At 39.7% G+C, this 1,153,433-nt stretch overlaps 7 protein-coding genes across 18 annotated transcripts in view; 5 read left to right on the top strand and 2 right to left on the bottom strand.

Moving 5' to 3' along the window:
• Positions 1-2,205, top strand: part of FOXN2 (forkhead box N2) — a 57,845-nt gene extending 55,640 nt beyond the window's left edge. For all 4 annotated transcript variants that reach the window (XM_082427819.1, XM_082427816.1, XM_082427817.1 and 1 more), the window contains one exon: positions 1-2,205. This exon is cut by the window's left edge and continues 3,686 nt beyond it. The gene's annotated coding sequence lies outside the window, so the exon portion shown is untranslated.
• Positions 2,206-29,851: 27,646 nt separating this feature from the next.
• Positions 29,852-99,961, top strand: PPP1R21 (protein phosphatase 1 regulatory subunit 21). Of its 3 annotated transcripts, none has more exons than XM_082427692.1 (22): positions 29,852-39,008; positions 47,814-47,882; positions 50,697-50,843; positions 52,969-53,070; positions 54,214-54,378; positions 54,963-55,021; positions 55,999-56,093; positions 58,218-58,270; positions 58,759-58,908; positions 61,385-61,486; positions 61,574-61,662; positions 63,969-64,105; positions 74,458-74,550; positions 78,704-78,831; positions 81,289-81,441; positions 83,765-83,857; positions 86,332-86,574; positions 92,296-92,328; positions 93,489-93,605; positions 95,718-95,816; positions 96,835-96,963; positions 99,240-99,961. In XM_082427692.1, exons 1-22 carry the CDS (start codon positions 38,916-38,918, stop codon positions 99,267-99,269), a joined length of 2,379 nt encoding a protein of 792 aa, XP_082283818.1. In that variant the 5' UTR covers positions 29,852-38,915; the 3' UTR covers positions 99,270-99,961. The 3 variants fall into 3 exon arrangements, with proteins under 3 accessions (XP_082283818.1, XP_082283817.1, XP_082283819.1); XM_082427691.1 differs by lacking the exon at positions 29,852-39,008 and adding an exon at positions 39,100-39,193; XM_082427693.1 differs by lacking the exon at positions 29,852-39,008 and adding an exon at positions 39,810-42,272.
• An 11,769-nt stretch (positions 99,962-111,730) lies between these two features.
• Positions 111,731-163,526, top strand: STON1 (stonin 1). Of its 4 annotated transcripts, none has more exons than XM_082427724.1 (5): positions 111,775-111,850; positions 144,166-144,339; positions 148,529-150,490; positions 157,768-157,970; positions 160,485-163,526. In XM_082427724.1, the coding sequence occupies exons 3-5, from the start codon at positions 148,576-148,578 to the stop codon at positions 160,557-160,559; spliced, it is 2,193 nt and encodes a 730-aa protein (XP_082283850.1). In that variant the 5' UTR covers positions 111,775-111,850; positions 144,166-144,339; positions 148,529-148,575; the 3' UTR covers positions 160,560-163,526. The 4 variants fall into 4 exon arrangements, with proteins under 4 accessions (XP_082283853.1, XP_082283850.1, XP_082283851.1 ...); XM_082427725.1 differs by having other exon boundaries at positions 111,777-111,850; positions 144,172-144,339; XM_082427726.1 differs by lacking the exon at positions 144,166-144,339 and adding an exon at positions 140,872-140,986 and having other exon boundaries at positions 111,802-111,850.
• Positions 163,527-171,474: 7,948 nt separating this feature from the next.
• GTF2A1L (general transcription factor IIA subunit 1 like) lies at positions 171,475-232,813 on the top strand. Its single transcript, XM_082427809.1, has 10 exons — positions 171,475-176,216; positions 176,382-176,603; positions 179,129-179,230; positions 179,432-179,555; positions 200,685-200,740; positions 209,314-209,398; positions 210,445-211,034; positions 224,053-224,310; positions 224,994-225,083; positions 232,678-232,813. Exons 2-10 carry the CDS (start codon positions 176,583-176,585, stop codon positions 232,783-232,785), a joined length of 1,434 nt encoding a protein of 477 aa, XP_082283935.1. The 5' UTR covers positions 171,475-176,216; positions 176,382-176,582; the 3' UTR covers positions 232,786-232,813.
• Positions 232,814-239,577: 6,764 nt separating this feature from the next.
• LHCGR (luteinizing hormone/choriogonadotropin receptor) lies at positions 239,578-300,837 on the bottom strand. Of its 3 annotated transcripts, none has more exons than XM_082427739.1 (11): positions 300,641-300,837; positions 282,146-282,217; positions 280,083-280,157; positions 276,992-277,066; positions 274,900-274,974; positions 274,734-274,811; positions 264,425-264,493; positions 259,209-259,283; positions 257,221-257,406; positions 253,844-253,924; positions 239,578-240,736 (listed from the first exon to the last, which is right to left on the bottom strand). In XM_082427739.1, exons 1-11 carry the CDS (start codon positions 300,796-300,798, stop codon positions 239,584-239,586), a joined length of 2,097 nt encoding a protein of 698 aa, XP_082283865.1. In that variant the 5' UTR covers positions 300,799-300,837; the 3' UTR covers positions 239,578-239,583. The 3 variants fall into 3 exon arrangements, with proteins under 3 accessions (XP_082283865.1, XP_082283866.1, XP_082283867.1); XM_082427741.1 differs by having other exon boundaries at positions 239,918-240,308; XM_082427740.1 differs by lacking the exon at positions 274,734-274,811.
• Positions 300,838-309,534: 8,697 nt separating this feature from the next.
• On the top strand, positions 309,535-1,075,622 carry LOC309644244 (uncharacterized protein). Its single transcript, XM_082427907.1, has 9 exons — positions 309,535-319,344; positions 517,213-517,985; positions 520,326-520,530; positions 727,825-727,892; positions 821,655-821,738; positions 1,015,470-1,015,604; positions 1,055,745-1,055,848; positions 1,057,754-1,057,790; positions 1,071,325-1,075,622. Exons 4-9 carry the CDS (start codon positions 727,852-727,854, stop codon positions 1,071,362-1,071,364), a joined length of 441 nt encoding a protein of 146 aa, XP_082284033.1. The 5' UTR covers positions 309,535-319,344; positions 517,213-517,985; positions 520,326-520,530; positions 727,825-727,851; the 3' UTR covers positions 1,071,365-1,075,622.
• On the bottom strand, positions 463,987-511,423 carry LOC309644203 (follicle-stimulating hormone receptor). 2 transcript variants are annotated; one of them, XM_082427835.1, is made up of 3 exons: positions 505,927-511,423; positions 491,371-491,623; positions 463,987-479,777 (listed from the first exon to the last, which is right to left on the bottom strand). In XM_082427835.1, exon 3 carries the CDS (start codon positions 475,212-475,214, stop codon positions 474,108-474,110), a length of 1,107 nt encoding a protein of 368 aa, XP_082283961.1. In that variant the 5' UTR covers positions 475,215-479,777; positions 491,371-491,623; positions 505,927-511,423; the 3' UTR covers positions 463,987-474,107. The 2 variants fall into 2 exon arrangements, with proteins under 2 accessions (XP_082283961.1, XP_082283960.1); XM_082427834.1 differs by lacking the exon at positions 505,927-511,423 and having other exon boundaries at positions 491,371-497,992.
• Positions 1,075,623-1,153,433: the final 77,811 nt, after the last annotated feature.

Raw genomic sequence — 1,153,433 nt, 5'->3', positions numbered from 1 at the left:
TACTTCACAAAGCTGTGAAGAGTATTGTCTTAAATACTACAGTAACTTAACAGCCTTCTGTGAAGACCATAGCATTTAATTAAGAAACTTTGAGGCTTTCTAGTTGACATATATTTTATAGTTTTTTGTTAGTTTGAAATGTTATATAAGCTTTGATTTAAAGTTTGCTTTAGTATGTTAATGATGTAGTCAAAATATTTATTGAAAGACAAAGTAGAGTATTTTAATGTTATACCTGCCATTTTTTTTAAAGCACATTTTTTGCATCTAACTGCCAGTGCCATTGTCAAAACTTGTTTTTAAAATTGTTGTACATTTCTTATTAAACTAAGTGCTTAATTTTAAAGTATTATGTTGCCATTATATAGTGTATAAAAATGTATAACTGCCAATTCATTGTAACTATTATTTATTTTTAAGTGAAAGTGTAAGAATGCTTTCTGATTCAAGAAATTTGAGTTATTAAACTGTCCTTATCCTCTTTTCTAAAGTAGCATAAAAATTACCCTGAGTTTGAGTTATAATTGCCAGTAAGTAGATGACCAGTCCAAGTGAACCACTTCTCAGTTGCCAGTCTTTGCTCATATTAAAAACAACTTAACAAATGTTTAATTTTTGTATCTAATCTCTGATTATTAAATTGTTTATAAAGTTTATTTTTACCAAAGAGATGCAATTCATTATGATAAAGTATTACAGAATAAACCTTGTTTTATAACATACTTGTACTTTCTCTGTCCTTTGGGGGTTGGTAGTGTAGATGTAGGTGGTTCATACTCCTACACACACACACACACTCACACACTCTTTCTATTCCAGTGTTACAAAGTTGGAGTCATGCAGATGAAGAATAAAAGTTTTAATTTAAGAATTTTTTAAAGGCTATTTTTTGAAAGTATTCTTTTTCCTGGTTTTTATATGTCATCTTAATCATTGAAAGCTAAAATAGTGTGAATTACATTATTCTCTTCCTGAAGTTGAACTTTTCCTGTTCGTATATATAATGAGATATTTTGAAATATAACTAAGAAAAATTGATTAGAATATGTAATTATTAAAGCTATTTCTGAGAATTCCCTGGTGGTCCAGTGGTTAGGACTGTGCACTCTCACTGCTGAGGGCCTGGGTTCAATGCCTGCTCAGGGAACTAAGATCCCACAAGCCACACGGCACGGCCAAAAAAAAGACTATTTCTAAATACAGTTGACCCTTGAACAACGTGGAGGTTAATTCACATATAACTTATAGTCAGCCCTCTGTATCCTCAGTTCCTCCGCAAAGGCAGATTCAACCAACCGTGGACTGTGTAGTATTGTAGTACTTACTATTGGAAAATATCCAAGTATGAGTAGACCCTCGAAGTTCAAACCCACTTTACTCAAGGGTCAACTGTACAGTAGTTTTACTTCAAAAATACCCATAATAACCACCTGTTAAAAATTGGGCATCCATTGTAAAATGGAATAATCTACAACCAATACTTTGATTTTAATTCCCCCTGTCACTTCTTTGAAGTTCTGTACTGGTCATTTAAATGGTAGTATCTACCTAGAGTTGTGTATTCAAAATGAGTTGGTGAGACAGCCATATTGATTTTAAACTCCCTTTGAAATCCAGATTCATTTAAAAATAGCCATTTGGGATTCATGTATTTGTCCCTTTAAAGAGAGAATCTTATTCTCACTATTAGATTCACCACTTTCTCGCTCATACAAGTTCTGAGCTAGTATAATTTTTATACACCATTTTTAGAAAAATATTAAAATATAGGTTAAAACATGTTTAGTCTTTTCCTCAAGAATTTCAGGACATGGATCTTTTTTTTTTTTTTTTTTTGGAAATGAAGCTAGCAAAAAGTACAAAAATTTAGATATAAAAGTGTTGAGAATCTTTAAGAATGAAAATAATTACTAATCTTAGAAATAGCCATATTGGGGCTCCCCTGGTGGCGCAGTGGTTGAGAATCTACCTGCCGATGCAGGGGACACGGGTTCGAGCCCTGGTCTGGGAAGATCCCACATGCCGCGGAGCAACTAGGCCCGTGAGCCACAACTACTGAGCCTGCGCGTCTGGAGCCTGTGCTCCGCAACAAGAGAGGCCGCGATAGTGAGAGGCCCGCGCACTGCGATGAAGAGTGGCCCCCACTTGCCGCAACTAGAGAAAGCCCTTGCACAGAAACGAAGACCCAACACAGCCAAAAATTAATTAATTAATTAATTAATTAAAAAGAAAAATATTCCTTTAAAAAAAAAAGAAATAGCCATATTAATATGCTCCATGAAATTTTAAGTAGAGGAATGTTTAGACGCTGTTATCCTCTAAATTAAAATAGCCATGTGCTACACAGAGAATATAACATACTTAAGGATAGTTTGTGTTCAAAAAGATTGTTGGAAAACTAGAAACACTCTTCAGTGAACTTCAGGGCAAGTTATGTACCTCATAATATAGTGGATAAACAACAATCCCTCCTTAACTGAAAGTGATTCTTACACAGAAATTTTGTTTAGGTGGATTTTCTTCCATTATAGATTTTCCTTAACCGTGAGGTTTTGGTTCAAGTAAATACTTAACAAATCCACCTTGTTGGGAAATTTTAATAATAGAGGAAACAAGGAGTTGTGCAGGAAAGAAAGATTGTAAAAATTATTAATTCAGGGGAGATTTAAGAACCTGAAGCAAAATTGCTATCTGCTGGTTGATAATTTGAAATAGAGACTGCAGCCAGATTAAAGTACTCTGCAGTCGGGAATTCCCTGGCGGTCCAGTAGTTAGGACTTGGTGTTTTAAGCGAGGCTAAATAAATAAAGTGCTCTTCCGTGGAACTAAATTCATATGATAATCCTGTATATTGAGACGAATTGACAAAAAGTTGCACACCCTTTGGAAACTGAACATCTTTTCACTGAAGTATTTCAGTGCTTAATCCCAAGCACTGGGTTTTAAGTGTTGGACACAATACACACTAAGAAGAAAAATAGACAATCCCTCTCTTAAAAATGTAAACACAATTGTGAATTGTGGTGATTGCCATGAAAGAAGAAAATAAAGAGCTCTCAAAATATATAACATTTGATCTGGGGTTTCAGGGGAGGTTACCCTGAGGAATGTAATTTAAGCTGAAATCTGAAAGAAGCAGGTAATTTGGGAATGAAAGCATGGCAAATTCTTCTGGGCAAGGATAACAGCATTCACTAAGAGCCCTGTGATTGGAGAAAACATGAGATTTTCAGTGAACTAACAGGCTAGTCTTACAAAGCAAAAGAGCTGGGGCCAAACTTTGCAAAGCCATGTGAGTCAAATTAAAGATTTGGGCTTTTATTTTAAGTACCTAGGGAAGCCGATGAAGGTGTATGCGGTTTAAGAAATCACCCTAACACTTTGTTTTTGGGTTTTTTCCCCCAATTTTATTCCATGACTTGGTTTTCTCCCCCCCTTTTTTTTTGTATTGGAATATAGTTGATTTACAGTGTTTCAGGTGTATAGCAAAGAGATTCAATTATATGTATATAACTGAATATATATATATATACACTTTTCAGATTCTTTTCCATTATCGGTTATTACAATATTTTGAATACAGTTCCCTGTGCTATACAGTAGGTCCTCGTTGTTTCACCCTGACTCTTTGACTTGCAGCCATAATGAAGTAACAGGGTCAGATTTAAGCTCCTCTGTAAACAACCAGAAAACTGGGCAAAATATATGAAATATTTTTGACGTGATCAATAAGAGTGATATAATTCTAGCCAGATTAATTAATGGGGAAAAAAAAGGAAGACACAAATTAGCAAAATCAGAAATGAAATGAGACATAAGGACAGATCCTACAGGTATTAAAAGGATAATAAAAGAGTACTATTAAGACCGTTAAGCCAATACATTCAACTTAGATGAAATGAACAAATTTTTCTGAAGTCTAATTGACTTACAATATTATATTAGTTTCAAGTGTACAGCATAGCATGGTGATTCAATATTTTTATACATTACAAAATGATTACCATGATGTCTAGTTACCATCTGTCACCATACGAAGTTATAATGATATTGCTGTATTCCCTATGCTGTATATTATATCCCTGTGACTTATTTTACAACTTAAGTTTGTACCTCTTAATCTCCCTCACCTATTTCACTCTTTTCTCCCATCCCACCTCCCCTCAGGCAACAACCAGTTTGTTCTATATACGTATCTATGAAACTGTTTCTGTTTTGTTACATTTGTTTTGATTTTTAGATTCCACATGTAAGTGAACTCATACTGTATTTGTCTTATTTCATTTAACATAATACACTTTAGGTCCACCCATATTGTTACAGGCTGCAAGATTTCATTTTTTATGGCATATATATAGATAGATAGATAGGTAGATATATATGTGTGTGTGTATGTATGTATATATTCCACATCTTTATTCATCTATCAGTGGACACTTAGGTTGCTTCCATATCTTGGCTATTTTAAATGCTGCAATGAAAATAGAGATTAATATATGTTTTTGAATTCGTGTTTTTGTTTTCTTCAGATAAATACCCAGAAGTGAAAATGCTGGATCATGGTAGTTCTAGTTTTAATATTTTGAGGAATCTCCATACTGTTTTTCCATATTGGCTGTACCTATTTACATGCCCACAAATAGCACAAGGGTTCCCTTTCATCTACATCCTTCCCAACACCTGTCATTTATTGTCTTTTTTTTTTTTTGGAGTTTATTTATTTTTGGCTGTGTTGGGTCTTCGTTTCTGTGCGAGGGCTTTCTCTAGTTGCGGCAAGTGGGGGCCACTCTTCATCGCGGTGCGCGGGCCTCTCACTATCGTGGCCTCTCTTGTTGCGGAGCACAGGCTCCAGACGCGCAGGCTCAGTAGTTGTGGCTCACGGGCCTAGTTGCTCCGCGGCATGTGGGATCCTCTCAGACCAGGGCTCGAACCTGTGTCCCCTGCATTGGCAGGTGGATTCTCAACCACTGTGCCACCAGGGAAGCCCTATTGTCTTTTTGATAGTAGCTTTTCTGACAGGTGTAAGGTGGTATCTCTCTGTGGTTTTGATTTGCATTTCCATTATGATATTGATGTTGAGCACCTTTTCATGTGTCTGTTGCCATCTGTATGTCTTCTTTGGGAAAATGTCTATTCAGGTCCTCTACCCATTTTTCAATCAGGTTGTTTGTTTTTTTGATGTTGACTTGTATGAGTCCTCTACATTTTGGATAGTAACCCCTTATCAGTTATATCATTTGCAAATATTTTCTTCTATTCAGAAGGCTGTTTTCTCATTTGTTAATAGTTTCTTCACTGTGCAAAAGCTTTTTAGTTTGATGTAGTCCCTTTTGTTTATTTTTGTGCTTATTTCCCTTGCCTGAGGGGAAAAATATTGCTAAGACAAATGTCAAAGAGCATACTACTAAGCTTTCTTCTAAGAATTTTATGGCTTCAGGTCTTACATTTAAGTCTTTAATCCATTTTGAGTTTATCTTTGTATATCGTGTGAGAAAGTAGTCCAGTTTGATTCTTTTGCATGTAGCTGCCCAGTTTTCCCAACGCCATTTATTGAAGAGGCTGTCTTTTCCCCATTGTGTGTTCTTGATTCTTTGTCATAGATTAATTGATATTATAAGCATGGGTTTATTTCTGGGCTCTCTGTTCTCTTCCACTGATGTATATGTCTGTTTTTGTGCCCGTACTATACTGTTTTGTTTACTGTAACTTTGTAGTATACCTTGAAATCAAATAGCATAATACTTCCAGCTTTGTTCTTCTTTCTCAAGATTATTTTGGTAATACAGGGTCTTTTGTGTTTCAGTTCAAAGTACTTGTTTTAGTTCTGAGAAAAATGCATTGGTATTTTGATAGGATTGCATAGAATCTGAAAGATTGCCTGGGGAATTCAGTCATTTTAGCAATATTAATTCTTCCAGTCCATGAGCATGGAATATTTGTTTGTGTTATGTTCAATTTCTTTCATCAATGTCTCATAGTTCTCCCAGTACAGGTCTTTTACTTCCTTAGTTAGATTTATTCCTAGGTACTTTATTCTTTTTGATGTAGTTGTAAGTGTTTGCTGTAGGTTTGTCATATATGACTTAATAAAAGTCATATGTTCAGTTATGTTCCTTCTATACCCACTTCACTGAGAGTTTTTATCATAAATGATATTGAATTTTGTCAAAAGTTTTTCTGCATCTATTGAGATGATCATATAATTTTTATTCTTCAGTTTGTTAATATGGTGTATCACATTGATTGATTTGAGATATTGAACCATCCTTTCATTCCTGGGATAAATCCCACTTGATTGTGTTGTAGGATCCTTTTAATGTATTGTTGAGTTCAGTTTGTTAATACTTTGTTGAGGATTTTTGAATTTATGTTCTTGTGTTGGCCTGTAATTTTCTTTTTTTGTAGTACCTTTGTCTGGTTTTGGCATCAGAGTGTGTTGGCCTCAAAGAATGAGTTTGGAAGCATTCCTTTCTCTCCAATTTTTTGGAATAGTTTGACAAGGATAGGTGTTAACTCCTTTAAATATTTGGTAGAATTCACCTGTGAAGCCATCTGAAACATCCTGGACGTTTGCTTGTTGGGAGTGTTTAAATTACTGACTCACTTTCATTAGTGATAATCAGTCTGTTCATATTTTCTATTTCTTCCAGATTCAGTCTTGGGAGGTTATACATTTCTAGGAATCTGTTCATTTCTTCTAGGTTGTCCATTTTATTGGTGTGTAATTGTTCATAGTAATCTCTTATGATCCTTTATATTTCTGTGGTGTCAGTTGTAAGTTCCCTTTCATTTCTGATTTTATTTATTTGACATTGTTCTCTTTTTTTCTTGATAAGTCTGGCTAAAATTTTATCTATTTTGTTTATCTTTTCAAAGAACCAGATCTTAGTTTTCTTCATCTTTTCTGTTGTTTTTTAGTCTCTATTTCACTTATTTGTGCTATGATCTTTATTACTTCTTTTCTTCTAACTTTGGGTTTTGTTTGTTCTTTTTTTAGTTCCTTTAGGTGTAAGTTTAGGTTATATGAGATTTTTTGTTTGTTTATTGAGGTAGGCTTGTATCACTATAAACTTACCATAAATAATATATAATATAATATACATACAATGTATATACATACCATAATGCATACCATATTTTGTTTACCTGTTCATCTGTTGATGAACATTTGAGTTGTTTCTACCTGTTGGGTCTTATGCATAATGCTGCTGTGAACATTGGTGCACAAGTATCTGTTTAAATACCTACTTTCAATTTTGGGGGGTATATACCTGAAAGTAGAATTACCAGATGATATGATAATTCTGTGTTCAATTTTTTTGTGGAACCAGGATACTGTTTTCTACAGCAGCTGTACCCTTTTACATTCCCACAGCAATGCTCAAATGGTCCAGTTTTTCCATATCCCCTCCAACACTTGTTCTTTTCTTCCTTTCTCCCTCTCTCTCTCTCTCTCATAATAGTAATCCTAAATCATCCTAATGGAGGTGAAGTAGGGTGTCTCACACTTTCCCATGTCTTGCAAACAGAGGCACTGACAATCTTTCCTTCCAGACTATATTTTCAAGGATATTTTTATAGTGAATGACTGTGGAAGATGGATATAGTGTCTCCCTTCAGAGTAGAGGACAGGTTTGTTAACGGTCCAGCATAATAAAGAGAATGGCTCCCTTTGGGGCAAAGGTCAGACACATTTGCTTGCAGCCTTTATAAAATATTAGGGTTTCCTAAGCAGCATCCACCTGGGCTGCTCTGCACAGCCCCATGGGAAAACTGAGACCCAAGGTGACTGTGAATCTCATGTTGCTTGCTGTACTGTAAGTAATAAATTTCTTTGTCTCTGACCCAAGAGTCTCATGTTTTCTGCCAGCATGCATGAAACTGTAGCAGGTAAGCTTGTTAGCTTGAAAGTACTGTAAAAGCTCACATCCTTCACAGTTCTTGACATTCTTCTGCCTGATAAAAGGCATCTCTGAAAAATCTACAGCAAACATCGTATCGAATGGTGAGAGGCTGACCACTTCCCCTTTAATTACGAATAAGCCAAGGGTGTCCCCTCTCATTACTTCTATATTTTACTGGGCCTCCTCGCCACTTTGGTAAGGCCAAAAATAAAATAGAGGAAGGAGGGGTGGGGTGGGATAACTAGAGTGCATAGAGCTTGGAAAGGTAGAAATAAAGTCACCTTTATTTACAGACAACATGATTGTGTATATAAAAAAATCCTAAGAAATCTACAAAAGGCTACTAGAACTAATAAATTTAATAAGGCCACAGGATACTAGGTCGAATGATTTATAAAAATCTATTGTACTCCAATATAGTAGCAGCAAACTTCTGGAAGATGAAATTTTTTAAAATACTATTTACATTAGTATGCAAGAAATGAAATACAAAGGAGAAAATTTAACAAAACATGTGCAAGACCTGTGCAATGAAAACTATAAACCCTAGCTGAGAGAACTTAAGAACATCTAAATAAATGGACAGATACACTGTGTTCATGGATCCAAAGACTTAAATATTGTTAAGATGTCAATTCTCTCCAAATTTATCTACACATTCAATTCAGTCCCAATCAAAATCTAGCAGGCTCTTTTGAGGAAATTGGCATGCTGATTCTAAAATTTATATGGAAATGCAAATGACTTAGAATAACCAAAAGCATTTTTTAAAAAGAGTTGAATGGCTTATACTACCTGATTTCAAATTTCACTATAAAGTTATAATAAACACAATATGGTTTAATATATAGATTTCAATGAAACAGAATAGTCCAGAAAGAAAATCCACACATATATGAGCAGTTGATTTTTGACAAAGGTGCCAAGTTAATTCAAAGGACTAAGGATAAATTTTTTTTTAAATGGTGCTGGACAATTGTATATACATGTGGAAAATGATGAATCTTGACTTATCTCTCACCATACATGAAAATTTATTTAAAATCAATATCATTGACCTAAATGTTAAAGCTAACAGTGTAAAACTTTTAGAAGAAAACACAGAGGAAAACCTTTTTGACTTCAGAGCAAGCAAAGATTTCTTAGATAAAACACATGAAACACAAACCATAAGAGAAAAAAATTTATAAACTGATCCTCATCAAAATTAAAAACTCTTGCTCTCCAAAAGACACCATTAAGAAAATGAAAGAGCAAACAACATACTGGGAGAAAATATTCACAACATGTATATCTGACAAAGGATTGTATTCAGAATATTAAAAAAACTCCAAGTCAATATTAAAGAGACATAAATCGAGTAAAAAACAGGTAAAGATTTGAACAGAATGTTAACCAAAAATATATATGAATAGCAGATAAGACCACAGAAAGATGCTCAACATCATTAGTCATCAGAGAAATGCATACTAAAACCCCAATGAGATACTACTACACATTCCAATAGACTGTCTAAAATGAGAAGGATTGACAATACAAGTGAATTTAAAAATGTGAAACAATTATAAATCTCATGGTTGCTGGTGGGAATATAAAGTAGCACAGACACTTTGAAAAACAGTTTGGCAGTTTCTTATAAAGTTAAACATACACTTATTATATAGCCCGGTGTGCTAGTCTATTAGGGCTGTTTGCTACAATAAACTGCCACTGACTGGACGGCTTAAGAAACAAACATTTATTTTCTCACAGTTCTGGAGGCAAGAAGTCCAAGATAGAGGTGTGGGCAGGGTGGGTGGAGTGAGAGCTAAAACACATACACAGACATTGGGGAGAAAAGCTCCTTGACCTTCAAACTCATTTTAGCAAACCAAAAATAAGTTGTCCTATTTGAACTGCGGAGTAAAGGAGTTAATAAAAATTTGTTAATAAGGAACAGATGAGAAGCTGAAATACATTCAACGGCTTCTATTACTTTCAGAGCTGAGAGTTGAATAAAGACACTTCAAGTCAGATGGATGGCTCCCATACAAAGTATGAGATGGATCGGACAGAAAGAGATATTCTCTGAGAAGGGTTGGGTGGGTGTGGAAAATCAGTTGCTGGGAGTTCAATGGTTTTTTAATTTTAATTAAATTAAGAACTACCTGAATCTGATTTAGTCATCTATGAAGCGTATTATCTGGAATGCTGTAACTACTACTTAATGAGTGTTTTCTACTTGACAGGCATGGCAAGTACTAAGCCAAGCATTTAGATATTGTTTGTTATTTCGTTTAATCCTCACATCAACTCTTTGAGGTTAATGAGGTATATGTTATTTATAGACAAAGAAATCCACACTCAAGGAGCTTAAATTGCCAATAGTTACACCATCTAGTAAATGGTTAAAAAAAAACCAAGCCTGGTTCCTAAATTTGTGCTTTAACTACCCGGCTTTTCTGCCTCTAGTTTACAGGACCAACCGAGCACAAGAAGAATGATTGGCGTTTAATTCATTTATTCAACAAATCTTTGCCGAGGCCCTCGTGGTTCTGCAGTGAGCAAAACAGATGAAAGTCTCTGCCCTCATGGAGCTTACATTCTAGTGGGAGGAGACTGGCAAAATAAAAATTTGAAATAAAATCCTGGAAGTGATAGTGCTATGAAGAAAAACAGGGGAGGAAGAGGAGAGGTGACAGCTGCTGTGTGGTCAGGCCACCCAAGATGGCTGTTCTCTTGCTCTCTGCACATCCCCTGCTCAAGGATATAGGTGTTCTTCACCTATATCCTAGTCACATGACTGGCCTTCCTACATACTTTCCCCTGCCCCAGCTAGAGATTGTTCTAACTTTAGATCAGACCGTCTCCGCTGGGATAACTAATCAAAGGGGTGATGAGGGGCATCCCCCTCTGCTAGTTTCCCTAGTAACCAATGAGCCAACATGATGTCATTTCCCCTATAACTGGTAACCTCCCCCTCCCACCAAGAGCGGAGACTGCTGCCATGTCCTGCCAGCTGTCTGCTGCACACGGTGGGGTGTTGCTCCAGGACCTTGTTTCAGACGGTAAGCTCCCCCATCCATTAAACCATAGATGTCTCTGTTGCTGACTCCAGGCTCTTTCTCCCATCTTGAAACTAGGCAAGTACAGGGCTTGCAGGCCTGAGGGGTGCCGCCCAACAGTTGCTGTTTTAGATGGGGAAGACCTCTTACCTAGGTGGCTCTGAGCAGGGATTAGAATGATGTGCAGGAGCAACATACACAAATACCCAGAGGAAGGGAACAGTGAAGGCTAAAGTAGAGGCTGCAGCTATTTGATGTTTTTACAGCATTAGCAAGAGGAATGCTATTTGCCTGGATCATCCAGTGCAAAGGAAAGACTGGTAGGAGCTGAGGCCTGTGAAGTATTCAGGTACCAGGGGCCATGCCTTGCAGAGTTCTGTGGCCACCACAGTAAGAACTTAGAATCCAAGATCTGCGAGTAATGTAATCAAATTATTGATATTTTTCTAAGGATCGCTACCACACCTTGAGATTTAGAGATTGTCCATAGCAAAGCTTAAATCCAAAATCTTAATTAAATACTTTCTGACAAAACAGGACATCCTCTACATTATCACCTGTTACAGTTACCCTTCAAGCCAAAATAACTCCAAAACCGAGAAATGTATGTAAATCCAGGAAGTTAAGATAGTAGTGGTGTTTCTCTAAACTGGCACATATATTACTGTATCTTATTAACAAGTTGTTTCATAGGGTAAAAATCTTACCTCTTCTCATTATTATAAGGCTACATTACTGCAAAGTCTATTAAAATACATCTTTATTACTTTTAAATATAATTGGATCTAAGCCACCCAAGTTTTTTATGGCATTAAGGGAATAGAGAGGAATAATTTTATAATTAGCCTATCTGAGAGGTTTCATTAAGTAATTCAAGCATTCCCTTAAGATCTTGTTTACAGTATTAAATCTCTTAATAGGTAGAGTAAAAGTAAATATAAAACTGAATCTTGATCAAATTATAGCACTGTCAGTTCTACAACAGCCTAATTCACTGTTACCAAGCAAACACTTTAAGAACCGAGATGTTTGGTATCTTTCTAGTCAAATGAGCAAGAACCATGTTGCAGCAGAATTTGCCCCTCACATCTATTAAGATTTCATTTAAAAGAACTCCCACCCACTTTCTGCTTTCACTTACACACCAATCTGAATTCTTAAAGGAAATTGTATTACAAATGAAATTGGTTTTTCCTGAAAATAAGTGTTTGATGATAATTCTGAGACTAAGTATTTCCTTGTAACTTGATTCTGTGTGAATACTATCTCTCCCTTCTTTTATATGAATTCTGCCCAGGAAATGTATGGTCAGCTTGAATTCACTTTAAGAAAAATGTTGATTATTCAAATGAGAAATTGCAATATTCAAACACTTGCAGCCAGCTCTTTGGAGAGGCAGTGGTGTATTTACACATTTCAGCTGACACACTACAGGTTCTTTACCAGTGCAGGTAAAAGCAGGACCATATATAATTTATTAGTACTCTCTCTCTCTAATTGCTTTCCAGTAGAATTGCAGAAAGGAATTCTCACTCTCTTCTGTTTCCCCTTGGGGGTTTCCTTTGTTACAGCTTAACTCTAAGCTTTATATGGAGTTGCAGCTTTCGAAATAGAGCATTAATTGGAAGCAATTATCCAATTATACCAGCTGTGACTATTCTGTACACCGAATATTTACCAAGAAAAGAGCACATTCAACAGATGATTTAATATAGCAGCCTGGCATAATGAACCTGCAACGGACCCTCCAATCACATAGCTAATGTCTTCAATGGCTGAAATATTCAAGAGTACACGTGTAGCTGAAGTCAGGGCAAAAAATAAACAAACAAAACAAAAAATAAAGACTATCAGGCTTGATTTTCAAAGCAGGACAAACATGTGTGATGTAAATTTTAAAAGTAATCAAAGAGCTTATGTTTGTTTATTATCTAAAATGCGTGAGATTTTTCCAGCTGCTTGATTTTAAAAGTAGGTGTGCTTTCAACTTTAATCAAATTTTTAAAAACTTTTTTGATGCCTTATGTATGTGTGCTGAAGGATTATTACAGTGCTGTCCTGGAAACTGATGCTTTGGAACCACTTTAGGTACTTCTCGGATAAGCACCCAGAAGAACCTGCCTTGTATGAAATTCCACTCTGCACCCAGTAGTGTGATAATGAGCTCTGGGGTAGTCATTTTCTGCCTGTAATCTATTCAACTTCTCAAGTGCTGACCAAGTGCTTGGGGAGGGGAAAGGCTTTGGCAAGGATAGTGTTGATTAAATGGGTGGGAAGATAATCCATATGCTGTCAAGGAATATTTTTATGGGCAAAAATTCACTACTAACACCTGCAAAATTGGCTCGGCAAGAAAAGAAGAAAATGTTTCAGCAAATTTGTTAGCTCTATATTAAAGAAACAAAACAAAGGAACCAAAACACTTGGCCACCAACTCTTGAGTCATCTTATTGGTGCTGTCTTGACAAAGAGATGTCATTCCTCTCTGTGCTATGATGTCACCTTTGTCCAATCATAACCTTCCTTATGAGAGTGTGGGATAACTCTCTGGAGAAAAGGTGAGTGACAGCAGCAAGCAACGCAGCAGTCACTAGGCAACAAGATCAGCCTTCAGTGGAAGAGAATTTTCAAACATTTAACCCTCACACTGTCAGGGTTTCTTGTTGCTGATATGGCAATAATCTCTAGACAAAAGGCTTAATATGAATAATGCAGCTTTTTTTTTTTTTTTTTAAGCTATCTTTCTAAAGGCCATGAGAGGAAACTTTCTATTTAGACTAAGGACCTTACTTGGTTTGAAAAGACCGGTAAATTTGGTAATTTTTAAAACCTCTTTTTCACAAGGGTCATGATTTAACTCACATGATTATCTCCTTGGTGTCTTTAGACCCATTATTCTCTTGCTCCCCATAAGCTGGGCTGTCACACAGGTGTATGGCCTGTGCCCAACACAGAGTTAGGGGAGGGGGTGAGTGGAGCTGAAATCAGCCTATGCTCCATGTGTCCGCACACACCCTCGTTCAGTTAGTCTCAAGAAATGTCTTTATCTGATTTGTCGCCCTGATGCCATTTTGTAATTTGTCTGCCTGGAGTAGTGCTTTTTCCCAATTTGCACAAAGGTGTTGTATGAGTTCTCAGGTAGGGGGCCTTGCAAGTATATCTTATTTTTCCAACCAGTCAGAAAGTTCTGCAAGATTGTCCCTCCTCTTTTGCACTTGACTCTGCTAGAGAATTTAGCACAGGGCTGGACAGACCCAGGTGTGGTCTGGCAGTATTGTTTCCAAACTGGATTTCCAGAATCATCTTGTTCAGACTGTTCGGTTTGTTTCCCAAAAAGCACATTCTTTTAGAATTTCTCTCATGAAACTGATTTTTTGTTAATTTGAGAGCCCTAATTGTTTACCATTTTTTTCTGCCTCCAGTTATACAGTATAATGATTTCCTTAAGAAATCTTTTTTTTTAATTGAAGTATAGTTGATTTACAATGTTGTGTGATTTACAATGTTATAGTTTCTGCTATATAGCAAAGTGATTCGTTTATACATATATATCAATATATTCTTTTCCATTATGGTTTATCACAGGATATTGAATATAGTTGCCTGTGCTGTGCAATAGGACCTTGTTGTTTATCCATCCTATATGTAATAGTTTGCATCTGCTAACCCCAAACTCCCACTCCAACTCTTCCCCACAACACACCCTTGGCAACCACAAGTCTGTTCTCTATGTCTGTGAGTCAGTTTTTGTTTCATAGATAAGTTCATTTGTGTTGTATTTTAGATTCCACATATAAGTGATATCATATGGTATTTGTCTTTCTCTTTTTGACTTACTTCACTTAGTATGATAATCTCTAGGTCCATCCATGTAGCTGCAAATGACACTATTCCATTCTTTTCTATGGCTGAGTAATATTCCATTGTATATATATATACCTAATCTTCTTGATCTGTCGATGGACCTTTAGGTTGTTTCCATGTCTTGGTTATTGTAAATAGTGCTGCTATGAACATAGGCGTGCATACATCTTCTCGAATTATAGTTTTGTCCAGATATATGCCCAGGAGTGGGATTGCTGGATCATATGGCAACTCTCTTTTTATTTTTTTGAGAAACCTCCATACTGTTGTCCATAGTGACTGCACCAATTTTCATTCCCACCAACAGTGTAGGAGGGTTCCCTTTTCTCCATACCCTCTCCAGCATTTGTTTTTTGTAGGCTTTTTAATGGTGGCCATTCTGATTGGTATGAGGTGGTACCTCATTGTAGTTTTGATTTGCATTTCTCTAATAATTAGTGATGTTGAGCATCTTTTCATGTGCCTATTGGCCATCTGTATGTCTTCTTTGGAGAAATGTCTATGTAGGTCTTCAGCCCATTTTTGGATTGGGTTGTTTGTGTTTTTTGTTATTGAGTTGTATGAGCTGTTTGTATATTTTGGAAATTAAGCCCTTGTCAGTCACATCATTTGCAAGTATTTTCTCCCAGGCTGCATGTTGTCTTTTCGTTTTGTTTATGATTTCCTTTGCTGTGCAAGAGCTTGTAAGTTTGATTAGGTCCCACTTGTTTATTTTTGCTTTTATGTCTATTGCCTTGGGAGACTGATCTAAGAAAACATTGGTATAATTTATGTCAGAGGATGTTTTGCCTATATTCTCTTCTAGGAATTTTATGGTGTCATGTCTTATATTTAAGTTTTTAAGCCATTTGGAATTTATTTCTGTGTATGCTGTGAGTGTGTGTTTTAACTTCTTTGATTCACGTGCAGCTGTCTAACTTTCCCAACACCACTTGCTGAAGAGACTGTCTTTTCCCATTGTATATTCTTGCCTCCTTTGTTGAAGATTAATTGACCGCAGGTGAGTGGGCTTAAAGAACAGAAATCTTTATTATTATTATCATTTTAGTCAGATAATAAATCAATTAGCAGACACATTAAGTGAGTTTCATGAGGACAGTCGATACCATGTTTTCTCTCTTAGTGCCTGGCACATAGTAAATGCACATATATCTTTGCATAATTAATTAATGGTATTCACTTGGGGGACTCCAATAGGAGAATTATATATAATCCATTAGAATTGTAAGATGCTTACAAGTTAACTAGTACAAGACTCATTTTGCAGTTGAGGAAACTGAGACTCAAATAACTAACCAATTCATAATCTAGTTAAAAGTGTGACCAGATTTCCCTATAATTAAGTCAATGTGAAGTTAATTTAGATCGCAAACACACAGGGGGCAAAGATCATTTCCACTGACTTGTTATATGCCTTATCTAGTATTGTTAAATCTGTCCTCAAAAAAAAAAAATCTGTCTTCAACATGTTGGTGCTCATATATTTGAGCACTATACTGAGGTTTAAACAATAAAGTCAGATCCGGTTCGGAAGTAAACAGGTTCATCAGGACCACAAACCCAAAACCATCTTTTTTTTAAATATATAAATGTATTTATTTATTTATGTATTTATTTTTGGCTGTGTTGGGTCTTCGTTGCTGTGCGCAGGCTTTCTCTAGTTGCGGTGAGTGGGGACTACTCTTCGTTGCGGTGCGTGGGCTTCTCATTGTCCTGGCTTCTCTTGTTGTGGAGCACGGGCTCTACGCACGCAGGCTTCAGTAGTTATGGCACGTGGGCTCATAGTTGTGGCTTGCGGGCTCTAGAGCTCAGGCTCAGTAGTTGTGGCACACGGGCTTAGTTGCTCCGCGACATGTGGGATCTTCCCAGGCCTGGGCTCGAACCCATGTCCCTTGCATTGGCAGGCAGATTCTTAACCACTGCGCCACCAAGGAAGCCCCCAAAACTGTCTTAAGACTTTTGTGTCTCTAGGGATTGGTGCAATATTTGGCTTATGACAGGTGCTCTATAAATTTTTGTTGAAAGAATAAAAGGGTAAAATAAAAGAATAAGTTTTTAAAGCTCTTGTATAGGGGAGATTTGCCTGTATTTTAAGTTCTGAAGAAGTAGCTGGCTATAGCCATGAGAACCAGTGAACAGAAGGGCCTTTGAAGCCCTGAGAGCAATTTAAAGCAGCAAATGGATATGTAAAACAGCACTCACTATTCAAACCAATCCCAAGGGGAGCCTGAACAGCCAAAATATCATGGTGGGGTAGAACACTGTCTAAAGGGCATTACAGGGTGGATTGAATATAGAATATCCTACAGTTTCATTAATTTGAGTCTGATCAACTAAACACTCTTAAAAGTGAAATTTATAAGAAAAGTAGGTAAATAAATGCATAAAACAAAAATTCAATGTACCAAAACTTATGGGATGCAGCTACAGCAGTACTAAGAGAAAAATTTATAGCTAAATGCCTATTTTAGAAATGAAGATAGATCTCAAATCAATAACCTAATCTTCTCCCTTAAGAAACTAGAAAAAGAAGAGAAAACTAAATCCAAATGAAGCAGAAGAAAAGAAATAATAAAGATAAAAATGGAAATAAATAAAATAGAAAACCAATAAAGAAAAGTAATGAAATAAAAAGTTGGTTCTTTGAAAAGATCAAGAAAACAGACAAATTATAGCTTGACTGACCAAGAAAAAAAAAATATAGAGAGAGAGAAGACACAAATTACTGATATCAGGAATAAAATAGGGACATTGCTACCAATCTTACAGAAATTAAAAGAATTATAAAGAAACACTTGAGCAACAGCATGCCCATAAATTAGATAACTTAGATGAAATGGATGCATTCCTAGGAAGACCCAAAACCAAAACTGATTCAAGAAGAAAATAGAAAATAAATGTGTGTACATATTTTTTCAGGAAGAATATTTTCCCTTTTTTAAAAACTATGTTTTTAGAGCAGTTTTAGGTTCACTTCAAAATTGAGAGGAAGTGACAGTGATTTCCCATATACCTCCTGCCCTGGCATATGCATAGCCTCCCCCATTATCAACATCCCCCAGAGTGGTACATTTGTTACAGTTGATGAAATTACATTGACACATAGTAATCACCCAAAGTCCATGGTTTACCTTGGGGTTTACTCCTGGTGTTGTACGTTCTATGGGTTTGGACAAATTTATAATGACATATCTCCATAATTATAGAATCATAGAGAGTTTTTTCACTGCCCTTAAAATCCTCTGCACTCTGCCTATCAATGCCCTTCTCCAACACCAAACCCTGCCAACCACCAATCTTTTTACTGTCTCCATAGTTTTGCCTTTTCCAGAACGTATTATAGTTGGAATCATAGGATATGTAGCCTTTTCAGATTGGCTTCTTTCACTTAGCAGTATGCAGTTAAACTTCCTCCATGTCTTTTCATAGGTTGAGAGCTCATTTCTTTCTAGCGCTGAATAATATTCCACTGTCTAGATGTACCACAGTTTACTTACCCATTTACCTATTGAAGGACATCTTGGTTGCTTCTAAATTTTGGCAATTATGAATAAAGCTGCTATAAACATCTGTGTGCAGTTTTTTGTGGACATAAGTTTTCAGCTCCTTTGGGTAAATATCAAGGAGCTCAACTGCTGGATTGTATGGCAAGAGTACATTTAGTTTTGTAAGAAACTGCCAACTGTCTTCTGAAGTTGCTGTACCACTTTACATTTCCAATAGCAATGACTGAGTGTTTCTGTAGCTCAATATCCTCACTAGCGTTTGGTATTGTCAGTGTTCTGGATTTTGTCCATGCTAATAGGAGTGTAGTGGTACGTCTTTGTTTTAATTTACATTTTCCTGATGATATATGATGTGGAGCATCTTTTCATATGCTTATTTACCATCTGTATATCTTCTTTGGTGCAGTGTCTGTTAAAGTCTTTGGCCCATTTTTAAATTGGGTTGTTTGTTTTCTTATTGTTGAGTTTTAAGAGTTCTTTGTATATTTTGGATAACTGTCTTTTATCAGATGTGTCTTTTGCAAATATTTTCTCCCAGTCTATGGCTTGTCTTCTCATTCTCTCACCATTGTCTTTTGCAGGGCAGAAAGTTTTAATTTTAACGAAGTCCAGTTTATCAATTATTTCATGGATCATGCCTTTGGTATTGTATCTAAAAAGTCATCACCACACCCAAGGTCATCTAGATTTTCTCCTGTTATTTTCTAAGAGTTAACAGTTTTGTGCTTTACATTTAGGTCTGTGACCCTTTTTGGGAAGGGTGTAAGGTCTGTGTCCAGATTCTGTTTTTTTTACATGTGGGAGAATATTTTCCTTTTAAGAATCATTTTTCTTCTAGATGTGGTATATATATATACAATGGAATATTACTCAGCATCAGAAAGAATGCAATAATGCCATTTGCAGCAACATGGGTGGACCTAGAGATTATCATAGTAAGTGAAGTCAGAGAAAGACAAATACCATATGATATCACTTATATGTGGAATCTAAAATACAATACAAATCAATATATCTATGAAATATAAACAGACTCACAGACATAGAGACCAGACTTGTGGTTGCCAAGGGAGAGAGGGGGTAGAGGAGGGAAGGAGTGGGAGTTTGGGGTTAGCAGAGGCAAACTGTTACATATGGGGTGGATAAACAACAAGGTCCTACTGTACAACACAGGGAACTATATTAAATATCCTGTGACAAGCCACAATGGAAAAAAATATGAAGGGCTTCCCTGGTGGCACAGTGGTTAAGAATCTGCCTGCCAATGCAGGGGACATGGGTTCGAGCCCTGGTCCAGGAAGATCCCACATGCTGCAGAGCAACTAAGCCCATGCACCACAACTACTGAGCCTGCACTCTAGAGCCTACGAGCCACAACTACTGAGCCCGTGCACCACAACTACTGAAGCCCATGCTCTGCAACAAAGAGAAGCCACCACAATGAGAAGCTTGCACACCGCAACGAAGAGTAACCCCTGCTCGCCACAACTAGAGAAAGCCTGAGCACGGCAATGAAGACCCAACGCAGCCAAAAATAAATTAAATAAATAAATAAATATTTTTTTTAAAAAATGAAAAAGAATATATATATGTATAACTGAGTCACTTTGCCATACAGAAGAAATTAATACAACATTGTAAATCAACTATACTCCAATAAAATTTTTGAAAAGATCATTTTTTTCTAATGTTCAAAGTAGGTATAGATAAAGTACAGATAAACAAAAAAGAGGAAAATAACTCCATGATCTGAAGAGAATTGATAGCAGTTTGAAGTAAACATTCAAATATGTGCACTTTTATATGTACATAACAGGATGTTAAAAAGGGACTCTTTCTGCTTACTTTTGGCTGAAGCCCTACAGGTTGATAACAATACAATAGGTACCCAAGAATCCCACATCCTAAATATTCAAATTAAGGTGCTGTGATGCCTAGGCAAGGGTAGACTGAGAGATTATGAAACAGGTTCTGCCAGAATTAAGCAATCACTCCACCAGCGTAAAAAGTAGGGGTTGAAGAGTGGTGAGAGAAAATGTCATGGAGAGCCTTGTTGGTGGGCTGGGTCCCACCCCACCTCCCAGGGGGGAGAGAAGTACATCCCCTCATCCGAAGCCAAGCGAGAGGGACTTCCAAGACCCACTCAGAGAGCTAGACACGTCCTTCTGGAGCTTGGGAACTGATGTCTGCCTTTTGTCAAGAAAAGCCCGCAGATGAGAGACTGTGGCCAGACCTAAGCCTACCCAACAGCAAGGAGAGAGAAGGGCTGCACTGCCATGGTGGCAGGCCAAGATGTATGAGCTTCGCCAGGGCCATGTGGATCCGAGGAGGGATCTAGCCTGAGTTATTTAAAAAGGGGACCACAGGGACTTCCCTGGTGGTCCAGTGGTTAAGACTCCAAGCTTCCACTGCAGGGGACGCGGGTTTGATCCCTGGTGGGGGAAATAAGATCCCGCATGCTTGTGGGTCACGGCCAAAATTTAAAAAAAATAAAAAGGGGACCATTTAAGAGGATACCTGAGTGGGAGGGCAAAGGGCCCAAAGGATAGGGTTAGTGTAAGGGAGATGGCTGGAAACCCCATGGGTGGAGGGGAGAACTGGAAGCTTCCACCTGGAAGAGAGACAGAGTCCTTAACAGTGAATTTTGGGAGCAACCTGCAAAGGCATTTGCCAGAGAAAGAGGCTGCAAGGTGCATCTACCACACATGCAGGAGCCAATGACGGATCTGGATAAGCCTGCCAGGGAAGACTGCCCTTCCCCCAGTGCCATCCCAAGGGCCCTGCCTTGGATGGGGTTGGAGCTGAAGGGAAGATGAGGCGCTATGAGAGGGAAGACAGCACTACTAAGCTTTCCAGGAGCCCAAGTTCGCAGCAGGTTGGCCTGGAGGAGAAGATTCCCTTTAAGTGGAAAAGTTCAGATTGGACTGAATTATCAAATTAAGACCGCCCAACTGACTGAAAGGGACCATAAAAGCTTTGAGACCTGCCTGAGACTTCATCCAGGCGCAGGAAAAGGACAAATCCAGAAAGCAGGTTTGAAGTAAATGTGGGAGAAGGAAAACAGTTGCTTTGTTATCACACTTGTGCCCATCTTAATCAACAAAATAGTAACAAATGTAAGAAATATTTTTAAACAAGTATTGGATCATACTGGGTTCTTATGTAAATTAAATGTTTGATGTCTGGCATATAATAGCATAATGCTTGGCACATAATAAATACCATATAAGTGTTAGCTATTATTTTTCTTAATAAGAATACTAACATTCTAACCTGCCTTTTTAATTTAACAATATATCCTAAATATATTTTCATGTTAATAAGTACAATTATGGCACATAACCAGAATGAGATCCACAATGTCTGTTTTATTCACTAATGTATCCTATTTACAACAGTGCCTAGCACATAGCAGGTAATCACTTGCTAAATGAATCATTTCAAGTGGCTATAATGTGTTGTTATATGGAATGTACTATATTTATTCATTGATCTCCTGTTATTGGTTAGAAAACATTGGAAACAACTGCATCTAGGTGGTTTCCAATCTTTCATGATGATAAACCAAACTCTAACAAATATCCATATTTTTGGATCTTCGTGTACCTCCTTCATTATTTTCTTGGTATAAGTTCTTAGAAGAGGAATTGCTGTTAAAGGGTATGACTGTTTTATTAAAACTTTGAAAATTGCCAAATTGCCCTCTGGAGGGATTTTGAGGCTATGGAAGAATTAGGAATTTCCAAGTACAGAGATTATTTTTATTATCTTTGTATAGCTCTGAGATTTCCCAGTTCCAAGAGTTTTGGCATGGCTTCAACCAAGAAGGCTTTCTGCAAGGTTGAAAATGAAAACACATTTCGGTAACTTTTTCTAGGACATAGTTGACTGAATGAAATGGAAGGGAAAACAAAGCAATTCAGCCGCAGTGAGTAACTCCTCAGCACGGGAAGCCTCAGCTTGAAAGAGAACAGGTTCCTCTCCAAGCATCACAGAGAAGAATTATAAGTCAAGATACAGCTAACTGTTTACTGAGCACCCACGAGGAATGGCACTGTGCTGGCTGTTGCGGACACACAACGCCCAGTACGTGCTATTCCACAGCATTGACCACTTCAGCATGCGGTGGCCTCTCTCTGCTACCCCCTCCCTTCCCTTCTTTCCCTGCCTTCCAGCCCCCATGCCCAGAATGTAAGCTTTCCAGGGAACGGCCTTTGTTTATTTCATCTTGCATCCCTGGCACACAGCAGGAAAAATGCAGTAGATGCAATGCATGTTTGTAAAACTGAACAGAACTCCCCCTAGGAAAATTCTAGAGGGGCTGGCACAAAGTCTGGAAAACATACACACGTACACACATTTGAATGGCTAATGCCAAATGTGAGAAGCTCAACCGCTGTCATCTTGAGTTCTCACACTAGAAGCTCAGGCAGATATTGAGTTTTGAGCCCCTTCTCAGATTGGTCTTCTGACACAGATTTGTTCAGTAACAGGATCTAGTTAGACTAGATCACTGTGATGAAGCTTCACTCTGCTCCCTTATGTGGAATAGCAGACAAATATTGAAGCCCACATAAGCTTGAGACCCTGAGCCAAGCAACCCAAAAGATTGCATACCTCCCTTAGCATTTGTGTGTTGAATCTGCATTCGGGGCTTTGGCACGTTCTCTGGACATTGTCAGTGGGTGAAGCTATATGGTGGAGATGACTGGCTGCCTACCCAGTGTCCATTCACTCCTGCTTCTTCACTATGGAACCCATTATTATTAGAGATAGCAAAGTACCTAATTAAAAAATTACATTTCTAGGCCTGCTTTGAGGACAGGGGTAGCCAATGAGATATAAAGGGAGTTGTTGTGTGAGACTTCCAGGAACACTCCTAAAGGAGCCTTATTCATCTACTATGTGGTTTTGTTCTTCCTGACTTCCTCCCTTCTCTCTTCTTGTTACCTAGGTCACAGATACAGTAGCTGGAGTTCCAGCAGCCATCTTGTGACCATGAACTTAAGGATGGAATTCAGTACTAGGCATGTTAGAGCAGAAAGGATAGGAGATTTGGAAAAACCAGCCCAAGCCTGCCTGCTTCCAGATTTATTTTACCTGAGAGAGAAACAAACCCCTATCTTGTTTAACTACTGTCACTTGACTCTGTTAGTAGAGGCTAACTGTAATTGCTATGGGGATGACTTTCTATGGGATGAAGGGCACAGTAAGCATTTGGAAATTTTTTGGGGGGGTGGTTGTACATTTTTCCTGTCACAATAAATGACACTACTTGTATTTAGTAGATAAGAGCCTGGGATGTGCTGTCATAGATGTTCATGCAGAATTAAAATGACAACAACAATGTTTATAATTACCTGTGCCTCAAGCATAACTATATTTTACGTATAAATAAAATGTATAATTTGCATGGTTTCAGGCACACTTAATTTTCCAGGAATGCAACTGCCATGTGAAACAAAGAAATCTTGTACTTTGTTTTTTGGACCTTTACTAGGATTTGTTCACAGCACTAATTATATGCAACATGACACAACTGTATTGATCTACGTTTATAGCTGTCCCGTTCATGGTGAATGTATGAATAATTACATTTTTTTCCTTCATCTTATCTTCTAAGGTAGTTGGGCCCAAGCTTTTCCATATTGAAATACATATTACTTTATTACAAATGACCTCCCTTTTATTTCTCCTCTGAATCTTTCCAGTCAAGGCAGTATGCTGATCTTATTTTTGAGAAGGTATGTATGGGTAGGTTATATTATCTATACATTGCATCTCAGGGTCATAACACTTGTTTCATAAAAGAAGGAGAAATGCATTGGTCTTGACATAGTGCCCATTGTCCTCATTGATCAGACTATTACACATTCAGCCTTTGTCTGCCTTCTTCGCTTTCATGCTAAGAGGCAGAAAGGACTGGCAGTAGAGAGCTGAGTGGGGTTTGTATGTCAAAGCCAAACAGGCATGATTTTTACATTCATCAGTGGCAAGCCTGGCTTTGGGCATAAATACAGAAGATGCCTCATGTGCAATGTCACTTGAGAGTTAATTATTTCTGAGAGAGTTAAGTATCAGTATTAATCTGTGATCTACCATGACAACTCTATACACATTAGTTTATCAGAGGGCACAGAATTAGGACAGAACTATCTATTGATAGAGGGGGAGCCAGGGCAAGGCACAGTTCTGGAACTCCAGGGACTTGGAAAGGAAGGGATGGGGAGTTGAAGAAACCACAGAGGTCATCTGGGGGTGGGGAGAGTGCCAGGGGAAGCAGCACGGCCAGGGGCATCGAGGGGACTTGCAGCCTGCACGGCCAGCCCACGGTTCGCCCTGGTCACCCCGCTGGAGTGACTGAATTAACCACATCTCACATGCCTTAATTGGAGCAGATAATTGGCGAGCTGGCTTTGTGCACAGGAAATGTGTTCGGATAAACTTGGCAGAGTGGAACAGGAAGAATGGGGACCACCTGATTTCATCTTGTGCCAAGGAGGGAGATACAAAGCGGCAGTGTCTCCTGTGGAGCCTGGCCCAGGCAAAGCAAGGGGACAGAGAACCTGTGCAAACTGCAGGCCAGTGGGATCTCCCTGGACCAGATGATGGTCAGGAACTCTGGGACTGGGCTCAGTAATTAAGCTGCTTTGTGACTTTCGGCAAGTAATTTAACCTTTCTGTGTCTGTTTCCTCGTCTGTAAAACAATTGAGGGGGAAAAAAATGTTATGACCTCCTTAAAATCATGTCAGTTCATTCCATCCAATCACAGATGTGGCTTGATTGCCTCCTCTGTGGGTAGAACTATGCCAGGGGCTGTGCCTGCTTCCTTGAACGCCCATAGGAGTGAGAGGGGTGTAAAACAAACACATATAAACAATATTTGCAGGGCAGTGAGAATCTTTACCCTTACCACAGACAAATCTCAACCAACTTGCACTTCAGGTTGGGCTTTATCTTGATCAAAACTCCTGCTACAGCCCTTTGGCCGTCTTCTTTCAGAGGTGCCTGGGAGAAGGACTGTTCAGAGATGTCGTGTTGCCAGGACAACAGAAAACAAACACTGGCGAAGGTGTCATCATTTTTGAGGACGTGGTGAGTGATGTGTTTGCCTGATGACCACCCCACGACTGTCCGGGGCTCTTTTCCCGCTATGTTTTAGAATCTTCATTCTTAGAAAACCCTTTGTTTTGAAATGTGTTCAGGTCCAGAAAGGAAGTGAGGATCAGTCAGTAATGTCCCCAGTGTGAGCTCTGGAATAGCACCTTTTGAAAGATTCACCCTCTTTTGCTCTTGGCTTAGGGTTGGTTTACGATTACTGTTTCCTGGGGATTTCCAACCTGACCTGCAAGGATCCCAGGCCCCAGCTCGTGCCCACATGGAGAGCAGGGACGCCTGTATTTCTTGCATGACTTTCTCTGTCCAGCAAGAGGTAGATGAAGGGCGTTCAGAGACTGAGCTTCTGTGACCCTGAGCAAGTCTCTTTACTCCTCTGAGTATCAGTATAGCAACTGAGGCACTTAGTAACTTGTGTTCTTAAGGAAACAATTAGAACAAGTTACCAAAGCACACCAAATACCTGTTTGTAACAGACATTATTATTATTTTGCTTTTTGCTCAAGATTTATTTTTCATGATCTAACAGTTACTTAAGTGAGTATTTTCTATTAGTAAAATCATTTGACTTAGAACTGTTCACGAGTAACACTACCATTTGTTAAAAATGTTTAAATGCAGAAATGCATTTTTATTTTTCTAATTAAACTTGGTTATCATGCATAACAGTCTGAATTATAGACAGTGTAATCCCATAGAAGTGATAAAGTAGAAAAAAATTGACCTAGCTGTAAAAATCATCAAACATCTCCAAAGAGAAAATAAATCAGAGAGTCTCATGTCATTCCCACGACTAGCTTGTAATGGATTTATTAATCACAGATTCCATAATAACATTTTCCTCACTGGGCTGTTGTGAGGATTCAATGAGAATATTAAGTTCTTGGTGCCCAGTGGGCATCTAATAAATGATAGTTATTAATATGTTTATACTCTCAAAAATGGACACACACCTACAATCAGGCACACACGCGCGCACACACACACACACACACACACACACACACACACACACACACAAAGTCTTCTGGTCCTTTTAGAGAGAATCCAAATCTGGTGGAGATGAATGGATACACTCCTCACAGTCTGAGCACGAAAGGTGGCCATCTATCGTTTCCTTTTAGGGGTGTGGGTCATTATCTGAGAACAGTAAATATCCTTGAGAGCCTGTGGGAGTCCAGCCCCGGCTAGGTCAGCCCTTGAACTCACACTTGCAGGCTAACTGAGAAAACAAACCCTATAAGAATGAAAAACAATCCACGACTGCACTTGAGGAAGTAATAACTGGTTCTGTGGAGTAGGTGGGGTTTGGGCTTCATGATCCGTCTGGAACGGTCTGCGGGTCTTTGGCTGCACATGCTGTGCAGAAAGGCCTTGTGGAAGAGAAACATGTGCATCCTGGGCATGGAGGAGAAGAGAAGCTATTTGTGGGGTGGGAAGAGATTTGAAGGATGGAAAAACTCAGCTTCCTCCCAGATAGATGGACCAGGGGCCTGATGATGGAGCTTTTACAGTGCTATAAAAAATGATGTCTTGGGATGGTCCCACACAACCTTGCTAAGGGGCAAATTTGGGCCCTGTGTGTCTTGTGTTGTTGTGTCAGCCACCAAGTACTGACCTGTCCTTTGTCCTCCTATCACACCACCTTAACTAAAGTGTGACAGGTGAAAGATGTGGATTTACAGATAAACGTGGCCACGTGAATTTTCAACAGCAAACAAACGGGCAAAGGTTATAGTCTCTTATGCTCTGTCTACACCTTCTTTCCCTCCTCTCTACCTTCTGTCCTCGCCCAATACTCCTGGCTTCTTTTCCTTCCTGGAAACGAGGGCTCGGTCTAAGGAAGGGCTCTGTGTTCTGTCATTTACGTGGTAGAGTGAATCATGGCCAGCCAATATGCACGTACACACGTCCAGTGAGTGTGCAAGCCTGCTTCATACAGCCTGAGGGACACCTACGTGGCCACCCCCTGGACTGACAGTGAGAACCTTCCGGCTCCCTTACAGGGGCATGTGCATTTAAACTATATTTCTAATATAATAAATTTATTTGTCCACTGGAAAAGACATTTTCATTTGGGAGATAAGTACAGGGAGGGGAGGAAGTTTATAAAGACAAGACTCACATCAATCAGCTAATTAGTTAATTTATTGAACAAACAGGTACGGAGTGCCCACTGTGCTCCGTGGTCCATATGCAAGGTTGGCCTTGGAACCGGTGCCAGGCCATCAGACTCTTCCTTCTCTTCCTCTTCTCTCCAGCCTCACCACCACTGTCTGGGTGAGACTCCCGCTCCCTCTCCTGGAACGATCGATGCTGCAGTTTCCCAACTGGTCTCACTGCCTCCAGCTTCTCCAGTTATTTCTTCTTCTTATGAACTTAAGCACATATTTCTCTGCTGAAACCCCATTAGTGGCTGTCCCCTGGCTACAGCCGGAGTCCTGGCTCTCTCTGGGGTGCACTCTCTTCTCTAGCCCCGTCTGCAGCCTCTGCCCGTGTAACGGGCTCACTGGCCACACCCCCTCCTTGTTTCTTTTTCCCAAATACAATGTGTGCTTACAACATGGCTCTCACATGCTGTTCCCTGTGCCTGGAATGCCTTTCTGCTCATTCCCCTCCAAGCCTTCCATTAAACCGCAGGGCCATCCTGTATCGCTGTCTTTCTCTCACACCCCACATCCAGTCTGCCAAGAAACCAGGTGGATTTCAATATACCTCCTTCAGAATACACCCAGAAGAATCTGTCTAGGACTCACTGTCTCCGCTGCTGCTGACCTCCGAGACAATCCTCTCTCACCTTGGTCTCAGCACTAGCTTCCAAAGTGGCCCCCTGCTTTGGCCCTTGCCCTCCCCCCCACCCATAGTTGCTCTCAACACAGCAGCCAGAGTGGCCTTAAGACACCAGTCAGATCACGTCGCACCTCTGCTCAAAACCCTCCAAAGCAATGGTGGGCTGGAGGAGCTGGTCCCAGCTGGTGAGACACCACGCTCAAACGTCTTCCCTACTGTGTCAGTGGTGTCACGTTGGTAGCTTAGAATAAGCTGTGTGGGAGTATTTACACCACAGAAATAGGCAGATGCTAAAAAACCAGGGCTTCTTTTTTTTGAGACTCAATTTACCAGTACACCACTGCTCCGAAGATGACCCACTTCTCTCAGGGTAAAAGCCAGAGTGGTTACAACTGCCTGCAAGACCACCTGTAAATGACTCCTTCTCCAATTCCCTCCCCTTTGCTCCAGCCACATGGGCCTCCTGCCTTTCCTCGAATGCGCCAGCACATTCTCACTTCGGGCACCAGCCCTGCCTGCTCCCTGTGCCTGGAACACTCCCTCCAGATACCTGCACCCAGGGGGTCTGCTTATTCCTGCTCTTCCTGGAAGTCCTTGCTCAAGTCTCACCTTCTCAATGAGGCTCACCTGACCACCTCACCATAAACTCTACCCCCTCGCCAGCTGTCCTGAGAGCATTCTAGCCTGTAGGTATTGGCTGTATTTATTATTCATGCTCTGTGTCCCTCACCACAGCACCACCTCCACAGAGGGTAGGGGTTTGGGACTGTTTCTTTCCTAATGCGTCCCGGTGCCTGGAACTGTGCCCAACACACAGGGCACTCAGTTAGCGTTTATTGGCTGACGGGCTGACTGAATCTCCAAGTGCCCACCTCCTCTGTAAACCCTCCCTAACCTCGGTACTTTCCTCCTTTCCATTCACAAAAGGTCCAGATTCTTTTCCTCTGTGTTAGCGCAGAGCCGCTTTGTACCTGTAGCTGCTGAAGCGCTTTTGCTGTATCAGTATGATTTTATGACCTGCCTCCCCCGCCAGATGGCTGTTTGTGGGCTCTTGAAGGTGCTTCCACCACCTATCCCAGGGCCTGGCACACCCCCCGACACACACACACACACACACTGGTACCTGTTCAATGAACGCATGAAGGTGTAAAGGAATGGTGGCCAGAATGTAATTCTCCGGTGGAGTCCTATTCTCACCCGGGGCCCCCCTCTGGTGATGGCTCTGCTGGGAAGGCCTGCAGCTGAGTGAGAGCGAGCCCTCCTTTTCTCATCCTCTGCCTCAAGCCCCGTGTCTTCTAAGGCCTTGCTCACAGAGCAGGAATTTGGCCCGGAAGAGGGCCCAGGATGTGCTGGGGAATCCCCTCCCAGGGTTGGCAGAGCACATGGTACGACCTCTTCGGGGTCTTCTCCAGCCCAGAGGCTTCCAAAGGCCGCCTCTCATGGCTCAGGAGGCTGCGAGCCAGAGGGTCCCCTCATCTGTCGCAGGGAAGCCCTGTCCACCAAGGCCCGCTTCCTTCCTGCTCTGCCCCCCCAGCCTACCCAGGACAAAGGAAGGGCTGCGCCCTGCGGAGAGGCGTGACTTGTCTCCTTTCCCAGCCACCAGGTGAAGAAGGGTCCACACCCTAACTCTAAGCCGCAAGGGAATACAGGATGTCCCATCGCATCCTGTAGAATGACTAATTTTCCAGTTACTAATTTGCCTTGCCTGTTCTGTTCAAACAGGCTAATTGTTTCCCCAAAAAGACTCAGGTGTAGTGGGATGAGGTCACTAGAGACGTGCCTAAACAATTACAAACACTGGTCTTAGGCGCACCGAAAGATTCATAATCAGCCAGTCGGACTGTCGTCTGATTTTTATCTTTCCTAGACAAATTCGGTGAGTGCGCGCCCCCTGCTGGCAACAAGAGATAATACCAGGCAGAAAGAACCACTCTGCGGAGCCAGTGACGCCTTCTCCGGGGAGAGTAATTGGGCGTTAGGGGATGCTTTTGGAACGTTCTCAGCGGGGCATATTAATGGTTATTTCTCAATAACTGTTGATGGAAATATGAAATAAAGGTGATTATTATAATCCATTCGTAACTATGATCTTGGAATGTGTGAATTTTAATCAACAGTGAAAAATCCCGCCAAGGCAGAAAAAAGGGGAAAATTGATCCTTGGTCTGATAATGAAAGAAAACATAACTTTGAGAGTTTCCATATATTTTCTGCTTTTACACTGTGGGTATTATATTCTGTCTTTGTTCACCTAGGACAGTTCAATTTTTTTATTACAAAAGTTTTCAAATATACACAAAAATAGGGAGAAGAGAACAATATTTCCATCTACTCACCACCCAGGTTCTGGAATTATCAAGATTTTGTCACTCTTGCTTTATGTATCCCATTCATTTTTTAGTTGCCTTTTTTTCCCCTTAAATATTATAATCCAGACATCATGTCACTTTATCTTGAATACTGAAGTAGGCGTTTCTAAAAACTGGGCATTTTCTTACCTAACCATACACAATTATTACACCTAAAAACCCCTTGGAGCCATCTAAATGCCCATACAAGCAGTCTACATTCAAGTGTCTTTGAATATAAAACTTGTTTTGCAGTTGTTTGCTTTCTCTCTCTCTCTCCTCCTGCCTCCTTCCCTCTTAATTGACTTATCCTTATATATAGTGAAATGCACAGGTATTAAGCATACAATTCGGTGAGTTTTGATAAATGTATACACCTGGTAACCCATATCCTTATCAAGATAGTTTTTTAAATTGAAGTATAGTTGATTTACAATGTTGTTTCAAGTGTACAGCAAAGTGATTCATTTATACATATGTACACATATCTATTCTTTTTTGGATTCTTTTCCATTAGAGGTTATTACAAGACATTGAACATAGTTCCCTGTGCTATACAGTAGGACCTTGTAAGAAAGAGAACAGTTCTATCACCTCAGAAAGTTTCCTCCTGTGCCTTCACAGTAAACTCTCCCCTCACCCCCAACCACTGCTCTGATTTCTTTCATTGTGAATAAGCTCTGCCTGTTCCAGAATTTCATATAAGATGGAAATATACAGTATGTACTTTTTTTGTGTACAGCTTCTTGCGCTCAGCATAATGTTTTTGAAGTTCATCCACGTTGTTGCATGTTCCCTTTATCGTAAGTTGCAGTCCATAACATGCGCGTACCACAATTTGCTTAGGCACGCTCCTGTTGCTAGACATCTAAATTGTTTCCAATTTGGGCTACTAAGAAAAAAGCTGCTGTGAATACTTTTGTATAACTCTTTTTGTGGATGTATGTTTTCATTTCTCTTGGGTAAACACCCTGGAGTGAAATAACTAGTCACAGCGAATGTGTATGTTTAACTTTGTAAGAAAACCCCAAGTCTCTTCTCAGAAGCACCCCTGCTCTTCCTTTTCTTATGGTCCAATAGTTCTACACTCTGCACATGTCCATTAGCTCCTCTGTAGTGTTGCTTAACTTTTCCCTCTAACTCCCGGGTTTCTTATAAACTAGAAGTTTGGTCTAAAATCCGGATGAGATTCAGTTTAAATACTTTGGCAAGTATGCTTCAGAAGTGGTGCTGTATAGTTCATCCTATACTGCATCGGAAAGTCCATAAGTGGCATGGTTGCCCCACTCTTAATTAAGACACTATGTAGCTCCAGGTGGTTGTGACCTGATCCCCTCAGTGTAAACTTCCCCATCAACTCTTCATCCAATGGTTTCAAATGATCTTTGCCTTGAGTCTTGTTAGGAATTGCAAAATGATGATTTTTAAAAATTCTAGGGACTTCCCTGGTGGCACATTGGTTAGGAATCCACCTGCCAATGCAGAGGACACGGGTTCGATCCCTGGTCCGGGAAGATCCCACGTGCCTTGGAGCAACCAAGCCAGTGCACCACAACTACTGAGCCCGTGCTCTAGAGCCCGCGAGCCACAACGGCTGGAGCCCACGTGCCACAGCTACTGAAGCTCGCGTGCCTAGAGCCCATGCTCCGCAACAAGAGAAGCCACCACAATGAGAAGCCCGCGCACCGCAATGAAGAGTAGCCCTGTTCCGCGCAACTAGAGAAAGCCCACGAGCAGCAACAAAGACCCAACGCAGCCAAAAATAAATAAAAATAAAGAAATAAATTTATTTTTAAAAATTCTATTATCCCTCCATATTTATTATATGAAATTGTTCTGTAAAGAAGAAACTTCTTTTACCAACTTTCTCTCATTGTCATATAGGAAAGGCAAGAAAAATAATTATTTGTCTTTAATTTGCTAGTGAAAATTTTTAATTGGGCTTATTGATTGTTAGGAACTTTTTTCATCGACATATAGTTGATTTACAATATTATGTTAGTTTCAGGTGTACAGCACAGTAATTCAGTTTTTTGCCGATTATATTTTATTATAGGCTATTATAAGATATTGGGTATAATTCCCTGTGCTATACAGTAAATCCGTGTTGCTTATCTATTTTATGTATAGTAGTTTGTTAATTCTATACCCCTAATTTGTCCCTCCCTCTTTCCCTCTCCCTTTTGGTAACCATAAATTTGTTTTCTATGTCTGTGACTCTGTTTCTACTTGGTATATGCATTCATTTGTATTATTTTTTAGATTTCACATATGAGTGATATCATATAGTATTTGTCTTTCTCTGTCTGCCTTAGCCCTAGGCATAATATTCTCTAGGTCCATCCACATTGCTGCAAATGGCAGTATTTCATTCTGTTTTTATGGCTGAGTAACGGTCTATCATGTATATATACACATACATATACTGACCTAAGAAAATATTGCTATGATTTATGTCAGAGTGTTTCACTTATGTTTACTTCTGGGAGTTTTATGGTCTTTAAACCATTTTGAGTTTACTTTTGTATTTAGTAAATGAGGGAATGTTCTAATTTTATTTTACACGTAGCTGTCCAGTTTTCCCAGCTCTGATTGTTAGAAACTTTTTAAAAGGCTAAGACAAGAAAAGCTCTCATAATCAAGTATTATTCAAAAGGTAAATATAAGACTTTGCTCGCCTGGCTTTAAGAAAAAAGATACCTAATATAGAAGAACATTGATATGTTAATGGACCTGGATAGATTGTGGGTTAAAAGTAATAATTGTAATGATAGCAGCTACTAACATTTATGAAACATTTCCTATTGATTTAAATTAACTACCTAATGATGATAACTCATTAATTATAGAGAAAATCAGAGTGTTAGTCATTCTGTGATCGAAAGGGCCTTGTTCAAGTTAGGTGTCACTTTTCACCTTGAAGAAACTACGGATTCTTCTCTCTATTCAGTTGTCATTTCTTGAGCACTCATTGCATTAGGAAAATAAAGATGAATTAGACCCAGACTCTGTGAGACCTCAGGGGCCTAGCAGATGAATTTTGCCTCAGTAGTTCCCGGGTTTTGCCTCGCGCAGATGTTCGTGGCCTTCGTTGTGGAAAATACAAAGAGCACCTTGAAGTTGTAGGTAACACTCCAAAGTCAGGTATCAAATGTCCTATACACAGGTGGCAAATGTGTAACTGGCTCTGGGGTGGAGGGAGCCCAGATTTGTAGCATTTGCCTATTTCCATGGTGTAAATCCTCCCATGATGGCCAGTTTCAAGCTACCAACATGATGTCACTGAATGCAGAGTTGCAAAGATATGCATAGCACACCGCTGTATAGTATTGTATAGATACAATAAAAGTAATTTCAAGAGCTTAGATCAGAGTTAAATATAGTAAATATAGTAAAATAAGGAAGTGATGAGTTTTGAATATTTATCTTTGTAATATAACTTATTTAACGTTCATATAATTTAATCTTTAATGATGGCTGCGTTTAATAACTAACTTGCACAACTCCTGAAAATGTAACAATTGGCTCTCTCAAGCCAGTATGAGCCTGCTCCCATGCACCACTGTTCTACCTGTCACAGTGTTGCAGTGTAGCCATGGTAATATACAGTGTGTGGCTGGGCACTGGGAAGAATGTGGCTGGGATGACTCTGAGCCATGGATGATCAGTGACCTCAGGTCACAGTAGAAGAAAGGAGCTGGGTGTAGCACTATGAGTTACCTCCACTATAGGGGTTATTTACTTTCCTGTTACCGGTGTAGCAAATCACTCCAAACTTAGTGGTTTAAAATAACGTGAATTTGTCATCTCACAGTGTTGGAGGTTAGAAGTCAGAAAGGGGTTGCACTGAGCTAAAATCAGTCTCTTGGCAGGGCTGTGTTCCTTTTGGAGGTTCTAGGGGAGAATTCCTTTTCTTTCTTTCACCAGCTTCTAGAGGCCACCTGCGTTCCTTGCCTTGTGGCCTCCTTTCTCTATCCTCAAAGCCAGCAACGTTGGGCTGATTCCTTTTCATGCTGCCATCTCTTTGGTTCTCTCTTTGGAAAGCTGATTAGCAACCTTAATTCCATGTGCAACCTTAATTGTATGTACCTGAACATAGGCGCCAGAGACTAGAACGTGGATATCTTTGAGAGGCCACTTTTCTGTCTAACCTAGAATGTCAGGTCTGCAGATAGCTCTGCACAGACAGGGCCCCCAGAGCCCTTCTGGAGAAGTTGCTTAGAGTCCTAGAAGATGAGATACATACATGGAGGGTTTCACAAAAGCTGCTGATTTGCCTCAGGTGATTTCAAGTGGCAATAAGTTTTATGGTGAAAATAAAACAATAGAGCACAGAGAGATGGGAAAGGGAAGTATTTAAGCAGATGCTCGGGAATGTCTCTCCCAAGTGGCAATGGGTGGGCTAAGACCTGAATGATGGGGATGCAATCATACCCAGATCCAGGAAAGGCCAGGCCAAGTATAATGAGCAGCAGCACCAAGGAAAGGCTGGCGGTGTCTGGGGTTTAGCTCCCTCGAACCATCTTAAATAAGTTCAGTGAGTTCACTATCCAAACTCAGCTCTAAATGTCTCCTACCCAGTTCCCTCTTCCAACTAGATCTATCCTCCTAAATTCCTCCTACAGAGAAATTCTGGAGCTCCACTGGAGAAAAACAGGTACAAAGTTTCTGAAGACTGAGGAACAGAAAGAAGGGTAGTGTAGGAGGTGAAGGGTGGTAGATTGTTCTAATAATGTACCCCAGTGAATCAGGGTTCTCTGTGTTCATACCCTTTACAATTGATCTTTGTGCCCCTTCTATCAAGAGGCAGTGTGTATTTCTCCACTCCCATCAATCTGGTCTGGCTGTGTGATTTGCTTTGATCAGTAGAATATGGCAGCAGTGATGTACAAATTCTAGAGCCTAGACCTTAAGAAGACTTGAGGCTTTGCTATTGCCCTTTTGGAACATGAAGCAGGGAGGTCACAGGGACCAGACTATGTAAAGGCTTATTAACATGGTAAGGAATATGGACTTTGTTCTAAGTGCTCTGTGGGTTCTAGAAGGTTTTAATTAATAAGTGTTATGCTTCAGAAGATCACACTGGGTGCTCTGTGGAGGAAAGATTGCAGTTGGGCAAGGATGGAAGCTGCGAGGCCAGTGGGAGGCTTTTTGAGGCATCCAGACAAGGGATAGTAGCAATAGAGGTGGAAAATAGTGGACAGATTTGGGTCTTGCTAATGGATTGGCTTGGGAAGAAAATAGTGAATAACAGTCTTCTTTCTAAAAATGCAAGGCTATATAAATACATGTAGAATACAGTTATAAACTTAAAAAAATCTTATAGATTAATGTATATAAATCTGGATGTTGGATGTGACCATTTCCTCCTGTAAGACTGGGCAGCAGAGAAAACCAGAAGGGAAAAAACAACTATGAAGTGAAAACACAGAGGAGAGCAGGGGTCAGAAATGAGGTGTGAGCAGTAAAATGTTTCTGCTTCTCACCTGCACCCGCCCCACCTCCTGGACCTTTCCCTTGGGTTATGAGAGAGACCCCTGGATACTTAGACCAGCCCCACCCCCTTCCCTTTAAACAGCTCTAAAGGTATCTATTTCATGAAGGTACAAGTCCAAATAAATACCAAGGAACATAACATACCCTTTGGCATCCTTACCTCTAATCTAGGACTCATTCACCTTATTGTTTAAACTAAATAGTAAAGGGTTTACCACATGTGGGCACTAAACCAAACAGAGAAAATACAGCCTGCAGTGGAGGCGAAGGACCTGGGTTCTAGTTTTGCTTCTGCCAGTGTCTTTCATGTGATTTTAGACAAGGTATGTCAGGGCTCTGGGCTTATTCTGTCATTCTTCTGTCTTGCTGTGACTGAGATAGGCAAAGCATGAGGGCATGGCCAAAGGAAAAAGTTACAAAATTTCAAGCCCAGAATTCCCATTTTTTGTAGAGCTCCTTAAAGTTGCAAGTCTTCAGATTTTGTCTCACTGAGTACTCGTTACAAAAATGTAAACTTTGGAGCTAACTGCTCAGGAAAAACTCATGCGGAGCGAAGTTCTTTTCTTTCTTTTATTCCTTCCCTACCTTCTTTTAATTTCATTGTAGAGTGACATATATTTTCCCACTGGATTAAAAAAATAAATAACAAAGACAATATGTCATAATAAAAGGCCTATAATTTGCCTTCTTTAATCCTTTCCTTATATCCACCCATATAAGCACTCTTCATTGTCCATTACCTCAATAATCAAGTGTGGTGACCGGCCATGGGGATGTGAAACCAGGCCAGAGAAAATCTTTACTTAGTTATCTTAATGACTGTATGGGGAGGTATTGGTGGGGCTAGCTGGTCTCCCAATGTCACTGTAATAGCTGCTGCACATAGCAGGTTATTATGAAGTAGAATGTATGATTTCAAAGGACAGAGCTTCGAAGCTTGAAAGAAGTTCTTGACTTTCAGTTGTCTGCAAAGATAGAGAACATATGACTCTACCGCACCAGGAAATGATGTTCACTCAGAGACTGACAATGTCATCTAAGTAACCCAATGTCATAACTGGTCATTATCTGTACAACCATAGGAAGTTCCACACTGTTCTCAGTCTATAGCTTCCTAACTTTAATGTATTCAGATTTATTAGTTGAGATCTGGAAACAATGCATCTGACAGAACAACCAGGTTAAGCAGTGGAAACATAAATTTCTCAGTTCAGTAAAATAAACTTACACAGGCTCTATAGCCAAAGTTGCACATTCTTTCTTTGGAATGTTAGTTCTGAAATGGCATTTTATTTTTAAATAACTGAAAATTCTGTTACCTTACAAACCACAGAAATACACTTACAATATTTAATTCTGCCGCTTGGTGGTGCCATGGATAACTAATAATAATAATTTTAAAAAATTTCTGCAAGTTTGCTGGACAGCAGGACTTGGCTATTAGCAAATTGAAAAATATAATTAACATTTTAAAAAGTCTGTAATCCTTTTACACATTATAATGGCTGAAAAGTGCATATGGGCTCAGGCCTTCACTGTAAAATCCCAGGCTTACTCATAGTCAAACAGGAAACCAGGATAGCAGTTTTTTTAATCATGGAAAATTTCAAGCATTCTAAAATGCCAAAATAACTAACATCCCTGTACCTATTACCTGGATAATAAATGTTAACATCTCGTCACATTTACTTGAAAAAAATTAAATGAAAATGAAGTTTATGCTCCTTTGTTCTTTTTCATTCCCCTTTCTTTTTTCTCACTAGAGGCAATCACAACCCAGAATTTGATGTGTATCCTTCCAGTTCTTGTTTCTCTATTTTTAGTACCTGTTCATGTGTCCATGAGCAGTACAAATGTTGCTTCATATTTTTTAAATATATCTTTTCATGCTGTAGTATACTGCAATTTGCTTTTTACATTTAACAGTTTTGTCATGTTGATATATACAGATATATGCAGATATATACAGATCTAGGTTATGAGTTTTAAACTGCTGTGTTGTAATTTATGGCAAACATATATTCTGAATTTATGTATTCATTCCTCTATGAACATTTCAATGTTGCAATAAATGCAATGCTTAGAATATCTAACACATAATACGTCCTCAAAACATATTTAATGAATGAAGCGGCGTAAAATGTTTCAGGCAGACTATTTTTTGCTTCAGTTGTCCAGTTATTTGTCCTTAACTTCCACTCTCTCTGCATGCGCGGCAGGGGTCATTCCCTGAAATTTCCTAAAGGTTTGTTTCCCAGTCCACTGAGAAAAGGCTCTGATGTAGTCCCCGTATGGTGGCAGGGGTGGGCGAATGGAGTGGGTAGAGAATGGACACAAAGACATCTCAGTGTCAAAATATAAGACAATGGAGGTTTGTCTGGTCTGGAGCAGGAGAGGGTGGCAGCAGCGAGCGTTATAAATTTGGGGGAGGTCTGAGAGTTTACAATGCAGGGCATGTCCGGGGCTACCATATCCGGAAAACGAGGTAGCGGAATATAGAGGTCTTTCTCTCAGTGCACCTTCTGAAAGACGTAACCATCAAACGCCAGACGGTTGCCATGGGAACCAGCGGGGGAGGGCGGTGTGTCCGGCCAGAATTCCTGAAGCGCTTAGAATGTTTCTTCTTCCGGTCCTCGGTTCTTCACAACCACCGCCCCTCTCCACCGTCCCCCGCCCATTCTGTGGGCTCTCATCATTCTCTTCCCCTTTTCATTCTCTCCTTCCCTGTTCTAGGCCGCCATCTTGGACCATGCGTCAAGATGGCGCCCCACGGTCCCAGAGGCAGAGCCCAGGAGCGCCGGGAGCCTGCGCGCGCACGTGCTCGGGCGCGGAAGGGTGGGAGCCGTGATGTCAAGACGTTGCCCCGCCCTCGGTGGTCGCTCCGCCCCCGGCCCCACTCCGCCTTCCTCTCACCGGGCGAACCCGGAAGTGGAGGAGGAGGTGCGGCGGTGGTGGTAGAGCGGGCAGGCTCTGGCGGAACCGTACCCGGCAGCGTGTCTGGGGTTGGGGGCGAGGGGGCGGGGCTGAGCGGCCTTGGGCATCCTGGCCTGGACGGGGCGGGGGAGGCCATGGCCTCGGCAGAGTTGCAGGGGAAGTACCAGAAGCTGGCTCAGGAGTATTCGAAGGTACCCGTCGTGTGCGGGGAGTAGGGGGTCCCCGGCCCTGTGGCCTCGGGTTGCCTTGGCAGCGACTTGTCGGGACACAGGGGGACGGCGGAGGGGGGAACGCGAGCGCGCCCCTTCTCTCTCCTCCACCTCTTCTGTCCACCATTACCGTGCCTCCACCTGCAGTTCTCAGGAGATGGGGCCGGGCGGTGTCTGGGTCCGTGTGCGTTTCTGCGGGAAGGAGCAGGAGTTTGATTCTTCCTTCTCACTGAACTGGCGGGCTTGGACTGGGATGTCAGAAATCCTGGCTTCCGCCTCTGGTGCTGGTCGGGAGGGGACGAGGAAAGGTGAGGACCATCCCTCCACGGCTGCTTCCTCAATTTTCCCAGCCCAGCGATGGGAAGGATCAAGCTTTCTCCTTTCCCACAGGGATGATATGAGGATAAAGAGATTTATCTGCCCCCAGTCAAATCAGGAGTGTAAATAGAGTCATTCGTGTAAACTGCTTCAGCAGAGATGGGTGGTTGTGAGTGGATTCAGTACTTTGGCAAGGTGTTGTCTGAAAATGATTTTGAAAGCTTGAGTGCTAAGGCTGTGTCCTTTTATCTCTGTTTTTCTTGGATCACCTGGACTGTCCCTTTGTTGTATTTATGGCATCAGTCTTTTAAATGATGGAACCCTTTTCTCGGAGAAGGGTGGTGCCGCTTTAATGGGTAGGGTGCTTCTGCCTCAGGAATATTCTAATCAAGTCCTGAAAGCAGAATCTTACATTTTTGGAAATTGATTCATTAGTCATTAAACTTAGTTTTCAATGATCTTGGCATTCATGGGAGCAACTGGAAGACTTAGCCCCCTTTTTACCATTTGGAGAAACTGAGACACATTTTTTAATTTCATGTAACAAATATGCAGCAGGGCAAAATGAAATATTCTTTGAAAAATAAAACCTGTGCCTAAACATACACACTTAAGTCTTTTGACCATCAAATGGGAGCCTTTTGGGATGCTACACTTATTCCATGGGTGCTACCATTGGCAAAACTTCTTGCGTTTCCATTTGAATTTGCCTTAAGGGCCTGTGGCATGATGTTAGTGACGGCAAGTTTTTATCCTTTGAAGGAACATTTTTTTGTTTGAAAGGGCCGGAACTTATTTGGAACAAATCCATGTGATGCAGTGTGGTGGGTGGAGGATGACAGTACTCAAACTTGGCTCTACTATTTTTGGGTGAAAATGTTTCATGAGTATAAAGTAAGGGGACTGATTTTCTTTTCTGGAGAGTAAACAAGCTCACAAGGCAATTCCAAATGGCAGAAGAGAGTTTCAGAAATATTTTGCACAGCGACTGCATTGCTGAAATAATCGTATAGCCTCCCAAAAGTAATAAAAACTTTGAAAGATTTTATTTTGGATTTGTAAGCGCTTTTGTTCAGCAGACAGTTAGTGCCACCTGCGAACAATCTGCCAGGCCCTGTTGAGTGAGGCAGAGTTCCACCTTAAGGGGAACCCTTTGATAGAATGTTCAACTGTTGTACATAATTATGATACAGGATGACAAGTGTTAGCTCAGTGGGAGCACAGAAGAAATGGCGGGTAAGGGTAGAAGTTACTTCGATTGGGGAGTAGGGAATAGGGAGGAAGGGGTGGATGGTAGTACTCCAGGCAAAGGAGACAGTCTCTGTTTGCTGACATGAAGGCACGTTCAGATACATGACAGAGAGTGGTGAAATATGGTTGGAGGGATAATTTGGACCCGATCACGAAGGGTTGTGGATGTCAAATAAAAAGTTTGAACTTTGAGTAATGGAGAGACGTTAAAGGTTTTCGAACAGGAGAGTGACATTGCTTTTAGAAAGAAAACTGGTAGCTGTGTGGAGGATGGACTTAAATGGGGAAAGATTGGTGAAAAGAAGACCAGACTATAGGCTCTTTGAATAATTTGGGGGAGTGTAATGTAGGATTAAATAAAGTTTGTGACTGTTGAGATGGAGAAGGGGGCTTAGATTTAGGAATTATGGTTAAAAAATATGGTTTAGTTTACCTCTTTTTTGTGTGCCTGCTTTGCACATAGCAGCAAACTTATGAAGGATATAAAGGTGTCAAGGCAGTCATCCTTGTGTCTCATTCATTCTGTGGGACGTGATGAGTGAGGGAAGACTGAGAGTTGACCCTGAAGGTGACCCATGGACTGCTCTGAGGGAACACCACTGCCACTGGCAGAGGAAGGTGGGCAGGAAGGTGAGCCAGTTTGGAGCGAAGTTTAGGTGCAATCATAGTATTTATGGTTGGAAGGTACATTGAAGCTATCTTATTCACATAGTAGCTTGAGATGATGTTGGGGTAATTGCTGAAAATTTCTAGTGGAGAGGGACTGGTTGAAAGTCAGGACAAAGGCCAAAGCTTTTGGAATAATTCCCATAAAGACAATAGTTGAACTTTGAGAGTTAATCACTTTAGGTAGATTCTTTGGGGAACACCTGTGGGAAGGATGTGACTGTAGCAGGAAATGCTAAGGAGACTATAGGAGGTCTGCCAGACTTCAGGTTATCTCCCGTATTGGGCCAGACCCTTTTTCATCCTTTTAATTGCAATGTGATGGAAATTTCAGAATGTGAGAACAGGGATTGATCAAAAGATTTCATGTGCTTTTCATTCCCTGTCAGTTCTAGTGCCAAGCAATTTCTAGATAAGATCTATGCTATCGATACCTTCAGCCCTGTGCCTATGGAAGGGGGTATTCTACCTTTTTGATAGCTTCCCTGGTGCAGAAATTGTGGGCTGATGTTGAAATCCAGTTACATCTTTCTTTTTCCTTATTTAGGATACAAAGAAAAAAGATTTCCTTTTAATATGTAGAAGGAGGCCTACAAATCAAGAGAGCAGCAAGCATGATCCCTAAACCAAGGGCATTTGCAGAATTTCTCATTCTTATTTAATGCAGATCTTGGCCTGTGTTCCGGGAAGGGGCCCATTTCTTCCTTTGTAACTTCTGTCATAGTCTTTTTTCCCCTTGAGAAGGAAAAAAAGCAGTCTGAGGAGCTCCCATTAAAGAGGCTGAGAGTTTCATTAGATAAAAGATGAACCATGGAGACCGAAGCAGGTGAGAATTTCTGAGGTGGACAGGTTGTTAAGGAAAGGTCAGTAAAAGTGGAGATGAAGACCCTCTGGTTTGGGCAATTAGGCGATCACTGGAGGCGTTAAACATTTTTGGTTTAACAGAGTTTGGGGGAGGGGAATGGGATGTAGAAGCTGGTTTTCAGAGATTTATGAAGTTAATAGGTAATAGACGGAGGCTGCCCCTTTGAGACGTGAGGGAAAGTTAATCAAGGCCTCATTTTTCAAAGACCATTTCTTACTTGGTGTTTCTTCCACGGCCTGGTCTGCTTCTGATGCTCTGGTATATCTCATTCTGGAGACGAGGCTGAGCGCATGCAGTCCTGGCTCATTTGATTTCAGCCTGCTTTCTCTGAACGGGCTTTTGCACTCTTGCCTGGCACCATGTTCATGCGTAGGCAAGTTTGAAGTTCTGATCTTTCCAGTGTTTGTGTTACTCTGGGTTCTCAAAGTGTAGACCCTGGATCAGCATCATCGGTGGCTGGAAATGTGTTAGAAAGACAAATTCTTGGGTCTACCCAGGACTTACTGAATCTGCAACTGGTGGTCAGACCCAGCAGTCTGTGTTGTAACAAACCTCTCCAGTCATTTGGATGCCTACCAGAACTATTGCTCAGGAAATGGTATCAGTATAGTAGCTTTTGCTCAGATAATCTTTTTAAAGCTCTTTTCAAGGCAATAAAAGCCAATGGGGGGACTGCCCTGGTGGTCCAGTGAGTAAGACTCCACGCTCCCAATGCAGGCGGCCCGGGTTCGATCCCTGGTCAGGGAACTAGATCCCACATGCTGCAACTAAAGATCCCAAGTGCCGCAAGGAAGATCCTGCACGCGGCAACGAAGATCCCATGTGCCACAACTAAGACCTGGCACAGCCAAGTAAATAAATAAATATTAAAAAAAAAAAAACCTACAGTAATCAAAACAGTGTGATACTGGCAAAAAAAAAAAAAGCCAATGGGAAAGGTAAACATCCATTATTTCTCTAACAGTTGACTTTGCAATTGATGCTTCTTTTAGTTACAATAGGAGATTGCCTTTTGAAACTTTTTAGACTTATACTGTTAGAGCTGCTCATTTTGGGAAAGGATCAGCCTTGATTTGGTGTATTTGCTTTCCAGATAGCAGGGCTTGGCTGAACCTGATTGATCGCCCTCTCTTGTAAGAGAAATAGACTCTGAGGCTGGATTGGATTAAAATGGAGTATCAGCTTTTTTCTACCCTAATGCGTAGGGTTCACTACTAAAGGTGGATTGGAAAACAGTCTGCGTTCAGTGCTATCCAGTGGAACTTTCAGGAGAATGAGAACGTTCTGCATATTTGCTGTCCAGTAGTGTGACCACTAGCATGTGGGGCTGTTGAGTACTTGAGATGTGGCTAGCTCAGCTGAGGAAATGAATTTTGGATTTTATTTAAGTAATTTAAGTTTAAATAGGCACATGTGAATATGGCTACGCTGTTGAGCTGTGCTAGCTTAGCCCCTAGATCATCACAAATGTAAGTGTCTATGCGACTCACCTGAAGACCTTGTTAAACTGCAGATCCTTTCTCAGTAGGTCTGGGGTGGGGCCTGAGATTCTGCTCCTAGGTGATGTTACTGCAGCTGTCCGCGGACCGTACTTAGAATAGCAAGGCTTTAGAAAGACAAGGGGTGTCCTACTCTCCGTCTTTAATTCGGCTGAATTTCCAACCAGTCCCTGATGAGGCAGCTAGATTACAGGATTGGGAGTGGGAGTTTTGTCCTCATGAATTTCCTCGCATGGGAGCAGGAGCTAGAGAAAGGGTCTCGTTTGAGGGCAGCTCTGAAAAAAAAGTTTTCTTCCCAACTCAGTGACAAAATGACCCCAGCCATTAGTACATAGTATGTAGCCTTCAGTTACTTTATCCTTTTCCACGGCGAGGAACAAGCTAGTAGGCAGAGAGAAAGACTAAGTGGTATTCCCAGCACTGTAGAATACCTAAAATGTTAGAACTGGGAGTTTTCTTGAGGATCATCCAGGCCAGAGATACTGAAGCTGTGGTTTGCAGATGACTCAAGTGTGCTGAAATCAGGGTTTTGGTGAGGCTTAGGGATGGGCTTCAGGTTGTCTGTTGCATACATTACTTTGTAATGGAGAAAAGCTATACATCTAAAGATTTGTTTTATAGGGTCATAAAACATGTATAAATGTCAGAATGTCCACTGTATGGAAACAGTTATGTAAGAGTGATTCTAATACAGAAGATCCTAGCTATCTCTTATAGTTGTTTAATGTGTTACATTTAAACACCTTTTATTTACAGCACTTAATTTTTTTTTAAAATTTATTTATTTATTTATTTATGGCTGTGTTGGGTCTTCGTTTCTGTGCGAGGGCTTTCTCTAGTTGTGGCAAGCGGGGGCCACTCTTTATCGCGGTGCGCAGGCCTCTCACTATCGCGGCCTCTCTTGTTGTGGGGCACAGGCTCCAGACGCGCAGGTTCGGTAGTTGTGGCTCACGGGCCTAGTTGCTCCGCGGCATGTGGGATCTTCCCAGACCAGGGCTCGAACCCGTGTCCCCTGCATTGGCAGGCAGATTCTCAACCACTGCGCCACCAGGGAAGCCCTACAGCACTTAATTTGATTAATTAACTAAAAATTTATTGAGTGCCTTCTCTATCCATAGCATTGATCTTTCATTGTAGGCAGGAGATACAAGGAAGTATACTGTAGTCTCTACTGTGAAGGACAGTTTAATTGGCAGATGGGACTTCAGTATAGAAATCATACATAAATTAGTAAACGTAAAATGTACTGCTTTAAAAAGTAAAATTAAAACTGAACAGTTTAAATAAGAGATGTCTTGTTACTAGCAAGTGCCCAGGGAACTGAGGGCAAGGTCACTGTGGACCATAGGGGCACTATAGAGAGTGGTTAGGGAAAATTTATGGAAGAAGTAGGACCAGAGTAGGAGGTAGGCTCAAGAAGAACAGTTGGGGTTTGGTTGGTCAAAATGAGAAAAGGCTGTGTTTTCAGAGTAAAGGTAAAGCTAATCAAAAGGTTACAACACAATGAAAAATGAGGTTTGAAAGGACTAAGAGGGTTTCTGAGTTGGGATTCAGAGGACCATTTCTCTACTGAATGGAACAGAAGTGCATGGCACAGCTGCTGGAAATAGGCTATGTCACCTTCTGGAGAATTCTTCTGTCCTAGTGGAGACTTCAGGGCAGTTGTTTCTCAGTTACATCCACATCCACTGGAGTCTCCACACTAGTCTCCTAGAGGCATTAGTGACCATCAGTAACTGTTTCTGAAACAAACACTGCATTTGCCTCCTACTGCGGTGAATGCTGGTGAGGAGAAAGATAAGATTGTAAAAGACCAGACTGGTCACAGGGGTATCCGCATTTTACAAGATGTTGGTCAGTAATGCAGAGATGTGGCAATAGTGATGCTGAAATGCAGGAAGATGCCAAATGCCAAGTGCAGGTAACAAGACAGTGGAGTAGGCCAGGCTTATCCTTTTCTACCTACCAAATAATAGAAAGGGATTTTCGATAAATATTTCTAAAAGCTGCATTTTCTGTTGAATGTTTCCATTGAAACTGTGTTTGAATTGTTATCAATTTAGCAAACAATATTTTCCAAAGGAAAATAGAAATCGTGTTTCATTATAATCAGATTAAGTTCCAAACAGTAGTAATCTGAAAAATTTAATTTTGCTTTTATGACACAGTAGGCTGTTCAGTTTGCTTTATGTAGCTTATAAGTGTGCCTTAAAAATTAAAGGTGAGGTTTTTTTTTTTGTTTGTTTGAAAACTGATGTAGTTCTGGTACTACAGAAAATTGTCAGTTCAGCAGATTTCAAGCTTCATCCCTAGTCCTTGAGGCAGTCATTAGGAGCTTCTAAATACCACACAAAGAAGATCAGAGAGCAAAGTTAGAACAGGGGTCTGAAATGAAACCTAAAGACCGAAGTAGTATCACTGTCCTTTGGCTATATGGATTTGAAAGTATTTTTTGAATTCTCTTACCTAGGTAGCACATTATCCAAGAATATGTTGATATTGCTTAAAAGGTAAAATACTACACAATGGAAGTCAACATTAAAGTATTTATTTCTCTCTTCTGAACTTCTAGAGCAGAGTGTAAAGAGCCTAATAGCAAATATTTTGGGCTCGGGGCCATGTGGTTTCTGTTGCATCTACTCATCTCTGTCATTGCCACACAAAAACAATTATAGATAATTCATAAATATTCAAATATTCCTACCCTTTTGGCATAGAAAAAGGTCATTTCTGTTCTCAGGAGACAGATGTGAGCTATGCAGAACTAGAAGTAGATTTTTTTTTTTTAAGCTCATAGATAAAATTGTCCCATTCATTTAGTTTCTCAGAGAAGAACCTGGTCTTTCATGGTCTCTGTACTGAGTCCTCAGAAAATTAGTCTGTAACCCTTTTTGCTTCAGCTGCACTGGGCTGGTATATTTATATTTATACATGCTCTGTGTTGTGCTTGCTGATAACTACAGAAGGTTTATCTTTCAAAACCCTGCTGGTGGTGGTGATATAGATGTATACCTAAGTAGAAATTCATCAAGCTGTATACTTTCTGTTTTGTATATTTTATTTAAAATAAAGTTAGACCTCAATTAAAAAAAAAAACTGTGAAAGAAGCCCAAGTCCTACCTCTTCAAAGGCTTCTGCCACCTCTCCAGCCCACTACTTTTCTCACTTATATGTAGCTTTATAAAATAGTAGCCAGTATTGTCTAATGACATTATGCCTGGAGTCAAAACTGCTGGTGTCTGAATCTCAGCATTGCCACTGAACTTCTCTGTACCTTGGTTTCATCTGTAAAATGGCGATAATTATAGCACCTATTTCATAGGGTTGTGAGGATTAATGAGGTAGCGTATGTAAAGTATTTAGGACAGTGCCTGGTATGTAACGAGCATTCAAATGCTAGCTGCTATTATTATCAGTTTCTATATTGAGCTTGCTTCTTAGTTGCTTTTGTACACTGCTTCCGCTGATGCCTGATTAAAAGTTCTCCATTCCTGAGGCTATTGTGGGTGATGATATTTGCATGACTAACATTAGGCACAGTGTACTGCTGCGTATGTTGATGCCCTATACTTTGATTTTCTGTAGAATTCTTATTCCATAATCAGTCCAGTTGTATGTATTTTACAGATGAATGGTGTGTCAGAGTTTCAAGGAAAATGACATACTCAGTACCCTATTATCTATTGCATTAGTTTTTATTTAGGGAGGTGATTGGTTTCATAGAAAGAACCATGTACAGGAAGTCGAGAGACCTGGATTTTAGTCTCAATTTTGCATTGATTAGTCTTCTGTCATTGGGCAGCTCAGCCTCTGTGTCCTTATTTGTAAAATGGCAGACTGATGATCTCTACTATTCTCTTCTGGGCTACTATTCTTGTTCTCATATATATGGGAGCAGATAGTTACTCAGCGTACTGATTCCTGTAAAGTTATGGTAAGTGATTTCCTTGCTATAAGTGAGTGCTTTATATTAAAAATTAATTATTACTTCCTCTGTTTTCAGCTTCGGGCTCAGAATCAGGTCTTGAAAAAAGGTGTCGTGGATGAACAAGCGAATTCTGCTGCTTTAAAGGTAGGCTACAGGGTATTTTGTGTTGTGAGGGTTAGGTTAGTGTTTGGTGAAGCTCACAGCAGGGAATTCAGCTTGTTTTCTGGGTTAAATTCCCAACTCTGACAGTGACTCACTAGGAATAGGGGAGGGTAATAGAGTTTTTTTGTGTTTAACTTTCCTACTTGCTTAGGTATGAATGTGATGTGCTTTGACTTCCTTAGGTAGAAATTACAAAAATGTATTATTGGACTGTATGTAAGGCATTTCTCTCATACCTTGCTTCTCTCATAGCTAAATTCATCAGGATTAATGGGGCTTCTTATCTGGCTTCATCTGATAGCACTCTGTGGGGCTGTGTCATATTCATGTTTATATCCCCAGCATTCAGCCGATGGTTGTCCCCTACTAAATGGATTTGAAAGTGTGAATCATTTAGTCCATTAATCTTGCTTTGAGGTCGAGCTGTTTAATAGTAATAACCTGTGTTAATGAGGACTGTTTGAGTGATACTTCTTACCATCAGCACCTTTAACTGAGAGGAGATATGTGGTGGGAGTTGCAGGAATACGTTTCTACCTCATTTTAGTAGGCATATAATAAGTACTGCTTAGTGATAGTTTTAATTGGAAAAATTAATTCTAGGATATGGATTCCTTCTTGGCCAAGTTTCAGTTAAATATACTGCCTACCTCATTCTTTTGCTCTCTCCCTTGCTCCCTCTTTAGAGAAAAGGGCTTAAGATTCCCTTTACTCTTCTCTCTTTCTGGAGTAGGCCCCAACCAGTGACATATCCTGAGAATTTCCACTCAGGTCTCCAAGACCCAGAGATATGTCCTTTCACTTGGCTGGTGTTGGACCCTCCACTAGAGAAATCTGTCTCTTGAGGGCGCTCCCTCCTCAGGTGCTGTGCCACAGACTCAGGGCTGAGATAGTTCAGAGCATCTTACCCATACTCCCAAAGCTCTCTGTGCCCAAGCTGAGATGATTAAAAATAAGCTTTAAAGTCAGGATATGTTAGCCAAGTTATTATTTTGCCTAAATCACTGAAGAAATGATTATTATCTCTCCTCATGATGTTTAAAACCTATTACCAGGGAAGGTATTTCCTAGCTCGTCTTAGTAGCCCACTCTGGTGTTTGACACCCTCCTGTTGCTGGTTGTGTTCAATTAACTCTGTGATAGTGGCTGTGGTGGCAACAGCAGGCTCTATTTATTGAGCACCCACTGTGTGTCAGGCATTGCACTAGCACATTACATCCATTATCTCAGTTTTCACAACAGCTCTGTGAGGGCAGACACCACTATTATCGTCCTCATTGCAGAAACTAGGGTTTACAGAGAGGTTGGGGTGGATGTCTTCTGAAATTAATGATTGGTTAATGGAGTTGGAACATTAGTCAACTAGTGATTAACTAATTATAAGGATGTAAAGAAATTACTTTATGTTTTACTATTCGTCACAGTGGTCATTAAAATTACGGTGAGAATGACAGTTTGCCAGTTTGCTCAGTGGGAGTGTTAGGATGTCTCTGTTAGAGTAGGCATTTGATTATATTGGGTTTGTCTCTTCAATGAGTTGTTAGATACAGTAAGCATTCATTGATTTGAATTTCTATAATTTGAAATATATAGTAATTTGGACATGGGCTGGGCCTAAGTTTACCATTGAACTTCAAGTAAAAATTAAGGACTTACTAAACAAACAACAGAAAAGGAAACTGTTTTTCTCTTTAATGAAAACATATTCTATCCCTCTAGCCGTGCCCTCAACATGCAAATAATGTCAATAGATTGCAGACACCAGCCTCTGGTTTTTAGGTTGCTGTTTCAATATCTTTAAATCCCCTATTCATTAAAACTTGACCTCTTAGCTTTATAGTGGTTTTTCAATGAAAGTAATAAAAGTACAGATCTTTCAATATACGGTAGTATATGGCCATCTGTGTTTGAGTACCAGTGAACACAAAGTTGTCAGAACGTCGTAAGGAAAATATAATTAGAATGATTTTTTTTTTTTTTTTTTTGCCGTGCCGCGTGGCATGTGGGATCTTAGTTCCCCGACCAGGGATCGAACCCATGCCCCCTGCATTGGAAGCACGGAGTCTTAACCACTGGACTGCCAGGGAAGCCCCAGAATAATATTTTTTTTAAAAAATAGAGTGAAACTAAATATTTCTCTTGTTTCCCATTTTCTTACCCTGTCATGGTATAAACAGTACAGAATGGTCAGTAGAAGATGTGTTGTTTAGATTTTAGATTTTGTTTCTATTTTCACTTTAAAGCATCTGAAACTATTCTTGTGTTAGGATAATACTGATTTTTATCTTTGACAAATCAGAATAATTTAAAGTGTATTAAAAAGACTTCATTTCGACTGACTTAAATTCAAGGAGGATTTATAGGAAATAGTGAATACAAATTTATTTCTTCTATTCTTGCTTACTGAAGGGCATCATCAGTGAGTCTGAGGTTCTCTTTGAACTTTCAAGTTTATAAAATTGTAGCCTCAGACTTTGTGTCTCCTCACTGCCAGACACAAGTATAACAACATTATATAACAACACGTAGTTGTGGATATTTTACTCTAAGTCTATGACTGTTACTTCAGTATATATACGCTTTTAGTTTTATTTTTAAATATGCTTGGTTTGGCCAGAAAATGATTTTGTCACAAAACAGAGCTAAAAACATAGGAACTGTAATGATAAACATACGTGAATTCCTTAAAGCAAGAGGTTTTGATTATATTTTGGTGAAAGAAAAATATATTTTTTTCATTATTTTTAAATGTTAAGGCTAAATTACAAGGAATGGTCTGTTTTCACTTTGATGTAGGAACAACTGAAAATGAAGGATCAATCACTGAGAAAACTGCAGCAGGAAATGGACAGTTTGACATTCCGAAATCTGCAGCTTGCCAAGAGGGTAGAGCTACTTCAAGATGAACTGGCTCTTAGTGAACCCCGAGGCAAGAAAAACAAGGTAGGTCAAGTAAAAGCAAGTTAGTGTGACCTTGTCATTAGGTACAGACATCTCCAGGCCATCCTGGTTTTAACAGAAGACCTCACCTCCAAATACTCTGAAGTTCCATTATTACACCAGGATATTGGGTCAAGAAAGCAGACATTTATTATTAATATATACCAAGTATTAGAGGCATTTTCATATGGAAGTAAGTTTTCAAGAATTTATTAGGAGCCAACATGCACATAGTTGATTTAGTGACTGAGAAAAGTGAAGGGAGTATCTCATATTGGTCAAAATTATTGATATTTTTTAGTTATACTGAGTTGCCATTAACCCAAGGTAGGGCAGATAGAATGAGAAATATTGTCAAAGTGTAACTGCTGTCTGTGAAAGTAGCAGTTGAAGTACTCATACATTAGGCTTGTAAGTTTGTTGCAGATGTATTTTCTTCGGGTGTTTAGTCTTAGGAGTTCAATTTGGTATTCTTGTCCTGAGATGTAAATATAATTTTTTCCCTTCTGGTTTTATGTAGTGAGGTGAGATTCTGATTACTCTAAGATGGATGGTCCAGTACTTTTGATCATTCTGTGATTTAGAAGTTGCTTCTTTTTTAAGGGCAGGAGCTAGTGATTGAGTCTTTAGAAGTCTTGTATGTTTGTAGAACAGCACCCCACAAATGTGTGGATTGAGGCAATAATAATAGAATGGTTGGAGGGAAGAAGGCCCGCAGTAACTCTGAAGCAGCATGGTGTGGAGGGAAGAGTGCTGGCTTTGCAGTTGAGCCCAGGCTTGAATTCTTTGTCTGCCATTTATAGTTCTATGACTTTAGGCAAATTTTTTAGCCTTGCAACCTCAGTTGTGGGGAAGATACTCTCAGGTTTGTTGTCAGGATTAAATGGGATCATGTAAAAGTACCCAGGACTGTATTTGCCATATGATGGGCAGTTGACATAATTATGTGTTAGTACATTTCCATATGCATTTCCCCTACATGGAAGAATTCTCTAGAGTGGTAATTTTCAAATAAATGGGGAAGAGAGAGGCCAAAACCGATACGTATTAGAATCACTTGGGAAACTGTCAAAATACACATGCTCTGGAAATTCTGAAAGACCCTTGGGGAGGGAGTAACCATCTGTATTTCAAACATGCTCCCCAGGTTAGTGAGATCCTCTCCCAGGGCTGTTTTAGCAGAGATTTGGGTATAATTACTTCTGAATTAATTTTAATAAGAGCTTTCCACATTTGGAAGCACTAAGCACCCAGAATATGTCATTCAACAGTGTTCCTTGTGTGCACATACCTCTTGTGTTCGCATTTAATGTTTATTTGTTTGTCTGTTTGTTACATAGCTGTTCCATTTTCAAATGGCTTTCTAATCACTGGTTCACATTGGATCAATTAATGACTTCATTTTAAGTGAGGAGTGAAGCACAAGAAAGGCAGAGGAGGGTGGTGACTGATGTCTGAACAGTTTCATTGTTAGGCTGTCCCTTGAATAGTCTCACTTCTGTGTGTATTTCATGAAAACAGATGTTCATTATTGGCTCTTAAATAATGCTGTTCTATGTAGAAAAAGTTAATATTGGTAAAAAGGCAAAAGGCAGGTATTTTTCATAATCTTTGAGCTTTTTCCTTCTGTTTATTTATAATAGCTTTATCTTACGTTTTTTTAAATTAGAAATTTATGTGAACTTCTGTATAAATGTGTTTCTGTGAATGCTGTTAATTTCTTAAAGGAGTTCTAGCAACTCAGACTCATGGAATTGGTAAAACTGTCATTTCCCAAACCAAAAGATCGATTGAAATGATATTTATTAGCATATTTGTATTGCTAGCTTTCTGGGTCTGCTCTGTCTTCCAACAGAACTACTCCTGAATTCATCTGCAAAGAATAGTGAGCCTTATCTGTTATTTTCTCTCTCTTTTTTAAGCTTTCCTGCTCATTGCAATATTTACAGTTCCAACTTGTGTCACATAGGAAAAGTTAAATGATGGACTGTATACCTTTTGCAGGATTGTTTGAGAATGGTGAACACGTAGAAGAGACAAGCTACTAAGGTGATAGAGAATCTGTGTACCTTAGGATGTTTCTCTAAAGGATGAAAGTTATGTGGACATAACTTATTCTTTCCATCAGAAAAGTGGAGAATCTTCTTCTCAGTTGAGTCAAGAGCAGAAGAGTGTCTTTGATGAAGACCTGCAAAAGAAGATAGAAGAGAATGAACGGTTGCACATACAAGTGAGAAAATCTTTCTGTTTTTCCATATGAATTTAAAAATGGGTTGTATGATCTGCAATGTGGAAAAACCAGTGCAAGATAGAGTGTTTTGTGTATGGGTGGGTGTTTTAATGTTTCCTGTGGTCCTTAGGTACATACATCACTGTCATTCATTCATTTCTTAGATCTCATTCATGTTTTAATACGGATGTGTGCTTTGAATATGCACTTGTTCAGAGGACAGCAGAATAACTTCATAAGTTAACAATAAAGAAGTATACTGGGCACTCTTCATTTTATATAGGAGATGGTTGGATGGATCATTTAGATGGGGGCTTATCAATAAGTAGTGTTTGCTTTTTAATTTATGACAGCTTAGTTGGTTTTTATCTGTTTCCCTGTTAGTCTGTAAGGTCTCATTAGGGTATAGACCATGTCGGTTTTGTCTGCCCAGCCTCAGGACAGGGCCTCACTCATGGCAGGCCCTCAAATATTTATGGAATGTTGAGTAATCAGTGTCTGCTCCAAACCATTCAGCATATTTTTAAGAGTCATAGGGTAGTGTATTCAACTATGCCTCCTGATTTTTTGTGTGAAATGGTGAGCATAGTCAAACAGTGGAAAATAAATATGTATTCTCAGTCTTTGAAAATGTTTACAAACTGAACTTTTGACTTCATGAATTTTGTGTTAAGTATTCATAATTCTTAATTACTACTGGCTTCTCATTAAGGAAAGGAGCCTTACCTGCTTCAGGAGTAACATCTGTTTGATTTTTGATTATTTAATTGCAGAAGTCAGCCTAACAGAAAAGTTATACCCTGGTCAGTTGAGTTCTCTGTGTGCCAGAAATGGTTTGAAATAGAAATCCATGAGCCTGAGAGGAAGGAGGTACAGGCTTTGGAGTCAGTCTGTGACTGTGAGACATTTGACAAGTTAGGTCATCCCTTGAAGCTTCTGTTTCCCCGTCTGTAAAGGAGGGATTGCAAGTACACCACCTCTGACCTGCCGCGAGGCTCCACCGAGCTCATGCCTGTGTGGTTTTGCACAGTCAGCATATGGAACCTTATGGAAGTTGCTCAGTGATTAGTCGCTGCAGTTGTTTTCTCTTCATTTGTATATATTGGGATGTTGTGAGAAGACACCATGCTCTTTTCTTTTCAGTTTTTTGAAGCCGATGAGCAGCACAAGCACGTGGAAGCAGAGCTCAGGAGTCGGCTGGCCACTCTGGAGATGGAAACGGCCCAGCACCAAGCTGTGGTCGATGGCCTGACCCGGAAGTACATGGAAACCATCGAGAAGCTGCAGAACGACAAGGCTAAACTAGAGGTAAGATCCGCCGTTGGGGAGAGCACGTGAAAAAATAGTCCAGGCTTTTGGAAATCATCCGCCTGCTCTGTAGAACAGAAGTTAGCCGTTCAAGGCAGGACTGCTGCCTGCAGCGTCTCCTCAGCGAGCTCACATCTGTGGCCTGAGCCGTCCGCTCTTCTTTTTTTTTTTTTTTGACAGACCAATATGCATATAATTTTGGTTAGTTATATTTGTCACACCACATTTCTAGCAAATTGAACACAATTTCAAGTAAATAGCTATATAAAATTTATAGGGGAAAACCAGAAAATAAAAAAAAGAGTAGAAAAATTTTTTCTCTACCTGCAGGATTTCAAAATGGAAAGCCAAACAATATAGTTTGGCATAGTTTATTTTTTAAATTTTTTTATTTTTTAAAATTTTACTGGAGTGTAGTTGATTTACAGTGTTGTGTTAGTTTCAGGTATACAGCAAAATGATTCAGTTACACATACACATATATTCATTCTTTTTCATTCTTTTTCAGATTTTTTTTCCCATCTAGGTTTCTTACAGAATATTGAGTAGAGTTCCCTGTGCTTTTTTTTCCTTCTAAAATTCAGGTAAAATCTCAGACTCTAGAAAAGGAGGCCAAGGAATGTCGACTTCGGACAGAAGAATGGTATGTGGAAACGTGAATTCCAAGGGGCCCTGAAGTGAGAATAAGAAGACCTGAGTTTTGGTGTAGTAGCTCGTCTGTCTTAATTTTCTCACATTTTCAATGAGACAGGAGTAGATCATCTCCAGGGTCCTTTTCAGTTCTGTTATCTCTGGGACCTTATGAATTCTTTGTAGAGTGGCCTGTGCGTTAGTCCTCAGCCTGCAGATGTTTTGGACTGTGGCAGATGGCATTCTGGGGCTCCAGTACTGAGGACTGGATCCTTTCTGTTTTAGACTGCTCTAAAGAGAAGGCCTTCTGAGAGTCCCAGGCAGGAAAACTGACTAATGATCATGGTGTCAACCTTTTAATGGTACATTTTAAATAAAATGAGGTTATGTAATCTATTGATAATTTGGAGATATTTACATCTTAAAATATTACTTATCTCTAGGTAGTAAGAGCATGCACCAACATTTATTTGATAAATGACATATTTTAGGTTTTAATAGGATCAATCAAGTGAATTTTTTCAGTTTAGTTGCATTGAACATGCATGGTGTATCTATGCTCTTAATTGAATCAAAACCAAAAATGATCAGATTTTGAGCTCAACGAAAAAATAAACGCTTTAATACTTTAAAAACGTTTACCATAATACTTGGACAAATATTTATGTGTTGTAAAGAGAAAATTTATGAGTTTGAAATGGCTCTAAGATTATTTTGAGCTTGGGGAGAGAGATAAACTTAAAATTGTATAAGATATTGGGACGTGATAAATTCTTCGAAACTTCCAGTCATTCAGCAGGAGTCTCAGGAGCTTTAGAATCAAGGCTTAGTATTTTTCTTATCTTCATTTTTTTTTAACAACTCTCTACTACCAAGGGTATCCCAGATGTCAGGTACCATCCTCTGAAAGCCTGATACCAGCTGTTGAGGTAACAAGCAAATGATGATCTACTGTCTATTGATAATGTGGTTTTGTATTTTTTCTTTCAGCCAGTTACAGTTAAAGAATCTTCATGAAGATTTGTCAAGTAGATTAGAGGAATCCTTATCAATCATCAGTGAAAAAGTACCTTTTAATGATACAAGTAGGTATTATGTACAGTTTTCCATTATTTGCAACTCTGAACCTCTTTATGATAGCCAACTAATTAAAATAATTTGTAATCTATTTGGCAGAAAATCTCATTGGCCTAACAGAGGGTTGCTTTCTTTTTGTCCTTTTGATCAGCTTTGGCCTTCATGTTTCATAGGGAGATTTTAATTTGTCACATAACTATTCTGAAGCTAGGCTTCTTGGAAAAAGCCCAAAGCCACATTTTTTAATTGCATGTATTTAACATATCCCAAGGTGAAAACCAACCTGCACATAAAGTACCTGAATATTTGTACAAGAAAATTTGATCATGGTGGGCAGCAAGGTGGGAGAGGAGTAAGGGGATGGGTGGGAGATGAATCTTCTTAGCCTGGTATCTCCTGCCCTTTGAACAATCCCCAGAGATAGTTAGGGAGTTGACTTGGGTAAGCCCTGCTTCCTGCTCATCCTGGCAATGGTCTGGTAATTTACACAGCCAAGAGCAACAAAAAGAAGTTAAAAAAAGAAAAATCAACTTACATGTATAACAGATGCCAAATTTGTAACCTTTAGACAGGTATTAAATCTAAACCTTGAAGACAAAGAAAACAGTTTTTTGATGCAGAAACTTAAATTTAAATTAGTACACATTCCCTTTTTTACAATTAATATGATTGAAATTAATTTTTGACTTCTTCTCAATTTTTCTTAGGGAAGACCTAAAAAAAGAGGGAAGAAAAGACACCAAAGAAAAATAGCAGTTTGCTCTAACACTGAAATCAGCATATGTCATTATTATATCAAAAACCTAAATTCATCTGAAAACAACACCTGTTACTGCTTTCTACATTAATGTAAATAGCACCAGCGTACTTTGATCCACTAGACTTAAAACCTTGGCATTTCATTTTCCCCTTAATCCTTAGTCATGAGGTTCTAATCATTTCCTTCTGAATCTCTTTGGGTTTATCCTTTCTTTTCCAATACTAGTTGTCACCCTATTTTAGGTTCTTACCATGTCACAAGTAGGTTACTACTTTTAGTTCCGAAATATTTAGAGATTATTTACTGTAAGTCTAAATGGGTGGGGAGCACAGGATATGCAAAAACGTATAAGACAAAAATCTCTACCTACCCTCAAGGAATTTATAGTCCAGTAGGGGAGAAACAAGATAGAGACATATCTAAAATATAAGCTAAGCTATTCCATGAAGAACCTCTTGGGGTTTCAGAGTAAGGATGATTACTACTGGTGGGGTTGTTTGGGGAAGCCTTTTGGAAAAAGTGTGCTTTGAGCTGGGCCAGGATGCAAAAGTAGGTTTTATTGGTCAGAGAGGTGAGGGAGAACGAGCCAGGGAATTGCATGGAGTGTGGTATGTAGGATAAAGGTGCTGTCAGGGCCTGACAGCAGTAATTAGCTAAGTATGACTGGAGGCTAGAGTGGGTGGGATGTGGAGGCCAATGATGGGTAAGTTCTGAAAGGGAGGGTGGGGCTGGACCCTCAAGTTCTGGGCAAAGGACTTGGGACTTAATTTTGCAAGGCAGTAGGTTGTTGCAGAAGCTTTTGGGGATGTCTTGGTGAAATTTGTGCACTCACAGAGTTAATCTGGCAACAGAGTGTAGACTACCCAGGAATGGGAGAAGGGGGCTGATGCCGTTGTGATGGTAGTCCTGATGTGCTGTGATGGGGGCGGGAGCCTGAGTTGTCAGGGAGATGCAAGGAGGCAAGGGAGCAAGAGGAGGCAGTGTGGTGCAATTGACGGAAATCAAAGAGGCAGACGGGGAGCAGGTTTATGGGAAAGATGTTGAGGGTAACTTTGCTGTGGCTTAATATTCTAACAGATTGGTGTGCATCTCTTTACCTACTGGTGTGTACATTTGTGAATAAAAGCCTAGATCTGGGGAGAGAAACTGATGTTGACCCAACTGGGATGGATGAACCCCCCTGTTGGGAGTGGTGGGAATGAGGGGTACAGAGTACAAAGAGGCCTGTGCGGAGTGCACCGCAGTGATCAGGAAGGGAAGGGGCTGAGGGGGAGAGAAGCTGGGAAATGGGGTGAGCATTTATTATTTCTCAGTTAAGCTCTTTTTTCGTCAATGTAAAATGACTTAACGAACAGCCATTTTTGTTTTGTAGAATATAGTCGGTATAACGCTCTGAACGTTCCAGTCCACAATAGGAGACATCAGGTAAAGATGAAGTTTTTATTTTCAGTGGTGTGTGTGTCAGACTTTTCAGAAACACCAATTAGTTGTTTGGGCCCCTGTTTAGTGCACCAAACCATTGCGTTTAACTTTACTTTCTTTTCTCACACATTCTTAAAAATTGTGTAACTCGCTGTTTTTTGAATTTGTAAATAATATAGATTTTTGCCGTCTCTTGTCCGATAACATTAGAACTGAATTGTGGGATGCACTGATTTTTGAGTCATACCTTTCTTTTAGGTTTTGCACTTAAACAGTCTAGGTTAAGTGGAGAGGTATATTTACCAAAACTGGCGGCTTTCTATTGTAATTTACTTAGACGGTAGTATTAAAATCTAAGTGGGAGCAAATGAATTTAAATTAAGGAATAATTATACTAGAGTTCAAATGTTTCTCCAAAAGCAGACCTAACAAAGTTGTTTGGGAGTAATAACTTGATAGCTGACTTTAACTGTATCCTTTTCATTTTAAAGCTGAAGATGCGGGATATCGCTGGGCAGGCCCTGGCTTTTGTTCAAGATCTTGTCAAGGGTCTTCTGAACTTTCACACCTATACAGAACAGAGGATTCAGATTTTTCCTGTTGATTCTGCCATTGACACTATATCTCCATTGAATCAGAAGGTACATTTAACTCAGGATACCTTTTGTTTGCCCTGAACAAATGTGGAGACTTGTTACTAATTATCAGACCACTTCTGTGCCTCCGCCAAGTACTGTGGAGGACATGGGAAAAGCTACAAGTCGTAGTCTTTACCCTCAAGATAAAATACGGCAAACGTGGGGATTCTTAAGAAATGAAATAGTAAGGGAGTTGTTAAAGACCTTAGTGTGAGTGAGTGGTATGGGCAGTAAGTGATATGAGGTCATCAAGGAGGGGAGATTGCTGTCCGTGGTAGTGTCTGGAAAGGTTCTTTGGTGATTTAACTGGACTTCGAAAAATGAGCATGATTTGCGTAGGAGGAGCGAAGCGGAGTGGGTATTTTTTCCCCGCAGAAGAGGGAAAGACATGAGCAAAACCATGGAGTAGGAAACCATAGGGAGTAGGCACGTAGTCACATACCACCACTTTTGCCATATCATGCTGGTAACACAGACTGGCCCTGACACAGTGTGCGAGGGTGTTACTCAGAGCCAAGAATAGCAGGAGGTGGGGATTATTGGGGCCATCTTGAAGGGAGGAAATTAGGGGGCTTGCAATAGATGAACTCTAAGTGCCCCATACTGTGGTGTCTGAAGTGAGTCATGCCACTCTCTGCTTACCTGATTCTTCTCATCAGCTTTTTTTTGGTGTCTGTGTGTGCATCATGCAGTATTTCCAGGGTTTGAATAGTGTTTATGTCCACAGATCCTATTAGTATAGCAAAGGCTTAGATTCTGGAGTCATACTTCTGGGGTGGCAGCCCAGTTCTGCCACGTTCTATGTCCCCTTGGTCAGTTTATTTAACCTCTCTGTGCATCTTGAAAATGGAGGATAAAGTACTTACCCCACAGGTAGGTATGTTTGAGGATTTAATGAGATAATACATGTACAGTCCTAAGAACAGTGCTTGGCACATAGTAAGTACTCAGTAAAGGCTAGCTCTTACCATCGTCATCATGCTGCCGTACTCATAGGAAGCCCTCAGCAGATGCTTGCTTTTCATCAGTTTTCATCTGACTCCACAAATCTTTTGAAGTTCATAAAAATTAAACTTTGGGCCTTTGAAATGCTCTTTAATATCACCGTGGGAAAAAGCTTTCAGATGACCTCGGTAAGGAAAATGGAACTGCAGCATTTTAATGTAGTTATATTTTCTTTTATACTTCCTATAATATAAAAACATTTTTTTCCACTGATTCTTTGTCCATTATTTTATTTTATTTACTTTTACTTTTAATTAATTATTTATTTGTTTGTTGGTTTGGTTTTTGGGGTTTTTTGGCCACACCGCCTGGCTTGCGGGATCTTAGTTCCTCAACCAGGGATTGAACCCGGACCCCAGCAGTGAAAGCGCTGAGTCTTAACTGCTGGACGACCAGGGAATTCCAGCCATTACTTTATTTTAGCTTGTTGCCATGTTATGCCCACACAGCGAGAATCAAATATGTTAATCTTAACAGAAACATTTCATTACTTTGAAGAATTCATATTTTTCTCAATATTTTACCCTTGGTGCTTTGGCCTCTGAAAGGCCCTATGTGATTTTCTATTAAGTCTGTATTACTGCAGATTCAGAAACCATTTGTTAAAATATGACCAAAGCGTTTAGACTTGTTCATAGAATCATAGAGTAGATATTTATACCTGAGCTTAGAGTTCAACTTATTTACAGCTCTAAAGATCGAAGCCCAGAGAGACTGAATTTCCCAGGGCCATATATCTGTGTAGTTTGCACTAGGGCCAATTGAATCACCTATCTGCAAAATGAGACCTTACATTTCTATACTGAGAAAACGAAATTTGAGCCATTATACAGTATTTAGAAAACTGAGATATTTCACAAGTGAAAAATTAACTTCTTGCTTCTCAATTGTCTAAATGCCTGGGGGATCTTTTTCTGAATCTATTCTTCATACTGAATTAGTCCTTTGTAAATATTACAGTATCCATGACAGTTATAAAAGTTTTTATATTCTCATTTTGATGATAATTACATTACTGGAATTTGTTAACCTTGAACATTGTATACAGTGAAAATAAGAAACTGTACTTAAAAGCCTTTTGCTTCTAAAAAATGAGTTAAATTAAAATCTGTCATACAGTTTTGATTATCAAATCTTTTTTTTTTTTTTTTTTTTAACTGGTACCCCTATGAAGAAGCAGTTGTTTAGAGAAGAAAGCCTGTCGGTGCTGTGTTGTAAATTGTATCCCCTCCCCATTTGCTTCATGCCTGGTCATTAATTATGTCATCCCTCTTCTAGTTCCTCATTTTGCAGTGGAATGGGGACTTGGGGATAATATCTAGGATTTTAGAGGGGAGCTCTGTGTAAAAGCCTGATTTCCCAAAAAAAGTTTGCAGAAGAATTTAGGTTTAAAACTCAGCGAGTCCATTTATGAATGTTTTGCTATTCTTTTTTTTCCAGTGATTTAACTGACAATTCTTTCCCTTCTATTTAGTTCTCACAGTATCTTCATGAAAATGCATCCTATGTCCGCCCTCTTGAGGAAGGAATGCTTCATTTATTTGAAAGTATTACTGAGGATACTGTGACTGTCCTGGTAATTTTCTTCTATGTTTTACTTCTGGAAATGGGAGCTCTTCTTTTTCAAATGACACTATTAACCTTGAAATTTTTTCTTTTCCAGGAGACAACTGTGAAATTGAAAACTTTTTCAGAGCATTTAACCTCTTACATATGTTTTCTTAGGAAGATTCTTCCTTATCAGTTAAAAAGGTACTTACCCTCTGGGCCAGGGAGCTTGGGGAATTGTGAGGTGTCATCTGAGCTGTGCTGGAGTTAATAAAGTAATAACATGTGCTTCTTGTGATCTGCCTGACCTTTCTGCACCACAACCAATTTGGACTTCTGTGAAAAAGGAAAGTCATGGTTTGAGCAGCACAAACATATATGTAAGAAAATTGAATTATAGTTTGTCAGCTAGGGTTTTTTCAGTATTCTGTACTGAGATTACTACTATAACCACATAATGCAATATGAACGAGTATTTTTAATGATTGGGAATGACACACTTATTGAAGGAAGTATTTCATTTTGGGGTATTTTTTATCCTTTTACTATAAACATCTAGATGGGGGTTATAATAGTTAACCTCTACATTGCAATTTATAATCCTTAGGTTTCTTTGAAATAGTATATTGTTTTTATTATTGGTGATTTATTTAAGTTATAAAGTAAAAACTTTGTTTACATACTTCAGCCCTCATAGGATATGTCATTAAGTAACCTTAAATGTTCCATCTTAAACATTTCTGGAAAGGCAAGAGAAAATAATTTATGTAATTGGAAATTTGAGAATACTGCTTGTACATTTTGATACTTTTGGTCTAAAACTACCAAGAGTCCTAATTCATCTAAATCTTTTCATCCTAAGATTTAGTCTTTAAAAAACGTAATCAAAGAATAATACAACTGGAACATAGGAGAAATAAGAGCATATATGTAGTATAGTATATTGCAAAATAAGGTTTAGGAAATACGTAGATGAATAACTTACAGATGTTGAAGATATACAAGTAATTATAGTTTTTAAGTCCTTGTAAAACTAAAGTAGTAGGTTTTAGCTTTTCAATAATATGAAATTTTATTATTAAAAAATTAATGTGTTAAGAGCCATCTTATTTCCTAATTCTAACCTAACAAGGTATTTCAGTAACTGAATTCTATGATTTGTGCACATGACAGAATTTTAGGAATCAGGGAATTATGACAAACTAATAATTGTGAATTACAGTTTCATTCAGATCCTTAAATGTTTTATTTAGTTCAGTATAATTAAAGTTTTTTTGAAAATTGGCTCTGGAAGTTTAACACTAAATTGAATACACTTTATTGACTTGGCTTATGTTGAAAAGACTCTTAAGAACCATTGCAAAACTTCTAATTGCCAAACATCTGCTCTTCTTATCATCCTGTGACTTCCCCTTCTCCAGGCTCCTATCCCATTCCTTACCTCAGGATGGCATATATAAGCCTCAGTTGCCCCACTTGCCCTTGAGTCTCATTGTCTTTGTGGACTCCCCTACATATGTAATTAAATTTGTTTTTCTTGTATTAAAAAAAAAAAAAAGAACCATTGCAAAAGTGGTATTTACTACTTGAAACAGTTAAGCATTGTTATTTTATCTTAATTTATTTTTTCACTATTACATTTTTAGAAACACTGGATAAGTCCTTTCTTGATTTAAGATTCCTATTCTTGGAATGTTCTGTTCCATATGCCTTCAGCCCTATCTTATCAGGTATTCATGTTTTTAGGCAATTTTTTGGTCATTGGTTTAAATACCACTTTAGTTGACAAGATGACATGTTCATTAGTAGTAAATGGGCTTAGTACTGAATGAAGCTGTTTGCTATAAATAAGTAGAAGAGGAGAAGAGGCAAGGTCGAGGGAATGGATATGATTATCATTCTGTGCAAATAACTTTCGTAGCTTTGTGTAAAAAGCATTTTACTTGATTACTGCACATTTTAAATAAACACTCTTAAGAGTCAATGTAGTTTTTTTTAACCTTATAATTAAGTTTTCCAAAGCATCATTTAAAATTGAAAATGGTAAAATGTATTTTATGAATGTTAAGCATTTATTTTTGTATTGAGCCTATAGTTGTTTTTTCCAATCTGTTTGACTTTTGAACCAACATACACTGAAAAAGGTTTCTCAATGATTTTCTCTCCTAGTTTCTGTGTAATTAATTCTCTTTAGGAATTCAGTCTATGAAATATTTTTCTCCTGAAAATATTTCTAAGGGAAACATGTTTTTGCTGCTCTCAGGATGGAAAGATAATGGGCACCTCCCTTTATTTTTTCTTCCATTTAGTCGTCTTTTGCTGCATTAGCATTTGCAGCAAGCAGGTGTATGTATTATGGCATAAAAAATGGAACCTTGTAAATGAGATCAAATTCCTTTTTTCGGTAAATTCTCTCTTCGGATATAGATGTTTGAGAATTTAGATGGTTTCTTATAGCTAGTTGAAAATTGTTCAGGATGCTCGCTTTTATAAAATCTGCCCTTTCTTAGCTTAGAAGAAGAATGTGAAGCTTCCCTTTGCACGTCTGCATTACGAGCCAGGAATCTAGAGCTGTCCCAGGACATGAAAAAGATGACAGCTGTGTTTGAGAAGCTGCAGACTTACATTGGTCTTCTCGCCTTGCCAAGTAAGCGTGTTTGTTACTCATGGTTCAACTTGAAGAACTTAGAGTACAAGAAGCTTGAGGAGGGAGGTGGTTTGGCGTGTCGGAGTGAGAAGAGCCTAGGACCTGGGGTCAGAAAAACTTGAATTCAAATCCTCCAGCTCCTTATACATTTATGGTCTTGGGCAAATCACTTCTCTGCTTCTGTTTTCCCACTTATAAAATGGAGGTAGATGTGATTATTAAGTTAAATTAAGAATGTACAATATCAGGCATCGAAGACATACATTAAATATTAAATCTCTTTCTCTCCTTCCTCTTTTTTAAATGGAGAGGGGCAAAGCGTAAGAATTCGTAGTAACTTTCCAACAAGTAGCATAGGGGAAGGTTAATAGTAAAAATGCTATTTTTAGTGGAACTGTATCATAACAAAGCCCCAAAATGTAAAGGTTGACGGTTTTGGGAAAAAAAATGCTGTGTGTTGCCCTTTGGTTTAATTTGAAAAAAGTCTTTTCAGGTCATTGAATGGACCTCAGTTTAAATGATGTTTGTAAGAAAACCATGATTTTTGTAGTAGTGATTTGATTATTTGTTTTTTTGTAACAGCTTAAATGTGATATAATTTACATACCATACAATTTACCCATTTAAAGTGTACAGTTCGGTAGTTTTTACTATAGTCACAGACATGTGCATCAACACTACAGTCAGTTTTAGAATATTTTCATCACCTTAAGAAGAAACCTTGTATACTTTAGCTATCACCCTCTTATTCCACTGTTCTGTCCCCGCCCAGTACCAAGCAACCACTAATCTACTTTCTGTTTATAGATTTGCCTGTTCTGAACATTTCATATAAATGGAATCATATAATCTGTGGTCTTTTGTTTGGTCTTTTGTGACTGCTTTCTTTCACTTAGCATAATATTTTCAAGATTCATCCAAGTTGTAGCATGTATAGGTATTTCATTCCTTTTTATTGCAGAATAATATTCCATTGGATGGTTATATCACATTTTATTTATCTACCTATCAGTTGATGGACATTTGGGTTGTTTCCACCTTTTGGCTATTGTGAATAATGATGCTATAGATATTTGTGAACAAGTTTTTGAGTAGACATATCTTTTCATTTCTCTTGGGTATATACCTCAGAGTGGAATTGCTCGGTCATATGGTAACTTTATGTTTAATTGTTGGGGGAACTGCTACCTTGTATTCCAAGGCATGTGTACCATTTTATATTCCCACCAGCAGCAGGGTTCCAATTTTTCCACATCCACACCAACACTTATTATGTGAATTTTTAAAAAATTTCTTCTTTTTTTTAATTGAAATATAGTTGTTTTACAACACTGTGTTAGTTTCAAGTGTACAGCGTGTGTGTGTGTGTGTGTGTGTGTGTGTGTGTGTGTGTGTGTGTATCCATCCTTTTTTCCGACTCTTTTCCATTATTGGTTATTATAAGATATTGAATATAGTCCCTGTGCTATACAGTAAATCCTAGTTGTTTATTTTATATATAGTGGTGTGTATCAGTTAATTCCATACTCCTAATTTATCCCTCCCCCGCTTCCCTTTTGATAACCATAAGTTTGTTTTCTACGTCTGTGAGTCTATTTCTTTTATAAATGAGTTCATTTGTATTATTTTTTAGATTCCACATATAAGTGATGTCATATAATATTTATCCTTCTCTGTCTGACTTACTTCATTTAGTATAATAATCTCTATGTTCATCTGTGTTGCTGCAAATGGCATTATTTCATTCTTTTTTATGGCTGAGTAATATTCCATTGTATAAATATACCACATCTTCTTTATCCATTCATCTGTCAATGGACACTTAGGTTGCTTCCATGTGTTTGCTATTGTAAATAGTACCGCTGTTAACATTGGGGTGCATGTATCTTTTTGAGTTAGAGTTTTTGTCTTTTTCATATATATGCCCAGGAGTGGGATCACTGGAGCATTCCATAGTGGCTGTACCAATCTATATTCCCACCAACAGTGTAGGAGGATTCCCTTTTCTCCACATCCTCTTCAGCATTTATTATTTGTAGACTCTTTGATGATGACCATTATGACCAGTGTGAGGTGATAGCTCATTGTAGTTTTGATTTGCATTTCTCTAATAATTAGCAGTGTGGAGCATCTTTGCATGTGCATGTTGGCCATCTGTGTGTCTTCTTTGGAGAAATGTCTGTTTTGGTCTTCTACCCATTTTTTTTTTGGCTGTGCCACGCAGCTTGCGGGATCTTAGTTCCCCCATCAGTGGGTTGAACCCGCACCCTCGGCAGTGAAAGCACAGAGTCCTAACCAGTGGACTGCCAGGGAATTCCCTTTACCCATTTTTTTTATTGGGTTGTTTGTGTTTTTGATATTGAGCTGTAGGAGCAGTTTGTATATTTTGGAAATTAAGCCCTTGTTGGTTGCATCGTTTGCAAATATTTTCTCCCAGTCTGTAGGTTGTCTTCATTTTGTTTATGGTTTCCTTTCCTGTTCAAAAGCTTATAAATTTGATTAGGTCCCATTTGTTTATTTTTGCTTTTATTTCTTTGGCCTTGGGAGACTGATCTAAGAAAATATTGCTACGATGTATGTCAAAGAATGTTTTGCCTGTGTTCTCTTTTAGGAGTTTTATGGTGTCATGTCTTATATTTAAGTCTTTAAGCCATTTTGAGTTTATTTTTGTGTATGGTGTAAGGGAGTGTTCTAACTTCATTGATTTATACGTAGCTGTCCAGCTTTCCCATACCACTTGCCGAAAAGACTGTCTTTTCCCCATTGTATATTATTGCCTCCTTTGTTGAAGATTAATGCGCTGTAGGTGTGTGGGTTTATTTCTGGGCTCTCTATTCTGTTCCATTGATTCATATGTCTGTTTTTGTGCGGTACCATGCTGTTTTGATTGTGGTAGCTTTGTAGTATTATCTGAAGTCTGGAAGGGTTATGCCTCTAGCTTTGTTCTTTTTCTTTGGGATTGCTTTGGCAATTCTGGATATTTTGTGGTTCCATATAAACTTTAGAATTATTCTAGTTTTGTGAAAAGTGTCATGGGTAATTTGATAGGAATTGCATTAAATCTGTAGATTCCTTTGGCTAGTATGGGCATTTTAACAATATTATTTCTTCCAGTCCAAGAGCATGAGGTAACTTTCCGTTTTCTTGAATCATCTTTGATTTCATTTATCAATGTTTAATAGTTCTCAGCATATAAGTCTTTCACCACCTTGGTTAGGCTTATTCCTAGGTTTTTTTTTTTTTTTTTGATATGATTTTAAACAAAATTGTTTTTTACTTTCTGGTATTTCATTGTTAGTGTGAAGAAATGTAACAGATTTCTCTATATTAATCTTATATCCTGCTACCTTACTGAATTCATTTATGAGTTCTAATAGTTTTGTGTGGAGTCTTTAGGGTTTTCTATATAGAGTATTATGTCATCTGCACAAAATGACAATTTTACCTCTTCCCTTCCAATTTGGATATTTTTGTTTCTTTTTTTTGTCTGATTGCTGTGGCTAGGACTTCCAATACTATGTTGAATAGAAGTGATGAAAGTGGGCATCCTTGCCTTGTTCCAGAATTCAGCTTTTCATCACTTAATATTATGTTGGCTGTGGGTTTGTCATAAATGACTTTTATTATGTTGAAATTTGTTCCCTCTATACACACTTTGGTGAGAGTTTTTATCGTGAATGGATTTTGAATTTTGTCAAATGCGTTTTCTGCATCTGTTGATATGATCATGTGTTTCTTATCTTTCCTTTTGTTCATGTGGTGTATCGCATTGATTGATGTGCATATGTTGAACCATCCTTGTGACCCTGGAATGAATTCAGCTTGATTATGGTGTATGATCCTATTTATGTGTTCTTGGATTTGGTTTGCTGAACTTTTTTTGACAATCTTTGCTTCTATATTCATCAAAGATGTTGGCCTGTAATTTTCTTTTTTGGTAGTGTCTCTTTCTGGTTTTGGTATCAGTGTGATAGTGGCTTCATAGAGTTACTTTGAGAGTGTTCTTTCCTCTTCAGTCTTTTGGAAGAGTTTGAGAAGGATAGGTGTAAGTTTTTCTTTGTATGTTTTGTAGAATTCCCCAATGAAGCTATTGGGTCCAGGACTTTTGTTTGCAGGGAGATTTTTTTTTTTTTTTAATTACAGATTCTATTTTACTTCTAGTGATCAGTCTGTTCAGATTATCTGTTTCTTCTTGATTCCGTTTTGGCAGTCTGTATGTTTCTAGAAACTTGTCCATTTCTTCTAGGTTGTTCATTTTTTTTTGGCATATAACTGTTCATAATATTTTCTTAAGATTTTTTTATATTTCTGCAGTATTGGTTGTTATTTCTCCTCTTTCATTTCTTATTTTGTTTATTTGGGCCCTCTCTATTTTCTTCTTGGTGAGCCTGGCCAGTGGTTTGTTGATTTTGTTTATCCTTTCCAAAAACCAGCTTTTGGTTTTATTGATTTTTTTTCTGTTCTTTTAAAAATATCTATTTTATTTATTTACTCTCTGATCTTTATTATTTCCTTCCTTCTGCTGACTTTAGATTTTGTTTGTTCTTTTTCTGATTGTTTCAGGTGGTAGTTTAGGTTTATTTGAGATAGGCCTGTATCACTATGAACTTCCCTCTTAGGATTGCTTTTGCTGCATCCCATAGGTTTTGTATGGTTGTGTTTTCATTGTTGTTTGTCTCAAGGTATTTTTTAATTTCCTCTTTGACTTCATTGTTGACCTATTGGTTTTTCAGTAGCATGTTGTTTAGTCACCATATAATCATTTTTTTCTCGTTTATCTTTCTGTGGTTGATTTCTTGTTTCATGCCCTTGTGGTCAGAAAAGGTGCTTGAAATAACTTTTGTCCTTTTAAGTTTGTTGAGGCTTGTTTTGGGTCTTAGTTTGTGGTCTGTTCTAGAGAATGTCCCATGTGCCCTTGGAAAAAGAATGTGTATTCTATTTTTTTTTTTTTTTGATGTAGTGTCCTGTAGATCTCAATTAAGTCTAACTGTTCTTTTGTGTCATTTAGGAACTCTGTTGCCTTATTGATTTTCTCTCTGGAAGATCTGTCCATTGATGTCACTGTGGTGTTAAAGTCTCCTACTATTATTGTATTCTTGTCAGTTTCTCCCTTTATGTCTGTTAGTATTTGTTTTATATATTTAGGAGCTCCTATATTGGGTGCATGTATGTTAACGATTGTGGTATCCTCTTCTTTGTTGATCCTTTTATCATTAAACAGTGTCCGTTTTTGTCTTTCTTTATGGCCTTTGTTTTAAAGCCTGTTTTGTCTGATAGGAGTATTACTACTCCTGCTTTCTTGTCATTTCTACTTGCATGAAATATCTTTTTTCATCTCCTCACTTTCAATCTTTGTGTGTCTTTTGCCTTTAAGTGGGTCTCTTATAGGCAGCATATTGTAGGTTCTTGTTTTATTATTCAATCTACCACTCTTTGTCTTTTGAGAGGAGCATTTAGTCCACTGACATTTAAAGTAATTATTGATAAGTACATATTTATTGCCATTTTAAACCTTGCTTTCCAGTTGATTTTGTATTTCTTCATTCTTCTTTTATTTTTGCTTTTGTGGTTTGATGGTTTTCTTTTGTATTATGCTTGATTTCCTTTCTTTTTGGTTTTTGTGAATCTGTTTTATGTTTTTGATTTGTGGTTACCCTGGTTTTCAAGTATGTTAACCCATAACTATATCTACTTGCTTTGGACTGGTAGTCATATAAGCTCAAACACATTCTAAAAGATCTACATTTTCTTACTTGCCTCTTCCACATTTCGTGATTTTGATGTCCTATTTTACATCTGCATGTTTATCCTTTTACTTTCATCATGGTTATAATAGCTTTCACAGAATTTTTTTTAATTAAAAAATTTTTTTTTAAATCTATGTACTGGCTTATGTAAGTGATCTTCAATCTTTTTATATATTTGCCTTTCCTGTTGTGATTTTCCCTTTCCTATACATTCTTGCTTCTTTTCTAGTTAGAGAAGACCTTTCAATATTTCTTTTAGGATAGGTTCAGTATTGCTGTATTCTTTTAGTTTTTGCTTGCCTGAGAAATTCTTTATCTCTCCTTCTATTCTAAATGATAATCTTGCTGAGTAGAATATCCTAGGTTGTAGGTTTTTCCCTATCAGGACTTTAAATGTATCTAGCTACTCCCTTCTGGCCTGCAAATTTCCTGTAGAGAAATCAGTTGCTAGCCTTATGGGCGTTCCCTTGTAACTGACTCTGTTTTTCTCTTGCTTCCTTTCTCTATCTTTTGCTTTTGCCATTTTAATTATGATATGTCTTGGTGTTGATCTGTTTGGGTTCATCTTGTTTGGGACCCTCTGTGCCTTTTGTACCTGGATATCTGTTTCCTTCTTTAGGTTTGGGAAGTTTTCAGCCATAATTTCTTCAAATAATTTTTGATCCCCTTTTCTCTTCTTCTTCTGGGATTCCTATTATGCGTAGATCAGCATGCTTTATATTATCCCATAGATTTCATATGTTGCTTTCATTTTTTTCATTTGTCCTTCTGTCTTCTGTTCTGATAGGATGATTTCCATTATTCTATCTTCCAGACCACTTATTCATTTTGTGGCATTATTTAGTTTGCTGTTTATTTTCTTTATCTCGACTTTTATCTTGGCAATTGAGGTGTCTGATTTGATTGACTCCTTTTTGTAGTTTCTAGTTCCTTATTACAGTAATCTGCATTTCTATCAATAGTCTTTCTTAATTCCTTCGGCATTTTTTATTGCCTCCTTTTTGAACCTGGGGTCTCGTAGACTGGAGAGGTCTGTTTCCTTGTTTGTTCTTTCAGGGGATTTCTCTTGTCCTTTTAATTGGGAGTAGTACCTCTGCTTTTTCACTTGATTTATATTTCTCTGGTTCTATGAATTTAGGAGAAACAGTTATCTACTGTTGTCTTGAAGGTCTGTTTTTATGAGGGAGCAATCCTGTATAGACTGTGTGAGTCTGGTATTTTTGGTGCGAAGGCTGTTTTTGGTATGGATGCCTGCCACATCTTTCTTCAGAGTGTACTGGCCCTCGTTCCCTTGCTGAGTGGTGTGTTTTGTGTTGTGGTGAGCAGAGCCTGCACTGGATGTTGGGTGGTGTCCTCTTTGCTCTCTGCTTGTCACAGCCCTGTCAGGGGGCAGGGTCTGCTCCCTAGCTGTTGGAGTAGAAGACCCCAGATCTAGTTCTAAGCTGTGGTATGCAGTAGGTGGAACTGGAGTGCTCCCTCTGGAAAAGGAGCCACTGCGTGTCCTTCCCCAGGAGCTGTCTGCCAGTATGTGCTACTCTGTGACACTGCCTGCCACCTGATGTGCACTCCCACACAGTTCACTGTTGCTGGCATTGCCCTCAGAGGCTGCCTCCACTGCGGGAGCACCTGTAGTTGGCTCAGATTTCAGCCCCACCTCCTTGTGTGCACGCCCACAAAATTCGCAAAACCCACAGCGGCTGGAGCCTTGCCCCACTGTGAGCACACTGATGACGAGGCTGCTACGGTGGGATCCATGCCCCTCCCTTCCTGTGTTGACAGTGGGCTTCCTATGGCAGGCTCATGGTCTGTCTGCATGCACCCCCATTTGTGGCCGCAGGCCACACTCTGGGCCCTTTGGGCTATGTCCATGCAGCCAAACCGAGTCCTCTCCCTGGGTCTGTCTGCTGAGCCCGAGTTTCAGCACCCAGCTGCTGCACACGCCAGCAGCTGTGTCTGCGGCTAGGAAGTGCGGCAACATGGCAAGGACCATCTGTTTTGGTCTCTCTCTACCCTGCAGGGCTGCAGGCCAGCTCCTGCATTCTCCTCTAGAACCTTTGAAGCTCCCTATCTGTCTTGGTGGACCTCCCAGCTGTTGAAGGAGGTTCCCAGGGTGAGGGAACCTTTCCTCTTTCACAGCTCCCTCCCAGGTGTGTGGGTCCCATCCCGATTCCTCTTCTTCTCCCTTTTCCCTTTGTCCTACCCAGTTACACAGGGATCTGTTTTGCAGCTTTGGTTGTATGAGAGCTTCTGCCAGCTTTCGGTAGGTATTCTGTGAGAATTGTTCCACATGTGGATGTATTTTTGATGTATGTGTGGGAGGAGCTGAGCTCCATGTCCCTCTACTCTGCCATCTGGATCTCCCCCCATATTATATGACTTTTTTTTTTTTAATTTATTTATTTTATTTTTTTATTTTTGGCTGCACTGGGTCTTTGTTGCTGCGCGTGGGCTTTCCCTAGTTGCGGCGAGCAGGGGCCACTCTTTGCTGCGGTGCGTGGGCTTCTCATTGCGGTGGCTTCTCTTGTTGTGGAGCTCGGGCTCTAGCCACACGGGCTTCAGTAGTTGTGGCTCGTGGGCTCAGTAGTTGTGGCTCGTGGACTCTAGAGCACAGGCTCAGTAGTTGTGGCGCATGGGCCCAGCTGCTCCGCGGCATGTGGGATCCTCCCGGACCAGGGCTCGAACCCGTGTCCCCTGCATTGGCAGGCGGATTCTTAACCACTGCGCCACCAAGGAAGCCCTATATGACTTTTTGATTTTTGCCATCCTCGTGTTATTATCTGACTTTTTGAAGTAGTATCTCATTGTGGGTTTGATTTGCATAACCCTGGTGTCTAATAATGTTGAATATCCTTTTGTGTCCTTATTGGCCATTTGTATATCTTCTTTGGAGATATGTCTGCTCAGATCCTTTCTCCATTTTCCAACTGGGTTGTCTTTTTATTATTGAGTTATAAGAGTTCTTTATATATTCTAGGTGCAGATCCCTTATTGGATATGTAATTTGCAAGATTTTCTTCCATTCTTGTGGGTTATCTTTTCATTTTCTTAATGGTATCCTTTGAAGTACAAAAGTTTTTAATTTTGATAAGTCAAATTTATTTTTCTTTTGTTGCTCAGGCTTTTGGTGTCATATCTAAGAAACTGTTGTCAAATATGAGGTTGTGAAGACTTACCCTTATGTTTTCTTCTAAGAGTTTTATAGTTTTAGCTCTTTACATTCAGGTCTTTGATCCATTTTGAGTTAATTTTTGTATATGGTGTGAGGTAAGGCTCTAACTTCATCTTTTGCATGTGGATATCTAGTTGTCTCAGCACCATTTATTGAAAAGACTATTCCTTCCCTATTGAATGGTCTTGGCACCCTTGTTAAGAATCGGTTGACCATAGGTGTCAGTTTACCTTATATCTCCAATGAATCCACCAGTTTCCTCCGAATTACCTTCAGCACAAGTGCCATTATTTTTGAGAGCATCCCTAGGCTTGAACTTTTCCACAGTCTGTTGTGAATTAAGTCAATTCCTTTGGGAAGAGATTCAGAGCTTTCTGTTTTAAGAACTGTTTCTCCCTTGGGTTAAATCTCTGAGCCATGGTTCTGTGCAGGGGCTGATGAAAGTGATGCACTTCTCTCAGAGTGACACACCTGCATTAGTAGCTGAGCACTCCGTGGAGAGGGTAGGGCAGCAGCTGCTGGTCTCCTCAGCTTGCCTCTTTCAGCATGGAACTCCTGTTAATGAGCTGGGGCCAGGGTGATCAGGGCCACAGATTCTCAGCAGCACCATGCCCACGTAGAGCCTCCATCCCACAAGTCAGGGCTGGGTAAAAGAAGAGAACCCCCCACCTCTGAGTCATACTTACCTAGAACTTAGCCTCAGCAACAGGTAGCTGAGAGCGAGATAAGGAATGCAGCCCTCCAGCTGAGTTAGGGGAGAGGGAGTCTTGTGTTCTTGGCTGCACCCTCTGGACTGGGATTTCTAGCTCAGTGACTGGTGAGGGGACGGAGTGGGTTCTGGTTCACATACCACAGATTCTTGCTATTCTTACTGAGTTAATATAGATTTTCTTGATTAAATGTTTCTTCACTTGCTGTATGCCCTTAGGATAATTTCCAGAGTTTAAAGTGGTTATTTTTAAATCATTTTCACCAGTTGTGCTGGTGAGTGGATATGTGGAGCTTGCTTATGCTGTCATGCCAGAATTGGAACTGTGATGTTTGACTAATAGTGTTTTTAGTGATGTTCAGCAAACAATAATATGTAGGGGAAGCACAAAATGAGAAATGTGTTCTGTAGTAACAAGGTGAAATTCACAAAGGCTTTCATTTCAAAAAGAATCATGAAAGACATAATCCTGCTTAGCAATTTAATTTTGATTTTTATAACCATTAATATCTGTGGACATGGGGGATGCAAATCAGTTTAGATCCCTGTAATTATCACCATTCTATCTGAATGTGTCTACAATGATTTTAAGAGCCATTATTTTCAACATATCACAATCAGTATTCATTCTCTCTCTTCCCAAAAGTAGAGGGGAGATGGTGGGCTGTCAGTTTTTCAGGTGAATTCTTCTGGGAAAATGCTTAGGTTTGTGATCTTGGTTTCCTAGGTACGGAGCCAGATGGACTCCTTCGGACAAACTACAGTTCTGTCTTAACAAATGTTGGTGCTGCTCTGCATGGATTTCATGATGTCATGAAAGGTGAGGCTTGGAAAAGAACATAAATAAGCTTTGTCCCATTTTCTCAGATCTGCCTGAATGAGATTTAAACAAATACTGCCAAGGCTAATAGACCCCAGATAAAGGTTTAGTAGCATTTGGCTTACGTTGAAGTGCACAGCTTACTGCCTTCTGCTTTTCCCATCTGCTTCTTTCCTGAAGGTAAACAAAGTGCTGAAGAGAAACCCTTGTGCATGGAACTTTAGCCAAAAATACATTACACTGACTTAAGGCAGGTGTATGAATTTTATCAAGCCAGACATGCTGTTCAGAGGCATTTAGCAAAATACTGCACTTGTTAGAGCCCAAACATGAAGGAACTGAGGAAATGAAGGTTTAAAGATCCCAGAAAGAATGCATTGGTTTTCTACCCTCCTGTGTGTTTTTGTGTTTAGAGTACCCATTATAAGTCCTGTTTTGTTCAGGAGAGCCTTAAGGAATGAAGGTCTGTTTTCAAGCTTTGGTCAGTTTTTAGTTGCTATGTGCTCCTAAGAATATGCTTGCCGAAGGGCATTTCATTTGCTTCCTAGCATGTGATTCTGAGTCCTGACTTTTTAATCTGTATTTCTGCATGGCTTCTAGGTTTTTTTCCTCCGTTCTTTTCCTTTTGAAGACTGTTGGAGTAGGGGGAGGAGAGGAGGGCAGGAGCAATTATTAAGGACTATTGGAAATAGCCCAGGTGCCTAGATTTTTCACTGTGGTGTTTAGTGTACAATTAGTGACCAATTACTGGTTTCACAGAAAATACTTTTTAAAAACTTAAAACTTTGTTGGATGGCATGTATAAGATGGGTATATTTGGGGCCTTTCTATAGATTGGCACATAACCACATAACCTATGTTACTGGGAATCATTCTTAGTTTCAGTGGAATTACCCAGTACTACCTTACCATTCAGTCTGGAAAATGGTCCTTCCTGTGGCTTGTCTTCAATTATAAGGAACTTTAAAAGTCACTGTACTTCTGGAGCTAACACTGGTTGCAGGAGTCACAGCTTGCGTAGACAGTCTTGGTGGCAGGTGACAAGAGGCAACCCCAACCCTGCACAACCTAGTCTGGTCCATAGAAAACCCAAGGGACTGGTACCTTTTTCCTGTGCAGCTTTTGGTTTGGGGAGCTCAGACTTAACCATAGTCCTCTATTCCAGAACTTTACGTAACGTAGAACTAGGCCATTGAAACCACAAGTAGCTCTGTGGCTACAGGTTTTTTGGTTTTGTTTCCTAAGTTTTCCTATGCTAATGTTATGATTTGTTCCTGCTAGTGTTTTCTCTAGAATTTTGATAAAAGAGAGGCTGGAGGGTAGCTGTCCCTTGAGGGTCTTAAAGCTTCATTTACATTTAAAAAAATCTTGATTTTATTTATATTTCTATAAATAATAATGTACTTCTGAGTTTTCTAAAAATGCTTTTGTTCATATATGACATAAGATGCCAAGTGGTCCAAATCAAAGAATGTTACTATTATTATTTGCTATGAGCTGGTGGAGATTATCAGAGGAGGATCAGAGGCTCCCTTAGCCCCCTTTATGCCTCTGCTTGTTTCTGTCCTTGAAAGTGAACATAATATAAAGAGAGAATATTGGGAAACATGAAGGATGGTTGGCAAACAGATTATGGCCTCTTGTTGCTAGTTTTACAGTTCAAATCTGTCTTCTTACCCAGTTGGAAGACTATTGTGTCTCTCTCATGAAAACTCAGAGTGAGCATTAACTGGCATTACCAGAATATACTTTGTTTTTAAGAGAACTTTTATTTCAAATCTTTTCCCTTGATGCTTCCTTAATTGCTTGGTCCAAGTTGGAAAGAAGGAAGGAAGGAAGGCAATCAAGAAGGCAGGCTGGGGTTTCCCTGGTGGCGCAGTGGTTAAGAATCCGCCTGCCAATGCAGGAGACACAGGTTCAAGCCCTGGTCTGGGAAGATCCCACATGCCGTGGAGCAGCTAAGCCTGTGCGCCACAACTACTGAGCTTGTGCTCTAGAGCCCGTGCGTCACAACTACTGAGCCCATGTGCCACAACTACTGAAGCCTGCGTGCCCTAGCGCCTGTGCTCTGCAACAAGAGAAGCCACCGCAAGGAGAAGCCTGTGCACTGCAACAAAGAGTAGCCCCCACTCGCCGCAACTAGAAAAAGCCCGCGCGCAGCAACGAAGACCCAACGCAGCCAAAAATAAATTAAATAAACAAATAAAGTTATTAAAAAAAAAAAAAAGAAGGCAGGCTGGTCTTAGTGTAAAAAGAGAGATTTATAAAAATGTGTATCCTACAAGGAATTAAAATGGAAGTGAATTAATCTTTTAACAAGTGGCATTCTAAGTGAGAATTGTTTGATCTTTAGTCTCAAGTCTAAAGCAGGTAGACTCATAGGAAACATAAAAGAAAATAAATCTCTTGTCTAGGTCACATGATTTCCTTGTACTTTTTGGAGTTAAACTTTAATGTTGAGGAACACCCTAAATAATGAAAATATTTGGACTCGATAAAGAGTAAACAGTTGGATTGGGAGAATTATTATAGTCAAACTACAGTAGCTCTGATCCACTAGAAGCCACGGGAGGATTCTTAGTATTGTACATCTTTTATAAGTATTTCAATCACCTACACCAATCAACCAAGATTGCCTACCAACCCAGTTGTATTATAGCATTGTATACAGATAGTAAAATATTGAATAAAACTTTCTGTGGTGTATAGAAAGAAAATGTCTACTCTAGGGGCTAGCAAGTTCAGTATACAAAAAAATGTTCAGTGTTCCAATTGAATTTTCATTCACTTGGATATCTCATGAATATATAGAGGATAATCATTTATTTTTTTAAAATATTAAACATAATAGTAATTACCAATTAGTTGGTTCCTTCACTGTGACAACTGTACCATAGTAGTGTAGGATGTTAACAATAGTGAAAACTGGCTAAGGGTATCCAGAAACTCTGTAATTTTTCTATAAATCTAAGACTATCTTAAATTAAAAGTTTATATATGTAAAAGTTTATATATGTAAAAGTTTATATATATATGTATATAACACAATATATATAAGTAATGCAATTTCCTAGTTTTAAATTTCAGTAAAAGTAATCTTATTCATAAAACAGTAATTTTGTTAAATATCAGTATCATACTAGGTTAAATCTCAAATACCCTTTCTTTTTGAATAGTCTTATTCCCTTTTAATTATCTATAGTCTAAAATCAACTAAATTTCTTGATTCTGAATAAATGAAATTCTTTGTATACACACCTGCTATAAAAGTTAGTTTCCATGTTTTGTGATTTATTTTTTGCTTTGTTGGTAATGATAATTAATGCTGTTGTAACTGAAGTACTGTAAAAAATTCAAAGGAGGCTGTATCATAAACACCTTTTTATTTAAAAATATAATTGCCCTTCCTTGTAAATCAATGTTGTCTTGGTAATTCTCCCATTTTCCCTTATTTCCAGGGTGAAATTACTTTATTTCTCAGAGACCCAGAAAACCCCAAGCTTAGCTGTTTGGCCAATTTCACCTACTGCTGTTTCTCTCAACACATTTATATCTAAGCCTCTCTTCTATGCTTCCATAACCACAGGCCTTTGTTATAACTTTCTTGGACTAGAGGCAATAGAATGTGAAGCCAGATGCTAGAGTATCCAATCCTTATTTGGCCATGCAAACCTTTCTTATTGTTAAAGTATGTACTGGCAAACTGGCTAAGATCCATTGAGGATTGTGGGACATTGTGCCTGTGTTAGCTGTTCTTTTCCAGCCTCATGGTTTGTTTGTATAAGCACAATGTAAACTCTCATTTGTACCTGCTGGACTATCAAAACAAGGTTTTTAACTGGTAAATATTGCTCAGGGTCCTTTACCGGGCACTAGAATAAGGGCTAACACTCAAATGAAGGAGAATGAGACCCACCTGCTGGGGGCTGTAATAGAGACACCAGGATGGTGTTAAGAGACCCTCACTACTCTATTCTTTCCATGTGAACTTGAGACCTAATTGATATTCAGCACAATCCTCATATTTGGGACCATTTTTTGTCAGATTTGTCTTGTAAATTTGTAAGAGTAGATATAAGAAGTTAACGGGCTGGTTATCTGTATACGACTTGTATGTAGATAGTAATGAGTTTTTGTTTGATTGGGTTTATAGATATTTCCAAACATTATAGTCAAAAGGCTACAATAGAGCATGAACTTCCAACAGCAACACAGAAGCTCATAACAACTAATGACTGCATCCTGTCATCAGTAGTGGCATTGACAAATGGAGCAGGAAAGGTAATTTTTCTCTGGTTTATATTGACATTAAATTCAACTCTTAAATGTGCTCCTTTTTTTTTTTTTTTTTTTTTTGAATGACCTAATAGGAAAATTGATCTGTGAAAGGATTTTCGATTACCAGGCTTTTTTATAAAATAAAGTTGTCTGCCTTTTCCTCCTTCCTACCTAATATTTGAAACAATATGGTAGTTACTGTTAAGCATTTGTGATGAGGAAGTAGGTCACTCACTTCTGATGTTTTAATGAGATATTTGATGATTGAAAGATTCCAGGTGGTCTCACTATAGATCCTTGTGTATATTAAAGGTCTGCTATACAGAAATTGGGATATAGAAAAAGAAAAAGAATTATAAGACTTTTGTTAATATTTTGTTTTTTCCCCTCCAGGTTTTTTGTTTGTTTTTTGGCAACACTTGTGGTAATGCTACTTCTGTGGTTTTGTACCCTAATTAGTACTTTTAAGGTGACTTCAACATGTGTCTTCTCATTGAATTCTTAATATTAGATAATGATCATTTGGATTAGTAAGTACTTAATTGTTATTATAAACTGACCAGAGTGCAGTTTCTTTAAAAATTGTTCTGTCTTGGATAACTGGTTTCAGCAGGTCACATTCTAAGAGCACATGTTCATGTGGCTGTCATCAAAGCCTTTAGTGACCAAGATTTCTCTGAGAACTACCCATACATATAAAACCAAAAGTACTGTATTCAGGACTGTCTTAGCCCATTTATTTCAGCAGAGTCAACATAATTTCTCAAGAAAGTGCTAATCTCTATCTGTGTCATATACCTTTATTTTTCTGACAGGTTGACCTTAGTAGGAGCACACTTTTTTCAAGTGTTTTAAGTTAATCAGAAATGATCATACGTTATGTTAGGTATTCAGTGTCATCTTTCCCAAAGTCAGACCAGTCTTCCTGACAGTCTGCTAAGTTTGGGGCTGTAATTAAAAGGTGTTACCTTCTGGATCTGTCAGCTCGCAGGTCAGTGCCTACAGGATTCCTTAGCCAGAAGACCATCCCCACTGCCTCCTCTTTAGTGCTTTCACCCACAGGCATTCTGGAAACTTTCTGAGGATGATTCTAACTTTGATTCAATTGTGAACAATTCTGGAAAAAGAGAATGTTGACATTTTACAAGAGTCTCTGCATTTGTCACTTTTTTAGGAGAACTCTGGAATATTAAATACCTATATACTTCGTAGCTTATTTTACATTTGCTTTGCCTGAAACCTTAAGAGTTGTCTCAAGGAAAGGTACTTGATCTTCACTCTGAAATTTTTATAAATGGTTTTTAGCTAAAGTAAGTATCTGAACTAAGTATTAGTTGGTGGCAGCTTAATACTTAGCTAATGTGATTTGATTAAACTAAATTTTATCATTTGTAATTTTAAAAAAACCCACTAGGAAAGTATAACATATGCATGTTAAAGAACATTTGGGAAATGTAGAAATATTAGAGAGAGGAAAGAAAGTAAACCTCACCGTATACTACCATGACTGAAATGCAAACACTGTACTATCTATGTCATACACGAGGAATATACAGCTCAAGATTTTTAGAGTTTTCATTTTCTTGAATACTACCTAACATAGAATTTCATTTGATACAGTAAAATATTAATGAAAAAGATAATCTTTTAGACCATTAGTGAGTGATTGCTTACTTTTTGAACAGTTTTTGCCAAGGTAAAGTACTCTTGTTTCACAAGTTACTTTTTCTTATTTATTGAAATAGAATACTCTTTAATGTATCGAAGACTTTAATTTTTCTGGCTAATAACTTTCTCAGACATTTTTATTTATATCACCATTTCATATAGCACTGTAGATTCAGAATCATGGCTCAGCAAAATTACAGTCATGGATCTTTGCTGTTGCTTACATAGATTAAGCAAATGTTAAACCTGTAAATGACAAGGGTCTGCTGAATTTTCAGTCTTTTTCTTTCCTGTTATATTTGTAATGCACAGATTGAGATTTACAGGATGAAATTTACGTAGAGATCATATATTCAATATGCGAGATCATATATTCAATATGCTTGTATCATGTCTTGTGTTGGAATATGAAACGTTCAAAGCTAAAATGCAAATGGAATGTATAAACCCAAACGTATATATTTTGAGAGCAGGGGCAGACTTAGTAAGGTAAACAGCTCATAAACATTGTCTACAGAATAAATCAGAATCAGCCTTGGTTTTTAGGAACAGTAGAATTTGTCTAGATTAAGACATGTCACAAGTCTGGTCTCAAAATTTATACTGCATTGTGTTTATTATAAATCATTCCCTATGTATTCTTTTCAAATACATAAATGTGGGCTTTTGAGCATGTGTTGAAGTTTCATTTCCATTCTCAGTATCCTTAACTTTGCTCTGAAAACTATTAGATATGCATTTTAGATATATTATTGGAAAACAAAATCTATCTTCTTGTCACACTTGGTTTAGATTGCGTCTTTCTTCAGCAACAACGTGGACTACTTCATTGCTTCCCTGAGCTACGGGCCTAAGACAGCGAGTGGATTCATCAGTCCTCTCTCAGCTGAATGCATGCTGCAGTACAAGAAAAAAGCTACTGCCTATATGAAGGCTTTGAGAAAGGTTTGTGAGCTGCTGTTAACATTTAAATCAGAGGGAAAATCTGGAATAATTCCAGAGAATGGCAGAAGTTTTCCCACAGTTCATATTGTTTAGGTTTTATACAATTTTGAGGGACAGGTGGTTGGTGGGTGTTGTGGGGTGGGGTGGTCTTTGGAGAGGAGGATGGGACAGAAACCCGAATCTCACTTCCTAGGCCGTATTAGACTTATGTTTCCAGTGGCTGGTAGAGTGTTTAGGGTGAGACGGCCAGGCAGCCAGTAAGTGTCAAACTTCAGAAAATCTTAAACTTGTAGAAATAAAAAAAATTGAAATACATTTATAATTTTTTTCTCAATGTAATAAGAATACATGATCGTTGCAAAAAGAAATCAGAAGCAACAGCAGTACATGAAGAAGAAAATCCCACAACCCAAAGGTAGCTCCTCTTAACCATAAAATTTTAATGTGTATACATGCATGCACGCACACACACATTATAAAAAGCGGTGTATCTGGATACATAGACTGTTTTAGAATCTGTTTTTTTTCCTCTTTAATGCATTGTGGATATCTTTATATAACAAAAATATATATCTATAAGTATAAATTGCTATCATTTTAATGCATCTAGTATTTCATCTATAGTATTTCATTCTATAAATGTGTGATAATTTAATTAAGCCATCCATTGCTAGTGGATTTTTAGGTTGCTTCCTATTTTTCACTGTTATATGCAACACTACAGGGGATATTCTTGCACATGCAACTTTGTATATTTACCTTTCTCTCTTTACTTCTTTTTAACTTTTAGTTACACATAATGCATAAATACATTCTTATATTACATGAGAACATTATAGGTAAATTACAATCCCTAATTCCAGTTCCTCTCCAGAGGTAACTATAGTTATCAGTTTGGTGGGCAACCTTCCAGACTCTTTTGGAGCATTTTTACTCATCTCTGTAAACTTTGAACTGTATGTAAAATATGAAGAATATAAAGACTTTTCTAAATTTTTTTTTAACTTAAATGCATGTTTCATTGTGTAGCTTCCTTTTTTCATTTAAAATATGTTTTAGAGACCTGTCTGTATCAATACATATGATGGCTACTATATTCATTTTAAACACAGCATTGAAATCTATGATATAGGTATTCTGTTGTTCACTTAGGTAGTCTCTTTTTGGTGGGCATTTAGGTTGATTCCAGTTTTTCACTGTTAGAATTATACTGCAATGGATAGCTTTGTAAGTGCCTCCTTGGGCATATGTGTGGATTACTGAGAGGTGGAATGTTCTGGATAATGTGGTTTTAAGTTTTAATATTTACTGCCAGATTACCCGTAAGAGTGGTTGTACACTCCTAGCAACGTATAAGGCTACCTAATTGTTTTAATTATATCTTTATGATTAATTCCTAAAAATGGAATTGCTCATTCAAAGTCTATGAATGTTTCAAAGGTTACCTATTTATAGTTTACCAGCAATAGAAGTATAAATTTAACCCGTAAATTTAATTTGTCAATCTTAGAAACAAGAGGTTCCGTGTTATTGTTCTAATTTTCATTTCTTTGCTTATTATTGAAATAGAACATCCTTTCATAAAATTACTGTTTATATTTATTTCAATTTCCTGTTCAAGTTGTTTACCTGTTTTTAAATAAATGTTCCTAATTAGGGTTGAAGGAGTTCTATGTTAAGGATTTTAGTCCTTTGTTTATGTCGGAAATATTTTTCCTCAGTTTGCTGTAGTAATTTTTCAAAATTTAGAAGTTTAAATTTTTATATCATTAAACCAGGCTTTTTCTTTACGGTGGTGATTCTCAGGTGACTCTTGGAAAGTCAGTTCACCTATATTTTCTTCTAGTATTTTTGTGGTCTAAACTTTTTAGATTGAAATCTTCAGCCCATCTTGAATTTATTTATTCTGATATAGGTATGAAATTGGGGTCTAAATAGTTATTTTTCTAAATTATTAATTGATTGTGCTTACATGACTTATCCTTTCTCCATTGACTTAAAAATGCAACATTTGTCACATAATACATTTTTGTATGTGCTTTTGTCTGTTTCTAGATTTTCTATGCCATTCCTTCATCTGTCTATTTTGGTGCAAGTCTTATGGTTTTAGATAGTGTCTCTTATAACTGGTATGACATGTTCCCCTTCATTCTTTTTCTTTTCTTTTTTTTTTTAAAGTTCCTTTTTTATGTGTATTAAAGGAACTAGTCTATGTTGACATACATCTGAATTTTATTATCAAACCTCATTTAGCATTCTTATTTGTAAGATCAGGGAAATGATGCGACCTTTTTCTTTATTTCTTATGATGCTTTTTCCATAGCCCCTCTTGGAATCTGTGCCTTATGAAGAAGCACTGGCAAACCGCCGGGTCCTTCTCAGCTCTACTGAAAGTCGAGAAGGCCTTGCACAACAGGTATGGCATCGGGAAAATCATGGTACTTGTTAAAGAGCATGAATATAAAATCCCCTATAGAAGGTTTTCATACACATAGAGCAATTTAAAAGGCTATGTAAGTAAACATGTAAAGTTAATTAACACATGCTAAAAAGCACCATAAGCATAATTCATTGAAAACCATTTGTTGATACTCTAAATAAGTCATCCTGATTCAACTGGTGTTATGATTGCCAATAAAGTAATATCAGCACACTCTGGCCATGCTGATTAATTATTTAGGTACTAGATTTAAATGTCTGAAATAATAAGGCAAAAAAGGGGGGGTGTGGCTAGAGACTCAGTGAGTTATTTTTATTTCCTAAATGGACAGGAATGAAAAATTTCCAACGCTCAATTGATCAGTTGAATTTGGGGGGTACGTGGAGGTAGGCGGTACTATTTTTTTCAGAAGTTGGTACAAACTGACCGCAGTTTAGCATTCGCCAGAGATTTATTTACTTTAACACCTGGCTTGCTTTAGTTTTGGAAATATTTATTTTAAAGAGAATACAAATTCATCTGAGACAGTATTTTGCCTATGCCGACCTTATTTTCATTGGACACATATCACTTATCTTTTCAACATTAATTCAAGAGGATGTTGAAACTAAAAATTTAATCCACATAATAATTCCTAAAAAAATTCCTGAGACAGTGAAATGTGGAATATCTTAAAAATTTATTTTAGATTTCCTTCTTATTTTATGTGAGGAAAGTAAGGCTCAAAGAAATTAAACAGCTTTTATCCATAGTAGCTAGTAAGTAGCAGAATGGTCTGACTTCAGAGCTATTGCTTTTCCCACTCTGCCATTGACCAGCTGCAGGCTAGTCTGATAAGCACTCCGGGTCTCACATCCTGCCTCTCTAAAGCGAGGATAATATCTACCTTTCAGGGTCCCGTAAGGATTAATTGAGCCAATGGGAGGCAGTGTGATACGGTGAAAAGAATCAGACTTATGAGCCAGACACACGAGGTCCCACATCCTGGCTCTGTTTGTTAGCTTTGCAGGTGGTCGAGCTGCTGGGACTTCAAGTTCTCCTCTTTGAGACGTGAGAATTGTAGGACTGTTAGGAGGCTTCAGTAGGATACTGGCAGGAAAATATCATGAACAGTGGTACGTGGTAATTGTTCAATGATGATAGTTGGTAAAGCATTTGGAATTCACTCTAAGATTGTTTTTATTTTTATTTAATTCTCCAGCTTTCATTTGCCTTGAAAATTAGCTCTTTTTAAACTTCTTATTGAAGTATAACATACTTAAAGAAACGTATATAAATTGTTAATATATTTCAGTGAATTTTCACAAGTAAACACATTAATGTAACCGGTAGCTAGATAAAATTTTTAAAAAAGAACATTTCTTCATGTAAGGTATATACCTGTAAAAAAAGATTGCCAGGACCTCAGAAACCTTCCTCATGCCCCTTTCCAGTTATTACTCTCCTCTTCCCCAGAGGTGACCATGATCCTGTGTTCTTTGTTCTGTTGCCTGATACTGAACTTTATATTAAATGAGAATTATGTAGCATCTCTTTCAGATCTGGCTTCTTTTGTTCAACATTATATTTATAATATTCATCCATGTTATGTGTAGTTGTAATTGGTCCATTTTCATTCCTGTTGAGTATTCTATCGTGTGAAAATACATTATTTATCCATTCTTACAGCTTATGACTATTTGGGTAGTTTTCAAGTGTTTGACTATCATAGGGCTGCTATGGGCGTTCTTATACTTGTCTTTTGATAAACATGCATGTTTTTCTCTTGGGCATATACTTAGAATTAGAATTGCTAAGTCATAGGATACAAGTTCAATTTTCAAAGATCCTGCCAAACAGCTTTCAAAGTGTTTGTCCCAAATTCCACTCCCCCAGGCACTATATGATAGTTCCGATTGCTCCATAAACATGTCCATCTTTGTATTTTCTGTCTTTCATTTTAGTCATTTGGGTGTTTTTTGTTGTTTTGTTATTTTTTTATTCATTTGGGTGGTTTTAAATTGCTTTTCCTTGGTAAATAGTGACATTGAATACCTTCTTTTTTATGTTTATAGTAACGTTCAGGTGCCTATTCAAGTCTTCTTTTCTCCTGTTTCTCTATTGGGTTGTCTATGTTTTTATCATTGATTTATAGAAGTTCTTTATATGTTATGGGTATTAGTCCACTGTTGGATACATGCATCTTCCACTTTGTGGCTTTCCTGTTTACTCTCTTTATTATACCTTGTGATAAATAGAGATTTTTAAAATTTCATTCTAGTTCAATTTCTCAATTTATGGTTGTGCTTTTTGTATCCTGTTTAATAAAATGTTCCCTATTCCAGGATCAACCTTTTTTGTTTTCACACCTGTGAAGTAGTTTTGGTCTACATTCTATAAAGTATTTTTTCTGGCTGGTAAGTTTTGTCTGCATCATCCTCTAAGGTGCAGAACTCTCTGTTGCTTTCAAGGTTCAGCAGAGTTTGGAGAAGATTTCTAAACTGGAGCAGGAAAAAGAACATTGGATGTTGGAAGCACAGTTAGCTAAAATCAAGCTGGAGAAAGAAAACCAGCGAACTGCAGATAAACTGAAGAGCACAAGTAGTGGGCAGGCGGTTGGGGTAGCCCAGGAAGGGGCCGCCGTGGTGACCGCTGCGGGCCAGGAAGACACGTCCGCCAAGGCTGTGCCAGAGCCCGTTCACAGCACTAGTCTGGTAAGTGTCTTCTTTTTTTAAATGGTAATTGGTGGGGATCCATCTTAGTGTTGAGTGTTAACCATCTAAAGTACATGTCACTTGATAACAGGAATAATCCATGTGCTCTAGAAAAAGCAGATTGGTAAGCAGGATGCCCCCTTCAAAAAGCAACTTTATTAAATTCTCTTTGATTTTACATGCGAGACTTCCCCATGGTAAGGGCTGTGTTCCTGGAGAAGATATAGTAAGTCAAATTTAAGGTGATTCTGTTTTTCCACTGAAACATTGGTGATATGGGGGTTATGTTTCTGACAAAGGACTAACTGCCTAACTTTTTATAGAAATGACGACAAATACCATTTTTAACCAATTACGTGGTATATTCCTAGGTAGTATAAAGCTTTGTGACATATGTATAATATAGAAACCCATCAGGTTAGCTAAACTTCATAAGACAATATACTGACAGGTTATTTTGCAACTTTATATTTCTTGCCTTATATTTAATTGCTGTGATTTAGAAGGTGAAGAAACATCTCTGTGGAATTATAAAATTCAGTTACATTGAGAAAAGTTTTCTGATTATATTTTTCTGCCCACTGTAAAAAAAAAAAAAATTTAGAAAATCTAGAAAGTGAGAAATCAGGAAGGGAAGGGAAAAATACCCCTCAAAATTAGAAGGATCTCATTAAATATATTTTCGTTAGCCTTTTTTGAGAAATTTGAGGAGAGCCATGGCACTTCTTGACAGCCATGTCCTAAGGCTACCCCTGTAGCTCACTGATGCTGTTGAAGAGCAAGTCATGGTCCTCACATCTCCCTTGCATCTGATTCAGAGCATACCTGATAGTAATATATACAAATTAACTTCTATTTTCAAGATGTATACAGACCTCACTGCACCTCAACAGTGTCAGAAACCTGGATTATTATTAGTTTTCTTAGGTTTGATAATGATATTTTGATTATTTAGGAGAATACCTTTATTTTTTGGAGATAAATGCCAGAGTACTCAGGGTAAGGTATCATCATATCTGCAACTTACTCTCAGATTGTTCAGGAAATATATACACACACAGATAAATTAAGCAAATGAGCAAATTGTTAATTACTGAATGTAGATGGTGGCTACATATGATTATTATACTTTTTCCCCCAACTTTTCTATATGTTTGAAAATTTTCATAATAAAATGTAGGGGAGGAAAAAAGAATGAAAATTTTTTAGAAAAGTAAAAAACATAAAGCAGACTTCTCAGAGCAGTGATTTGAATGGCTGCTATGCTCACTGGATGATCCTATGTGACCCCTGATGGCAAGTCTGAGTCTCAGCCACAAGTGTTGCACATTGCCTCTGATAGGGGAAGATGACTGCCTAGAAGAACATTTAACAAACAGAGCAGAATTCTGACATCAGTCCGGGTACCATTTGGGGAAGTGCAACACTGCCAGCACTCATCTTTGGACTTCCCTTCAGAGCCTGTCTTATTGATCAGGTCAGACTGTTCTCCACTGGGTCTGATTTCTTTTTACTCCTGTCTTCTCTCCCTGCTTCCCTGCATCTGCTCCTTCCGTTTTCTCCCATTTGCACTAACAGTAATTGGTGCTGTCAGGGAGTAACTATGGGACCAGACCAGGCAGGGCACTGATGACAGTGATAGTAATTGCAGTAATCATGTGCCAGCGACGGTTCTAAGGACTTTTCAGTGTGTTAACTCAGTCAGTCCTCACACAGATCCTATGAGATTATAGGTACTATCATATCTTCATTTTATAGATGAGGAAACTGGGGGACAGAGAGGTAGAGTAACTCATCTGAAATCACACACTTGGTAAGTGATGGATCTAGGGTTCAAACCCAGAACATCTAGGTCCACACCCTGTCCTTTTAATCAACATGGCCTTGTGCTCTGATGGGTGTCAGAAAATAGATCAGCGGACAGATGTATTTGTTTGTGGCTTGCCTTTCTGAAGTACTGGAAGTTGGCCACACTGGTGTATTTGAGTCATTAATGTCAATTGCTGAAAGTTGAGGGCTGTCTTTTTATTTGAACATTTTCAAAGGAGAGCACACTATTCTTACATATGTAAGTGAGAAGGATTTCCAGGGACATGGGAAACCTTTAGTACCAAACACTATTGGGCTGTGAGTGATGATGACTTTATTTGGGTTTGGTGAGTCTGGAAGTTGCTATAACTTTAAGTTGTCTGTCTGGTTAGCATGTGTGTGCTATTTCTGTCTGCATCTGTTAAGGATCTCTTTCCTCCCACCCACTTCATAAGGTGCTAGCATAGTAATTTTCCTAGAGTATGTTACTGATTATGCACTCTATTGCTTCTAGACTTTTAGTGGCTCTCTATTATCTATAGGATATAGTCCACTCATTAGTTTGGCATTCAAGGTCTGTGAACACCTATTCCAAACTACCTTTCTTCAGCATTTCCCTGTACAAACTCAAACCGAGCTCTCTTTCCTGGTAATGTTTTTTGTGTTTTTGCCTCCCTGTCATTGTTCAAGCTGTTTCTTTTGCCTGGATGCCTGTTTATTCATAACTCCTGTCACCTACATGCTCAAATACTTTGCCTTCCAACTCCTCGACTTTCTTGAATTCAAAACTCTTCCCATCATTTAAGGTACAGTTGAGTTGCCACATTTTCCATGAACCCCAGTTTTGGGCATTGTCTTTGACAGTCAGGATCAGAGAACCAAGACCTGGTTGGCCTCCTTGCATTTTTCACAGTCTAGTCTATATGGTGAATCTATTCCCGTCCCTTGGTTGCTTTCAGTCTCATGGAATGAGAGCCTGGATAGACATCTGTCCAGAGTGCTGTGGGATCACAGAGAAGTCGCCTGGAGGGCTTGGGGAGGACATCCCAAAGGAGGTAACATGGGTGGGTTTCATAAATGAGCAGGAGGCCAAGGCAGGAGAAGAGTATTTCAGGCTGAGAGAAGGGTCTCCCCACATAACTCTCTTTCTCTTCTGCACGTGGCAGATTCCTGCCAAAAATAACCTGGAGACAATAGAGAGAAAAAGCAACGGCATTTTTTTTTTTTTTTTTGCCTTCCCTGATGTTTCCTTTTCAGCCTTTCTTTTTATCACCCCACCCCCCCAACCTCCCATCCTGCCTTAAGTAAAGTTAAGTGAACTAAGTGTGTGTCTCCTTCTGTTGTCTTCCTCTTGGGTGTTGGAACAAAGTCTGTGCCCATTGTAAAGTTAATTGATTAACAAAGGAAGCTCACAAGTACCCAGAAGATTCCTTTGGTTCAAGCACTTTGGGGCCGAAAAAGTTACATCAGATAGAAACTTCTTATTTCTAACCCTATAGCATTGCAAAAGTTAAATACTTATTATGTTTCATTAACATATCTAGGACTGTAATTTGAACATTCAGCCCCCTGTTAATTATTGTAATAAAAGATAGGGGCTTCCCTGGTGGTGCAGTGGTTAAGAATCCGCCTGCCAATGCAGGGACCATGGGTTCGATCCCTGGTCCGGGAAGATCCCACATGCCATGGAGCAACTAAGCCTGTGCGCCACAACTACAGAGCCCGTGAGCCACAACTACAGAGCCCGCGAGCCACAACTACAGAGCCCACGAGCCACAACTACTGAGCTCGCGAGCCACAACTACTGAGCTTGCGAGCCACAACTACTGAGCCCACATGCCACAACTGCTGAAGCCCGCGTGCCTAGAGCCCCTGCTCCGCAACAAGAGAAGCCACCACAATGAAGAGTAGCCCCCGCTTGCCGCAACTAGAGAAAGCCCATGCACAGCAAAGAAGACACAATGCAGCCAAAAAAAAAAAAAAACAAGCAGTAACCTCAAGAAAGAAAAATACAAGTTTCCATTTTTTTTTGCTGAAATTAAAAAGCATTGCTTAAATTCACAGAATTTTAAAATATATATATTTCAAGTATAAAAACAATACATGTACATTGTAGATAATTTTAAAATACAGAAGAATAAAAGAAGAAAAAAAATGTTGAAATTTTCCTCAATACCCAACAACCACTGTTAACATTTTTTTCTACAAAATTTCATACTTGGTTGACATTATACTATATAAAATTTAAAATCTTTTAGCATAACATTAATACACAAACATTTATCCTGTTATTAGAAACTCTATGTAAACTTAGTTATTGATTCCACAGTATTCTATATAGAATATGCCTTAGTTTACCTATGATTGGACATTGGTTACAATTTTTATTATTTTAAATAACATCTCATGTTTATGCATAAGATTCTTTCTGCATCCAGATGATTTCTTTGGGATAACCCAATAACTCTCAAGGTTAGAGTTATTGGGTCAAAAGGCATGAATGTTTTTACGTTCCTTGATCTTTATTGCCAAATTATTTTATCAAAGGACTGTATTAGTTTAAACTCTCATCAGCGGCATATGAGAAAATGTTGAAATTATAAATGTTGTAGCTTTTTCTTGAAGTTATATGATTCCATTCCTTTTCAGGACTGTGTGCTGTACCACATTGTCAAACCATAACCCAGGAGTAAAGGGGATAAGGGGTAAAACCCATGCTTGTGATTTATTTTGCCAAATGTACTCATATTTGAATGTCTAAAATTAAAGTGATGAGTGTTACTGTAAACGGTTTTTCACTGAAAGACTAATTGCTGTTCCTGCTTTAGTGTGTAGAAAATTAGGGCTCCTCTATCAAAAAAGGTCTCATAAAAGATCCTTTCACAGCTGGGTGGGCATGACATTCATGTACTGCTCACAGTTCAGAGTAGTGCTCTTGAGGATATTATTTAGAATCCATGAAAACAGTTTGTTGAGTGTCATCTCTGATTAACAGAATCCATCAAAACTGAGTTTCCAATAGTTTCCTTAACTTATTGAGCCCAAGCACATGCCCTTCCACTGTGAACAATAAAATGAATTCAAGAACCATGACTACTATCTGTTTCTGAACTCTGAATCCACAAAAGCAAGCTTTAAAAAACCTGGCAGCACTTCACTATGTGTATAATACATATTCTTTTTCATTAGTTTAAATCTGAAATGAATACTTATTAATGTCATAATGATATTTCTTCTTTATCCTTTTGAGCTTTCAGCCATAGAGTTTGCTGTTTGTGTTTTGCGTTTGGAATGTTTAGTTATTATGGTCACCATGAAACTGTCTTTAGGTCTCCTTGGCCGCTGCTTTGGAAATAAGCGTAGCAATGACAAGAGGAGTTAAAAACTGTTCTTCCTCTCTCTCTTCCCAGACAGTTTGTTGGGTTTCAGTGAAAACAGCTAACAGCATTCTGATAGAGGAAGTAGTGATGGTCACTATCCATTACTGCCTCATGACAGAAATCATGACTGTGGTTACTTATCTGTAGGTCCAGCTTCTTTGTATTGAAAGATGGTTGATTTGAGGGTAATCGTCTAGAGCTCCACTGCTAGTGTGCTTGGTTTTTTGTTGTTGTTTTGTTTGTTCATTTTGGGTTTTTTTAATGTTGCTTATTTTATTTTTATTTATTTTATTTATTTTTTTTGGCCGCGCCATGCAGCCTGTGGGATCTTAGTTCCCCAACCAGGGATCGAACGAACCCCAGGCCCACAGCAGTGAAAGCTCTGAGTCCTAACCACTGGACTGCCAGGGAATTCCCACAAGTGTGCTTTGAAACAGTGTGAACCGAGAAGAGAAAAGCATTACAAGTGTTAAAGCTATTGCGTTTGAAGTGTAAGCAGTCTGTTCTAAAGCTTTTTTCCCTTATGTTCTAGATTGGGATTTTAACCAGGACGTCTGACGGTGAGGTAATGTGTGCTTAACATCATGTTGTTTGCTAGTAAACATCTTGCCACATGTTTGTTGACAAAATCCGGCAAAAGTCAGCTTCATCTAATTGCGTTTCTGACAATTCTAGCAAATGTGGATCCATGTTGCTTTTCTCTCTGGGTCAGTTTTAACTGTCACCAATAAATTACAGCCTGTCTGTAATTGCCTCCTTGAATGACTTGACTTGGCAGTTTGACAAGCTCGCTGGCATGTGGCAGGAGGCTGCAAGCCATTACCCTCCCAGTGGGCCGGCTGGCAAAGCAGGGCTTTTCAGGGCCTTGACCATCAGTGGGCTTGGTAGTTCTTTTCAGCCCTCAAGTGACTGAACCCAGGTCAGATTTGGCTTGTCAGATAGGTTTGCACATTTTAGTTTTGAAATATTACAAGATGTAAGCTTACAAATAACCATTAAAAAAACACTGAAGTCACTCAGCTTTCCAGTCAGTATGGTAAACTGGTAAATATAGTTCAGGTAAATTCTTTGGTTTCCTTATTAGCCTTATACTTTAGGTAACCTTGAACTTCTGCATGTATTTTTAAACTAAACTGAGTGGTGTGTCATTGCTAGAGTAACTAGTAGAAAACTAGTCTGGGACAAGGACCATAAATTGTTCATTATAGAAATAGTTTAATTTGATAGTATGTTTAAGAGTATTAGAGCTATTTTAAGATAATTTGGGGGAAAAAAGAATGTTCAGATTTTTAGGAGTTCCAATAAATGCTCCCCTTTCACCTGTTTTCTTCCAGTTAGAGGAGGACATAGGAGTCAGACAGATTGAGATTTTGAAAGTTAGGTGTGTGGCAAATAAAAACTGAGTGGAGAGACATGGCCCCATTGGTGGTGGGCCTCCCAAGACTTCACTTCTGCTTTGCTCTCTTGAAGCCTCAGCTTCATTGTGAGATAGGCAGGGTGCTGAATAAAAGAAATTTGCAATATATATTTACCTGCCCTGTCTGAAGTTTCTCCGAGGGGTGGGAAAACTACGATTTCCCATCAAATTTCAAAGGAAAATGTAGGAAATGTCTTTTTTTTTTTTTTTTTGCTAAAGTGATATTAATTTTTTTTTTTTCTCTCTCTCTCTCAGAACTGCTTCATTCCACTGGCATTTATTTATTGAGTTATGTGTGCTCTGTTTAGGCTCCAGATGTGGACTCTCGGGAAGACTTAATTAGAAATCACTACATGGCAAGGATAGTGGAACTGACGTCTCAGCTACAGCTGGCTGATAGCAAGTCAGTGCATTTTTATGCTGAGGTGAGTGGAGAGTTAATTGGATCAGGTGGATTTTTCTAACCCCTGCAGGAATTAGGTCAGTGTCCTGGCCTCCTGCTGTTCACTAGAAGAGAGAGTTCAGGGTCTGTGTGTCCGCAATATGGATTTGGTTAGAGTTCGTATAGATTGGTCCACATACCAACCAAAAATCTTTATTGCAGTGAATATAACAGGTAGCCTTTCTTATGGTTATGTAGCATGTTTTGGAGCATTATAATTATAATCTTGTTTTAGAGAGTTATAGGCAGGTAACATTCACAGGTCAAGGAATTTTCGTTTAGGGAAATTCAAAGCAAAGTATGCCTGGTTCTTTTTTTTTTTTTTTTTTTTAAATACTCTAGTTTCTAAATGACAGCTTGTGGAAATCAGTTTTTGTAAGTGATAAAATGCAAAATGTAACCTCTTTCAACCTTTAAAAAATACAAAATCTTTCTTTTTGTTACATTTTCTTCTTTCCTCACCAAATAATTCATTTTCTTAAGAGGATTAGAAAAACACTATACAAGATAATAAAATTATACAAATTCATTGATGAGAAGGGGAGAAAATGAAGGAAGAAATTACAGATATCAAAGAGTGAGAAACAAATGATAAGATAGAATGGATGTCGCTCAACATATAAGAATACCTGTAAGGTCTCTGATGGGAAACTTTTTATTAAAAGGTTAGTTATAGATGTTAGACGGAGAATTATAATGCTTTAAACTGTTAAGGAAATTGACAAAGGAAAGACAACACCCTTCACTGGGATGCGACTTTGTGATTTTCTCCTGTTTTACAGAGACGGAGACGTTGACAGGAAGCCAGTTGCTAGGAGTGGAGGGGGCTTTGCTTCTTTTCTCCTGCTGAAATAAATGATGTGCCTAGCTTAGTGATACATACCTGTTTGATAAGATGATCAGTAGTGATAGCTGTTGAGCTGTAGAAAACGGGGAGGACGGCAAGCTGGACGATTCACCATAGAACTGCTGCAGTGCTTACCGTCCCAGCCGCTCGGTGCACGCAGCCCATCACGGTGGCCTGGTTTGGAGCCCTAACTGCCTTCTGAGTTACTCTTAGACTTGATGGTCATCCTCATGAGGACCCGTGCTTTGCAAAACTCTCTCCCTCTTTTTCAGGTTCAGTGCTGAGCACACAGATAGATGTGTGGTTAAAGGAGGGTGGTTGATTTGGTTGGCTGAACTTTCCTGAAATTCTCCAGTGAGGAATGAAATGAGTAACCGGGGAATTTCTGAGGCTGTTTTATTTCCAAGAGATTTGCTTATCTTAGTAAATTCTTTCAGCACAATTGTGATACAAGAATTTTTAAATTGTTCTAGTTTTTCCTTGTCTGTAAACAGGAAGCGGTAGCCCTCTGTACTACTTTACTGGAATGGTCAGTCCAAGCATCTGATGTTGACATAACATTCGAACATGTCCTTAACAGATCCTCCTTGTCAATCTCATGGTTTATCAGAAAATTTAGTGATCCTTTTAATGGCACGCCCTCTTTGAACAATAGTATGAAATAGAATTTTTCTTTTTTCTTCTTGACCTACTCTGTCTCTGGGTAGCCTTGGTTAGAATCCCCAAAGAAAGCAAGTGGGATCTTTAAAGTCCTGCACTCACTTTTTTTTTTTCATCTGTAGAGTGGGGCTGTAAAACTTTTTTTGTTCCTGTGATACGGTCTCCAATAAAGGACTTAAAACACAAGAAAAGTATCTTAGGATTCATATTGCATGATGCCGTTGATCACTTTTGAAATAACCACTTCCCTTCTCATCCAGTGTGGGTGTAAATGAATCCTGGGTAAATGTAGAAACTTCTGGTGGTTTTGTAGCCACTGGTCATCAGGCTAGAGCTAGGAAAAAATATCGATGAGCTTGGGTTAGTAGACTTTTTTTCCCTTATTAAAATGATGAGAGTGAGGACCACATCTTTCTTTCGTGTGCTCCAGTGTGTGGTACAAGGCCTGTAGACATTCAGTAGATACTTGTGGAAGGAAGGGAGGAAGTACTTTCGGTCTGGGGGATTGTTTTCTAGTAACCTTCCCTGAAGTAAATTTGGTTTGGGGAAATGGTCCCTGGGATAATGGAATGTTTTCTGACTTAACAGTGCCGAGCACTCTCTAGAAGACTGGCCTTGGCTGAAAAGTCTAAAGAGGCGCTGGCAGAAGAGATGAAAGTAGCCAGTCAGAACGTCAGCAGACTTCAGGTGAGTTCATGTTACCTAAGCAGTGTTAGAATGTTTTTTCATTGAAAGTCCTTGGGCCAAAAAAATCAGCATTTCCTTTCTCAAATGGTGGCATTTGACCTCTAGACGTAACATTTTTCTAACCATTTTATTTCTAACTCATTTTAAAGTAACATCTCATTTATGTCAGGCAAGAAGTAGTTGTATTATTTATTGCTCTGACTTGATTTTAATTGTTAAGTAGTTTTGCAGTCAGCATTTCTTTGAATAGTACTTATTTACCCAGAGTCCTTCCTTTTTCTCCTCCTCCCAGTTAATGCTTGTCATGGTGGGTGGGAGGCTTGTTCTGTTCATGTGACTCTGTTCCTTCTCTTTACTGTTTCATAAAACTGACGTAAACTGAAAGGTAGGGCTGCAAAATATTCCTCCTTACTCACTGCTTTGTTTTAAAGCCTAGCTTCCGGAAAGCCCCTATTAAATATAAATGTGATGCAGGCAAAGAAATAATTCATGCACTTCCTCCTGGTTTCAAGTTCGTTTATCAGATTAGCCAGGAGCACAGGATTAGATTTTAAAAGGTCGAAGAGAGCCCGAGAGATGGAAAGAGAGAGGAAGGTGCTTCTTCCAGGGAGGGTCCTGCCCAGAGGGCGGTGGGCCGTCAAGGTGTGGGGTAGTGGGAATGTGCCAGAGATCGCCTTCCCCACCTCACCGAAGGTTCAGGAAAACCTAAGAGAATTGAGAAAGATCATATAGCCCTCTTGTTTTTTTTGTGACATTTTTATACCTGGCATAGAAGGAAGCTTTTTCATTTTTGCAAAGAAATTCCGTACATATTTTGAAGGCTGAGAAAAACCTCTGCCCTGTTTCTTTTAACTTTGCTCTCCTGTTAGGCCTGTGGCTTAACCTTCATATTAATTGATCAGATAGGTCATCTTGATAGGTTACTTTTCAAACATTTTTTTCCTAAATTAAAAAAGCTGTAGAGTGGTATGACCAGTGGGGTCTTGCTTTCTCTTTTCTTTTTTCCCTGGCCATTTAGGATGAGCTGACAACTACCAAGAGAAGTTATGAGGATCAGTTAAGTATGATGAGCGACCACCTGTGCAGCATGAACGAGACACTATCTAAACAGAGAGAAGAGATTGACACACTAAAGATGTCTAGTAAGGTAGGGGAGGAAGGGGTCTCTCTGCAGTGTAATATTTAATATTTAATGTATTTAATACAAGGTATTTCATTGCTGTGTGTTTCAGGAACAACAGGTTAAGAGATCTGAAGTGTTTATAAATCATTTCACTTGTCTTCTTATCTGAAAGTAGAATGAAGATTCTTTGATTGAGTTATAAGTTGAGAGAAGGTCTGACCTCTGAGACCCTAACACTGTGACCGTTGCTTTTTTGGCATTTTGGGCATTTTTGGCATTTCTGCTACTGTTCTGTTAGTTAGGAGGATTCTTGGGGGGTTTATGATGGGGATTACTCTATCTATGTGAATCTAAAATGGTGCTGTTGAAGAGTACCCTTCTTTAGCAAATTTATTCTCATACATATTCATATAACCTAGGACTGTCTTGTCCTTTTAATTCCAAAAACTTCTTAGATTTCATTTCCCATAAAGCCTCTGCTTGTCCAGGCTGGGGTCAGTAGATATTGGTAATGTTTTTGTGTTGAAAGGCATATCCACGTATCATGTCTCTTTGTTGTATCATAATGTATATACTCTTACCATGAAAGGTAAGCTTCAAGAGGCCAGAGAGTTGGTTTCATGCATCATCTCAGATGCTTGGCATATTTTGGTAACTCAGACAATACTCTGCCACCAGCAGCTTGGATTTACTGTCTCCAGCCTGTGCTCTTTGAAATCCACTGCTGCCCCTTACTGATCTAGCAGGCATGTATTGAGTTCCTGCTGTGTGCTGGCACTGGGGCAGACAGAGAGGTGAACAAACCATAGCTTCATTTTAGCATCTGCCAGCGGTGGTACAGGGCAGCATCCCGCTCAGTTGGTATCTCCTTGGAAAATGTATCATGTTCATGCACTAGAATCTGCGTTATGTAATTTTGCTTCTCAGTGTAGTTTCTTGTTATTGATTGGCCTCTGGCTGCTTCAGAGAATGTCTGTGATGCTTTCCTGGGACATCTTGTGATGATTGTAACCAGCCAGTGTGGTTCTGATTCGGGTTCTCCAGTTGCTTGTGCTTCAGGAACTTGAGCTTGGAGGTAGAGGGTGGAGTGTTGGTCCTCTTGAAGAATACCTCCTTTAACCCTTTTGGCCTCTTGATATTCCATCAGGGCAATAGCCGACTCATTTAGAAAGCACATGTGTTAGTGGGAGTAGTAGGAGAAAGCCTGCTTTAGCACCTAACCTTTGTAAAAAAGTAACAATAATTATAGGGAAAGTTTTCAGACCTCAGAGCTGCAGAAGGCATTCGGTTCTGAATTGAGAAGGGTTAATGTGGGGTATAGCAAAGCTCATTGTCCCAAAGGTAATTGTATTGCAGCCACTTTAGAAGTGAGGGAAGTTTTAAGCCCTCTTAGAACTTTTCAATCTAGTCCTTAGAGTATCTGTCATTAATAAAACACTGAGTTAGAGATCCTTCTTCACTTTGTAGTTTCTGTTGTTAACCTTTCTTTGATCATTCTATGGTTCCTATATTTTGCACACCCCCATTTATTAGTCATTTAAATTGCTATAGCATCATCTTATGGCTGAGTTGACATGGTCTCCATTGGATACCAAGTAAACGTCCTGAAACCATTTGTTTGCTATGATCTTGCTCTTAATGTTTGTGTTCTGCAATCATTTCCTACTTAATAAAAAAAAGTACTTATATGTAATAGTTAAATGTAGGAATTTGAACCTCTCCAGAAGGAAGAAAAGTTACATAAAACTGGAAAGTCCAAATCTCGATATGTGAGGGAATTGGGAATAAGTTAAGACATCTTCTCTCTAACTTGTTCTCAACTGGTATCTGATCTGCCCCTTGACAGTAATCATTACTATTGGGGTGTTAGTTGGCACATATTCAAAATTAGTACCTATTAAGACCTTTTAAAAGGTGTTTATTTCAACAGCAAAGGAACATGTTCAGGCTAAAATTTTTTATCAGCTTTATGAAATCATAAACTACATTGTCTTTGGAACAAAATGAATATTTGAGGTTTGATAAATCCAAGATAGCTTTCTTTTCTTTCTTTATTGCCTGTCCTCAGACCCCAGGGGAATAAGGTTCATGGATGGAGAAAGTGGGGAGAGTTAAAAGTAACAAACCGCTGTGTGATTCCTGTATAAAAGTCAGCGATACAAGGTTATCAGCTGTTCTCCCTCTTGGAAACTAAAGTTTTCCACAGTGAAATATGGCTTCCAGACAGCTTGGTGTCTAAACTGCGTGAATGATTTTTCTAGAGGTTGCCGTTCTTATTGTTGATATTTTTCTTTGCACAGGGGAATTCTAAAAAGAACAAGAGTCGATAGTTTACAGAGAGCTGGTTGGTGACTTCTTTGCAGAGCTGCTACTGCTGCGCGGAGCTGCGGGGCCGAGACTCCACGTCCAGGGCTGGCTGCCTTCAGGAAGCTGGAGCGTTGTTGGACCTAGTAAAGTAGTCAGTGTTGTAAATGGCCTTGAAGTATTTAAAATATATTTGTAACCAGTAAGGTAAATCCAGAATTTGATGTTGACAGTAAAACGGAAAACAGGACACATACCATGGATATTGTAGGTTTCCTTATGCTGTTTTTACTGTGCACTTTTTAAAATTAGGCTTTAATTGCAGTATGTAAGAACAACAAATATTTTGTATATTTTCAGACTCAGTGATATGGTAATCAATTTGGTATCTATGGAATAGGTATGTGTTTCTGGATAAAATGCTTAAATTGTCAAACTGTCATTAATTCTTGCTGTAATTGAAAGCAGTCTCCAATTCTTTTTGAAGACTTGTTCATTCTCTCTCTCTCTGCCTCCCTCTCTCCTGCTCTCTCTCTCTCTCTCTCTCTGTCTCTCTCTCTCTCTCTCTCTGTCTCTCTCTCTGTTCTGGAGGGAGTGGGCCTTGAAAACTTCAGATCTTGTGGGTTTATTATCATTGTCTTCAGCTCTTCGGTACCCTCTCTGTGTTGGAATAATAGCTTAAGGAAATTGATGTCAATAAATTCGTACTTATATCAAACTTTCAGTCTCTCTATGAAAATCTGATGAAGGAAACTAAAACTTATTAAAGTAAGCTTCACAAAATTACCAAATCCCAATTGATTTTGATATAATCTTTCTAATCCCCCAAATTGGAATAATTGTACAGTTAATCCTTTATTAAGCCTTTGAGTACCTCCCAAGGTACTTGTAACCCTGCTTCAAGCAAGGACCCTGAGCCCTTTCAGGCTCCTCTTTGTTTCTTTCATAAACATTGTGTCATTTTAGTGTATATTTCAGGGGTGAAATTTCTCTCAGCACCTCCATCCCCAAGTCTCTAAATATATTGCTCCTTTCTGCTGAGTTTCCTGCACATGCCCATTTCACTCCGGGTCCAAGTCCCCAGACTAGGTCCGCAGACCTGAAACCCCTTCTTCCTCACCTCCTTGCCTGCAGCTCCATCTCCTTTGAGCCTCTTCTCTAGGCAGTTGCTAATCACCCTCCAAAACGCTTTATTCTGTTTCACCTGAGAGCTCATCACCAGCTTCCATCCGTGCTCAACATAAAGGCCAACTCCTTGGCCTCTGTGCCACTGTAGAGGCGGACTCTGGTGGTCGTGCCCAGTCCTCACAGTATGAAAGTGTTTGAATCCTGTCTCGGGGATCTCTGGGTCAGTCAACTCAGTCCCATCCTCCCGGCCCTTTGAGTCCCTAGCCCTTTTGCCCTTTCCGTTTTCTGTGACCTGCTCATTTTAATTCTCCATCAACTGAACCAGCTGTTTTCACTGCAGCTGCACCTAAACCCCCAAGCACCATGCTGATTAGCTCCACCGTAAACCTAGAGTTTCCCGCCCCTGCTAGACCTTCAGTGTTCTGTGACGCTGCATATGGAATTTCTGGTCCATTTCTATTCCTCCTTTGGAGAGTTTGGGACGAAGGAGTGACCTCATCTGGCTTATGTTTTAGTGGAATTTGTGGGCTGCTATGCTGAGAATAGATTGTAGGGGAGCAACGGCGGAAGCAGACAGACGAGTTGGGAAGCTATTGCAGTAGCAGGAGGCTGTTGAGAGATGATGGTAGCCTGGACCATGCTGGTGGCAGTGGAAGTTGTGTGAAGTCTATTTCTGGATTTATTTTTTTATTTTTTTAAATAAATTTATTTATTTTATTTATTTATTTTTGGCTGCATTGGGTCTTCGTTGCTGCGCGCGGGCCTTCTCTAGTTGTGGCGAGCAGGGGCCACTCTCCGTTGCGGTGCGCAGGCCTCTCACTGCGGTGGCCTTTCTTGCTGCGGAGCACGAGCTCTAGGCACATGGGCTTCAGTAGTTGTGGCTCACGGGCTCTAGAGCGCAGGCTCAGCAGCTGTGGCACACGGGCCCAGTTGCTCCGTGGCATGTGGGATCTTCCCGGACCAGGGCTCGAACCCGTGTCCCCTGCATTGGCAGGCGGACTCTCAACCACTGCGCCACCAGGGAAGCCCTCTGGATTTATTTTGAAGAGAGTGGATAGGAATTGCTGAAATTGCAACTCTTTCCCCTGTACACTTCTATTACTCTTCTCTGCTTTGTTTTACTCCTAATATTGGTTTGGCCAAAAAGTTCATTTGGGTCTTTCCATAATATGGAAAGACCCGAACGAACTTTTTGGCCAACCCAATAATTATCAGACTCTAACATACCATATGCTTTGCTTATTTATCTTATTTATTGCCTGTTTCCACCTCTAGAAGATACAGCTCCACGAAGGCAGGTTTTTGGTCTAGTTTGTTCACTGCCGTCTTCCCCTGTACCTGGAACACTGCCTGGCATTCAGTGAGCATTTATTTGTTGAATGAATGTTGACTGGGCGGAATGTGGAGTATGAGAGAAAGAGGAGTCAAAGGTGAAGCCAAGGATTTTGACCTGAACAAACCTGACTGAGAGGGAGGGTCGAGCTAGCTTCCACCTGGTTGTGACTTAGCTGAACACCTGGGAATCACCTTGGATTGCTCCTCGCCTGGCACATCTCATTTGCTTATCTTGTCCTACTGAATCTTCCTGCCTTTGCATATCTCTCCGTTCTAACCTCTCCTTATTCGATACCTTAAATCAAGTCCTGGCTCCCTACCGTCTGGATGACTCGTCTTCCTGTTCTCCAGAGCTCCCGCCCCTTTTACCAGACTCTTTCTGAAACATATCTCTGCAGAGCTGTTTCCCTGTTGGAAAGAAGGCCTTCACCGTGGCCCCTCATTGCCCACTGGGCGCGATCTGGCTGTAGTGTGTACAAATGAGACATGTACGCTGACCGTCGCTCACTTTCTCCTCGTTCTCCTCCAAGCACCCAGTGTACTCCCCCTCTGCCTTTCTGAAACTCCTCAGACCTCTGGGTCAGGAGGAGTTTCACTCCTCCTGAGACATGGGCCTGTTTTTCTAAGTTCACTTCTCCCGAGACGTGGACCTGTCCTGTTTTCACATTTACAGAGAAAATGTGAATCTTGGGTTGTGTCCCTCTTGGCTTTGGTGGCTGAGGCTTGTATCTCCCACCAGCCGTGAGCTGCCAGAGCTCCCAGACCAGCCACCCTTGTCGCCCTGCTTGGTGGCTGGTCCCACAGACCTGCAGGCCGTACTTGTGGACTGCTCGGCCACTCTGTAAGGGTCAGTGCCTCTGGGAAGTTTCCTAGGCCTGAGGGACAGGGCAGTTGGTTTCCTGGCAAAATTGTCCCCTTTTAACTTAACTGCTAAGATCTTCACTCTCTTGGCAGAATCCCTTGCCCAAGCATATAGTGACCACCATTTGTTAGCCATTTACTTAAGTCAGGCATGGGTAAGACTTGACAGGACTTACTTCATTGGAACCTCCAATAATTGTATCTCATTGGTGCTATTACTGTCCCCATTCTATAGACAGAAAACTACGGCTTAGAGAGGCTCAGCAGTTTGCCCACAGTCACGCAGCTAGTACGTGTAGGGTTGGGACTCAGATCCAGGATAGTCTGATTCCAGAGCATGGGTTATTCACTGCTGTGCTGTGAGCCTTTTACATCGGGGGCATTCAGTTCTATTCCTACAGGCACTGTTGTTGGTATATATTTGGAGGATAAAATATTAAAGTTCTCAGTAACTCCTATACTTCATTCAACTTTCCCTTCCCATGTCTTCATTAAGTATCCCTACCCCTTCTTTCAGCATTTATTTAGCTTCGTGGGCTAATGGCCCAGGTACAAGGTTTGCTTTTGACATGATTTTTTTCTTCTCTGACACTTATTTATTTTCTTGAATTTTATTTTAGTTATTTTTTTATACAGCAGGTTCTTACTAGTCATCAATTTCATACACATCAGTGTATACATGTCAATACCAATCTCCCAATTCATCCCATCACCACCTCCCACCCCCCTGCCACTTTCCCCCCTTGGTGTCCATATGTTGGTTCTCTACATCTGTGTCTCAATTTCTGCCCTGCAAACTGGTTCATCTGTACCATTTTCCTAGGTTCCACATATATGCATTAATATACGATATTTGTTTTTCTGTCTTACTTCACTCTATATGACAGTCTCTAGGTCCATCCACATCTCAACAAATGACCCAATTTTGTTCCTTTTTATGGCTGAGTAATATTCCATTGTATATACGTACCACATCTTCTTTATCCATTCGTCTGTCGATGGGCATTTAGGTTGCTTCCATGACCTGGCTATTGTAAATAGTGCTGCAGTGAACATTGGGGTGCATGCGTCTTTTTGAATTATGGTTTTCTCTGTCTGATCCTTATTTTTATTTATGTATTCCCCATTACACAAACCTTCCCAACTACCAAATTCTGAATTTAATAAATTTATGCCATGATGCTGCCCCTTCCTTATAATCCTCTTTCTGTACAACCTTCATTGTTATTTCTCTTTTCTTAAGGGAATTTTCTATAACCTACACAAAACTAGAGACTAGTATGAACCCGTATGTCCCCATCACTTCTTATGAACATTTTGTTAATCTTGTTTCATTTTTTTCCCCACAGTTCTTCCTGGAGTATTTTAAGGCAGGTCCCAGACATTGGATCGCTTCCCCTGTAAACACTTCGGTTATGTATACTTTTGTAAAGATGGTGAGCACTAACTTCTAGATCTGCCTTACCCATTTCATCATTCACTCAACCAGTATGTGTTGAGTGCCTGCTGAGTGCTCAGTGCTGATGAGACTGTGATAAGCAAAACAGACATGCTGGCTGCCCTTGAGAGCGTATAGTTTGCTAGTGAGGCAACAAAGTGATCATGAAAATGCATAATTACAAACTGCCATATGTCATCCATCCTGCCCTGGGCTTGTCTAAGACAAGGCAGCAAGTGAGAGATAATACATAGAGGCTGTAACATCTTTTATTAAATGTCTGTATTTTTACCAAAGTTACACACTCAGTTTGAGTCAAGCTGTTCTAAAATACTTATTACTAAAAATACTTATTACAAAGAAAAAACAAGGCAAAACAAAAAGTCTACTGCTCCTCCCCCTCATTTCATGCTCCCCAGAGAAAAGCACTTTCACTCACTGTTTTGGTATCTGTCTCCGTATTTCCAAATGGCATGCTACTTTCGCTTTTCCAGTTAGGCATTATGAATTGACTTCTCAGTTGGAAGATGAGGATTTGTCTCTGTTTCATCTCCCTCCCTCTCCCTGCTACTCACGTACATGTACATGCGTTCTGTTTTCCTGTCTTCTCTTCAAACTAGTTACATCAACATTTTGATTAGGCCGATATTGCATATATACTTTAGTATGATTATTTAAATGCTGTTGGTAGCTGGGTCATGTAATGTACTGTGATGACTTTTCCTTTCTTGTACAACTCTTTGTTTTCCCTGGAGTTAATAATTGTCTGCCTATCTGTCTGTCTGTCTGTCTCTCTCTCTCTATCTATCATCTTCCATGGTGCTTATCACTAATTTATTCCTAAATTCTCTCCCAGGTGTATAACTCTTGTCTCAGTGTGGTCAGATTCATTTGGGTGTTTGGCTAAATTTATCTTCTTCAAGAAGTCTCTCCTAGGGAGTTCCCTGGTGGTCCAGTGGTTAGGACTCAGTGCTCTCAATGCCGGGGCCCTGGGTTCGATCCCTGGTCGGGGAACTAAGATCCCACAAGCCGTGTGGTGTGGCCAAAGAAAAAAAAAAAAAGAAGTCTCTCCTAGAGTCCTTCAATCTGCTCCAGGCTATCCTGTTTGGTCTCTAGGCCAGCAGCACTGCTGCTGTCTTGGGATCTCCCTGCCTCATCATCCCAGGCATCAAGTGTCTCCTGCTCTTAAAATAACTCTCTCTCACTCCACGAGCCTTTCCAGTGGGTGTCCTTTGCTTCTACGTGCCATTGCAGTGCCCTCTCAAGGAATCGTCTATTCTGTCTAGGCCTCTTAAAGCATGGAAAGTGAAAAATGAGAGATAATTCTCAGTCTAGGCACAGAGTAGGAATTCAGTTGGCTGAAGTCCACGTAGAAGCAAAAGAAATAGAAAAAAAAAAGAAAAGGGCTTTTAATTAATCATTCATTGCTTCCTGGAGAAGACGGAATTCTCAGAACTTACTGAAATGACATTTCCGACTTTTTCTTCATTACATACTGCATGCTTCTTGTTGAAAATTTGGAAAATGAGGAAAAGAGTCAAGAGCACACATCTCTTTTTGTAGAGATTCAGCTATTAATATTTTTGTTTATTCCTTTTCTTTTTCCTGCATATATATGTTTTTAATCAAAATTGGGATTATGTTGTGAGAAATTCCAAATGAAAAAAAAAGGCTCTTTAATGAGATGTGATGGGGTGGGCATGTAGGCTTGCTGGCTGCACAACTCCAGGGGGCACTGTTCACGTTCTGTTCTGCAGCAGACCTGGGTCAAGGGATAAGATGCTCCAGGCACAGCTTGAGAAACTATGATAAATAGCATGTGTCTTGTTATGTCATTTTTAAACACCACCCCCCCCCATTATGCTGTTATAAGCAGTACTGCTCACTTCCAAATTGATAAGACTGGATTCTCCACTGCTTTTGGTAAGAAACTGTATCAGTTATACTAACAGATACTTTTTAACAACGTGACAACTTTCCAAGTTCATTGTCCACTAAAAACAAAACAAAAACTTGGCTGCACTATTTCCAAACAAAAATGTGAGAAAAAAATAAGTAAGGAACCAATTAGCTAGGAAAGCCACCAAAAATTTGGAGCAAAAAGCTCTCTCCAAATGACCATGAATTAAAGCTTTCTTCATAATAAAAATCCTCAGACAGAAAAATGTGCAGTTTTGTTCTATGCAGCGTTGACCTTGGCAGTTGTTCCCAGCTCTTAAAAGGCTTCTAACTCCTCTATAACTTTCACGTATGAAGATAGCACCTTGGTTGATGATGGCTGAGAAACCATCTGGCAGAGCCACACTGACAAGGAATGGTCTGTTCTGGGAAAGAAGAGGAAGCTCTGTTCTCGGCTAAGGGCCAGTCCTCAGACACCATGATGATAAATGGAAAGCTTGTCAGTAAGCTTTGCCTGGGCCTTACATTTTTAAGCTGTTTGGTAATTAGCTCCAAATTAGGAAATTAACTGGCAATCAGAGAATTAGAGCAGGAAAACCCATTACAGTTCTTCTAATTCTTTGGAAGAAAAGGTTATAGAGCAGGATTAGAATAACTGGTTTGGGAAAGGGAGGATCAGAAGAATTGACTCCTGGGTGGAAACATGCTAGAGGCTATTGTCTGGCTTGTGGGTGTAGGAGCCTTAAAAGGCACCTCCCCTACTTAGAACCTTTGTATTGTTTTTAATGATCTCTGCTCCCTAAATAGCCCCACTGCTCCCTAAACACCAGTGGGATAGCTCAGTGGTGACACCCCATAGGTCCAAGAATAGAAACAACACAGTTCAGTTAACTAAGAAAAAAAATGTCACTATCTCGCTTAGATGCTGAAGAATATTCTCCCTTTCTCCAGCTTTCCTGTATTTCCTTAGGGCATCTCTTCTGTTATGTTAAATTGTCAACACACCTCACGTCATTTTCATATATGCCGGCTCCCTGAACAACTTCCAGGTGCTGTGTGGCAGGAACCATGCCCTTATATTTACTCCCCCACAGTGCCTAGCAGAATGTCTTGTACATAGTAGGTGTTCACTTAATGCTAATTGGATACATTCTAGGAAGCAGGCCAAGGGACTGTACAACTGTAGCTCAAGCCACACCTAAGAGTGTCCCATCTCTAGGACAAAGGATAGCCAATCTCCGGCCATTCCATTTTTTTTTTTTTAATTGGAGTATAGTTGATTTACAATGTTGTATTAGTTTCAGGTGTACAGCAAAGTAAATCAGTTATACATATATCCACTCTTTTTTGTTTTTAAGATTCTTTTCCCATATAGGCCATCATAGAGTATTGAGTAGAGTTCCCTGTGCTATACAGCAGGTTCTTATTAGTTACCTATTTTATATCTATATAGTAGTGTGTATATGTCAGTCCCAATCTCCCAATTTATCCCTCCCCCTGCTTATCGCCTGGTAACCATAAGTTTGTTTTCTACATCCATGACTCTACTTCTGTTTTGTAAATAAGTTCATTTGTACCCCCCTTTTTTTTTTAAGATTCCACATATAAGTGATATCATATTTGTCTTTCTGTGTCTTTCTTCACTCAGTATGACAATCTCTAGGTCCAACCATGTTGCTGCAAATGGCATTATTTTGTTCTTTTTATGGCTGAGTAATATTCCATTGTGCATATGTACAACATCTTCTTTATCCATTCCTCTGTTGATGGACACTTAGGTTGCTTCCATGTCCTGGCTGTTGTAAATAGTGCTGTGATGAACACTGGGGTGTGTTTATCTTTTTGAATTATGGTTTTCTTCAGGTATATGCCCAGCAGTGGGATTGCTGGATCATATGGTAATTCTACTTTTAGTTTTTTAAGGAAGCTCCATACTGTTCTCCATAGTGGCTGCACCAATTTACATTCCCACCAACAGTGTAGGAGGGTTCCTTTTCTCCACACCCTTTCCAGCATTTATTGTTTGTAGATTTTTTGATGATGGCCATTCTGACCGGTGTGAGGTGATACCTCATTGTAGTTTTGATTTTCATTTCTCTAATAATTAGTGATGTTGAGCATCTTTTCATGTGCTTTTTGGAATCTCGGGCCATTCTGAAATAAGTGATCCTCCTCCTAAGTATCATTGATTTCAGCTGGCATTCTCCAGCTGGCATTCTCAGTGAAGATGTAGGTGTTTTATTTATCTCTGGAAATTTCCTTTGAAAGAACATTCAAGTTTCCTCATGGATAAAGTTGTTTAAAAACATCAGGCCAGGGACTTCCCTGGCGGTCCAGTGGTTAAGATTCCGCCCTTCCAATGCAGGGAATGTGGGTTCGATCCCTGGAACTAAGATCCCACATGCCGTGCGGTGCGGCAAAATAAATAAATAAATAAATAAATCAGGCCAATATGCATCATGTACTTAAAATGGTGATTTTTTTTTTTTTCCTGTTTCATTTTCACTGTAGTTGAAGCCATCACTGATTAATGTTTTTCTGAATACGGTTTTTCACAAGTCTTTATTTTGAATGAATGTTGCAATATAAATAGAGACTTACTGTTGTAAAGTTTTTAGAGAGGAATGTTCTTATCAAGCATTTAGGGCTAAGCTTGTCCTAGATCTGAAATCCTCACTTTCCAACCAAGTCCCCTTTCAAATCGGGCATTTCTGAAAGCCGGTTTGAATTTATATTAATTGATCCTGACAGCTTCAGCTGATTTGAGTTTTGAGGTTCCAAGTTAATCTACTAGATCATATTTATAGACAACTTGGGGACCCCTTGTTAACCAGTGTGGAAATTCTAAATGGTTTCTGTGAAAGGCTGTCCGACAAGGGAAACTTGTTAATGAAAAGGAGAATGATATAGTCTGAGGGTCTCCTTACTGTAGAGCAAGGAAAGGGACAGGAACTGGAGTAAAATGAGGTCACAGCTGGCCATGAACAGCTGCGGTGGCGTAGCTATTGAGGCCAGGCTGAGCTGTTTACCACCAGATTTTGATACAAAGGGACACTGCCAGAAAGGGTCCTTTGAAAGTACGTGGAAGAGTTACAAGAAATAAATCTGCATTCATGGAAGTGGTAACCTTCAGAGTCACGTTGAGTCACACAGAAGAGGAGGGACTGTCCCTTGCAAAAGATAAATGGTTTTCAACGAACTGTATTTGGTCTTTAGAAAATTATGGGCCTATTTGCTTTGCAGAAGTGTCAAAGTTTCCAAAAAAGCTTTCTTTCACTGGGTGGGCTACCTGCTAATCAAGGCCATACTGCTTGGAATTAAAAAGATGATGGAATTTAAAAGATGCACTTAGGACTCTATTTAAATGCAGTGATAATTACTGGTTTGTCCAATGTGGTGTTGTTTCCTGTATGAGTCTTTTCTCCAGTTGTTACCTGTGGCATTTTCTGAGGTGGGCTGGCCTCTTAGATGGCCCAATGGCTGGACACAGGACACAGGACACAGGAGTTTCAGTTTGGGGCTTCAGCCAGACTGCCTGGGTTCAGGGCATCTCTTTTCTTCCCTTTTTCTGCCTCCCTCTTCCTTTGTCCTTCTTCTGCACCTCGCTCACCTCCTTACCAGAAGGCTGGCTCCGGCCCAGTACCTGACTGATTCCACAGAAGAGTCTCTGAAAAGTTACCAGTCAGTTGACTTTCTATTCTCTAGACTCCCTCTTGCTCTCCCTCAACCCTTGATCATCACAGGGATGGTAGCTGGAGGAAAGGGAGAAGTGAGGAGGACCTGATGCCATTTTCTATTTGCTTAGGGTGTCTTAAGCTTAAACACAATTAGAAATTTTATCTGAAACTAAAAGTATCCTAAATAGATCCCAGCTGTGTGACTTGAGGCACTCTTGTGCCCTTTCTGAATGTTTTCTTCCTTCCTCAAAGCCCTCAGCACAGGTTCCAACCACTGGGTAGCGGTTGGATAGGATACTGATTATCTTTTCCATTTCACCAAGGAACTCCAAGATCAAAAACAAGACTACACCTGAAAGAGCGTTAAAAAGAAAATCACATTGCTGTGCAAACACAAAGAAGTGTTTAATCAGAATTCCCTCATTTCCTTTCTATCATCCAGGCATTGCACTTCAAGTTGAGATGCTCGCTAGGGCCTCCTAACTCCTCTCCTTGGGCCCAAGCCTTCTCTTCCCAGGTAGTCCATCTTTTAGACCATTAAATCAATATTCCTCAATCACCACTTTGAGTCCACAGAGATTTACTGAGTGCCAACTGTATGCCAGGCTCTGGGAATACAAAAGTGAATAGGATACCACTTACATCAAAATATTCTTCTGCTTAAAAACTTTCATGGATTTCCCATTTCCTGCTTTATGTCTAGTTCCACCTTCTCATCCACACATTTCCCACCTCTCCTAAGCCTTCCAGTCTTGCCAGCCTCCAAAGCTCTGTGTGCCAGGGCCTGGAATACCCTCTTTTCTCTCCTCTGAGTCTGTTCAAACTCTACTCAAGCCTCCCATCCTGGGGTTGGGTATCCCTCCAGTGAATCTTCTCCTTTCATTCTGACTCCCAGTGAGGCAGCCCTGCTTGTGGAAGAGGCTCAAATGTCAAGGGACTTGCCCAGAGTTACCTGCTAGCAAGTGATGGATTAGGGACTACATGTCACCCTCTAACCTCTCCTCAGAGGACAGCTCCCCTTCTCTTCTACATCCTTTCATCTTACCCTGTGACCAGGGCTGGTCTCACCTTAGGGGAAAAGAGGAGGCACTCAACAGAGGCTTCAAAAATAATTCTTAGCCAAGATATAGAAGCAACACAAGTGTCCATCAACAGACAAATGGATAAAGGAGATATGAGGGTGTGTGTGTGTGTGTGTGTGTGTGTGTGCGTGTGTTTGTATATACACACAGTGGAATATTACTCATCCATAAAATAGAATGAAATTCTGCCATTTGCAGCAACGTGGATGGACCTACAGAATATTGTTTAGTGAAATAAGGCAGAGAGAAAGACAAATACTGTATGATATCACTTATATGTGGAATCTAAAAAATAATGCAAATGAATGTATGTAGCAAAACAGAAACAGACTCATGAAAACAAACTAGTGGTTACCAGAGGGGAGGGGGAGGGGGGAGGGGAAAATTAAAGGTGTGGGATTAAGAGATACAAACTACTATGTAAAAAATAGATAAGCAACAAGGTTATACTGTGTAGCACAGGGACTTACAGCCATTATCTTGTAATAACTTTTAATGGGATATAATCTGTAAAAATACTGAATCACTATGCTGTACACCTGAAACTAATGTAAGATTGTAAATCAGCTATACTGTACTTCAATTTTTTAAAAAGGCAAAAAAAAAAATTCTTTCGTTCTAATCACGAGAGAAAGCCAAGCCCAAAAGCTCAATGAAGCAACGTGGAAACATGACCGCAAGTCGCCTCAGCCTCCCGCCGCCCCCCCAGCGTCCCGCCCCAATCATCCCGCCACCCAGAAAAGACAAGGTCCTAGAGGGGGAGGGTGGTTTCAGACCTGCCAAAGGCCCCAGCCGTCTGCTTCCAGGGGCATCTAAACGTAACTCCCATACCTGCCCCCCCCCCGCCCCACCTCTGCTGGAGGAGCACCCTCTCCCCCCACTTGGGGGCCGGAGACTCCGAAGGGAGATACGAGGAGAGAAGAGAATGGAGAATCAGACACCAGAAAAACTTTGGGGGATCCAGGGCGGGAAAAAGTGAGGAGACAAGCGGGGACGAAGCAGGGGGTGGGGTGGGGCAGGGGCGGGAGAGCCTCTGCGGAGTGGCCACGCCCACCCCGCCCCTCCGCTCGCGTCGCCCGGGGCCCTCCCTCTCCTCCCCCTCTCCTACCCCTCTGTCTCTTCTCCTCCTGCTTCTCCTCCCCGGGTGGATGGCGGCGGCCAGAGTCGGAGCCCCAGCCGCGCTGCCCGTGAGTGACCGCCCCCAGGGGACAGACGGGGAGGCATGGGGAGCCCCCTCTCCGGGGTGGGTTACCCGCGGTTTGCTGGGAAAGTTTGAGAAGGGGGGGTTGCGCAGCCGACGCCGCGGGACGCGGGCATCTCCCGGGCAGGCTGGGTGCCCTGCGCGGTGCCCCTTCTCCCCCTCGCCGCCCTCGCAGCCCCCAGAGGGCAGGGCCCGCACGGGGTGAGCCCCACCGGCTTCCCCGCTACACCACAGCTCTGGGGCTGCTGCTGTGACCTGGTTCCCGCTCTCAAGAGAAAGAAAACTCAAGCAGGAAAGAAAAGAATCTAGACTCAGCTCCAAGGGGGGGTGGGGGGCGGGGACTCGTTCCAACCCGTGCGGCCCTGGCCTCCCGGACCAGGGTCACCAGCCCCGGTCCTCCATCCCTCCCCCGGGGGGCTCAGCATCCCCCCACCCCCAGGACTCTCACTCTCTCACTTTCCTTGTTTTTTCCTGGCTCCTGTTACTCATGCTGCTACCTTCTCTCCCCCGTCCCCCCCACCTTTCTCCGGGAGGCTCCTGTCCCATTGGCTGATATCTCCAGCCTGGTGCCCCCTCCAGCCCTAGAAGGCGATGACCCAGGCCAGGGAGCCATAGCCACCGGGGTCTGCACACTTGCCCAAAGATTTCCTGCAGGAAGGACTTTAACTAGGAGTTGATGTTCGATCCCCTGGCCGCACAAATCATGCCTTGTGTGTCCAAGGGGAAATTAAAATATATTCCTCCTTGGGATTTTACTATTTCTGTTGGACATCTTTTTTTTTTTTTCAACCTCTCTGACTGTGCTTTCTTCCAATAATAATGATACATCATTTAATTAGCCTAATTCTGAAAGAAACAGGAAAAAATAATAAAGAAAAAGAAAATAGAGAAAAAGAGTGCTTGCTAAAAATACTGTGCAGAACCTGATCTTTGGAAAGTAAAGACTTCATTCCATACTTAACTGTTTTAGTGGGAGATGAGAGTTCACTGTAGCTTATTTTTGGACTGCCCCAAACAGATTATTACAGCCTCCCCCAGGCTAGAAGTTTTCATTTGCCTGACATAAACCGCAGTGTTTGTTGGCATTCCCCAGCCTGGCTACTCACCCAGCATTTCTCTTCCCTCCTACTAGCCCTCCTCTCCATCCCTCTCCCAACGCCCCGACTCCCACTTTCTCATAAACAGGAGTTGTGAAAACAAGGCAATGGAAGAGGCAAAACTGAGCAGGATCGCAAAGAAAAAACCAGCCTCACTTATTTTAATCCTGAGGCTGTTGCTTCAACTTGACTCCATTTGGGTAGAGGAATGTTTAGTTCACTTGTGTGGTTTTTATGTCTGTTCTCATTAGGGTTGAATCAGTGTTTCCATGACAGGCTTAGTTCTCTGGGTGCTTAGAAGGAGCTTGTTAATTCTCAGATGGGTCTGGTCAAGCCTGGAATCTGGAGGTTTTTGGATTTTTTTTTTTAAGGGGTTGATCTGGGTTGATATTACAAACTTCTGCCCACTCACTCAGAACCGGAGCAGCTGGGGGCAGCCTGAACTGGGGTTTGCTTCCACGTGACCAAGGAAGAAAAAGCTTTCCTAAGGAGTGAGCTGTATGAACAGGATTGTGGGGAGTGTTGAACTTTTATTGTTTTTATGGAGAATGCCCTTCTCAAGAACTTAAGCCATTCCTGTTTCTATATAAACAATAAATGTGGTTGTAACATATGTCTTAGATCAGCTTCAGAACAACCCATCAAAACAGGTCAAGGTATTGAACTATTCAGAAATAAAGATTTTTTAAAAAATGAATTTCATTGGAAAGAAACTTCTTTATTTTAAAAAGGATGTAATTCATTTTTCTCTGCTGATTGAGTGTGGTAGTTCCCCATTAGTATGAATTAGTAAGGTTTTACTGTGGTTTCAAAATGTCATTGGTAAGAAAGTGTTGTGACTTCCATTCGAAAAGAAAGCCCTTAAAAGTTTTGAACTTGTTTGGCCCTGGTGCTTAGAAAAACAATGCACTCAGATAAAAATCTTCAGTCTCTTCCTCTTCCTGAGAATTTTTAATAGTGTATTTAATGTCCCAGAAGTCAGCCTTATACTATTTGCAAAGAAATTGCCTTTCTGCCGTGTTCAGCTTTTGTACCACCTCATGGAATCTTGTTAAACTGGGTGGTTTGCCATCACGCACGAGGGTTTGCTGTGCAGCCCCAAATGGCTGCTCTGGATTCTGGGGATGTAATGAAGGCTGACTGATGGAACAGGTGGTCTGGATGGTGAGATGAAGGCTGCATCCCCAGTTAGCCAGTAGAAAGTAGCCAACTATCATCTGACGGGTCAGATGAGTTGGAAACAGACGAACAGTGGAACCTGCAGAGGAGAAAGGAGGAAAGGGGTCATTTTTACTTCTTATTTACTTTAAGAAGTAAAATAACCTAAAGGAATATGATGTGGCCTTTTAAAATCATGTTGTACAAGGATACCAAATTATATAGACATGGTTAGGGTATTTTGTTAAATTTTAAAAGCAGGTTATGAAATAGAAAGCATTGTGTCTCACTCTTTGAAAATACACCCCCAAAATACTGGAATTGTATGCATGAAAATGGATGGTGGGATTACAGGTGCTTTTGATTTTCTTTGTGCTTGCCTGTATTTCTCAATGTTTTTACAATAGTAATAGCTAACATTTATTGAGTATAAAGCACATACATATAGTATTTCATTTTAAAACTCTTTGAGGTAAGTACCAGTATTATTCTCATGATATAAGATTCAGAAAGTAAAATCAGAGGGTTGCATAGCCACTATGTGCTAGAATCAAATCTTGAAATCAGGTCAGTGACCAAAGTCTATTCATATCAATCACTGCTGTCTACCATCTCCCTGCACATGTATTATTATTGTTATTTTAATTATAAGAAAAAATAGAAAAGGAAGGGAAAGTAATTTGTGGTTCAGTAAGAACTGATATTTTGATTAATTGTAAAATGCCTCTATCTCCCATCTCTTCCATCTCCCACTGTCACTTCTCTTTGGAAGTCCTTGGGAATTGCTCCAGACTTAGCCAGAGGTAGCCCACCTTCCCTTGGGAGCCAGCTATACCCATGAGAAATAATCCAGAATTCCTCAGACGCTTCCTGGACAGCCTGGAATTCCAGGAACCCCATGGGATTCTGGAACAGTCCTGGTAAAAGGCAGGATTTTTAAAGATCAGCAAATTATGTCTTCAGAGCCCTACCAGTATGGGTGTTCATTTTTCTTGGCACTGTCAGGGGAGTGAGATGGGTAGGAAGGCCCAGGGAAAGCTGCCAGGCTCCCATTTATCTTATCTACGTGTTATATGGAATGTCAGGATAGGCAGGTCAAGGATTTACCATGGAACAGGAAAGGAAGAGAAAAGTGTATTGCTTCTCGATGTTTATTACTGTGAAAACACAATAATAAACTATTTTTTGGAAGCCTGGCTATGTGGGTGATCCCATGCATTGGCAAGATGAACCAGAGATGGAGATATTCTGGGGATAGCTCTGGGGAAGAGGCCCACATCCTGTACCACCATGTGTCCTCACAGGCAACCAGGCCCCTAGAGGTCACCTTATCCATCCTCTTCCTGGAATATACCTAAAGATGGGCTTTTCTAAAACACTTGGTCATTCAAATAACACACCTTAAGTAGGAGGCTTTATCTCTTTTATTCTTCAAGGAAAAGTTTTCTGAAAGGCTGATGCTTCTAAATCACCTTCTTGTTGAAAAAAAATTGTAAGAGTCAAGGATCTCTTTCCCAAATCATCACACTTGGAACAAAATCCCAGATCTTGTATCCGTTTGACCATATGAGAAATGTCTTTGTGGTCTCAGTGCCAGGAATAGTTCTTGTGAACAACTTGTCTGTTTTGTTTTGTGGGTGCTGTGAATCCTTTAATTGACGTTTCCCATTTCTTATTTGGCCTAAAGGAAGCACAGAGCCAACTTAGTGGCCTACTTCTAGCATATGCATAGGACTTTATGGCCTCTACTTTGAATAACTAATAACATTATTATCTACCTTCTATTTCCTATGTATACTTGGTTCCACCTTTCTCACCTACTTTACCTTGTTTTGTTTTATTTATCCAATGCATTTTGGAGGCTGCTACTTCTGATACCCTACTCTTTCCTTCTGAGTTCATGTCAATGGAAATTTAGAAGTTCTTTCATAGAAGGCCTTTGGTAAACTTTAAAATATTTATATTGCTGAAAATGTCTTTATTTTGCTCTTACAAATGAGAGTTTGACTGAGTGTGAAATTCTGGACTCATAATTATTTTCCTTCACTGTTTGGAACATATTACATAATTGTCTTCTTTCGTCTATTGCTACTCCTAAGAATACCAAGTAACCTTGGGTAAGTTTCCTAATTTCTCTCAGTCTCCTTGTCTATAAAATAGATAATAGTATCCACTTTAAGGATAATGTATGCAGAATGTTAGAATAGTGCCTGCCATATAAGGAAGCACACAATAATTGTTAGCTATTACAATTACTTTTATATTTTTTCAGAATTTCTTTTTTTAAAAAATTAATTAATTTATTTATTTATTCTTGGCTGCGTTGGGTCTTCGTTGCTACATGCAGGCTTTCTCTAGTTGCAGCGAGCGGGGGCTACTCTTTGTTGCGGTGCGTGGGCTTCCCATTTCGGTAGCTTTTTCTTGTTGTGGAGCACGGGCTCTAGGTGTGCAGGCTTCAGTATTTGTGGCACGTGGGCTCAGTAGTTGTGGGTCACGGGCTCTAGAGCGCAGGCTTAGTAGTTGTGGCGCATGGGCTTAGTTGTTCCGTGGTGTGTGGGATCTTCCTAGACCAGGGCTTGAAAACGTGTCCCCTCCATTGGCAGGCGGATTCTTAACCACTGCGCCACCAGGGAAGCCCCTTAATATTGTTTATTTGGGCCATCTCTTTTTAAAAATTAATATAGAAGTCTACTTAATTAGTCTTCTGATATAACCAGCTTCTTTCTTATCTATACTTTTTGCTTTTCATTTCTTTTTTTTCTCTCTTATTTTTATTATTTTTTCTTTCCATTTCTAGCTACTTGAATTGACTCCTAGCTCATTTATTTTTTGTTTTTCAATAAATGCAGTTTAGAGAATTCACTGGTGGGCCAGTGGTTAGGACTTGGCACTTTCACTGCCGTGGCCCGGGTTCAATCCCTGGTGAGGGAACTAAGATCCCGCAAGATGTGTGGCACGGCCAAAAAAATAAAAGCATTTTAAAGCTACAAAGTTAGCTCTACATATTGCTTTAGCCACATCATACAAGTTTTGGTATGTGTACTTTCATTACCACTTGGCTCTAGATTTTTTTTTCTATTATAACTTTTTTTTAAATTGCAGTATAGTTGTTTTGCAATCTTGTGTTAGTTTCTACTGTACAGTGAAGTGGAGCTTCCTGTGCTATACAGCAGGTTCTCATTAGTTATCTATTTTATACCTATTAGTGTATATATGTCAATCCCATTTTCATATTTCTTTTATTTTCTTTTTAACCCATGGATTTAATTTTCCATTTTCAACTTTTAAAAAAACCTTTTTCTTAACTTTGTTTAAATTATTGTTGATTTCTAATTTAGTAGCATTATGAAAAGACAGTATGGTTTGTGTAATAACAATCCTCTGTGTTCGATTACATAAACAATTTTTCCAAATATTTCATGTGTGGTTTAAAAGAAAAATATATTCCCTGCTTGGTGGCTGCAGCATTCTGTATCAATCTAACAGGTCAAACTTATTAACTGTGTTTTTCAAATTTCTCATGTTCTTCCTGATTTTCTTTTGCCTGCTTTCTGAGTTCTCTTCAGTTTCTTGAGAAAGGAATGTTAAACTCTTCCATTCTGTGGATTTGTCAATTTCTCCTTGTAATCCATCAATGTTTACGCAAGTTCATGATTGTTATTTCTCTGGGGTGAATTTATTATGTTATGTACTGTCCTCTTGTTATTTCTGTTGATGCTTTCGGCATAAATTCTATTTTGTCTGATATTAATGTTGCTATACCTACTTCCTCTTGGCTATTATTTTTTGTATGTCTTTGTATATCCTTTTATATTAACTTCTCTCTATAATTTTGCCTTAATTGTTAATCTTAGAAACAGTTTTTATGTGTAGCTTCATTTTCATTTTTATTATAACCTGAAAATCTGTCTTTTTAATAATTGAGTATAAACTTTTACATTCTTTGTAATTTATATGCATTTGACCTCTTTCTGCCATCTTAAGTTTTTGTTTTTCCTATTTAGCATTTTTTGTTTGCTTCTTTTATACTTCTTTGCATAGTTTTCTTTGGATTGATCAAGTTTTATATATTCCTACTTCTGTCCACTGTTTTGAAAGACAAAATTCTATTTGTATTACCTTTTAGTATTCTTAAATTTTTAACATGTGCATCCATTTAATCTAAAGTTAATCAATTTCTCTATTTCCTCTCAACAATGCAGTGGCCTTAGATGGCTTTAAATCTAATCTGCCCCTCTTCCCATCTTCCTGGTTATTGTGGTCTAGTGGTTTAATCCCACAGTGTGTATAGTCCTCTCCCCACCCCTGCAATTAGTCATCATTGTTATTTCCACTTTTTTTTTCTTTTTTACAGTCAAAATTTATTTAACTTTACCAATTTCTTATCTCAACGTTGCCTCTTGCATATCATTCTATACTTCTGTGTTCATTTTCTTTGTACTGATAATTTTTTCACGGAAGGTCTAGAGTTGTAATACTCCAATCTTGTGGGTAGTTTTGGTTTTGTTTTGAAAGTGTCTTTATTCATGTCCCACTTGAGAGATAATCTATCAAGGTATAGAATTCTAAGTCGATATTTTCCCCTCAGCGTTTTGTAAATTATTACTCCACTGTTTTTTCATCTCAATTGTTCCTTATGGGAAATCTCTTTTCAGTCTGCCATTCTTTTGCAGGTAATTTATTTTCTCTCTTGGAGACTTTCAGTCTGATCTTTTTGTCTTTCATGTTGTGCTTTTTCATTATAATGTGTCCAGGGATCGTCTGTTTTATATCTCCTACTTGGAATTCAGTGTGCTTGTTAATCTGAAGACTCATCTCTGTTTTCATATCTAAAGGTTTCTCAGTTGTTTTCTCCACAAATCTATTTTAAAGTAATTATTGAGCACTTACTGTGTATCAGGAATGCTTCCAGGTGCTAGAGATATAGAAAGTGAGCATCAGAGACAAAATCCCCTACCCTGATTATTGAGTCCCTCATACTCTGTGTTCTCTCCTTTTGAAATGCCCATTGGGCAAATGTTGAACCTTCTCATTTTATCTTCTATGTCTTCTTCGTCTGAGATTTCTCTTTCATACTACAGTTGACGCTTGAGCAATGTGCGAGTTAGGAGTGATGACCCTCTGTGCAACTGAAAATCTGTGTATAACTTATAGTTGGCCCTTCATATATGCAGTTCTTTTGTATCTGCAGTTCCTCCAAGTCCGTGGTTCCACATCTCCCAGATTCAACCAACTGAGGACCGTGTAGTACTGTAGTATTTACTGTTGAAAAAAATCTGCATATAAGTGGACCCTCATGGTTCAAACCCATATTGTTCAAGGGTCAACTATATATATCTCTTTATCTCTCAGTTATATTCTGAGTGATTTTTTAATTCTATTTTCCAGTTTATTAATTTTTTTCAACTGCATTTGGTCTACTATTCAACCCATCCATTTTTTTTTTTTTTAAATTTAATGTCTATATATTTTCATTTATTTAATTATTTTTGCTGTGTTGGGTCTTCGTTTCTGTGCGAGGGCTTTCTCTTGTTGCAGCGAGCGGGGGCCACTCTTCATCGCGGTGCACGGGCCTCTCACTGTTGCGGCCTCTCTCGTTGTGGAGCATAGGCTCCAGACGCGCAGGCTCAGTAGTTGTGGCTCACGAGCCTAGTTGCTCCATGGCATGTGGGGTCTTCCCAGACCAGGGCTCGAACCCGTGTCGCCTGCACTGGCAGGCAGACTCTCAACCACTGTGCCACCAGGGAAGCCCTAATGTCTATATATTTTTATTTCTAGAATTTCTATTTGGTACTTGATATCTACGTGTTCTTTTTCTTTTTTTAATATTATCTCTTTGCCTTTTAATTTCTAGTCCTTTTTATGTCTTTCAGTATTTTAAACATATTGTAGTTTTAGATTATTTGTTATTTCTGCTTTTGAATTTTTAAATTACGATTCATTTTCTCTTGTGTCTTGCATCTTCATTAGGAGTTGTTTTCTGTAGAAATCCTATCTACCTCAGGATTGCTAGCATATCACTATAAAGTGATTTCACATTTGCTCCTGCTGATCCTCTCTGGGTTTTACCCATTCCAAATTAGCCTTTTTGTTAATGTCTTGGCATATAGGCCCTGTATAACCTGAAAGTATGCATTTAAACCTTGTTCCTGTATTGTGGTGTAAGCCTGGATTTCAGATTTTTTTAGGTCACTCATTTTCTACTGTTTGCTCAAGCAGATGACAAGCTTTCTTAGGGTTTCCTCAGACTGGCAAGTGATGTTCCTCTAGAACTCTTTCACTTATGAAGTAGGCCTTTATGACCTCCAGCTTTATGTAATTGCTTTACTGACAGCTCCTGGCATCAGGTGGCCATTACTGGACTCCCCTCACTGCATGCATGTCATTAAAGTCTCAGCCGCCAGCCATTTAGGCCTCTAACTGGTCTGGATGGTTCCATGAGGCCCTTAGCTTCAGCTTCCACTGATTGATCTGCTTTGACTTCCCTCTTTATTTCTGGTATCTGGAGATTTCTGTTTTATCTATGTTTTTTGTGGTAATATTTGTTGTTATAGTTTTGTTCAGTGTTTTGAAGTGTTTGGATTGGAAGGGGTAATTTCTTATGTCAACTCAACCTGTCGTATTGACTGAAGTTTTTAACTACTGATTTTAAAGTTTATATGTAAAGTAGAATACAAGTAAGTAAATGCATCTACATTAGCCCCTGGATGTGAAATCCGCTGCTACTGAATGAATGCAGCAGAGAAGAGGCCCTAACAGTACAGTGGGCTAACACCAGCATCACAGGGGGACTCTGCACTGTGGTATGGTGTCTCGCTCAACATCTGGCCACATGTTCTTAGTCCAGAAGAGATCTGAATTTCCTAAACACCATTCCAGTCCCCAAATGCTGTCCTTTAGATTCTTTATAGTAGATTAAAACCTTCTCACAATCAACCAGCATCCTAACTCATACCGATGTTGAGAAGAAAAGCCTTTATGGAGAGGTTCCTGTTCCCTTTGGTCATGGAGATGATGTTCTCTCTCCCCTGGCATGTGTGTTTACTTGTGTCTCTAACAGTGCAGAGAGGTTTACATTGAACAATTGATTCTTTACTTGTGGCTGATAGCATCTCTGGGAATGTTGATCGAGATCAGCAGAGCCTGTTTATAATGTTTAAAGAAATCTATATAGACATATCTTTCCCGTACCCTCCCAACAAATTCTGTTAATTTAAGGAAACCAAACCAGCAGTCATCTTTGGCCGTCGTCTCTGGCCCTCACATCTATGTGATAATGGAAAAGAAATGGACTTAGGAGTCAAGCAGATCTGGGGTTGAATCCAAGCTTTGCCACTAACTTAGATGTGTGGCTCACTGTGTTCAGGCTGCTATAACAAAATACTGCAGACCAGGTGGCTTATTAACAATGGAGATTTATTTCTCACAGTTCTAGAGACTGAAGTCCAAGATCAGGGTGCTGGCATGGTTCTGGTGAGAACCCTCTTCCAGGTTGCAGATGGCCAACTTCTGTCTGTGTGATTGCATGGTAGAAGGGATGAGCTAGCTCTCTGAGGCTTCTTTTATAAGAATCCCTATCATGAGGGCTCCACTTTCATGACCTAATCACCTCCCAAAGGCCCCACCTCCTAATACCATCACCTTGGAGGTTAGGATTTTGACATATGAATTTTAGGGAGACACAAACATTCAGACCATAGCAGTGGCTTTGGGCAAGTTACTTAACATCTCTGGGGCCAAGTTTCCTTTTCCGTAAAACAGTGATAATAAAACCTACCTCAAAAGGTTGTTCTGAAGATTAAGTGAGATAACAGGGAATAACATGGGCCACGTGCTTGGCATATGTTAATGCTCACAAATGTTAGTTTCCTCCCATCATCTCCCTTCCCCTGCATTGGTTCTTCTGAACCAGGACTGTGCTTCAGAAGTTCTAATCAGAGAGACCTCTGGGGAGAGGCCATGGGTACGTCTCCCAATATATTATGTTTTCTTGGTAATCAGTTGAGGTTTCTCTTGGATGAATTTCCACCATTTTTATTTTGCATCTGTACCACTTCTTCATAGCCCTCCCAGCCTACAGATCAACCTTTCTATCGAATAACTATGTTATTACTTAAGAACCATGCCTCTCTTAACCAGAAATATCTCTTTGCTTTATTTGTTGGTGCTTCTGTTCTTTAAGGAGATAAAAACCTTTCATTTCATTTTTGAACATAACCTTTTAAATGCAAAGACCTCAGAGAGTGTACATAAATAACAGAACTACTTCTGGGACTAGGTTTTCCCAAGAGGGATCATGAAGGGCCTGAGTGATTGAGGGGTAGGTGGGGTTAGGGAATTGACAAAGAAGAGGCAGCCATAGTGGATAGAAAAAACTGAAGGTATTTCTTAAGGATTTCACAAGACGTAAAATCTGCCTGTTTTAGAACAATCATTTATCCAGGCCTGTGGAATCTGTACTTGGCCCAGAGCTTTTTTATGTGTCTTATCAGAAATAATAATAATGATAGTTATGACTGTTCTTAAGTAGAGGAAAAGGACATCATGGAAACAGAACATAATTGGAATTATGGATATGCTTCCATATAAATGTCTGTGGCTCAGAGCACAAAAATAACTTTTCCTGCAGAGCTAAGCCAAGAGTTTCATGGAAGCGGCATTGAGAATCTAATTTAAAACAGCCGTGGCCCAGAAATTCAGAGTTGGGGCTGACACATTGGCCTCTGTTCATCCCTTTGAATGTTTTTTGTTTTTTTTTTCCCCTAGCTCATGATAACTCCTATTCAGGCCAATTTGGAGGCCCTAGAAAATGGTAATTGATGCCATCAACCTTGCTTTTGTTGGCCTCAGTTTACTGTTAATACAAACAGAGAGAGATGTTTTAATCTCAGATCTTTACAACTGAGAACCCCGCCCCTCTCCTCCCGCTGTGCAGCTCCAGGCCTGTTGCTAGTTTGTGGCTTGAAGCAGAACCTTGTAAACTTTGTGAAAGTCCCTGGTGTCGCTGCTAGTCGTGGCTGCAGTGGAAGATGCCTAGTTGGGGTCATTCTAGGTAGCACACGGGTGGTCAGGTGTTCCTGATTCTCAGAAAAATTATCGCGGGGGAGGGTGGGGAATAGCAGTCAGGCTTTCCTAGGAACTGAGTGATAATCTGAGAATCTTCCAATTCCAAGAAGTCTCAGACCTGCCTAGATGAACATTTTTCCCTCATAAGGAATGAAATTATTTTAGGGTTTCCACCTCATCCTCCCTTCATTCGTCTTTGACTCTAAACTCCCAGTGAGAATGGCCCTATACCGCACCTGATGGGGTACCCGGCTTGCGACAGCCCCCTGCTTGTCGAGATGTGCCTCATCCCCACCCACACGTTCCCCTCTCCAGCCAGATGCTCCTACTTATCCACTCACACGTGCCCATCCGCATGCACACATAGGCTCTCACCAGCTCTGGGTGGAACCCGGCTGCAAAGTCCCCCGCTTGTGGCCTGCTTGCTGTTGGTCTGGCCGGAGGGGACACCTTTCCCAGATCCTCACAAGGGCACTGTGTGGGCCCCCGAACTGCATCGTGCCTACAGAGACCCGCAGAATCTCACCACCTGAGACAGGTGCTGGCTCTTTCCTTGGTTTCCTAGTCTGTCTGTGCTCTTCATCCTCTGTTCCTGTGGGGAGCTGGTTCCTTTAATCCCATCCCTCCTGGAACTTTTCTCTTTGTCCTATTTCTGACTTGTTGCCTTGCTCCGACCTGACTTATTCATGCTTCTGGGACCTGACCTTACTTTGTGTAGGGCTTGTCCATCCCCATCCCCTTTTGGTAGATGTGTCTCATGCAAGCAGCCATCGCTTATGGAGCAGCTGCTCTGTTTGAGGCTCCTGCACACCACGACTGGTGGTGATGCGACGGCCAACATCACTTTTCTGGTGCCACCACGTCACTGTGGAGAATGACGAAGGTGATGTGGTTCTGCACAGTTTTGCGGAAATTGCCCCAGGCCACGAGAGATGTACGGGAAAACAATCTCTTCTCTCTTCTAATATTTCAGCCTTTAAAACTACGTGTGTATAGGCAGGAACCATCAGGTTCAACCCTGGTTTCTTTCTTGGATTCCTGCCAGAGCTTCCTGTCTGGTTTCCCTGCCTCTGGCCTCACCCCTTCCACTCCATCCTCCCCTGTCAGAACTTTCTAAAATTCGTATCTGATCCTGTTTATTCTTTCTCTAAAATTCTTTCACTGCATCCTGTTGCCTTTAGGATAAAATCAAACTCCTCAGCATGCTACAGCAGGGCTTCTGCACCTTACTCACCTATCTGCCCATTTTGCCGTGTCACCTGCACAAACTCCTGGCCGCAGCCACGCCCACCTACCTGCAGCATCAGCTTCTCTGCCGCCTCCCTGGGTTTACACACACACTCGCCTCTCTCCACTCTGTTCTGCCTGATCAACTTATATCATCCTTCAAGATTCATCTCAGAAGCCCACTCTTCCTGAGGCCTTTTCAAACCACCAGTACCAGCAGCTTTATTCCTATCAAAATTATGGACATTACCACCATCTCTGGCACCGATCTTAATGAAGCATCTGGCTTAATTAAGTACTGCGATACCCTGCATTGGGCTTTATCACATTAACATAACATTTGAGAATTGTCCCTGCTAGACAGAGACTGCCCTGGGGTAAGAGACCGTGACTTTTTCACTTGCACCAGTGCACAGCACAGTGTTAAGGGCGCTCAGTTATCATATTGTTGAGTGAATGTGAGCGTGCATGAAAGACTTAACTAATTCACACACACACACACACACACACACACTGCGTGTGCACACACACAGCAGGATGTAGAGCCATATGGAAACTTACTTCAACTCTTACTGGGATATTTACAAAGCACATAGTAGGTGCTCAGTGAATATCTGTTGAGTCGAAGAAAGAGTGAATGCACATACACACAGACTATGGAAAATTTACTCCAAAATGTACCCTGAGCTGCAGTGTAGCCTCGCTTCCTCTCAACTGCAGTAGAGAGAATGTGGGACTGGAAAACCAGAGATTAGAGTTTATGTTCATCTTCTTGACTACGTTAGCTGTGTGCGTCACTTTACCTAGTTGGACCTCTGTTTCCTCATCTGTCAAATGAGTTGTTAGAAAAGATATTTAATGCTTATTGAACATTCTAGATTCAATATTTATCAGAAGGCTTAAAGTCAAATGACCAGCTGCTTTCCATTAAGTGGCATGAATTTGGGACTTATATTTTTTTGGCCTCATCATGGAGCATGTTCATGATAAGCCCTGGGAACCGGGCAGAGCAGCAAAACCGAGACCACGAGAGGGACCAGAGTTTGCCCTAACTATGGCAGAAGGCCAAGACCTAGTTATAAAGCAAACACAGAGCTAGGGGTTGTGGCCGGGATGGGATGCCCTGAGCAAGGCAGGGGCAGCCGTCAGCATCTGATGGCAGTCTGAGGTCTGAGCTGGCTGGAGATAACCAGGAAAGAAGCACTGACAGGGAATGGATAGCGTGCTTTCAGGGGTGTGCTGAAAACGTGCCCCTCGCTGGAGAGTCAGGAAAACCCAGTGTAAGTCATCAAGACCAGCTGTCTTAAGTTGTCTGAAGAATGAGTAGGTGAAAAAGTGTTTAGACTTAGCCTGTGTCCCTGCCAGAGCATGGATGGAAGCCAGGAGGAGGTTAATTTGGGGTTAATAGGAGGGAGAAGAGTTTCATTCTGTCCAAGTGGTAATGAGATGAACTCACTTATAAAGTAACGAGGTCTCCATTACTGCAAGAGTTTCCACAGCAGCTACATAATTCCTCAGCCGAGATGTGGTATTAAAGATTCCCCGTTTGTGAAGATCGGACTGGAGGATGTTTAAAGTTTTTCTTTTTCTGATTCTAAGAGAGGCTTTGCTTCTCATGTCTTCCCCAAATCTTGTTCAGGGAAACACTTCCGGATTTCATAGCCCTTCCTTCTGTGACGTGATCTCAGCACACCCCACTGTGATCAGCTTGTGACCAGCCTTTTTTGGGAACTCTTTGGTGTTTGAATGTCCTCCTTAAAGTGGGGCACCCTGAATGGGACCTCCTGTGCCAGGACGTGGCTTGGCCAGGGCCTCTCCAGGGACATTCCGCAATTATGACGGGTAGTGGACCTCTCAATTTCTCATCTACCTTCTCGCTCTGTGCTGAGCTGTAAGAGTGAACAGCAGCGAGCCTCGGCTTCTGGTGTGTCCTGCACCACCTCAGGTGATGCACAGACTTCATTTCCTTCCGCCTCAGAGGTGGATTTCAGAGGTCTCTGTGGTAAATCTGCTCATCTTGACACTGACTCTTAGGCTGGGGGGAAACTTTCTGTCCTGGGATCTTCCATGGCATTCCATTCCTACATTCTCAAGAGCCTCACATTTCACCCCAAATGCTTTCTCTCTCTGGTGTTTGTCTCTTTTCCCCTTTCTGTTTTCTTCTTCATTTCTTCTTTCCCGCTGAGGACTGTGACATTTCTACTTGCGCAATGTTTTTGTTTTCAAATTCTTTGCCCTCCTTGTGTCCTGGTGAATAAGAATGTGGGTGGCTTGTCAGCTCCATTGTGCATGTGAAGAAAAATGCCCAGACAAGTTAAGTGATGTGCTTAATTTACTGGCAGAGGCAAAGAGGCTGGAACGGGTTTCCTGACTTCCGTCCCAGCCTCTGTCCTGTCCCAGAGATCACGCTGCATGTGCTAATAGCACTGTAGTCACAAAGAGCATCAAGTATTTCTCTGTGTGTGTGCTCACTGTACCAAAAGAATTCACCCAGGGACCAATCCCAGGCTTTAGAGACTCAGTCTGTGAGCACACTGAAATAAACTAACAAGAATGACAAGAGCTAAAGAACTTATGGAGTGCTTCATATTTTTCAAAGAAACTTTCAGGTCTGTCGCCTTATGTGATGCTCCCCAAAGCCCCTTGAGGTGGAAGACCCCAGGTGAGCCTCATTTTGCAGGCCAAGGTCACAGGTAGAGTCCAGGCGTGAGGTGTGGGGAGGAGCCCCTGAGCAGACACCCTGGCTCCTGGTCCACAAATCTTCCATGTGTTTGTGCTTCTGGAAAATCAGGGCAAGGGGATGAGTTGTTTCCATCTGGTACCAAAGGCAGTGGAGACGCTGGGGGCAACCTAGGGTTCTGGGCTTGGCAGTTGGCCCAAGAAGTGGCCTCATGCTATGTTTGGAGGTGGGATCTGGGCCAGGGGGCTAGGGCAGGGGCAGAGGGTCAGGCCGTGGCCCTGGAGGTCAGGCCAACTCTATCTGAGTGGGTTGGGAGAATATAAGGCCAGGTGGGAGGAAATGTGCAGGTTGGGGTGTCGGTTGTTAAGATGTGGGGAAAGGGGTGGCTTTCTAGGATCTGGTAGATATGCTAGCTGGGGGTTCCAAAGTGTGAAGAGCGACCCGCTTGCACCAAATGTGAGTCTTGTTGCAATCTTGTGTTATTCGGCCATTTATTCAGCAGTATCAGCAAGCACCTACTGAACATAAGTAAATCTCTTACATAGTTAGGGCTTTTCTTATGAAGACCTCATATATGTGTGCGTTTGTATCTGTATCTGTATCTATAGCTATCTACATATCTCTCTAGATCTCATATATATTTATTCTTATTAATGCACATAAACAAACCATGGGGATACATAGTATTTTCCTCCATTCATGGATTAGGAAACTAAGGCCCAAACAGGGTAAATGGTTTGTCCAAATTCCTATAGTGACTTAGAAGCTGAGCCAAGTCCCAAATCCATGTTTTCTGAGTTGTTTTACTGGTACTTATAACTGCTTTCCACATGGTAGGCAGTTCCTAACCTTCAAGGTGTAAGTATGCTTTGAAGAGAAATAGAGAAAAACACCTTCGTGGTTATTACCCAGGGTTTCACTTTATCTTTAGAGGCTGGAAGACCTAAATGCAGAGTTGAAATGCAATCTGAGCCCTTCTTATTAAACCCTCAAATGGGCATTTGTAGAGGTGGCATTCACTTTTTAAGTCAACCAGGTACAAGTCCTCTTCTTCGATTTGGAGTTAATGTCTGTGCTCTGGCGCATCCTGACCTGTGTCGGGCTCCCTAGTTGAATGGCCAAATGGAGCAGTGCAGCAGGAAGAATGGACTGGTTTCCTTGGTGAAGTGGTTACGGGTGAGAGGGCTGGGGTCATCGTGCCACCAATCTGGGTCCTCCTGCAGTGAAGGAAGTTCGCTATCCCAAAGCTCCCAGGGCTGGAATATGCAACTCGGCTCACAGCTCAGGTCTCCTTCCCTACCCCCATGGCCTGTTCCATGACCATGGGCTGAGCCCCTCTAAGCCCTGCGCCTGCCCCTGTAAAGGGCACATGAAGTTCTACTGCCCTGAGCCCTGGGATTTGGGCCCAACAAGCTGAGCAAGGCTGACTCCAGATGGTGAAGCCCCTGCTAAGGCTGCCTAGGTCAGGTGGGTGCTTCGCTGGAGACTGAGCTTCCTGGGAAGCCTGGGCCTGGCCATGAATTTTCTTTCCCCTGTCAGAATGTTCTTCTGCCCCACCTCCCCACCCCTTTTCCTTTCCAGCCAGAAGCAGCTGTTCTCCTGTGCTTTCATTGGCACAGTTCTTGCCCTACGGGTAGCCTATAAGAAACTCTGGGATGAGTCAGAACCTGGCTTCAGCATCAGGTACATTCTTCACTCATTCACCGAACATTTATTGGACCTATCAGTCTGTGCCAGGGCAAGGCACCCAGCCCTGAATGAGATCCTGCCGGTCCCTGCCCTGGGCTTGCTCCAGCCTAGAATGGAGACCCCGGGAGATACCCAGCCCGCTGTGACAAGTGCTGTTGCGAGCTCCTGGCCAGTCACCTACTCTGGGGGGTTAGTGTCCTGGTGCTCTGTGTTTCCGTCACACTCTCCGGACCCCGACATCTACCTTGGGAGCCTTGCTCTGCTGCCCTAGAGCCGCATCGTCCTTGCTCCAATTGTCTACAGCTGCAGAAAAATCACTCCAAAGCGTAGAGGTTTTCATCGATGGATGAATGGATAAACAGAATTTGGTATACACATACAATGGAATATTTTTCAGCCCGAAAAAGGAAGGAAGTTCTGGCACATGCTTCAACATGGATAAACCTTGAAGGCATAATGCTAAGTGAAATAAGCCTTTTGTGACACGAGGACAAATGTATGATTCCACTTATATGAGGTACTTAGAGTCATCAGAGCCATAGAAGCGGAAAGTAGAATGGTGGTTGCCAGGGGCTGGGGTGGGGGGCATGGGAAAGTCGTGTTTAATGGGTACAGAGTTCCAGTTTGGGAAGATGAAAACATTCTGGAGATGGATGGTGGTTGCACAACAATGTCAGTGTACTTAATGTCACAGAACTGTACACTTAGAAATGGTTAAAAGGGTAAATTTTATGTTTATGTATATTTTACCACAAAAAAGTGTAGAGGCTTAAAACCACAATTTAGTATTCTCTCTCCTGGTTTGTGGGTTGCCTGGGCTCAGCTGGGTGGTTTTTGGTTTGGGTCTGTCATGTTGTTGTGGTCAGATGGTGATGGGGGCTGGAATCACTGAAAGCCCAGGGGGCTGGATGTCCAAGATGGCGCCTCAGTGTGGCACCTCCATGGCCTGGGCGTCTTATGTGGTGGCTCAGGGCTCCAACAAGCAGGAAATGGCAGCTTCTGGGTCAGCTCAGGCCCAGCGTTGTCACAATGTCACTTCTGCCACATTGTATTGGTTAGAGGAGCAAAAGGCCCACCCTGATTCAAGGGGAGGGGAAAGAGAGCCCCCTCTCAGTGGGGGAGGGACGAGGTGACCTTTCAGAAGGGCATTAGATGGGCGATCTTGCTGTGGCCATCTTTGGAAAACTTCCAGCCTGGGCATGGTTGCAGGAGTCCTAAGGTATTTAGGTAGGAAGGGGTCTTCAGGGAGGCACATACTTCTCTGCAGACTCCTGTTTAGGAGAATTCATCTTCATAAATTGCTGGAGTCTGAAGGGCCCTTGAAACCGCTTGCTAGCAGGGACTTGTTTTAAATTACAGAGCAGAGAGAAGCAGAGCTGGAACCAAACCTCCCAAACACTGGCCCCCTGGCTCCCAGGCTGGGCAAGCAGCTGTGGGGACCGTGAGCAGTAGTACAGAGATCTGGTGGAGCGATGGGTGTGGCGGGAGAGCGGAGCCCTGGGTGGCGTCCATTGGAGACCCAACGTCTTAGAGGCCGGTGAGCCCCTTGCTGTGCTGGCTGGTTCTCGCAGGAGCACATGGGCCTCGCCGGGCAGGGCTATGCGGAGGCACCTGGGGTGCTTTGTGAGGATGCTGGAAGTTACTCATTTACATGAAGACTCTGAGTCAGGATGAAGGATGTCACTCTGCTATAGGCTCAAGTGCCCAGGTTGAGACTTAGAGACCCCTAAGTTTAAATATAAGCCAACACCCATGGCTGAGAGTGTCATGTGGCAATTCCATTCATTCATATCCACTTACACATTTCTGATCAGACTTTGCTCTCAGTGCAAAATTCTTTGTAAAGCCTTTAATGGCCTTCGAACTGTGATAAAATTAACAAATATTTTGCACACACTCCCTTTGGACTTAGAGACACAAGTATTAGTTTTGTGTGTGATATCTGCATTTGAGACTAAGAGCCCAAGTAAATGTTGATCTATACTTGGTTTGTAAATAGGACCTTACTAAATGATTTTTAAAAATCTTTCCCTATTCTTGGAATTGCTCAAGTTTTGCGTATTTATACACACGTACATTCATGGAATTCCCGACAGTGGTGAGAATCGAAACAAGCATGCTGTGCCCTCTGTAAGTCAGTGCTTCCTGCCTCTGTATTCCCACTGATGTGGACATTGCCAGGTGAGCTTGATGGTCAGCAGTAGCCTTGGACTAGCCATGGATAAACCAAAATGCATTTGATTTGGAGAATGCAAACAGCCCTGATCACCTCTGAGGTCATCTCCGTGGCTTGTGGCCCAGTTTGGGCAGCCAGAGAGGAGACCTGCCACAGCGATGTTCAGGGTGTGTGTGACTGGATTTTGTGTCTGCGTAGTGGAGTGAATGCAATCAGACTGGAGAAATTCCCTTATGCTGGTGTCAACTGGCATGTGATGCAAATGTACAGACACATGGGCAGAGGGTATGATCACTGTTGCCTGATCTGCTGCCCCTTGTCTCTGCCCAAGCAGATGCCCCCTCCTCAGGAATTCTCTTGCCCTTGAGCCGGGACTTTCCTCTCCAAACCTCCCTTTGCACATTAGTGCAGGAGAGTGGGCACATTCTGCCTGTCATTTGTGGCTTTCTCTGGTCTTTCCTTCTAGGTTATAAGTACCTTAGTGTTGTTGAACACAAGTTCCTGTGCCCAACACACAGTGAAGCCAAACAAACCAAAACATTGGAGTTTGGAGGGGAGAAAGGTTTATTGCAAGGGCCATACAAGGAGAACGGGGCAGCTCATGCTCAAAAGACCTGAACTCCCCGATGGTTTCAGGAAAACATTTTTAAAGGCGAGGTGAGGGAAGGGAATCACAGGGTGTGTGATCAGCTCCTAAACAGTTCTCTCTTTGGTTGTTGGTGAAGTAACAGGACAGTGTCATAGGGGTTAACATTATCAATCCTCAAGCTCTAGTAGGTCTGGGGACTATGTGCTCATGGTCATTAAGCAGTTAACTTCTTCCATTTGGTGAGGGTTTTAGCAACTGTAAAACAACTCAGGAAATGTGCATTAGATACAGTTATCTAGGTACTTCAGGGAGGAACTAGAGATTCTGTGACTGCCATATGACTGATTTACTGTTTAAATTGTTACCAGTTCTTCTGGCCCAACTGCAACTTTTGTCACTACCTGTTCACATCCTTTCAATCATTAATTATTGAACCAGGTTTCTGTGACTCTAGGGAGGCCTGGGATACTACAGCTTTTATACAAACAAGAGGCAGGCAGAGGACATGGCAGGAGGGGTCGGTTGCAGGAAGGCCCCGTAGGTTACATTAGGAGCAGGAATCCATAGTAATAACAGCCTCTACTTATGATCTCCCCCACGCACCTACCGTTTTATAGATGCACATACTTAGTTTGTTCTGGCTGCCATAACAGGACAGTACACTACACACTGGGTGGCTTCAACAACAGAAGTGTATTTCTTACAGTTCTGGAGGCTGGAAGTCCAAGATCAAGGTGTCGGCAGGTTGGGTTTCCTCTGAGGCCTTTCACCTTGGCTTGTGGACAGCTGCCTTCTCTCTGTGTCCTCATATGGCTTTTTCTTTGTGTGTTCGAGTCCCTGATGTCTGTGTGTCCTGATCGCTTGCTGTAAGGACACCATTCGCATTGCCTCAGGGCTTACCCCAATGGCCTCACTTTAACTTAATTACCTCTGTAAAAACCGTGTCTCCAAATACAGTCACATCGGGAGGTACTGGGGGTTAGGGATGACTTTGGGGGGGGATATAGTTCAGCCCCGAACAAATCCTCAAAGTTAACTATTATCATCCCTGTTTCAAGCCTGGGGAAACTGAGGCTCAGGGAGTTAAAGTAACTTGCCCCAGGTCACACAGGTAGTCAGTGGCAGGACTGGGATTCACAGTCTAAACCCTTCTTTCCCCACCAGACGACCAGTGACTCAGGTCTTAATCTGTGGTCTGCAGTGTGCTCCACCCAGGACCCAGCACTCAGAAGGCATAGTAACTTATTCACTGAATGAATGAGCAGGGTGTGTGGGACAAGAATTTGTACCAGAATGTTTGGCAGACGTTCCCCAAAGTCCAGCATCCAAGGGTCGAGATCCTGCATCTCTTTTGGCAGATGATGGTCCTTAACTTCTCATACATGCTATTCCGATCTGAACGCAGTGCGATTAGTGTGTGGGAAGGAATCACATTTTAAAGCGTTAAATAGCCTTTCTGGGCCATTTAGCTACTGCCTCCTCTCAAAACACTAAAAGCAATTACATGGTAATTAAGAAAAATTACTTGACCAATTTTCATAGCAAAGTGGTTGACTTTGGTTTTCCCCCCACTAAATATTGAAGTCCAGAGAGAGACTCTCTTTATAGTTCTTTAAACTACCAGGACTTTCTGCTTATCTTCAGGAGGTCCCGTGGGCCTGGGGCGGTGGGGGGAGAGAAAAAGGAGGAGATTTGTATATTTAAGATGTGGGATCTGAGCCAACCCCCCTGCAGCTACAGCTAACTATATCCCACATCTTTTTCATGGTTTCCTTTGAGAACTCAGAATCCAAATCCAGGAGCTGCCATCTAATAACCACAGGGCCTCCCACCCAGCCCTGCCCTGGGGGCCCCTATGGAGATCATGCCCTCGCTCCTGAGCCTTGCTCTTCCCACCGAGGAACCCACGGGATATAAATACCAGAAGGCAGCCCTGAAAGCGGGCTTTATTTGCGCAGGCCCTTGCCTGCGCGCTGTCCCTGGCCCCGGGTGGGCTGGATTTTTCAGAGAGTGGGAGGCCCTGGGGCCCTTTTGTGCTCCAGAGACCAGGAGGTAGGTAAGGTATGAAGAGGCGGGCAGTTATAAGGCTGCCAGAAATCAGTCCATCCAGGAAACAACACAGCCCCAGAGCTGCAGAAACCCAGGAACTGGAGGGGCGGGGTGGGGGAGGTGGCCAAGATATAGCCCAGACTCTGCCCATGGACCCCCAGGATCCGCGCTCCCTTTGCTTCCAGACTGGCCTCACTCCCACCCCTGTCACCGTTGACCTAATCACCAAACCTGAAGGTCGTCTGTCCCGTCTCTATTTTCCTGCCCCTTGCAGCTCTTCAAGGTCCCATGAGGACACGCTTTCTGCCTTTTGGGTCCCTGCACCTCCTGCTTTTACCTTGGCCTCTTGGGCGTGTCTTCCTTTCTCCTTTTCTTTTCCTCCTCCTGTAAAGCGACCCAGTCCTCAGCTTTGGGCACCCTGTGGCCTCTCCCTTTCTCTCCTGCGTTCAACTCTCACTTACCCAAAAAAGACCCCCAATTCTACATGTACTGCCGCCTGTTTTCTCTCCAGGTACCATCCTGTGCTTCAGGCTCCTTGCTGGGTGTTTCCACTTGGATGTACTTCAGACTTGACCGACGTGTGTAAACGCGGCTCCTCTTCCTGCCTCTCCTATGTCTCTACTTTTCTAAGTGCCAGACTTCCCCTTCCCCGTGTTTTCTAGATCACATTTGGTGTCCGAGTCCTGTCAAGTCTTCTTTTAAAATATTCCTTTATTTCCCTCTCTCCTATTCTTTTTTTGTTTTTTTTTTGAGTTAGATCTATATTTATCAAACTGGAGGGATATCCGTAATATATTATTAAGCAGATATTTTAAAAAGCAAGCATCATGTATAGTATGATCCTAAAGCAAAACTTCCATATGTGTACATATATTTGTTTGTATTTATATGAACATGGAAACAGTGTGGAAAAACGTACTGTGCTTTTAACAGAATTACCATAGTGGGATGAAAACAAACGGAAAAGGATTAACTTTATGCATTTTAGGATTGTTTCATTTGTTGAAATGAAACAAATGTATAACTTCTGTTTATATTTTTTCTTTTCCATTATAGTTTATTACAAGGTATTGAATGTAGTTCCCTGTGCTATACAGTACAACCTTGTTGTTTATCTATTTTATAATAGTAGTTTGTATCTGCTAATCCCAAACTCCGAATTTATCCCTTTCCCTCCCCCCTTTCCCCTTTGGTAAACATAAGTTTGTTTTCTATGTACGTCTATTTCTGTTTTGTAAATAAGTTCATTTGTATCATTTTTTTAGATTCCACATACAAGTGATAACATTGGATATTTGTCTGACTTACTTCACTTAGTATGATAATCTCTAGGTCCATCCATGTGGCTGCAAATGGCATTATTTCATTCTTTTTTATGGCTGAGTAGTATTCCATTGTGTATGTATACCACATCTTCTTTATCCATTCATCTGTTGATGGACACTTAGGTTGCTTGCATGTCTTGGCTATTGTGAATCCCTCTCTGCTATTCTGATTCCTGCTCTGGTAGACAGTGTGATGTAGTGGAAAGAGCAGGAGATTTGCGGACCGACACAGGGTTCGATTCTGACCATTTTCTGGTTGTGCAACTTCAGGCAAATCGCCAAATTAAAGCTTCCTATTCACCGTGCACAAAGTAGACACATGCAGGGGGATGGACACCCGCTCACCACACTCAGCTCACTGATCTCAGTATAGGGCAGGATTTCTCAGCCTGGGCACTACTGATACGTTGGGCTGGATAATTCTTTGCTGTGGGGCCATCCTGTGCAATATAGGATCCATTCAGCAGCATCTACTCAACTAGATGACAGTAGCACCTGCCCACCGCTAGTTGTAATGACCAAAAATGTCTCCAGACTCTGCCACACGTGCGCTGGGAAATTAAATCGCTCGAGAACCACTCGTATGGAGTGATGCTGAGTCTTGGGTTGTGGGTCCCAGGTTTTCAGGTTTTAAGTTTATAGCCACCAGCCACATGTAGGAAGGGAACCAGCAAGGATAATATTGGAAGGCACGGATAGGTTTTGCTGTGGTTTAATATTTTACACATGGTATTTCCTGTCACAGAGGTGAACTAAATGCCACATGTGTTTGCGATGAAATATTATGGGCTGCAGAACGTATGTATTAATAATACATGCAGTACATGCAGTGGGCACCTCTCCTACGACTTAGGTTGAGAGTGTGCTCTGCAAGGGCTTTCCCTCCACTTAGGGTTTTGCGTTGTCTGTTTCAAATTTTCAGTTTCCCCTTTAAAGGGAAAAATTCTAGAGGAATATTTTAAATACTTTCATAGCAAACCTTTAAGAAAATTCTTCAAGGATGCATTTTGCACACTGGGCTATCCCTGACTTTGGCTTTGTTTCTGGGATATCTCAATATATCCCGGAATGCAAAGAGGGTATTACAGACTCCCAACCACACAAAATGAGAGGGAGGTTGTTTTTTTCAAACGCAGCTCCAGCCTGGTTCCAGTATTGCAGTTGAGGAGTCAGGCATTGGGGAGAGTCAGAGAATTCCTTCTTTGGGAGGCAGTCAATGAAACCACACAGAAACTGACATGAAGACATTCTTTCTCTAGATTATGCAGCGTTGCTGTAGAGCAATAAAGTCACAGGCATAAAGGACTAAATTCAGCCCTCTGGAGAGGCGAGGGCGTTGCTCAGGGTCCAGATGTGTTCATGGAGCTTGAGTAGGAGTCAGCCCGACAGTGACAGTTCGGGCGGGGCTGAGAGCTAGAAGCTGCTGCTAGGTGTCGGTGGTGCTTCCCTGAGCTCTGCTGGATACCTCTTCAGCATCAGTCCTCCCCCAGCGCCTGGCAGAGACAGAGAAGCAAGAGCCTAGAGGTCATCCTAGAGGGTGGGGGTCTCCACAGATGACTCACTGAAGTGGGGACAGAGTCTGCAGCTGCAGACCACCTGGAATGCTGATTTAACAACCAAATGCCTCTAATCTGATTTTGTTTGACGATCTACAGGGAAAGGTAGAACTTCATATCTACACTTTGTTTGCATGGTTTCTCCAGAAAAGCAAAGGAAAACTGCCAAGAACAGCAGAAGTAGACACTGGAGAATAGAGACAGGAGGGGGATGGCATGGGAGGAAGGACGGATGCAGGGGGTTACGCAGAGTTTGGGGACTTAGACAGTATACCAAGATGGTCACCAGAAGGGAGGGTGGACCTAAATGTATGTGTTGGGCAGCAAGTCTGAATAATTGTTCATCACTAAGGGTGGGATGGCCAGTTGATGCAGTCGAAAAGGGATGGGAAGTAGGGCAGGCTGAGATGTGAAAGCTACTCTCGGAATTGACCCAAATTGCTCCTGAGTTGTTGTTCTTGAGAACAACTGTCTCAGAGTTTGTCTTACCCACAGCCTGATGTCCCAAGGCAGACACTTGGGCTGGGCTTTGTGGAGAAACAGGCTCTTCTCAGTTGAGAAGAGCATCCTTCAGTTTAGAGAGTTCCTGGCTCCAGGAAGTGGTGGCTCTTGCCCTGGAGCTTTCCCCTTAGTGAAAGGTGGCATGGTGACACCGGCAAGTCCTTGGATCTGTCGGTACCTCTGGGGTGGTGGATGCTGTCAGTCATAGACTTTGGGATCAGACAGACCAGGTCATAGTCCAGGTCTGCCTCTTACTGGCTGGGTGACTTTAGGCAAGTAGATAAACCTCTCTGAGCCTTATTTTCCTTTTCTAAACAAATGATAATAATATATAATTTTATATTATATCATATTATTATATCAACCCCTCATAGGGTTGTAAGGATTAAATGAGATTATGCACATACAGTCCTTAGCAGACCGGGAGCACCTAGTACTTGATAAATGTTTGTTGTTGTGTCAGGTTAACACAACAACAAACTCTAAATTCAGTGATTCTTTGCACTGGGGAGGGCAGTACAGAGATTTACTTAATGGAAAACTGAAAAGACCGTTTAAAATTATGCAATCAAAAACTTATTGAGGTGCATATTTATGTCAGACATTTGCAGGCAATGTGGGAAATGCCCTAATGGATGAGGCATGACCCCTCCTTCCGACTCTCAAAGAATATATGAATTTTTCCTACAATAACTTGAAAACTTGTATCCCCAAAATTCTTTTTGGTGAGGTCATTTTTCCATACCCGTGCTCCTTATTCATAAGGCTTATTGTAAATAATTTGCAATATTATTAATAATATTTAAGGTATTTCTATTGGTGAAAGGTTTACTTTTTAAAATAATTTGAATAAATTTATGACAATCTCCATAATACCTTTATAAGAATTCCAGTATGATTTATTTTTTTAATTGAAGTGTAGTTGATTTACAATATTGTGGTAGTTTCAGGTGTATAGCAAAGTAATTCATTTATACATATGTATGTATATATCTATATATATTTTGTCGATTCTTTTCCATTATGGTTTATTACAAAATATTGAATATAGTTCCCTGTGCTGTACAGTAAATCCTTGTTGTGCATCTACTTTATATGTGTTAGTGTCCGTCTGTTAATCCCATGCTCCCAATTTATCCTTTCCCCACCCCTCCCCTTTGGTAACCATAAGTTTGTTTTCTATGTCTGTGAGTCTGTTTCTGTTTTACAAATAAGTTCATTTGTACTACTTTTTTAGATATGTGGTATCATATAATACTTGTCTTTCTCCTGGTGTGATTTCTTCAGTGGAAGAAGGGGGTCAGGTGCAGGAATTGTGTGTAAGTACAGCCTTTCTCACGTTTGTCGTGACCTGGGGCCCTCCTTTGCTGACCCAACACTTAGAATGGTGGTGGTAATTAATTATTTTAGGGCTTCCCTAAATATTTTGAGAGGTTGTTAAATGCTTCTGAATGCCACTGTCCCAGGTGTTGAGGTGAAAGGTTGAAAAACCACTGTCTACCTACAACCTTGTTATTCCCAGTGTAAGCATGTGCATTGACTTTTAATTTGTTCTTAAGTTTACTGGACCCTGGTGCTGCTTTGAAAATAGGCAGCTGAAAAGAATGTCTGATAGTCTTAAGGGGAAGCAAACACGCTCCCCTAGAAACCTTCAAACCTCAGAGATTGACTTCTAGAAATTTCCACCATAATACATTTTACTTTTCTCTCTGTGCCTCATTTGGAGTCTTGGTGTCTTGCCTTGTCTGTGAAGTTTGTCTGGAATTGTCTTCTAGGAGTTTCAGGATAATCCAGATTGACTGAAAACAGACCTCTGAAAGGATTGGGGTATGTAAGGTAGGATGGAATCCACAGCTGAGGAGAAAGCCAGGGAGTTGAACCAGGGGAATCTTTGCTTCAGAGGAAGGCAGCTGGGGACTTGGTCCCAGGAGTCCTGGGTTCCCAGCTCTCCACTAACCGGATCCAGACTTTGGAGATGGCATTCCAAGGCTCTCGTCGCATCTGGATTGTTGTAAAGTTTAAATGAGATGTTGCCTTGAAAGGGCTCTGGAATGGTAGAATTCAGGGCCCTCTGGGAGGCATAGATTTAAATCCTATTCCATTTGCAATGCAGAATAAAAAAATACTGAGGTTAAATAGGTGTTATTGCTTGAATACTTTTGGATTCCAGTGTCCTGAAGTAGATGGCGTGAAGTTGCAGATGATTAAAAGAAGACACATTCTAGATCCCTTGACTCTGAGCTTTCTCATCCCTCCCTGAGACCCAGTGGGCCTTGGACAGACCAATGCTCTGGACAGGATGTGGCCCCCCCTTTCCCTGCTTGGGGTGGGGATGGGTCAGGAGGGAAGGAAAGTGCTGGTTGGAATTGATTCTAGTTGTTGACTTTGGGAGAACGGCTTGGGATTGTGGGTTCTTTGAGACTAAAAGAGAAAGATGAGGTCATATAGAGAGGGAAGGGGCAAAAGAGGTAAGAGAGAAATGGAAATACGTGTATAAAGATTGATAAGGAAGGGCACAAGAGGGGTACAGAAGAGGAGAAAGAGGAGCACAGTGGGAAGCAAACCTGTCCCTGACCACAGAGAGCTGGACTCTTAGCCGCTCACCTCAGAGCAACATCTAAGTGCTGCCTTTTCAACAAGGACAAAGGTTTGGGTTCCTATTGGGCACAATTCTGTTTGGTTGAATTAAACTTACGTTATATTTGCTGAGTGCCTCCCTGTGGAAGAGTCTTACACAGGGCAAAGAGTGCGCTTTGCATAGATTTTGCCTTCAAGGTAGGAGATTTTTTTGCAAGGTGTGCTTTTAAAAAGTTCAAAGGTCACTTAAAAAGTAGTGAGATTGATTTCTTTATTTGGCTTATGGAAGTCACTTTTTTTCTCATAATAAGCAAAAACTCTGAAGAAACCAGTATCACTTCCAAATTTTGAAGCTCCCAATGGAAAATGGATGAAGTGAAATGTTTGGTGTAGATCAGAATAGAATTCAGTCTGAAGCTGAATTATTTCTTCTCTTGGTCTTCTCTTTTTCTTTCTTTTTATAAACCCAACTAAAGCAAATATTTACACAATCTCTCACCCTATACAAAGAATTATTTTGGCTGGATTCCTTCTGAAGATGGTGGGATGGGATGGATCAAGAATATTGTTCCTGATTTCCTGCCTCTGCACCTCCTGGCTGTGTCCCATGGAAACACTGCCCTTCCTGCTTCGAAGGGAAAGTCCTTTATATCAACTCTAGCCCAAGAGCAGTGACAGTGAAATGCCCTCCAGAGAGAGCCAGCTGGCCTGGGCTACTGCTCCACTGTGTGTTTTTGTGCCCTCAGGAATGTGTGGATTTAGCAAATGACAGCACTGAGCATGCCCGGTCCCCAGTGGAGCCCCAGGCCCTCTCTCTCTTTGTGTTGGCTCTTTTCCAAGCTTGAATGACTGCATTGGTTGAGCCTTCATTATCCACAAGGGGAGGTGAGCAAGCGGGTCAGAGGGAGAAAAATATGCCTTTCTCATGGGCTTTATTCCAACAGATTTTGAATTTTCACATCAGTAGATCTCATGGAGTTTTACTTTCTGTCAGTTTGGTTAAAAACACCAGTGGTAACACAATTTCTGCTTTGGAAAAAAAATCCAGTTGGATGTCAACCACAATAGAATTATTTTAGAGTTGGAAATGACCTCAGAGATTATTCTACTCTAATCAGTGAACGTCCGGAGGGGCTTAGCACGCAGCTTGTAAGTGGCAGAGCAGTGACCAGCATTCGGGTACCCAGCCCCTAGGTCAGTGCTGGGGCCTGTACAGCTCATTGCCTCTGATATCATTAGAATACTTTCAATAATATATGTTGTACTAAATCAGGATGAAGTGACCTGTGTTCAAAATCTGGTTTTTTCCTAGCCTAGGTATATACCCAAGAGAAATGATCACACTGAGGCTTCTACACAAATGCTCATAGCAGGAATATTCATAATGGCCAAAAAATAGAAGAAAACCAAATGTCCCTCAACCGATGAGTGGGTAAGCAAAACGTGAGATACTCTCACGATGAAATATTACTCAGCCACAAAGAGGAATGAAGTTCTGATACATGCCACAACATGGATGAACTTTGAAAACATTATGCTGAGTGAAAGAAGCCAGGCACAAAAGGCCATATGTTGTAGATTCTATTTAAATGAAATGCCCAGACTAGGCAAATTCATAGGAAAAGAAAGGAGATTGTCAGGGCCTGGGGGAGGAGGAAAATGGGAAGTGACTGCTAATAGGTACAAAGTTTATTTTTAAATTGATAAGAATGTTTTGGAATTAGATAGTAGTGATGGTTGCACAACTCTGAATATCACTGAATGAAACATCAGTGAATTGTCATTTTATGTATGTGAATTTTTCAATTTATTTATTTATTTATTTATTTATTTATTTATTTATTTTGGCTGCACTGGGTCTTAGTTGCAGCACTCGGGATCTTCATTGTGGCATGCAGGATCTTTAGTTGCGGCATGCGAACTCTTAGTTGCGGCTTGCATGCAGGATCTAGTTCCCCGACCAGGAATTGAACCCGAGCCCGCTGCATTGGGAGCATGGAGTCTTACCCACTGGACCACTAGGGAAGTCCCTATATATGTGAATTATATATCAATAAACCTATTATAAAAAAAAAAAATCCTAGTTCTGCCTCTTACCAGTTGGGTGACTTTAGGTAATGACTCTAAACCCAAGTAATCTCAGCTATGAAATGGGAATAATGATATATACCTCCCAGGGTTGTTTTGATAAGTGAGATCATGAATATGAAAATGCTTCTAAACTGTAAACCTTTGGGGCTGTCAATGGGTTATAAGTTCATTATAAATTGGGTTTTTATCTTCTCTTCCTGTATTTTTCTATAGCACTAACAAGGTCTAACAATATAATAGTCATTCAAATAAAGACTTTTTGAATTGACTCAAAAACACTGCAATTTAAAAAAAAATTTTATAAATTGGGATATAGTTGTTTTACAATGTTGTGTTAGTTTCTACTGTACAGAGAAGTGGAGTTCCCTGTGCTATACAGCAGGCTGTCAGTTATCTATTTTATACATATTAGTGTATATATATCAATCCCAACCTCCCAATTCATCCCACTCCTCCTTCCCTCCTTGGTGTCCCTACATTTGTTCTCTACGTCTGTCTGTCTATTTCTGCCTTGCAAACCAGTTCATCTGTATCACTTTTCTAGATTCCACATATATGTGTTAATATACGATATTTGTTTTTCTCTTTCTGACTTATTTCACTCTGTATGACAGTCTCTAGGTCCATCCACGTCTCTACAAATGACCCAGTTTCGTTCCTTTTTATGGCTGAGTAATATTCCATTGTATATACGTACCACATCTTCTTTATCCATTCGTCTGTCGATGGGCATTTAGGTTGCTTCCATGACCTGGCTATTGTAAATAGTGCTGCAATGAACATTGGGGTGCATGTGTCTTTTTTGAATTATGGTTTTCTCTGGGTATATGCCCAGTAGTGGGATTGATGGGTCATATGGTAATTCTATTTTTAGTTTTTTAAGGAACCTCCATATTGTTCTCCATAGTGGCTGTATCAATTTACATAACCACCAACAGTGCAAGAGGGTTCCCTTTTCTCCACACCCTCTCCAGCATTTGTTTTTTGTAGATTTTCTGATGATGCCCATTCTAACTGGTGTGAGGTGATACCTCATTGTAGTTTTGATTTGCATTTCTCTGATAATTAGTGATGTTGAGCAGCTTTTCATGTGCTTCTTGGTCATCTGTATGTCTTCATTGGAGAAATGTCTATTTAGGTCTTCTGCCCATTTTTTGATTGCATTGTTTCTGTAATATTGAGTTGCATGAGCTGTTTATATATTTTGTAGAGTAATCCTTTGTCCATTGATTCGTTTGCAGATATTTTCTCCCATTCTGAGGGTTGTCTTTTTGTCTTGTTTACAGTTTCCTTTGCTGTGCAAAAGCTTTGAAGTTTCATTAGGTCCCATTTGTTTATTTTTGTTTTTATTTCCATTACTCTAGGAGGTGGGTCAAAAAAGATCTTGCTTTGATTTATGTCAAAGAGTGTTCTTCCTATGTTTTCCTCTAAGAGTTTTATAGTGTCTGGTCTTACATTTAGGTCTCTAATCCATTTTGAGTTTATTTTTGTGTATGGTGTTCAGGAGTGTTCTAATTTCATTTTTTCTCATGTAGCTGTCCAGTTTTCCCAGCACCACTTATTGAAGAGACTGTCTTTTCTTCATTGTATATCCTTGCCTCCTTTGTCATAGATTAGTTGACCATAGGTGTGTGGATTGATCTCTGGGCTTTCTATCCTGTTCCATTGATCTATATTTCTGTTTTTGTGCCAGTACCATATTGTTTTGATTACTGTAGCTTTGTAGTACAGTGTGAAGTAAGGCAGTCTGATTCTTCCAGCTCGTTTTTTTCCCTCAGGATTTCTTTGGCTATTCGGGGTCTTTGGTGTTTCCATACAAATTGTGCAATTTTTTGTTCTAGTTCTGTGAAAAATGCCGTTGGTAATTTGATAGGGATTGCATTGAATCTGTAGATTGCTTTGGGTAGTATAGTCATTTTCACAATATTGATTCTTCCAATCCAAGAACATGGTATATCTCTCCATCTCTTGGTATCATCTTTAATTTCTTTCAACAGTGTCTTATAGTTTTCTGCATACAGGTCTTTTGTCTCCCTAGGTAGGTTTATTTCTAGGTATTTTATTCTTTTTGTTGCAATGGTAAATGGGAGTGTTTCCTTAATTTCTCTTTCAGATTTTTCATCACTAGTGTATAGGAATGCAGGAGATTTCTGTGCATTAATTTTGTATCCTGCAACTTTACCAAATTCATTGATTAGCACTAGTCGTTTTCTGGTTGCATCTTTAGGATTCTCGATGTATAGTATCATGTCATCTGCAAACAGTGACAGCTTTACTTCTTCTTTTCCGATTTGGATTCTTTTTATTTCTTTTTCTTCTCTGATTGCTGTGGCTAAAACTTCCAAAACTATGTTGAATAATAGTGGTGAGAGTGGGCAACCTTGTCTTGTTCTTGATCTTATTGGAAATGGTTTCAGTTTTTCACCATTGAGAATGATATTTCCTGTGGGTTTGTCGTATGAATCCCATCTCCTCGTGCACCCCAAAACAATGGTCTCTTGCCTCTTGCCTCGTAGGCAGGTCCAGACTTTTTCCCGGACTCCCTTCCCGCTAGCTGTGGCGCACCAGCCCCCCTCAGGCTGTGTTGATGCAGCCAACCCCAGTCCTCTCCCTGGGATCTGACCTCTGAAGCTGGAGCCTCAGCTCCCAGCCCCCACCCGCCCCGGCGGGTGAGCAGACAAGCGTCTCAGGCTGGTGAGTGCTGGTCGGCATCAATCCTCTGTGCGGGAATCTCTCTGCTTTGCCTTCTGCACCCCTGTTGCTGCGCTCTCCTCTGTGGCTCCGAAGCTTCCCCCCCGCCACCCCCCGTCTCCACTAGTGAAAGAGCTTCCTAGTGTGTGGAAACTTTTCCTCCTTCACAGCTCCCTCCCGGAGGTGCAGGTCCTGTCCCTATTCTTTTGTCTTTGTTTTTCCTTTTTTCTTTTGCCCTACCCAGGTACGTGGGGAGTTTCTTGCCTTTTGGGAAGTCTGAGGTCTTCTGCCAGTGTTCAGTAGGTGTTCTGTAGGAGTTGTTCCACATGTAGAATACATGTGGGGAGGAAGGTGATCTCCACGTCTTACTCCTCCACCATCTTGAAGGCCTTCCATCAAAAGCTTTTTCTGCATCTGTTGAGATGATCATATGGTTTATATTCTTCAGTTTGTTAATATGGTGTATCACATTGATTGATTTGCGTATATTGAAGAATCCTTGCATCCCTGGGATAAATCCCACTTGATCATGGTGTATGATAGTTTTAATGTGTTGTTGGGTTCTGTTTGCTAGTATTTTGTTGAGGATTTTTGCATCTATATTCATCAGTGACATTGGTCTGTAATTTTCTTTTTTTGTAGAATTGGTCTGTAATTTTCCTTTTTTCTTTTTTTTTTGTAGTATCTTTGTCTGGTTTTGGTATCAGGGTGATGGTGGCCTCATAGAATGAGTTTTGGAGTGTTCCTTCCTTTGCAATTTTTTGGAAGAGTTTGAGAAGGATGGGTGTTAGCTCTTCTCTAAATGTTTGATAAAATTCACCTGTGAAGCCATCTGGTCGTGGACTTTTGTTTGTTGGAAGATTTTTACTCACACTTTCAATTTCATTACTTGTGATTGGTCTGTTCATATTTTCTATTTCTTCCTGGTTCAGTCTTGGAAGGTTATACCTTTCTAAGAATTTGTCCATTTCTTCCACGTTGTGCATTTGATTGGCATAGAGCTGCTTGTAGTAGTCTCTTAGGATGCTTTGTATTTCTGCGGTGTCTGTTGTAACTTCTCCTTTTTCATTTCTAATTTTATTGATTTGAATCCTCTCCCTCTTTTTCTTGATGAGTCTGGCTAAAGGTTTATCAACTTTGTTTATCTACTCAAAGAACTAGCTTTTAGTTTTATTGATCTTTGCTACTGTTTTCTTTGTTTCTATTTCATTTATTTCTGCTCTGATCTTTATGATTTCTTTCCTTCTACTAACTTTGGGTTTTGTTTGTTCTTCTTTTTCTAGTTCCTTTAGGTGTAAGATTAGATTGTTTGAGATTTTTCTTGTGTCTTGAGGTAGGATTTATTGCTATAAACTTCCCTCTTAGAACTGCTTTTGCTGCATCCCATAGGTTTTAGATCATTGTGTTTTCGTTGTCATTTGTCTCTAGGTATTTTTTGATTTCCTCTTTGATTTCTTCAGTGATCTCTTGGTTATTTAGTAACGTATTGTTTAGCCTCTATGTGTTTGTGTTTTTTAACGTTTTTTTCCCTGTAATTGATTTCTAATCTCATAGCGTTGTGGTCGGAAAAGATGCTTGATATGATTTCAATTTTCTTAAATTTACTGAGGCTTGATTTGTGACCCAAGATGTGATCTATCCTGGAGAATGTTCCTTGTGCACTTGAGAAGAAAGTGTAATCTACTGTTTTCGGATGGAATGTCCTATAAATATCAATTAAATCTATCTGGTCTACTGTGTCTTTTAAAGCTTGTGTTTCCTTATTAATTTTCATTTTGGATGATCTGTCCATTGGTGTAAGTGAGGTGTTAAAGTCCCCCACTATTACTATAAAAAATTTCCTCTTTTATAGCTGTTAACATTTGCCTCATGTATTGAGGTGCTCCTGTGTTTGATACATATATATTTATAATTGTTATATCTTCTTGGATTGATCCCTTGATCATTATGTAGTGTTCTTGTCTCTTGTAACATTCTTTATTTTAAAGTCTATTTCATCTGACATGAGTATTACTATTCCATCTTTCTTTTGATTTTCATTTGCATGGAAAATCTTTTTACATCCCCTCACTTTCAGTCTGTATGTGTCCCTAGGTTTGAAGTGAGCCTCTTGTAGACAGCATATATATGGATCTTGTTTTTGTATCCCTTCAGCGAGACTGTGTCTTTTGGTTGGAGAATTTACTCCATTCACATTTACAGTAATTATCGATATGTATGTTCCTATTACCATTGTCTTAATGGTTTTAGATTTGTTTTTGTAGGTCCTTTTCTTCTCTTGTGTTTCCCACTTAGAGAAGTTCCTTTAGCATTTGCTGTAGAGCTGGTTTGGTGGTGCTGAATTCTCTTAGCTTTTGCTTGTCTGTAAAACTTTTGATTTCTCCATCAAGTCTGAATGAGATCCTTGCTGGGTAGAGTAATCTTGGTTGTAAGTTCTTCCTTTTCATCACTTTGAATATATCGTGCCACTCCATTCTGGCTTGTAGAGTTTCTGCTGAGAAATCAGCTGTTAACCTTTTGGGAGTTCCCTTTTATGTTATTTGTCAGTTTTCCCTTGTTGCTTTTAATAATTTTTCTTTGTCTTTAGTTTTTGTCACTTTGATTACTGTCTGTCTCAGCATGTTTCTCCTTGGGTTTATCCTGCCTGGAATTGTCTGCGCTTCCTGGACTTGGGTGACTATTTCCTTTCTCATGTTAGGGAAGTTTTTTACTATAATCTCTTCAAATATTTTCTTGGGTCCTTTCTCTCTCTCTTCACCTTCTGGGACCCCCTATAATGTGAATGTTGGTACGTTTACTGTTGTCCCAGAGGTCTCTTAGGCTGTCTTCATTTCTTTTCATTGTTTTTTCTTTATTCTGTTCCACAGCAGTGAATTCCACCATTCTGTCTTCCAGGTCACTTATCTGTTCTTTTGCCTCAGTTATTCTGCTAGTGATTGCTTCTAGTGTATTTTTCATTTCAGTTATTGTATTGTTCATCTCTGTTTGTTTGTTCTTTAATTCTTCTAGATGTTTGTTCTTTAATTCTTCTAGGTCTTTGTTAAACATTTCCTGCGTCTTCTTGATCTTTGCCTCCATTCTTTTTCTGAGGTCCTGGATCATCTTCACTATCATTATTCTGAATTCTTTTTCTGGAAGGTTGCCTATCTCCACTTCATTTAATTGCTTTTCTGGGGTTTTATCTTGTTCCTTCATTTGGTACATAGCCCTCTGCCTTTTCATTTTGTCTGTCTTTCTGTGAATGTGGTTTTTGTTCCACAGGCTGCAGGATTGTGGTTCTTCTTGCTTCTGCTGTCTGCCCTCTCTGTCTTAAGATATTTTCTAATTTCCTCTTTGGTTTCTTTTTTGACCCATTGGTTGTTGAAGAGTGTATTGCTTAATTTCCACATGCTTGTGAATTTTCCAGTTTTTTTCTGCTCTTGATTTCCAGTTTCATTCTATTGTAGTTGGAAAAGATACTTGATATGATTTCAGTCTTCTTAAATTTTTGATACTTTTTTTGTAAACTAACATGTGATTTATCCTGAAGAATGTTATGCATATGCTTGAGAAGAATGTATTCTGATGCTGTTGTGTGGAATATTTTGTATATGTCTGGTAGGTTCATTTGATCTATAGTGTTGTTCAAGTCCTCTGTTTCCTTATTGATCTTCTATCTGGATGTCCTATCCATTATTGAAATTGGGGTATTGAAATCTCCTACTAGTATTGTGTTGCTATCTTTTTCTCCCTTCAGTTTTTTAATGTTTGCTTCATATATTTGGGTGCTCTGATACTCATAATAGTTATATCTTCCTGGTGAATTGACCCTTTTTTCATTATATAATGCCCTTTTTTGTCCCTTGTGACAGTTTTTGACTTAAAGTCTATTTTGTCCTGTATTAGCATGGCTACCCCTGCTCTCTTTTGGTTTCTATTTGTATAGAATATCTTTTTCCATCTTTTCACATTCAGTCTATGTGTGTCCTTAAATCTAAAATGGGTCTCTTATAAACAGCATACGGTTAGATCTTGTTTTTTTAATCCATTCAGCCATCAAAAGTGTTACAGTTTTTAAGCATTTCTTTAAACTCAGTTAATTTATAAATCTGGATACTTTTAAATCCAAGTGTTTCTCAGAACAAATGACCTCTAGTAACTTGAATTTTTCCCCCTCATTTTATGTTCTTATTTTCTCTTTCTCCTTTAACAGAGACAACATATCTGATTCATTGGCAAGACCACAATCTGATCCCAAAGATGTGCTCCACAAACCCAGGCAATTGGGTCACATTTGATGATGACCCTGCTTTTCAGTCTTCTCAAAAGTCAAAGAATTTCCCTCTGGAGAATCAAGGCATTTGTAGGCCAAATGGACTTAAACTGAACCTTTCTGGTACTAAGGAATTTCCCAGTGGATATTCCTCCACCAGCAGTACCCCTCTCTCCTCTCCAATCATAGACTTTTATTTCAGTCCAGGACCTCCAAGTAACTCTCCTCTTTCTACACCTACCAAAGACTTCCCAGGTTTTCCTGGCATCCCCAAAGCAGGGACTCATGTGCTTTATCCTATTCCAGAATCAGCTTCAAACAGTCCATTTATACCTGGAGCAGGATCTTCCTTATTGCCTACTAAACCAACCTGTGTATCCCATGCTTCCTTACTCAGTGACCACTCATGTATACATCCAGCTCCCAAAGTGGGTCTTCCAGATGAAATGAACCCTCACCAGGCTGAAAGCTTAGGGTTCCAAAGTGATACTCCCCAGTTTCAGTATTTTCAGGAGGACTGTGCCTTTTCAAGTCCATTTTGGAAAGATGAAGGCAGTGCTTCCCAGCTCACCTTTGACCCTCCAGGAAGCAGAAAGATGGTCCCATCAAGAGACAAAGAGATGCCTATTGATCAAAAAGGCTTAAATCAATGTTCACTCAACTACATCTGTGAGAAACTTGAACATCTCCAATCAGCTGAGAACCAAGAATCATTTGGAAATTTGTCTACGCAGTATCTGTATGCTGAAGATGCTGCCTCTTCCTTTGTCCCCCACATGCTCTTCAGGAGTCAGCCAAAAGCCGGATGGTCCTTCATGTTGAGAATTCCTGAGAAGAAGAACATGATGTCTTCCCGTCAGTGGGGGCCAATTTTTCTAAAAGTCTTACCTGGAGGAATTTTGCAAATGTATTATGAGAAGGGGTTAGAAAAACCGTTTAAAGAGTTACAGCTCAATCCATACTGCAGGCTTTCTGAACCCAAAGTTGAGAACTTTAGTGTGACAGGAAAAATCCATACTGTGAAGATTGAACATGTGTCTTACACAGAAAAAAGGAAATACCATTCTAAGACAGAAGTAGTTCACGAACCAGACATAGAACAAATGCTGAAGTTGGGATCCACAGAGTACCATGACTTCCTTGACTTTCTGACCAGTGTGGAGGAGGAGCTGATGAAGCTGCCCGCTGTTTCAAAACCAAAGAAGAACTATGAGGAACAAGAAATTTTCCTTGAAATTGTGGACAACTTTTGGGGTAAAATCACTAAAGAAGAAGGAAAATTGGTTGAAAGTGCTGTGATAACTCAAATCTGTTGCCTCTGCTTTGTGAATGGGAACACAGAATGCTTTTTAACCTTGAATGACCTTGAGCTGCAGAAACGAAATGAATGCTATTTTGAAAAAGACCCAGAAAAGAAGGGGATTGATATTCTTGACTATCATTTTCATAAGTGTGTGAAAGCACAAGAATTTGAGCAATCAAGAATCATTAAGTTTGTACCTCTGGATGCCTGCCGGTTTGAGCTGATGCGTTTCAAGACTTTGTATAGCGGGGAAGATCTTCCCTTTTCCCTGAAGTCTGTAGTGGTTGTCCAGGGGGCGTATGTGGAGCTTCAGGCCTTTGTCAACATGGCCCCGTTGGTCCAGAGACCATCCTTGAGGTCCTGTGACAACATAATGATACACTTTCCTGTTCCATCACAGTGGATCAAGGCTCTCTGGACCATGAACCTCCAGAGGCAGAAGTCCCTGAAAGCCAAAATGAACCGCCGGGCGTGTCTGGGGAGTTTACATGAACCTGAATCTGAACCTGTCATACAGGTCACTGTGGGGTCAGCAAAATACGAGAGTGCCTACCGGGCCGTCGTATGGAAGATAGACCGGCTTCCTGATAAAAATTCAAGTAAATATTCAATACGCCAAGCTGATTTTCATGTGAAGTCACTTAAATGTTTTCACCTTCCTCCTTGGGTTGAAACCAGGCTGAGGCAGATGGGGTAACGTCAGTCAGCTGAGGCCATGCTTACATCGCTGGGTGGGAGATGGAACATTTAGTCAAACAGCTGGTTTATTTTGTCCCCTTATGCCTATTTCTACCAGATAAGTTTAGCCTAAAATTTTTTTAAGATATCATAAGAAATACCATTTGAGGCTAGGATTTTATTATGGATGGCGGTACCGAGGGAAAATTTCTAGTTGGACCTTTTGACATCAACCGTCAGCCTCAAATATTAAAATTATTGTTCATATAGCTTAGATTCCCTAACTGACCTTTTAAGATCTGTCATCCTTGAACATACCTGAACTTTTTTGTATTCTCAGCCAGTACCACTTCCTCCTTAGGTTTTGTTCCCTGCTTCTTGAAATAAGACTACCTTTCATTTTTACCCAGGTTAATTTCTTTTGCTGAATTGACCAATTTGACCATCTTGACAAGTTGTTTTAATTTTAATTAAGCATTAAAATTCAGTTACTTTTCTTTTATTTTGCAAAGCAAACAATGAATCTAGAAGTTTAGAACTTTGAAGAGACAGCCCTAGCACTGCATTTATTTTAAAGTAGTAAGTTAGTAGTGGGTGTAACATAATAAAGCAAAAAAGCAAAATTTGAAATTAGGGCTGCTGCCTGTTTTAGTTCAGTTATTTCTGGTAGAACGCTGGGCTGTGGAGCTAAGTTGGGGGCAGATTTGGGGCATCTGAGTTGATGCATTCATCATTTAGGCAAACCTTTATTGAGCACTTACTGTATTCCAAGTGCCATATCAAGTGCTGGGGCTAAAGAGAAGTAAGATTGATCCCTGTTTCCAAATAGCTCATAGCTGGTCTAATCCTTCAGGAGAATTTAATTACATCCTAGGGCCCTCCATGCTATGGACTGCAGAGGAAGCATTTTTATTCAGGGTGGACCTACAGCAGTGTTTCTCAAAACTGGCCGTCAGAATAGCCTGAGAACTTTTAAATAACCTTGATGTTCAAGCTCTACTCTATGCCAATTAAATCAGAATCTCTGGGGGAGGGCCCCAGGCGCCCGTATGTTTTGAGAGCTCCCCAGGTGAACCTAACGTATGACCCAGGTTGAGGGAAACTGCTCTGCAGGTCTCGTGATGTTTTGGGGCAGGAAGAGCTAGCCCCAGACTACAGTGGACCTAAGGGACAGCATGTCACCTTGTCTGTGCCCTGCAATTTTCTGGCTTAACATCTGTCGACTGATTGTATCTTGAGCTACAGACAGGGCCCAGCAGGTGAGAGACACAGCTGGCAGCTGAGGAGTCCTAGGCCCCTGTGCTGAAGGGAAGCCCCCATTCAGTAGCCTTTCCTGACACTCCCTGCTTTTCTCCATTCATGCCAAATTCCCCTCCACAGTGTTCTCCTGACTCACGGTAGTTGGTGGTTACCTTCTAGTTCCAAGGAATAGCCAGGAGAGCCCAGGCCCAGGGCGGGGAGAGGCAGTGATAGGATAGCGTGGTCACAGGCGTGACCTTTAATGGCACCTCTTGGTCAACTCCAGCATGATGGGAATATCTTCCAGGATATCATCCACAGCGGTAATGCTTCCTGCCTTCTTGATAACGTTGCTGGAGGAGCAAGTTCAAACCATTCTCAGATTATCTCCCCCCAGGGAAACAGATTTTGAGGTTTTGAGTGTGTGGTTCCAAGGGATCTATTCTCAAAGTTATTTGTGCTACTTTTAGGTGAGAGACGTTATAAAAATCAGAATATCGTTGCCTTTTATTTTGCTGAACACAAAGGGAAAGGGGGAGGCAGGCTGGAACGCGAACTGTAACCTCCTTGGTCCCCAGATGTCCTCTGAGGTCTGGGTGATAACCTGACTCCTGTTGTTCTGGGCCCAGAACAAAAGGTCAGGTGCACCTTCTGCATGGATTTGCAGCAATGCTTATGCCTCTGAGAGAGGAGCACAGAGGGCTCAGCCTGCTGGCTTGTCCAGCTGGGGTCAGACGGGCAGGGGGACAGGTTCACAAGGAGCCCACTCCAGCTGCTCTACCTCGGAGCAGGCACTCCAGCTAGACCCTCTGGGGCAACGACACTTTTTTTTTTAATTTTCAAACTGAGAACCCATACCAATCCTTCTTTTCTAATTTTGGAAGGAGAACAACATACAAAGCTTCTTGTGAAAATGATCCTGTTCATAACAGTGCATTTTCTCAGAATTAATGGTAGAGTTAATTGATTCAGTCAACAAGAATTTAGTAAGAGGGCTCACTCATTCACACGTCCATTTCACAAACACCCACTGAATTTCCTCTAGGTACAGGCTCCGCGCTGGGTGCTTGGGGGATACAGATGCAAACATGATCCCTGCTGTCTGGAAACATAAATCTAGTAGGCGAGGCAGACGCGGAAGCAACTATCCAAATGAGCTGTGGAAATCTGCTCTCTCCTATTCTGGAACGTGTACAGACGTTATCTAATAGGGGTCCCAGAGAAAGGAGTCCTCAACTGCAGGGGGCAGTAGGGAAGGCTCTGCTGGAGAGGTGATGCTTCAGCTTGGCCTGTGAGAATCAGTGGGACTCCATCAAGGATAGAAACAGCAGAAACACAGGTGTGTCAATGGGGGATCTTACCTGAGTTATGGGACCGAGGGGATAGTTGGAGAAGAAACCAGCCTGCCAAGAGGGTCGTGAGCCATGCTGTGGGGTGTGGAGTTTGTCAGCAGGGCCTCTGGAATGTTTTCAGGCATGACCGTGACAGAATCCTACCTTGTTTTAGAAAGTCAGGCGTACGTTGCAGAGGAAAGATTCAGGAGTAGATTATAGTACAGGGAGGCTGGTAGGAGGGGAGAGAGGCTGAGCAAGGTGGAGGGCAGTGGGAGCACTGAGACAGAGGTGAGCGGTGGGTGAGCGAATTCAGAAGAGGTGACCCCGAGGCAGTGACAGATGGTCTGTGGGCCTGGGGGAAAGGGAGGGGCTGGGAGCAGGTCCGGGTGGGCGATGGTGCCATTAGCTGAGATAGCCTGTCCTCACTCCTTTTAAAATCTGTTTCCCAGTCCTGGCTGCATGTTAGAGTCATTAAAATCGTTAGAGCTTTAATATTTAAAATACCCATATTTAGGCCTCATCCCTACCAATCAGACTCCGGGGGTGAGGCCCAGCTATTGGTGCTTGTAAGAGGCTCTCCCATGCAGCTGGCCTCGTACCTCTCCTGGGAGGCCTGTCATGGCTGCCTAGGCATCATTCCTCCCTGCTCCGTGTATCCCTGTGTCTTCTAGAGCCCTGTTATTGCCCTCGCATCCATATCTACCAACAGTTGAGCTCACTGAGAGCAATTCGAAGAGTGTGCATTCCCAGAGAGGCTGGCTGGACTTGGTCTTGGCCTCTGGGAATTCTTGTGGAAGACTGTCATAGCACCAGGCTCACACAGAATGACATTTTACAAGCATTCCAGACAATTACATGGTGAGAATTCACTGACCAAATTCTTTGGGATCAAAGCTGCTTTGTTCAAATCAGGTCTGTGCACCAAGAGGAGGCCCGGGAAAAGGCAGTGAGGCTGTGTCTGGAGTCGGGGGTGGGCAGGGGGAAGCTCTGAGCCAGGCTGGGGCCCAGACACTTCTGGGATCACGTGGCCCCGTCACCGAGGCTTCTCCACGATAGGGGTGGGGGGAGGATAATGCAGAGTAAGAGGCTGCCTGGCATTTTGCTTCTTGAGAAAAAGCATAGAAAGAGTAAGGTTGGGGCAGAGCGGAAATCTTTATCCTAAGGCAGTGCTTCTCAAACTTTTGTGTGCATATGAATCACCTTGTTAAAATATGGACTCTGAATCAGCAGGTGGGGCTCCCCCGTACTGTGTCACCCACACGTGCTCCGGTTATGCCAGCGCGGCTGGCCACGGACCTCACGTAGAGGAGCAAGGACTTAGAGTATCTCAATGTTTCTATATGATTTTAAAATCACGGGTATTTAGAGAACAGAAGATTTTAAAAGAGGGTCTTTAACACGTTACCCTTTCAAGCTAGTTTCTGAAAAACTTTTTAGAACTAGTTTAGAAAAAAAATTTTTAAAAAAAAGGAAACTAAAAAAATATATGAAGTATATATACTAATTAAAAAAAATTTTTTATGCCCCTTTCCTGGGGATTTGTGAGATTGGAATTGAATTTTCCTATTGGTGAAATAACTTACATGTGATTTCAGGGGAGGTGGGAAGGGATGCTGGCTCCTTAAATGTCTCTTCTACCAGCAAGTCAATGCTTAAAATTCCTTTAACAGTGGGTGAGCCTTTCGTTTTACAACAAAGGTTGGCCCCAGATAGTTCATTCAGGCTAAGGTGTGAATGACAACAGAGGACAGTTTCTTGTGCACAGATTTTGCTGGGGGTGGGAAAGAGGAGGAGGAGGAGGAGGGGAGGGAGGAGGAGGAAGATGAGGAGGGGGGAGGAGGAGGAAGAGAAGGTGGTGGAAAAGGAAGGGGAGGGAGAGAGGAAAAGGGAGGAAGGAGAGGGAGAAGAGAATGAGGCCGTTTGAAAACACCGATTAGCCATAGAGGGTACATATGGTAGCGTAGAATTAGAAAGAGAAGTGAGCATGGTGGAGGGTCAATTAACAAATGTATCTATCTCCACTTTCCCAATTTTACCAATTTTTAAATATGACTCGCCTTTACTTTTTTCTTTGCTCTCTCTTCAGCACATTGGTTGTTCTCTCCTCCTCCACTACTTGTGTCATCCTTCTACCATTCATTCCCTCCAGCTCTCACCAATTCAGTTTCAGATGTGAAATACTTTGGTGCAAGAGGGACCCGGTGTCTACTAGACCTAAGTAGATTTCGTGATTGCATTCCTGGTCCTTAGAAAGTGATGAGGGACTAATTACCGAAGCCTGAGAGTGCCCCCTGGTGGTCAGTACTGAGATAAAGAACATGATTTTCCTCTATCTTTTATTCATTCACTTGTAAATTCCACAAATATCCTTTGAGCCCCAAATGTGCCAGGCTTGTGCTAAGGACGGACATGATACTTCTCTTCATGGATATCAAAGTCCAAAGGGAGTGTGAGTTATTGAACATTGTAGAGTATTTAGAGTTTTAAAAGCCAGGAAAAATATGCCAGAAAACTTGAAAGGAAAAACGTTCTTCTTTTACCAGTTTTTTAGAAAAGTGGGTAGAAAGGTTTTGTTTCTAAACCTATTTTCGGAGTACTAGATCTTCAGCTTGGGTGATTTTCATTGCAAAAGTTCCAAAAGAGTTTTTCTTTAAAATGTGAATATCAATATTCACATCTAATATCAATTAGATCATCTGCAATATCATTTTCACCTCTAAAAGTGTAGAATTCATGGTGCTTTCATTAGCAAAATTATGGTAATTAAATAACAATACTGAATTTATAATTGAATAGCACTGTGCACTTCTATCTATACCACTACAGTATACCATGTCCCTAGAGCTCTTACGTGTGCCAACTAGCTTGTTTAATCCTCACAGCAATCCCATAAGGTTTGTGTTGTTACCATCATTATCACCCCCGTTTTCAGATGGGGAAACTGAGGCTCAGAGAGATCAAATAACTTGCCAAGGGTCACCCACCTTTTAAGTAGCAGAGCTGGGATCTGACCCCGGGCCATCTGAGTCCAGTGTTTATGTGCTTAACCACTATGCCATAAAGGACTGAAGAGTGCCTGAATTAAGTTTAAATAAACTTAGGTATCCTGCAGACAGAAGGCCAGAAAGGCTAATGGATTGTGGAATCTCCCCTGGCTTTGTGTGTGTGTGAATAAAGTTATCACTTGCCTGCAGTGATCTGGGTAGCTTAGAGCACCTCTGAGGCCGCTGTTGTCCTCCCCTACAAGTGAGAGGAAACGCTAATGAGCATCTGTTGGTTAATTGATGGATGAGTTCTCAAGTCCTTTTACAGCCTTAGAATTCTATTAGTCTCTCTACAAGAAACAGGTTGTAAGGAATGAAAGGCAATTTATCTTTTAAGAATTAAGTGAAATCCTTTAAACTCTTGTTTTTGTGCCTAAAGCTATATTCTGATGGAAATGTTCTTTCTTGAGTCGTGTCAGTGGTGTAGTAATTTAATCTGGCTTTTGAAATTATTGTCATCTCATACATTTAATTTAAGTAAAGATAGCTGCATGGGATATGTAGATGCTGTGGACTAAGGCAACAGAATCATGGAACATTTATAGAGTTACTACAGTGATTACATTGAAAATATTTTTTACTGCATTGTAACACACACACATAAACACACACACACAGTACCTGACCCCTCTTAAAGCTTTTGTGTATATCTGATATCCCTAGGTCTGGCACAGAGCCTGGCTTGGCATAGAGTAGATGCTCAATATATGGCAAAGTGAAGTGAAAATAGATATTTCATTGAAACATTGAAAGTCATTATGCCCATATTTACACGGTACATTTGTTCCAGTCAGAGCTTTAAGGAGGGTGAGTGGCAATCAGTGTACTCAAAAATAATCCATTCTACTAAAAAAAGAATTCTTGGCCTAGAATATTTTCTGAAATGTAAAAAAATTCATTAAGTTTAACTTTTAAAAAAAATCATACTTCTTTATAATGTGACCTAATTTAGGCTGAAATTTACCTTTGCATTATCTATCAATAAATAGAGTGGTAAGAAAATGAATAAATTAAGAATTATTGTAAGATCTTATTCAGTCTACTTAAGAGAAAGTTTTCTTTCTTTACAGATCTTATGCACATTATAGCCAAATAATGATGCTTAATATAAATATTACTCACCTTTTAATTTAAAAAACTTAGCATACTTTTATTATTCTGAATTAGAATCACCCAATAGAAGGCACTCACATATGAACTTGATATAATTCTAAATTTTTCTGATCGCTGTATTGTTGGTCATTGTTTTATTTGAATAATTAAATGAAATATTAAACTTTCTTTTTAAAAAAAGCAACAGCATACTTCTCATTGAAAACATTTTGGGAGTTAACATATATAACTATATAATGATAAAGTTGTACTTTATTTTAAAGCCAGTACTTAAAAAATGCAGGTAGACGTCCCTCCTGTTAGTGCAAAATTGTGAATTTTTATGGTATGTCGTTTAATGGAATTCACACAACCATAGTGCTAATGGAAATGCTTATTAAAGAGAGGGATGCATGTCTCTTATGCTCAAGAGAAATGTTCAGTGGCCATTGAAATACTTTGACTGACCATTTGATTTTTTTCTTCAAGGTCCTGATCATCCCCATTGTTTGTCATACAAACTAGAACTTGGATCAGACCAAGAAATTCCCTCTGATTGGTATCCATTTGCTACTGTTCAGTTTGGGATTCTTGACACCTGTGCCTCAAGGACAGAGGTCAGGTCTCTGGGGGTGGAGAGTGATGTCCAGCCACAGAAACATGTTCATCAGCGAGCCTGCTACAACATCCAGGTACATCCCGAAGCCCTGGAGTTCAACTTGGGGCTTCCGAAGCTTTGACCTGATTTGGCTTTAGATATTTGCTTTGCCCTCTTAAGTGACTGTGTGTGTGTATGTGTGTATTTGACCTAGAAAAGAGTGATGGTCACCAGTGAGCCTAATTCTTCCCCTCAGTTCTAGAGAACATTGGGAGCCTGAGGACACAGTGCTGTGTACTTAGCTCTCAATGAAAAACGGGGCATTAAAAATAAGTTCACATTTCAGAAGCATATTTATAATAAAGATTTTGTTAGAACAGCATTTCCCAAGATGTGTTCTATGGAACATATGTCCCATATAATGATCCAAGAAAAAAATAAGTTGGGGAACGTCGTACACTAAATTAATGTTGAACAAAGGCTCTGAGAAGTTCTGCAATAAAGAAACGTGTTAAACTTAACTCAGTTTCTCACAACTCATCAATTATGGAATCTTGTCTCCTGTAAAACACCTATCAATATCTTCTGGAATAGTATTCTGTGGAGCACTCGTTGGGAAATACTGAGTTACTCTATCACCACAATTTTAAACTTTCACCATCAGCTCATCTACATTCTTGCGCCAGATGAATTAAAGAGTGACATACACTTGCACAAGTTTGTTCCTAAACTTGCTTTTCCTTCTCATCTTCAGACTTAGATATAGAGATAACCTCTGCCACACGTTTCCAATAGTATCTTTTTTTTTTAAATTAATTAATTTTTGGCTGCGTTGGGTCTTCGTTGCTGTGCGCTGGCTTTCTCGAGTTGCGGCGAGCGGGGGCTACTCTTCGTTGCAGTGCGCAGGCTTCTCACTGCGGTGGCTTCTCTTGTTGCGGAGCATGGCCTCTAGGCCCGCAGGCTCAGTAGTTGTGGCTCACGGGCTCTAGAGCGCAGGCTCAGTAGTTGTGGCGCACGGGCTTAGTTGCTCCGTGGCATGTGGGATCTTCCCGGACCAGGGTTCAAACCCATGTCCCCCTGCATGGGCAGGCAGATTCTTAACCACTGCGCCACAAGGGAAGTCCCCCATAGTATCTTGAAATGGTGTGATTATATAAGACATCATTAGCACCAACTGGTGGTTCTATAATATAGTAACCAAGTCTGGATTTTTCTTTATTTTGGACTATCTGTTCAGAAGCCTGTATGTTTGGGTCCAGTGATTTTTATTCTGTTGGTAAAATGAATGATGAGTGGGTGCTGTTCTGTGCAGCCCCTTCAGGACTGAAGGACTTATTCCCTCGGCAGCTGGGAATTGCCCTGGATGAAGAAGGATACCATGCTCCAGGTCACGCCCCCTTCCTGGGGCAGCCTGTGTCCAGTAACTGGTGGATCAGGGGTCTAAAGACCCTTTTACCTCAAGTTGGAATAACCCTGCAGGGCCTTGCTAGCTTCAGCCCTCCCTGGGGATGGGCTGAAGCCTTTACTGTGACTGCTTTGTGGCCCGACCTCTCCCTCTTCCTGTTCTGCCCCCTCCCCTCCTCGTCAGGTGTCCACCCCAGCAGCCCTCCCCAGTAAACTTCCTGCACACCAGTCTCCATCTCAGCATCTGCTTCTTGGGGACCCTGACCTGTAACACTAGGCATCTAAGTATTATGTGTGACCGAAATGTGTGTCAGGTGCACATGGAGATGTCATTTATACCGTTTGCTGTTCAGGGGATGTGCCAGTTTCACATAGTTGTAGAGGACCGCTCAAAATTATATACCAAAGTCTCTTTAGCTTTAATAGCACTGGTGGCAGTCAGTTTCAAAATGTTATCTTCCATTTAATAAGTATTTATTGAGCAATTTCAAAGTGCCAGCTGCTGCTGTAGATGCTGGGAACACAAAGGTGAACAAAAGACAACTCCCTGTCCTCATAAAGCCTACCTTCTAGTGGTGGAACAAAAAATAATTAGTAAACAAGCAAATAACGTAATTTTAAGTAGTGACAGATTCTAAGAAGAGAGTAAAAGAGGGTCACAGGATAGAGAGGGATGGAGGGCTTCCTTATCTAGTGTGGTCCTGGAGGGCCTCTGTGAGGAGGTACCGTTTGAGGTGAGATGAAAAAGATGAGGGACAGGCAGATGGTTTGGCCCAACTGTTTACTGTTGTAAACTAGTTTTAGTTAGAGAGATGATTTTGGGTGTGCTCTAAATGTCAGGTGGGCCAGATGCTGGATATATGATACTCGGGGGCATCTTTGATCACATGTCTAGCCAGATTGGTAAATGTCTTATCAGTATATGTAGTCTGTATACATTTTATAAAACCTGTGTCTGACTTAGAAGAAAGTTTGTCCTCTTCAAGATGTGACCCTAGAGGGGAAGGATTTGGGAGACTCTGTTGTCCCAAAGGAGAGCAGTGTGCTTCACTTGGGAACGGACATGACAGGGCAGATGGGCTGTGTTTGTGTCCAGAGGATGTGGTGGCTGCAGTCCTTGCCTCATTTGCAAACGAGGACTGAAGCGATGTTAACGCTGTGTTGCATTTGTTAACGCTGCCCCTGTTTTGCTTTTGCGTGACAGGTTGAAATAGAAAAGAAGTGGATTAAAATCGATGGAGAAGACCCAGATAAAGCTGGTGACTGCGTAACTCAGTAGGAGTAGCAAGAGGCAGTGATGACGACCCACTTTCCAAATACGGAATTCACAGAAACCACGCCAAGTTCTGCTACTGCAGAGTGGAAATGACAGGTCCAGTGGTTACGTTTAGAGAAGTTTAGACCTGCAACCGAACCGTCTGTACTTTATGCTTTTGATATGTTTGTGCCCTGGGGCTGTGATCTAAACTGTGTCTATAATTTTCATGATGTTTTTGTTTCCTAGTGAAACTCAAAGGCGCTGTTATAGTGACCTGACAGCCACTTGGCCAAAGCATTTTTGATTTTTGATTACTTGGTGGCTGATTGTTTTGCCCTCTGGGTTACCTGGGGCCATATTTATTATCCTCCAGCCCCTACCTCTTCTTATTGAGCTAGCACTAGTACTAGAGGATGAGGCAATCAAAGGAGACATAAACCAAATTACTTAATTTTCCCTCTTGCTCTTCTCTGAAACGTGGCTAGTTGTAGGATGATGTTGAAACCACAGGCTAACATGGAGATGTGGGACTGTCTCTGACTCTGAATTATTTATCTTCCTGTCCTATTACCACACTGGTGAGTAACCATCAGCTGTATTTGGTACCTGTCTTTCACCCACGGTATCATCATTTTCAAAATACATTTGTATTCTGGTGTGTGCTGCAAAGAAGCTAGTTCTGTTGATATACATATTTTAGTACAAGTCACTAAGACATATTGCCCTTTGCTTGGAGAGATTCCTTTCAAAATGGAATCCCAGTATTATTGGACACTAGTTAAAATATTTATGTATGTTAAAAATGAATTTTTAAAGTTCATGAATATTGTTTCCCAGAAGTGCAGACTCTAAGAATGTATTTTGATAAAGTATTTTTTTTTGTAATTAACACAAGCTTCTCTTGAGTAGAAGTCTAAATCATATTACGATTATTTTATGTTAGTTCTGCTATCATGCTATTTATGCTAATTCTGCTTAATTTAGAGTAATTTTCTTTAAAAGATGAGCAAAGTGAAAGACACTAGATTATTTTATCTACGTTTCTAAGAAGTGATATTTCTATTCTTCAAAGTCAGGTAAATGTTTGTTTTTTAATGAAAAGCCAATGGCATTAGCAGTTATAATTCTGTTTATAATTTCCTTTCAGTGTTTACAGTGAAAGGTCAGATTTTTAAATTTAGGAAATCTATATTCTAGGTATTTTTTTAGTCAGAAAAACATGTGGAAAAAACATGTGGTATTAATGTACCTTCAATTTATGTTGATCCTTAAATATGATTAGGAGGTATTTTTCTTTATTTACTAGATTTGTTTTGAGTCAAAACTGATATAATAGTGTTCTTCCAAACAACATTATTTGTTGGCCCACAGAGTTTGTCTCATACATTTTATTTAATGTTACATCACATTCATTTTAATCTGTTAAAAATGCAGATTAAAACAAACATTTATGATCTGCATCAATCAGCAGATTTAATGCTTTTCATTATTTTACTGTAAAGGCAAAGAACGCAAAAGTTGACTGTTAAAATGAATTGGTATTGCTCTCTTTAACTTCAGCTGATGTATTGCTCATAATATCATATGCTTGAGACTCACTGTTGATGTACAGGAGGGCAAATCTATGTGCGCGTCTTTAAAAAAAATTCCAGCATCCTGCCTCATCGTCTGGTGTGGCACATTCTGGAGTGACTTCAATCTGCTCAGAACAAATATGGAGGCGGGCCGAACCTGATGCAGCTCCATGATACCAGGGACGGTAGCTGGGTTAATTACTGCTGGTCCTTTCAGATCTGTTTTATGGCATCCTGCCCATAAAGAACTCAGAGTCTGATTCAGATGAACTTGATGAATATTTACACCTCAAAGTAATTTCAGCCCAGGGTTCAATTAATCACCCCTTAGGCTTCACAGGTTGCCAGTATGTGTGGGTACCTCACTGCTGGGGTCATTTATTCACCAGCCCTCCAGCCTTCAGGAACATCTCAAGATTCAGTGCTGGAAATGTAACAAAAGGCTGACTGAAGCCCAAGTGAGTTTCTGCAGCAATGCAAAGGTTGATGGCAGGAACAGCGGGGTGCTGCAGCATAATTGTTCATTTGCACATCTATTAGGATCCTTAAATATTCATTACTTAACGTTAAATTAACATTCTGTGTCAGGTGGAGAGGCTTTTTAATACAATTCTTCTGACCTCAGAAATGGCAGAAGGTCAAATGTGATCCTGATGCTCTAAGTGAAAAATCAGGTAGGGTCCACTTAGACTTACAAATTAAGAAGTAGAATATCCTTTGCCAGAAAGTAAATGATGATCTTCAAAACAACAACAATAAAAACTCCTGCTTTTAAGGTAGGGAATGGAGGAAGGAAGTGACTGAAGGAGGAACTACTCCTTTCTAGCATTTTAATTTAGGTAATTTAGATCAATGCTTAATGAGTTTGACCCCCTTGGGGGTCGTTTGTTTAATTGACACAATGGCAGACTTCCAAGGAGTTGGCCAGTTTGGGATGAATTGTTCTGCTCTAATTGGTTTGGTCTGGTTGCCTTACCAGTCAAAGGATCCTATTAACTGCATAAATGAATTCATGGCTTGATGGTTACCTGATCAATTTACAGATCTGAATTTAAGGACATTTTCTTTTTTTATGGGGATAGAAATAGTGTATCCATTTAAAAAAGTATGGAAAAAAACCCTTCCTAGCATGAATAAAGGCTGGCATTTTTTGACCTGATTTATATATTAAACAGTTCTAGGGTTTTAGTTCCCTTCATTCTGGGTCTGTGCTTTTGATATAGCCCTTTTTCTCTTATAAATTAGGTCAGAAGGCCTTCCTTAATAATGACTAAGTATTATTATATCTTATTCAAAATATGATTTTATGTCATCAATACAAATATAAAACAGATTGAGCCTTAATAATCATGTAACGAAGTATTTTGTAGATTGCATATTGATTTTTTAAAATTAAAGATGTATTTCAAATGATTCTTGCTGTGCAATGGACATATCTTCTTTTGCAAGGTCTGGGGCAATTTTTTTTAAGGTATGAAATCAATTTCAATAACCTTAACCAATTGACTCTGTCAGGCAAATGTATACCTGCTTCACTATTAAGGACTCAGCGTACATGGCGTCTTGGCACATCCTGGAAAAATAACACGATCAAACTACAATTTGTGATGTTAAAGGATGATTTTTAAAAGAGGATATAATCATTACTCTCATAAAGAAATGATATGAGTATGTGCCCAAGATCTTACTTAACTCATTAACTAACAAGGGAACTGGTGAGATGTTACAAGTGGTTCTAAGGAGAATTCAAAGAGCAGAGACACATACAGGAAATAAGGAATTCTGAAAAGAGTTTACAAATAGATGCAAAATGGATCTATCCATAGGCCAATATCAATAATCAGTTTCCCCTAATAAACTTGCATTTGTATGGACAAAGATCATGTATGTTATTATGAGTATTCTAAAATTTACAGAGTTGTAAAATAACTCAAAGACAATGAAGGTGTTGATAACCTGAATAAATGAACTAGTTAGTCTTTCGCAATTCTTCCCAACGGGATGAACTTTATCACCAGGAGAATTCTAAGGAACTTGCAAACTTTGGCAACTAGAAATGATGTGCATGTAAAGAAATTTTTTTAAGTTTAGAAAATTATTTGTATGCAATTTTACAGAATCTATTTCAGATAAAGTGTGTGTGTTTTGGGGGGGCATTAAAGATATGAAGATAAATCAGCTCTAATAAAAACCAACCGAACAACCTCTCCACCCGCCCTTTGCATGAGGAAGCTGCCATGTGTTGAAATTCAGTTCTTATCTAGCTATATTAAAGTTAAATTTCAAAACTGCATCAGGAAATGAAACTTCATAGAGGCCAGATCATTTGGAACTGTTTTAGCCACTACTGAAATTAACAGGGTTTGATTCTCATTGGGCAGGAACAACAAAAAGATTAAGTAACATAAACCAATCCTATTTATAACAAAATTTCTCAGATTCCATCAATCATTTCTTTCCTGTTTTGTCTCAACTTCACCTAGACTCGCCCACCCTCTTTGTGTAGACGCAAGGTGATTTCACTACATTTTGCTGGGTCTCTTCCAGCCCCTCCCATTCTCAGCAGCTACTCTACTCCCAGGACCTTTTGTGCTCTTACCCAGGGTCCTAACAGACAAGGCTGGGTGTATTTAATTGAACCATGTAAAATTGACAATATTTAACCATTCTTGATGGCAATTTCATGGCGCTCAACCTAATTGCCTGCATATTTCCCCAGTTTATACTGAAACAAAAGATTTTTGCTATAATTGTTAATAAGATCCTGCTTAGACCTGGCATCTAAATAAGAATTTGTCAATTTTTAAAGCAAGACAGAATTGCTAGCCAGAGAGCAAATAGTTGAGTTACAGAAACTACCTTAGATAAAAGCTCCAGGTGATTTTATGCCTTAAAATCATGTCCTGTCTGTAAGGAGAACAGATTAGACGAGTTGCCCCATGTTTTAAAAGATTAAAGTTCATTTCTATGAGACTGCCTAGGGAAGAAATGCAAATCACCACTATACTTCGGGGACTGCAACATTTCCCTCATCTTCGCCTCATCTATCTGCTCCAGAAGAGCCGTACAGACCTCAGGTGGGAGGATAGCATATTTAAATAATATGATTGTGTGTGTTGACATTTTCCTGAAAAGCCCATTTTTGTACTATCCAGAATTGCTGTGAATTCCCTGTAATACAATTTGCGGTATTATCTTGAAACAGAAGAGGGCGCTCGCAGGCAAGCTGCTGCTACCCAGAGTGAGAAACAGCATTTGAATTTGATGATGCTTGTATTATGATTAATAAAAGATCTTGGGGGCATTTTGTAAAGCATTTTCAAAGCATTGTGAATCCAGTGGAGTATAATTAAAATTAATGCAATAGACAAACACTTTAAAGTATTCCTAATGCCTAGTCTAAAAAGGCTGTTGAATACAATTTTACACATCCCGAAGATTTAAATACCATACTTATCTCTAAACATTTGTAAGTACTAAAGAGATAGAAAAATAGTGCCTTCCTTCTCAACACATGTCAAACAAACTTTTTCTAATGAGAATTAATGAACTCTAAATCTGCTTACTTTGAAAGATGTATAACATATTACAATGAATCCATCATGTTCACCTTCTGAGCTTTCAGGTACATATATCAAGATCGATGTGGTCTCTAAAGAGCTCCAGCCCAGGATTGTACTTTCAGGTTCTGAGGTAAGAACAAGCAAATATGTGCTTTCAGGAGAATATTCCATGCCACCTTGTCTCAGGGATAAGACTTTACCCTGTTTAGTTCTCTGAAATCAGTAATGAGCATTGTCTTTTCAAGATGGGCTCTATCTTTCTCTCAGAAATGTTTCTGGGTAGATGATGTCATTCCCCTATAAAGCCTGTTAGAACAATGTGTTTCCAAAGATGTGGCTAAACATTTGAGGCATTCCTGAAGCTGTCTTCCACACTCTGAAGTACAGAAGGCTTGTTTAAGACATTGGGTGCCTTAAGTGGTGACTTTGAATCACCTCAAAATGTTATGTGACCATTGCTCCAATTAATTGTCTTGCTAATTCTAATGTTTACTGCGTGTCTACTAGGTACCTGCATTTTTCTAGGCACTGGGGATAAACAATCACAAAAACAGTAAGTTCCTGTTCTTGTAAAGGATATGTAATAGTGGGGGAAGTCAGACAATAAACAGGTATCAGGCTGTGATCATTGCTATGTAGGAAAAAAAAAAGCAACAGAGTGGCAGAGAATGCCCTTTTAGATAGGTTGGTCAGGAAGGTCCTGTCTGATGAGATGACATTCTTTTCAGGTCTGAAAGAAGTGAGAAGAGTGTGTCCAGCAGAGGGAACTCCTAGTGCAAAGGCACTGCAGTCAAGGTGTGCTTAGCCATCAGAGGAACACCAAGGAGGCAGGTGGCTATAAGGTGGCCAGGGCAGAGTGAGCAAGGAGGATGGTTGGGGGAGGAATCAGAGAGGTTGTGGGTAGGTGAGGGAAGCAGATCAGTAGGCCTCCATGGGCTATGGGAAGGACTTTGTGTGAAACGCAAACCACTAGGAGGGTTTGTGCGGAGGAGTGACATTCAGTAAACTGAATTACATGTTAAGATGGTTCCATGGACATAGAAGCGGGGCAATGAGAGAAGCAGAGAGAGCACTTAGGAGGCTACTGCAATAACCCAGGTGAGAGATGATGGTGACTAGTATGGGAGATGAAAAATGGTTGGACTTAGAACACGTTTGAAATACAGAGCTAATAGTGTGTGCTGATGGATTGGATTGGATTCCCAGAGTGGGCGAAAGAAGGGAACCAAAGATGACTCCCAGAGTTTTGGCTGAGCAGCTACAAAATGGAGCTGTCTTTTACGGAGAAGGGGAAGACTGTTAGGAGAAAGTTTGAGGAGAAAGGTCAGAAATTCAGGTTTGGATGTGTTAACTCTGGGATGCCTATTAGATATCCAGTTGGAGACAGTAAGTAACAACTGGCTATATAAGGAAGGACAGAGGTCTGGGCTAGGGATGTGACTTTTAGAGATATCAGTACTTAAAGCTGTGAGACTGGATGAGATCACCTAGGAGTGAATATAAAGAGTAGAAGTGGTCTGAGAACTGACCCTTTGGATTCTCTAAAGTTCAGAGGTCAGGAAAGTGAGGATGATCCCATAAAGGAGACTTGGGAAGAGTAGCTCACTGGAGTAAGTGTAATCAGCTGCCTCAAATGCTGCTCATAGGATAAGATGAGGACTAAGAGTTGACCATTGAATTTAGCAACATGGAGAACATCGGTGAACTTGACAGACAACTCAAGTGCATGTGGAGACCGTGAGTAGATGGTGTTTGGGGGGGAGCTTTGCTGCAAATATGAACTTTGGGACAGTAGCTGGTGAGGATGAGATCTTTTTTAACATCCCTTCCACGCTTGAGACCTAAGTCTTGGCTTTGGTCTTTACTAGTGTCTCTCCTTCATTATTATTATTTTTTAACCTTACTGATGTTGACTCTTGCTAAAAATTTCCTCCTCTTTCTCACTGTCAGCATTTACAGAAAATGATTCCTTGTCATCTTTCAATCCCATGTCATCTGAACCTTGTGTCATTTATATCTTCAGATGTGCCTATTTCTTCAGTTTTCATTAACTGTATGTGTGGTGTTGAAGGTATTATATACTTCAATATAAATTCAGCCATTGCTTCAATTGTCTCTTGTTTTGCTTTTAAATATTTTCTTGATTGAACTCTACTGGTCAGTGTCATTTCATGTTGATGTGGTGAACACCTGCAAATTCCTCCAAGTTCCCAGAGGACAAAATATACATAACTATTTTTTGTTTGTTTGTTTTTGGCTGCGTCGAGCCTTTGTTGCGGCATGTGGGTTCTTAGGTTGCGACGTGCTGGCATCTCTCTAGTTGTGCTGCGTGGGCTCTGTAGTTTGCGGCATGCAGGCTCTCTAGTTGAGGAGCACGGGCTCAGTAGTTGTGGCGCACGGGCTTAGTTGCCCCGTGGCATGTAGGATCTTAGTTTCCCGACGAGAGATCGAATCTGCGTCCCCTGCATTGGAAGGTGGTTTCTTTACCACTGGACCACCCGGGAAGTCCCATACACAACTATTTATTTAGTAGTTTTTACATTTACCTAAGAGTTTGTACTTTGATTCTTTGTTATAGTCTGGTATAATAATACTCTATGTCAATAGTTTTCTAGTAACTAATAAGTGAACTTTAATAAAATTAAAACATTTGGAAAAAGTACAATTTAAGTAGCTGCTGATGTAATGTTTTATTTTCTTGATTCCTTCTTTAGTGTTAAAACAATTAATGATTAAAATAGAGAATAAATGTCAATTTTAAATATATTATTATTCAAATACAGTATTTCATGTGTAAAGTAACCAAACAAAACTATTACATCTTGCATTCATACTCTGCTACACTCTTTTAAAGACACAAATAGCAACTCCAAGTGGTCACACAGAATGACAAAACTGAAGTAACTCAAGTTCTATTTCTTCATATTTACGATCATTGTTTATTTTGAATTTATGGTTCAAACCCAGGAATACGCAGTACCAAACGGGATGGAGACAAGAATTGTGCCTGAGGCAAGTTTGAACAATTCTGGACCATTATGAATTCCCAAAACAAATATGTGTATCTAAGTCCACATGTGTCCTGGTCCAACTGTGTAACTGGGAGTTTTCCAAATTAACTTCTATGTAGAACACAGTGTTTATTAAATGTTAAGTTTATTAAATGTGTTTATTAAATGTTAAGAAATTAAAATGCGCCAATGGAAGAAAAATGTGCCAATTTGAAGCTTACATATGCATTATTAAAACAACAGTAATTGTAGCAACTGTTTAGAACACTATGCCAATAAAAAAGTTGGGGAGGGGGGCATTTTAGCTCAGACGTTGCTTAGAACTGTCAGCACATGGTAATAATAGAAAGCAGATTTTTATGGGAATTCCCTGGCAGTCCAGTGGTTAGGGCTCTGCACTTCCATTGCAGGGAGCATGGGTTCAATCCCTGGTTGGGGAACTGAGATCCTGCAAGTGGCATGGTCAAAAAAAAAAAAAAAAAAGAGAGAGTGAGAGAGAGACTTTTAGTCAATTTCCTTATGTATTTAAATTATCTACAGACAGTGTGTACCATTATTGCCTGTGCCCAGGACTGACTGCCCTCTCCCCCGTCCTTGGTATACCTCAGGTGGTGGATATCTCTGCAGGCTAGCAGTGATCCAGTTGTGAAAGGAAAACTGATGATGCAGAAGACAGAGAGGGAGAAAACTGCTAGGGCCGCATCTCTGAGTAGATCAGAGGGGATGAGATCAGCCAGCAGAGGGCTGACTTAGATAAGGGCGTAAATAGTTCACACACTGCAGTTGGAGGCAAGGCAGAGTTTACAGGTACAGATGCAGGCAGGCCTATATATCCAAGGTATTATTTCTTAGTTTCTTTTACAGAAATGGAATTGGATTCAGAGACCTTCCACCCTCCCACAGAGGGTGGATGTCTATGAATTCCCTTTAAGGACCCTTTATGACCAACTTTGATTTTATTTTCTTGAGTACTTTGGTCATGTCCTTCAATTTATTTGCTCTTTACTGGTATTAATGCTTGAATATCAACTAGGCTGACCCAACGGGCACATTTTTGTGATTTTTGGAACTGAGACTATGAATTCCCTCTACCAGAGAATAAATGTTCTGATTGGGGAAACCCAATTGTGATCACTGTAGAATTTAGTCTCTTTCTGCTTCTCATCTCTGAGAAAGATGCTGCAGATCTGAGAGTGTCTGCGTGGGGGTGGGAGATGGCACCCAGTTGCAGCGCTTGTCCTTTTCTGTAGGGCTTTGTTTTGATATTTTCACACTGCTCAGAGAGAATTCCACCCAAAGGTCCTCAAGTGCCATGAAAAGGACAAGGAAAGAGCATCTTTGAACGGTGGCATTGTTAAATGCCAAGAGCCTGCCTCTCCAGTGGGTTATTTTGAGACATTGAAATACTTTTCAAAGGCTTTGCTAAGTACTCATTGTGGAAAAGGACAAATTCTATATTAAACTTACACTGGAACCAGAAGTGGCCTTGGATAAAATTGTGAACTAGATGATGTTTGTCACCTTTTTATTACCTTTCCCCCCGTCAGTGGATGCTCCATCCCCTTCCCCTAAGGTCTCTTGGAGTCTTCCCCCTCTCTTCCTCTTTGCCTTATATGATTGACTGCCAGGAAAGGCTATACATTGGTAACTTAGATCTTGTTGTTCTTGTCCGGGGAAATTGCTTCTGCTGCAGGCTTTTCAAACAGAGCTGCTCATTTTTCCTTACCCCACAGACTTCTAACTGCTTGTCTGCTTCCTGTGTGGTCATCCTCCAATCTACCTCCATGCTGTAGTCGGTGGAGAACATGTGATCTGGCCCTTACTTACCAGCCAGCCTTAGCTTTGCCAAGATTTCCCTGTTCTCTATCCACTGGCCAAACCAAACTGCTGTCATTTCCTCAAACCCACTGCGTTCCCTAGAGGTGTAGACACCCCAAGCTTTGGCTTGTACAGTGCCCTCTCCCTGGAACACCCTTCCTTGCCCCCTTCCTTTGTCCCTTACTCATTCCACAGATCGAAGTTTAGGCATCCTACTCCAGGAAGCCTTCCCTGACTACCCCCATTCAGGTTAGTTGCTCCTCATAAATAATTTTTAGTACGAATCCCATTATATTGTAGATGCTTGTGTATATCTCTTCCCTCTCCTCCCCAACTAGGATTTCGATTGGGGTGGCTCTGTCCACAGTGATTTCGCATTTTTGGGGAAGAGGCCCAAATACAGGGGTGGTGGTAGGTGATGGTGGCATCAATGTCAATTAATCATAAGCTTAGCCAGAGCTTATGATCGATACGTTGGATAAAAAATTTTGAATGAATGAATGATAGGATGAATTTAGATCTATGCACCACTTCTCCTAAAGATAGTTGCAATTTAGTCCCTAATTTTTCCCAACAAACAGGCTAGAAATTCCATTTTACAGTAGTTTAACAGTATATTCAAATCAATAACATTTTTTTAACATCTTTATTGGAATAGAATTGCTTTACAATGGTGTTAGTTTCTGCTTTATAACAAAGTGAATCAGCTATACATATACATATATCCCCATATCTCCTCCCTCTTGCGTCTCCCTCCCACCCTCCCTATCCCATCCCTCTAGGTGGTCACAAAGCACCGAGCTGATCTCCCCGTGCTATGCGGCTGCTTCCCACTAGCTATCTATTTTACATTTGGTAGTATATATAAGTCCATGCCACTCTCTCTCTTCATCCCAGCTTACCCTTCCAAATCAGTAACATTTAATGAATGCTTTCCATATTGGAGGTACTATGCTAGGAATTAAATTCCAGATAATTCCAACCTCTTAGTCATCTCTGTGTTGGTGTCAATTGTCTTTTCTCATTCAAGTAGAGATTTTCCTGGTTCTTGGTATAACAAATGATTTTCAATTGCATCCTGGACATTTTGGTTATTATGAGACTCTGGATCTTGTTTAAATCTTCTATTTTAGTAGGTCTCCTCTGACACAGGGCCAGTAGGGGAAAGTGAAAGTACCCACTTGCTATTGCCAAAGTTTCCAGGCCTTATTCCTGGCTCAGCCTCTGTTGACAGCCCAGGGAAGGAGGGTCTCCTCGTGACAGTTGGGTAGGGTAGGGGTTCAGGCCCCCCACCCAGCTTCCACTGACATCGCGCTGGTTGACGCAGGGAAGGGGACCTTGTAACTCCTTCTCACATGGCCCCCACGGACCCTGCAGGGGGAGGTCACAATATCACACAGCAGGAATGAAGGTTTTGGTCTTCTCTGACACAACCCTAGTGGCTGGTGGGGATGCCTCATCATAGCTGGGCTGGGGGGACGAGTCCAGGCATCCCAGGTGGCCTCCAGTGACATCGTGGGGATGGCTGCACCTCGTTACAGCTGGGCAAGAGTGGAAGTTTAAACTCCCTACTCTGCCTTTGCTGATGGCTCTGGGTGGGGCTGCTTTTTTCCTGTGGCGTTTGAAGTAGAGCAGTTATTGTCTAAAAGTTTTCTGTCTTGCTGCCCCTTTTCTGGTCCTTAGCTAGAGAAAAAAGGCTTTTGTTCTTTTTGGTCTGTGACCTTTGATGTTTCCGGGTTGCAAGCTTCACCAGTACCCAGGCTGGTATAGGCAAGGCAAAAAGAAAACAAGGGGATTTACTGCTGTGTCATTCTTTGGGTTGTGAGGTCCCTAACTGTCTATGCTCTTCTCTCCACCTTTCAGAGTCTTCTTATCTTTGTTTTACGTATAATATCCAGAGTTTTTTTTAGCTGTACTTAGCAGAAGGAATAGGAAGGAGCGTGTCTACTCCATGTCGTCCCTGTCTCTCCTGATATTTGAAGCACCTAGGATAGTATAGAATATTCAAGATGCTACCTTTACATCTTACAAAATGAGACCAATTAGGAAAGAAGATAAGTACAGTTACTGTGGCAACAAAGCTGGTTGGTTCTTTCCAGGTCATAGCCTTAAGTTCAATTTATTGGTCTTTACCTCCATCTTCTCTAAGTAGAAATTTAGGCTGGAAAATTCACTGGAGACAACAGACATTATTCTTGCTAATATTTCATGTTCACATTTGATTATACACATTGTGATTAAAGAAATGAAAATGGAATAATTTGTTAGCTTGGAAATTACTGAATTCTTATCAAGACCCTGATGAGAATGTTGAAAAGTAGCCATAGGGAAAACTGTGTTTGAAGTCATCCTTCACACTTTCCTTGAGTTAATTATAGTCACTAATTTTCATACATCTCTTTAATATTAATATTAAAACATTTAAAAATAGGTAGTAATGTGAACATTAACAGTGTTCCACTGTGTGATAGGGTCACCAGTTGGCCATCGCACTGTGTCACATGATCATTTTAACTGAAATCCTGTTGGGGTAGGAGGGAGGGATTCATCGTGGTGGAATTGTATCTGATGTTCAAATAATATAAGTTGATTTTAGAGTTGTATTAGAAAATGGAAAATGTTATAAAAGTGCAGAGTATAAACAAATCAGAACTACTAACATTGCAGGCATTTCAAAGTTACAAGGTGAGGCAGAGATTATGTGATTTTCATTTCCTGAATGATGTGAAGGATGAAACAGAGGCAGAGAAACACAATACTGCTGGGTTTAGTGCATTGGGTGAAAAATGTTCAGAAACTAATTGTGAATATTTGCTGCCTTAAGGCATATGCTCATAGCCTAACTTGTATTTTTCATTACTGATAAATATATTATTTAGCGTCTAGAGTTACTGAAATGCCCTGCATTTGACTGTAAAATTTAATATGTAAAAGATAATGGGCTGTCTCTAAAATACATTTTTAAAAACATTCTTATTCAGAGAAAGGACTTCATAGATATGGTCTTTTCTCACAATAAACAAAGAAGTTTTTTCTTTACTTTTATAATAATATCACTGAAACCTCTAGGCAAAAGTAATATGAACTTACAGAATGCAGAGAAATTAATCTGATTATTAAGATTTGCTTAAATGTTACAAAACTAGTGTTGATTACAAATGATATGTTAAATAGATATTATAGCCTCTAAACAAAGCAGGAGAAAATGAAAATCTGATGCTCTGAACTGTGATGGGCAATTGGGGAAAAGCTTTATTCTTTGCCACAGGTGTAATTTCAAAAATTGTATACTCAGAGACCAAAGCTCAGCATTCCTTTTTTATTCTCTAATTACTAACGTAAAAAAAAAAAAAAAAAAAAGTTACTGTAAAATTGCCTCACTGAGGCTTTGGGATCTTGAAATTTCAATTTTAGCATCAAAAGTCTTTTGTGTATGCAACACACTTCCCCTCTGAGTTTGAAAAATTGACAAAAGAAATGTGATCATTACATGACTACAACAGTCTGCTTGTTTGATGATAACCTGGGGTCAACACTATCAAATATCAGCCTATAAAGATTCCTTTACATACTTTTCAAATGCTGTTGTGACTGATGAGGGTACTCAAGAAACTTTAAATGCTGCGATTACAATGAGGAAAAACCAAGCCTTCACTAGGCACAGTCCAATCAGAGAATGGGTCCTGTATTAGTTATCCCATTTTGTGTAACAAATTATCCCCAAACTTAACTGCTTAAAATGACAAATATTTATTATCTCACACAGTTTCTGAGGTTTGGGAATCTGGGAGATGCCTAGAGGGTGGTTCTGGTTCAAAGTCTCTCAAAGGGATGCAGACAAGTCAGGGCTGCAATCATCTGACAGCCCAAATGGGGAGGGATCAATTTCCAACAGGGATCCCTGTTGGCTATGGGCTGGAGTCTTGGTTCCTTGCCAGATGGGCCTCTCCATAGGCGGAGTGCTTGACTGTCCTCACAACGTGACAGCTGTCTTCTCCCAAGTGAGTGATCTGAAGGAATCCCAAGGAAGGAAGCCACAGTCGTTTATAACCTAATCTTAGAAGTGATACATCATTACTTCTGCTTTATTCTGTTGGTCACCCAGACAAACCATGGTACAATGTAGGAGGGGAGAACACAAGGTCGCAAATACCAGGAGGTAAGGATCTTTGGGGGCCATCTTGGAAGCTGGCTATCTCAGGTCCAGAGCAGGTTTGCAACTTGGATTCACCTGGAATGTAGGTTAAAGTATACCTCCTCTAAAAGCCATTGTCTATTATTGGGAAGAAACTACATCTTAGTCTACTAGTGACCATGCAGACAGACCACCAGGGGCAAATGGAAAGTTACTGACATTTCTCTGCCAGTTACATAACCTCTTGGCAACCTGAGTCTACTAAGTATACTAAGAAACAACAGTTCAACTTAGTCACACTTTTTATGGGTACCAAGGTCCAAGTTTAATTTCAAAAGTATGTATGATCTATAGTGTAGCCCTGAGAAGGGTAAAATATGTAATGAAGTAATATAAAACAGTATGCTATCACAAAAAGTTAGGTGATTACCAATCCTATGCACTTAGGAATAAAGTTTTAAAACTTGGCTATGAAAAAGATGAAAAATGAGATTTTTCGGCAATAAGCTGAATAATTGAATAATTTAATTGAATTTTTATGATATCAGTAGGAATCAATGATTGCTTTTAGCTTTCTGTTTTGGGTAGAAGTTAAGTCACTTTGAATACTTCTGGTAGTAAATTGCCAGGTAGAGATACAATCATTAAAAATCAGTATGTAACATTCTTGGCTTTTTGTAAAAGAAATTTCAGATAGTTTTCAATTTAGGAAAGTCTTCTAAAGGGCTTCGTATAAATTAGCTTCTTGAAACTCACAAACTATAAGGTACCTGACCCAGGCAAAGCAAATACAGAATGGTTGGACATAAATAGCTCTACTGAACTTACATGCACAAATAAATAAATAAACAGCCAATTTTAAACCTGATAGGATTTTTAATCATTCAGTAACTTAGCCATCTGGTTAGGTCAGGACCTATCTGCAGGCTAGAAAGGCTGTTTTAAAAGGCAGAGTAGTGGCAATAAATGACTTGTTCCCTTATCTAACCCTCCAGGTTATCTGTGCTTACATCTACCGTCAGCCCTAGGCAAGGTATGCCCCTATATGCTCTACCCTTCACGAGAAGGAGGGAGTTATTACAGGTCAAGAGTGTGATTTCTGCCTGACGAGGAAAAGGAGCCTGGGTGGTATTGGGGTGCTGACTTTATTTTAGCAGTGGTTGCACTTGGCTGCATAATAGAATCAGATTCTGTGGAGTGAGACTCAGGTGCCGAACCTTTATTAAGCTCCCCAGGTGATTTCAGTGTGCAGCCAAAGCTGAAAATCTTTGCTTTGGGACAAAGAGTCTCATTTAAGTGCCCATCAGAATCACCTGGAGAGCATGTTAAAGTTACAGAAGCCTAGGTCCCAGCCTCAGAGTTTCTGATTCAGTAGGTCTGGGGAGGGACCCAATAATTTGCATTTTTAAAGGGTTTCCAGATGAAGCTGATGTTGCTGTCTTACACTTTGAGAACCAATCTTAGAAGAGTTTGACTCTTATTATATACTGGAGTTCAGCTGTGACTGGGGCGTAAGAGGAGGAATGAAAATTGGCAGAAGGAGAAGACAGATACCACTAGCTCCCCTCTTCTCAAAGGTAAAGTGAACTGGGATCTACCGCTGCATTGCTCATCCCCTATTTTCTTAGCCTTTATTTTATAGATTGAGAAAATAAAGGCTCTTCAAGGGTCATGTGAACGGCCCAAAGTTGGTTACACCGGACTTAACCACCCCGTTTTATCTGGTCTCTTTGCACGTGCAGGTCAACCTCTTCCCTGCCTCTGCAGCGCGACTCCACTTAACACTCGTCATTAACCTTTCTCTCCTCCCCTGCCCCGCCCCCAGCGTCCTGACGTAGTTGCGCGGACAACGTGCACCTACGTTCAAAGCGCGCAAGGAGCGGTCCTCGGAGGCGCACCGCGTGCTGCGCAGGCGCAAGGGGCGAGGCGCCGGGGCAGCGGTCATGGACGGCGTCAACCCGGTGGTAAGGACCGCCAGCCTGGCCTCTCGGCCTGCGCTCCGCGCAGAGGGAGCGCGGTCCTGGGCTCATGGCAGCGGAGTTGCGCACACCCTTTTTTTTCCCTCCTGGCTCTTTACAGACTTTCAGGAGCCCTCTCCCTTAGGGGCTCCTCTGTTCTTCTCCGTGTTGGAGGAAGTGGATGAGGGCCAGTAGCTCAGCCAGAAGTTGGACCTGGCCCCCCCGCCAGAAGAACAAGTGCCCCTCTTCTTCTCCTTCTCACTCATCGAGCTGAGGTCCTCTAGAGTGAGGATTTGAGAAGGTGGTTAGAGATGGAACGCACCTTAAGCCTCCCAGTTTAGTGTGTTTAGAATTACTGAGTTCAGTTGTACTCTAATTGTAGTTCTTAATTTTAGTATGACTACTGTTGATTCTAAGCTATATTATTTACCCGAAATAATAGGTAATGTGATACTTTACGTTACCCCACCACATATTTTTAGAGTTCTCCCCCACCCCTCCATTTCCCCATCCTTAAGCATCTTAATGTTTACGTGTACAGTTGGAATTGATAAACCCAGACGTTGCTTTGTTACCGTTAAGGAGTACGTAAACCTCACATGAGAACTGACAGGCTAAATGGTCTTGTGAGACACTCTATCAATCTTAAAAATTGATTTAAAGAAAAAAAGTCAAGAAATCACGTTTATTTTCAGTTCATTTCAACAGACTTCACATTTGGTGAAAGGCAATGTGCTTGTCCAGATCTCTGTTGTTTTATGGGTTCCATCTATACATACGCAGGATAAAATGGTTCATTTCTGACGACAAGTTATTATTTTAATGTGTATCCTTTTTCTGATAAAGTGTTTTAATATATGTGAAATTATTATGCTTGAATGTAAGCTTACCGTGTATACCATTTTATTTGATGGTGAGACTCCAAGGAGTGTGTATGTGTGTTTTCTTTTAAGTAGGGAAGAGGTTAAGATGGATTTCCTGGGCTATGCATAGTGGACTATACATATACTAATGAAGATAACAGGGAGAGAATATAAAATCTAACTGTAGTCCTAGAAGAGAAAGTATGTTCAATTCCTACTTGGCTTTTGAAAAATTGTGTTCTAATGGGTTACTTTTGATGGCTGCTGTTACATTCTGAGGGTAGATCTTAAAAGATGTTTTTATCCCTAGGAGTTTTTACCTCTAGCTTTAAGTGTGATCACACTAGCTGGGACTAACACTGAAACATCAATTAAGCACGGCTTTATCAGGGTAAACTGTTTTAGAAGAAGGAACTAATCTAGGGCACTTAATCTTAGTGACTATGCTTGTGAATAATATATTATTAAAATATTACAGATTGGCTTTTTCATAGGCTCACTCTGGGTCTTTAGAAGGAATAAGTTTAATACCTAACTACTCTTTGCATGAACAGGAGTACTTAGAATATTTACTGAGTAGTATGAAAAAGCAGTCCTAGAAGGACAGAATTTTCAATTTGGCCTGATTAAGCAATTTGAAATAAGAGCAATTCAACTAAATTCCTATTTTATTATTTCTTATCAGTAGAACTTCCACTAGGTCAGTATTGTCAGTACACTTAGCATTGCCATTCTTTTTTTGCATTTTTTAATTTTTAATTTTATTTATTTTTATTTGATCTTTTTTGGCGGTGCCACGTGGCTTGCGGGATCTTAGGTCCCACACCAGGGATTGAACCCAGGCAGTGAAAGCGCCGAGTCCTAACCACTGGACTGCCAGGGAATTTCCCAGCATTGCCATTTTGGACTAGGGTGGAAGTGGAGCACAGTTTACATAGATTTGAAGGACTGAGTTTATTTCACAGGGCTATTTTTCTTTTGATATTGACCAGTTTTTAATCTGGTAAAGATCTGCTTTTAGGATGTTACTTAGTCTCTGCAGTATGCAGATTGTGGAAGGGTAAGGTTTGTTTATGTCCTACTTAGTTTCTCTTAGGAAATCCTTTTTGGTGCAGTTGTACTTTTACTTGACCATGGTTCAGAATATCTTTTTGGACTCTGTGTATTTTGGAAGCGGGACAGACTTTGGTGACATTATTGTAGATGCTCGCCCCAAATTTATGGCTTGGAATTTATTTACATTTATGGAGTAATATAGTAAACTCTAAAAAAGCTCTCTGGGTCCCTCTGAGAAAAAGGTAAATTGAAAACAAAAGGTTCATTTCCACCTGTCTTAAATTAATTTCCTTTTTAAAAAGGAGTGTGGAGGTTAAATACTGACACAAAAGCCAAGGATCCTAAAAGTAACCATACATCTTGATGAGATTATTATCTCATATTTTTTTGTAGTATTGTGATTCAGCCTTATAGATAGGCTGAGACTATGGGTCTGAAGTTAACCAATTTATGGAAAGCCAAGACTGTATTGGGAATAGGATGCACAGAGGGAAACTCCTTATGGTGGCTTTTCTTCAAATATAAGATTAGAAAGTGTACACTGCATGTTTTTTAAGGCTGGATACACTCAAACTTGAGAATATAAAACTTTTAACAATTGCTTTTATGTAGCCTAAACTCTACAGATCTGTAATTGAAGATGTAATTGAAGGAGTGCGGGATCTATTTGCTGAAGAAGGTATAGAGGAACAAGTCTTAAAAGACTTGAAGCAGGTTTGTAGACAGTAGAAGTTTCTTTTGTTTTTTTCAGCTTAAAAAAATGGATAAATTAAATTCAAACCCCTTAATTATAGTTTAATACTTACCCATTTATTGTGCCTTCAGCTGACAATTTAATTTAAAAGTAAAAAATATAGGAGTAAATATCCTAATTTTTTTTTTTTTTTAGAGCAAACATTTTGTTTTTCTCTGCAGCTCTGGGAAACAAAAGTTTTGCAGTCTAAAGCAACAGAAGACTTCTTCAGAAATAGTGTCCATTCGCCTCTGTTCACCCTTCAGTTGCCGCACAGCTTGCACCAAACATTGCAATCATCAACAGGTTGGATATAGTTAGTAAATTAGTACTATATGCAGAACAGATTCTCATTTGGTGGTGGTTTGGAATTAGGGTAATGTTCTTAAGGGGAGAGGGCTTGGACTTCAAAATCATTGCTATTAAAAGAACACAGGATAAGTCATCACTGCCATGTAATTATTGACAAAAAAATTAGGTTATTTAAACTATTTTTAAAACTATTATAGTCCACAAAGGTGACAAAGCCTTACTTCATAGGAACAAATTATATAGTTTGTGGGCTACTGGAAATACCCTTTGTTTATCTCAGAGGATTTGATTGACTCTGGTAAAGGCATAATCCAGCCACTTGGTGAAGAAGCAGAGGGAAAGATTGGTGCTTGCAAGCTTGCGCATTCTTTCTCTTTCTCTTGCTATCTGTATGTATTGTAAATCTGTCATTGAATTGGAAGCAAAATGGAGTATAAACAGGAATATGGAGGTTATTCAGACTACTTCACAGTTTTGGATATAAAATGATGGCTAGAAATGGGCCATATGCGTATTGTCTTTAATCTTGGACTTAAATCTAGACCTATGCTTTTAAGGGAAATATTTGTTCATACTATGTCTATCAATTTAAACTGGAAAAGACTAACTGCTAAAAGATAAAACAATACTATTATATCTTTCTAGCCTTTATTTCTTTTTTTCTCCTCTGATTCTTATTATCCTTATGCTATCCTGATGTGTGTGTGTATATACATCAACATGTTGATGCACAGAGACGCAGGCACATAGGGATGCACTGACAGACACAGAGGCACACACCAACAGACATATCCAGACTCAGGGAGACACACCCAGATACAGACGTGCGCAGACACAGACAGACACACACAAGTAGGTTTTATTGGATTTAGCCGAAATTCAATAGATGAATGTCTGCAAGAGGTAAGGGTAGATTTTGGATTAGATTGTCAGTAAAAACTAGATTGTTCATGGCATACTTGGGAAAATTCACATGAAAATCTTGTGGGTCAAGGTGAGGGGAAAATATCGATAGTAAGGAGGCTAGTACCTCCTCTATTACAAAATGAGAGAAATTAAGTGTGACAGCAATTATAACGTATAAAAATGAAATTAACAATGAGTGTTGAGTTACCAAACACAACTTTTATCTAAAGCTGTGCTTGAAATGTGTAACATTGCTCTTTTAAGAATTAGCCATGGCTGTTTTAATTATTAAGTTGACACGTTGAATTACATCAATTGTTCGGTTTTTGGCTATGCTTTCATTTTTAACTTGACTGTTTTTTTAGGGCATCCCTTTTATTTCTCTATTTAAATAACATTCTTTTAATTTTTTTCTTCATTAAAGAACTTTAAAGATTTTTTTCTTAGGAGTGGCTTGGAGGGTGGGGAATGTGGAGTAGTAAAATACTTGATTGTCTTTTATGAAAAGCATGGTTCTTAAGAAAAGACTAACTGGAACACTTCTCAGGTTCTTTGTCATTCAAAATTGTAATACTTGATTTTGCCTCAAGATGGTAATATTACCAGTGATTTAAATCACAAAATAGTCTTGCAACTAATATATCTAGCTGACTTTCACTCAGCACTTCTTTCTTTCTAATTCTGTCTTAGAGGTTAGAATAATAGAAATAATTACATTTAAACAAGACAGTTTTTCTTCTTATTCTTTTCTACATCATTCATAATGAAGTGAAGAGGAAGCACATGTATCCTGTAAAGCTGCATTATAGGCCTTTTTCCTATCCCTCTTCATTTCTAGGTACTCTGCAATAAGATTCTTGAAGTAAACAGCCTCATAAAATTGAAGTACTTTTTAATTATATCATCTCATTGTATGCTTCTAAAAGCCTGATTAAGATAGCCTAAACACACTCTACAACCTTTTTATCTCTTGATAACAAGTTCAAATTAAATCTACAATGGAATAAGTCCTTTGCCTTTGTGTTTTCCACTGTTACAATTTGTTTGCCCTGTTGTATTTTCTTTGACTCTATTATCCATTTGTTTAATAATTTGCTGTATCTTCAGTTGTCAACTTTTTTTTTTTTTTTGGTCTCAGGACCCCTTTACACTTAAAAATTGAGAACCTCAAAGTGCTTCCTTTTATGTGGGTTGTAAGTATCTATTTACCATATTAGAAATTAAAGCTGAGAAATTTTTAAAATGTTGATTTATTAATTTAAAAAATGATTGTATGTTAATATATATTTGTTAAAAATAACTCTTTTCCAGAACAAAAAAATATTTAGTGAGAGGACTGGTATTGTTGTACTTTTCTGCAATTCTTGTTAATGTCTGGCTTAATATAAGACAGCTGGATTCTCATATCTATTTCTAAATTTAATCTGTTGTGATATGTAGTTTTGGCAGGAGAAAATCTAATCTTCCACAGATAGATAATTGGAAAAGGAGGAGTGTTTTAATAGCTTTTTCAGGTAATTTGGTACTACGCTAAAACTCAACACGTGGTAGTTTCTGAGAGGTTAGCTGCAAAGTGGAATCTGAAACCGTATCAATGGACTTTTTGTGATGTTAAAGTTCACTGGTATATCTTGCACTTTGAATGACTGTCTAACCCCTATGTAATTTTGTAACATACGTTGGTGACATGGAAAATATTGGTTCACTGAGTTATACATTTGACACATTGTTCATTATACAGGATAAAAAATCATATTAATATCTCCACATATCTCACAGAAAAGTGTTTAAGTATTGGAAAGCGATGAAGCTCACTGTAGTGGATATAGTTTTCAAAATTCTAATTTTTGCTTGAAAGCTTGAATTTTATCATTGCCAAACAAATACTGTCAGTTTGTTTTCCTTGAAGTGATGGGCACACTTAGTTCATTTTCAAAAAACTGCCAGATACCCAAGTCTGATGAACCATAGTTTCTGTCAGTTTTTCTTTCAGGTAAAATAGTGTTTCTTGAAAAAAGAAATTAGCTAGGTCAGCTCCCAACTTAAACAATAGCACCATTGCATTTCCTCATACTTCCTTGTACTTCTGTATGCTACAGAAATGCTTTATATGTTCTTCCTATTTCCTCACACAGAATATTAAAAGCAAGTATACTTGAGGGTTGAAATTTAGTAAAGATAATTCTTTATGGTTACATTAAGGAATTTCTTAAGTGAAACAGTTTTGTTGTTGCTGGTTTTATTTGTTTATTTTTAAACTGTGAGTAAATAGCAATGGAGAATAAATACAGTGAGCACTAGTAAGGTTCGGTGCTTACAGGCTTAATTCATGTGAAGGTGCCTTCAGTTTTATTTATCACAGCTTTGTGCTGTCAGTGCAAATGTCAGCACCACTCCCCGCCTTAAAATATTTAGTGAGAAATGAAAAAGGCATATATTGTTTTGATATTATAAAAATAGTTTTGACCTTGTGAACACCCTGAAAGTATCTTAGGGACCCCCCAGGGGTTTGTACACTAAACTTTGAGAACTGCTGTTCTATTCTTATATTCTATTATATATAATTTATAATCCACTTTTTAAAAATTCTTAATTTTTTAGAACATCTTTAGGTTCACAGCAAATTTGAGAGAGGGTACAGAGATTTCCCATATACTCCTTGCTCCCACTCATGCATAGCCTTTCCAGTTGTCAGCATACCCCACCAGAGTGGTACATTTGTTAACAGTTGATGAACCTGCATTGACACATCGTAAACACCCAAAGTCCATAGTTTACATTGTCACTTTTGGTATTGTACATTCTGTGGTGTTGGGCAAGTTTATAATGACTTGAATCCATTGTAATAGTTTCATACAGAGTATTTCCATTGCCCGAAATACCTTCTGTGCTCCTCTGCATCCGTTCCCCTCACACCAATCCCTGGCAACCACTGATCTTTTTACTGTCTCCATAGTTTTGCCTTTTCTAGAATGTCATGTAGTTGGAACACTATAGTATACAGCCTTTTCAGATTGGCTTCTTTCAGTTAGTAATATGATTTTTTAAAAAATAAATTTATTTATTTATATTTGGCTGCGTTGGGTCTTCGTTGCTGCACCTGGGTTTTCTCTAGTTGCGGTGAGTGGGGGCTACTCTTCGTTGCGGTGCACGGGCTTCTCATTGCAGTGGCTTCTCCCACTGCAGAGCACAGGCTCTAGGCACACGGGCTTCAGCAGTTGTGGCATGCGGGCTCAGCACTTGTGGCTTGTGGGCTCCAGAGCGCACACTCAGTAGTTGTGGCGCACGGGCCCAGTTGCTACGCGGCATGTGAGATCCTCCCAGACCAAGGCTTGAACTCATGTCCCCTGCATTGGCAGGCAGATTCTTAACCACTGCGCCACCAGGGAAGTCCAATAATATGATTTTAAGGTTCTTCCATGTCTTTTCGTGGCTTGATAGCTCCTTTCTTTTCAGTACTGAGTAATAGTCCATTGTCCGGAGGTACCACAGTTTATATATCCATTCACCTACTGAAGGATGACATCTTGGTTGCTGCCAGGTTTTGGCAATCATGAATGAAAGTGCTGTAAACATTTGTGTGCAGGTTTTTGTGAAGAAATAAGTTTTCAACTCCTTTGGGCAAATACCAAGAAGTGTGATTGCTGGATCATATGGTAAGAGTATGATTAGTTTGGTAAGAAACTGTCAAACTGTCTTCCAAAGTGGCCGAACCATTTTACATTCCCCAGCAATGAATGAGAGTTTGTTGCTCCGCATACTTGCCAGCATATTGCTATTATCAATGTTCTGGATTTTGTCCATTGCAATAGGGGTGTAGTGGTATCTCGTTGTTTTAATTTATATTTCCCCGATGACATATGATATGGAGCATCTTTTATATTCTTCACATGCTTATTTGCCATTTATATATCTTTGGTGAAGTGTCTATTTAGGTCTTTGGCCCATTTTTTAATTGCTTTGTTTTCTTATTGTTAAGTTTTGAGAGTTCTTTGTGTATTTTTTTTTTTTTTTAGTAAATTTGCCTTTTATTTTTTTATTTATCCTTTTTTATTTTTACTATTTTTTTTAACATCTTTATTGGAGTATAATTGCTTTACAATGGTGTGTTAGTTTCTGCTGTAGAACAAAGTGAATCAGCTATATGTATACATATATCCCCATATACCCTCCCTCTTGCATCTCCCTCCCACCCTTCCTATCCCACCCCTCTAGGTGGACACAAAGCACTGAGCTGATCCCCCTGTGCTATGCGGCTTCTTCCCAGTAGCTATCTGTTTTACATTTGGTACTGTATATATGTCCATGCCACTCTCTCACTTTGTCCCAGCTTACCCTTCCCCCTCCCCGTGTCCTCAAGTCCATTCTCTACATCTGCATCTTTATTCCTATCCTGCCCCTAGGTTCTTCAGAACCATTTTTTTTTAGATTCCATATGTATGTGTTAGTATATGGTATTTGTTTTTCTCTTTCTGACTTACTTCACTCAGTATGACAGACTCTGGGTCCATCCACCTCGCTACAAATAACTGTTTCATTTCTTTTTATGGCTGAGTAATATTCCATTGTATATATGTGCCACATATTCTTTGTCCATTCATCTATCGATGGACACGTAGGTTGCTTCCATGTGCTGGCTATTGTAAATAGTGCTGCAGTGAACATTGTGGTACATGACTCTTTTTGAATTATGGTTTTCTCAGGGTATATGCCCAGTAGTGGGATTGCTGGGTCGTATGGTAGTTCTATTTTTAGGTTTTAAGGAACCTCCATACTGTTCTCCATAGTGGCTATATCAATTTACATTCCTACCAACAGTGCAAGAGGGTTCCCTTTTCTCCACACCCTCTCCAGCATTTATTGTTTCTAGATTTTTTGATGATGGCCATTCTGACCAGTGTGAGATGATATCTCATTGTAGTTTTGATTTGCATTTCTCTAGTGATTAATGATGTTGAGCATTCTTTCATGTGTTTGTTGGCAATCTGTATATCTTCTTTGGAGAAATGTCTGTTTAGGTCTTCTGCCCATTTTTGGATTGGGTTGTTTGTTTTTTTGATATTGAGCTGCATGAGCTGCTTGTAAATTTTGGAAATTAATGCTTTGTCAGTTGCTTCATTTGCAAATATTTTCTCCCATTCTGAGGGTTGTCTTTTGGTCTTGTTTATGGTTTCCTTTGCTGTGCAGAAGCTTTGAAGTTTCATTAGGTCCCATTTGTTTATTTTTGTTTTTATTTCCATTTCTCTACGAGGTGGGTCAAAAAGGATCTTGCTGTGATTTATGTCATAGAGTGTTCTGCCTATGTTTTCCTCTAAGAGTTTGATAGTGTCTGGCCTTACATTTAGGTCTTTAATCCATTTTGAGTTTATTTTTGTGTATGGTGTTAGAGAGTGTTCTAATTTCATACTTTTACATGTACCTGTCCAGTTTTCCCAGCACCACTTATTGAAGAGGCTGTCTTTTCTCCGCTGTATATTCTTGTCTCCTTTATCAAAGATAAGGTGACCATATGTGCGTGGGTTTATCTCTGGGCTTTCTATACTGTTCCATTGATCTACATTTCTGTTTTTCTGCCAGTATCATACTGTCTTGATTACTGTAGCTTTGTAGTAGAGTCTGAAGTCAGGGAGCCTGATTCCTCCAGCTCCATTTTTCGTTCTCAAGATTGTTTTTGCTATTTGGGGTCTTTTGTGTTTCCATACAAATTGTGAAATTTTTTGTTCTAGTTCTGTGAAAACTGCCAGTGGTACTTTGATAGGGATTGCACTGCATCTGTAGATTGCTTTGGGTAGTGTAGTTATTTTCACAGTGTTGATTCTTCCAATCCAAGAACATGGTATATCTCTCCATCTATCTGTATCACCTTTAATTTCTTTCATCAGTGTCGTATAATTTTCTGCATACAGGTCTTTTGTCTCCTTAGGTAGGTTTATTCCTAGATATTTTATTCTTTTTGTTGCAGTGGTAAATGGGAGTGTTTTCTTAATTTCACTTTCAGATTTTTCATCATTAGTGTATAGGAATGCCAGAGATTTCTGTGCATTATTTTGTATCCTGCTACTTTAACAAATTCATTGATTAGCTCTAATAGTTTTCTGGTAGCATCTTTAGGATTCTCTATGTATAGTATCATGTCATCTGCAAACAGTGACAGTTTAACTTCTTTTCTATTTGGATTCCTTTTATTTCTTTTTCTTCTCTGATTGCTGTGGCTAAAGCTTCCAAAACTATGTTGAATGATAGTGGTGAGAGTGGACAACCTTGTCTTGTTCCTGATCTTAGTGGAAATGGTTTCAGTTTTTCACCATTGAGAACCATGTTGGCTGTGGGTTTGTCATATATGGCCTTTATTATGTTGAGGTAAGTTCCCTCTAAGCCTACTTTCTGGAGAGGTTTTATCATAAATCAGTGTTGAATTTTGTAGAAAGCTTTTTCTGCATCTATTGAGATGATCATGTGGTTTTTCTCCTTCAGTTTGTTAATATGGTGTATCACATTGATTGATTTGCGTATATTGAAGAATCCTTGAATTCCTGGGATAAACCCCACTTAATCATGGTGTATGATCCGTTTAAAGTGCTGTTGGATACTGTTTGCTAGTATTTTGTTGAGGATTTTTGCATCTGTGTTCATCAGTGATATTGGCCTGTAGTTTTCTTTGTTTGTGACAGCTTTGTCTGGTTTTGGTGTCAGGGTGATGGTAGCCTCATAGAATGAGTTTGGGAGTGTTCCTCCCTCTGCTATATTTTGGAAGAGTTTGAGAAGGATAGGTGTTAGCTCTTCTCTAAATGTTTGATGGAATTCGCCTGTGAAGCCATCTGGTCCTGGGCTTTTGTTTGGTGGAAGATTTTTAATCACAGTTTCAATTTCAGTGCTTGTGATTGGTCTGTTTATATTTTCTATTTCTTCCTGGTTCGGTCTCGGAAGGTTGTGCTTTTCTAAGAATTTTTCCATTTCTTCCAGGTTGTCCATTTTATTGGCATATAGTTGCTTGTAGTAATCTCTCATGATCCTTTGTATTTCTGCAGTGTCTGTTGTAACTTCTCCTTGTTCATTTCTAATTTTATTGATTTGAGTCCTCTCCCTCTTTTTCTTGATGAGTCTGGCTAATGGTTTATCAATTTTGTTTATCTTCTCAAAGAACTAGCTTTTAGTTTTATTGATCTTTGCTATTGTTTCCTTCATTTCTTTTTCATTTATTTTCTGATCTGATCTTTATGATTTCTTTCCTTCTGCTAACTTTGGGATTTTTTTGGGTTCCTCTTTCTCTAATTGCTGTAGGTGTAAGGTTAGGCTGTTTATTTGAGATTTTTCTTGTTTCTTGAGGTAAGAATATATTGCTATAAACTTCCCTCTTAGAACTGGTTTTGCTGCATCCCATAGGCTTTGGGTCGTCGTGTTTTCATTGTCATTTGTTTCTATGTATTTTTTGATTTCCTCTTTGCTTTCTTCAGTGATCTCTCGGTTATTTAGTAGTGTATTATTTAGCCTCCATGTGTTTGTATTTTTTACAGATTTTTTTCCTGTAATTGATATCTAGTCTCATAGTGTTGTGGTTGGAAAAGATACTTGATATGATTTCGGGTTTTTAAAATTTACCGAGGCTTGATTTGTGACCCAAGATATGATCTATCCTGGAGCCTGTTCCGTGAGCACTTGAGAAGAAAGTGTATTCTGTTGTTTTTGGATGGAATGTCCTATAATTATCAATTAAGTCCATCTTGTTTAATGTATCATTTAAAGCTTGTGTTTCCTTATTTATTTTCATTTTGGATGATTTGTCCATTGGTGAAAGTGGGGTGTTAAAGTCCCCTACTACAGTTGTGTTACTGTTGACTTCCCGTTTTATGGCTGTTAGCATTTGTCTTATGTATTGAGGTGCTCCTATGTTGGGTGCATAAATATTTACAATTGTTATATCTTCTTCTTGGATTGATCCCTTGATCATGATGTAGTGTCCTTCTTTGTCTCTTGTAATATTCTTTATTTTAAAGTCTACTTTGTCTGATATGAGAATTGCTACTCCAGCTTTCTTTTGATTTCCATTAGCCTGGACTATCTTTTTCCATCCCCTCACTTTCAGTCTGTATGTGTCCCTAGGTCTGAAGTGGGTATCTTGTAGACAGCATAAATACGGGTCTTGTTTTTGTATCCATTCAGCCAGTCTATGTCGTTTGGTTGGAACATTTAATCCATTTACATTTAAGATAGTTATCAATATGTATGTTCCTATGACCATTTTCTTAATTGTTTTAGGTTTGTTATTGTAGGTCTTTTCCTTCTCTTTTGTTTCCTGCCTAGAGAAGTTCCTTTAGCATTTGCTGTAAAGCTGGCTTGGTGGTGCTGAATTCTCTTAACTTTTGCTTTTCTCTAAAGGTTTTAATTTCTCCGTCGAATCTGAATGCGATCCTTGCTGGGTAGAGTAATCTTCGTTGTAGGTTTTTTCCCTTTCATCACTTTAAATATGTCCTGCCACTCCCTTCTGGCTTGCAGAGTTTCTGCTGAAAGATCAGCTGTTAACCTTATGGGGATTCCCTTGTATGTTATTTGTTGCTTTTCCCTTGCTGCTTTTAATATTTTTTCTTTGTATTTAACTTTTGATAGTTTGATTAATATGTGTCTTGGCGTGTTTCTCCTTGGATTTATCCTGCTTGGGACTCTGTGCTTCCTGGACTTGACTAACTATTTCCTTTCCCATATTAGGGAAGTTTTCAACTATATTCTCTTCAGATATTTTCTCAGTCTCTTTCTTTTTCTCCTCTTCCTCTGGGACCCCTATAATTTAAATGTTGGTGTGTTTAATGTTGTCCCAGAGGTCTCTGAGACTGCCCTCAATTCTTTTCATTCTTTTTTCTTTATTCTCCTCTGTGGTAGTTATTTCCACTATTTTATCTTCCAGGTCACTTATCCATTCTTCTGCCTCAGTTATTCTGCTATTGATTCCTTCTAGAGAATTTTTAATTTCATTTATTGTGTTGTTCATTCATTGTTTGTTTGCTCTTTAGTTCTTCTAGGTCCTTGTTACACGTTTCTTATATTTTCTCCATTCTATTTCCAAGATTTTGGATCATCTTTACTATCATTACTCTGAATTCTTTTTCAGGTAGGCTGCCTGTTTCCTCTTCATTTGTTTGGTCTGGTAGGTTTTTACCTTGCTCCTTCATCTGCTGTATATTTCTTTGTCTTCCCATTTTGCTTAACTTACTGTGTTCGGGGTCTCCTTTTTGCAGGCTGCAGGTTCGTAATTCCCATTGCTTTTGGTGTCTGCCCTCAGTGCGTAAGGTTGGTTTAGTGGGTTGTGTCGGCTTCCTGGTGGAGGGGACTGGTGCCTGTGTTCTGGTGGATGAGGTTGGATCTTGTCTTTCTGGTGGGCAGGACCATGTCTGGTGTTTGTTTTCGGGATGTCTGTGAACTCAGTATGATTTTAGGCAGCCTCTCTGCTAATGGGTGGGGTTGTGTTCCTGTCTTGCTAGTTGTTTGGCATGGGATGTCTAGTACTGGAGCTTGCTGGTCGTTAAGTGGAGCTGGGTGTAAGCATTGAGACGGAGGTCTGTGGGAGAGCTCTCACTGACTGATATTATGTGGGGCTGGGATGTCTCTGGTGGTCCAATGTCCTGAACTCGGCTCTCTCACGTCAGAGACTCAAGCCTGACACCTGGCCAGAGCACCAAGACCCTGTGAGCCACATGGCTCTTTTGGGAAGTCTGAGGTCTTCTTCCAGCTTTCAGTAGGTGTTCTGTAGGAGTTGTTCCACATGTAGATGTATTTTTGATGTATTTGTGGGGAGGAAAGTGATCTCCATGTCTTACTCCTCTACCACCTTGAAGGTCCTCTGTCTCTTTGTTTATTTTGGATAATAGTCCCTTATCAGATATGTCTTTTGCAAATATTTTCTCCCAAACTGTGGCTTGTCTTCTCATTCTCCTGACATTGTCTTTTTCAAAGCAGTTTTTAATTTTAATGAACTCCAGCTTATCAGTTATTTCTTTCATGGATTGTTCCTTCAGTGTTGTATCAAAAAAGTCTTTGCTATACTCAAGTCATCTAGATTTTCTCATATGTTATTTTCCAGGAGTTTTATAGTTTTGCATTTTACATTTAGGTCTGTGATCCATTTTGAGTTAACTTATGTGAAGCGTGTAAGGTCTGTATCTAGGTTCATTTTTTTTTTTTTTGCATTGGATGTTCAGTTCTTCCAGCACTATTTGTTGAAGAGACTGTCTTTGCTCCATTGTATTGCTTATGCTCCTTTGTCAAAGATGAGTTGATTATATTTATGGGGGTCTATTTCTGGGCTGTCTATTCTGTTCCCCTGATCTGTGTGTCTATTTTTTTGCCATGTATTTGTCTACACTGTCTTGATTACTGTAGCTTTACAGTAAGTCTTGAAGTTAGGTAGTGTTAGTAGTTCAGCATTTTCTCCTTGAATATCATATTGGCTATTCTGGCTCTTTTGCTTATAATCCACTTTTGAGAGAGAAATGGGATTCTGTTAATAATAACCTCAGGATTTCCCTGGTGGTGCAGTGGTTAAGAATCCGTCTGCCAATGCATGGGACACGGGTTCGATCCCTGGTCTGGGAAGATCCCACATGCTGTGGAGCAACTAAGCCCGTGTGCCACACTACTGAGCCTGCACTCTAGAGCCCACATGCCACAACTACCAAAGCCCATGTGCCTAGAGCACAAGCTCCACAACAAGAGAAGCCACCGCAGTGATTAGCCCGCACACTGCAACGAAGAGTAGCCCCCGCTTGCCGCAACTAGAGGAAGCCCACACGCAACAACGAAGACCCAATGCAGTCATTAAAAATAATAATAATAATAATAATAATAATAATAATAATAATAATAATAATAATAACCTCAGAATAACAGGTGTAAACTAGGACTATCGTGAGCGCACTGGGACATGTAGTCACTTTGTCTATAATTGCCTTATTTCTAGGGCAATTCAAATCATCTTCTGTTATTTGGTCTTCATGTCACATAGTCTTTTTGATGAAACCATCAGTCATTGTGGGAGGAAGACAGGGAAGAACCAGGAACATTGAGAGGTTTGTTAGCTTTCATCTTTGAGTATTAAAACTCCTAAACTTCAGGTACAAACTGTATGTCCTGTTCTTGAACTTGGATCTGTTAAAAATTTCAGCAATGTTGTTGTTTCTTGGGGTGATTTGAGTTAGAATATTCAGTTTGGTCATCAGGAGATGGCCATATACTAAAGAGTAGTCACAGAAAAGAAATTTAACAGTTTTTGCACCTCTTGAATAATGTGACTTGGATATTAAAATTTGGTATGGTTCAAAGTGGGACCAAAAATTGTTAAATGATTAACTGCCTTAATGTATCAAAGACTTTTTCGTGTGTAGGGAAAAATACACTTGTGAATGTTGTTGTGCTATGTTATCTTTTTGCAAAACTCCTTAAATTATATTTGTCGGATTAAATTCTTCCTTTATTCTAAAGCTTATTGTTTGTGAAATTTACTATTTCTAGAATATATACATGAAGACCAAAATTCTGACACTTTAAGTAAAAACATGTATTCAGTTAAAACTTAATTGCTTATTGACACTATCTTGAGTATTGTAAAAAGTATGTTTCAGGCACATATAATGGTGTACATAATTTGTGAATGTATATGAATGATGAATATAACTTGTGAATTTAGTATCAAAATTAAGTAGAAGCTACATGAAACTTTACTCTAAAATTTTGTTAGTTCAATTTTTTGATGGCTCTAAAGAAACTCTTAAAACTCTGTTAGCTCTGTTTGATTGATATGAGTAGAGAGAATTATCCTTTGGGATTTATTGCAGAGTATTTAAAAGGGGAGAATTGTTGCTATTTTTCCTCAAGAAATTCATTTAATTGCTTCAGACAGTATGTTAACAGATTTTTGTTTCCTCTCAGGCTATGGCTTATGCTGTACCAGCCTAAGCTTTTCTCACTTCAGCTAATTAAGACTAATACCATTGTGTTCCTGCCACTCCAGTTCTAATTTAGCCTTTCCAAAAAGAATGCCTGTTAAGAAGCTAAGCTATAGATGACAGAGGATAAAAATAATTTTTGTACTTCATTAACCATCAATCTTTGTAGCTTCACTTCTTTGTCTTAATGTGAGAAGAATGGTTGGTTAAAAAAAATTTGCTCTTCTGAGCTGTTTGTTGTATATGATGGAGCCATTCTAGTGTCAGAAATGGATCTTCAGGACAGTTTTCCTTAATACAGTATGTGAAAAAATACCATAAAAAACATGACATTCAGTATATACGTGCTGCATAAACATGCTAAAATGTTTTTGTTTTTATTAAAGAAAAGGCAAAATGGTCTTCTAACAGTCAGGTTCAAGTAGGTAAAATGAACCTTGAGGTAAGGTTTAAGGTTACATTGGTCAACTGAGATCCTTTAGTAACTATTTGTTCTTTAGACTTATTTTTTAAAAAAAATTTTATTGGAGTATAGTTGATTTAAAATATTGTGTTAGTTTTAGCTGTACAGCAAAGTGAATCAGTTATACATATACATCTATCCACTCTTTTTTTAGATTCTTTTCCCATGTAGGTCATTACAGAGTATTGAGAAGAGTTCCCTGTGCTATGCAGTAGGTGCCTATTAGTTACCTATTTTATGTATAGTAGTGTGTATATATCAATCCCAGTCTCCCAATTTATCCCTCCCCCTTTCCCCACCTGGTAACCATAAGTTTGTTTTGTACATCTGTAACTGTGTTTCTATTTTCTAAATAAGTTCATTTGTACCATTTTTTTTGGATTCCACAAATAAGTGATATCATATGATGTTTGTCTTTCTCTGTCTGACTTACTTCACTCGGTATGACAGTCTCTAGGTTCATCCATGTTGCTGCAAATGACATTTGTTCTTTTTATGGCTGAGTAGTATTAAGACTTATTTTTAAATGATTACATTTACAACCATTTGGCCAACCTTATATATTTTTTTATTTTTGAATTTTATTTTATTTTTTTATACAGCAGGTTCTTATTAGTCATCAATTTTATACACATCAGTGTATACATGTCAATCCCAATCGCCCAATTCAGCACACCACGATCAGCACACCCCTGCGGCTTTCCCCCCTTGGTGTCCATACGTTTGTTCTCTACATCTGTGTCTCAACTTCTGCCCTGCAAACTGGTTCATCTGTACCATTTTTCTAGGTTGCACATACATGCATTAATATATGATATTTGTTTTTCTCTTTCTGACGTACTTCACTCTGTATGACAGTCTCTAGGTCCATCCACGTCTCAACAAATGACCCAATTTCGTTCCTTTTTATGGCTGAGTAATATTCCATTGTATATATGTACCACAACTTCTTCATCCATTTGTCTGTCGATGGGCATTTAGGTTGCTTCCATGACCTGGCTATTGTAAATAGTGCTGCAATGAACATTGAGGTGCATGTGTCTTTTTGAATTATGGTTTTCTCTGGGTATATGCCCAGTAGTGGGATTGCTGGATCATATGGTGATTCTATTTTTAGTTTTTTAAGGCACCTCCATACTGTTCTCCATAGTGGCTGTATCACTTTACATTCCCACCAACAGTGCAAGAGGCTTCCCTTTTCTCCACACCCTCTCCAGCATTTGTTGTTTGTAGGTTTTCTGATGATGCCCATTCTAACTGGTGTGAGAAGATACCTCACTGTAGTTTTGATTTGCATTTCTCTAATAATTAGTTATGTTGAGCAGCTTTTCATGTGCTTCTTGGCCATCTGTATGTCTTCTTTGGAGAAATGTCTATTTAGGTCTTCTGCCCATTTTTGGATTGGGTTGTTTGTTTCTTTAATATTGAGCTGCATAAGCTGTTTATATATTTTGGAGATTAATCCTTTGTCCATTGATTCGTTTGCAAATATTTTCTCTCATTCTGAGGGTTGTCTTTTCATCTTGTTTATGGTTTCCTTTGCTGTGCAAAAGCTTTGAAGTTTCATTAGGTCCCATTTGTTTATTTTTGTTTTTATTTCCATTACTCTAGGAGGTGGATCAAAAAAGATCTTGCTGTGATTTATGTCAAAGAGTGTTCTTCCTATGTTTTCCTCTAAGAGTTTTATAGTGTCTGGTCTTACATTTAGGTCTCGAATCCATTTTGAGTTTATTTTTCTGTATGGTGTTAGGGAGTGTTCTAATTTCATTCTTTTACATGTAGCTGTCCAGATTTCCCAGCACCACTTTTTGAAGAGACTGTCTTTTCTCCATTGTATATCTTTGCCTCCTTTGTCATAGATTAGTTGACCATAGGTGCGTGGGTTTATCTCTGAGCTTTCTATCCTGTTCCATTGATCTATATTTCTGTTTTTGTGCCAGTACCATATTGTCTTCATTACTGTAGCTTTGTAGTATAGTCTGAAGTCAGGGAGTCTGATTCCTCCAGCTCTGTTTTTTTCCCTCAAGACTGCTTTTGCTATTTGGGGGCTTTTGTGTCTCCATACAAATTTTAAGATTATTCTAATTCTGTAAAAAATGCCATTGGTAATTTGATAGGGATTGCATTGAATCTGTAGTTTGCTTTGGGTAGTATCGTCATTTTCACAATATTGACTCTTCCAATCCAAGAACATGGTATGTCTCTCCATCTGTTGGTATCATCTTTACTTTCTTTCATTAGTGTCTTATAGTTTTCTGCATAGAGGTCTTTTATCTCCCTAGGTAGGTTTATTCCTAGGTATTTTATTCTTTTTGTTGCAATGGTAAATGGGAGTGTTTCCTTAACTTCTCTTTCAGATTTTTCATCATTAGTGTATAGGAATGCAGGAGATTTCTGTGCATTAATTTTGTATCCTGCTACTTTACCGAATTCATTGATTAGCTCTAGTTGTTTCCTGGTGGCATTTTTAGGATTCTCTATGTATAGTATCATGTCATCTGCAAACAGTGACAGTTTTACTTCTTCTTTTCCAATTTGTATTCCTTTTATTTCTTCTCTGAATGCCGTGGCTAGGACTTCCAAAACTATGTTGAATAATAGTGGTGAGAGTGGACATCCTTGTCTTGTTCCTGATCTTAGAGGGAATGCTTTCAGTTTTTCACCATTGAGAATATTTGCTGTGGGTTTGTCGTATATGGCCTTTATTATGTCCACTTTTTGGAGAGTTTTTATCATAAATGGGTGTTGAATTGTTTCAAAAGCTTTTTCTGTATCTATTGAGATGATCATATGGTTTTTATTCTTCAATTTGTTAGTATGGTGTATCACATTGATTGATTTGCGTATATTGAAGAATCCTTGCATCCCTGGGATAAATCCCACTTGATCATGGTGTATGATCCTTTTAATGTGTTGTTGGATTCTCTTTGCTAGTATTTTGTTGAGGATTTTTGCATCAATATTCATCAGTGATATTGGTCTGTAATTTTCTTGTTTTATAGTATCTTTGTCTGGTTTTGGTATCAGGGTGATGGTGGCCTCATAGAATGAGTTTGGGAGTGTTCCTTCCTCTGCAATTTTTTGGAAGAGTTTGAGAAGGATGGGTGTTAGCTCTTCTTTAAATGTTTGATAGAATTCACCTGTGAAGCCATCTGGTCCTGGACTTTTGTTTGTTGGAAGATTTTTAATCACAGTTTCAATTTCATGACTTGTGATTAGTCTGTTCATATTTTCTATTTCTTCCTGGTTCAGTCTTGGAAGGTTATACCTTTGTAAGAATTTGTCCATTTCTTCCACGTTGTCCATTTTATTGGCATAGAGTTGCTTGTAGTAGTCTCTTAGGATGCTTTGTATTTCTGCGGTGTCTGTTGTATCTTCTCCTTTTTCATTTCTAATTTTAGTGATTTGAGTCCTCTCCCTCTTTTTCTTGATGAGTCTGGCTAATAGTTTATCAATTTTGTTTATCTTCTCAAAGAACCAGCTTTTAGTTTTATTGATCTTTGCTATTGTTTTCTTTGTTTCTATTTCTTTTGTTTCTGCTCTGATCTTGATGATTTCTTTCCTTCTGCTAACATTGGGTTTTGTTTTTTCTTCTTTCTCTAGTTCCTTTAGGCATAAGGTTAGATTGTTTATTTGAGATTTTTCTTGTTTCTTGAGGTAGGCTTGTATAGCTATAAGCTTCCCTATTAGAACTGCTTTTGCTGCATCCCATAGGTTTTGGATCATCCTGTTTTCATTGTCATTTGTCTCTAGGTATTGTTTGATTTCCTCTTTGATTTCTTCAGTGATATCTTGGTTGTTTAGTAGCATATTGTTTAGCCTCCATGTGTTTGTGTTTTTATGTTTTTTTTCCCTGTAATTCATTTCTAATCTCATAGTGTTGTGGTCAGAAAAGATGTTTGATATGATTTCAATTTTCTTAAATTTGCTGAGGCTTGATTTGTTACCCAGGATGTGATCTATCCTGGAGAATGTTCCATGTGCACTTTAGAAGAAAATGTAATCTGCTGTTTTTGGATGGAATGTCCTATAAATATCAATTAAATCTGTCTGGTCTATTGTGTCATTTAAAGCTTGTGTTTCCTTATTATTTTCATTTTGAATGATCTGTCCATTGGTGTAAGTGAGGTGTTAAAGTCCCCCACTATTATTGTGTTACTGTCAATTTCCTCTTTTAGAGCTGTTAGCAGTTGCCGTATGTGTTGAGGTGCTCCTATGTTGGGTGCATATATATTTAGAATTGTTATATCTTCTCCTTGGATTGATCCCTTGATCATTATGTAGTGTCCTTTCTTGTCTCTTGTAACATTCTCTATTTTAAAGTCTTATTTTATTTGATATGAGTATTGCTACTCCAGCTTTCTTTTGACTTCCATTTGCATGGAATATATTTTTCCATCCCCTCACTTTCAGTCTGTATGTGTCCCTAGGTCTGAAGTGGGTCTCTTGTAGACAGCATATGTATGGGTCTTGTTTTTGTATCCATTCAGCAAGCCTGTGTCTTTTGGTTGGAGCATGTAATCCACTCACATTTAAGGTAATTATCGATATGTATGTTCCTATGACCATTTTCTTAATTGTTTTGGGTTTGTTTTTGTAGGTCCTTTTCTTCTCTTGTGTTTCCCACTTAGAGAAGTTCCTTTAGCATTTGTTGTAGAGCTGGTTTGGTGGTGCTGAATTCTCTTACCTTTTGCTTGTCTGTAAAGCTTTTGATTTCTCCATCGAATCTGAATGAGATCCTTGCGGGGCAGAGTTATCTTGGTTGAAGCTTCTTCCCTTTCATCACTTTAAGTATATTGTGCCATTCTCTTCTGGCTTGTAGAGTTTCTGCTGAGAAATCAGCTGTTAACCTTATGGGAGTTCCCTTTTATGTTATTTGTTGTTTTTCCCTTGCTGCTTTCAATAATTTTTCTTTGTCTTTAAGTTTTGCCAGTTTGATTACTATGTGTCTCAGCATGTTTCTCTTTGTGTTTATCCTGTATGGGACTCGCTGTGCTTCTTGGACTTGGGTGGCTATTTCCTTTCCCATGTTAGGGAAGTTTTCGACTGTAATCTCTTCAAATATTTTCTTGGGTCCTTTCTCTCTCTCTTCTCCTTCTGGGACCCCTATAATGCGAATGTTGTTGCGTTTAATGTTGCCCCAGAGGTCTCTTAGGCTGTCTTCATTTCTTTTCATTCTTTTTTCTTTATTCTGTTCCAAGGCAGTGAATTCCACCATTCTGTCTTCCAGGTCACTTATCCGTTCTTCTGCCTCAGTTATTCTGCTGTTGATTCCTTCTAGTGTAGTTTTCATTTCAGTTATTGTATTGTTCATCTCTGTGTGTTTGTTATTTAATTCTTCTAGGTCTTTGTTAAACATTTCTTGCATCTTCTCGATCTTTGCCTCCATTCTTTCTTCGAAGTCCTGGATCATCTTCACTATCATTATTCTGAATTCTTTTTCTGGAAGGTTGCCTATCTCCACTTCATTTAGTCGTTTTTCTGGGGTTTTATCTTGTTCCTTCATCTGGTACATAGCCCTCTGCCTTTTCATGTTGTCTATCTTTCTGTGAATGTGGTTTTTGTTCCACGGGCTGCAGGATTGTGGTTCTTCTTGCTTCTGCTGTCTGCCCTCTGATGGATGAGGCTATCTAAGAAGCTTGTGTAAGTTTCCTGATGGGAGGGACTGGTGGTGGGTAGAGCTGACTGTTGCTCTGGTGGGCAGAGCTCAGTAAAGTTTAATCTGCTTGACTGTTGATGGGTGGGGCTGGGTTCCCTCCCTGTTGGTTGTTTGGCCTGAGGCAACCCAACACTGGAGCCTACCTGGACTCTTTGGTGGGGCTAATGGCAGACTCTGGGAGGGCTCACGCCAAGGAGTACTTCTCAGAACTTCTGCTGCCAGTGTCCTTGTCCCCACGGTGAGCCACAGCCACCCCCTGCCTCTGCAGGAGACCCTCCAACATTAGCAGGTAGGTCTGGTTCAGTCTCCCCTGGGGTCACTACTCCTTCCTCTGGGTCCCGATGCACACACTACTCTGTGTGTGCCCTCCAAGAGTTGGGTCTCTGTTTCCCCCAGTCCTGTCGAAGTCCTGCAATCAATTCCCACTAGACTTCAAAGTCTGATTCTCTAGGAATTCCGCCTCCCATTGCCAGACCCCCAGGTTGGGAAGCCTGATGTGGGGCTCAGAACCTTCACTCCAGTGGGTGGACTTCTGTGGTATAAGTGTTCTCCAGTCCGTGAGTCATCCACCCAGCAGTTATGGGATTTGTTTTTACTGTGATTGCGCCCCTCCTACCATCTCACTTTGGCTTCTCCTTTGTCTTTGGACGTGGGATATCTTTTTAGGTGAGTTCCAGTCTCTTCTTGTCGATGATTGTCCAGCAGCTAGTTGTGATTCTGGTGTTCTCACAAGAGGGAGTGAGAGCACGTCCTTCTACTCCGCCATCTTGGTTCCTCTCAGGTCAACCTTTTATAAATTTTTTTCTTTTAATTAATTAATTAATTTATTTATTTTTGGCTGTGTTGGGTCTTTGTTTCTGTGCGAGGCCTTTCTCTAGTTGCGATGAGCAGGGGCCAGTCTTCATCGCGGTGCACGGGCCTCTCAGTGTCGCGGCCTCTCTTGTTGCGGAGCACAAGCTCCAGACGTGCAGGCTCGGTAGTTGTGGCTCACGGGCCTAGTTGTTCCGTGGCATGTGGTATCTTCCCAGACCAGGGCTCGAACCCGTGTCCGCTGCATTGGCAGGCAGATTCTCAACCACTGCGCCACCAGGGAAGCCCAGGTCAACCTTTTAGATGTACGATAAATGAAGGGATAGTTAGCATAGAAAATTGGTGATAATAAAGGAAAGATAAATGAAATTGTAGGTTTGATGTAGGTTGAATTGGTGTTCTTCTAAGAATTTATTGTCTTATATTTTTCTCTTCAGTTTACTGAAGTCCTGCAAAGACTTCAGGAGACATGTACTTATTCATTTATTCCTAAAACTGTGTAGCTGTGCTTGCTTACTTGGTCAAAGTAGTATAAATAACTTTTCATGAAATGAATGAATTGAAATTTCTTTTGTACCTATACGATTTAGAATGGTTTATGTTGGGTTACATTTTTTTGCTCAAAGTATAGTTGGTTGGAAACATGCCACTTTAACAAATACTACTTTTTCTCCCCTATAAAAAGTTGTAATGGAGGTTTAGTGCTACATTGACTTCCTAAAGACAGCCTCGGTATTTTTTTTTTAAATTAATTAATTTATTTGTTTATTTATTTTTGGCTGTGTTGGGTCTTCGTTTCTGTGCGAGGGCTTTCTCCAGTTGCGGCAAGTGGGGGCCACTCTTCATCGCGGTGCGCGGGCCTCTCACCATCGTGGCCTCTCCTGTTGCGGAGCACAGGCTCCAGACGTGCAGGCTCAGTAATTGTGGCTCACGGGCCCAGTTGCTCCGCGGCATGTGGGATCCTCCCGGTCCAGGGCTCGAACCCGTGTCCCCTGCATTGGCAGGCAGATTCTCAACCACTGCGCCACCAGGGAAGCCCAGCCTCGGTATTTTGTTATGGATTTCTATAGTACAGTATACTTGATTACAATGAGATTTCCTTTTGGAAATCTATACTATAATCTGTAACCTCTACTTTAAAGACTTAAAACTAACCTATACTTTATCTAAAATTGTTGGGAAAAGATGTAATTAAATACTTTTACGTCACTTGGAATCAGAAAGTTTAGAATTTGTCATGGTTGAATATGTTAGTGATGGAAAACATTTTTAAAAAATAATGTATACTTAGCAGTTTTATTCAGTTGGAAAATTCTAACGAATGTATAATGTTTATTTTGTTTTCTATACAGCACCGTTACTTATTCCTGCTGGTAAAACTCTTCCCACTTTTATCACAGCAGAACTGGTATGTATCTTATTTAAGAGATATATATATCTATATTTAAAAAAAATTTTTATTTTCAGCTTTAAAACAGTTTGTCATTCTGTAATGCAAAGACTGAATAAGGACAAAATATAATCTGAGCGTATATAGTATTAAATAGCATTTTCAGTATGGTATGGCATTAACTGTGTTAGGTCATTTCTGTCCCTACCAACTTTGTGATATTATGTGCATTTTAAAATCTATTCTTTTTCTTTTTTTTTTCAATTTTATTTTATTTATTTTTTTATACAGCAGGTTCTTATTAGTCATCCATTTTATGCACATCAGTGTATACATGTCAATCCCAATCGCCCAATTCATCCCCCCACGCCCCCACCCCCCACCACTTTACCCCATTGGTGTCCATACGTTTGTTCTCTACATCTGTGTCTCAATTTCTGCCCTGCAAACCAGTTCATCTGTACCATTTTTTTAGGTTCCATATATATGCGTTTATATACGATATTAGTGTTTCTCTTTCTGACGTACTTCACTCTGTGTGACAGTCTCTAGATTCATCCACGTCTCGACAAATGACCCAGTTTCGTTCTTTTTTATGGCTGAGTAATATTCCATTGTATATATGTACCACAACTTCTTCATCCATTTGTCTGTCGATGGGCATTTAGGTTGCTTCCATGACCTGGCTATTGTAAATAGTGCTGCAATGAACATTGAGGTGCATGTGTCTTTTTGAATTATGGTTTTCTCTGGGTATATGCCCAGTAGTGGGATTGCTGGATCATATGGTGATTCTATTTTTAGTTTTTTAAGGCACCTCCATACTGTTCTCCATAGTGGCTGTATCACTTTACATTCCCACCAAGAGGGTTCCCTTTTCTCCACACCCTCTCCAGCATTTGTTGTTTGTAGGTTTTCTGATGATGCGCATTCTAACTGGTGTGAGAAGATACCTCACTGTAGTTTTGATTTGCATTTCTCTAATAATTAGTGATGTTAAGCAGCTTTTCATGGGCTTCGTGGCCATCTGTATGTCCTCTTTGGAGAAGTGTCTATTCAGGTCTTCTGCACATTTTTTTTTTTTAAAAGAGCTAAGGGTCTGGCTTTTTACTTATTTTTTTATCTATGGCTGTGCTGGGTCCTCGCCTCTGTGTGAGGCCTCCCTCCAGTTGTGGCAAGCGGGGGCCACTCTTCATTGCGGCGCGCGGGCCTCTCACCATCGTGTCCTCTCTTGTTGCGGAGCACAGGCTCCAGACGCGCAGGCTCAGCAATTGTGGCTCACGGGCCCAGTCGCTCCGCGGCATGTGGGATCTTCCCAGACCAGGGCTCAAACCCGTGTCCCCTGCAGTGGCAGGCAGATTCTCAACCACTGCGCCACCAGGGAAGCCCCTGCCCAGTTTTTGATTGGGTTGTTAGTTTTTTTAATGTTGAGCTGCATGAGCTGTTTATATATTTTGGAGATTAATCCTTTGTCCGTTGATTCATTTGCAAATATTTTTTCCCATTCTGAGGGTTGTCTTTTTGTCTTGTTTGTAGTTTTCTTTGCTTTGCAAAAGCTTTGAAGTTTCATTAGGTCCCATTTGTTTATTTTTGTTTTTATTTCCATTACTCTAGGAGGTGGATCAAAAAAGATCTTGCTGTGATTTTTGTCAAAGGGTGTTCTTCCTGTGTTTTACTCTAAGAGTTTTATAGTGTCTGGTCTTATATTGGGGTCTCAAATCCAGTTTGAGTTTATTTTTGTGTATGGTGTTAGGGAGTGTTCTAATTTCATTCTTTTACATGTAGCTGTCTAGTTTTCCCAGGACCACTTATTGAAGAGACTGTCTTTTCTCCATTGTATATCCTTGCCTCCTTTGTCATAGAGTAGTTGGCCATAGGTGCGTGGGTTTATCTCTGAGCTTTCTATCCTGTTCCGTTGATCTATATTTCTGTTTTTGTGCCAGTACCATATTGTCTTCATTACTGTAGCTTTGTAGTATAGTCTGAAGTCAGGGAGTCTGATTCCTCCAGCTCCGTTTTTTTCCCACAAGACTGCTTTGGCTATATGGGGTCTTTCGTGTCTCCATACAAATTTTAAGATTTTTTCTTCTAATTCTGTAAAAAATGCCATTGGTAGTTTGATAAGGATTGAATTGCATCTGTAGATTGCTTTGGGGTAGTTGAGTCTTCCAGTCCAAGAACATGGTATATCTCTCCATCTGTTGGTATCATCTTTAATTCCTTCCAACAGTGTTTTATAGTTTTCTGCATACAGGTCTTTTGTCTCCCTAGGTAGGTTTATTCCTAGGTATTTTATTCTTTTTGTTGCAATGGTAAATGGGAGTGTTTCCTTAATTTCTCTTTCAGATTTTTCATTAGTGTATAGGAATGCAGGAGATTTCTGTGCATTAATTCTGTATCCTGCTACTTTACCAAATTCATTGATTAGCTCTAGTAGTTTTCTGGTAGCATCTTTAGGATTCTCTATGTATAGTATCATGTCATCTGCAAACAGTGACAGTTTTACTTCTTCTTTTCCAACTTGTATTCCTTTTATTTCTTTTTCTTCTCTGATTGCTGTGGCTAGGACTTCTAAAACTATGTTGAATAGTAGTGGTGAGAGTGGACATCCTTGTCTTGTTCCTGATCTTAGAGGAAATGCTTTCAGTTTTTCACCATTGAGAATGATATTTCCTGTGGGTTTGTCGTATATGGCCTTTATTATGTTGAGGTAGGTTCCCTCTATGCCCACTTTCTGGAGAGTTTTTATCATGAATGGCTGTTGCATTTTGTCAAAAGCTTTTTCTGCATCTGTTGAGATGATCATATGGTTTTTATTCTTCAGTTTGTTCATATGGTGTATCACATTGTTTGATTTGCGTATATTGAAGAATCCTTGCATCCCTGGGATAAATCCCACTTGATCATGGTGTATGATCCTTTTAATGTGTTGTTGGATTCTGTTGGCTAGTATTTTGTTGAGGATTTTTGCATCAATATTCATCAGTGATATTGGTCTGTAAGTTTCTTGTTTTGTAGTATCTTTGTCTGGTTTTGGTATCAGGGTGATGGTGGCCTCATAGAATGAGTTTGGGAGTGTTCCTTCCTCTGCAAGTTTTTGGAAGAGTTTGAGAAGGATGGGTGTTAGCTCTTCTCTAAATGTTTGATAGAATTCACCTGTGAAGCCATCTGGTCCTGGACTTTTGTTTGTTGGAAGATTTTTAATCACAGTTTCAATTTCATGACTTGTGATTAGTCTGTTCATATTTTCTATTTCTTTCTGGTTCAGTCTTGGAAGGTTATACTTTTCTAAGAATTTGTCCATTTTTTCCAGGTTGTCCATTTTATTGACATAGAGTTGCTTGTAGTAGTCTCTTAGGATGCTTTGTATTTCTGCGGTGTCTGTTGTATCTTCTCCTTTTTCATTTCTAAATTTAGTGATTTGAGTCCTCTCCCTCTTTTTCTTGATGAGTCTGGCTAATGGTTTATCAATTTTGTTTATCTTCTCAAAGAACCAGCTTTTAGTTTTGTTTATCTTTGCAATTGTTTTGTTTCTATTTCATTTATTTCTGCTCTGATCTTTATGATTTCTTTCCTTCTGCTAACTTTGAGTTTTGTTTTTTTTTCTTTCTCTAGTTCCTTTAGGTGTAAGGTTAGATTGTTTATTTGAGATTTTTCTTTTTCTTGAGGTAGGCTTGTATAGTATAAACTTCCCTCTTAGAACTGCTTTTGCTGCATCCCATAGATTTTTTTAAAAAATTAATTAATTTATTAATTTATTTTTGGCTGTGTTGGGTCTTCATTTCCGTGCAAGGGCTTTCTCTAGTTGCGGCGAGCGGGGGCCACTCTTTATCGTGGTGCGCGGGCCTGTCACTGTCGTGGCCTCTCTTGTTGCGGAGCACAAGTTCCAGACGCGCAGGCTCAGTAGTTGGGGCTCACGGGCCTAGTTGCTCCGCAGCATGTGGGATCTTCCCAGACCAGGGCTCGAACCCATGTCCCATGTATCGGCAGGCAGATTCTCAACCACTGTGCCACCAGGGAAGCCCCATCCCATAGGTTTTGGATCGTCGTGTTTTCATTATCATTTGTCTCTAATTATTTTTTTATTTCCTCTTTGATTTCTTCAGTGTTCTCTTGGTTATTTAGTAATGTATTGTTTAGCTTCCATGTGTTTGTGTTTTTATGTTTTTTTTTCCCTGTAATTGATTTCTAATCTCATAGCGTTGTGGTCAGAAAAGATGCTTGATGTTATTTCAATTTTCTTATATTTTCTGAGGCTTGATTTGTGACCCAAGATGTGATCTATCCTGGAGAATGTTCCATGCGCACTTTAGAAGAAAGTGTAATCTGCTATTTTTGGATGGAATGTCCTATAAATATGAATTAAATCTGTTTGGTCTGTTGTGTCATTTAAAGCTCTTGTTTCCTTATTAATTTTCTGCTTGGATGATCTGTCCTTTGGTGTAAGTGAGGTGTTTAAGTCCCCCACTATTGTGTTAACTGTCGATTTCCTCTTTTATAGCTGTTAGCAGTTGCCTTATGTATTGAGGTGCTCCTATGTTGGGTGCATATATATTTATAATTGTTGTATCTTCTCCTTGGATTGATCCCTTCATCATTATGTAGTGTCCTTCCTTGTCTCATGTAACATTCTTTATTTTAAAGTCTATTTTATCTGCTGTGAGTATTGCTACTCCAGCTTTCTTTTGATTTCCATTTGCATGGGATATATTTTTCCATCCCCTCACTTTCAGTCGGTATGTGTCCCTAGGTCTGAAGTGGGTCTGTTGTAGACAGCATATATATGGGTCTTGTTTTTGTATCCATTCAGCAAGCCTGTGTCTTTTGGTTGGAGCAATTAATCCATTTATGTTTAATTATCGATATGTATGTTCCTATGATCATTTTCTTAATTGTTCTGGGTTTGTTTTTGTAGGTCCTTTTCTTCTCTTGTGTTTCCCACTTAGAGAAGTTCCTTTAGCATTTGTTGTAGAGCTGGTTTGGTGGTGCTGAATACTCTTAGCTTTTGCCTGTCTGTAAAGCTTTTGGTTTCTCCATCGAATGTGAACGAGATCCTTGCCAGGTAGAGTAATCTTGGTTGTAGGTTCTTCTCTTTCATCCCTTCTGGCTTGTAGAGTTTCTACTGAGAAATCAGCTATTAACCTTATGGGAGTTCCCTTGTATGTTATTTGTCGTTTTTCCCTTGTTGCTTTCAATAATTTTTCTTTTTCTTTAATTTTTGCCAGTTTGATTAGTGTGTCTTGGTGTGTTTCTCCTTGCGTTTATCCTGTATGGGACTCTCTGCACTTACTGGATTTGGGTGGCTGTTTCCTTTCCCATGTTAGGAAAGTTTTCGACTGTAATCTCTTCAAATATTTTCTCAGGTCCTTTCTCTCTCTCTCCTCCTTCTGGGACCCCTATAATGCGAATGTTGTTGCGTTTAATGTTGTCCCAGAGGTCTCTTAGGCTGTCTTCATTTCTTTTCATTCTTTTTTCTTTATTCTGTTCCGAGGCAGTGCATTCCACCATTCTGTCTTCCCGTTCCCTTACCCGTTCTTCTGCCTCAGTTTTTCTGCTATTGATTCCTCTTAGTGTATTTTTCATTTCAGTTATTGTATTGTTCATCTCTGTGTGTTTGTTATTTAATTCTTCTAGGTCTTTGTTAAACATTTCTTGCATCTTCTCGATCTTTGCCTCCATTCTTTTCCTGAGGTCTTGGATCATCTTCACTATCATTATTCTGAATTCTTTTTCTGGAGGGTTGCCTGTCTCCACTTCGTTTAGTTGTTTTTCTGGGGTTTTATCTTGTTCCTTCATCTGGTACCTATCCCTCTGCCTTTTTATCTTGTCTGTGTTTCTGTCAATATAGTTTTTGTTCCATAGGCTGTAGGATTATAGTTCTTCTTGCTTCTGCTGCCTGCCCTCTGGTGGATGAGGCTGTCTAAGAGGCTTGTGCAAGCTTCCTGATGGGAGGGACTGGTGGTGGGTAGAGCTGGGTGTTGCTCTGGTGGGCAGAGCTCAGTAAAACTTTAATTTACTTGTCTGCTGATGGGTGGGGTTGGCTTCCCTCCCTGTTGGTTGTTTGGCCTGAGGCGACGCAACACTGGGGACTACCCGGGCTCTTTGGTGGGGCTAATGACAGACTCTGGGAGGGCTCACGCCAAGAAGTACTTCCCAGAACTTTTGCTGCCAGTGTCCTTGTCCCCACGGTGAAACAGAGCCACCCCCCGCCTCTGCAGGAGACCCTCCAGCACTAGCAGGTAGGTTTGGTTCTGTCTCCTATGGGGTCACTGCTCCTTCCCCTGTGTCCCGACACACACACTTCTTTGTGTGTGCCCTCCAAGTGTGGAGTCTATGTTTCCCCCAGTCCTGTCGATGTCCTGCAATCAAATACCGCTAGCCTTCAAAGTGTCATTCTCTAGGAATTCCTCCTCCCGTTGTCGGACCCCCAGATTGGGAAGCCTGATGTGGGACCCAGAACCTTCACTCCAGTGGGTGGACTTGTGTGATCTAAGTGTTCTCCAGTCTGTGAGTCACCCACCCAGCAGTTATGGGATTTGATTTTATTGTGATTGCGCCCCTCCTGCCATCTCATTGTGGCTTCTCCTTTGTCTTTGTATGTGGGGTGTCTTTTTTGGTGAGTTCCAGTGTCTTCCTGTTGATGATTATTCAGCAGTTAGTTGTGTTTCTGGTGTTCTTGCAAGAGAGACTGAGAGCACGTCCTTCTACTCCGCCATCTTGAAGCAATATCTAAGATATATTTTAACAGAGATGCCCCAGTTTTAGTGAATAGTGGCAGAAGGCTGGGCAGAGATGTAATTTGTAATCCTCCAGTTGAATGAGAAAAGATGTGGTAAGGGATGAGGAGATAGAAATAGCTTCTGTAACACAGGTGTTGCAAAAATTCAGGAGTTCCAGAATTAATATTTTCTTACCAACTTTTCCTATCTTCCAGAGCAGTTCTTAGCATCTGCCAAGACTGTACCTACAAGGTTAGGAAATTTCTTAACTTACATTGTATGGAGTTTTAATACACTGTATAATGTTACATACTTGGTGGATCCTAAATAGATGATTCTGATATGAATGTTTTTCTGATTTATTTTCCCCTAGAGTTGAGGCACATTATAATTTTTCCTTTTATTTAAGTGGAATATTTTGGTTATTTTTTACCATTGTATAATAGAGGTTAGATTCCCCCCCCCCCCCAAGAGTTGGGGGCAGAAGATAAAATTAAAACTTATATATAGAAAATTGAGTAGTTTTTAGGTGGGGAAAAATAGAACTTTTTCTCTTTTACCTTTCTTTGAAGGTAAAACATGATATATAAAGTTTTTCGTTTTCTTTCAGCCCATGAGCTTCCTTCCTAGGGTACAGGATTTTAGTAGGCCATTTATTTCTATTTCTTCGTTAAAAACAAACAAAAAGCATAGCCCTTACCAGGATTTTTGGGAAGAATGGTGCTGGTTTTGATATGAAACCAGTGAAGAAATATCTCTGCCTTTGAAATTCTTGGAAATACCTTTTCTCCTCATTAAAGAAATAATATACTTCTAAAGAGTAAAAGCAAACAAATTTATAAAGTAAAAAGTGATAGAGCCCTATAGGATTATAACCCAAAGATAACTGTTTTAACTGTATGATGTATATCCATTTAGACTTCTTTCATTAAAGAAAGTTACATTAATTTTCAGGGTAAAAGCAGAATCATTCTCTGTACTGTTTCCGTAATTTTTTTTTTAAACTTAGTAACATAGATGGACCGTTTTCAATGCCAGTTAAATATTGATTAGCCTTAGTGGATGTATCAAGTTTAAGTAACCAATCTTTTGTTTATGGACATTTAAATTCTTGCTAGTGTTTTTCTAATATAGCATTCCAGTGATTACACTTGTAGATATGTCTTGGTGTATTTGTGTGATAATCAGGTAATCAGGATAAATTCCTAGAAGTAGAATTTCTAGGTCAAAGATTATGCATGTTTTCAATTTTGGTGTATGTTACAAAATTGGTCTCTGAAAGGATTGTACCATATACACTCATAAGCAGTGGTCTGAGAGAACTGATTTTTATCACATCCTTACCAACATTGGCTATTATTAATCAATCTTTTAAATTTTTTCAGGTCTAGTAGGCAAAAACTTTTTTGTCTTTTCATTTAGTATTAAAAATGTAAAACCCTAAGGTTTAATTATTCCAAAATAAAAATTATACACTGTTGTTTTATCTGCTTTAAAATAACATTAGTGATCAACTTACAGACTAGAGGACTCCTATAAACAACTGTGGTTCTTACATTTGACATCTGGGTATCAGTGGCCCAGGCAAAGCTGTGTTGTGGGCAAGTTTTATGAGTCAGTGTTCATGTTATTTATGAAGTCTTACTGACTTCATTGCTAATAGCCATAGAACAGAATTCCTTTTATTTTTAATGAGACGATCTAAATCAAATATTAAAAAGCTGTTTTATTCAGAGAACTCAGCCCTAATGTTAAGTGCTACTATTGTCCTGTTGACCTTAATCAGATTTTTTTTATCCTCTGTAAGATCAGGAAAAAAAGGTTCAAGTAAAGCCTTTCTCTAACTTTCTAATATGAAATTTTCATATCTAGGGCACCTCAAACTCCAGTGCAAACTTCACTTATCCTGGTTATCCTGTTCATGTACCAGCAGGTGTGACACTACAGACGGCATCTGGTAAGAGTATAGTTTTAAAATATTTTGTTTTTAGCTTTGGTACTGACTTCTGGGTATTAACTTTCATGATTTTAAATAAACTGTATACCACAAGTTATTGAAGTTATAGGAGCTTTTAATAAAACTTATTTAAAAGTAGTAATAAATGGTAGTTTTTATTGTTATGGAAGCAATCTACCACGAAATACACTAAGCCTGTCTACTAAGGCAGGTACTAAGCTTGTCCTATATTTCACTTCCAATTCTCATCCCAACATTATGTAAGATGCTTTATATAGGTTTTCTCTAATTCAAGTCAGTTACCTGAATTCTGACACACATGTGTCCCGGCTAGCTTTAATCAAGAAAAACTAAAGATTAGATTTATCAACCTTTGCCTCCTTTCTTATTGGAGATTGTATAAGAATATTTGAAAAATTTGGAGGTTAACCTCTGCTTTTCAAAGAACTGTTTCTTGGTTTGAAAGAGAATCATACCTATTTTTGGGGTTGTTACAGAGTTTAAGCAAGCACCTGACTCAATGCTCAAAAAATAAATTTCTTCTTTCTTCTTGTTAGTATTATTTTAAAGGAAAGAGGGGGGGAAATTTGATAACTTTTGAAATTATTAAATCCTTTTTGGGTAGCCTTGTCTTATAGTTATTATATGGTATCTTATATCTTAACTATATGAAATACATTCTCCATGATGAGGTTTCTTAAAATCCCAATTTGGGTTGTTAACACTGTAATTTATTAAACAATGGGAGAGGTTCATGGAATAAATATTGGTGGCCTATATGTGTCTCAAAATGTGCCATATAAGCAATAATGGGAAAAGGCTCGAGTTAAAGCAAGATATATTTAATTTTTAAAAATAAGAGTAATACATATTTATTATAGAAAACACAAAAAATCTGAAAAATAAAAGAAAAACTCCTAGAGGTAACCACTATTAACATATTGATGTATTTCCTCCCAGCCTCCTGTGCATGAGATTTTTTTTTAGGAAATTTAAAGGAAATTAGGATTCTGTTTTAATTACAGTTTTGTTTTCTTCTTTTTAAGGTCACCTTTATAAAGTTAATGTACCAATTATGGTGACACAGACTTCTGGAAGAGCAAGTATTCTTCAGCATCCATTTCAGCAAGTATTTCAGCAGCTTGGGCAGCCTTCAATAATACAAACCAGTATTCCACAATTAAACCCATACTGTCTTGAAGCAACTACTGAAAAATCACAGAGAATGGAAACTGTGCTCCAACAACCTGTAGTTCTTCGTTCTGGGACAGTGGATAGGAAACGTTTAGAAAATGCTACTGGTGATACTCTTACACATCCTGGAAATGAGCATAAAATCATGTCTGAAGCTTTATTGAGTCATCCGGAAAACTCTCAGTATATCAGCCTTTCAGGTGTTGTATTTCCTCCACAGGTCTCTCAAATGGATTCTGATGTGGAGCCAGTGCTCAGTGTTTCAGCTAGCCTGACTCAAAATCTGCATGGTGGGCCCCTGTCCACAGGCCCTCAGAGGGCTCAGCACCAGCACATGCCTGATGTTCAGCTTCGTGTTCTTAAAAATAGGATGTGTGGATGTGATTCTGTAAAGCAGCCAAGAAATACAGAGGAGCCCAGCAGCCTACCTGTCTCAGAGAAGGTAGTTCTATGTTCAATTTAATGGAATTAGGAGATAAACAGTAACAAGTGATTAGATGTCCTGAGTGTTTTTTTTTTTTTAAACTGTAAGGTTACTCAAAAGTATGTTTTGTTTTTTCCTTTAGAAGATTGTTTCTTTATTATTTTTAGTATAACTATCAGTTTTTAAAAGTATTCATGCTCAGCATTTCTAAACTTTTAGTTTCGATTAATGAATTAGAATATTTCTTTAAAGAAAATGCATTTGTTTTAAGGTAATTCATTTACCTCTCCCTTACATTGTGGGAATTGTTTTTTGTCTGCAGATAAAATTTAAGATTCAGAAATGCATCCTAGTAATTAAATGAGTGTTTTGAGGTAATTCATTGTCATACTTAATATACAAAAGAGGTTCAAAGTATTTTTTTTCTTGCTCTATCTAATTTTCCTAAATTCCCATATGAAAGTTTTCTCTACATGAGGAATTACCTTGCTAGTAGATACTTTGTTTCTCCGTTTGCTAAAATACTAGTTAACTTAATTTCTTTTGGAATTCAAACCACTGAAAAATAGCTCCTAATTAGCTTTCCATATTAAAACTAGGTTTACATTATTAATTTCCAAGGAATTCATAGTGATGGCATAAAGATTCATGGAGAATTTCACATGGTAAAATTTAAAAATCTTGCGTTATCTTTTTACAAATGTAAAATTATGTCTTACAGCTAACTCCATTTATACAATTTAGTGACATATGACAAATAAAGGTTTGTGTCTCTAGCTAATGCTTTAGCGGTCCTTTAGAACCGCTGCACAAATCTGTATCAATGTAGTAGTTAAGTGTCACCTTAACATTTTTCTAGATAGAAGGGGAAGGTATAGGGTACGGTGAAGGATAATGAACAAAGAATATGTCTATCAGAAACCATTTGACTTGTTTTAGAATATTTCAGATGTTTGATGAAGCCTGTTCAAAATCTTTTAGCAAGTCTGTTTTTGGTTTAGTTTGGTATAACATATTAAGGTTAAAATGTTTTTTGAGTGTTTTTTCATTATATTTTTCACATAATATATAAAATTAAGAAATGGAGGATAAACTCATAATTACGAAACATTTGGTTTTGAGGGAAAATAACTGTAAAATAAGTGTTTGTTTTTATCACTTGTAATATAACTTTTAGAGGCATTTTTCTCCTGGACTGTGTATGAACTTTGAAGATTTCTGGTGTGATGATTCAGGACTTATTCTACTGTTACTTATTAGACGTCACATTGTACTTTGTTCTGATATGGGAAAGTAGATTAGTTAAGGGAGATTAAGGATTGTTTAGGGGGTAGTGGTTAAGAGCTTAAGCTTTTGGGGCTTCCCTGGTGGCGCAGTGGTTGAGAGTCTGCCTGCCGATGCAGGGGACACGGGTTCAAGCCCTGGTCTGGGAAGATCCCACATGCCACGGAGTAACTAAGCCCGTGAGCCACAATTGCTGAGCCTGCGCGTCTGGAGCATGTGCTCCGCAACAAGAGAGGCCACGATAGTGAGAGGCCCACGCACCGCGGTGAAGAGTGGCCCCCACTTGCCGCGACTGGAGAGAGCCCTCGCGCAGAAGCGAAGACCCAACACAGCCATAAATAAATAAATAAATAAATAAAAATTAAAAAAAAAAAAAAAGAGCTTAAGCTTTTAAGCCACAGTAGGTTCAAATTCTAGATTTACCACTTACAAGCAAGCTAGGTAATGTTGCTCTCTGAAATTCAGTCATAAGTCTGTAAACTGGGCATAAAACCAAGCTCATAATTTTAAGAATTATCAGAGGTGTATATAGAGTTTTTAATAGCTTCTGTCACCATAATAAGCTTTAGATTAGTGCTATTATGCTTAATGGGCATGTGATATATTGGATAACTTTTCATATAACTTGTGTCTTGGTTTTAAAATCTATACTTAAAACACAAACATCCAAACATTCAAAAGAATTTAATTTATAACATTTTAAAAAACTTACTGTAGGTTATCTTAAAATAGTGATCTGGTAAAGTTAATGCTGATTTAATTTTCAGAAAATTTTATAAATAGCTCTCTATAAGTAGCTTTTCAGAAATTCTTATTGCTTAAAGCAAGTTACAATTAGCCCTACTTATTTACTTTTCCTGTGTAGACTGCCAGAGATCTTAAGTTTTTATGTAGGTTTAGCATTATTACTGTTTCATAAAATGTATTCCTGACAATTTTTGATGTGTTCCTATTTTAAACTGCATATTACTATGTTAAGTTTTTCCTCAGTGTAGGAATTTTGTTTGCTAATCTTATAATGCTATAGAAAATTAGAAACTCAGGTCTTCATTGGAACTCCAAAAAGTAGGAGTAGAAGGAGAGAAATGGGTATGGTGGTGTATCTTCTCCAGCTCCTTTTTATTTCTTGCCGGCTCTCCCCACCGTCTTCATTGCCCTCTCTCCCAAATATTATCATTTCTGCTACCTTCTCTTTTAATTATATACCTTTCTGGCTGCTTCCTCTTATCTCCTTTGTGAGCTCCTCTTTATCTGCCTTTCCTGTTTCCTAAGGTTCTGTCCTCAGCCCATTTCTCTTCCTACTTCATGTTTTCCCTGGGCAATCTCATGCATTATCATGGTTTTTAACTATGACCTGCTTGTTGATGACTGCATTTTCAGCCCAGTGATTCCCTTGAGCTTCATTCTCGTGTCTGTTTCCTTTCTAGACAGCTCTCCCTGAATGTTATAATAAGTCGTTGTTTCCTCATCAGAGATACTGCATAGTACCACTGCCCACCTGGTCTCCCAAGCTAAGGACTGCAGTGACTTTTTGGCCCCCTTTCCCCCTTATCCTCCTTATATCATGTGCTTTTTTGGAATTATTTTTATTTATTTATTTTAGGCCACGCCATGTGGCATGTGGGATCCCAGTTCCCCAACAAGGGATCGAACCTGTGCCCCCTACACTGGGAGTGCAGAGTCTTAACCACTGGACTGCCAGGGAAGTCCTTTAAAAATTATTTTAAAAATTGTAAAAAAAAAAAAAAAAAAAAAATTTATAAAGTATATACAGTGGACCCTTGAACAGTGCAAGGGTTAGGGACACTGAGCTCCGTGCAGTCAAAAATCTGCGTCTAACTTTATAGTTAACCCTCTGTATCCGTGATTCCGCATCCACGGATTCAACCAATCACATACCTTGTAGTATGTATTTATTGAAAACAATCCACGTATAAGTGGACCTGCGCATTTCAAACCCATGTTGTTCAAGGGTCCTCTGTATAACATAAAATTTACCATTTTAACCATTTTTAGGTGTACAGTTCAGTGGCGTTAAGCATGTTCACATTATTGTGCAACCATCACTACTATCCATCTCTAGAACTTTCTAATCATCCCAAACTGAAATTCTGTACCCATTAAACAATAACTCCCCATTACCCCCTCCATTCAGCTCCTGGTAACTTCTACTTTCTGTTTCTATGAATTTGACTACTACTAGGTACCTCATGAGTGGTATCATACAATATTTGTACTTTTGTGACTGGCTTATTTTGCTTAGCACATTTTCAAGGGTCATTCATGTAGCATATATGGGAATTTCATTCCTTTTAAAGGCTGAATCATGTAATTTTTGACAACTTTTAAAACCAAATATTTCTGGAATCTGTTCCCTCTTCTCCATCCCCACTGCCATTGCCCTAATTGTTTCTCAGTTGGGATAATCTAGTTTCTAACTGATTTATTAGCCTGTAGTCTGCTGGTTCTTACTCCACTCCTTCCAATCCATCCGTCCTAGAGGTTAAAGGCTTCAGGGATCGGAAATGTTTTGAATTCCTTCTCTATCCCTTAATAACTACGTGACTTGGGCAAGCTACTATTTCCTCATTTGTAAAATAAAGATAATAGTAGCTACCATAGAATTGTGATGGTGGGAGGATTATGTGAGATAATCAATGTGAAGTGCTCAGCAGCATACTGCCTAGCATATGGTAAGAGCTCAGTGAACATTAGCTATGATCTCTGCTCCTCACGGCTACCATAGATTTTACTCATCATGCAGCCTGCTTAACATGTCACTGACTGCCCAGTAGATAAAATTTAAGCTCCTTGTAAAAAAAAATTAATAAACAGAAATCTCAATTAAATAGAGTTGGGTGACCTGAGGGGGGCGCTGTCATGCCCTGTGACAATAACAGAGCCCAACTAGAAGACCCCGCTTCTATCCTGACAACAACTTAGCCAGTGAAGAGCTGTGGACTCTTTGTTTACCATAGCCCTCCCAACTTCCTTTTCTTCTCTATATAAACTTTCTTCCTTCGAGGGGACTTGCATGTGGCTTTCCATGGTTGCACACCCCAAATTTCTGCTGATCCTGAATAAACCTATCTTTGCCTGAGAAATACCTGGCAGTCTGTTTTTTTTTAGGTCAACATTCTTAATGTGGCATACGAGGGACCTCCATGTTCTTTTTCGGCCAGAGTTTCTTATTTACTCTTCCTTTATTTCATGCCTACTACTTTGTTGGTAACTACAAACTGTGAGCAATTATCTGTGTTAACCAGAAGAAAGGATGGCGGGAGAAAGGCCAGGCACAAAGCAGAAGGGATTAAAAAAAAAAAAAAAAAAAAAGCAGAAGGGATAACAAAAGCAAACAGAGGCAGGAAACAACAAAGTTAATTCCTACTTACCCATTTATTACTTCCTCCAGAAATCTTACTTAATACCTTTCTATCTACCCTCTCCCCTTTCATTATTAGGTTGGATGTATCTCTTCTGTGTTATCATAGCACCTTACGTATGTATCTGTCATAGTGTAGTTAAAAGATGCATTAAAATGTCCTGTGTGCATTGAGAGGTACATTTTATTAATCTTTGTATACCCAACACCTAAGAATATATACACACACACACACACACACACACACATATATTCATGTGTACTAGAATATAAGCTTTAAAAGAAAAGGATCTATGACTAGTTTATTTGGCTCAATAGTTCTCAACTCTGGCTAAATATTAGAATTATTGGGGCATTAAAAAAATGTTCAGGTCTGCCCCAAGGGATATGGATCTAATTGGTCTGGAGTGGGGTCCACTCATTATTGTTGGAGTTCTCTGAGGTGATTGTAATACATAGTTAAGATTAAGAACCACTGATCTAGCTCAATATCAATTTATGAATGAAAAATGGATGGAGTGAGGGGATTAGAGAATATATAACTTTAAGAGCTTTTATTTTTCTTCCAATCCATTCTGATACTCTAAAAGATAAAATATCATACCAATAGTTATTTGAATTCATGATTCAGTTAATTGAGCACATATTTTTTTTGAGTCATTATATGCTACTTCTAAATGAATATCTCTAAATCAGATTTTTAAACCAGGTATGTGACATTTTTATTTCTTTAGAAGAAAAAAGCCAATTTAACAAGATACTTTTTTTTCGTACTTGTCAAAACATGTTGAGGTATATTTCATCCCAAATAAGAGTAGAGTGGCATGGGATGCTACTGTACATGCTTAGGTAATATATAATCGTTATCGCCATTATGTTGTGGGAGATAGCTGGATTAAATTTCTGTTAAGAATTAAAGATGTACCCTGCCATTATGATTATAGGCAACTGAATTTCACATAGTTTAGTTTGAAAATGTGAAAAGAAAGTATGTCATAGCTTAGGCTTCTCCTGTTTTATCTTTATTCCCACATATGCGTATGAGGTTGTGTCAGTCCTTACCAGCCATTAGAAAAATATGGTCCTTTCAATTAGGGGAAAGCTTAAGTTGAAAAGGTTGGAAGCTGTATTTGGCAAATAAAGCTTTATCTTGAAGCGTCCTATGCATTTGCTCATTGTACTGCCCAGCCACAGAAGCTGTATGCAATTGAAAAGACCTTGGTGAAGCTGAGAATCTTGGAAATCATTGAGCTGGTTTGTTTAGAGCAGAGAAAGAAAACTAAAGCAGTGCTTCTGTCGGATGATGTCATCTGCACTAGAACTGTTGACATTTCTTCACGTTCAGCCAGAACTCATAGAAGAATCAGCAGTGACTTTTCTTTAACATTCAGCAGGTTAAAAATACTAGTACTTCTCAGGGCAGCCAACATCTGATTTTAATCATATTTGCACATTGGCAGAAGAAAAAATTCCTATGTTGTGAGACCTTTTTTTGAAACTGGAAACTGACATCTTTGTAATAATGAAGTTTTTATAGATTAACAGAATTTGGTACTCTCTATACTGATGGAGCCCCTGAGATGCTTGACAACACATGGTTTTGCTGCTTCAGTGGAGAGAGCATTTCAATGTCTGTTTCAGCACATGGCATACCTTAGTGCTGAGACCCAGCCAATAATTCTAAAAGAAGTTTTGTCGGCTGCCGTGACACTCAAATGCATTAGAATTTAATTGAATTATTAAATTTTCCAATTTAATGATTTAAATTGATTTAATGATTTCCAATTTAATTTCCAATCATTATCTTTTCCAAGACATTTGTCAAAAAGTGTGGGGAAAATGTTATATTCTTCTTTAAGCAAATTTTTTATGGCGTTTCAAAGGACAGTACTTGAAGCCCTTGATTGATCCTTGGGGAGACATTAACTATTTTTGAGAGACAGTGGAAACCTCCTAATAACAATTTGACTTGGAGGAGTTCATTGATCTATGTAGTGGATGTTTGCCATACGAAAGGCTTAAAGCTTTCTATTCATGGGCCTGCGGTATCAATTACGGATGTTGCTGCAAAACTGCCTGCTATTTTGGTTAAACTACCACCTTGGAAAAGGAGATTGGAGTCAGATAATCATAAGAACTTTCTTATGCTTGGTGGAAGTGCTTCTGAAGAAAGGAGTTGAGAATGATGAAACTCTTTTGCAGTTATTGATATTAAATTTGGATTTGTAATCTTACTCCTTTCCCAGAATAAAGAGGATCTCACTGATATAAGTAAAATAAGATGATGCTACGTGAATTCAATTACAAGAGTCCTGGAATCTTTAATATTCCTTAATAAGCTTATACTAATCTGGTAAAGTACCATGGGAGCGCTGATTCATTTTGTATCAAAAGATCTTGCAGTTTAAGGTTTTCAGTACTTGTTGCTATTAACATGAAAAGCCAATTCCAACATGTGATTTAGGCCCAGGACTAACCTTACCATAATTTACTTTTCACACAATCAGATTTATTGGGGTAGTATCTACATACAATAAAGTTCACCTTTATTTAGGTATACAGTTTTTAGATGTACATATGAATTTTGACAAAACACTTGGAGTTATATAACCAGTATCACAGTTGAGATACAGAACATTTCCATCACCCCAAAGAGGTCCCTCAGGCCCCTGTGTAGCCAATACCCTCCCTCTGCATCTGGTCCCTGGCACTCACTGATCTGTTTTCTTTTGGTATAGGCTTGGCTTTTTCAGAATGTCAAACAAATGGAATCATGCAATATGTAACTTTAACATGATATATTTGCAATTCATTCATGTTTTTGCACATATTAGTATGTTCCATTGTGCCACACTTTGTTTATCCATTCACCATTTGGACATTTGGATGTTTCCAGTTTGGGCATTTGCGAATGAATCCCCTAAAAACATTCATGTGTGGGTTTGTGGGTTTCCTCCCTTCCTTTCTCTCTCCCTCCCTCCCTTCCTTCCTTTTTGGTGTGGACTTAGGTTTTCTTTACTTTTGAGTAAATACCTAGGAGTGGGATTTCTAGGTCATATGATACCTGTATGCTTATAAGAAACTGCCAAACTCATTTCCAAAGTGGCTGCATTCCCACCAGCAACGTGTGGTGGAATGCAAATTTCTGCTACCAATGGGTAAGAGTTGTAGTTGCTTCATGTCCTTGGTATTTAACGCTCTCTTTAGGAGAGGAGAAGTTTGTGATTTTGATGAAGTCTAATTTATTCTTTTTTCCTTTTGATTTCTGCTAATGTGTCTTATCTAACCAAAGGTGGTGAAGATCATCGAATGCTTCTAAAAATTTTATGGATTTTACATTTAGGACTGTGATCCGTTTTTGAGTTAGTTTTTGTGTATAGTGCAAGGTTAGGGTTTAGGTTCTTTTTTTTTGCATATGGTTGTTCAGTTGTTTTAGCATTATTTGTTGAAAAGACTACCCTGTCTCCATTGAGTTGCCTAAATCACATTGAGTGTTTAAAGCATGTTCACCTTTAATGAAAATCAGTTATCATATGTGTGTTGGTTTATTTCTGGACTTCCACTCTGTTTCATTAATTCATGTGTTTTATCTTTTCACTAGCACCACACTGTCTTGATTATGTCAGCTTTGTAGTAAGTCTGGACATCAGAGGGTATGAGTTTCTTAACTTTATTCTTTTTCAAAGTTATTTTGGTTATTCTAATTCTTTGCTTTTCCATATAAATGTTAGAATGAGCTTGTCATTTTTTACAAAAAAAGCTTCTGGGATTCTGATATGGGTTTTGTTGGATCTATAGATCAACAAGGGGAGAATTGACATCTTCACAATGAGTGTTCCAGTTTATTGCTACATTTTTTATTTAGGTCTTTGACTTTTATTAAAGTTTTATAGTTCTCAACATACATATATTGCACATATTCTATTTTTATCTAAGTGTTTCATGGTTTTGGGTGCTGTCATAAATAATAATACACACCATAAAGCACAACGTTATTTATATTTTAAGCTTCATTTGCATTAATTTAAAAAATATTTTCAAAGATAGGATTATTGAGGAAAAAAACTAAAAATTTCCGTGGTTCTTCAAGTACATTGCCACAGTAGTTTCAAGAGGTTGTGCAATTTTTCCTGCCACCAGCACTCTGTATCAGTTTTACCACATACTTGACAGTTTACTAGCACCATTGATTTTATCTATTGTAAAAATTTACCTTTTAACCATTTTTTACTGTACAGTTCAGTGGCATTAAGTGCAGTCACATTCTTGTGCAACTCTCCTCACCATCCATCTCTGGAACATTTTTTATTTTCCCAAATTGAAATTCTATACCCATTGAACACTAACTCCCCATTCATCTCTTCCCCCAGCCCCTGGCACATACCGTTCTACTTTCTGTCTCTATGAATTTGACTGTAGGTATCTCAAAGCAGGAGGTCAGATAGTATTTGTCCTTTTGTGTCCCTTTTCACTTAGCATAATGTCTTGTGTTCATCCATGTTGTAGCATATATTAGAATTTTCTTCCTTTTTATTCTTAAATAACATTCCATTGTGTATATATACCATATTTTGTTAATTCATTCATCCATCCATGAACACTTGGATTGCTTATACCTTTTGACAGTTGTGTCTAATGCTACTATAAACTTGGGTATACAAATGTCTCCTTGATTCCCTGCTTTCAATTATATAGCCAGATATGGTGCTGGGTCATATGACAATTCTGTTTATAAATTTTTAAGGAACTACCGTAGTGTTCCGTAGCAGCTGCACCATTTTACATTCCCACCAGCAGTGCACAATTTCTCCACTTTCTCACCAGCACTTATTTTCTGTTTTTTTTTTTTCTTTGATAATAACCATCCTAATGGGTATGAGGTGGTATCTTATTGTGGTTTGGATTTGCATTTCCCTAATGATTAGTGATACTGAACATCTTTTCATGTGCTTATTGCCATTTGTATATTTTATTTGGAGAAATGTCTGAGTTCTTTGTGCATTTTTAAATCAAGTTTTTCGTTTTGTTGTTGAGTTGTAGGCGTTTTAAAATATATTCTGGATATTAACTCATCAGATATATGATTTGCAAATATTTTCTCCCATTTTGTGGGTTGCCTTTTCACTTTGTTGATAGTGTCCTTTGATGCACAAAGGTTTTAATTTTGATGAAGTCCATTTTATCTATTTTTTTTTTTTGCCTATGCTTTTGGTATCATATCTAAGAAATCATTCCCAAATTCAGTGTCATGAAGATTCTTCTCTATGATTTTTTTCCTAAGAGTTTTGTAGTTTTAGCTCTTACGTTTAACTTTTTAATCCATTTTGAGTTAATTTTTGTATATGGTGTAAGGTAGGGGACCAACTTCATTCTTTTGCATGTGGATATCTAGTTTTCTTAGCATTTGTTGAAAAGATTATCCTTTCCCTGTTGAATGGTCTTGTCACTTTTGTAGAAGATCATTTGACCATATATGTGAGAATTTATTTCTGGTCTCTCTGTTCCATTGGTCTTTTGTCTGTCTTTATGCAAATACACTGTTTTGACTACTGTAGTTTTGTAGCAAGCTTTGAGATCAGGATGAATGGGACCTCCAACTTGTATTTTCTTTTTCAAGATTGTTTTGGTTATTCAGGGTCCCTTGAGATTCCATATGAATTTCAAGATGCATTACTATTCCATTCGCACCAAAAATGTCATTTGGATTTTGATAGGGATTGCATTGAATCTTAGTTGTCTTTGGGTAGTATCAACATTTTAATAATATTAACTCTTCTAATCCATAAACATGGAACGTCTTCCCATTAATTTGTATCATTTTAAACTCGTTTTGGCAATGTTTTGTAGTTTTTAGTGAACAAGTCTTTTTCCTCCTTGATTATGTTTACTCCTAAATATTCTATTTGGTGGTTTTGTAAATGGAATTGCTTTCTTAACTTTGTTTTCAGGTTGTTAGTTGTTAGTGTATAGAAATGCAACTGATTTTTGTATGTTGTTTTGTATTTTGTACCTTTTGCTGAATTCATTAGTTCTAACTTTTTTGTGTGTGTGTGGAATTTTGGGGGTTTTGTACATAGAACATTATGTCATCTGCAAACAGAGCCAGTTTTACTTCTTCCTTTTTAATTTGGATGCCTTTTATTTCTTTATCTTGCTTAATTGCCCTAGCTAGGACATCTAGTACTATGTTGAATAGAAGTGCAAGAGTGGGCATCCATTCCTTGTTCCTGATTTTAGAGGAAAAGCTTTCAGTTTTCACCATTGAATATGCTGTTAGCTGAGAGTTTCTCATAGGTCAATTTTATTATGTTGAGGTAATTTCTTTCTATTCCTAGTTTGAGTGTTTTTTTTTAATTTTAATTTTTAAATCATGAAAGGGTGTTAAATTTTGTCAAATGCTTTTTTTGCATTAGTTTAGGTGATTGTGTCATTTTTTTCCCCACTTCAATCTGTTAATGTGTTGTATTACATTGATTTTTCATATGTTGAACCACTTTTGTATTTCAGGAATAAATCTCATTTGGTCATGGTGTATGATCCTTTTAATGTGCTGTTGAATTCTGCCTTTTTGTTTTCAAAGTTTCTGGTGAGAAATCTGCTTGTTATTTTACCGAGGATCCCTTGTACGTGATGAGTTGCTTTTCTCTTGCTGCTTTAAATAGTGCTGTTATTAAATTTCAGTTTCCAATTGTTTATTGCTACTATACAGCCATACAATTTTTGTAAATTGCCTTACATCAGTCTGAATGTTTATGTAACCCCCAAATTAATATGTTGAAATCCTAACCCCCAAAAGGTGGTGGTAATTAGGAGGTGGGGCCTTTGGGAGGTGATTAGGTCATGAGGATGGAGTCTTCAATTAATGGGATTAGTTACCTTATAAGAGACCCCACAGGGCTCCCTAGCCCCTCTGCCATATGAGGACACAGTGAGAAGCCATCATCTGTGAACCAGAAAGTGGGCTCTACCAGTTACCAAATCTGCTGGTGCCTTGATCTTGGACTTCTCAGCCTCCAGAATTGTGAAAAATAAATTTCCATTGTTAATAAGCTACCTAGTTTATGGTATTTTGTTATAGCAGCCCAAATGATCTAAAACAGTTTCCTTATCCTTTTAATGTTTTGGGGATCTATGGTGGCATCCTATCCTCAATTAGTAATGTCATTTACTTGTTTCCTTTCTCCTTTTGTCAGTCTGGCTACGTTTTTTCGTTTTTATTCATCTTTTCAAGGAATGAACTTTTGGTCTAATTGCCTTTTTCTGTTCTCAGTTTCATGTATTTTTCTTTTTATCTTTATTATTTCCTTATTTGCTATGAGCTTAATGTGGTCTTCTCTTTTTTAATTTCTTAAGGTGGAATTTTAGGCCACTGATTTGAGACTTGCTTCTTTTCTTATATAGTCATGTAATGCTATAAATTCCCTCTAGGCACTGCTTTAGCTACATCTCAGGTTTTGAAATGTAATGTTTTTGTTTGCATTCAATTAAAATTATGTTTTAATTTCCCTTGTGACTTCTTCTTTGACCCATGGGTATTTAAAAATGTGTTGTTTAATTTGTAAATATTTGAGGATTTTCCAGATTTTTCTGTTACTGATTTCTGGTTTAATTCCTTTGTGCTAAGAGAACATACTTTGTGTGTGTTAAATTTGCCAAGATTTGTTTTATGATCCAGAATATGGTCCATCTTGGTGAACATTCTGTGTGCTCTTGAAAAGAATGTGCATTTGGCTATTTGGGGGTGGAGTATTCTATAAATGCCAATTAGGTTATGTTGGTTGATTGTGTTGTTCAGTTTTTCTACATTCTTACTGAATTTCAGTCTGCTTTTTTTATTGATTAGTAAGAAGAAGAATGTTGAATTCTCCAACTATATTTGTGGATTTGTCTTTTAATCTTTTCAGTTCTGTCAGTTTTGATTTATATTTGTCCTTTTGTATTTGGCTTATTCTAGTTAGTACAGTCCTTTATATTTTTTATTTATCCATTGAGCATGATGTCACTTGTCCTTTCTACTTCATTGAATTATTGTTTAAAATAAAATAGTTAAAACCTAAGAGGTATATAAATTTAAGATAGTATGTATAAAAACTGGTAAATATTATCTGAAAACAGTCAACTGATTTGCTGTCTATGTATGACTGTAAGTGGGTTTACTTTATTTACAATTTAAAAGTTATTCCCATCTTATATAGAAATGCTAAGGGTGTTCTAAAATTCAAAATTAGGGAATATCATCTGACAGGGAAGAAATATGTTTTCAGAGGCCACTTGTGAACTGTTTAGGTAATTTTATATTTTGTGTGATCCAATGTTTTATACACCTTGTTTGACAGGAAACAACTTTATTGCATTTATTTCTCTTTTTAGGATTCTAATTCGCAGATGGATTTAAGCATTCATGTAGCTGATGATGATATTAATGAGATAATTCAAATAGACGGAACTGGAGATACATCTTCCAGTGATGAAATAGGAAGTACAAGAGATGTAGATGAGAACAAATTTCTAGGGATTACTGATGCAGGAGACCTGAAGGTACTTGAAGAAGCCAGCAGTATATCAAATGAAGATTCAACGGCCAACAGTAGTGATAATGAAGACCCTCAAGTAGACCTTGTGGAAGAGGTAAGGATTATTTTTGAGCTGAAACTTTTAAAAATTTATAGCATTTGTACTTTAATATACTTTGGAACCAAGAGGGATAACAATTAAGGTTAATCCTGTCTTTTGTCTTTAAAATGAGACTTATTTGTATCTAGTATTTAAACTTTTAATCTTAAACTGTAATTTAAATCAGTATTAAGTATTTAGGAATCAGCTACTATATTTGTTGGTCTTAACTAGAGGTAGTGAGAGGTTTAAGGGATGGGAGTGGAGGTAAAGAAGGCAGCCAGGGTAGAAGCATATCATATCTGCTCTAATCCTAATAAATGCCGTGAAATCTTTGTGGAATGTGATAATTAAGAAGCATGTAAGTGGTATTAACTATCGTTTATGGTGCCGTACATATGTGCCAGGTGCCATACTAAATCTTACTGCCTTTTGTTAGTTAACATTACCGCTGCCTTATGGGTCTTATTACTGTCCTCATTTTGCAAATGAGAAAACTGAGATACAAGGAGTTTTAGTAACTTGCCAAAGGTCCGTCTTGTGGTTATTGAGTGACTAAGCTGGGATTCAAACTCAGGCTGTTTGACTTTTAAATACAATACTGTTCTGTGTCCTTGGAGGGACAGAATATGTCCTTCTGTCTTTAAAAAATTCAGAGCATCATGAAATTCATTAATGTGAGTATATTTCATCTTTAGGACCCTTTAAATTCTGGAGATGATGTTAGTGAGCAGGATGTGCCGGACCTGTTTGACACAGATAATGTAATTGTCTGTCAGTATGAAAAGGTACTGTATTCACCTTTTAGACTTCGGGTTTATTAATTGCATTTATAGTAGAAAATAAGCAAAATGATGGGAAATATGATGATCAGTTACTGTTCAGTTAAATTAATCTCAAAATAGCTAAATAATTCTATAAATTTGGGAGGGTATTTTGGATCTAAATACCCAAAATGTGCTGTGTGGTCTTGGTGATACCAAAAAAGTGATAGTCGTCTGACGGAGGTGACAGTCTTATTGAAGCAAGATGTTTCTGTATGGAATAATAGAATGGCATACAATAAGATAGTAGGTAAATCAAAAGCTAAAATACGTGACAGGTAAATCAAATACTAAAATACATGGCATATAAATCAAATGCTAAGATGAGTGGCATGTAAATCAAATGCTACCATAAGTGGCACAGACAGTAAGTCCTAAAAGGGGCTAGGAAATGCAAGAAATCATTTGTAGTTGGAGTTCTCCACAAATCCTTCATGGGTGATGTGGGGCTTTGAAATAGGTCTTGAATGATTTGTAGGATATAGATAAGTGTGGAGAGTAGGCATTCAGAGTAGAATAGCCTGATAAAAGGCAGAGAAATGAATGCATGTAGAATTTATAAGGGACAGTGAAGAGACAGCTCTGCCTTGCATGAGGTGTTTTCCTTTTGAATGTGTTAGGAAATGAGGCTGGATGGTGGACAGAGGTGGGAGCAGATTAGAAAATCCAGAATCCTGGTAGGGGAAGTTCAAACTTGATTTGATGGACATTAACCTTATGAGGATGATATTGAGAAAATTGTAATTGGGTTTAAAAACTGGCATTGTTTGCTAATTTGGAAGAGACAAATAGTAAGAAGAACAGGGATAGTACATAAAGTAACAGAGCCCAGACTAAGGATGGCAGTGTAGAACATGGAAGAGTTAGAGATTATGATGGAAGAATCATTGGACTTCCAATACTATGTTGAAGAGAAGTGGTGAGAGCGGGCATTCTTGTCTTGTTCCAGATTTTAGTGGGAAGGATTTTAGCTTTTCGCCTTTGAGTATTATATTGGCTGTGGGTTTGTCATAAATTGCTTTTATTATGTTGAGATATGTTCCCTCTATACCACTTTCCTAAGGGTTTTTATCATGAATGGGTGTTGAATTTTACCAGATGCTTTTTCTGCATCTATTGAGGTGATCATGTGGTTTTTGTCCTTTTTTTGTTGATGGGGTGTATCACATTGATTGATTTGTGAATGTTGAACCATCCTTGTGACCCTGGCATGAATCCAGCTTGGTCATGGTATATGACCTTTTTTATGTGTTGTTGGATTCAGTTTGCTAATATTTTGCTGAGAATTTTTGCATCTATATTCATCAAAGATATTGGCCTGTAATTTTCTCTTTTGGTAGTTGTCCTTGTCTGGTTTTGGTATCAGGGTGATGGTGGCTTCATGAAATGTTTTTGGGAGAGTTTCTTCCTCTTTAATCTTCTGGAAGAGTTTGAGAAGGATTGGTATAAGTTCTTCTTTGTATGTTTGGTAGAATATACACTGAGGAAAAGACAGTCTCTTCAGCAGGTGGTGTTGGGAAAGTTGGACAGCCACATGTAAGTCAGTGAAGTTAGAACACACCCTCACACCATACACAAAAATAAACTCAAAATGGCTCAAAGGCCTAAATATAAGACAAGACACCATAAAACTCCTAGAAGAGAACATAGGCAAAACATTCTCTGACATAAATCATACCAATGTTTTCTTAGGTCAGTCTCCCAAGGCAATAGAAATAAAAGCAAAAGTAAACAGGTGGGACCTAATCAAACGTACAAGCTTTTGCGCAGCAAAGGAAACCGTAAATAAAACGAAAAGATAAGCAAAAAGGTCCTACTGTATAGCACAGGGAACTATATTCAATATCCTGTGATAAACCATAATGGAAAAGAATTTTAAAAAAAGAATGTCTATATGTGTATAACTGAGTCACTTTGCTGTACAGCAGAGATTGGCACAACATTGTAAGTCAACTATACTTCAATTAAAAAAAATAAAATTAAGTAAAAAAAAATAAACGAAAAGACAACCTACAGACTGGGAGAAGTTATTTGCAAATGATGTGACTGATGAGGGCTTAATTTCAAAAATATACAAACAGTTCATACAACTCAATAACAAAAAAAAAACAAGCCAATCCAAAAGTGGGCAGAAGACCTAAATAGACACTTCTCCAAAGAAGATATACAGATGGCCGACAGACATGTGAAAAGATGCTCAACATTGCTAATTATTAGAGAAATGCAAATCAAAACTACATTGAGGTACCACCTCACACCGATCAGAATGGCCATCATTAAAAAGTCTACAAATAACAAATGCTGGAGAAGGTGTGGAGAAAAGAGAACCCTCCTACACTGTTGGTGGGAATGTAAATTGGTGCAACCACTATGGAAAACAGTATTGGAAGTTCCTCAAAAAACTACAAATAAAGTTGCCATATGATCCAGCAATCCCACTCCTGGGCATATACCCAAACAAAACTATAATTCAAAAAGATACATGCACCCCCCTATGTTCATAGCAGCACTATTACCATTGCCAAGACATGGAAACAACCTAAATGTCCATCGACAGATGAATGGATAAAGAAGATGTGGTATATATATATACAGTGGAATATTACTCAGCCATAAAAAAGAATGAAATAATGCCATTTGCAGCAACATGGATGGACCTGGAGATTATCATACTAAGTGAAGTAAGTCAGAAAGAGAAAGAAATACCATATGATATCACTTATATGTGGAATCTAAAATATGACACAAATCAATATATCTATGAAACGAAAATAGACTCACAGTTACAGAGAACAGACTTGTGGTTGACAAGGGGGAGGGGGAGTAGGGGAGGGAAGGATTGGGAGTTTGTGGTTATATATATATAATATAATATATATATTATAATAATATAATATTATACAACAACGTCCTATTGTATAGCACAGGGAACCATATTCAATATCCTGTGACAAACCATAATGGAAAAGAATATGAAAAAGAATATATATATGTGTGTGTGTGTGTGTGTGTGTGTGTGTGTGTGTGTGTGTATAACTGAGTCACTTTGCTGTACAGAAGAAATGAACACAACATTGTAAATCAACTATACTTCAATAAAATTAAAAAAGTATCATTGGTACTTGGTGATTAGTTGGTCATGAGAGAACGATTGACAAGGGAGAGTTAAAGGTGTCTATCAGGTTTCAAGCCTAAAAATTAGGTTAATAGCAATTGAACTTTAGCAACTAAAATATAATACAGCTTAAATTTGTTTTTAAACACTATAACTGTGATTATGTAGTAGAATGGTCAGTTTTGAGTTCTTATTCATATTTACATTTTTTAGCAGCTTTGAGATATAATTCACATACTATACACTTCACCTATTTAAAGTGTACAATTTAATGGTTTTAGTATATTTATGGATATGTGTAACCATTAACACAGTCAATTTTAGAAAATTTTTATCACCTCAGAAAGAAAGCCCATACCCTTTAGTTCTTACTCCCATATTGCCCCCTTTCTCCCATCCCCAGTAGTAAGGAACTACTAATGTACTTTCCATCATTGTAGATTTCCGTATTCTGGAGTTTCATATGAAAGGAATCATATAATATGTGGTCTTTTATGACTGGTTTCATTTATTTCACACAGTGTTTCAAGATTCATCCATATCATAGCTTGTAACAGTTCTTCATTCCTTTTTATTGATGAATACTAGTCCATTGAATGGATATACCACATTTTGTTTATCCATTCATCTGTTGAGTGATATTTGAGTTGTTTCCACCTTTTGGCTATTATGAAGAATTCTGCTATAAATATTCATGTACAAGTTTTTTGTGAATATATATTTTCACTTCTCTTGGTAAATACCTAGGAGTGGAATTCCTGGGTCATTTGGTAATAATTTGAGGCATTACCAGACTGTTTTCCAAGGTGGCTGTACCATTTTTCATTCCCGTCAGCAGTGTATGATGGTTTAGATTCTCACTAACACTTGTTATCTGACTTTTTGATTCTAGCCATCCTAGTGGGTGTGAAGTGGTATCTCGTGGTTTTGATTCGCATTTCCCTAATGACTAATGCATATTTACATCTTTGACTCTTTTTCAGTAACAATTTCAGTATACTCAGGGGAGATGGAGGATGGTACTTTGAATTGCTGTAAAAAATGAATCCTTTTCTCTAAAAATAAGATCATTTTCTCTCCTATAACATTTTGTATAGATAGAAAATGGCAATTTAGATGCTGGTAAACATAAACATAAGAAGGAAAAGGTAATAGAAAAGGGACTGGTCTTGGTTTGAAAGTTCTTTTAGATTCTTATAAACAGTGTATTGTGTTCTATAAACAGTATATTGCACTGTATAGACACTAGATTATATATGCATTTCATAGAATAACAAATAATTTTCTAGACTATTATAGATATAGTATTCTTTGTGGTACTGCATTGTGGGAAATAGCTTGTAATTAATTAACATTGAATTAATAGAATTTAGTATTTTAGTGATGTTAAGGAGTAGGTTGCAGTTTTGGATGTGATGTCCAGGGGAGGCCTTACTGAGAACGTGATTGGGTAAAGATCAAAAGGAGGTAAGAGAGGGGACTTCCTTGGTGACGCAGTGGTTAAGACTCCGTGCTCCCAGTGCAGGGGGCCCGGGTTTGATCCCTGGTCAGGGAACTGGATCCCACATGCATGCCGCAACTAAGAGTTCGCATGCCACAACTAAGGAGCTGGCAAGCTGCAACTAATGAGCCCGCCTGCCACAACTAAGACCTGGTGCAACCAAATAAATAAATTTTAAAAAATTAAAAAAAAAAGGAGGTAAGAGAATGAACCATGAGGATATTTGGATGTAATCATTTCAGACAGAGGGAACAGTAAATAATACATAAGTCCTGAGGTAGAAGAATACCTGTGTGTTCAGGGAACAATGAGGAGAGCAGAGCAGTAAGTGAGGGGAAGAGCGGGATCTTACAGTCCATTTTAAGGACTTTATTTTTTGGATGAGAAGTCATTGGAGAGTTTTGAGCATAGAAATGATATCTGGTTTATGTTTTTAATAGGGCCATAGTAAAAGTAGACTGGCTACCATGTTTAGAGTAGACTAAGAGGAGGACAAGGGTGAAAATAGGGAAACTAGTCATGGGACAGATTAATCCAGGTGAGAGAGGATGGTGGCTTAGACAAGAGTAATAGTAGTGGAGGTGGTAGAAGTGGTTGGAATATGCTTTGTAGGAAGAACTAACATTTACTGATGGATCTGGATATGAGATATGAGTAGGAGGTGTAAGGATTGTGTCCAAGATTTCTGGCCTGAATGAGAAGAATGAGTGGCCATTCCTCACTGAGATGGGGACGACTGTGAGGTTTGGGGGAGAGTATATTAGTGTCTTTGATTTAAACTTGCTTGAGATGTTTATTGGACATTTATGAAGAGGTGCTGAAGCAGCTGAATGAGAATCTGGAGTTTAAGGGAGAGGTGTGAGCTAGAGATATAATTTTGGGGAGTCATCAGCATATAGATGATATTTAAAGCCATGAGATTAGATAAGATCACCAAGAGAGTGAATATAAACAGAAAGAAGAGTCCTGGTACACTCTAAAATTGAGAGGTAAGAGAGAGAAGGAGGAATCAAAGGAGTGGCCAAAGAGTCATGTGGAAAGCCAGGCATGTTCTAGAAGCCGAGTAAGGAAAGTATTTTAAAGAGGATATATTGAATGGTGCCAGTAGATCAAGTATTTTTAAAATTTTTTCCTTATTATGTTATCTCTTTTGTTGCTGTGGTAAACGGACTCTTCCTTTATATCTCCTAACTGTTGCTTATATATCAGTATTTGAAGGCAATGACTTTCTGTTTATTAATTTTGTATCAATACTGAATTCTTATTTAGTCATTTTAAATTGATTATCTTAGGTTTTTCAGACATCCAGTCATTGCATCTGCAAATTTATTTCATCTTTTCCAATTTTTATTTCTCTAGTTCTTTCTTCTTGTCTAATTGTGTTGGCTAGTACCAGTTGTACTTTCCTTTTGTCTAATTGTATTGGCTAGTACCTCTAGAGTGAAAAGTTGGATAAGAGTGGGTATTCTTGTCTATGTCCTGACTTGAGCGGGAGTACTTTTAGGGTTTCCGCACTAAGCACTAAGTCACGGCTTTTGGGTTGAGGTAGGGGTGTGTGTGTGTGTGTATGTTTGTAGGACATAGTCTTTCTTATTTTAGTTAAAAAAAAAAATCTGTAATGCATGAGTTTTATCAAAAGCTTTTTCAACATCATTGAAGATGATTATATTACTTGTCTCCTTAGGTCTAGTAATATAGTTTTTATACTAGTAAATTCCTAATGTTGAACCATTGTTGCATTTCTAGAATAACGTAGTCACTAGATAAAGCTACTGGGATGAGTTGTTGCTGCTGCTTCTACCACTGTTCTTTTCCTAATTCTGGCCAGATTTTGTCATCTGTGTTAAGGATTCTGTTGTCACTGTTGTGTTCCCCGAGACTTAAGATAAAGTGCAAGTGAAAATTTGGAAGTCAAACTCAGAAAAGAAGTTTTCCGTCGCCAGGCCATTTCCCCCACACAGAAATAGAGAGTTTATCCTGTGTATTTTCTTATGCTTCACAAAATGCATCCAAATACTAGTCACAGGCTTTTCTTCCTTGATTTGACTATTTGCAATCAACAACTAGGTTTAAATTTTACCCTTGATTTCAGATCATATTTCTAAATTTTTAAAATAGTCACTTGTGGTTTACCCAGAAGTAACAATGATTGTATGATTTCTTACCTCTTAAGGTAGTAGGATTTTCTAGTTTTAATTTTGTATCAGGCTGATTTACTGAATCCAAAGAATAGCTAATAGAATCTGATAGATTATAGCTGTATTTTCAGACCTTGCTCAGTGCGTTATTGTGACTTTCTTCTTCGAAATGAAACACCACTATTTTTTCATTCCGGATAATATTAACTACATCCTCTCTTGTTTATTCCTTTGCAGACATAGTGAACTTTTTGCTGTTCTTGAGCAATCCAGGCATGCCCCTCCTGAGGACTTCTGTTCCCTTTGTCTGGAATGCTCTCTAGTCAATATCTTCTTTTTAAGTCTTTGCTCAAATGTTACTTCACAAGTCAGGCCCACCCTGACTCTTCTATTTAAAATTGTAACCCCACCTCTTTGTTTGTGATATTCCTTTTCTAGATCTATTTTTCATAACACTTACCACCTTTTAATATTCTACATAGTTTACGTGTTTATTAGGTTTGTTTCTCCCATCCTTACTAAAATGTAACCTCTTCAAAGACAGGAATTTTTTTCCTGTTCTAAAAAATTAATCTATATTTTCCTTTTTAAAAAACTAATAGATCTCCAGTGCCTAAAACAATACCTGACACATAGGAACTCAACAAATATTTGCTGAATGAATGAATAAACTATCTTGAGGAGGGTCTTATTTATAAAGAACTCCCATTTAGGATCAGAATAATCCCATGGGATATGCAAAGAAATGTAAATGGTCCTTTAACTTCTAAATTTAATTAATTTAGGCTGTTTTTCTCCCTCCAGATTCATCGAAGCAAGAACAAATGGAAATTCTATTTGAAAGATGGTGTTATGTGTTTTGGAGGGAGAGACTATGTATTTGCAAAAGCCATTGGTGATGCAGAGTGGTAAAATTGATGAGCTCAGTACATCATTAACCTCAGTGGGACTATATCACATGTTGTTCACTGTATGGAATTTAATAAAATTATAATTCAGATGCAGGTACAAATATACAGTTTTACTAAATTTCTTCCATTTTACATTTCAAACTGTTTTAACAGGTTTTTATTTTTTAACCCCCATTGTCTATACCATTACAAAGCATAGATGTATCAGGTGTGATGTAGCATGAAAAAATGTCATATTACTTTAATTTTGAAGTAAAATTTAAATTAGACTCCAGTTCCCCTTCATGGTGAAGTCAGTATCAATTATTAGATTGGGGCTGGTGTTCTTCCCACCTCTCACCAAACCATGTTACAAAAGACCCTGGAGACTAACACAATATTGTAAAGCAGCTGTACTCCAATAAAAAAAAAAATCATATTTGAAAAAAAAAAAGGATCCTAGAGAGTGTTATAAGTAGCAGGATATTTAAGAAGGCGTCTCTGGACCTTCAGCCTACGTTTATCACCAGCAGTATGCTGATTGTGCAAGCCCAGATGGTTCCTTGGAGGCAGATGCCTCAGTTGAGCCCATACTATACTTAACATGAAAATCTTTGCTGAGGCCAGGATCCCTAGAGCCAAGGATCAGCCTTTCTGGGTTTATCATGTGGCCAGGCCATTCTTCTTTGTACCTGCTATTTCCCTGGGGAACTGTAGGGAGTGGGTTAGGTTCCCATTCTAATTCTTGATACTTCATACTTCTGTCCTCTTCCCTCTTGCCCTATTTTTTTTTCTATTTTTCTTACCGTGGAAGACCCCTTTGCAGAGTCTTTACCCCTCAAAGATACTGTCTCTCTTCTGTTTTCCTAACAGGGAATTCCCTCATTGAGTTTAGGTTTTCTAAAACAAAAGTCAAGAAGAGATGTTCTCTTTAGGAACCTTCTGCTTTGGTGAGACAATCTCATTTGAAAAAGAGAAGACCTGGATAACTCTTAAAACCAGGGAGAGAAAAGAAAATGTAAAATGCAAATAGCACCGTTTTCCTACACCAATGAAAACAAAGCAAATTAATGTATCAGTAAACTATTCTGTAATATTCTCTTCCTTAGTAGACTCAAATTCCCCAAAGGAACGTTTTCCCCATCATTCTGCTTCTTTTAGTGGGTGGCGTACACATGGTATCCAAGTCTAGGATCCCTGTTTTGGCCCTGAATGGTGTTCTCCAGGATAGTAATTCTCTCACAAAAAGCAGTTCTGGGATTGAGTGGGTTATGGTCTGTGAAAGCTCCTTGAGGATTAGATACCTGGATCTGGCTGGTCACAGGGTGAATTCCCCATTTCTTTTTCAGAGGCAACCCCACTTGGAGGGTTTAATTTACTCCAACACTTGTTCTGTTCTACCCAAGGGACTCAGCTACTGTTAGGTCTTTTCAAAATCTGGATAAATCTTATCTGGGTCATGGACAACATGAGTGGGACACTGTCTTTGGCCTAAAGTTGGCAGCTGCATGAGGATTCAGTTAGTACTAGTGAGTGAGCTGGTCCCCCCTCCAGGTTCTCCAGCTATGCCTTCTTCATCCTCAGCGTGATTGCCCACCACCACCACTGCTATTCCAAATCCTTTTCTGGCTCTTGAGAACTTCCAGGAACTATGGGTTCCCTTCGTGGATGTTGCCTACCATGAAATGTTCATCTTTTCTACATGGGAAGCAAAAGAGGGCACTTATTCTTTGTGTCATTCCTGAAATGTACCCCCTCCAGTGTTGAGGAGGGGGTACACTTTCTATTCTTCTTCCTGCTTTTTTTCCCCCAGGCTCACCCGGTCACCCTGTATTAACTGCTGAATTTGCCGACAAGGTGCATTCACTTGGAAATTGGGGTTTAATGTGTTGGTTTAAGTGTTTGGGAGAGGCAATAATAGTTGTTTCTAAAATTCCTTTCCTCTCCTCCACTGTGAATTTTAAATTCTCACTTTGCTTCAGTGATTTAGAAAAAAATTATATCACAAATACTACTGTATTGCCCTCTTTATTTATGTGGTACATTTTATCAGAGAAAAAAAGTCACTGTCCCATTTGTGTGTCCCTCCTATATTTGATTCTATTCTGTTACATTACAGAAAACTTTTTGATGGTATTGGCCCACTAAGTTGATTTCACTACCTACTGATGGGTCATGACTCACAGTTAAAAATATTTTTAGCCCATGTGCCGAAGATAAAGTGAGACAACTCTTAATCCATTTTGAAAGAGTAAATTGTACTTTAAGTCCTGCAAGTTGGTGGAGTTTACCTGAGACTTGGCTTTAATATGATATTACTTTTACTTTCAGGAACCTCTTTATCATGTCCAAGCTTAACATTTCTTGTTGCATATTTTAACAAAATATCGTAAAGTAAGTTACATGTTCTTATAAATACAATAACTTGGCAAATGTCATCCTACACCCTATTATAGGTGGTGAATGTCTCTGTGAAAGAAGTTAGTTTGTTGTGTTAAATGAAATTTATGTAAGTATCGAGTATAGTAATTCCTAACGCAAACTTTTTCTCATGCATGCATCCTACAGTGCTTTTTTAACATACTTTCCACCTCTCCCTGTAGGCTAAGAAGATCTTGAGTTTGCACAGTCTCTTAGGGACTGACCAACTGACCTTGCCTGGATTACCTTCTTTACCTATTTTATTCAGTGTGCTATAATATGTGTAAAAAATCATCTGTTACAGCTCAGACTTCATAGGGCAATGAGACTCCAGTTCTGGCTGAGGCACTAGTTGAAGTCATTTAAGTTGTGTAGCAAAACTAATAACTTCAGAATGAATAGCAAAGGTTAATTGGGTGGTGAGCAGGGAAATTTAGTGGGGGAATTTCTTTTCACTCTTGTTAGTAGGTTAATGCTGTGCTACTTTTCATGTAAATATACTCTGAGCTAGGTGGAAATTTTACTATTTGTAACTAGAAAGCTAAATTATAAATAAGTAGCTCATGGTAATAACTCTTAGGAAGTGACTTGATATTAATAAAAATATTGCACATTTTGAAGAAAAGATTCTTTCCAATTGTGAACACTTTTATTGAAATCTTAGTGACCTAAAGATTCTTAATTTACACGTGGGCTTAATACATTTTTGAGGAAACTAAAACCAGGTCCTTTATAGCAAATGTTATAACATTTGGACAAAATGCCTTTTAAAAATATTTTATAAGTTTAGATGAGCTACTCCAAATTAACTCTTTTTAGTCATTTTGCAACCTACAAGTGATAATGTCAAACGTGGTAAAAAAAAAAAAACATAGAAGTATAAATTTCTTGAGCATTTGATGTTTTTATGATTTATGTATGAGAGATTATACAGATTAGGAACATACACACTTTCTATGAGACCATCTCATAAGGAAAATGCTTCTTAACAAGGATTGTTTTATATTTCAGTTATAAAAGTGAATCAGCTAAAAATATTAATCACCTCATGTGCAAGACTAGGATAGATATAGTGGGAGAGACGAAGAAGTAGGAGATGAGTGTATCACTGTAGGAATTTATAAGGTAGGTGAAATAAGAGATCTACATGTAAAGATAATAATACCAGCAGTGTAGAACAAAAAATACGTGATACAGATGACAGGTACTAAGGAAGTCTAAAGAGAGAAACCATCATGGGTTACATATTTATTATTTATGCCCTGATTTATTTGAAGTAAAGGCAGTGTCTTGACTATAGTGTATTAGGGAGGGAGTGGATTAAGAAGAATTTGATAAGATAAACCTGTAGCTGGGGTCTTAAAGAATGCAGGAGGAGGACAGGTAAGGAAGAAGGTGCGCCAGGTGGTAAGAGTGGCACAGGCACCAGCATGGAGATGCATAGCTAGGGAAAAGTAATTGGAGCAACTTGTTTCATGTAGAAAAACAGGAGATAAAGTGAGCAAACTTGAGGGTGGATTCTGGAGCTCTTTGAATGTTAGGCTAGGAGCTAAAATTTATAGGTAATGATGAGCCGCTCAGAAGTTTTGGCAGGTGTGTCATAAGATGAGATCGGACTTCAGGGTGATTAATCAGTGGTGGTGGGTATGAGAGTGTGGACATGGGAAAGGTTGGATATGAATAAAAATGAGGGAGGTATAGTAATACTCCAGAGGTAAGGGGAAATGGCCTGAGATGTGGGCGTGGTGGTAGGGAAGCAAAATAAAGAACTGATGTGGAAGACAGTTGAAAGGAATAATTAGTGACTGAAAGGATGTGAGAATGAGGAAGACAGTACACTATGACTCTATATGTTAAAACTTAAATTATAATGTAGAAAATAAAGATCAGTATTTGTGGAAAAGGCTGTAAAAGTTGTTTTCAGAGTATGGGTACAAGTACCTTAGGCTCAAACAATAATTAAGAGTTCATAATTAAAAGTTTCTCCACAAGGTTATATTTTATTTTTTCTTTTGTTTTACATTCTGCTGTTTTCCTTGCTTAGTTGTTTTGGTTCTGTGATTGTGAATCAAAAAGTTTATTGTGTGTGTATACAGCAACATGACTAATTAGCATTCTCTCATATCATTGAGACAAATTCCAGAACGCTTCCTTACAAGAGAGAGGACTGCATCTGAGTAAAGACAAGTAACTAGTTGTGGAGTAGAAAAGTCAAATATAAAAAACACATTACAGAGAAGAGAATATTTTATAAAGTTTATACTTTTTTATAGTCTATTTTGAATTATTTTGCAAAATGGCATAATGATTGAAAGCAGACTAAATGTGTAGAGTATAGTTATGACTATACATTTATTTAATAAATGCCAAAGAAGAGCTAAAAACTGGAAATAGGCCAGATATCCATTGGTAAGAAAATGGAAAACAGTGTTATATTCATACAGTGGGATACTATTCATCAATGAAAAAGGAATGAACTACTAATTCAAGCAGCAGCAGTGATAAATAGCAATAACATTGTACTGAGTCAAAGAGCCTTACAAAAAAGAGTATAAACTGTATGATTCTATTTATATGAAGTTCTAGAGCAGACAAGAATTAATCTATGGGGAAAAAAATCATAACCATTATTACCCCTATAGGGTAGGGGTGAGGGGTTAATTAAGAAGGGGCATGAGGAAACTTTCTGGGATGAGTGTTCTGTATCTTCATGGAGGTTTTGGGTGTCTCCATTTCTCAAAATGCATTAAATGATATGCTTAGGATTTGTCCATTTCACCATATGTAAATTTTACCTTAAAAATGTAGACAAATACTAAACTTTGGTTAATGATAAGCATGCTGAAGTGTTTAAGGGCTGACAATTACTGAGGTCTGCAACTTAAAATGCATCAGAAATGATGGATGGATAAATACTGGTAGATAATTATATAGGTATGTTATGAAACCAGTATAGTAAAATGTTGAATCTAAGTGTATGGATGTGCACATACAATTATTTCAACTTTTCATATGTTTGAAAATGTTGGGGGCCTTTGGATGGCTATGATTTACCAGTATGGGAGGCAGTAGAACACAGTGGTTAAGAGGCTGGGGTCCTGAATCAGAACTTTGAGTTTGAATCCCATTAGTTGAATCTTTTATTAGTTTTGAGAACTTGGGAAAATTGTAATAGGTTTTCCTCTATTATAAAATGTGAATAATATCTTTATCATAGAGTTTTATGAAGATTAAATGGGTTAAATTATATAAGATACTTATCAACATGTTTGGCATATAATAAACTTTCAGTAAGTTACTTTAAAGTGTCAAAGGAACTTACAAAAAACACTGCAATTAAAACCATAATTTCATTGTCCTATAAGAGTCAATTCTGATAAATAAAAATACCTCTAGCAAATATTGGATGTATTTTTCTATACCCTCAAAGATAGAAATGATGAAAGTTAAGCATTTTAAAATATTTAAATATTTTCTTTTACTTCCATAAAAGATAGGGCCCTAGAAAGAAAAAAAATTTTTTTTTCCTTATAGATTTCATAACTTCAGTGTAATTCAGCACATTTGTTGGATACTATTGCCGAGATCCTGAGCTAGGAGACAGGGAAACAAAATTGAGACAGGGTTCCTACCCACAAGGAGTTTACAGTATACTGTTTAATGCTTCATTGCTCTTTAGAGACTAAACACCAAACCAACAGGCTGAAATGTGCCTTTAGATGCTTACTTTACTTTAAATAGTAGAACCTAGATGGGATAGATAAACCTCTTTAGGACAGCACTACCCAGTAGAACTTTCTGTGATGATGAAACTGTTCTGTGTATGTGCCGTCTAATAGGGTAACCACTGATCATGTGTGGCTATTGAGCATTTGAAATGTGGCTAGTGCAACTGAGAAACTACATTTTTAATTTCATTTTAATTTAGCTACATGTGTCTGGTGGGTACCAGATTGAACAGTGCATCTCTAGAGTGTATTTCTCAAGCTATCTGATGAAAAGGACAAGTTATTTTAAACTTCAAATGTTATGGGCTAACGTTTTTATAAAATGCAATAAAAATTATTGCAAGGACAAAATGAGAAAAAATTAAAGACATGCAAAATACCACCTCATTTTTAAAATATTAGATTCAACAGACATAAAATTACTCTGCCAAAATTGCTGTAAAAGTTTCTAAACACTGTCAACTTCTGTATTGTTATCATGTGCCAGTGACGCATAGTTTTTAGACTGGCAATGGTCATAGACCACACTTTGAGCTAGGAAGAGGTCTTTTTTTGCCTAATGTGCCTAACACATAATTACCTGAAATCAGCTCTTTGTTAAAATTACTGGTACAGATAATTTTTTTTACATATTTAAGTATAATTCAGTAATGTGGTTACTGATATAACAGTTAACACTCCTTACAGCAAGTCTTGTCCAGGACAGCTGAATATTGACATTGTAATGTGGTCACCTTCAAGGTAGACTGGGAAGGCTTATTTGATCCAGTGAAGCCATTTTTGCAGTTGGAGGTATAAGCTGAAAAATCCTTCCGCCTATAAAGTTCAGCTCGATATTTACAGCAGCCAAATTTGCTCAGCAACAGAAAGAAATCCCTTCGGAATGCCTTTGTGAAAATTGCATACAGAAATGGATTGGCACACGAATTGACAGGATAAAAAAGAACCAGTAAAACCTTAGAGTTGGTTACTGTAATAAGGGGCACTTTGAAGGCAGCTGAGATGGCAAAGAAAGAGATTGGTGCCATGCAGGTGAAATCGGTGAAGATGAGGACTGCCATTTTCTTAGCAATCTTTGTATCTTTGTTAGTAGCCATCAGCTCTGGATTTTGAACGGCAAAATAAATTTTGATGTAGCAAGCACAAATGATGATGAAGGCCACCACATTGAGCATCAGGATGGTTAATATGTAGACCTGTGAGAGAGTGGTTTCCACATCCATGGGGAGGCAAATGCTGACCTTCATGTAATTGCTGACACCCACAAGAGGCAACATGGCGATTAGAGTAGAAAAGAGCCATCCTCCAAGCATAATCGGAATGGCATGTTTTAATCGCAACTTTTGGTCCAGCTGAATAGCATAGGTGATGGTGTGCCATCTTTCTAGTGTGATGACTGTGAGGGTGTAGACAGAAAGTTCACTTGCAAATACAGTGAAGAAGCCAGCAGCGCTACATCCACTCCCTGTCTGCCAATCTATGGCATGGTTATAATACTGGCCTTTGGTTTGGGCATCAACTGAGGCAATGAGTAGCAGGTAGAGCCCCATGCAGAAGTCTGCAAAGGAGAGGTTGCACATGAGAAAGCGGGGCACTGTCAGTTTATAACGACTGGTCAGGAGAACAAAGAGGACAGTCACATTTCCCGTGATGGCTAAAATATTAATCAGCCAAATCAGTACTCTAAGGAAGTCATAGCCCATAATATCTTCACAGGGATTAAAAGCATCTGGTTCAGGAGCACATTGGAGTGTCTTGGGTAAGCAGAAACCATAGTCATAATCCCAGCCACTCAGTTCACTCTCAGCAAAGATGGCAGAATAACTGTAAGAAGAATAGTTTGGCTCAATGTAAACTTAGAATTTTTATGATTCTGGGTATTGACAATATTCAGAAATCATCTGTAGTGTTTTTTTAAGGAAAACAAACAAAAGGAAACAAAGTCACAGCAGCCTTAGTCTTACATTTATTTATCTGAGAACTCTGAACTGATGTAGGATTTCCTTAAGAAGGGAATGAAAAGCCATTTAGACTTTTTTTTTTAATATGTAGATTTTACACAATGATGCAAAGACTTAATGAAGCTGTGTACAGAGGATGATTTTCTTTGGAAAACAAATTTAGAGACATAATCTTGCTTGCTCAATGTAAAAGAACCCTTTCTTGACAGTTTCTTAGCTATTTATCTCCTTTAGTTGTCAACCAAACTGTTATCAAGCTGTCTGTCTGTAGTAGAATGCAAATGGGATTGGAAAGGCTCACATTGTTAAAGATCATCAGCTACTGAAGGACATGCTTGCACTTAAGCCCCTGGCTAATCAGATAGCCCAGTTGAGAAATAGAAACCAAGGATAGGTTACTCGATAGAAATTTAGGAGCAGCGGAAGAATAGAGTCATGAACAATAGGAAGAAAGAGTTTTAAATAGATATTTCTTACAGAATGAGTCAAATTCAGAGAGTGGATTGAAGAGGGGCTCTGTCCCTAGAGAAGGAATAGTCCCACCTCCGGCACTCCCTTACTCCCAACCACACTGCTACTGCTTGAGTTCAGATTTTCATTTTCTCTTAAGGGACAATTACATTAGTTTTCTTCCTGGCATCCTTCCTCTAGTTTTAGCCCTCTTGTAGTCCATCTGTATAGTCCTTCTGTATGGCCTTTCTTACGCACAAATATATTCAAACATTTCCTAGTTTCTCATTGGCTAGGGGATAAACTCCAGACTCCTTGTGATGACCTCTAAGTCTCTCCTTGATCTTCGTTCTGTCTCCTTCTCCAGTCTCATCTCTAAGAAGCAGTCGTGCTGCACAGTGCAGAACGTGGGCTCTAAAGCAAGACTGCCTGGGTTCCAGCTTTTACTGGCTGTGTAAACCTGGGAGAGTTATTTAACATCTCTGTACCTCAGATTCTTCATTTGCCGAATAGGGATAATAATCATACCTCCCTCATTAGGGTTGTGCTAAGGATTAAATGTATTAACACATGTAGATTGTTCAGGATAATGCCTGACACCTATTAAGTGCTCAGTGAATGTTAGAGATTCTCATAACTATCTCTTGCAAATCCCCTGTGCAACCAACCCTTTGGTCACATGAAATGACATGTGGCTCTCAGAATAAGTTCTACTGTTTCATCCCTTTGCATTTGAATGTGCTGTTTCTTCTTCCCTTTCTTTCCTCATTTCTCTGGAGAATTCCTCCTGATCTTTAAAGATAAGCATCTCTATGAAGCCTTTCCTGATTCTACACCTCTAAGGAGTTTATCACCCCTTCTCTCAGCCATGGCTGCACTTAAGTACTGTTGTAATTCTCAAACTATATTGCCATTATGTGATAATGCATGTCTTCTTTCATAGTCTGTGAGGCTATTCTTTAATAGCCTTGAAGTCAGGGGATTAGATCTTATTTATATCTAAAATCTCAGTGCCTCACATAGTTTTAGCTCAGAGTATCCATTCAGTAAATGTTTGTGGAATGAATAAACCAGGGTGATGCTGGCTTGGAAAGGAATTGAGAGGATACAGAGACAATGAATGATACGGTATGATGCATGTAGGCTTAACAAATTTTCTCTTTGCCCACAGTTGGCTAATACAATCTTGGGAGGTGGAGAAAGGGGCATAATTTTTCTGTCTGGGCCATTACAAATATGTATTTCACCTTAGAGTTCCTCACACATTAAAAGAGCATTTTTCTCTAGTCTTAAAACTTAGCTTCTCATTTTCTGTAGAAGGAAGTGTGTACCTAATACAGTGAGTGGATAAAATGATATATTTGAGCAATACAATTACCTAAGGGAAAAAACACAGATTTAAAAAAAAAAATGGAAAAGAAATCTATGACTGGGGACTCCAAAAACGTGCTAGCATATCATAGAAACCACACTGGAACTGGAGAAGTACTGCTGCCACACACAGGAGACTGCATAGGAACCTCAGTTGTTTTATTATTAAATATAAGCATATTTGCTTGTCCTCATGCACATCAGTATAATTACCTAATTTTTTAAAAAATATTTTAATTAATTAATTAATTTATTTATTTATTTTGGGCTGTGTTGGGTCTTCGTTTCTGTGCGAGGGCTTTCTCCAGTTGCGACAAGCGGGGGCCACTCTTCATCGCGGTGCGCGGGCCTCTCACTATCGCGGCCTCTCTTGTTGCGGAGCACAGGCTCCAGACGCGCAGGCTCAGTAGTTGTGGCTCACGGGCCTAGTTGCTCCGCGGCATGTGGGATCTTCCCAGACCAGGGCTCGAACCTGTGTCCCCTGCATTGTCAGGCAGATTCTCAACCACTGCGCCACCAGGGAAGCCCTAATTACCTAATTTTTAAATCTTTAAAGATATATGGTGGTTATAAGAATGATGAGAGAAAATAGGTTTTTTCTTACCATTGGCAAGGTCCTTAAAGACCAGCTCATTGAACCCTTCATTTTATTGGTAAGGAGACCAAGATTAAAGGAGGTAAGTGACTTGCCTCAGGTCCCTCAGCACTAGGCACTAGTGGCAATGCTAGGTCTTCATATGCATGGTCCAGGGGCCTTTCTTCTACTTCACTATCTCTCAGTCAGTATTTTTCAAGGTGTGGTCCTTGGACCACTTGCATCAGAATCACCAGAGTCTTTGTTACAATGAAGATTCCTGGCTTTACTTCAGACCCTGAATCTAACTATCTAGGGACAGAACCCAGGAATCTGCACTTTAAGCAAGTTCCCTGGATGATTCCTACAAAATAATAGCCTTTATTTAATCAGATGAAAACTTTCCAACTATTGCCGCTTTAGTTTCCCTTACTACTTTCCCCTATTAAAACTACTTCAGCTGCTATTAGAAGCACTAATTTAAAACCACTAAAAATTCTGCCATGATTTCTGAATAAACTTATATCACTAAGAGGTCAAACATGTTCCCTTGGATTTCCCTGGTGGTGCAGTGGTTAAGAATCCGCCTGCCAATGCAGGGGACACGAGTTTGAGCCCCGGTCCGGGAAGGTCCCACATGCTGCAGAGCAACTAAGCCTGTGGGCCACAACTACCGAGCCTGTGCTCTAGAGCCTAAGAGCCACAACTACTGAGCCCGCGTGCCACAACTACTGAAGCCTGCGCACCTAGAGCCTGCGCTCCACGACAAGAGAAGCCACCACAATGAGAAGCCCGCGCACCGCAATGAAGAGTAGCCCCCGCTTGCCGCAACTAGAGAAAGCCTGCGTGCAGCAACGAAGACCCAACACAGCCAAAAATAGATAAATAAAATAAATTTTAAAAAAGTTCCCTTTCCCATTCCCCTGGTCCCTTGCTCTTTCTTTTTTTGCCCTACTGGGCACATGTCTAGCAATTCTCCTTGGTGATTTGTCTTCAGACCAAAAACCTACCTGCTGCTACTTACATGTGTCCTGGGATGGCTCCTGAGGGCAACAACATGACTGTTGACAAAACCCAGCATGGAGCTGTCTTTAGTACTGAAGGCTGTGCAGGGAGTGTGAATGGACTTGGATGGGCTTAGCAATATTGAGTCAGAGGAAGGAGAAGCAGTAGCACCATTGCTCCAGTTACAATCAACAGGCAGGAGAAAAGACAGGGATTTTAGGAGGACAGTGGGGCCAACCATAGCAGTAAGGGCACCGTAATATCTTGGGGAGAGCAGATAAGACTTAGTGGCTGGCTCTAGAATTTCTAAACTCCAGGGACTCAGGCATAGCAATCTGGTGGGAAGGGAAGGAAGGGGACTTATCACACAAGATGCTTTCACAGGGAACACACTCTTTTTACTTAGATTATGTGTTAATTTCAGGTAGTTTTGGGGATGCTGAAGATTAGAGGACTTGTTTTAAAACAGTGTTAGCATAGTAAACTCAAGATTGGATGCTCATTTTGAAAGGCGTGGAGTGGTAGGGGCTGATGGTTACTGAGACTGAAGTAAGTCTCCTCTTCCCCCATAACACCCCTTGATGGTACCATTGACTCTACCCAGAAGTGGTTTCCTACTAATGAGAAAAAGAATGCCATATGGTTGCAAAAGAGTTATGTGGAAGGTGATGATGGAGAGAGTACTGAGAGAGAAGAGTGGGAATGGTAAGGAAAAGGAATGCTGGAGGATAGTTGGTGTCAGACCTAAATGAAGAAAAAAGAAAAGAAGAATACAGGCTATAATATAAGGTACCCTCGATGCTGTCACAATCTTTAAAAACTCCCTTCACTCTCATGGTTCTGAAAGCCAAATGATATTTCTGCTGTCCCTTACAATTAAGGAAAAAAGTCTCAAATCATATCCATGGGACTTCCCTGGCGGTCCAATGGTTAAGACTTTGCCTTCCAATGCAGGGGGTGTGGGGTTGATCCCTGGTGGAGGAGCTAAGATCCCACATGCCTCGTGGCCAAAAACCAAAACATAAAACAGAAGCAATATTGTAACAAATTCAATAAAGACTTTAAAAATGGTCCACATCAAAAAAAAAAATCTTAAAAAGAAAAAGAATTCATATCCAACTCTGAGGAGCTCCAAAGCCCAGGATCCTTCTATCGTAGTACCCTGCTGACTCTATGCAGATTGATAGGAAAAAAGAGAAAAGAAAAGAAAAAAAAAGGTGTAGAAGAGGGAATGGAGATGGGCAAAGTATCTTAGAAGGGCATCTGGTTTTGTAGCCTGAAGGACATGGGGGAGGGGATGGGAGTGGAAGGGAAATAATAAAACCTCTAAATCACAGTAAATGTGGCAGAGGGACACTGGGATTATCTTTTGAGGCATGCTCTTTTACATTTGAAGGTATGTGAAGTGCCAAAGCAGCTGAAGAATGTTAAAAAAAATCAGTAGAATAGAAATGGAGCTCCCGTCTAGTGTGTGTCAGTGATAGTGTTAAGTATGAATAATTTAAGCTCCAGAGCATAATGGTCAAGGTGGCCTAAGTCTCTTTGAAGGGAAGTGGCTACTTGTAGATGCTGTGCCTGCAATCAGTTAATCTTTGTGGAATGCTGACCACATGACTAGTGAAAATCCTTACAAGTGAGGCTATCATTAAACAAGCCCTTAGTGACATCAGAATACCTGCAAATAAAATTTTAATTCCTGAAGAGAATTTAATATAACTGTAGAATGAATATGTAGGTATGTTTTTTAAAAGTATTTATTTTTAACCAGTTGAAAGAGATAATTGATCAACTGGATGCCACTTGCAAAAAAAAACCACAAAAGAATCCCCATTTTAAAACTATAAAAAATGCTTTGCAAACATGCCCCCAACCAAGATTTTTATCAAAAGAAAATCCTTGGGAGACCTTCAAGATGGTGGAGGAGTAAGACATGGAGATCATCTTCCTCCCCACAAATACATCAAAAATACATCTACATGTGGAACGACTCCTACTGAACGCTGGCAGAAGACCTCAGGCTTCCCAAAAGGCAAGAAACTCCCCACGTACATGGGTAGGGCAAAAGAAAAAAGAAAAAACAGAGACAAAGAATAGGGATGGGACCTGCACCTCTGGGAGGGTGCTGTGAAGGAGGAAAAGTTTCCACACACTAGGAAGCCCCTTCACTGGCGGAGATGGGGGGTGGGTGGGAGGGAAGCTTCAGAGCCACAGAGGAATGCATAGCAACAGGGGTGCAGAGGGCAAAGCAGAGAGATTCCCGCACAGAGGATCGGTGCTGACCAGCACTCACCAGCCTGAGAGGCTTGTCTGCTCACCCGCCGGGGCGGGCGGGGGCTGGGAGCTGAGGCTCGGGCTTTGGAGGTCGGATCCCAGGGAGAGGACTGGGGTTGGCTGCGTGAACACAGCCTGAAGGGGCTAGCGCGCCACAGCTAGCCGAGAGGGAGTCCAGGAAAAAGTCTGGACCTGCCTAAGAGGCAAGAGACCATTGTTTCGGGGTGCGCAAGGAGAGGGGGTTCACAGCACCGCCTAAAGGAGCTCCAGAGACGGGCGCGAGCTGTGGCTATCAGCGTAGACACCAGAGATGGGCATAAAATGCTAAGGCTGCTTCTGCAGCCACCAAGAAGGCTGTGTGCGAACACAGGTCACTATCCACACCTCTGCTCCTGGGAGCCTGTGCAGCCCGCCCCTGCCAGGGTCCCGTGATCCAGGGACAACTTCCCCGGGAGAACACATGGCATGCCTCAGGCTGTTGCAACGTCACGTTGGCCTCTGCCACCACAGGCTCACCCCGCATTCCATACCCATCCCTCCCCCCGGCCTGAGTGAGCCAGAGCCCCCTAATCAGCTGCTCCTTTAACCCCCTCCTGTCTGGGCGAAGAACAGACACCAGAGGGTGACCTACATGCAGAGGCGGGGCAAAATCCAAAGGTGAACCCAAGGAGCTGTGCGAACCAAGAAGAGAAAGGGAAAGTTCTCTGGGCAGCCTCAGGAGCAGCAGATTAAATCTCCACAATCAACTTGATGTACCCTGCATCTCTGGAATACCTGAATTGACAACGAATCATCCCAAAATTGAGGCGGTGGACTTTGGGAGCAACTGAAGACTTGGGGTTTGCTTTCTGCCTCTAATTTGTTTCTGGTTTTATGTTTATCTTAGTCTGGTATTTAGAGCTTATTATCATTGGTAGATTTGTTTATGGATTTGGTTGCTCTCTTCCTTTATTTTTTTATATATATTTGTGTATATATATATATATTTTCCTCCTTTTTCTCTTTTTGTGAGTGTGTATATGTATGCTTCTTTGTGTGATTTTGTCTGTATAGGTTTCCTTTTACATTTGTCCTAGTGTTCTGTCTGTCTTTTTTTTTTTTTTTAAGTATAGTTTTTAGTGCTTGTTATCATTGGTGAATTTGTTTACTGGTTTGGTTGCTCTCGTCTTTCTTTTCTTTATTACTTTTTTATTTTAATAATATTTTTTAATTTTTTATTTTAATAACTTTATTTTATTTCTTTTTCTTTCTTTTTTTTTTTCCCTCCCTTTTCTTCTGAGCCGTGTGGGTGACAGGGTCTTGGGGCTCCGGCTGGGTGTCAGGCCTGAGCCTCTGAGGTGGGAGAGCCAAGTTCAGGACATTGGTCCACCAGAGACCTCCTAGCCCCACGTAATATCAATCGGCGAGAGCTCTCCCAGAGATCTCCGTCTCAATGCTCACACCCAGCTCCACTCAACGACCAGCAAGCTCCAGTGCTGGACATCCTATGCGAAACAACTAGCAAGACAGGGACACAACCCCACCCATTAGCAGAGAGGCTGCCTAAAATCATACTAAGTTCACAGACACCCCAAAACACACCACCAGACACTGTCTTGCCCACCAGAAAGACAAGATCCAGCCTCATCCACCAGAACACAGGCACCAGTCCCCTCCACCAGAAAGCCTACACAACCTACAGAACCAAACTAACCCACTGGGGGCAGACACCAAAAACAACAGGAACTGCAAACCTGCAGCCTGCGAAAAGGAGACCCCAAACACAGTAAGTTAAGCAAAATGGGAAGACAGAGAAATATAGCAGACAGCAGTTGAAGAAGCAAGGTAAAAACCCACCAGACCAAACAAATGAAGAGGAAATAGGCAGTCTACCTGAAAAAGAATTCAGAGTAATGATAGTAAAGATGATGGAAAATCTTGGAAATAGAATGGAGAAAATATAAGAAACGTTTAACAAGGACCTAGAAGAACTAAAGAGCAAACAAACAATGATGAACAACACAATAAATGAAATTAAAAATTCTCTAGAAGGAATCAATAGCAGAATGACTGAGGCAGAAGAACAGATAAGTGACCGGGAAGATAAAATAGTGGAAATAACTACCACAGAGGAGAATAAAGAAAAAAAGAAAAGAATTGAGGACAGTCTCAGACACCTCTGGGACAACATTAAAGGCACCAACATTCAAATTATAGGGGTCCCAGAAGAAGAAGAGAAAAAGAAAGGGACAGAGAAAATATTTGAAGAGATTATAATTGCAAACTTCCCTAATATGGGAAAGGAAACAGTCAATCAAGTCCGGGAAGTGCAGAGAGTCACAGGCAGGATAAATCCAAGGAGAAACACACCAAGACACATATTAATCAAACTATCAAAAATTAAATACAAAGAAACAATATTAAAAGCAGCAAGGGAAAAACAACAAATAATATACAAGGGAATCCCCGTAAGGTTAACAGCTGATCTTGCAGCAGAAACACTGCACGCCAGAAGGGTGTGGCAGGACATATTTAAGTGATGAAAGGGAAAAACCTACAACCAAGATTACTCTACCCAGCAAGGATCTCATTCAGATTCGACAGAGAAATTAAACCTTTACAGACAAGCAAAAGCTAAGAGAATTCAGCACCACCAAGCCAGCTTTACAGCAAATGCTAAAGGAACTTCTCTAGGCAGGAAACACAAGAGAAGGAAAAGACCTACAATAACAAACCCAAAACAATTAAGAAAATGGTCATAGGAACATACATATTGATAACTACCTTAAATGTAAAAGGATTAAATGTTCCAACCAAACGACATAGACTGGCTGAATGGATACAAAAACAGGACCCGTATTTATGCTGTCTACAAAATACCCACTTCAGACCTAGGGACACATACAGACTGAAAGTGAGGGGATGGAAAAAGATAGTCCATGCAAATGGAAATCAAAAGAAAGCTGGAGAGGGCTTCCCTGGTGGCGCAGGGGTTGAGTATCTGCCTGCTAATGCAGGGGACACAGGTTCGAGCCCTGGTCTGGGAAGATCCCACATGCCGCAGAGCGGCTAGGCCTGTGAGCCACAATTACTGAGCCTGCGCGTCTGGAGCCTGTGCCCCGCAACAAGAGAGGCCGCGATAGTGAGAGGCCCGCGCACAGCGATGAAGAGTGGCCCCCGCTTGCCACAACTAGAGAAAGCCCTCGCACAGAAACGAAGACCAAACACAGCCATAAATAAACAAACAAATAAATAAATAAAATTAAAAAAAAAAAAGAAAGCTGGAGTAGCAATTCTCATATCAGACAAAGTAGACTTTAAAACAAAGACTATTACAAGAGACAAAGAAGGACACTACATCATGATCAAGGGATCAATCCACAAGATATAACAATTGTAAATATTTATGCACCCAACATAGGAGCACCTCAATACAAAAGGCAAATGCTAACAGCCATAAAAGGGGAAATCGACAGTAACACAATCATAGTAGGGGACTTTAACACCCCACTATCACCAATGGACAGATCATCCAAAATGAAAATAAATAAGGAAACACAAGCTTTAAATGACACATTAAACAAGATGGACTTAATTGATATTTATAGGACATTCCATACAAAACAACAGAATAGAGTCCCTTCTCAAGTGCTCATGGAACATTCTCCAGGATAGATTATATCCTGGGTCACAAATCAAGCTTTGGTAAATTTAAGAAAATTGAAATCGTATCAAGTATCTTTTCCAACCACGACGGTATGAGACTAGATATCAGTTACAGGAAAAAAATCTGTAAAAAATACAAACACATAAAGGCTAAACAATACTAAATAACCAAGAGATCACTGAAGAAATCAAAGAGGAAATAAAAAAATACCTAGAAACAAATGACAATGAAAACATGATGACCCAAAGCCTATGGGATGCAGCAAAAGCAGTTCTAAGAGGGAAGTTTATAGCAATACAATCCTACCTCAAGAAACAAGAAACATCTCAAATAAACAACCTAACCTTACACCTAAAGCAATTAGAGAAAGAAGAACAAAAAAACCCCCAAAGTTAGCAGACGGAAAGAAATCATAAAGATCAGATCAGAAATAAATGAAAAAGAAATGAAGGAAATGATAGCAAATATCAATAAAAGTAAAATCTGGTTCCTTGAGAAGATAAACAAAATTGATAAACCATTAGCCAGACTCATGAAGAAAAAAAGGGAGAAGACTCAGATCAATAGAATTAGAAGTGAAAAAGGAGAAGTAGCAACTGACAGTGCAGAAATACAAAGGATCATGAGAGATTAGTACAAGCAACTATATGCCAATAAAACGGACAGCCTGGAAGAAATGGACAAATTCTTAGAAAAGCACAACCTTCTGAGACCAAACCAGGAAGAAATAGAAAATATAAACAAACCAATCACAAGCAGTGGAATTCATACTGTGATTAATAATTTTCAAACAAAAGCCCAGGACCAGATGGCTTCACAGGCAAATTCTATCAAACATTTAGAGAAGAGCTAACACCTATCCTTCTCAAACTCTTCCAAAATATTGCAGAGGGAGGAACACTCCCAAACTCATTCTATGAGGCCACCATCACCCTGATACCAAAACCAGATAAAGATGTCACAAAGAAAACTACAGGCCAATATCACTGATGAACATAGATGCAAAAATACTCAACAAAATACTAGCACACAGAATCCAACAGCACATTAAAAGCATCATACACCATGATCAAGTGGGGTTTATCCCAGGAATGCAGGGATTCTTCAATATATGCAAATCAATCAATGTGATCAACCATATTAACAAATTGAAGGAGAAAAACCATATCATCATCTCAATAGATGCAGAAAAAGCTTTTGAAAAAATTCAACACCCATTTATGATAAAAACTCTCCGGAAAGTAGGCATAGAGGGAACTTACCTCAACATAATAAAGGCCATACGTGACAAACCCACAGCCAACATCATTCTCAATGGTGAAAAACTGAAACCATTTCCACTAAGATCAGGAACAAGATAAGGTCGCCCACTCTCACCACTAGTATTCAACATAGTTATGGAAGTTTCAGCCACAGCAATCAGAGAAGAAAAAGAAATAAAAGGAATACAAATTGGAAAAGTAGAAGTAAAACTGTCACTGTTTGCAGATGACATGATACTATACATACAGAATCCTAAAGATGCTACCAGAAAACTACTAGAGCTAATCAATGAATTTGGTAATGTAGCAGGATACAAAATTAATGCACAGAAATCTCTTGCATTCCTATACACTAATGATGAAAAATGTGAAAGGGAAATTAAGGAAACACTCCCATTTACCATTGCAACAAAAAGAATAAAATACCTAAGAATAAACCTACCTAGGGAGACAAAAGACCTGTATGCAGAAAACTATAAGACACTGTTGAAATAAATTAAAGATGATACAAAGAGATGGAGAGATATACCACGTTCTTGGATTGGAAGAATCAGCATTGTGAAAATGACTATACTACCCAAAGCAATCTGCAGGTTCAATGCAATCCCTATCAAACTACCAATGGCATTTTTCACTGAACTAGAACAAAAAATTTTACAATTTGTATGGAAACACAAAAGACCCCGAATAGCCAAAGCAATCTTGAGAAAGAAAAATGGAGCTGGAGGAATCAGGCTCCCTGACTTCAGACTATAATACAAAGCTACAGTAATCAAGACAGTATAGTACTGGCACAAAAACAGAAATATAGATCAATGGAACAGGATAGAAAGTCCAGAGAAACTCACACACATGTGGTCACCTTATCTTTGATAAAGGCGGCAAGAATATACAATGGAGAAAAGACAGCCTCTTTGATCAGTGGTGCTGGGAAAAAGACTGGACAGCTACATTTAAAAGAATGAAATTAGAACACTTCCTAACACCATACACAAAAATAAACTCAAAATGGATTAAAGACCTAAATGTAAGGCCAGACACTATCAAACTCTTAGAGGAAAACATAGGCAGAACACTCTTTGACATAAATCACAGCAAGATCCTTTTTGACCCACCTCCTAGAGAAATGGAAATAAAAACACAAATAAACAAATGGGACCTAATGAAAATTAAAAGCTTTTGCACAGCAAAGGAAACCATAAACAAGACGAAAAGACAACCCTCAGAATGGGAGAAAATATTTGCAAACGAAGCAACTGACAAAGGATTAATCTCCAAGATATACAAGCAGCTCATGCAGCTCAATATCAAAAAAACAAACTACCCAATCCAAAAATGAGCAGGAGACCTAAATAGACATTTCTCCCAAGAAGATATACAGATTGCCAACAAACACATGAAAGGATGCTCAACATCACTAATCATTAGAGAAATGAAAATCAAAACTACAATGAGGAATCACCTCACACCAGTCAGAATGGCCATCATCAAAAAATCTACAAACAATAAATGCTGAAGAGGATGTGGAGAAAAGGGAACCCTCTTGCACTGTTGGTGGGAATGTAAATTGATACAGCCACTATGGAGAACAGTATGGAGGTTCCTTAAACTAAAAATAGGAGTATCATATGACCCTGCAATCCCACTACTGGGCATATACCCTGAGGAAACCATAATTCAAAACAGTCATGTACCACAATGTTCATTGCAGCCCTATTTACAATAGCCAGGACATGGAAGCAACCTAAGTGTCCATCAACAGATGAATGGATAAAGAAGATGTGGCTCTTATGTACAATGGAATATTACTCAGCCATAAAAGGAAACGAAATTGAGTTATTTGTAGTGAGGTGGATGGACCTAGAGACTGTCATACAGAGTGAAGTAAGTCAGAAAGAGAAAAACAAATACCGTATGCTAACGCATATATATGGAATGTAAAAAAAAAAAGGTTCTGATGTACATATGGGCAGGACAGGAATAGAGACACAGAGTTTGAGAATGGACTTGAGGACATGGGGAGGGGGAAGGGTAAGCTGGGACGAAGTGAGACAGTGGCATGGACTTACGTACACTACCAAATGTAAAATAGATAGCTAGTGGGAAGCAGCCACATAGCATGGGGAGATCAGCTCGATGCTTTGTTTCCACCTAGAGGGGTGGGGTAGGGAGGGTGGGAGGGAGATGCAAGAGGGAGAGGATATGAAGATATATGTATACGTATAGCTGATTCACTTTGTTATACAGCAGAAACTAACACACTATTGTAAAGCAATTATACTCCAATAAAGATGTTAAAAAAAAAAAAAAGAAATCGTTGGCACTGATAATAATAAGATGCACGCACAATGAGACATGGCTTCCCGAGTTTCTTTGCATGCAAATACTTACAGTGTTTCATTATTTGGTCTCCTTGCTGTGCTTTCACATTGTTTGGAAAAGTTTTTAAAAATGGAAAATGAAAAATTCTGCCTGAAAGAGGTAAAAACAAACAAACAAACAACCACAGTTGAGCTTTTGGTCTTTAAACTAAACCTGATCATGTCTATTTATGCTTTGTTCATCCAAATCCTCTGCCTATTACACCAGCCTCATGTTCTTCACCATTGTCCTATCTGAAACGCTTCCTGGGATTGAGTAAAGGCTTCTGAATTATCATTAGCGTGCTTCCAGCTTAGATAAAATGCTTCTGAATGCTAAGTCTTTTGTGTGGGCTCTAGAGATGAAAAAAACTTAAATGTATCACACTGAATCGTGGATTTTTCAATGCTCATTAAAAGCTGTCTTTGTGGTGTATTAAGGTTTGCTCCTCACCACACCGGCCTTGATGAACAAATAACTATTCAGAGTTCAAGGCTTTGAATTATAACTGGGAATCTCTTTTGTAAAGATTTGAAGATTCTGGACCTGACATTATGATGTGAATTTTCTGCTTTTTTGGATTATGTGCAGAAATATAATGTGGTTGCTCCCTATTCCTTCATGTTTCCCTCTAAGAAATTTAGCCTATGGAAAGGGGAAAATGTCAAGAAATTAAAAGAAGGCTCTACTTATATTTTTCCTAAGATGAAACCAAAGGGAGGCACAAAGGAAAACTGGGTGAAGAAATAGCGGAAAGGAAAGCAGGCTGTGCGAACCTCAACCTTTCCTGAGGAGGAAGGAGAAATGAGGCAATCCAGAATGCATATTTCTATGTATTATTCTTCTCCAGTATTAACAAGACAGTTCCTTGTAGGAATGACTTTGTATAAAAGCAGGAAGGTGGAGAATATATAAGAACTCTCTGACCTACTGGACTCACTTTCAAAAATTAATCAGCTTGTTATTTTGCATGAGAGATAGAGGGAGTGAGAGAGAGAGATTGTGTGTGTGTTTGATGCTGGCTCTGTATCTGATACTTAGAGATACTCTATGTGAACCAATCTACAGTTAACAGGAAATGTGGTTGTTCTTGGCCTTCAGATAATAGCACTGGGTTCTGTCTACTGTATCTTTTTTGAAATTTTAATCATAGATACCAAGGAGAGTTTGGGGGCCATCTGCCGAGGCAGCTGTGTGCGTTATCCACACAGCAGCTGCAGGGCAGAGGGGTGACCCAGAGTTTGCACAAACAGTCCACTGACCCAGCTTCAGGCTCTCCATCCTCACTAACATCCAAGGTTTCTAGCTTTAGAGATAGAGAGGGAGTCAGTTGAAGCTTGTAATTCCAATCAAGACAACCTCTGTGTGACTGCATTCCCATCTCACTTTGATACCGGCCCACAATTGCGTAATGCCGTTTTTTTTTTTTTTTTTTTTTTAAACCCGGAGGTTGTAGTCTCTTTCATCTACTGAAATAAAAAACCCCTGAACTAAAGTTTTAACATGTCAGTAATTTCAGAAGTGATGTGACCTCTTTGCCACAAAAGTGGAGGTGTCCAGAATCAGCTTTATCATAAACCAGCATCTGTATCCTCTGTTTTAGTTGTTCTCTCACCAGCTTTGCTCACTTCCAGCCCATCCTCCACCTTGCTGCCAGAGTGATACTTTACAAAAGCAAATCTGAGTAATTCTGTTTTGAATTCTTCAGTGGTTCCCCATCCTCTAAACAACTTGGCCTGGTACTCAGAGCCCATCACAGCCCACTTCTCCCTGGTCTCCTCTCCTCACTCATCCTCCTCCATGTAACCATAAGTCTTCTTGTTTTAGTTTTTCTGAATGACTTTCATCCCACTGTCTCTTGCCTTTGTGCCTTCACACAAGCTATTCCATCTTCTTGGTATGCTTTTCCCCACACGTGTCTAGCTAACTCCTATCTGTTCTTCAAGGCTCAGCAGAAGTCACTTCCTCAGAAAGCCTTCCGTAAGCCCTGCTGCCATTTAGAAATTCTCCCTCTGTTCTCCCACAGTACTCTGTTCTGTTCTCAGCTCTATCATAACATTTGCTGTATTGGACTTAAATATTGGCTCTCATGTGTGTTGTCCCCAAACAGCTGCCTGTGACTCTGATTGGGATGAGCTCTTACTCATCTTTGTATCTTCAGACTTTTGCATAGCGTTTGGAACACAGTGAGTGCTCAGTTAATATTCTTTGAAGCTCAGTTAATAGTGCATAGCTCTCTGAGTACAGTGAGTGGTCTGTCTTCTTGGTTACCTCAAAAGCTTCAGGTAGAACTGCACCTACCTATGCAAGGCACAGAGTAGGTGTACGATGATAACACGTGCTGGTTGATTAATTATAAATAGGTTGATTCTAAGACAGTGGCATTCTAGTGTCACTCTCTTAGTGCCTCATCTAATTAATTGATTGAGAATATCTGCTTAGGCTGTATAATATCCTTTTAGGGTGACGTTTTTCCAACTGTGAGTTGTGACCCACTAGTGGGTCATGAAAACAATAAGTGAATCAAGACTAGCATTAAAAGCAAAAAACATGAAATAAAATAGACAAGAGAATATCAGTGTTATCACATGTAAAACAGTTAAGTAGTGCTTTGTTTTATTTCAGTTACATGTGTCGTGTTTACTGAGTTGCAATGTAAAAAAAGTATTTCTTAGTATGCATTTCAGTGAGAAAGAAAAAAAGTCCGGAGAACAGTGCTTTCAGGAAAGAATGAAATCCTTCACACCCTGCCATTCCGTTCTGGATTGAAGTGAATTAGTTGAATCAGTAAGATGTCCCCCACTGATCGCAAACCAGCCAGGAGCTTGTGCCTTTTCTGTTCCCACACTAAGCTAATCCTTAGGGGGCTAGGAATCTGTTCTGTAATAGAAGATAGTCTTATTTTGGGAGAGAAATAGCTTGGGAAAAAAAAAAAAAAAACCAAACACTGGAAACCTTCTGTAGTGTTTTCTTTTCTTTTCTTTTCTTTTTTTTAACTAAGGATTAAGTCATTAGGTAAAATTCACCCTATTGAGCCTACTTCCCCCACTTCTTTAGAAATGATGCTCTCTGATAAGGATTAGGGCTAGTTGATCTTTGAGATACCAGTTTTGTACTCCATTTTGCAACTGCAGTTATAGTCTGATTTAAGGCTATAGTTTTGAATTAGCTAAGAATAAGCTATGAAGGTCTTCTAGCTGCAGGGTGAATCGACTATTTGGAGTCAGTTTTCAGGAGGAAATAAGACAGTTCATTTTCTTCTGGTCTATCTGAAAGTGACCCCATGACTATGGAGCTGGTCTAGAAGGCAGGGAGTGAAGGGGCAGGGAGCCATCGACCAGTTGACTATTTTCAAATCTGAGTTTCTGCCACAGCCTGGCAGGCTTTACCTTTTGTTTTTTACTCACTCTTTTGTTGGCAAGTTTCTAAAAGCACAGCAGTGGCTGGGGTAAGTCAGTGTGGCATCCAGGAGATTGGTAAATTTTTCTCTTGATGGCAGTTTTTTCAGAGAATAGGATGATGTGGCAATTAGTGTCTGAATGGACTCCAGCCCATAGCTCGGCAGGGCCTGCAGTTTAGTGGAAGAAATATCCCTGAAAAGTAAAAGGGAGAAAGGTTTATTTATTTATTTACTTAACATGTGTGATTCATAGAATGAAACTTCCTCTCAACATAGTATCCTTCTAGGTTCTGAGGAATCTTTTCTCCATCTTGCTTTCTCCCTAATTCTCCATTTCAGTTAGTCTCATTAAGATCTGAATTCAAAAAAGCTACGTGGTCTTTTTTCTGATATGTACCCCGTTATTCTTTTCAAGGCTGAGTATAACTCCTTGTACCTGTCATACATTCATTAGCATTCTCTCTCTCCCCTCTGCTGCTTCCTTTCTCCCTCTCTCTCCCTCCCTCTACCTCTCTCCACTTAGCAGAAGTGAAATAACTACTTGCTTTAAGAGAGAGCAGGCACATGCAGTGACATCAGCTTCTGTGCTCTAGTCCAGGGGGAAATATTTAGGGCTTCAGATGCCTCGGTCTTTGATTGATCAAGCTCTGCAGGGTAGGTTTTCATGAAGCACAGGCTAGTTACGCTATTCAGAGCCACTGTGTGGCATTAGCCACCCTCTGACTTCGCTAAAGGCAAGCTGGATTCATCAGTCCAAAGCAAGCAAACACTCGGCCATGCAAGCAAAACTGTGTGGAAAGCTCAGGTTTTTCACACAAGGTCCTGAATGCCTCAGCTTTTCTAGACTTGAGGCAATGCCCAAGAAAACTCCAAACAAATTAAATGTGAGGAGGAAGAGTCAGTGGGAATTTAAAAATTCTGCCCATCTTCTAAGTGGCTGCTGCGGATACCCCATGAAAGTTTTCCAGGAGCATAGCCCCCTGCAGCAAACTGACCCAGTACTTAGTGCCCATCTTGTGGGAGGGGCTCAGTAGGGGATTGATGGACAGATGAACTTGACAACGTGGCATGATGACTAGTGTAGGCCCTTGGTGGAATAATCAAGGTGGCAGAATTTGCCTTGGGGGCTGCAGACTCATTGCTTTTGTGTCCTTATTGATTTAGGTAACCAGTGTTCTCATTCTGCTTTCCAGAGTTATTATCTTAGATGTATTAGGGATTGACCACATGATTCTTTGCAGGCCTGGTGATTTTTTTTTTTTTTTGGTGGGGGTAAAATATTTTAAATTAAGATTCTAGAAATGACAAGGTCTCATTACAAAGGAGTGAATCTCTGTTGATTGATTTTCAGTTTCAGTGAGAGACTCATGGGGGAAATATTTTGGGGGTGTGGAAGGAAGGACCACTTCTAGATATCACTTAAACCCTAAGGGTATAATGAGAATAGTTATTTGGAGAGTAAGAGACCTAGGTCTGGTCCCACTGTTCCGGAAAAGTCAGTGTAGATGCCTACCGGGCTCACAGTCATTTCTAAGCAGGCAGACCAAGCAGGTTTTCAAGCAAAAACTGTCATGCAGGGTGTCTTATGATCATACTCACTCATTCTTGTGCCTGACCAAAGGCAACTCTCCTTAGCTATTCAATGCCCAAGTAGGTGACCAGTTTGCTGTAAGAACTCTGCCTATAGGGTGTGCTAGACTGGAGAGTATTCAAGCAATGTGTAAGATTCTGAGTCTGGTGTACTTTGAATATGAGACATAACAGACAGGGACCCCTAGGGTAGGATGGCAGAAGCTGAGAGATGGCAGAAGCTGAGAGACAGCAGAAAAAACAGTGGGCAGGAAGCACGAGGAGGTGGTGCTCTGTTACGGTAACCCTTGCACGTGCAGAGACTGGTTCCCCACAAAGCAGGCTGGGGACCATGTGGCTGGACGCCCTGAGCAGGCCTGCTGGGCTGCAGCGGGTGGGGAGGGAGGGCAGCAGCGCTGTACTCACAAGATGCTAGGCCCTGTGGCCCCCCGGAAGGCGCCATTGTGTATCTTCTCCAGGTGCGCGTTTTCCTTTAGCTCCCTGTGGGGAAGGACAGTGTCCTTAAGTCACATTGGCCTCCTCTCAATTCTTGGAGTGGAGTTTGCAGCTCATGTGTGAACAGTCATAGCTGTGCGCATGCGCGGTGAGAGCAGCCTGTGGGCATGGCGCTCAGGGGTCGAGGGGACAAGGCGGGGCTGTAGGTAAAATGAGAAAAAGACGTTCTTGTCCTCGGAGAAACTGTGAAATCGCTGGTGTGCTTGGCTCCGCCTTTCCTCTGCGATCTTCCCCTAACTCAGTGGAACCCTTTGTCCTACAGCTTAAAGTACTCCCTACTTCTGTCCTGGAGCTGTGCACATTTACCACCAGGCAGCTGGGCAGGGAAGAAAATGCTGCTCCAGTGTTCAAGGCTGAAGGGAAGTGCAGCCCACTCTGCATCAGGCCGTCATGACCTTGGAGGGCTCAGTGTTTGTTCATAGTAATAATACTGAAGTTTGCAAATTCTTTACTTAAAAGAAAAGTAGGGTCCATTCAAAGCTACCCCCTTTCATCACGTTAATTGGACTCTTTTTCTTTCAGCTGTGCATTTCTCAGTGGGTTAGAAAGGGGAGGAAGGACAGCCTGTATAGGAAATGCCCCCTACCCTGGGTGCCCCACGGGTCTGTGCCCTGTGCCTGATCGTTGTCAGGTGTGTGTATCGTAGAAACAAAAGGGTTGAAGGCCACTGCTCTTCAGGAAGCCAAAAGCTGCAGTGCGAGTAACTACCTGAGGGCTTCTGTTCCCTAAGCTCAAGACAGCTCAGGGTGAACTGCTCAGGACCAGCTCAGCCTAGCCCCGCTGAGCAGCTCCCGTCTGGGCCCTGACGCTGGTGTCTCCAAGGACAGGCCCCTCTCTGCGCGGACAAGGAAGCCGGGAGAGGAGTCCCTGGGCTCAGACTTGCCAGCTTACTTTTGATTGCTTTCTTCCTACAAGAGAAGGGGTGGCGTCTCAAAGAACATTCTGGAAAACCCTGGACAGTGGGCACAGAGTACATCCATTGCTGGCGTGATGATTCTGAGCATAGGACATGATTCCTCTGCACCACTGTTACAGTGGCACAACAAATACACCAACACCCACGACCCCCTCCCTCGCAGGATCCTCAGTAATTACCTGGTTCATCTCATAGCTTTACGTCTTCCTCATCGTCTTTCTGCAAGTCTCCACATCACCCCTGCCATTTAAAAACTGTAAAAGCCCCTGCGTCTCACTCCCTCGGTGGCTGTCTTCCACATGCTTCTACTAAGCGTTTTCCTCGGAAAGCCTCGGCCCTTTCATCACAATGCACCCGTCAGTCTCACATCGTCCCATCCCCTGGGTGTATCTCCGCTTTCAAAGAGGTGAGGTTGTCAGAGTCAATTGCTGTTTAAAATCTAAATCAAAAGAAAAATTCCTTCCCAGGCCTCCATGGCTCTTCTTCCTGATCTGATTTGTTTTAATTCTGTTCAGTTATGGTCATAAATCATTGAAACCGGGCTTTGTGAGCAAATAATCCTCGTGTCAGCCAGGTCAAATTAATTGTTCAAATTTCAGGACAGCATTTCTCATGTTTTATTAAAACTCGGATCTTTTTGTATAATGATAACTCTGTATTATGTAACTTGGTCAAAAATAAATCCAAAATTCATCTACCACAGTTTCCTGGAGGTCGCTTTTGGGAGCTCTCCCACGTAGCATGGCCTTCTGGGTGTGAGAAGGATAGGAAGGATGACCTTTTGAAGTGCAGTGGGAGAACTCCCAAACTCCAGCCAAGGCTTCCCTAATGGGGGTGCTCTGGGAATGGTAGGGATGGGCTCTCGGACCCCTGGAGGTGTCTGAGGGTCACCTTCTGAAGCTGCTCCTCTCCACCCTGTCTGTCTTAGTACGTAACGTATTTGAGAACTTTGTAGGGCTATGGTGTCATTGTTCTGAACAACTTTGGACAGGCCTTTATATGAGGAAGGTGTCAGAAATGGGGCCGGACACGCCCATCGTTTGAAAATTTTGCTTGACGGTTTTGAAAACTACTCCCTCTGCCCTGCTCAACCCTTCGATGGGGCTGCTCGCTCTTAGAAGAGAATTCAGACTCCTTCTCGTGGCCCCTCAGTCCTGATGACTTGCTCCATCTCCAGGTTAATCTCATCCAATGTTCCCTTTGCCGATGACCCTTAAGTCACACTGGCCTCCTCTCAATTCTTGGAGTTTATCAACTTCTTTTCTTGCCCAACTCAGGACCTTTGCACATGCTGCTCCCTCTTTCTGTAACGCGCTGCCTCTGATGATTGCCAGTGCGGACTCCTCGTCATCCTTTAGGCTTAGCCTAAATATCATACCCTTGGTGAGGCTGTCGCTGAGCACCTAACCTAGAGTCAGTCTGCCCCCGGTGCTCTCTCAGATCTCAGGGATAGGTTATTCCCTTCACAGTATGTATCACTACCTGCAATAACTTCATTTATTTACTTGCCCTTTTCCTGTCTCTTCTGCTAGTACAGAAACTTCATTAGGGCGGGGACTGTTTCCACTGTACCATTGTAGACACAGCACTTAACGTAGTGCCTAATATATTGGTGATGCTTAATAAGTGTGTGTTGAATGAATAAATGAATGGAATTGACTTGTGTTCTTGGCAAAATGATTTGTGTTCTTGGCTTCCTCTTTCTGGCGACAGTGAGGTATGGGGAATACGTACTAATGGGACTTCGGGACTTTTCTAAGTCCATACCCATTCTGGCGTCTCTAAAGCGTTTGAGACACTGCTGACCAAGGACCTCCCACCTCACACTCTGCTTTCCCTGACCTCCCAAAGATGTACTCTGCTGATTAGCCTCTCACCTCTGCTTTTGCTCTGGCTTCTTTTCCTTATCTCTCGTTTCCCCCCAATTTTATATTCAGTCCTCTTATTTTGCCTCCTTGTGCAGGTGACCTCAGCCATAAAGAACTTCACCCATCCTCTCTCCTCAGGTAATTCTGACTTCTGTGTCTCTAGCCCTGGCCTGCCCCTTCCAGCCCTCTGTCCTCCCTGCTAACCCATGAGCCAACCTTCTTTAAGCACCCCTCTCACATTTCCTATCCCAGGATTTTCAACAGCTTATTTTCTACAGAAGAGAGTCCAAATTGTTTACTCTAGCATGTAAGGCCCTTCCTGCTTTGTCTCTAACCCACATCTAGGACTTTCTAAAAGGTACCGTTTTCTGGTCTTTGAGCACATCCCATGCATCCTCCTGTGGGCTGTTCTTGTCCTCTGACCGGAGTGCATTTTCCTTCCATCTTTGCCTGTCCAAGTTAGGCTCAGCTCAAAATCTACGTCTCTCATGAGGCTTTCTCTAATGTCCTTCTCTTCTGCCTTTGAAATCCCAGAGGACTTTACCTCTCTCAGGCCAGGCACCATATTTTGCCTTCTGTTTTAGTAACTACTTAGTGTACAGTTTATATACCATTTGGAGATGTTTCTTCCTAGGCTGTAAGCTCCTGCAGGGCAAACACCAGGGCTTCTTCATCTTCATTTCCCCTCAAAATACAGCATGTTCCTTCAAACACAGCTGATGCTTGGCAAACGCTTGTTGAGTGAATAACAGAATGAGGCATCTGAGAGTACTGTGCCAGGAGAGGATAAGCCTCTGATTTTAATTTGGCAGAAACAGATTCGATTGGCCAGAGTGAACCCTGCGTTGAATTCAGGTCAATGAGAAAATGAGGGAAAATCCACTCCATGGTAGGAAGGACAACTGTTTAAAAAGCTACCATTCCTTGAGCACTTAGTATGTGCCAGACCTGTGCTACCTGCATAAAAATACAATCTTATTTAATTATCATTCATTCATAATTAACTATTTAATGTAACAAATAATTAATAAATGAGCACGTACTCTATGCCAGGCACTGTGCTAAGTACTAAGGATGCAAAACAGACCTTTTCATTTTGGTGGCGGTATCCTCAAAACAAGCCTATTAGCAGCTCCATTTTATGGATGGAAACACTATGGTTTAGATTGGTTGAGTAACTTGCTCAAGGTCAAGGTGATAAATAATGGGATTGGAGTTTGAGTCCCAGTTAGTGACTGTTAGATCCGTTCTCTTCTCCACCAAGCTGTATAACATGGTATCCATATAATAGGGTCTTTGATTAATATTTGTTAAAATAAATAGTATATTGTATAGACTTATGCTGCTTAACTTCAGACCAGCAGCATCAGCATCTCCTGGGAGTTTGTTAAAATTTCAAATTCTCGGGCCCTACCCTAGACCCACTGAATTAAAATGTCTGGGGGTGGGGCTCAGGAACCTGCGTTTCAGCAGTCTCCATGTGAGTCTTATGTGTGTTAAAGTTTGAGAAGCACTGGTGTAGACCATGGTTTATACCTATGGCTTATTTATTATTAAAAGCCTTTTCATTTGTTTGTTTTCCTTAACTTTGGCTTTAGTTGAGCCTTTCATGTGCTATTAGGTTTTACTGTACACAAGTGTATGGTGATTGTCACCTTACCCGGTACCTGTCATGGTTCAAGCAGCCTCCACCCTGGCCCTGCGAGCTTTGTGAATGAGCCCCTTTTTTAGAAAAGGAGCCATGGAAAGAAAGGTTGAGAACAGTGAAGGAAGCAGTAGGGATGCTTCTCTAAAGTTGAAGGTTATTAATACTGGGGACTGGGGTAGGATGTGGTGAAAACGCAGGGCTCCCTCACCTTGTGGAACATGAGCTCCTTACTCCCCCCGCACCACGTCCTCCCCATCCCGCAGCGGCAGGGAGATGGGCTTCCGTGTGGGCCTGTTGTGGCTGATTAGGCTGGTAAATGGCATTATCCGATTTCTCTGCAGTGGGGCCGGGAGGAAGAATTTCTTCACTGAAATCACGCTGCCTCAAACACACCATCGACCCGAGCGAGGGGACTAGAGAGGGAGGCTGTGAGATGGAGGAGCCTAAAGGAGGGTGTTGAATATTTCAGCAAACTGTCAACTTCAGTGTATCCAGGCTGCATCCATCTTCGATATCAGGGTTCTCTGCGGTTTCCAGCCAGCCGGTTGCCTAGTAACATGCGTGCCACACTGAGGACCAGCCACTTGAAAGTTTATTTTTGTCCTGAGTTAGTTGCTGAAGATTGAATGTGATCTGGTAGCCAGAGTAATATTTCATTTTTATTCATGAGCTGGGGAAATAAGCACATACTTACAGGGAAATCAGCGTTGTCCCATTGAATGCATGACTTTGTATTTCTTCAAATCCATTTCCATATAGTTTTCTAAGGAGGGAGGAGAGAGGTTTTAGGAGCAAAAGAAACACAGTTGGGAATCACACATTCTTCCTTCTGTGACATGTATTACTAAGATAATTACTGGCATTTACAATATCTAGCTCTGTTTCTCTAACATTTTAGATCCTCGGGGCCTGCTGAGATAAGACTGTTTTCTTGCTCTAGTTGGCTTCCACCTCTACCGCCAGCACCACCACTAATTTGTTAAGTGTTTATTGAGTGACAGATATTGGTCAACCATTCTACATATTTATGATTTAATCCTCATCGTCACTTCCATTGCTCTGGTCAGAAACCTAAGCCTTCATGTTGCTGTGTAGCTTGCTTAAGGTCAGAGAAAACAGCGGCAGAACTGGAATGTGAGGCTACAGCTGTCTAACACTCAAGTCTTGTCTCTGGTTCTACAGGCCTGTCTGGGCATATGGGCTTTCTGGGTCGCTGAAAGCTGAGGGCAGAAGAAGGCTCCAGTACTGAGTGAGTGTTTCTTTTTCTTGGATGAGTCTGTGGTTTTGCTGATGCCACATTTTGTTCCACAACCAAGATTTCAATGTCTGTAAACAGTTCTTTAAGACCCATTAGTGGATAGTGAAATCAATTTAGTTGGATACAGTCAGCCTGAAAAAAAATGAAATAGAACAGAATGGAACAAAATGGAAAATGTTAGAGTATGTTGCATGTCATCGGGGTAGTACTCTTTCTGAAGTTTTGTTCCACCATTTTTGAACGTTATGTACATGTAAGTATATGTGTACATATATACGTATAAGTCTGCCCAGAACAAGACATAGGAGATTCCTTAGAACACAGATGCTGGGAAACGTTAGAGGCAGAAAAGAGCTTGGAGAGGAGCAAGCGGCAACCCTTCATTTGACAGAGAAGGAAAGAGGCTCAGAGAAGAAAGTGACTTGTCTAAAGTTCACAATAGGTGGAAATGAGACCAGAACACACTGTGACTGGGGCTACATCCAGCACATCAGTTTTGCTGGGTGATTTGACTCTTCTTCCCTGAGATAGCCACACGGCCCCTCTTCCTCCTCCTGTAGAGCTATGTTTGAGGTCATGTTCTCGGTGTGGGCTTTCCTGGCCACCCTATTTAAACTGCGCCCCCAGCATTCCAGCATTCTCTGTCTCCCTTCTCTGATTTGCTTTATTAGCATCTGACCCATGATTATATTACTGTCTGCCTCCCCAGCAGAATGTAACCTTTATGAGAGCAAGGATTCAAACTGTTCTGTTCATTGCAGAATCCCCTGCACGTAGAACAGTGCCTGGCGCCTGGGAGGATTACAGTAAATATATGTTAAATGAATTGGATGAACAAATGGTTATATATAAGATGAATTTCTCACTGTAAATCATGGCCAAGCAAGTTTGAAAGCCACAGTCTCAAATAGAAATATTTGTGTAACTTCTTTATGAACAATGCTATGAGACTCAAGTGAGAAAGGGCTGCGGTATGATATAAAATTAAGCCGCCGCATCTGGCCCGGTGCTAGCTTCCCTTTACCGGGTTGCTGGCAGCTGCACGTCCATGTCAGGGGCAGGTTGGGGGTGACACAACAGACACAGTCTCCACCTGCTCCTCCAGGTGGCTGCTGTCCACGAGGTTTCTCTAGCCTTTGTTAAATAAACAAGCGTGGGATTTAATTTCATTGTATGTGGATGTGTGTAGTGTGGATGTGTGTAATATGTATGTATATAGTGTGTGTTTGTGTGTGTGCGTGTGGGTCTCTTTCCATCAACACACCTGAGACAAACCAGCATATAAATATGTATAGTTGGGACTCAGTGTTGAAGCTTGACACTTGAACACTGAAATTCAGAAAATATAGAGATTATAAAATAACTGAGTTCAAAGAGAGCAGGGGAGCATATTTAATTCGTTTTGTTAAATCCCCAGATCTCTCATAATGCATGCTACCTAACACGAGTCCAGTCAACAGGCTGGGTGGAGCGGTGGCCTTGCCCTTCCACGGGAGGAAGAGCCTTGTCTGGCTTCCCCTGCTCTCGTGGGCTTTCTTCTGGAATTCTTCTGAGTTTACAGCTTCACACATGAGCTCTTAACTGTATTCTGTAATGGATTATTGGATGCCGTTTTTCAATAGTTTTCCGTCCCCATTTATATTGTAGAATCCGAGGGGATTGGTATTTGGTTTATCTCTGTTGTCTTGTGGAATTACACACAACTTTCACACAATCCCACTAGAATTCTCTTTTTATTTTACACTTAGAATATTGTTCTTTGGCAGTCTCTTGTCATTTTGGGGATTGAATTCCTTTACAGTAATCTCTTTTAGATGAAGAAATCATACCTGTCTTTTCTCTGGACTTCTTTGAAACTGGATTTCTTAGAGTCTAGGCCAGTGTTTGTCAAATCATTCTCCTCCATCCACTGAATAGGAATCATCTGGAGCTGCTGGCCACAAATGCAGATGCAGACCTACTGACCACGTGCACTGCAGACCTACGGAATCAGAACCTGGCCGTGGTATCCAGGAAAATGCACTTTTATAACAAGCTCTCCCAGTGAGCTTTGGGCATGCCACTTTGGGACCTTGCCCTAGGGTATATCATAGGATGGTGCAGCTCTCATTATTTCCATAGTGCACATCAGATGGTCTGCTAGACAGAATTGAGTCCAGAGTCTGGTCCCCTTACTGCTTTCTCTACCTTCTTAGTGGTGGAACTACATGTGTAGAAAAAGTAGCCCCTACCGTGCTTTTAGCAAAGCAAAGCTGCCAGCGCTTGTCTGGATGCCCATTCCTCGTCACTGGTATGTGATACCCTGATCGTACTTTTGATACATATTAGGATTTTATACTTGGCTTTTTTGGTGGGGCTTACAATGCCATTGCTCTAAGTGCAGCCTCGCAGTTAAGTCTGCAAGCCCTGAACCCAACTGCCTGGGCTTGGATCCCCGCTCTACTGCGTATGAACTGAGTTACTTTGGGCAATTTACTTAACTTATCTGTGTCTCAACTTGGTAATCTGAAAACAAAGATGATAATAATAGTCTTGACCTCAAAAGGCTGTTGTAAGGCTTAAAACAGTAAACATACACTGAGTACTTAGAAATAGGTTCTGGAACAAAGTAAATGCTTAATGTGTTGCTCCTATGATTATTCTTCTTCTTATACTTAACAGTGGCTTCCAGCTCTCTGGCCAGAACAGAGAGAAAGATCTCCCTTTCCATGCTCTGGACAGCATGTCATGAAATGCAGTGACCTGTTTAATTGAACTGTCATTCTCCTCTATTGAGGTAGGGGCCTTTCTTCTCCTGGGTAGAGCAGGTCAATTCAGTGGCCTGGGCTGTCCCGAATGTACTCATTCTCCGGGGGCCCTCAACCACCTTTGGTCTATGTTGGCACCATTGACATTTTTGTATTTGGACATTTTTTATGTCTTAAAAAAAAATTTTTTTTATAGCCTGGGTTCTGCTTCTTCCAACTTTCCAAAGAAAATGGCTCACCATTTCCTTTTCAGCTACTGCTCTTTGGCTCTGTTCTTAACATTTGCAGACAATAGAATGTGCTGCCTTGTTTTGATTAAAAGAGTAGCTTCCTTACTTTGGAGAAATTACAGATGTGAGTGGGAAACCTCATGCTGTCAGGGCTGCACAATGCTTTAAATGCCCTTTAAAACATCTGGAGAGTCACTTCAGATAGCTTTTTTCTAAAACATCGTGGTGTCAGAATTAAATGAGGAGGGCTTCCTTTGCTTTGAGGATGCTGTCACAGGCATAGAAATGAATTTTTCTCTCTCCTCTATTACAATAACTGTACCTTACTTTAAAGCATTGTCTACATTCTCTATTCAAATGTCAGAAATTTTGACGCAAACAGAGAGAATGGCACCTTTTTATTCAAAATAAGATTTGGGCTTTAGAACTTAATCACAGATGACACTCTAATTCTGAATACTGCCTTATAGCAAACTCCAAATATTCCTGGGGCTTTAAAAGTGTTTCTGGGGTTATATTAGCAGTCTTAGACATTCTGCCATAGTTCCCACTTGATCATGTAGCCACCTAGTTTTTGGATGATTTCAAAGAAGAAAGCCTAATTTAGGTTTACAGATCCTTGGGGTCTCAAAAAGTGACCCCATTGAATGGGGAGGTACCTCACGCCTTAGGATCTGGGGTCTTCCCATGTCTTTACAGAAGACATATAAGATCCATGTCTTTGAGAGGCTCATAATCTCAATGGGTGAAAACATGAAGTAATGAAAGAATAATACAAGCCAGTAGACATTCCTTGTGAGCATGTGTGGTACACAGAAATGAGAAGTCTTGGAGAAGTCCTCTTGGGTTGGAGAAGTCAGAGAGGCTGCATGGTGGAGCTGAGACTTGAGTCAGACCTTGCAGAATTAGGAATATTTGTTACTGAAGGGGAAAGCATATTTCTATTTTAGAAAATATGCCCTGGTAGTATATCTATAAGCAAATTTTTATCAAATGACTATATAAGCACCATCCTAAAGAAGAGGGATCCTATCCTATCCATCACCACTTTCTACATGAAGTACTTTGCTGAAGTCCTTTTATATCTGAATGATTCCTCATGTATGAAGACACTTCTTTAGTGGATGCCCTGGAAGTCATTGTATGGATAACTGTCTCTGGTCACTACTATATGCTGCCATGACCCTACTTTTGGATGTTCATCAGAATTCCCCCATTTCTGTGGGGCTCACAGTCTCTATAGCAAGGGATTCCTTTCTCTGATATGAGCATGCCTCTTGCTTTTCAGCAGTACTGAGTTTTTATGTTTCCCTCCACCACAGCCAAGTTCATGTCAACTTACCACATGCAACAATAAAACGGTGACAGGTATCTAAAATAATGATGACAGCAATGCAGTATAATATATTGAATAAAATTTTTGAAAAATCCATGTTTCATAGTGATGCTTAAAAAGAGAGCAAGACCCTATGGAGAACAGTATGGAGGTTCCTTAAAAAACTAAAATAGAACTACCATATAACCCAGCAATCCCACTACTGGGCATATGCCCTGAGAAAACCATAATTCAAAAAGAGTCACGTACCACAATGTTCATTGCAGCACTATTTACAATAGTCAAGACATGGAAGCAACCTAAGTGTCCATCAACAGATGAATGGATAAAGAAGATGTGGCACATATATACAATGGAATATTACTCAGCCATAAAAAGAAACAAAATTGAGTTATTTGTAGTGAGGTGGATGGACCTCGAGTCTGTCATACAGAGTGAAGTAAGTCAGAAAGAGAAAAACAAACACCACATGCTAACACATTTATATGGAGTCTAAAAAAAAAAAAAAGGTTCTGAAGAACCTAGGGGCAGGACAGGAATAAAGACGCAGACGTAGAGAATGGATTTGAGGACATGGGGAGGGGGAAGGGTAAGCTGGGACGAAGTGAGAGAGTGGCATGGACTGATATATACTACCAAATATAAAATAGATAGCTAGTGGGAAGCAGCCGCATAGCACAGGGAGATCAGCTCAGTGCTTTGTGACCACCTAGAGGGGTGGGATAGGGAGGGTGGGAGGGAGACGCAAGAGGGAAGAGATATGGGGATATATGTATATGTATAGCTGATTCACTTTGTTATAAAGCAGAAACTAACACACCATTGTAAAGCAATTATACTCCAAAAAAAATGTAAAAAAAAAGAGAGAGCAAGAGAGAAAGAGAGGAAAAGGAAAAAGAAGGAAACCTCTTTTATACAGAAGAGGGCTGGCTAATAAATGTAGAGGAGTAATACGTTTAAAACTATCATTTTGTAGCTCTCTATATAATAACTGAATAATGAACAGATGCTGAAACCATTGGGTGGAAGGTTGTTGGCCAACTGGATAGTCACATGAACTCAGAGTATCCCACAATGGTTTACTTATTTATGACAAAGGGAAAAATGTGCCCTTACAATGAAGAGATCTGGCAATCACCACCTTAACCAGATGGCCAAGGAGTGGCACAACATGACACAATGGGCCTCCTGGTTTGATGCAGTGGGAGACGTATAACCTCCCCTTTGCAGTATTCTTGCAGAAATGTTGACCTGAATCTAATCAGGACAATGCAGTCAGATGAGTCCAGACAACTGACCTGGGCCCTCAAAGGAATTAGTGTCATATAGAACAGAGGAAGGCAGGGGGGCAGTTCTCAGGAGGGGGGGATGGGAGGTAAGGTTGGGAGGGCTAAGGGGCATAACAGTAAAAATGCAATGTATAAACTTTGAATTCTGACTTTAAAAAAATCTATAAAAGACATTTTCATTTGAATATAGACTGTAGGTTGGATGATGTCATTAAATCCATGTTGATTTTCTTAGGTGTAACAGTGTTGTAATGTAGAATGTTTCTGTTTAAGGAGATACATGCTGAAGAATTTAGGTAGGAAGTGTCATGATGTCTATAAACTTCTTTTGGATGGTTTGGCAAGAGAGAAATGTGTTATATACACTTAGCTATCTAGAGATGAAGTGGGTGTGGTAAGCTGTTAATAGTAGGTGAAACTAGGTAAGGTGTACAGGGCTGCTCAAAGTGCAGTTCTTTCCACTTGTTAGTGGAAAGACAAATGGATTCCATTTGTCAGTTAAAATTTTCAAAATAAAAAATGTTTAAAAAGAGATGATGACACACGATGTTTTCATGATGGTCTGAAATAACTGGCTTGCTGAATGTGAGCTTTTAAGTGGTGGTACGGTGTAGTTGACACAATGTAACTGAATTTACACAGGGAGGTATTAATAATCCCGCTGGAGAGACAGAGACAGAGGCATGTTGCCGTGGTGTGACTTGACTAAGGCTGGTTAGACTCAGAGCCAGGACTGGAAGCCAGGCTTTCTACTTCACTGGCCAATAGCGGCTTGTCCACTGTTCTCCACTTGTCCTTAATTCTCCACTGTGGCTTGTCACAGGTGTAGCTTGTAGTCTTGTCATCCTTTGCCAGGTCACCCTTCTCCGAAGGGTCTTAGAGAATTAATTGCTGTGATCTTTCCTTCTGTGTGTGGAGTTCAGACGTGAATCAGGGTTGACTCCTTTTTGAGACTGGTGTGATAAGTCATCTAGAATATTTGAAAGGTGGTGCAGCCAAACCCTGCTCATTCAGGGGGGAACATTTCAAGGTAGCCTCTTGAGGGGGTTTAATGGAAAGCCACATTGGCTATAAAGGGACATAAAAGCATAATGCATAGCTTTAGCATTAGCCCCACTGAGCTTCTCCAGCATCAAGTGAAGTGTTTTGTTTTCATTAAATGAGCTCACAGTTGCTAAACATCTGGGTGGGGGGAGGACAGGAAAGGTTCCATGAAAACCAAAATCTCAAATACTACTAATAATGAAAAGAGAAGGCTTGCTTTCATTATTTTCTAATTAGAGAGTTGAACTTTATAGCTGAGGAAATAAGGCTTTCCTCTTTGAATGTAATACCCTTTTCCAATGGGGTACTCCACATGATCCTTCACTTACAGAAGGGCCTGTTCAGCTGAGAACAAGTGCCAAGCAAATGACTAATCACTTCCTTCCAGATGAAGGGCTGAGAGTGAGGAGGGGGTGGAAGCACAGTGCCCCTGCGGGCTCTCTGGGAGAGATGGAGCTGCAATCCTCATTAACTTCAGAGGTGGGGCAGTTATGCTGCTGGTAGGCACTGTTCTTCTTAAATTATAACTAAAATAAGTTAATGGCCCCTAATAAAACCACTGTGCAGCTCTTGTGTACCGATGCTGAAATGTGATGTGTGAGAAGAAATCTTTAGTTGTCCCTTGGCTTCGGTGGGGTGGCCCCATCTTGTGAGCTCATAGACCCCTATGGGTTATCTCAACATTCATCTTCTTATTGGTCTTCTTCCACATCTTCTGCTCTTTCATTCTTATTCCGCTCCACCCCCATTGCTGTGCATGTATCTGGGAGGAGTACCTATTGGTTCCTGCTTATTTTTAGATTTAGGTGAAAATCAAAGGGAGTATTGGATATTTGTTATCTTTGAATTAAAGTCTACTCTACTGAGTGGTTTCTTCTTAATACTTTTTTCAGGGTTATTTCTAAGCCTTTAGCCCCTTACCCCTGCATGTAAAACCCTCTGCAATCCAGTGTCTCCTCCACCCCTGCCATTTATCTAAATGTATTTTCCATTTCTTAAGCAGGATGTTTACTCCCAATAAGAATACCTCATCCCATTTTCCTCCTTCCCACAGCCATGCTTTTGCTCACGTTCACTTGGAATATTCATTCCCCTTTTCTCGGTATATGGTATCACAAAATGGGTAAGACCATGACTCTGGAGCCAAGACTGTCTGAGTCTAAAGCTTGACCTTGGCCAAATTACTTAAATTCTCAATGCCTTGGTTTCCTCATCTAAAAGTGGGCCTGATAGTTCCTACCTCATAGGGTTGCTGCGAGACTAAAATGAGTTTAAAAAAGTACTTTAAAACAGTGTCAGTGCTATATAAATATTAGCTGCTTTTATCACTTTTACTCATACAAATGTTACTGATTCTACAAGGTCTAACTCAAGTCTGCAGCCTCTCTGATTCTCCAGACCAAGAGGACTTCTCCAATACTTCTCATTTCTGTGTACCACACACTCACAGTGAATGTCTAGTGGCTTGTATTATTCTTTCCTTCTTTCATGTTTTCCCCCATTGAGATTATGAGCTTCTCAAAGACATGGATCTTATATGTCTTTTGTGTCCTCAATAAAGACGTGGAAAGACCCCAAATCCTAAGGCGTGAGGTACCTCCCCACTCAGTGTTTGCTCTGTAAATGCCCTGTTTCTGACAGGGGACATGATGAATGAGTAGTTCCAGATCCGTATACAATGGTGAGTCAGAAACACTTTCTAAACAGCTGGAAGAGCTACAGTACATGAGGGAGTAGAAAGACTGTAGAGAAGTTTTTCTAGGGTCTAGTCTCGTTTCTGGTGTTCAAGAGTTTCCAGTTAAGAATTTGAGTTATTTTGAACCTGTTTTTGGTTGCTGCTCTGTATTCTTTTGATTGCAACACTCTGAGTCAATGCTGTATTGGCCACACTTGTGTGTGTTGAATTACACCTACACAAAGTAAAAGTACTATTCAAATGCAGTGTACCGTTGATACCAATTTCTAGAATCCACTGTATAGAAGAGAGTCCTCTGAGATGGTCACTCTTCTTGTTTCACAACTACCTCCTCCTCTCAGGGTCACCCAATGCACGCTCTCTCTTTCTTTAAGGACATTTAAGCTCATTTATGGCCTCATCACAGATCCTGCCACGGACTGTAACCTAAGCAGAATGAGTGAGAGGAAGTGGATGTGGGGAGCGGGTCGAACACTTGTCACTGGGCTTTGGACATAAATGAGACATGGTGCCCAGGATGCTGCCTCTGAATGGTGGGGCAAAGGAAGGTGCCCCATGTAAAGATGGCAGGGATCCCAGGGGAAGGAAGTCAGGCAGGTGTCCAGTGAAGAGAATGAGTTGGGTTATCTTAGTATGATGCCCCTTGAACTTTAACGTGCATGTGAATCACTTGGAATCTTATGAAAATGCAGATTCTGAGTCAGTAGGTCTGGGATGGGCCTGAGAGTCTGCATTTCTAACCAGCTCTCAGAAGATGCTGTAGAAGCTTGTCCATGGACCATACTTTTAGTAGCAAGGCCTTAGGAAAGAGCGTGAAAGGGATAGGCCTGTGGGCCTGATAACCTGATAAGTGACTGCCAGATAAAAAGACATTATTTTCAAGTATTAAAGGATTTAGGGAATGGGCATCGATGGTGTTCCTTCAGAAGCAAAGTGAGCAGGTTCTAAGGGGAAGGTGAAAAATGAGAGAGAGATAGAGCAGGGTCCATTGATCAACTACTCTACCTACTTGGAGAATATCCTTTCAAACTCTTCTCAGTTGAAACTTGAAATTCCTGTGCTCTCCTTTAACCAGGGCAGCGACTCCCCTCTGGGCTGTCTCTTCTTAGCTTCAAAGCAGTCCACTGATGTAGTGAACAATTTCATCAGTTGGAAATTTGGTCACTGTAAATCCTCAGGGCCCATTTGATTAATTTTGAACTTAATGGGTTGGTTGGTTGTCATGTGAACATGTGACCTAGCTGCCATCCCACACAACTCCTCTCACCCTTGGCATTTTAGGTCAGAAAGAATGTCACCAGAGAGTTAGGAACATGGTAAAAGATGAGAAAGAGCCCACCTCAAGCTAGAAGTGGGAATGGCAGGAGCTGTATGGCAGAGCGTGAATCTGCGAGTTTACTCACAGTGTTATGGATTCGTTATTCATCCCTTGAAAAGCATTTCCTGGTACGGTGGTTATGTGTAAGTTATCACAAATTTCCCTTGAGGAATGAAATGAGAAATATTTACTTTCCAAATTTCAGATGCAAATAGGAAACTGTTATGCATAGCAATCAGCCTGGTACTTACAGAATGAAATTAAATTCAGAGGAGAAGATCTTGGTAACATCTGGAAGCTTTCGGATGCCTGTGTTACAGATGCTCCTGTGGTTTGGGGCAGGGTGAGAATGTGGGCAGAGTGAGTAAAAGTGATTGTTATTAAGGAATAAAGATAAAAACAGTAGAAAGGCACTTTGTAATACTATTTTCACATTATATTTAAAAATATGGAGTTTGGCTTTATCAGTAACACTTCTAGCTGCTGAAGATCATCAGAATTTAAAAGGCCCTAACACTGTGGGAGTAGTTACTCTAATGACTCCTATTTAGAGATCTAGGGGATGGGACTAAACTTTTAAGTCTTTTTCATTTACGTCTGTGAATATTTCCAGCCTGTCTTTTTCCTATGGCATCAATTGCATTTTCGTATTTTATTGCATTCCATTTCCTTTTGCTAACTAGTTTATTCCGTGCTCTTGATGGTTCCAGAAAGCATCTCACTACTTTAGAGCAGGTTTTAACTCAAACACTTCAGGAGGATTAGTCTCCATGTGAGAAATCCATTTCCTCATTATTAAAAATCTCCCTTTATTTAGCTACCTTGCGATTCAGGGAGTTCTTCCTTGTATCTCACTGAGATCATTAAACATTCTTTGGGTTATTGGAGCTACTCAGGACTCCTCTTCTTTTCCTCCCACCTTTTATTTAGCCTTCAAAGAGGAGAGAGGCTTCAGTGATAGGTTAAATCGAAGGATATTTTGTTACACAAGAATGGGAAAGGAATCCAGGCATCTGGATCTCCCCCAATCGCGTTTTAAATTCACCAGCCATGGTCACTGGACAACTGAAATGAACTGCCCGGCACTCTGGTGACAATGAAAGGAAGCCATCTTTCTCTTTTGGCTCACTCTGGTTCTCTTCCTTACCCGTTGCCCCAGATCACACAGAATCCTTGCCCTGTCTGTGGCTGGTGAAGGCAGTGTGGGCTTGGACTGCAATGTGTACCGGGGTTGGGAGAATATTGCTTTTTAGGGGTGAAATGCTATTTAATAAAGACAACGATTCTTAGATAACAAGGGGCTGCAGTGGTCAAATTTGGTTCTGGGATTTTCTTATGTTTTTCCAAAGTAGTTGATGCTGCGGATACTTATGTGTCCCATAGACCCCTCGGAGATCTGGAAAAGCAGAACACTTGGGTTAGGAATCATCATCCACTGTTAGAGCTGCTGAAGGAGCTACACGCGTGCCCATCCCCGAGGGCAGGACTGCTTGGATGTTGTGGAACACTAGAGAGATGTCTGCCCCTCCTCCTCTTTTTTTTTTTTTCAGCTGGTAGGGGTTGTGGACTTTGCATATCCTCTAGAGATTTTATGAAATTTAATTCATCAGGAAGAAGAGAGAATGGACATCTATGTTAGAGGGTTAAATGTTCATTTTTTTCTGTGTGAATAAGTGATTACTTGATATATGAGAAGATCCATGGTGATTAATTTATAGATTTGTATCAAGTTTCAGGAATTCCGGTTTTGCTGGCAAGGCAATGAATCTGCTGGGCTACGGTGGTACTTATAGTTCTAACTAGTGGACTTAATAAGTTTTAATGGGAAATAGAAAATAATGATTTCGTTTATATGGCACAGTGCCTACCTCAAAGTAATGCTTTAAAAGTTTTCACTTAACGAATGAATGAACACATGAGAGAAAGGAGATCAATAATTTTCAACCAGGGATGGGGATCAAATCAGAATTGCCTCTTCCACTTTCACCTGTGCTCTCTCTACCTCGCCACCTCACCTTAGAGATTCCGATTTACCCTTTTAAAGTGTCCTGACCTCCCTGTTCCATGCCCACCAGCACTTTGAAAATCATTGCAAAGGGGTGATAGTCTTCTTGGATGTTTGGGATGGAGAAAATGTTGGGAACCACTTACGTGTATTTGAAAGCACCCAGCGTGGTAGCTGATAAGAAATGCTGATTAAATTTTAATCAGAGGGCTGAAGACAGACATGCAGATAATGCTAAGTATGTGGTTTAAAAATTCTCTCCAACCTTTTAATTGTTTAGGTTTTCATCAGATGCCCATGTTCCCCTCCCCAGTTGCTTAAAAAGGAAAATTCCTCACAGGTATTTTAACCGGGGGAGATTTGTAAATGCTCCAGGCTCAATGTACACCAGATTTTTAGTGTTCTGGATCAGTCTGTAAAGAGAAATGGAAAAACAGGCAGCAGTTTAATAGATGTGTTTCGTTTGGAATGCACAAGGTCATGGTCACCAGAGGATGCTGGCTGAAAGTGGCATCAACAAAATCAAGTGACTTTCCTGTGCTTGAGGGGAGCTCCAGGGGCCCTGGGGATAGAAACAGAATGGTGAGAGCTAGTTGGCTATTGCCAGGAAGTTCTGCTTTCAACCTCTTGCTGAGATAGGTGTAAGCATCATAGCTGGCAGTCTGTTCCATTCTCCCTTGCACCCCCTGAGGAAGCACCAACATCCTGGGCTCCTGGCCAGCTAGGTCGTGCCCCATCATGGAGCCAGCACACTGGGGGTGATGGGAGATTCCATTCCCAGGAGAAATGAACCAATTGGCTACTTGTCCTTGTAGGCAAACTGGTCTTCTTTGTAGTGTGCTGGCAGTCACACTGACCAGTTATCCAGATGGGCACTCAGTCTTTGTAAAAGCCCAGGGCGGAGGCCGGGGGCTTGGGTTTGGGGGATTTTTTTGTCCATTCTATGGATAATTGGTTGCGTGATGATGCCAAGCTTCCTAACTTCCCGGAGCTAATGTTCCCTCCTGTGAAATTAGAATAATAATAGCGCTCTTCCTACCTCACAGGTTGGCAGGTAGTGAGTAACATAATAGGTAGAGATAATGTACAAGGCAGGGCTTTGCAAAATACAAAAGTACAGCCATAATACCACAGTGGCGTTATTGCTCTCTCCCTAGTTCCCCAGTGACTTTGAGAAGCAGCCACATTTACTGGGTTCTGTCTACTTTGGATTCAATAAAAGGTAGTACATGCCTTTGGCTTTTTTAACCCATGCAGCAACCACCTAAGGAAATGATAATTACTCTTGTTCTGTAGAGAAAATCTAGTGTATTGGTTAGGTGGACGGACTCTGGAGTCAGCTTGGTTTTACATGCTGGTTTTACTAATTGTATGACCTTGGATACATCACTTAAAGCTTGGTTTCCTCATAGTGTAGTTTTCGAGCAGTAAATGTGTGTGTCTCGATTGCAGTAAGGCCTCCACCAGTGTTAACAGTGCCTATTCTAGTTGATGAAATCAGGAAGTTGAATGATTTGTCTCTAGTCACAGAGCTGAGAAGTTGCAGCACTTGGAGGTGAACTCGGGTTTTCTGACTCTGAGTCTAGTGCGCATTCTACCTTCTAAAGTTACCCACTATTGGTGCCTATTTCCGTCCTTTCTGTCCCTTTGATTCTTAAGAGGTGAGTGACGTTTTGTTGTAATTATTTTTACAACAACTGAGTCAAGCAATCATGGGCCACATAAGACATTATGTGGGTAGGATGGAAAGAACTTTTATTTTTTAAGACTCGTTTGGGGTCTGACCACTCATCCATACAATCATTCAGTCAACAAACATTTATTGAGCACCTACACGTGCCAGGCATTGTTCTAGGTGCTGGAGATACAGCTGTGAACAAGACAAAGAGGGCTTGTGGGGAGCTAACATTCTAGTCTTAGGGCCTTCTTTGGGAAAAGTCCATAAACTTTCCCTTAGAGCACTTTATTTTTCTTTCTGTATTGATAAATTGATACTTTATCTGTTAATAAATGTTGCTGTGCATCACGAACAGCTTTATTTATCTCAAGCTGCTCTGCTTCAACATTGCTTGGGAAGTCTGTTAAAACTGCAGTTTTTCAGATTTCCAGGTCTGGGATAGGACTGTCACCTGTAATGGAAATGACCTTCCCCCCTCCCCACTCCCCTCTTGAAATTCTACTTCACAGCGAAGTCCATACTATTATACCTTTTGCACTTAAACACCCATTATTTCGGATTTCCCCATAACTGTTTGGTGAGTTAGTCTTACGTCTCTGGTTACACCATCATTTCCTGGGGGAGATTTATATTTTACCTCCTCTGTATTCCAGTAGCATTTGACCTTTGGTTGGACATGTGTACCCACATACTTATTAATTAACTATTCTCTTTAGATAATTGCTATTTGGACCATTCATAGGGAGGCCTTGTGGTATAGTGGAGAATACACAAGCTTTGAAGATAGGCTGGGGTTGAATTCCAGTCCTGCCATTGTCTAAGGTGCCACATTGGTCAAGTTACTGACCATTCTGAGCCCCCATTCCTTCCCATGAACAAAAGAGATAATTACCCCACTTTGCAGGGCAGCTGTGAGAATTAAATGACACAACCTAGAGGAAATAAAGGCCAAGTACAAGTGCTCAAAATATGTTTGTTGCTAACATCTTTCTCGCTTCCTTAACTTTTGAAACTCTTCTGCAGATGCGGTTTGTAGAAGGTCAGGTTTGGGCCAAACAAGGAAGTAGTAAGAAGTCTGGTTTAGGAGTCACATGACCTGATTTCTAGTCCCAACTCTGGCACTAACTTGCTGTGTGACATCAGGCAAGTCAGTTAACCTCTTTGGGCCACAGGTTTATCATCTGAAAACTGAATAGAGCCAGTCTTCTCCCATCCCCTCTTTTTTGTAAATTGGAGGAAAATGATAATTTGGAAAGGATTATTTTTAGAACTCAGTTCAAAAACATCACAATAATAACAACAAATCCAACATACACATGCCAAACACTTTTACATGGCAGGTTTCCAAGAACCATTTACTAAACAGATGAATATGCCCAAACAGTCCCCAGTGAACTAATTCATGATCTCTAAGCTCCTTTCCAAATTTTCCCACCACCCCAAGAACTCCATACCCTCCCTTCCATAAGGTAAGAGCTCCTTGGCAGGACTCCACAATGTCAATTTTAATTTCCAACTTCGTGTTGTGATGTTTCAGAGTTTATAGAGCTCCCAGGGAGAAGCAGTTGTCACCATGGCAACCTTCAGGCCACTGCAGTGAGAGAAATTAGTGCCTGCACAGACCTAGTAATTGCTGTGGTCTTTTCCTCTTGGATTCCTAGCATTGGATGCTTGAATACAAATACTGAGTGGGCTCCAGCAAGCGAGGGTAATAGTGTACAGCAATAAACTATCTGTTAGCTGATGCTTACATTTCAGACAAATTGAGGAGATTGTCAAAGGCATTAGCTTCTATCTTTTCCAGGGAATCACTCTGAGAGATTTCACTAGGGGAGAGAGAAAAAAAAAAAAGAAGAAGAAGAAACATGAAAGAAATGACTGTGTCTGCATAATAATAAGCTGTGTGTACAACCCAACACCTGGGGGCTCCAGTGTGTCCTTTTAAAAAAGAACAGGGAAGCCTTAAGTTGTCCTCACATCATAAAGTGCTAACACGCCCATCCTCCCCCCCCCACCCCCGCCTTTAGGAACACTAATTGGCACCTGCAACCCAGATGCAGTTGAAATGCAAGTTTCAGTATTCCCTGTTGATGTGACAGGTTCTTTTTCTTATTTATCTATGACTCAGAGTCACAGATTGTTAGAAGTGGACACGTCCTTTGGGAAAATCCAGTCAGATTCCCTTGTTTCACAGCTTTTGGAATTAAAGCTCTGAGAGGAGAGGCAAATAATGCTCATGGGAAGATTCAGGGCCAGGATCAGAATGTCTGGGTTCTCAACTCCATCACTCTAGTGAGGTTTTAATTTGGGTTAGGATTCATTGTTTCTTGACTCTTTACCCCTTTCCCCAAATCCTGTTCTGATGCAATTGCAAAGTGGTCAACTCCTACACGAAGTGTCCTTCTTGTGTTGTAACTGTTTATTTGACCATTTCCTTCACTTCATTAGCACATTGAGGACAAGGAGTATGTCCTATTCACTTCTAAATCACTGGTGGCTTCATGTAGCCTGGCACATAGGGTATAAATGAATGAATAGATAAGTGAATGAACTGATTTTTTTTTAAAAAAGACACAAAAGTAAAGGAACCAACTTTGCCATATATTTACCACCGCCAAGCATGTAGGTAATGTCAATGTTACCCTAAAATCTCAGCATAAGCTACCATTTGCTGCCAGCTGAGAAAGAAGTCGCAAAATCTAATGTTTACATTCACTGAAGGCTTCAGACTTGATGAGAGCTTTAGCCCACAGGAAGGCTGAGCCTAAGGCAGTTAAGGTCTTTTATGAACAACAGTGATGGATAGTTCCTAGGCTGATTCATCTTATTCCTACCTAATGGTTCACTTATTTAACTGTGGCTGCTTTTCTCACTGGGAGGTCTTAATATATTAAAAGCTATCAAAACTCAACATTTAAACTTGAGAGCAGAAGAGTAAGGGTTAGCCTCAAGCAAACTGACATTTACGTAACCTGCAGTGTATTTCCTATAATATGCACTAATTCTTAATGAATTATTTTTAATATCCTCATTGCTTGCTTATACCCTAAAGAGCAATCAGAGGTTCCCCAAGGAACTAGGACTGATGATGCAGCATCTTCTTTAGAGATGCAAATCTGCTTCCAAAGCCCAGAGAATTGTTAAGATGCTCTCTGGGAACTAAAGGGCCTCTGAGGTCCTTTGACTCAGACTAACATTAAGGAGGATGCTGGAATACTGGACTCCTTTGAAAGTTCTCTTTCCATGTATGGGATCTTGTGTCCTAGAAGCTGACACAGGGATATAGGATTGAAGTTACATGTAACACAAATACGAGATCACATTGCATTATCAGGCTGCTTTACAATTTTGATAAATGCCTTTTATCAATATGGCTATAGATACTGTGTTTTTGTGGTACACTTATATTTTAGATACAAAGATAATCTTCTGAGGCACAGTAAACTTTCAACACATTTTCTTCTATGTAGGTGTTATCTAAAAATGTGACATGAGGGAATAGCTGCTCTAGCAAAGGGAGAGTTTTTATGACTGAAATCTATCTTCTTTTCTACTTGAGTAATTTATCATCACTTATCAAAAGACATTCAGTTCACTGAAGCAAGGTTAATTATCTGGATTTTAATAACCCTTGAAAATCATACCTTTTCTTCAAAGGTCCCTGGGTATTATTTGTACTTTAAAGATAAAAATACTAGGGTTTCCTAAACACAGTTTCTCTCCTAGAAAAATTATCCCCTTTCAACTATGTGTTCTCTGAGGGAAAAATTTATTCCAATTATAAATGTCTTTTGATATGCAGTATCTTACTTACATTTTTATGACCTCATTAAGTCCTCTGAAAGCTTGAGATGGGATTACTTTGATAGGGAGATAGGTGAGTGATCTAGAAAAGAAAAAAGGAGAGCCAAGAGCTTAAGATTTAAGATTGGGTGCCTTTTAAATTCATGAATAAAATGTGTGTGTGTGACTACAGAGTTCCAAATAGCTAGATTCAGGTTGAAAGTTCTAACTTATATCAATAAAGAGAGGTGCCATGACTCATTCTTGGTCTTTATCAAAGAGTGTGCAATTTTGTTTTTAAGATAGTGAACTTTGGGATCAGACCCAACCAGGTTCAAATCCCCACTCTCCTACTACCTGGCTATAGGACCCTGAGCATATTATTTAAGTCCTCTGTTTCAATTTCTTCATCTATAAAATTGAAATAATAATTTCTATTTCACAGGGTTGTTATGATGATTAATCAAGATAACCTGTATAAAGGATAGGGCTTGGCACCAAGTAAATAGTTAACACACAGTTTTAGAGTGGACTTATAGGCTTGTTGGGAGGATGGAAAAGAAGCTATCTTGGGTAGAGTGGAGAAATAGATGGTGAAAATACAATTGAAAACCAGGCAGGCAAGAGAAGGGAAGATTGACTAAGAACATGTTCCTATTTTGATCTTTAACACCTTCCCCAGGCAGCCTATTTTAATATTATCCCAACCAGACCACTTTGCTCCTATGGTTAAATCAAACGGGCATCTCATGCCATTTGCGGGGAGTATCTATAGAGATTCCTTCAGGCACTTACTTATATCCAGAAGAACAATCTGAGTGTTCTTGAACTGAGATAAAAGTTATGCGTTACATAAAAGTTGAGCAAAGAGTGACTACTCAGCAAGAGCAAAACCAGAATAGGATGATAAAGGAAACTGGGGTTAAGATAACTCAGGAGAAAGCATCTGCAAGGCGTAGATGAATGTTCAACCAGTATTTATCAAGCATGTACAATGATTCAAGGATTTGGCTCAAGGACTGGAAGAGAAGAGGGGAGTGGACCAGGACATTTCAGGAGGGACGTGAATATCAAGAATATGGAGACTAGAAGTGGGAGATGCTGCCTTGTTTTTCGTGTGTCTGTGCAGCAGAGACTGGCTTAGCTGCTGGGGGAGAGCACCTCCGCCATGATGAGCATATTCACATCAGTGAGATGTCTTACAGTCCCAGGAGGGACTTGTAACATGCTTGTGACGTGCTGTGTGAACTATGCCCACCCACCTGTAACCTTATTTTATCCACTCAACAATGGTGTGAGGTGGGTATTTCCCTTCGATCGCAGAAGAAACTTGATCACAGGAGATTAAGTAACCTGGACAAGGTAACATGACCAAGCAGACAGTCTCCAAATGTTCTTTACTGTGCAATACTGGCCTGAAGTATATGATTCCTAACCCACTCTCTCTCTTTTTAAATTTTTTCCCCAACTTTATTGAGCGATAATTGACAAATATAACTGTATATATTTAAAGTGTACAACATGATGATTAGATATATACCTACATGGTGGAATGATGATCAATATCAAGATAATTGACACATCTGTCACCTCAAGTAGTTAACTTTTTTTGTGTGTGGTAAGGGTGCTCAAGATCTACTCAGCAACTTTCAAATATACAATGCAAAATTCTTAACTATAGCCACCATGCTGTACATTAGATCCTCAGAACCTATTCTTCTTATAAGTGAAGGTTTGTACCCTTTGACCTGTATCTCCCCATTTTCCCTTACCCCCAGCCACTGGCAACCACCATTCTATTCTCTATTTCTGTGAAATTGGCTTTTTTTCGAGGTTCCACAGAGAAATGATACCGTATAGTATTTGTCTTTCTCTGGCTTATTTCACTTAGCATAATGCCCTCCACTTTCATCCAGGTTGTTGCAAATGGCAAATTTTCTTCTTTTTACGTCTGAAAAATATTCTGTCGTGTGTATATATATATATATACCAAATTTTCTCCATCCATTCATCTGTCAAGTGACTTTAGGTTGTTTCCTTATCTTGGCTATTATAAGTAATGCTGCAATGAACATGGGATGCAGATGTCTCTTAGAGATAGTGCTTTCGTTTCCTTCGGATATATACCAGGTCACTCACTCTCTCTCAGTGAGCAAGGTGAAGGGACATGAATTGGAACCTTGTTTCTCTTGAGAAGAGGCATGTCACCCTCTTGCTATTCCTCCTGCAAAGCAGCTTACCAGCAGTTTCTCTCTGGGGCTAATGCAAAGAAATTTCATTGAAGAAAAATGCTTTCACTCAACTATCTCTTAGAGATGCTATAACCTAGAACAAGTAATCCAAACTTGCTCCTCTGATTTTATTCCTGAAGACAGTCCCACCAAGTACATCCTTCAGTACCCAAACTTATTTAACAGGGTATCCGAGAAGAACAGGGACTGTAGGGGGAGGAATCTTCTTATGATGGCATGTTTCCTTCCTATATTTCTTCTGGAATCATGTCTTCTTGGCTTACTGATTAAAAACACAGTTTTATTGCTGTCTGCACTGCCAAGTTAATAAATTTCCAGAAGAGAAAGCTGTATTCTACTGTACCTCATGCAACATCAATAAAACTGACAGCCAAATTCTGATTCCAGAATCTTTATTGCTGGGGATAATGCAGTGCAGAACATATTTTGGAGAGTGTTTACATAAAAGCTTCAGCTGAACCTTTCAGAGCTGTTTATTTGTGTAAATGGAGCCCAGAAGCTGGAGCCTCTCAGCAGGCACCCTCCTCCTCCAAAAAAGGAACACAGTGTGGCTCCCCGGAGAACAGTGTGGCTCAGATTTGACCAGGGAGGGTGCCTGAGTTTTTGATCGATGTAGGGATGAGGGATGAGGAGCAAAGGTTGGACAGAAGTGAGAGAAGCTGTAGATCATGCACTGGCTGTCCCTGGTGACTACAGAACAGCCTTGGTGCAAGATGAAATTTTGTAGAGTTGATGTTGATGCTTCAGAGCAGGAAAGGCAGCAGTGATTAGAGTGAAAATAGAGTTCCTACCATAAAAGAGGCACTGAGCGAACAGGAGGTAGCTTTATGGATGTGGCTGGGACAAGAAAGAGGCCTGGGGGTCAGAGAATGGGGAGAGAGGTGGGGTGAGACAGGTGCACCAAGCTTTTCACAACAGAAGTATTCTCATGCGGTGATGTGGAGAACGTGCTTCTATGAATCCCAAACTGTTTTCCCCACTGACTTATATTTTTATTTTAGAGATATTGTGTATTCCTTTCTGATTCATCACAGTGGGCAGCAGTTACTAAGCATTCAAGTGCCTGTCTCCTGTATTTAAATGTTCACGTGGCCCATGATTTGTTAATAACCATTTGAATGTACTCCCTTTGAAGGTGATCCCTTCTCTGATGGATGCTTCTGTGATTCTTTCCATGAAGCCAGAAGCTCTTAGCAATGTGAACAATTGTCTCAATAACCCTGCAGTTCTACTCCTGTATATATCCCAGAGAAATTTGCACACTGATACTCAAGGAAACTTGCACAAGGATTTTCTTCACAGCCTTGTGGCATCAAGGGGTATTGAAGGCAACCTGAGTGTCCACTACTGAGTGAGGGAGTGCTAAAATGTACACCTACCTAATAGGTCAGCAGTTAGGAGCAAGAGTGTAAAGGTACATAGAGCAGCATGTGTGGATCTTAGAATCATGGTGTTAAGAGAAACAACTAAGAAATTAATGATATGTATACATGATACTACTTGCAGAATTAAAATACATACACACCAAACATTAGCCATTAGAAAACATATAAACATACATCAGCATGGTTGCCTATGGTGAGTTGAGAGAAAGTGGGAGGAGGGGATAAAATGAATAACTAAAATGAGGGGACTTTGAATGACCCAATGATTATGTTATTTGAAGGAAAAAGTATGGTCAACTTAACCCTCTGTACCTGAGAGACAAATGGAGAAGATAAAATTTTCATTTTGATGTGTTGAGCTCCCCCCTCCTTCTCTTCCCTTCCTCTTTCCTTCTTTCTTTCTTTTTTTTTTTTGAAAGTTAGGTCTACATGTATTCTAAGAATTTTGTGAACTTCAGGAACTCTTATGGAAAGGTCTAGTTAATATCATTTGATAAAGAGCAGAAGCCAAGGAGAACTGAGGAAAAAGGGGCCAAAAGCAAGGACAGTCCAGCAGCTCTGTTGTCCAGTGTCAACAAAGGGAATGAAAGCTATGCATGGAGCAAAGAAACATAAGAGAGTGACACTCCCAAACTATGCATCTCAGATGGGTGGTAGAGAACCAAGGTTACTGGGCAAATGTGAAGTTGAACTTGCAGAGTGGAGAGTTCTCTCTGCCTCTTGAATAGTGAGTGAGATGGCTGTGGAAGTATATGGTGTGGAATCATGCAGTTACTTATATTAATTACATTTCATAGTCCTTTTTATAGTTTTAAACTTTGATTTTTAAATTAATTGCTGATGTAACACAGGTGATACCTGAATTATGGCCAAATTCTACCTTGCTCAAGAGATGTTGAAGCAAATACTTAGATTGGATGACAAAGGCTGCCTTAGTTTCATCAGTTCTGGAAACTCCATCGACTCATGAATCCCACATGCAAGACCCCCAGACCTTCCAGTTATGTGTTAAAGTTGACGTAGAAGCAGTCTCTACTCCTTAGGATTGGAAGTAAGGACTCACCCTAGTTCTGGGATCTTGTGATTGGTCATGACCCTGGTGAAGTCCTGTGTCTTTCTGCATTGTCTACACTAAACCCAACACTATTTGGAGGGCAGGAGTGTGCCTGCAGTACCTTGAATTGCACGGCCCCCGCCCCATATTGGTACTTGTTTTGGCCTTGATTGCTTATCCTGTAGCCTGCTTGGTCTCCCCAGAGTCCATCCAGGAGTGGAGCCTTTGCCTTCTCTTCTTGTCAATCACCAGATCCTGATCCCTGTATTTTTCCCTCTTAGAAGACACTGCTGACCCAGAACAGGTCCTAGTTGCTATCTGGTTAGGATCAATGTAATATCTCTCACTACTTGGTTTTGACTTTCAAACTGGGCCCCCTGGAACAGATGGGGACCCTGTGCTGGGGCTACCCAGTGCAGCTGGGTTAGTTCCTCCAGTGGATGCTGGTGGGCTGCCAAAATCACCATTTAGGACTGAGGTACTCATTCCCCCAGCTATTGGGAAAGTGGGCAACTGAAGCTCTCAGCGGAGTTGCTCTCCTGGAATTACCTTCAGCCTAAGATTGCCACCTCACCCAATATCAGGTCTTCTCTCCTCTGCAGCACGCATCCAGTGACTGGTCAATGCGTAGAATAAAGGCCCAGCTCTTTTGCTTTGCCTCATGGTGGGACTGCTCAGGAAGGCCATCCCACTTTCAGAGCTCTTTTCCATCAACTCTTTCTCCTGGGCCCTGACTCAATCCCCTTCCTAGCCAGCCCCAATTGTCAAGGCACCGGCTCACCTTCTGTCAGAGCCCAGCAACAGATAAACAAATAGCATTCAGATAAACCTAATCTCCTTGAAGAAGATGATGCCACATTATCAGGTCCTCCTTAATTGTTGCTAACATCTCTTGAGTACTCAAGGGTGGGGCTTGGGCCTCTCTTATTTTTTTTTCTTCTAAGTTTAATAACACAGATGACCTTGGACAAAGCCAGTTTGTCCAGTTCACTGGCTTGTTAATTAACCCTCAAAATAATGTTAGCTGGAGAGTTTCAGGGTCAGGAGTTTCTTTGTCCCCCTTCAAGGGAACCCAAGATTTAGAAATCCTTGCTTGTAAAAACCTATCCACTGGGAGATATTTGCATTATCAAAGAGTTCTTTGGCTACAGGAGGATTGATGAAAGGTTCCTTAAATAGCAAACTCCTTAGGTAAATGGAAAATATGGTTCAATTGACACTTTTAAACACAGGTGTTGCCTAAAGCCAATTACAACTGTAGGTTCCCCCACCTCACTTTGGTTTTCAAGAGCTTGGATTTCCAGGGCAGGACCACCTTCTGAAGCCCACAGGCTGAGCAGGGGCCGAGGAAGACAACAGCCAGGGAAGAAATCCGAGCACTAATCTGGAGTCCTCAAAGCCTGGGCGGGGTCTTTGCTTGCCTTGCAGGAACCTTTACCTCTTCCGCCCAGAGTGGCAGAAATGAATTATTTTTTTCACTTCCCTCTAATGGTTTAGAAAAGCCATCTATATTATTGATTTAAGAAAGCTACAAACATCCATCCATCTTTCACAGATGATTAGTTTATTGCTAGAGCTACACACCCTGAATTTTAAAACACTACAAAATCAGGGGGAGACAAAAAGACAGAAACCAGGGATGGTCAAAGATTTTTTGCCTAATGAACTCATAGAAGTGGGGGGGGGGAACATTACCTTATTTAAATTCAAAAGAATGTTAATGTTTTTGTATTTATTACATAAGACCTTGTTCTACATTGAACAGAGGCTTAAGAATTCCTGTGTTCTTTTCAAAGTTGCTCAGTAATTATGATAAACTTGCTTTCATCTTGGAGTGAAATAAAAATGGCTTTCCCCTTTACAAACGATTTTAAATCTTTGTGCTTTCAAATGCATTGATCTATTTGGTAAATTCATTATTGGGTATGTCTTCATTTATTGGTCTCTTGTCTTCAGCATTTACCTAGAGGGAGCTCAGACGTCAATGTTAACTGAAATATGAAGTCAGTATAGATGGACATCCAAGATGTTAAATTTTACATCAGAAAATTTTAGAACACTCCTTTAAGCATTTACTGTATTAGACTCAGGGAATCAGACTAAAAGGGCTGCTTGCAAGTGGTTTGGTCCAACCCCTCACTTTCGATGAAGAATCTTAAGTGAGGAAAAGTAAAATGACTTCCCTGAAACCACATGGTAATTCAGCAGCAGATCTGGACTTGAACTTAGGTCACTTCATTCCTGGTCCAGTGCTGTGTCCTACATTAGCCAAATCACATCAGTACTGTTCCTTTGGGGGTTTGTTGATACACCCCACTATGCAATCCTCTGGTTCTTCTGCGAAAACCTCACCTTCTGATAGAGCCACCAGCTTCTTGAGGGCATGTGCTCACGGTCTTTAACTTCAAAGGTGCAGCTCAAATTCCTGTTCTCCCATGAAGCTTCAGAGCCTACCAGAGTGTTTTTCTTCCTCTCCTGTCCTCCTCAGCACTAATGACTACCCAGTTTTTTTTTTTCTTTTTCCTGCACTATTTTTTGAGAATTTATCAGGTGCCTTGTATGAATGTTTCCTCTGTTCCACCATTGAACTCCCAATCTCTGGTAGATTCTGCCTTCAGACTGTCTCTTGCTTCCAGCCCCTTTATTCCTTTTCCACTGCTGCTCTCCTTGGTCATTCTTTTCTTCACCTCGACTGCTCTATAGTCCCCAGACTGGTTTCCCTGTACTCCATCCCGGGTTTCCTCTGCCCAGTCTAGATTAGTCTTCCTGATAACTCCCACCATGTCACTCTTATACTCAGATTCTTCTGTGCCACCCCTTGGCCAGTCTACTTATCTACAAATATCTCAGCTTTGCATTCAAGGCCCCCGAAATAAAGGCTTGAACTTTATTTGACAGTCCTATCAGCCACTCTTCCCCTCATATAACCAATACACTAAACTTGCACTGTCCAAAAAAGGCAGCCACTAGCCGCATATGGCCACTGAGCACTTGAAATATGTCCAGTCCAAATTGAAATGCACTGTAAGTTTAAAATACATTCCACATGTCAAAGACTTGGCAAGAAAAAATAATGTAAATGATCTCATTAACAATTATTATATTGATTACATGTTGAGATGGGTGTGGCTAAACCACACTGACTATTTTTTTCAGCTCTCTCTTAGGCCCACAGTCCTACTCTCTCCCCTTTCTGCATGACTGAGCTTTAGCCTGCTTGCGAGGAATGCACCCAAACCAGATGAGTTCCCTATCAACTTTTACCCTTGTCTTCATCTGAAATGGAAACTGGAAGAATGCCTTTTGCTGATGCAGATGGTTAATGGTCATGAGACCCCCAGAGGAAGGAAAAACCCCTGGTTTCCATCCAGTGTGGGTGTGCTTCTCTCTAGCAGTCAGGTTTTATTTTTAGCTCTGGCCCCTTTAGAGCCCCCTATACCCTTTTCCATACCCTGTGCTATGGAGTACAACTGCGAATGTGGAATGTCGCGTCAGCCTGATCCCACCTGTGTGTAAGTTGCCCTCAATAAGCTTCATAATTGCACTTCATGGAGTTGCCTGCTTTGTTTTTCGGTCTCAGGTTTGGAGGATGTTATTCAATATTTCTGCCTTCCAACAAAATGATAATATATTGTACATTTGGATTACATAAAATATTTTATTAAATTTAATTTCACCTTTTAAAACCTTTTAAAATGTGGCTATTAAAAATTAAAATTATACTTGTGACTAACATTATATTTCTACTGGACAGTGCCTCCCTAGACAAATCAGACTACTGTATCTCCTGAATTTACCTCACATTTTCCTGCCTTCATTCACACTGTTTCTACCATCTGGCACATCCACCCTTCTCTGCCGGTCAGATTCTATTCTACCCTTGGTTAAAGGTCTGTCTCAGGCGCTATATACTTTATGGAATGTGTCTCCATCACCAATTGCATGTGCTTTCTCTCTGGAAGCAGCATAGTGGGATAGTGAAGAGTATAGACTCTGGAGCCAGATTGCCTGGGTTCATTTCACATGTATAAAGTGATGATGATACTAACCACTGCAGAAATTTTTTAGATTAAATAAGAAAATGTTTATGTAATATTAATACAGCATCTAGTACAAGATTAGAGCTCAATAAGCACTTTAAATTCATAGCTGCTTACTATGAAGGAGTCAAGCTACCCCAGCTATGCCTAATGACAACTCTACTTCCTTGCTGGGGATGGGGTGGGGTGGATTCAGTACTTTGGAATGGACTCTTCTATTTGTCACACCCTTACGTCTACAAAATGCCTGTGGCTTGTCTCAAACTCTTTATTGTCTGCTGATTATACACGGGACAACTGAGAGAGAGGGTAGATATTCCCCCTTGGTACCTTTCTGTTGGGCTCAAGTATCTCTTATAGACCTTGTCTGAAATGATAAGAAATGATAAGGAAGTGATAAAGAAATTTAAAGAAATGATAAGGAAGTGATAAAGAACAACCTTCCATTAAATATTTCAACTCTAGGGAGCCACTCTGCAGAATTCTCATTTGCTCATTGATTTAAAAAAGTTCAGTCAGTTGGAACTCTCCCATTGGAAAGTGCAATTTGCGTGACTCTTCTCCAAGACAGCCTTTCCAGAGCACCCAAGAAGCTTGGGGAGTTAACGAATTATTGATATAATGTAAACCAAGATTTTTCAAGAAGATTCCCTGGATGATGGATTTTCCAAGTCATTTGTGCAACAACTAAATTAAAAATATAAAGCCTCAGAGGAAAATGGTAAACACATCTTAGCACTTACTCAAAACCCATTTAAAGTTTTCTAAAGACACAAAGCAAAGTAACCCAATCTTTACCCCCAAACTAGAATTCTTCTAGCAATAATATAACATGACAAGAATAACTCTGGTAAATAAAACTACATGTTGAATTCTCCCCAGGGAAGGTCTGCATTTTGTGTAATGATTTCTCAAAAATATTTTTTAGAAGCAGAGAATATTATGTTGTCAGGGCAGTGACATTGCAGATATGCTCCAGGAAACTCTTTCATTACAAGCTTCTGTTTGCAGACACATTTTTTTTCGTGAGCCTGTAAAAGCTGGTTGCAACTGATATACTACATACTTTTAATTAATTTGATGGAATGGGTTTGAATTGCCTGAAGTTACTGGCATGTGTACCTTCACTTTTCACTAACTCCTCAGCTCTGGTAGACACTGATTTGTGTGGTTGCCTGGTTCAAAAATGCCCCTTCTCTGGAAGCATCTCACTGCTGGTTGCAATAGGATGGAAGCATCTCATTGACTGTGCTTCTGTCTCAGGAGTAGGGTGTGGAGCCATCAGATTCTCTCTCTCAGGAATTTAAACTTGTAATAGGAGGAATCTTTGGAGCTGATTTATTGTAAAGGTGGAATCTACAGAAAAGTTCTCTGACCTTTTGCTGCTAAAACGCCATATTCTCTCTGGATCTTGCTCACATCCTTCTACCTCTTTATTCTTCTGTTAAGTTAATCTCTTATGATTAAATTTGTCAGAGATGATTTCTGGTGCTTGCAAATGAGAAAAGCCTTAATCAGAGACCCACCCAAGGTTTCCAGGGGGAAGTCATCCACTCTTCCATTGATGATCACAGACAGGGCACGTGCCTGGTGGTCAGTGAGAGAGCAGAAGGCTTTGAATAGTGCTTCCCTGGTGGCCTCTCTAAGCTGGTGTCAAAGGCCAGGATGGAGCTTATGGGATAACTGTGTTAGCCCAGTTGCCCCTGTAGAGAGTGAGACTTAAAGAACTACATCTCAAATAATACCTCCACCAAGGTATCTTTGTTACTCTGGCTAGAAGGGATAGCTCCCTTCTCTAAACTCTCACCAGCCTTTGTTTATAACCATCATCTGGCTTTTATCACCTTCTGCATTTCCCTGCAGTCATCTGAGAACTAGTCCTCTCTCTCCTATGGCTGGAGGACTGTAAACTCTTGGCGGGCACGGGTGGTGTCTATGGGTCCTGCAGATTGTCCTATACATTTCGGTATGTAGTTCCTGAGCGGTCAACAAGTCTGACCTGAAGGTTTTCTGTGTGTCCAGCCGGAGGTTTAGGGATGGGGAATGGCGAAAGGACCCAGAATAGGCTTGGATGCTCTAGCTGGACAGATAGGACTGACCCAATTGAATGACAGAAAACAGGGTATAATCAGATATTAGGTGGCATGTTTGAGAGGCAGCTCAGCCTGGGCTGAAAAAACTAGCATATCAGACTCCAGGCAGTAATGAGCTCTGCTATTTCGGGATTCTAACTTATTCACCTTCCAGGTTGAGAAGACCTAGTGGGTCATTTTCTCTAATTAACACCCCACAGGAACAAAACTATTCCATCAGGCTTCCCCCTTGGATGATAGATATTTACTGTTCAACCTCATATATGGGCTGCGGGTTTTTCAGGTCTTCTCTGCGTCATCAGATTGTTACAATAATACTTTGTAGTTATGGGAAACCTTTATTTCCGAGTATTTTTGGCCCTGCTGTCTCGTTTGTCTTCACCACAGTCAGCCCCACTCAGGGGCAAGAATCATCACGCCCCTTTTACAGACAGCACAGAGGTTTTAGCACTGTCCTGAGCCCACAGTGCAAATTAGGGAAAGAGGGACCTGGTGCTAGAACTCGCGTCTGCTGGTCTTTGTCCTGTTGATCAATTCAGATAATCTGGGGACTGTGTTGGACCCTGCCCTGCCGTACCAGGGCATCTCCACCCCTGTGGGCTCAGAAATGCTGTCCGCTGATGCTCATGAGGTAGAATTATGAACCTAGGAGTCACCTCATTTTATCAGCGTCAAGGACAGATTTAACAGCAGCAAAGGATAAAGCCTTCATTCTGAAAGTTGAGTTTTACTTGTAAATTGGACTTTTCTGAATTTGGCTCGGGTGGCATTAAAGAGCTGTGGTTCAGGGCCACACAGAGAGCAGCTGTGAGTGGTTTGCTCGCTGGGACGGGGTGGCATCTCCCTGGGAGGCAGAAGCTGAGAGTAAATGAGGACCATGTGGAGAAGCTGCTAGAAGCTGCCCACTGAGTTAGGAAGCCCACCTGACTGGTGGGTGGGATTATTTTAATTGCCTTCTTAAAAAAAGAGCTGGTGCAAAATTTGCTAAAATCTGCATTAAATGTGATTTTTCACACACCAAGGGGAGCTGCCAGAACAGAACACATATGCTCCCGTGGAGCCAGCCCTCTTGGGTCTGGAAGTGAGCAGCAGGGCCTCTCTCCACCACCATGACTCAACTGGCTTTAAAATTCCATGTGTAAGATCAAAATTACACAAGGCCAAGACACCGTCTGGTGCAGCCAACCTGGGAGATTGTATTTTGGAAAGAAAGCTTTTGTGCCTCATTTCAAGACATGAAAAGAAGCCAAACTGAGGAGCTTGGGAAGAAGATAGAGGTGGGTAAAGGAGCAAAACTGGAGCCCTGAATTAATCTGACATACTGCCTTTTTTTTTTTTTTTTTTTTTTTTTTGCTGTATTGTCTTCATTGCTGTGCACGGGCTTTCTCTAGTTGTGGCTAGCAGGGGCTACTCTTCATTGTGGTGCACGTGCTTCTCATTGTGGTGGCCTCTCTTGCTGCGGAGCACAGGCTGTAGACGTGCGGGCTTCAGCAGTTGTGGCGCACGGGCCCAGAAGTTGTGGCTCGTGGCCTCTAGAGCACAGGCTCAGTAGTTGTGGTGCACGGGCTTAGCTGCTCCACGGCATGTGGGATCTTCCCGGACTAGGGCTCGAACCTGTGTCCCCTGCACTGGCAGGTGGATTCTTAACCACTGCACCACCAGGGAAGTCCCTGACATACTGCTTTTGAAATAAAAAAAAAAAGAATAATGTAGAAAAAAATCCAAGGAATTATTGCTCTCCAAAGGGAGAGCTGGGTCCAATGACAAAGGGATCCGTGTGTGAAGATTTTTGGCTCTACACTTCCATTGAGATTTTGGGAACTCTGTTGCTTGCTTTTTAGTGTCCTGCTAGGGGGCATCATTCACTTTCTCCAAAAGGATGATTTTTAAACTAATAAAATCTGGCCCTTGCAAAGCTTCCCCCAGGGAGTCTATTTATAGGCACATCCAGGTTTAAGAATTGTCTTGAAGGTAATAGCTGGGAGAGCTGAGTCAGAACTGAGGTTCAAGATCAACCTCTACCTTGGGTCTTTGTTTTTTTTGTTTGTTTGTTTTTTGCTGTCGTTGGCTATTTTTGGTTTGTTTTTGTGGGAGTAGGGTAGGAAGGTGGGACATGAGCTTTCAGAATTCCAAGGGTTTTTTTTGTTTTTGTTTTGTCTGGTTCAGCTGCAGGGAAGCTGTAGGTAGGGCCAAGCTGTCCTACTTGTAAGAGTTTGGTAGGCTTCCCTCTATCCTGTGGACTCTTACCTGGTGTCCTGGACGGGAACCCATAGATCTCAATTCAGGCTGCCTTGGTGGTTGTTTTGTTTTGTTTTAATGGACCCTGGGCTGAGGATTGATTTTTCTCTAATAAGTAAGTTAAAACAAATTAACAACAAACAGTAGAACAATCTATGGAATTGTTGGGCTGTACTAATATAGGTAAGCTTCTGGTCTTGCTTCTCTGGATGGCCCTTTCAAAGGAGAGATTGGGAGGTCTGCAAAATCTGGGACCTGGATGTTGACTCCCTCTGCTACTCATAGCACCTCATCACCTCCCCATTTTCTAGGATGGAGATTTTTAAGTGACGTTTAGGTGTGGTACATGCTAACTAACATACATGCTTCCTTTTTGTATTGGTTCATTGTTCCTATTCAGCTCTCTACTCAGTTTGATCATCATGTAGTTCAATAGACACTTTAATCATACTACCTGTGAAATTTTGGGAATCCCGAGTTGAATAAGACCTCTTCAGGTGCTTCTCACTTTAGCACAATGATTCAAAACCATGGTGGGGTGAGGTGGGGACTCCCCCATCCCTTGCCCCAACACACACGCGCGCCAGGGGCGTTTGGCAAATGTCTAAAGACATTTTTGGTTGTCATCATTTGGGGGAGCAGTGCTACTGGCATACAGTGGGAGGCCAGGGATGCTGCTAAACACCTACAGTGTATGAAACAGCCCCAACAGCAAATGATTATCTGCCCCCAAATGACAACTGTGCTGAGGTTGAGAAACCCTGCTGTTGCAGGGGAGGTACACATGGAATAAATAGTTACGTTATGTGGGGTGTATGCGGAAGTAGATGTAAGTACAAGGTATCAAAGCAAGTATGTGTGTGTGGGAGAGAGGGGACATTGGGGAAAGCTTGTTGGGAAGTGACTCCAAATCATGATTTTTACTTAATGCCTTTGTAATCAACTGTCCAAGAATGACTTTGAAAGTTTAATAGTTAAGAACTACATATTAGGAATTTTTCTTTTCTTTTTGCACAACTCTCTGGGTAATTTAATCAAATATTTCCGATGACTTTATATCTTCCCTTACCAAAAAATTTCCCCAAAGAACCAGGGAGAGGTATAAAAAGGGAAGGATCCATTCAACCTTATTCTTTGCTTCTCAGTAGGGAAATGTCTAGCCTACTCTCATCTGTGTTTTTCTTCCACCTGGACTCTCCTTCCCTTCTCTCCTTCAAGGTTTAGCCTCATAACCCTTGGTCCACGACACCTTCGCTTGGAGATTTCAGTCCATAGTGACTGATCTATTCCCTGAATTCCTTAGAGCCTCGTTACCTCTCTCTTCCTACCTACACGTCTCTTGGGTGTGGGTATGTTTCCACGTAGATTGTGGGCTCCTCAAGGACAGGGACCATGCCCTCCATTGGTACATCCTTCTACAGCATAGAACACCATTCTGGATCCTGATTTATACTCAAGGTAGGAGAAGGAGAAAGACATTCAGGAAAGATGTCAGAAAATTAACATCTTCCTGTGACACTGGACTGACGGATACAGCACATTTTATCCTTCCAAAGTCTCTGGATTGTGTCTTATAATAAAGTCTAAAAGTTTAATCTCTGTTTAGTAGGCACAGCATGCAAAAAATAAATTGCTATTATTATTATTAGCATTTTCTTACTAACAGATTTTTCAGAAGCTGTTTCCATATCAAGCAGATCAACCTTTCTGTTGTCATAGAGACAAAGATCTTTATATAACCATGGGCAAGGTGAGATTTTTTTTTTTTCTCTCTCCCTCCTTCGACTTGCCTGGAACTAATAACAAAAGGAAAAGGACATTTTTAAAATTAATTCTTTTCCTTTACTTTTTTTTTCTCCAATTAAAATGAGTGAATACATGGGAGGCTTTTTTTTTTTGTATCACATTTTAGATTTTAAATACCTAAGTTTTTAATAAAATATTATTGGGCTGGAAAGATCTGAACAATTGAACAAAGCCATTTTCAAAATTTGCAAGCAGTGGGCTTATCAATGATAAGCAATTATTATCCATTTTCCTTTTTTTTTTTTTTTTTAACCAAATAGTGGACTTTAGATGGAAGTCTTACAAGGCAGGACTACCAAGGCCTGAAATGATTAAAACATGAACTAGCATCTACTGAGGGGCCAGTGATGAATTTTAAGGTGCTCTGTGGTACTCACCTCCTCCAACCCCCAGAATTGAGAAAGCTACCCTTCTTTCTGCAGAATCAGACCCTGTGGATAACAGTGCAAGACCACATCCCTCTTATCCCTTATCCCATAATTTCAGCTTTCTTCTTTTTATGAACTCCCAATAACTTGTTATTCATGGCATTTTCTATCTTGTAATTACTGTTTACCACTTCATTCATTCATCATCAAGAAAAGAGGATTTAAGCAGAACCCATTCACTTTTTCTTTCCTTTGCCTCAATGTTAAGTTATACCTTCATCCATCTGTCTTCTTCTGCCAGAGCTCAGAAGTATCCCTCTCTTTTAAGATTAACCCTTCCCCTCTGATCTGACACTGATGCCTTCCTCCCACTCCCATGGGCATCTTATACCATCATCCCTTGTGTCTTCAGTCTGTCCTTCTCCATGGATTCCTTCCTCTACTCCTTTTTTGAAGACAAAACAAAACAAACAAAACAAAAAATTTTTTCTTAATCTTGTTTATTTTTCCATATCTCAGACTTTGAAGTTTTAATCTGATCACAGCTGCCTTTTGCAATAAATAGGTACTGTCTGTGTGTGTGTGTGTGTGTGTGTGTGTGTGTGTGTGTCAGGGGTGTTGGAGGGGATGGAGAAGAGAAGTGTATGGCACAAAGAAGTTTAAAACATGCTTCCTGCTTTCCAGAAGATTATATCCTCCATGGAGGAATACCTTGATTCTCTTGAGCTTGTTAAAATACAGATTGCTGGACTACACCTTCAGAGTTTCTGATGCAGAAACTGGGGCCTGAGAGTATGCATTTCTAACATTTCCCGGGTGATGCTTATGCTGCTGGTATGAGGAACATGGCCTTAAAGAAACTACCCTCGTATTCGTTCTATGCATCTCTCTTGTCATATGGATGTTGAAGTCACCTTATCATGCTGAAAAACTTATCCCCTTTTGGCTTTTATAGGCTCCACCTCCATAGGGTTCTCCCTTGAAGGATGAGGTCATCTCTCAATTATCTGATCCTTGGGAAGCCTGACTTTGTGCGGGTCAGAGTGTGTGCTGACCTAAGGGGTTTAAATGTCTAGGAGGAGATGCTGCTGGTGTGCATGCCAAGATAATGCATGTGAAGGGAGGGAGTCAAGGATTTTCTAGAATCCCACAGGCATGTTCAGAGCCTGGAAAACTGGCTCCTTATGGGGAGCGGGACTAGCCAGCCTCAGCATGCCAGCAGTACTTATACTGTACCTGTTTCCCACCTCCATCCCCAAACCTAGTCAACCCTTTCTGAGGTGTTCGAGGCTTCTTTAAACTGTGCTGTGGGTCTTTAAACTGTGCTGTGGGGCAGTGAGAGAATTTGTTTAGTTTTAGTCTTTTCACTTCAGCCTACTCCAGGGAAAAGGTACTGCTCTCCTGAGGCCAGTGTGGGTGTGGCAGCACGAATTGTTGAGAGACCTCAGTGAAAAGCTCAATCTGAAAGGAGCTGGGACTTGCCTCACCCATGCCTGCCTCACCCATGCCTGTCTCCTGGTAGAAACCAGGAGGTTTTCCAACTCAGTGCCAATTTGGAGAAGCTGAGAATTTTTTTTCTTTTTTTTTTTTTTAAGGAAGGGTAATTTTCTTACAAAAACTAGCAAATATAAAAAGATAGCAGGTGAAGTCCTGTCTTTGTGACTCAATAGCTGTGGGACCTTGGGCAGATTTTTCCAACTCTTTGGATCTCAGGTTCTTATGACCTGTATGATAAGTACCAGGTGAGTGAGAAAGGCACAGTGTTAGTGGCACAGTCATCCATTAGAGCAAGCAAGACGGGAGGCTTGTCAGGGAAGGACAAGGGCTGGGACTTGGAAGCCAGCTTCTATGGATTTATTTATTGATTGAAACAAATTCTATTAGCATGGTCCTCACCTTCAGGGAATTGAGCTGACAAGATAATTAATGCAAACCAATTAATATAAGCCCCTCAACCTTTAAACCTTATCTCTCAACCACAAATATTCCCCAAAGGCCACTAACTCTCCCAGAGGAGAATCTCAGCCCTGCAGGAGGGTGGAGGAACTCCCTCCATGAAGCAGGCTCCTGACAGACTGCTGGGAGCCCAAGGAAATGGGGCGGGGGGATCTCTTTCCTCCCCCAGCATGGAATTCCGTCACTTCTAACGGTTAGAACATAACCAACACCTCTACCAGTCTGGTGCCTTTTGGATACTTTTATAGTCTTCTTTTTTTTCTTTCCTTTTCTGTTTTTAGCAACTTTATCAAGATGTAATTTATATACCGTAAAATTCACCCATTTTAATTGTACATTGCGATGGTTTTTAGTATGTTCATGGAGTTGTGCAACCATCACCACCATCTAGTTTTAGATAATTTTCATCACCACAAAAAGCAACAGCCATGAGCAGTCACTGGGCCTTCACTCCAACCTGATGGCTACTAATCTCCTTTCTGTCGATCTGGACATTTCATATACATGGAACCATATAATACGTGGTACCTTTTTCCGAAAAAGTGTCTGGTGACACTCCGATACACTAATACCGAAGGCCTCCCTCTCCTCTTCACCCCTTCACTACAGCAGCCCGCTTCCTCCACCTGCCTGCCAATGTCTACAGCTCCCTAAGGGGTGGTGGTGTGCCAGAGCTGGAACTCAAGGCCTCACATCGATTCGGCAACCAGACTGAAATGCAAGTACATCTGATCAGACAGCCAGGCTGAAATGCAAGTGCATCTGGGGCTGGGGTGGAGCAATGGCTTGTATGCTCACTAAGGTGTAGGTGAGCACCGGTTGGGGGATGCGCCAGCCAGCAGTCCCCACTGGGTGACCAGGTCACCCCTGGACCCTGGGCCCGAGCACCGCATTCCTAGAGGAACATAGGGTACCAGAGCGCACAGTAACCGTCGCCATCCTGGCTGGCCCAAGGCTCAAAGAACACGCAAGACTTCTCCAGGCAGACAGCTGCCGACTGAGGAGCATGACACCCCGTCCGCTTCCAGCAGCTGCAGGGAGCGAGGCCACCCCGTGTGGCTTCCGGGCAGTTCCACGCCCCTGGCCGTGGCCCCAGCCAGGGTGAAAGCGCGGGCCTGGGGCCATCTGGGGCTGGAGGGTGCGCGGGACCCCGACCCCAGGTGTGACGGGGCGTGGCAAAGACGCCAAGCTTGGGCTTATCACCCTGGGAGGTGGTGCAGTTCGGCAGGGCGAAGCGTCTTTCTCCTAGCATCCAGGTGAAGGGGACCAAAGAACAGGGAGGCAAGGCGGCCGGAGCGAGCGAGGGTGCCGGGGCGGGGGCGCCGCGTACTCACAGTCGGCTGAGGCCGGCCCGCGGGCCGGGGCAGCGCAGGGCGCCGTCGGGCGGGCAGCTGCAGGGCTCGGGGCAGGGCTCCCCGCGCAGCGCCCGGGGCAGCAGCGGCGGCAGCAGCAGCAGCAGCAGCGGCCGGAGCGCGGGGGACCGCCGCCCCATGGCCGGGAGCCTGAGCGCGGGCTCCTGCGGCTGGGCCAGTGCCCCGGGACAGCCCGGGAGCGCGGCCCGCGCCCCTCTCCCCGCCCACTGGCCTGCCCTCCGGCTCCTCCCGCGCCGGCCCGCCCCTGCCCGCCCCCCATCCCCGACGGCGCCCCTGCTGCTGAGTCTCCGCTCTGCCTCGACCCAGGACAGTGGCCTGAGGGACCCCATGACCTCCTTTCTGCTGCGTTCCCCAGCCTGGCCTCTGCATCTCCAAATGGCCCTAGTTACAGGAGGTAGCGTGTGGAAGTGGTGAATGCTTTGGATACGGGAAGAGGTGGGGAGCTCTGAATTCTCGTCCCGGCTCTGCTGTAACTATGAGTGTGAAGTTGAGCGAGTCGTGTTCCTTTCCCGAATCTCTCTTACTTCATCTGTGAGAGGGACGGACTGATGATACTCGATACCAGCCCTGTCCGCTTCAGAAGAGGTGAAAGTGCCCAGCTCAGACGCTCCTCCTCCTCTCTTTCATTCTCACCCCCAAATCCTTTCCCGTTCTCTCCCAGCAACTCCTTCACGCTATGGGTAATCTCTGTGCTCCCAACATCCCCGGTGATTTTTCTCGGTAGTAACCACTTTCCTCCTAACATAGTGATTTGAGCGTGCTCTCTACCTTCACTGTAGACTGTGAGGTCCTAGAAAGCAAAGTCCAGTTCAGATTTATTTTTATATTTCTGGCTTCTACATGGTAAGTCCTCAATAAAGATGTGTTGAATGAATGAATCTGCTATAATAAGGTACAGCGGCCGCTGCAATGGGAGGCCCAGTGTAGGCTGGACCCTGTGACAGGTTCTCTCCCTCACATCATGTCTAAGTTTCACCATAAACTAGAAGGGTGTCTGCAACGAGAAAAATGATGTCCTGAGAGGTTACGTGACTTCTGCGAAATCACAGAGCTCTTAAGTCACTAGTGGAAACCTGTTTGAACTCATGTCTCTCACCCACTTTGTCTTACCTATGAAAAAAATTAACGTATGATTTGCATACCAAGGACTTGAAAAGGAGACAAATTTTATGGTTAACCACGGGGATGCAAAATTTCCCCTATTTAATTTCATCATTAAAACACTTTTCCTTTCCTCCTTCCAAGGACTCTGTTTGGATTCTGGAAAGAGGTGGACTTTGAGAGCTGGGAAGGTGTCTAAGACTCTACAGACAGGAAGTAAAAGAACAGAGTTCCTTCTTTCTGTTTTGAAGCTAACTCTCAAGGTCAGACCAGCTAAGTCACCAGTCTGTAGTCTCTTGTGAGGCTCTTGCCTGAGGAAGGTAGATTTTTTTTTTTTAATTAAAAAAAACACAAACGTTTGGCTTTGGCCACATTGTGCTAGATGGCATAAAAAAAAAAAAAAAACAAAGCTTTTGTCTATAATATTGTCTTTCTCCTCTGGATCCCTCTCTTCTACTGTTTACCTGATCTCCTCACTCTTTCATACTGCTGTATATGCTATTCACTCACCTGGAATGATTTTCTCTTCCTTTCCCATATTCCATTAAGTAAACTCCTGGTTGTCCTTCAAAACTCAGCCCAAAGTCACTTCCACTGTAATGCCTTCTGGGACCCAACCTAGCTGAGTAACTGTCCCCATAGCACTTGATTTTATGGCCTGTAATATAACACTCTGTGATTATTGCTTTAGTTTTGCTTCCCCCTGACTATTCATCTTAGTATTGCTAGGAAATGTTTCTAGCTCCTAGTAGGTGCTCAGTATATCTGTTGAATAACAAGATGAATAAATGAAACCCAAGCACAGATCTATATATAGATGCTTGGTAAATCATCTGAGATGAGCTTAACAGACTTGCTTGATTAATTCTCAACCACTATGGATCTATCTGGATAAGTATCAAGTAATTACTCATGACTACTTTGAGGTCACATTTTCTTTCCCCTTTTAATTTGTCAGATTTTGGTAAGGGAGTTGGGATAGCACTGGCTTTTCAAACGTTTCCACCATGTAGCATGAAGTGCAGGAGGGAAGGAATGAGTAACTCAAGGTGGCCGAGTGGCATTTATTCCAAGTCTTATGTTTTATGTGCCTTTTTCTTTTTACTTCATAGCATTTCTGTTATATAAAATGAACCATTGTTCTCACTCATCCCTGAAGAACCATTTGATTCTGTGCTTGGATATCCTTGGGGGCTATTTACACTCCAGTAGGAGAAGTTTTGGGCAGTCAGGATATCTTGACCATTATCAATAGTGTGACTTGGTCTTCAGTTTCCTCATCTGTAGGAGGAGGGGTTGGAGTCCACAATCCCTAAGGCTCTTCTAGCTCTAAAATGCAAGGACTTTGTGGCCAGCACTTATTGTATTGGAAGTAGAAGGAGTTGGATTGTGTACACTGACTTCTTACTGCTTGTCTTGGATTGGAAATCAAATCCTGTTTCTGAAGAGGTGAAGTTGTTTATTTGGAAGAAAACTCACAACTGTAATGAGTTTTCATAAAATTTTTCTATCTATGATTAATTTCAGTTGGATCTTAATCATCACGTCAGTTCTTGCAATGTACCTATTATAACAAAATCACATGGAATTGTTTGCTGTAATCACAAAAGTTTGTTACAATAGAATTTACCTATCCTACTCATTAATATGTGACCTATTTAGAGTGAATATTTTTAAATCTGAAGGACTTCTGAGTCATATAACTATGCTCTTAGTTACTTTTGTCACAGAACTGCAAAAGAGCATGACCCACAAAGATTGCTAATTATATTTTGCTGACAAACTAAAGTTCATGGAATTCATAAGAAGTTTATTCTACCTTAGAGATATAAAAATATCTGACACCACAACTCAGAAATCCTAATAAAGCTCTCCAGAATTCTAGAACAGAGCTTCTCATATTGTAGGGTACAGAAGTATCATTTAGGAAGCTTTAAAAACAAAGATTCCTGGGACACTCTCTCTAAAGAGATTCTGAATTAATTGGTATGGAGTGGGGTCCAGGAGTCTGCATTTTAACAAGCGCCCCATGGAATTTTGATGCACGGGGTTTCCAGAGCACAACTGGCGAAACACTAAAATGGAAATTCTAGAATTAATTTTGCCTTGGGAAGACAAAGTTCAAGAATCTTTACAAAGGACTCTGAGTGAAGCCTAAGCATTGTGATGCACTGTCAAAGAAACCTGGTGTATACAAGCACATGCATACAAATAGCATTGTGTGTGTGTGTGTGTGTGAGTATGTGTACAAAATTGCTCAATTGGTTGTAATGCTGAAGCTTTTCCTTTTAAGTAGCAGTTTACTTATTTTAAGTTTTTTCTTTTTTGGCGGGAGTGAGCAATTTTACAAGATCATGGATCCTATTTTTCTTCATGTCTTCCTAGATCAAAACTCAACAGCACTTCATGTCACACTAAGACACTGGAGTTGGAAGAAGTCAGCAAAGTAATAAAAAAAAAACCCCTCAAGTACAATAGGCAAGATTCTGTGATTCTGAACACATACCCTATTAGCACCATAACTGATACATCTTCCTCTTAAAAGCAGTGGTTTTACCTTTTCCTCAGAAGAAAGTTGAATGTAAGTGCAGAGGAAGAAAAAATGTGTAAGAAAAGAAAAAAAAAAAAAGAGTTATGCCTGTCAGTTGTCCATTTTTGCCACTTGGAACAAAAAACAAAACAAAGAGAATAAAAAAAGATGATCCCTGAAAGTTACATTCTGATATTTCATGCAGCCTCTCTGTTGCTTGCTTGGAATTTCATCCGTGGTGTGGAAACAGAGATGTGGTCAGCTGTGTGCCACCTCCAACGTGGCCCTGGGGTTCCCGTGGGCCTTGAGAGGAACTCAACGCTACAGGCTGATGGGCACCTGGGCCCTGGTCCTAGGAGTGGGTCTGGAAATGGAGGGTGAAGGCTGGTCTGGGGCATGAGATTCCTTCTGCAACGCTGACAGAGAGAGAGAGCTAGAGAAGGGGGCTTGCCTTTTTGGTTATGTTGCCGGAAGGCTGTGAATGAATTGGGGGCTGCTGTCCTCCTTGTCTCCTGGAAAAAGCCTGTCTGTTCTGGCAGTGACTAAAGCTACTGAGAGAAAAACAGAGATGAGAGACACATGGGGAGACAGACCAGAGGCCAGCACCTCCCTTGGACTTGCCAATGTAATGAGCCAATACATCACCTCTTCTGCTTAAAAGCAAATTGAAATTGAATCTCACTCATTTGCAACCAGAATTCCTAATCTCCACTATCAGCCTTGCCGTGACCTTTATTCTGTCTACTTCCTTCACCCCTTCTCAGCTGGGAAAGAAATAGGACTTTTCTATTCTTATATCTGTCATAGGACTCATCACAAACACAGTGAATTTTTCCCCTTTGCATTGACAGCGTTTATCACAGTGCTTCTGGGAATAAAGGAGTGGAGTGAGTGAATGAACAAATGAATGAATGATAAATGAGTGAACAAAGAGGTAGTGACATAGAACCATATTATTCTTTCTAGAGAAGCTGCATTTTGCTAAAGAATTCACAAAACATTCTTTGCATTTGAGGCAAGGCCTCCTGGCAAACTGTGACCTTGGTTTAGAAATAAAATCTCAAGCTAAAGTATCAGCTAGAGCCAATACAAGGAAACAGAGAAAACTTTCTGAAATGGTGAAATAAATCCACAAGGAAACAGGATTTGATTTTTTTTTTAAACATCTTTATTGGAGTATAATTGCTTTACAATGGTGTGTTAGTTTCTGCTTTATAACAAAATGAATCAGCTATACATATACATATATCCCCATATCTCCTCCCTCTTGCAGGATTTGATTTTTTAAAAACAGGTATAGCATTAATCAAAGTGTGTACCACAGGATACTGGTTGCCTGCCATGCTCATTGGCAATATTTAGGGAAAATGTGTCAAAGTTCAAGAAATTTGGGAAAAATTGGGTTAAAAAAGTTAAATAAGGTTCTTTACTAGACGATTTCTCAGAACTTTTAACATGCATTCTGAATCTCCGAGAGGGCCATAGCATATGGTCCTGTGACTTTGGGACATGTTTTGAGAATACGGATTTGGGAAAACAGGTTGAGAAAACTGAGTTATTCACAAATGTTCAGGCACTTGATTTTTATGGCAAAGAACCCTTTCACTGAACTAGAAGCCAGAGCTGACCTTAGCATGGATATAGCCCACTAATGTGTGGCTTTGGTGGTGAAAGGCAAGGTTGCCTGGATTCCTCTTCTCCCTCCATCCTGTAAGTATTTTTAGATACTCAAGCTCTAGAAATCCCAATGTTATCAATATGTTATTTTAGGTTAAGCATTGCTTTCCCATGTTCCTTTTTAAAAATGAAAATACAGCACAGGGTGAGAGCACATTGATTTGATTGTATCTTCACCTGAATTATTAATTTTTAGAATACTTTTTGAAGTCCATGTGTATGTCAAGTTTAGGAGGTAGATGCACTTTGCCAGCACAGAGGGAAGAGTTCGCAGAAAACTTCCTCCCGTGAGAGCTGTGTTAGGATCCCGGTCTGTGATCTGCTTTCAGATGCATTTAAAACACAGAGATCAGGGCCTGGAGAGTGAAGAAAACCTGTGTTTTCCTCCCGGCTGCTTTGTGTGGAGGCGGCGGCCCTCTCCCCTCACCCTTCTGTTCTCATCCTGTCCTGGGCGGGCATGGTGACAGGCTGTCAGGCCTGCTGAGAGAGCCACTTGCTGGGGTGCGGCTCTATTAGAGATGCACGGAGAGCCGTACCATCTGTCTGCCTGCTGTTGATCATATCTGTCACATTGAGTTATGCTTTCCGGACATGATGTGGCATGCAGACAAACAGAAAGGCCAGTCATTACCCTAGGGTCTGCAAGGCCTTTATCAAAAGGCGAATCTCCTTCAAAGATTAGTTTGGAAATAGCCGTCAGTACTGAACGGTGCACGTGGGGCCCACGGACTGGACGAATGGTGGTCCTGTTTTCATCACAAGGGAGTGTAGCGGGGGCTGATTTGCAGCAGTGCTGAGGGGGCCTGTGAGAGAGGGGCCATGCTGGAAGGTGAGGAGTGCTATTAGGATGTGTGGAGTTTGAGGTGACATCAGGCTGGAGAGACCCAGGAGGTGGCAGAACCTCACTGGTGCAGAGCAAGGGAAACAGGGAAATGGGAGAGACAAATTTGGGGATCCTACATCAGCGGTTGTCAAATTCTTAGAATCACTTCTGGGAAGTTGCTTAAGAGGCAGATTCAGGGAGATTCTGCTTCTGTACATTTGGCCTCAGGATAGGAAATGTGCGTTTTAAAAGTATCTCAAGTGACTTTTTTTGGAGAAGGGACCCCATTCTACCCTCTGAGAAACACTGCTCCAGAGTGATTAATGAAACCCCGGGAGAGACTGCTGGAAGAGAAAAGCCGTGGGCTCAGGATGGCATGGCAGGATACCTACCAGGAAGGAGGAGGAATCAAAGGAGCTATCAGAGCCGGCTGTACAGCAGAGAATAGACCATCCATGCAGGAAACGAGACAAATGATAGACAAACACAAAGGAAATTTTTTCTTCCTTGAATTTAAAGATACAAAAATTAAAGAAAATCCTGTGTATGACTTTACTTCTACTAACTAGCCAAGAGAAAGGTCAGTTAAAGGAAACACCAAACGGTAGAGAAATAACTGTAAAACAAATACACTCATGTGTTTAAAATGGTTTAAGCCTTTTGGAAAGCAATATGGTAATTCCCATCTAGATCTAGGCATATGTGTATGCTCCTCAATCCAGTTATCCTAGAACTGAGGACTTTCCAAAGAAGATAATTGAACAGACTAAAAACGCCATGAGAATGAAGACGTTCATTATGGTCGATTCCACATGACACATTTGAAATAACCTGAATATTCAGCAATATTACAGTGATTTAAAGAAATTGTGATTCATTTAATCAATGTAGTATGCAGTAACTTAAAATAATTTGAGAGACATAGGAAAGTTGAATGTGTTAAAAAAGTTGGAATACAGGGCTTCCCTGGTGGCGCAGTGGTTGAGAATCTTCCTGCTAATGCAGGGGACACGGGTTCGAGCCCTGGTCTGGGAAGATCCCACATGCCACGGAGCAACTGGGCCCGTGAGCCACAACTACTGAGCCTGCGCGTCTGGAGCCTGTGCTCCGCAAAAAGAGAGGCCGCGATAGTGAGAGGCCCACGCACCGCGATGAAGAGTGGCCCCCGCTTGCCGCAACTAGAGAAAGCCCTCGCACAGAAACGAAGACCCAACACAGCCAAAAATAAATAAATAAATTAAAAATAAAATAAAATAACAAATGTTCAAGTACAATTGGTGTCTAAAAAAAAAAAAAAGAATTCCCCCACCCATGGTATCTAATCGAGTTCCTTTCTAAAAAAAAAATAAAAATAAAAAAGTCAGAATACAAAGTAATATTTACACTGTAAATCCAATAAGGTAAACATGTTCCTTTGAGGAGAAAAACAACAGAGTTATTTTCTGTCCTAATCCTACACCTCCAAGTCAGCTCAATACATCATGTACTGTATACCTGGTAATCCATAAACCAAAACACAGATACCAGTTGGTGTTATATGTTTCTCACATGGCCAAGATAGCTCTGCGAACACCCTACCCTTCCCCTCTCTCTAGCTTCATTATTGGTTTGGTTTCCAACTCTTCCTTCCAACTCTTGCCTCTCTATCAAGCTTAGGATGCCACATCTGACCCTCCTCACTTTATATTAGCATCTGGCTTCCTCCACTCCTGGCTTTCATCTTCCCCTCAGACCCTGCTGTGACTGGCTGTCCCAGTGTCAGACCACCTCAGGTACTAACACCCATCTCAACAGTCCTTTAATGTGTTTAAGTTTTTACTTTACAAAAATTACATCAAAGTAATGTTCTTGCTAAAACTATCCAAATGGCTTTAAACAGCTAATATGGAAATATATAATACTTTCTCATATTCCTCCCCCATCCACAGCCCTGGCATTTGCTTCCTTTCTAAATAACTGCTGTGTATTTTATTTTATTTATTTTTGCTGTGCGATTTAATCGTCTATTGCGTAACAAATTACCACAAACTAAGCAGCCTAAAACGACACATATTTGTTATTGCACAGTTGCTGGCGGTCAGGAGTTTGGGCACGGCTTAGTTTGTAGAGAGTGGGCAGGGTCCGGGAGAGGAGTTGCTGGCCTGATTTCTCTGGATACAGACTCTCAATGGATAGAGCTGTTTTTAGCCCCACATTTTACCCCCTTCACCTTCTGCAATAAGCTGCATCTCCAAGTCCTGAGTCCTTCTGGATCTGCTGGTGGAATTGGCTCAATGCTTATCAGCTTTCCGTTCCGCTGAGTTTGGGGTCACACTGCTTACGTTAGCTCCTCCATCTGCTTGTTATCTTCCAAATATTTGTTGAAATCTTTCACCTGCAGTTATGCATTAGTCTGGGTCCTCCAAGAGGCAGATTTCAAGGTAACATTAAATGTGCAAAGATTTTATTAGAGAACTGCCTTTGTGAGAGAATATGGGGAGGGAGCCAGAAAAGGCTGAGAGAGCATAATACTGAGACGAGAATGAAGGAGAGGAGGGAAGAAGGCTGGGTGGAGCATCCCAGACCACAGTGCAGTGTAAGGCTGTTCAGCAAGGCTGGTAGGAGTCCTCGAGCCAAAGTTGGCTGTTGGAAGAGTCTTGCGTCTCCTGGGAATGGGCTTACCTTAGTTCCCTGCCATGCTCAGTCACTGGTAGGGAGCAATCTCAGGGAAGCATGTCTTGGATTATAGGTGAGTTTCAGAGTGCAGCAGCAGGGGGCCCTTAGTCAATTACACTCCAGTAGATGGAGGCCTGAGGAGTCTCATGGCTGCCACAAATTATTTCTTCTCTCATTACCTTTATCCTTTGGATAATTCCTTTTTTCGGGGGAGTAGGGTGGCTGTGTTTAAAAAAAAATCCTTACTATATTTTAGTGGCATCTAAGGAAGGAAAGGAAATAGATGGTACAGTTCTATGTTCATTTTATCAATCAGTTGAACTAATTTTCTCTAAAACTTATTTAATATATTTGTACTTTAAAAAAAAGTTTAAAAGGAGGAAAAGGTGGTCAGAAGTGTCATAGGCAGAAAGCTGGAGGAGGATGGAGACAGAGAAAAGGCTGTGTGACGTGTGCTAACTAGGAAGTCGCTGGTGGGTGAACTTACGGCTGGTTCCACAGCTGGGGGCGGGGATGAAAGTCAGCTTGAAAGAGACTGTGGAGTGAGTAGTTGTAGACAGGTCTGTCAAGAAGTCTGGTGGTGAAGGGAAGGAGAAGAAGAGAGAGTTAACCTAGGGGTGAGCTGGGTAGAGGAAAGGGAGCTCCTAACAGGTTCATTAGTAGATATAAAGAGCCAGAATGCGGGGGAGAGATAGAGGATGCAAATAAGAAAGGACATTATGAACAGGGTCTAAGAGGAGGCAGGGCAGGGGAGGGGATGGGATCAAGAATGCACGTGGAGGGCTAGTTCAGAAAGCAGGAGGGATACTTCTCCCAGAGAGATAGGAGCAAAGGAGGGAGGGAGGTGCAGACGTAAAGAAACGTTTCAGTGGTATATCAGTTAGGATTGCTTTTAGTTGCAAGAAGCAGATACTTGACTACTGTGGTTATGTAAGTAGGGATTTATGTGATAGGCAGTTCAGAGCAAGTATGGCAGCAATAAGATGCTGCCAAGGACTCAAGATCCTTCCATCTTTCTGCTCCATCTTGCTCTGTGAATGAATGAATTAATGAATGAATGAGCAAGATATTGGGAGATAACTATAATATTCCCATTAAGACTTTTCTCATTTAATGTTTAACCCATTAACTGAATCATGGAAAACGTTTTCCAAGGAATAACTATTACTTATACAGAGCCCTAAGAAAAAACCACTTTTCTCTTTCAGTGAAAACAGTGTGAATGATCAACCTGTGATTTGTTTAGATAATCTGATATGTTAACAAACTGAATATCACATTACTTTTAAAAAATATGTAAATGAGGTAGGGACATGAAAAAAATCTAGATTCTGTGATGTTAAGTATTGAAAATAAAACCTTAAAATAATATGGGTACATTGATAGCAATTATGAAAAATTGTATCTGTACAATATTAAAGCAAGGAGAGACCATTATATCTTGACACTAGTTTAGGTTATATGGTAAAGAGGGCTGGGATTTTTCTTTTCTCTTTTTTCCCCCCCAGTTTTGTTGACATACATCATTGTATAAAGTTAAGGTGTACAGCTAAGTGGTTTGACTTACATACATAATGAAATGATGACCACAGTAAGTTTGGTTAGCATCTATTGTCTCATATAGATACAATAAAAAGAAAAAGCAAAAAAAAAAGAGAAAAAAAATTTTTATTATGATGAGAGCTCTTAGGATTTGCTCTCTTACCCACTTTCCTGTATGTCATGCAGCAGTGTTAGCTATAGTCATCAGGTTGTACATTACATCCTTAGTACTTATTTATCTCATAACTGGAAGTTTGTATCTTTTGACCACCTTCCTCCAATCTGCCCTCCACCACCCCCGCTGCCCCTCTGGTAACCATAAATCTGATCTCTTTTTCTGAGTGTTTTTTTTTTTTTTTTTTAAGATTTCACATATAAATGAGATCATACAGTATTTGTCTTTCTCTGTCTGACTTATTTCACTTAGTATAATGCCCTCAAGTTTCATCCATGTTATGGAAATGGCAGGATTTCCTTGTTTTCCTATGGCTGAATAATTTTCTATTTTATACATACATATAATAAATATAAATATATAAATGTGATTATATATGACATTTTCTTTATCCATTCATCCATCAATGGACACTTAGGTTACTTCCATGTCTTGGCTATTGTAAATAATGCCACTGTGAACATGGGGGTGCAGGTATCTTTTTAGGTTAGTGTTTTCATTTCATTTGGCTATACTCCCAGAAGTGGAATTGCTGGGTCATATGGTAGTTCTATGTTTAATTTTTTGAGACTCCTCCGTACTCTTTTCCACAGTGGCTGTACCAGTTTACAATCCCACCAAGAGTGCACAAGATTTCTCTTTTCTCTACATGTTTGCCAGCATTAGTTATCTCTTGTCTTTTTGATGATGCCAATTCCAACAGGCATGAGGTGATACCTCATTATGGTTTTGATTTGCATTTCCTTAATGAGGTGATGTTAAGTATCTTTTTGTATACCAGTGGCCATTTGTATATCTTGTTTGGAAAAATATCTGTTTAAGTTGTTTGCCCATTTTAAATTGTGTTATTTGTTTTTTGCTGTTGAGCTGTATGAGTTCTTCATATATTTTGAATATTAACCCCATATGAGATATATGGTTTACAAATATATTTTTCCCCATTCTGTAAGTTGTCTTTTCCCTTTGTTGATTGTTTCTTTTGCTGTGTGGAGTTTTCTTTTTTGATGATTCTGTTTATATTTCACTATTAAGTTGGTAATTTATAATTAAAAAGTTAAAGAGCCCATATGGAACATTCCTTGAGATCCCCTAGAAGAAAAGCACTCCAAAAATACAAACATGGTCATCAAATTATTATCACATCATAAATGCACATGCAAGGATGGTCATTAAACTCTGGTAACTAACTAGGTTCCAATTGGAATGTTGGTGTGATTGAGTCTCTGTGGATCTTCTTGCAATGGTCAGCCTGCAGTGAGGTTTCTTGGGGCTGGGGGAGGGTGGACCAGGTGGTGTCACCTATGTGATGTCTGAAGGCCTCTTCCCCAAATATTTCTCGACCTCCCATACAGGTCTGCAATTCTTTTCTTTGGTGGCAGCGTGTGTGTGTGTGTGTGTGTGTGTGTGTGTGTGTGTGTGTGTGTGTGGAAGTGTTTTCCATTGTTGCAGTACAGGCATTGATACCTTTACAGTACACGTAAATGATTATGCTTTTCTAAAGGAAGCGTTTCAATATCTGTGAAGGGAAAAGTATGTGAAAGGAGAGACTGGGTTCTCTGAAATCTAGCCCATTCCTAAATGTGCTGAGGATGAATCTAGATCCCAGTTCAAATGACTTTTGGTCTCTCACGCCTAAGTTCTCTCCCCTCCTCTAACTGCTTCAGAGAACCACAGGGCTGGAAGCAGCTGGGCATAGCCCTCTAATTTATCCTCCTGCCCTGTATCAGCAACTTGAAATCATTCCAGTGAAGTAAGTTTCTCTATTTTTAAACACCAGCATAGGATGTTCCTCAACATCCCTCAATCATACATTCTTTGTCTGGCAAGACTCACCCCATAAATTCTTCCTTAAGCTAAACTTCCTAAACTGAACTCCTCACCTGCAATTTTACAGCCTGTTTCTTGTTGGACTGCCATCAGAGATTAAGAACCCTTAATCATAGCCCTTCAGAATTTTTACCTGGAAGCTCTAATTGGGTGAGGGGTTATCTAACCCTCCTTTACTAAGGCTGTGCTCAGAGACCTAGGAACTCAGAGGCTGATGGATACTCTTTCTAGGTCTTAGTTTCTGCCTCTGAAAAACAAGGAGAGCAATATTTGCCCTTTTCCTCCTTGCATGGACCTTGTAAGGACCCAGTAAGATGAATAAAAGTACTCTGGGAAACAATAACAAATTCAGGGTATTATTTAAATACTTCTCACTTTCCCCTTGAGTCTTACTTTGCCACAGTTTAAGCCTTCTCTGTTCCTATAGCACTGGCTTTGGCATTTCATGGCATTTCTGTCGGGAGGCTCACAGCCCTCTAGCCACCGTCCTGCTCCTGCCACTAGCTTGCAGCTCTGTTCAATCCGCAGCACTGATTGTTAGGTCTGAATAGAGTCCCTGGTCCACACAGACTCAGGTTAGTCTCTTCCTTTACTTCCTTTGTAACCTGCTAAATCCCTATAGACATGTGGTTCTCAGTTGCCGGTGATTCTCTTCCCTTCCCCCCTTCCCACGAGGAGACATTTGGCAATGTCTGGAGTCATTTTTGGTTATCATTATTGGTGGGGGGGTTAATGATGCTGGTCACCAATTCCAATGTGTGTGTTGTTTTCTCCCACATCAATCTGTTCTCTGACACCAGCTGAGTGTCCTAGCATTCAACTCAATTCTGACGCTATCTACCCAGAGGTGGTATCAGATTCCAAAGGTTAAGGGCTCAGTTCCACAAGACTCCCCTCCACTTCAGATGACAATTTCAGGCCTAGGTTGTTACTCATGCTTCTGACCCACTGGCTATAAATCAGAGGTTCCCACAACCCCTTCTGTGGGTTTAATTTGCTAGAGTGGCTCACAGAACTCAGGAAACCTGTATAATCACTAGATTACCAGTTTATTACAAAGGATATTGAAGGATATGAATCAACAGTCAGATGAAGACATACGTAGGGTGAGGTCCCGAACAAAGGAGTTTCTGTCCTCATGGAGTTTAGGGCCTGGCAAGGTGGTGGGTGGAAGTGTTTGGGGTCTCCAACCCGGAAGCTCTCCAAACCCATCCTTTGGGTTTTTCTGGAGGCTTCATTACATAAGCGTGATTGGTTAAATCATTGGCCCTTGGTGATTGATTCAACCTCCAGCTTCTCTTCTCTCCCCAGAGGTGAGGGTGGGGACTGAAAGTTCCAACCCTCCAATCACATGGTTGGATCCCCTGGCAACCAGCCCTCATCCTTAGGTTACCTAGGTGCTTTCCAAAGGTCACTTTATTAACCTAACAATAGATACTTTGGCCACTCTCATCGCTTAGGAAATTCTAAGCGTTTTAGGAGCTGTGAGACAGGAAGAGTGGATGAAGACCAAATACATATTTCTTATTATAAATCACAGTATCACACGGTGCTACTGATATGTAGTGGACAGAGGCCAGGGATGCCGCCGAACATCCTACAATGCACAGGACAGCCCTTCCAACAAAGAATTAGCTGCCCCAAATGTCATTAATGCTGAGACTGAGAAATGATGCTATAGATTATGCTCCATGAATGACATATTCTTTTATTTTAAAAAGCCTTGTCAAGGTATAATTGATACACAATAACATGTACATATTTAAAGTGTACAATCTGATGAGTTTTGACATCACCACATGCAAAACCCTCACAACAGAATGAGCATATTCATCAGCCCTGAAAGTTTCCCCCGTCCTTTTGTAATTCAGCCCTCCTCTTGTCACCCATCCCACCACCCCCTTCCTCAGTCAACCACTAATTTACTTTCCATTACTGCAGATTAGTTTACATATTCTAGAATTTTGTATGAATGGAATCATACAGCTTATACCCTTTTTTGTCTGGTTTCTTTCATTCAGCATGATTATTTTCAGATTTATCCATGTTGTTGCTGAACTACTTATTCCTGAAAAAGAGAGATAAGCTCATGGTTGAAAACAAAGGGGTGTGACCTCTAGGCCCTTGGGTCACTATTAGATACTTCTTTGATAATTTTACTTCCTAAATGGGATACACCACTTAGCTGTTCTATACTTTATTGGTTTTGTTCTGCTTTCACAGCCACTTTACTCATCACGGTCCTCAATATGTAACCAGTGAACTACCTCCTGTTTCTGGTCTCTGGTCTAGTCTCTGCTTCCTTTAATTCATGGAACCCTATTCTTTCTTTTTCCCCTCAAGAAAATCTTAAAGAGCTAAGTTATAGGACACCAATTTGAGAAATGCTGCCCTGACATTGCTTTTTTAAAAAAAAAAAATCTACATTTCAGGCTTTATGCCCATGCAGTGCACACACAGAGAAATAGATCTTGAGATGCCATCTCTGTGTGGCACTGCTTACCCAGTTTTGCCCACTTTGTGCTCAGAATCTTCCCCTGAAGTAATATCCAGTCAAGATATCAATATTTAATAATTACAGGATGAGTTCTTTAAGTAGGAACTTTGTGAAGACCATTTTATTACATAGTTAAGCTTAAACATACTTTTATATAGCACTGACACGTGGTTTTGGAGTAAGATTCTTGAATAAATCTCAAGTTGCTTCTTTTAAGACAGTTAATAAAATCGTTATCCCTAAGAAAGCGGTCCTCTTTTTGGTCTGTTTTGTGCTTTTCTTCTCCAGGTGTTTTCAAATATCCTGATCCTATAGGATGTGGCCTATTCTTTTCTCTTCCCACACAGTCTGCTCTGGAGTTGATCATTTTCTTATATTAATGCATATATTCTTTTTATTCAGTCAGCTCTTGGTTTTTACATCTGCAAATATTCCAAGATCCTGTAAGTATTGTGTCATTAATATTGATGAACATGCTTTGCTCTCCTGCACACACAGTGCTTGGTCCCTGGCAGCTTGTTACGTGAAAGGGCTCTCTTCTGTCTGGGACGGGCACTAGTCATTTTGCCTACCTAGTCTCCCTTCATTTGGTCGCAGCACTCTGCTTTTCTTTTAGGGGAATTCTCTGTCCCCTCTTCACTGTGTTTGGTTAACCTGTTGATCTAAGTGCTCCTTGGCCTTCAACTCTCTTACCCAAGAAGTGGCAAGCACATGACCTGGGTTAGGCCCATCAGACTCTCTCCTGGGAGTTTAGTCTGCAGTGGAATGACTCATCAACAGAGGCCGCCAGAGCTGAGTCATTCTTCTTTCATCTGTGAGATTCTGACAGAAGTTCTTGGAACTGCTCTTTTCCTGTCCTTCTTGAGGACTGCTTGGTCAGATCTTCCTTCAGTTCTCAGACATTACCCAATAAATTATTATTATTATTTTGTCTGTATTTTTTCAAAGTCAGTTTCAGTTGCTTACAAGCGAAGAACCCATTCGTGTACAAAGTTCCTCTTCTTTCCACAGGTGGTCTTTTCTCCTCTTTGCTCCATTGCCTCAAAGTGGAAAGGACCACTTCTTCCTCCTTTCAGCAAGCAGGCTGGCTTCCTAATTGTGGTCTGAGTAAGAGTCTGCCCTGACTGGCCTTGGTGACCTCATTGAGGAGGTCCTAATGAATAGCATCAAGAGCAACGAGAGGGACAGGAGAGTGATTTCCCTCAGACTTTAGTAAGCACCAGGACTGGGGTGAGAAAGCCTGGCAAGGGCTTGGGCCCAGCAATGTGAGAACTCTTGGCAAGATTTTGGGAGGGGCGAATGATGAATCTGGGGAGGCTGACCTTAGGCTTCTTTGCTCACAATGGCAAAAAATTCCTTTTCTTCTGGCTGGGCATGGAAGCAGAGAGATACCAGACTTCAAGAGTTCCCTGTAGGGCGCAATGAGGATGTTAGCAGTGACTATGAGGGACAGGATGATTGAGGCCCTTACCTTGATCTTCTGAGCACCGTGGAAGCCTACTGGATTCTGGGGAGACCCTGAGGGTGAAGGAGACTCCGGCAGTGCCTGAGACTGAAATTTTTGCAAATTTAGGAAGATGAGAACTCAAAATGGAAATTAATTCGATTTAATGAAAATGAAGATATTGATTTTTTTTTTGCATGTCTCAGTCTGTAGACTGAGATTCATAATGGCTCTAATCCTTAAAAAATTCTTATCTGGGGCTTCCCTGGTGGCGCAGTGGTTGAGAATCTGCCTGCTAATGCAGGGGACACGGGTTCGAGCCCTGGTCTGGGAAGATCCCACATGCCGCGGAGCAACTAGGCCCGTGAGCCACAACTACTGAGCCTGCGCGTCTGGAGCCTGTGCTCCGCAACAAGAGAAGCCACGATAGTGAGAGGCCTGCGCACCGCGATGAAGAGTGGCCCCCGCTTGCCACAACTAGAGAAAGCCCTCGCACAGAAACGAAGACCCAACACAGCCAAAAATAAATAAATAAATAAATTAATTAATTAAAGTTAATAAAAAAAAATTCTTATCCATAGATTTATGAATGTAGTGAGTGCCGAGCCTATCCTAAACATTAGCAAGACTCTGCAGGTAAAGCAAAGACATATAGGGCTCTGCCTCAGTTGGAGAGAGAAGACTCAAATAGTTAGGAGGAAGTTATATACCCTTACAAGAGATAGTAATCAGCTCCTGACAACAATTTAGGAGCTACCACTTGTGCTTAATTGGCAAATGAGTGGCCTGGTCAAGAAGCAGTATGCGTTCACTGACTGTAACATTAAAGGAAACTGGGAGGAAAGAAAAAACAAAGAATGCTTTTTGTTCCAGTAAGGGTGAATTGCAGAATTGCTAGTTCTAAGAAAAGGAATAGTTTGTTCCTGTAGCTCACCCCTTCCCAGAGAGCCCATGCTTTGCCAGACTGTGGTCTCAAGGGTCCCTCCTCTGGAGATGTGTGTTAGGCAGACTAGAGCAGCCTGCAGAAATCAAGCAGGCTGATAATGCGCTTAAAGATGTTTCCTGTTGTCCTTTTCCCCTGTCTTCCCAAATACATAGCACTTGTCCAGGTCGGTGTCAGAGGAGCTTATGTTCCTTTTAAGCAATAAGACCCGGCAGGCAGGGAATTGCTTGGGGATTAGGGAAACTCAGAGTGGCTTTGTGTGTCGGGGAGATGGGCCTTTTCTTCCATGCCAGTATCCAGCACAAGGTTGTTTGAAAGCCTTGCTTAAAAAACCTCAAGTTGTGGCCAACTTAGAGCTCTGGGCTCTGATGTAGGCTAGATGAAGAGATCAGATGAAGCTCCTTAGAGACCCAGGCCATGAGATTGGGTGGATGGGGAAGGGATTTGAGAGTCATGATTGTGCTGGATTTGTCCCAGGGTATTCTTGGATGAGACATGACTCCCTTTTGGAGCTTGGTTTTACTATCTGTAAAATGATCACAAGATACAGGTAAAGCTATAATAAAAACCAATCACAAACATCTAAATATTCTACATTAACACATTAAGGAGTTGTCATTCACTTTACAAAAAAGATTGTCCCCTTTATAAGAATTCACAGTAAAATCCATTTACAGGGCAGTTGCTTTTCGCTTAAAAGTGGAATTTGATGTGCAAAATGTGATTGCATCTTTAGCTTCTAATGAAAATTTCAGTTGCATAAAGGGAGTTCCAAGTGTCTTCCTACTTTATTCCTTCTTCAGCCCTTCACCTGTATTCTCCTCTTCCCATGAAAATTATGAAGATGTTTATATACTTAACAGATGTTTAAGATTTGAGCTGAAAAATCCAAATTGATGGTGGACTCATCAGCAAAGAGAAACTGGAATTCATTCTCCAGTAATTTCTGGATTGGCAGTGGACAGACCTGGGTTCTGGTCCAGGCTTTGCCTCTAAATAACTGGGTTCCTTTCGACAAGTCGTAGAATTGTAGAGCCTTTGTGTTGGAATGGAATTAGGGGCCATTTATTCCAACCTTCTTTTGACAAAGGCATTTCATCTACAATAATCCTGCCTAATGAGTATCTATTTTTAGGCCTCACTGTGTTCATCGTTATGATTAGGGGAGTTGATCTTCAGTTTGAATCAGGGCCCAGGGTGAGAGTTGAGAAAGAAGAGGCCAGGACTCTGAAGTCTAAATGTACTAACATTACATCTAGCAGAGGCCAAGCTCTAGATATATGGTATGAATAAGAACCCTTGGGGAATTAAACTCCATACATTCCCTCCTTCTTTACAGGTCTGGCCAGTAGTGAGGGAAAGTTCTGAGACCTTGAGACACTTGAAGTTTGATCTGGAGCTGCGAGCAGGTACCTCAGCGTTTTTAAAGGAAGATGAAGTCAGCATATCAAGTGAGTTCTCTTCATACTTGAGCTGAGTATTATTCCATGGTTGAACAGCCTTCTTCCTTGCTTCAGGCTTTCTCTTCTTCCTCTCCCTCCCTTCCCCTCCCCACTACCTTTTTTTTTTTTTTTAATGGCATGCAAATTTCAAGGGTATGCAGTTGGGTCTGGCTGAAATTAGCTGAGTGTTTACAGGGTTTATCCAAGGAAGAGCCCTTGGGTCATTGTCATGGCAATTTTAATAATCCTGGCTGTCCAGGGCAATCTAAGAGTGCCTCCCACTCTCCAGCCTCAGTCACTGCTTGGGACAAATGGGGGGGCTTGCTTACCCCTTTTGGGGTCATATATGTGCAAAAAAAAAAAAAAAAAAAAAGAGTTCTCAAAATTTCAGTTAGAAAAACCCTGGACAAAAAACTTCTATCAAAAACTTCATCTGGAGTGAGAAAAAGACTGCAAACCCTGGGTGAGTCACTAATGCAACTAGACAAATAGGCCATTTCTGCGTAGCTACATTGCTTCTTCATTCTCTGTCAACATGTCTATATACCCTCTCCAATCCAACCTCTCACTGCTGTACTCAGATCTGGAATATGAACTCCTTAAGGCCAGGGATCTTTTCCAGTTCATCCTGAAGTCTCCAGTGCCTAGCACTATGCCGGGGCACTTAATAGGAATTTAATAATGTTTGCTGGATGAATGAAGAAGTGAGCATAAGATGGCAGAGGGATGTGTAAGGCAACTCCTGCTAGACAGATATTGGATGAAGGTAGGAATGAGTGGTATGTAGAGACAGGGGCTTTCAGTCCAGTTGCCAGGACAAAATATAGAAGGGTGTGAAGCTGGTAGGGTATAATGAGGATGCCACACCTGAGTGGCAAGGCCTTAGCCAAGGCTCTTGAGAATGGAATGGAAACCATGAAGATCAATGCCAAGAAAAGTAAACCTGGTGTCAAAATGTGTGGACAACTGGAGTTGGAAAGAACTTGGAGGCAGAGAGACCAGCTAGGAGTGAATGTGAGCCTGTCTCTTTGAAAAAGTACAGAGTGGAGAAAGCAGTGCTGGGGGAGCCTGGGAGACCTGTTATTCCAGGTCCATTCATCTGGCCAGGAGCACAGCCAGGAGAGAAATTCAAATGCCTGAAGAGTTGGGCACCAACTTAAACATGAATGTTCATAGCAGCATTATTCATTATAGCTAAAAAGTGGAAACAACCCAAATATCCATCAACTGATGAGTAGATGAACAGCATATGGTATATCTATATAATGGAATATCATTTGGCAGTAAAAAGGAATGAAGTACCAGAACATGCTACAGTGTGAACCTTGAACACATTGTGCTAAGTGAGAGAACCCAGTCGCAAAAGGTCACATGTTGAATAATTCTGTTTATATAAAACGTTCAGAATAGGCAAATCGATTGAGACAGAAAATAGGTTAGTAGTTGCCAGGGCGTGGGGGAGGGAGGAGTGGGGAGTGATTGCCAATGTATACGAGGTTTCTTTTCGAGGTGATGAAAATGTTCTAAAATTAAATATTGGTGATGGTTGTATTTGTGAATATACTAAAGCCCATCAAATTATATAGTTTAAAAGGCTGAATTGTATGGTATGTGAATTATGTCTCAATAGAGTTTGTTATTAAAAAACAAAAGAGTCAACCACCTGACCTAAAGGTTTAAGGGTCTCCTGGGCTCTGGAGGAGAGGATGCAGAGAATAAGAATTAGCAATAGACCCTTAAAGCAGGTTGTTCATGTTAGTAATTAATTGTGTGTGTGCAAACCAACTCACAAGTCTGCAAACGGCCGTCTCCTTTTTCTTCCCATTTATTCCAAATGTGGGCTGGTACAGATGCAGCTTAGGTGGGGTTCACCTGTGCGGAGTGCTCAAGTCCCCCCAGCTCCTGCTAGCTGCCCCCAAGTGAAGGAGCCCCAGGGCTCCCCTGGGCTCTTGCCCCATGTGGCTCAGAGATCTTTATAAAGCATCTCCTTCAGGTTTCACCTGCTCTTATTATAGCCCCTCTTTCTCTAGGACTCAGTTTCTGCTGGAGGACAATTTTAAGTGATAGACACTGTTTTGTTTTCAAGATCGCCCCTTTGACCCATGGTTCTTAAATCAAGTTGTGAGCCATTATACCATTAGAATGAGAGGCTTCCCCGGAAGCTACTAGGACTGTGCCCATAAACCAGCTCTCCCAGGTGTTCCCTGGTGGCCTGGTGGTTAGGGTTCCGGGCTTTCCCTGCCGGGGCCCAGGTTCAATCCCTGGTCGGGGGGAACTGAGATCCTGCAAGCCATGCGGTGGGATAGATTGAGAGTTTGGGATTGACATATACACACTACTATATTTAAAATAGATAACCCACAAGGACTTACCATATAGCACAGGGAACTTTGCTCAATGTTCTGTAATAACCTAAACTGGAAAAGAATTTGAAAAAAGAATAGATACATGTATATGTAAAACTGAATCACTTTGCTGTACACCTGAAACTAACACAACATTGTTAATCAACTATACTCCAATGTAAAATAAAAATTAAAAAAAAAAAACACAGGTCTCCAGAAAAGAGGTTAAGTAGCAAATGGCAGAGCCAGGACTAGAGCCTCTGTCACTTGGATTCCAAAGCAGGTGCTTTTAATTACTGCACTGCCCCACTCACTCCTAAAACCCTCACATGAACTCACAGGATCCCCAGCTGTAAGGTCTTCAGAAAGGAAATGGCCCAAGCAAAGAGGCATCTTGGACTAAGTAAGACAAGAAAATGGGTATCATTCTAACCTCCACTATGGTTGATTTCAAACTACCAATGTGATGTGATTGAACATAGAGTAGGGAAGGGAGGAACAGGATTGGCTCTTTTTTGGGTTTTTTTTTGGCAGCCGCACAAGGTGGCATGCGGCGTCTTGGTTCCCTGACCAGGGATCAAACCCATGCCCCCTGCATTGGGAGCACGGAGTCTTAACCACTGAACCGCCAGGGAAGTCCCCAGGATTGGCTCTTGAGAGGTGGAATGAGCCTGCTCCAGCACACCATTGCACTCAGGTCTTTTGGGCAAGTACACTCTGGTGGCTCTTTCACCAGCTCTTCAGACACATTTAGATGGGTTTATCCTAGGGTATTCAGAACACATGAAAGGTTTCCACATTTTCCCCCATATCCACTTATTTGATACTTGTGCAGGCACACAGGACAGGGATGAGGTCAAATGAGGTCACTTAGTGAGGAAGTGATATACAGGTTTGATGTGAACAAATTCCATAGCAAACTACTGATAGAGGTGAGATTAAATTCCAGATTTCTGATGGAGCCAAGTTGGTTTGCTGTCCTGTCGGTTTTGGAAAACCTATGATTATGTAGGATGGATCCATATACCTTTATATGGGGCTTAAATGTGAAATGGTAGACTTCTTTTTGCATATTTTATCTAGTTCCTAGTCTTCAATCTGGTGGAGAAACCTAAACTTTAGCATGCTATCCTCAATCACTTTTCTTAGGTTTCCATCCTCAGTTTTGCATTTTTCTTAAATTAAAACCATCATCACAATCTAATTTTAGAACATTTTCAACAAGCCCCCAGAAGAAACTCCATATGCATTAATAGTCGCTCTTTATTCTTGCTCCCTCGCCACACTGTTCTGACCCATTTCCAGGCACTGATCTACTTTCTGTTTCTGTGGATTTGCTTATTCTGGACATTGCAGGTAAATGGAATCATAGAGTATGTGGTTTCAGTGTGTCTGGCTTCTTTCATTTAGCATAATGTTTTCAAGTTTCCTCTGGGTCATAGCATCTATCAGCACTTTATTCTCTTTAATTGCCAAATCACATTATGTTGTATGGGTATACCACATTTTGTTTATCTGTTTATAATTTGATGGACATTTGGCTTGTTTCCACTTTTTGACTATTATGAATAATGCTGCTGTGAACATTTGTATGCAAGTTTTTGTGTGGACGTATTTCTCTTGTGTATATATCTTGTAGTGGATTTGCTGGGTTATATGGTAATTATATGCTTTAACCTTTTGAAGAATTGCCAACCTTTTTTCCATCATGGTTGTACCATTTTACAGTCCCAATTTTACCAATACTGTATAAGGGCTCCAGTTTCTCCATATCTTCACCAACACCTGTTATTATCTCTCTTTTTGATCATAGCCATCCTAGTGCATATGAAGTGGCATCTCATTGTGGTTTTGGTTTACGTTTCACTAATGATTGATGAAGTTGAGCTCCTTTTTATGTGATTATTGATATCTGTTTTGGAGAAGTATCTGTTCACATTCTTTACCCATTTAAAATCTGGATTGTCTTTTTATTGGTGAGTTGTAAGTGTTCTGGATATATCGTATATATATTGTCAGATATATTTCTTGCAAATATTTTCTCCCATTTTCTGGGATATCATTTCACTTTCTTGATTGTATCATTTGATGCACAAATGTTTTTAATTTTGATGAAGTCCAATTTATTTGTATATTTTTCGTTGCTTTTGTTTTTGGTGCCTTATTTAAGATATTTAAGTATAACCCAAGGTCATGAAGGTTTATTCCTATATTTTCTCCTGGGAGTTTTGCATTTTTAGCTCCTACATATAGGTTTATGATCCATTTTGAATCAATTTTTGTTGATGGTGTGAAGTAGGGATCCAAGTTGGATATCCAGTTGTCCTAGCACTATTTCTTGAAAGACTATTTTTTCTCCATTGAATTGTCTTGGCATGCTTGTCTAAAATCATTTGACCATAAATGTGATAGTTTATTTTTCTATTCTCAGTTCTGTTCCACTGATCTATATATCTGTCCTTATGCCAGTACCACCCTGTCTTGATTACTTTGTAATAAGTTTTATAATTATTTTATCATAAAAAGGCATTGGATTTTGTCAAATACTTTTCTGCATCTGTTGAAATGATCATGTGGATTTTAATACTTTATTATATTAATAAGGAGGTTAAACCAACCCTGCAACTCCCTTTTGCTTTTAACTAAGACCATGAAAAAGTTGGAAAAGCCTGGCTGCTGTCTTCTGTTGCTGTGGGAGATTTTGCTTTTATTTATTTATTTATTTATTTATTTATTCATTTATTTATTTATGGCTGTGTTGGGTCTTTGTTTCTGTGCAAGGGCTTTCTCTAGTTGTGGCAAGCGGGGGCCACTCTTCATTGAGGTACGCGGGCCTCTCACTATCGTGGCCTCTCTTGTTGCGGAGCACAGGCTCCAGACGCGCAGGCTCAGTAATTGTGGCTCACGGGCCTAGTTGCTCCGCGGCATGTGGGATCTTCCCAGACCAGGGCTTGAACCCATGTCCTCTGCATTGGCAGGCAGATTCTCAACCACTGCGCCACCAGGGAAGCCCAGATTTTGCTTTTGAACTAGGCTCAGCCTAAAGGTGACTGTGTATAATTATCTTGCTAAGCCTAGCCCTGGGATTCATTCCCAGGAGAAACTGGGATCTGTTAGCTATGTATCCTTTGGGGATGTTATGGAATGAATGTTTGTGTCCCCCCCATCCATATGTTGAAATCCTAACCCCAATGTGATGGTATTGGAGAGGTGACCATGTCTTGAAGGTGGAGCTCTCATTATTGGAATTAGTGCCCTTATAAAAGAAACTCCAGAGAGCTCTCTTGCCTTTTTTTCATCATTTGAGGACATAAACAGAAGATGACCATGTATAAACCAGGAAGTGGGCCCTCACCAAACGCTGAATCTGCAGTGTCTTGATCTTGAACTTCCCAGCTTTCAGAACTGTGAGAGATAAATGTTTGTTGTTTAAGCCATCCAGTCTATAGTATTTTGTGTTATAGCAGCCCAAAGGGACTAAGACAGGGGGCAATGAGATGGATAGTTGTCTTATCCAAAGGGTAAGAAGTGGGGCTAACAGGGCCAGATCCAGGGCATGGTCAAAGGTGTTAGAACTGGGAAATCATAAATGGCCTGAGGCTCATGGTTGGACGTGAGTGGGATTCACAGGCAGGTGCACAGAGATGCGTCTTGGGCAGGGACCAGAGTGGAAAGGAGAACAGGAAGACTGGAGTGGGGGACAGTTGATGAGGTAAGAAAAGATAGAATCTGAGGCAATGTTGTTTTACAGCTTCCATACCATCTCACCTGGGACTGATCATCTCTCTAGGCCGTCAGCATATTGTGGTCCCAGCCTCTCATCTAGAGTGATCCTGGACTTCTCTCAATACCATGCTGCCAGCCACTGGGGCTTTCTCAATCCATGAACACTCACTGCTGCTTTCTTCTGGCCTCTGGACTGGTTTGTGGCTCCGTCAAGGACGGGGCGGGTAGAGGCTACTTTTTCTAAGGCCTCAGGTTGTTGATGGTCAAAGCCCTCTGGGTCCCAGGAGCTGGTCCTGCTACCTGGTGCTCAGCACGACTGTGGATAGATTTAGGGTGGCATCCACTTTATTGTATTAATTTAGTCCAAGGTGGCTCTTGGTCTGGGACATTTCCTTTCTGAAGGTCTTATGCCAGGGATCTTGTGACCTAATGTGAATGTTTTATGAGAGAGTAAGGCAGTCCAGTGATTAAGAGCACTGTCTTTGGAGTCAGAGAGACAAGAGCTCTGCCATTTGCTACTTACTTAATCTAAGTCTCAGTTTCCTTATCTGCCAAATTGCAATACTATGAGTACCTCCTTCTTAAGTTTTCTGAGATGTATACGTAGTTTGTAAACATGAGTGTTCAGCAGCAAATGTTGCTATAATTAATGATAATTATGATGGCACAAATGCTCTGGCTTCTTCACTCTCCCCTAATGATTATCTGACACAGGATATAGTGCATTTTGGAGGGTATAGTTAGTGACTTTTGAACCTGGAGATAAAAGTAGAAAAACAAAAAAAGAATAGAAAAAATTTTTGACAAGTTTGTGTGGACATGCATGGAAAAATGAGCTCCTGCATTTGCATTTGATTTAGTTTCTCCACTGGAAAAAATGCTAATGAGTATCATTAAATGGCTGTGCTTAATCCTGTAACTTAAGAGAGAAAAGAAGTCATTAGCAAGTTGATTATTATTATTAATACTCAAGGTAATCAAGCTCATTTGTAGAGGCTGATTAAAAGTGAATGTCCAGATGAACACACTGGGTTTAAATTAATGAAAGTTGGAGCCCCAAATATTTAAGACAGTAATCTGTGGTACCACAGTAAGATTAAAGCGACTAAGTTATTGGCAATATTTGCCCAGGAACACATGTGTATTTTTCTTTGTCTCTCTAAATAAAAATGAGGAGTAGGTATTTCCAAGTCTGATCCTTTAATTAAATCTTTTCATTTTTCCCATTCAGATATTAATAGTTTCATTCAACAACTTCTGTTCCTTCTCTGACAGTCACATGGACTTTTACAAATTCTGACAAGACCTGATAGGAAGTGCCTCAGTGGAGACTTTTATGAACCAGCTCACCATCAGTCATTCTTTATCGACTTACACATTTACATGAGATTAAACACTCAGCACCAACTTACACATTAGATGACAGATCCTGGCAGGATACTGGGGCTCTTGACACGAGAATATTGCCTAATTTTTGGTCATGCTGCCCTTCAGTCACCTGCTAAGACATCGAACCATTTAGTGCTGGCATATGTTGCTTTAGGAAAGATGTGTTTTCCAGAAAATGAAATGTTTGCAAGTTAAATTCTATTTTAAGTGTTATAAGGTAGCTCTCCCCTTAAATTATTTGGTGCATCTTTTAGAAAGAGCTGTCAGGTGTCCTCTACTTCTTATGCCTTCAGTCGTTCCCTTTCTCCTACTTCTCTTCTGCCTGGGAAGGTGCTCAGATGACTCCAGCATCCCCAAATCCTTCCTCTCAGCCCCTGGCAACCACCAATCAGCCCTCTGTTTCTATGAGTTCAGTTTTTCTTAAATTCCATATACGTATAAGTGCTATCATATAGTATTTATCTTTCTCTGTCTGACTTATTTCACTTAGCAGAAAGCCCTCAGGGTCCAACCATATTGTCACAATGGCAGAATTTCCTTCTTTTTATGGCTGAAAAATATTCCATATATATATGCATATATATATGTTTCCATGTCTTGTTTCCATGTCTTGCCTGTTGTAAATGATGCTGCAGTGAACGTGGGGATGCAGATATCTCTCTGAGATAGTGATTTCATTTCCTTTGGATATATTCAGAAGTGGAATTGCTGGATCAAATGTAGTTCTCTTTTTAATTTTTTGAGGAACTTCCATGCTGTTTTTCATAATGGCTGTATCAATTTACATTCCCACCAACAGTGCACAAGGGTTCCCTTTTTTTCACATCCTTGCCAGCATTTGTTATCTCTTGTCTTTTTGATAATAGCCATTTTAACAGGTATGAAATGATATCTCATGTGGTTTTGATTTGCATTTCCCTGGTGATTAGTGATGTTGAGCACCTTTTCATGTACCTGTTGGCCTTTTGTATGTCTTCTTGGGAAAAATATCTACTCAGTTCCTCTGCCCATATTTTATTTGGATTATTTGGTTTTTTTGCTGTAAGTTATATGAGTTCCTTGTATACTTTGGATATTAACCCCATATCAGATATATGATTTGCAAATGTTTTCTCCCATTCAGTAGGTTGCCTTTGCATTTTGTTGATTGTTCCTTTTGCTGTGCAGAAACTTTGTACTTTGATGATGTCCCACTTGTTTATTTTTGCTTTTGTTGCTTGTGCTTTTGGTGTCATATCCAAATATTGCCAAGACCAATATCAAGGAGCCTTTTCCCTATGTTATCTTCTAGGAGTTTTATGGTTTCAGCTCTTAGATTTAAGTTTTTAATTTATTTGGAGTTAATTTTTGTGAATGCTGTAAGTAGGCCTCCAGGCCATTATCCTTCTCAGTGTTTCCTTGCTTTACTTTACTCCAAGCATCTAATACCCTCTTTCTTTTCTCATTTCTACCAACTTTGTGACTCTAGGTAAATCATGTAAACATTCTCAGCCTCATCTCAACTGTATAATGAACATTATATTAATGTCCTCCTGGATAATTGTGAGGATTAAATATATTAGTCCTACATAAGTATATGTATAACATGTCTAGCGTAGCACCAGACATATAGTACGCACTCAATAATTGTTATTTCCTTCCCATTTTTCTCCCTTCAAAAACTTGCTTTCAAAACAAGGCACTAAAGACTAATAAGACTGTTTAATGAGTTACCATTCTTTGTGGTATTTGCATTTTATTCTAGATAATTAGCTCAATCATTTACTCCTTTATTCCATATCAATGGATATCTTTTTTTGGGGGGGTGCTGTATGTATTCCAGAAACTATGTTAACGTTAGCAGTTAAAAATTAAGCAACAAAATATTAGGGGTCTGTTCTTGAAATTTTACCTAGTTGGTTTGAACCTAAACACACAGACCTGGTAAGATACTTGAGTTATCTTAGTAGTATGTTAAAAGCTCACATTATCAGGGTATCTTTCCTCTCTGAAAATTTCACTATCAGTGGGACGCCTAGAAATGGTCACCAGAGTTGAGCACTTTATCACCTCTGAAGGCAAGGGCAGAAAGAAAGAGACACAGGAAAGGCAGCACACCAAACACCAGTCTTCCCAAATGTTGCTGTTTTGTCTTAACAAGCCTCTGTTTTTGTAGCAGACCTGTCTGACAGAGGTGCATTTGGCACCATTCTCTAAGGATCCTAGACCTCATGATAAAATGATGTAGAATATCCTGTAGTGAGAGGCGCTGTGATGAGTCAGAGATTTCCTTGGGGCTACTTTAGCCATAACAGAGATAGGACCGTATGCAGAACTAGGGGAATTTGGGAGACCAGACGCTGAAGGGCTGGGGCTGTGTGAAGGGTACGGGTGATTAGAGCAGGGCCAGAGTCCTTCTGTATTTCTTAGTACTTTTTAATCCAGCGAGCTAACGCAGCCTCTCAACTTGCCTGTGAAGAGAAGAACTGGCATAACTTCTACCCACTTTACAGGTGAGGAACTGAGAAGCACAGAGAGATTCAAGGCATCTCTTACCTGGCTCCAGCTTACCTATTCCTTTTTATCTTCAATACCTTAGTATCATCTTCTGCAGCCATCACACCACTTTTTAAAAAAAATCATTCCCCGATTATACCAGGTTCCCCTCCCAACTCTGGTGTAGGAGAGAGAGAGCGGTGTACTGATCCCATTTTACAGGTGAGAAAACAGAAGCTCAGAAAGCGTAAATGACTTGCGTGAGCTCACCTGGTTAGTCATGGCACAGTTGGGACAAATTTAGGCCTCCTGACTGACAGTCCATTTCCTTGACCTCCCTGCCCTTCAAAACGTAGGGAAGCAGAGGTTCTAGGCAGCCTCCTCAGGGCATGCTGAATCTCTACTCCCGGGACCACAGAGCAGGTGGAAGAAGAAAGGAAGCACTACATAACCGTCCAGCTCCATTTATTCCTTTTCCGTGGATTCTCCTTCTGGCAACTTAATCGCTTTCCAGAGTCAGCCTTTAGTGACGGCTGTAAAAACACAGTTTAGCACACAACACTCTGAACTGTAAACTCTGGTAAATAGGATCAGGGGAAGATTTAAGTGGAAGGGACAACCGCTATAAAGACTTAACAGGAATTCATTAGGCTCCGCAGATAAAACAGATAAAAGATCCATAACCACACGCAGGAAGTGAAAGGAAAATTCCTAAATCATTAAGAGGCAATGAGGTCTTGCCACGAGTCATTAATCAGATCATCCTCAGGGGCGCTGGCTCAAGTATCCAAAGGACCCCGGAGCAGGAAGGCTCCTATGCCCACCATCTGAGATGGGAGTAGGGTCCTACCGGCGGGCGTGGTTGTGCCAGACATTTAATGTCACCTGCGGGATACTACCATTTCTCTTTGGATCATTTCTTTCTGTCTCTGTATTCCTATTATCTGCTTCTTGCTCTTCCGTTCTTTGTTGCTTTGATTTCTCCTGCTTTCCCCCCAGCATCCCTGTTCGTTTTCTTCTTTCTCCACCCACCTCTGCCTTTACCAGCTCTTCTGCACCTTCTCTCCCTGTTTTTATATTTCCCACCCTCCTCAGACTCTGTCGGTGTACTTGCCTCTCTCCTCTTCCTCATCCTCCTCTCCCACTGCATACTCTCCCTGGAGGGTTCAGCAGCAGTCTTCCCTGTCTGCTGTGTGCAGGCTAGGGGCGGAGGTGGATTCACCAGACACTCTTCTCTGTCTTCCTCATTTACATTTCTTTCAGCACTTTTGTGTGACTGGGAGGTCCAGGGGGCTAGAGTATAACATAACCAGTTAATTTGGTCCTAAATTGTTTGCTTTTATCACCAGATCAGATGTCCTCGGATTTCTCTGTAAAAACCAAACAAAAGTAGGCTGAACAACATCTCACCATTGCTCTGGAAATTTAAAGGGACACAATTGAAAAGAATAGTAACTGTTATGAATGTGCGGTGCCTCTTTCTCACCTCATGCTAATTAGACAGATTTTTCTGAAGAGAATGTTGGTATGGCTTTCCATCCTCCTATTCTCCGACCTTCCCTCAGTAGAGATATAACAGATTCTCAAGAACTGAGCAGTATTTTATTGCAATTTTTTTTACAGTTTTTGAAGTAATTGCTTGTAAGTGGAAACGCAGAACTAAAGAACTTTGGAGCAACACTGTGTCACTTTCAATCAATCAAAAAGGAGGGAGAGTAGGTGGTGTTAAGTGACAGGGGGAACTGCTCAGAGAACAAACTCTGTGTGTGTGTGTGTGTGTGTGTGTGTTTCTACAGCATCTTGAAGATCCATTCCAGTCTCATAAGTTTTCTAAACTTGCTGGTGAGCTTGTGGGATGACCGATATCTGTGCTCCCTTTCATACTAAGGCTCTGGATGCACCCTCACACATTCAGTCACAGTAAAAAGCAATTTTCCATACTACAGGGGGCTGTGATTTGAGTACTGTAATGATTAGTGATTTCATCCAGTTATACTTGACCCCCCTGCTCATTTTTATATATTAAATGTTGAAAAGGAAAGGGAGAAAACTTGAGAGTGCTCCTTGATTGAAATTCCAAGAACTTTCCTGTAGATAAAATATATTGAGAAAAGCCAGGGTAAAAAAAGAGAGAAATAGAGAAAGAAAAAGAAAATAATTATAATAGAAATGTTCCCCAAAGTGTTTCTGGTTGTGAATAATGTTCATATACTTTTAAAGCTGTTTGGTGTGTTGGTTCTGTATTTAATGGGTTTTCACCTCCTCCCCAGCGCTACATGCCCTCTTCTTGCTTCTCCTCCCCCTTACTTTCCCCACCTGCTTCTCTTTCTCCTTCTCCCTTCTTCTCTCCTTGCCCTCTTTTCTTTTCCTCCAGAAAGTAGTTGTAAAATGCCTTCCAAAGAGGCAGACTCTGTAATGTTGGCTGTTTGTCATGGAAACACACAGACTCCAAGACCTTGAGTCCTGGCAGCGTGATCTGGGGTCAGACCCTGCTTGGGTCAGAGGCCAAGGCTGTCCTTGAGATTTCTGGATAAGGAAAACCAGGAGACACAAGGTCATTTGAGGTGTAGGTCAGTGTCCACAGAGAAAGGCATCTAAATAGTTATTTCTTCTGTTTCACACTATCTATAATCACATTTGCTGTTAACAATATAGGTGAATGTAGCTGTGAGTGTAAGAGGCTGAAAAAAATAAAGAATAATTGCAGTATTTTTCTGATGATTCCTTATTTATAAAAGGATATGGGTCATGTCTCTGAGGACAGTTTGAAGAAATTTTTGCCTATTCTCTCATATCAAACCTGGGCACAAAGAGTTGCTATTTCAGTAGAATAAAAAAGTTTGGTTTTCTAGATGCCAAAGTTGCCTTTGTTTCCCCAAATCAGTAACGTCACATTTTACAAAGCATATCAAATTGTTTGAGATTGTCTCATTTTGATCCACTATTTTAACTTAGGTAACTGGGGTATCATCCCTGTCTCAGACCAGTTTTCCAGAATACTCAGTTTTCCTCTCTCTTCAATGTAAACACAAATACGGGGGTTTCCTGTCCACTGTCCTGTACAGTGATGAGGGTCGCACCTTTCTTGGAGGTTATGTACCATTCTAGTTGGGGGCAGAAGTAATGAGCTAATTAAATGGTGAAGAGTGAACAAAATTCACTAAATTGTGATCGCTATTAGTTTGGGGAAAATCATCTTTCTTTTTTTTTTTTTTTTTAGATATGTGAGGTACATCCTTAACTTTATTTTTTTAAATTAATTAATTTATTTTTTATTTATGGCTGTGTTGGGTCTTCGTTTCTCTGTGAGGGCTTTCTCTAGTTGTGGCAAGCGGGGGCCACTCTTCATCGCGGTGCGCGGGCCTCTCACCATCGCGGCCTCTCTTGTTGCGGAGCACAGGCTCCAGACGCGCAGGCTCAGTAATTGTGGCTCACGGGCCCAGTTGCTCCGTGGCATGTGGGATCTTCCCAGACCAGGGCTTGAACCCGTGTCCCCTGCATTGGCAGGCAGATTCTCAACCACTGCGCCACCAGGGAAGCCCCCATCTTTCTTTTGATCTTTCTGAGAGACACTTCTCTTTCCTCTTCTTGTTCTACCTCCAAAACCTGCAAACCAGTTCTCCTGCCATTCATTCACAATAGACTCTGATGACCCTGGAAGCCCAGAGTCCAAATCATTCAAAACTGGCTGTTTTTCTGTGATGTCAAGATAATTTGCTCTTCAAACCATCTTAGAAGATGAAGGAAGTATTTATATTCCAGCCTTTAGGAAAACAGCAACAACAAATGCAGTCAAGTTTGCAATTGAAACAGATTACCAATATTTTGACTATATAGTCTACTTAAAAGTACTCTTTCCTCCAACTCATTCACTAATTGATAAATGCATAAAGGCAAAGCGATTGGTGAATGCTCTTGTCAGTTGACATACATTACTCGGTAGGAATTTTTAAATTTATTTTAAATTTATTTTTTATTTTTTAATGTAAAGCTATAGTTTGTTTTTTTAAAAAAAATATTTATTTATTTATTTTTGGCTGTGTTGGGTCCCCGTTTCTGTGCGAGGGCCCTCTCTAGTTGCGGCAAGCGGGGGCCACTCTTCATCGCGGTGCGCGGGCCTCTGACTATCGCGGCCTCTCTTGTTGCGGAGCACAGGTTCCAGACGCGCAGGCTCAGTAATTGTGGTTCATGGGCCCAGTTGCTCTGCGGCATGTGGGATCTTCCCAGACCAGGGCTTGAACCCGTGTCCCCTGCATTAGCAGGCAGACTCTAAACCACTGTGCCACCAGGGAAGCCCGGTAGGAATTTTTTGAGGCAGGTACGATTTTGTAAGGAAGGGAGTCACCCATTCTAGTCTGTGTCATCTCCACAAGGGCTTACCCAGCTGTCTTAAACACATCCTTGACTGCCTGCCTCAGATACCTCCCTCTTTAGCAGATTCGGCTCTCTGCCAGTTATCTTCCTCTCAGCTTTGTCAAACCCCAAATCTACACAGATTCTTTTCATTCAGCTTATAAGTATGCTCAAATCTTCCCAAGTCTTAAAAAAAGGAAAGAAAAAAAGAAAGAAGTAAGGAAATCAACCAAACATCGTCTTCCTTTATCAACCATTCAATATCTTTCCTTCCCTCCCTAGCCAAACTTTTTTCCAACAGTATTTATTTATTGTGGTAAAATACACTTAACATAAAATTTACCATTTTAGCCATTTTTAAGTGCACAGTTAGTGGCATTCAGTACATTTCCATTGTTGTGCAACTATCACCACGATCCATCTCTAGAACTTTTTCGTCTTCCCAAACTGAAACTCTGTACTCATTAAACAGTAACTCACTGTTCTCCCCCCTACCCCAGCTCCTGGTAACTGTTATTCTACTTTTTGTCTCTAGGTACCTCCTAAGTAGAATCACGTAATATTTTTCCTTTTATATCTAGCTATTTTACTTAGCATAATGTCTTCAAAGTTAACGCATGTTGTAGCATGTGTCAGAATTTCTTTCCTTTTTTAAGGTTGAGTAGTATTCCATTGGATGCACGTGTCATATTTTCTTTATCCACTCATCTGTTGATGGACATTTGAGTTGTTTCCACCTTTGCATATTGTGAATAATGCTGCTCTGAACATTGCCGTATCTGTTTGAGACCCTGTTCTCAATTCTTTTGGTATATATCTAGACGTGGAATTGCTGGTATAGCCAAACTTCTTACTTTTGTTTGCTTTTTAAGTAGTCACATATACACAGTTTTAAAAGTCAAACACTATAGCTTATAACAAGAAGAGCAGTTGCCTGTCCTGCCTTTCTCTATCCCTGATCCCTTCTTCAAAACCAACCCCTTTAAACTCTTCAGCTGTTTGTTCTGTTTACCATATTTCTAAATCACATGCTGATTTGCTGATTTTTCCACAGTAGACATTATATTGTTTTCTCACTACAGAAGATAAAGACTTAGTTCTTATATGCCATTGTAGAAAAGTGTTTGAAAACACTGCTGCAACAAATTCTCTCATCTTGTATGCATACCTCTTTGCAATGTGCCTTTGAAGCTCTTCCTATCAAGAGGTAGGATCTGTTTCCCAACCCTTTGAATCTGGTATGGCCATGTGAATTGCTTTGACCAATAGTTGTACTGGCAGTAATGCTGTGGGACTTTTAGACCTAGGCCTCAAGAGGAGGCACCTTTGCTCTCACCCTCTGAGAACACTGCCCTGAGGCTCTTAAGTACATGAGTCTGATCTGACCTACTGGAGGGTGATAGACCACAAGAAACACAGACAGATGTCCTAGCTGAGGCCCCTAGACCTCCATCAGAAGAGAGCCTGTACCAGTCCCCAAACATGATTGTGAGGCCATCCTAGACATTGTCTTAGTTGAGTCTCCAGATAACAGCAGTCATATGAGTGAGGAACTGACCTTTGAGCCCGGTCCAAATTGCTAATCTACAAACTCATAAGCAAATAAAATTGCAGTTGTTTTAACTCACTAAGTGTTGGGGTGGTTTGCTACACAGAAATAGATGTCTGATATAATCATCCATCACTCATACATATTTCATTTCCCTGAATCTTTCTGATATAATTTTACCATAATTTGATACCATCCATATTCATTATTTTCATAATTAATAATTATGTTACATTGTTCACTTTTTGAGCCAAGAATTATCTTATGAAGACCTTTCCTTTCTTGTTCAACTTTTGGTTTTCCTACAGTCCTTTTTCTCTTAAATTTTTTTAAACTTAGGTTTCACTGAATCTTTTGCTGTCTTCCTATACCCTCCAATAGTTTGTTTTTTTTTTTTTTTTTTTTTTATTTTGACTGCACTGGGTCTTCATTGCTGCTCACAGGCCTTCTCTAGTTTCAGCAAGCGGGGGCCACCCTTCACCGCAGTGTGCAGGCCTCTCACCGCGGTGGCCTCTCCCGTTGCAGAGCACAGGCCCCAGGCACGCGGGCTTCCGTAGTTGTGGCACGTGGGCTCAGTAGTCGTGGCTCGCAGGCTCCAGAGCGCAGGCTCAGCAGCCGCGGCGCACGGGCCCAGCCGCTCCGCGGCATGTGGGATCCTCCCGGACCAGGGCTCGAACCCACATCCCCTGCATTGGCAGGCGGGCTCCCAACCACTGCGCCACCTGGGAAGCCCCTCCAATAGTTTTTTAAAGTGACTCTCAATCCAATTTTCCCCACCATAAACCTGTCAGGAGATCTGTCAGTTTTATTTTCTTCTTGAAACCTCCCTCTCAGCAGCTTTTACCCTTCTGCTTTAATCTGGACTAGTTGCCCTCTAAAATGGCTGCTCAGCTGCTGTCATGGGACTTTCCCATCATACTGGGGATTCTGTTTGCCTCTCTTGCCCTGAGACCCCAGTTACATGGCTCCCACATCTTCCTCTTTCTTGTTTTGTAGTAACTTTTTTGGTTTTCAGGAACTTATCCTCTAGAAGTTTTTTGAGAAAGCAAGCTTAGGGGGTATATGTTTAAGACCTTGCATATAAGGGAACATCTCCTATCTTTATTTTCAATTCCTAGGTTGGCTGGGTATAGAGCTGTAAGTTCAACATTATTTTTAATGATTATTTTGAAGACATACCTCCCTATCTTCTGATTTACAACGTTGCTGTTGAGAAGTCTGATGCCATTCCCAATTCTTCATGTCATTTGTTCTTTTCTTCTTAGAATCTTTTCTTTATCCTTTGGATTCTGAAGTTTCACAGTTATGTCCTTGACGTGAATCTTTTTCAACATTATATTGGGCCTTTGTGCTTTTCAATCTGGAAACTCATTTCCTTATATAATGCATATTATATATTCTTGTATTTTTTTCTTTGACTATTTCCTCCCTTGTATTTTCTCTGTTTAGTCTATTTGGAGCTCCTTGTTTGGGATGTTGGACCTCTTAGATCTCTTAGTTTTCATTTATTTGTCTTTTTGATTTACTTTCTATGAATTATACTGTGGGCTGAATATTTTCTCCTAAATTCATATGTTTAAATCCTACCCTCCAATATGATGGCATTTAGACGTGGGGATTTGGGGAGGTAATTAGGGTTAAATTAGGTCAGAAAGTGGGCCCTCGTGCTGGGATTAATGCCCTTTTAAGAGGAGGAAGAGACATGAGAGCTCTCTCTCTTTACATGGGTGCACCAAGGAAAGGCCATGTCAGGACATAACAAGAAGACAGCCATCTCTAAACCAATAAGTGGGCCCTCATCAGACACTGAATCTGCTGGAACCTTGATCTTGGAAATCCAGAACTGTGAGAAATAAATATTTGTTGTTTAAACCACTTAGTCTATTAGAACAGCCCAAACTGACTAAGACAAGGTATTCTCAACTTTCTTTTCCAGTTCTTTTCTTGATTTGAGTTCTAGACCCACATACCTAGCTGCTTGCTTGATGTCTGCATGTGGTTGTTTTTTATATCTACTCTCAAATTCAGCCAGTTCAGGACTGAATTCACCTTCAGCAAAACTGCTTGCTATCTATTCTCTGTCTTGGGGAATGCTGCTACCAAATTTCAAGGAAATCCAGCTCTCATTGACAGTCTTTTTTCTCATCCACCAGTCCAAGTCCTATTTATTCTACTTCCTTGATGAATATTAAATTTATCCACTACTCTTTTTCCCCATCACTTCTGCCCTAGCTCTGGCTGTTGCCATATCTTTCCTGCACTGTGGCAATGCCCTCTCCACTTGTATCTCTTATTTCTGGGTGATCACAATCTAAGATTTTCTATTCCTCAACCAAACCATGAGATTAAACCCAAATGTTGCTGCCCCTACCCTCCACTCCTCAGGCTTTCATCCTACATTTTTCTTATCTCTATCATACAACTTTTCACTCTGGGTATTATAGCTGCCTATTCCCTTGCTTGGCTTCCACTCTAGATCTTGAATGACTTAAGGGTAGGGTAATGGCTTTTATACAACAGGTTCACAATAAATTTTTAATACAAAAGTCTCTTCTTCCTGAGGTATTTAGAATATTTGGTCTTTAGATAACTCTTTCTGTTAAAATATTGGGGTTGACTATGGAGAACAGTATGGAGGTTCCTTAAAAAACTAAAAATAGAATTACCATATGACCCAGCAATCCCACTACTGGGCATATACCCAGAGAAAACCGTAATTCAAAAAGACACATGCACCCCAATGTTCATTGCAGCACTATTTACAATAGTCAGGTCATGGAAGCAACCTAAGTATCCATCGACAGACGAATGGATAAAGAAGATGTGGTACATATATACAATGGAATATTACTCAGCCATAAAAAGGAACGAAATTGAGTCATTTGTTGAGACGTGCATGGATCTAGAGACTGTCATACAGAGTGAAGTAAGTCAGAAAGAGAAAAACAAATATTGTATATCAACGCATGTATGTGGAACCTAGAAAAATGGTACAGATGAACCGGTTTGCAGGGCAGAAGTTGAGACACAGATGTAGAGAACAAACGTATGGACACCAAGGGGGGAAAACTGCAGTGGGGTGGGGATGGTGGTGTGCTGAATTGGGCGATTGAGATTGACATGTATACAGTGATGTGTATAAAGTTAATGACCGATTAAAAAAAAAAAAAATTGGGGTTGGCCAAAAAGTTCGTTCGGATTTTTCCATAACATCTTTTCCCTTGTACTGAGCTAGAACTTATCATCCTACAATTTGAACTCATTCACTGTAATTCTGTTATGTAATCAAAAGCCCCAGATTTTCTAGAACACAATATCTGATTCCAAATATTTACTGCCTTTATAAAACATCTCAAGGTCCTAGAAATTTTCAACTTTCGGTATTCAAACCACGTGCCCTAGGTAGTTTCTCACACTTGAAAGTGACACAAAGACTCTTCGTCATGGAATGTGTCCTGGTTTTTGGTTTGGAAACTTTGGGAACTGCACAATCGGATGCCGTTGCTTGGTGCAACCCTTCAGATCTCTGAAGTCAACAATTACGTCCCTCTTTTCCCTAGGCTGATACTTTTCAGGCTGAGTTTCATGAATTGTTCTTATACTCACCCCTGGATCTCTATACCCCCATTTAAAGTGTGTGGTGACGCTGGGAAATGCTACCTGTGTAGACTGGATCGGACGCTCCCCTCCCAGCCTCTAGACACTGACTTGCTGTTAACGTAGCCTGAGCTTGCTTTTGCTCTCTTTGGGGGTAGCTGCATTGTATTTGTGACTCCTAGTTTTTACCTTTAGTTATTAAGCCATATCTTCTACATCTTATACTTAAAATTTGGGTTTATTCCTACTGAAATATATATGGTTATGTTGAGGTCATCATATAATTTTATATTTTACTATGGATTCCAGTCCTGCCACCCGTGTATTCTCTGGCCATCTCAGACTTGTGGCATCAAAACAATGTTAGTTTGAGTTGTTGGCCTGTACCCAGTGTGACCGGAACTTTGAAGGACATTTGTTAAATTAGGATTCTCCTTGTAAGTGGTTTTTCCTGTGATGCCATTTGTCTTGTGAATACCTGTTTATGTGTTGGAATTTCACCCAGTATTGTATTTCACAGCAGGATCTTGGGGTCAGAAAAGTATCTTCTGAGCTAACACATAATTAAGGAATATAGTTTCTCTAAGAAGTAATTTTCCTTCATGATAGAATGACAGGAGTTTCTCTAAGAAGTAATTTTCCTTCATGATAGAATGACAGGATATAGTCCTATTCAAATACCTATCAAATATTTGCTCATTCTTCTTCTGCCACATAAGCACTTGCAGGTCCATTTAAGTAATAAGACAACTAGTTAGAAATCCTTTTTCTCTATCTCTAATCTGAATATCAAAAAAAAAAAAGACTTTGATGTCTCCAAGGGCAGGGACAATGCTTTATACTTCTCTAACACCCCAAAAAAACCTTCCCAAATAATCAAACAATTTCCTCTTTCCTATGTCTACACCCTCCCTTGTCCTAGCTGTCTTTCTAGACTGTCTCCCCACAACACACCCTCATGGGCTAAGATTCCTATCGTTTTTCAAAGCCTAACTTGAATTTTACATCCTTTCAGAAGCCTTTCTCTAGATTCAATTGAGCACCAACATTTCTGCATCTTGAATTCCTAAGATATTCATTATGTCATCTACTTTTTTGATACAGGATTTATATATGTTAGTATTATTTCTTTGAACTGGATTAGAAACTCCTTGAGGGTGGGGACCATATTTTCTCTTCCTATAGGTTTCCCTATTCACCTTTGCAGAGTGCTAGGGACATCATATACCTCTAGTTGAACTGAAATTTTGCAAAATCCAAGGAAGGGAATTGTGTCTAGGACAGCAGGGCTGGGGATCATTACTTTTCTTTAAAAACACACAAATAAGAAAGAATATGCTCTTTGAAATTTCTGGAGCAATGCTCCTCAGTGCTGCTGTGGTTGCTCACAAAAACATTCTAAGTCTAATTTGAGCATCTGTCATGACAAGAATTTTCATATCCTTCTGTGAGATCATCAGACAGGGAAAGGACAGTGGAGGAGAGGTTGTGATGGATGGCCCTGGCCCAGGGCAAGGCTGGGAACTTGCAGTTTCCAAGTCCTGGCAGAGCACATTTTGAATCTCTCCTTAATATCAACTCAAGGGCACATGATTTGATTTTTTTATATTTTACTACTTTTTTTTTTTTTTGGCCAGAAAAAAGGAGAAAATCCTTGAATATTTTAGGAGAGATTTATCAGTTTTTAGCTGAGACCAACTATGTGGTTTCAAGGTAACAGCACATGCTTCTACCACTCTCATCCCTCCCAACTAATCTAGGAGGTCAATGCTGAAGGATTAGGTTTGGCTCTCTTTAAAAAAAGATAGGCCAGTGTACAGTCAGCTAAAGCAGATCATTTCCCCTCCCAAAGCACTACTTAAACAATCCAGCCATCCGCTTTTCAATGGATGTTTGACATTTATCAAAATCCTAAACTGCGCTATGTGTTCAACTGTGTTGAACTTCCCATCTGCTATCAGTGACTTGTACGTTTTTAACACATGACAGATACTTTTTTTTTTTTGTAATTATATAGTGAAGAATTAAACTTACCCAAAGAGAAGTCTGGTGTTTGTCCCTGCTCCTGGGAGGTAACCTCTAAACCCGTGGAATCTCCAGAATGATAGGGGAGTCTTTGCTATTCACGGGGGCCCCTCAGGGCACACATGACCATAGTTTACGCTAATGAGGTGACTCATGGTGGGCCACCAGGTAGTTTGTGCTAACAAGGTGACTCAGGGTAGTCTTTTGGCCACACCAAAAGACCAAGCTTGTGATTAGAGGGTTGGGGTTGAGGCAGGTAGTTTCAGCTTGACCTCCAGGGAGGGGAGGGTGGCTGGAAATTGAGTTCAATCAAGAGGGCAATGATTCAATCAATTGTGTCTACATAATGAAACCTTAGTTAAAAACTCTGGACACTGAAGCGTGGGTGAGCTTCCCTGGTTGGCATTACTCTGTGTGAATTGCCACATATCAATGCTGGGAGGGAGGGTAACCCATCCGAGGGTGACAGAAGCTTTGTGTTTGGAACCTTCCCAGACCTCACAATTCTCTTCCTTTAGCTGGTTCTAATTTATATCCATTTGATATAATAAAACCATAATCATAAGTATAGCACCTTCCTGAGTTCTGTGAGTCATTCTAGCAGGTTATCAAACCTGAGAGTGGTTGTGGAAATCCTTGAATTCTTAGTCAGCTGGTGTGAAGTGAGAGTGGCCTTGGGGCTCCAAACTTGTGACTGGTGTCTGAAATGAGAGCAGTCTTATAAGGAATGTATCCTCAGAACGTGCAGTTTGTCTCACTCATTGTAGTAGTCTATCGAGAAACAGAAAAATGAAAGGATAACTGGAAGAAGAAAAAGGAAGGCAAAAATATTTATGTCAAAAAATGAAGTCCAAGTGACTGAAAAAAAAGTTTTTTATAAATCCTATTTCTCCTAAAACAAAGTTGGGGGAAGACAGGAAGGTATTTTTCTTCTGTGTTTCCTCTGTTGCATCTTAAAGCTTAGAATTTTTGAAAGAGGGCTCTTATTTTTCTAGGAGAGGGAAGTAGCCCACACCCTTTAGGTATTTAGGGTCAGAGATGTGGGCGTCCTGAGTGGGTGAAGGTGGGGGTGATTGTGAAATAATTCCTCCTTGGAGCTAATTGGGCTTCTCTTTTATGCAAACGGAGATGCCATGGGCACCACAGGATCAGCCTCTTCAAGGTAACTGTGAACGACCAAGGAGAGAGGGCAAACTGCTCATTAAAAGAGATACGGGGGGCGGTGAGGGATGAGTGGGGCAAACTTCTTTCCTGGGGTTCCTGCTTTGTCTTCTGCCCTGTCAGCTTTCGGAGAAACTCCTCTGCCCCTTTTATTCTTCTCATCCTTACCTTCCCCAAAACAGGCCTCTTAGCTCCTCGCTCTCCCTTCCCTCCCCACCACCCATACACTCTGATTCTCCATTTGTTGATGTCTTGATGGCACAGTTGACAGGGATATTTGCATTTTCACAGGGACAAAAGTCTTAAACCTCCAGATCAAACATGGAGGGTGGGAGTTCATACCTCATTCGAGGTCAAGCTGTAGATTCAGAGACCTGAGAACTAGCTCTGTGGATGTCTCCTCCCCAGGCAGACTTCCACGACACTCATCCAAATGCTGCCTTTCAGCGATGACCTCAGGCTGTGGGAGAAGGAGCAGTTATTCCCCTTTGAGCTAACCTTTAAAAGGAGAACTAATTTTGCTAGTTGTGTAAGAGGATGTTACTTGAGAGCCCCTTAGCAACCTTGAATTAAGGAAGTTAGTAAGTGATTCATGAATCACCCTGGCCCTCAGCAGCAGAATTTTGAGGTGGTCCTGTAGAGTGTGACCTTGAGAAAGTTCTTCAGACAAGGTAGCTGGAGGCCACAGCTAACTAAATTGAGAATGAGTGAAATCAGGCTAAGGACAGGTGGAAACCAGGCTTTAGGCAGCAGTTACTCTTGTAAGTTGACTACACAGAACTTGTGTGTGTTTTGCTGCAAACAGCTGTGGAATCTTGGACAAATCACTGCTCCTTTTTAGACTTGACATTTTTATGTATAAAAAGATGAAGGTGAGTTAGATGTTCTTTAAAGATCCTTTAAGCTCTAATGATGTTATAATTTCTAGCCTAGGTATAAGGTTAGGATTAGGAGAGATGGCCACCGAAGAATGAAAAATTTGTATGGGCTCAGGCTACTTTGGAAGCTCAAGTGCACTGTTGTGTCCTGGGAATCTTATTTGGGGACTGTCTATGTTGGGGACAAAAGGAGAAGAGCTTTCTGGGAGTCTCAGATCTGGTGCCTTTTTTTTTTTTTTTTAATAAATTTATTTATTTATTTTTGGCTGTGTTGGGTCTTCGTTTCTGTGCGAGGGCTTTCTCTAGTTGCGGCAAGCGGGGGCCACTCTTCATCGCGGTGCGTGGGCCTTTCACTATCGCGGCCTCTCTTGTTGCGGAGCACAGGCTCCAGACGCGCAGGCTCAGTAGTTGTGGCTCACGGGCTTAGTTGCTCCGCGGCATGTGGGATCTTCCCAGACCAGGGCTCGAACCCGTGTCCCCTGCATTGGCAGGCAGATTCCCAACCACTGCACCACCAGGGAAGCCCTCTGGTGCCTTTTGATGGTAGGGCCAGCGGAGGAAGCAGAAAGTGGAAGTGCAATGCATTTGGTGAGGGAAAGCAGACACCGTGAGCCAGTCTTTAGCTTTACTCCTGCTTGTATTGCTGCTACAGAGATAAACTTACCTGTTAAGAGGAGAGAAGACTAGCTGGAATTTTAGACTTTTATTATTTTTAAGAATTCTTTAAAAATTTTTTTTTATTGAAGTATAGTTGATTTACAATGTTGTGTTAGTTTCAGGTGTACAGCAAAGTGATTCTGTTACACGTATATTGTATACATATGTACAATACATAGCTAGAATATTAGACTTTTTTTTTAAAGAGCAATAACATTCTTTTTTAAATTATTTTTTTATTTTTTATTTTTGGCTGCATTGGGTCTTTGTTGCTGCATGGGCTTTCTCTAGTTGTGGCGAGTGGGGGCCACTCTTCGTTGCAGTGCGCGGGCTTCTCATTGCGGTGACTTCTCTTGTTGCGGAGCACGGGCTCTAGGCGTGCGGGCTTCAGTAGTTGTGGCTCATGGGCTCTAGAGCGCAGGCTCAGTAGTTGTGGCGCGTGGGCTTAGCCACTCTGCGGCATGTGGGATCTTCCTGGACGAGGGCTCGAACCCGTGTCCCCTACATTGGCAGGCGAACTCCCAACCACTGCACCACCAGGGAAGCCCCGAATATTAGACTTTTATTATTTTTAAGAATTCTTGTTATGACAGCACTTTCTAACCAGTAAGTCCATGTCCAGGCAGGTCCTCTGAAAATCTGGGAACAAGATGATCTTTATTTTCAAAGGTCTCTCTCTCCTCTTGTGACTTCTCTCCTCAGGGATGGCCAGTGCTCCCCACAAGGAAATAATACCTTTCAATTACTAGCAAACAGACAAACTCCAGTTCTTCGGAGATTGGCCGTAAGTAGAGGAGAATCTCCTGGGGGAGGGAGGAAGCGACGAGAGTGTTGGCCTGTACATAGATTCATCTTCCTTTTGAGGTTTCTTAAATGAGACCAACACAACTGGGCCCAGGAGAATGCTGCCCCTTAGCCCTCTGTCCCAAGTGAGTTACAAGTATCCTTTCCCTTGTTTCTCAGTGGTCAAGCCAAGAGGAGACATTCAAGTAGGTCTTCTCATGAGTAGTACTAGAGTAGACCTAACCCCACAAGAAGGATAGTAGCACTGTGCTCCTTTAATCTGATATCCTTTTGTGTTTGGGAAGCAGAAAGACTTCCGATAGTAGAGTTTAGCCTTACACTGATGATCCCTGAATAATTTAACCACTAACTCAAATTTTCATATCCCATCTAGCAAACCAAAAGCTTAACAATTGACTGGTTTCATCATGCATGGAAGAACTGACCCTCAGGGATCTCTCCCCATCCTCCCTCCCAAGTGATTTGTTAATCAGTATGCTTTTTCCTTGAGAAGAGCTTCAGTAAATACAGTCTCCTCTTTGCTGCATTTCCAGTGGTGGTGTAGCCCCTTCTAGAGGGGCACTCCAGGCAGTTGCCCAACTGACTTGATCTCAACCACAAGTTGAGCGTCAACTGAGAGTCTTTCTACCATAGAGAGAACACTGTCAATCTAGACAATATATTTCTCTTGAGTTCAGGCTGTTCCTATCCCATTCTTGGAGACCCAGCCTGATATCTTTTATTCCCAGCTCCTGGTCTCCCCTCACAGGGAGGAAACCATCTTTATACATATTACCTAGTGATGCTGATCCAGGCATCTGGACCCTGATGTCTAGACCTTTCAGCTCTTGGTTTTTCTTCTTCAAGGACTAGTCTGTACTCCTAGAACTGGACACTAACAATGACCCTTCATGAGACCCTATCTGGTTCTAGGAGTGGCCTTCATCCTTTCTGGTCTTCATAGAATAACCATAATAGTACATATTGTCATAACCGCAGTAGTCATGTCACATTTACAGTAAAGGGAGGCGTTTTTCTATTCCTTTCTCTCTCACTGGCTGCCTTGAACTTTACATTCAAGATGCCTTCACTGCTGCTGTTCAAAATCTCTTTCTTCTTATTCTTTCACTCACATATGAACCCAAACACTTTTTTCAATAAGCTGCCTATTAGAAAAGAACTGATAAGCTAAATTGTCAGAAGGTGCTCCTGGCTAAAAACAGGTCAATGGGTAATTCAACTTTGGAGTAACAACGCTTTCAACCCAATTCAGTCACTGTTGCAGAACCCTCAGAAGATATTTTGGGTCAGTAAAGATCTCCTTGGTTCCACTGAAATCATACACAGAAGTAACAAGCTTATTTCAGTTATGCCTGCATGATGCCTGTCTCATGGCTGGTTGCTTGGGCTGTTCTGTACCAGGGTGAGGAGAGAATTAGGAAAAAGTCAGTTCCTACTAGAAAACATCATGTTACCCCATTATTGAGCTTCTTTATAGCGGGCTGTGTGTGGGTAGTGGGGAGGGAGCAGTAGGTGGTGGTTTGCTACAGTTTACTATAAGGTATTCAGAGCCCTAGGGTAAGCATGGCAATCCGTCTTGGGGTATGAATGTTTTCTTAAATATTTGGGGGAAAATCGTAGTGGAATTATTTATTGAAGCATTAATTTATATTTTGTTTTTGAGGCAGTTGAAGCATTAGAAGGAACGAGAACTATTTGTATATTTTTCTGAATTTGGAGAAGGCCATTGTGTTTCCTTTTTGTAGTAGTTTCTCGAAGATAATCTATTTTCCGGGGTTTTTTTTCAAAACCTGAAACTCTTAAATTATGCTAAGAGTATGTGTGTGTGTCTGTTTGGGCGTGGAGGGCTGTGGAGAGGAGAGTGGAAGTGGCAAGAGAAGGGAGAATCCCAGAAGCCAGGGACGTGATGGAGGTGTGTGAGGGCCTGACTGGGAGCTTACCAGACTGCAGAAGGGAAGCTGGGCCCAGGGTGCTGGATGTTGGGCCCCAGCCTCAGCAAAAGTCCCAGTGAGGGCCAAGCTGAGGCTTAGCAGAGAAAGTGTGGAACTTCCTGACCCCTAACTCCAAGGGCCAAGTGTAATTGGGCAATGAGTCTATTAGTGGTGACCATTATACACCAAGAACCAGAGGCCTTTTCCCAAATATTCTGTCCTAAATGCCCTGGGACTTTGATAAGACCATAGAGGAGTAGATGCGGGTAGAGATTTATAGGACTGAATAAGATAATTTCCTGCCAGTCTGGCCCACATTAGATTTAACTTGTTTTATAGAAAAAATTTCTGGTAATTGTTGAAAAATTGTGTATTAGTTATCTATGGCTATGTAACAAATTACTCCAAATTTTAGCACCTTAGTGCAATAAACCCAATGCTTAGCTGGGCGCTTCTGGCTCAGGGTCTCTCACAAGGCTGCAATCCAGGCATCGGCTGGGATGGAAGTCAGCTCAGGGCCTGAGAGGGGAGGATTTGCTTCTAAGTGCATTCACACGGCCGCAGGCAGGCCTCAGGTCTCCTGTGGATGTTGGCCGGGGTTGCCATTTTTTCTTGCCCTGTGGTTCCTTCCATAGGGCTGCTGTTTACACCAGGGCACCTGATTGCCTCAGAGCAAAGGGGGAGAAAGAGAGAGAGAGAGAGAGAGAGGGACTGAGAACAGGAAAAGACAAGATAAGGTGGAGGAGAGGGAAAGAAAGAGAGCCTAGACAGAAGCAGTCTTTTCATAACCTAATCTCAGAAGTGACATTCCATGGCTGTGTCACATTTTATTAATTAGAAGTGAGTCCATAGGTCTAGCCCGCACACAGGCGGAGAGGATTACGCAGTGGCGTCGCTGGGAGCCATCTCAGAGGCCGCCTACCACGCCTGAACTGGGGACTGCAATTTTATTCCCTCTGCTCATAACCAAACATAGTTATGCTCTGGCACAGGACATGCGGTTCTGGGATTGTTCATTCGTGGATTTTTACTGGAAAAGTTTGGGAAGCTTTGTGTTCATACGGCTCCTAAGTTTAAGGAATTGGCCCAAGTTAGGCTTCCACTTGTTGGACCCCGGGTACCATTTGAGGGGCTTTGAAAAGACTATAGGTAGATGAGAAGGAAAAGAAAACATGTTTTGCTGAACACTGTGGGAGAGGTAAAGGAAGAATAAGGCATGTGGCATAGACGCGACATGGTTAAGTTGGAGTGACCCTAGGAGAGAGAAAATAGAATTGAAGCCATTGCGCACAACAAATACTCTTTATACCAAATGCTCTTGGTAGACACAGGGGTGGGCAGGGCACAATGTTGGAAGGGCCTACCTAGTATTGGGGAAAGACATTGAAGAAGAGGGGAGACCTCGCTGCACCTGAAGCTGTCGGAATGGAGGTGGGCAAACAACGCCGGTAGAGGCTCTGAAAGGGGAAGGGGAGTGCTGCATTTGGAGTCTTACTTGGTTGAAGGGCGGGTGTCTGTGGAGTTTGGGCCATGGTTTTTTCATCATTGCCTTGTTCCTCATCTTCTGTGTGTTTTTTGGGGGGTGTCTCCTGCCTGCACAGCTCTGTAACGGGTGGCAGTGGAGAAGCCAAGAGCCAGGAGTGACCTCGAAGAACACAGGGCTCCTGCAAGGGGCTCCTGTAGGGCCCAGGATGCCTGGGGCACCCATTCAGCCTTCCTTACCCACTTCTTTTTAAAAGTTATTTATTTATTTATTTATGGCTGTGTTGGGTCTTCGTTTCTGTGTGTGGGCTTTCTCTAGTCGCGGCGAGCGGGGACCACTCTTCATCGCGGTGCGTGGGCTTCTCATTGTCGTGGCTTCTCTAGTTGGGGAGCACAGGCTCCAGGAGCGCGGACTTCAGTAGTTGTGGCACGCGGGCTCAGTAGTTGTGGCTCGCGGGCTCTACATGCGCAGGCTCAGTAGTTGTGGCTCACGGGCTTAGTTGCTCCGCGGCATGTGGGATCTTCCCAGACCAGGGCTCGGACCCGTGTCCTCTGCATTGGCAGACAGATTCTTAACCACTGTGCCACCAGGGAAGCCCCTTACCCACTTTTGAACAAGGAAGACCTTTTCCTGGAAGGGATCATCTCTGGGGGCAAACAGGCTAATTGTCTAGTTACAAAACAAATAGATTCTTCTTTGGAAAAATGATGTTTAATCAAGGGTCTCAAGGAAATAACCAGCTGTTTTAAACTAATGAAATGTAATTGGCTATCTGTTGTAAAGAGTTAATGCACCTCAAGGAACAATTATTTTTAGGGTCCCAAGGAAGCAGGAGTTTGAAGCTTCAGTTTGAAGGTAGATCTAGGGTTCTCTGAGGTGATGGGCAAAGAGACCAAATTAAAGGCTTTCTGAACTTTGAATTTGTGTGACTGGCAGGGGGAGAGGGACTGTCTTATTTCATTCATTTTATTCCCAGGCTGGCTTGTCAGACCTTAGATATCACAGTTTGGGGATTTAATGAGGTGGCATTTTCAGGCTTTTAAATTAATCTTTGCTCTTACTTGGGATGATGTGGGCTTGTCTTGTCCTTTCTTCCTGATCCAGAGCCAGGAGAGTGAGGTCTGAGTCCTGGTTGTCTAACCTTCCTGGGACCAGCCCTGGGCTTTGAAATGGGTGCCCATAGGCTGGAGCACCAAGGTAGTGATTGGGTGAGGGGTGAGTTTAGCAGAGCTAGGTTGGCCTCATCAAACTTAAGACTTTGTAATCTTGTGTCTTTGTTTGCCCAAACAAACCTTATAGTTACTTAATTCTTTTATCGCCTCACAGTAAAAAGTCGGTTAAATTAGAGAATTATAAAAAAAAGATGAAAATATACATTAATATTTACTTATCTATCTACTTATTTACTTACTTACTCACTCACTTACTTAAAATAGTTGTTCTTATTTTAACCTCAACTTTTAGGAGAGTACCAGTCGGTGGATGTAGGGCCAAGACTCCTCTTAGAGGACATGTTGCTGATTAGAATTCTGTGTTGCCTTTCTTGTATAAACCAGTCCCACCCAGTGCCTCAGCTCTGTTTTCTCATTTTAGGTTTTTTAAAAAAATGGAGTGAAAAGTTATATTCACTTACAAAGTAGAATCTTAAAATTTTACGATACCTACCCACCCCCAATCTTTTGTAGTTGTCTCACTCCCATCTAACTCAGTAACAGTTTTTATTAGCATGTGATGATTGAGATTTTTTTTAAGCATCCCACTTCAGTTTTTATAGAAACAACTCTTCCTTTCCAGATTCATATTTTATCCGTATATACAATATTTCATTAAATTAGACACTTACAATTAACACATAAATGTTACATTTAAAAGTTACACGTTAAAAACTTACATTAACAAATGCTGAAACACATTTGGGAACAATTTACTCTTGGAAAGTATAAAACTCAACTGGTGGGAGGAAATAGTGTATTACTTATTACTTACTAGCTTTGAGCTCAGAGTGTTGTATATTTTAAAGGGAATAGAAGGTTTTCTGTAAAGGGCCACATGGTAAATGTTTTTGGCTTTGCAGATCACATAGTTTCTATCTCTGTGAACTCAACTCTGCCATTGTAGCATAAAAGCAGCCACAGACAATGTGTAAATGAAATGGTGTAGTTTTAATAATAAAACTTTATCTACAAAACAGGCAGGGGGTGGGATTTGGCCTGAGGGCCATAGTTTGCCAACCCCTTGTCTAGAATATTGGTAAACTGGTATAAATTAAGAGAGTTCCTCCTCATCATGATTCAATCCACCAGGTATTTATTGAGTGCCAACTATGTGTCCAGCCTTTCATATATCTGTGATAGTCAAGATAAGAATGTGGCTTATTTTTCCAAGCTGTAATATGATCCATGCCTTGGTACTCACTCATCTGTGGGCTAGATTACTTTCCATGCCCCTTTCTTCACCTGGCAAATTTCTGCCTATCTTTCAAACCACATCTCAAAAATCACCTCTATAGGAGAGTGTCCCTGGGCTGAGACGGCCCTGCTTTGGGTTGCTGAGGTATCACCCAGTGCATTCGTCCATCATAGGGCTTATCATTTCGTATTGTAAAAAATGGTTTCCATCTCTCTCTTTCCTTCTAAGCTGTGACCTTTTTTTTTTTTTTTTTTTAAGCTGTGACCTTTTGAAGGCCAAGACTCAGTCATGTCCACAGTCCTTTTGTACACAGCAGGTATTTTCAATAAATGTTGAATGAATGACAAAAGTCAATCTGGCAAAGAATGAAATAGACTATTTGAGTAGCCTTTGCTACAGTTTATGTGTATGTATTTTGACCTTGTAACTTTTTCCCTCTTTGTGTTTATTGACTAAGAAGGTGGAGGGCGGTGGCAGCTGTTCTTAATAACTTTTCCCATAATCTTCTCATAGAAACTTAAATGTATTTATATATTATTTATATACATTAAAAATAAGAGTAATATGTGTTTGTAGCTTTTTAAGATCAAATTGTACTACAAGATTTAGGAGACTCTGTTAGTTGGTTATACCCCTTTCTCCTTTGCTCACTTCCCATCACAGAACATGAAAACCCAGACCTTCCCTTTACTAGCCTCTCTCAGCTGAGGGTGGCCATGTGACCCATTTCTGGCCAATGAGATGTAAGAGGGACTCTGCCGGGGCTCTTTCAGGAAAGATTTTTCCTTTTTAATTGTGGTAGAAACTGTGAGGCATTTGCTCTTTTCTTCTTCCCTTTTTAGAACCTCCAATTTTTTTTTTCTGTGCATGTGGCTACCAAGAATAAATACTACATTCTCCAGCCTCCCTGGTAGCTACTTGTGACTTTGGGACTAAATTCTGGCCAACAGGCTAAAGCAGAAGTGTTTTGTAGCAGCTTTCAGGAAATTTCCCTAAAAGAAAGCTCTCCTGTGCTGCCCTTTTATTCCTCCTTCCTGCTGGCTGAAATGTCGACATGATGGCTGAGAGTAATATCTGGAACCATGACGTGGCCTTGGGAATGGAGGCCGTGTCTAGTGGAGCAACAAGAGGGAAGGAGACTTGTTCTCTGAGAGAAAATGAGCAGACCCTCCATAGCAGCCCTGGACTACCTACCTGTAAACTCTTACATGTATCAATGTTCTGTCTGTTCTAGTCACTCTTTCTTTGAATCTCTGTTCTCATTACCCAGTTAATCCTAACTGTTACATGAGGACAACTCTCCCTCGGTCATTGGCTGCTCACTCCTCGATGTCCTATCTGTGAAAACATGATGTTTGGAGCTGTGGCAGCCATTTTGTGATTCTGAGTGGACAAAGATGAGGATTGTGCAACAGAAGGTTGGAAAGAAATGAGCCCTCAGTGATGTCACTGAGCTTCCAGATCAACCCTGGGGCCATCTACTTCTGCATATATATTTTAAAGTAAACAACAAATGTCCTTATGTGATAAGCTACTGTTAGTTTAGTTTCCTGCTACTGGTAGCCAAAAGTATCTTCATTAATTTAGCTTAAACAAAAGCAATAGTTCTTTGCCTCCTGCCTGCTCATCCTTATTCTGCCTCTTACTGGGAACCACTTTCACCTCTTAGCTCTTTTCCTTTGCCATTCAACTAAATACCTAAAATAAAAAGATGAGGATTTTGCTTTCCTAAATCACTCCTTTTACACACTTCCCTAATGTCTCTTCTTCCATCTCAGTTTAGCTATCTGACTATTTTTGTTCATCATGACTTTGTCAATATCACTCACAGCTGTCATATAGTGCTCTATAATTTCATTTCTTTTGCAACTTCTTTTCTTGTCATTGTTAATTGACTTGCTTTTTCATTTGCTTAGCTTTCTATGTGTCTATCAATAATTCATTCCTATACATTCCACTGGAGCTGTAAAGCTCTTTTTGTTCCATTTAAACACATGAAGTAATCCAATAATTCCTTTTTCCTCTAGAAGCCATCTCTCCTGGAGCCTTCCATACAACTCCCCCATGTGGACTGGTTGTTATCTCTGATTGCTTCACACTTTTCTGTCTCCGATGCTATCCTGGGATTCTTTTGGCCTCCGTCCTGTGCTGGAGTCTCTGTTCCTGGATCCCTTGTTGTCTGGCTGCAACACATCTTCCTGAAGCTTTCTAAGAAAGAATACATTTTGGGTTGGTTTTTTTTTAAGATCCTCCGTGTCTGGAAATATCTTTATTTGACCTCCCCACTTGATTCATAGTTTGGCTGGCCTAGAATTCTTGGCTAGAGATGATTTTTCCTCAGAATTTTGTAGTCATTGCTTTATCGTCTTCTAATTTCTTCTGTTTTTGAGAAATCGGATACGATTCTTCTTACCTGTTTTTTGTTTTGTTTGCTTCTTTAAAATAAATTTATTTATTTATTTTTATTTTTGGCTGCCTTGGGTCTTTGTTGCTGCGCGTGGGCTTTTCTCTTGTTGCGGCGAGCGGGGGCTACTGTTCCTTGCGGTGCGCGGGCTTCTCATTGGGTGGCTTCTCTTGTTGCGGAGCACGGGCTCTAGGTGCGTGGGCTTCAGTAGTTGTGGCACTCGGGCTCAGTAGTTGTGGCTCACGGGCTCTAGAGCGCAGGCTCAGTAGTTGTGACTCACGGGCTTAGTTGCTCCGCGGCATGTGATCTTCCCGGAGTAGGGCTCAAACCCCTGTCCCCTGCATTGGCAGGCAGATTCTTAACCACTGCACCACCAGGGAAGCCCTTGTTTTGCTTTTTGTTTTCCTTCCTGGGTGCTTTTAGGATCTTCCCTAATTCCCACTGTTCTGAAATTTCATGAGGATGGTTTGTGTATTTTTGTTTGTTTGTTTGTTTATTGCCTGGAATACTTGCTAGATTCTTTTAATATGGAAAAATTTTAAATCTAGGTATTTTTAGTTCCAGGAAATTCTATGTATTATATCTTTGATCATTTCTCTCTACTGAACTTCCTGTGCTCGATTTCTGGAACTTCCATAAGTCTGATGTTGTATCTTCTTGACTGGTTCTCTGTTTTCTCATTTCTCTCCTGTTTTCCATCTCTTTGTCTTTTTGTTTTACTGTAAGATGTTTTCCCAACTTTGTTTCCTAATCAATTGAATTTTTAAAATTCTGTCTTTACATTATATGGCATTTTGTTCTTTATTCATGGATACCTTATTTGGATCCTTATTTTAGCTTTAATTATCTTCCTTATTAGTTAACAGTTAAGTACAGGGTAAAAAAAATCATATATAAAGACAACGTAAAACACATAATCTTAACACTTGCTTGCATTAGCACACACACAAACATGAAGAAAATAAAGGATAAGTCTCTCTTTTGATTCTACTTTTCCACTGCTGTCCCAGGCTTTGTCTTGGCACTACTGGAACGCTTGTCTCAGTATCTTCGAAATAATGCTTTCTGAGTGTTTGAATTTTTCTTTTGTTCCCTGTTTTGTCTCTTTTTTTTTGAGTTCTTTTTCTTTTGTTTTGATCTCTCTCCTTTATGTTCAAAGATTCTCTCAAATGGCTTTCCATTTTATTTCAGAGGGAAGTGCTAAAAAGATGATTGAAAGATGTACATGAGGGAACAGGGATTGTACTAAGTGATGGCTAATCACATAGGGACTCAGCTATTTTATTGGAGGACCCCTAAGTACCACCATCTGTAGTTGTTTGTTCTTGGGCCTGTCAGTTTCTGTAGAGCAATTCTCTGTATTTTCTGCCTGGAGGTATAAGCTTGGCTGCCAGAGTTCCCGGAATTGGGAGTGGGGTGGTGTCTTACCATTTAGGATGCTAGTTTCTACTTAATCTCCCCTTTTTGGTAGGGTTGTGTGTGTGCTGTGTGTTGTCGTTGTTGTTTGCTTTTTTCTTTTGTTAAATTTTTCAGTAAATTTAACAGATTTATTGAAGTATAATGGACATGACCCCTTGCATTTCGTGCAGTGACTCACCCCCTCCTCTGTTGGGCAGTCCCTTTCTTTCTTCTGCCCTGTCTCCAGAGGTTCCTAGTGACTCCAAGTCAGTTTTTCTGGGGTCTGCAGCACAAACCACTTGCCTTTTGGTTTAGGTTTCAGCCTTCCTGGTCTGTTAAGTCACTTACCACTGTCCGTCTACTTTCTAGCATCCACAATTTAATCATTGCCCTCCATTCTCATGGGATTTGAGGAGAAGTGGAGAAAAATGCACATGTTCAATCTGTCAAGTTTAACCGGAAGCCCTGTCAGTTGTATTTTACTAACATTATCAATTCCTACTACTCAGATGTGGGTCCCTTGAACTGTTTGGCGGGGTTAGGGGTCAAGTGTAAAGGATATATGTACATGTGTGCATGTTTGTGTCTCTTTGTGTACGTGTGAGGCTATGTATGAGATTCTGTGTGTGTGTGTGTTATAATGAGAATAAGCGAGTTAGCCGAGGAACTATAAGTAGGCCTGGAGTAGTGAGTGTGAGGAATTAGAAACATGGGGAGAAAAACAGGGAGGAGGAGGGACCTGCAAGTTTTGGAGTAATATTCTGCCTCGATGGAATATTTCCTTCCTTTTCTTAACCTGGCCCTTCAGCTCATCTCTTTAAACCAGAAACCATGAGAGCAGGTGGAACACAGGCAAAAGTGTGACATTCAACTTCATTCCACTCCCCAGTGCCTTTTAAGCTCTCTCTGCCCTTCACTGGGTTACTCTGGACTTTCTTGGAGTTCTCTGCTTGCCCAAACTTCTACTTCATTCTTACCTTCCATGCTGTGCTCTCTACTTCTGCCCCCTCCTTGCACAGAATCTGAAAGTACAAAATGTCTTCTTTTTTACCTGCATTTGATATCTCACCTAATTTCTATATTACCTTATGAGGCAGGTCTAGTTTTTTCCACGTGATAGATGAAGAAATCAGTGCTTGGAGAGATGTGGTCTCTTTCCTAGAGTCATACAGATAACAAGGAGCAGAACTATGGTTTGAATTTAGCTGCTCTGGTTTTAAAGTCCATGCTTTTACCAATACACTGCATTGTGTCAGTGTATTTAATTGTACAACTATCCATTCATAATTCTACATGAAATTTTTTACATATAATGAGGATGCATTAAAATCAATTTGATAAACACACTGGCATTTAATTGTATAAGGTACAGTATAGATCCTTGCTGAGGTAGAAGTGCAGCTCTTAAGAAGAAAGGCGTAGTCCCTGCCTTCAAGGAACTTGCCCTTTGAAATAATGTTATTTCTCAATGTCAATGTCCTGGTTATCGGGGAAGGCAAGACTTTGGGACTCCAGGCATGGTGTAAAGCTGGGTGACCATCAGCCAAATGTTTTCTGGCCTCACAGGTGTGAGGATCAAGATACATAATGGAAAAAAAGGATTTACTACAACCTTACGACAAGTAATGCAGGTATCGTTATTTATATGTTAAGCGTAAGGAAAATGAGGACCTTGGTGTTGAGAGGCTTGCCCAAGGTCACATGACTAGAATCCAGTCTTTTGAAGGTCAGCCCAGAGCTTTCCCTTTTCTCACTAACCTTCTTTTCAGTCCTATGTATTTTTCAAAGATGCCACAGCACTCTTAGGGTAGGTAACATTTCCATTTTATAGATGGAGAAACTGATGTGAAGAGCCATGTTCAAGGATGCTTTTAATAAATGCTATTTTAGGGTGTACATGAATAGAGTCCCTAAATTCTGAGCAATTTGGGCCCATAGGATGGGAGGAGGGTATGCATCTCTAAGAAGGAAAAACCAACATTTATTGAGCTCCTACTGTATGCCAGACAGCCGGAGACTGTACCAGGGATTACATATGATCTTGTCTAATCCTCAAATCAGTACTGTGGGGTTGGTATTTTTGTCTTCCTTGTACAGATGAAGCTCAGATAGGCTGTGAAACCTTCTAATAGTCACGCAGACCATCCAGCTATCATTAAATGCATCCATTTCATATAACACCAGACAAAGTTGATATTCGGCTCCAGGACTATATAATTTTAGAGCCCACAGGCATATGTATTATTAAGCTTTCCCTCAGTGTCTGCAACTAATCATTGAAATGTCCATGGCTTCCTAGAGCTGAAACCAAAGATAAGTGTCTCTGCAACCATTTCACAGAGATTCCTCTGATTTAAAGATCCCATTGTCTTTTAGGCTCTGTTCTGGGAAAAGGGCAAATCACGTATTTGAGGAGATGTTCATTCAGTGGCTGCTTGAATAAAGGCTCTGATTTAAAGATCCCATGTCTTTTAGGCTCTGTTCTGGGAAAAGGGCAAATCACGTGTTTGAGGAGATGTTCATTCAGTGGCTGCTTGAATAAAGGCTTTTCTTTTTTCCTTCATTCTGAGTCCACAGATAATATTTTTAATTACGCTGGTTATTTCCCTGAGTTATAAAAGCCAATGTATGAAAGTTATAAATGTTAAAAATTTTATTCATCTGCTAAAATCTCTGCCTCAGAGTATATTCTCTTGGTTTGGATTTACACAAAAGTATTATAAATAAATGATTTGAATAGAATATGTGTTTGATATGGAAATTCAATAGTTAAGAGGCCCACAAAACTTGCCAGATGTTTGTGTGAGAAGCTAGCAGGTCAGGTGGGTGAGTATTTATTGCTTCCTGTGCTAATATGAGCTGCTGGAGAGCCATGAAGTAAAAAAAAAAGACCCTCATCTGTGTCGGGGAAAGAGTGCAGTGGCACTGACTTCATAATTAGGAAAAAACCTGAATGTGAGGGTACACCAACACACAGGTCTCCTGTTTTAGAATATCTTTTTAGTCTAAGGATAATGACTTTTTTCTTTTGCTTATGATGCTGTTTTTTTCCGGAGAGTTCAAACTTTGTGTTTAGAAGGTGACCTCAGGGGAAGTTCACTGGACACGAGTTTTAGAGTTTGTGAATTCCAGGCCCATTTCTGGAAGCACATATTGGCTGTTATCATAGATGAAGTGAACAAGTTGCTGCTCACATCCAAGGGCAGGCTGAGACACGCGACCTCACCCCCCCACCAGTAACTCTTGGTGAGATTCAAATGGAGATTAGTTCTGCTCCCTTCTTGTGCTTCACAAAGCCACCCAAACACATTCCCCAGCTTACTGTATTAGAAACACTTTCCAATGGGCTCATTTTCTTGTTCCTTCTTCTTCAGAAAAAAAAAAAAAAAAAAAATATATATATATATATATATATATATACATATGTATGTATGTGTATATATGTACGTATATATGTATATATACGTACATATATATATGTTATTCTGAATTTTCTTTCTAATTGTGCTGAAATGACAGGTAGTTCTGGATTGGCCTAAGTGTTTTTGTTTCTTAATTTTTTCTTTAGCACACACCAGGCACATTTTGACATACAGGCATTAATTGATACTTTGCCTAGGAATCGGTTTGGCACTTAGAGAAATAGAGAAGTGAATATCTCCTGTATTAGAGTGACAGAGAATAGCCTCCAATAATCAGAGGGGAAAACAAGGAGTAAGTACAATGGACACTCATACCTGCAGTTAGTAGGTGCTCAAAAGTGTTTGTCTCTTGGGTGGTTGAGAGAAGACAGTGATCCAGGGGCATGAAATAAACAGAAAGGGGTTCAGGGAGGAGGCAGGATTTAAGTTGGATATTGAAAGATCAGCTGCATTTAGGTGGGTAAGAGGGAAGTCCTACCTACCAGGGAGGAACATTGTACACAACAAAGAGGTGAGCAGTGGCTTGATTCCTGAGGGGGCAAGTGAGAAGATCTATCTGAATCAATTAGAGTGTCATATTGGGGAGAAATGAGGAAAGATTCTGTAAAATCCGTACATTCCTGCTTCTCTCCCTCTAAATCACCCTGTCTCACTGTTACCTTCTGTCTTTCTGCACTCCTAGGCTGTGGGGCTTCACCTATTCTATATGTGGCAGGGTCAGAGACATGCTTGTTTAGAAAAGTAATAATGTGTAAGTAGAAGAGGTGACTTTGGGTCCTGTAGGGTATGTGGGTGCTAATGGAGAGAGGAAGTATTGAGTCCCTAAACCCCAGCACCAAACACTGGATAGCCTGTGTCAGCATTTCCTTGGTGTGAATTTCCTCCTTGCAGTCTTGCACTGTATTTCAAACTTATGCAAAGAGGTTTTTAGCAGCATAACAGGAATGCTTAGCTATCCCTTTATTGGGGAGTAAATTAGATGGTTATAAAGTTAAATAAAACCCAGAAAGTTCTTACTGCGTTTTCTTAAAATCCTTTGTCAAAACAAATAGCCTTGAAATGAACATAAAAATTTAAATGGCATTGACTCTAATGAAACAACAAGGAGCCTAATGAAGTTGAAGTACTGTGAGAGTACTGGGAAAGCAGGGCTGCTTTTATCTTATTGGAATGTTTATGTCCTTGCACGTCTCCTAATCACACTGTGGTAACATCATTCCGAGAAAGTGCTTTAGGGAAGATTGCTAATAAGAAACAAAAATGATACAGCTTCGAGTTAACAGTCCCCCCAAATAGTCAGACAATCAGTTGTCTAGGATAGAGGGCACTAGGCTGGAAGAATATGATTGGAGACGTTCCTGTCTTATTTTGGGTTTGTGGATATTTGGCGCCATCGATAAAGGGGCTCTCAACTATTACTGGGACAGCACCTCAAACTCTGCATGTTGGAAGTTAAAGTCTCTGCCATACTCTTGGAAACCAGCTTTCCATCCACTGTTCCTTATTTCTACAGATGGGTCTGCAATCTTCCAGACATCCAGGCTTGGGGCTTTGGGTCATCCTTGGTTCTTTCTCTCTCCTCCCATATCTCAAAGTTACTAAATGTTCTCTCTCAAATGCTCCAGGATCGCTCTCATTCATTCCATGGCTACAGCCACCAGCTCAACTCATTTTCTTGATTCTCATCGCTGGTCTAGGTGTCTCTCTGATTTCAGGCTTACCAGCTTCCACTTTCATCCTGCCCTCAGTGGCCAGATTAATCATCTTAAATTCCACGTCACTGTGTCATTCATCTGAGCACTACCCACAGCATAATCCTGATAGTTAAGGCCCTTTACCAACCAGTTCTAATCTGCTTTCCCAGCTCCATCTCTTGACATTGCCTCCGATGAGCATGGGACCACTGCTACCACAAGATGAGCAGTGATCATTTTCTGCTTAAATGTGGTTTGTTCATATCCTCATCATTTTTTCATTTACTTGTCCCCCTATTTAGGATGCTGCTTTTCTTCCTCACTACTTATGCAGTTTCTTGCAAGGTAATGGCTTGTAACTTTTTCAGTCACCCCTTTGAGAATCTGATGGGCTTCCCTGGTGGCGCAGTGGTTGAGAATCTGCCTGCCAATGCAGGGGACACGGGTTCGAGCCCTGGTCTGGGAAGATTCCATATGCCGTGGAGCAGCTGGGCCCGTGAGCCACAATTACTGAGCCTGCGCGTCTGGAGCCTGTGCTCCGCAACAAGAGAGGCCACGATAGTGAGAGGCCCGCGCACTGTGATGAAGAGTGGCCCCCGCTTGCCGCAACTAGAGAAAGCCCTCGCACAGAAACGAAGACCCAACACAGCCATAGATAAATAAATAAATAATAATAAATATTAAAAAAAAAAAAAAAAGAATCTGATGAAAGCTATCTTTTATCCCAGGAAAATGCATATCCAAAGGGTTTATTGACTCCTGAAGCTCGATTCATGTACCCATTAAGAGAACACTGACCTTAAATTAAGAATTGTTGCTCAAGGTAAAGTTAAAATCCTCAGTCCTCCATAAAGCCTTCCTAAATCACTCTGGCTGGTGATGAGAACTCCCCTACCCCTTCCTTTCTCACCTGAACTCCACTGAAATTGTCTTTTCCATTCATTTGGTACTTCCTGAAGACCACTGTGTATTATTTGTTTTCTTTCTATGCACAAGCTCCATTTCCCCAAATAAACTAAAAGCTCCTTGAAGGCAAGGCCCTGCCACATACCTCTTGGAATTGTATATAAATCAGTGTATGTTGCTTTGATTGGTCAAAGAATATAATCAGGCATATACAGGAGTCCAAATGGACAGTTTTTTCTTCTTCCATTTTGGTTGGTTGCTGTAGAACATGTTCTGGAAGGGCCTGTGTTATACTGTGAGTCATCCAGAACCTGATGACTCTGAAGGTCTCTTGATCTGTAAATATATTGGAGTGCTTACCAGGGTAGCCGCTGGCTCTGAGATCTCTGATGTAGAAGGAGTGAAGGAAAGTGGCCATGTTTGATATTTAAAGGCATTCTGGGATGCAGTAAAGGTATTGGCACTTAGCGTGAGATCTTGGCAAAATTGTGGTGATGATGACTACATCCTTGGTGTACTTTCAAGGCTCCCTCTTCCCTGACATCACATGTCTCAGCTATCCCCTCTCCCAGCCTAAATCTGTACTCAGGAAAATATTTGCTATAAATTATTTAGACCTTAGTCTGAATGGCAGCCTTTCTATTCTTTATTCCAGGATTATTTACAAAGCCTTACTTCTAATTATGGCATGAAAAACTTAGTTTTCTAGTAAAGATAATCCAGAGATCTGATAATATGAAAGGAATTTAGGGGGCCAGTGACACATACTTAAATCACACCATGTAATTTAACATCTGGACCATCCTCTTCACCCCTCCCCCAACACACACACACACACACACACACACACACACACATGCACGGCTGGAACTGGCTTCTGTATAATGGATTATACAGTCTTAATAACACTAATCATTCATTGAGGAAACCTTCATTTTCCAAGTTCCCCAAATAATCTGAGCCATAAGTGCTTTACCGCACCTCATTATGTTTTCCAGTAGAGGAAGAGTATGGAATAATAGGGAAAAGGTGATAAGAAGTTGGATGAGCAACATGTTATAGGTTCAAAATTAAGAGTAGGTATAAGAGTGGGGTAACAGCAGTTACAAAGCTCAACAGCAGCACAGGCCATGTATATATTACAGAGAGCCAAGAGCAGTGCCCCTCAGACTTGTCTAGGTGACAGAGCCCCTGGACAAGTTGGTGCTCTATACTTACATCATGTTCTTTGTGGAGCACCATAAAATGTTGATATGTTTTACCCCAGCAGGCAAACAAGGAAACCTTGCCTATGTTATATGTATGCAATAAAATCTGAGTATCAAAAGCACATTTCCACCAATACAAAACAAAGCACAGTACCTCAGTGGTGGTGGAGGTTGACATCTCAGCCTGCTGATACAGAGACCACAGGTCTTCAGATAACAGGCATGATGGCTGCAACCCTCCCAGAGCAGTGAACCTGAGTAGAAGGGCTGATGGCAAAGTCAGTGGTCATGGCCAACTGAAGACAAAGGGCCCTGTCCTGATTTTTGTAAAAATACATAAGCCTCCTGGCTCTGATTCAACCAAGGGAGGGTTGAGTAACTGCAATTAGATTTCCTGCCCACCAGGTGGGACTGAAAAAGATTTAGGCTGATTTAGAACAATAAAGAAATGTTATGGGACTTCCCTTGTGGTCCAGTGGTAAAGAATCTGCCTTCCAACGCAGGGGACGCGGGTTCGATCCCTGGTCGGGGAACTAAGATTCCACACGCCACAGGGCAGCTAAGCCTGCGCGCCACAACTACTGAGCTGGCGCACCTCAATGAGAGAGCTCGCGTGCTGCAAACTACAGAGCCCCCGTGCCACAACTAGAGAGAGAAGCTGGCACGCCACAATGAAAGATCCCGCTTGCCTCAACAAAGATCCCTTGTGCCGCAACTAGGAGCCGACACAGCCATAAATAAATAAATAAATAAATAAACAAACAAATAAATAAAATAAGTAAATATTTTAAAAAAAAGAAAAAAAGAAATGTGATATTTCTTGCACCCAAGTGCCATGGAGCAATTCATATCACTATAGGTTTTGGTTCTTATTTCACAGTTGGGACTACTCATTCTCAACAATGCCTTTATAAAGTCTTGAGTTTAAGAATTCCTCCCATCATTGTCTTGGAATCTGGCTTAAGTGCACACCCTGCTGTTAAGCTTCTCATGACCACATAAGCTGCCCTCTGTCTGGGTGTATTAACTAGCACATGGAAATAGATCCCAGATGCTAGAAAATGATGAAGAAACAATTATGCCAATTTTTTCCCCCTGTGAACTGAGGAAAAACCATCATAGATCAAGTTCAGGCAAGGGATACTTCGGTTCAGTTATCATTGGGTGATTCAAGGTTGAGATCTGTAAAGATAGAGCAGTGATTCTCAAACATTGCTGTACACGTGAATTACCCAGATAACTTGTTAAAATGCAGATTCTGACTCACTAGGTCTGGGGTGGTGTCTGCGAGTCTGCATTTCTCAGGGGATGAGGTGCTGTGGGTCCACAGACCACACTTTGAGTAGCAGCTGTCTTAATTTCTGTTCCATATCTACCTCAAACTTGCTCTTTGGACCTTTCAAATTTATTTTACCCTTCTGGATCTCAGCTTCCTTAACTGTAAAAGAAGAGAATTGGCTTTAACATTCCTGAGAAGGACATTTTATATATTTTTCTACCCAGCATGCATTGCCCCTTCCTAATAGCACTTTGATTTTCTTCTGGGGAATTTACTTCCCTCCTTTGTATGCAATTGTGGTAGGTAGGTAAGTCTCAAGACTTTCCATTTCATTATGCCAGCTGATGGAGACTCTCCTATCTCAGTTCCCATGACCTTCGTCTTATAGCCCAGGTACAGCAAGAGGCAGGGTAGGACCTAAGCTTGCTTGGTTGGCTTCTCTGTCTCCTAGGACTTTGAATCATTTTTTAAAATAAATTTATTTATTTAATTATTTCATTTTTGGCTGCGTTGGGTCTTTGTTGCTGCGTGCGGGCTTTCTCTAGTTGCGGCGAGCGGGGGCTACTCTTCGTCGTGGTGCGCAGGCTTCTCATTGCGGTGGCTTCCCTTGTTGCAGAGCACAGGCTCTAGGCGCGCGGGCTTCAGTAGTTGTGGCTTGCGGACTCTAGAGCACAGGCTCAGTAGTTGTGGCGCCCGGGCTTAGTTGCTCTGTGGCATGTGGGATCTTACTGGACCAGGGATCGAACCCGTGTCCCCTGCATTAGCAGTCAGATTTTTAACCACTGTGCCACCAGGGAAGCCCAGGACTTTGAATCTTGAGTAGAGTGAGCCAAATAGAGAGAAGCTGTTGAAATTCATCGTCACAGCTGTGGGACCAGGGTTCAAGCAGCAAAACCTTCTGGAGCCTCCTCCTATCTGTCTGTTCCAAGCTTGGTTCTCTAGTCCTCCCTTCAATCTTGTGAGCAGCCCCATAGCTTTTCAGAATGTTCTGTTTTTACTTAAGTTACCTAAAGTCCATTTCTGTTGCTTGCAACCAGAGATGAATATATTCTCTAAGCTCCTTCTGACTCAAGCATTGTAGGGTTCAGGTCCTGAGCAGCTTGTTGATGAGTCTGATCACTGTTTTCTATAAGGAAAGGAAAAGGCACAAGAGTATTTTCCCTAAGGAAGAGCAATTCCTTTGAAGTCTTTGGCGTGGGTTTGTGTATAGGTTACTGGTGCCAGTGAGGGATATAGATTACTTTCCAGCAAACTGGTAGGTGTCGGTAATCAGGTTGTTTTCCTTTATCATCAAGTGGAGACTGAGATACCTCCTGTGCTTCAGAAGCAAGCAGTGAGGCTCTTTATGAGGCTTCTTGGATCTACTTATATTTGGAAATGGCAGGAAAGGTTTATATTTTGCTTGCTTTGACCCTACTCATCAGTGTATGGAATTTTCTGAGGGGCTTCAGAGTTTCTGGTCCAAAATTGAGACTAGCAGCCAAAAGCATGCAGAGAAGATTCTGGAGAGAAAGACCATTGATAAACAGTACCAGGGTTTATAGCTCAGTCACCTTAAACTGTGGTTTGAAGAACAGAGACACCCAACACCTCGCCCTCATTACAAGATTGTAACAAGAATAGGAAATGCCATATGCATATGTCCCTCCTTCCTAACCTCCACCAGAGCAGCCAGAAGCTCATTAGCTCATTTACTCTCTTCCTGGTCTAGGGCTTCAGCTGCTGTGACCATTTCCTGTTGTCTGTTAGAGACTACTAGGAATGAACTTGCAGTTCATAAGTTCATTCTTCACCTTTCTTATCGCCATCCTACATTGGGGTTTTCAGAGGCCAGTAAAGAACTACACTTCTATTCTCATCCAGTTCTGAGGAGTCAGAAAGATGAAGATTACATGCCTGCTTTGTTGATAAAACCGTATTGAAGGTATACAGCTTAGACCACTGGTCAATAATCTTTACAGAGCTGGACTTTGGAGTGTATCAGTGAGGATGCTCTAAGGAGAAGTCATATGAAAGTTGCTTGTTGTACTTCTTGAAGGAGTTTCAGCTATATTGTATCATGCCCCTTTATGAGGACCAATAGGAGACTTTTTTTTTCAGATCTAAATACGAGAAATATCTACCTTTTCCCTAAACAAATTGAGAAATTTTTTTTCATTGTGATTCTTGTAATCAATAACTTTTCCCTTTTAAGTTTGGCTGCTGTGACACTTAGGAGTAAACTTGGGACATTTAACCTTTGTATATGACATTCTAACATCCATGTTTTTGTATATTCAATTTGCTTATAGTTTCTAATACTATTTTACCCTTGTTTCATCTTTGTGCTGCTCTCTTTATCTACTTTCTTTCTTTATCAAATTGTCTTATATTTTGTAAACTGCTTCAAACTCTCTTAGTGAGAATGAGTTAGAATATCAGTAAGTTAGTTAATTAAAAAATAAATATGGAGTTACATTTCCTTCACAGAGGAGAATATTCTTACCACTTGTCCACATAGTAATTTTTTGCCTTGTTATCTGTCACCTCTGGCCTGATTTGAAACTTGTTTGGTTCACTCTCCTACTTAGGCCACCCTCCTCTCCACCCTAGGCCATCTCATGGTGTCCAGTTCTATGGGTGACTCACAAATTCACACCTCTAGATATGACTTCAATTCTGTACCACAAACCCATAGGTAATATCTTTCAAGAGCTCCAATTCTGAATCTGTGTTTTCCCCTCAAACCTGTACCTCCTCATGTATCTCTGATGCAGTGAATGGGGTCACCATCCCTGAAGGTACCCATCAAAGAAATGGAAGACACCCTAGACTTGTCCCTGTCTCTGTTCCTCTGCATCCAATTCATCCACTAATCTGACTGATTCTTCCTCTTGGATGTATTGTTAATTCTTCTACTCTTCTCCATCTCCGCCACTAGTTCAGGTCTTGTCATTTCTAGCCTAGGCTATAGCTCTGCACAGAACCACTCCCAGCCCATCCTCTACACAGCTTCCAAAGTAATATTTCTGAAATACAAATCTGACTATACAAGCTACTAAAAAACCTTCAACAGAACCCTGTTCTAAGGGGATAAAGTTCAAACCTCTGTATATTGCATAAAAATGCTACCAGAGGTTGTGAGGAGAATGATTGTCTACCACGCCAACCTTATTTCCTGCCACACTTCTCTTCACCATCTTTATATCTGATTATTTTGGATTATTCCCTTGGCTTTCTTTTTAAGGGTTAACTTCCTAGTGCTAGCTCTAAATAAAAGCCAGCTTGGTTGCTCACTCATGATGGAATTGAGGGGCAAGTAACCCCCCTTCCTATCAGGGTGCTTATGATTCCCTGGAAGAGTAATAGCTTAATTCTTCATTAGCCATGACTATTTTGTGCTAAGGTGAATCAGTTAGATCAAACAGAAGTGGGACATAAAAACTGAAAGAAACAGGCAACAGATTGGTGGTTGCCAGAGGTGGGATGTGGGGTGGAGGAAATGGGTGAAGGTGGTCAAAAGGTACAACAAAAGAAAAAGAAGTGAGACAAAAAGTAGGTTCGTTTGGATGAGAGAAGAGGGGAAGGAAAAGTTCTGGCCACGTGGTTCTGGACAACTCTGTCATGTCTCTGAAGTGGGGTTGCCTAGGGGGCAGGATGAGGGCACAGAATGAAAGAAGGAGGGTCCCCTACAGGGCGTGAAGATGAACATGTGTTCATCTGGCAACCACCAATCTGTTGTCTCTTTCTTCAGTTTTTATGTCCCACTCCTTTAGCTAAGCGCCTGTTTGATCCAACTGATTCACCTTAGCACAAAATAGTCATGGCTATCACAACTTTTCCAAGGATTAGAATGGATTCTGACACTTTTACTACATCCTAGAAGGCTAGTTATTTGATGGAATAATTCTGTTTGTGAGGTGCGAGGCGTAGGTTGTGTGAGGTTGGGGTGGGGAAGCATGTGATGAAGAGAGCGTAGATCAGTCATCATCAGCCTTACATCAGGGATAACAGGATGATGGGAAGCCACATCTCTGTGCAGAATACTTTCAATTTAATGTGGCTCAACAAGCATTTGTGGGATATCTTATTAGGCCTTGGAGGGGTGTTTATTGTCAAGGTGGTAGAAAGTCATCTCTAAGAAAGGTAGGGTATATCAACATAATGTGCTAAATTAAAAAAAATCATTTTGAATTCATGAGCTCATGGAATCAAAAACGAATATCTTTTCCAGCTCTATCACCTCCAAAAGTGGTCCAGCAGCAAAAGCAGCCCTTTTGGCCGCTACTGACTCTCATATACACTCCTAGCTTCCCACATATTGGCTTCCCAGTAGGAGCCAAAGCTTCCTGGAGGGGAAATGATTCCATGTCTTGGCACAGGAAAATTCAAGAATATTCTGTGCTTGCTGGAAAAAAAGGTACTTTCGAGGATGTCAGCTGGCTCTAAAAGGACAAAGGAACCAGGTTATAGAACCAAATTGTAACAATTTGAGCATCAGAGAATCAAGGGGGTTAATATGTGTGAGTATTTTGTTTCTTCTATTAAGTGTATATCTGTCCTTATGGCATCTTAGAGATATTGTTAAAAATGAATTCCCAAATAGTCCAGGGAAAAATAGTAGAAACTATTAAGAACAGGACAAACTGGTCAGTATCCATTGTCTCACATAAAAACGACACAGAGGGCCCAAGATTTAATTGGCGCAATGAAAACGCACAGTAAGTAAGTTGAGAGAGAGGTTAACATTGTGTGGGCAAGGTTTTCAATTGTCCAGATGTCCTAAGGAGGAGAAGTAATTGCACAGACTCGATCTCTCGTCTCCTAGGAAACAGGGCACTTGGATGGCCTTACTAATCATAATTATATAGTATTTAGGAATATAAGCTTTTCTAATAACGTTAACAAGCCAGGGCAATGATAGGACAAAGGTTCATCCTGACCAAGTGCAAGTTTAAAGAGTGCTGTACATAATTTTAATGGGAGATATTAAAACCTGTGTGAAAAGTGTGATCTTAGAGTCTTATTGACATAAGAAAGGAAGTTTAAAAAAAAAAAAAAGAAAGAAAGGAAGTTTAATTCCTAAAATAGCTTAACCAGATCCCATGTCAGACAAAAACTCCAAACCAAAATGAAACCAAACAAACAAAAAAATCAAAACAGACACTCACACTATCCCCCCCCTCAAAATCTCAAAGGCTCAATAACACAAAACTTGCAAACTCAATTGACTAGTCTGAGATTTTTTTGAGAGGGAGGGGGAGTGGATTTGGTATCATTGCTTACACAGCCCCAGGAAGATACAGAATTTAAACTAATGTTATTAACACTTAAAGTAGTTTTAGTTTAAATTTAATAACAAGTTTATAATATCTATGGTATTTTGTGATCGTTTTGTCTACTTCTACTATGATTAAAGCATTTTTGAGAACATGACATACCAGATTTGTGATTGTAATTAAATGTTTAGGAGAGTTTGTACAAAAATGTTTGTATTCAATGTTTGAATGTTTAGGAAAATCTAATTGTTATGTCATAGGCATTGATTTATTATTTGTATAACTGAACTGTAAATTTTGAGGACTGTTGATTCCTTTATATTTAAAGGAATGTTAATTATTTTATAGATTTATAAATGTTATATATTGGGCATGAAACAATAGTTGAAGTGGAAGTTCCTCTCCATGAGCAAAACCCAGGAAAGAATCTTTTGTCATGGTGCTGTAAGGAGTGGTTACTCTTCTCAAGTTTCTCTCAAATTTATCATGGGCTGTAAAAGTAGCCCTCAAGTAATTATTTAGAGTTTAGCTGTGGTGACAAAATAGTTCAAGGCTTGAGGCAGGTGTGATAGACATGGATATGAGGCAGAATTGTGCTGGATGCTTTTCTTAGGCAACAGGACCTATGGTTGTAGAAACTTATATTTGTACGAAGTAGATGCATCCCACTCTGGAGGTTGGTTGAGAGAACTAAGTGCGGACACTGGCAATAGAGAGATTACAAGATATGTCCAGCTTGTTGGGGCAGAGGCTCTGTTCACTCTGCCAGCACTGCCTACATGGGACTGTATATGACATGTACATAGTAAGCGGCCAGTAAATGAGATTAGCAATGCTAAACATAGAGATAACATAGCAGCAGTAATATAGTCCCTCATGAGAAGTTTATAATTCAGTTGGGCAGATGAAACAAACTTATCAAGAAGAAAAAAGTCACTGTGAAAACAAAGTTCTAACGTGTATGGGGAAGGTAGAAGAAAGAGCATTTCTACTCTTTCAAATTACTCAGAAAAAAAAAGACAAACAACCTAACCAAAAAGTGCACAAAGAATAGCAGCAGGCAATTCATAAAGCAAGATATCCTAATGGGCAATAAACATATGAAAAGATGTTCAGCCCTACTAGTAATCATGGGAATAAAAAGAAAACAAGTTACAATTTCTCATCTGTGAGACTGATAAATATTTAAAAGATTATGATAGTCATTGTGGGCAAGGATGGGAGGAAACAGGTCTCTTATGCAGTGTCGGTTTTGATTCATTGTCCTTGGCTTTCTTTCATCTTCCCTGGCTCTCTGCTCCCATGGTGCGGCACCCTTCCTCCTGATGGTGACTGTTCCAGGACCAACTTGCTCTGCAAGACTGCCTAGACACAATTGGCTTGCCCTTACTCACAGCTCTCCCTGGATTATGATTTGCCTTTGGTTCTTTGGCTTTGTCTTGGCCCATAGCCACAAAACAGGCTTGGCTCACCCTTTAGGATTTTCTAGGCAGGGGAGGGGACCAGATGACTCCGTGGCCAGGCATTGTGCTGGGGACTATGCTGTGGGTGGGAGGAGTTAGGACTCTAAAGATTCATTCATTTATTCATTCATTCAAGACAGGAGATTTAAAAAATATGTAAAATATGTAGTCTGTCAGATTTTGAGAATTGCTTTAAAAAAACATGAAAAGGGGAGAAAGGGCATTGGGGTAGGAATAGGGGTAGCAATTTAATAGGGAATTCAGAGAAGGCCTCACTCACCAGGAAGTCAGGCTTGTGAGTGGCTTGGGGAGAAAGATATTCTAGACCAAGGGAAGAGCAAGAACAATGGCTCTGAGGTGAGAGCTTGCCTGGAAGGTTGGAGAAGAACGAGAAGGGCCGGGTGAGCAGTGAGGGGGGACGAGAGGAGGGTCCTGAAGCTCAGTGCTGTAATACATGGCCAGAGTGGGCAGTGCTCTGTGGCCCGTTGTCACGGCTTCAGCTCTCACTTTCCGTGAGCCGAGGAGACGGTCGCTGCTAGTGGGGGAGTCTCGCGGATAGAGGTGGACACCCACTCAGTGCCCTACATTTGCACCATCTCATTCGAGGTGATGGCAAGGCTGAGTGGGAACAGCCAACTCTGCCGGGGGGAGTTGGGAAGTCTGGAAGTGGGAGGAGTTTTCCAGGCAGAGGGACTAGCGTAGGCAAGGGCTAGGACGTGCGACATCATGACATTTTGGAGAAAGGAGAACGGTTTGCTGTGGCTTGGGACGGCCGTGCAAGAGTGCAGAGGCGGGAAGGGAGCAGAGAGGAGACTGGTGAGGCAGCGGGGGATGCCAGCTCGGAAGGGCCTTATTTGATTCAATAGTGTGGTTAGGTTTAACTCTACAGTCATGGAAAATCACGGGAGGTTTTCAAATAGGGCAGTGTGACATAATTGTCGTGAAAATGAAAATAATTTTCGCTCTTATGTCTCAGGTTGTCGTGTCGTCTAACAGTAGGAAGGCTTAGGATCTAGGGAAAGAGTTCTCACTTCTCATATAATCTGAACTTTCCTGATCAGCAAAGTGGAGGTTTTAATCTGTTTTATCTACCAGGCTTCTGTGAGGAATAAATGAGATAACATACATTAGAGAGCATTGCAGTCTGCCAAGCACCCATTATTTCCACGACCCAAAACTGGGATGGGTGGAGTCGGCAAAATGTGTGGACAGTGTGCTCCAGCGGAAAATGCGTGGCTCTGGAGTTGTTCATCGTTTAGAGTCTTGACTCCACTACGCACTGGCTGTGTGATCTCGGACTATGTGCTGGACCATTCAGAGCCTCAGTTTCCCCATCGGCAAAATGGGTTCATTTGACTTCCCAGGATTGGTGCGTAGACTGGAAACAATGTGTATGAAATACCTAGCTCTGCGCATGGTCCAGAGAAGCAGCTCGGTAACTGACAGCTGTTCTTTTTCTGAGAGTGAGCCTGGTGAGCGCGTGATCAGATGGATACTTACAATAGCCCTATCGTGGGCAAGTTACTATGCCTAGTGGTGTTAGGATAGTACTGCTGCGGCAGGTAGGGTGTGTCATCTGAATCTGAGCTGTTCCTTTCATAGTGAGGATGGGTTTGTGCTGATCCTTTACCTCACCTGGACCTGTTTGTACCCGTGGCATGCTGTCCATCTGTGGTTGAGGGCGTGATATGAATGTGTAAAGGAAGTGTAGCTAATGGGCCCCTAGGAACACCAGGCTCAGGGCTGGCATGGTGTAAACTCTAGGCTATGTCCAACTAAGCTAACTGGCTGCAGCCTGACTTATGGCCATTGATTTAGACAGGACAAAGGGAAATGTGGGCTGGAACATGGGTTCATAGAACGAGTTCATAATTTTCTGCTACTGAGGGGGAAAAGGCTTATTTTGTCTGAATTTAGGAGAACAATTGTCCACGTTGATTGAATGCTTCAAATAATTTCTCATTTCCTTGCCCTATTTTGTTTCAGAGCACACAGCTTCACATTTAAAAGAGAGAAAAAGAGGAAAATTACTGTCCAGCTGCAATTTCTCATTCCACAGGTGCCCAGCCATAGGATTTGACAGAATATGATCTCTCATTTAACTTGCTTCCTAATACAGCCCCTGGGCAAGACTGAGTTGAATCAGACCCCGGTGCAATCATTATCTTGGCTGAAGATTCGCACCTACAGTTCTTCCTATAGATTGTTCAGTGCAACCACAGTGGACTCTGAAAAAAACAATCAGAGAACAATGTCCTTGCCGAACCAAAACTGGGCTCACTGCTGTTTCCAACAGGGCTGCCTCGCTTCTGCCTTTTAATAATTCTCCCCGGTCATTAGTCATTCATTCGTTCAATAAATAATTAAGCACCTGCCATGGTGCAAATGCAAATAGTATAATCTATGATCTCTTCGCTCAGGGAACTTACAGTTTAGTAGAGAAGACAAGATGTGCACAAATAACTAGGCTCTAATATAGGAGCACATAAGTGCATGACAAATAGCAAGAGTCGGACTTGAGAGCGGGGGAAGATCATTTATTGCCAGGAATTATTTCGTGGAGCAGGTGGAATGGTTTGGATGGTGAGTTGAAGGAGTGGGGTATGCAGAGATTGAAATGAGGACAAGTAGGTGAGTATTCCAAGCTTGAGTGGTGGGAGAAATAAGAATGTTGTGTTCTGTAATGGTTTTTTGAATTGAACTGAAATAGGCATCATTTGGAGCAATGCAATAGCAATCCAACAGCTTGAAACTTTTCAAGAGGCTGCATAGAGGGAGACCAGTTAGGAAGCTAGTGCAATAATCAAGGTGAGAGAAAAGGTGATTTAGATGAAATTGGTAGTGATGAAGACGGTGAGAAAGGGTGGGATTCTAATTTTAGACCTTCTGGTCTCAGCTTCCACATGTGCTGCCCCTTCCTAGAAGATCTGTGTCCCTCAGTTTTGAAAAAAAGGTACTATTGAAGGCAATAGCTCTCTTTGTATGACCAGAATACATTTCCTCACCTCAGTCATGGCATGGCTGCCCTTTGAGTTACGGCTCTGCCCCATTTGAAGCTGTGATACTTAGGATCACAGATCCATAGAAAGAGAGAACTGGGTCTTAGGATCCTATAGTCCCCTGGTTTACAGATGGGGAAACCAAGGCTTAGGGAGTGGTGAACTGGCTTGCCTAAGACCTGACAGGTGGTCAGTAGTGGGACTGAAATCGGGTGGCCTGATTCTGAGTCCAGTGGTCTTCCTAGATCACCACTCCCTTGTGGCAGAGTCTGGCTAGCTGCACACCAAACTCCCTTCCTTTTGCTAGTCTACATTTCCCAATTTCTCCTGCAATTGGGTGTGACCATGTGACTGAGTTCTGGCCAGTGGAATGTGGGTGGAAGTAGGAATCCTTATTCTCAGGCCTGGCCCATGTAAACCTCCCTGCTCAAGCCTCAACCTCTTCCCTCATTTCCTAACAAGATATTGATATCCCCAGCAAACTTGAAAACAATTTTGAAGATGGCAGAGTCTCCATTACCCTGGAGCCTCGAATGACTTCATAGAGCAGACACTCCTCCAACCCATGATTATAAATTCTATTGTGTTAACCCACTGAGATTTGTGAATTTATTTGTTAAGGTAACTAATATTAACATAAGTAATTATATCTTGCCACCCTGAATCTAGAGAGAGGGACTTCAGTAAGACCACCTGAAGAGGTTAATATATGTTCCCTGCAGTTGGTTGGCACCATGGACTTGGGTTTGACTCCTGTCCTAGAAATTTAGAGGATACAACTGTTTGGCAGCAGAACAAGGATGGATGGCTCGAGATTAACCTGCACTCGCAGAATTTGTCAGGGCAAAAGGAATATGGACTAGATATTGGTCATGAAGTAGAGAAAACCTGCCTGGAGGTTTTTTTCTTTTCCTGTTTTTTTTTTAGTTTCATACTTTTTAATTGAGGTAAAATTGACTTACAATACTATATTCGTTTCAGGTGTACAACATAGTGATTCAAAATTTTTATAGATTGTATTCCATTTAAATTATTATAAATTATTGGCTATATTTCCTGTGCTGTACAATATATCCTTGTAGCTTATTTATTTTGTACATAGTAGTTTGTACCTCTTAATTCCCTACCCCTATTTTGCCCCTCCCCATTCTTTCTCCCACTAGTTTGTTCTCCATACTTGTGAGTCTGTTTCTTTTTTGTTACATTCATTTGTTTGTTTCATTTTTCAGATTCCACATATAAGTGATAATGTACAATATTTGTCTTTCTCCATCTTTCTCTGTCTGACTTATTTCACCAAGTGTAATGCCCTCCAGGTCCATCCATGTTGTTGCAAATGGAGGAATTTTATTCTTTTTTTTATGGCTGAGTAGTATTCCATTGCATATATACACCACATCTTCTTTATCCATTCATCTGTTGATGGACACTTAAGTTGCTTCCACATCTTGGCAATTATAAATGATGCTTCTATGAACATTGAGGTTTTTGATGATAGCCATTGTGACAGGTGTGAGGTGATATCTCAATGTAGTTTTGATTTGCATTTCTCTGATGATTAGTGATGTTGCACATCTTTTCATATACCTTTTGACCATCTGTGTATCTTCTTTAGAAAAATGTCTATTCAGGTCTTCTGCCCATTTTTTAATGTGGTTGGTTGTTTTTTTGATATTGAGTTGTATGAGCTGTTTATATATTTGGGAAATTAACCTATTATCAATCATATCATTTGCAATATTTTCTCCCATTCAGTAGGTTGTCTATTTGTTTTTTTGATGGTTTCCTTTGCTGTGCAAAAACTTTTAGTTTTAATTAGATCCCATTTGTTTATTTTTCCTTTTGTTTCTTTTGCCTTAGGAGACAGATCCAAAAAATATTGCTGTGATGTATGTCAAAGAGTGTTCTGTCAATGTTCTCTTCTAGTAGTTTTATGGCTTCCAGTCTTACATTTAGGTCTTTAATCCATTTTGAGTTTATTTTTGTGTATGGTGTGAGAAAATGTTCTAATTTCATTCTTTTACATGTAGCTGTTCAGTTTTCCCAGCACCACTTATTGAAGAGACTGTATTTTCTCCACTGTATATTCTTGCTTCCTTTGTCAGAGATTAATTGATCATAAGTGCATGGGTTTATTTTGGGGCTCTCTATTCTGTTCCATGGATCTATGTATCTGTTTTTGTGCCAGAACCATACTGTTTTGATTACTGTACCTTTGTAGTATAGTCTGATGTCACAGCACATGATACCTCCAGCTCTGTTCTTCTTTCTCAAGATTGCTTTGGCTATTCAGGGTCTCTTATGTTTCCATACACATTTCAGGATTATTTGTTCTAGTTCTGTGAAAAATGCCTTTGGTATTTTGAAAGGGGTTGCATTGAATCTGTAGATTGCCTCGGGTAGTGTGGTCATTTTAACAATATTAATTCTTCCAATTCATGAACATGATACATCTTTCCATCTGTTTGTGTTTTCTTCAGTTTCTTTTAGTGTCTTATAGTTTTCTGAGTACAGGTCTTTCATCTCCTTGTTAGATTTATTCCTAGGTATTTTATTCTTTTTGATGCACTGGTAAATGAGATTGTTTCCTTAATTTCTCTTTCTGATAGTTTGTTGCTAGTCTATAGAAATGCAACAGATCTCTGTATATTAATTTTGTATCCTACAACTTTACTGAATTTATTGATGAGCTCTAGTAGTTTTTTGGTGGCATCTTTGGGATTTTCTGTGTATAGTATCATGTCATCTGCAAACAGTGACAGTTTTACTTCTTCTTTTCCAATTTGAATTCCTTTTATTTCTTTTTCTTCTGTGATTGCCTGACTAGGGCTTCCAAAACTATGTTGAATAAAAGTGGCAAGAATGGACATCCTTGTCTTGTTCCTGATCTTAGAGGAAATGCTTTCAGCTTTTCACTGTTGAGTGTGATTTTAGCTGTGGACTTATATATGGCTTTTATTATGTTTCACTGAGGTATTTTCCACTTTGTGGAGAGTTTTTTTTTTTTTATCACAAATTGATTCTGAATTTTGTCAAAAGCTTTTTCTGCATCTATTGAGATGATCATATGGTTCTTATTCTTCAATTTGTTAACGTGGTGTATCACGTTGATTGAGTTGAGGATATTGAACCATCCTTGCACAGCTGGGATAAATCCCATTTGATCATGGTGTCTGATCCTTTTAATGTATTGTTGAATTCGATTTGCTAATACTTTATATAGGATTTTTGCATCTATGTTTATCAGTGATACTGTCCTGTAATTTTTGTGTGTATTTGTGTGTGTGTGTGTATGTGTGTGTGTGATATCTTTGTCTGGTTTTGCTATCAGGGTGATACTGGCCTCATAGAGTGAGTCTGTAATATTCCTTCCTCTGCAATTTTTCAAATAGTTTGAGAAGGATAGGTGTTAAGTCTTCTCTAAATGTTTGGTAAAATTCACCTGTGTAGCCATCTGGTCTGGTACTTTTGTTTGCTGGGATTTTTTATCTTTAATTACTGATTTAATTTCATTACTGGTAATTGGTCTGTTTATATTTTCTATTTTTTCCTGGTTCAGTCTGGGGAGATTGTACATATCTAGGAATTTGTCCATTTCTTCTAGGTTGTCCATTTTATTGGTGTGTTGTTGTTTGTGGTAATCTTTTATGATCCTTTGTATTTCTGTGGTGTTGGCTGTAACTTCTCCTTTTTCATTTCTGATTTTATTGATTTGGGGCCTCTCTCATTTTTTTCTTGATGAGTCTGGCTAAAGGTTTATCAATTTTGTTTATCTTTTCAAAGAACTAGCTTGTAGCTTCAGTGACCTTTTCTATTTTTAAAATTTATTTCATTTATTTCTGCTCTGATCTTTATGATTTCTCTCTTTCTACTAACTTTGGGTTTTGTTTGTTCTTCTTCTAGCTCCTTTAGATGTAAGGTTAGGTTTATTATTTGAGATTTTTCTTGCTTCTTGACGTAGACTTGTATTGCTATAAACTTACCTCTTAGAACTACTTTTGCTGCATCCCATAGATTTTAGATCCTTGTATTTTCATTTTCATTTGTCTCCAGGTATTTTTTTAATTTCTTTTTTGATTTTTTTTGGTGATCCATACCTGGAGCTATTTTGACTCCTGTACAAGTAGACTACAGAGCAAGGAGACATTGATGATGGAGCGAGTGTCTGGGTGGTAGAGACAACCAGAAAGCCTGAGGTATAGGGAGAAGAAGCATCAGCAGAAGAACCAATGGCACTGCCCACATTATCAGAGCTGCAAGTCAGGGGATCCCAGCTGGGGAACCAAAGAGGTTGGAACCTCCAAAAAACCTGAAAGTCACTCACAAAGAAAGAACCATATTTAAACATTAGCTTGGTGAGAGTAAGACATCATCTTAAGATTATGCCAGTCAGGTAAGAACCTTCTGAGTCCTTTCCCTTTCTCTCTCCTTAATGTTCCTACTTCAGAGAGGGAACAGGAGATGAAGTCAACCATATACCCTTTCTCTAAGGCAGGAGGTCTACCTACCATAGGTTTCTAGCTGGTGAAGAAGTGGAAAGGAGTCTTAATTATGAATGAAGAGAGAAATATGGATTAATAGATGGAAGTGTAAATTCTACTTTCTCAATTGAGACTATACTTTACCACCTGAAGTGACCAAATTACATCTTGTTTCTAAAAGGGATGAAAAAAATCAGAGGGCCTACCAGAGTTTTCATCCAGTGGAAGGGAAAAATACTCTCTGATGATAAATACCTTAGGAGCAGAGGGAATCAAAGAATAAAGGTGATTCATTCATCAAGCGGTGTTTGTTCAAGGTAATATCAGTGGTTCTAAACACTATGATAAACTCTTGGATGATAGTAAGGGCTCGGATGCTAAGGAAGCACATGGGAGGGGCACTGAACCCAGACTTGCTGGAAATGACACCAAAGGTGAAAGCTAAGGGAAGGAGGAAGCAGACTGTGAAGTGTAGAAGGAGCAGATAGAACAGTGAGCAAACTGGAAAAAGAAAAAAAGACACTGAAAACTGAAAAGTGACTGGAACACAAGAAGTGGGGCGGTGCAGAAGCCAGGTTATGAAGCACATGGTGGTAAACATGTTGAGAAATTTGGATCAACCTGAGGCACTCTGGGAACTCTTGGAAGGTTTTTTAAACAGAAGAGTGACATGATCAGATTTGTATTTTAGAAAATCACTCTGCCCTATGTGTCCAGGGGCAGGATCTTACCGCAACCTTCTAAAATTTATTGTATGGAACTTTCCCCCTCAGTCTCTGAACTTTAGCTACATAGGTCTACTTTCAGTTCTGTAAACACACCAGGCTCTATCCTACTTAAAGGCTTTTGCATATGCTCTTCCCTCTGCCTGGAATACTTTTCCTTCATCTCATGACCTTTACTCATTTTGGGGGTCTATTTTAAGTGTCATTTCCTTAGTAAAAAGCCTTTACTATCCACTCTATCTGAATTAGTTTTCTGTTGCCAACATAACAAATCAACACAAAATTAGAGTTTAAGCAGTGCAGACTTATTATCTTACTGATCTCGAGGTCAGGAATCCAAAGTCAAGGTTTTGGCAGGGCTGAGTTTCTTCTGGAGAATGTGCTTCCTTTCCTTTCCCAACATCTATAGGTCATCTGAGTTCTTGGCTCATGACCTCTTCCTCCATCTTCAAAGCTGGAAACAGTGAATTACACCCTTCTTACACTGCCATCTTTTTGGTTATCTAATGCTCTCTTCCACCTTTAAAGACAGGTTAATCTCCCCATTTTAAGATAATCTGATTAGCAATATTAATTCCATCTGCGGTCTTAATGCCCCTTTGGCCTGTAGCGTAACACTTTCACAGGTTCTAGGTATTAAGACATAGACATTTGCAGGAGCGGGTGTGTGTGCATATTCGGTCTACTATATATTTAAAGTAGATCGCCTTGATAGTCTCTTGTTTAGCTCTTGTTTGCTTTCATGGCATTAGTCACAAATTTGAATTTACTTATTTTTGCTTGTTTTTTTTTTTCTTTCTCTCATCAGAATGTATTCTCTATTAGGGCAGGAACAATTTGTCTCTCTTGCCTTTGTGTGCCTGACAAATAGATGCTCAGTAAACATTGATTGAATGAATTGACGAATGAGTGAAGAGTTGTTGAAAGGATGGATCATGGAATTTAAATGTGAAGGGGATTAAAGTGAAACATTGAAGAGGAGATGGATACTCAGACATCAGTGGAATAGCTAAGGGAAGAAGAGGAAAAGATGGGAGGCTGTGGACAGGTGAAAATACTAAGAGCAGTTTTAATGTCTAGGAAAGTTTTTCTTAACTATCTTTGGGGGAAGTTATGGTGTACCTTGAAAATAAAAAGCATAGGCTCCCTCTCAAGGAAAATACATAACTAACAAACACAAAATTTTGCATCTATTTCAGGAGACCCACAACTATCCAAATCTTTAGTGACCGAGGGGGTGACTAGGAGGTCAGAAAATTACAGTATAAAGAGGATAGAGAGTTATAGAGGTTAATGGCATTGAGCCTTAAAGGATAGTTCCTTTCAATACTCCTTTACGACACCTTAACTGATGCCAAAATTAGAGGGTTGCAAGCAGAAGACACATGGGTCACTTGGAATTGGTTATTGGGCCAAGATGCGGCAAAAGGGAATGAGACTTCCTCCTTCTCTTTATTTTAGGATGGCAACTATAACTCATGCTATTAAATAATAAAACAGCTACTCAAGTTATCAGCATTGTTCTCTTGGGACCACATTGTCTTTGAGGATGAATCTGGGGGGAATGGATAAGATAGTTGCTGTCGTGGACTCATGCAAGGGGGATGGTAAATGTTGAGTCTGGGGCCAGGGTGGTTTTTCTGACAGCTCTTCTGACAAGTTCATATCTCACAATTCTCACCACAAAGCAGAGAATGAAATCTGCAGCTTTCATGCAATCACGATGAAAGAATCTTTTATTGTTGTTAACTCTGCAGGGTTGGGAATGTTGAAAATGAAACACAGAGATAGGCAGTTGCCGGATTACAGAATCAGTTGGATTAACAACTTTGGCACCACTCTGGCTAGTTAGAACATTGTTTGGGAAGGATTGGAACCTAGACAACTGACAGGGGGACCTCCAAGAGGATCTTGGGCATTTGGAGAATCTGGATCTCCACAGTGCTCTAGGACGCACCCCATTACCCCTTTCCTATGGGAGAAAAATCGCAATTCCCACTCACTCTCAGTGGCAGAGACCACTGGTTATCCCTGAATATCCCTTTTCCCTTTCCTCTAGATAAATAGAACTCCTGATTATTTTGCAGTGCCCATGGCTGTCCAGAATAAAGATTCCATTTTCCAGTTCCCTTGTAGCTCAGTGGGACTGAGTGACTAAATCCTGGCAAATGGGATGTGAGCAACTAGTGCAGCTTTCAGGAGGGAATTTTCTCTTCTCCTTCCCCTTTCTAGTTAGTAGAATTCAGACATATTGGCTTGGACCACATCAATCTATTGGACCATCAGGAGCCTATTGGACATGATGGAGCATCATGAAATCCATGATAGCAGCCATGGAATGCCATACTAACCCTGTGCTACCTACCTGGACTTATACACGAGACAAGTATACTTCTGTCTTGCTTAAGACATTGTTATTTGAAGTTTTGTTAATCTCACCTGCCTAGTTCTCTCTCACCCTTCATTGCTGTTCACCCAGTGAGTCGGGAGGATCTAATAATTTTATATAGCAACCTGCTTTCTGAATTTTGGTCTTTGTTCCTGGGAATCTGGCTTCTGCTGGTTTAGAGGTCTTGGTAACCAAATGTAAGATTCTTTCATTGGGGCAGGAGTGGGTCCACTGAATTGGAAGTTGAGACAGGCCATGTTAGGCTCCTCATACCATTTAGGAAGGGGGAAAGGTGGTGATGGAATTGACTGGAGTGATTCACCTTGATTATCAAGAAGTCAGGTGCCTGCTACATAAAGAAAATGTGTGCAATCTAAGGAAGCCATTATTGTGCCACGCCATGTGGTCAAATTCAATGTGTATTTGTTCTATCCCTCTACGGGAAAGACTGTCAAGGGCCAAGGTCCCTTAGAAGAGTCACTTCTCCTGTCATTACAGAACCTCAGCTGGTTCTATCAGAAGTTCTGGTCAAAGATCAGAGAAACATGAAGCAGATATTAGAGGTGGTGGTGAGTCATAAACACCGGCTATAGTTTTATGGCCAGCTGGGGAGGTGAAGCTATAGCCTCTACTTGAATCTTCTTGCTTACTGTATTATATGTATATATGAAGATTTTCTTTTATTTTCTCTCTTCCTGAGGTTATTTGGGATTGTTTATCATTTAATCTATAAGTGTAGACAAAGAGATATGATCATTATGGAATTTTCCAGGAGAGCTGGACCTAGAGAAATATGTGTGCATGTGTATGTATTTGTGCCCTGGGCAGCTACCAAGCTGTGGACCAAGGTAGCAATTTATTTTTACCTGCCTATTGTGTTTTCTGGACGCCCTTCCCATCCCTTCTTCTGCTAACAGTTGCTGTATCCCTGACACTGTTCCAGTCTGGGCCTCCAAATAGTATCCCACATCCTGGTTCCAGGAATAAGTTGGGCCAATTGCATTCTCTCTACTGGAACTTCTAAACCTGAGCCAAGGTACAGGAGGATGCAAGGCTGTCAGTGCAGAACCACCCCATGGTAATACCCTTGAGTGAAGGTCTGCAAGTTCTATGCTTGGGATTTCCAACACTTCTTTGGTTTGTGTCTTCCCTAGGCCTAAGAGTTCAGCTCTTCCTGCAGTTTTGTAAGTGATCTCAGGCTCCTTCCAATTTTTTATTTACATTAACCAGAGTAATATTCTGTTGCTTGCAACCAAAGAACATTAACACAGGATCCATAAATTCCAAAGTAAACATGGGCTTCACACCTATCCTGTGAAGTTCAGTTGTACCCACTTCACAGAAAAGAGAAGACAGATGACTGTCTAAGGCAATCCAGAAAATTGGAGAAGCCAGCACTAGAATCAGATTATTTGACTCTTTGTTGAGTATTCTTTGGACTTGTCTATATTATCCTCAATCTGCTTCCTATGATAAAAATACAAACAGTTAATCTTTTTCTTCAAAGTACAGTGAGTGTAAACATGATGGTGCAGGTTATGAAACAAGGGAAAATGTGAAGCATTTTCGTCCATATTGGGCTTAGAAAGCAACAAGCAAAAACTTTTTAAAAAAGAAAAAAGAAAACAAAATCTTTAAGTGTTGATTAAAGACAGAACAAATTGTCCCCAAAGTTTACAACACGTAAAACAAGACAAATCCTGAAGATTAAGTTGATAAGCATATACAGCAGTGTAATTTTTTCTTAATTAAACTGATAAAGATCCCCAGTTCCACATAAATCAATGAAAAACAACAAACCTACAGTGCCTAAAGGAAGGAAATTAAGAGTTGCTGAAAGGAGAATGCAAGAAAAAAACGTAATGAAATAATCCATGCTTTGCTGACCTCCTTTCCTTGGGGCAGGTGATTGGTTGGGGGTGGGGAAGGGAAGCCAGGAGGAAGAGAGATAGCAGGTTCTACAAGTTAATTTCTAGGGTTGTCCCTAGTGGAAGGTACATCAGGCAGGAACAGTGAGTACCTTCTTCCACCTTGAGAATAAAAGGAGCACAAAATTAAAATAAAGATTAAAAGAAGCATTGATTCTTGATTCTTGGGAGACCCTCTCGATGGATTCTCTTCGTGGCCCTGTTGATACATTGCACAAGATAGATGTGCTCCTGTAATTTTGCGTAAAGTTAATTTTTACAAATTCAAACCATTTAAAATTTTTTATTTCATTATATATAAGAAATGGCTTAATTTCTAGTAGATGGATGCAAAATACGCATGCCTCCTGTTCTCACAGAGTCACTGGCAATCGATAATGGCACTGTTTCCCAGTGAGCTAGTCATGACATCAGAATCCTTCTCCGCACAGATTCTAGGGAGCCATACCAGCCAGTCAGAGTGGGCGCATGACGTAAAAGCTGTTTGCCGTCTCTGGACTCATTATGAGGGTAGGATTTAGAGGCAGGTGGATGAGGACGTACAGCATCCTTGCCTGCTGTGTAGCCTTGGGCAAATAATTGAACTGCTCGGAGCCCCACTGGTAAGAACTGAGGCATATGTTGTCTTAAAGTTTAAAGAAATATATGTGCAGCTGGATCATATTTTGAGCTATTAATTTATGTCTTTTTTCTGCCTAGATTTCTCCATCCACCTCCCTGTCTACTACCCACTGAAGCACAGTGCAATGTCCAAGAGGAGCTGGGTGGTGGGAAAGGAAGGAGAAGTAGGCTTCAGAGACATGCCAGCTTTTGTTTTTAAAAATGGAAGCGTATCAGAGAATATAGAGGTTCCAGAGGAAGTAGAAGGGAGAAGAGGAATTGTGGAAGAAACAAAGTTGTTAGAAAAAGTAATAGGAAGGGACGCTTTCCTCAGACTAAAAGGAGATTCTCCAGATTTCTAGAGAGGTTCTGCATGTCTTTGGGCAGTGGGGACCCAGGTCCTACTTCCTGGCAGGACCCCAGAAAATAGTGGCCACAGGTGCATGAGACTTGTTGGGGTTCTGTGTCTCAGTAGAAGGGCTCGGGCCTCAGCTGGTGTGCCTCAAAGGAGCCACTGGATCTGAAAGACTGTGCCAGCTGGGACAGTGGATATTCTTGAGGGAGGAGCCTGTGTGCATAGGTGACTCAGGCTAGAGGGCCCTTGTACCATGTGCCATGGTACCTTGGCACCTAGTACCATGGCCTTTTGGATTGGCAAAGCCCAAAAGATGACTGAGGTGAAGTTTCCTGTCATCCTGGTAGGATAAGAGCTCAAAATAAAAATTAGCTTATAGAAAATAAAAAGGTGCAATATTTCTTGCACCCTTGAATCTGAACTGAGATTCGTACCTACTACTTCTGCATAGCACTTAGAACAGTGCCAGGCCCACAGTGAACACCTTAAACCACAGTTATTGTTACTAAGAAAGGTATTAAAGAAATCCTTTTGGAGAAGTGAAGCATTCATTTACACTGTGCGTATCCATCCCAGTAAAACCACATTTTTCTCTTCTTGTGGATTATTCTCTACTTCCCTATGCCCCCAGTCCAGACCCATGCACTCCCTCCCCTGCTCTATTCCATGCCCCAGGAGGCTGACCTTTATGGGCTGCCTGATCCAGGCTCTCTTGCTGGCAGGCTTCTAGTTGGGTCTGAGCGGACAGAGGCACCAGCAGGAGCTGGGAAGGTGGGAGAGTTGGAGTTTTCTTACCAGCTCCCTCCCTGCTAGGTACCAAGGGTCTGGACGTGGCTGCATCCCTGGGTGATCACAGCTACTGCTTGTGGCCCCTCTTTCACCAGGCTACAATCACACTCCTTTTCCCTTGTCCCTTTAGGCCTCAGGGTGGGAATGGCTTCCTCCTGTTGTTAATTTCTGGGAGCTCCACACCCCTTGATGTTTGTTTCTCTAGCCCTTCCCATTCCTCTGAGGGCAGTTCTTTCTTTATCTTCATTTGAGGCATGTGAGTAGAATTGTTTCCTGCTAGGACCTTGACTGATAACATAAGCAAGATTATTCTTTGGGTTGTTTTCCCAGTGGTGGGAATGGTTATAGTGATCTGGTCACTTTGTCCAACTCAGATTCTCTTAGGGCCCACAGTTCCTATCAGTCAGCGTGAGGGCCGATTGGGACTGCAGGTCAGTCAGCGGCTGGCTGACTACTGTGGGGTAGTACGAGCTAAGTTAAAGATTTGGAAGATGTGGTCAGGGCCTTAAAAGGTGTTGGCATCACTCTGACCTGAGTTCAAGTTTCATTTCTACTTGGGATTTACTTGCACTTGGGTAATTTAAATACCCTCTTTAAGTATTCATCTCTTCATGTGTAATGTATGCTCGATATGAGCATTCACCTCCTAGGGTTGAGGGGAGAGTAAATAAGAGGATGGAAGTGCTTAGCACACACGTATCAGCTCTGAGTATGTGGATGTGGTCAGAAGTGTTGCTCTTTGGCGTCAGCAATTAGTTTCTGTAAAGTCAAGCCGTTGTTTTAGCTGTGCAGGGTTCTGCTCAGTTCCAATAACATAGCTTCTCTGGCAAAGTCTTTACTGTGCAGGAATAGGAATCTAGGTAGTGATTGCTAACCCTGGCTGCCCATTGGAATCATCTGGGGAGCTATAAAAAGTACATATTATGCCTGGGGCCCACCTCTAAAGAGTCTAGTTTAATTCACTTGGAGTGAGATCTGGGCATCTAGATTTTTCAAAGCTTCCCAAATGATTCCAACTGCAACCAGAATGAAGAACCACTGGTCAGGACATTATACTGTCTTTCTAAGTTTGGTAGTGAAGGTCTTAGGTGTGGGCATCTAGGGACCCATCAATGGGGAGAGACCAACACTGAGTACCAGCAATGCAGCAGGTATTTTACATACTTTGTCCTTTAATCCCCTCAACAATCTCATGGCCTTTCCATTCCCACAGTGAAGATGAGGAAACAGACTCAGAGGTTAACATTCCCAAGGTCATACTCCTGGGTAAATGGCAGAGCTGGGATTAGAACCCATGTCTTTCTGACCCCATGGCCACATACTTCCAGGACCTTTGGATGTTTCTTATACATTCCTTTAGAGTTAATTCATTCTTTGTAGGCAGGTCAGGTATATCAGGATTTGTCATTATTTTTTAATTTTTTGGTAAACCAGATGGCCAGAAAAAAAATTAATTACATACTCAAGATTCTCCTGTGACAGGCTCATAATTTTAAAATGGTCCAACTTCATTTAAAATAAATCACCGTGTCTTTCTTCTTTTCATCTGGGATTTTATCAAAGGCCTCCCCTTTGATCATATGGCACTTATGCACTGTGTAGTGTGGATGTTTGAAAGTAAGTTTCTCACATTGAAAAACATGTTGTGAGACTTGCTCCTTCATTCTGATGTAGCCAGGGACTTCCAAACGGACTCGGGAAGGTTTTGATTTGAGAACCTGCAGCCTCATCTCATGCTTGTGTGTATGTGTGGCTGTGTACACACGTGCACACGTGCCTTTACATGCACTGGTGTCCATTGTGGCGGGAAGCGGGGAAGGTGTGCTTGGTGCTTGAGATGATGAGTAGCCGGAAGGCAGAAATGAGGCAGCCCCCCCAAACCCATACATCCCATCATAGTACCAAGAACAACTCAGTTCACTGGAATATTCCATAAATGGAAGTCTGGATAACTGAATTTTTGAGGAAACTTAAAGATTATAAACTGGAACACATGGGTTAGAATTCTTGCTCTGATACAACTGCATGACCATAAACAACATCTTTCATTGTCCATATTTCAGCTGTCTTACATGTACAGCAGTGATTTAAAAACAAAGAACAACTGCAAAACCTGGTCTCATAGGACTGTAGGCAAATATAGCTAGCATAGTACCTGGCATGTAATAGGAGCTTGACATATGCTAAGCAATCTTAAAAATCTTGATTGTTAGAAATCTTGAAGGCTTGTTTTAGTTGACTGAGAATATGGCAAGGTGTGGGAGCCAATGGTTCTGAGTAATAACCCTCTTTGCAGTTACTGGGGAGATGCTTTCAGGGGAGGAGGAACTGGAATGGCCTGGGAGGATGAAGAGGATTCGGGTAAAGCCTGCTTTTGAACGTTAGCTCCACCCTTCGCATATGCATCACTGGCACGTTCTTCAGCCTTCCTGTGCCTCAGTTTCTTGAGGTAAAACAGGGTAGAGTGAGCTCTCTAGCCCATGCACAGGGCTTTTGTGAAGGTCCAATGAGATGCTGCTCATACTGGTAAACTGTAAAGTGCCATAGATATGTGAATAGTCATGCATGTTAGATGCATGTAAGTGGAGATGGGAAGTGTTCTGAGTGTTGGGGAGAGCTGAGCTGGGGAGGAACTGAGCCAGTACAAAGGGCTCTCTTCTTAGCGGAATGCCTTTAACCCACTGGCCCGCGCTGTTCACTGGCCATCCAGAGCCCTTTCCTTCATTTCTGGCTTTGTTCAGGTCCCTGTCTTATAATCCCCCCTCCCCCCAACTCACCCACACAGTGGACTCTAAACTCTTAGAGGGCAGTGACTACCTTCTATTATTAAATAATATTTACCCCTGATTAGGGTCCTAAAATATCTGTTTGCATTTCAAGTCTGCTTCTGTCCCCTTCACGGGAGGAGTAGGTGTTGTTTTAGGGGTTTATTAACTCCAGATTAGACCGAACCCTCAGCATGTGCTAAGGGAACAACTGTTGCCTTGCTGGGGGCTTGCCGGAAACCTGTCAGGCTCCCTCTTTGGGCTTCAGGACAGGCAAGCCAGTTGGGGAAGATGGGGAGAAGAAAGCACTTTATGATCTGCGGAGCATTAGTTACTTCGTTATCGTTTCCTGCTTGGTGGGAATCTCCAAGCACAGAGGCAAGCTGAGCTGGTGGTCTCTGCACCGCGGCACTCCTGCCTCTGGGCTACTCCTTGATTTGAATTGGTTTCTGGGTGGTAGCTAGAATAACTCCCCTCCCATTTCCTCCTGCCCAGCTCCTTCCTTGGACTTAGCAGTCCTCACCACAGCCTCTGGTACTCAGCAGTGAGTGAGTGAGTGAATGAATGAATGAATGTATACCTACCTTCTTTGCTGGGGGGCTTTCGGGGGCCGGACTCCCATGAGTAACTGCCCTCGTGTGCAGGGCTCTTCATCACCGGCATATAGATTCTCAGCAGGAGCTCAGTCCCCAGAAAGCGCTTCCTCCTTTGGAACTCCTTGTCACCCGCTCCTCTCTGCTCTGGTCAACAGCCCCTGTCCCCCGCTGCCACAGCTGGTCCCTGTGGCCAGCCTGTCAAGCCTTGCCGTGTTGAGGCCCTCGGTCTCAAACTGGCCATCCAGTGGGCCTTTGCTGGGACACGGAGGGTGTTTTCATTTAAAATGACAATTTGGGACCAAAGTAGGAAGTGAAACCAAGCCTGGCAGTCAAGCTGGGATTCTGAGCGATACGGGTGGGAAATCTCAGCTCTAGGCAAAACTCTGTCTCAGGCCTTAACTAGCTTGTGTCACCTTGAGTGAATTGCTGATCATCTCTGGGCCTCAGTTTCCCATTCAGCAAGTTTAGGGGAATGAAGTAAATGATTTCTAGGGTCTCTCCTGGTATTCATTCTCTACACTGCTCTCCGGCTATACCTCTGAGACAGAAGTGGCCTCACTGTCTGCTTACCACCAGCTGTTCTGTCTGGAGCCCAGGAGCCTACGGTGGGGAAAAATGCCCACAGTGCCCTGGTAGGAAGCCATTTCCAGCCTGAGTACAACCTCTGTCCATGATTGAGGTCGTGGATACCTCGAATCGCTATGCCATTCTCACCTCTCAGCATTAGCCCCCTCTTTAAGGGTTAAAGGTTCTTGAAAAAGGATCATTTCAGGGACAGGGGCTGAGCTGAGCTGGGAGGGTGACTGGTTTTCTGAAACAGAGTTGGACTTGGAGGAGAGCTAGGGCTTCTCTCACCTGTGCAGAACCTCAGTTCCTTCATCCATCCATATCTTTCCTACAACACAGGTGGGCCAGTGGAGACCAAAATCCAGGCTTCATGTATCTTTTTTTCTCCCTAGATACCCTGGCAAAGACCAGGTTACAACCCAAGCATCCTTTTGCATTGAGATAGCATTTGGCAACAAATCTTTTATAAATGACGGCATTGACATTATATCTCTGTTTGAGCAATGTACTCCCCACAGTAATTTTGACTTTGTTCTATACAGAGGGTTATTTTAATCATCCTTTCAGTTGTTATTGATGAGGGCTCTTGGAAAAATGATTACAAGATTAGTTTAAAATTATCCCCAGCGAATTTAAAACAATAACAGGGATGTGAATACAGGCTAAAACAAATCAAGGGCTGTCATAGATATATGAAAAGTCTATTGTTTGATAAATTGCGGACCTCATGTCAGCACTAATGGCGAGGCTTGGATCCACCCTCTCTTAGCCGACTTGCCCTTGTTGACCCTCCCTCGCCCCCTCTCCTGCCCGTTAGTGGGTGCTTATCTCTGCGTCTGTGCCTCTGCTCTTCCCCTTTTGTGCCATGCTTGGCCCCTCCAGATCTCTCCACTTCAAAGAATCCTTTTCATTCCCACCTGTCCCTGGAAGCTTTCATTAGAGTCAACGTTGTCACCTTCAAGGGACAGGTCGGTATTATCTGTAAAAGTGCCGATTATTTTAGGAAGGATTTCTATTAGTTTCCCAAGATACTAATAGTTATTCTGAGAAAGAAAGTCGGGGTGGGGTGTGAACAATTTCTTCGGGGAATGTTGAGTTAAAGGTAAAAAGGTTTGTTTGTTGGTGTTTTGCAAGACTTATCAGAGCCTTTAGTATACTATTGAGCTTTGTGAATCCCCCAATAGAAAGCCATAGTGTGCAGCTTTCTCCAAAATCCCTTGGTTTACCTCTAGTAATGGGGGTGTGTAGTATAAGGGTACATGGGAGAGTAAGGAAAATAGGAACCTCTCTAAAAATCAGGGCAGTCACACTGCTGGGCCTTATGGAGATGGTGATGTGTTCCACTGGGAGGCTCCAATGAGGATCCGAGTTGCTCACATCCAGAGCTCATGGACTCTGGCGTCTTCTCATACAAAGGACCCACATATTTGCTGGAGTATGCCCCTCGCTACTATAATGACCAATTCTCTGTGTACTTCCAATTCAAATTCGTGAGAAAGTTCCTTCTATCTGAACCAGCTAATGACTACTGTCCCCGGTTGGGCAGAGTCTTGTGCCAGGCCCTGCCGTAGGCCACTAAACAGAATGTGAATGTGCTGCCCCGTGGGCTCTAATGCAGTCAGTGGTCGCCTCTGTGCTGAGTCAGCTTTAACACCACTTCCCCGGAGCAGAGGCTGTGGGCAGCTGGAGAGGCAATCTCGTGAGTGACATATCTAAGACGGTTCACCTCTTGAGCACTCTGCATATACCTCCCGCCCCTGCCCTTTCCTCTATATTCATTTCCAGAGCCACCACACCTCACGTGATCTGTCAAGTCTACAACTGCGAAGCCCTCTCACCCACACGTGGAAGGCAGCACAAGTCATGGCAAATAGCGCATGGAGGGTCTCGGTTGTTCTGGGGCCTCATGTGACCACTGGGTGCACCGTCTCTTGATAATTTGCTAAAAGCAAAGGATCTCAGCCTGGGGAGAGTCTGTGCATTTTGGCCTCCGTGTTGAAACGCGTCTCTTGTCTCCCACCTAGTGAGGGTATTGATTGCTGCTAAGCATATGGATTCGTGGGTATCTGGATGGTTCTTGCAAATGTGCAGCAAAGTGGCATGGTCAAACACACCTTTTTCCGCCAAAGCAAGAAGTCGCTCTCCAGGTTTGAAGGAAAGAAAAGTGAGTTATATTGTAGATTCTCTGGTAGATGAGTGCTTCACTTGGGAGCGTACTGTCAGGAGTTCAGCTAAGTCGAATGCATCTCTGCTTCTTTATTTCCACGTGGTCTCAGCTGACTCTCTAGGAAAGCGTGCTGCCAGAGAAAACCCAGCTGCACGTGGTGGTTCTCTTTTTAAAAACATAGTCAACCAACCCAGCATTTAAAGATTTGTAACAGCAAATTTTCTGTTAGTCATGGTTTTAGAAAGGTTGGAGAATGTGGTCATATATGTGGGTTTGAATTTATGGAGGAACTTCAAGCTCTGTTATAGGTGAAACCATCTTATGTGTCATAAACTACCTATTCCTGGTTTCTTAGCGTGATGGTATGTTCAGTGGGGAAGGTGGGTGAATTAGCATCAGGTGCCAACAAACACAGGTGGGACCAGGAAAGCTGACCAAGGCAGCGGTAGTCAGCCCTGCAGGCCAGGGGATCCAAGGCTTTCTAACCATTGCCTATCCAGTCTGGCTGCTGTCGGTGTCCAAATAGTCTGATTTACAGGCTCAGGGGTGGTATCAGTACTGCTGGGCAGCAGTGATTCTGGCTGATTCTCTGGGTTAAGTATGTGCCTTTTAGAGGCCATATGACAGAGCTGAAGGTGAACATTTGAGAAACAAACAGACCTGTGGTTGAATTTTGATTTTGCCACTTACTAGATGTTTGCCCTTAGGCTTATTTTGGCTTAAATTTCTGTGAGGCTCAACATTCTTGTCTATGAGTCAACATAATAATACCTACTTCCCAGAGTTTTTTGTGTATATTACAAGAGATGATGTATGCAAAGGTTTGGAAAAATACCTGATACCTTATTAGCTCTCAGTAAATGCTCTCTCTCTTTTTGAATCAGAGGATAAGGGGATCTTCCTCTTTTACTTAACAAAACCAGCAGACTTACTCTGGCACACACATCTCCCCACATGCTGCCTCATTTCTCGTTCTCTTTTATTAAGCGGGGAAAAAACCCCCAGTTTTCTGAAGGTGATGGAGAGGAATTTGAATCAAAAAGCTCAAATCCTACCTGGTGTGTTTCACCCTTCCTTCTGGGTTCTTATAATTGTTATTGCTGGTACCACCCTGCCAGCCTCAGGAGTATATCCTCCTCTCCATCCTCTGACTTTAAATTACTTATAAGCATGGATATACTCATAACTCAGCTCTGAAGTTTGAGTTAGATATGACCTAAGCAGACAGTCTATGGGAAGGCATCTTTCCCAAGAGAATAAAAATCTTGACTCTTGCTTCTCTTAGTACAGCTGAAGCAGCTGACCTTTTCAAGCACTACTAAATATTAGGGAACAACGAGTAGGAATAGTTTACATGCTTCACGCATGATTCTGCCCCAAGTCGTTTGTACTCAAGGCTCTCAGGCCCTGTCCTGTGATCCTTCCTGACACCCTACACTCTAGGGGTGTGTGTGTGTGTGTTGGGGGGTCGTGGGTACAGGGAGCCGGGGGATAGAAAGGGAGGGGAAGACGGGCACAACTTTGCAGGCATGAGCTCCTCATTCTCAGATCCTTGTTTCTCTTCACTAGGAGGTGACAGCTGATGCCTTCCTCCAGCGTAGATTGCAGCCACCTCACCACTTTGTAGTTCCCCTGAGGGTTCAGGCTTCCAGTTTAAGAGCCAGTCTGTCACACCCCCAACTAGTTAAAGTCAAGAATGACTTAGCCTGTAGGTGACTCCCACCCCTTTCGCACAGGGAGGGCTCTTTCTTTGTTAAGCTCTGACCACATAATGGTCATAGAATCCACGTAATGACAATACCCACACACAGCAACTGATCTCTCCCATGAGCTCTCAAGCAGCTGAGAAAGGATGATAGAGAGGAAACCCAATGTGGAGTCCAGTAAGAGAAGAGGCTGGCAGGGGTTACGGCAGAAGGTCTAGGGCTTCCGTGTGGGAAAGCTGAGGTCGAAAGCCCACCCCCAAGTCATTTGTACTCAAGGCTCTCAGGCCACCCCCAAGCGTGCAGGTGGCGATGTTTGCAGCCCGATGCTCATATAGGTGTGCAGAGACTAAAAATTGTCATTCCCAAGTTAGAGGCCAGCTGTGGAGGAGCCAGACCATGCCTGGGCGCCCCCTGATGTTTGGGGAGGGGCTTATATAGGATCGACAGTTCTGGCTCTTGTGGGCACAAGCCTTGGCAGGACTGACCTTGAACCTGCAGGAGCAGAGCTTGTTAAGGGCAGCTGGGGGAGGTGTGCTGGGGTAATGACTGGCACCCCTCTCTTGGTCTTGCCTTCAGCTCTGTGTGTCTCCTTGTCTCTCACCCCGGTTTTAGCCTTTTCTTTCTTTTCCCAGCTCTTCCTTAGATGCATAAGAATCCCCTGGGTGCCTGTTAAAATTGCCGTTTTCTGGGACTCATCCCCAGTGATTCCGATTCAGTAGTTCTGGGTGGACTGGGGCCCCATAACCTGAAAATTTAACAGCCACACAGGCTTATTCTGAAACAGGGGGCTATGGACCCCCACTTGACAAGTGTTATGTTCGATGACTACAGAAAACCTAGAACTGGAGTTTATTTACCCTTATCTGAAGTGGTATGAAGACACTCTGTTCTGAATGTCCACACACCATTGATAACTGTTGACTCAGCTTGAACTTGCTGTTGACTTTCTGACTACATCCTGGTTATTAGCCAGGAGATAAAACTAATGTAACGAAAAGCTCTCATTTTAATTCACCAGAAACGTACACGTATAGGCATATACTTCACAGCTCTGTGCTTATCTGCGTGCACCCACAGAGTTCATTTATCTTGACTCTAAGTGGAAGGATTGCCATTCAGGAATTTCTATAAATTGATAGTAGCTGCTTCTACTCCTGACTCTGGACTGAATGAACAAACAGAGATGCTAATGTTCCTCTGTGTCATTATTGCTGCAATGTGATGTTTTCCCCCTCAAACCCTAAAAGCCTTTGCAATGTTTGTATCTAATGAGGATGTGAATCACAAATGTTTCCAAAGTAGTAAGATAATGTCTATGCAGGGCCTCAGAGTTTAACCATTTCTTCTCTCACGTGTGGAGCAGAACAAACGTTTGAGGAGGCTCACGCTCCAAGTGTGTGGTGGGCAGCATCTAGTCTCCTTCCTGGGGACACTTGCTGAGGATGGTTCTAGAAGGTCAGCACTGTTCCGGTGGAGTGCCATGTTGCTGCTGCAGCCAGAGACTTCTGGCTAGTCATGCTGATCCTAGGTTAGCCTCAGGCTGTAGTTCCTGTATTACTATTATTTTTGAGGTTTCTGTCGTCAGGTTTGGAGATAATTTGTTATGTGGTTGGAGGAGGCCAGCGCCACGTACTTATTCAGTGGGAGTCCTGATATCTGGGATCTTGTTTCTATCTGTCACTAGCCAGCTGAGTGACTCTGGATAAGACACTGACTCTCTTAGTCGTTGGTTTTCTCGGCTGTGAATGGGGGATGGTACTTGTGTTGTCTTCAAAGTCTTTGCGAGGGTCAAAGGGAACTAGGTAGGGGAATTCTGTGGGAAACATACACCTGTCCAAGTCCAAACAGTACTATCATTTTAGGCCTGATCTTTAGACAAAGCCATGGTGGGAAAATGCATCACAGTCTTTATATCGATGCCCACCTTTCAGAAACCCAGTTCAAAGTCAACACTACTTTTAAAAAGTTTGAAAAAGAAAAACCAGCAGCATATGGGATCTTCTCTCTTTTTCTTGACAATGATTTATTTTTTATTTTTCAAAATTATGTGATGACCAGGAATCTTTCATCTGGGGAACTCAGTGTACGCACGACCCCATTTACCTGTGCGACAGGTAGTCAATCACATCTAAAGCACATTGCAGAATCATAGCTCCTGGGAGACCAGTGGTTCCAGGACCACTCGTGGATGACAGAAGTTAGGAATTTGCTGTGGCACTGCCAAAGTTGTCGTTGGTCATCTGAGATGTCCAGTATCAGGCGATACTTGCAGCAGGAACCATGAAGCCGTGAATCAGCTTGGTGAGAGAGGCGGTTCCGCACACAGCCCTGAGGCAGCTTACAAATGTCTGCGATTCAGCATTTACTAAGAGTCGCCATTTTTCTGTTCTACAAACAAGTTTCACATCGGCGACTCAACCAAATTCAAGATTTGTTAGCACAATGAATGTGAAATCGTCTAGGAAAGTTTAAAACGGGAGACAGATGTAAGGTATTATTTTGATCTTTCTAAAAGTTCTACATCTCTGAATTCATTCTATTTTAAAACAATTTGTTTATTGAGATAACGACATGCATTCCGTAAGCAGCGCACATCTTAAGTTGCATGCAAACTCGTTGCATGCAAACTCGTTAATTCTTAAAATTGTAAACTCTTAAAGAAGTCTTCAGTGCCTTACGTGCTTGACCAAGAAGGTCAGAAGGTTGTTGCAGTGGGTTATGTGTTAAGATTGGATTCATCTAGGCACTAAAGCTGATCTAATAATATTACTGGAACGGGAACTGGCTCCTTGCACACATCTCACCAGTTAGGAGTGTGTATATGGGTTTCAGTGCATTTACATATGCATGTGTAATATGAGCACATGGAGAGAAGAACAGAATATGAGTTATACAGGAGTGTGTGTGTAGGGGGAGGCGTGTGTGTGTCTAATAAGGCTCTTCTGGCTACAAGGAGCAGAGCCCCAGCGGAGAGGAAAAGGGATAAGGCCACAGGAACCGGGACCTCACCTGGAATGGAAAACACCCCAGGGTCGAGGTACCGGGTTCCTCACCATTACGGGCTGCGTTGTTTCTCCTCCCCTATGTGACACCTTCACCTCCCTCTGTGTGACTGCTCTACCTCATCCTTGTCACCAGGTCCTCTAGTTCTTACGCGTAGCTTCTCCTTCCTCATAACTATGTGGCTGGCACGTGGCTTCAGCATGCCCTGGCTCCACTCTACCTTAAGGCATTTAAAAAGTTTTGGCTCCTGCTAATGACGGAGCAGTCTTTTCCATGTTTCTTAGCTTAAATTTCAGAGATAGAAAGTGTTTTGTATAGGCTGCTGACCAGCCTGCTGTTTGGTTGTCTTTGGTTCAAGAGTTCACCTCTGGCCCCATAAGCTATGGCCAGGGGACAGGTGGGGAAGGCACTTGTGGGACAAAACATGGCTCCCTATGCCTTTCCCTTGAGCAGAGACTATATCGGTTGGGCAGTATTACTTAGAATGCCTAGGAATGGACGACTTTAATATAGTGAAACAGGAGACTGTGGAGAAGTGGACGCCTTGGTGGTTGCAGCGGATATTGGGACTTTGACAAGAGAAGGGAAGAACAGAGAAAAGGGAGCACGCTCCCGTGAAGGGGGTTAAATTTCTCCCACCCAGTCTGCAGTGGCCGGATTTGTTCTATGATGAAAAGTCATGAACCCAGATAGGCAGCTAAATAGGTCACCGTGGGGGCATGACTCTTAGATTTGCCAGAAGGTGCTAGCTACGGCAGAGAGGAGCCCACGTAGTGAGGGCTGTGTCGGGCCAGGCAGACATCACGTCTGCAGAGAAGCCCTAGCTCACAGAGCAGCACGCTTCTGCCTGTTTCAGAGGCGGGTGAGGGCAGTGGCTTTTCCAGGCCGATGTATCCCGGGAATTCCCATGTGTCTCTGCAGCAGCATCCTCAGTGTTGGAAATACGTGCAATGTTGTATTTTCCACTGATCGTCTCAGTGTACTTTCGTGGAACGAAGGTTTGTCCGGTATTTTAGATGTACCCAGCGGGAAAAGGAAAGAGAGTAAGCTGGAGAGAGGGTATTCCCCTGGCATCATTCCAAGACACTGAATGCCTGGAATGCCTAGCATGTTCACCTGCCCCAAGGTTAATGTGCAGGGAGTGCTGCCAGGAAGGCGTCCAGATTTGACATTGAGGAAGTTAATGGCAGGCTGTAGCAAGTGACAGATACTCTGGATGTCTGTGCAGCCTCAGGCAGAGAGGTACCTCAGGAGTCTTCGGTCTCTGGCATCCGTTTTGTGTGCCAGGAAGAGGAAACCCCTCCCGTCCTGTCATAGAGTTTCGGGGATGGGGGCTGTACTAAGCAGTCTGATCTTCAGCTCACAAAACTTCCGGCTCCTTGTTTCCAGCCGTAGGGCTCGGGCGCCCTCTTCTTCCATCTCAGCTTGCCTGAAACCAGTGCCCATTCTTGCTCAGAAGAAACGGCCTGATTATCGCCTTGGTCTCCACGTCTGTGCTAGAAGCCGCTCTGGATATCTCACGGCTGTGTCCCTGGTGGCATGTTTCAGGAGGATGACCCACCTCGAAGCCCTTCAGTTGCCCAGAGCCCTGGAAGACTCTCTCTGCAGGAGCATCGAGGGTGTCAGGGGACGGGGTGAAAGAAGTGGTTAATAACATGACCTGTGGTCAGAGACATTTCCCACCTGTGTATGTGAGTGCTTTCAGATCCACGAAGCCATGTGGGGTGCCGCGGTTACATGAGATGCCCGTCCCTTTCCTGAGCTCAAAGTCCACAGCGGGCTAGACGCTCACAAGCAACTAGACCACCGTCCGAGTGATGGCTCCTGCAAGCCAGGAGACGTGGGTGGCAGAGCCGGCTCGTCATTTTGCAGATCTGGCCAAGCCTTTGTTTTTCTCTGCAAACCCCAGGGAGCTCAGTGGGGAAGGCTTCTCGTGGCAGCCCTCCACCTGGACCTCCGCTCAGGGAGAGGACGGTGGGCTACTTTGCAGGCACTTTCCTTAGCAATCACAGGGTGGTTTTTAGACTTTATTAAATATGAGCTGAGGAGGCTGGCTTAGTGAGGAGGCCCTGTGATTTTAAACTGTGGGCCGAGGAGAATTTGGAGACAGGGCAAAGACTCTGAAGGGAGCAAGGACTCTTTCAACCTGAGACCTGCAGTGAGCAATAAGCAATGATGAGCGATAGCCCTCAATTTTGAAAAAATGCTGTGTAATCTGTACCACTATCTTGTCTACATCTCCCCTTTTCCTGCTTTGTGCTGCACTTGTTCCCTTTTTCACAGACCATGTTGCCCACGCAACCCTCACCTGTGTCTTTTTTTTTTTTTAATTAATTAATTAATTATTTATTTTTGGCTGCATTGGGTCTTCGTTGCTGTACGCGACTTTCTCTAGTTGCGGAGAGCAGGGGCTACTCTTTGTTGCAGTGCACGGGCTTCTCATTGCAGTGGCTTCTCTTGTTGTGGAACACGGGCTCTAGGCGCGTGGGCTTCAGTAGTTGTGGCACACGGGCTCAGTAGTTGTGGCACACGGGCTTAGTTGCTCTGTGGCGTGTGGGATCTTCTCGGACCAGGGCTCGAACCCGTGTCCCCTGCATTGGCAGGCAGATCCTTAACCACTGCGCCGCCAGGAAAGCCCTCACCTGTGTCTTATAGCTGCGCTGGCTCGGTACCAAATTCAGCATAAATTATCTTGCAACTGGGTCACTTAGTCAATATGTGTAACTGGCTATTTATTCACAATCACTTTTGAATGAGTTGAGTGCTTGGCTCATCCAGGCCACTCCAGAGTCACCCTTGTTCCAGAACCCACCATGACCTACCCATGACTGTGCCTTGAAGTCCACTCTCCTCCAATCTCTCAGTGTCTCCTCCGATCTACCCACCCCATGCCTCTCCAATCGCCTTTCCCCTTCTCCCCAAATGGCTCTATCCTTTTCGGTCATGCCATCCTCACATCTGTTCTTGGTAGGGGCTCACCCCTCTGCCTGCATCAGGCTGCCTAGTTAAGTCTCATCCAGCCTGCAAAGTCTGCCTCAGTTCTTACCTTTTTGTGAAGCCGCCTAACCACCTTCTTTCTCCTATACCGTTTCTTCTTGCCCTGAGTTTTTTTTTTTTAATTTTAAGATATATATATATTTTTTAGCAGTTTTAGTTTTTATTTCTTTTTATTTTTTTATTTTTTAAAATTTAATTAATTAATTTATTTTTGGCTGTGTTGGGTCTTCGTTTCTGTGCGAGGGCTTTCTCTAGTTGCGGCAAGTGGGGGCCACTCTTCATCGCGGTGCGCGGGCCTCTCACTATCGTGGCCTCTCTTGTTGCGGAGCACAGGCTCCAGACACGCAGGCTCAGTAATTTGTGGCTCACGGGCTTAGTTATTCCGTGGCATGTGGGATCTTCCCAGACCAGGGCTTGAACCCGTGTCTGCTGCATTGGCAGGCAGATTCTCAACCACTGCGCCACCAGGGAAGCCCCATTGCCCTGAGTTTTTAAAGAGCCAGATGCTTGAGGAGAAAGTTATACTGTTTTTAAGTTCCCAAAGCTTTGAGTATGAAGGGAAGTATGTGAATGACTTAAAGAGTCTTTATGAGTCATAGAGTAGGAGAGAATGCATGGGATGACTGAGTAGTTTTTGGACATAAGAATCCTTTCTGGGCTGCTGGTGAGTGTTTTGGGGAGGGGATTGGGAGAGGAGAGCAAAAGAGTTTGGAGCTACTGTTGGGCCCTGTTCCGTCTCTGGGTTTGGAGGGTAGATGTAGATGCTCCTGGATGGGTTTGGGGTCCGAGGCCACAGTGGCCACACACCTCGCTTCCTGAGGGAAACTTTGTGGGGAGGAAGCTTAGCATGTGCTTTGCCCAACATGGCAGCTTCTGAAGCGTAGGAATGGCTGCACAATAATTTTAGGCAGAAAGAGGGCCTCGTTAGATGTCCTCCCTCCCTTTACAGACAGGCCTCATTTGGCTCCCGGGAGGCATGGAGAAGCTCTAAAAAGTCTCCTAGGTAACTGGTAGTTTAAAACCTATGGGTTTGACAGGGATTCACCCTGGTTTAGGTCAGGGAGCCCAAAGCAGAGGCTGTTGGGTGGACATTTCGAGTCTGAGAATGAATGGAGAGAGGAGTGGCCAAGCCTGAGAGGTTAGTGGAGCCAGAGAAGTCCATAGGGCAGGCCAAGCTGAGTGGGGGGATCCGAGTCTTTCCAGGAGCCATCCCGAGCTTTGCTTGTGCTGAGGGGACCAGTGGCAAGTTACTTCTGAGGAAAGGGAACCTGGACACTCAGTGGTTAATCATGATGAAGGAAATGAATCAGGTGTGGCGCTAGCGGATTCCAGGTGTGATGGGCAGCAGAGGAGGCGTTTGAGTTGGATGCAGGAGGAGAAGGAGGTGGTCACGTGGGAGGAAGGGTTCTAGGCGGGGGGACAGCGTGCAAAGGCTCTGGGAGCAGAGAGCAGGTTGGGTTTGGGGGACTGAAAGGAGGTCAGAGCACTGGCTCTGGCGCTGCAGGAAGACGGTGGTATGGGACAAAGTCTGGAAGGTCACACAAGCCTTGTGGCTCTGGAACTGAGTTTGGACTTTTGTCTTCAGTACAATGGAAGCTATCAAAGGGATTGAACAAAGGAGTGACACCATCTGATTGCCTTTTGAAAGATTATTATGGCTGTTCTATGGAGTACAGATTGGGAGGGGTCAGGGGTCCAGAATGGCAGCCCAGGGACGAGATCCTCCCACCCACACAGGAAAGCCCAGCATATTCAATCTCATTCTCCACCTGGTTCCTTTGCCCTAAGCATCCTTTCTGTCCTGGGGTTTGACATGGGACTGAAGTGCCCTAAAAGCCTCTCAATTCAATGCAATATATATTATTGTCTATCGGCACGTGCTCACCCTTGAGCAAGGCACTCTAGGGGATTCAAGAGACAGGACCTGATTTCTGTCCCCCAGGAGCTTTAAAATTACACAAAGAGGAAAGACATTTGTTTATTGATCAAATAGACAACCATCCTCTACCATCCAGGCACAGGACTTAGGGGAAGACTGAGATATGATCTTTGCCCTTTCTTCTGGGGAGACAGAAGTTTAAAGAAAAGTTTGCACAATTTTATGTAATAGTGGTACATGCTGAATGTTAAGGAAAGGAGAGAGGGAGGGAGGGAGGTACTATGTCAGGAAAGCTTCTCACAGGGAGTGATGTCTGTAGTGGATCTTAACCAGGAATCAGGAATAGGGATGGGCTGGCGGTGAAGGTGAGAAAGGACATTTTAGGCTTAAGACTAGTCTTATTCAAAAGTAGGCTTGCTGGACACTACACTCAATATGAGTCAACAGTGTGAGGTGGCTGCTGAGAAAGCGAGTGCCATTTAGGTTGTATTCATGAAAGCATAGTTCCTAGAATGAAGAAGGAGATGATTGTGTGGTGCTGTTCTGATTATAGAGCTGTTGTGTATAGATGAAGGATGTAGATGTAGAATTGGATGGATGTTCTAATCTGGGACCTCTGAGAACTAGATGCCAGAATGAGGTTAAACATGTATTGATTTTATTAAGGGAAATTCCTTGGGAGAATAATAGGGAGAGAGCCAGGGAAGGCTGGGAGAGCCATCAGACCACAATATAAGTCTTACCCCAGTTGCAGGGGAGAGGGGAGAAAGGTTGGATGGAAGCATTCTAGACCATCATGCAGGCTAAGGAAGGGTTGGCAAGGGCCTCAGGGAGTCCTCCAGCTGAAGTCAGCTGTCTGAGCATCCTGTGTTTTTCCAGGATTTAATATTCCTAACGCACTTGATCATTGGCTGGGAGCAGCCTGGTGGGAGTGTGGTCTTAGTGCAAACATGGGAGTGGATTTCTGAGGCAGCAGCTGGGGCCCTTGACTGATCAAACTCCCTGTAGCTGGGGGACTGGGAGATTCACATGGCTGCCTGTAGAGGATGCCTGGGGCAGTGGGAAAATTCAACACCATACACGGGAAAGAAGAAGCCTGAAGGAGTCTCAGAGGTGACCCTCATTAGTCATTTCTTAAAAAGTTATTTATTTGACATTATTTATTCATATGGCTATATGCTGGGGATAGCTATAGTAACGGACCCATCCCTCAAGGAGCTCATAGTCTAGTGGGGCTAGACTAGAAACCGGGGGCCTGCAGCCCGATATGTACTGTGATGACGGTATGAACACAGAACCCTGGGAGCACAGCCTGGTGATGATGCTGGTGGTGACAGCGTCACTAGATTCCTGGAGGAGCTCGAGCTGGGTTGTAAGGACAAACTGCAAGTCTTTAGGTAGAGGTGGGGGAAAGGATTCCACTAATATTCAAAGACACATGGTATATGGGATGAGACTTAATTTTCATGTGAAAAACATAATTGGATTGTTTCGACCCCAATGTGTGAAAACTGCGGGGAGACAAATTTGGAATCAAAACAAACAAGAACTTTCTGATGGATGGAGCTTTGCAAAGGTGGGAACGGGTGCATTTCCAGTGCTCTTCAGATCTAGCTGGGCAAGCTGTCAGTAGGGGTGGAGTCAAGTCAGGGAAGGTTGGTTGTAATTCTCAAGGTGATTGTTAGAGTTCGTCTTATCCTTGAGATTCTGTGATTCAAAGGACCCCTTTCTGCCCTACAATACCTGGAAGGCAGCCACTGGGGTAACCCTCTGCACCCTCTCAGCCTCAGGCTGGGAACTGGTCTGCAATTGCCTCTTGGCCAGGGATGGGAACAGGGGACCCTATTTCTTTTAAGAACATACAACATAGGCCAGGAGTCCCAGGCAGTGACTTTCTCTGGCTGATCAGGGGAGAGATTTCCATCAGCACTCTTCTGATTGGCCTCTCCAAAGAAGGAAGCCAGGCCATGAATATGCATGATGCACTGTAATTACTACAAAGACTTCTCAAAAACTCTATCCTTCCTGGAGAAGCCCTCCCTAGAGGCTTGACAAGTATCTGAGAGAAAACAGGCTGCTAATTAGCAAAGAAGTTAGATTACATATATTCCTGACAATATCAATTTTTAATAGAATTGGATATTAGTTGTTTAAATCTGATAGCAGAACCTACAATCAAAAAGGTGTTCGTTTTCAGAAGAAAAGTCAGAGCAGTGACAGCTGCACAGACTGTTCATAAGACATTACTTACTGGTAATTCTGAAAACTGAGTGTCATGGATAAAGCATTAGTGTTAATCCCCGCCTAGCCACATGCTAGCTGTAGGGTCCTGGGAAAATGTCAGTCTTCCTGGATCTAATTTTCCTTCTAATCTGTAAAAGGGGGATTCAAAACCTATCTGTACCTGTTAGAGTTCTCTGCTGAAAACAACAGACACAGACTTTGGCTGATGGATGCAGAAAAGCAGTGTATTAGAGGATGTAGGGAGCTCCTAGAATCAATGGGGAAAGTGGCAGAAACCAGGAAGGGCTAGGAAGCAGAGATCCCGGCCAAGGTCACAGCCAGGAGCAATCAGGTGAGGATGCCCGTGCTGGAACTGCCTTCTCCTGAGGTTCTTTGCTCGTTGCTGCCCCTGAATGGCTGTTAACTGTCTCTTGTGTCTGTGAGTCACTCCTCACAGATTCAAAGGCCCAGGAAGGAGCGTGTGATCGCTGCATCTGGACCCTATGCTAGGCCCAAGCCGGTGAAAGCAGGAAGAAAGAATGTCTGCTCTTTCGGTTTCTATGGGGTCTCCCAAAAGTCCCAGAGAAGGGAATTCCCCTCAACAGGAAGGTTTTTGGACACTGGGTGGTCAAATACAAGACAAAACAAATGGGCAGTGGCCACTATATTATCTCTCCATAATTTGTGAAGCTGATGACTGTATATTAAACTATCTCACGCACACGAAAGTGCACTGCAGTTGCCGGGAGTTACTGACGTTAGGATTCTCATCCTTCCATATATGGTTTTTCCTCCCAGGTACAGCTTGTTATTTCTTGCGCCTCCATTTCTTTGCTCTAATTCACCTTTCCCAGGAAGTCCTCCCAGATTGGCCATCTCAGCTTCTAGCTCTCCGTGCACTTCTTCAGCGCTCCGGCCTTCCCCTGTTAGATTTGTAGCATTGTTGCATTTGAACTTTTGGAGGAATCAGCGAAATGGTTTTCACACTGGGTTCCACGGAGCACTAGGGTTTAGCTTAGGCAGGAGCTGTTGCGGGTGGGTAGAGGGGGAGACTGAAGGACAGTCTGCTGACCTCTTTGTAGCCGGTTGGGTTTCCCAGGAAGCCAACCCAGAGAGCTAGAGTTTAAAGTGGAGGACGTTTATTAAGGAGCAGCCTTGGGATGGATCCCTATGTCGGGGTGTGGGAAAGCAGGCGTGGGCAGAGGGAGAAGTCGAGCTGTGATGCAGCCCAACAATGGTGCCAGTCAACTGCTCAGGAGTCTGGAGCTAGAATGGTCCTTCACAGTTGTCCTGAGTTGGGCCAAGATGTCTGGGCCATCACTGAATGTGGGCTGCCCAGGGAAGGGAGTGTGATCTTGGCTGAGGGGCCTCTCTGCAGCTGAGGCCATCCCTGAAGCTGCAGCTGAAGGCTGTCTGTTATCCTCAGCCCCAGCAGCTGTGGCATCAGGTTCTTCCTTAAAGGGATTCTGGGTGGCACACGGCAATGTCCACCACAGGCCACCTCCCTGCTTCCTCATCCAGCTTCACCAAGAGAGAAGCAGCTTTGCTTTGACCTGTTTTATAGTTAGGGTTTCTACACAAGAGCCTCTTTGAAAGATAGATTCTATTGCTAAAACACCTTAGGCATCACTGTTCTTGTCCAGCCCTCTTATTTTTTAGGGGAAGAGATGGAGGCCCAGCTTCCCTGATTTCTAACATAGTATCCTTTCTATTATACCAGGGTTGGCATCTCTTTATCTTTGTTTCCTTTCTTTATATATAACAGCTGTAAGGACAGACTGACTGAATGCGGCACTGTTGGTTTCCTAGTGATATTTATACTCTCTTTCTTTCTTCCTATAGAACCTCGGTTTGGTTTTTGCTCAGTGGCATGTGCTCAGTTAAAGAACCTCATTTCCCAGTCTAGTTTGCAGTGAGTGGTATCCATGCAACAAAGTTCTGGCTCATGAGAAGTAAGCTGAAGCCTTCTGGGAAAACTCTACTTCCTTAATATTGCTTATATTAAGTGCTTCCACCACTTCTTGCTGCTACCCCTTTGACTTTCTCCTGCTGCCTGGAATACAGGCATGATGGATGGAGATTCAGCAGCTATTCTGAGAGAATAAGGACAAGGTTCATATCCTAAGAATGGCAGAGCGGAAAGCTAGAAGTGCCTGAGTCTAGATAGGCTTTGTGGAGCTCTCATCTATTTCACCTGGACTTACGTTACTTGAGGAAAATAAAAATCCCTATCTATTTAAGGTGCTGCTATTTGGAATTTGGGTTGTCAAATCTAGTCTCAGATGGATAACACTGAGTTAAACAGAGAAAGCGGGATCTTGGACACGATGTGTTCAGATTAATATCTTCACTTGCCCTGGTTTCAGAGACATCAAAATCTCAGACCGGAAGAATCCGAGGCTTCCTGCCTGAAGACTTAGTGAAGGAAAAGGACATTGAACTGAGAACTTAGAAAACTGGATTCCAAGAAAACTGGGTTCCAAGTCCATTTCTGCCATTCACTAGTTGTGTAATTTGGACAAGTTGGGTAGCTTCACAGGGGCTCAACTTCCCCTAATTATAAAGACAGAGTAGAAGTAGATCTCAAAGTTTCTTTCTCTTGTTCTAAGTCACTGCTTCTCTCAACCCATGACTGAGTCTACACTGGAAGTGGATCTGTGTAGAGTCACATTTTGGGGCAGTAGTTACAGGTTGGGATGTTGTGGGTGGCACAAGTGTGAGAAATAGCTTTGCTTTTAAAGGCCATTTCTTGCTATGTATAATCCAGTTTGCTAAGAATTTTCTTCATACAAAAGTCTTTGTATTTTTTTGTGGGTTGATTATTGGCTTAATTAGTGTAATTAAGCAGAGTTACAAAATTAGTGCAGATCTCTGTAATTAGGTACCAATAATGTGTAATTAAGTAACTACATCTTGTAATTATAGACTTGAAAATGCAGTGCCACTTTAGAGTCTTTGTTATATTTTGTCAAAAAGTTGTCCTAAATCTACACACAGAACATTTAAGACATTCACTTTACCCCATAGTTGAATGGGTGTTTTTTTATTCCTGTAAATTATTAACAATACCATTTTTACCTATTAGATAATAATACCATTGTATTTTATTTTCCAATCAAACATCTTTTTTTGTGGGGGGGGGTCACAGAGTTAAAATAAATTTCCTTCACACTTTAAGAAAAAGTAGTTGTGACTCAAAAATCAAGTAGAGGGTTTGAGAAATGAAAGGAGAGGAATGCTGGTTTCAATTTAGAGCATATAAAATAGAAGCTGGCAGGCTTGAGAAGAGTGATTTGAATTCTAGAAAAGGAAATCCAGAATAGTGCTACATGAATCACACTGAAGTCACATCATTAGTTGTTGGAAGTAGAGTTTGGCTAATTTTCCAGGTATTTTATATACATTTTATTTGCATCCAAATTTTTAGATGCATAATATTTTTATCATTTGACAAGTTTATTTATTACAGGGGTTCCACGATGATGGAAATGCTCCAGATTTGTGACATCCCTAGTTTTTTCAAATAGATTTGCAAGAATGCTCCTCCAGAGAGCACCCAGAAAGCTTCAAAGGGAATCTTCTGCTCCTTTTCCATTCTAAAGAATAGCATGTCCTATTGCTGTGTGAATGGGTTAGGAGCTGGGTGTAGTCGCCGTATTGGTGGAGTAGAAAACCATAAATAGTGACTCACATTTGAGGCGTATCGAAGCAAAATGATATGGCCTCTAATGCTTCCCTTCCTTAGAACTTGAGGGTTGTGACTTCCTTAGAACTTCGAACCCCTAAGAGGTAGATGAAATGCCCTAGGCTGGGAGTTAGTGTATACTTAATTTTGGTGCAAGCTCTGCCTTTGACTAGTCTTGTGATTTTTCTGTTTCCTCACCTGGGTTATGTACCTAAAAAGTGGTTCTTTTAGTTTATCTAGTTTTCAGGGTCAAATGGACAAAGGGTATGGAAAAGAGCAAAGACAGTTGTAAAGTATATCTTTGTGTTAGGTTTGGTTTCCTATTATTATTTGGGGATATGGGAGATTTGGGAGATGCCCTTCCATTTTCTTCGTGTAGGTCACTACTCACTCCTCTTATTTATACAGATGTAGCTTTTTAATGAAACACCCTCATTTTGCAGATGAAACTGAGGTCCAGAGAAGTCAAGTGGTTTGTGTAAAGTTCAAAGTTGTCTAGCAACAGAACCATTTTTAGAATGCAATGTGTTTTGACTTCCCATCAAGTGCCCTTTCCAATCACTCTTATTAATTATGGCTAGTGTTGTCTTTGGGGACTGATGGGAGTTGGGGAACCATCTACCCTCATGGATATATCTCTAGGAGTAAAGCAGACCCTTCTTATGTTGATATTTTCCTGGAGGAGATCTGGATGTTGATGCTTCTCAGTAGCCCTTTTCCTGAAAGATAGGAGGAGGCAAGAATTGCATTTGGTGAACTAAGATGACGCTTTCTCGGGTGAATTATGAAAACTTGGGATGAAGAGGAAAAGCATAGGGTGAACTGGCTCTGCCTTATGCAGTGTGTGGGGCGGTAGTCTGGGGACTTGAGATGAGAATAGAGGGGGTGAAGTTGTTAGGGCAGTGGAGGAGATACTGGGTGTCAAGTAGCTTTTTATTGTATAATGGAAGTAGTTTCGTGGCTTTGGGTACAGCAGGTTGGTGGTAGATCCAGAACGATGGTGTATAAATACTCTAGTTATTATGTTCTTGTAACACAAGTTGAAATATGCTTTTTTATGTCTCCAGTGGTTACCATTTGCTAACTCTTAACTGAGATGTTTGAGTTTGTCGATCTGCTTCAGGACTTTCTCTTACAATTGGCGGGAAGAGTGCTTTTCCCTTAGGATTTGATAAAAGGATTCATTTTGGACGACTGAACCCACTCTGTGGAATGGATATATAATTTACAGAGGACTTAACTTAAATATAGCTTATAGGCAGAGCTATAACCAAGATATAGTATGATTTTTATTACCTTATCTCTCCTTACTAAGAAATGGAAAAAATTTGAGACATTTCTAGTTTCTATTCAGCTTCTCTTCTTTCAACAGTTTAATTTTTAATTTCTTGTCTATGTTTCCCTGCAGTTTGCATTCCATACTAAACTGCCTTAGAAAGTTTTTTTTTAATTGAATGGTGAACTGTAATATCAATTAAGGAGACTATTCAGTGTCTTTACATACAGTTATTCAAGTTCAGACTGGATTTCTAAATGGACCACTTCTCTGAAGCTCTAATTACCTTAATTCCCATTCCTAATGTCACGCTAAAACTTCTAATTCACACTTTAAACAATGCCTGCCACTTCTCTGGTATTGGGAAAGCCTATTGGGTTTTATATCTCTGCACAGGGGCTGAACTACTCAGAATTGTTCTGTGGCAACAAGAAGTTTACCAACCCTAAATTTTGTTGACCAGATGAGAACAATGGCTAGGAAGTTTAATCACTGTCTGTAGAAGTACATCAAATTATATGAAATTCTTTTATCATCTGGTTTTGATGAACAGGACATCATATATTTTGTCTACCCTGGATCAATGGCATTGTGTTTTCCATTTAATTATTTTAAGCCCACTATGTTAGGTCAGAAACAGTGAAGGGTCTGAGATTTTATTCTACATGCAAGCTAACAAGTCATCCTGCCATCGTGTGTCCTCTGTGTGTATGTGTGTGTACTAACAGAAAACAGAAGACCTCTGGGTCAGACACAAAGTCAGTTCATTATGTACAGAAAAACCTGCAACTTCTTAGCTCTAGTTCTCCAAGCCCCAATCTGCACGTGGTGATACGGTGAGGGCCAGATAGTAACTGCGCATATGGTAGGGTGCATTACAGGAGAGGAACTCCACAATAAGGAAGCTCTGATCTTACATAGGGCCTCTGGCAACTTGCCCATCCTTCACTTCCGAAAGAAAGAGACCTCTCTTTAGTCTCTTTAGATCTTTCTTTAGTAAACCAGTCTTTTCCAGGTTGGGAAGAAGTCTTTACCTTTACTACCCTGGAATGTCTCTGGAGAGGGGTCTTTAAGCTTTACTATATTGGTCAGGAAACAGATCCTTCCTCTGACGTGGAGGGATACACTGTCTCTAGTTTCCAAAGTTGTTTGCTAGTCAGACATTCTGGAAGAGATAGTTTGAGATGTGCATAAACATCAGACTCATGAAGGATTATCTCTCAACATATATGTAGACAACATCTTTCCCATAAACAAATTAATAAAAAAGCAAAAACACATAAACGTTTGAGGCTCCTTGTGAACTATGGATAAAATCTGAACTTCTTAGCCTGGCATTCAAGGCCCTTCTCTCTCTGTCTGCCTTCTACAATTCCCCATCTCTAATCCTCTGCTTGGACATAACTGTCTTCTCAGTGCTGTCTTTTCCTTTCTGCATAGTCTTTCTCATGGCCTTCATTCTCGCTTTCCCCTGCTTTTGGAGTGCCTTACCTCATCTCCTTTCTACTTTATTAATTCCTTCCCATATTTCAAGAACTAGTTCATCAAGGGTGCATCACCCATCAGGCACCCATTCTTTCCAGTTGTAGGGTAGGTACATCTTCCTATCTGAGCTAATGCGAAAACCTGACATTCATTGTATGCAAAAGGATACATACAGTGTGACCTGATTTCCTTGCAAGGAGACTATCACCCCCAGGGCTCAGCTATTTTAAGGTCAGAATGCAGTTGGGAGTAGAGTGGATCACACTGGTCTGTGGCCTGGTTAGCCTGGTACCTCAGTCCTTCAAAGGCCCGTTAGATTAAAAGCAGGTTGCTGAGAAAGCCAAGGTTGCGGACTGTATTCTGATACCCTAAATTCAGGATTAAAATGTGCCCCCAGCCTCTTCAGCTATGTCTCACTTCCAGCTCCAATCAGCCTTCTAGAGAAGGGCTTCTCAAAGCTTAACATGCATGAGAAATACCTGAGGAACCTTATTTAGTAGGTCTGGGGAAGGACTTGAGAATTTGTAATTCTAAAAAGCTCCTGAGTTATACTGATGCTGCTGGGCCATGGCTCACACTTTAAGAGGAAAGGTTCTAGATAATTTTTAGTGATCAGGGTATGTGTGTTACATACATGTGAGTCTCTGCAAATGCTGTTTACCTAGAAAAAGAATCCAGAAAAGGAACTGATATTTCTGAGAATATTATATCAGAGGCAGGATTTTTTTTCTTTTCCATTTTACAGCTGAGAAAACTGAGATTAGAAAGGATAAATCTTTCTGATAATCAAAAGAGCTAGAATTCACACTCATGCCTTCTCATTCCAAATCCTCAGTCTGTCCACCCCACTAAGGTCAAGGTATTTCAGTCCTGTTGACTGACAAGTGGAAATAATACCCTAGGCAGCCCGCAGGTCCTGAATAACTATGCAGTGCTTTCAGTTGAGGTGTCTTGCGGAGCAGGCAGGCAGGGTATGTGGTTAGCTTGGATCCAGTTGACGAGAGCCCTTTGGAAGACAAGGTACCTTGTATACAGAAGCGTGTTGGAAAGTTCACAGAGTTCTTTTCTTGCTCTGTAACTTTCTCTGAATTTTCCAGACCATGTAATACTCTGTAATTTCCAAAACCTAATAGCTTTTATTTTATTATTTATTTATTGAAGTATAGTTGATTTATGATGTTGTGTTAATTAACTGCTGTACAGCAAAATGATTCGGTTATACAAATATATACATTCCTTTTTAATATATATTCTTTTCCATTATGGTTTATCATAGGATATTGAATATAGCTCCCTGTGCTATATAGTAGGACCTTGTTGTTTATCCATTCTATATATAATAGCTTACATCTGCTAACCCCAAACTCCCACTCTATCTCTCCCCCAGCCCCCTCCCCCTGGCAACCACCAGTCTGTTCGCTATGTCCGTGATTCTGTTTCTGTTTCATAGATAGGTTCATTTGTATCATATTTTAGATTCCACATATAAGCGATATCATATGGTATTTGTCCTTTTCTGACTGACTTCACTTAGTATGATAATCTCCAGTTGCATCCATGTTGCTGCAAATGGCATTATTTTGTTCTTTTTTATGACTGGGTAGTATTCCATCGTATATACATACCACATCTTCTTTCTGCATTCATCTGTTGATGGACATTTAGGTTGTTTCCACGTCTTAGCTATTTGTGAATAGTGCTGCTATGAACATAGGGGTGCATGTATCTTTTTGAATTATAGTTTTGTCCAAATATATGCCCAGGAGCAGATTTGCTGGAGAACCTAATAGCTTTTAATGTCTTTTTCCATCGTTTATTCATTGCTCTCCTGATTAAGGTATTTAGCTTTTAACCACATGGCATATACAGTGGGAAGTCAATACCAGGAAATAGCCTCATGGGGCTGGGCAGAGGTGCTGCCCCTCCCCTGGCCTCCTTATCCTCCCCTCCCTGCCCCAGCCCTACCTTCTCCTGACCACACCTGTGGTCTCTGTGTGGTCTTGGGGGCAGAGTCTGGCCAGTGAACCATGGGCAGGGTTGTTTCAACCCTCATCTTCTGGTACTCCCTTCACTATCAGGGGCTCCCTGAAAGTGCAGGACTCCTGGACCATCAGTCCCAGGAAGGCCCAGCAAAAGCAAGTGAGCTCAGTGACTCTCAGACTTAGCAACGTGTCACAGTCACTTGGGGAACTTAAAAAAATACTGATTCCCAGCCTCACTCGGCTCTAGTGATTCTGAATCTCTGTAGATGGGGATCCCATACTCTGTCTTCTTAGAAGAGCTACCTGGGTGGTACTGATACAGCTGGTTCTTTGACCAGCCTTCAGGACCCTTGTGTGTAGAAGGGAAAAGACCCTCACACCAGGTTGGCAGTCAAGGTTGATCCCTATCACCACTTATTCCTGGGCCCTCAGGCAGGATCATTTTCTCCTGTCCTAGGTCTCTGTTTTCACATCTATAAAATGAGGGATCAGGTTAGGTAATTTATTTGGCTCGTTATGGTTTTAAGTTCCAAAGACTCCATTGGGGTTGCTGTGGCCCTAGAGAAAGCTCAGAGTGGCCTCAGGATCGCAGTCACCAAAGGTCCTCCGAAGTGTGGCTCCTTGTTTAGCCTTGCTTGTTCCCCTCTTCAGGCATGAGACAGAGTTCTTCACCTCCAGGGCGCTGTAGGACGAGCCACTGCCGGTGTTTGTACCACTTCCAGGGCTCACCTCCTTCCCCACTAGTCATGTGGAGACACTAGATATTATCATTTGGGGGTTAGTAATATTTTAACTGGTTTAATTCGATTTTGCCTAAACTTACTCAGCATTACGACATGTCTAGCACTCTGCAAGAGTTTATGAGCTACAATTCCTATAGATGAGTGGCTTTCCATCTGGCTGCGGCAACATGATGTCAATATGCTGAACTCAATAGGGATTCCAGGTGGGATAGTAGGTGTTCAGGGATGGGAAGATGGGAATGGGCTGGGAAGTTGGGAAGGCTTCATGGAGAAGCTGGTGCAGTTTTAACTGAGATTCTAGGCACGGGCAGCAGTCCCAGATGGGCAGAGATAGAAGGAGGCTAATATAGGAAGACAGATCATCCTGGACACACATCCTGGGCTAGTTCTAGAACAGGCAGGAAACTAACTGGAAGACACATACTGGGGAGTGTAAGATGAGGCCAGGGTGATAAACTGACACACTGACAGGTTCAGACACTGTCCTGTGGCAACAGGGAGTCATGGTAGACTCTTGAATGAGGTAGGGATGTGATAAAAGCATTGTTCTGGGAAGACAGTTTGGGTAAGAGTATACCGAATAGTCTAGAGAAGAGAGAAAGCTATTGTAGTATTATCAAGGAGTTAAGCCGTGGCTGTGGCTGCCGTCCTGAGAGCCCAGTTCTGGGGCTGCCTTGGCTCTTCGGCCTGATGAAAACCCTTCACCTCGGGTTGGATTCCTCTGGTGCAATATGACCTCAGTCACTTCAGTACACATCTACCCAAACACTTCTCTGTCTGCAGCATTCTGTTAGGTTCTGTAGAGGATATGATGATCATCAGGACAGCGACCCTCCTTTCAAGATTGTAATCTAGTAAATAGCTGTGTTCCTGACTTCTAGGTCCTGGCCCCGTGCCAGTAAGGTTCAGGAACTGTCTGTCATGCATCTGTTCCCGTATCCATTCTCTGAGCACCTTATTGGGCACTAGGAACTATCAAAGGCAATAATGAGAATGCAACTCACTAAAAAATTCTCTCCCTGCTTCATGAACCTCGGAGTTTATGTGGAGAAACCTGTGGACTTGGGATGACAAAATTAACAGTCGCCTGCTGAATGATGAGATCTCCACTCTTAATGAAATAGAAGCCAAAGAAGGAAGAGAAGGTGGTGATGAGAGAGGCCGGAGAAGCCTTTGTTACTGAGCAAAAGGGCTCGTGTGCCCATGGGACAGAAAGCCAAACTCTGACGGCAGGTGTTTGCAAGAAAGCAAGGGTTTATTGCTGGGTGCCAAGCAAGGGAGTGGGAGACAAATCTTGGATCCACTCCGAATTGGTCTTTGAGTGACGGGTTTTTATAAAGGGGAAGAACTAAGAAGTTGGGATTAATCATCTTCTTGTAACATTTCTTCTTAATCATAGTTTTGGGAGTCAGAATGCCTACGGTTTACAAGTCTCTGGTCTGGTGGCCCATGATCTAGGGAGTCTGTTAGCTCACCTCGCCCTGGAGAAACAACCTGAGTCTGTATGTTAACATACAGACATAATGTTATTGACAACAGCAATTTTAGTCCTCTGACTCTGTTTGATTATTGTTCAGTTAGCACAGGATTGAGATTAGAGGCAACAAGAAAGGGGATAACATTTTGGATAGAGAGGTTAATCACAAAGTTGGTTTAAGGGGGACTCGGTTTCACCGTCTTGGAGGGGGTGAGACTTCATCTAGCAAGGAGAGAGGGTGTGCTCAGAACAGCACAGTTCAACTGCAATATGATGCAAGCCACAAATGTCATTTTAAGTTTTAGAGTAGCCACATTAAAAAAGTAAAAAGAAATAGGCGAAATTCATTTTGATATGTTTTATTTAACCTAATACAACCAAAGTATCAATATTATTATTTCAACATGTAAGCAATATAGAAATTTTTAATGAGGTATTTTACCATCTTTTTTTTTTTTGTACTGAATCTTTGATGATTTTAGAGGTGTATTTTACACATACAGCTTACCTCGCTTTGAACTAGCCACATTTCAAGTGCTCAATAACAACATGTAATGGACATCACAGGAGGGTGGGTAGACAAGCGATTCCACATAGCTGTATTAACCCTAAATATATGGGTCTCAGCGCAGCTGTCACAGGAGGGAAAAGCCCTGGGCCCAAGGAAGCAGACACACTATGGGAAAATGAGGAATAAAAATAAGTTAAGTTCCAGGGACTTAAAAGACTTGGCACAGGGAGGTACCCACGTTTTCTGACACAACAAATTGTAAATGGCTCTGGGAGAAAAGAGGCCCTGAATAGGAGCTGCATTTCCAGAGAAATGAGAGTCCTTAAAGCTGTCTGAATAGAAAATAAGGTTATCATTATTCCTTATCATTAGAAGAGAGAAGAATATTAAAAGGACTCAGTTCAGCTTGAATAAAAAAGATAAATTTCAAGGAAACTGGCATACAGTTTATCCATGACTGGATTTGCTGTAATAAAGTCAGCCAGGGAATAAGCCCAGTGATTTACAGGGAGCTTGCTTCTGTAAAATTTACAAACTGCTGTGATAAAATGTCACCTTTTATGATGCATTCCACCCGGGCTGCATATATAAAGGGCACTGCAATGGAAAGAGTTGCAAAAACAAAGCAGTGGCCTGGCTCCCCAGCTGCCTTTGTCTGCTTTTCCAGCAGAACTGGGGATTTATGGAAAGATGACCCAACCACTCGCCTTTTACGGTTGTGGTTTGCAAACTGCCAGTGAAATGGCATCATTTCCTTTGGTTTTATTTTGCCTCCTCAGGGACTGCTTTCAATAATTTCGACTAGGAAAGCTTGGGGTGGGGTGTGAAAGGCTGGGATGAGGGAGACAAGACCCCTGATTCTGAGGGTTTCCAAGCCAGTGGGGAAAGCAAGCATGCCCCCGAGTGATTTAACACACATGTGGCAGGTAGGAACGTTTAATACAATCCATGTCATAATCCTTTACTTTTCTAGATCAAAATTTATCTGCTCTGAGTCTCCATCTGCCTGTTTGGTGGGAAATTAAATCCCAGTCATTACTGGGGTTCCTTCCCTACTCTATGAGATCATAGATGAATCCTGGGCTTTCACAGTACCCCAAGCCCAGGAGAACCAGGTCCTCGGGCCACGATTTGTCCATCTTCACATTTGTCCTTTTGCCTTCACAGTGGCCCTGTTGAGAATGATCCTGCCCCTCTGCCTCTCAGTCCTCGTGTTCTGGGAGAGTCACAGGGATAGCCCTCTGGTACCTCCCCCAGTGACCGCAGCCATCCACCCAACAGCCCCAAACAGATCTCCTATCCCCACCCACCCAGGGCACTGCCTCTCAGTGAGGCCACTGGCATCTCTCCTTAACACCAGTCTCAAAGGAAACTTCACTCTCCTCAAGTCGGTGGCTTCTCTCTCCCCTCTCAGCACTCAAATCCATGTCCCCTTTTCAGCAACCCCAGCTCTGTGTTCCTCAGTGGATCTGAAATATAAATTCTGTGTGTGTGTGTGTGTGTGTGTCTGTGCACATATGTGTATGTATGTGTGTAAAGATAAAATTGGATCTTGAAAAAAAAAGCAATGTTGGCGCCTTTGTCCAGAGGTGGATGTAGGGAAATCAGTGTTCACACCAGTTACTTAGTTTCTCTTCTGATAATTTTTTTGGCTATACTAGGTAGACAAGGATCTGTGCTATAATGAGGCTAGAAGCAAAGTGCCTGGGGATGACAAGGGTGAGAGAGATGACTTTGAACCTGGAGGAGCCAGGGGAGGCTCCAGGGAAGAGGTGAGGTCTGAGCAGGCTGTGAAGGACAAGAGAGGTTTGCTCCGTAGGCGAGGTCAGTTCAGGCCTGAGCTGGGCCTGCAGTGGGGGGATGGGCCAGGAAGGAACATTCCCTTTGTGTGGGGGTGAGATGGGAGGCTGTGGAGGAGGAGGAAGTGGGGCTATAGGGTTTGGATACGAGGAAGAGGGGTAGTGGCTGCTGTGTGGGCTGCTAAGCAGTGTGAAATGTAATGTCACGTGGCTACATCAAGTACTTAAGCTCATCCTTGGCGGTCCTCAAGCAGTGGATGTAATTTAGCTGATGAAACTGGATATGTGGTATGTGGGTGGCACTGAAAACAAGAATACATTCCTGAGATGCTGCCACAAAAATGTTTGTCCGTCAGATACCAGGAAAAGATCCAGGCTGTCATAGCCAGACAGGTACTTGGATAACTTTATCCAAAGTGTGCTCCTTGACATTAACTTACCCAATACCTAACTCTCCATTGCACCGAGGGCCTGGGGCAGCGTGCAGCACTGAGATCCCTCCCAATACCCTAATCCCTACCCACTCCCCTTGCCCCCCTTTCTCTGTTGTGCAGGTACTGATGTCCGTCTCCTGCCCGTTAGACCTGGCAATCCTGGGAGGGGGAGGACCACTCTCTCAGGAGGCAGAGTCCAACAGAGGCTCCTGGGGCTGCATTGGCCAGGGAGGCTGGCAGCTGGAGACAGGCTTTCAGGAAGGAGAACCCCAGGATATGGTAGTGGGAAAACCACTATTATAGTCAGTAGCAAGTTGGGAACAGACAACAAAACAAGCAATCCATTTAGAGGCAAGGAGAATTGGGAGTAAATCAGTTCAGGAATGGGATCAGGTCAGTGGTTCAGAACCCAGGCTTAATCAGCAGCGGCATACTGAATTCCTTGGTTACGTGCTGCTTGGTATGTATGATGCTGGGTGGCCAGGGGGATTTGCAGGGACTGTAGACCTAGTTTGCTAAAGAGGGAATGAAGCTGGTTGCTTTGAACTTCAACTTCCCCTGAGATCTGAACCCTCGTAGCTGGAGAAGGGAAACATCAGCTTCCTTGTTCCACTCTTCGTTGGTTAGAAGGTGCCAGGGGGTCTGGTAAGAGAGTAGCCTGGATGGCTAGATAAGGTCCCAAATCCAAACTGTTGGGCAGCCCTTCTGTGTCTTGGTTCTCTGCATCCTCAGTCATCAGGCTTCGGGAACTGTCCATTAAGGATCTGTCACTTGCAAAAGATGTATCTCCCAAATTAAGAGTTTAACTAGATTTTATTCTGGGAATTGAGCAAGAATTGGCAATAATTTAGCTTATAAAACTGTAGTTTAATGAAAGTATAGGACAATAGGCCTGGAAGAGGCTTTCTGCTATCATAAGATGAGAGTTTCTGTGGGTGTTCTGACAGATTTACTGTTGTTTTAACTTAATAAACGATTTCTGTTTTAGCGTTGTTATTGTTCCCGTGGTTATAGGACACTCTATATTGTTTTATTATATTATCCCTCCCCCTCGGTTTTTATGGTGGCATTTTTCTCTTTGCTTAGCTTGTAAATAGACACATTTCCTCTGATCCTCCCAACTCTTCCAGGCACATGTAGAAATAGCAGTCTGTCAGTACATGGGGTGGAATTTGCCCCAACCCATCCTTCCGTTCTTCCTTCTGCCTCATAAGGGCAGATTCCTCTTGAAGTCAGTACCCTCCTCCCAAATTGTTTTCATTTCTTCCCTCAAGCCATCCCAATAAAAAGAACAGTTATAAGGTCTTATGCTTATGAAGCATTTTTAGCTTTAAAATATGTTGTCTGGTGTGACCTTTATGATTGTCTGTGTGGTGGGCCATATGGAGGATGGGGATGTATTACTGTCTCCATTTTACATTGGGAAATGCAGTTCTCAGAGGATAAATAGGATGCTGAGGATTGCTTAGCAAGTCAGTGGTGGAGGCTGGACCAGAACTCAGGTTTCCTGGCCGGTGGTCAAGGCACTTCCCAGGTTGGAAGGGCTGGGTGGAGGCAGAAGGACCAATCATCAAAGTGGTAGCCTGTTGGCCATGGAACACTCCATCAGTGTTCCATTACCCACTCAACAGATAATACAGAGCCTTAGCCTCTCTTTTCTTCTCTTCTTATTCCCCAAGAGAGAAATCGCTGCCAGGAAGGAAAAGCAAATTTAAATCTATGTCCTTCACTGTCACTGGACAGAGCCCATCAACATTAGATGGACAACAAGGTGGTCAACATTATGCAGGGGAGTTAGGACCGGCTGGAAGGAAAACCAGATCAAGTAGGAAAGGAATGGAAGAGAACCAACACCTGTGCCTGGTACCTCGTCTCAGTTAATTCTTTTAACAATGCTGCAAGGTAGGTGAGTCCCAACTTCAAAAGAGAAATCTGGACAAAAAGAGCCAGGGACAAAAATGGGGGTCCAGCACCCAAGCATGTGACAGCACTAGATTCAAATTTTCCTCTAAAACCCAGAGTCTTGGGCCCCTGTCCACTAGTCCACCTTTTAACCTTTTTTCCTCCTCAGTACCCGGGAGCCCATATCTCTCATGAGAGTCCCCATTCTCTCCCAGGACTAGGGGTTTAAAATTTAGTAACATCTGATCAGAGTAAAAATATCGTTAAGAGATAAAGGGCTAACAAACCTAAACCTTTTGTCTATATTTGAACTTTAAAGAAGATTAAGTAAACTATTGTTTTAGATTAATCGTTTTTTGGAGGATGATTAGGGATGGGAAAAGGTGAAATGACTGTTCCTGGAGCCTCTGGCAGCCAATCAGGATGAAGCTGCTGTCCTCATCCATCAACATCCATCAGCTGCCGGCTCCTATAATGGAAAGATCTTTTCTAGTTCTAACACTCTATGTTTCTATGACTGAATTCACCTAAGTTGGCCTCTGTCTGGGCCTGGGCCCTGTGCTCTGTTCAGGAAGGACATGCACCAAGCCTGTGCTTCTCATCTAGCTTTTTATTTGTTGCAGCTGGTCCCTCACCCAGTTCACCTCCTCCTTCCTGTGGATAGCCTCAATTACAGCCCTCGGGGAATTTCCTGCCCAAAGTCCTTAACCCAGCTGAAGATCCAGAGTCTGGGGGAGAAGGGGGCTTCGGCTTATCAGGGTTCACACTCCCTACTATGTCTCTTTTTGTTTTCCCTCCCTCTTATGTCTTAAGATTTCTGGGATCTGAATTTCAGAATGATAGGGAGCGAGCGCTTTTCCTAGAGACTGGGCATTCTCCTTGACCTGAAAAGATCCCGTTTACCTCTCTAGTTTACTGAGGCTTTGTACAGTGTAACTTTCTTTTCTCTCTTCTTTTCCTTTCCTTCCCTCCCGTTCTTCTTCTTTTAAATTCGTTCATAAGGTTTTTGCTGAACCCTGTCAGAGGGAATGCTAAGCAGGATGGGTCACGGGGGTCACCCTAGGAAACAGTGTGATATTCTTAGGGTCTGTGCCCTGCCTGGTTCAGAAGTGCCAGAACTGCTAACTTGGGGGTTGAGCTTCTGGATTTCTTATATTCCAGGAGAGTATTTTTCCTATTATTATTAGTATTCTTTTTTTCTGCTCTATCCGCATGAGCCTTCCTAGCTCCAGGTGACTATCTGATTCACCACCAATATTTTAATTTCAGCCACTTCTGCTATTTCTCTGAGCTCCAAGTCAGCATCCCAAATCCCAGCATCATAATTCTGAGAGAAGGTGTAGGGCACGGGCCCAGGCTCCGATATGGCTGGTTACAACTCACAGTAATTATTCTGTAAGCACAGAATTGAATTTGTACTAAAAACCAACTGCCAGGCCAAGACAGCTTTTGGGCAATGATTATGGATCCCTGACAATAAAGTGCTGCCAAAAATTTTTGAGGAGGTGACAGACATAGTCAATGTATTATTTTATGAAGTATTTACTGAGATATTAAGATACTTCAGGTCAGTGACTGTGTTTTACTCACCTTTAATTCCCAGTGCAGAGCTCAGCACTGAGAATATAGAGGCATGAATACTTTGAGTAGGATTAATGAATAAATGAATGGATAAATATGTGCATGGCACTGATTGCAGAGAGGCGAAATCAGAGGCTGGGAACATTTTCAAAAGGCCTTGGTAATCATAAGATAAAATGACATGGTGATTGATCACATATGGAGGGAAGGAAATAATAAAAATTGATTTTAAGTTTATTATTAAACCTTTGGAGAATGGAGACATTATGTCTTTAGAAATAGAAGAGATAGATAAGACAGCTGGATTGAGGTGGGAGGAGGAGATGTCAACATTAGTATAGGCATGTAGAGATTGAAGTGATACGGGACATCCAGATGAACACACAGAACAGGCAGCTAGAGGAAGGATGGGAGATCAAGACAGAGGTCTGGGCTTGGGGTGGGGATGCTGAAGTTCTTTTCTAGTAGGTGGTATTTTCTGTGGAAGAAAATTAGATATCTAAGGGAGGGAGTGCAGAGAGAATAAAAGAATGTCTGAAGAATGTGACTCGATGGGAAACTATTAAGTCTTTATATGGGGCTGATGGGTCAGTCTGAATATACTTCAGTGACATAGAAAACTAAATTAGTTATGGTACCATTTCCAATGCTATACACCAATTCCTGATGACCACTGTTTAAGAGTACTTCTGTCTGCAAGTCAAGAATGAATCTTTATATGTGGTGTAGAGATCCACCCATTCATCTACCCACCCATCCATGTCTGTTTACCTCCACATCCATCCATCTATCCATCCTTGCATCAACCTACCCTCCCACTCACCCATCCATAATCTCTCCAACATTTATGGAATGGCTTTTCTAGGATAGGCTAAGGAACAGAGACTTTTTAGCACTACTGATAAATCTTACCACGCAGCCACGTTTGCACTGAGTCTGCCCACATGTGTGTCCCGGTAGTACCAACTCCTCACCGTGTCTACCTCCTTTTCCTTCTGCTCCAGGTCATATGAAAATGTGACACCCCACAACCTGCTGTGTCCTTGTGGTAAATTTCCCTTCTGTAACCACTTCTCCCTCTTGAGCCTTCTTGTTACCAGCTCAGTGTAGCTCCTGCCCAAGCCCGCTCTTCCCAGGTGGTACCTCGGTTTTCAGTCCACCTCCCAAACAAAACAAAACTTACGACAAAATCAGTAACCCTAGAATTCCATTCTCTGGTAATCCTTTTGCAGCTGTCCATCTGTTGGGGGGGGGCAGTTCCTATTTATAGAAGGAACTTAGAGTGAGATAGCTTACCTTGAAGGGCTAATAGCAACTGTGGTTGACTCATGGGGAGATATTTGGGTAGGGGGTCTTCCCAGAGCTCCTCCAGCCACTCTGTGATGCCTATTCTGGCAAGGCTGGTCTTTGAACAAGTCACAGTGGTTAACACCATGGACTTTGGAATTGAATAGGCTTGATTTGAATCTGGCTTTGCCACTTCCCGTCTGTGTGACCTTAGATACTTTCTGTTACTTCTCTGAGCCCCCTTCTCTGCATTACCAAAGTGCTGATGGTATCTACCTCACAGGGCTGAATGAGAGTTAAATGGAACAGTAACAATATAGCTGTTTATCTGTGGTGCTTAGTGTGTACCAGGAACCAGTCTAAGTGATCACTATGGGAATTACATAATTTAATCCCTTATAATAGCTATATTATCCCCATTTGGTAGCTGAGGCTCTGAGGGGCTAAGTAACTTGCCAAGGTCACATAGTTAGCGAGTGGCAGAGTTGAGCATGACTCTGACAGTAAGATTTTGTAGCCATGCTCTTAACCAGTTCACCATATTGCCTCCTAGATCGTGAGGGTTCAGCCCTTGACGTGTGGTTAGCACTCAGTAACTGTCAACCATTACCGTACAAATATCCTCCCTAAGGCCTAAATTTATTCAGTGCTTTTACTCATTTACTTATTCACTCACTCAATTTCTAGAATATAAGCTCCATGTGGGCAGGAATGGGATTTTTGTCTGTTTTACTTACTGTTGTTGCATTCTTGGTGTCTAGAACAGAGGTTGGTATAGAATAAGCACTCAATAAATTGGTAAATGAATGCATCTACTCACTCACCCATTTGTCAGAAAAGGTGTATTAAGCACCTTCTAAGTGCCAGACTCTGTGCCAGGTGCTGTGATGGGTTAGAGTCTCTGACCTCAGGGAGCTCATGATCTGACAAGGGAAACAAACTTGTGAGCCAGTAACTCAATTTCAATATGATGTATCCAAGTGTTACTGAGTGCTGGGGTGAATGGGTGAGACCCCTATCTATTCCTTTGGGATGCTGCCTGATGTTCATTTAGTGTTGCTACCTGCTGTCTCTCAAGTCAGCAAATTCCTATCTATTAGAGTGAGTTTACATTCAGCGGGATGAGGTACAAGTTCCTGCAAAGAGGAGAAGGAGGAGGAGGAGGAGGCGGCGGCTGCAGGGGTGAGGCTGGAAGTGTTTTGTTGTGCAGGCTGTGCACTGCACAACTCTAGGGGGTGCCATTAATGTAGACTCTGATGGGAATGGTGCCATCATAGTTGTGCAACATGGCAGCCCTGTGACAGCAGCCTTTAAGGCCACCTCTGAATCACTTCTTTCACTAGGGACCTTGGGGATTGCAGATGACTTAGACAGAACCTCTGAGGGCACTTGCCAATGCATTTTCTTGGTCCCAGTGACCTGTGTGAAGAGCCAGGCACATAAGCAGTATGAACAGCTTGCACTGCTAAAGGGAATGAACTCCACTGGGGTCCAATTGCTGTTTAAGCCTTAGTTGGGTGTGGGCCACGGTGACATCACTGACATCATCAGGGACATGACTGTGACCTCCAGGTTTCTCCTTATGACAACCTTGGGCCCCTTTTATTTGCCACATACTCTCTACTCAGTACCATATTGTTGCCTAATAGGGTGGGGAGCAAGTTCAGTCCTTGGCAACCTTGTGGAATTGAAATGAGCAGTTTTGGGTTTTTTTAAAACAAGTTTTCTCATGCTTTCTCAGCTCTTCCTACTGGGAACTGGGGGGAAGCTTCTGAAACTCATTACCCTGGGATGGCAGGGACTCAATGCCAAGGGGACCCTAGGGTTGCAGCAGAAGACCTTGGAAAACAGTGATACTTGTCCCCAAAGGGAGGAGGATGCTCCAGTGATGGGATTTTTGTCTTGCCGAGTAGGCTGTGTCGCTTACATTCGAGCTTAGGAACTTGCCCTGTGTCTGGGCGTGGGGCTCCTGGTAAGCTGTGTGCCTGATCCTTCTTTCCAGGACCCAATGCCGCCGCATAGGGTTTTGAGGCAACCCCAAAGTTTGGCCCTCTCCGTGGCAAATTAGTTCCTGTCTTCTGACCTGGAACACCAAAGAATGGGTCAGTGTTTCAGAGTATGGTGGAAAAGTTAGAAAACTGAGCTCTAGACTTGGCTCTGTCACTCTCTGGCCATGTAAGTTTGGGGTAAGTCAATTTCCTGTTCTGGGTCACAATTTCTCCATCTGTAAATGGTATCATCACATCACTTAAGTCTTCCTCCTTGAGCTTTTATGAGGCTAGAACAAGATAATGAATGAGAAGGTACTGGAAGCAATATTTGTGCTATAGGAATGAGTCATGTTGCATGTTTGCTGTTTCAGCATAGTTTGGCTTGATCACATGGGCCTCTGGACACAGAGAGGTGCTTTTTAGTTTCCAGATATCAGGGATTGAGCCCAGTGGTAGGTAGGACCAGTGAGAAGCATCTTAAGCTTCCTTTGGAATAAAGAGTAAAATCTGGATTTTTAATGGGCTACGTTAGTTAGAGTAATACTGGTGGCTGTAAGAAATAAAACCCCAAAGTATCCGTAGCTTAAAACACACTAGAAGTTTATTTCTCGCTCATTAACAATCAAATGCATGTCAAATGCATGTGTTTATTGTCAGTGGGGGGGTTTTCTCCTTGCAGTGTTTAGAGACCCAGGTTTCTTCCATCTTGTGGCTTCACCATCCCCTTAGGGCAGTGGTTCTCAAGCTTGGTTTCCCTTGCAGCTTTAAAAAGGATTCTTGATGGGGAGGGTGGGAGGGAGGGAGATGCAAGAGGGAAGAGATGTGGGAACATATGTATATGTATAACTGATTCACTTTGTTATAAAGCAGAAACTAACACACCACTGTAAAGCAATTATACTTCAATAAACATGTTTAAAAAAAAAAAAAAGGACTCTTGGTTCCCACCCCAGAGATTCTGATTTAATTGGTTTCTGGTGTGGCCCTCACGTTGGTTTTTTTTTTTTTTTTAAGCCTCAGGTGATTCTAATCTGTAGCTAAGGTTGGGCACGCCCGCACTTCGTGGCGTCCTCGCACTTCACTTCGTGGCGTTCTCTCCTTTCGACCATGAGAAGGAGAAAGAAACAGAGAAGAGGGTGCATTTACTTCTTAAAAACATCAGCCCATGTTTGGTGGACATCGCTTCTGCTCACATTCCGTTAGCAAGAGTGGCCGTCTCGCCACCCTGGGTACAAGGTAGGCTGTGAGATATGGTCCCAGGTCCGGCGCTGTTTCCCTATTTCCCGGCAATGGCAGTATACTTTGGAAGGGGAGCATTTTGGTCGGTTATTGATCTGTGTCCCTGGGGCCAACAAATTGACTTACCCAGATGCTAAGAGACCTAACCTGTGGCACAGAAGCTTCGAGCTGTAGTCAGTTCAAAGAGGCTTTCCTGAGGGTTGGCAGAGGAAAGGGTATCACCTAATTGTCTCAGGTTTGGCAGCTGTGGCCACCCACATTCTTGTTTATATCCTGGGATGAGAGGATAGTTTCTTGTTGTAAAGAGCACAGACTTTGCAGGCAGGCAGACTTGGTTAAAATCCTCACTGACTGTTATTAAACTTGTGGTTTGGGGCATGTTAATCAACATCTGTAAACTTCACTCTTCCCACATGTAAAGTATATATAATTATGCCTAAGTTGAAAGGTTTTATAACAATCACACACAAATGCCTACCTTGCCTTAAATAAGATAATGTCTGTTGTGGTGCTGAAAATGACAGGCATAGGGCAGGGGTGGGATCCTTGTAGGATCTTCTCTCCTCGCGGAAGGGAGGGATGGCGGGGCTCCCTGCGGTGGCGGGGAGCCAGGGAGTGAGGAGAGGGGCTGAGTTTCACTGCTAGGCTGAGAAGCAGCCTCAGGACCACACTTGCCCGGTGAGGTTGGAATCATGGGACTGGCTTCCCCCAACAGATGGGACCCCCCCCACTGGATCAGGTGCCTCTGCTCAGTCCAGGGGCATCAGCCCCCTCTTTCATCTTACATCTCCCCAGTCCCAGCTTCCCCCCCCCACCCCCACAAGGAGGAGACTTAACTTCTAGAGTCCTAAGCAGCTTGGGAGGAAGACTCCTACCCAGGAACAAGACTGTTGCAGCAGGGCTTGGGCTCCTCAGAAGCCTGGCTGGAGGCTTCCCGCTGGGGTTGCTGCAGCTGCTGCCTGGGGCTGTTGATGAGGAAGATGGGGAGATAGCAGGACGCCTTGCTGTTAGTGCCTGCGAAGAGCCGGCCTGTGCAGATAACAGCCTGTCAGCTCATAGCCTGGAGTGTGACAAGACTGCCTTTGTGTGGCTCTAATTAGTTCTGAATGTGTCTGGTTGGCAGTGGCGGTGGGGAGGACAGTGGCTGCGGGAGGAGGGAGGCCTGGGCAGGACTGTGGAAACTGACAAAGATGCTTTTGGGGGGCTTTCCCATCTCCCATCTTCATGACTCTTTCCTTTTCAGCTACTCAGCCCCTTTGGTTTCTACCACAACCCCTTTCTCCACGGGTTGACTTGGATGAGGTGGGGCTGAGGTTACTCCAGGTTATTTGAGGTGGTTATCTCCTAGGATCCCAAGACGGGAAAGGTGAAGCAGCTTCTGCTGGGGGGTAGGGGGGTGCACTGCCTGACCTCTCATGCTGATGGGTCTGCCACGCTCCGGGAAGCCGGCAGCAGGACTACAACATCATCAGTACCCCTGGGGAACCCCGCCCCTGCTCACCTTATATTTTCTCTTTTGGGGTCCTTTAAGACCTTATCTTTTTGTTTCTCCTGGTATGCAAGTCTGCAGATAAAGCTTCTGTGGTCCTTCGTACAAATTGCTGAAAATGACATCAAGCACCTAGTGTGTGCAATGCACTGTGCTTGACACAGTTTCTAGTGATGGTTCAAGCTTCACAGCAGACATTCAGGGTGTCTGTTTTTATCCCATTTTTACTGATGAGAAGAGGGTCCCGGAGAAGCTAAGGAATGTGCCCGGTGTCATACATCTTGTTAAGAGGTGCTGGGCTGTCTGTTTTCAAAGCTACCTCCTCTGTGCTCTGATCCCCAGCTGGTTTTCTAAAGCACCTTTGTAGATGAACAATGAATTATATAATAAGAGAAGGCATGCTGTTTTATGAGGCAGAATTTTATAATCCCGAATCCAAACATATCATTCTCTATCCTCTTAAAAAAAATTATTAGCAGGAGTTAGAAAATTAAACCCTAAGATCCCAACATGCCTCCTGTATCTCCTTGGCCAGAAAATTAAACCCTAAGATCCCAACATGCCTCCTGCATCTCCTTGGCCTAAGATCGCTTTTCCCAGATGACACCCCATTATTTTGGTACAATCTTCAGCAAGCCCACTTCTATTTCCTCTTATACTCTGACCAACCAGTACTAAGCAGTTTCAGTTTGTTTCTTAAACTGTGTTCTCAGCCAGTGTCTAAGATGGGGCTCAACCAATATGATGGGATATGGTGGGTGTGTGAGCCGTCTGAGACAGAAGGATCAGAAGTTCTGGAGGGCGTGTGTATATTTTAAAAAGCATATTCAATGTTATAATTACTTTGATTTGTTTTAGTCATGATACTTGTGATAAAGTTAAATAATAGTCATAAGTTAATCCTGAGAAATATAAAAATTTACAGTAATGTGTGAATGTTGAACATAAAATGACCTTCCTCCAAATATTTTAATTCTAACATTAATTCTAATGTGGCTATGACAAAGGAATGATGACATTTCTACAATGAGGCAGGCCAATGAGAGAGATGAGGGGAGAAGTTTTAGGGGCAGGAGAGTTTCTGGGACGCACCCCCAAGTCATCCCCCATGAGCCCAAGGACGGGTTTGAGAGTAGGTTGGGGAGATTAGAGTTCTCAGTCCCCCTCTTGACCCTCCAGGTGGTAACTGTCTCCATGAATGCTCTTTAGAAAACTGCCATCAGGTGGTGTGTTTGTGGTGGGGATGCGGGGATAATGAAGGGCAGGAGAACTTGTTTGGAATGGAGAGTGAACCCATTGGAATGGAGAGAAAACCCACTGGACCATTTTGTTCTAATTGTCAGGGAGGACATGGTTGCAGGTATACTCACAGTGTGTTGATTTGTGACCAGTGTGTAGAGGAAGCAGGACTTGTGTGGGAAAGAGAACACCACATCACCTACATTCAGATGTGACTCATTGAGGAGCTCTTTCTCGGCCCCTGGAGGACTATTCTGGAAAGCTCCATGGCTTTCATGCTCATCCTCAGGAAATACAGTCCAATGGACTCTATCAGTTACACTACTCAATCCAGGAATCAGCATATCCGGTCCAAAATACGTATTAAGTCTTGAACTTGAACATAGGAGCTGTTCTCCTGCATCACCCCCATGATTGCACCTGTCTCACTCTGGAAGTCCTCATGTAGGACTTGCCTTGTGCTTCTCCTGCCCACCCCTGAGCCTCTGTTTGTTGCTGTTTTGATCTCCTAGGGACTGGTGTGAGAAGAGGGGAGGCGATAGCTAGTTTTCATTTGCTGGGTGGCTGCATTCTTTCCGGGGCTGGAAAGTAGTTAAAGAAGCCTTTCAGTGTTGATTACTGTTGGTAAGGTCTTTGGGGTTTCCCTGCTGGGTCCCCTTCCCTGCCCTGCTATTCCACGTGTTCCCTTGGGGTTCCTTCCTCAGCTCCTGGACATTGTGTGCACTTTCAGCCTCTTTCAGCTGAGGTCTTCCCATCCTCCCAGGCCACCTCTCAGGGCCCACGATGACCCCATGCCGGTTTTCATCCATGGGTGGCGCATGTGTGGCTCACAGGGAGATCTTCCAACATTCCTTGGGAGTACAGGTGCATCCTAAAGCAGTGACCTCTCTCAGCTCCCACCAAGCAGTTGCTCTTTCTTGACTTCTACATTTCCTGGGCAGGAATAAGACCTCAGTCTACAGTCCCTGTGATCTTCTTGGAAGTGAGTCAGGCACCTGTCTTCAGCATCTCCCAGTTGCAGAAATCACACTTCAGAGCATCCTGAGTGGTTGCCTTGGGGCCCTTCTCTAGGTGAATTGTTAGAGGCAACACATCCCTATCCCTGAACAGAGAAGGGCGGGGTGGGGAATCACAGCTCAACAACCCCCCTCTCCAAGGAAATCTCAACCAACTTCTCTTAAAATCCTTCTCTAACCCAGTTTTGTATCCTTGATCTTGTTGTGGGGTCCACACATCATGGACTAGGTTCTCCTTCATTTTCTGTAAATTCTTACCCTGTGTGTGTCTGCTTGGGAGGTCTGCTTACCACTGCCTTTGATATCCTGATATCTATGGCATCTCTGTCAAAACTGCAGCAGAAAGAATGCCGTTCTAATATCCTTTGCATGGTCCATCTGAATCTGGCTGTCATTCTTCAAGTAGACTGCTTTGCTGAGTGGAGATACAGGAGACTTGACAGCAGTTGATCTGAGGGTGCCCACTATACCAGTCACAAAGCAGTGGGGATTGGGGGTGGCATAGTACAGAAGGGCACAGGTGATCAGGGGAAATAAATGGATGGAGGAAAGGGCACCTGATGTCCCCTGTGGTGATAGAATCCCTTGGCTGAGGCTTTGACCCCATGTGAGAACTGCAGTCTCCCAGGGATGGGACTATAGCCCTTCGATCAGCATCGGCCCATGTCCCTAAGCCACAGGCACTTGGCAAGGGCACAGGGCCCACCTAGGAGCAGGAGGGGGCTTCCTGGGATGCTAACGCTTTGATTCACTGCAGAACCTCCAAAGCACATCCTCCATCATGGTCCTGACTTGGCCTTTTCTCAGCTCCTTGTGCATTTTATCACTGTGTCCTGTTGAAGTCAGGTATAAAAATGGGCCGAATTTATGCAGCTCTTGGGGGCAGGGCCCAGGGATGAGTGCAGGTTGCCTGACTCCTGGGGCTGGCAAATCCAAGGGGATGTTCCCATTGCCAAGAAATGCCTCTTGCATTGCAAGCAGTCCGCCTAGCAGAGAGCTCCGCTCTGAGTGAGGACCTCAGTACAGAGCTCTGGGGAAGCTCAAACTCCTTCAGAATCTCCATGCTTCGGTCTGTTGGCTCCTTGCAGTGGAAAGCAGCACCATGGAGGGTTTAGGAACCCTATTCCTGGGGTGAGGTGACCTTGGTTTGAATCTCTACCATTTAAATGTCAAATTGTATAATGTTGAGCAGGTCGTTTTTTTCTGGGCCTTAGTTTTCCCAGCTGGGAAATGGGGGAGTAATAGCAACATGATTAATTGAGAAAAATCCTTGTAAATCACATGGCACATAACTCTCTCTCTAACCATTACTCTTGTGAAATTACATTGTGGAAGCCCCAGAAAGATACTAGTTGGTACTCAGAAACAACTCCTTCTGAACTCGTTATGTTATTGGCCTCTTGTCTGTCCTCCCTTTTGCCCCCCTACATCTCCTTTCACTTTGGCACATAGAACTATTGCCAAATGAATTATTTGAAATGAAAACATTTTAAATTATTTGAACTCTCAAAAAATTTAAATGCCCTATGTTTTATTCACCAAAACAAACCAACAAAAGCACAAAACAGCAACAGTGCTTCTCGTCACTGCCTCCCTACCCTCACCCAATATATACACACAACACTCCACAGGCAACCCAGGTAGTGGGATAATCTTTCTTGGGGATAGACCCTTAAGTTGTCAATCAACCACAGAATTAATAATATCCACACCCCTGTGGTTTTAGCACAGTGGCATGCTGTCTCATTCCATCGGAGTGCAGGTTTCTTGGAATTGCATTTCCCTAAAAGCAACCTGGATTAGTGAGCAAGGGGCAGTGAGAAGGAACCCCATTAAACTGGGCAATCCTGTTTAGGAACCATGTTTGATTCCCAGTTTTCTCTGCCCGCACACCCCCAGCCCCATCTACCATCTTAATATTTGTAGTTGCAGTTTGCTGCTCCAGTAGAAAAAGCCAGAGTGTTCACAAATTGCCTCATAAAAGAAACTCCATTTAGAAAGTCTTATTCACTAAGGATTTATTAGCTCTTTACACTCTGGAAGCCTGGAGTTTTAATTATTCCAGAAATCCCTAAGTTTTAATTACTTAAATAGATGGTGGGGGTGGGGATAGGGCCGACATCTCTACAAATTCATTGTCCAAGAAGATTAACAGTAAAATGTGCAGGTAATGTAAGCTCTGTATGTGGCCAGAGACAGGGTGGAACAATAAAGAAAGGTCCCACTTGAAGAGTTAAGTGTCAGTAGGAGGCAACCTTGTCAAGGTGGTGTCAAGGGTCCAGATGAGTAACTGTGAGCTGAATGGCATAATGGTAAGAGCCAGGTGTTGAGAGGAGGATTGGTCAGGGTACAATGGGCTGGTCAGGGAAGGCTCCATGGAAAGCAGAATTTTAACTGGGCCTACAAGCACAACAGGGAGAACTGAGTATGATTTCAGAATCATACTCCGTTTCAGCTGTATGTGCCTACACCAAGTATTTGGGAACAAAAGGGAAAAGGGTAATTATCAGAAAGCTGTCTCTTTCTTCTACTTTCTATTTCCCTCCACCCTGCCCCCAAGGCTTAAGAACTGAGTAACTAATGCAGGTCTAAGGGAAAATAAAAGTTGGAAGTTATTTAGTACTGGAAGTACAATCCAGAGCAATTAGGCAAGAAAAAGCAATAAAAGGAATCACAAATTGGAAAGGAAGAAGTAAAATTGTCACTATTTGCAAATCATATATGTAGAAAACCCTAAAGACTCCATGAAAAACCTGTTAGAAGTAACAAACAAATTTAGTAAAGTTTCAGGATATAGAATTGATGCACAAAAATCTGTTGCATTTCTATGCACTAATAATGAACTATCAGAGAAATTAAAACAATCCCATTTACAATTGCATCAGAAAGAATAAAATACCTGGGAATAGATTTAACCAAGGAAGTGAAAGACCTGTATGTTGAAAACTATAAGACATTAATTAAAGAAATTGAAGACACAAATAAATGGAAAAATATTCCATGTCCACAGATTGGAAGAATTAATAGTTAAAATGCCCATACCACCCAAAGCAATCTACAGATTCAATGCAATCCCTATCAAAATTCCAATGGCATTTTTCACAGAAATAGAACAAACCTAAAATTTGTATGGAACCATAAAAGACCACGAATAGCCAAAGCAATCTTGAGAAAGAAGAACAAAGCTGGAGGCATCCCACTCCCTAATTTTAAAGTATATTACAAAGCTATAGTAATTAACACAGTAGGTATTGGCATGAAAACAGACACATAGATCAGTGGAATAGAAGAGAGAGCCCAGAAGTAAACCCACTCATATATGGGCAATTTCTGACAAAGGATATACAGTGGGGAAATATACAATGGGGGAAAGGATATACAGGGGTATACAATGGGGAAAAGGACAGTCTCTTCAGTAAATGGTGTTGGGAAAATTGGACAGCCACATGCGAATGAAACCAGACCATTATATTAGACCATGAACAAAAATTAACTCAAAACGAATTAAAGACTTGAATGTAAGACTGAAGCCATTAAACTCCCAGAAGAAAACATAGTTGGTAAGCTCCTTGACATAGGTACTGGTGATGATTTTTTGAATCTGACACCCAAAACAAAAGCAATAAAAGTAAAAATAAACAAGTGGGACTATGTGAAACTAAAAAGCTTCTGCACAGCAAAGGAGACCATCAACAAAATGAAAAGGCAGCCTACTGGATTGGGGGGAAATATTTGTAAATCACATATCTTTATAAGCCCCAAAGCTAATTTTGTCCATTTACTTTGTCTACTTTATATTGTCTATTTTATCAGAAGATAATATATCACACTCTTTACTCAGAGGCTCTTGAACGAATACTGGAAATGAAAAAGAAGTTTATCAATCCTTCCCACCATTCTAGTGCTGAAGCTAGGAGAAATGTCCCACAGTCAGCCATGGTCACCACGAAGTGACAAATTAAGTCCACATAGACCATCCCTATGTTTTCAGGAAGAGCTGAGGTAAAGGAATTCTGAAATAGTTATGTACAGTACAGTTTTGGAGAATTTGTTTTTAAAAAAGTTGTAAGTTATGTATGTATTTTTTGTATTTAGTAGCAACTATGGCAGGTGTCTCCTGAATTTCTTTTGGTGGGGGGATATTTCAACAACCTGAAAAACATCCACAAATATGGAAGTGGGATCCAAAGACCTCTGAGGACAAAGGAGAGGAGCTGGAACAAAGCCTGTGAATATCACTCTGTAGGAGAGGCTGCAGGGGCACCTCCTGGCCAGAGTCTATTTTGAGTTATATGAAAATTAAGGTTTGCTGAGGCAAAGCAGGGAAGGGGAAGAATGGAGATGGAGGGAGGGAGTGCTGCTTGAAGCTGACGCTCTGAAAAGTTCCTGAAAAGAGGAAGAAGATGGAACAGTTGGAAGCCGCTCAGTGTAGAAGCAAAGTCTTCCATCTACCATAGAATAATCCATATCAAGATTAGGCTGAAATCAATGAAATCAATATCAAGATTAGGGATATTAAGAAAAGCTTAAAAGATGTACTTTTTTTTTTCCATTTAGGTCGAGGAAGAATTTTAGATTTCTCTAAAAGTTGGTCTCAATGGGATGAGAGAAATAGGTGAGGGAGATTAAGAGGTACTAACTTCCAGTTACAAAATGAGTCTTGGGTATGCACAGTGTGGGGAATATAGTCAATAATAATGTAATATCTTTCTGTGGCAAAAAAAAAAAAGTTGGTCAGCAATGTATTGGCATGTAAAGGGGGAGTGTGAATGTCTGCTTCGGAAGGAGGGACCCCTCTCCTGGGGGCTTAACTGTGTTAGGTGCCCTCAGCCATTGTATCCTTTGATCATCACAGCTCTGGTGAGATATTCCATTTTATCTTTGTGGAAACTGAGGCTCAGAGAGATCAGGTAACTTGCTTGTAGTCATACAGCTGCTGAGTAGTTGAGGAAGGATTCAAACCCACTCCTTAGGCCATTATAAATTCTACCACCATTTATGTAGAAACCTTGTTTTTCAGTAATGCTCATGTCAGAGGTTTTGTTGTTCTACTTTCTGTGGGTCCTCTGCTGGGGACCTGAAATAAAACCATCTGAGGACAGGCACTAGCTTGGTTTAATGTGAAGAATCAGTGTCTGTGCCATCCAGTATTTAATAAAGGTTTTCCAAGGACAGGAGGATGAGATGAGATGATTCATATACAGTGCCTTGCGCGTAAGAATTCGGTAACTGTTATCTAGCATGACGATAATGATGATGGTAATGAAGGTGATTAAACAGTCTCTGCCCAAAAGGGTTTCCTCTGACAGACTATTGATTTCTGCAAAAGAATCGGCCTAATAGGATAGAGGTTGTCATCTCCACATCATTAATTATGAAGCATTTATCAAGTGGAGATGAGCAAACAGGCTCTGGAGCCCAGAGCTTAACCTCTTGTTCTACTGCCTCCTGGTGGTGCTCCAGGGCTGGACAGGGTACATTTTGTTTTGGTTTCTTGAGTCAGTGAGAAACATTAGAGGCTTCTCTCCTCTCAGAGCTAACTTGCTGAATGATCTTGCAGAGATTTTCCTTTAGGAATATTCCCAGCCGCTTCTGCTGAGTGACAAGTGTCCTCTTAGCCAGAAATCCTCTAGCTCTCCTTTTGCATATCTGGCCCATCTTCCCTTGACCTTTATCCCCTCCATCCCCTTTGTGATGACAGAATACTCTGCATGGGGAAGACCCTCATCTTGGCCTGAGGGAAGGAGAGGGGGCACCATCTTTTGGCCTTGACTTCCATACAAGAACACCAGATGGGGAATTAATTGCCAAATGAATTGTACTAAAAATAATTGCTAGAGGACTTCAGAGGAGGAGCAGGATTTATATCTGGGTTGGGGTGGTCAGGTAGACTTCTTGGAGAACATGGGTCCTGAACTGGTGGGGCCTGAACTGGTCCTTCAGGGTTGACTGGTCCTTAAAGCTAGACTCCTTAGCATTGAATCTCAGCTCCACGACTTACTACCTATGTGACCTTGGTAGGTTTTTTTTTTTTTTAATCTTTCTGTGCCTCAGTTTCCTCATTTGTAAAATAGGGATAATAATGGCACCTGCCCCGTAAGATTGTTGTGAGGATTAAATGGGTTGGTAGATCTCAAGTGCTGAGAACAGTGCCTAGCGTCTAGGAAGAGTTCAGTAAATATTAGCTATTTTTTACTGAAGACTGGGGGATTTGGATAGTCAGAGTGACGCCAGATCTCAGAGGCAGGAGAGAGAATTCAGGTCAAATTTATGTTCCCTGCCAGCCAAGGCAGGAGGCCTGACTCATCCTGCTTCACTAGTGACACAGCTGAGGACAAAATGTTTATTGTTTGTCTTCCCCAAAGGCATAAGTGGCTCCTTGGGTGGCTGCAATGTGGAAAACAGTTTTCTGAAGAGCTTAATTTGCTCTTTGGGAATATATTTGGGCCTGGGAAAATGTGGGCCCTGAGGGGGGACATTTTTGTTTCTTTTAGAAAATGTGGCCTGTTGGGAATCCAGAAGACTTGCCTGCTCAGCTTCACTAAAAGCCATGCCTGTGCCCAGCTGTTGGTTTACATATGGTTTATAGGGAAGACCTGGGACTAACCTGATCTTGCATCTGTTCTGAGGCAACATCTGGATTCTTTTCACTACTCAATAGGCATTTATTGATTATCTTCAGTGTGCCACTGAAGTTTCTGCCTTTACAGAGCTGACAATTTTACTAGGTGACAGACAAGTAAAGAGGCAATTACATTGAAGTGTGACAAATGCTCTCATGAGGGAAGTGTAGGGTACCTTGGGAGCAAGTGGGAGGGGACAACCAATCTAGTCCAGGACAATGGAAGAAGGGACTTGTAAATTAAGCCCCAAAGGAGGAGGAGGAATTAGCCTAGAGCAGCAGGGTTGGCGGTGAGGGACAGCTGGTGTACTGGCCTGCTGACGTGGGCCAAGGTTAATGCTGTGTGTGTATGTGAGCCCAGGTGTGTGTGTGAAGGGGAAGAAAGATGGGAGAGGGGCAGTCTGGGGGAGTGAAGAGAGACCTGATCTGGATTAAGGAGAGGAATCCAGTTTTTGCAATGTTTTACTGGCCGACTTTGGGCAAGTCACTTCACCGGTATGGAACTTAATTTCTTCATCTGTGAAATGGAGATGAGAATATAAATTTGGCCTATTTCCTAAGGCTATTTCATAATAATAGATATGAAAGGGCTTAAAACATACATTATTATATTCTTTTAAGGAATTATCATTGTCATCATATGATTTCATTTTGTAAAGCTGACAGTACTTCTTTCATAAACCCACGGTACGGTGGGTATGTGAAAGCGAGTGATTAGGAATCACGTGACGTCATGAACAATATCTATAATGCTTCCCATGCCATTATCAGAAGGAGAGGAGTAGAGCTTCTGGTTATGGTGGTTGACAGTGTTAGTCTATTAGCAGACAGAGTAAGTGGTCACCTATGCTGTCCCTTCCTCCTGTCCTACAGCCATCCTCCACCTACTCATGCCCCAGAGGTGGTGACTGACAGGATATGCAGAAAAGATGGAGACTCTTTCTTTCTAAATCCCAGTTACCGCACATCAGTCCTTGCTATTTTCCATTACTTGTTTACAGAGATTACTTGGTCAGATGGCTCAGCTGATGGTGGGAATATTGTGGACAGTGGAACAATATGATATAGTAGGGGAACTTCTCCCTCAGCAGAGAGGTGATGGGAGGGCTTCAGAGACAAGCTCTAGGCATGAGAGGATGGTAATCTTGTGATCTGGTAAAGCAAGGAGTCTTCCATCCCAATCCTAGTTTCAAGGTCACTGTGTGACCTTGGCGGGTTACTTTCCTTCTTTTTTATTTCATTTTATTTTTTAAAACATCTTTATTGGAGTATAATTGCTTTACAATGGTGTGTTAGTTTCTGCTTTATAACAAAGTGAATCAGCTATACACATACATATATCCCCATATCTCCTCCCTCTTGCGTCTCCCTCCCATCCTCCCTATCCCACCCCTCTAGGTGGTCACAAAGCACCGAGCTGATCTCCCTGTGCTATGCAGCTGCTTCCCACTAGCTATCTATTTTACATATGGTAGTGTATATATGTCCATGCCACTCTCTCACTTTGTCTCAGCTTACCCTTCCCCCTCCCCGTGTTCTCAAGTCCATTCTCTACATCTGCGTCTTTATTCCTGTCCTGCCCTTAGGTTCTTCAGAACCATTTTTTTGTTTTTGTTTTTTAGATTCCATATATATGTGTCAGCATATGGTATTTGTTTTTCTCTCTCTGACTTGACTTACTTCACTCTGTATGACAGACTCTAGGTCCATCCACCTCACTACAAATAACTCAATTTCGTTTCTTTTTATGGCTGAGTAATATTCATTGTATATATGTGCCACATCTTCTTTATCCATGCATCTGTCGATGGACACTTAGGTTGCTTCCATGTCCTATCTATTGTAAATAGAGCTGCAATGAACATTGTGGTACATGACTCTTTTTGAATTATGGTTTTCTCAGGGTATATGCCCAGTAGTGGGATTGCTGGGTCAAATGGTAGTTCTATTTTTAGTTTTTTAAGACACCTCCATACTGTTCTCCATAGTGGCTGTATCAATGTACTACTTTCCTTCTTGAAGCCTCGGTTTCTTTATAAGCTGGTGATAATAATATACCAATTTTATAGAGTTGTTGTAAGAATTATTAAAAAGTAAAATCATGACATACAAATATAAAATGAACGCCTGTCAAAGATTGTATATAACTCATTAATTTAAAAGGAAAGCAGTAAGATGATACCAATGGCTTAAAGGAGAATTCAAAGAACCATGCATGATATAGGCAATAAGGAATGCCGAAATGAATTTAAAAATAGGTGCAAACTGAGTTTATGCACAAGGCAGTAATCAATTGCATTCCACTGGGCACATTTCATTTGCATTTCAACTGACAAATTTATTTGCGTTGTTATCAATTTTCTACATCTCACAGACTTGTAGAATAGCTAAAAAAAAAAAAAAAAATTCATAACCCAGCTCATGTCCAGTTTTCTATTGAAAAAATCCAGTAATCTTTTTGGTCCATTTCAAAGTCTTTCTCACACTTAATTAAATAGAGGTAATGCATATAGAGTGCTTGGCAAAGAGTAAGTGCTCAATAAAAGCTAGCTATTATAAAAGTCAGTGAAATTAATAGTAATAATAAAAATCTTTTGCACTGCTGGCAGAGTTATCACCCTGAAGTGAAGCTTTGGTCATGACACCTCCTTCTCAAAAACTTTCAGTGACTCATCATTGTCTCTGAAATAAATTCTACACTTCTTAGCTGGACATTTAAGGTTCTCTGATCTGTCCCCATCCAGACTTGCCAGTTCATTTCCTACACCTAACTCCCTGCAAGATCTGTCATAGTGCCTGGAATTTCACCCTTAGGGATCAAGCTTTGTGCATATTGAAGACTTTTGGGTCTCTAAGCACTCCCTCTGAAAATGTAAATGCCACCAAAGGAGGATTTTGCCTGGACATGATCTGGCAGCACCACAGTTGTCCAACTAGTAAGTGTATCAGTCTGCTCAGGCTGCTACAACAAAATACCAGAGGCTGGTGACTTAAACAACAGACATTTACTTTCTCACAGTTCGGGAGACTAGAAGTCCATGATCAAGGTGCCAGCTGATTTGATTTCTGATGAGCGCTCCCTTCGAGGTTTGCAGACGGCTGTCCTCACATGGCCTTTCCTCTGTGCATGAGGAGGGAGAGAAAGATCTCTGTTGGGTCTTGCTCCTCTTATAAGGACACTAGTCCTATTGGATCAGGGCACCACCCTTATGACATTTTTTTAACCTTAATTACCTCCCTAGAGGCCCTATCTCCAAATATAGTTATATTGGGGGTTAGGGCTTCAACCTTTGGATTTTAGGGGGATACAATTCAGTCCGTAACAGCAAGGTACAAGAAAACAGAAGGTGACCAAAAATGGAGATGGGGAAGTCTGGCCTCATCATTATACCACAAACCTGTTCTGCTGAGCTTTCCTTGCGGTTAAGACCAGCTCTCACCTGGCTGACTCTGCACATGGCTCCCATATCTCAGAACACCAACCCCAGCTGGGGAAGACGGTGGGTGGCTGGACTGGGTTCTTTCTTGCCATCTGTCAGCCTCCAGTGGGTGTCTCACTTAATTTAAAAACCTCAGACAGCTGCCTAGGTCTGGCTGAGATTTTCACTGGGAGAGAAATACCCAGCAATGCTACCAGGGTCTCTTTACAGGTTCTTAAGATTATATGGTTTACATTTCTTGGCAGCTGAAACATGATTTTCTTTGTTCACACATTTGATTTTTTTTTTTTTTTTTGGTCCAGACATGTTTGTTTCAAAGAGGTCTTTCTTTTATACCACTTTTTTAGAGACATTATAGGGAATAATTTGGCTTAATCACAATAATCTAGCCCATCTTCATGCTCATAGGTGAAAAAAATTTACAAAATAAACATATAACTTTTGGGTAGTCAAGCACCCGGGATTAGCGAATGAAGTTTTTGATCTTGGGAAAAGTATTATTTTTCAAAGTGTGTTATATGCCAAACTTAATGACCAAGGTTTGCAGGAAGACATTTGGGTACTTTCAGGAGCAAATTTAGGATAGGCACTATCATATGAAATTGTTTGCCAAGTGAGTGCATATCACTTCCTATTATTGTGGTTTATTAATTGGAAGCCCAGTGGGGTGAGAGTGTTAACTGGTACTTACATTAACTGAGGCAGCGAGACATAGTGAAAAAGGAGAAAAAAAATGACATACTATCTTTGTAGTCTAACAGATCCGAGTTTGTCACTTACTAGCTCTGACATTGGGTAAGTCCCTTAATTTTCTAGGCCACAGTTCCCTTATCTATCAAATGAATGTTGATGACCTCTAAGGTTCTGTATTAGCATAGTTTTAGTTGCTGTAACAAGCTTCACAATTCTAGTGGCATAACACAATGAAGATACTTAAAATAATTTTGATTGAATTTTTATCCTAATTGAATTGTAACAAGCATGTTGAAAAATGCACACATCAAAGATTGTAGCTCAATTAAGTTATTAAAAGTGAACACTCATGCAACCAGTACTCCAGGAACACCTTTTGTTTGCCCCTGACCACTCCCATCTCCAAATTCCTCAAAGCAACCACTGTTCTGATTTCTAATACCTTAAATTAGTTTTGCTTGTTTTTATACAAATGGAATCATATAGTAAGTATAGTTTTGTGTTTGGCTACCCTAAGGAAGATTCAAGTATGAGATTCATATATATTGTTGCATGTAGCTATAATTCACTAATTTTGATATTGTGTGGATACATCAAAATTTATCCATCATTTGAGGGTTATTATGAATAATACTGCTATGAACATTCTTAAAAAATTTTTATTGAAGTATAATTGATTTACAATATTATATTAATTTCAGGTGTACAACAGTGATAGTTTCAGGTGTACAACAGTGATTCCATATTTTTATAGATTAGACTCCATTTAAAGTTATTACAAAATAATGTAATATATTTCCCTGTCTTGTACAATATATCCTCACTGCTGATTTACTTTATGCCTACTAGTATGTATCTCATAATTCCCTATCCCTATCTCGCCCCCACCCCCTTCCCTCTCCCCACTGGTTGCCACTAGCTTATTCTCTATATGCATGAGTCTGCTTCTTTTTTGTTACACACACTCATTTGTTTTATTTTTTATATTCCACATATAAATGATAAAAGAGTATTTGTCTTTTTCTGACTTATTTCACTTAGCATAATACCCTATAGGTCCATCCACATTGTTGCAAATAGCAGAATTTCATTCTTTTTCATGGCTGAGTAATATTCCATTGTATATATTTATACACCATATCTTCTTTATCTATTCATCTTTTGATAGACACAGGTTGCTTCCATATCTTGGCTATTGTAAATAATGCTGCGCTGAACATTGGGGTGTATCTATCTTTTGTATCAGTGTTTTCGTTTTCAATGGATATATACCTGGGAGTAGAATTGCTGAATCATATGGTAGTTCTATTTTTAGTTTTTTGAGGAACCTCCATACTGTTTTTCATTGTGGCTGCACCAATTTACATTCCCACCAACAGTGTACTGGAGTTCCCTTTTCTTCATGTCCTTACCAACATTTGTTATTTGTAGACCTTTTGATAATAGCCTTTTTGAGAGGTGTGAGTTGACATCTCATTGTGGTTTTGATTTGCATTTCTCTAATAATTTGCAATGTTGAGCATTTTTCCATATGCCTGTTGGCCATGTGTATGTCTTCTTTGGAAAAATGTCTATTCAGGTCTCCCACCCATTTTTTAATTGGGTTGTTTGTTTTTTTGATATTGAGGTGTATAAGCCATTTATATTTTTTGGATATTAACCCCTTATTTGTCATATCATTTGCAAATATTTTCTCCAGTTCAGCAAGTTGTCTTTTTGTTTTGTCGATGGTTTCCTTTGATGTGCAAAAACATTTAAGTTTAATTAGGTCCTATTTGTTTATTTTTGCTTTTCTTTCTTTTGCCTTAGGAGACAGATCAAAAAAAATATTGCTGCAATTTATGTCAGAGTGTTCTGCCTATGTTCTCTTCTAGGAGTTTTATGGTTTCAGGTCTTACATGTAGGTCTTTAATCCATTTTGAGTTTACTCTTGTGTGTGGTGTGAGAAAATGTTCTAATTTCATTCTTTTACATGTATAATAGCTGTCCAGTTTTCCCAGCACCACTTATTGAAGAGACTGTCTTTTCTCCATTGTATGTTCTTGCCTCTTGTCGAAGACTACTTTACTGTTAAGTGCGTGGGTTTATTTCTGGGCTCTTTATTCTGTACCATTGATATTTGTGTCTGTTTTTTTGCCAGTACCATGCTATTTTGATTACGTTGTAGTATAGTCTGAAGTCAGGGAGTGTGATACCTTCAGCTTTGTTCTTTTTTTCTCAAGATTGCTTTGGCAATTCGGGGTCTTTTGTGGTTCCATATAGATTTTAGGATTATTTGTTCTACTCCTGTGAAAAATGTCATGGGTGCTTTGATAGAGATTGCATTAAATCAGTAGATTGCTTTGGGTAGTATGGCCATTTTAACAATATTAATTCTTCCAATCCAAGAACATGGATATCTTTCCATTCCTTTGTATCATCCTCAATTTCTTTCTTATCACATAATCAGTCATATTTACTTTATTTATTATGTTGTCTTTTATAACCTTGTTTTTTATTTCCTTATTTGTCATGGACTGAGATTAGAGTATCCTAAGGCTGATGTGTTTTTTCTCTACTTCTCTTTGAATCACCTAGACATTTTGTTTTATGAGTATTACTCTAGAGTTCATAGATGTTCATACTCTTTTATCTTCTTTGAGATTCACACCCTTCAGCAATATAAAATATCCTTCTTTCCCTTGTTAAATACTTTTTGGCCTGAATCCAAAACTTAACTTTTGTATAACATTCAGATTGTGATTTTTTAAAAAAAATTTTTATATGCTATTGGGGAGGAAGAAGTTTTCCTCTACCCTTCTAGGTTCTTCTGGCTGCTCTAAGAATTAAATTTACATGTGACAGATTAGCAGGAGAAAATCAAACAAAAATTTAATAACATATACATGGGAGGGACCCAGAAAAACTGAGTAACTTGCCAAAATGACCAAAGCCCTCACCTTAAATACCATCATCAGCTAAAGACAAAAATGAATGTTGAGGGTGGGGAGAGTCAGTTTTGGAGGTTAGAGGAAAACACAGTAAACAAAGGACGGGATGTGATGCAGGTTTAAGTCATTGCCTTTTCCACTGATAAGAGTTTCCAGAGATTTGGTCATCCTCTTCTTAGTACAGCCAAGGAGACACCCCTACAAATGGAAATTTCCCTTATAAATGTAAATGTTTCTTACAAAAGGGCAACTCCTGCTTGTTTTTCAGAGTTTCTCCCATGTCTGCTGTTTCCTAGAAAATAACCAGCTTTAAATATTACGCCAATGACACATGTTGGGGTGGCAAAGTTTGCTCTCCTGCAATGCGTTTGCCTAGTATATTTTTGTCTATTATTTTCATCTTTTCTGAGACTCTGTATTCAATATAGACTTGAACTATATGTTGTGATCCAATCTGAATGTATTTTTCTCTAAAGAGATAACTTTAAGCCCATTCACATTTATTGGTATGATAAATATAAAATACCTCAATCCTCTATTTCTTTATATAGGATCTATTAATTTTCTGATGGCCAATGGATAGAATTAATGTATTATCTTTTCCTCTTTTCTCCTGCTCCACCTCTTGATACTCCATTTATATTATCTTTCTTACTGTCTGACTTTGTACTGTTCTGTATAATTTGGTCTTTGTCACTTGATTATTTTTTTACACTTAAATAATATCCTTTATTCTCAGCAGAATCATTGTATCTACCTACCTCTCATCTTCTTTCTTCCTTCTGTCAGTTTTTGTTACAATTCCACATTGTCAGGACATATAAAATTTACCTTTTGTTCTGTTACCTTACACTCACATTTGTTTTAGTCTTAGCAATGCATTTAAGCAGAGGAAACTGCTCTCCACAAGTCCTTTAGCCATCATTTTTTCAGTAATGTCTTAGATGGATGAAGTTTAGCTTCTACCAATTTCCCTAAGAGGGGCTTATGCCAATGACCCTATCTGTTTTATTTAATGTAAATCACAATTTTATTTAAGCTTAAAAATCTTTGAGTCTCACTTTCGTTTTTTTGCGGATCTCATAGGTGTTATGCCACTCTTTTTCCCACTACTGAATTTGCTGTGAAGAGGTCCAAGGCCAAGCTTGTTTTTCCCTTTGAATTTTGTGACTCTTTTTTCTAGCCACCCAAAAGGTTCCTTCTTCATCTTTGATATTGATGCGGAAAACTTGGCCTCTGTGCAGCAGTGCCTAATCAAATCTCAGAGACAGAGTTTTGGGTGAAGTAGAAAAGAATAGCTTTATTGCTTTGCCAGGCAAAGGGGGACACAGCAGGCTGTTGCTGTTGAAACTGTGTGTCCCAACGCAGGAGGATATGGTAAAGAGTTTTATAGCAATGGTTCAAGGGTGGGGCTGCTAATAAGATTAGGATATGTGCAGGGCCTGCACTCCTTTAATCTGGTCTCAGGTAATCTCTTGATGAGCTTCTCTGCTTCCTTTAATCAGGTGGTCTTTTCTGGAATGAAGAATGCTAACTCCATTTGTTGGGGGTTTTGGTTCTGTAAAGAGCTCAAAGATACTGTTATATGTATCCCTTGAGGCAGAACCAGCACCCTGCCCCAAGGCTGCACTATTGTTTCTTGGCTGCTCCTCCCTGGTCTCTGCATCACCTCCCTTCTCTGATGAGCAGCTGTTTGAACCTGCCCTTTGGAACTCAGGGAAGGTCATGGAGGCCGGACAGAAAGGCTTCTGTACCCAGGAGCCCCACAGGGTCCTGCTCAGTTTTAATATCTGGAATATGTATTAGGATATGTCTTGGTACTGGCCGTTCAACGTCACTTATCTCTAGTATATGGTGTGCCCTTTCAATAGGTAGGTTCAAGTTTTTAAAAATTATATCTTACAGTATTGTGGAAATAAACTCAGAACACCCAAACAACAACGAACCAAGGCTATTTATTGAGAGCTTACTATACAAGGAAGTCAGTAAATATCATTTGTGTGTGACAGAACTCAAAGTAGGCAGAGGAGTGGGAAAGCTTTATGGTGGCCAAAAGGGTAGACTTCAGGTGTGCCCTGATTGGAGGAAGGTTTGGGCACGGGGAAACTTTAGGTAGTCTAACTATAAGCGGGGTGTCCTATGTGACTGGTTTGAGGAGCATGTTTGGCCTTCTCTGATTATTTCTAAATGGAAGTGTGGGCAAAATTAAGGAGGCTGGTAGTATTGACCAGGTCCTGGCCATTTTGGGCTACTTGCTACTAGGAAAATTGTTCGGTTTCCTGGGCTGCAGAGAGTGAATCATAATTGTATTCTTATATGAGGTCTGAATATTGTCCAATTGTATATTCAGTCTCAATTTTTATTTTTTCCATTATGTACACTTTCTTCCTTGGCATTCTAATTATCCTTACTTTGGCTACCCTTTATCTTCATATCAATCATCTCTCAAGTCCTTTTAAACTTCCACTTTTCCTGTCCCTTTTTTATGTCTCATACAGTGTTCACTGGTGTTTATTTTTCCTTTTGCTCCTTCTGATTTTGCCTTTCTTTTTGTGATTGCTTTATTTCTATTTGTTCTACTCCATTCCCGAATGCTGCCAGTCTATATTTAATCTCCTTTTCTTGTGCTATGCATTCCCTGAGCTCTTGCATCTGTGCTTTATACTCCCATTTAATAGAAGGAATTGTTTTATTAGGTATTTTAAATTTCCATCACAGTTTCATTTTCTCCATGACAACACTGTTCTTTGTTCTTCATAGCCATTTGCTTTTCTTGATTTTTGTCTTCATTTTAAAATTCTTATATTATCTTTGTGTAAATCCTATGCTTTCAAAAAAATTATTCAACTTTAAAAGACGCAAGTTATTCTTGGTCTACTAAATGTTATATAAGGGAGGAGCCAAGACTATTTAGATTAAATTTTTTTGTTTGTTTTTTGTCTTTGTTTTTTTTTGGTGATCCAGGGTTTTGTGTGTGAGTTTATTTAAACTTTACTTCTCTTCATCTAGTGAAGACAGTCAGCTTTGTTGCTCTTTATTCATTATTTATTTACTATTACTATTATATGTATGACTGTCTTCTCCTCTGATGCCACAGACATAGACTGAAGACATGCCATTTATCCCAGCCTCCTCTGTTTCTGGTATCTCACTAATGCACCCCAGTTTGTATATTCCTGTCCTTCCTATTACAAACTAACATTTACATCATGGTGTGTACCCCTCATGGTGTACCCCTCACCTTCAAGAAGTATAGTTTGTCTCATACTCTAGGGTAGCTGTGGCTGAGTCTTCGTTTGCAGAATCTTTTTTTTTTTTTTTTTCCTGCTTCTTCCTACATGGCCCCTTCTCACTTACAATGGTTGTTTAAAGCTCTTGCATTTTTGGGCGTGGGGGTGAAGGTGGGGAACTGAGGTTTTAACTCTCTACCAGTTGTTGAAAATGGACTTTGTCTTTGTTTCTTTTTGTTCTTGCCACTTTTGGATTATTTTATATATTTTTTTAGGAAAATATTGATTCTTTGCCATCATGTTGAAACCATTTCAGAGTTGCCCTGTAAGGGACACAGGGAAAGATGGCATCTGGCAGTGACTGGGATTGTCCCATGGCATGGCTGACTCAAAAGAAGGGATCCCAACTCTTCTGTGTCCAGATCAGCCTCTTACTCTGATCTGTTCCCCCACTTCAGCTGTCATTTAAATTGTTGCACAGTAGTCCTCATTTAAAAAAAAAAATCTTAGTTATAAGGTATAACAATCAGGCCTCTGGTGTCTGCCTTGAGAAAAAAATACATCTTCTTTATCTTTTTATTGTCAAATGGTGGAAGACAGACTGCAGATAAGTGTTTGAATTAGTATTTTGGGGAGAAATTGGGAAATAAAGTTTAGACTTTGGTCTTACTTGGTGACACATGATAGAGAAAACATTAAAAAATTTTTTTCTCCTTGAATCAACCTTTCTTATAGAATCATCCTAGATCTGGTCTTAGAAGAAGATGAAAAGACAGTAATCTCTGGAATGTGATTTTGAGAGGAAAGCCCCCTGGACACCGCCCCCTCCCCCCACCGAGTGTGTCATCCAGGGACTCTTTTTCCTGCTTGAGTTTGCAAGGACAGCCATGAATCCCTTCAAGCCTGCCCCTTCAGTCCTCTTCCAGATTTCCATGGGCAAGGCAAAGCACTAAGGATGCGTTCTAATCAGTACTGAACTATTAGCCATTCTTCTTCTCATTTGATTCTGTTAAAAAACAAAATTGAACAAAGTTAATTTAAATATCTAAATGGTTTTATTCAGTGATTCATGAATCAGGCAGCATTCCGTCTAGCAACTAGAAGGGTGCTCTGAGGGGTTGTACAAAATGGGAGGTTTTTGTAGGAAGAAAGGTGGAACAGAGAAGCTATTAGCAAAAGAAAAGAGAGGATTATTTTTAGGCCAGGACATCTTTTTTTGGGGGGGGAAGAGAATGGTACAGGTTTTATCATGCAGATTGCCTCTTCTTCCTCTGGGGGATGGAGAGGGCTCACGTGGCAGATTACTCCCAAACTGGCTGATTAAGTTTATATTTCTGGAGAAGGTTGAAACCACAGTGAGGTTGAGTATTAAATCTCGGTTTGGTATCATAGGCTTTTAGCATAACTGATACCATTTTTGGCCTGTGGTTTTTCTATTTAACAATTCTCACAGTAGTCCTTTGAACAAAACCTCCCGGACAGTTTTCTGACTCTTCCCCCTAGGGTGACAGCTGTTGGAGCTGAGGGCAGGCTGACCCCAAATATGCCTCAAGGTTATATTGATTATTCTGAATTAAAGTTTCTTAAGAAACGGCCAATGCAAGGGAGACACTTTGACCCTCCTCTCTCTCCCTGAAAATAGGAACTCTCCCATGTGAAAGGTGACTTCGCTGTGCCAGGAGATAGAAGGACACCCTTATCACCAGAGGTAGGGAATTAGGGGATGAGAAACCTGTATTTAAAAACAAAACAAAACAAAAACCAAACAAACAAAAAAACCCTTCTTACTTCTGTAATTTACTATCCCAAGCCCAAACTTCACTTAAATTCCTTACTAATTAAGCACCCAAAGCCTAAGTTTCTTTGTCCTATCAATTCCTCACAATTTTGTTTCTCTGTGTGGGGGAACAAAACTTGCCACCCTAAAATGTGTCTCTCTAGCATGCAGATTCTTTTGAGCTGAAAACAACAAGGCCCAAAAGACTCAGGAAGAAACTATGACCTTAACTGCCTAAAAGAATTTAGATAGAGGGCCTGTTCCTGGAATAGAGCTATCATCAGTGATGTCTGCAAAGAATATGGGCTAAGTGTGGTGGTGTGGTAAACTCAGCAGAGCCTAGAGATCAGAGTCCATTCTGTGTCCCAATCTCTGCAAGGCCCAGCAAATATTTGTTTATCAAACATTTGATTTTCCATCTCCATGTGAATTACCTTCCTCCCCTTTGAGGTTCCAAACCACTATCCCCAACATCCTCTTTTGTCCTTAGCTGAACATGGTATTTGAGGTGAGGGTTTTGGTCATTTTGGTGAGTCTTTCCCATGTATACATGCCATTAAACTCTTGTCCACCAGAGGGTAGACAGCAGAAGCAAGAAGAGCTACAATTCTGCACGCTGTGGAAGGAAAGCCACATTCACAGAAATACAGACAAAATGAAAAGGCAGAGGACTTTGTACCAGATGAAGGAACAAGATAAAACCCCAGAAAAACAATTAAATGAAGTGGAGATAGGCAACCTTCCAGAAAAAGAATTCAGAATAATGATAGTGAAGATGATCCAGGACCTCGGAAACAGAATGGAGGCAAAGATCGAGAAGTTGCAAGAAATGTTTAACAAAGACCTAGAAGAATTAAAGAACAAACAGAGATGAACAATACAATAACTGAAATGAAAAATACACTAGAAGGAATCAATAGCAGAATAACTGAGGCAGAAGAATGGATAAGTGACCTGGAAAACAGAATGGTGGAATTCACTGCTGCAGAACAGAATAAAGAAAAAAGAATGAAAAGAAATGAAGACAGCCTAAGAGACCTCTGGGAAAACATGAAACGCAACAACATTCGCATTATAGGGGTCCCAGAAGGAGAAGAGAGAGAGAAAGGACCAGAGAAAATATTTGAAGAGATTATAGTAGAAAACTTCCCTAACATGGGAAAGGAAATAGCCACCCAAGTCCAGGAAGCACAGAGAGTCCCATACAGGATAAACCCAAGGAGAAACACGCCAAGACACATAGTAATCAAACTGACAAAAATTAAAGGCAAAGAAAAATTATTGAAAGCAGCAAGGGAAAAATGACAAATAACATACAAGGGAACTCCCATAAGGTTAACGGCTGATTTCTCAGCAGAAACTCTACAAGCCAGAAGGGAGTGACACGATATACTTAAAGTGATGAAAGGGAAGAACCTACAACCAAGATTACTCTACCCGGCAAGGATTTCATTCAGATTCGATGGAGAAATCAAAAGCTTTACAGACAAGCAAAAGCTAAGAGAATTCAGCACCACTAAACCATCTCTACAACAAATGCTAAAGGAACTTCTCTAAGTGGGAAACAAAAGAGAAGAAAAGGACCTACAAAAACAAACCCATAACAATTAAGAAAATGGTAGTACGAATATACATATTGATAATTACCTTAAACGTGAATGGATTAAATGCTCCCACCAAAAGACACAGGCTTGCTGAATGGATACAAAAACAAGACCCATATATATGCTGTCTACACGAGACCCACTTTAGACCTAGGGACACATACAGACTGAAAATGAGGGGATGGAAAAAGATATTCCATGCAAATGGAAATCAAAAGAAAGCTGGAGTAGCAATACTCATATCAGATAAAATAGACTTTAAAATAAAGAATGTTACAAGAGACAGGGAAGGACACAACCAAATGATCAAGGGATCAATCCAAGAAGAAGATATAACACTTATAAATATATATGCACCCAACATAGGAGCATCTCAATACATAAGGCAACTGCTAACAGCTATAAAAGAGGAAATCAACAGTAACACAATAATAGTGGGGAACTTTAACACCTCACTTACACCAATGGACAGATCATCCAGACAGAAAATTAATAAGGAAACACAAGCTTTAAATCACATCATAGACCAGATAGATTTAATTGATATTTATAGGACATTCCATCCCAAAATAGCAGATTGCACTTTCTTCTCAAGTGCACACAGAACATTCTCCAGGATAGATCACATCTTGGGTCACAAATCATGCCTTGGTAAATTTAAGAAAATTGAACTTATATCAAGCATGTTTTCTGACCACAATGCTATGAGATTAGAAATCAATTACAGGGAAAAAAACGTAAAAAACACAAACACATGGAGGCTAAATAATACGTTACTAAATAACCAAGAGATCACTGAAGAAATCAAAGAGGAAGTCAAAAAATACCTAGAGACAAATTACAATGAAAACATGACGATCCAAAACCTATGGGGTGCAGCAAAATCAGTTCTAAGAGGGAAGTTGATAGCAATACAAGCCTACCTCAAGAAACAAGAAAAATCTCAAATAAGCAATCTAACCTTACACCTAAAGGAACTAGAGAAAGAAGAACAAACAAAACCCAAAATTAGTAGGAGGAAAGAAATCATAAAGATCAAAGCAGAAATAAATGAAATAGAAACAAAGAAAACAGTAGCAAAGATCAATAAAGCTAAAAGCTGGTTCTTTGAGAAGATAAACAAAATTGATAAACCTTTAGCCAGCCTCATCAAGAAAAAGAGGGCAAGGATTCAAATCAATAAAATTAGAAATGAAAAAGGAGAAGTTACAACAGACACTGCAGAAATACAGAGCATCCTAAGAGACTACTACAGGCAACTCTATGCCAATAAAATGGACAGCCTGGAAGAAATGGACAAATTCTTAGAAACGTATAACCTTCCAAGACTGAACCAGGAAGAAATAGAAAATATGAACAGACCAATCACAGGTAATGAAATTTAACCTGTGATTAAAAATCTTCCAACAAACAAAAGTCCAGGACCAGATGGCTTCACAGGTGAATTCTATCAAACATTTAGAGAAGAGCTAACACCCATCCTTCTCAAACTCTTCCAAAAAATTGCAGAGGAAGGAACACTCCCAAATTCATTCTACGAGGCCACCATCACCCTGATAACAAAACCAGCCAGAGATACTACAAAAAAAGAACATTACCGACCAATATCACTGATGAATATAGATGCAAAAGTCCTCAGCAAAATACTAGCCAACAGAATCCAACAACATATTAAAAGGATCATACACCATGATCAAGTGGGATTTATCCCAGTGATGCAAGGATCCTTCAATATATGCAAATCAATGTGATACACCATATTAACAAATTGAAGAATAAAAACCATATGATCATCTCAATAGATGCAGAAAAAGCTTTTGACAAAATTCAACACCCATTTATGATAAAAACTCTCCAGAAAGTAGGCATAGAGGGAACCTACCTCAACATAATAGAGGCCAAATATGACAAACCCACAGCAAACATCATTCTCAATGGTGAAAAATTGAAAGCATTCCCTCTAAGATCAGGAAAAAGACAAGGATGTCCACTCTCACCACTGTTATTCAACATAGTTTTGGAAGTCCTAGCCATGGCAGTCAGAGAAGAAAAAGAAATAAAAGTAATACAAATTGGAAAAGAAGAAGTAAAACTGTCACTGTTTGCAGATGACATGATACTATACATAGAGAATCCTAAAAATGCTACCAGAAAACTACTAGAGCTAATCAGTGAATTTGGTAAAGTTGCAGGATACAAAATCAATGCACAGAAATCTCTTGCATTCCTATGCATTAATGATGAAAAATCTGAAAGAGAAATTAAGGAAACACTCCCATTTACCATTGTAAAAAAAGAATAAAATACCTAGGAATAAACCTACCTACGGAGACAAAAGACCTGTATACAGAAAACAAAAAGACACTGATGAAAGAAATTAAAGTTGATACAAACAGATGGAGAGATATACCATGTTCTTGGATTGGAAGAATCAACATTGTGAAAATGGCTATACTACCCAATGCAATCTACAGATTCAATGCAATCCCTGTCAAACTACCAATGGCATTTTTCACAGAACTGGAACAAAAAATTTCACAATTTATATGGAAACACAAAAGACCCTGAATAGCCAAAGCAATCTTGAAAAAGGAAAATGGAGCTGGAGGAATCAGGCTCCCGGACTTCAGACTATACTACAAAGCTACAGTAATCAAGACAGTATAGTACTGGCAGAAAAACAGAAATATAGATGAATGGAACAGGATAGAAAGCCCAGGGATCAACCCACACACCTATGGTCAACTAATCTATGACATAGGAGGCAAGGATATACAGTGGAGAAAAGACAGCCTCTTCAGTAAGTGGTGCTGGGAAAACTGGACAGCTACATGTAAAAGAATGAAATTAGAACACTCCCTAACACCATACACAAAAATAAACTCAAAATGGATTAAAGACCTAAATGTAAGGCCAAACAGTATAAAACTCTTAGAGAAAAACATAGGCAGAACACTATGACATAAATCACAGCAAGATCCTTTTTGACCCACCTCGTAGAGAAATGGAAATAAAAACAAAAATAAACAAATGGGACCTAATGAAACTTAAAAGCGTTTGCACAGCAAAGGAAAACATAAACAAGATGAAAAGACAAGCCTCAGAATGGGAGAAAATATTTGCAAATGAAGCAACTGACAAAGCATTAATTTCCAAAATTTACAAGCAGCTCATGCAGCTCAATATCAAGAAAACAAACAACCCAATCCAAAAATGGGCAGAAGACCTAAGTAGACATTTCTCCAAAGAAGATATACAGATTGCCAACAAACACATGAAAAGCTGCTCAACATCATTAATCATTAGAGAAATGCAAATCAAAACTACAATGAGGTATCACCTCACACTGGTCAGAATGACCATCATCAAAAAATCTACAAACAATAAATGCTGGAGAGGATGTGGAGAAAAGGGAACCCTCTTGCACTGTTGGTGGGAATGTAAATTGATACAGCCACTATGGAGACCAGTATGGAGGTTCCTTAAAAAACTAAAAATAGAGTGACCATTTGACCCAGCAATCCCACTACTGGGCATATACCCTGAGAAAACCATAATTCAAAAGAGTCATGTACCACAATGTTCATTGCAGCTCTATTTACAATAGCTAGGACATGGAAGCAAGCTAAGTGTCCATTGACAGACGAATGGATAAAGAAGATGTGGCACATACATACAATGGAATATTACTCAGCCATAAAAGGAAATGAAATTGAGTTATTTGTAGTGAAGTGGATGGACCTAGAGTCTGTCATACAGAGTGAAGTAAGTCAGAAAGAGAAAAACAAATACCATATGCTAACACATATATATGGAATCTTAAAAAAAAAAAAAGTTGTGAAGAACCTAGGGGCAGGGCAGGAATAAAGACAGGGAGATCAGCTTCGTGCTTTGTGACCACCTAGAGGGGTGAGATAGGGAGGGTGGGAGGGAGACGCAAGAGGGAGGAGCTATGGGGATGTATGTGTATGTAAAGCTGATTCACTTTGTTATACAGCAGAAACTAACACAGCATTGTAAAGTAATTATACTCCAGTAAAGATGTTAAAAAATAAATATGCTAAAAAAAAAAACAGTGCCGCAGAGAGGAGGCTTGTGCCAAATTGCCACTGTTTCTGTCCCCTGTCCGAGTTCCATTCACTTGGGACCTCTCTAGATTTTGACTATTAACTGGTTCCCGGCTAAGGCAGTGGCTGGTGACTACTGATGCTATTACCTCTCTCAGAAGAAATTGTGTTACAATAGCAGAGGCTTGGGCAAAAACACACTGCCCTGATGCTAAGGAATCAGTGGGGCCTTTCACAGGCTCTTTCTTTCCTACTGGCTCAAACCAAGCTCTGTGAATGGAAAACCTACACCCTCTCTCCCCCACATACACATACAGATACTGCTCTACTGACAGAAGCTCCTTGCAACTGTATGATAAGCTTCCTAATAAATGCTCTTAATAAATGCATGCCCACCCACTCCATTCCCCAGTCACACTTAAACTTCAGCCCAAGTGGCTCCCTCTTTCTCTGGACTTCCATTTCATCAGAGAATGAATTAGTCACTCCACTAGCAAACCTGATGAGTGAGCTATCCCTAGAATCCAACACTGTTAAAACATTGAGCAGATTATGTCACTTCTCTGCCTAAAACCCTTCAAAGCCTTCCCATTTCCAATGGAATTAAAGCTCCTTAACCTGTGCTCGGGGCCTTGCCTGCTGTGCGCTGCCCACTTCTCCATTCTCCTCTCCTATAGGCTCCTGTTTGCAATGGCACCTTTCAATTCCAGGAACTGAAAGCTGGTCCCGTCTCAGGGATTTTACACACAGTATTCCTCTGCCGGGAGCACTGCTCCCTTTTCAATTGACTAGTCTCTTATATTGCAGCTCAAATGTCACTACCTCAGAATAGCTGTCTATAGCAGATTCTAAATTAAGCTGCTTTTGTTAGGCTACATAACACAGTCTTGTTTGTGTTTTTGCTGATTTAATATTTTTCTCTCCACGTAGACAGTCAGCTCCATGAAGAGAAGGACCACAGTTCATTACTAAATACCTAAGCCTACCATCATGACCATACCTGGCACATGAAGTGCACCCAATAAATATTGGCTAAATATGTTTTCCTAATTGTTTCCTATCTATCTATCTATCATCTATCTATCTATCTATCTATCTATCTATCTATCTCTAATTTTTCCTCTCTCCCCATCATGCAAACTCTTAAGGACCAAGATTTCTTCTTCTCCTGTTTCTACCACAGCACCTAGTACAGGGTCCAGTCAATAACTGTTCACCTGAAGCACTGTTTTCAATACATAGAGAAGGGACCTTGGGGAATCATGGCTTCATGAGAGGCTATTTCTTTAATTTTATAGTTTTCTTATATAGGATATAATGTAGTTTTTAAAAATAGACTTTATCTTTTAGGGCAGATTTTTAGAGCAGCTACATCACAGCAAAACTGAGCAGAAAGTACAGAGAGTTTCCCAGTATACCCCCTGGCTCTGCACATACATAGCCTTTCCTACCATCAACACCTCCCATCAGAGTGGTACACTTGTTACAATGGATGAACCTGCACTGACACATCATTATCACTCAAAGTCTGTAGTTTGTGTTAGGGTTCATTCTTGGTGTTATAATTCCATGGGTTTGGACTAATGTATAATGACACGTATCCACCATTACAGTATCATACAAGATAGTTTCGCCACCCTAAAAATCCTCTGTGCTCTGCCTATTCATTGCTCCCTACCCCGTAGGCCCCTGAAAACCACTGATCTTTACGGTCCCCGTAGTTTTGCCTTCTCCAGAGCATCATATAATTGGAATCAAATAGTATGTAGCCTTATCAGATCGGCTTCTTTCACTTAGTTGCATTTAAGGTTCTTAATATAGGTGTTTTTTTTAAAGCTATAGTAGTATTTAACTCGATGTATGTTTCCTGGTCCCTGCACCTCTAGATGAAAAAGTGGTCCGTGGTCAGTTAGGTTGGAAAGCCTGAGTACCCTCTCCTTCTTAGGGAGGGTCAAGTTCACATTGCATTATTAGCATTGTTAACCCACTGTTTACCTCAGAGGCTTTTCCAGGGAGAGCTATTAATTCTTTGCCACGGGATGTGGTCTGTGAAACCTTTTTGGAACCCAGTCCCTTGTCTTACTCCCTCTTCTTCTGTTTTGGTGCCTCCTCAGAGACAGTGGCTCATTATATTCTCTTTAACTCTTCTGGTGGAAATAATACCAGAAAGTACTTCATAAAGCAATATTTTAGCAGTACCACATGTTCTGTGTCCACCTGTTGCTGTGGTAACAACAAAAACAGCCAAACACTAGATAACACAAACCAGCAGGCAGAACTAAATTTTCTTTTAATAAATTCATGGTTGCCTTGGGAAACCTGGGCACGTTGATGATATGTTAATTTAAGTTCTTGGAAGAATTGTGATATGACTAAAGGCAGAGTCAGTGGCTGAAAGTTTCTATCCTTATAGCATGGTCAAGGTCATTTGAGTACATGTCAAGCAAGCTAATGTCAGAAACTGGCTAACATCTGCCAATTTTGTGCAAGTATGACAATGTATTGACATTTCTGTTCAAGTTTGATAACTGGTTTATTCCCCCTCTGTTATCTAAAGTTGGGACTCTTATGTCAGGTATTGGCAGTTGCCCCAGTGGATATTCTATTGTGTCACACCCCTGAGTACATCTTTTTTCCTTCTCTCTGCAATACCCTTCCCCATCTCAACTGAAAAACTCTCATCTCTCAAGACCCAACCTAAGTTGTCTTTTTTTGGTGAGGCTTTGCTTGACTCCTAACCATCCTCTTCCCACAGAACTTTGAGTTTTGTTATAACTCTCACCTCTCTCACTGTTTCACAAAATTCTTGTCATGCTAGATTGTGAATTTCTTGAGGATAGTCACAATGTCATATTTCTCTACCCCAGAAACCAGTCCCATGTCTGGCACGTAATAAGCATTCTAAAGCATTCTGTAATAAATGTTTGTTAAATGAAAGAAAGAATAAATGAATAAATCAATCACTCAAGTATATAAGGCCTTAAAAATCAGAAGTTAATACTGAGGATATGAACAAACGCAAATCTTGTTGGTTGCTTTTTAGGCTTAATTAGCATCGGTTGATGGGATAATACCTTTTACTGAGGACAATAAACATAATTTAGACTTTCAGGTTTCCAACTAAATGATCAAAACAGGCACACAATACTAACTTTGCCTCCAAGTAACAAAAGTTGTTCGTTTCACAGTTTTTGCTATGGCAAAGCACATGTACAATTTTTTGCCTAATTAACTCTCAAAAGTTTAGAAGTTGTTTCTTAATTTATGAAAATGATTTTAAAGTTAAGCAAGAGTTTAACATTTAGGGAAACAATTGGCTTTTGCTTTTCCGCTTTTTGCCATCAACTATGCAAAAATTGGAATTTCTCTGAGTTTCATTACAGGTCACCTATAAAAGGTAGAGCAGAATAACTAAGAAACTAAAGGTTCAAGATGATGATGGAGATTTTGTTCTGTTGAATCAAGGAGACAAGGATGAGAATGTTGAAGATTTTCTTTGTGCCTTTCCTCATTTCGTATATTTGTTTGTTTTCTCTTTCTCGACAGTAACAAATAAAACCCATCAGAGCAAGTCTGCTATCTCATTTGGTCCCTGCTCTATTCCCAGCGCCTGGTAAATGCCTGGTATGTGATAGGTTCTCAGCAAATATACATAGAACAAATAATAGTTGAAAAATTGTGGTCAGAGTGGAAGGGAATGAGAGCCTGAATCAGAGTAGTGGCCTTGGGGAGAGAAGGGCGAAAGGGATGGTGAGAGATCAATGCAGATACAGACCTGACTGCCCCTGGAGATGGTTAGATGAGAGTGCATTGGGAAAAGAAGGAGTTAAAGGAGCAGCAACGTATGGAGACTGATGGATTGAAATGGTGAATAAAGGGAAGTGGAGTTGGAGGGGAAGTTGCTGCTCTCTGATTTAGGCATGTTGAGTTTGAAATTCCAGTGGGGAGATATCCAGTAGGCAGTTAAAAATGTGACACTAGAGCTTAAAAGAAAAGTCAGGAATGGAGATATCGACACGATAGTTGAAGTCACACATGTGATGGATTGTCAGGATAAAGTGAAAAGAATAAAAGGAGTCCCAAGCTAGATCTTTGGGGGATAGATCCATAGCTTCAGAGGCATGGTGGGGGGGGGGGTACTAAAACTAGAGTCGTGATCCGAGAGGTGTGCATATCATCAAGAGAGTATATAGGTCAAGGAATTAAAGATAGAGAGTTTGAGGAAGAGCCCTTGGTCAAGGGTGCTAAAAGCTGCAGAGAAGCTCATGTTTAGGACCAAAAAAAGATGACAGAATTTAGCACTTAAAAATATTTGTTTAATAGGAAGACAGCGGATTCTATGGAATAGTGAATGGTGTGCAAAAGCAGGCTTGCTAGAGGACTGTTCAATACTTACCTAACATATTCATGTTATTTTTTTAAGCCTATAGCATGTGTTCAAAAAATACTTGATGTTTGAGCGTAGAATCAGAATTCATGTTATTTTTAGAAGTAGCTTGTTTTGCTTGAGTAGTGCTTGCTCAATTTTCAGGAAGTTGCTAAGATGGTTTGAGGTCCTTTAGTGAAGTAGAGCACTTATCCTGAGCTTACCCCGAGTTGTGGTCATCTATAATGATCTGCCATGTGGTTCGTATCTAGTCTTCTCTTGATGCTTCTTTGCATGTCAAGCTCTAGGCTAAGAACAGTCCACTGGCAGGGTAGATCATTACCTATACATGAGTCTAAGTGTATTGACTTAGTAAATGCCTAAATCTTAAAAATAATTGAAAAATTACTCTGTTTTATATAGTTAAAAATTCCTTATTTCCTCTGTAAATTATTTCTGTATGTTTGATGGAAATAATGGCGGGGTGAGAGGTGGGCGTGGGAAGAGGGCAAAAGGGGTGCAAAGATCTGCTAAGATGTGCTGTGTAGCCTGTAGTTAGTAGCTCTTACCACTAGATGGTGACCTTGCATTGGCCTGGAGATTGCCCGTTAACAAAGGGTGGCAGAAAGTCAACTGTAGGGGGTTGAAACCCACCACAGTGAAATAGAGAAGCTTTTTTGAGGTTGTGAAATAAAACGGTTGATGAGATTTGAAGTAATAAAAGTAGAGAAATACCATTGTCCTCCCAACTCTGCACAGGCTATGATGCATTGAGAATACTTGAGCATCTGGTTAAAAACCTACAGTGTTGGGCGATGGGGAGAAGACTGTTTTAAGAAGTACAAAAGCTGCATTCTAGTTCACCCGTTGCCACTTGCTTGTGGTATATTTGGCAAGTTGTTTTACTTCTAGGAGCCTCAGCTGCTTCATCTGTAAAATGGGAGATGATGATACCTAACTTGTCAGAGGCTGGGCCAGTTTTCCCCAAGACCTCCTGCTTTATCAGTGAAGGGAAAAAGAGGTTGAGGTTCAGTTTCTCTTTGAAAGGAGAAGGAAGGGACTAAAGAATCTTGGTTGGTCATTATCTACTTTTCTCAATTTTTAATTTTCTTTTTTTGGTCAGGTGGATGGAGTCTTAGTAGATATTTCTCTCATTGGGAGAACCATATGTATGAGTTCTGGCTACAGGTTGGGAACAGAGAAGGAAATAAAGGCAAAGGCTGAGAGGGGAAAACATTCTGTAATGGTGTTGTGTGTGTGTGTGTGTGTGTGTGTGTGTCTGTGTCTGTGTCTGTGTCTGCCTGCGTGTGGGTCTACTTAGGTCTTGAACCAGAGGAGGAGAAATCAGAAATGCTCATTATTGCTGGGAACTGTATTGTTATTGACCTGTAATGATGGTCTCGTGTCCCTGTTTTACAGTAGAGGGACTTGGGGGAAGTCTTGTAATGTTCAATGTGTTAAAGATTTACTTTCAATCTCACCATTAATATAATTCATAATGACAGCATTTTTATTTCATGCTTATTCAAAGGGCTTTGTATGAGGAACACTTGAACTGTTTATCCAGAAGTGATTTGGCTTTTAAATTGATATTATTTCATTAGGTGAAGATAATGTCTCCAGCAGGGCAAATTCCCAGGAGTCTCAAGTCATGGCCGCCTTTCTCAGTTTTCCATGGGATACTGTGCAGATACTGAGTTGACTTTGGCAGAATAAGGGAGCTTGATTCTGTCCTCTGTAATCCAGAATTTCTGTAATTGAGCCATGGGAGTGTCTTGCTCAATCTCAGAGTAATTAGTGTTTACCCAGAATTCATTGAAGGAACCAGATTGTAGCCTTTGTGATATGAGAACCCATGAAACCCTGAAGGACTCTTTGTCCCAGCCATTGTTCATATCTTTTCATTGGAACAGAATAAATAAAATTAGAATAGATGAGCATTTGATATCAGAGAGGGAAAGGAACAGAGAGCTATGAAAATTTGAAAAGATATGTTAAAAGTAAAGGTGAATTAAATGAGGTCACAGACTATGCCCTATAGGATATATTTCTGTGAGTGTGTATTCATTCCTCTCAGGAGTTATTGCCTTTGGGCAATCGTTGAAAGTAGTCAAATGTTCTCTCTCTAGTGCCCTTGGTGAGCTTTGATTAAATTAAATTGATTCTAAAGTTCTCTCTTTGGTTTGAGGATGGTCAGGAAAGCTGTGCAGCCTGAGCTGGGAGCTGGCATGTAATCTAGCTCTGTACTCAGTCATCAATACCTTTGTCTTAGTGTATTTTTAAAAAATTTCTCTTGACAAAGTTTTTATTGTATAGCCTAAATAAACCTGGGGTCCCTTATCACTCAATATTTGCATGGTGTTGGCTTTCTTCTCTGAACCCAACAATGGAGATGTCACAGGAAAAAAAGATGGGTGGATCTCAGCCATTTTCATTAACTAATGCAAAAACTGTGAGAACCCCAGGGAGATGAATGTTTTGTTGCCAGACTGGAGAGGAAGAAGGCCAGGGACATCTGAGGGATTGGCTGGAAGAGACTTTGAGTGTGTCCTTTCTCTTCCCCACATTACTCTGCTGATGCATTTCCTGCCTTCTTTGTGGACGGGAAAGCAGTGGCACTAGGCAGAAGTGGCAGGGTAGTGCCAGGGCAACCCCAGAGCCAAAGTGAGAAGCCAGTAGCCACAATACCTGTGTGCCCCCTGAGCACTCCCTTATCGTGCCTTCTCCTTCCATCCTGTGGGCTAGGCAGTGATACGAGAGACTATCTGTGCTTATAACAACATGCCTGGTGATGAGATGTCTCCTAGGCCGGGTTGGTGGTGGTGGTCAGAAAATGACTGAATTCAGATTGCAAACTTTGAGATATTTTTCCTTGAAGATCATCTTCCTTTAACTCACTTGGAAAACAAGCCAAGCCTAAGCTTTTACATCTCTCTCAGGTATTAGCAAAACAGTTGATAGTCCTAAAGGAATAAAAGATGAGCTTACAAGGAAAAATGGTGAGATATGTGAGGAGTAAATGTTCTATGAAGAAATTTAACAACGAAGATAAACCAGAGGAAATAGAATGAACAATAATTAAAAAATTAAGCATAGTAATTATCCTTAGACATAAAGGAGAATATTGAATAAAATAAAGAAAGGAGAAGCAAATAGGAAGAGAAACCAGTTGCAAATATTGGGTACCTAAATATAATTGTTGAAATAAGGAACTCGGTGGATGGGCTGCATATGGGAATGGATACAGCCAAAGAATACTTTAGTAGGCGGAAATACTGGAATGAGGAGTTTTCTCAGAATGCATTGGAAAAGGATGAAGAGATGGCAGTTTGATAGAGATGAAGGATTGAAGTAGAAGTGGAAATTTGCATCAACAGAATCACAGAAGATCCTGAACTGACAGGACACAGTGTGTGGAAGAGGAGAGGTGACCTCACACAGAAATATTCCACAGTGACAGTAAAGAATATAAAGAAAAAGAGAAAATTCTGCAAGATTTCAAAAATAGAAAAGCACATTACCCAAAAGGAGCAAGAAAATCAGATTATAATCAGACTTTGTATGATTATACTTATATACCTTGTATGACCATATGTATAATCAGCAGCTACACCAGATATGGGAAAGCAGTGAATTAATATCTTCAAAATGTTGAAGAAAAGACAATAAAACTAGAGTTTTATAGTGAGCAAAATTATTATTTAAATGTGAGGTTGGAATACAGGTATTTGGGGGCATACATTGTCTCATAGTAATTACTACCAAGGGTTTACTTTGAAAGAAGTGAAGGATGTATTCCAGCTAGAAATGAAGTGAATCTGGGAGGAAGCAGTTAAATCCAGGAAGAAAGGTAAATAAGTAATGAACAAACACAGAATGCACATCAGTTTGAGTAAAAAAGATTACTTAAAAAAATTGGCCATGAAACTAAGCCACAAAGGATTTATCATTAAATTCTAAAGAATCAACTTCATTCAGACCAGTTCTCCAATATGAAGAAATAGTTCAGCAGTAATTAAAAGCAACTTATGTGTTTATTGGTGTTTTTAAAAGAATGGTGCAGTGATCATTTTTGTACATGTCTTTTTGTGCATAAAGATAAGACTTTTCCTTGGAACATATTCTAGAAGTCAAAATTCTAAGTTTCATGATATGTGCATCTTTACTTGATACAGCCAAGTTGATTTCTAAAGTTCCATGAATCTCTACCTGTGAACTAAAGCTGGGAATTTCATTGGAATTGCATTGAATTTATACAGTCATTTGGGGGCAGGGGATAATATCTTTACAATATTAAAAGTTCACATTGGTGAACATTATTTTATCTTCACTTAGGTCTATTCTTAATAAGTTTTATAATTTTCTTTGTGAAAGTCTTACACTTCTTATATTTACTCCTATGCTTTATAGGTTTCATTGCTGTCATGAGGGGTTTTTTTTTTCCCCCCTCCTCTGCTATGGTTTCTAATTGCTACTAAAGGAACACTATCAGACTTCTTTTGTGGATTGTCAAAAAACTGAGGTATAATTTACACACAATAAAATGCACAGATCTTAAGTGTTCAGTTTGGTAGGTTTGATAATTGTTTACATCTGTGTAACCACCACACAAACAGTAGACTCTGTCCATCCATAGAATGTTCCCCTTTCTAGTCAAGGCCTCATCCCAAGACAGTCATTTTGGACTTCTGTCACCACAGGTTAGTCTTGCCTGTTCTTGAACTTTATAAAAACGGAATCATACAGTATTTACTCCTTTGTGCCTGGCTTCATTGATTTCACGTAATGTTTTTGAGATTTACCAGTGTGCCGTATGTATCAGTAGTTTATTCATTTTTATTGCTGAATAATATTCCATTGTTTAAATATACCAAAGTTTATATATCCATTCACCTTTCGATGGACATTTGGGTTTGGAAACGTTTTAGGTTTTACGAATAAGGGTGCTATGTACATATCTTTTTTTGAAGTATTTTAAACGAATTTGTGTAAATATCTAAGAATGGAGTTGTTGGGGCAGATGGTAGATGTGTTTGTCATCCTCTTATTTCTTAGATTATCTTTTTATTGTTCATTTGTAGTTTTTAATGTACAATCCTTTGTCAGATATATATTTTGAGAGTAGTTTTTTCTCAGCCTTTGATTGCGTTTTAATTTTCTTAATGTGTCTTAATTTTGATCAAATCCAAATGATCATTTTTTTTTTAATAATTAGCACTTTTAGGGTTCTAAGAAATCTTGGCTGACTTTAAGGTCATGAAGATAATTTTCTATGTTTTATTTAAAAGCTTTATAGTTTTAGCTTTTACAAGCTAAAAGTTATATTGCCATTTTAATTTTGTTGTGTTTCCATTAAGTGATTATCCTTTTATTTTAAGCATACATTTTTTTTCTTTTTGGTGGCAAAATATTTTATTGCTGCCATCCCCACGGTGGACCACTGGGGGTTATGAGGATTGAAGTTGGTAAGCATACATTGTTTACTAAATGTTTTTCTCCATCTGAAGTTATTTTCTTTCTTTCCTTATCCAAGACATAAGGAGTTAATAATCTATACAGTTTGAACTTCTTGATATTGATTTTTAAGCAATGAAAAAACAGTTGTTCTTAAAAGACTCAATAGTGGATGACATTGACTCATATATGTTGTTTCTGTGCTTACCACTACTTCTTATACCCCCTATTTCCCTGTGGATTTACTTCTTCTCACGGGTTTAAGGTGGTCAACTCTCACAGTCACTGTAGTCTGGAAAGTCTGCTTTGCCCTCATACTTGAGCAATGTTGGCAGAAAGAGTACAGAGTTGTGCATTTTGAAGCTATAGCCGAGTTTTACTAAGTATTGATTTCTGTTGATAATCCTGCCTTCCTGGTTGGTCCTCTGTGACTGACTCTCCCACTAGGGCCCATGCTGGGCTCTTGCTGTCTTCTGGGCTGTGCCCTGGCAATGGAGGAGTCTGAGTCATGTGACATGGACTGGATTGTTCTTCAACACTCCTTCATTTCCTTCCAGCTGTTTCTTCTCAAGGATGTCTTGAGTTTGCATAACTCACTGAGGACGTATGAAGGCCTTGAGTTGGGTTAATTCACTCTCTCCAAAGTTCTCATGCTGCCCATCTGGCTGTCTAATAAGCTCTCATTTTACATGCATCTACCCTGTCTTCCCAGCACTCTGACTCTCCTTCCTCTATCAGACAGGCCCTTGTGTGCCCTGTTCTCTAAGAGTAAAGCAATAAGAGGCAGCAGGAGCTCAGTTAATTAAATCACTCTGAGTTAGACACTTTTCCCAAGAAACTTTTACATTTCAACTGGGCCAATATTCATGATGTTTGGGTAGTTTTCAACGTTCTTTCATGCATTCTAAATCATACATTCTTTCCAGAAATAGGATATTTCCCCTTATTTATAGTTGCAGAAACTGAGACTCCTAGACAGAAATTGAGACTCCTAGACAGAAATTGAGAATCCTAGTGATTTCCTTAAGGTCACAAAACCAGTGAAAGGTTTAAACTTCAAACTAGATCTTTGGGCATGTTGTTCCTTGCTCTTTCCACCATAATGCATCTGATTGATAGGGTGGGGATTTCAGGTATTGCAGGACACTGGTAGGTATGGGACTCTGGATTTGGTGGGGGAGAGGGTGGTGGTGATGAGGGAAAGAGGTGAGTAAGCTTTACTTTCCTTCAAATCACATCATGTGGGGGACACTCCCACCACACATGCAGCCTGCAGATCATAGTGTCCTAACTAATTATCCATAATCAGCAAAGCATACACTAATAATTTTCTTATGATCCTTCATCTTTGGTCATGCATGGATACAGGCACAGATCTCCTTTTTATTCTGTTGAGGGTGAGAAGCATTTTATGAATTCTGCAACATCTTAGGAAAAGACTCCGAGAGTCAGTGGCAATGGTAAGGTTTGCAAATATTTGCTAGACCTAGAGTTAGTTGTTGAACATGTGGAATGAAAGTGGGCTGTCACATAAACTGCAGAGGCACACTGGAGGGATGGAAGGGGTCATGGAAAGAGCTGTGCTTTGCAACTGGACAGATCCTTTATCATCCTGTCTCAGCATATATCCCCTTCCCAGATCCTCCTGATTATATCCCTCTGTTCATTTATTTATAGCACTGTACCTATCTGTCTTTGTGTTGCTTCTTTCTTGACTTAGTTGTTCATTATCTGCCTTCCCTGGCAGAAGGCGATCTTCATCTGGGCAGTGGCCACCTTGGCTATTGTGTTTATGTCTGTATCCAGGGAGTCTGGCATAATACCCATCACATACTAGGAGCTCAATAACCATTGAAGGAACGGAAAGAGGGAGGGAGGAAGGGAGGGATGAATCAATCCTGGCTCTGCCACTTGCCAGCCATGTAATGTTGGATAACTTTTTTCCCTTTTCCTCCCAGCTTTATTGAGATAAAATTGACATTATAAATTTAAGGTATACAACGTAATGATTTGGTATATGTATTTATTGAGAAATGATTACCATACTGTTTTAATTACTATAGCTTTGTAATATAGTTTGAAATCAGGACGTGTGATGCCTCCACCTTTGTTCTTTCTCGGGATTGCTTTGACTATTCATGGTTTTTTGTGGTTCCATATGAATTTTAAGATTTTTTTTTTCTATTTCTGTAAAAAAATGCTATTGGAATCTTGATAGAGATTGCATTGAATCTATAGATGGCTTTGGGTAGTATGGAAATTTTAACAATGTTAATTCTAATCCATGAACAATCTTTCTGTTTGTGTCTTCAATTTTTTTCATACCTGTCTTACAGTTTTCTTTGTACAGATCATTCACCTCCTTGGTTAAATTTATTCCTAAGTATTCTATTGTTTTTGATGCTATTGTAAATGGGATTGTTTTCCTTTTCAGATAATATATTGTTAGTATATAGAAGTGCACCTGATTTTTGTATGTTGATTTTTGTATCTTGTAGTTTCACTGAATTCACTGATTAGATCTAACAGGCTTTTGGTGGAGTCTTTAGGATTTTCTATATACAAAGTCATGTCATCTGCACACAGAGATAATTTTACTTCCTGTTTTCCAGTTCTGAATCCTTTTATTTCTTTTTCTTGCCTGATTTCTCTGGCTTAAGACTTCCAGTACATGTTGAATAGAAGTGTTGAGAGTAGGCACTCTTGTCTTGTTCCTTATCTTAGAGGAAAAGCTTTCAACTTTTCACCATTGAGTATGATGTTAGCTGTGGGCTTGTCATATATAACCTTTATTATGTTGATGTATGTTCCTTCTATACTCAATTTGTTGAGCATTTTTATCATGAATGGATGTTCAGTTCTGTTAAATGCATCTATTGAGATGATCATGAGTTTTATTCTTCAATCTATTCATATTATGTACTACATTTATTGATTTATGTATGTTGAACCATCCTTGCATCCCAGGGATGAGTACCACTTGATCATGGTATATGATCCTTTTAATATGCTGTTGAATTCAGTTTGTTAGAATTTTACTAAGAATTTTTGCATCTACATTCATAAAGGATATTGGTCTTTAGTTTTTGTTTCTTGTAGTGTCATTATCTGGCTTTGTATCAGACTAATGCTGGCCTCATAAGATGAGTTTGGGAGTGTTCAGCTTTTTGGAAGAGTTTGAGAAGTATGGTAATGATTCTTCTTTAAACGTTTGGTATAATTCACCAGTAAAACCATCTAGTTCTGGGCTTCTCTTTGTTGAGATGTTTTTGATTACTGATTCAATCTTCTTATTGGTCTGTTCAGATTTTTTATTTCATCATGATTCAGTCTGGTGGTTGTATGTTTTTAGTAATTTAATCTATTTCTTCTGGGTTGTCCTATTTGTTGATGTATAATTGTTCATAATAGTCTCATTATCCTTTGTCTTTCTGTGGTATCAATTGTAATGTCTCCTCTTTCAGTTGTAATTTTATTTATTTGGGTCCTCTTTTTTTTTTTTTTTGTTGCTTAGTCTAGCTAAAGGTTTGTCAATTTTCAAAGAGCCAACTTTTAGTTTTGTTTATCTTTTCTATTATTTTCCTGTTCTGTCTTTCACTTATCTGCTCTGGTCTTTAGTTCCTTCCTTCTGCTAACTTTGGGTTAGTTCTTCCTTTTTCAGTTCCTTGAGGTATAAAGTTAGGTTGTTTGAGAGCTTTCTTTTTTCTTAATATAGGCATTTATCACTATAAACTTTCCTCTTGTAACTGCTTTTGCTGCATCTCATAAGTGTTGGTATGTTGAATTTCCATTTTCATTTGCCTCAAGATATTTCTTTATTTCCCTTTTGATTTCTTCTTTAATCCATTGGATGTTCAGGAGCATTTTTGTTTAACTTCAGTGTATTTGTGAACTTTCTAGCTTTTCTCCTGTTACTGATTTCTAGTTTCATATAATTGTGGTCAGCAAATATATTTGATAAAATTTCTATCTTGAATTTTTGCAACTTTTTTTGTGGATTGATTATATGCTTGATCTGCCCTCACAGATGTGAGACCTCAGGCTCTCACAGGCCACAGAGTGATTGTAGGCAAAGGAAATAGTAGGGATGCTGAAAACCTTCCTTCCCTTTGCCAAGATTCCCATTACACCCAATCCCTCCATTACTATGTGGAAGCTGTTGTGATTGTAGTTTGTATATTAAAGAATTTTTGTGTTAAAATGCTTGTCTAAAAATAAAAAATATTTTATCTAGGGGGAAAAAAAGCCTTGAAAACCTTCAGTAGTTTTCTCAGTAGTAAGGATGGGGGGCATCAGTCCATCTCCATTTCTTCATGCAGACCCATCATTAACATCTGCAGTATTCAGGTAAGGGTGCCAGTGGCGGTATTGGCCTCTAGCTCCTCCCTTCTCCTCCCATCCTGATTCCATCCAGCCTGGGGTCACCCCAGCCTGTGCCTCTGAGCTCCATCAACACCCTATGAACTGTGATCCTCAGGCCTTGTGGTATGCACACTGGGGGTGTGGTTCACCAATTTGGGCAGGAGGTTTGGGGGCCCTAAGTATCAGCACATTCAGTGTAGGCTTGGGTGGTCATGTTCCCTTGGCCTTGTGGACTCCTAGACTCCTTGGCTCTCGGTGGGGCATGACTGCAGGAGGCCAGAGTGGTGTCCAGGGCAGGGACCTAGTTGCCCAGATCTAAGGGCACTTCTGTTCTCATATTGCTTTGTTGTGAAATGACTGATTGTGGCAAAGAAAAGGGCCCAGGCCATGGAGTGGTCTTATTCTCTTTAAACAATGACTCTTTTAGGGATGAACAAAAATACACTTAAAGATTATTCCCTTCTTGAGGAAATAATTTAGTTTTCAAATTCCTTCTTAACTACCTCGGCCCACAGCCAAGTTTGGCCCATGAGTTAGGGCTTTCCTGGGTTAGAGTACACTTCATGGACTTCATTGTTTTTCCTTCTGGCTTTTGCTGAGCTCAGCTGCCTGCCAGTCAGGGGGGTCCTGTGCTTGGGGTCAGGAGGAGAAATGTTGTACAGGGAATTACTAAAAATCCTACTTGAGTGCTGGGCTTTGCTTTGTGATTCTATTTTCCTTGTTCATTGGATTAAATTCACACCATCAAGGCTTCACTGTGACCTGTGAACACCAGCTGTGAGAGAATGTGGTCGCTGGTTAGCTGTTGGTCCGGTCCTGCTGCCGGAAGTGTCTGATTTAGGCTACTGCCCTTCATTTCATGCTGAGACTGGTGTTTCCAATATCTCTACTTTTAAGTAATTCTAGGAAGGGGAGAGCAGGAGACTGGAATTCTAGTCTTACTCTGCCTTCCCTTAGTATGTCCAAACCTCTGAATGGTGATTTCTTCTTTTTATAACAAAAGAATACTTCCTACCTCACAGAAATGTTTTGGGGATCTAATGAGCCAATGAAAGTCAATGTCTTCTAGAATGTGTAAAACTTACTGAAATTTAAGAGAGTATTATCACTGTGATGTGAACCATTTATCATCTCCTTTACAAAATGACAGCTCTGCAGGAGAGCAGCTTTGTAGCAGGGAGGATGGAGAGACAGTAGTGGAGGATGTAAAGTGTGGGCTGGGGAAACCAGAAGGATGGGGGCCCAAGGAGGATGAGGTGGAGCAAACTGTTAAAGGAAATGAAAGTGGCTGAATTCAAGATCTCCTAGTGTTCAAGGAAGGCTAGGCCAGGCCATCCACGCACAACAGCTCAATAAATACTTACTACAACCTTTCCAATACTTTCCTGCCACTTCACCTTCACCTTTTCAGAAGTAAAGCTATCACAATGACCTGGCTCCCTGTATTTTTTGTCCTTGTCCCTCACTACTCTTTCCCACCCCCTTTTCTCTGCTCCAGCCACACTGACCTTATTTTTCTAGAACTCAACGAGCTTATCCTAGCTGGAGGGCTTTTGTGCTTGCTCTTCCCTCTGCCTGGACTAACCATCCCTCAGTATTTACACGTCTCACTTTCCACTTCCTTCCTGTTTTTAGTCAAAAGTCACCTTTTCAGGGAGGCCTTTAATTATTCCCTGACAGTTTATATCATATCCTGCTTCCTTGATTGGTGCTTTGTCCTGGGCACTTACCACTGTCCAGCATTCAGTACATTTTACTTATTTAGCTTGTATGTCCTTTGTTCCCTCTCCTAGAATGTAAACTCCATGAGGGCAGAATTTTTGTTTGATTATTTACCACTGTTCTTCCAGTGACTGGAAAATTCTGGCTTACACTAAGCACTCAGTAAATATTCTTTGAATGAATGAATGAATGAATGGAAAACAGAACTGTGTGGGCTTCTTCAGAGTTTTTGGTTTCTGGAGGTAGCCACCAGTGATGTAATTTATCCCGACAGCAAATATTTACACAATTCCAAATGCTAACCATTATGTCTTTCGATTAGATTCCCTCCCACAAGTAAATTGGCTCTTGAATTTTGATCTAAAGCTGTTCACTGAAATACATAGCAAACTAAGCTGCCTTAAGCACTCCAGACGTCCTAGGAAAGAGGGATTAACACACCAGCCTGACTGATCCACAGCCAATGTTCTGTTAGCTTAAGGTGGATGGGGCTCTTCCAGGGCTGTTTCCTGGAAGCAGTACCTTAGACTGTGGCATTGGGGAGCCTGGGCTGGAAGCAGCTCATGCTATATTTGGAATAAATGGAGAGGAGAATTTTGTCAGGATTTCTGCAGGGATGTGGCCTATGAAGGATTCCCATCACTTTATAGACAGAGTCAGTGTATTCTTATTGGTATTTTTCAAGTTTTCTTCCTTCCTCTCCTTCCTTCTCTTCCTCTTTCTCTCCCCCACCTAAAGGAAAACAGAAACATATAACTCCATTTGGTAGATTGATTTTTGGGAGACAGGAACCCTGTGGTACAGCTTATGCTGTTTATGAAACAATTTAAAACCTTCTTTACCCAAGCCTCATCTTTATGCACCTCATTAATACATGGAAGTTTAAATGACCCTAGCTAATGATACATGGGGGAAAAATTGCCTGAAAGTTCTCTAAATGCAGAGCCAAAAATGCTCTTTGCATCTTATTATGTGGAAAATATCACTAAAAAGAAGATGATTTTTATGATATTCTCTTTTTGTATTTGTTTATGAAGAATGCGTCAAGATTCAAGGAACCCTGTGTTGTAAAGAAAATAGAAGAAAAGGAAGCAAGAGCACACAAATAGTGCTCTTACAGACTTTGGGATTTAGTGCATTTTTGAGACTTTTCTATCCCAGAATAGAACACTCAGAGGCTGTGGGTAATGCTATTGGAGAGAATAGAATATTATGAAGACCTGGGGTCCTGAAGAAGATCAAGCTGTCCTTATACGGATGTCTGAAGTGAGGAGGCCTTGAAGACCTTTAGCAATATTTTTCTATTACTAATCCTTTAAACCAGATGTTGGGGATCCAGATCATGTTACATAGGGCCCTGGGAAGTCTAAACACCATGGTATGACTAGTGGGCCTTTCTACTGGGATCTAAGACTGAGGCCATTCAGTGTTTTGAGTTGAGGAAGTCTAAACACCATGGTATGACTAGTGGGCCTTTCTACTGGGATCTAAGACTGAGGCCATTCAGTGTTTTGAGTTGAGGAAGTCTAAACACCATGGTATGACTAGTGGACCTTTCTACTGGGATCTAAGACTGAGGTCATTCAGTGTTTTGAGTTGAACCCTTTGCAACAAGTTGAAAGCGTTTTAAGCCTGAGATGGGCAAGTTCTAGCCCAAAGAGACACAGTCTGGGCCTGGCTCCCTTCAACAGTGCTCCTTTGTTTAACTTGTCCTGCCCTTTTCTCTCTCCTCCTCCTCATGTCTTCCTTCTTCCTGCCCTAGTGCGTTTCTTTTCTTTTCTTTTTTTTTTTTTTTTAAAGGGATGTCTTTCTTTTTTCTTCTTTATTTATTTCTATTTATGGCTGTGCTGGGTCTTCATTTCTGTGCGAGGGATTTCTCCAGTTGCGGCAAGTGGGGGCCACTCTTCATCACTGTACGCGGGCCTCTCACTGTCGCGGCCTCTCTTGTTGCGGAGCACAGGCTCCAGACGCGCAGGCTCAGTAGTTGTGGCTCACGGGCCTAGTTGCTCTGCGGCATGTGGGATCTTCCCAGACCAGGGCTCGAACCCGTGTCCCCTGCATTGGCAGGCAGACTCTCAACCACTGCGCCACCAGGGAAGCCCTAGTGCGTTTCTTTTGTTACTTTTTTTTTCTTTAATCTATTCTCCTTTTTCTTTTCTACATCTTGCCTCAAACAGGGCATCTCTTGGGCAATGTCTGACTCTAGCGGTTGCTTTCAGATCTGAGAAACTTTTAAAGTTTGTTCCAGGGAGGAGTAGAAGAGACTAATGTGGGGAGGAGGAGCGGGACTAGGGGGAGGGAGAGAGGAGAGAGGGATGAGGACACAGAATGTGAGGGGTCAATGTGCCATACGCATCTGACCTTGAGCCTCACGGTCTTCATCCCACGGGAGGGGATCTGAATTGACTCAGGGTGGAGGATGAGATTGCCATCATTCCTCCCGCTGTAGCTCCTCCTCTGCCGCCCTGGCTGGCAGAGCCATCCTGCTGCCCTAGAGGCTAAATATGGCAGAGCTTCCTTGTCCCACCTCCCTTACAGCCAGGCTAGTAATCTTCAGGAATGGGTAGGAAGGAACGTTTGCTGAGGGTCTTTGGGGAGAAAATTTCTCCCCTTTAAAAGAAAGGTGCATGGAGGAAAGACCTCTCTTCTTTGTTTCTGGATTTGTTCATGCCTACCTGTGGTGTCTGGAACTGCTACAGCAACCTTGGTACCATGAGGGAAGCGTGGCCGAACACTCCAAGGATGGCGGGGCAAAAACATGGATAGGTCCTAGGTCCTTGAGACCATTAAGCTGCCCATCCAAGTCTGGAGCATCTTATATAATTGGCCTCATTACTTAAGGTATTTTTAGTTGGAATTTCTGCTGCTTGCAGCTGAATGAATACATTTTGATGAGAACCAGAAAGCATGACCTCATGGTTGGGCTTTATTTTGTGCTGACTTTTAGTTAGTTTCTTTAATGTTATATATTAAACACACAACTTTCTATGTATTTGTCCTCTTTATCTAATGCTCTCTTCCCTCTCTATCTGGATTGCTATCCAGAATCGGAAACTTCATTCTTTGCTTGTCTCTATAAATTTTCCTAATAAAATGAAATACTTCATAAACCCAAAGCTTGCAGCTATCACACTAGAATAAAAAAATCAGTTTCAGTGATGTTTTTCTGATTTTCTCATGAATGCTAAATGATGCTGGCCTAAATAAGGCAGAGTATCACTTCTGGTATGATCTGTTATATCTTGCTGATGCAAGCACAAGAAGGGCTTTTCCTCTTGTTTTATTCCGCCCTCCATGTATCCCTTCCAGAAACAGGGTCTGAAGGGTACCTTATATTTAACACATGGAGCCCTGTGGTGAAATACAGTCTCCAGTGCCATTACCCCTCCTCCCATTATTGCTTCTGAATGTGGCAAGATAAAAATTGTTTATTAATCTGTATACCCAGTTCATCATTTCACTCTGTTCCCTAAGAGCTTCTGGATTTACTCATTCAGTTTCTTTGCTCTGACCCCTCCAAGGAGGATCCTATACTGTCTGACAGCTTCTTGGGATTCAGTGAAGGAGAATCGGGAGGAAGGGGGTGTTGAGGAGGAAGGTGATATGAGAGGCTGGCCAGGATGGGACTGAAGGAGTTTATGGTGGGTTAAAGTTTGAGGAAAGATACGTGGGAGCAGGTCCAGGCTGAGGTTGGGGGGTGGGAGGTAAACATGCAGGGCTGGCATTCACCCAGTTTGTATCAGGATGGCCCAATGGATTGCTCACAGCCAGGGTTCATTCTGAGATCAGTACCTGGGTTGTACCAGTTGTTAATACTTTGAATATCACCTCTGGAGACATGTGTACTTTAAGAAATCTCTGGGAGATACTGACCCTCTTTATGGTGTTCAGGATTATAAATAAGAGTTTTAGAAAAAGAACAATTTGGGATAACATTTTGACATTTCTTTTGGTTGTGTTTCTTCTCTTTTTTTTTTTTCTTTTTCTGTTCCTTTTCCTTCCCCTTTCCCCCTTCCCCATCCCCCTTTCTCCATTTTCCCTTCCCTCTTTCCCCTTTCCCCCTTCCTTTTTCTTTTATTTTCCTGGGTCACCACTTACACTGAAGCATCACTCTGGGAGGTGCAGACTAGAGGTGTTACCTGTATAGTTACTGTTTAGGGGGAAGAGTAACTGATACACTGGACTCCAGTTGTTTTTCATTCAAATACAGGAAACAGAGAAAGTGTTTTTCCCTTAGGACTTGTCTGAAGGGTTTAGAAACACTGAATTTAGCTACCTATAAATATATTTGCTTACTTGAGAAAAGTCTTCTCTCTTACCAGGAAGTGTAGTGACAGAGTAATGCAACAAAAGTCTTCTGAGCTTCTCCTGGTGTAAGTTTATCTTTGAACATATTCTTGACTCTCAGAACCACTGTCTGTTAAACCACTGGCTCATCAACAGCTATGTTGTGAAATAATTAACACTGTATCCTGTTTTTCATTTAACTGCTACTTGCTTTTGAGTCCAAATTCAGAAATACATTCCCTCTGGCCACAAACAAGGAAGAAAAATGATTGCACATGGAGTTGGGAGAGCCCAACAGTGTGGCAGTGTGGCCTGGGGACCTGGGGAGGAAAAAGCTAAATGAAAATGCTTCATTTTCACATAGCTCTAAACCTGTGCTCTCCAATAGAAATATAACATGAGCCACAAACATGATCCACTTAGGTAATTTTATTTTATTTATTTATTTATTTATTTTTATTGGAGTATAATTGCTTTACAATGGTGTGTTAGTTTCTGCTTTATAACAAAGTGAGTCAGCTATACATATACATATATCCCCATATCTCCTCTCTCTTGCGTCTCCCTCCCACCCTCCCTATCCCACCCCTCTAGGTGGTCACAAAGCACCAAGCTGATCTCCCTGTGCTATGTAGCTGCTTCCCACTAGCTATCTATTTTACATTTGGTAGTATATATAAGTCCATGCCACTCTCTCACTTCGTCCCAGCGTACCTTTCCCCGTCCCCGTGTCCTCAAGTCCATTCTCTAGGTCTGCGTCTTTATTCCTGTCCTGCCCGTAGGTTCTTCATAACCTTTTTTTTTTTTTTTTTTAGATTCCATATATATGTGTTAGCATACGGTATTTGTTTTTCTCTTTCTGGCTTACTTCACTCTGTATGACAGACTCTAGGTCCATCCACCTCACTACAAATAACTCAATTTCGTTTCTTTTTATGGCTGAGTAATATTCCATTGTATATATGTGCCACATCTTCTTTATCCATTCAGTATGGAGATTCCTTAAAAAACTAAAAATAGAACTACCATACGACCCAGCAATCCCACTACTGGGCACTTAGGTAATTTTAAATATTCTAGTAGCCTCATTAAAAGATATTAAAAAAATAGATGAAATTAATTTTTAAATATATTTGTCTCAGTATGTCCAAAATAATGTTGTTCCAAGATGTAATCAATATCAAAATTTTCGAGATACTGTAATTCTTTTTTCTTTGCACTAAGTATTTGAAAGCCAGTGTGTCTTTTACTTATAGCATGTCTCATTTCAGGCTTGCCAGATTTCAAGTGCTCAGTAGCCACATGTGGCTAATGGCTACTGTACTGACCAGCTCAGCTCTGTACTATTTCTACGATACTTATTCCATTTTTCACTAATGCTCATAATAGATCAAAATGGTGCCAGGTCACATCAGCAGAGATGATTGCTTTTTCTTCAGCCCTCTAAGGACTGCCCTGTTAATGCATTTGGGACCAACTTTTGAAATGGGGCAAGAGAAGGAAGGATTGGCTTTGACATGGAAAGAGGATACTCTCCGAGGAGACTCGGAGCTTTGTGGGCTAGTCATGGTACAGTGCTTGATGGGGATTTGTGGTTGGTATCTATGATCCAGATTATCCAGATGGAGTCAAAAGTGAAAATAGATAGGGGAAGTATAGTTATTTATCAGGAGTAATATGATGTGATGGAATGAGTTCTAGATCATGGTCGGGAGAACTAGTCACTAGTCCAGGCATTGATCTGGGAGGAGAGAAGTAAACTGACATTCAACAAGCCTATTACAGCATCAGGCACTTTACACCCATTTTCTTTTCCAATTCTTATAGTAAGCCCAATAGTTAGATATTATAATCAACTCCCATTTACAGAGGAAGACACTGAGCCTAGGGAGGAGGAGTCCTGGCTTATCATGGAGTAAGAATAAAATCTCAGCTCCGATTCCAAAGCTGCTGTGTTTTTAACATTATAATCCATATGCACGCCATATAGGTTGTATCTTCTATCAGGGTTTGACTGAAGAAGCAAAAGCAGTCATGCATGCATGTAGGTATATATGGGGTAAATATTTGTTACAGGGAATTGGCTTACATGATTGTGGGGATTGGTTAAGTGGTCTCTGTAAGGATGTTGTCTCTACATCTGATGCTAGAGCTTGAAGTCCATAGGGCAGGCAGTCATAAAGGGAAGATCATGAGCATGCTTGAAGCCAAACCACAAGCACGAGATGGAACCCCACAAGGTCAAAGTGAGCTCCATTTCTGTTATTGTGGCTTCTGACCTTGGTGATAAAAGTGTTCTGCAGAAGTTGGGGTTCTTCATCATGGAGCTAAACACATATACTTGGCTTAGGAGGCAGAGAACCTGAAGAAGATTTCAGGGGATGGTGGAGCCATTGCAGGCCCAGCTGTTGCATCACAGCAGTGAGCTGAACCAGCAGATGAGCAGCAAAGCGTGAGTGAAAAAATGGCTGCAGCTTCCCTTCCACCCTCCTATTTTCCTGAATCATCCCTGTGGCCCACCCTAATGGGAAACATATAAGAAAGGGAACTCTGGCAAGTGTAGTTCAGCCTACTCAAGTTGACACATTACAAAGCCATCACATTGGTGCTTAATAGATATTCGTTGAGTGAATGAATGAATGAATGAATATTGTGCTGCCTCTCTTGGAAGTTCCCTGGGAGTCAGAACACTTAATTTTGGCTCTGCCTCTTGTAAGCCAAGCAATTTTGAACAAGTCACTTAACCCTTTGAGTCTTGGTTTCCTCATCTATAAAACTCCAAGAATAATTCCTGTTCTACCTGTTTAATAGGACTTTTATAGGGATCGGCTGAGATGACCTGAACAAAAGCACTTTGAACATAAAACAAATGTGATGTAACATTACATTATTTTAATTATTAATGTTGTTATTAATACTTCAGCTTCCTAATGAATCACATGGAGTTAATAGTTTCTGACTAATTTACCTTATGGATGTGCCAGGAAGATTAAATTAGATGAAGTGCGTAGAAGTGCTCTATCAGCTATGCCATGGCATATTCTTCAAAGGCAAGACTTAATTGTCATTCAACACTCAGAAACATTTGCACAGTGTGTTTTAGTTCTGGGCTAAATGGCTTAGGGGGATAAGTGTGTAATTGGAACCATTGGTAACCCTAGGAGCTGGAGGGCAGTGGCCATTCCTTGGATGAAAGTTGTGGGCAGTGGATGAGGTTTCTGTCCTATAGGTCTGGGCTTGCATTTCATAGCAGCCAAACTTGCTCAGCAGAATGAAGAAATCCCTGCGGAAGTTCTTGGTGAAGACGGCATAGAGGAAGGGGTTGGCACAGGAGTTGATGGGGTAGAACAGGACCAGGAGGATCTTTGACTTGGACACAGTGATGAGGGGCACCTTGAGGGAGGCAGAGATGGCAAAGAAGGAGATGGGCGCCATGCAGAGGAAGTCGGTGAAGATGAGCATGGCCATGCGCTTGGCGATCTTGGTGTCACTAGAGGAGGACGTAATGTTGGGGTTTCTCACTGTGAGGTAGATGTGAGTGTAGCAGCCACAGATGACCACAAAGGCCAGGACATTGAACACAAGGAGGGACATAACATACAGTTGTGACAAGTGGCTGTCAATATCCATAGGCAGGCAGATGCTCACCTTCATGTAGCTGCTGATGCCAAAGATGGGAAAGAGGGCGGCTGCAAAAGCAAAGATCCAGCCCACCAGCATGACGCTGGTAGCATGGCGGAGCTGTACTTTGTGTTCTAGCTGCATGGCATGGGTGATGGTGTGCCATCTTTCCAGCGTGATGGCTGTCAGAGTGTAGACTGAGAGCTCACTGGCAAAGACAGTGAAAAAGCCGGCAGCATCACAGCCTGCTCCAGTTTGCCAGTCAATGGCGTAGTTGTGGTACTGGCTCTTGGTGTGGATATCAACTGATGCTATGAGCAGCAGGTAGATTCCAATGCAGAGGTCGGCAAAGGCCAAATTGCACATAAGGAACCGGGGGACTGTGAGTTTGTACTGGCTGGTGATCAGGACCACGAGCACTAGGGTGTTCCCAGTGATGGCCAGGATGTTAATGAGCCATATCAAGACTCTGAGGATATCATACCCCATGATATCTTCACATGGATTGAATGCATCCGGCTCGGGGGAGCAAGTCACGTCCACCACTTCACTGCATAAGTCATAGTCAAATTCACTGTACATCATGTCAAATCCTTTGGCGTAGCTGGACTCGTCGTCTTCTGCCAAAGAGACTCTCTGACCCCTAGCCTGAGTCGTATCATCAGCTTCTTGCCTTAAGATAGATTTGTTGCAAATTGGATGAAGGTCAGAGCTAGAAAAATACAAAAAGGAATAGAGTCAGTATGTTGGATCCAGAATGGCAAATATATCACTGTCTTTACACGGGGTAGAGAGTGGGGTTTCTTCCTGAGAGTTTTTTTTTTTCTTCTAACAGTTTGCCTGCCCTTGAGGCTAAACTCAAGGGTTAATGCTGCTTACTGTAAATGAACGGAACAACTCGTGCATATATTCGTAGAGTTGGATAGCCCACTGGGGAAACCATCTGGCCACAACCTCAATGTGGGGAGGAAGGTGCCTGGGACTAGCTAAGCTTTGCTGTTAAGCGCAAATAATTTACAGACCTGATATCAACTCCACCCTCACCCTTCCCCATCTCCATTCAGCTCTCTCTTCATATGCTGAGTAGGGTATACCCCCTTTCCTCTACTCTAAACTCCAGTCCTGGAAGCTCTGGACTGTTCTCTGACTCAAATAAGAGTTTCTTTTATCTACATCAATTAGGAGGTCAGAGTCTGTAGTTGGTTCCCAGCCAGCCCTGTCCCTGGCTCTTTGGTACTCAGGCTACCAGGAGGTCTGCTAATTTGCCTGAAATGTTACTGAGGGGCCTATTCTTTATTATTTCACTCCCCAGGGGCCACAACAAGCCTCAGGCATGTATTCGTCTGCAGGGTAATCCTGGCTCTCTCACATTAAGTAGTTTGCTAGTGAGTGCCCAGAAGGGCAAATGCAGGTGCAAGGGGGCCTAATTTATTCCAAGATTGTAGCTCATTCCCTGAGGAACTGGCTCTTCTTGGGCTCACATTTCTGTCTTAGCTTTCCCTTTAAACCCCAATGTACAAGAGGCCTCATCAACACGATAGAGGCACTTCCAGAAGGGATTTGAATGAAAGCCAGATGATAAATATTCTATCCAGACAAGCGGATAGTGCCTGTAGAGCCAGAGGATAATAATTCTGTTTTGAAGCAAAAGCTTAAGGAATGGGAATGTTTCACATTGGGTCTTCTTTTGGATGGAAATGCATGTGTACACACACACACACAGCCCATTCCCTTCCTCCCTCCCTGAGGGGCAAGCTCACAGCAATGGTAAGTGACTGCATTTCTCTTGGGCCTTAACATAATCTCTTGAGTGAATGGGAAGGTGAGTGTTAAAACTCTTCAAAGACCCCCCTCCCCAGTAAGATGGAGAGAGTGACTGGGGCATGGAGGAGGTAAAGATTCCATTAGGTACTAAAGGATGAGGGCTGGCCAAGTGTGCCAGCAGACACGGACTGAACTTTTCCGCATCAATCTCTAGGAGAAGGGGCTGTTAGTGAGAACCCTCTCCTTTCTCTCCCCTCCAGAAAGTGAACTGAATTGCCAGAAAGTCATTTTCCCTTGGATCAAGGGACTCTTTTTTTTTTTTCTCCTGGATGATGTGTCATTTGTTGTTTTAGAGACTGATAGAGCTTCTCACATCAGTCACAGTTTACACTAAGGAGGTTAAACAGTTAACATACGTGTAATTGAAAATGTGCAGAAAATCTTTTGGTTTAGTCAGAGATCTTACAAGAAAGGTGAGGCAAGTTCAGAGATGGGCAAAGAGGGGACAAGAGAATCACTTTGTTTCTTATTCTAACTCCCAACTCCTAAACCCTGTCATTGGTTTAGCAGCAGCCCAGTTCTAGGAACAGGAAGTAAGTAACCTAGTGCCAACAGACTGTGATTCGGTTCACTGAAACGGATCCGACTAACCATCTAGACGGACACAGCCTTCACTTCCCGGGGCTTATGTTGGCTTCGGTGAAGATGCTTATTTTTGATACTGCTACGAACATATTTTAAATATCGATGCTTCCCTTTCCTGAAACAGAAGTGACCCAATGACATGAGTGGGGGAAAGGTAAACAATGTATGTTTCTTAGAGAAGAATAGAAAGAAAAATGGAAGCAGGGAAAATAAAGTCATGCCTCTGCAGTACCTCGGCAAAGTATTATAAAGAGTTGGGAATTCAGTTTGGGGTGAGGTTAAAAAGTAGTACTCTTGGATGCCAATAAATCAATGAACAGATACTTGGGAAATGCATGGCAGAGTGGCCGAGAGCCTGAGCTTTGGAGACAGACAGACAGACCAGAGAGTTTGGATCTGAGTTTGTTTGGTGTTTGTCAAGTTATTTACTGTCTCTGAGCCTCAGTTTCTGCCTTTGTGAGAAGGGAATAAAAATGGTGTTTTTACCTTTGTGAAAATTAAATGACATAAAGCTGCAAAGTATTACAGTGCCTGGCAGTGAGTACTTGACAGGTATCAGCAATAGGAAGAGAGAGGATGTGGTTACTTACTGAGTTCATGTCGAGGTCTAGGCCCTATGTGAGTACTTAATGAATATGCCACAGTGCATCAGTTTAAATTCTAGCCGGGAAGAAAAGGCCTAAATACAATACATAACAAAACTAGGGCAAAATATCAATGCAAGCTGAGTATGGACATAACTGGTTAAATGACAGATGAGGGGCATGGTTCATAAGGTCTTTCCATGAAAGTCCACGAGGTCCATTGGCCAAAATGTCACAGTCACGAGGGCCTAACCTTTACACTTAGGCATTATTTCCAAACGGGGATTGGAGGAACAATTTCATCACACAACTTTAAACTCAAATTTCATTACCTAACCACACCTACAGTTATCTTCTGAATAGCAGAACCATATTGTTTTGGGTTTGTGAATTTGTTAAACATAAAGACTAAACAGCATTGCTATTTTTGTCACCCCGTTTTGGCATGTCTTCCTAGAAGAGGCGTGGGCCTCTCCTTTGCCGCACCTGACGAGCCCTGTTGTAAGTTACAATAGGGACCTAGAGAGGGTGAGAGCCCGGTGGTCTGGAGGGATCAGGGAAGCCTTCACGTCACGGTACAATGTAAGGCAGATGCGGAGATTTCTAGTCGGGAGGAGAGCCCTGAGGCCACATCTACACTAAGAAGGGGAGTCTAAGCAACAGTGAAAGAGGATATGTTTCTCCGGTGTGCGGGCGCTGAGGCCGACAGCGCATGATGGACAGCTCCTTCAGTGGTCTTAACATCCTCTGAGAGTTCTCCTGCGGGGTATTTAGTTCCAGGGTTTTGGCAGTGAAATGGGTATCTTTCTTGACCTGGCTGGAGTATCTCTTCCTGGAATATAAAAGAGGCGGGCCTTGCGGCCTTAGCCCAAGCCCTTAAGAATTCTAGTCATTAGGAAGAAATCCCCTGGCCCTTGAGCTAATCTGTGAGGAGTGTCTGATTCTGGAGAGTTCCGCAATGATGCATGCTAATTCTGAAGAGCAGCCCCTTTTCTGCAGATCCTTTAAATGGGTCTGAGTGTGGACTGCTAGTTAATTTAGGGTGTGTACTGTTTGGTTGTTTCACTTTGCTTTAGAGTAGGGGACACGTCTGCATGTTAAGGTTGAATAATAGAGACTGCGTTAAGCAGTGAAAGAGTATCCCAGAAGCTGTATTCGTGCTGGGCTACTGTACAAGAGTGGGAATGAGGCGTCACCTGATTGAGTGCCACTGTGTGGTGTGAATTTTATCAGTGAGTTTAGGAGAGGCAGAAAGCTTTGAGAACTCCTGATACCCAATAAACTATATCTCCAGTGGATCCTTTAAATACCTGAACATGTAATCTCTAAAGTACTCCCTCTCCACTCTCTCCAGAACCTCAACTTTTTAACCAGTTACCCACTAGGACTTGGCTCTGTTTGGATTACCCTCTGTAATCTGGGGTTCCTGGAACCTGAGCAGCCTGGAAAGCCAGAGTGAACAGATGTCACAATCTTAGTCCTGCCTCTGAGGTGCTAAGCTCTGAAGATGGGTTAGCGAGGTTTCCAGTTGCTGGGATGTGTTGCGGGCGTGTGCGTCAGTCTCTGCTATGGCATTTATGCTTCTCCCTTCCAAGGCTGACTTTGATGGTCCCTGGCACACTTATTGGGTGCAGAGTTTGGAACTCGAAGGATAAATCCATGTCGGGACAAAGGGAAAAGGGAACAAATATCTATTAAGCATCAGCTGCGAGTCAGGCTTGCTTGGTGTTTTTCATGTTAGCTCATTTAGTATTTGGTAGGTAGCCTACCATGTGGGTAGCCCTCTCCTGTGAGCCCATTTTCAGAGAGAACACTAAAGCTTTGATCTAGACTATGCCTAAGGGATTTCATCGTGGACGCCTCTGCCAGGGGATCCTCTTCATGCCACACAGGTGTAGAAGTTGTGGACCAAGGTCTGTGTTGGAGAAATGCCCGAGTGGGGCTCAGGGGCGGACACGAGAAGACTCACATCTGCCGCCTCCAGTTGGCAAAGATGCAGCAGTGGCTGGGGTAGGTGAGGCTGGCCTCCACGATTGTGACAAAAGCTTCCAGACTGGGGAGCTTTTTTAGGTTGTAAGTTGACTTGGCCCGCAGCTTCTTAAGATTTCCTAAGCCATAGCTAGGCAGGGAATGGATCCTGGTTCTTGAAATATCTCTGTAAGGAGAAAAGGTAAACATAACCTGATTACTGTGGGCCTAACATTTTCTGCTCTGTTAGCCATCAACATAGCAGCCACAGTAGTGATATTTTTACATGGGTGAGGAGGGAGACTCCAATTCATCCAGCATGTCTTGGTCAGATCAATATTTGGCTAAAGGGACATTTGGCCCTTATATTTGTGGTAGGAGGACATAGATAACGTGCCACTCTGTGTCCTGGATGTACTTGCGTCCTGGCTGATCTGGGGCTTAAATGTATCTCTTTCCCCTTCCACAGTCTATCTATAGAATAGATACCCACGAATTTACATAGGACCGAGGAAGTGAGATCATTTCCTCCTCACCATAAAACTAGATGTAAAAATATATCCAGTGAGCTGGGGTGGCATCTGTGGCCATATTTCAGAAAAGGATGCAAAGAGAACACACCATAAGGGGAAAAGGTATCTGGTGGGCAACAGAGGTACCCTCAGCACAAAGTCAAAGTGGCAATAGAGAGTGGTGGTGGTGAGCGTGGCATCCACAGCCAGACTTGCCTGCTCGTGTACCCTGCCTCTCTGTCTATTAGACTGGTGACCTTGGTCAAGTTATCTCACTTCTCCATGTGTCAGTGTCCTCGGCTATAAAACAGGAATAATAATCATACCTACCTCAGAGGGTTGTTGTGAGAATTAAATGAGCTAAAGTACATAGAGAACTTCCTGACCAACAGACAGCACTTGATGACTGGCAGCTGTTATCAGAAAACATCTCACACACATACACACACACACACACACACACACACACACACACACACACACACACACACACACACGCAGTTGTTCTTGCTTTGTCGGAGAGTCTCTGCCTTGGTGAATCAGGAGGTCTATGTGGAAACCAGTGTAAATGGTCATTTTAATGAGGTCTCTGTCACTGGAGGGTTCCAGAGTCCCATCCTTTCTGGCAGCAACACCAGTAACATGGGCCATTTTCTGGCAGCACCGTTGGCAGCTGAAACCCTCAAAACAACCTGACCAGTGGGGTGGGAGTGAAGAGATTTAAATGGCATCGGCTTAGACCCGTTGGGGCCAGAAGGTTGGCCGTAAATGAGTGCTTCTGATGGGAGTGGTAGCAAGTGATGACCAGGATGGATTCATTTCAAGCATCCTTGGATATACTTGGTGAAGGAGAATCTTCTAATGTCTGTATTTCCTGTCAGTCAAAGCATTGGGCACTAGGAACAATGAAACTTGGGGGTGTGAATATATGTCTGCTACCCCATATGTTCTCCCAGTCTGGCGAAAATTACTTTCTCAAAGCCTTGTTTTCATTGTGTCATTCATTCTCTTGCTCAAAAGTTTATAATGCTTCCTGTTGTTCAATGAAACCTACTCGTAGCTGCTGCCCTTTCCCAATCAAACTTCTTATATTAGTTGTCCATACTTGAGGTCACCATTTCCTCATTTCCCAATCCAACTCAGTTTCTTCTCAGTCCCTAGAGAAACAGTACACCCTAAGGTAACTATGATGACCAGCACATCATATCGAGCGCTTTGTACTTCATTAGAAGTTCTAACCTTAGTTCTTCATTGGAAGTTCCTCTTAGTTCTAACCTTCTTGATTTCTCAATTACATTTCACCCGTAAAACACTCCTCCGTCCTGAGACAGTCTTTTTCTTGGCATCACGTTCTTCTCAATTTCTTCTGACATCTACTTTGACTTATTTCTGATTTTTTTCTTTCTCCTTTATCTATTGGAGTCCCTCTAAACTCAGGCCCCTTTCTGACTGTACATAATCTTCCCAGGTGATCTTACCCACTTCCTTGGTTTCAGATACCAGGTATATGCTGATGGCTTCCCAATGTACATCCCAGCTCAGATACTACTTCTGAACTCCAAGCCCAGATAATCCATTGTCCATCAGATCCCACCCTTTTGATAACTTGCAAATATCAAAACTGAATTTACCATCTTCCTTGTAAATAGGTTCGTCCTTTTGCTTTTCTCATCTTAGCAAATGACTCCTCCATCTCCCCCTGTTGTTCAGGATAGAAGCCTGGGAGTCATCCTTGACCCCTCCCCCTCCCTCCCTCGGACTCAGTTTTCTTCTCACAAGCCTAACTTTTACATTTGTTTCAAATCGGTCCACTTTTTTTTGCCACAGCTTTAGTCTAAGTCACCATAATCTCTGCCTAGAGAGAAAGGCAACAGTCTCATAACTGTTCTTCTCATGACCATTGTATTAAGGGTCTTCAGAGAAACAGAACCAATAGGATATACAGAGGTATATAAGAGGAGATTTATTGTGGAATTTGGCTCATGTGATTTTGGAGGCCGAGAAGTCTCATGATATGCCATCTACAAACTGGAGAACCGGGGAAGTTTGTGGTATAATTCAGTCAGAGACAAAGGCCTGAGAACCAGGACAGCCACTGGTTTAAGTCTCAGAGTCTGAAGGCCCAAGAACCAGGACCCCTGATGCACAAGGCCGGGAGAAGATGGATGTTCCAGCTCAGGAAGAAAAGAAGCACATTTGCCCTTCCTCTGCCTTTTTGTTCTTTTAGGGCCCTCACCTGGTTAGATGATGCCCACCCACACGGGGAGGATGAATCTTCTTTACTCAGTCTATTGATTCCAATGCTGATCTCTTCTGAAAACACTCTCATAGGCACACTCAGAAATACTATTTTACCAGCTATCTGGGCATCCCATGGCCCAGTCAACTTGACACATAAAATTAATCATCGTGGCCATCTAGCTCTCTCTCTAACGCAATCTTTACACTGCAGATTGGGTGATATTTTAAAAATGCCAATTAATTGTGACTTCCTGCTTATAACTAGTCAATTGTTCCCCATTACACTTCCAATGAAGTACAAAGCACTGGACATGATGTGCTGGTCTTGCCTCACTTCTCTCACATCCGTTCTGTGCCCTTTTCTGTGTTCTGCTCTGTATTGCAGGAGAGGTGGCCTCCAAGGGTTCCATTTCCCAGGTACCACCTTGTCAATCAACTTTCAGTTGGGTTCAGCAAATGGCACTGGTGGGACGGGAGTGGGGGTGGAAGGGTGAACTTAGGCATTTCTCATCCCTTCTTTACCTCAGGCAGCAGCTCCTCTGTGATTCCAGCTGTCAGCAAACAGATCTGCTGAGGATCCAGCAGCTACCAGTCGTCCCAGTTCCCACATCCTCACTGGGCGCTCAAGCCCTAGGACTAGTAGCAATAATCTCAGGGCTGCTAAAGCCCTGCTTGATATTTAGACAAATTTACATTATCAGAGTTAAGGATTACCATTTCTGTAAAACCTATGTATATTTTACTTCGTTCCCCTCCTTGTTAGATGCCAAATAGATCAAATTTGTCAATGCTATTGTTCAAATACTTCGGTGTGCTTGCTGATTTTTTCGCTTGCTTGTTCTATCACTCCTGAGAAAAGTACACTAAAATCTCCGACTATGATTTTGGATTGGTATACTACTACTTTAAGTTTTGTCAATTTTTGCTTTACATATTTTTGAGGATAATTTTTTAGGTACATATAAATATAGAATTTTTGCATCTTCCTGGTGACTTTCTTTATATCTAGTTATATTTGTCTCCTGACTCTTCGGACGTTTCTTCTTTGCTGGTTCCTTCCTGAACTCCAACTTTTAGACCCATGGGCTCAGAGCCTAGCCTTCTTTTCTCCATTTTCACTTACCCTGTAGGTGAACTCCTCTAGTCTTACGACTTAAACACCATTTATATGCTGATGTTCTCCCCCGCTCCCAATTTTTATCTTGAGGCTGCTTTTCTCTCCTAAACTCCAGACTCATATTTCAGCTACCTTCTTATAATCTCTACTTGGATGTCGAATAAGAAGATGAAGCTTTAGATATTAAAAATTGAGCTCCTGATATTTCCCCAAAACCTGCTCTACTTACAGCCTTTCCAGTTGTTCACGCAAAAACTTGGAAGTCATCCTTGACTCCTCTTTCTCTCACACCCCACATGCAAACCCTCCGCAAAATAACTTGGCTTTACCTTCCACATAGATCTGGAATTTAACTACTTCTTGCAACATTCATTGCTATCACCATGAGGTAAAAGTTCTTGGCGTTCCAAGGTCTCTTTTCTAGTTCTTGCCCACGTATTCTAATTCTTCAGAGCTGGGGTCCCTGGAGATAAGTGTCTGATCCATGAACCTTTGTCCTTGTGATGAGTCTTTGCTCTCTGCTGCTGAAAGATCCAGCTGTCCTGGCCTGTTCTCCACTTAGCCTTTCCATTGCTCCAGAGCTTCTCAACTTTATTCTCTGCCCTAAAAAAATCTTTCTAGTTTCTCTCTTCAGGCAATTGCTCCTCTGACCAGTTCTGCTATTGATACTCTGGTCCCGGTGACCAAGTTCTTGTTTTGCCTGGTCTATGGGGTCTTCTTTTTTTCCCTCAAATATGGAAGGGAGCAAAGATTGCCTGTTTTGTTTAAAACAGTTCAAGGCTTCCTCCAAGGAATGAGGTGAAGGTATAAACAAAGTGCTTCAGGAATAATTTAAACCAGGGCAATCATTTATTACCTGCCATCAACATTTTTCATATTTCTAAAATCAAGTGATACAAGACAGAAGACTATTTTTTCTTAGTTATGCCTTCCCCCCTTGATTTTAAAATATACAAAAATCACAGTAATTGAATATTTCCAAAAATAAACAGATTTTTGTATTCTGTGCAATGCCATGGTATTCCCTCATTGACTCTGTAGTCGATTAAAGATGACTGTAAATTCTTTATACTCTTCCACAGAGGGTCTGTTTGCCCTTCCCTTGAATCCAGGCTGAACTGTGAGGTCTTTGGCTTATAGTAGAGTATGATGAAAGTGTTGCTGTACAAGTTCTGGACCTTGCCTTTCAGAGCACAGATAGCTTCTAAATTGGTTTTATAGAGCCCTAAGCTGTAGAGAAAGAACTCTGATGCCCTGAGAATGCCATGCTGGAAAAAGTCTAAGCCATGCACAGAGGGTTCTGGAGGACGAGATGCCGTGTGTGTGTGTGTTTGTGTGTGTGTGTGTATGTGTGTGTCTGTGTGTCTGTAGAGAGGTACCAAGGAGCACAGATGCACCAGATATATGAGTGAAGGCGACAGCTTGGAGTAGACCCCCCCAGACCCAGCCACCTGAGCTGACATCACATGGATCAGAGACAAGCCACCCAAACTTCTAAAACATAAAACTGTGGGGAAAATGGAATGACTGTTTTAAGCCACTGAGTTTAAGGATAGCTTTTATGCAGAAATAGAGTACCCAAACAGACTCGCATTGAAGTCTCTGAGATTCTATCATCCCCATCATTTTTAACAGCTGTAGATGTATTTTTCCTTGAATGCCATTAAGAGTGCAATAGCACTATAGTCTGTATACTTTCTGCCTCTCTCACTTACCATCTTTTGCTTTATACACTAGCTCTTTGTATTTGCATTTTCTCTCTCCTGGAGGGCAGAGGGCTCCTTGCATTCTGAGCAGTGCCTTTCACATAGTAAGCACCCAGAAAATTGTTGCTTTGTTCAAAGATAGGCTGGGGAGTGGCACTGATGGAGGATTGGGATAGGAACTAGATAGATCACCCCAGCCAGCTGTGATGTCTTCTGACCTCTAGCACTTACAGAGACTCTAGTACCTTGTATTATCTCTTTTGTTGTTTCATACTATTCAGCTTTTCATGTATATTTGTTTTGTCTCCTCAGCCAGGTTTCAGATGCTCTGAGAGCAGGGATTACTAAGATACTTTTGTGTTCTACATGGTATTAATATTTGGCGCAGAGCTGGGTTCATGAAATCTCAGTGGATACTTGTCTGATTAGCAGAGATGCCTCAGCATCATAAAAAAAATGAGAAGTTGAAGCAAGTCTTACAGAAGAGCAAGTCTAAAGGGAGAAAGATGCAAGGCAGACTGAGAGGAAATCTGGATTTAAAGGGGGCTCAGCAAAACGGTGCTTCTCCAGCAGGCAATTATATGTGACTGAGAGTATCAAAGGAATCAAGGAAGAGAGCATCCTTGTGCAAAGTTTACAAGGAGATAGACACAGATTGAAGAATAAATAGACTAATGCGTGTGTGGGTTGACCTGCATGCAATCCAGTGACTAGGTATTGGATGGGGAAGCCTGCTCGGGAAGCGATGGTGCCTTTTTGTCTGCTGAGTGTTCTGGAGTTAGCTTGTATTTCGGGTTCCTCCTCATCACAGCTGCAAAATATGTGAGCTGCTGTCATTTTCACTAGGTGGCTTTGCTTCTGGGGGACTATGGCATCTTGTCAGTGTCCTGGGATCCCGAGCTTCCGCTGATGGATATTGAAAGGAGGGAGTGGTTGGTAGGAGAGAGATGCAGAGTCACTTAGAGTTTGGTAAAGCAAAAGTCTTTAGCAGAAGTGGTTCCTGGGTGATAGGGAAATGAAAGTGTTTGTAGAAGTGGTTACTTCAAGCTTACTGCATACTTGCTGGGGTGAGCAAACATGGAAACTATCATAAGACTTCCATATTTTGGACTGGCAGAAAAATGTTTCTCTGGTATCTCCACGGATTAAGAAAAGTCCATAGACATTTATATCAGCAGGGGAAGGGGTAATCATGGGCTGGTGTTTTTAATCCTTGTCTTTCAGGCTGGTCTCATGCCGATAGCCTTTCTTTTTAAGGTGCCACTTTGGTTAACATTTCAGCACATGCTACATTCTGGCTGGTTTTGAGAATTTAAATCCTGAAACGTAGTACCAACAGGAGACTCATAAGACAATGGCTGAAGAGATTTAGTAATCCTGAACTGTTTCAACCTTGTTAGGATTCTTGATTTTGAGATAGAAAGTAGAAAGGGAAACAGCAGTCAGTAATAAGACACTGAGTCAGGAGAGTTAAACTGTGCTCTGTGCCCCATTTAATAAAGTGTGTTATAGCCAGTGCCACAAATTTGATTTGAACAATTTCTATTTTTCCCAGCAAAGATATTGTTACAAAGATATTGTAACATCTTTGTTACAAAGATATTGTTACAAAGGTCAATCATTTCCGTAAGTGAGAGCACATTTCTGGTGTATACTACACTGACAGATGGCTAGAAGACCTCTCTTTCATGATCCCAGGCAGAATAAAAAGGCAATCTGCTATCTATAGGACTGTGGGTACACTGGTAATGGAAGAGAATCACTCTTATACAAACACCTCAGTGTTTGAATCTGAACTATCAAATGAATCTGAGCTATAGCCAAATCAATTTGATAAACCATCAGAATATGATTGTACCGGCTCCAGCCTGCAAAGGCAACGCATTAAATTTTCCCCACAGGAAATGTTTTCCCAAGGAAACAGCAATTGCTTGATTGCTTAAGAAAAAAAAAAAAGAAAAGAAAGAAAGAAGGAAAGGAAGGAAGAAAGGAAGGAAGGAAGGAAAAGAAAACTTGAGCGACTTCAGAATATCAGGTGAAAACTCAGATGGTTACTGACGTTCAAGGTCAAGACTCACGAGGGGGAAGTCAGGATGCTAGACTGCTCCTCGGAAACTCAATGGAGCTTGTCTGTGTGCCCCTAGCTTTCTCTGCATCTATTTCTCTTTGCAGTGGAACATCTTACCCTTGCACCCTCAGGTGTTCAGAGGCTCCCTGTTTTGCACTCAACTAAAATTTTTGCCTTCAGGAAAGGAGTTATGTTTGGTTTGGGTGCCCCCCCCTTAACTCTTTTAGAATCCCTTGCATATTTCTACTGGAGACAAAACACTGAGCCTGTTGGGGAGGGAGATTCACCACAGTTAGCTCTTGGAGGAGATATTCTGGAGACCCGGCCAAGCTTCCCCATTCCCAGCACTGGTTCTAGGGCAGTGATTCTTAGTGTGCTTTCTGTACCAGCAACGTCAGCTTCACCTGCAAAGTTGTTAGAGGTGCAGGTTCTCAGGCCCACCCCTGACCTGCTGAATCAAAAATTCTGGGGGTGGGGATCAGCCATCTAGGGTTTTACAAGCATGCCGGGTGATTCTGATGCAAGGTCAAATTTAGAACCATGGCTTGAGGGCAGCTGAGGACCACTCACCGCTGAGGTGGCCCATAGCCGAGTTCTGCTCTGGGATTTGCCCTCGCCTGACTCACCCAAGACTTGGCTCCTCCTCAGGGCCAGTCTGCACCCAATGACTGTTGATGAAAAGGCCCGGCCCCTTGCCTTAATTCAGTCAGTTTTGAAGGGCCGTCTTAACGCCAGAGCTCCCCATAGGATTAGCGGAAGTTTCTGTTGCAAATGCATTGTAGTTCAACTTCCCTGTTAGCCTGATTCTGCGTCCATCAGGCACTCCCCACAGACTCCAAGAGCACTCTCCAGTAAACCTTTTGCATGCAAATATCCGCATCACAGTCTGATTTTCTGGGAGGGGAATCTGACCCAAGCCACGGTCACTGCCCTAACCTGAGCCGCATCTACTGTGGGCTGAGTGGTCTACGCACACTCCTTCTCCAACCCATGAACCCACAGCACCAGCGTGGGCTCGTCCTCTGCACACACTAAACAAGCAGCTCTCAGGCCAGGGTTTAGCGGAGGTTGACGCATCAGGTTACAGAAGTAGGGGATGGGATAGGCCCTAGAGTCCCAGGTTAGCAGCCAGAGAGGCTGGTAAGACATCTGCGGACTAACCTGAAAGCCCCAAAAAAGGAGGTGTGTTGTTAAGCTGATCAACCCTCTTGCCCCTAAGGGGAGGAGAAGGAGACCAGCAGTTACAGGCTGGGCTTTCGGCCAGGATATTGCACGTATATCCTCATGCATTGTAATGAAAAGATGTAGGAATGTATTATCACTCTCTACCTCTTTAAGTCATGGCAAGTGCTTCATAATTCCTTTGGATTTTCTATAAATTTTATTCACTGTTTCTGTGCTAAAAGGGTGGAAAATGGGCCTGTAACTCGCGGACCCTGCAGAACTGCTGGTGATGACGGTATCCCTTCTTGCCGGCATTCGTGGCAGGGCTGGCTGTGGGTTCATGTTTGTGTTTTCCACTGAACACTGATCAGACACAGTGCACAGTGCCTCAGCCTGGGACCTGCTTGTCAACTGCAGGGGACGTTCTTCTGTGCTGTGTGTGTATGTGCGTCACTTACTGGTGTTCTTGGGCTCAGGGGTCCGGCATTTATAGTTATCTTCCCCCCTATTTTAGTTCACAGTTAATTTTAGGGGCCCTTTTAGATGTTTGATTGGACATGTTTATGTACTTTTGGTGACATGGTATGCTGGGACTACATGGCATGTAAGGCAAGACACCTAGTTTCTGGTTTAAGCTCTGCCACTTAACGGCGGCAGTGTGATCGTTAGCAGGTCACTTCGCATTTCTGTCTCTGGCTTCCTCAGCTGGGCAATGAGCTAGCTGGGGATCCTGTCCAACTTGAGTGTTCTCAGTAGCAGACCGTGGTTAAGGTGCTGTGATTTTATAGTGTACCTGGTACAGGTCACATATGAAAGCCTACCCCATCACAGGTATGTTCTTACGTAACAGATAGAGGTGCCTATTTAGGCACATTCAAAACCCTCAGGACTGTTAGCTAAGTGAAATTGACACACTGCTATTCTGCTGGTCAAAGGCATCAAAAGCACTTTCTCTAAGTCTGTTTGTCTCCCAGGTACTCTAAGAATAAGAAACATTGACTAAGCATTACAAGTTCTGAAGACTCTGTATATTGGAACGCAGGGACTCTATGCCTGGCGCTTCCCGTTTGTTACACCCATGTCCTACTTGGTGCCTCATAGGGCACATCATGACCTGATATAGTAAGTTGCATATTTAGTTCTATTGTCTGACTCCCCCTTAGAAGAATGTAAGCTTTCTGTGAGGAAAAACTTTTGTTCCTTGCACTATATACAGTGCATAGCACATGGCTGGTGCCTAAAATCTATCTGTGAGTGAATCAATGAGTGAATATATAAATATAAATATATATATACACACACACATATATAATATTATTAAACTTCAAACAGTATTAGGAAATAGGTATTATTGTTTCTGCCATTTTTTAGGTGAGGAAACCGAGGTTTAGAGAGGTGAAAGAACTGGTTTTAAACCTAGGTAGTCTGCTCTGGCATCTGTGCTTTAATCACGTGGACACCCCCTTCGTTTGTATATATTGCCTATCTGAAACCAGGCATTCTGGAATAATCTTTGAACTTCTTCAAAGAGACAGAGTCCCGTATAAGGTCACAACATATCCTTTTTCATCAGTAATAACCATTTATGGAGTTTCTGCTCTACCATACAGGATCTCATTCCAGAGATGCATGGGTTCCAGCCTGAAGGAGAATACAGTCGCCCCTTGGTGTCTGTTGGGGATTGGTTCCAGGACCCACCGCAGATACCAAAATCCACAGATGCCCAAGTTTCATAGCCCTGTTCTCCTTATCCATGATTCCACATCGAGGATTCAACCAACCACAGATAGTATATATTTATTGAAAAATATCCACATGTAAGTGGACTCACGCAGTTCAAACCTGTGTTGTTCAAGGGTCAACTGGATGAGCTCTTTGGTGAAAATGAAGTGATGTTGATAGATGGTACGTAGATAGGTAGATAATATATATATTGACTGCCAAGTAAGAGGTGGTGGCTAGTGGCTCCCAAATGCCCCAAATGGCCTTAGGCAGGCTGTATGAGGATCATCTAGCAAACCTTTACATCTAGTCACATGTTTATCTATTTCTTTGCTTACTATGTCTTCTTGCATCTGACTCTTTCCTTCCAGATTCCTTTCTTATTCCTACAGTACATTTGTCAATAGATGTAGTGGGTCTTGCTTGGAGCCTAGGAAAACACATTTTTAAAAAGCTCTTGCAGATTTGGGCCCCTGCAACCATGAAGACTATGGGAATCACAGGAGGAGGCATTCACTGTTGGCTGAGATTGTCAGGGAAGCGGTGGGTGACCCTTGTGGAAGGGCAGGGGCTGATGAGAAGAGAATAGGGGAAAGTCACTCTTGGGGGGAGAAATGGAGATGAGGAAGCAATAATAGGAGGAGAGGTGCTGATGCAAGGCTGTGAGGCACTGGATGCATCCCAAGAGATCTGGAATCGAGACAGAGAGGATCCAAAAATAAATGTGTGTGTATATCTCACTGGTTTGAGGGAAACTCCTGGACATTGAGAGTGAGGAAGGAGAACTGTGCTTTCCCTTTCAGGGAAGAGATGTACAGCAGAGTGGTTAAGAGTGTACTATGAGTTAGACCAGTTTGGTATGGAATCTGTGCTCTAAAATTTCTGTGACATTGGATGAATTGACCCCTCCAGGGAAGCCCGTTTTTTCTTCTCTAAAATGGAACTAATAGCTCCTACCACAGAGGTTATTATAAGGATTAAATTAGAAAATTCATCTTAAGTTTTTAAAACACTGGCTGGGACTTGGTAAGTGCTCATTAAACGTTAGTTGTTGTTGTTATTGTTGCGACTTTACTGAAATTTAGAATGTGGATCAGCCCTAAATTGTCCTATAAATCTTTGCAGATGACACAAATCAGATTTGATCTTAATTGCCAGCCCTGCGTTATAAGCTTCCCTGAATTGGAGAAAGTTGACTTCTAACGTAAGATGCTGATCTCTTGCACACGGAAGTGGGGGAAGCTACTCACAGAATGACTGGTCCAGAGGCTCCCTGGAAAACATCCTTAGGCAATTCTTCCAAATTATTGTTATCACTTAGATTCCTGGGGATGGAGTTGAGGAAAGAAGAAGGGAAACACAAAGCCGTGTAAACATTACTGTTGTAAGAGCCATTCCTCTAAATGGCCTGGAAGAATAGTCAGGGCTACTTACAGCTCATCTAGTTGGGTTCCATTGAATGCACCATTGTGTATTTGTTGAATCCCATTCTTACTCAGCCATCTGAAATAAAAGACCCATTAAAAAACCAATACTGTCGGGTGCAAACAATACATGGGTTTCATAATTGGAAGCACTGGGGCAGGGTCAGACAGCGCAGGTCAGTGGCATAAATAAAGTACCACGCTTAAAGCTTGGGGATGGGGTGAAAGGGAGACTGATTTATCACTGTATAACCTTTTGTAACATTGGAAGTTTGCATTATGTGCATGTATTACTTATTCAGAGAAATAAATGAAATTTAATTTTGAGAAGGCACACTTAGGCATAGCAGCCTGGATCCCATAAGGTCTTTGCACACATCAGTTGTGTGCAGAGGCAATGCCATGGGGAGAGCAGACCAAGATCTGTCCCGTCCTGAAGGACAGAAATCATACAGTTATCGAACAAGTGTTTATAAGACGGAGAAAGAACATACTGTATCACCTTTCTCTAGGGCCTTAAGCCTCTCACTCATGCTCATTCACAGCAGCAGGCCTGGCTGTCATCAGAAAGTGATCTAATTAAGCTGTCAGACAACCTGCACATCTCCCGTGACCTACAGGGACTTGGTTATTGGAGGTTTGTGGAGGTGACTCTGGGTTAAGCCAGAAAGGAAGAGAAATCAGTGATAGAGACTGTGGGCCGTGGCGGGGTGAGGTGGTGTGAGTGGGTGCGGGGGGAGGCTCTGGGGGAGGGGTGCTGGATGTGGAACAGTCATCCTGATTGTGCCAAGAAGATCAGTGAGCAGGTTTGCCTGGACAGGGGAGCCCAAGGACACCTTGGGCTGACAGCTCTGCATTGCTGTGCCCCTAGATGGATCTGAAAACAAAAGCAGAAATCCAAGGTCGGGAGAGCTCAGCCTGAAGAGCCTCTGATCCGTTGCTCTTGATTTGCTGTCAGGCCCTTTCCCTTGTCAGGCTCAGTAGGTGTACAAATAACACTGTTCCAAAAGCTGACCCAGAGAAGTTTCTGTGTGTTCAGGACATCGATGGTTTCCAGTGCTGCAGTGGGTAGCTCAACACGCTTAAAATCACAGGAGGACAACTGCATGTGTTTTTCTTCCTCCTGAAAGCCAGTTAGCTGAAAATCCACACAGAGGCAATGCAAGTCTTTCAAAACATTAGCAACCAATTGGTGGCTTCCGATGGCCAAGAGGTGTCTGTGCATCCCAAGTCCTGCCTGCCCCACGCCTACCCAAGTGTCCCCAGCACATCCAGCCTCCTGACTGATTTGTCAGCCTATTCCCGGAGGGGTGACAGTCGCTGGAGCAGCTGCCCCTAAACTGTGGGAGGTGGATCCTGGGGGTTTTGGATCAAACAAAGGGGTCAGCAAACTTTTTCTATAGGAGGCCCAATAATACATTTTAGGTTCTGTGGGGTTAAGAGGCAAAATGAGAATATTATTGTTACATAGGTACTTTATATAGGTACTTATAAAACAATTGCCATGAAATTTTTATTGACCACACTTAAAGTATAATAGTAATAATTGAGCACAATATTTTTTTGTAGTATAGGTCTACTATTGAAAAGAATGAATTTTTTTCTTTTGTTGGGGGTAACATTTTGCTTCATTTAGGTTTAGTGTTTGTGTTCCCTACCATCAAAATCTTCACTTATAAAAGCTAGTCCTAGATCAGGGACCAGATTTGCCCCATTGGGTGTAGTTGGCTGACCCTTAATCCAACAAAAGCAGTGTGCAAATCCATATGAGCTCTACCTATCTTTTTTTCTATAGACTAGATAATTAACGTTTTCTGCATGTATATGTCATGCAAATAGATGTTGCTATGATTAAATAAAAGGCAGACTAATTTAAAAGAATTATTGTATTTAAAGTAGCCCTTTGTCTTTATGGATTTTCTTAATTAATAGATGCCATCACGTGGGGAGCGAGTGGCATTTTTTGACGTCAACAACAGATCAGCACACAAAAAACATATTATGTACAGAATTCTTGCCCTGGGTTTACATTAGGCTGTAAGACTCTCAAACTACTACCAGAGAAGCTGATATTTATCACCTATATGCCTAGTTTCTTAAGAGAGGCAGTGCTGGTTTTAAAACCAACCTCATGATGATGGCAAACCGGGCAGAGCGTCAGCTAAGGAATAACTGAATCATGCTTTCCTCAGTCTTTTTGTTTTGTCCCTTCCCTAGTGTGTTCACTCAGTGTAGGCTCAGAAGGCTCCAGAAGCAGAGTCTGCCCTCATTCTAAAGAATGAAGGTGCTCGGGGACCTGGCCCATGAAATCTCCTTGAGGGGCAGGCAAGTGAGATGGAAGCCAGTTGAGGAAGGGAGGAAACGCACAGGAAGTGAGCAGTTCCTGTGGCCGGGCTGTGCCGGGAGATGGCACACATGTAACCTCATTTTATCTCTTCTGAATTAGTCCATTCTGCTGGTCGGCCATAGCTAGGTACTTCCCTGTTCAGACTTTCTGGTTGCAGGGCAGAGTAGGGGTGACTGCTAGCCAAGTGTCTGATAATCCTTCATTGTTGGGCTGTTTTTAAAATAACATATATTTATATATATAGAACAGGGCTTCATGATTTTGAAAGATGCCAATGTATAGAAAGCTTTTCCAGTCATCAGAGCCGTTTTGCCAGGCTTTTTAAATTTTTCCTGAGTACCCTTGGATGTCCCTAGGAGGAGAAAGTGCCCCTGCATCCAGACATAGCGCCAGGACTAGGAACAACTGGAGACTTAAATTGTGATGAGTGTGGATCTTCTGATTCTGTTATCTATGGATTAAGGGCCATCTGAGGTTAAAAAAAAAAGAAAAGAAAAGAAAAGAAAAAGATGCTTTTCTCACAAATGTGAATTTATCCTTTAGAGACATGTCTGATAAATGCTGACTCTTAAGAAAGCTGTCCTCGCTAGGCGAGTATGCTCCCAATTCTGGGGAACCACACGGTATTCGTGGACAGGAGTCAGTGAAGAGTGGCTATGATCTCTATGCTTCGTTTGTAGTTTTGGGCTTGCGGGACTCTCTCCAAAGTTCTTATTTCCTCAAATTCTTTTCCTCCACTTGGGAAAAGTTAAGACTAGGTAGATCAGGACAGATTGCCTTCTGTCTTATGTTCTGGACAAAAAGGATGTGTGTCCGTATGCAAAACTGTGAGAACGTTATTAGTACAAACGGACTTTTTTAAAAAATTGAGATAATTGACATCTAACATTATATTAATTTCAGGTTACCACTTATATATTTTCTATGAAAATACTCTGGGAGTTCCCTGGTGGTCTAGTGTCAGGACTCTGTGCTTTCACTGCCGAGGCCTGGGTTCAATCCCAGGTCAGGGAACTAAGATCTCACAAGCCGCGTGCCACGGCCAAAAAAAAAACTCTGTTAGTAAACTTGCCACATTAACTAATTTTGAATCACTATATTTAAAAATGACACATATGTTTAGAGCAACATTTAAAGAAGCACAAGCATCCAGGTACAACTGATGACATTTATCACTAATCTCCTCCCTCCATTATGTAGCCAAGGAGTCCTTTTGCTGCAACACACCAGGCCGGTATTACTCAGGTACTCACTATTTTCCAAAAGTTCCTTTTTAGCTTTTTTTTTTTTTTTTTTTTAACCTCCTTGGCCTTGAAGATTCTGTTTCCTCTGCTTGTCCTTTGCCAACGCTGTGGCTAAATCCCACTTGCCTTTTTTTTTTTTTTTTTAATTTATTTATGTATTTTTGGCTGTGTTGGGTCTTTGTTTCTGTGCGAGGGCTTTCTCTAGTTGTGGCGAGCGGGGGCCACTCTTCATCACGGTGCGCGGGCCTGTCACTACCGCAGCCTCTCTTGTTGTGGAGCACAGGCTCCAGACGCGCAGGCTCAGTAATTGTGGCTCACGGGCCCAGTTGCTCCGCGGCATGTGGGATCTTCCCAGACCAGGGCTCGAACCCGTGTCCCCTGCATTGGCAGGCAGATTCTCAACCACTGCGCCACCAGGGAAGCCCCCCCACTCGTCTTTTAAGGGCCATCTTCGACCCAACATCCTTTCTCAGCCACCTTCCTTCCCTCATTGAACTCTTCCTTTAAACCTCGCATCAAATTACATTATACCTTCTTTATGCTTAGAACAATTGCTTTTATTTTGCACATATTTCATGCTGCTTTTTTCTTTTGCTTTCCCTTTCTTTCATACTTCTCACACCCCATCAACTCTTTCCAACACACACACATACACACAGAGATTCCAAATATCATGAGCGTATTAAGTGAAAGGATTAGGTATTACCTACAGTTTTGTCCTACTACTATGTACTCTGAATACAGGCCTTTGATTTTATTTTTTCCTTCATACATCCTATTTCTCTGCTAATCTCTTTCAAACATTTTCTGTTGTTCTCTGTAATAAATTTACATCAAATACTGTGCTTAGCTTTATTCTTCAATATGTTCTCATTTCTGCCTACTATTTCTCTCTGGCCCCCTCCGCCACCTTGCTCCTTTTTTTTGCTTTTTTTGTTTTTTTGGTATAGATGGGTCTCTAAATCGTATTATTGTTTTGAAAAAGACTAAAATTCTTTCCGGACTAGAACTTACCTTTTGTACATATCAGCATATTGAAACACATGTATATTTTTAAAAGAACACAACAATTTGTGAAATGTAAAGAGAAAATACTTTTCTTACAGATGTAATTGCAATTACCAGTTCCCCAAATGTCATTCTATGCATCTAACTTCCATGGATCCCACAAACACTTGGGTAACCCCTAGTGCCCTATTTCCTGGCCATCTTGGGAAGTGGGTAAACTGCCACACAGGCTACTGGCACAAACAATTAGAAGGTAGTCCATTAACAATGCAGAGTGCATTTAAAAACTTTCCCCAAAGTCAGGGAGATTAACTCAAGCTCATTAAAAAACGTGATTGTTCCAAGAAAATGAGAAGTCATCTTATATGCTCAGCGTGGGGCTGAACAGAAGCTGCCTGGCATGGTTATGAGGGAATATCCATGTCTTCTTGATTCAGACTCCTTCTTGGTCTTTTTCTTTGGGCAACAAAAGCCTTGCCAGGCAATAACTAGCTTTATTGATGTGTGAGTTATTCTGGCCCTCAGAACAGATGTTGCATCACAGGAGACCATCATTCAAAGAGCAATTTTAAATACTTGAATTGCACCACAGAATCATAAATTATTAACATGTCTCCATGTTGTGATTTGGAAATGTAAAGATGGGAAATGAGAGAAAAACACAGAACCAGGGAGAAACTGGAATGGTGAAATGCCAAAGTTACCCAAACAAAAAAAAGAGCATACCATTATGAGAAAGAAATCATTACATGAAAAACCAAATGTTCCTCCATTGGAGTTTTTTCCTTTACTTACAGAATCATACTTTCAAAACTTAGCCCCACGAAAGAATTTCTTTCAACTGTGTGGATGTTTATATTATCTTGAATGTCTCTAGAAGAAAGTACAGACAAATCAGGTATTTATGTCAGCTCCACTCCATGTCACCTCCCCACAAGTAGTCTACTTGGCATGGTGTAGTCTTTAGCTGAGGTAATGTTTGAATAGCTATTGTTCTGAAGGATGATGAGTTTAGTGTTTGGGAAGTGAATGGCATCTCATTTACCTTTAGTATATCAGTTCTTCTTAACAATGGAATTGCAGACATGCAGTCTCTTCCCTCTCTGAAAGTTTTCTTAGCTGATTCAACTGTGCTGAGGTTCTAACAAACTCATTTATTATCCTTGCCTCCACAGTTGGTACCTGATCAATAGGACAAAGTCACTTAAGCTGACCTTTCATCTCCATACCAAACTTCTCCGTTCACCTTACTTGGGCCTTCATCTTCCTCCATCTCAATCCCCTTCTCAAAGCTAGTTTCCTTCCTCTGTTCTCCTTGGGTCACAGAAGTGTTTATCATTGGTTTTTCTCCTCCTGACTGAAAGGATGAAGAAAGTCTCAGTTTTCTGTTTGTACCCCTAATCCTCTGAAACTTCCCTGTTGGGTCTGATCTAACATGTAAATGTAAAAGGAGTAAATTGCTTGGAACAATTTGAGAAATGGGGGATATTCTCTAGTTTTCCCTCTCCCTCCCTCTCTCCTTCCTTCCTTAGCTCATTGCATCTCTTCCCTACCTCTTCCTTTTGGGTCTGTCCAGATTCTTACAATTTCACTATTGAAAATAAACTTGCTATTATACATTGCCTTTTCTCTTGCTCTTTCAAAATACAGATACATTTCTCTTGCTCTTTCAAAATACAGATACATTTCTCTTGCTCTTTCAAAATACATCATCATTAACACTTCAGTGTGAGTTTGTCAGGTGGTTTCTTTATGCTTAGGGCAGCATGGGAATTCTGGAGGGAAGAGGAGAGGATGGTGGAAGACAAAGGGGAGTTACAGGAGGGAGGTACGTAAGGTACTAAATAGTGAAGAAAGGGGAGACTTCCTGATTTGCTACAAGCTGGCTCTGTTGACAACTGTCTTACCGAGGAGCCTGCTGACGTTCTCCAAACTGAGATTAGCTGGTCTTAAGGTAAAACCGAGGACACTTGCTGTTTGCCTTCCTACCTCTGCTTACCCAGAGCAACATGTTTGGAGGATGGAGACTACACAATGCATATTACAGGCCCAGAGGCTGTTGGGCAGGACAGCTATCGAGTAAAGAGTTGGTAACCGCTCTTCAAACTTACAGTAAAACCTTTTGGAGAGATTGAATCTTGTGAACAGCTGGCAAGTGCTTAATACCTGTGTTGGATATTAACCTAGAAAGAGACAAACTGAGAGTGAGTGAAAAATGAAGCTGGCTATTTTAACAATTGCTAGAGTCTGAGCTTTCCAAATTCAAAATATCAGTTTTGAGCTTTCAGAAAAACCTACCAGAAAATCCCATAATACACCTGAATCATGCTAATGTTTTCTATTTTAAGGCGCTAACCAGGGTCTAGGAAGCTACTGATACCTTAGAGAAAGGAAACTTACACTTTAGGCACAAAGATGTGCTAGTATGCCACAAGGCACACCTTTTTTTTAGAAAGATAAATTAACATGATCCAAAAGCAACTTGCAACTAGACAACAGAATTTTCCTAGATCATCCCCTGTTTCCAATCTCCACATACTCTTTGAAGAACTGCCTCTTCTCCAAGTGATTCTGTTGAGAGTAGGGCATGAGGTCCATATCCTTTGATCCCAGAGTATGTATGTGACCTACGCTGAGCCCATCAGACTCGCTCCTGGGAAGAAGTTGAAGGTGGGTTACAGCTGAGTCCACTGATACCATCACTCTCAAGAGATAGTCCACATATTTCTACAGCTGAGATTTCCAGAGCTATATTGGATCATTCCCAAGGCCTGTGTGTCTTGGCCTGGGTTCCCCAGGAAGCAGAGCCTGAGATAAAGGCTGGCTTGCAGTTAGTATATTTGATAATATGAGTTCAGAGAGTTTGGGACAGGTGGAATGAAACAGAGATGGAAGAAAATAATCAGTACAAGAATGAGTTATTGTACTGTATTGAGTTGTCCACCACTACTAGTGACTGGTCTTTAATGCCAAGGACTTGACTTAGGAGATTTTCAAAATGGGTATCAGAACTATTGCTCTGAATGGGGGAAAAGGGGAGGCATTTATCCACAGACTACTATTTCCTGTTGGTGGAAGGTATCCCCACGGTGTTAACTCCACTCTGACTTGCACACTTGTGGGTACCCAGCGAGTTCCTACTGGGCATCACTCACAGTGGTGTAGAAGAAGCCCCAGGACTAGAAATGAGAGGTACACAAGGCCAGAGTAGCTGCTATACAGTTGAAATTAAGCTGCATTAAGCTGGTTGAAATTTGGGGGGAACTGGCTTCCACAGCAGTGGTGGAAAAGATTTTCAAGTTGCCCCATGAGAGCTGTCTGACACACTGTTCTTCAGCATTTCCCGGGCTCCTGTGGGTTACTCAGAATCCTTCCAGTTCCTTCCCACTCCCATTTCCCTTTTCTCTGTGTGCCTTACCTAAGACAAAGTTGGTCTTGGTTGCCTGCAAGCTAAGGAACCTTCACTGGTGCACTCATCATTGTGAAAGGTCGTGTGTCTTTTGGGTTTATGATTCTAGAGTAGACTTTAGTGTCTTGTTCTCTGCTTCTGTCTTCAGAAAGCCAGTGCATTCTCCCTACAGGTTCCCTGTAATGGTTCTCAGATGTTTTGCTCCTTCTTGGTTCCCACTGATCCACACAGAACCCATCTTGGTCAATTCTTCCTTTGAGTATTTCAACAGCCCTTGAGATGGTCTCCCTTTGTTTTTCATTTGTGGGAAAGAGCTGTTAACATGCTTTTGTTAAGAATTTGTTGTGTTATTTACTTTAAAAATTTTCACACTGAAAAATAAATTGTTTTGTGTAGAGACCTGAGTGAACACAAGCATATACAGCTATTTAAATACTGGCACACTCAAGATACAGCCAAGTTCCAGAACCCTCCAAGTTATGTTGTGTTGCCCTTTGTAGTTACCTCTCCTTCTACTTCCTATTCCTACCAACCAATGATCAGTTTCTATTTCTATAATTTTGCCTTTTCCAAAATGTCATATCAGTGCAACCATATGTTATGGAACTTCTTTCATACAGTATAATGCATTTGAGATTCTTCCACGTTATTGTATGTATCAGTAGTTCACTGTTGTTGTTTTTATTAATATTCATTTATTTAATTTATTTAGGCTGCTCTGGGTCTTAGTTGTGGCATGCGTGTGGAATATAGTTCCCCGACCAGGGATCGAACCTGGGCCCCCTGCATTGGAAGCGTGGTATCTTACCCGGTGGACCACCAGGGAAGTCCCAGTAGTTCGCTGTTTTTTATTGCAGATTAGTCTTCCATTGTATGGATATACCACAGTTTGTTTATTCATTCGTAGGTTGAAGGACACATAGATTGTTTCCAGTTTTTGTGATTATAAAAAAGCTGCTTTAAACATTTGTGTATAGTGTGTGTGTGTGAGTGTGTGTGTCTGTGTGAGAGAGGGAGAGACAGAGAGACAGAGACAGAGACTGAGACTGACAGAGGGAGGGAGGGAGGGAACATTTCTACTTTTCTTGGGTAAATACCTATGAGTGGGATTACTAGGTCGATGGTAAGTGTATGTTTAACTTTATTAGAAACTGCCAAACTGTTTTCCAAAGTGGCTGTACCATTTTGCACTCTCACTAGCAATGTATGAGAGTTCTAGTGGCTCAACATCCTTTGGTTATTTTAAAAAGTATATTCTTTGAATATAAAAGTAATACATATGTATTGTGAAACTTATGGAAAATATGGAAACATCTACAGCAGACAGTAAAAATCACTTCTAGTTTCACTACCCAGAGATAGCTTCTGTTAACATTTCAAGTTTGAAGTTTCTAACCAAAACAAATAACTTTCAGGATTGCTCTCCATCACCTCTGAGATTCTACTCAGAGAAGTTCCAACAGAAACATTGCCATAACTAAATATCTGCTAGCTTGACACAAGCTTATTCTACATTTGTTATATAATCATATCCAGCCTTCTACTATTTTTAGATCTCTTCTCATGGGTCTATGCAGTATTCTTTTAATGAGACATCAAAGCAAGGACCATACTTAATATTCTTTGACAATCTATACTACTGGTGCAGATAGGGAATACAGTATGTGCTCATAAAATATTAGGTTAATTGGTTGTTGGTTCTAAAACATTTCTTGCTTCTGTCACCAAGAATGTATTAAAACCCTTATTCAGTTAATTTACTTGTCAGGTATCACGGCTACTTGGAGTAATTAATCTTAAACAGAGGCAAGGAGGTCTGGAGGCCAGGAATCAGGAGAATGTACATGCCAGCTCTGGTATGAACTAGACGCAAGCCATTTCATCTTTCCAGACTGGAAAGGATGTGGAGTGTGTGAATATCAAGGTAGATATTATATCAGACACCACTGAGCCCTGCTTCACATCCTGTTGCTCCATCTTTTACTCTAGTGGTTACCATAGCAACGAGCTACATACGGATTTAACTTAGCAGACACTGACCCTCAGTTGTACTAGGTATCTCTCATTCTGTATCCTCGGCTCCTCTACCACCTCTGAGTGGGACGCTTATAGGAATCTGCTCAACTATTTTGAGGCATGGGGCAGATTGGGAGGTACAAGGGAGTTAGCACCCCATAGGGCAACTCTTCTAGTGGTGAACTCTTCCACTCCTTGGGTGAACAACTCTTAATGTATTCTAAATGACAGCTTAGATGGGCTCTAGCATAATTGGGCCTTGATTTCCTGGTGGCAGTCAGCCGATAATACATTCTTGAGTTGCCTTTCCCTCATTCCTTCTTTTCTTCTTAGTCATCTAATCTCTTTTCTCCAGTTTGAATGTAAAATAAAATACTCACTTGTTAAGTCCTTGCTCAGACATATTTTGGATCACCTAGACTAAGACAGATACTAACTTGTACTGAATTTCATATTTTACATAGACTCACTGACAGTTGCCATTTGCCTTTGCTCCAAATCTGTCTCCACTTGCAGCCCAGCCTTGTTTCTCTTCCTTCTTTTACAGTAAAGTCTCTAAAAGAGTTGTCTGTGTACGCTATCTTCATTTTCTCATGTTCTGTTCCTCTTTAATTTGTTGAGGATGCTCCAATTTGTTTTCATTCTATACCTCTCCACTGAAACTACTTTTGTCATGCCCCAAATCTACCAACCCATAAACAATGAATGTAATGAACAATTTAAATTCTCATTTTTTAGACCTTTCAGGAGAATTCAGTTCTCTCTGCCAGTCTCTCTCTTCTAATAGTTTCTGTCCAATCACACTTTTCTATTATTCCACCTCTTTCTTTGTTACTCCTTTTAAGTTTTTAAGCCCCCTCCTCTAGACGTACTCAGAGCCTTCTGCCTTTTTTCTCTATAGTCTTGCTGGGAAGGTCTCATTTCCCATGGCTTCAAGTAGTATCAATATGATGACGACTCTTAGATTTATACTTGACTTCTGACCTCTCTAGTTTATCCTAATTAAAGCTTACTTCACATATCCTCTTCTGAATGTCTCATTGACATAGCAAACTAAACTAGTTCCCCCCATCACTTTCACAAAACTGCTCCTTCTCAATTCTTCCTCATAAATAACACTCCCATCTATCAATTATTTGTTAGAAATGTGACATTAAACTTGGCTTCGTCACCCTCATTCCCCAACATCCAGTCCATCTCAACATCCTCTTAGATTCCATTTCCATACAATTTCTTCCATCTCGACTGACACCATTCTAGAACAAGCCACCATCACCTTTCCTCTAGATTTCTGCGATAGTCTCCTCCTTTCCACACATTTAAACTTATCCTTTTCAAACCCATTCTCCATACAGCACACAGAGCATTCTTTTAAAAAATGTAAATAAGATGGCATTAGTCCTCTGCTTTTCTTTAGTTGTTTCCTATAGTAAAATTTATACTCCTTCCTACTTACACTTGAACCCTCAACTCATGCCATTCACCCAATTCACTTCAGCACCAGTGGCTTTCCTTCAATTCTTCAGATGCGCTAAGTTCTTCCCTGTTTCCAGGCATTTGCACATGCTCTATCTGGAGGGCTCACCACCCACACTTCTCCTGGCCAACCTCAACTCATCCTTCAGGGTTCAGTTACAAATGTCATTTCTTCAGAGAAGAGCTCCCCGATTGCCCATCTAAATTAAGGTTCCGATTTATTCCCAGTATAATCATATTCCTTTTTAGCACTTTTCCCTTATTAGCACTCATCAAGATTCTCAACTGTATATTATCTTGTGTTCTTGTGTCTGTTCAACGTCTGTCTCTTCAACCAGATTGTGAACGACATGATGATGGAAATCATGTTTCTTCTGAAAACTCAACGCTTTCACAGCAGTTGGTGCATGTAAAGTGCTTGATGTGTATCAGGCCAGGCAGTGTGTTATGTGCTGTCAAGAGATGAGCACAAAAAAGGAATCATTCACTAGCTGTGTTCATCACACCTAACTGATTTGACATTATATGGATAACAACTTGGCTCTCTTTCTCTTAGTGAATGAGTAAGAATTTTATATAATTGAAGGAGGGAAGAATTTATGATTGTCAATGAGAAGGGTACAAGTACATTATTTAATATCAATAGTATGAGCTCCCAAAGCCACTATACTTGTGGGACATCTATAAGTGTCTATAGATGCACACTGAAGTTTTTGGTCTTTATAGAAAAGAAAACATGGCAAAAATGGCTAAGATTATTCCAGTAGTTCTGAGTTTAAGGCACTTAAAAAGATCTAGTGACCATCTAGTGAGATGGATTATTGGTGATAACTCTATAGCTGAAACTCTCCACAACCCCAAGGTAACTCAGGAAATGGAGTTCGGATGAACACTTAGTTTTCAATTCATTTTTCCCCTTTGATCAATAAATTCATGTCTGATGGAGGCTGGAAGTGGGTAATCAGCTAGGAGCTCTATGTCTCAATGGGTTTGCTTTGGTCGGATGACTGTTTGCTGTGAAATTATTTTGATTCACTCAACCGCAGTTTATCTTCAAGAACAGGTAAAGGCCTGAGGGCCAAATGTCAGCAAATTTAAGTTCTGCAAATGGACCTTCTAAAGAAAGGTAACTGGCTTACAGTCCTCTCTAGTCAACAGCCGGCTTTACATTCTGAGCTGGTGTTAACACCTTTCATGCCTAACTGTCGCCAATCTTGAGGTTACAGTGATGAAAATGGGTGCTTCGCCTGACAGGATGAACTTAGTGAGGTCCCTTCAATTGATGGGAACCAGTCCCACTATGTCCTGCCCCCTAACTAGATAATATACTTGCTTTCATGAACAGTTGACCCCAAAGCTCTAAGGCTCATTGTCCTAAACATCATTAGTGCTTTCATGAATCTTCAACAGTGCTGGTAGGTTGTTTTTTCTTAAATTTATAGTGTATGTGTGCTCACTTGTTTTGCATTGGGCTGTACATCTTCTCTTCATACAACCTCCATCCCATCCAAGAGAGGACACCAAAGACCATGCCCAAACCACCAAAGACCCATGTCTTCAGGGTTTGCAGGTGAATTGAGGAGTTAAGACTAGTATAGTGGAAATACTCAGACAGGTCTAGTGCTAAAATCTATGTTACTGACTGTGAGTGTCTTAAGAGTTCAGGGAAGGGGAGAGCAATATGGGTTGGATTAGTCAAGGAAGGAGAGCAAACCAGATTTCTGAGAGAATATAAAGCTTACTGGCCTGAACTAGGGAAGTGAGCGTGTGTAGCTTAGACCACAGGAGGTTTGTAGGAGGTGGGACACAGAGGAAGAGAGGATGGAAAGGGAAGGAGGAGGCAGTATCTCAAGAACCTTTAAGACCAGGTAAAGAAGTGTGGACTTGATGCCTAAGTGTTTAGAAGCCACTCTGAGGTGCTGTAATGGGAAGTAAGAAGACTTGGGGACTCCCTGAGCAGAGGTGGCCCATATTTTCACTGTCCCATAACCCTGACTTCACAGTAGTGGTCAGGACAAACCAATGGGTAGTTATTGAGAGCCTACTGCATAACCCACTGAACTGAGAAAAGTCAGGTAGAACAACACATCACTCTCCATCACACATGCTAACCAAGAATGCAATTCTTTATCTCTGTTCCACTCAGAATCCACTGTGGCAAGGAATGCTGAATTCTGAGACGGTGAGAACCAGTTTTCTTTTAGTTTGTGAGCTGAGGCAGAAACAGATTCCATACCATGGCCTTAATGGCCCACTGAGATATTTTAGGCAAATTTGATTTAAGAATGGGACGCTGCCAGTTGTATGTCTAGGTTAGGGGTTTATTATTTTTGCCAAAGCACATTTCCTAGAAACCAAGACTGAGGGTTTGAACTTGAACTCCTTTTTCCATCTTCTAATTGGTTTCTCGTGATATAAGCTTTGTTTGCACCTAATTTAAGTCTTTGTCTTCCTTATTTTTTTACATTTTTAATTACATTTTTCTGTCTCTTAGATAAAATGTACTTCTTCCTCCTGACCACTCTGGGAGAAGTTAGTTATCCAATGATACATAAGAAGGAGAAGAGTGGACTACACTTAATATAGGAGAAGCCACCTTACCTTTTGAGGCTCACTGATATTGAGTTTTCTATTAACTGTAGATCCTTATTGACTGGGAATTTGCATCTCTACATACACCATTAGAAAAGATGCTAACATATACTTTCCAAATCATTAACTAAAGATTTGATTAGGTGTAAAATCATGTAAACTTGGAGTTAGATGGGAGTGTGTGTAATAAGCTGTAGTTCAATGAAAAGGGCCTTAGACTTAAGATGAGGGACCCTGGATTTAAGTGCTTTCTCGCTCACTAGTTGGATGGTGCTGAGCAGTTCACTTACCTTTTCAGAGCCTCGGTTTCTCTTTTCTGTAAAATGGTCTTGGGTAAGGAATTACCTGAGACAGTGGGAGAGCCTTGTTTCCTACCTCCCCAGTCTCATGTCTTCAAAGCTGGAAATATTTAACTCACATTCAGATCAAACTTGCCTCAGTCTCCATGGAAACCAGACTCCTTAGCAATCAGGGCAATGAGCCCGAAGGCAGGATTTTGAAGATCTCAGCCTTATTAGCCTGGCTGCAGATTCTGTTTTGACCTAATATTCTGGTTAAACAATCAGGCTCTGGTTCTATTCTCAGGACGAGTAGCATAGCTTTAAACTAGCAGCTCTGTTGCTAGAGGATCTGGATTCAAGTCCTGACTGTACCACTTTTTAAGCTGTACGGCCTTAAGGAGTTAGTTGAAGTCTCTAGGACTCAGATCCTTTATCTTTTACCCGGGGAAGTAAGATTTACCTAACAGGAAACCTTAGCACTGTGTCCAGGCACTGTTATTGGTCATGGTTCAGTCACATTCCATTGCTATAAGTGAGACCTTGTCTGATTTCCTGGTTTCCCTAGAACCTGGGCCATGCCTTGCTTTCCCCCAGTTCTCTTGGGCACTGAGATGCTGTTTCTGTGTCTGGGTCCTTGTTGTCCTTGTGGGACCTCCATGATGCCTGGGCAGGCTGGTCTGTTATCTGCTGCCGGAGGCTCTGTGTGCCCTGTTGCAACCACTGGAAGCCGCAGCTAAATTTCCCAGATTCCTCCTGCCCCCGTTCTCTAATTTCCTCCTCCTTCTTTGGACAAACCTGCCTGGATAAACCTTCTTGCCTGTCAGATTCTGTTTAGTGCCTGGGTCCTGATCATACTATTACCTAGAGGCTTGTTGGTCATCTCGAGGAAAATTACTACAAGGAGTTGACAAAATGGAAGATGACTTACAAATTAAAAGAAAATACAAGTGTTCCAATTGGCTGAGTTTTTCTGTGATGACAAATGACTATCAGAAATAATGTTACAAAGCAGATATTTTCAAATTAGACATTTGATTTATCTCTTTAAGGGAAAGGTGATGTATTAATAATGAGGAAGAATACAACAGCATTTCAAAGGGAAGCGTTTGGGGAAAAATGGAAATTAATTTATTGCTGAAAATGATGCATGTCATCAGTTATGAGAACTCTCATATTGCATATTTTAAAAACAAGGATAAGCAATTTTCTAACTTGTTTATATTTTTTTCACTGGGTTTTGAACACTTTGATTAGAAACATAAAAATACAACATCTTTCAGGTTTGTAAGAACATCTGATTGGCATTAGGGAAGAAAATTTACTAGCTGAATTTCATAAAAATATTTGCATGAAAGAGTAGGATTGAACATGGAGTCTGGGTGACTCAGAGTACAGCTATAGGTTGCTCTTCCATTAGACCTATTTGTTTTAGTGAGGTTTTGTTCTCAGCTTTGACAGCCATTGAAATCTATTATTGAAATGACCTGTGAATTGCTTTTCTGAGTGTTAAACTAAGGATTAAAAAATAATGAAACACATCCTATGGTATTGCTTTCTCTAAAATACTGTTATTGTAATTAGTGAGAGCAAACTAGGCTTATTGTGCCATATAAAATGGTATATAATAAGGCAAGGTGTACATGTAAAACATATAATTTATTCACCTTTATTTCATACTTTAAAATATCATTTTTGTGTATATTTTGTAATGCACACAAACATTAATACTGCATTATATATGTATCTACTTTATAAATAAACTTATTTTGGGATATAGGTTTTTTGTTGTTTTTTTTGGTGTTTTTTTAGCTGATGGGGTGAAGAATCAAGGCCGTATTGTTCACTATGTAGGATATTTTGATTGGGAAGAGAAGCCTGTGATTCTGAAGAGCTTCCAGGTGGAAATAGTAATAGGTTTGTGCTGTGTTGCTTGGGTAAGTAGGTATAGGATTAATAATAATCATGGTCAACGTTTATTGAACACTTCCTATGTACCAGGTACCACACCAAGCACTTAACATTGATTATTTTATTTATTCCTCTCCTCTACCTTAGGAGATGGGTATCATTACCATCCTCATATCAGAGTGGAGGAGGCTTAGCCGAGAGGTCCAGTCACTTTCACAAAGCCGCACATAAGGGGGCAGAGCTAGAGGTTGAATCCACATCTTTCTGACTCTAAAGTTTGTGCTCCTACCGTGATCAGACAGAAGAATGAATTGTACCGCAAAGCACTTGGTTCCCTACCTCTGGAAATGTGTCTGTGTGGCTAGGTTTCTTCATGAGGGGTGTGATATTGTTATTTATGATACAAAATATATATTTGGTCTCCATTCCCCTTCCTGGCATAGACCTTCTGGGTGGGGAGCATGGTGGGCTTGGAGAAGGCATGGAAGCTCTGAATCCTTTCCCCATACCTTGCCCTATGCATCTCTTCCATTTGGCTGTTCCTAAGTTGTATCTTTTTATAATAAGCTGGTAATCTAGTAAGCAAAATGTTTCCCTGAGTTCTGAGAGCCTCTCTAGCAAATTAACCAAACTTAAAGCGGGGTCATTGGAACCTCCAATCTATAGCTGTCTGGTCAGGATCACAGGTGACAACCTGGACTTACAATTGGTGCCTGAAGGGGGACAGTCTTGTAGGACTGAGCCTTAAATCTGTGGGAGCTAATGCTGTATCCAGGTAGATAGTGTCACAATTGAGTTGAATTGTAGGGCACCCAGCTGGTGTCTGAGAATTGCTTGGATGTGTGAGGGGAAACCCCACACATTGGAACTGGGTGTAGAATTGGAAAGGGGAGTTGAACTCTGTGACCTCTAAGGTGACTTCCAACTTAGAAACTTGGAGCATTTCTCCATAAGTGCTGTTTCCAAAGGTTATACATGCTTTGCTTACAAATGAAAGGCCACAGTCATCAAATAAGTCTAGGAAGTGCTGGATTAATAAGGTTAAACAGTTTCTTTCCTGCAGGATTCTCAGAGCCTTTACCACAATATTATTCATTGTAAATGCCCAAGAGGAGGAAGTAGTGTGCTGGCTTTCCCCAAACATATTGACCCTGGATTCTTCCTTTATTGTAGAGTATCTCCTGAGTTTGGTGTTTCCTGTTTCAACCTTGGAAGCCCTGCTAGAAGCTAGAGTATTTATGCTGATTTATGCTAATTCTCCAAAAATGCTGTTACCATTTAGGACATGGTTGGCAAACTCTCTCTTAAACAGAGTGTTCTATTAGTCAGCCCCCTGTATTCCTCTACCATGATATAAATCAGAAAGTTTACAGAACCACATTGGTGAAAAGGCACACTCTGTCAAATGAACATTGATCCAATTTCTGCCGGCATTTCAGGCATTTTAGGATGGGCCCCTTTAGGGTACAACATAAAGAGGGAAGGTAAGAGACTCTGAATAACTCCCCTGCATCTGTACAGGGTCTATCAGTCACAGGATCAGATTCCTTCTCCTAGCCCAACAGTTAACCTCTCTACTACACACCCTGTCTGGGTAAGAAGAAATCATGTTCTCTGATGGCAAAATGAATCAAAGGAGGACTAAACTCAAGAGAAATCTTTGACAAAATGGGCCTGAATGTAGAAAAAAATAAAGTTTGTGATGGGTTACTGAGCAGCTCTCACTTTGTTGTTATTTGTCCTTTCAATTTGGAGCCTGCTCTACGATGCCTTCTTGGCTAGGGCAGGTCTCAGTGTAACAGGATGTCAGAGTCGGAGTTTTTCCTGAGATGCCGAGGTATGAGACATGCTATAGTCCAGGTTTCTAGAAACCAGTTACACAACTCTTAACCTCTCGTGCGCAGTGGGCATGAAAACGGTGTAGGAACCTTGTGAGAAGGGTTCCTGGAGACGCCTGAGAATCTGCCCTTCCCAGCCCCCCACCCTGGGGAAGGGTGGGAGCTGCTGTTGTGTTACTTAGGTTGAGAGAAGGACTTTAAGAAAACTGCGTGGCAACTTTCATCACTGTCTCCTCCTGCTTGGGGACACAGTGACCAGTGTCTGACTTGGGCCCAGGTGAGAGGCTGCCTAAAGTGTCAATAGACCAGAGGACTGGTATTTGGGAAGTAACTGAAGTCCCAGGAACTGATTACACCAGTCACAGTTCTGACCCAGACTTCTAGGAAGAAAAGACTGGAAAATCTCCTTATCTTATATTTGTGTAGCTCAAGTGACTGACAGAGTTATTTCATATTACCTCATTTGACTTTACTGTGAGTTTCTAAGGTGAATATAATTATGATTCCCGTCTTACAGATAAGGGAGGCAACACTCATAGAGGGTAAATGAATCACCCAAATTTCTAAGCTCAAACCAGAAAGAATCATAGTTAATACTTTCCAATTACCTTAGCACATGTCAGGCACCATCATACAGGCCTTGCCTGTACAGAGTCACTTATTCCTGCCCACAACTCCATGAAGAAGATTCTATTATTAGCTCCATTTTCTAGATAAGGAAACTGAGGCTTAGCGAGTTTCAGTTAACTTGTTTGCTAGCAAGTGGAAGAAATGGGATCGGAACCTGGGCCCTCAGGCTCCCATGCCTCTTGGTGATCTTCTTTCCATGATACCACATTGGCCACATAAGGACTTTTAAAACCTAAAGATCTCTCCAAGTTAGATTCACTGCTAACAGAGTGTTGCTAAGAGGTAATCTTTTGGGACCTTCTGGGATGCAGATGTATGAATAACTTTAATCAGGCTACCAATCTGTGGCAAGCAGTTACTTTTAAATTACATAGGGGAGTTGCAAAAGAGTTAATATTTTAAACAGTTTTCACACCCTTCCCCACGACTCATTTCAAGCATTAATTATTTAGAAAGCTATTTCTTAGGTACACTTCAACATAGCCGCGTAGATGATCACAAGTTCCAAACGGCGAACAGGAATCAGGTATCACTCTTGCGCTCAGAACACTGGGTACGTTGACATTGGCTTCACCCACACTCCGCACCTTCCCAGCCGCGGAGCCCCGGAAAGCGGGGAGAACCGGGATGGAGTCAGACACTTCTGGCCTCAGATCTCAGTTCTGCCAACTACAGGATCTCTGAGTTTCAAATTCCTCATTTATAAATTGGGCAAAATACACACCTCACTGTTTTGGAAGGTTGGAAGATGAGTTGTGAGAACAAAATACCTAGTTTAGAGTCTGCCATCTAGTAGATGTTCAATTAGTATCAGTTTCCCTGTCTCTCCTGCTCCAAGATCCTTTCTTAATCCCATTTTGGGAATTAGGGCAATTCAGTCAGCATCTCTGAACCTCAAGTTTCCCATCTGTGAAATGGAACCATCAGTAAATATCTCAGAGGGCTTTTGTAAGGCTATGTAAATTAATATAAAGTGAAAGTGCTTTCTAAATTGTGATTTCTGTGTCCCACCCCGTATCCGCCAGCAGTGCCCTGTCCAATCAGCAGTGCTTGCACTTGTTTGCCATTTTGAACTTTCAAAGCGTCCCCGCACCCTGACTCATCTTCTCCCTTCCTTTCTCTTCCTTACAACTTTTGAAGGAGATGGGGCTGTCCCTTTCCTCTCCATCTTACATGAGGCCTGGAGAGGTCTCGTTACTTGCTTACACAAGCAGGACCACGGCTGGAGCCTGAGCATGCGACTCTCCCGTAAAGAGAAGAGCTTTTCCTTGGTGTCCAGGCGGCTCCTGTGGTTTGGCCCTTGTCCAGAGAGACTGTGCTGGGTGAGCTTTGTGAGGGAGGCTGCCTGATTTTATCTTTGAATCCCAACTGGTGTGGGAGGAGCTCAGTCCCTCTTGAACTAGACATTATTTGTGGGGTGTTTGCTGTGGGTGACCTCGTGATTAAACGGCAGCAGAACATTTTTGTAATGTCTGCTGGGGATGAAAATATTCTTCCTTGGACCATTTGTCACTGCAGTGTTCACACTCTGTAATGCCCCAAGATATTTCTCTAAAAACAGCAGCTGCTTCCCTTCCACTACCCAAACAGAAAGATTCAAATCCAGGCCCACATTTTCATTAAGGACCTACTGTGTGCAGACCCTTCTGTAGAAGCTCAGAGATGAGCTAGATGCAGCCTTTGCTCTGGATTGGAGGTCAGTTGAGTCAGGTGATGCCCTCTCCTGCCACTTCACTGCTCCCCAGTCTTGAGCCAGCGGATCTGGCTGGCCGAGGAGCCCCCTGGAATGCCTTCCTCCTATAGCCATGCCCACGGGAAGACAGCATCTTCCCAGATGGACAGGCCAAGGGTTTGGGAGCAGCGGGGCCATTTGGCTAGAAGATGCCTGTGTTCTTAGCTTGCAACCTAAGAGCACACACTGTGAAAGATAAAGCAGATGAGATGAACGAGGGCAGCAAGGAACGAATGGGTCCCTCAATAAGCATGACAGAGTGAGGCGAGAACCAGGTGCACAAGAGGTCTGGCGTGAGAGATCACAGCCAGTGTTCTCTAAAAGGAGAAATAAATAGCTGAACGCCTTTTTTTGTGCCACGCACTGGGGGTATGGCCGTGAAGACAGCCTGGTCCCCATCCTGGAGGAGCACACAATCTGGTAACCAGAGTTGACTGCATGATGCCCTCCCTCTCTCACTGTCCTGCCCACCCCCTGTTGCCCACGGCGCTGCCCAACCTCTTCTGGCCCATCTCTGCTTCCAGGGGCTGCCCCATCCCTACAGAGACGGTAGCTGACAGTTCTTGTGTTAGCTCCAGTATCTTAATATGTGGCCTCTCCCAGGGATAACTGCAAATCTAAAAGGGTCAGAAAGGACCCAAATACCCTTGAAACCTTCCTATATTGAGGCTGCAGTGGTGGAAGAAGAGACAGCGGTTTATCTTCCACGGAGGTGGGGCTTCACTTGATGCCCTTCAGATTCTCGCCAGCTAAGCTGTCTCTCCTTCTGCCTGTGCCTGGGGCCAGCCCTGCCAGGGGGGATTAGCCCTCCCAGGCCAGCTCCAATGGCTGCTGGGTGTTGTCTGCCTCTGAAGCCTGATGCCACATCCAGTACCTCTCAGGCTCCACTAAGCTGCCTGTGCTCATTTGTAAGGGGCCGAAGTGGCAGGGTTCATTCCGTGAGTCCCCTTTAGCTTAAGAAGCAGAGCTTCTGCTGTGCTTTATTTAAGAGTAATTTACACCTGGTTTAAGTGTTTGATGCCTCTGAAGGATCTCAGCGTTTAAAGGGTCTCCTTGAATCCTGGGGAAGAGGAGCCTGATCTGGGGAGTAGAGTGGTCTGCAGGAGGCCGGATTTTCCTGTCTTATAGAGGGACTTTCTCCTTCCCTACAGGGCCCTTTGTGCTGGATCTGAATATGCTGAACTCAGGACAGGACAGTGACCCTGGGATCCCCAGATTTGTGAAGAACACAATTTAGACACCAAGCACCTGAGGGCTAGAAGAGATCTAAGAGGATGTAGAGTCCCTTTTCCTCTTTCATTAGCCTCTTGAAGCATATTTTATGATTTCCATTTTGTAGATGAAGAAACCGAGACTTGAAGAGATCAGCCCATCACTGTCTGGGGGGGAAGTGGAGGTGATATTAGCAATGAGGAAGAGGGCAGGGCTGAGCTTCATGCAGATAATCGGAGACTTGTTTCTCTCTGAACCCTCACTAGGCTTGTCTTTACATCTGATTTCTGGTGGTGACAGAGACAGGTCTTATTTCAGAATTAACGAGGGGAGGATATACCTACCTCATAAGAGGTATATCCTGTGAAAATATAATCCAGAGACTGCAAGCGGCTGGAGTAGGTGGTCACCTACATGCTATTTGAGTGGATCCTGTTGGACTTTCTTTCCGTCTCAGAAGCCCCACGCCTGGGAGTCTGTCATTATCAATTCTTGGGTTTCACATTGCCTTTTCCAGGCTCCTTTTTAAAAATATGCCACTTCCCTTGGGAAGAAGAATATCAAGATCTGAACATACTGATGTGAATTGATAGATGCAGTAATTGACTTGCTGATGGAGAAGGCCTGAACGTCTTGGTGGAGAAAGCACTGAACAGGTCAGAGGATTGAGGAGCGGAGGTTAGCAGCATGAAAATGCCACCGTTGTTACAAGCAGGCCCCAAGACAAGAGGAAGCTCTTGCTCTCCTGGGGCTGACATGCTCGGGCTGAAATCTCATGCTGAACTTCAGTGTTCCACAAGGAAAATCTGGCTCTCTTTTCCTGGAGTTGACAATGGCAGGCAAAGTTGGCCCTGCTAGACAGATTACTGATAAAAGAAGCAATTGTATAATTTCCATTGTGCCCAGACATCCTTGTAGTCATGACAACATCCTTAGACATTTACAACACTGACAGCCAGGGAGATGGCTAATAATTTCTTCCCAATACTCTCAGCCACTGTGTAAGATGACTTCTGGCCCAGACTGAATTCTTGATGAGTGCCGTCTTCAGGGTGATTCTGTGTGGGAGTCACTAGGGGGAAGGGAGGCTTTGGGGGTTACTAGAGGTGAGTGGGCAAAAATCACTGCATTCACTTGGGTCGTCCGACCTAGAGGGAAATCATATGCCAGTGGTTCAGTTTTGGAAATGTGTCCCCCATTGAACCATGCCTTTCTATTCCTCCAGGTGCCACCATTACTGTACTCCTGCATTATGGCAGCTGGCCCTTAGCAGGTCTCCCTTGAGTATAGTCTATACCCTGTTACCTGTCAATCTACAGTCCAAATCATTGTCATCCTGTCACTCTGCTGCTTAAGAAGCTCTTTTTCTAAAAAAAAAAATTGAAGTATAGTTGATTTACAATGTTGTGTTAGTTTCAGGTGTACAGCAAAGTGATTCAGTTATACACATATGTATCTATTCTTTTTCAGATTCTTTTCCCTTATAGGTCATTACAAAATATTGAGTATAGTTCCCTGTGCTATACAGTAGGTCCTTGTTGGTAAGACTCTCTTATAGCTTATTCTCTGCTACTAAACTCCTTGCTTAGATTTAGTTTTCCAATCTCACCAAACCCAGTCCATCCTGATATAGTCTAACTCCTTCTCAGTGTACACCTTCTTTTTATTGAGACTCAGTATCTCGTCATCCTCTGCCTATTCCATGGCCCTTTTATGTTCTATGCATTTACTCACCTCTTTCTTTCACAGATAAATTCCTTCTTTTCTGTCTTTCTAAATTTTATTCATCCTCCAAGTTGCAGCTAAATTCTCCCTACCTCGAAAGAAGCTTTTCTTGACTAGTCCAGACCAAGGCATTGGATCAGTCCTCTTATCTATGGCCAATGCCACACAGCTTGAAAGATGTATTATATTCAGGGGTTAATGAATGATAGTCTTTTCTCCCCAAAAGACTGAGCTCCTTGTTTTGGGAGCTCTCCGTAGATGACTCCTCTATCTCTCACAAGGCCATCCCCTCTGTCCTTTCTCGACCACCCTTTTTAAACCGTCACTCTACTTTCCCCGCTTTATTTTTCTTCATATCAGTATCACCACCTGACATTATACAACATCATTTGTCTCTTCAATTAGAATGTAAGTTCCATAAGGGCAGAGGCTTCATGTGTCTTGTCATCTTTTGTACACCCAAGAAACATCACAGTAAAGCCTGGGATATAGTATGGCCTCAATAAATGATTGTTGAATGATTGGCTGAATGAATGAGTCCTTACTGACTGGCTACTTCACATCCAAAATGATGGAGGAGAAATGGGAAGGCACCGATCCTTTCTACTGTGCGCATGGCTGCAGTAACTTTGAAAAATGAACCCTAGCATGGCTCTTTCCCCACCACCACAGAGAACCAAATGTTGCTGAACATCGAAAGTATCGGAACGGTCCACAGGGACATTGCACATTCCTGTCCGAAGAGCTCTGTGACCAGGGAGTACAGGCATGGATGGCCAGCTGGCTTCTGTAATTGCTTGTACTTTTACTGCCCTGCTTACTCCTTGGATTGTTGTGAGGTTCAAATGCAGTGAAGTATGATAAAAAGAGTTAAATTGTAAATCAACGTAAAAATAGGAAGCATTATCCAACCAGTTGGTTGATGGGGATAGCATGAGGTATTGTGGACCACTAGTGTTGAAAATGAGCAAAAGGAGGGGTTAGGATTATGCAGGATTATGTAATTTCACTTGTTTGGAGGGACCTTTCTGGATTTGTCAGGAGTTTGGTAAGAAGGATGCCTTTTTCTTTTGAGAAACGCAAATGATATATTTTCATGTTTGAATGCTGATCAGTGGGTTCTGTCCAAAAGAAACAGGGGCTTCAAAACCTTAGAAATATTGGAAGGGGAAAGAGATACCACCACCACCAACACATCATCATCGTCGTCATCAAATTAATCCTTACAAGACTCTCAGAGATAGGTATTCTTTTTTCTTTCTTTCTTTCTTTTTCATTTTTTTGCAGAGGAGAGAACTGAGATACATAGAGATGCAGTCCCTTACACAGGCTCCCTTAGCTAGTAAATGATAGAGTCAGGAATTCAATAAGAATTGCTAACATTTGTTGAGAATTTTTAAAATGTCAGTCATTCTTTTCAGTACTTCATTTAATACAATGCAAAGATGCAGGCAATGTTATTCCTCATTTATAGAAAGGAAAACTGAGACCTAGAGAAGTTAAGCCAGTTACCCAAGGTCACACAGCTAAGAAGGGCAGGAACCGAGACCTGAGCCCAGCCAGATGGCCCTGGAGCCTCTGTGCTTCCTTGTTATTCTGTGCCGCCTCCTGAATCCCTGCCCTCTGTCCCTTTTGCCATGCGATGTCCAACCAATGGCTTAACTTTTATAACCAAAGAAGCTACTTTCATCACTCCTACCAAAACAAATGAAAGAGAGGAACGCAGAAAAGCGAGAGAGGGACTTAGGGGGAGGGGGTGGGGGAAGAGACAGCCAGAACTGCTGAGGGAGTCCCAATGAAGACTCTCCTGGAATCATCCCTGGCTGGAGAAAGCAGATGGCGTGGCTGCCACGAACAGCCCCCTAAGAAGCTCTAAGAGTCCCCCACGTGAGAGGAAGATAGTTGTCAGTTGAGGGTGCGGGCCCACCCAGCTGTGTGAAGGGTTTGCTAAGATGGAATTAAGGTTTACTGAGTAGCAAAGAGCAACATCCAGCTGCCTAAGAACTATGCTGACAGGATGCAAAGGCAAGAGAATATTGTGTAAACCTTATTTACAGATCAATAGATAATCTTTCATACACAAAAGGTCAGCTCCAGGAAGGCAGAGTGGTAAAGAAAGAAATACTGCTTGCAAATACAATATTGACTTGAAAAACTCCACCCAGATGAATCCTTTGAGGTATATTCTTCTGGTCAAAGTACATTTCTTTATTCATGAGTTCCCCCCCCCCCCCCCACTAACCATTTCAGGTTCCTCAGTGAAGGATGAAGGGAATAATGAAGAACGCTGATTTCTAGTTGTCTTGAATTTGTGCCATCAAATGATCAGCATGAAATGGAATCAAGGCTGAGAAGTTCAGAATAACATTTCTAAGTGTGTGTGTGTACGCAGCGCTTAGGCTTCTCAAGTCAAATGACAACTCACCCCTACCCCCTGTAATTTCCTGCTCTGCTGGCTGTGGTGATAAACATTTAACCTGGTTTAAGGAAATAAACAACTACTCCATCCTACCGGTCCCCTCTGGATTCCTTCATCCATTTTGTGTTTCTCCTTTGCCTTGAAGCAAGTAGTTCATCATTCCCAAGAATATCTGAAATCGTTGCCACCCACCTCTACCTGGCTGCTGGATTGTGAAGCTGTTCATGACCGCTGGTCAGACACAAATAAGAATGGAAAAAGAAGGAAGCTTAACTGGGCTTTTTTTTCCACGGAATCATCTTTTAGATTAGAGGACCGACTCTGAATTTAGGTGATTCCTCTTAGCAGTTTGGAAAACACTTCAAAGGACCACGGTCTGAGAAACCTGAATAGATGTCTTGCTGGTAGAGTGTTTTTGGAGTGCAAAGTTGCTCTAGTTCCCAGGGTCACCCTGTGCTGCATCCCGGGCAGAGTGTGCAGCTGGGAAAAGTCCACCCTGGGCAGTAAGTCCAAAGGCTTAAGATGGACAGCTCTTCGTCTCAACTTCCTGATGGAGACCAGAATGGCAGTGGATGTGAAAGGACTTCATACTCTGTAGGATTATGTAAGTATATATATTTTTCAGAGCCAGGGAGGAGGATCATTTAACAGTGACACAATTCCTCTAAACTGCTTACAAGTTCTTTTCTTTCTCCAGTTAGAAAGCATGTTTCAGATACTCTGAGAATGATAACCTCCTCTTAGGAACAGATGTGGCTGGAAGTGGTCACCCCCAGCTTTGTCTGGACTTGATGGGGGAGCCAGGTGTGCCTGAGGATTACTGAACACCTCAAAATGAGAAAAGGACACAAAGGGGAGGCTGGACTTGATGACAGATGACACATTTCCAGAGTCAAAGTCGGAGCTTTGTCCCCTCTGTTCTGCCAGAGTTCCCCCTTCAGTCTAGGGCTGTGCCTTCCATGCCCACATCCTCCCACGTTCCTCCCCAGCCCTCATCCCCTAGAGGGAGGGCTGAGGGTCCTTATTAATAAGAACAAATGGTGCTGGCCACAAGGTGCGGGCTAATATTAGGGTCAAATGCTGGAGCTCTTGATTTCAAACTTTGCAATGATTCCCCATCCCTTGGTCACCTGCTCCCAGCCCCCCATTCTCAGACCTGCTGTTATCATCATAGCTATGGAATGTGTGAGTGAGGGGGTCCCTTTCTTCTTGAATCTCTCCTCTGCAGGAGCGCTTCTCATGAGCCACATTTGACAGTTTGTGAATAGGGGTGTCCCTTTGCATGTCCTAATGTGCTTTTGTTCTGCTATTGAAGGCTCTGTGGCTGCCCCTATTCCACTCAGACTTTTTCTAAGAGGAAGGGGAGAGGAGGAGGAAGGGAAGGATGGCCATTGGGAGGGAAAGAAGAAAAGAAGAAGGGATGAAGGAAACCACCTGGGTAATAGGTAGTTTTAATAATTTTATGTTTATATAGTTCTTTATGGTTTATACACTAAAAATAACTTGCAAAATGTTTCTACAGGCATAATCTTATTCAGTTTTTACAACCACCCAATTTACAGAGAGGGAGGCTTAGAGAAGGTAATGGTTATCTAGCTAATGAATAAATAACAGCATCCCATCTGGAATCCAGTCCTTCTGACATCATATATAGTTTTTTCTTTTTCTTTTCTATACTGCTCCATTAAATGTAAAGGCATGTCCCAAAGTCCTTTTTTTTTTTTTTTTAACTCATGCCAAACACTCTGGGTGAAAGCTGAAGGTCTTAGTGGCCACCATAACTCTGTATTAAACCCTTATTGGACTTTTTCTGAGGGTGGACTTGTAGACTTTGACTGGTTGGCCAGAGAGAGTATCCTACAAATACTTAGTACATTATTAATGTTTTTGAGCAGTTTGTAGTTTACAGTATATTTTCACATGTACAGTATATATTTCACATATTTTCAAATGTAAACATGTAGTTTACATTTCACTTGAGAGTCCTATAAGCTATGCACCTTTCAGAAATCCAGTGATTGGCCCAAGAGTAAATGGTGGAGTCAGGATGAGGTCCCAGATTTTTTTTTTTTAATCCTAAGGCCCATGCCTTTTCTGTTACCTCAGATTTCCTCCACTGCTATGTACCTAACCCAGGTTAGATTCTGCAGAGAGTATAGCAAAGTCCATTTAGAGAGCCACGGCTCCTGAGTCAGTCATAACCCTGACCTCTGAGCATGAGTGGCTACATAATTTGTGAGGTGCAGTGCAAAATGAAAATGCAGGGCTTCTCATTCAAAGCTGTTTAAGTGTTTCAAGATGGCGACAGCAGATTATTATACCTGGGGCGAGGCCCTCTGAGTGTGGGTGCCTTTTGAGCATGGAGCCCCGTGAGACTGCCCTGGTTGCGTGCCAGTGAAGCTGGTCCTGCCTCTGACATGAACTCAGGAGTGGAAGACCTTGTTTCTTTCTCAGATCCTTTCTGGGGCTCCTATCAGACAGCAGAAGTTCCAGGTCATAGGGACTTTGTTCTGTTGAATCTTTTATTCCCTCAGTCAGCCTCCATTCAGTGAGCTAAACCACAATGGCCCCGTGTTCCTTATTTTACTTGCTAACTCCAGGTCTCCTGGATCAAAAGTTAGGGACAGAGTCATAATATCACTAGTAGCTAATCTTTATTGCGCATTTACTATGATGTCACAGGAACTGTGCAAAACTTTTTACATGCTTTAAATTGATTGCAAAGATGGCCTCAATTCCCTATCCTTCCCTGTATCCACACACCTTGGCTTGTGACTTTGCAGCTTTTTCCATCAAGCAGTGGAGTCTGGTTCTCCACCTCTTGAACCTCGGCTGGTCCCATGAATTGCTTTGGCTAATAAAATTCAACAGAAGAAATGGTGTGCGAATTCCGGGTTTAGGTCTCAAGAGGCTTGCAAGCTTACTCTCTCTCTTGGAACCACAGGACAGCCATGTGAACAAGCCTGTGTGAGTTGGCTAGAAACGAACACCACTTGGTGGAGAGCTGTCATCCCAAACCGAGACCACCCAGAGCGGCCAGCACCCACTTCACCTGCCAACTAACCTCAAGTACATGAGTGAGCTTAGCTGCGGTCAGGCCAACAGAGTCCAGCTCTGCAGAACCATTCCACTGATCAACTCACAGACAGGTAAAAATGATACATCGTTGTTGCTTAAAAACTGTCTTTTGGGGGTAGGTGGTTATGCGTTATTATTATGTTAATAGATAACAGACACACATCCATCATGGTTTCCATTCTCTTGACAAGGAAGCAGGCTTTAAGAGGTTAAATTCTTGCCTGTGATCAGTAGCTAATAAATGGATCCAGAAAGTTTGACTCCATAGGTCAAATTCTTATCTGTTATTTTGTGGGGCCCCATCACAGCACTCAGGGCTCTGACAAGCCCTCAGCTAATCTGAAAGCTGTTTGAGTGGAAGAAGCAGTGTTTTTGCAAATGGAGGCAGGCCCAAGGGATAAAGCTCAAACACCAGGAATCTCTCTGCTGATAAAAATACCATGTCTATTATTAACCAAAACTTTTAATATAAAACACTGTAATCTATCAAAGAAAAAAAATGCTTAAATGCAGAACAAGAGAGACGATGTCTTTGAGGTCAAGGTCACAAGCTAAATGCTAGCGGAAATTTTGGCTGTATCTCATTAACACTAAATTATGACTGAGTTCTGCAAGAGGTCCTTGTGACAATCCCATTAATGCAAATGGCATTCCTTATGATGTCTGTTTTTGTAAATGAAAACAAAATGCAATTATGTCAGTGGAATTCACTCATTAAACTAAACTAAAATCCACCAGCAAGTGTCTCCCCACTTCCACTTCTGCCCCACATCTTTGATTAAAAGCAGTTGTTCCCCAGAGTTGCAAATGGGTATTTTGCTAAAATATGAGTGTACAATTTGATCATAGAGCGGGCACCAGAATACAGGAGTTCTTACAGATATCGGAGGTTGGGAAGGTTCTGGAAGGCATCAGGGTCGATGTATAGCAGGTTGTTGGCCTTTTCAATTCTACTGTAAAAGAGGAAAGAACATGCACGTGACCTCAACAGTAAGGAATGCTATGGTGTTTTTCACGTTATGCAAAGAGTATGTTAATGTCATTCACCCATCCATCCATCCATCTATTCATCCAGCCATCGTTTCAACAAAAATTGAGCACACATGCGGTGTCTTTTACTATACTAAACTGTGCAAACAAAATATTAACCCTGTCCCATGTAACTCTCACCACTGAAGTCTTCCTGGAACCTATTCATCAGAGACAAACAAAGCGCTGACTGGGTGAGTCATTTTCACTGAGCGCAGTTGAGTCTTTAACCAGTAAGGATCTCCCAGGGTCTGAGGAGGCTAAGAGGGTAGGGACAAGACTAATGGGGGAAACGAGCTTTTGTCTGGTCGGGAGACAAGAGAGAATGGCATGGAAAACAACAAAAGAGGGTGGGAAGGAAAAAGGCTGAAGAGCCAAAGGAGATTAGAGAAAAGGAGAGTGAAGGGGCAAAGGAAAACAAAGACTGGGGGAAAACCAGTGGGCGTCTCTGGCTTTCACTGTGCAGCCCCAGCAGACAGCAGCTGGGAATGTGCCAGTGAGTCCCCTCACGCTGCAAACTGAGGCTGCTCTCTCACAGCTCATGGGAGGTGATGGCTTCTGCCCCAGGTTGACCTGCACTGTGTCCTGATCTGGACACAGTGCAGGTCTGGAGGTGGGCATGTTCACATTCGGATTCCGACAGAGAGAGGCTGCCTTTTCCCCGTCTTGCTAGATCAATGTATATTTGCAGAGATGCTCTGTGTTAATTACTTCCTCCCTGTTTCATTAGCTTTAATGTTGCAGTAACCTGTAGCTACCCAGATCCAAGTACCAGGTAATTAATCATTTTAAGTACAGTCAGTGCTACGTGGGGGTGAGCACCTCTCCATGCAGGGAAGAGATGAAAGAGCCATCCCATTAGCTCCACTGCCCGTTGAACAGCATAGAGGGACGCCTGCTTGAGCTTGCCCAGAGGGCCAGCTGCCCTTTGGTTCACTTCTCTGTGGGTTCTGAGACCCTGGTCACATCTCTTTTCCCAACTAGGGTAAGGAAAGGCCAAGCAGAGTGAGAAGGAAGGAAGGAGCAGGAGGGCAATGGGGGGAGGGAGGGAAGGCGTCAATTGCAGAGGCTTAATGACAACGAGGAAGAATGAGAGTGGGAGGCGGAGTGAGTAGAAGAAAAGGGAAGGAGGTCTGCCAAAATGGACAGACTGTCATTCCTAAACAAATTCATATGGATGTATGTATGCATATATGAATTATGCATGTGTGTGTGGGTATGTATATATGCTTGACAAGCGCTAAAAAGTTTTCAAAAAGATACGAAAGAGTCAGGAGATTTATGTTCAAGTCCTTATCCTGCTGTGGATTTGGCTGGGTGACCAGACAAGCCTCACAACTTCTCTCTGTCTTTCGTTCCTCACCTGTAAAATTAGGAAAGTGGGTCACTGGCTTTCCTAACTGTGCTCCATGAGAATTTTGTGAGATATTAATCAGTGCTTCACAGAGAAACCTTTCCAGTGACATTAGCTGAGAAACTCTTAATACAATATCCTTCTTGGAGATTCCAAGTGTATATTCGCATATTACAGGCTCTGAGTTTTTCTATAGTAAGTGCATCTGTCCTACTTAACCTTATTTGGCCATAGACTTTTTTTCCTTTTTTGGAGCACTTAATAATTTTCCAAGTGTTTAATGATACACAGAATATACTTTGGAAAATTTTGCACCAGATTGTGAAGTCTCTTCTGGCTTTGATAACCTATGGTAATTAGAGACTGGTATGAAACAGAGGTGGATCTGTGTGAGTATTGGCATGTATGTAAAACTAGAATGTCAACAAGAGGAAGTAAATTTGATTGGAGTAGTAAAGAGGCCAAGGATTGTTATGATCTTACTGTATGCCGGTTGATGTGTTAGATCTATTTAACATTTATCATCTCATTTATTCATCACAGTGATCCTGTGAGGCATGCAATTTTATTATTCTCACTTACAGATAAGAAAACTAAGTCTTAGCATGATTTTGTATCTTGGCCAAGGTTTCATGGTGTGTATATGGAGTCAAACTAAGACGGCCCATCTTCAGCTACATCATGGGGGATTTATTTTGGGCTTTGACTGTGGAATAAATTTGAATGAGAGGATGAGGTGGACGTACTTGCAGTCACAGAGCTAGATTCTTGAGTCTACTACGCAAGAAATTCTGGGAGGGAAGAAGCAGGATAAGACCAAGCTCTGGAATGGGACCTGGATCACCAGGCAGAGACATATGACAGTGCCTTTCGGACTGACTTTGACATCTTAAAATGAAATTCTAGGGGTCTGAGGGCAGAGCAGAGCCAGGGCCTCCCAGGAATATAAGTGAACTTTAAAGCTATGGCCGAGAACAGCCATGAGCAAACCCCACAGGTTCTTGCTTACATTTCATGTAGTTTGGGCAGGTTGGAGAACACATCTGCCTCTATCACTTCCAAGACGTCATTCTGCGAGATCTCTCTGCAAAGAAAGAAATATAATTCAAGTCTGTTCAGTTACACTGCAGAAGTGGATTTAGAGCTCAGCGTAGAGCCTTGTGCCTACAGTGATTCATGAGACACACAAAACTCTGTTCCTGCTCACAAAGAAGTCAGCTGTAATGATGAGGCAAAGCTAATAAATAAGATGGTAATACTTACAGAACAATGAGAGAATAAACCCAAGGTGATGATTCAGGTCAGAGGTTATTAGTCTACAAATGTAGCAACTGAGGCCCAGAGAGGGAAAGAGACTTGATTAAAGATATTTAGGGAATATGCGGGATGAGAACAAACTTTAAATTCCCTAGACCAGGGGTCAGCAAACTTCTTCTACAGGACCAGGCAGTAATTTTTTTTTTTTTCTTTTTTGGCTTTGTGGATCATTTGGTCTCTTTTGCAACCACTCAGTTGATATTGTCGTGTAAAAGTGGTCATAAGTATCATGTAAATCAATGAGCATGCCTCTGTTCCAGTAAAACTTTATTCATAAAAACAGGCGGCAGGCTGGATTTTGTGTCATGGGCCGTAGTAGTTCAGTGACCCTGCCCTAGACCATGGAGGCAAGTTCTTCATTCTGCTAATCTGGCTTTGGGAGATGAGAACCTCAATTCAGTCTCTTTGAAAGAAACATTCATGCCATTACCCAAGCGGCAGTTGTTATTCCAAGACCTTTGGCGTTAATGTTGTCTTGGCCTAAAATCCCCAGAAAAGATCCTTCAGATCCCGGCTTATTTCCTCCTGGAGTAATCTGAGGGGAGTGGAGGATGTAGTCCCCTCTGCAGAAGCCCAGAGCTTATGAGGAGAGAAGGGTGGCTTAATCAGTTAATGTTTATGAAGGGGCTCAAAGGTGAGACACGATATTATTAGGCCTCCTGAGGAAGACTTTCATGCAGTTTTAACGTGGCACCTGAGAGAGTCTCAGAAAATCTCACACGCAGCATGCGCATGCATTCAAATTGGCTGAGGTGAAGTGCTGTCTGCTGGCCTGGGATTTAGCTGAGAAGCTCTAGAAAGGCTCTTGATCAAGGGAAAGGCCTGGAGGGCAGGGCAGGGCAGGGAGAGGGCCTGTTGAGGGAGGGGAAGTATGATTGTGAGTGCGGTCAGCTCATGGAGGGGAGCTGGCAACATCCGGGGCTTGTCAACTCAGAGGTTGGCAGGGTCGTTTCTCACACTCCCCCATGAGTGCGGAGACATTTTGTGAGAGAAAAGCACCTCTTATTCTATGGTAGCTTCCTTCGTGATTCATTTGGTAAAGTGAATTGGTCTTCACAGTTTTCATAGTTGAACATAGATGAGGGTGGTGTGTACATGTGTGTATTTAATAGGACATGTTGGCCATTGGGCGTTTATTTTGCTCCTCCGTCCTTCACGTGGAAAGAGTACTGGGAGGTGCAGAAATGAGAAGGAGTAGGGAAGGAGTGGTAGACCTTGAAAAATGAGACATTTATTTGAACACTGAAAGGAGTCAAGTGAAAGAGCTGTACAGGTAGAAAATAAGCATGGAGGAAAGCACTAGATGACAGAGAGATTTTAAATGCAAATAGGCCCATATTGTCCAAAAGCTACTTCCAGGTTCACTTACAGGTCCTGGTAGGTTTGGTCGCCCCCTTGCGGTAATATCTCAGCCTAATACTGCCTAAAAGGTGGACATTTCGCCTTAACTGAATTCCTGTACCAAGCGTTCTCTTATATGGATTTTTCTTTTCTTTTTTTTTGCCAAAGAGAACTAAAAATTATTAAAACAAACTAGCCAAGAAACACTTCTAAATTAATTATTTCAGAAGGCAGTTCATATTTTATGGCCTCAACTTCAAGGACAGGAGAGGGTACTGGGGTTGGGTGGAGGCCGAGGGAACCTTTGGCTGGAGGAGGCCTGGGGGGAGGTGAAGAGCGTGCAGTGGTGGAAAAACACCTTACTGGAAAATTCGGGGACCTTGCTCCAGTTCAACCCAGTTCTGCTTCTAGTTATTTCTACTATCATTGACTAGGTATCTATTTACCAGCCACTCTACATACATTGTCTCCGATCCCTTTAGCATGCCTGTGAAGTCAGTATTTTAATCTCCATGTTAATAAGCAGCGCCATCTGTATGCAGAACCAGCTGTGGCTGGCTGCCGGGCTGGAACGCTTTCTTCTACTTGCCCTGCCTCCCAGGGCCACGCTGGGCCTAATATTTCCACTGCTGTATATTTACTTAAAAGAAATAAAAATGCATGCCCTCCCCAAGACTTGTACACAGATGTCCATAGCAACTTTATTTGTAATAGCCCCAAATTGGGACCAACCCAGTGGATGAACTGTGGAATAGCCATACAGTGGGATATTACTCATCCGTAAAGCGGAACAAACTGCCGATCCAACAGAGTTGAATCTTTAAAAAATTATGCTGAGTGAAAGAATGCAGACAGGAAAGAAAGCATACCGTCTGATTCCATTTATCTGAGGGTCTAGAAGAAGAAAAACTAATATGCAATGATAGAAATCAGAGTAATTGTCACCTGGGGCCTGGGATGGAGGTTGCTGGCAGGGAAGAGGCAGAGAGAGCTTTCTGGGATGATGGAAATGTTCTATATCAAGACTGGGGAGGTCGGAACATGAGTTTGTCTAACTCACTGAACTTTTTTTTTTTTTTTTTAAAGTTATTTAGTTTTGGCTGCATTGGGTCTTTGTTGCTGTGTACAGGCTTTCTCTAGTTGTGGCTGGCTTGGCTACTCTTCATCGCGGTGCATGGGCTTCTCGTCGCAGAGCACAGGCTCAAGGCGCATGGGCTCAGTAGTTGTGGCGCATGGGTTTAGTTGCTCTGCGGCATGTGGGATCTTCCCGGAGCAGGGCTCGAACCCGTGTCCCCTGCATTGGCAGGCGGATTCTTAACCATTGTGCCACCAGGGAAGTCCTAACTTATTGAATTTTAAGTTTCAAATGAATGCATATATTTTATTGTATATGAAACATACCTTAATACAGTTATTTAAACAGTGTCTTTCATTCAAAAGAAGGAGAGTAAATTCCATTTTGTTTGTGTTTTGAGAACTCTGAATTAAGAGAACTAATGGAAGAATGTTGGTTATATTGTCTGGCCAGAAGGTGGTGTTCAAATCCTAGCTCTATCCTGGAGATTCTAGATAAGGTTCCTTCCCCTCCTGGCTGTTCTCCCCGCAACCTCCCATTCCCTCTCCACAATCTATAAAGTGCATAGCTGAACTAGGTCAGAGGATCAGAGTTTCTCAACTCTGGATGCACGTTAGAATCTTCTGGTGGACCTTTAAAAAACTTCCGAAGCCTGGGTTCACGTCGGAGAGTTGGATTTATATAGTCTGGGGTGAAACTCTGGTGTTATTTTATTTATTTATTTTTTGCCCTTTAATTCTCCAAGCAGTGGTCATTCTAATGTGCATGAAGGATTGAGAACTACTGGTCTAGATGATATTAAGGTCCCTTTTAGATCTATGCTTTCTGTCTTAAATAAAGTTTGCTTCAGGAGCAAGGCCAAATTTCCCTGGGCTGCTAAGACAATAAACTGGAGCAATAAGGTTCTTGGAGCCCAAGAGGAAATAAAAATGAGACAAAATAGTAGAAAGAGAAACCTGGAGATAGAACATGGAAGCAGGCGTAAAATAGAGGAGGTACTAGTTAGGTCTGGTTTTTCATAAGTATGAAAATTTAATCAGAAAGTCAACATTTTAAATGTTAAGTCTTTAACAAGAGGTATTGCGGAAAATATGTAAAAACACTTTACATTTGGTTAGTATTGATAATTGACGAAGTTTTTTTTTTTTTTTTCCATGCATAGCTTCTCTTCATTTTCAGTGTACTTATGTAAATTAGAGTTAGTGCAGCCAGTACTAACTGCAGTGAGGTCAACAGAGGTAACCTGGCTTGGCTAAGAATATGCAACTGTGAGGATCACCCAACTGGTCTTGGAAGGGAGCACGTGGAATCTTTACATCCGAAGAATTTACACAGTTAAGAAACCTTTCTCTAAAGATTCAATTTAGACTTTTCTTTACGATTGTGACAAATCACAGCAACTGGCATAATTCGGGGTATGATAGTGCTTGCTTAGAGTCAACAGGCAAAGTGTTTATGAAAGAGGAGAGTTCTAGGGATGGGATAGATCAGTGGCTCTCAGAGTGTGGTCTGGTGGTCTCTGTGGTCAAAACTATTTTCATAATCATGCTAAAATATAATTTTTTCACTCATTCTATGAGCATACAGTGGAGCCCAGGGGTTCGTTGATGTGTGGATTCAGAAGTAGATACAAGAATCCATCTGTCTTCTATTAAACAAGATGTTAAAATGTTTTGAAAATATGTAAAAAACTATGGTACTCTTCTCCCTAATATTTTTTTGAACATGGTTATTTTGCATAACAAATGTTATTTATGTTATTATGTAGAGATTTATTATTGTTTTAAGATGGACTAGCAAAATATTTCCCAGTTTGAATTTCTAGAATGGTAAGTGTCAGTAGCTATAAGCCACATAAGAAAATCTGTTCGGTGTCTTTAATAACTTTTAAGATGTAAAGAGATCCTGAGCCCAGAAAGTCTGGGAACTGTCCAATGTAGGCATTGAATGCTGTCCTTTTTGGGTGAGGGATCCTGATTCTGTGGAAAGCTTATTTCCAGAGATGAGGCTCTCATCTCAGACGATGCTTCTCAGTTGTTCATGCATATATGAATCACCTGGGGATCGTGTTGAAATGCAGATTCTCAATGGGAAGATCTTGAGTGGGGTCTGAGGTTCTGCCTTTTTAATGCCTCAGGGTGATAGGGATGGTGCTAGTCTTGAGATCACACTTTGGATTGCAAGGTTCTTTAGAAGAATGGTAGTAATACCCTAACAGGCCTTTCTCCCCAACACACAGCCAGTGGTGTGTAGGAAAAGCAAGAGGAGGAGTGGAGTGAAGTACTTGATTTTAAAAACCCTTTATCCCCTCTGGAAACCCTTCCCTTACTCTCTTATTGAAGTTTTTCTGTCCTCTAGATTCTCACAAGACTTCTTTCATTTCTCAGTTAAAGCAATTACCATGTTGTTTTGCCATTGCTATCTTTTTGGGGGGGGTTGCTCATTGTCTAATTTCCTAATCTGACTTTGAGTTCCTGGGTGGTATCTTATCCATCTGTCTTTCTATCTCTGGCATCTAGTGGTACGTTGGCGTGTGATAGGTACTCAATAAATGCTTAGTGGGTGGATGTGTAGATGGAGAAAAAGTAGTCTTCAGGTCCAGAAACAGCATCTGAAAAGCTTCAAAGGAGATGAAGTTTGTCTTCTGTAGTCTTTCACCCCCCTTTCTGTAGCCAACGTGCCCAAGTATGGTATGTGACGGCCAAGCCTAGATTGTCTGTGAGTTAGAGTTTTGTCCCAAGGATTTTTCTACATTTAATACACAGCATGCAAGGGACACATACATGGATTTGGTCTATGTATGGATGCCTAATAGAGTCTGGATGCTTTTAGCTCTACCCCTACGGGTCATAGCATTTCCCAGCTCCTCTCTGGCTCACAGATGAGGTCCTTGAATTGACAAAACACCCATAGAGGAGAAAACGGGAGAGATGACTGGTGTGCCTGTAGGAGTTCTTGAAGCATTTGATTGGGTGTTAGATCTCTTCTGTGCGTGGAATTCCACGTTTCTTTGAAGGGAGGGGAGATGTGCTTGCATGAAGTGCTGGAGGTTATCAAGACGTTCCCTCTGGAGTGAGTTTCAGCGCCACAATCAAATTCTACTCCAGATTTGCATTGTTCTGGCCAATGAAATGGTATTCATATACAAGTACACTTGGGGGTGGGGGTCGGGTCAGTAGGAGGGACTTGAGGGAGAGAATGAGCATGTAGCATTCAGCTGGGTCCAGCATGAAATGTCAACCTATCCTAGAGTGATATTCATTTGTCCACCATTTCACCTGACACTCATTTGCCAAATGCTGGGACTGTTTCATTCAGAGGAGAGATCCCACAGGTTTGTAGGATTAGGAAAAACTGAAGAACTGTTACCAGCAATTCAGGACCTCCCTAGAATTTCAACGACATCTAAGAATTGGAGAGCAGGATGTAATAAGAAATCAAACACTCACAGAAACATCGTCTTTGCTTTTTTTCTGATATAGGAGATATTCTCCAACCAGGTTTCCCCTGTCTTTTCCCTCCTCCCCTGACCTTCCATAGAGCATTTTCCTTCAGTAAATCTGACATATCCCTCCCTAACTGGGCATTCAACTGCATTAAAATATTTTTAATATTCACTGAATCAGATTTCTTTCTTTTGTCTTTAATAACCTCAGACTAAATTTAGTTGACTGCTTCTCTTCCCTGAGTCCCCTGTGGGACCCCCTCACACACTCTGTCATAGCCCTCACAGACCGCGCTGGGTTTGCGTTCTGGTTTGTCTCCTTCACCAGGTAAAGAACTCCTGGAGGACGGTGACATTGCCTTTCATCTTAGTATTTCTGCTCCCAGCCAAGTGTTTGCTGAATGAGTGAATTATCTTTGAAAGATTATAAAAGATTTTCCACCTTTGCTCTTGCACAATAAAGCTGTGTTCTTGAAAATTTGCAGTAAACAGAGTATTTGCAAATCAAAATGTGTACTAACACAAGAAGGAAGCTTCTGGTTTTGCAGAGCCTAGGAGTGAATTTTTAAATGAGTGAAGAACTAATCCAACAAATGTTCAACAAGTTTTGATTAAGCAGCTTTTGTATTTCAGGTACTAGGCTTCGCGTTGGGGCTCTAAAGATGAATAAAATGGGTTCTGGGTTTTATCAATTGTCTTTAACTCAGCGAGTTTGGTATTCTAGGCTTTCCTTAACTGGGTGCTATCTTTATTTGATGGGCTACATCTGAGTTATTAGAAAAAATAAAATGGATTGTTGATATGTTGCATTTAAATATAACTACAGATATATAAATAATATACTTTCATATATAGTATATATAATACATAATTATATATGTATTATACATTGTGTTATATACATGATTATATATTATACACACACATAAGTGTGTGTGTATATATATATAATATATATTATATATAATATATATATTATGTATATATATATATGTATTTCTACCATATGTCTACTCCCTTAATTCTTCTGGAAATATGCCAAATAACTTAAGTAAATACAGAACAGGGTGGGTGAAAATGTCCATGAAAATACATTCCAGTAAATTTCATAAATCTCTCCAAACATATACTCCCACCCTTATTTAGAATTCCCTTAAGATCAGATCTGGAGACTTTACAATAGAGACCTGAGTTTGAATCCTGCCTCCATTTCTTACTAGCTGTACAACTGTGGCAAGTTACAGCAGAGTCTCTCTGAGCTTCAGTTTCCTTGTCTGTAAAATGGGAATAATTGCTACATCACAAGGATGTCAAAGGTATTAAATAAGATGGTATGTGTGAAAGCACAACGCTTCTCACGTGGTAAACTCAAATATCGCTGTGCCTGCCTCCGTCTCTCTGTGGAGTTTAGGACTGAAGTCCTCTGCATCTGGGAAATACTGGGCTCGCTGATCACTGAACTGGGGAAAATGGTGTGAGCAAGTGTTCTAGGAATGCTTCTCTTAACCCTGCCTACACATCATTTAAATTCTTAAGCCAGGCTATGGCATTATCCCAAACACCATCCTGAGTCTTAACCGCAGTGAGACCTGCCATCTGGTCTGTTGGCCAACAAAGGAGATCAGGCAGAGCACGTAGGTGCCCCAACAAGCATGTCTCCACCACTGAAGTCCTAATCTAAAATGGAAGCTGGTCCCTTTGGGAGAGGGTCAATACAGAGTGTGGGACATGTTGTCAGGGTGGGGTAAGGACATTGCCAATAGGCTCCTCTCACTTCCCCAGGTGGCAGCAGGTAGGTGCCTTCCTTTCCTGACATGTCCCATCTGCTTCCTTCTCCCTGGGCAAAGTGCGTCTCTGCTAAAGATGCTCTAAAGATGTCCCCAAATGAGACAGAAATTAAAGCACCCTCAGTGACTCGAATTCAACTCCTTCACTTTTAAATTCATCAACAACAAACTTGTGTCCATTTTTAGTTTTGTCTTAATTTAAAATGTTAAGTAATAATCTATATTTTGGAATATTTCCCTTGCTTTGCTCAGCAGATGAGGAAAGGAACTAAAACTCACAGACATAATAGCTAACGTTTATTATGCACTTCTTATGTGCCAAGCAATTTTTCTGCACTTTACATTTGTTAAATTGCTTAATCCTCACAACAACCCTTTGAGGGAAGTACCATCCTTGACCCCTTTACAGAAGAGGAAAATGAGGCATACAGAGGTTAAGTAATTTCCCCAGTGCCACAGAGCCAGTGAGTGAAGTCGACCTAGGGTATGAACTCACCATTCATGGGGCCTCAAAAAGATGGCAGAAATCAGATAGGCCATATTTCCAGTGACCCGGAAAACTGTTTCCACTTCAGAAGATCTTGTTGTTATCGTTTTAATTTCCAATAGAGTATAAAATTTTGGCTCAGCAATACGCCTATAAAACAACTAAATACTGCCCCCTTCCTCCATGCTGCATGGTACTTGAGTTCTGACGAGGCAAAATATGTCAACATGCAAATTCACCTTCTACAGATAAAGCAGAGTCCCAAGCAGTGACTCATAGGGTAAGTGCTTTTTTAGGGCATTCGCTATGCAAGGGCAAAACATGTAAGACAATAAAAAGCAGTGCCCCTGCCTTCCAAGAGTCTGCACTTTAGTTGGGTAGAAGCAACATGCATGGGAAGTTGGGCGTGCAAAGTCAGTAGAAGTGGAAGAAAATATGAGAGGCATGTCCAACACAGAGCAGGGTAGACAGTGGGCATTCAACACCTTTTATTTTCCCTCTCACACCCTCGCTAAATGTCAGCATTTCTCAAGCTCTGTCTTAGTATCCCTTTAGATTTCCCTGTTAGAACCTCTCTGTTGATGCCTCACATGTCATCAGAACAAGTTTCCCTCTTAGACTAGAGACCCATGTCTGCAATGGCCAAAGCCATGTTCTGCTACACGTTCCGCATACCCTTGATGGACAACTAGTCTGGAGCAGACTTATTATTTTCCTCTCCCAATTCTCCACCACATCCCCCCACCCAGGCGCAACCCCAGACACCAGCTGCATTGTCATTCCTATTGGTTCATTGGACCAACCCAAGCTTTAAATCTTGGGGTCATCTCTGACTCCTTTTCAACATTTAACAGATTCTAAATCTTCTCAATTACTTTTTTTTTTTTTAGTATTTCTTGCAAATATCCCTTCATTTCCCACCATCATTATCATAATTATGGCTCTTTGCAATTTCCGCTGGACCAGCGGTTCTTAACAGTCATGTGATGACTCAGGATTTGGGTCTGATGTGGGTCGTGAATCACATTTTTTTCAAACAAATTAAATGTCCCAATGGCCAATGATTTACTCAAAAATTTGGAGTAGATTCAAGGATGTGTGTGTATATATATATATATATATATATTTTTTTTAACAAGAAAGTGGAGTGGCTAGTGGGGAAAAGAGTGGAGTAGAAAGTGAGGTCCTGAGGCTTCCCTGGTGGCGCAGTGGTTAAGAATCCGCCTGCCAATGCAGGAGACACAGGTTCAAGCCCTGGTCCGGGAAGATCCCACACCGCGGGGGAACTAAGCCCGTGCGCCACAACTACTGAGCCTGCACTCTAGAGCCTGCAAGCCATAACTACTGAGCCCGCACTGCCACAACTACTGAAGCCTGTTTGCCTAGAGCCCATGCTCTGCAACAAGAGAAGCCACTGCAATGAGAAGCCCGTGCGCCGCAACGAAGAGTAGCCCCCGCTCGCTGCAACTAGAGAAAAGCACGCACGCAACAACAAAGACCCAATGCAGCCAAAGATTTAAAAAAAAAAAAAAAAAAAAATGAAGGCCTGGAGTTTACTCTGCCTGGATACAGGAGTGTAGCGAATATTTATGCTTGGGAGCCATGAGTAGGGAAGGTAAATGGAATTAAAAGAGGATGATAAAAAAGGAAGGAGGGAGAAAGAGCAGAGGTAAAGGGAAAGAGGTTTTCTGGAGGTAGAATGATATTAGAAGTTAGAAAAGGTAGATAATTTCTTTATTACTCTGTATTCCTGTCAGAAATTATTTAAACAGGAATTCATTAAATTCTAAGTGATGGGAGATAAGGGGTTGGGCAGGTACAAAGCGAGGGGACGTTGATTGGGTCACTTGGCTTTAGTGCGGGCTGCCAGCTTTAGCAGAGGACAAAGAAGGGGAGGTGGGAAGGCTGGAGGGGGTCTCTGACCCACAAGGATGGGTAAATTGTCTGTAGGTTCGGGACCCCTGCAAGTTTGAGCTGTGTAACTCAAGGCTGCAGGAATAATGATGACGGTGATAATTAACCTTTATTAGACAGTGACTGTGAGGCGGGCATAGTGCTAAATGTTCTACATGGGTAATCTCACTAATGGCCTTGTCTTATCTGCTGACTTGTGTATCTTAGTTCATATGCACGTGTTAGTGGCAGCATGAACCTGGAAGCCAGATAGGCCTGGATTCAAATTCTAGCTTTATCATTGCCTAGTTGTGTGACCTTAGACAGGTCAGCTAACCTCCATGAGGTTTATTTCAATGGGGGTAATTATAGCTACCTTTTAGGGTTTTATGAGAATTATGGATATAACATGGCACGGAAGAGGTTTCTAGCTGCCCACCACAGTCTATTTCCCCCTCTTATTTCTGGGGGCACAGCTCAAGTATGTTTCCTGGCAATGTTGCTGTTAGGTATAGGCTTGAGGGGAGAAGGCTTCTCCCAAGGAATGGGAGCAGAAGTGATGTGTGCTGTGCCAGGCTTGCGCGTAACCCCTCTCCTGTGCTCCTCTGTGCTCTGTCTCCCATCCAACCTGGCTGAAGGTGCCAGGACAACCTTGGGGGCCAGGATTGAAAAGGGAGAAGCTGCTGGTAGCTCGGGGTCCTAAATCAAGAGCTGAGGAGCCGCACCCGGACTGCTAGGTGAGAAAGAAAGAAACTTGTTCTTGAGGTCCCTGACATTATGGCGTTTGTGGTTGCCATCTAACCACTCTGATACCTAAGGTAGGAGTCTAGCATCCAGCATCCTATCTGTATTTGCTCAACAAATGCTCCTCCCATCAGGGCAGGGATGAGTTTTGCATCTACCATCTGCTGAAAAATGGGTATACACAGTAGGTGTTGAGTACATTTTTGTTGGCTGGCTAGTTAGGAGTCATGTAGAAGTGTCGCTTGGCCAAACTGGGAGGAAACAAACAACAACCAAAAAAATCCCTCCTCAAAACTGTCTATCTGTGACCTCGTTTAGCCAGAGACCTCTGTTCCCTGGTGACACAGTATTTACTCCCTGTGATTGAATTGCTCGGCCTCTTGCGGGGAACACACCAGCTGCCTTCTCCTTATTGAATTATGGGCCCTTGGCTTTTTTTCTCTCTTTTTCAATTATTTCATGAAAAAAACATGCCAGAAAGAACAACTTTTTACCAATGGGGACTACTAAGTCCATTAGCACACAGACCCTGGCAGGGTGCTCAGGTTAAGAAATTTGAACCCTCAGCTCTGTAATCTCCAGCAACGTGGAGCCGCATGAGGTGAGGTCTCCCCAGTGGGCAAAAGCAAGTCATCACTTTGGCAAATCACAGGAGCTCCCTGAGATCCATTTTCCTCTGTAAGATGTTGCTAAGGCCCTCTGTCCCTCAGTACACTTTATACTCGATGCTTTGTAGTTGGCAGGGCTATTGAAGATCACATGAATAATGCATGTCACGCCGGAAGAAAAAAGCACATAGTGTTATGCAAAGGTCATGCTGCTTACCGTTGTTTTTATTACTCCACTGGAGTCAGGAGACCTCAGTTCTAGTCCTGACTCTGCCACTAATTAACCACTTTCCTTGAGTCAAATCAGTTACCTTCTCTGGGCCTTTGTTCCTCATCTATAAAACAATACTGTTGATCCAGATGATCTCGTGGGTCCCTTCTAGCCCTAAAATGCAGTGATTTTAATTATATCTATGATCCTGTTATTAAAAGGCAGCCAACCACATTGTTGGCAGTCCTCCATGACAGCCAGCTTCCATGTCTAAAAAGCCGGGCTGAGGGCAAGGGAGCCATGAAGCATCCTGATTAAGGAACTGCACCTGTTCCCTTACGAGCAGGTCTGTGGGCAGACCCAGGAGGGAGCAACAGGAGGGTAGCCCCCAAGGGCCATCCTTCCTGAGCCCTGCACAAGGTGAGAAAGTGCCCTCGCCTGAGCCATCAGACTCCGGAAGACAGTGTTTGTTTTATGGTCAGCTTAGAGAGGGCTTCATTGATCTTCCTGTAAGCCAGTGTTGATTTCTTCCTTGTCGTACATCCCGAGCCTCTTTACCAAAGAAACTCAAATCTGTGTGTGTGTGAGGGGTGGGAGGGCAGGGAGGCAGTTATCGTGGGCTTTTCTGTCCACTTGTGTCACCCAGCAGCCCCTCAAAAGCTTCCTTAGTTATTTTCTCTGGGCTCTCTCGTGCCTTTCTGCTACCCTTGCCACACTTGTAACGTAATCCGCCCTTCCCCAGCTGGCTTTCGTCCTCCTTCCAGCCTCTGTTTTCACTCTGCAATTCATAATTACTCTCGCTTTTATGCCCCTCCATTTTCCACCTCATTAATTCTTATTCTCGGCACAAGAGCGTCTCCTTTATGGGCTGCAGTGAAGGAACTACAAGGAACTCACATTTGGCTGCTTCTGAATTTGAGTCGCTTTGATTGTCTTGTTTTCCTCTTTGGAATTGCTTGAGTCTAGTGCCCTCATAAGCACGCTGCATGCAAAGCTGTTATCCTTCCTGCCTTGCTACCTTTTCTGAATTTCTTTGAATTTAGAAATTCAGGGGCCTAATTTCATCAACCCCATATTTAATTGATTTTATATCCGTTTCTGAGCAGTAGTTTTCCCTGTCCCATCTCAAATGGTAGTTGAAGGCCCTACTCCAGGGCCTCCTTTGCCTCACGATGGTCCTGAAAGTGTCCCTATTTTTACAGCAAAGAGACCTGTATGGTCAGAAAAAAGAAAGGACGTTTTTATAAAGAGCTTGCTATTTTATGAAACTTTGCTGTGCCTGGAGAAATATGTGGTCATTCTAGAAAGCGAGGAGGAAAGTGGATTCTTTTCTAAGCTGAATCTTCGGTTCAGTTGGTTAAGGCCACCCAAGATGTTGGGAATCATCAGCCTAGCTCAGTATATGTCCAGGCCTCTTCCGTGCCTTGGAAACCTTTGTTTAAACAAAAGCTTAGAGAGTAGCAAAACAAATAATGATGGAATTGTTCCTGTTAAGGTCTAGGGCATTGGCTGTGTGGAGCAGAAGAAGACAACCCAGATCTCCTTCCTCACTCCAGCAGCTTCTGAGGGGGCACTTCGTTCTTCTACGCGTGTGTGTAATTTAATTGTGAAATATGCATTTGTCCTGTACCAAGATAACTTCAAGTAACGAAGATCCTTTTAGGAAGACATCTTTTAGGAAAAGTTTTTTAATCTTATTTTTGTAATGCCACTGAAATGAGAATTTCACTGTATCAGAAAAGGAAGGAAAGGACTTCAGTGGTTATCTTCTGAACTTACTTTCTTGTACATGCCTCCTCTCCCCTTTTCTCAAACAGATAAAATAACAAAGGCACAAGAAGCTGTAATTACATGGGTAGTTAATAATTGTGCTGGTCTAGGCTGAGATGTTCTTTACCTATGATGATAAGAGTGCATTTTCATTCATCCAGTCAAATTCCGTTATATGGGTGTCCTTGCTGGAGCTGTAGAAACAATGTCAAGGCTAACGGACTTCCAGTAGAGGGGATATCTGTATTATGAGCCAGACAGCAGAGCTAGCACTGTAGACCCATACAAGTACTTGTAGACCCATTCAAGCTGTGTGAAGCTGGCAAAGTTACTTAACCTCTCTGAGCCTCAGTTTCCTCATATCTGAAATGAGGACAGTGGTATTTATCTTGCAAAACTTTGTGAGGATTAAATATTAAATAATTACATGTTAAGTATTTAAAGCTTAATAAGTGTTAAAAGAAATGATATTTATTATCATTGTTGTTATTTTTCTCTCAAGTCTAGTCTAGTGACTATAGATCCCTTAGGGTCAAGGACTTTGTTGTATTCATAGCTTGTCACCTGTGCCTCTAGCAGGTACTCCAGAAATGTGTGCTGAATGGACAGATGACATTTTCAGCCTTTGAAGTCCTTTGCTTTGTATTGATTCAACATGTATTTTTACCCTCACATTTGAGTAGTTGAGCAGGAAGGAAACCCATTCCAGTTTTAAGGCGCAATCTTTAAAGTTTTCTCCAAGGACACCTTCCCTAATGCTGCAGAATTAAGACATTTGCCTTCCTCTGAGCTTCCCTCCTGCACTCCTTGTGTCTTTGTCATAGTGGGACTAACAGTCACGTTAGCTGTGCTTATGCCTGTAGGCCCCTGAGGGCTGGAGCTGTGGCCCCTGTCAAACTTTCAATAGCGCTAGGCCCAGGCGTCATACCCAGCAGGCTTTCAAATGTATTGAGTTGGAGGGAACAGGTATTATACAGTGCTTTAGTATATTGGGCACCAAATCTTAAATTCCTTTGCAGACCTCTTCTTCAGACATTTTCAAAAGAATACAATTCCTGCCTTCAAGGAACTTTTAATGTGACAGGAAATTGCACTGTTGTCTTCTCCATGGTGACTGATTTTCAAGGCTTCCTGTTCAACAAGTGATTGTTGATTGACTAAATTAATGAGAGAAGCAAAAGCTGTTATCTTGTTTATCAGTGAAGAATGATTAAGCACAGAAAGGTTAGGTGATTTACCTCAGGCCACACAGCAAGTTAAAGAGAAGTAAAACCTGGGTCTGCCAACTCCCACGCTGATGTTCTTTCAAGCACACAATGCAACATCCCAGATCTCATACCTAATTTTAAGCTATGAATAGCCACCTCCTTCTTGCTTGCCCACGATATATTTTCTTTCTTTCTTTTTTTCTAAAAAAATGTAAATATTTGGAGGAAAAGAAAAACATTCTGACCAAATGTGCCTTTGGTAGAAATTCTGGTGCCAATTTATTACATCAAATCCGGATTTCGATTTCAGAATCCATTTGAATATATTCATTTCACAATTTGTATATCTAATTATGTTTTCCTCTGTCACCAACCACAAGCAATTTCCCTCCATTTAGGATCATTGTGTCTTTAAATCTAAGACCTAAGACACAAGAATTACCATAGCAACTTGCTTTCCTGTTAGACTGCAATTGCTGACAATCAATATGATTAGACAAGGTCAGTGACAGAGTAAGCCCCACAGTGTTTAAAGAGAGCTGAGGAAGGGCAGGGACAATGAGGAAATGAGAAAATGATTGGAAAAATCTCTCCCCAGGGTTGAGTATGAGCTCTTTATTGCTTGCTGCTTGTATAACCTAAAGCGATGTCTCATAGTAGCAACAGTTTCCAACCTTCCAGCAAGAACTGGGGGAGGCTGAGAGATGTTTAGTTGTTTTGGTTTCCCTTTTTACTGGTCCCCAAACACTTTACAAAACTGAAGACTGAAAATCACCGACTTGAAAGTGAGGATAAATAGTAGCTGGAGGCGGGGGGAGTTAAGGAAGAGGCAAACCAGGGCAGCTGTTTTCAGCCCAGAGAGGGAATGAGGGTGTTTGTGAGGAAATGGGATGGTCCACAACCAAGTTTGCCTGGAGTGGGGCTGTGCGAGCTGGGGTGGCTCCAGGCATCATGGGAAGTGTCGCTGGCCTCGAACCCTCAATCATTTAAGCCCCTTTCTGTGGCTTCCTCTCCCCCTCTTCCTGTACTGATCTCTGCTTTAAAGAAGAAAATCTCATTCATACCAAAGTGTCAGCATCTGGTAACTGATTACAATTTGATTGCAGGGGAGAGGATTGCATTTTAATAGGCAGCAAAGCTTAAGCAAAACAGTCATTATGACTGTTAGGCACAAAGGAGCAGATAGCAGAAGTACTTTTGGCCCCTTTCTGGAGCTCCTCAAAATCACATCTGTGACCTACCAAGATTTCATAGCAGGCTGGTTTAAAATGAAGTCCTCACTCACTTAAGGGAAAGATGAAATGAGGTGATTGTTCTAGTGGCTGAATTGTAGACACTTCTCAGACACCAGGCAACACCATAGAAAGCAAATGCAAACCCACACACCCTGGGAGCATTTGTGTGGAGGAGACAAGACCCGGCTTCTGGAGGGCTCGCATGTTTGCTATCCAGCAGGAGAGCCTAGAGTGACTAACTTCCTGCCTGATCCTCCCCGCCTCCCTCTCCCCTTCCCGAGCTATTCTCTGCCTGAGGCCTGAGAGGAAGGAAGCCAGTTCTAACATGGGAAGGATGAAAGCTGGAGCCCTTGGAAGGCGGTATGAGGTCGAGCCTTGGGTCATCAGTTATCGCCTGACCCCTAAGAAACCCTGAGTCGTTAAGGAAAGCCAACCTGTTAATCCTGTAGTTGACACTCCCAAATCTCTCTCCTCTAGCAGAGAGTCTCTGTGGTGCTTGAAGCAAAGCAAGGTAGTGGGTGCAGGATCCACAGCTGGCGTCTAGTTTTAGTTTTCCACTTGCTTATCAGTAGTGTGACCTGGGACGAGACTCTTCACTCTCCAAATCTCATGTGTAAAGTGAATAAACAACTTTTGTATCTACTTCATATAATCCAAATCAAAATTAAGTGATGCCTGTGAAAGCATTTGGCAAACTGTAAAGCATTAAACACATGAGCACGTTTTTGGAACGATTACAATGATTACTCTCAGTGCTGTTATGACTGTTATCTTTCTTTGAGCAGACCCCCACACCCTGCCCCATTCTGTACTCCTTTCCCTCATTTCCATTATGCTTTTCCTCCAGACACCAGTTTTTGAGATAAAACTCAGAACCAACTGGATAAATTCACCCCAAGAACTGTTACTGTAGACCCAACATTTCTCTCCTCCAGAGAAATAGATAGAGGGGTTGGAGAGAGGGTGACATTTCACATATAAAATGCTGTTGGGAGGTAGAATTTAGGCATTAAGGATGAGTCAGGGAAGGTGTTTTATTTAAAAATCATATTTTGTGGAGGTGACCCCTGCCAATGCCTCTCGCGTAATGCTGCAGGTGGTGCTGCTTCCTCTACCGACCCAGGTGGCAACCCGCTGTCCCATTTGACACGTTTGTGTCTTTAAGCACCAGTGCTGGTTGTTATAGGCTTTATACTTTGTACAAAGTGTTGCTCTTTTAGAACATGGGATGACTATGTTACGGATAAACTATTCTGATTTGCTGCTGGGAAGACACATCACGGAGAATTGCAGGAGAGGGGAGAGAGCAGAAATCCTAACGAGGTCCTGAGGAAGTCCTTGTGTGCGACGTTCCCCTGTAGGCATAGTTTTCTCAAGTGCTTTATTTGATTTCACACTGCCTTTCATTTTCAAAGGGTCTTTACTAGGCACAGAAGGGAACAAAGACAGTGAACATTTGATATACATTAACATCATGCCCATCTACGGAGCAAAGCTGTGGGGTGTAACTCTTTGGCAGTATCCTCTTCCCTGCCTTTCACCAGGAAAGCGTTTTGGGTCTCAGAGGAGTTCAGGGTGACGCCTATATTGGTTTGAATCATGCCTTCACCCCTCCTGTGCCAAGTGGCATTTAAGGCTGTGAATCCACCCTGATTCCTAGTCTTCTATCAAAACTTATCTCCCTGTGAGTTTATCGTATTATGGAACTCTAGAACTACAGAATAAATCCTGGTAAGAGGAGAGACCCAAGAGATCATTTGTTTCCAACTCTCTTATGAATCAAAGACCGCAAGAGGGTGACTGTTTCCTAGCTGCTCAAGACTTGCGTGGGTGCTGGTACTTTATATTTCCAGGCATCAGTTTTGCATTTTTATGAAGGACTGCAATCTTCGAACCATGAGTAAGATGAGAGTTCCAAGCACACTAGCAGTCCAGTAGGAGAGAGATTTGAGAAAACAGTGCATTTTAAATACATCTTATAGATCACAAGATGTATAACTTAATGCCATCTGCTTGAGGTGACTATCACCAGCAATTTCAAACATGTAGCTTTCATTTTAAAAGTTGAACAACACTTGACTCCCTTTCATTCTCTCTCTCCGTCATCCATAATCAATTTGTGGACAGGTAGATATAGATACTATATATGCTAGATTCTAACAAAAAGAAAGGTTACCACATGTTTTAGATTATCTGCTATGGACATTAACCAACGTCTTTAGCCATGATTATTTATATTACATGGACAATCAACAGGGTTAATTATTGTCATGAGGGAAACAGTGCTTGACATCTTGCTGCTCCAGAAAATTATTTTCTTTCTCTTTGGGGATCTAAACTTTATTCCCACCAAGACGGAATTTGTTATCTTTGATCTCTGTTTCATCATCTTCAGTCATCCTTTATGTTCATTGTCTGTTTGCATATTTACTATCCACCCTTCACTTAAACATTGTACCATGTTGAAGCTGTGAATGTCCCCCAAAGGTTTATTCAAAAAGGCTTGCACAGAGTCTCCTCCTAAGTATTCTTGCTGCCAGCCATCAGTTCCACATTATTTTACTTTGATACCTCAACTTCTCAAAAGCCTGCTTGAACATTGGAACTTCAGATTCTATTATGATTCTGGGAGTCTAAATATGATTCTCACGGCTGCTTGTCCCAAAACACAAATGCCTCATAACTATAACGACTTGGAGCTAGTGGGAAGGGAAGGCTGGAACAGGCTTGGTACTGGAGAAGGATGGTAGCAACCTGAAAGTCATGATTAGAAGGGGAGCAACCATTTGCCAGATACTCTTCTGTCTAACCTTTGGATCAACTTCTCTTCTCTCTCTTTGCAGATGGTGCCCATCTATAAACTGGTAAAGCCAGTTTAATGCCCTGTGCTAGACAGGGTAAGGGTTAGGAGTCAGAAGAACTGTTCTCTACCTACTTTTCCTATTAACTAGCTGTTGGCCCATGGGCTAATAACTTAAATGGGGTATGCCTGTTCCTGTGATTTATGTGAAGATGATAATACCTATTTCATCCCTTTTCTAGGATGGTGTGAGGATCAGCTTAGCAACATGTGCTAAATGGATAAATGAACAATAGGTAGGAAAGTGCTTTGAATAGTTAAATATATTTTCGAAAGGCAAAGTATATAACTAATGCAGGCATAATGTTACCTAGCTTTGGAGTTGCTATGGTAATATGATTGCCCAGTTTGTGATTGGACTCACTCAGTTATCGTTCTCAGATCTATTATCCCAACCGCACCTTCTCATCCCATAGTTTTAAGATATTTTTCTGTTCTTTGTTTTGGATTCTCAGCTATTCTCACATGTGAATGACAAGATTTAGCTTGTTCAGTTTCTGTTGCTGAATACATCCTTTGATGTTTAGATATTATTTATATGGGAGCTTTGACTTCACAAGTGTGTGTGTGTGTGTGTGTGTGTGTGTGTATGAGAAAAGTTGCCTTTGGTGTCCTCAGCACCTTGTTTCTACAACTTCTTCCCTCTTTCTATCATTCCTTCTTCCTCGAGATGCTCAGTACCATCAGGGAGCCCCAGTTTGTCAAGGTAGAAGGTAATCTAAACTGTATCTTCCACTAAGATGTTGGTTACCTCCTTCTGACATATTCCTATTTTCAAAGGAGAGCCAGGGGAAGGTGATTTACTACCATAAAGCATGCAACAGCGATGTCGGGAGTTTGGGCTAATATGGAGGTCGGGGATGAGGGTCTCTCTACCTCTAGGCACATAGAAATACTGGGTAAAACGGTCGAACAGCCAATTAAGAAACTATGTAAGTAACACTGTCCTCAACTTGGTCAGAATGGTTAAGTGTACATTGAAGCCAAAGGGAAAAGAAAAAATTATAATTAGGTTAATGGCTGGGTCTTGGAGCTTCACAACCTGCTTGGGAAGATGAGCCCAAATTGCAGATATGTCTTTGTCTGAGAGGAGCTAGAACTGACCTACCTGCATAAAGTCAAGAATCAGGAAAGGCTGCACATTAGAGAAATGGAGGACTCTAGAATTCCATTAAGTGACTAGGGAAAACCTCAAAGAAGCAGCTGGGGTGGAAATAGTCACCTGCAAGTATTTATAATAGCAGGTCAGTGTCACATGACTACATTGGATGAGAATTTACAGTGACCTCAAGCCAAAAATATTACTAGAAAAGTCATCCCAAACTGGAGAAAATGAGAATGCTCAATAGCAGCAAATGAGAAACTGTTAAGATGTTTCCATACTAGCGCACGGGACTCCCACTGACCACACCTCGTCACTCCTAAGATGCATGGGCTGAGAGGAAATGTTACAAATCATACAAGGAAATACCACGTGAGAGAGAATAACTATACCTCCTTGACTGGGGATTAAAATAAGATTGAAAGAGATTTAAAATTAAATATTTTAAAATTCTCAGATAAAGGAAGATACAGAAATCACAAGATAAAACAGGATAGTGTGAAAAAGGACAGACTTGAGAAAAGAATTAATGAAAAATATTGATGTAAGAACATACAGTCAGGTAATTAAAAACTTAATTGGATTTATTAATGGACTAGATATAATGAAAAACAAAATGAATGAATTGGAAAGTAGGTAAGGCAAATCATACATAATATAGTATAAGATTTTCCAGTATAGATCTAGTAGGAGATCCAGAAGGAGAGAAGAAAGAATAAAAAAGAGGGTAGAGATAATAATAAAAGCTTTTTCAGAGTTGAGGAAAGACTGCCTTAGTTTGAGGAAACCACTAAGTCACAAGCATAAAAAATAAAAACAAATTACACTCAATAGTGAAAGTATAAGCAAAGGGAAAGAAGATCTTAAAAGCTATCAGAGAGGGGCTTCCCTGGTGGCACAGTGGTTGGGAGTCTGCCTGCCAATGCGGGGGACACGGGTTCGAGCCCTGGTCTGGGAAGATCCCACATGCCGCGGAGCAACTAGGCCCGTGAGCCACAACTACTGAGCCTGCGCGTCTGGAGCCTGTGCTCCTCAACAGGAGAGGCCACGATAGTGAGAGGCCCGCGCACCGCGATGAAGAGTGGCCCCTGCTTGCCGCAACTAGAGAAAGCCCTCGCACAGAAGCGAAGACCCAACACAGCCAAAAAATTAATTAATTAATTTTAAAAAAAGTCAACGTTAAAAGCTATCAGAGAGGAAAGACAGACTACCAAAAACTAGACTGACAGCACACTTCACATAAGCAACAGTACATACTAGAAGATAATAGAGTTACTTGCTGAGTGAAATTCTGGTCGACCCAGGTTTATAAATTCACCTAGATTATTATTAATAGTTCAGTAGGGGATAGGGGTGACATTTTCATATACACAAAGACTGAAGAAAGCTTACTACTCATACATGGACAATTTGATTTTGTTTTTCACAATTAAGATAGGACTTTTTTATGATTAAAACAGTACATTCTTGCTGTAGAAAAAATGAACAATGCAGAAAGTTATAAAGAACAATTATATTATGAAGAACAATTTTCGTCAACAGGAAGGAAATTGAACCCAGAAGAAACAAGTAGAGTTTAAGAGCAAAATTCCTGGCAAAATGATAGTAATATTGATCAATTATTCAATTTAAGTGGTGCTAATTTGGGGCTATTTAAAAACTAGATAGAACTAAAGTGCTGGACAGAAATGACATGGAAAATTGCAAGGGGAAATGCTGTGTTCAGGTAAAACAAAGTGATGTTGATAAATTTGGGGGGTTGATAAATATGTTTTAAAATGATAAAATAACTATAAAATAGAACATAACTTCTAGAATAGAAGAGAGGAAAAAAATAGAGACCAAAGAAATTGTAATGGTGACATTTCAAGCACTAACAGGAAAGGTTTTATTATTGGATGTGTATATGTGTATATATGTGCGTATGTGCTGGATGCCAAAGGTCCTCTGATAGCTCACAGATCTACTTCCATGAAGCCCTACGCATATCCTAATTGTAAATCTGAAACAAATTTTAACACATGCATAGGCTCAGAATGGCAGTTTTTCCATAGTACTCTGCTGTAGCAAGTACAATTGCACATGTTGCTGCAGCCAACTGATTCTTTATCTCTGAGAAACCAGGCTGCAGGTGCCGCTAGGGGCCCTTTTACATCCTTGTTTTCTGGTCAGTTTCCAAGGGAGTCCAAGGTCTCCTTTTTTCTTGTGTAGCCAGGCTTGTTTTCTAGAGAGCTGCCATCTTTTACATTGATTTCCGTCTAATGATATTCACCATCCATTGACAATAAAGATAACGTATCCCTTTTAGAGAGATCTCTATCTACAGTGCTTTCCAGGTTCAGCCTTCATGGAGATGGGCACAGGGCAACACACACACACACACACACACACACACACACACAATGATCTACTCTCTCATCTTCTTTCCAAAATGATTAACAAAGTACTTTTCTTGCGTATGTGACTCTTCAGTGCTTTTCTCCTGCATTCTGCAAGCCTTTTCATTCAAACTAGAGGTGACATGTTCCCTGTAGGCTCCTACTTTTTCCCAAGCTGGTATCTGATCTCTTCCACTTATCATAGTCATAGATGAGTTCTAATTTTCTTGAATTAGGGATTCTTACCCCTGTCTTTTAACACTTTCACATCCATCAGTTTCCTCTAAAACATTTTGTCAACATACAATTACGTGAGAAAAGGAGGTTACAAAAGAGCATGCATAATATCTCATTTTAATTTAAAAAAATGTGTGTCAGCAGAGAAAAAACTGTGAAAGGCTGCTCACCAATGTATTAACCGTGGGTACGTATGTTATTGTAGAATTACGTGGAATCATCATTCTTTCTGCAGTTTGTTTTTTCTATAGCAAGCATGTATTACTTTTATAATCATAAAAAAAATCCTATCTTAATAGTGAAAACCAAAACCATTGCATCAGGGACAGCATTCCTTGTTCCACAACTTGGGAGAGTCTATGGGTTGACAAAGGCAGGCGGGCAGTACGGAAGTATGCAGTGCCTTGTGAAATAATATACATTGTGGTTTGGTGAGCTACCTGAAAAAAAAAAAGTTATTGCCTACTTTGTTTTTCCTATTCAATTGCAGTTAGGTTTATCCTAGGAATAGGCTCACAGACGTGTTGCAGAGGTGGCCACAAACATATTATGGCATGGTAAGACCAATGTGCAATTCGAGTATCTTGTGAATTACTGGACCACAGACCAGGGAGTAAGTCTTAGAAGAGGCACTCCTGATCCCCTTACCCTGCTCTAATTTTTCTCCACCCGCCACTACTCCAAACTTATCATCTCTATATGTTACTCGATCTCTTTAAAAACAGTTTATTGTTCATTTTATGTCTCTTACTCCAAGAATCTAAAATCCAGGGCAAGGGCAAGGATCTCTGCCTTGGTCAGTGTTGTCTCTCTAGTGTCTAGCACACAGTAGGTGCTCAGTAAGTATATGTGGAAGGAAGGAATACATGCTAAATGGTTATGTACATGGAGAGAGGAGTGGTACCCCTGAAGGCAGGGGAACAGCATGAGTAGAGATGAGAAGGCAAGAAAGGAGATAGCATGGATATGGGGCCATGAGGAGCCTGACCTGGCCAGCAGGGAGGGCCCTTCGAGGTAAGTGTTAGCTAAGTTGGATGGTTGGGCTGGGGAGAAATGATTAAAGGGACTTGAAAATAAAACAGGAGAGAATCAAAATAAGGAGCAGGCACACTCTGGGCATGTACTGAGAGTAATGCAGTATTTTCTAACATGGCGTTAAGTCAGGGCTCTGGCATTGACACAGAGGAAATGGTTTCTCACTCTGATTTACTGTAAAGGGAAAGTGGACACTGGTACGAAATTTGGAATAGGAGTGGGCTAGATTGTTTCTTTTATTGTCTGTCTGTGATAATATTACCCGAGTCAAACATTCAGGGTTTAAAGGCTTTGAATTCGGAATCATTTTCAGTTCAAACCACCTGACAGTGCCAGACAGCTATGCTCGTACAGAAACAGAACACTTAAGGAGATACAGACCTTTTTTAGGCTCCTCTGAAACTCTAATTAAATGGAATGGATCTGTGCCTCGTGCTTAGCTCTGGTTTTTTTTCATACAGTGCATTCTAGAGGCACATTGTGAATATGTATTTGAACATTTTGGCGGTGCTCATTTGTGATGAGTATGGATAGAAATGGAATTCACTCAGTATAAAAATGTTTACATGCTACAGTGAACACGCCTCTGCTGTTTCTGAAAAGAGACAGCATGCCTTTTTGCTTAGTCCAGCTTCTGAGGGTGGCATGTCAGGGAGCTCCTCCGACCATGCAGAAATCTCGAGTTATACTAGAAAATGGAATTTGCAGTTAGGATGGGCAGAACCGAGACCGTGTCTCCTTTCCAGAAATGTGCATATCTCTTATAAGATTTCCAAGCTGCATGAAGAATTATTTCAGTCCTCATATTATCTTTGATTTATGGCCCTAGGGGATTTTATATTTAAAATATTGCTGGATTATTCTAAAGAAGACCCAAGATAGGGGCTGCTGGGAAACAATGCAATGGAATATTCTAGAATTGAAAAGGAGTCTGGTCTGAGGAGTTCTAGACCAGGAAATGTATTTTTTTCCTTGAGACTACCCCCTGACATCCTTGCCTGAAGGGAAGGGAATAGACTCTCACAGCCTAGGAGGGAGCTTCCTTCCTCCCTCATCATGGAACACTTACTTTTAAGAAGTGAGGAGGGAGAAATGGTGCAATGATAGTGGCTTAAAGTACCTTCACCACCCTCCCACCACGTACATAGCAATTCATCTTGGAAATGTTTCCAGAGACATGGGCAAGGCAAGGGCACATTCTTCCATATCATATTTTATACTGTAGAATCTAGAACTGGTGCTTTTGAAACTTTACCTTCCCAAATTTTACCCAGTGACATGGGTCTGGGGCATTTAAGTCGTGACTTTAAAGGTGATCATCTACTCTTGCGTTTAAGAATTATTTGGAGTGAGAATCAGGAGAGATTAGATGTTGATGGGGAGTGAAGACATTCTGAATGCCGAAGAAGGGATGATAGAACAAGAACAGAGAAACACTGAACCTGAAAATAGGATTGTCAGAGCAGTGTGTGGTAAGTCTCACAAGGGGACTGTGGCAATCTGACAAAAGTTGGTGGTCAAAATTTATCACTGCTCTTGATAAAGAGCAGAAAAATTCATTGCCATCCACATTTTCTCCTCTATATAGGATGGCTACAGAACCCACACATATGTTTGTTGCTGTATCTTTTGAAGTCTTCAAAGGCGTGGTTTTGCTTTTAATCATACATTAGTGAATGTTGGAACAGCAATTTCTTTTTTTTTAATAGCTCTAAATGTGGCATCTTAAGTTCTAAAGAGCCAAATATATTTCTAGGGTTGGTCATCCCTAGACTCCTGGGGCAGGAGCAGGAAAAGGAACAGGTTTGGACTAAAAAGACAGAGTTAATGAGGAAGGACTGAGGAAGTGGCATATTTAGTTCAGTCAGATCCTACCATTTGCATTGTTCAAATAGAGGATTGCCAAGAGGCAGGGACCAGCTATAGTATTACATCACCCATGAACTCACTGATCAGACAGAGCCTGTTTTTTATCTTGACACTGACAACAGTTTATGGAAAAAAAGCAGAATATAGCAGCTCTTAGAGCATTTTTAAAAGCACACCAAGACCTTCTCATATTTCTGCAATGGAGACAACTAGGCTTGGGAATAGTGAGCATTCACTTGGCTTTCTCCAGAGGAGATCAGGAAAACTCTTGCGTTTGGGCAGGAGCAGAATATTTCCCTTTCTGACTCCCTTGCTGCCTAAGTTTGGGGAGCACTGAGGAATTTTAGGGACAGCCTAAGGGACATCTGTCTATGGAGAGCTGGCCTTCTTAACAACAGTTCCCCCAAATCAATGAGACTAAACAGTTTTAGATGTAATTTGAGTCTTGTCTGTTGTACACCGACCATTACACATCTGGATATTGATGGACAATCTACTAGCATCTTGACTACAGAGTCATGGGCGGGGCATTAAAAGAGTCAGTATCCTGGTGAATTCAGATACAGTTATCCCAGTGCATGAATCTTCTTTTCTTCTACTCCTGTTTGAACTTTCTGAGCTCAGTGGGAGCCCTTTGTGCATAATGTGATCAAAAGACAAGGACTGTGGGAGCCTGCAGACCTCTTTAGGGAGACCTCAGATCCCCATTATGACTTTGAATTTGTTTCATGAGTATCTGCCACTCAGAACACTTTGCCCTCTCTCCTTTTTTTTCTTTTTTTTAATAAGCTTTGCCATTCTTCTTATTTCTTTTCTTTTTTTTTTTAATTTTATTTTTGCCTGCATTGGGTCCCTGTTGCTGCACGCGGGCTTTTCTCTAGTTGCGGCGAGCAGGGGCTACTCTTCGTTGCGGTGCGCGGGCTTCTCATTGTGGTGGCTTCTCTTGTTGTGGAGCACAGGCTCTAGGCGCGCGGGCTTCAGTAGTTGTGGTACACGGGCTCAGTAGTTGTGACACACGGGCCTAGTTGCTCCGCGGCATGTGGGATCTTCCCGGACCAGGGCTCGAATCCGTGTCCCCTGCATTGGCAGGTGGATTCTTAAGCACTGTGCCACGAGGGAAGCCCTGCCCTCTCTCCTTTGATTATGGAAATCTCCACAAAACCTCTTTTGGCTTCTCTGCACCACACTGATCTAACTCCCATCTCTTCAAACTGCTTTCAGCACCCAAGATCTGGACAGCAACATTTAGAGGTTGCTTCTGTTCTGGTTTGTGACCTGTTTCACATGAATTCCTTTTATTTCTATAACTACATCACAAACTTCTTAGGAGCTAGAACCAAATCCTATATTCTCTTTCAGCTTCTAATATGGAAGACTGACTGAAAGATGAATGAATAGATAGATTGATAAGAGGAGCTTAGGAACTTCTAATAAGAATGAATCTGAGAGTTTGTGAAGTGTTCTTTCTGATTGTACAAAGTCATAAGCAGGTGGGGGAGATTCACATTTCCAGTTGGTGAGGATCACCTAGTCTGTTTATTACCATTCCCTTCAGAAACCCTCTCACCCTCCCACCTTCCCTCATTCCTTTTATACAGCACACTGAAAATTGGAGGCATAACCTTGTTCAAGAATCTGCAAAACAGGACCATGGTAATGAACTCTTGTTGCTGCTATAAACTTGATGAATGGCTTGTGGCGGAAGGGCATTAAATGGCAATCTCAGTCCAGTGATTAGCTCTGTGGCATTCTTCCTTTGGAACTCATGCAGAACAGCATAACTTTCATTCCGCTCCAGGTGTCCTGTGAGCTTCGTCGATTGTGCCAGGAATGTTTCTTGGCCTTGGCTGGAAGGGTAAGGAACAAAGAAGGTCTCTTTGTTTCTTTCCAGCATTCCCACTGCCTTCCTCCATCTCTCTTTCCCCAACCCATATCACTCACGACTCTAGCTGTACTTGATCTTGAATGAAACGTGTGCTACCTTGACCTGCACTTTCCCTCTGACCTGTGTCCACTTCGGACTGCAAGGACATAAATGCCTGTATTCAGTCTCCTACTTTTTGCCTGAGATATACATATCCTTCTGCCACAAGAAGGAGTGCTGAGGCTCAGTTTGCCCAGATGAGCCATACAATGGGTTTGCTCCTGAAATTGTTGTAAGTGAATTGCGATTTTCAGTGTCCAGCAGTGTTTCCAGAGTACCGGTAGAGGGACATTCAGAAACGGAGACAATGCTTTCATGAGTGACTAATTATACTAAAAAAATGAGGACAGTTTTTACTATTAAGTGTGATCTGACAATGACAAAGAAAATAAGAAAACTTTTTCCCATTACCTATCATTTGGTTATAGCAATGGAGCACATGTTTATGCATTTGTTCTGTGTTTTTCTTTAATTGATTCATGTGTATTTTATCGACAACTACACTAGAGCAGGGATTGTGGTCCATTTCTCTTGAATCCTCCACCATACACCTCCTTACACAGGACTAGTGTTTTTTTTAGATCTTGTTACTCCTTCTGGACCGTGGACTATCAGTGTTGGCATCACCTGGGAGCTGGTTAGCACTGCAGAATCTCGGGTCCCACCCAGACCTCCTTAGTCAGACTCTCCATATGAGTTAGATCCCCAGGTGATTTGTATACACATTAAGATTTGAGATGCCGTGATGTAGGAGACACTTAGTAGAAAGTCATAAAATGCTCACTGCATTTAACTAAAAGAAAAATCCTTTCTTGCAGAGATGAAATTCTGTATCTTGGCTAGGAAGTTCTGGTTGAATCTACATGTTACTAGAATGTTAATTCCAAGGAGAGACAAAGGGGAGTAGGCAAAAACAGGAAGAAGAAAAGCCAATAAATATAGCTGACTTAGGAAATTTCCATTAAAAAATGATGTTTTGATGAAATAGCATGGGCCAGTTTTTAATAATGGACCCACCCTATTAGAGCATTTCCTCTTTGGCATGAAAAAGGCCAGTTTTGCGCTTGGATTTTCACTTCTTGGACCAGACATCCATCCATTCTTAGGGCATCTTTTTTTTCCCCCCCGCCCCACTGCCAAGTGCTCAAGACTGAGTGGAAAGTATGAGAAATGCTGAGCACCTGTATATAAAGTTTATGTACTTGGCAGAAATATAAGGGTTACTTTTTTCTCCTGACTTGGACCCTCTGTTACTATCCTACACTGATATGACTGTAAGACTCTCAAGACATAATTTCTCTTTAATAAATGAGAGACAGCATTGCAAAAAGCAAAGCATTATATGGAGAAAATGCACAGCGTGTGGCATGTGAGAAATCCCACCTCTATCACTTCGTAGGTGTTGATCTCAGACCAGTCACCAAACTTGACTGAATTTCATTTCCTCACCTGTGAGATGGACTCAAATTCTTGCCCCAGCTGCCACTGAAGGGTTGGTGTGCGAGATTAAATGAACTAATAGGTGTATGAGGCAGTTTTGAAGTTGTAAAATAGGAAACCGATGCAAAGCTATTCAAACTACTACTACAAATAAAATGGACGAGGACTCTGTGACTCCTACTTCACTCCATTAGAGAACAAGATTCTCACCGTCCTGTATCGTTTATTATCTGGACGACTTTTGTTGCATTCATATATATTACAGAATAATAGATTACTTTGTGAACATGGGAGTCAGAAAGCCTGGTTTTCAGGTTTCAGCATCCCAGCCCTACCCTTTATTAGATGTGTGACATTGGGCAAGTCACATAACCCCTTTGACTTCAGTCTTCTTGCTGTAAAATTGGGATGATGAGGTTATGATAATTAAATAAGATAGTGCATGTAAAGTGGCTTTTCTCAGTTTCTGGCAAAATAATCACTCAACAAATGACAGCCGATTGTTGCTGTTCTCCTTGAGAACTCCTGGAGAGCAGGGACTTTGTATCTTCATCTTTATTGCCCAGAACATCTAGCAGTGACTGGCACATAAGCTTCGTCAGATCATTCCTCATCTAATTAATGTATTTTGTGACTCAAGAAGAATTTGTGGAATTCTTGGATGATGGATAGATTATGCTTCTCTGAGTTTGCCTGGTCTCTCTCAAGGTTGCTCACAAATAGAATAGACCAAACACAACAGCACATACACTAGTCAGAGGAGGTGTCCCCGGCTTGAGGAAGCATATTAGCTCTACAGGCCTCATCCTCACAGGTGTTCAGGGAGTGATGAAAGTCACAATCATTCACCATTTACTCTGTGAACCCTGATAAATCACTTGATGGATTAGCTGGTGTCATCCATCAGGCTGCACTTGTCTTGAGTACTTGACTGAAGCCTATAAATCTCTTCTCTTTAAAAAGCTCCAGCCAGTGATTTCTGATTTGGCCTCATTTCCTTGAAGTTAGTGAAGAACTTACCCTTGATGCAGGATTTTTTGTTGTTGTTATTGTTATGGAACTTGGTGCTGCAGTAAACCACCATCCCTTTTCCCCCCAAAGCAACTGTCTGCTTTACTAAATGGAAAGTCACATCTTAAGTGTTTTATCTGATTGGACTGAGAAGTTATATGTGCATATGAAGAGAAGCAGGGAAGGCGATATAAGGGAAAGTATAAGGGGGCACATTTTAAACAAATACATGAAGACTGGAACCCCAGATTTTTAACATTCAGTAAAGGAAAAACAAAACGAAACAGACACCAGCCTGAGTTCTCCACCTGGTGTCAGACCGTGAGGGGGCCCATTCTCAGTAGATGGAATCTTGAAGGCACTAATGTCTGTGATTACAGGAAGCTCATCTTTCCCTCAAATTTCTGCTCATGTACACATGGACTTTGCAGTCCAAACAAGTAAGTCAGTCTAGATATGTTTCTTCAGGTATTAAAGCGAACCTCCTTAAGCACATGTGCCACGTTGACTAAAATCCCGCCATTAGCAATTCAGTCCTTTGGGAGTGGCATCACCCACTTCAAGGCTTTTTAAAAAGGCAAATTGTCTTGGAGTATCTAATTCAGAACTCCTTGGAATTTCAATGCCATTACATTATTCAGATGTTGTTATCGTTACTGGGAAAAGAAGAATGAAGAACAAGATAAAAAAAATATTGAGAGCCTGATTTGGGGAACAGCTTCTGAAAAGTTGGGAAAGGACCCCAGGGGCAGAGATGACAAATTCACAAACTTTGCCTGCCATTATCTTTCCAGTGTGCCCAGTCCCATGCTACGTGCTTTGGAGAGGAATATGAGAAGAGAGAAAGGCAAAATCTGTAATCAGTATGTCGTTGAGCTGAGACACCATGAATGGGAAGCAGAGCACATGTGCTCTCTTTATAATTCATACCTTGCATTTGTATGCACTTTTTAACTTTTCAAAGCATGCTTACATCCAAGCACAAATTACATGTTTGTGAAACACTTGGCATCAACAATTGCTATCTCTGTGCCCAGACTCTCTCAGAATCTCAGACCCACTGGGGTGGTTAACTTCTACTTTATTCATTTAGGCTCCTCTGGCATTTGTCCCTCACTCTTCTGCTTTTTCTCTCTGCCTGTTTAACCTCTGGAATGGTTTGAACTGTAAAACCCCATTTCTGATCATTCAGTTTCTGTGTAGGCTAGCCAGAGTGGATCTGAGCACCACAGAAGAGGTTTCTGAAGTATAAGATTCAGGTAGTTTGTTACAGGTGGTGGGCAGGCAGGTGGGTGTGTAGCCTATTTGAGTCTTTTACTGTTCAAGGCATCTTATTAAGTCATAAACAGCCCAGATGGATGTGGTTGTGATAGGCATGGGCTAAATGAGGAAATAAAAATAAATAGTTTGTGCATCGATCGGAGCTTGTGTTTAGATTGCATCTTTTTATTTTAATACTACTCTATTAGAAAAAAAATCTAGCAAGAGTCTGTAGGGCAGAGCCACGAGGCTATTTTTCACTTGAGTATTATGCTGCCTTGATTGTATCTTCTCTGAGTAGACACAAACAATGAGTTACTGGCAGAGAGAACAGAAAGGCCAGTTCATTTTCCGGTATATCCGTGAGGCCTGACAAACATAACACATTTGAAGGTCTTTCCCACAGCTTGCCTTGTCAAGAAAGGTCAGAAGGGCAAGCGGAAGTCTTAAAAGAAAGAGAAGATGACATTGCTTGGCTGTTGATTAAAAAATGGAAGGAGATTGTACTTGATGGCAAGCCAAAAAAGCCTGGCTTGAGTAAACTCTGTGAAGTCTTGCCACCTGTAAGCTTTAGCTGCTGAATTAAAGGCACCGAGCAGAGGTCACCAGGACCGTGAATGCCTTAGAGCATCAAGTAGCCAAGAGGCTGGAGGATCCTAGAGATGGAAGAGGTTAATGAGGGCATATCTGTGCTTTCCCAAGCAAGGGAGCATCTACAACATACATACTATACATACATACTGTAAGCTTGCTAGTTCACAGTGGGGGCTATGGACTGAGTGTTGGTGTCTCTCCCCCCATCACCCCAAATTAAGCCCTAATTCCCAGTGTGGTGGAATTTGGAGATGGGGACTTTGGAAAATAATTGGATAAGGTCATGGAGGTGGAGCTCTCATGATGGGATTGGTGCCCACATAAGGGGATAAAGAGATCAGAGCTCTCTCTTAACCATGTGGAGATACAGAGAAAAGGCAGGGAGTGGGTTCTCACTAGAACCTGAGCACGCTGGCACTCTAATCTTGGACTTCTAATCTTGGCCTCTTAGAACTGTGAGATTTAAATGTCTGTTGCTTAAGCCACCCAATCCAGTATTTTATTACAGCAGCCTGAGCTGATTAAGTCAATGGGGCTCTCTTCTGTATTCTTTCAGTATTCCCTTTTTTGGAATCTCTTCCAGCAAAGGAAACCCTCACTACCTTCATGGATAAAACAGAAGGGACTGAGATGTGGACAGTTATAATGAATATAAGGTTGAAGGCATCCATAAAATTACTAGATCTCAGGAACTCTGTTTCCTTTATCAGCATCCTCCCCACCGTGCACACGTAGAAAGAAATTGAAGTGAAAACAAACAAGCGAAAAAACAAAACAAAACCAAGCATATACATGCAAAGCTAATAAATTATTCTCTTTTCTGATCTGGGCAGCTATTAGATATTGTAGAGTTTATTTTGAGGACCCACCTAGAAACAGTTGAAAATAAGGAGACTTAATGGAAATACTAAAACCACATCAACCCAAAAAGTGACAAGAAAATGGCTTCTTGTGTTCTTGGTTGGAGCAGTAAATACAACAAAAATACTTATTTTCAGAATATTTATGGAGAACAGGAAATGAGATAAGGACTTTCACCTTCTAGACACTAACTCGTGTTTGACCTGGGTCAATAATGACAACTTAATTGGCCCAACTTTTACATTTCCCAACTGCTGACTAAGTTAATTTGCAACTTAACAGGCAGCCTGGTTTGCAAAGCCTTGAACTAAAGCCAGTCTCAGCAGGATCTTTACCCAGAAATGAGTTGGCACACTGAAACTTGAAGGTGAAAAAAATACTCCAAGAAGAGGTTTCCTCTCCTCTATGACTGTCCCAGAAGAGGTTTCCTCTCCTCTATGACTGTCTCCTCTATGACTCTAGGTTCTGGTTTATGGCAGTTCCAAGTGCTTAGGCACAGAAATCCTCTCTTCTAATTTTAAATGACATCAAAGGAAGCTTTCACAGCCTTAATCCTCCCCTTTGTCACTTTTTACTTTAGTAGAATGATTCTGGAAAATGGTAGGCGCCAGCAAAAAGGAAGCCTTGTGTAGCCGAAAGAACCAGATTACCTTGGGTTCAAATCCTAGCTTCCCTGCAAAAGAACTCTCTGATGCTAGTTGATTGCTTACCTTTTCTGAATGTCAGTATCCCTGTCTATAAAGTGCAGATTAACTGAAATGTATTTAAAACACCTGGCCCCAAATAGGTGCTGAAAAATTGTTGATTTTAGTCAATCAGCTTTATTTACTGAAGTGTAATTTAACAAATAATACTATTCACTCATTTTAACTCTTCGGGGAGTTTTTACAAATTCATATATTTTGTAACAACCATCACAATCAAGTTATAGAACATCTCCCTGAGCCTTAAAATTTCCTTTGCACCCCTTCCCAGACAATCCCCACCATCACCCTTGGCCCAACAAGTACTGATGTGCTTCCTGTCACAATAGATTAGATATTCTTTCTTCAAGTTTCATATAAATAGAATTATTTGGTGTATGGTATATTCTTTTGTGTTTCACTTCTTTGCCTTAGACTTGAGACTCATCCATGTTGTTGTGTTAGTAGTTTATTCCCTTTTATTACTTATTTTATTATTTATTATTTTATTTATTTTATTTATTACTTATTCATACTCTGTTGTATGAATAGAACATAATTTGTTTACCTAGTGACCTGGTGATGAGTACTTGGATTGTTTTTAGTTTGGAGCTATTATGAATAAATCTGTTATGAACATTCTTGAACAAGTCTTTGTGTGGACATATGTTTTCATTTCTCTTGGATAAATACTTTATAAGGAACTGTCAAACTCTTTCCCAAAGGGGTTGTACTATTTTGCAGTCTCACCAGATACATACGAGAGTTCCAGTCACTCCGCAGTTTCACCAATGCCTATATTGTCAGTCTTTAATTCTAGCTCTTCTAGTGGGTATGGGTATGTAATGGTATGTCTTTAAGGTTTTAAAATTCATTTCTGTAATGGCCACTAATGTTGAATATCTTTTCATGTGCTTAGTGTCCATTTGTGTATCTTTGGGAAGTATCCATTCAGATCTTTTGCCTATTTTCAATTGGATTGTTTATCTACTTATTTTTCACTTTTAAGAGTTCTTTATGTATTCTTAATCCAAGTCCCTTTTCAGAAGCATGTTTTGGAAATATTTTTCTCCCCGCCTGTGGCTTGGTTTTTCACTTTCCTGATAGCTGTTCTTTTGAAGCGCAGAGATTTTATTTTCACTTCATCAAAATAAAGTCTGATCTTATGCTTTGTGTGTCCTATTTAAGAAATCTTTGCCTATCCCAAGATTGTGAAGATTTTCTCCTATATTTTCTTCTAGATGTTTTAAAGTTTTAGCTTTTACATTTAAGTCTATGATCTGTTTAGAGGTGGATTTTGTATATGACATGAGGTAAGGGTTGAGGTTTATTTTTTTTTCCCATGTGAATACCGAGTTGATTCAGCACCGTTTGTGGAAAAAAAGTATTCTTTCCTTATTGTAACCAACTCTTTCAAGATACAGAGGATGAGGGGACATTTCCCAACTCATTTTATATCACCAGTATAACAAAACAAAACAGAGCAATTATAAGAAAATAAATATACAAACTAACACCTCTACAAATATAGACACAAAAATTCTTAACAAAATATTAGTAAAGCAAAATCTGTGTGTGCAAGTGAACTTTAACAAATCCAAGTCAGATAGTTAGTTGCTCAAAATAACCCAGGTAATTTCCATCACGCTCACTATGACACTCAAGCTTTTCCCCATGGCCTATAAGTTTCTCCATGACCTTACCCCAGCTTCTTCTATGACCTCATCTCCTACCACCTCCCCTCTGTTTATTCTCCTTCAACCACACCATGTAGTTACACTATACATGTTGTGGTGAATACTCTTTCTACAAATTGGATTCAGACTTAAATATCATCCACTCAGTAGCTTTCACCTGTGACTGTATATTAGAATCATCAAAGGAGTTTTATAAAATGATCAATCCTTGGCCCTACCCTAGACAAATAGAATGAAAAATCCCTGGAAATGACAGTCAAGCTTGTGCATTATTTTTTAAAATAATTTTTTAGAAGTTCCCCAGAGAATTCTAAAGTACAACCTGAACCTCATTATCACTTTTTTTTTTTTGGCCCTGGGATTCAGATCCCCTCTTCCCATTCAGAGGTCCAGCCACTCCAACACTGGCCTTCAGTTTTTTATCAGGAGCCTGTACAATCATCAGCCTTTCTTTCTTGCTTTATTTCAGTAAGTGGGACTCAAGCCTTCTTTGCCCATTAACTCTCAGAATCACAGATGGTCAGAGTAGGAACAGACCTAAGGAAGTGTTAGGGAGGCAAAGCAGATTGGAACCCAAATTTTCTAGCACTGGTGCCATTAGTATTTTAGTTACCTGACTTATTTCCTTTCCCTTTATCTGTGCTGAGTGAGCCCGAAGAACTGAGAATTGGAGGATATTCAGCTTTTTTAGTGTGCTTGCAACCGTTTTCATTCAATAAATCTCTTCCTCTAAAAGTCCCTCTGTTAACTTTTCTTCCCCCAGTGATCTGGGGGTGGAGGGTGGAGTGTCAGACTAGTATTCTCATTTTTATATGTGAATAAATCACTTGATTATACTTTTTGTCCTTATGTTATCATGAATATTTCAGATGAATTTTATATGGTTCATATTTATGGTTTGGGAGCTATTTCACATTTTGGCTCATTGCCGTCTCATCTGCATATACCATATCTTAGCTGATGTTGATTGGTCTCATTTGCATATTCATCATGCTCCTATTTTCAAAGATATTTTATTATACACTGGCTTTTCTTCCCCCTCCAGTGTTACAGTAGCACGTAGATGTGTTTTTAAATTGTACTCATTTCCATACATAATTTTTCTGGTTACCGTAAATCACCACATTGTCACTTCCTCCCCTCCACCCTATTTAGTGTAGTCTTCACACTTTATACCAAGCTGATATATGACTCCAAAATAATTAAAGATAAGGTAAACAGTTTACAGTGCACTTTGCAAAGCCACTTCACACTGCAGAGATTTTAATGATTTCCTTTTCCCCCAGTCAGTCCCAAAGCAGTGAAGAGTCAGGAGGTTTGAGATAGTGATGCTGAGGAAAGCTAAGGTGTGACAGTGATCATTTCATTTCTATTGGAGAAGCTCCTGCTCCACTTCTACCAAAAGACTCCGTTCCCTCTTGACTTCTTATAGAAGCAGAGGTGGGTGGGTTAAGCTGGATTAATGAAAGATGGATTAGCATGGATTGGGGCAGAGTTACTGGATTCTTTCAATTATTCTAACAGGAGGAAGGGGGAAGAATCAAACGTAGCAAATCCCCAGCTACCCAGGTCACAAAGCCCTCTCTCTTCTGGATGAGAAGAGGACTAATTTTCTTTTTAGACATTCATTGTTTGCCCAACTACCACCATCTAGTCTCCACTTTTTTTTTTTTTTTTTTCCAGCAGTGGCCTCAGTTTTTGTTTGTGGATCTCCCTCCCCCATTCCAAATCCATGTGGTTGGGGTAGGTTTTCTCACCTCTAGGTATGGAGCCCGTTACCCAGGCCACAGCCAATTTGAACATCACATTCTCTTAGCTGCAGTGGTTGGTCCAGGGATGGTTGTGTGATCTAAGCAAGTCAGACTTAAATCTTAAAACTTTTGTGGAATTGAGCAAGAAAAAGGGCAGCACATTCCCCCTGAATAGAACCTGAGATGATGTTTGAAGGCAGGACTGCTACTGCTTTCTTGCCACCAAGGGTGGGGCTCAGGGCTGGAATGAACATAGTGAAGGGAGACCAGAGAGAGGGGGAGAGGCCAAGTCCTAAGGACCTTGAACCTGAATAGAGCTGTTTCTAAAGCCATTCCTTCTCGCTGACCATCAAGTTAAATGAGCCATTAAACTCCCTTCTTTTCTTCAGCCTGTTTGAGGTTTATTTTATTTTGCCCTCACACAACAGAAAGAGTCCGAACAAATACAATGTTTGTATCACTTATTTTGCACATATTGTCCTGTACATTTTTGTCCTGGGTTTGATTTTAAACTATAGCCATGTAAGTGCCTAGATCAGAGTAGAGTCTCAGCCAGTGTTTGTATGTCTGTTAACTCCTCCATCAGTTATCATTATCATTCCTACGACTTAGTATTTTCTTGTTATATCTGGGTATCTTCTCTCTCCAACTACTTATATTTGTTCATTTTTATTTGTGCATGTATCAGATATTGATTGTAGGTACCTGACTCTGTGTGAGACACCATGGATCCAATAATGAGTAAAAGCAATCATGTCCTTGTGCTCATGGAACTTACAGTCCAATAGGGGAGTTAGACATTAATTCAAGTAATACATAAGTAAGTATAAGAGTGTTAAAATGATAGTCACCACCTAGAGTCTAGTGGTGATATGAGAGTGTGTTATATTAGCAGGAGGTTTTGTCCTAGTTGGGGAGGTCAAGGGGAGCATTCCTGGGCAAGTGATACTGGTGTCAGGGTCTGAAGAATGAGGAGGAACTGACTAAATTAAGAGGGCAGAGTGGAAAGGAAGTTCTAGTCAGAAGGAACAAGCAAGGCCCATGGTGGGCTGCATAACATAGTACCTTTTATGAACTGAAGAAGGGCCAGTAGAGCAAAGGAGAAAATGTGAGCAGTCTAGTTTCTTTTTTATGTTAAGAGCAGCAGTAAGGTATGGAGAGAGAGAGAGAGAGAGAGAGAGAGCGTGCATGTGTACCAGGTGTTGAAGGTGACATGATTAGGTATGAATTTAGAAAATGTCACTCTGGTTGCTGTGTAGAGAATGGATGAGGGTGAGGGGAGAGCATGCTCGTGGATGGGGAGGCACAAGTAGAAGACTGGTGCAGTTTTCCAGGACAAGATAATGGTAGCTGGAGGAGACGAGTGGATAGATTAGAGGTGAAGCCAGGAGATAAAACAACAGGACTTGGTGTTGTACTTAATACAAAGTTAAGTTACACTCTGATCTTGCGCTGAAAGAACAATCTAAGGATCTGGAAAAACGTGTAAACTCCAAATGCAATCTGATAAACATGCTATTGCTACTACAAGCACGAGATTATGGTTTGGAAGCACTGGGAGGGTTCTGGAAAGGCTGTACGGGGGGTTGGGGGGTAAACATTTACTCTGCCTCTTGGGGGAAAAGCAGGCTTCTACCAAGTGGAATTTTAGGCAGAAGGACAGCATCTATATAAGACTGGTGTGAAAGTATATTTGTTCACTTGTTCATTTATACCTTCACCTGCACCTATTTTTTGGTCTACGTGCCAGGCATTGTCCAAAGAACCAGCCATCACATTCTAAATAAGCAATATGATGTCTGGTAATGGTAGTGCTTGGGAAATGGCAAATCTTCCTACCTGGCAAAAGTGTGGGGGTACACTGTGTATGGTGGGAGATAATGAGCTTTGATTTCTGTGTCAGAGACTTAAGACTGAAACCTGTAACAGTGATGGTCCCTAGAGGGACCCAAAGTCCCTGCAAGGGACTTTGAGCAGAGCAGGTCTGGAAACAGAGTGGTGGGAGATTGGGGCTGGGACAGGCAGAGCAGCCTCATGCAGTAGGCTATGCAAGGGACTTTAAACCTCATAGCTGCAGGAGTAAGATGAGGATAGGGTTCCAGAGATATTTTTGAGAGGGAGTCAATAGAACTGGAAGAGCACCTGCACAGAAGAAAGAGAGAAGGCACATGAGTCAAGGGAGACTGAATTTTCTTGCTTGGGAATCTGGGCAGATGGTGATGTTATTCACTGGGCAATATGGGAAGATGAGAAATTTAAGGGTAAAGATAATGAGTTTGTCTGGATATGCTGAATTTGAGGCACTTGTGGTTCACTTAAGGGTAGATATTGAGGAATCTCTCCATTTCAAAACAAGAATTATGGCCTCAGAAGAGAGGTGGGGTTTGCAGATGAAGGTTTAGGAGCCCTGGTAGTAAGATATAATTGATAAATAATAATGAGGATGTGACTATGAAAAAAGAAAATGGCCAAAACTGGCACCCTGGAATATCTGAACTTTTGAGGGGCAACTGAGGAAAAAGAAAAGGGACAGAACTGGTTATGGAGTAGTCTGGAAGGTTCAGAGGACAGGCAGGAGGATGTGGTGTCACTGAAGTTAAAAGGGGAAAGAGTATTGAGAAGGATGGCATGAACGGTCAGTGTAATCAAAAGCTACCTATCGGTTAAATACTAAGAGGACAAAGTAGAAGTCATTAGTTCTGACAGTTTTGGTATTGTTGGGACCTTTGATAGAGTAATTTAATAGTGTTAGAGAATCTGTGGTTGAATAGCAAGAGGACAGGCTAAGGAGTAATTGAACGGAAAAGGATAGAAAGGCAGTGAATACGGGCTGCTTTTTCAAAAGAGTGGCAGTGATGGGGAAGAGAGAGGATGGTAGCAGAGAAGGAAAGCAGGATTTATGCAGAAAGATTTCTCCCCTTCTTTTTAATAAGGATATGTGAAACCAGGCCACTTGTGCAGAATGAGTGAAAGGGATTTTGTGATTTGTGAAGAGGGAGATATTGAAGAGGAAGCCAATATTTATTAAGTTCAGAAAACTGGTTAAAAACTGGAGGAAGAACATACATGAAGAACATAAATGTGGAAAGGAGATGAGAACTTATCAGTGACCAAGAATAGGAGGTGAGACAATGGGTGAAGGTGAGCATAGGGACTGAAGGGTACAAATAGTCTGTTCAGAGTTCAGTTTGGTACTGGGTTCTCTGCTCCAGAATGTTTTGGAAATCTTAGGACATAAAGAGTATTGAAAACATAAGATTAATTTTTCTGGCATCTGTGGCAGTGCAGGCTGACTAATAAAGGCATGAGGTAGAAATGGGCAACCTGTGTCTGAGGAAGTTGAGTTTCTGAACCAGCTGTTCTGTCTCTGGAATTATTGCTATGTCAGCTCAGATCAACCATCTATCGCCAAAGGAAGGTCTCATGGTAGCCTGAGTACCCAATGAGAGGTCAATCACATTTGCTGGATTGAATTTATTAAGGTGAATTCTTTGTGGTACCTGGGATTCCTGTCTTAGAATTCTTTCTATGTAATTACAGAACTTTTTGGGGCGGGGGGGAGGCGAGACCTATCCAATAGTCACCTAGTCTCTCTTAATTCCCGGCAGGGCAATGGCTGATCCATCCAGGAATACACCTTGAGTCAAAAGCTCTCCAACTCTGTTCCTTCCCTGTTTTCCTTGGTGAGCTCTGCTCAGATGAGTGCCCCATCTCCCAGTTCCTATGAGTGTTGAATGTCTTCAAGAATTGTAAACACTGAAGACTCAGGTCTTAAACTGGGCTCTCATCCAACTGGGAGATGCTTGCGCAGATAAATTAGAGATCACATAAGCTACCTCCGCCTTTAAAATCTCCTCCCTTAATACACAGATGAGGAAGCCAAGGTTCTGAGAGAGAAGGTGATTTAATCAAGGTTACACAGTAAGTTTATATTAAAATAAACACTCAGACCCAGGATTCTGACCAACCTCGTCTAAGCAGTTGGCATAACTGCTCAAACACATTGCCACTCTCTCTGCTTTGTGTTTCTTGCATTAATGGATTTCTTTCTCGCTTCCTCAGACCTGGGCAAGTGTTCTTTTTAAAAGTGCGGTGAAAGAACCAAGACAAAAATTGAATGACTTAAAGAAGGAGAAGCTTATATAACCGGGGGGGTGGGGGTTGCTTTATTCTTATAATGAAAAAGAACCATTCTCTTCTGTGTAGTCCATCTATCTGTTAGTGTACTTACTGTCATTAAGTTCTAGATTCTGGCTGTGGCGAAAAACACTTTTCCCATCCCTAAAAGCCTAGGGGATGGGATCAAGGACCTTCAAAGGCAGGGTGGGTTACCTTAAGCATGAAAGAATTTTCTGTTTTTTCTTACTCTACCCTACTTTGAGAAAAGCCTATTTTGGGAAACCCCTACATTACACTAGCCCAGTAAAAAGCAAGTGTTTACGTTAACAAAGTCTTCTCTTTTCAAAGGAAATCGCCCTCAGTGCTCTAAACTTTCCCAATACTTTTGAATGTTTATGTATCACTTACCACTTGTCAGCATGGCTTAGGAACAAGAAGTCCAGAAAATCTCTAGAGCACACATGTTAAGCCCTGCTGTCAATTAAAAATTAATCAGAGAGTTAATAATAATTAACTCTATTAAAAATTAATAGAGAGTATCTCTTGAAAAGAATGGATGTCAGCAGAGAAAATAGGCTTTGATTTATAAAACTTCCACTCACAGGTACTTTGGGAGCAACACCTTATACCAAAAAAGTGAGAATTGCTTGGATTGACCTTATGCTTATTTCAGTGGCCACATGCTGAAAGATCCCACACTACTGTTTAGGAACTGTGGTAAGGAAATACAATGGGACCAGGTGCAAAACCTTCGCTTAGTGTGTTATTCTGGTTCCTAAGCACAGAGAATCATGCTAGATGTGGTCTGAGGTTGCTGCCCATAGCCCATTTGAAGCATTCACACACTGCTCAGGTACATACATTTTCTCCAGGTCCCCAAATCCCGAAAATGCTCCTTTTGGGATGACTTGAAGCTTGGTGAGAACAAACCTCCTGAAAAGAGAGTGGACATAAAATATCACAACCTATCCATTCATTGATAAGTCATTGAGTGCCTAATGTATAATAGCAGATAACAGCCAAAATATACCGAGTGCTTGCCATTTAGTAGTGCTTATGATTGCTTCTCCATGATCTCTTTCCACCCACACCACAAAGCAGTGATGTTGGCAGTATTGTTATCCCCATTTTGTATAAGAGGAAACTGAGGTTTAGGGAGGTTAGAAAACTTACCCAGCGTCACATGGCTAATATGTGGTAGAGCTAGGATATGAACCTTCTTGTCACCACTACTCCATTTGACTCCTATAGCCCTGTGAGGCCCCTTCTCTTTCTCTATTCCAACTCCCAGTACCTCTTCCCTATTATCCTTCTTAGCTGACCTTGCTTCTTACTTCAGAGAAAATGAAACCAGTAGAAGAGAACTTCCTCATGCTCTCACATGGCTCCCAGCCATCCTCCCACCTGTACCTGGGCTTTATACACCTTGCCTTCCCTCCTGTTACGATGGGTGAGCTGTCCAGGGTCCTGACTAAAAACAGTCCCTCCAACCCATGCCATATCTCTTTCCTTGTCTTGTAGTGAAGGTAACCGCTGCAGCAATTCCGCCCTTTCTTTCATACATTTCCTTCACCTACTTTTGCTTCTTTATTGGATCCTGCCCATCAGTATACAAACATGCCTTAATTTCTCCCATCTAAGAAAAGTCTTAACCTCATCCACCTTCAGCTTTTGCCATTTTCTTCTGCTTGAAATATTTGTCTTACACCTGCCTCAAAATTCCTTCCAATGTCTCCTCATCTCAGTCAGGAAAAAAACCCTGTTGTATTGTGCTGACCAAAAGGTTCATTCGGTTTTTTCTGTAAGGTGGCTCTAGTAACACTTAGTTGTCTTTAACTTCATTCGAAACAATTTTGTTAGATTGTATGTGACAGCTGTCATATCAGCGTGTATTGAAAAAAAGACTTATCAAAATTGGTGAATTTTTGTGTGGCCATTTTGATATTGAAGATGGAAGAAAAAAGCAACATTTTCGGGCTTCCCTGGTGGCGCAGTGGTTGAGAGTCTGCCTGCCAATGCAGGGCACACGGGTTCGAGCCCTGGTCTGGGAAGATCCCACATGCCGCGGAGCAACTGGGCCCGTGAGCCACGATTGCTGAGCCTGCGCGTCTGGAGCCTGTGCTCCGCAACAAGAGAGGCCGCGACAGTGAGAGGCCCGCGCACCGCGATGAAGAGTGGCCCCCGCTTGCCACAACTAGAGAAAGCCCTCGCACAGAAACGAAGACCCAACACAGCCATAAATAAATGAGTAAATAAATAAATAAACCCAAAGTTTAAAAAAAAAAAAAAAAAAAAGCAACATTTTCGGCATATTATGCGTTATTATTTCAAGAAAGGTAAAAATGGGACCGAAGTGCAAAAAAAAGATTTGTGCAGTGTATGGAGAAGGTGCTGTGACTGATCGAACGTGTCAAAGTGGTTTGCAAAGTTTCGTGCTGGAGATTTCTTGCTGGATGATGCTCCACGGTCGGGTAGACCAGTTGAAGTTGATAGCGATCAAATCGAGACATTAACTGAGAACAATCAATGTGATACCATGAGGGAGATAGCCGACATACTCAAAATATCCAAATCAAGCCTTGAAAATCATTAGCACCAGCTTGGTTATGTTAATCACTTTGCTGTCTGGGATCCACATAAGTTAAGCTAAAAAAACCCTTCTTGACCATATTTCTGCATGCGATTCTCTACTTAAACATAACAAAAACATTCCGTTTTTAAAACAAATTGTGACTGGCGATGAAAAGTGGATACTGTACAATAATGTGGAACAGAAGAGATCGTGGGGCAAGCGAAATGAACCACCAAAAACCGCATCAAGGCCAGTCTTCATTCAAAGAAGGTAATGTTGTGTATATGGTGGGATTGGAAGGGAGTCCTCTATTATGAGCTCCTTCCGGAAAACCAAACAATTAATTCCAACAACTACTGCTCCCAGTTAGACCAACTGAAAGCAGCACTCGATGAAAAGCATCAGGAATTAGTCAACAGAAAATGCATAATCTTTCATCAGGATAATGCAAGACTGCACGTTTATTTGATGACCAGGCAAAAACTGTTACGGCTTGGCTGGGAAGTTGATTCATCTGCTGTGTTCACCAGACATTGCATCTTGGGATTTCCATTTATTTCGGCCTTTACAAAATTCTCTTAATGGAAAAATTTCAATTCCCTGGAAGACTGTAAAAGGCACCTGGAACAGTTCTTTGCTCAAAAAGATAAAAAGTTTTGGGAAGATGGAATTATGAAGTTGCCTGAAAAATGGCAGAAGGTAGTGGAACAAAAGGATGAATACATTGTTCAATAAAGTTCTTGGTGAAAATGAAAAGTGTGTCTTTTATTTTTACTTAAAAATCGAAGTCACTTTTTGGCCAACCCAATATATAACGGCCTGCAGGACCCTATAGGATCTTCTCACTCTCCCTTCCCGTATATCCTCTAACCTCAATTTTGACAGCTCCCACCATTACTTATCTCATTCTCTTCACGGTAATCTCTTGCTATTCTTTGTACATGCCAGGTTCCTTCTTGCCTAATATTTCTGCATTTGCAATTCTGTCTTCCTGGAGCATTCCTCTCTCAGATATCCTTCTTGCTTGCTCTTTCATCCAGCTGCTTGTTCAAATGTCACTTTCTCAGTGAGGCTTTCCCTAACCACCCTATTTAAAATGACAATTTTCCCAACTTAGTCCCTTAACGCCTTTCTTCATAGTTCTTCTGACATGTTATACCTTATATTTATTTATCTATTTATGTATTCATATATTTATTTGTCTTTTACCCATAACTAGAATGCAAGCTCTGTGAAAGCAAGAATTTTTGTCTGATTTGTCTACTGTTGTATACCAAATGCCTAGAACAGTGGCTAGTACATGACACATATTCAGAAAAACATTTCTTGAATGGCTATTGAAGTGTGAGAGTTCAAGGCTTGAGGGTAGAATTACAAGTGACTCTTTGGGAATCTCTACAGTGGGAATACTATTTCTTCCTCTGCCTTTCCTCCCTCCCACTTTCTCTTACTTTGCAATTGGTTAATAGGGAGTTGGTTTTCTTTCCACTTTAATCCTTCCTTCTGCAAGGCAGTCTTTCAGTAGGAATTCAGTACTGTGGACTTGGATAATTTCACAAACTTTCATTGCTTTAGTCTCCTGTTATTTATTGGTATTAGTGAAATACCCATTTCATATAAAGTTATTGTTCAGGCAAACAGTTCTTTTCTTCCACTTTGTTTGTTTGCCTTTGGCCACCATGTGCACCAGCTCCATGGTGAGGAATCATGAGAGAGAATCCTGTGTGCTTTTCTCACTCTGGAGGAGTTTATATACATGGGAAGGCAAAAACAGAAGCCTTGGAATCACCAGAAAACAGATGTGGGATACAGTTGATGTAATAACTATAGATGTTATACAGGAATGAAATGTGAAAGATCCCAAAGTACATAAATATATAAGAGGAAGATTGGAAGGAGTGGGAGAATTTGAGCCTGGGTCTCAAAACTATCAGATCATACTAAAAGCATAGTCTCTGTGAAACTATTGGATCTAATTTAGGATTGAGTGTAATGGTTCTAGAACAGTATCAACTTCTAGAACACTCATCAGAAAAGAATTTATGTCAGTTCATAGTCTCTTAATGTACTCAATCTTAGTTAACATAGACAAGTTCCTTTTGTTCCTATTTATCACAAGACAGAAGAATGATGAAAACAAATTCGTAAAAGCAAATAATAAAATTGATTTAAACTACTCAATCAGTCTAAAATTTCAAGGGAGTTGAAATATTAAGGTAAATATTAGTTAATAAGATGTGCAAAGAGTAGAATCTTGGTTAATTGACTCTATTTAATAACAAGTCAACTAGATCTTTTTGGTTCAACTCTAGTAGCAGGCACATTTTCTAAAAATGTCAACGTCTGTGCCTGTATTAAATGGTTCAAACTAATTAATATAATTAAATCTTTTTTGAAGATTGAAAGTCTTGACTTCCATTTCCTGCAATGCTATAAATTAGATAACCTGAAGATATTTCCACTAAAGATCACCCAGACGTCGTCTATAAAACATAACCACTATTGTTTTAATTGCATAGCTGAGCTTATTAGAAAATATAAGAAATTCCTAGGGTCCTACAATAGAACAGCTGAATACCAGATGGAACCTTGAGTTGTGAATGTAAACAGAATTCTAAGAGGGTAAATTGAAGTCAGTGTATTTTGGGGGGGCAGAAGGGAGGAGTGGGGAGAGGATTGTCTGGACTTGGTAGACAAGGAATTTGTGTTTTGATGCCAAACTGGTACATGGGATGAAACATGGATGATGGAATGCAAAGATCTGTTTCTGTGTGTCATTTGTCTGTCTACCTAGCTACCAGCCTACCTAACTATCTATCACATGTGCATTCTAGAAAGAAAGATACAGAAAATGGAGAACAGGCAACTTTCAATGAAATAACATGTGGATAATTTCCAGAAATTATGAAAGACATAAATCCTCAGATTCAGAAATCTCAACAAGTTCCAGGAAGGATAACAAATCCACTGCTGGATACCTATGAATTAAAACTGTAGAGCCAAAAAAGAAAATATTTTAAATGCAAACAGAGAAAAAAAGACATATTATCTTCAAAGAAAAAACAATTAGAAAACTTCGTAAAAATATCTTCAAAATTATTAGAGAAAATAACTGCCAGTTTAGAATCCTATGCCCAGAAATAATCATTCAAATGTGAGGTTAAATAAAAACACTTTTAGACAAATTTAATTAGCCATTAACAAAGTTTTAGCAAAAGAATTCCCTTAGAAAATAAGATAATTTAATCCAGTAGGAAGTCTCCAAAAATAAGAAGGAATAGTGAACAAAGAAATTAATGCTCCTTATTGAATAGGTTGGTTTTTTATAATGGTTGGAAAATTCACCTATTTAATAAGGAACACTAAAAAAATGTTGACCAAGAAGTGGGTCACAAAGGAAAGCAAATTGTTATCAAACAAATCATTTTCTTTGACAATGATGCATTTGAATTACTTAGAAGTCAGTAATAAGAGATAATTATCCCCCCCCACCCCGCCACACGTACACACGCATTTGGAGAGCCAAAACAAAACCAAATCAAACAAAACACTCTTTTAAATCATACATGGGTCAAAGGAGAAATTACATTAATAATTGGAAATTATTTGGACTTGAAGCATGATGAAAATGCAACATATCAAACTTATGAGATGCAGCTAAACTGCTTCTTATAGAGAAATTTGTAGCTTTAAATTATTATACCAGAAAAAGAGACAAAAAAGATGGAAAATTAATGAGCTAACACAGGAAAGTAGTGAAAGAACAACAGAATTGTGGAAACAGAAAACTATAAAGACAATATTTATTCCATTTCTGGCTAGAACTTAAAATGCAAACTCAAAAGCAGTTTAATAAAAAAAAAATGGTAAAATGAGGGGCTGTTGATAGAGATGTTTTGAGAAGATAAACACTCATCTAGACATTACAACTTGATATATAGAGTTTAAGTTTTAATTTTTCATTTTAGAAATAAAGCAAATGAGAGTCTAACAGATTAACTTTAAACACATTGCAAAATTTGTTTGCCTTGAGAGAAGAAACCTAGAGAGAGTAGAGAGAAAAAAATAATAAAGATAAGAGTAGAAATACATTAGAGAGGATCAACAAAATCAAAAGCTAACTCTTTGGAAAGATTAATAGACTAAAAAGAAATCTGTTCGTATCAACCAAGGGGAAAAAAAATCCAATAAAACAATGAGAGACATGAAAAATGGCACTTAACTACAAATAAAACATGTTTTAAATCAGAGAGCCCTAAGAACAATTTTATAACATTAGATTTTAAAAAATCAGACAGTATGGATAATTTTCCTAGAAGTATATACTTAACTAAAACTGACTCATGAAGATATAGAAAACTGAACAGATCTATAATGATCAACAAATTGGATTGGTAGTTTAAAACCTATTCACCAAAAACAAGGTCAGCATCATATGATTTTAGAAGTAAATTCTACCCCTTTAAAGTGATGGAAAATCTCAGTCTTTTACAAGCTATTCCAGAGACTAGCAAAAGATGGAATGTTCTTCAACCCATTTAATGTGGCTGGTGTAACACCAGTAATAAAATAGACAGGGACAATAAAAGAATGGAAAGATTTAGACCAATCTCACTTATTAATGTAAATGGAAAAAATCTGAAGTAGTGTAGTGACAGTGTATATCCAAACGGAGGCTAAACAAATAATATATCATTATCATTTGGGTTTGTCCCAGATTTCAAGGGTTGCTAAATATTAGATAACTCTATTAATGGAAATTTCCACATTAAGAAATTAAAAGTGAAAAATCACATGATTTTATTAATAGGCATAGAAAATATATTTGATAAAAACCCAAAACATTTTGACAAACGAGAACAGGGAGGAATATTGTTAATCTGATAAGGGGTAAAATCTATCAACCACTACAATAAATGTCATACTCAGTGGTGAAATATTAGACACATTCCATTTAAAGTTAAGAATGAGGCAAGGATGTCTACTATTATACCTTCCATTCAGTATTGTGCTAGATGCCCTAGCCTATACAGTGAGATTAAAAAAAAGATATTCAATATTATTGATGAAAAACTGTCATTATCTGTAGATAACATGATTGTCTATACAAACAAACTCTAACCTAAGAGATCAGTAGTAGAACTAATAAGGAAGTCTGGTAAGGTAGGTGGCTATGTAATTAATTTTCATTCTTATATTATTTTAAAGTACATCAATATCAATGGCTAAAAACTTATAAAATATAAGAAATTAATCTTAAAAAAAGATTTAGGGATTTATGGAGAATAATCAAATACTGAATTGAAAAACATTAAAAAATAAAAACCCTGAAACAGCACATTTAAGGGAAGTCTCAATATTGTGAAGATATCAATTTTAATCCACATTAATGTGGAAATTAAATTCAAGACCCATCTAAGACACAGTTGTTCTTTTGCTTTTGTTTCTTTTGATATGTGTGTATGGAAATGCACCAGTTGGTTAATATTCATATGGAAGAGCAGTTTTGAGGGGTAGCCAAAATAATTTTGAAGAAGTAAAACAAGATTGGGAGAACCGGCATGCTAGGCAATATGATTTTTATAAAGCTATAGTGATTAAAATGCTGTGGTTCTGGCAGAGATTAAATAGACCAGTGGGAGAGAAAACGAGTACAGAAATAGACCATTAAACAAAAGAAAACGACAAATGACAGAGTAGCATTAAAAATGTATGGAAGAAGATATGGATTAATCAATAAGGGATGCTGAAACTATTGATTATCCTTGTGGATAAAAATAACACCTTTGCTTATTACCATATTAAAATCTCAACTCCAGGTTTATTAAAAATCTAAATGGGAAAAATCAACACTTCAAAATTTTTAAATAAAATATAACATTCTATTGAGGAAACTTTCTTTAAAGAGGACACAAAAACTGCACGCCAAAATTGAAAAGCTGATAGATTTGACAATAATAAACTTAAAGTTTCTCTAAAACAAAGATATATTGTAGGTTGGGGAAAGATATTTGCAACACATACAACTAACAAGGGTTAGCATCCAGAATACAAAGAACTTTACAAAATAATGAGAAAAATACAAACAACCCAGTAGAAAGATAGGCAAAAGATATGAACAGGCAGTTCATATAAGAGAAAATGCAAATGGCCAATAAACGTATGCAAAGATACTCAACTTCACTAGTAATCAAGAAAATGCAAATTTAAGCAATTATTAGGTACCTTTAAACACCATCATATTGGCAAACATTAAAAGGAAAACCTCACAATAACAGTGCAGGTGAGGCAGTGGAATAATAGGACATTTTCTACACCCTTGATGGAAGGGTAATTTTCTACAAGTATTTTCAGTAGCCATTTGGCAAAATGTATTAAAGTCAAAGAAACAAATGCCTTTGAATCCAGTTATTCTATGTCTCCTGGCCACATGTGCACCTGGAGACGGGTAAAAGATTAACCACTGCAACATCATTTGTAATCGTAGAAAACTGGAGACAAATGCTCATAAACAAGGGGATGAATAAATATTAATAAACTATGATATATTGACACAATGCCAAATTATAAAGCAGTGAAAAGGAACAAATTGACTGGCGCTACATGCAACAATCTGGATAAATTCCTAAAGCATAATGTTGAGAAAAAAAAAAAAAAGAAGTCAATTATATGCACAATATGTGCAGCATGATATGATTTTCATAGAGGTTAACAACATACAAAATAAAACAGTGTATTGTTTTGTATGAATCATGTTTTTTCATTCCATATTTTTGATGTTTTGACATCTTGGGGTGTGCTGACTCTGGAGGGACTACTCCTCCTAGGGCTAACTCCTAGAGATAGCAAACAACTGGCCTGAGTGTGCCTTTCTTATGCAAACCAACTAATCCATACCCTCAAGCACCTCCTTTAAGGGGCCGTTACACTCTGGGCCACCATTCCTCTGTCCTAATCACCCCAGGGAAGCTCCTACACCACAGAATCCACTGAAATTATTTAGACTAGCCAATCCTAAACCTGTTTACCCTGTTTCACCCATTTTTATTTCCCTTGGAAGCCACAATAAAGTGTTTTCCCCCAGCTCCCTCTGCCTCATGATCAACCCTGGTGCTTCCCCATGTGCCCCCTTCTCCTGGGAGCTGTGAGGATAACAAACTATCTTTTCAATGGCAGTTTTCTCCTAATCTTTTGGCCTCACCATACTCAAATAGTAATAGGACCTATATTGCAAAACATGTTTAGAGATGCATACATATCTATCAAAAGGAAAATTCTGAGAATCACAACACCAAAATCAGCATAGTGTTTACCTCTGTGATGAGAAGAAAAGGAGTGAAACACAACTATCTCTAAAATGTTTTGTATTTTTTAGAAAGATCTAAACCATTTTGACCAAACGTTAAGATTTGGCAAAGCTGAGCGGTGCTTTATGAGCGTTTATGATACCATTCTCTACGCTTCATACTTGAAATATTTCATAATTAGTTTTTCAAGATTGAAATTCTCACCAGGCCATATCCCAAGCATCATTTATTTATCTGTTTGTGTTTAAACAGGGAGAGCTATTTAAAAGTATCATCATACCCTTCATGTCAGATGGCAACTTTACTTCACTCTGTAAGGGGGCATGAAGTGCCTGAATGATTTCTATAAAGATACACAATTCATCAAGATGGCTCTGAAAAGAAAATTTTCTTCACTGTATTGCAAGTTACTTAATGTCTCTTCCATGATAAATGGGGTGGGTGGGGTTTATTTTTATTTTTTTCTTTCCTGAAATGGAGAAGCTTTAGGATTCCCTTGAACTCTGTTTCTGTTAGAAGCAATCCGTATCTTGGGTAGTCCATTCACCCTTGGCCAAATTTAATTCCTCTTTGTGGATTAAAGGAGAATAGTTTAAAAGATCCCATAAAAAGCTTTCTGGCAGCCTGGAAAACAGCCAATATTCTTTTTGAGGAAGCTGCCTTTTTATGATGGCCCAAGTTTAAATGACACTGGGCTCTGTGTTCTTTGAATTTCACACAAGTTTAAAAAATTAAAGTGAGAACAGCTTGGCCCAGGATATACAAAAAGAAATTGATCATCATCCTGACCTCAAAATGCCAAGAGTTTTTGCCGCTTCACACTCTTTAGGTCAAACTGCTACCCTAATTAACTTTCTGGGAATGTGTCCAGGAAAACTTATCCAAGGGGGTGGATTGAACTAAATGAGGAAATCATCCAGAAAAAAAGAGAGTTTAAATAACTTGATTTGGCTCTTTACCATGACCCAGGAGATAACTACCCCACTGTCAAAATCATTTAGGCACCTAATTGGTTGTATTTCTCATGTTGTTACACATGAGTCTTGAAGCCAGTGGGGCAGCCAATAGTAGGAAGGAAGAGGTGGGAAGGTAGGAAGAGGTGGCTTCCTTATATAACTGAACTTTAAGTTTTTTTTAAAGAAAAAAAACTTCACATTTTGGCATAAGTCTTAACTGCCTAGATGTGGGGTGCTTTGTAATGTGTAATGTGAGGTGCTCTGTAAAACACAGAGAAATTGGTTCAACTAGCATTAGCCCTTCATCCACCTTCCGGCTGTGTATGAAAATGCCAACGATTCATTGGGGGTTGCAAAGCCTCCCCTGGGGGTTTCTTGGGATAGAGCTGTCAGTGTTCTTTGTATCCTTCTTCCGTGGTGTGGAGGAGACTCTTGTCCTTAACCTTAAACCAAATGTGAGAGGTATTAGGAGAACTAATTAAAGGGGTTGTCACTCATTTCCTGCAAATCTGGAAGTCATAGAGCCTGGCTTATGACTAAAGTCTGACCTCTAAAGGTGAGAGGTGGCCAGCTGCTTTGGGAGAGGGCTGCAGTTCCACAGACAAAGGTGTGGGTTTCCCAGAAGCCAGACCTATACCCAGCTGAAGGGAGCTGGATTCTCATCCTCAAAAAAATGGACTTGCCTGCATAGTGACCAGACCCCAAAAGAAAACCTGTCTGGAGCTTCTACTCCCGGAAGCCAGTGAGAGGAAGGAACTGCTCTCCCAGAACCACAGATGGAGGTCATAAGAATTAGCCTTTGAATATCTGCCACACCCAGAGGGGTCCAAAGCCAGGTGGCCACTGTGCCATCAGTGTTGGATCCACTTCCTTTCCCTCCAATCTCTCTACCTCCTAGGCCCAAGCCAGGTAAGGCCAGAAACAACAGCAAGTTGGGAAGGAGTTAATAAGGAAGAGAGAAGAAACACCCCCTTCCTCACCAGTTACAGGTTTCTGAGTCTGAAGTGGGTCCAAGCAGTGGAATAGGGAGGTTTTAAATAGGATGAAAGAGTGGACCTTTAATAATAGTCAACACTAGACTTTCATGACATTTATGAGACTGGAACAGCTATGGCACCTGCCCCGAATTTCATCTGGGATGGGGGAAAATGAGTCAACAGAGTAGGGTTTGCCTGGCAGTGGTAGTAAAGAAGAGAGCTACTTCTGGTTGTACCCTGTTGAATCCATCTTGATCAATATGTTATGATTTCTGAGTTGGTGAAAACCTTCCCCAAGTCTTCCTCTGTAGAACTTTATCTGTGAGAGAAAAAGTATTATGAACTTAAATGGGAGAAGGAATGGAAAGCATTCTTATTCTTATTTCCTCCCCTGTTATTTAGCTCTTATTCCCTGGGCTGTCAATGAGCAGTTTAGGACAGAGAGGGTAATTTGGCTTTTCCTTTTGGTGTGGTTTGACGTAGAAGAAACATTTGCAAGTCAGAGCCCCAGCTGTGGGGATTATCTACATAATAGCAGAATGGCTGGCTAAAGGAAGGGAAATGATTGCCTAGATGTTCAGTTTCCATTGACCTTCTATTCAGTTAAAGTTCCAGATAATCTGTCTCATGTAGACACTGCCACATGCCATTGTGTCAACTCACGATACCATGATGTTTTCTTTATGAGAGAAAGTTTATGGTTGTAGGATAGAAACTCATGAGGCGGGCGCCTCTCCAAACCCAGCTCCCATGACACCTTGCTGTCCCCTGGGTCTCCAGGATTTCCCCTCATCAACCTTCCTGGAGTGGTGATTCTTCACTTTTATCATCTTCCAGTGAACAGGGATTTCTAATAGCTCTTTTGAATCTGCTTTCCTTTATATTCCACTATGTCCCCTTATCTCAACATCTGTGCTGGGCTGATAAAGGGGATGTTGGCTCTCCTGCTAACTGTATATCATCGCTGACTTTATCTCCTCCTTTGTATAACCTTTACATCAAGGTGGTGGAGACTTTTTTTTTTCCTGTCTCCCCCCTCCCTTGTTTGCACTGAGTGGCCCTGGAATTATTCTCGACACCATGTTTTATCACCTGTTCACTTTCATTTTATCAGCTGTGCACTTTCGTCGTCTTACCTGAATCTGATGCCTGATTTGTAACTCATTTATATGAAAGCTCGGGATGAAGAAGCAACATGGTGAAGAGAAAAGACCCCTAGGGTAAAAAATTAGAAATCTGGGTTCCATTCTGGCTCTGCTACAAAGTATGCAAATAACTGAGAAAAGTCAGGTCCAATCTGTAAAGTGAGGGGAATGGACCCGATGATCTCTAAAGCCCTAGAAGATAGATTTTACACTGTGGTTATGTAGTGGAATCCTCCTCAAATGCTCTCCCATTTCAGTCACATTCTGTTTAAAGCAAAAGAAATCATTTTACATTAAGTGCTCAACACAGAATGAAGCCCATCATAGGGGATTACTGAATAATAGCTAGCCCTCCTTTTTCTCTAGTGAAGGTTAAAATCACTTGAGCCTGCCCTTTCCTTCCCAACCCTCTGCCACCACTCAGGCCAGACCCTCATCCCCTCATGTCTGCAGCCTTGGCTGTGACCTACTAACAGGATTTTCTCCTCTGGTCTCTACTGTCTAGTCTGTCTCATCTAAGACCAGAGTGCTCCTTCTAACACTGCTTGCCTCAACACTCTCCTACTCAAAAGCAAGACAAAACAAAAGAAAAAAAGCCAACAAAGATTAATGACACATAAAGCCCCTTCAATTGCTTGCCAGTACCTCTAGGAATCTTAACTCATTTGTCATCCATTTGAGGCACTCCACAGTCTGCCTCCACTCCTTTTCAGGGAAATGTTCTACTACTTCCTACATAGAATCTCTAGCCAGGGGCTCACCATTAATACATGGCTTGTGCTGTATATGTACTAAAATGCCATGGGTGTATGTCCAGTCTCCCTAAGTATATGGAATGGTCTCATAGAGCAGGAACCATGCCACTTGTCTGTATTCCAAAGGGCCTCATCTCATCAGTGCTTTGTGTATTTCAAATATTAATGCATAGTAGTAGATGGGGGATAATGTATATAATGGCAATAGCTCTAAGTTTTAGGCATATGAGCATCTAATACTCTAAATCACAGAATTTTTTGCCCTTTAAAGTTATTCCAACCACACCAATCAGTTTTGTTCAAAACAATACCTAGAACATACATGAATGATGAAAAATGAATCTAGCTTTCTACGAATTTAATACAGACTTGGTGAAGAATATAGAAAGGGTTTCTTAGGATATGGGAGAGCAGTTGGTAGAAAGTAAAAACTGCAAGCTATTGGCCCATGAACTGAATCCAGCTCCAGACATGTTTTGTTCAGCCCACACAGTATTTTAAAGAAATTTGAATTGGTTGCCAGCACTTCAAATTGTGAAAGTTCATCTAAAATTGCAGATCTGTGGCCTCTCTTGAAGACTTAGAATATCTAGCAACACTGGGCTACATTCCCACATAACTGCAATTGGCTACAGTTGAGTGATGGCTGACACAGCATAAGCTACCGGGTTGGTCAGATTCCTTGCTGGCTTGTTTTTCTGTCTTGTGCCCTACGACTTTGTGTTTGGGATTTCTGATGCTTGAAAAGCTGGTCTGAATGGGTTTGAACCTTTTAGATCCCAGTGGTTCTCAACTTTGGGTGCGTATGAGAATCACTTGGGGCTGTTTTTGTTGCTGTTGTTTTCTACATACTTATAAATGCCTGAGCCCCACCTGTGGGCAGGTGGTGCAGTCAGGAATCCTTATTTTAAAAGCTCGCTAGGTGATTCTCATGCACTGTGGAGATTAGGAACACCTGCTTTGGAGGGACAGCACAAAGAACCAGTGGCAAGCTGCCTTGATCAGTAGTTAGGGGGTTGGCATGATGGGGAAGGTGTTTACAAAGCTGCTCCTATCCCAAGTCTAACTCCCCTCAGTACATGGTTGAGGGGTAATCTAAGCAGTTCCTTATAATCTAGGAGCAGTAGGAAACCCTAAATTAGACATCACCATGATTCACTGGAATAACAGCACAGACATAGGACATGTGCACGTTCCCTTGGAGACCTTCTTCAGTCAATGGAGCTTAAGTTTTTGGCTGGGGCTGGATCAGGGTGGAGAGGACTTGAGCTCAGAGGGTGTATAGTGCTATGAATAAGAGTCATGTATTTCACAGTAAAGAAGGAGGGCATTGAATGGAAGTGAGACAGCAAGCCAGAGAGGGGAGTCCAAGGGACAGGACCAGAGGCAGATTTTGAAAGTCAGAGTCAGAGAAAGTCCATTTGTTCTTTTGACAAATATTTATTGTGTTCCTACTTATATTTCTGACACTGTTCTAGGCCCTGATGACATAGTGGTAACAAAGACAAAGTGTCTTCTCTAATGAGTTTATATTCTAGCCAGAGAAGTAAGGAACGAGAAATAATTTGAGAAAAAAAGCAGGTACAGTCATGGGGCAATTACTTGGAATGAAAGGAAGGTGAGTCATGTATAAATTACAGCTATAAAGAAGAAACAGTTCTTTAAAAATTACATCCTATGGATGGATGGAGAGAGAGAGAGGAGGGAGGCAGGGAAGGAGGGGGTGGGAGAGAGAGATCGAATGAGCTACCGTACACAGTTATTCATTTACAGATTATTTATTGATCAACTACTAATGACACACATTATCTAAAGTTCTGGGAAAAGCAATGGTTAGCAAGATACATTTCTTGCCCTACCAATTTTAATTCTATTATGATATACATATATATATATAATCTAATAATTTTAGTACAGCGTGTATGGTGATGATGACAATGGGCATTTTTAGCGCTTGCTGTGTCAGGCACTATGCTAAATATTTCATTTACATGACTTCCCTGGTGGTGCAGTGGTTAAGAATCCACCTGCCAATGCAGGGGGCATGGGTTCAAACCCTGGTCTGGGAAGATCCCACATGCCACGGAGCAACTAAGCCCGTGTGCCACAACTACTGAGCCTGTGCTCTAGAACCTGCGAACCACAACTACTGAGCCTGTCTGACACAACTACTGAAGCCCGCGTGTCTAGAGCCTGTGCTCTGCAACAGTAGAAGCCACTGCAATGAGAAGCCCGCGCGCCGCGAGGAAGAGTAGCCGCTGCTCGCTGCAACTAGAGAAAGCCTGTGTGCAGCAACAAAGACCCAACACAGCCCAAAATAATAAATAAATAAATAAATAAATAAATAAATAAATAAATAAATAAATAAGTGGATTAGTCCACAGCATGGACTATTTCATTTGCATTATCTAATATAATCCTCAAAACCCCCTTATGAAGTAAGTAACTATATTTGTATCTATTTATAGATGAGAGCTTTGAGTTAAGAGTGGTGTAGTAAGTTGATCAAGGACACAGTGGCAGATCTGATTTTCAAAGTCAAGTCTGGCCCCCAAAGCCCATGCTCACATATGTATATGTGAATTCATATATACATGAGAAGGATAAGAGATTGGGGCCAGGGCTGGTAAGATTTTTTTTTTTTTTAATTTTTTAATTTTTATTTATTTATTTATGGCTGTGTTGGGTCTTCGTTTCTGTGCGAGGGCTTTCTCTAGTTGCAGCAAGTGGGGGCCACTCTTCATCGCGGTGCGCGGGCCTGTCACTATCGCGGCCTCTCTTGTTGCGGAGCACAGGCTCCAGACGCACAGGCTCAGTAATTGTGGCTCACGGGCCTAGTTGCTCCGCGGCATGTGGGATCTTCCCAGACCAGGGCTCGAACCCACGCCCCCTGCATTGGCAGGCAGATTCTCAACCACTGTGCCACCAGGGAAGCCCTGGTAAGATTTTAATGGGAGCAAGTGGGATGAAAGAGAACAAAGCAGATCTGGAGCTTAGATTTTTTTTAAAAAGCAGTACCAGGTAAATTAATTCAAAGGGGGGACTGCAGTCATTTGAGATTGTGCTGGGAATTTGGGAAAACACAAAGATGGGTCAAGAAGGTGAAAGGAGAGATCTTATTAGAAATTCCTCTGAAGGCCAGTCTTACTAAATTAATTCAGAATTGGATTTTTGTTACTCTAGATTCTGGGTCTTGGTCTGGATAGAATTCAGGGCTGCCCTTACTCTGTTGGAGTGAATAAACAGAATTCCACTTTAATGACTCACCAGGGTCTCAGGCAGCATCTGATAAAATGGCAAATATATTATGCCTCTAAAGCAGTTTTTTCGGTCCCCTTGGTTAATGTCAACCTGGTTTAACTGTGACTTTTATTGACAACATTTAGCTCAAGAGGGAATAATGAAAGGCGACTGTCACATAAAGGTCAGTTTGGGGCAACTTCTGCTCAGATACAGGAGGATTAACTAGGGATAAACTTCCTTCTGGAATCTATGGGCTCTGTCTAACTGTGACAATCACTGAGAATGAAACCACAAGAACAGCACCAAAAAAACTCATCACTGCTCCATGAACCAAAGATAAATTTAAGTCTTTCATAATGCACTTAAAACTAATTTCCGTTTTCTATTTGGGAGTTTCACACATTTAATCAGAAAGCATATGCGTTGAATAATTATCTTTTACTGACTCTGTAAAATGCAAATGTCGAATGTTCAAATGAACTCTGTTAGAGACAAGAACAAATGAGTAAAACTATTTAAAATAGATTCAGAGAAAAGCGAACAAGACATTGCTCAGAATGCAACCCTGGATCCAAAAATCACTCCTCAGATAATAAAAATGTAATTTATTACAGGATTTTGAAGTATGCTTTATTTAATCTTTAAGGTAATAATGTGATGATATCTATACCTAATCCTTAAGACCAACATGTATTTTGACAGAAAAAGATTCCCTGAAAAATTTAATTTCCTCTGTGAGGATAAGAAGAAAGCATTATTTAGCATTGTTTCTTTTGAATATGGACAAGAGATTTTACTGGAAATCAAGATAAATACCTCTGCTTTGCATCAGAAGAACATTAAATATTAAGCACACATTATGCTTCTCTAGATACTAACTGCTAGCACAGAGCAGATCCTGAATAAATAGTTCCTACATTGTAATAGAGGCAAAGCATTATTTGTCTATACTACTTAACTGGTAGAAATAAATAGCAATGGCCAGTAGAAACACAAGGACTCTATACTTCATTAAAAATATTGCAATCTATAAATGATAATTTCTAGATTAACTGTGTGTGACAAAGTAACAGCTTTGCAACAATGATGTAATAGTATTGGTACCTTGCATTTAACAAAGAGGGTCATGTCTCCAATTTTTTGAGCATGGGATGTATTTCATTTTACTCTAGGAATGAAATCTCTATCTTGGCTCTTGACATTTCCTATTTTGAAAACACCCATTGATCTAAGAAATAAATGTTCCTGTTAAACGAGGCCTTTGTACTAACTGAAGACTAAAACATGGTGGTGAAGAGCTGGGTCATTGCTGGTGGGATGCACTCTCCACCAGACTTTTGTAATTCTAAGCTGTGCAAAGCACATGGATCCTAGCTTGTGGGGACACTGACCACTGACTGGTAAGGGGCTTAGCCTTGGCTGAGAGGAAGAAAAAGTGGGGGAAGTGAACTAACATTTGGTGAAGACTTGCTATGTGCAGCCATTGTTCAAGGCTGTTTACCACATGCTCTTACTTTTTAGTTCTCACTGCAGCGTAACAAAGTAAATTCGTTTTTTTCAAACTAACATACAGTTTGAGTGTATGTGTACAATTCTAAGAGTTTTAACACATGAGTAGATTCATATAACCCTCACCACCACAATCAGGATACAGAACAGTTCCATCCATCTCCACAAAACTCACTGTGCTGCCCCTTTAAAGTCACACTGATTCCCACCCCTCCCCTCCCCTACCCCACAAGTCTTAAGCCCTGGTAACCACTGATCTGTGTTCTGTTGCTATATTTTTGCCTTTCTCAAATATTATATAAATGGTACGACCCAGTATATTACCTTTTGAGACTGGCTTTTTTCCATCAGTACTCTTCAGTTAAGTTTGTCTTGTATATCAATAGTTTGTTTCTTTTTGTTACTGAGTAGTATTTCATTGTATGTATATACTACAATTTGTTTACTTATTCACTTGTTGAAGGACATTTGGGTTGTTTCCATTTTTGAGCGATTAGGACTAGAGCTACTATAAACACTGATGTGCAGGGTTTTGTATGAATATACATTTTCACTTTTCTAGGATAAATACCTAGGAGTGAAATTACTGGGTTATATGGTAAATGTAAATTTAACTGTATAAGAAACTGCCAAGTTATTTTGCAGAACAGCTTTACCATTTTGCAGTCTCACTAGTTATATGTGACAGTTCCAGGTGCGCTGCATTCTTGTCAGCATTTGGTAGTATCAGTTTTGTTTTGTTTTTATTTTAGCTGTTCTATTAGCTGTGCAGTTTTATCACATTGAGATTTTAATTACTTCCTTAATGGCCACTGAGGTTGAGCATCTCTTTATGTGCATCTCTTTATCTCTTTATATCTTCTTTGGTGAAGTGTCTGTTCATATCTTTACCCTGACTTTTTTTTGTTGTTTCCTTTCTGCTGAGTTCTAAGAGTTTTCCTTTTTTAAAACATAATCTGGATACATGTTCCTTCTTAGATATGTGATTTACAAATATTTTCTCCCACTCTGTAGTTTGTCTTTCATTCTCCTGATAGTATGTTACACAGAACAAAAGTTTTTAATTTTGATAAAGTCCAATTTATCAGTTGTTTCTTTTATGGGTAGTGCTTTTAATGTTATATCTAAAAACTCTTTACATAACTCCAGGTCATAGAGATTTTCTCCAATGTGTTCTAAGAATTTTATAATTTTATATTTTACATTTAGATTTATGATCCATTTTGGGTTTGGGGTTAATTTTGTATAAGGGATGAGGTTTAGGTCAAGCTTCTTTTTTTGCATACGTTCCAACACTATTTGTTTAAAAAGACTATCCTTTTGCCATTGAATCACTTTTGCACTTAAATCAATCAGCCATAATTGTGTGGGTTTATTATTGGACTCTATTCTGTTACATTGATCTGTGTCTATCCCTTTGCCAATGCCATATTTTCTTGATTACTGTAGTTTTATAGTAAGTCTTGAAATTTCATAATGTGAATTCTCTTTATTCTTTTTTAGAATTGTTTTAACTATTTTAATTCCTTTGCCTTTCCATGTAAATTTTTAAATCAACTAATCAGTATTTATAAAAAACCTGCTGGGATTTTGAATGAAATTGTGTTAACCTACAGATCAGTTTGGGGAGAATTGACATCTTAACTATATTACTTTTTCCAATTATGAACACAACAGGGTATATCTCTTTTATTTAGGTCTTCTTTGGTTTCTTTCATCAGCATTTTGTAGCTATCAGGATACAGATCCTTTATTTTATAGGGTTTATAACTAAGAATTTCATTTTTTTTTTAGTGATTGTCAATGGTATTGGATTTTATTTTTGTTTTCTAATTGTTGTTCATTGTTAATTTAAACGTAAAAATGATTTTTACTTGTTGCATCCTGCAGCTTTCCTAAACTCACTTATTACTTCTGGGACCATTTTTTTGAGATTGCATGGACTTTCTATATAGACAATCATATCATCTATTAATAGAAACAATTTTATTTCTTATTTTCCAATCTGAATGCCTTTTATTTATCTTTCTTGCCATATTGCACTGGGAAGGTTTCCAGTACTACGTTAAAGGGAAGTGGTGAGAGTGGACATTCTTGCTTTATTCCTGATCTCAGTGGACATTCTTGCCTTTCACCTCTCATGATTAAGTATGATATTAGTGGTAGCTGTTTTTCTTGATGCTCTTTATCAAGTAGGAAGTTACCTTCTATTCCAGGTTTGCTGAGTGTTTTACCATGAGTGGATATTGAATTATTTTCAAATGCTTTTTCTACATTAATTGATATAATCTTGTTGTTTTTGTTCTTTAGTCTTTTCAGTCTGTAGGTTGCATTGTTTGATTTTCAAATATTAAAAGTCTTGCATTCTTGGGATAAACCCTACTTGGTCATTGTGTGTGATTCTTATTATATGTTGCCAGTTTTGATTTGCTTATATGTTGTTGAAGATTTATCATCTGTGTTCATGGGGGGTATTAGTCCTTAGTTTTCTTCTGTTGCACTGTCTCTGTCTAGTTTTGATATCAGAGTAATGCTGGCCTCATAAAATGAGTTTGGAAATGTCAATTAGATCCACTTGGCTGGTGATGTTGTTCATTCTTCTAGATCCGTACTGATGTTATACCTACTTGTTCTTTTCATTACTGAGAAAGGAATGTTAAAGCCTCCAAATATAGCTGTAGATTTGTCCATTTCTCATTTCAGTTGTATCAATTTTTGCTTCATATGTTTTGAAGCAATGTTGTTAGGTGCATACGTATTTAAAATTATTAAGTCTTCTTGACCCTTTTGTCATTATGTAATGTGTCTTTTTATTCTTAGTAGTTTTCTTTGCTCTGAAGACTACTATTTCTTTGCTCTGATGTTTGATATTAATGTAGTCACTCCTACTTTGTTTTGATCAGTGTTTGCATGATATATCTTTATTCATCCTTTATTTTCAACCTTCCTATAACATTATATTTAAAGTAGATTTCTTTTAGTGTATAGTTTAATGTCTTTATTTTAATTGGGGTGCTTAAGTTATTTACACATAAGGTAAATTATTAATATGTTTAGACTTAGGTCTATCATTTTCTAATTTGTTTGTTTCTTCTATTTTTGTTACTCTGTTACCCCTTTCCTTCCTTCTTTTGGATTATTTCAATTTTTTTCAAATTTTATTTAACCATATTTCTTTATATAAACTATTAAGTGGTTGCTCTAGGGATTAAAATATTCACACTTAAAATTTCAGAATCCACTTAGAATTTATATTTTATGATTTCAAGATGAATGTAGAAACCTTACCATCATATAGTCCTTTTAACCTTCTTTCATGTTGTACTTGTCATACGCATTTCATCTACATATATTGAAAAACCTATCAGATAAAGTTATAATTTTTTCTTTTTAGTTATATTTATCTACATATTTCAGATATTTTATTATTCATATTATATGTGTCTCTCTATATTATATATATTATTTAATATATACTATTAACTGTTAATGTTCTAAGTTTACTTTTGGAATAATTTTCCTTCAAACTGAAGAAGTTTCTTCAGAATTTCTTTTAGGGCAGTTTTGCTAGCAGCAAATTCTCTTGGATTTCTTTCTTTTGATAATGTTTTATTTTATCTCTATTCTTTAAGGCTATTTTCATAGGACATGGAATTCTGGGTTTTTCTTTTAGAACTTTAAAATGTTTTTCCATGAATGAAAAGAAAAACACAACATACTAAAGCTTATGGGATACCAACAAATTAGATAACCTAGGTTAAATGGACAAGTTCCTAGGAAGACACAAACTACCAAAACCTACTAAAGAATAAACAGAAAATCTGAATAGATATAATAAATCAAGACTCTGAATTAGTAAGCAAAAAAACTTTTCACAAAGAAAAGCCCAGGACAAGATGTCTTCACTGGTGAATTCTGTCAACTGTTTAAAGAAGAATTAACCCCTTTTTCACAAAATTCAAATCCTTCACAAAATTTTCTAAAATATAGAAGATGAATGAGTAGTTTCTAATCTCATGTCTTATTCCATTAGACAAGTATTACTGTAATACCAAAATCAAAGACATCACAAGAAAATAAAATTACATACCAATAACCCTTATGAATACAGATGCAAAAATCCTCAACAAAATATAAGCAAACCAAATCCAATAACATATAAAAAAGATTGTACACCATGATCAAGTGGAATTTATGCCAGGAATACATGGTTGGTTTAACATGCAAAAATCAATATGTTACATTGTAATAATAGGATAGAGGATAAAAATGATCGTATCACCCCAAAAGTGCAGAAAAAGCATTTGACAAAATCCAGCACTGAACAAACTAGGAACAAAAGCACGCTTCCTCGAGCTGATAAAAGGCATCTATGAATACCTCACAGCTAACAACATACTTAATGGTGTAAGACTGAAAACTTATCGCCAAGATCATGAACAAGACAAAGATGTCCACTCACAATTTCAGTTTAATAATACTGGAGGTTCTAGCCAGAACAATTGAGTAAGAAAAATAAATAAAAAGCCTCCGGATTGAAAAAGAAGTAAAACTATCTCTTTTCACAGATGACATGATCTGTGAAAAGTGATAGTTATAATACAGAAAATTCTGTATCATAGTTTAGTTGTGATACAGAAAATTCTAAGGAATCCACAAAAAATATTAGAGCTGATAAACAAGTTCATCAAGGTTGCAGAAAAATCAATTGTATTTTTATACAGTTGCAATAAACAATTCAAAAACAGAAGGAAGAAAACAATTCCATTTACAATAGCATGAAAAACAATAAAATACTTAGAAATAAACTTAATAAAAACAGTGTTAAATTTCTACTCTGAAAACTGCAAAATATTGTTGAAAGAAATTAAAGAAGACCTAAATAAATGGAAAGACATCCTGTTTTATGGAATGGAAGACTGAATTACTATTGATATGAAAATACTCTCCAAATTAATCTACAGATTCAAAGCAATACCTATCTAAATCTCAGCTGTCTTTTCTTTTTTTTAAACAGAAATTAACAAGCTGAGTCTAGAATCCATATGATAATGCAAGGGACTCAGAATAGCCAAAATAATCATGAAAAAGAACAAAGTTGGAGGACTTACACTTTCTGATTTAAAAAGTAACTACAACATTACAGTAAGCAAGTTCATGTGGTACTGGCAAAAGGATAAAAATACAGATTAATGAAATAGAACTGAGAGGCCAGAAGTAAGCCCATAGATTTTTGGGCAATTGATTTTTGACAAAGCATTTTAATGGGAGGAAGAACAGTCTTTTCAACGAATGGCATTGACACAACTGAATAGCCATATGCAAAAGAAGGGAATTGAACCACTACCACACACCGTATACAAAAGTAACTCAAAATGGATCAAAGATCTAAATGTAAGAGTGAAAACTTTAAAAGTCTCAGAAGTAAATCCCTGTGTCCTTAGATTAGTTCATTCCTTATTAAATATGATACCAAAAGCAAAAGTGACAAAAGAAAAATAAAGTTGTAATTCATCAAAAATAAAAATGTTTGTGCTTTAAAGGACACTATCAAGAAAGTGAAAAGTTATCCCACAGATAGGGAAAAAATATTTGTAGATCATATATATGATAAGGGTCTTGTATCCAGAATATATATATATATATATATAATTCAACAATAAGACAAATAATCCAATTTAAAAATAGGCAAGGGATTTGAATAGATATTTCTTCAATAAAGATATACAAATGGCCAATAAGTGTGTGAAAAGGTACTCTACATCTTTAGTCATTAGGGAAATGCAAATTGAAGCCACACTGAGATGCCACTTCACATCCACTAGATCACTGTAATAAAAAAGATGGAAAATAACAAGTGTTGATGAGGATGAGGAGACATTAGAATATTCTTACATTGCTAGTGCAAATGTGTAATGATATAGGTGCTTAGAAAGAATTGCTTTGATGGTTCTTCAAAAAGTTTGTAGAGTTCTTGTATAATCCATCAATTCCATTCCTCTGTATCAATATATACCCAAGAGAATGGAAAACATATATCTACAAAAAAACAAGTACATGAATGTTCATAGCAACATTATTCATAATAGTTAAAAGTGGAAACAACCCAAATGTCCATCAATGGATGAATGGATAAATAAAATGTGGTATATCCACACAATGGAATGCTACTTGGCTATAAAAAGGAATGAAGTACTGATAGATGATATAACATAGTTGAACTTTGAAAACATTATGCTAAGTAAAAGAGCAGACATAATAGGCCACATATTGTATGATTCGTTTACATGAACTGCCTGTAGTAAGCAAATATATAGAGGCAAAAAGTATTTTGGTGTTTTCCAAGGGATGGACGGAGAAGGAGATAGGGTGGTTACTAATGTGTATGGAGTTTCTTTTTGTGATGAAAATATTCTGGAATTATATAGTGGGGATGGTTGTAAAACCTAGTGAATATACTAAAAATAACTGAATTGTTCACTTTAAAAGAGTGAATTTTATGGTATATGAATATCTCAATACAGCAGAATAATAATAACAATAATACTAATACTAATAACTGTTGCACTTCTTTCTGGCTTCCATATTTTCTGATGAGAAATCCATAGTCATTTGAATTGTTGTTCCCTTATATGAAACGTTGTTTTTCTGCTTTCAGTAAATTTTTTTTTTAAAGCATTACTTTTTTTTTCGCTTTTATTTTTAAAAATTTATTTATTTAATTTATTTATTTCCTTTATTTTTTTGGCTGCATCGGATATTAGTTGTGGGATTTTCATTGAGGCATGTGGGATCTTTTGTTGCAGCACGGGCTCTTCATTGTGGCCCGCGGGCTTCTCTCTAGCTGTGGCACGCAGGCTTCTCTTCTCTCTAGTTGTGGCTCATGGGCTTCTCTCTAGTTATAGTGTGTGGATTTTCTCTATCTAGCTGTGGCGCATAGGCTCTGTAGTTTGTGGCACTCGGGCTCTCTTGTTGAGGTGCGCAAGCTCAGTAGTTGTGGTGTGAGGGCTTAGTTGCCCCGTGGCATGTGGGATCCTAGTTCCCTGACCAGGGATCGAACCCGCATCCCCTGCATTGGAAGGCGGATTCTTTACCACTGGACCACCAGGGAAGTCCCCAGTAAATTTTCTTTTTCTGTAGTTTTCATCAGTTAAATTATATTATTCTAGACATGGATTTCTTTGAATCTTTCCTGTTTGAGATTTGCTAAATTTCTTGAATCTATAGGTTTATGTGTTTCACCAAAATTGAGAAGTTTTCAGCTAGTTTTTCCATTCTATTTTCTGCTTCAGCTTCTTTTTCCTCTCCTCCTGGAACTCAGATAATACAAATAATAGACCTTATGATACTGACCCACAGGTTCCTGAGACTCTATTCATTTCTCTTCTATCTTTCTTTTCTGTTTTTCAGGTTGGATAATTCCTCCTGATCTATGTTTAAACTCTTGACCAGGATCTTGGATTTAGTAGAAAATGGATGAACTTTTGGATAATTTGGAGTTGTAGTGGCTATTTGGAGGAATCTTTCACTTAGATAAGATAGTCTACCTTAGGGGAACTCTTAAAAAGAGAGGATTCCTAACCTCTCAGAGACAATAGAATGCATTCTTTGATTGGTATGCAGAAAAATGACTCCAAAAATAGCTTCTCTGAGTCCTTGCGGCATGTAAAGAAAAAATATTTGGTAAAAACTTTAGCCATCTTAGCAAGTAACTAACTTATTCTATCTCCTAGGAACACAATTTGGATCCAGCTTTTCTTTTGAGTTTTGTGTTATTGTACCTGATACACGCTTAAAATTTTTAAGTGAAAGCTGTAAGATCTCTGTTTGCGTCTGTCTGTATGTTTATGTACATCTATGTATGTATGTATGTATATTATGTATATGTGATACTGTTTAAAGGCTCTATTTAATTGGTTTAAAAAATAAGCCAATTAAGTATTCCTAAATTAGGTATTATATAAAGTATTCCTAAAACTCTCAGAAATATAGAGGCTAACCGAAAGGTTTTCCAAGCTCACACGATCTAGGATAATATTCAATAAATAAAAGCTAGTTTAAGTTTGTTGGTTTAGTTAAAACAGGCATGTCCTCAGAGTTGGCAACATAAAATATAACTCAAACATACTGCTTTTTCTACCTAGATTTACTAGTCAAATAAGCTCATGCTATCTCTATGTTACAAAATTTGTCAGCAAGAAAAATAACTAAAGATGATGGTTAGCTGTTTAACATCTAATCCAAGCCTACTTGTTTAGAAAAACAAGTAATTTAAATAAATGTAAATAAGATAAAAGTTTATACTAAATTAAGTTAAATTAAATGATGGATATTCATTGAATATAGGTCATTTCTATACTAAAACATTAATAGCTAAACATAAATTTAGCTACCATTGGCTTGTTCATTTTTACAGATGAAAAATATCTGGGTCTATTGATAAATATGTCTTTTGCCACATTAAAAAATTATACTATGAAAATATGTGTTAAAAATTATAAATTTTTATAATTATGTATTCATAAATTTGCTAATCTACTACAAGATGCTGATATATGACACAGTTCCTAATTGCCTGCTTCCTAGTTTTCACTAGAAAATATAGGTTACTAATAGTTAAATTTTATGATCAATATGTAAAAATAAAACTACTAGAAACAGTTAAGGGTGAAGGGAAACAGCTTTGTATACAAAGTATGGCAGGAAAAGGGGATGTGTTTTTAAATGAAGAGCATGCAAGGAATATAGGATGTGTTTTTGTTAAAGAAAAAAGGGAGTAATTTTGTCCTAAAGTAAAATGCCTGGTTGTTCCAGAATGAAAAAGAAAAAAAGAAATAGGACAAAATATAAATGGATATAGAAAGTTGCAGAAGCTTTGTGGAAAGGAAATTATTTGTTGTGAGATCAAGGCTAACAAATTAAATGGATTTATTTATGAGTTTTTAAAATGTGCTCCATAATGTACTGATTAAAAAAAACCCTAGAGTTTAATTTTCTCTCTGTTAAAATGAGAAAATTTCTTAAATTATTGGTCTGCTCTTAATAAGAGATTGTAAAAGATTTTCTTTTTGTGATCTGCCTAGGAAACAAAGATCCTTTGTCTTATCAAAATAATTTCCTGTGCACATAGTCTTTATCAGGTCTTTGATTATTTAGAAAAACTGAGTCTTTTCACTGTTAAAAGAGTTGAGGTTTTTTGTTTTTTTTTTTAACAGTTACGTGATTTTCTTTTTTTTTTTTTTAACATCTTTATTGAAGTATAATTGTCTTACAATGGTGTGTTAGCTTCTGCTTTATAACAAAGTGAATCAGTTATACATATACAATATGTTCCCATTTCTCTTCCCTCTTGCATCTCCCTCCCTCCCACCCTCCCCATCCCATCCCTCTAGGTGGTCACAAAGCACCGAGCTGATCTCCCTGTGCTATGCGGCTGCTTCCCACTAGTTATCTATTTTACATTTGGTAGTGTATATATGTCCATGACACTCTCTTACCCTGTCACATCTCACCCCACCCCCTCCCCATATCCTCAAGTCCATTCTCTAGTAGGTCTGTGTCTTTATTCCCGTCTTGCCACTAGGTTCTTCATGGCCTTTTTTTTTTTCCCCTTAGATTCCGTATATATGTGTTAGCATACTGTATTTGTTTTTCTCTTTCTGACTTACTTCACTCTGTATGACAGACTCTAACTCCATCCACCTCATTACAAATACCTCCATTTCATTTCTTTTTATGGCTGAGTAATATTCCATTGTATATATGTGCCACATCTTCTTTATCCATTCATCTGTCGATGGACATTTAGGTTGCTTCCATGTCCTGGCTATTGTAAATAGAGCTGCAATGAACATTTTGGTACATGACTTTTTTTGACCTATGGTTTTCTCAGGGTATATGCCCAGTAGTGGGATTGCTGGGTCGTATGGTAGTTCTATTTGTAGTTTTTTAAGGAACCTCCATACTGTTCTCCATAGTGGCTGTATCAACTTACATTCCCACCAACAGTGCAAGAGTGTTCCCTTTCCTCCACATCCTCTCCAGCATTTATTGTTTCTAGATTTTTTGATGATGGCCATTCTGACCGGTGTGAGATGATATCTCATTGTAGTTTTGATTTGCATTTCTCTAATGATTAATGATGTTGAGCATTCTTTCATGTGTCTGTAGGCCATCTGTATATCTTCTTTGGAGAAATGTCTATTTAGGTCTTCGGCCCATTTTTGGATTGGGTTGTTCGTTTTTTTGTTATTGAGCTGCATGAGCTGCTTGTAAATCTTGGAGATTAATCCTTTGTCAGTTGCTTCATTTGCAAATATTTTCTCCCATTCTGATGGTTGTCTTTTGGTCTTGTTTATGGTTTCCTTTGCTGTGCCAAAGCTTTTAAGTTTCATTAGGTCCCATTTGTTTATTTGTGTTCTTATTTCCATTTCTCTGGGAGCTGGGTCAAAAAGAATCTTGCTGTGATGTATGTCATAGAGTGTTCTGCCTGTGTTTGTGATTTTCTGTATTTGCTTTTGAAATCTTTTAATTGTCACTGTGGTTGAATGATTAAGTTTTGTTTCACAGTGGCCTATGATCCTGTTTTATCAAGTGTTTTAAATCTTTTGACATTTTTGACAGACTTCCCCAAATCAATTCTGAATGAAGTCTTTTTTTCGGTTTTTTCCAGAGGGTCCTTGGAAGATCTCAAAAGATTTGGTCTCTCTTCTTAGAAAAAGAGAAATATTAAATTAATAGGCTTATTTGATATATTCAATTACATTGGAAACATTGTCAAATAAAAGTGATGATTAACCTTCTTTAGGTTATATACGCATGGGTATATATTACTAATGTTCCCAAAACTATACAAAATTCTGTAAGATTTGTCAATGTCCTTACTGTCTATATAATCAGTCATAATTCCAGTTTTTTCTTAAAATATTGTATAGCACAAAAATAACCAAATTCGTTTGTCAATTGCATTATAATGAACTCTCACCGGATCTTTAACAGTGGCCATTTTAATTATAGTTACTCTTTTACTTTCATGCTTTCCTGAAAGCTTTTGCAAGCAGCTGATATAAAATTGCAAGAGATTAATGGGAAGGACCCTGAAAAGTACTCTAGAATACAGGTTTCTGATAATTTTAAGATCATAACACTGACCTAGGTAGGGATTTCTAAAATTCTAATTGAAAAACCAATGGATTCTTAAAACTGCTAACCAAGCAAAACAAGAATTAGTTACATGGAACTGAATGAACTTATGGAAGTGATTACAATTTTTATGACTTTGTTTGAAACATTACTGGTTCTTCAATGTTTTGTTTTCTAGCTGTAAAGAACCTGTGCCCCATCCCTCCCCCCACCAATCTCAATCTCTGTCTCTCTCCCTTTCTCTCGCCTATCCATAACTTATACCTGTTTGGTAAAGTATACTTTCATAAGCAAAATAAAACACTTATCTTTTTCTCCTTACCTGATCCCTCCAGAATACTCTTATTGAGTATTCTCATTTTCATGGCAATATAGGTGTTTAGATAAGTTCAATAAGAATTTGTATTCCTTATAACAAGATACAATTGGGCAAGTCCTTAACTTAGCTTCTTAGCCTAAAGAGACTTTTAAAGATATAATCTTAAATTCCTTATCACTAGACAGTTTTAAAGAACTAAGGTTGACTTTATGGAGCCAGGAAAGCCCCTTGGATATTAATAAAGCTTTGGCTGGAATATCATATTTGAGAATATTGCATAGACTCACTATTCTTGCTGCACTATGTAAATAATCAGGCCAACTGTAATGAGACTAGACTTGTTTACAGACAAATTAGTCTTACCGTGATTGTCTTTGATAAAAATGAGATGACTATAGAAAAGAAGAGAATAGTAAAAAATAGAGAAGAATAGTAGAAAACTATAAGTGCTCTTGTTATCAGATTCTAGTTGTGTTCATTGTCTTTGAGGTTTTGTTATCTACCTGTAAACTTCAGAGAAATCACAACAGATCATGTATGCACAACCTTCTGTGTGGTTGTACTTCTCTGTGGGCCACTTAGAGAGTTCAACAGAATACCCAGTGACATCATCAAGGACATTCAAAGTGCAAACCAGAAGAATCCATCTGATTGGAACTGCCATTCCCATTCTACTATCTAAAGATGCTTTGAGCTCAAATCTAGATAATTTCTTGACTGGCTGCTCTCTAGACTTGGAAACTGAGTTTATAATTTGCTTCAACTATTAAGCTTTATTTTTCTTTTGTTTCTATAGGAATCCCTCATAAAATACCCGATTCCTTACACCAATAGAGTTCTAAGCCAGGTGGAAGCTCGCCTGCAAAACTACCTCCTGAAATGAAACATCGCCCTACTCTAAATAATTATGATGTGGTTCAGTAATATAAGGCACTAATACAATATTCAAAGGCTTATTTCCACCAAGTCTAAAAAGCTTTCTGTGATCTGCATTCAAAAGAAGACAATATGTCCCATACACTAGAACATGGAATCTTTAATTTATTGAAGTCACTGATGAAAGACTGCATTTAAACCTCCTTAAAAGAGACCTTATCTGCTTATCTACAATTACAACAAGAATCTATAAATTTTTTAGCCAGAATTGTATTTGACAGTTGCATAACCTTAGACCATTTACTAGCTGAATGAGAAAGAATATATGTTATTGCTAATATGTCATGTTGTGTCTATGTAAATAACTCAGGAAGAAAATGGAAACTTAATTACACGTTATCCAAAAAACACAGATTGGCTTTGAACAGTAAAAGTTGAATCTGGGGACTTCCCTGGTGGCGCAGTGGTTAAGAATCCGCCTGCCAATGCAGGGGACATGGGTTCAATCCCTGATCCAGGAAGATCCCACATGCTGCGGAGCAACTAAGCCTGTGTGCCATAACTACTGAGCCCACACGCTGCAACTACTGAAGCCTGTGCTCCTAGAGCCCATGCTCCGCAATAAGAGAAGCCACCACAATGAGAAGCCCGCGTACCACAACGAAGAGTAGCCCCTGCTTGCCACAACTAGAGAAAGCCTGACCACAGAACGAAAACCCAACCCGCGGCCAAAAATAAATAAATAAATTTATTAAAAAAAAAAAAAAAAACTTGAACTGATTATAACTTCTTTGATTGTTTTAGTTGGTTAAATCTTAGTGCCTAGGAATATTTGGTCTGGGGAGTTTTTCAATACTTGGCTTATTATTCTATGCGTAGTGATGATATTAACCTCCCAAGTGCATTGTGTCCTCTTCGAGGGTTTTAACTGCCTTTCGGCAGCCACTCACACTTCAAATGAAATCCATCAGGATTAGACAGCTTGAAGGACTCAGTCATCTGACTGCCCATGTCTATGATGCCTGTGCAACTATTGGAAACAGTGATTATATGACCATCTGTCCCAGCAACTATATTAACAGTGGTACTGAGAGTAATGCTGTACTATTTGGTCACACCCTCAGCTTGCAGAAAGAATGATCAAAAGGGAAGAATTATTAAAATTTAAAAAATGGAGACCAGGGTTGAAAATCCCTCAGGCAGACAAAACCAGTTAAGCCACATAAGTGAAGCCATCTTGCATATTTCATGAATATAAGCAAAATTTAATTTAGGCTATTTCTTGCAAATGCCTCTGATAATCATAAATGAAACTTAACGACGTCTTCCTAAAATGATATGTGATAATAACTTTTAACCTCCCCTGTCGTCTGGAGACCTCCATTATAATAACCAATCACTGTAAAAGTCCTCATTTTTACTTTACAAGCCACCCTGTAACATAACATCCTGCTTCTGAGAGTCAATACCAGTTTCAGGTTTGCAGTATCCCGGTTCGCGAACAGTTTGTTTCTTGCTCAATAAAATATTCATATCAAGTAAAGCTCTCTGAATTTTCTTTTGACAATAGAAAAGGTCATTATCTAAGCAAACCCTCACATGGAAGAATATTAGAGTAGGTTTAATCTTTACAAAGTGCTGACCCTGGGCCCAATGACCTCTTGGAGCAAGGGGTGGTCCTAGAAGCTGGCCAACTGCTTTCCTCCAGAGTCCCAGCAGGCTGATCAGATGAACAGGCCCACCGTGACTTTCTCGTCAGCCACTGCCATTTCCTTCCCACTGACAGAGAATTGCTGTGCATTGAGTAGGAGCAGGTGGTGCTGTGGAGAGGCCACCTGAGCCAGAATTCTTTGCGAAGGAGAAAAATGCTGAAAACATGGAGGGAACTCTGCTTGGTCAGGGTTCAAAACAGTCCTCCGTGGAAAGTTGCTTTGAGAGCCATTCTGCTTCCATTCTCTTTCACATCCATCAAAGCTTTTCTTTTACGTAGAAAAAAAGGAAAAGTTTAAGCAAGAGAAAACGTTTCGTTCAGTCTTGTCTTTGCATTCTTTGCAAGCTGTAACCTTGACAGAAGCAAGTTGATTAGCAGAGTTAATAAGGGAAAAATAGTTTGCAGAAAGTCATCGTGTTCCAGAGGGTATGTGGCATCGTGTGAGAAGGGGACTGGAGAATGCCGTGAACGTGAGGAGGACGGGAGTTGCTTCAGTGGGTCTTTCTTTTGGTTCCTGTCTACCTCTGACTGTTGTCCTCAAAGGAGCAGGGTAGAGAGAAGGGAGCAGTCACCCCATCCCACCCAGACAGTCCAGCGTGTCCAGCAGGTCCAGCTGTGCTTGGCCCCAAGATACAGGTGGTGGGGGAAGATGGAGCACATTGGTGGTAGAGAGGAGACCAGCCTTGCAAAACTACTTGGGGCGTGTGGAGGGTGAGAAGCGTTTGGCACTGGGACTCCAGAATTAAAGTTTAGTGAATCCAGGTAACAGAAATATCTGTTCTGAGTAGAAAACCCCACAGATTCGAAGACTTTGGGGAAAAGGGCTTAAGCCATCAATCCTGGACAGGGCAAGGGTGGGGGATGAGGGTTTGGGGCCAATCTTACTTTGTTCTTCTCAAAGAAACATAACGCAGAGCATGAAGATTGCGTGTATTTTCACCAATGTAGTCTGGTTTATGTGAATATCAGGAATGGCCTTGAAAAGCTAAAGCCAGCCTGTATTGCAAGAGCAGGGGTGGTATCCTCTTTGCCTTTGTGTCCTGGGGGAGGGCTGTTGGTATTTATAACCTCAATCATGTTGCATTGGAAAGCTCCCCTCCTTCACTTTCTCCACCACCTGCTGCCACCCCGTGACTCCTGAGACCGGATGCCTTATTTCCTAAGTTCAGTGAAAGGGCTGTGGTCCCAAGAAAGCCCACTTGAGGTCACCTCATGCATTAGAAGGCCAGACACCTCCCCTTTTGTGCTTGAAAAACAGAAATTGACAATTCAACTTCAAAAGTCAGGAGGCTGAGAAAAAATAAACAGAAAAGATTTAAATGAGGAAAACAAAGTTTCTGCTTTCTCAGAAAGATCAGCCTCTACAAGCCGACTCTCAACAACGTGCCTGTTGGTTCCCACCCCCCAAACGCTCCTTCTCAGTCTCAACACTGATACATTCAGTCTTTTGGGACAAAGCACCTCTGTCCTCGTGAGCTGCACTGCCCTGCCAGCCAGTTGGGAGCTGCTGGACCCAAGGCCATCAGGCGGACAAACAAAGCTCTTCGAGGAGGTTCGTCTGGATGTACTGACCTCGATTCACTGTGGGGGTCTGGTTGGTTTCGTCTGCTTCCAAGTGGAAATGGGAGTTGAAGAACACTGACTCAGAAGAGGTTCATGGCAAGCTGAGGGTTCTCCTCCCCCCAGCCATCAGCAAGCTAGAATTTACCCAGAGAGTGAACTGTGTGGCCTTAAGCAAATCTCTTGGAACCCCTCCAGATCTCAGTTTTCTCCCCTGTAAAATGGGCATATCACCATCTGCTCTGCCTTCTGACCAGGTTATTAGGAAGGCCAAATGAAGGAATATTTGGTAACTATTAAATACCATATAGGTGTTTTTAGAGACACCTTCCTAGTGTGATTTCAGGAATGTGAAGCTAAGGCTCTCTACCTGCCCACCTCTTCTTCCTTAGCCTTAAGGCCTGAAATAGCTTGAAAAGGAAGCAAGTCTTCTTGTTTACTAATAAGATGCCCACCTGACATGCAGTTACTCCAGGGAGGCGATGTGCAATGATACACTTAGGCCTCCAGATGAGTGACCGCATCAGAGGTGCAGAGCCAGGTGTGATAGGAGGAGGGACAGAGAGAACTCTTACAGTTGGAATGTGGGTGCATAGGGAAGGATGAAGACGAGGAAGACAAGATTCCCGGGATAAACCTCACTTATTTTACAGTTTGGCTGGGGACTGATCCAGCCATTCAGGGCTTTTCTTCAGAGATACAGATTGAAATTATTAAGGAAGAAGAAAGATATATTTCATCCCATCTGGCTCTTTAGGAGGTTTGATGCCGTGGAAAGCAGCATTTTATTAAACTCCACCAAACCCCAGACCCATGGGCATGGAGCAACATTCTTTTTTTTTTTTTTTTTTTTTTTAAATTATTTATTTATTTATTTATTTATTTTTGGCTGTGTTGGGTCTTCGTTTCTGTGCGAGGGCTTTCTCTAGTTGTGGCAAGCGGGGGCCACTCTCCATCACGGCGGGCGGGCCTCTCACTATCGCGGCCTCTCTTGTTGCGGAGCACAGGCTCCAGACGCGCAGGCTCAGTAGTTGTGGCTCATGGGCCTCGTTGCTCCGCGGCATGTGGGATCTTCCCAGACCAGGGCTCGAACCCGTGTCCCCTGCATTGGCAGGCAGATTCTCAACCACTGCACCACCAGGGAAGCCCGAGCAATATTCTTGACACCAAATCTATGCCCCTGGCCATTACCCACATGTCGCTCATTAGGATTTGCCCAGACAACCTCAGTGTATTTTATTTCCTGAGACATTTCTTGCCTCATGATCTAACCTCTCCCCTAATCCAAAACTTCCTAATCCATGTGTCACGTCACACTGGTGGGCTACAAGGACACTATACGTGTGCAAACCCTTTCAGCCGCCTGGGCAGCTGTGTGGGACCAGGATAGCCTCTCACCTTAGGCAGTCCTGGAACCATCCCTTTATTGCCTAAGTCTGTGTGTGCCATGACGTGAACAAAGTTGGAAAGCATTGCTCTAGTCTACATTCTACAACATCTAAAGAAAACGTTCTCAATGCAAATCCTACCCCATCATTTCCTTTCAGTGACGCCTTATTACCCATAGCATGAAGTTGAGACTCTTTAGCAGGAAAGTTGTGAATGAGCCCTGAGTGATCTGGCTCCCGCTTTTCCTCCCAGGTCTGCATCCTGGTCACCGCAAGCTGCCTGCTGTTTCCTGAGTGCATCACGCTACTCTTCTCTCTGCTTTCTGCACATGCTGTTTCCTCTGCTTAAAGTGGCCTTCCTTTTTAGTTCTCATGGGGATTTCTTCCCTTCCTTTAAAATTCGTCTCCACTATCACTTCCTCTGGGCAGGTGTCTCTGGTCTCTGACCTCCTTAGGCTCTGCTAAGCCTTTATTTGGAAGCGCTCATGTGGCCTTGCACATACCATCTTACAGCGTTTATCTTACCGCTGTGATCATTTGCGGACCTATTTTACTCCATTATAATTAGCCCCAGGAGGGTAGGCTCTGTGTTTCATTTATCTTGAGACTTGAAGATAATAGGTGTTTAACAATTACTTATTGGAGAATAATTGATCCATCTATAATGTTACAAAAGAAACTATTTGATTTTCAGATGAAAGCTGATTGACAGTATTAAATCACAAAATTCTTATTAGTGATCACTAACTTTTATTGGAAATGTACTATGTAACAAGCACACAGTGTGGAGAGTTTTATGCGCCTACTTTGTAGTCCTACAGTGTAAAAACAACTATCTCCAATTTTCCAGGTGAGGAAAATGAGGCTGAGAGAGATTAGGTGACTTTGCCAAGTTCACCAAATTATTTAGCAGCAAAGATATGTTTCATTCAAGGCATTTCTGCCTTCAGAGATGGAGTTCTTTCTTCTCTCCCACTGCGGCTTTGAAATGCACATTGGGATATATGTTGAGTTCACATTCCTTACCTGGACACTTCAGTACCTGTCAATACCTAAGTGTGTTTGCTTACAAGTCTCACATGCATTTTGCTTCCCTCACGCCTTGCTCTGCTCTATTTGGCTAAACCCAGCCTAGAACTTTGGCACCTTTGGATCTGGTCATAAAGCAGGCAAAGGGCTGAGGAGGCTCATTAAGTGTTGACTACATCCCATCTGTAATTTCTCCTGCCGAGAATCTATTGTGTAGAAGCTTAAGCATAAGGGTTTTCAGAAATCAAAGTGGAACAGAGCGAGGCAAACTGTAGACGGAGGGTAAGGAGACCTGCACGGCTACTTTCGGGTGTGCTAATGGGAACACTGAGCCTGGGCTTGCACGGAGGGAAAAATCATGACCTAAAGGTAAAGGTACCTGTCATAGTGAGAATGATGATGAGGGGATATACACCAGAGATAGTTAAGAGAGTCAAAAGCCAGATGCCTTGTGTGGGGAGGGGGTTTATATGGGAAATTTCTGTACCTTCCTGTCAATTTTGTTAGAAACCTGAAACTGCCAAAAAAAAAAAAAAAAGGTCTTAAAAAAAAGAACACTCAGTGTTAGGTAGATGTTTTTGGCAACACTTTTGTTTCAGATATATATATGTATATAGACACACACATATATATATATATATATACACACACGCATATATATATACACACATATGTGTGTGTGTTTGTTGGATAGTGATGTAAAATGTATTTTTTAGGTCAAAAAAGTTTGCAAGCCACTGTAGTTAAGTTATGCTTGCAACTAAAAGCTCAAATTAACCTCAGAAAAAGTTAGATGCTTAAATAGATGCAGGACATTGAAAAGTCATTGATACATTTACTCTAAACATTTATAACTTAATATGTGCCAGGTGGGTAACAAAAGGACAGTTAGGACCAAAGGGACAATTAGGACAGTCGGGGGAAGGGGGCAAGTCTAGTTTTGGATATGTAGACCAGACATACTGAGAGACGGTCAAATAAAGAGAAAACCACCAGCCACAGAAAGTTTCTTGCACCTGACACAATCCTACACAGCTCAGTATCACTTCTTCTGAGAAGGCCTCTCTAATCCCTTAGAAATTAAGGGCTTTCTTCTTCCCACCATCATGATGGGGATATGGGAAGCCATTCTGCCACATTAGGAAAATGAAACTAAAATTTCAGATTAGGAAAAGGATAAAATATCATCCAGTAAAAAAAAAAAAAAAAAAAAAAAAAAAATTAAGATGTTTCTACTTCTCCTAGGAAATCAGGACAAATCTGTTCAGGTGAGACCAGAGATAAGGAGTAAGGAAAAGAAGCTGTCTAGGATAAGGGCAGTGGGCTACATAGGTGGCAAATCATGCAGGAGTGCCTGAGAGGCAGGCCAGGACAGTTGCAGTAGGAGAATGCCAAGAAGAGTGCATTTGGGAGCAGAATTTGCATGTTGCAAACCGAGTCATTCAAGAATTCTCATGTTTACATGTGGTCTACACCCTTTATATTTAATACAGCATTACTCAGTAACAACAGCCAACATTAACTTGGTGCCTACTCCCTGCAAAGCATGGTTCTAAGTGTTTTACCTTTATAATCCATCTAATCCTTTCAGTAACCCATGAGGTAGGGACAATCTCCACCCTCATTTTATAGGCGAGAAAACTGAGCACAAAGCAGATACCTTTTTGGAAGTAGCAGACTCAAGACTTGAACACAGGCGGTCTGTCCCTAACGCTGATCCTTAACCACTTAATATACTGCCTCGGCTCGTTAAATTCTTCAGTGTAAATTTCTGTGATGAGTATTTGTCTCGTAAATCATTTATTTCCAGGCAAGTATATGACATTCGTCAATATTCCATAAAAGTAAATTAGCTGGCACAATTCAAGGAAAACGGAATGGGAGAAGGTTTAACATTTGTCACCCTCACTAGGTTGTAAGTCTCTTGAGGATCAAGCGTCCTCCCTTGATCTCCCTCATAACAGGTGGTTTAGATCTTCGCACAAAGCAGGTGATCATAAACACCTTTCAATCAGTTCTCCCCTCCCAGCAATTTAAGTTCTGTACCGTTTCCAGCCAAACCAGGGTTTGTCAGAATCACCAGGCCCGCCTCCTTGCGCTACCCTCCCATGGCCTGGAGTGGTTGCCAGGAAATGGCTGCCCAGCCAGGAACAATATTTCCAGGCCCCTGCATCCTGGTGGGGCTGTATGGAATTCTGGAAATGGAATTGAGCGAAAGATCTACCCAGCCAGAATTTGCTGGAAGGAGAAATAAATTTTTGTCATGTTAAGCCACTGTGATGTGGGGAGGTTGCTTGTTAATAGCAGTTGAGCCTACCCTTATGAAGACACGGTGATTTCTTTAACTAAAAAAAAAAGAAGGAAATGGGATTCCGAGTCTGCATCACATATGGCTTTTGGCCATGTAGCTTGACTGGAGGCAGAAGCCCCCGGGGACTTGTTTTTGTCCAGATTAGTTATTTGTCGCTGTCTTGTCCTTATCCAATCATTAGAACACAGGAGAACCCCTGTTCTGAGTGTCAGAGAGAATGGCAGCCCCAGGACGCTTCTCTGACAAAGGGCTATTGTATAATCAACCATTATGTCATCCCTTCGCAGTGCCTGCTCTGCCTCCTGTTCTTTTTTGGCCGGCCCTGTGAAGAAAACAGGTGAGGGGAATTTTTGTTTTAATCCACTGACCACTGTTCTCCCCAGGTGTTTTGCCTTTAAAACGCCTTTGGTCTTCGAACGCAGATTGATCATGGCTTTTGCTGAAAGAATCATCATCTCCTTGCTGCTCAGCTGGTCACTTTGTCTCTCTGTCTGGCAGCAGCAAGTATTATTATTAGACAATTTCTCTTCCCTCTCAGGGGAAAGAGCAGACGGTGACAAACACACTTTTTCTGGTGGCTTTTGTGTCTGAACCCTCCATGCAGTGGAGGAGGAGGCAGCCACTGCCCAGGGTGGCAGGTTTATTGATCGAGATCATCAGCAGGGAGGCCTCTCCCAACAGTCTGGCAGCTGGCACTCCCCACGACTCCTCAGTAAGCATCCATTACGAGCTTGCACAGACGTCCACAGGAGCCGTAACAGGGGAGCTAGCAGGGAAATTCTCCGTATTCTGTACACACGCCCACTGAGCTCGGCTTCTGCAACGTGTCGTTTTTTTTTTCTTCTTAGTAATTATGTCCTACACTTGAACAGTACATTGTCTTTACAAAGTGAGTCCGCCTGGCTTGCCCCATGGGATTCTCACATCCTGGTGAAGTAAGGGGCGCAGGTTCTATTACTCCCAATTTATAGAGGAGGAAACGAAGGATAAAGCAATTTACTTAGGGTAACACAGCTTCTGAGTGCTAGGGATCCAGGGAGGAGACTCTCTTACACATTCTCTTCACTTCATGGCGTCACTTCTCATAGAAAATGAGCTGAAGCCTTGGGTGGTGTGTGAGCCTGCTTCCACTGGAGCCCTCAAGTCCAGCAAAGACAAAAATCCCCTGCTAGTCGTTACGTTGCCGTTCACAAAACTACAAATCCGCACGCCCAAGGTACTTCAGGATAATGTATATGTATTGTAGTAAGGAGGCAAAGTTGGGTAAGAGAAAATGTCACTTTTTTCCAATAAAATACAGACGAAAATATGGGTAATTAATAATAGTCTGGGCTTTTCTTTAAAATAATATATAGTAGAGGAGGATTTGGGGGTAGTGGGGAGACCTAGATGAAACAAGGTTGGCCATTTATTGATAATTGTTGAAGCTGAGTCTTAGGGACGTTGGAGTTATTATGTTACTTTCTGCACAGGTTTGAATATTTAAATATTTTCAAAACAAAATGCTAAACATATAAAGATGCACTGATAGAGTAGAGAAGCCCCGTCTTTGGAATCTGTAAGTAGAAGTAGCAGACCCCTTGGTGAGCATATGCAAAAGAGCAACAGGTGAGAGGACCCCCGCCCAAAACCACTAGAAGCAAAGGCTGTCTGCCACTGTGTTTTTATTTTGGGGAGAGAAACTTCCCAGTAGTAACTAAGTAAAGGAGATGGTAAATCCTTCTTGCTCCTAACAGCTTTTGTTATTGTGAACCATGCTTTATTTAGGTTTTCGAGTTGCACCAAGTGTTTGGATGAACTGGTGGTCGTGCTGTGTGTTTGAAAGCTGCATTAATGCCAAATAGGCCATTAGGGATCCAGCCCTGAGAACTTTTTTTCCTGAGACAGATCCCAAATGTCCTGTTGGGAGAAAGCAATTGGAGAGGAAGAGAAAAGCCCCGAAAAGCCCCCAGGAATGTGAGAGGAGAAGAAGAGGGGAGGGTTGGTAGACCACGTTCGAACAGCAGGAAGGAGGGAGGCGGAACAGCACTCTGGGAGCTGTGATGTAAGAGGTGGGGATGGATGCGTTGCGGGCAGGTTGCCCTTCATCACCAGCCTTAGCTACCGGTGACCTTGAGGGGATGCCACTGCCTCCAGGCCTGTGAGGCTGGCAGCTCCCAGAGCCAGTTCTGCCTGACAGGGCTAAGCCGTTTTAACACATTGCTTATTCTGCTGGCAAGGCACGGGTTAGAAATCTGTAGATGGCCTTTCTATGGCTCTGTGCAAGTCTGGAAGGCCCAAGGTGGGGGGCTGTTGGGGAGAGAAGAGGCTGAGCCCTGAGAAGGTTACATTCTGAGCTCCTCTGAGTCCTTGTCTCCTCAGTGCCGGAATTTTTTTTTTTTTTTTTGTCTGCATACATATAGAATTTTATTATGTGGTTGCATTGCACTGGAAAAACATCACCAAAATAAGACATAGCCTGTGGACATTCATATCATTATCCGTCAGGTTATGCTGGTTTATTACTGACACATAACATAACACATAAAGGACTTCTCTCCAGAAAACTATGTCAGTGCCGGAATTTAAAAGGATGATTATTTGTGAAAACAGTTCATCCAGCTGCATTCCCACCTTATGTTCTGGGAAGCTGCGGATTCACACAGACAGGGAGAGAGCTGATGTTAACTCAGCAGGTTAGGAGACGAGATTGAAATCGAAAACAATTCAAGCTTTTTAAAAATCTGTTTTCCTTTTGCCTAAATGTATTTTTCCCCCCTTTAACTAGAGGATAACTAACTAGGGCCTGTGAGAACATGAGTTTGTTCATTTGGTCCACTCCCAGCCCCAGCAACTTGTTTTAATTGAACTGAGTAGTTTCATTAGAGACATGGCTGCTGGTTTCCTATATTGACAGTGACATTTTGTGGGAGGTGGTTTCTGAACTAAACCTGTGCAGAAGAGGACCCCAGGGCACACTGAGGAAGGCCTCGGAGCTCAGGTACACAGGTCCCGACACAGGTGCCAGACTTACTGGCAGTAAATTCTGCCTTTCCCTTGATTACATGCAAAGCGCCTTTAATGTTTTACACCCATTAATCTCCTGTCATTCTCAAGTGACCTGGGAGTGGTCTCAGTGAGCCTTTTACTCCCATTTAGAAGATAGAATAATTAAGGCTTAGAGCTGTGGCAGAGTTAGTTAAGAGCTCATTTCCCCAGATCCCGGGTCATGGCAGCAAAGCATGCCGCCTGCCATTCCAGTCAGCAGGGCCGTTACACTCTCATGCCTCTCTTGCTGCAGACTTGCTTTCCAGCAAATCCATCTTTTTACCTCCCTTCTTGGTTACCAGAGGGTGACCCAGAGACCACTGTGCAAACGAATAACTTTGGAACCCTAGCGTCACCCCATTGCCAGTACAACCACCTGCACTTATGGAAGCTTTGCGGAGTCTCACGTCACAGGGCTGAGTGTTACCTAAATGCTAAACATGGTGATTGAAGAACAATCAATTCTGCATCCTGGGGAGCCTCTGTGGACTCATACGTTCATTCTAGACCAAGACAATGTTCTCTTAATGCATCGCTTTGACATAATGTGTCAGAACCAGCCTGCTCTATTTTCCTTTGTTTATAAACCACAGTCTTGCCTTTGGGGAAGTGCTTCAGAGAAAAAAAGAATCAACAAGCAGGTTTGCACATTAGCTTGGAGTCCCATGTTTAAACTTTGGTTCCAACACTTAACAGCTGTGTGACCTAGGGTAAATGAGTTACTGTTTCTGAGTCTCGGTTGCCACCACTCTAAACAATAAAAAGAGTACTTAAAGGGGACAATATTTGTGAAGATGTCTTGGAAAGGGTAATAAAGATGAGAGCAACAATCATAATACTTTTATATTATTGAAGAAGTAAGAAGTTGGGATGGTTTTTCACTCTGCCTTGGGGAAGCTGAGATGCCCTGAATTCCAATCAAAGCAGAAATCTTGTAGGGGGGAGGGAGCATTAAAAGCATACTAGGCTCAGAGCTGAATGCTGTTACAGTGATCAAACAAGCCTTTGATTGTGGTAAAAACAATATGACACAAAGGAATACGGATCCTTTGAAAGATATACAGATATACAGAAAAAGTATCATTATCTAATGCTAAAACACAAAGGACCAAAATTTGATTTAAGTCATTTGGTGGACAGATTTGTTCGGCCTTCTTCCTGCTCTTAAAGAATGATCCAATGGAAGCCCAGTTCTAGGGGCAGGAGGTACATGGGAAGCAGACGGTCCCCTCTAGCCACAGAGTGGTGAGCGGAGAGCACCTGGCTTACAGGAAGAAGGGCAGATGGAAAAAAGACTTGGCCACGGCATGGCCCTTCACGGGGCCCAACCAGAACCTCTGGAGGGATGAGAGCAGAGAGAGATTATTGCAGCCAGATGCACCTCCTGAATACCCCCAGGCATGTTTTGAACACCAACTCTGAACCCAGCATTTTATACATGGGAGACATGCCAATCACCAGTGATATTTATCATTATCTCACACCAAGTTCAAAGAGGTAGATCATTCATTCACTCAGCATGTATTTATTGAGCATCTTCTATGTGCCAGGCAGTGTTCCAGGTTAGTGGAAGGAGGGAAGAACCGGGTTGACAATGGTCCCGGTTTGTGTGGACTGTGAAATCCAAAGGATGCAATGATTGTAATTTGAGGTAAGTGCCGGGGTGAAAACAAAGATGGGACTGTCGCTGTGAAGATGAGAGGAAAATGACAAGGAAAAGCTTCTCTTGATGAGGACTCACTTTGGGGAATTGTTGGTAACAGTTGGGACTTGAAACTAGGGGGCCACATGCATTCCAGTAGGACACACCGCTAGAGACACAACCCCCCTAAATCATGCTGTCTTATATCATGAAAAGGGAAACAAAACCATTCTGTCAGGATCTCCTGCCCTCCTTGCATCATTAGTAAGAGCTGGCTTTTAGCACTGAGGTTTCCGCACTCGCTCTCTTGATTTACGGAAGGCCTGCTTTATGTCAGTCATGGTGCCAACTTCAGGGGCTAAGACAGTGAATAAGGTACAGTTGTTACTCTCAAGGACCCAATCTAGAGGTTAGAGAGAAAAGTGATTTGGTGTGATATGTGCAATGACACAGGTGCAGGGGTGGTTCTAGGACCCCCGAAAAAGGGGCAGCTCATGGAGCCTGTGGGATCTTGAAGACTTCTGAGAGGAGGTGAATCTGTACCAAATCCTGTAGGTGTATTTGTATTAAAATAAAATAGGTAATCAGAACAGGGGAGGGAGGGACAAGGCTATTTTGGTAGGGGGAGCTTCTTGTTCCGAGACTTGCAAAGAAGAGGAAACTTGGCGTTTTCCAGGAACTGCAGGAAAATCATCGTGGGTAGAGGAGAAGCGTGAGGAATGTGTAAGAACTGTGTCTGCATGTGAGCAAGCGTAAGTCAGGAAGGCTCTTGCTAAGCTGTACTGGGGAATTTAGGGAATACAGGGAGCCCGGAGAGGGTTTAAGCAGGGGTGTGAAATGATCAGACTTGAGTTTCGGAAGTCCCCTCTGCTGCTCTGTGGCGATGGGTGGGAGGGATGAGACCGAGGCAGGACACCATGATGAGTTCGAAGGCTCCAGCAAACACATGGCTCAGAAGCGACCTGGTGAGGTTAAGGGTGTGGCTTTAGTATTAGACGGATCAGGGTCTTAGTCTTTGCTATGCTATTCATATGCTATGTATCCTTTAAACATGAGTTTTCCTCTCTGTAAAATGAGGATAAAAATAGTGCTTCCTAATAAGCATGTTGTGAAGATTAACTGAGGTGTTGTGAATGCACGTAAAGTTCTTAGCACAGGGCCTAACACGTGGTAGTTGGAAAAGCAAGCTAGAATTTTTTCATAACCTCCAATTATGTCACCAATAGCTTTTCATGTGACCCCATTTTGCTACCATACGTCTTAGAGTAATGTTCTTGGTTCAAGATTCTGGCCTCCTTCCCCAATATCTGCTTCGTTGACTTCAATTAGAAGGCAAAAAGCAAACAAAGGAACAGTCACTCTGCCCTATTGTATTTCTGTCTGAGACTGATAAGGGTGGAAGCATTTTCAGTCCAAATAGCTCTAGGAGTAAGAAAAACACATGAGAAAGGAGAGCTTGGGGAGAGGAGGGGTTCTTTTCTCTTTTCATCTACTGCTAGGTAAACATGGCCCTGGTGCTTTGTGAACACCCAAATGGTGTTAGCTAGGATTGTTATTGTTGGCTTGGTCAGAGTTTGGAGGCTGCCGGCCCACAATCAGGCCAAGAAAAAGGTTCACAGGAGAGATCTACTTCTGTTTCAGATTAAAAATCACTGAGGGCAACTCTGGCATATGCAGCTTCTATGTTTAATACTTACCCTTCCAGGCTACCAGGATGATTTTTCCAAATCAGAGCAACCCCTTCTATCGCCACTACACACACCCCTTTGCATCTCTGGTCTGTCATTGGTGTCATTGAAGGAACTCCTCTATTGAATGGGACACACCTGCTAACACCTTTCATTTGATTTGGCTTTCTCTGGCTCTACTGAGTATCTGCATACTAATAGTTCACTGATGACCAAGTAGAAGCAAAGAAAAATTAGTTTATACGTGGATAATCATTTTACCATTTGCTTCTCTGGAATTCAATCTGAACCATACAAACTAGCAGCTGCTCCTGTTTACCTGTGCTGAGGACTAATCAGAGTTCTAAAGAGTAGAGTTTTATTCCAGATAACTGGGGCATCTGGAAGCACTGGGCAATGCAACTGAAGAGGAAGAAAAAAGGTTTAGTGATATTGAGAACTTGATAAATGTGTACCAATGAGTTAGACTGAGTATACCACCGAGGAGATGACGTACGTCATCTTCGCTCTCATCCTGTTCTGCACATTTCTTTGCATATGTGCCCCTATGGCCACCTTCACTGTTCATTTTGCTTGACCATTCTTAGAAGTGAATTATTTCATCTCAACTTTTCTCCTGATCCCATGTTATCATTTTTATTGACTACTCCCATGGACTCTGTTTTGTATCACAGCAATACTCACCCATTACAGCAAAGAGAGAGAGAAAAAAAAAACCCAGTGCAAAGGAAAGGTATGGGATTATTTTAGGAAACTATGAAGTGGCACCGCAACTTAATCACTTAGCAATATTGCTGAGCCTTTCACTAAGAACTAGGGTGACATACAGATGTATGGGATCCAGATGATTTTAACATTTAGAGATTTGGAAGTGTTTGAATTTAGTCGATGAGTAGATGTGGCCAGTAGCTTTGGGGCATCTCTTTAAAAATGCTGATTTGATGGATGATTGAGTGAGAAGAGGATGTCCCTAGGAACCTGATTGGTGTGTGGAATGCCTGGAAGCAGTCAGCTCAGGGAAAACTCAGCAAGATCTTTAACCTCTCCCAAGAATGTGGACGGTGTTTGAGCACCCTGAAGGGAGGGGCTCGAGGTGGAAGTTGAGGGAACTTTTTCCACGGGAGGGGTGAGGAGTGGAGGGGCAGTGGAGGAGTTGGGGGAGATGGAGACAGGCTTAGGGTGTGTCAAGGACAGTGGCCAACACAGGAGGCTTTGGTTCACGGCCGGCTGAATGGGACGTAGTGAAGTAAGAGTTCTCTCTTCTCAGTCCAACTAATGAGCTAGTGCCCACGAGAGAAAGTGCGTCCTCACCCCCGTGGCTCTCATCGTGGCAGCAGTGGGACTGGAGAGGCGTCATATGGAGTGACTTCATGGGCAGTGGACACTGGCAAGTTGGCCAGAACCAGAGGACCACATCTGGCCACATGTGATCCTCCCCCAGAATTTGCCAGTATATCTCAGGGACACTTTACAGGCGAAGTGAAAGCTGACTTTATAAAGGGAGTGAGGGAGTTGGGCAAGAAATAAGATACTTTATAATTTACTGTTACTACAATATGATTTGTTTCTACTATGCTGGTGGAATTTGAGGAAATTTAGGTTATGTATATTGGAAAATGTTCCATAAGCAAATAATGCATAATTTGGCCAAACATTCAGATAAGAAGCATCCTCTGGTTTTGGTTTTGGTTTTTTATTTTTATTTTTTTTATTGTTTTGTTTTTATTTTGGTTTTTTTGTTTGTTTGTTTTTTGTTTTTTCATTCCCATCACCTTCTTTTTTTCCGGTAAGTTTCATGCTGAAAGCCTAAATCATTTCCTTAATGTTTCTTTCTAACCCATCAATTCTACCTACCTCACACCTGCACCGTTTCCTCCCTTTTTTCCAATGGCACATTTAAAATCACTGGTTTGGTTTGTTTTGTTTGACCAAATCTGTTAGCACTGAATTATCTTCCCAGATTCTTGTGCAAATATTATGTAAACATTAATAATAGATTGCCACTGAAATCCCAGGCAACACACATTGCCCTTGGGCACTCTCCCTTTGCAGCTGTTATGATTGTAAGAGATGATTTTCAACATCAAAAAAGTGGACAGAAGTAAAAAGTGAGCAAAGAGCCCAGACTCAGGGCTTAAAGCTGTGTGAGCCGGAATGTTGTGCAACCTCTCTGAGTCTCAGTTTCCCCATCTTCAAACTGGGTCTAATGATACTTTCTACATCCTGGGGTCACTGTGAGGATTAAATGAGAGAACGTGATCACAGCACACAGCTGTGGCAACACATACAGAGGCTCAGTGAAGAAGGAAACCCTTACAACGCTGTGCTCTAGGTGTAGAATTTCATCTTCTAAGTCAGGATGATAGTGGAATCCCTTGTGAATCAAAACTGGGGGGAAATGTACTGTGGCCCCTGAAGATGATACTAAAGAATTCTGGTTTCTGTCCTTGGACCAGGTGGCCTTTTGTGGTTACCTGACGCTTCAACATAAGTCAGCAGGGAACCTGGCACTTTGAATTATATAGATGCAGTGATGTAACATTATGTCCTTGAAAAAGCTAGAGAATTTGGTGGGGTTCAGTAGCACTCAGTAGAATTCTAGCAATTTCTAGAATCAAGAGGTCTGTGCTGTAGTTGAAATAGGATGGACTAGGAGGCAGACACACTTTCTGGGGTCAAATCTTGGCTCAGTGATGCACCAGTCACACCATGGACAAATCTTATAGCCTTCCTGGGCCTCGCTCTCTTGTGTACCAAGAGGCTTTAATGCCAGCTGTCTCACGAGGTTGTCTTGGGCTAATCACAGTTGCTGACGTATAGTAGGTCCTGGGTAAATCTTGGTTTCCTTTCCATTGTGCTTCCGCCTTCTAAGTTCTACACCAACGTTATGCTCAGTATACATTAATTGAGTATTAGAATATGAGAGCAAAATGCATTGCAATGTTCCAGGAAGACACTGGTGAGTCTGGGTTTTTCTTCTTTGCCTAATAAATTAGCAGGAATTAGAAATCCTTTTGAGACTTCCAGACAGCGAGTAATTATGAACCAAATTATTCTACTTTGTTTGCATGGTCATCCTTTGAAGGAAGAATTGCTAAAGTATTTGACAAGTTGTTCTGGTGAAGTTCTTGTGTGTTGTGGTATATAGGTGGTACTGTTTATAGAACAGCATCTATGTGACAGACACCGGACTGAGTAATTTACATAACCTACCTTTGGTCTTCACAGCAACCTTGGATTCAGATTCTGCTTTCGTTTTAAAGTGTATACTTTTGGGCAAATCATTTAACCTCTCTTACCCTCAGTTTCCTCATCAGTACAGAATAATAACCTCTGTATTACTGCTATAATCTGAATGTTTGTGTCCCCTAAATTGGCATGCTAAAATTCTAACCCCCAAGGTGATGGTATTAGGAGGTAGGGCCTTTGTAAGATGATTAGGTCATGAGGGTGGAGCCCTTATGAATGAGATCAATGCCTTTATAAAAGAGGCCCCAGAGAGACACCTTGGCCCTTCTACGATGCGAGGATGCAGTGAGAAGGTGCTATGAACCAAAAAGTAGGTTCCCATCATACACTGAATCTGCCAGCACCTTGAACTTGGTCTTTCTAGCCTCCAGAACTGTGAGAAATAAATTTCTCTTGTTTGTTAAGTCACCGAGTCTATGGTATTTTGTTATAGCAGCCCAAATGGACTGAAATACTTGCACATTGTGAGAATCAAATGAGATAATGCCTGTCAAAGTGCTTTGCAAACTGTCAAATACTCTGTAAATGTTAGCTATTGTTATGAATTAAAAGAACCATTAGGAACAGAAATCTGGGCTATTTTGATGTCTCTAAAAGCCGTAGCCCTGTGCATCACTATAGTTGAGAACAGTGCAGGAAGGGACTAATCTTTCGGGGGGTATCTACTATATTCTAGATATTCAGTGAGGGCTTTTGCATACACGTTCCTGGAGTTCTGGGTATCGGTGGTAGACTCCTCAATAACTTCCTTTGCCTTCAAGTTGTCATTCCAAGTGCCTCAGTGCATATGAAAAATGCAGCTCAGGGGCAGAGCTACATGCATAGCTATCTAAACGTCAACATCAAAGTCCGTCACAGGAAGACTGAGGACCACCACATCAAAATCCCCAACTCTTTCATTCTTAATAACAGAGGTCTTTTTTCCTTAAGAAAAATATCCATAAGGTAACATCTCTTCTCTGCCTCATCCTTTCGTGATCTGTGTCTTCAGGACAAAAATGAGCCCACTTTTTCTTGAACGGGATGTTTTTCCAGTTATTTATTTATTTATTTGAGAAAATCGTCATCCAAAGCACTTCAATCAAATCTCCTTTTGTATTTCTCCTCCCCGATGCCTGCTCAGCCAGGCGACATGCATGCCACTTCAAATTGCTCCTAACTAAAGAATCAGAACACTTGCTGCAGCTTGTTTTCTTTTATCCATTTCTTGGTGCTTTCAAAATCCTGGCACTGATGGCGTGAAAGGTGAACTTTTTTGTTCCTCAGCTTTGGGATAAAATATGCTTTGCCTAAAGCACACTCTGAGCATTTTCCTTTGTACCTTCGAGATGGAAAGAAAGAGCTGGAAACAGACGGACAGACCTATGTGTGCATGTTCTTGGCTGACAAAGGAATGAGCTGGTGCCTTTCTGATGTTGCGGACAGAACTGCCATCCTCCTAATGGAGGGGTGGGGGAAGGCCCTGCCTTTCTCTAGGAATGGGGCCACAGAGTGACTACAAGCTTGTGAAACAGCGAGCCAGCCTCCATGGTTACGACAGTTGGGTTTGTCTTTGACTGTCTCTTGTTCTCAACCCTCATTACCACAAAATCTGATTGCTTGTTCCTTGGAAAATTCTCTTGGATCCAGCCTTTCTTCTCCATTTCTGCTTTTATTCTGGTCCAGAGTCTTGTTCACCTCATGACCGAATAACTGTAATGGCCTCTGTTCTGGTCTCCATTTCACCAGTTTCTCTCTTTTCCAGTTTGTCTTGAACACTTACTTTCAAGCCAAGGCTCCAAAAACATGACTTCACACTCCTGCTCCCAGGCCTACAATGGCTTTCTGTTGCCTGCTCAATTGAACCTACAATCCTCTGCCTCACTTTCAAGGTCCCTCCTGGTGAAGAGGTCTCACTGCTGCTGAAGATCAAGGTCCAAAATCTTGGGTGCCATTCTTGGTTTTTCCAAATTCTGGCTCTGGGTCTTTGGGAAGGTCACCTCACCCCTCTGGAATCTCAACTTCGACATTTATAAAATGAAGGATGTAGACAGAGCTGGCGGCCCAGGGGACATGGTAGAGTCCGGAAAATCTCTCCTGCGCCTCTGTGTCAAATGGGGACTGTACAAGAACATCTTTTGGAATCTTTGCAAGAAATGGAATAGGTATTCATACCACTCCTAATGGAATTGTCTACAATGGAAGCTGGAAAGATGACAAGGGTGGAAGGTGAAGGGCAATATACTGATATCCAAGAACTAGAATGGTGTGGTCACTTTCATTTCACAGCTGCTCCAGGCCTGAGACTAAAGCTCCACATGTAGATATTCTGCATTAAAGTTTTCATGTGGTAATTGCAGCTTTTAGTTGTAAGGAAAACACCTAAATCTGTCATCTGAAATAACTTCCTACACTACCTATATATTATAATTTTGCCAATAAAACCATCACTCACTTAGAAAATAAATAAATAAAATGAAACGATGTAGTAGCTATGTTGGGGTCTATCTGCCTAGCCCACTATAATCCTTTTCTCTAAGAACTGTAGTATTTCTCTCTCCTCATTTCCCTCAGTGCCTTCCTCCTTCCCTCTCTCCCTTCTTCCCTCCCTTCCTCCTTTTATCCCTGTTTTGATTTGAGATAGAAACATTCAGGGCATGAGGAATTTAAGTGACTTACTTACTTGAGTCATATAAACTCTATGTTCTATATATATGAACATAGAGTTTATTACATAATAAATATATTTATTATATTCATATGTATGAATAAAGTATATATTCTATACTTTATGTCCATAAAGTCTGTTTTAAAAGGAATCATGCCCTCCAAGCAAGGTTCAGATGTCAGGGAGCTCCACCCAGAGTTGCTTTCTGGGGGAGGGGGCGGGGAGGGAGAGGGGAGATTGAGTAGAAGCGCCAGGACTTTGCCAAGGGGCAGGACAAAACGAAGAGTGTTGATGATAAGATGAACAGATGCAGCAGTTTTCTTCAGGGGAGAGAGGGCCCTCCCTGACTCATCACTAAAAAAGAGGGTACATGGTTTACGTCCGTAGCCAGAGGGAACTTGCTTAGCTATTAGGAGGCATTTAAAAAAGCTAATCCTGAGGTATAATGTAATTATTCAGAAGCTCTTTTTTTTTTTTTTTAAGTGTAAGTTTTTAGTGTAACATTCTAAGAGCTAGGGACAGGCATAAGTTTAGCCTGGGCAGCATCAGAAAACAAGAATGTAATTAAATATCCAAATCACAATCTGCAGACTTTGGAATTATTTTTAAGAAGATAAAGGTCTGTTTTCTTTAAGGTTACATCTGTCTCGTATTCGTTACTGTGCCTCCCCTCCACCCCAACCTTCACCTCTTCAAGGAATTTTAAGGCCATCCACTGCCTCAAATTTCCAGGGCTCTTGGTTTTAAATATTGGACTTAGGAAAGGAAAGCCAGGAATTATCACACACATACACACCCACTGAAATGGCCCTCACTCCTGGGTTGTGCCACTCGCTGTAGTGATGAGGATAAAATGTCAGTTGCTAACAGACCTAAAGCCTAGGAAACTGCGGATGGTTGATGAGCTCTGTTAACCTCTGCTCCTCCTCCTCCCGGGGCAGGGTCTACAGGGCAAGCTGTCAATAAAAAGACACCTGGTCCTTTAGCTTTTCCCTGCTGCCACTTAATCATGACAAGCCTGAAGAAAGAGGCAGCAAAAAAATGCAGGACTTTCACTGCACAGGTGAGATTCCTAGAATCACATATGACAAAGCTGTCGGGGTCTCTGGAAGTGGCAGGCTGGGAAGGACAGTGACCGTGTCATGAAGCTGGTGTGATTCTTAAAGGGTTGAATGATTTCAATCAGAGTTCATTCTCAGGGCTCAAATTTTCCTTCTGTTCAGTGGGGAGGGAAGCGACTTCAGGGATTCTTGTGTTCAGTTCTGTGACTTTATAGGAGAGTAAACGGAGGCCCTTAGATGTTAGATGATTTTCCTAGGTTGAATAAGAAGGTGCTCTTGGGATTAGAACTAGATCCCGGGTCTTCTCACGCCTAGTCCTGGGATCCTTCCACGACGCTGTTTGGCCTCCTTGCCCTGTGATACACCTGTCATAAGGTGGAACGACAGGGTTTCAGAGATGGCCTGCAGGCCTGCCCCGCAGGGAGGCATCCATCCTTTCTCTCTGCTTCCTGAACTCACCAGAAAAATTGTCGACTTCCATCAAGGTGCCAGAGACATGGGGAGGGACCAAGGATGGGTCTGCACAAACTTGTGGAAGCCAAAGGACTCTAAAGAGCTGGGATCTTCACAACTAGAATACAGTAATTAGAATCACGTGTGTGGTTCTGATTCTCTAGGGTGATTAGAACACCTCTATGTGCAGGGCTCAGTGGAGGCACTCAGTCACGCCTCACGGATGGGAGCAGAAAATTCAGCAGTGGACAGGCCTTTTGGTGCACACAGGGCAGGGAGATAACGCCATGTCAGTATTCCCGGTCATTCTGGAAGTATGAACATGGTGTCCAGCACTAACTAGGGCATCTGTGTCCCAAGATATTAATTGAACATTTTCAACGTTATGGGACTATGTTTTGGATTTTAAAGGATAGATAAATATAAATATGAGAGTATGTATTATTTTTAAAAACCTTTTATTTTATGACATTCCCAGAAATTAGAACCCTGACATACCTACACTCTGTACAGTATGGTTCAGCAGATCCTACCAGGGTCAAACTTCAGGAAGTCCAAGAGATGTGAAATCTGGATGTCTTAAAAATGTTTACATTAAGGAGATTGGAACAGGCTTATAATTGCACGTCCTCAAGAGGGGAAAAAATTCCTCCTTTCTGCTGTTTCTCCATTTCCTTAAATTGTTGTCATTATCCTTTCTTAAAACTTTTATTTAAGCTGTGGTTATAAACTCTTTTTCTTCCCTGCCCATGATGTCTTGCAATGGTTAACAGCAGTGTCTTGGGGTCTTGCTTCCTGAGTCCAGATCCTGGATGTGCCCCTTGGGCAAATTACTTAATTGCTTGATGCCTAGTTGCTTTATCTGAAAGTGTGGGTAATAGTGGGGCTTGCCCCAAGGGGTTGCTATGAGGAGTAAAAAAGATGATACAGTGAGACACTTAGAGCTGTGCCTGTCATTCTACTTACACAGTACACATAAGCCCAATTATTTGTCTTTACTGTTATTATGTCTGGAGTCTCTGCTCTGCTCCCATTTTGCTATCTGTCCTTGGGAAATCACTTAACCTCTGGTCCTCAGCAGCTAGGAGGGCCTGGACTCCCTGATCATTCCAAGTTCTGGCCCTGATTAGCTAGTGAATGGCACATCCTGACCTTCCTTCTCCTTTCATGATAGCTACTCTGTCAGTGCAGAGAAGTCCAATTCAATTCATTTCAGTCCAATCCAGTTCAATTTAACTCATCAGTTCACCTCAGTGCAAGCCATTCATTTCATTTATTCAGAAATATCTCTTGCGGTAGGTCTAAGACATGCATGATACTTGCCAGACCTAAGACAGGGGCATGGACATCCTTGTTTTTGAGGGTCTTACAAATCTAAATGCTTTCTGTAGACGTCACATCTTTCTAAGTAGAAAGGAAATGAGACAGACTCTATCCCTTTAGGGGTTTAAAGGAGTTTTCCTTTAAACAATCTTGAGAAAAACAACATGGAGCCAGTCTCTAGGCGATGCAATTCTGATATCTAAGTGGTTGTAATTATTCCCTACTCAAGGGGGGCAGTTCCTAAAGGCTGGCAAATCTTCCCCGGAGGCTGCAGGAGACAAGCTATTCAACTTCGGTGAAGACAAGATGGTGGCTCTCGGCTGTCTGTCGACAGGTTCACACAACAGCAGAAAAAACAAAGTCCCAATTATGACTCGAGGAAGGACTTTGTATTTAGTCAAAAGGAATTGATTTCCCCTGGAGTGTCACTTACACCATAATGATTATTGGAAGGGAGACAACTTAAGAGTGATGCAAAAACAAAAGTAGATGGTAGTATATATATGTCAATGCTACTATCTCAGTTTGTCCCAGTTTACCTTTCCCCCTCCCCATGTCCTCAAGTCCATTATCTACATCTGCGTCTTTATTCCTGTCCTACCCCTAGGTTCAAATGTAAAATAGATAGCTAGTGGGAAGCAGCTACATAGCATAGGGAGATCAGCTCGGTGCTTTGTGACCGCCTAGAGGGGTGGGATAGGGAGCGTGGGAGGGAGACACAAGAGGGAGGAGATATGGGGATATATGTATACGTATAGGGGATTCACTTTGTTATACAGCAGAAACTAACACACCATTCCAAAGCAATTATACTCCAATGAAGATGTTAAAAAAAAAAGAAAAAAAAAGTAGCTGGGCTGCCATCAGTAGCTGATCTTGACTGCTCACCTTGAAAGCAGAGTTAGAAAAATACAATAGATGGGGAGACAGAATATTTGGAACATTTTCTTGATATTTATTGTTTTATGCTCACTTATTCATTCATTTTTTTCCTTTCTTTTGAAAAACAATTGGGTTGGGGATCAACAAACAAAATGGCTAATTTCAGGTTAATTCTAGGAAAAGTTATCTAGATCTCATTGGCGTCTATTTGCTTACTGTGTGAAAGAGTAAATTAGCCCAATGTTTAAGTAAGTTTTTCTGAAGGAATTATTTATTTCAGAAACATATGGTTTTAGATCCAAAGATCTCCTAGGTGTAATATGACCTCAGCTAGTCCCTACTCCAGGCAATTGAAATAAATAATTGAGTAAAAAACTGATTCTATTTGAAAAGACTTCTAGTGACTTAAGTAATTTGTATTTCTTAATTGCAAAATCAGGCTGGGTCTAGTCTGTTCTGCATTCAGTCAGAGATTTGTAAAGCCATTTGACACATTCCACTAAATTTCTCTGAATCATGCCTTGGTTCTTTCTACCCAAACCTCCACTAATTATTAAAACAGAACATTTTTTTTTTCCCCTGCTAGATAACCTTTCTTGAATTTGGAGATCTGGAATGGAAATGCTCCAATTTCCCCCACTGTCACCCAAGTGCTGTGCTTGGCACATTTTGAGAAATGAAATTGATAATTCAGAAACAATAGTATTTCCTTCAGGAGAAAAAGCTATTTCTTTGATTTGCTGCTGTTGGACTAGCTCTCCAGATGTTCTTTCTACCTACTAAACATCTTCCCTCACTGTTACATATTTAAATTTTTTTTTTTCTTATCTAGCATATGTCTCACCTCTTCAAGGAAGTACCCTTGTTTGTTTATTGCAAGCGTGGGTACCTCTCCCTTCAAGGAACTTCCACAGTAGTCAAATTTTGTCCTGCATTCCCTGTCCTTATTGTGTTATCACATGATCACTTGAAAAGCCTTGTTCTCTTTTTCTGTGTCTCTGTGTGTGTCTACTCTCTTCAGCTACATTAAAAGGGTCATATGTCAGGGCTGCAAAATTGGTTCTTATATCCCAGCAAATGGCTGTACACACAGTAAATATTCAATAAAAGTGTGATGCGTGTAGTAGCAGGTCGTGGATGATGTACCACTTTGTTTAGGGTCTCAGTGATTTTTCGGGGAAGAGGCTGAACTCAAGATTTTGATATTACTTTTGGCTTGTTTTCCATTTGGTACAACTGCATGCTCCCTGTTGCTGAAATTACTTCAGTCAAATGGTCAGGACTGTCAATACACAGGGAGAAGGTCATTTTGTCTCTAGCCTGCTCAGGAGAAAAGAAATCTGTTTTTCTCTTTTGATCTAATAAACTAGAGCAACCCTGGAAACCATCCTTTCAGATATAATTCCATTTCCACTTGTTTTGCTCACCATAGCACAATGTTTAAGAAACTGTTACGCCTGCCAAAAGAGCAGTTAGTGGCCTTATTTGGTAGGTGATAGAGCCATTACTATTCACCAGACCAACATTTAGGACATGTGTACTGAATTATTTAAAACTAATAATGCACATGAAAAACATTAAAGTAAAAATGGGATGAAAAACTTCATTGTGAAAACATTTATTTATTCCTGGCTTGCCCAACTGTTCTCCTTTGTTCAAGGGCACACCAAGAACTTCAGAGATGATCATCCTGGGTACCTGACTGCTTTTCTGCTTTCAGCCACCACCAGCTCCCCCTTTGCTTTGCTTGATCAAGAACATAGTGGTGTGATTGATTTTCAGCATGACTGTGTGAGGAGCTCAGCCTACCAGCTCTGTAGTGAACCTGGTAAAAATTATAAAAACAAAGCAAAACAACCAAAGAAGAAAGAAAACTATTCAAAGCCTCTGGAAATGGTCCTAAGGGCAAAGAGCAAAGGAGGAAACATCTATTCAAGAAAATCTATGAAAATCTAGTTAAAAAAAGGCAAGAGTGTGTTACTTAAATCAAAACTACGGCCTCCCTCTCCCCTCCCACCTCAGAGAAGTGGAGACTCTACTCCAGAATGCAAGAAGTCAAGAACACGGGGTTTCCTCTCCTCCCAGCTTCCAGGTGGAGGGCTTTCTTCCAGGAGAAGCAGGACTTCAGCATTTCTCATTCTGCCTCCAGCTGCTTGTTGCTGAGGCTGCATTCTGGGCAAGTGTGGTTGGGTAGTGGGGGCTCCTTTCTTTTTACCAAGGCACACTTGTGCACCAGAGGCTCTATCTTGGATATGGCCTGCTGAGAATATTGGAGATCCAAAACTCTTGCCAGAGCTCGTGAGGCGGTGGTTCCAAGCCAAAAGAATCAAGCCAAGAACATCTCAGGTTGTTACTCTACCTTCCTTCAAGTGTTTAACTCCTGGAATGAGAGTCTCAGAGAGAAGTTTGCCTTTGAATCTGCTCCTGGCTCCAGAGCCCTGGCTGAGATTTTGCCTGAAGTGAGAAGCAGACTGTGAAATGCGTATCTGGTATTCTCTTCCCAAGGGAACTGATTTCGTTTGCAACAGAGGATGGAGAAGTTTAAGCCTGAGAGCACTCTCAAGAACAGCAAAGGTATTGTAAAGGCAATTGGGATATTCATGGATCTAATAGATATATAACGTAGGGCAATTAGTTTGCAGGAGAGAACTGGGGGGATAAGACAGCTGGAAGGAGTCCCCCTGGGGTCAGAATGGATATCAAACATTGACCCCATAAATGATTTATTTGAAGGAGCCACAATTTGACTGGATTAGTTTATAGAGGAATTTATGCCCTGGGAATTGTTGAAAGTAGTAGCATAGTCTGCCTGCAAGTAGTAAAGTTTAACATCTGGTTGTGGTCAGGGGAAGAATGGAAGAGAGCCCTGCCAATACCTTGTCTTCCCAGGGTGACTGTGGGCATATTCAAAGCTGTGCCTTCTTGAGAATCAACATCAAAGGCTTTCACTAAAATAATCTAGCTAGTAGTCACTAAACAAACAAACAAACAAACAGCACTAATAAGTCATGGAGGTGGAACCAGTACCCAGAATGCTACACTAGATTGTCTGAAATGTTGTTTCCAGAAAAAAAGAAAGAAAAAAAGAAAAAGAAAAAACAAACCAAAAATCAAAGGGATACAAAGAAACAGGAAAATAAAGCAGGCAACAGAAACTGCCTGTGAGAATAACCAGATGTCAGATCTAACAGAAAAATATTTGAACAAAGTCATCATGAATATGTTCACAGAAGTAAAGAAAAGCATGATTAAAGAAATAGAGGAAAATATGTTGGCAATATTGCATTGAATAGAGAATATAAATAAAGAGATAGTAATTATTTTAAAAAATAAAATGAAATTTAAAAAAATCACGAGTGTCTCAAATCACAGTAGATTTGAACTTGCAGAAGAAAGAAATAGAAAAATTGAAAATAAACCAATAGTGATTATGCAAGCCAAAAACAGAAAAAAAGAGTGAAGAAAAATGAAGAGAACCTCAGAGAAATATGAGACAAAATTGAGCATGCCAATATGTGCATAATGGAAGTATCGGGGAGAGGAGAAAGAAAAAAAATATTTGGAAAAATAATAGCTGAAAACCTCCTAGGTTTATTGAAAACATCTAGTATGCTCAATATTATTCCAGTAGAATATACACAAAGGGACCCATAAACAGACACAATATAGTAAAAATACTGAAAATCAAAGACAAGGAGAAAATCTTGAAAGCAGCAAGAGACAAATGACTCATTACTTACAAGGGACCCTCAACAAGGTTAACAGCTCACTTCTCATCAGAAACAATGGAGGCCAGAGGTGGAGCTGGGATAACATATTTATAGTGTTCAAAGAAAAAAAAACCCTGTTAACCAAGAACACTATAACCAGAAACCCCATGTTTCAAAAATGAAGGCAAAATAAAGGTTTTCCAAGGTAAACAAAAGCTTAGAGAATTTGTTGCTATTAGACCTGCCTTATAAGAAATGTTAAAGGAAGTTTTTCAGGCTGAAACAAGTGACCCCTGATAGTAGTTCAAATCCACACAAACAAAAAGCATTGGTAAAGGTAATTATGTAATTATAAAAGACTCTATACTGCAATTTTTTTTCTTTTCTTCTCTTAATTGTTAGGGAGTAGAGCTATATAGGGGTAACATATTCCACACCATACAGCTTGCGTTCTCTCTCTCTCTCTCTTTCTCATTAACCTAGCTGATTCTGATAAGATGTATATGATAAACCTTAGAGCAACCACTAGAAAAACAAAATCTCAAAAATATAGTAAAAAGTAATTAAAAAATTTAAAAGCTACATTAGAAAAGATTCACTTGATGTGAAAGAAAGTGGTAAATGAGGAATAGAGGAGGAAAAAAAACATGAGACATATAGAAAACAAAAAGTCAGATGTAAATAAAACCAAAGTCAGATGAAAACAAAAATGGCGAATGTAAAGCCACCTATATCAGTAATAATATTAAATGTGAATGGATCAAACAATCCAGTCATAAGACAGAGATTATCAAACTAGACTAAAAATATGATCTAGCCATATATTTTCTAAAGGACACACATTAAATTCAAAGGCACAAATAGATTCAAACTAAAAGGATTGAAATAATATATGCATCATGCAAATAGCAGCCACAGGAAATCTGGAGTAGCTATACAAATACCAGCTATACTAATAACAGTCACAGGAAATCTGGAGTAGCTATACTAATACAAGAAAAAAGAAACTTTAAAACAAAACAATGTTACTAGATATAAAGAAGAATATTTTATGAGGATAACAGTTTCTATCCATCAGGAAGATATAACAGTTAAAAACATATATACACCTAATAACAGAGCACCAATATACGTGAAGCAAGAACTGACAGAAATTAAGAAATAGGTTATTTGACAATAAAAGTTGAAGACTTCAATACCCTGCTTTCAATAATAGAACAGCTAGACAGAAGATCAACAAATATATAGGAGACTTGAACAATGCTATAAACCAACTAGATCTAACAGACATGTATAGAACCCTCAACCCAACAACAAGAGAGATTATACAGTCTTCTCAAGTGCACATGGAACATTCTCCATATAACCAAGACAGTTTGGTACTGATACAAGGATAGATATATAGATCAATGGAACAGAATTTAGAGTCCAGAAATAAATTCACATCTCTATGGTCAACTAATTTTCAACAAAGGTGCCAAGACTATTCAGTAGGGGAAAAATAGTCCTTTCAACAAATGGTGCTGGAACAACTGGATAGCCACATGCAAAAAATGATGTTGGACAATTACCTGACATCATATACAAAAATTAACTCAAAATGGATCAAAGACCAACATGTAAGATCTAAAACTTTAAGTCTCAGAAGAAAACATAGAAATAAATTTTTGTGACCTTGGATTTGGCAAGGAATTCTTGGATATGAAACCAAAAACAAATATCACAACAACAAAAAATACACTGGATTTTATCAATATTAAAAAGCTTTGTGCTTCAAAGGACACCACCAAGAAGGTGAAAAGACAACCCACAGAATGGGACAAAATATGTGCAGATCATACATCTGATAAGGAACTTGTATCTAGAATGTACCACGAATTCTCGCAACTCAGTAATAAAAAGATATTGTTAAAATGACCATACTACCCAAGGCAATCTACAGATTTAATGTAATCCCTATCAAAATACCAATGTCGTTTTGTACAGAAGTAGAACAAATAAGTTAAAAATTTGTATGGAAACACAAAAGACTCCAAATAGCCAAAACAATCTTGAGAAAGAAGAACAGAGGTGAAGGAATCATGTGCCCTGACTTCAGACTATACTACAAAGCTACAGTAATCAAAACAGTATGATACTGGCACAAAAACAGACACATAGATCAATGGAACAGAATAGAGTCCAGAAATAAACCAACAAACTTGCGGCCAATTACTCTTCGACAAAGGAGTCAAGAATATACAATGGAGAAAAGACAATCTCTTCAGTAAGTGGTGCTGGGAAAACTGGACAGCTACATGTAAAACAATGAAATTAGAACATTCTCTAACACCATATACAGAAATAAACTCAAAACGGATTAAAGACCTAAATATAGGAGCAGAAACCATAAGACTCCTAGAGGAAAATATAGACAGAACACACTGTGATATACATCATAGCAATATTTTTTTTGGATCTGTCTCTTAAAGCAAAGGACATAAAAGCAAAAATGAACAAATGGGACCTAATTAAACTTGAAAGCTTTTGCACAACAAAGGAAACCATTGACAAGATGAAAAGACAACCTACCGAATGGGAGAAAATATTTGCAAATGATATGACTGATAGGGGTTAATATGGGAAATATGTAATCAGCTCATACAACTCAACTTCAAAAAAAGCCCCAAAAACCCATCTGATTAAAAATTGGGCAGAAGTAGTGAATAGACATTTTTCCAAAGAGGACAAGCAGATGGGCAACAGGCACATGAAAAAAATGCTCAACATTGCTAATCATCAGGGAAATGCAAATCAAAACCAGAATGAGATATCACCTCACACCTGTCAGAATGGCTATCATCCAAAAGAACCCAAATAACAAATGTTGGCAAGGATGTGGAGAAAAGGGAACCCTTATACATTACTGGTGGGAATGTATATTGGTGGGGCTGCTGTAGAAAACAGGATGGAGGTTTCTCAGAAAACTAAAAATAGAACTACCATAGGACTCAGCAGTTGCATTCCTGGATATATATCTGAAGAAAACAAAAACTCTAATTTGAAAAGATACATGCACCCCAATGTTCATAGCAGCATTATTTACAATTGCCAAGAAATGGAAGCAACCTAAGTATCCATCAACAGATGAAAGGATAAAGAAGATATGGTATACATATACAATGGAATACTACTCAACCATAAAATAGAATGTAATTTGGCATTTGCAGCAACATGTATGGACCTACAGAGTATTATGCTTAGTAAAATAAGTCAGACGGAGAAAGACAAATACTGTATGATACCACTTATATGTGGAATCTAAAAAATAAAACAAACTAGTGAATATAACAAAAAAGAAACAAACTCACAGATATAGAGAGCAGACTATATGTTACAAGTGGAGAGAGGGAAGGGGAGAAGGGCAATATTGGGGTAGGAGACTTAAGAAGTACAAACTAGTGTATTATGTATAAAATAAGTTGCAAGAATATATTGTACAACACAGGAATATAGCCAATATTTTATAATAACTGTAAATGGAGTATAATCTTTAAAAATTGTGAATCACTGTATTGCATACCTGTAACATATAATATTGTACATTAACTATACTTCAATTTTTAAAAAAGACAACCCAATTAAAAATTGGATAATGCATCTGAATAGATACTCAATAGAGAAGAGATACAGATGACCAATAAGTATATGAAAAGCTTGACATCATTACTCATCAGGGAAATGCAAATCAAAACCACGGTGAGATACCACTTGATACTAGGATGGCTAGAATCAAAAAGTCAGATAAAAACAAGTGTTGATGAGGATATGGAGAAATGGGCAACTTCACTCCCTGTTTATGGGACTGTAAAATGGTTCAACCACTCTGGAAAATAGTTTGGAAAATAGTTTTCCAAAGGATTAAAAATAGAGTTATCATATCTCACCTATTCCATTCCTAGGTTTATACTAAAAGAAATAAAAACAGATGTCAACACAGAAACTTATATATAAATGTTTAAAGCAAACATTGTTAATAGCCAAAAGGTGAATAATCCAATGTCTATCAGCAGATGAATGGATAAACAAAATGTGTTTTATCTAAACAAAGGAATATTTTTGACCATAAAAAGAATGGAGTATAGATACCTGTTACAACTTGAATAAACCTTGAAAGTATGCTAAGTGAAAGAAGCTAGTCACAAAGATCTCATATAATTCCATTCATATGAAAGTCCAGAATAGAGAAATCTGTAAAGACAAAGTAGATTAGTGGTTTCTTAGGGCTGGGTGGAGCATGGGTAGGCAGAGGAGTGATAGCTCAAGGGTTAGGTGATAAAAATGTTTTAAAATTGATTATGATGATGGTTGAACATATCTGTGAATATACAGAATACCATTGAAATATAAACTTTAAATAAGTAAATTGTATGCTATGTGTTATGTCTCAAGAAAGCTGTTTTTGAAAAGCAAGCAAAGGTAAAAAGAAAATAATGGTAGAATTCTAATGCTCATACCTCCTTGGGTGTGAGGGGATAAGAAGTGGACGTTCCGGGGGCTTGTCTGTTCTTTGCGGGAGTAGAGAGGAATGTTTTACCACTAAGCCTGGCACAGTACCTTGGAAATAGAGGATTTAAAGTTTGTGGCTTCGGAAACAGTAGATAGAGAATACCTTTAATTACCCATATGCCCTTAGACAAATCATTTTACTGGGCTTCATTTATCATTCCTAAAACAAGTAAGGGGAAGGAGGAAGTGTATGCTCTCTTAAGTTCATCTAGCAAAAAACTGTCGATTTGGGACTTCCCTGATGGTCCAGAGGTTAGGATTCCGTGCTTCCACTGCAGGGGGCATGGGTTCGTTCCCTGGTTGGGGAACTGGGATCCCACATGCCGCATGGCAAAAAAAAAAAAAAAAAAATTCTCTGTTTTGAAGAACAGGGCAGGTTTGCACAGGGGAAGACCTGGCCTACATAGAATTTTAAAATATGTGTCTATCATATATTTTGGGTTGTATATACTACGTTTCTCAACCCTTCCATTTCCATGGGTATCTATGGAGACCTATTCACCAAAGCATATTCTTGGTTAATTACATCTCATTAAATCAGAGTTTCCTAGTGAGTATTGTGCAACAGTTATAAGTGATATAAGATTGGGACACCTCTGAAACCCTTTTACATGTTAGGTCCATTGTTAATCTCTAAGATGGGGATATAGCATACAGCATTTTCGAAACCTATTTGATTATGTTAGACCTTTTAAACATTTACTTTTTCTGGAGTGTCTTATGAAACTCAGGTTGTGAAGAATGCACTTTGAAAAATGCTAAAGGGCCATTTTAAAAGCTTAAAATATTTCTCCTCCAAGAGGATTTTGTATTTCAACTGCAGAGTCTTAGAAATTAGGGAAATCTTTAAGGCTCCAAGGATTAATTAATTAATGGTGGCTTTGTGGCAAGTAGCAGGGGAGATATTTGAGGGCAACTGAGCTAACTTGGTGCCTCTCAAATCATGTCACATAAAGACCTATGGATGGGTTGGAGCAGCGTTGCTCCAGACTTTAAATCCTATCCAAAATGAGAAAACAGAGGTAGAATTCCCCAGATCTAGAAAGAAATCTTGCAAGAGTCTGTGAGTTCGCAGTAGACCAATAAGGATTTTTTTTCTTTTAGAATTCTGTGGAACTTTTCAAACATCATCACGATTCATCTAATTGTAGGCGGACCATTTAGGGAGTACTGTCTGCAGAGATCTCCAAACCCCCATCAGCACTCCATGTTCACATGGCAGTCACTTCTGCTAGGTCTCTCCACCTGCTGAAGATCAGCTACTCAACCTGCTGAGGGTTAATTATGAATGGGGAGCCATCTTCACTGGAAATGTGTAAAAGGCAGCAAAGCTGGAACCAGTTCTGCCAACTACTTCCTCTATAGGCTTGCATATCATTCAAACAGCTCCTTAGCATTATTACACAGCTTCTGGTTATTTTGCAACTTATCACTGAAAATGGCCAGTGACATCTACTTTTGAGTCCTCCTGTTTATTTGTGATCCTGCTCATATGTTTTCTCTGTCCTCCTTATTGAGTAGTTACTGAGTACCCAATGCTGCTGAGAGCAGGAGAGGGGTGCAGTGCTAGCCGTCAGAGAGCTTTACTGTATTTGAGAGGCAAGATAATATGTAAAATTGGTATTATAGATAACTCCAGCACCGTGCATATTTAAGCTCAGATGATGAGTTTAAATGGTTTTTCTTTAGGGATTGAGTTCAGAGGACAGGGAGGTCTTCTTTCTCTTTTTTCTTGGTTAGTACAAAGATTGGACATTTTCTAATCAGGTATATCAGGAATCTCAATTTCAATCCTGACATTCAGAATGGATTGATTTCATTTTTCTTATTTCCTAAAATGGGAACAGTAATAGCTACAGTGCAAGACTGTTGGGTGAGATACTATAAGAGGCATACAGCATGATGATGTAGTAGGATTAATAGGTGTTTGTTACATTCAGTCTCTCCTTCTAGTTCTTATTTGTTGAAGGGGCCTTTCATTTATTCATTCAATTCATGTAGGTACTGAGCATCTACTCTGTACCAGGAGCTATTCTGCATGTGCGAATCCTTGCCATCATGAAGCTTTAGTTCTGGTTTCTAGCGGTGGTGAGGGGGAATAGATAAACAAATAAAAACATTCAAATTGCAGCGAGTTTATGGAAGAAAGGGGTCATAAGCTAGTGCAAGGTAGGGGTGCTACTATAGTGGACTGGTCAAGGACCACTCTAAGTGGTTGGAATTTGGGTGGAGACGGAAGAGGAGAGAGAAGAACATTCTAGACAGAAAGAAAAGCAAGTGAAAGATTGAAGGTAGTGAGAACCTTGTGTGTTTGGAGATCAGAAAAGGGTCCAGGGTGGCTGGAGCATAGTGGCAATGGGCAAGTGATGCATGATATGCACTATGCCTATGGAAAGGCAGGCAGAGGTCAGATCATAGAGTACCTTGTAGCCATAACAAAGCATGTAAGCGCCCCAAAGTAAGAGATTTTGTTTGTTTTGCCCAGTGCTGGATCTCTGACACCTAGACTAGTGCTGTTATAATAGGTAGTCATGAACGTGGATTGAATAAATTTTATTCTAAGTGAATTCTAAGTAATTGCATGCCATCTTCTTTGTCAGAGTCTCTCTAGATGCTGTGTGGGGAATGGATTTAAGTGGAACTAGGCGATAGAAGCATTGGCAACACTTGTAGTAGGTGAGAGAGGTGGTGGTTTGAGCTGGGGTGGCGATAAGGAAGGTGAGAAGTGGCGATATTTGAGGTGTATTGTAGGGGTCTAGTCCCCAGCACTTGGATTGGATTTGATGGTGAGGAGTTGGTGATATGTGCATTAATTCAGATGATGAAGCGTGGGAGAGGATATTCTGAGGAATTGAGGGGAGGGTGATTAAGTGTACTATTTTCTGCTTGCTGGTTTTGAGATGCCAGCAAGAGATCCAGTGACAATGTCAAGGTTTCAGATGGGTATTACTTGTCTGGGGATCAATGAAGAGGTCAGACATGACACATGGATTTTGAATGTAGGTGGCATTTAAAGCCACGGGACTGATGAGATCACTGTAGAGAGAGTACAGATTCATGAGAGAAGACGGTCCAGAGGAAGTCGGGGGAACTCCAACATTTAGAGACTGGGTAGCAGAGAAGACAAAGGTCTGGTGTGAGATGTAAGAGGAAAACTAGTATGGTGTCACAGAAGCTGGAGGTCAAGAGAGAAAAGTGTTTCATGCAGGAGGATGGTCTCCTGTGAGGCATGTTCCTGAGAAACAGGTAACATGTAGGTGGGGAAGTGCCCTTGAATCTGATATCTGAATGGTGCGCCTTCCTCTTATATTCAAACTTTTATTTGAAAAGTAATATAAACATACACAGTGTAAAACATACTTAAAATATTTAAGAGAAGTTTATTGGTACCTGTGACAAGATAACTTTTAGTGGAACGATGGGCAGAGAGTCAGACTGAGTGGGTTGAATAATGAATGGGGATTCCTGGGAAGAGAAGGCAGAGCAAACAAATAACTAAATAACCATTGGTTTCCTCTTAAAACCCCACTTAGAAGACAGTAAGGGGAATTTTTTTTCTTTCTTTTAAAGCCATAAAGCCATAAGGACAGAGGAACACGAGCAATAGAATTTTAGGATTATAAAGAACATGGATGGATGTGGTTCTTGTACTAGTACAGCCAGGGTATCCTGGAGCTGGTTAGAAATGTAGAATCTCAGACCCCTCCCGAGACTTACTGAGTCGGAATCTGCATTTTCCCAGTATATTCCTCTGATGTGCTTGCACATAAAAGTTTGAGGATCGCTGACTTGGCAGATGCTAGAGAATGGAATCCTAAACCAATGTGATTTACACTGCACAATCCCTAAAACACTCAGGAATTGTAGACACTGGTGTCCCCAGAAGCGGAACTGGGGACGGTGAATAGGGTTGAGGTGGCCAAAATAAAGAGGGTTGGTGGAAAGGTTGTTTAAGCAACAGCCACACTACCCACTTGGTATAGTCAGGCCCGTGCTCCTCCCCACCTGAGAAAAACACCAAAGCTTTATTCTTTAAAGAGAGTAGAATAGAGAGTTTCTGAACTGGAGATCGCAGAGACCACTTATGGCTGCCAGATGCTGAGACCCCCAGCCCTTTTCCCCAGCCACCAGAATGCTGGCAGTAGGGTTTCACCCTCCAGGTAGGAGCTTGGAAGAATCTTCTCCAGGGACTTTGCCCAGCCCAAGAGGCAAGACCTAGATATTGACACAGTGATTCCCTGACTCAGTGGCCCAGCCCTTCCTTTTATTTATACTTCTGTGGCTCTTGTTTTGTTTCTTCTTAACCTATAGCTCTGCTTCCAGAGCTACTTTGTAATTTCCCTATCTGGTTATCATAACTGTTTGTTCTCTTTCCTCTTGTCTGTAATATTTGTTTTGGGGAATCAGATGCCATTCTAAGACTGTATGTTCTTATTGAAGGAGCTCAGCCAACTTTCGCAATCAGGGGCCTGATAAACAATTTTGCTACTGTGTGCAGGATTCCAGATGACCGCTTTGCTGTTCACCATAAATCTCATAGTTGCTTTCATTGCCTTTCCAGTTTGTTTTCTAAATTAAGAGAGTGTTTCTTGTTGTATTTTCTGCTGCACCCTCCCCCTCCCCCACAATATATTTACTTACGGAAAGTCTACACTGCTTGCCCATAAAAGAAACACCAATTAAATGAAGAAAGAAACACCATAAAGAAACACCAATTAAATTCCTTCCTGCCCTGAGCAGAAATTAGCCTTGGTGGGCATATGGCAGTGGCAAGGGTTTGGGGCTGACTGTTGATACTTGCTCAGGCTGTGATATAATGATGGAGAGTGATCATTTTTTTTGCATTCAATTTGTTTTTCTATTCTAAACATAGCCATGCAAAAATAGTTTGAAATTTAGAAGAAAGAGAAATTGCTTATAAAGTCAAGAGCACTCAAGAATTTCTTATTAGTGGCCTGCTTATGCCAAGGTAGACGTTTTTACGGTATATCATTTTCAGAAGAGACATCTGGGCTTTGTTAAGACTAACTCTGTGTGATTACCAGATTAGATGACGTTCAGCTGCTCTGAAGGGAAGCCGTCATACACTATCCATTGACACGTAAACTCCTTTTACCCACTGTCTCCCCAATATCCACTTAATAGTATTCACGGGCACAAGCAGCTTTGGGAAATTATGAGGGTAGCAAAGAAAACAGTGCAGCCTAAGCTTCCGCTTTTGGTGCTGTTTTCCACCTTCTGTACCCTTCTCCTCTATCCCAACTCAAAGGACCCAGACCCTTGTATTTGCCCAATTTGAAAATTTCTAGTCAAACTTAAATATTTGGACATCTGCCAGTTAAGCCTTACCATAAATTTGCTGGTGTTCGTTTGTCATTCTATTTTATTTGAGGGCTGTGTTTTCCTTGTAAAATAAAGATAGGAGTTTCTGACCTTTTAAAAAAATAAGGTGTCTGGAAGTGGCCCTGCACAGCTCCTGAAATCAACCCTAAGTGGTCAAAAGAGCAAATCTATTGTAGATGGGACAGGCAGACACCCGTCTTTGCATCCATTTTTTTTCCGGCATCAGGCAGGCAGACGTCTCCTCATTGGCCTTCATTAGGCATCTGTTTCTTCCAGCTCTCACAATCTATGATTTCAGATTGTACAAGGCAACTTGCAATTAATTGTCAAATGAGTGGTTTTGACAGTGACCATTCCGGGTTCTAAGGGGGATTTTTATTGTTGTGGGTAAAAGTGAGGAAAAGCATTATTGTCGTTTCTTGTTTGATACTCTTCTCATTTAGCAACTCCATGAGAACAGGCCCCGTGCCTCCCCTATTGATTCTTTTCTCCCAAGTGTCCAGCATAGTGCCTTGCACAAATATAATCAATAAATATTTGATGTTGAAAGAAAACTTCATGAAAAATGAGCATCTTTACCTGGTCTCAAAAGCTGACTATATTAGAGTAGGATTCATTTCAGGTTGGAGAAAATAATAGTATTTAGGTAGGGGAATATAAGGTATGTTTGGGAGCTGGGGATTAGGAAATAGTCCATAGAGCAAAGCGTAGAAAGGCTAGAAGATGAGAGAGAAGACAGGAGAGTTAATTTGAGGACAAAATATGGAGGAACTTGATGTCAAACTTATGACTTTGGACTTTTGTCCTGAATCTGGGCATTGGAGCCCACAGAGGGATTAAACCAGAGCAGAGGGTTGGGAGGGGAGAAGGCTGAAGGCACAGAGGCTGATTCAGAAGCTGTTACCCTGAGCTGATGAGTGAAGCACAAGTACGGGCACCCTGTCTTCTAGGGATGTGATCCTATCTTCCGAACCAAAACTTAGTAGACTTTCTTAGAAGGGACAAGATATTTGATCCTGGGGCCACTCCTGAAATCTAATGCTCAAGGCTCTGGCTCTTCTTTTATTTTTTTCAATGCCCTTCTATTCCAGGAGGTTCTGTATGAAATGTTCCATGACCTCCAATCAGCCTTTGTTTATCTAGTTACAAAGTCATTTTTGCAGCTGGGATCCCTCACAAAGTCTTTGTTAAAACCCAAATTGAAAGTAACCATAGAGAGGTGTCTGTGGGGAGGTTTTCCATGTTGCATTTATAAATAACAGAACTTAACAGAACTGTCTGTTAAGCCTAAGAACCACCACCCCCCTTCAAAATCCCACAACTGACATACAGAAATTTAGGAATTACATACATGTTGGACTCTGGAGACCTAGAAAATGCCTATTGGTTTTGGGAAGTTTGATGCCTGAAGATGTTTGTAAAATCGAAGCATTTTAAAATTGAAAGAAACTTCAGCACTGTTTTACTTCTACCTTTCACCAATCTACTGATGAATTTTCTCTCCCATATCCTCAATTGATCTCTCTTTCATTGAAACAGCTGAACTTTTAGGGCTCATGCTGTATGTTTTCCAGATTTGTGATAACAGGATTCTGTGATGGCTGTGTGTTGGCTCTTGCTGAAAAGAGAGCCAACTCTGGGAGAGGGTATGAAAGAGAGTAGACACTAGCCACTCCTGAGACTAAAAATATAATTGACTTCAGGTCTATGGCAAGGGTTTGGTTGCTTTACTCAAAAAACGTTTTTGAACATCCCTTGAAGACTTTCAGATCAGTTGCCATATTCCATATGAAAGAACAAGGTAATGACATGTTCAGGTCAGAGACCTAAACCATGCTCAGAGATACTTCAGGGAGAGGTCAGATTAAGAAGAAACATCCAAGTCTCATTATAATCATCAGATCCTATGCAATTAAAAATAATTACTCTCTTTCCTAGGTGACCTTATGGGATATATAAGCTAGAATCTAGTCTAAATAAAGCTAAATTGGAGAGTTTAAATCTAACAGCTTAAAAAAAATAGTCCAATCAACCACAGTGACTGGATAACCCAATTAGTGGTTTTGGAGAAGGATAATCAAACGTTAAATGAATTTTCCATTTGCTGCCAAGATTTCCTGCTTCTGAAGCTTAGGCTTCTTTGGCAGAAGACTTGGGTGAGGAAGGACAGCACTGACCTTTAGGTAAACAAGGGGATTTTATCATCACCAAGTAGTGCAGTTCTACACTATCAAACCCTTACTCTTCAATAGCTGAAATGACTCTGTAAATTATATCTCTTAGCCAATTCTCAGAGTAGAGTTCATCTTCTACTTTAAAGAATTTATTTCCCCTGCAATATAATTTTTACTTTTCGCCTTTCAAGTTACTGCATTCTATAGCTGTTCCTTTTTCTGATTCCTCTGCAGGAAATATAAACCTTCCTTACCCCAGTCCAATTAAATTCCAAATGTTGGACATAGACATATCATTTCTCACTAAAGTAGGTGCAGGGTTTTGTTTTGAGAGGAAAGATTATGTATGCATTAGTATGAAAACTGTGCTGTTTGTTTCTTTCAAAGACATATCTAAACAAGACAGTAAGAGTCTCCAGATATGGGCACCCAGAGCAATCTGCACAGTGGGGTGTTTGGTTTTAATATCCAGGCAGACTGCAATAATCAAAGCACATCTGGGAAACACAAGAAACCTAACATTCAGGGTTTGGAATTTGACCTTAATTGGCAAAAATTATATTTCTTTGAACATTTTTGTCTGGTTTAAAGTGATTTTGTTTAGGTAATTTCACTCATCCTTTCAGTATTCTTTTTAGAAATAGAGAGGCAGGTATTATTAAGTCAAGAGAACGGAGTGGCGTGCCTAAAATATAGAATATTCAGCTTTTAACTTAGTAGACTTTGTTTCTAGTCTATGTATCTCTCTTTCTGAATAAATTAATGGATTCCAGAATGATATACAGGCATTTTTTTAAAACAAACACATAAAAAAGCGAAGAAAACAAGGAAACTATCAAATCCTATAGTAGTTCACTTCAGGGAGAGCAATAATCATCTTTTATAAGAATCTTTTCTTCGATACTGAGGAGCGGAGCAAATAAATAGATGCAATTCCCCCTTATTTATTGTACCATTTGTTCTACATGTAATCGAGGCCCCAGAACCTACATTGCATTGAGCCGGGCACAATAAGGAGTACAAAGGAAATTTTCACTTCAGTTGCGGAAATAAGATACATATGAAAAATTAAGGGCAAAGCAAAATTATAAAATGAACTGCACCGGGATTCAGATTAAATGAAAATGTAATGGTCAGGGAAGCAACCTTTGAGTAAGCTTATGATAAGTAGGTTGGATTTCAAGAGACAAAGAAGAAATTGAAGATTACATAAGCAAGTGTGAACTTGAGAGCAAGTCTGTATCAGCCTGGCGGAGTAGATGGCTCCTGTCGGTGAAAGGTGAGAGGTAAAGTCAGAAAGATGAGCCACGGAATGATTTTGAACTGGGGAATCATAACATGGTGGCAGTGGTGTTTTATGGAGAAACCTAGAATGACGGTGTTCAGGCTGGTTTGGAGAAGAGAGAGATTGGTAGCAAGGAGGTAGATTAGGACATAATTATTTAATCCAGGCTTTAGATGTTCAGATCCCAAACAAAGATGATGGCAATGAAAAAAAAGAATTACTTATTGTAGCAGTATGAAGGGAGTTTGTAAAACTGATTAGATGTGGGCAATTGGAAACATGAAACCTACATGATGAGGTGAATTGAATTATCAATATACAACAAATGAAGAAGTCAACTGTGGCTTTAGTAGTTTTGTAATCCATCCCTTTCTACACCTCTGAAAGAGTAACACCTAGTTCTGTTGTGGCTTTAGTCTATAGTTCAGAATCATCTCCTTCATGAGGACACATGATGGTCTTAAATAGTTGCTTTTCAGGCATAAAGCAATGAAAATCAGCCAAAGGTCCATCTTTAGCTGTTAATGAGCACTGTATTGGGAGTCAGGGGATCTGGGCTGCAGTGCAGACTTTACAGGGGATCTGTACTGGTGGCTGGGGTTGGATAGACCAACTTCGAACCAGTCTTTCTCAAACTGTTCTCAGAATATTAATCCTGGAAGACACTCTTAAAGAAAAAATTCCACAATTGAAATTGTTTGCAAGCATCAAAAAATCTGTTTTCCTCTTGGAGATCACAGAACCTTATTGGCATAGCGAAAGGCTTTCCTTTTGGCTCGTAATACTGATACATCCCTCCGAAAGAAGGACCTACTAAGGAAAGAATAAACTAGTTCCTAGCTAAACAATAATCTGTGGTTATGGGATATGGCTAGTGATCTAAACCAAAACAGCAAAACAAGGAATATATAGCAAAGGAAGAAAATCAAAGGGAAAAATATAATTAGATAATTAGAAGTAAGTGCTGGTCAATTGAGATGGCAACGAGATACAGGAACTTGCTGTGAGGAGAGGGGTCAACACAGGCAGCCTATAATATAATCTCAGTACAGATCTCCCTTCGCCAAGAACGGCCATCAGTGGAGTCTTTTCTTCTAGTATTGTGGTCATCTGACCCTGCTGGAGAAAAAGATATCTGTATCCACACAGTCACTTAGACTTAAAATTTCAAGTTTTGAATGGGTGTTCACATTCTTCTTAGAAATTCTAACTCCAGGAAGAATTAAGCAAGATGAAAGGGTCCTTTCTAGATTCATTGACTGCCTCCAGGTAAAGCTGAGTTTCTAAGTTAAGTCTGAAATCAAAAATCCGTTGCCCATGGTCAGGATGAAACCTGCTCCTTGAGTTCTTGGAAAATATTGAAAGCCTAAAGGAACACATTTTCTTACTCAGAAAGTAAGTGCACGGAGAGGGAGTGCTCCAGCCACTGGGAGGAGGAGGAGATTATTCTTAAATCAGTGGGTTGCTATAAACTATCTCAGAGTTATGAAGAGCTTTACATCAATTTTTCAAAGCATTCTCATTCCTATTGATTCATTTGATCATCCTGAATGCCCTCTGTGGTGTTTTTTTCTCTAGTATTTTACAGATGACAATAGCAACAATAATCCCCCCCTCCCCTGCCACTTGCAAGGCATTGTGCTGGATGTTTTAATACACCATTTAATCCTCACAGCAACTCTGAAAAAGGTACACATTGCAATTTCCATGATACAGCCAAGAGCCCACGTGATAGAACAAAAAGCAGTGTCATAGTCTGGGTTAGAACCCAGGTCTCTTGTGATCTGGAGTCCACACTCTTCCATCTCTGACTTGTCATAATCAAGTAAAGGCCCACCTGTGAATATGACCTGAGAATTCCCTCCATTCCTGACCCTGCTCACCTAGTTGAGTACTTTATTCACGGTGCTATGTCGTCTCAGGCTGCCTAAACCCTACTGAAGCCAGAAATATTTAGCCACTCTCAGCTATAGTCTAAATCAGAAGTGGGCATTCCACAGACTGCGGCTCATGTCTGGCTACTCCCTGTTATTCTATGCAGAATGAAAAAAATTCTCTCTTCTAGTAAAGAGATACCAGAAAGCAGACAGCCTAGTACAGAAGGGAGTTTTGGATAGAAGAGTATCACCCTAAAATTAAGTCTTGTTAGAGGCTGTCTGCTTTAGTGACTGGTTGGCACTGCTTGGCCCATGGGGAAACATTGAAAAAAGAGAAGGGCCAGGAGAGGTAGAAATTGTGTGTGTGTGTAGGGGGGCTGTATCATTTAGCGTTCACGACCATCCGACTAAGCAGGTCGTATTAAACCCTCTAGAAGTTAGGAACCTGAGGCTCAAAAGAGGTTAAGTAATTGTTCAAAGTCGCTTAGGAACGAGTGACTTCTTACAGGAGCTCAGGTACACCGGCTTTCTCCTGTGTTTATGATCATCTAACAAAGCAGACTGTGCATAGGTGCATTCTTCCTTATAATCAGGAGTAGCTGTCCATCTGAGGCGGTTCAGCCAAAACACGGAGTTGGTCACTTATTTTCCCTGCCGCTGCAGCTGCCTTTGGGCAGGAATGGAGGGCTTGTGATGCCAAGGGAAAAAGGAGCAAACAGAACCAAGTCAGTCTTGCGGCCATTTGTCCCTGAATGAAAATCTGAAGTGCAACACCATCATGTTTGAGTGTAGATATGGTAATTGGTAAATAAAAAGATGACCACCTTCGGCAGTAACATAAGAGTCATGCATAGCTTTGGGGAACCAAGATTAAAACAGGGTTCCAGAATAGCAGCTTCTGTTTAAAATCCTTGGGATAAAACCACTGAGGATATCTACAATCTCTCAGCCGCCACTTGCCAGTTCTCGGGGGAAATATCAATAGTAATTGGACAATTAAACAGTCCTGCCTTCCTCTTGCTCTAATGCAGTAGACATGGGACTTTACGGGAAGAAGAGTGGACTGTGTGTCAAAAGGCCTGCTTTCTAGTTTTGGCTCTGCCTCAACTCATTGTGAGAGTTTGGGCAATTCTCTTTACTCTCCAGACCCCAGATTCCTCAATTGCAAAATAAAGAGATAGAGCAAAATGATGTCTAAGATCTTGTCCAATTCTTAGAGTCTGTCTACTTCCTATTAAAACAGTTCAGTAAAAATCTAAAGTTGGGAATCACATTTTCCCAGGGGTATGAAAGATTATCCTGTCTCTCTCCATCCCTCTCTGCCTCCTTTTTTCTTTTCTTTCTTCCTTTCTTCACACCCCTTCCCTCCCATACAATTCCTTTTTCCCCAGGAAGCAGAGTCTCAGTTCAGGGATTACTTGCTGGTGCCTCCAAAGCAGCAGTGACTCTTGCCTTCTTGAATTTAGTGTCCTCAGGAAACACACTGCGCTTTCCACTTAAATCGAAGGCATCTTTCTCCCTCCAATCCTAACTCTTCTAGCTTTCTGATTTTTCTTAGTTTTGTTTTTCTGGTTTCACCAAAGAGTCTATGGCATCCAAGAGCAAAAGTGTTGAAAACAACGAAAAACTCTTCCTTTTGCTTTTGGATTTGGGTCTCCGTGCTGCCCTTCGCCGACAATTCTGAGACAAAGTCTCGCTACGATCCTTAGAGAACCGCAGGGCAGGAGTGTTGGGCCGGGGGAGTTTGTTTGATTTAAGCCTTTGGTCAGGGCAGAAATATTTTAGCTCAACAGTTATCAGTCCAATGTGAAAATAATAATAGCACGCAACACACAAATACCGGCCACGCTGTCGTTCCCGCTGTCTCTGATACTCACAGTTCAACCGCATTCCTGGGGAGGTCGGAGGGAATCTCTGTCACCTTGCTCTCCTGGCAGAGGAAAACCCTGTTAGAGCAGTGACAGATCCGATGATGACATCCTGAGCCCAAGCTCAGGAATGTGAGCAAGGCCACCAGGAGCAAGGCCATGTTTATTTATCCATCCACCTGCTTTCTTCCTGCATCTGCGGAGAAAAACCTACACAGGTTTCCGAGGCTTCCCACTGAGCCCTTGTGAGAAGAGATCTGCCTTGGGAGCTGGTAGGGTCACGTGACCCACCCAGGGATACTTTCCCCCCCCCCCCTTCGGTCATTTCCAGACAAATAGCAAAATTCCTGTGTGCTAGCGTTGATTTTAGGGGAAGCAAGCTAAGTTACTCCCTTATCTTTCTTGATTGAGTTTATTACACCCTGACCCAAGGAAGAGAGCAAATAGAACCTTGATGCATGTCTGGAATAGTTTATATTAATTTGACTGTAGAAATATCCTTCCTGGTCACTATTTTTTTCTCAAACCAGTGACATGGCTGGTCACTGACTTTGACTTTCTCCAAAAGAGACACAATCTGGAATGTGAAACATCACTAAGAGTGTCACTGGGTGAAGGGCAGGGACCTGTTTCCAGTCTTGGTCTCAACGTCTTCCTCCAGTGCACTTGACATAAAACCAGAACTTCTGGGTTGTGCTCATTGATCCTCTTCCTTGCTGGAATTGCTAACCAAACATGGTGTTGCTCAGAAGACAGGCAGTGGGTTAGTGAGCCCCAGGCAGATCGTGTTAGGTAGAAGGCACTTCTGAGAGGGGAGTCCACAGAGATAACTGACTCATCTGAGTGACCTACGGAATGGGCTGTGTTTTCAGGGGGGTTTAGTAGATGCCAGCTGTCTACTCTCTATGGCATATCCTTTCTGGCTTCTCTCATTTCCAGGCTCTGAAGATTGCCTTTGCCTTTCGGAAGCTGGCACAAATGAATTTATTTAATCTATGCTTTTAACTTAGTTTTAAATGTTCTCTGTAGGTGACGATCGTGGCGCTTTTGTTGACACTCGCCATCAAGGAGATGGCGAGGATCTGAGGAACGTTTGGCTACACTGTCAGTAAAGGGGCCTTCAACTTTCAACTCCAGAACCTATGAAGTTTAAAAGGCAGAATATTCTCTAAGATCCTGCCTAAAGCTTATTACTTGCTAAAATTAGTTTCAACACTATCTTTAAGTAATTAGTTGCATAAAATTGAGTTATGTGAAAATGCTAAGCAGTATATATTGATCCCACTCCTTTCTTCCTCTCCACTACCTCGTCAAGGAATAATGACATACGATGAATGGATTAAATAATCATTAAGGGAAAAACAGAAGCAAGTGACTTTTAGGGTGAAGTTGTTCCCTGGCTTCTTCTGGGAGCAACTGATTCATTCTAACTCCAGGACTGAAAGATCAAGGCAGTATCTATATAGACTCTATATGCCAGCAGTTTTGGCTAATATGAACAGTTAAATTATTTCATTCACCAATTGATGCATGGAGTCATAGTCTTTCAGATGTGGAAGGGTCTTAATTCAATAAATTAACTAAGGCTTAAGTTTACTTTAAAATATCCACATTGATTTAAAGGGGTTGACTTACCTCTGTTTGAATAACTCCACTGACCAAAAAACTCATTACCAGTTGAACTTCTCACCCATACACCTACCCCACAAATCCCCACTGAGATGTTGGAGAGCTCTAGTTATAACTAAATTAGTCCTCATATAATGAGCGGAAATTTTTTTTAACTGAGATTTTGATTTTAAAACTATGTCCTCTTCACAATTGACAGATGACATGTATAATGTAAATGTAAATTATTAAGCAAAATAATAAAACAGTTGTAGACTGAAGAAATAGATGCCAACAACATTGCATCTATGTAGTTGTTTCTCCTTTATCCCTCTCATGTTCCTACGCCTAGAATTGACCCTTAATCTGAATTTTGTGTTTACTATTCCTTTGTTTTTTAAAATTAATTTTATTACCAAAGTATGCATCTCCAAACAGTATATTGCTTAATTTTGCTTGTTTTTGAGTTTTATACAAATTGTATTACTCTTAACTAGTTTTTGGTTACTTGCTATTTTACACTATGACATTTTAAAGGACCATCCGTATTTCTATATGTAGCTGTAGTTTGTAAAATTTCACTACTGTGTAATATTCCATTATATAAATATACTACTATTTATGTTTTCATTCTCCTGTGATCTTTCTTTATTCTGAGGCCATAAAAATATTCTCCTATGTTTTCTTCTAAAACATTTATCATTTTACTCTGTACATTTAAGTCTTTAATTTATTAGGTATTATATTTATGTGTGGTATGTGTCAGGAACTCAATTTCGGTTTTATTCAATGGCATATGGTTTTTATCCACATGGATAAACAATTTTCCCAGAACCACTTTTTGAATAGACCCTCCTTTTTTTCTCTCATTTGTAAAATTATCACATCTCAAGTAACTACTATTTTGCATAGGTTTGCATTTAAGCTCTTTTATATATAGCCCATCGTCCTTTTTACATGCACCAATGCTATACTGTCTTAATTACTAGAACTTTAAAATCGTCTTGACATGTGGTAAGGAAATTTCTTCTTTTCTAATTCCTTCCTTCCTCCTTCTTCCCTCTCCCTCTCCTTCCCTCCTTCTTCCCTCTCCTTCCCTCCCCCTCCCTCATTCTCTCTTCCTTCTCTCTGTCTCTTTCTCTCTCTCTCTCTCTTCCTTTCTTTTTCTTCTCTGGTTGAGATACCCAGTGCAATGATGAGTAGAAATTATGATGAGCATTCTTGTCATGTTCCTGATTTTAGAGAAAATGTTCACTAATTTTTCACCTTTAAAATGATATTTGTTATAGGCTTTTGATGCCTACTAGGTTAGATATCAGGTTAAAGATCGTAGAAAAGTTTTCTAAGAATTTTTTTATTACCATGAATAGAAATGAATATCATCAAATGCCTTTTCTGTATTTGTTTCACCCCTAAGCTATTAACTTGCTGAGTTACAATGATAATTTTATACTATAAAACTCCTCATATTCCTAGGATTAACAGACTTGGTTATGACTTACTGTTATTTTATATGCCGAGAGATTTGACTTCCTAGTATTTTATTTAGAATTTTGGCATCTGTGTTCATAAGCAATTTGTAATTTAGTAATGAGTAATGTAATTTCTAATTTTCCTTTCTCTTGTTGTCCTCATATGGTTTGGTATCACAGGTGTATTTACCTCACAGACTGAGTTGGGCCATAATCCCTCTTATTTTGCTCTTAGGAAAAAACTGTTTCAGATTAAAATAATCTATTCCTTGAAAGTATGGATTTACTTGCCTGTAAACCATCCAAGCCTGGTCTTATGATATGTGTGTGTGTGTGTGAAGATTTAAAAATATTCGTTCAACTTCTTTAATTGTTATTGGGCTATTCAAGCTTCCTATTTCTTAAATTTTACACTGTAAGTTTTCTAGGAATTTTCCATTTCATTCAAGTTTTTAAATGTATTGTGATCAAGGTTTTTAGTATTCTCTTTTTAAATCTTTTAAAAACTATTCCTAGTGTTCTTTATTTCTGTCCATTTTCTTCATATTAGCCAACCTTGCCAAATTTTTTTCTATTTAATTGTCCTCTCACGGACTGACTTCTGCCTTTGCCAATCATATTCTATCTTTATTTTCCTTTTCCACAATTTTCCCCATTGTTTTCTCATCTGTTTTCTTTTTCTCTGTTTTTTTTTTTTAACCTCTTATTTGGATGTCAGTTCATTCGTTTTTCAGCCCTTCCTCCTTTCTAATATATATATGTATACTTACATATAAGTGTATATATATACACACATACTTAATCTGTAAATTTCCCTGTAGTCTTTGCCTTAGCTCTATCCCATAAATATTGATGGATAAAGTTTTCATTATAGCTAAGTCCTAAGTATTTCTCAATTTTCCATTATGATTTCTTCTTTAACTCCCAGATAATTGAGATGTACAGTTTTGAAATCTACAAAATACAGATATTTAAATTTACCTCTTTGTTATTGACCTCTAATTTAAATTGCGTAATGGTCAGAAGATGTGCTATTGATTTTTCCCCCAAATATGTTGATATGTGTTTTATGGCTTAGTACAGTTAATTTTTGTAAATATTCAATGTGAGCTTGAGAAGGATCGGCATTCTCTATTTACTTGTGACAGGCTCTGTATTTGTCCCATAAATCCAATATATTATTATTTTCCTAAAATTGTCTATATATCAATATTTACTAACATTTTAAGTTTTAATTAAACTAATGAAGGGATTTCTGTTGAAATTTCACATGATCAGAATGACACAAGTTGTCCCTATATTTTTCTTCACATATAAATGATACTTGGGGCATACACATTTAGAATGGAATATATACATGGTAAATTAAACCTTCTCAAATTTTGTAGCATCTTACTGTACACAAAGTATTGTCTTTTATCTTAAAATCTATCTGTCTGATATTAACATAGAGATACCACCTTTTCATTTGCTAAATATTTTTCTAGTATAATTTTTTCTTCCTTTGTGCTTTCAACCTTTCTGTGCCTTTATGTTTTAGGCATGTCTTTTATAACCACTGGTAGAATTTTATAACCACTTAGCTGAATTTTTTGTTTTAATACATTCTTACAATCTCTTTTAACAGATGACCTTAATAATTTACATTTATTCTGATTATTGATCCATATGGATGCTTTTTTTCTGCCATGCAGCTTGCTTTCTACTTTGTTCTAATTTTACATGCTCCATTTTTTTCCCTTTTTTGTCTTTTATTTGTTGAATTTTGTGTGTTTGTCTCTTTTATTGCTTTGTTTTGTTTTCTTATTCTATTTTGTTCCATCTACCATTTTGGATGTTATAGACTCTCCTTATTAATTTTAATGGTTACTCTGAAATTTTTACCTCATACTTTAACTTATACCTTTTATTTAAAAAGTTTAATTTTATCAGTATTTAAAATCCCTTCCTGAAAGATGCATGGTCTTTAAATTTTTAAGCCTACTCACTGGCTAGATAAAACGTATTTTTTTGCTGTCCAGTATTTTAGTTCTGTCATTATTATATATCTTCATTATTTTATATGTTCAATATTTGCTTAGATTCTCTGCCACTTTGGACATGTTACTGGATCTCCAAGGAGTTTGTATTCTCATTTGCCTTTGTCAATACTGCATTGGAAAGTTTTGAGAAGCTTTGCTTATGACCAAATATAATCTCTTTCCAAAGATAAGCCTCAAAATAATGGAAGACAGCTATTTTCAGGGAAATGCTGGTAAATGTTTAACAATCAGCTTTCCAGGGAAAAAAAGTCCTTGTTTATAGTGTTTGTTAACTTCCATGGTGTAAATTCTCCTGCCACAGCTTATATCAAGCTACCAATGTGATGTCAACCAGCTTGACAAATTCCTCAGCATTTGTCTATCTGCTCTTATGAGTTGGTAAGAGCTGGTTCTAGCACATCACTGGCTATTTTGTACCTCTTGAATCATCTTTTTACTTGTTTAGATGATCCCCGATTCCTTCAAGCCATTCCTTACCTGACGTAGCTTTGAGCGTGTGATAGTTTATCTGGATCTTCACTTTAGAATAATCTCCAACATGGGTTGCTATATCTCAGGGGCCGAAGCCTAAAGTGTTGTTTGGGGTTGTTTAACATCATCATGAGTTCTGTGAGCTTTATGAGAGTCTGGCTGGATGGGAAGTGTTGTAGGGTGTGAATATATAGACATACTCTCAGAAGCAGCTATTTGGATTTGCAGCCTTCTCAAATGAAGAAAGTGGCTACTCTTACCATGATCGGAGAATTGGGCATAGCAATTGTGGCAGCAATGTTTGGCTCTGATATTGGATACTGAAGGGAAAAACCCTTCTCTAACATAAAAGGGAATCTAATACGTGGAAAATGAGGCTCTAAATGAGCTTACCAGGAGATTAGTGGTGTTAAACCTGAATTAAATGCCTTATTACTGAGTGTTTAGTCCTGAAAAATTATGTGGGATACAGATCTTTTTCTGCCCCTGTATATCTCCCACCAAACCCTCATCATTCTTTTTATCCTGTCATCAGCTTCCCTTGCCTTTTCTTTTACTTATTCTATTTCGAGAAGAGCTTTCTTTTGAGGTCATTTGCCAGTTCTTCCTTGCATCAGAGGACACCTTGTATTCGGCAGTGCCATCAGGTTGCTCAGACTTCCCTGTAGATTTCTGAGAGATTAAGAACAATGCAAGCATCAGATGACGATGATTATGATTATGGTTGTTGTCTTAAGAATGTGTTCTTAGGAATCTATCTCTTAGGAAATCAGGGTCCCTTTTAGCTTCCTGATTTCATAAGTTAAAGTTTGTCAGATCACAAAGATCTTGAATCTCAGAGATGAGGTAGCCTGTCTGCACCATTGGAGTGCAGGACTAAATGCAGTTTCTTCTGGCGGCTTTTATTCTGTGGACTCTGATGGTCTCACACAACTATGTGCAAGTCTTCACCCAGGAAAGTTTGTCACAGGTTGGAAATTTGAAGTGGCTTATAAATCTGAAAAATTAATTTCCAAACCACTTTTCTTTTCATTTCACGGTAGTCATGTAAAGATAGGGTCTCTGGGGTCACTGGGAGAACATCTGTGTGTCTGCTGATTGGGCAGAAAGCTGTCCTATTGATGGAGATAGCTTCTGTTGCAATCTATTGGTCATGCCAAGTCACAAGGCTAGATCAGATTCAAGGGCTGGAAAACAGACTCCCCCTCGGTGAGAGGAACACAAAGGCACACGGCAAAGTGACGTGCACACAGGGGGAAATAATTGCAGCCACTTCTGCCAGTATTTACTGCAGGTATCTAAGCATTTAGAGAGGACATCATTGTTTATGCTAGGTAATTTTTGCTTCTTCTTTTCTTAATGTTTTCTAAAGTACCAGTTAGGCCAACTAATAGAGATACTGACGATGATAATGTTGAAGATTCATTTTCAGCCTTTAGTAGTTTGTTCAGTTATCAACTAAGCGTGTTGCTACCCCAAGAAAGACAATAATGTAAGCTGGTCATTGTAACACTATGATGTTTTAAAATGACCAAAGATATTTATTTTCCATTCAGAAATTTGTATTTGGTAGGTTTGTATTTATTTAAAAAAACTAAATTTCTTTTCTCCTTTTATACATTGTTATACTGTAATTTCAGTTGTTCGTGTGAATCTAATGTAGACTTGCTATAATATTAGTGGCCTTAGTGAAATATACTATAAGACTTATGACAGGAATAAAAATTCCTTGTGATATGACAAGAGCATAAAGGCATCGTTTGTGAATATGCAGTAAAACATGATAATCTTTGGACACTAAATCTTTCAAGTAGCAGCCTTGAATCCACTTTATTATCAATATTATAATCTTAATTACAGTTCCTATTATACTTATATTTTTATACATTAAGCTTTATTTATAGACATTTTACTGTTCTATCATATAAATTCTAATAACAATTAGATGGGATTATGTAAACCTGGTAGGGCATTACATAGGAGCCTAGCACACCAGCCCCACCAGTCATACCTGGCACATGTTTTCCTATTGAGACAGACAGTCATTTAGGCCATAATGTTAATGAACCCTCTTGGGTTGAGCAGTGCACGACCTGTACAACTGCACCTGACAGTCCTACACCAGGGAATCAGGATGGGTGCCAGTGATTAGTGCTTGACCCGGTGACGGTAAGTTTATTGGACAGTAGCAGTGGAGGCCGAGGAGAAGCACTTTGACAAAGTACTCAGAGTGCTGGGCTGGTGGTCCAGAGGAGCATCCTTTAGGACATCACACAGCTGATCATCTGCATTACCTATTCCTAAGGTCAACAAAGGAAGAAGCAGTGCACTGGAGCTGGGAGACCTGGGCTCTGTCCATAACTGTCACTCCTGTGGCATCCCTGGAGATTTTTAATCATCTGCAAGTCAGTTTCTTCTCCTCCAACATGTGAGTGTAAACACTTAACCTACAGGGCTGTTGTGAAGACAGCCTGGGATTCACATGTGAAAGCACTGTGCCAGAGCCTGGTGTCAGTGTGTGCTATTCTTCTCCTTGTGGCTGTTGTGATGAAAAGGAAAGGTAAACAGCTCATTACTGGAGGAGAGAATCTTTTTCATGACGATTTTCCATTTGGTTTATGTGGTGAGGTGGTAGGCGAACAACCTTGGCCGCATGATCGTTTAACCCTGTGTGCCCCTGACCTTGTCCGAGCCAGTCATCACCATTACTCCAGGGGCAACACCGACCTTCACGGACCCGTGTCTCCCCTTCTTGGACCCTTCTCCCACTCAGGACTTGGGGAGTTCAAGTCCAACCTGTTGTGGGCAGAGAGATGATATAACCTCCCGACGTGTCCTTGACTGATTGGGTAACAAATGAAGTATACGGTCTAAACAAAAATGTTACAATGAATATTAATGATAGGCGAAGGGGAGGCCTGTTTGCAAGCCTGATGGCCAATTGGTGCTGCTTTTGAACAAACAAAGTGGATTTTGAAATTCTTGCATTAGTTTAATTTCTCACAGATGTGGAATGTCTCAGGCTCTTTTAAAAACACAATGGGGAGAATGCAGGTCACATCTTAGTCATTGCAAATGATCTTTGGGCCAGTGTTTTGACCCCCAACATTTCTAGACTTCAGAGTAAGTTGAAATTGAAAGGGAGCACACTTGGGATTTGGGGTGCACCGATATAAGGGTCAGATGCGTCGTATGTTCCGACACCAGGCAGGGGCTGGTGGGAAGCAGGGTAGTGACTGCATCTAGTCACTGGTTTGATCCTGGGAAGTTTCATAAAAAAATCAAGGGCAATGAATGTTTTCAGGAATGCTTGTAGTGAAGCCATTATTAATATAAATCTACACCTGGTATCTTCCAAAAATTTAGCCCTAGGAATTGGTGCGTACCAAAGTCTAGGATCCTGCCCCTTGCCTCGAGGAGCTTAAACGTTTGGTTATGACAACGTGACTATACAACATATGATGTTCTTTACTTCACAGGAATATAACCAAGAATTAAAGTATTGCCTTATACCTAATTACAAACTATGTAGGCTGCAGTGCTCCAGGAAACACTGATTTTGAACTGAGTCTCCATAGCTGTGAAGATAAATAGTTTTGGCAGTTTTCTGACTTAGCTGTTTCCTGCACCCACTTAGACCTCTCCACCAAACCCCCAGTTAAACAAAATATTTTAAATATGAATACATACATATATATATAGAGATATATATATATATGCAGTATATAGACATATTCAAAAGGACGGCATGGCAGAGTAGGACTGTTTATGAAAGCATGAGTGTCAGTTGCCAGCAACACAGCATTGCAGGCTAAAAACCCAGGGTCTATTTTCTGTTTCTATTCTTTGGAATGAAGAAGAGTAATACCGACATTCCATTATTTATGGACATGGTTAAAGAAAAGAGAAGCAGTGAAATTTCACTGCTTTCAGAGGATAGTTTATTTTGATTCCACATAGGGCCCTGGGCCTTTGCCTCACAATGATGTCCCCTTCCCTGTCGATACCTCAGGCAACCCTGGTGCTGTGATGTCTCAGTGCCCTCTAGGGCAAGGGAAGGAGCTGGCAGAACCTAGCCATCAGTATTCACTGGGCTTGGGAGGCAACTGGTTAATTGATCAGGAACGTATGGAAGGCCTGCTTTGTGTCTTGCACTCTGGAACCTTGGGTGCTGTGAGCAAAGCTGAGGTAGAAAATGGAGACTCTGTTCTCAAGGGATTGCTGATGCACAGGATTGACGGGAGCCGGGCCTATAAAAATAGGGTCCCATGTATATAAGACGTGCAGAATGCAGAACACAGCTTCTGTTTATTTTGTGCTAACTTTGCACTAGACCCCAGGCTAAATACTTGCATAGTCTCTGATCCTTCTACCAACGCTACAAGGCAGCTCTGATTATTCTCATTTTGTGGATGGAAAAACTGAGGCTTAGAAAGGTTAAGTGTATCTGCCCTGGGTCACACAGCTGGTAACTGATGAGCCTAGAATTGGAATATGAATGGTATCCCTCTGAAGTCAGAGCACCTCTGCTTAGGTGCAGCACGGCCTTGGAAAGCAAGGCCGCCTGGGAGGGGGCACCGGAAGCAGCAGGCTGGCGATGGTTGGCAGGCAGGCTGACTGACACAGTGACTTCTGCTGGGCTGTGCTCAGCCACGTTCCAGGGAAGAGGAACCCCTCCCTCTGTTGTTCCTCGGTGACCCTGGGAGGCAGTGGACCCTCATTTGTTTCTGCGGGATAGTCCTGCTGAATCATTCCAACCACGTTGTGGCCAACTTACCTACTACCTTAATGTTCTATTTTTATTTTTGTGGCTCTCAGCTGGAAATAGCTCAGCTTTAATGGCAGCTTTTAGAGTGAGGTTTTGAAAGAAACCATTTAATTTATCATGTAAACTAGGACAATTTTGAGAGTGAAAGGGAAATCTGTTAGTAATTATGCCAGGGCTATCCTGGGCACCCAAGGCTATGATCACCCTACCGATATTGGATCAAAGGATGTAGCTACCATGGAAATAAGATCTACATTATTCAGACAAGAACATCTTTAGAATCAGGAGCAGCCAAATGGAAGTAAGCTTCTTCTACTACAGCAATGTTATCTTCTGTCTGATGTTAGGGCATGAATTAGGACCACTTAAGTCCCTCAACCTTCACCCACCTTGGACAAGGCCAAGGCAGCTCTGATTTACCATGTCAGCGTGACATTGTTATGTGGAGACCTCTTGCTTACTGCCAAACTTAATGCATCTGGACTGTTCTCACTTACAGGAGTTAAAGAACTTCTTATTCTTGAAGATCTTTGAACATTTTTGCTTAAAATCTATAAATTGGACTGTAACAAGGCATGCTGGGGTTTCCCTTAATAGGTCAGCTAACCAAAGGCATTGCAAGAATCTGGAAAATATCACATATTGCTGGTCCGGGACTCCAAAAGAGGGGAGAGGAGGAGTGGAGAGGAGGAGAGGGAGGGAAGAAAGGAGGAAGGAAGAGAGGGAGGACGGACTAGATGGCTTTAAGCCAAAAATATCCAGGAACGTCTTGTGACAGTGGACTTCTAGCCCAGGATCCTGCTCTTTTCAATCCCTGACCCTCTTGTCATTTGTTCTCTTTGGGCTGACAAATGGGTGTTGATTCGTGACAGCATCATTGATCCAATGACACGTTGTCTTGTATCATGTCTGATAATAAAGCAACGTAAAAATGCTTCTAGGCTGAACTTGACAGTATCCATTTAGATGGTAGCTTCTAGTCCTAAATCTTTCCGAGAATGACAGAAAATTCCCTTTGTCTAAAACATGAGTGTTTTTCATCACGAATACCCCAAATAATGCTTGGTCTGAGACCAGGCTCCTCAATAATTTCCATCAAATGACTCCTAATGGGAGGAGAGGTGGGTTTCCAAAGAGATCCTCAATAAAGTCAACATTGCTTTGAGCCTCTTATTTTATATTATAAATGTATGCAAATATTACATTCTATTTTACAATATATCCATGTTTTCTGTAGAATTTGTCAAAATGTCTTTAGTAAGAGTTATATGCAAAGAAGATGTGCCATTTTTATTCTGCAGTTTCACATTATCCCTGACATAAGACCACATCCTCCATTTTAAGAATGAGGGAATAAAACCTCCCCACAGCACTGACAGTAGGGAGGAGTTGATTATTTTTGGAGTCAGAGATCTAGAGTTTTGCCTCTGAAAGTCAAATAGAAACCTGGACATATTAATTTTATTTCAAAACTTTTTTTCCTCCAAATTCTTCAGAAGTTCAGAAATATAGTACCAGATAAACAAGTGATTCTGACCATGTTATTGCACACAGTATTGACCTGCAAGGAGCCAGGGAGAGGAAACAAGGAGAGAAATATCATAACACGATTTTGGTACCAAGCAAATAAAACCCTTAGTGACTCTTTTCTCCCACATGACTCCATCTCCCTAAACAGTTCATTGGTTTTTATCGGAAGGGTAATTTATAATTTGGAATTTCAGGGTACAGTAGGATTAAAATAAAGTCACAAAGTTCAGACTCAACTCTGAATTTTCCCTTCTCTCTCTTTTTTTTTGGATGGAGATGTTGTTTGTCCTTCCCTGAGGGAAGGACAGATGAGTATGAACTTTGGTATTCTTGGAGGAGACTTAAAAAATAGATGTACTTTCAAATTGTTTTGATGTTCTGATAAGAACATAATTAACCTCAGGATAAATCTGTCGGCATAATATAGTCCTTCCCTATACATTACTGTCAGTATCCTAAATACTGAAAACAGAAAACAAAAAATGAATGACCTCCTTAAAACCAAAACAAAGCAATAAAACTGAAGATGTTGATAACATTAAAGGAAAAAAGCCAATTTGATTTTAGAAACCATTTCCCCATTTTCTCTACATTTTAAGTACATATGTTGATATAGATAATCAAATTTATCTTCCACAGTAGAGTCCTTCTATATTTATTTAGTCACTAGAATTCAGTCTTATCACATGAGAGATTTGATCCCGAGAATGCCTAATACCATTCCCACCATCTACTCTGAGAACGGTTGAACACAAATGCCTTCTCAGCTACATTAGTGCCCTTCTTTCATTGTCCAGACCTCTGCTGAGTTTCTCTTAGGCCCCGTGCTTGATGCTGAAGAGTTGAAAATGGATTGAAACATACTCCCTGTCTTCTGATATCATAGTCCAGAGTAGAGACAGACAGGTAAGGTGTGCTGGACCATGTGAGGTCAACTCGGCCAAATCTGGAAACTATGTTTCCCAGGAAAACCTTGCCTGACCCCTTTTCCAAAAGAAAAAATCCTTACATGTGGTTTGGCCATTAGAAATGAAGCCAAATCCATTGCTCTCAGGTCTTTGAGGTCAACTACAGCCATGGACAGAGGCATAGGTACCTGGTGGGCTCCAGCTGTTCTCTCTTCCATTCCTCATCCAGCTTGTCTTCATGCAGTGGCTCCAGGCCCACCACCAGGTTCTTGGCTGGTGACCCATCAAGCCTACAGCTGTGCAGAGGCAACTTCTTCCCCAGAGGGGGGCAGTTTCCAAAGACTTCCCTATGAGCTCTCTTTTTGTGGTCCCACTTTGGTGGCTTCTTGGATTTGTCTTTGAGCTGCCACCCCTTTGCTCCATGGAGCCTGGCTAATGACTTTTTCTGACCCTCCGACTTCCCCTTCCAGATCATCTCTTCCCCACCTCCTGACTTATTTGTATACAGTCTAACTCCTATAATAAAGCCTTTATTTCCATATTACTTATAGTGGCCCTGTTTTCCTGTCTGAATATTATTCAAACCACTATGAGAGGATGCTATAATAAAGGCAAGTGGTGGGCACAAAGGAAGATCAGAAAGGAGTGGTGTCTCACACAGATTGGCAGTGCTGCAGGCATGGTCAGGGGAGGTTACCTGGAGGTGGGGCTGGACGGGCAAAGAAGGGAAGGGCACTCCATAGAGATGGCATGAACATTTTGGAGCTGCAGATAATTCTGGATCATACGATACACGTTGAGAGGTGTAGTGGGAGATAAATTTGGAGAGGTTAGGCAGGAGCCAGATTATAAAATCATTTTGTGCCTGGCCAAGGAGTCTGTGTTTGTGGATAATGGGGAACCTTGGAGTGTTTTTAAACAAGGAAAACTTCGGGGAGATTTACTTTGGAAAATTTCTCTGGCAGTTGTGTAGAAGCTGAATTGGAGAGAAGCAAGACTAAAGGCAAGAGGACCAAGGAGACAATTGCATCAGAACAAAGTAAAACAAAAATGTAATAAAACAACCTGGGCTCACTGATGCAGAGGAAGAGGGACCAGAGAGAAAGAGGGAACATCATATAATGGGCTGAAGGAAGAAATTTGTGAAAGAAGCTGATGAAGAAGGGTCAGAGAGGTTGTAGGATAATAAGAATGGGAGCAAACGGAGGGGAGGACGTTAAGAGAGGAAAGTGGTCAACATTGCAAAGAAATTGGAAGGACAGGAAATTGCCCATTCTTTTTTTGTTAACCAAGTATATGTTATTGGTAACCATAAGGTGGAGTAGTCCCAGTTATATTTGTATTATTATTCTTTCACTAGCTTTCTGGACACAGAATCTCTGGAGAAAATTGCATTATGCGTATAGTGAACTTCGGCAATGAAGGGAACAAAGCAGCCTTAGCTCCAGTGATCAGCTAATTTCCCTGGTTCACAGAGCCCAGCTCATCCACAAATAAGAGAAAATGTGCTGATCAAGGTCTTAGAAGCCACCTGCCCCCACTATCCCTCAAGAGAAGTCAATTCTGATTCTTATACGTAGTAGGCCATTTCAAACCTTTCAATAACTTGTCAATAACTTGGATGATGACGAGAGAGAGGTGGGAAGTGAGATAGCTTTTACTAAATCTGACGCTTGCTTTGTTTTTGCCTCTTCAGTCAGAAAACACATTTTTAGATTTCTCTGAGTCATCATCTTTCTTCGCGAGACAAACTGCATGGGGTGATTCTCCACCAGTCTCTGCTGTAGCCCAGGTGACCCGAGAAGGAAGTTAAAGCCATTTCGCCATGTTGATAGGAAAAGCCCACAGAGGCTGAAACCCAGAGTACAATCTTCCTCTTCCTTATTAGCAGAGGAAGTTAATTATATGTTACTGTCTTTGCTTCTTTTTGGCATTCAGTTCACAGAGATTCATTTTTTCCTCTGCTTTCTCCTGATGTTTTAAAAAAAAAATGCTGTTTCTTTCTTTTGGTAAATCTATTCATTTACTTTATAAGGAGTGGGATGAACCGCAGTCCCCATGGAGCAATTCCTACCTTCCAGGGGCTGTGACTGAGGAGCCACTGCTCTAGGTTAGCGAGGGCTTGTTACAGAGAAGGAACATTTCGAGGCATCATATCCTTTCCTTTTATACAAATAGATTACAAACCTGGAAATGACATTTCATACTTTGAGCTCCTATTGTTAAAAGGCAACCCTCCCAAACTGCCTATCACCCCCTCACCCTCCCAACATACACACACAGATGACCACCCACTAGATCTTAAGAACCTTGAAGGCTGAGGCCATGCTTTGTTTACCTTTGTAATATATATCAACAATATATCTCCTCAAGTCTGAGATATTACCTTTGTAATATATTTCAACAATATATCTCCTCAAGTCTGAGATATTCTCATTTAAATAATACCACTTAAGGAATATTAATTATTAATCTTACTTTAGAACAGTTATCTAAATCTTTAGGGGCCGGGTCTGCCTTACAACGAATGCAATCAAAAATAGGCAAACTTCAGCCTACGCCATCTGCATTCACATTTGTGGGGAAACCATGGTTTTCTCTGAGAACAATTGTTGGCATTGACATCTGCATTTTCTATGTGTAACTGAAGGGTCTATCCTGTTGATTTCTCCCAAACGAAGGAAGTCTGTTCCAAAAGATTCTAACGATACCCAAATAGAAGTTTTCCCATTAAAATAAAAGGAAAACATTTAAAGTTTGTCTTTATGGGTACCCTATTACATGAGTAGTTGTTGAATTGATAAATGAATTTTAGGGACTTCCCTGGCGGTCCAGTGGTTAGGACTCAGCGTTTTCACTGCCGTGAGGCTGGGTTCAATCCCTGGTCAGGGAACTAAGATCTCGCAAGCAACATGGCATGGCCAAAAAAAAATGGGGGGGGGGGCGGATTTTAAAGTCCTATGATATTAAAAAAAATTACCTTTAATAATTACATCTCAAACCAATGGCAAAGAGAGTAAGTGGCAATGGCCAGAGAAATTAACCTAAAATTCTGCATCATAAGGAGTACTGTTATTGTTGTTGTTGTTGCTATTTGTAAGATAAGAGGTTCCAGTATTATATCTTAATACAAATGCATACTGGCTCCTTTAAAAAATTTTTATTTTATTGAAGTATAGTTGATTTACAGTGTTGTGTTAATTTCTACTGTACAGCAAAGTGATTCAGTTATACATATATATAAATTCTTTTTCATATTCTTTTCCATTATGGTTTATCACAGGATATTGAATATAGTTCCTTGTGCTCTACAGTAGGACCTTGTTGTTTATCCATTCTGTATATAATAGTTTGCATCTGCTAACCCCAAACTCCCTATCCGTCCCTCCCCTCCCCCACCATAATGGCTCTTGATTCTTCCTTTGTTCTTGTGTACTCTCCTCCCTCTCTAGTCATATTAATAACGTGGAGGTCCCCTGCTGCTGCAAAGTGGGCAGGTCTATTAGCCAGATGAGCTCGTGTGTTTTAATGAGAACAGCGTGAACCCAGAGCCCAGGAATCATGGGTTCACATTCTGGATCTGTAACTTCTTCCTTCAGTGATGTCAGACCAGTCAATTCTTTCTGCTACAATTTCTTCATCAATCTAAAGAGGGTGATGAGGCTTCTCTCCCTACAAGGAAAAGCATAACTAGTCCATGCAGGGCTCAGGGCCATTGCTTTCCTTACTGATGTACCTCTCCTGGGGAAACCTGGGCGCTGGGAAACAGGAGTTTCTTTGTCTGAGGGTGGGGCATATAGAAACAGGAATGTGGGGCTGGGTTTAGGGTCCAGTAGAAAGGTGACTCTAGGAGCAGGTTTCTGTTTTTTGGGTTCTTTTTTTGGCTGGACTGGGGCTTCATTGCTGCGTGCGGGCTTTCTCTGGTTGCGGCAAGCAGAGGGCTACTGTTCGTTGCGGTGTGTGGGCTTCTCATTGCGGTGGCTTCTCTTGTTGCGGAGCACGGGCTCTAGGTGCACGGGCTTCAGTAGTTGCAGCACGCGGGCTCAGTAGTTGTGGTGCACGGGCTTAGTTGCTCCGCGGCATGTGGGAGCTTCCCGGACCAGGGCTTGAACCTGTGTCCCCTGCATTGGCAGGCGGATTCTTAACCACTGCACCACCAGGGAAGTCCCAGGACCAAGGTTTTTTAATAGCAGAGAATTCTTCAAGGAGCTGCGCCCCTCTCTGTGCACTGAATGCTGGGAAATCAGCAGCCTTGGTCCATGTTTCTCAAACTGGAACGCATGGGCAAATGTCTCAGAAAAGAAGTTTTAAAAGTCGGTGTGGCATTTCAAAGATAATCTAATAAATTAACAGGCATACTCTGAATTATTTTAACATCATTCATTCCAAGAACTGCCACATAATATCCACGTGGACATTTGCATTTGTTTTTAGAAATTTCATTTTGACTAAGTGAAGATCAAATGACTTCAGAGATTGATGCACTAATAAAAGTATCACAGGAAGAAATATAATGGGAGAACTGAGCCATCAGAGAGTGCAAGGGCCTATATGCACATCACACTCAAAACAGGATACCCCTGGGCAGCCCTCCCCCTGATTACACAGATAGCCACCACAGAACCCATCATTGAACAAGCCGTACCACCCATACTCACTCACTTTAAGCATGGCCGGACACAGGAAATGAGACCTGCTTCTGGCAATCAGGGTTTATTCAATGAAACTGTCAGTAATGCTGCAATCATAACCCTCTTTTCAAGTAAACAAGACACCATTACAGAGTTATCAAAAGACACTTAATTAAAATTGACACTTGAAGATTGTTCGTTGGCGGCTTTTTGGAAACATGTGAGGTCTATTTATTGTGAACCAGCAAGCAAAGCCTTGAAATAATTAATAACATACTTACGCTAACAGGCATTATCTGATTTACTGAAGCCAAAATGCGTGCAAAAAAATGTATTAAATGCAGAACCTGACCTGAGGCTCATCTTTCTCCTATTAAAACCCACACTGACAATCTAGTTTCAGCAGAACAACATCCTTCATCACGCTGAATTAATGTTTTTAATTGGAATGTTATGGGTCTTATAGTTTAGTTATTAAATATTTCTAATATATGTGTTTGGGTTTTGTTTCATTATTTTAGAATGAGTTGAGAGCTAATGTTATATTCACATTTTAATAACATTGTAATAAAAGTAATTTAAGTCAATACTGGAAGTGCACGAGATTTTTATTTTTCTTTAAAGGGGTCTGTGCATCCTTCAAATTTAGGAGACATTGTTACAGGGGTTAAGAGCATAGCATTCGTAATCAGGGAGACCTGGGTTCAAATCTATGCTCTGTTGCTTAAAAACAGTAAACCTGAGCATGTTATTGAACTGACTTGTGCTTCATTTTCCTGATTTAATAAAAAGGTATAATAATAATACTTCATCATGGGGTTATTGTGAGGAATAAACAAAATGATAGCTTCCCAGTATATGATCTTGGGCACTTACATCTAGTAAGTGCTTAGAAAAAGTTAGCCATTATCATCATCGTTACTATTTTTTAAACTTTGTCTGAGGGACCCAAGGGATGGCAGAGCCAGTCAAGTAGGTAAGAATTGCTGTAGCAGTAGCTGCCTAGGAGCCATTGCTGTCAACAAGAGCAACGTCTTTTAAGGAGTGCTGGGCTGGAGCAGCCTCAGTAACTCCCAGAGGGAGTTGTTTTCCCCCAAGTAGCAGCCTGGTACAACCACTATCTCTGGGAGCAGCCAAAGCTGTCAGTCTGGTGAGACCTTATTACCTGGAGGTCCCACCCTCTCTAACAGCCCTAAAGCGTGGGTCACCTCTGAGGAAGAAAACCATGGTTCAGTCCCTGTTGTTGCTTTGACTGTTGCTTCCAGAACTTTCTTGATGTGCTCAGCATGGCTGCCTGCCCTGTGCTCTCACAGTCACCCCTAGCATGTGACTCATTACATAGTTTTCCTGGTCTTGGTTCTTGATTTTGTTCAGATTATGTCTGTTGTGGCCATTCACGGGACATCCAGCCTCACCTATTGTGTTGTCTGGGACCTCTGTGGCTGTCATCCTCTGTGGGTTCCGTCAAATCCTAATCAGGGAAACCAGAGACTTTCTGTGGGCGTGAGATGGCTGGTGGGAGCATTTCATAGTGTCAGTTATCTTCTACCATTGTTCTCTTTTCGTGCCTGGAGGTTTGTTGAAATATACCTATGAGTCAAAGACCTAACAGCAATCCTGATTAGATCATCCAGTGGGGTCCTCCAACTCTAACTCCCCCTGCAGTTTTTGGATCACGAGTTTTTCAGATTTGGTCCAGATACCTCAGAGCTACTGTCCTGCAAAGCAGGAAGGCGGGGTAGACACCAATGGCTTAAGCCGACCTGGAGAGAAAGGAGGCTGAAACCTGTAAGGATTATGGAGGAGAAGAAAACAGGTGAGCTGTTTCAGCCTTGCAGAGCACGCAGAATGTTCACTGTATGATGATTTTTTAAAAATCATTTGCAAAGCTGGTTGAACTCCCATAGAAAGCCAGCCTGATTCCTTATCACACGATCTACAGCAAGATTTGCTGATCCGGACACCTGGCTAGAGTTGCATTAGCATGTAGCACACATACCCCTCTCTTCCCAAACCCACAAACCCCTCCGGACAGCTTTTTTTCCTCCTCCTTCTTTTTCCTAGAGCATCTCAAAGCCTTCTGTGATCCCAGAGAGCATGAATTATTCACTGTATATAGCATCAGGCTTCAAAGCATACTTTTTAAAAAGTAAATCTGCCTAAACCATCCAAGGCTTTGCCTCTGCCTTCACTGTCATTAACTGGATGGTCATCTTTAGAATCATTACCCATCTTCCTTCCTGCCATCTTGTTGTTGGCTTGGTTCCCCTTCCTACCTCCCTCCACCTTTATAAGTAACACAGGAGCTCATCCTATCTTGCCTCAGGCATGTCCTGCTCAAGGGTGTGGTTTACACATATAGCCATGATCCATGTAAATGTCATCATTTTCATTTTAAAGGGCTTCATGATCACAAGTGGAAGTATATAATATAATATCTCTCTCACACAGTGTCAGCCCAGCTGCAAATTTTACTCACTGAGGTAATGACCACCTACCTGCATGTCTTTAGCATTTATTAAGATTTAGGAAGCACCCACAGCTTAGGTTTGCTTTCTGGCACTGCCATTAATTAAATGTATGAGCTTCCTTCGGTCAATCATGTAACTTTCTGAGTCCCAGTTTCTTCATCTGCAAAAGAGGATCTAGCAACAAGGTGAAAGTTAAAGACTGGATGTGTACCCAGCATCTAGCATAAAGAAAATTCTTAAATAGTAGTGTCAGTAATTTATTTAATCAGTGGTGATTTGTTATGCATAATCTAGGTTCATGACATCTTAGCCCCTGGCTCCAGCAGTTATAGCTGGTCCAGACATCACATGTTAGGAGCTCAGGCTCTGATATTTATCAGATTTGAGTTCAAATCCTGTCTTGGCTACTTGACCATGTGACTTTGGGCAATTTATTTCATCTGTGAGTCGTTTCATCTCTTTAAGCTTTATTTCCTCATGTGTGAAATGGGGACCATAAAAGTGCCAACCCCGTTGTTTTTGTGATAATCAAATAAGATATTGGATATAAAGTTTTTAGTCCAGTGCTTGACACTTGACAAATATTTGTTTTTAAACTGCAACTTAAATACATTAACTCTGGCCATTCCGTCCTTTCTCCACAGCTATAGAGAAACATTGAAAAATGTGTGAAGGGGAGGAGGGAAATGGCCGTAGGCAAAGTGATCTGGTGTTTTCCAGACCAGTCTCTTTATTTGTTTCCCCTCATTTTATTATGAAGAATTTAATACATACAAAATAATAAATATACCATATGTGAGATGTGAATCAGAATACTAATAGGGCCACTTATGAAGACACCATGAGGAATGAAAATTTACCTAAACCTTTGAAACTACTGTGAATTCTCCTGATTCCATTTTCCTGCCTTCCCTCAGAGGTAACTAGTTTCTTTGACTGTTTGTTTTTATTCCCTTATTTTCCTTTATAATGTTACCACATATGTATGTATCTTGAAACAACATATTGTCTAGTTTTGCTTTCTTTGGGACTTTATGAAAATGATATTATACTGTATACATTCCCATGAAACTTGCTTTTCTCATTCAGCATTTGTTTCTAAGATTCGTTCATAGTGTTTGTGGCTGCTGTTTATTCATTTTTATTGCCGCATAGTATTCCATTATCTGAGCAGTCCAACTAAATTAGCCATTCTCTTGTCAATGAGTATTTGGACTGTTTCCATGTTTTTGCTGTTGAGAACAAGGCTGCCACCGACACAAACATTGCCGTACATGTTTGCCGTGACTCCCTAAGTTATGCTGTCCAATATGGCAGGCACTATCCACTTGGCTATTGAGCACATGAAATGCGGCTAGTCTGAGTTGATATATGCCCTAAGATTTAGTAGAAAAATGTAAAATATCTGGTTCACATTTTTTATATTAGTTTCATGTTGAACTGATATATTGTGTTAAATAAAATATACTAAATCTATTGTTAGAGTAAGTTTACCTTTTTTGAAAACTATTTTTAACGTGGCTATTGGAAAAAGTTATATTATAAATGTGCCTTGCATTAAATTTCCGTTGCACAGTGCTGCTATAGGGTATAATTAGGGTATTCTTAGGAGTGGAACTTCTGGGTCAGAGGGTTATGCTCATCAGCTTTACAAGATGATGTCACTTGTACTTCCAAGTGGTTACGCTAATTTGAACTTCCATCCTATGTGTACGATCCTTCATTGCTCCACATTTTTGTCGTAATTGGTATTGTCAGATTTTAAAATGTTTGTCAGATTGGTGATTGTAAATCACATTTCATTGTCTTATTTTGATTACTCTGATTACTATTTTGTGTGACTATTTCCCCCACCTATTTATTAGTCATTTGTTTTTCTTCTTCTGGGAAATGCTTGTCAATATCTTTTGAAGATTCTTATGTGGGGTTGTTTGCCTTTTTCTTGTTGATTTTTTGAAGGCATTTAAAAATATACTCTCTGTTCTATTCTTTCTCACAGACTATGGCTTGTATTTTTAGTTTCTTCCTGGAATCTTTTGATAAATGAAAATTCTTAATGTAGTCATTAAAATTTTTTAAATCTATTAAAATATTTTCATTTTATGGTCAGCTCTTTTTTCTCTACCCAGAAATCATAGAATTGTATTTCAAAATGGTGTCTTTTACGTCTAAGTCTTCAATCCAGTAGGTATTGATTTGTGTATGTAATGTGACCTTGGAGATAGAATTTTAATTTTTCCTTATGGATAACCAATTTTCCTAGCATCATTTATTAAACAGTTTCTCATTTCCCCACATCCACCAATATAAGCAAATTACATACATGTAACACTATTTCTGGATTCTCTTTTCTGTTCTATTGTATTTGTCTATCATTGAGCTGATTCTCAATATTTTATTGCAGCTTTATGATGAATCTTTTTCTCTGGTTGAGTAAGGCCTCCCTTTCTTATGAGTGTTGGCTCTTCTTGGCTTTTGGTCTATTATATAGATTTTAGAATCAGCAGATTCAACAATCAGAAATTGTTGAATTTCTTTTAAAAATTTCTTGGGCTTTTGATAAAATTGTGTTCAAACTATAGGTAAACTTAGGGATAATTTATATGTGTTCATGATATTTAGTCTTCCAATCCGAGATCATTGTATATCATTGACCTCAAAGATCATTTATTTAGTTCTTTAATGACTTTAAATCAAGTTCTATAATTTCCTTCTACAAATGATTTTCACATCATTTGTTAATTGTATTTTTAGGTAAAATGCATATGTTATATTACTGTTGTTAATATGCAGAGCATTTTCTCATTGTTTCTATTGTATAGAAATACAATTAATTATATATCAATCTTTTATCTAATTATATTTCAAAACTCTTATAAGTACTAACATTTTGTCTGTAGACTGCTTTTGGTTTTCACTGTAGACAATTATATAATAATTCTTGAATAATAAGATTTTGTGTCGTCTATGCCAATCCTTATACATTGGACATTTTATTCTTACTTACTAAGATCATTAAGACCTTCAATACAATGCTTAATAGAATATACTGACTAGTGAGCACCGTTACCTTACCTGTTATTTTTAAAAGACAATTTCAGTATTTGAATATCCAGTGGATCATGGCTGTAGATTTTTTAGTGGGCACCTTTAATCAAGTTAAGAGATATTCAGTCTTCTACTAGTTTGCTGGAAACACTTATTATAAATTGAATTTTATTAAGTACTTGTCTGCACCCTTAATGTGATCACTTGATTTTCCTCTTTTAATGCTAGTATGGTAAATACCCTAATAAATTTTCTAAGGCAATATTAGTCTTGCATCCCTGTGATAAATCCAACTTGATCATTATACGGTTTCATTTTTAAAACACTGCTGAATGTAATTTGCTGTTACTGTTTAAGACTTTTGTACCTATATCCAGTCCTTATCCTGCTTAACCTATCAACTGCATTTGATGCCCTTGGTCACTCTGGGTTTCTTCCTTTATGTCTGATCACTCCTCAGTCAGCATTGTTAGCTCCTCCTTAGTTTCCTAACTCACAGTGTGGGTTGACCCCCAAACTCAATCCTTGGACCTCTTCCCTTTTCTGTCTACATTCACCCTCTTGGTGATCTCATCTAGTCTCATGGCTTTAAAAACCATCCATATACTGATGACTGTCAAGTGTTTATCTCTAGCCTGTACCACTCCTCTGAACTCCAGACTCGTGTCTAACTGCCTATACGATATCTCTCCTGGATGTCTACTCGACGTCTAAAGGTTGATGTGTCTAAATCTGAGCTTCTATCCCTCCCACTGCTCTCCCCTTTAGGAAATGGCAATTCCATCCTTCCAGGTGTTCAGACCAAACACCTTGGCATCTTGCTTGACTCTAATACTCTGCATCCAATCTGTCAGCACATCGCCTAGGCTTTCCCTCAGAATGAATCCAGAAACTGGCCATTTCTCACCAGTTTTATAACTACCACCAAGATCCAAGCCACCGTGATTTCTCACTTAGTTATTATAGTAACCTCCTAAGTTGTTGTTTTGTCCCTTCAGTCTATTCACAACATAATAGAGTGTTATTATTAAAATACAGATCAGATCAAATCCTCTTCCAATATTGTCCTTTCTCATTCATAGTAAAATCGAACATTTCTTACAATAGCTATGAAGCGCTACCCTGTCTGGCATCCCTTATCTCTCTGGCCTGATCTCCTACTACTCTCCCTCAGGTTTATTCTGCTCTAGGCCCCAGCCACACTGGTCCATCTTATTGGAACAATATAGGTAGACATCAGCTTCAGGCCTTTTTCACTTCCTGTCCCATCTGCCTGGAATGTTTTCCCTTCAGAGACCACATTGTTCCCTCCATCACCTACTGGTCTTTACTCAAATGTTTCTTTCTCAGTGAGGTTTGCCATGGCCCACCTCCCTATGATTGATACTCTAATCCCCCTCTACTCTCTTGCCTCACTTGCAGTTTTATTTTTTTTTCTCCTTATTATTTATCATTCTCTAATATACTATATACTTTATTTACTTATTTAACGTGTGTCTTCTTTCAGGAGAATATAAGCTCCATGAGGTGGTGGTCTTTGTTAACATTTGTGAATAATCCATGTGTGCCTGAAAATCAAGTGTTAGGCACAACATTCTTCACATATTCATTATTGAAGCTTAGGAATAGTAATATGCAAATCCTTATGCTTGCTGATTTTTGTTCTGCTTGATCTGTGAATCACTAAGAAAGGATTTAATACCTCCCACAGAGTGGTAGGTTTGCCATTTTCCCTCATAGTTGTTTCAGTTTTGTTCTACATATTTCAAGATATCTTGGGGCAATACAAATTTAGAATTATTACATCACCCAGGAAAACCGAACCTTTTCTCACTGTGGTAGGAACTTCTTTAACTCTGGTCTTATATATGTATAAAGACTATTTTGACTGGAATTATACAGATGTACTAAATACCAGATATCTTTGGTTAATGTTTGCTGAGTATGTTTATTTCATCTCTTTATCCTCGATATTTCTCTGTCTTTCTGTGTGAGGCTTCCTTCATCTAAAGGGCATATATTGCTTGATTTCTTTGCAATCAAGTCTGACAGCTCATGCCGTTTCCCCAGAGAGCTCAGTCCATCCTCATTTACTGTAATTTCTGAAATATTTCGATTTATTTTTATCAGCTTATTTTTAAGCTTTCCATCTGTCCCACTCTTCCTGTCTCGGATTTTCCTCCTCTCTTGGTTTCTTCTGAATTAATTGAGCCCCACTGCCCCAATTCCATTATCTACCCTCTTTAAAACTATTTGGAAGATATATATTCTACTTCTGTTTTTCATTTTTAAAAATTTAACATCCACACTTCATATACTTAAGTCTAAATTTAATGGAGTTTTACTCTCTTTCAAAACTTTAAAGCCCTAGAATAATTTTCTGTTTATCATAAGATGTATGAATAGGAAGGATCCATGGACTGTGTGATAGATACAAAGGGATGAGAAGTCCCCCTCAGCTCGCTGGCTCGCTTGCTTGCTTTCCTATATTTTTCTGTAGAGAATTTATTATCCTCTGACTTTATCTGTTTGTTTATTGCCTGCTTTTCTATACTAACATGCAAATTTCATGGAGACAAGAATTTTTGACTGTTTTATTCACTCTTACCTACCTAGTGGGTCAGGTAGTTCCTGCTTATAGTAAGTGCTCACCAAATATTGTTGAATGAACAAATGCTACAATTGCAAACACACACACCAAACTTACACGATATGATTGCTTAGCTTTTTAATGTTCTTATTTGTTTTTAACCTCACTATTTCTATTATTTTAAAAATAATATTTATTTCATTATTTTTAATTATTTTTCTTATTTTGTAGAAGAATTGTTTGTTTAGTTTAATCTACATGCCTAGCATTTTATTTACCCACTGTTTGTTCTTAGGGTCACCTTCCTTTTGTCTTCAGTAGCATCCTTTATAAGCTTTAGTGTAGGTCTGTAGGTTGCAAACTCTTTCATTTACTATTTATAGGAGTATTTTTATTTCATTCTTGTTATTAAAAGATAATTTTTAATGGGATACAAATGTAGGCTTGAGATGGGACACAAATGACAGTTCTCTCACAATATGAAAATGTTGGAAGATACTCTTCCTCAACTTTCTGGCTTTTATTTTCCCCATCAAAAAGTTAGGCATCAATCTAAATATTGCTCTTGGTATGTAGTCTATCTGTTCTCTGTAGTTACACTTAAGAACGTCTCTTTACCTTTAGTGTAATTTGATTGCACTCTACCTAAAAATGGATTTTTTAGTATTACTCTTCTTGGGGTTGAATGACTTCCTGGATTTGAGGGTTCATGTCTTTCCCAGAGTTTGGGAAATTCTGGACACTATCTCTCTTTTTCTTTTTTTTTTTAAAGATTTATTTATTATTATTATTATTATTAAAATTTTTGAACATTTATTATGTGCTAGGTATGGTTCATAGCATTTTGAACACATTAACTCTTTTTTTTAAACATCTTTATTGGAGTATAATTGCTTTACAATGGTGTGTTAGTTTCTGCTTTATAACCAAGTGAATCAGCTATACATATCTCCTCCCTCTTGCGTCTCTCTCCCACCCTCCCTATCCCACCCCTCTAAGTGATCACAAGACAGGAATAAAGATGCAGACGTAGAAAATGGACTTGAGGACATGGGGAGGGGGAAGGGTAAGCTGGGACGAAGTGAGAGAGTGTCATGGACATATATACACTACCACATGTAAAATAGATAGCTAGTGGGAAGCAGCCACATAGCACAGGGAGATCAGCTCGATTTATTTATTATTAATTTATTTATTTTATTTATTTTTGTCTGTGTCAGGTCTTAGTTGGGGCACGTGAGATCTTCGTTGAGGCATGCAGGATCTTTTGTTGTGGCGCATGGGTTTCTCTCTAGTTGTGGCGTGGGGGTTTTCTCTTCTTTAGTTGTGGCTTGCAGACTGGGGGGTGGGCTCTGTAGTTTGTGGCACGCAGGCTCTGTAGTTGAGGCGCTCAAGCTCAGTATTTGTGGCGTGCGGGCTTAGTTGCTCCACAACATGTGGGATCTTAGTTCCCTGACCAGGGATCGAACCCACGTCCTCTGCATTGCAAGGCGGATTCTTTACCACTGGACCACCAGAGAAGTCCCTGGACACTATCTCTTCAAATATTATCCATTCCCCATTTTCTCTTTTATTTCCTTCCACCGCTGTACTTAGATATGTGTTGCTCCTTTCCCCATGTTCTTAACCTCTCTTTCCTATTTTCAGTCTTTTTGTCTCTCTGTGCTTCATCCTGTTCGGTTTCATCATATCTACATTCCAGTTACTTAGCCTCTCTTTGAACATGTCTCTTTCAATGTTTAACCATTCAGTTGCATTTTTTATTTCTGTGATCATCATATTCTTCAATTCTAAAAGTTCTATCTGAACCTTTATCAAACTAGTTTTTTTTTTATAGTTTATTCATTTTTGATAGTCTCCTGCTATTTATTCTTATTTTTATTTTGTATGTCTGATTTCTTTTATTTGTATTTCCACTCACTTTCACTGTCTGTTAGAGCGTAAGAGGCCTGTGCTGAGGTGTGTTCCTCCTAAGGGATGTACTTTTGATTCTTCAGGCATCTAAGGGCATTACTACAGAACCAGGTCTACTTTAAATTAAAATGGTAAGGTTGTGGTTTTTTTCAATTGAAAAAAAAGTGTAAATTCAGACCCAAACTCATGTGAATCTCAGGGGGTCAAGAGCAAAGGGCATCCTTGTTTTTTGACTCTACTGGGTAACTTCTCTTCTGATTCACCACATATACCCCTTCCTGAGCCCTTACTTGGTGTGGGATGATCAGTGATCCAGTGCTCTGTGATGCACATGTATAGGCTTAGTTAACCTTCCCCCTCATCGGCTGATGCTTTGGCCCAGATGGATTCCTGGATGTGTCTTGGGTATGTAACAGCTATAGTGCTGGTTTATCTCCCCAGACTCACGTTCTCATTTTTTTCTGAAGTTAGAGGAATTCATTTACTTTATTCTAGTTTTATTTGTTAATTTATAAAGGTCCTTTAAAAATATTTTGGCTAACATTTTTAGATTTTCTGTAACAGTGTGTTGTAAGATTTCTGTTACGTTGTTGGAAACAAAACTGTGGAACAATCTTTCTTGATAGTATTTCCCAGAAACTAATTACCATCCACCGAGGCAGGGGAAGAGCAAGATAAATAGCCTTGTCCATGTGCTCTGTGATCATGAGATCAGGGAGACCAGACTAGATTTTTGGCATCTTCCCTCAGTTCTGTAACTTTGTCTCTGTTGTACCTTGAATCACTTCTCTGTTCTCTTCTACAGATCCCAACAAATCTCAGCTCCTGTACAATGCACCCCTCTGTGGCTCAGCATGGGGTATGATGTAGCATCTGGAGTCAAACAATGACCCTTACAATTCTTGTTGATTTAAAAGCTTACTATATTATAATGTTACAGCAGCCAATACTATGGGAGACTAACAGAGATGGTTGTTTTCTCTCCCCAGTTCAGGAGCTGTATTATTTATTTCGTGGCAACTCACCTGTGTGTGGCTGAGTTCTTGCTTTTTCATGCAAATATAGCCTGGCAGGGAGTGTACCACAAGCCTGTAAATGTTGTTGCAAAATCCACAATTTATTGCTCCATAATGGCTATTCTGAAGTTTATGCTTTTTATCCTCTTCCTCTGTCTTACCATTAGAAGAAGATTCTGTGAAGTTGTAGGGTTTTAGCAAAGTTTTGGATAAGCACTTCCACTGGGAACTCTGGTCATCATACCCTTTCTGTCTAGGGTCCAGCTTGTTGAAGTGATTAGAATGAGGTTAATACTCACCAGAGGGCCATCGTGGTTGATCTGGCCATTTATCACAGTCACAAAAGTAGCCAATATATCAGAAAAAGTGGCCAGAGAGACCACTCAGTGGTTCACTGAGTCACAGAGCGTCTCAGCATTGAGATGGATATTTTGGCAGTGGATATCCTGGCTCCTGGGGACAGAAGAACAGAAGAGAGAGTATTCTCCTATCCTGGCTTCCTTGCCTTGCTTTCATGTGTACTTGTGCATCTTCTGCCCCAGTCATCTGGTGCCAGAATGTTCCAGTGAGAAGAGATCCCAGAAGCCATCATGAGTTTCATGTTTCCCTTTTATTTAAGAAAATTCTGCTACACAGAAAATAAAAGAAACAAATATACAAGGTAGAGATAAGACTAATTATAGACAGTAGGTAAGCAAGTAGCTTGTGAGTCACAGTGAGAACTCATAAAGAGTAAGTTAGTAACCTGTGAGGCACAGTAGAACTAGCTAGAATGAATGGAACATTTGTACCAGATGAACTCCTGCAATGTGGGGTTTTTCCCTATCTTCTACTCAAATTTTGACACTCACCTTCAAAAGCTACTCTAATGTACCTTATTGTGCTTACAGAGGACTTAGTTCCTTTATAGGTTCCTGTCCTATTTTTCCTGAAGATAAACTTCCTCACATTCACCAGGGTGGTCTACTCACTGTTTGTGCCTCCTTTGCCCCTACTTCCTCATCCCCTCATGCTGGGGTACAGCACGTGTGTTTGGAGCCTTCTAAAGCTGTGGGGTCTCATTTCTCTAGTTCCACTGTAGAGCCAACCAAATGCATCCACCACACCTTATGACCCATTACAGCCTCCAAATGGCCTTCTGACATGTAGCCTCAGAGGTTAGAGAAATGGGTGATGGCAGCTTTTTAACTAGGGTTAACTCTCTTGCTTGCCTTACTCATATACCGTGGGGGCCATCTGAGCCAGGAAGATTACCCAGAAGTGCCAGTCTATAGTTCTTCCGATTCAAAAGACAGATTATATACTTGCCTTTGTTTGCTCATATTTTAGTCTTCCAAATAGAATACTGGCAGGAAGTCGCTCTTAGTAAGAAAAGGTCATTACTTCTCTTCTTCATTTGCTAGCTCCCAGATGGTTAGTTTAAAACGCACTGTCATTGCTCTTCCTTCTCTGTCTCAGCAGTAAGGAATTTGGGATATGAGTCTTTAAGGTCAGATAAATAGGAAACTGGGAGCTCCATAAAGCTGAACATGTCAGATGTTAAGGTTGTGGATGTTGGGTATACATGTCTATTCATGCCTGCTCTCTCCAGCTCAGCAAAGTATTGAGGGGCTTTGGTGAGGGGTTGGGCTGCACTCATGCTCTCTTTTCTGGGGAAAGTGCTCCCACTATATTCTGTGATCCTGGTGGGGCTTCCTATCAGAGCACCTAGCCTCACCAGCCATTGGGATGGACATGTGATCAAGACCAGCAATTTCCCTATCTTTTCTTGTAGTATTCATAGCGCCTGGTTGAACTGGAGAGAGAAGGGAGCCCTGCCTCTGAGTTCATGAACTAGGAAAAGTATGAGCTGAGATTTAATGCTCCTGCCTTAGGGGGAATCATTGTCTGTAGCAGGAGAGAATAAAATCTGAGACCATTAGAACTGAGAGAAGATCATATCAGTGTCAACTCCTTGTTTTAGTTCTCAGTGGCACCAGAGCTGCCCTTGTCTTCTTAGCTGTACTCGTTTCTATGAGCCCATTCAGTTAAAGAGGACAATAAGTCCCTTCTGGTGTAAGCTAGTTTGTGTTCAGTTTCTTTTACGTATGTAGAGATTTCTGAGAAAACAGACATCAGTCACTGGAAGTGGAGCATTACAAATATCAGGCACCAGAATTCAGAACTGGTTGATTTCAGGTAGAGTGTGGTTAGAAAGATTGCTTTCAACTGGGCTGGGGAAATGGAAGTATTGTTATGTAATCTCATGGACGATGTAATTATTGTTATGTAATGCTTTCTTGTCACCTCTTGAGTCGTAGATCAATTGTACATACCCAGAGAGCTTTTAAGAACTTGGAACTGAGGTAGGGATGGTAGAAGGTATTGGCTTCCTCTTATAGTCATCAAGGGGTTCTGATCAGGGAAAAGTCTTATTACCAGCTGACGTGACTAAAACTACAAAAGAAACAGAATTCAGTACTGGTACAATAAGTCCTTTCCATCTGCCAACAGCATCCTTCTTGGTCCAGTTCAAGTTCCACCTCCTGCACAGGTCTTCCCCAACTACTCCAGCCCACTCATTTTCAGTTCTTCATGCATTTACTCTGCGAATATTTATTTAGCGCCTTCTGAGTGCCAGAAGTTGGGCAAGGTGCCAGACATTTCTACTGATCCTACTGTTTCCAGGACATGATTTGCTAATAGTGCAGTTTATTTATTGATTTAAAGTTGTCATTTAACACCATAACTCAGAACCCTAAATCTATGGCAGTTAAACAAGGGAGTTCCAGTCATGTGATTTTCCCCAGGGAGGCGCCACAAAAAGCAAGAGCATATTTAGCAACATTAATTGACATTAATTGAGGGCCCATATGCAAATTTTACATGACTTCTGCCTTTGGGGGGTTCATAGATTCCTGGGAACAGTGTTAAGTCAACACATTGGGATCATTCTAGATTATCAAGAAAACCAGCTGCTGGGTTTCCCTTTACAGGGATTATATTTTCATTCTTTCCTAAAATCAAATCAGGCCAAAAGAAACTATGATATATTCTGAACACTTGGACAAAATGCCAGCGCTACAAAATCACCTTGTGAAGAAGATGAAACTTTTTACTGTTGAATAAAGTTCCTTCAGGGGGGTTGGTATTCATATCTCCCTGCTACACATTTCCTGTTTCTCTGTGCTCTGAGAATAAGATGATGGGCCATCAACTGTCATCATCAAACGAATTTGTAAGTTTACTATTTCATTTATTCATTCATTTGTTCATTTGTCTGTTCATGAAGTATTTTAAACTCAAGCTATGTAGCAAGTTGTGTACCAGGTGAAGCCAGAGGCAGCGTCAAGCTGAGAGCGAGGTAATTTGAATTACAGACCCTGTTTTGCAACTGAGTGACTGTGTGATCCTTGGCAAGTCATGAAAATGCTCTGTATCTCAAATTCTTTATTTGTGGAATCGGGATTAAAATCTGTACCTCACAATTATAAGATGATCTAGGAGCATAAATGAAATAAATATCCATGAGTCCATACTGATATAAATTAATGGTCAAATAGATAAATAAGGGGAAAGGAGCAAATCAGAGGAATTCAGAAAATACATGTGGAAGGAATTAGGAAAATAGAATCACCTTTAGATAATTGCTGCAGGCAAAATCCCCAGTAAATGCTAAAAACGGTGGATAAAACTTTAAGGAGAAACAGCCTCCAAGTATCACCCCAAAATATTTATCAAATACTGTGGTGGTTTTAACATGTCTACAAATTACTTGATATTCCTCTTCCCAGGAAATGGGGCTAATTTCCCTGTCCTTGAATGTTGGCTGGACTCAGATTCACTTCTAACACCATACTTTGAAAGGAACAAATATCACTTTGCCCTGGCAGACCCCACCTTAGCCGCATGCCCAAGGTTAACATCACCAGTAACAACTATGTTGATATCGGGTACCTCATATGATGCAATGGAAAGGGCACATTGCTTCTTTGGTATATTCCCCCCAAAGCTCATAACCACAGCCTAATCATGAGAAAACACTGGACAAACACAAACTGAGGGATATTCTGCCAACCCCTGGCCAGTGTTCTTCAAATGTGTCACCATCATAAAAAAAAATAAAGAAAAACCTCCAAACTGTCACAGATTGGAAATGTTTAAAGAGACTAAATGCAACGTGGGCTCTTGGAAAGGAAATCAGAAAAAGGATTAATAGATATTAGTGGAAATTTTTGTGAAATCTGAATTAAGTTTGTAGTTTAGTTAAGAATATTGCACCAAAATTAATTCCTTAAAGTTTTGACAAATGTACCTTGGTTATGTAAGATGTTAACACTGGGAGAAGTGAGGTGAAGGAGCTGCATGAGTTCTCTGATCTATCTTTGTGACTTTTCTGAAAATCTATAATTATGTCAAAATCAAGAGTTAAAAAAAATGCTGTACCACATGATGTTGTTTAAGGGACTCCTGCCAAAATATTTGAAAATCCCTAGAAAAGTGTAAAGTATCATACATAAAATATGACTTTTCTTTTTACTATGGGGGAATAGAAATAGTAGAGAGTGGGAGGGGGGCTGCTGGCTAACCTGAGAGATGAAGGGAAATAGTTTAAGTGGCATTTTTAAAAGATCCAAAACCAGTGTCTAACTCCTGCTTATCAGAACACCAGCTTCAAGGGAGAGGTTTATGTTTTGTTCAGGGCTGTATTCCAAGCCCTAGAACAGTGCCTGGCACATAGCAAGTGCTCCATAAACATTGTTGAATGAATGAATGCGTGAACAAATGAATGCTGTTCTATATTGGTCATGAAGTGAGGCAGAGTTGGAATGTGCTGCCAGCAATAAGAAGAGATGATAAACCCCCAAGTAGTGGTTAGTATGTGGGAGAATAATCTGAATCCTTGTCTGTTTGGGGAGGGGTCAGGGGTGAGGGGTGTGGTCAAGGTCAGAGCAAAATGAGGGTTATCAAAAGTAGAGGGACCGTTCGAGGGAGATATCTTGGGGGGACCAGGATTAAAAGCGCCCAGGAGAGCAAGAACAGCCAAGGTGCAGAACCTGAGGTGTGTGACGAGTGTTTCGAGCAGCTCTTGGAGTCCTTAACCTTTTTCACAAATCTAGGACTGCTCCTGACCAAGGTCTCTGTTCCTCTGAATCAGTCAGCCCACTGACCCGGGGCAGGAAGAGCTGGTTGCTTGAACAAAGCCCTCTTGTTACAACTAGACGGGGGTATGTATGCCCAGGTATACGACACCCTTAATCCCAGAACAATGAGGACTATGGATTTCTGCCCCTACATTTGGGTTCCAGCTTCTGAATAGAAGCATCTTCCAAACCCATTTGGGGAGAGGTAGAGAGAACACATTTCCCCTGCCTTGGTGGAGTTATCTAGATTGTACAGCCCCCCACGCCCTTCAGAGTTGGGATGTGCAGTCTAGCATAGCTAAACACACTGCAGACCTAGGCTGGCAATGTTTTTAATTCTGGGGAACTTTTTCTTTTTTTTAACATCTTTATTGGAGTATAATAGCTTTACAACGGTGTGTTAGTTTCTGCTGTATAACAAAGTGTAATTCTGGGGAACTTTTAAACTGTGTTTTCTAGTTAATGACTGTTTCCTAGGGCTGGGGGTTCGTTCTGCAGGCTGGCCATTTGTTAGACCTCCACCAGCACCCGTGTTTCCTGCTGAAGGAAGCCCTGTCCCCCACAGAGCCCATAATGAGCCCTAAGGACTGCTGGTCCAGTTAGCCGAGGCCACACCGAGTGCAGAGCTGCCAGCATCTCTTTCTCCACTTATGTAACACAGAAAAATCAGTTCTTTCCTCCCCTTCTGCACATTGATTTAATTTTTTCCTAAATTTCCAGGGCTGAGCCCCATAATGTGGGCTAAGGCCGGCTTCCAGGCTTATGACCATCATTACTGTCGACTTGCAGTTTCCAGCAGAAAGTTAGTTTTTCCCAGAGTTGGTAGCTCAGCTGTTTCATATCATAATGGGGAGGAAAAGTGGCAGGCGGGCTGTCAAACCTGATGCAAATGATATTTTATAAAAAGTGGTTTAAATTGGCTGAAGCTGTTTTTAGACTGATCAGTTAAAAAAGTATGTAGGGCATCTTTCTGACTTGCAGAAACACAGCTCCCAAGAATTAGATGTTTCATCATACACTTTGGGAGAGGTTTGTAGGTGGGCACAAGCTCATTAAAAAGTAGATGAGGATTTGTTAATGTGGAAATATGTAAATTGGGTTCAGGCTGCCCTCAATTAATTGGAAGGGACTTGGTGAGCTAAGTGGGGAAAAAGGGAAAGAGATATTGGAAGAATATACTTGCATGCCCTGGAGAGTTCATCTTTGCTCTTGGTTTCCACTGGGGCTATTTGAAGAGTTGCAGGAATTCTGCCTGAAGACACCAGAGGCAGGGCTCCTTGGCTCCTAGGGATAACAATTACAGGTTTCCCTTGCCATCTGAAAGTAGATCGTTCCTATGAAACCTTTCTAAACTGAAATGGCATAAAGCAAAGAAATAATTACCTTAGGACACATCTTGCTAACAGATGCACAAAATAGATTGAGATAGAGCACAGATGCTCACAAGACATAGTTCAAAGCCATGGCGGCTTGATGTTGAGTCTAGTTCCCGAGAAAGGAGCTCAGCGGTGCTATTCTTGCTGCTCAGGGTGCCGATGCCTCTATCATGGTTCAGCTCTCAGCAAAACAAATAGTGAATGCCATTTATTTTCACGTTTTGCCTTTTTTTCATGAAAGTGAAAATCCTCTTTGGATTTTAGCAAAAACAGGTACTAATGTAGGTCTTTCGTACAAATAAAATGGTGTAAATCATACTTTTGAAAAGTATGTATCTCTCATGTTCAGCAGGAACAGAAGAGGCTAGTAGTGTTTGATAAAGGGATTTCAGGGGTAGCAGCTAACAACTGGGGGAAGTTAACTTTCTGAGTTCTGGGAAGATTACAGTCATCCTTTGGTATCTGCCAGGGATTGGTTCCAGGACCCACCATGGATACTAAAATTTGTGGATGTTCAAGTTCCACAGTGGGTTTTCCTTATCTGCGGGTTCCTCATCCACAGATTCAACCAACTGCAGATCATGTACTAGGTTTGCCATCTGTGGTTGGTTGAATTTGCTGATAGGGAACCAACGGATGTGGAACGGTGGAACGTGAGGATACAGAGGGCCGACTGTGTATTTATTGAAAAAAATCCATGTAAAGTGAACCCGAACAGTTCAAACCCATGTTGTTCAAGGGTCGCCTATGGTTTCCACTGAGGAACTTTGGAGTCTGTGGTTTATATTGGTATCTGGGCTACCAAATGCCCTTCTTTTCTTTCTTTCTACTCAAACCCTACACTCAGTCATTTTCTGAATTCAGGGCCAGCCTAGACACAGCAAGTATGCTCACCTCTCTAGAGCCAACTCTGCCAACCCAGGAAATGTGTCTCTTCTCCCTCGTTAAGTCTATGGAATTAGGCTCTTTGAAGCTCATCTCCGGTATAATCTAGATGAGACACACAATACTGAACATACCTGATCACATTTGGCTCAGCACAGAGATGCTGGAAATTTGTGTGAAAATGATGAATATGAGAACGGCTATAATATCTCCCTCCTCCTGCTGGCTATCAAAAATTCTAAGTGAGTTTATTCAGTATCTCTCTGCTTCCTCCCTGGATTCATCCTAGGACTTAGGGGATAACGAGTTGGGGGTGGGGGTGGGGAGGACCAGAGGGAGATAACAAGGAGGTTTTGGGGGGTGCCTTTAGGTGGTTTGGAGGAGAGACCCAAGAGCAGGTGAAATTCACACACTGAAGAAGGAAAGAGACTTTAACAAGCGTTGCTGTTCATTAAAGTCCTTTTCATGGTGTTAGGTGTTAGAGAAAAAATAAGGTTTGGAGCTGAATTATGTTCATATTATTTCGATGGCATGGACCATGTTTTTTGACTATGATACCATTCTGGTGCCAAACCATGTGGATCACAGCTTCATAAGCATTATATTAGGTTCATCCAGTTGGCCAGTCCACATATACAGCTGGGTCTTTACTCTCTGCCTTCTATGAGATAAGCAGAAATTGTGGTGTGAGCCCTGGAGGAATCTACTTGGGAAGACAAAAGACTGCAAACACATATAGAGATGTTGCTCGTTCACTATGGTGATCACTATGAGGAGAGAGGCTAAATCACACAAGGACTTCAGTAGCTCCTGTTTCCTGCTGGAGCTGATCTCATCTTTGTTTGGCTTTGCAGTGTATCTAAATGCTGACCTTGGTCTTTCTGCTCTTTCTTCATGGTATAGTTCAGTGCTCTTGTTTGCTTCATTCAGGTTATTCTTCTGTTTACCTTGTGTATCTCCCTCAATTCTGACTCCCTGCCTTTGTTCCAGCTGTCACCCTCACTTGGGGACATCCTTTCTTCTTTTTCTCATCTGTTCGCATCCTAACCATGCTTCAGGAGGTGATGCGAGGTTTTAATGATCTGTGAAACTTTTGGTTCCCAATTTCACCAGAATCTTTCTGTGTTCATTGTACTCCATTTTTAAGTATTAATTATTTTATGCAGCTTAGTCATACGATTGAGAAAATTAGGATCAAAATATCAGAGAGTTGGAAGGGCGCTTACAGACCATAGGCGACCACCTCCATTCATTTTTTCAGATGATGCAGCTGAGGTTCAGTGACATATTGTTACTGACTTTAGAACATCCACTGGGAATATATGTTAATGTATACAAGCTGAAAATTGCTATAGAAATAGTTGTTATTCTTGTAGTGGCAGAGTCATGTCTAGGAGCCAAGTTCTCTGACCCCTTCCTCTATCCATTATATGAAGCTGCCTCCACCAAATTGCTACCATCCTCTATAGGCCTTGTCTGCCCAGTTTGAGGTCAGAGATCAAAGTTTGGAGGGAAGCATCATGTGGCAGCTGTCATGTACCAACTGCGATTTTACAAATACCCTGAGAGTTAGTGTATCATACTTACTCTTACAAATGAGGACACTAAACCTCGGAGAGGTTAAAATATTTGCCCAAGATCACACAGAAAGCAATAAAGGCAGTATTCAAATGTAGATCTGCCCAACTCAAAAGCTTGTGTGTCTCCTTTCTCTTTCCTCTATATCATGCTCCTTGATTCAGAAATAGATTCCTTTTTCTTTTATTTCCCTCAGCGTTTATCCCATCTTTGGCCACAGTATACAATCAGTCACAATGTTCTGCTTCATTGATGGCTAAGTCCTCCACAGGAAGTCTCTATGAACCTTGTCTTTTTCAATGAACAATTTCCAAGGATGATGCATCTCACAAACCTTATTTTCTAATGGTTCACAATCATTTAAAAAATCCTAGGTTAAAAAGAATTTCATATACTTTGGCTCTCTAGAGAAAGATGTGAGAAATTTGGCTGGTGCTTTGAAGTCTTCAGTTAAAAGTCACTCTTGGAGTATAAAGGACAGTTCATCTTATTTTTCAGTGGGTGAATTCCGCATGATAATTGACAAGAACGAAAATGGGGTCAGGGTCTGTCATAGCCCAAGCTGATGTGGAGAGTTCCTCTCTGCTCCAACACAAGATTGTACGTGCCGACAACAACTCTTCTGGACAATGCATAGATGCAGTGACTTGAATACCTACAGCGGGCTCTGGTCACCTCAAGAGGTTCTCTTTTTTCCAGTGTCAGTAGTTTTCTCTTTGTCTCTCTCAGAAGTTTCTCTTACTGAGCCTGGCCATTTTTTCTTTGGGCCTGCTCAGTTGTCTTCATTAGATGAGATGCTCCACATGACACATTATGCTGAGGTAGCCCTAAAAAAGTATTAATGCCACTGTTCTAGGGTAAATTTATTCTTTAAGAGTGCTGTTAGAGACATAATGTCTTTAATTCCAAAGAGTGAGTATAATTTAGGGTCCTTGGAGGTATGGAAGGCTGGTGAGAAGGTTGTTTTGGCTGAGTATCTATAGATATTAGGTGGGGAAAAGGAAGGAATATATTTTTGTACCTTTCAGACTACCTGTGTATCCATTAAGTGCCATGCATCGAAAATGCACCCTAATTTGTAATGAGACAGTAGTGGTTGTGAGATGAAGGGGTAAAGGGAAAAGGTCTAAATTAGGGTACGTTCACCGTGAGACTAAAGTTATTTTGAGTTATGACCTTCTCTCTTCTGTCCTAGTTGCAGACCGTACTCTTTGTGGCTATGGCTACATATGTGACTGCCATTTGCCTCATTAGACATCACTGCCGTTGATGTAGCAGAAGCCAAGCATCCATCTGGCCTTCACTCAGCATCCCTTTATTTTCTTTTATTCTTTTCCTGACAGCTACTGGTGAGTGATTTGATCTCAGATCGTAATCTACACACTCAAAAATGACCCTCAGGCATACGCTATACAGAACACGGTAGCCTTCATCCAATTTTGCCTGTCACTACCTATCTCTTTCATCTAATGATGTGAGAGTCTATTTGCCAAACAATTGCAGTTTGGACTGTGGTTTTGAATAATGTCACTGGCAGATGGGTTTATTCAGCCTCTGGGGATGGCATCTCCTGATGGCCCTCTTAATGCCCCAGTGTTTATTCTTTTCACTGCGAAAGTGCTCTCGCATTCATCTGAATTGTCAATTTTCCCAATACCTGTCTTTTAAATAGTAACCATTGTCTCTCTGTGTCCCTTGAGGATAGAAAGGTTAAACAGCAAGTTTTCCGCTTCTATAGCATGCAGCTGCTGAGAGAGGAGTTCTCGACTAGACCACATCTCCATCTAAAGTGGTCTTATACAACCTTGGCTAATTAAAGACAAAGGGATGGTCTGATGGCCAATACATTCTCCTCCTGAAGGTTGGAAGGTTCGTCTGCTTGACATCTGTCACAAACTACTCATTCATGACTACTGTGTTCTCTGTAACGTCTTGGGTGCTGAGGGGCTCTGGAGCAGTTTACGAGATATTCTTGCCCTTAAGGAATTACAGTCTAATCCACCCATTCAAGAATCTATGTGGATTATCTATTATGCACGACACATTGTGCCAGGGTATGAAATGAAAAATGTGGGCTGTGTCCTTGAGTGATCACAATACAGTAAGATTAGTTATATTCAAAACACAGTGCAATGTCTTATGCGATGAATGGCATAAGGGTATGTTATAACTGTTCAGAGGCAAGGAATATCTAGCTATTTTGCAGGCATGCCACGTTTTTAATGCACAATGCCAAACTCGTTTGCTTTTCTGTTTCTTTTCCTACCCTCAATTTTGCTCCTCTTTTTGTCTTCTTCAAATAGTGTCATTCTAGCCAACAGAACTAAAATATCACTCTTTTCCTCCCCTCTCTTCTACCTCCCCTTTCTCGACCAGATGTTGTCAATTCTATACGGTAAATGTTTCACAACACACCTTCTCTTCATTGTCCCTGCCCTCTTCTCCAAGTGCATTCTCTTTTCATTTGTAATTTGGGTTCTTGCAATCATTTCTAAGTGATTGATCTGTGTACAGCTGCTTCTTCATCTAATTCATCCTCTACACTGCCGTCAGAGTTACAATTCTGATCTTATTTGACTATTTTATTTAAGTGTTCATAAGAGAAATGTTCAACTATGAAAGCATGACATATGGGGACCTGCATCAGGGGTTAGCAAACATCTTTCCTGTAAAAAGTCAGTAAATGTTTTAGGCTTTGTGGACAATATAGTCTTTGTCACAACTCTTCAACTTTGCACTGTAGTGCACAAGCAGCCTTAGATAATAAATAAACAAATGGACATTATTGTGTACCAATAAAACCTTATTTATGGACACTGATATTTGAATTTCATATAATTTACATGGAATAGTATCCTTCATGAGAAGGATACACGAAGTAGTGTCCTTCATAAGAAGGATACATTAAGTAGTATCCTTCTTTTGATTTTTTTCAACAAGCTAAAAATGTGAAAACCATTCTTAGTGCCTGGGCCACACACACACACACAAAATGGCAGGCCAGATTTGGTCCATTGGCAAAACCCTGGCCTACAGAGTCTGATCCTTCCTTACCTCACTGACATCTCATTACCTCCATTCCTTCACCTTCTCTCCAATCCTTTGTTTCTGCCACAACAGACTACTCACCTATTTCTGTGCATGCCATATACTTTCATATTTCTATACCTGTGATTCTTAACCCTGACTGCCACTTGGGCAAGAAGACTCAATACTGGATCCCAGGGAATCTTCTCATATCCTTGAAACCAGCCCAAGGACTTTTGTACTTAGTCTTCCAGAAAGCCATTTTCCTGTGACTATCCAGTGTCATCTCCCAAATTATCAGAAATAGTAAAGAACTGAGCTTTTCCCTGGTTTGCGAGGTAACAAATCAGTCAGCCACAATGTAATGGCTGCCGGCTTGTTACCTCATCTTGAAGTAGAAGATGTCTTTGGATTTTTGGTTTTCTAATGATCTGTCTGGTTTTGTGGGGGGATTTGAGGAGCTTCAACAACTACGAATGACACCGTTGTAGCCGTCTTCCAGAGTCCTGCCATTTCTTTCTCTCACTGTTTTAATCTTACCTAATATGATCATCCATTATTTTTCATTGTCTGCAATTTACACTCAGCCTCAAGACCTTGTTTGGAACATACCTTTTTTTTTTTGTTCCCTCTTCTAGTTTCTAACTCAGATACCTTTCCCAGAATATGGACGTTTTATATAGTGCTATAACATAATTGACAAGGTCTTAATTCACAAAACTCAACACCTTGTGTTAATATTCATTTTATACTTAAACTTTCTTTTTTAAAGAACAAAATAATGCCATTTGCAGCAACATGGATGTAACTAGAGATTATCCTACTAAGTGAAGTAAGTCAGAAAGAGAAAAACAAATACCATGTGATATCACTTATATGTAGAATATGTACTATATGTAGAATCTAAAATATGGCACAAATGAACATATCTACTGAACAGAAACACACTCAGAGACATAGAGAACAAGCTTGGTTGCCGAGGGGAAGGTGGGGAGAGAAAGGGCTGGACTGGGAGTTTGGGGTTGGTGGATGCAAACTATTACATTTAGAATGGATAAGCAGCAAGGTCCTACTGCAAGCACAGGGAACTGTATCCAGTCTCCTGGGATAAACCGTAATGGAAAAGAATATTTAAAAAGAATGTGTATGTGTGTAAAGCTGAGTCCCTTTGCTGCACAGCAGAGATCGCCACAACATTGTACGTCAACTATACTTCAATACAAAAACAACATAAACTTTCTTTTTTTTAGATATGAATTAAGTAATCTTCTATAATGTGTTTTACGGCCTTTCAATGCAGGCTGTAAAATAGTCTAATAGCAATGACAGAAAAAAAAAATGCCAAGTTATAGTTAATGGTGTATATTAGTGTCTTTAGCTCTTTGTAAAGTTAATGAATGACCAAATCACCTTTGAAAGGCAGTTGATACTGAGAAATATCATGGGTTTCTGGCTTCTTATCCAGCTATTGAAACCCATCTTATACACAGAGGCATGTAGATTCTGTCAAGCCTCATTGATGTCTTGATGAAAGTACTTAATATTTATATCATAAAGGTCCCCTTTTCAAACACAAACTGCTACAATTTACTGTTTTTATGTTGTAAAATTTCTGAAAATATGCTGGATCCAGTGGATCAGCTTACCCATTCTGAGTCAGATGAGACTTTACTAGAAGCATGACCTGTTTGAATACCACATTAGTTCTCTTTGCTGCCATAGAATTTACCACAGACTTAGTAGTCGGTAAATTACTTGGTCAGAAGTCTGGATGGGCATGACCGGGTCCTCTGCTGATCTTCAGCAAGACCAAACTCAAGGCAGGAGGCTGCCTGCATCCTTCTTCATGTTTTCCAAGTGGCCCTACACATGGCAGGTTGAGTCCCTCTCCTGATTCTAATGTCTCCGACTTCCCCTCAGACCACTTCTCTCTTGCATCCAGCCAGAGGCAGCTCTCTGCTTCTAAGGGCTCATATGATTAGACTTGGCCACCTCGATAATCCAGAAAAATCTCCCTACTTTAAGATTAGTAATCTTTTTTGGGTTTTTCTGACTTTCTTTTTTAATAAATTTATTTATTTTTTGGCTGCTTTGGGTCTTCGTTGCTGCACGCGGGCTTCCTCTAGTTGCGGCAAGCGGGAGCTTCTCTTCCTTGCAGTGCACGGGCTTCTCATTGCGGTGGCTTCTCTTTTTGCGGAGCACGGGCTCTAGGTGTGCGGGCTTCAGTAGTTGTGGCACATGAGCTCAATAGTTGTGGCTCGCGGGCTCTAGAGCACAGGTTCAGTAGCTGTGGCGCACAGGCTTAGTTGCTCCGCGGCATGTGGGATCTTCCCGGACCAGGGCTCGAACCCGTATCCCCTGCATTGGCAGGCAGATTCATAACCACTGCTCCACCAGGGAAGTCCTAGTAATCTTTTTTTATCTTTTTATTTTATATTGTAGTATAGTTGATTAAGACTGTTGTGTTAATTTTAGGTGTACAGCAAAGTGATTCAGTTATACATAGACATGTAGCTATTCTTTTTCAAATTCTTTTCCCATTTAGGTTGTTACATAATATTGAGCAGAGTTCCCTGTGCTATACAGTAGATCCTTGTTGGTTATCCGTTTTAAATATAGCAGTGTGTACATGTCAATCCCAACCTCCCTAACTATCCCTCCCCCCTCCCCTTCCCTGCTGGTAACCATAAATTCATTCTCTAAGTCTGTGAGTCTGTTTCTTAATTACATTTGCAAAGTTTCCCTTTCCATGTAATACACATATTCACAGATTCCAGGGATTAGGACATGGACATCTTTGGAGTACCCTTCTGCTAACTACAAATATTATTATTTTTATTCCTTGGTGGCTGGAAAACATACTAGGTTAACGAGGGTAATCAAAAAATAACATGAAAATTTATTTATTTATCATGGAGCAAGGATTTCCACGTTACCTCCTTCATTATCTCTCCATTTCATACTTCTGTCCTGATATAGAAAAGATAGTTAATAGTTGTACCATTAGAGGGCTTCCCTGGTGGCGCAGTGGTTGAGAATCTGCCTGCCAATGCAGGGGACATGGGTTCGAGCCCTGGTCTGGGAGGATCCCACGTGCCGCGGAGCAACTAGGCCCGTGAGCCACAGTTACTGAGCCTGCGCGTCTGGAGCCTGTGCTCCGCAACAGGAGAGGCCGTGATAATGAGAGGCCCGCGCACCGCGATGAAGAGTGGCCCCCACTTGCCACAGTTGGAGAAAGCCCTCGCACAGAAAACGAAGACCCAACACAGCCATAAATAAATGAAATAAATAAACCCAAAAGTTAAAAAAAAAATAAAAGTAGTTGTACCATTGGATACCAAGGGTAAGTGTATAGAAACCTTTAGTGGGCCAACGTTAATCTCAAAGGCCAGAGACATAGAAATATAGTTTTCTTTCAAAACCTCTTCCATCTCTGTTATTATGAGGATGGTATAAGAGAATCCTCAGGCAACTGACAAATTCACTTCTAGCTAACTTAAGGAATAATAATAATAGCTGACATTTATTCTGCCATTAATATTCACTAGGCTATTTGATTAACTCTTCACATACCCTATCATAGTTGACATTCACAACAATTCTGTGAGGTAGAAATGATTTCTGTGGTATACAGACAAAGAGGCATTAAAGTTCAGTGATATGCCCAAGGCTTAAAAGTGGTAGAGCCAACATTTTAAAAGCCCGATGCAAAGCCTGTGCTGTTTAGAAAAAAATAAGTGCTGTTTTTATTAAAGTTATACATGAGAACATTTTAAAGAGTTATTATACAAGGTTAGTTACCAAAAATAGCAGTCTTCTGCCCACATCATTCCCTTTTTCATCTCCCAAAGACAACTGCTTCCAATGGTTTTATCTGTTTGGTTACCTCCCTGGCTCTATATAACATGCTTACACTAGTATTTCTTGAGTTTTCAGTTTTAGTACTTGTCTTTTTTTTTTTTTTTTTTTTAATTTATTTACTTATTTATTTTTGGCTGTGTTGGGTCTTCGTTTCTGTGCAAGGGCTTTCTCTAGCTGCGGCAAGTGGGGGCCACTCTTCATCGCGGTGCGCAGGCCTCTCACTATCGCGGCCTCTCTTGTTGCGGAGCACAGGCTCCAGACGCGCAGGCTCAGTAATTGTGGCTCACAGGCCCAGTTGCTCCACGGCATGTGGGATCTTCCCAGACCAGGGCTCGAACCCGTGTCCCCTGCACTGGCAGGCAGACTCTCAACCACTGCGCCACCAGGGAAGCCCAGTACTTGTCTTTTGACTCTTTCCCTTGGAAAACAAGAATTTAAGTCTCTCATTTGCCTTACCTAACTTCTTTTTTAAAAACCTCCCATTTTCCCTCTTGTCATTTTGCACACCTCCTGAATTTTTTAATGCATGCTATCATAGTGTTAATTTCCAGGAGATTTTTTTTTTATCCAAATGTTGTTTTTGCACAGCATATTATTCTCATTTCTATGTGGTTATTAATTATCTATTTGTATTTTATTATTTTGTTCTTTTTCTCCCAAGTTTCTTTCTCTATTTGTTTTGGTTTCTGCTCTTCAAGTCGTTTTTTTCTTAGTTTTCTGCTGATTCTAGGCTCCCTGCTCATGTTTAAGATAATGGAAGGTCTGTTTGCATAGACTAGTTAATTGTGGGCTTCATTACATGATGTTATAGTGGGGAATCATCAGTGTTGTATAGACACTTTCTCTAGGCCTGGTTAGATTTCCAAGAGTGACAGCACTCTGAGGTGTTGGTAAGGAAAGAGAGCTGCTGGTGGTAGGGGTCGGGAGTGGGTATCTCAAGATTCTATATGCAGGCTTTCACATTTTCTCCCCTTTCTTGGTATCACATTCCTATTCTTACCAGCGCTTTCTGTCCTCTAGATTGAAGACCCCCTGTTTTCTTCTCAGGAGACTACATCTCTAATCTTCTGATGGAATAGAAATGTTCAGTTAATCAGACAGATGATCTTAGGGTCCAACTGCTCTGTAAACAGACTTTGAACTGATTCTCCCATTTGGAGCCCCATTTTTACCCCTACTTCCAGAGCTGATAGGTGATGCCCCTTTCTGAGCCTTTCTTGGGGTTCATGAATCAAGTTGCTTCTCAGCATTCCCTATTCCATTCAAGATGCAGCTTTCGGGGTTTGCCCTTGTGCATCTGCTTCCCGACTTTCTCAATGTTGTTGCTGTTGCCTCCTCTCTTTTCTTTACGAGCTAAACTTCTAAAAAATTGCTTTTCTATCCTTTCAATAGGTCTTGAAAGGGAGCAGGGGTAAACACTTGTGCTCGCTCTGCCATCTGCCGTCTTTCGCTGGCACCCGGTCCAACTGCATTATTGATGCAGGCGTGTTGTCCTTTCAGGCTCTGCTCCATCGATATTGGCATTCACTTAGGTTGTTCATTCAGATGAACAACTAAGTTTGAAGGGTATGGGCGATACAAAAGGCCCTTTCCTATTCCAGGGCCTCATAGAGTACACTGATGTGGAGTATGGATTTTCAGATGCAAATATCAACACCCACACTTCCTTCCCAACAATGACCTTCAGAAGCAGCTGCAATGCTACCACTTAGTTCAGCTTAGCAAAGGATCCTAAAAGGAGTGTGGAAATTGTGGTTGAGTATTCTCCAGGCTCTTTCAGAAAGAGAGCCAGAGACGAATTTTATTGTGTTCCCTCAAGAAGGAAGAAATACAATTACCTATATAAATCAGAGCATTAAAGCAAGACGTCCAGGTTTTTCTCCTCAGCAATAACCATGCTATTGACAAGTTACCAGGGATCCTGAAGGCAGATAGGAAATAACTGTTACAATAATAGGTGGCAGACTGTGGTTTAATTGGAAAACCTTGAGTTCCCTTGAATCTGTACATTTTCTTGAGCTGCTCAGTTGTTTGATAGCTATGCACTAAGTACTAGCTTCAGGCCAGGCAGAGTGTGAGGCTTACGGTGTTGAAACTAAAAAGAGATGTGGGGTGACACCTGCCACAGTGCTTGGAATATCTTGGTTCTTGGTAAATAGTTGTTAAAGTGAAAATATGGACCTTGCTCTCAAATAGTATGTTCTCTAGACAGTAAGGCAAAGGCATTTTGTAAGAGTGCATAGAAGAAACAAAACTTTAGGTAGTTCTGAAAGCTAGAGTAACAATCAGGTGAAAATTAATTACTAACCAGTCTCCCTTCCCCTGCATACCTGAAAAACTTGATCAAGTTAAGGCAAAAGTAAGTAATTGCTTGATAAAATGTTGTGCAAAATATTCAAGGCATTAAATATTGTCTGGTGTGACTGAAGATGTCAGGACTGCATATTTGGAATCCCAAACAATTTTGTGAGTGAACAAGGGCAAGGAAAATATTTGGATCTTAGAGCACTTATGTCTAACTTCTACGCTTTTTTCTTCTTTTCTCAATGAAATGAGGCTATACATGGGCATCATAGGCTCATAAGTATTGTATATAAGGCATTTCTGAATAAACTGTTTTGACTAGATTAACCAAGTTGTTCAGTCAAAAACCCATTCCTATTATAGGTTTGAGTGGCATTTTAAAATCGAGAATCCCTTAGTTTCATAGATGATGAAATTCATATATTCATCCAGTTATCTTGTCATCATATGAATAGAATGGTAGTCTGGGGCTTAATTTGTAAAACTAATGGAAAACACTCGAGGAATTTTGTACCATGTATTCTTTTGTGATAGTTTTAGTCTTGAAAAATATATGCCATCACTCAAAGGGAAATATTTAAACTGTTTTAATATGTGTGGCGGATATTGTTTACTGGCATATAGCCATATACTCGCCTTTCTACTGGTGGTACATTTCCCAGACCCACTTTGGGCTCAAGGGAGGTTCTGTCAGTGGGAGACCTTCATGGAGGATTAGAGGCAGGAGGGCAGTAGAAGCCATTCTGCTTCTGCTGAAACTTAGGCAGAAGAACCGGCAGTGGTAGCAGTAGGGTCATGGTTCTTGTTCGGGATTCAGTGGTACCAGCAGCAAGTGTAGTCCCTTCAGATCTTGCAAGGGCACTGGCTGCTTCTTGATCTCTGGTCAATATCACCCTCCCTCTTTTGCTGCCCCAGAACTTTCAACACTTTTCTAATTTCTTGCATTAAATCTCTCTATAGGCTATGAAGAGTGGTTTCTCTTTACCTCCCTGGGTACTGGCTGATAAAGAACAGAATTCCTTAAAACTGCAATCAGGATTTTCCTGTGTCTTTTAGTAAAAAGCGTTCTGTAATTTCTAGATATTTACCTGATACTCTGGTTTCTCTATTCTTGCCCTTCTGAGGACAATAGTTTAGTCTTATTTGGAGGTCATAAATGTAACTACATAGATATTAATCCCATGTAATCAAATAGTCTTTAACCTTATCTTATATTACATGGCATAAATGTACCACACTTTACTCTTCAATTGTATGTTTTATATTTAAATGTTTTGGGAAAATATTCTTGAATTAATTATCTATTGTAGCATAACAAATTCCCTCAAAACTTAGTGGCTTAAAACAATGCTTGTTATCCCGTGGTTTCTGTAGGTCAGGAATCTGGTGTGACTTAGCAGAGCCATCTGTCTCAGAATCTCTCTCAAGACTACAAGGTACTGACGGGTGTTTTCGCCTCATTTGAAGGCTCAACTAGTGGACGATCTGCTTCCAGCACATGATTGTTGTTTGGATTCAGTTCCTCATGGGCTGTTGGACTGAAGGCCTAAATTCCTCATGGGTTGTTACCTGGAAGCTGCTCTCTGTTCCTTGCCACATGGGTTTCTCAACAGGGGAGCTCACAACATGGTATGATGGCCATCTTGGAGACACAGTCTTTTATAACCTAATCTGGGAAGGGACAGTCCATCACTTTTTCCATTTTCTGTTTGATAGAAGCAAGGCATTGCATCCGGCCCACACACAAGGGGAGAGGGATCACACAAGCATGTGAATACTGGGAGGTGGGGGTCATTTGGAGTCATTTCAAGAGGTGCCAAACACATTACTTTCCTAAACAAACAGTGCATTTCTTGATTTCTGTTTCAGTGTTTAGTAAAATATTGATGAAAGTTGGGCTTTTACGTGGTGTAGTCAGCCTAATTATGTGGTTTCAGTGACTGTATACATAAACTTATAAGCAATAGAAACAGGCAGCCAAACAAATTAACCCACCTCCATTTCACCCTGGGTTATACACTTATTTCTTGAGATTGCAATTAATACATTATTAGTTTTCACTTATAGATTGTGTAAAATCACCCCATAAATGAATCACCTTAGCTACTACCAGTTTATGTGAGAGATTTTCTTTAGTTAAGGAGAACTTTAGGATCTTCAAGTCAACCTCCACTCTGGAATCATCTTTTATTGGCCACAGAAATGAAAAACATGCCACCTGCAGACTTTCAGATAAACAGATCCCCATTTCCAGTGGAAATGGAAATGTCTACTTTCAGTGGGATCTTTCAGAATTGCATCATGCTTGCACTTCAGTCTCTTCCCTAAATCCTGATAAATAACGAAGTGCTCTCTTTGGATAGGGGCAGGTGTCTGCTATTAAAGACGCTCACAGGGCAACTCTGTGCTCTCTCTTAGGAGTCGTGCCAGTGCTTTTATCACTTCCAGTCTAAAAGGGGCTTAAAGTTGCTTCGTTAAAACCCTCTCTATGAAAAGTCAAAATCCTTCCATAAGTCAGAATGAGATACATCTATATAAAGACTCAGCAGTTACGTTACTTTCCAGGTAGAAAATGTATTGGCTATGCTCCACCATATTACATTGGAAGAAGAAATTTTTTTATATAAATCTCAGATATCAGAGATATGAGCACACAAGTTTTAAACATACACACTGCAATATTTGGTACAAGGCTTTGCCTTGCATGAAGGCAGAGACAGCATTACCCAAGTGGTGAGATTTTAAGAGCAAGGTACAAACCAACACCTTAAACGAACTCTACTTCCAGTTTAACTATGATGTCAGCTGTTCTCTTATTTAAGAGTTACTGCTATGGATGAATTAATTGTCCCCTTTCCAAATGCAAATGCCTACAGAAGGAAAAAAATGTAAGTAATTTTCAGAACCCAGTAGCTTTGGATAAATTAGTCATATTCTTTCCATAGGAGGGTTCTTGATAGATGGCAGAAGGTGGTGGGAAGAAAGCTGAGTACCTTCCCCAGGCAAGTGGATGGAGAGTGAGGGTCACAGGGCAGTTAGGCCACTGGAAGAACAGATGACAAACTAGATAAAGTGAGAAAATCTCATGAATAAGGCATTTATTTGTGTGTCAGATGTTGTGTATCATATATACATCCCATAATCCATCCTCACATCTCCCTTCATGGCTAGAAGTGGCAGAGCTGGGATTCAGGTTCAGCTCTGTCTGACATTAAAGACAGTGCTCTTTCATCATACTTTCTCAGAATTATTCTGGAATTTGAAGTGGGAAGCCCCAAAGACAGAATTGGCAACTTTGTTTCCTAAGTGTATTTATGGTGAAAGAGAAAATGTGAGAGCCATCCTATGCTAGAATTGAAATGTTTGTTACTGCCTTTAGAGAGATCACATTTGGATCAGTTTCTCTTTCCCATGGAAATTGTTTGTTTGGTTATCTTAAAATTTCTGTCTTGAATGCTCCAGGCCACTTGGCATAGATAGTTTAAGGGAACTGTGAGGGACCGCATTTGCTAATGTGCCTCCTTTCCTTCCTGCAAATGTTGGACCAAACTACATCCTCAGAGACAGAAGCAAACGATAATTGATGGTCATATTAATAACCCTGAAGTATCAAGAAAATGTCAAATTGTGTTCAGTGGCCTATATATAATAAGACAAAAATATACATCCTATATTTCAGAAAGATTTTTTTTTTTTTTGGCTGTATTGGGTCTTCGTTGCTATGTGTGGGCTTTCTCTAGTTGTGGAGAGTGGAGGCTACTCTTCATTGCGGTGCTCGGGCTTCTCACTGCAGTGGCTTCTCTTGTTGCGGAGCACGGGCTCTAGGCGTGCGGGCTTCAGTAGTTGCAGCACATGGGCTCAGTAGTTGTGGCTCACGGGCTCTAGAGTGCAGACTCAGTAGTTGTGGTGCACGGACTTAGTTGCTCCGCGGCACGTGGGATCTTCCTGGACCAGGGCTCAAACCCGTGTCCCCTGCATTGGCAGGTGGATTCTTAACCACTGCGCCACCAGGGAAGTCCCCAGAAAGATTTCTAATATGTTTATTTTTCTAAATATTGGTGCCTGAATCCATTGATGTCAACTCATTCATTGACCTGTTGCTTAACTTTTAAAAATGCCTAAGAGTTGTTTGGCACGGTTCTTGTCCTCAAGAATTTCTACTCTTGTTCATCCAACAAATATTCATTAAGTACCTACTGGATACTGGGCAGAGGTCTAGAGGCTAGAGATAAAGCAGTGAATGAACTCATATAGAACAAGAAGACAAAAAGACGTTAAAAAGTTGAGGGGGTGGCTACATGAAGTGTACAGACTCCTAAAATTTGACGATTCCACAGAGAAGGGAAGAGTACAGTATTTGGGGAAATTTGCACTTGGCCAAATAGAGGCTGATTTTAATTTCCTGAAGGGTCTAAACTTTAATTTAAAAAGATCTAGCTCCTCTTAAACTTGCTGTCTGGCCCACACGTCCTTCTCCACAGGGAAACTAGCCTGCTGCTGTCCATCCATCTATGCACTCATTCATTCATTTGTTCAGCGATTACCTGAGTGCCTCCTACATGCAGGACAGTGGGTTGGGTCTCGTCAATGTGTATGAACTAAAGGGCAAGCCCTGCCCCTCATGGGAAGATGCATACATTGCAAAGTGCGAGTGAGGAAAATAGCAAAGAGTTATTTGACAGAATACATATTGAAAGGCCTCTCTTAGGAGATGACATGCATGCTTGAAATCTGATGCATGAGGAAGGGGCAGACCAGTGAAGAAGTGAAAGAAGAGAATTGCGGGCTCAGCATTCAGCTTTCACAGGGACCAACAGCGAGAGTGAGATTAGTATGTTTAAAAATGAAAACAAGACCACTTTGGCAGGTGCATTGGGAGTGAAGGTGGCAGGTTTATAGGGTTGGAGAGGTGGGCAAGAATCAGACTGTCAGTGCCTTGTAAGTCATGGTAAAGAACTTGGGTTTTATTTTAAATGAAAAGGAAGTCACTGATTGGTTTTAAGAAGAGGGTGGTCCAAATTATGTTTATAAATATCTTTTGGCTACTTTGTGGAGAATGGACTGAAGAAGGAAGAGACTGATGGAAGACGATTAAGAGGCTTTAGTTACAGACCAGGTGAAGACATCACAAGCTTTTCACTTGGCAAAACTGGCAGGTCATAAAAATAGAGTCAGTAATTTCGCCTTCCATTTGTCTGAAGCAGTTGCTCTTCTTTGAGATATTGAATCAACTCAATAGTGACAATTGGCTTTTCTCTGGGATCACTGACTCAATAAATTTTCAAAGCCTGTGTCCAGTTTAACCCACAGTGGGGTTTTTTTTCCTAGATGTTCAGTAGCCTCTTCTCCTATTCTCCTCCCCCTCTTCTCCCTCCCTCCTCCTCCTCTCCCCCTCCTCCTCCTCCTCCTCCTCCTCTCCTTCTTTTTCCCCTTCTTCCTCCTCCTCCTATTATAATTATTATTTTCCTAGTCTTCCTTGATTCTTCCAAGCAATATTTGTTATCTCATGGCACACTTATTCTCCCTCATTCCAGCTCAAACAAGAGGCTTCTCACATTCTCAGTCATCCTAGTCAAGTCAAAAGATAGATAATGACCACAGTCCATACTCTGTACAGAGCAGGAGAAGAAATGGTTCTTGTGTGATTAAGGAGATGGTATCATGTTCACAAGTAACAATATGCACGTGAAAACAACTTAGTGATGAAAAGTATGATTGCCAAGGGAGGGTGGAGTCAGTGAGAGAAGGAGGAACTTGCTACAGGCTGGAGGAGAGTTGACCTTCACCCGGCTTACAATAATCAGGGTTCAATTCCAGAGCCTGTGAGTGGAGCAAATCCTGCCCTACCTCCTAAGTATCTACCCAGGGAGGGCGAGAGGAATGGATGGCAAGGATGTAAACTCCCTAGACTGTTATTAGTTGGCTTGGATTGCTATAACAAAGTACCATAGACTGGGTGGATTAAACAACAGACATTTATCTTTTCACAGTCTTGGATGCTGGAAGTCCAAGATCAGGGTGCCTGCATGATTGGTTTCTGGTGAGGCCTCTCTCCCTAGCTTGCAGATAGCCACACATAGTGGAGAAAGAGAGCAGTCTCTCTGGTATCTTTTCTTATAAGGACACTAATCCCGTCAGTAGGGTTCCCACTCATGACCTCATCTAATTACCTCCCATGGGCCTCACCTCCAAATACCATCACATTAGGGATTAGGTCTTCAACATATAAATTTTGGGGGACACAATTCAGTCCATAACAGACTGTTTCAGGTCCTGTTTCAGAATGTTTCAGCCTTTTGTACTTTCTTTTGTAACATGTATAAATATGCATATTTCTTATGGTATTATATATCATATGAAATATTATGTACATGTATAATTATTTAATTCCTCTCTATCTCTTCCATGAGACTGGACTCTTTAAACACAGTGATTGAGTCCTTTGCTCATTACTTTTTCTCTAACTGTTTAAATGATAGGTGCTTAGTACATACCTGCTTAATGAATGTTTACATTTGAAGTATAATATAAATTCATATTTAAAAACCATTCTGTGATTTACATATTGGGATTCTACATTATTATCTCACTTTTTACAATGGAATACATTGTGATAAATGCTGAGAAAATACATGTCATTCATGCTAAGAAACTTTGAAAGCACTAAATGCCTCTCTATAAGCTCCTCTGTCATTTGCATTATGGGCAAACTGACAGAAATTTATAGTGTTACATAGTACCCTCTGTGGCTTATGTTTGCTAGATTCTCTTATAAAAAATCACTCTCAGTCCTTTGGTCCAGGAAATCTTAGTCAGGAATGCAGGACTCCCTACAATCTGGTTTCAGTCTACCATCTGGGTTTGTCAGCTCTTCTCCTTCAGTCCACTGTCTCCACCAGAGGCTGGTAGATAAACTCTACCACTTTATCTGTTTCAAAAACATGCCCTGCAACTTTGCCCCTGTCGTCCTCCTAACCCCACTGATGGCATTCCAAGCTGAGCTTTTCCTAAGGCTTCATATACATAATCCTATTTAATTCTTACAATGATCCTATGAGGTGGATATTGTTCAAATTTTAGCTGAAGAAGTTTGGGGTCAGAGAAGTGAAGTAACTTGCCTAAAATGGCTAATAAGTGGCAAATCCAAGTCTCTACCCCAAAGTTTGTAATCCCCAATGTGATACCTTCACTTCTGAAAGGATCTATCCATGTCTACCTACATCCTCAAAGCCCAACTTGGGTGGTACTTCCTCTATCAAGTCTTTGCTAAACACTCTAAGTTCAATGAATTGTCCCTTCTTGTAACAAACATACCCATCATTTGTTGAGTGCCTACCATGTACCAGGACTTCTGTTAAGTTCTTTTATGTAATTTATCTTATTTAATACTCTCATTGACCTTATGAAATTAGTATAACGTTATCACAGAAGAGAAGCTAGCTTCAGAGTGATACCGTACTTGTTCAAGGTCACAGGGCTATAATATTTTACAGAAGGGATTCAAACCCAGGTTGTTCTGGCCCCGGAACCAGGGTTTTTACCTTGTCATAATCTCCCACGTTAGAAGTACCACCTACCTGACCAGGCATGGCTGTTTATGGGATAATGTGCGACTGTGAATAGTATTAATGAAGTCATCCTAATTAGAAATAATGGCATGGAGTGACCAACACAGCACAGATCCGTATAAAAGAGTATAAATTGGATGGCTATATTAGTTTCCTCTTGCTGCTGTAACTAATTACCACAAATTTAGTGGCTTAAAACAACACAAATTTAGAATCTTATGGTTCTGGACATCACAAGTCCTTAAAAGCAAGGTTTTGGCAGGGCTGTGTTTTCTTCTAGAGTCTCTAGCAGAGAATATGTTTCCTTGTCTAGTTTTTACAGGCTGCCTGCCTTGCTTGGCTTCTGATTCTATCCTACAACTTCAAAGTCAGCAGTGTTGTATTTTTCAAACTTTTTCCTTCGACCCTTATACCTCTCTCTTAAAAGGACCCATTTGATTACATTGGGTCCCTCTGGATAATCCAAAGAAATCTTTCCATTTCAAAATCTTCCACTTAATCACATCTGGAAAGCACCTTTAGACAGATAAGGTAACATATTTGTGTTCTTGGGATTAGGGCATGAACATTTTGCGGGGGGGGGGGGGCATTATTCAGCCTGCCACAGTGACGGTGGTGTACAGGACATTCAGGTCTCAAGAGCTGGGGAGAGGGAGTTGAGGACTGATTGTTCTGATCCAAATTGTCGGTTTTTTTATTTTAAGGAAAAACAGAGAGAAATGGTTAATCCAAAGGAAGAAAGCTCTAATGGTGAGATTTCAGGCATTGCTACCTGCAGCATTTTTTCAAAATTCAAAAGGTAAACAGTTTCCCATTGTACCAACCTAGAACACCAACCTAGGAAAAATTCCCACAGAGACTTCTCAGGAAGTCCTCACTGAGGATAAACATATGATGATCAAACATCATCTTTGTGAAACTCTTCGATCCTGTTGGAGTGCTACGAGTGGAGACGTGGTCAGACAGCAGGGCAGGGTCTGCCTAGAGGCCCTGCCATGGAGATGACCACACCTGTTTTCTAGGTGATGGAGAGATGGCATCCGAGTACCTGACCTACTTGTCTAAGTTTTCATTGCAAATGAGTTGAAGGGTTGGAACTAAATCTGTGGTTGCTTGAATCTCAGTCTGGTTCCCCTTTTCATTCTGAAATTGAGGGTTGTTTTTAAAGGCAGTGGAGAGAAAAGGGGTGTCAGCTGGGAAAGAACAGAATAGACTGCTGAAGGCCAGCAGCTCAGAGCGGCAGGTCAGTGGAGCGCTGGATCTCTTTCCATGCTTCACTTCTAAATAGGGCCCTACTTTCCATTTTTCTCCTCTTGGTTCCTTTGCCCTGTTTAAAACAACATCAGGGTCTACGGTGGTGGCCCATGGTGTGGGTGCTTGATACAGGAAAGGCTGGAGGTGATGGAGGAGTATAGGCAGTGCTTTCTCTTTCACCTCCAATTCTGTTCCCGTTGCTCAAGTGACTTAGAAGTTAAATGGTTAAAGAGGGCAACAGTTGTTGCAGTCGCAGAAAATGTTTCAGGTTGTTATATGTATCCTGGTATCTATATTTCCATGTGAATAATACCTTTGAAAACTGGATTCTATAAACTTGACGTTACTCTTCCCCTCCTGATTCTGCAGCAGAGGCAAAATTCTTCAGCATGGGCAAAATGCAGAATGCTGAGTTTTTTAAAAAACACTTTATTGAGGTATTATTGAGATATAAAACGCTGCACATATTTAATGTATACAACTTGATGAATTTTGGAATAAGATACACCAGTGGTCCCCAACCATTTTGGCACCAGGGACGGGTTTCGTGGGAGACAATTTTTCCGTGGGTGGGGGGAGCGGGGATGGTTCAGGAGGTAATGAGATGGGGAGCGGCAGATGAAGCTTTGATTGCTCGCCGCTCACCTCCTGCTGTGCAACCTGGTTCCTAACAGGCCGCAGACTGGTAGCGGTCCGTGGCCTGGGGGTTGGGGACCCCTGAGATACACCCATGAAACCATCACCATCACCATCATCAAGTCCATGAACATATTTATCACCTCCCCAAATTTCCTCCCATCTCTATTGTTATTATTATTATAAGAGTTAACATAAGATCTACCTTCTTAGCAAATTTTAAGTATACAGTACAGTATTGTTAGCTATAGGTGTTATGCTATATAGCAGATATCCAGAACTTATTTATCTTATATAACTAAATGCTAAAATTTTTGAGGCTATTAGATCAAGCCCTCAGAACAAAGATATAGATGTAACTCTAGCCTTTTGCAAATAGATATACAAATAGTAAGAGAAATAGATCGCAGGCATTTGCAGAGTTACCTGAGGGAAATAAATCTCTTTACTGAGAGAATTTTAACATCGTTAATTTCAACTAAGGATGTATTCTTTGAGTTGGGTATCTGTTTATTGCATTTAAGATCTTGGTGTACATAATTTGGTGAACTCAGTTAAGACAACACTTTTTGAGTAATGTTGGCTTCACAAGACGTATTGGAGTCTCAAGATGCTACATATTAATGCTTTCCACTCTGGAAAAGAAAATGTGAAGCTACAGCATAAGAATTGCCTAAGCTGGTACAATTTCTTCTTTGTCTATTTACCTCATCCAAGCTGACACTGGTTCTCCTGCTCATTCACATGGACGTGTTAGAGCAGACATGCTCCCAATTTTAAGGAAATTTGCTTTTAGAAGAGTCTGAAGTGAATGATACATTCTACTGTAACTAATACAGAATTGCAGGTAAAAGTGGAGAAGATATTTGGGAAAAAGGGGATTTTCTTCCTACAAATAACCACTGCATTTTATACACTGTTTATATCTATTTTAAATCTCCTTTACCACCAAAAGGAATTTAAATGCTCATTTCTCTCTCGCTGTGATATCTAAGTATTTTTTTCCCTAATGCTTCCATCTCTGGAATGCATACAAATCTGTTAACGGTTGACTTGGGAATGGGCATCCAAAAGGTTGATCAGCTATCATTTTCCAGTGCCAGGGCCAGGGCCAGGGCTGAATCAGCAGCATGACAACCTACAAGCAGCTGGAACATCTGGAACAACATCAGAGGTGTAAAGGGAACGATTTCTCATGGCCAGATCTCAGACTAATTCAAACAAAACAAATTCAATCTGATGATAAATTCACTTTGGCTCTTGCTCTTGTGTTGGAAGCATCAAGTCCCTACCAGGACAACCAGTATGGCTGAAAGGAGAAAGTTAAAACAGCAATTAGATGGTACTAATGTGGCTCCAATATAATCCCTCCCCTGGTTTCAGGTCTTTGCCTGCCAGGGCTCTTGGCCACCATCCCAGGGCTTAATTGCATTTTGCAAGTAGCCATAGTACACTTGCCACTGTATCTCCCTAGCTAATTTCAGACACAGTCCTCATGGTCAATTCACTAAAAAGGAACTGAAATACCTCTGACAGAAAAATGAAAGTATTTTCTAGTTTAAAGACTGACTCAATTAAGGGAATAGTTGGTTCTGAGAGAGAAAGAATAGGGGGCAAAATAGATGAACAAATCATACCCTTGAACTCTAGAATTCTCTTTCAGTAAAACACGATGGAGTAATGGTTAATAAGATTTGAGACATTGCTACTGTTTAAATTTTATATACATTTTCAAGTGGAGTGGATTTTAATTGGAATTTGGCCTTATGGTGATTGAGGGGCAGTGGAGCTTAGTAGAATGGGTACTGGTCTGATTCTGGAGACCACTGGCTCTAGGCAAGGTGAACTTCATTTTAGTCTCGCCTAGGCTAGTTGCTAAATGTATAAACTTGGAGAGGCCACTTGGAAATTTAATATCTCCATTTTCTCATCAACATATTGAGGATAAAAAAATTTTTCCCTTATCTAATTTTCAGGATTGATTGTTAAAATACTTGGAAATTTACAAAATGATGAGTTTAAGGTCTTATATTAAAATCTACCTAGTAAATATTTCTAGTAAAAATAAATAGATGTTTGTCAACTACAGTCATCTATAAAATTGTAAGGAAGGCTGGAGGAAAATTTTTTAAAAAGTATGAGTTTTAAGGAAGATGAACAAAAAGCAGCCACAAAATGAGCACATGGGAAATATTACCTCCTAGAGCTAATTCTAATGAGAAGAGACAAACTCCATTTTTCCATTAGGCTACAGTGCAGTGGGAATGGAGCTGCTGGACCACCAGTTGACACCTATGAGCACTTAGAGGGCACTTAACACTATGCTGGCCATTGTGGGAATTGGAACACTCCAGTCTCTTTTCTTAAGGGGCTCATAATCTAGCTGAAGAAACAAGACCCAGATATTATGCCACTGGACAAGAAAATATGCGCTTATAAATTGTTCAGTACACATTTAAAGGTCAGTAAAAGTTGAGGTCCTAGAAAAGAAAAATAAATAAAAGAACAGAACAGTTTAAAGAGGCTTCATGGAGGAGACAGGATTTGAGTAGGGACTGAAAGATTGTTAGGATTTGAAAATAGAAAATAGGAAAAAGTTTAGCTATTTCAGGAGAGGAGAACATACTGAATAAAAGTGTAGAGGAGGGAATAAAGATGATGAAAAGAGAGGCGGCTTTTTTAATTAAAGTATGATTTATAAACCTTGTTTATAGCTCCTACATACATAAGCGGGTATGGCAAAGTTTCTTACCAAAAAGGCATCATACATTTAATACCCATACCAAACAGGAAGTCATGTAATTTATAAACATCTGAATCTTCCTGAAAGATGACAGAAACCCTAGACAAACAAAGTTCACCTGAAAAAGGTGAGAATACTTCAAGTACAAAAGAACAGATGAAAATAAAAAGACCAGATTTAATAAGGGCCAGAATCAGGTGTCAAAAGTCGAGTTAGAGAATCGAGTTCAAAATCAGAGAGATGAGGTCAAACAAGAGCAGAATCTCTAGAGAGGGCTCAGAAAAGAGGGCCCTGAACCTTTGCCTCCAAGACCAGCTGGTCATCAAGGCTTCCTTTTATGAGCTAACAGAAGACATTCAAGAGTCTGATTCAGAGTCCTGGGGGTTGAGGAATGGACGGGAGGCCATTTAGATCAATGCAATGACAGCTTTCAATTATCAAATTCTACTTTGCAGTCCTGTTCCCTTAAGATCCTAGTCATAGGAAAAAAGCTGATGCTTACTAAGCCACAGAACCTGAAAGAGGCTTTAAATAGGTCTTCTTGTTTTATTTTAGTTGAATTATTAATACCAATAAGTTTGGAGGAATCTCTGGGAAGATTTGACTTTATAGGCTGGAAGAAAAAATAATTAAGATCAATTATATTTTGAAACATCAAATTTTGATTTCCAATAATTATAGGGCAATGTTCATCCTATACTACCTGAGATAACAAAAGAGATTTAGGGAGGTAAAATTGAATTTTCGAAGTACTGTGCTTTGAATATGTCTACAGGGTAGTCTCATGTAGATTTACTAATCCTCTCTGCAGCTTTCTCCAGAGAGACCAGCATTCCTACATGGAGTATCAATGCCCACTTTTGCAGAGGTAATGCTTATAGTGCCTGTGGTATTCTTATAGCAACCTCAGCCCAAAGAGCAGCCTTGGCAGAAGCAAAAAAGGGAACACAATCAGAACAGTTGTTACAAAGCCCATTCACTTTATTAAACTTTATTAATAAGTTTAGTGAAGTCAGCTCAGAGTCTATTAATTAGATTCTTGCATAATATTGATTTAATGATCTGGATGTAGTTAATCTGGCTAACCTTTTCTTCCTGGTACTTTTGGTTCTGTTTTAGCTCATCAGTAAAAAAAAAAAAAAAACCCAAAAACAAAGAATAGAAGTTATGAGCCATCAACACAATCAATTGAATTAGCATGTGAAAAAATCTAGATGCTTACTGCATAGCTTAAACCAAAATAAATGCCAGATGGACTGAAATTTTAAACATAAATAACAGAAGCCTGAGAGAACTAGAAGAAATAAGTGAATAATTATACTTGGTAAAGGAGAATTGCCTAGGCATAGTCCCCAAAACAAAGCTCATAAGGGAAAATATTGATAGATTTGATAACATAAAATTTTTAAATTTGGTAAAGCAAATAAATCAATAACCCCAAATTAAAAGGCAAATCAAAGCATTTATAATACATTTGACAGATAAAGGATTAATTTCCTTAAGGAAATCTTATAGGTCAGTAAGAGAAGACAATCCCAATGGAAAAAAATGAAATAATAACCATAAGAATGTGCGTCATCACTAGTGATGAAATAAATCTAATGTAACTAACAATAAAAAAAACACTGAGCTCCTAAAAGAAAAATACCCAGTGTTGATAAGGATCTGGGGGAAAGATAATCCCATATACTGAAATAACAATGGTTAAATTTTATTTAATACATGTTATATGTATCAGATCCCATTTTATATTTTTATGTAAATTTTCACATTTAATCTTCAGAACAACTGTATGAAATAGATAGCATTATTTTACCTATTTTTTAGATGTGGAAATTAAGACCTAGAGGGGTTCAGTAAGTTGCCAATTACCAGAGGTTATTAAGCTAAGATTTGAACCTGGAGTCTACCTCAGAGGCCCATAGTCTTACTCATCACTGTGAGGTTATCTCTGTTTAAGAGGGATATAAATTGATAATGACTTTCTGGAAGACAATTTGGCAAAAACCAATTCAATTGCAGAAGTTGTTAAACTGTTCATATCCTTTTACCCAAGAATTCTTCTTTTAAAAATACAGTAAAAATAGTGAGAAGAATACAGAATTATACGTGCAATGATATTTATTAGAGTATGGTCCACAGTAAGAAGATAATCCAAATAGCAAAGATATAGGAAATGGCAGTGCAACTTTAGCGGACATCTATAGTGGAATGTTATGCATATATTACAAAAGATGATGTAAAAATATAATGAGGGTCAGGGAAATATGTTTCATTTGAGTTCAAAAAGCCTAGTACAACAGCTCCTGTATTCAATGTGTTGCCAAGTCGAATTGCAAGCTCTTCTCTGGTAATAATATACTTTTTATTATAAACATTTAGAGAGAGCCCTCTATGTACTGAGTATTTATGACCAAATATCTTTGTTGTCATGGAGCTTACATTCTAGTGGGGGAGACAGACTATAAACAAGAATAAAAGAGGAAAATAGCATATCAGAGGGCAAAGAGAAAAAAATAAAGCATATGCACTGTTGGCAGGAGGGTGACAATTGAAATTTAGGTGGAGTGACCAGGAAAGACCTCACAGAGAATATGGCTTTTTATCAAACAACACTTATCCCATGAGGAAATGGAAATAGAGAGTAAAGAAGTCATTTCGCTGAGGTCTAGCACCTACTTAGTACAAGAGGCAAATGCAAGCACCCTGATTCCACTCTGCTATAAATAAAAACAGAGTTGTATTTATAATTATTAATAGTAATTATTTATGCGTGGTTAGATGTGTTGATTTTTTTTTGAAAACCACCGTGTTTGCTGGTGTATAAGACACATGGTGTCTTTTTTTTTTTTTAACATCTTTATTGGAGTATAATTGCTTTACAATGGTGTGTTAGTTTCTGCTTTATAACAAAGTGAATCAACTATACATATACATATACCCCCATATCTCCTCCCTCTTGTGTCTCCCTCCCTCCCACCCTCCCTATCCCACCCCTCTAGGTGGTCACAAAGCACCGAGCTGATGATCTTCCTGTGCTATGTGCCTGCTTCCCACTAGCTATCTATTTTACATTTGGTGGTATATATATGTCCATGCCACTCTCTCACTTCATCCCAGCTTACCCTTCTCACTCCCTGTGTCCTCAAGTCCATTCTCTATGTCTGCATCTTTATTCCTGTTGTGCCCCTAGGTTCTTCGGAACCTTTTTTTTTTTTTTTGGTTGCATATATATATGTTAGCACATGGTACTTGTTTTTCTCTTTCTGACTTACTTCACTCTGTATGACAGACTATAGGTCCATCTACCTCACTACAAATAACTCAATTTCGTTTCCTTTTATGGCTGAGTAATATTCCACTGTATGTATGTGCCACATCTTCTTTATCCATTCATCTGTCAGTGGACACTTAGGTTGCTTCCATGTCCTGGCTATTGTAAATAGAGCTGCAATGAACATTGTGGTACATGACTCTTTTTGAATTATGGTTTTCTCAGGGTATATGCCTAGTAGTGGGATTGCTGGGTCATATGGTAGTTCTATTTTTAGTTTTTTAAGGAACCTCCATACTGTTCTCCATAGTGGCTGTATCAATTTACATTCCCATCAACAGTGCAAGAGGGTTCCCTTTTCTCCACATCCTCTCCAGCATTTATTGTTTCTAGATTTTTTGATGATGGTCATTCTGACTGGTGTGAGGGGATACCTCATTGTAGTTTTGATTTGCATTTCTCTAATGATTAGTGATGTTGAGCATCCTTTCATGTGTTTGTTGGTAATCTGTATATCTTCTTTGGAGAAATGTCTATTTAGGTCTTCTGCCCATTTTTGGATTGGATTGTTTGTTTTTTTGTTATTGAGCTGCGTGAGCTGCTTGTAAATTTTGGAGATTAGCCCTTTGTCAGTTGCTTCGTTTGCAAATATTTTCTCCCATTCTGAGGGTTGTCTTTTCGTCTTGTTTATGGTTTCCTTTGCTGTGCAAAAGCTTTGAAGTTTCATTAGGTCCCATTTGTTTATTTTTGTTTTTATTTCCATTTCTCTAGGAGGTGAGTCAAAAAGGATCTTGCTGTGATATATGTCATAGAGTATTCTGCCTATGTTTTCCTCGAAGAGTTGTATAGAGTCTGGCCTTACATTTAGGTCTTTAATCCATTTTGAGTTTATTTTTGTGTATGGTGTTAGGGAGTGCTCTAATTTCATTCTTTTACATGTAGCTTTCCAGTTTTCCCAGCACCACTTATTGAAGAGGCTGTCTTTTCTCCATTGTAGATTCTTGCCTCCTTTATCAAAAATAAGGTGACCATATGTGCGTGGGTTTATCTCTGGGCTTTCTATCCTGTTCCATTGATCTGTATTTCTGTTTTTATGCCAGTACCATACTGTCTTGATTACTGTAGCTTTGTAGTATAGTATAAAGGAGGCTGATTCCTCCAGCTCCGTTTTTCTTTCTCAAGATTGCTTTGGCTATTTGGGGTCTTTTGTGTTTCCATACAAATTGTGAAATTTTTCGTTCTAGTTCTGTGAAAAATGCCATTGGTATTTTGATAGGGATTGAATTGAATCTGTAGGTTGCTTTGGGTAGTATAGTCATTTTCACAATATTGATTCTTCCAATTCAAGAACATGGTATATCTCTCCATCTGTTTGTTTCATCTTTAATTTCTTTCATAACTGTCTTATAGTATTCTGCATACAGGTCTTTTGTCTCCTTAGGTAGGTTTATTCCTAGGTATTTGATTCTTTGTGTTGCAGTGGTAAATGGGAGTGTTTCCTTATTTCTCTTTCAGATTTTTCATCATTAGTGTATAGGAATGCAAGAGATTTCTGTGCATTAATTTTGTATCTTGCTACTTTACCAAATTCATTGATTAGCTCTAGTAGTTTTCTGGTAGCATCCTTAGGATTCTTTATGTTTACTATCATGTCATCTGCAAACAGTGACAGCTTTACTTCTTCTTTTCCAATTTGGATTCCTTTTATTTCTTTTTCTTCTGTGGTTGCTGTGGCTAAAAATTCCAAAACTATGTTGAAAAACAGTGGTGAGAGTGGACAACCTTGTCTTTTTCCTGATCTTAGAGGAAATGGTTTCACTTTTTCACCATTGAGAACAATATTGGCTGTGGGTTTGTTATATATGGCCTTTATTGTGTTCAGGTAAGTTCCCTCTGTGCCACCTTTCTGGATGGTTTTTATCATAAATCGGTGTTGAATTTTGTCAAAAGCTTTTTCTGCATCTATTGAGATGATCATATGGTTTTTCTTCTTCAATTTGTTAATATGGTTTATCACATTGATTTGCGTATATTGAAGAATCCTTGCATTCCTGGGATAAACCCCACTTCATCATGGTGTATGATTCTTTTAATGTGCTGTTGGATTCTCTTTGCTAGAATTTTGTTGAGGATTTTTGCATCTATGTTCATCAGTGATATTCTCTTTCTTTGTGACATCTTTGTCTGGTTTTGGTATCAGGGTGATGGTGGCCTCATAGAATGAGTTTGGGAGTGTTCCTCCCTCTGCTGTATTTTGGAAGAGTTTGAGAAGGATAGGTGTTAGCTCTTCTCTAAATGTTTGATAGAATTCGCCTGTGAAGCCATCTGGTCCTGGACTTTTGTTTGTTGGAAGATTTTTAATCACAGTCTCAATTTCAGTGCCTGTGATTGCTCTGTTTATATTTACTATTTCTTCCTGGTTCAGTCTCAGAAGGTTGTGCTTTTCTAAGAATTTGTTCATTTCTTCCAGGTTGTCCATTTTATTGGCATATAGTTGCTTGTAGTAATCTCTCATGATCCTTTATGTTTCTGCAGTGTCAGTTGTTACTTTCCTTTCTCGTTTCTAATTCTGTTGATCTGAGTCTTCTCCCTCTTTTTCTTGATGAGTTGGGCTAATGGTTTATCAATTTTGTTTATCTTCTCAAAGAACCAGCTTTTAGTTTTATTGATCTTTGCTCTCGTTTCCTTCATTTCTTTTTCATTTATTTCTGATCTGATCTTTATGATTTCTTTCCTTCTGCTAACTTTGGGATTTTTTTGTTCTTGTTTCTCTAATTTCTTTAAGTGTAAGGTTGGGTTGTTTATTTGAGATGTTTCTTGTTTCTTGAGGTAGGATTATATTGCTATAAACTTCCCTCTTAGAACTGCTTTTGCTGCATCCCATAGGTTTTGGGTTGTCGTGTTTTCTTTGTTGTTTGTTTCTAGGTATTTTTTGATTTCCTGTTTGATTTCTTCAGTGATCTCTTGGTAGTGTATTGTTTAGCCTCCATGTGTTTGTATTTTTTACAGATTATTTCCTGTAATTGATATCTAGTCTCATAGCATTGTGGTCGGGAAAGATACTTGATACAATTTCAATTTTCTTAAATTTACCAAGGCTTGATTTATGACCCAAGATATGATCTATCTTGGAGAATGTTCCATGAGCACTTGAGAAGAAAGTGTATTCTGTTGTTTTTGGATGGAATGTCCTAGAAATATCAATTAAGTCCATCTTGTTTAATGTATCATTTAAAGCTTGTGTTTCCTTATTTATTTTCATTTTGGATGATCTGTCCATTGGTGAAAGTGAGGTGTTAAAGTCCCCTACTATGATTTTGTTACTGTTGATTTCCCCTTTTATGGATGTTAGCATTTGCCTTTTGTATTGAAGTGCTCCTATGTTGGGTGCATAAATATTTACAATTGTTATATCTTCTTCTTAGATTGATCCCTTGATCATTATGTATTGTTCTTCTTTTTCTCTTGTAATAGTCTTTATTTTAAAGCCTATTTTGTCTCATATGAGAATTGCTACTCCAGCTTTCTTTTGATTTCCATTTTCATGGACTATCTTTTTCCTTCCCCTCACTTTCAGTCTGTATGTGTCCCTCGGTCTGAAGTGGGTCTCTTGTAGACAGCCTATATACGGATTTTGTTTTTGTATCCATTCAGCCAGTCAATGTCTTTTGGTTGGAGCATTTTATCCATTTACATTTAAGGTAGTTATCATTATGTATGTTCCTATTACCATTTTCTTAATTGTTTTGGGTTTGTTATTATAGGTCTTTTCCTTCTCTTGTGTTTCCTGCCTTGAGAAGTTCCTTTAGAATTTGTTGTGAAGCTGAGTTTTTGGTGCTGATTTCTCTTAACTTTTGCTTGTCTGTAAAGGTTTTAATTTCTCCATCAAATCTGAATGAGATCCTTGCTGGGTAGAGTAATCTTGGTTCTAGGTTTTTTCCTTTCATCACTTTAAGTATGTCCTGCCACTCCCTTCTGGCTTGCAGAGTTTCTGCTGAAAGATCAGCTGTTAACCTTATGGGGATTCCCTTATGTGTTATTTGTTGTTTTTCCCTTGCTGCTTTTAATGTTTTTTCTTTGTATGTAGTTTTTGATAGTTTCATTAATATGTGTCTTGGTGTGTTTCTCCTTGGATTTATCCTGTATGAGACTCTCTGTGCTTCCTGGGCTTGATTGACTATTTCCTTTCCCATAATAGGGAAGTTCTCAACTATAATCTCTTCAAATGTTTTCTCAGTCCTTTTCTTTTCCTCTTCTTCTTCTGGGACCCCTATAATTCGAATGTTGATGTGTTTAATGTTGTCCCAGAGGTCTCTGAGACTGTTGTCAATTCTTTGCATTCTTTTTTCTTTATTCTGCTCTGTGGTAGTTATTTCCACTATTTTACCTTCCAGGTCACTTATCCATTCTTCTGCCTCAGTTATTCTGCTATTGATTCCTTCTAGAGGATTTTAAATTTCATTTATTGTGTTGTTCATCACTGTTTGTTTGCTCTTTAGTTCTTCTAAGTCCTTGTTAAACGTTTCTTGTATTTTCTCCATTCTATTTCCAAGATTTTGGATCATCTTCACTATCATTACTCTGAATTCTTTTTCAGGTAGACTGCCTATTTCCTCTTCATTTGTTTGGTCTGGTGGGTTTTTACCTTGCTTCTTCATCTGCTGTGTGTTGCTCTGCCTTCTTATTTTGCTTAACTTACTGTGTTTGGGGTCTCCTTTTCACAAGCTGCAGGTTCGTAGTTCCCGTTGTTTTTGTTGTCTGCCCCCAGTGGGTAAGGTTGGTTCAGTAAGTTATGTAGGCTTCCTGGTGGAGGGGACTGATGCCTGTGTTCTGGTGGATGAGGCTGGATCTTCTCTTTCTGGTTGGTAGGCCTGCATCTGGTGGTGTGTTTTGGGGTGTCTGTGAACTTATTATGATTTTAGGCAGCCTCTGTGCTAATGGATGGGGTTGTGTTCCTGTCTTGCTAGTTGTTTGGCATAGGGTGTCCAGCACTGTAGCTTGCTGGTCGTTGAGTGGAGCTGGGTCTTTGCGTTCAGATGGAGATCTCAGGGAGAGCTTTTGCTGTTTGATATTACATGGAGCCGGGAGGTCTCTGATGAACCAATGTCCTGAACTTGGCTCTCCCGCCTCAGAGGCACAGGCCAGACACCTGGCTGGAGCACCAAGACCCTGGCAGCCACATGGCTCAGAAGAAAAGGGAGAAAGAAAGAAGGAAAGAATGAAAGAAAAATATATAAAATAAAATAAAGTTATTGAAATAAAAAATTTTAAAAATTATTAAAAATAAAAAAAGTTAAAAAAAAAAAAAGGACAGACAGAACCCTAGGACAAATGATAAAAGCAAAGCTATACAGACAAAATCACGCAAAGAAGCATACACATACACACTCACAAAAAGAGAAAAAGGAAAAAATATATTTGTATAAAAAAAAAAGGAAGAGAGCAACCAAATCAATAAACAAATCTACCAATGATAATAAACTCTAATTACTAAACTAAGGTAAACATAAAATCAGAAACAAATTAGATGCAGAAAGCAAACCCCAAGTCTATAGTTGCTCCCGAAGTCCACCACCTCAATTTGGGATGATTCGTTGTCTATTCAGGTATTCCACAGATGCAGGGTACATCAAGTTGATTGTGGAGATTTAATCCACTGCTCCTGAGGCTGCTGGGAGAAATTTCCCTTTGACTTCTTTGTTCTCACAGCTCCTGGGGTTCAGCTTTGGATTTGGCCCTGCCTCCACATGTAGGTCTCCTGAGGGCATCTGTTCCCCACCCAGACAGGACGGGGTTAAAGGAGCAGCTGAATCGGGGGGCTCTGGCTCACTCAGGCCGGGGGGAGTGAGAGGTATAGAATGCAGGGTGAGCCTGCAGCGGCAGAGGCCAGCGTGACATTGCAACACCCTGAGGCACGCTGTGCGTTCTCCCGGTGAAGTTGTCCCTGGATCACGGGACCCTGGCAGTGGCGGGCCGCACAGGCTCCCAGGAGGGGAGGTGTGGCTAGTGACCTGTGCTTGCACACAGATTTCTTGGTGGCTGCAGCAGTAGCCTTAGCGTTTTATGCCCATCTCTGGGGTCTGCGCTGATAGCTGCAGCTCGTGCCCATCTCTGGAGCTCGTTTAGGCAGTGCTCTTAATCCCCTCTCCTCGTGCACCCCAAAACAATGGTCTCTTGCCTCTTAGGCATTTCCAGACTTTTTTCCGGACTCCCTCCTGGCTAACTGTGGCACACCAGCCCCCTTCAGACTGTGTTCACGCAGCCAACCCCAGTCCTCTCCCTGGGATCCGACCTCCGAAGCCCAAGCCTCAGCTCCCAGCCCCTGCCCGCCCCGGCGGGTGAGCAGACAAGCCTCTTGGGCTGGTGGGTGCTGGTCGGCACCGATCCTCCATGCGGGAATCTCTCTGCTTTGCCCTCTGCAACCCTGTTGCTGCGCTCTCCTCCGTGGCTCTGAAGCTTCCCTCCTGCCACCCCTGTCTCCGCCAGTGAAGGAGCTTCCTAGTGTGTGGAAACTTTTCCTCCTTCACAGCTCCCTCCCACTGGTGCAGTCCTGTCCCTATACTTTTGTCTCTGTTTTTCCTTTTTTCTTTTGCCCTACCCAGGTACGTGGGGAGTTTCTTGCCTTTTGGGAAGTCTGAGGTCTTCTGCCAGTGTTCAGTAGGTGTTCTGTAGGAATTGTTCCACATGTAGATGTATTTCTGATGTATTTGTGGGGAGGAAGGTGATCTCTATGTCTTACTCCTCTGCCATCTTGAAGGTCTCTCCACATGGTGTCTTTTAGTGCTGATTTGTCTGGCTGTAATAGTGGTGAAGACGTAGAAGAGTAGCATATTACAAATCTTGAGACAATTTTTGAATGGTTTTCAGGGCCCACTAGACCAACTCACTTCTCTGGCTTCTACTGTAGTTGCTGTGCTTCAGTTAAACACTCCGATTCTCATCAGGATAACCTTTATCTCCCTGATATGGGGTCTCCAAAATGGCTTCTCCTCTGGCCCATATGTATGAAGGCACCACCATTATCCAAGCCACTGGCTCTCTCCTTCTTTTACTTCCTACTCCTCTGACCCCACATTCAGTTAATGGCCAAATCTAATAGATTTTTACATCATAATTTTCTTACATATGCCCTCTTCTTTCCATTGTCATGGCCATGGCACCAATTTAGGGTTTAATACTCTCCCTCTCCAGGAGACCAACTCCAGGATAATAGCTAGCTTTAACCAAACCCCATCAGGTCACTCCCCTGATCATACACTTTCAATGGCCACCGCAGTTCCTATTAACGTACGTGCAAATTCCTTAACCTGCTATTCATGGCTAAAAGGGAAGGACATTTCCCATCTTATGTTTTAATCCCAATTGTACATATTTCTAGTCCAGCCATGACAGGGATAGTAATGCCCACCAAATAACCTACTTTCCCCTACATTTTTCAGCTCTTTGCAGTTAGGCAAGACATATGGCTAGTTCTGGTTAATTGGCTGTGAGCAGAAAAGACATGTGTTACTTCTGTGCCAGAATGTAGAAGAAGAGGTGGGAGTTCTACATGCGTCTTTATTCTCTGGAAGCAACAGAGGAAGCTGCATATTTCAGATCATACAGCTACAAAATGGTAACATCTGAATCCCCACTAATCTCTGATGGATATACAGTGTGAGCAAGAAATAAACCTTTGATGTGTTGGTGTGTTGTTATGTTGAGCTCCTAACTTGTTGTCATAATCTAGCCCATCTCAATTAATACATCAACCATAGTGGGTGAACTCACCAATTCCTGCCCCACTTTGCGCTTTCCCATATCCTTACATTTGCCTTGGCTTGTCTCTCCATTGGGAACTTTCTTGAATCAATTCCTTCATCCCATCATCACATTACTTGTTTAAATTTTACTCATCTTTCCAGAATCATCACCAATGCCAACCTGCCTTGGTCCTTCTCCTTATTTGCCCAATCAGATGTAATTTATCTTTCTTCTAATCATAAAGAAACTTGGTAGTTACCTTTTTGATTGCTCTTCACAAATTCTGTCTTGTATTGTAGTTATTGGTATACTTATTTTTCCTCTCAGTTAGAATAGCAGGCCCTTCTGAAGGTCTGAATCATATGTATATGTCTAACCTTCACAGCCTCTTATATCTAATAGTTTTCTGAAAAAACTATTTGTGAAACTGAGTTGAAGACTCATAAGCGTACACTATAATTTTCAAAATCTCTACCATAATGGCTAAAAGAAAATGTGATTTGGGTGTTTGGGGAACTAACTTTCATATAATGATTTTTTAAGCAAATTCTGTTAGTTTCCTGTTTCTCTTCTATTTCCATCATTAAATGGTGAACTTCTTTTCACTTTTGTCCTCTCAAGACCAATGTCTCAAGGGCATTGCTTGGTACAAAATTAAGTGCTAGATAACATGTCAGTGAAGAAGGAAGGATTCAGTACATAAAATATTACTGTATTAGAAATTGAGTTAGCTAATATTTAATTGCATACAAGACCTCTAGACCTGGAAAGAGCCATTGACATATAAGATGAGAGAGTTTTAAAGCTAATAGGGATAAGGGAAATGAAAACTAAATTTTGAAGGTGTTACATTTTGAAAAAGATTCTCATATATAGTGTATCATCACTTGATTGTTATAATCACTCTCTGAAGTAGGCAGGTATCATCCCCACTTTAGACATGAAGAAACTAAATCCCAGAAAGTTTAAGTGACTTGTGCAAGGTCAACAGTTGGTTTAAAAGTAGAGTTTTCAGACATCCTAATTCCTGGTCCACTGCTCTTTATTCTGTATATTATTGCCTTTCCTTATCTAAGTTCAGGACAAGGAACATCTTAGTATCATCTTTATGCTTGTGTAATGTGTTATTCTGGCAGCATCAGGTAGATAAGTAGCTGAAGAAGGCACATGCTCACACATGCACACACACACACATACATAATTGTACATGCCTCCTCCAGTCTAGGCTAAAATAGAATTAATCCTGTGTTCGTTGTTGATGAATGCTGAATCCTTCCATATCGGTGTTTGTGTTTAAGAATAAGGCGGTATACACACTCTGTAATTGAATGTCAGGAAATATGAAAATATATTGTTTTATTGCTACTGTTCATTGATTTATGGAAGTGATTTATCGTCGATGGACATGCAGTACAACAAATCACTTTGCTGACACTATCAGCTGCCTTAACTAGGTTGTCAGTTCACGACATTAAAGGTAATGGATGGTGATTATTTTACAGTAATGGGTTTAATCAGTGCTTTGAATGACTTTAGCAGTCATGTCAGAGTAGAGCCAGACTCATTCATCAAGGCAGCATTTTGTTTACCAACATCATCTATAATTCATTTGATTGTTGACAATCATCAGCAAATACCTCTCAGGCACAGTTTTATCAGCGATGGAAATCTGCACAGCTGCAGCCTGCTAAGTCACTCCGTGGCGCTGTCTGAGCAGACACAGGTGGGGAGGGATGCCCTTGCCGTAAGCCCCTAGAATGGAGGCTCCCGCCAACTGGGCTTCCAGTCTTCTCTCCATTCCCATGGATTGGATTCTTTCGTTTCCATCTCTTCAACCCCCTGATTTCACAGGGCCTTTAGTCACCCAGAAAGATTTCAGAAAGACCTTCAGTCTAGAAGGTAGGAAGATGAGAAGCACGTGATCTTATGGCTTGAATCAGCTCAACACAGCTAAACACATGGTCTTGGCTCTGCTGCTTGTAACTAGTCACAGTGGGAGTCACAGTGGCAGTAAATCTACTACTGAGGTTCAGATGTATCTGGGCAGGTTTGGTGACCCAATGGGGTAGATGTAGCAAGTACCTAATTTTGTAAGAGATTGTAGGGCCTCCTATAGTAAAGCTCAACATAAAGCTAGGACCTTTTATGACCCTTTGAGAATTTCATATTTCTCGCCAGAAAAAATTACATAATGCAACATTTATATATATAATTTTAGTGAGTTTGCAAACTCTGTGAAGCCTAGCCATAAAGTAGAGTGGTTAGGATCTTGGATTCTGGAGGCAGCCACACTTGGCTAGAATATCTGCTCTGCCCGTTAGCAGTTATAAGCCTTTGCACAAGTGACTAAACATCTTTTGGTTTCATCTATAAATGCGAGTTGATAATATTACCTTTGTCATGGGGTGGTTGTGAATATGAAACGCATGCATGTGGGTAAAGTGGTTAGCACCATGCCCTACACAGAGTAAATTTTCAAAGAGTGTTGGTTCTTATTTTTGTTATTGTGTTTTACTTATGAATTCAGTTTCAGAGGCCACGTCCTAATGGATAGGAGAATCAGAAAGCCAAATTAAAGTAGAAACAAAAATTGTCTGAATTCATTACAGTGTTTTTGCCCTGCTCCTCTACTCAATTTTAGATGCAACCCCAGCGAGAGACACAAGTGAGGAAAACAGGAGCCATAAGTAAGAAACTGAAAGAAAGAGTTGTTCTGAAATTTGGGAGCAGGATGCTATACAAGTTGCATTACCTTGGTTTTCTGTGTAACAGGATATACTACAAAACACATACCTTTGGCACCTTATAGGTCCCAGGGCGTCAGTGGGGGTACAGTGCCCAGGGGGAGGCAGCGGTGCTGGATGGGAGATGGCAGATCATTAGGAGTGCCAGCAAGAATGCTCAGCGGAAGCAGCAGTGGGAACTGGAAGATGCCATAGTAGCTGGAGGCACCGTGGACCCAGAAATACTTGGAACATGACTTAGTAATTCAAAGAGTGGCCAACAGGGTGCAAAGAAGAACAGAGAAACCATGCAGTGGCTGAAAGGACAGTTTGATTTTGAGCATATATGGGATGTTCCCTAAGGGCTGCCAGAAATTATTTGGGGAAGCATACATCACAAGAAGTTAGAGACCCTAAAACTGGCAGGGTGGGGACAAGAGCCAGAGAAGCACTGGTCCACCATACTTAGCAACATGTCTTTCTTTGGCAGAGCCATTTCTCCTCCATAAGCTGAGAGTGTTAGTCAGGATATGTAGACTCCAGTGGACAAGAAATAGGTAGAGATATATCAGATCATCTAAGAGACTGGAGCCTAACATATAGTTGGGGCTTTCAAGGAATCTTATCAGAATTTATGTTTGAGATTTGGTAGATGTTGAATAGGATGGAGGTGGGAGGTTAGGATGGATAGGGTGTGTGTGTGTGTGTGTGTGTGTGTGTGTGTTAGGGTTGACAGAAGGCATATTTAAACTCCACATGTTATTATGATTGATATTTTTAGGTCAGGCCATCTCTGATTTCCTTTCAGGTCCATGATACTATAAAATTTTGTTGCATTAATTAACTTCTTATAATCACCTTTAGTTTCCTTTTATAAATCTATTCTTATTTCTTAGACTGGTCTAAGCATCCCTGGTCATGGAGGGAGTAAGGCCTTCTAAGTCAGATACTGTAGGCGAGACATTTGATAAGCCTGGTACTCTCAGGTAGTCTAAGGAATGGATACAAATATAATAATAATAATAACATTCATTGAGTGCTTGCAATGTGGTAAACACTGTTGAAAGTGCTTTTCATGCATTATCTCATTTAATCTCACAACAAGCTTATGAGGTAGGTTTGGTCATAGATTAAAAGAAATTCAAGCACATAGAAGTAAAAGAACTTGCATTATCTCATTTAATCTCACAACAAGCTTATGAGGTAGGTTTGGTCATAGATTAAAAGAAATTCAAGCACATAGAAGTAAAAGAACTTGCCCAAGATCACTCAGCTAAAAAGTGGTAGAACCATGCTTTGAACCCAAGCATCTGATTCCAGGGCTGTTGACCCCTGTTCTACACTGTATGGGTATGACTAATGCATAGAGTGAATTAGTGCACAGTTAGTGGGGAAAATGACTCTCAGAGTCATTTTCTCAGACTCTCAAATTAGACACTCCTCTCAGACCACAATTAGCATGTAGGTAGGTAAGAAGCCTCTCCCGTGCTTTCACTGAATGGATGACAAACTTGCTTTTCTCCTAATGTTTGAAATAACTTAAGACATGACACAACTTCTTAGCATGTTATATTTGCACTAATAATACCCTCTTTGGTGCTGAAAGGAAGCAGAATGTGGGGCAGGCTGGCTAGGGAATCACAAAGGGACCATAGCAGACATCTGAGCCTGGAGCCCAGAAGACAACTTTGTCTGCCTCAAAAACTCAACTGGGGACAGGCTACACTCTTGAAACCTGGCAAACTCCTTTTTGGCTTGGATAAGCAGTCTTCTCTCTATACAGATCTCATGGAAAGAGGATCATGTCAAGGAAGGAGAGACCACTGAGCGTCACCACCAGGATGTTGAGATCCCCACCATGTTCCTGTGGCAGCATCAGGGGACAAATGTGGACAATGAACCCCAAAGGAGTGGCAGAGAAGAAGGAAGGGAGGGAGGAATAAAAGAAAAGGAAAAAGGATAGAAAAGCTCCTAAAATCCTACTTTGGATGCCAGTGGAAGAAAGTGATGATGCACCTCTTTCCAAAACAAATTTGCTTTATTTAATAGCATGGACTTTATTAGATAAACATTTTTTCAACCTATTTATCACTGCAGAAAGCTAGGAAATATTCAGATTTAAACAACTGGTGTAAAAAAGAGGAGACTATAAAGGAAACTTTTATTGCTTTTGAAATAACCCCATTTCCTCGTATCTCCATGATGCAACAAGAGCTATCTGCCTCCACTCAGGCTGCAGGAAATATAAACATGTAAGTCTTCTCTCTGCCAAAATCATCTTCTCTCATCTCCGGATGACAGAAAAGACACTCAGGAAGTGGGTAGTGGGGAAGGCAAGAGGGTCTTCAAAATGAGTTTGTTCAATTTGTGATGAGTGAAAGCTACAGAGAGATTTCTTCATTTACTAAAATGCTTTCTCGCTAAATGCCCTTCACAGATCTCCAAAACGTGGGCACACCTGCTCAGACACCAGAACTTTCCACTTGTAAGGAGCTTCCCTTACCAAAAAGTAGTGTCACAGCTCAGGAGAAATGACAAGTGCTCATAAGCAGGAAATCTATACCCCTTTTTCTCCTGCTGCAAGGCGAAGGATGGAAGGTGGAATCGCTCTTTACCTTTGAAAACCCAAAGGCTCAACTAATTGAAATTTGAAGGCACGTAAATAATCAAAGTTTCACATAGATTTCAAACATTAATTGAGGGCCTGTACAAACATAAGATAAGTCATTAAATGGTAATGCAAAACAGAATATAACCAGTTGATCAAATAAACTGTGCAAGAGGAGATATCAGTGTGGGCTGAGCTAGTTAGGTAAGTTAGGTGAGGCTTCAGATCACAGTGGTCCTTGAGGAAATGATAGACTACAAAGAGGTGAGGACAATTAGAAGACAGAAAGCACATTAGCAGGGCTTTAGAAATGGGAGCATTATCAAAAAGCGGGGTGACCCTCGTGAGTATAACTCGATTTGGCTATAGGTATGTGTGTATTTAAATCACTGTCTGAAAGCATGCTAATATTACCATAATTTTTGATGAATAACACCTGACTCATATGTAATTTTCAACACTTCCAAACTAAATGGATGGGTGACATCTAGCAAAGTTGTGAAAAAATAGCAATGGCAGTGTGGCAGATTTCCTTCCAGAAGAATGAAGGAGAGAAGGAAGATAGTGTCTTGAAGTGGTGCTTTTGCTTTGCAATGTGTATCATTCAGCTCTGTTAACGGTTCAACCAATTCTATACTGTTGAGAAATATCCACAGATAATTTTATTTACACTAATTTTGAATCTTTAATAGAAATCATGCATCCTATATATGCTCATGGTAGGAAAATTTTTAAAATGTAGATTAAAAAGTAAAGAAAAAATTCTTATAACCTCACTGTTGCTTATAAAGATAAATTAATATTTGGGGATGTCCCCTTCAGACTGTGTATATGAGATATGTGTGTTAGAATGTGATTATAATGCACATACAATTTTGGTAGGTTATATGTACTGTGACTCCCAATGAATCATTCCTCCATGTACACATATGCCTTTGTATAGTCCCCTCCCGCACTGACTTTGGGATTAGCCCTGTGACTTTCACTGGCCAATGGGACATCAGAAAGCATAATCCAAGTAGAAGTTAAGCCTCGTTAAGGATAAAATACCACATTTATAGATAGGTAAGTCCAGTCATCCTAGATGTCCCAGATAAGCCAGGCCCCTGGTGAGCCTCTAGCTGCACTGCCTAGCACTCCTGCATCAGTGATCCCAGAAGAATCCAGCAGAAAGACTCTTTAGCCAACCAAAAGATTATAAGATGTGCTATATTGTTATTTTAAGCCATTAAGTATTGAGGTATAATAGATGCAGTATTTTAAAACTGATTTTTCATTTAATATACTGTGAGCAATTTCTTACGTTCTTAAATAGAACTCAAGAACTCTATTTTTAAACCATTTCATCACATTCCATTACAGCGTGCACCATAACCTGTTTAGCTAATGCCTTATAGTTTGACATGCTTACATTTAGCTTTTAATGTTCAGTTGGTGACTCCGTAATGCCACTTCCATTATATGTGGTTCAGGGAATGTAAACTTATTTTAAAACAAGTTTATGCATCACTACATTCTAAACTGTTTGAGAACAGTAGCCATGAGTCAATCAGCCTTTTTTCCCCTAAGCCTTTGCACTGTGCATGGCAAATAGCGCTCCAAATATTTCTTGAATAAAAAAGAATAAATAAATGTTTGAAAAATAGCAGTTAATAGCCTATAAATTTCAATAGTGTATCATATCCAGGCAAAAGGTAATGGGGAACTCTTGGTATTGGTGGTCTCTCTTCTTCTACCTTGCACTTTTATGCTGTCCAGAAGCACTGAGAAATGAATGTTCCCAGTGAATTCAGTGTTGCCACATCAGAATTTATTATTCCCATGTCCTATTCTCTCATTGTCCTGCTTAGAGTGGAGGTGACAACTAGCTAAGCTGATGAACTAATTTGTACAAAACTGATAGTTTACCGTGTTTAGCAAACCCAAAGATATGTATGTTCATAAAGAAATAGTTTGTATTTCCTCAAATCATACAACATTACACGTATTCTGATCTTTATGACAGGAAAATCCTTCGAGGCAATGTGCTGTTTTAGGGATTTTGTTTCTTTGGTTCCGTCTGTAAATAAGGATAATTCAGAGATGGCCATGACGTGTTTTTCAAGAAATTACCACCCTTCATTCAGGCTAATCCAATATTCAATTTAGGTTTGAATTGAAATGTTTTAGAAAGGTAAAATAATCAAGATAACAAGGTCTTTTTTGCATTAACCTCTAGGACAACTTGTGTATTTTGTTTCCTTTGGATAAAGGGAAGTACATTGTAATCTTCATTTTTAATTAGGTTTTAAAGTATATTTAATCCCCAGGTTAAAGCAGCATATTATTCATGTTTAACAGAGAAAATGAACAACCTTAAGAATGTCAGTTTCAGATTGAAGCTATTTGGATAACACTGTCTAGGAGACACCAAAACTTTAAAGACATTCTTGTAGTTTCAAGCTTTGACCCAGAAAACTGTTTTCCTTTACCGCTTTTCATGGTTAACCATTTTGAATACCCACTCATTTTACTTCACTTTCCCCATCATAGCATTCTCTGTCTTTGGCAGGCAAGGGAAAGAGAATCAGCATTCCTTGAGCACAGCCTGTGGTCCCATGAAATAGACACTATTATTCACATTTTATAGCTAACAAAATTGACACTCAGGTGACTACAAAGGACACTGGTTTATAGAGCTGACACTCAGATCTCTCTAGATCCAAAGCATGCTGTTTCTGAAACTGAACGATCAGAGGGCCTAGATTCTAGTCATGGTTCCTGCAATACTTCTGAGGTCTTGAGCAAATTACATGAGCCTCGATTTCCTTATTAGCAAAAACTTTCTACTTTTCCATTCAGAGGGACAGCATTGCTTTTCCTACCTATCTCATAGGGTTGATGTGATAACAGTTGGGAATATGTTTTAAAAACCGAAATATCTCATAGAAATATATTGCCTTAAGCCCCACAGTATGAATGAGTTTAAGTGATATGATGCGGCCCACATATGGTACATGAGCATCTTGGCCATCCCCATGAGTGAGAAAGAGTAGGGCTTTTTAAAGTGTCCCTTTGAACTGGGCCTCCTGGTCCTCCTTTTCATGATGACTCGCTGATTTTCTTTTCTTCCTGCCTCAAAGCAGTCTTTGGGATTTTTTTAAAAAACTATGTAACAGGGCTGAGATCTACTCAGCAAGAACAGCTTTTGAAGGGAGAAAAAGTGACAGCCATAGAGAAGCAGTGTCTTAGGAACACATATTTTGAATCTGGTGAGAGAAGAACTGAGATGAATTGGATGCCTTCTAAAGGAAGTGAGAACTTGCTTTTAGTCAGTGATTGCCATGACTGACTTCTGCATTCGTGTTTAGTGCATCAACACCCCCTCTATTGTCCTCTAAACTCTTAGGTACCTTCCCTTTTCTTTCATAACTTTTGTTTCTCTGCAACAGTTTTCCTCCTGTTTTCTCATTCTCTAAAATATTTTTTGTGTGTGTGCCAAGAATTGGACACTAAGTGATGAGGAACATGGTGGCGATCATTTTACATTATGGTTGGCCAGTTTATTTTTAGTGGACCTTTAACCTTCCCACCTGCAAAATGGGCATATGATATTTTCTCAGGTCTCTTCATTCTGAGTATTGATGGAAAAGTTTGGGGTTCCTCAGAATCACACTGATTGCCTGAAGTATCTTTTTGTGATGACAAATGTTAGTTCAATAATTCAGCACTTTTTTTCCCTCCAAAGGCAATATGCACTTAGTAAAATAATGTAATGTTTCTATTAGGTTGAACTGTATGAGACGGCTGTATTTGTAGGGAAAAATGGTCAATTACCAGCAATTTCATATAGTTTAGTCTAGTATCTCAAATGATTGTGTTTCTACATACATGTTTACCTTTTAATATGTGGACCAAACCATATCCATCCTGCTTCCCTAGAAAGAAATGATATCCTTATGGGTTCTTATTAATAGATATTGTGAAGTAATAAAGTTTTCCTCTTCTGCAATCTAGTGTGATTATTCATCCGATGATACAGCTCAGGAGTTTGATACAGATGATACAGTCGTGAGGAAATACTGTATCGCTGTTTTGCAGGTGGACATGTTTGTGCCATTTTGGTGCTCTGGAAAACAGAAAATTGTGCAGACCATCCTTACGAATGAAGAGGAGGAGATAGGGAAAGCGGGGATTAGGTTGTGGCCTGGGCCAGGTAGCCCTGGGGGAAGGGGTACTGGGAGGGTCCCACAGCCTTTTCTCTAGGAAATCGCTTTGTTTTGGGAATGAGCTTCTGACTGTTAGAAGATATGCCCAGAGAGTAGGGAAGCCCAAAGTCTGGGAATTACAGTGTCTTTGCCTCCAAATCCTACTTTACCACTTACTCCAAGTAGTGTCTTTATTCTCATGATGAAAACAAAATTTGGTCATTTCTTTAACTGTGATTTGTAATCTCCATATTTAAAGTTTATAAAGTATATGGTTTTTTCATTAATTACATTTCTTTCTATAAATCTGTTCTCAAAATTCATGTTAGAGGACAGTATTACAATGCCTAGTGGGGTAGATATTTCTAGATATGTCAGTGAACCATGCCAAGAATAGTAGACTCCTGAAGTCGTGGGCTAGTTCCAGAGTGACAGCTATAACCTCAGTCAGGGCAGCAGCAATTGACCCCAGTCAGTCATTCCATTCCATTAATGTAGTGTAGGAATTCACTACATTTTACAAAGCAAGGAGCTTGGGCAGCAATTAGATATGGAAGATGTGAACACTACATTTAAAATTTTTTTCTCAGTTGATGTTGCTTTGAATACCATTGCACAGTTTTCACTCATAGACACTGCCTGCATAGCATTAACGGTTATACTAATGATATCAAACATTTGTTGAGCACTTTTTACATGGCGGATTCTCTACTAAAAGATTCATATGCTTATCTCACTTAATCCTTACAAAATTCTTGCATGCCAGGTACTGTTAGTACTCTCATTTGCAGATGGAGAAATCTAAAATTAAGAGGTTAATTAACAAGCCCCAGATCACACAATTAGGAAGGGCAGAAACAAGAGAAGTTACGATTTGTTCAACAGCAAAGGCAGGTTTGTTTATGACCTGTAGGTTATATCACTCTGATGAGCTTATAAAAGGACAGAAGGAAGAATCCGGCCAGCCGCTTAAATGACTTCTCCTAGAGGGATGAGATAAGTGCAGATAAGCGCACTAAGAGAGTGAAATAGCCAAGTAGTCTTAGCGTCTATACACAGGAATAAAGCTCTGCATTCCCATAACCATATTATCAGGTAGTCTGCTTCATTTATTCCAAATTGACTGCCCATTAATCTCCTAGTGACCCTTTGTTCTTCCATTTAGAAACCTGAAGTATTTCTAAGTGAAATAAAACGGAGATCTACACAAACCTTCACGCTCTTTCTCTTAAAGTTCGAAACACTGACATTAAAACTTAAATATACCACTGGCCTTCACTGGCCTAATATTTCTTCTCTTACATTGATTTTGCTCACCTTGGAGATGAAATTTGAAAATAGATTAAATAATTTCAGAACCTATGTTACTATGGTGACCCAGGATGGACCTCGTGAGATTTCTTCCCTTTATATCTTGATACTGGGTAGTTTGCTTATTTGCCCCTGTATTTTACAGAAGCTCACCATGTGATAAGAGTGATAACATGTGGGGAGAAGTGTTATTCCAGACACGTTGGGAGAAATGCACTTTGGAACTGGCCTCTGTTTGCTTCTGAGAGCGTCAGGTGTGAATAATTCTGTGGCTCATATTCAAAGGCTAATGAAGTCTGGGATGGTTTGAAGCTTGATAACCACACTGTGCTATTTATTTATGAATGTGGCCCCAAAGCATATTCTCAGGTCTTGTCTCTTTTCTATCCATTCCTCATCCCTAGGTGATCTCAAGCAGCTTCAGTTTTTAATGATGATTCCTGAATTTGCATCCCCATCAAGAACTCTTTCCTGAACTCCACACTTGAAACTCAAATGCCTTCTTAAACTAGCACTGCCAGATAAAATACAGGATGCTCAGTTAAATTTGCATTTCAGATACACAACGGATAATCTTTTAGCATAGGTAAATACAATATTTGGGACATGGTTATATTTAAAATTATTCATTGTGTATCTGAAATTCAAATTTAACTGGACATCTGCATTTTACTTGCTAAATTTGATAACCCTACGCCTCAACCCAACACCTCTATTTAGATAGCTAAGAAATGCTCCAAGCTTATCATTTCCCAAGAGAAACTCCCAAGTTTACTCACCTAAACTCTCTTAGTCTTTTCCAAATAAGTGAATGACCACTCCATTCTTCTGATTACTCAGGCCAAACCCTTTGACTCTTCTCTTTTTTGCATCCCTACATTGAATCCAGTTGTAAATGATGCTGATTCTACCTTTATTATCTGCCCAAACATATGACTACCATTACCTTGTTCATTGCTACTATCTTGGACCAAGTCACAATCATCATCTCTTGGACTTTTGAAATAGCCACTTTGTTTTCGCCCCTATAGTCCCTTTTCTACACTTGCTTGGTTGATTCTTTTAAAGCATAAGTCAGAGCATGTCAGAAAACTCTAATTTTGAGTAAAAGCCAGAGTCCTTGAAATTGTCCATAAAGCCCTGTGTGCCCAGCTGCCCTCCCACTGCCATAACGTCTTCTTCCTCATCCCCAAACACTCCTCCTCTCACTTGCTTTGTGCCATGCTGGCCTCTTCACTGTTCCACAAACACACCAAGCAAACTTGACCTCGGAGCCTTTGTACTTGTAATCCCGTTTGCCTGGAAGTTTCCTTGCCCCCCATGTGTGCATGGCTTGCTCCCTCACTGCGTCCTTCAGGCTTTCAAATGTTGTCTTGTATAAGATGCTTTCTCCACCCCTCTTCCACCCTCCAGCACTCAACGTTCCATTTGCATTGTTTAATTTTTCTCCGTTGAATTGTTTACCACCTGACATGTGCTTATTTGCTTATTTGGTCGTTGTCTGTTGATCCACATAGAACGTAAGCTCAGTGAGAGCAGGGACCTCTAGCCCCAGGACTTAGGACAGTACCTGGCTCTGTGAAAATCTGGTGAACAAGGGACTGAAATCACCAATCATTTTGCAGTAATAAGGTGAAGAAAAAACTCACAGAAGAAAAAAGGGTCTGTGAATTGGGATATGCACGTTTGTTTATAAGGAGACACATGTGAGCACGTAGGAGTTACCATCTTTGTGTATATGTGAGGCTCTCATAATCTTAGTATGCTTAAGTGACAAGGATGCCAAAAGACATACCTTTCCTTCTCTGTTCTTGTCTCTGTTGTTACCAGTAATCTATTTATGTCTTTGTCGAATGCTTTGTGTGCGTATAATCAGAGTTTATTTCTTTGCTTACATTATTTAAAGAGACTAGGGACTTTATTTCCTTAATATTTGGGGTAATGCTTCCCTGCATCATATATTAGCAGTGATAACTGTTTATCCAGGCCATCCCTCTTTCTCCTGGCATCTGCATGATTTCTTTTAATCACATTCCCATTATCCTCTAATTATGTAAAATTATGTTATATTAAGTATAATTTCTGCTGGTAGCCACAGGGTGGCATTCATGTTCTTTGCTATCACTTTAATGACTGATAGATTACAAGGTCACTTTGAGTAGATAAATAGCCTATAGATCCTTTCCAGTGAGGTTCACATTCTGATTTTTCATATTAACACTTGTAAATTGCAGAACTTATTATGCTTTCCCACCTGCATCTCATTTTACTTCCAGCACCTCTGGTCTCCTCCTGCAGGAATCCAGGATAACTCTATCAGGTGGCCTTGTTTCAATATTCAACTCAGTCAGAGTACCTAATGAAAGCCAGCCGCTGACACCGCCTTGGTATTCACTTCAACTCAGGCATCATGGGAAGATTTGCCAGCAGCATTTAGCACAGGGCTCTGACTGGATGTTGGCTGGTAAATACTCATCTGAATAACAAGTAGGATCATTCACCCCAACAGGTTTATGCTCATCTAGGTGGATTCTCCAGACTAGTCCTTGAGGCAGTAAAACCACCTCTTTAATATTTAAACATGACTTTGATTATTAAAGGAAACCTCACACACAGAAATGGTTACATGAGGAATTTCAGCTCTAATGTAACATCTGAACTGGGTTTCAAGATGCAGAGCTTAGCCCTTCTTCCCTCCTAATCTGACACTAGAGCCAGGCATTCATTCATTCTTTCTTTTAGATAACTCAACTCCATTTAACTCAATTCCATAAACTTGAGTTTATCTATCATTGTATATTTTATCACATTCATATCTCAGGTATTAGTTTTCTCATTTTATAAGTGAGGAAAGTGAGGATCAGCAAAATTAACAGTGAGTTGAAGACAACACTGAAAATAAATCACAGAGGTTATACAGATATAGAGAATTTTGATTAATAGATTAATAGTAATAGTACTTGTGTCACCCCCACAGGTGTTCTGGGGCTGACACAAGTGCTGCTTATTACCTCCAGGTCCCTCGAGCCTGAAAGGCCTCCATTCTCTCACCATCTCACATAGGAGTATCATAACAGTGGCTTTTGTTTAGCATTTCTGACTTTGACCTCTTCTCCATATAACCTATATTACTTTTCCCTTCCGGAGTCATCTTCCTGAAACTATGATGTCATTTATTTCTTACTCAGGAAAGTGGGATCTCGTCAAAAACTCAACTTATTTTTACCTCCCATCAACCCTTTAAAATTAATTCACTGAAAATTTCTTTCTCCCCCTCTGATCAAACACCTTAGAGACCTCCATGAATTTTCCAGTGACTTCTAGGTAATAGAAAGCCCTATGGTTTCCTTAAGCCACAAATATCAACTCAATACAGAAAGCAGGATGTCCAATCTGATATATTAAGCGAGACTTTAATCTTCATTTAATGGCAAGATTTCTCCCCTTCACCTGCAGCTGAGGCTTCCTGCCTTCAAGGAGCAGAATGCAGTCAGATCCATTCTTTTTGCTTGCTCACCTGTTCTCCTACCTGCTAGATGCTGTTCCTTTTTGGGATTAGAGTGCATGTGAAGAAGAAAAGTAGCGGAACAAACAGTTCTTATTTGACTAGTATATTTAGAGGACAGCTTTGCCTTCCTCATGCCTGTAAGATGTATAAAGTATCTTTCTTATGACATTTGTGGATTCTTCAGAGGCGCCCTGGCTGGGTCCTCAGACTGAGCTCCTTTCACTTGGGAATTCCACTTCACATATACCCTCTGTTGGAAGTTCATGGTCCCCGGAAGCAACCCTTTGGATTCAGGATGACTTTCAAAATGATCTTAAGCTTGTATGCTTACCAGAGTTTCCATATCTAGTCCCCTGCTTTCTTGCATCTTTGACCATCACTGAGAGTAGTTGCTTCCCAGATAAAGCATTTACTCTGCTACTGTGTGATGCTTTAGCTGGCCTCTCATCTTTGGATTCTTTCAGATTAAGTCAGCACTGTTCTTCTGTGTTCTAGAACTGTTTCTCAAACTCTCAGACTAGTCTTAGAAATCCTTTCTCTGGGCTTAAGAAAATCCACACTTCCATTGCATTTCTCTCAGTACCTTTTTGTCTTCCTTCTAGACCAGCTGTCTCACTGGCTTTCTGAAACCTATTTTGAAAAGTCTGCATCTTCGTCACCTCACTTTTGTATTTAATATCTATTATTTGGGGCTTCAAAGTTAGGTCTCATTATATAAATTTCAAAAATATTATTTAGATTCCAGTCTTTGGAACTAGTAGACTAAGTAGTTCAGACTAATCCCACTGAGGATAAAACATAGACCAATTTTTGCTTTTTAATTTGCAGAGGGCCTTGAGGAACTAATAAGTTTGTGAGAAATTATTATAACAGCATCTTGAAGATCCCAGTATCTGGGGTCCACTTTTGCCCAAGAGGCATTTGCTGATCAAAGACACATCTAGGAAGTGGAATAGCCCTTTTGACAGCTTAGAAGGGCCAGCAGAACAGATCTAAATTTTAGAAGTTTCCCTGAAAAACTTCTGAAGAGCTGCACCCTAGGTGAAAGGATTAACTTGTAAATCAGCTATTGCATTGACTGCAGAGTTTTGAATCCTCTCAGTAATTCGGGAATTCTCAGGCCTTATAGTTGTATTAAGGTGATTCCTGATTGTAGTTCTCACAGGTACTTGGATGAAACAAAGCAAAGTTCCCTAACAAGGAAATTAACATCGTTCTAGGACCCAGTGAATTCCAAAAATATTTTTTAAAAATACAATATCTTGGGCAGAATCAAAGAACCAGGTGTATGCAGATAAGAAAATGTAAATGAGAAAGAGTAGAAACATCGAAGATAGAAAATAGGCCCACAAGGGCTTCAGATACTGGAATTTAAAACAATTTAACCTATCATCTTCAAAAAGACAAAAGACAAGATACAAAATATTGGCAGAAAACTTGACCCTCTAAAAAGCGACACAGCAGATTTAAAAAGGAACTAATATAAATTCTGAGATTGAAAATGCAATAAACAAAATTACAAACTCAATGAAATTGTTAAACAGCATATTAGACATAGATGAAGAGAAAAGTAGTGGCCTGAAATGTAGGTTGGAAGAAAATATCTGTAACAATGCACAGAGAGACCAAAGAATTGAAAATATAGGAAAATGGGCAAGACAAGGATGACACAGTAAAATCCAAGATATACTTATGATGGAGAGAAGGGAACGGACAATCACATATTTGAAGTGTCAGTGCCCAAGAATCTTCCAAAAGTGATGAAAGACTGCAATCCATAGATTGAAGAAGTCCAACAAAACCATAGCAAAGTAAATAAAAACAAATCAATACCTAGACAAATCACAGTGAAATCACAGAAAACAAAAAGAAAGATCATTTTAGAAATAAATGGAAGATGGGAAAAGAGATAATCTTTAAAGGCGCAGTATGGAGACTGAAAGCTGATTTCTCAAAAGCATTATAACTTTTGAAAAATTAGAAGAAGGCAATGAAATAATATCTTTAGTGTGCTGAAAAAAACCAATTGGCAACCTAAAATTTTAGCCCATTGGAATATCCTTCAATAATAAAAGTGACCATGACAAGTAAGTGCAACATTTGATCCTGGATTGATTCTGCATCACAAAAGATAATGCTCTGAAGGAGATTACTGACACCATCAGAAATCTTCGAGTATATACATTACATAATTGCCAATCAATGTATGATCCATGGATCAGTCGCATTAATCTCACCTGGGAGCTTATTAAACATGGATAATCATTGACATCACAAACCTACTGATTTAGATTCACATTTTAGCAAAATCCCCAGATGATTTGAATGCACACTGAAGTTTGAGGAGCACTGTATTAGTTAACTGTATTTTATTCATGTTAAATTTCCTGAATTTGATAATATGTCAGATAATGTGATATATCAGAAAGTGTCTTTGTTCTCCTGCAATGTATACTGAAGTATTTAGGGCTGAGGGGTCATGATGTTTGCAATTTAATCTGAAGATCTGGAGTGCTTCTTTAAAATGATGAATGCCAATAAGAAGTAACCATACATAGTGACAAAAATAAATAAATAAATAAAACTACTGTGAGGGAGAGTGCAAAGTATGTGGTAAAGCATTTATAATTAGTGAATCTAGGTGAAGAGACAAGTGTTTATTGTACTATGCTTGCAATTTGGAATAATCCGTTTGGAAAACTTTTCTGTTAGGGTTGAAAATACATATAATCTATATTCCAACAATTCTACTACTAGATATGTATCCAAGAAAAATGTGTGTGCATGTCTACTAAGAGATACATAGAAGAATATTCAGAGTAGTATTGTTTGCAGTGATCCACAAGCGGAAACACTAAAATTTCTACCAAGAATAGAATGAATAAATTATGACATAAACACACAGTAGAATACTATATAGCAATAGAAATAAATCAACTACTGCTACAGACAACAATATTCATGACACTCACAAATACAATATTGAATGAAAAAAACAGAACTAAAAGAATGCATGCTTTACAATTCTATTTTAGTTAACAGATGGATGATTAAGTGATAAAAGTATAAATAAAAGTAACTTATTGTACAGGTCAAAATAGTGGTTATCTGTAGGAGGGAGGGAGATGGTTGGGGTTTGGAAGGAGATTGTTTAAGATTTATGTGCTGGTACGAGTCTGTCTAGACTTTGAACTTGGGGTGGTTCCATGGATATTTGATTTATTGTAATTCACTGAGCTGAATATTTATGTGTTGTGTTCTTTCTGTATATGTGTTTTATTTCAGGACAAAAAAAAAAAGAGGTTGGAAAAAATGATTACTCTTGTTGCTGTTTGGAAAATGGATTTGAAGAGGTAAGAACGGAAACAGGGTGGTAGGGGGGACTTGCCATAATCTATGTGATAGATGGTGATGGTATAGAAATAGAGCTAAGTGGATGGATTCCAGACATGGTTAGGAGACAGACTTAATAATACTCATTAATGGAATCTATGTGTAGACTAAGTCCTATTCCCTCCAAAAAGAAGGTATGAAGAATAGCATCTCAGTTTTGGACTAACTATACAACTGATGGGGCCACTGACTGAGATGGAGAAGAACAAGGAAGGAACAATCTAGAAGGAAGAAATCATGAGTTTATTTTTGGAGTATACAGAGAGAAGACAATGGAGACCAGAACTGAATCTCAGGGCACTCTGGAGAATGTGGTATCATGGAAGGAAAGGAAAAGTGTTTTAAGAAGGAGGGATTAGTCAAGCAAGATTAAGACAGAGAAGTGACTTTTGAATTTGACAAGATGAAGATTATTAGTCATTGTTGCAAGAGCAGTTTTGGTGGAGAGGTAGATAGAGGGATGTGAGCCTGTTTGAAGTTAGTCAAAGCGACAGTGGGAGTGAGGATGTCTGGAAACAAAAATTAACAACTCTTAAGATATTTTGTTGTGAAGCTGAACAAGATAAATAGTGTAGTGGCTAGACAGAGACATGAGGGTCAAAAATGATTTTTTAATAAGGAAGAAAGAAGGGTCCATTTCTAGGTTGATGACAGTAAATTCGACGAAAGGAAAATGATGAAGCAGAAGAAAGATGGAATACTTCCAGGCACGCGGTCCTTGAGTAGAAAAGAGGCTATGGGTATTACTGAGCATCCATTACGTGGCAGGCGTTGCTCAAGGAACATGTGTATTCAGCGTAAAAATTCATTTTCTGCCCTCAAGGACAGCACGGAGCAGGGGTGGGGTGGGGGGGTGGGGAGAGAGCTTAATAAACTGGCAATCGCAGCATACTGTGCCATTAATATAAAGAAATGCATGGAATTCGCCAGGAGGCCAGTGCTCCTAGGTAAGTCTTGGAAACACTGAAGACTTTCTCAAAGAAATTACACTTAAGCTTTAAAGGATTCATTTAAATCTTACCAGATGTGGGAGGGATAACATAGTAAAAGTTCTTTTATGAGTTCACCACTGCTAAGCTTCCCAGCATTATCACTTGTCATGGTATCCCTGCCTCTAAACGTGCACATCTGAAGATGCACTCACATCAGCACACTCATCATTTGCCTACCATGTGATGCTATTTTGTGATGCACACGCTTGCTGGTGTTCTGTGAAATGCTCTTTGCTTCCTAGTGAACTTCTGCAAGACTCACTTTATTTATTTACTTATTTATTTATTTATTTATTTATTTGGTTGTGCCGGGTCTTATTTATTTATTTATTTATATTTTTAAAGATTTTTGGCTGTGTTGTATCTTCGTTTCTGTGCGAGGGCTTTCTCCAGTTGCGGCAAGCGGGGGCCACTCTTCATCGCGGTGCACGGGCCTCTCACTGTCGCGGCCTCTCTTGTTGCGGAGCACAGGTTCCAGACGCGCAGGCTCAGTAGTTGTGGCTCATGGGCCTAGTTGCTCCGCGGCATGTGGGATCTTCCCAGACCAGGGCTCGAACCCGTGTCCTCTGCATTGGCAGGCAGATTCTCAACCACTGCGCCACCAGGGAAGCCCAAGACTCACTTTAAAAGCCACTTAATCTCCAATACCCTTCAATACCCTTTCCAGAGAAGATGGAAAGAGTGGACACCAGGGCAAAAGGTCCAGTTCTTACTCTTGCCTCTGTGCTCCTGTGGCACTTTATAAGTTCCTCTATAAGGTGATTGTGATTTTCTTAAGGGAGGGAGTTACCACAGTGGTTAAAAGTATGGACTCGGTGCCAGGCTCCCTGAGTCAAATCGTAGTTCTGCCGTTTACCAGCTGTGTCACCTGGAGCAAGTTCCTTAATCTCTAGGTGTCCCAGTTTCCTCCTCTCTAAAATGGGAGCAATGAAACTAACCTGCTGGACTTGGAAGTGGGAGACAGCTCAAAAAAGGGGGAAGGTGCAGAGGATGTAGAAGCAAGGGGTGCCCAAGTGAAAATCCCAGACCTTGTGGGCTTGCCTGCAGGTCTGCCCTGCTTCCCCTTGACCTGCCTTGTTCACCTCCCCTGGAGAAGAGGTGAATATACATGTTAGAGGGAAAATTGCTCCTGGTTTCATGACTGTCTTGGCTATCAATTTTGTGTGATTCTAGAAAGGAACCTCGTTTTATTTTTTACAACATTTTTTTGTCCTCTGCATTCTCTCTCTTTCTTTATTTTTTTTGAGTGTACTGTCCATTTTGTCAATTTGTTCCCATAGAAACCACTGAAAATTTACAGTTTGTTTAAGTGGGTCTGAGAAGAGGCACAGGTTGTTGTGGGTATGAAATGAGTTTATACTGCAAGACACTTAGAGCAGCATCCGGCAAGTGAAAAACGCTCCATAATTTTAGCTATTATTACTATGATTGTATATGTTTTTCAACTGTGATGATAAGAATAGCTCTTATTTATATTTATTTTTTGTATCCTGCCATTCTTCCAACACCCACCAACTTGCCCTGCATGACATGAAGAAACTCAATAAAGGCATATTGGAAGGGATACATGAATGGATTTCTCTCCCCTCTCCCCAGCCGGTTTTATAGCAGGGCTCTTTTCTTGGTGTCTACTTTGGGCTTAGCATACATTTGGGCATAAGGCACTCATGGGATAGTGCTGTTGGAATGATTTTTAAAAGTCTTGGCCTCTAAAAATTTCTAAAATTGCAGGAATATCAGGAGAGACGGTGCATTCAATGCTTAACACTTTAGTACACTTGCTAACAAAGTCAAAGGTTGCCAGAATGAAAATTTGAGCTCAAAGAGTTGAGTTTCCCTCTTGGTTAAGGGCATCCCTTCTCACATCTTTCACCCATGGTTAGTCATTTAAGCTTTACTTAAAAGTAGGTAATCAGGAAACTTCTCTCTGGGGAGAATGTGAGCACTGGATGCCAGAGTGGGAATAAGAGAGAACCAAAAATAGGGGAAAAGGGCAGAGAAGATGGAAAGAGGGGGCACCCAGGACAAAAAGTCCAGATCCTGTGAATTTGCCTGCAGGTCCTGCCCTACTGCCTCTTGCCCAGCCTTGCCCAGTTTCCTTGCAGAAAGAGTCATGTACATGCTGGCGGGGAAATTGGTTCTGACTTTTATCTTTTGAAATCATAAGTGTAATGAGAGTGACATGTGTGTGATTTTAAAAAGAAAATTGGTTTTATTTTTTGACGGGGTCCTTTTTGTACTTTGTGGTTCTCTCTCTCTCTCTTTTCTTCCAAGTGCCTTGTCCATTTTGCCAATTTGTTTCCATGGACACCATTGACAATTTACAGGTTATTTAAGTGGATTTGAGAAGAGGCAATAGTAATAAATAAAGCTCTGACATGGGCTATAAATAGCAAGAGTGCTCTGGACTGCCCATCTTCCACCTGTCTACTTACTACTTAACAGATCAAGTTTACAATAATAACTTAAAAAGCACTGGACTCTTTTTTTTTTTTCTTCCTGGAAGTGAGTGGTAGGAGGGAGGAGAAGGCTTGTCAATCCCCATCTCTTTGGATATTATAATGGAAGTTATAGCCAATCTAAGGTGAACGGGGCATTCTCAAAGGCATAGATGAATCATCAGGTGGCGTCTGGCCCACACGCAGCTCTTAGCATTTACTTTTCTCAGGGCAGCTAGGACAAATGCGGCTCCATTTAGATTGCAAATGGCAGGGAGGAAGGAGCTTGGCATTTTTGTCCTTTTCACTGATAACGTCCCTTTCACTGAAGGGGGTGGGCGGAGCAGGGAAGAGGTCGTTGCTGAGGGCTACAACAGACAGATGCCGAGAGCAGGAGGCAATTTTTGCATTGCAGGGGACCAGCTCCACAGTATCCAAGACAAGGAGGCAAATCAGGGAGAGCAGGAGGGCTGAGCCCCAGAGGATTGGCCGGCTCAAAAAGAGGGTTTCCTCCATTCAGATAAGTGCACCTCCAGATCCACTTCCAACCTCTGCCCCTCAATAACCATGATGCTTGGATACCATTCCCTGTTACTCAGGTCTCAATTAGGAGGGAGAATGTAAAAAAGGCTGAGTCACTTAAGCAATAAAAGAGGGAGAGGAATAAGGGTGAGGGAAAAGATAGGAATGGAGAGATTTAGAGATACATAGAGAGAATTCAAGACTATGCTGAAGGAGAAAAATAAATCAATAAGTTGTAATGGTCTTTATGAAAAATTAGTGATTGTGCATCTGCCATTTTCCAGCATTCTGCTACGGCACAATCAATTAAAAAGTGAAGGCTAAAATTTCTTCCCTAGAAAATTTATGACAGATGAAGGAAAACCTGAATGTCCAAATAAAGCTTATTTCCCCAGTCCCATGGGTCTTCTCTGTGGGGGGAAAAAAATTTAAAGCTGAAACAGTGGTAGATGGAAAGTCATACTTTGGACAAGGCCAAACAGCCCTAGAGAATGCAGCCACTCTTGTTGCTGTGGATTAGTGCTGGATCAGAATCAATCTAGATGCCAAAATATCCCCTGGTCAAATGCTTTGGAAAATAAAGAAGTTGAAGAAATTAGTTTCCATTTACAATATGCTAATGAGCTAACCAGGTTAGCTTTTGCAGTCACCCCTGCTCCCCAGTCCTGAGCCAAATACTTGCTCTAAGGCTTAGTTGAGATATTACTTCTCATCACCAAGAGGTGGCAAAATTGGGGAGCTAATAAGAGGCTGATTACCATGCTACATCTCTTAGAGTTCTTACCAGCTAGATGTTCTAATTGGTTCAGCATGGAAGAGAGTGGAATCTAGGAAATTCTTGGTCTGACTCTTCTCTATATACACACAGATTAGAATCTCCAGGAAGTATGGAGATGGCACTCTTACAGTTTAGAGTGCTGAAACAGGTACAATTGGATGGAGTGTGTTAAATGACACTAAAATATTCATTCTACTTATTGATTCCAGTAGCCTGAAGTTGCATTGTGATTGTATGAGGTAAGGGGCTGTAAGTGAGGTAACAGAACAATAAAAACAAGAACTTGGGACCTTGGTGTACATCAATGACCAGACTAATTAAATAGAAATAAAGGTCTAATGGGGGCCTAAACCTCACTAAGGAGCAAGAGAATCCTCTCAAGAAGGGCTAGTAAAGGTGGGCCATCCCTTCAAGAAACCCAGGGGATAAGCCAAGTGGACCAAATGGATAAAATGTCCAGTGAATGACATATTCTTGTACAAGATGCTAAGAACTTTGTCTGTTGACAGTCTCACCAGCTAGACAGAAGATACGCAAACAGATGAATAGCCAGATAAATATTGCATATAGTAATTATACACCAGCTATAAATAAGGTGAGTTGATGTTTTCTGCCCTCAGGGAAGTACAGTTAAAATTGGGACAGCAATTTTGATGAGAAGGGAAGCAGAACTCAGGGAACTTGAGTTCAGAATTTTAAACAGCCCTGGAGACTGGGTCATCATAATAAAGCATTATACACCACCAAGGAGAATTTCATTTTTCTGGGTCACTCTCATGAGGTTTGCATGCGAAGAGGTCATGGTCCTTTCCTGCCTGTTTGTTTCTAGCGGCAGGATTCCTTGGGCTATGATGTCCATTTGTGTTACAGACTTTAGCCACAGGCAATCTGACCTGGTTGCTTTTTTTCTTTGCTTGAATGCTCCACCGGAGTAATAATAAGATTAGCTCCAAAAAAACCAAACATCTTGACCCCTGTCTTTGCTGAAACTTGTTCTTGAACATTAGAGAAGTGTAAATTCCAAAGCTAAATCCTGTAGTATAGGAAGAAAAAAAACCCTAAGTGCACCTCAGAAAGCTATATCTCTGCTAGTGATTTATGTTTTCTGCTTTGTAGGCTGTGATAGAAATATGGTCTTAGATATGAGGATAAAGCTCAATATCCTAGTGTTGGAAATATATATCCCCAGTGCAAACTTTCCCCACGCTGAGTTGCTGTAATTTTGGTTAACTGTTTTTCTTTCTTTTATTCTTGAAAAATCTTTGTTTCCTTTCATTATATGACACTCATAGGGCAACAGTGATTCTAGGAAATGGCTACCCTCCCTCCATTTTAGTAAAAGAAACAAGTAGAGGAAGTGATACCCATTGGTGTGTGCTTTTATCTATTGTGGGTTAGTCCAGACCTTGTGGGTAAGGGCATCTGGGACCCTGGGGCTCATGCTTACATTGTACATTCTTGTGAATTCCTCTGCTGGAGTTCTTTAACATGAAAGTGCTCAGGACACATCTCTACTCAAAGATATTTCCTTGGTTCCTTATCACTCGCTGGTTTGAGTATTTTTAAGTGGGGCATCCAAAGTCCTTCATAATATGGCCCCAACCATGCTCAGCCTTACTGTTCCTCTCTGTTCACGGATCACTCATTCCTAGAACCACATCCAACCTAGCACACTTTCATTTTTTTTCTTGCCTTTGAGTATTCTACCTTCTCTGCTTGGAATGCCATTGTTTTGATCTCTCTATCATATCCCCTCTCCAAGTCTACTCATTCTCAAAGATCCAGCTTAAAAGTTACCTCTGTGAAGTCCTCCTGAATAACTCTCCTGATACTGATATAGTAAAAGAATCCCTTTACTTGTCTTTTTTCTAACAAACTGGCTCTCTCAAGGTCAGGGATGTTTTCTCATTAACCCCTGTGCCCAGTAACACATACTAAAAGCCTCTCAGGGGATAAAAATGAGGAAATAATGAATAGATATTAGTGAAATATTGGTAAAAAGGAACAACTACATTAAAAAAAAATCACATACTATCTTTCTGAATGTGTGATTCGTATTTTAATTTACACAGTTATACTATGCATATTGATTTTGTTACTGCAAAATCAACCGAAATGTAAATTCAAAAGAAAATCACGAAGTCCAATCTTTTTTGTTAGTCCATGGAAGAACTTCAGATTTACATGATATGGATAATTATTTTGATTACCTATTTTGGTATCATAAGCTACCTTAAAACCTAGAGGCTTTCAACAATTATTTTTAAAATTCTGTGGGTCAGGAATTCGAGAAAGATTTGACTGGTTGGTTGGTCCCTACAGTTGGAGGAGCTCCTCCATGGTAGTTGCTTTATACGTTAGCACTTCTGTGCTTCTTGGTTTCTCTCTCTGTCTCTCCACGTGACGTCTTATCCTCCAGGCCAGTTAAGAACTATCCCTGGATCTGGCATGAGTCACTTTCTGCATACTCTGTTGATCAAAGCAGTGTCCAACCAGATTCAACGGGGTGAAGAAACGGACACCACCTCTTAATAGGATGTGACAAGATTACATTGCAGAAAAGCATGTGAGATGGAGCATGATTTTGCCGCCATCTTTGGGAAATATAATCTGTGATGTAATTAATACACTTTTGACAAATCAGTGCCCATGGGACCTTGTCATAAAAATCAATTAACTAACTCTCTAGAAATGTTCAATGCCCCACACTCTGATAAGGTTTAATCCAGTGTAAGATGCTTGTTTCATCTCTCTCTCATAGAGATGAAATCTCATGAGGAAGAGAAGGGAAATCAAGCCTGCTGTTCTTCATTTAGATCTTTTGATCACATTTATATTTTATCTAACATACTACAGAATTACAAGCGAGAGAAAGTTCTTATATTGTGAGTACTTACACTTATAGAACCCATTTCCCCAAAAGGTGGCTGTAGGTAAATTTATGGCTAATAGATCCTCCCTGGGCATAAGAAATAGAAGTGTTAGAGCTGTATCCCTACCCTTTGAGGCTGACAGCATACAGAGCAAGGTTTTTCAAGCTGTAAGTTGTGATCCTATTAGTGGATCATGAAATCAGTCTAGTAGGTCAGGGCCAGTGGTTAAAAATAAAAAAGGAATTGAATGGAATACAAAGTATCAGTTGCATGTCACATAAAGTATATATAATATACATAAGTATGTATAGGTGAGGTTTTTTTGCATGTGTGTGAGTGTGAATGCTGGATTACAATGTAAACTCTATTTCTAACCGGGATCCACAGTCAAAAATGTTTTTGAAGCCATTAAAATAGAGTATCTGTGCCCTCTCTTGGTGCCACTTTCAAAGGCAAAACACGGGACTAGACAGACCATCGGTTTGGTTCAGCATGGCATTTCTGATGTTCTTATGAAAGATATTTTGTTTGGGGCCCAGAATGACAAATAGCTCAGAGTCCAATTGAAACATCATTTTCTAAGAGAAGAAATCGCTTTACAGACAGTGTACAGCAAAATAAAATATCTCACCTCCACAGCTTATGCCCTCTGTCACCTATAAAGAGTTTTTACAGAAGACTTTTTTTTCTTTCTTTTCAAACTTACATTTGGTTGAATAGATTTCCCAAGAGCTCAATTCTTCACCTACGCAATGTTTCTGACCCTTGATGGGCTACAAGATATGGTCCAGGTTAGATCCTGAAGTGCTGAGAAATGCCTAGTTGTACAGTGAGGGCTGCATCTGATTGGACTGCGAAACTTTGGGAAACAGCACAGGTGTGGAGGGTGTGACACAGAGATGTTTTTCAGACTCTGATCTTTCACATGCCACTCAGTCTCCTTTCCCTCTGACAGAATCTTTCCCCACTCCTGTCTCATCCACACCTGTAAAAGCACGATGGTATATTCTAGTGTCAATTTTTGACTTTCCAAATCAAGCGCCTTTAAAATTATAATTCATTATGAGCAGTAAATATAGTTTACAAAAATACTTTTCAAATATACTCTTTCATTTAATATTCAGAACACACTTATGTGCTGGTTATCATAAATATTTTCATTTTAAAGTTGGAGAAGTCACGGCTCAGAGAGGTTGAATTGCTTGTTCAAGGTCATACACATATGTGAAGCAGCAGGCCCAAGACTTGACTTTGACTCCAAATCCTACATTATGCTGCCCTCAGCCAGAGAAAACTGGGTCTGAGCTAGGTCTCTGGACTTGTGCAATGTTCTTGATTTTATTTATTTTTATTTTTTTTCCTGCTATGATTTATTAATGAACTATTTATTAGAAGATTCAATCTTGGAAAGATCTTGATTTTATTTTAAGTTTCTTTCCTAAAGATGCCTTCAGGGCATTTATTCATTTACTGATCCAGCTCTCAAAATCAGGGGATAGTACAAGTTTTGCCCCACTTCTAAAAGTCCATGTCACTGTAAAAAAATAAAAATGATACAAGGGAAAATAGCCAGTCATGGCCAAGGAGAAGTGTTTAATGGAGGCACCTTGTCTGTCTTGGGCTTGTCAGATTTCTTTACCTGTGTTTGGCTCTTGATTTGGGCATGTGGCTATTGAGCCCCCTGAGTATTGGTATATGATTTAAAAAAGGAGACATCATATGACACCTCTGTGTTGTTCTTGAAGATGTACATTCTTTAAGGATATATAATATGTGTAGAACAGGTAGAGACGTTGGTTAAACATTTTTTGTATCGATTTTCTAGGCACCTTGGGAACTTGTCAGTTTAGTATAAACATTGTAAGCTAACAAACAAGGGTTCTTGTACTGATTCTGTTCTATGAATTATAGAATATAATTATAATGATATCTCATTAGGTAAATAACTTAAGCATAATTATAATGTAACAAGCTACACTATTATACATTGCGTTTCAGCACTAACTTCCCTTTCTTAATGGAACATTGGTGAAACTCTCATTCCTATGTGACCCAGGGAAATGTCTCTGTTTTCACCTTTTATATACTTCTCGCATGCTTTTTTTTTTTTTTTTTGTATCTTATATCAATGCATACCACATTCTTATCTGGGTAAATATGAGAATATCATTATATTAGGGCTGATAACTTAATTATAGATATAATTTATGTGTCACAAGCCCGAATGGTGTGGGTCTATAAAATAATGACACAATTACATTGATATCCAAATGATTGTAGAGAGTTCTCATCCTTTTTAAGTTCAGGAAATCTAGTCTTTTTGCCACATTGTTCCTCCTCAGAACCTGTTCATACTTCCTCCACGAATCTGCCTGATGTCCTCTTCTTATCTCAGCCAGCCTCTGGCTCCTGACTGCCACTCTGACCTTCTGCCTGTCACTGATTGCCTTCTTGAGCCTGACTTCCATTAGGTTTGACTGCTTCTTCTGCACCCCAATCTCCAAGCTAGTGGGCATTGCCAGTACCTCTGTCCTGGCCTCCAGAAGGGACATGACTTTCTCCTGAGTTACTTCTTCTGCAGTGTGGCCAGATACCCCAACTATTGCACAAAGAGACAATTCCTAAAGAGACTGTATACCTGAATCAGATTTCAGAGTTCCTTGGTGGATACGTTCCCTGCTTAGGTCCCTGACGTTCACCACATGACAGGAACAAGCTTACAGAGCCTCCATTTTCCACCAATTACTAAAAATCTCCAGGGTTCTCTACACTTTAGAGTCTAGATCCAGCAGAAATTTCCTTACCCTGCTGCCCTTAAGAAAAATGGTTAGTGCTTGCTTTACATCTGTGTGACCAAATGGACTTTGCAAAACATTGCCCCCAAGGACAAAGAGCCTCCTCGCCTTAAAGGCAAGCCCAAGAAGCACAAATGACTTATCTTTTAAAATAGAGGTTTTCCTTGCTCTGAAAAAAAAAATAGTTAAGGCTTGGTCTTTGCTGGATACCCCATTATGCAGAGAATTCTACATCTTGCCATTTGCAATTGCCCGGAAGTTCAAAATCTTAACAACTTTTTAGGCTGTTTTTTATGTTTTTGACTCATAAGTTGAGTGTTAAGACAAATACTGATTTGTCTAAAATTGGGGAAGTGGAGAAAGAGTATATGTGTCTATAAACCTATTAATGTTGATCTTCAGCTATTTACATTTTTGAAACCTTCTCATCATTCTCCTTTTGACTTTATTTTTTATTCACCTCCTACCCCATGCACACAGCCTCCCCATCCTACACCCTTGATTAAGTTGTAGAAAATGTTGGCCTCCTATAGCCAAAGGTACATCATTCCTATTCTATTGTCTCATCCCCCAAAATTCTGGAGCCTGAAGATGAACCGGGGAAATGGTTTTCCAGGACCCCTGCCTGTCCCAAGTTCTTCTCTAAGCCTGGGAGTCCATCAGCAAGCCAGTGATCTTGTTCCGCTGTGTATATTGATCAGGTTACCCAAATGACAAAGGAATAGCCAATTCATTTCTGTCAACCTTATTCCTTGCTCAGGGCAAACCAATTGGAAGGGGTTCAAATTGTCTTCTCCAACATTTATGGGGAAGAACAGCTGTCTGTGTAACTTCCAAGCTCCTCTCTCACCAGCTGAGTTGGAATCTTGGGACAAATTCCCATATGCACTTATACTAGCTAGTGTCAATTTGCTGACAGTTGACATTTCCCACTGCCAATCAGTCACAGAAGCATTGCCTATTCAGTTAAAAGATAGTAGGTCTTGGGAGCGGAGGATGAATAGAAATGGGTGAGTGAGGAAAAAAATTTGGTTCTAAAACTGTAACTAAAAACACTAATTAGAAATGACCGAACACCTGAGGCAGAGCCAGGATTGGGGGATGGTATTTTCAATATATCTGCTTTCTTCATGTGCATCTCTCTCTCTCTCTCTCTCTCTCTCTCTCTCTCTCTCACACACACACACACACACACACAGCCCTAAACATAAATCATAAAAAGTTGTGTCATCACATAAGGCCACTAAACCCCCATTTCTGCTTTACAAAGCAGATTCAATATGGTCATAACCTTCTTCCTTACTGACCTTTAATCCATCATGATTTGCATTAGATGTGTAGCCTTTTTGTGAGAGTTACTAATATGAATGAGGATTTGATTGGGTAGATGAGAATTTGCAAGTGTTTTGTCAGTTCTCCCCTCCCTCCTTCTCTCTGTCCTTCCTTTCGTCTTTTTTTAAAAAAAATCATTGAAGGCCTACTACACATACAGAACTATCTAAGTTTTGTGAAGGAATCCAAAAAGTGTAGATGAAGATGTCTTTGCCCTCAAAGATGTTGTAGCCTGGGAAAATAAAACAAATGCATAGAATGTCCAACTGTCATATAATCATCACCAGCACTACCACCACCACCACTGCCAACATCATCATCATCATCATCATCATCATCATCATCATCATCATCATCATCATCATCCTACAATTTATGTCACAATTTAGAGTAGGAACCATTAAATACCAAGAGGGCAAAACAGACTAGATGTGTTCAGAGGAGAGAAAGAGTGTGAGCTCAGGGAATGTTTCCCAGAAGTGGTGGAATCGTAATAGAGCTTTTATGAAAATGTAGGTTTGGAATAAATAGAAATAAGGTAAAGGAATAGATTGCAGGTGGAAAACAGAGTATCTGCAAAGCTTCTTCCCATTCAGGGAGATCTGCTTGTGAGCTCCTCGGAGCAGAGATTATGCCTTTTATACTGGAGGTCCAGCAGAGGGCCTGGAACCTAGGAGCACATGGGGCGGGCTGAATGAATGAGGGCAAGGGTGAGATTCCAAACAAAGCCACAAGGGCATCCACACTTAGCCTCTGTACCTAAGGTTGTGTATTTTGATATGGAAGGTTTAGGGGACAAAGTGTTTTATTTGTTTGGCTTCTCTTTGCTTTTGAAGTCTATGACAGCCACTGTAGTCAGAGGTTATGTGCCACTGTCTGGGAAGAGAGTTATTTTAGGGAAGATGGGTGATGACGACAGGGAGGTAGATTACTAACTTATGCGATTCCAGCTCCCATACAAGAAGCCACCCATGGCCCCCTGTTCTCTAGCTCTCCTTTCAAATAAAGTAGTTCTTGGCAGTCTGGATACTCATAAGCTTTTCAATGGATAACATCCTTACTTTCCCTTTATAAGTGCTTCTCATGAATTTGGAATTAATATTTCTTTCATTACAATCAAGGGACCGTAAATCAAGACAAGGTGATTTCTTCAATTCTAGCCCAATACCACAGCCAATGAGTCTAGGAGGGGAAATGGCCCAAAACCCACATCTGTCCAAGTTTCCAACTTCTGAGTGAAAATTAAGAAGCGACCTTTTAAAATGCTCTCCTAAGATTATGGCTGCTGCATAGGAAATAAAACAATGATATTCTCCACCCCTGAGACTTTTTTGTTCCTTGTGGTGAACTTGCTTCAATTTAGATGGAGGAATCGTCTTTCATCCTTCCTGCTTATAAATAGGAATGTGTAATCTGATTGGTTCAGCTGTCAATAGTTTGACATTTCTTCCCCAGCAGCAGAGTTGCACATATGCCCCAAAGTTTGAGTTTTATTGCTAATTTACCAGATTTATTGGGTTATTTTTTATTACACTCTTCAGGGACAAAAGTAGAAAAAAAAGAATCTAATTTCTGATGCATCTTTAATCTAGTGAACACTGTTGGGAACTAATAGAAATGCAGCCTTAAACAAAAGTGCTAGTTGGGGGCCAGGGGTGGGAGGGAAATGTGTTTGTGTTGCTTCGACTTAGAAAGTGACATCCGTGATCTCAGTGATAAGGGATACAACGTAACAGGCAGCTACAGAGCTGCACAAATGTCAGGGAATTTTAGGACTAATTCTATTCATTTTCTTGGGTCTAAACAGTTATTAGGTGAGCTTGATCTTACGTTCTTTAATGATGAAGCTTCAGGGCCCAGAGTGGCCAGGGAGTGTCGCTACCTCTAATGAGACTTGGGGACTCTGGGAGGGCTCATGCCAAGGAGTACTTCCCAGGACTTCTGCTGTCAGTGTCCTTGTCCCCTCGGTGAGCCACAGCCACCCCCTGCCTCTGCAGGAGACCCTCCAACACTAGCAGCTGTGTGGCTGACAGGGTCTTGGTGCTCCGGCCAGGTGTCAGGCCTGAGCCTCTGAGGTGGGAGAGCCGAGTTCAGGACATTGGTCCACCAGAGACCTCCCGGCCCCTCGTGAGATCAATCAGCGAGAGGTCTCCCAGAGATCTCCATCTCAACGCTAAGAGCCAGCTCCATTCAACGACCAGCAAGCTCCAGTGCTGGACACCCCATGCCAAACAACTAGCAACACAGGAACACCACCCCACCCATTAGCAGAGAGGCTGCCTAAAATCATAATAAGGTCACAGACACCCCAAAACACACCACCGGATGCGGTCCTGCCCACCAGAAAGACAAGATCCAGCCTCATCCACCAGAACACAGGCACCAGTCCACTCCACCAGGAAGCCGACACAACCCACTAAACCAACCTTACCCACTGAGGGCAGACACCAAAAACAATGGGAACTACGAACCTGCAGCCTATGAAAAGGAGACCCCAAACACAGCAAGTTAAGCAAAATGAGAAGAGAGAGAAATACACAGCAGATAAAGGAGCAAGGTAAAAACCCACCAGACCAAACAAAAAAGATGTTAAAAAAAAAAAAAAAAAAAAGACTTGGATCAAGTGGCTGTTAATGTCTTCCCAGCCTACAGTCCTGGGCAGCTCTCCCCGGTGACGGTGACAGTGACAGTGATGGTGACGGCGATGGTGCATGTGAATTGAAAAGATGAGTCATCTGCTCAGAGGGCTTACGATATGTCTTACTTGTTTCTGTATCTAGTGTCTAGAACTGTGCCTGGGACAAAGGAGTTTGTCAAACACAGCATGTGTTTGTTGAACTATGTCTTTTATTGCCTGGTATGGACTGCCACCATGACTTTACCTCCAGGAATTTATCAAATATTCATAGACCAAATCACCAGAGAAAATAAAAGTACCATTTCACTTTCCTTCTTCTCTAACGTGGCTGGAAGAAATAGAAAGAAGAGAGGGGTCTTTGTTTTCTGTGTCACACTCTATGTGGGTCCTAATGAATTGCAGAACCCTCAAAAACTCCACTGACTTTCCCCCCCAGTTTTATTGAGAAGTAATTGACATACATCACTGTATAAGTTTAAGGCAAACAGCATGATGGTTTGATATATATATGATTACCACAATATGTTCAGCTAACATCCATCTTCTCATATAAATACAATAAAAGGAAAAGAGAGAAAAAGAATAAAGTAAAAGAAAAATTTTTTTCTCTTTGTGATGAGAACTCTTAGGATCTACTCTCTTTATAACTTTCCTATGTATCATACAGCTTTCCTATGTATCATACAGCAGTGTTAGCTATAGTCATCATGCTGTACATTACATCCCTAGTGCTTATTTATCTTATAACTGGAAGTTTGTACCTTTTGACCACCTTCCTCCAATTTCCCCTCCCATCACTCCCTGCCGTTGGTAACCACAAGTCTGATCTCTTTTTCTACAAGTTTTGTTTTAGGTTCCACATATAAGTGAGATTATACAGTATTTGTCTTTCTCTGACTTATTTCACTTAGCATATGCCTTCAGGGTCCATCCATATTGTCACAAATGGTAGAATTTCCTCATTTTGTATGGCTGAATTATATTCCATTGTGCGTATATATATACCACAACTTCTTTATCCATTTATCCATTGATGGACACATAGGTTGTTTCTCTGTCTTGGCTGTTGTAAATAATGCTGCTATGAACATGGGGGTGCAGATATCTTTTTGAGTTATTGTTTTTGTTATCTTTGACTATATTCCCAGAAGTGGAATTGCTTCCATTGCCTTTCTAAAGTGTTTTCTCAGTGGCCTTTTCTAGCCCTGATCCTTAATTTCACTCACTGAAATTATGCCTCTGGCCATCTTTAAAAATTCTAAATTGATACCAGTGACATTGGGTTTACAATGTTCATGTCCAGAATATGCAGATGTAAGTGGGAGTGGGAAAATATGCCATATTGAGGCAGTTCTCACAATGCTCCATGCTCTCTCACTCCTGTGCCTTAGTACAGGCTATGTTTGGAAACCCAGAGTCTGCTGGTTACTGCCTACTAGCTTCACAACACTCATCACAGGGCTCATGTCATGTGGGAAGCTTTTACTGAATCCCGTGCTGGGATAGGGTTCTTCCCTTGCATGCCCATAAATCCCTATGTGTACTTCACCAACTGTAGTACTTGCTTCTCTATCTTAGGCTGCTGACTTCAGAACCCCAGCCCCCCAACACACTAAATTATGAAATTTTTAAAGACAGGGAATTCATAAGTTTGATTCATCTCTGTTGTCTTTTTGCCTAGCACAATGACTGGCAGATATTAGGGATGCAATGCCTGTTTTTGAATAAATGAGTGAGGTTGTTCCCAAGAAATTAGCTAGTACAATTTGGCAAATGAAAACATGGTGGAAGAAGATGAAGGGTGGAGAGGCTGTTTCAGGTACTTCTTGGACTGATCTCGTTTGTAAAAATCAACTAAAGTTCTGGGTCAAGGATGGTAGGCCTGGGTTCTCCAGTCACTGGGGTCATGAGCGTGATGCCTTCCGCCCTTTACACAGACTGTTCCCCTGAGCATAGAGACAAACATCTGCGCATCCTCACTCTATCACAGACTATTCTGTGCACAAGATACTCAAAAACCAGGTACTCAAGACCAGACTCACAGTAAAGGGGGAAAACGCAGCATTCTTGAGCCCTCAGTCCCTCTCCAAGAGCTTGAGTCTATGGCTGCACTAGGTCTGCCTAGATGGGATGATTGTCACTTGTGGGAGAAGAAGGTACAGTGAATTTTAAAGGCCCCAAATCTTTTACAACACTATGGGGAAAGTGCTTCCACAAGCCATATTAACACTTACTGAGACCTTCTTATCCAAACCTGTATCATATGCTAGTCTATTGTTTGTGTGAAGTTGTGTGAAAGAGCAACACTTAAAGGATATGTGACCCAGTTCACTCCCTTCCTGGGGCCCAGAGCTTTCAATATATCCGAAGACAGAGGATACCACAAGGCCATATCTATTGACATATTTATTGAAATGTAAATAAAATTGAAGTCATAAACATATATTCAGCAACTTACTGCAAGTGGTCCAGAGGAGAAAGGTCAGTAGTGACTAAAGTTATTCAAATTGAAAGGTGAGATTATTTCAGTCTTCAGGTCCCAAGGACACTCTTCAGATCCAAGGCCCCTTTTGGTTCCTACTATCAGGCTGTCTCATCCATCCTCCAGGGTTACCTTCAAATTCATCAAATGACCCGGAACCTGGCTCACAGCTGCCCTCTTACCCCCTTGTCTGCCATGTTTTTGAGTGGTTTCAAGGTCCATGTGGGCAACTGTCCCCAAACCTTGGATTCTTGGTTTCTTAATCTACTTAATCTTAGTAACATCTACTCCGATCTATCTGGAATCTGACATCGCTAGAACTGTTCCTGCTCTAAAATCCTAAATCCAAGCTCTGTCACCCAGGGAGAGAGAGGAGGACAGATGGAGAAGAGGGGAGAGGTAGAGCTCTGGAATGCCCTAGCATCCAGACATCAGGTAGAAGAGAAGAAGTTAGCAAAGGGCAGTGAGATTGGAAGAAAACCAGAAGGGCACGGTGTCACAGGAAAACAGAGCACATTTTTTGGAGGTGAAGGGGGTCAACTGTGTCAAATGCTCTTGAGAGGTTAAGATAATGAGAGAAAAATGGCTGCTGAAGTTAGCAATATTAATATTATTGGTACCGTTGATAGGTGTATGTTAGAGCCTGGTCATGGTATCCTAAACAATGCCAGGCTCTGAGTAAATACTTCCAGGAAGGTGAAGGTGATGGAGGCATAGGGGACCCAGAAAATGAATTGGCTTGTGCACCATTGAGAGTGTGATTTATGACAAATGGGAATGATGAATCAACTAGGAGTAGATTCTGGAGATTATAGAAGTCTTTAGCTAATACTCTAAAAATATTGGGAGGAAATAAGTAACCTAGAGAGCCAGAGAACGAACACAATGGTTCGTTGGATAGAGACATCCAGAGAGAACCAAATAGGCGTTCAAGCAGGGACTAGATAGAATTGGCACTAAATATTTCCTGAACATATGCTGGGCATTGCCTATTAAATACAGAGGAGGTGAAAGCTGGATCAGGAAAGGAATTTCAGGGAGAGAAAGGAATGTCATACTGAAGAAAAATCTGGGGCTTCTGAGGAACGCATTGGGTCAAAACTAGACCCTGAACCTAAATGGGTTTTGTCACAAGGCAGAACAAATAGATGGAATGCAGATAATCTCTTTAGCTGACCACAGCTCTACCTGTGTTCAGACTTTTGCAGCATAATGTAGAGAGATAAGAGGGATTAGTTAAAGCATTCTGACTAAGTAGAGCGGGACAGTCACACTCTTTGCTGAATTACAGTGTACCCTCAAGTGCAAAGTTGTTCTGGACCAACTAATGAGTTCTCTGAGTCTCAATGTACTCAACTGTAAATTGAGGGGTAATTTACCCAGTGAGTCATAGGAAACCATTTACTTTCCCATCTTTCCAATGACCTGCCTAAAGGATGATGATTATCAAACTGACCCAACTGAGAACAAAGTTTGTTTCCAATGAGGCATACGTACATTGCAATGGAGCTGCGCACCCAGCAGAAGGAAGCTTGAAATAGCAATATCCAGAAAAGATGTGCTGCTGAGACTCCATCTTTAGCCTCATGCATTATGCCTTTGTTTTAAAAGATGCAGAAATCTAAGCAAGGAGCTGGAACAATTTGCTCTGGGCTGGTGACAAATCCTGTGGGCTGGTACGTGGCAAAAGGAGTTATCTCATTGTCAGCTCTCTCCTCTCTCTTTTCTGATGTGTCAAGACAATTCAGAGACTGTCTTTTAACCCATGTGATCCTTTTTTCAAACATGAATTGAGGACCACCTATGTGCTCAGTGTAGAAAAATAAATTTGGATGATGTGGTCTCTGCCCTTAAGAAACTTATGGTCTGATGAAGGGGACAGATACATATCAGAGAGTTAAAATAGTTGTAGGTGCCATAACACAAGAATAATGTGTATGGTGGGTGTCTCTCCAACCTCCATTCCACCTGCCCTGTGTTGGGCAGTGCAGAGGATTGACCTGGCCTTGGGAATGGGTTTCATCAACGCTGACCCACATTTGTGTCTTCATTGGCCTCCTTTTATTTTAATATTTTGAGTGCCCCATCTGTAACTCTGAAAGGACCGATAGACTGATATAGGTAGCAAACATTTTAATGTACCTGCCTTAAGCCATGGGTAATCCATAAGGCAGCTTATTGTCATCGTTTCTTAAATGGGTAAACTGAGGCTCTGATAGGTCATATAAAGTGTCTGATTCAGTGTGTTTCAGAATCACCTAGCAACTTGTTAAGCACAGAGTGCTTAACTGCTGTTCTCTATCCCCAGAGTTTCTGATTCAGCAGGTGTGGGGCAAGACCATGGAATTCACATTTCTAACAAGTTTCCAGATGATAGTAACTCTGCTAGTCTGAGGGCCACACTTTGAGAACCACTGCTCTAGTATTTGTTCGTATCTGATAGAGCTGAGTTATGAGCCCAAGTCTGTCTGCCTGTAATAACTGTGCCCTTTCCCTTACACCACCCTTTCTCCTGTTACACAAGTATTTTTCTTAACAGCTCCTTTATGGAAGCTTAGCTTAACAGCAGCAATAAAAAGTTACATGGAATGAGCTTGGCAAACACAGACATTGTATTGCCTTTGCAAGTAGGGTGACCATACATCCCAGGATGCCTGAGGTAATTCTGTTTCGTGTCTATTAATCTGACATATGGTTACTAGTTCTCCTCTCTTCCTGTAACAAGGGTCTGAGGTTGGCTAATACGTTATATGGCCATCCTACTTTTAGGGATTCACAACTCAACAACTTACGTTCACATTTTAAAGACTCCATGAAGAACTTGAAAAGGTTATTGATCTTTATTTACCCCAGTGTTCTTAAACTTACTTAAGCATGGGCACTTTTTATTCTACTCAGGTAATTCCTTTTAACATTTTGGTGAATGCTGACCTGTGTGCATTTTCTTGTGTGGTTATGTTTTGATGCATGTGTCCAACTAGGAAATGGACTCCTAATATCTTTATGTCTTATGCTCTATAACCCTCCAAAGCACCTTGCTGGGCACCTGCCACTCTGTCAGCCAATTATTGTTCTTTAAGCAAAGAAAACATATTCTCCTAGTAGAGACTTTATAGGGCAGGGCAAAATTTTAATGTTCACACACATGCTATTGAGACATGAACCATGAGTAGAGCATTTTGTTGGGGGCAAAAGCAGACCTAAGGGGCCATGTAATCTTTCAGCTCAGCCCTGACTGTCTGCGGTGAGACAGACGAATAAGAGCTTCCTCACACCACTGAACTTGTATTTGTGAAACTCATCGCCCTGGGAGCTCCCTCTCTTTGCATACCAATGAAAGAGAAAGCCATGGCTTATCCAGGGTGTGTTGCTTCCTGAGTGGCCTTGCTACTGATAGATGGAGACAAAGGGTAAGGAATGCTGTGGACTTAACACACTTGGGATTGGGGTGGGGTCTATTCACGATGTTGCTCCTAAAAATAAACTAATAAATATAAGATCTCATACTAATGTGTTACTTGCTAAGCATCTAGTGCTGTGAAGAACTGGTATCACACACACACACACACACACACACAAACACAGACACACACACACACCTGAACCTCATTCTCCCACTTATAAAAGTGGATTTTTAAAAGGTTTTTATTGTACACTCACTGTACACATAAGTCAATTTATATTTGGGGGAAAAAAACCTCTCCTTGTTCCAAGTCTATCTCCTAATGCCTAACAAAGAAATCTCAAATATCTGTCCAAATCCCAGGCATAATTCTAGAACCAGTCCAAAAGCCACATTGTCCTTGAAGATTAGTTTAACTACCCAATTTTCTTTGGTTAACTTATCTCAACTTCATGCACCAGCGCACGTCTTCTCTAGGATGTCTTCCTTCAACTTCCACCTGGACTGACCACCCTCCGCTATGGAGCGAGGGCATCCTTTGCTTGACTCTATTCTGTAGCTTCCCGTGTTATGCTGGAATGATCTCTTGACTACTTCTGTCTCCCAGTGAGTGCTGGAGAGGGACAATGTATTACTGATTTATGTACCTAGTGCCACCAGGATCTAGCACAGTGCCTGACACATAATTTGTGCTCAGTGATTATTTGTTGAACCCAACTGAGTTATCTACGGGGGTCTTAACTGTCGCTGAACCCCTAGAACACGGGTGATATTTTAATAGGGGCAAGATGGTACCCCCAAGGGGGAGAATATTAGTTCTTGGAAGGTGAAAACAATTATACATTAATGTAGTTCATGGCCCTCTAAAGGGCCATGGTACATAAACAGATATAAAATATAGCTGTGGCATTCAATTTTCATGAGAGTATGGTTAGGAAAAAATGTCTAGAAAGGCTCCTCAGTGAGTAATAATTGAAAAAAGGGTTGAGAAATGCTGCCCTTGAATTGTTTCTGGAAAAATGGTCAGAAGATCATGGCCCCAGAATCAGCTTGAGTGTTTGCTAAAATACAGATTACCTGGCACCACCCCACATTTCCTGCTTCACTTACTTGGAAGAGGACAGAGGTTGGCACATAGCAAAGTGCTCAATAAATGTCTGCTGAGCAAATGTTTGCTCTCCAAATTTCTCATTGTCAGTACCATCCCAGGATATCTTTTCTGGATAGATTCCCTCTTGTCAAGTGAGGTTTGCATTCCCACCAACTCTTATAGCCGCTGTATTTGTTACTCAAGAAAAACTTTCACTGACCTTTGGAAAACAAAGTAGCCCAGATGGGACAACATCCACAGCATAGAATGAATCCTGCTTCCTCAATTCTGGCTGGGTTAAAATGTTTAGCTGGGATAGGCCTCACTGTTAACTTCAGAATATGTGGCGTCTCAATTCTAGAATGAAGTTAAAATGCCTTTCTTTCTTTTTTTTTTTTTTAACATCCTTATTGGAGTATAATTGCTTTAAAATGTTGTGTTAGTTTCTGCTGTATAACAAAGTGAATCAGCTCTATGTATACATATATCCCCATAAAATGCCTTTCTTTCCATCCTCAGCCATAATCCTTGGGCCACTACTTTCAGAAGTCCCTGTCTGCCCCACACTTCCAAAAAGCCTCTACCTGGGCCAGGGAAATAGTCTTTCTGAAAGCATTGCAAACCTGTATGAATCAGAAGAAGCCACTGCCAAGGGCCTCTTCAGAGGGTGTCAAGAGATTATGAGCTATTTTTTTTTCTATTCTTTATCCAGTTGTCAATATTCCTGCCGGGTCTCAGCAATGCCGTCTTGCTTTTCTCCCTTGGGTGAGCTCTTTTATCTCCTTCTTCCCACTCTGTTTTTTTTTTTTTTTTCCTCTGTTGTATACCTTAATCTATTTATTTCCTCCATTCCCATTCAGTGTCTGTTTTCCTTTGGGCAGTTGTCCTGAATTATTTAATAGTTGTTCAGTTTTTTTTCCTGTTCACTCTTTCCCCTTTCTTCTCTTTGATGGTTTGTCTAGGTTCCCTTTTGCTCTTGTATACACCTCATCCAGTAATCCTCTTCTTTCTAAACCATAAATCACAGTGGGGCAGATTGTGTGTGTGGACACTAGGCAGGAGAGAGGGGGCCTGAAGTGGGTGGGCAGGGGAGGAGCGTGCATCAGTGACTTGCTTTTAGGAGGTAACAGATTTGATCATTTTTCACGGAACACAGCAGGCAGCCTATAGTTGGTAATGAAGGTACATCTTTCCATCATTTTTGCTAAACTGTACAGAACTTGGGTACACTATATCTGCAGTTTTCAGACTTTTCCACTGAGATTTTCTCCTGGCAGCTCTGGGTCAAGGTAAATGGAAAATAATTTTGTTATTAATTTTTATTCTAATTTTTCAATGTGTTCATGGTTACCTGTGGCTGGAAAAATAGTTTTCAAGAGGAGAAAACACTTTTACACGTAGGTTCACACAAATCTACATAACCCACATATCACATACACATTTGGGAAACTTGTGACATTAAAAAAGGCAGTCCTTTGGTGACCTTTTTCTGAATGCTTTTTTTTTTTTTTCCGGGAACCTTTCCATGGAAGGCACTTATTTTCTCCTAAGGTCCTCTCTTTCCAACCTGTAAAAAGAGGACCATAGGATAAAATTTGTTAGGTATACATGAGAGACTCCTACCAGGGAGATTTCAATTAAGAGGCACAGGGAGAGGCCTAAACCTAAACAAAGAACTTCTATAAACATTTCAGTCTTCTGGCAAGCCAGTGCAGGGGATACTTCCGGGTGATGGCAGGCCATATTGATATTTCCTAAATCTCGGCTGTTATTTTCCCCTGCTTGTGCAGCAAACTGAGGAGGACTCAACCACATGCCTTGATATGTCCTCTGCCAACTGCTGCTTAGACTGTTCTTCAGCCTAACTTTGTCGTAGGGATGCTACCCAGTTGGATACTTGCAAATGAGTGCTTCCAAAAGCAAGCTTTCTGGAAGGTCATCCAGAGTTTGTACTCTGTCTGTGGCCACTGAGGTCCTCTTTACTCAAGTACAAAAATAGTTATTCATGTTCATTTACTCATTCAACCAATATTTTCTCAATTCCTATTCACAAAGCAATGGGTAAATTGCACTGAGTGATTCAAAGATAAAATCTGGTCTTGTGTCCCTGCATCCATGGTCAAGGAGGGATAATACCTTCCAGTATTCCCTAAATTGTGGTCCCTTGGAACACTGGAGCCATGTGATGTTAATGGGTATTTGGGGAAAATAAGTTCCAGGGTAAAACGAATGGAGATAACATTGGGAAAAATAAAGAATGTTTGATGCTAATAGGTATTGTCATGGTAGGACCAAATGAGTACAGTAGAGTTCTCCCAGATTCTATCTTGGGAAAGGCTGCATAATTCAATGTGGAAAGTGGTTAAGTGCTATAAGAGAGATACAGAGAGAGTGGGTTGAATGAGTAGAGGATTTTTTTTTTTCAAGCCAGGAAAATCAAGGAATCCACAGAGCAGACTGCATTTAAGTTGAACCCTAAAGGATGAGTAGAATTTAGAATTGAGATTTGTGAAGACAAGTTATTTAGAAGAAGGGTACTGGAAAAAAGGCAAACAGATAGAAAACAAAACATATATGTGAAAGTTTAGGTGAAATGGACAGAAAAATAGCCTGTTGAAGAGTTAATTGTGGTGGAAAGGGGCTGGAAAGGTAGATTAAAATTCTGGACAGTTTGACTCAAACGAAGGAGATTTTTTTTTCCAGTGGAAGTGATCAGCACTTCTTTCCTGGGACAACTACCAACACAGAGTTTGAGAGATTGGGTAGTGGAGAGACACGTAGTATCTTGTGTCCTTGAACAAGTTGCCTCATGTCATACTGATGCTCTATTTTCCATCTGAAAAAGTGGGGAAGAATATATTAACTTCTTGGGTTGTTGTGGTCACAATGAATGCCCTGTGAAATGTGTTTAGGATAGCATCTGACATATAGTGATTACCTAATAAATATTAGTTATTTAGTTACTACTTTCCATGAAGAGAGAAAAGTATAAGCAAAAATTACAGGTGTTCTCAAAAATATAGACCACTGGTCAATTCGACCTACTTTGACCGGCCTCTGTTAATTCTTTCATTTTTAGATTTTCTGTGACCCAGATCTCTATCTGCTCTTCTACATTTTCAATATGGAAATTTGGTCATTTCAGGCTTCGTTTTCTTTATTTTGGGGGATTTACCTTTAGTCCTATCGGCCCTATCCTCAGTCCTCAGCCAGTTTGTGTTAAGTGTCTAACAACTGGCTCTGCACACACACACACACACACACACATGCACACATGCTTACTATGAATTTATTGATATAGGGGATATGTAGCACACAATTTACAAGTAATAGTAACATAAATAATACTCTTTACTGTAAATTCCATAAAGCCAATTGATTCTCATAGAATATTTTTGTTGATTTTTTAAAAACATATTTTATCTGTGGACAATTTATGGTTACCATTGATGAACAGAGGCAATTCCAACATGAATATTGGTTGAAATTTTCTTTGCATTAAAGAGAAGATGAAAGTAAAACAATGGAGATGTATGTCAGGAATTTATTCTTTCATCAAGGATACGAGAAACTTCATTGTTGAATCAGATAAAAATTTTTAATAGTTTTAAAAAGATATTTTCTCATTTTTTGCATTATTAGCAATGTGACAACTACAGAATGACACACATAAATTTAATGTGCATTATTACTATTTTTTCTATTATTTTAAAAAGTCTAGACAATTAACAAGACAAACCCTATCTCTAGTACAGAGTGGTGGTAGTGTATGTGTATGAGGTAAAGTATCTGCCTTCTCAAACTTGAGATCATAATTTTTGGATCGATCACCCAGCATGGAGGGCTAGTTATGTACCATGTATTCATGTGCTGGATCTTCTGGAGGATTGAGAAGAAAATTACTTAATGGTCAGTGCTTTGAAATTTGCTCCTGCCATATTCTATTCTTTGGGCAAATGGATTTACTAAGCTGTAACCCAAAAATGCCAGACTTGAATAAAGGGACTAGAGTCCTGTTCTCAGGGCTCTTTCTTATTCACAGCCTGATCTAGCAACTTGACGATGTCAAGGTAGGTTGGCAATGAATTAGCTGAAGGTGGCATTTATGTTTTCTGAAGATCTCGGTACTAAAAAATCATTCTCGTTGGCAAGATGCTGGCACACCCCTTTCTCCTACTTTCCGCCTGCAGATTCTTGCATTGAAAAGGAATAATGTTCTGCTTTAATTTTTCCAGCACACTAGTGTCTCCACTGGTGCCATTTTAATTTGGTTCCAGAATACCCCTCAGTCCAGCCTGCTTTAATCGCATCACAGCACATTCCAATAACTTCTTGGCTCATGTTTTTCTATTTGGCATCAGCAACTCTAAAATGAATGCTGTACTTTGTAGGGAGTCATGTGATTAAGCACTAGGTAAAACATCACAACTCTGGTCACCGTTTCAGGGGGGTACTCTGACAGGCATTAAGTTTCTGAAACAAATTTCATGCATAGAGATTAATTAATTTACCGGGATTACAATTTTGCTTAATGATTATCTTGTAGTCCTAATTTATGTCATCAAATATACCCTCTGTAGAAAGTGTCAATGATAACCTGCCATGATCCAGTCTTAGGAACTTCTCTAAAATCCTATATGTAAATGAGAAACATCTGAGTCTGAGGGCATTTTCCCTCTAATTTAATATTTTTTATAAAGGTGTGATTATCACTCTTTCTGTAACTTCTGAGTAACTGAGGCTGAAGTGCAGGAATTTTTCAAAGTCATGCTACAGGCATGGAAAATAAAATTGCTATATACCAACCACATCTTGCTGAGGTTAGAGTTAATTCTAATTACTAAAAATGGAGCTGTGAACAGCAGTTTCCAATTGCACAGGTGTGGCTGTCCGCAGCACATTTAAATTATGTAAAGATTAGTCCCCAGGTTCAAATATCTCTATATTTCCTCCCAGACTGCTCTTTGAAATGATGCAGCTGGATATTGGGACCCATGTTCCTAAGTTGGCTGTCCTGCTGGGACATGTTTAAAGCCATATTCGCCAACCCACACTATTGCCATTACTTCCACTGAAATCTACTGAGCTGATCTGTGTCTTTATTCCTTAGAACATACTTGTGGTTTTCAATATGAGCTATTTTGTTTGTTTGTTTGTTTGTTTTCCCAGTTCACTACTACAAAGGCTTTACTACAGTGTCATTTTAGACCAAGACACCGTCACTATTTATGTCATTGACAGCTTGCTGGGGTCCCTCATGTCTTTGGGGTCTTTTCTTTCTCCTCCCCCCACTTTAGGCAAAGGCAAATGTCATCCTTCATCTTAAAGGTTAATGTGGATGGAAAAATCCCATGATCTCAAAGGCAGTGCAGTGATTTTCATGAGCATTAACACCTGCATCGTTTACAGAGGACAGACAGGACAGGTTTGCTTACCACCACATGCAAGCGGAGAAAATTAGGACAAGTGCTTGCTTAATCATTTCCCAGAGAAATATTGATAGAAATGCTACCTTTTTCAAATATGCCTTTGAGAAGGACATGCTGACTGTTAAAAACACAGGTCTCCAATTACCAAATGAAAACTGAGCTACATACTATATTCACGGTATCCTTTCCCCTAGAAACTTCCATCCATGGGGACCTTGCCGTCTTTTCAATGTCCTTTCCTTCCTTCTTTTCTTGACTCTTTTCTCTTCCTCCCCTCCCTTCCTCCCTCCCTTCCTCCCTTCCTTCCTTCCTTCCTTCTTTCCTTCCACACAAGTAAGTAAATTCCCTATTGACAATTCAAGTAAGCTTTTGGTAGAATAGAACCATTTGTTAATAAATGAATATGCCCAAGGTTGCCTTCACGGTCCATAGCTACAGGGGGTGAATATAATGAGACAGTATTCAAATGTTGGAGTCAAGTATTCACTCATCTCCCTGAATGATTTTTCTCTGACCTATCATATTTGATCCTCTTAGGGATTAAAGCATCGGCCACTATAAAAGTGCAAGATATTGAATGCTTATTTTAAATCTGTCGGTTTCTCTCACTCTCAATAACCAGATGATTACATGATTACGTGATATTTTACCTGTATTACTGCAGTAGCTTCCCGACTGGCCTCTGTGATTCCATTGTTACCGGTTCTATACAGATGGTCCCTGACTTACTGTAGTTCGACTTTGGTGCAAAAGTAGTACCTATTCAGTAGAAACCATAGTTCAGATATTGAAATTTGATCTTTTCCCAGGCTAGTGATACGTGGTAGGATACTCTTTCCTGATGCTGAGCAGTGGCAGCAAACCACAGCTCCCAGTCAGCCATGGGATGGCGAGGGTGAACAGCCAGTATGCTTACAACCATTCTGTACCAGAAAACCGTTCTGTTGTTCACTTTCAATGAAAGCTGAAAATGAAAGTATTCAATGAGCTGCTCAACTTTATTATAAAATAGGCTTTGTGTTAGATGATTTTGCCCAACCATAGGCTACTGTCAGTGTTCTGATCACATTTAAGGTAGGCTAGGCTAAGCTATGACGTTCAGTAGGTTAAGTGTATTAAATATATTTCCTACTTATAATATTTTCAAATTACGATGGGTGTATAGAGACATAAACCCATCAAGGAAGATCTGTAATTCATTCTACAGGTTGCAGATTGAGCATTTATGAATATAAACCAGATCATAACATGACGTGCATACTTAGAATTAAAATCCAAACGCTTCTCCTGGTTTACAAAGCTCTACATGGTCTGGCTCCCATTTACCTCTCCCATCTCATCTCCTCATTTTAAACGTCAGCTACCATGCTCCAGCTACTCTGGCCTCCTTTCCATATTTATCACAAATTAAGTGAGCTCCCATATTAGGACCTTTGCACATGGCCTTCCCCATGCCCAATTCCCTTTATTCTCCCTGAAATTTACAGGACTGGGTCATTCATGCCATTCAGATTTCACCTTAAATATCACCTCATCACTGAAGCTTTTCTTCACTACCCTAAATGTATTAGTTGTCCAATTAATTACATCACCCAATTTTAATTCTTTGCATAGCTGTGAGCATTATTTGGTTTGTTCTTGTTTTTTTAAATTTGTTTTTATTTCTTTGTTGTCTATGATCTGTTTTTCCCTTTGCAGAATGTAACTTAACGACATGAGGAAACTTTTCTATCTTGTTTGATATCATATCCTCAGTGCTTAAAATGGTGCATGGCACATACAGAGGCACTCAATAAATGTTTGGAAAATGAATAAATAAGTACATGCAAGAAATGTAAATATGCCACATGCCAAGAGAAATCTGTCACAGTCCCACGCCCTCACTTCCCTCCTTACCCAGCTTAGATTCCATCACCATGAAAATCTCTGCCTGCATACTCTGCAGCTCCCTTGCCCCCTTTCCTTTCAGCCATTTTCCCCTGGTAAAACTCCAGTGCTGGGCAAATCCAATTATCCACCTCCTCTTAGCCAGCTAAATGTGGGTTGAGAGAACACAAAATCATGCTGGCCAGTTCCACTTTGAATCCATGATCATAAACTTTAGATGGGATCTTAGTGCAGCCTGGAAATTATGCTACCATATTTAACCTATTCTAAGATTCATAGTTTTTCACATTTTAACATTTCTGAAATCAGGATGTAATTTACAGTCAGTGTCAATCCCTGTCATCAAGATGTCAGTTGTGATGTCAGAACTTGGTTGCATTCCTGGGGGTATGGCCAACTGAATGGCAACCCCTCTACTTTTTAGTCAGGAAGCTCTTTAAGGATCATTTGAAGAAAAATCATGAATCCTGCTTCTGGTTTGAAAACCTTCCATTAACATTTTCTGGTAGCAGAAAATGCATGAGCATCAAACTTGCAGAAAGGGTATCTGTGTTCATATACCCAGTCCCCTCCTCTCATTCTCTAATTGTCTTCATGGAAGTCTTAACGACATATTTTGAACAAGTCATATATTTAGATGGTTTAAAAATCAAAACAATTTATAAGTTTGCAGTGAGATGTCTTGCTTCCACCTCTGTCCATCCTCCTCGTTCCTGCTACCCCTCCAACAGTTAACCTGTTTTATTAAATTTCTTATGTATCTTTCCAATAGCACTTTATGCAAATATGAGCCAAAGTAAACATATATTCTATTTTATTCCTTTATTACCCAAAAGGTGTCATACAATGCAAACTGTTTTCACCTTTCTTTTTTCCACCTAACAGTGGATACCACAGGTCAGTACATGTTATTGCACAGAGTTTCCTCAGTCATGTCTTCAGTTACACATATTCCATCGTGCAGATATATCACGGTTTGTTGAACTGACCCTTATTGGTAGTCACCTGGGTTATTTTCAATCATTTGTTGTTACAAACAGTGGTGCAATGAATAACTTTATACACACGTAATTTTATAACGATATACATGTATAAGATAAATGACCCCCTATAGGTTGCTAGATCAAAGGGAAAATGTATGTTTTGGATTAAATTGTGTCACCTAGAAAGATATGTTCAAGTCCTAACTTTTGAAACCTGTGACTATGACCTTATCTGGAAGTACAGTCTCTGCAAATGTAACCAAGTTAAAATTAGGTCATTTCAAGTTAAATTGAGGTTAAGTTAAAATGAGGGCCCAAACTAATCCAACGACTGTTGTCCATATAAGAAGAGGGAGTTTAGACAGAGACACACAGGGAAGAAAACCATGTAAAGATGGAAGCAGAGATTGAAGTGTTGCATCTATAAACCAAAGAATGCCAATGATTGCCAGCAGCTACTAGAAGTTAAAGAGGCAAGGAAGGATTCTTCCCCAGAGCCTTCCCCGTGGCCCTGTCAACACCTTGATTTCAGACTTCTAGTGTCCAGAACTATGAAAAAAAGTCTGTTTTAAGCTAATCTGTGTGCATCTCTTTGTTACTGAAGTCCTAGGAAACTAATACAATGCATCTGTAATTTTGATAAATACTCCTGGGTTACCCTCTCTGGATATTTACCATGTGCCCTGTCACCAGCTAAGCACGGCCATGATTGTTATCCTTTAGCCTCAGCAACAGAGAATATTGTTAAATTTCTCGGTTGCTGCCCTGCTGATCGGTGATAAATGATACTTCAGTGTAGTTTTAATTTATATTTTCCTTTTCATGAGAGGGAATCTTGTCATATGTTGAAAGGCTATTAATATCTCTTTTTCTGTGAATTCTGTTTATATCTTTTGCTGTTTTTTGTTTTTGTCATTTTTCTTCCAATTCATAATTATATTAAGGGATTAGTACTTTGTGATATGTACTGCAAATATATTTTCCAGTTTATTATTTGTCCTGTGAAACAGTGATTTGTTAAATTTTTGTTTAGAGTAATTTATTAATCTTTTGTATGGCTTCTGGAATTTTAGTCATAGTTGGGAAAGTTTTCTCCACTCCCAGTTTGTAAAGGATTTCACTTACGACTTCTTTCAGAACTTTTTTTTCCTTCATAAGCAGTTCATTGGAAATCTTGAAAGGATGAAGTTGGATCTAACTTAATCTTTTTCCAGATGGTATATAGTTTATTTCAACACCATTTATTCTTGAAATGTTACCTTTATCATATACTGAATTCTCATATATATTTGGATCTATTTCTGGAAATTCTGTTCTGTTACATTGGCCAGTCTTTCTATTTATGTGCCAATAAAGCCTGTCTTAATTTTTGAAGTTTTGTAATATATTTTAATATGTAGGCAAGCTAGTCAATTTTCCACCCACTTTCTCCAATGAGCCCACTCCGGTTAAGCCTCCATCCCCACTAACTTACCCTAATTGCTCTTATCAAGATTTCCAGTGAACTCCGTGTTGCTAAGGCAAATGGCTAGTTGTCAATCCTCATCTAACTAGATCAGTCAGTAACATTTGACATAGTTGAATAGTCCTTCCTTCTTAAAATACGTTCTTTGGGGAGATCCTTCTCTTCCTACTTCACTGCTTGCTCCTCCTTACTCTCCCTTGTACACTCTTTCTCATTTCTCTGACCTGCACATGCCCCACGTGTCCCATGGCTTAGTTTTCTGACATCGTTTCCACCCTCCCCATACTTATTTTCTGGATGATTTCATCTGGGGACAAGGTTTTAAATACTATCTGTATCCTAATGATGGCCACATTTTATAACTCCGACCAGCTCCTCTCTCATGAACTCCAAAATCATATACCCAGCTGTTCATTCAACATTTCTACTTGTACTCAAAATTTGCACTCCCCAAAACTGAACTAATGCTTTTCCTCTACCAAATTTGTTCTTCTTTCAGTGGAACAAATCAACAATTTTGGAGTAATCCTTAACTCTTCTTTTGTCTCTCATACCTCACATCCATTTCATCAGCTTCATCTGAGCTCTAACTTCAAAATATTTCTGGAATCCAAACACTTCTCAGCATCTCCACTACTGTGCTCTGGTCCCAGCTGCAGTCATCTCTTGCCAGAATTATTGTAACGTCCTTCTACCTATTCTCTGCCTCTTCTATAGTCTATTCTTTCCATAGTGGTCAGAAGGATACTCTCCACGGAAGTATCCCATCTTAGAGCAAAGGTCAAAGCCTTTATCATGACTCAAAGGCTCTAAATACTGTCTTCAGCATGATGACCTCATCTCCTGCCACCCTTGCCCACCCTCCTCCAGCTGCAACACCCTGTTCTGTTCCTCAGACCTGCCAGCACATTCCCATTGCGAAGCCTTGCCACTTGATAGTCTCTAATATTTCATTTCATTAAATCCTCACAACCATGCGCTGTGATGATTATTATCCTCATTTGGCAGATGAGAAAGCAGAGTGGAGAATATGTAAAGTTCTTCGCAACTCTGTACAGTTACTACTTGGCAAAATAGCACTCAAATCCAGATCTCTTTGGTGGCTAATTCTGTACTCTTTTTATCATAGAAACTTTGTGGTTTCTCATCCCACCTCTGTTGCTGTGTCGTTTGGACCACCAATCTGGGTAACATATCTTGGCCTTAGTCTATTTACCTGAGAAATGGGACTTCAGTGTAGATATTCTCAAAGTTTTGACCGATTCAGTTGCTCTGTGACTCCATGACTCCGAAAGGGCCCCCAGCAGTGCTCAAGGTGAGACTAGCAGTGATTTTGGTGAAGAGAGGAGTGTGCAGAAAAACATGGGCAGGTGTCGTTAAAGAGGGAACCTTACCATTGCAGACGTGGGGTGGCACTAAAGACTTACTTAGTACTACTTAGGGACCGTGGCTGCCGCATACAACTAATCTGGGCGTGGCATTCCCGTAGACTATGATGTGAATGGAAACTCTGGAAATGAGCAGTTATTTAATACAACTATACTTACAATAATAAATAAACCATAGATAAAGCAGGAAAGAAAGAAAGAAATCCAGATGGTCTTTCCTAGACCACCGTGATTTGTGATGCCCGCTCTCCTCTGAACCCAGTCCAAATGCCCCATATCTCTGTTTTCTGCCGAGTGCTAAGTGACACTGTAACCTAGGGCCGGAGAGCTCTCTGTGCTTCACCTGTCATAACCCAGTTAGTCCTCACACTACGTGGTCGACAGGGGCTACCGTTTCTCTCACTTCACAGAGATACAGAGATGAGTAACTGGTGAAAGGTTACATAGAAAGTAAGTGGCAAAGCCAGAATTTGAGCCCGGCTGCTACGGTCCCAGAGTCCATGCTCTGAACAAATGATGCTCTTTGTCAATCTCATGTAAGCCCAAGAAGTCGGTGAGCTATGGCTCCTACTTCACAATAATGGAACGAAGGCAGGAGTGGGTTCTGTCCCTTGCTCATGATTACTCAGCTATGAGAGTGAGAATGGAACCCAGGCCCCAGCCCAGACCTTGCCAGTCCCATTGCCCCCATTCTTTGTTTCTCTTTCATCCCTGCCTTCTTCTTGGTTCCTCTTTTTTAAAAAAGCAGATTCCGCCGAGAGGGTAATGGAACGCCCTGACTGTGTGTTTCTCAGCTTGCTCTGTGTGCGTGGTATGTGCGGAAACGTGGGCAGTGGAGAGGCCCAAAGGGATGCAGTGACTAAGGTCGCCTACGCCCGTGTAACTATGCCATGGCCCTCTTTCTTAACATCCATAGTCAGATATGGACCAAAGTGATGTAGACAAATACCTGAAGAGATGGAAAGCCATCCATTGTTGAGCGCACTGAGAGAGAATATTCTGTCTCAAGCCCAGGCTAAAAATAAACTGTTGACAGTACACACATCCTCCCTCACCCTGCAGTGTCTCGGGAACAGAGGCAGAATTTAATCACTTCATCCTCTGAAGTGAAGGCCTCTATGGTTTAATATGCACACATCACAGGTTTCAAATTTTGCTGCTGAAATTCAGTCTTCAACAAAAGCCTAGCTGTCTCTTTGACTTGAAATGTGTTCTAAGATGTATAATAAAGGTCTATTGAAACCAATAATGCATCTCCAGAAACTGCTGGTTTATCCCACACAGCCAATTCTCTTTTTCCTAAATTCAATTTGTACTATTTGGTTGAAGAGACTGTTCGCTGAGCCCTGACATAAGTGGGTGCCGAGGTTGACACTCATGCATGGAAAAGTCTTTGGGAAAAATCATGTAATTGATCTCACTTGTCAGCTTTGTCAGGCCCCGCCTGGCTCCAAGTCTCTGCACGTCTTTTTTGCCCACAGTTAAAACTGCTGGACCAACAGGGTTGGCTCTTCCCTAATCACTGGACGTAAGTAACTCCAGCCTAACTCTGATGGATGGACTCGGTGTGGCAGGGGCTTGGGCCTCTGGGCCTTAGTTCTCCTGAATAGATTCATGCTATTTCTTTCTGAGACCTAATCCTTTTTTTAAATTTTTATTGGAGTATAGTTGCTTTACAATGTTATGTTAGTTTCTACTGTACAACAAAGTGAATCAGCTATACGTATACATATATCCCCTCTTTTTTGGATTTCCTTCCCATTTAGGTCACCACAGAGCATTGAGTGGAGTTCCCTGTGCTATATAGTGGGTTCTCATTCGTTATCTATTTTATACATTGTATCAACAGTGTGTATATTTCAATCCCAATCTCCCAATTCATCCCACCCACCCCCCTTTCCTCCTTGGTATCCATACGCTTGTTCTCTATGTCTCTTGTCTCTATTTCTGCTTTGTAAATAAGATCGTCTATACCAATTTTTTGATTCCACATATATGCGTTAATATACGATATTTGTTTTTCTCTTTCTGACTTATTTCACTCTGTATGACAGTCTCTAGGTCCATCCACGTCTCTACAAATGACCCAATTTCATTCATTTTTATGGCTGAGAAATATTCCATTGTATATATGTACCACATCTTCTTTATCTGTTCCTCTGTTGATGGACATTTAGGTTGTTTCCATGTCCTGGCTATTGTAAATAGTGCTGCAGTGAACTCTGGGGTGCATGTGTCTGTTTGAATTATGGTTTTCTCTGGGTATATGCCCAGTAGTGAGACTGCTGGGTCACAACCCAATCAAAAAATGGGCGGAAGACCTAAATAGATATTTCTCCAGAGAAGACATATGCATGGCCAACAAACACATGAAAAAATGCTCAACATCACTAATCATTAGAGAAATGCAAGTCAAAACTACAATGAGGTATCACCTCACATGGGTGAGAATGGCCATCATCACAAAATCTACAAACAACAAATGCTGGAGAGGGTGTGGAGAAAAGGGAACACTCTTGCACTGTTGGTGGGAATGTAAATTGATGCAGCCACTGTGGAGAACAGTATGGAGGTTCCTTAAGAAACTAAAAATAGAGCTACCGAGACCTAATCCTTGTACCTGGCTTCTAGTGCTGAATTTCCAGCTCCTACGTTAACATCCCTGTTCACCTCTCTGCTAAGTGCCCTGATTCTTCAGAGAATGGAGAACCTCGCTTATGCTAACCCTCCTTGTGCTCAAATCTAGGGTTTCTCAGCCTTGATTTGAGGCTCTTAATGTTTTGGCTCTAAATCTCTTTGCTTTGGGAAGCCATTCTGTGCCTTGCAGGATGTTTAGCAGTAGCCCTGGGTTCTTCCCACTAAATGCCAGCAGCACCCTGAACCCAGTCACGGCAATAAAAATGTCTCCAGACGTTCAAATGTTCCTTGGAGGAGGTGGAGCAAACTTCCACTGGTTGAGAACTAGTGTTTTATTTCCATCCCATGGAAATAAAAGGACTGATGCTCTGTCCTTGCACCCCAGTAGGGTTGCTGCCCCATAGAAATATAATGTGAGCCTCCAGTGTGAGTCACATGTGTAATGTTCAATTCTCTAGTAGATTGGCAAATTAACAAGAAACAGGTGAAATTAATTTGGATAATATATGCTACTATATCCAATATATCCAAATTATTATTTTTATGCTAAATATTCGACATCTGATGTGTATTTTACATTTATAGCACATAGCAATTTGGACTAGCCACATTTCAAGTGCTCAAAAGCTACATGTAGCCAGTGGCTTTTGTTTTTGATTTTGTTTTTGTTTTTAACGTCTTTATTGGAGTATAATTGCTTTAAAATGGTGTGTTAGTTTCTGCTTTATAACAAAGTGAATCAGCTATACATATACATATATCACCACCTCTCCTCCCTCTTGCGTCTCCCTCCCACCATCCCTATCCCACCCCTCTAGGTGGTCAAAAAGCACCGAGCTGATCTCCCTGTGGTATGCAGCTGCTTCCCACTAACTATCTACTTTACATTTGGTAGTATATATTAGTCCATGCCACTCTCTCACTTCGTCCCAGCTTACGCTTCCCCCTCCCTGTGTCCTCAAGTGCATTCTCTACATCTGTGTCATTATTCCTGTCCTGCCCCTAGGTTGTTCAGATCCTTTTTTTTTAGATTCCATATAAATGTGTTAGCATATGGTATTTGTTTTTCTCTTTCTCACTTACTTCACTCTGTACGACAGTCTCTATGTCCATCCACCTCACTACAAATGACTCAATTTCATTTCTTTTTATGGCTGAGTAATATTCCGTAGTACAGATGTACCACATCTTCTTTATCCATTCATCTGTCAATGGACACTTAGGTTGCCTCTATGTCCTGGCTATTGTAAATAGAGCTGCAGTGAACATTGTGGTACCTGACTCTTTTTGAATTATGGTTTTCTCAGGGTATATGCCCAGTAGTGGATTCCTGGGTCATATGGTAGTTCTATTTTTAGTTTTTTAAGGAACCTCCATACTGTTCTCCATAGTGGCTGTATCAATTTACATTCCCACCAACAGTGCAAGAGGGTTCCCTTTTCTCCACACCCTCTCCTGTATTTATTGTTTGTAGATTTTTTGATGATAGCCATTCTGACTGGTGTGAGGGGATACCTCATTGTAGTTTTGATTTGCATTTCTCTAATGATTAGTGATGTTGAGCATTCTTTCATATGTTTGTTGGCTGTCTGTATACCTTCTTTGGAGAAATGTCTATTTAGGTCTTCTGCCCATTTTTGGATTGGGTTGTTTGTTTGTTTTGATATTGAGCTGCATGAGATGCTTGAATATTTTGGAGATTAATCCTTTGTCAGTTGCTTCATTTGCAAATATTTTCTCCCATTCTGAGGGTTGTCTTTTCGTCTTGTTTATGGTTTCCTTTGCTGTGCAAAAGCTTTGAAGTTTCATTAGGTCCCATTTGTTTATTTTTGTCTTTATTTCCATTTTTCTAGGAGGTGGGTCAAAAAGGATCTTGCTGTGATTTATGTCATAGAGTGTTCTATCTATGCTTTCCTCTAAGAGTTTGATAGTGGCTGGCCTTTAATCCATTCTGAGTTTATTTTTGTGTTTGGTGTTAGGGAGTGTTCTAACTTCATTCTTTTACATGTAGCTTTCCAGTTTTCCCAGCACCACTTATTGAAGAAGCTGTCTTTCTCCATTGTATACTCTTGCCTCCTTTATCAAAGATAAGGTGACCATATGTGCATGGGTTTATCTCTGGGCTGTCTATCCTGTTCCATTGATCTATATTTCTGTTTTTGTGCCAGTACCATATGGTCTTGATTACTGTAGCTTTGTAGTATAGTCTGAAGTCAGGGAGCCTGATTCCTCTAGCTCCTTTTTTCTTTCTCAAGATTGCTTTGGCTATTTGCAGTCTTTTGTGTTTCCATACAAATTGTGAAATTTTTTGTTCTAGTTCTGTGAAAACTGCCAGTGGTAGTTTGATAGGGATTGCATTGAATCTGTAGATTGCTTTGGGTAGTAGAGTCATTTTCACAATGTTGATTCTTCCAATCCAAGAACATGGTATATCTCTCCATCTATTTGTATCATCTTTAATTTCTTTCATCAGTGTCTTTTAGTTTTCTGCATACAGGTTTTTGTCTTCTTAGGTAGGTTTATTCCTAGGTATTCTATTCTTTTTGTTACAGTGGTAAATGGGAGTGTTTTCTTAGTTTCTCTTTCAGATTTTTCATTATTGGTGTATAGGAATGCAGGAGATTTCTGTGCATTAATTTTGTATCCTGCTACTTTACCAAATGCATTGATTAGCTCTAGTAGTTTTCTGGTAGCATCTTTAGGATTCTCTATGTATAGTATCATGTCATCTGCAAACAGTGACAGTTTTACTTCTTCTTCTCCAGTTGGGATTCCTTTTATTTCTTTTTCTTCTCTGATTGCTGTGGCTAAAACTTCCAAAGCTATGTTGAATAATAGTGGTGAGAGTGGGCAACCTTGTCTTGTTCCTGATCTTAGTGGAAATGGTTTAATTTTTCACCATTGAGGACAATGTTGGCTGTGGGTTTGTCACATATGGCCTTTATTATGTTGAGGTAAGTTCCCTCTATGCCTACTTTCTGGAGAGGTTTTATCATATATGGCTGTAGAATTTTGTTGAAAGTTTTTTCTGCATCTATTGAGATGATCATATGGTTTTTATCCTTCAATTTGTTAATATGGCATATCACATTGATTGATTTGCATATATTGAAGAATCCTTGCATTCCTGAGATAAACCCCACTTGATCATGGTGTATGATCCTTTTAATGTGCTGTTGGATTCTGTTTGCTAGTATTTTGCTGAGCATTTTTGCATCTGTGTTCATCAGTGATATTGGCCTATAATTTTCTTTCTTTGTGACATCTTTGTCTGGTTTTGGTATCAGGGTGATGGTGGCCTCGTAGAATGAGTCTGGGAGTGTTCCTCCCTCTGCTATATTTTGGAAGAGTTTGAGAAGGATAGGTGTTAGCTCTTCTCTAGATGTTTGATAGAATTCGCCTGTGAAGCCACCTGGTCCTGGGCTTTTGTTTGTTGGAAGATTTTTAATCACAGTCTCAATTTCAGTGCCTGTGATTGGTCTGTTTATATTTTCTATTTCTTCCTGGTTCAGTCTTGGAAGGTTGTGCTTTTCTAAGAATTTGTCCATTTCTTCCAGGTTGTCCATTTTATTGGCATATAGTTGCTTGTAGTAGTCTCTCATGGTCCTTTGTATTTCTGTAGTGTCATTTGTTACTTCTCCTTATTCATTTCTAATTCCATTGATCGAGTCTTCACCCTTTTTTTCTTGGTGAGACTGGCTAATGGTTTATCAATTTTGTTTATCTTCTCAAAGAACCAGCTTTTAGTTTTATTGATCTTTGTTATTGTTTCCTTCATTTCTTTTTCATTTATTTCTGATCTGATCTTTATGATTTCTTTCCTTCTGCTAATTTCTCTAATTGCTTTAGGTGTAAGGGTAGGTTGTTTATTTGAGATGTTTCTTCTTTCTTGAGGTAAGAGTTGATATAAACTTACCTCTTAGAATTGCTTTTGCTGCATCCCATAGGTTTTGGGTCGTTGTGTTTTCATTGCCATTAGTTTCTAGGTATTTTTTGATTTCCTCTTTGATTTCTTCATTGATCTCTTGGTTACTAAGTAGTGTATTGTTTAACCTCCATGTATTCGTATTTTTTACAGATTGTTTCCTGTAATTGGTATCTAGTCTCATAGCATTGTGGTCAGAAAAGATACATGATACGATTTCAATTTTCTTAAATTTACCAAGGCTTGATTTTTGACCCAAGATATGATCTATCCTGGAGAATGTTCCATGAGCACTTGAGAAGAAAATGTATTCTGTTGTTTTTGGATGGAATGTCCTATAAATATCAATTAAGTCCATCTTGTTTAATGTGTCATTTAAAGCTTGTGTTTCCTTATTTAGTTTCATTTTGGATGATCTGTCCATTGGTGAAAGTGGGGTGTTAAAGTCCCCTACTATGATTGTGTTACTGTCAATTTCCCCTTTTGTGGCTGTTAGCATCAGCCTTATGTATTGAGGTGCTCCTGTGTTGGGTGCATAAATATTTACAATTGTTATACCTTCCTCTTGGATCAATCCCTTGATCATTATGTAGTGTCCTTCCTTGTCTCTTGTAACATTCTTTATTTTAAAGCCTATTTTGTCTCATATGAGAATTGCTACTCCAGCTTTCTTTTGATTTCCATTTGCATGGACTATCTTTTTCCATCCCTCACTTTCAGTCTGTATGTGTCCCTAGGTCTGAAGTGGGTCTCTTGTAGACAGCTTATATACGGGTCTTGTTTTTGTATCCATTTAGCCAGTCCCTGTTTTTTGGTTGGAGCATTTAATCCATTTATATTTAAGGTAGTTATCCTTAAGTATGTTCCTATTACAATTTTCTTAATTGTTTTGGGTTTGTTATTTTAGGTTTTTTTCCTTCTCTTGTGTTTCCTGCCTAGAGAAGTTCCTTTAGCCTTTGTTGTAAAACTGGTTTGGTGGTGCTGAATTTTCTTAGCTTTTGCTTGTCTGTAAAGGTTTTAATTTCTCCATCGAATCTGAATGAGATCCTTGCTGGGTAGAGTAATCTTGGTTGTAAGTTCTTCCCTTTCATGACTTTAAATATGTCCTGCCACTCCCTTCTGGTTTGCAGAGTTTCTGCTGAAAGATCAGCTGTTAACCTTATGGGGATTCTCTTGTATGTTATTTGTTGTTTTTCCCTTGCTGCTTTTAATATTTTTTCTTTGTGTTTAATTTTTGATAGTTTGATTAATATGTGTCTTGGTGTGTTTCTCCTTGGATTTTTCCTGTATGAGACTCTCTTCACTTCCTGGACTTGATTAACTATTTCCTTTCCCATATTATAGAATATTTCAACTATAATCTCTTCAAATATTTTCTCAGTCCCTTTCTTTTTCTCTTCTTCTTCTGGGACCCCTATAATTAAACTGTTGGTGTGTTTAACATTGTCCCAGAGGTCTCTGTGACTGTCCTCAATTCTTTTCATTCTTTTTTCTTTATTCTGCTCTGCAGTAGCTTTTTCCACTCTTTTATCTTCCAGGTCACTTATTCGTTCTTCTGCCTCAGTTATTCTGCTCTTGATTCCTTCTAGAGAATTTTTAATTTCATTTATTGTGTTGTTCATCATTGTCTGTTTGTTCTTTAGTTCTTCTAGGTCCTTGTTAAACGTTTCTTGTATTTTCTCCATTCTATTTCCAAGATTTTGGATCATCTCTCCTATCATTACTCTGAATTCTGTTTCAGGTAGACTGCCTCTTCCCTCTTCATATGTTAGGTCTGGTGGGCTTTTACCTTGCTCCTTCATCTGCTGTGTGTTTCTCTGCTTTCTCATTTTGTTTAATTTACTGTGTTTGGGGTCTCCTTTTCGCAGGCTGCAGGTTTGTAGTTCCCGTTGTTTTTGGTGTCTGCCCCCAGTGGCTGAGGTTGGTTCAGTGGGTTGTGTAGGCTTCCTGGTGGAGGGGACTGGTGCCTGTGTTCTGGATGAATGGTGGGCAGGACCACGCCCAGTGGTGTGTTTTGGGGTGTCTGTGACCTTATTATGATTTTAGTCAGCCTCTCTGCTAATGGTGGGGTTGTGTTCCTGTATTGCTAGTTTTTTGGCATAGGGTGTCCTGTGCTGGAGCTTGCTGGTTGTTGAGGGGAGCTGGGTCTTGCCGTCGAGATGGAGGTCTATGGGAGAGCTTTTGCCACTTAGTATTACGTGGAGCTGGGAGGTCTCTGGTGGACCAGTGTCTTGAAGCTGGCTCTCCCACCTCAGAGGGACAGGTCTGACACCTGGCCGGAGCACCAAGCTCCTGTCAGCCAAACGGCTCAGAATAAAAGGGAGAAAGGGAGAGAGAAAGAGAGAGAGAGAGAGAGAGAGAGAGAGAGAGGGAGGGAGGGAGGGAGGGAGGGAGGGAGGGAGAGAGAGAGAGAGAGAGAGAGAGAGAGAGAGAGAGAGAGAGAGAGAGAAAGAAAGAAAGAAAGAAAGAAAGGAAGGAAGGAAGGAAGGAAGGAAGGAGGGAAGGAAGGGAGGAAGGGAGGAAGGAAGGACAGAGAGAAAAAAAAAGTTATTAAAATAAAAAATAATTATTAAAAATTAAAAAAGAGAGCAACCAAATGAAAGAACAAATCCACCAATGATAACAAGCACTAAAAACTATACTTAAAAAAAAAAAAAAAGGACAGACAGAACCCTAGGACAAATGGTGAAAGCTGAGCTATACAGACAAAATCACATACACATACACACTCACGAAAAGAGAAAAAAATAAATATATCGTTGCTCCCAAAGTCCACTGCCTCAATTTTGGGAGGATTCGTTGTCCTTTCCACAGATTCAGGGTACATCAAGTTGATTGTGGAGATTTAATCTGCTGCTCCTGAGGCTGCTGGGAGAGATTTCCCTTTCTTTTATTTGTTCGCACAGATCCTGGGGTTCAGCTTTGGATTTGGACCCTCCTCTGCGTGTAGGTCACCTGAGGGCATCTGTTCTTTGCCCAGACATGATGCGGTTAAAGGAGCAGCTGCTTCGGGGGCTCTGGGTCACTCAGGCCTGGGGGAGGGAGGGGTATGGATGCAGGGCAAGCCTGCGGCGGCAGAGGCCGGCGTGACGTTGCAGCAGCCTGAGGCGCGCCGTGGGTTCTCCCGGGGAAGTTGTCCCTGGATCACGGGACCCTGGCAGTGGCGGGCTGCACAGGCTCTGGGAGCGGCGGTGTGGAGAGTGACCTGTGCTTGCACACAGGCTTCTTGGTGGCGGCAGCAGCAGCCTTAGCATCTCATGCCCGTCTCTGGGGTCCGCGCTGATCGCCGCAGCTCGCACCCGTCTCTGGAGCCCATTTAGGTGGTGCTCTTAATCCCCTCTCCTTGCGCACTCCAAAACAATGGTCTCTTGCCTCTTAGGCAGGTCCAGACATTTTCCCGGACTCCCTCCTGGCTAGCTGTGGTGCACTAACCCCCTTCAGGCTGTGTTCACGCAGCCAACCCCAGTCCTCTCCCTGGGATCCGACCTCCGAAGCCCGAGCCTCAGCTCCCAGCCCCGGCCCACCCCAGCGGGGAAGCAGACAAGCCTCTCAGGCTGGTGAGTGCTGGTCGGCACTGATCCTCTGTGCAGGAATCTCTCCGCTTTGCCCTCTGCACCCCTGTTGCTGCACTCTCCTCTGTGGCTCCGAAGCTTCCCCCTCACCCACTCCCTGTCTCCTTCAGTGAAGGGGCTTCCTAGTGTGTGGAAAGTTTTCCTTCTTCACAGCTCCCTCCCAGAGGTGCAGGTCCCATCCCTATTGTTTTGTCTCTTTTTTTTCTCTTTTCTTTTGCCCTACCCAGGTACGTGGGGAGTTTCTTGCCTTTTGGGAGGTCTGAGGTCTTCTCCAGCGTTCAGTAGGTGTTCTGTAGAGCTGTTCCGCATGTAGATGTATTTCTGACGTATTTGTGGGGAGGAAGGCGATCTCCAGGTCTCACTCCTCTGCCATCTTGAAGGCCTCCCTTTAAAAAAGCAGTGGCAAAAAAAAAAAAAAAAAAAGTGGCTTTTGTATGGGCAGCACTGATCTAAATTTCTAAAATACCCCTTTATTTTTCAATTCACTCCAAGCCTCAGAATAGTACAGTGATGTAAGCGAGGGCCTGGGGTGTCAGATGTACCTGGTTTAAATATTTCTGAGTCTCTTTCCAACAGTATGGCCTTGAAATAATTATTTAATCTCTCTGAACCTCAGTTTTAATATTTGCATTGGAGAAACAATAATATTGCTCTTCAAAAAGTTTTTATGAGCATTACCTTAAATAATGTATATAGTGCCTAGAGCAGGTGCTTAATAAGTGAGACAGGTCCATTTTCTGTACTTCTGCTGTCATCTGCTAACATTCGTATTAAGTTCCTCTAGTGCTATCCTCTTGCTTGAAACAGCACCAATGTTCCATCTTTTGGACACCATGCTCTGGGCCTAATTGGACACTCAGTGGGCATGTAAAACACTGACTCATCCCAGGGGATCCAAGTTCATCACACTTGGTCCTGCCCAGCTGCTGTTAATTAAGCCATGTTTAGTTTTGTCTACAGAAAATGACAATTTTAAAAAATGACCCAGCCCTCTCAGTTTCTTTTGATTTCAGCTGGCATTGTTCCACCTCCACTGCAAGTCAGTAACATGGGGTAGAAAAGAAAGCATTCTGGGCTGCATCTTTCCCATCAAGAGGGTCAGCTATATAGCATAGTCCTTTAAGTCACAATCCCATAATGCTGGCAGGTTTCATCTGCAGAGACACTACATCAACATTTTGGCCAACGTTAAAAAGAGAGCAAATGCCTAGACCAGTTTGGCTAGACAAGTGGCCGGTTAATCCATCCTAATGGATGGGATGCATAAAAGATAGAAATTCATCATCATGGCAGAGACAGCCCATATTATCTGTGGCATGGCCATGAATATTCATTTAGTTCAGAACTCATATCCAGAGGTATTGGGGTCAATTGTTTATGATGGGAAGCTGACAGTCTTTCTGTAAAGAACTGATTTCTTCATAGTTTTCCTACCTTTGTGGGGGAATTCCTCCTCCTGTCAATCCCCTTTCACCTGTGTGCAAACACGCATTGGCCAACACAATATGCTAATTAATGCTTTCCCATTTGGCCCTGGATTGTCTTTGTCAAAGCCTTAAAGGAGGTCATGTTTTCCCCTAATCACCAGGAAGTTATTGTGAGAAGTCTATCAGCATTAGCTGAGAGATGTATTCGAAGTATCTAAGTATGTGTCAGGCATTGGGGACTCCAGATGATTAAAGGAGCTTTCACTCTTCTGGACTTCACAGCCCAGGAGGGAACAGCATGTAAATAAATGATCACAATAAGATACATAACTCATACCGTATAGAACTTCGGGAGCACGGAGAAAGGAGAAATTTTTCATTTATTGAGCACTGTATCTCTGTGTTATATCATGTAAGTATTTTTTAGATTGTACCTTTTCTAACCACCATGATTCTGAATTTATGTGCATACTCAATTAAATCAGACAAGTCCACAGAAAGACTCAACAACTTCAGCATTTGTGACTATTACACACACTCATTTCTCTGGCCAAATTAATGATGGGAGGGCTCTGGTTAATAGAGAGTTGCTGTATATATGCATAATATAATTTTAAGATTAGTTTTCACTTAAAGACTATAACACAGTGAACTCTAAATTTGTTTCAAAATTAGTTTATTCTCCTGTTGCTAATTTAACTGTTCTTTAGTATCTTTCAGGGTCCTAGAATCTTCACCATATATATCAATAATAATTTCACAAAGAAATGTGAACTTATGGTAAATTGTGTATATATACATATATACAAACACACACATATGTACATATATATTTAAATAACATCTTAGCTAAAATCTTAGCTTTGCACATCAAGTTTTTCTTTTTCAAGTTTGTTTTGAATTCAGTGTCACAGTAGTACTATAAGGTGGAAGTATTATTACAGTATTATTTTTCTCTTCTTACCAATAAGGTCAACTGAACACAAAAGATTAAGCGACTTGCCTGACTTTATGTAGAATAACTTTAACTGTAATGCCAGGACTATATTCCAAGTTTCCTGACTCTCAGTCTTTGAGCCTAATCAGAGAATTGTTGTTTGGTTTACTTAAAATATGTCTAAGTTTTAAAGGGTGTTTCTCAACAAGTTTCCAGCCTTTTAAATATTCTAACAACATCGTTCTTTATCTATTAGTTGAGAAACTTCAAGTTTGATATGATCAATCATTATTGACTGTCTACTAGGTATAAAATGGACAATTACCAAACAGCCAGCAAAATTGCTTTCCTCAAGTAACTTACAATGTAAATATTGATGCATAAGATCTCCTTAGCATAGGGTAGAATAATTATAATAGTTATCATAAAAATGTGTTGGTTGTTCTAACCACTGTAAGTACTATTGGTCAGGGTTCACTACTTGGCATTCTTGGTCCTAATGTCCCTGTGATGTGTTGGCAAGAGGATAGACATATAGACCAATGGAACAGAATAGAGAGTCCAAAAATATACCCACATATCTATAATCATCTGATTTAAAGCAAAGTTGTCACTAAATTCAAGGGAGAAAAGGATGGTATTTTCAATAAATGGTGCTGAGTTACACGGATATTCATATTAGAAATAAATGTAATGTGATGCCTACCTCACACCATACAAAAAAGTAATTTGAGGTGAACCACAGACCTAAGTGTGAAAGGCAAAGAAATAAAGCATCTAGAAGATGACATAGGAGAATATCTTCATGTCCTTGGAGTAGGCAACTATTTTTAAAATATAACTCAAAAACATTAACCATAAAAAAATTGCTAGAACGGTCTGTATCATTACCTAGTTATAAAAAGCAGTGCATAAACATACCCTAGTGTAAACCACAGAGAACAGATGAGTTAAAATGGATAATTCATTTAATTCAATACAGGAAATAGTAACTTGACATTCAACTTACATATTCCAAATATTCACTCACCCCCACTCACAAAAATGTCAAGCCTAATAAAATACAGATTACAAAAATAAAAACAATCAATTGATCAATCAATAAAATGGTCTCTATTAAAATTAAGAACTTTTATTCACCAAAAGTTATCATTAAGTGTGAAACAGTAGTCACAGTTGAGAAATATATTGCAATACATATATCTGACAAAGACCTCTTTTCACAATATATAAAGGACATCTACAAGTTATTTTTTTTAAAAAAGGCAAATGACTGAACTAAAAGTAAAATGGGAAAAAGACTTGAAGACAATATACAAATAGTCAATTAGCATGAGAAAAGGTGCACAACATCATTAGTCCTCAAGCAAATGCAAATATAAAACTGCAGTGAGATACCACTATAACCCTACCTGAAGCCCCCAAATCAAGAGGTCCGATAATATGATTTGTCAGTGAGGGTACAGAGCAACTGAAACTTTTACTGCTGGTAGGAGTATAAATTGTTACAACTGCTTTGCAAATTCTTCAGTGGTATCTGCTTAAGCTGAACATATGTATACATAAGAATCAACAGACATGCAAAAGAAAGTTCAGCATATCTTTATTCACAATAGCCCCAAACTGTAAACAAATTAAATGCCTAACAGTGGGAGAATGGGTAAATATGGTATATGCACACAGTGGAATAATACACAGAAATACAAAAGATAAATTATTGTTATAGTTGTATGAACACAAATTAATCTCACAGACAAAGTATTGAGAAAAAGAAACCCAACACAAAAGTAGTACATATTGCTTGATTCCATTTATATGAAGTTTAAAAAGAGGCAAAACTAATCAATGGTGATATAGGTCAAAGAGTGATTGTTTCTGGATGAGCATATGGACAAGAAGGGGTCACCAAGAAGTTCCAGAAAACAAGAGAGTTGAAAGTGTGCTATATCTTTTCCTAGTTGTGGTTATAAGGGTGTAGATACATCAAAATTCATCAAATTGTATACTTAAGATTTGTTCAATTTACTGTATGTTTTGTATTATGTAGTAAAGAGAATAATAGCCCCCTGAAGATGTCCACAACTTAATCCCTAGGATTTGTGAATATATTCCTTATTTGACAAAAGAGAGTTTTGCAGAAGTAATTAAAGACACTGAGGTGGGGAGATTATCCAGGACTATTTGAGTGGACCCGATCTATACACATCAGCTCTTAAAAGTTGAAGAGGATAAGAAGAATGGGTTAGAACTCTGAAGCATAAGAAGGACTCAATCCACCACTGCTAGCTTTGAAAATGGAGGAAAGGGTCCATGAGCCAAAGAATGTGGGCAGCTTAGAATCTGGAGAAGGCAAGGAAAAAGATTCTCCCCTAGAACTTCCAGAAAGGAACATAGCCCTGATAATGGCTTTATTTTAGCCCAGTGAGACCCATGTCAGCTTCCTGACTTACAGAGCTATACCATGATACATTAGTGTTGTTTGAAGCCACTGAGTTTGTGGTAGTGAGTTATGGCAGCCATGGAAAACTAATATACCTCAACAAAAAAAGTAAAAGGATATTACAAAGCATTCCTATATCTCTTTTTTGAAGGGTCTTAAAAGTGACACTGTATCCACTTGCTAAACCTGGTTACTCTGTCCCTGGAGTGCTCACAGAATTCCATTTTACTGCTATTCACCTGTCTTATCTTTCATCCCCACTGGATTGTGAGTTCTCTGAGAGCATCTTCATATCGTCCACAATGCCAGGCACTGTACATATGTATATTTTATAGAGTAGATGCTCCATACGTGCTTGGTAAATTAAATTACATTACACCACTTATCTGTATGAGAGGCAGAGACCAAGACAGACAGGATCGTGCTAATGTGTTCTTTGAGTCGACTTAGCAAGCTCTCCACTGCAAAGACACGTTAATGTTAGTGGTTCTAAATAATGAGGCTGAAGTTGTTTAAAACAGCAGGCTGGCATCAGATGAAACATTTCCATATCATTCTAGATTAAACAAAACATTTACCATTTCATGCTTTCTTTCCTGGTAATTTTTGCCTCGTCCTTCACGTTAGTGATTTGTTCCACATGGCCACTCATTTAGGATAACAGCAAGCCAATAGGCGTGACAAAAAGAGACGGGTCCATACCTGATCACTAATATTCCATTACGCTTCCTTGAGCTGCGGGCCTGGTAAAGCTGTCAGTGTCCTTAAACAAAGGAACTGTGCTCTAGTCTACATATGAGGAATGCAGTGACTGCAGTAGCAGTAATCAAATTATATAGTAAGTGGAGCGACATGGCTATAAAGGGAGGCCACCATCACAAGGAACTGTTTTCCCTGTGTCCAGTCAAACAACAAATATTTTTTAGCCCGTATTATATGTACAGCCCTGTGATAAGTACTGTGGGGGGATATGAAAGACAGATTCCTTGTACTTCAAAAATGTATAATACAATTGGGGAAATAAAACATTTAAGAAAAGTAACACAGGAAAGGGACCAATACATAGTATAAAATTTCAGAAGAGGGAGGGAGCATTTGGAAAGGATTCGGGGAGTTGGTAGGAGTCAAGGCAGGAGTTATACTTTGGAATTAAAGGTGGAAAACTGAGGTGGTATGGTAGGGAGTTGTGCCCAGAATATTCCAGGAACAATTTGCAGCCCCGTTTATCTAGAGCAGGGTTTCCCAATCTCAGCGCTATTGATGTTTGAGACCGTAATTTTTTATGGGGGGTTGTCTTGGGTATTATAGGACATTTCGCAGCATCCCTAATCTCTACCAACTAAATGCCAATAACTTCCCTCCCTGCAAAGGTATGACAACCAAATGTGCCCTCTGGGGGTAAAATTGCCCCTCGCTGAGAACCAATGTTCTGGAGTAAACATTCCCAGGGGGAACTCATGGGAGTTACATGGCAAGGCAAGGAATTTGGATTTTACTCTATGTATATAATAGGGAACCACTGAAAACATTTGTGCTGAAGACTGGCAGGCTGAAGACTGTAGTTTGAAGGGAATTTATCTGATTGAGATCCCCTCCCAAAATTGGAGCAAGGCATTGTGGGAAAAAGGAAGAACAACCCAAATCCTATCACAACAGTCCAAGCACGAAATGATGAAGATTGGTAGCCACAGGATTAAAGAGCACTCAGTGCCTGCAGGTGTTCTTAATGCCCTACAACTTTAAAGTACTTTTATATTTAGATCAGCATTTCAGCATCGCCTGGCATGTTTCATCTGAATACCAAGTTCTCAGAGATACTTCTCCTTTTAGGATAATAAAGCAGCAGAACTCCCTGCACCCACTCATGGGCCTCCCTGGAGAGAGGAACAGCCACCAGCAGTGTCTCAAGCAATCTGTAGCTTGGGAAGCTTGGCTGGGAACGCTCCACCACCTGATTGCTAGGAAAAGCAGTATAGGCAGCACAGGACCCAACAGGTGGGGCAAATCCTCTGGGACCATCCTCGAGGCCCCTGGAGAGAAGACAGCAACAACTTAGAAGCCTCTAGAAGCCGCCAAGGCAATAACTTTCGTGTACTCCACTCTCTCTATACATTTCAAGTTTATATCTAATTATGGTAAAAAAATATTTTTTTCACAAGTATTTTTTTTTTAATTTCTTTTTTCTTCCTTGTGAAATAGCAGTGAGAGGAGAAGGGGAAATAAGTGTATCTTGGGCTCTGCATTCTGGTGGGAGTTTCCTAAACTCACTGAACCAGGCTGAAATATTGGGAAACCTATAGCATGGCTGAGCTGCATGGAGGGCCACTTTCTTCATGATCTAAAAATAACACTGATGCATTTAGAGAAGTGTTTAAAAACATATGTAATGAAGATGTTTATAAGAAAAAAAAAAAACAAAGGCTTAAACGGAAAGATTACTAAAAATTGAGGAAATTTGTGAAATATAGCATAATATAAAATGAGTAATTTCAAAAACATAGTAAATAATTAATAAATATTTCTGTTCTCAAACTTGAAAAAAATTAATTTATCTGAGTAATATTTTAATGAGAAATTTAATGAAAGAAAACTTCAAGTGTTATTGATAGGTTTAAAAATAAACTCGAATGGGACTTCCCTGGTGGTGCAGTGGTTGAGAATCCGCCTGCCAATGCAGGGGACATGGGTTCAATCTCTGGTCCGGGAAGATCCCAAATGCTGCAGAGCAACTAAGCCCGTGAACCACAACTACTGAGCCTGTGCTCTAGGGCCCACATGCTGCGACTACTGAGCCCACGTGCTGCAACTACTGAAGCCCGTGCGCCTAGAGCCAGTGCTCTGCAACAAGAGAAGCCACCACAATGAGAAGCCCGTGCACCACAATGAAGACCCAATGCAGCTAAAAAAAACACCAAAAACCCTCTAATGAATGGACACAAGAGCATATACCTTAGTGGAATGGTTAAATGAATATAAAAGGTATGATTTCTTCCCCATTCAACTCACTGAATTCTGAATATTTGGGGGAATACAGCAACATGATTTTCAAGTTAATTGAGAATTCCTGTACAATTGAGATTACCCTCCCTCCAAAGCTCTAAAAAGGTGTGAAATAGAACAGGAATATCATAGACCTCCCAAATGTTAAAACTTGAAAGAAAAAAACAAAAAAGCTAAGCTAGTTGAAATAGACGTTATGACTGCAAAAACAGATTTCTGGCATAGGATAGCTTAAAAAATATATAAACCATTGCAAAGTGGTATTTCAAATAAAACATTTTCTGAATAGTGAAAAAAAGCAACACTGAAATTCAGTAGATAGGTGTTCATGTTTAGGATACACTGATAGAAATCAAGAAATCTCTTCAAATAGGTTAAAATTTCCACAAGGGCAGTAACTACATATATTCTGTTATTCTACACATCCTTACCCAGTAAAGTGATGGGCAAATGACAACTCTCAATCAACAACTGTCTGAAATTAAATTCACCATGACCCATCATTTAATGAATTGTCAAAGGAATGAAGTTCATAGTATCACAGGTTGAGGATATGTTCTCCCCAACAGAGAAATAGTGTATTTCCTTGGAGCATGAGCTCAGGACTCAGACAACTGGGGTTCAAATCCTGCCTCACATCTTCTAGGTATATGACCTTAGGAGATTCATTTATTTTCTGTGCTCCAGTTCCCTCGATTATAAAATGGGGCTAAAATAGAACCCATCTTACAGGGGAATTGTGCAGAATTAATGCATCATATATAAATATATATAAATACTTCATATACATATACTTGATAAATAAAGAAATATTATTGGAATGGTGAATGCAAATTAAAGTAAATCACTTAATATTTTTAGTACTAATTTTTTAAATATTAGAATTTTCTAGGTGCTGACTATTTAAAGGGACCTCCTAGGAAATCCTTTGGCACTATGAAGGTACCTTCTAATTTGTTTAGTGGCCAGGGATTTTAATATATTGATTTACTGAAAGCAGGAACTTTCCCTCAATCATGGATCACTTAGGAATCAGCAATGGGAAGGAAAAGCACAGTCTGGGATCAGATCTCACCTGTGACACTGATTCTGTCTATGATCTTGCTTCCCTGAGCCTCATGCCCTTGTCTATAACAAAGAGATGATGTCTACCTCCCTTGTTAAGAAAATTAACATGTTTGTCCTCTACTGCAGGGTCTGGGCCACAAAGAAGTTTAATGTCCCATTTACCTGTCTCAAGAAAAGAGACTTTGGTCTGTGTTACCATGTGGGGTCCTCCCTCATCCTAGAAAATATCAAAAATCTGCGAACTTCTGATAGAAAAGTTTTCATTCTCCATATAAATGCAAAAATATTTCCATATCAATTACAGTCAGTCTCAAATACATGTCTCTCAGTCACCTTTACTTTTCCCATCATGTACATCAAGTAAATGGGCTTGATTAAAGTGGGCTGCCAAGCTAGCTGGGGAAGGAGCAGCCAAAACATTACAGAACAAGGTCCTGCATGATGATTTTCAAGGATGAGGCACAGGTGCTTTGTAGCAATCATTTCCTTGGCCCATGAAACACTTTTTTTTATTGACTACAGAATATAGACATACTGTCAAAGGCTTTTAAATCAATTTTATACAATATCTTTCTTGAACTACCATTACTCCAACAAGATTCATATCTGCAGCTGATTTGGAGAGAATTGTGACTAAAATATCAGAGTTGCAGCTCTTATTGAAAAATTCCTCTCTGTAGATTGTTATTTTTTTGGCACTTAAAAGCCTAATACCACAGAGAAATGAAATTCCATTTTGCATCTGCCTTTTTAAGTGTCGGCTTTTAACTCTCATAATTCCTAAGCCAAGGTTCACACATATCACCTTATTCCAAACAGAACTTTGGGATTAACGGTCTGGTTTTAAAAGCAGAAACAAAAATACAATTGCTTTGGGAAGCGCTTAAGTACCTGGCTGAAGAAAAGGACTTAATACACAGCTGAAAAGCTAGCTTTGCATTAGTTATCAGTGCAGTAATGTTGGAAAGTAGTAGATCATTCTTCCATTTACTGGCATTCTGAAACCATGGATGTAATTCATGTGTTTAACCCTTGATAAATTGGGTTCACTTACTGCACCATTGAGAATCAGTAAAAAAGACCAATCCAGGTGTCTCCCCTTCTTCACCTCTGCTAAACACTAAGCTTCCTGATGGCTGGGATTCCAGGTTATTAGCCTTCATAAAAGCCATAATATTCAACCCATATCAGGTCATCAGTAGGTCTGTCCAATACTGTCCAGGCACTGGGGACACAAAAAAGAAGAAATGACTCTTGCCCTCAAATACTAGAAGGAAAGGGAGATATAATCAATTAATTGCAAGTAAAAGTGTCTTATAGTACAAGTAATAGAAAGTTGACATCTAGTTTTAGACCAGTTGGAGAACAAGTAGAGACTTCCTTCCTTCCCTAGAATCTTAGAATTTCCGTAAAAGGAAAACAAAGGTTAATGTGCTTCAAAACAAGTTTACCAAATAAGATAAAAACATTGTGAAACACTTTCAGAATAAGATGATCTGGCCTCTGGACATGTGTTTGTGGAAGGAGGGCTGCTGAAGACCAAGAGAAGGATTAGGGAATAAAGAGTAGACTACAACACGAGAGGACTAAGGGGACATTGGGGGGTTGCTAGAAATAGTTTTCTAGTCATTCCCTTTTCTCTCTAATAGATCAACTGCACAATAGCTATCATGGGAGGGAGAAGTAGCAAATCCAGTCCAATACCAGCCATAGACAATAAGCTCATATCAGCATGGAAATTGAATGGGGATGGACAGATGCTCCCATCAATAACCGCAGACACGCTGATCTGTCCCAGAGCATTCTTCTCCCTGCTTCCTAGTCCTTCCGTCTACTATCAGTGGACCAATTTAATATAAAAGAGAGTGGAAGACCCCAGAAAAGAGTACTACCTGAGACTGAGGTATTAGGAGACTCCTGGAGTCAAGAGATACAAGGTGAGGGAGATGTAAAAAGGAAAAGCTAAGCTATAATCTGAGCTAATGTACTGGAAGATTCGATTGAGAAACTATTTCAGAAGACATCAAGACAAGATAGATCAGGAATTCCACTACTAGAATGGGGGCTCTAGGACCTCTGAGAACATGTTCCCCAGAGAAATAGGCATAACTGGCTAGTATTTCATATATATCTGAAAGATATATGTGAAACATATATAAGAAATATATACGAGAAGCCATTTAAGATCTCTAGAAATTGTTCTAACTGCATACAGCCAATGAGGAAGCAGTCATTCAAGAAAATCTACTAAATCTCAGTAAGAACAGCCAGAGTGTGGCACTTGAGTCACAACCCACTCCTCTTCTAACTGCACCCCAGCCTCCTCAGCTCAGAATGATGGAACCTCTATTCTGGCCAGATGTGGCCAGGAAGACAGGGTTCCTTATCCTCTCAGCTCATAGTCAAGGTATCTCACTGAGAGGGGAAGGCCCTGAGTATGTCTCATCACCCCTCCCTCCAAGTTGCAGAAGCTAAATTCCTGGCAAGTGTTGCTTTCCCCATCCAGCTTCTACGTGTAAGGTGGAGGCTATATGCCTGGGGTGGCAGGCCAAGAATACCAGGCCCCACTTACCCTGACCCCCACTTGCTTGTAGGGCAGCGGTTCCCACATTGGGAGAGGGAAGCTGAAGAGATCAGAGGCTAGTACCCACACCCAGATCCCTGCTAGCAAAGCAGGGTGCCACTCAAGAGAAGCAAGCCACCGTCCCCCAACTCAGCCGCAGAGCTGTGGCTCAGAGATTTTTTCCCAAGCAAGATGACATAAAATGAACTCCATGTAAGAAAAAAAACAAAGAGATCCATACCTAGACATAGGATAGTAAAAATGCTAAAAGTCAAAGACAAAAAGAAAAATTTGAAAGCAGTGAGAGGAAAAGGGCTCCTTACAAACAAGGAAACCCCAATAAGTTTAACAACTGACTTCTCATCAGAAATAATAGAGGCCAGAATGCAGTGGGTGACATAATCAAGTGTTTAAAGAAAAGAACTGTCAATCAAGGATCTCATATCCAGCCAAAAAAATCTTTTAAAAGTGAAAGGGAGGGCTTTCCTGGTGGCACAGTGGTTACGAATCTGCCTGCCAATGCAGGGGACAGGGGTTCAAGCCCTGGTTCAGGAAGATCCCACACGCCATGGAGCAACTAAGCCCATGTGCTGCAACTACTGAGCCTGCGCTCTAGAGCCCACGAGCCACAACTACTGAGCCCGTGTGCTGCAACTACCGAAGCCCACGCACCTAGGGCCCGTGCTCCGCAACAAGAGAAGCCACAGCAATGAGAAGCCCGTGCACCACAATGAAGAGTACCCCCCGCTCACCACAACTAGAGAAAGCCCGTGCGCAGCAACGAAGACCCAATGCAGCCGAAAATAAATAAATAAAAAGTAAATAAATTTTTAAAAAAGTGAAAAGGAATAAAGATATTCTCAGATGCACAACTAAAATAATTTATTACTAGCAGAGCCATTTTAGAAGCAATACTAAAAGGAAGTTCTTCAGGCTGAAAACAAATCCAGATGGAAATTCAAATCCAGAGGAAAACAAGGAACACCAGTAAAGGTAGTTACATAATTATTAAAAAAAAAAAAACCAAACAGTACATATACATATTTATTTTTTGTTCTCTTAAGTGATTTAAAAATAATCTTTGTAAAGCAATATATATATATATATATATATATATATATATATATATATATATATATATATATATATGACTAGCTTCTCTGGTCTATAACATGTAATATGTCTGGTCTGTAACATGTAACATGTAATACAGTTGGCAAAAGTAGCACAAAGAGGGTGGTGGAAGTTCTACTGGAGGAAGAAAATGACACAGGGACAAACGAGGTGAGCCAGACATGGTGCATAAGGTTAATGTAACAAACTCCGTAAATACATCCTTGCTCTCCTTTCTTTTCTCAGGCGCTACAATAGACATGAAAATCTATAAAGTAATTATGACAATGTATTTTTAGGTTTCTTATCTCTATAGATGCATTGCATTTAACAATAATAACACAAAGAGAAGGAGAAAGGGGAAGCAGAACAGAGGTGTATGGAGCAATGTTTCTATAACTTACTGGAAATAAAGATCCTCTTGTCAGTTGAAGTCTAGTTTTGCCATCATGCAGAGGTAGGGTCATTCAGTGCTGCCACTGAAAGCTCTCAGTTTTCAGAGGTTTTTGAATTTTTGAATTGTGAATAAGGAACTACAGACTGTATGATTTTAATAAATGTAGAAGATACTGCAACATGCTGAACATAAGAGATATACTTAGAAAGTGGGAAAGTATAAGAATGGAAAAGATATACCAGGCATATCAGAAATGAAATAATTCTGACAAAATTAGATGAAGGAAGATTATCTGTCATATAGATAGAGAAAGGCATATATCTACTGTTACATACTCAGAAATGGAAAACTGGAATAATAAATCAAAATAAAACATATGTAAGCTCCCCTACAGACTCAAATATAAAGTGATAATTGACAAAATTATGGGGAGATAGATAAACTAGTAATTGCAATTACAGATTTTAATATGGCCTTCTTGGTAACTGTTAGATCAAGCAAAAAAAATAATAAGGAAGGATAAATAACACTGGAATAACACAATTAATAAATTCAATTTAAAAGCTAAATATAAAATTTTAAATCAGTAAACACAGAAACTTCATCCTTTGAAATTATAGTAGTCACAGTAATTGATGACATATTAGACCACATAGTAAGGAGTAGAAAAAGAAAATATCAGGAGATGCAAGTTATTGATAATTTTCTAGTTCTTGCACTGGATGGAAGGCTCCAAAGTGTCCACTATATTGTATATAAATAAGAGAATGTATAGATAGATCAAAAAAAGGTAAACCAGCAAATAAAAGAGTGTCCTGCATAGAAAAAGTTATAATGTGTTATGAACCAAGAATTGTAATTAATCAAATTCTTTGCACCTGAGGAACAAAAAAAGTAGAAAAATTAATTGTATTTTTTAACTGTAAGTCTTACACATCAGGGAAGATGGTGGAATAAGAAGTGGTGGGAATCTGTCTCCCCCTTCCTAATCATACTCCCCTACCTAACCATACTGGCAGAATGTGTCTGATGTAATTATTTTGAAATGCTGACTGAAGCAGCTTCCAGAGAATTTAAAGGGCCAGCACTGTGTTTTTCTCGGCCTTCATTTCCCCCTTTTCCTTCTTTTGGGAGCCAGACATATAAAGGTCAGGACATTCAAAACCAACTGCATGCGTAGGGGAAGTTAGGACGCCACTTATTCCAGGGAAAGACAGAGGCTCAGAAAAGACCTGAAAAGCCTGTGAGTTTACACCTCAGTCTGACTCTTGGCACAGAACCATCCCACAGCAACTGAACAAACAGAACAAACAAAAAGCAAATGCTGGGAAAGAAAGAAAACTTTTCCTTTAAGATAAGAGCAATTCAAGGATGCCCTCTTTTACCACTTCTACTCAACATAGTATTAAAAGTTCTTACCAGAGCAGTTATGCAAGAAAAAGAAATAAAAGGCATCCAAATTGGAACAGAAAAAGTAAAATTCTCTCTGTTCACTGATCACATCATCTTATATACAGAAAACCCTAATATTACCCCCACAATTGTTATAATTAACAAACAAATTCAGTAAAGTAGTAGGACACAAAATCAGTGTGCAAAAATCAGTTACATTTTTATACACTAACAATGAATAATCTGAAAAGGAATTTAAGAAGAACAATTCCATTTACAATAGCATTGAAATGAATAAAATGCTTCGGAATGAACTTAAACAAGAAGATGAAAGACTTGTACACTGCAAACTACAAAACATTGCTGAAAGAAGTTAAAGAAGATGTAAATAAAGACATCTCTGCTCACAGATTGAAAGACTTAACATTTTTAAGATGCTGATAATACCCAGAGCAATCTACAGATTTAGTGGAATCTTTATCAAAATCCCAACAATATTTTTTTTGCAGAAATAGAAAAATCCATTCCAAAATTCTTATTCCAAGGGACCGTGAATAGCCAAAAGAATCTTGAAAAAGAACAGAGTCGAATTCCACTTCTAGATTTAAATTTTTACTGCAAAACTAGAGTAATCAAAACAGAGTAGTACTGGCATAAAGGCAAACATACAGACCAATGGAATAGAATAGAGAACCCAGAAATTAACTCTTGCATATACGGTCAAATGATTTCTGAGAAGGAAGCTAAGACTACTCAATGAGGAAGGAGAGAAGATGTGAAGAACATGTTCCCCAACCAGAGGCTATAAAATTTTAAATTGATAGCAAAAGCATAGCTGACAAAAAAATCCCATTTTTCTTTAATTCAAATACCCTTTTTACTAAGGAAAGTTCAGTTTAAAAAAAAAAATAAAATAAAATTTAAAACCCTATAGCCTAATGATAACTATAGCACGACAAGTCAACTTTTTAAAACGCAGCTAATGCTGCTATCAGTTATTGGCTTGAATTCATACATTAGAAAACTAGCAAACAACAATAACAATAAAGCAGTGAAAGCAAATGATCTAAGCTCGCTATACCAAAAACTAGAAAAAGCAAAAGGTAAGAAGGAAATATTAAAGTTAAGCATATAAACCAAGAAATAAAACAAAAGGAACTACTAAAGATGATGCACAAATTAAGCTGATTCTTTAGAAAGAATATAAGATAGAAAAACTTTGGCAAGACAGAGAAAAAAACTGATACAGATATTTAGTGTATTAAAAGGGAGAAATATCTACATATATAAAGCAAGAAAAACGATATAACAATTCATTTGCAAACCTAATTAATATAGATAAACTTTTGGAAGAAATATAAAAATAATACTTATAATATTTAGTAGAAAATCTGCATAGCCTAATAAACATTTGTGGAATTTAAATGGAAATCAAAACATTGGTTTTCAAAATGACTAAACCCAGATAACTTCATAGTTGAGTTCTATAAAATTTTCAAGGAACAGATCATCTTTTTTTAGATGAAGGTTTTATCGGAATAAACAGAGAGGGCAATCTGACCAAATGAACAAAGTCCAAAAAAAGAAAGGTAAAGCCAATTTTATATATGTATATAAATGAAAAAAATCCTTAATGAAATAATAAGTACCTGAGGATAAATGTTCCCATATATATCATGATCAGGAAGGATTTATCCCAAGAATGCAATAACAGTTCAAGTCAGAAAATGTATTGATACTATTTTCCTTGTTACAAGATAAAAACACATGATTCTATTAATAGGTGCAAATAAAGCAGCTGAAAGTTCAACACCTATTATTATTAAAAAAATAAAATAGAAAACCTTAGAAAACTAGAAATAAAAGGTAAAAATTTTTTAATCTTGATAAAGGTTATCCAACAAAGGCCTACAGCAAATATCATACTTAATGAAGAAACTTTGGACATATTCCCTTTAAGGTCAGGAATGTGACAAGGATGTGTGCTACCATTTTTACTGATAAACAGAGCACTGCAGTGTTGGTTAATAAGCTCCTTCTCTCTCTCACAATCTCTCTATATGTATATATGATATATGTATATGACTTAAAAGGTGTGGTAAACGTAGAGATGGGCTGGTCAGATTCCCTTTTATAAAAGGACTTGCACCCAGCTGCATGGAATGCAGTTGACTGATGGCCCTCAGCACTCTGCTCCTTCAGTGTGCCACTCGTTGGCAGAGAACTTTCTCCCCTGAGGTCATATCCTTCCAAGAGCACCTGTTATCTGGTGATTGAACGAAGCAGTGTATAAAGGCCTGTTTTGACCCAACATGACCCAACATGGGGACAAGTCTGATTGATACTCATTCCAGAACTCCTGCTGAGATGGCTAAGGCTCTATCTAGTCTGCATAGCAGTTCAACGTCTCCCTCTTCCCTCTGCTGATTCCTCTCCTTTCCTTTCGTAGGTATTGATTCCCCAGTAAACATCTTGAACACTTACCCCTTTCTCTTGCAAGAGAACCCAATCAGGGACAGAAGGGAACAAATATGACCATTGATGCAAAAACATAATGGAATGAATAAGAGAGTCCAGAAAAGTTGCTGATTAAAGGATCTGTATTTTTTTTTAAGTCAATTTTTCGGGTAAGCTGGGCTAGCAAACTACAGGTCAAATTTCTCACCAATAACAACTAAGAAGTCTAGTTCTTCTAGACTAGCTCTTCTTCTAGTTCTTCAAACAATGGGAAACATTGCTTGAAAGAATTAGAGAGCTAAAAAGACAGTCAGGACTTGAGGGACCAGAAAAGCCAACTTTCCCTTTGATATGTTTGCTAATTTTTATTAGCACAGCAATGAGGCTAAGAAGCAAAGCATAAGTTAGCCATTAAGAGTTAGAAAATCTCAACAGAAATGTGAGCTTTCCCACTGTTTGGAAGGAAAAAAAGAGCAGCTTTAAAGAAAGCAGATATAAAAATCTGTTACAAAGTCATAGTTAAAGAAACTGTGTGTTGCTAACCCTAGAATCAATCAATAGGCAATGGAATAAAATAGAAAACCTAGGATCAGACCCATATATGAGTAGGAGGCATCACACATTAGCGGGCAAAGAATGGATTTTTGAAGAAATGGTATTGGAAAAACAGGTTCACTGTATTGAAAACCATAAAAACAAAATTTTACCTCCATCTCACTCCTAAACTCCAAATGAATTAGAGGCCCAAATGATTAATTATAAAGCCAATAAGAAAAACATAGAAAATATTTGTCATCTTGGGATGATGAAGGAATTCCTAAGCAATACAAAATGAAAAATACTTGCAAGGAGAAAAATTGATGAATTTGCCTGCATTCAAATTACACAATTTTTGTCACTGAGCTACTCCATAGACAAAGTTACCAGCTTTGTGACAAGATTTGAAGGTGATATTTACACCATTTAAACAAAGGATTGATATCTATAATATAAAAGAACACTTGGAATAAGTAAACAGGAAACCTAATAAAATTTTTGGGAAAATGTACAAATAGTTCACAGAAAGAGATTAAATGGCTAATATGTAATAATGATGAAAATATTTATTATATTAGTAATAGCTGATACTATATTCCCAAGATTTATGTTTTACATATATTACTTTTTAAAGCATTAATGACAATTCCCTGAAGTAGATATTATGTTAAACATGTAAACGAGTATTCACCTTCATTAATGTCCCCAGAAATACAAATTAAACCAATTAGATACCATGTTACAAGTATCATGTTAGAAAAAAATAAGAAAGGTGAAAAACAGCAAGTGTTATTGAGGATATAAGTAAATAGAAATGTTTATGAACTGCTGTGGAAGTTTTGATGGAGGGATCTAATCTGAAGAAAAAAAATGGGTCAGTACTCAGTAAAGGTAGGGATGTGAATACCCTATGAGCTAGTGTCACAACCCTTCTATTTATATCACAGGTCCACGGTGAGACATAAAACATAATGCCCATTTCAGAGTTAAGGTGAAAATTAGGGTAAGGAGAAAGTAGGTGGTCTTCACTATAAAATGGGATAAGAAAATATAATATGCTCATGTGGTAGAATATAATATATACATACACATACATATATACATACATTTATATACACACATACATACATGCATACATATGTATATATACATGTACACACATACATACTTATATACATACATGCATGCATATGTATATATATACATACATACATATACCATTATGGAAGAACGTTGAAACGGAATAAAATCAGCACACACAACACACCAATTTTAAGTTCACATGTATATCTAAGTAAATCTGTAAAGATGAATTTTGTGATTATATATTCAAAACATTGGAGTGAGTGCCTAAGTAGGAGGAGAATGAGAAAAGTGATAGGAAATGAAGGGGTGCTCCATCTAAAGGAGAGATTGAGAGAGAGAATATTGCCATTATTCTGAGAGTGTAATCAGTTCAATTTTATAGACTTAAGGTCCTAAGTGGAAGGAGGGAGAGAGGGAGGAAAAAAGGAAGGAATGGAGGGAGGAAAGGAAGGGGAGAAATCCCATCATGAACTAACTTAAGCAGTTAGGAAATTTATTCTCTCACATACCGTGAAGACTTAATCTAGTGACTGTCTGCTTTTCTCCAGGCGTCTCTTGGGAAACTCTGCTGTTCTACCCTACATATTATCTTATTTTATTTAGTTGGGTTATAGTTGATTTACAATGTTGTGTTAGTTTCAGGTGTACAGCAAAGTGATTCAGTTATACGTATATATAAATTCATTCTTTTTCAGATTCTTTTCTCATATAGGTTATCACAGAATATTGAGTAGAGTTCCCTGTGCTATACAGTAGGTCCTTGTTGGTTATCTATCTTATATATAGTAGTGTGTGTATGTTAATCCCAAGCTCCTGATTTATCCCTCCCCCCCATGTTTCCCCTTTGGTAACCATAAGTTTATTTTTGGTATCTGTAAGTCTGTTTCTATTTTGTAAATAAGTTCATTTGTATCATTTTTAAAATTAGATTCCACATATGAGTGATATCATATGATATTTGTCTTTATCTGATTCACTTCGCTTAGTATGATAATCTCTAGGTCCATCCATGTTGCTGCAAATGGTATTATTTCGTTCTTCTATATGGCTGAGTAATATTCCATTGTATATATGTACCACATCTTCTTCATCCATTCCTCTGTTGATAGACGTTTAGATTGCTTCCATGTCTTGGCTATTGTAAATAGTGCTACAATGAACATTGGAGTGCATGTATTTTTTCAGATTGTGGTTTTCTCCAGACATATGCCCAGGATTGGGATTGCTAGATCACATGGTAGTTCTATTTTTATTTATTTATTTATTTATTTTTACATAATTTTTTTTTAATTCAAACAGAAAGTCACAAAAATTATAATCATCATCATCAGTTCACTCAGTCCCAGGTAATTAATTTTTTTTCACCTTGATCTTTTGTTAGAATTTTTATGAATTCATCAGTTTTCCATTAGAGTTCTGAAAATGCTTATTCATTCAGTTCAGCAGTATAGTCAGTTACCAGAAACCTGTACTTGTCAGAGTCTTTTCCATGAATTCCTTGAAGATGAAACCCTTTTATAGGAACATTTTTGCGAAAGCATCAGAGTACACCCAGAACTGTCTGTAAATGACAAAAGACTTAAAAATGACCACAGTTAAAGATTTGATGAAAGTTCATAATAATGCAATTGACAAGGAAATTTAGTTATTTCTGAGATATACATTTTAAGGTAATAATTAGAATTATGAATTATAACATTATACCAGAACATATAAGATTTTTAGGAATTTCATGTAGTGTCTGAAACATTTATATTAACATATTTCCATACAAATAACCCAAAGAAAGTTTAGTATTAGTTTTGTTTTTTCTTTTAATTTTTGAATTTTATTTATTTTTTTATACAGCAGGTTCTTATTAGGCATCAATTTTATACACATCAGTGTATACACGTCAATCCCAATCGCCCAATTCAGCACACCACCAACCCCACTCCCCCGTGGCTTTCCCCCCTTGGTGTCCATACATTTGTTCTCTACATCTGTATCTCAACTTCTGCCCTGCAAACCGGTTCATCTGTACCATTTTTCCAGGTTCCATATACGTCTGTTAATATACGATATTTGTTTTTCTCTTTCTGACTTACTTCACTCTGTATGACAGTCCCTAGATCCATCCACGTCTCTACAAATGACCCAATTTCATTCCTTTTTATGGCTGAGTAATATTCCATTGTATATATGTACCACTTCTTTTTTATCCATTCGTCTGTCGATGGGCATTTAGGTTGCTTCCATGACCTGGCTATTGTAAATAGTGCTGCAATGAACATTGGGGTGCATGTGTCTTTGAATTATGGTTTTCTCTGGGTATATGCCCAGTAGTGGGATTGCTGGATCATATGGTAATTCTATTTTTAGCTTTTTAAGGAAACTCCATACTGTTCTCCATAGTGGCTGTATCAATTTACATTCCCACCAACAGTGCAAGAGGGTTCCCTTTTCTCCATACCCTCTCCAGCATTAGTTGTTTGTAGATTTCCTGATGATGCCTATTCTAACTGGTGTGAGGTGATACCTCATTGTTGTTTTGATTTGCATTTCTCTAATAATTACTGATGTTGAGCAGCTTTTCATGTGCTTCTTGACCATCTGTATGTCTTCTTTGGAGAAATGTCTCTTTAGGTCTTCTGCCCATTGTTGGATTGGGTTGTTGGTTTCTTTAATATTGAGCTGCATGAGCTGTTTATATATTTGGAGATTAATCCTTTGTCCATTGATTCATTTGCAAATATTTTCTCCCATTCTGAGGGTTGTCTTTTCATCTTGTTTATGGTTTCCTTTGCTGTGCAAAAGCTTTGACATTTCATTAGGTCCCATTTGTTTATTTTTGTTTTTATTTCCATTACTCTAGGAGGTGGATCAAAAAAGATATTGCTGTGTTTTATGTCAAAGCGTGTTCTTCCAATGTTTTCCTCTAAGAGTTTTATAGTGTCCGGTCTTACATTAAGGTCTCTAATCCATTTTGAGTTTATTTTTGTGTATGGTGTTAGGGAGGGTTCTAATTTCATTCTTTAACATGTGGCTGTCCAATTTTCCCAGCACCACTTATTGAAGAGACTGTCTTTTCTCCATTTTGTATTCTTGCCTCCTTTGTCATAGATTAATTGACCATAGGTGCATGGTTTACTTCTGGGCTTTCTATCTTGTTCCATTGATCGATTTCTGTGTTTGTGCTAGTACCATACTGTCTTGATTACTGTAGCTTTGTAGTATAGTCTGAAGTCAGGGAGTCTGATTCCTCCAGCTCCATTTTTCTTTCTCAGGATTGCTTTGGCTATTTGGGGTCTTTTGTGTTCCCATAAAAATTAAAAAATTTTTTGTTCTAGTTCTGTGAAAACTGCCATTGGTAATTTGATAGGGATTGCACTGAATCTGTAGATTGCCTTGGGTATTACAGTCATTTTGACAATATTGATTCTTCCAATCCAAGAATATAGTATATCTCTCCATCTGTTTGTGTCATCTTTTGTTTCTTTCATCAGCATCTTATAGTTTTCAGAGTACAGGTCTTTTGTCTCCTTAGGTAGGCTTATTCTTAAGTATTTTATCCTTTTTGATGTGATAGCAAGCAACACTCCCAAGTTCATTCTGTGAGACCACCATCACCCTGATACCAAAGCCAGACAAAGATACCACAAAAAAGAAAATTACAGGCCAATATCACTGATGAACATAGATGCAAAAATACTCAATAGAATACTGGCAAACCAAATCCAATACGTTAAAAGGATCATACACCATGATCAAGTGGAATTTATCCCATGGATGCAAGGATTCTTCAATATATGCAAATCAATAAATGTGATACACCATATTAACAAATTGAAGAATAGAAACCATATGATCATCTCAATAGATGCAGAAAAAAGCTTTTGACAAAATTCAATACCCTTTTATGATAAAAACTCTCCATAAACTGGGAATAGTGGGAGCTTACCTCAACATAATAGAGACCATATATGACAAACCCACAGCTAACATTATTCTCAACGGTGAGAAGCTGAAAACCTTCCTTCTAAGATCAGGAACAAGACAAGGATGTCCATTGTTGCCACTTTTATTCAACACAGTTTGGAAGTCCTAGCCATGGCAATCAGAGAAGAAAAAGAAGTAAAAGGAATTCAAATTAGAAAAGAAGAAGTAAAACTGTCACTGTTTGCAGATGACATGATACTATACCTAGAAAATTCTAAAGATGCTACCAGAAAACTACTAGAGTGCATCAGTGAATTCAGTAAAGTTGCAGGATACAAAATTAATACACAGAAATCTCTTGCATTCCTATACACTAACAATGAAAGAGAAATTAAGGAAACAATCCCCTTTACCATCGCATCAAAAAGAATAAAATACCCTATGTATTATGTTCATCCTCAGGCTGGTGGCAAGATGGCTGCGGCAGCTCCAGAGCCACCTGTACCTAATAAGCTCAGAAGGAGAGAGTTATGATAGCCTTCAAAGCCTTTTTTTTTTTAAACAAAAATTTTCTCAGAAAAACCAGAGTAGACCCCAACTCCAGTTTCATTGGCCCAAATTTGGTCATATGTTCTTTCCTGAAAAAAATTACTGGCAAGGTAATGGGATTATTCTTAGAAAATTATGGAGCTAGAAGGAGGATTGCTTCCCCTAAGGCAGTGGTTCTCAACTGGGGCAGTTTTGTCCCCTGGGGAAACATTGCCAAGTTCTGGAGACTTTTTTTTTTTTTAATTCTGACAACAAGAGGTCAGTTGCTACATCTATTGAGTAGAGACCAGAGATGCTGTAAAACATGTTACAGTGCTCAGGACAGGCCCCCACAATAAGTTTCCCAGTTCAAAATGTCAATATTCCTGCTCTATGGCATATGGGTTCTCTGTGGAAGGGATGAATTGCTGAAGAATATAGATAGGACCTCTAGATAGTAAGAAGAAAGAGGAAAACACATCAATAATTGTTTCCAGATAGAATGTTATGGAATGCCAAATAGAAAGGGGAAGAATTTGTGGGACAATAAGGTATTACTCTATCTGGTGGCAGATTTGAATAGATGAATATTTTCAAGAATGCCTTGGGAAGGTTATTTGGGGGAATAGACATGGGTTTGTATCCTAACCTTGTAATTTACTACCTATGTAAACTTGGTGAATTATTTAATCCGTCTGTAAATTTGCTAAATACAGTGTCAATGTATAGAAATTAATTGCATTTCTGTCTATAACAACAAATATCTCAAGTATTAAATTTAATAAAAATATAATTTATAATAGCATCCATAAAATACACGTAATCAAAACTAGAAAAGTATTTTAAGATTTCTATCTAGAAAGGAAATAAAAATATTGAGAGTAAATTTAGAAAACGTACATAGTTGAAGAATATACTAATTTCATGGTTTGGAAGACTCAATAGTGAACAGACCAAATGCAATACCAATCAAAATACCACCCCATCCCCTCTTAGGTCTACAGTTTTAATTCTTGATTTCCTTTGGGATCTGTCATCTGAAAGTGGGAATAACAATATTTATCTCATGGTGGTGATGTTAAGTTTAAATGAGATAATCATGTAAATAGATTAATATTCAACACATGCTAGACATTATCATTACCAGCTCCATGAGACACTGGTGCTTAAAATGATTCTTGAAGGCGGGAGAAATTTTCCAAGAATAAAATGCAGAGTTAGGCAGCATAAGAGCATTCCAGATTGTAGGCAATCCTGGGCAAAAGCTTAAGCCATGAAGCAGTACTCATTAAGGGAACTCTTAGTATTTTGTTGGGTTGGGACCAAGGTTACACACAGGGTAAAGGTGTCAGAAGGGACTGAAGGGGTTGTCAGAAGCCAGATCGGCCGTCTTTTCACACTCTTACCATAGATTCCTATTTGCTTTATTCTAGTTGTAAATCAATGGCCTTCTTTTCCTTTCAAAACTTAATTCTAAGTCATCACCAGTATCCTTGGATTTTTAAAACTGAGAGAAGATACATCTGGTTTGACTTGAGGCTGACATAGTGGTTGTAAGGAAAACCACAGATTTCCTTAAAAAATCATGCCTCATCCTGCAAATTCAGTGATGGATAAAGATGTTCCTTGTTGTATCCGAAGTCCTTATCAAGAGACCCCACAGGGAAGTCAGATCTTGGGATGATCTATGGCTTCCAAACCCACTGACTCTTTCCCACATGGAGATTCTCCAAGGCATGCAGAGGTGCTGTCTGGAGCACAGCTGGAAAGGAGGATGAGAAATAATCCTATGAGACTGAATTAAGCTCAGTGACCTGTTCAGCTTTAAAAGGCCTGAGAAAGATGCAGATTTTTGAAAGAAATACAAGGTCACTTATAATAATATGCCTTTTAAAGGATTTAAAGAGGGGAGAAACAAATTACTAGATAAAGATTAATGCGTTTCATTTTTCTTCAAAATTCTACCTTGCAAGGATAAACAAAATGAAGAAAAAGACAGCAGAGTGGACATTAGCCTGTATTTTCTTCTCAGATGGTAGAGAATACGAATTTCAGAGCTTAAGGTGAAGACATTCACCCCACCAACTCTGTGGGGAAGGACAAAGAAAAAAGCAATATGCTCTATACTTCATTTCTATTCTAACCATCAAATCTCCAACAATTTCCCCTTAAAATATAAAAATGAAAATAAATTGCATTCAAATGCACAAGGAGAGATAAGAAGGATGTGATTTGTTTTTGTTGTTATTTCTTTATAGTTCAAATACGTCTGTGGCTTTTTTTTTTTTTTTTTTTCAGAATGACAAGTGCTCCTGCTCTAAGATGCAGTCAGTCTGTGTTCCCTGGGGCGGGCAGTGCTCAGCAATCAGCAAGTTGCTATGCTGTATTCTGAGGGCAAGATGAGATCAGGCAGGGGGCCAGGGGCCTGTCAGTGTTCTCGTACAAACTACGGAGGGTATGAAACACACAAATTGATTGGCATTACGCTCTACACTGTCACTCACTGACATGGTGAAATGAAATGTCATCCTCTGGGGCTCTCCTAGAAGTAGCCCCCAGGATTTGCATGGTTCTACTCTATTCTCACCATTTTCTAAAAACATACATTGCCACCTAACAGAGGAGACTGAGAAGAGTTGAAAATTTTGTCTCCTTTTAATAATTTCTTCTCTTTCCATGTAACCTTCCTAGCACCCAGCTGGCACTCAGGGGCTGTCCCAGAGCTTCTATTTGGAGGAAGTGCACACACATTGTGTGTTCACCCGGGATCCTGCGCTGCTACTGCTAGCAGAGATTAATACCCAAAGGACATGCCTCCTGTGTTCTCCCAGGGATAGAATGTGTGTATTCACAAGGAAACGTGCCTCCAAAGTGCCAAGAATGGCTATACCATCTTTATCATTATTTTGCAAAATCTATGCACCACCCAAACTGTTTCCGTAAATCAATCAATCTTTCTCTTTCCTTTTTTCTTTTTCTTTTATTCTCCTTCTCTCCCTCTCCCCCTCCTTCTTTCTTTCTTTCTTTCCTTCTCCTTTGGAATAAATAAGAATTTATTCCATAAATTCTTATTGAGCGTGTGCTTTGTGCTGAGCACTGTTCTAGTTGTTGGTGAAAAAGCGGTAAACAAAACAGGCAAAACCCCTCCCAACATTCTATGAGTTAAGATTGAAAATACACAAGTAAGCTATAAGTAAAATACCTACTAAGTTAGAGGGAGATCCCTGTCATAGAAAATACTAAAGCAAGGCTGTAGGATAGGTAATGCCGGGGTAAGATCTGGTTGCAGTTGGCAAAGAGAGCCTCAGGCAGCAGGAACAGAGCAGACAAAGCGCATGTCCGCTCCGCTGGAGGACTGAGGAGTGGACGCTGGCAGGAGCAGAGCGGGTGAGAAGGAGCGTAGGACAGATGGGGGCGGAGACGTAACTGCAGGGGTGGGCGGCTCCCATTTGGCCTCGCGGGCCACTTTGGCTTTTACTCGGCTGAGTGTAATAACAAGCGGGTTAAGTTTGCCTCGATTGCACACTACCTCCTTGTAGCAATCTTCTCCCCTCATTGGTGGCATTCCTACGCCTGTTCCCTCTCAGATGGCCTGCAGTTTTTACTCTTGATTTCCTATGGGGTCCTGTTCTTAGGAATAGATCTGAAAAACATACTCACAATGAGTTAGGGGACTGCTATCTCTGGAAAGTTGGTGGGGGACATTCCTTTAATAAAATTTCTCTCCCAATTGGGTTTATGTCAGAATTCATTAGGTCAGTGCCCTGCTTTTGTATCCTGTTGCAGTCAGGGAGAACCAAACCCTTTTGCAATTTCTATTTTCCATATTCACACTTGGGTGCGTGGATTAGTTATCTAACCAGAAGGACAAGGGAAAAACTGTATGGAAAAACTGCAGAAAGGGCACATTAAAGTAGGTCAAAATTTATGCAGAAATATTAACTAAGTGAAACTATGTATGATGAGTCAGAATACAGCCATCAACTTTGTGATTTCTGGGTTGGGAGGAATAAGATTCTTGCAGATACTAATTTTCCATGGATTTGTGGAATGAAGGAGCTGCCTGCATGTCATGGTGGCTTGAGGAGAGCTGAAAGTCTCCCAGGTGCCAAATGCTTCCCATATTTTATCATAGTGCAAGGAATGCAGATAAAAGGAATTGATTATTGATTGTAGGTTATCTGGGAGTAGTGACTTAATACTTAATAATCAGTAATTGATGCCATAGCTGGGATTAATCCATTTGATTGGCTTATTTTCCAGCTGGAGATAAGAGCCACCATGTATTAGTTCAGATATAGAAGAAAGGGGAGAATTCAGGAAAGATCCAGAAAATGGAACTCTATCTATGTGGGACTTCTTACTGAGAAGCCATGGCTGAAGCTTGTGTGTGTGTGTCTGTCTCTGTGTGTGTGTGTGTGTGTGTGTGTGTGTGTGTGTGTGTGTGTAACTACCATAACACTGTAGGGTGTGGTTTATCTCCCCAACTCCTAAAATAGTACCTGGAACATAATAGGTACTCAAAATATATTTTTTTATTTACTGAGTAAATGGATGGTGAAAAGATGAGAGTAAGGAAAAGCTACGTTATAAATACCTCTCAGGGAGGGAGTATTTTTGACTAAGGAGAAAAGCGGCTGCTTGAAGTGACTTTTCTGAGGGCAGGGCTGACATAGTGAAAGGAAAAAAGCATGGTGGGTGGTAGGGAGGGGACAGTGTAAGGAGTGGGGTAAAGAGGTCACTACCAAGCAAGCCTTGTCACCTTTATAATCTGTCTCAGATTTAAAATAAAACAAAACAAAAGCAAACAAACAAACAAAAAACAGTTGGTCTACAAGTACCCTACAGACATGGCACTGATACCAAAAGCCTGAGGGCCAGGCCATCCTCTGCATCTCCATTGCCTCAGAGCAAGTAAGGGGCCCGGATCTCATTTGAAGAGAGAGTGTTCTTGTCACCCAAGGTACAGATGTGTTTTGGAAGTTGTTCATGTTTGGAGGGAGAGAGAGAGAGAGAGTGAGAGTGAGAGAGTGAGAGAGAGAGAGAGCGAGAGAGAGAGATTTCCAGTATTTTATTTCTTTTTATTTTATTTTTGGGCCACACAATGCTGCTTGTGGGATCTTAGTTCCCCAACAAGGCATCAAACCCCGGCCCCGGCAATGAAAGCGCCAATTTCTAACCACTGGACCGCCAGGGAATTCCTTCCAGTATTTTAAAATAGGCTAGTAAGTAGTTGAGGAAACAACACTGGCCTGGAATTGTACCATTATAGGGGAGGCTGGCTTCTCTATCAGGCAAATCTGAATTTGTCTGATGTTGTATACTTGGGAATATATCAGAATCACATGGGGAACCTTTTAAAAATGTAGGTCTCTAGGCCCACAGTGATTCAGGTCTACTGAATTACAACTTGTTCTTTTTGGTTTTTTGTTTCAAATAAATTTTTCCAAGTTGGAATCTTGGGAATAGGAAGCTACCTGGGTAGGGGTCAGAGCCACCTTTGACAAGTCTCTTAGACTTATCAATTTCATCTTCCTCCTTTGAAAAATGGAAGTACTAATAGTAACTTCCCTTATTGCATGTAACATTACAATATCCAATACACATTGTACAGTTAATGTACAGTTTTGCCTTATCGTACACCAGCTATGTAACCTTGGTTCCATGCTCTTCTTAGTTATTAACACTTTTTATGTAAATCATCCCCTTATCTCAAGGGACAAGATTTAGAAGTCAAAAACTCGGGTTTTAGAGTCAGTTATTCAGAATTCTGCACTGCCGCCTACTTGCTGGGCAATTTGCAAAAGATCTCTGAAGCTAGTTTGCACGTGTGTGTATGTGTGTTTGTGGTTTCTTTTCATCTGAAAAAGGAAGATAATATCCATAATATATCACAGGGATGGTAGAAGGACAAAGATAGTATGATGCCTTTAAAGCACTCAGCATCCTGCCTGGCAGAGTGAGAGCTCAAACATTGCTTTCAGGTTAATTGCATTGCATTCCAAACCAGAGTTCACTGTGTGAAATGAAATTCTGTTTTAATTGTGAAAGGAACATGCAATGAGAGGCATCAGTAGGGAAGGTATGATTTAAGACCATTTTAAGGGTAGGGATAGCAAACTAAGTTTCTGCAAATAATTGAGGGGTGGAAGCAGGAAAGAGGGACTTTGGCTATGCATTTGGAAATAAGTAGCATACAGTCAAGTCCATCTAGAGAAGACATTCTCAAAGGCTGCTCAGAACATCAGAATTTTAAACCTTAAGGAAACCCAAAAACCAAGGCCAAGCATGGTTAAATAACTTGCCTGAGATCACGGAATGGCAGACTTAAGACGAGCTGAATTCTAGTATGTTGTACAGATGTTTAATATAGTCCAAATGAGTGAAAAATAGCTATAGCAAAAGTAGTTACTGAAAATATCCACATTTATGTTCCATAGTCCCAATTTTTAAGCCTGCTGACCTTGCCACCATGTAACGATCTAGCCTCTGTTTGTTTTATAGTATTAGTGCAGTGATTGAAATATGGGTGAGTTTCTTCATTTGTGAATGAGGGTTAAAAATGGTATCTTCCAAGGAAGATCACTGTGAGGCTTACATTCAGAGGACTCAGCATGTTTCCCAAAGCACAGCAATTGTTAAAATTTGGTAACTGGTAATATTATTGCTGTTAGTTGCTTCCTTAGGAAATGTATCAATGTTTTCCTCTTCCAAATGTGTGCATTTAGGCCGAAATCATCACCATTAATACAAAGCTTAGACACTCTAGAAGGAATTTCAGGGATCAGCTGGACACGGAAGTAATTTGGGTGATCAGGTACTTCTTGGAACCCCTGATATAGACTTTGATGATTCTAGAAATCCCCAAGAATGGAAAGGAACTGATGTTGAGAATATGCTTACTATGTTCCTGATGTTCTTCCAGGCAATTTATGCACATTTTCTCATATTTCCCTTACAACACTCCCTTTAGGTAATCAGTAATGATACAGATGAAGAAACTGAGTTTCTGAGACATTAAATAACTTAGGACAAATCATAATTAGTGGTACACCATGAATTCAAACTCTGCTTTGGCTTCTTCTTCTCCTCCTCTCCCTCTCCTCCTCCTCCCCCTTCTTCTTCCTCTTTTTTTTTTTTTTAACATCTTTATTAGAGTAAAATTGCTTTACAATGGTCTGTTAGTTTCTGCTTTATAACAAAGTGAATCAGTTATACATATACATATGTCCCCATATCTCTTCCTTCTTGTGTCTCCCTCCCTCGCACCCTCCCTATCCCACCCCTCTAGATGGTCACAAAGCACCTACCTGATCTCCCTGTGCTATGCGGCTGCTTCCCACTAGCTTTTTTATGTTTGGTAAATAGTGTATATATGTCCATGTCACTCTCTCACTTTGTCCCAGCTTACCCTTCCCCTCCCCGTATCCTCAAGTCCATTCTCTAGTAGTTCTGCATCTTTATTACCGTCTTCCCCTAGGTTCTTCTGATCATTTCTTTTTCTTTTTTTTAGATTCCATATATATGTGTTAGCATACGATATTTGTTTTCTCTTTCTGACTTACTTCACTCTGTATGACAGTCTCTAGGTCCATCCACCTCACTACAAATAACTCAGTTTCGTTTCTCTCTATGGCTGAGTAATATTCCATTCTATATATGTGCCACATCTTCTTTATCCATTCATCTATTGATGGACACTTAGGTTGCTTCCATGTCCTGGCTATTGTAAATAGAGCTGCAATGAACATTGTGGTACATGACTCTTTTTGAATTATGGTTTTCTCAGGGTATATGCCCAGTAGTGGGATTGCTGGGTCGTATGGTAGTTCTATTTTTAGTTTTTTAAGGAACTCCATACTGTTCTCCATAGTGGCTCTATCAATTTACATTCCTACCAACAGTGCAAGAGGGTTCCCTTTTCTCCACACCCACTCCAGCATTTACTGTTTGTAGATTTTTTGATGATGGCCATTCTAACCGGTGTGAGATGATATCTCATTGTAGTTTTGATTTGTATTTCTCTAATGATTAATGATGTTGAGCATTCTTTCATGTGTCTGTTGGCAATCTGTATATCTTCTGTGGAGAAAAGTCTATTTAGGTCTTCTGCCCATTTTTGGATTGGGCATTTTTTGATTGTTCGTTTTTTTGATATTGAGCTGCATGAGCTGCTTGTAAATTTCGGAGATTAATCCTTTGTCAGTTGCCTCATTTGCAAATATTTTCTCCCATTCTGAGGGTTGTCTTTTCGTCTTGTTTATGGTTTCCTTTGCTGTGCAAAAGCTTTTAAGTTTCATTAAGGTCCCATTTGTTTATTTTTGTTTTTATTTCCATTTCTCTAGGAGGTGAGTCAAAAAGGAACTTGCTGTGATTTATGTCATAGAGTGTTCTGCCTGTTTTCCTCTAAGAGTTTGATGGTGTCTGATCTTACGTTTAGGTATTTATAATCCATTTTGAGTTTATTTTTGTGTATGGTGTTAGGGAGTGTTCTAATTTCATTCTTATACATGTAGCTGTCCAGTTTTCCCAGCACCACGTATTGAAGTGGCTGTCTTTTCTCCACTGTATATTCTTGCCTCCTTTATCAAAGATAAGGTGACCATATGTGCATGGGTTTATCTCTGGGCTTTCTATCCTGTTCCATTGACCTATATTTCTGTTTCTGTGCCAGTACCATACTGTCTTGACTACTGTAGCTTTGTAGTACAGTCTGAAGTCAGGGAGCCTGATTCCTCCAGCTCCGTTTTTCTTTCTCAAGATTGCTTTGGCTCTTCGGGGTCTTTTGTGTTTCCATACAAATTGTGAAATTTTTTGTCCTAGTTCTGTAAAAATGCCAGTGGTAGTTTGATAGGGATTGCATTGAATCTGTAGATTGCTTTGGGTAGTATAGTCATTTTCACAATGTTGATTCTTCCAATCCAAGAACATGGTATATCTCTCCATCTATTTGTATCATCTTTAATTTCTTTCATCAGAGTCTTATAATTTTATGCATACAGGTCTTTTCTCTCCTTAGGTAGGAGAAATATTCCAGAGATTTTATTCCTAGATATTTTATTCTTTTTCTTGCAATGGTAAATGGGAGTGTTTTCTTAATTTCTCTTTCAGATTTTTCATCATTAGTGTATAGGAATGCAAGAGATTTCTGTGCATTAATTTTGTATCCTGCTACGTTACCAAATTCACTGATTAGCTCTAGTAGTTTTCTGGTATCATGTTTAGGCTTCTCTATGTATAGTATCATGTCATCTGGAAACAGTGACAGCTTTACTTCTTCTTTTCCAATTTGGATTCCTTTTATTTCTTTTTCTTCTTTGATTACTGTGGCTAAAACTTCCAAAACTATGTTGAATAATAGTGGTGAGAGTGGGCAACCTTGTCTTGTTCCTGACCTTAGTGGAAATGGTTTCAGTTTTTCACCTTGAGGATGGTGTTGGCTGTGGGTTTGTCTTATATGGCCTTTATTATGCTGAGGTAAGTTCCCTCTATGCCTACTTTCTGGAGGGTTTTTATCATAAATGGGTGTTGAATTTTGTCGAAAGCTTTCTCTGCATCTATTGAGATGATCATATGGTTTTTCTCCTTCAATTTGTTAATATGCTGTATCACGTTGATTGATTTGCATATACAGAAGAATCCTTGCATTCCTGGGATAAACCCCACTTGATCATGGTGTATGCTCCTTTTAATGTGCTGTTGGATTGTTTGCTAGTATTTTGTTGAGGATTTTTGCATCTATATTCATTAGGGATATTGGCCTGTAGTTTTCTTTCTTTGTGGCATCTTTGTCTGGTTTTGGTATCAGAGTGATGGTGGCCTCATAGAATGAGTTTGGGAGTGTTCCTCCCTCTGCTATATTTTGGAAGAGTTTGAGAAGGATGGGTGTTAGCTCTTCTCTCAATGTTTGATAGAATTCGCCTGTGAAACCATCTGGTCCTGGGCTTTTGTTTGTTGGAAGATTTTTAATCACAGTTTCTGTTTCATTACTTGTGATTGGTCTGTTCATATTTCCTTTTTCTTCCTGGTTCAGTCTTGGAAGGTTGTGCATTTCTAAGAATTTGTCCATTTCTTCCAGGTTGTCCATTTTATTGGCATATAGTTGCTTGTAGTAATCTCTCATGATCCTTTGTATTTCTGCAGTGTCAGTTGTTACTTCTCCTTTTTCATTTATAATTCTATTGATTTGAGTCTTCTCCCTTTTTTTCTTGATAAGTCTGGCTAATGGTTTATCAATTTTGTTTATCTTCTCAAAGAACCAGCTTTTAGTTTTATTGATCTTTGCTATCGTTTCCTTCACTTCCTTTTCATTATTTCTGATCTGATCTTTATGATTTCTTTCCTTCTGCTAACTTTGGGGTTTTTTTGTTCTTCTTTCTCTAATTGCTTTACGTGCAAGGTTAGGTTGTTTATTTGAGATGTTTTTTGTTTCTTAAGGTAGGCTTGTATAGCTATAAACTTCCCTCTTAGAACTGCTTTTGCTGCATCCCATAGGTTTTGGGTCATTGTGTTTTCATTGTCATTTGTTTCTAGGTATTTTTTGATTTCCTCTTTGATTTCTTCAGTTATCTCTTGGTTATTAAGTAGTGTGTTGTTTAGCCTCGATGTATTTGCATTTCTTACAGATTTTTTCCTATAACTGATATCTAGTCTCATAGCGTTGTGGTCGGAAAAGATACTTATTATGATTTCAATTTTCTTAAATTTACCAAGGCTTGATTTGTTACCCAAGATATGATCTATCCTGGAGAATGTTCCATGAGCACTTGCGAAGAAAGTGTATTCTGTTGTTTTTGGATGGAATGTCCTATAAATATCAATTAAGTCCATCTTGTTTAATGTATCATTTAAGGCTTGTGTTTCCTTATTTATTTTCGTTTAGGATGATCTGTCAATTGGTGAAAGTGGGGTGTTAAAGTCCCCTACTAGGATTCTGTTACTGTTGATTTCCCCTTTTATGGCTGTTAGTATTTGCCTTATGTATTGAGGTGCTCCTATGTTCGATGCATAAATATTTACAATTGTTATACCTTCTTCTTGGATTGATCCCTTGATCATTATGTAGTGTCCTTCTTTATCTCTTGTGATAGTCTTTGTTTTAAAGTCTATTTTGTCTGATATGAGAATTGCTACTCCAGCTTTCTTTTGATTTCCATTTGCATGGACTATCTTTTTCCATCCCCTGACTTTCAGTCTGTATGTGTCCCTAGTTCTGAAGTGGGTCTCTTGTAGACAGCATGTATATGGGTCTTGTTTTTGTATCCATTCAGCCAGTCTATGTCTTTTGGTTGGAGCATTGAATCCATTTACATTGAAGGTAATTATCAATATGTATGTTCCTATTACCATTTTCTTAATTGTTTTGGGTTTATTATTGTAGGTCTTTTCCTTCTCTTGTGTTTCCTGCCTAGAGAAGTTCCTTTAGAATTTGTTGTAAAGCCGGTTTGGTGGTCCTGAATTCTCTTAACTTTTGCTTGTCTGTAAAGCTTTTAATTTCTCTGTCAAATCTGAATGAGATCCTTGCTGGGTAGAGTAATCTTTGTTGTAGGTTTTTCTCCTTCATCACTTTAAATATGTCCTACCACTCCCTTCTGGCTTGCAGAGTTTCTGCTGAAAGATCAGCTGTTAACCTTATGGGGATTCCCTTATGTGTTATTTGTTGTTTTTCCCTTGCTGCTTTTAATATTTTTTCTTTGTATTTAATTTTTGATAGTTCGATTAATATGTGTCTTGGAATGTTTCTCGTTGGATTTATCCTGTATGGGACTCTCTGTGCTTCCTGGACTTGATTAACTATTTCCTTTCCCATATTAGGGAAGTTTTCAACTATAATCTCTTCAAATATTTTCTCAGTCCCTTTCTTTTTCTCTTCTTCTTCTGGGACCCCTATAATTCGAATGTTGGTGCGTTTAATGTTGTCCCAGAGGTCTCTGAGATTGTCCTCAATTCTTTTCATTCTTTTTTCTTTATTCTGCTCTGCAGTAGTTATTTCCACTCTTTTATCTTCCAGATCACTTATCCGTTCTTCTGCCTCAGTTATTCTGCTATTGATCCCTTCTAGAGAATTTTTAATTTCATTTATTGTGTTGTTCATCACTGTTTGTTTGCTCTTTAATTCTTCTAGGTCCTTATTAAACATTTCTTGTATTTTCTCCAATCCATTTCCAAGATTTTGGATCATTTTTACTAACATTATTCTGAATTCTTTTTCAGGTAGACTGCCTATTTCATCTGCATTCGTTAGGTCTGGTGGGTTTTTGCCTTGCTCCTTCATCTGCTGTGTATTTCTCTGTCTTTTCACTTTGCTTAACATTCTGTGTTTGGGGTCTCCTTTTTGCAGGCTGCAGGTTCGTATTTTCCATTGTTTTTGGTGTCTGTCCCCAGTGACTAAGGTTGTTTCAGTGGGTTGTGTAGGCTTCCTGGTGGAGGGGATTAGTGCCTGTGTTCTGGTGGATGAGGCTGGATCTTGTCTTTCTCGTGGGCAGGTCCACGTCTGGTGGTGTGTTTTGGGGTGTCTTTGGCCTTATTATGATTTTAGGCAGCCTCTCTGCTAATGGATGGGGCTGTGTTCCTGTCTTGCTAGTTGTTTGGCATAGGGTGTCCAGCACTGTAGCTTGCTGGTCATTGAGTGAAGCTGGGTCTTGGTGTTGAGATGGAGGTCTCTGGGAGATTTTTGTCGTTTAGTATTATGTGGAGCTGGGAGGTCTCTTGTGGACCAGTGTCCTGAACTTGGCTCTCTCACCTCAGAGGCATAGCCGTGACGCCTGGTTGGAGCACCAAGAGCCTGTCCTCCACACGGCTCAGAATAAAAGGGAGAAAAAAAAGAAAGAAAAAAAGAACATAAAATAAAATAAAAGTAAAATAAAATAAAGTTATTAAAATAAAAAATAAAAAATAATTATTACGCTAAAAAAATTTTTTTAAGTAAAAAAGAGAAAAAAAAAAACGGACAGACAGAACCCTAGGACAAATGGTAAAAGCAAAGCTATACAGACAAAATCACACACAGAAGCATACACATACACACTCACAAAAAGAGAAAAAGGGGAAAATATATATATATATCGTTGCTCTCAAAGTCCACCTCCTCAATTTGGGATGATTTGTTGTCTCTTCAGGTATTCCACAGATGCAGGCACATCAAGTTGTTTGTGGAGCTTTAATCTCCTGCTCCTGAGGCTGCTGGGAGAAATTTCCCTTTCTCTTCTTTGTTCGTACAGCTCCCGGTGTTCAGCTTTGGATTTGGACCCGCCTCTGCATGTAGGTCGCCTGAGGGTGTCTGCTCTTCGCTCAGACAGGATGGGGTTAAAGGAGCAGCTGCTTCGGGGACTCTGGCTCATTCAGGCCGGGGGGAGGGAGGGGTACGGAGGAGGCGGGGCGAGCCTGTGGCGGCAGAGGCCGGCGTGACGTTGCACCAGCCCGAGGCGCACCGTGCGTTCTCCCGGGGAAGTTGTCCCCGGATCACGGGAGCCTGGCCGTGGCGGGCTGCACAGGCTCCTGGGAGGGGCGGTGTGGAGAGTGACCTGTGCTCGCACACAGGCTTCTTGGTGGCGGCAGCAGCAGCCTTAGTGTCTCATGCCCGTCTCTGGGGTCCGCGCTGATAGCCGCGGCTCACGCCCGTCTCTGGAGCTCGTTTAGGCGGCGCTCTGAATCCCCTCTCCTCGCGCACCAGGAAACAAAGAGGCAAGACAGAGTCTCTTGCCTCTTCGGCAGCTGCAGACCTTTTCCCGAACTCCCTCCCGGCTAGCTGAGGCACACTAGCCCCTTTAGGCTGTGTTCACGCCGCCAACCCCAGTCCTCTCCCTGCAATCCGACCGAAGGCCGAGCCTCAGCTCCCAGCCCCCGCCCTCCCCAGAGGGTGAGCAGACAAGCCCCTCGGGCTGGTGAGTGCTACTCGGCACCGATCCTCTGTGCAGGAATCTCTCCGCTTTGCCCTCCGCACCCCTGTGGCTGCGCTCTCCTCCGTGGCTCCGAAGCTTCCCTCCTCCGCCACCCGCAGTCTCCGCCCATGAAGGGGCTTCCTAGTGTGTGGAAACCTTTCCTCCTTCACAGCTCCCTCCCACTGGTGCAGGTCCCGTCCCTATTCTTTGTCTCTGTTTTTGCTTTTGTCTTTTGCCCTACCCAGGTACGTGGGGAGTTTCTTGACTTTTGGGAAGTCTGAGGTCTTCTGCCAGTGTTCAGTAGGTGTTCTTTAGGAGCAGTTCCACATGTAGATGTATTTCTGATGTGTTTGTGGGGAGGAAGGTGATCTCGCATCTTACTCTTCCGCCATCTTGAAGCTCCTTCCTCTTTTTCTTCTTCTTCTTTCTTAAGCAGTTGAAAGTTTTCAAATTAAATTCTTTCATTCTTTCAGCCAGGCAACAATTACTTGTTAGTCACTTACGCTGTGGTAGGATGGTGTTAATCTATAGTGAGGATGATGATAAAAGTTTAATCATGAAGAGTGAGAGATAAAGGTACTGACCTAAGTAACTTGGGAAATAAATGGAGTCTGTATAACTAAAGGCTAAAGGAAGTGTACATAAGCACTGTACTCCAGTATGGGTTAAAAAGTCTGATAATTCTATACGTGTATACTGGAATTGAACAATTGAGCACTAAATGGATGATAGCTGGTGAGATCCAGGGTTTTCCTGTTGCAGTGAGATTTTACAGATAAGCATGAGGGAAATACCATAATGATCCATGTGATCATGGATGAGAGTTGGAGACATCCGTATGAACTCATGTTTATAACTTACTATCGAGATAGATGGTTACATGCATAAACATTTACAGATAGGTGCATATGCACTAGTTAGGATACACACATACATGCCCTTGCTCTGTCAGAGGAAAAGATCCACAGTTAACGACAATTCAGTCACAATGAGCACATCTAGCTCTCAGATCTTTGTTTCTGTTTTTTTTTTAAATAAATTTATTTATTTTATTTTATTTATTTTTGGCTGTGTTGGGTCTTCATTGCTGCACGCAGGTTTTCTCTAGTTGTGGCGTGCAGGGGCTACTCTTTGTTGAGGTGCACGGGCTTCTCATTACAGTGGCTTCTCTTGTTGCAGAGCACGGGCTCTAGGCACGCGGGCTCCAGTAGTTGTGGCACGCAGGCTCAGCAGTTGTGGCTCACGGACTTAGTTGCTCCGTGGCATGTGGGATCTTCCCAGACCAGGGCTCGAACCCGTGTCCCCTGCATTGGCAGGCAGATTCTTAACCACTGTGCCACCAGGGAAGCCCCATCAGATCTTTGTTTCTAATACCATTCTACGATTCAAGAAATCAGGGCTTCTTGGAAAAACAGCTGATTCTAGGACTGTGGCAGAAAATGTGCAAGATAAGCTAGGTCTTAGAGTGTCAAGAAGTAGAAAAGTGCTTAAAGAGAAAAGAAACAGAATATAGTGGTGGGAATATATCAAGGGGACACAGAAGCCAACTTGAAAGAGCTCCCAATGGCCAAAGATGGAAACACTGAACAACAATAAGGTAGTATTGGATTAAAGCCTAAAGTGTAAAATAAGTGTCCATGAGTCTGTACTAATATAAATAAATGAATAAATAAATAAAGTGAGAAGAGAGACATCTCCTGAACAGAATTCCAAATAGTTTATGTAGCTACCCCACCCTCAGAGATGGAACATATCTCTCCACTCCTTAGGTGTGGACTATACATTGTGACTTCCTTCCAAAGAGTACAGCATGGAAAAGGGCACACAAGAATCACTGTACATTTCAGAAAAGTGATACAAATGCCTCAGTCAAGGTGATCAAGGTCAACATCAACTGTAGTAAATCATACGGATAGTATATACCCTTGATTTGATGGGATGCAAATGACTCTACCATTATGGTTTTCCTCCCCACCTCCCCAAAAACCTATAACTCCAGTGTAATCATGTTAGAAACATTAAACAAATCTCAGTAGAAGGATATTTTACAAAATACCTGACAAGTAATCCTCAAAACTGTTAAAGTCACTAAAATAAGGGAAGTCTGAAAAATAGTCACAGCCAAAAAACAAAGTTGTCACAGTTTAAGGGGACATGATGACTAAATGTAATGTGATATCCTGGAAGGCATACTGGAATGGGATAACGATGTTAGTAAAAACAAGAACTATGAACAAACTATGGGCTTTAGTTAATGATAATGTATCAATATTGGTTCATTAGTTGTAACAAATGTATCATTCTAATATAAGTTGTTAATAATAGTGGAAATTGGGTGAGAGTTTATGGGAAATCTCTCTGTCTTATCTTTGCAACTTTTTCTGTCAATTTCAACTGTTTTTTTTTTTTAAGTTTTTTTTTTCCCACACTATTTTAAATCTTTATTTATTTATTTTTGGCTGTGTTGGGTCTTCGTTTCTGTGCGAGGGCTTTCTCTAGTTGCGGCAAACGAGGGCCACTCTTCATCGTGGTGCGCGGGCCTCTCACTATCGCGGAGCACAGGCTCCAGACGCGCAGGCTCAGTAGTTGTGGCTCATGGGCCTAGTTGCTCCACAGCATGTGGGCTTTTCCCAAACCAGGGCTCGAACCCGTGTTCCCTGCATTGGCAGGCATATTCTCAACCACTGCGCCACCAGGGAAGCGCCCTCAACTGTTTTAAAATATAAAGTTTATCTAATGAAACAATGTAAGCATGGGTGCCTGGCCTCACAGTGATTGCAGTCTACTGGGGAAGGTATACTGGATTGGTTAGAGGGAGTAGAAGTGGTTCAACCAGTTAATAGGCTATTAAATAATACTACAGGAGATTACGGAAGTTTAGACTATGGTGGCAGTATTATAGATGTTGAAGAGGACAGGTTTTAGATTTCTTTAGGAAGTAAGTGAGCAGAATAGGAGAATGTTTAGACATAGCATTGGTTCAGACTTGCACAGACTGATGAATGGTGGTGGCACTGAGAAGATAGGAAAGATATATGACTGTCATGGTTTGGGGGCATATTTGGTTTGTGGTATCAGAATAAAAGAAGACGATTTTATTCACTGCATATCTCAAAATCATGGTAAAGATCTAGTTTGGAGATATCATCATTTAACAAATCTGCCTATGAGGGAGAATTAAATCCACAGGATGAGATCAAAGAGAGAACAAGTGTAGAGAAGGAAGAGAGCCTAGAACAAAGCCTTGAAGAACTCTAAAATGAATTGTCAGAGTAGAGTTAGGTGAGCTTGCAAAATGGATGGGCAAGAGCAGTAAAAAGATCAAGAGACAACAATGTCACAGAAGCCAAAGGAAAAGACTGTTTCAAGAAGGGAGTTGTCAGTGGGAACATCTCTGAGAAAAAAGTGAAATGAAGACTGGACATATCTGGGGATTTAGCAGGAGAAAGCTGTGATGGATCCACTGCTGCTGTGCCCAGACCCTTTGGGTCCCTTTTGTCATCCGTGCACTCTTCCTTGCTAGAGGGCTCTTATTCTAACAACTCACACCTATGGCTGTCTTTGAAGGACTTGTATCAGGCTGGAGCCACTTTGCCTGCACTTGCAGACCACTTTATAAAAATTTTTATTGCTGTATTGTTGATTTAACAATGTTAAAATGTGAAACTAACAAATGTTAGTTTCAGATGTACAGCAAAGTGAATCAGTCATATAAGAAATATATATATTATATATATATATATATTCTTTTTCAGATTTCTTTCCCATATAGGTTATTACAGAACATTGAGTAGAGTTCCCTATGCTATACAGTAGGTCCTTGTTAGTTATCTATTTTAGGTATAGTAGTATGTATATGTTAATCGCAAACTTCTAATTTATCACTTCCCTGAACGTTTCGCCTTTGGTAACCATAAGTTTGATTTTGAGATCTGTGAGTTTCTTTCTGTCTTATAAATAAGTTCATTTGTATCATTTTTTTCATTAGATTCCACATATAAGTGATATCATATGATATTTGTCTTTCTCTGTCTGACTTACTTCTAATCTCTAGGTCCATCCATGTTGCTGCAAACGGCATTATTTCATTCTTTTTAATGGCTGAGTAATATTCCATTGTATATATGTACCACATCGTCTTTACCCATGCCTCTGTCAATGGACATTTAGGTTGCCACTTTCTTACTTTATATGAAATCACCATTTCAGAGTCTGGTTCTGGGAAACCATCCAAAGACAAATGCCTATTTTAAAAAGTTTTTTTTAAAAAACTCTCATTTGAAATGGGGCTAATTGAGAAAGTGAGTCCTTTCTGCTAGAGATTCCCCCCTTTTAAGGGGTAGTGCTATAGAATGAAAGGTCTAAGATCACAATTTGCAAACCACTACACCACAATAAGCCACCGCTCCAGGAGGCCACTGAGACCTCCTGAGTCCTCATTATCAAGGACAGCCATGGTAGTATTCAGTGCCTTCTCTTTAGGGGAGAGGTGTGTGTGGGGGGGCAAGTGTGGTACAGAGTACACTTTTGTGTTTCTATGAGGGGCCGAAATATGGAGGGAATCATGGCAGATACCAAATTCAAGGGCTACCAGAGAGAGAAAAGAAGAAGAAGAAAAGAAACAGGTAGAACTGTGTAGAAGCAAATGCAACTCCAACTACTTCTGGTACATGGTAGGGAGAGAGCTATGGAGATTTACAGTGGCCATGTGGCACTTATATAAGCACACATCCTTGCCCACACACCACGTGATATGTTGGAATACCTCACACATGTTATATATGGAATGCCACTTTTAAAGGGGGAGATTTTAAAGAGAATAATATAATTTCAGAGAGAAATGAGTCAGTTGTGAACATTTGAAAAGATAAAGTGTCCATTTATCAATCTAGCAGAATCAGACATTTTGATCTAATTTCTCAAAATATTATCATTTATCAAGATAAAGATCCAATCATTAGCATTTTAGATTTGTGGTATTCATTAGATTATAAGAGAGGGTTTACTTCTCAGAGCAACATGAATCAAAGACAGCTTTCAGGCAAAGACTATAAAAGTATATTGGTTTAAAACAACAATGGCACCCTATGGCAACAGAGAAATCAGTAAAAGGTTTTTTTAGGATCAATTCTTATATATTATGTTTAATTAGCTCATACATTAAAAATGTCTTTGTGTTATGGATATGGCAAATGTGCTTTAAGTGCATAGATGATTTAAGGGGCTCCAGGGTGAGGAAAAAGCAGAATACAGCAAAGGCAAAGGGTGTGAGGTCATCCATTTACCTACTTACATAAACAGGCTGCCTGGAAGCACCCGTAGAGATGGTTAGCTGTGCACATGTGTGATGTCAGGGGACACAGGTGGGTCAGATGCCCTGTCTTCCTCTAGCTATTTATCATGTCTCTAACAAAGCTTTAGTGAACACAGGTATGGCAGTCATTGCTCTCTGTGTCCAGTATGTGTTTTTATCTGAAACAATTCCACCCACACCCCCTGCTCAAGGAAAGAAATTTTGCTCAGGAGCTGCCACTGATTGGACCAAGAGTGGTTACTTCCCCAAAGGTGGCCCACCCGTAGGCTAATCAGTAAGTCAATAGGTGTCCTGGTGCAAAAGTCATTATAAGAATGAGAGTTTGGGTTATTAGCTAGCTAATTAGGTCAGGGGTCTATAGACTTTTGATGGGAACATTGTAGAAGATTTTCTAGTTTGGAGGAGACACACATGAAGAAGACATTCAATGAGGGAAATCATGGGTTCTGTGAGGGATGCAGAGAGAATAAGTACCCAAAACTATTTTCTATCTTAGTATTCTAATTCCTTAATTAAAGCCCCATCTTTTAAAGATTTCTTGAGTCTCTACTCTTTGCAAATGAAAGCCCCAATAGTATAAGGAGACATTTGGATCCAGAAGGAAGAAATATGTACTTGCAGTTAGAATATATGGATTTGCACCTTAGTTCTTTTATTTAATAAGTAAGAGAATTTGGACAAATAATTTAGTCTCACTGGGACGTAGTTTCCTATATGATATTATTTTTTAGAGATGCTGTGAAGATTAAATGAGGTAATGTGTATGGCAGTGCTTGGTAAATAGTAGATGAATGGTAACATTTTTTCCCCATATTCTGGTTTTAAAAGATGGATTTATGTAAGTAAGCATACCCTTGGAGAAGGTAACACTGGGTATTTAGTAATGATATGAAGAGAGGCCGGTCCCAGTTACCATGTCCCAGAGGGGCTGGGCAAGGTTAAAGATCAGAATGGGTCATGAGTCTGGGTACCTGGTAGAAAAATTTAATTGCTATACTTATTTTCCATGGACTTGAAGCCTGTTTATTTTAAATTTTCTGAAATACCGAGTTCACTAAAGTTCCAAGGCTAATATATGAGGGAAGAGAGGGTCTGAGTTTCTCAGAAGACAAAGCAATGTCAATCTAAGCGGAAGTTATTGTTTATAGCAGTGAGGTCTGTACACACCCACAGCTGGATAGAATTTCAAGTCAACTATGTGAGTACATTCTTCTTGTTAACCCTGGTATCATCTTCTGGAGAAGCCAAGAAATGTGAATACGTTTGCCTGATTCTTTACACAGTTATGGAAAAGTTCAAAACCATTTTTTTTGGTTTGTTTTGCCAGAGGAACTGTTATAAAGTTTTCTTTCTGACTGGCGGATACCTACCTAACAGTTTTCTTTTAATTGCACTTCTGAAACATAGAACTTTTGATTTGGAGGTTGAGGCTGGAGCTGAAGGCTAGAAGACAGAGAATCAGATCTAGTTCTAAATCTGGAAATTCAAATCAAAGAGCCAAGTTAGAAAAGCACAAATTAGTGGTCATCCTTCTGCACTCTGCACTTCAAACAAACTGCTTTGACTCATCTAGGCTGGCCAGTGTGTTAGCTATGGACTTAATATAGGCTTCTTAAACTGGGAAGTTTATATTGCTTTTTTCCTTCTCAGTCTCATCCAAGGCAGTTTGAATCCTAGATGTACCATATAAGGTTTCTACTCTTTGTTTGTTTGTATTTTCCTAAATTGAGATTATAATGATTGCTGGAAGAGATAGAAGTGATGTTCTTCTAGGGGGAAAAAAAGGAAAAATAATATGAAGACTCATTATAACCCAGTAACACAGTGATGCTGAATATGAAATTTAGCCCTCAGGCAAACTTTTGCAAAGGTTCATCTTCTTGGCATAAAATTTTTCTCCATTATGTGTGTCTTTCCTGTACTCTTTACATATCTTGTACCTCCAAATAATAGAATTTTAGAGTCAAAAGAATTTCTAAATCCTTGGATAATTTCCATCCTTGTTCAGATGAGACAACTAAGGCACAAAGAAAATACTATGACATCACCCAGACATTTGGAGGCGTAAGCAGAATTACGTTCCAGGGTTCTTAACTTTCTCCCAGGTGGCTAGTCTTTCACAGATCACCCTATCTATAAGGCTGGCTCACCCAGTTCTATAGGAGACCATGCTTCTTGTCCATTCCACCCAGCTCTTTTGTGCACGCAGAAATCACTCCTGCCTTAGCTCAAACTCCTCACCCAAACAAGGGACACTGATGTAGAAATCACCCCAGGTTCTCCCAAGTTAACCAAATATGAGGTTCTTAATCTGGGTCACCTGTTTAGCTTTGGGGGTTATGAACTTTCTTAAATTTAATGCAAAAGTTTGGGCCCAAATACCTTCTGATAAGGGCCCATGGATTTCATCAAAGAGATTAAGAACCATGGCTTTCAAATATGAATTGTAAGCCAAATTCTTGGCTTTCTTGAATTTGGTGAATGGCATTCCTTCTACTACATTCTATTAGGATTTCTGTGCATCAATTAGGTATGACACAACCTTAACAGGGAAATACAGATATTATTACATGGTTCATCTGTTGCCATTGAAATGTCTAGCCCTAAATATTTTTTGCAAACATGTCCTGCTTCTTGAATCTCATGGTAGTTAGCACCTTGTTTCCTGATGATGATAGATGGCTGGCATAGAAGGTAACAGAGAGAGAGACACCAGATACTCAGGCACCACAAACTTTGAGTCAGATGTGTCAAATGAGCCCTGCTTCCATAAAGTCTTTCCTGATGACACTAAGAAACCAGCAAATCTAATCCATTTCCTCTAATCAAAAAAACTCTGATGTTATTTACTTCTTCATGGCACAGAGCACAGCTAAGTTTTATTCTTGAGCAAGAATTCTTCTGCACAGTCAATTGGTTAACCATGTAAAATAGTAGAATTTAAGAGATACAAGGAAAATCTCCAGTTTTCTCACTAGGCAGGTGAGATGAGTGGGGCCCAGGTCACTTTCCACCTTGTACCTGCATACCTCATCCTCCTCTGGAAAAACCAGAGGGTCAAATAAGACTACTTTTCAGTTCAGATTTGAGTTCAGTACAAATCCTCATATTGTTTTCTTTCATCACATCATAAGGCTAAATTCAGGAAATGGACAGCTTGCTTGGAAATACTCAGAATGGATTTGTGCAGGTTGAGGTCTGTCTGCAAAATCCCTGGGCTCCAACACCCCTTGTGGCTTTGCTTTCAATGTAGAAACAGTGTCTATATTAAGTTTAGGAGGACAAGCATTACAATCATTTATTTGTTCATCATTAATTTATTCAATAAATATTGGATACATATGAAGAGCCAAGCATCCTGCAAAGTGTTAAGGAGCATACGTATAAAAGGAAACCAAAACCAAACAAAAACCAAGGTCCCTGCGTTAAGCAGCTCATAATCTATCAATGGTATTTACTCCTGATATATTTATTGAACACTTACTGTATGCTGGAGACTTCCCTAAGCATTTCAGTTTTTTTATTTCATTTAATTTTCTTAATTTTATGAAATATTTTTAAAGTAAAACTTTTTGGGCAAATTGACCTCAGGCGCATGTTAAAATTTTATTAAGTGTGATAACATAGGAACTACAAAGAAATATATTAAGATAGCTGAAATTGAGTTAAGGGTGGCGGGGAGAACTTACATACTCTACAGGAATGCTGCTCAATGTGTCCTAGAAATCAGGGTCAGTCTGCAAACCGTTTGCTACCTGAGACCAGGTATGTACAAAAATTGAGAGAAAGCGTTTAGACACTTCTATAGAAATTTGGTATTGCTGCAACAGTCAATGAATCCTTGTTGCTCTCATCCCACTGAACATGGTATAGATCATTTTATGGGTTTTTAGACTTACATGGTGTATTGTTTGTAGTGGTGTAAGGTAGACGGGTTCTCTAGAAAAAACAAGCTAACAACAACAAAAAAAAACCTCACTTTGATTTGTAGTGTTTTTCGATTTCTGGTGTAAGTACTCCCATCATGGCTGATTTCAAGCCACCAATGTAATGTCAAATACTGAAAATTTAACAATCAACTCTCCTGGGCTAGCACAAGCCAGCTCCAGCACATCAGTGGGTGATGTGATCTGCATACTAGTCATGTAAGGTAGGACCACATGTTAATCTACGACGGATTAGGGGAAAAAAACTGGTCCTTCTGAAATTACAAGGTATAGATTACTGGCTAGTTGCACATTATTGTAAATTGTTCCTGTTTTTATTAGTTGATTTAGGTTAACCCTAAGACATGGTGGTCCAGAGCCATCTTCCCCAAGATGCAGTTGTGAAGAGGAGAACTTGACACGCTTACCAAGACCAATACTTCCACCTTCACCCTCTCCGTTTTCCCAGTAGTTAATTCTGTTTAAGTTAACTTTCATTGTTTACCTTATCGTCACTCAGCAGGTAGTTTTCACTGCTGAACCAAGAAATAGACTAATAGGCATTCAGTGGCTTTTTTTCAGTCGGGAAGACTTGACCTTCAATTCTGCTGATTTTTCTTTTCTTATTTACTTGGTGATTTTCTCTCCTCCATTTTCTCTATACAGTTCTTCTGGAACACCTTAGATTTCTTGTCATCTTTTTCTTCTACTTTTTTTTAAACCATTTTAATGAGGTATAATTGATGTACAGAAGCTGTAGGTATTTGATGTATATAATCTCATGTGTTTGGAGAGAAGTATACATGTGTGAAATTATCACCACAATCAATGCTATAAACTTATCCATCACCTCCGAAAGTTTCCTCCCACCCACTTATTTTAATTTTAATTTTCCTTTTGCGGTAAGAGCATTTAACAGAAGATCTGCCCTCTTAACAAAATTTAAAATATACAATATACAATATTTTAAATTTTGCTAAATATTATTGATATTATTAGTATTATTAGTCATAAGCCCTGTTTTGTAGAGTAGATCTCCAGAACTTCTTTATCTTAAATAACAGAAACTTGGTATTCTTTGATCACCACCTCCCTCTTCCCTCCCACCTCCCAACCCATAGCAACCACAATTCTAATCTCTGTTTCTAATGAGTTTGACTATTTTAGATTCCAAATATGTGAGATCATGTAGTATTTGTCTTTCTGTAACTGGCTTATTTCATTTAGCATAATGTCTTCTAGATTCATCCATGTTGTCACAAATGGCAGGATTTCCTTCTTTTATAAGTCTGAATAATATTCCATTGTATGTATATACCACATTTTCTTTAAACATTCATCCGTTGATGGGCATTTAGGTTGTTTCCATATCTTGGCTAATGTGAATAATGCTGCAGTGAGCATGGGAGTGCAGATATCTCTTCAAGATCCAGGTGACTTCAGGGAGTTTGTGTTTCCCAAGGTTAAGCTGCTATGACCTACTTAATACTCTGTGCAGAACACCAGTTATGTAGTCCATATTGTGGTTGGCCAGACCCAGCTGAACCTCTCTGAATTTTTACTCTAGAGAGGCAAATAAAGGATCAGCCTTTGACTCTCCTCTTTCTGTAGTTTCTTCTTCGCCTCTGATCAAGACAAATAATCAAATAAAAAATGGGCAAAAGCACACTTTACCAAAGAGATAGGATGGCAAACAAATACAAAAACTTTGGTCATTAAAGAAGTGCAAATAATAACTACAGTGAGTACCACTGCATACTGGACAGAAATGGCTGAGATGAAAACAACAGCTGTAATGCCAACTGATAATACCAAGTGCTGGCCAGGTTGTGGGTCACTGGATCCCTAATATGTTACTAGTAGGAATGCAAAATGGTACAGCCACTTTGGAAAATGATTTAACTTATAAGGTTAAATCTATACCTACCATATAACACAACAGCAATCCTATTCCTAGGTATTTACCTGAGAGAATTGAAACTATCCATACAAAGATCTGAACATGGATGTCTAAGCAGCTTTAGTCATAATTGCCCAAAGCATCCCAAGTGTCCATCAACTTGTGAATGAATAAAATTCCCTGCAATGGGATACTACTCAGTAATAAAAAAATGAAAGAAGCCCAAGGCAAAGATTGTGTAATACTGTATGATTTCATTTATATTTACATATAAATATTTATATGTAGTTTAAGGCAAAACTATAGAGATAGGACAAAGAACGTGTCAGTGGTTGTCAGTGTCTGGGAGTGGGAGAAGGAATTGACTTTAAAAAGGCATGAGACAATTTGGTGGCAGTGATGGAAATATACTGTATTTTGATTGTGGTGGTGGTTACATGATTTTTTATATATATATACACATACACATATATATATATGAGAGTGGATACTTCAGCCCCAATCAAATAGGCTTGAGGTGACTGTAACCCTAGCCATCCCTTGACTGTAACCTCGTGAGAGACCTTGAGCTAGAACCCCCAGCTAAGCTGCCCCCAGATTTTTGACCAACAGAAACTGTAAGATAATAAGTGTTTGTTGTTTTAAGCTGACGTTTTGGGGTAATTTATTATGCATATATATATATATATATATATATATATATATATATATCTCCATATATCCTATTATGTGTTCTATCTATCTATCATCTATCTGTCTTTATTCCGACATAATCTGTATAGGTTTAGATCCACTGAAAGATATACTCACTTTATACAGAATACTTACAATGTAAATCTGAAACATTATCATTTATATTATTTGCTTACTTCTTCCTCATGGTTGCCTTTTATCTACCTCACCTAAAGGGCTTGTCAAAATGATTCCCTATATAATTAAGAGAAGGACTTTCTTCAAAATCACATATAACATTTATCATAAAAAGCCGTAATTTTAAACTGTTTATAATTTTTTAAATGGCAGTGCATTCATTCAATACAGTAATCACTTTTTGAGTCCCACCTCTGTACAAGACACCACACCAGGCACAGATGTCATACTGGTGTAAGAAATCCATGTAGTCTCCACTTTCATGGGTCCTACTGTCTAGAAGGGAAGGGAGACATTAAGCGAATAATCCAGCAACTGAATACAATTGTGATAAAATAACATGAAGGAGACAGGTAGGATTCAGATTTTTCAGTTTGGAAGGTACCTTATAGTATCCATCAGCACCTCTATATGTAGGAAAATATTAATTACCTCCGGACTATAAAACATATTCATGTTTATAATTGTAGACATTTAGAAAAACAAAGCGCTCATTGTAGAAAAACAAATGAAAGACTCAAAAATATTTAGGAAAAAAAGTAAAAATTATGTGAAATTGTCTTGTGCCCTTTAGAATGCCTTTGTCCATGGAGGTGGTCCTCCCTTTTCTATTGTGAGAGGAACTCGAGCTGTAGCTGATCATGTATATGACATTCCTCCTAAGCACCAGCTGCTGCATTGCTACCTACATCCTGCCCACACCTTGGGTTGGCTGAATTAGATATGTTTGATCCTTCTGTTTGCAGCCACTAGGGTCTACTAACAGCAGCCAGCAGCCATTCCAAGGGGCCCTGAATGGCCTTGAAGTTGTTTATGGGGTTGGTGTGAGCTGGTGCTGGACGGTGAGAAATCATAGGGGCGGTTGCCCTGAGACTGAGCTGCTGTTGTCTAGGCAACTTTATTAAGAACCATCTGTTCCTCAGAAAATGAAACCTAAATTAACTCTTGAGTTCTTAGAATTATGGCTTTTCATTCTTAACTGGTCCTTGGCATTTGGAAACTTCCAGGTCTCTTCAGTTGAGTCATTTTCACCTTGTTTAGGGTCCTAAAATCCTCATCAAATGGAATTGCTCATAAAGGTCTCTTCTTTCTTAAATTACAATTAAAACAAATTCTTTCACCATCCAGATGGCAGTCAATATATTTCTAGAATGAGATCCCCAGATTCAATGCTGAAATTCTGATTTGGCCTCCAATTCTAAGACCCTCCAAAGACAAACAAAAACCCAGAGGGTGGCATTTTTTAAAAGCATGTTTCTTCACCTAAGTGTAATGTGAAAAAAAATCACATGCATTTCCTGAGTTTTAGCTGTGGCAGCCTCACACCCATAATACACAGCATAAAATGAATTATGTGCTGCATTGGGGATCAGTGTAGCTTCTTTCAATATTTCCAACATGAAGAGTTTCTTCTTCAGTGTTAGAACAGACAGTTATTTGTTCAGTTGAGCAGGAGACAATAATAGTTGATCCTTTTATAAATACTTACAGTGTACCAGACTATTTTAGGCACCATTTTAAAGATACTAACTCATGTAATCCTCACAACAATCTTATGGGACAAATGTGCTAGTATGCTTATTTTATAGATACAGAAATTGAGGCACAGAGAGGTTAAATAACTTGCCCAAGGTCACAAATCAGTAAAATTCAGAGCCAGGATTTGAACTTGGGTAATCAGGCTACAGAGTCTATGCTCTTAATTACTGTTACAGCACTTTTGAAAGAAATCAGCTTGTGCTCTGGAGTTACGGTACAGGAAATATTACCATTTTAAACACTGGAATTACGCTTAGCACAACCAAACGCTCACACTAAGAAAGGTATGCAAGAACTAAGACTACACTACAAAATTGCAGGTTACAGATTCACACATCCCAGATAGTTAATTTAGGCTCATATTATTAAATTTCATTCTATCTCTCTCTTATTCTTTCCATCTCGAACTTTCCCTCTCTCTCCTTGAAAAAGGATAGGCTTTGAATTCCAGTTTGAATTTTGGCTTCATTGTGCCTATTGTCTGTCCTTTTATGCTATTGTCCTTTAATGCTATTCCCTAAGTCCTTTGTTTTCCTCATCGTATGATCAGGCCACCCAAGATGGCTATTATTTTGCTCTCTGTCCATCCCCTGCTGGACCACTGCCTTCTTCACCTACACCCTACTCACCCGACTGACCTTCCTACACAATTGCTCCTAGCCCCAGCTGGTGACTGTTCTAACCTTTAGATCAGAACACCTTGAGAACTTATCAAAGGGGCAGTGAGGGCCATGCCCCTCTGCTAGTTTCCCTGATAACCGGTGAGCCAATCTGATGTTGGTAACCTCCCCCTCCCCCCAGGAGCCAGGAGAGGAGACTGCCGCCATGTCCTGACCGCCTTCTGCCACGTGGTGAGGTGTCACTCCAGGACCTTGTTTCAGACAGGTAAGATCCCCCATCCATTAAACCATCGATGTCTCTGTTGCTGACTCTGGGCTCTTTCTTCAGTCTCGAGAATGGGCAAGTACAGGGCTCGCAGGCCTGCGGGGTGCGGCCCAATACTCATCTATAAAATTTGTCCGTGATTTCCATGACAAAGTTCAAAGGAGGTAGAGTATATGAATACTGTGTAAAATATAATGCAGCCAGAATTTCAGGGATTGATTTTTATTATCTGTATGTGGAATAGGTGACCACTTACCTGGTGTAATTTGAAATCTTCCAAGGAGCTCTTGCTTTCTCCAAATATCTCTCATTGTGTTTTTTATCAGTGCTTGAAATCCCACCATTAAAAAGCAAATCCTTTAAGTTTTGAAGATTTTTATCTTAAAGAAATGACTGTTTAGATGTGTATACTAGTGGGAGACACAACTCTTAAACCTTTCCTGCTAATGTATTGGGGATGATCTAACAGATATTTGACTGTCTGTGCCTGTGGGAATGAGACAGTCAGCACTAGACTGGGAAAAGGGTGATAGGAAATAAACACTTTGCAGGTGGTATATTGTTGCTAAATCTCAGCCTTGAGCTATTTGAAAGCCAGATATCTGTGCCCTTCTATTAATGATGATGTTACCAACTCTGATAATCTTTATAATTTTCTTATAGCAAGTTTGAGCGTAATACTTTCCTTATTAGAACTGTATTTTTGTACATTTATTTATGCTATGTACACTAAGTACCCACTCTATGCTATACATTGTTTCAGGTGGATTCCATACAATTAATGAGGAAGACAGTGTCTAGTGAGGAATAGGGAATTCAGACAACAAGCAGGTGATTATTGCACAATGTGATGAGGGCTGAGAGAGATGGCTAGTGCAGTGTGCCCTTGACATTCTGTTGGAGGAAATCCTACCAATGCTTTTGGAGGGCAGGGAGGGTTTCCCCAGAGAAATATAAGAACACAAGTGAAAGAAAGAACGCGCCAGGCAAAGCTGTGATGGGGAGGGGGTGGGGGATTTGTGTTTCAGATTAAGGGAGAGGTACATTCAGAGATCCTGAGTTGAGATAAAGCAATGTAGCTTCAGAGAACTGAAGGGTGTTCCAAATGGCTTGATCATAGAATGTAAAATAAGAATTGGAATTTAAAAGGTAAATGAAGATAAAGTCAAGGAAGGCCTTGGAACTCACATTAAGGAGTTTGAATTCTATTAGTGTTTATGTACTGCTGAGCTGGGGAGCTGAATCAGAGTTTGCATTTTTGTGGTTCCAGACCCTCTCTGACTTCTACAGCCTTCCCCCTCACCCACTGTGTGCCACCCAGACACACTCCCACCTTGTCTCCATGCACATTCTACTTAAACCAGTCTTGCCCCCAAATCCCATTCCCCTCACTTCTTATAAGCCTTTATGGAAAGGCCAGTTTCTCAGTCAGAACTTTGTTCACCCTATATTTATAAGATCAGTCCTCCTTCCTAACATTCTCTACTCCCTGCCCCCAGCTCCCCAGCTCCCTCCCTTTCTCACAGTATTTGCCAATATCTGATATACTATGTAATCTATCTATCCATCTATCTATCTATCTATCTATCTATCTATCTATCTATCTATCTATCTATCTATCATCTATCTATCTATCTATCTATCTATCTATCTATCTATCTATCATCTATCTACATCATCCGTCATCCATTTACCTGTTCCCCACCCTACTGTCACTAAAATGTAACTTCCCTGAGGGCTTGGATTTAAGTTGAGAGTAGTTCCTGGCACATAGTAGGAGGTAAAACATATGTACTTACTAAGTGAAAAAATAAAAGATTTTGAGTGGTCACTCTAGCTTCAATGTGGAAATAGGATTGGTGGCAGGCCTGGAGCCAGGAAGGCCAACTGGAAGCTGTGGTGGAAATTCAGACAAGAGCAGGATAGTGTCCTGCACCACTGATTCTAGAAATTTTTAGAGAATGAATGAATAGGGCTTAGTAATTGATTGGGAATGATAGTGGTAGAGGTGGTGGTAGGGTATCAATAAGGGGAAGGAATAATGTAAAATGATGCCTGGGTCTGATAGATTGAATTATTTGGAGAGAAAATATTACTTCCATCCTTGCTGATGTTGGATTTGGTCATGAACTTGCTTTGGCTGATGGACTATTAACAGAGCAATGTGAGCAAGAACTTTAAATGTCCTTGTGTGGTTGGTTGGCTCTTTCCCTCTAATAATGCAGCATCTGAAGAAAATGTTCAGGGTAGCCATTTGCCTTTTTAACCTGGGCCCCAGAGTCTACACATGCGGACCAGACCTGGACCCACATCCTATTAACTTGAGCTAAGCTACTTGATCTGCAGAGGAAGCAGAGTTGCCCAGCCAAGCTTACACAATCAAATAAAATGATGGTTAGCTTTTAGACCTACATGCAGGAGAATGAATGTATTAACTGAGCTTTGAGGTAGTTTGTTACACAGTGTTATTATAGAAATAGCTGACTTAGGCACCAAGGTTCTGGCTTGGACTACTTGGAAGACAGTTGGTACCTTCTATAAACACAGGGAATCTAGAAAAAGAGTATATTTGAAGAGAGCAAGATATTGAGTTCAGATTTGGACAGGTCAGGTTTGAGGTGCCTATGTGACGTCCAAGCACTTTGGTCCAGTTGGTAGAGAGATACTTGTGTCTGTAGCCCACGAGGGACAGCCGATCAAGAGCTATGATTTGGGAACCACTACCACATACAAAATGACAGAAGCGATGAAGGAGTGAATAGAATGAGAAAAGACCCTAGAGCAGAGACCTGAGAGGCATTTCATTTTAAAGGACAGCGACTGAAGAACCCTCAAAGAAGCTGGAGTTCATAAGCAAGTTGAAGGCAGCACGGCATAGGTGAGAGCAACGTGCATTCCTTGTTTGGGGACTGGTTCATATGTGTCTCCCAGACCCAGAGAGTGTAGCTCTGACTAACAGCTTCTCTGAGTTTGCTTCCATTCTCTTGTCCACATCCTCCACAGCTCTCAACAGAAACAATAATAGCTCCAGAGGACTCAGAAGACCATTTTCTATTGCCCCTTCCCAGGCTATGTGCAACGGCCATTTCTGAACCCCTCATTATGGAAACACATAACAAGTCATAAGTTCCCTCTGATTATCAGGAAGGGCAAGGAAGGGCAGAAGTGTTCTCCTCTGCTCAATGATCCATGCAGCTCGAGCAATATCCATCGCAGGCAAATTCAAAGCAGAAATAAGTTGAGATGTACAGCCCAGCAGTTCTCATAAATGAATTTAGTTCAAGTTGAATTAAGGTCATCTGTGAAAATGTGTTCCAAAATTATTTTATTCAATATTGAGGACACCAAATCATTCTGAAAAATGGTCTAGCACTTTTGGTAAATGTTTCTATTATAACCTTATAATTCTATAGAAGTTAGACTAGGGACCTCTAATGAGCTTATTGAAATGGTGAACACTACATGCTATTTAATATTTGCTGTCACTTTTTTGAAGGCAAAAAGACCTCTTCATTCTGTTTTTGCTGACTGTTCTCAGCTGATTTGTGAATGGGTAAAAAGACCATGTTTGCCAGGCGTGGAAAAAACCATCTGTTGAAGCTGGAAATTACACATTATTGTTCTTGGTGAAGAAGGGTGATGACATTTGAAAGAGACAGGACTCTTTCTGCTGGAGAATTCTTCCAGCAGCATTTTCAGATTTTAGGGGATGAGTCAGCTTTCTGACTTCTCTCATTGCTTCCCGATCAATCGCGCCCAGACTTGACTTAGAACTTCCTGAATCCCACTTCATAAAGTGCTGCAGTGGTGGGGAAGGTCAAAGGAGCCAGGAAAATTTTCCCAGAGGAGCCACATCTGGAGGAGACCCAAAGGAGTATAATTTAACTGGCTACTGGAGGAGGGATTAGGTCTTCATATTCAGTACAATGGGGAGCCATTAAGTATTTCAAGCATTAGGGGAGCATGATAAGATTTATTTTGAGAAAAGATCACTTGGGTAGCTGACTGAAAAGAAGCAAGAGTTGGTAAAGGTGGATCAGTTAGGAAGCTACTGCAATGGAGTTGTCCAGGTAAGAGATACTGCTAGGTTGGATTAGGGTGAAGGTGGTGAGAAAATGTATTTGAGAAATAATTAGAAGGTAGCCTAGGCAGAGCTTGGAAATGGATACAAAATGATGAAGATGAACAGTATAAGAATCAACTTATAGGACTGACCAAATATTGGAAGAGAACCAGTTTCTACTCTTGATTTAGTTACTTGGAGTGCAAAGTGAGGGGAGTTGGTGCAAGAAGGTAATTAATTTGGTTTAGGACATTTTAAGAATGAAGTTTTTTTTTTAATTTAATTTAATTTAATTTTTTTTTTGAATTTTTGAATTTTATTTTATTTTTTTATACAGCAGGTTCTTACTAGTCATCAATTTTATACACATCAGTGTATACATGTCAATCCCAATCTCCCAATTCATCCCACCACCACCCCCACCCCCCCTGCCGCTTTCCCCCCTTGGTGTCCATACATTTGTTCTCTACATCTGTATCTCAGTTTCTGCCCTGCAAACTGATTCATCTGTACCATTTTTCTAGGTTCCACATATATGCGTTAATATACGATATTTGTTTTTCTCTTTCTGACTTACTTCACTCTGTATGGCAGTCTCTAGATCCATACACGTCTCAACAAATGACTCAATTTCGTTCCTTTTCATGGCTGAGTAATATTCCATTGTATATATGTACCACTTCTTCTTTATCCATTCGTCTGTCGATGGGCATTTAGGTTGCTTCCATGACCTGGCTATTGTAAATAGTGCTGCAGTGAACATTGGGGTGCATGTGTCTTTTTGAATTATGGTTTTCTCTGGGTATATGCCCAGTAGTGGGATTGCTGGCTCATATGGTAATTCTAGTTTTAGTTTTTTAAGGAACCTCCATATTGTTCTCCATAGTGGCTGTATCAATTTACATTCCCACCAACAGTGCAGGAGGGTTCCCTTTTCTCCACACGCTCTCCAGCATTTGTTGTTTGCAGATTTTCTGTTGATGCCCATTCTAACTGGTGTGAGATGATACCTCATTGTAGTTTTGATTTGCATTTCTCCAATAGTTAGTGATGTTGAGCAGCTTTTCATGTGCTTCTTGGCCATCTGTATGTCTTCTTTGGAGAAATGTCTATTTAGGTCTTCTGCCCATATTTGGATTGGGTTGTTTGTTTCTTTAATATTGAGCTGCATGAGCTGTTTATATATTTGGAGATTAATCCTTTGTCTGTTGATTCGTTTGCAAATATTTTCTCCCATTCTGAGGGTTGTCTTTTCGTCTTGTTTATGGTTTCCTTTGATGTGCAAAAGCTTTGAAGTTTCATTAGGTCCCATTTCTTTATTTTTGTTTTTATTTCCATTACTCTAGGAGGTAGATCAAAAAGGATCTTGCTGTGATTTATGTCATAGAGTGTTCTGCCTATGTTTTCCTCTAAGAGTTTTATAGTGTCCGGTCTTAACATTTAGATCTTGAATCCATTTTGAGTTTATTTTTGTGTATGGTGTTAGGGACTGTTCTAATTTCATTCTTTTACATGTAGCTGTCCAGTTTTCCCAGCACCACTTATTGAAGAGACTGTCTTTTCTCCATTGTATATCCTTGCCTCCTTTGTCATAGATTAGTTGATAGGTGCGTGGGTTTATCTCTGGGCTTTCTATCCTGTTCCATTGATCTATGTTTCTGTTTCTGTGCCAGTACCACATTGTCTTGATTACTGTAGCTTTGTAGTATAGTCTGAAGTCAGGGAGTCTGATTCCTCCAGCTCCGTTTTTTTCCCTCAAGACTGCTTTGGCTATTCGGGGTCTTTTGTGTCTCCATACAAATTTTAAGATTTTTTGTTCTAGTTCTGTAAAAAATGCCATTGGTAATTTGATAGGGATTGCATTGAATCTGTAGATTGCTTTGGGTAGTATAGTCATTTTCACAATATTGATTCTTCCAATCCAAGAACATGGTGTATCTCTCCATCTGTTGGTATCATCTTTAATTTCTTTCATCAGTGTCTTATAGTTTTCTGCATACAGGTCTTTTGTCTCCCTATGTAGGTTTATTCCTAGGTATTTTATTCTTTTTGTTGCAATGGTAAATGGGAGTGTTTACTAAATTTGTCTTTCAGATTTTTCATCATTAGTATATAGGAATGCAAGAGGTTTCTGTGCATTAATTTTGTATCCTGCAACTTTACCAAATTCATTGATTAGCTCTAGTAGTTTTCTGGTGGCATCTTTAGGATTCTCTATGTATACTAACATGTCATCTGCAAACAGTGACAGTTTTACTTCTTCTTTTCCAATTTGTATTCCTTTTATTTCTTTTTCTTCTCTGATTGCTGTGGCTAGGACTTCCAAAACTATGTTGAATAATAGTGGTGAGAGTGGACATCCTTGTCCTGTTCCTGATCTTAGAGGAAATGTTTTCACTTTTTCACCATTGAGAATGTTTGCTGTGGGTTTGTCATATATGACCTTTATTATGTTGAGGTAGGTTCCCTCTATGCCCACTTTCTGGAGAGTTTTTATCATAAATGGGTGTTGAATTTTGTCAACAGCTTTTTCTGCATCTATTGAGATGATCATATGGTTTTTCTTCTTCAATTTGTTAATATGGTGTATCACATTGATTGATTTGCATATATTGAAGAATCCTTGCATCCCTGGGATAAATCCCACTTGATCATGGTGTATCATCCTTTTAATGTGTTGTTGGATTCTGTTTGCTAGTATTTTGTTGAGGATTTTTGCATCTATATTCATCAGTGATATTGGTCTGTAATTTTCTTTTCTTGTAGTATCTTTGGTTTTGGTATCATAGTGATGGTGGCCTCATAGAATGAGCTTGGGAGTGTTCCTTCCTCTGCAAGTTTTTGGAAGAGTTTGAGAAGGATGGGTGTTAGCTCTTCTCTAAATGTTTGATAGAATTCACCTGTGAAGCCATCTGGTCTTGGACTTTTGTTTGTTGGAAGATTTTTAATCACAGTTTCAATTTCATTACTTATGCTTGGTCTGTTTATATTTTCTATTTCTTCCTGGTTCAGTCTTGGGAGGTTATACCTTTCTAAGAATTTGTCCATTTCTTCCAGGTTGTCCATTTTATTGACATAGAGTTACTTGTAGTAGTCTCTTAGGATGCTTTGTATTTCTGCGGTGTCTGTTGTAACTTTTCCTTTTTCATTTCTAATTTTATTGATTTGAGTCCTCTCCCACTTTTTCTTGATGAATCTGGCTAATGGTTTATCAATTTTGTTTATCTTCTCAAAGAACCAGCTTTTAGTTTTATTGATCTTTGCTATTGTTTTCTTTGTTTCTATTTCATTTATTTCTGCTCTGATCTTTAGGATTTCTTTCCTTCTACTAACTTTGGGTTTTGTTTGTTCTTCTTTCTCTAGTTCCTTTAGGTGTAAGGTTAGATTGTTTATTTGAGATTTTTCTTGTTTCTTGAGGTAGGCTTGTATAGCTATAAACTTCCCTCTTAGAACTGCTTTTGCTGCATCCCATAGGTTTTGGATCGTCGTGTTTTCATTGTTATTTGTCTCTAGGTATTTTTTGATTTCCTCTTTGATTTCTTCAGTGATCTCTTGGTTGTTTAGTAACGTATTGTTTAGCCTCCATGTGTTTGTGTTTTTTACGGTTTTTTTTCCTGTAATTCATTTCTAATCTCATAGCATTGTGGTCAGAAAAGATGCTTGATATGATTTCAGTTTTCTTAAATTTACTGAGGCTGATTTGTGACCCAAGATGTGATCTATCCTGGAGAATGTTCCATGCGCACTTGAGAAGAAAGTGTAATCTGCTGTTTTTGGATGGAATGTCCTATAAATATCAATTAAATCTATCTGGTCTATTGTGTCATTTAAAGCTTGTGTTTCCTTATTTATTTTCATTTTGGATGATCTGTCCATTGGTGTAAGTGAGGTGTTAAAGTCCCCCACTATTATTGTGTCTCTGTCATTGATTTTTGCCAATTTGATTACTGTGTGTCTCGGTGTGTTTCTCCTTGGGTTTATCCTGCCTGGGACTCTCTGTGCTTCCTGGACTTGGGTGGCTATTTCCTTTCCCATGTTAGGGAAGCTTTCGACTATAATCTCTTCAAATATTTTCTCTGGCCCTTTCTCTCTCTCTTTTCCTTCTGGGACCCTTATAATGCGAATGTTGTTGCGTTTAATGTTGTCCCAGAGGTCTCTTAGGCTGTCTTCATTTCTTTTCATTCTTTTTTCTTTATTCTGTTCAGCAGAAGTGAATTCCACCATTCTATCTTCCAGGTCACTTATCCATTCTTCTGCCTCAGTTATTCTGCTATTGATTCCTTCTAGTGTAGTTGTCATTTCAGTTGTTTTATTTTTCATCTCTGTTTGTTTGTTTTTTAATTCTTCTAGGTGTTTGTTAAACATTTCTTGCATCTTCTCAATCTTTGCCTCCATTCTTATTCCGAGGTCCTGGATCATCTTCACTATCATTATTCTGAATTCTTTTTCTGGGAGGTTGCCTAGCTCCACTTCATTTAGTTGTTTTTCTGGGGTTTTATCTTGTTCCTTCATCTGGTACATAGCCCTCTGCCTTTTCATCTTATCTATCTTTCTGTGAATGTGGGTTTTGTTCCACAGGCTGCAGGATTGTAGTTCTTCTTGCTTCTGCTGTCTGCCCTCTGATGGATAAGACTATCTCAAGAATGAAATATTATTGAGACATCAAAGTGGAGGTGTTAACAAGCAGGTGGATATATTGATCTAGATTGCAGAGGGAAGCCTTGAGATAAAGATTGATTTGTAAATTACATTGGTGGTAATTAGAGCTGAAGGCAAGGATAAATTCTTGTAGGGAGAGGATACTGAGTGAGTAAAGTAGAGGGTCTTGAACAGCACTGGGTAAGTACAGAATTTAATGCTGGCAGGGTGAAAGGAGATAAGATGTCACAGAAGACAAGGCAGGGAGCAGTGAGGAGGAGGAGAAGCAGAACAATGAGATGGAGCAGAGGAACAGAATGTCTTATGAACAGGGAAGTGGTCAGCAGCATCAGGTAGGATGAGATTGACAAACATCCACTGAATTCAGTGGCAGGGAGGCATTTGGTAAGTAATGTGGAGAAGAAGCCACATTACAGTGGAGTGTGGCTACCGAGTGTATGTAACTCCATGTAAAGTTTGACTTCGAAAGGGAATAGAGAGACAGGGTGTTAGATGAATCAGGATGGAAATGGCAGGTCAAAAAAGGTTTTTGCGCAGTTGTTCTTTTTATGGAAGACAGTTGATCATGTCGAAAAGTAAATAGGATGATAAAGATCAAAGTAATGTGTTGGAAGAGAGAAATGTTTTTGAAAGTAATGTCATTAAAGGGTACAACCAGGACTAAGTTATACCAGGGAATGCGCCTGGAAGATGGAGAAGCAGTGTAGGTCACTGGAGGAGGAGGGGGGTAAGGAAATGAACAGCCTGGGTGTTGGAAAGGGAATCCATGTGGAAGAATAAGTGCCTGGATTTATAGCGGGGCTTGGAATGGAGAAAATGTTATAGGCCAAGTGCCAAAATCTGTAGTTAATAAGAGGACCTAATCAAGGGTGTGACAGATGACAGCAACAAGGGAGGGGATGGTGGGATTGCTCTAAAGCCTAGACATCAAGCAGCAGAAGTTTTTGTCAGAGGCTGGGAAGTAGTGGTAGAGAGTTAGGAGGACATCAACTCCACCTGTGGTCCCTAAGGTCACAATCTGAGAGGACTGGAAGTAGGTCCTGAAGGGTAGAGCATGCTCAGTTAAAATCAGGCATTCTGGGGAGTGCATGGGGTGAAATTGGGGTTTGAGAGGATTTTTACTGGTTATGGAGTAGCAGATTCAATGTCGACAGTGGAAGGTTAAGCATCACCGAAAATAATAATTGATTTTTTAAAAAAATTTCATCACTAAACCTTTAAAATTTAAATACTAAAAAAAGGCAAAGTAAATTTAAAAACATGAAATATCTCAAAGCTTGCCTAAATCTACTTTTGATCGAGACTTTCCTGGAGGTCCAGTGCTTAAGACTCCAAGCTTCCACTGCAGGGGGTGTGGGATTTTTTTTTTTTAGTTATCCATTTTATACATACTAGTGTATATATGTCAATCCCAATCTCCCAATTCATCACACCACCACCCCCGCCCCCACCCCCTGCCAGGGGGCGAGGGTTTGATCCCTGGTCGGGAACTAAGATGCCACGTGCTGCCCGGAGTGGCAAAAAAAGTAAAAATAAATAAATAAATCTACTTTTTGGTGAATTCAAATTGAGGCTTTTAAATAATAAATTTTATTTCTTTTTAGACTATAATTAGGAAGCAAACAGTTTCCAGCTGGGATATTAGTGATTTCACTATTTTTTTTAAATATCAAAAATAACCATAATTACATTTCCCCTGAACATATATGTTGACTATTCCATTGGATAGTCAGGGAACTTCACCAAAGAGCCACTCTAGCAAAGAAAACAAACCTTTTCTTTGAATGGGGCTTTTCAGTGCACACAACTGCAATGGGCACATAGGCCATGCTATAAAAATGTATTGCTTGCAAGGTTGTGCTTCACGCTGAGTGCAGTGGGACTTCTACATGGATAAAATTAAGTAAGTGGCCAGCAGCTCCCAACAGCCACATATAATAACCAGAGCCTCAAGAGCTCTTACCAGCTCAACTAGGCAGGAAGATTTAAGGTTAAGTGTTGTGAAAGGAAAATCAAAATGGATACAGTATTGCTAAGAGAGCCCTCTAAAATGGAGCTGGGAGGCCATCAGGAAAGTGTGACTCATGCATGTCTCAGCCTGGATGGAATCTAATCTTTTGGCCACTTATTGTCAATGCCTGCATCCAGCACAGTGTTCCAGAAAGTCAAGATACTTATCAGACCCTTACCCTAAGATAACTTATGACAACCTATCTACTTATTGGACCCTTACCCTAAATAATTTGTGACAGTCTATTCCTTAAGGACAAATATTTCCTTTCCTGCATCAGAGTCAATCATAATTCCTGCCAAAAGAGCCTTGTGGCATTTGCCTTTTTAAGCTCCTGACTCTTTCTATTCCCCAGAACACTCTTTCAGTTTTACCGGAATCTGTGTCTCCAAAACTGCAATTCTGAAGATCCCCAAATAAACTCTTTGCAGCTTTCTGCATTTCATGGTCAATGGTGTTAGCACCCAGACAGGCAGACTTTTTGTTACTATTACTTATCTATCTGTATTCATTTCTATTCCTTGGCATTACTTATCTATCTGTATTCATTTCTATTCCTTGGCATGTACTCAGCTCTATTTTGGGTAGTTTAGAGAATCTTATTCTCTGTTCAGAAAGTTGAGGAAGGAATAAGAGATACTGAGTAGTGAGCAATTTTAGTTAGAGACATTTTAATAACATGGAAACAGCAAACAGAGTTTATAAAATGAGTTATTAGTTGAACCAGGAATGGAACCCGGGATTTCTGATCCTGTTTGCCATTTAGCTTTGGGCCTTAGCATATCATGTAGTGTCATTTTATTTCCATTTTAAATGCCCAGAAGAGTTTTATTCATAGACACCTCTGTTGCCAACTATCTTTTTAGAACCTGGCTCCAAATTTTTTCCCCTTTCTCCAATACATAACAAGCATGAATGCTATAAATTGCCAATAAAGAAATGGGCACCCATCCTTAAAAGATTAGCTCTAAAAAGACACAATCATCACAGCCAGTGATAAAAACCTCTATTCCTAATTGTCTATGGTAGGGAGTAGGGATACGGTTCTTGAGACCTGAAAGTCACACAGACATTGGAAAAGTGAAGAGAATGGTAATTTTCCAATGTCCCTGATTAAAGCCATCTGTGCTTCCCTAGTGCTGTTCCTCTAATGCATTCTAATGCAAAATAGTCTCTTCTCTTGTTTATTTTGGAACACAGCTGTTGTCTTAATTGAGCCTAACAGATAATGGAAGTGTTGTTGCCCCCCCACCCCCCTTCTCCAAACAAGCAGTTTGTGGGATTTCAGGAAGATGGGAGGGGATCATCTTTGCTACTGGGAATCTGTATGTCTGTTCTAGTTCTCCAAGTGTACTTATTTATTTATGTTGTTATAACTGGGAAGTAGAAAATATGTGTGTGTATATGTGTGTGCACATGGGTGTGTGTCCTGTTTCTCTTTTGAACTTGAATTTGTTTTTCCTTGTGTCTTTTGATAGATTCCCCCCCCTACATTGTTATCACATGATACATCCAGTGATTCAAGTTGAGCTTTCAAAGAAAATTTTTTTCTTGCGCTTACCTTCTCCAAACTGAAGGAGTACAAATAATAGAAGTAAAATATATGCAATAATAGCTAAAAAGACTGGGAGTGAGTGCTAATGGAATTATAGTATCATAAGGTTCTTACATTTGTCAAATGTGAAGATGAATTGAAAACAGTGAAATATGAACTGACTCAATATTGATTCTATATAGACTGTGATACAGCTACTAAAAAATAATAAAAATGTTATACAGTAGATAAAAAGACATTACAGGGAATACAATGGAATGCAAAAGATATTTAATTAACCTAAAGATAACAGGATAAGAGGGGGAAAATCATAAAAATCTTAAAACATATGGGATGAATAAAAAACAATAACAAATTGGTACACAAATATAATAAACTAAACACTCCAATTAAAGTTAGATATTGTCAGACTAGATAAAATAGCAAGGACCAAACATAAAAGAGAAACTTTAAATGCTAAGACACAGATGGTTTGAAAGAGAAAGTTTAGCAAATGATATACCATGTTAACAGCCTAAGAAAGAAAAAGTATGTTTCACATAAATTTAGTCATTTCATAATAATAAAGGAATTACTTCAGTGGAATGACATCATAATTCTAAACTTGTATATAACTAAAAACAGAGCTTCAAAATTTATAAAGCAAAAATTGACAGAACTAAAGAAAGAAATAGGTAAATCTATAATCATAGTTGGAGATTTTAATATTTTATTCTCAGTAATTGTCAGACAAAGTTGATAAAAGAATACACAGGGATATAGAGGTTCTGAATAACACAATCAACCCAGTAGGCCTAATTAACATTTACAGAATACTAAACCCAACAATTAAAGAGCACATATTTTTTTTTAATATTTCAATATATTTGAAGATACTTAAGTCTTATAGACTAATATGTCATGATCTATTAAGCGATACAAGAATTTCAACCTTTGTAAATCATTCAAAGTAATGAACTACACTAAAAGAATAAAGGAGAAAAAAATCCCATAATTGTCTAATAGAAGCAGAAAAACATTTGAGTAAATTCACTCATGATAAAAATTCCCAGCAAATTAAGAATAAAAAATAACTTTGTTCACAATTTGTATGGAAACACAAAAGACCCCGAATAGCCAAAGCAATCTTGAGAACGAAAAATGGAGCTGGGGGAATCAGGCTCCCTGACTTCAGACTATATTACAAAGCTTCAGTAATCAAGACAGTTTGGTACTGGCACAAAAACAGAAATATAGATCAATGGAACAGGATAGAAAGCCCAGAGATAAACCCACACACATATGGGCACCTTATTTTTGATAAAGGAGGCAAGCATATACAGTGGAGAAAAGACAGCCTCTTCAATAAGTGGTGCTGGGAAAATTGGACAGGTACATGTAAAAGTATGAAAATAGAACACTCCCTGACACCATGCACAAAAATAAACTCAAAATGGATTAAAGACCTAAGTGTAAGGGCAGACACTATCAAACTCTTAGAGGAAAACATAGGCAGAACACTCTATGACATACATCACAGCAAGATTCTTTTTGACCCAGCTCCCAGAGAAATGGAAATAAGAACACAAATAAACAAATGGGACCTAATGAAACTTAAAAGCTTTTGCACAGCAAAGGAAACCATAAACAAGACCAAAAGACAACCATCAGAATGGGAGAAAATATTTGCAAATGAAGCAACTGACAAAGGATTAATCTCCAAGATTTACAAGCAGCTCATGCAGCTCAATAACAAAAAAACGAACAACCCAATCCAAAAATGGGCCGAAGACCTAAATAGACATTTCTCCAAAGAAGATATACAGATGGCCTACAGACACATGAAAGAATGCTCAACATCATTAATCATTAGAGAAATGCAAATCAAAACTACAATGAGATATCATCTCACACCGGTCAGAATGGCCATCATCAAAAAATCTAGAAACAATAAATGCTGGAGAGGGTGTGGAGGAAAGGGAACACTCTTGCACTGTTGGTGGGAATGTAAATAGATACAGCCACTATGGAGAACAGTATGGAGGTTCCTTAAAAAACTACAAATAGAACTACCATACGACCCAGCAATCCCACTACTGGGCATATATCCTGAGAAAACCATAGGTCAAAAAGAGTCATGTACCAAAATGTTCATTGCAGCTCTATTTACAATAGCCAGGACATGGAAGCAATCTAAATGTCCATCGACAGATGAATGGATAAAGAAGATGTGGCACATATATACAATGGAATATTACTCAGCCATAAAAAGAAATGAAATGGAGGTATTTGTAATGAGGTGGATGGAGTTAGAGTCAGTCATACAGAGTGAAGTAAGTCAGAAAGAGAAAAACAAATACAGTATGCTAACACATATATACGGAATCTAAGGGGAAAAAAAAAAAAAAAAAAAAGGCCATGAAGAACCTAGTGGCAAGACGGGAATAAAGACACAGACCTACTAGAGAATGGACTTGAGGATATGGGGAGGGGGTGGGGTGAGATGTGACAGGGTAAGAGAGTGTCATGGACATATATACACTACCAAATGTAAAATAGATAACTAGTGGGAAGCAGCCGCATAGCACAGGGAGATCAGCTCGGTGCTTTGTGACCACCTAGAGGGATGGGATGGGGAGGGTGGGAGGGAGGGAGATGCAAGAGGGAAGAGAAATGGGAACATATTGTATATGTATAACTGATTCACTTTGTTATAAAGCAGAAGCTAACACACCATTGTAAGGCAATTATACTTCAATAAAGATGTTAAAAAAAAAAAAAATAACTTTGACCATTTAATAAAGGGCATCTATGAATATATTGAATGCTTTCTCCTAAGAATGGGAAAAAGGCAATGATGGCCACTCTTGTCATTTTATTCAGTATTATATTCAAGGTTCTCACCAGTGTAATAGGCAAGAAAAGTTGTAAAGACTGGAGAGAAAAAGCATGATTTTTTTCATGTAGAAAATATTAAAGAATCTGCAAAATTACTAAAATTAATAAGTGAATTTGATAATGTTGCAGGATAAATGGGTCAATGTACATAAATGATAAAACAATTAGAAAATAAAGTTAAAAATCAAATCCTACTTATGATAGCATCAAAAAATTAAATATCTAACAAATACTTAACAAAATATGTGTAAAACCTTTACACTGAAAACTATAAAATATTGCTGAGAGAATTTAAAGATAACCTAAAAAGTAGCAAGATAGGCCGTAATCGTGGATTAGAAACATAAGATATCAATTATTCTCAAATTTATCTATTCAGTACAATTCCAGTCAATACCCAAGGAAGCTTTTTTTAAAATGGGAGCTGATTAAAAAATGAGTTAATTTGTATAAATAAGGTAATATAATAGAATTTTTCTGTTCTTTAAGAAAAAAAAGCCATAAAAGTTCAGTAAAAAAAAAACGACAGTTGACAATGGGTCTTGTTCTCTGGGAGACATTAGAGAGTGATGGAGTCTGTGTCACACTGGAGAGCGTTCTTATCTCAGGAGGGCAGCACCTACTGAGCTAGAGGGAACTGTTACTTTGTGGAAAAGGTGATGGCCAGTACCGCCAGGGCTTCTGAATGTTCAAAAGAAGCTAGCTATCAGGATATTTATGTGAAAGCTTCTAACTGTTAATTTTTGAAATAATTCAGTCCATTTTTTCTAGCTGCGAGAATGGGAAAAATAAAATATCTGAGGACCTGAGGGTCTTATTCCATCCCTACGTGCTCTGGTAAAGACTCTAACACACGGCAATTCTGTAAAGAAAATACTCAATGGGGGATAAGATTGAGTTTGCCTTTGACGTCTTAGACCTATAATTTTTAATATTTGTTGAATACTCTGTAATGTGTCAGGCAGTAACTTCAGGAACTACTTACATCCTACATGAGGAAATTTTGAGCCTTTGGAAACTTAAGTAGCATATACATGGAGGAGCTGGCATTCAAGCTCAGGTTTGTATGATTCCAGAACTCAGCCACAACACTGTATTCCTCCCCAGTATGGAGCAGATGAGGAATGAGGGAATGAGAGAAGTCCAGGCTGAGGAAGCAGCACAAGTAAGAGGTGAAAGTCACAACCCCGCACAAAGTTTGCCTCTTCTAATTCATGTCATCTCCTCTCACTTTCCTCCCAGAGGAACAGAAAATGCTTGTTTGTTTTTGTTATTTTATTTTACTTTTTTTAACCATGTCTGGACCAGACAATCAGTACATTTACTCTTTACATAAAGAACATCTCTTGGAATGTCATTGTTTAGGACTTAGCTCTTTCTCTGCAAGCAAAGATTATATTCTTGGCTGACCTCAGTGAGCATAGTAATTTCCAGACATGGAACTAATAATCTACTTGAGCATCAGTGAGTCCAGCAAATGAGCTGCATTATCCCTTCTCATGTGTGATTAAAATCAGAATGAGAAGGCAGGCTCAGGAAGGATGCTTAAGCACAGAGATACATGGAAAAGAAACAAAAAAACAAAGGGACACACAGAGGAATAGTGGGAAATCTTCCCAGCCTGCCTGCGCAATAGGGCCGCTGAAGCACATTCTCCCCTGAGCTACCAGCGAGAGCGGCTTCCCCTACCATTACTTCCTGTGAAGCCTGCCCACTTCAGCACAGACCTTCTGTGGATCAGGGGGTGAAGACCCAAGGACACAAGGTTGTTCCAAATAAGGACGGGTCTTTTCCCCCAGAGAGCCAAAGGGGCAATCATGCTTCCAGAGGGCTCTAAGCAGGTAAACTGAGTTGAGTTGGTTCTTTTTAGCACAACATATAGGGAGGCAGTCCATACACATGTAGGTGCTAAGCCACCTCCAACTGGTGTAGGCCCTTGGGCTCCCAAGCTACAATATTTGTACCTTTCCTTCTCTCCCATCACTTGCCCTGCTCACCTACTCATTCATTTCCCTCAATAAGTCTCACATGGGAAATACCAGGAACAAAGGCAAAACAAAAGTAGCCACGAAGGGTTTGAAAAATGTCACTAAGGGGAAGACCATTGAGTGTGTTTGTTAAAGGCAGAGTTACTAGGTTTTTAAAAATAATTTTAATCCAGTGGACACGCCCTCAGAACACTCACAGCTAGTGGATAAGACCCACCCTTACTGTAACATAATCAGTACCACACAGAGATATATGCCCAGTGCTTTGAGATCTCAGAGGAGGGTGTGAAGAATTTTGCCTGAAGCCAGTTGGGAGTGGAAGTAAGGAAAGGTTCAGGCATTTCAGTGGGTGGTTAGGACCCTGCACAAGAGTGCCCAGCCCCTCCCCCCCACGAAGTCGTGCAGGGCAACCCTCTCTATAATTTCCCGCCCAAGTTGGAACCTTTTCGGTGGCAGGCCTTCTCTATTTCCTGCAGCTTTTAGCACTCTGACCACCATTCCTGTGAGATGCTTTCACTTGGTCCGCCTCACCCTCGATAACTGGCATGAGCCTTCACAGGAGAGCTGCCAAACATCCTGGATTCAGCAAAGGACTGATGCATGACTTGCATGGCTCCAACCCTGATGAAGGGTCTGACCCTTTGTTGCTCCATGGCTCTCCTGAATCCTAGCCCCTGTTTTTGCCCTGTCTCTTTGCCTCATCCCTGCTTCCCTTATGATCTTTCCTGTACATTCTTGCTCTACTTTCCCCTGCAGACCTCCTGGCCCCCCAATTAGTTTCCTTACTTTCAACCCAGATACTGGACTCACCTCTTTTTAGTATTTTCCCCCTGGATTTGCCTTAGGGCTTGACCTGACTTTTCTGCTTTCATATACTTTGGTATGAAATGATTGACATTATGCTAATCTACATAATAGGTGTTTACATGTGTTTATTCCTCAGGCCTATGCTCCGGCGCTTCTCATGTTTTATAGAATAGGAGCTAGGCTTCAGAGTCAGACAGGACTGGGTTTGAATCACATTTAATCACTGTTTGTCTTTGGGCAAATTACATAAACTCCGAGTCTTAGTTCCCTCACTTATGAACTTGGTATGATAATCATACCTTCCTTGCTTAAGTCATAGAGCAGTTGCAAGTAGTTAATGAAACAATACCCATAAGCTATTTAGGACAGTGACTAAAACATAGTAAATTTTCAATAAATGTTACTTATGGTGCCAATTGGTACCCAGTCACATCTAAATAGATGTTCAGTAAACATAGTGCAAAATCAATAGGGAAAACAGCCGAAAGATCCAAAATAAGAACACACGCAAAAATATCCTTCAGAGCTGAAGTAATATTTATAAATCAGACTCATGCCATATTTTATGTTCAAAGCCACATCTCCTGGGTTAGGGAGGCTGTACAGTGTACCCAGCATGGGACTAAGGAACCAACTCGCGTGGCTCTGATTCTTGCTCCGTTAAACGATGGAAACCTCAGCCTTAGTCATGCTGTCTGGCTGTGCAGGAATGAGATCCTGAATTTGTGAGCTCTGCCACCTTTGGAGCACAAATCCAAAACACAACTCCATAATGCAGTGTGGAAATTAAGTATGACACGCTATATCAGTTCTAGGCACATTAGCAGAGATTGAAAATGGTTTCCCACTTAGACATTTTCAATGGATGATAAATAGGGTTAATGGATTGCGACTGAAGTACTCCTGCCCTCTTAAATCTTCCAGGAAGCTTTTAAAACTGGTAAATACGTATTCTTCATGATGGTTTGCAAAAATCTGCTCTAATTCAATTTTGAGCTGCTTAGGACTGCAAAAATGCAAAAACCTGCCTGAGGAAACATCCAAGCCCTGGCCCTTTAAAAAAAAAAAAAGACATTGAAAATGACACTTTAAATCATCAGCTTCCCAGAGTCTTTTGAAGTCCTGCACATTTGAGTTGGCCTGGTGTTAATCTTCTTTTAAGAATAAAATCCAAGGTCGGTATTTTATTTTGCATGTTTTCTCAGGAAGCTTTGGAACGCTCAGGGTGGTTCTTTGAATCAATTTGTGTATGTGTTCACATGTATGCAAAGCAGAAGAGGGAATGGGGGCCATGGATCTTGTCATCTAGTTGGATGCAATGTCCCCTACTTTGCCTTGCATAGCCTGGAGGGACCTAAGCTCACTTGAGCCAAAGGAAGAACATGACAAAACAGCTAGGCTTGTGATGCTGGGTGGCGTTAGCAGCCTTGATTCCCTAATAACTCCAAGGGCTTGACAGATGCATTCCATGAAGAGCCTTGGCACCCAATGATCTTCACTTAAATGCTCAGTGGGACTCTGCTATGCTGCCCTCTAGTGTTAATGGTACAGTAGAGGTGGCAGGAGCCCCCCTGGCTGTGCCATCTCCGGGGGCAGCTCAGACACCAGGAACAAGGAAGAAATCTGAGGCAGCAGCAGTTTTCTGTAGGAAAACTGGGAGAACCCAGTGCACAGAGGCTGTTAGGAAAGGACAGGGAAACACGGACAAACATGAAGGACAATTCAAGCTGGGACTAGATAAGTGGGTCTTACATTCTAGTTTCTAAAGTGTATCACCTTTGAGGGGAAAAGGGAAATGAATCATCCTCTTTTAACCCACATCCGGGGCATAGGAGAAATTTTCCACTGGTCGATCGACATAGCTGTGCTATAGAGAAGAGTACTTGAAGTTGGGTAGAAAATCTAGGTTTAAGCCACTTACTAGCTAGATGGTTTCAGGTTTTTAAAGTTTTTTTCTATTTTGAGATTTTAATTACTTCCTTTGAACGGTGGGGTAGTCAAATCCACCTCAAAAGATTATTTTCTATATTAAATGAGATAGCAATATCTTATAAACTTTATAGTCCCACATAAATGTTAATTATCTTCATTAGCACTACCATTAATTTCTCAGGAAGTAATCTGGCAAGATGGAGTTTCTTTCTCCTTATGAGGATCTCAAGTCCAGAGACCTTAAAATAACATGACTACTGATTCCCAGTGAATGGACTGGGGAAGCAAGTTCACCTAGTTCACATTTATATCTCACTTAGATATAGCTTCCATAGCACCTACATAGTGAGTTAAATAAAATATTTCTTAAATGATATAGTAACAGTGATGGTGAATCAAATGTTGGTTTGTCTTAGATTTTACTCCTAAGGGATTTAGAAGAATGAACTCCTGGGGGAAGGAAGGAACCAGAGCCAGGACCAAGTGTTCTATAGTTCTGTAGATCAGTAGTTCTCACTTTATTTATTTACTTATTTTTTGAGACCTTTAACACCTCCATCAACCTGGGTAACTGATAAAGAGTTGTCAAGTGCTTTGCTTGACCAAGGAAGAACACTAATACAAAATAAAACAGAAAACCACAACCTATTCTCATTCTCATTTCATAAAGGAAAGACCATTTTAACCCCCTTCCTTCCAAAGTCAGAAAGACAAAATCACAGTTTTTTTTTAATAGCATTAAGAAAAACATACCTAAAAATTCTTCTCATGTTGTAATAAAGCCAAAACATTGTCAAGACCAGTGAGATCTGCACGCTTACATTGGAAATCATTTATATGGATGTCTCTGGATACATCAATCTTCTGAGACCGCTCCTAAATCCAATTTCTCCCTGCCTTCTTCTCTCCTATGTCTGAGTAGCTATCCCATGTTCAGAAGAAACAGGGACAGATGAGACTATAAAATTCATAGTCTCAGAAGCTAGTAACCCTTGTTATAGCATTTCCTGGAGTAATTGCTTTCTCATTGCAATGGGCATTTGACAGACACACATTTTCCCTTGTATGTCTTTCATCACAGACATAGAAGGCAAACCACTCAGAATAATGGAATAAAGTACCACATTAGGATCTGTAAGCATATGTGCATTTATTCATAACAATGCTGAAAAGGATCTAAGACATTTAAACCAATTGCACATGTATTCACCATATAATTTAATTAGCACTGGTGGAAGGCACCATAGAGTTCCTATTACACTGTTTCCATTACAAATAATTTTTTTAAAAAAATACTTGCAGTATTAGGGACGGTGTTCTCTTTGTAATTACAGAAGGGCAATTTGTTTAAGAGCTTCACTGACGTCATGTATGCAAGAGCTATTTGTCATTTCAGCAAAATGCAACAGATAGATCTTTGCCAAAGGAAATAGTGTTTGTCATTGTAGCACTTTACATTATTTAAATATACATAATGAAGCCAGTAGACTTAGGTAGTCACTATCTACTTAATTGGCTGATTTTAAAATCAAATAGAAATTTCAGGAAAAAGGAAGGGGAATAGTAACCTCAATGTTTATATTGACAGCAATAATAACTACCACCATGTACTGAATCATACTGGTTTCTGGGTAGGAAACTAGCTTTAATACATACAGTGTCTCCAATTCTCACAAATAACTAATTCTTACAAATAATCTCCATTTTACTCATGAGGAAATTGAAGCTCAGAGAGTTCCTTATGTAAATTGTACAGGATCAAATCAGAGGCATCAGGAAGTAAAGTTGTATCAATGCCCATCTTATTCTCAGTACAGAACACTATTTTTTCTAAGGTATAATGCTTTAGTGTAAACAGTAGGTAAAAATCCACTGTGAACTGTCTTAGCATTTCCGTTTAAGAAGAACCAAAGGAGTTTAAACTATATGCTGCTATGTGCAGATGATTCATCAATGATTCTATAAACAGTGCAGATGATTCTATAAACAGTGACATGAATTCAGACCCACTCAATTATTTCCAACTTCCATTGTAAATATTTTTGACTACTTTAGTGAAAGAAAACACAAATGGATTTTTTGTTGTTTTTTTGTCCTAAATATTTTTCATAAGAAGAGCAAAAGACTTTTTTCTTCTTCCACAATCAGAGACAAAGGCATAACCGAAAGATCTTCTGAGCACTTAAAATATAACATCACAGAGAACCTCATTTGTGCAGAGAAATGCTGAACTTGCGATAGTCAGGATAGGACATTGGTTACATCCTCTTTCCCCTTTCAAATAATTTTGATGACTTCCCCAAAACATAGCAGGACTCACCTCTCAAGCCATTTCTTCAGAGACAGTACCAACCCATTGGGTAAACGTGACTGGTGAGCCCTTTAGAAGTAGACAGCTTTAAAAGACTCAGCTGAAATTGCTCATTAGTAGAAAATCACACCTTGAAAGCCATCATAAGAGTGATAGCTACATCAAGAACTTGCTTTTCTCTATAACTCCGAAACCATTCTTTGTGTTGTTGGAAAGCAGTGCATTCCTGATATATTTAATTGTGAATGTGTTTTCCCAGGAATAGGAGTTCACTTGGGACTCTATCATCGTAAAAAAAAAAAAAAAAAAAAACCACGATCACAATAGATCACTGTTTTTTCCAACTAGTATAAACTGAATAAAAGCATCTTGGAAATCTTTTTTGTGTCTGTCTAGGGAATCACATTGCATATTAGCCTTATAAAGGCTCTGAGAAGTTCTGCAATAAAGGAATCTGTTTAAATTTCTTTAGTGAGCAATTATGATTTGAGAGTGCAGCGCTGTTTTCCATCAGTGCTGTAACATCCTGCAGAACAATTGTAGTGGGCTCTGAGATGTGCTGTCCAGATGCCTCTTGAAGGAATGACTTCTTGCCCCAGCCGTCAGCTCCTTTAAGGTTTGCCTCAGTCACAGAGAGCCTTACCCAGTGGTTTTCCCTTCCCAGTGGTCAGGAGGGAGGTTGGCCCCCATTCAATTGCATATTGAGGTGGGAGTGTAAAGACCTAGCCATTTTGCCCAAATGTAAGATAGCTTTGACTAACTATACATACTCCAGAGCTCCTCATGGGGTTGAATGAGGTGTTGTTTGGCCTACATAGCAGTTTCACTTTTCTGCTTAATCCTGCTTCTAGTCTTTTCTTTCTCACAGGGTTAATCCCAATAAATAGCTTAAACACCAAGCTCCATCTCAGAACTATTTCTAGAGAACCCCATTTGTGAATTTGTTACCAGGGGTGGTCTGAGAAACCAGGCAATAAGATGGGATTTGGGAGCTAGATAACTTACTGCCCAGCAGGCAACAGAGACCCCATTACAGGTAGTAAAGAAATCACAGAGGGCTCCTGGCACCAGGTGGCAGTAGAATTGTTCAAATTCTCACCGGTGGTGAATTGGGATGTTGTACAGAGAGAAAAGAATGCAATGGCTGGTGTGATGCATCAGATGTTTGAGAATTCCAGAGGAAATAGTATCTATGTGGATGATGGGAAGGGGTAAATATTGCTAAGCACCACTGGTACAGCAAAAATGAAAACAAAAAGCTGTGATTTGTCACCAGGAAATTGAAAGCCAGTTTTGAAAGTCAGAGGGACTCCTTGGTAGCTTATGAAGATGCTCTCATCTTCTGAAGTGGGAGAGAAGGGAAAGTTGAGGACCAGTTCTAGGATTGAATAGTCACAGCGTCTGAGTCCCAGAGGAGGTAAAATGTTCAACCAACGCAAGTCTGTTACTCCATGGTCAGAACGTAGGTTGGGAAATGTATGAGTGGTGGATATCACTCGACTGTGGTAATTGAGCCATGTGACCAAGAAGTAGCTAGCACACTGGAGGCTTTGGTAAGACACATGAGCTCTGGAAGATAGGAGATAAACCCTATGAAAATTCAGAGGCCTGCTACATCAGTAGCATGTTTAGTTGTCTAGTGTTAAGGTGTGTTTGGAACATCTGATATGAGTAAAAGACAAGTTATGAGACACTAAACAACCATGCCTCTGGGGCTTCCCACCAGGAGCTGGGTTCTGCCAGATCCGTCAAGTCTCATGGTGCAGCAGGCCCAGATCTCCATTATGAGATGCAGTGGTATTTGGTAAATCTGGGATGATGCACTTTTGTCATTTTGCTTTGTGGGGCACAAGCAAACTGGTAATCCAGTCTCCCGTGTCACTCCCAATGGTGCTCCAAAACTCCTTCCTCAGCTCACACCTGTGGTCATAGGAGAGCTTCCTTAAGATCAGGACAAAAAGCCAAAGTTTGGTTTTTAGATGTGAAAGCTTGGTGTATGACTGCAAGCCAAAGAGGAATGGCAGCTGCACAGCGGCCTCATGTAGGATTGGCCTTAAAAAAGGGGAAATGATCTCAAAGGGTAGAGTGGGACACCAGGGTCTCAAACTATATAGAAAGAAAAGTGGCTTAAGGTTAGAATATATACGAACTCATGGGCAGTCATAAAAAGTCTGGCCAGGAGCTTGAAAGAAGACAGATTGGAATTTGGGAATGAGGCCTGAGCTTAGAGGTATGTGGAAGAACATATGGCACAGAACACAAAGTGGGATCTTTGTGTGATGTACTAACACCAACAAGAGACTGTCCTACAGGGAAGAAGCATTAAACAACCAAGTAGACAGAATGACTTGATCACTGTTATCAGTCCGCCTCGGCCACTGGCCACCCCAAGTTTGGCACAATAAGTATATGAATGGAGTGGTCATCATTGGAGAGATGGAGGTTAACCATGGGCCTAACAGTACGGTCTTCTATTAACGAAGCCTGATTTGGCCACAACTGCTTTTGATTGTCTACCTGCCAGAAACTGAGGTAAACGCTGGGCCCCTGACGTGGCAAATTCCTCAAGAAGACCAACCAGCCACTCAATGGCAAGTAGGCTATATTAAAACACTTTCCTCTTATAAGGTCCAGATGTTTGTTCCAACAGTAATAGACACATATTCCAGATACCGTTTCACTTTTCTGACTGTAGCATAAGTTAGCACCACTTTGCCCGTGGCTTATGGGGTGTTTGATCGACTCACATGGAATCCCACATAACATTGTGTCAGATCACAGGACTCCTTACAACAAAGTAAATGTGGGAATGGACCTATGAACATGAGATTCACTGGTAGAACCACATGCTATACAATCCAGAAGATGCTTTCCTGATAGAGAATTGGAATGATCTCTGAAGCTTAGCACACACGGTGGCTGAAGGTGAGGAGGTTTACAATGGATAGTAGAAGAAGGAAAGCTGAGCATCCCTTGTGGTCTTGAGAATGTATACATTCTCCCAGGAGAACGTATACAGTGGTATACGTATACACTCTCAAGGGAGCGTATACAGCTCCCTTGAGAGCATATACAGTGGTGGGGGCTGCAGTATGCCCCACGAACTTTCCTCTTCAAAGTTTCACCCAGAATGAGTACTTCCCACTCGAGTACCGGAGGAGCTTCTTCCTGAACAAATGTGTAGTGGATCTGAGCCGCATCAAGGGGTAGACGGTGAGAGACACGGGGATGTGCTGCCCAGATGTGCTTTCCTTTCAGGAAAGAACTTCTTGCCCCAGCTGTCAACTCCTTCAGGGTTTGCCTCAGCCGCAAAATGCTACTTATTCCAAAGATCTATCCTTAAAGTGCAGCCCCTATGCAGTGAGGGAAAGAAGCAGATATATGAAGGCCTGGCTGATTCAGGCAAACGCAGGACAGCTCTGATGGGCTGTGTTAACTGCAGACCTCCTCCAGCGTAAATTGAGCCTTTGTTGGATGTGAATCGCAATGCACCTTCTTCCTCTGCCCGTTCTGATGCTTCCACTTCTATTCAGAGATATTGGTTCTTAATAAATACCCTGAATGCTAAACTCCATTCTAAGCATTTGCTTCAGGAAACCCTGCCCATGAAGTGTTCCACAAAATACCGATTTGCAAAACGTTGTACTAGGAGATTATAAGAATGAATTATATTTTTCTTCTCACTTATTAGTCCTTTAAAGATAACAAATATCTTAAAAATTATTACCACCTCTATTTTCTCTTAAATCTTTTCACTTAATTTTCTTTTAATTGGGTATATGAGCATTAATTAGGTGCATGTGGATTAAAGCAAGCAAAAAGAAAGAAAAGGAAGAAAGAAAACACCTTCATGCCAGGCATTACTATATCTGGAAAATATATAAGGGAATTATGTGGCAGTATCGGATGCCATGTTGTCTATAAGTGGCTTAGAACCCTATTGAAAAGTAAGAAACATATGAAAAAAATAAAAAGAATAAGAGATTAAAAAGCAGTTCACGTTACAGTACAACAGTCATAAGACAGGACATGATTAACTTCTCAATAAGAGAGTACAGGTAAAATGTGCTCTAGGAACTAGAGTCACAAAAGGGCAGATATAGTCAAAATACTAACAAAATAATTAGAATAAGAAAAGAAAATAATCTCAGACAGGAGTTTTGGGAATCTTCAGAGAAAAAAATAGGGATTTGAATTGAATTGGCCTCTTCCTTCCAGATATATCTGATTCTGTATAAAATCAAAATGTTCAAAACTTACTTGAAAAATCCCCATATTTGTGAGGCACAGCACTTTGTTCCATAGAAAGAAATTGCCATGGACTGAATTGTTTTCCCCCCAAATTCATATATTCAAGCCCTAATCTTCAATGTGAGTGTATTTGGAGACAGGGCTTTTAGAAGGTAATTAAGGTTAAATGAGGTCCTAAGGGTGGGCTCCTAATCCCATAGGATTGCTGGACTAAGAAGAGGCCAGCATGCACGTGCAGGCAACAAGAAAGTCCATGTTAATACACAGAAAGAAAGCAGCCGTCTACAAGCCAAGAAGAGAACTTTCACCAGAAACCTTATCTGCCCTCACCTTGATCTTGGACTTCCTAGCCTCCAGAACTGGGAGAAAACAAATTTCTGTTGTTAAAGCCACCCAGTCTACGGTACTTTGATATGGCAGCCCATACTGATTCAGACAGAAATTATCCTAAAAGGAGAGGTGGCCTGTTCCCTGTCAGAGTTTTATATTCTGCCAGAAGCAGAAAACACTGGCAAGACCCATGTCAAGAAGGGAAATGTTCCAAATGCATGTGTTGTGTATGAGTAGGAGAGGAGAAAGATAACATACATACATATATCTCACTTTATTTTAGTTTGATATACCACGTTTATTTGATTATAAGATATTTATAATTTTATAATCCAGTAAGTACAAAATAAGCACATTGGGTGAGAGACATAAGGGAAGGAAAACATTCTTTGAGCAGGAGCGAAGACCCTAAAGAGAATGTATGGCAGTTTGGAGGGTGAGGGTGGTATAGGGTGAAAATTGATGATATAATCCTTTGATTTAAATAAGACAGAGCAAGCAAAATGAACAGAAGCCACTGCACCTAAATGCAGAGCTTCATTTACATAGAAACAGGAACAATTTCATGTTCAAGAAATGTCAGTTTTCTATAAATACGGAGGTTCAGTCATTACCACCAGAATTATTCATTATACTATGATTCAAAACAAGATGAACATACTGGGCCAACATTAGAACTCCATTCCCCAAAGTGGCCTTTCATGTATTTTTCAAAACTGGCTTTGTCCATCCAAAAATAAAAGTTTGCTGAGTATGTGATAAGGTCAGAGTATAAAAAAGATATGAACTCATTTCTTTCCCAATTCAAGTGAGCAAGGACTAGTCATTAAGAACACTTGGGATATTTAACTGACTTGCATAGATTACCATTTCCTTAAATATTTTAAATTTAAAGTTTGGTAATGGAAGAATATCAGCATCTGAGTTCTCATTCTAATTGTCTCTGCCCCTCTTGACCCCTGTCTTCAACCACTTCTCTCTTCTTTCTATTCTTTACCTACCTACATCACATCCATTCTTTAAGCCCTGAGTAAGACTTTTGTCTTTTCTGACGACTTCCTTTTAGGATTTTCTTGGGGACTCTGTGTGTGTCTGTGTGTGTGTGTATTAAAATATACATGTACACTCTTGGTTATCTTGCTCAAGGTCTAGTGGACCTTTTAAAATTGAAATCTCATCCCTAACTTCAATTTCAGGATATTTTGGTCTATTGTTCCTTTCATAATTTCTTTATCATCATTGCCTCTGTTCTCTCAATCTGGAACTTCTATAAGAAACATTACTTACATCTTGAATACGCACTCCTAGTTTCTGCATTTTTCTCTCATATGTTCTGTCTCTTCTCTGTTCGACTCATGTTTGCTTCTGGATCACACATTTTGTCTTCAACAGTGATCATTCTAATGAGTTAGTTCAGCTATAAATACATGTTTATATTTAATTGCTAAACACTTTTTCTTGTTTTCTGTTATTTTGTCATAGCATGCTGAATTTATATTATTTATATATTACCTTCTCTAATTTCACTGAGGCTCCATAGAATTGTTTCTGAAGTCTTCCATTGACATCTCAATTATGTCTGTTTCTTCCAGGATCAGTCTTTCTATGTGTTCACTTTGTTCTTATTATTTCATGGTGTTGGTTTTTCTCAAATGAGTGGTGGTCCTTGTTGGTTTGTTCATGTTAATGCATGAACTGGATTAACGGAGTCAGGTTTCCCTGAAGTTCTTCCATTCTTTTCTTCCACTGACTCCTACCTGAATGAAAGGGCTCAATTAGGTTCTGGGTGTGTAGACATTTTGTTTCAACTAACAGGCTACTTTTTAGCTGCACAGTCATGGAGGTTCTTCAGTTTTAGATCTCCCCATTGCCAAATAAGAAGAGATTTATACTAGTAGCAAAGAAATTTAGTATGTTTTTCTCCTCAGTAGAGCTGCCTTTCGCTACCTCTTTTTTCTTCTCTCTTCTCAGTCTTTTCTCACTGTCATAGGAATTTTAAATAAGCCCTCAGATTAAGACTGAGCCCTCCCCAGACAGCACAGTTCCTTCACTTTTCGGATTTTAGCCTGGGATAAGATTCTTCTGCAGGCCATAGCGGGTGTGTGTGTGTGTGTGTGTGTGTGTGTGTGTGTGTGTGTGTGTGTAGAGAGAGACCAACTAGCACAGATATTTTAATATAGTTCTTTAATAAATAGCTCTGATGCATTGCTCCAGGAATCCATTTTGTTTTGTTTTGTTCTGTTTTGTTTTATTTCATGTGTTCACTTTGTATTTGATATTCCCCTGTGTCTGTGATTATCTTCATGATGATTTTCATCTGCTCATGCTTTATGCTATGGTTTACCCAACTTCATCAGGCCCAGTCCATCTGCTTTTTATGTCTCAGGACTCTTTTACAATAGCTTAGATTTTCTTATTTTCCATCTGTTGTGAAGCAAGCCTTTTTTTTTTTGTTCTTTAAGTTGAACTGAATTTGCTGAATATAATTCTAATTGTTCAGCATATTTATAAATTCAAATTCAGATTTGAAAAATGTTCTTCAACCACATAAAATGAGATATTTTTAAAAACAAATGGTTGTTTTGAACATTAGCCTTTCATAATGGACTATTATTAAATTGAACAAATATACCAGTAACTTTCTTCTTTATGTATATATAACTTATTTTTTTTGTCAGTAAAATCTCAAGAAAGGCATAAAGATTCCACATCAAAGGATAACTCAAATTCATACTTTTAAAATCAGATTTGACAATGTAGAGAACTTTTTTTAACCCAGGCTTCATCTTGCTCTAATCTTTTTTTTCTAACATCTTTATTGGAGTATAATTGCTTTAGAATGTTGTGTTAGTTTCTACTGTATAACAAAGTGAATCAGCTACATGCATACATATATCCCCATATCCCCTTCCTCTTGCATCTCCCTCCCACACTCCCTATCCCACCCCTCTAGGTGGTCACAAAGCACCAAGCTGATTCCCCTGTGCTATGCGGCTGCTTCCCACTAGCTATCTATTTTACATTTGGTAGTGTATATATGTCAGTGCTACTCTCTTACTTCATCCCAGCTTACTCTTCCACCTCCCTGTGTCCTCAAGTCCATTCTCTACGTCTGCGTCTTTATTCCTGTCTTCCCCCTAGGTTCATCAGAACCATTTTTTTTTTAGATTCCATATATATGTTCTAGCATACAGTATTTGTTTTTCTCTTTCTGACTTACTTCACTCTGTATGACAGACTCTAGGTCCATCCACCTCACTACAAATAACTCAGTTTCATTTCTTTTTATGGCTGAGTAATATTCCATTGTATATATGTACCACATATTCTTTATTCATTCATCTGTTGATGGAAACTTAGGTTACTTCCATGTCCTGGCTATTGTAAATAGTGCTGCAATGAACATTGTGGTACATGTCTCCTTTTGAATTATGGTTTACTCAGGGTATATGCCCAGTAGTGGATTGCTGGGTTATATGGTAGTTCTATTTTTTAGCTTTTTAAGGAGCCTCCATACTGTTCTCCATAGTGGCTGTATCAATTTACATTCCCACCAACAGTGCAAGAGGGTTCCCTTTTCTCCACACCCTCTCCACCATTTATTGTTTGTGGATTTTTGATGATGGCCATTCTTGACTGGTGTGAGGAGATACCTCACTGTAGTTTTGATTTGCATTTCTCTAATGATTAGTGATGTTGAGCATCCTTTCATGTACCTCTTGGCCATCTGTAGGTCTTCTTTGGAGAAATGTCTATTTAGGTCTTCTGCTTATTTTTGGATTGGGTTGTTTGTTTCTTTGATATTTAGCGGCATGAACTGCTTGTATATTTTGGAGATTAATCCTTTGTCAGTTGCTTCATTTGCAAATATTTTCTCCCATTCTGAGGGTTGTCTTTTCATCTTGTTTACGGTTTCCTTTGCTGTGCAAAAGCTTTTAAGTTTCATTAAGTCCCATTTGTTTATTTTTGCCTTTATTTCCATTTCTCTAGGACGTGGGTCAAAAAGGATCTTGCTGTGATTTATGTCATAGATTGTTCTGACTCTGTTTTCCTCTAAGAGTTTGATAGTGGCTGGCCTTACATTTAGGTCTTTAATCCATTTTGAGTTTATTTTTGTGTATGGTTTTAGGGTGTGTACTAATTTCATTCTTTTATATGTAGCTGTCCAGTTTTCCCAGCACCACTTATTGAAGAGGCTGTCTTTCTCCATTGTATACTCTTGCCTCCTTTATGAAAGATAAGGTGAACCTATGTGCATGGGTTTATCTCTGGGTTGTCTATCCTGTTCCATTGACCTATATTTCTGTTTCTGTGCCAGTACCATACTGTCTTGATTACTGTAGCTTTGTAGTATAGTCTGAAGTCAGGAAGCCTGATTCCTCCAGCTCCGTTTTTCTTTCTCAAGATTGCTTTGGCTATTCGGGGTCTTTTGTGTTTCCATACAAATTGTGAAATTTTTTGTCCTAGTTCTGTAAAAATGCCAGTGGTAGTTTGATAGGGATTGCATTGAATCTGTATATTGCTTTCAGTAGTAGAGTCATTTTCACAATGTTGATTCTTCCAATCCAAGAACATGGTATACCTTTCCATCTATTCATATCATCTTTAATTTCTTTCATCAGTATCTTATAATTTTCTGCATACAGGTCTTTTGTCTCCTTAGGTAGGTTTATTCCTAGATATTTTATTCTTTTTGTTGCAATTGTAAATTGGAGTGTTTTCTTAATTTCTCTTTCAGATTTTTCATCATTAGTGTATAGGAATGCAAGTGATTTCTGTGCATTAATTTTGTATCCTGCTACTTTACCAAATTCATTGATTAGCTCTAGTAGTTTTTTGGTAGCATCTTTAGGATTCTCTATGTATAGTATCATGTCATCTGCAAACAGAGACAGCTTTACTTCCTCTTTTCCAATTTGGATTCCTTCTACTTCTTTTTCTGCTCTGATTGCTGTGCTTAAAACTTCCAAAACTATGTTGAATAATAGTGATGAGAGTGGGCAACCTTGTCTTCTTCCTGACCTTAGTGGAAATGGTTTCAGTTTTTCACCTTGAGGATGATGTTGGCTGTGGGTTTGTCATGTATGGCCTTTATTATTTTGAGGAAAGTTCCCTCTATGCCTACTTTCTGCAGGGCTTTTTATCATAAATGGGTGTTGAATTTTGTCGAAAGCTTTCTCTGCGTCTATTGAGATGATCATATGGTTTTTCTCCTTCAGTTTGTTAATATGATGTATCATGTTGATTGATTTGCATATATTGAAGAATCCTTGCATTCCTGGGATAAACCCCACTTGATCATAGTGTATGATCCTTTTAATGTGCTGTTGGATTCTGTTTGCTAGTATTTTGTTGAGGATTTTTGCATCTATGTTCATCAGTGATATTGGCCTGTAGTTTTCTTTCTTTGTGACATCTTTTTCTGGTTTTGGTATCAGAGTGATGGTGGCCTCGTAGAATGAGTTTGGGAGTGTTCCTCCCTCTGCTATATTTTGGAAAAGTTTGAGAAGGATAGGTATTAGCTCTTCTCTAAATGTTTGATAGAATTCGCCTGTGAAGACATCTGGTCCTAAGCTTTTGTTTGTTGGAAGATTTTTAATCACAGTTTCAATTTCAGTGCTTGTGATTGGTCTGTTCATATTTTCTATTTCTTCAGTCTTGGAAGGTTGTGCATTTCTAAGAATTTGTCCATTTCTTCCAGGTTGTCTGTTTTATTGGCATAGAGTTGCTTGTAGTAGTCTCTCATGATCCTTTTTATTTCTGCAGTGTCAGTTGTTACTTTTCCCTTTTCATTTCTAATTCTATTGATTTGAATCTTCTCCGTTTTTTTCTTGATGAGTCTGGCTAATGGTTTATCAATTTTGTTTATCTTCTCAAAGAACCAGTTTTTAGTTTCATTGATCTTTGGTATCTTTTCCTTCATTTCTTTTTCATTTATTTCTGATCTGATCTTTATGATTTCTTTCCTTCTGCTAACTTTGGGGGTTTTTTTGGTTTTCTTTCTCTAATTGCTTTAGGTGTAAGGTTAGGTTGTTTATTTGACATTTCTCTTGTTTCTTGAGGTAGGCTTGTATTGCTATAAAATTCCCTCTTAGGACTGCTTTTGCTGCATCCCATAGGTTTTGGGTCATTGTGTTTTCATTGTCATTTGTTTCTAGGTATTTTTTAATTTCCTCTTTGATTTCTTCAGTGATCTCTTGGTTATTAAGTAGTGTATTGTTTACCCTCCATGTATTTGTATTTTTTACAAATTTTTTCCTGTAATTGATACCTAGTCTCATAGCATTGTGGTCCAAAAAGGTACTTGATACAATTTCAGTTTTCTTAAATTTACCAAGGCTTGATTTGTGACCCAAGATATGGTCTATCCTGGAGAATGTTCCATGAGCACTTGAGAAGAAAGTGTATTCTGTTGTTTTTGGATGGAATATCCTATAAATATCAATTAAGTCCATCCTGTTTAATGTATCATTTAAAGCTTGTGTTTCCTTATTTATTTTCATCTTGGATGATCTGTCCATTGGTGAAAGTGAGGTGTTAAGGTCCCCTTCTATGATTGTGTTACTGTCGACTTCCCCTTTTATGGCTGTTAGCATTTGCCTTTTGTATTGAGGTGCTCCAATGTTGGGTGCATAAATATTTACAATTGTTATATCTTCTTCTTGGATCAATCCCTTGATCATTATGTAGTGTCCTTCTTTGTCTCTTGTAATAGTCTTTGTTTTAAAGTCTATTTTGTCTGATATGAGAATTGCTACTCTAGCTTTCTTTTGATTTCCATTTGCATGGACTATCTTTTTCCATCCCCTCACTTTCAGTCTGTATGTGTCCCTAGTTCTGAAGTGGGTCTCTTGTAGACAGCATATATACAGGTCTTGTTTTTGTATCCATTCAGCCAATCTATGTCTTTTGGTTGGAGCATTTAATCCATTTACATATAAGGTAATTATCATTATGTATGTTCCTATGACCATTTTCTTAATTGTTTTGGGTTTATTTTTGTAGGTCTTTTCCTTCTCTTGTGTTTCCTGCCTAGAGAAGTTCCTTTAGCATTTGTTGTAAATCTGGTTTGGTGATGCTGAATTCTCTTAACTTTTGCTTGTCTGTAAAGGTTTTAATTTCTCTGTCAAATCTAAGTGAGATCCTTGCTGGGTATAGTAATCTTGGTTGTAGGTTTTTCCCTTTCATCACTTTAAATATGTCCTGCCACTCCCTTCTGGCTTGCAGAGTTTCTGCTCAAAGATCATCTGTTAACCTTATGGGGATTCCCTTGTATGTTATTTGTTGCTTTTCCCTTGCTGCTTTTAATATGTTTTCTTTGTATTTAATTTTTGATAGTTTGATTAATATGTGTCTCGGCATGTTTCTCTTTGGATTTATCCTGTATGGGACTCTGAGCTTCCTGGCCTTGATTGACTATTTCCTTTCCCATGTTAGGGAAGTTTTTGACTATAATCTCTTCAAATATTTTCTCAGACCCTTTCTTTTTCTCTTCTTCTTCTGGGACCCCTGTAATTCGAATGTTGGTGCGTTTAATATTGTCCCAGAAGTCTCTGAGACTGTCCAGAATTCTTTTTATTCTTTTTTCTTTATTCTGCTCCCTGGCAGTTATTTCCACTATTTTATCTTCCTGGTCACTTATCCGTTCTTCTGCCTCAGTTATTCTGCTCTTGATTCCCTCTAGAGTATTTTTAATTTCAGTTATTGTGTTGTTCATCCCTGTTTGTTTGCTTTTTAGTTCTTCTAGATCCTTGTGAAATGTTTCTTGTATTTTCTCCATTCTGTTTCTGAGATTTTGGATCATCTTCACTATCATCACTCTGAATTCTTTTTCAGGTAGGTTGCCTATTTTGTGTTCATTTTTCTGGTTTTGTAGGTTTTTACCTTGCCCCTTCATCTGTAACATATTTTTTTTTTGTTGTTGTTGTTGTTTTGATGGGTGGGTCTGTATTCCTTTCTTACTGGTGGTTTAGCCTGAGGCATCCAGCACTGGAGTTTGCAGGCAGTTGGATAGATCCAGGTCTTGGTGCTGAGATGAGGACCTCCGGGAGACCTCACTCCAATTAATACTCTCTGGAGTCTGAGGTTCTCTGTTAGTCCAGTGGTTTGGACTCGGAGCTCCCACCACAGGAGCTCAGGCCCAACCTCCAGCCTGGGAACCAAGATCCCACAAGCTTGTTCACATGAGGCAGCAGCTGGGCCTGCAACTTGCTCTACTTTCCCCTGGATCTTCCCTCAGCTTCTCCAACTCCTTGGACAGGTGTGTATGTTTAGCTCTTAACTTTTTGAGGTGTGATAATGGCTGGGTGATTAGTTGTGTGTTCTTTTTTTTCCAAGTGCTCATCAAAGGAAGATTAAGTGGGAAATGACGTGCTCTGAAGTGTGGCACCACCTGGGTGGCTTGGTCCGCACCACAGCCGCCTTACACACCGTGAGAGTCCCACTCGCTCTCCGGGTTCTCAAGGGCGCCATGTGCAGGGCCGTTTGCCACACTTGCCGCTCCCTGCATGCTCCTTGATCTAATCTTAAAATGTGTATCCTGACAATTTATTTTACTTACTTTATTGACTAGAAAAAATGTAAGTGGGAAAATTATACTTCTTTCTATCCACTAAAATGTTAATATCTGAGTATATTTGAAAAACAGTAACAGGGAGGCAACTTTTAAATCTTTTCTATGCAGAATTAGATCTTGGCCATAGCTTAAAGCTACATGAAGCCTCAGGTTGTTCATTACTGGTTAAGATGTTTCCTCTCCCAGGGGCACTTGCATTTTAATAGAGAACTCTTGTAGCACAAATGCCTTCCAGACTAAAAGAAATTAATCTCTAAAAGTGAAATTTGAGATGTTATGGGAACTCTTGGGGCAAAGAGGGAGGAATTTTTAAATGGCAGTCTTTCCTACAACCTTCAAATTATATCATACCTACCATAAAACAAGCTTTAGTAGGGAAAAGCAGGAAATCATATAACCCTATTTTTCTCTTAGGAAGTAAAATTTATTTTAAATGGTCAAAAGCACTAAAGGACTATCAGAATGCACCAAATCATCTACATATTTTGAAAAACATACACCATGGCTCTTTTGATATACTAAATCATTGTATAAAATGTTACTGTGAATTAATTACCTAGTCCAAATAATCTCCTTCTTCCTAATCCCTACCAAACAAAGAGTTGAATCAGCGGATTTGTGTGAAGTATAAAACATTGAATGATATCCATGTATGGATATATTGATACAGTGCCTGGTGCAGCATCAGATATTTTTGGAGTAAATAATATTGATAATCCCTGAGTTGAGTGAACTGCCAAAATCCTAGATGCCCATAAAAGAGACTGAGGCCATAATATACATCCAAAATGTATATTATAATTGACCTCTCTAACTAAAACACTGGCTCAGATAAATGACATAGTTAGGTAATTATAGACCCTAGGTTATCCAGTAATTTTCCTTTTCTCTTTTACCCCACCATGTATAAAAGTAATGAATCTTGGTTTTCTTTTCCTCTTTATTTTCTTGTACAAGCTACTTCTGAACCTACAGTTATGTGTAGAAGTTAGCAAGTAAATAGAAATGGTGGATAGCGCCCTCAAATCCTAGAACTGATGGAGACTATAGAAATTGAGCTCCTCCCCTCCCCCACATTTTGTTTAAAGAAATAAAAGAAAAGAAAAAGTGGATCAAGGAAAAGAAATAAATAAGATTCCTATTTCCAGCCAGAAGAAACCAAAATGAACTTTGATCCGCACACAACTGGAACAATTACTTAGTGACAATGTGGAGATGCTGTTTTGCAAGCCAGGTTATGTTTTCCTTTTATTTAAACAATATAGTTGTCTTTAAAATGAAGTTAAAAACTGGAGAAAGAGGTTTTTAGTTCTCAACATATAGCAAATATCAACTGGAGTATTTTAATATTCTATCCATTAAATAGGAAAAAACAACATATGAAAAGTCATGTACCGTCAACTATTTATATAGACAAAAATTCTGGTCATCTTAGACAATCTCCTCTCTGAACTCTCTGAGCCCTGATCGTACCACTCTTATATTTACATTGGTGGAAACAATAACTGATTTCATTTGACCTAGTAACCATTTTCTTAGAAAAGTATCCCCTCCATGAATGAATGAAATATCTTTGAATAAAGCAACTAAATAAAGATTTTAGGATTATCTTTTTTTTTTTTTTCTTAGCTTAGAAAAATTATTGTCTCTCTTTTTTTTTTTTATCTGTAAGAAACATTATCCCAGACTCCTCTGGAAATAACAGATGTCACACACAAAAAGACACTCTTTAAGTCGTGTCACAGAAAGAGCAGGTGTGCCCTCAAGGAAAAAAATCTTGTTTTCATGCAATTATCATTTTTAATGAAAATAACTGAAGGAGAAAAACTCACAAGACCATATCGACATCAGTGTCTTCTCTCTTTCCCCCTCCCAAACAGTTTCCTCTGAAACGAAAGTAGCTCTTTAACCTCCTCAATTCTTGAATCATCTACTAAGTAAGCACTCATCAAGATAAGCATGAAATCTGAAAAGAATCTTACTGATTGGTTTCAAAAGCAGCCATTCAACCTCACAAGAGTAACTTTTTTAAATTAAGAACTGAACAGTAGGTAGATTACAAGAAGATGGTAAAACAGATAAAGGAAGCTTTAGAAATGCAAAGAGAATCTTAGATAATAAATGTGAGAAGGTATTCTGAATATGATGGCCCCAGATGTATTTTATGCTATAATTCAAGAGATCAGATGAGGAGAAAATTAGAACATTATAGTCCAGAATAAGAAATTAAGATACTTGTATCAGAGAAGGGACTGACGTATTTCATAATTGCACTCTTGTTCCATTTATAAAAGGAAGAACAATGGGAAAATTGCAGGGGTTTGTCGAGAAGTGTAAAAACAGCAGAAGCCTTGGATACCAGGTGGCTGACATTATGAGAAATTCAAGTGTCAAAACCCCAGTGAACCTAACCTGTCCAGGAATGGGGTGAATGGTGAAGTGCTGGGGATTATACTCTTCATTTTTTTCTGTACACTTTAAACAATCTCAACTTGGCTCATTTATTCTCCCATTAGGAAGGTTTTCCCCCTCTCTACAATGCTTATTTATATTCCACCATTCTTTATTTCCTATCTGTTCTCGGAATACTCCTCCTGGTTTTCCCTGCTTGGAAAATACCTTTTCTACACTCCAATAATCAGAGGCAGTGAAGAATTACAGAAAGTAAAATCTAAAGTTTAAGATTCCAATGTCATTAAAATACAATTGTTACAATAACCTACATGTATGGAGTGCTTCCTATGTATCAGACATTGTGGCACACTTATTATGTCAATTAATTCTCTCAACAATCCTTTGGGTAGATATTGCTGTTTCATTTTAACTGAGGCTTAAAGAGGTAGCAAGTGGCAAAATCAACATTTTTAAACACAAGAAATCTTAAATGAGAGCCAATGCTCTCAATATCCTTGCATGTGGCCTTCCTCATATAAGAAGCTCTACTGCAAAGATTCACAAAAAGAAAAGCTAGAAAAGGGATCTGGAAAAATTCTGAATATCCAGATATCATTGGTCAGGTCATGGATGAGGCATGATATTAAATACACTGTTATAAATGCTATAAAATGATTTCTTATCACAAGACTCTACAATTAGGGTTTCCTACAAGGTGGTTACAATTAGGGATTCCTTTCCTTGGAGCTTGACAAATTTTTGGATTACCAAGTTCTCATAATAAGAAGGGAGGGATAAAACTTCCCACAGTTGAATCTTACTGAATCAGAATCTCTGAGGTTGGAAATCTGCATTTTTTTTAAAAGCTCTCCAGGTGATTCCACTGAACAGACAAGTTTGGAAACCATTGCTTCAAACTAAACCCTTGTTAAAAAGTAGTTGGAAGCCTGTTCAATGCCAGACTGATACTTGGTATTAGGACAGTGGGGGGAAAAAATAAGGGAAAATGAAAGTATTAAGTAGAAACAACACTTTCTACAGTTTTTCCCAGGTGCAGCCCTGTGGAGAATTGTTTTTAACACTGCCTTACCTTGTTTAGGGCTCTGAGGGACTTTGCAGCAAATTGACCCGTTGTAGTAAGTAGAAGCATGAGAGCACATTCTGCAGATCTGACTTGGTCCCTTGGAGGAATGAGTGTCCTGGGGATAAACAACCTGAATGAATACAATATCATCCTTTGGACAGACAGCTAGAAGCCAACTTGAAGCATCATCACATGTTGAACAGCACAAACAATGTCACATGAAAGTGAATAGACATGACTTCACGAGCAAGTTCTTCATATCAAAATCACAAGTATTAGTGATATTTTTTCCTAATGATGAATCGATATTCTGCCTGACGTTTTGGCGTGTCACTGTGACTATTGCACTTATAAAGCAGAGAAATGGAACTGCATCGCAGGAATCCTTAGAATATGAACTGATACTGGGAAAATCTCAGAAAGCAAGGAGTTCTCAAGTCAAGGATCGGCTTCATGTTTTTCTATAAGCCCATTTGTGGCTTTGTGCACAGCTTGATTTCATATCATCCTGTGGTCATTGGTCATATATATCTATTGAACTATACTGATGCTATGAGGATCATAATACCTTATGTTGTCAATATCCATTTTCTTCAAGTATTTGTTTCAAGTTAATTTAATCTATAAGAGTTTAGGAGGAGCCACAAGACTATTTTAAGAGAGTCAGCATAATAATTATTACATGATTTATTTCTTTATCTTTAGATCTGGATGCAATGCAAGACATCTTGAGTCATTTATACCATTAGATAATGGTGATGCTGATAATAACATTTCACATTTGATGAAAGTAAATCTTAAATGGAAGTATGAGAAGAACAGTCCAGAATATCTATGGTTTCCACTGAGTTTGAGTATTTACACAAAAATTCCTCTGTTACCTAACTCATAATTATAAAAATAGAAATGAGAGGAGGCTGATGCCAGCTGTTTGTTTAGGTTGGCATATATTCATTGGAGGATTGTGAGGGTTGTTTATTGAGAACAAGTCTATCTAGTATCTGTTTAATTTTTTTTTTAATGGTAAGACTCAAAAAATTCTACTTGTCTTAGAAGGTTTCAAAATCTTATTATTTGCAATGTACAGGCAAAGGAGCAAGAAGAAGATTTAACTGTCAACAGTTACTAAGATAACATTAGTATTTACACATATGGGGGAAGTGAATGAGGATGGTTCTATTCAATAAATGTGTGCACTGTCATGTTACATGGTACTGAATGTACAAAACATGAGATTCATTACAGTTAGTGTGGGTTAAATTCAGATGTTGCTACTTGGTTCCAATAAAAGTTTGGATGCCTATCTGAAATTCATGGGCGGTCTGTGCTTCCTAATCAGCAAAATGGTGAGGGGGAAAAACTCTAATCAATTTCTCTTTTTTCTAAAAAAATTATTTATTTATTTACTTTTGGCTGTGTTGGGTCTTCGTTTCTGTGCGAAGGCTTTCTCTAGTTGCGGCAAGCGGGGGCCACTCTTCATCGCGGTGCGCTGGCCTCTCACTATCGTGGCCTCTTTTGTTGCGGAGCACAGGCTCCAGACGCGCAGGCTCAGTAGTTGTGGCTCACGGGCTTAGTTGCTCCGTGGCATGTGGGATCTTCCCAGACTAGGGCTCGAACCCATGTCCCCTGCATTGGCAGGCAGATTCTCAACCACTGCGCCACCAGGGAAGCCCCAATTTCTCTTAAAGTTGCTGAATTATTTGCTTCATCACCAATGAGAAGGTAGAGGTGGGTATACCCACCAAGTGAGGAGAAAGAAGGAGAAAAATAATGGATAAACATTTGTAAACTTGGCAACTTTGTTTGGGGTTTGATGCAAGTGAAAGACAGAGTTTAAGGTCATTTCTCATTTCATCCAAATAAATCTCTTTAGTCTGGGTTATACATTTAGGGGGATATCATCTACAAAATCCTCCAAATCACTTAAGTTTCCTTCACCCAGATGAATTTAGTATGGCTGGAAGGCTCTGCCCAGGAAATGAAGGTTTCTAAATTGTGGCTGGTTTTATCAGAGGGTGAATCTTCCCTCAAAGAGAGGATTGGAGATGTGAGGCAAGGTCCTAGCCAGCAGCAATGACAGACTCTGTGTCACAACACTGGTGGTGGAAGAAGAATTGAAATCTAAAAATGGAATGTGCTTTTTGAAGGATGCATCTCCTTTGTCTTTTCCCCCAGATGTGATTTCTTCTCATTGGTTTAACGTACTCCCTTGGCTTGGGTGTCCATAGTAAGGACAAGAGCTAGAAAGGAAAACTAAGACTTTGAGCCAGTTCATTAAATGTTTAATTATTAGTGATAGATAACTCTTTGGTTCTTATGACTTTACTTAGGATCAAGGAAGATTTTGGAGATGATGGGTCTCTATTCCTTGCATCTGACCTCTGCCTAAGCAAGCATTCCTCCCAGAACCAATTTGGTAGAGAAATGGAGTCAAGGGTGAATACTAGCATGAAGGTGATTTATTCTAGTAAAACTTGGGCCATGCATCCCTGTCACACTGTCACCTGTCAAAATGCCACTGGCCCTTTTATTTACTTTTTTCAGTGCCTATTCCTGGAAATCATTAATCTTTGGAACTGGCACTTTAATTAAAACCTAAAGGGAAGTGGTTGGCATGAATTTGTGCACGTGTGTAAGCGTGCATGTGTGAATGTGTACACTTATATGTCGTTTGGAGTTTGTGTATGTTAACATACTTAAAATATATACATACTTCCAAGTGGCATTATATATTATGCACTTAGGGTTTGTTTAAGTCACATTTGTGGTTTTGGAAAATCTTGTAATCACATGGAGATGCATCTGAAATTGTAATTGATGAGTGTATATTTTAGAGGAGACCTATTGTAAATCTTGCAAAGACAAATACTTATTTCTCAAAGTGAATAATATACCTTTTTGTAACTTTTATGCAAGCTCAGATGTTTATAGATTACATTTATTTTAAACAAGAAAACTGTAAATAATAGAACTGATTCTGGTCAGGCGGCAGAACAATTAGATCTGAGGATGTTCTTAAATAGACAAAACCCTAGAAAACCAATGTCTGTCTCTACCCACGTGAGACCCCCAGTTAGATTTTTCCATACAGAGCCCTCCTTCAGCAGGATGATAATATTGCTGATTTCCTTCCCATCTTCCTTATTAGTGGCATTTTCCAACTTGGGCCTGATTTCCTCCCTTCTGCTGTCCCCTGGATAACCAGTCAGATCTCTCCCATCTGCCACCCCGTTGGGTATGCCTTCTTCTAAAAGAAACTTCTCTGTGTAAACTCCAAACCCCATCAGAAGTCTTGTCTTTAGTTAACTGTCATGTTGGATAATGTTAATTAATATAAAAGGTTAGATAAGGTATTCCAAGGGGAACTGCCTTTTAACCAGGGCAAAACCATCAACAATACTAATGAACATCTAATAGAATGTCAAGTTCCAGTAACATAGTCAATGAGACATATAAAGGAAAAAAATTAATCTCTGTCTCCAAGAAGCTTGTTCTCTTTTGGGATTATCACCCAACCGTGCAAAGAAGCATGTGATGTTCTTGCAACAGTGCAAAAACATATGTGGTTGGGAAGCTTGTGTTCTGATTTCTATAAGCTGAAAGGCCAAGTTGACTATTTGTTTCCACTGTGCAGACTACATACCATGAACATTTATCCAGCAACCTCCCTTGTGCCTGCTATCAGAGGCCCTTGTTGAACAAGCCATAGTCACCTTCACATGTTAGCAGAAGAATGAGTGAATCTGGAGAGGAAAGTCCAGGTCAGTTTTCCTGAGTCAGGAATAAGTTAAAAGGTATAGGAGTCAAGATGGCAGTGTGGGAAGACATGGAGTTCGCATCTCCCCACAACTAGGGCACCTGCAGGATGCTGATGGGGGACCTTGACGCCCAAGGTGACAGGAGGAACCACCAGGTGAACTGGTAGGACGGGGGGGACTGAGGGAGGAGGAGAAGTGGAGGCCAGACAGGACCGGCGCCCCTGAGGGGTGGCTGGGGGGAGGGGTTCCCACACTTAGAGGGACCCTTGGGGGCTCGGATCTGGGGGAGTACACCTAGCGTATCCCTGGCCCACTCGAACCCGAGAAGCCTGCTGAGCTCCCAGGTTGGGTCTCCCACCCTCCAAAGCCCCCTCCGGGCCACATGGGTCCTGGGGGCATAGGAGGGAGGCTGGGGGTGAGCAGGAGAGGCAGGCAGGAGGGGCCCTCCAGGACCAAAGGAGTGGGAGAGGAGCAGGGGGCGTTTGCCCCACACACTTGAGCGCAGGAAGCATGCTGGGCTCCCAGGTGGGGTCCCCCGCCCTCTGAGACCAGAGGCAGGAGGCATGCCTGGGCCCCTTCTGTTCCATTGAACCTAAGCCCCACCCTCACACCCCCCAGGGCCTTTTCCAGCCCTGTGGGTCCTAAGCATAGGCCTCGCCCACTGCCCAAACCCCACCCTTGCTTATGCCCTGCCCTCCACAGCCAAGGTCTTTTCCACATTTTTTTCCCCCTCTTTTTTACTATTGTGGTTCTGTTTTACCTTCTGGTTGTTGTTTCATCTATATTTTTATATTCTTTCTAACATATCTATTAGTTTCCTAGTCTAATTTTATTTTTTGCTTTGTTATTGTTCTTCCCTTTTTTTTTTTTTTTTGGCCACCCCACGTGGCTTGCAGGATCTTGGTTCATGAGCAGGGGCTCGGGGTGAAGCTCCTGCGGTGGGAGCTCTGAGTCCAAACCACTGAACTAAAAGAGAACCTCAGACCCCAGGGAATATTTCTCAGAGTGAGGTCTCCCAGAGGTCCTCATCTCGGCACCAAGACCCAGCTCTACCCAACAGCCTAAAAACTTCAGTGTTGGAAGCCTCAGGCCAAACAACCAGTAAGACAGGAACACAATCCCACTCATGAAAAATAATATATATATATGAGATGGCAAAAAAATATGTCACGGATGAAGGAGCAAGGTAAAAACCTACAAGACCAAATAAATGAAGAGCAAATAAGCAATCTATCTAAAAAAGAATTCAGAGTAATGATAATAAAGATGATCCAGAATCTCGGAAATAGAATGGAAGCATAGATTGAGAAAATACAAGAAATGTTTAACAAAGATCTAGAAGAACTAAAGAACCAACAAACAGAGATGAACAACACAATAACTGAAATGAAAAAATACACTAGAAGGAATCAATAACAGAATAACTGAGGCAGAAGAACGGATAAGTGACCTGGAAGATAAAATAGTGGAAATAACCGTCAAGGAGCTGAATAAAGAAAAAGGAATGAAAAGAAGTGAAGACAATCTCAGAGACCTCTGGGACAACACTAAATGCAACAACATTCGAATTATAGGGGTCCCAGAAGAAGAAGAGAAAAAGAAAGGGTCTGAGAAAATATTTGAGGAGATTATAATTGAAAACTTCCCTAACATGGGAAAGGAAATAGTCAAGTCCAGGAAGTGCAAAGAGTCCCATACAGGATAAACCCAAAGAGAAACACGCCGAGACACATATTAATCAAACTATCAAAAATTAAGTACAAACAAAAAATATTAAAAGCAGCAAGGGAAAAACAAAAAATAACATACAAAGGAAACCCCATAAGGTTATCAGCTGACTTTTCAGCAGAAACTCTGCAGTCCAGAAGGGAGTGGCAGGATATACTTAAAGTGATGAAAGGGAAAAACCTACAACCAAGATTACTCTACCCAGCAAGGATCTCATTCAGATTCAGTGGGGAAATAAACAGCTTTTCAAACAAGCAAAAGCTAAGAGAATTCAGCACCACCAAACCAGCTTTACAACAAATGCTAAAGAAACTTCTCTAGGCGAGAAACACAGAGAAGGAAAAGACCCACAAAAGCAAACCCAGAACAATTAAGAAAATGGTAATAGGAGCAAACATATCGGTAATAACCTTAAACATAAATGGATTAAATGCCCCAACCAAAAGACACAGACTGGTTGAATAGATACAAAAACAAGATCCATATATATGCTGTCTACTTCAGACCTAGGTATATGTATAGATTGAAAGTGAAGGCATGGAAAAAGATATTCCATACAAATGGAAATCAAAAGAAAGCTGGAATAGCAATGCTTGTATCAGATAAAATAGACTTTAAAATAAAGACTGTTACAAGAGATAAGGAAGGACACTACATAATGATCAACAGATCAATCCAAGAAGACGATATAGCAATTATAAATGTTTATACACCTAACATAGGAGCACCTCAATACATAAGGCAGATGCTAACAATCATGAAAGGGGAAATCGACAGTAACACAATAATCGTAGGGGACTTCCCCACTTACACCAACGGACAGATCATCCAAACAGAAAACAAGTAAGGAAACACAAGCTTTAAATGACACAATAGACCAGATAGATTTAATCGATATTTATAGAACATTCCACCTGAAAGTGGCAGAATACACTCTCTTCTCCAGTGCATATGGAACATTCTCCAGGATAGATCACATCTTGGGTCACAAATCAAGCCTTGGTAAATTTAAGAAAATTGAAATCGTATCAAGTATCTTTTCTGACCACAACGCTGTGAGATTGGAAATCAATTACAGGAAAAAAAACTGTAAAAAACACAAATATATGGAGGGTAAACAGTGCACTACTAAATAACCAAGAGATCACTGAAAAAATCAAAGAAGAAATAAAAAAAATACATAGAAACAAATGATGATGAAAACACGATGACCCAAAACCTATGGGAAGCAGCAAAAGGAGTTCTAAGAAACAAGAAAAATCTCAAACAATCTAACCCTACACCTAAAGCAACTAGAAAAAGAAGAACAAAGAAAACCCAAAGTCAGTAGAAGGAAAGAAATCATAAAGATCAGAGCAGAAATAAATGAAATAGAAATGAAGAAAACAGTAGCAAAGATCAGTAAAAGTAAAAGCTGGTTCTTTGAGAAGATAAACAAAATTGATAAACCTTTAGCCAGACTCATCAAGAAAAAAAGGGAGACGATGCAAATCAATAAAATTAGAAATGAAAAAGGAGAAATCACAATTGACCCTGCAGAAATACAAAGGATTATAAGAGATTACAACAAACAACTCTAAGCCAGTAAAATGGACAACCAGGAAGAAATGGACAAATTCTTGGAAAGGTACATTTTCCAAGACTGAACCAGGAGGAATTAGAATATATAAACAGACCTATCACAATTAATGAAATAGAAACTATAATTAAAAATCTTCCAACAACCAAAAGTCCAGGATCAGATGGCTTCACAGGTGAATTCTATCAAACATTTGGAGAAGAGCTAACACCGATCCTTCTCAAAAACCTTCCAAAAAATTGCAGAGGGAAGAACACTTCCAAATTCATTCTATGAAGTCACCATCACCCTGATACCAAAACCAGAAAAAGATATCACAAACAGGAAAATTATAGAACAATATCACTGATGAACATATATGCAAAAATCCTCAACAAAATACTAGCAAACAGAATCCAACAACATATTAAAATGATCATACACCATGATCAAGTAGTATTTATCCCAGGGATGCAAGAATTCTTCAATATATGCAAATCAATCAATGTGATACACCACATTAAAAAATTAAGGCATAAAAACCATATGATCATCTCAGTAGATGCAGAAAAAGTTTTCAACAAAATTCAACAGCCATTTATGATAAAAACTCTCCAGAAAGTAGGCATAGAAGGAACTTACCTTAACATAATAAAGGCCATGTATGACAAACCCACAGCCAACATCATTCTCAAAGGTGAAAAAAATGAAACCATTTCCACTAAGATCAGGAACAAGACAAGGATGTCCACTCTCGCCACTCTTATTTAACATAGTTTTGGAAATTCTAGCCATGGCAATCAGAGAAGAAAAAGAAATAAAAGGAATACAAATTGGAAAAGAAGTAAAACTGTCACTGTTTGCATATGACGTGATACTATACATAGAAAATCCTAAAGATGCCACCAGAAAACTACTAGAACTAATCAGTGAATTTGGTAAGGTTGCAGGATACAAAATTAATGCACAGATATCTCTGGCATTCCTATACACTAACAACGAAAAATCAGAAAGAGAAATTAAGGAAACAATCCCATTTAACATTGCAACAAAAAGAATAAAATACCTAGGAATAAACCTACCTGAGGAGGTGAAAGACTTGTACTCAGAAAACTAGAAAACAGGGCTTCCCTGGTGGCGCAGTGGTTGAGAATCTGCCTGCCAATGCAGGGGACACGGGTTCGAGCCCTGGTCTGGGAAGATCCCACGTGCCACGGAGCAGCTGGGCCCGTGAGCCACAATTGCTGAGCCTGCGCGTCTGGAGCCTGTGCTCCACAACAAGAGAGGCCGCGATGGTGAGAGGCCCGCGCACCGCGATGAAGAGTGGTCTCCACTTGCCGCAACTGGAGAAAGCCCTCGCATAGAAACGAAGACTCAACACAGTCATAAATAAATAAATAAATAAATAAAAGAACGTGAATTTCTTAAAAAAAAAAAGAAAACTAGAAAACACTGATGAAAGAAATCAAAGATCACATGAACAGATGGAGAAATATACCATGTTCTTTGATTGGAAGAATCAATATTGTGAAAATAACTATATTACCCAAAGCAACCTACAGATTCATTGCAATCCCTATTAAATTACCAATGGCATTCTTCACAGAATCAGAACAAAAAATTTTACAATTCGTATGGAAACACAAAAGACCCCAAATAGCCAAAGCAATCTTGAGAAAGAAAAACTGAGCTGGAGGAATCAGGCTTCCTGACTTCAAACTATACTACAAAGATACAGGAATCCAAACAGTATGGTACTGGCACAAAAAACAAATATAGATCAATGGTACAGAATAGAAAGCCCAGAGATAAACCCAAGCACATACGGCCACCTAATTTACGACAAAGGAGGCAAGAATATACAATGGAGAAAAGACAGCCTCTTCAGTAAGCAGTGCTGGGAAAACTGGACAGCTTCATGCAAAAGAATGAAATTAAAACACTACCTAACACCATACACAAAAATAAATCCAAATGGATTAAAGATCTAAATGTAAGACCAGATACTATAAAACTCTTAGAGGAAAACATAGGAAAAACACTCCTTGAACTAAACCACAGCAAGATCTTTTTGACCCACCTCCTAGAGTAATGAAAATAAAAACAAAAATAAACAAATGGGACCTAATTAAACTTAAAAGCTTTTGCACAGCAAAGGAAACCATAAACAAGACAAAAAGACAACCCTCAGGATGGGAGAAAATATTTGCAAATGAAACAACGGACAAAGGATTAATCTCCAAAATATACAAACAATTCATAGAGCTCAATATCAAAAAAACAAACAATCCAATTAAAAAATGGGTGGCATCATCAAAAAATCTACAAACAATAAATGTTGGAGAGGGTGTGGGGAAAAGGGAACCCTCTTGCACTGTTGGTGGGAATGTAAATTGATACAGCCACTATGGAGAACAGTATGGAGGTTCCTTAAAAAACTAAAAATAGAACTACCATATGACCCAGCAATCCCACTACTGGGCATATACCCTGAGAAAACCATAATTCAAAAAGAGTCATGTAAAAAAAAAAAAAAAAAAAAAAGAGTCATGTACCAAAATGTTCATTGCAGCCCTATTTACAATAGCCAGGACATAGAAGCAACCTAAGTGTCCATCAACAGATGAATGGATAAAGAAGATGTGGCACATATATACAATGAAGTATTACTCAGCCATAAAAAGAAATGAAATTGAGTTATTTGTAGCAAGGTGGATGGACCTAGAGTCTATCAGACAGAGTGAAGTAAGTCAGAAAGAGAAAAACAAATACCGTATGCTAACACATATATATGGAATCTAAAAAACAAACAAACAAAAAAATAGTCATGAAGAACCTGGGGGCAAAACGGGAGTAAAGACACAGACCTACTAGAGAATGGACTTGAGGATACGGGGAGGGGGAAGGGTAAGCTGGGACAAAGTGAGAGAGTGGCATGGACATATATACACTACCAAATGTAAAATAGCTAGTGGGAAGCAGCAGCATAGCACAGGGAGATCAGCTCGGTGCTTTGCAATGACCTAGAGGGGTGGGATAGGGAGGGTGGGAGGGAGGCTCAAGAGGGAGGGGATATGGGGATGTATGTATGCATATGGCTGATTCACTTTGGTGTGGGACAGAGGCTAGCGCCGTATTGTGAAGCAGTTATACGCCAATAAAAATATATTTTAAAACAATTTAGAAAGGACTGGGAAATGTAGTCTTTTAGCTGAGTGGCAATATGTCTGGCTAAAAACTGGAGTTCTGTTACTAAGGCAGAAAGGTGGAATGGATATTGGAGGCCCCCAACAGAATCAGCCATAGTCAGTTTTTCTGAAACAAGACGCAGAGGCACAAATGTTAAAGGAAAATATTGGCAACTGTGACTAAACTAAAATGTGAAACTGCTAATAAATAAAATATTTAAATTATTTTAATCAGTAAATATTGACAAAAACTAATTAAATAAAAGGTAGAGTTATGATTGCTAAGAAAGGGGTCATCAACAATTGGGTCTTCTGGACAAGAAAGTATTACAAAGTTAAAGATATGTGATATTTTTGGAGCATCAACAGAAAAAGTAACTCAGAAGTAGCAACGAAATAATTGATGGATCTTGTTTTGCTGTGTATTTCTGGGTTAAACGTGCAAGAATCGATAGCTGCTTGTTACATTCCCTCAGTCTCCATTCTCTGTCTCCCAGAGATAAATCATATTGGGTAACTGGCATCTTGACAATCATGACCTTGCAAAAATGTGCAGGTAGGCCTGCTTTGGTGAACAGTGTGGAGAGGGGAGTGTATCATAGGCTGTGAGAATGTCTTCCATGAGTGTGAGAGAAGACAAGTGACCCTGGGACTTTTCAGTTATAGGAGAGTGAGAGAAAAACATTGTAGAAGGCCAAGGAGGAGACTATTGTGGGCGCCCCGCTGTATTTATTTGCCAGGGCTGCCGTAACAAAATACCACAGATCAGGTGGCATAGACAACAGAAATGTATTTTCTCGCAGTTCTGGATCAAGATGTTGGCATGTTTGGTTTCTTTTGAGGTTTCTCTCCTTGGTTTGCAGACAGTCACCCTCTTGCTGCCTCTTCGTGTGGTAGTCCCCCAGTGTACACATGCCCCTGGTGTCCTTTTGTGTGTCCAGATTTTCTTCTCTTACAAGTCACCAGTCAGATTGGATTAGGGCCCATTCTAACAGCCTCATTTAACTTAATCACCTCTTTAAAGGCCCTGTCTCCAAACACAGTCACATTCTGAGATACTGGGGCATAGGGTTTCAGCACATGAATTTTGAGGGAAAACAATTCAAGCCATAACACCCACTTCACTATGTACTTACCTAATCTAAGGCTTAGCTTGGTCTTGGTTACCCACAGACTATCAAAGCTCCAAGGTTAGTTTTGTTTTTGTTTTTTTCCTTTGTTAGTATTTTAGCAATACAGGCTGTAAAATGATATATCTGGAACATAATTCCATGCATTTGCCATTTCCTCCATTATATTACCTCCATTTCCAGTTATATTAAGCTATTACTGTTAACCACCTGTAGAGTGTAGCTCTTCAGTCAAATGTTCATGTCCCTTGGATATTTGGTTTAGATCAGGAATCACAAATTAAATGCCTATGGGGAATGAGTAGACAACACAATGATGAAGCTGGCCCAGCACAGGCTAAGAGGAGTGTGAGAACTATAGTGAACTGGAGATCAGAAAGCACATGACTCTTCAAAGGGGGCAGGGCTGTGGAGCTCCAGCTGGTCGAAGTGACATGGAAATTTTGGTGGTGCTAGATTTTCTGAGTTTTCAAGAGAAACTGGGAATACAGATTTTAATCAAATGCTTACAATTTTTAAATTTTGTAAACGATTTCAAGTAAACAAAATACTATGTAGTTCCCCAGTCTATATTGTCTCTTCATTTTCATCTATTGGAGATGCTATTTCAGAACCAATGGGCAATATAGAAATCTCAGGGATACTAGGAAAGACTAGAATAGGATATTCATTCATGGAAGGAGATGGAGACATTTTTATTTTCCAGAATCCATCTTAGGTGAAGCACTATGTGTGTTTCATTGGAAAATGAACTTAGAGTGAAAAGAAACCTACAAAGTCATTCTCAAGCAATAAAAAACTATATTGCTAAACCATAAATCACAAGAGGCAGGAAGGCTAACGGATGAGGCAGTCAGGAGAAGGGAAGCAGAGACAGGTGAGCTGGTGCAATGTGGAAGGCTGTGACTTAAAAGGGGGGAAATGTTCTAAACAATCAGAAGCAATCAAAGTCCTCATGGAAATGGGGGCACTTGAGCTTGGTTTAATTAATGAATAGAAAAGCAACTTTTAATTTTAGGATATGGTAAAGGCAGAAAAAATGTATTGTTACATTTGGGAGATAGTAGGGGCTTTAATTCTCCGAGAACGGAGACCATCCTTCTGTAAAGTTAAATGAAACCAACTGGCATCTTTAGTTTGGTATTATTTCTGGCTGAGTTTCCTAACCTTGTGATCTTTGCCTAACTAAGAAGAGCAGGCAAATGCAGAAAGGAATGGAACTTCTAAAAAGACTTTGTCTAGAGCAGAAGTCCACAAACTTTTTCTGAGGGCCCTGTGATCCCTGATATAAGCATGCAACTTGGTCATAGCACGGAAGCAGCCGTAGACAAAGCATAAGCAAATGGGCATGACTGTGTGCCAGTAACACTTCATTTATAACAAGGGGTCGTGGGCCAGATTTGGTCCACAAGGCATAGTTTGTCAACTCCTCGTCTGGAGAGAGAAGACCCACTAATATAGGCTAGGGGTAGGAGAGGAAGGAAGAAGCTTCCAGAGAGTGACTCTAAATACTGCCAAGCACAATACTAGACACCCTCACTAATATGTCTTGTTGAAACTCTATGGAAGTAAAAGGAAGAAAGGAAACAGTGTGGTAGGCAGATGATGGATAAGTGATTTTTAAAAATTCAGAAAGAAATGTATATAAATACATGGGGAAAAATAAGATCCAGATGAAATGAGAGACCAAGCCTATTTAAGAAGGCTAAATGGAAGAAGAAAAGCCAGAGCATGGAGGTCAACTCATTCAGAGAAATGTCAAATATCAGAGCAGAAAGGGTACAGTAGTATAGAAACAATAGATGATGTTAAGGACTCATTGCAATAAAAGGACTAGTAAAAAAGACTTGAGTTATTAATTCTACTGGGGCTACTTCTTTGAACCAGGAGCCCATCAGCCTCATTAAGCAAGGCCTGATTTTTCTTTCAGCAGCTGCCCCAAATTTCTTCTATCTCTAATCAATTATTCCAATGCTGAGAGGCAGATGGGAAAATGAGAAATGATGATGGGAGATGGGCCTCTGTTGGTGTTTCGGTGCCCCTCCTCAGCACCAGGCCCAGTTGACATCTCTCCTGATTTCTGAAAGCTCTGTCTATTCTGGCGAGGTGTGGACAATCCCATAGGTACAGCATGGTTTCTAATCTACAGAGTATTAAGCCTTGCAGGTGTCATTAAAGCAATGTCGCCAGCTGACATAACGAATGCAGCCAGCAGGAGACTCAGAGAATCGAGTTTATCAAGGGGACTGTAGTAGTCTTATTATCCAGTTTAACAATTTGGGGATCACCAAGTCACACATCGTCATCACTCCCTTTCTGCCAATGTCTTCCCCTTCTCTTTCAAGACCTGCCACTAAATCATCTCACAGTACGCTTTAATGACAGTGTATATGGGATTCACTGTGGTTTCATAATAAAGCTGCAGCTGACAGGCTTGTCTAAAGAGTTACAAGGTCTTCTTTCCAAGCACAGTGAAATGAATATCACATCAAAAATAACACCTAGGATTTAAAAATAAAGGGTGCTTGGATACAACTTGCAAGAACCATATTCTCTTTTAGTTTTTCTGCCAGAGTGATTCCTGAGTCCTGAGAAGATGCCCTTTGAGTGAAGTGAATGTGAGGTGAGCATTTGCTTAGGGTAGAACTGATTGTACCTGTGGCCTCCACCTTCAACCAGCCCAAGTGACATCTTACTCATAACCATGTGCAGCCAGTACCTGGCTCAGTGCCTCAAATTAAGAGATGCTCAGTAAATGGGAAGTAGGTTGGATGGATGAATGATTACAAATTGTCTTTGTGCTTCTCGGGTCTTGGGAGGAAGCTGGTTAATGTCCTCTTCTCTTGTTATTTCGTCTGCACTTTGCAAATCACCAGCAGGATTGGGATGCATTCCAAAGAGGGATTTTTATTTAGCAATATGAAAACTAGGCAACCTACTTTCTTATTTTCAGTCAAATTTGAACCATCGCTAAGGAAATCTTTTGAATTGGTACACAACTGGATCCTATTTCAGTACAACAGCCTACAACCTATGGCCCTGAAACTTGAGTTATTTTTTAGAGAGACTTGTTAATGTCCATGCTGTGGTCAGTCTTAATCACAACTTTAATTACTTTATAATTACACAAGTACCAGTGTGATTAGATGTTTTTCTGTCACTGAGGAGAAGGACAGACATAGCCTCCTTTTGATCATACTTTCCTCAGGCTCCTCCTTTGTCATCTCTCTGCTTCCTCTCCAGGTAATTAAAATCTATGAAATTCAGGACCAGATCCAATAGTTAAATAATTTATTGTATAGTTAACAGACAAGCTGTACTCTTCACTTATTGAAGGGACAATTAAAAACACATAAAACTTTAATTCATATGATGTTTAATTGGTAGGTTTGAAGCCAATTATGGTACAAATGTACTCTTCTCCCAATTTTAACTCCTACATTATTTTTCATTAAAAATGTTAAATGAAAAGAAATTGTCATTAAGTATCAGGAAGAGCTGTCACTGAACCTAGCAGGTAGTATCTTTTAGCACAGTTAAATTCACTGAGGGAAATGGAATCATTTCTTGATAACCACTGTCAGGCAACACAGACACAGACACAGACACAGACACACACACACACACACACACACACGGCAATATTCTATACTAATAGCTTAAGCATGTATCCACGCCAGAACATTGGAAAGTATCAAAATATTTTTTAAAATCCATAATGAAATAAACATGAGCTAACACTTATTAAGACCATAAAATTGGCACTCTTAAAAAAAATATGCCCCAATACCCCTAAGACACAGGATTACTCAGCTTAAAATCTTAAATGCTACCAGTTAATATCTGCTCCCCATTTTTGGTCTTGCTCCCTTCCCAAGAGATCTTTCACATCTAAGAAAAAACTAAAAAAAAAGCATCAAAGCCACTGGTAAGATTGAACCCCTGATCTGAACCATGAAAGTTATCTTTGCCCCTTTCTGTTTCAGTATTTCCCAGGAGAGGGCTGTAGTCACCATTTACAGTCTTAATCAAAGGAACTTTAAAAAAAATATTCCCCTCTCCTTTTTGTTTTATTCCTTTTCTCCAATTTCTATACTTTCTAAACTTATTTAATTAAAGACCCTGAGTGAAAAAAATATTTTGTACTGTAGTGAGAACTGTGCACAGTTGATAGAAGATGGGGGTGGGAATCATGCTGTCCCAAGGAAAAATGAAAACAATCTCAATTCTATGGACATCTATGTTTTTACCTGGGGACAGTGTTTTCTAGTATTTATGTGCTAGTGGATCTGTGAGTTCTATCAGAACTTTATTGCATGTTACTTGATTCACCTTTCAGGGCTTCCCATCTTGTCTGTCTTTCCTAAGGGTTCCGTTTTGGAAGGAACCCTAAGTATTTTACTTTAAACGCTTCCAAGGTGGAGATGGCCTCCAAAGAGCCCAGCAGTATCATCATTCAGCTTCTGTTTGGAAATTTCCAGGGGAAGAAAGCTTGCTGTTATCAGCCATCCCAACCCACTTGTGAAAGACTTCAATTTTAAGGAAGAGCTTCCCTGTGATTTCTAGACCTTCTCCTGGATCTGGGGTCTGGTTATGGAAATAAGGACAGCGTTTTATTATCCTGGCACAGAGTTTTTCAACTTCTGCAGTCCTGATACTTTGCAGGGGGTTGGGGGGATGATTCTTTGTTGGGAGGAGCTGTCCCTTGTACTGTGGGATCCTTGCCGTTTTCCCACTAAGTAGCAGTGGTACCCCTCCATCTCCCCCTACCCACTTCCTCCCGCCCCACCAGCTGTAACCATGAAAAATCCCCTAGGCGTGTTGGGGGGTGGGAATTACCCCTGGTTGAGGAACACTGTCTAGAGAATGAGAACATAGCTAGTTTGTGGCAAAGCTTGGGCTCAAACCCAGGCTTCTATCCTCTTACTATTTCTGTATTCACTTAACATAGACTCTCATTTAAAACAAATGGTTTTAGACATATAAAGAAGACAGGGATTAGGATCCCCTGTTCTAAATGAGTGTGTGTGATGTCACCTGGTGTCACTCAGTGGACCTGCTTCTACTTTTACGACACCAAGTGCTCGCCAGACTGGGGCATTGGACTAAAATCTATGAGAGTCTTTCTTTCACCAAAATTCTGTGACCTTATGTATTACATAATAAAAAGATTTAAAGATACGTCATCACATCATCTCTGCCATGGCTTGGCCTGGCCTACTACTTTTTGAATAGACACTCTGGATATAGCTTTTAGTTGGACATTTTGCTAATTTCACACCCTGCTGTCCTATTTCCCCACGCTAACTTTTAAAATGTGTGTGGGTGTTATTAGAATTTTACTGAGGTTTTTTTTTTTGGTGCTTCGATGAACAAATCTGCCTAATTTTTGAGTTGTCTTCCCCAACCATATTTTTCTTCATGAGCCCTGTTATTTTTAGTGATCAATTTTGTGGAATGTAAGGTCTCTCAGGAACCTGTATATTGTGTTATTACTGTTGTGACTTGTAGTTTAAAAAAGTAAAATAGTGCCAAAAGGCTTATAAAACTAGCCCTAGATTTCTGTCCCAAAACTTTAGAACCTTTTCTTTATCCCCAGTATTCTAAGATTTCGTGATGTGCCTTTGTGTGGGTTGTTTTTCATTCATTTCACTGGACACTCAGTGGGTATTTTTAATCTGGAGTTATATGCCTTTCACTGTGGAAATTTTTCTCATATCATTTCTTTGATAATTCTCCTTTCACCATTTTTTCTAGAACTTCTATTAATACAATGAAAGTGGAAGAAGATTTAAGTGAAACTTCCGCAGTTATGTCATCCAAACTATAAAAATAGAAGTGAAAGTAGGCTGATGCCAGGTGTTAGCCTAAGAGTTGGCATATATTAGTTGGAGGTTTATTGCAAGCCAGTCTTGCTGTTATTTGTTTAAATTTTTCAAAAGCTAAAGTCAAAATTGCCTAAATAACTTAGATCATTTCAAAAAGCTCATTGTTTGCATAGTGTGTTTGAAGGAAGTTAGACTATTAAGAGTTACTAGGAAAGGATAAAATTAGACTATCTATATGGGGAAAATGAATGAGAAAGTTGCATTCGGGTAGTATGCTCTTTACCAGCCCACGCTGCCATCCCCTAGTTGCTGGGGGTGTGGACTGATAACTCATAGCATCCCCTTCTCTAGAGAATTGTCCTGGCTAACCAGGAGCTGCCTCTTCTGAGTGGCTATGCAGGGCTCAGAACTCAGACAGTAACTGACAGTCATGAGAGTAAACAGGCTCGACGCTTGTTCAGATGGGATTGATTGGGTGGGGTAGTGTGTAGTCTACATTTTTCACTGTCAACTAGACTGAAGGAAGTTTCCAGTTGAGACCAGATTCTTGTGTAGGTTTCTTGCCCTGACCTATCCTGGTTCTCTCCTCTCTCCCAAAAACTCTCCCTCAGTCTATCACTGGAACAAGAATCCCCATCTCAGGCTCTACTTCTGTTACCAAACCAAACTTAGGTCCGATTGCCTGCCCGCAGTAAAGCCAATCTACTGACACTGGGTTGTGGTGAAGGAAAGCGCAGCGTTTATTGCAGGGCACCAAACAAGGAGTCCAGGGGAGCTAGTGCTCAAAAGGCCCAATCTCCCGATGGCTTTCAGGGAAAGGTTCCTAAAGATAGGGTGATGGAGGTGTGTTGTGAGGTACGTGATCAACTCGTGGACGTTCTTTTGATTGGTTGGTGGTGAAGTAATCAGGTAACTGGGAGTCAAAATCATCAACCTTCTGATTCCAGCTGATCTGGGGTCTACGTGCTTGTGGGCATCATACAGTTAACTTCTTCCATCTGGTGGGGGTTCAGTATCTGCAAAACAACTAAAAGGACACGGCTCAGAATATTATCTATAGCCCTTGAGGAGGAACTAAACGTCCTTGACTTTATTTGATGGCTAAACTATTATTATTTTGTCTTGCTTGACTGTTTTCCTTCCTTTTTGCATTTTCTCACCTCTCTGATTAAATTTATTCTTTGGAATTCGGGGAAGGCCTGGAAGGCTAAAGTTTTCTACAGACAAGAGGCAGGTGGAGGACATGGTGGGGATCTGACCCAGGAAAGCCCTATAAGGTCCCATTCGGTTACACTTCCAGGGTAGCTGACCTAAGACAAAAATAAAGCTTTTAAATTCAAAGAGCTCTGCCCCCCGCCCCGCCCCGATTATTCCTGTTTATAGTATCCTGTTCTTGTTATGTGAATGTGATATTTTAAAAGGTTTGTTCTGTTTCCTGAATCATCTCTATTTTCTTTTTATCTGTTTGTTTTGGTCTCTCCTTCACAGTGAAGGCTTTCCTCAAATGCCTGGTGATTTTTGTCTATCCATTCCTATTTAAGGTAGGAACACCAAAACATGGTTTGGAAGCTCTGTGTGGATGGTGGACTTGTTCTTGGTGGACATCACTTGTAAGAAAGTTTTATGGTCACTGGTTTATCACTAGATGTGCCCAAATATTTTATCCTTTGTGTGGTTCAATTTCTCTGGGGAAGGATTCCCTTCTCTCTTACCTACATTGTGTGAGCTTGGTTTCCTGGCAGCTTTTTTGGAGCAGTGGGGGAAGGGTCTACACAGTCATTATACAGTGAGCTTTCACTTCATCCCCTTGTTTCAATCCAACTGATCATCCTTGCCCATTTTAAACGTAACATATTTGCCTCCAGAGCCCCTCTGGTTCCATTTTTCTAGAAAATAAACCCAACCATCTCCTGGCAAGGGTCAGGGAGGAGAAAAGATAACCAAATATCTGATTCTTATCATAGGGACTTTCAAATAAGTCTCCCGCTTTTTTCAGTCCTATCACCTTAGTCATTCTCCCTGGATAACCTTGCTTTTTATCAGCCCCATCACCACACATTTTAGCTGGAATAGATTTTTCTACAGTATTTTATTTACTTAACAAAAACTTACATAGTGTTTACTATATGCTAGTGCAGGTCTAAGTACTCTGCAAATACAACTTATTTCAATAACACAGTGATCCTATGCGGTAATATTATTACCCCATTTTACAAATGAGGAAACTGAGCACAGTGTAACTTTCCCAAGTCACATAGCTACACAGTGGCAGTGCCACACTTTGTTTGTTTGTTTTTTAAATTAATTAATTCTTTTATTTATTTTTGGCTGCATTGGGTCTTCGTTGCTGCATATGGGCTTTCTCTAGTTGTGGTGAGCGCGGGCTACTCTTCGTTGCAGTGCGAGGGCTTCTCATTGCGGTGACTTCTCTTGTTGCCGAGCATGGGCTCTAGGGCATGCGGGTTTCAGTAGTTGTGGCGCACGGGCTTCAGTAGTTGTGGCACATGGGCTTAGTTGCTCCGCGGCATGTAGGATCTTCCCAGACCAGGGATCAAACCCATGTCCCCTGCATTGGGCAGGCAGATTCTTAACCACTGCACCACTAGGGAAGCCCCTGAAGTCAAATTTAAAAGCTTATTTTATTGCTTATACTTTGGTATTATGTGTAAGAATTTTTGTCTAACCCAAGTTCATGAGAATTTCTCATATTTTTTTTTTTTCTAGAAGCTTTAGGTTGTACATCAAGGACTATGATACATTTTTAACTTTTTTATATAAGTGTGGATCAAAGTCGATTCTTTTGCATATGAATATCATATTGTTTCAACTGTCATTTTTTGTAAAGGCTCTACTGAATTCAATTGTCCAAAATCAATTGAACATATATTTATGAGTGTATTTGTCCATTGTATTCTGTTTTCTTAATCTATTTGTCTATGTTGCTACCAATACCTCGCTCTTTTGATTCATTATAGCCCTATAATAAGTCTTGAATTCAGGATGTGTAAGACTTCTAACTTCATTCTATTTCAAAGACATTTTGATTGTAATAGATTCTTTGCATTTTCATATAAATTTTAGAATCAGTTTGTCAATTTCTGCTAAAAAAATTCTTCTGGAATTTTGACTGAGATCGTGTTGACTCTATAGATCAACTGGGGTGAATTGACCTAGTAACGACAGTGAGTCTTTTAATCCATGGGCTTTCCATTTATTTAAGTCTTCTTTAATTTTTCTCAGCAATATTTTGTAGTTTTCAGTGTAAAGATTTGATAGATCTTTGGTCAGAATTATTCTAAGTATTTCATATTTTCAGTGTCATTGTAAATCATGTTTTTCATTTTTAACTTCCAATTATTTATTGCTAACATACAGTGAATAAAATTGATTTTTGTATATTGATCTTATATTTTGCAACATTGCTAAATTTGCTTATATTCTAGTAGCTTTTGAAATATATATTCCATAGGATTTCAACATAGACAATCAAATAGTTTGTGAATAAAGATAGTTCTGCTTCTTCTGCTACTGTCACTTAACCTTAACTGTTGTTCAGTCCTAGTCCATGAATTAATATATGTGGAAACTGAGGTCCAAAAAGAATGAATTCACCAAATTAATGTTACCTGTGAAAGATAGATTCAGAATTGAATCGAAGTCTCCTGACACCAAATCTGGCGTATTCCCACAAATTATTACTGCCTTGCAGGAATAAGATTCTCACTCAAGCTGTCCTAAATGTAAAGGTACTTACTTTCCTCTCATATCAAGAGATATCAGAAAGGATAGCCCCTAACTCTCATCTTCAAGTATATTTCTGATAGTCAATTGCTCACCTTAAGGTAAATTTCTGAAACAAATTTTGGGGAAACCTCATAAAGGACTTTTTTCTATCTAGTCTCAAGCCCCATCTTGGGCCCAAATTGATTCCACTTCACCCCCCCCCCTTTTTTTTTAAATTAATTTATTTTTGGCTGTGTTGGGTCTTCGTTTCTGTGTGAGGGCTTTCTCTAGTTGCGGCAAGCCGGGGCCACTCTTCATCACGGTGCGCGGGCCTCTCACTGTCGCAGCCTCTCTTGTTGCGGAGCACAGGCTCCAGAGGCTCAGGCTCAGTAGTTGTGGCTCACGGGCCTAGTTGTTCCGCAGCATGTGGGATCTTCCCAGACCAGGGCTCGAACCTGTGTCCCCTGCATTGGCAGGCAGATTCTCAACCACTGCGCCACCAGGGAATCCCCCCCCCCACCTTTTATAGGTTTCAAGGAAGTGGGTTTCATCCCACCTCATCTCCTTTAAAAATTGCTTACACCCCTCTACCTTTCTGGACCTTTCTCTTGCAAGCCTGCCTGCAGAATATGAAGCTATATTTCTGCTTTCTTCTTTCTTAATGTCCTGAAGATAAGCACACAGACCCTTTTTATTTTAAGGAGTTTAGTGCTAATCACTATGGGGAAACAGATGGTAATAGCAAAAATAGCGTTACCAGGAAAGTTACAAAGGTTCTAGAAATTTTAGAAAATTCTTAGAGTTGTATTCTCTGGTCCATGGTTCTTGGGTCCCCCTAAAGGGATAATGATCAGTCTTTTGTTTACTGTTTTCATTGTTTGTATGTAGGGCTCCTCACCCACTTCTAGCAAAGGAATTTTCTTTTACACGTGCCACTCTTTCTAACTAGAGGATGCAATAAATCTAAAGATTTAATAAAGGGAAGAACTACTTTTCCTCAGGTGGGAAGTTTGTATCTCTGTAGCTTTTCAAAATTGGTGATAGCCGTAGTCCTGTCCAAGAGGTGATTGCCTAGGATATTTCTACACTAAGACTCTGGGTTTACACAGTTGAATTCACACCAGGAAGTCCTGATAAATAAAATTCAGATTCAAAGTCCCATTAGATGAGTTTCCAGATGCTAGGAAAACAGAGAGGCCAACTCTTATAGTTCTCAGAAATTAGCGAATAGGTTTTAGGGTTTTCCTGTTTCCTGGAGTTCAGAGGGCAGGTAAGGATAGGGAGCCAGTCCAGAGTTATAACAACCAGAAACAAAATATCCTACAGAGTAGACAATGGGGAGTTAAACACAGATGGCTGGAATTGGAAATGAAGTGTTGACTTGGGTCAGATAAGAGAAGGTAGTTATGTGGCAGCAATACTGAAAGCTGAGTCAGAGTGGTGACTCTGAGCTGAACAGGAGCGAAGGCAGAATAGGTGTCACTGATTATAAAGGGTAGTGTCAGAGAGTCAGGCCAGCAGCATGGCAAAGTGTCCTTGAAGGCTTTTGACATTTAGCTACATCTGGTCCTGACTTTTCTTTCATCTGGCTTCACGATGACATCCTTTGCCAATTGCCCACATGTTCTCTGCTCACTTGTGTGAGCTCATAGATGGTGAGAAGTGGCATAAACACTGAGTGATCCTCTAGTGCAGCCCCCTCACTTAACACATAATGAAAAAGATATAAGTTTATGAAAAACATATGAGATAACTGTGATATTGTCATGGTCTGTGAGGTATGGGGGAGAGCGCTCAAACAGATGTCAACAGGCCTTGAGGAGATTCCTGCTCTACATTGTGGTTTCATCTTCTACAATACCTGCCTTCCTTGTGGAATGGCATAGGTCGAAGATCAAATGAGATGATGCTTGTGGATGCTCTCTGCAAATTGTGAAGACAGCAGAAAAATAAAGCCCAAGACTCAGACAACAATGCGTACACAGTTGGTATCACAGACTGGGTAGTCCCAGGAACCAGCATTTGGAGACTTTGTGGAAGATTATATGTAGGCACCTATAAGGAGAAAAGAAATGACCAGCAAACATCTGTAAGGTAGAGAAAAAGGACACAATTAAATAACAATAATGATAATGATTACCATTTGTTAAATGAATACCATTTTCTCATCTCATTTCATTCTCACAGTGACATTTATATGATTACCTCTATCTCATGAATGAGGTGGCTGAGACTCCAAGATGCTAGGCAAACTCTCCAAGGCCAAGCAGGCAGCTGAGCCAGGGTTGGAACCCATCAGTTTGATTATAAACCCACGTGCTTAACTAACCACGCTGCCCTGCCGCTCTAATAAAATAAAAGCACGTGGAAAATGTTTAGGCACAGCGTATTGTACAGTGATGGTCTCTTGTTCAGCCTGCTGCTTCTGAACAGGCAGTAGGCCTGACTTCATAACTTACCAAGAGAATTCGGAGAGGTGAGTAGGTACTTACCAAGGCGATGCCCTGGGAGAAAGTGAGTGTTTCGAAGAACAAAGTAGGCTCTCCAGGGGAGATCTCAAGGGATGAGCGAACGATGCAATTACGGGCCAGCCACAAATTTAAGGAGAAAAAGAGATTTCCTCTGACCTACTGTTTAGAAAATAGAGTATGAAGTTGCCTCATTAAAAGGGAACAGTAGTGCCTTCCATTTTACTGATAATACTTTAATGAGGGCTGCAGAGGCGCTGGCCCTATGTCAGCGAATAAAGCTAATTAAGCTTGGAAATGGCCTTACTGGTTGGAGAAACAGAGTAAACCACTTCTCTGTCCCAAGCTACTGACGCTCATGCAGGAATATCTCATTAACATCAGGGTTCTGATTATGTAAGAGCCAGGAATTTGCTGTCCAAGAGAATGCAGCAACTGTTTTGATATTCCAGTGAGAACAGAATTAAGAGGAGTGAGAAATTCCACCAGGTGGGTTTACGTTAGCCAACAACAGAAACCAGGACTAACAGATTTGGACAAAAACTGATTTAGACCCCACCACTAGATTTATTAAAAGAAGATGGAATTGAATCTTCTGGAGGTCTGGAGAACCTAGCTTGGTGCTCACATCTTGGGGTGGTTGTGAATATTGAATGATTTAATGTGGTGATTCTAAATGGAAGGCTATTTCACCCTCCAGCCGGTGTTTGTCAATGTCTAGAAAGACATTTTTTATTGTCTACCTTTTATTGCCAGGAGGGTACTACTGGCATCTAGTGGGTAGAGACCAGGGACGCTGCTGAATGTCCTACAATACACAGGACAAACTCCCTCCCTCCCCGACCCACAAACACGAAACAAAGAATTATCCAACCCAAAATGTGTACAGTGCTGAGATCGAGAATGACTAGTTCTGTGCCCTAGTCAGAGAAAACTCTTAAGACAGTACCTGGCATGTGGTTAGCTCTCAGTAAGTGTCAGTTATGGCTTTTATTACTACAGAGCCAGCACAACACACACACACACAAAATAGGTGGAGGAGAAAGATAAAGAACGGTGTCCTTTCTAGACAGGTTGATGTTGAAATGCCTTGGGATAATCAAGTAGAGATGATAAGTAGGTAGTTGGCTATATGGGTCAGTGTTTGGGGGAGAGACCTAAGGCAAGACATTAAATGCAAATATCATTCAGCTTTAGCCAGTAGTAGAACCCATGAACACAGATGTGATTAATTACAGAATGTGAAGAGTAAGAAGAAAAACAAGGATTAAATCCTAAATAACTTCAAGATTTAAGAGACAAGCCGAAGGAAATTTAGCCAGAGAGATCAACAAGGGTAACTCAGAAATGGCAAGGAAACCACTCCAACTACTGCTGCTGCCACGAAGCAGTCAACTTTTCAATGGTCCCAGCTGTTTCGCCAGGAACTCGATCTGGCTGTAAGTACTCCTGCTTCCAGAGACTGACTCCTACAAGGTTCCTGATTCTTGGCATCATTAGCTCCTGGGTCAGAGTCTGGTGTTGGTGTATCTGATTGATGAAATGTAGATCACTGATCATGTCTGAGCTGCAAGGGAAGATGGAAGAGAGAATATCTGACATTTTCCTCTTCTATAACGGGAGGTGAGACCTGCTTCTCACCACGTTCATAAGACAGAGATTCCCCAAACATAGGAAGGAATTCAGTTAGACAAAATGAATAACAAATGCCCATTACACTGAGATACTGCAGTTGGTGATTCTGAGAGGGGATAGAGATGCATTACCATGGAAATTACTGAGAGAAAGGAAAACAGTTTTCTTTGTATATTGTTCTAAAACAGTAGAGAGTTTATACTGAGGAGTTCAACTAGAAAAGTGAGATAGAGAAACCTGTATTTTAGGCTCTTTTCACGCCACTGAAATTATTAGTACACAAGTTATTCTTAACTCTTCATTTATCAAGTAGTTACTTCTAGCCTATGTCTTAGCAACTACTCTGCAGTATTTGATACTTTTGACGCTTCCTATTGTTTAAAATTCTTTATTCTTTTGATTTCTGAGCTATCCTCGTTAATGTCTTTGGCTGGATTTTCTTCTTCTGCTTGTCTCTTAAATCCTGACGTTATCTAGGGTTTAATCCTTGTTCTTCATTCTACTATGCACATTCAATAGTTAATCCTATCTATGTCCATCGGTTCTACTACCACCTAAGAGCGGATGATATTTGCATTTAATGCCATGCTGCAGGTCTCTTCCCCAAACACTGACCCATGTAGCCAACTACCTACTTATCATCTATAGTTGACTATCCGAAGGCATCTCAACGTCAACCTGTCTGGAAAGGATATTGTTCTTTATCTTTCTCCTCTACCTATTTTTACCCATATTTTCTATCCTTTTTAGTGTTGCCAATATTTGCCAAAACACCCAAGTAAGAAGTGAAACAGTTTAGATTTCCCCTTCCTCACTGCCCATATCAATCAACAACTATGTCCTTTTAATATGTCTCTGTCATATGTTATATCTGCTCCTTCCTCTCCAACCAAAATTATTTACTTACATGTCTTGTCACCCATGATAGACAGTAAGTTCCTTGAGATCAGGAATATGTCTTATTCAACTTTATGACCACAAAACTAAGAAGTGAGACCACCTGTGTCAATAAGACTTAATTGTAAAGATAAGACTGTAAACAAATACAGAGTTTGCTGTTTGTTTCAGGCAATTCTGGCAAACTAATTTATTCAGGCAACCAGTTTGTTCATCTGGGCAAACAGTTCTCTTATTGGCCAACATTCTTCTCACTGGGGCAAATAGCTCACTTATCAGACAATTGTTTTCTCATCAAGAAACTTAAATTTATCTGTTCACCAATTTTAAACTATTGTTATGCATTTTGCCCAATTCTAACAATCTTCCCACCTTAAATCATTGGAATCCAATCTCCAAAACCCTATAAACATCTTTCCCTAACTTCTCCTTTGAGACACTAAAAGACTATCAATGTGGTTTTCTCCCTTGCTGCGGGAACATCCAATAAATTTAGCTTTGCCTGATCTACAGGTTTCTCTGGTGGATTCTGTGAAGGAGTCAACAGTAAACAAACATAGTTCCTGACACATAGTAGGTTTTTTTCATTAAGCAACTAGGCAGAAATTTGGGTAGGGTGTTGTATAAGAGAAATGCAGAAGAGAAAGGTATATGTTTCTGCTCATTTATACTGAAGGGATCCTACATGACCTGTCAGAAGTATTTCATAGTTCTCATGTAATAAGAAAATGTTGATCTCATTTTAGCAACAATAAACCCAGGTGCTAAAAGTATATGGAATTTCCCATTGCTCAATCTGAAATAATTATAGACATGAATACTCAGTATTCCTTATTTTCACTTTACCCTGGGCCAGACTGTGACAAGTAAAATGAATCCTGTTCTCCTAATCCATTTGCTACTTTATCCATCTGTCTCCTCCTAACCTCTGCTTCTAAGAATCTAACCTCTTAACTGGCAGTCAGGATTAGAAATTTTTATGATGCGTTAATCTTCATTAAGGTATTAATGAAGATTAACAGGAGATGTTTGATCATGAAAATACCTTAATGTTTGGAATAAATAAATGAATCAATACGTTTTATTGAATGAGCCAAAAATGAGCTTTAACAGAGGGTAGGGGAAGGGAGGCAGATAAATTATACATCGTTGATCCTTGATATTCTGAAACGAATTGTCATGAGACCCTAAATCTCTGAATTCACAAATACTAACATGCCGTGCTATTTCCCTTATGAGTTGTTTACCAGGTAAGAAATAGTGGACAAAGCAAATCCCCACTGAATTGCAGATGCTGACTTGATGGGCAGTCTGCTTGGCTAACTTCCTAGCTAAAATAGTCTCCTTCCAACCCTACTCTCCATAGAGATCCCAGAATCTTGTGCATCATAATTCAAACCCATGCCTCTGCAAAATTACAGATTACTCTATGTTATAAACTTTGAACACATAGTAACTGTTGAAACCTGAATATTAAATCTAGGAATGACAAGGTTCTACTGTGCTCTTATTTACTCAATTAGTTGATGGAAATCTTTCTGAAATTAAAATCCTGAACTTGAAATGTTTTTATTTTCACCTTGACAGCACACATGATGCTGAACAGAGTAGGCATTCAATTCAAGTGTTACTGAAGACATAAATTAATTTCCCTTGGTGAAGTGAAATATACAGATGACAATAACTTTCCTCAGGTCACACAAGGAGCCAATAGTGGTGTCTGATGTGGTGACCACACATGGGTTCTCCCAGGAAAGTCCCTACCTATCCCTGTTTTCCCATTCAGTCCTACTTAGAATTTTTTAGAACAAAAGTATCCAAATTTGGATGGTAAATTGTAAGATCACCCTCTGTCTAACCCTGATCTTCTCTCTCTCTAAATCTGAAACTTATTAATTGGTTGTTTTCATTTTTTGTTTGGAAAATATTTTTCCTGGAATTGAAAAAGCAGTCTTTCTCTGGCAATGACAAAGTACAGTAAGCGAAATCACATTGTGAGACGTTCTCTCAACTTAATCCAGTGGGCACTATGCTACACAATTTAGAGACTCTATTTCATACCCGTGAACTGCTAGAGTACTTAAATGAAATAATTTTAATTAAGAGACTTTTTCTACACTTGCCAATCTTCCCTGCAGATACTTCATGAATATCTTTCCTCGTTCTCAATCAGGTTAAGGGAACAGAACTGGTCCTCAGTTGTTGGGTTTTTTAAAATTAATTTATTCTTATTTATTTTATTTTGGACCGTGTTGGGTCTTTGTTGCTGCGTGCGGGCTTTCTCTAGTTGCGGCGAGCGGGGGCTACTCTTAGTTGCGGTGCGTGGACTTCTCATTGCGGTGGCTTCTCTTGTTGCAGAGCACGGGCTCTAGGCACGCGGGCTTTAGTAGTTGTGGCATGAGGGCTCAGTAGTTGTGGCTCATGGGCTCTAGAGCACAGGCTCAGTAGTTGTGGCACACAGGCTTAGTTGTTCCGCAGCATGTGGGATCTTCCCAGACCAGGGCTTTAACCCGTGTCCCCTGCATTGGCAGGCGATTTCTTAACCACTGCACCACCAGGGAAGCCTTGGTCCTCAGTTTTAAGAATCTTAGAGCTCAATGAGACTGACAGTTCATGAAATTGACCAATCAGTATGCGGACATATGTGTTAGTTTCTGCAGGTCCTCACAGAGAAGGAACAATGAAGTTACCTGATAGATCTTGCAAGAAACCGTGTGAATCTGCCAACACTTTCTGTTCCTAGAAGAAAAGCTTCTACACTTCCAGTTTATGCCGAGGCTCAAGATTTGCCTGCATGGGCCAATAGAAGATAAACATTTATTCATTCATATATTCAGTGATATTTATTTAGTATTTGCTATGTTAACAAGCACAATTCCAATTTCTAGCCAGACACTGAGCTAGATAAAACAGAGTATCCGTTTTCAAGCATCTTTTGATATATGGATGGGGCTGAAAAGCTAAGATTATATTTTCTCAAAGAGGAGCAAATGAAAGGAAATAACATTTTAGAGCTACACAATTTTAAAAGGTCTCATGTTCATAAGTTTTCAGATAATCTCCTGTTGATCCTCAAAGGTACCTACAAAAAGCAAAATCATCTCTCCTGGGAGGGTTCTCTTTATACAGTCCTATATTAATTTAGGAAAATATTGTGGCTTAGAAATTATTGTCAATTGCATTTTTGTTGCAGAGGGTGAAAAACCAAACCTTTCTGTTTGTTTAAAGGAGTGGAATATCAAATAATTCTTGAAATGGAAAATGACTCTTTAGATACCAATTTAGTGTCATTATGGCCTTCACCAAAGACAATGTCCATCAAGCCAAATTATTATTAACACTCTCCAGTGTGGTCGGTCTAAAATGCCACCTGGTCACTTACTCCAGCATATAACAGCTTTTAATGGTAGTAAATATTTCTTAAATCTCCTCCTCATGTGAGTGCTAGGCCTAATTCTCTTATTTTTGCCTCAGTCGAGATGGAGACAACCTGATTGCTCTCCTAGGAAGAAGAGTGTTAACACTTTCATTAATTAAACCATTGGCACATTTGTCGAGGTTCATAAGACACTGAATTATACCTTAGGAAATAAGACATGCTTGCAATAAACAGAAAAGTAACAATTCCAGGCTCTAGAAAGGCCACAAGTATGGTCCAGGCAAAAAAGTACAGTGGGAAGAGGTAGCCAGGAAAAGGATCTTGGAGAGAATGAGACTCGTGGTAGGCATTGAGGCAGAGTAGCTGAACAGAAGCTGGACAAACAAGAGAGGTCATGGAGGGGAGGAAAGCGGCACGGACAAAGTTCCATAAGAGAATTATTTTTAGGGCAAAATTCAATTTTATTTATTCCTAACATCAGAGATCATATGCTACTTAAGAATATGTATTAAATAATTATGATAAGAACAATACATTCTTATTAAAGAAAATATCAATTTATTTAAGATAGAAAGAACAACAAAAATTACCTCTAATCCTGCCATCCCTCCCTAGCCATTATTGATATTCTAGTGTAGTTGATTCCAGACTTATCTGGGCATTTTTAAAACATGGTTTCAATATCTGTATCATGTGGGTTTTTAAATTTAATGCAGTAATAAGCATTTTCCACATTACTTATGCATTTATTTTATTCCATGCATATCTACCATAGTTTTATTTTATAATTCATATATACTTATACCTTTGCATAATATCACATTCATTAGTATTGTAAATCATTTACTGTTAACATCTTTGTACATAACAGTATTTTTCCATCATGCAGTCACTTAGGCAGGGAGTACAGGGGAGTGGACAAAACACAGACTTTGAATTTAGATCTGATTTTGATTTTGATTTCTGCCATTTATAGCTTATGATCTTAGGCAATGCATCGAACTTCTCTTGAGCCTTGGTTTCCAAAAATATAAATCGAGCATCACTATGGTTACTTTGTAGTACTATTTTGAGAATGGGAATTAATAATTGCAAAGTGTGAAGTGCTTAGAACAGTCGCTGGCACATAGTGGATGCTCAATAAGTAATGGTTATTATTTTTAACATTGTTATTAGTATTAATTTTGATATTATATGGCTCCCCTTGAGGATAATGGGGATTATTGAATAAAACCATCTCTTGGAAGGTTGGTGGGGGTCCTGTAAGGAAAACATGAGAAATAAATTCAGAGAAGTTCATAGCCTGATTTAGTAGGATTTGAGTGTCTGCTTAAATCCTGCTTCTTAACCTCTGGGAGCTCCTCTTAGGTCCTCTCCTAGGAGCTGTTTATGATTCTAAATAAGAGAGTGTTTTAACGAAAGCAATATTTTGAAGAAATCAATAATTAGTCTTGTTTTTTCTCCAGGTTAAACAACCCCAATATTATTAACATTTCCCTATTAGACTTTATGCTTTCCAGACTAATCCCTTTGAATTCTCCCTGTAGCTTTCCACTTACGTAGATGTGACTTATATTTGTCTGTGATGTGACTCCTCCCCGACCCAGTCCCTACCCTAATACAAATAACTCCTAGTTTGGGACAGAAAATAAAAAACTTGAAATTGCCTAACATCAGAAAAACAAAAGCAAGAACAAGAATAAAAACAAAAACTCTATAATTGAATCCCGATTCCATATCTTGGTCTAGCAAAATTAATTAAATGCCCAAGACTTAAAAGGAGACCACATAAAATACTTTGGTAGGTATTTTATTACTGAACTCTTAATATATATATTTTTGCATTCATGTAAGTCCTTCAGAGATTTATTCTCTCAATTACCAATCAAAGGAACTCATAAAGCTAGAGTCAGTGGACCAGGCAGGATTAGAGATGCCTGGGAAGACGGATGCACTCTCCACAGCGTCTGAACTTTAAAGACCCTCACCTGCTGCTTATTCCTGGACCAAGTGACAGCTGACAGAGTGGCTCATGATGACTCATTTGGACTTATAAAAAGCCACCTTTTTAAAAAGAAGAACTAAAGAAGTTCCCCCTTCTTAGGATTAATTAAGATAGAGACTAAATGGGTTGATTCTTAAGTCTTATTTGTAAGAAGTCAGAAACTAATTCTTTCATGGGGGAAAAAAAAAACTAGTAAAAAACCTAAGCAAATGCTATGTTTAAAAAGTCATCAAAGCCATTCTTTGTTTTTTTTCAGGAAAAAAGAAACAGTTAAATAAAGGACATGACCTTACTCGAATTTGGGCACTTTTATTGAAATCTATAAACATTGATACTGTCTGCTTGGAAGTGGATTCATTTCACTTCCTTCTTAGGCATGAGTGGTAGTTATGAAGGGTGTTTGTTTGTGGGGTTTTGTAATTTTTTTTTTTTTTTTTTTAGAAATTCACGTTCTTTTATTTATTTGTTTATTTATTTATGACTGTGTTGAGTCTTCGTTTCTGTGCGAGGCCTTTCGCTAGTTGTGGCAAGTGGGGACCACTCTTCATCGCCGTGCGCGGGCCTCTCACTATCGCAGCCTCTCTTGTTGCGGAGCACAGGCTCCAGACGCGCAGGCTCAGTAATTGTGGCTCACGGGCCCAGTTGCTCCGTGGCATGTGGGATCTTCCCAGACCAGGGCTCGAACCCGTGTCCCCTGCATTAGGCAGGCAGATTCTCAACCACTGCACCACCAGGGAAGCCCCTTTGTAATACTTTTAATGAAGGCTTTCAGTGCCCTTGCCCTATCTGTATGGATTGGCTTTTCCGCAGGTATATCAAAACTTTCACTGAAGTAATTCAAATAATATTTACAATATTGTTTTACTATGTACAATAAAACACTATGAGCTCAGGAAATTAACTTATAGAAATCATATAAAATACCTTCTCATAAAAACACAATCTTTCTTCATTTTCCTAATACTGTATTGAAATAGAACTACATCATTTTCTTCTTAAACTCATCTTCCATTGAAGTTGTGTCCTAAAACTTCAGATATGTTTTCCTGTCCTCCAGTTTATCCTACCATCTATTATCAATTATTAATAAACTAACATTTAAATACACTAAGGGAACTTCTATTTAAAGTCATCCAATGCTGAACTACTTTATAATGTTCATCTTTAATAAAGTAAAACAGCTGCGGAAGAAGGGACCAGAACAGGGCACAGGCTATGTAAGGGGGTAAAAGGGAGGGGGCAGGTGTTTGGGGGTTGGAATGTGATGTTTGATGTTTAAAAAGAGCCATGGCTAGGGGATATGTCAATTCTATATGTCAATGTTTATTAACCCTTTTTTTTTATTATCACCTCCTGAAGATTTTTTTTTTCCTTTTTAGGCATTTTTTCCCTATCACTGCCACCTCCCTATAAAATTTTAGTGCCATAGATATACTGTGTATCTATCTGTTTTTGTATGATATGTACTTCTGTGTTTTATACATAAAAAGAGTAAGTTTCTTTTTTTTTTTTTTTTTTTACCTCCCACTCAGGTTTACTCCCTTGGGATGATATTGAGAACCCATGTTCTATGTGAGCTTGCTGTGAGAATCCATGTTCTATGTGCTTAAGAGATAATTTGTGCACTTAATGTGGCTCAAGAGAAATTGTGTGTATCATAAAGAATTGGCAAAAGTCAGGATTGATGCACTATTTGAATGGAAAAGATGAGAGTCACATTCCTTTGTTTTGGGGTTAAATGGAGGAGAAAACTCCAAGGTTCTTTCAGCAGAAACTACCAGGTGCTACAGTGGCAGCGTGAGGTCAGGTTTGAGTTCATCTCCTGTCCATGGAGATGGACCTTCCCATTACCCATGAGATTCACTCATTCATTCCACTAATACTTATTCATCAGCTTCTATGTTGGAGGTTAAGGTGGTATTTATCACCTGACTGTGGAAATGTTGACATTTTCCATAAAGTCAGAAGAAGTGTGTCATGTACTAGTATCACTAATACAGTTTTACAAATAATTCTACTCATTAGGCTTTGCTGGTGTCTTTTCATACAATTAAGGTCAATTACTGTGAGTATATTTTTAGTAGTCTTACATAGCAATTTAAAAAGTTAGACTTTCCAATTTGAAGGTTCCTTAATGAGCAAGAGGTATGCTTCAGACTTGGTGTCTATTATGGGTTGAATTGTAGCCCCCCCGCCCAAAAAACAGATATGTTAGAAGCCTAACCCTCATTACCTGAGAAAGTGACATTATTTGGTGACAGGATTTTTACAGTTCAAATGAGGTCATTAAAGTGAACCCTAATGAATCCAATATAACCAGTTTCCTTATAAAAATTTGGACACTCTACTTGTCTGCTTGGACTGCTGAAATAAAATACCAGAGACTGAGTGGCTTAAACAACAGAAATTTATTTCCTCACAATTCTGTAGTCTAGAAGTTCAAGACCAAGGTGCCATCAGGGTAGGTGTCTGGTGAGACCTCTCTTGCTGGCTTGTAGATGGCCATCTTCTCACTGTGTTCTCACGTGGCTTTTCTTCTGTGTTCATGCAGAGAAAAACAGATATTTCTCTGTTCCTCTTCTTCTAAGTCCTATCAGATTAAGATCTCACCCTTATGACCTCATTTAACCTTCATTACCTTCTTATAGGGCCTTTCTCCAAATACAGTCACACTGAAGACACACACAGAAAGAAAATGTTGTGAACTGACACAAGGAGAAGACGGGCATCTACAAGCCAAGGAGAAAGGCCTGGAATATGGCACATAAGCTTTAGATTTCTGTCCTCCAGAACTGTGAGGGAATAAATTTCTGTTGTTTAAACTATCTAGCTTGTGGCATTTTTGTTATGGCAGCCCTAACAGACTAATACAGCATGGTCTCGTGAAGTAGAAGTGGTCCAAGTTAGCCTCATGGTCATTATACTGAGACATTTGAGGCCAAGCTCAAAGGAGCAAAAAAAAAAAAAAAGTAAATTAAGCCCAAGTCTTATGAAACAAATTGTGAAATCTTTTACCAAACTGATATCTGGTCCATCATTCTGTTTTAGGCAAATATCAGTATATTCAGATTTTGCTGTTCCCTTGAGTCCACCCTTCTGGCATTTTGGAGCAATTGTTATGAGGACAAAGGAAACTGTGGAAGCTTAAAAGGAAAAGCCAGATGACGGTCAACAAAGTCAGGGTGGCGAAGAAAGGGTGGCCCAAAGGATGAGGCTGTGTGAACAGAGTGGGAATTGGAGATGAGGTTGATTTAAGGATGCTAGTGAAGATAAAGAACCTTTGGAATGGAGAAATGAATAAGGGTCTTGAAAAGTAATGAATTACCTAAAAGAGTGGTAGTGAGAGGAAAATATATTTGTAGATAGTTTCCAGAGAGCATAGGGATCTGATGGTGAAGACTGATGGAGAATGGGAAAATGAGAGATTAGCATATTGCTAATTGCATATGCATATTGCAATTACATATTGCATATTCCCAGTAAAGATTATTTACTATATCTTTCAAGAGCAAATGTTCCTAGCTGCCCATGAGGCCAAATTACTGAGATTCTTGGTCTCCCTTTAGTAAAGTGTGTTCTTTTCTGCTTTAGCACACTGTTTGGTTAAGAGACAACCTCTTTTACACTAAAACATGGAGCCAGAATTGACTGATGTGATAGTGTAGGATTTGAAGAGGAAACAAGATGACTTTTAGCCATCTTAATACAACTCATTCTTTTTGTGGTAATCTTTAGAGGTCTTTTAGAGGACTCCTAATTCCACTTTTCTCGCGCTTTTCTATGTCTGGTAGAAAATATTTTTCCCATATTATTGCCGCTTAAAAAAAAAACATTTTGCCGAAGATCCAGATCTCTCCATATGATTGTGCTGTGGGACAGCAGGTTTTTGGCCCTCTATTTCAACATGTATGTTCACCACTCGAAGTAGCTTTTTGTTGTTGTTATGGTTGTTGCATTAGGATATAATGGAAGTTCTTTGCTTTTGCTAAAGTAAGAGAAAAAAAATGGAGTGAAATCAACTGTGATTTTTTTTTTTAATGCTAGTTTTTCCTGCAGAGGTTGTTACTGATGATATGGCAGAAAACATATTGCTGTATTAACAAGGTCACTCAGTCACAAAATCCTATTAATGTGGAAAATGACAGAACCAAGCTGTGTGGTGAAAAATAAGGCAAATTTTCACCTTGTATCCTTAAGATTCCTTGTTCAAATTCATATGGATGGCAGGGAAGCTGTGAATAAATTCAGGAGATGTGCATGACTCTATAAGAAATATAATTTATATATCATCAGTATTGACTGTTTTCTAATTTTCTTTTTTACTTTTTGCAAAAATAATTGTAGCAAGCTAAATCAAGAAATATATTTTCTAATTTATGTTCATATTAAAGACATCTACAGAAGTATAAAGGAACCTGCTGAGTAGAAAATTTCAAACTAAACATATACATTCAAAATATCCCTGACATGTTTACTTATTTTAGAAGTAAAAGCACCAAATAGTCATTTGCATTTTGAACAATAGCAAATGCATTTCAGACTTAGTTTTCAATTTGGTGAAGCCTCAAATATTGATTTTAGCAAAACAGTAAAGTAGGATATAAAATGAAAAGGATCATTATAATGGTATCCAGAGAGAATAACTATGGTCACTTCAGTCAATGATAAACTCATTTTAGTGGTGTGAACTAGACTAATAAAAATAAAGATTATCTTGATTTAGCTTAAGCTGGAAAAGAAATCTTGCAGGTTTATGGCTTCATACATTTTTCTGAATGTTTAACATGCCATGAAGGAGAAGCAAACAATGAAGATACTTCATTCAAGAATACAAAATCTGTATACTCAGGCAAAAGCCTTGTAATTCAGATTTGGCATCTTGTTTTCCATGTTTGCATTGCTGAAGGGCCTTCTCTGATTATTCTCAGAGCATTTCCATGCAGACATTACCTACCAGGTAACTTTGTGTTTTAAACACCTACAAGTCTGTCTGACTTAATGGCCTTGTAGTTAAATGACGCCTTTGTATATTAGGTTATTTTCTTTAATGCTTATGAGTTTTTGTTGATTACAGATAAATTACACACATTTTGAAAATAAACTATTCTTACATAGAGTGGTAACAACTAATTGTATCCACCAAAGACTTTCATTTCTCATTGGAAAACATTAGGAAAATTAAAATTAGATGTTTTAGAAAAAAGAAAAAAATAGATGTCTTATTAACTGTAAGGTTGACATAAAGCAGAATCACAAAAAAATTAAGAGTTTTACAATTATTTCCCCTTCAGTAATAAGGATGCCGTGGCAAGTTTCTCTTGAAGTCCAGGAATGCATCAATCCTGTCCTTCAGTTGAGGTGGGAATTTCTCAATGAATGCAGCATCACGACGGGCCCCAACAAAGGTTAAACCTATATCAACCCTCTATTGTATCCAAGTAGAATTCCTGGAATAGATAAATAAAGTAGAAGATTAATATATGCTTGTCAATGGTTCATTTTAAAAATTCTTTGTTGACTACTGTGCTAAATTGTTTTGGAAGTTGGTTCCTACTTCCAGTAAATTCAGTTTACTGGGAGAGAAGAAGCTAGATACATACAAAAGAGTCCAGATTAAGAAATAATATTATATGATTAAGGGCAAATGATTGTCCTAAATGGATTCAGCCTAAGAAGGGAAGGATGGCTTCCCTGTGACATGTAAAATGGGCCATGAAGGACTGTGGAATTGGACGAGTTGAATTTTGGGGAAGACAATTTATGAGATGGAATTAGCATAAATCAAAGAAAAGAGTCAGAAAATAACATATTGGAGGTTCAACAAATTAGAACCATCCCCAAAGAGCTGAGAGTAAATAGAATTGGTTGAAATAGATATTAGTTTTTAAAATAAAAATATATTCAAATAAACCATGAATTAGTATATAGAAAAGCTGTAAAACTGATGAATAAATTTAAGAACTGGTTCTTTAGGTAGAACAATATTGTAGATAAACCTCTTACAAAGATAATTGAAAAAAAGGAGATGAATTTAAAAAAAACACTAGAATGAGGAAATGGATACAAATCACAGATACAAAGGGGCTTATTTCAATGAAAATAAGATACCATCTGCTCAACCTGAAATAAATCAGATTATAAAGTTGCAATAATTAAACGGAGAAAAATTAGCACAAGAATAAACTTATAGACTAATAAAATTGAGGAAAATATCCATAAAGAAGTCTAGATACCCATATAAATTTAATACTTCATAAAGATGGCAATTCAAATCAATGAGAAATAGAAAAATTATTCAATAACTAGTGTCAAGCAACTGGCTGATCAGTTAGGAAAAAACTAGTTATTTTTTCTCACACCATACACCATGTAGGGAAATGAGTAAAATCTTAAAAAATAAAAATTTTAAATTGTTAAAAAAATTATAGGAACGTATTTATACATTCTTGTGGTACGGCAAAAAGTCTTTCTGAAAATGACTCAATTTCTACAAGGAACTACTAACAACTTTATTAAAACATGTAAGCAAACAAAAAGCAATGAAGTCTGTTTAGAAAAGAGCAGAACAAGAACTGCTTTGTATAAATGGTTAAAGAAGTAAAAACCATTTATAGCCTCCACTTTTTAGTAGATAAAAATCTAAACTGTGTGGCCTTGACACAGTATATTCACGCACATACACACACGTTTGTTTTTGGATGTGTGGGTATATATGTGAGTGTACGGATACAAGTGTGCACTCATAATACATACATACAAATATATCCCTAAGAGTTTTTATTTACAGCCAAAAAAAAAAAAAAAAAAAAGATTTGAGGAACGGTTGAAGGGATACTGGCTGGGTCACAGATTCCCTAGGAAGCTTGAGCAATAAAAGGTCTGGATTCAAGCACTGAGTGGTACAAATCATAGCCAAAATCATGCGCAGGAGCCTTCTTCACTGCCATGGTTACCGACCCTCTCGGATCACAGGGACCCCAACTGGGTCCTTTTCTTGCCAGGTGCCGCTCGAGACAATTAAATGGAGACCAGGTTCGGCAAAGCAGAGCAGAAACTTTATTGTTGATCAAGGAATAGGGAATGAAGGGCTCATGCTCTAAAGACTCCTTCCCCCTAAGGGGAGGGAAGCCAGAAACTTTGAAGAGGTAAGAGGTGGGCGCGCCATCAGAACTCGGGGAACGGGGCAGTAACATTTAGGAAGAGCTGGAGCATGCGCAGTGCTTTGGGCCCGCTCTGCCACGGAACTAATTGGGTGGAGTTCTTAGCGTGGTAATGAGGCAAAGGCAACTTTCAGACGCTTTCGGCCTCATCTGCGCAGGCGCTAGCCTCGTGGTCAGGCTGGAACCGGTTCAGGGAGGTTGACTGTTGCTACCTTAGCCTGTCTGGCTCCGGCTGGTTCTGCGGTTTAGCTGGTGTGGCGTCTGCCTTAGTTTCTGTTAAGCAAGCACAGCAGCGGGCATAGACTGATGGACTGTGGTGCAGAAAATGAAAGTAGGTTAGTCTTTGCACAAGTGTGGGTCTCTTCCCGGTGACCCCACCACTACCGCTGGAAACATTCTCACTGCCACTGATGGAAAGGATTCTCCTCTGTCCTTGCTTCTTTGCATCACTTCTGATTAGGCAGGCCTGCGTTTTGGATCCTTGCCCTGGCTACCCGGTAAGTGAAAGAGCTACTTGATTGTGACTTGTGTAGTGAGAGGCAACCAGGACTCACAGGGAGTCCTCCCTCAAAAACAGGGAGAACCATGGATTTGCAGATTTGCATGTGAGAGTCCTGTGAGTGTGTTTGTTTCTGTGTGCTTAGATAGCATTTGATATAATTTTGTTAAGTGTAAATCATGCTGTCAATGACATGGCGTCTAAAATATCTTACACTATGATTTGCTAAGTATTTTAGTGTATACACCAAGTACATAATTGCGATGTGTGCGAAGGATTTTTCCCCGGCTCAGGAAGGTGTAGTCTGGGAGATAAAACTAGCCTATATGAATATATCTAAGGAAGACGGTGAGACAGCCTATATTAAGTTTTGCAATTATTGCTACAATTGATAAATGCTGGGGGAACTTAGAAAGGAGAGTGATTTAAGTGATTCGAAGAGCTAAGAAGCATTCATAGCAAAAGTACTAATTGAAATGGACTTTAAAAGATGGATAATATTTATTACATATTGTCTACAAGTCACTATATGGACAAGTATGCTTACATTAGTAATTATGAATATATCATCATCCAACACGAGAAGCACTTGGTTAGTGAGTGAGTTGGTTAGTAAACTGTATATAGCTCATTTCAGGGGTGGATTCAATTTTTCTCAAATAATCTATTGATTTTTATGATACGATTCTGAGCTAAAATAACTCCAATTATTTTATAAATAAACTTTTTAATGAAGTAGGTATACATAAATAGTGTACAAGTTATGTGTATACATCTTGTTAAAAATTCACAAAGTGAACAGACCAGCACACAGATTAGGAAACATAATATTTTCAGTATCCTAAAAGCCCCAGTTGTGCCCCTTCTAATCAATCACTGCCTTCACAAAGGTAACTGATATCTTGACATCTCTTGCCATAGAGTCTATATAAATAGAATCATGCAGAATGCGTTCTTTTGTTCTAGCTTCTTCCACTCAGAATTATATTCATGAGATTTATCCATGCTCCATGAAAGTGTTTATTTTCCCTCATTACTATGTAGTACTCAGTTGTCACAATTTATTTATCCATTCTATTCAGTTCATTTTCATTGTTTCCAAATTTTGGCTTTAACAGTATTTCTCAGTATCCTTTTTGTGAACATATGCATACTTATTTTTTAAGTAAACATTTAGGAGTGAAATTCCTAGGTCATAGGGTATGAATGCTTTAAGTTTTAGTGGCTATTAGCAAATGGTTTTCAAAAATGGTTGCTCGGATTTACGCGTCCTCCAGCTGTGTGTGAGGATTCTGTCCTCCAAATCCTTACCAATGCTTGATGTTAGCAGCTTATTTGTTTTTGTGTCTGTTTGTTTTAATACTTATCATTCTAGTGCTTGTGTAGTGGTTTCTTACTATAGCATTAACCTGGATTTACTAAGATGATTAATGTGTTAAAATGTTAACGAATCACACTTGGGTCCGCTTGCCTGTGCATAATGAAGCCAATCTACTGACACCTGGTTGTGGTGAAGGAAAGTGCGGTGTTTATTGCAGGGAGCCAAGCAGGGAGTTCAGGGCAGCTAGGGCTCAAAACACCTGAACTCCCCCATGGCTTTCAGCCAAGCAATTTTAAAAGCAAGGTGACGGAGGGGAGTTGTAGGGTGTGATCGCTTGGTGGCACAGTTCTCTGATTGGTTGATGGTAAAGTAACAGGGCGGCGACACAAGGGTTAACATTATCAATCCTCAGGCTCCAGTAGGTTGTGCTCATGGTCATCAAGTAGTTACCTTCTTCCATTTGGTGGGGGTTTTAGCATCTGTAAAACAACTCAGGAAATGTGCTTCAGATACTGTTATCCAGGTACTTCAGAAAGGAGCCAAAGCAGAGGACATGGGGCGAAGGGGTCTGTCCCAGGAAGGCCCCATAGGCTCCTGCTCATTTACGAAAACACCTTTCCATGTGCTTTTTGAACACTTGTATATCCTTTACTTTTTGGATGAAATTGGCTGTCCATACCTTTTGTACATTTTTTTATATGGTTGTCTGTTGTCATTGCTTTATTGTTCTTTCTGTATTCTGAATGAGTTCACCTTCTATTATTTGTGTTAGAAATATTTTCTACTTTTTTACTTACCTTTTCACTCTGTTTCTTGATTAACAATGGTTTCAGTTTTAATGAGGTCCAGTTTATCAATTTTTCCTTTATGTATGGTTGGTGCTTTTGTGTGTGTGTTGGTTTGTGTGTGTGTGTGTGTGTGTGTCCTGCTTAAAACATATGGATATCCAATTGACCAAGCATCAATTTTTGATAAAAACATAATCTCACCAATGTACTGTAGTGGAATTTTTTCACAAAACAAGTGACTGAATTTTTGTGGGTCTCATTTTAGTCTTTCTTTTCTGTTCCATGGTCAGTTTTGTGGACGAAAAATTAATCCGTTGGTCTAAGAAAGAAATGGAAATTTTTATTTGAGTCAAATTTGAGGATTATAACCCAGGAAGAGCATCTCAGAAAGCTCCGAGAACTGTTCCACCTGTTAGAAGTCAAGGCACAGTTATATAAGTTTTTTGAGGCAGAGAGCTGTACATTAAATGATGTACTGTTGACAGTTTACACAATCCAGATCTGTGTCATCGTAGCCCCTTACAAGATCAAGAAGGAATGTTTTAAGGATCTGTCTTGTTGATGCTAGGAGAACGTTGCTCTTTATGGTTGAGCATATTTTTGCTGATGGGGGAGGTTCGCTCGATGCATAACGCAGATACACACAGCACAGTCCGGGGGAGAGAGGAGGCCAAACGGCAGAGAAAACTTTTTTTATGTTTAAATTTTTCTTGTCTTGCCATAAAATATGAATTTCATTTCACAGTTTTTATATGCTTGCTGGTATAGAAAACTACTGGTCTCTTTAGATGGCAAATGATGATAAAGAATCCACTTCCATGCAAAAATCAAGTCTAGGGTATTCCCAGGGAACGTGATCTAAAGATAACTCCAAAAGTGTGGTTGTAAAATCATTCTCTCACATTTCTCCTCTAATCAGTTGTTAAATACCTGTTAAGTCCATTCTATTTTCTTCATTCGTATTACCGTCACTGATTTGCCCAGGTTAGTTCCTGCCTAGGTTATTTCAGTCGCCTAGCACTGTTTTCCCTGCCTCCCCCCACTGTTAAAGAATAATCATTCCCCTCTTTTAGTCCTTCCAATTACTTCCTTTCTAACAAAGTGTGGCCCAGCTTCTGAATATGAGAAGCAGGGCCGTTGCCTACACCACTATTTTATCTCTTTCGTTTCTTGCATTTATCTTACAGCAGAGTCGATAGTAGTTGCCCAAACCTTAAGGTTTAGTTCCACAAATCTGTGTCTTTACCCTTGTGTTGCCTCTATGAGAAATCTTCCACTCACCTCCTGACAAGCTCTTACTCATTCTTAAAGCCCCAGCTCAAATTATAAATTCTGTATGAAGCTATTTCTCATTCCTTCCTGACAGAAGTTAATCATTCACTTCTATTTACTGGGTGCAAACTGGTATCACTTCTACTGTATCATATCCACCTTCATATCCCAAATACCTGGCAAAGATTAGATGCTTAATAAGTATTGGTTGAATTGAATCAAATTGATGAATTTTGATTTTCATCTGACATGACTCATGCCCTTTCACAAACACACAAAACCCAAATGGATTTGGAGTTAAATGTTAAATATTAAAGCTTAGACATGGTACAGGATAAAATTGAATATTAAACTTCAATATTTAGAAAGCACAGAAAAAAAATCACAAAAAAGAACGTCTATTTTTTAAATATTTATTATAAAAAAGTTTAGTAAACCTTTTTAAAGGGAGCACACTGAAACTTTACATACCTAGCAAGATCTTGTAATATTTGCTTCATCTATCTCTTTTTTACATTTTTTTCCTCTGCTGAGCAGTATTAAAGTAAATCAGTGATGGCAGGTCATTTCACTTTGACCTCTATCAGTACATATTGTTTTAAATATAAACATTTTGTTACAAAACCAAACTGTCATTATCACACCTGACAAAATAAATAATTCTTTTTACGTGTCACTTAATATTTATTGTATAATCAAATTTCCCTGATTATCTCCATGATTATTATACTTGGTCCACCCATTGCATCTGTTCTTTATATCTCTTGAGTCTTTTTTTTTTTTAATAAATTTATTTATTTTATTTATTTATTTTTGGTTGCACTGGGGCTTCGTTGCTGCGCACGGGCTTTCTCTAGTTGCGGTGAGCAAGGGCTACTCTTCGTTGCAGTGCGCGGGCTTCTCATTGTGGTGGCTTCTCGTTGCGGAGCATGGGCTGTAGGTGCGCGGGCTTCAGTAGTTGTGGCATGCAGGCTCAGTAGTTGTGGCTCACGGGCTTAGTTGCTTCATGGCATGTGGGATCTTCCCAGACCAGGGCTCAACCCGTGTCCCCTGCATTGGCAGGCGGATTCTTAACCACTGCGCCACTAGGGAAGCCCTCTCTTGAGTCTTTTTTATTTCTCTGCAGCCCACCTACTTCTCCCTTTCCCCCCTCATGTTATTGAAGTTTTGCAAAAGCAGGTTAGTGGTCCTAAAGAATATTCCACATTCTGAATTTGTTTATTCACTCTTTCTTTTCAGTGTCATTTAACTAACTTCTAATTTATCTCCTGTAAATGAAGTTAGCTGTGAATCTTGATTAGATTTACGTTCCGCGTTTTTATTTTGTTTCTTTGTTTTGCAAAAGCACTTTATAGGTAATGCTGTGTGTCATGTTGCATCACATTTCAGGATCACAATGATTGCTTGTTCCATCTTTAGTGATGCTAAGACTAATCAGTGGTTACAAGTCCTGGCAATCCAACCCTATCATTATGAAACATCTCATAGCTTTTAATCTACTGTTTTCATTACTTTATGATCATTGCCTGAATCCATTATTTATTTCATTAGGAGTTACAAAACAAGATTTCCTATTTTGTCAGTCCTTCTACATTTCTAGCTGGGATTTTCCTGCAAAGAAGAACTTTTTTTCATCAACTAGAGATATTTGATTATCTTGAAATATATTGAACACAGGAAAGGCAGAATAACGTCCTTCATCTTAAATGGCCGGTTTTCAGAGTTATTGCCTTAGTTATACTTCCAATGATGTCCAATGAGGCATTTTTTTGAACTCATAGAATTTTATATATTCAGTATATTTTAATCAGTTGTATTCATCAGATTGTTGGTGTTCAAATTGCTTTTCCTTTGAGCAAAGGGGGCTTCTGAGTTTGTCTCTTTCTTTTTTTTTCTTTTTCTTTTTTTTTGCATTAACCTATTATTCTTGGAAACTTCCCTGCTTTCTGGTAGGAGATATCTCAGCCTAATCCTATATATTTACAGCTCTAGACCTGGAATCAGCTAGTCTTCCAAGGAGCCCTGGGTGCCAAGTTACTCATTGCTAATGGGTCGTCATTGATTCCAGGCTTTTTCAGTGGACAGAGCTAGAAAATAAAAGACAAAATAATCAAGAGTCCGTACTGATAGTTCCAATTCATATGTAACATTACAGTATTTTTATTTAAGTTCTTTGATTTTATCCTTATATCTGTTTTCTTTTACACTAAATTTTTGGGTGCTAAAAGCAGTACTGTGATTTCTAACTTGGATTTTTCTATACATAAAATAGATTTAAAAATTCACTATAGTGAATAGTAGTTCACTATATAGTATAGTAGTATATAGTATAGAATATAGTAGTTATAGTGATTCACAATATCACTATAACTACTAATAATTGGACTGCATAATAAAATTTAGTATATAAGTATTACTAATAATGTAAACATAGAAATTATCCCACAAGAATAGTACAAATTCTGTGTTGTAAAGTCACTTGAAATAATTCTTATCTGTGTATTTATATTGCAACTTGATATATAGTCAAACAATCAAGTAGGAAGGAAGAATAAAGGCATTTTTGACATAAAATGACTCAGGAAATTTACTTTCCATATACTCTGTATTAAGAAATTTCTTGACGATTTTCCTCAGTAAAAAAATAAAATAAGAAAGATTTAGGAACCATGAAATAGTGCATTAACTTTAAGAGCACAGAGTGGAGACTTCCCAAAGTGGCAGACAGCTGCGGTCCTAGAGAGCAACCAGTACAGACTGGAAAAGAATCCTCAAAGTTTTAGACAGGGAGATAGCTGTAACAACAATATATATTCCATGCACAGTTCAATAGAATGCTTGAGATATTGGAAAAATTTAAAGATGTAATACAGGCACTAGGTAGAAGAAATTGAGAGGGCACTTAAAAAAACTAAAAGCCTGTGAGAAGGGAAATGTGATTACAGTAGTTTCATTGGTTCTGCAGTGAACCTCCCAAACTGATACTAATTTGATGTTGCTTAGTGATTTTTAACTTTTAGCATCAATGTATGGAAAAAGCACAGAATTAATTATGGTTATGGAGAAGAATATAAATATTAATATCATTGACTATGTAATAATACAGATAGCAAAATTTAGAAGGTAAAGGGAAGGGGGAGATGGGCAAAGAAAGAGCAAGTGCATTAATAGCTTCCTCTTACAAAGAATGAAATCAAGAGAGTCTAACTATGAAGCTGAGATTTTAGTGTATTATTTGAATACACAGAGGAAACATAATCATAAAAAGAACTGAAGCAGAAACTATTAAAATGTGTGCTCTGTGGGAGCAGCATTAAGACTGAGGAGTGTAGGGCTGGGATAGGTAACTGTTACATTTTTTGTAAACCATTGTGTAGTAATGGATTTATTTTATTTTATTATTATTTTTTAATAAATTTATTTATTTATTTATTTTTGTCTGCGTTGGGTCTTCCTTGCTGCGCGCGGCCTGTCTTTAGTTGTGGTGAGCAGGGGCTACTCTTCGTTGCGGTGCCCGGGCTTCTCATTGCGGTGGCTTCTCTTGTTGCGGAGCACGGGCTCTGAGCACGCGGGCTTCAGTAGTTGTGGCTCATGGGCTCTAGAGCGCAGGCTCAGTAGTTGTGGCGCACGGGCTTAGTTGTTCCGCGGCATGTGGGATCTTCTCGGGCCAGGGATCAAACCCGTGCCTCCTGCATTGGCAGGCAGATTCTTAACCACTGCACCCCCAGGGAAGCCCAGTAATGGATTTATTTTAAAATGTAATGGAATGCTTTGATTCAAGTATATAATATTAATATTTACAATAGTAGTGTTAGATGGCAGAATTACCACTTCAGGAAGTGTATTTCACAGTATGAAGCTGGGGATAGTCTCCCAGGATGCCAGTTAATGTTTGAATTATTGAAAGTAGTGAAAGAATGATGGTCAATATGGAGTCCAGAAAATAGAAATGCCACCAGTGAGTAATTAGTGTGCCTAGATAAATAGAGGTAAAATGATATAAATGAAATAAGAGCTATATTCAAAGAATGAAGAAAAATGTCTGTACCTGGTAGAACTCTGAATCAAAGGAAAGAAATGATTTGCTCTTTATGAGAAACAAATTTTATAAAAAGCAATACTCAGACATATCTATGGATTGGAAAAAAGTTATGAAGTTAAAAAAAAGAGAGCGAGATTACCACAAACATCCAGTCAGGCTTCCTTTTTAAGTTGACTTAGAGAGACAAAGACATTGTGCTGTCCTAGGACTTCCGTTTCCTAACGTTTCATTAATATATGATCACCTATATAAGGTTGGATAAACAAAAGTAGTGACCCAAGAATTTGATATAGAAACAAGTTATTGTTTCATATGAAAAGAACAAAAGAAATTCTCAGATACTTAAGGATTCAGAGAGTCCCCCACCAATGAAAACCACATTCTGAAACAAACCCTTAAAGGGAAGGCAGTGTGGTGCTGACATTTAAAGCAAGGGTTTGAAACCATATCTCCTAGTTCAAATGTTAATTCGTTTCAGTTCTTGGTTGCATGAGGCTGATCTTACATTTCTAGAACTTCTAGATGTCATCCAGAAGCAAATAGCATTCCTCTCTGCAAAACAATAACATCATACTAAGCCACAGCATACCTCTAATACTTTTATATGAAATACTAAACACATGATTAGAAATAGCCAGAATAAAGTTTGAAAACACATACATACACAAATTAAAAGTACAGAGAAAAACATGAGACGTGTAGGTCGTGGTGAAAAGGTCTAACATACATGTAAGTAGAATCCCCAGAAAGAGGACAGAAAGAATGGGAAGACCAATATTTGAATAAATAACAGCTGTTTATTTTCTTGTAAAAGACATCAAGTCACGGAGTCAAGAAGCATTACAACCCCCAAACAAGATAAATGTAAAGAAAAGAATACTTAAGCAGAGCATAGTAAAACTGCCAAAAGCCAAAGTAGAAGGAAAAATCGTAAGGAGGCCAGAAAAAAAGGACATAATATATAGAAAGAAAGAAAAAACAAAGCCTATCAGCTGATATCTCTAAAGTAACATTGGAAGGCAGTTGATAAGATTGTATTGCAAAGTAGCTGATAGAAAATAGCTGCCAGGCTAGAGGTCTATGCCCAGCAAATGTACCCTATAAAAATGATGGTTAAAAAAAGACATATTTTCACACACTTTAAAATTTTGAGAATTAACCACCAGCAAATTTGTAACAAAGAAACTTTACTCCAGGCAGAAGAAAAATTATCCCGGTGGAAACTTGGAGGTGCAAGAATGAATGCAAAGCAATAAGGGTAAATTTGGATAATTCTAAAAGAACATTAAATATATAAAATCATCATCATCTTTTGTGGAATTTAAAATGTAGTGAGAATTAAAATTCCACAAGCCATTACTATTATTGAAATAAAGCTGGTCCCTGGTTCCCAAAAGAGCCAGCCTATTTCTTTATATTTATGCCTGATGTATAGCCTGTCAGCACCTTCCCTTCTTGGTGACAACTGCACTTTAATTTTTGTCCCCCTAGAGCCTCACATCTGTTGAAACAATCTTCTTCTCTGCATCTCAGCCGCATCTTCTAGGATCAGTAGGTGCTCCAGGGGGATAAGAGGTCTCAAATGCTGCAAATCTTCACTGCCTTGCTAGTGATCCCAATTCTTCATTTTATTTTTTAAAATTTTGTCCAGCTTTTCTAGGTGTTTTCTATAGACAGTTTGGGCTAAATTACATGGTCTGCCATTACCAGAAATGGTATGTACATTTTAAAACGTAATAATTACCCTCTTCATTATTAGAATTTATCTTTCCAAATCACTAGAGTATGAAATAGATAGATATAGAATACAAACTCCTAGAGATCTAAAACTACTGAAACAGCAAGGCCAACATAAGAATAAAAAACATAAAGCAAAATAATTGAGGTAGTAAAAAAAAAAAAAGGCATAGCTGATAGAATAATCAGTATGAGTTGAAAAACTCACCTATAAGAAGAGAAAAAATGAGCAAATAGGATTAAAGAAAAATAAATCCATCTAAATATTATTTACAGGAAGTACACATAAAGAAGCATAATTCAGGAAGTTTAAAAAATGAAGAAATATAAAGCATACACATGCAATTGAAAGAACGGAGGCTTTGATTTTTCTTTCTCAAAGTAAAATGGATGATTAAACATAAAGTATTAAATCAATTAAAAGTCCACACAGGGACTTCCCTGGCGGTCCAGTGGTTAAGACCGTTTCAATGCAGGGGGTGCGGGTTTGATCCCTGGTTGGGGAGCTAAGATCCCACATGCCTTGGGGCCAAAAAACCAAAACATGAAACAGAAACAATACTGCAACAAATTCAATAAAGACTTTAAAATTGGTCCACATCAAAAAAAAAAAAAAAGTCTACATGAATGATTTCTCTGCAATAAACATATAACTATTAAATTATATAACTGTGTAAAATATTGAAGGAAAAATACATGACAGACAAGAAAAAAATGTAACAAAATTAGTGGGCGATTTTAACATACTTTCCTCTGTTTTTAGAAAAAAATAAAAGATAACCTAACACAAAAAAGGATGTGGAGCAGTGATTGTACCTCACTATACCAGCATCATTCAGGGAGCTCTAAATGTGCAGCTACCTGGCGCCACCTACACAGATTTGGTTCCAGTTGGTTTAAGGTGTGATCCAGGCATTGTTGGTTTATAAAAGCGTCCCAGGAGATTGCAATGTGTAGCCAGAGTTCAAAACTGATAACATAGAGGTAGAGAATCTGAATCTTAATTCTAATAGTTAATATCACATATATATTAAATTCTATATCTTACAGAGAATACCTCGTTAAAAGAACGTCCACAAATTACTTATAAAACTTGCTCACGTACAAAGTTACAAAGAATCCTCAGTAAAATCTGTAATGTAAAAATGTATAGTCTGTATTCTCTAATAACAATATGATAAAGTTACATTGGAAATAAAATTAAAAGTACATTTTAACAACTCTTGACTCAAAGGAAAAATCCAAACTATTATTTAACACAATATTTAGAAACTAGAATAGTGATAAATTGTAATTATTAATTATATTAATATAATTTTAATTATTAAATATTATAATATGAGCATATATAGTATTTATGGCTAGTGTATTCCTTAGAGAAAAAGTAATACTGCTGAATTATTTCATTGCTAAATGAGATAGAGCACAGAGAGGAAAGAACTAAAGCATCTGGCTTGTGATTCATTCACTCCTTCTAGTGCAAGGACATTCCCAGAGGGAGGAAAAAAGCAGATGATCTGGTTAATCTCTTGTCACCTAGACTTCTGGGTAAATGGACTAATAATATTCGCTAGGAGGAAAACCTTATCTACAGAATTCCCTTAGAAGAGTATCACTAGCTAAAGGGTTAGAGTAAACAAAGTCAAAATCTATAGAAATGTGAGGTGTGGCTCACTGGAAAATGGCATATAAGCTACACAACTCTTTGGGTATAAAACAGAGATTTTACCTAACTTAAATGTTCTTCCTGCTATGTGACAAAACTTGTGAAATCTATTTAGGAACCTCATCTATTATTCTGGACCAGAAAGTACATGTTTGACATGGGAAGAAAGTGTCTGAGAAAACACCCTTAATGTCCCAGACTCTATCTACTTTGAGCCCTTTGGAGTCCTTGTGTTACCAAACTCAGGTTCGGCTGCTCGCAGCTCGCAAGCCAGTACTTGAGGGACAAGTGTTGGTTGGAAAAGGAAAGGTTGCAACCTCGGGAGAAGATAGATTCGTGCCCCAGGACCAACTCCCAAGATTCTGCTTGGCCATGAAATTTTTTAAAGGGCAAAAGGGAAAATAATCTCAGTCATTAAGGTAGGGGGTCAGATGCTTCATCATTTTCCATTGAATACAAACTTTCTGACTCCTTGTGATCGTTTTCTAGATGCTATCTTGTTCACATAGTTTACTTGCAGGATTACTGAAGGGAAGGCTGGGGAGAAGATCTAGTCTTCTGTTAACTACTTAGTCTTCATTCCTACTTCTTTAATTTAAGACAAGAATCAACAGGTTAGACGAGGCATTGTGTGATCAAAAGATTTGAGAGGTGTGCTTGGGCTGAAATTTAATAAATCTTGGGGGCACCTGGTGTGAAGGTTAAATTAAAATATAGATTGGTGAAGTCTATTTTCTGCTAGCTTTCAGGGGCTGCTTACAGATCCCCACTGTCAGACATCATTCCATTCCTGTGGGATTAGGGGCCAAGGTACATCTTCTGCAGCCGCTTTAGGCTGAGAAGGGGCGTCGAGGTCTTTGAGTGGAAGATGCCATCATGGGTCTGTAGCATCTCTTTGCTGAGAACTTCAGTGGCCCACTTTCATATACAGGGAGAACAAGGCACAATTATTTTGATGTCCACAAAGATACAGATTATTATGAGCAATAGTGTTAATCCCATTCTCTTGAGGCCAGTTCTTAGAATTGTGCGTGCCATAGATTCAGTGCTGCTCAAGATGGAGCAGTTTATGTAATGACTGCAGGCTGGTCATCACACAGTTAAGCTTTTCTCCTCTGGTGGCAATTGTAGTAGCTATAAAACAACTCAGTACTGTGCAGCAGATACTGTTATTTATGTCCTTTAGGGAGGAACTAAAAATTCTGTGACTGTATTGTCCCAATCATTAACTGCTTGAATCTGCTCTTTTGTGACTCAGGGGAGGCCTGGGAGACTTCAGCTTTTCTCAAAACAGGCAGGGGACTTGGAGGAGGGGCTTTTGTACCTGGGAGGGCCTTGCAGGGTCCTGCTCAGTTTCACTTGTAGCATTGAAATTATTAGTAAAGTTTGATCCTGAGCAAGAACTTTGATCTGTGGACATCAGATCTGACAATCCAAATTATTTGTATTATCTCTGAAAATAAATGAAGTAATGTTGTCTCCTAAATATTGAAAATAGAATAATATAATAAATTTAAGGAAGGTAGAGAAAGTAATTGATAAAGACAAAATAAAAAGGTTAATAAGAAAATAGAAATTGGTTATACTGATAAATCCAAGAGCTATTCATTGAGGAAAATAATCAAATTAGTGAATGACCAACTGGTCTATTTATTTACTCTAGAGGATTGCTGTGGAGCTCTTTTTTTTGTATAGCTCCTTTATCTCTGCCCCTCAGATTTTGGCTGCCTCAGCTTGCCCAAGCTTTGACCTCTCTCTCCTGAACTCAGCTAGTCTCTCATGCTCTGCTCGGGCTCTCCATCTCTGGTGTGATCTAGAAAGTCTCTCCAGTACAGTAAACTGGGGCTATCATAGGGCTCACCTCACTTGCTTCTTTCTCCTCCCAGCACTTAGTCCTGCTGTCCAGTGTCTGAAAACAGATGTTTGATTTGCTTTGTCCAGTTTATGATGGGAGGACAGGTCTGGTGCCATCTGCTTATTCATTGAGTGGAAAAGTATATAAAAGCAAGAAAAACATAAAAAGAAAGGAAGGGAGCACGAGAAAAAGATAGTTTGCAAAAGGGAAAAAGCAGAAGAAAAAACCCTCAAATCCAAATATATGAGTAAAAGGATAAATTCTCATATTCCAGTGCAAGTAGAGGAGTAATAAATGTCATCAAAAACAGAAAAAAGAATAAGGTTGTTTTAAAAATTCAACTCAAAACACATTGAGAAAACTAATAAAAATAGATAATCCACTACCTAGTTCCAGACACACACACACACACACACACACACACACACACACACACACACACACACCAGAAAAAAAATTAATTTAGAAAGAGAGAGGGCATATTACAGCTTATCTTTTAAATATATGAGAAATATTTTTATAATTCTATAATTTTACACTTAAAATGTGAGTAAAATAAGTTAATTTCTATAAAAATACAAATTGCCAAAATTAACTCAAGAAGGGGTAGAAAAACAAAAATAATCATAACCTTGGAAGGTATTGCAAATATTCTAAGAATAAAAAAACAGAAAAGCCTATGTTCTTATCTTTTTCATTTCCTCAACATGATGGTCCCAGATAATTTTGCAGACTAGTTCATTAGACCTACCAAAGAACTCCAAATCTTAATCACCTTAATAGTTAAAGTGAATACAAAAAGAATGAAAACTCCAGAACTTATTTTTGCAAAGCTAGTATTTATCTGATGCCAAATATATAATAATGGTTGATCAGTAAAGGAAAATGGCTATCTAAAATTCATGTAACAGAATAAATGTAAAAGTTACTTGGGAAATCTTACCCAAAACAAAACAAAAAACAGGGTACAGACAAAAACTCTTAAAAGTATAATTCTGTGATTATAAATACTGCATATAATGTCCGAATACACAAATGCATTAATGAATCAACATTGTCGATCTTGAAAGAGATCTAAAAATACTTGTAGGAAATAAATTAAATGATAAAAATGACATTATTTAACAGAAAAGAATGAATTATTCAGAAATGGTTTAAGAATAACTAGGTAACCACAAAAAATATGTAAAAATCTCATTCTACCTCATACTTCACAACAAAATTTTTAGTGCTTTAGAAGCTATATTTTAAAATGGACTTATGGAAGCCTAGCAAAAATGGTGGAGAATATTTATGTAATTTTACAGAAAGGGCTGATTTCTATCTATGACATCAAAAGAGAAACCATAATATTTATTTTGATTGATAAATTTGACTATCTAGGGAAATATTTGTAGCTATAATACAACATTAACAGAAAACTGGCAACTTTTGCTGCTGGCCATAAGGGAGTAACAGGGATTACCCTGCCATCTTAAACAAATTTGAAAAAAAATAGATAGCATTTATGAAACCGTGCTTTTGAGACGTTGCATATAGACTGCACAGGAGAGCGATCTTTGAAAGAAGGGAAAAAATTGAGATGAGCCCTACAATCGCCCAGTTTTTATTGCCTGCAGAGAGTTGCCAGGTTGCAGGAAGGGGGAATCCAAACAGCCCCTGGTGGTCTCCGTGGGTTAAGAAAATGGTTGAGTATTCAGGGAGGACAAAGAGCTAGAATTCACAGGGCGGAGGACTGGAGAAGAGAAAGCAGCACAGGGAAGGGCTCTGGAGGTAGGCAGAGATCCCCTTGTGTGTGCCCCGGCGTCCTGACAGAACACGTCTGTGAGGAATTACCCAAAGCTGGGGAAAGAACTCCTGTAGAGGAGTGATGAAACAATTCCTAGTTTTCACAGGGCTGGGAATAGTTCATCTTCACAACCACAGTGGAGAAACCTGCTAATATTCAGGGTATCAGGTTGAGTCCTCGGCAGTGGGGACAAATTAGCTCTAGACCCAAGGCTCCTCTGTTCTGCTGATCAGTGATTAGAAGCAAACCTAAAAAGGGTTAAACTTTTCCAAGTAACTTCACTGTGTACCAGAATAAAGCTCAATATTTAGAAGGGTTGTTTTTTAAGTTAAATAATAAAAAACACTTCGTTGCATATTAACTAACTTTTATATACTGCTTTCCAGTTCACGAAATGATTCTCATAAACATGCTCTCACCTTAGACGTGGGTTCCTTGTATTACAAATGCAAATATATGAGTGAAATAGGATCAAGGTGATCTAAACATTTGACAGTCCTCACACATATGAGACATATCTTGGTACTTTTGTTTGTAAAACTCAGTTTAGAGATGGCTTTCTTGGAGGTGGACTGACAAATATTTACAGAAACTATGTTGCAAAAGGACCTCCTTTGTGACTGAATAAAAGGGCAGGATGCATCTATGACTTAGACTTGTCTCAAATCTCATCCCAAAGATCAAGTTTTCTTCAGTCAGAGTACTAATTATTCAAGGAAGTAGTGAAAACTGTTAGGTAGTTTAGTTTGGTGACAGGTCTCTTTGTGTTGCAAGATGCTTTAAACTAACACACTAACAGCTGATTGTTTTCTTATTTGCCAACTGTGCTAGTGCCAATGTCAACTGACTAATATAGTTGGAAGTGGGGGAAGAGGGGGACATCCAAAACCTTAGGAAGTTGCTTTTGGGGAAAATAGATTTGGTACGTGTGCAATTGTTCACTGATCAGAAAGAAAAAGGGCAGATGTTGCATAACTGCTTAAGGCTTTTAGTGTTTATTTAAGGCACATTTAATGGTCTCATCAATTTAAGCAGTGAAATAAAATACATTCATTATTAGTAAAAAATTTACAAAAGCATTAATGTGTGCAAGGAACACCTAAACAGATTCTACATGCAAGGTGTAAGATAGCCAAGCTGGAATAAAAAAGGGCACACTCCTATAAATTACTAATGAATCTTTTCAAAAGTTAACTTCTTCCTAGTATGTAAGTAGTTTTCATGTTATCAAATTGCCTTTTCATACATAATATTGTGTGTTGTTAAATGTTCTGTTTGATATTAATCATTGGTGGTTAGTTTTTTTCCTTGATAGATAGTCAATATTATTACTTCATTTAATGAAGCATAAACACTGCCCTGTTGCTTAACAGAGGCTTACATCAGTGAGTCTTTCAGCCACTCTTCAAAAGGGCACATGATCAATTTTTTAAAAAGAAATATTATATAAAACACAACTATAAGTGGATGAGAAATAAATGTGCTCTAGTCTTCTTGAATACCATGTTTATTTAATTAGTGAAGAAAGATATACATTATTATTCTTCATGCCTTAATTATCAGTTTCTTCTTTCTAGGACTAATCCTTAATATCAAACTTATGACAAAGATAATTTTGAAAGACATGGTAAACTTATTGATTTTTGTCTTTGAATAGAGATGGAGTCAAAACTCATCCTGTGTTCCTGGCAGTTTTGCTTATCACCATCTTCCTGTGTATTCCTCTCTGTTCAGGTTTACTGCCTGTCACTAATGAAGTTGTGAGCATAAAAAGGACTTAAGGCTTTTGTCTTATTATCTGAAAATAAACGGTGATTTTCGTCCTTCTCCTCAAGAAACATGTTTGCCACAAGATAAGGGTTTTATATAGAGAGAAGGACAATCATTAATTGCTTCCCATTTCTCCTTCTTTGTAATGGGTACAACAGAAAGAGATACTAGAATACAAAGTAAAAATAAAGCCCTCTGGTGCAGAGTGAGATCAGGTTTAATTGACTAGGGTGTCTTCCTCCTGGTTTCTGTAAAAGTATTTTCCCTTCCAAAGCTTCCCAAGAAATGCATCCCCAAAATGATCTATCTCTGCTTCTCATGTGTCAGACTCAGAATATGTTTTTTTGCAGTGAGAGATACAGGGGAAATTGAAAGTTAGAATTAAAAGGAAGCTAGGAGGGAAATTAATATTTTTGCTTAGAGTCATTCATAAAATCTTTGCTTCTTGGCAGAATGATGAAAAACTAAACAGTTTTATTTCAGGGACTAGGAATTCAGTATCAACCTTTGTTTAATGCCTTAGAAACAATAGAGAGGGCAAAACGATCCATCACATACAATCCACAATAAAACCTTTGGAAGTAATAGGAAGAGCTTTTGCCTGCCAGTCATCTGAATGGAAGCTGGAAAATAGAGACTTGAATTGACCACTAAATAAATAAGACTAATTGTTGGACATCGACTTTTTAAACAACCAAATGCCGTTCAAACCAAGTCTCTGGAAAATTACTTCAGAATTAAAATCTGCCTATTGGACCAAACAGGAAACCAGTTAGCAGAAACCCCAGACCATATGAAAATGGCACAATTTTAATACTACTACAACAAAAGTAACAAAAAGTTCCACAGAAGGAAGCTTGATTAAGGCCCTACGTGTCATTCAGTTCACTGCTTATCATGCAGTGTGCATTACACTGTCAAAACATTGTTCTTTGAATATAAAACCTCATCTTCTATTGAGGGGAGTTTGGCAATATTTATAATTTATGCCTTTACTTTTTGACATAGCAATCCCATGTCTAAGTATCTACACCAGTTTACGATGGGAAACGTATGAAAAGACTTGTGTTCAAGTGTTTTATTCTGGCACTATACATAATAGTGGAAGATTAGAAATGACTCAGAAATAGACAATGACAAGAAATAGACAATGACTGAACAAATTATTGCACCTCAGCACACTGAAATACTATGCAACATCATATAAGAATGAAGATTTCTATGTATAGATATGGAGTGGTCTCCATTAAATATTGTTAATTAAGGAAAGCAAGGCATAGAATAGTATATGAAATATACTCCCTTTGGTAAAAGAAGGAAGTTATATACAGATATATATATAAGCATAGTTTTGTAAAAAGAAACACTAAAAGCATAAACCAAAAATTAATAAAAATGGTTACTTATAGAGAGTAGGAAGAAATAGGGTAGAGGGACATATAAAGAAGCAAGGTTTTAAAAAAAAAAACTTGTTATATGGTTTTGCATTCCTAAGTGTTTTCAACACCTAAAATAAAAAACAGGAAACAATATCTAAAAATTAAAAACAAACCAAAAGAAAAAAGAACTTAACTGTAGTAAAGCACACAGAGATACGACTTTTTAAAAGCAAATTATAGAATACATTATTTTCTCTATATGGAGTTGGTGGAAAATACTCTAAGGACAAATAGAACTACAAAGAAATCTTGGATTTTAACAGTAGTCTAATTGAGAGTGATCACATTAATATTATTATTTTGAAACTACTTTATGTTATAGATTAATGAAAATAAGTAATTTTGCTGTTAAGTAACAAATTCAGCTTGAGAAAAAAGACACAGTTGTAAAATCAAAATGTTGAATGAAAGTACTACAATATTACATTTGAATTGGAAATGTAAGTATGAACTCTTGAGTTTTTTCCTCATCAAAAAAGTAATGACTGCTCAGCAGCAGTGAGCACATCCATTGCCCAGATTGTGGTCTTTAAATACCATAAGAAATCAGAGCTCTTTGGGGTAATGAATGATTCCATATCTGGGGTGAAAAATATACGAGATGACCTTGGAGTATCTAGTTGTGACAGAAAGCAAGAAAACTATCAAAGATAAGTTGATTATGTCAAAGGGATACAGGAATGAACCTAGAGGAAATCTCTTGGCCAAATTTGAGACAATTTGCACATGAAAAAGAATAATGAATGCAACTGGTTGTAAAAGATTGAGTATATAAAAATCCATGCATTCATAATGTTGCAAAAGGGGATGGAGAAGACAAAACAGAAAACACAACGACCAAGGATACAATTGGAAGCAACTAGATTATCAACCCCTTAATCAGAAAATTGACAAGGAAAGGTTTAAATATTTTAAATATTCATTTATGCTGTCTTTCCTTTATAAATTATATTTCTCAGTAACCAAATAGCCTTAGCTAAAGAGGGACTTCATATATATGCATATACAAAGAATAATAAGGCTTTGTGTGGAAAGAATAATAGAACTAGAAAATACCATTCTTCGACCTCTCATGAAATAATTAGATTCAGGCAGTCATTATCAGTGGATAAAAAGATATGATGAAAAATTGATAGTGAACTTCATAATGGTGGGCTCAGTCTAGTACCATCTAAATCTTCTAATCAATCTTAATGTTACTGAAAGTGGGACAAACAGATACTGCTTTTCTCTTTATATGAGACAATGTGAAGTACGTAGCACCATTTTTGAAGATTTCTTGGATTCCCCCCCCAAAAAGTAAACTTGAACCTAATCAAGACTCTATCATTTATTTCTATTTGTAGGAAATAATAAAGAATAGGGAAACAAACCACACCAAAAGGAAGTTAACGGACAAATCTAAATCACAGACATTCAGTAGGAGAACTGATTCCACTTCTGTGAAAAGTTAATAACATGAAGGGGAAAAAAAGGAGGGAGGCATCAACTTTTGATTAAAAAGTCTTGAGAGACATGACACTCAAGTAAATTGTGGGCTTACCTGGTGGCGCAGTGGTTGAGAATCTGCCTGCCAATGCAGGGGATGCGGGTTCGAGCCCTGGTCTGGGAAGATCCCACGTGCCGCGGAGCAACTGGGCCCGTGAGCCACAATTACTGAGCCTGCGCGTCTGGAGCCTGTGCTCCGCAACGAGAGGCCACGATAGTGAGAGGCCCGCGCACCGCGATGAAGAGTGGCCCCCGCTTGCCACAACTAGAGAAAGCCCTCGCACAGAAACGAAGACCCAACACATCCATAAATAAATTAATTAATTAAAAAAAAAAAAAGTAAATTGTGAACATTGTTTTCATCCCAATTGGAACAAACCAATTATAAAAGATACTGCTTTTTAAAAAAAAAATATTGTAGAAGTATGGGCATGAATTGCATATTGATATCATGAAATTACTTTTTTTTATGTTTGACAACAGCATTGTGGTTATGTAAGAAAGTAGCCTCATAGATGCCTATTGAAGAATGTATGGGTAAAATGTATGAAGTCTGAAATGTACTTTAAAATAATTTAGCAAAGAACAAAAGAAGAAAAAGACAAAGCACATATGGAAAAATCTTGATAACTGTTCAATCTGAGTTACAGTGTATATAAGGGTTAGTTGTACTGTTCTATTATTGTGTATGTTTAAAAACTTTCATAGTAATTTTTTTAAGTTGCATAAATTTAGTACTTCCAGACCACCCATATAATTAGTAATTAAGCTCCCTTACTTGAAAAGCAAGCATGTGTTTATAGATACGTTTATAAGTGAATGGGTAGATATTATACTTCATTTTTTGTCATTAGTTTTGAAATTTTTGCATGTCGAGTCATCCTTTACGCACATGTAAGAAACCATCATATTTTAATGAAAATCCATCACACTATAAATACCTAACCTTTTCCACACATTTTACATAAGTTTATCTTTGCTTAAAATAGGTTTTCTTAAGTTTGTTCCACCTCCACTAATAATTAATAGGATATTTGCTCAATTGTGTAACTGTGAGCAACTCGAGACAAGAACTGTACATTTCTATACTCACATAAAAGGTTTAGGACATAAAAGAAGAGTTGTAATAGCACTGAAAATAATTGTTAAATATCAGAAGGCTATGTTCCAGAAGTTAGTTTTCTAACCAATTAAAACCGATATCCAAAAATACTAATTGATGTGGTTAACACTATCAATTCCTTTAAGATACCAGTGTGAGATTTTAACAAGGAGACATTTAGTAAAGAGGTAAAAAGTCATGAAGCAAGAGATTAAGTGTTCTTTACGTTATGGAGAAACATTTTTAAGCAAGGATCTCATAAGATGTTTATTATTTTTTTCATTTCTAATTCTGTGTCCATTTCTTATTGTTGATTGTAACATTTGAAACACTGAGCATGTATTTCTTAAATTCTAGGCCAGTTCAAAGAAGGCATTCAAGCAATGGATTTCCTGGCCTATGTCTCAAACTAACTGTAAAATCAGAGTGATGACTGATGTTTTCTACTTAAGTCAGATATTCTCAGCATTCAATCCATGAAGGGAGTATAGTACATGAATATGCATTCCTTTGAATTAAAGAATTTAGCAGGTCCATTTAGCAGCATTGCTATAGAGAAAAGCATAACTATAAATGGTAAAAAACTCATTGGGTTGGCATCAACTACTGAAAACATCAACAAAAAGTAAAAGCTAAAGTTGATGGCTTACAGGAATTCAGTTGGGGAAGAGGATGGAGAAGCAAACATAATAAAGTTAAGACATTGAGGATCAAATAACTTTTGTGGTTTTTTTTATTTTATCTTTGGTTTGGTGTATAGATGTGCTTTTAAAGTTTTATACAGTGTTTTCAGGAATGGTTTTAGTGCTTTAATATGGAAAGCCTGTGGTCTAAGATGAGACATATATTAATGATAAAATAGTGGGTTAATTTCAAATGAACCTTATCTTGAGTGTGAGATAATATGTTTTGCTGCATGCAGAGGCAATCACAGTTTTAACAGATTTAGTGTTGGACATCAGTCTTGCTAAATCAATCATTGTAAATTATCTCGCAAACATACCTGCAATTCAATGGCACAGCCTCAAGTGAAAAACTAGCAAAGTTCATCCAACAAAAGTGACACACAGATTTATTGCTGCCCACGAAGGATTCTCAAAGAATATTCAAAGTTCAGATATGATGATCAATACTCATTACGCTAAGCCTCCTGCACCTCACATAGCACATAATGGAATCAATAAAGACTTGCTAGTGTACGGTTTTTTAAAAAACCTGTTGGTCTTGGTCCCACTTATTGTATAATGGTGTCTTCATTTTAACATTCATAGTTCTCTTCAATTTAAGTTTTTGCAATATTGCATCCTCATAGGCAGAGTAATTTTTATACCCATATGAAAGTGACAAAGTGTGTTATATTTCTGTTAGATTTCCATTCTAATGGATCTTTTATCTTTTAAATTTTTTATTTTTATACAGCTTTTAAAAGTTACTTTCCATTTACAGTTATTACAAAATATTGACTCTATTCTCCTTGTTGTACAATACATCCTTGAGCCTATCTTACACCCAATATTTTGTACCTCCCCCTCCCCCAAGCCTCTGTTGCCCCTCCGCACCCTCACAACTGGTAACCACTAGTTTGTTCTCTATATCTGTGAGTCTGATTCTTCTATGTTATATTCACTAGTTTGTTGAGTTTTTTAGATTCTGCGTATAAGTGATATCATACAGGACTTATCTTTTTCTGACTTATTTCACTTAGCATAATGCCAAGTCCATCCATATTGCTGCAAATGGCAAAAAGTCATTCTTTTTTGTGGCTGAGTAGTATTCCATTGTATATATATACCACAGCTTCTTCATCCATTCACGTGTTGATGGACACTTAGGTTGTTTCCATGTCTTGGCAATTGTAAACAATGCTGCAGTGAACATTGGGGTGCATGTATATTTTCAAATTAGTGTTTTTGTTTTTTGGATATATACCAGGAGTGAAGTGCTGGGTCATATGGTAGTTCTATTTTTAGTTTTTTGAGGAACCTCCATACTGTTTTCCACAGTGGCTGCACCAACTTACATTCTCACCCACAGTGTACAGGGTTCACTTTTCTCCCCATTGTTGCTAACATTTGTTACTTGTAGACTTTTTGATGATAGCCATTCTGACTGGTGTGAGGTGATATCTCATTGTGGTTTTGATTTGAATTTCCCTGCTAATTAGCGATGTTGAGCATCTTTTCATGTGCCTGTTGGCCATCTGCATTTCCTCCTTGGAAAAATGTCTGTTCAGGTCCTTTGTCCCTTTTTAATTGGGTTGTTTGTTTTTTTTTGATGTTGAGTTGTATGAGCTGTTTATATATGTTTGATATTAATCCTTTATCAGTCATATCATTTGCAAATATTTTCTCCCATTCAGTAGGTTGTCTTTTTGTTTAGTCAGTAGTTTCCTTTGCTGTGCAAAAGCTTTTACGTTTGATTAGGTTCCATTTGTTTACTTTTGCTTTTATTTTCTTCAGGAGATAGATCCAAAAAAATATTCCTTTGATTTATGTCAAAGAGAGTTCTGCCTGTGTTTTCCTTTAGGAGTTTTATAGTATCCAGTCATACATTTAGGTCTTTAATCCATTTTGAGTATATTTATGTGTATGGTATTAGAGAATGTTCTAATTTCATTCTTTTACATGTAGCTGTCCAGTTTTTCCAGCACCACTTACTGAATAGACTGTCTTTTCTCCATTGTATATCCTTGCCTCCTTTATCATAGATTAATTGAGTATAAGTGCATGGGTTTATTTCTGGCATTTCTAGACTGTTCTATTGATTTATGTGTCTGTTTTTGTGCCAGTACCATACTGTTTTGATGACTGTAGCTTTGTAGAATAGTCTCAAGTCAGGAAGCGTGATTCCTTCAGCTCTGTTATTCTTTCTCAAGGTTTTCTTTTTTGGCTATTTGGGGTCTTTTGTGTTTTCATACAAATTATAAAATTATTTGTTCTAGTTCTGTGAAAAATGCCTTTGGTCTTTTGATAGGGATTTCATTGAATCTTTAAATTGCCTTGGATAGTATGGTCATTTTAACAATATTGATTCTTCCAATCCAAGTACATGGTATATCTTTCCATCTGTTTGTGTTGTCTTCAATTTCTTTGATCAGTGTCTTATATTTTTCCAGTAAGGAATATTTTAATGGTGGATAAAGAGTTCAAGGATATCCATGGTACCCTGAAATGATATATGTACAGCTCTTTGATTTCTCGAGAATTCAACCTATAAGCTTACTCAAAAGGAGGAAAGCAGCTTCTTCTGAAAATGGAAAGATCCCCTTTCTGTCTCTCCACTCCAGGATTCTTTTTGTTAAATTCTGAAGCATCTCAATGGCGTCATTGTTATTTTGCAACAAGATTCCTAAAATAAGTCATTTCTATTGTACATAATCTTGTTACATAAATAGAAATTTCTAAAGTTTTCCAATTAACAAGATGAGAGGAATCCTTTCACAATTTATACATATATCAAATCATCACAATGTACACTTTAAATATCTTACAATTTTATTCATAAATTATACCTCAATAAAGCTGAAGGAAAAATGACACTTGATTTTCAAAAATACATAAAAATAAAGTTTTCCATCTTCTTTCTATATATAGATAAATACATATCAAATATACATATTTCTCTTGATAGAGAGATAGATAGTGATCCTATTAGTCTAGCAAATGTTGGCTTTCAATTCCTCATCTTTAGTACTTTTAATTAAACAAAATTGGGCTGATTTCAACAGAAGATATCTTTCAGCTATTGGAATGAGTAAGATTTGAGTCCTACTACTACTACTACTGGGAGGTGTTTCACTTACTTTTGGCTTGAAAGAGAAAACCTGGTAAAAGAACGTACATTCACAGATAGAGTGAGTCTAGATATGTACATATATTGTTAGACTTGAAATTTCTATTTTCCTAATGTGTAAATCTCATAAAGGAAATAGTAAGTATGACCCTCCCTTGATATGCTTAATAATATAAATGCTGAAAAATAATTATAATAATACTGTAATGAAAGACACCTTCATTGATCAACATGCTGACATACTCTGGCTAAATATTAGGCACCATTCATGTGGTTTCCATTTGGAGCTGGTGCCTCTATAAGTCATTAACAGTGTTCTCTGGCTGAGATCACGCTCCTCTGACATTTCAAATGGTCATCTAAAATGGCTACGTGATGGGATGGCCCGATGGCTTGAGGTATGAAAACCTCTTTCAGCCTGTCACAAGCTAATCTTAGCTAATGGGCTTTCATGTCACTCTGCTCCACTGAGCTACACCCTCCCCCCACCTCCCCACCCACCTCCAGCCCCGAATCCAAGTCACCAAACACAAATATTTAAAAGCATATGAGCTGACTTGAAACTACCTGCATTTTAATTTTGTGTAAAACTCCTCTGGACAACCTAACCACCCAACTTGGCTCCAGACAGTATCATAATAATGCACAACATAGCTAAAAAGGAATTCCATTTTTTTCTAACTGACCTTCATAGGAAAATGAAGTAAGGCTTTCAGCCTACTAAATTATTCAGTGGTAGTATGCATTCTCTAAATTTATTACTCTTGGCTGATCTATAGTTTTAAACATAAAATAAATGTTAGAATCTGAACTAAAAATGCAATTAATAGAACTGTCTTTATCAATTGTGGCTATAAAGAAAATTCCATTTTCATAATTCACTGACAGTGACTATATATCATCAAATTTATTTTGATAAAAAGTTTAACAAATAAAGTACGAGAAACAGATCTAACTAAAATGGCATTCAGCACTCTAACTTAAGGACCATGTGAGGGCAAGTAATCACATATTTTTGGTTAATTGCTTCGCACATATTCCTGTTCTTAACACTAATGCAGTAAATTAGACAAGACTACTAAATGTGTTATGTAACTTGTGTCAAAGATCACATATTACTCCACTTGGTTTTTGCACTATTATAGCTTATAGAAAAAAGATAAGCAAAAGTAATATATGTAAAATCAGATGCAAAAAAGAAACAATCTTTTAATTTGGCCATTGCTCTCACCCATTTTTGAAATTATTATTTCAACAATTAAATTATTTTCTATCATATAATCCATCAGTTTCTTAGTCTTCTCCATACTTTCTATCACTGCATACTCAGACACAGTTGTCTTCTTCCCTCATGAGGCTTTTAGTAGGCTTACCTAATAGTAGTGATGATTATGCAACTTTAAAGACTATTTATTGAGCATTTAGTATGTATGAGGTATCATGCTAATAGCTTTACCTGAATCACCTTTTGTAAAATCTTCACAACATTCCTATATAATTATGATAATTAACCCCTTTCTGCACATGGAGAAACAGACCCAGAGCAATTAAGTAACTTGACCAATGTCCTAGGGCTAGGAATTCATACATAGGCACCTGGTTCCAGTACCACACATCTAGCATTTTAAAACATAAGTCAGGTGTTATTCCCCTGCTCAGAACCATTTATCAGTTTCCCATCACACTTAGAAGAAAATCCAGGCCCTTGCCACATCTTACAAGTTGTTTCATGATCTCAGCCACTGTTTCTCTCTGTTTGCACCTCCTCCAATCGCACACTCATTTACTCTTCTTCAGCTACAATGGCTTCCTTGATTCCTTCACTATGTGAAACACACTCTGACCTCAGGGCCTTTGCACTGCTGTTACTTCTGCTTGAGCCAGTTTGCCCTCATGTATTTGCTTGACTTATTTCCTTACCTCATTCAAGTCTCTGCTCAAATGACATACAAAGAGAAATTCCCTCAATATCCCCTCTAAAATGGTACTTCACGCCTACTTTTTAGCTTCATTTTTCTTTTTTGGACTAACTATCTGCCATTATGTTACATATTTGTGTGTGTATTTTTTTCTTCCTCACAATAGTGGAAGCTGCAAGAGGGCAGATACTGTGTTCTGTTCTGTTCACTGCTGTATCCCTAATGCCTGTGTTGTGTATGGCACATGGTGGGTTGTCAACTAACAGTTGTGGAAGGAAGGAAGAAAAAAGAGGGAGGGAGGAAGAGGAGGAGGGAGGGAGGGAAGGAAAGAAATTAGAACTCACAAGCAGGATAGAAGTTCTAAAGCCTGACCCTCTGTTCCCAACTCAAAGCATTGAATCAAATTTCTAACAAAAGAAAACACAGACACACACACATCACAAAAAACAAAAAAGCATGACTTGTTTAAGTTAAGGGAAAAAAAAAATTATTCAGGGAAAAACATTTCTCAAAGCACATGATGATTAGATATCATTATGGATACATATATAATACCACATCTGGGTTAAAGTGAAAAATGTGAGATTTATAGTTATTTAATTTCATAACCCTAAGCATTCCTGGGAATTGTTCATTTTATTCTATTTTGATTGAAATTCTACTCCAAGGTTGTGTATATACTATGCTAGACATTTACTTGGAAGCCATGATATTTAATCACTATCCAGATGTTTTCAAAGAAACACCCCAGATGGTAGACATTGTGTCTGAAATATCCAGTTTGGGAAATTTTCAGAATTTTTATTAAGCTTAAACTTCTATCCAATGCATAAAGCCAAGTGAGAATGAATAATACTCTGTTTTTGTTTTTCTACCTGCTCTTGCTGTTTTTCTTCTTTCTGTTGCCACCATCCTAAATCAGCTTTCTCAAGTTTCATTGGTAAGATTGTAATAAGTGTTCTCTCACAGCTGCTTACACTATCACTCCTAATCAACTCTGGCTCCAAATGGAAGATACACTGTCTTTGTTTATAATACCTCAGGCTCTCCATTGCTTACAAGATAAATTCAAAATTATTTAAACTAGCTTTAAGGGCTCTCAATAATCTAGTAATACCATACTATTGAATGTTATCTTTCAGAATTCCCTCCATAAAAGAAGCAACTATAGTCATTGCTCCATATAATCTGAATGGGAAATAAACCCTTAGCTTAGATCAAAGTATGTTGTTGTAACAAATCCCCCCACCCCTCCAAATCCCAAAAAGGTTTATTTTTCATTCAGGTCATATGTCCATCATGGGTCAGCATGGCTGTACTCTGCCACACTGTCACCTTGGAACCCAGGCTTCTAGAACTGTCTTAAACATTTCAGAGTGGGAATGTGCAGATCACGGGGTCAAGCCTGCCATCAATGGGAAGGATCCACCACCCCAGAGAGAGGCAGGGAATTTGAACAGTAATACAGTCTAGCACAAGAAAAATTCATTCTCTTTTAAAGGAATATATCAAATTACTAAAACAGTTACTCAAGAAAATAACAAGTTCTCAGGTGTCTTGTTCCTGAGGTCCAGCCCTTTTAAGGCAAGGAACAAATTCTCACCTTTCTTGCTGAGTTCCTTAGTTCTCTGACTTTTCTTCCTACCCCTGCCCTGTAGCACCTAGCACCGTGTTTCCACATAACACACAATCCAAACACATTTCCAAACTGGAATGATTTTACATACCAGCTCATGGTAAGATACTGTGTTTGAAAAGTGCGTCCTTGGTACTTTTTTCCTTTCTCTTTTCCTTCCTTATTAATTTTCTCCCAAAGGAAAATAACTTCTAGAAATCAATAAGAAAAAGATACACTTTATAAATGAAAACAAATATGACCAATGAGTTCACTTAAAATAAATTTTAAACGGCCAGTAAACTTATAAAAATATGCTCAACTGTGATTGTTATTAAACACATTCACAACAAGTTGGGATAGTTTTCTACCTTTAAAATCATCAAAAATTAAAAAATTTTATAAACCCAGTGTTGGTGTTAGGCAGAATATTGGTAAATGTGACTAATCCTTATTCCATTTTCTTTTATCATTTTCTCAGTTTCATTAATGTCCCTTTGTTCCTGAAGTAAGTCAAAGAGTAATTATTTAGAACAATGCAGATTTTATTTTAAGCCCTACAATATGCTGACAGTGAATTCACAGAGCTTATTGCTTTGCCAAATAAAAACAGTGGTTAAAAGAAACATACTGCATTACGATTGGTGGGAGTATAGCCAAGCCCACCCCCTGGGTAAATGTGACCACCACCTGAAATCCAGAGATTTCTGATGAATAAAGATAATTATGAATAATATTGCACACCTTGCCTGGTTTGGAGCATATGGCAGTGGTTCTGCATTGCCAGGAAAATAATGTTTCTGTCTGCAATGTTTCACTCAGAAGCTTTACCTGCATGCAACTCACAAAAACATAAGAGCTTTGCTGCATCATGCTGACTGAATTCACTGCAAAGGCTGATATTCTAAACAAAATCATCAGGAGTTGCATAGAATTAAATTTTAACCTGATGCTGGAACTGCAAAAGCAGTTCAGATATTGTACATACAGTATTTCTAAAGACCATGCTTTTGTGCACTCATAAATATGAAATGCTCACAGCCAGCATGATTCAATTGGTTGAGTTTCTTCCATGAAATTATTTGAGATTGTTTTCAAAAGTGTATTTTTTCTGACTGATTATTATTAGTCATAAATTTTATTTCTAAGTATAGGTTTCTCCCTGCCATTAGGAAGTATTCACCTTGGGGAGGCAAATTAACTCTTTCATTTATCCTATTCAAAACAATAAAGTAAAATCATTCACTCCGTCCCCTTGTCTGCTTCCACTCAATCTCGCTCTCAATATAAGTCCTCCCTCTAAGAATCTAGTATCTTCAAATGTCTCAATCCTCTACCATCCCCAGTTAGCAAAATTTCACTCTGGCAATGCTCCCCTAACTTTCCAAATCACTTCTGCCTTATCAAAACATTATTATTCTCTCGCTCAGCTTCTCCAGATTCCCCTCATTAAAGAGATGAACAGCTCATTTTATCCAGTAATGACAAAATTGTGAGTGAAAGATTTAACCTATTATTCTTCTCCACTAGCCTGTTACTGTTGTGATAATGCTGTGTAACAAACTACACTCTGAAACCCATTGTCCTATAACAATAAGCATTTATTTTTCTGTCTAACAGATTTGATGAACAGCTAAGGTGCTCTGCTTCAGGGTAGGCTGGGCTTGGCTCTAGGCTCTGATCAGGTTTAGATCTGCTTCACTGAACTCTTTCTGGGGCTCAGGCTAAAGGGACAGTGGTTTTATGGAACATGCATTTCTCATGACAGTCAGAGGAACACATGAGATAAAGCCAAATTGTGCAAATACATTTAAGTCTTCTGCTTACATAGTGTCCACAAGTATTTCTTTAGCAAAAGCAAGTTGCATGACCAAGTTTACTATGGATGAGGTAGTGAAATATACTCCCCCCACTGAAGGGCACTGCAAAATCACATGGCAAAAAAATAGTGAAGAATTGAGAATCAGCATAGCTTCCAAGGAAATATATTTGCTCTTTAGTGGGAATTTCCAGTAGCTTAGGTAAAAGTAGAATTTGTATTGGTACAAAATGTTGGAATTACTGTAATTTAAAAGGCAGTTGAAGGAATGTAATATCCTATGAATCACATCCAATAGATATTCTTCTATTGAACATATAATAAGGAAAAATTCTAATACTTATTACATGCTGGGCACTGTTTTAAATGCTTTACCTATGTTAACTCATTTAATTATCACAATCATCCTATAAATTAATGACTGTTTTACTTCCATCTGATAAGTTGAGAGACTGAGGCATATGGAGATTTACCAGCTTGCCCGGGGCCACACATTTAGTAAGGTGTGTACTCTGGCTCCAGTCCCTATGCTTCTAACTGAAAGACTGAATATGCGAATGGACAAAGACCAGACTGTATGTAAAAGCAGAACTCTGACCCACAACTTGCAGCAACCTGTACGGTAAACCAACCTATTATCTACAATGACCAGTCTAGGAAGACGGCTTGCTATAAATCACATTGGTAGGAAGTCAGATTACTATCTCTATCAGCAATCCAGGAAGCCGAACTATAGCCCCTGTAACAATCAGCCCCAAGTGGCTATGACTTGACAACTTCCCAAACATTTGTCCCCACTTTAGACTTAGGACCAACCAGAGAAAGCCAGATGATGCACCCTAACCAATCACGTGGGATGCCCTACTTCACGTTAGTGCACCTACAGCTTCCCCATTCCAGCAACCTCCAATCAGGGCACACCTGAAGCCTTCCCGTTTTATCATTATAAAGCTTTCCCATTCCTCTGCCTGCCTTTGAGTCTCTGCCAAAACACAAGTGATGGTGGCTGACTTCTTCACTATAGCAAACTCTGAATAAATAGCTTTTGCTTTTCTCATTTGGTTAATCTTCATTTATCTCCACATAACCAGAACAATATCCGTCATAACTAGTGCAATTGAATTTGTTCATATCTGACATAAATAACTAAGACTGTAGTTGAAACTGCTTAAAGGCCAATAATCAGCTCTTTTCAGTACTTAATTTTGATACTATGGCCCCACCAATACTTGGTATTTAGAGAAGTTTATAGATATATCTACAGAAAGTCCCAAGTTACTGATACTTGCAATAATAGTAATAACAGACAGTACAAGTCAATGATAAGAACAACACCAATAATAATAATAAAAACAACAGCTGTTTTATTAAGTACTTATAACCACCACACACATTACTAAAAACATTACTTTAGATTTGTTTGTTGCATACTAAAATTAACCACATGAGCTGATTACTGGGATCGCTCCATTTTATAGATTGGCTTATAGAAAGTAAGCAACTTGCTGATACATGGTTTGGATGTGTGTATATGTGTGTGTGTGTATATATCCACACACACTGGATTTTCTATTTAGATAAAAACATCTTAAGAGCATATATTCATTTTTGCTTTTTCCTCAAGGGTTTAATTTACCTGTGTGCATGATGTAAACAGTCAATTCTGGGGAGAAGCAGATCCAGGATTCTGTGCTACCCACTTGCCTCTGTGCCTGGTGAATCTACCAGAGACTGTTGGTAGCAATGGCTCTGACCTCTCACTTCACCAAATCCGAAGGTCCACAATCTCTCTATTAAGCAACCATCAATCTTGGCCGCCTACTATGTATGCAAAAAGTTACGGCTAGGAGGTGACTTCCTGAAAATCAAGTCTCATAAGTGTACTCTTAGCAGTGAAGTGTTAGAAATAACCTGTTTTTCAGTTCTTCAGCAGGACAGTTAAGGAAATTGTAATCCCCATGTGCACATGGGTTAGAAGGCACAGCCCATTTACCTTAAAGAGCTTGAGATCCATTGTAAGGAGACAATGAAATAACTTAAACTTCACTGATGAACAGCAGTGACATGAATGAATTCAAGCAAAATTTATTTAAAGATAAAAAGATTGCAAGGAGAAGGTATGATTTGCAATTATGAAAAATTAAAGGCAAGAGAGAAGGGAACATTCCAGTTGTGGGGAATACTATGGCCAAAGGCACAGCAGTAGGAAAAAGAGGTGTAGAGGTACACGATCTACTGTCAGTCCAGTGGGAAAAAGCAGGTTTATGCAAGGAAATAGTGTCCCTCTTTTCTATTATGCCTTCAATGTACATGAAGAATGTCTGACCTTTAGTAGAAGATCAAAGTGTAATGGGAAGTAACACAAGTGCATATTTTGGAACCAGAACTTCCAAATGGCAGTTCTACAATTTACATTTTTAGGGAATGAGTTCTCATGACTAAATGCCGTTTTTCTTCATATGTGGTGATGTGTGTTCGTGTGAGAACACAACATTTTATAAATAACACTTTGTACCATCCTTCACTGTGTCAAAGGAAATATGCCTGCTGTCCACCCCATTTCTTTCATGATATCTCACTGCTTTACCTCTTAATAAGTTATGTTCTATTCCAAGGAATTGTACTGACAGCTTTTTTTCTTTTCCCCCAAAATATCTTGTAAACCATTGAACTCCAGTCCTCTTTTCTGAAGATTCAAGGGTAAGCTTACAGCCCTTATTATCATAACACTGGGAGGATTTTTTCACCTCTCTGCTATTACTAACACACTGAGCTTATCCCTTTATTAGTCTTTTTTTTCCTACTTGAGCTATGACATTTCTCACATCAAGCATCTCCCTATCATTATCTCCAATTTTGTTACCTGGATTTATTTTCAGTCCGTGGCACTTGTGCATCTCAGATATGTGAACATCTTTGAGATATTTCCACAGACCTGGCAGCTGACTGTGAAAGGGCTTCTCTCAGGGAACGGACACAGTACAGACCCTGGAGGACTAAAGCTTGATGTGGTCTCCATTCATACAGCCTGTGTGGCAGAATGGAGTCTGAGAGATAATTTGGGGTCAGTTTATCACGTTCTATAAAGAGTTTCACTCGACAGTTGTTACTAACTGCCTTTTTTCACAAGGCCCTGTTCTAGGTACTGTGAGGGTACCAGGATGGCAAAGATTCTGTTCTTGCCATCAAAAACTTCTAGTCTAACATATAAGATCAGATCCCAGTTATATCGGAGAGTAATGGGCATTGTAAGAAAAGTGAGAGATAAAGGGCATTGTAAGAAAAGTAAGAGATAAAGAGATAAAGAGTTGAAAGAAGAGGAAGATCCTTTCTTACTGGCCAAGGGCCAGTCATGCTTCCTGAAAAAAAAGATGCAGTATTTTACCTTTGTCCTAATGGTAAGGCAGAAAGCACATTACGATAAAACTATAGAGCTATGCACTTTGAGCTATAGAGAATTGGTCAGTATCTGTCACAATCAAACCCTCTTTTCTCCTTCCTAGAAATGGTTCTATTTAAGTCTTTTGTGCCTGATCCCAAGGAGATCAAGCAAATACACATCAACAGTATAAAATGGCCTGCTTGATTAAGTTAATCTCAAGGTTTTACTTTTGCTCTCATTGCCTGTAACTGTTCCATTCATTTGGATAATGGTAGAAAAATAACCTAAAAAATAATTAAGTAATGGTGCCAAAGGTTCCTTTCCATCATGGCATTGTAGTCTTCTGATTTCATCCTATATCTTAAATTTGCCTTAAGACTCTAACCGCACTTTAGTGAGCATGAAATATGATTATAATTAGGAAAGTAACTGAAAAAGAAAACGTTAGCTTACTAGGTATGTTATTCTAAAATATAAATACTTAGGGATGGGGAAATCTCTCACTTGGAAATGCAAAGATTCTTTGAGGATGTAAAACTCATCATCGAGCTGCTGACTCTTCTTTCTTCTTTTGTTGCTTCTCTTTTGCATTATGTTATAGGTCTATATTATGAAGTAGCCTGCGTTTTTCCAATTCAAATTTTCTAATACATGAGAAGTAATTAACTTTATAATAGACCCAATTCTACATGCCCAAATGGTCCTTTTTCTTATTATTAGTTATTTTAATTTGTCTAACATGTATTGCGATCCTGACAGTAAGCAGTCCAGATTTTCATTTTTTTTTTTTTTTTAATTTTTATTCTTGGCTGTGTTGGGTCTTCGTTTCTGTGCAAGGGCCTTCTCCAGTTGTGGCAAGCGGGGGCCACTCTTCATCGAGGTATGCGGGCCTCTTCACTATCGCGGCCTCTCTTGTTGCGGAGCACAGGTTCCAGACGTGCAGGCTCAGTAATTGTGGCTCATGGACCTAGTTGCTCCGCGGCATGTGGGATCTTCCCAGACCAGGGCCTGAACCCGTGTCCCCTGCATTAGCAGGCAGATTCTCAACCACTGCACCACCAGGGAAGCCCCAGATTTTAATTTTAATAGACTATAATCTGTTTGGAAGAGAGAACTGTCTCAATCTGTAATAAAATACTGTAATTTTTTAATGTATGTGTATTGCTGAGTGATATATTACTGTGGTTCACCCATCCATGATCATTTTAAATAAAAAGTTACTGCTTTTTAAAAATTTTCTGTTAAAAAATTTTGAAAAGTTACTATCATTATTCTCTACATTATAAAAATATCACCCAATGCACAAAATTTATTTTTTCTTTTTTCCAGCTTTATTGAGATATAATTGACATGTAATATTGTGTAAGTTTAAGGTTTACATCACACTTATATATTATAAAATGATTACCGCCATAGCATTAACTATCACCTGTGTCACTTTGCATAATTACCATTTCTTTTTTGTGATGAGAACATTTAAGACCTACTCTTTTAGCAGCTTTCAAGTATATAATACCGTATTGATAACTGGTCACCATGCTGAATATTAGATCCCCAGAACTTACTCATCCTATAGCTGGAAGTTTGAACTCTTTAGCTAATATCTCCCCTTTTCCCCTAGTCCCCAGCCCCTTGTAACTACCATTCTAATCCCTGTTCCTCTCAGTTAGGCCTTTTAGGATTCTACATATAAGTGATATCACGCAGTATTTGTCTTTCTCTATCTGACTTATTTCACTTAGCATAATGCCCTTAAGGTCCATTCATGTTGTCAGAAACAGCAGGAAGAAATTTTTTCTCATGGCTGAGTACTATTCCATTATATATATATATATATATATATATATATATATATATATAACATATTCTTTATCCATTCTTGCATTGATAGACACCTAGGCTGTTTCCGTATCTTGACTGTTATGAAAAATGCTGCAATAAACATGGGAGCACAGATATCTCTTTGGGATCTTGTTTGTATTTTCTTTGGATATGTACCTAAAAGTGGGATTGCTGAATCATATGATAGTTCTTTTTTTTTCATTTTTGAGGAAACTCCATACTGTTTTCCGTAATGGTTATACCAACGTACCTTCTTAGCAACAGCACGCAATAGTTCCCTTTCCTCTTCATCCTCACCAACACTTGTTATCCCTTATCCCTTTGTTATAGGCATTCTAGAAAGTGTGAGATGATATTTCATTGTAGTTTTGATTTGCATTTCCTGATGATTAGTAATGTTGAGCACCTTTTCATGTACCTGTTGGACATTTGTATGTCTTTGGAAAAATGCCTGTCCAGATCCTCTACCCATTTTTTAATTAGATTGTTTGGTTTTATTGTTGTTATTGAGTTGTATGAGTTCTCTCTATATTTTGGATGTTAACCGCTTATCAGATATGTAATGGGAAATATTTTCTCCCAGTCCATAGGTTGCATTTTCATTTTGTCGATGGTTTTATTTGCTGTGCAGAAGCTTTGTAGTTTGATGTAGTTCAACTTGTTTATTTTTGCTTTTATTACCTTTCCTTTTGGTGTCAAATCAAAAAAATTATTGCCAAGACTGAGGTTGAGGAGCTTATTACCCTCCGTGTTTTCTTCTAGAAGTTGTATATTTTCAGGGTGTACATTCAAGTCTTGAATTCATTTTTAGCCGGTTTTTGTGTATGTCGTAGGATAGGAATCCAGTTCCATTCTTTTGCTTATGGCTATCTAGTCTTCACAACACCACTTATTGAAGAAATTATTCTTTCCCCATTTTATATTCTTGGCTCCTTTGTCATAAATTAATTGACCATATATGTGTGAGTTTATTTCTGGGTTCTAAATTTAACTTTGATTGATTATTATCTGAGTACAATGTGCTGTACCAAAGAGTTTTGTTCATACATCAGTGCCTGTAATTCATTCAGCATTTGCTGTGAAGGTGGGAGTAACATTTGGGATTTTTTTTTATTCACATGAAATGACTATAGTAGTGAGATAGAAACATGGAAATCAATTTATTTCAACAGGGACAAATTAATCTATTTCTTGGTATTCATTGCATAAAAAACCTGTTTCCTATGAAAAACTGGCCCACAGGGAGCTGAAAGGTATATTGAAAGTTAATTTTTCAAGTGCTAACATAAAATACTCTCACATATAAAAAAAAATCTCTATGATTACAAGGAGAAAAAATGTTTCTGATACTTTGAATAAAATTGAGACGTAACAAAGATCTTAAGCTATGTGTGCTGTTTGATTAAGAACTACTACATGGGCTTCAACATTACGGTAGCTTTCAATCCTGAGGTTTTGTTTCTTAAATGTATATTTTAAACAACAGCTAGGCACATTTTATAAACTGCATCACTAAGAAAGCATCTGTACGTTTTTATATAAGCCACTTAGATTTTTTTGAATTTGTCAGCTGCTGAGCTATGGTTTCTCAAATCATTGCAAGGTAGCTCTCGAGACCTAAAGCTACTGTGGTTGTAGGTGAGAATATACCCACTGCCTGTTGTGCTTTAATATGCATTGAGCGCAGATAAAAGTGTAGTGCACTTCAGAGGCTGTGTCTACGTATAGCTGAAATATCCCACAAATGTGGAGGATTTAGGTAGTCAGTTAGCCAAATACTAGAAACCACCAGATTCTGGAGGGTTAACATTACTCTTCACATTGATTTACAAATGGTGTTTGGTAAAGGTCATGCTCCCCCAACCTCACCATATGCTTGAGTGTTCTTGGCTGGTTTATTACCAGGAGCACCTGATAGGGGTAACCATGCTGTATAAAATTAGCCCAGGACACAAGGATTATCCTTACTTTGGCTTGTACTTATGTGTAGCTGAACAAAGCAGCTGCAATCAGCTGTTCTGGCCTCAACTTACCTTTGAAGTGCTTCTCTTCTGTCAGGGATACAGGCCAACAAAGTGTTTCTTTAAGCCTAAACTTTCTGTGCTGGGTTTCTGACCCGGGACTCAGCCCCACGTGAATTTCTGTTTTCTTTTGCGTGTGGCAAGGAAGCTCAGTCCTGCCCAGGATGTCTAGCAAATCATTTCTAAACTTTTAGTTTAGACAATGTACCCAGAGTAGTCGTTAGTGAAAATTCACTCTGAATTTTGTTTTGAAGCTACTACTTTATCTTTTCCCTCTTTATTGTATGTCGTTATTTCTTATCATTAATATTGTCCTTTGGGACTAAATTGTTTCATCTAGTTATGGCCGGTAAACAGCAACAACAACACTAATAAGAAGTAACCTATATTGAACTTATGTAATATATATATTACTTTTTGTCTGAATTATTTGAGTTTATGGTGCAGTTCCTAAACACTCCAGTGTGTGATTGTTAAGAACAAGGACAGGTTCTGGTATAACTACAGAAAAATCAAAATCAGGGAATGAACATGAATACAGTACTGTTCTCTATAATTTGCAAGCCTTAAATTTCACCACTTTTTCCCACAATGGCTTTTGTAGTCATTGCTCTCCCAGGGCTCCTTCTGATGACTGTCTGAGTATGGCACAGGTACTATAGTTGGGCCATTTATGCCCAATACTGGATTCCTGTAAATAGGCAGTCCTTTCTAGGGCTCTCATCAGCCTGGACAAGACTTGCTCAGAGCTGCACGGTGTGGACATTTTTCCATTTTGCATACCGTGCCTCATTCCTATGAGTAATAACTGTCCTTGATTGTCTTTCACGTGCTTTTGTTTATATATTTTTGGATATAACTATGTAGTCCCTAAATATATTTTATATGCTTTGAGCTTTTCTTCCTCCAAAAGCACCATGTGGTATTTAATTTTCTTCTTTTCATGAAGAAATGTTTGTGAGATATGATTAATTATTTTTACTATTGTATAGTATTCCAAACATACAAAATTTTTTTTTTTAATTTATCCCTGGACCCCCTCCACCTCCCCACTTTGGCTTTTTATTTATCTATCTACTTATTTATGTATTTTTGGCTGAGTTGGGTCTTCGTTGCTGTGTGCGGGCTTTCTCTAGTTGCGGTGAGTGGGGGCTGCTCTTCGTTGTGGTGCGTGGGCTTCTCATTGCAGTGGCTTCTCTTGTTGCAGAGCACGGGCTCAAGGCGCAAGGGCTTCAGTAGTTGTGGCTCGCGGGTTGTAGAGCTCAGGCTCAGTAGTTGTGGCACACGGGCTTAGTTGCTCCGCGGCATGTGGGATCTTCCCGGACCAGGGCTCGAACCTGTGTCCCCTGCATTGGCAGGCGGATTCTTAACCACTGCGCCACCAGGGAAGCCCCAAACATACAAAATTTATCCACAGCTTCTGCTAGTGGATATTTATTTAGGTTGTTTCAAATTTTTTTGCAGTTACAAACAGTGCTGCGATAAAAATTCTTGTGCTTTCTCCTTGTGCTCATGTGCAACAGATTCCTAGGGTCTTCAGGGAAGATGTGCTGGGTTGTAAAGTACATACATCTTCAACTTCATGGAGATTTGTGGAGCTTTTCAAAATGGGTCTACCAGTTTACACTCTTATCAGAACTGTGTGAGAGTTCCTGTGGCTCCACATTGTCACTGATAATTGCTATTGTGAGACATTAAAACTTTTTCCACCGAAATTTGTAAAATAATATCTCATTTTGGTTTTAATTTCCATGAATATGAGTTAAATTGTCATCTTTTTGTATAATTACTGACCACAAGTGTTTCCTCCTCTGTCAGTTGCTAGTACTTATCTATTTTTTTTCCTATCTTTAAATTGTTTTTTTAATCTTTTTCTCATTGATTTGGGGGAGCACTTTATGTATTCTGAATTCTAGTCATTTGATAATTAAGTTTTGCAAATATCTCCCTCTAATTGCTGATCTTTTTTTCAGTCGCTAAATGGTTTGTTTTGGTGGACAGAATAATGAACATAATCATACTTACCACTTTTATTTATGTTTTGTGTTTTATATGTCTTGGTTAAGAAATTCTTCCCAATCCTCAAATCACAAAGATATTCCCTTACATTGTATTCTAAGATTCACATTTAAGTTATGCAATCACTTTAAACTGATTCTGGGTATTATGTGAAATAAGGATCATATTTTATTTTACCTCTATATATTGTTCTAGAACAATTTCCAGAATCCTTTCCCCATTGCCGTGTAATACCACTTATTTCATATATCCAGTTTCCACATATGTGTGAGTATGGTTTTGGGCTTTCTACTTGTTTATTAATCTACTTTTATACCAGTATTCCCAATCTTCATTAAAATAGGTTTAAAATAAGATTTATTATACAATGAATCCTCTTATTCTGTTCTTCAGGAATATCTTATTATCCTTGACTTTTTGTTTTTCCATATTAATTTTATAATCAGCTTGTCCAATTTCATTAAAATCCCTGTCAGGATTTCTTTGGGATTTTATTGAACATATAGATTATTTTAATGAGAATTGCTATGTCTGTGATATTGAAGCTATTAACGAACCTGATGTATGTAGGTCATTTTTAATGTGTTTCAATAAAGCCTTACAATTTTCTCCATAAAAATCATGAGCATCTTTATTTATACTTACTCTTATAATTTTTTTATATTTGATATCAGCTACCAATGATATATATATATATATATATATATATTTTAAATTACACTTACTGTTGTTGCTGGTATATAGAAATGCAGTTTATTTTTTTATATAGACCTTATATACCTGGTTGACTTCTCATTAAGTCTAATCATTTGCCTGTAGATTCTCTTGGGATTATCTATGTAGACAATCATAACATCATCTGCAAATAATGGAATCTTTGTTTCTACTTTTTTTAGACCACATAACTCTTAATTGTATCATTCTGTTCTGGTTTTTTTTTTTTTTTTTTTTTACTGTGATAGTAAGAACACCTAGTACATTAAATAGAAGTAGTAACTGCAAGTGTCTTTGTCTTATGCTTGCTAATAAGAGGAATGCTGATGCTTCCAATGTTTAGATTATTATTTGGATTTTGCTATAGGATTTGTAAATACCCTTTATTATGAAAAGAAAAGTTTTCTCAGTAGTTTTTTAACTTCAGTTTTTCTTTTTGTTTGTGAATTGGTGTTGAATTCCACTAAATGCCTTTGTTGGCAACTGTTGAGATAATCGTGTGTATCTTCTCCTTTAATCTGTTTATATAGCAAATTACATTAATAGATATTTAAATCTAAATTCAACTCTTCATTCCCAGGATAAAACCAACATAGTTTAAAATGTATTCCTAGATACAGTAGCTACTATTTTGTTTAGGAGTTTTGCATCAATATTCATGAGTGATATTGGCCTGTAATTTTCCTTTTTAGTTAGTACTGCTCTTCTCTGTTTTAGTTTCAAAGTCATATTGGCCTCAGAAGTAATTAAGGAAGTCTCCCTCTTTCTATTTGCAGCGACCAAGGCAGCCTTAGTTTGACTATAGTTTAGAAAGATTTATTATTGATTATTGGCCCCTGACCTCCCGTTTCTTAGAGCAGTTATTTAGAAAGTTGCAACTATAAATTCTTTGCCCCTTTGAGATCCTCTACAACCTAGGGATGTCTTTTTTAAGAACCTGAGAACCATCTCTGAAATAAATAATAAGCTTACATTGATACTTCTTCAGTTATCAATTTTTAACTTTTATAGTTAATCTATACAAACTTCCCAGTGCCATTTACTCATATCACCTCTCCCATCCTCTCAAAAAAGTTATGTCAATTTTGGGGAGGTAAAATTTATTTAAATGTTATTTATTTATTTAAAATTTATTTAATTAATTTTTTTTTCTTTTGGATCATGTCTTCTAGAGTCTTCCATCCTCCTGTTCCTCTCTTGTTTGATTGCTTTCTTGGTCAAGTGCACAACTGGCAACCTGGGTCTTCTTCCTTTCCCCATTGTTCTGCAATAGGGATCCTGGTTCCTGGGTCCTGTATTTTTCTCTTCTTGTTTTATTCTTTTTATTTTTTCACTTTAATTTCTTGAACATCACTTCTAGGATGCGAGGGAGATAAAATATTAATACCTCACAAGTGAGAAAATATCTTTATTGTATCTTATACTTGGTTGATAGATTAAGTAAGCATAGAATTCTGAGTTGGAAATAACTTTCAGTCAAATTCTTGAAGGCTTTATTACTTCTGGTTTCACATGTGACCACTGAGAATTCTGAAGCCACAGTAAATCTTAATTCTTTTCCTATATAACGTGTTCCCCACCCCCTAGAATATTTTAGAGTCTTTTCTTTATTAGAATTCTGAAATAGCAAGATGTTTCTCAGTGGGGATTATATTTGTGTTACTTACTTATTTATGTTCATGACATTACCCAGCAAAGGGCTTGCTGCTGGAAGCACGTAGAAACCAATACCATGGCTTTTGAGAAAAGAAAAGGCTTTATTGCAAGGTTGACCAACAAGGAGACAGGGGAAATGAAATAGCTCAAATCTGTCTCCCTGATCAGGGGTTGGATCAAACTTTTATGAGTTAGGGGAGGAGGGTTGGTGTTGGAAGCACTGGCGGGCAGGTTTCAATTGGACCTTGGCCATTTATGATAAGGTATGGTAAAGAGGGCTTCAGCAACAGATCTTCCTGGGCAATGAACTCTTCACTTCTGAAAGGGTTCTGGCATTCAGGTTCAGGTCCTTTGGTTCTGTAGGGGAGAGAAACTTTGGTTTTAGGTGTTGTTTTAGGTCAGAATTTTCTCCTCTGCACTTGCTTTGGCTGCATGACTTGTGGTTTTCTGTTGTGTCTGAAAGACAACTCAATATCTTGTTAGAAAGAGGATAAGGCCAGTTTCGAGCCGGTTCTGTGGTTACAGTGATGTTAGACCCTTGGAGAACCCTTTCAATCTAGAAACTCAGACTCCTCAATTCTAAGAAATATTTTGATTTATTAATTTTATAATTTTCTCCACTTCTTCTCTTTCAGAAAATACTATTTTTCAGTTGGATATTGAATCTCCAGGAATAATCCTCTAATATTGATACTTCTCTCCCTCTCTCTCTCTTTTTGCTATTGTTCATCTCTTCATATATTTGTTTTAATTTCTTGAAAATGTGCTCAACCTTATCATTTAAGCAATCTATTAAATTGTTTCCATCACGTATTTTAATTCCCACAAGCTATTTCTTTTTCTCTAATTGTCCATCGTCCTGCTTTTGTTTCACGTATAAAATATCTTCTTTTATCTCTGGTGATATAAATTGTACTTCTTTAAAAATTTTTTCTATACCATTGCTTGCATTTTTTTCACTTTGCTTGTTTTTCGTCTGTCTTTTACTTTGCTAATGATCCCGTTATATGTCCTATGATTCCTGCCTGTCCTTCGTATCTAAGAATGAAACCAAAGCACTGAAACTTTGATTGGAAACTGTGGGCATAACAAGGATTTTGACCAGAGAAATTTAGTGGAGAGTGATCCTACAGGGATTCTGGGATTTCATTGAGGGATCAGAAATGTCTGAATCTATAAGCAATATCCCTGAAGTAATTATATTTTTTAGGATAATAATCCTCCAGTCTTTTGCCTGGATAGGGGACTGATTATAGGCCTACTTGTAGATGAAAGAGAGCTGGAGGTTATCTCACCACTCGTTATAAACGGTACAATTATTTTGAAAGAGCAGACATCAGTAGGGTATAGTCATAAAGCAATTACATGGGGCACGTTTCGGGTTTCTCAGTTAGTCCCCTCGCGTGGAACCCACCCTTACATATACTGTAATGCTGCAGTGCATCTTCTTCTAGCAGTTACTTTTACTTCCTCTAACAAACCCTGCATTTCTGGCAATCCAAAACCTCCTTGTGGGTCTCATCATCAAGCAGGTCTGGAGTAGGATTTTAAAAGGACCCCAGGCCTGTTCCCACTGTGGGGTCCTCATCTGGTCCTGATAGCATGCCCCTTGGACTCATCATCTAAGAACATGCATCTGTTTACTTTCCAATGCAATTCTCTATTTTGCTATTCAGAAACATACATGGTTCGGGCACCAGTGTCTACAGCAAAGATAGTCTAGATTCTCTAGGGAGTTTTCCTGGAGCTCCTTTCACTAATCTTAAGGTGATTATTAAGCAGGCCCCTTCCTTTTCCCACAGGAGAAATACTATGAAGAAATTTTCTCTGAAAATACAACTCCTTCTTGGCATTTCATATCTCTTACATATCCTCAGGGTGAGAGTTGAGCTAAGGAGGACAAACTAGTTTTCTATCCACTTCCTTTCCAAGTCTTGCTTAGATGATCCAGCACCTGGCTGTTAGATGTAGGACTTGCTCTAAGCATCCAAAGTCTCAGACAAAACTGAGCCTAGGATCTTGCTTTAGGATCACATTACCTTCTCCTTTACCTCTTAAGTAAATTATTCATAAAGGAAATAAAGGAACGAAGGACGAAAACATTGCCTATGGCTTAGATTCTGGCCAGAGTCCTGTGTGTTTTCACATCATCCAGAGGTTTATTATTTTGTTTCTGTTTTTGTTGTGTTTTAACTTGATTTGACTCTTGGTACTTGTGGATCTCACCCATGGTGCTTCTTTTCTGTCAAGTTTAGGGTAGAAAGACTCCCACTTTAATATTGTGTCATATGGAGACTTTCACATCATCCCCATGAATTCAACATGACAGCTTTGTTTGGCTCATTTTTCTCTGACGCTCCATGATCTGAACCTCTCCAAATTAGGGTCTGCAGAGAGCAAACACTTTTTCTGATGCAGTAGAAGGATTTCCGTCTTGCTGTGATGGTTAGGGAAGAAGTGCAGAACATTGATTTCTCCTTAAACTGACCCTTGACCAATTTTTTACCCCTCACTCTTCCTTCAGATGCATCTGGTGCTATCAAACCGGTGTCTCCACACAAGACATGGCCAATGAGCTACCACCTTACAGTCTCTGCCCTAAACTAACCATCCCAGACACTAAGTTAACTCATTTACAGGCAAACTGGTTATGTAATATCATGTTAGAGATTTTTATTCCTTTTTAAAATTCATCAAAATAATGTTGTCCAAGGTGGAGTTGAGTAGCCATCCACACTTTCCAAATAAAATTAATATCTAATACACTGGCTTTTCTAGTTTTGAGAAAAATGTATTCCTTCTGATCATGATGTCATTTCCTCAAGGGACTGATCAGTCAGGCCTTCATGCACAGGTCATGCTACTGACATATTCTCAGTTGTCTAGAATTGTTTGACTGCATTTTGAACCTAATGTGTTTTAAGTATCTACAGGCACAGTCGTTTTTCGTGAACCAAATAGCAGGACTTGCGATGGCTCTGCCAAAGCTTTATCCACAGCAACTTCAACTAGGAAATTTTTTTAAAATCTTCCATAATTTCTTTAGGAAAGGTTTCCTGAAACCAAGAAGAAACTAATTTTTATATTCACTACTGACCTACGAAATAAGCTTAGGGGGAATTTCATTTGCACATCTCAGGGGCTGCCATCCTGTATTAGCTCATTGGCCCTCCATTGTTTCCCTCCTCCCTGGAGATGTGTATTCCAGACTGGGTTTAAATTGATCATTTCCTCCTTTAAGTCACCTCAGTTCTAACACTAATTATAGCTAGAACCAAGGGATTGTAAAATTAGAAAGATAAAAGTGAAGGAAGTCAATATTTACTGAATATTGTGCTAGGCACTCTCCTAGGTACTTATATCCATTGTAAATGAAGTAATTTTCAAACAATCCTAAGAAGTAGGTATTACTCTTCTAATTTTTATAATGAGAAACTGTAGGCTGAAAGAGCAGGGTCTTATAGCTAGTAAGTTGTGGTTCAAATATTAAAATATGTTTCTCTTACTTTAAAGCTCATGCTTTGTCCTCTTGATAGCCCTGCATCAAGGTCAACATGGAGTGAAACACTCTTTAATTTCACTGGTAACCTCTTGAGGTCTGACTAATTTTTACAATCCGCTCATGACTTCTTTTGGGAGAGCTCTGTCCTCTATGAATAAGATGAACCTTAATTTCTTTGCCTGAACAGATAAAGAAGTTATAATAAAATTTGTAAAGATTGCCAGAGAACTAAAGAAAAATCTGACACACACACACACACACACACACACAATATCACATTATTCCACAAAACAATTCCATTATAATGGATTTGAATGGGGTCTGCTCTCAGTTGTAAGGGCCAAAAATAAAGGTACATGGTAGATTTTGGCAGTGACTGGTGGAATAGATCTTGTGTCATTATTTTCTGTTTAAGAATAAGTGTGTAATTTAGTCTTGTCTCTCTACTTGGGTTTATATCATGACAAATCTTGATAAAGTAACCAACCTTCATGTTGTTACATAAATTTCAGTAAGCTGGAGGTGACAAAAAAAATCTTAAAAGGAGTGAGTGCTGTTTATAAATATTATCAAATTATTATTACATACTAAAGCTGATTTTTTTCAAGGCCTTGATTGGATATTGTGAAAATCAGTTCTTTGGTAGATGAACACATTAAAATGTATATATACATATTATTTATTAATAAATGATTATTTTAATAGTCTAAATGCTTTTATTATTAAACTTACTCATCAGTCCCTGGAAATGCCAAGGAACACATTATTATTAAATAAGCATTCTCTTTTTGTTCAGGTCTCTGCCTTAATGCCCTGTATTTCTTTGGCCATGAAAACTGGTATTTTTTGAAGCCTGGACAGGGTCCAATAAAAGACAATTTTCTAGGCCCACTTCTCCTACTAAATAATAATTCTGCAGAGATGAGTAAATCAAGAATGAGAAACTAAGTTTATTATGCACATTTTATTTTATTTTTTTGGTGGAGGAAGAAGAAATACCTAAATGGCTTTTTGCTCTGCTCCGCTTTAATTAGGTGACAGATTCAAACCATCTACATGATAACAGTGTGTCATCTAAAAAATGCACAGTGAGTTCACCTTGTTTAACTATGAAGGAAAGGCAAACATATAGACACCCACACACATAAACACACAAATTCACAGACACAAACATGCTCAACACTTAAGTCAGAACTTCTAATTGTAAAGTCAGAAATGAAGGAGAATAAATTTTAACAGAATTTCCCATCGGAGACAGGTTATAGCTACAAGAACTACAGATGTTTAATTGGTCAGTTTTATAAGAACAGTTATTCTATAGCAGTCTTCCTTTTACTACTCTTAAAATTTTATAATTTTTTTTAACATTCTACTATTAATGTCCCTGCATTTAATAATCTGATCTCAGTTTTTCAAAGAGTAGAATATCATTTCGGTCAAGAGTGAAATTAACTTTGGAAATAAATAGCAATATATATACTTCACATTCAATTTAATCTTTATAAAAAGATATCAATTTGTAAGATATCACTATGACTTTGGCCACTAAGATGTGTTACATTTATGTCCTGCTTTAAATCTTCAATCAGTCTCTCCCATCTGTCAAAATTTTATAGCTACTGAAAGATAAAGGCTCTGTTGCTATGGTAATTATTCCATTACCTAGGTGACAGTGTTCGAATGATGTCATTGTTAAAGTGATCTAACTCATGAAACATTTTTAATTTTAGTATGGTTAGACAGAGAGAAAAACTTACTGGTGTTACAAAATCAAGAGGGCTAGAAGAATGCTGCTCTTCTTAATAAATAGGGCGCCCACAAATGAACATTAGAAGGTGAACGTTCAAATGAATTCCTCCAATTATCTCTGCTTTTAGTTGGGTCAATACTCTCATCAGTATTTTACAAAGCTGAATGAAGAAGCTGTATGTGTGTAGAAACATAAAAAGAAAGCAAGGTGTTCTAGCGAGAGAATGGTGGAAACGGCGTCCCATTTAAAAAATAATTTTCCCTAATTATCTTTTCAGTTGAACTTTATGCTTAATAGTTACCAAGAAAACAAATGCTGTGCCCTTTCACTTTGGTACCATATTCTACTTCTTAACCAGAGAGCTGTATACAAAGAGATATGGAAAAGAACGTAGAGGAAAGAAAAACAGAAATAAGGTGAAGAAAACAGCGGAAAAGATCAGAAGCTTGGTTGTCGTTCACTATTCAAATTATGATGAAAGAGGGATTAGAGAGAAAAAAAGAGGTAGCAAGATGCGTGGATAAGAGTTTCAAAAGTTTATCAGACTTCAGTAGGACTTGTCAGGAGGTGACTGCCTTGTGCCTATGCTGTTTCTGTCTCATCTAAAGGACTTTTAGATGTTGGCAGAGACAATTGGCACACCATCCCCCAGACTTATCATACAAGTGACAGGGAAAATGTCTTTTGAACTCAGAGGATTCTACAGCCAACCATGTTCTAATGACCCCAGGTGAATTAATACTCAGCAAATAAAAATCATGCGAGCATCTCCTTTATGACAGTGATGAGGCATTTCTTCAGAGATCTCTTTCTCTTTTCTCCTCTCCTGGTGTCCTCTCCCACATATTAGCTTACTGTATCCTCTTACACAATAAGGGTTGAATTATGAAGCTTGAAGAGAAGGAAGAAATCCTGGTAGTCTATTTTGTAGGGAAGGCAGAAGGTCCAGAGAGATTCCCTGCCTCGTGCAACAATGAAAACTCAGAGCTGGAAGAAAAATGTACACATTTAGTGGTCTAATACCAATCCAAGTCCTGAACGCATGCCTGCTAACACCCTCTAGTCCCTCGCTCTGACACTTCACTGTAGAAGAGCTCGCCACAGCTTGCAGGCAGCCCATTTCACTTTGGCCAAGTTGACATAATTCATTCAGGGCCGAAGAATTACATAAACCGGTGACAACTTAACGTATTAATCTCCCATAATATTTGAACTTTCCAGCAAGTGCATGGAGAGAGCAGAATTATTTCCAAAGCTCACAGGGCAGACTTCCAGACACCATGGTACTTGGGCTGATGTTTGGAGGACGGGCTGGGGGAAGAGGAAACTTTCCTGGAGACCCCACAGATCACACTACCGTGGACCACTGCTTTCTTTCTTTATATGTAAAGCTAGATTGGGTTTTTTTTTTTTCCTTGTGATGTGCTTACACGCTGTGTACGTATGCATTTTCTGGCAACGGTATGGATCAGGAAGAATAGGAACTGATGATGAGCCACGAGCTAGACCAAGTAAGCAGCAGATGTTGGGGCATCACCTCACTTTGTGAAAACAAGGAATAGATCCATTAATTGTGGAGTTTTAGGCAACTCCCAGAGCTAACATGGAAGGCATTTCTTGATTAATAATTAGTCGTTATTATTCAGTTAACAGCTTCATGAACCTTGTTCTTGATAGGGATTACACGACTTGACATTGCACCCAGGAGGTGGTTTTCATAAGAAAATGTGGTCTGTAAACAGTATGACTTTACAATGCCTGTTGCTTTCAGATTCTAGCAGGTTTCTTTCTTTTCCCAAGGGATGAGGGAGGACATACCAAAGGCTGGAATGTGAATGTCTAAAACCCAAAATAACTTGTCATACTGAACCACCAACATCGTAAATCAAGCTCATTAACAGCATCTGATAAAGATTATCTGCCTCATATCACCAGGGAGGCACTTGCCAGCAGGGCCTTTGCATATAGAATTTTCAGCAGATACCATCTTTGGGACTCAGTGAAATAACCATCCGCAGGAATAGCTTGCAGCAGTAGGTTCTGTATCATAATTACAGAAATGATTACAGTAGCAAATATTAAAAAGAGTGCAGGTCTGCATAATTCCTACAACCCGCAATCTAATTTACCAGCAGTAAAAACAGTAATAAAAGCATTGCCCAGTGATGGTACAAAGCAATTTTCAGTCTAGATGCCTAAAAATAACACAAGTTTTCTTACAGCTGGATTCATTGTTAACATGGTTGGCTTAGCATCCTGCTTGAGGGAGCTTAATCAAGACCTCGGCGATAACCATCTTAGCAAAAGCATGATACTAATGGATTTTCCACACAAAATAATGACTTCTGGCTTCCTTGAAAAGCGGTAGCTTTGGCAAGGGCCATCCATGGAGGATAATAAAGTCTCAGAAGGAAGGCACCACGTCCTTATTCCTTTGAACCCCCATTTTCCTTCCTGGCACTTTGTGCTCCTCTTGGAACTCACCTACTTGTTATTCTTCTTATTTGTATCCATACTAATGCCCCCCCCCCCACCATCATAGTTTAAGCTCTTGGAGGCAAGAGACTATAATTGATTCATGTTCTTAATCTCTCCCTCCACGGAGAGTCTTATCACTGCGCCAAACACAAAGTAAATGCTAGACATGTTTGTCAAATTGATGAACCTGGGATGTTATTCAGTACAAATAAAATATTACTCAGAAATGTCACAATAAAGAAAAACATAATCTGTAGTACCTGGGCCCTAACAGAATTGAGTTTTTTCATTTAAAGTGGTAATTCTCAACACTGGCTGGTCATTATATCATCTGTAAGACTTTAAGAAAAACCTAGTTGCTAAGTATCACTCGGGACCATTTAAATCAGAATTTTTAAGACTGGGTTCTGAGCATAGGGATTTTTAAAGCTCCCTCAGCAAAAACCGGGGTTAAGACTCACTGATTTAAAAGGTATGAGTAAAGACACACTGAGGATGTAAGCATGGAAAGGATCTGATGTACTGGGGTGAAGACGTAACTTCCTTTGCTGTGCTTCTTTGGGCATGTACTTCATTCTCTAGGCCTCATTTGGTTCCACTATAAAATGAAGGGAGTTAATTACATATACAGTAGTCCCTAAACTATTTTTCATAACAAAATTATCAATACATGAATACACAGCAACACCAGCACAACCAGGCCAGTACCCACACCACAGGCTTACTGAGTCACAGTTCCCAACATTGAGACCAGGAGTTTGTATTTTTAAAAAACTCTCCAAGTCACAACTGCTCTTTGGACAAGAATGACAGGACAGAATGACCTTTGTGGTTTGCTCTTAGAATGCAAGATAAGCAATGGAAAGACAAAGTGTTCTCAAAAAGCATTGTAGTTCAGATCTTGATTGCTTAATATCATTCTCTAACACAAGGACCCAGGACTCCTTGGAGAAACGGCTAATTCTAAGGCAGGGGAAGATACCATACAAGATGAGCTTGGAGCATCTGGTAGGGCCAGAAAGTGATGAAGTGTTCAAAAAGCAAAATGATGTGGGCATGCCAAAGGGAACAGGGGACAGTCTGAAAGAGTCCCCAGTGGACAAAGGTGAAACAATTTGAGCAAAAAAATAACATCGTTTATAACGTAACGTATAAAATATCCATGAGTGCACACTGATATAAATGTCTAAATAAATAAATAAGTGGGGGAGAAGGGACACCCCTCCCTTTAAGAAGAATTCCAAATAATTTATGTAGCTGTTTCCTCCTCCAGGACGTGAAGCATAACTTCCCATATCTTGGGTATGGGCTGCACTTGGTGACTCTTCCAAAGAACAGAGTATAGGAAGGAAAAATAGTTACTTGACAATGGAGAATCATGGCAGACTCCACCTTAAGCCATCGTGGTTAACATTCTCAGTGATGAGTCATGTGGTTGTCACATATCCCCTGAGAGGATGACAGAGAAGGGCACTTCATCCCTACGCTCTTCCTTCCCACACCCACAACCCCAGTCTGATCCTGAGAGAAACATCAGAGAGTACTCTCAAAACAGTCAAGGTCATGAAAAATGAAAGACTGAGAAACTAACTGCCATAGAGTAACGGAGACATAATGATTAAATCCAGTGTGGTATCTTGAATTGTATACAGGAACAGAAAAAGGACATTTGTGGAGGAACTGGTGAAATCTGCATAAATCTGTAGTTTAGTTAGGAGTAAAACACCAATGTTAATTTCTTAATTTTCACAAATATATCATGGTTAGTATAAGATATTAACATCAGGGAAATTGGATTACGGATACATGGGAACTCTCTGTACTATGTATATATGTATCTTTATGTAAATCTTAAAAATTCTAAAGTAAACGTTTATTAAAAATTATACACAAAGAAATCAAATGCAGGTATGGAAAGAAAATATATTTATAAAAATTTCTAATTTTGTGATTAAAGATACTTGAAATGTCATGAGACATAAAAACTTTGCTACTATTTCCCTGTTAGCTTGGTCAATAATTAAATATACATTCAACAAGCATATATTAATATATTCATATTTAATGTATTATATATTCAACTTTGAAAAATAATTTGCACTTCTCATTAAATCAGTGTGGACGTAAATTGCCAGATGGAATTAGCAGAGTGTACATTGTACTTGATGTGGCACCAGAGTGCCTTCCTGTACTACTTCCTGGGAGCCACTTCGTGGGAGGCCCCTTTCCTCAATTAAAAAAATAAAAGCCATGTCAGGTGCATCTAATTAAGGGCCCAGAGGAGTGTCAATTCTCCGTGAACTCACCATATGGCTGCAATGTGCTGTGAACACTGCATGATGATTTATTTACATGGTGCATTTTTCTTGATGCCTAAGTCCTATCCCAGAGCAGAATGATCCCCATGCTTACTAATGAAGGTTTAGTATCCTTTTATTTTATTTTACTAAGTTAAAATTTCTCCAAACACAACAGAAATCTCTTAGCTAAAGATGTGATGTTGAAATAAATTCACATGAGAAATTCTAGTGGCTGATTTTTTGCTGGTTTACTTCCTAAATATTTTTGGAAAGCAGCCTTTCCACTCTTTTTATTTGTATCCAGCCTCAAGCCTTTTAGGAGGTCTCTCTTCCCCTGTTTTGTTCTCCTTCTTCCTCCTAGTTTTAGCACATCCATCTCATTCTGCCCAGAGTGGTTCATTCTGAGTTGCATATACGACTTTGCCATTTCCCCTGGTACCGTTCTCTCAAAGCCACCTGCTAATTATATGTTAAGTTCAAATTTGTCGGCATGGCACACCAATTTTCCGTGGTATAACCCCTCCTAAGCCTCTAGAGACTCTGATAAAGGAAACAGTAGCCATGTCCATCAGAATAAGCTATAGTCTAATTTTACTAAAGAATTTATTTCCTGCATACATCGTACAGCTACGCGCTTTAGTGTCTTTCCTCTTGCTGTTCCTTTTGCTTTTTCCCCTCCTTAACTGGTAAATCCCTAATTACATGTCAGTAGTCGTTGGAGGTATCCTCTCTCCTAGGAGGTTTTCTTAGCAATACTTTTCCAACTATTCTCTTTCCCCTCTAAACAAACATTGCCTTATTTCTCTTCTCTGTGTCATGCTTGGATATACCATTCTGCTGGTACCCGTCACACCACCTTTTCCCGTGCAGCGTACAAGTGTCTGTCTTTCCACTAGACAGTAAGCATCTTTTTTTAAAAAAAACGAATTATACTTGATTTACAGTATTGTGTCAGCTTAGGTGTACAGCTTCAGATTCTGTCCCATTATAGGTTATTACAAGATATTGAATATAGTGCCATGTGCCATACAGTAAATACTTGCTTATTTTATATACAGTGATGTATATCTGTTAAACCCATATTTCTAATTTATCCCTCCCTCTCCTCTTTCCTTTCCCCTTTGGTAACAATACATTTGTTTTCTATGTCTGTGAGTCTGTTTTGTAAATAAGTTCATTTGTATCGTTTTTTTTTAAGATTCCACATGTAAGTGATATCATGTAATATTTGTCTTTCTCTGCCTGATTTACTTCACTTGATAGGTCGATCTATGTTGCTGCAAGTGGCAATATTTCATTCTTTTTAATGGCTGAGTAGTATTCCATTGTGTATATATACCACATCTTCTTTGTCCATTCATCTGTCGATGGACATTTAGGTTGTTTCCATGTCTTGGCTATTGTAAATAATGCTGCTATGAACATTGGGGTGCGTGTATCTTTTCAAATTAGAGATTTCATCTTTTCTGACTATATGCCCAGGAATGGGACGGTTGGATCATATGGTAATTCTCTTTTTAGTTTTTTAAGGAACCTCTAGACTGTTTTTCACAGTGGCTGCACCAACTTACATTCCCACCGACAGTGTAGGAGACTTCCCTTTTCTTCACACCCTCTCTAGCATTAATTATTTGTAGACTTTTGATGATGGTCATTCCAACCAGTGTGAGTTGATACCTCATTGTAGTTTTGATTTGCATTTCTCTAATAATTAACGATGTTGAGCATCTTTTCATGTGCCTCTTGGCCATCTGTATGTCTTTTTTGGAGAAATGAATTTTTAAGCGTTCTGCCCATTTTTTGATTGGATTGTTTGTTTTTTTGATATTGAGTTGTATAAGCTGTTTGTATATTTTTGAAATTAAGCCCTTTTCAGTCTCATCACTTGCAAATATTTTCTCCCAGTCAATAGGTTGTCTTTTCATCTTGATTATGGTTTCCTTTGCTATGCAAAAGCTTATAAGTTTGATTGGGTCCCATTTGTTTATTTTTGTTTTTATTTCTTTTGCCTTGGGAGACTGATCTAAGAAGATATTACTATGGTTTATGTCCAAGAATGTTTTGCCTATGTTCTCTTCTAGGAATTTTATGGTGTCCTGCCTTATATTTAAGTCTTCAAGCCATTTTGAGTTTATTTTTGTGTATGGTGTGAGGGAGTGTTCTAAATTTATTGATTTACATGAGGCTGCCCAGCTTTTCCAACACCACTTGCTGAGGAGATTGTCTTTTCTCCATTGTATATTCTTGCCCCATTTGTCGAAGATTAATTGTCCATAGATGTGTGTATGGGTTTATTTCTGGGTTCTCTATTCTGTTCCATATTGATCTATTGGTCTGTTTTTGTGCCAATACTATGCTATTTTGATTACTATGGCCTTGTGGTATTGTCTGAAGTCTGGGAGGGTTATTCCTCCTGCTTTGTTCCTTTTCTTCAGAATTGCTTTGGCAAGCCTGAGTCTTTCATGGTTCTATATAAATTTTATGGTTATTGGTTCTAGTTTTGTGAAAAATGTCATGAGTAATTCAATAGAGATCTCATTAAATCTGTAGATTGCTTTTGGTAGTATGGCCATTTTAACTATATTAATTCTTCTAATCCATGAGTATGGGGTATTTTTCCATTTCTTTGTATCATCTTCAATTTTCTTTATCAGCGTTTTATATTTCTCAGTGTATAAGTCTTTCACATTCTTGGTCAGGTACATTCCTAGGTAATTTTTTTTTTTGACGCAATTAAATTTTTTTTGTTTTGTTTTACTTTCTCTTTCTGACATTTCATTGTTGGTATAAAGATGTGCAACCAATTTCTGTATGTTAGTCTTGTATCCTGCTACCTTGGTGAATTCACTTTTTAGTTCTGATAGTTTTTGTGTGGAGCCTTTAGGGTTTTCTGTATAGAGTATCATGTCTGCATACAATGACAGTTTTACCTCTTCCCTTCTGATTTGGGTACCTTTTTTTTTTTTTCCCTTGTCTGACTGCTGTGACTAGGACTTCCAGTACTATTTTGAATAGAAGTAGCGAGAGTGGGCATCCTTGTCTTGTTTGAGAATTTAGCAGGAAGGCTTTCAGCTTTTCACCGATTAATAATATGTTGGCTGCAGCTTTGCCATAAATAGCTTTTATTATGCTGAGATACACTCCATTTATACCCATTTTGGTAAGAGGTTTTTTTTTTTCTTTTTCTATCATGAATGGATGTTGAATTTTATCAAATGCTTTTTCTGCATCCATTGGGATGATCATGTGGTTTTGTCTTTTTGTTGTCGTTGATGTGTTATCACATTGATTAATTTGGGAACATTGAACCAGCCTTGAGACCCTAGGAAGAATCCAACTTGATCACGGTGTGTGATTGTTTTTATGTGTTGTTGGATTCTGTTTGATAATATTTTATTAAGTATTTTTACATTTATATTCATCAAAGATATCAGCCTGTAATTTTTTTTTTGGTTGTGTGTTTGTCTGGTTTTGGTATCAGAGTGATGGTGGCTTCATAGAATGACTTTAGGACTCCTCTTCAATCTTTTGGAAGAATCTGAGAAGGATAGGTATGAGTTTTTCTTTGTATGTTTGAAAGAATTCCCCAGCGAAGTCATCTGGTCCTGGGCTTTTGTTTTCAGGGAGGTTTTTTTGTTTTGTTTTGTTTTGTTTTAATTTCAAATTCTGTTTCACTTCTAGTGGTTGGTCTGTTCAAATTATCTGTTTCTTCTTGATTCAGTTTTGGTGGGCCTTACGTTTATAGAAACTTGTCCATTTCTTCTAGGTTGTCTATTTTGTCAGCGTCTAACCATTCATATTAATTTCTTATGATTTTTAAAAAATTTCTGCAGTATCGGTTGTTATTTCTCCTGTTTCATTTATTATTTTGTTACTTGGGTCCTCTCCCTTTTCTTCTTGATGAGACTGGCCAGAGGTTTATCAATTTTGTTTATCCTTTCAAAAAACCAGCTCTTGGTTTTATTGATTTTTTTCTATTTTGTAATCTCTATTTTATTTATTTCCTCTCTGATCTTCATTATTTCCTTCCTTCTACTGCCTTTAAGTTTTGTTGTTTCTTCTCTTTCTAATTTTTAGGTGGTAGGTTAGGTTGTTTATTTGAAATTTTTCTTGTTTTTTGAGGAAGACCTGTATAGCTGTGAAATTCCCTCTTAGGACTGCTTTTGCTTCATCCCATAGATTTTGTATGGTTGTGTTTTCGTTGTCATTTATCTTGAGGTATTTTAAAATTTCCTCATAGATTTCATCATTGACCCATTGTTTTTTGTTTTGTTCTGTTTTTGGTGTTTTTTTGTTTGTTTTTAGTAGCATGTTGTTTAGTCTCCATGTAATCATTTTTTTCTCATTTTTTTTCCTGTGGCTAATTTCTAGTTTCATGCTGTTGTGGTCAAAGAAGATGCTTGAAATAATTTTTAATGATTATAATTAAAATTATTATAATTTTTGAGGCTTATTTTGTACCCTAGTATGTTGTCTATCCTAGAGAATGTTCCACACAAGCTTGAAAATAATGTGTATTCTGGTTTTTTGGATGTAGTGTCCTGTAGATATCAATAAGTCTAACGGTTCTATTGTGTCATTTAGAGTCTCTGTTGCCTTATTGATTTTTGGTCTGAAAGATCTATTGATATCAGGGGGGTGTTAAATTCTCCTACTATTATTGTCTTCCTGTCAATTTCTCCCTTTATGTCTATTAGTATTTGTTTTATGTATTTAGTTCCTTCTATACTGGGTGTATATATGTTGACAAGTGTAATATCCTCTTCTTGTATTGATCCTTTTATCATGATATAGTGTCCTTCTTTGTCTTTCTTTATGGCCTTTGTTTTAAAGTCCATTTTGTCTGATACAAGTATTCCTACCCCTGCTCTCTTGTCATTTCCTTTTGCATGAAATATCTTCCTCCATCCTCTCACTTTCAATCTATGTGTGTCTTTCACCCTAAAGTTCGTCTCTTGTAGGCAGCATATTGTAGGTTCTTGTTTTATTTTCTAGTCTGTCACTCTGTGTCTTTTGATTGGAGCATTTAGTCCATTGACATTTAAGGTAATTATTGATAAGTATGTGTTTATTGCCATTTTAAACCTTGTATTTCAGTTGATTTTGTATTTCTTCTTTGTTCCTTTCTTTTTGTTTTTCCTTTTATGGTTTGATGGTTTACTTTTGTATTATGCTTGAGTTCTTTTCTTATTGGTTTTTTTGTGAGTCTGTTGTATGTTTTTAATTTGTGGCTATCCTTGTTTTCAAGTATATTAACCCGTAACTACATCTTCTTGTTTTAGACTGATAGTCATGTAAGCTCAAACATATTCTAAAAGATCTACATTTTCTACTCCCCTCCCCCACATTTGTGATTTTGATGTCCTATTTTACATCTTTATTTCTATCCTTTTGCTGTTCATTGTAGTTATAATCACTTTCACAAAATTTTTTGATTGTATTTTAATCTATATACTGGCTTATTCCAGTGATATTCAATCCTTATATATATTTGCCTTTCCTATTGTTATATTCCTTTACCTATATATTCTTGCTTCTTTTCTATTTAGAGAAGACATTTCAATATTTCTTTTGGGATAGGTTTAGTACTACTGTATTCTTTTAGTTTTTGCTGTTCTGAGAAATTCTTTGTCTCTCCTTCTATTCTAAATGATAATCTTGCCAGGTAGAATATCCTCGATTGAGGTTTTTCCCTTTCAGGGCTTTGAATATATTTTGCCACTCCATTCTGGCCTGCAATGTTTCTGTAGAGGAATCAGTTGATAGCCTTATGGGGTTCCCTTGTAACTGACTCTTTGTTTTTCTCTTGCTGCCTTTTCTATCAATAGTCTTTGTTAATTCCTTCATCATTTTTATTACCACCTTTTTGAACTCAGGATCTGGTAGACCGGCAAGGTCTGTTTCATTGCTTGTTCTCTCATGGGATATCTCTTGTTCTTTTAATTGGGAGTAGTTCCTCTGCTTTTTAATTTTACTTATATTTCTCTGACTATGAATTTAGGAGAAACAGTTATCTACTGTGGTCTTGAAAGGCTGTTTTTATGTGGGAGCATCCCTGTGTAGACTGAGTCCAATATTTTTGGTGCAAAGGGCTGTATTTGGTGTGGACACCTGCCACGTTTTTCCTCAGAGCGTGCTGGCCAATGTCCCCTTGATAGGAGGTGTGTTTGGTAGTGTGGTGACCAGAGCCTGCACTCGATGTTGGGCAGGGCTTTCTCTTTGCTCTGTGGCTGTCATAGCCCTGTTGGGGGCAGTGTCTTCTCCCCACTCGTTGGAGTAGAAGCCCCCAGATCTGGTTCTAAGCTGTAATGTGGGGCGCTCAGGACTGAAGTGCTCCCTCTGGGAAAGGAGTTGCTGCGTGTTCCTCCCCAGGAGCTCTCCACCAGGAAGTGCAGCTCTGTGATGCCGCCTGCCACCCAGTGTGCACACCCACAAGATCAGATTCATCGCTGCTGCAAGAGTGCCGATAATCAGATCATGTGTCAGCCCCACCTATCTTCGATGTGTGTACGCTCACAAAACATGAGCCCCCGAAGCCCACAGAAGCTGCGCCGCGCTGTGAGCACACTGACAATGAGGCTTCTGTGGCGGACCCACCCGCACTCCACCCTTGACTTTGATAATAGTGCTCCGGTGGTGGGTCCACGGAGCTCTGTCCCATGCATACCCCAGTTGCGGCCTGGACTATACACCAGGCCCTTCAGGCTGTCTCTGAGCAGCCAAATCAAGTCCTCTCACTGTGTCTATCTGCTCAAGCCCAAGTTTCAGCACCCAGCCCCTGTGCACACCAGCAAGTGCCCGTCTAGGGCTGGGAAGGCGATGACGAGAACCCCTCAGCCCCGGTCCCTCTCTGTCCTGCTTTGCAGCAAGCCAGCCTGTGCAAACTCCTCGCCAGCAGATTCCAGGGCCCTGCACCTCCCTTTCTGTCCCGGCAGACCTCCCAGCCAGTGAAGGAGGTTCCAAGGTGAGGGAACCTTTCCTCTTTCACTTTTCCCTCCTAGGGGAACAGGTCATGTCCCAATTTCCTTTTTTTTTTTTTTCTTTTCTTTAGTCCTACCCAGTTACGTGGGAATCATCCTTGGAGCTTTAGTTGTATGAAATTTTTCTGCCCGCTTTCAGTTGGTATTCTGAGAACTGTTCCAGGTGTACATGTATTTTTGATGTATTTGTTGGAGGAGGTGAACTCCATGTCCTTCTACTCCACCATCTTGATCTCCTTAGACAGTAAGCACCTCATTCATCTTTGTATCTCCAGGGAAGAGTACAGGGTCTGATATACAGGAGAGACTAAAAATCTTACTGAGCTGCTCTAAACAGAAATTTCTGCTCATTTAAATTAAAATAAATATTTTATTCCTCAAAGGATTCTCTAATTATCTAGAGTCACAATGTATCTGCAGGGCTAGGTATAAGCATTTGCCCTTTTCGTACACATTGTCTCCGCAATCAACAGTGGTTCAAATCTATCACTTGCCAACTTTTTCCACTTTCGTGTCAATCTCACATTTTATTTCTGCTTGAACGTCCGAGAGGGATCTAAAATAAATCCATTTTTAGAATTCTTTTTCGGCTTCTTCTGTCCTGCTTGCTTAGATATCTTCAGTCGTCTATATTCTAGGCTCTGTACTATGAGCTGAGCATACACAACTAAGTAAGACCAATTCCTGACCTCAGGGAGTTTATAGTCTGCTAACGGACAATAGGGAAGAAACCATACATGCTGTGGTGGAGATAAGCACCAGGTGCCGCTGGGGAGCAGGAGCAGAGCTCCAAAATCGTGGAATGTTTCCCAGAGAAGATGGCACTTGAGCCAGGATTTGAAGGATCAATGGAAGTTACGTGACTGAGGAAGGAAGTGAAGGGCATCACAGGTGGAGAGAGAAACATCTGAGAAGGGACAGCAAATGCAAAGTGGTGGTGGCAGGAGGTAGCTTGATATGTTTAGAGATCTTAAAGCAGGCGATGTGTTTGGGATAAGGGATGCACATGACGTTGTGCAAGGAGGGTAGGTCAGAGATAAACGTTGAAGGCGCATGCAACTAAGTTTACGTATTTGAATTTTAGATTGACAGTATCCCGGGAGTTTTGAAGAATTTTAATCACATTCATGTGTTAGAAAGGTTTCTGCAGATACTTAGAGGGGTATGGAGTGGAGAGGAATAAGGCAGAGAGAAGAAAGACAAGTTACGTGGCAGCAACAGTTATCCAGACGAGAAGAGATTAGGGCATAAGTAAAAAAAGTGGCAGTAGGTGTAGAAAGTAAGGAAAAGGTAGAATTTAGAGCACTTGGTGACTAGGGGGTCAGTAGATGGGAGGTGTCTAGGATGACTCCCAGGTTTCTGACTTGGACAGTGGGGCCAGTGGTGATGCTATTTCAAAAGACAGGGGATACAGGAGAAGGAGCAGGTTTGAGGAAGAAAATAATGTTGGGTTTTAAGCATCTTTGATTTAAGGCCACTCTGGGCATTCAAGTAGAAATGGCAGTTGGATACTTTCTAGCACTGGCAAAGTGGTCCAGTGAAAAATAACTCTTGGAGAAGCTATTCATTTAGGTAAAATCCCTCCAAAATAAAAAAACAAAATGGGGGGAAGCTAAGGATGGAGACCAGATGAACACCAAGATTTAAGGAAAGAAAAGAGAAAAGAGAACCCTAAATGATTAGTGAGAAGGCACAAAGAGAAGGTAAAAAACCAGGAGAGAGTAGTAGAATGGAATCTAAAATATCAACATAAATAACAATTTTGAAAATGGAAGACGTGTAATGAACAGTGTCAGAGACCACAGAGAAGTTAAAATAAGTTAAGGTTAAAGCTATCCCCCACTGATATGATATTTTAAGCTATTTGCTTAGTTTATATAAACAACTTAATAGGTATTATTCGAATTTTGAGATGGACTTTAATTTGGTATGTGTAATGGTCTTTATGACTACAGAAGGAATTAATGTTATTACTTTTCTCAACTCACTATAATTGGAAGACTTAGTCATCACAAATGCTTGGTATTCCCAGTGTTGGTATGTGAGAAATCACGTAATTCTAAATCCTGACTTTTACGTGTTATGTATTAAAAAGATCTCCACAGAGGCTGAGAGGGGAACATATACATTTCAAAACACTCTAACACTAGGATGTGCCCCCTTCTTTTTTGTAACCCCATTTCAGTCAGGAAATCTGTGTTCTAGACCTAAAGATGTTACTAACTAGTTGTATACACTAGGGAGATCAGTTACTCTCTTTGGACATTTACATTAATCGGTAAATTTACAGGATTAGGCTCTTCTGCTACAGATAAATTGAGATAAATCATGGTCTGGAAGATCTAAACCATGCTCCTTTATTGATCATCTCTACTGAATTTTTACCAGGTACACATATCCTTTCTTAGCGTTTACTTCCCAGTCTTGGTGGGAATGGGCCATTTTGTCAATACTTTTTACACTGTCTACCTCCTAAATGCCTGTTTCATCTTTGCTTTACTTTTCTTCCTATTCTATCTGTTAGGCAGAGATCCATCCTCTGTACTTTCAAAATGTATTTTACAAATATTTATTATAGCATTTATTATATTTTACCCTAATTACAAGAAGATGTGGTCCTTGAGGCACAGACTTTAATTATGTTTGTGTGAGTACTGCAAACATAGCACATGTCTGACACAAACTGATGTTCAGTAAACATATAGGAATTGTTCAGGCAAAGGAGTCAGGTTTATCATGGTGTCTTCTTATCAGCAGGGAGAGAGATGTCTAGCTCACTGCCCAAAACTCTGAATGAAACTGAAAGTCTATGGATCTGCAGCTGTGTACAGAGTGGCAAGAGCTCATGTGGCTTGGGACTCTATAAATGGTTTCCAGAGAAGCTCTTTTGGGAAGTTCTATTTAATTAAATGGTGAGGCGGGATCACTTGACAGTGAGATCCTGGAGGGAAGCCAGTCTATCCACTTTGAAGCAAAGCATATTGAAGCATAACTCTTCTGGGTGGGATATATGGGGAGATGGATGATAGCAGAATACCTAAACAACTGCTGGCTGATAGGCTCAAAGGCAGCAGGAGGAGGGATGCTTTAAGTGCCTGCCACAGCACAGTTACAAACCGGGCAGAGCCACACTGCATACAGAGAGCAATGGTAGCAAGCTGGCTTACCTAGGGAAGGTCTGAAAGGCACCATAGAAAAGTGCAAATCTCAAAATGAGATCTGCCACCCTAAGCAAAGACAGACTTAGCAGGCACGTGGTATTTTGAGATCATTCATCTCCTGGTCAAATCTATGGGACCTTAGCTGGTGCATGGACACGTTTTTGTATATAGTATTGTACATCACTGGGCCAGTATCAAGCTGTTAATAAGTGTTTTTGGAAGACGATATATTGATCTGTTTTATAACCCATCATATAACTGGATAGTAAACTTAAAGTGTTATTTTCAGATAAACAATAGATACTGACTAGATATGCCATGTAAGATGTAAACTGTAAAACAGATTTTTTAAAAAAGGTATTACTCACTTCTAATTCTTGATCCTTTCATCAATTAGAATTTAATATACCAATAAACTAAAATAATCTGACCTCATTTCCTCTCATAAATATTCTCATGTATCTCAGGTATACTTTGGTTTTAATTGGAAATCTAGCTACAAGTATTATCTAGTTCTTTAAATATTTGTAGCTAGCTATGGTAGGCTTAGCTCCCACTTATAAGAGGAATTCTGGTTAATCAAAATACCATTAATCTTCCTTTAAGAGAAAATTTATAATGATGATAATGGAGTTTTTATAAAAATCTTTTAAATGTGAATCATCATTATAAAAATAAGGTCAATACAGAAATAAAGTCAAATCATTTACTATATCTTGAGCATCTACCATATGCAAAAGACTGTGTAAGTGCAGGAAAAATATAAGAATATTGAGAGAATACATGACCTCAGTATTTAGTAGGGAAGAAAAACCTGGAGACATAAATAACTATGGTAAAAGATAGAATGGGATCTATGTGATAAAAGCTATAACATTTTTCTAAATGAATAAAGTGTAGTCAAGTTACAGTGATTATTTAAAGTAGTGTAATTAGGACTTAGGTAACCATTATAGTTGAGCAAACTTTTCCAAAGCAGTGCACAAGATTCTGTGGTGAAATACAGACCAAATATATGAGACTTATCCTTTAGAGATGAGTTTATCTTAAAAGGCCCATTTTAATTGAGTAGAATCCCCGGAGAGTAGTCTTGATGCTCTAGAATTCCAGAAAATCGTGAACAGATGCTCTGGTGGAATCTAAACAAAATTTATTGAATGTTACTTAAGCCAGAAATTATACTAATTTCTTGAATATTAGCTCTGAAACTTGTTTCATATATGAGTAGTTTAAGGCAAAATATTAAAGAAAATATCATCTAACATAGGAAGTAACAAATATGTGAAACTTGGTACTCTGGGTACGAATTGAAAATATTGATAAATACAAAAAGGGACTTAATTTTCTAGAGCAGCATACTTTACAGGCATATGGCAGTAGAATGAGATTTCATTCAGGGATCACTGCTTATCATTATCTCCCATTTTTCTGTTTCTCAAACCACACTTTGTGAAGGAAAGTACCACCCAGCACAAATACACTTGCCCTTTGGTTCTAAGGATCCATGAAAAGTTCAGCACTAAAAATCAAACAGGGAACATTTTCTTTTTGTTATTTTCAAAAAATGGTGACAATTCTACCACTTCCTAAAAGCTACTCAGTAGCAGATAAAGACTATTTCAGACCGAGGATATAATAATTACCACTTCTAATCTTTTGACAGTCCTGCCTACAGCTAAAATGCCTGGCATAACTCACTTTCTGGCTGCAAGGTAGGAGGTTCTCATACCTGTCTATACTCAAGTTGTGCTACCTGACAACCCAAGATCTTGAAGCAACCTGGAAAATATATTCAATAAAGCAGATGTTTCTTTATGTGATAGGAAACACCCAGAAGCGTCAAAATACCATCAAATTAATATAGTTTTATAATAATAAAACTAATAAAGTGTAGACCTCTGCCCTCCTATCTCAAACATTTTGGGGACTTGCTAAAAATACTGGTTTCTAGGTTCCATCTTATTTTTACTAAATCCCAAGGTATTCCCAAGGCAGAGATCAGGAAACAAATTAATCTGCTCCAAATGTTTAAGTTTGAGAATCCCTTATCACAGTTGGGGGATGTTCCCATGAAAAGATCAAAAACACACAGAAAATAATTGGGAAATCCAAATAGTGTTGACAACAAAGGGTATCATATATAAATGATATACCAATAGCAAGCAGTTAACATTTCTTGAGTATAGTTCATTTAGAGCAATGCTACATTGTTCATTGTTCATATAGAAACAGCTCCCTAGTTACATTGCAGACAAACCAAATTGAGAAAGGCTTCCCAGGAGACTCCTGCTTATGAAATAGAAGTACTCTCAGACTGAAGGAATGTATTAGATGGTTTCCTCATATAAACATGGTTAATTACTACAGCAGAGCCTTGGGTCCTTTGCAGATGAGAAGAAACTCTAGCAATAATCCAGTACTTTACAGAAGCTGCCTTTTGAGACAGCCAGAGCTCACCTACCAGACCCCACCTCTGTCTTCTCAGTATCCTACTTTTTATATCCATTCTGGAGCCATCAGCTCCTAGAGGTCACATATGACTGTTGCCTGCTGCGACTTTGTGATTGATTCACAAAAAGTATATGGAGCATTGAATTGTGAAACTTACAGTGTTTATGAATTACTTTTGAAAAATAAGAATTTCAAACTATTTCCAACTAACCAGGAATAAATTTCCCTCACGACACTCTGAGAAACAGGAAATGGGAACAGGTGAACATCTTATCACATTCCAGCAAAGCCACACTAGGTAAAGGCTGTCCGGACAATGCCGACTTGACAAAAGCCTGTGCACACCAACTTGTCCTTGAATTTAAGATCTAAAACTGTGGTTACTGATGCACTCAGGTGACTGGTTATAAGAACCAGAGAAAATACATTCACCCTGAAGTTTCAGCTAGTACCGCATACATATAGATATTTTTATTCTATAAGGAGTAAAGAGAAAAGAAAAACAGCAACAACATGGGGCATGTGGAAGATTTTATAATAAAAAGAGAAGTTGTAAAGGATAAGCATGCTGGAGAAAAGGATCTACCACAAGAAACAAAAGACAATTTTAGACTGCATATGCTGTGTGTCCTCAATGAAATCAGTCTAATAAATAAGACACAAAATGTTAGATTAAGATGGAGTTGTCATAGATAAGAAAATAAGGTAGGGAAGACCAAAAGCACAAAAGGAGAATGATCTGTATTGACTATGTTAAGAGGAGATTTCTGTATTAGAGAAAATAAACCAATAAAGAAAAATTCAGTTAATCTTTCAAAAAATAGGAAAAAAAAAACTTTAGAAATGCATTTATTGTGGAATATAATAAGCACTCCTCTAAGTCTTTGAGAGGTCAATTATACCAAACATAAATAAGGAAAAGGATGGGTGCAATTTATAGTGAGAGGTCTTCTGCTCTGCAGTGTTTTCTTGACATGCCATAGACTAGGGGTCAGCAAACTGAGACACAATCCAGATTGCCATCTGTTTTTGTAAATAAAGATTTATTAGAACACAGTCTCACTCATTTATTTACCTATTGTCTATGGTTGACTGTATATTACAGCAGCAAAGTTGAGTAGTTGTGACACAGCCCGTATGAACCAGAAAGCCTAAAATATTTACTGTCTGGTTCTCTATAGAATATGTTTGCTGAGCTCTACCCTAGACCACTGGATACATAGAAATGTTACTAAAGCATCAGATCCCTAAGTTTTTACGGCCTTTATGTGTCATTCGGTTATACACTTCTTACAAAGGCATCTAAGGTGTTTGTTACCTCTTTCTCACCAGATTCAGTCAACATTTCACCAATGTAGTAGATAAGCATAATGTCCTTTTGAATCGTAACAAGGATTCTTTTGTCCAGCCATTGTTTTCTGTGCTGGACAAATGGACATATTTGATGAAGATGTTTGAGGAACCATCACTATCTGCAGAGTTTTTGATGAAAATATTTCCAGGGATGTAAATAGTTTGGGTTAAATTATTGTGATGGGTTACTTCCAGGGGATGTCTTCAGCAAAATGGTGGAATAGGAAGCCCCATACCCTCCTGCTGCCTACAGAAACTCTGACTCAACAATACATAAACCAATTCCCTTGTGAGAAATCAGAAAACATGTCAAGAGGCTCTTCCACCCCAGGTGAGCATGAAACCAGCCACATCAAAGCATGGTGATCTGAAGGAAAATTCCAGCTCTCCTGGCTTCTTCCTTGGGAGGGAAAAAGAAAACTGAAACCTACATCCAACATTTTGACCTGTGGGGTGGCAGAAAGGCTGCCCAAGGGATTGGCTTCTGTTTTGCCTGAATCTAAGCACTGACAGGAAAGGGTGCCAGGTTGGGGGCTACTAAGAAGAAAGGTGATGGTTTGGACTAGAATCCACTCAGTAGCCATAGTTCCCCCTTTCCCCCCTACTACTCAGCACAGAATAAGAAAACCCTTGTTTCTCCCTGGAGAGGGAAAGAGTTGGCACGTAAGTCCAACATTCCATCTTTTCAGCGGGCTTCCAAGGGACTAGTTTCTGCCATCCCTCTCTCAGAGCACTAATGGGATCCTGCATACTCGAGGTGCCTGGGGGCCACTGAGAACAACAGAGTGGGGTGGTTTGGTGCCATTCCAGGTTTGCTCATTCAGAAAACTTGAAGACACTATCAAGGAATGATCTGAAAAGGTAATTAACAAAACAATCCCATTTACAATCGCATCAAAATGAATAAATGAAGGAGACAAAAGAGTTATACACTGAAAACTACAAAACATTGCTGAAAGAAATTGAGGAAGACATAGACACATGGAAATACATCCTGTGTTCATGGATTGAGAGGTTTTAATACTGTTAAAAATGTCCATACTACTCAAACTGATCTACGGATTCAACCCAAACTCTGTCAAAATCCCAGTGGCATTTTTTGCAGAAATAGAAAAATTGATCCTGAAGTTTATAGAGAAACATAAAGGACCTTGAATATCCAAAATAATCTTGAAAAAGAAGAACAAAGCTGGAGGCCTCATACTTCTTGACTGCAAAACAGATTACAAAGTTACAGTAATCAAAATGTCACCCATACCTGCACCTGAGCGCTAAAGGATCCTTGCCTTGATTTATTTCTGTGTTTGTTTCAAAAGCACTCAGTATTTGACAGAGATGTTTTGCAGCTGTGCTTTAAGAAATATGCAGTGGTCAATCACCCTGAACTGGCTCTGACTTGACCACGAGAATGTACCTGTGCAGATGAGACCGGGAGGTGTCCAAAAGTTACCTTTGCTTTATTAGCATGCTAAGGTCTCCACTCAAGGTGGGGGGATTTGTAATCCGCTAGGCACAATTCATTCATGCCCTATGCAAAGAAATGTCGAAGACTGCCCATGCCCCAGCTGCCCCCAGCTGCCCCTAGGAGTCACCGCCCCTTTCCTAGAGCCCTGATGACATGTTTGACTCCCACCCCTCAAAATTCTCTTGCTCCCCTCCCTTTGGAGAGAAGGTGTTTTTAGAGCAAAGCTCTCCCTTCCCCATTCCTTGATCCATGAATAAAGTTTCTGCTCTGCTATACTGAACCTGGTTTCATTCGATTGGCATTTGCGACTCCAAGCAAAAGACCCACTGAGGGGTCACAGATCCACTGGGGATCAGTAACAAAAACATATAGAACTGGCATAAAATAGACACATAAACCAATGGAAAATAACAGAGAACCCAGAAACAAACCCCCGTCAAATGCTCTTTGATAAGACTACACAATAGGGAAAGGACAGTCTCCAACAAATAGAGTTGGGAAAATTCGATATCTGTGTGCAAAAGAATGAACTTGGACTCTTACACCATCACAAAAATCAGCTCAACATGGATTGCTTAAACATAAGACCTGAAACTACAAAACTCTTACAAGAAAACATAGAGAAAAGCTCTCTAATGTTGGTATTGGCAAGATTTCTTGTATATGACATCTAAAGCACAAGCCACAAAAGCAAAAATAGATAAGTGGGACTACATCAAAATAAAAAACTTCTGTGTGGCAAAGGAAATAACAGAATGAGAGGGAGCCTATGGAATGGGAGAAAATTTTTGTAACCAGTATATCCCATAATAGGTTAATATCCCAAATAGATTAATATATTTTAAGATATTTATAAATACACACATATTTATAAACATCTTAAAATATATTAATCTATTAATATATAATAATAAGGAACTCCTAGAACAATAGCAGTTGTTCAATAGTAAAAAAAACAAATAACTTGATTTAAAAGTGGACAAAGGACTTGAACAGGCGTTTCTCCAAAGAAAACAAACAAAAGGCCAACAGGTATTTAAAAAGATGCTGAATACTACTAATCATCAGGGAAATGGAAATCAGAACTACAAGGTATTATCTCATACCTGTTAGAGTGGTCATTATCAAGAAAACAGAAAATAACAAGTATTGACAAGGATAAGGGGAAATCAGAACCCTTGTGTACTGTTGATAGGAATGTAAAATGGTATAGCCACTACAGAAAATAGCCCAGAGGTTCCTCAAAAAATTAAAAACAGAACTACCATAGGATCTAGTAATCCCACTTGTTGATATTTATCCAAAAGAATTGAAATCAAACTCTCGAAGAGCTGATTGTACTCCTGTGTTAATTGCAGCATTATTCACAGTAGCCAAGAGGTGGAAACAACCTAAATGTCTATCAAAGAATGAATGGATGAAGAAAATATGGCATATATGTATAATGGAATATTATTCAGCCTTGTAAAACAAGGAAATACTGTCATAAGCTACAATATGAATAAATCTTGAAGACATTATGCTAAGTGAAATAAGTCAGTTACAGGAGGACAAATAATCCATGATTCCACTTAGGTATCTAAAGTAATCAAACTCACAGGAGCAGAAAGTAGAATGGTTACCAGAGGCTGAGGGGAGGGGGAGAGGAAGGGTTGCTGTTCAATGAGTATAAGAACATCTTAGTTGTGCAAAATGAAAATGTTCTAGAGATCTGCTTTACAACAGTTTGCATATAGTTAACATTAGTGCTTTACTGTGAGTGTAAAAATTTGTTGAGAATAAATTCCATGTTGTGTGTTTTTTACCACATTAAAAAAAAAGTGGATCCCGTAAAAAAAAAAAAAAAAAAGTGATTCCCGGTTCTGCTGAATACTATTAATGGTTAGCTATGGGGAGGTAAGTGGGAGATCAAGGACTGCAATAAAGGATATTTTCATTTTCTACTCTCTATATAATGATATTTTCTTAATTTTTAAAGGAAAAAAACAAGCTTTTTTTTTTTTTATTACTTGTGTAATATGGAAATAAAACAATATGGTCCCAGTTAAAATAAAAAGATGGGTTACTTCCAGAGTATTTTATTGGTCCTTTGTTAGTAGCCTTTACCCCTTGGGTCAATGAGACAATGTGAGGAGTCTCCTCATTGAGTATGTTTTGGATGCATCCAGGAATTGAGGAGATGACTATTAAGTGCTTTTGCAGGCTCACAGGGTCCACTGTGTAATAAATGTAGACCAAAATTTTACTTATCTCCCAACTTCCATAAGTGTCCTCTTTGATGGGTAGGTCACAGAAGTGTTTTCATTTTCCAAGGTTTATCTCAGTTCAGAATCAACATCTCACCCTAGAAAAGTCTATTTTCCTCTTTCTTGGATACAGTCAACTTGGTAAGTAATTGTAGGTCCCTTAGTAGAAGGATAGAAAGAAATACTGGATATACTTAAGGCAACAGGATCTGGCCTCTCCTTTGTGCACTACATTCCAGGTCTATGAATTGGCTCAGGTCTTAGAATTGGAAGAGAGGCTATGATTCTCTATCGTGAAGCAAAACTGTTCTCTTTCCACCAGACCTTTAATTTTTTGCTTATATAGATTCTGAATTTGTTAATTTCCTAATGTTAAATCATTTGTCACTCCTGGGATAAACTCAACTTGGCCATAAATTATTATACCTCTCATATCTTGCTAACATCTTTAGAGTTATTTTCATCTATGTTCACAAGTGAAATCGGAATGTTTTTATTCACAAAATGATCTTGTCAGGTTTGGTACCAAGGTAATGCCAGCTTCATTATATGACTTGAGTAGTTAGTGTTCCCTCTTTACTTATTCACTAGAAGAGATTGTAGAGATTTTGATTTTTTCTTAAATATTTGACAGAACTCTCTGGAGAATCTACCTATGCCTTAACTTTTCTTTGTGCAAATATATTTGGCTAATTCAATTTCTTTAATGGTTTAGGTCTATGAAATTTTCTATTTCTTGAATTAATATTGATGTTAATTTTTCTGAGAATATGATCATTGTATTTGAGTTTAAAACATACCAGAATGACATTTTTCATAACATGTTCTTTTTACCTCTTAATATGTGCAAACATCTACTATGTCTAAATAGTAAATTCTGCTATTTAATCATCTCCCTTCTTTATTTTACTTAATTTTACCACAGTTTTGTCAATATTATTAGTCATTTATAAGGAACAACTTTTGACTTAGTTGACCTCCTCTATTATTTAGGTTATTTTCTGTCTAATACATGCCTCTTCTTATTTTTACTTCCTTTCTTCTGCTTTCTCTATATTCACTTTGGTTGTCTGGACAGTTATTGAGAAAGATTTAAATATCTCTATTCTTTAATTCCCCTTGTTGCTAACTAACATTTACGAATTTGTGTAATACAAATGGTACCTAGAAGAGCAATGCTAAAGTTTAAAAAAAAAAAGCAGTCCAAAGTATGTGGCTCTCTTTTTTGTGATTGCTGGAAGTCAGCAAGGAAAGGCAAGCTGCAGAGTGCAGCTTGTTATGCAGACACATATTTCATTACAGGGTTGCTTGAGATACCTTGGAAAGCGTTCCTGCAACTAGAGCTTATAACTATAGTAGATTTGGTTGGAAAGCCTTAGAGTACCACTCTGTGTTAGCTTCTTTTTGTTGATTTTTTTTTAAGTTCTATCAGTGATATTGCAATGTAGGCTAGTTAGAACAGGTGTCTCTGAAGAGGCACCCTTCGTAGTAGATCAGACTATAACCTCAAGTCTCTCCCAAGCATTTCCTGTTAAGAGTTTTCAGCCAGGCAATGAAAGTGAGCTCAGGGGCAAAAATCAGGTTAGGATGTGGGGCTCTCAGTCCATTAAAGGTAGAGTAAAAGAGGCCAGTAAATTGAAGACCAGGGTATTTAAGAATAAAAAATCTTTTGATGAGATTTTTGTTTATGATTACATGCAGACAGAATTGACTAGAAGCCCACTAAATTTTTGTAAGAAATTGTATTTGCAGAGAAATACGAGCTGCCTACAAAAGCTTGTCATTTTTCTAACCTTACAGCAAGACTCTGGCCTCAAATCTGTACCATCAGAATGTGGACTGCACAAAATATCCAGCTTCTAAAAAGAATATCCTCTCCATTGTTTTGATTATGAAGGATAAGGACAAGGAAAATCTCCCAGAGGACAAACCCAGGGACTACAGTGACAGTATCCAGGGTCATTATAATGAGCTACCATATGCATTAACCAAGGAACTTAATTCAGTGACAAAACAGATTTTTCACCACTCTTGCCCAGTGGGATTTGATGGTTGCTATAGTTCAGTGAGTAGTATGAATTTCCAATGCTTCTTCCCAAAAGAGAGTTTTAAATGCATTTGTGCTGTTTATTCCTATTCCACCATTTTATATTGATGTAGGGGTGGAAAAAAGTCTTTTCCTTTTATATTTTAATATCGTGAACATGATGAGCCACGTCAGGAGGAATTGTTACAAGGGAGACAATTCCAAAGTTGCATCCATTTCAAAGTCCATCTCCGAGTGATGTGCAGTCCTCTCCGTCAAGTCTTGGTGTGGCTCCTTATGTTGTGGTTTGATGAGTGGGAAAAGGGATTTGAACTTTCAGGGGGGAGATAAGCAGTGGACTGTGGCAAAGACTGATAGTTGCCCCTTAGATAGCCATTCTACCCTTCTGTAGGAACAGACTTTCAGTGAGGCATATGGCTGCACAGCTGGAAAGACAATTCCCAGCCTCTCTTGCATCCAGTGTGCCTGTGCCCTGGCCAGTGGGTTCTAAGTCAAAGTATTCGTAACTTCTGGGTCGTACCTTTAAAAGAAGCATCATGCCTGCTCCTTCCCTTTTTCATTACCTTTTCCCTCTGGTTGACTGAATGTGAATGGCTTAGCAGGAGCTTAAGAGAAGTTATCTAAGATTGGCAGGTATAAAATGAGGATTATTTAGCAACAATAAATAAAGGGCCTTGGTCCTTGATACAATAAAACCAGTATACAAGCCCTAGACCATTTATTTTGGACTGCTGTGTGAGGGATATACAAACTTCTATTTTCGCCTTCATTACAAGAAGAGAACCTGTATTGTAACTAGTATAATGCCAATGGAAGTAATTATGATGTCAGTGAGTATGTAGCTGAAAAGTTCTTTATTCTTCTTTCCAGACATTTAGAATTCTAGTATTTGAACTTTGAGCAGCATTGGAAGCTATTGATGAAAGTCAGCTCTGCTCCCTTTTGATGTGCAGTAGATACAGTGTAAAAATCCCCAAGATTATTCCTTATAGTACTGATATGTCCACCGCATTTCTTTCCCTGGCATTCAGAGATCCCTGATACTATTTGAGTTTATGTTTTAGTGGTTACTGTAGTTATTGCTTTCCACCTTATCTCCCTGAAGTTAGTAAAATCTTTATAGTCCTCATGGTACTCAATATGATAAATCACATCATAGTCAAGCTATCTGGGAACTAAACCACTGGCATTTAAGATAATGCATTCCACAGCAAAGCCCCTTCCTCATCTCCCACTCATTGTTTTTGCCTTCCTCAGTTTATGACTAGTTGGAAATAGTATTGCTTTGGTGTTGAGATTGCAGAGGATACAGAAATTCAAACTGTATGGTAGCTGATAAAAATAAATTTTATCAAAAAATGAGAAAATGTCTTCAGATAATGAACTTTAGATAGCTATAGAAAGATCATCTGGGTACTTAGCTGGGAGATGAATACTTAGATTACTGTACTACACCAGCAGAAGAAAACTTATTTTTTTCTTTTTGGATTTTGTATTACATGTAGAATTTCAAAACTCTTGACCTGCAAAGGCCTCCCAAATGCATTTTAATACCTGATGATTTTATGTGGTTTATTCTCTGCTTCCAAGAACGTTCATACTTTTTAGGTAGATGAACAAACTGAGTTACATGGCACATACAAGGTCATATTTTGAGTCACTAGTAAAACCTGGACTAAATTTTTAAACCATTGTTCAAACCAGTTTAATTCAATTTTCACTACATTGTATATGCCGGAAATTTTTTAATACTTTATATGAAAAGTTATTTTGCATGACTCCCTGATTTTCACATTTTTCTTAACCTGTTTTTTAGTTGGCTGTGTTTTTCTTTTCTTTTCTTTTTTACTCAGTCTAACCTTTTTGCATCACTTTTTTTGCCCCTAAGGTGTATGTGTGCATTGTCTAGCTTATCACTTTTGAGGTACGTGCACATGGTAAATTGAAACCACTGAAACTTACTGAGCAATGTGAAGTGCTGTAAAAGAGGAAAGGCTTAAAGAGATTATTCCTTACACTAGGAAGGCTAGATGGATCCTTTACAGATGTGTTCTTTGTAGATGTTATGTAATAAATTTAAGGGGCTATTTGTGTGTGATGAATTAAATGCAGTAAATCAAAATGAGGCATTCACTTCCATTTAAATAAAGTGAAAACTCATTTTATAGTAGGTCAGCTTGCTATAGAATGGATAATATTAGGGCATCAATTCTCTTTTTCCTGAGCATACAGCAACATATCTTGCATTTTCTTTGCTATCATACTTTTTCAGGATTTGGCCATTCTGAAAAAGTAGGCTGATAATAGGCTTCTCTTTATTCTTTCTCCATACTTTCAAAGAAAACACAGTTCAATTATTTTCCATCTCTTTTCCATCATTGCTTGAGGAAAGATATATGGTCTCAGAAGTGCCAGTCAAGCCAGAAAAAGAAGAGTTTGCCAGTAGCTCAATGGATCAATCAATACTGTACACCTTTTCAAATTTGTGGTATTTTGAAGTAATTATATGTAATAATGTTAGTAGTACTATTATTACAGAAATGTCCAAACAAATCAACATGACGAGCCTTTCTGACACCAAATATTTGCTTTATTCTTTATCTGTTCCTGCCTTTCCAATAACCATTCAACCACTATTTAGAAGATCTACTTCTATGCTTCTCAGCTCTATTTGTAAATAATAATAATAAATTATAAAACATTTCGCCACTGATTAGTCAAGTGAAATTCATCACTTTTTCCTGAATCTGAGTCTGCTACCTTTAAAATTGCTATCTCATAGTCCTTTAAATCACTTAGGCTAGAAAACTTTTGAATGTACTATATTCTTTTGGCATATATATATATGTATAAATATATATGTATGTTTGTGTGTGTGTATGTGTGTGTGTGTGTGTGTGTGTGTGTGTGTATCTCCTCCCTGACCCCCAGGCTTTATCCTGGTAATGTGTGCTGATTTCCCAGAATTCTTTTCCCTCATTATTTGGTGAGGTTCTTTGATGTCTCCTTTTTTTTTTTTGCTTTTTATGCTGAGACTTTATTAATTATATAAAGCTCAGCCAAATGTATGTGAGCATCGTGTATGATAGAAATATACAAGATCATAGAAGGATTCGACCCCTTTCTTTTTCTCATCTCGCAAAGGTAACTAAAAATAGGTCCTATAGTTTCTTATATCCCTTCCCCATTAGAACTTCTATACCTCTAGTTCTGGCTGTTCCAGCTCCTGTTCTGACTTCCAAATTATTCCTCCCATCTCTGATTTCTTCCCACTCTTATCCATTATCCTAGACACTGAAGTGATTTCACAATGCAGATTTGACCCTGCTCAAACCCACATTGCTTTCAGTTTCCTTGGCATGGTACTCGGGTCCTTTACCATACATGACCACAGCCTACATCATCAGCCTCATCCTTGTCACTCCTACTTGTAATACTAGGTTTGCATCATGCAGCGTCTTCTTGCAGTGTACTTTTCTATGAGGATATCTGTTTGGGAACCTATTGTGGTAAAGAGAAACCAATAAGACCACTATTTTGATTCTTAAATTAATAAAGTGCCCTTCTTCTCCCATGAATGCCCATTCAAAAATTAAACTAAAATAAGCAGTGTGCCAAGTTTTAGGACATCTTCAATACCATGAACTTGATTGTGGCAGAATCATCTAGATCAACTGTTTAAGATACCATAAGTATACAAAAAAATAATTGTTTCCATCTTGAAATTTGGGCTCAATATGTTTTGGTTTTTTAATTCCATTTTAAAATTAAAAGAAAATAACCTGTGTTAGATGCTCTTATTCAAGAAACACACATGCACACACACACACACACCTTGTCAATGCTTTGTTCCCCTAATTACTTCCAAAGTTATTCAACTGTGACTATATTAGTTTAGATAATTAACTTGAGAATGCCTTATTTGGCATAAATGCTTTAAGTATAATATTATACAGAGCTATTTTTTCTCTCTGTTTCTCTAGAGTTTGGCTTTAACCATGGCTTTAAAAATACTAGGTTTTTGGATAAATTTAGAACTAAAAAGCCATCCACAAAATTGCATTGGACACCTCTGTTTCTCCAGTGTCCAGCACAGTGTCACAAGGAAAAAGTTGCTCAATTGACAATTCTGGAAGGCAAGTGAATAATGCAGACAGAGGTAAACCAACACATCGACTTTCAATCCACTGATCATTTACTGTGTGTAAGGCATAAGGGTAGAAAAAACAATGCTGCCAGGCAGACACCAAGGTCCATGGTATCTAGAGAAGAATAAACTTATACATGTAAGGAGAATTAATGGCAAGTGCCCATGTGAATGACACAGATATCCACCCATGAATGATATAATAATAATGGTAAAAAGAATGATGATTAATATTTATTGAGTGTTTCCTACATGCCAGGATCTGTGATAAACTCTTCTAGGCACTGTATCATTAAATCTTCATAGAAGCTCTGTAAGGCATGAACTACCATTATCCCCATTTTGCAGATTGAGAAGGATTCAAGAAGTTATATGTACACTTGGCTTTATCCATCTAGTAAGGGGTAGAGCTGGAACTGCCTGTTTCTGAGCTTATAACTTCATAATGCTCTAAAGGTAGTGTTTACTTCTGTCAGTGACATCACTAATATGGTGAAATTAAATGATGAATAGAATCAAATATATTCACTATGAAATAAAATTTAAAAAAAGTTTTTTAGTATATCAGAGCACAATTAAGACATAGCTTCTCTGTGTTATCAGCTCATAGGAAGAGGGAGTTTTTTTCCAGGGATTAAAGTTCACCTTTGGTTAGAATTGGCACTCAGCCAACCTTATTTCCACAATGTTTTGAAGTCTTGGTGTATTAAGATATATATAGCATAAACATTGATAAATCGAGTGTGTCATATGCTTGAGATTTCAAGTTTTAAAGAGGCTTCCTATATAATTTAACAGGATTTAAAAAAATAAAGCACTGCTCCTTAAGACTATAGAAGTTACCATGGTACATTTCAAGTCATAATTCCAAAATAGCATCAGCACACATGATCATGTTACTAATTGAGTCCATAGCAGATATGGAACAGGGTGCACACATAAAGATCTACTTTGATAACTGAAGTCTATCTTGAATAAACAGCAAACAATGTATCTTAAGTTGTCATTACTGTGGTATTCAAATGAAAGGATATTCATGAATGATTATGCAAATTTCAAGAAACACATTCAAAATGCAGTTTAAAACCAGTATGGAAAACATGAAAAGATTTCTATTTCTTGTTTTCTTAGCTGAGTTAATCTACTTGTATTTCAGAAATCTAATATTTAAGGAGGAAGAAACTGGCAATTTACTTGTCATTGGCACAGATTTAATGACGGGAAATTCCTATAAATATTTTTAGTCAATTAGGGTTGGCCAGGAAGTTTGAAAATTCACGACACAAATAGAAAAATTCATAGGGAAAAAGACAAAGAAAATGGATTTTGAAACCGTGAGGTAAATTAAAGGGATAAATTAAAGGGATAAAATAAAGGAATTTATAGGATAAATAAAGGATAAAATAAAGGATAAAATAAAGGAATATGAGATTCATTCATTCATTAGTCATTCATCCAGTAGGTTTTTATCAAGCACTTTACTGTGTAAGATCCAACAATGGACAATAGCCTCTGCCCTCATGGGCACTTTCTAGTGAGAGGTACAGAAATTTTAAGACTGATAGTCCAATTCATTATTTAGCTACAATTATGATGAAATGTTTTAAGGAGACATTAGAGTGAACTATGAGTGTAATAAGAGAGCTTGATTGAGTGGGTGCAAGAGAATGGGGACATGGCAGGCACATCAAAGATAGATTCATTAACAAAGCAACGTTTTGGTCGAGGTCTGAATAATTAGGCCAATCAACTAGTGAATGAGGCAGAAAGGCAGGTAATTTTGTGGTGTGAAGTACATGCATACAGAACTGTGGTGGACATGACGTGGGATGGAGTAATGATGATAACAAAACGTCTAACACTGGTATAGTGTTATCTATGTGCCAGACATCATGCTAAGAGCTGAATCTGTATTTCCTCATTTACTTCTCATAGCAACACCCTGAGGTCGGTTTTATTATTATCGAATTTTAAGGATAAAGAACAGGCAGAATAACTTTCTCAGGATCATGATACTGATCTGTGGTAGATCTGGTTTGAACTGAGGTCATATGATTTCAGAGACTGCATTCTTGGTCACTGTCTACCCAGATTATACGTTCATCTGTAATTGTCCAGCATCTATGTGAGTTTCTATACCAAGCTTTTTCATAGTGTTGTAAGGTAGTCGTTGCAGAATTGAGCATGATTATGGTCAGGTGATGTCCAAGAAAAATGCTGTATTTAGAAGCAGTAATACATGGTGGCTAAGTTTACTTTGGAATCAGCCAGGATTTGACTCCCTTTCTCTCTGTGTGGATGTTGGGCAAGTTTCTTCAGCCTTCCAAATACCAATAAATAGCTACAAAATTGGGATAATAATGATGCTGTTATTACTAGCTTGCTATGAGGTTTACATGAGAAAATAAATGTTCAGTATATCCCTGGCACAGAGTAATTACTCAATATATGTTAGCTATTATTATTAGCAGAAAAAAAGATTGATAATGAATGTCAAAGAGGACTTTGAATGCCTTGCATAAGAGTGTGAATGTTATAAGCAGCAGGAAGCCACTGACATTTTCTGAAAAAGAATAACTTCAGCATACATGGTAAATTATGAGTGATATTCTATAGTTTACAAAGTGTTTTTGAATAGATTACTTAATTTAATCCCCCTTAATCTCAGAGGGATGATATTTTGATTGTCATTCTACAGATCAGCTAAAACTTAGAGATCTTAAATGAGGTATCCAAGCGCTCACAGGACTTAGTAGAGTAACTGTGATTTAGATTCAGTACTTCAAATAAAAGGTCATTGTGCTTTTCATCATACCACAGCTTGCAGGTGATTTTAAGTGACATTGTAAAGAGGTTCCATAGAAAAATTAAGGGGCAAAGCTGTTTTGATTATTCTGAATTTAAAGTGGAGAAATTATTATTTTTTTAATTTTAGAATGTTGGAAGGAACATAGGTACCTGGTGAAGGTTTGAGAAGCTGGGAACTACGGTGTTAGTCCCATCTCTGCCACTTCTTGGCTTTGTGACAAGTCATAGACAAGTCACTTAACCTTAAGTGGTTGTAGGTTTCTTCAGCTGAGAAAAGGTAAATATAATCCCATTTCTTGGGATTTTCCAGTGGATCAGATGACACACCTTCCGCCCCCAAAAGGCCACAACCAACAAAGCAGAAAACTCAGGAAAAACACACATGTATTATTGTCACTTTACATATAAAATGTTTCCATTCCCAGCCATGAATTTAAAATTTTATAGGAAAAATACAGTCAGAGCCACTGGAGTTGAAAGAGAATCTATCAAATTTTTTATTATTAAAATGAAATTAAATATCCAGAAAACTAGGTTTTCAATGACATTTAATACATGTCAACCCATTGACATGGCAACTCCATGTTTTTCCATTTACTGACCCGGCTCACCAGAAACCTTTTGGGTGCTTTCTCTCTTCCAGTTTGAACTGCGAACCTACAGACCTGTCTTGGTTCATTGCACATGTCATATGTATTGAGGGACATTTTTCCAAGTCTAGTCCTTTATCCAGATGTTAATGAAATTTTTGCTTTTATGGCTTTGCTTTCTGTGTCCCATCATGTTTCCAGACATATTATCAGGTTCTTTAGGGAAGCAGGAGGAAAATTCTAAGATTCTGGTGTATTCTTCTCAGCTTCCTTTATTATTTTGCAAGACCCCTTGAGATAGATTTTTTTTTTGCGGTGGAGGGGTGGGGAGGGTGTGAGAGTGGGCACTTTCTACTTATTCCCTTCTTTTCCTATTCCAATCTTATGATTTCCTCCTCTTCTAATTATCCCCAACTGATTTTATACCTGATTCTATCTGATGGAAAAATTGGAGATGTCTGAAGGTGTCCTCAGATATAATGCCACACATAAGTAGAAATTTCCATAGCGTAACTTATATTTCTGGAGTTTAGTATAATAACCACCAACATATTGTAAGCCTTTATAAAATTACTGCTTGAAAAGAAGAAAAGGGGACTCTGACCTGTAGAACTTTTATAAAAGCTAGAATGTCTGAAGTAATTTACCTGCTTGAAAGAACAACTGTATTAAGAATTTCCCTCCTGCCCCCATCCCTTTGGCTTAAATTAGATAATGTGATATTTTCCTACACAAGATCATAATAAGCAGCCAATGTGGAAAAGCTTCATGTGAAAAAATATGCAAAAAGTGCTGAGATACCATTGAAATACGTTAGAGCTTGGTTTTGTTGGCGTGTTAGAGACAGCGCTGCTATACATTCTTATGAGCCACGTGATAATGTAATCTATATGATAGAAAAGCAGTCAGCATATGGAAGAATTTTACTATTCTGCAAAGGTAGTTTTGATTTGTAACTTTTGTTTGTTTGTTTGTTTGCCACACCAGCAATAACAACACTTAGAAGCTTAGAAAACTAGAATGAGAATAAGCATTTGAAATCACATAGTCCAATATCCTTATTTTTTATACAGGAGAATGCTGGTCTCAGAGGAGAGGTGAAGTGGTTAACTAAGGTCATACTACTAGTTAGAAGCTCCAACTAGCACCCTGACATACTAATCCTGGTGCAGTACTCCTATGTTAATCCTTATTTTTTCCTCAGTGTGCTCCGTGTTTTGCACACCTCAAAACAGAAAGACTTTATCTGGGATTGGGCTTTTATGCACAGGCAAGAACAAAGCAAGAATCTAGCCAGCCTCCAACACATGAGTCAGTTTCAAGCAAATTGATATGTGCCAACAAACAGTACTATTAAGAAAGGGATGTTTTGCGGACCAAAGAAATGACCTTCACACATGTGGAAATAGAAGCAGTGTTGAATGCACTGCAAGATGGAAGAGCAAATGAATTATATATAAAGATAGTTCAAATTGATTGTGGCAGCAAGAGACTAGTCAAGGACATTCACAGGCAACCTTACTAAAACATTTCTCTATCGTTCCTCGAGAAAATATTCCAAATCCTTCCAAATCCGGAAGAAAACGGCATCTGGATAGAGAACTCCTAAACCATCACATTTTGTCAATCCCATTGCTACTAAAACCCACCAAAATTTAAAAACTTAAAAACCAGGTAAATATGCTAAATAGGGTTCATGTGACATTACTGTGAAATAGAGGCAGCTCAGATGATGAACGCAGGGCCAGATTACGGTTTGAAAATCTGCATAATGAATGCTTTTTCATATTCACCGCCAAAGCAAAAGGGAGAGAAAGCAATGCCAAACTGAGGAAGGCTTTCCCAGCAGAATGTGTGAGAGAAATATGCTGGGTGTAACTGCCAAGTTTTATGGCAGGGGCTGAAGGGCACTGGGCAGTCATTGTGAATAAAGAGTGACATGCTATTTTAGAATTTGCTCTCATGGGCGAACACTAGCTGGAAGGTGGAGGGCTCTCTTCACAAACATAAAGAACATTGAATGGATGTTCTATTGAAAACCTTGAAATCAACTCCAAAGGATACCTGGAATGGTTGTCCTTAATGCCTATGTCTTCCTCCAACATAGATACCTTCTCCTCATCGTAAAGCAAATGATAATCAACCACCAAAGGCCTAGGAAGTAGTGTGGCATGATCAAAAGTCACCCCACTGCCTCACTGTCCTCCTGTAAATTAACTCACTGAAGTGGAATTTCTTACAGGAGAGTTTTTCATCACCCTCATCCTATAGTTATCCATGACCACTGAAGCCTGTCTTGTGTTTATATCATCACAAGTAAAGTCACTCAGTAAATAATGGAGGAAGAGGAAACAGGTGGAGAGTAAGGACCACCTGTGATGACAGATGAGCAAAGAAATCACCAAGACGACTGAAGGGAGACACATTTGGAAGTCCTAAAAGAAGCCAAGAATGAAAGGGCTTCACTTTTCCCCCTGGAAGTGCACCAACAGTTTCTGTCTACCACCAAATGTTCAGTGGAGTCTTCCGCGTTTGGGAAATGACAGTAACTCCATTCTGGTAAAACCGCCTTTCTGATCATCGTGTCTCCATAATCACACAAGAGAGAAAGAGCTGCGTTTAAAAAGACATGTGAGAAGCTAGCCATGTAGAAGTCACTCATGTAGATACAGGGAGATGAGGTACATGAGACTGAGATGAACATATTAGCTGGAACTATAATCTAGCCCTGCATTTTAGGGAAGGGCTGTTTCATACAAGAAAGGAAGCTATGCTTTAAGGGCTATTTAAGGCACCCCATGGCCATGGGTGGAGGATAACATTATTTAAGTTAGGCTATCCAGTCTATAAAAGTTTATACAAAAGGGTGACTCTAACCTTAAGAAGTGTATTTTTCATGATTGGAACTTGCATATCAGACTCAGCAATGACTGTTTTATTTGGCTAAGAGGGTCCACATCTGGAGGGGCCGATGAACAATAACTGTCCTCTCTATTTATAGGCTGCTCAGCATTTTCATACTCTGTACATTGTTGTTTTATAATCATCATTAATAATAATGGCCTAAAACCCTTTTGCACAACATAAAATGAATCAATTACTTGCTTCAATCAAACATGTTCATATATTCAGAATATTTTAAAGAATTTTGACAGATTCTGCTGATTTTTTTTTTTTTTTTCTTGTAGGAACGCAAACTTAATACTGGGCAGCTGACCAGAGGGTTCAGGTAGACTTGGGCGTGTGTAGAGAATCGACAAGTAAAACTTTGTGTTCCATTTGCAAATGGCCAAGTATCTCTTGAGGGAGAGGGACTCCAGATGACAAAGTTTATCTCAAGGCAGTACTCCAGGTTCAGTCAAGAGGCAGCGCACAGAGTCCATCATTCTCTTGTGACATGGATTTGGAGTGAAAAAATAGTCAATAGAAACCAAAGAAAGTGACTTCACTGTGAGCTCTATGGAATAATTGTTCAGGTCTTAGAGGGAAGGGTGAATGAATTACAATCTTTTTCCCTCTCCAGAATTCAAAGCCAGTTGAAAGACAGACACAAGAAGCAAAGATTTAAAAAACAAACAAATAAACAAAACCCTTTATTATGAACCAAACATGGAATGGAAGACAAGATTTCTAGGTGTAGCCAGAGGGCCTTACTAAGATTTTAACTGATCAGTTAGGCAGACTTACCCAGGCAGCCCCTGGCTGTACTGGTCCACTGCAGGACACCCCTGCAGGGCAGTCCACTTGCTGCCTTTCAAGAGAACAGACCAGAAAGCAGCCTCAGAGATGATTTGGCAGGGGCTGAGCCACACAATCCCACTTCCCTCTGCCAAACTCATTCATCAAACAGTATACTTCTCTTCCCCAAAGGAGAGAAAATGTGTCGGGGGCATGGGGAGGGGAGTTGTATGTGCCAAGCTTTCCTTCCCAAGGAAAAGTGATGAGTGGGGAGCACGTGGTCCTACCAACAATACATAGAATACAGGGTATCAGCAGCTGAGGGGCTAGAAACAAGAGGAGATGATGGAGACAGTGCTCTTAGGAGACTTAATCCTCATGGCATTTGGTATAAGTAACTGTCATATAGGCCCCAGCCAACAGCATCAGGGTTTCATGTTATCCCCAGATATGGCCTGGAAGATATGGTGCTCACCCAACGTCCACAGTACATGCTTAATATTAATGAAATATAAAGTTATATTACAAATACTTTAAACCTTATAGGTAAATAATGATATGCAATTGGACAAACACTGTAATCAATTTTATGGTATACAGGTTACTAAGTTAATTAGAATATCAATTATTCTGAATGTTTCCCCATCCCATTTCAACCATTTTGAATCAATGAGAGTTATTTGATTGAATAAACATTCCTCTTTAGAGATCCATTATTTTCCAGGCACTGTCTTGATAACAGACATAGAGAAATGAATTAGATAATTCCTTGCCCTGAAAAGTCCATATCACATAGAATTTACAGACATGTAGCTAATTAGGTACAACACAACAAAAGTGCATTGATAGAGGCAGTGCAGAAGTAGCAAAAAATAGAGAGTGTTCAGATCTGCCAGGACCTCAGGCAAGGCTGGGATTTGAGTCAAGGGTGAAAGTATTCTTTAACAGGCTCCTGAAAAATAAGTGAGATGTCACCAGGTGGGCTTGGAATGAGAGAGGACATTCTAGGTAGCAACTGGAGCAATTCTCACAATAATAGGATGCTTTGTTTGTGAAATTACAGATAATGCTATTATTGAAGAGTAGAATTCAACTGTAGCATTGACAAGAGTTAAAGGTCAAGATGTAGGCTGAGGCAAGCTCTTACAAGTTATTAAGTGCTGTGCTTCTGTTGCTATCATTACGTTTTTACTGCTTTTGTTTGTTTTTTGTTCTCTTCTTTGGCAATGGATACTGCCCTCTCATGTTAAAGAATAGGTGGGGACTAGATACCACCTTGGAATCACTGATGTTTGCCATACTTAGAAAGGGAAATGAATGAGAAAACGGTCTTAATCTTTCTGGGAGGAAAGAGTAGTTCCACTCTGAGAGGCTTATCACTGGGCTTGATGATTACATTTCTGTGATGTGGTAGACATTGGACTCAGTCTTCCCAGCATTCACGGGGCTGATTTGCATCTAAGAATTAATGTGCATGATAAATAAATGCATTTATAGATCTGTAGTACTTTCTTGAGGGCCTATGATTATCCTGTTGTTGAGAAGTAATTGTTCCCCCCATTACTGTTACAAAAGGGCTTGGCGCCAGAACTGGTGATAGCTGCAAGAGATAAAGAACCTGCCTTCGTTACTGACTTTTGGACCAAAATGATAAGGTCAACCTTACCTACTGGGGGAGTGCCCCATCATGTAGTCCAAATCTCCTGCAGAAGAAACTTAACTCCCTCCCTCTTCTGCCAGAAAAACTTACCATTTCTGAGCCACTTTGGTGCAGCAGCACTTGTCTGCAGTAACTGATTATCCTTGCCGTGTCATCCCCATGAGGCCAAGGAGATCTAAAGAGTTTAATTCAAATGTCTCCAGCCAGCTCGGCTGGCGCCTGTCCATTAAGCAAATCACTGGGGAGTAAGTATCCTTCCCCATAGTATTTGTTATTACAGATGATCACACTGCTTCATAACAGATAACTGCTATGGAAGATGGGATTCAGTCCATTTCTTTGCTTGGGACACAAATTGTCAAGTGAGTGAAGGGTAGCAGAATAATGCCACCCCAAAACATGTTCCTTGGGCATATTGGTTATTTTGAACTTAGGGACTTAAAAAACAGCTAATGCAGGGAGGAACTTTCTCTGAACTCCTCCTATCTGCCTAAAGACAGATCCTGCAAAAGGAACTCAATTATCATAAGTACCCTCCCAGAGAGTTTCATCAACCAGGGGAGATTGACTCTCACCACAGAAGAGGAGACTAGAAGCCGACACCACACCCAGACGAACTTTGTCACAAGCTATCGGTGTCTCCCGTCTATTATTCTAAGGGTCAATTTATCTTTTCTAAAAGTTATTTACACTCCCCTAAGAGGCCTACATTCCCCTGTCTTTTCCCTATTAGGATGGTATGTAAGCCTGAATTTGAAGCCACCTTGGGAGTTACACAATTTTCCCTGTGTATCTCCCATATATATTTACATAGATGAGGTATACATGTTAATATCCCTCTGTTTGTTTTTCTCTTGTTAATCTGTCTTTTATTATAGGGGTCTCAGCTTAGAACTCAGAAGGGTAGAGGGAAAATTGTTTTCCCCGAAAACCACTGCTCCTCTGTCATCCATTCACTGCATTCAGTGTAATGACATTGGACTGATCCGGTGGTGCTTTCCTACATCACTCAAGGTACATATAAGGACCCCTGTCAAGGGGAGGAAAGGCAAATATCCTTGGAAGAAGGAAAACTGGACTTTTAGATATCTTGCTATCACCTGTATGGGGAAAGTAGTCAAGCATTTTGCACTTTGGGGACAGACTGGGACAAGTTTTTGAACTCCTATGATCTGTAGGGCCTCACCCTGGTTTTATGAACATGCTCGAGAAAGAGATAATCTGTGTTTATAATCAATGGAGATAGACATGATCAAATATGCTTTGTAGCAGTTTATGCTGGCAACAGTAAGGCAGAGGACAAAAAGGGATCCTGGGACTAGGTGAACATCAAGGAAGCTACTGCAGATATTGAAACCCGGACTGAAAGTAGCAGTAGTGATGGAGAGAAGGAAAATATCAAGGCTTCCTCACTGGGTGTATCCATATACTATTAATGTATTTTTCATTTTAGGGCATTATTTCTCAGGAAACATTTATTGTAGTCCCAGTGCCACAGGTTGGTTCATGGTTCAGTGTATCATTTACCCGAAGGAAATGGATTAGGCCATGTCCAACCATTAATGACTTGGTTTGGGGCCTTGCTCCCTGGGGAATGTCAGCTACCAGCCTCCTCCTGACTTTATGACTTCTGTGTAAAACTGAACCCTCCTCCTGTGTAAAGGTGTCCTACCCCTACCATCCTCCTCCTGGGTGAAGAGTGGTTTTCATCTTAAAAGAAATACCAGGGGCTGGCTCTGTGTGAAGTAAGTTGCTGCCAAGATAAAGAAGTTACCTAGAAGCAATAATTGAAGGGACAGACAAAACTGATGTTCTTATAAAATGCTGAGGAGTAACTGGTAGTTAGGAAATGTTAAGGTTGAAGGCAAAAACCAAAGGTGTAGTCTTGAATTTCATCCATTGATCATGTCTAGAAGCACTGATTATATGTATTTCCCTGATTCTTAGGTAGCTAATATATTTTGTGGCAAAATATTTTTCTGAGGCAAGGGATATACTTGTAAAACAAAGAAATGTAATCATTTGTTTAAAAGTATAATCCTTTACTTTAAAGATAAAGTATTTTGAACCATTCATTGGAGTGAGAAAAGAGTGAACAAATGGCTAAGGAGTTACAGTTTGAAGTTACCCAAGAACCACATCATAGTGTTTTCATTGTTTCTGAAATTATCTTACATATCTTAGGAAGGGACGCCACTCTAATCCACTGCTGTCAGAGATACAAAACAAGCAACAACGACAGCAACAAATAAGCCCAACAAAAACTATAAAATGCATCTCATTCTCAAAGGGATGAATAAGGCCCAACAACCCCACAGAAGTTTCTAAATAATGTCTCAGTGTAGATATTAGGCTATTACCTTAGCAGCGACTTCAATTAGAAATATTCTGTAGGCAAAGGGTAGGAAAAGATGAACAGACGCAATTTAACTTACTTCTCCAGTACATGCTGTGAGAGCTACATTCTCACCTCCACAAACCAGTGAATCAAAGGTACTGGGGATTCAAGCATTTTCTTCCAGCAGTGGGTGGCCCAAGTGCCTCAATTCAGCTGTCTTTTCATATTAGAAGGAAAGCTGAAATCATTGTCACTCGTATTATACCTTATTTGTTCTGCTGCTCTCACTAAATCCTCTGAATTTTATCTGAGGTCTCTCTCCCACTAAGAAGATGAATCTGTGCCGCAATTTCTCTGCTTAAATTGTGGTATAACTCCTTCTTTCAGAAAAAGAAAGTGTAGAAACATTCATTTTTACAAAGAAGCCTGGCTTTGGGAGACTATCTTTTCATTACAGAAATAAACTGCAGATGATTAGATTGTTACATTTCATAAATTTACTCTGTAAATCTTAAAACAGTTTCTCTTGTTTTTGTAAAAAATGGCTTATCAGCCGTTGCCTTTCAAGGATGACTAAATCATATGACTGCAAGGGACTTTCCCCAGAATGGCCAACCATTCAGCAATAAATTCCAGTGACACATTCCCTATGAGGGCAGGCACTCTTTCTATACGAGCAATCTGCCTTCTGTTTATTGGTTTTTGCAGTTCCCTAACTCCCCACCGGGGGGAAAAAAGGCCGTGGAGGAAGTGGAGCTGGAGGGAAAAGTGGAAATCACCTCACTTGGAATTACGGAAAATTATTCTGAAAAGTATTTTTTAAATCAATAATAAACATAGGTTGACTTCCTATGAATCCCAGGACTGTGCTGGGTGGGGCTGGAGAGAGGTACAAAGAGAAATTTAAGAAGATATTTTTCCCTGATGAGACTCTGTTTGAAGAAAAGGATTTAGTTGAAGAAATTAGCAGTATATAATAAATATAATTAGTGGAGGAGGGGGAGGAGTAAAAGACAATCCACAAAGTTTTCCAGCTTTACCCTCCTCTCCCCTTCATCTTGGTATTTATAATTCGTGCCCTCATAGGATCTCAATACACTGTGAGTATTGAGTCTTTCAGTTAGGGAATTCCCTGGCGGTCCAGTGGTTAGGACTCCATGCTTTCACTGCACAGAGCACAGGTTCAATCCCTGGTTGGGGAACTAAGATCCCGCAAGTTGCGGCCAAAACAAAAAACAAACAGTCTTTCAGTTAGAAGAAAGACTCATTTGTTTCTCTCTCTCCTTTATTTTTGCAGAGAATCCTGACCACCCACACATTCCAAGATTCTGTGTTTGGTGCCAGTGAACCTTACAAATGAATGACCTGCTCTTGTGCAATCCCAGTTCTCAATTTCTGGGAGAGAGAATTTGATTGTCTCAGCTAGGGTAATCAACTCTGGCCAGGGGATTCAGGATCACATAGTTTAAATTTGACCATGGTCGGTGGAGAACCAAACTGTGGCTCAGAGTTCAATCACTGGAGAAAAGCAGATGGTTTTTGAAATCAAAAGTTATCCCCAAAGAGTGTTTGCTACACTAAGTTGAATAATTTATGAGAAGAAAATTTCTATAAGGCCATCTTTTATCAGGAGCCATACATACTTCTTATTTCTCTCTGACATTTCCAGGAGAAATAAGTATATCATTCTGCAACTGAAAAGATGCACTGTTTTTATTTTTCAGTTAGTGTGCATGTGTGTTTAAGACAAAATTCTTTCTTGACTTCCTTCTGTAGTAGAAAAGGAAAGGCAGTCAGCCCCAAGTCAGCTAGCTTCTTGTCCCTGACTCTGCCACTGTGTCGACAAAATTCTCTCGCCATATGCTCTCTGCAGAGTTTAGGCAGATCTGTATTATGGGGGAACCATATGTTGACTTTGCAATAGCATATTTTCTACTTTGCAGATTTGAGCCCACCATATTGTGGACACAGGCAGTGTCCTCAATATCTTTCATATGAATGCCAAGAGGGCATTAAATGTGTGTGCAAACGGTACAGCTAGATGTATGATTGCTTGATTTGAATAAGTGAATGTGGGTCCCTGACAGGTGGTTCCCTACCATGTTTAGATCCCGCAGAAACATTTTAGAATTCCAAACCGAAGGAGAGGTCTTGCTTCGTTTTGGGTTCTTCACTAGACTTGGGTCTTTGTTTAAAGCTTCTTGCTTTTTCCCCATGGTTTACATTTTGAAGATGTTTGGAATTGACTTTCAAAATGGCAATTTCCTGGTGTTCTTGGAAGAAAAGTAAAAGACAGCTTACTCTAAAACTTCTTACATAGGAACATATTTATTATATATATATGCTCTAATAATTGTTATCTTTGTGTTAATGTGTCTAGTGTATATTTTCCATGTATTTGCATACTTTTAACTACAGTAAGAGAAATTTCTCTTTACAGAAATAAGATATTCTGTTTTGGTTAGGTGCCTAAAGCAAAATCACTCTTCTGTACCCTAAGGGGTGTATCTCATGAACTAGGGTGGATCATTGAACATTCTATTTGCGTTTTAAAGCAAAAAAGAAGGTAATTCACAGAGATTTTTTTAAAAGGTCTTTTTTAAGGTTTTTAGAGAACTTGTTAAAAAACACCCACAACCAAGGCACATTCCCTCTCTTGTGTCTTCTCCTCACGAAATGCTCAGACTGCCAATTTAAAGGAGAAACACAGTCAAGCCAGATAAAAAGCATCCAAATGAAGAGAAGGTTAATCGTGGATGGCCAGGGAGGTGGTCCAGACAATCTGTAGATTCCTTTGGAATGACTGCATTTAGCCTTTTCTTCCCCAGGCCCCTGAGACAAGGCTGACATTCACTAGTCCCGAGACTCCAGGAAAAAACTGTGTTCATCCACAATTGGGAATCTTCCTCATGCCTCACTGTCAACCTTCTTCTGACCTAAGAGTCCTGGGAGGGGAGCCTGAGAAGGAGGTCTTAGGGACCCATAGATAAGAAAATAAGCAGAAAAATGAATAGAAATATGATGCCTTGGTTTAACAATATTAAGTAGTAAGCTAGGTCTTCTGTCTCTTCATCTAATCCAAATAAATCCAGGAAGAGAAGTAATTTTTTATGTGATACCAAATGCAGTTTTTCAGCTTCATTTTTAGCTCATGGCATGACAGCCCAGTGAGTTGTCATGACAAACAAAAATGAGAATAAAATATAAATTTCAAGCTGTATAATTGTTTTCTCCCTGTGTGATAACAAAAACTAGGCCTGCATTCTGAGTTATTCTTTGATCTTGGTGGCTATTCATAATTATCATAGCAAACAAATTGCCAGTGTCCTTATCTGTAAAGTAGAAATGATAATGCTACCTACTTCACAGGATTATTGTAAAGATCGAATGAGGTAATGGATATGTAATACTTAGCACAGGCTCAGGCCTATAGTAAGAGAGCAAAGAATGTTAGCTATCCTCATGCTTATAACTTTTGTTAGAAATAGGAATTATATACCTGTAATGTAAGTTTATAAATATATTCTATCAGGCAGAAGACTTGGGTTCTAGTATTGGCTCTGTCACTGAGAAACTAAGAGTCCTTAAATCAGCCACTTAACACCTCTGGCCTCAGCTTATAAAATGAAAAGTTTGGATTGGGTGATTATTAAGGTCACTTCTGGCCCTAATATTCTTCTGTTCTTCTGTTTGACTTTTCCATAGGAAATGTTTCCTACAGTAAGACTAGCTGGGCTAGAGATCTGCTCTCCACAACATAGTTCTCTTTTTTAGAAATGCACAGATCAGGAGTGAGCTTTTCTTTGAGGAATCAGTTTCATGATCAGAACTGAGTATCACTTTCTTGGAAATTTCTGAGCCCAAAGGAGAAAAACTAAATTTCCTTACCATTGAATATTTTTAGAAAATAAATCTGGTATAACAGAAATACTGAATAAGCAGTGGGGTCTGATGGAGGTACGTATCATATCCCAGGACTTACGGAGCAGTACAGCAGTGGCGGAAGGAGAGGGAGGGTTGAATTGGAGCAGATCTGGGTCGTAAACCAATAATAACATTCCTTCCATGATGTCCAGGCACCAAATCCAAGTTGATATGTGGTTTTGGCAGTGAATGGAAGGGCCCAGGATCCCCAAAGGATATTGACAAAGGATAGTGATGGAAATGGGTTGGAGGAACATTTTGGCCGGAAACCACATGGGCAGTGGCTTCTGTTCAGGGGAGTTGTCCACAGGGAGCTAACAGGCAGACATGAATGTGTTTCAGGGTCAAGGTAACACTAAGCAATAGCCCAGTCCTGCCAACTGGAGCAACATGGGCATGAGAGAGAGAAAAATTATAGGGGCGAATTCCTCAACTCCACTGATCACCATTGTGGCGACTGAATCTGAAACTGCGAAAAGAGAAATCAGTCTGGAGGCACCCCTTATTTGAAGAGGCCACTCCAATGGGAGTCCTCAGGAAAAGCTCCATATACCAGAGAGTTAGTTGTCCAGGGCCATCTAAATATGGGGCTTGGGGCAAACAGATGGACAGGAAGATAGTATGCAAACTGGCTCTGGGTTGGCCAAAGGAAGAACACCATAAAGCGTTGATCTGTATCTGACCTGTGCCACAGCCTGCCCTTTTGCCCTGAAGCCAGCAGAAAGTAGACTGAATGACATCTTTAACAGGCTGTTCGTATTCTGAATCAAGATATCAAATAGCTCTGGAATTAAAACACTCGTGGTGGCCCTGTCACCATTACCCGCATGTGGAGATCTCAGCAGGATGCTTGATGTCCAGGTTAAAACCAGGTAAATTCTGGGGAAAGCTAAAAACCCTAGTGTGGGTGGTGACCATGAGAGAAAAGCAAAGCAGAGTTGAAGGCAACTCCAGGCAGAAATGTGGTGGGATGAAGGAGAAAAAGGATAGGTAGAGGGATCAAATGGGAAATATGCTAATCCTCCATTTCCAAAATAAACGTTTCACTCTGTTAATATGGGGGGACAGTATGCCTCTCTCTACACCCTCCATTGGTCATCCCAAAGGGAAACCTGCACCTCAGTAGACCCAGCCTGTTACAGGGAGCCCATAGTAAGTCCTTCTATTTAGGGGAAAAGAGTATGGGAAGAATGGACTCATTAAATGGAGAGAAAACCAGAACCGTTTATATATCGATACATCAATCAATATCGTTCTTATCCATAAATATTAATACACAACCAGTGAACACCTGACATTTGATAAAAATAAAACCAAAAAAACAAATAAGACAAAGGACCAAGACGAACAAGTGGAACAACTAAAAATAGGAGTGAAAACATTTAATTCATGGAAAAGAAAAGGACATTTTAAGAATTCTAATTAGTATCCACCAATTTAAATTAAGTTAATATAAATTTTAAGCGAATTAGATCCAAATAAACAAGAACAGGCTGTCATCTTGTATCTTATCAGATAACAAGAAAACGTTCTTGAAAATGGAGAATATACTTGCTTCAAGACAAAACAAGGAAAATCACTGTTCTAGGAATCATGATTAAGAAAATACACCAAGATAAAGAACAAAACACACAGCTTGAAAAAAATAATAAAAGGTATGGAAAATCAATCCTGAAAGAATAATATCTACTTAATAGGAGGTCCAGGAAGGGAAAGCTATGTTAATAGATGGGAAGAAATTATCAGAGAAAAAAAATGAGCTAAGGTAAGGCCCAGAATGCATTCAGATTGAAAGGATCTGCTGAGTGCTGAGGAAAATGAAAGAATAGTTAATGTTTCCTGAGTTCTTTAAATGTGTTGTTTTAATTTTTCCAACAATTCTATATGTTTATTATTAACCTAAGAGCTAAACGCTCATCATTTTAAAACTGAATAAAGTGCAATATGATTCAGTTTTTAACTTACAGGAGGTCCCACAATTTAGTGGCACACCCAGCTTTAGAACATAGTCTTGCCTGAGGGACTTTCCTCTTAGTCACAAATTGTGTATGTAGAGAGGAAGAAGACTCACACCTGGATAGATTGTTATAAGTATCAAAGATATAGAGATGGCTTTAAAAGGCTTGCATTGAGCACATATGTTGCCAGTGAAAAGATAAGAATCTGAGTTAAATCAGTCTCTTTATTAACATAATTATGCTACTAGGAATTCTGAGTGAAAATGATTTAGAACCCAGAAATTACTTTGTGCCCCCAACCAAACTGTCAATAAATTTAAGACAAAAACATATTTTAAAATCTGCAAAATCTAAAAAAGTTCATCTCCCATGTACCTATTTTTAAAAACAAAAAGAAAAATTAAATTATTGCAGCAAAATTAAAGAAAAATCCAAGAAAGACATGGGGTTTAACAAACAGAAGTAACCTAGGGGTTCAGTGGACCCCCAGAATTATAGTTTTTCAGAAAAACCAGAAAGCATTGATTTACATGAGAATGAAGAATGTCTTCAAGAATATTGTAAATTCTAATTACTGGAAAAGTGGAAGATCTTAATATCTCTTCTACCAAAAATAAGAAAGAAAAGCAATTAAAAACTTTGCAAAAAGTGCAGTGTGGTAAAATCATGGTTTTGCAAAAAACAAACTGTAATTTTCAACTATTCTGACCAATTTTTTTTGGAGCATTGAGTAAGATAAACCGTTGGACCTTGATGCTTGGAACATTCTTCAAGTGGCACAGATTTAGTGACAAGATTATATTACTTTTCCTACAGATACAGTCATACAACTTGGTTGTACAATTGATCATTCCTACACAATCATATCATACATTCTAGTCAGTGGTATTCAAGGTTTAGAATAAAACTAGACACACAGAAGACTTTGATATATTTACAGGGGAGAATATATATTATAAAACTTGGCAATATTAAATGATGACATAGATAACAGAGTCAGAAGGTAAGGAAGGGAGGGTATAGAGATGTGGGTAGGCTAATGTTTCTTATCTTACAATATGGGAATCCAGCTGATAGAGAGTAAAGGTAGTGGACTCAGAAATAAAGGATTAAGAATATTATTGAATATTACATTGATAAGTGTTAACATGAGAAGAATTTAAAGTAAGGTGAGTTGGAGAAAGAAGTGGAGAGAGGGTGGTAGGGTAAGTGTGCATAACTCATCACATTTTATAGATGAGAATCGATAGAGTATCTAGAAGTGATAAATCAAGAAGCACTAATAACAAAAGAATTAAGAGCAAACATGGTTAAAAGTGGAGAAAGAGGAAGGAATGGGAGTCAAAAAAGGGAGAATTTTACTTGTCTTATGAGTCTCTTCTGTGAATATATGTTTTATTCCTTTTCTGTGAGTGCCTATATTACATTTCCAACTAAATTTTTTAAAGGGCATGTAAGTACAGGTGCAAGAAGTTATAACTATATAGAGGCCAGCTTGATCACTATACTTATTCCTCTTGGCATAGAGGTACTGTTAATCACTCCCTTTGTTTGATGTTTAACTCTTGAGATTTGCTATTGTCATTGAGTTTCACATATTTTAAATAACGATTTCATTTAATACTCATGCCCTGGAGAAAATATAGAAAATTGTAATTTTAGGAAATTAGAAAATTATATCAGAAAATAGGAAATTGTAAATTTAAGAAGAAAAAAAAAGCAGGACTATCCTAAATCAGTGATAAGGTTCTACATCAATACCAGACTGTTCCCTCTTCCATTTCCACTGCATCCTTCTCAATCTTGATTGAATTTGCTCTGCTGGCTTTCAGTCAGAACCACTCTAGAAGATTGATAAGGTTCTGACTCATGACCATTATTAAGGTTTTGGTCAACCTACATAGAATTTAATCATGTACCACAGATAATTTTTTAAAATATATGCAGAGATATTTTTGTTGTTGTTCATATGTATTTTTTTGTTTTGTTTTCAAAATAATACTATATCTAAGATATATTATTTGCATCAGGTCTGTACAGTTGAAGACTAATAGTACATTTTGTATTTGAAAAAATTCTAAGGGTAAAGGTTTATTTGTGATAGTCTTAAAAACAACAAGAAATAAATGCTAGACTGTATGCAGTGGCAACTATGGATGAATGTTTACTGAATATAGGCTTATTTATATTTTAAAGAAACATATAAACATTCAGTAAACATCTTATTTTTTTTTACCATCTTTTTCCCTTTATTTATTTATTTTATTTATTATTTTATGGCTGTGTTGGGTCTTCGTTTCTGTGCGACGGCTTTCCCTAGTTGCGGCAAGCGGGGGCCACTCTTCATCACGGTGTGCGGGCCTCTCACTATCGTGGCCTCTCTTGTTGCGGAGCACAGGCTCCAGACGCACAGGCTCAGTAGTTGTGGCTCACGGGCCCAGCTGCTCCATGGCATGCGGGATCCTCCCAGACCAGGGCTCGAACCCGTGTCCCCTGCATTAGCAGGCAGACTCTCAACCACTGCGCCACCAGGGAAGCCCCCCTAAACATTTTATATGATGATCTTATGCCCATTAATTGTTCTAACAAACATAAAATATTAGGTAGTCACAGGTTTTAATTCTTTGTTCTTCAATAAATTATTTTCCAGGGACAATAAGCTATAATGCTTAATTGTGAAATCTTTCTATAGTGTGCAGAAGAAAACAGCATGTTTTCAATGATTGCTGTAGAGTGATGCACAGAAAACATCTCAATATAGAAGTAAAAGATGGACAGTAATATGTATTGCCAACCTTACCAAAAATGTTTCTGATTCTTTAGCTTAATGAATGAATGACTATTTCATTATACTCGGAGTGGGGCTGGACAGCCACTGAAAAAATATCTGCAAATTTTGCTGGGGTGGTGACCAAGACAGAACCAGAGAATCTTGTTGAAATAAAGGATTTCCAACAGATTGCATCCCTTGGTGGAAACGTTCTGCCAAATCCACTGGGAAAATATGGCCCTTCTCTAAAGACTGTAAAGCATGGAAATAAGTATTCCAGTATCGCTAGCATTTGCATCCCACCAAGTCATCTCAAATGTCATACCCTTTTGTCTGATGTTTCTGGCATGTGGACTACTTATTCTGACAATTTCTCACCTCCTTTTTCTTAACTAGTGGGATAAATGGAGAAGTAATAGGGGTAGAAAAAAAGGAAATAGAATTAGTCAACCAATTTCCAATGTGGTTCAAGCACAGAGCTATCAATGTCACAGAAAACATATATTTAAAAATGTATATTAAAACTATTACCAGCAGCAGTGGATTTTCAGGTATGTAGTAAAGAGATGCACTGAATTCTAGAGATGGAATTTTCATAGCCTCCAAAATGAACAGGGCTCAGAAGAAAGATATTGTTTTTTTTTAACTTTTAGAAAACTTTTTATTGGAGTATAGTTGATTTACAATATTGTGATAGTTTCTGGTGTACAGCAAAGTGAATCAGTTATACATACACATATATACAATCATTTTTAGATTCTTTTCCCATATAGGTCATTACAGAGTATTGAGTAGAGTTCTCTGTGCTATACAGTAGGTCCTTATTAGTTATCTAATTTTATATATAGTAGTGTGTATATGTCAATCCCAACCTCCCAATTTATCCCTCCCTCCCTTTCCCCACTGGTAACCATGAGTTTGTTTTTTACATCTGTGACTCTATTTCTGTTTTGTAAATAAGTTCATTTGTACCATTTTTTAGATTCCACATATAAGTGATATCATACGATATTTGTCTTTCTCTGTCTGACTTCACTTAGTATGATAATATCCAGGTTCGTCCATGTTGCTGCAAATGGCATTATTTCATTCTTATTATGGCTGAGTAATATTCCATTGTATGTATGTACCACATCCTCTTATCCATTCCTCTGTTGATGGACACTTACGTTGCTTCCATGTCCTGGCTATTGTGAATAGTGCTGCAGTGAACATTGGAGTGCATGTATCTTTTCGATTTATGGTTTTCTCAGGATATATGCCCAGGGGTGGAATTGCTGGATCACATGGTAGCTCTATTTTTGGTTCTTTAGGCAACCTCATTACTGTTCTGCATAATGGTCATACCAATTTACATTGCCACCAACAGTGTAGGAGGGTTCCCTTTTCTTCACACCCTCTCCAGCATTTATAGTTTGTAGATTCTTTGATGCTGGACATTCTGACCAGTGTGAGGTGATACCTCATTATGGTTTTGATTTGCATTTCTCTAATGATTAGTGGTGTTAAGCATCTTGTCATGTGCCTCTTGGCCATCTGTATGTCTCCTTTGGGGAAATGTCTGTTTAGATCTTCCAGCCATTTTTTGATTGTTTTTTTTTTTTGATATTGAGCTGCATGAGCTGTTTATATATTTTGGAGATTAATCCCTTGTTGATCACTTTGTTTGCAAATATTTTCTCACATTAGGTGGGTTGTCTTTTCGTTTTGTTTGTGGTTTCCTTTGCTGTGCAAAAGCTTTTAAGTTTACTTAGGTCCCATTTGTTTATTTTTGTTTTTATTTTCATTACTCTAGGAGTTGGGTCAAAAAAGATATTGCTACAATTTATGTCAGAGAGGTTTCTGCCTGTGTTTTCGTCTAAGAGTTTTATAGTCTCAGGCCTTACATGTAGATCTTTAATCCGTTTTGAGTTAATTTTTGTGTATGGTGTTAGAGAATGTTCTAATTTCACTCTTTTATGTATAGCTGTCCAGTTTTTCCAGCACCACTTATTAAAGAGACTGTCTTTTCTCCATTGTATATTCTTGCCTCTCCTTTGTCATAGATTAGGTGACCATAGGTGCGTGGGTTTATCTCTGGACTTTCTGTCCTGTTCCATTGATCTATATTTCTGTGTTTGTGCCAGTACCATACTGTTTTGGTGACTGTAGCTTTGTAGTATAGTCTGAAGTTAGGGAGCCTGATTCCTGCAGCTCCATTTTTTTTTTTTTTTTTTGCAAGATTGTTTTGGTTATTTTGTCTTTCCATACATATTGTAAAAATTTTCATTCCAATTCTGTGAAAAATGCTACTGCTAATTTGATAGGGGTTGCATTGAATCTGTAGATTGCTTTGGGTAGTATAGTCATTTTGACAATATTGATTCTTCCAATCCAAGAACATGGAATACCTCTCCATCTGTTTGTGTCATCTTTGATTTCTTTCATCAGTATCTTATAGTTTTCTGAGTACAGATATTTTTGCCTCCTTAGATAGGTTTATTCCTAGGTATTTTATTCTTTTTGATGTGATGGTAAATGGGACTGTTTCCTTAATTTCTCTTTCTGATCTTTCGTAGTTAGTGTATAGGAATGCAAGAGATTTCTGTGTATTAATTTTGTATCCTGCAACTTTACCAAATTCATTGATGAGTGCTAGTAGTTTTCTGGTAGCATCTTTAGCATTTTCTATGTGTAGTATCATGTCATCTGCAAACAGTGACAGTTTTTTTGTTTTTTAACAGTGACAGTTTTACTTCTTCTTTTCCAAATTGGATTACTTTTATTTCTTTTTCTTCTCTGATTGCTGTGGCTAGGACTTCCAAAACTATGTTGAATAAAAGTGGCAACAATGGACATCCTTGTCTTGAGCCTGATCTTAGAGGAAATGCTTTCAGCTTTTCACTGTTGAGAATGATGTTTGCTGTGCGTTTCTCATATATGGCCTTTATTATGTTGAGGTATGCCCTCTTTCTGGAGAGTTTTCATCATACATGAGTTTGAATTTTGTCAAAATCTTTTTTGCATCTATTGAAATGATCATATGGTTTTTATTCTTCAGTTTGTTAATGTGGTATATCACACTAATTGATTTGCAGATATTGAAGAATCCTTGCATCCCTGGGATAAATCCCACCTGATCATGGTGCATGATCCTTTTAATGTGTTGGGATTCTGATTGTTAGTATTTTGTTGAGGATTTTTGCATCTATGTTCATCAGTGATATTGGCCTGTAATTTTTTTTTTTTTTTTTTTGGTGGTATCTTTGTCTGGTTTTGGTATCAAGGTGATGGTGGCCTCATAGAATGAGCTTGGGAGTGTTCCTTACTCTGCAATTTTTGGGAAGAGTTTCAAAAGGATAGGTGTTAACTCTTCTCAAATGCTTGATAGAATTCACCTGTGAAGCCATCTGGTCCTGGACTTCTGTTTGTTGGGGCTTTTTAAATCACAGTTTCAATTTCAGTACTTGTGATTGGTCCTTTCATATTTTGTATTTCTCCCTGGTTCAGTCTTGGAAGGTTGTACCTTTCCAAGAATTTGTCCATTTCTTCAAGGTTGTCCATTGTATTAGCATATAGTTGCTTGTAGTAGTCCCTTATGATTCTTTGTATTTCTGTGGTGTTCGTTGTAACTTCTTTTTCATTTCTAATTTTATTGATTTGAGTTGTCTCCCTTTTTTTCTTGATGAATCTGGTTAAGGTTTATCAATTTTGTTTATCTTTTCAAAGAACCAGCTTTTAGGTTCATTGATCTTTTCTATTGTTTTCTTCATCTCTGTTTCATTTATTTCTGCTCTGTTCTTTATGATTTCTTTCCTTCTGCTAACTTTGGATTTAGTTTGTTCTTCTTTCTCTAGTTGCTTTAGGTGTAAGGTTAGGTTGTTTATTTGAGATTTTTCTTGTTTCCTGAAGTAAGATTTTATTGCTGTGAACTTCCTGCTTAGAACTGCTTTTGCTATGTCCCATAGGTTTTGTATCATCATGCTTTCATTGTCATTTGTCTCTAGGTATTTTTTGATCTCCTCTTTGATTTCTTCAGTGATCCTTTGGTTGTTTAGTAATATATTGTTTAGCCTCCATATGTTTGTGTTTTTTACGGTTTTTTTCCCCTGTAATTGATTTCTAATCTCATAGCATTGTGGTCTGAAAAGATGACTGATATGATTTCAATTTTGTTAAAGTTACCAATGCTTGATTTGTGGCCCAAGATATGATCTATCCTGGAGACTGTTCCATGTGCACTTGAAAAGAAAGTGTGTTCTGCTGCTTTCAGATGGAATGTCATATAAATATCAATTAAGTCTATCTGGTCTACTGTGTCATTTAAGGCTTGTGTTTCCTTATTAATTTTCTGTCTGGATGATCTGTCCATTGGTGTATGTGGGGTGTTAAAGTCCCCCACTATTATCGTGTTACTGCCGATTTCCCCATTTATGGCTGTTAGCTTTTGCCTTATATATTGAGATGCTCCTATGTTGGATACGTTTATATTTACATTTGTCATATCTTCTTCTTGGATTGATCCCTTAATTATTACGTAGTGTCCTTCCTTGTCTCTTGTAACTGTCTCTATTTTAAAGTCTATTTTGTCTAATATGAGTATTGCTACTCCAGCTTTTTTTTGATTTCCATTTGCATGGAATACCTTTTCCATCCTCTCACTTTCAGTCCATATGTGTCCCTAGGTCTGAAGTTGGTTTCTTTTAGACAGCATATATATATGGGTCTTGTTTTTGAATCCATTCAGCCAATCTGTGTCTTTTGGTTGGAACATTTAATCCATTTACCTTAAAGGTGATTATCAATATGTATGTTACTATTGCCATTTTCTTAATTGTTTTGGGTTTGTTTTTTTAGGTCTTTTTTCTTCCTTTCCTCTTCTTTCTTTTCTCTTGTGGTTTGATGACAATCTTTAGTGTTGTGTTTGGGTTGTTTTTTCTTTCGTGTGCATCTATTGCAGTTTTTTGGTTTGCATTTCCCATGATGTTTTCATACAGCAGTCTATATATATATATATATATATATATATATATATATATATATATTTGTTTTTAGTTTTTGGTCTCTTAATTTCACATGCAATTCCCATTTCCTGCATTTGTACTCTCCTCTTCTCATGGTTGCTGATTTTGATATAGTTGTGTGTGGGTGATTTCCTACTACAACTTTATGTTTGCCTTTACCAGTGAGCTTTCCCATTTGTGATTTTCTTGTTTCTAGTTGTGACCTCTTTTTTTCCCCCTGCCTAGAGATGTTCCTTTAGCATTTGTTGTAAGGCTGGTTTGGTGGTGCCAAATTCTCTTACCTTTTGCTTTTCTGTAAAGCTTTTGATTTCTCTGTCAAATCTGAATGAGAGCCTTGCTGGGTAGACTATTCTTGGTTGTAAGTTTTCCCTTTTCATCAGTTTAAATATATCATGCCACTCTCTTTTGGTCTGCAGACTTTCTGCTGAAAAATCAGCTGATAACCTTATGGAGAGTCCCTTGTATGTTATTTGTTGCTTTCAATATTTTTCTTTGTATTTAATTTCTGTCAGTTTGATTAATATGTGTCTCGGCATGTTTCTCATTGTGTTTATCCCATATGGGACTCTCTGTGCTTCCTGGACTTGGGTGACTGGTTCCTTTCCCATGTTAGGAAGTTTTGGGCTATAATCTCTTCAAATATTTTCTCAAGCCCTTTCCCTCTCTCTTTTTCTCCTGGGACCCCTATATGCGAATGTTGGTGTGTTTAATGTTGTCCCAGAGGTCTCTGAGACTGTCATTTCTTTTCATTCTTTTTTCTTTATTCTGTTCCATGGCAGTGATTTCCTCCACTCTGTCTTCTTGCTCACTCTGATATTGATTCCTTCTAGTGTATTTTTCATTTCAGTTATTGCCTTGTTCATCTCTGTTCTTTAAATCTTCTATCTATCTCTTTGTTAAACATTTCTTGTATGTCCTCAGTCTGTTCCTCCATTCTTTTTCCGAGATTTTGAATCATCTTTACTATCATTACTTTGAATTCTTTTTCAGGTAGATTGCCTATCTCTTCTTTATTTAGTTGTTCTTGTGGGGTTTTTTCTTGTTCATTCATCTGCAACATATTTCTCTGTCATCTCATTTTGTCTAATTTTCTGTGTTTGTGGTCTCCTTTCCACAGGCTGCAGGATCATAGTTCCTTTTGCTTCTGGTGTCCGCTCCCTGGTGGGTGAGATTGATCCTGGTGCTTCTGTAGGCTTCCTGGTGGGAGGGACTGGTGCCTGTCCTCTGGTGTGTGGAGCTGGGTCTTGTCCCTCTGTTGGGCAGGGCCATGTCAAGGGGAGTGTTTGGAGGTGGCTGTGAGCTCAGTATGACTTTAGGCAGCCTGTCTTCTGATGAGTGGGGCTGTGTTTTCTGTCTTGTTGGTTGTTTGGCCTGAGGCTTTCCAGCACTGGAGCCTGTACATTGTTGGGTGGGGCTGGGTCTTGGTGCCGAAATGTGGACCTCTGGGAGAGCTCACTCCAATCAGTATTCCCTGGGTTATCCGCTACCAGTGTCCTTGCCCCCACAGTGAGCTAGAATCGACCTTCACCTCCCTAGGAGACCCTCCAAGACCCCTAGGTAGGTCTAGTCTAGGTTCCTATGGAGGTACTGCTTTGTGCTGGGTCCCGTGCATGTGAGACCTTGTGTGTGCCCTCCAAGAGTGGAGTCTCTGTTTCCCCCAGTCCTGTGGAGCTCCTGCACTCAAGTCCCACTGGCCTTGAAGACTAAATGCTCTGGGGGTTTTTCCTTCCGGTGCCAGACCCTCTAGACTGTCTTGAAGGGCTATTTTTACATGCAAACATCCTTGTGTAGCCTGCATGGACTTAATATTTTTTGGTGTGAGAGCTGTTTTTTATAGTATAGATGTCTGCCACCTCTTTCCTCAGCGTATTATGGCCATTATGCTCTTGATAGGAGGTGTGACTGATGTTGTGGTGACCAGAACCTGCAGTGAATATTGAGCAGGGCCTCCCCTTTGCACTGTAGTTGTCACTGCACTGTCAGGGGTGGGATCTGCTCCCTAGTTGTTGGAGTAGAGGCCCCCAGATCTGTTTAGCAGCTGTGTTCTGATCTGCGGTGTTAGGTAGGTGGGATTGAAGCACTCCCACTGGGAGAGAAGCCACTGAGTATTCCTCCTCTGGAGCTGTTCACCCGTGGGTGTGCTCTGTTGTGTCCCCTTTCACCCACTGTGCAAGCTCTCTGATTACACTGTTGTTGGCACTGCTCTCGGCCCCACCTTAACCATGAGTATGCTGGCAGTTGGCCCTGGTGTCTCTCAGACGTTTTCACCAGGCCACCAGCATAGATCCACTGAATTCAGGTCCCAGGATTGCAGTAATCATGGATCTGGACCCACTGTGGGTGCTATGGGGGCAGCTCAGACTCTGGCCTGACCCAACCCCCACAGGTACATGCCCACAAAGTCTACAACTGCTAAAGCTAGACCCATCTTGGCTGCAGGAGTACTCGTTGTCTGTTCAGATGTTCTTCAGGTGCTGAGTTTACAACGCTGGTCTCGGGGGTGTCAGTCTGTGGTTTGTGCAGCTGTGGGGAGAGATTTCAGCTTTTTTTCTTTAGTTGCAGTCCCTGGGGCTCAGCTGTGGTTTCAGCCCCAATTCTGTCTGTGGGCCACCCACAGAGATCTACTCCTGGAGCACACGAGTCCACCCCAGCAAGGAGGGGGCACGGAGAAGGCGGTAGCTGGGGGCACAAGAGAGCCCACCCCAGCATGGATGGGGCACAGAGGAAGAGGCAGCTGCCGCCAGGGTTGCAAGAGCACCCACCCTGGTGGGAGTCCTTCCTAGTGCCCGGGGAGGCAGGGGCCGATGCATCAGAAGAGAGGCTGCAATGGTGCCCCTGCCCTTTGCACATCACTCAACCACGGTGCTTTGCTTCTATAGCTGTCTGGGTTTCCTCCACAAGCATTCCTGTTTGCAGATTTCCTCGATCCCGTCCTTTCAGGCTGTCTGCTGGAATCCAACAGCAATCCTTTCCCTGGGTCTGCTCTCCAAACTCCACATTCCAGCACCCAGCCCCTCCCTGTCCACATAGGTGTACACACCTCTCAGGCTGGGGGGTGCAGGCCTGTGGCACGGACCATCTGTGTAGGTCCCACTCTGTCCTGCCTGCCACAGACCAGTGGCTGCACTCTCCTCCAGTAGCCCCCGAAGCTCCCCTTCTGTCCCAACTTATCTCCCCGCTGGTGAGGGGTCTTCCCTGGATGCAGGAACTTCTCCTCTCCTTCAGCTCCCCCCCAGAGGCATAGGTCTCTTCCCTCTTCCTCTCACCTTCCTTTTCCCTTCTTTCTTTCATCCTACCTGGTTATGCAGGGATCTTTCCTGTCCTTTTAGGTGTACAGGGTCCTCTGCTAGTGTTCAGCAGGTGCTCTGTGAGAATTGTTCCATTTGTAGATGTATTCTTGATGCATTTGTGGGAAGAGATGAACTCCACATCCTCCTACTCCCCCACCACCCTGGCTTCTCCCCTCAGTATTGGGTTTTTTAAAAGGTATTGGTACAGAGAAAATTTTAATCTTTAAATCTAATTCATAGAGAATTTTAATGCATTTAGCATGCAGTCAGTTAATGTAACAGAAAATCTAGTGTCGTTTGGGTCAATAGCTCAGGCACTCTTGTTTTAAAATGACATTATTAGAGTATGAGAGTCTGAGTCCTTTGGTGATGATGAATGCAATGATGAATCCTGAGTTTGCTTATCATTAGTCAAGGGAAAATATGTTCAAAATGCTTTTATCCTTAATTTATGATCAGGTATATCTTTATTTCCAAAAAATACTAGATGGTGGCATAAAAGAAAGATCTGGGAATCTCCAAAAATTCTCTCCTCTTACTGCACAATTCAAAAAGAGATTATTGAGTAGCCTTTGGATTATGGAAAATAAATACAATTGTATTTTGCATCATATAGTCTATGAATATAGCTGTTGGCTGAGGTAGCCCTATGTGGAAAAGATCAAACTGCCAACTGTTGGAAAGAGTGGCTGCACTTAGTGTGTGGAGTTAGGTATGGAGAAAAGAGGAAACTCAGTCATTTGTAAGGGGAGGGTGCTGGCCCCAGAGGGCACTGAAGGCTTGGAGTAAAAGATCCAAGAAATAGGACTAGGAGAAAAAGGGCCTGCAAAGAAAAGCAGGTAAACAGTTGTCTGACAAATTCCCCTGAAACTTATATGGAGTAAGTATAACAAATATACTTTAGTATGTATACTAAATACACTTCAGAGCCAATATACAGGAGCACTGATTGTGAATTCTTGCAGTACAAGTCTACGTCTCAGAAAATGCCTTCTTTGTTAAATGAATGTGTATCAGTTCTGAGGTCCCTATGGTCTTTGTTAATGTCCTCATTTTTGTTCTGAAGATGAAAATTACAATCTTAATGTATTATTAATATTCTCAGTGTTTTGACCCATTGACAAACCTTCACTTTGTTTCTCCCGTCAACTGCTACTGTAACACCAAGCCCCAAATCAAAGCTATCCATCACAGTCCAGAGTGGACCCTAATCAATGCCAGTAAATTTTAAAAGGCAGTGGCTATGGTACAAGATTATTAATTTTTAAACAGAAAAATAATACAGTACAAAACTGCAGCCCCTAGGGCCATGGTTAACAATGTTGACATTATGGTGCTTTGTTTAAGAAAAAATCATTACAGTCCCTTAAACATGAATTTGTTTTCATTAGAAATAAAAGACTACTACCTATATTTTCCATCAATCAACAAATATTTGTAGAATACCAGCTGTGTGTAAGATGAAGAACTAGGCATATAGTGGGTACCAGAAGGTATAAAAGAGCACAAAAGCATACAATTTTTTGCAAAGAGAAAACCTGGGGATAAAAAAAATTAACTTTATAAAAGAGATGATACAATTACTGAATGGCACATATAGACAGTGAACACTATAGTATCTGCAAGAGGGAAAGATTGATAACAGGCCAGGATGGTCAGGAAGTATTCAGTTGATCGACAGCCTGGTCTTGGTCTTGGATGATGGTCAGATTTGGATCAGCAAAAACATTAAGGATGGCATCACAAACAAAGTTGGTGGCATGAGCAAAAATATAAAGGCAGGGCTATATAAGGAATGATTAGCAGGCAGTGAGGAAACCAGTCTGATTGGAGTGAAAGGATCATGAATAGGAAAACATGGAGATAACCTGATAAATATCATTTTAGAAGGAATGGTGAAAAGTCTCCAACTTCAGAATATCTAGCAGGAGATCCTGTCTGGATTTGTGTTCAATCTCATGAGGAATCATGGTCATGAATATTTTAACCTTTGTATTTCATCTGGCTTTACCATCTGTCTCTCCTTTTTAGTCAGTCGGTGTAACAGCCGCCTCCACCATACACATATAAAAAAAGTTAAGTAAATAAATTAGTAGTTCTGGATAAACCATCAACCATATGGTCCAAGTACCTTGGTTTTGGGAATATGTATTTGATTAAGTGTTTAAGAATGACATCTGGACAAGCAGCAAAAACTCACAGCAGAGTGGCAGGGGATACTGGCCCTGGTGAGGGTTGAGTCTAACTGTTTTAAGCATTTAAATAGTAGGTTATTAAGTGTGATCTGCCAACAACTTACTTTGTTCAAATTTTCTCTCTCTGATTGTTCCACGTTCAGGCTGTTATGGTTAGTGCCCAAAGAGTCCACCCTGTTTTGCTTCTATAAAACCCAAGGAATATTCAGGATTTAATCTAAAATATCTTCTGTATTCATCTTAATTATAGCATAACTTTAACTAGATAATGGAATTTTTTTCAATCTCAAATACCTAGACTTTTTTTTTTTTTAATTTTATTTATTTATGTATATATATATGTATGTATTGGCTGCATTGGGTCTTACCTGCTGCGCACGGGCTTTCTCTAGTTGCGGTCAGTAGTTGTGGCGCGCGGGCTCAGTAGTTGTGGCCCGCGGGCTCCAGAGCACAGGCTCAGTAGTTGTGGCGCACGGGCTCAGTTGCTCCGTGGCATGTGGGATCCTCCCCGACCAGGGCTCGAACCCACGTCTCCTGCATTGGCAGGTGGATTCTTAACCACTGCGCCATCAGGGAAGCCCCTAGACTTTTTAAAATCATACTTTTAAGAAAAAAGGCAAATCATGTGAATATAAACATGCTATTTAGGGGTTTTTTTGTTAAATTTTATTCAATTTTTAAAGGATACTTTCTCTTTACAGTTATTACAAAATATTGACTATATACCCTGTGTTGTACAATATATCCTTGAGCCTATCTTACACCATACTTTGTACCTCCCACTCTCCCATCCCTATTTGCCCCTCCCCCCTTCACTGGTAACCACTAGTTCTATATATCTGTGAGTCACCTTTTTTTTTTAGTTATATTCACTAGTTTGTTGTATTTAGATTGCACATACGTGATATCATAAAGTACTTGTCTGTCTCTGTCTGGCTTATTTCACTTAGCATAATGCCCTCCGATTCCATTCATGTTGCTGCAGATGCAAAAATTTCATTCTTTTTTATGGGTGAGTAGTATTGCATTCCATTGTGTGTGTGTGTGTGTGTATGTGTATCACATCTTCTTTAACCTTTCATCTGTTGATGGGCACTTAAGTTGCTTCCATATCTTGGTAATTGTAAAAATGCTGCTATGAACATTGGGGTGCATGTATCTTTTCAAATTAGTGCTTTTGTTTTTTTAAGGTATATATGGAGAAGTGGAATTGCTGGTCATATGGCAGTTCTATTTTTAGTTTTTTGAGAAACCTCCATACTGACTTCCACAGTGGGTTCACCAACTTACATTCCTATCAACAATGTAGGAGGGTTCCCTTTTCTCTGTATCCTTGCCAATATTTGTTATTTGTGTTCTTTTGGATGGTAGCCATTCTGACAGGTGTGAGGTGATATCTCATTTTGGTTTTGATTTGCAATTCTCTGATGATTAGCAGTGGTGAGCATCTTTTCATGTGCCTGTTGGCCATCTTCATTTCCTCTTTGGAAAAATGTCTATTCAGTTCTTCTGCCCATTTTTTAATTGTGTTTATTTTTTTTTGATGTTGAGTTGTACAACCTGTTTATATATGTTAGATCCCTTATTGGTAATATCATTTGCAAATTTTTTTTCTCACTCAGTAGTTTGTCTTTTCATTTTGGTGATGGTTTGCTTTGCTGTGAAAAAGCTTTTAAGTTTAATTAGGTCCCATTTGTTTTTGCTTTTGTTTCCTTTGCCTTAGGAGACAGCTCCAAAAAAATACTGCTGCGATTTATGTCAAAGAGTGTTCTGCTTGGGTTTTCCTCTAGGAGTTTTATAGTATCTAGTCTTGCATTTAGGTCTTTAATCCATTTGAGTTTATTTTTGCATATACTGTTAGAAAATGTTCTAATTCTATTCTTTTACATGCAGCTTTCCAGTCTTCCCAGCATGACTTATTGAAAAAAACTGTTCTTTCTCTATTGCATATTCTTGCCTCCTTTGTTGTAGATTAATTGACCATAAGTGCGTGGGTTTATTTCTGGGCTCTCTATTGTGTTCTGTTGATCTCTGTGTCTTTTTTTGTGCCAGTACCATACTGTTTTGATGACTGTAGCTTTGTAGTATAGTCTGAAGGCAGGGAGCATGATTCTTCCAGTTCTGTTCTTCTTTTTCAAGGTTTTTTTGGCTCTTAGGTCTCTTGTGTTTCCATACAAATTTTTTTAAAAAAAATATTTTATTTATTTATTTATTTATTTATTTATTTATTTATTTATTTATGGCTGTGTTGGGTCTTCGTTTCTGTTCGAGGGCTTTCTCCAGTTGCGGCAAGCGGGGGCCACTCTTTATCGTGGTGCGCGGGCCTCTCAATGTCGCGGCCTCTCTTGTTGCGGAGCACAGGCTCCAGACGCGCAGGCTCAGTAATTGTGCCTCACGGGCCTAGTCGCTCCGCGGCATGTGGGATCTTCCCAGACCAGGGCTCGAACCCGTGTCCCCTGCATTGGCAGGCAGATTCTCAACCACTGTGCCACCAGGGAAGCCCGAGATGTATTATTTTTATAAATTTTGTTCCAACTGGTAATTTAGATTCAGAAACCTAGGTATTTTAATTATGCTTTTATGTTAATAAATGGTTTCATTTTTATAAACTAAATATTTGAACTTCAAACTTGTGTAATCTTGAAACCTAATGCATCTGGTGACGGTTGTCCTGTCTTTTACTCTTTGTTTTAAAGTAACTGGTATTTGTTCTCCCCCAGCAGCAGTAAAATCTCAGAGCGCAGAAAATACTCTGCAGCTGAGATGTGAAAAGCTAGTTAAGAATTACTCTCAGTTCTTAAGTGTAAGAAGTGGCAGCAAGTATGTTTATGAGGAAATTGAGAAGGCAAAATTTTTTTTCTATTTTAATTTTATTGGAGTATAGTTGATTTACAATGCTGTGACCAGGGCACGAACCCGTGTCTCCTGCATTGGCAGGCAGATTCTCAACCACTGCGCCACCAGGGAAGCCCCATCCATACAAATTTTAAAATTATTTGTTCTAGTTATATGAAAAATGTCATTGGTATTTTGATAGGGATTTCATTGAATCTGTATATTGCCTTGGGTAGTATGGTCATTTTAACACTATTGATTCTTCCAATCCAAGAACACAATATATCTTTCCATTTTTTTGTGTCACCTTCAGTTTCTTTCATAAGTGTCATAGTTTTCAGAGTACAGGTCTTTTGCTTCCTTAGGTAGGTTTATTCCTAGGTATTTTACTCTTTTTGTTGCAGTGGTAAATGGGATTGTTTCCTCAATTTCTCTTTCTGATCTTTCGTTGTTAGTGTATAGAAATGCAGCAGAGTTCTGTATATTAATTTTGTATCCTGAAACTACCAAAGTCATTGCTGAGCTCTAGTAGTTTTCTAGTAGCGTGTTTAGGATTTTCTGTGTATAGTATCATGCCATCTGCCAAAAGTGACAGTTTTACTTCCTTTTCAGTTTGGATTCCTTTTATTTCTTTTTCTTCTTTGATTGCTTTGGCTAGGACTTCCAAAACAATATTGAATAAAAGTAGCAAAAGTGGACATCCTTCTCTTGTTCCTGATCCTAGAGGAAATGATTTCAGCTTTTCACCATTGAGTATGATGTTAGCTATGGGTTTGTCATGTATGGCCTTTATAATGTTCCCTCTATGCCTGCTTTCTGGAGAGTTTAAAACATGATTGGGCTTTGAATTTTCTCAAAACCTTTTCCTGCATTTGTTGAGGTTATCATATGGTTTTATTCTTCAGTTTGTTAATGTGTATCACATTGATTGATTTGTGGATATTGAAAAATCCTTGCATCCCTGCAATAAATCCCACTTGATCATGGTGTACAGTCCTTTTAATGTAACTGTTGGACTCGGTTTGCTAGTATTTTATTGAGGAATTCTGCATCTATATTCATCAGTAATATTGGCTGTAATTTTCCTTTTTTTGTGATATCTTTGTCTGGTTTTGGTATCAGAGTGATGCTGGTCTCATAGAATGAGTTCAGAAGTGTTCCTTCCTCTGCAATTTTTTGCAATAATTTCAGAAGGATAGGTATTAACTCTTCTCTAAATGTTTGGTAGAATTCACCTGTGAAGCCATTTGGTCCTGAACCTTTGTTTGTTGGGAGTTTTAAAATTACTGATTCAATTTCTGTACTGGTAATTAGTCTTTTCACATTTTCTATTTCTTCCTGGTTCAGTCTTGGGAGCATGTACCTTTCTAAGAATTGTCCATTTCTTCTAGGTTGTACATTTTATTGGCATATAGTTGTTCATAGTTGTCTCTTATGATCCTTTGTAGTCTGTTGTGTCAGTTGTCATGTCTCCTTTTCATTTCTGATTTTATTGATTTGGGCCATTTCCCTTTTCACTTGGTGAGTCTGGCTAAGATTTTATCAATTTTGGTTATTTTTTAAAAACCTAGCTTTTTGTTTTACTGCTCTTTTCTATTTTTTTAGTCTCTATTTTATTTCTTTTATGATCTTTATGATTTCTTCTACTAACTTTGGGTTTTGTTCTTTCTCTATTTGCTTTAGGTGTAAGGGTAGGTTCTTTGAGATTTTTCTTGTTTTCTGAGGTAAGCTTGTATTGCTATTAACTTCCCTCTTAGAACTGCTTTTGCTGTGTCCCACAGGTTTTGGATCTTCGTGTTTTCACTTTCATTTGTCTGTATATATTTTTTGGTATCCTCTTTAATTTCTTCAGTGATCCTTTAGTTGTTTAGTAGCATATTGTTTAGCCTCCATGTGTTTGGGTTTTTTTACAATTTTTTTCTTGTTGATTTTTTAGCCTCACAGTAGTATGGTTGGAAAAGGTGCTTGATAAGATTTCAGTTTTCTTAAGTTTACTGAGGCTTGTTTTGTGGCCTAGCATGTGTTCTAGCCTGGAGAATGTTCCATGTGCACTTGAAAAGAATGTGTATTCTGTTGCCTTCAGGTGGAATGTTCTACAAATGTTAATTAAGTTCATTTGGTCTGATGTGTTATTTAAGCCCAGTTTTCCCCTATTGATATTCTGTCTGGATGATCTGTCCACTGATGTAAGTGGAGTATTAAATTCCCCTACTATTATTGTGTTACTATAGATTTCCCCTTTTATGGCTGTTAACATTTGCCTTATATATTGAGGTGCCCCTATGCTGGGGGCATGTATAGTTACAATTGTTATATCTTCTTCTTGGATTGATCCCTTGATCATTATGTAGCATCCATCTTGTTTGTTGTAACAGTCTTTATTTTAAAGTCTATTTTGTCTAAGTATTGCTACTCTGGTTTTCTTTTGGTTTCCATTTGCATGGAATACCTTTTTCCATCCCCTCACTTTCAGCCTGTATGTGTCTCTAGATCTGAAGTGAGTCTCTTGTAGGCAGCATATATATAGGTTATTTTTTTTTTTATCCATTCAGCCACTCTGTGTATTTTGATTGAAGCATTTAGTCAAGTTACATTTAAGGTAATTATCAATATGTGTTTTAAATTTGTAGGGTTTTTTCCCTTTCTTCTTTTGTTCTTTTCTTTTGTAATTTGATGACTATCTTTAGTGTTACGTTTGGATGCCTTTTTCTGTTTTGTGTGTATATCTATGGTTACCATGTGGTTTTTGTATAGCAGATCATATATATACATGATTGTTTTGTTTCTGATCTCTTAATTTCAAATGCATTTTTAAAAGCCTCCGTTTATTCTCTCCTTCCCTCATGATTACTGTTTTTGATATCATGTTTTACATCTAATTTTTTTGTGTGTCATGTCCCTTAACGGCTTGTTGTGGATATGGGTGACTTAACTGCTTTTGTCTTTTAACCGCCCTACTAGCTTTGTGTGTGGATGATTTCCTATCTTTACTGTACGTTTGCCTTTACCAGTGAGCTTATTCATTTCATCTTTTTTTTGTTTCTAGTTGTGGCCTTTTCTTTTTCACCTAGAGAAGTGTCTTTAACAATTGCTGTAAAGCTGGTTTGGTGGTGCTGAACTATTTCAGCTTTTTTCTTGTCTGTAAAGCTTTTGATTTCTCCATCAAATCTGAATAAGAGCCTTGCTGGGTATATTATTCTTGGTTGTAGGTTTTTCCCTTTCATCATTTTAAATATATCATACCACTCCCTTCTGACCTGAAGAGTTTCTGCTGAAAAATCAGCTGATAGCCTTGTAGGAGTTCTCTTGTATGTTATTTGTTGCTTTTCCCTTGCTGCTTTTAATATTCTCTCTTTATATTTAGTTTTTGTCATTTTAATTATAATATGTCTTGGTGTGTTCCTGTTTGGATTAATCCTGTATAGGACTTTCTGGGCTTCCCAGACTTGGGGGACTGTTTCCTTTCCCAGGTTAGGAAAGTTTTCAGCTATTATGTTTTCAGCTATGTTCTCAGGCCATTTCTCTCTCTATTCTTCTGCAACCCCTGTAATGTGACTATTAGTGCACTCGATGTTGTCCCAGACTTCTCTTAATCTGTCATCATTTCTTTTCATTCTTTTTGTTCAGTGGCAGTGATTTCCACTACTCTTTCAGCTCACTGATCCGTTCCTCTGTGTCATTTAGTCTACTATTGATTCCTTTTTTCACTTCAATTATTGTATTCTTCATCTCTGAGTGTTCTTCATATTTTCCAGCTCTTTGTTAAAAACTTTTCACTTTTTGCTCTGTGCGTCTATTCTTCTTCTTAGTTCTTTGATTATCTTTATGATTATTACTCTGAACTCTTTCTCAGGTAGATTACCTATCTCCACTTCACTATTTCTTCTTCTGAGGTTTTCTTTTGTTCCTTCATCTGGAACATAATCCTCTGCCATCTAATTTTGTTGAAGTTGCTATTTGTATTTTTATGTATGTGGTAGGTTAGTTATGATTTTCAACCTTGGGGAAATGGCCTTCTGTAGGCGATGTCCTGTTTGTCCCAGTAGCACACTCCCCTCTTGTCACCCAATCTCTATACTCTAGGGGTACCCCCTAAGAGGGCTGTGTTTGTTCTTCTTTTTTGGCGGGCTATGTAGGCAGTCTGGTAGGCTTGGTTGGTCCCTAGCCCAGTTGGTTGCCAGGCCCTGCCTTGTGTGGATGCTGCTGGCTGCCGTTTAATGGGACCTGGTCACTAGGTGACTGGCTGTGGAACCCTAGGGGGCCCTGGGGCTAGTGCTGGCTCACTAGTGGGCAGAGTCAGGGTCCTGAAGACTCCAGGGCTGTTGCTTGCCCACTGTCAGGTGAAGCCAGGTACTGAGGTTAGTGCCCGATTACTGGCAGGCAGAGCTGGTTCCTGGAGTCCAGGGATTCTGGAGCTTCTTTCACATGTTTTTTTTTTTGGGGGGGGGGGTATGGTTCCTGCCACAGTTGGGTATGGGGTCCGGTGTATCCTGAAGCTTGCGTTGGCCTGCTAGTGGATAAGGCCAGTGCCCAGCTGGCCCCAGGGTAGGGTCTAGCTGCTGTGGTGGGCTAGGTCCACAGGCTGCAGATTGTAGTTTCTTGCATCCAGTGTTTGCCCCCTGGTGGGTGAGGCTGGTCTAGAGGCTTGTGAAGGCTACCTGGAGGGAAGGGCTGGTATCCACCCACTGGTTGGTGTAGCTGGGCCGGGCCATCTTAGAGGCTGTCTAGATGTGGCTGTGGGTTGAGGAAGTCTTTAGGCAGCTTGTCTGCTGATGCGTGGGGCTCTGTCCCTGACCAGTTAGTTGTTTGGCCTGAGACATCCCAGCACTAGTGCCTACAGGCTGTTGGGTGTGGCCAGGTCTTGGAGCTAATGAGTCAAGATGGCAGCCACCAGCAGCAGTGTTCATGGAGTAAAATGTTTCCAAATATTGCTGCCACCAGTGTCTACGTCCCCATGGTGAGCCGCAGCCACCCCCCACCTTTCCAGGACACCCTCCAAGACCAGCAGGTAGGTGTGGCCCAGGCTCCTATCCAATTACTGCTTTTGCCCTGGGTCCCAGTGCATGTGAGATTTTTTGTGTGCTCTTTAAGAGTGAAGTCTCTTCACTCTTATACTGCAGGACCACCCCTCTTTTCTTCTTTATGTCTTTAGTTGTAGAAGGTCTTTTCTTGTAGGTTCCATCTGTTTCATCGGTGGTTGTTCTGCAGGTAGCTGTGATTTTGTTGTGCTTCTGAGAGGAGGTGAGCTCAGGGTCTTTCTAGTCTCCCATCTTGGCTGTTCTCCCCTTGTTTAGTATTTGGTGAACAACAGCAACTTACTATATCCTGGGCTCAGTACATACTAAACTCATTCTCCTGTACTTATTTTACCTAGAGCATTGATGATTGGCATTGATGTTCAGAATGATGACTCCAAGAACCTTTAGGACTATTTATCATCAAATAACTATTCAATCCCTCATGGAATGAATGAAGGTTCAGAAAGTTGGAATGGCTCTCAACAACCTATAATTCTTTCAGATACCTTACCTTTCAGTTTCACTACTTTCTCCTATGCAAATGACTTCTTTACTTACATCCTAGTCCTGGCTTCATTCCCAACTCTCAGTTCCACATTTCCACCTGTCTGCTGTCTACCATCTCCAAGCTTCCCTCTCATCACAGTAAATTAAGCAGGCCAATTGTCTGCTGTCATTAGAGTTCATATGCTGATTGAGAAATAGGACAAATAGGAGTATGTTATAATATCACATGGTGATTAATGCTGTGGGTGGTGCTAATTTTAGATAGGGTTGTCAGAGAAGGCCTCTTAGATAAAGTGCCAAGGTGTGAACATAATAAGAAAGGCATGGAAATAACTAGTAGAAAAATTTTCCAAGCTGAAGAAAAATGTCAAGAGCCCTGAAGTGGAGTATATTTTGTGAGTTTGACTAAAAGCAAAGAGGCCAGTGGGAAGGAAAACCAGTAGTTGGGTAGTACTGCCTCTATTAAATCTATTTTTTTAATTTTGAGGTATAGTTGACTGACTTATTATATGTTTCATGTGTACAACATAGTGACTCAATTTTTAAATGTTATACTCTATTTACAGTTACTGTAAAATATTGGCTATATTCCTATGCTGTACAATATGTCCTTATAGCTTACTTATTTTACACATAATGGGTTTTACCTCTTAGTCCCCTGTCCCTATTAAATCTTATGGGAACTTGGTTTGATCCTTTCTTCTTTCAAAACATCAGTCATAACACTTTTACACCGACCTTTCAGAGTCTTCTCGTTTTCCTTAAACTGCTCTGTCCCTGCACTCTGTGCGTTAAACCCCAACTCCTAACATCTTCTTAATGAAGATTTCTCAGTTACTCCCACCCGTATTGAATGATTCCTTTCCTGAATTTCTGCAGAAATATTGGCCTTCAGCACACACACTTTAATACAATGAACAGTTTTCATATACTCCCATTTTCTCTACTCACATTGTGAATTCCTTAATGCAGATACACATCTATTTTACTCTATTAATTTAGAGAAAGAAAAGAGGATTCATACAACTTATTGATAATACTTACATACTACTGGGTACTATATAAGATTATTATAATAATACAGAGGAATTACCTATTAACCTTCAATTAAATAGAAACATGATTCATCACAACTCTGTATTTATTGAAAACCTCAAATTGGTAGAAATTTAAGAATGTTAAAATCCCTTTGAGTAAAAGAAACTGGAAATTGCCATATTTGTATTATATATATGCTATACATATTTATTTATAACCATCTGTGACATATACAAACACATTTATACAAACTTGATATTCACTGTAATACTTTTCCAAATAAGGATATTCAACATTTATTAAGCATTTGATAGCTTTCAAAGCATATTCACATGTTATCATATATGAGTCTCAAAGCAGCCTGTGAATTACTAAGCAGGGTATTGTTTTGTTATTATTAGATAAGTTAAGTGACTTGTCAGAGATCATGCACCTGGCGAGTGTCAGGCTATACAGTCCCTAAGCCATTGTTTTTTCCACTATAAGCCAGAAATGATCTAAAGGTCTGCGTTTCTTCTGACTATTCCATCATTCTGTCTTTTATATTGAGAGAGAGAAGGAGAGAATAAGCAAGGGATGTGGGGTTAGTTGAATTTTGAGCAGGTTTATTTTAGATAATATTTACAGTGTCTGTAGTGGATCAGGTATGCAGTTCTTATAAATTGAACTGAATATGGAAAACCCAGTTGCTGGCACATATAGGCACTTCATACCTGTTGATGAATGAGAGTGTTGCCAAATTTGTCTAACTTGAGTGCTTTTGTTTGTTTTTTTTAGAGAATTCACTTATCTTTTCCCACCTTTGATGGGCTAAAAATAATCACATACAAATTTAAGGAAAAAAACCCTATATCCACTGAGGTTTTATGAGGGAGCACAGAAAACATGCTTTTGATTACTGCCTAACTGCATCATGTCAAACATTGTGGTTACATTCTAGAAATTAGCAATGTCAGTGTGGAATTATCCATGCACTCCTTGGCATCAAGATGCAGCTAATGTCAAATTAAAGTAGCTAAGCATGATGGATGATAATAAAGAGGAGACTTGGGGGAAGCTGTTTATGGGTTGTTCTCAGAACTGCCTAAATAAAAAAGAAAGAATATGCTCACATTGTCATATACTATACATCAAATGCACAGTCACCAATATTTGATAATTACATGAATATATCAACCAACTTAGAGTTGTAAAAACTTCTCCCATCCTTGGGGATGCTGCACCCTGTTGTTATCATTTAAGAAGCTTTCCAGTGGAACCATTTAATATAGATTGCTGGTAAATAAGTTGAGGCCCAAGACTGGTGATTATTAACGCTCCTCTTTGTCTAATATATGTAGTTTCATTATTGGGACCCATCATATATATTGACATAACATTGATATTATTTTTTTATAGGATCCGGGAAGTTGATTACAAAGAACCGCTTATCTCCTGCATACTCAACTTGTTTTCAGCAGTATTGTCAGTCCTGCACACCACAGCCATTATTTCCTGTGGCTTCTGCCCTTTCACTCTGCAGCACAAAAATAGGTAATTACTTTTTTACTTTACTTTTTATATGTTTACAAATTCTAAAAACAATAATGACTTTCAGGTTAGGCACCACTGGCAGTTTAAGTAACCCCTTTTAAAAGGTCTGTGGTTGTACCTCAGGGCCTTTGCCAATTCGATAGGTCATTAAATAATTCCTGAAAACACTATTTTCATTTGACATCATGGCCTCTGTGGAGAATGTGAGCTGTTGGTACATTCTCCATCAAATACTTGAGAGTAACTTCTGAGCTTGTATCTTGATCAATAACTTGGGATAGATTCACATTTGATATCATGACATTCAGAAATTTCCTAAGTCACTAGAGCTCTCATCTGAGCCCTTAATGAAATGTGATCATCTATCTATCTATTGATTGATCCATTGATATATAGATCAATCAGTCTACCCATCTATCATCTCTGTGATTTCTTTTTCACCTGAAACCAAACTGGATTGCTGTTGGTACAAAAGTTTTGGAGATAGATGTTTTTAAAGTCCTTGTCTTAGTCTGCCCAGGCTGTCATAACCAAATACCACAGACTAGTGGCTTAAACAACAGAAATTTATTTGTGCATAGTTCTGGAGGCTGGAAGTCTGAGATGAGGGTACCAGCGTAGTTGGCTTCTGGTGAGAACTCTCTTACAGGCTTATAGATGGCAGCCTCCTCGCTGAGACCTCGCATGGTGGAGAGAGAGAGCTCTTTGTTGGCTCTTTTCGTAAGGACAATAATCCTATTGGATCAGGATCCCACCCTTATTATCTTATTTAACCTTAATTACTTGTAGGCCTTAGTTCCAAATATAGTCACATTAGGGCTTCAACATATGAATTGGGGGAGGGGGGGAATACAATTCAGTCCATAGCAGTCCATTATAGTTTTTGCACTTCAAAATGTTAGTTTATAAGTATGAGAAAAATATCCACAGACAGCATTCTGAAGAAAGTTAAATTTTCTTCTCACAAACTGAGATGAAATTCAAATCTGTTGGTCAGAGGACAGCTCAGTTACATTTTTGTTTGTTACACTGCAAAAATGTAATCATTTTTCCACAGTCACAGAATTGTTCTATGTAAATTTGCTTTAAAATATTACTTACGGCTTGCTTCTATCAAACTCACCATATAGGAAATTTAAATGCACAAGTGAATTTCAGGGAGACTTTGAAGATGCATGTTACATATAAAATTACATTAAATATACACAGGGAGAGAGAAGGATATCATTTTAATTGGATGTGTAAAACTATCTACCTACCTATCTATATCCATAGGACATTTGTACAGATAAAGTATGTCAAAATGTGCCCTGAAACTCATAAATTACACGACCCAGTATGGTGAAGAATTTCGTATAAATATATCAAGGTTTAAGAAGAATGATTTTTATAAATTCCAGGATTTAAAAAGTTATAAAATTAATAATTGTGATATGTTAAAAACATGGTAGAATTTTTCAAGCTGTGTACTCTACAGTGCCTTAAAAATGGCACTTGAGTTAGAAAAAAATAGAGCTAATTGATTTATAAATAACAGTTAAGAGACATATTTATAACTGACAGTTATGAATGCCTTGTACTCTCTCTCCTGGCATTTATTAGATGTTATCTAATAAATAGTGACAGTGTCATGGAGACAAAAGATTCAGATAGACCTGAATATGAATTCTGGGTCTACCAGTTTATTTGCCATATGATTGTGGACTCCTCACTTAACTTTTTCGTAGAGCTTCTGGGTAGATTAATCTTTTCTAAAATCTATTTAAAGTACCTAACACTGTGCCTTGCACGTAGTAGGTATTGGATATACATGTTAGTTCCCTTTCTTCCCTCGCTCTGTTACTATCACACTGAATATAATACAAAGCCATAGTGTAGATTAAAGCATTTAGGTCATCAACAGTGCTCACATACATGAGCTCAGACCACCTCAGCCTATGGCTATAAAAATAGATAGAATTACCTGGAAGGTATGGCTCCTGTCAACAAAAAATTAATCAGTTGATGTAAGAAAGAAATGGAAAATTTTATTCGAGGCAAATTTGAAGATCATAACCCAGGAAGAGCATCTCAGAAAGCTCTGATAACTGTTCTGCCCGTTAGAAGTCAAGGTACAGTAATACCAGTTTTTTGAGACAGAAGGCTATACATTAAGTGACGTATTATTAACAAACAGTTTACATACTTCAGATCTAAGCGGCCCCTTACAAAGTCAAGAAGGAATGCTATCTTTTAAGGAGCTCTCTGTCTTGTTGATGCTAGGAGAATGTTGCTCTTTATGGTTGAGCAGGTATGTTTGCTGATGGGGGAGGTTTGGTCAATGCACAATGCGGATATACAATGCATAGTAGGGGGGAGAGAGGAGGCCAAAGGGCAGAAAAAATTTTAAGTATTTCTTGTCTTGCCATAAAATATGGATTTCATTTCACAATGTCCCCCTGTTAATCTTTTTCAATAGAAAGCACTAGGTGATCAAATATTTGGCCCCTTGAAGTCAAAGCGGCTGCTTGCCTGCTCTAGGGTCCATCATGTCTCTCGATACTGGGGCCCAATAGCCCGGTTATCTCTTTTTGTCGAGGTTATACTAACAGAATGTTCAGCAAGGATTGACAGCCAAGTCTAGGTTATCCAATAAGGGACTTAAGACAGTTTTCCTTGCATGTGCATTATGTATGCCCATTATTTTATAACAAACTGTAGATGTGATCTTTAATTTCAAGTCATTTAGACATCATCATCTTAGTGTGAGATACAGTGTGAAAGTCAAAAGCCTATCAATCACCTTATAAGTTCTACAAACTGTAATTTAAATTGGTAGTAGGAGCAACAACATCATTTTCCTATTATTTCCCCTAAACTTGGAAGAGGATTGTACAGAGAAGAAATTTGACACTTCAAATAGTGTGGCCAACTGGTCATACCACTGGAAAACTGATAGGTGCCAGAGTGCTGACATTACAGACTACCATCACAGACTGACAGGGGCTGTTTCCAGGGCTACCCATTGGGGACCTTGAGCCCAAGGGAAATCGATTATGTATCTATCTATCTATCTTCGTAACCAACCTGGGGAGAACTAGGTCATAAACTTGTTCCATAAATCCATTAGGTCCAGTTAGGAGCTACACAATATTCAATATCTAATGGAAAGGAATATTTATGGCCAGGTTCTCATTTAGTGATATTGGTGGTAACATTAGCTTGCATGATGTAAAGTTTCTTTCTTTTAAAATATAATACAATTTCTGAGGACCATCACTTACTTAGAGTCTTGGCAAGGAGAAATCCACCAAGGCAACCTGGGAGTACTAGACATAGGTGACTGGCCACAAAGTCAGCAATTAGACTGATTTTTGAAACTTTCATATGATTGAGCCCAAGAAATACATTTAGCTCATAAGCAAAAAATGTGAGCAATTGTCAAAGTAGAATCTTGGGTCAGCTGTCTACTTCAGATGTTGTCTTCTTCTTGTCTGGTAGTACTGGTCTTAGTTGAAGTCAGATGTCAGAAACAGGAGTTGTAGTTCATTCAGGAGAGGCCTGATAAGGTCCCTTCCAATGTGGCCATAAACAGTTCTTTATCTGATATCTTTTCCAGTATGCATAATCTCCTGGTTGCAGGTCTTGGCACATCTGATTTTCATCCAAAATTATATTACTGTGATAAATTTCAGAAACTCTTAATGACTAAACTTTACAAAAAGTTATCTGGGAATTGCATCTTAGCCAGTAAGTACAGACCTCAATTAACAAAACTAGGACTTAATATTCACTGAAACATAATCTTTTTCTCTCTAAAATTACCTGTATTTCTACCAATTAATTTGTTTGCAAAATAAGTCTGGTTAATTGAGACTCTTTAAATTGGCTGTGCTGGAACTTTCCATAAAGAATCTCAGATTAAACTTTAAAACCTCAAGGCCAGGAAAAATGTACCAAGTGTGTCATAGATTGTGCCTTTGGTATCTGTAGATTTGGGTGAATACTTCTCTTCTCGAGGTCCCCAAAATACCTTGAGATTCCTGCATCTGTTAGGAGGTGGCCTTCCTTATATACCTGAGAAAGCTGCTGGGAACCTAAGAGTTTCCAAATTCTGGAGGGATCAGGTAGAGAGAGAAAAGATAAATGTTTCAATTTTACTTACAGAAGTATAATTTAAAGGTTTCCTTATATCTAGAAAACACAGATTAAAAACCAATAACAACATTTCGGACAAAACCCAAAAATTATAACCATATTCATACATTTGCTTAGTCCTATGTGACTAATCCTTGATCTTAATCTTCTGTTAACAGTTTTACGAAGCCATCAGGTTTTCCATTAGAATTCTTTTAATTTCTTACCCAGTTCAGTGGTATGATCTGAAAGTTATCAGAAACCCGTACTTGTCAAAAAGTCCTTGCTGTGAATCTTCTTGAAGATGAAGCATTTTGTAAAGAGGATCAGAGTACAATGATAACTGTCTGTAAATGACAAAAGACTTAAAAAGTCAAGGTTAAAGACTGATTACAATGCAGTTGAAAAGAAACTTGGTTGCTGCTGTGACATACAACATTTGAGGTAATTACTAAAATTATGACTGATACCATTTACCATGACATACCAGAGTCTAGGAGTTCATATAATTTCTCGTATGTGTACATTCACACTGTATACCCATAGGATAGAATCTAAGAAGTTTTATCACCACTTATTTGATAATGCTTCCCATGTAATTTAACATACCAAATAAGCCTAATTAGTTTAATATTCTTCTCTCTGAGATGTAGAGAAAAAATAAATATGTCGAGGTTTCAAGGACCCTTTGTAAAACCTCAAAGGTAGCTAGAGGTTGAATGAACTTCATTTAGAAATCTATCTTTGGGAGGTTTATCAAAAATATCGAAGTTTTAGAACACTTGATCAAATAGAATCACAAGTCACTGTGAAACAATACTCATTCACTTAACCAAATGACAATAAAAGACCTCAGTGACAAATACAGATCACTTCAAGGCGAAGACCCTCCCACAGTCTCACACAAAAGAAGTTCAATATTTTAAGAAAACTTTGTCTTCTTAGAGAGAAAACTAAATTCAGGTTTCGTATGACTTTACCCATAAAATTCATTTTCTAAATTAAATTCAATCTTACCGTAGCCAATTCTGACCATGTACAAAACTCTCTGTGTTCTTCCTCCACACATCTTCCGTAACTTTCTGTATCCTTATTAATCTGTCCCTCACTTCCCTTTTCATTCAGAAACAGCCAGCTCTAAGAGAAAATCACCTTTTTTTAACGAAATGCATTTCCATTACTCATACTTTTTTTTTTTTAAGGAAAATACACACCCTACTTTCCTTGCGTACTGAAGTGTTTCCCCTTATAAGTCTTAACCTTAAAACCTTAAACTGTCATACCAGCATTTCTTGACTGGCACTTAGGAATGTATTTCATAACCTCTAGAGCTGTACACCTTCTCATAGAATTTCTTTCCTCAGTGTGGTACAAGATATGTGTCTAATGAACCCAAACATCTTTAGTTTCTCATAAGACAAAAGTAGGTAAACTGAGACCTGCCCAGATATTAATGTTCCCGTATTTTATCCTAGTTGAAATGACCTGGATAGTGAATGAATTCTTGTAATTTAACTTAGTTTAGTTTCAAGTTACCAGAATCTAGAGAGATACTATCCTTAAAGCAGATTTTCTCAAAACACAAATATTCCAAAGAGTTTACCTCAAAGCTCTTAGATCATTTACCTCTATTTTATTTACTTAAAAGTTTTGTCATATTGGTTTTTTTGCTGACAGACTTTATAACAAGGAATAATAAGGTCTTATTTGATTTCTAGTAAACCTAGGTACAATAAAAGTATTATACTTAATGCTGATAACTCTACAGATGTGTCTATATTAATCAAACCAACAAGCTTAAGGTAACTTTAATACCAGATATTAATTCAGTCCTGAATATTTCCCAGATCACGTGAACCTGAAGTTCATTTTGGCAAGTTTCTTTTATATTTCTGAGTATTTATATAGCACTTAATTTCCTTTAAGCCAATTAACTAGAGCTCTTCTACAGATTAATTTTGGCAGTACCACACATCTACAACACACATACACAGAGACCTCATAGTTCCCATCCCCAAATTTCAGCCATGAATCAAGTACAACCATATAAAACCCATCAGGTACAAAAGAGATTGGATTCAAGTTGGGTTTCCGGCAGATGGAACAAATCAAGGTCACCTGTCTAGATGGCTAAACCCTTTTTACAAATATTTATGGAAAAGACACTTAAGATTTCTATTTGTCTCTGCCAAATCAAGTTCCAAATTCCCTACGCCATTATTTCCTGAAATTTGTATTTTAAAAAGATGGTGGAGATAAGGGTTCCTGGAGAAGACTGGGTAGAACATTTGCATCTCAAAGGCATAGGAGGAGAAAAGCAAGTTCCCCCTAGGATGACTTTGTTCCCTTAAGGCCAGAAAAAAATCTTTTCCTCAGTACTTACAAGCCTCTTAAGATAAGTAGGGGAAGTCTGGGGAGTAGTAAAAGGATTGGTGGGCTTTGGATTATTTCTGGAGCTGCACCTCTGGTCCTGTAAATACTAGATTTGTAAAAACAAGGGGAGTTGGTTTTTTCCTCAAAGAATTGGGTGGCCACCTCAATGTATCAAAGGACTGACACACCCCTTCACCTATAATGGAATATTTTACTTTCCCTCATTTAGCTTAGAGGAGAGGGCCCCCACCAAAAAAGATTCCTATCGGGCTCCAGATATCAGCTATATGGTCAGTTTAGTCAGACCGGTGGCCTTCCATTTTGGTAATCCATTTACAGATACTTTTGAGGAGCCTCCCTGGACTTAAACTCTGTAGTACAGCCCTCAGTTAGGCCTTTGATCTGAAGAGTCTTGCCTACAGCCTCACGTGGTCCCTTTTCTAAAGGTAACCACTTAGTAGTCTCTTTAGAGTGGAAAAGCAATTCAGAAGATCATTACAATGAGTACTCAAAGAAAGATAGAGGGGAGCAGTAGTTCAAGTTTTAGGTACCTTTTAATATCATTACTCTTTCATCAGCCTTCTACAACAAATCTTTCAATAAGGCTATTTTGGACTTTTTGAAGCCTTTTGGGGCTGCCACATACCAATTAAAATAGGTATGTGAGTTTAAGATGAGAGCTGTCTAAAATTTTAACAATTTAGATGTTTCTCAAATTCAAAAGATCCATGGAGATAGCCCTACATATATTTTCCCCTGCTATACTAATTTTAGAAAAGAGAAAAACACCACTGTTATTTCCAGTAGACCCTGCAGGCACAGATCCAGAAGACCACTGGCTTTAACTGCACACTCAGAATTGTTTGGGAATGTCAAAATAACCCCACCTTGGCCATTTCAGGGCCCAATTTTCTTTAGTTCCCAATTAAGTACTTGTAAGCATACATAAACCCAGCCTGTATTTCCATAGGTGACTTGTTTGCACGGGAGCTGTTTGACCTTTGAGGCACAATTTCCCAGTATCAATTTCACAGCTGAATTCAAATATGAGAGATGATCTGAACGACTTTCTGAGGACAGTGTGGTGGATCGCACGTGTGCTGCTTCTGAGTCTGGCACCCCAAGGAGTTACCCTTGGGTTGGTTCGACTTCTTTTACATGGCTTGGTTTCTCCCTATGGGAACCTAAAACCGTCAGAGGTGCTCAGAGTGCTAGAGTATCAGCTTCTGTCGTGCCTTCCCACTTGAGCAGTACTTACTTAATGGTCGCGGTGGGTCTCCCCTATAGGGCCGCTCCATGTCATGAGGATTGATTCTCAGACACTTCCGCAAGGTCCTCAGTCGCCTGAGGATACCTTGTGGCCAGAAGGAGCAAGGCCCTTTATTCTTCAGAGCTGAATAATTCAGTCTCTCATTTCACTAGCCAAAGTTTTGTTCAGACCATATATCAGCTCATTTTTTTCGATTTAAGGCAAATTTAACATAAACCCAGCCACCTATGTTTCCCTGGGCCTCTGCCCAGACCCCCTAGACCCTGCCTAGGTAATGCACTGGTGCCCCTTAAGACTCCAAGTATTAAGTGAAAACCAGCTCAAATAAAAGTTTTAGGATCATCACCCAAACAATGAGATCCGAATATCAGAAGAACTCATGGGAACACCTAAGGAGTACCGTGAAGCCGGTGAGGCTCAGTGGGCCCATGCTGGTACCAAGCGCCAGTTTCGGATAGACTCCAGGTGTCCTCTCGCTGGTGTCTCTGATATCCTGCCAGCTGCACCAAGCATATGTCGATGAAAAATTAATCAGTCGATCTAAGAAAGAAATGGAAAGTTTTATTTGAGCCAAATTTGAGGATTATAACACAGGAAGAGCATCTCAGAAAGCTCTGAGAACTGCTCCACCTGTTAGAAGTCAAGGCACAGTTATATAAACTTTTTGAGACAGAGGGCTGTACATTAAATGACATATTATTGACAATTTACATAATCCAGATCTAAGCAACCCCTTACAAGGTCAAGAAGGAATGTTTCCTTTCAAGGAGTTGTCTCATCGATGCTAGGAGAATGGTGCTCTTCACTGCTGAGCAAGTATTTTTGCCGATGGGGAGGTTTGGTCGATGTATAATGCGGACACACAAACCACAGTAGCAGGGGGAGAGGAGGCCAAAGGGCAGAGAAAACTTTTTTTAATGTTTAAATTTTTCTTGTCTTGCCATAAAATATGAATTTTATTTCACAGTCCCTTTTATAATCTGCCCATGACAGCTATTCTAGCCTGGATGGGGACAGCTCACTACCAGCCTGGGCCCCTTGCCAACTAGTCACCATGTCTAAATGTGAGCCTCTGTTGCTCTAAGTAACTGGCCTTCAAGGAGTAAAAGAAGTGGAATCAAAAGAGTAAAGAAAAGTCAAGATTCTCAAAGCTTAAGTGTTCTCATCCTGGTCTAGAGCATGCTGATTAGGTATCTAAATAAACAGTTATAGCCCTGATGATGATATACGTGAACAGGTGGGTTCCTGAAGTCATTGCAGAGGCCTTAGCCCTGGCAATGTTTAGTGCAGGAGAGGAAAGGGTATTGTATTTGTTCCAGGGCAAATGAAATTTTCCCCAAAATCATACCTCACCTAGTCGGTTGTTAAGATTTTGGAAGAGAAGGAAAACTTTTAGTAAGCTGAATTTTGCTTTGTGGAGAGGGAAGGATGAAACTGAGCCATCTGAAAATACACATTTTATATCTTTATGGAGCTTTTCTTATATAATAAACAGTGAGGTAGGCACTGGAAAGAAAATGCTGAATAAAATGGCCATGGTCTTCAGCCCTCAGCCAACTCACAGTCTATAGGGATGACATACTTTTAAGTATTTCCTGATGCCAACACAAAGCTCATTTGACTATTAAAAGTGTTTCCTGCTGTTTTCCCAAATGTCAAACTCATGTCTTCTCATATCCATCCATATGGCCTAACTCACCTCAAATCCATTATCCCCTTCTCACACTTACGCCTTTTTTTTTTTTTTTATGGGCGGGGAAGTATTTCAGAATCATTATTATTATTTGGTCTCAAACCAAGGTGAATCATCATGTTCTCTGAAAGTGAAGTTCCTGAAAGTCTTGCTTCCATAAACCATCCATTGGCCAATTTGGAATCTTCTCTTGAGAAAAAGAATCAGTCAGCAGGTATTTGGGAAGAGCTTCTGTTTTAATCTTATGAAGATAAAAGTTAAGGCCCCTATGAACGTACTCTTTTTCAACTCTGAATGACACACTTTCATTCAGAGATCCTTAAGTTAAACTAAATTTAGTGTCAGGATCAAGCTTTGAGAGCAAATTGATGAATTTAAATTAACTGCCTTGATGGAAGACAAACTGTAACTAACTATGGTGTACCCTTCCTTCTTCTATGCCCAAATATCCTGATCTTGATGAGCAGCTTCTCTTGGCGCTATCTGGCCAGAGATTTCCACCTAATTCATATGGTTTCTTTGAAACTCAAACCTCAAGAACATAATTTCCTCCTTCTGACAGCCTGTGGCCTCTGAAGTGCATTCCTCTAAGGGTAAGACATCAGCCTGAGAGGGTGGCCACGCTAAATGAGGTCTTATAACAGATAGGATCTAGGGAGAAGTGGGTGAATAAGAATAATGAGTTTAGTAAACAGCAGTATCTAGGTATTGAGAATTCACTGCATGCTCACGTACACGGAACCCCTACAACACCACCATGAGGCAGCTACTAGTATTAGCACATTTTACAGAACAGCCACAGAGAAGTTAAAAATCATATATAAGATCACACAGCTAGGATGTAGCTGAGTGATCTTCAGTTCAGGTGGAGAAACTGCCCGTAATCACTACACTATAGAAAAAAGCTTTACTCTAAGACTCAGAAATAAGACTAGCTCACTCAGTACTGATAGGTTTAAAATTCTTTTTATCCTTGGTTACTTGCAAAAGAGAGACCAGTTTTTAGTAAAAGTTTTCAGCTATTGAGTTTGTATTGGGAACCCTCGGCCAACCACATTTCATACACACAGATTTAATAACATTTGAAAAACATAACTGATAAAAGACTTCAATGTAGAATATTAAAAAATCTCAAAGCCAGTAATAATAATTTAAAAAACCCAATTAACAAATGGGTAAACTATTTGAACAGCTTGTTCACCAAAGATGATGGCCAATAAGCACAGAAAAAGATTCTCAGTATCATAAGTCATTAGAAAAATGCAAATGAAAACACAGTGCTTTCCCATTACATGCTTGCTGAATGGTTAAAAATTCAATAGTCTGTTTATACCAAGTGTTGGTGAGGATATCAAGGAACTAAAACCCTCGAATACTGGTGTTTATGTAAAATGGTAGAAACATTTTAGAAAATAACTTGGCAGTTTCTTGCACACTTACCAAATGAAGTAATAGGCATTCTACTCCCTGGTATTTACACAAAAGAAAATAAAGCAGATGTCCACATAAAGACCTGAACACAAATGTTCATATCTGACTTATTGGTAATAGCCAAAACCCTGGAATATTTGTATGGCCAAACTGTGGTATATTTATACAATGGAATACTATTAATCAACAAAAAGGCATGAAATATTGATACATTCAACAACATGGATTAATCTCTCAAAATAATTATATTGAGCAAAAGAAGCCAGGCATGAAAGATTACATAATTTATGATTCCAATTATATAAAACTCTAGACAATGCAAACTAATCTACAGTGACAGAAAGCAGAGCAATGGTTGCCTAGAAGAAGGGTAACAGGGAGGGGTAAGACCCAGGGACTACAGAAATATGAGAAACTTCAGGGAACAACAGATCTGGTCACTATCTTGATTATAGTTATGGTTTTTCAAAACTTATCAAATTGAACATTTTAATATGTGAAGATTATTGTATGTCAGGTATACCACAATAATAAAGCTGTAAAAAAAAAAAAAAAGAAAAAGAAAAAAATGGCAGTTGAGAAACACAAAGATTTCTCTAAAATTTTCACTATTGGTGGTTTGTGGCATTAACATTTCTGGGGATATTTTATGTGTATGTTGTGGGACTCTGTAGTACTCAAAATATTCTAATTCTAGTGTATAATTCTGAAAACTTTGATAGCTCTGGAGAAAGTGTTTGCCTGCAGGGAAGTCTCCCCATTGTCCTTCAAATCTACCAAGTAGTTTGGCTGCTTTTCCTGATACAAATTTGGATTAGGCTTGACTACAAGTATGGGAGGCGATACTTGGTGATCCTCCTGAGAAGTAACCTAAGCTTTAACAGCCATTTTTTCTCCACATTATAGTACTATAAAGTGAAGGATTCTATAATGTATTTCACACATTTTTGAATGTGCATCAGAGTTTTGTAATAGGCTATGGAAAAAACAAAAAAACTTTGCAAAATGAAATCAGGCAAATTATGAGCATGTATTACAGATATTAGTATCAAAGTATATCTTCTCAAATCTACCCTTGGGAAATACCTGAATCCCTCAAAAATAGAGATGATTTTTCAGGCAGTTTTATTATACATTTCTTGTGATGATAGAATACTTTTACTTTGTTATTATAAATAAATGCATTTATATGCATATTTATGTATACATATATCCACACACTATACACAATTAATGATCATTAAATATGGTCTGTTTATATTTTTCAGCAAGCCCAAGACTTATAAAAGTAGGAATGCTGAATTATAAGTATATTAGTAATCAAATGAATTTAATTTTTACATTTCATAGATGTGATTCAGTTTCATTTTGTATTATATTTCACATCATGGATTCAGGCCTAGGCAGCATTTAATTGATACCTTTAATAAACTCAGAGTTATTTGTGAGCTAACAAATCCTAATCCTTCAAGACAGAAGTGTAAACAGGACCCGTATTCATGAGTCACATAATTGTTTTTTCTTTACTGAAAATAATTTTTGTTTGATCTACCACCATATGTGTATCTATATTTATTTACACACACACTGAAATCCACTCACTCAGTCCTATACACACACTCAAATGCAGAAGATCCATTAACTGAGGCGTTCATTTGTAAACAAAATGGTTCAAATATAGTGCATTATTCAATCAAGAAAACAGATTTTTTTTTTTAAATTGGGTTGTTTTTTTTTTTCCTGGCAAAAAGTAAAGTAATTAGTTCTGTTTTGTGGATTTTGATGCCACAGAACTTTTTTTTTAAAAATGTATTGCACTTAGGAAAATGTTTGATAATATTCAAAATACTGATGAGGTTTTTAAAACTATTTTAGATAATTTACATGATTTCATGTGCACAAGAGCCACTGCCCTCATGCTGCTTTTTATGGACCACAAGTCACTAAATAATACTGTGATTTTACTCCTATGCTTTATCTATCTATCTTCTGGCAAGTGATAATCTATCTCTATAGCCTGACATTCAGTTTCCAAAACAGTATAAAAGGGAAGCAAAGTAAATAAGGGCATTTGATAAAACTTTATTTTACAAGAAAAATACAGATTAGTGAATATTTAAAAGTAGGCTGACTGCAAGGCAATATCAAATTTCCAGAAACAGACTTATTTAAAAGATGTCTGGGTGGTTTTATTTTGTTGGGAACGGAATAAATGGAGCAACCCAGCATGGAGACAGGAACAAATGTTCTCAAAAGGCACTGTGAGCACCTCCTTCTAGAATTTCTTTCATTATACATCCCTATTATCAAATGGGCACTTCTTCAAGCTAAATTAAAAGCAAACTTTTTCATAATATTTAAGTATTTTTGGTATTTTCAGTATAAATCAGTAATGGAGAGCAGTGCCTCTATATAATCCATACTCAAACTTCTAAAATATTCTAAAACATGGTGATGGTTACAGAGAAAGTTTATCCTACAGTTGACATTGAAAACTCTTCTTACTCTTACCTCTACATGCACCTTGGTACCTTGTTACTGGAGGAAAAAAACATCTAGTAGCAGTCCAAGCATTTAGGTCATATTTATTATAATATTGCAGGTAATCCAGGTCATAGGCTGATACCATCATATTTTACTATCCATTATTATCTCAAATTAACCTGATGTGGTCTTGGATTGGAAGAATTAATATTGTTAAAATGGCCATACTATCCAAAGCAATCTACAAATTTACTACAATTCCTATCAAATTACCCATGACATTTTTCATAGAACAAATAATCCTAAAATTTATATGGAACAACAAAAGACCCAGACTTGCCGAAGCAATTCTGAGGAAAAAGAACAAAGCTAGAGGCATAACCCTCCCAGACTTCAGCCAGTACTACAAAGCTGCAGTAATCAAAACAGCATGGTATTGGCACAAAAACAGATATATGGAACAATGGAACAGAATAGAGTGCCCAGAAACAAATGCACACAACTACAGTAAATTAATCTGTGACAAAGGAGGCAAGAATATACAATGGAGAAAATGCAGTTTCTTCAGTAAGTGGTAGTGGGAAAACTGGACAGCTGCATGTAAATCAATGAAGTTAGAACACTCTGTCACACCATACACAAAAATAAACTCAAAAATGGCCTAAAGACTTAAATATAAGACATGACCCCATAAAACGCCTAGAAGAGAACATGGGCAAAACATTCTCTGACATAAATCATAGCAATGTTTTCTTAGGTCAGTCTCCCAAGGCAAAAGAAATAAAAGCAAAAATAAACAAATGGGACCTAATCAAACTTATAAGCGTTTGCACAGCAAAGGAAACCATAAACAAAACTACAACCTATGGAATGGGAGAAAATATTTGAAAATGATGTGACTAACAAAGGCTTAATTTCCAAAATATATAAACAGCTCATACAGCTCTCTCTGTATATATATAAAAGTCCAATCAAAAAAATGGGCAGAAGACCTAAACAGACATTTCTCCAAGGAAGACCTACAGATGGCTAAGAGGCACATGAAAAGATGCTCAACATTGCTAATTATTAAATAAATGCAAATCAAAACCACAATGAGATATCGCCTCACACTGGTCAGAATGGCCAGCATCAAAAAGTCTGCAAACAATAAATTCTGGAGAGGGTGTGGAGAGAAGGGAACCCTCCTACACTGTTGGTGGGAATGTAAATTGGTACAGCCACTATGGAAAACAGTATGGAGGTTTCTTAAAAAACTAAAAATAGAGCTACCATAGGATCCAGCAATCCCACTCCACTCCTGGGCATATATCTGAAGAAAACCATGATTTGAAAGGATACATGCACCCCAGTGTTCATTGCAGTGCAGTTTACAATAGCCAAGACATGGAAGCAACCTAAATGTCCATCGACAGACGAATGGATAAAGAAGATGTGGTGTGTATATCTGTATATACAATGGAATATTACTCAGCCATAAAAAAGAATGAAATTTCGCCATTTGCAGCAACACTGATGGGCCTAGGGATTATCATACTAAGTGAAGTAAGTCAGACAGAAAGACAAATATCATATGATATCACTTATTTGTGGAATCTAAAAAAATGATACAAATGAACTTATATACAAAACAGAAACAGACTCACAGACACGGAAAACAATCTTATGGTTACCAAAGGGGAAACGGTGGGGGAGGGATAAATTAGGAGTATGAGATTAGCAGATACAAATTACTATATATAAAATAAACAACAAGGACCTATTGTATCTCACAGGGAACTATATTCAATATCTTATAATAACCTATAATGGAAAAGAATCTGAAAAAGACTATATATATGTATATATACATATATAAGAATCACTTTGCTGTACACTTGAAACTAACAGAATTGTAAATCAGCTATACTTCAAAAAATTTTTTAAAAGAAAGTTGAAATTACTCCTTGATCCATGGGCTGCATAAAAAACAACATTAATCATGTATATCTGCATCAGACCTCTTGGATGACCAGGTGCATTGTCAACGAACAGTAATATTTTGAAAGGAATCTCTTTTTCTGAGCACTAGGTCTCAACAGTGGGTTTAAAATAGTAAACCATGTTGTAAACAGATGTGCTATCATCCAGCACACCTCTTTTGTTCCCTTGATAGAGCACGAGCAGGGTAGATTTAGCCTAATTCTTAAGTGCCCTAGGACTTTTGGAATGGTACATGAGCACTGGCTTCGACTTAATGTCACCAGCTGCGTTAGCACCTAATAAGAAAGTCAGCCTGTCCTTTGAAGTTTCGAAGCCAGGCATTGACTTCTCTCTAGCTATGAAAGTCCTAAATGGCAACTACTTCCAATATAAGGCTATTCTGTGTGCAGCGAAAATCTGTTGTTTAGTGTAGCCACCTTCATTAATTATCTCAGCTAGATCTTCTGGATAACTTGCTGCAGCTTCTACATCAGCACTTGCTGCTTCACCATGCACTTTTATGATATGGAGACAGCTTCTTTTCTTAAACCTCATGAACCAACCTCTGCTCGCTTCAAACATTTCTTCTGCAGCTTCCTCACCTCTCTCAGCCTTCATAGAGTTGAGGGGAGTTAGGGCCTTGCTCTAGATGAGGTTTTGGTTTAAGAGAATGTTGTGGCTGGTTAGATCTTCTACCCAGACCACTAAATTTTCTCCATATCAGTAATAAGGCTGATTCACTTACCATTTGTGTGTTCACTGGAGTAGCACTTTTAATATCCTTCAAGAACTTTTCATTCACAACTTGGCTATTTGGCACAAAAGGCTTAGCTCTTGGCCTATCTGGCTTTCAGCAGACCTTCCTCACTAAGCTTAATCATTTCTAGCTTTTGATTTAAAATGAGAGATGAGCGACTCTTCCTTTCACCTGAACACTGAGAGGCCACTGTAGGTTTATTAATTGGCCTGATTTCAATATTGTTGTGCCTCAGGGAATAGGGAGGCCCAAGGAGAGGAAGAGAGACAGGGGAGCGGCCAGCTGGTGGCACAGTCAGAACACAGTCTTTATCGATTAAGTTCACAGTCTTATATTGGTGTGGTTCACGGTCCCTCAAAACAATTACAATATTAACATCAAAGATTGCTCATCAGAGTTCACCATAACAAATATAATAATAATAAAAAAGTCTGAAATAACGCGAGAATTACCAAAATGTGAGAGCGACATGAAGTGAGCAAATGCTTCTGGAAAAATGGTGCCAGTAAGAATTGCTTATGCAGGACTGCCACAAACCTTCAATTTGTAAAAAACACAGTATTTGTGAAGCACAACAATATGCAGTGCAATAAAATGAGGTTTGCCTGTACTTAGCTTTAGGCTTCTATGGCCAGCGGTTCCAATGTCAGTTCAGTTTCAGTGCTTTTGCAGCTTTGTTCAGGTCCGTACCACGTGTGCGCTACTTAGAGGTTGGTCTGGGAGCTGGGCAAAGGTATACACATGAGCTCAGCTCGCCAGGTTTTGGTATGCTAATTAGGATCAGGTTCACATAAGTACAGTTTGAGGATTGAACCTAGGGATTCACAAACAACTTTATAGTCTCATTTCCTCCTTACTTTCCATTCCATTCCTAGTATCTAAGCTCCTCTTTTTGGTTGTTCAGCCAGAAACCACCTACTTGTATGATTGTACCACATCTGGGCCCAGTGAGTGGGAAGGCAGTTGGGTTTGGCTCCAACCTCTTGGAGCCGCAGCTTCACTAAAAGGAGATAAATGTTTCCTACCCTTAGAGTTTCGGCTCTTGCAGAATTCATCGCCAGCCACTGTCACTGCCACTGACATCTGCACCATGGCACTTACTGGTGAGTGGCAAGTGAAAGAACAGAGGGAAAAGGGAGAAGGTTGAGGGGTTTCCTCTACTCTCTCTGAGCTTTGGGAGTTTCCTTTCACGCCCCTTCATCCAAGCTTCTCCTGGTTCTATCACTCTCTGCACTACAATGCTCACCTCTCGGTTTAGACTGCATTGATTTCAGACTGAGGGCATGGAAAAAATAAAAAGGGAAAATCACTGCTGATTCAATGGTGCTTCAAATTCTGGTATCCTTCTCTGATCCACCTGTTGCTGTTTACTTTTCAGAGTTCTCAGAGAGCTGGGTCATGAATTTTGTTCAGGCTTTATATAGCTGAGTTCAATGGAGTGAAACTGTTAACTTCATCTTGGGTTAATTCTATCTTACCTGGAATTGGAACTGTGTAGTGCATATAATATGCAAATATGATTTAGACAATACATATTGCATGTAATGTAAAAGAATTATTTTGGAAAAATATTGTCTTCCCTAGAATTATTAAAGTAATGTATTTTAGTCAGACATTGTAGAAACCATGGCAATAATTGATGATCATCAGTTCCGTTTTGCTTGACCAGAGCTACTCTATCAAAGTATAAGACATCAGATAAAATTCAAATAATAAAAATATAAACATACCTGTTAACAATATTTATTGATGTTTTGACCCAGCTTGGCATTACTGGAATATATATAAAGTTGAAAGAAGATATACACCCTCAAAAAACTTTAAAGGTATCAGAGAAAAAATAGAAACTAGTGAAAATGTATATTATAGCAAAAAAGTAAAACAATACTTTAGCATAACAATGGGAGGAAAAGAAGAAGGCAACCCATGTCTAACTTGACAAACTACATAAACAAGATGTTCTCAAAACCAAAAAGAAGGTTCAAATACACTCTTGGGGGGAAGGTGAGATTTTAGCTGAGTCTAGAAGGACTGTCAGAACGTACATTGGCAGTAGAGGAAGTGGAGAAATGAGTCTAAGTGAGTAGTGTGACAGGCACAAAGTATGGGATGGGAAAAAACAAAAATAGATATGCCAGTTTGGCTGAAGTTAGAGGTTTGTGCAAGGAAGTAGGCAAATATGGCTGGAAAGAGAAATAGAAATCACCTATGAATGTAAAGCTTAAGAATATAATTTCAAGTCTACATTTACTTATTGTTGTTATTTACCTTTTAATACTATATAATTGGTTCAATGAATAGAAATAATATATTTTCAGTTGCTCAGCATTATGTGTGTTCTGCCTTTGATGGGGCAGGAAGGCCTATTGTTAAGGGCACCCACATGGGCAAGGAGTGATGAACAGCAAGGCCAGCACGGGAACTGTGCTCAACGTGGTCTGTCTTTCTGGTGACGGAGCTAAGACTACAGGAGGTCAGTTTGGCAGCTTCAGAACACCCTTCCCCAGAATAAGCCTCATGTACTAGGCCAGTTCCTGAGTAACAGCAGGCTAATTCGAGTGTCTGAGAAAAGAATCTCAAGCAATCCCCTGGTAAGGAAGCTGTTCTGACAAGTTACTGAAGTGAATTATGCCCTTTGATGTATCATGCCAGCTACACTCAGAAGCAGACATCTCAGTTATTAAGGAACAGAGTTTGTTGCTAAAGCTTGTTTAGGTCCTCAGAGTGATAGACTGGACCCTGTGGTACCCAAGATCTGTGACATCTAAGTTGTGCATCATGTCGTGTCACTGCAGATGTGTCTGCTCTGGAGAGGCATGTTCCTCATAGATCCCACAGGGGTTCCCCCCTCGTGGCCTTAATTCCCATTATCAGGTTCTTATTCTTCAATCCTGGTGCTTTCTTCTTTCCTCCTTCCCTGCCTCTCTCTCTCTCTCTTCCTTTTCCAATAACCTTCAAATATTCTCTGTAATACCTTCTTACAGGGCAGACTTCACAGTCGTATAGTGATTCTGTGTCTGACCCTCTGGAACGTGAGACCACAAGAGTGCAGAACACCCCCTATCCCAACTCTGTATCACCAGTGCACCAAACTGTTTGATGGTCTACTTAGTAGTCACGACAAGAAATGAAAAAAATCAGCAAACTCGGTGCCCTGTTCTGTAACTATAATTGGAGAAGAGAATAAAAGAAATGGAATAAAAGAAATTAGATGATTGAAATACTAAACAACAAGCAGAAACCACATTGTGATAAATAACAGAAGCAAGGTCTCTGAACATCTGTTGTAGGTGACACTCCTTCCTACAAAAGCAAAAAGCCAGATATATTGTTTGTATGTTTCACCTCTCCTTACTGATTACATGACAATGGAAGGATAACGAGCAAATTTACCCCATCTGAATTTACCAACCTCTAACTGGTGTGATTATTGTAGTACACTTCATGGAACTATGTCAGCTTGTGACACTAAATTCCAAGGCAAATCCTATAGAGCCTTGAACAATACCTTACTGTGTCTGATAACTTTTAAACATGTGCTTTCCATTTTAGCACAACCATGTTTAGCCCATTGGTTAAAAAACTTGGTTTTCCTCTGTCTTCAGGATTAGAACCTCCAAAGTAATCACATTCCTTACTCAGCCCATTCCTTGGCTCACTCTACCACCTTCATTCAGATACCAGTTGATTTCTAAGGAGCTATTAGTTCCATGTGGAGCTGTAGTCAAATCAGCACTGTTAAACTAAAAAGGCAGTAACTGCTATTATTTTGGACATAGGTTTGTTTGTTTCCTCACTGGCCTCCCCGCCTTCAAATATGAACATGATATCCACACTATTCATGTATCTTTGTTCCTGATAGCCTCATAGCAACTAGCATTCTACTTTCTTGATTTTTGTTTTGTTTTGTTTTATTTCTATTTCCCAGTGGAAAATCCAATCTGGTGTTATAGTTAGTGACAAAGAAAGTGCTAATTAGCAAATGAATGCAATCAGTAGTTACCTCAAATGTTTTCAGGTAACTTGTTTCTGACATATACTTACAACAGTATAAGTCAGCATTTTTCATTTTACGCAATATGAATTCAACAAAACAGTTAAACGGTGGGGGGCAAACACCCAGGCACTGAAACAAGTCAACATGAGTATCAGAGGAGTGGCGAATTAAGGTCTTTTCTCCACCTTGGAAGATGCATACTTGTCCTCCCTGACCGGTCAATGCTAGCCCCTTGTCAGTACCCTCATTTTTCAGATAAGAAAACTGGGACCCAGACAGGAGAAATGATCTCCATCAAGAGCAACGCTCATTTTGTATTGGCTGAATCATCTGGATGTAGTGGTTCTCAAGTCATGTGTATTCTGTCTTTTCAAACAAATTTTACCTCTTTGGTCTCTGTATTTCATTGGCGTTATCAGGAGTCTCAGCATAGAGCAAGTGCTCAATATTTATAAGAATTGTGGTGAAAATATTGATTTTTTTCTCCTTCTCATACCACTCATCTTCTGGGGGAAAAAAGACAAGTGCCCTCCTTTGAATTCTGTACCCCTCCCTGCTGCTCACATAGTTACAGTGAGGACCAATAATAAGAACATGCCACCATTCTGGACCAGTAACTCTGGACAGGTCTGTCAGATGCCTTTCCAGAGATTTTTCACATTGAAACTGAGGGGAGAGATTAACTCCCTGGGGGCAGAGCTGGGAAGATGTGTGCCCATGAATAGTAGACAGCGTTGGTTCTTGGGTGAGAAAGTCAGATATGGAGAGTAGAATTTTTATTCAGAGAAAGGCAAAACAAGGGCCAGAAAACTGGCAAAATATTTAGTGAATGCCAAGCATTCTTTCATAATTCTACATTCCATCTTTTTTAACCCTCATAAGAAATCACATGAGTAAGGCCACCGTATGAGCTAGCCTATATGGTACCTTTGTGATCATGAGGAAAAAGTGTCTTTTCCTCAGGGCGGAGAAAGTCGTGTCCCTGGCTGCGTGTCCTGGTGAGTGCAGGGCCACGGTCACCCCTCAGCAGGTTCCTTGTACAGAGCACAGTCTGCACAGGTATATGGTAACTATGAATAGAATTAGGAATGTGATTTCCATTTTATGGATGGGAAACTTGACGTTCCAATATGTTAGGTAAAATTGTTTTTAATTCAGGGGATTTAAAAAAAAAAAATACCCTGGTTCCCACAGCTAGTAGGTAACAGAGCCAGGAGTCACACCAGTGTTTCCACAATGGCTTGTGCATCTCTCACCTACCTGTTTACTTGCATGCTCTCATTATCGTGCTTGATCTCTCCCTCCAGCTCCTCTTACTCTCTTTCTTTCTGTAGGTATACATATACATCTACTCTCACTTTCACCCCTCTTCCTCCAATGGTCCAAGCTAGAGGCGCTTTCAGATCACTTGTATTGAAACAGAGAAGACCATTTTTTGCACAGGGCCACTCAATCCAGAGTAGATTGCCAGCATGTGCTTTAAAATAAGCAGATAGAAATCCTTAAAAGTGTAAATATGTTACTGCTAACAAGCAAAAGTTGGTAATGCTTCTTCTACCCTTAGTCTTTTTACAATTTCCATTTGTAAACAGAGTGAAGATAGGGCCAGGAAGGGTGGCAAAGAAAAGTCCTTTCCAAAATAATGAGAAAGCATGCCACCAAAGAGCTTGTGCAGGACTGGGAATTTCCAGTTCTGCCATAATGAGTCTAAATTCAATAGCAACATAAGGAGCTAAATCTGTTGGGCGAGTTACACATACCTGGCTAAATTAGACTTGCTTGGGAGAGGTATTCATTCTTTCAAGTTGGTAGGACAAATTTCATGCATTGGAACAATTACTTCCTGAATGCCAGAGGCCTAAAATAGGTAACACTGTTTCTAAAGCAGCTGCATCTAATTGAAGGTATAGCTTGTGAAAAATCATTGACCAAGGATCTTTTGGTACTGCTATGTGCTATATTTTCACACTGGGAAAAGAGAATGGAATGAGACCGGCTCCTGCCCTCCAGCAGTTTGTAATCAAAGCATAAAGCAGTGCCCCCTTTCCAGGAGGACCAGAACACTAGGCACATTTTCAGGAGAGAATTAGGTCCAGGAGTAGAATGCAAATATCCAGTTACCAAACTGAGAAAGGAAGTGGAGACTTGATTTTAGAAATAAGACAAAAAGCTGGACTTTTAAACTGTGAGGAATAAAGGTAGTGCAGGGAGATTTGATGAATTTGGGCAAGATCCGGTCCACTGCCCAGGGCAAGGAGTTGCAAGGGTAGAGAAGTGAGAGCAGGCAAGCAGACTGGTAGGTCCAAATGAACAAAGACCTGATTTCAAGGAGTTTTTCATTCCCTGGAGAAGCCAGACATATATACAGTTAATTGCACTGTGCAATGGAAATGTGTAATATCATTATTTCAAAAAGGTGACGCAGATATAAATTTCTGGGGTTTTTAAAAAATATATAGATTCAGATGCAATAGGTTGGGGATGGTACCAAGAGTTTGCATTTCTAATCATCCCAGCTGATGTTGATGCTGATGGTCTATGGACCACAGGTTAAGCAGCAATAAAGGAAATTGAGGAAATAAGAAAGTACTACGGGAATGTACGGTAAGCAATGTTAAAGAGGAAGAATTCTCAGAAGATGGGAATCCTGAGCTAGGCTCTAAAAAATGCAAACCAAGAAGACTTGGGTTTTGCGGTAATGTTCAATAAATTGGTGAGCAAAAACTCGATTGCATTTGTTCAGCCAATATTTATGGAGACACATGGCATTCCACAGCAAAATACTTGTTATTAGAAGCTTTCATATCAATTTAATCACAAGTAAAAACCAAACAATGGCAGCAGCAATGATGAGAAATGAAAGGCCATGGCTATTCTATTTCAGAATACCAAACTTTAAAATGTTAGTAATGCTTCACCTTTGAAAATTTAAACTGCATTCTGGTTTTCGAAATATGAATTTTTATAAGGTTAGCTCCAAATTTTCATGTACATCTCTTCTCTAAATGGGCAAGCCAAGGGGGTCGTGTGTTCATTCTGTTGGGCTTGTATTTTGCTTGCCTATTATGGAAGGCAAATTAAGGCCAAAGACCTTGTTTCTGTTGACTCAAGCACCAAATGAAGAGAGTAAACAACAGTCACGAAGACAGCCATTAACTGTGCAGCAGGTGTTAACATCTGTACCTACTTAATTCCAGCCAAGATAATCACCTCTCTCAAGGCAGCTAGCTCATGTCAAGCACTGTCCACCATGACTGAAACTGTTTGGAGATATTAAGTCATGGCTTTCTCTCAGATGTTGCAGCAAGAGATGGGGAGATTTGGATGCCAGGGAGTGCCACTTTAGTCAACAGTGCATGTAGTTTAAGCCACACCTCCTGGTACTCTGGCAGCCCAGCATGGAACACAGCGCCTGGATAGCAGGAGCCTGAGCCAGAAAACATCAGCTTGCAATGGGTACTATCTGCCAAGGGCTACATCTAGAATTGGCTGGAGAAGTGCTGTCTGAGAGGAAACGATAAGGCATTCTCAGATAGGAAGCCACTGCATCACCAGAATTCTCTACTAAATTCAGCTATAAACAATTGGACCCTGCAACTGATTAATTTATTATTATTTAGGGTTTAAGGGGTATGTGTGTGTGTATGCACATATACGGGTGAGTACTCATGACGCAAGCATGCAAACTCCCTCCCCCTCCCCCCCCCAGCAAACACTAAGTTCTTCCAGGGTGTAATCACTACAAATAGGTTTCCATTACACTGGAGATTAGCCGATGATGATTACCATTTATCAGTTTAGGCACAAGGAGAGCAAACTCCTAGGGCATTAGCTCTCCCTAATGACACCACTGTGCTCTCATGCTTCAGCAACGCGGCCCTCTTTCATACTGCAGAAGACTCTACATCTCTCTCACTCTCTACTCCAAGGCCTCAAACAAAAACCTTTACATCTAAGGAATGTGTTTAAGAGACACTTAAGGCCTACTGTTAAATGAAATAACAATAGAGTAATAAGCAATCATAAACTTAGAATAAATTGCTGAAGGTCAAATAGTTCTGCTAGCCTTCAGGTAAGAGGATACCCAAATAATTCTGGAAAGATGAGTATTCATTCTACTTTTAAAAATCTCCAGGGGGAGAGGAGAGAAGATGGCGGAAGAGTAAGACGCGGAGATCACCTTCCTTCCCACAGATACACTAGAAATACATCTACACGTGGAACTGCTCCTACAGAACAGCCACTGAACGCTGGCAGAAAACGTCCGACCTCCAAAAAGGCAAGAAACTCCCCCCGTACTTGGGTAGGGCAAAAGAAAAAAGAAATAACAGAGACAAAAGAATAGGGACGGCACCTGCACCAGTGGGAGGGAGCTGTGAAGGAGGAAAGATTTCCACGCACTAGGAAGCCCCTTCGCGGGCAGAGACTGCGGGTGGCAGAGAGGGGAAGCTTCGGAGCCACGGAGGAGAGCGCAGCCACAGGGGTGCGGAGGGCAAAGCGGAGAGGTTCCCGCACGGAGGAGCGGTGCCGACCAGCACTCACCAGCCCGAGAGGCTTGTCTGCCCTCCTGCCGGGGCGGGCGGGGCTGGGAGCTGAGGCTCGGGCTTCGGTGGGATCGCAGGGAGAGGACTGGGGCTGGCGGCGTGAACACATCCTGAAGGGGTTAGTGCACCACAGCTAGCCGGGAGGGAGTCCGGGAAAAAGTCTGCAGCTGCCGAAGAGGCAAGAGACTTTTTCTTCCCTCTTTGTTTCCTGGTGCGCGAGGAGAGGGGATTAAGAGCGCCGCCTAAATGAACTCCAGAGACAGGCGCGAGCCGCGGTGATCAGTGCTGATGCCACAGCAACAGGGGCGCAGAGTGAAAAAAGGAGAGACTCCCGCACAGAGGCTCGGCGCCGAGCAGCACTCAGCAGCCCGAGAGGCTTGTCTGCTCCCCCACCGGGGCGGGCGGGGCTGGGAGCTGAGGCTCGGCTTCGGTCGGATCGCAGGGAGAGGACTGGGGCTGGCGGCGTGAACACAGCCTGAAGGGGTTGGCGCACCACAGCTGGCTGGGAGGGAGACCGGGAAAAGGTCTGCAGCTGCCGAAGAGGCAAGAGACTTTTTCTTGCCTCTTTGTTTCGCGGCGCACAAGGAGAGGGGATTCAGAGTGCCGCCTAAACGAACTCCAGAGAAAGGCGCGAGCCGCGGCGATCAGCGCGGACCCCAGAGACGGGCATGAGACCCTGGGGCTGCTGCTGCCGCCTCCAAAAATCCTGTGTACGAGCACAGGTCACTCTCCACACCGCCCCTCCCGGGAGCCTGTGCAGCCCGCCACTGCCAGGGTCCCGTGATCCAGGGACAACTTCCCCGGGAGAACACACCGTGCGCCTCAGGCTGGTGCAACGTCATGCCGGCCTCGGCCGCCGCAGGCTCGCCCCGCCTCCTCTGTACCCCTCCCTCCCCGCGGCCTGCGTGAGCCAGAGCCCGCGAAGCAGCTGCTCCTTTAACCCCGTCCTGTCTGGGCGGGGAATAGACGCCCTCAGGCGACCTACACGCAAAGGCGGGTCCAAATCCAAAGCTGAACCCCAGGAGCTGTGCGAACAGGGAAGAGAAGGGGAAATCTCTCCCAGCAGCCTCAGAAGCAGTGGATTAAAACTCCACAAACAACTTGATGTGCCTGCATCTGCTGAATACCTGAATAGACAACGAATCATCCCAAATTCAGGAGGTGGACTTTGGGAGCAGGATATATTAATCTTTCCCCTTTTCCTTTTTTTTGTGAGTGTATATGTATATGCTTCTGGGTGAGAGTTTGTCTGTATAGCTTTGCTTTACAATAGCTTTATTTTACTTCACTATATTATAGCCTCTTTCTTTCTTTCTTTCTATTTTTTCTCCCTTTTACTCTGAGCCGTGTGGACGAAAGGCTCTTGGTGCTCCAGCCAGGCATCAGGGCCGTGCCTCTGAGGTGGGCGAGCCAACTTCAGGACACTGGTCCACAAGAGACCTCCCAGCTCCACATAATACCAAACGGCAAAAATCTCTCAGAGATCTCCATCTCAACATCAAGACCCAGCTTCACTCAACGACCAGCAAGCTACAGTGCTGGACACCCTATGCCAAACAACTAGCAAGACAGGAACACAGCCCCATCCATTAGCAGAGAGGCTGCCTAAAATCATAATAAGGCCACAGACACCCCAAAATACACCACCAGACGTGGACGTGCCCACCAGAAAGACAAGATCCAGCCTCATCCACCAGAGCTCAGGCACTAGTTCCCTCCACCAGGAAGCCTACACAACCCACTGAACCAACCTTAGCCACTGGGGACAGATACCAAAAACAACGGGAACTACGAACCTGCAGCCTGTGAAAAGGAGACCCCAAACACAGTAAGATAAGCAAAATGAGACGACAGAAAAACACACAGCAGATGAAGGAGCAGGGTCAAAACACAACAGACTTAACAAATGAAGAGGAAATAGGTAGTCTACCTGAAAAAGAATTCAGAATAATGATAGTAAGGATGATCCAAAATCTTGGAAATAGAATAGACAAAATGCAAGAAACATTTAACAAGGACGTAGAAGAACTAAAGAGGAACCAAGCAATGATGAAAAACACAATAAATGAAATTAAAAATACTCTAGATGGGATCAATAGCAGAATAACTGAGGCAGAAGAATGGATAAGTGACCTGGAAGATAAAATGGTGGAAATAACTACTACAGAGCAGGATAAAGAAAAAAGAATGAAAAGAACTGAGGACAGTCTCAGAGACCTCTGGGACAACATTAAACGCACCAACATTTGAATTACAGGGGTCCCAGAAGAAGAAGAGAAAAAGAAAGGGACTGAGAAAATATTTGAAGAGATTATAGCTGAAAACTTCCCTAATATGGGAAAGGAAATAGTTAATCAAGTCCAGGAAGCAGAGAGAGTCCCATACAGGATAAATCCAAGGAGAAACATGCCAAGACACATATTAATCAAACTGTCAAAAATTAAATATAAGGAAAACATATTAAAGGCAGCAAGGGAAAAATGACAAATAACACACAAGGGAATCCCCATAAGGTTAACATCTGATCTTTCAGCAGAAACTCTGCAAGCCAGAAGGGAGTGGCAGGATATACTTAAAGTCATGAAGGAGAAAAACCTACAACCAAGATTACTCTACCCAGCAAGGATCTCATTCAGATTCGATGGAGAAATTAAAACCTTTACAGACAAGCAAAAGCTGAGAGAGTTCAGCACCACCAAACCAGCTTTACAACAAATGCTAAAGGAACTTCTCTAGGCAAGAAACACAAGAGAAGGAAAACACCTACAATAACAAACCCAAAACATTTAAGAAAATGGGAATAGGAACATACATATCGATAATTACCTTGAATGTAAATGGATTAAATGCTCCCACCAAAAGACACAGGCTGGCTGAATGGATACAAAAACAAGACCCATATATATGCTGTCTACAAGAGACCCACTTCAGACCTAGAGACACATACAGACTGAAAGTGAGGGGATGGAAAAAGATATTCCATGCAAATGGAAATCAAAAGAAAGCTGGGGTAGCAATTCTCATATCAGACAAAATAGACTTTAAATTAAAGACTATTAAAAGAGACAAAGAAGGACACTATATAATGATCAAGGGATCGATACAAGAGGAAGGTATAACAATTGTAAATATTTATGCACCCAACATAGGAGCACCTCAATACATAAGGCAAATACTAACAGCCATAAAAGGGGAAATCGACAGCAACACAATCATAGTAGGGGACTTTAACACCCCACTTTCACCAATGGACAGATCATCCAAAATGAAAATAAATAAGGAAACACAAGCTTTAAATGATACATTAAACAATATGGACTTAATTGATATTTATAGGACATTCCACCCAAAAACAACAGAATACACATTTTTCTCAAGTGCTCATGGAACATTCTCCAGGATAGATCATATCTTGGGTCACAAATCAAGCCTTGGTAAATTTAAGAAAATTGAAATCGTATCAAGTATCTTTTCTGACCACAACGCTATGAGACTAGATATCAATTACAGGAAAAGATCTGTAAAAAATACAAACACATGGAGGCTACACAATACATTACTTAATAACGAAGTGATCACTGAAGAAATCAAAGGGGAAATCAAAAAATACCTAGAAACAAATGACAATGGAGATACGACGACCCAAAACCTATGGGACGCAGCAAAAGCAGTGCTAAGAGGGAAGTTTATAGCAATACAAGCCTACCTCAAGAAACAGGAAACATCTCGAATAAACAACCAAACCATGCACCTAAAGCAATTAGAGAAAGAAGAACAAAAAAACCCCAAAGCCAGCAGAAGGAAAGAAATTATAAAGATCAGGTCAGAAATAAATGAAAAAGAAATGAAGGAAACAATAGCAAAAATCAATGAAACTAAAAGCTGGTTCTTTGAGAAGATAAACAAAATTGATAAACCATTAGCCAGACTCATCAAGAGAAAAAGGGAGAAGACTCAGATCAATAGAATTAGAAATGAAAAAGGAGAAGTAACCACTGACACTGCAGAAATACAAAAGATCATGAGAGATTACTACAAGCAACTCTATGCCAATAAAATGGACAACCTGGAAGAAATGGACAGATTCTTAGAAATGCACAAACTGCCGAGACTGAACCAGGAAGAAATAGAAAATATGAACAGACCAATCACAAGCACTGAAATTGAAACTGTGATTAAAAACCTTCCAACAAACAAAAGCCCAGGACCAGATGGCTTCACAGGTGAATTCTATCAAACATTTAGAGAAGAGCTAACGCCTATCCTTCTCAAACTCTTCCAAAATATTGCAGAGGGAGGAACACTCCCAAACTCATTCTACGAGGCCACCATCACCCTGATACCAAAACCAGACAAAGATGTCACAAAGAAAGAAAACTACAGGCCAATATCACTGATGAACATAGATGCAAAAATCCTCAACAAAATACTAGCAAACAGAATCCAACAGCACATTAAAAGGATCATACACCATGATCAAGTGGGGTTTATCCCAGGAATGCAAGGATTCTTCAATATACGCAAATCAATCAACGTGATACACCATATTAACAAATTGAAGAATAAAAACCATATGATCATCTCAATAGATGCAGAGAAAGCTTTCGACAAAATTCAACACCCATTTATGATAAAAGCTCTGCAGAAAGTAGGCATAGAGGGAACTTTCCTCAACATAATAAAGGCCATATATGACAAACCCACAGCCAACATTGTCCTCAATGGTGAAAAACTGAAACCATTTCCACTAAGATCAGGAACAAGACAAGGTTGCCCACTCTCACCACTATTATTCAACATAGTTTTGGAAGTGTTAGCCACAGCAATCAGAGAAGACAAAGAAATAAAAGGAATCCAAATCGGAAAAGAAGAAGTAAAGCTGTCACTATTTGCAGATGACATGATACTATACATAGAGAATCCTAAAGATGCTACCAGAAAACTCCTAGAGCTAATCAATGAATTTGGTAAAGTAGCAGGATACAAAATTAATGCACAGAAATCTCTTGCATTTCTATACACTAATGATGAAAAATCTGAAAGTGAAATTAAGAAAACACTCCCATTTACCACTGCAACAAAAAGAATAAAATATCTAGGAATAAACCTACCTAAGGAGACAAAAGACCTGTATGCAGAAAATTATAAGACACTGATGAAAGAAATTAAAGATGATACAAATAGATGGAGAGATATACCATGTTCCTGGATTGGAAGAATCAACATTGTGAAAATGACTATACTACCCAAAGCAATCTACAGATTCAATGCAATCCCTATCAAACTACCACTGGCATTTTTCACAGAACTAGAACAAAAAATTTCACAATTTGTATGGAAACACAAAAGACCCCGAATAGCCAAAGCAATCTTGAGAACGAAAAATGGAGCTGGGGGAATCAGGCTCCCTGACTTCAGACTATATTACAAAGCTTCAGTAATCAAGACAGTTTGGTACTGGCACAAAAACAGAAATATAGATCAATGGAACAGGATAGAAAGCCCAGAGATAAACCCACACGCATATGGTCACCTTATCTTCGATAAAGGAGGCAAGCATATACAGTGGAGAAAAGACAGCCTCTTCAATAAGTGGTGCTGGGAAAATTGGACAGGTACATGTAAAAGTATGAAATTAGAACACTCCCTGACACCATGCACAAAAATAAACTCAAAATGGATTAAAGACCTAAGTGTAAGGGCAGACACTATCAAACTCTTAGAGGAAAACATAGGCAGAACACTCTATGACATACATCACAGCAAGATTCTTTTTGACCCAGCTCCCAGAGAAATGGAAATAAGAACACAAATAAACAAATGGGACCTAATGAAACTTCAAAGCTTTTGCACAGCAAAGGAAACCATAAACAAGACCAAAAGACAACCCTCAGAATGGGAGAAAATATTTGCAAACGAATCAACAGACAAAGGATTAATCTCCAAGATTTATAAGCAGCTCATGCAGCTCAATAACAAAACAACGAACAACCCAATCCAAAAATGGGCAGAAGACCTAAATAGACATTTCTCCAAAGAAGATATACAGATTGCCAACAGACACATGAAAGAATGCTCAACATCATTAATCATTAGAGAAATGCAAATCAAAACTACAATGAGATATCATCTCACACCGATCAGAATGGCCATCATCAAAAAATCTAGAAACAATAAATGCTGGAGAGGGTGTGGAGGAAAGGGAACACTCTTGCACTGTTGGTGGGAATGTAAATTGATACAGCCACTATGGAGAACAGCATGGAGGTTCCTTAAAAAACTACAAATAGAACTACCATACGACCCAGCAATCCCACTACTGGGCATATACCCTGAGAAAACCATAGTTCAAAGAGTCATGTACCAAAATGTTCATTGCAGCTCTATTTACAATAGCCAGGACATGGAAGCAACCTAAATGTCCTTCGACAGATGAATGGATAAAGAAGATGTGGCACATATATACAATGGAATATTACTCAGCCATAAAAAGAAATGAAATGGAGGTATTTGTAGTGAGGTGGATGGAGTTAGAGTCTGTCATACAGAGTGAAGTAAGTCAGAAAGAGAAAAACAAATACAGTATGCTAACACATATATACGGAATCTAAGGAAAAAAAAAAAAAGGCCATGAAGAACCTAGTGGCAAGACGGGAATAAAGACACAGACCTCCTAGAGAATGGACTTGAGGATATGGGGAGGGGGTGGGGTGAGATGTGACAGGGTAAGAGAGTGTCATGGACATATATACACTACCAAATGTAAAATAGATAACTAGTGGGAAGCAGCCGCATAGCACAGGGAGATCAGCTCGGTGCTTTGTGGCCACCTAGAGGGGTGGGATGGGGAGGGTGGGAGGGAGGGAGATGCAAGAGGGAAGAGAAATGGGAACATATTGTATATGTATAACTGATTCACTTTGTTATAAAGCAGAAGCTAACACACCATTGTAAGGAAATTATACTTCAATAAAGATGTTTAAAAAAAAAAAAAAAAATCTCCAGGGGAAAAAAATCTCCTTTTCACTTGGTGATCCAGTTCTAATATATATATTTTAAAATGTCAGTGTCCATTTATTTAGTCCATTGCAACCATTTTTAATGGAACAGATACTCCCTAGGTCCAGGTTTATATATTCAGTGTAGGGCCTCAAAAATTGGAGATGACCCTACAGTAAAAAAATGTGTTATATTTTAAAACGTATTAAAATCTGTTATTTTCCTTATATTATGTGTAATTGTATTAACAGAAAAAAGTTACTGGCAGTTCACATAAAAGTAGCTAAAGCTTCCCATATCCTTTCCTGAGCATTTTCTCAGTTTGTTCTACCAAAGCATTCATCCCCGAAATGTCAAAACATCATTAAAAGCCCTCTTTACTACAACAGCCCTTGTAGGAATTTTTTAAAATCTGCTTTTTTCTGGTGTGTCATCAGCTTGAAGGGGCATTTAGAGATGACCTCGGTGGACTGGGAAGGTAGGCAAAGGACATCCTCTGTGTTCTTTGACAAACCAGTCTGTCAGACATAGGTGGACCAAATTCTTTCCCTTTCAAGGAATATCAGCATTGTGTAATATCTCCGCAAAATGCAAGCTCTTTTTAAATAACAAGTCATGATTAAGAAATTGCGGGAGTGTTGCAGCTCCGAGCTTTATCACAAATCTTTAAGAATATGCAGGAAGCCTAAATTAGTCAGTTGTTTCCCCCCAAAGTCATAAAAATAGGAAAATAGCAGACACGGCAAAGCAATTTATGTCTACTGTCAGGATCATGTGAGAAGAAATGACCACCACAGCAAAAGCCACAGACTGTTCCCCAGAAATAGTCTAAGAATCAATATTTCTAAGGTCCACACCATAGTCCTCCAGAGTTGTAAGAGTCTTGGAGTTGCTTTTCATTTTCCAGTGGACAATTGCCCATTAATCTGTCTCCACACAGATTGGGACAAACCTAGTGATGGTTGCTCATCAGTATACCACTGGATGGCTAAGATCCCAGAGATAAAAATGGATAGTAAAAGTCATTTAGACCAATCATGAATTTTACAGCTAGGGAACTAAGCTGCAGAGATATTCAGGAAAATGTCCAGGGTCACATATCTTGAACTAAGATTTCCTAAATCCCAGATCAAGCCTGGATGGCACATATCAAGAAAAACTGGTATTAAATTAGAAGTTGATTTCCAGAGGATATACATATGGCACAACAGAAAAAGAAAGATCTGATAGCAAGCCAGCATTCATGTATAAGTATTAAGAAAGATGTAAATATGATGGAAAGAAAATTGTGTTTACCTGTAATAAAGCACAGAATCAATCATGGTTCTTTCCTAGATCCTTCCGTGGCTCCTTTTTCTCTTCTTGGTCTTTTAAATATTGGAGCTTTCTCTAAGTTCAGCCTTGGCTTTTTTTTTCCCCTCACTTTATGTTTTTATTTATAATCTCATCAACTCATATCTTTAGTCATAATTCATACACATCTGATTTACTAATTACACAGTACATTGCTAAGACTGTCAATTCTGCCTCAGAAATGCCTCTTGAATACTTTTCTTTTCTCTGTTCCCACTTTTGCAGGCTTAATCCAAAACACTCAGTATCCTTGGAAGATTTCAAATTTTTCCCTAATGTTCTCTCCGTCTTCAGTGCCTTTCTCTTCTAAGCTGTCCTCTCTATAGTTTTCAAGGTCATCATTTCAAACTGTAACCTGATCATTTCTCACACACCCCACTGCAAAACTCAAATTTATTTATCCATTGATCTTCTATTAACAGGAGAATGTCTAATTACTTTTCCAGTTTAATTTTCTACATTTCCTTTGTGCTGTATCCACACCAACCACACCAAAGGATTTGCCCTTACTTAAACATACTAATATTTTCCTGCGTCACTACTCATAACTAAATGACTTTCCAAAGACTGTGAACTTCAACCAGGATGGGGTATCTCTCAGTCATTTCACATGTTCAAAGCCTAGCACAGCATTTTGCACTTAGTAGGAACTCAACTAATATCTGTTGAATGAATGAATGAATGCAGTAACTAACTGGTGAGGGAAGATACCATGAACCTGGAGTGATATCTTGCAAACATTTTTTTTAAATTGTTGAACATTAAGAATGAGAAATGCAAATTACCTTTTTTAATGTTTGATATTGTTTAATGCAAACTGTGGTATCAAATAGAAATAGAACTATAAATATAGATCTCTGATTCACCTCTCTATGTACTCTCCTGTCCTAAAATAAAGCAGAAAAATACATAAGCCTCCACAGGAAGACATCAATACAGTTGTGCTGAATTCTTAGTGCTAGACCAGCACTTACAGCTCTGTGTATTAGTTGCCCTAGATTATAAATCTTCCCCTGGCTCTTAATTATTCAGGTACCAAGGGATTCGTTTGCTACTGCTGCATTATAGTATGTTAATCCAGTGCCAATTTAACATTTCTTATATTTATTTTGCATGTGTTTTATTTCTTAAGAGGCTTTAAACATTTAAAATCTTTAGAAAGATATATATTTTGGTACAGTTTTCTATGACTTTAAGGTTGTTTATGCTGCTTGGGTTGTTATCTAACATTCCCAGTTAGCCCCTTACACAATTCAGTGGGCATGTGGGCTGCGCATTTAAGGTAGCAAATCTTACACCATCTGGTTTGGGTACCTAGGATATCATCAGTAGTGAGCTATACTTGCAAGATAAATTTGCAAAACGAGAGCTTCTAAGACTATAACTAGCTTTATATCCCACCAATTTGATGCTTATTTCCAAGCTCTGATCATGTGTTTCAGGGCAGTCATCTAAGAACAAAAGGTTTCAATTGGGGAATTTTTTGCATTTATGTTCTTATTCTCTCATTATTTCCTAGTATATGTATTTTTTCTCCAACTAGAGAGTAATATCTGATCTTCTATTTGTTTTTTGTTTTCAAATCTCTCCCACTCTGCCAGTACCTGCACAGAGGTAGATACAGAGTTCGAAATTAACCTCAGAGTTTCTCAAGGTGTCCTTATGGACACTGAAGCATCTGTTCTGGAAAATGGCTCCGTAGATGGGTTCATGGCTGATTGAACATTCACGAGAATTGACCACTAATGGCGTCATAGGCTACAGAAGATTTCTAAGGTTCCACAGTTCTCTTGTGGGGTTCTGTCTCCTACCCTCACTATGAAATTCCTGGAGGAAGAACCATATTCCCTTCATTCAATCATTTATTCATCAAATATGCACAAATGAGGCCAATGTGCTAGTTACACTAGCCTTTGACAATGGAACATTGGACAGAACAATGACATCTTCACTTATCTCTTTATGATAGTTTGTAGCTTTGAAAAATGTTCTTACAACTGACAGGAGGCCTTTCAATAACTAAAAGTAATAAAGGCCCATCTGGCACATTTCCCTATGGTGAAGTCTGTGCTTTCTTCTCCTTTCCTTTGCTCTTCTCTCAAGCTCCTCTCACCGTAATGGAGTGAAAAATCAGTTTTCTCCTTTACTAAGTTTTAGTCACAAAGATATGGGTACAGAAAACTTGTAAACTGAGCAAATAGGCAATTACCAAATATTAATGAGCAACTAGTATATATGGTTCATTCATTTACTAGTCAAACCTTGTTGAGCAGGTACTATGTGGCAGGCACCAATCCAGGCACTGTTCTACAGTTAGGTAGGAGGAAAACAAGTATAAAGTGAAGAAGTCCTGTCCTCAAAACATTTTCAACCTAGAGTCTGTTCTTCCCCTCTAATTAATTGGAAACAAATGGCCTGAATGGTATCTAATCACTACCACACCCAAGTCCTCCAAAGGGAACTGGGCATACTCTTCAGCCGACTGCCCAGTTTGTCAATTTCAATAACCTTTGATTCGAAGACAAGGAAAAGATACACAAAAAGCAAAATTTCCTCATCTGTACTCTCTGGCCTTCAGGCTGAAATGTCAGCAGATTATAAATGCTGCCTCATTATTGAGTAGAAGCCTAATTACCTGGCATGGAGGGACTGTGTTTGGATAGTCCAGGAGCTGGAAGAACTTTTCCATCATACAGAGCTGCCACTCCCTCTCTGGGAATTACTGATTCTGCGTCTTCCTCATAGGAGGGTCAAGCCTGCTGTGCTGACCAAGCGTGTCCCATTTAGGATATTCTCCATCAGCACATTGGGCTTGATCCTGCTTTAGTCTTTTTTACATTCCTCATGCTCTGAAACACAGTGAGAGGAAGCATTTGGGTTTAATAGCAAATGTAAAAGCTCAGTAAAATGAAATGTATCTAGGTTCCTCAGCTTCCCTAGAGCAAGACAATATTGCTTTTACAGATTATATAACACTCCTTTCTTTGTGCTGTTCTGTTGCTGAAGTAATGACAATGATTCTCCACCATTTATTAGATCATGTTCAAATTTATCCGCTCCACAATTGTGACCTTTGCATAACCTCAACCCACTCTGCCCGTTCTGATTACCTTTTGCTGCACTGGGCCACACACCTTCCTCTTTGGAAATCTTATCTTTTTTGTTTTTAAGAGCTGTATAGCTAAAATCTGTCTCTCTATTTCTTCCTCTCTTAACTGAATGTAGTTTGAATTCCTGTATGTACCATTCCGTGTATGTTTCACACCTCTGAGTACTAAATTGTATACTGTCTTCAAAATATGTTGAGAGAATCCACCAGAGAATAATGAGTTGGATATTTTTCTTACTTTTACCTAAATGATCAGACTAATAGTGCTCTTATACTGTGACACAGTAATCTCACCATGATGTAGTTATATAAAGGAAATCAGGAGAAAAAGGTAATATACATGGATGCTCATTGCACCTGGGGATGGGTGCTGCGGCTAAATTTCCAACTTTAGGGGACTGGGCAATTAAATTATTGTGTATCAACTCCAAGGAATATTATTTTGACATTAAAATTATAGAGTTTAGCAACATGGAAACTTAAAAGAATCTAATCATAAATGAAAGCAAAATAAAAACTATGACTACGGTTATTGCAACCACATATCATATGTGTGTATACAGAAGAGAAATGTAAAGGAGAAAAAAAAATGAAAGCTGTTCTTGAGGGCAAGAATTTTTGTCTATTTCATTTAGTGCTCGTTTCGAAATCTAGGACCATACCTTGCACATAATAGATGCTTAATAAATATTTGTTGAGTGAATGAATAAGGGTATATAATGAGTGATGGGACTGTAGGTGATTTGTCTTCTTTTATTAGTTCCTTTTCCATTAAAATGATCTCTGTTAAAAAAAAAAAGGAGGGGGGTAACATAAGGAAAAATTTGTTTATAACTAAAACACATTCTTGATTCTTACATGGACAATTCTTAGATAACCCCAGGTGAGGGAAAGAGAGAATAATGTTCAATGGCTCGTATTATTCTGTCTAGTTCTCATAATAATCCATTGAGGTGAGTATTGTTATCATTTTATATATGAAGAGACTTAGGCTTAGAGAAATAACTTGCTTAAGACACCCATGAGTTTTCTCTCTCAATCACACCGCTACATATGATAGGTGGTACAACTCTATTTAAATAAGTCTTTGAACACAAAACAAAAACAGACCTAAAATATATCAAGATCATATAAGGGATTGATAAAGTAGGATTTAAAATAGTGGGCTGGGCTTCCCTGGTGGCGCAGTGGTTGAGAATCTGCCTGCCATTGCAGGGGACACGGGTTCGAGCCCTGGTCTGGGAAGATCCCACATGCCGCGGAGCAACTGGGCCCGTGAGCCACAACTACTGAGCCTGCGCGTCTGGAGCTTGTGCTCCGCAACAAGAGAGGCCGCAACACTGAGAGGCCTGCTCACCGCGATGAAGAGTGGCCCCCGCTTGCCGCAACTAGAGAAAGCCCTCGCACAGAAACGAAGACCCAACACAGCCAAAAAATAAATAAATTAATTAATTAATTAAATAGTGGGCAAACTATGGAGAACAGTATGGAGGTTCCTTAAAAAACTAAAAATAGAAGTACCATATGACCCAGCAATCCCACTACGGGGCATATACCCTGAGAAAACCATAATTCAAAAAGAGTCATGTACCACAATGTTCATTGCAGCTCTATTTACAATAGCCAGGACATAGAAGTAACCTAAGTGTCCATCGACAGATGAATGGATAAAGAAGATGTGGCACATATATACAATGGAATATTACTCAGCCATAAAAAGAAACAAAATTGAGTTATTTGTAGTGAGGTGGATGGACCTAGAGTCTGTCATACAGAGTGAAGTAAGTCAGAAAGAGAAAAACAAATACTGTATGCTAACACATATATATATGGGATCTAAAAAAAAAAAAAAGTCATGAAGAACCTAGGGGCAAGACAGGAATAAAGACGCAGACCTACTAGAGAATGGACTTGAGGACACGGGGAGGGGAAGGGTAAGCTGGGACAAAGTGAGAGAGTGGCATGGACATATATACACTACCAAATGTAAAACTGATAGCTAGTGGGAAGCAGCCGCATAGCACAGGGAGATCAGCTCGGTGCTTTGTGACCACCTAGAGGGGTGGGATAGGGAGGGTGGGAGGGAGATGTAAGAGGGAGGGAATATGGGGATATATGTATAGCTGATTCACTTTGTTATACAGCAGAAACTAACAAACACACCATTGTAAAGCAATTACACTCCAATAAAGATGTTAAAAAAATAAAATAAAATAGTGGGCAAGATGCAGAGGCCACTGTGTACAGCACCCACATCACTGATTCTCTGTCTAGGCTTAATGAAGTACAGTGCACAAAATTAAAAATTAAAAAATTTTAAAAAATAACTTTGTGAAAGCAGCACAGTCCCTTCAGCAGTATTTAGGTTAATATGCCAGTCCTCCTCTAATACTTGAGATTATGACTACCATAATTGATAGCAAATGCAGTGTCAAGGCACTGAATTGTGTTGTCTCAATTTATGAAACTGCAATCTTCTGTGTATTTGAATGCTGATGGATTGCTCTAAGTGATTGGATTTAAAGTGAGCAGAGAAAGGTAGTCAGCATTACGATTTCATGTGAGGATGGCCTTTTTATCCTTATATATGTGGAAGTAAATGACAGGAATGGGATCACTTTATTATTTAGTTCATCTAAGTGTTCTCCTCTGTCAGCTTCAGAGCAAAGAAAGACAAAGGTTTAATCTGTGTAGAAGGTGCTCAGCGTAATGTTTTACCAGCTTGAACTGTAACTGTTTCCATACAAGAGCAGTGGGTTGCTTCTGTATCAACATGTGTGTGTGTGTGTGTGTGCACATGTGCACGTGTGCAAGACAGATGGACAGGGCTGGAGATGGATGATACAAACTTTTTTTTTTTTTTTTTTTTTAGCCTCTTACGTATTGCCTAGATTCGCTTGTGTCCTAAGACCAACTCTAGAAAGACTGGTGGTGGCAACCTTCTCAGGTCAGTCTCTGAGAAGAACTCTAGAGAGTTCCAGATTCTCTTGCAATATTAGAGATTCAGGGTGAAAAATATTGGGCACTGCTGTAGACTGAATGTGTTCTCCCAAGATTCATATGTTGAAACTTAATCCCCAATGTGATGGTATTTGGAGGTGCGGGTCTTTGTGAGGTCATGAGGGTGGACCCCTCATGAATGTGATTAGTGCCCTTATAAAAGAGATCACAGAGAGTTCCCTTCCCCTTGGACCACATGAGGACCCAGCCAGTTAGAAGACAGCTGTCTGTCTATGAACCAGGAAGCAGGCTCTCAAGAGACACTGAATATGCCAGGGCCTTTATCTTGGAATCCCCAGCCTCCAGAACTATGAGAAATAAATTTCTGTTGTTTAAGCCATTCATTCTGTCATATTTTTTTTTTTTATCATAGTCTGGACTAAGGCACTAAATTGTAATGTCCTCGTCTTGGTCATTTCAGGCTGCTGTAACAAAGTGCCATGGATTGGGTGGCTTATACACAAAGAAATTTGTTTGTTTCTCACAGTTCTGAAGGCTTGAAGTCCACGATCAGAGTGCCAGCATGGTTGGGTTCCAGTAAGAGCCCTCTTCTGGGTCACAGACAGCTGTTTTCGCTTTGCATCCTCACATAGTGGAAAGGGTGAGAATGCTCTCTGGGGACACTCATCCCATATAGGAGGTCTCTACCCTTATGACCTTATCACCTCCCACAGGGCCACCTTCTAATAAGATCCCATGGGGGATTAGGATTTCAAATGTGAATTTGGAGGGAGCACAAACATTCAACCCATAAGAGTCCTCACACTTTTTTTTTTTTTTTTTAATCAATACTCTTTTTGCAAGGAGAGCAAAAATTGAAATTTAAAGCACTGTTGCCGATTTCTCCTTAGGCATAAGGGTAGAGCCCAATGGCTTTTAATTTTATTCCTAAAACCAACTTCAAGGATTCTTCCTTATTACTTTAAACTTTTCTAGTAGCATGTCTCATACATTAAAATAGTTTGGGCATAAAATGACAAATAGGACAAAATTAGCCTCTTCCATCCTTTATTTATTTATTTATTTTGATGTTCTTTCCTTTCTTTGGCAAGATTCCCTCTTCAGCATGCGGAACTACCCACCTCTACTCAGCTCCCACCATCCGTATCTACTGTCCAATACAGGCTTGCTTCTGCCTCTGAGAAGCTATATAAATGTGTGTAATCCTGTCTTTGTCACGTCTTCCTTATTAATAGTTCTCATCTGAAAAATGCCTTTCTCCTGGGATTATTGTAAATATTCAAATAGATGCTCTATAGCTTGTTTGTTTTGATAATGTGAAGTGCTATACAAATCTTATTTTTATTATAATGCCCCCACAGATTCAGGGTTCCAGACTCCAGTGCATTGCCATCAAAATCCCTTTAGGACCTAATAGGTGACAGGCAATAAAAAGAAGCATTAATAGATGATGAAACCTAAATCAAATGGTACAGGTGTGTCAATCTTGATGAAAAGTAATCACTAGATATAGCAAAATACTAGAGATTGTTAGGGAGCTTGAGAAAGTAGTTTTGGGAGGCTAGAAAGTTGGAAAACCTGACTGGAGTCTTTTCAAAAAAAGAATGGGTGGAAGAGGAATCAGATATACTAAGTATAGGCAACTCTTTTGAGAAATTTTGCTGTAATAAAGCAAACAAATGAATTGGTAGCTGGAAAGAGACACAGACTCCAGAGCAGGCTTGTTTGTAAGCAAGCTAATGAGAAGGATTCAGTACAGAGGAACTGAATTGTGTTGATGATGCAGGACAAGGTTGCTGGAATGTCCTTGGACAGACAAAAAAGGATTAGATGGGGTGCCCAAAGGAGGTGGCCTTAGCAGCACAGACGCTGCATCTACCATAACAGGGCAGAAGGCAGCTCTGATGCCGCTAGCTGGGTGGGTATGGTGGTGGGAACCTGTGAACGTTGTCTCCTAATGGGTTCTTTTTTCTTTGTGAAATAGGAAGCAAGGTCATAAAACTGAGAGTGAGCTGGAGTTAAAATGAAACAGGAAAGGGAGTGGAATATACATCTGGGATTGTGGAGGAGGAAACGGACTAGAATTCCGCGGTATGATTTCTGGGCAGCATTAAGAGCCTGGTTGAGCTTTGTAGTCTTTAATTTAAAGTGATAGGTTATAGGCACAGAGTAGAAGACAATTTGGATTTCCCCACGGCTGAGGTTTTACTAAATGAGTACAGCGAAGCAGGAGGGGCCAAGAGAATTTAGGGAAGTGCTAGGGAGTGGTAATAATGGTTGACCATGGGATTTAAAGGGAAGTAAGGACTTGAGAAGGCTGAGAGCCAGTGAAATGGGGGTAGGATCAATGTCAGATCCAAGGACTGCTGGAGTCAGGGAGCAGAAGGAAAGAACTGAAAATAAGAGAGAGAGTGGTCAGAGCATGGAGTTTACAGTTGCGGTTATGGAGGAATTACGGTTAATCAGGGTCAATGTGTAAGGTAACCAGAGTCTTCCCGTGCACACGTACGTGGCTTGCTTCCTCACCCTCTTTGGTTTTCATCCCCCGACCACTTCTCAGGGAAACCTCTCCTCACTAGCTTATTTAAACTTGCAACTTCTCCTCAGACTCACTGGTGCTTGGTGTCCCCATTTTCTGTTTTGTATTTCCTCAAATAGTTGTTTACATCTCATATTCTGTATACATTTATGTATTTATTTTGCTTATTGAGTGCCTTCCTCCATTTGTCCTCAGTGAGGACCAGAATTTAGGTCTGTTTGGAGACACGTACCATCTTTAGTGACTAGAACATTGCCTGGCACAGAGTAGACGAGGCATTCGATATACTTTTGTTAAATGACTTGAATAAAGCAACTTTATATTTTAATACAGGAATTCCAAAGAGCCAATAAAATTCATCAAGTTCTCTTAATCTTATGGTTTCTTCTAGATAGTTGAATTTTCTGAACAGCTTATGACAAATTAGTGAAGTTCCTATTCATTCTATTTTTGAATAGAAATCTAAATAAATGGAGACTGTGGAACTGGTTTTTTTTACTCTAAATGGGATTAAATAGAACACTATTTAACCTTTTTTTTTTTTTTTTTTAACCATTCTAGGTCACTATTATAAAATTAACTCTTGGACTCTCCTGAGGTGAGTGTGAATTTTGGTCCCTTTGCAAAGGGTTGTTAGTGATCTTGAGATCACAATACTTTTAGTTGAATCTATTCCTTTTGTCTCCTGCTTTCTGTCATGCCACCAGCTATTACTTTGTACTCCTATGTGTATGCGTGCCTGTAACAGTTTGTTCCACTACCACTCCTGCCCCTACCCCATAATCTGCTGTCTTCATGTACTTTGGACCTATTTTAAAGGATTTACATGAAATAAGAGAATATAGGACTTCCCCGGTGGTGCAGTGGTTGAGAATCTGCCTGCCAATGCAGGGGACATGGGTTCAAGCCCTGGTCCGGGAAGATCCCACATGCCGCGGAGCAACTAAGCCTGTGTGCCACAACTACTGAGCCTGAGCTCTAGAGCCCACAAGCCACGACTACTGGGCCCGCATGCCACAACTACTGAAGCCCGTGTGCCTAGAGCCCGTGCTCCACAACAAGAGAAGCCGCTGCAATGAGAAGCCTGCACACCCTAACAAAGAGTAGCCCCTGCTCACCGCAACTAGAGAAAGCCCATGCACAGCAACGAAGACCCAACGCAGCCAAATTAATTAATTAATTTTTTAAAAAAGAATATAGACACTAAGTGAGGGCACGGGGGCCACTCTTATGGGATTAAGGTCTAGGCAACACCAGTTTCTGCTGTCTTTATTGCCTACTTCTAGGTTCTTAACTGTGTGCTAAGGAGGTGAGATTGATCGACATTTGAATTACTAAGAGGTGCGGTGTCACTGTAATTGACATCACATGGTATTTTGGCCTATCAAAACCCCTCCTTTCCCACATGGACGGCTGCCTCCTCCATCTATTCATCTGGTCCATTTTATGCAGGTCGAGCTGAACACATAATGCTGCATGAAAATGTAGGAGAAGTAGTAAGGATACCAATTAAGGTCCTCCGATTGGAGAAACCCTGCTCTGAAAATGTGCCCATTAACAAACAAAGTCCCATAGGCCCTTAGGACAAAGTTCCATCTGAAGACACATTCTTAACTGAAGCAGCAAATGGTGAAACATTTAAAAAAGAAAAAAAAAAAAAGCAGTGTATTCGAGTGGTTTTACAAATAATGCAAAGGTCTATGATAAATCTTGAATATTTCACCTGACCCAGATTTAAATAGCACAGGTACTTCATGCAGCAATAGACATTTGGTTACTTAACAGATACTCCTATAGCTGCAAGTAATACATTTATATTTTTTGGTGTGTGTGCTGTTCAGAGCCTCCATCCTACTCTGAAATTTTGGGGAAAATTAGCCATCCAAGAGTCAAGAAAGCACAGTTCTCTGACTGGTCTCTGATATAAACTGTCAAGAGTCACAGCCTTGACCATTAATGCCTTCTGGATGTCAGTTTCCTCATCTGTTAAAACCATCCCTAACGTCTGTCTTAGAGTTTAAATTCTACAACACGTTGCCCTGGATTAAAGGATTGAGGAGTTCTGGTTCCACCCAGTAGAGGGTAGTGTTACCTAGACAGGGTCTCAGCATGAACCCAGCACAGATGGAGCAGTGAAAGCAGAATTTAGAATATAGAATGGGTAGCTACCTACCTCCCTGTCTTGAGTCACCAGACCACAAATGCTTCTCCACAAAATAGCAATCTCCAGCAAGTGTAGAAATGCACTCCTCCTCAGTCGTTTGCCACTGTTCCTAAAATGGACACATTACTCATTGCTACTGGAAGATGAACAGGAATTTAAACTCCTACAATCTGTGTTGTTTTCTGAAATTTAAAGTTTGTTCTATGAATACATTCATTTATATAAAATACAGCAGCTTGTCTATACATATTGAACATTTAAAAATTACAGTTGAAAGTCACAGATTTTTCCTCCTGCAAAAATATTTAAGAAGTATTTATAAAGTTTGATGATGTTTAATATCATGCCGAGACGGAAACCTTTAATTGCACTTTTTAATATACAAATAGCAAAAGTCATTGGCCTGTGACAGACAGATAATTAAAGTTCTAAGTGTCAAATCCATAGTCATAGTACTGTACGAAACCCTGAATCTCCATCAGCCTGTGAAGTTTACAGAGTGCCTCACACTGGAATGGTCCCCATGTGAGCCACAGAAGCTGTCTAAGAACGCATTCTCAAATAGCAGGTCCTGTCTGCTGGAATAAGATTGATGCACATAAAGTAAAATAGTGGCAGGATTAGATAGTTTAAGATGCTGTCTCTTCAGTACAAATAGTAACTCAGTAGGAGATATGAAAGTATTTCTTGAAAAAGTGACAAAATGGATGAATTAAGACATCAGTATAAAATCTAGTTCATGGAGAAGTCTTCATTAAGGGCTACTATTTACCAACAAAAAAAGGAAAATTAGGCGGTACATGTAAAAATGCACTGAAAGATCAAAGGTACTATGCACATGTAAGATATTACTATCATCATTATTATAATTTGGGGGTTCAGGGTCACCTTGAGACCCTGTCCTAAGGGACCTTAGGTAAGGCATTTTGGTAAAACTTTCCAACTTCTGCTTCCTCTTTGATCTTTATCACTGATAGAGGGCCTACTTACTTTTTTTGTTTTCGTTTAGTATAAATGCTGAAGCGTGAAAGGAAAGAGTGAATACAAGAACGATGTAATCCTACCTGGGCCGGGAAAGCACTGTGCCCTGTTCTAGTCCCAGGCTAGAGAACCACAGCCTGTCTTCCCATGCAACGCACCACCTCTGCTATTCCTGGCTGTAAGACTGCACCCTTTTCGGGGGAGTTAAAAGTTTCTCAGATCAGGAGGAAGCCTGGCTACTTGAGAGAAAATAAAATCACGATCCGCCTGCCTCCTTCTCTTGTGCCTGTAGCAGCTGTAAGTGCAATAAAATGTGAGAGTAAAAACAAATTTGCTATGGCAACAAAGTATACTCTAATAATGAAGATGATAGTATCTAACAAGCAGGAGCAGCTAGAACTTTAGGGAGAGGGAAAGGAAGTACACCTTGAAGAAGCAGGAAGAAAAAACATTAAAAGTTTAAAGTTTACCATTCTCCAGCCTACATATCGTTGGCCCATTTAGACAAGATGGATTTGTATCTTGGCTAACTTCCTCCTAGCAGTATTCTAACAAAGCAAGGTTTTATATTTTGGGGTAGAGGGTACCTAGTACTTCCTAAAAGCAGGCAGAAGGAGAGATCAGACCCTCTGATATAGAAACATGGAACAGTGTGCCATCGATGGGCAACACACAGAAGTCTGTGTATCTAGATCCTCTGCTTTACCACTGGGCTTCCCAGGGCTTGGTCCAAATTCTTTGACAAGATAATTCTCAAGAAACATTTCAGAAAAATGGCTACCAAGCTGGATAGGGGCCCGGAAACAATACGAACCCATCATGAGTAGGCTGAACATAGAAGTCAAGGACCTGAAGGAAAATAGAGAGGAACTGCTGAGAATCAGACACCGGGTTGAAGTAGACTGAATTTATTCCACCTACTCTTTCAAAAAAATTTAAATGAAGGCATTCAGAATTGGCTAGGTTATGCTGCAGAATACATCAACACCAACATTTTTAGTGATTTAAGCAACAAAGGTTAATTTCTCATTCACAGTATCTGTCAATCACACCTAAGTAGGGAGTTCAGCTCCATGCCCTCCTCATCCTGGGAGTTCAGACGGATTTTGCCAGTTGTGAGGCTCTTATGTCAGAATTAAATGCTCTGATCTAAAAGTGACATATGTTGCTCATGTTACTTCTGCATAACCCACTGGCCAGAACAACACTATCCAATTTCAAGAAGGGAGAATCTTCCCACGTGTCTGGAAGAAGAAAAGTAGATGTAGACACATATTATAAGTCTCTACCATAGTTTGAGTGCACTGGGAATTTTTATATGAGATGTATATACCAAAGCTTGTATGTAAAATACATGGGACTGCCCTGGTGACGCAGTGGTTAAGAATCCGTCTGTCAACGCAGGGGACACAGGTTCGAGCCCTGGTCCGGGAAGATCCCACGTGCCATGGAGCAACTAAGCCCGTGCACCACAACTACTGAGCCTGCGCTCTAGAGCCCACGAGCCACAACTACTGAAGCCTGCATACCACAACTACTGAAGCCCGCGCGCCTAGAGCCCATGCTTCGCAACAAGAGAAGCCACCGCAATGAGAAGCCCGCGCACCGCAACGAAGAGTAGCCCCTGCTCACCACAACTAGAGAAAGCCTGCGTGCAGCAACAAAGACCCAACTCAGCCAAAAATAAATAAATTTAAAAAAAATAAAAATAAAATACATGTTTATATTCTCTGGGAAAGTACTGGGCCGTTGTGTTATATAAAAACAGCCTTCTTCCCTTCAAGAATGTGTGGGTATGAGGACGGGTGTGGTGAGCATTCTGGAAAACACTGGTAGATGGTTGTGGTCATTTGGACTCGCATTTGAAACTGAAGGCTTTCAGACTCTGACTGCTGGCAAGAGTTCAGTGGCAAAGTTTTGCAAGGATGTAGGTTGAGGCCTCATCATCTTTCCAAAGGCAAAAAGATGGATCTAAGGATGAGGCTTCTCAAAAATCAGAAAGCTGCCAGAACCTCGTGATGGCTGTTAGCAGACCTTTTTCCTCTTCTAGATCTTTATTAAGGGTGTCCCCCAACTTAACACAAATAACAAAACAAACTAAAACAAAGCCTGTCTTCCCCGTTCCCCTTACTTAATTTCTTCACGCTCAGTTCAAACTCTATTTCTACTCATTCCGCTCTTTGTGCACTTAATACTCAGCATGAGTTTCCTTAAAAAAATTAATGGTTCTTTAACATTCCATGGATTGCACTTTTTCTCTCCACTCAGCGTAAGTTCCATGACAACAGTAACCTTACCTCTGACCCTTTCTCTTTTGTCGGCTCTTCTAGCACTTAGCACAGGGCTGTTACAGTTGGCCAACAATACACGTTTATTTGATTACACCAGTAATTGGAAAGGGAAAAATTTTTATTGAGAACAGTGCCCCAGGCTAATGCAAGCATACTTTAGGCAACTATGTTGTCATTGAAAACTATATTTTAAAAGACAGCTCTCTGATGTGGCATCTGTTGTCACTTTAGTTGCCCCAAGCCACCTTCCAATGAGGTGGAAAAGGCAATAAAAGAGAGAAAGTGAGTAGCTAGTGATGAGAACAGTATGGCCTAGGGAAATAAGAGTTGAATTGGAACCTGGATCCTGAATTCTAATCGTGATTCTGCCACTCACTAGCTCTGTAAAGATGGGCCTCGACATCTTCATCTATGAAAAGGGATACTTGCAATTGCCTTGCCTACTTCACAGAATGCTGAGAGAATTGAATAAAATCATGTAAGTTAAAGGAATCTGAAACCTTTAAAATACTTTATAAATATCATTTTCAAGTGGGATCATTAAGAAGGACTTAGTTGTGTCTAATGTCTTCTGTGCTATCAGAGCAATTTCAGGATGGGTAGGGGATACACAGTAAACCCCTGAGAGCACATGCTCTGAACTCTTTGAAAGATTTGTATCTAATCAGCGCAAGGTCCTATTGCTAATCGCCGGGGGTTGCTCCCTGGGCATCCAGTTCAGTCTGTAAAGTGTTATATTTATAACTTTCTGAAGCCTCTCAGAATCCCAGGAAATAAGAGTGTGATCTGATTGTGACTGTAGTTTGCGGGTTAATATTGCCAGGCTGCTGGTGATTTCTAACAAAAGCAAAACGGCAGGTATCCGTGAGAAAAGGGCACTAAAGCTTTCCGCATCTCTGAGAGGGGCCGCTTCCCCTCCCTTCATCTTTCTCTTCCTCCCTCCCATCTGGAGCAGAAAAGACCACAGCTGGAGCCAGAATAAGCCTGCTCAACTGCAGAAGCTGATATGAGATGGAGGGTGGGGGAACAAGGCCAGTGGGCGCTCTGGCTGTAAAGAGAGAATTACCAATGGCGGGAGAAGCTCAGATGGGGTTTGGTGGCCGTGGATAGGAAATAACGAGACCGCTTCATGAATCGTAGGAATTCTGTGCGGAAGCGATGTTAATATGTGAGCCCAGCGGCACATCCCACAGAGAAGCTGTTATGGTGGGGAATGTGGCAGATATGCCAGTGTGAAGGCAGGAGGCCTGGGCTTGAGTTTTAGTGCCAACTTTATTAGCTCCACCCTTAGTTTCTCTGAACATTTGTTGTCTCATCTGAAAAATGGCAGAAGAGGAGGGAGATTAAAAGCTAGTTCAAAGCTTTGGTGTCAGAACTGAATGAGAATGCTTACAAAAGGGCTTCTTTTAATCAGTGGATCATTTGTAATTATGAAGGACTTTATGTCCATATTCTGCACCTCCTCAAGAGAGCTAGGCAGTGAGGATTGTGAACAACCGTGATACAGAAGGAGAGAAACAGACCTGGGAGTAGAAGAATTTACCTCCAGCATCATGGACATAACACAACCTGAATGCTTCACCACGGGGAAAGCAGAGTCAGAGTCCTATGATCGTATCATGGCAACTCTGAGACTACGGTTGCAAGGCTATTCAGCAAATGTTAATTGTGGCCTGACAAAGATACCCACATCCTAAGCCCCAGAACCTATGAATATGTTATTTTACATGGCAATAGGGAATTAAGGTTGCACATGGTATTAAAGCTGCAAATTAGCTGATGCCAAAAATAGAAAGATTATCGGATAGACCCAATGTAATCAAAAGGGTCCTTAAAAGTGGAAAAGAGAGTCAGAGGAAGAAACGCAATGACAGAAGCAGAGTCAGAGTGATGCACTGTGAGAACTCAACCAGACGTTGCTGGCTTTGAAGATGGAGAAGTGGCCCATGAGCTACAGGATGTAGGCAGTCTCTATGTGCTAGAAAAGGCAAGGGAACGATTGGTTTCCCCCTAGAATCTCAGGAAGGAACGCAGTAAGATCTTCAGCCTATACTGTGATTTTAGTGCAGTAAGATTCCTGTCAGATCTCTAACCTACAGAATGATATAATAAATCTGTATTGTTTTAAACCACTAAGTGTGAGATACTGTATACAGCAGAAATAGAAAACAAATGTAATACTCAAAACAAGATATTTGATACTAAGGAAGGTCTTTTGAATATTAATATCAAAAGGTTTGCACATCAGAAAGGTGAGTTTGTAAGTGAAACAAAGAATTTAGAGAGTTAATATAAACTGTAAAAAGGACATGAAGTTGTCATTTTTAACATCTGTCCCACAGCCTAAAGAAACAAGATTAAACTTGAGAGAATCACCAAAATTCATCCTCTTCACTGAGGCCCAAGTAGTCTTCCTATAACACAAATCTGATCTTGGCAAGCCCTTGTTTGAATCCTTTGTGGACTTTACATTGCCAAAATAATACATTTAAAATTTTATCTCTGCGATTTAACTTATTTCTCCAATTTCATCTCCTTCAGCTGTTCCATAAGCTAAAATACAGGAGAAAATCTTGTCATAGCAAATATATTCCTATTATTGAAAGTGCTGGGCTTTCTATGCCTCTGCACATATAGTATGTTTTCCACTTAAAATATACTTCATTTCCAATAATGCCATTTGCAGCAACATGGATGGACCTAGAGATTATCATACTTAATGAAGAAAGTCAGAGAAAGACAAATACCATATGGTATCACTTCTATGTGGAATCTAAAATATAACACAAATGAACTTATTTACAAAATAGAAACAGACTCACAGACATAGAAAACAAACTTCTGGTTACCAAAAGGGAAAGGCATGGGGAGGGATAAATTAGGAGTTTGGGATTAGCAGATATAAACTACTATATATAAAATAGATAAACAATAACTCTATAGCACAGGGAACTGTATTCAATATCTTGTAATAAACCATAATGGAAAAGAATTTGAAAAATATGTATATATATATATATGCACACACACACGTATACATGTACATGTATGTATGTATGTGTATACATAGTTTTCTTTTAAAAAACTGAATGACTTTGCTGTACACCAGAAACTAATACATTGTAAATCAACTATACTTCAATTAAAAAAAAAATTCTTCATTTCCTTCAGTTTGCAAACTCTGACTTGTCTTTCAGTTTAAATGCTACTTCTTTAGGAACACACTTCTCTAACAAAGAAGCCTGACTTAGATTCTGTAAGCAGACATTTGTTAATTTTTTAGCTGATCACCATCCAACCCACCACCCTTTCTGTTATCAGCTTGCTCTCCCTTTGGGGAATTCAGCACTGTGCACGGTATTTTGGTGAGAGGGATTCCCAATGTCCACTTCTCACTGTTGGCTCCTCCTATTAAAACTTGAAGTTAGCAAGCCAAATTCTTCTTGTCTCCACCCCTTACAGCCCAAGGACAAGTATGTGATCTAAAATCGATCCAGTTCCCAGCAGTTTGAATTTTGAGTGAATGATGCAAAAAAAAAAATAAGTTCACAGATTGATCATAAGGAGTGCAATGGCCAGCAGACTGGATTTTGTTCCACAGCATGGTCTTTGCTTGCTTGATTCCTGCCAATTTTCAAGCCTAGTTTCCCAGCCCCTTCACCTTCTCTTACTCTCTTTCCAATATTTTTCCCCCTAAATCAAGCCAGAGTCAATTTCTGTTCTTACATCAAGAGTCATCACTGATAGATGCTTCTTTTCCCTGGGCTCCCATACCACACTGTTGATGCATATATTATAATACCTATCACTTATACTGTTTACTTTATTTAGTTATTCATAATTAGGATGGGTTTGAAATAGCGCTGACCATCTCATGGCCAAACTGGATACAGCAAAATTGTGCTTTATCTGATCAATCAGTTAGATTTTTTTAAATAGGGAATAACTTTTGGAATTTTTAAATATGATGTTAAGGGGGAGCCTTGCAGAGAAAAATCCCATTGACTTAAGCATATGTAGTGTGATAAAGCCTATGAAGGAAGTATGATATGTCTATCGGGTCAGTCAAGGATGCAGGCGATAACGGAATAGCAAGGCAGAGACTCATGAGGCAATGGATTGAAGCAGAGGATATAGAGCTTAGAGTAGACAGTTGTGTTAGATTCGATATTTGTGTATAATTGCAAAGAAGGACCTACAGGGTTCACTGTGATGTGTAAGAGGATCATATTAAGAAATTAAGAGCCCCTAAACCCTGAGAAATTTATGGAACAAAGTCTCTGATACTTAAAAAAAATACTAAGCTGTAAAATAAATATAAGAAAAATCAAAACACGTTTGAAATTTCCTGTGATAATTTCTTTTGAAATCTAAAATATTAGTATTTTCAAAAATATTTCTTGTTGTTTTTCTGGTCTCTCTGAACTGTTTATACCTTAATCACTGGCTTAGTCTGCCTGTTGTCGATTCAGTCCTGCATATGCTGGACATTCAGTGAATGAAAATCAACGGATTTGACCATCTTCTGGTGAAACAAAGCAAGTTGTTTACGTAACAGGTGGAGTTTTTGTTGGTGGTGGTGTTATTTTTGTTGGGGAGGGGGTTGGCTTGGGGATTAAGGGATGGAGCATTTCAAAATGCCAACCACGAACCCCGAAAGCTCATTTTTTCATCCTACAGTCTAGTGGCTGTATCTATTTCAGTCTTAGCTTGAGAAAAAAAGGTCATGGATAAGGTAAGTCTCCCATGCAGCTGTTGAATAAAGGAACTTTCGTATTTTCGTGGTGTAGGTAGTAATATTCTTTTCAAATGAGATTTTTGTAAAGGATTTTTCTGAAGACTTAGAATGAAAACACCTGGACCAGTTTCTGAATGCAGAAGGCAAGCTTCACCTCAGGTGTTAAGCATTTGAATTGGGCCGTGTCCTGTGGAGTCGTGCAATATCAAGTGCTTTTGGATCACATTCACTGACCAGTTCTTCAAAAGGGGTGTCTTATTTTTAGCTCATTTTCTCACAGAGTTCATGAAGAAAATGCCACTGTTTTGTAGGAGCAGAATCTAAAAGGTGGAGACTTTGCATCGATTACACAACCATTAAGCCTCATCAGCCTGCCCCATTGCTAACCTATATACTATATCAAGACAGGAAAGCATGGATAACATTAAAATCGACCATAAATAAAGTTCCCACATTAAAATATTTTCCTGTCTCTGAAATTATTGCCAAGATCTGTTAATGAAGAAACATTAACAAGACATGCAAGGTGCACATATGTGTACATGTGTATATGTGCATGTGTGTGTGAGCACACGTGTGGAGGGGTGTGTGTGTTTGGAGGTTCAGTGGTATGACACCTCTAAGAAGCGTTCTTTGCACAAAACCTGGTTGAGCACTGACAGGAGGACTTTATAAATCTTCCCCTAAATGCAACTCAGCTATCGAACACGAAGTACAAACAGGGGTATTACTCTTGCTCACGCCAGCTAGATGCCTCGTTCTGAGTGTTACAGTCTTTTCAGGTTTCCAGTGGATACCATTCATCTCAAATTATGTAGCTTAAATTCACCAGATGTTCAGTGTGCTGGCCTCCACACACCGCCTCCCAAATTTTTTAGATTTACTGGATTTTCCTGCAGCTGCATGAAAATAACTGTTTCATCATACAGTGATTGAGCTTTTAGTGCTTACCTAGTCAGGGCCTAATTCCTTAATAAGCTAATGCCTGCAGTAGTTTATAAAGAATACCAGGAACATTTGTTATCGAATGCAGCCCTTACCCGTCATTAGTTGCTGTTAAGCCCCAATTAGATTACTTTTCTACAAGCTATAAAATCGTTTTGGCATAACAGATGCTCAGGGAAATTTTTGCACAATCCCTTGCTTTTTTATTTCTTCGAAGTGAAAACTGACCCTCTGTGTGCTGGGTGACCCTTGTTTTGCCTATTTTTCAATACGTCTATATTTTAAAGAAAAAATGAGTATTAAGTTTACAGATGATTCCATCGTTACTTGATTTGTAGCCACTTAATTTGCACACTCATTTTTATTCCCTACAAATATATATGGTGTATAGGGTGTGTGTACAGAATATAAAAATGAAGGCTTAGAAATTGAAATGGTTTATATAAAGGCAAGATCCATTTTTCGAATGCTTGATGGACAGGCTGCAGATTTCCATTCACTCTTTAATTTAAACCTGTGGAAATTATTTGGCTGGTATATCTGCATCAGTTGTAACTAAATGTTAAGTTATAAAGATTTGAGAAGTTTCTAAGAAGAACTTAACACTCTCCATTCCTGATTCTGCCAGGAGAAAAAGGGAAAGATTTTGTACTACTGAGAAAGGAATGGTAAGGTGTTGAAATAACATTTTCCACTATTTCTTCCTGTATAAAATGTTTAGGCTCTGAAAACTCTTCAGTTAACATCACACAACCAATGAGTTGTGTAATGTTAATAGGTTAACAGTACAGCTGGGTTAACCCACACAGTCTCAGGTTAGGGTAGTGTCCCCACACGAATAGGACCAACTTTTCACTTTTAGAAATGCCATGGTTTGAATGGTACATTATATTAACCTTCTAGATGTTAAGGAAATTATTTAAACATTTTATAAAGTTGATGTCCTCAATTATGTGATGAAGATAATATTTACTCTGCACACTCAATTAGTAAGAATTTTCTGTGATCTACCCTAGGCACACGTGAAATGTTACAGGTGTGCATGACATGATTCTGTCCCATGTGGAATTTGCAACCTGTGTGATTTTAGTCCATTATAACAAATTTGACAGTACTCTGGGAATGAAATAAGAGCACTAATTGTCCTCCACAAATACAAAATGATAACAGTGAGATGCCACAACTTTCTAGCTTTATGACCTTGAAAGATGTGCTTGACATCACCAAGCCTATTTCTCCATCCATAAAATGGAGACAGATATAGGATTCTTCTTAAAGAACTGTGATGAAGATTCAACGAAATAAAGTCTAATGGGCTGAGCACAATTCTGGTCATACGGTTGATCTCAGAAGATGCTGGCCAAAAATAAATAGATGAATAGATGGATGAATTAATAATTAGTAACTACTAAATAAATTCACATGTGCGTGGACAGGGATGAGGGTAGGAGAGAGAGAAAGGGGCAAGCATTCATTAAACATCTGTGTGCTAAACAATTTTGTATCCTCTCTCCTCCCTCTCTCTATACTTTTTTTTATCTCTGCCATTTACTAGCTCTGTGACCTTGAGCAGATTACTCAATCTCTTTGAGGTTGAGTAATTAATTGAGGCACAATCTCTTTGTGCCTCAATTTCCTCAGCTCTACAATGGTAAAAAATATATATATATATATATATATATATTTTATTTTTTAAATATAATACATCACATCACTGATGCATAGTAAGTGCTCATTAAACCATAATTATTGCTATTTCATATAGCTGTTATTATTTCACGAAAGGCATAGGATGATAATGGGAGGAAATGCAGACTCCTCTACTGAGAAAAATGGGGAGAACACATTGGATCTCTCCATTACTAGGTGTTTGAAAAGGAATGGTTTGCAACTGAGTGAAACCTAGATCCTCTCTTAAGATTTGGTCCTGTACTCTTTCTTTTAGCGAGCATGGTTATTCACCATATGATTATTTGATGATGATTCACCACATGATTATTTGCCACAGCTTTAACAACAAAAGTGAACGAACACACAAAAAAAGCCTAGGTGATGTGGTTAAGTCAGATTCAGCTACTGAACTGCAGGCAACCTAAGAGGTTCCTCCAAGGCCAAATCCAAATGCTTATAATTCAGAATGTTTCTTCAAAAATATTCATGAACATATTCATGTAAGCAGTGCTTCAGAAACTAAGTGTTCTTTATAATAAGCATCCATTCATCCTAACATGCCTTAAAAGGAAAATTGATCCTATTATTCTAGCTCAAAAGATGATGAGACAGAGGGAGGTGAATTGCCTGGACTAAGGTCACATTAAGTCAAGAGCAGAGATAGACTCAGGATGAAAAGTAAAAGTAAACAATATTTTCCCCCAACAATAGTGGTACTTCAGTTCTAAGACTGTTACCTTTCATTGCCTTGTCTTTAAGTTCTGGTACATTTAATTGCTTTTGAAAGCAGCAAGCCTTACACTATTCTACCTACTTGGATGAGTTTTTAAAACTCACAAATTTCCACTCACTTGTGGTTAAACTTCAGCTAGCTGCCAGTGTATTTAAAGGAACACTCTGTGAGTCTGGACAGTGCTATGGCCTAAAACAATAAAGAGGTTGTATCCAAATCCCATCCACTGTTATCTAAGCAGCTGGTTTAACTCTGGGAGGGGCTTCTGACCCTGAAACCTGACTTCTCCAGTTAGCCAGGTGGTATGTGGCACTGGCTTCAAGGTCTTGTCACACACTCCTGATACTTGGGAAAACAGTTTACTAAGTTGGACTATTGGTATTTTCAATATTAATAAAAATGGCAGTACATCAAGGAGTTATAGCCAAACATCTCAAGTCAATGCGGAGACTGGGGGACAGTAAACAAAGTGAACTGTCTCAGCAGTTCACTTCCAGTTATCTCAGAAGGAAGTCAAAACTAAAGAGCAGAGAGTATTCCTAGAAGAGCTTTTTGTAAGCTGTTTTTGACTTTATTTGGGTTTTGTTCTGTTTTGGTTTTGCCGCTTAGCTGTCTCACGGCAGTGATCAACACTGAAATTTCGCTCTGAGCAAAAAGAGTGAAGAGAAGGCTGGGAAGCCACCCTCCTTTCCACCTCCAAGCTTCATGGAAGAATAGCCCAAAGGGCAGTAATGCAATGCAGACAGACCCCCTGAGGTCTTTTAACAGGGGACATGATAATCCAGCTGGAGTTTGAAGTGTGACCTTGGAGGTTTGAAGAGATAAGCCACCTGTGGAACTCTCATATTGAAGAAAATCAGCCCTGCTTTTAGGAAACTGTAAAGGACTCCCAAGAACCTTGCCCAGGACCAACATGGCTCCACTGCCTGCACGCAACGTAGTCCCAGGCTACGTGTCCAACCGTATTTACCGTTGTTTCCTTTCACACTCACCATGCTTTATGGAAGCTGAGCTATCTGCAATCTCCTGTACAAACCCAAAACATTCCTAACTTAGGCAATTCTTTCCCCTCAAACCTATTTTACTCTCATGTCTGTCTGTGTTCCTTGTCCCAGTAAATAGAAACTCTGTTTACCAACACTACTAATTGTCAAACTAAAAATTTGAAACCACCCTTGAATTCTTTTTTATATCTGCCTGTCAGATCCGTCAACAAATCCTGATTCCAACCACTTCTCACCCCTTCCATTACTACAAAGCTGGTGCACGCCTCTGCCTCTCTTGCCTGGATCATTGCAATAACCTTCTAACTAGTCTTGTTGTTTCTTCCCTTGCCCTCCTGCTGTCTATTTTCAACAAAACAGATGGTGATTCTGTTAAAATATAAATCATATTGTGTCACTCGTCTACTCAAATTTTTCTTTACTTCCCATGCCAGTCAGACGAAGGCCAGTGTCCCAGCAATGACCTACAAGACCTTCTATGATCTGGCTTCATCTCTACTACCCTTGCTCGCTACTCATCCTTTTCCAGTCAGAATGGTTTCTGTTTTTCCTTTTAAAAACCAATCACACTCACTCCTCACATCCTCTACACTGCTTCTGCATGAAATTCTTTTCTCCCAGTTATAAAATGATGTTTCTTCTGAGCCCGTCTTCAGGTATCTGCTTAACTGTCATACTCTCTGTGAAATCTATCCTTACTTTTTTATTCCGGCACAGTATCATCATTATCTAACATACTGCATACTTTATTTGTATTGTTTATTTGTGTTTGTATTTCTGTCTCCTATCATTAGGAAGAAAGTTCATGCAAGCAAGGAGTTTTATCTATTTTGTTTATCTATCTTATTTATTGTTGTGTCCCCCAGCCCCTAGAAGAGAGCCAGGCATACAGTAGATTCTCTTTAAATATATCTAGAACGGATGAATAAATAAAGTCACCTTTTTACATTGCTGAAAGACTTAATGAGTATCTCAAAAAATAATAGAGTTATTTCTTCCTTGAAGGGCCATAGTTTTTAGAGTCCAGAAGCATACAACTCCTGAATTCCAGATAGCAAGGATGATGAAATCTTCTTTTCGAAGAAATGTCACTACTACTGTTAAGTCCTGGTTACAATTCCACAAACTCCCTGTGGGCATAGTTAATCTGAGGCCCCTTTGAAAAAAATGTCAATTACCTCCTGGTTTCTTCTTTCTCCAGCACTGTGACATCCTCCCCTGATTAATTCTCATTTCATTTTCTATAGCATCAACTGCAGAGCCAGCACTCATTCTCTTCAAACAAATTACTAAAGGCAACATGATAACCTGGCAGAATTGTCTTAACTTCAGTTGTCTTTTTCCCTTTGAAGTTAAATCCCCTCTGCTCATTATCAGATGATCTGAGTAGATTGTATGTGATGTATTATTGACTTTGTTGTTCTATTTTAGTATAACATTTATTGTATTCTAATGAGAGGTGAAATAAATTTGCTAATGACATGAATAATTATAAGTGTAAACATTAGCTGGGTATGTGACTACTGGGAGAATGCCTCAAAAAAGAAACAAATCCCATGGAGGTCAACAAAGAGAAAAAGCGACAGCTGTAATCAAAGTCTTTCTCCCCTTCTGGCAGTTTATACTGCAGACAGGCTCTTGGTGCTGAGTACACGAGCAGAGAGGAAGGAGCAGGATTCAGACTAAGTTTTCAGTTTACAGAGTTGGTAGGTTATTGATGAACGGTGGATGTGCAGTGTTAGACTGAATTGCCCGGTGAGGAGAAGAATTGCTCACTTCATTCTAACTGCCTAAGATGTATTATGGTCTTCCTTATAACAAGGCACTGTGGTAGGCATTTCCAAGGAAACAGAGTAAGCATCATTTCTGATTCAAAAAATTTTAAGCTGAATAGAGAAGACAAGAATATAAATGACTGTATTGGCAAAGATATAGTCACAGTTTGCCGCAAGTTATAGGCACAAATAGCCACCATGATAGAGGCACAAAGCTGCTATGAAGTTCAACGGATAAAGAGGTCATAACCCATTCATTTGTGTTTGCCAGGGGAAGGAGGATGGGAAATGAATGTGGATGTGTGTAAATGCTGGAAAAAATCTTTCTGCCTCTATGAGGAGAGAATCTAGGATACATTTTGAAATATGAGTATGATTTTAACACTCAAAGAGGCTCAAGAAGAACATTCCAGAAAGTCTGTGTAAAGTTGGAAAAATTCAGAATACGGTAAGTAGTCCATTGGGATGAAGCACAGGGAAGTGACGGCAAGTAGGGCTGAAATATAAGTGGAGAACAATAAAATCCTTAAATATCAGGCTGTAAGTTTGTACTTACAGGAAATGGGGAGCCACTCAAGACTCTGAGCATGAGTGGGACATTATAAGAGATCTCAAAGTAAGATTCTTTTAGGAGTTCCCAGAGGAAATGTGAACATGCTGCTCTCTCTCTTTCTGTCTTTGTCTTTCTTGGCCATTGGCTTCCAAGGTCTGTGTAGAGATAATCTGACCCATTGTAAGTAATTTAGAGATTGAAGTTGAAAGTTTGATCAATATAAGTCCTGAAATAGAGTAAAGTACTCACAGCAATTGTACTGTAATTTTTCCCACTGTAAAGCTAAGGAAGCTGAGGAACAAAGAGATTAAGTAACCTGCCCAAGGTCACATAGTTAACAGCCAAGAGAAAAAAAGGGAGACAAAGAGAGACAGAGATTGAGAAGAAAAACAAACATGCATTGTTGAATTGGTATAGATGCAAATACCATTAGACATTTGCTTAATGTATTATAGCTTTGGGTAAATTAATTTAAAGCACTAGAAATTTAATGAGTTGAATTGATAGTTAGAATTAATAGTTAGAATTTTTTAATATATGGCTGAATATTTTGGTAGTTTTAGTTAAATATTTCTCAGTTGCCTTATTATATTGACTGAACAGTTCTACTCAAAGAAGATTACACAGAAATATTTTATGGATTCTGAGCTTTTAAGGCTGTGGTTCTCTCTGAAGAGCAAACAGAGATATTTGAAGAATGAACAAAGAGAAAAGGCTTCTTACTTTAATTGTAGACAAATAATTTTCCTTAATACATAGTGAAGAGTAAGTAAAGTCGGTTTTGGAAAGTAAGTACAAGAGTAATTCTGCAACGCTTTTTAAAAATAAAACATTCTCACTAATGCAGCTAAGGTGTTCTTGTTTGCTCCATTTAACAGCTGTTCAGCTGTATTCTCAGATGGTATGTGTGAAGAAGTCAGTTATAAAAAATGTTGTAAGCATCTTATTAAGAAAAAAGTTGCATGATAGCCTGAGAATAAATGTTTCTTCTCTATTCATCTGTTGGCTAGGGTCCCCTCCAGATACTTGAAGGGACAAGAGCCACATTCCCAATAATATTGATTTTACCCCTCTCTTAGACCGAGACCATCATAAGGTTAAACTTATCTTTTACCTAAGTATACCCATATGTATATACTTCATTTCCATAATTAAGATGCAAAGGTCCCCATAAACAAAACCCAGAAAATGTGTGTATGTTATTGTTAAAACATTAGTTGTTGAATGAGAAATTAGAGAAACATATACAGGAAAATTCTGTGGACTCAGGAAATCTTACTTTTCTGAAAGTTTTGAAGCTATTGGGTTTCTGTACTATTCAGTTATTAGATAGCACATTCATTACATTTTTGTCAACCAAGTAAAATAGACATCATATAATTCCTTTTATTTCCTCTACTTGAGGCTGAGCTTTCAACAGAAATTAATGTTGGGTCAAGAACTTTTAAAATGTATACTTCTACCTTACCCAACAATTATTCTAGAAATATATTCCAAGTAGATAGCCTATCTTGGGTCAGGCTTCAGAAGCACCCTCTGAAGTAAGAATTCATGTGTAAGTGACTTTTTAAGAAAGTGCCCTAAGAACTACGGAGGGAAGAGGGGAAGAAGAATAGGGAATAGGAAGAATCCAAGCAAGATTTGCAGAATTAGACAAAGTCCACTATGGACACGTCAGCCTGATGACACGGGGACTCTGCAGTATAAATTATGCCTCAAAGTTTGTCCTGACCTGAGGCAGAGAACTGGGCTTTCATATTCCCATATCTGCATTGGCTAAGGGTACTTCCAGCTGTTTCTTCCATGTGGGCAAAGCAGAATCAGAACCCCAAAGGCAGTTCACAGAAGAGTCCTAGGTGTCAGCAGTTCAGGCAAAGCCACTGAAGCTGGGAGAAGAGCTTTATTCACAATACGGAATACTGCACAGACATTTAAAAGTTTTAATTAATTAACAAGCATTTTTTGAACTTATTTAGGGCACTGGGAATATATTAGAAATGTAGAAATACAGAAAACAGAAAAGACAACCTACCTACATGGGGCTAACATTCTAGAGGGGAAATAAGACAAAAAAACAAAAAAGAGAAATGTAATATGTAGTAGGCAGTAAGTTATATGGAAGAAAACAGAACTAGGCATGGTTAAGAAGGACTTACAAAGGCAAAAAGTTGTATGTAAGGGAGGGGACTATATATTTTAACTTAAAAATATAATTGAAAAGGATCAACTGAGCAAAGACATGAAAGAAAGAAGTATTGCCGCATGCATATTTGGGGAAAGATTTTTTCTAGTCAGAGGAAGTAGTGCAAAGGACATATGCAGAGGGAATATGCCTGCTGTGTCTGAAAAATAGTGTGAACATTAGCCTGTCTAAGGCAGATTAAGAGCTAGGAATTCGGGCTTCCCTGGCTGCTCAGTGGTTGGGGGGTCCGCCTGCCAGTGCAGGGGACACGGGTTCGAGCCCTGGTCCAGGGGGATCCCGCGTGCCGCGGAGCGGCTGAGCCCATGCGCCGCGGCTGCTGAGTCTGTGTTCTGGAGCCCACGGGCCACAACTGCTGACCCGTGTGCCACAGCTGCTGAGCCCGCATGCCATAGCTGCTGAGGACCGCACGCCTGGAGTCTGTGCTCCGCAGCAGGAGAGGCCACCTTGGTGACGGGCCCGTACGCCGCAGCGAGGGGTGGCCCCCTCTCGCCGCGGCTGGAGGGAGCCTGCACGCAGCAGCGAGGACCCAACACAGTCAAAACTAAATAAAATAAAAAAAAAAGCTAGGAATTCTAATGGTATGGTGGTAATCATCTTGCAATATATAAATCTATCAAGTCAACATGTACACCTTAAACTTACACAATGTTATATGTCAATTATATCTCAATAAAGCTGGGGGGGAAAGTAAAAATAAATTTTAAAATAAAAAAGAGATAGGGGTCCTGAAAGTGATGAAGTCAGAGAGTTAACAGAGAGCCACATCATCCAGGGCTTTGTAGGTCATAGTGAAGACTTTGGCTTGAGGAAAGTAAGAGGCCATTGGAAGGTTTTTAGATGTGTGACATGATCTGAATTACTTTTAAAAAGAATCACTTTGCATATTGAGAATAGATTATAGAGGGGCAAGGATAGAAGCAGGGAAATAAATTAGCAACTTTTGCAGTAATCCAGGCAAGTGATTAACAGTGAATTGGACCAGGACTATAGCATTGGAAATGAGTGAGAAGTACTGGATTATGTTATAAATGTAGACAACAGAATTTCCTGGTGTGTTAGACAAAAGGCATGAGAAAAATTTTAAAAGGAGTGCTAAGGAGGGTTTAAATTTTTGGCCTGAAAATTTGGAAGGACAGAGTGGCAATTAATTAAGATGACTTCAGTTTCAACCTAAAGAAAATAGAAAAAAGAGTAAAGTATATCCAAAGTTAGCAGAGAAAGGAAATAATTAAAATCACAGCAGATTAAATTGGTAAACCTCAGCCATAGTAACAAGAAAAAAAGAGGAAAAACACAAATTACCAATATCAGAACTGAGAGAGGGAAATCACTACAGATTCTACAGTTATTGAAATAATAAAAAGGAAATTTTGTGAACAGTTTTGTGCCAGTTAATTCAACAATTTAGATGAAATGGAAAAATTCCTTGCACACAAACTACTAAAGCTCACTCAAGAAGAAACAGATAAACTCGATAGCTCTGCATCTACCAAAAGAATTGAATTTGTAATTTAAAACCTTCCCTCAAGATAACTCCAAGACCAGGTGGCTTCATGAATGGTTTCTACCAAATATTTAAGGAAAAAATAATACTATTACAACACAAACTCTTCCAGAAAACTGAAGAGCAGAGACTACATCTCAGTTCATTCTATGAGACAGACGACCTTAACACCAAAACCAAAGAAAACTAAAGATCAATGTACCTCATGGGCCTAAATACAAAACTCAAAACTTTAGCAAGTTGAATACAAATATACACACACACGATGATACATACGGTAGGACAGGGAAACTTCTCCCTTCTTTCTAGGTTCTTTGGCTCGTCTAATAATTAAATCGACATAAGACATAAACAAAAGAAAAACAAATTTAATTTCATATATATGGGAATTCCAAAGATATGAGGCTCTTTTATAGTCAAGGCAACTGAGTCCTATATACCATCCTGGGCTAAAGAGAAGGGGATCGGGGTCTGGGACTTCAAAGGGAGGAAGACAACTCACGGGTATATGGGAAAAGCAAATGTTTGGTTAAAAAATAATGTATGCCATGCCACACAGATAAGTCTTTCTGGTGTAAAAAGTTATCTCTGGTAATAGCTCTCTTCCTGGTATAAGCCTGATATCTAAATTCTTTTAGGCAGTTAAGAAAGAGTTACAAAGCTCTTATTGAATCTGTTGGGCCTTGATTGTCTTCAGCTTGAAATAATCCACATGCCTAAGTGATACATTCTGTGGCAGCCCACCCTGAACCCCATCCACACTATAAGAGGTGGAAAAGCAAGCAAGCTGCCCTATAGCTTACCTACCCCTTGTGTACACTAAACTATTCCCTCTCACTTGATAATTTGAGTGTAATGAGCTTATACTGCCGGCCCGGTTTTATGAAGGGCTCACTGATGAATAGACCATGATCACTGAAGCATTCATTTACTCGGTACCATACAGCACTGCATAAACCTTGCTATGGACTGAATTGTATCCCCCCTAAAATTCATGTGTTGAAGGCCTAACCCACAATGTGACTATATTTGGAGTTAGAGCCAGTAAGTAGGTAATCAAGGTTAAATGAGGTCATAAGAGTGGGACCCTGATGCATAGGATTAGAGTCCTTGTAAGAAGAGGCACCAGAGAGCTCCAGCTTTCTCTTCCTGAGTATACTCAGAGAAAGGCCATGTGAGGGCACAGTGAGGAAGAAGCCATCTGCAAGTCAGAAATAGAGCTTTCGCCAGAAAGCTAACGCTAACAGACCTTGATCTTAGACTTTCCAACTTCCAGAACTGTCAGAAAATAAATATCTGTTGTTTAAGCCACACAGTCTGTGGTATTTTGTTATCAGAGCCTAAGCAGACTAATACAAGCCTAAAATTAAGGAAGAGATCCACTATACCTCTTCCTGCTAAAGGACCCTCCCCTGTGGGATTAAAGTCTGGAGAAACTGAGAAAATTAACAAGGCACACTATTTGCCTTTAGTATTTACAGAGAGAGGCCGTACCAAAATGTCCCTATAGTGGTTATACAAATACCTTTTTAAAAATATATATATTTATTTATTTTTGCCTGTGGTGGGTCTTCGTTGCTGCGCACAGGCTTTCTCTGGTTGTGGTGAGCGAGGCTACTCTTTGTCACAGTGCGCAGACTTCTCATTGCAGTGGCTTCTATTGTTGTGGAACACAGGCTCTAGGCATGCGGGCTTCAGTAGTTGTGGCTCGCAGGCTCTAGAGCGCAGGCTCAGTAGTTGTGGCGCACGGGCTTAGTTGCTCCGCGGCATGTGGGATCTTCCCAGATCAGGGCTCAAACCCAGGTCCCCTGCATTGGCAGGAGGATTCTTAACCACTGCGCCACCAGAAGTCCCCAGATAGCATTTTAATAATGTATTAATATTCACCCCATGGGGGAGTTGGGATCAAGATGGCAGAGAAGTAGGACGTGGAGCTCACCTTATCCACAAAAACATTAAAAATACATCTACAAGTGGGACGATTAGCACAGAACAACTACTGAACATCGCAGAAGACCTCAGACTCCTGAAAAGACAAGAAAACCTCCACGTAACCAGGCAGTACAAAAGAAAAAAGAAAAAGAAGGCATTCGGATGGGGCCTGCACCCTAGGGAGGCAGCTGTGAAGGAGGAAAGGTTCCTGAACCCAAGGAAGTCTCCTCACCAGCAGAGAGATCAGACTGGATGGAGGGGGAGCTTTGGAACCTAGGAGGAGAGCACAGCAACGGGTTGGGGAAGGCAAAATGGAGAGTAACCTGCACAGGTCGACTGCCCTGTGCTCCCCAGCCTGAGACACTTGCCTTTCGGCGCAGGTGGGGGCTGAGCGCTGAGGCTCAGGCTTCAGAGATCCGACACATGGAAAAGACCAGGGTTGGCTCTGTGGAGAAAGTCTGAAGAGGCTGGGCTGTGGCAACTGAGGGTGTACTCAGAAGAAGTCTGGGCCTGCCTGAGAGGCAAGGCACCATTACTGGGGAGGGCACACGAGGAGACAGGCAGGACTGCCATAAGAGCTTCTTTCCCCGTGAGTGCTCCCAGGCAACAGGACACTGCCTACAGGAGCTCCAGGGGTGGGCGTGAGTCACCACCACCATCATGGGCTCCAAAGGCAGTACTGGCCACCACTATGAAACCCACAAGCAGGTGGAGGCCCTGTCCCCATTGTCCCAGGAGTGCACAGAGAGGAGCTGCCCATAGGAGACCCCTGAGCAGGCACCAGGCTCTGCCCCCACTGTCCCAGGAGCACGCAAGGGCCATTGTAACTGCACACCCCATATCAATGGGATAATGGCCAGCACACACTGAGGAAGGAGGCAGCAAGCATCCAAACTAAAAGCAGCCCCTCAGTGCCGGATAAGAGGGCAGAATAGAAGGACTTGAGCTCACTGCCTCTCACAAAAACACCAAAATCACAACTACTGAACAACCATCGATAAAAGAGACTGGAACCTACCAAAAAAATACATTTCACATTCAAAGACAAAGAAGCCACAATGATACAGCAGGAGGGGCACTTTTGCAACATAAATCCCATACCCGCTGGGTGGGTGACCCAGAAACTAGAAAATAAGTATATCGCAGAGGTTCTCCCACAAGAGAGAGTCCAGAGCCCCACATCAGGCTCCCCAGCCTGAGGGTCTGGCATCAGGAAGAGGAATCCCAAAAGCATTTGGCTTTGAAGACCAGCAGGGCCTGAGTGCAGGCAGCTCCACAGTACTGGGAGAAACAGAGACTCCATTCTTGGACGGTATACAAAGGGTTCACGTACACTAGGACCCAGCACAAAGTTGTAACTCCACAGGAGTTACTGGACTTACCTATGAGTCTTGGAGGGTCTCCTGGGGAGGTGGGAGGCAGCTGTGGCTCACTGGGGGGTGGGGGGGGGCAACAACACTGGTGGCAGAGGCCCCAGAGAATATTGATTGGTGTGAGCGCTCCCAGAGGTCACCATTTTGCCATCAGGACCTGGCCCTACAGGCACCAGGCTCCAGTGCTGGAATGCCTCAGGCCAAACAACCAGCAGGAGGGGAACATAGACCCAGACATCAGCAGACAGGGTAATTAAAGCCATACTGAGCTCACAGCCACCTCAAAACACACCCTTTGACACGTCCTGCCCACTAGAGGGATAAGACCCAGCTCCACCCACCAATGGGCAGGCACCAGTCCCTCCCACCAGGAAGCATCCACAAACCTCAGGACCAACCCCACACACCAAAGAGAAGACACCAGAAGCAAGAGGAGCTACGACCCTCCAGCCAGAGGAAAGGAGTCCACAAACACAGAAATTTAGACAAAATGAGATGGCAGAAAAATATGTTTCAGACAAAGGAAAAAGATAAAAACCCACAAGAACAACTAAATGAAGAGGAGATAGGCAATCTACCCGAAAAAGAATTTAGAGTAATGATAATAAAGATGATCCAAGACCTCAGAAAAAGAATGGAGGCACAGACCAGAAGTTACAAGAGATGTTTAATAAAGAGTTAGAAGATTTAAAGAACAAACAGAGATAAATGATGCAATAACTGGAATGAAAAATACACAAGAAGGAATCAATAGCAGAATAACTGAGGGAGAAGAACGAATAAGTGAGCTGGAAGACAGATTGGTGGAAATCACTGCCATGGAACAGAATAAAGAAAAAAAATGAAAAGAAATGAGGACAGTCTTAGAGATATCTGGGACAACATTAAATGCACCAACATTCACATTATAGGGGTCCCAGAAGGACAAGAAAGAGAGAAAGGGCCTGAGAAAATATTTGAAGAGATTACAGGCAAAAACTGCCCTAACATGAGAAAGGAAACATTCATTCAAGTCCAGGAAGCTCAGAGAGTCCCATACAGGATAAACCCAAGGAGGAACATGCCAAGACACATATTAATCAAACTGACAAAAATTAAAGACAAAAGATATTAAAAGCAACAAGGGAAGAGCAATAAACAACAAACAAGGGAACCCCCATAAGGTTATCACCTGATTTCTCAGCAGAAGCTCTGCAGGCCAGAAGGGAGTGGCATGATATATCTAAAGTGATGAAAGGGAAAAAACTACAACCGAGAATACTCTACCCAGCAAGGCTCTCATTCAGATTTGACAGGGAAGTCAATAGTTTAAAGGCAAGCAAAAGCTAAGAGAATTTAGCACCACCAAACCAGCCTTACAACAAATCCTAAAGGAACTTCTCTTGGCAGAAAAGAGGCCACAAGCAGAATCAAGAAACTTATGAATGCGGAAGCTCACAGGTAAAGTCAAACATAAAGTAAAGGTAGGAAATCATCCACACACAAATACGATATCACAACCAGCAACCATGAGAAGAGGAGAATACAAATGCAGGATACTGGAAATTCATTTGAAATTAAGAGATCAGCAAGTTAAAACAATCTGGTACATATATGAACTGATAGAGTAAGTCGCCTACATATGAACCTTCAAGTTGTGAACTTTGAAAGATGAGAACATGTGTTTACATATCCAATCACGTGACCCTCAGCAAGAAGCTGTAGCTAGATCTGGAAGAGGACAACCTCACTGAACTCCTCGCTGTGCAACATGAGGAGCTTACTAATGAAGACCTGATGGAAGTGATTCATGACGCAGGAAATGGCAAGGGGATTTTCGTTATTTGAGGAGACACTCTTAGTTTAGAGGCACAGGACCCGAACATAGAATGGTACACAAAGGTTGAAGCAGCCATTCATAAAGCAATCCAGTGCTACCATGTCATCTATGACAAGAAAAAAAGAGCTACTATCCAGACATCACTGGTTCGTTTTTTCAAGAGGGTAGAAAGAATTGAAGCCAGCAAGGAACCAGAACCTGTGCCATCAAAGTCAGGCATGAGTGAAATTGCAACTTGCCCTCCGTCTCCTATTGCTGACAATCCTTCAGCTCTACCATCTCCCACCTCGTCTCCCTCTTCCTGTCAGTAACTCTTCTTGCCTGTTCATTCAGTGCCAGCCCCTGTATGCCAGCTGTTGTACTGTACTACTGAACTTTTCAAGGTACTGCACTGTAAGATTAAAAATGTTTTTTGTGTGTGTTTGTTTTTTATGTACTATTTGTGTGAAAAGTATTATAAACCTATTACAGTACAGTACTATATAACTAGTTGTGTTCATTGGATACCTAGGCTAACTTTCTTGGACTTATGAACAAGTTGGACTTACGAATGCACTCTCAGAATGGACCTCATTTGTATGTAGGGGGCTTACTGTATAGCAAAACCTCATGGGAACCACAAACCAAAAATCTACAGTAGATACAAACACAAAAAAGAAAAAGCAATCACATCACTAAAGATAGACATCAAATCACAAGAGAAGAGAACAAAGAGGAAGGGAAGAAAAAAGACCTTCAAAGATAAATCCAAGGGACTTCCCTGGTGGTGCAGTGGTTAAGAATCCACCTGCCAATGCAGGGGACAAGGGTTTGAGCCCTGTCCAGGAAGATCACACATGCCACGGAGCAACTAAGCCCGTGCACCAAAACTACTGAGCCTGAGCTCTAGAGGCCGCGAGCCACAACTACTGAGCCCGAGTGCCTAGAGCCCACGCACCGCAACAAAGAGTAGCCCCTGCTCACCGCAACTAGAGAAAGCCCACGGGCAGCAATGAAGACCCAATGCAGCCAAAAATAAATTAATTAATTAATTAAATTTATTTTTAAAAATCCAAAACAATCAACAAAATGGCAATAAGAACATTCATTTGGATAATTAACTTAAATGTAAATTGAATAAATGCTCCAACCAAAAGACATAGACTAGCTGAATGGATACAAAAAGAAGACCCATATATGTGCAGTCTACAAGAGACCCACTTCAGACCTAGGGACACATACAGACTGAAAGTGAGGGGATGGAAAAAGGTATTCCATGTAAATGGAAATCAAAAGAAAGCTGGAGTAGCAATACTCATATCAGACAAAATAGACTTTAAAATAAAGACTCTTACAAGAGACAAAGAAGGACACTATATAATGATCAAAAGATCAATCCAATCAGAAGATATAACAATTATAAATATATATGAACCCGACATAGGAGCACCTCAATATATAAGGCAAAGGCTAACAGGCATAAAAGGAGAAATAGACAGTAGCACAATAATAGTGGGGGACTTTAATACCCCACTCTCATCAATGGACATATCATCCAGACAGAAAATCAATAAGGAAACACAGGCCTAAATGACACATTAGAACAGATGAACTTAAATGATATTTATAGAACATTCCATCCGAAAGCAGCACAATACACTTTCTTCTCAAGTGCACATGGAACATTCTCCAAGATAGATCACATGCTGGGCCACAAATCAAGCCTCAGTAAATTTAAGAAAGTTGAAATCACATCAAGCATCTTCTCTGGCCACAACGTTATGGGGTTAGAAATCAATTACAAGAAAAAAACTGTAAAAAAACACAAACACATGGAGGCTAAATAATATGTTACTAAACAACAAATGGATCACTGAAGAAATCAAAGAGAAAATTTAAAAATACCTAGAGACAAATGAAAATGAAAGCATGACAATCCAAAACCTTTGGGACACATCAAAAGAAGTTCTAAGAGGGACGTTTACAGCAATACAATCTTACCTCAAGAAACAGGAAAAATCACAAATAAATAACCTAACCTTACACCTAAAGCAACTAGAAAAAAAGAAACAAACAAAACCCAAAGTTAGGAGGAGGAAAGAAATCATAAAGATCATAGAAATAAATGAGACAGAGACAAAGAAAACAATAGCAAAGATCAATGAAACTAAAAGCTGGTTCTTTGAAAAGATAAACAAAATTGAAAACCTTTAGCCAGACTCATCAAGAAAAAGAGAGAGAGGGCTCAAATCAATAAAACTGGAAGCGAAAAAGGAGACATTACAATGGACACCACAGAAATATAAAAGATCATGAGAGACTACTACAAGCAACTATATGCTAATAAAATGGACAACCTAGAAGAAATGGACTAATTCTTAGAAAGGTACAATCTCCCAAGATTGTACCAGGAAGAAATAGAAAATATGAACAGACCAATCACAAGCACTGAAAGTGAAACTGTGATTAAAAAAAAATTCCAACAAACAAAAGTCTAGGACCAGATGGCTTCACAGGTGAATTCTATCAAACATTTAGAGAAGAGTTAACATCTATCCTTCTGAAACTATTCCAAGAAGTTGCAGAAGAAGGAACACTTCCAAACTCATTCTATGAGGCCACCATCACCCTGATACCAAAAGCAGACAAGGATATCACAAAAAAAGAAAATTACAAGCCAAAATCACTGATGAAACTAGACGTAAAAATCCTCAAGAAAATACTAGCAATCCGAATCCAACAATACATTAAAAGGATGATACACCATGATCAAGTGGGATTTATCCCAGGGGTGCAAGGATTCTTCAATATCCACAAATCAATCAGTGTGATACACCACATTAACAAACTGAAGAAAAAAAGCCATATGATCATCTCAATAGATACAGAAAAAGCTTTTGAAAAAATGCAACGCCCATTTATGATAAAAGCTGTCCAGACAGGAATAGAGGGAATTTACCTCAATATAATAAAGGTCATATATGACAAACCCACAGCTAACAGCATTCTCAACAGTGAAAAGCTGAAAGCATTCCCTCTAAGATCAGGAACTAGGCAAGGATGTCCAATCTTGCCACTATCATTCAACAGAGTTTTGGAAGTCCTAGCCACAGCAATCAGAGAAGAAAAAGAAATAAAAGTAATCCAAATTGGAAAAGAAGAAGTAAAACCGTCACTGTTTGCAGATGACATACTATACATAGAAAATTCTAAAGATACTGCCAGAAAACTACTAGAGCTCATCAATAAATTTGGTAAAGTTGCAGAAAACAAAATTAATACACAGAAATCTCTTGCATTCCTACATACTAACGACAAAAGATTAGAAAGAGAAATTAAGGAAATGATCCCTTTTACAATCACATCAACAATAAAATACCTAGGAATAAACTTACCTAATGAGACATAAGACCTCTACTCTGAAAACTGTAAGACATTGATGAAGGAAATCGGAGATGACACAAACAGATGGAAGATATACCATGTTCGTGGATTGGAAGAATCAATATTGTGAAAATGACTATACTACCCAAGGCAATCTACAGATTCAGTGCAACCCCTATCAAATTACCAATTGCATTTTTCACAGAACTAGAACAAAAAAATCTTAATATTTGTATGGAGACACAAAAGACCTCAAATAGCCAAAGCAATCTTGAGAAGGAAAAATGGAGCTGGAGGAATCAAGCTCACTGACTTCAGACCGTACTACAGAGCTACAGTCATCAAAACAGTATAGTACTAGCACAAAAACAGAAATATAGATCAATGGAACAGGATAGAAATCCCAGAAGTAAACTCACGCACCTATGGTCAATTAATCTATGACAAAGGAGGCAAGAATGTACAATGCAGAAAAGACAGTCTCTTCAATAAGTGGCACTGGGAAAACTGGACAGCTACATGTAAAAGAATGAAATTAGAACACTCTCTAACACCATACACAAAAATAAACTTGAAATGGGTCAAAGACCTAAATTTAAGACGGAACGCTATAAAACTCCTAGAGCAAAACATAGGTAGAACACTCTTTGACATAAATCACAGCAATATCTTTTTTGATCCACCTCCTAAAGTAATGAAAATTAAAATAAAAAATGGGACCTAATTAAACTTAAAAGCTTCTGCACAGCAAAGGAAACCATAAACAAAATGAAAAGACAACCCACAGAATGGGAGAAAAAATTTGCAAATGAAGCAATCAACAAGGGATTAATCTTCAAAATATACAAACAATGCATGCAGCTCAATATCAAAAAAACAAGCAACCCAATCAAAATCAAAACCCCAATGAGGTATCACCTCACACTGCTCGGAATGGACTTCATCAAAAAGTCCACAAACCGTAAATGCTGGGGAGGGTGTGGAGAAAAGGGAACCCTCCTACACTGTTGGTAGGAATGTAAATGGTATAGGTACTATGGAGAACAGTATGGAGGTTCCTTCAAAAACTAAAAATAGAACTACCGTATGATCCAGCAATCCCACTCCTGGGCATATATCTGCAGAAAAACCATAGTTCGGAAGCATACATGCACCCCAATGTTCATCGCAGCACTATTTACAGTAGCCAAGACATGGAAGCAACCTAAATGTGCTTTGATAGAGGAATGGATAAAGAAGATGTGGTACATATATACAATAGAATATTACTCAGCCATAAAAAAGAATGAAATAATGCCATTTGCAGCAACATGGGTGGACCTAGAGATTATCATACTAAGTGAAGTAAGTCCAACAAAGACAGATATCATATGATATCACTCATATGTGGAATCTATTTTTTTTTAAAAAAGAAAAGAAACAAATGAACTTATTTATGAAACATATTAAAAACTAATTTATGGTTACCAAACAGGAAACATGGGTGGGGAGGGATTAATCAGAAGCCTGGGATGAACACACACACATTATATAAGATAAACAACCAACAGGGACCTACTGTATAGCACTGGGAACTCTAATCAGTATTCTGTGATAACCTATATGAGAAAAGAATCTAAAAAAGAATGAATGTATGTACATGTATAACTGAATCACTTTCCTGTACACCTGAAACTAACACAACATTGTAAATCTACTATACTCCAATAAAATTTTAAAAAATTCAAACCATGGCATAATCTCTTAACTCCAGACAATTGTGTAATCTACCTGTATAGGGAATATTAACTAGGACTCCCCCATGGCCCTCCTTTGCCTTTAACTACGTGGAGGTTATGCGGTGTCTGTTTGGGATAGGGTAGTAGGAAAACAACTCTTGGTTTCAATAAACTCATCAAACAGCACGAAAAATGAAACACTGTCCTTCCCATGCTCAGTGTCCACTTGACTCAAGATTTCCTCTGTGGAGATATCAAGGTTCGTTGACATTGTTGATGGGATGAAAAAGTGATGAAACATTCTTAAGTGGCGGCATAAATACACATATGAAGAGGTGGGTAATAATCATTTATTGTTTATTCTCTCTTTTTTTTTTTTTTTGGCCATGCCATGCAGCTTGCGGGATCTTGGTTCCCTGACCAGGGACCAGTGTAAGTGCAGAGTCCTAACCACTGGACCGCCAGGGAATTCCCACTTATTGTCTACTCTTTTACTTACTTTTTTTTCCTTCTGTTTGGAGATCCCATGACTTGCCATACCCTGGAATAACTACATCCTTCACTTCATCTTTGAATTTTTGCCACCTCAATTTTATTATTTCTGGGCACTCCCATGGAAAATCATCAAAAATGGATATGTATATTTTCTATTATTTTCGAACCCAGTGAGAGATACACTGTACACATGGTGATAGAATATGCAAAATCTGTGACTAGGACCCACCTTCTTTTTAAGTGAAAGAGTTATCCTCATGTTCAAAAGCAATGACCTCTGTGAACATAATCACACTAGCTTGCATCTGGGCTTAGTCTTATTTCCACCTTCCTACAAACATTATGGTGCTGAGTTTTCATGAAATTAAATTTTCAGACAATAAACAACTTCATATGGAAACAGTAATCAAAAGAGATAGCCTTACAAATGAATTCCTAAATCTGATTAAACCTATTATCAACCTAGTTGGTGCCTGCAGTACGCATTCAAGGTGCTAAAATTGCTAATTGGTCTAACCTTTATAATCATAACCACTAATTTCAAATTGGCCTTCAACTCTGCCCAGCAATCCCCTAGTTCTCACTCTTTGAAATCATTATTTCACATCTTTTCTCTTCGAACTCCTAAAGCCTCCTTAGCTTGCTTCTTAAATCATTAGGAAAAAAAGAAACAGAGGCAACTGAATGACCATTGGGTCTATGAACTTACTTGTATGGATAACCATTCTCTCTAACTTCCTTCCAATTAGAAGAGTTTTCTTATCTTTCATTAAACTCCTTTACATTTGTCTTGGATTCTACCCCTTTCTGCCTTCACAAGAACTCCTTTACTCAATTATCACCCTCAGTTTGGTCATTTCTATTCTATATGTTTAGGTATGGGGAAGCATTTTTAAAGACCTAGAAGTGGAATGAATATGAGCAAATTTTCATGTAAGTCTTATCTAGATCTAATTATTTTATTCATATTTCATAACAGATTTTATCACACAGTATTCCATTCATTATTCTAAGATACTTATGCAGCATGAAATATACATGTTTGCATAGGGTAATTATAAGATAATGCAAGAAGTTTCAAAGACTTAGATCAATCTACAGGTACTAGGAATATACATGTAAGCAGAAGCAGATAAATATTGGTAAGATAAAAGCAAGACAAATTCCTGCCCTTTGAGAATCATGGGATGGGTTCCTCCATATTGGATGTGGAATATATATCTTGACACAGTAACAATATATTAGCATTATTTAATGAACAAGGGAAAAATCTTTAACATGAAAAATTGACAAAGTATTGATTAAAATATACACCCTGAATATTCTTTTCGCTCACTTCTGATTTCAAGCATAAAACATTAAATTTCTACTAACCACTGAGGGTTTTTACTTTTTCTTCTATTTGATATTTAGTTCTGTTTTGTTGTAAAAAAAGTATGTGTGTGTGCACGTGTGTTTAGGTGCATGTGTGTGATAGACAGAGACTTGACCTCATTGCCAATTAAAGAACATGGACATTGATTATTGAAACTGAGTCACAAACATTTTCTCTTGCTTTTTTTTCTTTCTCCCTGATGCCCGCAAAGCTCTTCTTGACTCTGATCCTCTGGCCTTTGTCAGCTTGCCTCCCCAGTGCAGGCAAAAGAGTTCACTACACCCCACCTCCACCCCTCTCCTGCACGTGCACACACACACACACACACACACACACACACACACACACACACACACACACACACACACACTGCTACTTATGGCTGAGTAATAAGAACCACATGGAAGAGCTGGCAAGAGAGGAATAATAAAAGGCCACCAAGTGAAGCAGTCAGTGCCCATTTTGAACCACAGAGCTGTTCTCACTGAGCAAGGATCAGAAAAACTCTAGAGATTCCCTGAATAATATCTTTCTTACCCAGAAGAACAATAAGAGTTCTTTATTTTGGGGTACCTCAGGCAACACATCTGCTCTCTTTTTCTTTCTAGGCTTTCTAAAATTTCTGCAGCCATAAACACTCATGTTCACAGTTTCCCATTTTCTACTTTGTCCAGCTAATAAAACACATCTTTGCTGGTTTGGCTTTAATGCTTCGTATTTCTTCTTTGGCTCATTAGAACAAAAGACTTTTACAGTCAAGTGTAATATTTCAGAGCTCTGGCTTTGTTAAGCATCTTCTTCATAAACACTTCGGTTTGATTGGAAGCTACACGTCAAGTTTATTTGTTATCCCAAGAGGCCAAAATTTGGCATTAATAAAGTAAAATGGATATAAGGCCTAGGAGTGCTCTAAAATATCTATTTAGAACAAGAGTCCTGGGACCTGTGGCTCTGTACATGTTCAGCAAGTTCTGAAAACTAGAGCAGAGACCATCCCACACTCAGATTTCCACAGGAGTACTGGCAGGGGCCAAAATGATAGGTGGATATGCATACGTGTTATGAGTATTGATGAACCGGGCATGCTGGAGGGCACAGGCCCAGCTCGAGGGGGCAGAGCTACTCAGCCCCAATCAATTGTTGTCATTTGGGAAACAGGCCCTGGTTGTCTTCTGTCTTAAGAGAAAGAAGAAATTTGAGTTTTCTGTAAAAGTTCCTGATAAAAGAATGCCTTTTGCATTCAAATTGCTATAAGTCAGTTGAGTAGAAAGATTATCCTACTTCTTATTAACTTGATGAATACTTTCTCAATGATTAAGTAAAAATAAGTCAGTTAGAAGCACAATTGTAATGATCAAGATGGCAAAGTAGTAGGATGTGAAGCTCACTCTCTCCCACAAATACAACAAAAATACATCTACATGTGGAATGATTCTCACAGAATATCTAACAAACGGTGGCAGAAGACCTCAGACTGCTGAAAGAGCAAGAAAATCAGGTAACTGGGTAGGAAAAAAGCAAAAAGGTAAAAAAAAAAAAGTGAGAAAGGATTCGGGTCAGGACCTGCGCCCCTCGGAGGCAGCTGTGAAACAGGAAAAGTTCATGCACCCTGGGAAGCTCCCTCACCAGCAGGGAGATCAGCCGGAACAGAAGGGGAGTTTCAGAGCCTTAGAGGAGAAGGCACCATTCAGGTTGCAGCAGTCAGAGCAGAGGGAGAACTGCACAGACAGTCAGTGACTGGAGTTGGCTGTGTGGAGACAGAGACTGGGCGGTGGGGGGGGGGGGCTGGAATCCAGTGCAACCACGGCTGAGGGTGTATGTGGAGGAAGCCTGGGCCTCCTTAGAGGCCAGTAGCTGTTGTTTGGGGTATGCACACGGGTAGGGTCAGGACCCAGACTGTAACCTTTTCCCCTGTGTGTGTGCTCACAGAGGGCAGGTCACTGCCTACACAGGCCTCAACTGGCAGCAGCCCAGACCCCAGGAGTGGTCACAGGCCCCTGCCGCCTCCCACTCAAACTCCAGGAGTGGTTGACATCCACCTCCACTCCCACGTGTGTCATGGGGGCACATCTGAGCCACAGAGGACCCCAAGACCAGGCACCAGCCACCGCATCTGCACACGCCCTATCTATCAAAGGGATAACAACCAGCACACTCTGAGGAAAGAGGTGACAGGCATCCGTACTAAAAACGGACCTCACACCAAATATATTAAACCCACACAAGCTACACAGGGATGACACCACAGATAAATAATCCTCCAAGACCACAGTAGACAGTTGTTTCTCCTAAACTCACAGAGTAAGAGAATATAAGTAAAATGGAGACTCAGATGAACCACTGCCAGTTAAAAGACGGAGAGCATTCCCCTGAAAGAACAAGCAATAAAGCATATCTTTTACATCTAATAGACACTGATTTCAAAAAGGAGATAATGAAAATACTGACGGAATTAAGAAAGGCTATCAACAGAAATGCAGAGTACTGTAAAAAGGAGCTAGAAACTATAAAGAGGAACCAAGAAAAATTAGAAAACTCATTTGCAGAGATGAAAGCTGAGTTAAAGGCAATGAATAATGCAGAAGAATGAATAAGTGACCTGGAAGATAGAATAATGGAAATCACCCAATCAGGACAGCAGACAGAAAGCCAAATGGAAAAAAAAAAAAAAAAAGAAAGCAATATATAAGAGACCTATTGGATAATATAAAGCATGCCAACCTACATATAATAGATTCCAGAAGGGGAAGAAAGAAAAAAGGAGATCAAAAAATGTATTTGAAGAAATTATGGCTGAAAACTTCCCAAACCTAAAGAAGGAAACAGATATCTAGGTACAGGCAGCACAGAGGGTTCCAAACAAGATATACCCAAACAGACCTACACCAAGATATAATAAAAATGGCAAAAGTTAAAGAGAGAATTCTAAAGATAGCAAGAGAAAAACAAAGGGTTAATTACAAGGGAACCCCCATAAGGCTATCAGCTGATGTCTCTAAAGAAATGTTGCAGGCCAGAAGGGAGTGGCAAGATATATTCAAAGTCCTGAAAGGGAAAAATCTGCAACCTAGGATACTCTACCCAGCAAGATCATCATTTAGAATAGAAGAAGAGATAAAGACTTTCTCAGAAAAGCAAAAACTAAAAGAATACAGCAATACTAAACCTATCCTAAAGGAAATATTGAAAGGTCTTCTCTAAATAGAAAAGAAGTAAGAATCTATAGGCAGGACAAAATCACAATTGGAAAATAAATCACTTAAATAAGCCAGTACACAGATTTTTTTTAAAAATCAAAAAAATTCTTGAGAAGGTGATGATAACCACAATGAACAGAAAAAGGATGAACATGAAGATGTAAAAGAGGACATCAAAGTCATAAAATGAGGGGGAGGAGAGTAAGAAAATGTAGATTTTTTTTTTTCCTAGAATGTGTTCAAGCCTGTATGACTACCAGTCTAAGGCAAGTAGTTATAAGAAGGGGTTAACATACTTGAAAAACAGGGTAACCACAAATCAAAAACATACAATAGATTCACAAAAACCAGAAAGAAAATAAGTATAATATTGATAGAAAAGAAAATAACCAAGCCACTAAAGGAAAAACAAAAAGTAAAAGGAACAAAGAAGAAATATAAAATCAATGGGAAGACAAGGTTTTACATGGCAACAAGTATATATCTATCAATAATTACCTTAAATGTCAATGGACTAAATGCTCTAATTAAAAGACACAGAGTGGCAGATTGGATTAAAAAAATAAGAGCCTATGATACGCTGGCTAAAAGAGACCCACTTTAGGGCAAAGGATACAGATTGAAAATGAGCGGATGGAAAAAGATATTTCATGCAAACAGAAATGACAAGAAAGCAGGTGTCTGAATACTCACATCAGACAAAATAAACTTTAAAACAAAGGCCATAAAGAAAGATAAAGAAGGACAAAATTAATGATAAAAGGATCAATACAAGAAGAGGATTTGAAATTCATAAACATATATGCACCTAATATAGGAGCACCCAAATACATAACAGAAATACTAATGAACATAAAGGGAGAAACTGACAGGAATACAATAACAGTAGGAGACTTTAACACCCCACTCACATCAGTAGATCTTCCAGACAGAGAAGCAATAAGGCAACAGAGATACTAAACGATACAATAGAACAGTTAGACTTAATTGATATTTTGAGGACATTATATCCAAAAAAACCAGTATACACATTCTTTTCAAGTGCACATGGAACATTCTCTAGGACTGACCATATACAAGGGCACAAAACAAAGCTCAGCAATTTCAAGAGTACAGATATTATCTCAAGCATCTTTTCTGACCACAACAGCATGAAACTAGAAATTAACCATAGAAAAAGAAATGATTAAAAAAAAAAAAATTACATGGAGACTAAACAACATGCTACTGAAAAACCAATGGGTCAATGATGAAATCCAAGAGGAAATTTAAAAATACCTCGAGATAAATGACAATGAAAACACAACCATACAATATCTATGGGATGCAAAAGCAGTTATTAGAGGGAAGTTCATAGCAACACAGGCTTTACTCAAAAAATAAGAAAAATCTCAAATAAACAACCTAACCTACCACTTAAAAGAATTAGAGGTCAGCTCTACCCACCACCAGAGCCTACCATCAAGCCTCTTAGATAGCCTCAACCATCAGAGGGCAGAGAGCAGAAGCAAGAAAAACTACAATCCTGCAGCCTGTGGAACAAAAACCACATTTACAGAAAGACAAACAAGATGAAAAGGCAAAGGGCTATGTACCAGATGAAGGAACAAGAAAAAACCCCAGAAAAACAACTAAATGAAGTGTAGATAGGCAACCTTCCAGAGAAAGAATTCAGAATAATGATAGTGAAGATGATCCAGGACCTCGGAATAAGAATGGAGGCAAAGATTGAGAAGATGCAAGAAATGATTAACAAAGACCTAGAAGAATTAAAGAACAAACAAACAGAGATGACCAATACAATAACTGAAATGAAAACTACACTAGAAGGAATCAATAGCAGAATAACTGAGGCAGAAGAACGGATAAGTGACCTGGAAGACAGAATGGTGGAATTCACTGCTGCGGAACAGACTAAAGAAAAAAGAATGAAAAGAAATGAAGACAGCCTAAGAGACCTCTGGGACAACATTAAACGCAACAACATTCGCATTATAGGGGTCCCAGAAGGAGAAGAGAGAGAGAAAGGACCAGAGAAAATATTTGAAGAGATTATAGTCGAAAACTTCCCTAACATGGGAAAGGAAATAGCCACCCAAGTCCAGGAAGCGCAGAGAGTCCCATACAGAATAAACCCAAGGAGAAACACGCCAAGACACATAGTAATCAAAGTGGCAAAAATTAAAGACAAAGAAAAATTATTGAAAGCAGCAAGGGAAAAACGACAAATAACATACAAGGGAACTCCCATAAGGTTAACAGCTGATTTCTCAGCAGAAACTCTGCAAGCCAGAAGGGAGTGGCATGATATACTTAAAGTCATGAAAGGGAAGAACCTACAACCAAGATTACTCTACCCGGCAAGGATCTCATTTAGATTTGATGGAGAAATCAAAAGCTTTACAGACAAGCAAAAGCTAAGAGAATTCAGCACCACCAAACCAGCTCTACAGCAAATGCTAAAGGAACTTCTCTAAGTGGGAAACACAAGAGAAGAAAAGGACCTACAAAAACAAACCCAAAACAATTAAGAAAATGGTCATAGGAACATACATATCGATAATTACCTTAAACGTGAATGGATTAAACGCCCCAACCAAAAGACATAGACTGGCTGAATGGATACAAAAACAGGACCCATATATATGCTGTCTACAAGAGACCCACTTTAGACCTAGGGACACATACAGACTGAAAGTTAGGGGATGGAAAAAGATATTCCATGCAAATGGAAATCAAAAGAAAGCTGGAGTAGCTATACTCATATCAGAAAAAATAGACTTTAAAATAAAGAATGTTACAAGAGACAAGGAAGGACACTACATAATGATCCAGGGATCAATCCAAGAAGAAGATATAACAATTATAAATATATATGCACCCAACATTGGAGCACCTCAATACATAAGGCAACTGCTAACAGCTATAAAAGAGGAAATCGACAGTAACACAATAATAGTGGGGGACTTTAACACTTCACTTACACCAATGGACAGATCATCCAAAATGAAAATAAATAAGGAAACAGAAGCTTTAAATGACACAATAGACCAGATAGATTTAATTGATATATATAGGACATTCCATCCAAAAACAGCAGATTACACGTTCTTCTCAAGTGCGCATGGAACATTCTCCAGGATAGATCACATCTTGGGTCACAAATCAAGCCTCAGTAAATTTAAGAAAATTGAAATCATACCAAGCATCTTTTCTGACCACAACGCTATGAGATTAGAAATGAATTACAGGGAAAACAACGTAAAAAAGACAAACACATGGAGGCTAAACAATACGTTACTAAATAACCAAGAGATCACTGAAGAAATCAAAGAGGAAATAAAAAAATACCTAGAGACAAATGACAATGAAAACACGACGACCCAAAACCTACGGGATGCAGCAAAAGCGGTTCTAAGAGGGAAGTTTATAGCTATACAAGCCTACCTAAAGAAACAAGAAAAATCTCAAGTAAACAATTTAACCTTACACCTAAAGAAACTAGAGAAAGAAGAACAAACAAAACCCAAAGTTAGCAGAAGGAAAGAAATCATAAAGATCAGAGCAGAAATAAATGAGATAGAAACAAAGAAAACAATAGCAAAGATCAATAAAACTAAAAGTTGGTTCTTTGAGAAGATAAACAAAATTGATAAGCCATTAGCCAGACTCATCAAGAAAAAGAGGGAGAGGACTCAAATCAATAAAATCAGAAATGAAAAAGGAGAAGTTACAACAGACACTGCAGAAATACAAAACATCCTAAGAGACTACTATAAGCAACTTTATGCCAATAAAATGGACAACCTGGAAGAAATGGAAAAATTTTTAGAAAGGTATAACCTTCCAAGACTGAATCAGGAAGAAACAGAAAATATGAACAGACCAATCACAAGTAATGAAATTGAAACTGTGATTAAAAATCTTCCAACAAACAAAAGTCCAGGACCAGATGGCTTCACAGGTGAATTCTATCAAACATTTAGAGAAGAGCTAACACCCATCCTTCTCAAACTCTTCCAAAAAATTGCAGAGGAAGGAACACTCCCAAACTCATTCTATGAGGCCACCATCACCCTGATACCAAAACCAGACAAAGACTACAAAAAAAGAAAATTACAGACCAATATCACTGATGAATATAGATGCAAAAATCCTCAACAAAATACTAGCAAACAGAATCCAACAACACATTAAAAGGATCATACACCACGATCAAGTGGGATTTATCCCAGGGATGCAAGGATTCTTCAATATACGCAAATCAATCAATGTGATACACCATATTAACAAACTGAAGAATAAAAACCATATGATCATCTCAATAGATGCAGAAAAAGCTTTGGACAAAATTCAACACCCATTTATGATAAAAACTCTCCAGAAAGTGGGCATAGAGGGAACCTACCTCAACATAATAAAGGCCATATGTGACAAACCCACAGCAAACATCATTCTCAATGGTGAAAAACTGAAAGCATTTCCTCTAAGATCAGGAACGAGACAAGGATGTCCACTTTCACCACTATTATTCAACATAGTTCTGGAAGTCCTAGCCACGGCAATCAGAGAAGAAAAAGAAATAAAAGGAATACAAATTGGAAAAGAGGAAGTAAAACTGTCACTGTTTGCGGATGACATGATACTATACATAGAGAATCCTAAAACTGCCACCAGAAAACTGCTAGAGCTAATTAATGAATATGGTAAAGTTGCAGGATACAAAATTAATGCACAGAAATCTCTTGCATTCCTATACACTAATGATGAAAAATCTGAAAGAGAAATTATGGAAACACTCCCATTTACCATTGTAACAAAAAGAATAAAATACCTAGGAATAAACCTACCTAGGGAGACAAAAGACCTGTATGCAGAAAACTATAAGACACTGATGAAAGAAATTAAAGATGATACCAACAGATGGAGAGATATACCATGTTCTTGGATTGGAAGAATCAACATTGTGAAAATGAGTATACTACCCAAAGCAATCTACAGATTCAATGCAATCCCTATCAAATTACCAATGCCATTTTTTACGGAGCTAGAACAAATCATCTTAAAATTTGTATGGAGACACAAAAGACCCCGAATAGGCAAAGCAGTCTTGAGGCAAAAAAATGGAGCTGGAGGAATCAGACTCCCTGACTTCAGACTATACTACAAAGCTACAGTAATCAAGACAATATGGTACTGGCACAAAAACAGAAACATAGATCAATGGAACAAGATAGAAAGCCCAGAGATTAACCCACGCACCTATGGTCAACTAATCTATGACAAAGGAGGCAAAGATATACAATGGAGAAAAGACAGTCTCTTCAATAAGTGGTGCTGGGAAAACTGGACAGCTACATGTAAAAGAATGAAATTAGAATACTCCCTAACACCATACACAAAAATAAACTCAAAATGGATTAGAGACCTAAATATAAGACTGGACACTATAAAACTCTTAGAGGAAAACATAGGAAGAACACTGTTTGACATAAATCACAGCAAGATCTTTTTTGATCCACCTCCTAGAGTAATGGAAATAAAAACAAAAATAAACAAGTGGGACCTAATGAAACTTCAAAGCTTTTGCACAGCAAAGGAAACCATAAACAAGACGAAAAGACAACCCTCAGAATGGGAGAAAATATTTGCAAATGAATCAACAGGCAAAGGATTAATCTCCAAAATATATAAACAGCTCATTCAGCTCAATATCAAAGAAACAAACACCCCAATCCAAAAATGGGCAGAAGACCTAAATAGACATTTCTCCAGAGAAGACATACAGACGGCCACGAAGCACATGAAAAGCTGCTCAACATCACTAATTATTAGAGAAATGCAAATCAAAACTACAATGAGGTATCACCTCATTCCTGTTAGAATGGGCATCATCAGAAAATCTACAAACAACAAATGCTGGAGAGGGTGCGGAGAAAAGGGAACCCTCTTGCACTGTTGGTGGGAATGTAAATTGATACAGCCACTATGGAGAACAATATGGAGGTTCCTTAAAAAACTAAAAATAGAATTACCATATGACCCAGCAATCCCACTACTGGGCATATACCCAGAGAAAACCGTAATTCAAAAAGACACATGCACCCGAATGTTCATTGCAGCACTATTTACAATAGCCAGGTCATGGAAGCAACCTAAATGCCCCTCAACAGACGAATGGATAAAGAAGATGTGGTACATATATACAATGGAATATTACTCAGCCATAAAAAGGAATGAAATTGAGTCATTTGTTGAGACGTGGATGGATCTAGAGACTGTCATACAGAGTGAAGTAAGTCAGAAAGAGAAAAACAAATATCATATATTAATGCATGTATGTGGAACCTAGAAAAATGGTACAGATGAGCCAGTTTGCAGGGCAGAAGTTGAGACACAGATGTAGAGAATGGACATATGGACACCAAGGGGGGAAAACTGCGGTGAGGTGGGGATGGTGGTGTGCTGAATTGGGCGATTGGGATTGACATGTATACACTGATATGTATACAATTGATGCCTAATAAGAACCTGCAGTATAAAAAAACAAACAAAACAAAACAAAACAAAAAAAAAAAGAATTAGAAAAAGAAGAACAAAACAAAACCTAAAGTCAGAAGAAGTAAGGAAATAATAAAGAGAGGAAATAAATAAAACAGAGATTAAAAAAAAAAATAGAAAAAGTCAATAAAAGCAAGAGCTGGATCTTTGAAAGGATAAACAAGATTGACAAACCTCTGGACAGGCTCACCAAGAAGGAAAAAGAACACACACACACACACACACACACACACACACACAAAGAAATGAAAAAGAAGGCATAACAACTGATACTGCAGAAATACAAAAAACCGTAAGGGAATACTATGAACAATTATATGCCAACAAATTCGACAACCTAGAAGAAATGGACAAGTTTCTAAAAACATAACAGCCCACCAAAACTGAATCCAGAAGAAATAGATAATTTGAACAGACTGATCACAAGAACTGAAGAACTGAAATAGAATCTGTGATTTCAATACTCCCTACAAACAAACGTCCAGGACCAGATGGCTTCACAGGTGAATTCTATCAAACATACAAAGAAGAACATATACTGATCCTTCTCAAACTCTTCCAAAAAGTTGAAGAGGAGGGAACACTCCCAAGGACATTCTATGAAGCCACCATAATCCTGATACCAAAACCAGACAAAGACACCACCAAAAAAGAAAATTACAGGCCAATATCTTTAATGAATATAGACGCCAAAATTATCAACAAAACATTAGCAAACTGAATCCAACAATACATAAAAATCATACACCATGAGTACAGGAGGAGGAACCAAGATGGCAGAGTAGAAGGATGTGCTCTCACTCCCTCTTGCAAGAACACCAAAATCACAACTAGCTGCTGGACAATCATTGAAAGGAAGACACTGGAACTCACCAAAACAGATACCCCACATCCAAAGACAAAGGAGAAGCCACAATGAGATGGTAGGAGGGGAGCAATCACAGTAAAATCAAATCCCATAACTGGTGGGTGGGTGACTCACAGACTGGAGAACACTTATACCACAGAAGTCCACCCACTGAAGTAAAGGTTCTGAGCCCCACGTCAGGCTTCCCAACCTGGGGGTCCGGCAACGGGAGGAGGTATTGCGAGAGAATCAGACTTTCAAGCCTAGTGGGAATTGATTGCAGGACTTCGATAGGACTGGGGGAAACAGAGACACCACTCTTGGAGGGCACACATGGAATAGTGTGTGCATCGGGACCCGGGGGAAGGAGCAGTGACCCTGGGGGAGACTGAACCAGACCTACCTGCTAGTGTTGGAGGGTCCCCTGCAGAGGCAGGGGCTGGCTCTGTTTCACCGTGGGGACAAGGACACTGGCAGAGGAGGTTCTGGGAAGTACTCCTTGGTGTGAGCCCTCCCAGAGTCTGCCATTAGCCCCACCAAAGAGCCCAGGTAGGGTCCATTGTTGGGTTGCCTCAGGCAAAACAATCAACAGGGAGGGAACCCAGCCCCACCCATCAACAGTCAAGTGGATTAAAGCTTTACGGAGCTCTGACCGCCACAGCAACGGTCAGCTCTACCCACCACCAGTCCTTCCCATCAAGCCTCTTAGATAGCCTCAACCACCAGAGGGCAGACAGTAGAAGCAAGAAAAACTACAATCCTGCAGCCTGTGGAACAAAAACCACATTTACAGAAAGATAGACAAGATGAAAAGGGAGAGGGCTATATACCAGATGAAGGAACAAGAAAAAACCCCAGAAAAACAACTAAATGAAGTGTAGATAGGCAACCTTCCAGAAAAAGAATTCAGAATAATGATAGTGAAGATGATCCAGGACCTCGGAATAAGAATGGAGGCAAAGATTGAGAAGATGCAAGAAATGATTAACAAAGACATAGAAGAATTAAAGAACAAACAAACAGAGATGAACAATACAATAACTGAAATGAAAACTACACTAGAAGGAATCAATAGCAGAATAACTGAGGCAGAAGAACGGATAAGTGACCTGGAAGACAGAATGGTGGAATTCACTGCTGCAGAACAGAATAAAGAGAAAAGAATGAAAAGAAATGAAGACAGCCTAAGAGACCTCTGGGACAACATTAAATGCAACAACATTCGCATTATAGAGGTCCCAGAAGGAGAAGAGAGAGAGAAAGGACCCGAGAAAATATTTGAAGAGATTATAGTCGAAAACTTCCCTAACATGGGAAAGGAAATAGCCACCCAAGTCCAGGAAGCACAACGAGTCCCATACAGGATAAACCCAAGGAGAAACACGCTGAGACACACAGTAATCAAATTGGCAAAAATTAAAGAAAAAGAAAAATTATTGAAAGCAGCAAGGGAAAAACGAGAAATAACATACAAGGGAACTCCCATAAGGTTAACAGCTGATTTCTCAGCAGAAACTCTATAATCCAGAAGGGAGTGTCATGATATACTTAAAGTGATGAAATGGAAGAACCTACAACCAAGATTACTCTACCCAGCAAGGATCTCATTCAGATTCGATGGAGAAATCAAAAGCTTTACAGACAAGCAAAAGCTAAGAGAATTCAGTATTACCAAACCAGCTCTACAACAAATGCTAAAGGAACTTCTCTAACTGGGAAACACAAGAGAAGAAAAGGACCTACAAAAACAAACCCAGAGCAATTAAGAAAATGGTCATAGGAATATACATATTGATAATTACCTTAAACGTGAATGGATTAAATGCTCCAACCAAAAGACACAGGCTTGCTGAATAGATACAAAAACAAGACCCATATATATGCTGTCTACAAGAGACCCATTTCAGACCTAGGGACACATACAGACTGAAAGTGAGGGGATCTGAAAAGATATTCCAGGCAAATGGAAATCAAAATAAAGCAGAAGTAGCTATACTCATATCAGATAAAATAGACTTTAAAATAAAGAATGTTACAAGAGACAACGAAGGACACTACATAATGATCATCAGATCAGTCCAAGAAGAAGATATAACAATTATAAATATATATGCACCCAACATAGGAGCATCTCAATACATAAGGCAACTGCTAACAGCTATAAAAGAGGAAATCGACAGTAACACAATAATAGTGAGGGACTTTAACATCTCATTTACACCAATGGACAGATCATCCAAAATGAAAATAAATAAGGAAACACAAGCTTTAAATGACACAATAGACCAGACAGATTTAATTGATATTTATAGGACATTCCATCCAAAAACAGCAGATTACACTTTCTTCTCAAGTGTGCATGGAACATTCTCCAGGATAGATCACATCTTGGGTCACAAATCAAGCCTCAGTAAATTTAAGAAAAATGAAATCGTATCAAGCATCTTTTCTGACCACAATGCTATGAAACTAGGAATCAATTACAGGGAAAAAGACGTAAAAAACACAAACACATGGAGGCTAAACAATACGTTACTAAATAACCAATAGATCACTGAAAAAATCAAAGAAGAAACAAAAAAATACTTAGAGACAAATACTATGAAAACACGACGATCCAAAACCTATGGCATGCAGCAAAAGCAGTTCTAAGAGGGAAATTTATAGCTATACAACCCTACCTCAAGAAACAAGAAAAATATCAAATAAACAATCTAACCTTACACCTAAAGGAACTAGAGAAAGAAGAACACACAAAACCCACAGTTAGCAGAAGGAAAGAAATCATATAGATCAGAGCAGAAATAAATGAAATAGAAACAATAGCAAAGATCAATAAAACGAAAAGCTGGTTCTTTGAGAAGATAAACAAAATTGATAAACCATTAGCCAGACTCATCAAGAGGGAGAGGACTCAAATCAATAAAATTAGAAATGAAAAAGGAGAAGTTACAACAGACACTAGAAATACAAAGCATCCTAAGAGACTACTACAAGCAACTCTATGCCAATAAAAGGGACAACCTGGAAGAAATGAACAAATCCTTAGAAAGATATAACCTTCCAAGACTGAACCAGGAAGTAATAGAAAATATGAACAGACCAATCACAAGTAATGAAATTGAAACTGTGATTAAAAATCTTGCAACAAACAGTCCAGGATCAGATGGTTTCACAGGTGAACTATATCAAACATTTAAAAAAGAGCTAACACCCATCCTTCTCAAACTCTTCCAAAAAAATGCAGAGGAAGGAACACTCCCAAACTCATTCTATGAGGCCAATATCACCCTGATACCAAAACCAGACAAAGATACTACAAAAAAAGAAAATTACAGACCAATATCACTGATGAATATAGATGCAAAAATCCTCAACAAAATACTAGCAAACAGAAGCCAACAACACATTAAAAGGATCATACACCACGATCAAGTGGGATTTATCCCAGGGATGCAAGGATTCTTCAATATATGCAAATCAATCAATGTGATACACCATATTAACAAATTGAAGAATAAAAACCATATGATCATCTCAATAGATGCAGAAAAAGCTTTTGACAAAATTCAACACCCATTTATGATAAAAACTCTCCAGAAAGTGGGAACAGAGGGAACCTACCTCAACATAATAAAGGCCATATACGACAAACCCACAGCCAACATTGTTCTCAATGGTGAATAACTGAAAGCATTTCCTCTAAGATGAGGAACGAAACAAGGATGTCCACTCTCACCACTATTATTCAACATAGTTTTGGAAGTCCTAGCCACGGCAATCAGAGAAGAAAAAGAAATAAAAGGAATACAAATTGGAAAAGAAGAAGTAAAACTGTCACTGTTTGCAGATGACATGATACTACACATAGAGAATCCTAAAGATGCCACCAGAAAACTACTAGAGCTAATCAATGAATTTGGTAAAGTTGCAGGATACAAAATTAATGCAAAGAAATCTCTTGCATTCCTAGACACTAAAGATGAAAAATCTGAAAGAGAAATTAAGGAAACACTCCCATTTACCACTGCAACAAGAAGAATCAAATACCTAGGAATAAACCTACATAGGGAGACAAAAGACCTGTATGCAGAAAACTATAAGACACTGATGAAAGAAATTAAAGATGATACCAACAGATGGAGAGATATACCATGTTCTTGGATTGGAAGAATCAATATTGTGAAAATGACTATATTACCCAAAGCAATCTGTGGATTCAATGCAATCCCTATCAAATATCAATGACATTTTTTATAGAACTAGAACAAACCATCTTAAAATTTGTATGGAGATACAAAAGACCCCAAATAGCCAAATCAGTCTTGAGGGAAAAAAAACGGAGCTGGAGGAATCAGACTCCCTGAGTTCAGACTATACTACAAAGCTACAGTAATCAAGACAATATGGTACTGGTACAAAAACAGAAACATAGATCAATGGAACAAGATAGAAAGCCCAGAGATAAACCCACGCACCTATGGTCAAATAATCTATGACAAAGGAGACAAAGATATACAATGGAGAAAAGACAATCTCTTCAATAAGTGGTGCTGGGAAAACTGGACAGCTACATGTAAAAGAATGAAATTAGAACACTCCCTAACACCATACACAAAAATAAACTCAAAATGGATTAGAGACCTAAATGTAAGACCGGACACTATACAACTCTTAGAGGAAAACATAGGAAGAACACTCTTTGACATAAATCACAGCAAGATCTTTTTTGATCCACCTCCTCGAGTAATGGAAATAAAAACAAAAACAAACAAATGGGACCTAATGAAACTTAAAAGCTTTTGCACAGCAAAGGAAACCATAAACAAGACAAAAAGACAACCCTCAGAATGGGAGAAAACATTTGCAAACGAATCAACGGACAAAGGATTAATCTCCAAACTATATAAACATCTCATGCAGCTCAATATTAAAGAAACAAACAACCTAATCCAAAAATGGACTGAAGACCTAAATAGACATTTCTCCAAAGAACACATACAGATGGCCAAGAAGCACATGAAAAGCTGCTCAACATCACTAATTATTAGAGAAATGCAAATCAAAACTACAATGAGGTATCACCTCACACCAGTTAGAATGGGCATCACCAGAAAATCTGCAAACAACAAATGCTGGAGAGGGTGTGGAGAAAAGGGAACCCTCTTGCACTGTTGGTGGGAATGTAAATTGATGCAGCCACTATGGAGAACAGTATGGAGGTTCCTTAAAAAACTAAAAATAGAATTACCATATGATCCAGCAATCCCAGTACTGGGCAGATACCCAGAGAAAATCATAATTCAAAAAGACACATGCACCCCAATGTTCAGTGCAGCACTATTTACAATAGCCAGGTCATGGAAGCAACCTACATGCCCATCGACAGACGAATGGATAAAGAAGTTGTGGTACATATATACAATGGAATATTACTAAGCCATAAAAAGGAACGAAATTGAGTCGTTTGTTGAGACGTGGATGGACCTAGAGACTGTCATACAGAGTGAAGTAAGTCAGAAAGAGAAAAACAAATATCGTATGTTAACGCATGTATGTGGAACCTAGAAAAATGGTACAGATGAACCGGTTTGCAGGGCAGAAGTTGAGACACAGATGTAGAGAACAAACGTATGGACACCAAGGGGGGAAAACCGCGGTGGGGTGGGGATGGTGGTGTGCTGAACTGGGCGATTGGGATTGACATGTATACACTGATGTGTATAAAACTGATGACTAATAAGAACCTGCAGTATAAAAACACAAACAAACAAATGAAAAGCCCAACTAATACTAAACTTTCTTTGGGTTATTTGTATGGAAATATGTTAATATAAATATTTCAGACATTACATGAAATTTCTAAAAATCTTATATGTTCTGGTATACTGTTATAAGTCATAATTCTAGTTATTACTTTAAAATGTATATCTCAGAAATAACTAAATTTCCTTGTCAATTGCATTATTATGAACTTTCATCAAATCTTTAACTGTGGTCATTTTTAAGTCTTTTGTCATTTACAGACAGTTCTCAGTGTAATCTGATGCTTTTGCAAAAATGTTCCTATAAAAGAGTTTCATCTTCAAGGAATTCATGGAAAAGACTCTGACAAGTACAGGTTTCTGGTAACTGACTATACTGTTGAACTGAATGAATAAGCATTTTCAGAACTCTAATGGAAAACTGATGAACTCATAAAAGTGCTAACAGAAGATCAAGATGAAAAAAAAATTAATTACATGGGACTGAGTGAACTGATGAGGATGATTATAATTTTTGTGACTTTCTGTTTGAAAAAAAAATCCCACAAGGACTCAGAGGCAAAAAATATACAAATCAATTTTCATTGCAAAGTAAAGGAGCTGTTACAGTGGAGAATTACTGGACTGAATGTCAATATTATGACATAGTATGAGTGTGTTTCGTGTTTGGTAATTGCAATCATTGTTGCTTTTGTTGTGGTCATCCATTTACAATGCTTGGTGCCAGTTTATCTCTTGTAAAAATAAAATACAGTGAGTGTGTGTGTGTGTGTGAAAAAAAAAAAAACAACTTAATTAGAAAAAAAAAAAATCATACACCATGACCAAGTGGGATTTATCCCAAGTTCACAAGGATGGTTCAACATATGCAAATCAATGTGATACACCACATAAACAAAAGAAAAGATCAAACCACATGATCATCTCAATAGATGCAGAAAAAGCATTTGACAAAATTCAATATCCATTCATGATAAAAAGTCTTACCAAAGTGGGTATAGAGGGAACATATTTCAAAATAGTAAAAGCTATATATGACAATCCCACAGCCAATATAATACTAAATGGTGAAAAGGTGAAAACCTTCCCACTAAAATCTGGAACAAGACAAGGATGCCCACTTTTACCACTTCTCTTCAACATAGTATTGGAAGTTCTAGCCACAGCAATCAGAGAAGAAAAAGAAATACGAGGTATCCAAATTGGAAGGGAAGAGGTAAAATTGTCATCATATGCAGATGATACTATATATAGAAAACCCTAAAGATGCCACACAGAAACTGCTAGAACTGTTAAATGAATTCAGCAAGGTAGCAGGATGCAAGATTAACACAGAAATCAGTTGCATTTCTTTTCACCAATAATGAAATATCAGAATGGGAATGTTAAAAAAAAATACCTTTTAAAATCGCAACTCCAAAAATAAAATACTTAGGAATAAACCTAACCAAGGAGGTGAAAGACTTATACGCTGAGAACTATAAAACATTAATAAAGGAAACTGAAGATGATTCAAAGAAATGGAAAGATATCCCATGCTCTTGGATTAGAAGACTTAACATTGTTAAAATGGCCATACAACCCAAAGCAATCTACAGATTTAATGTGATCCCTATCAAATTACCCATGACCTTTTTCACCGAAGTAGAACAAATAATCCTAAAATTCATAAGGAACCATAAGAGACCCAGAATTGCCAAAGCAATCCTGAAGAAAAAGCACAAAGCAGGAGGCATAACCATCCCAGACTTCAGACAATACTACAAAACTAAAGTAATCAAAATATTGTTGTATTGGTGCAAAAAAAAAAAAAAAGACATATTAATCAATGGAACAGAATAGAGAGCCCAGAAGTAAACCCACACACTACAATTAATCTTAGACAAAGGAGGCGAGTATATTGATACAATGGGAAAAAGACAGTCTCTTCAGCAAGTGGTGCTGGGAAAGTTGGACAGACACATGTAAATCAATTAAGTTAGAACACACCTTCTCACCATACACAAAAATAAACTCAAAGTGGCTTAAAGACTTAAACATAAGGCATGACACCATAACCATAAAACTCCTAGAAAAGAACATAGGCAAAACATTCTCTGACATAAATCATACCAATGTTTTCTTAGGTGGGTCTTCCAAGGCAATAGAAATTAAAACAAAAATAAACGAACGGGACCTAATCAAACTTACAAGCTTTTACACAGCAAAGGAAACCATAAACAAAATGAAAAGACAACCTAGAGAATGGGAGAAAATATTTGCAAACGATGCGACTGATAAGGGCTTAATTTCCAAAATATACTAACAGGTCATACAACTCCACAACAAAAAACAAACAACCCAATTGAAAAATGGGCAGAAGACCTAAAGAGACATCTCTCCAAAGAAGTAATACAGATGCCAATAGGCACAGGAAAAGATACTCAACATCGCTAATTATTAGAGAAATGAAAATCAGAACTATAATGACATACCACCTCACACTGGTCACAATGGCCATCATTAAAACGTCTACAAATAACAAATGCTGGAGAGGTTGTGGAGAAAAGAGAGCCCTTCTACACTGTTGGTGGGAATGTAATTTGGTGCAGCCACTGTGGAAAACAGTATGGAGATTCTCCAGAAAACTGAAAATAGAACTACCATATGATCCAGCAATCCCACTCCTGGGTGTATATCCAGACAAAACTATAATTCAAAAAGATACATGCCCCTATGTTCATAGTTCATAGCAGCACTATTCACAATAGCCAAGACATGGAAACAACCTAAATGTCCATCGACAGATGAGTACGCAAAGAAGATGTGGTACACATATACAATAGACTACTACTCAACCATAAAAACAATGAAATAATGCCATTTCCAGCAAAATGGATACAACTAGAGATTATCATACTAAGTGAAGTAAGTCAGAAAGAGCAAGACAAATTACATATGATATCACTTATATGTGGAGTCTGAAATATAACACAAGTGAACCTATCTGTGAAACAGAATCAGGGACAAGGAAAATAGACTGGTGTTTGCCAAGGGGGAGGGGGCTGGGAAGGGGTTGGATTGAGAGCTTGGGATTAGCAGATGCAATCTGGTATATATATAGTGGATAAACAAGGTCCTACTGTATAGCACAGGGAACTATATTCAATATCCTGTGATAAACCAAATGGAAAAGAATATGAAAAAGAATGTATATATGTATACCTGAATCACTTTGCTGTACAGCAGTAATTACATAAACTTGTAATTCAACTATACTTCAGTAAAAATAAATTTTTAAAAGATCAAAACAAAATAGAACAAAAAAACAAAGACTCGGGTCCTACTCTAGATCCTTCAGATCCTTTGGTGGGAGATGGGGCGGGGGTAGTGCGAGAGTGGGGCTTGGGCGTGGTGGTGGGGAGAGACCAGGAACAAGAGTTTCAAAAAGTACCCCAGGTGACCTAGGAACCACTGCCCTGGGGAATTCTTATACTTGATGCGAAAAATAATAACTAATATTTCTCTTGGGAAAAAAAGCACAATATATGTAAGTACCAGATAAGGGGAATACAATTATGACCTAGAGAACTATATGCATTATCTAATAATTATTTTAAGAAAACTTGGAGTTCATTTCTGGCCTGGGAATGGCCTCCAATATACAAGAGGAAACATGACACAACTCCCTGGACTGAGGGGGAAAAAATTCAGTTCTTTGCCTTCCTGTCCAAACTCTCTAGAACAGGGGTTGGCATGCTTTTTTTTGTAAAGAAGTTTTACGGACCATTTGGTCTCTGTTGCCACTACTCAGTTCTGCCATTATAGTATAATATCAGGCAAAGACAACATGTAAACGGACGGGCATGGCTATGTTCCAATAAAATCTTTATTTACAGTAACGGGCTGTGGCCCACTCTTGGCCCAAAGGCTATAGTTTGCCGACCCCTACATTAAAGGAAGGCTGGAATGTCTCAGTTGGAGTTCTAGCTAAGCAGTTTTAAAGAGGGGTTAGGTCTTGGGGCAGGAATGTTGAATTGCTTGAAGCAAAAGACGAGTATAAACTTCATTCAGCAGAGAGTTCAAGCGTAAACCCAGGGACACCGAATCTGTCTTTGGGGCCAAGGAACAGGCACACCACAAAGGAAAAGAGCAAAAATACCAGACACTAAACAAATGTAGGGAGGAAGTAATGAGTAATAAAGGAACGGATGAGGCAGGAAGAAATACCTAAGCTGTTTTTGAATAGTAAGAGGAATGGCACACACAGTGTTTTTCACAAAGGCCCAAGGTAGAAGCAGATGCTATGTCTCCATTCCCTACAATTATTAAGTTACAGAAAGGAGTACTTTTCATCCTTCCTCCACCAAAAACAGAACAAAGAAAGGGTATTATACTAAGTAGTAAGCTTGCGGAAATTCAAAGAAATAGACAAATTCACTAGGTGTCAACTTCTCCTCTGCATTAGTACCTCTTAGAGATGCCTGTGATGCAATTCATAACTATACAACACTTAAGAGTGAAGGTCTGATCCAGCTGCCAGACCACGCAAGGTCATACCCACCTCTAAGCTCACGCACCAGTTCTCTTTGTTGAATGCACCACTTGTCAGATGAAGCATGATGGCTATACCTCTATGTACTACACTGAGTGTGCTCAACTGATCCGACGGACCAAACAGCTAGAGGAGAATTCATTTCATTGCTAGTTTTATATTACTAGTGTTTCTGAGAAGATTTGCATACTTATTTCACCCTAGATACTTTCAGGCATTTAAGCAAAATGCTTTTAGCTAAATGCAAATGATATATGAAATGGGTTTTTTTCTCACAAAACATTCAAAGGACTACATCTTTTGGTTTCAAGGAGCATTTATATCTATTTTACTTCTCTATCTTCAGGAGATATTCTATTTAAAAATGAAATCTTGATTCACAGCACTGAATATGGGCTTCGATGGGTCAAATAAATTAAAATTTTAAGTTCAGGCAAGAGCTCTTAGAAAAAAAAGTTGAAGGTCAGACAAGATTGGGTAGCCTGGACCCCAAAGTAAATGAGGAGGAGGAGAGGGACTTAAAAACAAGCTTTGACACATGACCACGTGGTACTGTTTGAACACAGCAGTTGAAGAGGGTATGTGTGCTGTTAAAGGAGCAAATACACATGCTGCTCTTATCATTTAATGACTGGATGGTCTGGCCCAGGTGAGTCATAACTGAATATGTATTATTAAAACGTATTAATGGACTTTTACTTCGTAGTTAACCCATCTGCACAAACGCTGTTTATCAACCTTTGCATTTCTCAGAGATCATCTCCTGTCATTTAAGCCATTTCTAAAGGCATTCTCTAATCTGATCACAGTTTAAAGTGGAAAAAAAGATTGATAAGAGGAGTAACTTGAAACAGAAATGGAACAATATTTCAAAGCCTTCAGGTCTCTGATTAGCCTATTACTCTCTGCACATAATCTCTTACTAAACTAAATTGATTCTTTTTCAATATAAAAATAGTACAAAGCCTTTGAATTTTGTACTAGAGAAGTTTTGTGAGCTCTTTGAATGGCAAGGCAGAAAATAACAAATCTTATTTAATTAACAAAAGAATAAGATAGGGATGAAAAACATGATGTTAAGGCACAGTAAGAATTGATTGGAGCTGCATTTTTAGCTGTAAATTTGGCAAGTAGACTTTGCTTGTGAGACAGGCAACATTAATTACTCTGTTCCCATAGCAGATTCTGTGTTCAAAAAACTAAACTGCAAAGAAGTAGGGAAGCATCTGTGAGTGCATTCTTTTGCACCAATAATTTTATTGAACTCCATTCATGTGCATACTTAGAATTTAAATCCAAAAGATCTTAGAGGCCTGTATTCATTAAATATTATGTACCATTTTATATGGGTATACTCATAAAAGGGGAATATGGAATACAATTAAAAGAAATAAATTCAGCATGGCTTTGGCACTCTGTAAAATCTCCTTGTCACTTTGTGTCTTTAACTGACTCCTTAACACCAAGGCAGAACCAATATCCCAGTGATGGGAGAATTCAAAAGCAGTTTGTTTTCATGGTCAAAATTCACGATATTTTAAGTGATGTTAATAGTCTAGTTCCTATACAACCACAAGGGCACCAAACTGGCAAGATAAGTAATTTATTGCCTATCATTCTTTGTTCCCAGTTATATTAGAAAACATACATGAGTTCATACCTGTATTTCGTGTTCTACATAAAATTGATCCAAACTCACCTTGCACCATTTTTAAGTAGCTCAGTTGGTGGCTAATCAGGGGTGCAAGAATTAGAGGTGTTAGGAAATTGTAACTTTTACACCTACTCCTCTTGCCAATAATGGGTTTTTAAGCAGTTGCGTGACACAGGTGGAAACTATAAGAGTTGAGAGAACTAACCAGGTTAGCATAAGTAATTTGGGATCACAATTCCTGGTAAAAGATAAGGATAGGAACGCTGGTATTCTAGAAGCAGGGGGTTTAGCCTGGCCTCTACAGATGGGCTCTGGGGTCACTAAGGACAAGCTAGATCTTGGAGGACTTGAGGACCTTTTCATTACATGGTTCTTTATAAGAGAGTAGTCCAAAAAGTACAATGTGCTCCTTTATTACATTACCTTACATAAGACTCAGGGAGGGACTCCAAAAGGCAGCATATTTCCCCCTGGTTCTGTAATTAACTCAAGGCAAGAAGACAGAACACTATGGCACAGCTCTTGTTCTAGTGATTGGGAGGGCAACACTCTTCCTGGAAGGAAAAGAACTTTCACTAAACAACAAAGTCCAGAGAAACAGTTTAACTTTCGTCAGTTTATCTTCTGGCCCCTTGATTAATAAACTACGCACGGACACTAGTAATGGAACAATAGTGACACCTCACAGAAAAATACCATAGATTGGCCACTCAGATCCAACTAGTCCCTGGAAGGGGAGAATATATTCAAGTTAGTGTTTCTTCTGGAAATGATTCTATCAGTGCTATTTTAAACTTTAAATAAACAGTACTGGCATTACCCAAAACACCTTTTTATGTGGGTTGCAAGAACATTCTAGAAATGCTTATTCACTATCCCTTAATGTATTAGCATGTTTAGTCCCCATGGGGGGGACCCTTACACCCTCACTTCTCTGAACTTCTGTGAAGTTTCCTGTCTGGGTTCCCATGAATCTACTCTCCCGAGATCATCAACAGGAGTTACCATCATTAATGAATGGCCTTCCTTATTTTCCTTGACCTCACTATGCTCATGAAAACCCTGCAAAAAGTATTTCAAAATGCAATTTCTAATTCTGGTTTTGATACTAACTATACACCTTCAAGCTGTAATGAGGATTAAATAATGAATTTCCAGAGTGGGCCTCCAGTTTATGCAGCATGTCCCACGCACCGCCCCCCGCCCCACATAAAGTCATGTGATATGTGATTCTTAGCTGTCTTCTAAATCCCGTTCTAGGTTCTGGGAAATTTCTTTAGTGGAAAAAACAACGTCCTATTTCAGGATCCCAGGTGGCCAGTCTTAAGTCAAACTTGCTGATAGTCTTGACCTCATTTTTCAGTTTTAAGAGCTGGAACTCAGCCTGTTCCTTTGATCAAGCCTCAATCTTGTACACTAACATTGGTTACTGAATCTCTATCTACTCCCCCCAAGATAGTGTCCGACCTTGATTACAGTCCCATTATCCTGTGTCCTCCCCGACTGAAGCCAAGCTCTTCCCTGTCCCACTCAGCATTATTCTCTACCTGAACCACAGTCCCTTCATCAGGCTACTTGCTCTCAGATATCCTTATCACCAACTGCCTGTTACCAACTCTTCTAGATTCTGTGTTTGATCAAGTCTTGACATTCTGACAAGATCTCTTTCTTTCCCTTCCTGATGCCCAATTTGTTGAAAAGCATTCTGAACATTTTCACAAAATAATATTATTTTTAGCCATGACTCCATTTATAGATACTATTCTTCCTCAATGTGCATAGAAACACGCTACATTGATTCTTCCCTTACATGATGGATCATTACTTCACTGTCGCCATTGCTGCCTCTTGTTCTTCCTTCCACACAATAAATATAAGCCTCCCTTCAAGGCTCCCTCTTCAATCACCTGCTATTTTCTTTCTCCATACTCCCCCTCAGAGACCTCAGCTATTCCCATGGTTACAACCAGCATCACCAGGCAACTGACACCCAGGTAAACATCAGGCAGGAACCCTACTCCTTAACTTCCAACATTCTGTCTACCAGATACTTAGTTTAATAACTCCAAAACTAAACTAATCATCTTTTCTCACAAACCAGTGCTTTCTTCAGATAATCTTATTTTTATTGATTGTACCATCATTTTTCAAGGCATTAAGACTCAAAATTTGGCATTATTTTAACCCTTTAAACTTGCCAGCCACTTCAACTTACCAGTAAGACCTACTGATTCCCTATCACACCTCTTTTTATTCTCTCAGTGAAAACTCTAATGCAGGTCTTTATTAACTCATAACTATATGTTTACCTTAATCTTCTATTTTCCCAACTCCAATCATCCTGTATAACACCATAAGGTTAATCTTGCTAAAATTATCTGGCTAAAGCTTTAATAGCTGCCCATTAATTATAACTATATTTACCAAAGAATAAAACACATAACATTGGTTAAAAATGGAAAAATAATTTAAATAGTCATGTATTTATCATAATGGGAATAAAAATTTTATTACCTTAAATAATGATTATGTGAATAATGTTGCTTAGGATGAACACAAAAATGTTTAAATGAGTCAATTTAAAGGAAAAATGAGTAAAAATACAGTATAGGTTGTAGGAAAGCATGACATAAAATTGGGGTAATTATGACCTATCGAATGAAATCCATATGATTTGGTCTCCTCTACTGTTTTTCCTTAATTTTTCAATCTTGTTTCCTCACTACCCAACTACACAAATTTTTCTCTTCTCAACAAAGGAATCAATTTAGCATTACTTAAATAAAATATATGCCATTCCATCATGTTTATGAGTTTGGCAAAACGCAATAGGACCGTGAGAAGGAGAAGTAATTCAACGATAAGTATTATAAGGTGAAAAGTCATCAGAAACAGGAGCCAAGGTCAAAGGAGGGGACTAAATAGGGCATCAAGCTGGTGCGGCAAGCCAAGGATGCACGCAAGAGTCAGGAAGTGAGGCTGGTAATCAAGGAGGTCAAAATTGAATTTTGGAGTGTGGCACCAGTTGTAGTTGAGACCCAAAGAAATTATTTAAAATCTAAATCTGTGACTGCTTGGAATGCAGCACAAGTAGGTCTAACTCCTTCAAGACTCAAGGTTCGATCAGATTATTTCATAATTGTGAATTAGCCTTGAAATATTGGGAACCTGTAGTTCCCAATCTCCTAATATTTAACTTTCTAAATCCTACCAGGTTTTGCTGCTCAGCTCAGCTCCTACTTTTCCTAAGGACTCTTGTTTGATAAGCCCAACTGGAATCGATGCCTTCCTTCTTTGAAATGTTATAGCATTTATTATCCCTTCTAATCACATGGAGTGATATCAGCAGGTTCTGCTTTATATCACAGTGGTTTACATACATTCTTTCTCTCTGCTACTTTGGAAGCTCTTTAAAAAGAGCAACAGTGACTTGTATACATAGATCCAACAGCACCTCGTACAATTTTTTTTTATATGGTAAATCTGTGGAATACAAGCTTCTTTTGTTCCAGGTTTGTAAGGGAATAGTTTTTCTTATGCTGTGCTTAATATTTATTTAGTTTGTTTAATATGTAAACAGAAGCCAAGAACACTTCCTGCAATGTCTTGGAGGTCAGAGCGATGACAGTTAACTGCAAACTAAATTGGGGGGCAGATGCTTGTGTTGGTGCTATTCAATGAATGTTTTTTACGGGGAAGAGGGAACAGTGATATTGAATTGCCTTCTCCTAAGGAATGGATATATATGCATTTTTATGGAAAAATTATTTTGAGACCATTGCTGTACCCAAGGAGGTTTATCTTGTAGCTATTTCAAACCAAGTGGTTTAATAAAATCCTCCCATCTAAAACATAAGATCTGTGTTATTTTGTATCTCCAGAGCCACAAGGAGATAGGACAGTAGAAAATTTTATATATATATGTAAATTTCTACTGTCCTATATATATATATATTTTTTTTTTAAGGAATATAGATACATACGACAATAGAGTTTAGTAGGAATGTGCTTGCATATGCTTTTTATATGCATATGCTTTTACATGTTTTACCTTCCTAACGTTAAGAAGTTTGATCCTGATAGCTAACATTCCTCCTGCAGAAATCTTAGAAAACTCACTTTTATTGTAAGGAGTTTTAAAATGTTAGCCTTCCATTTGACCTGTCATGAGTCATCACTCTTGACCCACATAATTAGACTCAAAAATGGAAATAGACACCTCAAGTTTCTCTCATGAATTCTATTTCAAAAAAGAGAATAAAGATTTCTTTGGAAATAAAACTGCATTTTTTGCAAACATCAACACTCAAAGTTTGGCACAATTTCAAAGAAAAATATCTGATATAATTGCTGCTGTTACACCTACTACACTGAAAAAAGAAGTTCCCTGCTCTTCAATATTAACCCAATCTTTGGTCCAGTCTATCACAATAAGCACATGTTAACTCACTTACTATTGAGTTACTGAAAGAGTTAACCAACTCTTCCAGGTGCCATGGGGAAATTAAAAGTATAAAGATTGTTTCTTTCCTCTCTTGAAAATATTATCTTACAATATAATTGTAGATATATGATAAACAAATACAAAAGTTAAATTAAGTCAGTGATATAATTAACATTTCAGTAAACCTTTACATCTAAGTACATGCTAAAATAGCAAATGAATAATATAAAGAATAAGTATCACATATGAGAGATTCAGAATAAAAAATATCAATATGGGTTGGATATTCAAGTCAATTTTAGTGTCCTCTTAATGAGCAATTGATTTTTATCCATTTGTAAAATATGGTTGTTAAATATATTTTAAATTATCTGTAAAAACTACATGAAAGGCTTTTAGATTCTTTGACAGCTTGTTTGATAGGTTCAATTTTTCCTGTCAGTGTGAAAAAAAATAACTTTACTAGTTTCTTTAAATTAAAAAATAAAAAATAAAAAAAAACACAACTTACTAACTCACAAATAATTTGTCCCTGCAGATTTTAACTTAGTGGTACTGTTCTCATACATCTTGCCCATTCCTCTAACTAATATTTAAAAGATTTATTACCTCTTACATAGACTAACTTCCTAACTATTCTCCCTCCTTACAATATCTTCTCTCTCCAATCTATCTTAGTGTTAAATTCACATTTTTATGGTATACTTCTTATCATGTCATTCCACTATTAAAAAAAAAATCTCAATGACTTTTTTCTGCTTGTAGAATAAAATGCAAATTTCTTAGTTTGGTGTTCTAATTAGATACCACTTTTCTGATCTTACTTCTCATTATACTGCCCTCTACTCCTTATATATATCTCATGTTTTCCCACTTTAAGTTGTTTTTCCTGCCTGAAAATCTTACCTGCTCTTCACTTCCACGAAATCATTTCAAAGTGTCCAAGTCTTTATCTTATTCCTTAAGATGCATTTAAATGCTTTTCTTACATAAATCCCTCACGGACCTAATCCAACTTAATTAACACTCTTCTGAAATCTGGCTGTAGACTTTGGAAAGTGATATATTTCTATGGAGAAGCAGCATTCTAGGGAGCCAAAGAAGACAGAGATTATTTCCCTTCATTTCAGAATCTATAACAGAATTCCCACACATATAGGCATCACACATATACACCTTATGATGTGGTACACTGCATCTCAGACATCTAGCCTGTGAATTTTATGTAAGAGAGCATCATTGCACATCATTTTTCTTCTTCATTTCTGTAATATTTTTCTCTGAACTTTGATAGTCCCCTAAGGAAACTTTACCATTTTCAACCTTCCCAAGTTGATAGCCTATGGAAATGTGTCAACACCATCCACTCTTTACAAGCAATATGCATAGGACGAGTTTTGAAAGGGAATGAAATACAAGCAATGGTCTCAAAATCATTTATGCATAAAACACATTTGAATGTTTTACTCTATAAAATGTAAACATACATTATGAGTGTGTATATATATATATATATATTTTTTAGGCTTGCCTCAAAAATCATTATAAGTAAGCATAAATCACTGTATGTTCACAACATATTCAAATAAATCATGATTAAAGTAATTAAGGATAGAACAATTGTAATTATGTCTTTTGAAAGAAATGGATTACTAGGTGATCTGTCATTTCGTAAAATTTGGAGTGAGGGATCTCAAAAATCAAGGGCTTAATTTTCATCATTGTTGCAAGGAAGCATTAGATATCCCCAACCCAAAAAGTCCTGAGCTCTCTCTCTCCCTGACAAAACATCAAAACTGATCTTAATCAAAATCTGTCACATTTTCAGTCCTGCTTAGAATTGAAAGGACATGGAATTCTCCCTCTAAAGACTGTTTTAAGAATTGGTTTTCTTGACTTTTTGGAATCTATTTATTCACTCTGTGCTTTTATGCCTAAAAGTGTATCTCACAAAACCTGTTACTAGAAAAATAATTTTTTTGATGTTAAAATTTCAGATATTGGGGCAATCTCTTTATAATCATTCCCTATTTTTATGAAGTTGTCCATCTGTAATTCTCCTTCCCTAGTTTCTGTCTGTTTCCAGTATAGTCATTCTTTACAACCCACATGAGCTAAAGTAGTCTCGGCCCAAGTCTATGAGACATATCATCATGTAGAGTACTTAGTAGCAGTGCTAGTTTGGACAAGTCACTTAAATTCAGTTTCTTCATTTCTAAAATAGGCAATAAGGCAAGTGATGAGAGGTGAAGAAAATAAAGTGTGTTAAGAACTTATTAGTAGTTCTGGTATGTACATATGGGCTCGATAACAATTAGTTACTCTTTCCCCTTTGTCTGGCAGAAAAGAGAATGCCTGGCCAGCCTAGTCTCCTTTATTCTTTGCACCTTCCAAGGCTACCATCAGCTACTATCCTTGGGCTTTTGTGATGAAGAGTCAAGTACAGTACAAAGCAGGACTACAGGAAGCATAGAGGAAGACACAAGGGGCTAGAAGGATTGAAACAGGGCTCAGGTGTGAGAGTAACCATTCTGTGTAAGATCATTCAATGGGCGGGAACACAGAGTTTAAGAAATTTGATTGTGGAGTCAGTGTCTTCAAGGTGCTTGAAAAACACAAGAGATAAATTATTTCAAAATTGCTTTTGACAGAGGATCCAAACTGAAAGAGTTCCCAATGGCCAAAGCTGCAATAATCTGAGCAACAAAATAAATAATAATGCTAGATTATAACCCACAAAGTAAAATAAATATCCATGAGTCCATAGTGTAATAAGTAATTGAACAAATAAATAAGTGGTGGCTCTTGCCTCCAGTAATTATTGGTGTCTTATAGAAGAATTCTAATTAATAAATGCAGAAGAAATGAGGAAAATAGCAAACCACCATTCGAACTCCAGAGCACTTCTAATAAAATAATCCACAGATAGATGCTAAAATTAGTGGGTAAAAGTTTGAAAAAAAAAAAGGAATATTTGCAGGTTTTATTAATATTAAAGGGGAAAAAATAGTAAATTTACCATGGAGAAACTCAGAAGACAGTATCTTAACCAAGATGTCAGTGTTAACGTCACCAGTAGGAAGATAAATCAACATCATGTACTTCTTGATATGATGTATTAAGAAGGGCATATCACTTACGTGATATTCTTGCTAAAAATGCAAATCCTCCAACCAATAATTAGAAAATATTAGAAAAACCTAAATCAAGAAACATTCTATAAAACAATTGCCTAGTACTCTTCAAAGGTCATGAAAGACAAGAAAAGACTGAAAATGTCATAGGTTGGGAGAGACTAAGAAGACATCACAATGAAATGTACTGTGCTATCCTGGATTAGTTCCTGGAACAGATAAAGGACTTTAGTGAAAAAAACTGGCGAAAACTGAATAATAAAGTCGATATTTTAGTTAATAATAGTGTACCAGTGTTAACATAGTTTGGATAATTTATCATGCTATGTAAAATACTAACAGAGGAAGCTGGGTGAAGCACATACAGGAACTAACTATATGTACTATTTTTGCAACTTTTTGTAAGCCTATAATTATTTCCAAGTAAAAACTTAAAAAATTATTTTAGCTGAATAAACTATATTTTTGTTTACTACACTTTTATAGGATAGAAATATGTGGTGTTGTTAATTGCCCCCTTAATTCCCAGGGGCACAAACATATTTACCATGAAGCTAATGAAGCTTAAGCTTCAGGTTGGGGCCCTCACTTGCATGGGGCTCTCCTAAGGCCCTAAACTAAATTTTGCAATCATAATTGTGTGTTCTTGTTCTAAAAAAAGGCCCCTCCTGTTGCCAGAGCTGCTTCAGGTCTTTGCTCAAAACCTGCCAACGCCCCACGTTTAGCAGGAGTTAACATAACTCTTCAAGTTAAAGAGTCCAGAGATAAGAAAGGAAGCTACAAACAGACATAAAACAGATGGAACCAGCTGGAACCAAGATGGCGAAGAATCTGACCTCCAATAGATCCTGAGTCCCATAATATGCTGATTTTACTACATTAGCGTATTAAATGACACACCTACCAGCAGCCATAACCAGACATTAAGGACCAAAAAAGGATGAAAAGTGTTGGCACCCCACTTCCTTGAAAAAGCCCTGCCCCTTCTCCAGTAGACTAATACATATGCCTCCCCATCATTAGCTTCATTCCTCCTTTCTTCGTCTTTACTCTTTAAAATTAAATCATTCTCACCATGTGGGTGAGAAGTTGATCTGTGAACTTAGTTCCCACTTCTCCATTCTTTGGCCACTGAATAATGCTTGTGCTGTGTCAATCTCAGCTTCAGTTTTGTTATCCCCTACTCGAACCCGAACAGAAAAAGGAACCCTCCCCACCGAGGCAGAGAGCCTTGGCTAGTCGGGCTAGGGCCTGAGTAGGGTCCATACAACTTAATTTGGTAAAACTCCCACATTTTACAAGCTTCAAATTCCACAAAACAGGGATCTGTCTCTGCCCAATAATAAAGGAAATTCTAAGACTGGTTCCTGGCTGTTAGGGAAGGGGAGAAAGCTTGAATCAGGGCTAAAATTTCCCACCCATTTACAGGACCAATTGCCATGCGGAGTGGAAAACAACTTGCTTTTCAATGTCTAAATAGGCATGGCCAACTATAGCTTACTCAGACCTGAGATGATATTCAGGAGGTCCCATTTTACAGAGGAATCAAGACAATTATCAGCTTAAAGAAAATATGGAATGTGAAGTAGGTGGCAATATATTTGGAGACGTCTCTAGTATTTGAAGGAAAAAACCCAGGCAGAGCAGGAAAATGGGAGAGAGAAAGGGTGCTGGCAAGAACTAGGCAAGATTCCAATTAGGGGTCAGTGGTAGAGCTTCATTCCTAATGAGGATACTAAGTACTCAGCAGTAAAGAGAAGGGATATGCCAGTGTAGGAGACAGGAAAGTTGTGCTTGGGTGATTATGTGAGTGGTCCATACCCTCTTAAATGTTCAGAATGGGGACTGAAGTAATGGATTCTAGATAAATTCTAGACAATCCTTTGAGAATGGAGCTTCTACTGTTATTCTTGTCCTGGCCAGCACTGGTGTAGGAAATAGAGACTGAGCCTTCGGGTAGACATACCATAATTAAGACTATATAAACCCTGAATGACTAGGGCACTTCTGCCCAGAGCTGATGCCCGATTCTTTTGGTTTCATCATTGATTAACAAAACATTCACGCACTCTAGTCCTCAACAATGCTAACTCAAGGATTTCCTTTTGGTTTTGTTTCGGGGTTTTTTGGTAATAAAAATCATAGAATAATAATACAAACATACATATGTGCCATTTAAGGAGAATGTATTATATGCTAGACACGCCTATGGGGGCTTGTTATTAATAATTTTATTTACTTAAAATGGCCCTGTTTTTCTTTTCTAAGACTTGTCAACATTTGAGTCCCTGGAATCAGAGAAGTGAGCAGGGTAGTTTGTGAAGAAATTGGAGGAAGAAATGGAGTAGAATTTTGAGATCTCAAGAGGAAACAGTAAAGTCAGAACTGAGGAAAAAAATGATTTATAGCATATTATCAACTTTGGGGTATTTTTGTCTATATTTTGTAATTTATCACTCTAGATAGAATATAAACTTTTTAAGGAAAAGAGTAAAACCTAGGTACTTAAGCATGCATCAAACTATTTAACACAAAAATACTGTCGACTGATCTATAAATTTGCCAGCTGTTGACCCTGAGAAGGGAGAATCTGGGATAAAATAATGAAATTGATAAAATAATTCAAATTTCACTTCTTAAACTCTCCTTATTCACAATAGTTATTTCTTGTATATCAGATATATCCTGATATACAAGAATATTGAGTTCCTCTCTTATGAATTCCCTAAGTTAAAATAAAAGGTTATGACCATAAAGTTGTCTTGAGTGGCTTTGGAGAAGTATGTGGCTGGAATCATCCTGCACATACAGAGTTCCTGTAAAACTCCTGAATACATTTTTATCCCTCTACTCTTCCTCTCTCCCTTAAGACTGAGATTTTGCATGTAAAATTTCAACCCAGAGAGATTTTTTCTGTAGTGAAGTTACAGATCCCGACAGGCATCAGTTACCATAAAACTACTGACTGATACTTATCCTTAACGTGGCTAGTGGGCACCACTAAGGGTGCCGAATCAGTTAAAACAAAACCAAACCATGTTATATGTTATCTCTCCACCAAGTTCCAGCAGAAGTCAAATGCGTAGGTCTGTTTTCTTTAAACAGAGCCCATAATCAAGGAAGCCCAAAGACAGACAAAGGGAGATACAATGCTCTATATGCTCACCAGGGAAGCAAGAGCTGCCTGAGTTTCTACTGAATAATTCAGTGTTTGGGGCTGCTAGCTGATGCATATCCTCCAAGAGAAACACCTGGCAGAAAGTATGGGAACTCAGATCTGGTAGATTTTCTTTAATGCTTTAGCCAAGTGGACATCACAATGTTTCAATAACCTGCCCAGCCTCCCAGGACCCTGCCTTTAGAACAAACATTGTCTTAGCCTTGATTTTTTTCTCTCCAAACAAACTTACACCTAAAGACAAGAAGCATGCATCCTTCTCTGTCACTTTCCCCATGTAGAATTAAAATAGCACCAACACATGATGCTAAAATTTTACAAATGACCATTTGAAAAGTAACTGTTCTATGTGTTAATGTAAAGATAATAAAGGCAATGATTTTGCTGTGCTTTGCTGTTATTTACTGTAACTTAATTCGACAACACACAGGTCAAATATTGTTGCAGCAGAGTGGAATTTATTCATATAACACTAAACCAACTTTATCATCCTTGGTTAATAGCCTACTTACTTTAAACAATATTTAATTCTGTGAAATTCTTGAGAAACCAAAAATCTGAATAATCTCCTAGGTGTGTGTAGGAATCAATGACATTAGAGAAATAAAATAAACAAAGCATAATCATGTTTACTTTCTCTCTCAATTTTAGAAGCTGCATACTTGAAGCAAATATGGTAATTACAGTATTTGTTTTCCTTTGAAAAATGTTTTGAAGTTGGATATCCAAAGCTAATTTGACAAGACCTTTTTTTTTAAATTAAATTATTTCATTTTATTTATTTTTGGCTGCATTGGGTCTTCGTTACTGTGTGCGGGTTTTCTCTAGTTGCAGTGAGCAGGGGCTACTCTTCATTGCAGTGCATGAGCCTCTCATTGTGGTGGCTTCTCTTGCTGCAGAGCACGGGCTCCAGGTGTGTGGGCTTTAGAAGTTGTGGTTTTTGGGCTCAGTAGTTGTGGCGCACAGGCTTAGTTGCTCCATGACATGTGGGATCTTCTGGGACCAGGGCTCAAACCCGTGTCCCCTGCATTGACAGGCGGATTCTTAACCACTGCTCCACCAAGGCAGCCCTGATAAGACCTTTTTGAACATGAGCATCTTCCTTGAAGAAGGAAGGAAGATATTGATCTTCCTTGGATATAATTTTGATAGTCAGTAAATTCTCTTAGAGGGATTGTGAGTTTCCTCTCATAACCAACTACAGAGGACCATGTTGGCAGTTGAGATTAAAGGATCAGCTAATCTGGATTAGTCCAGTTGTCCTTCTAATCTGGGATCTGCACTTGATGATAAATGAAAATTCACTGTAATTGTTAATTGCGCAAAACCAGTTATAAGGACAGGCAAGGTAATTAGCTGCCTATGTATTGTCAGGAATGCTTTGTTGACTAAAAATATCAGTCTCTTCTTCCTCACAGTTTATGCAAATCTATACTGGTACATTATTTTTATCAGGTAACTAGTAAGGACCAAAATTCTTTTGTATCTAAATGAAAGTATTAGTATTTCTAAGAAGGATAATTAAATGAACCCTTATCTGATAGCATTCAGTGGATAAGCCAAGTGAAATCATTTCCGGAGCAAGGCAAAGGATAAATAATACATATGAACATTAACAAGGATTTGTCAGGTGGGTGTCTACCTGTGATGACTAGCTAAAGGAAGAGACACTTGGATATTAGGTGGTGAAGAGGTAGATCTTGACGGATTTATTACCCAAAAGTCTGTCATCAGGTTGTGGACAACCTATGCTTTAAGCAGGAATTCTTACTGGTTTCACTGTACTGGGGCAGACTGAAATGTCTTCAGCATTTCAGGTAAGACCTGAGACACTGCCATGTGTGAGCAGCCTGAGAGAAACAGACTAACAACTTGCAAGAACATTATGGAGAAATACAAAGAGCATGGACTTCAGAAACAAGAAGAAAACAACAATAATCTGGGTTTGATTCATGGCTCTGTCTCAGCCTAGCTGTTTGTCCTTGAGTAAGTCATTTAACTTCTTAGAACCTCAGTTTCATAGACCTGCTCCAGTCAGGGTTGCCACGAACCTTCCATTTCTAAACCCACAGTGTCGGCCAAGCACAGCGAAATGAGACCTTCAAGATGGTGGAGGAGTAAGACATGGAGATCACCTTCCTCCCCACAAATACATCAGAAATACAGCTACATGTGGAACAACTCCTACAGAACACCTACTGAATGCTGGCAGAAGACCTCAGACTTCCCAAAAGCTGTGTGGCTGACAGGGTAAGGGTGCTCCGGCCGGGTATTAGGCCTGTGCCTCTGAGGTGGGAGAGCCCAGTTCAGGACACTGGTCCACCAGAGACCTCCAGGCTCCATGTAATATCAAACGGCAAAAGCTCTCCCAGAGATCTCCATCTCAATGCTAAGACCCAGCTCCAATCAATGACCAGCAAGCTACAGTGCTGGACACCATAAGCCAAAAAACTAGCCACACAGGAACACAACCCCACCCATTAGTAGAGAGGATGCCTAAAATCATACTAAGTTCACAGACACCCCAAAACACATCCCTGGACGCGGTCCTGCCCACCAGAGAAACAAGATCCAGCTTCATCCAGCAGAACACAGGCACCAGTCCCCTCCACCAGGAACCTACGCAACCCACTGAACCAAACTTAGCCACTGGGGGCAGACACCAAAAACAACGGGAACTACGAACTTGCAAAAACTACGAAAAGGAGACCCCAAACACAGTAAGTTAAGCAAAATGAGAAGACAGAGAAACACACAGCAGATGACGGAGCAAGGCAAAAACCCACCAGACCAAACAAATGAAGAGGAAATAGGCAGTCTACCTGAAAAAGAATTCAGAGTAATGATAGTAAAGATGATACAAAATCTTGGAAATAGAATGCAGAAAATACAAGAAACGTTTAACAAGGACCAAGAAGAACTAAAGAGCAAAGAAACAATGATGAACAACACAATAAATGAAATTAAAAATTCTCTAGAAGGAATCAATAGCAGAATAACTGAGGCAGAAGAAAGGATAAGTGACCCGGAAGATAAAACAGTGGAAATAACTACTGCAGAGCAGAATAAAGAAAAAGAATGAAAAGAATTGAGGACAGTCTCAGAGACCTCTGGGACAACATTAAACACACCAACATATGGATTATAGGGGTCCCAGAAGAAGAAGAGAAAAAGAAAGGGACTGAGAAAATATTTGAGGAGATTATAGTTGAAAACTTCCCTAATATGGGAAAGGAAAGAGTCAATCAAGTCCAGTAAGCACAGAGAGTCCCATACAAGATAAATCCAAGGAGAAACACGCCAAGACACATATTAATCAAACTATCAAAAATTAAATACAAAGCATATTAAAGGGAAAAGCAACAAATAACATACAGGAGAATCCCCATAACGTTAACAGCTGATCTTTCAGCAGAAACTCTGCAAGTCAGAAGGGAGTGGTAGGACATATAGAAAGCGATGAAAGGGAAAAGCATGCAACCAAGATTACTCTACCCAGCAAGGATCTCATTCAGATTTGACAGAGAAATTAAAACCTTTACAGTCAAGAAAAAGCTAAGAGAATTCAGCACCACAAAACCAGCTTTACAACAAATGCTAAAGGAACTTCTCTAGGCAGGAAACACAAGAGAAGGAAAAGACCTACAATAACAAACCTAAAACAATTAAGAAAATGGTGACAGGAACATACACATTGATAACTACCTTATATGTAAATGGATTAAATGCTCCAACCAAAAGACATAGACTAGCTGAATGGATACAAAATCAACCCGTATATATGATGTCTACAAGAGATCCACTTCAGACCTAGGGACACATACAGACTGAAAGTGAGGGGATGGAAAAAGATATTCCATGCAAATGGAAATCAAAAGAAAGCTGGAGTAGCAATTCTCATATCAGATAAAATAGACTTTAAAATAAAGAATGTTTCAAGAGACAAGGAAGGACACTACATAATGATCAACAGATCAGTCCAAGAAGAAGATATAACAATTATAAATATATATGCACCCAACATAGGAGCACCTCAATATATAAGGCAACCGCTAACAGCTATAAAAGAGGAAATTGACAGTAACACAATAACAGTGGAGGACTTTAACACCTCACTTACACCAATGGACAGATCATCCAAAATGAAAATAAATAAGGAAACACAAGCTTTAAATGACACAATAGACCAGATAGATTTAAATGATATTTATAGGACATTCCATCCAAAAACAGCAGATTACACTTTCTTCTCAAGTGCGCATGGAACATTCTCCAGGATAGATCACATCTTGGGTCACAAATCAAGCCTCAGTAAATTTAAGAAAATTGAAATCACATCAAGCATCTTTTCTGACCATAACGCTATGAGATTAGAAATGAATTAGACGGGAAAAAAACGTAAAAAACACAAACACAAAGAGGCTAAACAATACATTACTAAATAACCAAGAGATCACTGAAGAAATCAAAGAGGAAATCAAAAAATACCTAGAGACAAATGACAATGAAAACACGCTGATTCAAAACTTAAGGGATGCAGCAAAAGCCGTTCTAAGAGGGAAGTTTATAGCTATACAAGCCTACCTCAAAAAACAAGAAAAATCTCAAAGAAACAATCTAACCTAACACCTAAAGGAACTAGAGAAAGAAGAGCAAACAAAACCCACAGTTAGCAGAAGGAAAGAAATCACACAGATCAGAGCAGAAATAAATGAAATAGAAACAAAGAAAACAATAGCAAAGATCAATAAAACTAAAAGCTGGTTCTTTGAGAAGATAAACAAACTTGATAAACCATTAGCCAGACTCATCAAGAAAAAGTGGGAGAGGACTCAAATCAATAAAATTAGAAATGAAAAAGGAGAAGTAACAACAGACACTGCAGAAATACAAAGCATCCTAAGAGACTACTACAAGCAACTCTGTGCCAATAAAATGGATAACCTGGAAGAAATGGACAAAGTCTTAGAAAGGTATAACCTTCCAAGACTGAACCAGGAAGTTATAGAAAATATGAACAGACCAATCACAAGTAATGAAATTGAAACTGTGATTAAAAATCTTGCAACAAACAGTCCAGGATCAGATGGTTTCACAGGTGAACTCTATCAAACATTTAGAGAAGAGCTAACACCCATCCTTCTCAAACTCTTCCAAAAAATTGCAGAGGAAGGAACACTCCCAAACTCATTCTATGAGGCCAATATCACCCTGATACCAAAACCAGACAAAGATATTACAAAAAAAGAAAATTACAGACCAATATCACTGATGAATATAGATGCAAAAATCCTCAACAAAATACTGGCAAACACAATCCAACAACATATTAAAAGGATCATACACCATGATCAAGTGGGATTTATCCCAGGGATGCAAGGATTCTTCAATGTATGCAAATCAATCAATGTGCTATACCATATTAACAAATTGAAGAAGAAAAACCATATGATAATCTCAATAGATGCAGAAAAAGCTTTTGACAAAAGTCAACACCCATTTATGATAAAAACTCTCCAGAAAGTGGGCATAGAGGGAACCTACATCAACATATTAAAGGCCATACATGGCAAACCCAGAGCAAACATCATTCTCTATAGAGAAAAACGTAAAGCATTTACTCTAAGATCAGAACAAGACAAGGATGTCCACTCTCACCACTATTATTCAACATAGTTTTGGAAGTCCTAGCCATGGCAATCAGAGAAGAAAAAGAAATAAAAGGAATACAAATTGGAAAAGAAGAAGTAAAACTGTCACTGTTTGCAGATGACATGATACTACACATAGAGAATCCTAAAGATGCCACCAGAAAACTACTAGAGCTAATCAGTGAATTTGGTAAAGTTGCAGGATACAAAATTAATGCGCAGAAATCTCCTGCATTCCTATACACTAATGATCAAAAATCTGAAAGAGAAATTAAGGAAACACTCCCATTTACCACTGCAACAAAAAGAATAAAATACCTAGGAATAAACCTACTTAGGGAGACAAAAGACCTGTATGCAGAAAACTATAAGACACTGATGAGAGAAATTAAAGATGATACCAACAGATGGAGAGATTTACCATGTTCTTGGATTGGAAGAATCCATACTGTGAAAATGACTATACTACCCAAAGCAATATACAGATTCAATGCAATCCCTATCTAACTACCAATGGCATATTTTACAGAACTAGAACAAAAAATCTTAAAATTTGTATGGAAACACAAAAGACCTTGAATAGCCAAAGCAGTCTTGAGGGAAAAAAATGGAGCCGGAGGAATCAGACTCCCTGACTTCAGACTATACTATAAAGCTACATTAAACAAGACAATATGGTACTGGCACAAAAACAGAAACATAGATCAATGGAACAGGATAGAAAGCCCAGAGATAAACCCACGCACCTATGGTCAACTAATCTATGACAAAGGAGGCAAGGACGTACAATGGAGAAATGACAGTCTCTTCAATAAGTGGTGCTGGAAAAACTGGACAGCTAAATGTAAAAGAATGAAATTAGAACACTCCCTAACACCATACTCAAAAATAGACTCAATATGGATTAGAGACCTAAATGTAAGACCGGACACTAGAAAACTCTTAGAGGAAAACATAGGAAGAACACTCTTTGACATAAATCACAGAAAGATCTTTTTTGATCCACCTCCTAGAGTAATGGAAATAAAAACAAAAATAAACAAATGGGACGTAATGAAACTTAAAAGCTTTTGCACAGCAAAGGAAACAAGACGAAAAGCAACCCTCAGAATGGGAGAAAATATTTGCAAATGAATCAACAGACAAAGGATTAATCTCCAAAATATATAAACAGCTCATGCAGCTCAGTATTAAAGAAACAAACAACCCAATCCAAAAATGGGCAGAAGACCTAAATAGACATGTCTCCAAACCAGACATACAAATGGCCAAGAAGCACATGAAAAGCTGCTCAACATCACTAATTATTAGAGAAATGCAAATGAAAACTACAATGAGGTATCACCTCACACCAGTTAGAATGGGTATCATCAGAAAATCTACAAACAACAAATGCTGGAGAGGGTGTGGAGAAAAGGGCACCCTCTTGCACTGTTGGTGGGAATGCAAATTGATACAGTCACTATGGAGAACAGCATGGAGGTTCCTTAAAAAACTATAAATAGAATTACCATGTGATCCAGCAATCGCACGACTGGGCATATACCCAGAGAAAACCTTAATTCAAAAAGGCACATGCACCCCAATGTTGACTGCAGCACTATTTACAATAGCCAGGTCATGGAAGCAACCTAAATGCCTATCGACAGACGAGGATAAAGAAGAAGTGGTACATATATACAATGGAATATTACTCAGCCATAAAAAGGAATGAAATTGGGTCATTTGTTGAGACGTGGATGGATCTAGAGACTGTCATACAGAGTGAAGTAAGTCAGAAAGAGAAAAACAAATATCATATATTAACGCATATATGTGGAACCTAGAAAAATGGTACAGATGAACCGGTTTGCAGGACAGAAATTGAGACACAGACGTAGAGAACAAACGTATAGACACCAAGCGGGGAAAGCGGCGGTGGGTGGGGGTGGTGGTGTGATGAATTGCGCAATTGAGACTGACATGTATATAGTGATGTGTATAAAACTGATGACTAAGAACCTGCTGTATAAAAAAATAAATTAAATAAAATTCAAAAAAAGAAAAAAAGACAGTATGGTCCTGTCACAAAAACAGAAATATAGATCAAGTGAACAGGACAGAAAGCCCAGAGATAAACCCACACACATATATATATGGTCACCTTATTTTTGATAAAGGAGGCAAGAATATACAATGGAGAAAAGACAGCCTCTTCAATAATTGGTGCTGGGAAAACTGGTCAGCTACATATAAAAGAATGATATTAGAACACTGCCTAACACCATACACAAAAATAAACTCAAAATGTATCAAAGACCTAAATGTAAGGCCAGACACTATAAAACACTTAGAGGAAAACATAGGCAGAACACTCTATGACATAAATCACAGCAAGATCCTTTTTGACCCACCTCCTAGAGAAATTGAAATAAAAACAAAAACAAACAAATGGGACCTAATGAAACTTAAAAGCTTTTGCACAGCAAAGGAAACCATAAACAAGACGAAAAGACAACCCTCAGAATGGGAGAAAATATTTGCAAGTGAAGCAACTGACAAAGCATTAATCTCCAAAATTTACAAGCAGCTCATGCAGCTCAATATCAAAAAAACAAACAACCCAATCCAAAAATGGGCAGAAGGCCTAAATAGACATTTCTCCAAAGAAGATATACAGATTGCCAACAAACACATGAAAGGATGCTCAGCATCACTAATCATTAGAGAAATGCAAATCAAAACTACAATGAGGTATCACCTCACACTAGTCAGAATGGCCATCATCAAAAAATCTACAAACAATAAATGCTGGAGAGTGTGTGGAGAAAAGGGAACCCTCTTGCACTGTTGGTGGGAATGTAAATTGATACAGCCACTATGGAGAACAGTATGGAGGTTCCTTAAAAAACTAAAAACAGAACTACCGTATGACCCAGAATTCCCACTACTGGGCATATACCCTGAGAAAACCATAATTCAAAAAGAGTCATGTACCACAATGTTCACTGCAGCTCTATTTACAATTAGCGAGGACATGGAAGCAACCTAAGTGTCCACTGACAGATGAATGGATAAAGAAGATGTGGCACATACATACAGTGGAATATTACTCAGCCATAAAAGGAAATGAAATTGAGTTATTTGCAGTGAGGTGGATGGACCTAGAGTCTGTCATACAGTATGAAGTAAGTCAGAAAGAGAAAAACAAATACCATGTGCTAACACATATATATGGAACCAAAAAAAAAAAAAAAAGGTTCTGAAGAACCTAGGGGCAGGACAGGAATAAAGACACAGACACAGAGAATGGACTTGAGGACACAGGGAGTGAGAAGGGTAAGCTGGGACGAAGTGAGAGAGTGGCATGGACATATATACACTACCAAATGTAAAACTGATAGCTAGTGGGAAGTAGCCGCATAACACAGGGAGATCAGCTCGGTGCTTTTTGACCACCTAGAGGGGTGGGATAGGGAGGGTGGGAGAGAGATGCAAGAGGGAGGAGATTTGGGGTATATGTATATGTATAGCTGATTCACTTTGTTTTAAAGCAGAAACTAACACACCATTGTAAATCAATTATACTCCAGTAAAGATGTTAAAAAAAGAAAGAAAGAAAAAAAAAGAACCTCAGTTTCCTCTTCTGTGAATGGGAAGAGCAGGATTATGTTGGAGAATCATTGTGAGGATAAAATGAGACAAGTTTCAGGAAAAACCCGAGCATACATTAGGAATTTGGGTCGACAGAGTCGCATACATGATTAAGTATCTCCAATCACATATGTCCTCTTTCATGCTACACACTGCCGTTTCATTTTTCTCTCTTTTACTTGATTTTACTTCATGAATCTTTCCACCACCACCCCAACAGATGTGCTGTTTAATCAAACCAAGCCTGTCTAATTGCACCTTATGTTATAAATCATACCTAACCTGTCTAAAATCCTTTAACACATAATGGCTTCCCAAAAGCTGTTCAAATGAGTAAATCCAAGACACTAATTGAAAATGAACAGCAGAGCAGATCTCTACTGCTTTTCAGATGGGGAGGTTGGAGGTCTCCTTGAAGTGAAAGCTCTTCATTTACAATGCATAGAAAAGAAAAAAGGAAGAAGAAGAAGAAAAAAAAAACTACTGAGAACAGAATGAGGTGTGCAGGGCCATGTTTCTCAAAGCTTGGGCTATAGATGATGCACTGATGTCTTGGGGGCAGAGTTCAGATGCCTGTGAAATAAGCCAAGTCATTATATTAATTAGGATCGCTCCTACATGCATTACTATATCATGACAATTTAACAAGGACTGCAAGAGAGCTCAACTTCTCTTCCACATGTTCTCAAGGCAAAAGTTACTTTTAAATAATGGCAAAGTAGTTACACAAATTAACAAAGAAGAAACTCTCTCTGTTGTGATAAAATTGGCTTACGTATCCCTTCCCTTTCCTGTAAGGTAAAGGCGTAGTCCAAAAGAAGTTGAATAGCAACAATACTGATTTGCTTAATGAATAGCTCACGAAAGTTAGAAATGCCTTAAATATTTTTTCGGCAAGCAATATAACACAAGTCGGCACATGCATAGAGCCAAAGAACAATAATATGAATAATTCTCTTCGAATATTTTATATGATCTCTCTCATTAAAACCATTAAGTATGAAGCCTAGAGAATGCATTCCTTATTCCCAAAAGGCAAAACTGTGCCCAAAATTCCAAATGAAAGAGAAAATGTAATTTGATCATTGTTTTTTAAGGCTATAAAAGAAAATTCTCCATCATCACTCTTAACCATTCTTAACTAATGTAAGTACCAAACATGCCATCTTAAGTATCAGTAGAGAAATAAAAGGAATGTGACTTCAAACTTCAGGTTCTAAGGAGATTTTGTTTAAAAATTCACACTCTTCTTAGTCTGGGTACAAACCCTGTCAGTAAATGAATTAATTTTGGCAGTTTTCTAATCTCATTATACCTTTTGTCAAGAGAATGATTTATCACAATTACAATGCCTAATGCTGTATATCTTGTGAAATATAGTCATCTGTACCAAGACAGTATCATCATTTGACTGTTTCAATATACGATATTTTCATTAGCGGCAGGATATTCATTCCTTCCCCTCTACTCAGCAGAGCTATAAATAGAGAGGCCAGCCAACCAAATCACACAATATTGAAAAGGTCAAAGAAGTACAGTATATTACTATAATTTACAGAATATTGTTCGTGAAGCATTAAAACTCTTGACACCTTATTTATGTGCAGAGAAAATAATGAAAACATAAAGCAGTGTGCAGTGGTCACATTATCATTGTTGTGCTGGTAGAGATAGTGTTGAATGAAGCTTTCCTTTGCAGTTAAACAGGAACTAAACAAGCAGGAAGGTCTATTTAGGTAGTCAGTAACAAAATTAAAGCTGTACTTCCTCCTATTAGATCAATACAGGATTTTAAAATAAAGAAAAGGATAAGAAAAAAATAAAGTAAAGAAGCACACTGTTCAGGACAAAGGCACAGTCTATTTTCCAGGTTCCAGGAGAAACTAAAACTTGTGGTCTAGTTGGCAGAGATGGAAGACACCCTGTTAAGAACACCTGTTTCAGATCAGGCATTGATGGTTTACTTTTACCAGGTCACATCTATGATTTGGGATGAGCAAAAGGAGACAGACTATGTAATCTCATGCTAGATTTTTGGTCTTAGTATTTCCTGCCTGAGCTGTCAAATTCTTTATATAAGTGGGTTAAAGTAAGAACAAAAAGATAACTGCTCATCTGCACTTTAGCAAATGGTATTTGTGGGAAACGTCCATACAACTTCATAAATGAGATGCTGAAACCCAAATCTTGTTCAGGAAAAGAGGTTAAAGAGAGCCCTATTTGAAACTCTTTACTACCTTTTCCCCCCAGCATCTTTATCCAAATCCTAGACATTCTACTGCATTTATTCAAGGGCATTTATTGGCAGATATTGTGTAAGGTGCTGCAGAAAACAGGAAGAATACTTAATACCCAATTCTACCATTTTCTCTTCCTTCTTACCACTGTTGTCTTACTAGGTCATTATTTCCCCATTACCTAGTCTGAAGTAATTTTTTCTTAAATAGGCTACTATCTCTCCAACGTATTCTTCATATTCTTACCAAAGGGAACTTTTCTGAAATTAAAATTTGATATTATTTCTTCCCCATCTTAAACTTTTCCTTGTTCGCATCTTATATAGAATTCAAACTCTTCCACATGCCATTCAGGATCCTCCATGATCTGAGATCTTCCTGTCTCTTCAGGCCCTTGTCCTGTCAAGTCCTACCCAAGAGTTATACTAGCAGCATCAATCTACTGAAAGCACTCTTCTGGAGATCACATAGAAAATCTGATCAAGCCTGACCTTCTCAGCTCCTGCCATGTTACCGTTACCACTTTTCCTTCTTAAAAAATACAGGGGTGTTAATACATTATGGTCCTTCTTCCAAATAACATCGCTGGGCTTTCCTTATTTAAAGCAGAATAAAGGGTACAAAATTGTATCAAAAATCACTAAATTTGTCTCAAGGTAGAATGAATAATTTGTGTAAATCTCCTTAGATGGATTGTCATATGCTAATCTTCCCAGTATATACCAAACTAAAAAGGAGACAGAGAGAAAGAAAAATGTTTAAGAGGAAAGAAAGGAAAATAAAGAAAGGAAAGGAGGGAGGAGGGAATGGAAAGAAAGCAACAATCTCAGATAAACTAATCCAACAGGGTTTTGCCATTGGGTTAGGCTATTGGCTTTGTTCTGATTCACTATTAGCGTGTAAATTTCACGCATGAAGATTTTAATCAAAGGCCAAAGCATGCCTTCCATTTTCTAGTACAGTCACTTAGAATTTTTCTACAGAAAAATCATGTTTTCTGTTATCATCAAAAAAAAATTATCTGTTGTCAGCTACCAAAGATGAGTGGGGAACACCAATTCTGACACCTTGATTATGGACTTCTAGCCTCCAGAACTGTGAAATGATAAATTTCTGTTGTTTAAGCCACCCAGCCTATGGTGCTTTGTTATGGCAGCCCCAGCAGACTAATACAAACTCCATTGTATTGTCTCACATATAAAATGGGTCTTAGTAATACTGTCTACCTCACAGAATTTGTGTCAGGATTAAATGAGATGGTTTACGTAAAATTCTAAGCACAAAGATCAGTATATTCAATAAATTTTAACTATTTTGTTATTATCCCCATCTGAGGTTTCCTTCAATGGGCAATGCATTCTTTGCTAATCTGTTCTTATGAGCTTTTATTTATAAACCTTTTAGCTAAGGTAAAAAGCCATCTATTTTCCTCATTGTTAGAATATTTTCTTTTCCCTCTTACATGTAAAAATATTTGGGTCATATACTTAATCTCTAAACTTTATTTTCCTGTACCTAAACTTAATTCCTCAGCCTTATTTATATGTGGAACACACTCCAGGAGACTTCAGGTAAGAGGCGTGTTTAATAATTCAAATATACCACTTACTAAATGATATGCTTTTAATTGCTTTATACCTTAGTTATGAAAATTTTCTCAAAATTGAGTACCTTTGAAAAGTTGACCCCATTCATTACTCAAAATCATTTTGTCTGATGAAGAAGAGCCGGTTCAGATGTACTTTAGAGATGTGATATCATGAATTCCTCTACTATTACTAAGAGTTTATGATAATAGAATATAACTAAAATGCATTTTAAAGGAGTGCAGTAAAGAAACTGGTAATATCTTGCTTCAGATATTAATAAGGATGACCCATTTTGCTAAAATTGAAACACAGAAATATATCTTAGAATATAAAATCATGTGAATGTTTTAAAGAGAATTATATAACCTTTCTGGAAATCTATTTAGAATCCAGAAGAAAAATCTATTCCTAGGCATCAAAATTATACCTTTAGAAATAGGCCATTATGGTAACATTAAGTACATCTAGAGGTTATTAAGTGACCTAAAACTTTCAATTTGACATTTATTTATATATAAGACATTTCTTTAATGTGGCAATAGTTTTTTGAAAGTTTTGCTTTTAAGCTAATGTATCCTACTCATATTACAGTGATCATAGCCTTGTTGTTACCAAGACAAGTTTTACTAAGAATTGTGGCCACTGGACTCTGGAAAGAATGGTCTAGACACCACAGATGCAGTAATGTGTTGGAGACACTGCTTGACTTAAAGTCAAAGGTATGGGTTCTTACCCTACTATCACCTACTTGTTTCAGGAAAGTAGCATCAGCACTTTGTGTTTTAGTTTCCTTGTTTGTATATAGGAAGAATAATATCTGCTCTATTTTGATCTGGATTGTTATAAATAGTAAATGAGATAATGTGTGTAAAATGCACAAAATATTTTATTTTGATGTTGGTAAATATGGTTAATCAGAGCAATATCAAGTTCTTGTCTGGATATTCTCCATGCCAACCTAATTTCTATGACTGCTGTTTTGTTACAAGAATGGAAAAAAGGAAATGAGGGAAAATGTGTTGTTGTTTTTTTTTATGATATGAAGTTGTAATTAGAAGTTGGCATTCTTATAAAGTCTAACTGGCAATTGTTGGAGTATTTTAATGGAAGGACCTTTTGTTTTCTTAGATGATGAACTGTTTTGCTACTACTGGAGCCATTATGTGTACTGAGCAGTTTGTTTATATTTTATGCTCAAATAGCAAACTAGGGTTTGTATTGATCTCTACAGATAAAACATATTAAAATCCCATTAATGGGATTATTCCCACTGATGAACTGATGTTCTAAACATTATGAACCTCTCTTCTGTGTTTAGACACTAGTGATTTGGAACAAATGACAATATTACAAGAGCAAGAATCTGTGTCTACTCTTAAGATGACTGGGGATGAGGGATAGAAAAAAACTTTTAATTCGTACAGCGGATTAGAAATGAAACTTGACCTCTGTTGTGTCTCACTTTCCTCATTTGTTTAAGAAGGGTAGCAGTATTTACTTCTCTCACTGGGGTGTCACACAAATTAACTTGATAATGATTATAATGTGCTGTGAAAACTCAAAAGAGCTCTCTGTAGGCTTCTTAGGAACACAGCTCTGGAGCCAGAACAGAGTTAGTCCATTTTAAAGACTCATCGACACTAGAGTCCATTACAGTCTATGTTAAGATATCCCATAAGTATAGCTGGGACCATCTTAACTACTTTAAGAAGTCCTTGGAAAACTTCTGTGAATGATTATACTAAAAATTCTTTTATGAACTTCAGGGACTGAGAATTTTTTCAAACAAAATTAATAACCATTCATTTCTGTGACAGTAGGCAGGTCAACTGTGTGTGTGTGTGTGCGTGTATATATATATATATATATATATATATATATATATATATATATATATATATATATATATATATACGCACACATACATATTTGGGCTTTATGCCCCCCCAACTCTTAAATTAAGCATGGCAATCAGAGTACCAATCAAGGTGTAATGAGGTTATGCATTTAATTAATCTTTAGGCAAGAGATTTCTCTTGCTTCTATTTTTATTATTATATCTGTTATAAATTTATTTAATGTTAGAATTTCCCTTCAAAGATCACCAAGGAAACATGTTGATTTTACAAAGCTGAGTTCAGTACATTTACTGAACAGGGGAGAATACCATCTTCACAGAGTCTGAGTGGGGTCTTAAAAGGGGAGAAGTAGTCAGGGTACTTACAATGTTAGGGGACTGGGGTTATTCAAGGTTGATTTTAGGTTGAAATTAGTAAGCACAGTATTGGGTAGGGATTGGTTAATATTTGTAAACTATGCAAGTTTCTGAAAGTTATCTTCTCTTTAAACCCTGTAAATTTTGAAACATGAAACACTAACTTGCTATGAACTGAATTGTGTTCTCCTAGATTCATCCATGAATCCCTCTTTTCCAATGTGATGGTATTTGGAGATGGGGGTTTAGATAAGGTCATGAGGGTGGAGCCCTCGAGATGAGATTAGTGCCTGTATAAGAAGAGACAGGAGGAGCTTGTTCTCTCTATTCCAGCTACATGAGGACAGAGAGAAGGCGGCCATCTATAAGCTGGGAAGAGAACTCTCAAGAGAAACTAACCATGAGGGCCCCATGACCTTGGACTTCTTCCTTCTAGAACTGTGAGAAAATAAATTTCTGCTGCTTAAGCCACCCCTTCTATGGTATTTTGTTAGGGCAGCCGGAGTAGACTAAAACACTTTTTAAGGTGGAAACTTAAATTGTGAACTTTCCTCCCTCCCTCCCTCCCTTTTCTTTCTCTCTACAGGCATTTAAATTTCTAAACATCCTTCAAAGCACTTCTTTAGCAGCATCCCCACAAATTTGGATACGTTATTTTGTTACTGAGTTTTAAATATTTTTAAGTTTCCCTTGAGACTTCTTTGGATTATTCAAAAGTGTACTGTTTACTTTTCAAATATTTGGTAATTTTATAGTGACTAATTGATATCTATTTAATTATATCATGGTCAGAGAACACACTCTGTAGATTTCAATCTTTTGAAATATATTGAGACTTGTTTATGATCAAGCATATGATCTTAGAAAATATTCCATGGACAGTTAAAAAAATTTTTACTCCTAGTTTTTTGAAGTTGTCTGCAAATGTCAATTATATGAAGTTAGTTTATAATGTTACTTAGATCTTCTAGATAGATCTTCTAGATAGATCTTTTCCTATTTTTGGTCAAATTTTCTAATCATTATTAACAGAAGAGTATTAAAATATGCAAATGTCACTGTTAGTCTGTCTTTTTCTCTCTTTAGATTTGTCTGTTTTCACTTCATGTATTTTGGAGCTCGCTTATTAGTTGCACATTTAAGATTATTATGTCTTCCTAACTGCCCTTTTATCATGAAATGTCTCCCTTTATCTTTAGAAAGACTCTGTGCTGAGATTTCATCTAATATTAGCATGGAGATACTAACACTGATGTATATTAGTATGGCCATGCTACACAAATTCTTTTGCTGGATGCCCGACATATCATTTTTCTATCCCTTCCTTTGAAATGTTCTCCATCTTTATATTTAATATGTGTCTTATAGATGACTTATAATCAAGTCTTCCTTTTTCATCCAGACTTACATTCTTTGCTTTATAATTGGAGTATTTTTTTTTCATTTTTATTTAATATTATACAGTTGGGTTTACATCTACTATTTTGCCAATTATTTTTAGTTTGTCCTTTCTAGATGCTGTTGTTGCTTAGTGGCTGTGACTCCTTATTCATGGCTCCTTACTGTGTTCCCTACTATGTAGGAAATGCTGGGAGCTGAAGTTGAACATGGAATTACAGAGAAATTATGAAGAAAGAAGTATATATGCCATCCTAATGAGTCTAAATTTTATTGTGTAGATATTAAAGATTCATTACTTTTTTTTTTTGACATTTAAGATTTTCTTTTAATGAGAGCATACTTCATGGAGAGTATCTGAATGAAACCTGGCCTAGAAGGAGGAAGGTTTGTAAGGAATCTATGGAAATAGTCTGTCAAAACATGGAGAGAGCTTGAAATAAAGGAATTCAAAATAAAGATGGAAAGGATGTATTTGAGAAGAACTCAGAGGGAAAATTGTCAGAATTTGGTGACTGACAGGCATGGAGGTTTTGATAGTGAGTGTTTCTAAGATACTCTTAAAATTTCTGTCCTAAGAAACACTGTTGTTGATGGTAGCATTCACTGACTAAAGTATACCAGAAGACAGGTTGACTTGAGGGTGCCATGAACTTGTTATGGGGCTTGATGTGTTTTCAGATGTTTGTGGGGCACTTAGCTGCAAATATTTAACAGGATGCAAGATAGCCGAGTTTGGAGATTCAACAAAAGTTTTGGTCTAGAGAAAAACATTTGGAACTCATTCAATTATATGTCAGTTGAATAGGAAGAAGGATGAAATTTCCTGAGGAGTGTATAATCAGAGATTTATACGTGTCCAATGTTATTATGTGAATGTGGACGTGTGTATACACATGATTATGCATGAGAATATTTTAAAGTGTTGGGTACAACATGAAATCTAAGGTCACTTTTAATACCAAGTCCAACTAAATTAAAGAACATACACACTAAAAATTGATACTACATAAATCAAAATTGATACTATATAAATCAAAATTGATAAGGCGTGTCCTTCCCAGTTCAATCATTAGCTTTTCTCTGTGAAGTTATTCCATTTAATGTTCTGCTTTTTTACACTGCAGCTATTTTAACAGGGTTAGGACTTTTCAGCTCCCATTCTGATTGCATCTCTATGGAGATTTTTAGTCTGTTTACTTACGAGAAGTTAATAACCAGCTTCACTGAGTAAACAGACTGAGATCTACTTTAAAAGAAGGACAACTGTGCAGAGTCTAACAACAGTGCCTTAAATTTTAATGGGGCAGATCCTAATTACATCCAATTTCAGAAGGTTGTAAAATCTTTTTTGATACTGAAACTTGGTTGTATCGAATGATTCATAAACTAGTACTTTTTAAACATTTATCACGGATTTTTATTATAGCAATATTTGAAATATAGACTTTACGATTGCCTAAAAGAAACTGTTCATGCAACAGTTTCACTGGTAACATACTAGGTTGGAAGGGGAAGAAGGCATTAGCAACGCGGAACAATTAAGGAAAGAAGATTTAGATAAAAACTGTTACCTAGGATACATGTGCTGCACAAAATGACCTTTTCTTGTCTAGTGATTTCACACGTTCTCACAGATGTCAGGTGAGTCAGTTTACACCACAGGGCACAAACATCTGGACCTTGCTCTACTGCTTTCTTGCTGCACACCCTGAGCTCAAAGACATTTAAACATCATGTTCAGACTGATTTCAGGATGATGCACATGTCCTGAAAGTGAGATGTGGATTATGTTTATGATTCTAAAAAAAATTATCATTCAAAAATAGCACTGCCTCTGTTAAAGCCTACAATGTTATTAAAATATTTCCCATTATCATCTTCCTACAGGGCAGAAATAAATAGACAAGGAAAATAAGTTCTCTTAGGAATTCTCTTCTCTCATTTCCATGGAAAATTCACACTCTTCATATGAAATGTATTTGTTTTCTGTTCAGGCTGCAGTGTTTCTTACCCCAATTCACTGATATCCATTCTGCTAACTTCTTGTTTAACTGCATATCCTCGGGCTATGGTAATTTACACACCCTCTGCCTACACCGGGTGCTGCAGGTCAAATTGTGCTGTTGACAGAAAATGCACAATGACTGCTGCTACCATGCTAATTCTCAGCTCATGGTCTGTGCCTGGACTGTTGTACATGTATAAAATGTGTCCCCCTGCGTAAGGCCTGGTGCTCTATAAAATCACACATGAGGACAGGCGATGTAGTCATTATGCAGAAAATAGAGGGTATGTTTTTAGAGGGCAAGATTGTGTCCTTTCAATCCTGGCTCCCCCTTACTAGCCATTCCCGAATACCTGACACGTTGTTTTACATATAATAGTTGCTTAAAATATGACGGTGAACGACTGTTTCAAAGAAAAGCAAAACACCAGTTGATACATTGAGGGATAAAATACGCACTGATTCACATTCTTCTTCAATATTTCTCTTAAACTGATTTGCTAATTTGTCCTATAAATGCCTTAAACTATGTTCTTTGTGTGTGTGTATATTTCTATCTTATTCCAAAGAGTAATGGCTTAAACTTATATAACTTTTAAAGTTCTATTTAATGTATTATTTGATTCTACAACCACATTATCTCCACCATAACATGAGGTTTCTAGAACCGAAGTCTGTGTCTTAGGTTGACATTCTCACTGTTGAATGAAAAAGTCGGTGAATGAGTGAATAAATGAATCAATCTGTTTCATTGGAACGTCAGAAAGTATGCATTACAGGAGGCTTGCTGTTGAATTCAACCCTGATTACTAATGAGCAGTGAGCCAAAGGAATGTTACTTATGAGGAAGCAAATAAATGGAACAGATTAAGTCTATCACTTTGGAAATCACAAAAAACAAATAAGCAAAAACATTCCTGGAGGTGAAGAGGAATAGACTTAAGTAAAATCAAGAGTAAGGATCAGAGTGGAGAAATGCAAACAGGCCCAAAGGAGAGGTCAAACTTTGGTAGCATTTGAGGTATTTTGTCTCTAAGAAATTGTACTTTGGACAAGTGGGAATTCCAGTCGCAAGGAGAGATGGTCAGCAAGTGAAGAAGAGAGAAAGAACATACCTTTTTTTTTTTTTTTTTCCTCTTGTTGTGTAACAAGCTATCACTATCTTAGCCTTTTCTTTAGGTCAGAAATCTGGTCATGAAAGAGCTGTGTTTCCTGCCCAGGGTCTCACAAGGCTGAAATCAAGGTGGGAGCCAGACTGGGTTCTCATCTAGAGTTCAGATTCCTTTTTCTAGCTCAAGTGGTTGTTGGCAAAGTCAGTACCTTGCACTTGCGGGACTGAGGTCCGCTTTTCTTGCTGACTGTCAGCTGGGGGTCATTCTCATCTTCTGGAGGCTGCCCAGAGTCTTCTACCCTATCCCATCATAGTCACAGGTCTATCACACTGAAGAGGAGAAACCTGTACAGGGCAAGCACACCAGCTAGTGGGGGTCTTTGAGGCCATGCTAAAATTCTACCTTCCACAGAAAGTGAATTATTAACTCTGAGTAAGGGAGAAATTGAGGGGCACAGAAAAGGAAAGAAAAGAAGGAATGTTCAAAAGGCTTCCCGAAATTAGCCTGAGAGTTGTTGATTCCCAAACACTGTATGAGAGAAATGCCAGACTTGGGTGAGAAGAGGTGAACAGAAGCAGTCTCTGAGGGGAAGACAGCAGAGAAAGAGCTTAACAATTATCTGAAGGATGATGGTGCCTTGTCAAGGGAAGAATTAAAGGAGAGAAGTCAGAGCATTTACCTAGTGATCACACTGGGAGAACTATGATTATAAAATTACTGGGGATAACTCTGAAAGACATGTTGGCAGTAATTCAGCTTCCAAAGATTAAATAGAAGTTTTAGAGGTGGAGTAATGGAGTATGTTTTGAAAGAAATATAGTTCAGAATAAAAAAAAAAAATTCTCAAAATTGCTGGTTTCATTATGCAGAATTATAGTGATAAAAACTGTATGAATGCTCTTCAGAAATGAAATGACTGCTAGAAAAGACAAAAATCAATGACTAAAAAGGCACTAGAAATGTCATAAATTTCAACTGAATAAGAAAGAGGTGAAAATGAAAAACAGAAATAAAAGCATTTAGAAAAATTCGAAGTGTCATATAACACAAGGTATTATTATTGGTGATACAGACAGGTGTGTTCCCCTGGCCACATGTGAGGCATCTGTCAGGTCTCTTTTCCCTAAGTAGAGAGGTTCGGGTTGCTATATAGGGCTGCCAGAGGTAAACGGGGTATTTTTTATTTAAGCGCTTTAGATATGGAGAGGAGAAACAAAACACACAGGTGCAGAAACAATATTTCAAGCCAATTAGATGACATGGAAGGGCATATTGAGTCCAATTACTCAGTCATATCTGTAAAGACTAAAGGAGAAAAAATAAAAATAAAAACCACAGATATGTTGGGAAAAAGAAAAGAAAACCCCACATTTTATAGAGGACAGAGTTTGACTTGAGAGGTTGTGCCCTGCATCGCTTAAACTGGAACCAGTGGAGCTCAAGCTGACCCAGGGAACAAGAATAACAGGGCTCAGGCTGAGGAAAAGCTGAAAAATTCCAGGGATATGTGCATTCTGGGATGGATACGCACTTCATTCCCAAATAGAGTTCTTGATCTAGGAAACTAATATGAAGGGAAAGAAAACATACAGAAGCATGAGGAATGGTGATGCAGATGGGAAGGGAGGAGAGGCACTGAAAAGAAAAGGTCTAAATGGACATCACAGAGCAACACGCATTGAAATAAGATAAATAAATGTTGTAAATGGCAGGAATATAGAATAGAAGCAATTAACATAAATAAAGGCCTACAGAATGGAATAGAAATAAAAGTATTGTTTCCGAGGAAGGTAACATTCCATTCGAGCAGAGCTTCTCACTTAGGCCATGTCTCTGGTTCCTGCCAGCCTTCACTTCTGCCTCTTGAATGGCTAACCCCTCTGTCCTCCTGTAGTCCTTAACTCTAAAATCTCTTCTCCAAATCTTTCTTGGTCAATGCTAAAATAAACTTGAAGGACCCTATTTTATCAGAACTATTTTTAAATTGGTTATGATTTGTTGTTGTTGAAGAGGGACCAAGTGAACTAATTCACATAATGATGCTGTCTGATAAAGCTTAATGAGATTTCCCCTCAGGAAACTGTACATTTTGTTATAAGGGAAGGATTACCTGAAGGTAGGATTTTCAGGCAACAAATGGTTGATTTAGGAGCAGTGCCTTCCCATGTGTATTAAAATTAAAGCACATAGACAAATGCCTAGTCATCCTGCAAATACTGAATACAACTAGCCCTAGATGAAAGTCATGAAGTTTTGAAAAAGAAAGTTTGTATCTTACAATTCTGTATCCCTTATTTGTATCCTACATATCATCAGTTGTGATCATAGAGCAAAGTCTGGGCTAATCGTTGCTAATGATACAGTTTCATTTTGCATCTCTATTTTTTGGGCACATTTAACAAGCATTTACTGAAGAATATATTATGTGTCAAACAGTAACCTTGACATTAGGGACACAATATTAAGTCACATGTCCTGCTCTCATGGAGCTCAGAATTCAGCAATGTAGCAAGAAAGGCAGTCCTATACACAACTACCTCATTTCGTTAATTCTAAAACACACCTTTCATTTATACTCTATCACCTCTGAAGTCGAGATGCTTCATAAAATTGATGGCCCCAGAGTTTAATGTGAGTCATTTCTCTTTCTTTCTGGTTTAGAAAGTAATGGGACAAATTATTATCAATGACATCTTAGATATGAGAAATATAATGACTCTAATTACTACAATGTAAATGCTACATAGATCTTATTAAAGAACAAGGGAGGAAATGAAAGAAAACAATATTGAACTTCATAAAGAAGTTGATTCAAAGGGAGTATTGAGAGAGATTCAAAAGGATTTCACCAGGTAGGAAGGAGGAAGGCTGGGGAGACTTTCAGGGCATAGGGAATAGCAAGAACATTTTACATTTTAATCTTAACACAACTGAGTGATCCAGTGTGCTGGCTTATAGAGGTCCTTGGAAGCATGCCGTAAGATGAAACTGGAAGAGTAAGTTGTGATCAGAGAGTAAAAACCTTTCAATGGCTTTAACTGTAGATCTCTAAGCATTAGTATGATATCATTTATCTGATTTCTTCAGGTTTATTTGCTTTCTTCCTGTCTCAATGACAGTGAGCTTGTACTAATTTTCCTGACTAGCTTCAAGGAGACTTGCAGAAGCATTAGCAGTACTCAACGTTGGCTTGTAAGGCAGGTATCGATTTGATTCTTAGCTAGGTGATTCTTAACCTCAGATAACAAGAAATACACAAAGGTGGAAAAGTACAGTGATTTTTTTTTTTAAGTGACACTATGGAGATGGGGTTTAAAAGCCTTCCATTCTTTTCTATCTGTAAATTATCTATCCATTAACTGGTTTGTCAGCATAGAGTGTTAAATTTTTCTTTGGGGACTTATGTGTGTGTATGTTCCCCCTTTCCTATCCCTAGGAGAAGATGATGATCATTGTTAATATTAATATTTTTGCAAGACAGGAACACATTTGATAGTGATTAATTTATTATGTTAACTTTTCTTTTTTGTTGTTGTTGTTGTTATTCATTTAGTGTTCTACAAGTTTTGAATTTACAACAAGTCAGGACTGACTTGTTTCTTAAAGTCACTTCTCTGGCACCACTGTAAAGCCAGGATTATTTCTTTGTCTCAGAAATATAAGAAGTGCACGGTATGTGTTAGGCCAACATGTTCCAGAGAGCTAGCGATCAGTAAGGTAAAGTGAATCTGGATCCAATCCTCAGACCCAGCCTGGGCTGCAGAGGGCAGGGACACGCTGCTCGCTGCGGACCAGTGAGGGCAGCCACTGGGCAGAAAGAGAGGGGCCCCACTTAGCCACACTCCAAGACTGTGAGTTATGTTAACACGTATTCTTTCCGAACCCTGTCTGTCCTCCCACCAGGGACTGTCATGCCAGGTATTTGGCTATTACTCTTCAGTTCCAAGCCCACATTTCTAAATGCAGCTTCCTGATGCTGGGCCAGGACTCTGCAAACATATTTCTGCTTTGACATCTGGCTTCCCATTAGTCTCAGCCAAAAGGGGACAATGGAGGGAATCTGCAAGGCTGCAGTAGAGAGAAAGGACTTAGTTATTCCTTGTTTACTTCCTGTTTGCTTGTAGTTCTTGTCACTGTCACCCCAGAAATACTTCTTTATCCCACCAGCAACAGCTCTTCCATAGCAGCAGGTGATTGCCAAGAGGTCTGGGTCTCAGTCCCATGAGGATGCTCTTCTAAACTTCTAGGCTTTGTACTATTCCAAGGTCATCCCCTTATTCTCCAGTGCTGGCACCTGTCTCCTGATAATTCAGAGGGTTTTTGTTTTGTTTCTCATCTGTTTCTTACTTAGCAATTTTATGCCAAGTTAATTCTTTTTGATATTAAATTTTCTATCTTAGAATCTTTTTAAATCATTGGTGTGGTTTCTACCACCTGACTGGACCCTGACTGGTCCTGTCTCAGTGATCTGCATCTAGTTCCTATGTCACAGTGCTCCAGTTTGTTTGTTTTGCATCAAGTCTAGGATTTTTACTTTTATCAGAAACATAACTAAGTAGGTTGGAAGTACACATCCACACATGTCCTCTTCATGTTACTTATGAAGAGTTTAAAGGCGGCAACTAATGTGGGCATCAGCCCAGCCTTTTCCTTCTGGGCACTTTCACAATTATTTTGGTTTTCTTCTATCAGAAAGAATGCCTTGTTTGGCATTCTTACATTATCTACAATATTTTTTGAGACTTTCCTGTGGTATAGCTCAGAATGAGTTTGCATTAATGTCCTAATATCTAAATTGTGTACTAGCTTTATGCTTCTATTTCAATTTAGCTCATTATAATGGATATACCTGTCAACAGTTTATAGGCAACACAAAATGTTAGAAATCAAAATTATAGGTAAGCTAAAAAAATGTGATTAACAAATAATATTGCCATAAATAATAGCTTTTCAACAAAAATATTACATGTAAAGAATTACCCTTCTTTCTAAATCAGAAGCAAATACTGTATAGGAGACATTTAAAATTTCCAAATGTTCTAAAATTTCTTCATTCATGTATTATTGCAGCCATATACTTGCATAAAGTGTCTGTTATGTTCTTGGTGTTGCCCCAAGTCCTGGAAAGGTTTTAAAGAATGAATTAAGAAATGTGCCAAATGGGTGAGTGAGGCATGTGAAATGTTCCAAATTGCCCTGGATCGGACAAGTATTTGAGTAAGGGGGTTTCACCGTTCTCAGCATGTGGGAAAAGACAGAAGGAGGGTTCCGAGAAGACTAAATTGGGTCATAAAAGGTCTGTAGAAACGGACAAGAAATGGACATTCAAAGAGGGGGAACAACGTGTACGAAGGTGTGGAGACATGGAAAAGGTGACAAACTGCATATTATTAAAGCAGAAGGTATAAGATTGAAGGTTTAGACTAGTGGGGGCAGGAGTTAAGGATAGAGAAGGAACCCTTGACAAGACGTGGGAGAGCTTTATGTCATCTTGCTCAGTAACTTGTGCTTTGTTCTTTAGGTGTAGGGACCCACTGAAGAGAATGCCATGAGGAGACATGCATCTTAGAGAGGCGCTACAGTTGCACTCTGGAGAATATCTTGAGGTGAGATAATGTAGAAATAAACTAATTAGGACACCATCTCCATAAGCCTTTGGGAAATCAACAGCCATCTCACTAACAACATAAGCTTCCTCCTTTCCTTCGTTTCATCTGTATCCTTTTATATTTTGTTCTAAATAAGTGAGCTGGAGATTTCTGGACTGACAAGTGCAGGGGCTGTGATTCATGCATCTTTGCATGCCCAGTACCTAATACGATGCTTGCCACAGAGTAGGTCCTCAATAAATGTTGCCTAATGAATGAGTGAAAGGACCTGAATTAAGGCAGAAGCAGGGAAGGTAAAGAGAGAAGGGTGGATTGGGGGGGCTTTTACCAATTACCAGAAGAATTGCTTGGTGTGGAGTGTGAGGAAAAGGAAGTAAACAGAATAACTCTAGAGTTTCGGGACAAGCTTGGTAATTGGACAAATGGTAATGGTATACAGAGACTAAAAAGAATAGGCAAAGAACGGAATTGGTGAAGTTTAGAAGAAAGTAGTCTCACGTTAAATACTCAAGCATTTTTTATGCCCTTTAGCCATGCATACAGGTCTTAGGCTGATGAGGAGGAGCTTACCCTGAAAATAAAGCCAGGTTCACTCCCTGCTTCACTCCACACAAGGGAAAAGGTAATGAGACCCTTCCTGAGGTTTAGACCTAAGCCAACCTTGCCTCATAAAATTTTGGTGCCTAATATTTATCTATCAAACTGTCACTGAATTCTTGATAAATAATATTCTGAGATGTTGTTTATCATCTTTTTCTTCTCTTTGATTATTTGGGATATCAGTCATCTCTGCTAAAACCTCAACTAGCTCTGGAGTTTTACAAAATTTCCCTTTTCAAGAATATACAATGGAGAAAAGACAGTCTCTTCAATAAGTGGTGCTGGGAAAACTGAACAGTTACATGTAAAAGAATGAAATTAGAACACTCCCTAACACCGTACACAAAAATAAACTTGAAATGAATCAAAGATCTAAATTTAAGGCCAGACATTATAAACCCTTAGAGGAAAACACAGGCCAAACGCCCCTTGACATAAATCACAGCAATATCTTTTTTGATCCACCTCCTAGAGTAATGAAAATTAAAACAAAAAAAAAAACAAATGGAACCTAATTAAACTTAAAAGCTTCTCCACAGCAAAGGAAACCATAAACAAAATGAAAAGACAACCCACAGAATGGGAGAAAATATTTGCAAACGAAGCAACCGACAAGGAATTAATCTCTACAATATACAAACAGCTCATGCAGCTCCATGTCAAAAAAACAAACAACCCAATAAAAAATGGGCAGAAGGTCTAAATAGACATTTCTCTAAAGACATATAAATGGCCAAAGAGCACATGAAAAGATGCTCAACATCACTAATTATCAGAGAAATGCAAATCAAAACTACAATGAAGTATCACCTCATACTGGTCAGAATTGGCCATCATCAAAAAGTCTACAAACAATAAATGCTGGAGAGGGTGTGGAGAAAAGGGAACCCTCCTACACTGTTGGTGGGGATGTAAATTGGTACAACCACTACGGAGAACAGTATGCAGTTTCCTTAAAAAACTAAACATAGAACTACCATATGATCCAGCAATCCGACCCCTGGGCATATATCCAGAGAAAACCATAATTCAAAAAAATACGTGCACCCCAATGTTCACTGCAGCACCATTTACAATAGCCAAGACATGGAAGCAACCTAAATGTCCATCGACAGATGAGTGGATAAAGATGTGGTACATATATACAATGGAATATTACTCAGCCATAAAAAAGAATGAAATAATGCTATTTGCAGCAACATGGATGGACCTAGAGATGATCATACTAAGTGAAGTAAGTCAGACAAAGACAAACATCATATGATATCATTCATATGTGGAATCTAATTTTTTAAAAAAAATATACAAATGAAGTTATTTACAAAACAGAAACAGACTTACAGATATTGAAAACAAACATGGTTACCAAAGGGGAAATGTGGGGAGAGGGAGAAATTAGGAGCTTGGGATGAACATACACACACTACTATATATAAAATAGATAACCAACAAGGACCTACTGTGTAGCACAGGGAACTCTACTCAATATTCTGTGATAACCTATATGAGAAAAGAATCTAAAAGAAGAATGAATATGTGTATATGTATAACTGAATCACGTTGCTGTACACCTGAAACTAACACAACATTGTAAATCAACTATACTCCAATAAAATTAAAATATAAAAAAAAATTTGCCTTCTCAATTTCCTCATAAACATACTTGCTGCCACTTCTTACATTTAAGAACTGAGAGTAATTCTTAACTAGTTTTTCACATCTCAGCTGCAGAGTATTTTCTGCGCTCTGAGATTTTACTGCTGCTGGGGGAGAACAAATACCAGTTACTTTAAAACAAAGAGTAAAAGACAGGACAACCGTCACCAGATGCATTAGGTTTCAAGATTACACAAATTTGAAGTTCAAATATTTAGTTTATAAAAATGAAACCATTTATTAACATAAAAGCATAATTAAAATACCTAGGTTTCTGAATCTAAATTACCAGTTGGAACAAAATTTATAAAAATAATACATCTCGGGCTTTGTTGGTGGCGCAGTGGTTAAGAATCTGCCTGCCAATGCAGGGGACATGGGTTTGAGCCCTGGTCTGGGAAGATCCCACATGCCGCGAAGCAACTAGGCCCGTGAGCCACAATTACTGAGCCTGCGCGTCTGGAGCCTGTGCTCCGCAACAAGAGAGGCCGCGATAGTGAGAGGCCCGCGCACCGCGATGAAGAGTGGCCCCCGCTTGCTGCAACTGGAGAAAGTCCTCGCACAGAAATGAAGACCCAACACAGCCATAAATAAATAAATAAAATTTTTTTAAAAAGTAATAATACATCTCAATTAAATAAACTAAATTATAATGAATTCAACCCTGTTAGAGTAGAAATGCCTAAAGTGTAAACCAAAGAAACTATATTGTATATCTTTAAATCTCTTCCAATTCTAACTTGTTTTTTTGTTTTTAATAATCTTGGCACTGTCAATTACTGGTTCAAACTTCAGCTACAAAACATAGCAGAAACCAACTCCATAGTAAGCATAATAACATGTTTCCTCTGGCTAATACGGATAATAAATGTTCCGTTTCATCCAAAATTTAGTTCCCCACTTAATTTTGGAGGCTTTTCTCCTCTGACTGACTTGCCATATCAGGTATATTAATTTCTCTGAATATTACTTCTTCTCAATGTTAGTGTTCTCTAACCTTTTAATCATTTTTTTAATGGCTTTCTATCATTTAATATCAAAGATGTACCTTGTCATATATCTTCTCTGACTCTTTTCAGTCTCAGGGAAGACTCACTGTTATAAAATGGCCCATTCTCCAACAACAATTTTTTTTAAAATTCATTCTAACTCATACAAGCATTAATTTTAAAATTTGTATTTTAATAAATTATAAAACATAAATAAAAATAGTTACACCATGTTAATAAAACCCCTTACCCTGTAGCATTATGTACTTTACACAGCGACCTCCCTCTTTGCCCCGATTTGTTTTTCTCACTCAACCAAAGACACGAGGAGAGAGGACCATGACAGAATTTTTCACCTCAGGAAGTGATTTCAAAATCTCATGCACTCAGAAGATAAGTGTTGACGCTAGAGAGTTGAGGAGAATGTGACGGACACTGATGGGAATATAAACACTTAATATACAAGATCCCCCTGCACCATGCTGGTAGTCCCACCCTTGGATCTGGTTACAGGCTCTGGTGACTTGGGCCCTATGCTTTAGGGGACCTACATATTGTAAATACATGCTCACAAAAATGTGCTAAAGATACATGGGGCCATATATCACTTAGAACTGGGTGCTCAAATCTGGCATAGCACAATCTATAATTCCAAACATTAATTCTTATAACTAACACTGTTCTGGAAAAAAAAAAAGGCCACTCATCCAAATGCCATAAAGGTTTATGGGTCATGCTGCAGCCTACTTGGAGTGTAGAAGTGCTTAGGTTAAGAAGAAAAATCAAACTAATTAACCTCTTAAGTACCTCCTCTCAGATTGCACAAACGTAATAGATTTTTTGCTTAACAAAGTACTATTTCCCAGAATTGCCAAGCATCCTTTTTCTTGCAACATTTTGGGGTTTTCCAACTGGTGGTTCTGAATATTCTTGTAGTAGAGTACTATTCCTAACAGTTACAAGGGAGGCTGAGAACCATTTTTCAATATGAAATAAATCATATACTCAAATATGTATATATGTGGGATAGAAGTAACAAGCATAAGCCTAATACTGATTTCTTCCATTGTCAATTACATGAGCGTTGAACACTGGAATTGAAAATCTTGTTATTTGTATTTAAAAGTTAATAAGGTTTAATTGCTACTTCAAAAAGTTAAATAAAAAAATCCCATTCTTACTGATATAATTTAAAATTGCTTATAACAATTATTTTAATAAAAATTTGTAATACCATAGAAGAAAAAAACCTCAAAACCCTGAAAACAGTTATACTTTTTCAATCTTTTACTTTTACTTTACACTACTGCTGTAAACATATTTAAACTTTATACATGTTGAATACATCTTATTTTTTATCCTTTGTATTACTAGTGTTATCAGAATACAAATTATGTGAAAATCCTGATTTTAACAACAAAATCACTTTGTTGAAGTTAAAGATAAATAAATTTACTAAAATAAAGATGTACTAATTTATTAATCTTTTTTTATTCACCCAAGCATTGCCATCCCAAAACACCCAGACATGTCCCAATGGTAATTAAGTTCATCACTTTTAATATTTTAATGCCAAATTATAGGCATTCGAAT

This window comes from Balaenoptera physalus, assembly GCF_965194825.1.
Source record: "Balaenoptera physalus genome assembly, chromosome: 15".
Lineage (NCBI taxonomy): Eukaryota > Metazoa > Chordata > Mammalia > Artiodactyla > Balaenopteridae > Balaenoptera > Balaenoptera physalus.
This window is presented reverse-complemented; position numbering and strand designations above follow the sequence as displayed.

Excerpts from the sequence above, each read along its gene's own strand:
- PPP1R21 (XM_082427692.1), top strand. The coding sequence starts at position 38,916 with ATGTCAAGACGTTGCCCCGCCCTCGGTGGTCGCTCCGCCCCCGGCCCC. Across the intron at positions 64,106-74,457 it reads TGGTCTTCTCGCCTTGCCAA|GTACGGAGCCAGATGGACTC; the intron begins GTAAGCGTGTTT and ends TTGGTTTCCTAG. Across the intron at positions 78,832-81,288 it reads TGACAAATGGAGCAGGAAAG|ATTGCGTCTTTCTTCAGCAA; the intron begins GTAATTTTTCTC and ends CACTTGGTTTAG.
- LHCGR (XM_082427739.1), bottom strand. The coding sequence starts at position 300,798 with ATGGGGCGGCGGTCCCCCGCGCTCCGGCCGCTGCTGCTGCTGCTGCTG. Across the intron at positions 280,158-282,145 it reads CTTAATGAGGTCATAAAAAT|TGAAATCTCTCAGAGTGATT; the intron begins GTAAGTAAGATA and ends TCTCTCCCCTAG. Across the intron at positions 274,975-276,991 it reads CTCCCCCGGTTAAAATACCT|GAGCATCTGTAACACAGGCA; the intron begins GTGAGGAATTTT and ends CCCAAACCACAG.
- LOC309644203 (XM_082427835.1), bottom strand. The coding sequence starts at position 475,214 with ATGATGTACAGTGAATTTGACTATGACTTATGCAGTGAAGTGGTGGAC.
- GTF2A1L (XM_082427809.1), top strand. The coding sequence starts at position 176,583 with ATGGACGGCGTCAACCCGGTG. Across the intron at positions 200,741-209,313 it reads CTTTTATCACAGCAGAACTG|GGCACCTCAAACTCCAGTGC; the intron begins GTATGTATCTTA and ends TTTCATATCTAG. Across the intron at positions 225,084-232,677 it reads TTGTCTGTCAGTATGAAAAG|ATTCATCGAAGCAAGAACAA; the intron begins GTACTGTATTCA and ends TTCTCCCTCCAG.
- STON1 (XM_082427727.1), top strand. The coding sequence starts at position 148,576 with ATGTGCTCCACAAACCCAGGCAATTGGGTCACATTTGATGATGACCCT. Across the intron at positions 150,491-157,767 it reads GCTTCCTGATAAAAATTCAA|GTCCTGATCATCCCCATTGT; the intron begins GTAAATATTCAA and ends TTTTTCTTCAAG. Across the intron at positions 157,971-160,484 it reads GAGCCTGCTACAACATCCAG|GTTGAAATAGAAAAGAAGTG; the intron begins GTACATCCCGAA and ends TTTGCGTGACAG.
- LOC309644244 (XM_082427907.1), top strand. The coding sequence starts at position 727,852 with ATGATTACTCTTGTTGCTGTTTGGAAAATGGATTTGAAGAG. Across the intron at positions 821,739-1,015,469 it reads CAGGACCTTGTTTCAGACAG|GATCCGGGAAGTTGATTACA; the intron begins GTAAGATCCCCC and ends ATTTTTTTATAG. Across the intron at positions 1,015,605-1,055,744 it reads ACTCTGCAGCACAAAAATAG|ATTCCCTCTTCAGCATGCGG; the intron begins GTAATTACTTTT and ends TTCTTTGGCAAG.